This window comes from Schistocerca piceifrons, chromosome 1 (assembly GCF_021461385.2).
Source record: "Schistocerca piceifrons isolate TAMUIC-IGC-003096 chromosome 1, iqSchPice1.1, whole genome shotgun sequence".
Taxonomy (NCBI): Eukaryota; Metazoa; Arthropoda; class Insecta; order Orthoptera; family Acrididae; genus Schistocerca; species Schistocerca piceifrons.
Window position 1 is genome coordinate 837,341,831 of NC_060138.1, and position 1,153,433 is coordinate 838,495,263.

The 1,153,433-nt window shown below is 42.4% G+C and overlaps 2 protein-coding genes across 5 annotated transcripts; both read right to left on the reverse strand.

Moving 5' to 3' along the window:
- Positions 1 to 43,993: 43,993 nt before the first annotated feature.
- LOC124794115 lies at positions 43,994 to 201,096 on the reverse strand. 2 transcript variants are annotated; one of them, XM_047258073.1, is made up of 7 exons: positions 200,916 to 201,096; positions 176,735 to 176,981; positions 145,663 to 145,835; positions 126,253 to 126,380; positions 110,015 to 110,190; positions 74,443 to 74,642; positions 43,994 to 46,135 (listed from the first exon to the last, which is right to left on the reverse strand). In XM_047258073.1, the coding sequence occupies exons 1-7, from the start codon at positions 201,079 to 201,081 to the stop codon at positions 44,628 to 44,630; spliced, it is 2,598 nt and encodes an 865-aa protein (XP_047114029.1). In that variant the 5' UTR covers positions 201,082 to 201,096; the 3' UTR covers positions 43,994 to 44,627. The 2 variants fall into 2 exon arrangements, with proteins under 2 accessions (XP_047114029.1, XP_047114030.1); XM_047258074.1 differs by lacking the exon at positions 176,735 to 176,981 and having other exon boundaries at positions 200,916 to 201,003.
- Positions 201,097 to 382,068: 180,972 nt separating this feature from the next.
- On the reverse strand, positions 382,069 to 836,311 carry LOC124714935 (CD63 antigen-like). Of its 3 annotated transcripts, none has more exons than XM_047243061.1 (6): positions 836,086 to 836,311; positions 398,326 to 398,402; positions 396,243 to 396,431; positions 395,975 to 396,145; positions 386,383 to 386,586; positions 382,069 to 382,559 (listed from the first exon to the last, which is right to left on the reverse strand). In XM_047243061.1, exons 1-6 carry the CDS (start codon positions 836,144 to 836,146, stop codon positions 382,494 to 382,496), a joined length of 768 nt encoding a protein of 255 aa, XP_047099017.1. In that variant the 5' UTR covers positions 836,147 to 836,311; the 3' UTR covers positions 382,069 to 382,493. The 3 variants fall into 3 exon arrangements, with proteins under 3 accessions (XP_047099017.1, XP_047099019.1, XP_047099018.1); XM_047243063.1 differs by lacking the exon at positions 836,086 to 836,311 and adding an exon at positions 398,494 to 398,600 and having other exon boundaries at positions 382,071 to 382,559; XM_047243062.1 differs by lacking the exon at positions 836,086 to 836,311 and adding an exon at positions 398,481 to 398,618 and having other exon boundaries at positions 382,073 to 382,559.
- Positions 836,312 to 1,153,433: the final 317,122 nt, after the last annotated feature.

The following is a 1,153,433-nucleotide window of genomic DNA, read 5'->3' on the forward strand; positions in this document are numbered from 1 at the left end:
GTGCGGACTATTCTTCGGGCGACAGTGTAATATACCAGCGATACTTCAAAAGGATCCAGCAGATATAATGTGCAACTACGACGATTACGTCTTAGACCTGATACAGTAAATGTAGTACATGCACCAGTTTGCAGGAGACAAAAATGTGAAGTGCAAGGAGAAATACAAAGAGCAATATGATAGAAACCAACACCCAGTATATTTCAGACCCAGAGATGGAGTGCTGTTGTATGATGAAAGTGTACGCAGAGGAAGATCGCATAAATTATACAGCCTATGGGGAGGTCCACGTCCATACTCAGTAACAGAGGTAAACAGCCCTAAAGTAGTGCTAAGTACAAAAGGGAGGCATTACGTGAGGGTGTATGTGAATCGCCCTAAGAAGTTCTTTTTAACTGCAGAAAAGATGCTAACGACAATGTGTATCGTCATCATGATGGTGACGGTATGGCTACAGTAGCTACGTGCACTGTAGAGACCCCATGGGATGCAACAGTTCATCACCTGGACTGTATTATGACGATATGGGACAAATTAATACATATAATATCACATGACATATACAATGAAGCGCCAAAGAAACTGGTATAGTCATGCATATTCAAAGACAGGGATATGTAAACGGGCACAATACGGCGCTGTGGTCAGCAACAAGTATGTGACGCAGTTGTTAGATCGATTACTGCTGCTACAATGCAGGTTATCAAGATTTAAGTGACTTTGAACGTGGTGTTTAGTCGGCTCACGTGCAATGGGACACAACATCTCCGAGGTAGCGATGAAGTGGGGATTTTCCCATACGCCCGGTTCATGAGTGTACCGTGTATATCAGGAATTCGGTAAAACATGAAATCTCCGACATCGCTGCAGCCGGAAAAAGATCCTGCAAGAACGGGACCAACGACGACTTAAGATAATCGTTCAACGTGACAGAAGGGAAACCCTTCCGCAAATTACTGCAGATTTCAGTGCTGGGCCATTAACAAGCGTCAGCGTGCGAACCATTCAACGAAACATCATCGATATGGGCTATCGGAGCCGAAGTTCCACTCGTGTACCCTTGATGACTGCACGACACAAAGCTTTACACCTCGCCCGGGTCCGGACTGTTGATGACTGGAAACATGTTACGTGGTCGGACGAGCCTCAGTTCAAATTGTATCGAACGGATGGATGTGTGTGGGAATGGAGACAACGGCATGAATCCATGGACCCTGCATGTCAGCAGGGGACAGTTCAATCTGGTGGAGGCTCGTTAATGGTGTGGGGCGTGTGCAGTTGGAGTGATACGGGAACCCTGATACGTCCAGATACGACTCTGACAGGTGACACGTACGTAAGCATTCTGTCTGATCATCTGCATCCATTCTTGTCTACTGTGCATTCTGAAGGACTAGCGAAATTCCAGCAAGACAATGCGACAACCCCCACGTCCAGAATTGCTACAGAGTAGCTCCATGAACACTCTTCTGAGTTTAAACACTTCCGCTTGAACATGTCAGGGGTGGCTTGCAACGATCTGCTGAGAAGAGATCTCCATCCCTTCGTACTCTTATGGATTTATGGACAGCCCTGCAGGATTCATGGTGTCAGTTCCCTCCAGCACTACTTCAGAAGTTAGTCGAGTCCATGCCACTTCGTGTTATGGCACATCTGCGTGCTAGCGGCGGCCCTACACGATGTTAGGCAGGTGCACCAGTTTCTTTGGCAGTTCAGTGCAGTTAGCTACATTGATTTTAAGGAACTAAAAGATAAGTTTGAACAAAACGCCATTAGTTTGGGTAAAGCGGAGTGAGGAAGGGGCTGCAGTGACGCTTAGGATCCCAGGAAATAATTTGTCAATTAGTCAGACGTGAGGGCAGAATCGAGCGAGGTATACTGAATTTTGCAAGTGCGGCCAGTAACGTGCTGTTCGGGTCGCTAAACGAGGGGGATGCCTCAGCTTTCAAAGCCAAAATACATGTGTTGGAAAAGCAACAATACACACTGTTAAAATTAAACAAGGAACAAGTAATAATTGTGAAAACGACCTTACCGATATAACTGATATGGTGAGATCGATAGAATCAAACGAGAAATTGAAGTGAGGTCAGCGTGTAGCAGAATTCTAAAATAGTATAGATTGGAGAATTATAGGGGCCACCATACTAATCACAGTTAATGAACAACTGACCGAGCCTACTGCTATGTTTAACACATTAGAAAGAGGATTGGATTCGTTAATCACGGCCATTGTTAACGCTAAGAAGGGAATGCTTGAACCTCAAATAATCAGTCCGGTCCGAATTATAAATTACCTAGAGCTGATTGAGAATGGCATAGAAGACAAAAGATTTCATACTGCGCTGATTGAAGACAGCAGGTATCAGTTGTTGGAATTACTTGATTCAGATGTTTCCAGAATGATAATTTCACTCTGCGGGGGAGTGTGCGTTGATATGAAACTTCCTGGTAGATTAAAACTGTGTGCCGGACCGAGACTCGAACTCGCGACCTTTGCCTTTCGCGGCACACAGTTTCAATCTGCCAAGAAGTTTCATATCAGCACACACTCCGTTGCAGAGTGAAATTCTCATTCTGTAAATATCCCCCAGCCGGTGGCTAAGCTATGTCTCCGCAATATCCTTTCTTTCAGGAGTGATAGTTCTGCAAGGTTCGCAGGAGAGCTTCTGTAAAGTTTGGAAGGTAGGAGACGAGGTACTGGCAGAAGTAAAGCTTTGATTCAGATGTGTTTATAGCGGGCAATATCTTGAGTTATATCCTAAATATTCCGTTTGTCGATAGTGGGTCCTATAATATGTATAAAGGATGGCCCTTACCCATAGAAATACATTTTAAGATTTGTTAATTTAGATTACTCTAGGAAAGGAAATATTAATTATGGATATTGCTAGAAGACAGTACGCTGAACTATGTAATGACCAATTAGATTGCAAAAAAGTACCTGCGAAACAGAGGGTGTGTGAGGAAAATTTCATGCTGTTATTGACCTAGAACCACGAAACCTGCCAGGCGAGAATGTTATAATCAATCAGAGAAATTCCACGTGATTTCGTACCGAAAATAATTACACTGAATGAGAGCGTGTGTACACAAATACGAAGTAATGAGTGGTTTCTTGTCGTTCCAAAAGATAGGGGCTTAACGATAATATGTAATGAGGAAAAACTATGTGACATAGCACTTAGACATACAAGTAAATTTAAGTTTTTAGACAAATTTAGATGGTATGGAGCCCAGATACTTAACCAGTCAGTATATACTGTTAGAATTGTCACGCAACGCGATGACATTGTACGTAATTTAAATTTATATTGAGACTGTTGCACTCTACATAGGAATAAGACAAATACATCCCAGGTTAATTTTAATTTACCTGTTGAACATGTAGTGATGCGGCTGCACGATCTGAAAGTGCTGACCATAAATTGGATGAACTCCAGTATGGGACTGAGTACCAGCAGGTAACTACGTTTAGAAGCCGACCACTTATCAATTACTCAGTTTGGGGATACATGCACTCAGGCATAGTAACAATGACAGTAAAATGTTGTATATGCAGATATTATAGATGTTGTAGGGTCTGTTTTAGGTTAGTACAGAGAACTTTAGTGATGGCTGCTGTGTCCAGGTGTGCGTTAGGAATACGACGATTAACAGATACAGTGAAAGATCAGCTGTATGTTGTCACCCCTCCAGGTGAAAATGCGGTGGTGAAGAGACTGCCATTTACGAACAGGAACTTGTGCCTGTAAATTATACTCCCAAGATTACCAGTGCAAGGCTAAAAACCTATTTCACATAAATGAGAAAATTATGAATTAGATAAGTCCTTTGCTGAGAAGGTATAGGGGATACGATGGCTGTAAACGAAGCATTAAGGCCACGAAACATCATAGATGTGAGATGTATGTAGCATAAGTAATTTTACAAATTGTTGAATTTTTATACGAAATTAAAGAGTAAAATGTGTATGAAGAGTACAGCACAGTTTGTACAATGTATGTAATGACAAGCAATTTTTTGAACTATTTTATAAAGAGCTCTTACAGGAATCAATGAAATACGTTATGATAAAACAGAAGATTTATGTATAGAAGATCAAATATGTCATACTACGACAAACTTCTAATACGGTTATGTAAAAATATTGTCATGTATATAATAATGCAATAAATGACTGAGTAGGCACTCTACCCCAGAAGTAAAGGTAAAGGAGAACTTTCTAGGAATATATTGAAGGTGAGGTGTCACGAGCTTCAGAGCATTTTGTGTGAATTAAAGCCAAGCACTGGAGTTGTATCTTATGACATGATGCTGTTGAGCAATCAGTAACGCCAGCGAGGCAGGCTGTGCCAGAGACAACGGACACGTACAGAGTACTGGCAAATATTAGTCTTGCACTACCTGCATTATGCTTGCTGGACACCAGCAGCCACTGTGCATTATACACAGAAGCAGAACGTAAATCAGGAGGTGCAAAGAGCAACTTACACACTGTCAAATAACGCAGGGAATCCTCTCGAGGAGAAATAAGTGTGTGGCCTCCGGGATGTGATGCAGCAAGTGCACGTTACTGGGGGGTATTTACGCTTGGCGTTGCAGTGACCCTGGCAGAGTAGTTGTTGAGTCTGCAGAGCATTGAAGAGCAGTCTCTTTATCGCTCCGTACAATGGGGTACGAGTAGGTGATAGTTGCAGTATGTTAGAGCGCCTCAGGTGGTCTTTCTATAACACTTCACCTTCTCCAAGCATTTTATTTTTATCTCTTGCTTGTAATCTGCAGAGTTCCTTAGCTTACAAAATCCATCAGTAGTTCCTTGTCATCTTCCTTGTTTGAACTTGTAGCAGCTGCCGAGGAATCGACGAGTTCTCTACATAAATCCACAGTCGCAGGTAACTGTCCTAGTTCAGCTCTCTCTCCCGAACTCGACAGTGTACTTGAAACGGATTATATTTTTAAGGGTGTGTGTTGTTGTTAGTGGTGGCGAACCCTTATGGCGGATGTTTGTTTTTACGATTTGGTTTGCAGTAATGGTTTGGTTGAGCAGGATCGAGTCTTTGGTGCTTACTGGTTGTTCATATGTTTTTTGTTTTGCGCTGTTAGTTTTCGTCTGCAGTTGTTGGTTTTTTCGAATGAATATTGTGTATTTGTCATATGTTTGTATGGTGTGACGCTTTGGAACTGTGTATGTATATTTTGCTGTTTGCAGCACAGTTTGTGTGTGTGTGTGTGTGTGTGTGTGTGCGCGCGTGTGGTTCATAGTATGTTTTTTGGCTAGCCTTCACTAATTGGGAGTTGTCTGTGGTTCGTAATTAAGGTTTTACGGTCTTTTTCATTTATTGTGACATTCTAGATTCTTTATCGAATGGAAATCTCGTGGAAATTGTGGGGAAGCAAGCACTTGTCGCCGGCCGCGGTGGTCTAGCGGTTCTAGGCGCTCAGTCCGGAACCGCGCGACTGCTACGGTCGCAGGTTCGAATCCTGCCTCGGGCATGGATGTGTGTGATGTCCTTAGGTTAGTTAGGTTTAAGTAGTTCTAAGTTCTAGGGGACTGATGACCACAGATGTTAAGTCCCATAGTGCTCAGAGCCATTTGAACCATTTGAACCAAGCACTTATCAGTATGTCTAATGTGGCGAGGGAGATATTGATTTTTCTCCCTCGCTCCGCCAAGGTCTACACTGCAGCGCCTAATGCTTGCCGTGCACAGAGGGAACAAAGAGATTGCCCAGTAATCTTACGTGAAATTAAATGTTGAAATATTGTTACCAGATTTCTCCAGATTATGTAACATTAAGCCAGTGTCGATGGTTTCGAGTCCAAGCATGATCTGATAATTCTCCAAAAATCCAGTTTTTAAGAACTTAGAAAGTTCTTTTGGAATTGGTTCCAGTTGGTCATAAAAACATTCTGTATAGGTTTTCATGAAGCTACCTTCTTTACTTCTTGAATTATTAAGTGAGAACCAATTTTTATGTAAAAACTGTAAAAAAAGCTAGTTAGGTTAACTGACCTTAGTAGAGAAGATACAAAGCTAAAATGACAGCACTGTATTTGATATAAGTAAGAACGAAAATATAAAAATCGAGAGCTGCATCAAACCAGTCTCAGGAATGAAGACCACAACAACAACAACAATAATGAAACTGTGCCCACTTTAACTGTGATATCGTAAATCGACAAAGGTACAGAAATTAAAAAGATAAGTTCAGAGGCCACTATCTACCCTCAATTCCGTTGGAAAAATTCTGTAGGTTAAATTTGAAAAGTTATCCAGCTGATATTTTTATACAATACAAGCAGAGTATAGACTTAGAGAAAAAAATGGGATCATTGCAGATATTCAGATAACAACGACTTAAATACACTCCTGGAAATGGAAAAAAGAACACATTGACACCAGTGTGTCAGACCCACCATACTTGCTCCGGACACTGCGAGAGGGCTGTACAAGCAATGATCACACGCACGGCACAGCGGACACACCAGGAACCGCGGTGTTGGCCGTCGAATGGCGCTAGCTGCGCAGCATTTGTGCACCGCCGTCGTCAGTGTCAGCCAGTTTGCCGTGGCATACGGAGCTCCATCGCAGTCTTTAACACTGGTAGCATGCCGCGACAGCGTGGACGTGAACCGTATGTGCAGTTGACGGACTTTGAGCGAGGGCGTATAGTGGGCTTGCGGGAGGCCGGGTGGACGTACCGCCGAATTGCTCAACACGTAGGGCGTGAGGTCTCCACAGTACATCGATGTTGTCGCCAGTGGTCGGCGGAAGGTGCACGTGCCCGTCGACCTGGGGCCGGACCGCAGCGACGCACGGATGCACGCCAAGACCGTAGGATCCTACGCAGTGCCGTAGGGGACCGCACCGCCACTTCCCAGCAAATTAGGGACACTGTTGCTCCTGGGGTATCGGCGAGGACCATTCGCAACCGTCTCCATGAAGCTGGGCTACGGTCCCGCACACCGTTAGGCCGTCTTCCGCTCACGCCCCAACATCGTGCAGCCCGCCTCCAGTGGTGTCGCGACAGGCGTGAATGGAGGGACGAATGGAGACGTGTCGTCTTCAGCGATGAGAGTCGCTTCTGCCTTGGTGCCAATGATGGTCGTATGCGTGTTTGGCGCCGTGCAGGTGAGCGCCACAATCAGGACTGCATACGACCGAGGCACACAGGGCCAACACCCGGCATCATGGTGTGGGGAGCGATCTCCTACATTGGCCGTACACCACTGGTGATCGTCGAGGGGACACTGAATAGTGCACGGTACATCCAAACCGTCATCGAACCCATCGTTCTACCATTCCTAGACCGGCAGGGGAACTTGCTGTTCCAACAGGACAATGCACGTCCGCATGTATCCCGTGCCATCCAACGTGCTCTAGAAGGTGTAAGTCAACTACCCTGGCCAGCAAGATCTCCGGATCTGTCCCCCATTGAGCATGTTTGGGACTGGATGAAGCGTCGTCTCACGCGGTCTGCACGTCCAGCACGAACGCTGGTCCAACTGAGGCGCCAGGTGGAAATGGCATGGCAAGCCGTTCCGCAGGACTACATCCAGCATCTCTACGATCGTCTCCATGGGAGAATAGCAGCCTGCATTGCTGCGAAAGGTGGATATACACTGTACTAGTGCCGACATTGTGCATACTCTGTTTCCTGTGTCTATGTGCCTGTGGTTCTGTCAGTGTGATCATGTGATGTATCTGACCCCAGGAATGTGTCAATAAAGTTTCCCCTTCCTGGGACAATGAATTCACGGTGTTCTTATTTCAATTTCCAGGAGTGTAGTTTTCCAGTCAAAAGGGATGCTGAACAGCACTGCTGCCGACACTGGAAGCAATTTCAGAGCGAGTGCTTCCTTCGTCGTCCGCACCGAGATTACACAAAGGCCGACGCGTCTGCATCAGGGAGGGTAGATCGAGTTATGGATGGTGATGCGAGGAGCGATATGTCGGCGGCCGCGGTTTTGGTCGCGCACGCAGACGACACGATCCGTAACTCAGCGAGTGTGCAGGGCGGGAACCTGCCCCCAAACACGCGCTTTAGACGTAGGGGGGAGGCCACTGACGCAACCTGGCCGTTTTCCGATGGTACCTGCCCCCTACATCGTCAGTGCCAGCGAAAGCTGCGTCGCGGACGAGACACCTGCCTCGCACGCGAATGGCTCGGTTCCAGAGGCTTCTGCGACCACAGCTGTAGTTAGTGAAAGTCTGGCGTTCCTGAAGGGTTTAATCCAGGCCGGAAACCAGACAGAGACGGAGGTGGACGCGACCGCGAGGGGCAACCTGACCCGGTAGCATCTTCGAGGAAGCGTTCTGCGGCGTCTTCGAAGGAAATCTCCGCTAAGAAGCCTGCAGCCTCAAAAAGCATAGCGCCTAAGGTGCCCACGTAGGCCGCCAAGGATGATCTCCCCACCGACGACAGTTTCCAAGTACCGAAAAGGAAGCACGGGCAGCTGCGCTCACACGGGCACAGCGTTACCGACTGCAAACAAGTACCCGTATTTATTCGAATCTAAGCCGCACTCGAATCTATGCCGCACCTGAAAAATGAGACTCGAAACAAAGGAAAAAAAATTTTTCCGAATCTAAGCCGCACCTGAAATTTGAGACTCGAAATCAAGAGGAGAGAAAAGTTTTAGGCCGCACCCTCAAATCGAAAGAAAGGTCGAATGAATGACTATACAGTTAATGTAGGTTCGAGTTAAGCTTTACCAGGTAGCAGTTGCTATGCGTCAGACGCTCCGTCCGTATTTATACGGGTACCCTTCCTTTTTCACGTGCTTCGTCTGGTTTGAATTGATTGCTTATTTTTCTTTGATCTGAGAAGTGCCGTTCTCTTTGTTATAGGTGTTTACGTCACTCTAAGCTGAAAATGCATTACTGTACTGTGTCATGCATTGTTTGTCGCACTCTGATAATGAGTGCTTACGGCCTGTCCCCGCCCGCGGCACGGCTTGATTTTGTGAGCGCTACCGCCGCTTACAATAAAAAAAAGAGAGAAATCGTCTCATTAGCGAAACAATGGCGAGAGACTGCTATTTGTTGTTACTTACACTGCTGCTTTCTTTGATAATGATCAACAAGAACCAAATAATAGACTGCGTATGACAGAAGACGTTCTGAACGAGAGCTTAGCGAAAATTTTTCTCTGTTTGAAAATCTTTGCAGACACCTCTTTAGTACACTATATTCTGCACAGACTGTATCTCTATTAGGCATAAGAATAATACGAATATAAACATGACATGATATGTATATTCTTCAGCGTTTGCTGTTGTCTCACTCTAGTTTCGTAGTTTATTAGGCAGACAGGATTTAAATGAGATAGCAGCAAACTTTCAGAATACATCGCAAAATGTTTATATTCGTATTATTCTTATGGTGAAGAGAATACTGCGTGTGATTCACAATTCATAAAAGTTCCTATTAGCAACCATCTCTTCTCACAGGTAGGAAAATATTCAGAACGTAGAGTTGGCCATATTGACAAACTTCCCAAACAGTCTTACCAGTCGGATTTTCGTAGTACGTTGAAATGCTGCTACATTCGAAGATGAACAATACGGAATTTGTATTTACTTCGATGGATAACGTATGAAAATGCAGTGGTCGAAACTCGGGGCGAAGAAGAAAGCTCGTCTTCCACCTTTTTTTTTTTAAATTTATTTACTGACGCAGAGGTTTTGGCGTCAGTATTTATCTTTGTGCCTGCAAAGCATGCCTGTGCAGCGCTACATATATTCGACGACAGAAGTTAGTTGTGGCGGCACCTACCAACATTTTTCAGAACTTCCGCTTACCTTGCAGTCGATTCTAAGCCGCAGGCGGTTTTTTGGATTACAAAAACTGGAAAAAAGTGCGGCTTAGATTCGAGTAAATACGGGTATGTCACTGACTGATGGCAACAATGCACAACCAAGTAGACCAAATACGGCCGCACTTCCTCCCATTGTTATGCAATGGTCGAGCTATTTTAAGAGTTTTCAACAGTTCTTAAATAGTGCGGTCCAGTCGCGGTTAGAACAACGGGCCGCGACACTTTTAAGATCACTGTGAAGTCTCGAGAGGATCACGATGCGATTATGGATGTGGGTAAAGCCCATGGTCTGCCATACTGCACCCACTCGTCTGAGCCATTCAAGCTGCTCGAGGGAGTGTTCCGGAAACTAGCTTTCCAAATGGACCCAGACCATCTTAAAGAGGAGCTGGAAGAACTACGTTCCGGCGTCAGAGAGGTCTCCCGCATGAAAATGCCGTACACAAATGAACAGACCTCACTGTTTACAGTTATCTTGACCGACAACATAGAAAATACAGAAATATTCCAGCTGAAAAACATCGCGAACATCGCTGGAATACAGGTTGGAAAGTTTCGCAACAAGGTGCAGAGCGCACAATGTTTTCACTGCCAAGGTCTAAATCATGTAGCTAGGTTCTGCACCACGCCGCCCAAATGCGTAAAATGCGCTGGGCCGCACGAAAGTCGTGAGCTCAAAACAAAGCCAGAGGAAACACCCCAGTGCTGCAACTGCATCCAAAAGCACGTTGCTGCCGCAGGTGTAACACTTTCCGAAAAGCATACGCAAAGCAGCGCGCCAATAAAACTCCAGCCAGACAAGTTACTGCTGGCCTTAGTTTAAGTAATGAGGAGAAAGGATACCTTAAGCCACCCCCCCCCCCCCCCCCCCCCCCCGCTGTCTTAGGCTGTACCGGCACAGCCTCGTATGGAAAAGCGGACAAATGGTCATTGCTCGCCCATCGACATAAATCACAGGCTGAAATGAATGCAGCGGACTCTTGAAGTCGTTACGTTATTCGATCGTCGTGTCATACGGAATGTGTTACGCTTTATACAGTATTTGCCGTGAGATTCTGTCCTCAGCAGTGTCCACTTTAAGCCTTGGACGGCGTTAATGACGACTGACATGATTGTTTTTATTTTCGATCGAATGTGATATGGCGTATAGATTTTGAAACTGTAAAAGTGACCTTAATTGGACTAATAATGTAGCTGGAAAGCCTGTGTTTCGATTTCGATGTTCTGTTTCATGTGCCGCCAACTATATTATAGAAAACCGCGTGGCAAGTGTTTGAGGCTATTCTCTTCTTTTAAGGCGAGCAATTGACTTTTCGTAATTGGGAACAAAGAGAGGAAGTTGTCTCTGTATTGTCTCGAGTGCTGAGTATTATAGGACAAGCTTGAATGATTTTCAAAACAAATTCTTTTGCGTGTGAACTTTTGTCAGAATATACTGCTGAGTTAAACGACAGTAGACTTCCATATTTTGTCATTGTCGTTCCTGACCCTTGTGTACTATTCTTAGAAAGAACATTTTATTTCGGTTTTGATGAGCTGAATTTTGGATCAGTGGACTGAAGGCTATGAACAGTAGGTTCTCTTCCTCGTTCTAGGTATTAGTCCAAATAGTTCTCAAGCCCTTGGGAAACGCTGTGCTATCCAAAAATCTCATAAGGCTACCAAACATTAAAAACGTTCAGAAACGGAAGAGAACAAACATTTTTCTTTTTACGTACCGCCCCACAATTTAAATGGCATCTTCCAACAATGTTATGATCTGTGGATCCTGTTGCTGTGACTCGGTGAGTTCATTATAATCCATACTGACAGTCGCTTCATTAATGTATGAGAGAATATCAGCCACAATGTTGCCAGCACCTTTGAGAGGTCGCACGTCTTTCGTAAATTGACCGATAAAATGAAGGTGGGAGAAGTGGTGAGAGTTACAGTCCTTGCTTGGATTAAGGATGGAGTATATTAATGGGAATGGTTCGTAAAAATTGTGAGTTTGCCTTTCATGTCTTCTCGAAAATTTTTGACCTCTTCGTAATAGAGTCATCAGTTACCTGTTGGGGGCTGGACATTTGTTCTTATTTCTCTTACAAAAACCACAATGGTTGTTGGTGATCGCCGCTGTTTGCTGTAAAACTCCATCAATAGGGCTTCCCTGGTGTCTGTAGTAACATACAAAGGTGCCAGAGACACTGGACGTGCCTTGGTAACTGCTCAGTGTAAACAATCTTTCATTTGATGGAACGCATGTTGCATGTGGTTGGTCCATGTGCAGTACCTGTTTGTATCTTGTATCCTTTCCAATCAAAGTATCAGAGATTGTGCTTGTATTGCCACTGTCTGTGGTAATAAGCAATGGTGGAAATTGACCATGCCGAAGAAACATTACAATTCATGGAAATTTGTTGGCCTAGACATCTGCCAGGTGAGGCCCATGCGTTGCTGTGTTGGTCTGATACCAGTTCCTGTCACAGAATCACCTAGGGACGTACTTCCTGATGGCAGAGTTGACATTTTTCCTTGCTGATATCTATATCGTTCCGAAGATTCAAAGAATTGGCAGAGGGGACTTTCGCGATGTTGAAAAGATGACGATAATACGAGGATGTCATCCTAATAAGAAAAAGGAAATCTACAGATAATTCCGCCAATAAAATGTTACCAAATCTGTGTGGATTATTCAATCTGAGGGGCATATAAAGAAACTCATGTAGTCCAAACAGCATAATTACTGCAGCTGTTGTTATTTCTCCAGGACCCATTGGAATTTGAAAATATATGTCTTCTGGCAGTCCAATATGCAGAATATAGAGGCACCAGCTAAGGCGTGTGCAAAATCTTGATTCTACAGTATCAGGTATCGATGTCTGACACCTCTCTTTCCCTGAGGGACATTTAAGACAAACGAAACACCAGCTACACTTGGTGAGAGATCTGTGTACTGATGTCAGCGTTACTGACATGGGATATTTAAGACAAATGGAACACCGCCTACACTGGGCCAGAGATCTGTGCACTGACGTCAGCGTTACTGACATGGGACATTTAAGACAAACGGAACACTGTATATACTGGGCATGGAGATCTGTGCACCAACATGGGCGTTACTGACCAGGGACATTTAAGACAAACGGAACACAGGATACACTGGGGCCAGAGATCTGTGCACTGACATCTGCCTGCCTGACCTGGGATATTTAAGACAAACAGGACATTTGCTACACTGGAGACGGAGATCTGTACACTAAAATCGGCGTTACTGAGCTAGGACATTGAAGACAAACGGAACACTGGCGACACTGGGGCCAGAGATTTGTGCATGGACATCAGCGTTACTGACCTGGGACTCTTAAGACAAACGGACCATTGGCTACACTAGGGCCAGAGATCTGTGCAGTGAAATCAGCATTACTGATGGAACATTTAAAGGAAACAGAACATTGCCCATACTGGGGTCGGAGATCGGTGCAGTGACATCAGCGTTACTGGGCAGGAACATTTAAGACAAATGGAACATTGGCTACACTGGGGCCAGAGATCTGTGCATGGACATCAGCGTTACTGAACAGGACTTTTAAGATAAAGGGAACATGTGTTACCCTGGGGTCGGAGATCTGTGCAGGGACATCAGCATTACTGAGCTGGAACATTTAAGACAAACGGAACATTGGCTACACTGGGGCTGGTGATCTGTGCACTGACATCGGCGTTACTGAACTGGGACATTTAAGACAAATGGGACACTGTCTACCCTGGGGCCGGAGATATGTACACTGACATCGGCGTTACTGAGGTGGGACATTTAAAACAAACAGAACACTGCCTACACTGGGAGCAGACATCTGTGCACGGACATCAGCGTTACTTACCTGGGTCTTTTAAGATAAACGGAACATTGGCTACACTGGAGTCGGAGATCTGTGCAAGGACATCAGCGTTACTGAGCTGGGACATTTAAGACAAACGGAAACCTGGCTACACTGGGGCCAGAGATGTGTGCGCTGACATCGGCGTTATCGAGCTGACACTTTTAATACAAGTAGAACACTGGCTACACTGGGATTGGAGATCTGTGCACTGGCATTTTCGTAACTGACCTGCATTAACATGTAAGATTCGTCTTGAGTTGCGTGTGCATATTGTTGGGAGAAGCTGTGCACCTGTGGCTGTAACCGATGACGCTAGGATATCGATATGTTTCTGTACGGGAGGTATTGCATCGTTGCGTGCATAACTCAGTGTCGGTATCATCTAGATTTAATAATTTTTTTTCAATATTTCATCCAGGTATATAACCTGCTTATCGTCTTGGAGTGTCCAGCAGAATTTTCAACCGATCCCTGAAGAGTTCCCACGTCCTTCAGAACTGTCTGAATGCGTGGAATCGGAACGTTAGATTGCTTTACTAGATACTTTTTGTCTTCACACAATTTGCTTGTAGCTATTCACTTTATAGATATTCCAATTCTTTTCTTTAGTTTGTTAATTTTGGTTGTAAGTACTTGTTCTTCTCGTATAATTTCGGTTTTTCCTTCCTCGTGTCTTCATAACATTCAGTAACGGCTAATTTACGTCAACAGTCGTGAAATGCCAGGTGAAGGGATCTCGGAGTCCGAGGTCCACTGTGCAGGTGATTATGCTATGTAGGAGGGGCGGCCGCGCGGGATTAGCCGAGCGGTCTGGGGCTGCAGTCATGGACTGTTCGGCTGGTCCCGGCGGAGGTTCGAGTCCTTCCTCGGGCATGGGTGCGTGTGTTTGTCCTTAGGATAATTTAGGTTAAGTAGTGTGTAAGCTTAGGGACTGATGATCTTAGTAGTTAAGTCCCATAAGATTTCACGCATATTTGAACATTTTTTAGGAGGGGCGTTTAGTAAATAATGCAATACATTTTTTTTTTGCCGAAAGCATGTTGGTTTTATTCAGGATTCCAGTGCACTATATTATTCCCCACTCTTTTGGCTACAATACCCTATTTTTCAACATAATTTCCGTTCAATGAGACGGTCTTACGCCGCCTTACTGGGAGGACCTTTATGCCCGCGTGGTACCACTCTACAGGTCGACGTCGGAGCAAAATCTGGCTGCATCAGTAACGTCCTCATCATCCACGTAATGCTTCCCGCGGAGTGCATTCATCATTGAGCCAAACAGATGGAAGTCGGAAGGCGCGAGATCCGGGCTGTAGGGTGGCCGAAGTAGAACGGTCCAATTAAGTTTTGTGAGCTCCTCAAGGCTACACAGACTTGTGCGAGGCCTTGTTGTCATGGAGAAGGAGAAGTTCGTTAGCATTTTTGTGGCGATGAACACATTGAAATCGTTTCTTCAGTATCCTGAGTATACCGCAATACACATCAGAGTTGATATTGCACCACGAGGGAGGATGTCAAACAGAATAACCCCTTCAGAGACCCAATAGACTGTCGTCATGGCTTTACCAGCTTTCGGAGGAGAGGTAGTGTGGCGCCAGTCCATGGATTTCCGTTTTGTTTCCGGTTCGAAGTGATGCACCCATGTTTCATCGCTTGTGGCGACGTTCGACAAAAAATTGACTCTATCAGCCTCGTACACTGCAAGCAATTTCGCACAGGTAATCCTTTGTTGGTCTTGATGGTCTTCTATTACTTAAAATTGCTACACCAAGAAGAAATGCAGATGATAAACGGGTATTCGTTGGACAAATATATTAAACTAGAACTGACATGTGATTACATTTTCACGCAATTTGGTTGCATAGATCCTGAGAAATCAGTACCCAGAACAACCACCTCTGGCCGTAATAACGGCCTTGATACACCTGGGCATTGAGTCAAACAGAGATTGGTTGGCGTGTACAGGTACAGCTGCCCATGCAGTTTCAACACGATACCACAGTTCATCAAGAGTAGTGACTGGCGTATTGTGACGAGCCAGTTGCTCGGCCACCATTGACCAGACGTTTTCAGTTGGTGAGAGATCTGGAGAATGTGCTGGCCAGGGCAGCAGTCGAACATTTTCTGTATCCAGAAAGGCCCGTACAGGAGCTGCAACATGCGGTCGTGCATTATCCTGCTGAAATGTAGGGTTTCGCAGGGATCGAATGAAGGGTAGAGCCACGGGTCGTAACACATCCGAAATGTAGCGTCCACTGTTCAAAGTGCCGTCAATGCGAACAAGAGGTGACCGAGACGTGTAACCAATGGCACCCGATACCATCACGCCGGATGATAAGCCAGTATGGCGATGACGAATACACGCTTCCAATGTGCGTTCACCGCGATGTCGCCAGACACGGATGCGACCCTCATGATGCTGTAAACAGAACCTGCATTCATCCGAAAAAATACGTTTTCCCATTCGTGCATCCATGCTGCAGCGTCAAGGGTAACCGCAGCCATGGTCTCCGAGCTGATAGTCCATACTGCTGCAAACGTCGTCGAACTGTTCGTGTACATGGTTGTTGCCTTGCAAACGTCCCCATCTGTTGACTCAGGGATCGAGACGTGGCTGCACGATCCGTTACAGCCATGCGGATAAGATGCCTGTCATCTCGACTGCTAGTGATACGAGGCCGTTGGGATCCAGCACGGCGTTCCGTATTACCCTCCTGAACCCACTGATTCCATATTCTGGTAACAGTCATTGGATCTCGACCAACGCGAGTAGCAATGTCGCGATACGATGAACCGCAGTCACGATAGGCTACAATCCGACCTTTATCAAAGTCGGAAACGTGGTGGTACGCATTGCTCCTCCTTACACGAGGCATCACATCAATGTTTCACCAGGCAACGCCGTTCAACTGCTGTTTGTGTATGAGGAATCGGTTGGAAACTTTCCTCGCGTGAGCACGTTGTAGGTGTCGCCACCGGCGCCAATCTTGTGTGAGTGCTCTGAAAAGCTAATCATTTGCATATCACAGCATCTGCTTCCTGTCGGTTAAATTTCGCGTCTGTAGCACGTCATCTTCGTGGTGTAGCAATTTTAATGGCCAGTAGTGTAAGTAGTGAGGAATCCAGCGAGCACACACCTTTGATAGCACAGCCGGCAGACAAATTTGTCAGTACTACCAATAGAGACGTGCACTTCCGCAGCAAGGTGCTTGATTGTGATCCGTCGATCAGCTCAAATGAGTGTGTCTACACGTTCCAACACTGCACAAGTCACAGCTGTGTGCGGCCAGCCGGCAGGCGGGGGATCGAACAGGTTTGAGCGACCTTGTTGCGATGATAACCAACGCCTCGTGCAAAGACTCACCGTGCTTCTGTTCACTGCTAGGTCCCCGTAGACACACTGCAAGTGCCTATCACCGATGCTCTAGTTATCCGCCAAAAGAAACTAAGCGATAGGTCTCTGCTTGGAACGCACCTCTGCTACGGCCATTTTGAAGACTGCATACAGTGACTGTTAGAACATCATGAAATTATTGGAGCTGAAGCGAGAATATTCCACGAACTCCCACAACAAATTCCGCATTTTATCACCCTAAATTGGCTGAGAAAAAAAGTGTTGCATTACTTATCGAACGTCCCTCGTATCTGCTTGTCAGTGTGCTCCCTCCCGCTGTTGGATAAGCAGCTGCCAGCAGCAAGTCGTATACTCTTAGCTCACTTATTTGTTACATAGTTTAATTCTTAATTTCTTTACGTGTTTTTGGGTACTTGCATTGTTTAATTCATAAATTTAGGGCGTATTATAGTATTTGAGAATTGTAGCATCCCGTTTTAGTACCTGAATAGTGTAAAATCGCGTTGTCTCCTTCCGCCACCGAGCAGTGTGTCAGCAGTGCGCAAGAAGAAGCATTATTGCATTTACTAGGCAATCTTGTATTTTAATAACCGTTTACATTTTGTCTCGAATTGTTTGTGCTCTCTGTAGATTTAGTTCAGACGTTCTTTGCACAACAGTTTTTAGCATGGATAGGGACAGCAACTGCTGTATTCGGATGCGGGTTGAGTTGGCATCCCTTCGCTCCCAGCTTCAGACAGTGTTGGCTTTGGTCACACAGCTTGAGGCTGTTGCCAATGGGCATCACTGTGGGGGTCCGGATGGGGGTTTGTCGGGGACGGCCAGCTCGTCCCACGCATCCCCCGATCGGACTACGACTGCGGCTGCCCGGGATACTGCCCGCATTGAGGCTGATCCCTCACCTGTGGTAGAGTGGGAGGTCGTTTCAAGGTGTGGCAGGGGGCGAAAGACATTCCGGAGGGCTGAACGGAAGGCCTCTCCAGTTTGTCTGACGAACCGGTTTCAGGCTCTGTCTCCAGCTGATACTGATCTTCGGCTGGACATGGCTGCTTGTCCTGTTCCAGAGGTTGCCCCTCAGTCTGCAAAATCCGGGCGGTCGCAGAGGATGGGCTTACTGGTAGTTGAGAGCTCCAACGTCAGGCGCGTAATGGGGCCCCTTAGGGATATGGCAGCAACAGAAGGGAAGAAAACCAACGTGCACTCCGTGTGCATACTGGGGGGAGTCATTCCAGATGTGGGAAGGGTCCTTTCGGATGCCATGGAGGGTACAGGGTGCACCCATCTGCAGGTGGTCGCTCATGTCGGCACCAATGATGTGTGTCGCTATGGATCGGAGGAAATCCTCTCTGGCTTCCGGCGGCTATCTGATTTGGTGAAGACTGCCAATCTCGCTAGCCGGATTAAAGCAGAGCTCACCATCTGCAGCATCGTCGAGAGGACTGACTGCGGACCTTTGATACAGAGCCGAGTGGAGGGTCTGAATCAGAGGCTTAGACGGTTCTGCGACCGTGTGGGCTGCAGATTCCTCGACTTGCGCCATAGGGTGGTGGGGTTTCGGGTTCTGCTGGATAGGTCAGGAGTCCACTACTCGCAGCAGGCGGCTACACGGGTAGCAGGGGTTGTGTGGCGTGGACTGGGCGGTTTTTTAGGTTAGATGGCCTCAAAGGGTGCGGGGCAAAGTCAGGACATGCGGGGACCAAGCAGCAATCGGTATTGTAATTGTAAACTGTCGAAGCTGCGTTGGTAAAGTACCGGAACTTCAAGCGCCGATAGAAATCACCGAATCTGAAATCGTTATAGGTACAGAAAGCTGGCTGAAGCCAGAGATAAATTCTGCCGAAATTTTTACAAAGGCACAGACGGTGTTTAGAAAGGATAGATTGCATGCAACCGGTGGTGGCGTGTTTGTCGCTGTTGGCAGTAGTTTATCTTGTAGTGAAGTAGAAGTGAATAGTTCCTGTGAATTATTATGGGTGGAGGTTACACTCAACAACCGAGCTAGGTTAATAATTAGGGTTTTACCGACCTCCCGACTCAGCAGCATTAGTGGCAGGACAACTGAGAGAAAATCTGGAATACATTTCACATAAATTTTCTCAGCATGTTATAGTCTTACGTGGAGATTTCAGTTTACCAGATATAGACTGGGACACTCAGATGTTTAGGACGGGTGGTAGGGACAGAGCATCGAGTGAAATTATACTGAGTGCACTATCCGAAAATTACCTCGAGCAATTAAACAGAGAACCGACTCGTGGAGATAACATCTTGGACCTACTGATAACAAACAGACCCGAACTTTTCGACTCTGTAAGCGCAGAACAGGGAATCGGTGATCATAAGGTCGTTGCAGCATCCCTGAATATGGAAGTAAATAGGACTATAAAAAAAGGAAGGAAGGTTTATCTGTTTAGCAAGAGTAATAGAAGGCAGATTTCAGACTACCTAACAGATCAAAACGAAAATTTCTGTTCCGACACTGACAATGATGAGTGTTTATGGAAAAAGTTCAAGGCAATCATAAAATGCGTTTTAGACAGGTACGAGCCGGGTAAAACTGTGAGGGACAGGAAAAACCCACCGTGGTTCAACAGCAAAGTTAGGAAACTACTGCGAACGCAAAGAGAGCTTCACTGCAAGTTTAAACGCAGCCAAAACCTCTCAGACAAACATAAGCTAAACTATGTCAAAGTTAGCGTAAGGAGGGCTATGCGTGAAGCGTTCAGTGAATTCTAAAGTAAAATTCTATGTACCGACTTGACAGAAAATCCTAGGAAGTTCCGGTCTTCCGTTAAATCAGTAAGTGGCTCGAAACAGCATATCCAGACACTCCGGGATGATGATGGCATTGAAACAACGGATGACACGAGTAAAGCTGAAATACTAAACACCTTTTTCCAAAGCTGTTTCACAGAGGAAGAGCGCACTGCAGTTCCTTCTCTACCCACAAACGAAAAAAATGGCGGACATCGAAATAAGTGTCCAAGGAATAGAAAAGTAACTGGAATCACTCAACAGAGGAAAGTCCACTGGACCTGACGGGATACCAATTCGATTCTACACAGAGTACGCGAAAGAACTTGCCCACCTTCTAACAGCCGTGTACCGTAAGTCCCTAGAGGAACGGAAGGTTCCAAATGATTAGAAAAGAGCACAGGTAGTCCCAGTCTTCAAGAAGGGTCGTCGAGCAGATGCGCAAAACTATAGACCTATATCTCTGACGTCGATCTGTTGTAGAATTTTAGAACATGTTTTTTGCTCACGTATCATGTCGTTTCTGAAACCCAGAATCTACTCTGTAGGAATCAACATGGATTCCGGAAACAGCGATCGTGTGAGACCCAACTCGCTTTATTTGTTCATGAGACCCAGAAAATATTAGATACAGTCTCCCAGGTAGATGCTATTTTCCATGACTTCCGGATGGCGTTCGAAGAGCGGCGCGTTTCGTCACAGGGTTATTTGGTAAGCGTGATAGAGCTACGGAGATGTTTAGCAAACTCAAGTGGCAGACTCTGCAAGACAGGCGCGATGTAGCTTGCTGTCTAGGTTTCGAGAGGGTGCGTTTCTGGATGAGGTATCGAATATATTGCTTCCCCCTACCTATAACTCCCGAGGAGATCACGAATGTAAAATTAGAGAGATTCGAACGCGTACGGAGGCTTTCTGGCAGTCGTTCTTCCCGCGAACCATACGCGGCTGGAACAGAAATGGGAGGTAATGACAGTGGCACGTAAAGTGCCCTCCGCCACACACCGTTGGGTAGCTTGCGGAGTATAAATGTAGATGTAGATGTAGATTCGCACCTCGCAGATGAAGGATGGAACCCGAAATCTCTACTTGAATATTTGAGACGCTGTTTTGGGAAGAGTGCTCACGTGAGAACCGTTGTCGATAAGGATATAGTGGTTCAAGGTTTTGTCTAGGAAGAACAACCTGCAGCTGTTTCCAGTAGGATGAGCTATGCTTCTTTGGCCAAGCCGTCTGTGGTGATGCTTTTTATATGTGCCGCTAACCGCAGCTCCTGAGGTTTGCATGGCGCACGTTATTTTTGTGACCTCGCTTCCAAAACTGTATGAAATCAACACCGAGGTGTCTGTTCTGGGTCTTGGACAGGATGCCTGTCTCGTCGAGTGCCTTCCGTGCGCAGCTGGTGTCTGGAACCCCCGTTAGGTGCTGCAGCCTGTTTCCTACATGTGGCGTCGCTGTCGTTTATCTCCATGAGTGCCTGGCGTTCTTGGCCAAATCCTGCAGCAGAAAGGTTAGGGACTGCTGCCAGCTTTTGCTGTTCCTGCTGCCACAGCAGTGCTGCCGATGGTGCGGAGTGCAAAAATTCTAACTACAATTTGTAATCTGCCTTCCTGCATATCGTGTTCATACGAAACCGTTGCAGCTTGTATTTGAGGGGGAAACTTGCTTAACAAACCAGCACAAACCATGTGGTCCTGTGTGTATGTCGGATCGATTAATTCATATAATGTCTCCAAGTGGTTTGCTTTCCAATTCTTTTTGTGAACATCACAAATTGTATTTGTTGTTCCGGTGTTTGGTTAAGCGTTGGAGGAATGTAGCTTTTTCTGTATGAAATTTTTATTGGTTAGTTTTACATTGGTAAAGTAATTGTCTCGATTTGACACGACAACTACAATTAAAAAAAAAAGAAAGAAACGCATTGTCTTGACCACTTGGTGAGTACACAATGATTAACGTAATGTTATATTGCCGGAAGTATTAGTTTGCACTGCGACAAACTTGCATAATTTGCTTGAGTGTAATTTACACGTTGTTGTTGCTGTTGTTGTTGTTGTTGTGGTCTTCAGTCCTGAGACTGCTTTGATGCAGCTCTCCATGCTACTCTATCCTGTGCAAGCTTCTTCATCTCTGAGTAACTACTGCAACCTACATCCTTCTGAATCTACTTAGTGTATTCATCTTTTGGTCTCCCTCTAAGATTTTTATCCTCCACGCTGCCCTCCAATACTAAACTGGTGATCCCTTGATGCCTCAGAACATGTCCTACCAACCGATCCCTTCTTCTTGTCAAGCTGTGCCACAAACTCCTCTTCTCCCCAATTCTATTCAATACCTCCTCATTAGTTATGTGATCTACCCATCTAATCTTCAGCATTCTTCTGTAGCACCACATTTCGAAAGCTTCTATTCTCTTCTTGTCCAAACTATTTATCGTCCATGTTTCACTTACATATATGGCTACACTACATACAAATACTTTCAGAAACGACTTCCTGACACTTAAAAATATACTCGATATTAACAAATTTCTCTTCTTCAGATACGCTTTCCTTGCCATTGCCGATCTACATTTTATATCCTCTCTACTTCGACCATCATCAGTTATTTTGCTCCCCAAATAGCAAAATTCCTTTACTTTTAAGTGTCTCATTTCCTAATCTAATTCCTTCAGCATCATCCAAGTTAACTCGACTACATTCCATTATCATAGTTTTGCTTTTGTTGATGTTCATCTTATATCCTCCTTTCAAGACACTGTCCATTCCGTTCAACTGCTTTTTTCTTTTGTTTCCTTTACTGCTTGCTCAATGTACAGATTGAATAACACCGGGGGAGGCTACAACCCTGTCTCACTCCCTTCCCAACCACTGCTTCCCTTTCGTGCCCCTCGACTCTTATAACTGCCATCTGGTTTCTGTACAAATTGTAAATAGCCTTTCGCTCCTTGTATTTTACCCCTGCCACTTTAGAATTTGAAAGAGAGTATTCCAGTCAACATTGTCAAAAGCTTTCTCTAAGTCTACTAATGCTAGGAACGTAGGTTTGCCTTTCCTTGATCTTCCTTCTAAGATACGTCGTGGGGTCAGTATTGTCTCAAGTGCTCCAATATTTCTACGGAATCCAAACTGATCTTCCCCGAGGTCGGCTTCTACCAGTTTTTCCATTCGTCTGTAAAGAATTCGTGTTAGTATTTTGCAGCTGTCACTTATTGAACTGACAGTTCGGTAATTTTCACATCTGTCAACAACTGCTTTCTTTGGGATTGGAATTATTATATTCTTCATTAAGTCTGAGGGTATTTTGCCTGTCTCATACATCTTGCTCACCAGGTGATAGAGTTTTGTCAGGACTGGCCCTCCCAAGGCCGTCAGTAGTTCTAATGGAATGTTGTCTACTGCTGGAGCCTTGTTTCGACTCAGATCTTTCAGTGCTCTGTCAAACTCTTCACGCAGTATCATATCCCCCATTTCATCTTCATCTACATCCTCTTCCATTTCCATAATGTTGTCCTCAAGAACATCACTCTTGTATAGTCCCTCTATATACTCCTTCCACCTTTCTGCTTTCACTTCTTTGCTTAGAACTGGGTTTCCATCTGAGCTCGTGATATTCATACAAGTGGTTCTCTTTTCTCCAAAGGTCTCTTTAATTTCCCTGTAGGCAGGAGGTAAGCCTCTACATCCTTACATTTGTTCTCTATCCATCCCTGCTTAGCCATTTTCCACTTCCTGTCGATCTCTTTTTTGAGACGTTTGTATTCCTTTTTGCCTGCTTCATTTACTGCATTTTTATATTTTCTCCTTTCATCAATTAAATTCAATATTTCTTCTGTTACCCAAGGATCTCTACTAGCCCTCGATTTTTTACCTACTTGATCCTCAGCTGCCTTCACTATTTCATCCCTCAAAGCTACCCATTCTTCTTCTACTGTATTTCTTTCCCCCATTTCTGTCAATTGTTCCCTTATGCTCTCCCTGAAACTCTGTAGAACCTCTGGTTTAGTCAGCTTATCCAGGTCCCATCTCCTTAAATTCCCACTTTTTTGCAGTTTCTTCAGTTTTAATCTACAGTTCATAACCAATGGATTGTGGTCAGAGTCCACATCTGCCCCTGGAAATGGCTTACAATTTAAAACCTGGTTCCTAAATCTCTGTCTTACCATTATGTAATCTATCTGATACCTTCTAGTATCTCCAGGATTCTTCCATGTATACAACCTTCTTTTATGATTCTTGAACCAAGTGTTAGCTATGATTAAGTTATGCTCTGTGCAAAATTCTACCAGGCGGCTTCCTCTTTCATTTCTTAGCCCCAATCCATATTCACCTATTATGTTTCTTTCTCTCCCTTTTCCTACTATCGGATTCCAGTCACCCACACTATTAAATTTTCGTCACCTTTCACTACCTGAATAATTTCTTTTATCTCATCATACATTTCATCAATTTCTTATCTGCAGAGCTAGTTGGAATACAAACTTGTACTACTGTAGTACGCGTGGGAGAAACACCTTCCAGTACCCCATGCCAATCATTAATGTCTGCAAAGCGCAGTCGCAAGAGCCCTTAGAGTACCGGTATGCAACAACTGAAATCCAGGGAAGTTTATTTTATGCTTCCAAGGAACAAAATGTGTGAAAGACGGAGACTAGATGCGCTATTGTTGCTTAATGTGACTGAGTACTGTTTACAGCTCGTAGAAAGTATTCCGAGGTTGTAGTGCCGCTTGCAAATGCTGCTAACGAATGTAACTTCCGCAGATTGGCGCTGCAGTAGCGATTTCTCAAAGAAGCATTTACTATTTCAGTTCTGCGGTAGTACATTTAGTAGCGATGACTCATAATAGTAATCCCGATCCATACACACCCGTTCATCACCTACTCATTGAAAATTGTATTAGCACAGAATTATTTCAATTTAATATTCATTGTTAGACACAATAGAATATCATGATATCCATTGTTACGATAACATGGAAGTCTCTGCAACGTGACTTTACGATACTTAATACATTCACGCTCCATTTCAGGTACAAGAACATAAGCGAGCTACATGAATTTTCAGCAGAGAATTACCACGTGTTAACTCCCCCCCCCCCCCCCCTCCCTCTAATCCTCCTACTGCGTCGGCAAATGCTGTACCACTCAGTTTTCCTCGCAGTCGAGAACACTGTGACATCATGTCAACAATAATTTACACATTTAGCTTTCCTGCAGTGTGGTAAACAAGATTGCGATTATCAATCTTTCATGTGCCCAGCATGCTCTCGGAAACAGAGATTTTAACGTATAAATGGTAGTGCTAGATCACCAAGCAGTGCTATGACGTTACTGTAAGTGATTAACCACGAACAGTACGTACAATTCTTTGTGTAGTGTTGCTGTTTTCTCCCCTAGTTCTGCGAGACACATTGTTAGGCATAAGATTCATTTGCTTCGTGACAATCACGTATTGTTTTCCACTTTTGACTCCCTTAGTGATCTAATAGTTATTGTAATTATTATAATAGGTTTAATATCATTTCAATTTCGTACCAGCACATACAGTTTAGGACCACATTTGATCATGACAACCTCTTATAATAGTTACAATACGTTGTTACGTCCGTGTGTTATTTCTACCAAAACAGCTGATCAGTTGTGAAAGAGGGTTGGTGGAAGAGAAAGAGAATCTCCACTTGTCTTTCCCTACCGCACGGTAGCAAACAGTGCTCCTTCCATCCACAAAGCAGAGGCTTAGAGCACTTAAAATTACTTTTGCACTTGACACTTGGTAGCGGGAGTGATTGTCAAGGGCAAAGTAGTTTTATTGGTACCATAGTTTGATATAGAGTGTTGAGGGCATCAAAATAATTCTCACAGGAGTAGTAACAACCTCGTGTGGCTCAAGACCGTCGTGCAAACACTTTTAATTGGGCGCCTCGTCTGCATCTTGCGTGTTCCATTCTCACAGGAAGAAAATGAAAATACGCAAGAAATTAGGCAGACCACTTGCTAGAATAACTGAAGAGAAAATTCGACACCTGAGTCTGAGTCATGGCATCACCATTTACATCTACATGGGTATTCTGCAAATCGCATTTAAGTGCCTGGCAGAAGGTTTATCGAAACACCTTCACAATTTTCTATTATTCCAATCTCGTATAGCGCGCGGAAAAAACGTACACATTTATCTTTCCGTGCTGGCTCTGATTTCTCTTATGTTATTATGGTGATCGTTTTTACCTATGGAGGTCGGCTTCAGCAAAATATTTTCGCATTCGAAAGAGAAAGTTGGTGATTGAAATTTCGTGAGAAGATTCCGCCGCAACGAGAAACGCCCAAATCCTGTATCATTTCGGTGACACTCTCTTATTTTGCGATAATACAAGACGTGCTGCCCTTCTTTTAACTGTTTCGATGTACTCCGTCAGTCCTGTCTGGTAAGGATCCCACACCGCGCAGCAGTATTCTAAAGGAGGACGGACAAGTGTAGTGTAGGTAGTCTAGTAGATCCGTTACACTTTCTAAGTGTCCTGTCAATAAAACGCAGTCTTTGGTTAGCCTTCCCCACAACATTTTGTATGTGTTACTTCCAATTTACGTTTTTCTCGTAATTGTAATTCCTAGGTATTTAGTTGAACTTGCGGGCTTTAGATCTGACTGATTTATCGTATAACCGAAGTATAACGAATTCCTTTTAGCACTCGTGTGTATGACCTCACACTTTTCTTTATTTAGGGTCAACTGACAATTTTCTCACGGTACAGATATCTTTTCTAAACCGTTTTGCAATTAGTCAAATTGTTTATATAGGTAAGGAACAGCAAAGGGTCTATAACACTACCTTGGAGAACGCCAGAAATCACTTCTGTTTTACTCGATGACTTTCCGTCAGTTACTGCCAACTGTGACCTATCTGACAGGAAATCGCGAATCCAGGCACACAACAGAGACGATATTCCATAAGCACGCAATTTCACTACAAGCCGCTTGTGTGGTACAGTGTCAAAAACCTTCCGGAAATCTAGAAATACGGAATCAATTTGAAATCCTTTGTTAATAGCACTCAACACTTCGTGTGTGGGTAAAGGGCTAGTTGTGTTTCACAGGAACGATGTTTTCTAAATCCGTGTTCACTGTGTGTCAATAGACCGTTTTCTTCGAGGTAATTCAGAATGTACGAACACAATATATGTCCCAAAATCTTGCTGCATATCGACGTTAATGATGTGGGCCTGTAATATAGTGGATTACTCCTACTGCCTTTTTTGAATTTTGGTGTGACGTGTGCAACTTTCCAGTCTTTGGTTACGGATCTTTCGCCGAGCGAATGGTTGCATATGATTGTTAAGTATGCAGCTATTGTGTCAGCACACTCTGAAAGGAACATAATTGGTATACAATCTGGACCGATAGAATTGTTTTTGTTAAGTTGCTTCTCTATGGATATCTACTTCTACGTTACTCATGTTGGCAGCTGTACTTGATTCGAATTCTGAAATATTTACTTGGTCTTCTTTGGTCTAGGAATCTCAGAAGGCAGTGTATTATAACTCTGCTTTGGTAGCACTGTCTTCGCGCACAGAAGGCATTTATTGTGTCTTGCCGCTAACGTACTTCACTTAACGACCAGAGTGTCTTTGGATTTGCTGCCAGGTTTCGAGACAAAGTTTCGTTGTGGAAACAATTACAAGCATCTCGCATTGAAGTCCCCGCTAAATTTGGAGCTTCTGTAAAAGATCGCTAATCTTGGAGATTTTGCGTCCGTTTATATTTGGAATGTTTCATTTCGTTGTTTATGCAAACAGTGTTCTGACCTGTTTTGTGTTCCAAGGGGGATCAGCTCCTTCGTTTGTTAATTTATTTAGTATAAATCTCTCAATTGCTGCCGATACTATTTCTTTGAAGTCCCCGCTAAATTTGGAGCTTCTGTAAAAGATCGCTAATCTTGGAGATTTTGCGTCCGTTTATATTTGGAATGTTTCATTTCGTTGTTTATGCAAACAGTGTTCTGACCTGTTTTGTGTTCCAAGGAGGATCAGCCCCTTCGTTTGTTAATTTATTTAGTATAAATCTCTCAATTGCTGCCGATACTATTTCTTTGAATTCAAGCCACATCTGGTCCACACTTACATTGTTAATTTGGAAGGAGTGGAGATTGTCTCTCAGGAAGGCGTCAAGTGAATTTTCATCTGCTTCTTTGAATACGTATATTTTTCGTTTATTTTTGGAGGATTTGGGGTTACAATATTCAATCTCGCTACGACAACCCTGTGTTCACTGATCCCTGTATCCGTTTTGATGCTTGTTACTAGCTCGGGATTATTTATTGCTAAGAGGTCAAGTGTGTTTTCACAACCGTTTACTATTCGCGTCGGCTTATGAACTAACTGCTCGAAATAATTTTCAGAGAATTCGGTTAGCACTTTTCGGATGATGTTTTATGCGAAAACATGTGTTTTGGCCAACATATCGAGGGTAAATTGAAGTCACATAACTGTGTGAGTCGAGTACGTGTTTGAAATTAAACTCAAATTTTTTCTGAACCTTTCAGCAATTGTATCATCTGAATTGAGTGGTCGATAAAAGGATCCAATTATTATTTTATTCCGGTTGCCAAGAGTGATCTCTGCCCTCACTAACTCACAGGAACTATTTACTTCAATTTCGCGACGAGATAAACTACTTATAACAATAACAAACACGCCACCGCCAACAGTGTTTAGCCTATCCTATCGGGACAGCGTTAGGTTCTCCGCAAAACTTTGAGCAGAAGTTACCTCCGGCCTTTCAGGGCTATAACGATTTGAGCATCAGTGCTTTCTATTAGCGCTTGGAGCTGCGGTACTTTCCCAACACAGCTACGACAGTTTACAACTACGACAGTTTACCGATGGTTCCTGTATGTACGTTCTTTTTGTGGTTGGCCCTCATCCTTTGTGACTGAAGCTCTTTTTGTCTTTTCCTGAGAGCCTCCAACCTAAAAAAAAAAAGCCGCACAGTCCACGCCACACAGCCCTTGCTACCCGCGTAGCCGCCTCCTGCGTTTAGTGGACTCCAGATCTATTCAGGCTAAGTCTATAACACTGTTTCAGGCACATGATAAAACCTTGAAATTTAATGATTTTCAGCTCTAATTACAGAAATTTAACAGGATAAGTGGGAACATGCAGTAAAAGTCTTTCAAGGTAAGAGCTTTCGAGCCACATTTTTAACACAGGAAAGTACTCTATTATCTGGAGGGATGAAAACAAATGTCAGTTAAATATCAATAAAACTTATTGAGTTACTTTTATTCAGTCATTGTCATTTGCCATATCATTGTATTTAACGTTATCTCCCCCCCCCCCCCCCCACGCCTTCTTTTTAATCCTTTCTCCGGCAGCCATTAACGATACTACAGCATCAGTGCTCAGGTGATTTTGGACTTCTGTTTTCGTGTTTTTAAGATCACTGAATTGTCTTTTGGCAGATGCATTTGAATGTGGCAGCACAAGGAATAAGTAGATGGCGATTTTTAAATTTGGAAACATACATTGTAGGCGCCGATTTTTCAACTGATCGCTTTACCCCTGTAACTTTCGACATCATCACATGCATCAAGTTCATGTTGAGCACAATCAAACATAGAGTGAGCTTGCCACTCGTCATCCAGTTTTTGTATTTCCACACACCCTTTCGAGCACAGGAAATCGCTTCTATACAGGTGACAGTGACCTACTTTTGAATAGTTGAACTTCTGTGGGCTCTACAATAGATATCATAGAAGATAGAGGATCTCTGAAATCAAATCTCTTAGCAGTGCACGATGTTAACTTAATATAAAAATCTTGGTATGCTTTATAGAAATCTGTAATTGATTAACGGAATACATTTTCATCTTTTTTCAAATTTTCCATACTCTCTGCAGCCTTCACATCAACATATATGTTCTCCAAACCCTCGAAACCTTCTGTATTTCTAGATTCAGCGTTTAAAACAACACCAAACGATTTGACATAGCCAATCTGCAGGTTGTTGGCACAGTGTTTTTCAAAAATTTTTCTAGTTCCGGCATCAATCTTTGAAGAAGTGATGTTTCTGATTGAAACATGATATTGACATCCGTTAGCAGTGAAAGTAAGTACATGAGACATAAATTCCAAATATACTATAGTAAAAGGGTTGTTCATTGCAGCCAGCATTTGTTCGGTGGTTTTTGAAGGATCAGAAAAGATAGATTCAGTCAGTTAGGCTTTTCATGGAACGTACTGCTCTAATACACGATCTACACAAGCCTTCAACCAGAACTATCGCGTTGAGCCGGTGCGAGAGTTTTGTTTATACCCACGTGAAAAAGAAAACTCTTGAAACTCCTTAAATTTATGCCGCCGGTGTAAACTTTTACTGAAGTGAGCTCCAATGGAGCGCAAAAAAATCTTCAGCATTTCGTGGTAATTAGAGGCAAATCTTAAATGAAGATAGGTGTATCATACGACAGGAGCATTTTATATGACCGCGGTATGAGGCAAATCTTTGTTGAGAAAAGCAAAAACTGAGCGATGTTCACCGACAATCACGTTTGTAGTGTCTGAAGTAAATTCAACCATGTTTTCAAAAGGGGTATGTATTTCTTTTGGAGCATCTGTTTTAAACAATCATATAGTCCAGATGCAGTTCCTGGTGACGCTTCAGTCATAACCAGAAATAAATGCTCTACTTTATTAATCTCGTGATTGTATACAAAAGCTGTAAAACAGCAGCTCCTTAGTGCTCTGGTGCGTCCTTTCATCCATTATTAATGAAAAGAAATTTCCTTTCATTCGCAATTTCTCATTAATGTCTTCTAGAAAAGGGACTTCATAAAACATTCTTTAAGATAGCTGTAGCTTTGGTTCTTCATAAATTAGTTATTTTAGCAATAGTTGGCTCTGAAAAAATGTATTCACATAGTGGGCCCTATGAATCCATGAATGATGTTGGTATATTGTTTTCAGCTAAAGGCACCGCTAGTTTTAGTTCAACTCTTCCCACATTTTTTTCTAAATCCGTCGCTGGTAAATAAGATGACAGTTTTGGAGTACCCTTTGTTCCTAATGTTATTTTTTCTTCTGGCGATCTGAATTCAAGTGACGAATTAAGTCACTTTTGTGTGCCATAATCGACACGGAGTAGAAGGCTGCTTTCATTTCTGTCTTTCATATTGAATCTTTCTCTAGCCAACTTGAGAAGTTCAGTTCTTTGAGCTACAAACCGTTAAATTTATTCAGGCGTTTTACCTGTTTCGTTTGTGGGTAATTTGAGTCACTTGTCGTCGGGCTAGCTGAAGCAGGATGGTGAGTGGAAGTGGCATCTGCTTCCGCCCTAGAGGTTGGAGGCACCAACACTTTCTTTTCGCGTTTATTTTTGCATTCAAACTAAAAAAGAAGAAGATGATAAATGTAATGCACGCCGCCACTGGCAACGTAACCATTAACGTACCATTAGAATTTTTAAAGTATTAAATTGACAAAAGCTTTAACTTCTTCGATATTTGTGGGGGACAGTCGTGTCTGTGGTTGGGGGATGTATAAGTTGTTCTGTTTTTAATGATCCATGACGTGACGGCTGTGGTTGTGGAAGCGTGAGCAAAGCTGCTGCATAAATGAGGAACGGCGCAGGCTGAATAATTTTCGCCCACTTCCTCACTGCTGACAAAACATACATAGCTTTCGTGTCGATCAAAATGGTATGTGTAATAATAATAAGTCATGCGTGGAAGGAAACACGTTTTTGATTTTGTGCGCATGACGTCGCTATAGTTGGAGTCTTGAACGATGGCAGTCGAGGTTAGGCTTGTTCTGCCCATCTACGTCACGTATTCTCCGGCAATCAATGAGCGCTCTCAGTAGTGTTCTCAGCGCTATGCTGTGAATGTCGTAACTAACGCGACCATTAAAAGTGAGCGTAGGGGGTTATTTTCTGAATTTTTATTCCATTTGTTGCGAGTTGTCACTGCTGATGGTGGTGGTAAGCGACAAATTCTGTATAAGCAAGCAAAATTTGAGTATACACGCTTTCTACAAACGTAACGCACGTGTGTGGGCTTACCGGAAGCGTCGCTTGGAACCGGCAACAATGCAATCCCCGTCTGTGTCTCGAGCAGCCGAACCGCCATCGTTCATGCATCGGACTGTAAAGTACACTCAGCGCGGACACAGTGCATAGAATATGTTACGAGACTACGAGTGTTAACATTTCCATTGTAAATACTTTAAATATACTTCATTAGTTCAAGGGCGTCGCGTCGGATAATGTTGTGGAAGCTGCACATATTTTCAACGAGACAACCGCTCGTCATCTCCACTAACTTGTTGCTTCGATGGATCGCCAATATCTACGCTGACTCGCTAGAAAAGCGTATGTGCCAAGGATAGAGGCTATAACGTCATCGTAAACGAATCATAGAGCACGGGTCTCTAGTGAAGAAGGGAATACAACCCGTCAGGTTTCACCAATGACGTCATATATTACTCACAGATAATAATGTCTTCACTTTCAGCCATAGATAATAAAACAGTTCTGTGTTCCGGATAAGCACTATCATTGTACATTAAAATAATTAAGTACGATTTCAAAAGAGTTCGCTACATATGGATCAAAATATTCTTCGTGTGCATTTATTTAAATAATTAGTTTTTTGCAATTCATTCAGTACTTAATTTCATTCTTAGCGATGTTGAGGTAATTTGGACTATTAGTTTCTTATTTTAGGACAATTTTTAGTATCTCATTTTCGTTTGTAGGTATGGACTTATCTGTTCCGATGAACCTGGATGATTTGAGAGAGGCTATGGGCGTAGACATGTTGGCCACAATTTGTTTCTTACAAATGTGTGGTCTCGCTGCCGAGTATCTTCGATGTCGTGAGTGCGGCGAACTTATGCGCCTCACATGTGTATCTCGTCGCCGTACTCACGACTAACAAGGGAACCTCCCCATCGCATCCCCCTCAGATTTAGTTATAAGTTGGCACAGTGGATAGGTCTTGAAAAACTGCACACAGATCAATTGAGAAAACAGAAAGAAGTTGTGTGGACCGATTCCTCCACGGGAAAACACGTCTGATATATTCTATACGACACTAGTGACAGCATGTGCGTCACATGACAGGAATATGTTGTCGACCCACCTAACTTGCACACTTGGCGAATGGGTAAAAAGATTCTTCTACCTTGCCCGATTTAGGTTTTCATGTGGATATGATAATCACTCCCAAAAAATTAAATTTTTCACTCGAGGGTAGACTTGAACCAAGGACCTCTCATTCCGCTGCTGCTCACGCTAACCACAGGAGCACGGCGCTCCTGAGGTAAAGCTATCCTTGTAGTTGCTTATCTTCGCTATGGACTACTCAGTTTGTATATTTTGCTTATTTTTTTTCATAGTTCCACACAACTTCTTCCTGTTTTCTCAATTGTTCTGTCTTCAGTTTTTCAAGGCCTATACACTGTGCCAACTTATAACTAAATCTGAGGGGGGTGCGATGGGGAGGTTCCCTTGTAAGTATGACGCTGCAGCAAAGATCGGTTGTGGCGGTCCATTAGACGAGGGACGTGGTTCCACACAACTTCTTCCTGTTTTCTCAATTGTTCTGTCTTCAGTTTTTCAAGGCCTATCCACTGTGCCAACTTATAACTAAATCTGAGGGGGGGTGCGATGGGGAGGTTCCCTTGTAAGTATGACGCTGCAGCAAAGATCGGTTGTGGCGGTCCATTAGACGAGGGACGTGGTTCGAAAAATCTAAGCTCGCCTTGAGAGACATTATGAAAATCATGTACTGTTGGTGTTTGAGATATCCTGTGTGGCCGTTAGCGTGGGGGGGGGGGGGGGGGCGGCAGGTGTTATGGTCGAAATTGACGAGTCGCTTTTTGGCAAAAGAAATTACAACAGGGATGGCGGAACCTCCGGTGGGATTATGGATTTGGGGGCTGTAGTTTCGGGTCAAGAGTGTGATGATGTAGTGTTTAAAGTAGTACCCAATCGAAGGAAGGAAGTTTTGGTCAGCTTAATTGAAGATCACGTTGCAGAGGGTTCCACTGTAATTTCAGATAGTTTTTCCTCATATAGGGGTTTAGGGGAAAGGGGTTTTCAGCATCTCGTAGTTAATCACAATAGTGAGTTCAGATCATCATCCACAGGGCATGCACAAATACCATAGAGGGTTATAGGTCAGCTGTGAAATCTCTTGAAGGGAAGGGGAAACGCCGGATTTCCACGATTCAAAGTCATTTGGACGAATATTCATGGAGATGTAGTATTCCCCAAACATATTGCCTGTTTGAACATCTTGTTAAACGTGTTGGGCAAATGTACAATCTGAAATATTGTAGCTAATTTCACATTAGGGTGAAGGGGTGGGGGGGGGGGGGTGAATATGTGTGTGTGTGTGTGTTTTCGTGATGTTTTGTTTGTTGTGTATGTGGGTATGCAATTTTTTTTGATATCTTTCTAGGCGAGCTTCAATTATTTTAGGAAGTTCGCGTGTGGTAAGTTTAGTTTTCCATTTGTTTCTATTACTGTATTTGACTAATTTATTGTTGTGTTACACCATTGCGTGTGTTTTCGTGTACTCCAGTACGTAACAGAAATTTCGCAGCTATCATTCTTCTTTCGTTTCCCAGCACTAGTATCACGTTTCAACAGTAACAATATCAAAACAATGGATATGAATGAAAGAATAGCCTCAGGGTCAAGATGTCTGTACTCACTAAGCAATCCACTAAAAAGTTAAGCTTCGTCAATCACCACAAAGATAGAGATAACACTATCATCTGCCCCGTAGTACTGTACGGTTCAGAAGGCTGGTCAAGAATGAGAGAGATAAACTGAATGTTTTCGAAAGAAAAGTAATGACAAAAATCTGGGGACCTGTGTTGGAGAATGGTGTATGGAGAATTCGAAAGAACAATGAAATTTATCAATTAATGAAGCAACCCACTATAATCCAGAAATTAAAAAGTAGGAGACTGCAATGGGCTGGAATGGAAAACAACAGACTCACCAAGAAAGCAATTGAAGGAACTCTCCAGGCAACAAGACCATTGCGCCGACCCCGTACAAGGTGGAAAGATGACACAGAGGACATCGCAGCTTTAGGAATTTGCACAGGGTGGAGAGAGGCTGCGAGAGATAGAAGGCGGTGGAAGCAGATCATTGATGCAGCGCGTGGTCTACAGGACCTGTGATTGCTGAGAAGAGAGAGAGAGAGAGAGAGAGAGAGAATCAGTACCATTTTTTCGAATCTGTTCTAGCAATATTACAGGCGAACGCCCGACACAACTGAAATTTGTATCTCATCCTTCAATTGACCTTTAAACTGACACATGTAACATTGATGAGATTTAGCTATATGTGTCAAATGGAGAGCGGGATACAAATGTTGGGTATAGCTATATAGCTCAACTAAAGAATGGGATAATATGGTCACTGCTGTGATCAAAACTATAACTTTCAGTCGATACTATTACATCGAAAACGAAAAAAAACTGTACCCCATAGTGAAGTACGGTATACAAATTATATTTGTGTCGTCTTATTGCCTCTTCGCGTAGATCAACTTAGGTGCAGGTTGCAAATGTTACGAACGTCCATTTCCACGTTTTCGTTAGGAGTGTACATATATGTAGGTCAACGGAAATATGAGATACAAGTATTATGTACATAGCTCCTCCTGCCATCAGTGGTACTACTATTTACGTAAGAACAGACTATTATTAGTGAAAGCGGAGGCGAAAGAAACAATACATGTAAAATTTGTATCCCGTGCTTCAGTTTACCTATATAGTTCAACTGAACAGCAGGATATTAATGCTAACGAAAACGAAGAAATCGATGTACGCTAAACTCGTGTCCTGTACTGCAGTTAACCAATACAGTTCGAATGAGGTTCGAGATACAACCCATATGAATGTGACGTGAAGTATTCTATGCTACCAATATTTCTATCCATTTTTCCCCTTCATTTTCCACAGAAATAATACGATATAAATACGCAATATCCTTAAGGTGAAAGTACTACTTGCTTTGATATACGAAGGGCTCGGAGAGATATAGTCACAAGCAACAATTTTCACGAAATTGAGTTTTTCATGTTGCGGCATTCTTAACAATGTCTTCTTCCAAGGTGTTGAAAAAGTTCCGTGTTATTGCAACACTATGACGGAGCGCAGTTCTATGCTGTGCCATCTGGTGGTAGTTCCAGAAGATACATAGTCACAAGCAACGGCAAAATGGGAGGTGGGTGAGGAACGTCTGAAGCGTCTTCGGGTCTTAAACACGTATTTGACGCAGAAGAGCTTTACCCTTGGGATCCCGACAGTGATGAATCTTGGCATCCATCGACCAGCAGCTCCAGCTCAGATGATGTTTCGGTAAGTATATAAAACGATTTATTACTGGTGATTAATTTCCTGTGGCTTGTGACTTTCCTTCTCTCAACATTTCCAATGCATTTGACAGCCATCCTGTGTGTTAATGATGAAACTTGATGGGCACATTTATATTACTGCTTAATGGTGCAAAAATGTAGTTTCAAAGGCAAAAGATGTGTAAAAAATATTTTCTCATTAATGTGATTTTAGCGAAATTTAATGTTTTGTGTGGCTTATGACTATATCTCTCGCAAATTCTTAGACTATTTTGCTCTTCATATTATAGCTTGAAATAAGTAGAATAAATGAAGAATCACCCGAAAAACCAAAGCCTTCACAGAAAAGAAAGCGAAATATTGATCAGTGGAAGAAAAATAAAGCAAAACGTCGACGAAATGCTGGTCAGCAGTATAAATCTTTGAAAATCCACAAGACTGTTCAGGCTGCTACTGTAGGAAGTCCCTGTACTTGTTTAAATAAATGCTTCACAAAACTGCTTGGAGAGGAAGAAAACATTTTTCATTCATTTTGGGACATAGGAAACTTTTGCCCAGAATACTTAGCTGATGAGCTGTATGAAAATGGAACCGAAAAAGCGGAGGTTTGTTCACTATTTAAATACAAATGGTTTAATATTTTGTATATTTATTTCATTATGTTATATTTGTCATAATTTCTTTCAAAGCTATCCAAAAAAGACTTCCAAGAAAATATCATCCAGGGATGTTACATTTTCTTATAATGTGAGGGTATGCGGAATAGAAGTCATGATCTGTAAGGAAGCTTTCCTAAGGGTTCATGGCTTACAGATACATGCACGAAGAGTGAGGAATTTGCAACATCAAATGAAGCAGGGATTCGCAGTGCCAAAAGAAGATGGAAGAGGTATGTATGTTACTCTGTGCTGTAAGTTGGGGATGTACTCAAACTGAGTACTATACAAATATTTCTATTAGGAAGAGGATATAAGCTCATCTTTTTTTTCTTTCAGGAAAACATGGAAACTACCCACATAAATTTCAAGACGAAGCTGTACAAAGTGTTAGAGAATTTCTCAACGCCATACCGAAATATAACAGTTATTACAGTAGGCAACAGAACTCCAATAAAGTGTATTTGGATTGTGATCTCACAATTGATTCCTTATTTCGAGATAAATACTGAGAATACTGCAAGGAAAAGCAGGTTCCTGCAGTATCTGAAAGTAAAATCAGAGAAATTTTTGTATCTGAATTTAACATAGGCTTCAAACTACCAAAAAGTGACACCTGTTCAAAATGTGATGGATTTCTAATTGCAATAAATAACCCAGAATTATGTGCAAAAGAAGTCACAGAAAAGAAACAATAATATGAACTGCATCGCAAGAAGGCTGACAGAGGACAAAATATGATTGCGCCTTTAACTGCTCTGGCTAAAGAAAATTCGAAGGAGCATCATGTGATAGCAATGGACATGCAGCAAACGTTCCCCACACCTAAACTAACAATTGGTCCAGCATTTTACAAGAGGAAAATATGGACATACAACTATGGTATCCACGACTATGGATCAAATAAGGGTTATATGTTTCTGTGGAGCGGGAAAAATGGCGGACGGGGTTCAGATGAGGTTGGGAGCTGCTTATTGAAGTACTTGGAGGTAACTAATCCTCAGACAAAACATCTCCACATAATCACAGACAGCTGCAAGGGTCAGGCAAAGAATTGGACTATTATTGCTTTGGAAAGGTCCATTGTTGCTACCAAAAGATTTGATTCTGTCCAGCATTACTTCCCTGTGGTAGGTCACACCATGCTACCTTGTGATCGTGATTTTGGTCGCACTGAATGGTATGCAAGAAACGGACGTCCAATAGTGTACACTCCAGATGAATGGGGAGAAGTAATAAAATCTGCGAGCCCAAAACATTTCATTGTAACTAAAATAGAAAGAGAAGACTTCAGAAGTTTGGAAAGCCTGAAGACATTGATCTCAAAACGTACAGAATCCATGTCTGGAGATCCCCACCATTTCAGTGAAGCTACTCAATTTAAGTTTGAGTCTGAAGATCCCTTCAAGCTAAGTGTAAAGCACTCTTATTCAGACATAGGAGTTTTCATGTCAGTGGATATTCGTGTCAAAAACAAAGGAAGGCTAGTTGAACCAAATCTATATCAGCTGCCAATAAAGTACAGAAAGCCACTACCAATTAACCAGAAAAAATTGATGATGTACTGTCTCTAATGCCATGCATACCTGCAGCAAATCAAGATTTATTTCGATCATGTACTGGAAATAACGTGTACAATGATGAGGTAGAGGAACTTCCTTGATGTAACTGTATCAATGAAAAAGTAATTTATACATCTCAGATACCCGATATGTGCAAAAATTATACATTCTGCTTGCTGTGTAAGAGTAGTTAAAATAAATCCTTACAAATTCATGCTTTATGTTTTAAACAATTGTTTGGGAGATGTATTCATAAGCCACTGTTGACTACATCTTAATTAGGATCATTCTAAAATTAATATTTTATAGCATGCAGAGAGTTGACTATTTAGCAACATGCTTCGCAAGTATTAAGCAAGTGTTTGCAGTACAAATAAGGTTTCTATTTTGTATTAAACATTTTCAGACCTCCATCGAACTTTAAACTTGCTGTATCTCAAAATTAGTTTGATGTGGCTTATGACTATATCTCTCCAACCCCTTCATATGTCAACTATATTTTTCATCTCTCGTATTCCTTTGTTTCTTAACAGTCTTGTCAGCTATTTCATCTGTATAATAAATGCTCTCTGGCCAGTTCTGACGTCTTTGGTCAAAGCCGACGGGTTGTATCCCATGCTTCACCAGACCCGAGCACAGTGACTTCCAGTGCCCCTGCTGGACAAAACGAGCCACGGGCTCCTCATTCAGGACGCGGGAAAAGCATTCAGGCAGAGTGTTGGCGCCCAATTTAAGTGTGTGGATTTTGATTCTCCATCTGTGTTGACTTGGATTTGTTCGCCTGTAACCGACAATGCCTTATTACTGCCAGCGCTGGTTCCCATGCCTTGCTGCGTTGAAATACCCTGTCTCTATTGATAAGGTCGTTGCTTATACGAATTTCGACTGCTTCTTTAATGACGGCATTCCAGTACGTGGACGCGTACGAAGTGGTCTTTGTGTCTCTGTAGCTCATGCTGTGTCCTATGTCAGGACAGTGTTCAGCCACATCAGACTTTTCTGGCTGACCCAATCTGGTATGACGTCTGTGTTCAGCACATCTTTCTTTATCAGTGTGACACATCTGCGCAATGTATGATTTCCATATTGACAAGGGATTTTGTAGATCTCTGGTCTCCTTAGACCTAGATCCTCTGTTATAGAACCCAGCATTGTTTGCATCCATGCTGGAAGGCAGAAGACACATTTTATTTTATGTTTTTTGAGCAGCCTACCAATCTTAAAGGACACGCCACCAACATATGGTAGAAAAACCATCCTCGTGGAGTTCTCTGTTTCTTCTGGCTGTTCTTGAGATTTAATGCATGCAGGTTTAAATGCATCACGAATCTATTTATCGGAGAACCTGATTTGTACAAACACGGAGCAAAGATGGCAAAGGTCTACTGATAAGCTGCCTGCATCTGAAATAATTCTAGCCCTATGAACGAGAGTCCGCAACACGCCATTGTGTTGAGATGGGTGATGGCAGCTCGCAGATATAGGTCAGTGTGAGTCGGTTTTCGAAACACATTGTGACCCAAGAAACCATCTTTTCTGCGGACCAAGACATCAAGAAACAGGAGGTCTCCATTTTTCTCTACTTCTATGGTAACGCAAATGCTTAGATGGAGGGAGTTAAGGAGTTCCAGAAATGAAGGAAGGGTGCTCCGTGTAGCCAAACTACAAAAGTGTCGTCCACATATCTCCAGAAACATTTAGGTTTCTACACCGCTGACTTAAGTGCTTTTTCCTCGAAGTCTTCCATAAAAAAGTTGGCTACTATGGGAGACAAAGGGCTACCCATAGCAATACCGTCAGTATGCTCAAAATATTGTTCGTTAAATAAAATGTAAGTCGAGGTAAGCACATGTTTGAATAGATGTAAGATGTCCTCCTCCAACTTACTTCCTATAAGTTGTAATGAATCCACCAAAGATACTCATGTGAACAAAGAGACCACATCGAAACTCAGTAGTATATTGGCTGGTTCGAGACGCAAAGTCTTCAGTCGTTGTATAAAATCTTCTGAGTTTCGAATGTGATTTTCACATTTTCCTACCAGTAGGCTTAGAAGAGCAGCCAGATGTTTTGCCAGATAATATGTTGGGGCTCTTATATTGCTCAGATCAGACGAAGAGGAACCCCTTCCTTATGGATCTTAGGCAGTCCATAAAGTCGTGGTGGAACTGGTGCTTGTACTCTTAAGCTCCTTTTAAGATGTTCAAGAAACTGGCTGGACTTGAGGAGCGCTGATGTCTTCCATTGTACTGCGTCAGTTGTATCCTTCTGTAGAAGGCGATATACTGAGTTCTGCAGTAAATACCGTCATCTTGTCGAAATAAGACGTTGCAGGCAAAAGAACAGTAGCGTTTCCCTTGACTGTAGGTAAAATCACTATTTATGTGTCTTCTCTTAATGAATGGAGAGCTTTCATTTCTTCAACGTTGATGTTCTGCTTCGTTGCAGGCTATGGCCCTGCAAATCTCTTACCTTATTTCTTCAGCAGTCTCATTCGGAAGTTCCAAGACACCTCGCTCAACGGCACTGATAGGCAAGATCTTTGGTGTGGGCGCAAAATTGAGTCCCTTTTCCAACACCGATATCGCAGCGTCACTCAATCGTTTATATGTGAAATTAAAAACAGCACACCTGCATGGTTTACGTTCTTGCGATGTCTGGCGTGTAAGGCGATGGAACTTCAAAGTCTGACTCGCCACGGCCCGCAGCCGCGTCCAGCCCCAAAGCGAACACGCAGATGACGAGCAGTTGTCTCGTCGGAATAATGTGCAGCTTCCACAACAATATGCGACGTGCCCCCCCCGTGAACCAATGAAGCAATTACTGCGTCGGGAAAATCTTAAACAACACTTTAAATACAGGGTGGTCGGAAATTCCCGTTACAAATTTCTGGGACTTGTAGAGGGGAGTGAGTAGACAATATTTTGAATAGGAACCAATGTCCAGAAGCGTCATCCGACGAAGCCACAGAGCGTTGAAATTACAGACGGCGGCGCCTTTTAGTGTATGTATGTACAGGATGATTCTGTGGTGTCTTGCTGCTTCATTAAGTCCCTCGTTGCACAGTATTAGCGCTCAGTCGCCAGTTTCCACGTAGATGGTGATCCTGCTGAAGTGGAGTGTTTAGGGATGCCAGTTGTTAATTGTCAATGGCGTTTGTACTATACTTGTTTTAATAAAGAAATTGCTTTGTCACACACGCCACAGAATCAGAATTTGCAATATGGCGGCTCTGGGCTACGCCGTTATATTCGACCCTTTACAATACATTAACACAGTTTTCTGACTTTACATAATGGTAGACACCGCCCTCGACACGTGGCGTTCTGATAACTAATAACTTCACTTTCTATCTTGTTTAGCAGCTGGAATATGCACTCACGACCGTTCCCATAGAGCCGCCCTGGTTACTCGGCTGTGCGTTTTGAGTGGCTCCTCCTGTCTTCCCTCATCCAATAAGGACACTTCTCTCGTTTCCTACATATATATATACATCCAAACTTTCAGCCAATGGGCGTTCAGATCGCTGTTGCTAGGCGGATTTGACGTCACGTTTGCGGACATTGTGACGGAAGTTTGTCTCGAAACACTGTCTCAGATTCTAAGATCCTACTCCTGAATAGTCGGATCTTGTCCCTACTAAGGTTGCACAACATTGCCTCCTATGATTTCATCACGAATGCTCCTTGCTGACGCTTAATTGTCATATGTACATGTAGCCTGGCTGCTACTGAGGATTCCCGATCGCATAAATATGCATAATACTTGGATTAAACATGTCGAGGGAATGTACATATGCATTACAAGACGTTTGATTTTGAACCTTAAATGTCCTGACAATGCTCACAACTGTGATGCATGTAACGCGAGTGATGTGAAATACATACAGTGTCATTCGTAATATATCGTGTAGATTAATGTAAGTGTATAGACTCACGAAGTACTGGTAAATACAAGAACTGTTCAAGTAATTTCGATTACGAGTTAGTTACTTTAAATATGCGAGGGAAGTCCTTAATATGTATGTTTGTTCAAAATATTAATGCTTGCTACACTCCGTATGCAAGCGTGACGTGATTCGGTTCGCTTCTGTTATCAACACTTTTCTGTGATCAAAAATGTGTGCAAGTAAGCTGCACCTGGCATCCCGCGTGACTATGAAGTTGGCGAGTGATGTAGTACTGTTTTCAGCTGGACTGGATAATAAATTCACACAGACGTCGCTTTCATTAGGATAGGTTTGCTCAGTCAGTTTTTATTTGAACAAATGGGCAATAATTTTATTGATTACGAGTCACATTACATCTACATCTACATTTATACTCCCCAAGCCACCCAACGGTCTGTGGCAGAGGGCACTTTACGTGCCACTGTCATTACCTCCCTTTCCTGTTCCAGTCGCGTATGGTTCGCGGGAAGAACGACTATCTGAAAGCCTCCGTGCGCGCTCTAATCTCTCTAATTTTTCCTTCGTGATCTCCTCGGGAAGTATAAGTAGGGGGAAGCAATATATTCGATACCTCATCCAGAAACGCACCCTCTCGAAACCTGGCGAGCAAGCTACACCGCGATGCAGAGCGCCTCTCTTGCAGAGTCTGCCACTTGAGTTTGTTAAACATCTCCGTAACGCTATCACGGTTACCAAATAACCCTGTGACGAAACGCGCCGCTCTTCTTTGGATCTTCTCTATCTCCTCCGTCAACCTGTCCTGGTACGGATCCCACACTGATGAGCAATACTCAAGTGTAGGTCGAACGAGTGTTTTGTAAGCCACCTCCTTTGTTGATGGACTACATTTTCTAAGGACTCTCCCAATGAATCTCAATCTGGTACCCGCCTTACCAACAATTAATTTTATATGATCATTTCACTTCAAATCGTTCCGCACGCATACTCCCAGATATTTTACAGAAGTAACTGCTACCAGTGTTTGTTCCGCTATCATATAATCATACAATAAAGGATTCTTCTTTCTGTGTATTCGCAATACATTACATTTGTCTATGTTAAGGGTCAGTATTATGCCCTTCTATCTTATCTCCTGAAAACATGTGTCACTACAGTTTAAATTCTGGCACATGTTTTTCCTTCCACAATACTCTTTGTGTAAATGCCCTTTTCAAAACTGTTCTTCCTTGTTTAAGAGTAGCATACAGGATGCAACTAGATTTTTAGTGCCTTACCTTTATGCATCAATCGCTCAACAAGCCACCGAATGCCTCACAAACGCCGTTACTTCAGTGACGTGTAAATCTGCCAGTGTAACACTTTGCATTCGATTCGAACCACGTTTTACAAAGCAGGTTTTTATTGATGTCCATTATTCTAACATTTTGCTCTACACTCTCGAATCGAACCACTAATCGGCCCAATAAATACCTTCACACCTTCATCCACACACTACTGCCCTTCAACTGTCTCCATCTCACAGTTACTCTGTTTTTACACTGATATTAATTTACCTTGGAATGGTATTTAAATTGCAAATCATATACATGTATGACTTTTACACACATGTATGAAATTTTCATATTTCAGCAAGATAAATAATGTTAATTAAAAGAGTATATAAATAAACACGTAATGAAAATTTTTGTCTCATCCTGTAGTTTAATGTGGTACAATATGATAACATTCAGGTACATATAGCGTTTCCAGATGTGAAAGTCATATTACCTGTTAAAACAACTAATTTCCAGGACCAGTCGAAGACCGAATCGTAGGCTCTTCCATTTGCAGCGAGACACAAAACGAAACACAACTGTGCAATTAATTATGTACAAAATAACAGAGACATAGACATCTGGTGAAAGCCTTTTATGAATAGTATGAACGGAGAAAAGATTCCTGTAAATGCACTGTCAGAATATGTTCTGTTGCCTTCAGTTTACACAACGGTGGCTACAATAATCTACCATAAACGGGAAGTTCTTGCATTATTTTCGTTTTTGATGAATGCCAGATATCATAAAACGTCGTTATTTAAATTTTGGAGTTCGTGTTAATGTCTAATAATACGATTTGGTAGAATAAGTAGGGCAAGAACTTATCTCTTATTTTCATGCAGATTCAATTTTAGTGAGTAGTTTCTTCATCTCAGTGAAGTAACATACGTAAACAGAGTCTGCAACAGTGGTTTAATATCATCCGCAGTTAATTTTGTCGTATCAGTTGGATTAAATCTTTATAAAAGAGAACTGGCATTGGTACGGTCTAAAATGTAGACAGTCCTTTGAGAAGAAGACTCATGGACAATTCAAGGAGGATTCTGCTGCCGGAGCCTGTTCATTGTTTCTCTTTGCCAGATTTCTCTCAGCCGATGAACACAGCTCTTCTCCTGGGCTGACGACGTCTGGTCTGCACAGCGCTAGCATCCTTCTCTTGAATACAGGGAGCGTTGTATCATTACAAATGAAAAAGACGAACAGCAGTGGTCCCTGTGCCATTGAAGCTATGTGTACGTAGTAAACAAACTGCGCTACGCCCTGTGCCTGGTGGAAACCAATTCTAATAAGTATACATATCCCACTTAACATCACAGTCTTAACTGAAAGGTAAAGAAGTTGTTTCTTTGAGCCCAATTTATTTTTACTAAAAATTTCGAGTTGCCGCATGGATTTCTTATTACGAAGGTACATGAACCCAACCAGTCCAAGAAGAACCAAATTGGAAGCTATGGATAATGAAATTCCCGCGAGTATTATAATCCGACTGTGGAAAATGTAATCTTTGTTCGTTGTTTCCAGAGTAATACTGGCTGCACACACAAGACTCCAGGGTATTAGTGCATACAACACCTGACGGCAGAACACTTTTCTTGCTTCAGCCGGTAGCAGGTCGTTAGGAAGCCTGAGATGACGGATGCACGCGTACATTCGGTAGCAGAACGCGTTTAGCCAGATACAGCTGAGAAGTGTGAGGGCACTGTCGATTAGTACGGTCGTAGGTAAGTCGGGGACACCTACCATACGATACATGACCTCAGAACACAAGATCTGAATTACACCCGTGACCTGAAATAACAAGAATATCATTCCAGGTAAATTACGCAAGTGGGGAAGGTACATGTATATTCCAGCGGTGAAAAAACGGAAAAGAATATTTACTGCTATGAACGAATTTTCTAAAGGTTGTAAACTTTCGATTTTAAAGTCCTTGTATTTCAAAGTGGCATTGTTTAAACTGTCTTTGAAGTTCAGCGTTCTCTCTGTTGGCTTTAAATACCCTTTGGGGCGATCAAACCACTTTGAATTGGACACTGGTGAGTACGATCCATCTGGGAAAAGCACGACGCGACATAGATCGAAAGGCTTACGGAAAGAAAAATCGCGACACTTGAGCAACACAATAGCTCTGGAAACGGAGCAGATGGCATCTGTAGCGTTCGATTCCAGGCACGACTGGTCGTGGGGATTATCGAAATAGCAGCGAGCATCTTGCACAGACTGCATGATACTAAATGGGACGTCCTGGCATATGCCGAATGAGTTGACTGCCATCCAGGCCAAGAGGCAGAGGTTGACGTTTGTCCTCTGCGTGTATGCCAGGTAGCTGGTCACGGGTATGTGGGGCGATCGCCGCATCATGTCGGTCCACAGCTGCACACGGCACTGCTCGCGCCGCTTGATGGTTTCCGGTGGCAGGTCTTCCAGTGGACACGTGGGGTGGTCCAGGACGTCCGCCAACAGCTGCATGCAGTCAGTGTCCACAGAGAGCGTGGCGTTGCTTCTGTCCTCCAGCTGCCACTCCTCATCTGAAAAACAATCATGGAAGTAGCTGCTGCCCCTAGACGTAAGACAACTGAACTCTCAAGTCGCCTCGGAACGTTAAGACTAGGCGTTGTGTAACCAGTTATCGATGATCAACGGTCACAATAGGTCACAACCAACAAACATTCAAGGGTAACTATCCAAAATGATGCAAAGCGGAATGTCAACATAACTTTTAGTATTCAGAAAGACAAATATGAAAAATACATTGAATGAATATTACACAAAAATATTTTAATTACAGTGTGTCCAGGAAGACACCCTATCCCTCTTGATTGTACAATTGAAGAACTAAATAGTTTTATTGATATCCGTGCTTGAGATTGACAGAAAGCATTATTGCCAGTATTGTATTATTTTGTTTCAGTATTGCATTGTTTGAGATATGACTTCATGCCGACAGAGTTACACTGTGAAGCAGCGATTAGTAGCGTGCGTGTTGGCGATGGGACATCGGAAGATAAATAACGGCGTTGGATATAGTCCAACATAGCGCCAATAAATGTCGTCGATAAATCGAATGAAAAATATCGATGTTTCGATACATATGTAGTAAAAATTTAATTTTTAATTCAGGTTAATTATCATTGCATATATTATTTAATACCATGAGAAGTGGGTTTCATGAGTTGATAAAAAATCAACGAAAACCAGTTTTCGTTACACATTAGTTTACATATAATCAGAGAAATATTAGGAAAAAAAAATAAAGTTATACTACAGCATAAGAAAAAAGGGGCAGAAACAAATTACTCGAAGTACAGACAACGTAAATGAAAAAAAAATTATTAGTTGCAAAACTTATTTTCTTAAGATCGTAAAATTTTTTTTATTAGAATGATCTGCTTTTAACCTACTTCCCTGAGCAGAAATCACTTCAACAGCTTTTGAAAACAGTCTTTGTTCTGGAACTGAAGTCCTTAGAACTGATAACAAATTCCTAGCTATCTGACACAGACTGGAACTAGGTTGAGACATTTCCCTTCAGATTGCAAATGAATTATCTCCCAATTGTCCAGTTGGTGGTATTCATAAGCACACTGATAATTCTGGACGAGTGTCTAGAGATAGTCTCCTTTTTTAGCTTCCACATTTCCAATATTTCAGGCAGCATTTCTTTCGAGTGAGAGGAGTAAAAAAAAATACACAATTGATAATAGTCAAAATTTCTTTTATTAACTTCAAAGTAGAAAGCTGTACCTGTTTTATGCCGTAAATATTCCAGTTTTAAAAAGAAGGTAGGGTGGAGTTTTCTATTTTGTGAGTTAGGTGATGATAAAAATATTATCCGATTAGATCGCCAGAAAATATCGATGATATCGATATACCACCATTTGGGCCGATGCTTTTTAATGGATTATCTGACGTAAAGAGATGCACCCTGCCATGCTTTGTTGCCACAACTTCTGCTACGCTCAAGAGCGTTATGCAAACATGCTACAGATTTATGTTCCTCGTCACGTTCTTCTGTCCGTATGTGATGTCTAATCTCGGAAACTACTGTGAAGATTTGGCTCAACGTTAAAAGGCTTATGAAAAATTGCACAAAGTTGTTGAGGAAAGCCGCGTAGGATTAGCCGAGCGGTCTCAGGCGCTGCAGTTATGGACTGTGCGGCTGGTCCCGGCGGAGGTTCGAGTCCTCCCTCGGGCATGGATGTGTGTGTGTGTTTGTCCTTAGGATAATTTAGGTTAAGTAGTGTGTAAGCTTAGGGACTGATGACCTTAGCAGTTAAGTCCTATAATATTTCACACACACTTGAACACTTGTTGAGGAAGTATTTCGAAGTATAACTACAAGGACGCTTCGCAAAACGTCAAGGGGACATGGAGAAAAATAGATCTCTGTGTATGGCACGATTACCACTGGGCACAAACTTTTTATATCTTAGTACTCCAGTATACACTGATGAGCCAAATATTATGACTACCTGCTTAGCCGGCCTCGGTGGCCGAGCGGTTCTAGGCACTGCAGTCCGGAACCGCGCGACTGCTACGGTCGCAGATTCGAATTCTGCCTCGGGCATGGATGTGTGTGATGTCCTTAGGTTAGTTAGGTTTAAGTAGTTCTAGGTTTCGGGGACTGATGACCTCAGCTGTTAAGTCCCATAGTGCTTCGAGCCATTTGAACCATTTTTGAACTACCTGCTTAATAACACATTTGTGCGTCATTGCAACGAAATACATCACAGATACTGCGTATTATGGCTCCGACAGTTTGTTGAATGGTTTGTGGAGGTGTGTGGCATTAGATGTCTACGTACAGGTCATGTAATTCGCTTAAATAACGGGCCTCTGATTTGTGTACGCGGTGATGGCACCCGATAGCGATCCAGATGGGTTCCATAGGATTTAAATAACGCGAACTTGGTCTCGTGACTGCGCTATAATGCTTCTCAAACCACTGTAGCACGGTTGTGGATCCGAGACATGGACAATTATACTGCTGGAAGATGGGATCGTGTCAGGGAAGACATCAAGCATGCATGAATGGATGCAAGTGGTTCGCAGCTGTCAGCGTGCATTCAATTAGTGATGAGGATCATCTTTGGTTTGTAGCGCGCTCAACTGCGCGGTCATCAGCGCCCGTACAAAGTCCAAATTTCTACACAGTCCATTTTTTATTCACAATCCAATCCAGTCACTGTCACAAATGGTGATGACGAAATGATGAGGACAACACAAACACCCAGTCCCCGGGCAGAGAAATTCTCCAACCCGTCCGGGTGTCTTTGATTAGTACCACAGGTCCTATGCAAGGGCAGGAGACTATGTCACATAGCATAATACTGCTCCCACCCGCTTGCGTCCCTGGCGCGCTGCACGTTTTGAGTCGCCATTCACCTCGATGACGGCGTTTGTGGAGATGACCAGCGACCTAGCATAGCAAAAATGTGATTCACCCGAAGAGCCGACGGTCGAATTCCGATGGTCCTGTGCCCACTGCAGTCGTAATTGGCGATGTTTCTAGATCAACATGTGAACATATAGGGGTGGACTGCTGCGGAGTTGCATGTTCAACAATGCAAGATGCATGGTGTGCTGCGAATATTTGTGTGTACACCAGCATTGTGCTCTTTAGGCAGAAATGCTGCAGATAACCGTCTATCCTACTTCAGAGCGCAGAGTAGCCTCCGAATCCCACGTTCTGGTCCTAGTGGTAGTTTAGTTTCACAGTCCTTCTATCTCTTTACGTAGATGCTCACGACAGTAGCATTGAACATTGAACCAGCTTTGCCGTTTCCGAGATAGTCGTTCACTGGCTCTGTCTAATAATAATATGCCCTTTGCCAAAGTCGCTTATATCAATCATCATCATCGTTTTCCAATTCCAGTTACCCAGGTGTTGTGTACAACCGCTCACCATCTCCTGTCTTCTTACATCGTCTGTTCCAGGACAACTTCCCAATTGTGTCCTTTCTTCTCCGCATCTGATCTTACAGTCTCTATCCAGTGTTTTCTTGGTTTTTCACCATGGATTTAATCCTACAAGATATAGGTTGAAATAGTTTTTGGTAGGTCTTTCGTTGTTCGTTCTCATCATGCGCCCATACCACTGGAGCCTGTGTTTTTTTATGACACTGGTAACAGGACTTTGATACCAGCTGATCTCAATAGATTTCCCCATTTGCAGCCCATATCTACGCTAGGTTTTCCCCCCTCCGTGTCTGCTCCGTTTACATACTTGTGTTACCGCATCACGTACCCGCAACGCCACAAGGCGATGTCCAACGTCGCGGTGAGCAGTGGTCATTATGTTTTGGTTCATCAATGGACAACATACTGTTTTAACCGAAGAGTGCGCGGACTTCCCGACACACTTACGAAGTAGAACGCAATCTGAATTCTTGTCTTTCCGATACTTCAGTTTTCTTCGTCAGCCTAGTGACCTCATGACGTAGAATTAAGAGAAGTGATAGAGCAGACCGATCGCCAGTTTCTTTAGTTGTCACTAGGGTGCTAGGAAAAGCGTGACAATCTACGGTAGCGGCATCTTGTGCCACGCTCAATGTTCTCTAAATAAAAGATAGTCACTGTTGCAGTATTTACCGATTAACAAAGCGTTTCGCGTTCTTAGAGCACCACCAGTTGTTGTTGTTGTTGTGGTCTTCAGTCCTGAGACTGGTTTGATGCAGCTCTCTATGCTACTCTATCCTGTGCAACCTTCTTCATCTCCCAGTACCTACTGCAACCTGCGTCCTTCTGAATCTGTTTAGTGTATTCATCTCTTGATCTCCCTCTACGGTTTTTACCCACCGCGCTGCCCTCCAATACTAAATTGGTGATCCCTTGATGCCTCAGAATATGGCCTACCAACCGATCCCTTCTTCTAGTCAAGTTGTGCCACAGACTCCTCTTCTCCTCAATTCTATTCAATACCTCCGCATTAGTTACGTGATATACCCATCTAATCTTCAGCATCCTCCTGTAGCACCACATTTCTAAAGCTTCTATTCTCTTTTTGTCTAAATTATTTATCGTTCACGTTTCACTTCCATATTTGGCTGCACTCCATACAAATACCTTCAGAAAAGACTTCCTGACACCTAAATCAATACTCGATCTTAATAAATTTCTCTTCTTCAGAAACGTCTCCCTTGCCATTGCCAGTCCACATTTTATATCCTCTCTACTTCGACCATCATGAGCTATTTTGCTCCCCAAATAGGAAAACTCATTTACTACTTTAAGCGTCTCATTTCCTAATCTAAAATCCTCAGCATCACTCGATTTAATTCGACCACATTCCATTATCCTCGTTTTGCTTTCGTTGATGTTCATCTTATACCCTCCTTTCAAGACACTGTCTATTCCGTTCAGCTGTTCTTCCAGGTTCTTTACTGTCTCTGACAGAATTACAATGTCATCGGCGAACCTCAAAGTTTTAATTTCTTCTTCATGGATTTTAATTCCTACTCAAAATTTTTCTTTTGTTTCCTTTACTGCTTGCCCAATATACAGATTGAATAACATCAGGGCGAGGTTACAACCCTGTCTCACTCCCTTGTCAACCACTGCTTCTCTTTCATGCCCATCGACTCTTATAACTGCCATCTGGTTTCTGTACAAATTGTAAATAGCCTTTCGCTCCCTGTGTTTTACCCCTGCCATCTTCAGAATTTGAAAGAGAGTATTCCAGTCAACATTGTCAAAAGCTTTCTCGAAGTCTACAAATGCTAGAAATGTAGGTTTGCCTTTCCTTAATCTATTTTCTAAGATAAGTCGTAGGGTCAGTATTACCTCACGTGTTCCAACATTTCTACGGAATCCGAACTGACATTCCCTGAGGTCGGCTTCTACCAGTTCTTCCATTCGTCTGTAAAGAATTCGAGTTAGCGTATTGCAGCTGTGGCTTATTAAACTGATAGTTCGGTAATTTTCACATCTGTCAACACCTGCTTTCTTTGGGATTGGAATTATAACTGCAAAATGTGACAAAGTAAATATTACATGAAAGATTTCATTCAAGGTATTTAAAGGATTAAGTGGGAGAATAAACTAATGGTGCGAGGATGCAAATATACCTTAAAAAAACGCGGATCCGCATTAGTCACAACTAAAAACCATGGTGCCAGTCACCTTCGACAATATTAAAACCACGGAAAGAACAACTGAAGCGGAAACGCAATCTTCAAACTGAAGATTCAAATCCTAAACCCGAGCGAGGTGGCGCGGTGGTTAGACACGGGCATTCGGGAGAACGACGGTTCAATCCCGCGTCCGGCCATCCTGATTTAGGTTTTCCGTGATTTCCCTAAATCGCTCCAGGCAAATGCCGGGATGTTTCCTTTCAAAGGGCACGGCCGAATTCCTTCCCCGTCCTTCCCTAACCTGATGAGACCGATGACCTCGCTGTCTGGTCTCCTTCCCCAAACAACCCAACCCAAAAATCCTAAAACGATGAAAAACCATGAAATACATGCCGAGCCGAGTATTCAGGATTAGAGAAGCAAATAAAATCAGCAAGCACCAGTAGCAAAGGTTTTAAATAAACCGACATGTACAGGCACGTGTCTCACTAATAAATACTGAAGCCGATGAAATGTGTGCTGAGGCGTGGACGACGAGGAGTCAAGTGAAGTTCTGCAGTTCATCTGATGATGCAGCAAGAGCACGAGACGCGATATTAATAAATACTGCAACAGAGACTGTCTTTTATTTGTAGCAGAGAACCACTATTGCTGCAACAGGCCGGAGCAAAATGGAGCCCTTTGTGTATACTGAACGGCTTGTTCTTAATATCCGTGAGTGTAACTTCCAAGATTCGTGAAGAAATCACATACATCTCGTGAAATGGGGTAACGCAACAGAAGGACCAACTGGGAGATATATAGCTCGTATATGAAAGTCTCATGATATTTTTTTCTTGGCGAATTAAGAAAATTGTTCCTATCCACTTTCTCCGTTTCTTAATACATCGGTTACAACCCCCTTGAAACTGTGCAAGTAGGGACGATTTGATTGCGCCAAGTGGTCAAGACTATTGACACCAGTAGCAATAATTAATTTTCGCACGGTCAAGACATAATATGCTCTTTCCTCCCCCAAATGGAGTGACTGTCTACCGAGCAAGAAGCTGTCAAACAGTTACAAAGACAGAAATGAAACGATTAGAGCTCCTTTCAAATGTGCTGCATGTGAAAAGATGGAATGACCGAGTAAGGAATAAAGTACCATGGCGTCGCGGATTAGTGTCGAGATTCGGTGTGCCGACCAGTCTGTGGATTTTTAGGTGGTTTTCCATCTGCCTCGGCGAATGCGGGCTTGTTCTCCTTATTCAGCCTCAGTTACACAATGTAGGCAATTGCTGGGCAAACACTTTATCCGCGTACGCATACATCATTATTCTACCACGCACACACTGGGGTTACACTCGTCTGATATGAGACGTTTCCGTGTGGTTCCACTGGGGACCGAACCGCACAATAACCCTGGGTTCGGTGAGGGCGGCGGAGGAGTGAGTGGACTGCTGTAGCCTGTTGTGGGGTTGTGTACGACTGAGGCTACGGCGGGGACGAAGCCTCTCCCTCGTTTCTAGGTCCCCAGTTCCATACAATGCAAGGAATGAACAAGTCCTGTGATGAGAATAAATAAATGGTTAAAAATATCTGACGACTCGAAGAAATATAATTGTTCAGCATGTATTACAACAAGAGTAGTTGCTGAAAATAGTAGTTGAAGTGCTGCTAGGAGGATGAAATTCAAGGAGCAGGTCTTCGAAATCCACCGACAAAATTTCTGAGGTTTTTCAGGGATATTTTCCGAGCATTTTGATGGAGCTGAGACTGGTCTCCTGTGGCTTCATTCTTCCGTTGAATTCAGTGAAGCAATACACTCGGTCACGTCAACCAGCTCTTCATCAGTAAACTATCCATATTGCTACGTATCATTGTTAACGTACGACTATCAACGCCGAAAGAACAAACCCGAGGCAGAAGCGTGCTGGGTTGAGGGCGAAGGATAAACTAGGCATTACTATCGTCAGCGTCAAATTCGGTACTACTTTGTTTCTAAACGAGACACACGGCGCATATCGTCGACATTTGCACTGTTGTGCTGATAAATGAAGTAAGAAATCAAAGTGCAGGAGACGGCAGATTCCCCGTGCTGAAATATTCACGAAATATCCCTGAAGAACGCCCTAGATTTTGTCGCTGGAGTTCAAGTACAAACCGACCACGATATCATTTCACTTGGCCTCCCACGGCCATTTTCGGAAACACGCGGTAAAGTTAAACAAAACAAGTACAGTAGGTACTAAGGAAGGTGTTGTGTACATAGTTCCGCGTAGTCAGCGCGTACACAACTTTCCCACTAGAGCGCGCCTCGCTAAGCACAACAGCGCAGGTGCAGCGCTCGTCCGTCTCCGCACTACGAGATGGCGCTGTGTTAGAGACAGACCAAATTCTGCTTCCGCCGTTCCGAGTATTAATATGTAACGCAGCCAATGAGATTGCTGCTTACGTAGAACCTTTTCTCCTCGCAGATCACACTCGTACAGTGATACATGAACGCACAAGGTATTAAAACGAGTGTACAGACCTCCGATCAGTCAGTCTGCATTTATCTGCACCAGTCTGCATTAGTCTGTACGAGACTGCGTTAGTCTGTAGTCAAGTTTCGTTCTGCAGCTAATAAGCCATGAAGATAAATGTTTAGACACTTTGTCAAGTATCAGAGATATGTGAGAATAAGATCTACGTACCAAGGCCAAAGGAACTTCAGATTGTCAATTGTAAATAGCATCCAGAACCAAGTTAAGTTATTTTTATGCTTGTTATTATTTTAATAAATGTCTGTGAAAATTAATCAAGTTCTGTTTAAAGTTGGTCACCGTCAATCTGCTACTCTAAGCGTGCAAGTGGCATTTCTATCGTCTGATCTAATGGCAGAAGATAAACATGGCATGATAAGACCACGAGACATATTGCTGACACTTGCATAGAGCGACAAGTCAAATAATCTTATGGTGTGTGTACCAAAGGTCTTACAGTACGCACACCACAGAAAGCGCATCGCACTGTGGATGATTTCAAGACAGTTACTCACATATTATCAAGTTCAGAAGTTTTGCTGAAATATCACTATAGAAACTCACGATACACAGACCAAAGCGTCCACACTCCCAGATGCAATAATATTGTGGTCGACTAATACACCATCTACAGTGCAGATCACAGATTATTTGGGATTTATCTAGCGGTTAATGCTGTGATGGAGAGAGTAGCTGACAACCAACAGCAGTGGAGAACTGTACCAAACCAATCTGACGTTTGCTGATCGGAACAACATACACAAACTGCTTCTGCACACGCTTCTTTCACTCACTGTTCGTCCAACCAAAATAAAAGGATGTCTGCAAATGATTACCTACCTCGTCTCTGCAGAGCACACATAAATTCCAGCGTGGAATTTCGTAGCTGTAATGGATTTCCTTGTCCACTAACACCAACGACTTAAGGAAAAACAGTCGAAGACGATTTAAGTGGACAAGTCATACAGTATGCCACTACCTGCTGCTTGAAAAATTCTAAAAGGAACAGTACAGGGAAAGGAACAGCGAGGAAGACCAGCGACGGAACGCCAGTTACGAAACATAGCACAGTTGAACTTTCTTATAACGACATCAGTTACAACAACTCGGTTATACCGCTGTGATTTCTGTGGTACGGCCATATTACTCGTAAGGAACATACTTCTCATCCTTGATTAACAGGACGAATGTAAATGCGCGACCACAGGCAACAAAAAGATTTTCCAAGAAATAATGTAATGTAGAAGAAAATCTGTTGTAACATGGCAAACTGACATATTGTTCTCTCTGCCCTTCCGTCAACAATAGGTGAGGTATAGACTCCTCATCTCATTGTTAGCCCCAGCGCATTCATACTACAGTAGTGGCCAAATCACAGAACTCGTCAACAGTACACGTGATGTTTGTTTCCATAACAATTTGTTAAGAAGCGCACGCATTTTCGAACAGCATGGTCAGTAAAAGAAACGTTTTAAGGATGGATGAAAAAGTGAAAGTCCTTCATGAAAAGGTTGACGTGTGTCATCAATTTGGCCTCGTAAATTCCACATTCCAAACGATTTGGAAGAATACGAATAAAATTTTACTGCGTTTGCACAAAATAGATATAAAATTAGGCGGTTACGAAAAGCTGAACGGAGCTTACGTGATTTAAGCAACAGAGAGGCATCAATGTACCCATTAGTGGACCTCTCCTTATGGGAGATGAGGAATTTGTGCGCAGCAGTGACTGGATTGACAGATTCAAGCAACGTCACGGCATTACTTTTGGCAGAGTGAGCGGTGAAGCCAGCAATGTGAATACTGATGTCCCACAAGAAGTTCCAAGTAGACTGTTGGGATAAAGGCGTCCCAATTTAACTATGAATTTGCACATTACAGTCTTTTAAACTTCCCTCCTTGTGTTTGGACTGTTCGCAGCACTTGTGAAACTGTCATGGCGGTATAGCTGTGAATAAATCACATGGTCGTGGTGATATTTGCATCGTTTCTTGAAGAAAATCATTGAAATAGAGCTAAGAAAACGTGAGTGTCATATATAAGTATTATCTACACACATTTGTGTTGTATTGATGTATAATTCGCATGATTGTGAAAGTTTATCGTATGAAAAAAAACAGAAATAGTGTTTTTGCGACTTAGGATGTATATTTCCCAGTATTCTTTTTCCTGGGACATCATTGTCCCACCAGTTCTCAATATAAAGGAAACACACTCTAATAGCTTTTATATTCTTTATTATTTCAGAAACACTGACGTAGGACTGAATCAGGGATGGCTTCCGATATTGATAAACGTATCTTGCAGTGGCTTGGTGCTTCTAACACGGGTGATTCTGATGAGGAGGAGGAGGAGATTAGTGTTGAACGTCCCGTCGACAACGAGGTCATTAGAGACGGAGCGCAAGCTCGGGTGAGGGAAGGATGTGGAAGGAAATCGGCCGTGCCCTTTCAAAGGAACCATCCCGGCATTTACCTGAAGCGATTTAGGGTAATCACGGAAAACCTAAATCACGATGGCCGGAGACGGGATTGAACCGTCGTCCTCCCGAAGTGATTCTGATGACAGTGACCAAGACAACAGTGAGGTTTCATACGTCGGAGGTTCAACTAACAATGTAGTGTTGTGGTCAAAGGTAGATGCAATGTTCAGACCTCGAAAGACTATGCCAAACACGGTAATTCCAGTTGTATTAGCAAAATTGGATAGGAGTGCTTCAGAACTAGACGTCTTTGAGATAATATTTCCTCCCAGTCTTTTTATGTTTATCTCTCAGTGTACGAATCAGAGACTAAAAATGGTAAAGAAAACAACAGTTCGGAGAACAGACCCTGGAGAAATTAGGTTGGTTCTTGGTGTTATGCTTGTCATGTGTTACAAGAGAATGCCCTCATTTTCGGACTATTGGTCATTCAATACTTCAATGGGAAATGTTGCTATAAAAAGAGCGATTTCCAGAGACAGGTGCAAAGTGTTACTTTCTAAACTGTATTTAAATTTCCCTGAGTAACCAGACACAACTGGTAAGCTGTACTACCTAGAGCCAATAGTCACTTGTCTGAAAAACACTTTTCAGAAAGCGAAGTCGGAAAGTACAGTACACAGCATTGACGAGTGTATGGTAAAGTTCAAAGGAAGGTCAGCCTTGAAACAATACCTTCCTATGAAGCCAGTGAAGCGTGGCATAAAGATATGGATGAGGAGTGTTTCTGTAACAGGCGACACATATGACTTCAACATATATTGTGGAAAGGATGCAAATAATCTGGATGGCAATTTGGGTGAGAGTGTAGTTCTGCAGCTCTCAAAAACAATTAGAGACACTAATGTAATGTTGTCATTTGATAGATTTTTTACATCAATTCTTTTGATGGATACCTTGTCGTTTGCAGCTGTTGGTACGTGTGTGGGTAACAGGAAAAATGTGCCAAAATCAACAAAGAAACGTGCTCGGGGGGGAATGTGAGTTTCTTTGCAATTCGTCTGGTACGTTGTGGTGTGGTGTAAATGGTGGGATACCAAAGAAGTGATGTTGGTCAGTAACTGTCATTCTAATGATGTATGTACAGTGAACAGAAAAGCAAAAGATGGATCTAAATTGGTTGTAGAATGTCCAGTGGCACTGAAAACTTATAACGAATATATGAGTGGCGTGGACTTGGCTGATCAGATGAGCAGACTGTACGATTTAGACAGGAAATCCGATAAATGGTTGAAGAAAGTGTTCTACAAACTGTTGCTAACTAGTGTTGTAAATGCCTGAATTTTACAAAAGGAAATTCAACTCAAGACAGTGCCACTAAAACATTTTCTAGTCAACCTAGCAGAGCAGATGATTGCCAAGGGATAAAAGACTGCCAAGGTAAAGCGGAAATCCTCAACTGGGCGCCCTTCTAAGAGAGCAAGAGTTATGCAGAATATAGGGCTACACCTCCCTGAAGAAGGACCTACAAGAAGAAGGTGTGTTTTGTGTTCCAGCAACAACAAGGGAGCAAGAGCAAAACCTATCTGCAAAATGTGCCAGCATCCGTTATGCAAAAAGTGCTTTGCAACATTTCATTCGTAATTATAACAAATCAGACATGTGTAATTCTTTGATAGTGAATGTGTTCTACAAATTGTTGCTAACCAGTGTAATAAAAACTGATTGTATACATCTTGTTTTCTATATATATTTTAGAAACCGCTATTGCTGTTGGGTACTGGTGGGACAACGTTTGCTCCACTGAGTAACCTAGTGGGACACCCGTGTCCCACTCAATAAGACTACTGGAACAGCAGTGTCCCAGGGCCTAATTGCAGGAAGTGAGTTCAGAATTGACAAAAATGTATTCGTGATATTATCAAGACTGATAAAACACTATGTGGTCAAAAGAAGAAGTTTCTATATAAAAGTCCGTCTTGAAAGGGTTAATGCAGACGAGACTGGAATTTTCTTTAAATTGACGCCTGATAAAACTCTGAAATTCAAGGGTGAAAAACGTGGTGGTGGCAAGTTATCTAAAGAAAAATGGAATTGAGAGGCAAAATTGCTCGTGTTAGGTAAATCAAAAATTCCTAGGTGTTTCAGACACGTAAAAAAACATTGCCAGTGCACTATAATGCTATAAAAAGTTCTGGATGACTTCTGTTCTCTTTGAAATTGAAATAAGGCGTTGGGATCACAAAAGGAAGATACTGATTCTTGTTAGTAACTGTCCAGCACATCCTGCACTCTCTATTCTGGAGAATATTAAACTTGTTTTTCTTCCTGCAAATACGACAAGCTTATTGCAGCCCATGGACCAAGGAGAAAGTAGGAGTTTGAAATGCCACTACCGTAAGCTCATACTACTGAAAATGGAACAATGTATTGAGCAAAAGCAGGATTATTCTATTACACTGATGGATGGGATCAGATACATTATCAAAGCTTTGAGCTGCATCGCAGCCCAAAACATCAAGAACTGTTTCCGCCATGCACGAATCACAATTGAAGGCCTAAATGTCGCTGAAACTGAAAATACATTTGATGACATTGATGATCTGCCGCTATGTGCATTGCCGCCCGAAAGTAACTGTGATATTCTCAATTATTGCGACTATGAAATGTGTGTAACAACAGATGATGACCTTGTTGCAACTGAAGCGTAAAGTGAAAACTAAATTGTAAATGAGGTGAAGAATCAGGGCCACAGCTACCATGAAGTTAGCGAGGGAGATGAAAAAAAAGAAGAAAGAAATAAAGTGCCTATCCCTACCGTTAGCGACGCTTTAGAAGCCATTCGAATTGTAAACATGTTCTATGCAGCTAGAGGAGAGAGCAGTGACATTGCAAATGAAATAATGAACGTAGAACGTAATTTAGAAAGTGTATATTGGGCAAACAGACAGCAGAGTAAAATGACTGATTATTTCACTCTTAAATAAAGTTCACTCTTAAGTAGAGTTTACTCTTAAGTAATGAAGTTTAATGAGAACTCGACATACTGCTGTTTATACTGTATTCATGTAAGGTTAAAAGTGAACACTGTACGTAAAATTAAAAAAACAAGGCTAAATAAATTTGTGATTTTCCATTTGCCACAGCAGTAAACTGAAAATACGAATCTCGGTTACAACGACACTCGGTTATAGAAAGGTCCTTCGAATGTTGTTATAGCCACGTTCCACTCTACACGAAATATCAGCTACTTGAGTAATTAACAGCAACAACAATTGCAGTTCCTATACCAACGGCTGCTCGCTGCAATGCAGCGCAAAATGTGTTTAGGAATTTTCTATCTTTTTCTAATGCATCTGTTATGGTCTTCTAGCAGCTTTTTATATTTAAAGTTTTCATCGGAACAGAGTCACTATTTGTTGCCATGGGTAAATCACTGTGCTCTTGCACGAGCAATAGTTATCTTATACAGGGTGTTACAAAAAGGTACGGCCAAACTTTCAGGAAACATTTCTTACACACAAAGAAAGAATATATGTTATGTGGACATGTGTCCGGAAACGCTTACTTTCCGTGTTAGAGCTCATTTTATTACTTCTCTTCAAATCACAGTAATCATGGAATGGAAACACACAGCAACAGAACGTACCAGCGTGACTTTAAACACTTTGTTACAGGAAATGCTCAAAATGTCCTCCGTTAGCGAGGATACATGCATCCACCCTCCGTCGCATGGAATCCCTGATGCGCTGATGCAGCCCTGGAGAATGGCGTATTGTATCACAGCCGTCCACAATACGAGCACGAAGAGTCTCTACATTTGGTACCGAGGTTGCGTAGACAAGAGCTTTCAAATGCCCCCATAAATTAAAGTCAAGAGGGTTGAGGTCAGGAGAGCGTGGAGGCCATGGAATTGGTCCGCCTCTACCAATCCATCGGTCACCGAATCTGATGTTGAGAAGCGTACGAACACTTCGACTGAAATGTGCAGGAGCTCCATCGTGCATGAACCACATGTTGTGTCGTACTTGTAAAGGCACATGTTCTAGCAGCACAGGTAGAGTATCCCGTATGAAATCATGAAAACGTGCTCCATTGAGCGTAGGTGGAAGAACATGGGGCCCAATCAAGACATCACCAACAATGCCTGCCCAAACGTTCACAGAAAATCTGTGTTGATGACGTGATTGCACAATTGCTTGCGGATTCTCGTCAGCCCACACATGTTGATTGTGAAAATTTACAATTTGATCACGTTGGAATGAAGCCTCATCCGTAAAGAGAACATTTGCACTGAAATGAGGATTGACACATTGTTGGATGAACCATTCGCAGAAGTGTACCCGTGGAGGCCGATCAGCTGCTGATAGTGCCTGCACACGCTGTACATGGTACGGAAACAACTGGTTCTCCCGTAGCACTCTCCACACAGTGACGTGGTCAACGTTACCTTGTACAGCAGCAACTTCTCTGACGCTGACATTAGGGTTATCGTCAACTGCATGAAGAATTGCCTCGTCCATTGCAGGTGTCCTCGTCGTCCTTGGTCTTCCTCAGTCGCGAGTCATAGGCTGGAATGTTCCGTGCTCCCTAAGACGCCGATCAATTGCATCGAACGTCTTCCTGTCGGGACACCTTCTTTCTGGAAATCTGTCTCGATACAAACGTACCGCGCCACGGCTATTGCCCCGTGCTAATCCATACATCAAATGGGCATCTGCCAACTCCGCATTTGTAAACATTGTACCTACTGCAAAACCACGGTCGTGATGAACACTACCTGTTGATGCTACGTACTGATGTGCTTGATGCTAGTACTGTAGAGCAATGCGTCGCATGTCAACACAAGAACCGAAGTCAACATGACCTTCCTTCAATTGGGCCAACTGGCGGTGAATCGAGGACGTACAGCAAATACTGACGAAACTAAAATGAGCTCTAACATGGAAATTAAGCGTTTCCGGACACATGTCCACATAACATCTTTTCTTTATTCGTGTGTGAGGAGTGTTTCCTGAAAGTTTGGCCGTACCTTTTTGTAAAACCCTGTACACACTGATCAACCAGAACATTATGACCACCGACCTACTATCGATATAAACCCTTCCAGGCGAGGAAGGGCTGCTAGCCAACCGAAGTGGCCGTGCGGTTCTAGGCGCTGCAGTCTGGAGCCGCGAGATCGCTACGGTCGCAGGTTCGAATCGTGCCTTGGGCATGGATGTGTGTGATGTCCTTAGGTTAGTTAGGTTTAACTAGTTCTAAGTTATAGGGGACTAATGACCTCAGTACTTTAGTCCCATAGTGCTCAGAGCCATTTTTTTTTTTTTGAAGGGCTGCTAGTCAGATACATGCACGGTGCATGTAGCATCAGTGAGAGTGCTGTCCGTGTGTAGAATGGGGAAGGCGCGCGATCTGAGTTTAACGGAGGGGTGATTGTGATGGCCCGGAGGCTCGGCACGAGAATTTCGGAAACTGCACGACTTGTCGGGTGTTCGCGAAGCGCTGTGCTTAGTGTCTTCAACACGTGGCGAAGCCAAGGTGAAACCACGGCCAGAAATCGTGGGGTCAGGCGGCCATCCCTCATTACAGATGTCGGATGTTGTAGGCTGACCAGGCTGGTAAAACAGGACAGGCAGCGAACTGTGTCTGAACACACAGTGGACCGAATACTCCTAACGATGGGCCTCTGTAGCCGATGATCCATGCTTGTGCCAATGTTAACACAACGTCATTAGCAAGTAGGACAGAAATGGGCACATGGCCATCTACACTGGACGTTAGCACAGTGGCAGAACGTTGCAAGGTCTGATGAGTCTCGATACCTTCTTCATCATGCCGATGGGAGGGCGCGAATCCGTCGCCTTCCGGCATATATCACGTGAAAGGAAAATGTGAACACATAGTCGTATGCAACGAACCTTGGTAAGTCATTTTTGTTGTTGAACAGCAAATAAATACATCCAGAACGATAGCAAATTTGACAAAAATGGAACCTGCCAGATAGCTGAGAGCGCTAACACGCTGCCTCCTCGACTCGGGTAGGCGCGCCGGCCCCAGATCGAATCTGCCTGGTGGATTAACGACGACGGCCGGTGTGCCGGCCAGCCTGGATGTGGTTTTTAGGCGGTTTTCCACATCCTACTAGGTGAATACCGGGCTGGTCCCCACGTCCCGCATCAGTTACACGACTCGCAGACATTTGGAACACATTCACACTATTTCACGCTTTACACTAGACGCAGAGAGCTGGGGTACACTACTTCCGAGCGCTACGGTTGCAGGTTCGAACCCTGCCTCGGGAATGGATGTGTGTGATACCCTTAGGTTAGTTAGGTTTAATTAGTTCTACATTCTAGGGGATTGATGACCTCAGAAGTTAAGTCACATAGAACCATTTTTACACTACTTCCGCCCCAGGGAGTATGGGGTGGCGGCTGAAGGGCATCCGTCCACCCCTTCAAATTAACCATGCCAAGTCCATACTTAACCCTGCCGACCCTGTGCACAATGCGGGATCAAGGCAGTAGCAAAAGAAGAAGAACTTATTCAAAGGCTACTTCAAAAAGTATTCGTCCACTCATATTTTTTAAAATTTACGGTTTGAAAATATGGTTTCAGTTACAAGAATTAATATTTAGTGGGGTTTCCCTTTGCAGCTATTACCACTTGTAGTCATCTGGGCATCGACTTGACTAAGTTTGCCGTCAGAGAGGCTGGAATTTTGTCCCATTCGTCTTGATGTGCTTCTTTTAGGTCTCTCTTGTTAGAAATGTGTCTTCTCCTGATGCTATCTGCCAGTACTTTCCAAAGGTGTTCAGTAGGATTAATGTCTGGGCTCTGAGGAGGGGTGTTAAGTTTCTTGGGGTATTGTACAGAAGCCACAGCCTTGTATTTAGAGCCATATGCTTCAGGTCGTTATCTTGTTGAAAAATTTTATTTCCTTGCAGACCTAATTTTTCGGCGCTAGGATTCAGATTGTCCTTTAAAATCGTCTATGAAATGTAATTTTCCAACACCTGCAGCACTCATACAGCCTCACACCATCAGGGTTCACTGTGTTTAACCGTTGGCACAAGATTGCATGGCAATATCTCCGCATTCTTCTTACGCCGCACCATTCGCCTGCCAACCGACCCGAATACGTTATATTTACTGATATCAGAAAATATTACTGGAAGGAGAAACAGCTTTGGTCGTATTTTTTTGTTTTATTATCCGCAAAATCGATTTTCGGTCACTTAGTGACCATCCTCAATGCTGTAAACACATGTGACCGCTCAGCCTGTTAATACCAGTGCCTAACAATTTTAATTGTATATTACAGTACTGAGGATGGTCACTAAGTGACCGAAAATCGATTTTGCGGATAATAAAACAAAAAAATACGACCAAGGCTGTTTCTCCTTCCAATTACATCCATTATCTGGTCGTGGTGCACAGAACACTCCATGGAGTCGCCAAAGAAAATATTACTCTGTTCCATAAGTCTTCCTTGTTGAATCTATGTTCCATTGCAAAATGAAGAGGTTTCTTCTGATTCCGTTCACTAAAACAAAATTTCTTGCGCGCTATCCGGCCGTGATACCCATACGTTTTGAAGGTATTTCTGATTGTGTTGGCTCATACCTTCTTTCCCCTATACTCTAACTCCCCAGCCAACTTAGGAGCGCTGATTTTAGGTTTCTTCTTCATTTCCCTCATGATAAATCTCACGTCTGCATCAGTCAAAGTGTGAGGGCGTCCGGTACGTGGTTGGTTTCTTAATGATTTCGTTGCGCAAAATCGATCTATTCTCGACTGAACAGTCGATCTAGGCCTACCGATTACTTTAACAATCTCGTAAGAAGATATGCACTCATTATGTAAGTGGAGAGTAAGTGTCCTTTCGATCAGCGCCGTCTCACTACCCTTACGGCCCGTGGCGCTACTTGCACTGTATCGGCGCAGTTCAGAACCACAACGTGGGATAGAGTGGGGCCGCAGACGGTTGACTCTATAGTGTGTGCCGTGGGCCAGCGTTATAGCTTAATCACTGCGCGCAGAATTTCGGCATGTTAAGATGGTGGACGAATACTTTAATTAACTAGCTCATTCTATTTTGTTAACCTTGCTGTCGATTTGGATGTTAATTCTTTCCTTGCTTTGCAACAAAACTGACTTACCGAGGTGCTTCTTACATGACTGGTTCTTTAAATTTTATATACATATCTTTTCATGTTACGCAGACCTCGTTTTCTAAAAGATACGCAGCTAGACGAATGCTTTTTGGACTCACAGTATACTGCGGGACGGAGACAAGCTAGTGGCGGCTCCATTATGCTCTGTGGAACATTCACGTGGGCATCCATGGTTCCAGTGTAGCTCGTGCAAGGCACCATGGCGGCCAAGGACGGTTGTAGACCACGTACACCCCTCCAAGACAGTCACGTTTCCAGACGGCAGTAGCTTTTTTCAGCAAGATAATGCGCTGCGTCACAAGGCCAGGTGCGCGATAGAGTGGTTCGGGGAACAAAGTGGCGAGTTGCATTGCAGTTCATGTGCTGCCCCCCCCCCTCCCCTCCGAGTTCGTCAGTTCTGAACCCAATCCTCCCCAGAATTCCAGAATTTACGGGAATCGGGTGAGTTGTATGTGCAGACGTGGTGCCAACTCCCTCCGGCGATCTACCGAGGCCTCATTGCTTCCATGACATGACGTGTCGCCACTGTTATGTGTGTTAAAGGTGGACATAGCGGCTATTAGGTAGGTGGTCATAATGTTCTGGCTAATCGGTATAGAGTAGTGTTAGGGTCGCCTCCTTCGTTGACTGCAATGCAGAGGACCTGGGTTAGGTTCTCGGTACTGCCACGGATTTTTCTTTGGTGGGAGAAATGGCATGGGGTGCACTTAGCCTCATGGGGCCAACTGAGGAGCTGTTTGATGCAGTAGGAGCGGTTCCCTCATCACGAATCCTAATATCAACCACCGGGTGAGCTGTGTACTGACCACATGCCCCTCTGTACTGCATCTGATGGCGCGATTGGCCGACGATGACACGGTGGTCGGTCTGGGTCTATCGGCTCGTCTAGGTCCAGAGCGCTGAATTTTGACTTTACAAAATGTTTGTCGGGAACAGCGCTGGTGTTGCGGTCGCAGGTTCGAATCCTGCCTCGGGCATGGATGTGGGTGGTGTCCTTAGGTTAGTTAGGTTTAAGTAGTTCTAAGTCTATGGGACTGATGATGGTTCTGGGCACTTTAGGACTTAACAAAAATGGCTCTGAGCACTATTGGACTTAACATCTTAGGTCATCAGTCCCCTAGAACTTAGAACTACTTAAACCTAACTAACCTAAGGACATCACACACATCCATGCCCGAGGCAGGATTCGAACCTGCGACCGCAGCAGTCCCGCGGTTCCGCACTGCAGCGCCCAGAACCGCAAGACCACCGCGGCCGGCGGGACTTAACATCTGAGGTCATCAGTCCCATAAAACTTAGAACTACTTAAACCTAACTAACCTAAGGACATCACACACATCCATGCCCGAGGCAGGATTCGAACCTGCTACTGTAGCGGTTCCAAACTGAAGCGATTAGAACCGCTCGGCCACACCGGCCGGCGGGACTGATGACCTCACATGTTAAGTCCCATAGTGCTTCGAGCCATTTGAACCGTTTTGAACCTGTATCAGTTTCAGTTTTATAAACGAAATGAGGGGTCTAGTTTGCAGTTAAAATCTAATCACTGTACTGGAAACAGTAAGGGGGCGGCGCTTCTACGGAATGTACGACGTTTAAGCCCATGCAGTCAGTTGCCCGAGTTAAGGATAGCGGTTACCGCTGAAACAACCAGTCATCGTTTAAACCGGTTCGTTTTGTCTCCAGTTTAATCTGATCGTTAAAACAACTCAAAAAGCCGGCTTCTGAGATATCCGATTTTAGGTTTTTATTGCTATTACTTACAGTATTATTATATCGCAAGTACCTTGTGCCTCCTCTCGTTTTTAATCTTTTAAAGCAAATGGAGCAATGTACTTCATTGCTACCGCACTTCACAAAAGAGAGATAAATGAATAAAAAATGCATCCGCAAACGAGATGCGATATCGTTCTGTAATATTACTGATGCTCGAAGACGACAGCGAGACACTACCATATACACCAGGTGAGTGCGAGTGCTGCACATTCCACGAACATGTGTACCGTCTAATAGGTCACGCCGTACAGCAACAGATACAGTATTGTCTCTGCAGCAAGGGCGTACCCAGGATCTGATCTAGGGAAGGGGGGGGGGGGGGCAGGTCATACTAGTCTCAGGAAACAAGGACTCGAGACAACATACAGCACTTTTTCTTAAATAAAATAGTAAACCAGTGAAAAACTGCTTTTAATAAAGATTTTAAATACAAGAATGTACTTGTACAATCCGAGAAAACATGCAGCATTTCGTATGAAATAAAACAGAAAACTAGTGAAAAACTGCGAATATCTTGTGGGGGGGGGGGGGGGGGCAGCTGCTTCCCCCCCCCCTGCCCCTCGCTGGGTACGCCCATGCTCTGCAGTACTATATCCATTATTAAGTCTTGCGTTTTTTGCTTGTTTCTAATTCAAGGAGTTGTTACTAAAATAGTTCCGGTCGCTTTTCCTAGTTTTTATAATAATCCAATATTTCAAGGCAATGGAAATTTTACGAATAAATATTACCTGTTTTTCAAAAAATGAATTATTTAAAAACCGAAGAATTTGGCATTGCTGCTGTGATAAATTGATATGCCAGTTTTGTACCCGGTTATTAGTAAAAAATGAAAAGAAAACCAGTTATAAGCGAGACAAAACAAATACCGAAAAATACTGGTTATCCAGTATCAGTATCGGTTTCTCCCACCCTAAATCTGCTCCCCTGCCTGGCTGGATTCACTCTTCCGATGGTGAGCAGTTAGTTATATGAACTGAGTGCTCTTCGCAGCCTCCGTGCAGGGACACGCTAGGTTCACCTCTGTAACACTTCTCCGTGACGTCACTATGACATCTACCGGGGTCCACGAGAAATGCGGGGCCTGAAACGAACTTGTGACGTCACATCAGTCGGCTAGTCCGCTCGGCTCCATGAATGGCCCACGGGAAATCAACATGTAACTGAAAAAGCATCCACCAAAGGTCTTAATTTTGTCATATACTGACGCGACCTTGAATGCATTTAAACGCGCAGTCAAGAACTAATGAAATGGTCTTACGTAGCTCCTCGCTCCTCGCAGGAGACGGCTGCTGGCATTCGTCAGACTTGCAGTGCCACGTGCTGTGAGGTACGCGCCACAGCCTGTCCGTCAGGTGGGCCTCGAACGTGTGCAAGTGCAGTTCGACCGTTGGGGATGACTATCGCCTTTCGTGGTCGACCTAGGATGGCTGGACGTGGGTTTGAACGGTGGAATACGTGTGCTAACCACTGCACCACCCCGATCGGTGTGTACTTAACGAAGTTTTGTCTAGTTACGGATAGAAAACTTTATGTGCTTTGCACACCAGAGTAATAAATCTTTTGTATGTCCATCCTTTTAGCAGGACGTCTCTAAGACGACGGCGACAAAATAAAATAAAATCATAAGAACGACTGTAGATGTTTTTATTTTTTGTCAAGAAAGATAAAAGAAGAAGAGAGTAATAAATGGAGTAGTACCATAACAGTCTACTGAAATCGTAAAATGATTATAAATATGGAGTATTGATGTGACTGTGATAGCCATTGTAGGCCATATCTTCAATTGGTACATTCAGTGCAAAGTGTTCTTGGCTTTTCTTCCTTTGAAAGTGAAAACCTGCTAACTTCATATTCGTTATTTACATACCATAATTATGTATTACGAAAAGTAATTAACAATAATCTTCCCCAATGTTAAAAGCATGGTGATTGTGTGAAGTATGTCCTCATTTGTGCGAAAAATTACAATTCACTATGGCATCCTTTGCACTTCTTGAAGTAACAAACAATGAGAAAAAACAGCTACAGTGCATTCCCGTACCAGTACCAGAATACATTACGTCCGCATATTTAAATGTACTCGTTTGGAAAAGAAGTGTCCTAAAATAACAAGCTTGTAAATTTTCTTTAATGCTTTATAGACGGCTGACACTATGTTTCGTACGTTTTAATTCTTTTTCAAATGTCTCAGTCTGTTCTATGATTTTTATTTTGAGTGATACATTGTTTTACCAGATGATCAACTATTATGAACGTCTACTGGCATTTGCGAGTTTCATGCTTAATGTGTATATTATTGATAATTATAACACTCTCCTGCGAGAGAGCGCTCTTATATGTACATAACATCAATTATTACAGAGCATGCTTTCCTCAAATTACTTAAGTCCCATAATCTTTTAAGAAAAGCGAAGGGGAAAAAAATTACATGTCGCAGGCGCGAACCATCGTAGTAGCTAGATTAGTTTTCATTAGCCAATACTCTACCACACCACTGTAGAATCTTGCAATTTTTAATGCGGTTTTAAATTCAAACACTGTGTGAAGACTCCAGCTTCTGTTATGTTTATGTCTTATATTTAATTACGACAAAGCGTACCAACAGCGACGCGTTTTCGAGAGATCCTTAATATTTGAAGAAGCTTATGTTCATAGGTCATACGTAGCGTGTGCCTCCTCCCATTTCTCAGACCTATATAGTACCAGACCGTCGAAACTGGGGATGTTCGCGTCATAGTGACGTCACGGAGAAGTGTTGCCGAGGTGAATTTAGCGTCTCCCTTTTGTCCACGATGGCCAACGGCGAGCGCGACCACAGCGCCTCTCTCGCCGGGAGCATTTACTATTCCGCACAGTCCAGTGTCGCGCGCCTGACTCGCTCGCTTGTGTGCGCCGAACCGATAATGACTTATTAAAACGATTCTTTACCGTAACTACTACTGTCTTATTACAGTTCAGAATATTAACATTTGTAAGAAAGATATTAACAGTTTGTCTACTGTAATTAAATGTTCACTTACAAATCAAAGTATTATTCATTAAAGAAAAACAGAGAATATGAGAAATACGTTACACAGATCATGTATGAGAATTTTAGAACACTACACCAATCACAGGTTAACAAAAATAATACTCTGATGGGAAAAAATCGTAACACCAAGAAGGACCTGTGCGATATTCACATAAACGAAAGTCGTTAGGTGTGTTTCTACATCGGATAAAGGTGATATCTGTATAAATTTCCGACGCGCCAGTCGTGTAAGTGTGGCGGTAGTAGAGCCACTGTGAAGATGAAGATGCAAATCAGATTTGCTTCCAATACACTCTGTAACGGTCGTGAGCATTAGTTGTCTCAAGATTGGATGTGATGAGTTGATATTAGTCAAGAACACCTTGAAGGCGACGAAGATGCCATTATTAGAACTTCACTGAGTTTGTAGCAGAGGTCGTGTGTAACAGGGCTACGAGAAGCCGGCTGTTCCTTCTGCGATATTGCAGAAAGACTTGGCAGAAATGAAGCCACCGTACACGGTTGCTGGCAGCGGTGTTCACGAGAATGTTCGCTCGCAAGAAGAACGGGATCTTGACGGCCACGTGGCACTACCGGAAGGAAAGGCCATCGTAAGTCTCTATCGCATCTTACTGTATCTAAAGCAGCAGTTGGAACCACAGTGATACAACGAACTGTTAGAAATCAGTTACTTGGAGGACAGCTCGCCCTGTTAGCGCGCACTACACTGACCCCACATCGCCGCCATTTTCGACTTCAGTGGCGTCAAGTGAGAGCTCATTGGAGGGTAGGGTGGAGGTCTGTTGGGTTTTCTGATGAAAGCTGGTCCTGCCTCGGTGCCAGTAATGGCCGTGTGTTGGTTACAAGGGGATAGTTCAGCGCCTGCAACCAACCTGTGTGCGTGCTAGACACACTGGACCTATACCTTGAGCTATGGCCTGGGGTGCGATTTCGTGCGGCAGCAGGATCACTCTCGTGGTTATCCCCTGCAAAATGGCTCTGAGCACTATGGGACTTAACATCTGAGGTCATCAGTCCCCTAGATCTTAGAACTACGTAAACCTAACTAACCTAAGGACATCACACACATTCATGCCTGAGGCAGGATTCGAACCTGCGACTGTAGCGGTCGCGCGGTTCCAGACTGTAGCGCCTAGAATCGCTCGGCCACTCCGGCCGGCTATCCCATGCATCCTGATTGCAAATTTGTAGGTCAGTCTGGTCATTCGAATGCTAGGCTACCATTCATGAACAGCATTCCAAGGGGTATTTTCGAGCAGGATTACATACCGCTGTTGTGATTCAACATGCTCTACAGAATGTTGACATGTTGTCTTGGCCGGCTCCATTACCAGATCTGTCTACAAGCGGGCACGTATGGTACGTCATCGGACAACATCCCCAGTGTTATCCACAAACAGCATTAACCGTCCCTTTATTAACCGACCAAGTGCAACAAAATGACATCCGGCACCTGTACATCACAATGCACGTTGAACATTCTGGAGTTTACAGCAGTTATTAACGTACCGGTATGTCACATTTGCAATGGCTTCTCGCGCTTACGTTAACTTGTGATCGTGCAATGTTAATTACTAGACAAACGTATTCCCGAAATTTCATTACTCACCGGTAATTAATTTTTGGTGTTACGATTTTTTCCCGTCAGTTATGTCTGTAACAGCTGTGTTACACAAACCCACTGTCATTTTTAAAACAAGCCTTATATTGCGCGTAAAATAACTACGTAGCCAAAAGATCAGAGCGTTCAGAGGAGATAAGCAGAAACACTTTTGTAACTGACAAAAATGTCACAGGTGCAACCTGCACCGTTCCCCGTTACGGATCCATGAAGGTTTTGAAGCTAGTCGTGTTCAAAGCCAGTGTTCAAATTGTTTTAAAAAACATGATGTTGATCTCCAATGGATTTCTTTTTATTGAGCGAGATGAAGCGTTTGGTGCACGAGACATCAATAGGCGCTTTAGAAGAGCTGTTTGCCTATTTGGCTGAGGCCGCAGCCGTTACTCGAGAATCACCACGTTGTTTAGAGTGTGTTATACAATAATTAGTACGCAGGTCCCAGTTGTGCATACACCGCCTTTGTATTATATATCACTAGAATCAAAACCTTCCTGGCGGCGACACAACCCAACGGCGACATTTTTGTCATATGAAAAAGTGTTTCTTCTACTCTCTTCTAGACATTAAAATTGAATATACGTAGTTCTTTTACATCCTGTATAGTGCAGAACTCAATAATACACTGAAGCATCAAAGAGACATATAGACATGGTATTCAAATACAGAGATTTGTAAACAGGCAGAATACGATACTGCGGTCGCCAGTGTCTATGTAAGAGAACAAGTGTCTGGCGCTGTTTTTAGATCGGTTACTGCTGCTACAATGACAGATTATGAAGATTGAAGTGAGTTAGAACGTGGTGTTATAGTCGGCGAACGAGCGATGGATCACAGTATCTCCGAGGTAGCGATGAAGTGGGGATTTTCCCGTACGACCATTTCACGAGTGTGCGAGGAATCCGGAAGAACATCAAATCTCCGGAAAAGGATCCTGCAAGAACGGGATCAATGACGACTGAAGAGAATTGTCCAATGTTACAGAAGTGCAACCCTTTCGCAAATTGTTGCAGATTTCAATGCTTGGTTATCAACAAGTGTCAGCGTGCGAACCATTCAACGAAACCATCATCGATATGGGCTTTTGGATGATGACTGCACGACACACAGCTTTAGGCCTCGCTTGGGCCCGTCAACACCGGCATTGGACTGTTGTTGACTGGAAACATGTTGCCTGGTCGGAGGAGTCTCGTTTCAGATTGTATCGAGCAGATGGACTTGTACGGGTATGGAGACAACCTCAGGAATCCATGGACTCTGCATGTCAGCAGGGGACTGTTCAAGCTGGTGGAGGCTCTGTAATGGTGTGGCGCTTGTGCAGTTGCAGTGACGCGGGCCCCCTGATATGTCTAAATACGACTCTGACAGGTAACACGTACGTAAGCATCCTGTCTGATGAGCTGCATCCATTCATGTTCAGTGTGCACTCTGACGGACTTGGGCAATCCCAGCAGGACAAAGGGACACCCCACACGTCCAGAATTGCTACAGAGTGGCTCCAGCAACACTCTTCTGAGTTTAAACACTTCGACTGGCCACCAAGCTCCCCAGACATGAACATTATTGAGCATATCTGGGATGCCTTGCAACGTGTTGTTCAGAAGAGGTCTCCACCCCCTCGCACTCTTATGGATTTATGGACAGCCCTGCAGGATTCATGGTTCAAAATGGTTCAAATGGCTCTGAGCACTATGGGACTTAACTTCTGAGGTCATCAGTCCCCTAGAACTGAGAACCACTTAAACCTAGTTAACCTAAGGATATCACACACATCCATGTCCGAGGCAGGATTCGAACCTGCGACCGTAGCGGTCGCGCGGTTCCAGACTGTAGCGCCTAGAACCGCTCGGCCACTCTGGCCGGGTGGATTCATGGTATCAGTCCCCTCCAGCACTACTTCAGACATTAGTCACATCTATGCCACGTCGTGTTGCGGCACTTCTGCATGCTCGTGGGTGCCCTACACGATATTAGGCAGGTGTACCAATTTCCTTGGCTCTTAAGCGTACGTCGAAATGAAGTGGCTAGTTTGTAACAGATCCAGATGGAGAGTTCCGAACCAGTCGAAAAATTGGCGATGGAAAGTACACCAGCAATTATCTTGCTTGGCATGGAAAATCGCGAAAGGTCGAAAACTATAAGGGGCGATCAAAAAGTTTCCGTTCGAAGGCCGTGCAGTCCAGAGTTAGTATGCCAATCAGGCAAAATCACCGGGAGCATTAACACAATCATCCAACCGATGCACCAGGCTGAAGACAGCCGTTTGATAAAATACAGTGGCGTACTGCGTGAAGAAATCCGTAACTGCCCGCTGTACATCCTCGTTTGACAGGAATCGTCGATCCTTCAAGGCATTTTTTAAGGTCAGAAGGGGTGATAATCGCATGAGGTGCGATCAGATTATAGGCCGGCTGCTCGAGTTTGAGTTGGCGCAACTATTGCTTTACGACATTTGACACAGCAAGGAACTTGGTGCAACGTTCCAAAACGGGGGTTTTCACAGACATGCTGCCCCATACACATTCCTCTTTCCCCCAATGAATATCTACTGGTGTTTGCCTTCGGCAACCAAGAGAAGAATATCAATGCGTTGGTCCTGTTTGGACGCATTTGGTAAATAAGTCGCCATATTACGTTTCCATATTATCTGCACGCACGTCGGAAAGACATAAATGCCACACTAATCCCTTGCCTACCTGTCGGTGGTTATATACTTGCATCGGAGGCGCACTGTGTTTTTTATACCCTGGAGCAACGCCCTCCCAAACGGAAACACTTTGGTCGCACACATAGCTGTATGAGTTTTTGGGCGCCATTCTTCGAATTAGAATACAGTCAACAGTCATCGATGCATAAACGTGAAGTGGCTGGTTCAAATGGCTCTGAGCACTTTGGGACTCAACTTCTGAAGTCATCAGTCCCCTGGAACTTAGAACTAATTAAACCTAACTAACCTAAGGACATCACACACATCCATGCCCAAGGCAGGATTCGAACCCGCGACCGTAGCGGTCTCGCGGCTCCAGACTGTAGCGCTTAGAACCGCACGGCCACTCCGGCCGGCTAAACATAATTAAACCTAACTAACCTAAGGACATCACACACATACATGCCCAAGGCAGGATTCGAACCCGCGACCGTAGCGGTCTCGCGGCTCCAGACTGTAGCGCCTAGAACCGCACGGTCACTCCGGCCGGCTAAACATGAAGTGAATGAGTCATAATAATAAACTTACCTATAATTCTAATTTCGGCAGAAGATAAATACTGTAGACTGTTGAACCAGTAGGCACGATAGAAGGAGTACATTGCGTCGGCGAGAGCAAACATCTGTGATGTCTTTGGTTCTTGCTCCTTGCACAGCGCACTGAACTCGCCACGAAAGAAGAGGTACTGCTCGTGATAGTCTAGTAAACCTTCATTCAGTAGCGGCCGCCTGTAACATACAAGATTAAAAGTTAAAAAAGAAAACGAAAACAGTAAAATCAGCGTGCCAAATCACGTGCAGTGAACGTAATGTAAAAATGTTAATAATTTTCACTCAGCAGCGAAGTGCGCACTGACTTGTAACTTCCTGGCAGATTAACACTGTTTTGGACCGGGAGTTGAACACAGAACTTTTGACTTTTTTAACAAAAGTTCCTTTATTGTAATGAATTACAATGTTTTACAACATTATGTAATTATTGATACAAAGTTTTGCCATTATCAAGACATGCCCCAAATTATTTACATAAAGGTGACAATAATAGTGTACAGTTTGTATCCACAAGAAAAACACACATATATACAGAAATAATACTGCAGAGAAATGGTGTAGAGGATTTGTTTCCTGAATGAATTTTCATTCTGTATCTGAGCGTGTACTGATTTGAAACTTTCGGGATCGAATCCTGGTACAGCCTTTTAAACTTCCAGGAAATTTCACATCAGTGCACACTCCACTACAGAGTGTAAATCAATTCAGAAAATTATCCTCTAGGTCAGTGCTCCGCAATAATCAGAAACACCATAAAGGAGCAATAGGTGACAACATGCACCTTGAGGATAGTCTACGCTTAAACAGCCTCGAAAACAGAGATGTATTTCAAACTGCCCTACAGTTAGTAACACGACTTAATTACCCAGAAAGAAAGAAATTACTCTACTACGGAACAGACTGATCGCTTGGTCCTACGAACAGAAAACCTTCCAACTCACAAACCAGAGCTCTGTAGACTCCTGGCGGTGGTATGAACATGGAGAGGACCTAAACAGTATCTTCAAGGATTTAGTGAGAGCACACGAGCGGGTTTACTTCGAATTTAAAGAAACTGAACCCAGAAGTTATGCAGAGACAAGATATCCCCCACCCTCAAGATCGTACACCTGAATTGTATTAGGAGTAGAATAGTTAGCACAAAAAAAGCGGTTTGATGGACGAAGTACAGGCCGATGTCGCTTGTTTACGGTAACCCTACACGCGTGATGGTAAAATACTTGGTCTCCCAACACAATGTATGACAATTGTGGGGTAAAGAACGCCGAAGCAGCAATCGTGGTGGCAAACACACGAATTGCAGTAACAAAAATAACAACTATGTACTGAACGCATTGTAAGAGCGGAAATTACATTGAGAAGAGTATCATGGGTAGTCGCGTCATTCTACAGACAGTACTCATATCTGATTGAATCCTTTGCAAACTCAATTAAGAAAATAGGAGGTTTCATAATGGGCAAAACATTACTCATCCTCGCAGTCATTAACCCACGCTCAGCACTCTGGCATGCTGATTGGACAGATCCCAAAGGACGTGTAATAACGGACGTCATAAGTCACTGCAGCCTTTTGGTGTTCAATAAGGTAGGGCAAGCACCAACATAGTGTGGCAATGCCGGAGGTATCAGTAACACAGACATTTTATTAGCAAACGGAACATCTGTAACACATATCACTGACTGGCAAAGTAATGACAGAGCGACACACAGCGATCACAATACAATCATTATACGCACTGCTACACACATAAACACAAACACATTCACTTAACAACAACCGCGATTGGTGCAGAACGGGGCAAACTGGCGGACAATAAAAGATACTATAGCAGAATTACCCTTGCACACCACCCGAGGAAGTATTGATTACAGAATTCACTTATTAACTTATCTACTACTTAAACCTCAGATCGCTGCAATCCCACAGGTCAATGACATAAGTAAACAAAGTATACCGTGGTCGACATTATTAACAAAAATAAGGAAGTCCTCACGAGAGAAAATACGATGCTACCAACGAGCAAAGACAGCACAAGAAATACAAACCAGGCTGTAACAATATCTTGAGCCAAACGACGAAACAAAGCAGAATTACAAAAAGCACTGCAGGACCGTTGGGACAATTTTATCAGCACTAATTTACAGAGTAACGTATGCGGAGAGCCCTTCAAAATATAAACTGAGACACTACAAACACCAACGGCAATGTCAACACTAAAGCGACAAGATGGAACAATGACGCAGGGCTAGAGATGCTCGGTAGGTTATCAGCTAAATAAGTTACTACAAGACGATGACCCTTCACGCGACCATCACCACCATATAAACTTACGCAGACAAATGGACATCAACGACATAAGTGGAGGAATCACTACTCCTTTCGCACGTGACGAGACTGCGCTGGTAATACAGAAACTTACAGGTAGAAAAGCTCCGGGCCCAGATGGAGTCGAATCGAAAACATTTAAAGCTAGCCGGCCGCAGTGGCCGAGCGGTTCTAGGCTCTTCAGTTCGGAACCGCGCTGCTGCTACGGTCGCAGGTTCGAATCCTGCCTCAGGCATGGATGTGTGTGATGTCCTTAGGTTAGTTAGGTTTAAGTAGTTCTAAGTATAGGGCACTGATGACCTCAGATGTTAAATCCCATAGTGCTTGGAACCATTTGAACACTTAAAGCTGCTGCACCACAAATCGTCCCCTACCTGACGAACTTACTTAATAACTCTTTACAGCAAAGGAAGACGGCTGATGCAGTGATTATCGAAAAATAGGAAGACAAGGACTCAACAGACCGCAAATCACACAGACCGACCTGCCTACTGAATGTACTAGGCAAGGTCCAGGACACTGACTACAGTCACACAGACAGCTTCTGGATATCAGTCTAAATCAGTGTGTGTTCCGGCCGCACAAGCCTATCGAAGATGCAGTAAATAGGGCTTTACATGTAACTCGGAGCACACAGGACAAATGCAATTTGTATATGGTGGCAGTATTGATTGATGTGTGTGGTACCTTTGACAACCTTTGATGGCCTGCGCTATTCGTAAAGTTGAGTCAAATGCAAATCCTAATAGCTTTATATAACAGCTTCCTCGGTTACTACAGATGCAGAGTTGTAGAATGGCGAGCGGACCGCCAAAGAGTTGTCAAGAAAATCAGCAAAGGGTGCCCGCAGGGCATATTCTGGGATATTGCTGCTGAGCCGCTGATGGTCCAGACAGAGATGATAGAGCAACTTAGATAGTAGCGTACGCTGATGATTTGTTCGTAGTGGTATCGGGAAACTCAAGAACACACTTAGAACAAAAGACTACGCAGTTCCTCATAGACATGAATGAATAGTGTAATAATAGTAAACTTACAACTGCAGCTAATAATACACTCCTGGAAATGGAAAAAAGAACACATTGATACCGGTGTGTCAGACCCACCATACTTGCTCCGGACACTGCGAGAGAGCTGTACAAGCAATGATCACACGCACGGCACAGCGGACACACCAGGAACCGTGGTGTTGGCCGTCGAATGGCGCTAGCTGCGCAGCATTTGTGCACCGCCGCCGTCAGTGTCAGCCAGTTTGCCGTGGCATACGGAGCTCCATCGCAGTCTTTAACACTGGTAGCATGCCGCGACAGCGTGGACGTGAACCGTATGTGCAGTTGACGGACTTTGAGCGAGGGCGTATAGTGGGCATGCGGGAGGCCGGGTGGACGTACAGCCGAATTGCTCAACACGTGGGGCGTGAGGTCTCCACAGTACATCGATGTTGTCGCCAGTGGTCGGCGGAAGGTGCACTTGCCCGTCGACCTGGGACCGGACCGCAGCGACGCACGGATGCACGCCAAGACCGTAGGATCCTACGCAGTGCCGTAGGGGACCGCACCGCCACTTCCCAGCAAATTAGGGACACTGTTGCTCCTGGGGTATCGGCGAGGACCATTCGCAACCGTCTCCATGAAGCTGGGCTACGGTCCCGCACACCGTTAGGCCGTCTTCCGCTCACGCCCCAACATCGTGCAGCCCGCCTCCAGTGGTGTCACGACAGGCGTGAATGGAGGGACGAATGGAGACGTGTCGTCTTCAGCGATGAGAGTCGCTTCTGCCTTGGTGCCAATGATGGTCGTATGCGTGTTTGGCGCCGTGCAGGTGAGCGCCACAATCAGGACTGCATACGACCGAGGCACACAGGGCCAACACCCGGCATCATGGTGTGGGGAGCGATCTCCTACACTGGCCGTACACCACTGGTGATCGTCGAGGGGACACTGAATAGTGCACGGTACATCCAAACCGTCATCGAACCCATCGTTCTACCATTCATAGACCGGCAAGGGAACTTGCTGTTCCAACAGGACAATGCACGTCCGCATGTATCCCGTGCCACCCAACGTGCTCTAGAAGGTGTAAGTCAACTACCCTGGCCAGCAAGATCTCCGGATCTGTCCCCCCTTGAGCATGTTTGGGACTGGATGAAGCGTCGTCTCACGCGGTCTGCACGTCCAGCACGAACGCTGGTCCAACTGAGGCGCCAGGTGGAAATGGCATGGCAAGCCGTTCCACAGGACTACATCCAGCATCTCTACGATCGTCTCCATGGGAGAATAGCAGCCTGCATTGCTGCGAAAGGTGGATATACACTGTACTAGTGCCGACATTGTGCATGCTCTGTTGCCTGTGTCTATGTGCCTGTGGTTCTGTCAGTGTGATCATGTGATGTATCTGACCCCAGGAATGTGTCAATAAAGTTTCCCCTTCCTGGGACAATGAATTCACGGTGTTCTTATTTCAATTTCCAGGAGTGTACATTGTACTTACTTCTGAAAGGCGAAATTAAAAGGAGGCCAGTATCGAGCTAAATAACACATCCTTGCAACGGAAAGAATGACAAGATATCTAGGTTTACACGTTGACGATAAACTGAAGTTCATTGAACATGTCAGACTTACAACCCAGAAAGCAATAAAAATAATGCATAAATTAACGAGACTATATACTTCAAAATATAGACAACCTATAAAGACGTTACATACGAATCATATCGCTCTACTCGAATCCATAGTATGCTTTGCAGCGAGAGCTTGGGCGCATGGACTGAGGCTCGCAACACATAAAATCATTGAGAGAGGTGGCCAAAAAATGTTCTGCTCAGGATGTCGGAGGCCTTTGGCACAACATTGGCCGAGGCACTATGTGTGGTGATCGGAGGGTGCCCCGTTGACACCACCATCTGTTAAAGAGCAGCAGCGTACTGCTAGAAGAAAAGCAGAGGCGACAAGGTATTTGACATTATAGGAGAGGACATCACAGAATGGTGCCAACTAAACCGCTGGCGAAATGTTACCTGGTAGAGAGAATAGGATTCGACAGCAAAGGGGCGTAAGGGGCGTCGCGTCTACACTTTTTCCCCAAGCAGCAAGAAACGAATGAGGCTAAAACATACGAGGGGCGTTTGAAAAGTCCATGCAAACCCGAGAGATGGCACCACTGACACGTATCGAGGTCATGTTTAGTTAGTAGCATCTTTGGAAAGAACGCACACCAAGTTTCAGCCATATTGGCGTATTTCTTTGTCGTTGGCATTTGTGTGAAATAAGGAAGTCGAGTGATTGTCAAAAAATGGACGAAAAAGAATTTCGTGTGGTGATTAAACATTACTTTATGAAAGGCAAAACGCCTCAGGAGACTAAAGGGAAGCTTGATAAACATTACGCTGATTCTGCACCTTTGATTAGAACAGTTTATAAGTGGTTGCAAAAATTTCGGAGTGGCCACATGGGCACAAGTGATGCTGAACGTTCTGGACGCCTTGTGGAGGTTACGACTACAGAAATCATTGATAAAATCCATGATATGGTGATGGATGACAGAAGAGTTAAGGTGCGTGAGATTGCTAGTGCGCATCTCGAATGAACGGGTACTTAATATTTTGTATAAACATTTGGACATGAGAAAGTATGCCGGCCGCGGTGGCCGAGCGGTTCTAGGCGCTACGGTCTGGAACCGCGCGACCGCTACGGTCGCAGGTTCGAATCCTGCCTCGGGCATGGATGTGTGTGATGTCCTTAGGTTAGTTAGGTTTAAGTAGCTCTACGTTCTAGGGAACTGATGACCACAGATAAGTCCCATTGTGCTCAGAGCGATTTGAACCATGAGAAAGTATCTGCAAGATGAGTTCCGCGATTACTCACGCTTGACCAAAAACGAAATCGTGTGAAGTGTTGCAAGGATGGTTTGCAGCTGTTCAGGAAGAATCCGCAGGACTTTACAGCGTCGTTTCGTCACTGGGGATAAAACATGAATGCATTACTATACTCCTGAGACCAAACAACAATCTAAACAGTGGGTTACCAAGGGAGAATCTGCACCAAAAAAGGCGAAGACCATTCCTTCGGAAGGAAAGGTAATGGCGACTGTCTTTTGGAATTCGCAAGGGATAATTCTCATCGACTAGCTGGAAAAGGGTAAAACTATTACAGGTGCATATCATTCCTCGTTATTGGGCCGTTTGATAAACAGAGCTGCAAAAAAAACACCGGTGATGGGACTGCAAAAAAGTCCTTTTCCATCACGACAATGCACAAGCACACACCTCAGCAGTTGTGGTAGCAAAATCAATGGAAATAGGATTCCAACTCGTTTCACATCCCTCCTATTCTCCAGACTTGGCTCCCTCGGAATACTATTTGTTCCCCAATTTGAAGAAATGGCTGGCGGAACAAAAATTTTATTCAAACGAGGAGGTGATTGCAGCAACTAATAGCTGTTTTGCAGACTTGGACAATTCCTATTATTCGGAAGGGATCAACGAATTAGAACAGCGTTGGACGAAGTGTATAAGTCTAAAAGGAGACTATGTCGAAAAATTAAAAAAAAGGTTTACCCCAAACACGTAAGTAGTTTTTATTTTTGCACGGACTTTTCAAACACCCCTCGTATATATACCGCATATGGTATGGTCCATTTCCTCACTGGCCATGGCCCATATCCAGTACGCCTCCATCGGTTCGGTCTCTGTCAAACATCCACGCGCACTAGCGGTGAACTGGGAACTCCCGAACATGTCACTTTATACTGTGACAGACCGACACACGTACCACTGAGTATGACAACACACGACAAATTCCAGGACAGTTGGACGACTGGAGCATACTAAATGACATAACTGATAACGTGTCACGTACGTTCCACGAATTTTACAAAGAAGAACAAACACACAAACACGGGAACAAGATGCTTGGAATGACACAGACACAGATACAAACACAGAAACAGACTCATACGCTGAAGCATATGCGAACAATGAAATTAATATACAGCCCTAGATGTAAGATAAAACTAAACTAAGGAACACAGAAATAGACCTACCCGAACGAGCAACCGATGAAGAAATGTTCCGTGCGTTGGTCTGCAGTGAATTAAGAGGGAACATCACTTTAGTGTTTGTGAAGACCGAGCCACTTCTATGCTTAGCGAAAGGATTCGTGAGTAAAGTACGTGAAATCAATAGTAATTTACGAACTAGCCATTGTCTCATTCGCCACGAATCCGTTGTTGCTAAGTCTTTGCCATCTCCTCTGAAAATTGTGATGGACGAGTAGCGAAAGCCGTGAACTTCAACAAACCGCGCCCCCTAAATATACGGCTTTTTAACGTTTTTTGTCAAGAAATGGATCACAGCGTGCTTTTACACTACTGCTGCAGACAGAAGTACGGTGGTTACCTTGAGGTGAAGCTTTAATCCGAATGCCTGAAATTAAAGAGATGAGGCAACGACTCCCATACCCGGGACCAAAGGTATATCGGCCCCCCTCCCCCCACCCGTTTCACGGAAAGGAAAAATATAGTGTGGTCAGTTTTTTTATCCAATAAAATGATTTAAAAATCGGTATTACGTAGGTTTTTAACAGGGTCTAAACCAGAACTTTTTTATGGCTACTTGCAAGTCGCCATTCGTCTTCCAAAATATTAAAAATACTCCATAGCCCCAGGTCTAGCTTCTCACCCCCCCCCCCCCCCCCCAACAACAAAAACTATTGTATGGGCGCCTTTGAGATGATGTGCCTGCATTTTTTACTATTAAGGGGCATGGCTATGCAGATTTATTTGCACATGATGAATGGGTGTCTAAGTTAGCATATCTTTACGATACTTTCATACTTTTATGTGTAATAAACAGAATAATGGAAGGTAGAAACGAAAGTATTATGACTAGTATGGATAATATTCTAGGATTTATTAATAAGGTACATTTGTGGATACAAACAATTGAAAATGGATCTTGTGAGATGTTTCCAATTGTCTGGCACATTACTGACGATAATAAAGTATTGATGGACTTAGTTACAGAACATTTAGCGCTCTTTCTGCAGAATTAAAAAAAAAAGTGGAGATAGTGTTGAAGACCATAAGTGCGTTCGTGATCCATTCGTGGACTCGAAATATCTTTCGAATAATTTGGGTTTACGCTTGAGGAACTGGCAGACAGAAGATTGAAATCAAAATTTTTCGAAGTGCCTTTGGATACATTTTGGATGTCAATAAGCAGTGAATACCCGGCTATCTCCGAGAAAGCAGTTAACTTGTTATTGTCATTTTCAACTACATATTTGTGTGAACTGGGCTTCTCGACATTGAGTCAAATTAAAACATTAAGGAGACAGAGACTCAAATCCATCGATGATTAATTGAGGCGAGCTTTGTCAACGACTCTGCCACGAATCTGCCGTCAGTGCACAAGGAAGGTACCACTAGAGTTATTTACTGTAAAATTCGCATTAGAAATTATTAACAAATAAATACAGGAGTATATTTCTGTTTCATAATAATAATAATAACTGATTACACAACAACTTAATAATTCGTAATTATGTTAAGAATCACAAGATTTTGAAGGGACAGACATTTTGGTATGCCGTGTTGAGTTTAGATGTACCGTGAGTAATAAATGGTTGCCGAACACAGCTCTAGGTTGTGGCTGAGCCATTTCTTTGCAGGATCCTTCCTTCCAGGAGTGTTTATCTCGCAAGATATGAAGGAGAACTTCAGTGAAGTTTGGAAGGCAGGAGAGAGCTACTGGCGCCGCTAAAGCTGTGAGGGCGGGCCGTGAGTCGAGCCTGCATAGATCAGAGGAAGAGTAGGTGCCCATGAAAGGCGACGTTCCGGGCTCCAGTCCCGGTACGACAAACAGTTTTAATCGTACAGGGACCTTCGTATTTGGATTAGCAGAACTCTCTAAGAAAGATGCCTCCTAATCGATAAACGTGAATGTAATGTCAAACAGTTCAACTAACCCAGTCCCTTGCATCCACTCCAACATTTGACCACAGCACAATTTGATCGCTTAAGGTACTCTTATTTCAGGTCCGCCCTTGCAACTACTAAAAAAGAGTGTACTTGTTTCTGTGTAAGCGTCTTGTTTTATTCATTTAAACCATTGTCGGTAGTTATGGTTTCTGCCTGCATCAGGAAGTGTCGTCTGCATGCACATTTGTCTGGTATTGTGCGTTTCACACTGGAATCTTCGGTCTATTTGCAACTTGATGTACAGCAGTAAAAGTTTACAGACGTAAAAAACGACGAAATAATACACCACTATTGCATGCAAATATTTGTTTACATTGTTGTGCAACCAAAAAAAATGGTTCAAATGGCTTTGAGCACTATGGGACTTAACATCTGCGGTCATCAGTCCCCTAGAACTTAGAACTACTTAAACCTAACTAACCTAAAGACATCACACACATCCATGCCCGAGGCAGGATTCGAACCTGCGACCGTAGCAGTCCCGTGGTTCCGGACTGCGCGCCTAGAACCACTAGACCACCGCGGCCGGCTTGTGCAACCAGCCGCTGGGGATGCAACTTGATGTGTAGTGCTTTGAGTCTCCAGTCCGACAGCGCAAGTTACGAGATGGCAACTGTAGCCCTAAGATGAGCGTTCCATAAATCGATGTATGTGTGCCAAGTGTATCTTTCGATGAGGACAGAAGCGTCAAAATCTATCACGGTATTATAAAATGAACAGCAATTAACTGCAATCTGAGACAGTTTTTTCCCCTAATTAACGACTGCGTTACCCATAGCAGTGTGAACGACGAGAAGACTAAATACTGAAAGTTAAATTGCAGAAGAACTCGTTCTCCTCGTAGAGTGATCTTCGGATACCAGTGTTACTTGAGAGAAACAGTGTCAATTAGAATGTGAAAGGCCCAGTTTCAGCGGAAAGCAGCAGATACCATGATATGGGATGTCATGTGGCTGAAAATCACAAATAATTTCCCTGTAATGTATTCCGGTTGCTGACCATTGTTCTTGATGTGCAGTGTACCATTCCAGCTCTGCTTACGAGCTAGTTACGTTTAGACTTCGCGCTAAGGTTTGTTTTGTATGTGAAAGATGGAAATAGGTGGATATTGACTAAAGTATCTGCGCAGACGTGACAATGCCGCTACACAACACTGCCGACACAAGGTACTGTATGCGCCGACAGTGGCTCGGCGACAGGCCAGGGAACAGAACCCTACCAGAAGAAAGAAAACTGGCCATGTGAGACAGTGTACGGGGAGCCGAAAGTCTGAAACCGCGTAGAGACCTGCACAGAGGTAAACAAAAACATGGCAGATTTGGGCCGCTGATTGCCGGGTAGATGAAAATGGCACTTGCCACTTGGCATGAGGCGTAAGGCGAGGTCTGCTGTGGCTGAACTCAGCGTTAGAACTGTTCCACCTGGTTTACTGCCACCACGAGGTGAGCACTTCCGTCAGCAGGTTGCATGCACCCCCATGGCAGCTGATCCCACTATTCTGCCGCGATACCCTCGCCAGCTCGTATGTCGCCATCACGATGTGTGCTTGTGGGGATACTAAATCCCTCCTCCCTCAAAAGGTCACGAGGGGCCAAAAATGACCAGGCATGGGCTCCGACCTCAAGCACAGAAGCGGAGAGAGTGCTGGGGACCCCATCACTCGACCAAAATCCAAAGGAGACTTCACTGGATGGACATAAAGCTGCTGAGGCTGAGGCAGTGGCCTGTGCACCATCTGTGTCAATGACAAGGCCATATCCACTGGCAAGTGGGGAGGGGAGGCAAGAGCTATGAGTAAGGTGTGTGGAAGTCCAGGGACCCTGCATTGGTAAGCGTAGGAATGAGCATCGCTGGGGCCTGAGACCGCTAGGGAAGGGAGGGCAGAGGTGGGCATGAATAGGGCTGTAACGTGGAAGCACAATGCTAAAAGTAGGAGTCGGGACTGACCTGGGAGACTGAGTGGGAGGCCGCAGTGGCGGTGGCCCAGTAGGATGTATCTGCAGCTGATTTGCATGATGGGTCAACTGTTCTGACTAACATCTACCCCAAAGAACTGCTGAACTTTGTGGCCCACCACAACACCTGGTAGTCACCACTGTTGCTGGCCAAAAGGCTGGGCCCAACGGTAGTCAGTGGAGGAAAACACAGTGGCCATGATGGTCCAGAGCAGCCACTTGGGATGCAACAAATCTAACAGACCCTGCAATTGGCACCCATGCAACCTGTCCACTAGACTGCGCTGGTTGACTGGTGTCACCTGGTACATAGTAAAAAGACTTGACAATGCATCGTTGTGGTAGAAGCCGATACAAACTTCTTCATCTGAATCTCGAATGCATGTGTGAAGTACTCCACCTCCAAGTTAGAAGCCGGGCGAAATGGGGCAGCAGTCTCATGCTGGATGTTGTCGTAGTAAAAGCAAAACTCTTTGAACTTCTGCGACATAAAATGCTGACTGTTATCAGACACGAGGGTCCTGGAGGAGCCCTTTATAACAAAAGTAACCGAGAACATGTGAAAAACAGTAGTCAGTGATGTGAAGGACAGCCTGCTTACGTACGCGAAATTGGACAAGGCTTTGACCATCAACATCCACATGCTGTCGAAAAGCAGACCCGCGAAATCGACGTGCACCCAGTCCCAAGTGTGCTCCAGGATCTCCCAAGAGGAAAACTGGTGTGGCAGTGTAGCGTGATTCTGCTCACACAGATCCTGCCAGCCATTACAGTACCTGTTCCTTCTGGACTTACAAACCTGACATCAAACGCTGGCTATACTTTCAAACAACCATAACTGTTTATTCCTAAAGTCTTCAATACTAAGATCACTATCTAATTTTAGGTATGCATGTATGTGTGAGTGATTACCTGATGCAAATGGCTCTTCAGCATTACAATATTCACCGTACACTCATCTTTATACAAACAGTAGAAAAGGTGCTTTCTTACCAACACTAATGCTTCCAGAAGTGTGTTCCACAATTTGCGCCAATGGCTTGTTGGGTTTAAAGTTCATCAGTACATTTAAGATAACATTTAATTATGGTGATAAGGTAAGATTATACATATGAGAAACTTCTTCCTTCTTTTTCGTACTAAAAGCTTAACTATTAAAAGCAGTCTTTGAGAAACATGTATTATAATGTAATAATTAAGACTAAGGTGTATGTGTATAAGATAAATGCTTGTACTGGAAGAATTACTAAAGACAATCAGGCATCTAAGAAATTCTCTGAAGAGAAGAGCCTATCGAAAAACGCAGAATATCAATTAGTGATACAAGCTAGATGCGTTTTCGTTACAGGGATTTGATTCCACTGACATTCCTCGGTGTAGACATAATGGTAGAAATCAGTTTGTATTTACAATCCGTTCTGAACCTAAACATTCAGTAGAGGCTAAAAATGTGACTAACTGAGCAGATTTAGGAATGGTGTGTGAAGCAAAAAGTACTTTGTTCCAATACATAAATCCTTTCTTTGTGTAGTCGAAATCGTAGGATTGGAACCAAAGAAGTACAATCAGGTGCAGGCCGAAGTGAAATATAAGGTGCTGGCCGAAGGGAAATATGCTGATTTTATGTGTACTGAAATGTTTATATGACTTTTTGCAAAAGGAAAGCAAAAGTTACACTCTGAGTAGAAAATCTGTGTCGCAGCACCCGTACATGTCGACGATTATTTGTTGTAACTTGGGACTACCTCCCCTGTTACTCATCTGACCTAAAGAGAGCTTTCTGCAGCTATATTAGTATCAGAAGAGCTGTGGTATTGCAAACCAAACTGCGAGGAGCCGCTGAGGCTCTTAAGGGAAAGCTACAGAGAATTTCTGTTTATGCTTAACGGACACAGGTGCAAAAATACATATTTTGGTATTTAATATTGTATAGACCATTGTGGTATGAATATTAGGTCTCCATAAAACAAAAAGAAAGACCCACAAAGGGATAGCAAAGCAGATGTTCAGTGTCGCAACTGATTGCCAGCCAACAGAAGTGACGTTGTACCGGAGCCTTCGCACGAATTATGCCCCAGGGCAATGCACGCAGTGACTGGAATACGCGAGGCCGTAACGCTGGAGTGACAACCACCTGACAGCTTTGCACCTCCATGACAAGCAGAAGGACCCCCTGCGCAGCATCCAGTCAATCATGTAGGAGAAAACACATACGCCACGCCAGGATCCGCATCCACAGAGACATACTCTGGCCAGCTCATCAGGACAGCTGAAACGATTCTCTGGAAAAGCAGGTCATTGCCTGTTGTGATAGCGACCTCCCCTGCTATCAGGGCAAAATCCAACAAGGTTTTCTGCTAAATAGCATCCAACATGAACACGGGAATCTGCTGCTGATCGAATTCCAGATCGCACCTTACCAGGAACTGTAATAGCACATCAGCATTTGGATGCTGGGCGCTGTATTGGTAATGAATGTCATAAGAGTAACTACTGAGGAAGAACGCCCACTTCTGCAATCGGTGGGCAGTCCTGTCCAACAGCTTTAGATGAAGGCCGAATAAGGAGACTTGTGGTTGGTGATCAGTAGGAACTTTGTCCCATACGAGAAAACATGAATCTTCTTAATTCCATAAATGATAGCCAGTGCCTCCTTATCTACCTATGAATAATTATCCTGTTCCACAGAAAGCATCTTTGATTTGTAAGCAATGGGCTGCTTGGTGTCATCTGGGTTTGATGGGACAGAACCACACCAATGTCGTACTGGGACACATAACACGCCAGTGTTAAAAGCTTACCTGATGTAAATAAAGCCAAACGGGGAAGGAGATACAAACACTGCCTGAGGGACAAGAAAGATCACTGACAATCCGCAGACCAGACAAATTGAACGCCATTTCTACGAATCCTATTAAGAGGATGGCAGAAGTGTGCAACCTGTGGAATGAACTTAGCGTAATAAGAAATCTTGTCCAAAAATGAATGGAGTCCCTTCAGGTTTCTGGGCGCTGGCAGGCTGATGAGGGCTTCGATGTGCTCGTCCATAGGAACGAGGCCATCTTTGCTGAGTTCTTGTCACGTTCGGGGACAAGAAACTTCACTTTTACAGCTTGCAATGGAGGCCATTCTCCAGCAGGCTGTGGAAAACAGACTAGAGATTTCGTAAATGCTCCCTTCGTGTAGAATCCGTGTCCCAGATGTACCGAAGGTGAATTTCGTGAATCATCTCCTTCAAATATCCCTGATAAATTTCTGACGGCGGTGAAGTCCCAAAAGGCAAGCAATTAAACTGGTACAATCCAAACGATGTGTTGAGTCACAAGAAATTCCAAGAAACTATGTCCAGAGGCAACCGCAGGACATCACACAAGTGAATGGAAAAAAAATACTCGCCTACCAATAACTTCTCCTACGAACCCTCCATCGATGGACTTGGATATGAATCCGTGACAAATTGCACATTAATTGTCTGTTTAAAATCACCACAAAGGCGCTTAGTGCTCCAGGGTACTGAATCACCATCAAAGGGGTGGTCCATCGATTCAACGAAACAGAGAATTGATCCTGACAAACCAGTAACTTGGGATTGACCTTGTCGCACATGGGGAAGGAAATACAGTGGGAGTGACAAAATTTAGGTTTCGTCGATGACTTAAAAGAAAACTGTGCCTCAGAATTTTCTGTCTGACGTAAGACATTCTCAAACAGCTAGTTGAGGACCATAGTAAAGTGTCCAAATGTTTAAATGAACAGACTGAGACATTAAATGACTTCATCAACTGTTGTTGTTGTTGTTGTTGTGGTCTTCAGTCCTGAGACTGGTTTGATGCAGCTCTCGATGCTACTCTATCCTGTGCAAGCTTCTTCATCTCCCAGTACCTACTGCAACCTACATCCTTCTGAATCTGCTTAGTGTATTCATCTCTTGGTCTCCCTCTACGATTTTTACCCTCCATGCTGCCCTCCAGTACCAAATTGGTGATCCCTTGATGCCTCAGAACATGTCCTACCAACCGATCCCTTCTTCTTGTCAAGTTGTGCCACAAACTCCTCTTCTCCCCAATTCTATTCAATACCTCCTCATTAGTTGTGTGATCTACCAATCTAATCTTCAGCATTCTTCTGCAGCACCACATTTCGAAAACTTCTATTCTCTTCTTGTCTAAACTATTTATCGTCCATATTTCACTTCCATACATGGCTACACTCCATACAAATACTTTCAGAAACGACTTCCTGACGCTTAAATCTATACTCGATGTTAACAAATTTCTCTTCTTCAGAAGCGCTTTCCTTTCCATTGCCAGTCTACATTTTATATCCTCTCTACTTCGACCATCATCAGTTATTTTGCTCCCAAAAAAGCAAAACTCCTTTACTACTTTAAGTGTCTCATTTCCTAATCTAATTCTCTCAGCATCACCCGACTTAATTCGACTACATTCCATTATCCTCGTTTTGCTTTTGTTGATGTTCATCTTATACTCTCCTTTCAAGACACTGTGCATTCCGTTCAACTGCTCTTCCAAGTCCTTTACTGTCTCTGACAGAATTACAATGTCATCGGCGAACCTCAAAGTTTTTATTTCTTCTCCATGGATTTTAATACCTACTCCGAATTTTCCTTTTGTTTCCTTTACTGCTTGCTCAATATACAGATTGAATAACATTGGGGAGAGGCTACAACCCTGTCTCACTCCCTTCCCAACCACTGCTTCCCTTTCATGTCCCTCGACTCTTATAACTGCCATCTGGTTTCTGTACAAATTGTAAATAGCCTTTCGCTCCCTGTATTTGAACCCTACCACCTTCAGAATTTGAAAGAGAGTATTCCAGTCAACACTGTCAAAAGCTTTCTCTAAGTCTACAAATGCTAGAAACGTAGGTTTGCCTTCCCTTAATCTTTCTTCTAAGATAAATTGTAGGGTCACTATTTCCTCACGTGTTCCAACATTTCTACGGAATCCAAACTGATCTTCCCAGAGGTCGGCTTCTACCAGTTTTTCCATTCGTCTGTACAGAATTCGCGTTAGTATTTTGCAGCTGTGACTTATTAAACTGATAGTTCGGTAATTTTCACATCTGTCAACACCTGCTTTCTTTGGGATTGGAATTGTTATATTCTTCTTGAAGTCTGAGGGCATTTCGTCTTTCTCATACATCTTGCTCACCAGATGGTAGAGTTTTGTCAGGACTGACTCTCCCACGGCTGTCAGTTGTTCTAATGGAATGTTGTCTACTCCCAGGGCTTTGTTTCGACTTCATCAACTATCTAACCCAAAAATATATTGCACGTATGGCAAATTTACCAATAATAGCGTTAAGTTGCCGTTCCACATTCTTATAATGTGCAGAGATGGAGAAATGCTCCCTCAACGGAATACTCTATTTACTCCCGTGCATAACTGAAACTCGACTGGTTGAACAAGGACAGTGTCAAAGCTCTGTTGCCGCTGTTGCAGTTCCACACCCACTGATACACCTCCATTCTTTGACTTCACAATGATGTCGAACCGAAAATAATCAAAGTAATGTATGCCACCAACTCAGCTCCTTTACCAGCAGTCACCTATCAGTTGACCATCCTTCCCGTTCTTCTCCATTATTTTAACGCTCATGACGAGTTCCAATTTTGCAGCTGCTTCACCACTGCCACCGCCAAATGCTCCAGTGCCATCACCATCACCTACGCCGTTACTGTCACCACCGTTGGCTCCAACACCAGTGAAATCGACAGCACTAACTATAAAACCATCGCAGCCCCAGCACCAAGACCCGCTCCACTGGCAGCAGCACTACCAGTGCTAGTAGTTCCAGCTAGATCCGCCATCGTTGCACTGATATCACCAACATCACAAGTGTCTGTTAAGGTCCCTACTACCTGAACCCAGTGAGTGCTACTTACAATATGACAAACCTCATACATGCAGTCATTAAACCACACAAACGAAACAGACCAAATGAATCCTCACCCTATATTAAAACCCTCTGTCAGTGGTTCGAGTCCTCCCTTGGGCATGGGTGTGTGTGTTGTCCTTAGCGTACGTTAGTTTAAGTTAGATTAAGTAGTGTGTAAGCTTAGCGACTGATGACCTCAGCAGGTTGGTCCTATAAGATCTTACCACAATTTTTTTTTCCTGTATTAAAAAAGCACAAGGGGCTTCAAAGCATTCATGGACACATACCAGTAGATCGTCTCAAGTACCGTCTTCCAGTATACCCAGCTGCACTTATCAGTTCACCTCTCTGAGCACCTATATTTACAGAAAATCAAAGCACATCCCACCTCAGAAATCCGAACTTTCATCCACATTGCAATTACCATGATCCCATTAATTTAATCCTCCAGTAACATTGACCAACTAGTTAAAAACACCGCCTTGATTGGTCTCCAGGGCCATTACGCCAAACTATCCAAAGCCCAGCTTCAAGCCATCCATTGCCTCCACTGTCTCCAGTACAACTAGCACCACATGAACTAGTGTAAAACCCCACAGACCTGTCGCCACTACAAATCTCGTCACCTTCACAAAGACTGGCATAAGTGACAGAGAAAGATTTATTTGGATTTGTTTCCATAGTCCTCAAAAACAGCCATCCCACTGAACGTCTCTGCACCCTACAACAATTCTCCCTAGCTGCCCAATCTGTATTCCACCTCAGTTTAACCAGCATCTACTCCAACAACCAACTGTGTGTTCGACTCTTTACCAACCTAAGTTACAGCTACCTTCTTCCGCATCTAAACGTTCTTAAATTCTAATAGCATCACTGCAGCACACTATCTTTTACTCCAACATATGTTTCAAAACAGTCCAATTCGCCAACACACTTGCCAAAACATCATCAGTGCTTTTACTCCACCATACTATTCGCATGTTTCCCTGTTACCTACGGTGAACCAATAACACACACACAGCAGCCAAGCCAGATGTGAAGTAGGGAGCCAATAAATTCCCACACAACAGCCAGATGTGGAGCAGCAATTGATTTCTAAAAATAACCCCATTAAGCTACATAGCCTCTTCAATCATGCTGCTGAACACTTTATCCTGAGCATTTATTTTATCACCCTAATATTCGCCTGTGCCACCATCTATATTTGTCTTAGTCGTTCTATAACTTTTAGTTTCCACACTCACACTGAGCAGTAGTTCTCCACCTATATTATTGCTGGTGACCTGTATATCCAGAGCAGTTCCTATGCTGAGCGTAACGGGGGATGTTCTGATTACCTGTCTTTCAGGAGACCTAGTCCACCTCCTTGATGTACGAATCCCCAAAGTGACTCCTCTGCCAGTTTCCTCAGACGCATTTATTCAGGAGTCTTTCATCCAACTGGAAGTGATCATGACTCAGTCCAACTGTCAATCCAATGGTGTGGAGTTTGGACTCCCCACCATCATATCCATCCCACTGTAACCCAACTAAAATAATTTAAAAACACCAAGCAAAATCTGGGGTGACTTCTGTGAGCTTAGTCGTATCGGAATTGGGAGCCACCTTGGCACCCTGTACGCCATAAAGATAACTCCAACACTACTCCCTTCCTACAATAAAGTTTGACCGAACTGGCAAACACACATACTAAGCCCATGCAGCCAACTGTCTTATTCTCGCCCCACGAGCTCCTGAAACATGTATAGAATACTGCAGGCACAACCACTCCTTCTGCACCCACGACTGGGACATGCTAAGACGCCACCAGCAATTACGTGGACACATCTGCAATATCCTTAATGCAAAGAGATTCCTGGGCTGTGTGAAGACATTGCTAGTTGCCAGGGATGTATGCTTTTTTCTTTCTTTTGGCACTTTCCACTATATGTATGTATATTAATGGTTCAGATTGTTTTCTGTTTTGTCCTACGGTACAAAATCTAAATATGTTTTACTTTATTTATGTTACAACATAAACACCTGTTGACTATAGCGCAATGCACATGTTTCACAAGTGCCATGTAGGTCCTGCACATATTGAGATGTAGACATTCTTTGTCCGCAGCGGCTGGCGATGTGCTATACTGACAGAATTAAGGTGCGCGACATATATTCTTTTTCAAACAATTTTACAGAAACTATTCGGTAAAAAATTTTGACTTTCACTTGTAGCTTTGTCAGCTTCGTTGTGAAGTGCCCATCATCTCGCTGATCGTCATATTTATTGTAATGTTTGCATTCGAGTAACACATTGAGTGAAATTCGAGAAGATTGCAATGAAAAATAGGGATCGCTATGATTTTGCATTTGCTGCATATTACACCATATATTGCTGCAAATTAAATTTAGCTAACATATTGAATTTTTCTTTGGAGTTGGGAGGAGGAGGAGGATATTAGTGTTTAACGTCCCGTCGACAACGAGGTCATTAGAGACGGAGCGCAAGCTCGGGTGAGGGAAGGATGGGGAGGGAAATCGGCCGTGCCCTTTCAAGGGAACCATCCCGGCATTTGCCTGAAGCGATTTAGGGAAATCACGGAAAACCTAAATCAGGATGGCCGGAGACGGGATTGAACCGTCGTCCTCCCGAATGCGAGTCCAGTGTGCCTTGGGAGGAGGTCTCTATCTTTCTCCAGCCTTGAGAAAACAGATATTATGGAGCGTGATCACTTCCAATCGCACATCTGCGAGAATGAAATGTTCAAAACATCGGAACGAGAATTTGGCAAGTTATAGCACGCAAGGAGGAAATATTTTTCCAAATGGTTAACACATGGAACTTTCCTATCTACAGCGATATTGCAGAAGCTGTAGCTTTTTTTCAATCCGGTACTGTAATTTTAAGATTCGTCAAAAGCTAGTGAAATGAGAATTTCCTAGCATGAAAATAAAGATGAAACTTCTTGTCTTATGTTACCGCAAACCGACACAATGAGGTTTTGTGTAAGCTATTGACCTCTCTGGTAGCCAGTTGCTTATTTAATGAGACACTGTATTTCAGGATTCTATGGCGATAGCCACTGCAAGGTGAGTTTGTGCAAATTATACTGCATTTTGGAAAAAGAAACACAATGAAATCCGTCAATGTAGGCGTGTTTTTGTCGGCAATACATTTCAGCAATTTAAATATATCAAATCACCCCACTCTTTCAGGATACTGATTCTTTCGGAAAAATACTGAACACATTCTTTATTTGTGTACTAAGTGCCAATTAAAGTATTGTCATTCGTGGGGATTTTTGATTGTTTCTGGCTTACAGTGATAATTGTGATGTCCACATGCATGCATGCATGCAGTATAATGTGTCTTATTACAGCCATATCCATGTAATCACAATGAAACTGACATGCTTCAGATCTTGGACGTTTTTACCAGGAGCACAGACAGGATACACCTATATGAGTTCCAACTTTTCGAATTTTTGTAACACATACAAATACGCGAGCGTAATACGCAGCATGTGGGCAACCTTGTTTCACTTTATAACATTTAAAATTGCCTGCCTTGCTTCATGGTCACATGATTTTATATATGAATATTCCTTACTATTTCACTACGCTCACGATGAATTGCCTGTACCTCCTTGCGGTCTGAAGACATTGTGGAGGGAGGAGATATAAACCCAGTCACTGAATCATCAGTCACTGCACTGTGCTCTCTTCTTGACAAAAGGAAAGCAATAGTGCAACGAAACAGAAAACTATGCAGATACGAGTAAGTAACTGAAAGATATAATGCATAATGCAAAAAGATCGAAAGCCTTAATAGCGAAAGACGAAACACTACTCAATGGCAATAAAGTCCAGTAGTAAAGCAATAGTTTTTGGATGGGCAATACTGCCACTGCCGTATACATGGTACCGAAGGGAGCATAGGATGGCTGCTTTCCTGCTCCCCGCCTCACCTCTCCCACACGTGGCGTGAGAAACTGTGCCACAACAACACTGCACAACCTGGTGCAGGTACATTGCATCTCAGTTTATGCAGTTCCACTTGAACTTGTTAACTTGCAAAAGTGCGCGCTGCCACATGCGCAACGCACATCTCAATTTGCACCTAGTGTAAAAGACTACTGTCTGCTTTCTATGCCGCCAGTCGGCAAGACGGTACTCTTATAGAATTGAATATACTCGTAGAATATCTTTCTCAAACGATATTACAGAAACTATTCAGTAAAAAAAAAAATATTTTTGCTTTACTTATAGCTATACATATCAGCTTCATGTGAGGTGCCTATCATCTTGTTAAGCATCATATTTATTATGATATTTTGCATTTAAGGTAGACACTGTGAAATACGGAAAGTTTGCAACAAAAAATAAGGGTCGCTATCATGTTCCGTTTGGTGCATATTACATGTGTTGCTATGTATGAAATTTATCTAACACATTGAATTTTTCTTTAGACTTACACTTTATGTAGTCTGAGACATCGAAACGAGATTTTGACAAATGATAGCACACTAAGTGGAGAGTATTTTGCTATGTGGTTAAGATATGAAACTTCATTGTGTAATGCTTTATTCAAGTAACTACAGATTTTCTCAAAGAAACAGTGTTTAAGAGTTGGTAAAACGAGAATTCCTGTGGATGTTACAGCAACAAAAGTGAAGAAGTTATATGTTTATTTTTATATCGAGAATGGGTTTTTTCATAAGCTATTGACCTGTTTTGCACTCAGTTGCTAGTTTAATACTGCATTGTTTCAGGATTCTGTCCCAATTTCAACTGTGTTAGAATATAATGAGATGAATCTTTGTAAACACTACTGTATTTTGGCAAAAGAAGCAAAATATAACATGACAATGAGAGAAGCGGAGTAGAGAATCACTGCAGGTTCAGGGCTAAAAGTTGGCGACATCAGCATTCCTGGAGTTGATGACATCAGCATCAGCTTTCCTGGAATCATCGACATCAGCATCTGGCACTCATGCAATGATGTCACCACCAACATTCTTAATTCCCCCCCACCCTTCCCCCCATCGTCTGGGCCAATGGGGAAATGCCAAGAGGCTACAGTGCACCAACGGTGGGCAGTATCAGAAGCCCCCATCATTTGAGCAGTTTTAATTTTTATAGTTCAATTCCATGCGTCTCATCATTTCTTCTCTGTTTATACGTACATACGCCAAAGCCCAAGAAAGCTCGCAAGAGCAAGTCGTGTGTAAAGTGCATGCTGATTGTATTTTTTTTATGGTAAAGAAGTGATTCACAAGGAGTTTGTTGCTTGTGGACAGACTGTCACAGGCGACTTCTGCGCTGGAGTGCTCCGCCGCTTGAGGGATCGAGTTTGCCGTGTCCGCCCGGTGACTAAGGGCGATTGGATTCTCCACCACGATAACCCGCGCGCTCACGGCGAAGTTTTGACCAAGTTCAACATGACAACACGCCGCAGCCACCCTACAAGCCCCAACTTGGCTCCAAGTAAGTTTTTCCTCTTCCTCCGAATCGAGACAGGCCTAAAAGGGAAGCGATTCGACTCCATTGACGCCATCCAGCAGGTTTCGACGAGAGCCCTTGATAGCATGACGCCCAAGGCCTTCAAGAAGGGCTACGAACAGTGGAAGACGTGCTGGCAGCGCTGTGTTGATGCTGAAGGATCATATTTTGAAGAATTTTAGTCCGCTGTACTTAAATGTCTAATAAATTTCTAGTTCTGAGTTAAGTATTGAAGCTTTTGAATCACGCCCTGTAATAAGGAAATTGAATGACAGTCGATATAAACAAAAATTCTGGGAGTTTCTGCTTACAAGATAGTGCGCCAATACACAACTGCATCAGTATACTGCAAACTATGGACAAATTTGCAAGAGTGCCATACATTCTTTTTGAGGGTACAAAGCATATGCATCTATACATTGACAGATAAATCGAGAGTATCAACACGAAAATTATGGAATGGCAAAATCTTATCGAGGCGACATGCTGAATAACAGAATTGAAGAACTAAAAGCAATACTAATGGGTGCACTTAGTTCTATCAGGGAAAGAGATATGAAGTAGTATCAGAGTACGTATAGTTGGTATCCCATCACAAAACTGTCTGAGTATACGTATAACAATATGTTAGTGACAAACTGTAAAGTAATTGAAGCGCAGAAACTATTCAATGGCACCTGAAAAAGAGCAGTCTTTCCTGGAAACATGTAAACCAGTAACAGAAAATCTGAAAAGATTCTCGCAAACTACAGATGGAGGCAGAAGAGCAGAAGAGGAAGGAGGGGATGGGAACATTATTACCAATTACATTGACGAACACTGTGATATAAAGCAATCAGAAAGATGACCCATATATACTAGGTACTCATCCTATACATTTAAACAAAGATGCAGTGCAGGTGAGAAATATGAAATTTAAGAAACATCTAGTTCTGACAACACCAAGTTCTGACAGTTATATATCGAAAGAAAGCAAACATATGCCGAAACACCATGTGTGACTAATGCACATAGCAAATTCAACAATACCAAAGGAAGAATAAAAGAGTATAAAAATAAGAAATGGTTCATGGTGTGGGTTTCTGTAGTCATCTCCTAGTTCATGAACCACGGGCAACGTATGAGTGGCCAAGTAAGTGGTCCCGACAGTCGGGATACCAGTTACTTTGGAATAAGGCTGGGCATCTCGGACATATTCTGAGTCGTGGTCACCTTTGTGCTCATACGGCAAAGACTACCAAATCCGCCGGTTAGTCCCTCAGCCGTTAGGGATAAAACCCAATGGGACTCGGGGCAAGTACGGCTAGCAACCTGCTTCCATGGTACTGTAAATATGATGCTGGCAACATTCAGAGCAAAATGCCTCGGACCTTTGGAGGTGATGGAGTCCCACCTCTAACTGACAAACCAGGGACTACTAAGATATGACTTGGCAAACAAATGGTAATGAGATGGGGAGCTATTAATATCAATGGGGGCTACTCTGGGAAGAAGGTAGAGCTGGCAGAGGCTGCAAGTAAGATGGGGCTGGACGTTTTAGCTGTTAGTGACATTCCGGTAAGGGGTGAGAAAGAAGAGGAAGTGGGAGAATACAGGGTCTACCTGTCAGGAGTCAAAGCAGGAATAGCACAATGGGGTGTAGGGCTTTACATCAGGAAAGAAATGGAACCCAGCGTAGTTGCAATAAGGTATGTAAACGAAAGACTGATGTGGATAGATCTGACAGTGTCTAGCAAGAAAATTAGGATTGTGTCAGTATATTCGCATTGTGAAGGGACAGATCAAGATAAGATGGATAGTTTTTATGAGGCAATCAGTGATGTAGTTGTTAGAGTAAAGGACAAGGACAGTGTTCTGCTCATGGGTGATTTTAACGCCAGGATTGGAAATCGAACAGAAGGGTATGAAAAGGTTATGGGTAAATTTGGAGAGGATATGGAGGCCAACAGGAACGGGAAACAACTCTTGGATATCTGTGCCAGTATGGGCTTAGTAATCACAAACTCCTTTTTTAAACATAAGAACATTCACCGGTGTACTTGGGAAGGCAGTGGAACCAGATCTGTCATTGACTATATAACAACATACCAGGAATTCAGGAAGGCTGTGAGGGACACACGTCTATTCAGGGGATTCTTGGATGACACTGATCATTATTTAATCTGCAGTGAAATTGGGATTGTGAGGCCGAAAGTGCAGGAGGTCAGGTCCATATGTAGAAGGATAAGAGTGGAGAAACTTCAGGATAAGGAAATCAGGCACGAATACATAACAGCGATCTCAGAAAGGTACCAGTTAGTTGAATGTAGTCAATTACAGTCATTGGAAAAGGAATGGACAAGGTACAGGGACGTAGTACTAGAAGTGGCTAAAGAATGTCTTGGAACAGTAGTGTGTAAAAGTAGGATGAAGCAAACAGCTTGGTGGAATGACACAGTCAAGGCAGCCTGTAAAAGGAAAAAGAAGGCGTATCAAAAATGGCTACATACTAGAACTCAGGTAGACAGAGAAAGTTATGTTGAAGAAAGAAACAAAGCCAAACAGATAATTGCAGCATCCAAGAAGAAATCTTGGGAAGACTTCGGAAACAGGTTGGAGATTATGGGTCAAGCTGCTGGAAAACCATTCTGGAGTGTAATTAGCAGTCTTCGAAAGGGAGGTAAGAAGGAAATGACAAGTATTTTGGACAGGTCAGGAAAACTGCTGGTGAATCCTGTGGATGCCTTGGGCAGATGGAGGGAATATCTTGAAGAGTTGCTCAATGTAGGTGAAAATACGATCAGTAATGTTTCAGATTTCGAGGCAGAATGGGATAGGAATGATGATGGAAATAGGATCACATTTGAGGAAGTGGAGAAAATGGACAATAGTGCAATAAAGTAGCTGGGGTGGATGAAATTAAGTCGGAACTCATCAAATACAGTGGTATGTCAGGTCTTAAATGGCTACACAGGATAACTGAATTGGCCTGGGAGTCGGGACAGGTTCCATCAGACTGGACAAAAGGAGTAATCACACCAATCTTTAAACATGGAAACAGAAAAGATTGTAACAACTACAGAGGTATCTCTTTAATCGGCGTTGTGGGTAAAATCTTCTCAGGTATTGTTGAAAGGAAAGTGCGAGTATTAGTTGAGGACCAATTGGATGAAAATCAGTGTGGGTTTAGGCCTCTTAGAGGTTGTCAGGACCAGATCTTTAGCTTACGGCAAATAATGGAGAAGTGTTATGAGTGGAACAGGGAATTGTATCTATGCTTTATAGATCTAGAAAAGGCATATGACCGGGTTCCTAGGAGGAAGTTATTGCCTGTTCTACGAGATTATGGAATAGGAGGCAAACTTTTGCAAGCAATTAAAGGTCTTTACATGGACAGTCAGGCAGCAGTTAGAGTTGACGGTAAATTCATGGTTCAGAGTAGTTTCAGGGGTAAGACAAGGCTGCAACCTGTCTCCACTGTTGTTCATATTATTTATGGATCATATGTTGAAAACAATAGACTGGCTGGGTGAGATTAAGGTATGTGAACACAAAATAAGCACTCTTGCATATGCGGATGACTTAGTTGTGATGGCAGATTCGATTGAAAGTTTGCAAAGCAATATTTCAGAGCTAGATCAGAAATGTAAGGACTGTGGTATGAAGATTAGCATCTCCAAAATGAAAGTAATGTCAGTGGGAAAGAAATATAAACGGATTGAGTGCCAAATAGGAGGAACAAAGTTAGAACAGGTGGACGGTTTCAAGTACTTAGGATGCATATTCTCACAGGATGGCAACATAGTGAAAGAACTGGAAGCGAGGTGTAGCAAAGCTAACGCAGTGAGCGCTCAGCTACGATCTACTCTCTTCTGCAAGAGGGAAGTCAGTACCAAGACTAAGTTATCTGTGCACCGTTCAATCTTTCGACCAACTTTGTTGTATGGGAGCGAAAGCTGGGTGGATTCAGGTTACCTTATCAACAAGGTTGAGGTTACGGATATGAAAGTAGCTAGGATGATTGCAGGTACTAGTAGATGGGAACAATGGCAGATGGGTGTCCACAATGAGGAAATCAGAGAAAAACTGGGAATGAACTCTATAGATGTAGCAGTCAGGGCGAACAGGCTTAGATGGTGGGGTCATGTTACACGCATGGGAGAAGCAAGGTTACCCGAGAGACTCATGGGTTCAGCAGTAGAGGGTAGGAGGAGTCGGGGCAGACCAAGGAGAAGGTACCTGGATTCGGTTAAGAATGATTTTGAAGTAATAGGTTTAACATCAGAAGAGGCACCAATGTTAGCACTGAATAGGGGATCATGGAGGAATTTTATAAGGGGGGCTATGCTCCAGACTGAACTCTGAAAGGCATAATCAGTCTTAAATGATGATGATGATGAATAAGAAATACAGAAATATTATTGGACCTGCTTTTAAAAGATACATATGGCAAGGGCAAAGGCACTGACATTTGACGTAAAAGACTGAACAGAGTACTTCTGGAGTACATAAATACGATGACCTGAACGAAATCATAACACAGTTACAATTGTTCACAGCGTTGGTCGCAGCAGGGAATAAAGGTGATGTGAACGGAATCATATCTGTCAATTCAGAGCTTTGAGAAAGATGTGTCGTTAAGTACCTGCAAGTAAGCCATTCCCACACAGGTATGTCATAATACAAGATCTGAATGATTTATGGCATACAGTCATATTAGGATAGTGGATCCCCACAAGCAGAAATTTAATGTAGATGATTTAGTACGTATTATAAAATACAAACCAATTACTTATCGAATTGGTCAAAGACATATTCACAGTTTCTGAGGTGCAGCGCACAAATCCAACAACTTACATCTTAAAGGACAGCAAAGGTGAAGACGTTGCAGGCCGTTTTTACACAGACGAATTACAGAAAAGCTCTTAACCACATGTGTTTCTGGTGGAGTGTGTTATAAAGTGTCGAAGGAACAAGGCTTTAGCCAAGTGGCTGGGCTTCCCATCAAAGAACAACAGCTGGGTGAACATTCACGATTTGGTATAACATAAACAGGACACATGAACCTCAAACCATGCAGAAGTGTAACGTGAATACTAGGAAGCACGTCAGAGAAGGTAGAAGTTTCTCAATAAATTACACATTGAATTGCATATCCCTGGATACAACTACTGTGGAAATGGAACGAAGCTGGAAAAGCATTTAGTATTTGCATAATGCACACAGTGACTCGCTGCTGTGTTGGGAGCATCTAGTCTTAAGAAATGGTTCCATCCCCAAGCTGATGACAACGCTGGGGAATAAGCAGAGATGCACTCTACACTACAGAAACTTCCAGTATTGTCACAGGTTGGGGATGAGACTTATTAGAAGTACTCGTGGCATTGATGTTAATTCCGAAACATTTGATTATTGAAAAAGATTATAGTAAATTAATTGATAATCAAGTTTTTGGCAAAAGCATGGAGAACGTTAAAACCCACCACGAAATTCATTTAGTTTACTGTTGGGATGGGTGTACAGAGTTAAGTGTTTATATCGCCAGGCCAAATTTTAAGCAGGCCACAATCTTCAATAAAGGACTAGTCGCTGTGGAGATGGCTAACATTTAAGTAGAGTTCACGGAGCCTGTCTATATTGGTTTGTATATTTTGGACCTCTCCAAATTCAACATGTACCTAATCCCCTACATGTTTGCAAACCAAATTTTGCTCACCCCAAGCTTCTTTATACAGATACAGACAGTTCCATGTACTGGGTGAAAGTCTGCGATCAATATGAAGTAACTACTTACAATTCCAAGGAATTCGACTTGTCTCGATATATAACCTATAATGCTTACAGCATAGCATCACGGAAGAAGAAGTTTTTCAGCCTGATGAAAGACGAGGTCAATGACTCGCCTATTGTGTGGTTTGTGGGCTTCAGATCCAAAATGTATGTGCACAGTAAAGACGCAGGCGCCACCCAAAGGGCTAAGGAAGTGCATTGTACAGTATTCTCTGAATGGTGATGATGATGTCATTACCTGAGTGCCGGACGTTACTGGCATCAGCAATTCTGGGAAAGCTGACGCTGATGTTATCATTCCAGGAATGCTAGTTTCCCTGTTTCCATACCAGGAGTGACAATCAACTGGGAATGGGTTTTTCATAAACTATTGACCTGTCTTGTCCTCAGTTGCTAGTTTAATATGCAGTTATTACTACACTGTTTCAGGATTCTGTCCCAATTTTAACTACATTACATTTTTAGTGAGATGAATCTTTGTAAACTCTGCTGTGTTTTGTCAGAAGAAGCAAATTTTAAGATGGCAACAAGAGGTATATAGGGAAAGAAAAGAAAGGTTAACAAGTCAAGCGAAAATAAATCGCTGCTTTTGTACCACTTTCAGTGGAATTCTGTAACCCAGTGTGTACTTAATAATCAGTAGCTGGTACTAAAGCTTATCAAAGTATTTTATTTCTATACAGAAAGCTCTGAGAAAAACGAAAGCACTTCATAGTATGCACTGCACTATATATTTGCTTCTATCTCCACTCACAGCGAACTCCTAAACTGTTTCACCACAAAGAAATTCTCATGTGTTAAGGATACAGAGTACTTACAAATGGCGCAAAAATCGAATTTTTTGTGACTTCATTAAATTCTATAGTCTTTCCTGATTACATTGATATATATACATTATAGGGTTTCAAATGAAAAATTAACTATATATACCAAATTTTAAAGTTACGGTCTTGTATGTCGCCAATCCCTCTTTATTTCTGTTACAGAAACCAGTATTATTTCGAAAAGAACTGTGAACTTTCTGTTTCCAGCGATTATACGTATGATACGTTGTATATTTTGGTAACAGTCACAGTCCAACATAACATTCGCGACACATCGCCTGGATTTTGTTGCCTTACTGCGCCAGCAACGCGCCAAGCGGCCAGTAAGTTAAAATGTTGAGTTCGGCGCGATCGTGAAAGCGAAAGCGAATAGTGGTTGTTTATTTTGGTTTGTACAATGGTTTTTACAAAAGGGAGCGTAGCGTAGCGGAATAAATTGCAGCAATAACAAGAAGAAGATACCACATCTGACTTTTTTTAGGTTTCCTAAGGACCCTGAGAGGTATATACCATCATGTTACTAAACTGCATCGTCAGGATTCGCTTGCCAATTACATTTTTATTGATGATAAATGTTTCGTTTTAGGAGTAGAAAGTGGCTAGTGAATAGGAGAGGAGAAGATCTTATGAAAAATGACCCTGTTTAGCCTTATAATAATGTTAAGTTTTTTCTGCTACGTGTCGAAGAAAACCAGTTCATGAATGCAGACAATAATAGTAATAAACAACATTGTTTGACATTCCAAATACGCCGCCTCAACTGACAATGAAGAGGAAACTGCCGCAAAGTTCGACAGTCCGTCTAAAGCTGTAAGACATTCCTATGGCACAAAAGCAGCCAGTTCAACTCTCCATATACCACTGCAAGATTCATCTGAATCGTCAACACAGACCTGCTTTGTCGATGAAGTGGTAACATTAAGTGCAGTTATTCATGTTCAGAAAAAGCGTGTGGAGTATCAGAATGTGCAGATCGCTACACTTCGTGCAAAACTGTTATGGGACAAGGAAAGTGCCTATCATTTTAAGTGCAGACAGCAACAGAAACTGTATCAGAAGGATCAAGTGAAGAACGACAAACAAATTTTGAAAACTATAGGAACCCAATATTTAAAAAAAAGATGCCCTTGGCTTGTTGGTAAACCAGATAGGCATGACATCTACAAGATGGAGAGACAAAACTAAGCTGTTTGCTCTATATTTATTATATTACAGCACTCAGGCATAAAGATTTTGTCAGAATGTTTTAGGTTTCCATCAGTGTGTACATTACATAGGTATGTGGAAGGCGTACGAATAAAATGTGGGATAAGTGGCAATATGTTCCACCTTTTAAAGCAGAAGGTACAGCATTTCTCCAATACTGATAAACTAGTGCATATGTCACTGGGTGAAGTCTCTAACGGCAAATTTAACGTATGTCAACACTTCTGGCAGACCCAGTGTTATTGGCTCCGAGGACTTGGGGTTTACACTCAGTACATTTCTCCCACTATTTGGCAGTTGCTCGTCCACCTTACAATAATATAAAGATGAAGGTCGTATTTGTGGCAACAGGTGACAATGACTAAAACACAGAAGGCCCATGGAACGACAAACGTGGCGTCGATCCCTTTTGCATGTAGAGGTACATGTCTGTGCTTATGTGTGAATCTATGTGTTTCTATTCCGTTGATATCAACGTGCTAAGCTGCAGTTCTATCCAACATCACAAGTGTTTCTTGGCGAATGTATTGTAACTTGCCACTGGATTCATGAGTTTTATCCCTGTTTGTACTTACTTTAGAATCATTTTTAGAAACATCTGTCTTCTGATATTACACAAACTCTTGGAGGCAAAAAATAATTCAAATATTTCTTTAATCACGTAGGAAAGGGATGCAAAACAAACACTATGCTTAAGACGCATCTGAAGTTCTCCTTTCTTGCCGCTTGGAGCGCTATTGTCGTTCCAGCTGTCAAACGGTAACAACTTCTGCAGCAATGAGTGTCGCGACTGTTATGGTAGACTCTGGTAACAGTGCAGATTTCTAGTGTCTGTAAATGATTATCTTTGCTAGAATTTACTTTTATTTTGCTGAAGCAGTTCGTTCACATGTTACTGAATGTTTGTTGCCCAAGTGCTACATATATTTGTGGAAGTACATATCCTTTAGTGTGCAATAGATACGAACTATGTGACGCGTCAAGAAATTCAATAAAAGGAAATTCCATGGTAACCAGTTCACAAACAAAGCAAGCCACACTTTTGAAAGTAACCTATGTATCAGTTCTTCAGGGAAGAAACTCCCACATGGCACACCTCATGGCGATTCAAATTTTTGTGTTAACAGTGACACTGTTTGTAGTGGATTTGTTGTTGTTGATGTGCGCATCTTATCTGCTTTGATAAAGGAAGTGGCGAAATGTAAACAATGTGATGGTGTAGGCTGTTTGGAAATAACTGAACAAGAAAGTGGCAGGAAGGATTTAGTGTCAAAATTAGTTGTTCTGCGTAGATCCTGCAGTAAATCTACCTTGAAAATGACTTCGAACATGGTGCAGAATTCATAAGATGTGAATTTGAAGTTAGTGTATGCAATGCATGCAGCAGGAAAAGGAAAAAAGGCTGCTAAAACGTTTTGTGGTTTGATGGACTTTCCTCCTTGTCCCAGTAGGTTCAGCAAGTATATAAAAATACTATTAGTTGCCTTGAAGATTGTGTCTAGATGTACAACTTCTCTGGAGAATGGAAAAGTTGTTGATGTTAAGTGCTTATCTAAGTACTGCCACGCCCGCCATGGTAATACTGAGGGACATATTGAACGTCAGTGTTCTAAGAATTATGATGGTTACAGTGGAGGTATGGAGTGTGATGGAGCTCTAAAAATATTTCAGAAGTTGGTGCCCATTTATAACACTAGATACACGAAATACCTAGGCGATAGGGATTCTAAAGCTTTCAGTAAAATTAATGAGGTCAATGTTTATGGTGATACCTTGGTAACAAAACTAGAGTGTTGTGGACATGTGCAATAGATGATGGGTGCTAGATTGAGGAAACTAAGAAGAGAAATGAATGGAATGTTGCTATCTGAAGGAAAATCTCTGTCTGGCTGAGCCAGATTGACAGAAACTGAAATAGACCTTCTTCAGAGTTGTTATGGACTGGCCATTACACGAACTGCACCTCAGAATGACGTTAAAGCAATGATAAAAGCTGTATGGGCCACCTAATTTCATACGTTGTCCACAGATGACCACCTTGTTCACAGACTTTGCCAGAAAGTAGCAGATTCTTGATGTGGTTACCAAAAAGCAAAAGAAAGTGGTCAAATATGTCATCATAAGCGTTCTCTTCCTGAGCCTGTTATGAATGAAATAAAACCAATTTTAGAGAACTGAGTGACCCTGTTTTGCTTAGTAAATGTCTTCATGGGGGCACTCAGAATACAAATGAAAATTTCAACCATTGCATATGGGAAAGATTACCCAAGAATGTTTTTGGGGGACTAAATACATTAAAAGTTGGTCTACTACATGCAGTGATATGTTTCAATGATGGAGTGATAGGAATGTTGGAATACCTGAGAAATTTAGGCATAAAATGTGGCTCTAATATGGAAGATCAATTGCTCCCATGTGACAGACAGTAGGTGCATGAAGCTGAAAGATTCGCTCATCATGTTACCAAAGAAGCAAGAAGTGCTAAAAGGAATGCCAAGAGGAAGCTTGAAGATGAATAAATGCTGCAGGATGAAGACTATGCTTCAGGAATGTTGTGAGACACAGTTTAATTGGACTCATGTCTTCATTCGTAATTTCCTACAAGTTGTATTTTTCAGAATTCAGGTACAAATAATGCCTAAAGTTTATATATCATTGCTCTAATTTTTTTCTGTAACTTGCAATAGTTCATACTTATGAAGTAGACCTAATAAATTAAATTATAGAAAAAATAACATTTTTTATTAGGAAAAGTTATAAAAATTAAAACATAAGATGTGACATATTTTTATCCTTATAATATACATAATATGTAGGATTAAAAAGGTCTAGTACCTCAGCCATCATGTCATGCATATCTGGTAAAAATTTGGTCTCCTTCAAATGTATAACATTGGATTGAATGGTACCGCAATTTGAGGAAGCATTTTGGATAAAATTGCATCTGTTTCTTTGTAATATTTTAATAACCCTAAGCAGGTTCAAAACTATTCAAAATACTTCTAATTTGTTTATAAAGTGTGCTGCGTTACCTGATATCAACAAAAATCTGTAAAACATATACATATAAACAATTCCTGATAGAAATAGGTGTTGATTTTTATATAATATTGAGCCAGAAAAGTACCCTGTATCCTTAAAGATATTATCTAGTTTTATCTTGATGAACAGTTACAATTGGCTCATAAAAGGAATTAACCACGTTTTTATAAGAGAATTATTTTCCTTTTTTCGTCTCTGGAATAGAAATTCTTCTTGAAACAATATGTTTTTTTAGCTCTGAAGCTGCAATCACTCTGACGACACACAGAATCCTGTCGACTACTCCTATAGCATGTCGAGTGTTCTCGATTGAAATGCACACAATATGATATGTAATTTCAGTTCTAGCGAAAGTGCTTCATGCATTATACTATCTTTGTTCCTTATCGCATAATGAACTCTATTTAGAAGAAACGTGAACAGTTCTGGTGACATTCTAAGATAATTAAAAGAACTTCTTGGGTCTTCCATTACAAATTATTTCAGCAAGGATGCTGAGCAACCGAGCTGACGTCTCTTCTTCATCCAGCCACGAATCGAAACTGTTTCTTATTTTATTTTTTTATATTTTTTTTTTCATGCAGCGATTCCACGCAGCTAGCTTTAACTTCCATCACAACTCGAGCGATACGCAGCTGCCAAAACTTTCATTTCAGACACGACTCAGGAACCCACATAAGGCCGACACTGAAGTGTATACTGGTTGCGCCGTGTCTACAGTAAAATACGAAACCATTGGCGTGCAGCTCATTCCACGCAACGAGCGGGGCAACCCAATGTCGTCGTGTAAACGAGGCTTAAGCTACGGACCACTATCATGTCGCATAGAATCTACATACTCTCGAGCTATCGGACGCCACGTGTCTTCCGCGTGACTCACATTGCACGTCAAATCTGAATAGGCATGATGCGAGGCGCTACGCCTCAGAGTCACAATGCTCATGTGAGTGGACATCGATTGTCATCATTTTGAACCAAATTGTTGGCAACGAAGCGCGTTGCAGAAACTAACGCATATGCTTTTGAGATTCTTACTGTATTTGCAAAATAAAGAACTTCCGCGAGCGTTAAAATTCGATAACTGTACAGAACCCGTTTCTTTATAACTGTTGACGAACATGCTCTAAACTCAGTACAACAGCACCCGCCAACTCTAGTAGCTATTGGAAAGCTTTCCACTGCCTTACCAACCACAATCCTCTCCAAACGACCCACAACAATCAATAGAATCTAAGTAAAACTTTTCGCCTCCTACATCCAAGACACTCACCTTACCTGTCAAGGCTAACTCGACCACCCCTTGGCTCCATATGCCCGATACTGGGGAGACATGCCTTGTCCTGTCGTTCACAACTACCGGTATTTAGGCTCCATGGTATTGTACGAACAGTTTTTAAAACACCCATCACAGCGGAAGATATAAAAACCATGGAAACCCGTCCCCACCTTTCTGCCGACATCCTCCCATTTTCTGTTTAGTCTTCGTCGCTTCTTAGGATCCCCCTTAGTTTATTGGGATTAATAGGACTTGTAAACCCTCTTCCTTTATGCCATTATCTGCGCTAGAGGCACTATTACATGGAATTAGCTGGATTTCTCGTGGTAGCTACTATATTTTTTGTGCTGTGCGCTTAGTTTAGTGCGGTAGTATTATGGTCACTACATGCTGCCTTTACGGGTCAGGCACCACAGATTTTTCCAAGTTATTGTTTCCATAAATTATGAAAATTTAGATAGTGTCTGGGAACAATGGTATTTTTTCCAGTCAAAGTAGTAACACCGTTCATTGTAGTGAAATGCTCTGCTCATCTGCTGCGTAATATGTGTCACATTTTAAGATAAAAGAAAACCCAAAAACTGAAAACCAAACGAACTCCAATACCTTTATAAATGATTAGTGGCTGGAACCATCCCCTTCACTATTATCAGCCACATTTTTTTACTCCACCTTGAATTAAATGATCTCAGTATTTTGCATGAAAGTAAAGACTACATTCCTGGGAAAAAGTGAAATAAACACTCAAAAATCATACTGAGTTCGAAAAAAGTTTGTACACCGGCTTTTACCTGAGTACATAGTTGCCAGGTCTGTCCTTGTCAACTTCCACCGTGTAGTTCGCTATGTTCTCGCTGACGGATTGCATATCGTGTACCAAACCACTTAATTTCGTGTGCAGCATGTCTCTCACACGTTCCATGTTCTTAATCCACACATGGAGACGCTGATTGCTCGTATGGTTACCCTGCAACACACGAAAAATGGTTAAAATTACTTGTATAGTATTCAGAAGCCAATCTTACCTTACACTTATAGGTATCGGTATTATATAACATTAATATTACTGTCAGCAGGCCGGCCGAAATGGCCGCGCGGTTCTGGCGCTGCAGTCTGGAACCGCGAGACCGCTACGGTCGCAGGTTCGAATCCTGCCTCGGGCATGGATGTGTGTGATGTCCTTAGGTTAGTTAGGTTTAACTAGTTCTAAGTTCTAGGGGACTAATGACCTCAGCAGTTGAGTCCCATAGTGCTCAGAGCCATTTGAACCATTTGAACCATTGTCAGCAGCAACAAAAACATTAACGCAATGTAGGTGTGTAGCGACATCTTATCAAACACACAAAATGCTCAACCTATAACACCATCTACATCTACATCTACATCCATACTCCGCAAGCCACCTGACGGTGTGTGGAGGAGGGTACCTTGAGTACCTCTATCGGTTCTCCCCTCTATTCCAGTCTCGTATTGTTCGTGGAAAGAAGGATTGTCGGTATGCTTCTGTGTGGGCTCTAATCTCTCTGATTTTATCCTCATGGTCTCTTCGAGAGATATACGTAGACGGAGCAATATACTGCTTCATTCTTCGGTGAAGGTATGTTCTCGAAACTTCAACAAAAGCCCGTACCGAGCTACTGAGCGTCTCTCCTGCAGAGTCTTCCACTGGAGTTTATCTATCATCTCCGTAACACTGTCGCGATTACTAAACGATCCTGTAACGAAGCGCGCTGCTCTCCGTTGGATCTTCTCTATCTCTTCTATCAACCCTATCTGGTACGGATCCCACACTGCTGAGCAGTATTCAAGCAGTGGGCGAACAAGCGTACTGTAATCTATTTCCTTTGTTTTCGGATTGCATTTCTTTAGGATTCTTCCAATGAATCTGTCTGGCATCTGCTTTACCAACGATCAACTTTATATGATCATTCCATTTTAAATCACTTCAAATGCGTACTCCCAGATAATTTATGCAATTAACTGCTTCCAGTTGCTGACCTGGTATATTGTAGCTAAATGATGAGGGATCTTTCTTTCTATGTATTCGCAGCACATTACATTTGTCTACACTGAGATTCAATTGCCATTCCCTACACCATGCGTCAATTCCCTGCAGATCCTTCTGCATTTCAGTACAATTTTCCAATGTTAAAACCTCTCGATATACCACAGCATCATCCGCAAAAAGCCTCAGTGAACTTCCGATGTCATCCACAAGGTCATTTATGTATATTGTGAATAGCAACGGTCCTACGGCACTCCCCTGCGGCACACCTGAAATCACTCTTACTTAGGAAGACTTCTCTCCATTGAGAATGACAAGCTGCGTTCTGTTATCTAGGAACTCTTCAATCCAATCACACAATTGGTCTGATAGTCCATATGCTCTTACTTTGTTCATTAAACGACTGTGGGGAACTGTATCGAACGCCTTGCGGAAGTCAAGAAACACGGCATCTACCTGTGAACCCGTGTCTATGGCCCTCTGAGTCTCGTGGACGAATAGCGCGAGCTGAGTTTTACACGACCGTCTTTTCGAAACCCATGCTGATTCCTACAGAGTAGATTTCTAGACTCCAGAAAAGTCATTATACTCGAACATAATACGTGTTCCAAAATTCTACAACTGATCGACGTTAGAGATATATGTCTATAGTTCTGCACATCTGTTCGACGTCCCTTCTTGAAAACTGGGATGATCTGTGCCCTTTTCCAATCCTTTGGAACGCTACGCTCTTCTAGAGACCTACGGTACACCGCTGCAAGAAGGGGGGCAAGTTCCTTCGCGTACTCTGTGCAAAATCGAACTGGTATCGCATCAGGTCCAGCGGCCTTTCCTCTTTTGAGCGGTTTTAATTGTTTCTCTATCCCTCTGTCGTCTATTTCGATATGTACCATTTTGTCATCTGTGCGACAATCTAGAGAAGGAACTACTGTGCAGTCTTCCTCTGTGAAACAGCTTTGGAAAAAGACATTTAGTATTTCGGCCTTTAGTCTGTCATCCTCTGTTTCAGTACCATTTTGGTCACAGAGTGTCTGGACATTTTGTTTTGATCCGCCTACCGCGTTGACATAAGACCAAAATTTCTTAGGATTTTCTGCCAAGTCGGTACATAGAACTTTACTTTCGAATTCATTGAACGCCTCTCGCATAGCCCTCCTCACACTACATTTCGCTTCGCGTAATTTTTGTTTGTCTGCAAGGCTTTGGCTATGCTTATGTTTGCTGTGAAGTTCCCTTTGCTTCCGCAGCAGTTTTCTAACTCGGTTGTTGTACCACGGTGGTTCTTTTCCATCTCTTACGATCTTGCTTGGCACATACTCATCTAACGCATATTGTACGATGGTTTTGAACTTTGTCCACAACACTATCTGTACTTGAGACAAAACTTTTGTGTGGAGCCGTCAGGTACACTGTAATCTGCTTTTTGTCACTTTTTCTAAACAGAAAAATCTTCCTACCTTTTTTAATGTTTCTATTTACGGCTGAAATCATCGCTGCAGTAACCGCTTTATGATCGCTGATTCCCTGTTCTGCGTTAACTGTTTCAAATAGTTCGGGTCTGTTTGTCACCAGAAGGTCTAATATGTTATCGCCACGAGTCGGTTCTCTGTTTAACTGCTCAAGGTAATTTTCAGATAAACCACTTCAAAAAATAAGAGAGCAGGAGATACTTGTTGGTTGCTACAATACAAATGTTTGAAAGCATGAATGAGTGCTCTCACGACACTTAATGATCTTAGTGCATTGTTTGGAAGTTATCAGTCTTTCGGCAATTTCATTTGCACGGAGAACAGAAGAAACTGCAAGTAAGTTATTGCTACAGATCCGCGAGAAAGCTAGGAACTTCTGTGGTATTCTCTGGCACTGAATGAGTCTACTGATCTCTCGAGTACCTCACAACTTCTCGTGTTCATTCGGGGTGTCATGTTAGACTTTTAGGTATCCGTTTGCAGCATTCATGGCACATGAACGGGAAAAGACTTTTGCAACCACTGCAATAACATTCCAAAACTATAACGTTGAGTGGAACCAGCTTCAAAATGTTGCAGTTGATGGAGGTACACACCTGGCTGGACTGGGGAAGGGTGTAGTGGAGCAGATCAGGACTCAGTCGGACGATTTCCAAATTCTGTACGCTCTTTTGGTTCCATGCAACGTACATCAGCGACCACTCTGTGGGAAAGACTTAGATATTTCTTGTGTACTGAAACCAGTCGTTTCCGCTGTGAACTTCATTCGGGGACATGCACTCAGTCACAGACAGCTCCAGGACTTTCTTGAAGGAAATGATTCAGAATTGTGTGACTTGACTTATTAGACAGCAGTATGAGTATAAACCAAAATGAGGAATGAAGTTAAGGTCTGTAGGATATATAGTTTACAAAGAATAAAGTTCTCCACTAAGGAGGTTTTAGAATAACAAATAATAGAATAGGCAGCAAACAGTATTAACTGGACTATGGAAACAGAGACTATGCAGCCGTGATTGCAAGAAGTAGAGGCATGCGAATGTTAATATTAAATAGGGTATAGAGACTGAGCAGCCCAGAGGGACAGGGTAGTTTCAATTTTAAGGATGTGATCAGTTTCTTTTGTGTATATGTGTGAATAGTCCCGAGCGCCTGATACTCGCAAGTAGTAAATGAATCATGTACTTATATGCAGAGACAAAGAAAAAGTGTAAGTAAACATAAAGAAAATTCAATATTCAGTAGGTCGAAATATTTCAGTACAAAAGTTAAGCGGATAAAATCAACAGAGCTGATATTTATGTTCATTTTTTGGAGAAAACTTGGTTTCCAGCTTGACGATACTGATAGAAGAATGTAGCGGAATTATTCTGGCAAAGGAGCAAGAGAGAATAAATTCAGACATGTTCTCGTCTTTATCTCTTTGTCCGGGGTATGGGCGGATTTTTACATTGTCCTCCTTTTTCGCAACGTTGACTTTAAGAAAATTATTTTTGCAATTCTTCCCGTTCCGTTGCTCTTTCATTAAATACTGTAAGTACAGTGGCGGCAGGACCGTTGCTTTTATGGGTCTTTCCACTACTGACCATGGATCGATCCGTAGCCGATTGCAAATATCGATTATTTAAAAATTCTGCTCCATATATTCAGTTCCGGATTGACATTGTATTGGCTTGGCATTATAGATTTCATATCCTGTTTTCACTACTCGTGTGTGAATATGATTTGCTGTTTATTGCGACCGAGTGAGTTTTATAAAATATATGGCAATGCCTAAACGCAAGCGTAGAGTCTCAGATTCCTTTTTTACCAGTATCCTACCTTCAAGAAAGTGAGAACTGAATTCGAAGTAGACTGTTAAATATGTGGAGCTGGAACTTATGTCTGAGTGGCCAATAAAGGTAAGAAATAACTCGACAGAATGTTTTATTGTCATGGTTTTATTTCATGGTTTCTTAGTCATTCAGTTTATTTATAATCGGAAAACTAAGAGAAATTAACGATAAAATTCTCCAGTTCTGCAAAGCATACGTAAACATCATTTAATTTATTTAAATGTTATAAACGAAATGCATGTCACTGTGTCACTGAAATATTTTAAATTTCTTGCACTAGGTGGCCAAGATCTCGAACATCATATTACCACTGAGAAAAATAAAAAAATCTTCAGCGTTGCCGTTTAATATCTAGTACAGACACATTTTTCAGCAACAGCAGTCTACTTCTCCTTTAAATCACCTAGTTCGGGCTGGAGAAGGAGCACTAGCATTCCATAACGTTAGGCGTAATTTTAGCTCTAGGTCAATGGATTGCACGCCAAAATTGAATGAAGACATTTATTTTGATTCAGATGTTGCTAGAAAGGTCTCCTCAGCCAGAAGAAAAACTCGAAGAATTATAAATAAAGTAATTGCTCCTCATGCCTTGAATGCCACCATGGAAGCTTTGAGTGTCATATCTTGTTTTGGTGTCTCGTCTAATGAAAGTGTCCATGGCAATATAAAAAGTTCCCCACTCTTATTCAGTACTTTGACTATAAGCTTAGTGGTTTAAAAACAAAACTAATTGAGCTTAAACCTATTCCAAATGAAATATCCGAGACTGGTGCACAGTATGTTACAGAAACAATACAACATGTGGGTATTGCTAATAAGTATGCATCATTTACCAGTGATAATGTTAACACAAACTCTGGGTGTGTAAATCACAAGGAAGGCAACAATATATACGGCAGATTAAAGACATCTTTGAACAGTAAGAATTTGAAGGGTGTGGGATGTCCGGCTCACATAATGCAACTCAGCAGGGAGCTGACGGTCTTTCTGTTGATTTGGAGCGTGGCATTGTTAAAATTCGTAATTATTTCTCTATTTACACTGTTAGAAAGGAATAGTTACAATTTTACTGTGAATTTGTGGAGGTAAATTACAAACAGGTCCTGTCTCTTGCGAAAACTAGGTGGTTGCCTCTTACCGCAGGTACTGAAAGGGTACTGAAAACGTATCCTGCTCTGATATCTTACTTTCTGTCTGAAAGAAAGCCACCAAAGGTTTTGTTTCAGTTTTTTTGAGAGTAGGTCTTGTGAAGCCTACTCATGGCGTTTGTATTCCTTAATGTCTGTTTTCAGTTCAAATATTCTGCAGTCAGAAAAGGAGGACAATTCTGTGCTTGAAGAGGTTGAAATTTTAGATTCCGTGTGTAAGGTGTTTGAGGACCAATTAAATGAAAATTGCGTAGAGATTAAACAGAAGCTAGAAATTGGATCAGAAGAAGGCTTTTATAAAGAAGTTAAACTTGTTATGGAAGAAGCTATGTTACTGTATCGATTTTGTCATGAATAATTAAAACGATTGTTCTGTATGTTTGACGACTTTTCCTGTTTAAATTGATATCTCTTAAAAATGTTAACTACAGTGATGCTGAAAAAATCCTTTTGTATTTGCAAGATAATTGTAAAGCTTCTGAAACTGAAGATGTAAAATACTTTGATCAGTTCTGTAATTTTAGGCAATTTCTGAAACTGAATAGTAATGATTCTGACTTTTGTATGTTATCTTGTAGGAAAAATGGGTCAAATATTTTTGTGAAAGTTGTTAAAACTTGCCAAATAATTTTTCGGTATATCAGGGCACAATGCAAATGGAAAAAGAATATTTTCTCTCATTACAACACAGTGGACTGATGACAGGAATAGGTTGAATCTTGAATCTGTTAAACGTACGGTTATGCTCCAGAATTTCCTGTGTATCTTTCTACGACTATCTGCTAAGCAAGCCTACACTTCTACACAAAATCGGATCTTCAGAGAAGTAAGGAATGTATGTTATGTCTATTAATTAACTGATTAATTATATTTTTTTAACTTCGTCCTCGTTTTTCAAGCTGCTTATCCTCTTTTTTATACGTCTGCATATGGTCACCATATCCATAGGTAAACTGAATTACACATAACAAAAAAATTTTAGCAGTTTCATATTTCCTAAAAGCAACATTACATTAAAATAGCGAAACGAAAGGAGGGGAGGAAGGGGGAGAGGGGCAATTGCACGTGGCGCCATGTGAGAGGGTAGTCATACTTAGTTAATTGACTTTCCTGACAAAATGACGAACATGTGTAAGCTTAAATTGTTCTTACGAGTTTTTGACTGTGACAAATAGCAAAATATTTTGAAGGAACTGTTAGTGTTAGAGGGAAAAAAATCAAAATGGAGGTTGAAACGTTTGTAAATTATCAAACGAGGAGGACAGTGATACAGTAGATGAAGTGACAGAAACAGAAGTAAGAACGATAGTAGGAAATATAACATATAAAGGTACAGCAGAAATTGAAGGGGAAAGTACTGGTATGATGAGCCACATAAACAGAAAGTGTAGTTTGTTAGTCTTAGGACAGAACGAATTCAGAACAGAGATGTCTAAAGTAGAAAGAGCACAGAAAAATTTGAAACGGGTTAAGGATTAAAGAATTGGGTAACAGGACAGACCAATTTGGAAAAGACAGTGAATAAAGTTAAGGATGAAATTGACATGTAAAACAACTCAGGGAACAAAGTATTGTCAGACAAGAGGAACTGGAACATCATGTCTTCAAGCTGTTAGATACTATGGAAAATGTAGTGAAGTTCCAACCAGAAGTTCGTAGGACAAGAAAAGGTGAGATTTAAAAAAAAGTTGTAATGAACTTTAAAGGGAACACACCAGCACAGGCTGGGGACGTAAGAGAAGACCAGGAATTGAACTAAGTTACTAATGAAGTGAAAGGCAGTATGGAGAATCTGGATAGAAAAGCAAGTGAGAAATTATTCAGATTAGGGCAGAGATTACTGCGATTAGAAAAAAAATTTAATAATGTGGAATTTGATTCAAAAAGTAATTTATACCCTGCAGGTTTTGTTAATGATGTAAAGATTGGATTTACTGTAGACTGAACTGAAAGCCACGAAGCAAGACAAGCAGGAACTTCACTGAAGTGTGACAGTATAGAATGGAGATACAATATACCAGAAAAACGACACTTTCGATCAATTATTTCTGCAAAGTGTTAGTCACAGGAGAAACGTAGAAATGTAAAGAATGAATTCATGAGGGCTCCTAGGTACAACAAACAGATGGAAATAACTTGAAAAAGTGTTGTGAGGATTTGAATGAGAGATTAAAGTATGAGGGTCGGAGTTTTAATAGTAGCAATTGTTTATTTACGACTTATACAAAACAGATACATGTTTTAAGATTTTACTGCACTGAAACTAGTCGACAGCGTTGTGTATAGCCCTTTGTAAGTGATGCGAACGTTGTAGGATCCACTCAGCAGCGCCAGTTGTGTTTATAGTTCGAGTGGAGCGGTCTGTTGTTTGCCGAATCTCTGTAACTGTTCTGAAGCGAATGTCATGAAGTGACTCATTTAAATTAAGAATCAAGTGCGAGTCACAAGGGCTTAAGGCCAGGGAGTGTAGTGGATGGTACAGCACTTCCCAGCCCCAGCAATTAAACAAATCTGTCGGAACGTGTCCCATATGTGCCCGTACCTTGTTTTGCAAAATAATGAGTGGGTCCTGTAGAAAAAGTTTCCACTTCTTTCTATTCGTTTTTGGAACTACAAGAGGAGGAGGAGGAGGAGATTAGTGTTTAACGTCCCGTCAACAACGAGGTCATTAGAGACGGAGCGCAAGATCGGGTGAGGGAAGGATGGGGAAGGAAATCGGCCATGCCCTTTCAAAGGAACCATCCCGGCAGTTGCCTGAAGCGATTTAGGGAAATCACGGAAAACCTAAATCAGGATGGCCGGAGACGGGATTGAACTACAAGAGGTTTGCACCAGGTGCTGGGGATAATTATTAGTTCAGTATTGACCATCTATGTTGTTGACTTGTATTGCATTGAACTGGGGACCTAGAAACGACGGAGAGGCTTCATCCCTGTCGTAGCCCTCGGTGGTGCACAACCCCTCAACAGGCTACAGCAGTCCACTCGCCCCACCGCCGCACCACACCGATCCCAGGGTTATTGTGCGGTTCGGCCCCCAGTGGACCCCCCGGGCACGTCTCGTACCAGACGGGTGTAACCCCAATGTTTGCATGGTAGAGTAATTATGGTGTGCGCGTACGTGCAGACAGTGTTTGCTCAGCAATCGCCGACATAGTGTAACCGGGTTAGAATAAGGGGAACTAGCCCACATTCGCCGAGGCAGATGGAAAACCGCCTAAAAACCATCCACAGACCGGCCAGCACACCGCACCTCGACACTAATCCGCCGGGCGGATACGTGGCGGGGACCGGCATGCCTTCCCGTCTGGTAAGCAGCGCGTTAGACCACATGGCTAACTGGGTGGGTTGTTGATGACTTACTCATTGATACTAAATACTGAGAAGAAAACACTGTGAAATTTTAGATGAGAGTTGTAAAGCCACTCAGAATCGAAAAACGATTTTGAGTCTGAAAAAGTAGGAGTTCGTACAAATGAGTTGATATTTTTGGGCTTACAGTTTCTATGGATGTAGTTAAGAAGGGGGCAGAGAAAATAAAAGGCCCTAAGAAGTGCCAACCTTCCATGAACAAGAGACTTTCAAAATCATTATTAAGGCATTATGGAGTATGTAAGAAATTTGTGAAATGGCAGAAGCTGAACAGTCCACATTTAACGAGTTAACTGGAATCCAAAGTTAATTGTGTTTAGGACGAAAACTGTCAAAAGCTGTTCGAGGAGTTAAAACAAGAATAGTGTAGGGATGAAATTTTGAGGCACCCAGATTTAAATAAACTGTTTCATTTAGGAGCAGATAGCAGTGGATATGGGACTGGAACTAAGTTATTTCAAATTTTTTAAACTGAAGAGGAACTAGATTTTAAGCTTTCGCTTTTGCAAGGAGAGTATTGAGTATGTTTGAAAAAAATTGTTTTGTAAAAGCTCAAAAATTACTTGTGGGAGCACCAAGTTACAGTGTATACTGACCACAAATCACTGACTTCTCTAAAAAAAAAGCTGTAGTTGATAAACGGTAGATTAGATCCTTCAACAACACCAATCTGGGATTAAATACGTAAAGAGGATTCACAGTTCCATTCCTGATACTTTGTCCAGATTACAAGTTGAGGGAGGAGATGGTAAAGCAATCAGTGGAAGTGATCACATAAAAATATTTTGCATAAAAGGGATCAAAGAAGAAAATGAGATTAAGAGAATTAGCAGAAATATGATGAGGAAACAGAATAATGAGGAAATTCGAAAAATAGTAAAGAAAAAATTGGGGAGGAAACGAAAGGATAAGTTACCAGTATTACGAGGGTCGGTCAAAAAGTAATGCCTCCCATTTTTTTTCTACTTAAAGAAATTAAGTTAAGTGAAAAATTTGAATTTGGCGCCATTCCTCAAACCTTCTTCTGCAATCCACTGCAGTAGTAACTTTCTGTGTCAACAGGTGGCAGCACAGCAGAAGTTTGTAAGATGGCCGACATCGATGTTCGTTTGAGACAGCGTTGTGTGATTGAATTCTTGAATGCAGAAGGTGAAACGCCCATACGCATTCATGAAAGACTGAAGAAGGTGTATGGTGTTGTGACAGTGGATGTCAGCACTGTTAGACGATGGGTTCGTCGTTGTAAGGAAGCTGAAGGGCAAACACCGTTGACTGACGAAAAGCGGAGCGGCAGGCCGGTGAGTGCAGTGACTCCACACAACATTCAGCAAGTTGATGACATCATTCGTGGTGACCGTCGGGTGACTGCAGATGAAGTGTGTCACATTATTTCTCTTAGTAAAGGCAGTGTGATCACGATTATTAAACAATTGGGGTACTCAAAAGTTTGTGCACGGTGGGTTCCAAGAATGTTAACCAATCAGAATAAAGAGGCAAGGAAAACAATAGCCTCCCAACACTTGCAGCGCTTCCGTTTGGAGGGAGATGAGTTTCTGAAAAAAATTGTGACCGGGGACGAAACATGGGTGCATTTTTTTGAACCCGAATCAAAGAGGCAGTCAATGGAGTGGCGTCACACAAGCTCGCCGAGGAAGAAAAAATTCAAAACTGTGCGATCGGCAGGGAAAGTTATGGCAACAGTTTTCTGGGATACAGAGGGTGTGATTCTGGTTGATTTTTTGGAGCAGGGATGCACAATAAATTCTGTTCAATACGTCACAACTCTCAACAAACTTAAAGCACGTCTTCAGCGAGTTCGCCCAACAAAATCAATGGCAGATGTTCTTCTTTTGCATGACAATGCAAGACCACACACCAGTCGTCACACCTCTGACGAGATTGTCAAAATTGGATGGGAAGTTTTGCCTCATCCCCCATACAGCCCTGACCTGGCACCATCAGACTTCCATCTGTTCGGGCCACTAAAAGAAGCTCATCGTGGGATTCATTTTGAAGATGAGGAGGCCGTCAAAACATCCGTGCGTCAATGGCTTAGGAAGCAGAGCTGTGATTTTTACCGTGCTGGGATACATGCCCTTGTTCAAAGATGGACCAAAACTGTAGAGATGGGCGGAGATTACATTGAAAAATGACAAAATGATCCTCAATGTTGTGGTTTTCAACCTATGTAATTGCATTTAAATTTCCTGACAATTAAACGTAGAAAAAAAAATAGGAGGCATTACTTTTTGACTGACCCTCGTATATAAAATTAATGAAGGTGTATTGTTCAGAGGGACAAATGAAAATTCAGGTGATTGGAGGCTATGTTCACCCAAAGAATATGCAGACGAAATGAAAGACTAGATACATGCTAGTTCTGATGATGTAGACCCCAAGAACTGCTTATAGAGATTAGCAAAATGAATTTACTTCTATAATATGACTAGGAGAGTTCACAACAGAATAAAAATTATAATAGGTATCAATGGTTTAAAGTTAGTAATAATACCAGCAGACTGCTAATGAAAGTGTAAAACCAAACCACCTAATGGAATTGGTAGTTGCTGATTTGTATGGGCCTCCGTGAAAAGCGAAGTAAATTTTAGTTATATTGTAAGGTGGCTATAATTTCGCAACTTACAAGTACTCCTCTACATACTATGCCGTGATTTAAAACCGCAATTAGGTATAATTTGATAGGTTTATATATATATATATATATATATATATATATATATATATATATATATATATATGTGTGTGTGTGTGTGTGTGTGTGTATAAAGAAGACTGACATTGTCACGTACACCCTGTAAATAGTTGTTACCGCTTGTTGCATGAAAGGTGACGGAGTGTCTTTATTATCTAAAGAGTGTAATGAATGATAGCCTCCAGCAACAGAGGTTGAAACGCCAATGGAAATGAAACGGCAGGCGCAACTCAAAACCCTGGGTGGCAAAGCCCACACAGGTGTGTTGGTCCTGCTTCACACAGGAAGTGCCGAGACGAACGGTCTGGGCACCTAAGCGCGGAAGCACAATACAGCGGCAGCTGGCCGATATTGTAGTAGAGGGCCGAAAGGATAACTGGATAATACTTCGGAAACTCTGAAAATCTTGGACGCAGCAGAGAGGAACGAGGAAGCGTTACCTCGGAAATCGCAGGCTGGGTTATTTCTGAGGAAATTTACTCTGAGAAACCATTGTATGAGTATAGGCGGCGTTCGGAAGAATCTGTAGAGAGGGAGAATATTCTGTGGTTTCGAGAATATGATTCGCCTTCTGAGTTACGAGGGAGGGGAGCCGAGCTTTGCTCGGAAGCCACCGGTGGAGAGAAGAGGTCTTCCGTTTGGAGCAACTGGGTTTGACAGTCGCTCAGTATCAGCTTTTGTTGGTACCGACGGACTTGCTGTCTTTGCTCTCACGAGATTTTATAGTTAGAACGGTTTGGCACTGAACTGTTGCGAACTTATACCGCCACGCGGGATTAGCCGAGCGGTCTAAGGCGGTGCAGTCATGGTCTGTGCGGCTGGTCTCGGCGGAGGTTCGAGTCCTCTCTCGGGCACGGGTGTGTGTATTCGTCCTTAGGATAATTTAGGTTAAGTAGTGTGTAAGCTTAGGGACTGATGACCTTAGCAGTTAAGTTCAATAAGATTTCACACACATTTCAATTTTTTTTTTTTAACTTATACCATTCTGGACTTCGCCTCCGGGTAAGGAGTCGTCGTTGAGTGCTCATCGTTCAGTGATTGAGAGCACTTCTTCTGCCTAAACTCACGTTGAGACGTTATCTGAACTCCGCCCTTGTGGCTGGCTGGAAGTTCGCGCTTTTCGCCTGTAGAACACAGAGAAGAGAAGACGGTATTATAGTGTACTAATCAGAGGACCGCCTTCTGGCGCCCTAGTGATTGAAAGAGTTTAATTTGTGGCTGTAGCTCTTCCATCGTCACAGACGTGTAAAAGAACCATCACTCCGAAGCACCGGACGCAGTACATACGGTGATATTGCTAATTGCTTTGGCTTATTAGGGCTATAAAGCCAAACAGCTGTGATCACGCAAATTTTATTTCCAATTATGTTGCATCCACTGTAGATCATCTTTGAAAGTAGTGTCTTCTAGTGTTTGGTACGTAGATGATGTCAGTCGTCTCACGTTATTTATATGAGATCGCGTAGCCATAAAAAGGGGCAGATTTGGGCAATTGATCAATCGTATTAGTTAGGAAATTCATTTGTATCTCTTTATGTCCATCGCACATTGATATATAAACATTTGTAATAAAGGGGGTTTTAATCTACAGTAAATGTATAAGAGGAAACAGCATTTATCATTTAGTAGTTACTAGTTCCCTTAATCATTCATTTATGTTTATGTTGTAATTTATATGTTAAAGAACAAGAAGGAGATAATCACCATTAAGAGATCCTAAGATCTGCTTCAGGGAGTAGTCAAACAGTGCGAAATCTTCATTTTGCGTTCAGTATTTCCATTGCGCATATTCATTTTACACCCTCCTGGAGTCGCATCATGGATATGGCTTACCCTACCAGGATCCTAATTAGAGTCTTCTGATGGTAGCCATAAAGTGGTTTGAAACCTCGGAGATTTTCAACATTTTTCTTCTCATTTATAATGTTTAGGTGTTATTTATAGTGATCACTAGCTTGCATGTATGTCCGCAGCTCGTGGTCGTGCGGTAGCGTTCTCGCTTCCCACGCCCGGGTTCCCGGGTTCGATTCCCGGCGGGGTCAGGGATTTTCTCTGCCTCGCGATGACTGGGTGTTGTGTGCTGTCCTTAGGTTAGTTAGGTTTAAGTAGTTCTAAGTTCTAGGGGACTGATGATCATAGATGTTAAGTCCCATAGTGCTCAGAGCGATTTGAAACAAGCCAGCTTGCATGTATAGTTTACACTGGGAAAGTAACGCGATAACATTAAAAAATAATACAGGGTGTCCGAAAAGTCTTCTCCTGATTACAGGCTAGAAGTAAGATACAAATATGAAACTTGTGTCGAATTGTTTAGAACTATCAAAGTTTTTTTTCTGCTTTAGGTTCGCAGTACGTAAGTAGTGAATGAGGTGCAGTGCCCAAGAAGCCATGTTAACCAATCAGGAGAAGGCACAGTGTGTCCTGTGGTACCATGAGACAGGATCGCCAACCACAGCGCAGAGACACTTCCAGACAACATTTGGAAGGAATCCATCTGATGTCAAGAGCATTAAAGCCTGGTATGAGAAGTTCAAGAACACAGGATCGGTTGCTGACCTTCCGAGGTGTGGTCGACCAAGAACCTCAGCAGACAGGGTGGAAGCTGTAAGGCAGTCTTTTCTGCGAAGTCCGAAGAAATCGGTGCGCAGGGCCTCACGTGAATTACAGATGTCAAAAAGCTTTCTCCATGACATTTTACACAAACGTTTATTGTTTCGTGCACACAAAGTGCAAATCGTTCAGGCCTTGTTGCCCAATGACTTGGTGGTCGAAATGCTATCACGTATTGAGGACGAAGATGGTTATCTCAGACGAATTGCCTTTTCCGACGAAGCGACCTTTTTCGTCAGTGGAGTAGTGAATCGCCATAATGTGCGCATTTGGGGTTCACAACCCCCTGGCGAAGTCATGGAGTGCACCAGAGGCAGTCCAAATGTGAATGTTTGGTGCGCGCTGTTGCACGACCGAATTGTCGGGCCATTCTTCTTCGCTGAGGCTACTGGACGGAAACTGAATATCGTCTAGATGTGCTACGTGCTACCAAGGGTGCTCATGTGGAAGTTTACTAATGTGTGAAAAAAAACTTTGATAGTTTGTAAACAATTAGACACTAGTTTCATGTCTGTATCTTACTTCTAGCCTGAGTTATCAATTTATGTAATCAGGGAAAGACTTTTCGGACACCCTGTATTTGTGTATTTTATTGTATTTCTTTTCAGAGGCGTTGTGCTTCAGCTCGCTGGCTGCAATATATTAATGTTTATGTCATGCCATTTGTCGTTGTATTTGTTTGTATTGTACAGACACTGATCGTAAACGAGGTTGCCATTAGTTTAGCTTTTTTGTTGTAGATATTTCATGTTACATGTCGGTTGCATAATAAATGTGAGTAGAGTAAGTTGTGTGTACTTTTAAGGGAACTCTTATCAGAGATCAGTCTATGATAACTAGGGCGAAAGCGCGCTTAGTAGCACAACAGATCACTAGTTGTAAAGACACAGAAATTGCAGATACACGGGGTAGTCAAGAAAACCTATGGGATGTGAAAGAGTTAGCTTTGTTAGCAGCACATGGCACAGGTGAGGAGAATACCGATCCAAGGGAACTTTTGAGGATGATAGACACAATCAAGCCCGTCGTGGGCAATCTGATAGCGAAGATGAGGAACAGAGACACACTGAGGCAATCATAAAGATACAGAACTACAATGTAGGGAGTCCAAGTGAATCCGGAACAACTAAGAATCGTGGTAGATCGCCGTCGGTGACATCGTCACGAGGCAGCATATCAGGGGTGCGCGGTGATGACTTTTTTGAACACCAAGAAATGAAAAAGGAAAAGAGCAGAAGATCACCTAACAGTAGGGGAAGGGAAAGTCACAATAGGAGAGAAGATTCAGATAACGTCAAATTGCCTTAGGTCCACAAGGATTCCTTTCCATAGGTAAACTGAACCACGGACAACAAAGCAATTTTAGCATTATCATATTTTCTGAAAGCAAAAGTAGTGAAGAGAAAGGAGGGGAGGGGGGACATAGCACAGTGCACAAAAATTTATTTACCTCATAATTTATTAAATATTAAAACTATGCTGGGAGTAACAGATTCTACATAAGCAAATCCACAAGTATCGAGATAAAATACGTGACTGTAGAATCTAGAACTATCTCCGCTAAATATGTAGCCAAGGGGCTTAGGATTGTAAAGTTGGATCTAAAATGAAATTTTCGAAATCTGATAAGGAAAATACGGGCAAGTACAAAAAAGGGTATGGACAACTTTGCACTCTTTTTCTAATAAACACACAAGGATTACCTATGTAGAGGTGTCTTGCAGAGGGTTAACATTACAGTCAGAGAGACAAAGAAAATAACTGTGAAAGCCAAATAAATGAGGAAACAGATTCCAGGAACTGAGCACTTACGGGAGGCTTTTAGGTCTTTTCGTTCATATAATGTATCTGAAAAGAGGAGAGAAAAAGAGTACTTACCATGTGTTCGAATGCGAGGGGAACGAAAAGTTGTGAGAGGTGCGACACACCAATCGAGAGCAGCTGCGCAGCATTTCGCCAGTCGTTGGAGAGCTGTTCCAGGTAAGTCGTCGTCCCGTTCTGGAATTCTGGAGCAGAAGACAGACGATATACACTATGTGATCAAAAGTATCCGGACACCTCCAAAAACATACGTTTTTCATATTAGGTGCACTGTGCTGCCAGCTACTGCCAGGTACTCCATATTAGCGAACTCAGTAGTTACTAGACATCGTGAGAGAGCAGAATGAGGCGTTCCGCGGAACTCACGGACGTGGTGAGGTGATCGGGTGTCACTTGTGTCATACGTCTGTACGCGAGATTTCCACACTCCTAAACATCCCTAGGTCCACTCTTTCCAAGGTGACAGTGAAGTGTAAACGTGAAGGGACATGTACAGCACAAAAGCGTACAGTCCGACCTCGTCTGTTGACTACAGAGACCGCCGACAGTTGAAGAGGGTCGTAATGTCTAATAGGCAGACATCTACCCAGACCATCACACAGGAATTCCAAACTGCATCAGGATCCATTGCAAGTACTATGACAGTTAGGTGGGAGGTGAGAAAACTTGGATTTCATGGTCGAGCGGCTGCTCATAAGCCACACATCACGCCGGTAATTCAAACGACGCCTCGCTTGGTGTAACGAGAGTAAACATTGGACGATTGAATAATGGAAAAACGTTGTATGGAGTGACGAATCACGGTACACAATGTGACGATCTGATGGCAGGGTGTGGATATGGCACATACCTAGTGAATGTCATCTGCAAGCGTGTGTAGTGCCAACAGTAAAATTCGGAGGCGGTGGTGTTATGGCGTGGTCGTGTTTTCCATGAAGGGGGCTTGCACTCCTTGTTGTTTTGCGTGGCACTATCACACCACAGGCCTACATTGATGTTTTAAGTACCTTCTTGTTTCCCACTGTTGAAGAGCAATTGAGGGGTGGCGATTGCATCTTTCAACAAAATCGAGCACCTGTTCATAATGTTACACGACAATAACATCCCTCCTGTAATGGACTGGTCTGCACAGAGCCTTGACCTGAATCCTATACAACACCTTTCGGAGGTTTTGGGACGCCGACTTCGTGCCAGGCCTCACCGACCGACATCGATAGCTCTCCTCAAAGCAGCACTCAGTGAAGAATGGGCTGCCATTCTCCGAGAAACCTTTCAGCACCTGATTGAACGATGCCTGCGAGAGTAGAAGCTGTCAGCTGTCATCAAGGCTAAGGGTGGGCCAACACCATACTGAATTCCAGCATTACCGATGGAGAGCGCCACGAAGTTGAAGTCATTTTCAGCCAGGTGCCCGGATACCTTTGATCGCATAGTGTACTTGGAAACAAGCAAAATTTTCAGATTTCTGTAGAACAACTTTCACTTTATGCCTTCACCATGGAACATAGAGAGTATCAAAACAGAATTTACTTTTTGGAACTAGATCAATATACGCTGTCGGAAATGATAAGAATTATAGCATGGACACCTTGTCGAAATGTTACCAAACTCGTACTCCAGTATTTTTATGACTGTGGGTTGTGATGATCGAAACTCCATCCTTATCCTTTTCAGTAGGGAAAACAGACATTCCAACAGATGAAGAATGATGTGAGTACACGATGGTTATTGTGTGTGTCTAATGCTAACAGAATTATTAAGAGGTAGATCACAGAACAAAATGTCCAGAGGACAGGCCTGTGCAGTTTATCTCCATCTTTTTGGCTTTGAAAAAGGTCGAATTTTTCACATAAAGGATCCGAGAATATCATTCCGCCAGATAGCACAAACAGTTGGCTGTAGTGCGATGACTGCAGAACATGTGGTGAAGAGGTGGACTCAGAACAACAGCGTGGCCATAGGACCACTAACCGACTGTGCCAGAAGCTTAAGAGAATCATCAGGGAGAATCTGTGTGGAAAGAAACGGGACATTGAAAAATGGTTCAAATGGCTCTGAGCACTATGGGACTTAACTTCTATGGTCATCAGTCCCCTAGAACTTAGAACTACTTAAATCTAACTAACCTAAGGACATCACACAACACCCAGTCATCACGAGGCAGAGAAAATCCCTGACCCCGCCGGGAATCGAACCCGGGAACCCGGGCGTGGGAAGCGAGACGGGATATTGAAGTACTGAGGAATGACGAGCTGCATTTGAAGTTCCCTAATGCTGTAGACACTGCATTAATAAACTCCACAAAATGCAGTTCCATTGAAGAAGAACAGACATCTCTAAAAAAAGCCAATCACAGAAACTGGACAGACAAATATAGACACAAGGAAGGTAAATACAAACAAACTTTAGGCAACAGAAGAAATAATTCAATAGATCGACGATGAGGGTTCAAATCGTTCAAATGGCTCTAAGCACAATGATACTTGCACTACTGGCCATTACAATTGCACACCAAGAAGAAATGTAGATGATAAACGGGTATTCATTGGACAAATGTATTATACTAGAACTCACATGTGATTACATTTTCGCGCAATTTGGGTGCATAGATCCTGAGAAATCAGTACCCAGAACAACCACCTCTGGCCGTAATAACGGCCATGATACGTCTGGGCATTGAATCAAACAGAGCTTGGATGGCGTGTACAGGTACAGCTGCCCATGCAGCTTCAACACGATACCACAGTTCATCAAGAGTAGTGACTGGCGTATTGTTACGAGCCAGTTGCTCGGCCACCACTGAGCAGACGTTTTCAATTGGTGAGAGATCTCGAGAATGTGCTGGCCAGGGCAGCAGTCTAACATTTTCTGTATTCAGAAAGGCCCGTACAGGACCTGCAACATGCGGTCGTGCATTATCCTGCTGAAACGTAGGGTTTCGCAGGGATCGAATGAAGGGTAGAGCCACGGGTCGCAACACATCTGAAATGTAACGTCCACTGTTCAAAGTGTCGTCAATGCGAACAAGAGGTGACCGAGATGTGCAACCAATGGCACCCGGTACCATCACGTCGGCTGATACGCCAGTATGGCGATGACGAATACACGCTTCCAATGTGCGTTCACAGCGATGTCGCCAAACACGGATGCGACCATCATGATGGTGTAAACAGAACCTGGATTCATCCGAAAAAATGACGTTTTGCCATTCGTGCACCCAGGTTCGTCGTTGAGTACACCATCGCAGGCGCTCCTGTCTGTGATGCAGCGTGAAGGGTAACCGCACCCATGGTCTCCGAGCTGATAGTCCATGTTGCTGCAAACGTCGTCGAACTGTTCGTGCAGATCGTTGTTGTCTTGTAAACGTTCCCATCTGTTGACTCAAGGATCGAGCTGTGGCTGCACGATCCGTTACAGCCATGCGGATAAGATGCCTGTCATCTCGACTGCTAGTGATACGAGGCCGTTGAAAAGCTAATCATTTGCATATGACAGCATCTTCTTCCTGTCGGTTAAATTTCGCGTCTGTAGCACGTCATCTTCGTGATGTAGCTGTTTTAATGGCCAGTAGTGTAACATCTGAGATCGTCAGTTCCCTAGACTTAGAACTACTTAAACCTAACTAACCTAAGGACACCACATACATCCATGCCCGAGGCAGAATTCAAACCTTCGACCGTAGCAGCAGCGTGTTGGGGATTAAAGCGCCTAGAACCACTCGGCCACAGCGGCTGGCTGACGATGAGGGGGTAAAGAAGAAATACTTTAGTTGATCGACGAAAGAAGGAAGTATACATATGTTCAGAAAAAGAGAGAAATTCAGAAATAGAATTGACTTGGGAATGAAATAAATAAGAATTACAGGGAAGTCAAAGTGAAGAGGCTGCAGAAATAATGTGAAGAAATCTGAGCCGTGCGCGCGCCCTACTATCGATTTTGGTACTCGTTGAACCTCAATGGTTTCGTTGCTGAGTTTCGGCGTTTTGGGCTTCCAATGTGGTGACACTCCTGGCAACAACGCGAGGCTAATTTAAGATCGAGTAAATCTTGCAGAAGTGACTGTCTGCTCAGGAGGCCATTATCTGGAGGTCGACCTGTTGACCTTTAAACGGAGCCGTCTTGGAATGGTGGCCTGTGCTGAGGTGTCGCAGTGGGCTGCTCTCTGTGTTTGGGTCGTTGGAGTTTACTTCGGGGGCCGCGCCTTCGCCTACTGAAGAACTGTTTCCCTAGTCTGTCCTCCAGATGACGAGGCTGCACAATGCAGTTCGTTTTGGCGAGTTCCCTGCTGCCTTAACTGGTGGACGTAGCAATCTGCATCTTCCGTGATTGACTTCGGTCTAACGCATGGTAATTTCCAAGAAGCGTTGCGTATCGAACGCGAGAGCTCTGAACGATACATATCGTTCGACGAAATAACTCGAACGCACGGCTGTCATAGCGGGAGATATGGAAAGTGTTCAGCCTGTTGCCAAGGGAACATCGTGTATCGTTTATTGTTGTGAACAGGAATGAGTGCAGCCGCTGTAGTCTCGAGCCGCAATACTCTTACCAGGCGAAAGTTAATTCCTCGATTGCGTAGTGTGCAATCTCGTATAGAATTCTGTTGTGAATAATGATTGCTTCCAAATGAAGAGTTCATGAATTGTGCGATTTGTTACGGAAACCGCTGTGTGAAACTTCTAAGAAAGGTGCCAAAGCTGATTTCCCATTTCAGTTGTAATGTGCATGGTGTCACAAAACTCATCGGAAAGGAAGAACTCATTTTTCGACAGTTGTAGTTTGACTTCCGAAAAGAGCATTATTTTAGTCTCGTGTTGGGTAAAAAACTACCCTACAAACTACTGCTTCCGAAACTGAGTTATCGACTACCGACAGACACCGTTTGTGACTATTACGAGTTCTGTCGAGAAGTCTGCTGTGTGATAGTCACGAATGACAGTGTTCTGATTGGTGGACAAAACAAGTAGCTTGAATAAACAAATCGCACATAGCCGCTCGGAAATACAAGAAAGGACGGCTGCTAAAAAACGAAATTGGACACAACATAGATTTTCGGAGGCACTGAAAGGGAATCCCGAAAGTATAACTGAGGGGCAAGAAAACTTTAATGTTTCTCATAAAGGACTTCATCTTACCAGGGACCAAAGTTATAACAGACGGGATTAAATCCTACAACATCTTGAAGAAAAAGGATGGATTTATAAATCAACATGAATTTATAAATCATTATCACCTCTTCGGACGATCCATTTGTCCACACGCAGATTACAGAGCGGTTGTGTTAATCTGTCAAATCGTCTATTAAAAGAGAGAGCCGACAGGGAGACAGTGTCGAACTGTACCTCCTCCAGTACCTGTATTTCCACAATTTGCGGCTGCGTGAGAAAATTCAATCTTCTCAGACTCTCCCAATAATTCTCAGAGACATATCTAGAATGTAACCGGATAATGGAGACCAAGGATTGCTCCCAGTTGCGTATACAACCCGCGGAAATGAAACAGACGTGGTTGCCGAGTAAAGTAAGTGAAATCACTAGTTCCCTTTGCAGTTGACGTTAACTTAGTAAATATTTGGTTTTTTTTTCGTCGCTCTAGCCACCACAATAAACAGTATCCTTGTTTGTCGCCACAAGAGTCGCCTGGTCGATATACAGGGTGAGTTACTATTGCCACGATGAATAGATTCGAAAGTATGATAGGACCTGAAAAGCTTGTGGGAGAACAGTTGCATTGGACAACGGGGGCCATAATATGACGTTGGTTTTTTATTGCTAGGTTGGGTCACTTCAGAGATATGAAGGTCAACTTTGTTTTTTTTTTAATGGGATGCTATAGTTTGGCATTGATAGCTGCTATCGAGACGAATCCAACGATGTGTAACAGTAAGATCTTTGAAGGTCAACGAAGGTCAAAAAGGTGGCATGAACGTCCATTTACAGAAGGTGTTCGAAGTGATGACCATTGGTATGAATGCAGTGCTGCAATCTTCTTATCATGGATTGAGTGGTATTCCTTATCACTTCGGCACTTATCGAAGCACATGCTCTGACAGTTCTCTCTCACATATCTTCAGGTGTAGTTGGAACGTCTTTATAAACAATGTCTTTACGAATCCCCACAAGAAAAAACCCAGATTTGCAAGTCTGGCGAACGAGTCGGCCACGACAAATATCCTCCGCGTCCAAAACAACGATTTGGGAATTGTCTCTGCAACTCATTTCTAGCCATCAGCGAAAAATGTGCCGGACACCCATTGTGTTGATACCACACTCTGTTCCTTGTTCCTAAGGATATTTCATCCAATAAAAGATCTAATGTTTATTGCAGAAATATGGTGTACTTATTACCATTAAGATTTCCTTCGATGAAATACGGACCTATAATTCTGTCCTCCAGGATCCCACACCATTCACCGACCACGGTTTTCGTTGTGTAACTTGGCGCAGCCAACGCGGATTTTCAGTTGCCCAATAATGCATGTTATGCAAAGTAACATTTCCATGGTTCGTGAATGTAACCTCATTAGTAAATAAAATAAATTAATAAATGTGTCATCTCTCTGAATCTGAAATTGAGCCCATCGGCAGAATTCAATGCGATGCCTACAATCCGTACCAGTTAATTCATAGTGCAGACTGTTACGGTAAGGATGATATTTATGGCGATGCAGAACACGAACAACACTGTTCTGGCTCATGCCAGATTCCCTTGCGATTTGACGCGAACTAACACAAGGATCTAGAACGACAGTGGCAAGAGTACCAATTTCCGTTTCCTCGTTAGTAACTTTCCTTTGCGGGATATGTTTCCGAAGCTTTAAAGATCCAGTTGCTCTCAATTTATCATACACATATTTAAAATTTAGATGTACCACTTGTAGGGTGAGTACGTTGGGGATATCTTTCAGCGTATAAGTCTCTTGCTCTCACTGAATTTCGTTAGCATTCTCTGTAAATGAGAAGCATATCGACTTGTTCTTCGAAGGAATACATTATTCACATTCTCTTGATTCGACGATACTAGTCTTACCGTTCCTATTAGTGTTGTATTGCGAAACCGTCGAATGGTGTTTACATGTCAATGGCACGTTAGATGGGTACGCCGTATTCGGCGAATATTTACTACTTGCACGACATACGAGAGAGAATTGTCAGAGCATGTGCTTCGATAAGTGCCGAAGTGATAAGGAACACCACTCAATCCATGATAAGAAGATTGCAGCACTGCATTCATACCAATGGTCATCACTTCGAACACCTTCTGTAAATGGACGTTCATGCCACCTTTTTGACCTTCGTTGAGCTTCAAATACCTTACTGTTACACATCATTGGATTCCTCTCGATCGCCGCTATCAGAAAATAAGTACCAAACCATAGCATCCCCTTTAAAAAAACAAAGTTGACCTTCATATCTCTGACGCGACCCCATCTAGCAACAAAAAACTAACGTCATACTATTGCCCCCGTTGTCCCATACAACATTTGCCCCACAAACTTTTCAGCTACTATCGTACTTTCGGATCTATTCTTGATGACAATAGTTAGTGACTCACCCTGTATACTGTACGGAGCCTGCGCGTTCGGTAGACAACGCTTCTTGGAAATTACCTAATGCAGGAACCATGGTATTTGTCAAGCGTTAATCTGTTAATTATGGCTCGCAAGACTAACTTTTCCTTGTCATCTTTTAATGTCTTTTGTTGATCTTGTCCATATTCTTCTGGCCGTACTTCGGCTAGTTACATTAACAGAGCATCGTCATGCTGAACGTCATTTAGCCTAACGGTCACTGGACTGAAATATTTGCCTACTGTTGGTGCGTGCAGTTGTAAATCTAAGTATTTTATATTCTCGATGTTAAATACTTCCACTCAAGTTTAAGACTCGTGTTCTGCGTGTTTTCGGGGAGGCATGTGCCGCCTTTCACTTGCTAGCTGAATCTGAAAACTAGTGCCATTGAATTTAAGTGCTTCTTCGGGTTTGGTATTTGTGGCCCCAAAACAGGTTCTGTTCCATGTTCCCATGATACTGTTCTATTTAAGGAGACTTTAAGGTTTGTCATTAGTCTGTTATGTAAGTCTAATTTCTGTTCTGCATATTCCAGAAGCTGTTATAAATCGAGCAACCGCCTGGGCCCCTAAGAGGAGCTGTTGTTAACTGATTAGAGTATTCTGCTCCGTTCACTACACGAACATGCGTAATTTGTGTTATTTTAAATTTTTTTATTAAGGTCCTGCTCTATCGGCTTCACAGACGTGCATCGATTGATTCCTTTCTAAATGTTTGACTTTTTTACCTGTTTGGTTTAGTACTGATCATAAAATATTCTGCCTTGTCCGCTTTACAGACGGATACAAAAGGTACTCTTAACAAAAACTTGGGAACAATCGTTTCACTGACTGCCTCACAGACGCGTATAATTTGTTGTTCTTTTTATAATGTTGCGTGTTAATGATTTCGGTTACATGCTCTGATAAGCTTTGAACGTACGTTGGGTATGCTTCACTGGCAGATGCAATTAGCAGCCTTTTAATATTTCATTGTCTGCTTCACAGACGTGTATAGCACATTAAAAATCAGCTGTCTGCTACTGTTTATTGCAGAAACTATTGCTAAAATCTTTTGTTAAATATATGCCCGTTTATCAGACTCTAAGGATTTGTTTTGGATACGCTGATCGTTGTAATAAAAAGTATGTTCCCCGTGGCGATTAAATATTACTTGTTTTGATACTTGTAAGATTGACCTCTATGGTAAATAAATAATTGTGTCTTTATAATTGTTTTGTTACGCACAGCACCTTACTGCTCGCAGATCCTAGCTCCCTACCAGTTCAAAATCGAAAAGGATATGATCAGCGGAGGGACTGATTAGTATATAAAAACGTCAAAACAGCTTCCGTGAAAAAAACCAAAGGTTTTAACGTTAAGAACTCAAGAGGAATTAGATTTTTATATACGAACTAGAGAATGAATAGGAGCAAAGATTACACCGAAGACCTCTACGATGGGGACGAGAACACAGGGGATTCATTAGGAAAGTCAGAGTTGTGGAAGACTTCCGATTTGAGTTTTCTGCACGCTTAATCAGTCCTTCCGACGACCGTTTCTCATTCTGTTTCTTCACATTTTTCCAGTAGCCAAATGACTTTGGTTTCCCTGCACTTCATATTTACGTTATTCCTAAGTGACTTTCATTGCTGTGTTCCACTCTTTTCCTTATCACTTGTTGACCTCCTTCCCTTGCGTCGATCAACTGATTTATTTATTCTGTTACCCAAGGTTTTTTCGCAGTTTCCTTCCCTGTATCTATATTTGTTTGTTCATTTTCTGTGATTGCCCTTTTCATAGATGTCTACCCCTCTTCATCTGAGGTGCCTATTGTGGAATTCATTATCGCAGTATCTGTCACATTAGAGAACTTCAAATGCACCTCATCATTCTTCACTACTTTAGTTCTCAACTTCTTTTCGTACTGATTCTTCTGGAACATCCGCTTGAACTTCACTCTACTCTTCATCGTAACTGAATCGTGACCCGAGTCTATATCCGCTCCTGGATACGAATTAAAATCCAATATTTGATTTGTGAATCTGTCTTACCATGGTATAACCCAGCTAGAACTTACCCGTGTCTTGAGGCCTTTCTGATCATAACTTCCGTGCGGAAGCAAGTGTTTTCGGCAGTTAGCGAGAGAGACAAGGACTTCCCCTCCCTTTCGCTCAGCTCCAAGGTCAAGCCTGGCCTCCAACTGTTTATGATTAAACTTCGTGATTCCTTCCTGTTTCCGTCTCGCATATTTTTGTGAGCGGCCGTACTCTAAACCCAAGTGGTGGGTGGGACATTAAAACCTTCCTCTTCTGAACTGTATGAACAATACATAGCGGAATTGAAATTTAAAGATAATGGAGCTTTGAGGAAATTTAGATTCTGCTGTGTGTTGAAGGAGTGTGATAACTTATGGTATCTGTGAACAAGTTGGTGCGTGTGAACATATCGCTTAAAGTAGTGAGGAAGAGTTTATTTTCCACCCACAACTAGATGGAATGTGAACAAGAGGACTCCAAATTGTGTGTAGCGCAGTTAAGGCTACTTTCATGTTGTTCAAGTCAGTAATTTACAGACCCATGTAGCGTGGATGAACACACTTTTAGGAAAATAATAGGTTTGAGTGTGACAAGGTGAGGAAACCCACCGCCCCACAGTCCTTTTCTTGTGATTTTTGAACAGAGTATTCGCTATTACACTACTCGCCATTAAAATTGCTACACCAAGAAGAAATGCAGATGATAAATGGGTATTCATTGGACAAATATATTATACTAGAACTGACATGTGATTACACTTTCACGCAATTTGGGTGCATAGATCCTGAGAAATCAGTATCCAGAACAACCACCTCTGGCCGTAATAACGGCCTTGATGCGCCTGGGCATTGAGTCAAACAGAGCTTGGATGGCGTGTGCAGGTACAGCTGCCCATGCAGCTTCAACACGATACCACAGTTCATCAAGAGTAGTGACTGGCGTATTGTGACGAGCCAGTTGCTCGACCACAATTGACCAGACGTTTTCAGTTGGTGAGAGATCTGGAGAATGTGCTGGCCAGGGCAACAGTCGAACATTTTCTGTATCCAGAAAGGCCCGTACAGGACTTGCAACATGCGGTCGTGCATTATCCTGCTGAAATGTAGGGTTTCGCAGGGATCGAATGAAGGGTAGGGCCACGGGTCGTAACACATCTGAAATGTAACGTCCTCTGTTCAAAGTGCCGTCAATGCCAACAAGAGGTGACCGAGACGTGCAACGAATGGCAAGCCATACCATCACGCCGGGTGATACGCCAGTATGCCGATGACGAATACACGCTTCCAATGTGCGTTCACCACGATGTCGCCAAACACGGATGTGACCATCATGATGCTGTAAACAGAACCTGGATTCATCCGAAAAAATGACGTTTTCCCATTCGTGCACCCAGGTTCGTCGTTGAGTACACCATCGCACTCGCTCCTGTCTGTGATGCAGCGTCAAGGGTAATCGTAGCCATGGTCTCCGAGCTGATAGTCCATGCTGCTGCAAACGTCGTCGAACTGTTCGTGTACATGGTTGTTGCCTTGCAAACGTCCCCATCTGTTGACTCAGGGATCGAGACGTGGCTGCACGATCCGTTACAGCCATGCGGATAAGATGCCTGTCATCTCGACTGCTAGTGATACGAGGCCGTTGGGATCCAGCACGGCGTTCCGTATTACCCTCCTGAACCCACTGATTCCATATTCTGGTAACAGTCATTGGATCTCGACCAACGCGAGCAGCAATGCCGCGATACGATAAACCGCAATCGCGATAGGCAACAATCCGACCTTCATCAAAGTCGGAAACGTGATGGTACGCATTTGTCCTCCTTACACGAGGCATCACAACAACGTTTCACCAGGCAACACCGGTCGACTGCTGTTTGTGTATGAGAAATCGGTTAGAAACTTTCCTCGTCTGAGCACGTTGTAGGTGTCGCCACCGGCGCCAATCTTGTGTGAATGCTCTGAAAAGCTAATCATTTGCATATCACAGCATATTCTTCCTGTCAGTTAAATTTCGCGTCTGTAGCACGTCATTTTCGTGGTGTAGCAATTTTAATGGCCAGTAGTGTATATAGATTGGGCCTTTGCACTTCCTTTTTCAGATTTTGTAGCTTCCGTACTACTTTAAAAAATTTCTACGTTTCACTCACCAACTCGTATAAAGCTCCCATTTCGTTGGTTGTTCAATCTTGTTCTCACGGTTACGTATCCATTGACATTCTGTACCCAGAAGTACGAATGGGGCACTAATTTGAAATCTTTTGGCAGTGGAGAGAGTGTCACGACATTTTATCAACTACAGACTCCACCTACTATGCATCCACAATATGTGTCTTTAATGCAGTGGAGTCCATTGCCGGCTGCGTTTTCAGTTTGCTGATCACTGCTGATTCTTCCGCTTTTCGCAGCAGTTTCCCACCCCAAAGGCAAGAGGTTGCCCTGAAACTCTGTCCGCTCCTCCGCCCTCTTTGACAAGCCTTTGGAAGAGCGAGGATGACTCGTTATGCCAGAAGTCCTTGGCCGCAATTGCTGATGATCTTTATTCAGAAATAAGTGGTGGATCTCGTCGAACCAGAAGCCAGGACGTTTTAGTTACTAGTCAAAGGGGCTACTCTTCTTTCCCGTGTAGCTAGATTCTCATGCTGTGATTCTCGATGATCAGTTCTCTGTTTTTCTCTTCATTTTCCGTTTTAATCTTAGTTCTTGGAATTAAAGTTCTTCATGCTTAAAGTGATAAACCCTCAGCCACGGGTGCCTGCGCCAGCTAGACTGCTACAAAGCCATGTGTGCTCCTTTAAGGTGATGATTAATATTTCGTTTGCTGAGCTTGTTGCAATGTTGAGAAATTCTACGTAAATTTAGCTTCCTGGCATTTTTCTAGTGCTTCTGTTTTTACTCTGATCTTATTGGGTTTTGTATAGAAACTGATTTGTTCGTGGGATATGCCTATGTTTTTAACGCCTGAAAAACATAATGTACGATCGTCAGATCTACAAGCTTGATCATACAGTTATGTGAATGTTTACTCTATAATATTTTAATTGTTAACTTTTTTACTGTTCCAAGACGAAGTTCTGGCCTCCTGCAACTCACTTCGTATTATTGGCGAGAATCTGCCTAGTTGCTATTATTTGGTGTGTCGATTATTTCGCAATCGGTAATTCCCCTTGCATTCGATCACATAGTAAAATCCAGGTTCATAATTTGATTTCTATTGTTCACTTATGTAGCTTCACTTCAAAATAAAGTAGGAGAAACTGGTCAATCGTGATGTACGAATAATTATGTCAGTTAAAAAATTAGAGTTGCAAGAAATAGTGTTTACATTTAACATCGCGTACTGAGTGTATCAAAAAGAACTTAACGTCTTTGAAAACTGGCACAAACTTATATATACGACTTACAAACTTAGTCTTGGTGTCATCTTGAAGGAAAATAGACCAACTTCTGACTCACATGGTAGACTAGTACAAAATCACGCCACTACAAGCGCTAGCGGCAGTTGCAGCAAAGATGGCCGTCTTTACCGGTTCTGAGTGTGTTCTCTGTGTGATTTGGTTTGAAGAATCGAAGTATGTAACAGCCCTGTAACGAAATTTTCGCACAGAGTATGGTAAAGTTCCTTCCAGTAGATCTACAAAAACAATCTCATTTGGAAAAATTACTACTGTGTTCTGACGTCCGCGATTTCCTAAATGTCCGCTTCCCAGGTAACTGAACGGTCTTAAGTGTGGCAGTTGCCTGGCTCCTGCGTTCACTGGACTGACACCTCTTGACTTTTTCTTTCATGGATTCATCCATCAAGAATATCGTGTTTTTTTTCCACCCTTACAGGCTTCCCTGCCAGAGCTGAGAGCTACAAGCTACCTCACAACTGTGCAAGTAACACCCAACATGCTGCAGCGAGTTTGGCAAGAAATAACTTCAGATGGGATGTGTGCTGCATAACCGATGGAAGTCACATTGAATTTGTTTCGGCTTAAGGTAAAAAGCTTGGTGTATTTTGCTATAAAGTTACACCGAAACAATGTCTGTAAGTTAAATGAATAAATCAGTATGAGTTTTCAAAGCTGTAAAGTCAGTTTTGATACATATGTTATTATCTAATGATTTGGCTACTTTGCTGTTAAATGTGACTCTATAAATCTTAATGTTCGAGATTGGAACACAGTTAGGTCTCGTAGTGTCTGTTTCTCACTGTGTATCAATGATATTTCGTTCGTGCTACACTCTTGGAACTGCCACTTAAGTACTGATGACATTAGCAATATGTAAGCGCCAGCTATAAAACGACTGCTGCTGTCGTGTCAGCGCTTAAATGATGTCCTGTGTTTAGTATCACGATAGGCACAAAACATGGGTCTAAAACTAAACCCGTATAAATCGCAGGTCATCTTCATATCATACAGAAAGTGGATCAGTGGACTTTTTCGTAAAACAGTTCACACTATACCTCTCGATGATATCCACTTACACCATCAAAAAAGAGTAAAAATTCTCGGTACAGTTTTGGATGAGCATTCCAGTTGGGAAGAATAAACTGTTACAGCATGCAGGAAATCTCTGTTTTTTTTTTTTTTTTTTTTTTTATAAATAACACAGAAATTAGTCCAGTCTTTAGTGCTGCCACTCTTTACTACTGCGATGTAGTTGAACAACTCACAAATAGTGGAAGCTCCATAAGACTCGAACTAGCAATTAATGCTTGCATAAGAAGTGTGTGTGTGAGTGTGTGTAACATTGGACTGTTTCATACTAGGGTGGACGCGAATGGAGAGGCTAAGTTATTTACACATGTTCTGTCTTCTTCACTGATTTCTCAGTCACATGTGTCCTTACGTATCAAATACCTGTCATCATTCTGTAACTGCACTACCAGACTGTAAACGTCCAGCATCTTATATCTTGACTGTACCGCTACATAACACTAAAACTGTCTGTATCTGCCTCTTCATTACAGCTATATAGCTCTAGCACGAACTAACTTCTAACCTGCATCATTTCCAAAACCATTCTGCATTTGAAAGGAGATTAAAGCTTTATCAGTTATCATCTGCTTATCTTCCCCTCTTGGCATATCCCCGTTGCCTTCGTTCTGCCCAACAGCGAATCAGTGTCCCTGCCTTAATGTCAACATTATCTGTGCTTTCCTAGCACCGATCTACTTCAATTTTCTTCGTTCCATCTCATCTCTTAATCTTACCCACTCATTTCTCACTCTTCCTCTGACCAATCAATCTCTTCTCCATAGTGATTCCTTCTGTACTGCTACGATACATTTTTGTTAGAAATCACTACTTACATTTGACAAGATACTGGCAGTTCTTAAATTCTACATACATAGGTGAAGGGCTTGTACCTAGGGCATGTTTTTTTTAACCATTATTTAACCATTTCATTGCTTGCCTTATTTCCTGTCAAATGAATCACAATACACAAGAGTTTATTAAAAGGCTGTATCACAGAGATCATTCTTCAAAATGTTGTATTTGGCTTAAGATACAATGCGGTGGTGTACCATGAGGCATAACTTAACATAAGTGAACAAGTCGTATGTTACAGCTAGACCCCCTGAGCACAGACCTAGGGCTAATAAACCGAACATCCAAATAAATACAAATAAAAGTAATTTTCCTGGGTAAGAAATTAGACCCAAAGTTCATGTTAATACACATTTAAAAGCAAAGAATTACTTTTATTGCCTTAGGCCTACGTAGCATTTCTATGTTGTTAGTCTCTGTTGCTGTATTGTAAATGTCCTGTCCTTGGTGTGAAAAAGACTGAAGTTACATGCAGGCTTGGGGTACAAGGCTCTCCCCTGTTCATTATTCTGTATGTATATGTATCTATCTATTATTATTATTATTATTATTTTCGATCATTCCCATTTAAAGAGAGCGTTTGAACTTGAATTCCTTTATGATGATTGTTTATGTCTATCTATTATTATTATTAGCATTATTACTATCACTATGTTACTATTGTGCAATGCGTTGGGACTATGTCTGCTTAGATATAAGAAATAGCATGAACACCCTAATTTTACTAGGTGATATAATAGCATAAATAAGTAAAAAACAAAATATAGCAAACTCCACTATGGTTTGTAATCCACGTTGAACTGCTTGTTACGAAACAGCGTCTATTCTTGCCTTCTTTCGATTCAAAGTATTCTTTCTGCTGGCACTGGCGTTGTGTAGGGGCTCCTCCTATCCTCTGTAGCAATGTGTGCCAGCGTCCGCCTGCTTAGCTGGGTGGTAACGTGCTTGCCTCCATTGCACTGGGCCCGGGTTCGTTTCCAGGCCGGGTTGGAGATTTTCTCCGCTCGTGGCCTGGGTGTTGTGTTGTCATCATCATCATTTCATCCTCCTCATCGGTTGCAAGTCGCCCAACATGGCGCCGACTGAAATAAGACTTGCACTTGGCGGCCGAACCCGAATGGGACCTCCAGGCTAACAATGCCGTACGATCAATTCATTTTTTTTATGTGTGCCAGGAGGTCCCTATGAATTTACAGATGGACATTCAACTCCATAAATTCCGGCAGAAACTGACAGCACCTTTCTGCATTATCTCTATTGTCACAACGACAATGAGCAAGAGTGTTAAAAGGTCACCTGTAGAAGCTTCGCGTAGACCTTTTGTGAAGGTGCAGTCTAGACTGCATCAAATCACGTGGTAATTTTTAATTCCACACTTTTTCTACGCCCTCACATTGAGTAGGCTGTAGATACTCCCATCTTCAAAGACCACAGTCTTGTTCACAGGGCAGCATGAGTACATTCCTGGATTAACGACCACTTGTGGGTCCTATCGCTCTTTGCTGGCCTGCTAAATCTTATTCTCAAAAAAAAGGTCTGTGACTTGCGTTTGAAACGTAGAAATCAACGTCCCTGCCATCTGGTACCTCTGTAGGGTTTGATGAGTGACCTCATCTGGGTGTGGCGTACTTGATGAACTTTGTACACTCTCTTACTCGCTGGACTCAGGCCATAACCAAGGATGGAAGCAGTGTGCCATACTGGGGTGTTTGCGTGATCTCTGCTCGGTGGAGGGTGGTGACTAATTTTTTGTCTGATGTGCTTATCTGACACCAATTGAATCGTGTCCTCAACGTCCGTGTAGAATATTAAGTGTAATTAACCTTACGTGTAATCCAGTTATCAGGAGACATGGCTCTTTTCGTCCGGTGTGGTTGCTGTTATGAGGGGTGTTCAGATGAAAAGGTGTGAAACAACACTGTGGTTATAACTGAACTCTTTATTCAAAAGTAATCACCAGAGGCCTGAACGCAACTATCCCACCGTTTCACGAGCCGAAGGATTCCCTGTCCCAGAATTCCTGTGGCTGTGACGGGAGACACTCCTCCACAATGCCCTTCCGTTCCTCGTCCGAATCGAAGCACTTCCCTTTGAGATGTACTTTCATTTTTAGCGGACCAAACACATTGGAGTCGCAGGGTGACATGTCCGGGCTGTGGGACAGAAGCTCAAGCTCCTCCCATTTGGACTCGGCCATTACACTTTGTGTGACTTTTGAGACGCGTGGACGCGCGTCATCGTGGAGCTGACTCACTCCGTTCGTGAGCAGTCCCAGACCTATTCCTCTTGATGAACTTGCGTAGGCTACAGTGTGTCTCACAGTACATGCCTTTGTTAATCGTGTCTGCATGCCCCAGGAATTCGATGAGTATCAAACCCCGAACGTTGAAAAAGATTGTGAGCATCACCTTGCTTGCTGAGGGCACACCTTTGAATTTGTCAGCGGGAAGTGATGGCTCATCCTTCCATTGCATGCTGTACCGCTTTGTCACTGGCACGAAATGATGGCACCATCACTCATCACCGACAACGACCCATTCCTGGAAGGCGGGGTCTTCATGATACCGGAACAGATGTTTGAATGCCAGCCCCATATGCAGTTGCTTTTGCAGTTCGTTGAGCTACTTTGAAACTCACTGCGCGTACAGCTCCTTGTAGCCCAATCTGTCGTGCACAGTTGTCCACACTGTTCCAACACTAGCCCCCATCATCACGGCCAACACTTCACAATGAGAAAAGCCGATCACTTCTCTATAGGTCGTCTACATTTTCGATGACTTTGGCCGTGATTAACTTGTTTACCTGGCCTGATCTCGGGTCTTCACTCAAACACTCGACGAAATTCGCGAAAACGGACACACCACCCCGTCACTGACTTGTCGGTCACACATTCTCCCCTGTAAGCGGCCATTATTCCACGAGAAAAATCGGTCGGTTTAGCCTTGTTCCGCAGTCAGAAATCTAATAACACCTCGCTGCTCCTCAGTCGTCGAATTTTGCAACGTGAGCGCCATGATGCCCTCAAATCCACTTCCGCATAAAATGGACTGCTTCTCCCCTTCATCATGAGCCTGCACATTCGCACAACCACGCCGGACACTACATTCGCGTCCCTAGACGTCGCACTATATTATCCAAAAGTGGCATATGCAAATTTCAACCGACCTGGTTGTTACTATGTTTCCTAACTTTTCATCTGAACACTTCTTATGGTTCTATGTTTGTTGTTTTCTGTGTACTTTGATTAGGACACTATTGTCAGCTGTAGCGCAGCCTTACCATATACGTGTTCATTACCTTACACGAGAGTTTCTCGATAGCAAACCTTAATGAGAATCAGTTTGGATTCCGTAGAAATATTGGAACACGTGAGGCAATACTCACCCTACAACTTATCTTAGAAGCTAGATTAAGGAAAGACAAACCTACGTTTCTAGCATTTGTAGACTTAGAGAAAGCTTTTGAAAATGTTGACTGGAATACTCTCTTTCAAATTCTGAAGGTGGCAGGGGAAAATACAGGGAGCGAAAGGCTATTTACAATTTGTACAGAAACCAGATGGCAGTTATAAAAGTCGAGGGGCATGAAAGAGAGACAGTGGTTGGGAAGGGAGTGAGACAGGGTTGTAGCCTATCCCCGATGTTATTCAATCTGTATATTGAGCAAGCAGTGAAGGCAACAAAAGAAAAATTCGGAGTAGGTATTAAAATCCATGGAGAAGAAATAAAAACTTTGAGGTTCGCCGATGACATTGTAATTCTGTCGGAGACAGCGAAGGACTTGGAGGAGCAGTTGAACGGAATGGACAGTGTCATGAAAGGAGGGTATAAGATGAACATCAACAAAAGGAAAACGAGGATAATGGAATGTAGTCGAATTAAGTAGGGTGATGCTGAGGTAATTAGATTAGGAAATGAGACACTTAAAGTAGTAAAGGAGTTTTGCTATTTGGGGAGCAAAATAACTGATGATGGTCGAAGTAGAGAGGATATAAAATGTAGACTGGCAATGGCAACGAAAGCGTTTCTGAAGAAGAGAAATTTGTTAACATCGAGTATAGATGTAAGTGTCAGGAAGTCGTTTCTGAAAGTATTTGTATGGAGCGTAGTCACGTATAGAAGTGAAACATGGACGACAACTACTTTGGACAGGAAGAGAATAGAGGTTTTCGAAATGTGGTGCTACAGAAGAATGCTGAAGATTAGATGGGTAGATCATATAACTAATGAGGAGGTATTGAATAGGATTGGGGAGAAGAGAAGTTTGTGGCACAACTTGACTAGAAGAAGGGATCGGTTGGTAGGACATGTTCTGACGCATCAAGAGATCACCAATTTCGTGTTGGAGGGCAGCGTGGAGGGTAAAAATCATAGAGGGAGACCAAGAGTTGAATACACTAAACAGATTCCGAAGGATGTAGGTTGGAGTAGGTACTGGGAGATGAAGAAGCTTGCACAGGATAGAGTAGCATGGAGAGCTGCATCTAACCAGTCTCAGGACTGAAGACCACAACAACAACAACGCTTTATTTCACAAAAACAGACTTGCAAATAAGATACTCACCACTTTCTTTCAGGCTCAGCTGAGGATAATTGTATGTATGTTGGAGATGGCAATTTTTTCCGATGATCATGGCCACTGTGATGCGCCGAACAGCGTGCACTAGCTGGGAGAGGATAGAATGCCTCAGGTGGTCCGTTGTCAGCGTTTCCAGGTTCCATTCCATCTCGTCCAACCTTTCAAAATAAAATGGAGTCACTCCATGTAACAAATGATATTCGCAATGATTGTATATCTAGAATAGAATAGTGAATAGAAAAATCAAATTGCCCATTCTCCAGTTTTTATGTTTTCGTTTGATACATGTGTCCTGGTTATTAGAGATGGATCAAGGTATAAGCCTCAGCTATCCCGGTCAAAATTATCAGCGGTATGCGAGTCTGCTGCCACATTTCGGTAAACTGAGCGGTCTCTGTTGACATATTACGGTGCGTTTACTCGTGCGTACCTTGCACCTTGTCGCTGTACGACTGTGCTTTCCCCACACGCAAGTAGAGTCACGCGTGTAGATTGCATGCCTCTTCCTCAACATTTACGTGCGAGTGATTCCATTCACACCAGTGTTCTCTTCGGGCGCACCCACTTCGCGTGGGGCAGGCTACTGTCGCACGGCCACTAGCCGCAGGGTGCACAGGTGTAAACGCACTTTAAGAATGATTGTGCGTTCATTCGTCCAGTACCGTGACAGGAAAAGGATGTACTCTAATACAGGAGCATCATTATCATCGTATGGTTTTACAGACCACACACACACACACGTATACATACACACACAGTATTTTCATAGATTAACGTTTAAATTTCGTGATCAGATAATGGTACTCGCTGTCACTTTGTGTAAGCCTTTGAGACTACATTTGAAAAGATGGAGCCGGCAGTTCTCCACTACATGTCTGACTGTCTGTTCCTCCGCTTCACACTCACAGGCATTATTATTAATCGTCCTGAAATTAGAGATCAGTTCAAAAACATGAATATAGTACATACTTAATTTACAGACATATTATTTATGTAATTTATCACATCAGCTGTAGTCTCCCAAAATTCCAAGGGGTTTCCAGCGTACAAATTTTGGGGCACTCTTCCACAATGTCTCTGATAGCCTGTCTTGGGAAGCCACAGGTGCACTCCGCAATGGTATTCATTCTTCATCTGTATAGGAAGGTCACAGCATCTCCCATGGTTGGTCTGAATCCTGTAAAGTGTAATCCATGTCCTCCAGGGAGATCACGTTCCCGCGGTTTGTGGGCTTGGAGAAATATCTGGAGCTCTAGTGGAGTGTTATTACACCACTCTTGCGTCCAGGTTCGTGGAGACTGAACTTACGGTCCGCCAGATTGCTAGCTGTACTGAGTGGGGAATTTCTGAAGCGGAATCTGTTGATTTTGACAGCAAGAATATCCTCATGAATTGGCAATTGCTGGTTGATGCAGTTTTTATTGTATTCCCCGAGAAGACTATTCTTTCTTCTCAACTTAAGTGGTGGATTGCGGCTCAGAGAAGGTAGGCAGAATAATGGAATGGATTTGATTGTGCCAATAACACAGTCATCACTGTTTTATTTAATCGCATGTCTACCAGCTTCGTGCGGATGTTGTTTATCGAGACAGGGCTGCAATATTCTGCTGCTGAGTAGACAAGGCCGAGGGCAGATGATTGTAAGGTCGAAGCTGCAGAATCCTACGTTTTGCCACATATTTTTTTGCAGAACATCGTTTCTTGAACTCAGTTTAGTTGCAGTATTTGTTAGATACTGTTTAAATGACAGCGTTTTCTCAAGTATAACTTCAAGTTACCGTGGCCGTTTGTTATGGGTCAGACATTTACCATCGAGAAATATGTGCAGTTCACCGTTGGATAGGGTGAAAGAAGAGGATTCAGTTTTCTTAACGTTTAGTTAAAGTCCCTATTTATGGAAGCATTACCCCATTCTGCTTATGCCCTCTGATAATACAGTGTATTGGCGACGTCGATTTGTTTGTCCTGTGTTTCTGTCACCCAGTCAGCAGCGTAACTAAACTTCCTGGGCAGTGTGGCTGACATATCAGCAAAATACTAACTAAATAGTAGCTTGAGGTACGCCATTGTTGAGGGTCTAGTGGTATTGTCTGTAATTGCCTGGAATGGTCTGTCTGTCAGCGTATTATTACGAAGTTGTGCTGTTCTTCTGCGTGGTATTATACGAAGCAGCCGATAAATAACGCCCTACCTCCACACGGTATTATGATCTGCAGATAGTTCAGTAAATACAGCAGAGGTCATTAGTTGGTTCTGGGAGCCAGATTCTATGTAAGTCTGTAGATCCATTAGCAGCCGTTCAGATATTCGTCAAAGAAAAAACAAGCAAACAACCGGATATTTTCGGAATCATCAGTACATGGATTCAGTGAATTTTTTGTAGAGTGTGTATTTCGAAGACTTGACTACAGATTATGGATGCATGCGGCTACACATGCATTGATGTATCTGATTCGCTATACATAGAGCGCGTAGGGGCCTGAAGATGGCGGTAATGAGATTCCCGAAACTGGTCGGGTAAATAAAGTAACAACTTTTGAAAACATACGGCTGTTTGGTGATTTTTCCTTGTTAAAAAATTTGTGTTAATTGTCCATGAAAGTACTTGAATCCTTTATGCAGCAGCCACTCAAATAATTTGTACCTCACACTCAGTGCGGCAATATAACGAAACTTTAAGGTTTGTTGTTGGGTTTACCTTATTTTAACATAACAATGACCTTCTGTTGAAGTGAAATGTTTATATTAATCTCTCTGCTGTGTACTATATCTCTGTCTTTGGTTGCTGTCATAAAATAAAATACATGTGTCTTGTTATAGCAACTACGTCGTGCGTATGCTTTATGTTGTGCCCGTTAGTTCTTTCTTGAAGTTTCTGCAGTAGGTTATGGACCCAGTACACGATTCAAGAAAGCAATTGGGTATTGCAGTTTTTTTTCCGTGACGTCAGAAACGCGTTAGCGTGTGTAGTGTGCTACGCGCGGTTCGTATTGTACACTACTGGCCATTAAAATTGCTACACCACGAATATGACGTGCTACAGACGCGAAATTTAACCGACAGGAAGAAGATTCTGTGATATGCAAATGATTAGATCTTCAGAGCATTCACACAAGGTTAGCGCCGGTGGCGACACCTACAACGTGCTGATATGAGGAAAGTTTCCAACCCATTTCTCATATTCAAACAGCAGTTGACCGGCGTTGCCTGGTGAAACGTTGTTGTGATGCCTCGTGTAGGGAGCAGAAATGCGTATCATCATTTTTCCGACTTTCATAAAGGTCGGATTGTAGCCTATCGCGATTGCTCTTTATCGTATCGCGACATTGCTGCTCGCGTTGGTAGAGATCCAATGACTGTTAGCAGAATGAGTCGGTTTGTTCAGGAGGGTAATACGGAACGCCGTGCTGGATCCCAACGGCCTCGTATCACTAGCAGTCGAGATGACAGGCATCTTATCCGCATGGCTGTAACGGATCGTGCAGCCACAGCTCGATCCATGAGTCAACAGATGGGGACGTTTGCAAGACAACAACCGTCTGCACGAACAGTTCGACAACGTTTGCAGCAGCATGGACTATCAGCTCGGAGACCATGGGTGCGGTTACCCTTGACGCTGCATCACAGACAGGAGCGAGTGCGATGGTGTACTCAACGACGAACCTGGGTGCACGAATGGCAAAACGTCATTTTTCGGATGAATCCAGGTTCTGTTTACACCATCATGATGGTCGCATCCGTGTTTGGCGACATCGTGGTGAACGCACATTGGAAGCGTGTATTCGTCATCGGCATACTGACGTATCACCCGGCGTGATGGTATGGCTTGCCATTCGTTGCACGTCTCGGTCACCTCTTGTTGGCATTGACGGCACTTTGAACAGTGGACGTTACATTTCAGATGTGTTACGACCCGTGACTCTATCCTTCATTCGATCCCTGCGAAACCCTACATTTCAGCAGGATAATGCACGACCGCATGTTGCAGATCCTGTACGGGCCTTTCTGGTTACCGAAAATTTTCTACTGTTGCCCTGGCCAACACATTCTCCAGATCTCCCACCAATTGAAAGCGTCTGGTCAATGGTGACCGAGCAACTGGCTCGTCAAAATACGCCAGTCACTACTCTTGGTGAACTGTGGTATCGTGTTGAAGCTGCATGGGCAGCTGTACCTGTACACGCCATCCAAGCTCTGTTTGTCTCAATGCCCAGGCGTATCAAGGCCGCTATTACAGCCAGAGGTGGTTGTTCTGGGTACTGATTTCTCATGATCTATGCACCCAAACTGCGTGAAAATGTAATCACATGTCAGTTCTAGTATAATATATTTGTCCAATGAATGCCCGTTTATCATCTGCATTTCTTCTTGGTGTAGCAATTTTAATGGCCCGTAGTGTGTATACGTGAACGATTGCTGCATGTTTCTCTTGTGAAATTTTTGCGGTTGTAAATCTGAACTGTTTTACGGGACTGCAATGGATTTTTATGGTATAGAGAAGCTGTGTGGTGCTGAAAATTGAACTATTTGGAAGTTCGCAGTACGAAATTTATTACGTGCGTCAGACGCCGCATACGAAGTGTGTATTGGCGACGTAGAAAAACCGGCGGGTTTGCCAGCGGATGCAACATCGGCACAAACAGATGTGTTTAATGTTGCCTTAAAAACTTGGGACTAAGCTGATCGTGCAACGAGTCAGATTATCGTTAGAACTGTAGAAGCAAAAGTCATGGCGTTGTTGGTTGCATGTGAGAGTGCACGAGGTATGTGGAACAAGCTACATGCCCTGCTTGAACAGAAAGCAAAGCAAGCTACGCATTCTGTTCAGTTAGAATTCTTCAATTTTTACACGAGTTCATCCTCGCGATCGCTGTGTCCCAGGCTGTGTTGAGCTGTAAACCGCCGTCCTTGTTAATAGTGTTTTCAGATATTTTTATTTCTTCCGCTTCTTTTATGACGTTATCTCAAAATCCTTTCGTCCTCATAATGACACGTTCCATCGAATAGAATTCAGTGTGGATTTTCTAATGCGTGTTCTGCCATGGCTGATTTTTTAGGGTAGCAGAGGCATAAGCAGCTCTTGTGTTCCGTCTTGTATCGCTCCACAGTGTGTACTGTTTGGGCGGCCTAGTAGCAGCCACACTGACATGGTACTTTGTACACTCCAGACGCTGTAAGCCCTAGATCGTCCGTTACAGGCCTCATGAGCTGTCGCATTTTTGCTGGGGCCTGAACACTGATGAGATATTGTGTCTCGACAAGAACTGACTAATCTTTCTAGACAGTGTCCCACAGAAAGGCACAAAAACGCAAGTTTCTTGTTCTCTTCCTCGGTGGTATTTTTCCTGTATGTCTACCAGAAATATCCTGTGATGCCTGGAAAATTTTGCGGAGGTTTCTTAGTGCTAGTGGCAGATTTTCAGAGATTGAGACGACTTTAACACGGTGGACGAGGGTTTTCAGAACGCCACGTTTTTATACTGGATGGTGATGACTAAGAGCGTTCAGATGCCGGTCCGTGTGTCTAGGTTTCCTGCACACACTGTGGTTGAAGTTAGCATTATTTCCCGATGAACGAGGACATCAAGGAAGGGCAGTGTACCGTGTATCTCTACTTCCATCGTAAACCTAATGTGATCGTGAACATCATTCAGGTGTTCTAAGAATTCTCCCAGTTTTTCACGTCTGTGGGCCAGGTGATAAACTGTCGTCGACGTAAAGATAAAGTCAACTTGGCTGATCTAGAGCAGTGTTCAAAGCGATGTCTTCAAATTTCTCCATAAAAAGGTTGGTTATGGTTGGAGCTAACGGACTTCCCGTCGCCACCTGTCCAACTGGTCGAAAAATTGGCCGCTATATAGGAAATACGATCACGTCAACGTCTACTTCAACAATCCCACAGTTGGACTATCAAATAACTGGGAGAGAAGATTTATGAAGTCTTTGACAATAAAATGGATAAGTAAGGAACCACATGCAAATTGACTATTACGTATTTCATATTGGCCAAGTTGCAGATGTTTAATTCAGTTGATAAAATCGTCGAAACTCTTGATATGGTGCACACAGCAACCCACATGCGGTTTACAAGCTCTCGATCAGTGCTTCCCTCTCCATCCTTCGGTAACTACTATCCTGGGGTCTCTTTATGCCCTCAGAAACAGTGGATGTTCAGCGTCCTTCTTTTGGACCCCAGGACATGTCGGGATCCTGGACAATGAACTTGCTGACAGGCTGGTCAAACAGGCTACTGGTAGACCAACTCTGAAGATCGACCCGCCGAAGATTGATCTGTGATCAGTCTTATGTGGTAAAGCTTTTGGGATCTGGTATACTGAATTGTGCACCTTCAGTACACCAAATAAACTACATATTATCAAGGAGACAACGAATGTGTGGCTGTCATCCATGCGAGTCACCAGCAGGGACTCAGTTGTCCTTTGCCGGTTCCGCATGGGCCGTACTTACCTGACATATGGTTACCTCCTCCGTCGCAAGGACCCACATCAATATCACTGTGGTCCCCACTTGACTGTCGTCAACATCTTGTTGGACTGGTCAATTTTAGCAACTCTGCGGTGGACTTTTAACCTTCCAGCCACACTGCCAGCGGTATTGGGAGAGAATGCCGCAACAGCTGATAAGGTCTTACTTTTTATTCGTGAGGGTTTTTTTATCACACAATCTAAGGGTGGGCATCTGGTCTTCTCTCGCAGACCTTCACCCTCCTTCCATTTTAACTATTCCTCACTCCTTCTTTGCTGTTTGTTCGCCTTGGTGTTCGTCGTTTTCCTATCTGTGTTCCTGTAGCCTTATCTTTTCGGCTAGAGATTGTAGTGTGTTGCAGAGTGGCTGGTTCATCCTTTTTTTCTTCTTGCATTCAGCCAGCCCAGGCCATCTGCTGCATTATTTTACTATTTTCTACCGCTATTTTCCTTTTATGCCACATTCTTCCCTTTTGTCTTCCCTCTTTCGTTTCCTGTTTCAGTGTGTTTCCAAGTAAATATTCCGCATTTTTTACTTCCCAGACTGTTTTGGGGAATGGTCTGTCTGAGTGTGGAATTAGGGACTCATGACCCTATAGTTGGGCTCCTTCTCTCCAAACCAACCAACCAACCAGTCATTTTGTGGATCTTTGGTAGCCCATACGTGTAAATAGTAGGTGGTCTCGGAACCTCAGGGAGAGGTTTCTTAATAATGGCCCCTTCCAAAGATGAATGTTTTAGGAGCTCTGATGTCTTGTTAAGTATTCTTGACGCCGGGTCCCGTGGCAGTTCCCGGTAGGTAGCCTCATCAAGAACAAATGAATTTTAGCATCGTAGTCACCTTTATTCAGAATGATGGATGCAGTGTTCTTGTCAGCTGGCGGACCACGATGAGCGAGTCGTTGCGCAGTGCGCGAGAAACTGGGAGAATTCTTAAAACACTCGAATGGTATACATGAGCACATTAGGTTTACGACTGAAGTAGAGATAGATGGTGCATTTCCCTCCCTTGAGTAGGCGCCTTCAGAGCAGCACGTGGCCAAGTGCACGATATCGGCGCGGTACCTATACGAGCGTGTGAACAGCAAGTGAAGTGGGTGGCTGTACAGACTTAGACATAAAAGCTGACCGCTGGCCGGCCGCCACAGAGACTAAGTCCGAGTCGTTCACTTAAGGTGGCCAATAAAACTGACCGCCCCTGACAACTCTAAGTCCGGCCGTCTGCACAATCTGGCAACACTGTAAGATGCGGAAGTGTTAGGAGGAAGTGTTGTCTACTTCCGAGATGTTCTTGGAGTGTGTGAGCCCATGGTCTCGTGGTCATCGTCGTGCATTCTAAACTTATAGTCGCCTGTTCGCGTCCAAATGTATTTTTTTTTTTTTTTACCACATTTCGATCTAAAATTATGAGTCTGATTGAACATCGAAGATAATTCGTTTACCATTCTACCCACCAGCTATAACAAGTATTCCAGAAACAATTCCGCAGGACAGCTCGTGGCTGCGTCGCGGTCGTAACAGCTTACGCTCGAGCGTTTCCTCGCGCTGCAGCGGCTACCGGCCACCGGCCAGACGCCACCCGCCGCCTGAAATCCGGCGCCGCCCATGTGAACGCGGCGCGACGCTGTCAGTGTATGTATCAATTGTCACTTTCGAATTTGAAGTTCTAGTTATTATCTTGCAGTTAAACACTGGATTTTGCTTACTTGAAAATCATGAACTACAGTAAAGCATTGTAAAATTGAGTCGCAAGTGGAAAAAGGTGTAACATCTGCAACACAACGTTTACTTTTGGTATAACAGAGGGGTGAATGCAGAGGAGGCAGCTAGAATGATTTGAACTGTGTGTGGAGCGAGTGCTTTTGGGAAAAATACGCCAGAAAAAGATATTCTTGTTTCAACAAAGATCGTTCTGGCATGAATGATTTTCCACATTAAGGAAGTCTCGACTACTGATATATGTGACAGATTACCATTCTACCATCATGCGACATTTACATTCAACAGGCAAAGTTCAGAAGTCTGGTGTAGGAGCACTGCATGCTCTAATTCGAAACAACAAAAATCAACGGAGTGACTATTATTGAACGTCATCAGGTCGCTCATTGAGCATTCGTATGCAGTACTGTTACTGGTGTCGTGTTATGATGCCTTTATCGTTAACTTTCTAAGAAGAAATGAAAGGCTGAGCCCCACCGAAAGACGTAAACTCGAGCAAAGAGTAGAGTGAACACAATATTTTACATCTGATAGCTCCAAAAGTGTGTTTTGGGCTACGAATTCTGCCCCAAGGGGTGTGTGCAACACAGCTGGAATTTGTTGACAACAACTGAGACACCTTTCGTCGTAGTGTAAGAAAATCGAGCAACAAAACTACATCTCCTGTCCTACTGCATGATAACTCACTATGTTGATTTGAGAAACAGAACCATCCAGCAGATCGATAGGAAAGTTGTCTCTCAGGCACTTGTATTGATAGGGAAGTCCTCTCTCAAGCACTTGTCCCTCTCGTCATATATTCGTAGAATTTTAACTTTCCCGCTCTTGATCGATCAGCCGCCAAGGCAATTCATTTCTGGACGAAAATACCCTTAAAACTACTCTGGTTCAATGCCATCGATAGAACCAGTTGGTTTCTACGGGCGTAGAATTTATAAACAACTTTAGCATTGTCAGACTGTTTTAGATATCGTGAAAGAAAATTCTGCTGCTGATTAATTTCTCTTTGATGATTACTATTGCGTTTAGCAAACTAATGGAAAATGCAATTAAAATATTCACTGTACTAATACAAATTAAATTCAGCTTACTACAGAAACATCATGACGGCAGTCTATCTTAATAAAGCATTAAGTGACTGTAAGACGATTGAGCCTATTTTAACACGAATTGGTAGGATATCACCGACTTTTGTCTTTAACACAAACGTGTCTCCGAAAAGATCTGTATTTACTTCATTTCCTGTATCATTCGCAAGTATTATGAAAATGTGGCATTTCATAGATAAAATTATGTATTCACAACATCAAAAATATGTCGGAAGAAAACCAAAATGGCATTATGAATTTGGTAGTACCTTAAGGTTTTCGCTCTGACACTAAGGGTTACTGAAAGTGGCAAGACAAATTTTGCTCGAGCGTTGTCTTACGACTCCCTTATTGAGTTTGTATCTGCCTGCTTGTAGCTCTGTTACAAAAGAATATAAATCTGGGTTTCAGCGAGTCTCGAAAGACGAATGAAAGCAGATTGCACCTGGTAGCCAAGCATACCTGGGAACTGGTTTTTTCCTAAAGTGGGAACATATCCTTTTGTGGTTGAATTGTTGGCAAATGTCAGTCAGACGTATGCCTTTGGTCTAAGCGTTTCGGTGTGTTGAATTTGTACCAATGATTTTTCTACAGATTTCTTCTGTCCCAAATAGAGAGTTGCAGTCTCCCGTTAGTATTTTCACGCCATCTTGGTGAATTTAGCTCATAGTATCTTCGAGTGTGTTCCAAAATTTTTCGACATTTTCGGTGTTTTTCTTATTTCCGATGTTGGTGGGGGCATGTGCATTGATGAGTGTACATATTTTACTGGGGCTCCGAATGAGCATAGTCATAAGTCGATTGTTGATGGGCCGACAGCGGTGGACGAGCGGTTCTAGGCGCTTCACTCCGGAACAGCGCGACTGCTACGGTCGCAGGTTCGAATCCTGCCTCGGGCATGGATGTGTGTGATGTCCTTAGGTTAGTTAGGTTTAAGTAGTTCTAAGTTCTAGGGGACTGATGACCTCCGCTGTTAAGTCCCATAGAGCTCAGAGCTATTTGAACCATTTGATTGTTGATGGGTGTGATTTCTTTGACAGAGTTGATGATAGATCTGTGTTTGAGAAATGCTATGCCGGAGATTGGTATACCTTTCGCTACCTTTTGTTGTATTTGGCTCTTGAAGATGCAATGGTTTCCGCAATGCAAGGTTTCATTGTCAGTTAGTCGTGGTTCTTGAAGAGCGAGGATAAGAATTTTTTGTCGGTCGTTTTCTTTTGTGAGATTATTTAGTTTTCGTGCTTGGATCAATGTATCGATGTTTTGTTTTCAAATGTATGTTTTCTACTTGTAGGGAAATTTACCAGAGATCTGTCATATTGTCTGCCGTGCTAACCTGGACTCCCCAGAATTCGAAAATCCAACTGCCCCCGGTCGACAGCCGGGTTGTGTACCACCTGGCGTAAAGTTGACTTTGCTTGCATAGTTGGATTTTGGGTTCAACAGATTGAGTAGCCATTCAGGATTGTGTTGCTATTTATTTCACCCCAAGTATTTGATTTCCTCGGTACCACCCTTATGGGGGAGTGTTTCCCCTATCCGACACACGGGATTACTATTATTATTAATATTATTATTCTTTTTGTCATTATGTCATCAACAAATCCGATATGGTGTATCTTCCCACCACTGAAATAGATGTGTATTGTTCGATTCAGTATTTCCATCACATAAATAAGGGTTATAATTACGTTACATTGCTACTAGTAGACATATTTCTCACTTTTTCTTAGACAGTTTCTACCTGTTACTTCGTCATAGGAATTTATGTTCGCAGAATTGTTGCAATACAGACGTTCAAATTATCCGGTTTCTGTAGTTTCATTTCGATACCAGATCGTTCTAATAGGATTCAGCCAGTCAGTCTTAATGTGGATATCCGACTACGACTCTCAACATATGATAGACTGGGTAAACCACATTCTTAATCAGACTGTTGAATCTAAATCAAATGTCTATGACAGGGCTGAATTCTTAAACACTGTGGAAAATAATAATACAATGTGCTTATTACAAATCCGTTATTTAAATATAAATATATGAACTAACGAGATAACAGTTTATTTAGAGGAGCAGAGCTCCATCCATCATAACAGAGCAGTGCGAGATTGGTTTCAGGGCCAAGAGAGGATAAAGCTGTTGCCGTTTGTTCCACTATCACCGAACATCAACCAGATAGAGAATATGTGGGCAGAGGTAACAAGGTCATTACCATGTGGACCTACAAATGCAAGCGACCTTTGGACGAATATAGAAGACGTATGGTGGGAAGTAAACCATCACGCTACACTGTCGACGACTTAATGAAATCAATGTCCCTACGCCTTTGGTTACTAAAAGTATACTTGGCCACAAAAGCCGTGTGCACAATTATCTGTTAATCGGTCAAGCTTTGCTTTGTCGCAGCTCTTTTGCATAAAAGTCCATTTACTTTCAGTCTCCTCCTTACAATTCTTGCAATGCAAGGTAATTGAAAAATGTCATCCACTCGACGCCAACTGAGGAAGTGACTGGTGCATGTGTTGTTCAACACACAGTAGTTGGCACCCTCACTGGACTCAATGACTGTTTGTGTGTGTGTGTGTTTTCGTATTCACTCACAATCTGAATCAATACTATTAACATTAGAGAGACAGCCAACAATAAATATTGCATCAAATATGACTGTAAAGTATTTTAATGTGATGCGAAGTTACAAACTGAATTTTTACCCAACCCACGTCCTGCATATTACGTTAAGTAAGATGTATTAACTCCATAGTATCGTTAGCAGAGACAGTGCGCTCTTGTTGTCGAGGCTCGCGACAAGTGCAGCGATTGGCAGTGTCCAATGCCGCCGCGATATGTTTATATTGGCTGAGCGTGGACACTGCAGCAGACGCTTCGCCATAAACAGAAAGAAATCACCTTGGCTCTGACTGCAGTGAGCGGATGTCACTGCCTGCGTGTTCTTATAGTAACCAACGTGAGACTCTACTCACAGGCGCCATGGAGCAATTGCAACGGGTATCATGACAATAGTCATCAGACTATTAACCAATGATGAAATGTCCAATCGATTTGAATCCCAAGAAAATAGGAACATCCTCACAAAGGAATGTGAGGTGATATCGAAATTTATCCAGCATACAAATATTAACTGCAGGGCTTTCATGTATGGAGTAGTAGCACACAAGGAAATATTATGTCTTGGTAGTGTATATTTCATTTCGTCTTCTCATATTAACGCCCTTGTTTTAGTATGAAGTGAGAAAATAAACACGAAAAACTAAAGTTCCTGAGAAGCATATCAGTCGTTTCCTCTTCTCATATCATAACTTCTGTTTTAGCACGAAGTAAAAAAATAAACAGTTTAGGGTTCAAATGGTTGAAATGGCTCTGAGCACTATGGGACTTAACATCTGTGGTCATCAGTCCCCTAGAACTTAGAACTACTTAAACCTAACTAACCCAAGGACATCACACACATCCATGCCCGAGGCAGGATTCGAACCTGCGACCGTAGCAGTCACGCAAACAGTTTAGGGTTGTGAAGCATAATATGACACCAGATTCTTATCGTAGGCGCTATCGGAAACGCAAAAAGCAGGGAGCTGTCCATTCTTTTGTCCAACAGTCTGTTTCCTTTCATGCATTACTCCCGCTAGGAGATTCTTATTGAAGGACTTGTGGGAATCAAGTTCTTCAGCAGAATAAGCCTTATGTGGTCGTGTTAATTACGGTATGGAAAAAATGCAACAAAGACGAGTTCCCCTAGAGCAGTGAGGATATTTGCACATGTCTGTACTCAGCAATGACTGCCAGCTGCCACAACACTTCACAGAATCCATCCATACGGCAGGCAACACAACTGTGCGTGCACTTCAGATTTCATTCAGTAAGACGTCAGGAGATGGGTGGAAACGTCAAATTAACGTCGCGTTCTAGCAATTACACTTTTATAATTCCCATATGAGTATTCTGATAGCCAAAAGAACCCTTTAGTGTGAAACCATCGGGAATGCATTAATATCAAACTGCAAGATCTTGAGACAATACGTGGACTCTTCTCTTCGCTGGGGGACCTATTTATTTAGGATTCTCTCCGTCCTAGGCGTAATGCAAATGGAACTTCAGAGGCGCTTTCCGCTATTCTTGACAAACATCAGCAACTTGTAAATACTGCGAGTTACAACTGCGTGATGATAATGGTCCAGGTTGTCAGTAGTTGTGGTGGTGTTATGTTGTCAAACAGCTTACGGTAACGTTAATGGTGGCGCACATAATTTAGCGCTGACTACCTACTTAAGTAAAGATAGTATTGTGGCGTCGTCGCTTCTCTTTATTTGCCCTCTGCTTGAGTAATCCGATTTAACGAACATAGTACTCCACTCGCGGATGCTAATGATACAGTATGTCTACAGAGAACATCGTGCGGGTATTACATTAATTGTGCAATGAATTGCTTAACAAATATTACCCTCAGCTATGCAGCTGGAATAAGTCATTACACAGGTACTCTATGTTGCACTTGGTTAAGTGATCAGTTCGCTGAAATCCTGCTTCTACTGTTCGTGAATACTTGTATACTTCAAAAATGGTTCAAATGGCTCTGAGCACTATTGGACTTAAGTTCTGAGGTCATCAGTCCGCTAGAACATATAACTAATTAAACCTAACTAATCTAAGGACATCAGACACATCCATGCCCGAGACAGGTTTCGAACCTGCGACTGTAGCGGTCGCGGGGTTCCAAATTGTAGCGCCTAGAACCGCTCGGTCACCACGGCCGGAATGCTTGTATACTGACCATTCGTTATTTGACTAAATATGAACTACAATCTGATTCGCATATATATGGCATGAGTTAGCGCCGGCACAAAACAATGACTAAGGGTTGGATGCAGTTGAAGTCCCGTTACATTGATGGCAAGACAAATGTTCACAAATCACCTCTATTGCCTCAAAAAAAAATTGCATCTTGAATATCGAAGGACCGACGTCCACACCGTCACAGCGCGTTGAAATACAGCAACGACGGCAGATGAAAATTTCTGACCGACTAGGCTTCGAAACTGGACCTCCTGCTTACTAGACAGACGTGCTGATCACTGTACTATTATTTTTGTTTAAAGTTTGAGAAGGCTTTCAACACCAGGTAGGCGGAGGCAAAGAGGTCAGGAGTCGAAGATCCGAGGCCTGGCCACAATGCCTCCTCCATACCTGTCACTGAGTAGCTGCTAACGATACTATGGAGTTAATACATCTTACTTAACGTAATATGCAGGACGTGGGTTGGGTAAAAATTCAGTTTGTAACTTCGCATCACATTAAAATACTTTACAGTCATATTTGATGCAATATTTATTGTTGGCTGTCTCTCTAATGTTAATAGTATTGATTCAGATTGTGAGTGAATACGAAAACACACACACACACAAACAGTCATTGAGTCCAGTGAGGGTGCCAACTACTGTGTGTTGAACAACACATGCACCAGTCACTTCCTCAGTTGGCGTCGAGTGGATGACATTTTTCAATTACCTTGCATTGCAAGAATTGTAAGGAGGAGACTGAAAGTAAATGGACTTTTATGCAAAAGAGCTGCGACAAAGCAAAGCTTGACCGATTAACAGATAATTGTGCACACGGCTTTTGTGGCCAAGTATACTTTTAGTAACCAAAGGCGTAGGGACATTGATTTCATTAAGTCGTCGACAGTGTAGCGTGATGGTTTACTTCCCACCATACGTCTTCTATATTCGTCCAAAGGTCGCTTGCATTTGTAGGTCCACATGGCAATGACCTTGTTACCTCTGCCCACATATTCTCTATCTGGTTGATGTTCGGTGATAGTGGAACAAACGGCAACAGCTTTATCCTCTCTTGGCCCTGAAACCAATCTCGCACTGCTCTGTTATGATGGATGGAGCTCTGCTCCTCTAAATAAACTGTTATCTCGTTAGTTCATATATTTATATTTAAATAACGGATTTGTAATAAGCACATTGTATTATTATTTTCCACAGTGTTTAAGAATTCAGCCCTGTCATAGACATTTGATTTAGATTCAACAGTCTGATTAAGAATGTGGTTTACCCAGTCTATCATATGTTGAGAGTCGTAGTCGGATATCCACATTAAGACTGACTGGCTGAATCCTATTAGAACGATCTGGTGTCGAAATGAAACTACAGAAACCGGATAATTTGAACGTCTGTATTGCAACAATTCTGCGAACATAAATTCCTATGATGGAGTAATAGGTAGAAACTGTCTAAGAAAAAGTGAGATATATGTCTACCAGCAGCAATGTAACGTAATTACAACTCATATTTATGTGATGGAAATACTGAATCGAACAGTACACATCTATTTCAATGGTGGGAAGATATACCATATCGGATTTGCTGATGACGTAATGACAATAATAATAATATTAAAAATCCCATGTGACCGATAGGGGAAACCCTCCCCCATATTGGTGGTAGCGAGAAAATAAAATACTTGGGGTGAACGGAATACCAACACAAACCTGAACGGCTACTCAATCCGTTGAACCCAAAATCCAGACACGTCTGAGTGAAAATCACTGCTATTCTGGTCACCGCCTGTTAGCTCAATGAGCTCTGCTCAAAATATTTGCTTCCAAAGGCTTCAACACCCTCTGGTCCTGTCAGGTCCTGGTATCACCTAGGCTAAACCAATGAAACACAAACAAACATGAACTGTGCAAGCAAAGTCAACTTTACCCCAGGTGGTACACTACCCGGCTGTCGACAGGCGGCAGTTGGATTTTCGGATTCTGGGGAGTCCAGGTTAGCACGGCGAAGAATATCGAAGATCTCTGGTAAATTTCCCTACAAGCAGAAAATATGCATTTGAAAACCAAACATCGATACATTGATCCAAATATGAAAACAAAATATTTTCACATAAGAAATCGACCGATAAAAAATTCACATCACTGGTCTTCAAGAACCACGACTAACTGACAATGAATCCTTGCATTACGGAAACCATTGCATCTTCAAGAGCAAAATACAACAAAAGGTAGCGAAAGGCGTACCAATCTTCGGCATGGCATTTCTCGAACACAGTTCCTTCATCAACTCTGTCAAAGAAATCACACCCATCAACAATCGACATACGGCTATGCTCATTCAGAGCCCTTGTAAAATATATACACTCATCAATGCACATGCCCCCATCAACATCGAAAATAAGAAAAACACCGAAAATGTCGAAAAATTCTGGAACACACTCGAAAATACTATGTGCAAAATGCACCAAGATGGCGTGAAAATACTAATGGGAGTCTTAAACTCTCTATTTGGGGATGAAAAAACCTGTAGAAAAATAATTGATACAAATTCAACACACAGAAACACTTAGACCAACGGCACACGTCTGACTGACAGTTGCCTACAATTCAAACTGAAAAGGATGTCTACCCACTTTAGGGAAAAACCAGTTCTCAGGGAACATGCTTGGCTACCAGGTGCAAACTTCTTTCTTTCGCCTTTCGAGACTCGCTGGAACCCAGATTTTTAATTCTTTTGTAGCAGAGCTACAAGCAGGCAGATTCAAACTCAATAAGGGAATCGTAAAACAAAGCTCGAGCAAAATTCGGCTTTCTGCTTTCGGTAACCCTTAGTGTCAGAGCGAAAACCTTACGATACTGCCAATTTCATAATGCCACTTGCGTTTTCTGCCCACATATTTTTTATTGTTGTGAATACATAATTTTATCTATGAATTACCACATTTTCATAATACTTGCGAATGATACAGAAAATGAAGTAAATACAGATCTTTTCGGAGACACGTTTGTGTTAAAATAGGCTCAATCGTCCTACAGACACTTAGTGCTTTATTAAGATAGACTGCCGTCGTGATGTTTCTGTAGTAAGCTGAATTTAATATGTATTAGTACAGTGAATATTTTAATTGCATTTTCCATTAGTTTGCTAAACGCAACAGTAATCAGCAACAGAATGTTCTTTCACGATATCTAAAACAATCTGACAATGCTAAAGTTGTTTATAAATTCTACGCCCTTAGAAACCTACTGGTTCTATCGATGGCATTGAACCAGAGTAGTTTTAAGGGTATTTTCGTCCAGAAATGAATTGCCTTGACGGTTGATCGATCAAGAGCGGGAAAGTTAAAATTCTACGAATATATGACGAGAGGGACAAGTGCTTGATAGAGGACTTCCCTATCAATACAAGTGCCTGAGAGACAACTTTCCTATCGATCTGCTGGATAGTTCTGTTTCTCAAATCAACATAGTGCGTTATCATGCAGTAGGACAGGAGATGTAGTTTTGTTGCTCGAAAGGTGTCTCAGGTGTTGTCAACAAATTCCAGCTGTGTTGCACACACCTGTTGGGGCAGAATTCGTAGCCCAAAACACACTTTTGGAGCTATCAGATGTAAAATATTATGTTCACTCTACTCTTTGCTCGAGTTTACGTCTTTCGGTGGGGCTCAGCCTTTCATTTCTTCTTAGAAAGTTAACGATAAAGGTATCATAACACGACACCAGTAACAGTACTGCATACGAATGCTCAATGAGCGACCTGATGACGTTCAATAATAGTCACTCTGTTGATTTTTGTTGTTTCGAATTAGAGCATGCAGTGCTCCTACATCAGACTTCTGAACTTTGCCTGTTGAATGTCGCATGATGGTAGAATGGTAATCTGTCACATATACCAGTAGTCGAGACTTTCTTAATGTGGAAAATCATTCATGCCAGAACGATCTTTGTTGAAACAAGAATATCTTTTTCTGGCGTGTTTTTTCCAAAAGCACTCGCTCCACACACAGTTCAAATCATTCTAGCTGCCACCTCTGCATCCACCCCTCTGTTATAACAAAAGTAAACGTTGTGTTGCAGATGTTACACCTTTTTCCACTTGCGACTCAATTTTACATTGCTTTACTGTAGTTCATGATTTTCAAGTAAGCAAAATCCAGTGTTTAACTGCAAGATAATAACTAGAACTTCAAATTCGAAAGTGACAATTGATACATACACTGACAGCGTCGCGCCGCGTTCACATGGGGGGCGCCGGATTTCAGGCGGCGGGTGGCGTCTGGCCGGTGGCCGGTAGCCGCTGCAGCGCGAGGAAACGCTCGAGCGTAAGCTGTTAAGATCGCGACGCAGCCACGAGCTGTCCTGCGGAATTGTTTCTGGAATACTTGTTATTGCTGGCGGGTAGAATGGTAAACGAATTATCTTCAATGTTCAATCAGACTCATAATTTTAGATAGAAATGTGGTAAAAAAAAAAAATACACTTGGACGCGAACAGGCGACTATAAGTTTAGAATGCACGACGATTACCACGAGACCACGGACTCAAACACTCCAGAACATCTCGGAAGTAGACAACACTTCCTCCTAACACTTCCGCATCTTACAGTGTTGCCAGATTGTGCAGACGGCCGGTCAGTTTTATTGGCCACCTTAAGTGAACGACTCGGACTTAGTCTCTGTGGCGGCTGGCCAGCGGTCAGTTTTTATGTCTAAGACTGTACATTCGGCGAAGGAATCATCGTGTCACAGGGTGCAAAAAAAAAAGTGAAATTAGTGTACCAGTTACCACATGGAACACCCGTTGTTCAACCAAAAGGAAATTAACTTGGTGAGCACATTTCAGAAATTTTCCGCTTGCTGTGCGCCGCAGTCGATTTTAACATACAATCCAGTCTGGTTTAGTACTTTTTACTGGATTGCAGTCAGTTTCTTACGTGTTCGTTATTGACACTGACAGACTTGAAAAGAGTAGGTCATTTTTTGTTTGGTGTTAATGTACGTGTGTCCAGTAATTTGTTCTTGTTATCGTGGGTCAGAATAAACTGTTATTTGCCCCGGGTTTAAATTGGGCCTTTTTACGATTGAGTATTGGAGTACACAAATGACGCTGAATGCGTTAGTGGGCGCCACTTCTCATGAGAATACAGGTGGGGTGAACAATGGGATGAGAGGGAGTGTTCGTGCATGTATGAGGCACCACTTTGAGAAATTATCCAACACAGTTTTTCTGACGTTCCACGCTGCTAATGATCTTACAATCAAAGACGTTCAAGAAATAATCAAGCTTTTGTAGTTTTCTGTTACCTCAGAAAACCAAGCCAGTGTTTTGAAGATAGAGCATTCAGTAATTTTTGAAATGTTATATCCCACGTTTCATGATTGTTTGAGCCAAATGAATAGTGAGTGCCATCTTGTATATGTGTGGCCCACTGGGAGAATTACGAGAGAGGTTTGTACAGGAGAGATCTTTTATAGCCATGGGCGTGTTGAGATGTTGGCAGACTATGGACAACAATTTCGAAAGGTCAGTGTGACTGAATGTTCAGGTCACTAGTAGCAAGGTTGTAAACAACATCTTAGAACAGGTGAGACCAGATGGCCATTTGCGAATATTATTTTCTGAGAAACCTGTAACCTTTGCTTATTTGGGTAAGACAATTGCCAGCACAGAAAGCATGAGATCTGTTGATCAACATAGGGATCACTCACGTACAGTTAAGTGCGTGATGCTAATGAGGGTGCTGCCATGGCCAGAGGAGCTTTTTACCGCTGTGGCGGGTCGGGGCATTTTTCACGTGATTGCAGTTTATGACAAAATAAACTGGTGGGAAGCTGACACTAGGGTAAAACAGGGCATCGTCGATCTGAAGTCCTACCGAAAGGTTGCAGTAAGGTGAAGGCGTTGACAAGATATAGACTTCCCCTTGCGTGTTTGTGCTGCCCAGCTGAGAACCTATTTGTGCCTTATTGGATTCTGCAAGCAGCATCTCTGTTCTCGATTATACCTGGTACTTCAGGGTTCGTGATACATACAAGTTTTCTTCGTTGCAACCCGTGAGTCAGGGCTGTTGCACCATCGATCGTCAGTAATTATCATTTGTTGGCTCGGTAAAATTAGTAGCTTGTCGTGGCCAGTGGGGTTATTAGTGGCTAAGGGATTAAGTTCAGAACTGTTGCTGGGCTGTGATTTTATTCAGGGTGCTGGATGCTTTTAGATTATGCTGGAAGTCAATTTTATTTTAAAGTTGGACCTGATAAGTTGTATAAGTTTTGTAAACATAGTCGTGTTCAATGCGTGTATAACTCGTCCAGTGAATCTACTGAATATTAACTTTCCCTGCAATACATCCTACATTCCCGTAACCCTCCTGGCCTCAACCTTCGTTAGTCACTGTCCTCACCCATCCAGCCTCCTGCCCATTCTCATTCCAGCACTACACAGCCGTCATTTCACCGCCACACCCAGGCTTTCAATTTATTTTTATTTTTATTTCACTCCTTTCCGCTACTTACCCCCTCGCCCCTCTGCACCTTCTCTCCTGCCCTCCGTCTAAACTGCAACGCTCCACTGTCCGCCACTCCCCCCATACTATCCCTCCCCCTCCCCGCCCCAACCTCCTTCTTACCCCCACCCAGTCACCACTTCCATCATGCACTGGTGCTGCTGCTCGCAATGTAGTTTCAGCTCTCTGAGACTGCAGATGTGTGGGCAAGTTGCACTTGCGTGAGTGTGTGTGTGCGCGTGTGTATGTGTGTCTACTGCTGACAAAGGCCTTAGCGGCCGAAAGCTATGATTGTGTGAATCTTTTTATTGTGCCTATCACGACTCAGCATCTCCGCTATATGGTGAGTAGCATCTTTCCTTCTCTGGCATTGTTACATTCCATCCTGGATTTTCCATTGTTTGAATATTAACTTGGCAATTTACGTCACGGTGAGATGCAGCTAGTACTTCAGATGACTAAGGAGTTTCTCATTGTTTTAACTGGTAAGTTAGGGATAAAGGACAAAATAAGGTATTGGATACAACTGTCATATCACGCACAGGTGCGTCAAACCCCTTATTGGCTGTCGCCACCGAAAATGAAGCTCCTGCGCCAGTCAATCGACCAGGTGCTATGTGATGGGGTGCTCACGCTATCGACCTCACCTTGTGCATCTCCGATGTTCCTGTTTACCGACGATAATCACACGGGGCTTAGGCCAGTTATGGCTTATAGGGCCCTAAATCGTAAGGTCATTTTGGAATCAGGTCCCTCATGTGAACCCACAACTTCTTCACTTGGTTTGCCGGAGTGCACTTATTTATCGTCCTAGACTTCAACAAAGCTTACCACCGAATGCTCTTGGCTGAGGCTTCGACACCTGTTACCGCCTTTTGCACTGACTGGAACGTAAACCAGTTCAATCATGTTCCTTTTGGCGTATGTACAGGAGCGGAGATAATTTCATGGTTCTTGGATTCTGTTTTGGATAATTTGAAATTTAAATTTGTTTATAATAATCTGGACAATATTGCCATAAAAGTAGTAAATGTCCGCCAAGTACTGATGTCTTTGCGTAGAGCTGGTTTCACAGTGAAACCATCTAAAATTAATCTGGCCCATGAGGAGATCTCCTTCATGGGACGCTTAGTGTTGGCCAGTGCAGTTAAAATAGACCAAGAATGAAGTAAGGTGATGAGGAAGTTTCGACCACCTAAAAATAAGAAGAGGATCGCCTGCTTCATAGGGATGGTGAATTTTTTTAGGAAGTTCGTACCTGCAACTTTGAACCAGTTATGTAAGACAGGTGACATGTTTCGTTGTACTAAAAGCAAATAGACGGCATCTGGTGCATTGAGATCCTCCTTAAGTAACGCTACTGTTCTGGATATCCCGGATTTTGGCCGGCCACTCGTAGTCCAGACCAATGTCTCTAATTCAGGCATCACTGTAGTTCTGCTATAGGAACATGTCTATAGTGAGTGACAATGCATCTACTTTTATTCTGAAGTAATTTAAGATAGTTTCCTTTCAAAATGGTGTACGTCGTATCATGAGCATTCCTTATTACCTTGGCCTTCTTTTGCTGGGAGTATGAATTATAATGTTAAGGCTGCTCCAATAATATTCCATTCTTAAGCTCAAACATTTAACATTGGCATTCATGGGGTCCTTAAGACGACCCCAGCGGCTTCAGTGTTTGGTTATTCAGTCAGTTCTCCCTTGTCGAATACTTGATCAGCGAACCAACTACTTCTGGAGCAGGTGACTTCTGAAGTCATTCAGGATAATTCGAGACAGTTAAAGATTAATACTGACTGTGCAAATTAGATGGAGGCAGATTGGTACATAGTAGGCACCCTGCCAGATAAGTAGTTTTCACTGAGAATTTTCGGGCCCAAGGCAAGATTGGTAAGACAATTTCAAATGCATTGTTGCATCATTTTGTGGGACCATGTAAGATTATAAAAGTTGTCACCCGAGTTAGCCTTCTGTTGAGATCCAATCCATGGATAAAATGCACTGAGTAAATAGTAGAACAAAGTATGCTCTACCCCACTCTCCACTGTTGCCAAATTTATTCAATATGGCGGATCCAAGATGGCGGCGATAGATATGGTAACGCCACAATGACATCATGGCGAGAAGTTCAAATTTTGGCGGGAATATAGGTCAATTGGACTACCTCCACTAACCTAACCCCCTCCCCTCCCCCCTCCCCACCCCTACCCTCTCCTAGAAAATATTGAGAAGTTCAAATTTCACCAGGATAATGCCACACACTGTGGCTACCTCCACCATCTAAGAAAATGGCGGGTAAAAAGGTCACTTGCAATACCTCCACTGACCTATGTCATCTGACCGCCACCTTTTTCTAGGAATTGGTTGGGAAAGGAGTCAGCCTTTGCTGGACAGGATGGACATAAGTCTTTATTTTGCAGGCAGTCTGTATTTAAACAATTTGAGGCAGCAGCTCCATCCAGTGTGTTCACCATGAAGTCTGTAGTCCAACTGACCTAGTACACAGTACTGCCACTAGAAGGCACTGTCGTCCCTTCTGTGACATAATCCAAGGTGGCGGTCTGGCAGGGAAATATGGTGGTAAAAGCACTCAGCCTGTGCTAGACTGCTGGAGAGAGGAAGGAGTGTACCTTATTTATTTTGGAACGATTTATTTAGGGACGGATTTCACATAGTTTATTTATTACACTGATACAAAACACTCACTCTGGCGTACTTGAGGTCGCAGTAAATAGCCTATAGATCTGCAAATTAGTCGTATATAACCGAAATAATGCAGTACACTGATGTGCAGAGACGAAAACATCTCCTAAATTGTCAAAATAATGCATGTAAAAGGCTCTGCAAACAAACTTGCTAATCGTCAACTGTCGAAATTATGCATTGCACAGCCTACAGACCTGTTCAGAAAGTAATGCTACAGACATGAAAACAACTCGTAAATCATTTTAAATAATGCATATATAACGCTCTGACAACACACTCACAACGCTTAAACAGCCGAAACTAATACACTGCACAAACACTCAGTGCACATAAAAAACGCTTTCGAACCATCGTCCACTGCGACGTATCAACAAACTGCTTCCCTACAGAAGGCGTGTATGGTGGGTGGTGCGCTCATGCTAGTACCGTATGCGAGACGCCTCCAGGCCGTGCACGTGTGTTCACTGCTGCTCGCGCGATCCCCTCTACCTGTGGATACAGACGTCACAGGTTGCGCTATACAAATCTGTTCCATTGCTTCCCAGAATAGCACAGGGTGCATTGTTCCTAGTGATACTAGTGGGACATTCGCGCTGCATCTAGCTGTGCAAGCACGCTTACCTGCCCAGCATGGCTGAAGCATCGTCGCGAAATGTCAGCATAGCGACTCTTTCTCCAACCCAAACAAGTGATGTCAATCAATCATTATGTAGTAACCAACTGTGTACGAGTGGACGGATGGGATGCAAAAGACACCGTCAATGTACCGAAATAATAAGCATCACAGTTGATAGTGCGAACAATTTTAGCAATTTTACAGTAATTTCAACACCGATTAATGATGTGACAGGCAGGGATTCCAATTTCAGTATCATAGCTAAACTGTCCCTACTCTACTTCGTGAGTATCATTGTGAATGCAGATAGATGACTGTGCAGTATGTCCATTCATTGTTAATTCTCGAAGATATACATCGTCAACGTATACCAGACATATTTATAGCACCTCAAACATAGTGCTTAACTTATGATCTATCTCTATGCGAATGGGAGTCACAGAGCATTTTCTCAGTCTTAGGATAAAATTAGAGACTGAAAGACCCCGTCACACTGTCTTTGACCAACCCGCCGTGCAACACCGTTACCAATTTAATCTGCAACCGACCAGAAGTAGACTGCTACATTCCATGTCTCGTGAATCAATGGAGCTTGCCAAGTCCACACCCATCCAAGTGCACAAGATTTTTGCAGATGCGCCCATGTCGAGGAGGTTAGCACTTCTTATCGAGGTATAATAACAGATTTGAAAGTGTTGTGATGTAATACCAGACGGTTAAGAACAATAAGAAACAGGTGATCTTTATGCTTGGTGGAGCTCCAGATGGATGCAGGTCGAAGCATATTACGTAAATCAACTATGCTATCTCTAGACATGAGAAACACCTTAGGTGACTTTGTAAATTATAAGGATGGTTTGGAATCTGTTATATCACTGACACTGGTATTCGTGAGTGGAAATATCTGTTTCCTCTATTTTTTTTCGAGTTTTCACGTAGAGGCCTTCACAGATGGGAGAAGTTTCTAGTTACTCAATGGTTTACAGCATACTCGACCTCACTAAAGCTTTGGCTTTCTAGAGAAATAATTTACAGTCTTTATCTTCGGAATTATGTTGCATGAGCAATCCATAGCATGCTGCTATGTGCTTGATCTCGAGAAGTATCGCGTAAATGGTATAATATTCTGGTAAACCATGTGAAAATACATGTGTTCTTGTAATCCCAGAGACTGGAGATGTGTGTAGAGAGCAAGCAAGCAAGCAAATAGGTCGGGGTCAGAAGCACTGACGTCTTTGTGCTGAGGGGAACCAATCCAGCCTTTATGCAACAGTCCTCGCGGTATATGTGCGAGTGTCTGGTGGTCGCTACTGCGTGTCGTATCATGAGGGAGGTATAGATTCAGCACATCGATAGCTGTAAGGGAAATGAAAGATTTTTGTTTTTTACATGGAAAATTATGTGCGCTATAGATACTGAGATTCAGTCCAAAACCATGGTCGTAAAGAGGAGATATATCCGGTATATTGCTCGGTGTCAGACTGCGGCAGCAATCCTAATATTTAATAGTAGTTACACTGATAAATATGTGTCTGGTTCCCAATATTCTTGTGAGTCTGAGGATGGCCGTAGAAAGTGTAGCAGCAAGCAAGCAGGTTGGGGCTTGTTTCTTCAGAGATGGGGCTTGCCCATCCTTTATACATCAGTTCAGAGAGACCGAGAAAGCTTATGGGTTATGACGATTTGGTTCATGGCTCCCCTGGGTGGGTGTATAGTGAACTAATACCCAGTTTGCATTGAGTTGCCTTGCGGACTGTGTGTGTTGTGTTTGTGTTTTCTGTGGAAATGTGAGAAGATTCAATATAATTAAGTGTTTGCACTGGGAGTGTTGATAGCGTTCTCCTGGGATGTGGAATCGTCCACGGACAGATGGCTGCTCTCTCTGGTTGGCACACACTTCTATGGCTGCCGTCATGGGCCATGTTTACGGCGGCAGTTTCCTCCGTCGGTGCTGCACTGTGGCATGGTGAGTACTTGGGATGTATTTAACGATCTGTAGACCAATTTTGCAGGGTTTAATTGTCAATGCAATATGGCGATCTGTACAAAACAGTTATGCAACTGAAAGTCTCGTCTGCAGAAGGAAAAGGCGGACAATGCTCTCACACTGGCAGCATCAGTAATTTTGTGTGTAAATTCAGTAAGAACCAATCAGAATGCTAAATTAATTCACAAGACATCCTTTGTGCCGGGACACAGGAGCCTCTACATAGCGGTTAGAATATGAGTCGCTATGTTGACATTTCGCGGGAATGCGTCAGCCACGCTGGGCTCGTAAGGATGCATGCACGCCTAGATGCAGCTCGCATGTCCCATTAGGATCGCTACGAACAATTCACCCTGTGCTATTCTGGGAAGCATTGGAACAGATTTCTGTAGCACAACCTGTGACGCCTGTATCCACAGTTAGAGGAGTATCGCGCCAGCAATGGTATATACACGTGCACGGCCCGGAGGCATCTCGCATGTGGGACCAGCAATAGCGTGCCACCTGGCATACGCACCTTTCAGTCCTGTAGTGGAGCAGTTTGCTGATACGTTGCAGTGGATGATGCTTCAAAAGCGTTTTTTATGTGCACTGAGTGTTTGTGCAGTGCATTAGTTTTGGCTGTTTAAGCGATGTGAGTGTGTTGGCAGAGCATTCTATATGCATTATTTCGATGATTTACGAGTTGTTTTCGTGTCTGTCGCATTATTTTGTGAACAGGTCTGTAGGCTGTGCAATGCATAATTTCGACATTTGACGATTAGAAAGTTTGTTTGCAGAGCCTTTTACATGCAATATTTTGACAACTTAGGAGATTTTTGCGTCTCTGCACATCAGTGTACTGCATTATTTCGGTTATATGAGACTAGTTTGCAGGTCTGTAGCCCTCAGTGTTATAAATAAAGTAGGTGAAATCTTTCCCTAAATAAATTGTATGCATTATTTTGGCAGTTTATAATTAGTGAGCGTGTCTGCACATCAGTGAACTGCATTATTTCGTTGATTTACAAGTAGTTTGCAGTTCTGTAGGCTGTTCAATGCATTATTTCAACAGTTGACAATTAGCAAGCGTGTTTGCAGAGCATTATACAAGCATTATTTTGACAATTTACGAGTTGTTTCCGTCTCTGTACATCAGTGTGCTGCATTATTTCGGGATTTACAAGTAGTTTGCAGGTGTGTAGGCTGTGAATTGCGACCCCAAGCATGTCAGAGTGTGTGTTTTGTATCAGGTAATAAATAAACTACATGAAATCTGTCTCTAAATAAATTGTTCCAAAATAAATAAAGTACACTCCTTCCTCTCTCCAGCAGCCCAGCACCGGCTGAGTCGTTTTCTCGCCATTTTCCCCCCAGACCGCTATGGGATGAAAGCGCACTCTGGAGGCAGTACTGTGTACTAGATCAGTTGGACTCTGGACCTCATGGTGGACACACTAGATGGAGATACTGCCTCAAATTTTTTAAATAAAGACTGAAACTAAAGACTTAAATCCATCCTATCCATCAGTCCATCACAGGCTGAGTCCTTTTCTTGCCATTTTTCCTCCCCAGACCGCCATCTTGGATTATGTGTAGGAAGGGAGGACAGTGCCCTGTGGTGGCAGTACTGTGTAGTAGGTCAGTTGAACTCCAGACCTCATGGTGAACACATTGGATGGAGCTACTGCCTCAAATTGTTTCAATAAAGACTGCCTGCAAAATAAAGACTTACATCCATCCTATCCAGCAAAGGCTGAGTCCTTTCCCAGCCAATTCCTAAGAAGAGGTGGCGGTTGGATGACTTAGGTTAGTGGAGGAGTCCGAAGTGACCCTTTTTTCCCCACCATTTTCTTAGGTTAGTGGTGGTAGCCATGGTGTGTTGCATTGTCTTGCTGGAATTTGAACTTCACGACATTTTCTAGGGGTGGGGAGGGCAGGGGGGAGTGGAAGGGATTAGGCTAGTGAAGGTAGCCCAATTGACCTATCTTCCCGCCAAAATTTGAACTTCTCACCATGATGTCATTGCGATGTTGCCATATCTATCGCCGCCATCTTGGATTCGCCATTTTGAATAAATTTGGAAGCAATGGAGAGTTTTGTAGGACACACTTTGTTCTACTACTCGAGTACACATAAGGCAGGTTAAGACTGGTCTTTGTTCTAAATTTTTTGTAAACAGTATCCTTATGGTGTTTTAGTTTAAGAGGGGAGGGGGGGAGATTGAGCCGCAATTTCTGTAACTGATGTTATGCATGATTATGCTCTTTGGCTGTTATCCAGCAAGGCTTCACACACACCTCCTAAGAGGGTGTGCACAGTGATTCAGAGCCTTTAACAACCATACTGGGCTCATGGAGAGGAGACTTTGGTGATTAAGAAAACAGGTTCCAGCTGGCATCAGGACTACAGAGTACATTCCGAGCAGACAACCTGAGACAGGACCTCCAGAGCAGTGTGTGTCCGAGTGAATGGTGCCAGAGCAGTGCCTATGTAAGCACGGGGACAGGAGTCGAAGAGCAGGAATCATTAGGTGACGGGGTGCAGATAGAGGAAGGCTGTATATCTGTTATCACGTGGAACAGGCCAACTAAAAGAAACTGAATTTGCTGTGCACGTCTCGGAACACACTAAGTTGCTGTGTGGTACTGAGTTTAATTTATAATCGAGACTGTTTAGTGATATTTTCCAGAACTTCACTCCCTATTGTTTTCAGTTGGTTTCTCACTTGGTGTTTCCTATTGGCGCTGAGAGACTTGAAAAAGCATTGGTTATTTATTTTTTAGTGTTAAATTACTTCCACCCATTAATTTGTTCTTGCTATTGCAGGGTGGAATAAAGTGTTATTTGCCCTACGTTTCAACTGATGATTTATTCGTTTGAGTACTGTGGTGTATGGAGAGAATAGATTTTAGTACTACAGCTGGTCTGAACTTCCTCACTGACTGTGTCTGGTTTTAAGATTTATATGTAACTTGTTCCAGTGGATCCTGTACCTATTGCTTTATTCTGTTCGATTGGACTGCTGACATCAGCACTGTTTCTTACAAATTTCATCCTAGCTCTCTAATGCTGGTCTATGTTTTTCAGGACTTGTAACTTTTCCTTTATTATTCAAGAATTAACAGCCATTTACGTTAGATACAAACACTATTATTTTAATTTATACTTATTTGTGAGGTGTAAATAACTTCTTACTGTTGTGATTGGTTATTTTAAGCACATTTTAGGACCCGAGAAATGCAATGTGTAATCTGCGAAATTTTGAAGATCCACCCACTTTTTTGTGACCTGGGCATTATGCGTTTGTTAAATGTATTATATTTATATGTTTTATAAGTCCTGTAGAACAGCACATCCAGTACTGTTTGCTGGTGCCAGTCCTGCCTACACTCGGTTGATTGTAGAAGGAAGCTAACTGGACACCTGCTGGCATTTATAATTGTACTGTGCACTTTTGGGCAACCATTTATATCTAGTTACTTAATGAGCGCAGTGCTCGTTTATTTTAATAAATCCGTTACTGTGTCAATGATTTTTATTTAACCGTCTAGCCCTACCACTCCCCAAACACCTAGCTCACTGGCCATTTCAGACTGTATGGAACGACATTTTATTAGAACATCACCCTCGCAGGAGTTATTATAATTTTTCTGGCTTCAATGAATAACGGTATTCCCAGATGATAACAGCCTCGTTTGCAGGGCTCTATGAATACATGTGGATTTGACGAACATTCAAGTAGTGTATCATACATCGAACAGACCTCTAAATCACCCAGTCATTATCCCAAGGAAACGTCTGAAAGTTTTTCCCAGGAAAGTGGTAGCTCCATGGGATGTAAACATTTTCGACTGCCTTCAGCTGTACGTGAATCATTGGAAGAAAATTATGGACTGTCTTCCTCGCCGAAGAGAGTCTGTTATCAAGGTTGTCTGTGGTTTGACAAGGCATTAGCGTGGTATCTCTGTGGGGTGAGAAATGTTTTGTCCGGTGTTCTTAGTCTAGGAAAACAGTGATGGCCTACAGAACCAATTAAAGAAGAGAAGAGGATTAGATGTATGACTATATTTCAATTCTTTTATCTTGGCGGTTCGCGCATGCCCGCCCAGATGCGGAAGATTGCTGCGTCGCCAGTTGTACGCACCAAGAGAAGCAGCGCCATAGTATAGTTCGCAAACTTACGTTTAGGGGGAGCGCGCAGTTTATGAAGTAAATCCACCACGGCCGCATTAACCCTTTCGCTGCGCATTCCACGATGTGCGCGATTTTGTCATTGCCTTGCTCGCCTGTGCAGACACATGGTGTTTCGACTGCTTTGACACACTTTATCATTCGATTTCACAAAAACTATATGGCCCAAAAATTTGATTTTTACACATCTTCTTGACTGATACTTTCCCCCATAAATGACTTAATTTTGTTTCGATGTTCAACGCACTTATTGTGCAGCATTAGTGTAGTAAACCATTGCACGACATTTTGAAGAGTTTGCAGAGGTAAAAGTCCATAGCGTATACTTTCCGTATGGTCGATTTTAGTTGCCACTAGAAATTTCAAAAAATTACATTCAAACGAATCAAATTCATGAAGTAAGACACTTCGATATTGTTTTTAAATAAAGAAAATATTAAGCACTGATGAAGGTTTGAAGTCAGAACCTTCCACTTAGCAGCCATATACTTTAACCATTACGCTAACACAGCTCATCATTCATTTTATCTCCTGTAGGGCTTATGATGCAAAATACCGACAAACACTGTTGGCATGATTATGAATTACTCACGTTTCGTCGAAGTACAATAGGAAACAAACAATTACCGCTGTTCTTTATTGCGAAAAAGCCGTTAGTGAGAATGATACAAACTAATTAATTAATAGAATATGAAGCAATTGGTATAAAGAATGCTTTTTCCAAACTTTCTATAAAAGAAAGCCTGCTATCAAGACATTGATTTTGTTCAATTACTTTATTTATGACTGAACGTTTCTAAAACTGAAGACACTCGTCCGTGCTCTGCACTGCACTCGAGCTCTGGCAACGTCGTTCTCTGTTCATTGGCCGACTGTGTTTTGTGACGTCAGATGCGCAGAACGAACCTAAACTCGGCCGCCGTCATAAATGACGCGCACTTTAGTGGCTGGGGCTTTCAGTGACGTACATACCCGTGCACAGGACAGGAGTCGATGCAGTCAGTGGTGAGGCGGCACTGGAGGTCCTTGTTGAGCAGTTGCCAGGCCTGGATGACAGTGAGGCCGCGAATCTCCGCCAGGGCAGCACTACACTTCTCCTCCTGCTCGGCAGGCAGCGGCAGGTCGAGGCCTGCGCCTATCGCTGCCAGCTGTGCGACAGCCGGCAACGCCACCGACGGCGGCTTCAGGGCCTCGCACGTCTCCAGCAGCGCATAAACATCTGCGAAACGTTGTCCAGTCATTTCGATGCTTGTACTCTACCGAGACGTGCTTTTATACACTGCTTCTATCTACACTCTAAGACAAAGAAGAAGGGATTCTGCAAACTGCTAACAAATTGATGTTCATTCAGGTATCGACGGTAAATGCAAAATTGGCGGCCGATGGATGAATGTATTACGCTGCAGCGCAGTTTTCCTGCCACACTGAGAAGGATAGTAAACAGGGGTCATGTCGATACCAGGACATAAATTCTTTGCGAACGTCATCCCATGTACTTAGTTGGACAGTAACTGTGCCTCGCAGACAGGCGTGTGAACAATATACATAGATGTCAGCATCTGAGACAGGACGTACAGTTGGGTTACAGAAGCCAGTGGGAATAATTGGTGAATCACTCGACATTTGAGCAGCAGCGGCGCCACTATTCGGCGCTGTTGGAATGAATGTGTGAACCGTGGCCGAACACAGCATCAAGAAGGAAGTGGTCCACCTGGAGAGACGCTGGAACTCGAGGACCGAGCAGTCGTCAGAGAGGCACTCACAGCAGTATGCTCATCATTATCTTCGAACCGACGTGTAGCTGTTGCTTCAGTGACCACAAGAACCATTAATAAGCAGCCCATAAAAAGTCGACTGAGCTCACTATGCCCCTTGCACCGACTACCATTGACATCTGTACTCCAACGAACTGATTTACACTGGTGTCAGCCACATTCAGACTGGAATATCTTGACTGGAGGTGGAACTGTCTTCAGTGATGAGTCCAAATTCGACCTGAGCCTCCATGACCAGCGAAGGTGTGTGTAGTGGATAGTGGTGGGATACCGACGTGACTGCCGCCCGCCATACAGCCCGAGAGCCAGGAGTGATGGTTTCAGGTGCCATTTCATTCCATAGCAGGACCTCTCAGGTTGTCACCAGCGGCACTCTTATAACACAGCAGAACGTCGACGATATTCCACACCGTGTTTTGTTGGCATTTATGGCAGGCTTCGTGCTTGTCAAACGCTGCCGTGGCCAACAAGCTCGCCAGATCTCTTCCAAACTGAGAAAGTTTCGATCATTATGGGCAGACCCTCCAAGCTGCCCGGGATTTTGCCGATCTAACGGCCCAATTGGACAGAATTTTCTACGATATCCGTCAAGAGAACATCCAACAACTCTATCAATCAATGGCAAGGCGAATGACTGCTTGCATGAGGGTGAGAGTTGGAACAATGTACATGGTCAGGATGGTATCAGGAGCTCAGATGGGTATAATAAGAAGTGTTATAGTTCAGAGAAAAATGGGTTGTATTCCCAATAACTACCACTAAGGGGTACAATATTCACGGAAACGCTGTGGCTGTGGAGTGAACCACCCATTGTTCGGGAAGAGCATTTCGCCCTCAATAGGACGGACTGGTGGACACGTCCAGAGAGTAATAAAGCTGGCAGACAAGTGGGAGACTCGCTGTTGCGACCACTACCTCGCCGTCCCTCTTGCGTACCTCACGTGACGGCACCCAGCCCTCCCATTGGCGGATTTGTGGCAGAAAGTTGGCGTTTCTCACTCAGCAATACCGAGGTGACGTAAAAAATGGGAGCCGATCACAAGTACTGCGGAGTAGTTTATATAACTGCTCACGGCACTGACTGAGGCTAATTTAAAATGATAGAAGTAAAATATAATAAAAATTTGTACCATTAATACCCATTACCATGTACAAGTTATTGACTTGCTCAGTTTACGAAGCTCTTTCTCCTGAATAAATCTTTTTTTTTAATCATTTCTTTGTCTGCACATGCACGTCACATCTACCGATTTCTGTCACATTTGGATAATTCCTTCGTGGCACGCAGCTTTTTTTCCTTGTCTTTTTTTTTTTTTTTTTTTTTTTTTTTCATTAGAGTGTACATCAGCACTACTGCCACTGGAACTACAGCATTATGAAAGCGGAAATCTAGAAATGTCAACATGACACGAAGTTTCTACGTCGTTAGTACTTCAGCTGACCGTCAGCATGGCGAAAATTTTTGTTGGTTCCCTTGATGCGGAAGCAGAGAGAGTTGCGCCGACATTGGAGTTCTCAGAGACGACACCGTACACTGGAGTGCCACCACGTCGTCTTTTCAGACAAGTCCCAGCTCTGCCTACAGTTTTGCGACAGACGTATGCAAGTGTGGAGTGGAGGTTGCCGCGCTTTATTCGTCATTGTTATGCGTGCCTAGCACTTCGCGTCATTGTATAGGGTGCCATTTGGCACGCAGAACATAGTCGGCAACTTTGACAGCAGCAGATCTACATCTACATCTACATGGTTACTCTGCAATTCACACTTGTGCCTGGCAGAGGGTTCATCGAACCATTTTCATACTACTTCTCTACCATTCCACTCTCGAATGGCGCGTGGGAAAAAGGAACACCTAAATCTTTCCGTTCGAGCTCCGATTTCTCTTATTTTATTATGATGATCATTTCTCCCTACGTAGGCGGGTGTCAACAAAATATTTACGCATTCGGAAGAGAAAGAATTTCGTAAATAGATCTCGCCGCAAAGAAAACCGCCTTTGTTTCAGTGACTGACACCCGAACTCACGTATCATATCAGTGACACTCTCACCCCTATTGCGCGATAACAAGAAACGAGCTGCCCTTCTCTGCACTTTTTCGATGTCCTCCGTCAATCCTACCTGGTAAGGATCCCATACCGCACAGCAATATTGCAGCAGAGGACGGACAAGTGTAATGTAGGCTGTCTCTTTAGTACATTAATTGTTAAGACCAGTGGCTGTGCACTGACTTCGGGATATCCGTGATGTTACCTGTCAACAAAATAGTGTAGGACTACATGTTACTCGTGCTGTCCCTACATATTGCGATACAGAGGGTTCGAGTGTTGCTCTGACCATGGCTGTCAGCAGAAACTTGTCTAACGGAAGGCAAAATTCTAAAATGGTCTTTTTTTGGACAACTACTTGGATGAGTTTGAAAACATGTCGGGCCTGAAGCACTAATTTTGACAGACGTATACAAAACTAATTATATTTCAAACAACCGATAATTATTATTCGCTTACAAATTTTAAGGTAGACTATTTTCTTACCTAACAGCGTGGTGACAGCATAGGTGGGGGTAGTGGGACCACTCATTGGAAAATTCCTGTAGTAGTGGGTGTTAGAGCTGCACCTTTTTTAGATTGAGGTCAGATAATAGGTATTCCTGCTTAAGGGAAGTCTCTCCAACAGAGGAACCACTTTCGACAAAGCTTAGGTATCCGAGTAGTGAGGGAATTAGTATATTTCATGAAAATATACAGGGTATTAGAGATAAAGTTAGTGAACTGCCTATAGATGTTGACTCTGAAATTATTGGTATATCTGAACACTTCTTAAATAAGGAGCTAATTCAGAGGCTTCCTCTACCAGGATACAGGTTGGCTGGCAGCTTTTCTAGGAGCTCTTTGCGGCGTGGGGGAGTAGCTATGTATGTGAGAAACAGCATCCCATTTGAGTCAATTGATGTTTCAAAGTACAGCACTGAAAAGGTGTTTGAATGTTGGGCAGGTGTGGTAAAATTTAGTGGAGCTAAACTTCTAACTGTTGATATTTATAGATCCCCAGACTCCGATTTCACACATTTTTGCTAAAGTTAGAGGAGGTTCTTGGTTCACTTTATAGGAAATACAAAACGTTAGTTATATGTGGTGACTTCAATATTAATTGTATAAGTGATTGTGCAAGGAAAAGGATGCTGGTAGACCTCATTAATTCATATAATCTTATGCAAACCGTATTCTTTCCAACGAGAGTGCAAGGGAACAGAAGAACAACCATAGACAACATTTTTGTTCATTCCTCGTTACTAGAAGGGCATTCTGTTACCAAAAAGGTGAATGGCCTTTCAGATCATGATGCACAAATTTTAATTCTAAAAGATTTTGGTGCTGCAACACATGTTAAATATAGTTACCAACTTTTTAGGAAAGCTGATCCAGTTGCTGTAGAGACCTTTGTAAACCTTATCAAGGAACAAGAGTGGCAAGATGATTGTAGTGCTGATACAGTAGACGATAAATATAACGCTTTCATCAAGACTTTTCCCGTGCTCTTTGAAAGTTGCTTTCCGTCAGAACGTTCAAAACAGGGCACTAGCACAAACAGGCAGCCTGGGTGGCTGACTAGAGGGATAAGAATATCTTGTAGAACACAGTGGTGATTATATCCAAACGTTAGAAACAATCAAAATCTAAATGCAGCAGCCCATTACAAAGAGTGTTGTAAGGTGCTTAAAAATGTTATTAGGAAGGCAAAAAGTATGTGGTATGCAGATAGAATAGCTAAGTCTCAGGATAAAATTAAAACCATATGGTCTGTCGTAAAGAAAGTGGCTGGTCTGCAGAGACAGGTCGAGGATATAGAATCAGTGCGTAGTGGGAATGTCCGTGTTACTGATAGGTCGCGTACATGTACAGTATTTAATAATCACTTTCTGAATATAACAGGTGAACTAAATAGAAACCTAGTCCTTACACGTAATCATATAGCGCTCTTAGAAAAATGTGTTCCGAGACTGTTACCTGAAATGCTCCTCCATGATACTGACAAGAGGAAGATTGAGTTAATAATTAAATCACTAAAGACCATGAACTCTCATGGATATGACGGGGTATCCAGCAGAATGCTGTTCTATGTATGTTAGCCAGGTACTTAGCCATATCTGTAACTTTTACTTTAGGAGTGGTCGGTTTCCTGACTGATTAAAGTACTCGGTAGTGAAGCCACTTTATAAAAAGGGAGACAGGGATAATGTTGACAATTTTAGATCTATTTCAATGCCATCGGTGTTTGCTAAAGTTATCGAGAAGGTTGTATATACAAGGTTATTGGAGCATTTAAATTCACATAATGTGCTGTCAAATGTATATTTTGGTTTTAGAAATGGTTCAACAACTGAAAATGCTTTATTCTCTTTTCTCTGTGAGGTTATGGACGGATTAAATAAAAGGTTGCGAACGCTAGGTGTTTTCTTTGATTTAACGAAGGCTTTTGACTGTGTTGACCACAAAATATTACTGCAGAAGTTGGACCATTATGGAGTAAGGGGAGTAGCTTACAATTGGTTCGCCTCTTACTTTAAGAACAGAAAGCAGAAGGTAATTCTCCGCAATATTGAGAGTGGTAGTGATGTTCAGTCCCAATGGGGCACTGTTAAGTGGGCCGTTCCTCAAGGGTCGGTGCTGTGGCCACTGCTGTTCCTTATTTATATAAATGATATGCCTTCTAAGTATTACAGGTGATTCAAAAATATTTCTATTTGCTGATGACACCAGCTTGGTAGTGAAGGATCTTGTGTGTAACATTGAACAGTATCAAATAATGTAGTTCATGAAATAAGATCATGGCTTGTGGAAAATAATTTTATGCTAAATCACAGTAAGACTCAGTTTTTACAGTTTCTAACTCACAGTTCAACAACAACCGATATTTTGATCAGACAGAATGGGCATATTATAAGTGAGACGGAACAGTTCAAGTTCCTGGGCGTTCGGATAGATAGTAAGCTGTTGTGGAAAGCCTATGATCAGGATCTTGTTCAGAAGCTAAATGCTGCTTTATTTACCATTAGAACAGTATCTGAAATAAGTGACAGTTCAACACGAAAAGTAGTCTACTTCGCATATTTTAATACGCTTATGTCGTATGGTATTATTTTTTGGGGTAATTCTTCTGATTCAAAAAGGGTATTTTTGGCTCAAAAACAGGCTGTTCGAGCTATATGTGGTGTAAGTTCGAGAACCTCTTGTCGACCCCTATTCAATAGTCTGGGAATTCTGACATTGCCCTCACAGTATAAATTTTCTTTAATATCGTTTGTTGCTAGCAATATTAGGTTATTCCCAAGAATTAGCAGCTTTTACTGAGTTAATACTAGGCAGAAATCAAATCTGCATGTGGAATGCGCTTCCTTGACTCTTGCACAGAAAGGAGTGCAGTATCCTGCTGCATCCATTTTCAATAAGCTACCACAAGAACTCAAAAATCTTAGCAGTAGCCCAAACACTTTTAAGTCCAAACTGAAGAGTTTCCTCATGGCTCACTCCTTCTATTCTGTCGAGGAGCTCCTGGAAGTGATAAAAAATTAAGCAAATTCCAGTGTTACATTGTTGATTTTCTTTATTTAAACTTATGACTTGTCGCCTGAATATGTTTCTTATATTTCATTATATCTGTTTCTAATATCATGTTATAACTTCATCTATTGACTCGTTCCATGACCATGGAGACTTCCCCTTAATTTGGTCCCATGGAACAATAAATAAATGCATATTTCACCAATGTATGCAGTCTTTTGATATTATTGGTATGAATGTAGATCTTACCTTTTTTGTTCAGTGATTATACAATAACATGATTATGACCACAGTAACCAATGTGTTATAAAATGTGGGTAGAAAATATTCATAAAGTAGTACACTGTCCAGTCACATTAATGTGACCACCTGCCAAAAGCCAGAACAACCAACTATTGTAGTGCAAACCGCTGTGAGCCATGCAGGAAGAGTGTTAAGATGAGTTATAAAATGCGGGTAGAAAATATTCACAAAGTATTACACTGTCCAGTCACATTAATGTGACCACCTGTCAAAAGCCAGAACAACCAACTATTGCAGTGTAGACCGCTGCGAGCCATGCAGGAAGAGTGTTAAAATGAGTTATGAAATGCGGGTAGAAAATATTCACAAAGTATTACACTGTCCAGTCACATTAATGTGACCACCTGTCAAAAGCCAGAACAACCAACTATTGCAGTGCAGACCGCTGCGAGCCATGCAGGAAGAGTGTTAAAATGAGTTATGAAATACGTGTAGAAAATATTCACAAAGTATTACACTGTCTAGTCACATTAATGTGACCACCTGTCAAAAGCCAGAACAACCAACTATTGCAGTGTAGACCGCTGCGAGCCATGCAGGAAGAGTGTTCAAATGAGTTATAAAATGCAGGTAGAAAATATTCACAAAGTATTACACTGTCCAGTCACATTAATGTGACCACCTGTCAAAAGCCAGAACAACCAACTATTGCAGTGTAGACCGCTGTGAGCCATGCAGGAAGAGTGTTAAAATGAGTTATGAAATGCGGGTAGAAAATATTCACAAAGTATTACACTGTCCAGTCACATTAATGTGACCACCTGTCAAAAGCCAGAACAACCAACTATTGCAGTGCAGACCACTGCGAGCCATGCAGGAAGAGTGTTTAAATTAGTTGTAAAATGCGGGTAGAAAATATTCACAAAGTATTACACTGTCCAGTCACATTAATTTGACCATCTGTCAAAAGCCAGAACAGCCAACCATTGCAGTGCAGACCGCTGCGAGCCATGCAGGAAGAGTGTTTAAATGAGTTATGAAATGCGGGTAGAAAATAGTCACAAAGTATTACACTGTCTAGTCACATTAACGTGACCACCCGTCAAAAGCCAGAACAACCAACTATTGCAGTGCAGACCACTGCGAGCCATGCGGGAAGAGTGTTATTAAAGTTCTGGAAGCTACACCGACTCCAGCGCTACGGCCAGCTGCTTTAGGCTCCTCGGTTGGGGATCCACGGCGCAAACAGCTCGCTCACGGTGGTCCCACAGATCCTCTGTTAGTTTTAAATCCGGGCCAGGGTAGTGCGGTAAACTTATCCTGGTGCCCTTCGAACCACGCACGTAGACTGTGAACTGTGTGACACGTTGCATTGTCCTGCTGGTAGATGCAGATGTGCCGAGGAAAAACAAACTGCATGTAGGGGTGGTGATGGTTTACAAGGATAGATGCATATTTGTACGTTTGCAAGGATCGATTGTGCTTTACAAAATGGTGAGATCACCCAGGGAATGGCACGAAAATACACTACTGCCAATTAAAATTGCTACACCAAGAAGAAATGCAGATGATAAACGGGTGTTCATTGGACAAATATATTATACTAGAACTGACACGTGATTAAGTTTTCACGCATTTTGGGTGCATAGATCCTGAGAAATCAGTGCCCAGAACAACCACCTGTGGCCGTAATAACGGCCTTGATATGCCTGGCCATTGAGTCAAACAGAGCTTGGATGGCGTGTACAGGTACAGCTGCCCATGCAGCTTCAACACGATACCACAGTTCATCAAGAGTAGTGACTGGTGTGACTGGTGTATTGTGATGTGCCAGTTGCTCGGCCACCATTGACCAGACGTTTTCAATTTGTGAGAGATCTGGAGAATGTGCTGGCCAGGGCAGCAGTCAAACATTTTCTGTATCCAGAAAGGCCCGTACAGGAACTGCAACACGCGGTCGTCCATTTTCCTGCTGAAATGTAGGGTTTCGCAGGGATCGAATGAAGGGTAGAGCCACGGGTCGTAACACATCTGAAATGTAACGTCCACTGTTCAAAGTGCCGTCAATGCGAACAAGAGGTGACCGAGACGTGTAACCAATGGCACCCCATACCATCAGGCCGGGTGATACGTCAGTATGGCGATGACGAATACACGCGTCTAATGTGCGTTTACCGCGATGTCGCCAAACACGGACGCGACCATCATGATGCTGTAAACAGAACCTGGATTCATCCGAAAAAATGACGTTTTGCCATTCGTGCACCCAGGTTCGTTGTTGAGTACACCATCGCAGGCTCTCTTGTCTGTGATGCAGCGTCAAGGGTAACCGCAGCCATGATCTCAGACTGATAGTCCATGCTTCTGCAAACATCGTCGAACTGTTTGTGGAGATGATTGTTGTCTTGCAAACGTCCCCATCTGTTGACTCAGGGATAGAGACGTGGCTGCACGATCCGTTACAGCCATTCGGATAAGATGCCTGTCATGTCGACTGCTAGTGATGCGAGGCCGTTGGGATCCAGCACGGCATTCCGTATTACCCTCCTCAACCCACCGATTCCATATTCTGCTAACAGTCAAAACCGTAATCGCGTTAGGCTACAATCCGACCTCTATCAAAGTCGGTAACGTGATGGTACGCATTTCTCATCCTTACACGAGGCATCACAACATCGTTTCAGCAGGCAACGCCGGTCAACTGCTGTTTGTGTGTGAGAAATCTGTTGGAAACTTTCCTCATGTCAGCACGTTGCAGGAGTCGCCACCTTAGTGTGAATGCTCTGAAAAGCTAATCATTTGCATATCACAGCATCTTCTTCCCGTCGATTAAATTTCGTGTCTGTAGCACGTCATCTTCGTGGTGTAGCGATTTTAATGGCCAGTAGTGTATTCCCCAAACCATAACGCTCCCTCCTCCAACCTGGAACCTTCCGACGGTTGTTACAGGGTGTTTACTTTCAGATGTCTCACGCCTTACACAACGACGACCGACTATCTGATGGAGCATAAAATGTGATCCATATAAAAAGACCATCTGTTGGCACCCAGTGGACTTACAACTGAGGTACTGGCGAGCCTTCGTCGACGATGGACAGCAGTCAGCAAGGGTGCGCGAACCAGGCGCCTGCTGCCGTGGCCTCATAGGAACAGCCTTCCCTGAACGGTCGTTCAGGACACGCTGTTGGTAGCCCCTCGTTCATCTAGGCGGTCAGTTGCTCTACAGTTGTAAGTCTATTCGTCTGTACGCATCTCTGCAGGCGCCTTTCATCCCTGTCATCTAGGGCCCGTGCTGCACCGAAGCTACCTCGGCGCCGGTTTTGAATAGGGGCATTTTGCGGTGCACGGTATAATTTAAGCACGGCGACACGAGAACAGTTTACAAACTAGGCCGTTTAGGAAATGCTTCTACCTTTCGCCCGAAAGCCAATGATCCTGTCCTTTTGGATGTCAGGTAAATCGCTTCGTTTCCGCATTACGACTACGACCAACACCCACTCAAAGGAAGGCCTCGGCGCTGTTCGTGACGTCACGTCAGCTAGGCACGGCGAATGCCAGGTCTGTTGTAGGCATACTCATAGTGGTAGTGTCCCCCTCTCTGACACAGGAAAATGTGAAACTATTGGTGCTAGTTGACCAACACACGTTGTTCTGAGAGATTTCTGCAATCAATTAATTGTGCAATTTATTACACTTCTTAACAAATAGTGTACTCCTGAACTTAAATTTCCACCTGCTTTAAGGATTGACATACAAAACCAACTTCATGGTCCAGCAGCAACAGAATTCGTGCTTCTTTGCCTTATGTGTAAATCTGAGGAAGTTACGTTTGTACTGGGTTGCTTTTACAAGAATCTGTAAACATATTGGTGCTCTTCTTTAGGTATCTTGGTTGACTATAGGATGAGGAGCACTGACTGTTAATGAAATATCTTGCGATTGTACACCTTGGGGGAGGGGGTGGGGGACAGAAGAAGAGGCAAAAGAGAGATACTTGTTTTATCAAATAAAATTTTTGTTATCTTATAAAGTTTCTCCTTTCAGTTGCAAGAGGGGAATATTTACCTTTTCTAATGTGCATGTTTAAAAAAGTTTAAGCACAGCAGTATTTTCGATGTACGAAGCAATTTTGTTTCTTGTTTAGAATTCCTTTCGTTGAAAACGACTGCAATCTAATGACTGGCAACAGCTGGATATTTACACATGAAAATTAGTTCACATTTCCAGTGACGATGTCAAACGAAAATGAATAAATAAATAAAAGAAACGAATTCATTGTAACGGAGATGCGGTAAGTTTCGATAACAAAATGGATCAAGTAAATATAGTTACTTGAATGTAAAATTTCCGAAGCTTGCAATGGGGCAAAGCATCTTCTTATATTGATCTACGTTTCTTTCGACAGGATTCAGTAATACACAACTATGAACTTCATTTGTAGCTTTACGGTAGCAAGAAAATCTTTCATCTAAATAAAACTGCAGAATCAAAAACAATACCAAACAGTTTGTCCAAAAATAAGAGATTTATAGTGATAAGCAGGCCCTGGCGTTTCTGCCTGCAACAGACTTGGCGTTCGCCGTGCCTAGCTGGCGTGACGTCACCAACAAGCGCAGTGGCCTTCCTTTGTGTCGATGTTGCTACGACGGCATTGTTTTCCGCGTCCCTCGGACACTGCTACTGCTGCCATCTGCCGTCTGAGTGATTATTACACGTTCACGTGTAACATAGGCGATGATCACATTAATGTGACTGGACCGTGAATCTCCGTATAGTGCTCTGGAAAAACGACTTCTCAGATTGGCCGCGCGGAGTAGCCGCGTGGTCTGGGGCTCCTTGCCACGGTACACGCGGATCAACCCCCCCCCCCCCCCCGTTGGTGGTTCGAGTCCTCCCTCGGCGTGGGTGAGTGTGTTGTCCGTAGCGAAAGTTAGATCAAGTAGCGTGTACGTCTAGGGACTGATGACCGCAGCAGTTTGCTAATGCTCTCCACTTCTGAGATTACTCTGTGCGTGTAGTAACTGGTGCTGTTGTCTTCCCGGTACCTAAAGCCGTCGGTACACGGACCATGCTGTCGAACGTTAACGTTGAGCGTGCCAAGTCCAACGTGTTGCTGAACGCTCAGGAACGATGCGACTTGTGCGTACGGTACGTGGGCCCCAACGTGGTATACGCGATCGCAACGCACTCCAGCGGCAGTTGAGGGATGTTTCTAGTTCGTAAATCACACTATTTACTCAACGGGCGTGCGTAAAATTCCCACGTTAGCTCTATTAAAACGCACATTTCCTCCATCGTCCACCAAAATAAGGACACAGACTTATAACAGTTCCATTACAAACAGCGAGGTACAAGTTGGAATACTTCTCTGCATACGATAAACATTATTTCATCATTCCCATATTTTAGTAAAACCCCAGGGTAAGGCTTACTTAATCACTGTCCCTACCCAGTAGCAGAATCCTTGCAACATGTGAATTACGAAGCGCAAAAGAAAAAGGAGCAAAATAACTTTATACAAGTAGCGCAAGCTGTCCTGTAGATTAAGCCAATCGAACAAAGTCACCCGTCAAAAAAAGGTGAACTTACATTTACATAACATCAAATATTATAACGTATACTTGTTGTTGTTGTGATCTTCAGTCCTGAGACTGGTTTGATGCAGCTCTCCATGCTAATCTATCCTGTGCAAGCTCCTTCATCTCCCAGTACCTACTGCAACCTACATCCTTCTGAATCTGCTTAGTGTATTCATCTCTTGGTCTCCCTCTATGATTTTTACCCTCCACGCTGCCCTCCAATGCTAAAATGGTGATCCCTTGATGCCTCAGAACATGTCCTACCAACCGATCCCTTCTTCTAGTCAAGTTGGGCCACAAACTTCTCTTCTCCCCAATCCTATTCAGTACCTCCTCATTAGTTACGTGATCTTCCCACCTAATCTTCAACATTCTCCTGTAGCACCACATTTCTAAAGCTTCTATTCTCTTCTTGTCCAAACTATTTATTGTCCATGTTTCACTTCCATACATGGCTACGCTCCATACAAATACTTTCAGAAACGACTTCCTGACACTTAAATCTATACTCGATGTTAACAAATTTCTCTTCTTCAGAAACGCTTTCCTTGCCATTGCCAGTCTACATTTTATATCCTCTCTACTTCGACCATCATCAGTTATTTTGCTCCCCAAATAGCAAAAATCCTTTACTACTTTAAGTGTCTCATTTCCTAATCTAATTCCCTCAGCATCACCCAACTTAATTCGACTACATTCCATTATCCTCGTTTTACTTTTGTTGATGTTCCTCTTATATCCTCCTTTCAAGACACTGTCCATTCCGTTTAACTGCTCTTCCAAGTCCTTTGCTGTCTCTGACAGAATTACAATGTCATCGGCGAACCTCAAAGTTTTTATTTCTTCTCTCTGGATTTTAATACCTACGCCAAATTTTTCTTTTGTTTCCTTTACTGCTTGCTCTATATACAGATTGAATAACATCGGGGAGAGGCTACAACCCTGTCTCACTCCCTTCCCAACCACTGCTTCCCTTTCATGCCCCTCGACTCTTATAACTGCCATCTGGTTTCTGTACAAATCGTAAATAGCCTCTCGCTCCCTGTATTTTACCCGTGCCACCTTTAGAATTTGAAAGAGAGTATTCCAGTCAACATTGTCAAAAGCTTTCTCTAAGTCTTCAAATGCTAGAAACGAAGGTTTGCCTATCCTTAATCTTTCTTCTAAGATAAATCGTAAGGTCAGTATTGCCTCACGTGTTCCAACATTTCTACGGAATCCAAACTGATCTTACCCGAGATCGGCTTCTCCCAGTTTTCCATTCGTCTGTAAATAATTCTCGTTAGTATTTTGCAGCTGTGGCTTATTAAACTGATAGTTCGGTAATTTTCACATCTGTCAATACCTGCTTTCTTTGGGATTGGAATTATTATATTCTTCTTGAAGTCTGAGGGTATTTCGCCTGCCTCGTACATCTTGCTCACCAGATGGTAGTGTTTTGTCAGGACTGGCTCTCCCAACGCCGTCAGTAGTTCTAATGGAATGTTGTCTACTCCCGGGGCCTTGTTTCGACTCAGGTCTTTCAGTGCTCTGTCAAACTCTTCACGCAGTATCTTATCTCCCATTTCATCTTCATCTACATCCTCTTCCATTTCCATAATATTGTCATCAAGTTCATCGCCCTTGTATAGACCCTCTATATACTCCTTCCACCTTTCTGCTTTCCCCTCTTTGCTTAGAACTGGGTTTCCATCTGAGCTCTTGATATTCATACAAGTGGCTCTCTTTTCTCCAAAGGTCTCTTTAATTTTCCTGTAGGCAGTATCTATCTTACCCCTAATGAGATAAGCCTCTACATCCTTACATTTGTCCTCTAGCCATGCCTGCTTAGCCATTTTGCACTTCCTGTCGATCTCATTTTTTGAGACGTTTGTATTCCTTTTTGCCTGCTTCATTTACTGCATTTTTATATTTTCTCCTTTCATCAATAAAATTCAATATTTCTTCTGTTACCCAAGGATTTCTACAAGCTCTCGTCTTTTTACCTACTTGATCCTCTGCTGCCTTCACTACTTCATCCCTCAGAGCTACCCATTCGTCTTCTACTGTATTTCTTTCCCCCATTCCTGTCAATTGTTCCCTTATGCTCTCCCTGAAACTCTGTACAACCTCTGGTTCTTTCAGTTTATCCAGGTCCCATCTCCTTAAATTCCCACCTTTTTGCAATTTCTTCAGTTTTAATCTACAGTTCATAAGCAATAGATTGTGGTCAGAGTCCACATCTGTCCCTGGAAATGTCCTACAATTTAAAACCTGGTTCCTGAATCTCTGTCTTACCATTATATAATCTATCTGATACCTTTTAGTATCTTCAGGATTCTTCCATGTATACAACCTTCTTTTATGATTCTTGAACCAAGTGTTAGCTATGATTAAGTTATGCTCTGTGCAAAATTCTACTAGACGGCTTCCTCTTTCATTTCTTAGCCCCAATCCATATTCACTTACTATGTATCCTTCTCTCCCTTTTCCTGCTCTCGAATTCCAGTCACCCATGACTATCAAATTTTCGTCTCCCTTCACTACCTTCAATTTCTTCGTCATCTGCAGAGCTAGTTGGCATATAAACTTGTACTGCTGTAGTAGGCATGGGCTTCGTGTCTATCTTTGCCACTATAACACGTTCACCGTGCTGTTTGTAGTAGCTTACCCGCACTCCTATTTTTCTATTCATTATTAAACCTACTCCTGCATTACCCCTATTTGATTTTGTATTTATAACCCTGTATCCACCTGACCAGAAGTCTTGTTCCTCCTGCCCCCGAACTTCACTAATTCCCACTATATCTAACTTTAACCTATCCATTTCCCTTTTTAAATTTTCTAACCTACCTGCCCGATTAAGGGATCTGACATTCCATGCTCCGATCCGTAGAACGCCAGTTTTCTTTCTCCTGATAACGACGTCCTCCTGAGTAGTCCCCGCCCGGAGATCCGAATGGGGGACTATTTTACCTCCGGAATATTTTACCCAAGAGGACGCCATCATCATTTAACCATACAGTAAAGCTGCATGCCCTCGGAAAAAATTATGGCTGTAGTTTCCCCTTGCTTTCAGCCGTTCGCAGTACCACAACAGCAAGGCCGTTTTGGTTAGTGTTACAAGGCCAGATCAGTCAATCATCCAGGCTGTTGCCCCTGCAACTACTGAAAAGGCTGCTGCCCCTCTTCAGGAATCACACGTTTGTCTGGCCTCTCAACAGATACCCCTCCGTTGTGGTTGCACCTACGGTACGGCTATCTGTATCGTTGAGGCACGCAAGCCTCCCCACCAACGGCAAGGTCCATGGTTCATGGGGGGAGGTGCTAAGCGTATACTTATATTAAACTAATAATAAAGTATCAGAACCTAATAAACGCGAATGTTAGGATAAAAAATTTTTGAAGTGTTACGACGCGAACCACCGCCCCAACAAAAAGATCTTAAACAGAGACTCTAACCATTACGATAAACCCCTAACGTCCTTGGTGAACAAAATCACATTGTGTTATCGCTTGCTGAAACCGTTAATCGTAGATAATTATGTTACTAATTGAAATTTAATTATAACAAATTGTACCAAGAACAATGCGTTTTTGGTGGATCTTCAGTGTGTCGCTGCCTTCAAATAGCCTACTCTCATAATACGCAAGTTACAATAATTCTTTTGCCACGAATACGATGTTCCTCATAATTTTATTGGAACTAATCACACAACTAACAACGGGTTTTCCCGTGATTCTCAATTTGCTGGTGCTCAGAAACGGCATATATACATACAGGTTTGAAATGAACGCCAATATGGCGCCTCACAACTCTGTACTGAAGGGAGACAGCGTGAGTGTGACGTAGGTGGCGCTGTGCCATCTCATTGGTCAACGCTCAGACGCACGCTCAGAATATCTGACATGCCAGATATTGCTCTGCACGTTCGGAAAGACTCCCGAACGTGCTATTCCACGCTATGACGTCAGAAACTCGGCACGCTCAACGCTCAACGTTCAGATGCACGGTCCGTGTGCCGACGGCTTAAGGAAGCGACACGTAGGCGGCTATAGTTTAATCCCAGATTCCTCAGTCTCTCGCGGGACACATGACTTGCTTCTTCTGATACTCAAATAAGACAGCGACTATTCATGTTGCTCCTTTTGTAAACATTCGAAATTCTCTCTTAGTCCTAGGAGGGCATGCGAAAACTAGTGCCTCCAAATTTTTTTATTCTGTACGCAATATCGGTTGGTTTGTGGGTTTAAAGGGAACAGACTGCTACGGTCATCGGTCCCTGTACGCAATATCGGTTAGGATTTTACATCTCATGCATATTACTCGGTCGACTTTCCCGCTTCACTGAAGCAAGTTGCATATCTCTCCCGCTAAAGACCCCCGAAATATGGCGTGTAACAGGTGCAGATGTGGACTCTGACTACAACCTATTGGTTATGAACCGTAGATTAAAACTGAAGAAACTGCAGAAAGGTGGGTATTTGAGATGGGACCTGGAGTAAACTGAAAGAACCAGAGGTTGTAGAGTGTTTGAGAGAGAGCAGTAGGGGACGATTGACAGGAACAGGGGAAAGAAATACAGTAGAAGAAGAATGGGTAACTTTGAGGGATGAAATAGTGAAGACAGCAGAGGATCAAATAGGTAAAAAGGCAAGGCCTAGTAGAAATCCTTGGGTAGTAGAAGAGATACTGAATTTAATTGATGAAAGAAGAAAACACAAAAATGCTGTAAATGAAGCAGGCGTAAAGGAATACAAACGTCTCAAAAATGAGGTCGACAGGAAGTGCAAAATGGCTAAGCAGGGATGACTACAGGGCAAATGTAAGGCTGTAGAGGCTTATCTCACTAGGGGTAAGACAGTTACTGCCTACAGGAAAATTAAAGAGACCTTTGGAGAAAAGAGAACCACTTGTATGAATATCAAGAGCTCAGATGGAAACCCAGTTCTAAGCAAAGAAGGGAAAACAGAAAGGTGGAAGGAGTATATAGAGGGTCTATACAAGGGCTATGTATTTGAGGACAATATTATGGAAATGGAAGAGGATGTAGATGGAGATGAAATGGGAGATATGATACTGCGTGAAGAGTTTGACAGAGCACTGAAAGACCTAAGTCGAGTCAAGGCCCCGGGAGTAGACAACATTCCATTAGAACTACTGATAGCGTTGGGAGTTCCAGCCCTGACAAAACTCTACCATCTGGTGAGCAATATGTATGATACAGGCGAAATACCCTCAGACTTCAAGAAGAATATAACAATTCCAATCCCAAAGAAAGCAGATGTTGACAGATGTGAAAATTACCGAACTATCAGTTTAATAAGCCACGGCTGCAAAATACTACCACGAATTCTTTGCAGACGAATGGAAAAACTGGTAGAAGCCGACCTCGGGGAAGATCAGTTTGGATTCCGTAGAAATTTTGGGACACGTGAGGCATTACTGACCCTTACGACTTACCTTAGATGAAGGAAAGGCAAACCTACGTTTCTAGCATTTGTAGAATTAGAGAAAGCTTTTGACAATGTTGACTGGAATACTCTCTATCAAATTCTGAAGGTGGCAAGGGTCAAGTGCAGGGAGAGAAAGGCTATTTACAATTTGTACAGAAACCAGATGGCAGTTATAAGAGTCGAGAGGCATGCAAGGGAAGCAGTGATTGAGAAGAGAGTGAGACAGGGTTGTAGCCTATCCCCAATGTTATTCAACAGTATATTGTGCAATTGTGCAAGCAGTAAAGGAAATAAAAGAAAAATTTGGAGTAGGAATTAAAATCCAAATAAAATTTTTGAGGTTTGCCGACGACATCCTTATTGTGTCAGAGATAGCAAAGTACCTGGAAGAACAGTTGAACAGAATGGACAGTGTCTTGCATAAGATGAATATCAACAAAAGCAAAACAAGGATAATGGAATGTAGTCTAATTAAGTGAGGTGATGCTGAGGAAATTAGATTAGGAAATAAGACACTTTAAGTAGTAGATGAGGTTTGCTATTTGGGGCGCAAAGTAACTGATGATGGTCGAAGTAGAGAGGATATAAAATGGCAAGAAAAGCGTTTCTGAAGAAGAGAAATTTGTTAACATCGAGTATAGATTTAAGTCAAGAAGTCTTTTCCAAAAGTATTTGTATGGAGTGTAGCCATGTATGAATGTGGAACATGAGTGATAAATAGTTTAGACAAGAAGAGAATAGAAGCTTTCGAAATATGGTGCTACAGGAGAATGCTGAAGATTAGATGGAAAAAAGGTAATATCGGTGTAAAGAAACAGACGCATAGATGAGGTTATATGATAGTAATATACATAATTAATTTGTAAATGGAAAAAATTTACGCTCCTAACTACCACAAAGATCCGCATGGATTGTGTCTAGGGTCCGACTGACTCACTTGCACTGCTCCATAACCTGCTAGTAATTTCGTACGACATTGTACTTCCTCATATACTGTCGCGAGAATCTGTCCCATTAGTTGTTTCTGAAAGTTGAAATTTACTGTATTGGAATAATGTCACAATTATGGCCAATAATTGAGAGGTTTTCCCTATAACAAAAATGAATCATTATTATTAATATTCATAATTACAGTTATGACAGTATGGCGCCTCTTCTGCTAGTAGTCTCCGATCTAAATGACTGGCAGCAACATGTGTTCTCAGGTAGAGAGACGCACCTCCCACAACCGACCTGCTGTAAGGATCATTCTGTACGGTTCGGTACGTAAACTGCTGACGTTCTCTAGCCGCAGGACACACTCCCTCTACAGCCTCTTCGCTCTTTAAGCTGCTACTCGAGGAAATACAGGGCGCTTGAACCATTTTATATCACACGATTTGCTATCAAATGTACAGTTCGGCTTTAGAAGTCGTTTGACAACTAAAAATGCTATATTCTCTTTTCTCTGTGAGGTACTGGATGGGCTAAACAAAATGTTTCGAACGCTTGGCGTATTTTTTGATTTAACAAAGGCATTTGACTGTGTTGATCACGCAATATTGCTCCAGTAGTTGGACCATTACGGAATAAGGGGAGTAGCTCACAATTTTTTCACCTCTTACTTTAGCAACAGGCAGCAAAAGGTCATCATTCACAATGTTGATAACGGCTGTGATGTGGGATCTGAGTGGGGTACTGTCAAGTGGGGGGTGCCCCAGGGATCAGTGTTGGGGCCGCTCCTGTTCCTTATTTATATAAATGATATGCCCTCTAGTATTATGGGTAACTCTAAAATATTTATGTTTGCTCATGACACTAGCTTGGTAGTAAAGGATGTTGTGTGCAACATTCACTCGGTTTCAAGTAGAGTGGTACATGACCTCAGTTCATGGCTTGTAGAAAATAAACTAACATTAAATCACAGTAAGACTCAGTTTTTACAGTTCCTAACACATAATTCAACAAAACCTGACTTTTAATCTCACAGAACGGGCATATGATTAGTGAAACTGAACAGTTCAAATTCCTGGGTGTTCAGATAGATAGTAAGCTGTCTTGGAAAACCCATGTTCAGGATCTTGTTCAAAGACTTAATACTGCCATTTTCACTATTCGAACGGTATCGAAAGTGAGTGATATTTCGACACGTAAATTAGTCTACTTTGCTTATTTTCATTCCCTTGTGTCGTATGGCATTATGTTTTGGGGTAACTCTTCCCATTCTAGAAGGATATTTTTGGCTCAGAAACGGGCGGTTCGGGCAATAAGTGGTGTGTGTTCACGAACCTCTTGTCGACCTCTTTTCACGAGTCTGGGTATTTTGACATTGGCCTCTCAATATGTATATTCCTTATTGTCGTTTCTTGTTACCAATATTAGTTTATTTCCAAGAATAAGCAGCTTTCGCTCCATTTGGATCGGACTTCCTTAACTCTTGTGCAGAAAGGTGTGCAGTATACTGCTGCATCCATTTTCAATAAGCTGCCACTCGAATTCAAAAATCTTAGCAGTAATCCACGCGCTTTCAAATCGAAACTGAAGAGTTTCCTCATGGGTCAGTCCTTCTATTCTGTCGAGGAGTTCCTTGAAAAATTAAGATGATTTTCATCGTATTGCTGATAGCGATTGCTTAAACTTATGGACTGATTTTCTTTCAGGTTCATGAACATTTATTTTTATCTGTTATTACTTTTTATGTTGTAAGTTCATGTACTGACACGTTCCATGACCTTGGATATTTGCTCCTAAAATTCGTCCTACGGAACTTGACATTTAAATAAATAAATAAATATGCATGTAGCGACAGCAGATGATTAACTGTTTATTGCGTAGCGCTACGTTGATAAGAACTGCACAATAAGAACCGCACAATAACCCTGTGTTCGGTGTGGGGCGGCGGTGGGGTGAGTGGACTGCTGTAGCCTGTTGTAGGGTTGTGAACCACTGAGGGCCACGGCGGGGACGGAGCCTCTCCGCAGTTTCTAGGTCCCCAGTTCCATACAATACAATACAATACAATATTGTCCATAAGGAACTCTGTGCGATGGTCAAACAACAATATGTTTCTCCGATTCTCCTGCGTGAATAATTTTTTAACACGAAAATTAAAACTTCTGCTTTCGTTTTGCTATCTTCTACTACCACACCGACAGATCAACATATGAGTGGACTTAGACTCGCTTAGCGATTTTACGTATGACCAGAATTTTCTCGGGATCTCGCCTAGATCCCAGTACGTTGTCCTCGATGGTGAGTGTTCATCGGAGATGAGGGTATCATCTGGAGTGCCCCAGGGAAGTGTGGCAGGTCCGCTGTTGTTTTCTATCTACATAAATGATCTTTTGGATAGGGTGGATAGCAATGTGCGGCTGTTTGCTGATGATGCTGTGGTGTACGGGAAAGTGTTGTCGTTGAGTGACTGTAGGAGGATACAAGATGACTTGGACAGGATTTTTGGTTGGTGTAAAGAATGGCAGCTAACTCTAAATATAGATAAATGTAAATTAATGCAGATGAATAGGAAAAAGAAGCCCGTAATGTTTGAATACTCCATTAGTAGTGTGGCGCTTGACACAGTCACGTCGATTAAATATTTGGGCGTAACATTGCAGAGCGATATGATGTGGGACAAGCATGTAATTGATGGCAGTTGTGGGGAAGGCGGATAGTCGTCTTCGATTCATTGGTAGAATTTTGGGAAGGTGTGGTTCATCTGTAAAGGAGACCGATTATAAAACACTAATACGACCTATTCTTGAGTACTGCTCGAGCGTTTGGGATTCCTATCAGGTCGGATTGAGGGAGTAATTCAGAGGCGGACTGCTAGATTTGTTACTGGTAGGTTTGATCATCACGCGAGTGTTACGGAAATGCTTCGGGAACTCGGGTGAGGGAGACTCTGGAGGAAAGGAGGCGTTCTCTTCGTGAATCGCTACTGAGGAAATTTAGAGAACCAGCATTTGAGGCTGACTGCAGTACAATTTTACTGTCGCCAACCAGGAAAGCGTTTCTGAAGAAGAGAAATTTGTTAACGTCGAGTATAGATTTAAGTGTCAGGAAGTCATTTCTGAAAGTATTTGTGTGGAGTGTAGCCATGTATGGAAGTGAAACATGGACGATAAATAGTTTGGACAAGAAGAGAATAGAAGCTTTCGAAATGTGGTGCTACAGAAGAATGCTGAAGATTAGATGGGTAGATCACATAACTAATGAGGAAGTATTGAATAGGATTGGGGAGAAGAGAAATTTGTGGCACAACTTGACCAGAAGAAGGGATCGGTTGGTAGGACATGTTCTGAGGCATCAAGGGATCACCAATTTAGTATTGGAGGGCAGCGTGGAGGGTAAAAATCATAGAGGGAGACCAAGAGATGAATACACTAAGCAGACTCAGAAGGATGTAGGTTGCAGTAGGTACTGGGAGATGAAAAAGCTTGCACAGGATAGAGTAGCATGGAGAGCTGCATCAAACCAGTCTCAGGACTGAAGACCACAACAACAACAACAACAACAGCTTATATTTCGCGGAAAGATCACAAAGATAAGATAAGAGAGATTAGGGCTCTTACAGACGCATCATTTTTCCCTCGTTCTGTTTGGGAGTGGAACAGGGAGAGAAGATGCTAGTTGTGGTACGAGGTACCCTCCGCCACGCACCGTACGGTGGACTGCGGAGTATGTATGTAGATGTAGATGTAGATCTCTTGCTAAGGCAAACCGGTAGTAGTAGTTGTACGCTTCGCGCATAATTCTTCTTCCAGAGGCGCGAAACTCTTCCAACATTTGCCTGTCGTCATTCAAGTGTTCTGCAACGAGATTGCAACAGCTTTCGCTTCCAAGGCATTTTCCGAATTTTGTTTTTGAACCACGATGGGTCTTTTCTGTCCTTAATCCACAAATTTGTCCAGGGCATGATTTGCAGATTGTTTAAACTGTGGCCCTAATTCCTCGATGTCCATCATACTGGAACTAAATGAAATCAATTGATTGCCGAAGTGAGATGCTTACAACTGCTTATCTACCCTTTCTAGCCGAAACACTCTCCTAGCCTTCACGACTGATTTATTACCTTTCGTAACTATAGTTGGTATAATGTCATCATGATCGCTAAAACCCGCTTCTGTACTGACATTGTCGATAAGATCTGACCTGTTTGTAGCTACAAAGTCTACGATATTGCAGTTGCGTGTGAGCTGCCGAGCTAGCTGCTCAAGACAGTTTCAAGAAAACGTGTTCAAAAGTATTTCGCACGACTGTCTGTCTGTGCCCTCTACAATGAGTCCATAGACATCCCAGTCTATACCTGACAGGTTAAAGCCGCTTCCAACTAGTATTTCGTCATCTGGGTATTTACGCGCTACTGACTGTAGACGCTCTTTGAATGACTCTAGAACTGTCACAGCGAAATCGGGTGGCAGGTAAAAAGATCCTGCAATTAACTTGGTTTCACCGACATCTGTTATACGTAACCAAATGACTTCACTGTCGCACTCCACTTCGACCTCAACAGAGACAATATTTTTGTCAACTTTCTCCTACCTATGCTCTCTAACTTCCTAATCTCTCTTTCCGATATACGTTCCACGTGACGCTAAATATCTCATTGCTCTCTAGTTCAGGTTTCAGCCAGCTCTCGGTCTCAAAAAATAATTTGAGCTCGAGGACTTTCCTGGAGGGCAGTAAATTTGGGAACTTTGTTAGAAGCACTTCGAACGTTTACTGATAAAATTTTGATAGTCGAATGTCTTTACTCTAAACAATGTCCGACTTGCCTTGCTGCGTATCGACTGGTGAGTGTTCATCAGAGTACATCAAACTACCGTCTAACCTAAATAACCATCATGTTCCCTCCATAGTAACCATGGTTGCTATGATGACGTCATGATCACTAATTCCTGTGTCTGTACCGACGCCATCGAAAAGTTCCCGCCTGTTGTAACTACAAGGTCTAAGATATATCCATTGCGTATGGGCTGCCGAACTAGCTGCTCAGGACAGTCATCGGAATACATGCTCAAAAGTACTTCGCAAGACTGTCTGTCTGTACCCTATTCAAGGAATCCACTGACGTACCTGTCGCTACGAATTAAACAGTCACAACCCTTTCTCTACGCTACATTCATTTCGAGTTAGCCTGTATCGTAATCTCTCAATCTCCCTAACTATCTAAAGAAATATTATTATAGAAAATACATAAAGGGTATGATTATGACAATGTGCGCCACAACTTCTCCACGAACATGTTTTGTTATTGTGGAAACTGTCCATCAAATTTTGCAACATCCGGGAAACGTTTTGGGCTCAGTGAAAACGTTTTGACAGGTGAAGATGCGTAACTTTCAGACTTTCCAAATCATTATGATGTCTTCTCACTGGAAGAAGGTTCGACAAAGTTGAGTGACCTGAAAGGTTGTAAATGAAGCGCAGTTTCCCCCCTATAAACAAATGCTTCACTGTCAGCCTCAGAACGTTTCAACTTACTTCATAACAGTGTATGCAAGACAAGCTGCCTCTGCAGTAGTCCAAAACTGCACGGTGAGTAACGTCGTATCTACCCACACTGTACGAAAAAGTACTTACTTCGGTATACCTGCATACAGTAGGTCCACGACATCTGTGTTTCACCGGGACTGAGTCTGCGTTGCTTGAGGTCACCCAAGATGTGCTTGCAGACACAATCGAACAGCACGGTGTCGTTCGCTGCCAGCAAAACCAGCAACGAAGCTGCTAGACCCCCTGGATGCATCGTCAGTTGTTTAGCCTGAGATGGAAACATACGCAATGCGCTCCGCTGGGAGCTTGGGCTCAGTATATCGATAGGCGTAGCGGAAGTCCTTCCGCAGGGTGATTAAGCCACAGGAAGTATGACGTCTCTCCCCCAGATCACAGCCTATTTCTTTTTTGCTGTGCGAGTTACCAGATACCAACACATTATCGTCACAAAAAATGTTCATTCTGTTACTTGCTTTTTAGGATGACAGCGAGTTCCACTAACAGATTTGTTGGTGTCCAGAAGTGATGAACACAAAAATCGCCAGGGCTCTCCTTCATTAGTTATGTATTGTGGACTGAGAGAGATAGTAGATATCTGCATCAAAAATAAATTTGCTGATCACAATGACTACAATTTGTACAGAAATCAGATGGCAGTTATAAGAGTCGAGGGACATGAAAGGGAAGCAGTGGTTGGGAAGGGAGTGAGACAGGGTTGTAGCCTCTCCCCGATGTTATTAAATCTGTATATTGAGCAAGAAGTGAAGGAAACGAAAGAAAAATTCGGAGTAGGTATTAAAATCCATGGAGAAGAAATAAAAACTTTGAGGTTCGCCGATGACATTGTAATTCTGTCAGAGACAGCAAAGGACTTGGAAGAGCAGTTGAACGGAATGGATATTGTATTGAAAGGAGGATATAAGATGAACATCAACCAAAGCAAAACACAAGATAATGGAATGTAGTCGAATTAAATCGGGTGATGCTGAGGGAATTAGATTAGGAAATGAGACACTTAAAGTAGTAAAAGAGTTTTGCTGTTTTGAGGAGCAAAATGACTGATGATGGTCGAAGTAGAGAGGATATAAAATGTAGACTGGCAATGGCATGGAAAGCATTTCTGAAGAAGAGAAATTTGTTAACATCGAGTATAGGTATAAGTGTCAGGAAGTCGTTTCTGAAAGTATTTGTATGGAGTGTATCCATTCATGGAAGTGAAACATGGACCATAAATAGTTTGGACAAGAAGAGAATAGAAGCTTTCGAAATGTGGTGCTACAGAAGAATGCTGAAGATTAGATGGGTAGATCACATAACTAATGATGAAGTATTGAATAGAATTGGGAAGAAGAGGAGTTTGTGGCACAACTTGACAAAAAGGAGGGACCGGTTAGTAGGACATGTTCTGAGGCATCAAGGGATCACAAATTTAGCATTGGAGGGCAGCGTGAAGGGTAAAAATCGTAGAGGGAGACCAAGAGATGAATACACTAAGCAGATTCAGAAGGATGTATGTTGCAGTAGGTACTGGGAGATGAAGAAGCTTGCACAGGATAGAGTAGCATGGAGAGCTGCATCAAATCAGTCTCAGGACTGAGGACCATAACAACAACAAATTAATGACTGATGATGGACATACAGAATGAAAAGTGCTCCTATCATAGCCCAAAAAGGCGAATATGTGCTGGCAATGTTAGGGTTGTAAAAGAAAGGAACTAGCTTTTTGACTTAACGAGCAGCTTCAAAGACATTTAAATCAAACCATCTTGACATATTCACGCTTTTTTACTAGTTGGTATTAGTACCCATGTCATGTGACATAATGCACTGTGTCACGCAAAGCAACGTGATGCATGATGTCATGTCGTATAACATGAAACATGCCATCATGTCTTCCAACATGGCGTTTGTCATGTCATGCAGTATGACAAAACGTGTAAAATGCATGCATTCCCACTCTGGGATAGTTCCTATTACAGATCCACCCCCCCCCCCCCCCCGCTCCCCCACACGGCGAATACTTCCTATTATAGATGCATACCACTCCTAGGAGCATCCCTCATCATACATGTAAGAGAAGGTGGGTTTGAGGGAGAAATTGTCTCCTTGTGGAAAAAAAATCAATCTCCCCCACCCAGAAATAAGAAAAAATTGTTGTACCGTCCCTTCAGGAACAAATCCACCCGTAGAAGTTTTATTCCTATCACAAAAACTTTTTCAGCTATTACCTGTATATTCTTCACCCAAATGATCGTTCATATTGTTTACTATTGGCTGCAGAATCTTCTGGATTTTGTATATAGGATCAGGGACTGTAACCTTTGCACCTGTGCCAACACCTTGCAGCTAAGAGAGCTCGTTACGCTGGGGAAGTAGGGTTAATAGTACAAAGGCGCGAATACCTCAAAATATATTGAATTAAACGTGTTTGGGGCTGCCAGATAAGTCGAAAAGCTAGTTCCTTCTTTTTTATTCGACTTCTTTGTGCTGCGATGGAGCATTTTTCGTTCTGTTCTCCAGCTTTTACTCTACCACAAATTTGATATTAGACTGTGGAGTATAGGCTTTACTACTATCTTTCCCATCGTGTTGCTTATATCGTGGCAACGGAAAAAAGCTTTCACAGAACAACAAGACGACCATTAATTATATTTATTTGTCTACCTACTTAAAAAATTTCAACCTACTGGAATAAGTTTGAAACACAGCAGTGGTGCGCGTGAAGAAGCTCACAAGAAAAGTGTTTTTTTACAAGTAAAATCTGAATGAAGTTAGACTTTTTTAGTGAGGTTTCAGTTTTGTTGTGAGAATTCATTTTTATTTATTTGGTTTCCTTTGAACCGTTTCCACGCGTCCAGTTCACGTAAAAGCGGATGTTACGTGCTGTATTTAGCTCGACTTTAAACCACCGTATCTCGACAACGGATAAAGGTTATTGGATATAAAAACTCAGTTTTGACTTTATCCATTTATCTACCTTCTTGCAAAGTTTGGACCGATTCGTACGCATTTAAAGTTCAGAAGTAGCGCGCTTCAGAAACCTCCTAGAAAAATGTATTTTTTGCTCGTAAATCCTAACGATGAAAGAGTTTTTTCAAACGGTCAGAAATTTTCTTACACCAAGGTCCGATACTCCGGTGAACTCCAGTCCGGATTAATTTATGGGTGACAGTTTTTGCACGTAAAATCGAACGAGAGTGTCTGTTTTTCCATGTAAAATCCGAACGGCGCATATACCGATGGTGCCATTAGCGGGGCGTTAATTTCGGCCCACTTAAAATCTTTTGCAAACGGAATTAAACGATTCGCACAGTTTGCCTAGGAGTGAGCTGCAGTTCGTCTTTCAAACCTTGCTAAATATACAGTAACATAGCTACAGTAAGACATATGTTCGAATGGCTATACAAATAGCTCCTCATCATCATCATCAGTTATCTGCTATATTAGCAGGTCCTTTGCCTCTCCATTTTCTGCGATCCATTGCTTCCTTCTTAAGGCTGCTGTATGTTGTACCGTCCATCATGTCATCCAGTATCTGGAATCTCTTCCTTCCTCGCTTCCTTTTCCCTTCTTCATAACCTTCTAAAACTGTTTTTATCAGTCCGTCATTCTTTCTTAATATATGCCCAATCCAATTTCTTTTTCTTCTCTTTATTACATCTAGTAACTGTCTTTTCTCTCCCACTCTTCTCAGTACCTCTTCATTTTTTACTCTGTCCATCCAACTTATTCTTTCCATCTTCCGCCATGTCCAGATCTCAAAAGCCTCCAGCCTTTCTCTGTCTTTTTTCCTCCTAGTCCATGTTTCAGCGCCATATAGAAGAACATTCCATACAAGACATTTTATGAATCTCTTTCTGAGTTCTCTGTCCAGACCGCTGCAGAAGATTCTCCTTTTCTTAGAAAACGCCTCTTTTGCCATTGCTATCCTTGTTTTAATTTCTGTGGTGCACTTCCAGTCGGTGTCTATCCTGCTTCCAAGATACTTAAAATTTTGCGCCTGTTCTAGTGTTTCTCCATTTAGCACAATTTTTATTTCCTTATTTCCTCCTATTGCCAATACTTTTGTTTTATTTGTGTTAATTTTCATTCCATATTTTTTCCCGTTAGTTGCAACGGTGTCCACCAAATCCTGTAATTCTTTTTCCCCTGTGGCTAGGAGGACCATGTCATCAGCAAATCTCAAGCACCCTACTCTTCTTCCTCCAATTTCTACTCCTTTGTCATCTAATGAGCATTTGTCAATCATATTTTCCAAGTACAGGTTGAAAAGAGTAGGTGATAAACAGCATCCTTGTCTTACTCCTTTCCCTAGTCTGATCCAGTTTGTACTTTCTCCTCTCACTTTAACTGAAACTTTTTGATTAAGGTATAATGAGTTTATAAGTCTTCTGGTTTTCCAGTCGACTCTCTTTTCCCTCATAATAGTCGCCAGCTTGTCCCAAACCACATTGTCAAATGCATTTTCTAAATCGATGAAGCACATATATAGGTCTCTTCCTTTTTCAATAAACCTTTCTCCCAAGATTCGTAGGAGCCCTATTGCATCTCTGGTGCCGTATTCCGTCTAAAGCCAAACTGCTCCTCACCGAGATTCTCCTCTATTACTTTTTCAAGTCTTTTATTAATTATTCTTAACATCACTTTGGCTGCATGTGAAATGAGGCTGATTGTCCTGTGCTCGCTGCATTTCTTGGTTCCTTGCTTTTGCGGTAATGGAATCATTACTGTTGTCAAAAAATCCTCAGGCCATTCACCACTGTCATATATTTTATTACATAACCTCAATATTTCTCTTATTCCATTGTGGTTCAAGCATTTTAGTATTTCTCCCGGTATTGTATCTGTACCTACTGCTTTGCCATTTTTCATTGCAGCAATGGCAGACTTTACTTCTTCCATTATGATGGTCGGTCCTTTCTCTTCATCACTTACATTGTTGTGTGATTCAAGTTCCAGAGTTTCTGGTTTGCTATTTGTGTCATATAGCTCTTTTATATATTCTTCCCATCTCTGGAGGACATCGTCACGATCTTTGTACATTACCTCTTCGTCTTTACTCAAAATTTCCATAGTAGCATTTCCTGCTCTGTTTTGTTCCCATGTCATAGTCTTTACTCTGTTGTATAGTAGGTCGTATCTTCCCTTCCTGTCCAGTTCTTCAATTTCATCACATTCCTCTTTTAGCCATTTTTTCCTAGCCTGCTCTGTTTCTCTTCACAGTTCGTTATTTAACCTTCGGTATATCTTTCTTGCATCTTCAGTGTTCTTGTTTTTTAATTTTCTTCTCTCCTCCATCTTGGAAATCATTTCTTGTGTGACCCATGGTTTTTTTTACCTTTTCCCTTTTACATATCCTATATTTTGCTGTCCTGCTTTAATGATTCCTTCTTTCAGCATATTCCAGTACTCGTTGGCATTATCAGGTGCTTCTTTGTCTCGTAATGTGTTTAGAAAGTCCCGAGACAGCATTTCCGTAATTTGTTCTTTGTTGGATCTTATTTTCTCTGAATCCCACTTCTTCACCATTGTCGCCTTTTTCAGTTTTTTCATTCTTATTTCTATTTCTGCCATAAGTAATTGTGGTCACTATTAATATCTGCACCTGGTAATGTGTGCACCTTCTTGATTCCATTCCTGTATCTTTCTTCTACCAGTATAAAATCGATTTGGTTTCTGTATTTATCCCCTAGTGATTTCCAAGTGTAGAGCCTCCTCTTATGGTTCTTGAGAATACATATTCATCTGACTGCAACTCTCCATGTCCATTCCATCTTACCTCAGCAACTCCTACGAGGTCCATATGATTCTTTTCCATCTCTCTTTTAAGTTTTCCTGCTTGTAGCAGAGTTCTGACATTCCAGGTACCAATTCTCGTTTTGATTTTTTGTCTCCTTTCAAGTTGTCCCCCCCCCCCCCCCCCGGAGATCCGAATGAGGGACTATTTTACCTCCGGACACTGATTTAAGATGAGGGGAAGCCATTTTTTTGTGCATAAAATGGAGACTGCATTATGCAGGGAAGATAATGTGCGGTGGTATTCCGTTGCCTTCCGCAGTTCTGGAGGCCGCCCCTAACATGGGATACAGACGCCTTTTGCAGCCGCCCGCTCCGGGTCAGACGCTGCATGAGAAGTATAGGTTGGAAAATGAAATACCCCTAGCCCTCGAAACCTAATAGCGTCAGGGTCGGAAAAGAACAAGAGCTGGCCGAGGGCGGCCAGATAGTAAAGATAAAAGTGAGGAGCCTGGCGTAAGTAAGTGGAACCAATGCCAGGACTCAGCTCGGGGCCCCGTGGACGCCAGCCACGTATCACTAGGTGTGACTCCCTGGCTGCTGGTACGGGCTAAATCAAAAAGTTTTTCCTTCGTGTTCCTAACACAAATAGGAACCGAGTACCAACATCCCATCCTTCTTCCGACAACTACAATTCTGCGCGAGGCCTTTTCAGATATATTTGTCATAGCGTTTCCGCTGTAACTGATGAGCAATGACATTGGGACCATTGCCCACAGTGAGACTGAATTCCATCAGGTAGGGTCGTGGGCACGTGACGCTGAAAGTGTAGTGATGTTACGAGATGACACCAGTTTGCAAGAAAACTGCAATCTTGGACCGATCGTTGAGCGCACGACGAAGCCGTAACGGTTGTGGCGCGAAGGAGGCGGAGAGTGGGGGGGAGTTTCTTTCCAGCCAGAGAAAGCTGTACCCCCAGTCCGGCGCATTTCAGCTACGATGAGAATTTTTTTTCCCCCTTGAACGACCTGTAACAGAAAGGGCGTCACACTGTCCCCCCTCCCTCCTTCACATCCTCCTCGATGATGACGATGATGATGATGATGATGATTTATGGCGGATGCACTGTTTCTTCTGGGTGGACTTGGGTTTTTAAAAAAGAAATGTAAATAGCACGACAGATTTTATAAATAATCGGCAAGTACGCCAAAGAAGAAGAGATAGAATTACAATGGACATGTTATTCCATGGACTATTGCGCTTCTATGCGTGAACTATCTTACCTTTGTTATTCGCTTATCTTATCTGCTTGGAGTCGGACCTAAGAGGACGTTCTTGTGTTAAGCTCATCTTGCTGTAGCCTACCAGCTGATAATGTAAGTTGTTCTTAAAACCCGAAAAATATAATGGTTATTTTGTCAAAAGACTTTGTGTATGTGGTCAATCTATCGTAAATCTGATACCTTTAGTGTCTTAAGCAGATATGGGCCTTAACAAAGAATTTTCATTGTTAGGCACCATCTTAGAAAAATCTTTAACATTTTTCTTTTAGCTCATCTACGAGACGTGTCGTCGGTTAGGACAATTAACTTTTTTTCAGATCCCACGAGACCGGAGGCAGCTACCAATAATTTAACAACTTTACTTACAGATTTTCTTTATATCACGAGATAACATCCTAGGCAGAAAGGGCCGGTCACAGGATTCCAGTTTCATTATAGGATTTCATTTGTAGATGCTACTCTTGTTATCTTGGAGAATCGAGACGAAACCACGATATTAAGTTGCGTACTACAGTAGTGTACACCGAACATACTTGCCAAATATTCGCTGGTGCAATAAGCACACGGCTTATCACGAGCCTAGTGTTGGATAAATGAGAAAAGGACAAGTAATTATCAACGATTACGTAACTACACTGAGAACTGAGCTAGTTTACTGACAAGGGGAGGCCACGACGTTTGGAACGCGGATTTACTGCAAACTTCGTATACTCGTAGTACTCCATAAGGACAACAAAATGTGTAAGCAGTAGCGCGTACTTCTCAAGCGTTATTGAGAAAATCGCAAGATAATTTCGGTCGTCGGATATACACTCCTGGAAATTGAAATAGGAACACCGTGAATTCATTGTCCCAGGAAGGGGAAACTTTATTGACACATTCCTGGGGTCAGATACATCACATGATCACACTGACAGAACCACAGGCACATAGACACAGGCAACAGAGCATGCACAATGTCGGCACTAGTACAGTGTATATCCACCTTTCGCAGCAATGCAGGCTGCTATTCTCCCATGGAGACGATCGTAGAGATGCTGGATGTAGTCCTGTGGAACGGCTTGCCATGCCATTTCCACCTGGCGCCTCAGTTGGACCAGCGTTCGTGCTGGACGTGCAGACCGCGTGAGTCGACGCTTCATCCAGTCCCAAACATGCTCAATGGGGGACAGATCCGGAGATCTTGCTGGCCAGGCTAGCTGACTTACACCTTCTAGAGCACGTTGGGTGGCACGGGATACATGCGGACGTGCATTGTCCTGTTGGAACAGCAAGTTCCCTTGCCGGTCTAGGAAAGGTAGAACGATGGGTTCGATGACGGTTTGGATGTACCGTGCACTATTCAGTGTCCCCTCGACGATCACCAGTGGTGTACGGCCAGTGTAGGAGATCGCTCCCCACACCATGATGCCGGGTGTTGGCCCTGTGTGCCTCGGTCGTATGCAGTCCTGATTGTGGCGCTCACCTGCACGGCGCCAAACACGCATACGACCATCATTGGCACCAAGGCAGAAGCGACTCTCATCGCTGAAGACGACACGTCTCCATTCGTCCCTCCATTCACGCCTGTCGCGACACCACTGGAGGCGGGCTGCACGATGTTGGGGCGTGAGCGGAAGACGGCCTAACGGTGTGCGGGACCGTAGCCCAGCTTCATGGAGACGGTTGCGAATGGTCCTCGCCGATACCCCAGGAGCAACAGTGTCCCTAATTTGCTGGGAAGTGGCGGTGCGGTCCCCTACGGCACTGCGTAGGATCCTACGGTCTTGGCGTGCATCCGTGCGTCGCTGCGGTCCGGTCCCAGGTCGACGGGCACGTGCACCTTCCGCCGACCACTGGCGACAACATCGATGTACTGTGGAGACCTCACGCCCCACGTGTTGAGCAATTCGGCGGTACGTCCACCCGGCCTCCCGCATACCCACTACACGCCCTCGCTCAAAGTCCGTCAACTGCACATACGGTTCACGTCCACGCTGTCGCGGCATGCTACCAGTGTTAAAGACTGCGATGGAGCTCCGTATGCCACGGCAAACTGGCTGACACTGACGGCGGCGGTGCACAAATGTTGCGCAGCTAGCGCCATTCGACGGCCTACACCGCGGTTCCTGGTGTGTCCGCTGTGCCGTACGTGTGATCATTGCTTGTACAGCCCTCTCGCAGTGTCCGGAGCAGGTATGGTGGGTCTGACACACCGGTGTCAATGTGTTCTTTTTTCCATTTCCAAGAGTGTATATCTGTGCGTGGCCAGTTTAACCATGAAGCGGTTGCACCTGAGTGGTGACGGCACGGTAGCTCAGCGTGTTCGGTCAGTGCCTTAGCTTACCTTTATAATAAAAAAACTGAGCGAATGGATGAACGAACTAACTGAACTGGTGTCATCGGATGTCCGCCCTGAACAAAATTAGCGAACAGTACAGAACAAAATGTTTTTTTTTAAGTGGTTGGGGTTCAAGCCGCTTGATCGCTGGACCGAGTTCCGTTCGTCAGTTTTTTTTTTCAACACAGTCATTTTCTTTACTATTTATATTACAGTTGATATAATGGAAAAAATACGTATAATCGGATGAACTTTTATTAAATTTACAATGTTATTTGGCACTCTAATAATTTTTATTATCACAAATAATATAATATTCATGACTATCGACTAGTAAACGACCAAACGCGTAAAGTGATACTGAAAATGTATGCTTGTCCGTGTCTTCAAAACTGTTCGTATTTAATCGAAAGAGAACAAGAAATTGCTTCTCGGAAGACGCTATTAAAATACACTCGATACTGCATAACCAATTATCAGCACCGATTTTTAAAGAAATACTGCGTTATGCATGGTTTGCTTCCAAACTATCGCCTGAAAGAGAGGTTTTTGAAAATGTTAACGAGGTTTGTTTTTCCACGGAAAACGTCAAAAGACCTTGCGTATGCAGAAACATAGCGTTTATTCAATGCAGCTGGTGCCGTTTATGTTTTCCATGTTTTTACGAAAAATACCATCCTTCAACTTGTACTCGTAATGTCGAAAGTGACGATTAATTGTACATCTTTCGAAAGCCGTCTGTGCCAGTCAAAACTTGGAGGTAACAAGTTGTTTCGGGCTCCTTCCAGGTATAAGGGATTTCTCAAATCACGGACAAGCATACATTTTCAGTATCACTTTATGCGTTTGGTCGTTTACCAGTCGATAGTTATGAATACTACATTATTTGTGATGATAAAGATTAGTAGACTGCCAAATAACGTTGTAAATTTAATAAAAGTTCATCTGATTACACGTATTTTCCCATTATATCAATTGTAATATAAATAGTAAAGAAAATGACTGTGGTGAAAAAAAAAAAACTAGTAACGGAACTCGATCCAGCGATCCAGCGACTTGAACGTCAAGTACTTTTAAAAAAAGTTTGTTCTATATTGTTCGTTGAATTTGTTCAGGGCGGACGTCAGATGACTCCCGTGCACTTTGTTCGTTGATCAGTTCGCTCAGATTTTTTTTTATACTAACGGTAGCTAACGCTCTGACCGAACACGCTTTTTTTTCATTTTGTTCGTTATTGATCGTTGTGTCTGGTCGTTGCGGACGCCGCAAGACATCCTGTTCAAGTTCGGTGGTTGATCCTTCCACTCTGTTTTTTATTACAGAGGCCAACCGGCTCTCTGACCGAACACGCCGAGCTACCGCGATGGCACCACTCGGTTGTATCCGTTTCATGGTTAAAATAGCCACGCACAGATATATATTCGACGAACGAAATTATCTTGCGATTTTCTCAGTAACGCTTGAGAAGTACGCGCTACTGCTTACACATTTTGTTGTCCTCATGGAGTACTACGAGTGTACGAAGTTTGAAGTAAATCCGCGTTCCAAATGTCGTGGCCTCCCCTTGTGAGTGCTTATACACGTCGAGCTAAATTAAACAACATATTACACTGTTAATAATATTTCTACATTAGTTATTTCTCTTTTATGCTGAACCATTGCATTAATGTGTGTTTCTTTTTTTTATATAAGTCACGGCTCATATTTTATGTTATTACTTACACGGAGGGCGCTACACAGCAAGAACATCAGCGCCCTTGCGTTAATGATATACCGAAGAAGTTTGTGAAAATCTATGGAAAAAGATTAGTAACCTGGAAAACTACGTTTTATCCCACCACAAGAATCGTAAAGCAACCCCAAGAAGGTGAGCTTCAGAAAAGCACATAATAAGATCCCAACGAGACACAGCAGAATAAGTAAATAAAGTCATGGATAAAATACCTGTAAAGACGCTGTTAAAAAAGAGACAGATAACAGTGGCTGGATGAAGACTTAGAAATAATACATGACCCAGCCACTCTGACACATTAAGATCTCACACCCAGTATTATGGGAAGGATTCCGGACACGACACAAAATCTTAAGACACGAACAACACTCGCCTCGTTATCAGTTAAAATAGAGGGAAGATCCTGTGGGAGACCCAGTTCAACCCCCAGGTCTACATATAAAACAAACTCCGTTAAAATATGTCGTACTGACAGCTGTGTCCCGCATCTCTTACGCACTGGTGGCTCCTCCCGACGTAACAGGAAGCCACGTGTCAATGGGCAATATCCCACATTAAGCCGGGTAAGGGCTACTTCTTCACACCGTCGCGAGCGGAAGGAGGTATTCCATGGTCGCACTGAAGCCTTTATGGAACGTAGTTTATTATTCCTCACTTCCAGCCACTGAGACACCAACATGTGACCTTCCTGATCACAAATGAAGTGACAGCCCGCAGAGGGACTGAACAGCGAGCAGGAGGAGGAAGGGAACAAGCCTCCTTAGCAGCCGCATCAGCGAGTTTGTTTTCATGAATCCCTATGTGCCCTGGAACCCAGCAAAGATGATTTCCTTCTTTTGCCTTTGCAAGGGAAGGAGAGAGTCCTGTGCCTGTTGCACCATTCGATCTGCTGCATACATCTGTTCAATAGTGAGAAGGGCACTTTGACGATCGGAGCAGGTGGATAAATTGTTTGTCATGGCTCTGGGAGCGCTATCGTAAGGACAATGTCGGGGAGTACGACAGAACAACCGAAAAAATCTCCCTGCTTAGAACCATCCGTGTAGACAGTAATAAAATATGGGTGGCTACGTAAAATCTCATTAAATTTAATTTTAAAAACGTACTCTGAGGTACATCTACATCTACATCTATATTCCGCAAGCCACCTGACGGTGTGCAGCGGAGGGTACCTTGAGTACCTCTATCGGTTCTCCCTTCTATTCCAGTCTCGTATTGTTCTTGAAAAGAAGGATTGTCGGTATGCTTCTGTGTGGGCTCTAATCTCTCTGATTTTATCCTCATGGTCTCTTCGCGAGATATACGTAGGGGGGAGCAATATACTGCTTGACTCTTCGGTGAAGGTATGTTCTCGAAACTTTAACAAAAGCCCGTACCGAGCTACTGAGCGTCTCTCCTGCAGAGTCTTCCACTGGAGTTTATCTATCATCCCCGTAACGCTTTCGCGATTACTGAATGATCCTGTAACGAAGCGCGCTACTCTCCGTTGGATCTTCTCTATTTCTTCTATGAACCCTATATGGTACGGATCCCACACTGCCGAGCAGTATTCAAGCAGTGGGCGAACAACCGTACTGTAACCTACTTCCTTTGTTTTCGGATTGCATTTCCTTAGGATTCTTCCAATGAATCTCAGTCTGGCATCTGCTTTACCAACGATCAACTTTATATGATCATTCCATTTTAAATCACTCCTAATGCGTACTCCCAGATAATTTATGGGATTAACTGCTTCCAGTTGCTGACCTGCTATTTTGTAGCTAAATGATAACGGATCTATCTTTCTATATATTCTCAGCACATTACACTTGTCTGCATTGAAATTCAATTGCCATTCCCTGCACCATGCATCAATTCGCTGCAGGTCGTCCTGCATTTCAGTGCAATTTTCCATTGTTACAACCTCTTGATAAACCACAGCATCATCCGCAAAAAGCCTCAGTGAACTTCCGATGTCATCCACAAGGTCATTTATGTATATTGTGAATAGCAACGGTCCTATGACACTCCCCTGCGGCACACCTGAAATCACTCTTACTTCGGAAGACTTCTCTCCATTGAGAATGACATGCTGCGTCCTGTTATCTAGGAACTCTTCAATCCAATCACACAATTGGTCCGATAGTCCATATGCTCTCACTTTGTTCATTAAACGACTGTGGGGAACTGCATCGAACGCCTTGCGGAAGTCAAGAAACACGGCATCTACCTATGAACTCGTGTCTATGGCCCTCTGAGTCTCGTGGACGAATAGCGCGAGCTGGGTTTCACACGACCGTCTTTTTCGAGACCCATGCTGATTCCTACAGAGTAGATTTCTAGTCTCCAGAAAAGTCATTATACTCAAACATAATACATGTTCCAAAATTCTACAACTGATCGACGTTAGAGATATAGGTCTATAGTTCTGCACATCTTTTCGACGTCCCTTCTTGAAAACGGGGATGACCTGTGCCCTTTTCCAAGATATTTCATCTTTTCCTTAAAAGTGAGAACGATGTCCCCCAGTTTGAAGTCCTTAAAAGTGAGAACGATGTCCCCCAGTTTAAATTAAACAGACTGTGGGAATGATTAAAATCAACACGAACTGTACAATGCTTCTTGTAAGTAGTCAGTTCTAAAAGCAATCTGGGCCTTGGTAGTAGCCAGGGGGAGGCCCTACTCAACCCCTGGCTTTGGACAGTAATGCCCTCTCCTGTAATAACTCAAGGCTCTGCCTTGCACGGATCCCAAATGGTCGTGTTGCTTGTGGTGGCTGAACAACGCAGTTGGACGCTGGCGATGTAGGAACGGACAATGCCCTATATGCTTGGCATACTGTGAGAAGAAGACATCGAATAGACAGCGGAGACTCACCGGTCTCCCCCTGTTGACAGCCTCATACCCTCGTGATGAATGCATCCAGCATTTTAAGGTATGAAGGCCTCGATGACACATAAATCTTGCGTCCATATTCAAGCCAGGGTCGCACAAGGACATTATAAAGTCGGGGCAGACGTGCCCTGTCGGGTCTCCAAGACCTAGAACTGACACATTTAAGGACGTTTAGGGCCTTGAGGCATCTCAGTTTCAGTTATTTAAGGTAAGGCAAGCATGTTAACCTCTCGTAAAAGTAAGACCCAGATACTTCATCTTTTTCTTAAAAGTCAGAACGGTGTCCCCCAGTTTTAAAACGGGTAAATTAAATAGACAGTGGGAATGACTAAAATCAACACAAACTGTTTTCTCCGAAGATATTTTAAAACCAGTGGTGCAAGACCTCCAACCTTCTCATAGGCAGCTGCAATTGCCGAGTAGCCGAGGCGAGGCTGGAAGATGCACAGAAGATGGAGAAGTCGTCACAACAAGGAACATAGTACTGGACGTCGCACTGTGTATGTAATAGTGTTGATTGCAATGGCGAAAGCCGTGACACTTAAAATACACCATTCTCCTGCTTTAAACAATCAGACAGGACATTCCCAGCCTTGTATCTAAAATATCTGTCCAAGAGAAAGGACTGTATGAAAGTCGGTAGATGTCCACTGAATCCACACTAATGGAGCTGCAGCAAAATATTATGCCTCCAAGTAGTATCGTAGGCCTCTTAGAAATCAAAGAAACGCCAATAAGGTGATGCTTACGAAGGAAAGCTTGCTGAATTTCTGCTTCGAGCAGGGTCAAGTTATCGAGCGTGGAGCAGTACCTCCTGAACCCACACTGGGAGCGACAGAGTAGGGACCTGGTTTCGAGAACTCACACTAGGCGCCGATTAACCATACACTCCAGTGTCTTTCCTACGCAGCATGCAAGCTAATACTACGATAACTACCAGGATCTGTCCGATCCTTCTCTGGTTTCAGAACTGGGACTAAAATAATTTCCACTATTTGGGAAAGTCACCTCCTTCGACCGTCGTTGCAACTGTTGCAACATGCTTTCAGGGGTCGTATCACAAGATACTGACAATGCAGAATCCAGCTTCCACAAAGAGAAACGCTGGTTGTATTCCTCCACGTTGGTGAAATGGAAATCTAAATCAGCCTTCTCTTGTGTTCAAATGGTTCAAATGGCTCTGAGCACTATGGGACTCAACTGCTGAGGTCATGAGTCCCCTAGAACTTAGAACTAGTTAAACCTAACTAACCTAAGGACATCACAAACATTCATGCCCGAGGCAGGATTCGAACCTGCGACCGTAGCGGTCTTGCGGTTCCAGACTGCAGCGCCTTTAACCGCACGGCTTCTCTTGTGTCTCCTGATGTGGACGGAAGGTGGGGTCCTGGCTAGAATCGGCCGTTATGGGTTTATATGATTCAGCCATTGTCTGAGCTACGTCCCTCTGCGATGTTACGAGAGACCCCTTTATCTGTACAGCTGCTATTGGCGATCGAGAGTTGTGCCTTGAGATCCTCCTGATGGCTTCCCATACTTTACTTGCGGATGTAGGCCTATTGATGGAGTTCAGGAACTATTGTCAAGACCTCTGCTTGCTCTCCTGAATTATCCTCCTCGCCTTTGCACACGTCATTCGAAAGTTTGCAAGATTCTCATCTGTAGGGCATCGATTGAATCTGTGCATATCCGCTCTCCTGCGCCTGACTGCAAAACGACACTCATCGTTCCACCAAGGGATAGGTCGCCTCCTAGGCCTGTTGACTTTGGGATGGATGCATCAGCAGCGTGGTGAATCACAGCTGTAATGTGATCCACCCAGTCCTGGATGCCGTCACATTACTCGAAAACACCTACCTGCCTGTAAAGCATCCAGTTAGCCTTTTTGAGCAACCAGTTTGGTGGCTTTCTTTCGGGATCTGCTCCATCAGGCAGTTGGATCCAGATAGGGAAGTAGTCACTACCATGAAGGTCATCGTCCCTGCCAACTGGGTAGTGTCTACAAGAGCAAGTGAGCAGTAGGAGAGGTATTGGCTGTAGATGAACCTGTAATGATGCTAAAATATGTAGCTTGACTCACGTTCAGCTGTATGAGATCTGTTATGCGTAGCAGATCCTCAGCTGCCGCACCCTTGGGGTAAGTGGTGTAAGAACCCCATACTGCAATGTGTGCATTGAAGTCCCCCAAAAGGAGAAAGAGATGAGGTAGTTCATCAAGAATGAGTGAGTACCCTACTGTTAAAGAGTCTCATGGGGTGGTAGATACACAGAGCACACCATGATGTCAACATCGGTCACTATCTGAACAGCAACCACTTATGGTGTTGTTAAGGGAATAGGTGAGCAGTGAAAAGTGTGCTTGACGAACAATGCAACGCCATATTTTTCCTTGGCACCAGTAAAGTTGTCTTTTCTGTAAAGGTTATAGTCTCCAAGTACACATGTGTCAAACTCTTTAAAATGGGTCTCTAGAAGACAAGAGCAAAGGGGTCTGTCCTGTACAAGAAGTCTCAATTCCTCAAGATGAGTCCCGTATACATTTATATTCCATTGGAGTATTGGATCCATTTGAGTTACCCCTATCTTTGCACTGCGGTAGTAAGGCACTTGTAGAGTAAGGAGGGTGGAGGGGCTGACTGGGTCTAGTGATGAGGCATCAAAATCCATGATGTCCTCATCGTCAGTCAGACATGCCAGAATGATGTCTGATGGTGCCCAGGTCAGCTTTTGACCCAAATGCTGAGATCCTTTCCCTACTGCCTTTCCCATCATGGATGAGGGGGATAGCAGGTGGTGAGAGCCTCTTTTCTTTGAAGAAAGTGGATGTTGAGAGGCACTCTGCTTTTTGGGTGCCTTCGGGCTGTGCACTGTGAAAGCATTGCTGGTCTCTTTCATCCTAGCTGCCTGAATCGCTAAGTCTTTAACTTCGCGTTGGCACATGCAGATGCAAGTACAGGTGCTGGTTGTACTTAATGGTACACTGGATATCATCTGCATCGAAGCATCGACCTAAGGAACAGGTTTCTGCACCAAGGAAACATAAGACAGGGGGTTTTATCGCCTGGTAGTCTTTTTTGGCTTCTGCATAGGGGATCCGCTTGGTCACTTTGATTTCTTGAATTTTGCGTTCCTCTGCAAAAACAGGGCAGTCTTGGCTCTAGACTGGACGGCTCCCAGAGCAGTTGATGCGGCCTGTTCGACATGGACAGACAGTCCCAGCTTCACGTGCTGCCTTTCCACACTTCCCACAGCTCGCTTCACCTCTGCAACTCAGCGTTGTATGACTAAAACGCTGGTATTAGAAGCAGTGCATAGGGCTAGGTACTTAGAGCCTAACCCTAAGTCAGAGCAAACCTGCCACGATGTGTTCAGGTAGCGCCAGAGAATTGAAGGTCACAATCAAGGTGGCAGTCTTCTCAATTTTTCTAGTTTTCTTATGTGTCCTTTGCTCCACATCTATTATCCCCTGTGGAGCCCATTCTTGTTTGAGTTTGGCAACATCTATGTCCATAATATCACATCTTTGCTGGAATTAAGGGAGTTATGCAACTCAACAATGATGTCATACTCATGCAATTTTTGTGACTTCTTAAGTAGTTCCACTGGCTTTGCCCAGTTAGTCTCGACCAGCAAGGAACCATTTTCCAACCGCTTAATTTACTTTAGGGTACCAGCAAGCCCTTCTATGCCTTTATGGGTGTAGAAGGGGGACACTTTTTCAAACGTTCTCTCCTTCCTCTTGGTCACTACATAGACATTCTGATTCATGACTCCTTGAACCCTGTCGTTAATTATCAGAAGACCTAGTCTCCTTCATTCTTTTTGATGAATGGGTGTGAGTACTCTCAGGCAGTACACACTTCCCACTAGGAGGAGAAGAAGAAGATTTCGAGGGTTCCATCTCGGTCCCACGAGCAGCTAGGGAAACAAAGGTCCACTCAGACAGAGCCCCTAGTGCCTGAGTACGTCTTAGACAACTGTTGTACAGCAGGAAGTTCCCCCAGGGGCTGTCCACTAACGTGTGTTCCATCTCAACAGCCATGCATCTCATCAGTGTGCAGCACACCTTGAGACTGAGGTTTTCTTTTTTATAGAGGTTTATTCCATCCTCGCAATCCAGGCAGTCGAGCCAAGATCCCCGTTCCCTGTGACACACAATTTTCCACCGTTGCACCACACGGTGGCCGCTGAAGCATGCCCAGAGCTTATGGTGACAGAGGACTGGCGGCACATACCAGTCCTCAGCTCAGGAACCCCAGGGTTGCCAAGCCCATACTCAGCAAACAAATGCTGAGCACCAAGGGCGTCATCCTCGAGAAGAGGGAGGTTTAGAATGAAGAGGGCAACTGTGAAGGGAGACTTTGACCACCTATGTAATAGCCGGTATGTCCATCTTTGGCACAGACAACACCGGCAAGAAGTCATGGCATGGCAGCAATGAGGCCTTAGTAGGTAGCCGGAGGGAGTGGGCACCACACCTGCACACACAAGCCACCCGTTTCCCATCAATTGCGGGGAGGGGGGTGGTGAGCGCTGACACCATCTTCAATCACATGCCGGTTGTGTTCGCTCAAGTTCAGATCTGGCAAGTTGGGGCCCAGCACATCAATTGGAACTAGCCACTGTGTTCTTTGAACCACACCATCAAACACTGGGCCGTGTGACAGACGTGTTATGTTGCTGAAAAATTCCACTGCTGTCGGGAAACATGATTGTCATGAATGGGTGTACGTGGTCTGCAACCATCGTACGATACTCCTTGGCCATTATGGCCACTCGACCCATGGATGTCCATGTGAATGTTCCCCAGAGCCAGCTTGTCTGTGTCCCACAGTACGGGTGTCAAGGAGGTATTCCCCAGAAACACAACGAATTCGCGCCCTCCAGTTGGCATGGTGAAGAAGGTACCAGGATTAATCAGACGACGCAATGCTCTGCCGATGGTCATGTGCGCAATTCAGTCGTGGTTGCCAATGTTGTGATGTTAAAATTGGCAGATTCATGGGTTGTCAGTTTCAGAGGCCCATCGCCAGGAGTGTTTTGTGCACTGTCTATTCAGATACACTTGTACTCTGGCCAGCATAAAAATCTGATATTAGTTCCGATATACTTCGCCACCTGCCCTGTTTCGCCAGTTTTCCCAGCCTACGACGTCCGACATCTGTAATGAGTGTTGTCCGCCCAGCCCCATGACGTCTGGACGTGGTTTCACCTTGGTTTAGCCACGTGCTGAAGACTCTCACCACAGCACTCCTCGAATACGCGACAAGTCGTGCACTTCCTGAAATGCTCATGCCTAGCCTCTGAGCCATCACATTCTGCTCTCGATCAAACAAACCTTCCCCATTCTCCACAGGGACAGACCGCTCACTGGTACTATATGCACCATGCGTGTGTCTCACTGCCATCATTCCTCGCCAGGTGACGCTACTACCTTCTAGACAGGTTCATAATGACAGTAGGTCGGTGGTCATAATGTTTCGGCTGATCTGTATAAGTCAGTGGTTTGCATGAAGCGAAGGTATTTCACTAGTTGTGGGACATATGATGAAAGCCTGTTCACTCAATCCCAAAAAATGCAGCTGAGTGCAACGTGTAAGTAGTAGAGAGATAGTGGCATGAGGTCAATTTTGATATCAAATTTATATACAAACTAATTAAATTGACCAGTTAATTACTCCCACCCCCAACCCCCGATCCCCACCCCCGGTTGATTCAAGAGTTTTCCTCAGCTGGTACATGGGCCCTCTCTCCCCCTCCCTCTCCCCCACCTTCCTTATTGGCGGGAATTTCGAATTTTTGTGGAATTTTTTATGTCTCATGGCTGTGCTGACGTCGCACCCCACCCGCCACCTGGGAAATAGTGGGAAATTACAACTGGTGATGCTCTTTCTGGGACTCAAATACTGGTCCTTCTGGATGGAAAACCACAAGTGCAACCCCCCCCCCCCCCCACCCCAACACATGAAAACTATCCAGATGCAGGAGAGGAACGTTAGGCTAGCTAACTTTACTTATTTTGGTTTGGAAACTGAAGTAAAGTTGGTTCTAATTACGTAGTCAGTCATAAAGATCGGTCATAATCACACAACTATATGCATAGCGCTACAAGGAGTGCCTAAAACCGTAATACAGCTCAAAAATTGACGATCTCATACAACTTGTGTTATCCTGCTGGCAAAAATTTCACAATACCACTCGAAAGTAGTGGCAGAGGTACTCGAGCGCTACCCTTCGCCTACAAGATGAATGGAAAAAGGCTAGAGTGGAACGTATTATCTTTATTTTTGGCAGGAATTGTGTTCAACTGACGAGGTGCTGGTGTTGGAAAGAGTGGAGTTTAATAAGTGTATTACCTGTAATCATACAACTGAGGACTGTATCTATTGCTGTTTTTCGTCAGAGTTCGCTACAGACGCCTGATTGACAATCACCCTGCAACCCATGTAATTGAGGACAATGTACAGTCATGCTCAAAAGTATCCGAACGACCTGAATTGCATTTCGCCTGATTCGCATGCAACCAGCAAAGCGCAGCTGTCTAGCAGGTCCTCTAATCGCTCCTTGGTCGTTTAACTATTGAAAGTGGTTCCAACAAGTTTCCACTAGAAAACACTGCTCTGTATCGCAATAACTCAAGGTGTAAAGTTATACCACGGTACTAGAAAAATCAGAGAACACCTTATCACAGATAAGACTCTCCTTAAGGCTTGTAAGCTCACATTTATTGCAATAAATGACATACCTGAAATGTTACCACTCTCATTATTACATCAGATAGGTAATGCACGTAGTAAGTTCGTCGTATTCATGATTTCCTCTTCGAAGTAACATATCGTACTTGTTATCTAACACAAAATTACATTAAAAATTTAAGTTATTCACGAGCAGGTAGTTGAGAATATGTATGAACTTCAAATGACACGACGACCCGTCCGTTCTGCATATGGATTCAAATCCAGGTCATGCAGACCAAGATTTCGCGACTGACGGAAACTAACAATAATTCCCGACGAGGCATACAGAAAATGATATCTCGATTTTAGACAGTATCAGTTAGCAAATATCAACTTTACATTACATAACGTAAACATTTTCAATGGACGCTAATTCCTCCCCAGCATCTATTGTCCCTGTTAACGAACTACGAGATATGTCAAATATTGCTTATTCACAAGTAACTTACTTGAAAAGCCGTGAGGTAAAGCTGTGTTGGAGCGGGATTCGAACCCAGAACCTAATCGAATTGTTTTCGAAGCACAATCAACTGTGACATATCCGATTTTCTCGGCAGTAGCTGATTGTTTTAACTGAAATAACGAGACGAAACATTAATTTTTTCCTTCCCAGAACTCCAACCCGCCACCTATCCCTGTTATATTCTAGAGAAAACGAACGTTAAATGTGGGTTTGTTACACGAGCAGCGACATGTGAGCATGTTTCAACTAGAAATAATATGAAAAAGAGTTGATTGCTGACTGGGAATCCAACCCCACACATATTGTTGTTGACTACACACACAGAGACGTCAGCCACAGAATTTTTTTTCCGCCAGCAGCTCGGAATAACATCCTTGAACTTACAGTGATCTTTCAAATAGTTTTGTGTCCGACTGGTAGTCAAAAACGTCAGATTTCGTTATTGTTGACAGCGAATGAAAATGCATTAAAAATCAAAATTATTATCCACCAGCAGATAAGTGTTCTCATGCTAGAGCTTGCTAATACATAATGAAAAACTTTAGTGCCGGGCCAGGATTCGAACCCATTCACGCTCAATATGTGGAGATGTTGAGGAATCTGCAGTATTGAACAAACAACTAATAGTAGTCGAGCTGTATTGTCACGAAGGGATCAAATTCAGCGTTAAGGGCCGTCTGAGTTGCATTCCAAGTTCAGAACCAATTTCATCGACATACAGAAGCTCAAATAAAAGATGGAATAAGTGTCCTGTGACCCTACATAACGTTTGTTTCGTCACCAGAAATAAATAACTAGTATAAGAAAGCTTACTAGTGATAGAGTTCCCACATTTCGCCACTCCTGACTTTATTTGTGGTTCAACCTAACGTCTACTTGGTAGAGAAGGACTATCATGTTTAATGTGAATTTCACACCTCAGTGCCATTATACCTTCTTCACTTGGCGTAGCCAGAAGAGAATAGAATCTGTCTTTCCCTATTAAAAATCATCGGTAGAAGTTGGAATCGAACCCAGACCATCAGCATAGCAACCTACCATCAATCCAACAGACCACCAAATCCTCTTCAGAGCCAAACATTTTTTCTATCATAACACCGTTGCGGCACACCCGATGAGAAATCCTGACACACAGGCTACCTGTAGTGGTTTGCAGCTTCTTCAGTACATTCATTTATTTGGTTGACCGAATCACCATGAATTAGCTGTCTCGGCTACCCAGTGCATACATTCAACTCTGTTTTGTAATCACCGAAATAACATCACGTAACTGCCACCTACACAGAACTGCCAACAGTGCAGGATGCAGAAATTTAAAACAGGAACTGTTCCTTTCCATTTGAGCTACTCTATTGCGTTATCTGTTTGTTGAAAACATCGTGCAGTGCAAAAGAAAAGCTGTAACTGTCTGTCTCTCAGAAGTCTAGATCCGGCCATACGCATTATCTCACAGCACTGTGGAATGCCTAAGTTCTGGAGGAACTATTGTTGAATTCTGTTGCCACTGTACGTACGTGATAGGTAGTAGCGCACCGTAGATAAGACGTTTCGAATTCCATGAAATTCGCTGCTACATTTTTTTAAACGCAATTCTGCTGTCTGCTGAAGTTACCAATTTAATGGAACTTTGAACATAATTCCCTTCACTTCTCAAACCAAAACAGCCCCATGTGGAAAAACGGCTAACTTCTGCGACATTTTGTTCTTTTCAGGTTTAATAGACGGCCAGGCAGCAGATGCATATCTAAACTTTTGTATTATCTGTGGGGTGAGCGCATCGTGCCATAATAGAAAAGTATTTTCTACATTAGCTGTCGTCTGGTAGTGGCATTTATTCTTCTTCAAACCTTGTTTGACAGCTTTAACTCAGAACAAATTTTCTACATGGATGTAATCAATAAACTGCATGTGCATTGTAAGACTGTTATGGATAACATCAGAGAATTCTCATATATCGTTGATGATTAATTTTTCTCTCGTGTTTAGTATGGGTTTAACAACACCAAAAGAAACCTTACGAAAATTGTGCACTGTATTATAAGAAATGAAATAAAACTACCCACGATAACCTTACGACGAAAGTCTGTTTTAATAAAACTGAGTATATGTACAAAAGCGTGCCTCTATCGGCACGAATTAGTAAAATACTACTCACTTAGATTTCGATTGGGTCTGTGTTTGATTGGTATGCTGTGTCATACTCAAGTGGTATGCAAATGCGGCATTTCATAAATAAACTTATGTATTCCTAGAAACCCAAAATTTGCTTGTCAGCAGCGGAAAGAGAAGTTACCTGTTGTGCGGCATTGTAAGTTTTTCACCATTGCACTATGAGCTGAAAGTATTTTCTTGCTATTTCCTTATCGATGTTTGATCTGACTGCTTGTAGCTCTTTCACAGAAGGGATAAAAACGTTGCAGTCTGCGAGACTGGAACCTCGAACTACGACAGACGCTTCTTCACAGCTCAACTCATCACCACACAGCAAGCGAAGAGGTCTGTGTTGTCATTAATCTGACGAGGGCAATAGTTGGTAGAGCTCGTAAACGGCTCTTTAAAGGACGAGATTAGTTGTGATTTCCACGTGCAACGGCTTTCCTGGGCTGAAAACCGTAAATTTACAATCTTTTGTTACACCTCAAGCGATAAGAAGTCAGATTATTCAATGAAAATGACAGGAAATATCAAGTGAACTTTGAGGCTTAATTCCGTGCACACCAGGAAGTAACTCGTCGATCACAGAGTTGCCAAACATACCTTGCCTTGTTGCCAAATCTCAGTTACAGTACCAGCCGGAAGAAGACGAACCGAGGTGATCCTACAGCGGTCTGGGAAGTGACCATAGCTGGCGTCTCAAAGACACGGCTGCTACGGCGTGGAATACGTAATGCGTCTGATTCGCATTTCTGTAACTAGGTTCAGGGACTGGAGCGTAGTTACTAATAATACTCAGAACTTACTGCAAACTAAGCATCATAAATCAGTAACTCTCATAGTTGTTTTTATATTTCTTTCGTAACTGTACTCAAAACTAAGAAACTCATTCACGGACGTTTTCGTGCCTCGCCGATAGTCGAGCACACCAAACAAATAAAAAAAAAAGAATGTGTGTGAATGTGTGTGTGAGGGAGAGAGAGGAGAGAGAGAGAGAGAGAGAGAGAGATAAAAGTGAAAAAGAATGAGAGAGAGGGTAAAAAACTGTTGTAAAGAAATTGAATACCGCTATGAAAAGAAATCTTTCATTAAGATGACACGTCCCACATCATTACGAAATGTCGTATTCATGATCTACGGAACAAGTATTAATCTAACCTAATCTAATCATATCATATTGCTGTCTAGCCGTGAACAGTCATGAATTACCGAAATTTTCGCCCTATCAGTAACCAAATCTAAACTTGAAAATAAAAGACGACAGTTTTTGTAATAAACCGTGTCTCCTATCAAGACCCTTTCATCCCTGTGAACTAACCACAAAAGATGTCTGATATGCCTCCATTCAGAAGTAACAAAGTGTGTATGCATTTAAAGATGGATCACATTATGTGAAGTTCTGTGACGGAGATACGAACCCAACACGTAATCGGATTGTTAACTAAGTAAAATCAAATGTTACGTATCGGTATTTCTTACCAGCTGCTAGGTGTTTGAATCTAAAATAAGGATACAAATTGTTGTGCCTGAGCGACAGTAGAACCGCACTCCTATCGTTCTTCTTTATAGTCCACGAATATAGCTTAAGTGTCAATTGCTTACTCACCAACAGTAAGGTATGTGCGTGTTTGACCAGAAATTGTTGGCAACACATGAACATACATTAAAAATTCACGTTAATTTTCACTATCAGGCCGGTGTGCACGTGATAGGACTTGAAATGAAACCATGAATATTTTTGTACTGGATCAGGAATCGGACCCACATACTTACCTTTGGAGGAGACCTAGAGAAGATTGCAGTCTTGGAAAATGAAACGAAATGATTAAACTATACTGTTCCGAGAGATTCAGATCCTCGAAAGAGGAGATACGAATTCGAATCATAGTCCAGAACCAAATTTTTCAACGTCTCTAGTTCAATCGAGTACAAGTAAAATAAGAGCCCTGTTTCTTTAAACGGCTATGGGTTCATCAAATAAAATAAAATTTTCTAATGTAAGTAAGTTTACTGGCGACAGTATTTCTGTTTACCATGACCTCCACCTATGTCATTTCCCAAAGTAAAGTGGCTCTGTCCAGTTGGGAATGAAGGAACGTAATGTTTAATGCGGATTCTGCATTATAACGTCTAACTGCATTATGTTATCAGAGGTAAAGTAAATCTGTTTGTGCCTCTTAAAAGTAAATGCCTGAACCCACAATTTGCACTTGTGATAGTTCGTTCCACCAGACCATTGTGCCCACATTTTCCAGCCCCAGGGGTGTGCTGTAACGGATGATGTGCTTAGCTTACAAAATTAGTCACGGTGGAAAAAAATGCGAGTCTATGAAATGGTTAAGTAGAAGCAAGCTTCTGACGCGGAGATTATGCTATTCTTACGTCATCAGGATGTAAAAACTCTTCTAGGCATCATAGCCTCGATGTGAAGCCATTTTGAAATTTTCCCTAATTAAGGAAACTTCTTAGTCCGAGAAAATCCACGTTGAAGTGTGAAGTTACCGGATAATTCGATTATTACTGTCATTATTACTATCATTTTCTTCATACCGCTGTCGGAACACACGTTCTTGAAGATCATTTAAGACCTTTTCGTCATTATAGAAGTAGAAAGAACAGGTCCTTTCCCTGTCTACAATATCCTTTTCGTGTTAATATCAAACATCAGCATTTACTCGAAGATTACATAAAACTAAAGTAATTGATGAAGACGTTACTTAATAACAAAAACGCGTTGCCTTTCTTCATTTACTTGCGCCTAGAAATGGCTTTCGAATACTGCCAAACCAAAAGCCAAGGGATCATTCTGGCTGCCGATATACGTCACTGTCAGTTCTTCCATATGATTTGGTCGACGTGACTTGTTTCAAGTTGAGTGTGACAGAGAATGTTTTAGAAAATCAATTGTTTCCTTTGCAATAAACAAAAAGATTTTCATTCTAAGCTACCCAAGTTGAAAATTTTCGGAATATTAGTTCAAATTTAATATTCACTTCTATAATGTAGGGAAGTATTTCACAGTTGCAAAACCCACATCTGACTCATTGTCTTTGCACTTGTAAGACGTGTATATTTCTATTGTCTATTGTCAAACCACAATTTATGAAAGATTTCTACAGCTTCTCTGAACAAGCGCGTGTGATAGTGCTTCTCTACAGCAATGTCGGGAATATACCGTATACCATGCACATGCGGAGAAGTTTATGTCGGAATGACTGGACGATCAATTAGCACCAGGATCAAAGAGCATAAGCGACATTGCAGATTGGGGCAAGTGCAGAAATCGGCCGTGGCAGACCACACACTGAGTGAGATCGACCACGTAATAAAATTCGCCGACACGGAAGTTCTGGCTGTAGAGAAGCACTACCACACGCGCTTGTTCAGAGAAGCTGTTTTTTTTTTTTGTCATCAGTCTACTGACTGGTTTGATGCGGCCCGCCACGAATTCCTTTCCTGTGCTAACCTCTTCATCTCAGAGTAGCACTTGCAACCAACGTCCTCAATTATTTGCTTGACGTATTCCAATTTCTGTCTCCCTCTACAGTTTTTGCCCTCTACAGCTCCCTCTAGTACCATGGAAGTCATTCCCTCATGTCTTAGCAGATGTCCTATCATCCTGTCTCTTCTCCTTATCAGTGTTTTCCACATATTCCTTTCCTCTCCGATTCTGCGTAGAACCTCCTCATTCCTTACCATATCAGTCCACCTAATTTTCAACATTCTTCTATAGCACCACATCTCAAATGCTTCGATTCTCTTCTGTTCCGGTTTTCCCACAGTCCATGTTTCACTACCATACAATGTTGTACTCCAGACGTACATCCTCAGAAATTTCTTCCTCAAATTAAAGCCGGTATTTGATATTAGTAGACTTCTCTTGGCCAGAAATGCCTTTTCTGCCATAGCGAGTCTGCTTTTGATGTCCTCCTTGTTTCGTCCGTCATTGGTTATTTTACTGCCTAGGTAGAAGAATTCCTTAACTCCATTGACTTCGTGACCATCAATCCTGATGTTAAGTTCCTCGCTGTTCTCATTTCTACTACTTCTCATTACCTTCGTCTGTAGAAATACAAAAACACGCGAACACTTTCAACAAGAAAGAGGAAAGCCTTAAGGTAAACGGATCCTGGCTTCCCGTACTGCAGCGAACGACCGTCGCAGGTAGCAAGAGGAGAACCGCACCGGAAATGACCGCGGAGAAGCCCTCGGATGTTGGCGCGCCAGGTACATATTATCTGCGGCCGCGACCTCGACTCCAGTTCACCACTGGCAATGGAGGGTGAAGCTTTGACAACGCCAGCCACTCGTGCTGGCGAAACGTCAGTAAAATCATTAGATGAACGTCGGCCGAAGAGCTCGAGACAGAAGCCAATAGGCAGTTTGTCAACAAGTGGCCACGAAAGCCTTAAAAATTTTGTAGATCACGACTGCTAGAATCACAGTTGATGTCTCACATGGTGGATTACTTATCTCTGATTGCACGACTCTGCTACACGCCATAACACCAAAGTCGTTGGGGTTCGCTGTGGTAGAGCCCTAGTCTCGGTGTAGGACAGCGGAGACTGCTGGCAGTTCCCTGAAGGCGGAGATCAGTGGTCTGTAGACTGGAGAGCAGGCCACTGGAGTTTTCAGGAAAGACCCTGACGGATGGACTGCGGTTGCGTAAGGTCCAGAGGACTTGTCCTTGTCGGTGGAGAGCTCGATGTGAAATAGCATTTTTTTTTATATATATTTCCCCCCATCTGGGAGGGGCGGGCTGACAGCAGCTTAATACTCTCCTCTACAGCCGAGAGAAAAATTAAATAAACAAACAATGTAAAAAGGCGAGAAAGCGGTGACATAGTTAATAGCAGTAAAATGGCGGAAAGTTTCGGAACTTAAAATACAATAACACGGCGTTGACGATGCGGATGAAGACACACAGGAAGGAGACATGCACAACTAAAAGACACGGCGACAGTCTGGTTTCTGTTTGCACGAGATAAAAATACAGCTAGCGACAGTATGGTGGCTGTTTGCAACACTGGTAGGGGACGCACAACACTGAACACTCACTTAAAACAGCACAGTGGCAGATGGGGGGGGGGGGGGAGAGGGGAGGACCCGGACCAATGAAGGGGAAAGGAAAAAAGGGGCGAGACGATGGAGGGAGGGGACATAGAAAAAAAGGGGGGGGCTGGGCGGACGCGAGAAGGAGTGGGAAAGGCAGTGGAGGGGAGAGTAAAAGGACTTGGGGGAGAGAAGAGAGGCAGAGAGAGGGTAGGCGGATGGAAGGGGGGGTGGAGAGGGAGCCCAGGAAAAGGACAGAGGTAGGGAGGGGAGCATGTCGTGGTTGTGTGCCGGTGTAAATATGGTCGCAGCGTGCGGGTACGGCGCGACCTACTTGTGGGCACGTGACACGTGCAGGTGAAATAGTGCCCGCGATAGCAGCGCCGCAGTCACGGATGCGCGCGCTGCTGCCTCTCCTGGTGACTGCCGAAGGCTGTGGACAACAAACCAGCCTGTTTAGTTGTTGTTTGGCATGTTTATTAACACACAAGGGAAGCGCTGGTCTGTGATGGGCCCAACGTCATGTAAACTGGCTGCAGAGGATGGCGCCTAGCGCTTGGTCATTGGCTGCTGTCTAATAGTCATGTACCCATAGACACACCACTAACATTCCACCGTGGGCGAGCCGTAACTACCTTTGTCGATTTTATTCCGTTTAGAAACACATGTTCTGCTCTACGTGCAAGGAAATCCTGTATCCAGTCACATATCTGGCCCGAAATTCGATAAGAATGACAGTACAGAACTGTATCGGATGCCTTCCAGAAGTCAAGGAACACGGCGTCAACCTGGGCGCCTTTGTCCACGGGGCTCTTGATCTCATGGATGAATAGAGTGAGCTGAGTTCCGCAAGATCTCTGTTTACGGAATCCATATTGATTTTTGTAGAGGATACCTCCGTCCTCCAAGAAAGTCATAATGCATGGACATAAAACATTTTCCGTAACTCTACAACACATCGACGTCAGCTATACAGGCCTATACATTGGTGAGCCAAAAAATTGTGACCACCTGTCTAATAGCTTGTTTGTCCTTCTTTGGAACTAAATACATCACTGAATCTGCTTATCAGGAATCCGACAGTTTGTTGGTAGGTTTGTGTAGGTATATAGTAATCGACATTTACACACACACGTCATGTAATTCACATAAATAAAAAGCAACTGATTTGCGTATGCGGTGATGGCCCGCAACAGTGACCCAGATGGGTTCCATAGGAATTACATCAGGCGAATTTGGTCATCGGGCAACCGCTGTAGCAAAGTTTCGGCTCTGTGACACGGACAATTGTACTGCTGACAGATGACATCGTCGTCGGGGAAGACAACAAGCATGAAAGGATTCAGCTGGTTCACCCCATGCAAGCGCAGTAGAATGTCTCCCATAGCATAATGGTGTTCTCACCAGCCTGCATCCATGGTGCGCTGCACGTTTCGAGCCGCTGAAACTTTTCCATTGATCGAATCCCAATGGTCCCGAGCCCACTGCAGTCGTAACAGACAATGTCATTGGGTCAACACGTGAAAACGTTGTGGTAATCTGCTGCGGAGCTCCATGTTCAACAATGTACGATGAACGGTGTGCTTTGAAATATTTGTACGTGCACCAGCATTGTGCTATTTCGGCAGTGATGCTGCAGATCACCTTCTGTCCTGCTTTACAGAGGAGACAAGTCTCCGAACCCCACGTTCTGTGAAGAGTAGTGGACGTCCAAATCAGCTTCGCTGTTTTCGAGAAACTCGTTCACAGATTCACTGTAATGATAATCTGCCCTGTCAGATTCCCTTATCTCAAATAAATTTCCCATTATAAACGCTACCAGGCAGCATCCGACGTCGCAGTGGGCAGTGCACGTAACATTTTGGCTTCTTGTTGTTGTTGTGGTTTTCAGTCCTGAGACTGGTTTGATGCAGCTCTCCATGCTACTCCATCCTGTGCAAGCCTCTTCATCTCCCAGTACCTACTGCAACCTACATCCTTTTGAATCTGCTTAGTGTATTCATCTCTTGGTCTCCCTCTACGATTTTTGCCCTCCACGCTGCCCTCCAATACTAAATTGGTGATCCCTTGATGCCTCAGAACATGTCCTACCAACCGATCCCTTCTTCTGGTCAAGTTGTGCCACAAACTTCTCTTCTCCCCAATCCTATTCAATACTTCCTCATTAGTTATGTGGTCTACCCATCTAATCTTCAGCATTCTTCTGTAGCACCATATTTCGAAACCTTCTATACTCTTCTTGTCCAAACTATTTATCGTCCATGTTTCACTTCCATACATGGCTACACTCCATATAAATACTTTCAGAAACGACTTCCTGACACTTAAATCTATACTTGATGTTAACAGATTTCTCTTCTTCAGAAACGCTTTCCTTGCCATTGCCAGTCTACATTTTATGAGGGCCGTTCAGAAAGTAACCTCCGGTTGATTTAAAAAAATACACCAAGTTAAATAAAAATATTTTAATATATACATCTTACAACTACATCTTTGCACTATTTTTCTACATAGTCTCCATAGCGATTGAGGCACTTATCGTATCTCTTCACAAGCTTTGAAATTCCTTCTGCATAAAAATCACCGGCTTGTGCCTGGAGCCAGCCTGTGACCGCATCTTTGAGCTCTTCGTCGTCATCAAACCGCTGTGACCCGAGCCATTTCTTCAAACGCATGAAGAGGTGATAATCACTTGGCGCCAGGTCTGGGCTGTAACTTGGATGGTTGATAACGTCCCACTTGAAGGACTCAAGGAGGGCCGTTGTTCTGCGAGCAGAGTGAGGACGGGCGTTATCGTGCAAAAAAACGATACCGGAAGTCAGCATACCACGGCGTTTGTTCTGTATAGCCCGTCGTAACTTTTTTATTGTTTCACAGTACACGTCTTGATTAATGGTCGTACCACGTTCCATGAATTCAACCAACAACACCCCTTTGGCATCCCAAAACACCGTTGCCATCACTTTTCTGGCAGAAAAATCTTGCGAGGCTTTTCTTGGTTTGGTAGGCGAATTTGAATGTGCCCACATCTTTGATTGTTCTTTTGTCTCAGGGTTCACGTACTTAATCCAGGTTTCGTCACCGGTCACGATTCTGTTTAACAGTGGTTCTCCTTCATCCTCATAACGTGACAGAAAGTCTAATGCAGAGGCCATTCTTTGAGTTTTGTGGTGGTCGGTAAGAATTTTGGGCACCCATCGTGCACAGAACTTACGGTAATCCAATCTTGCTGTCACTATCTCGTACAAGAGAGTCTTAGAAATCTGTGGAAAACCAGTAGACAACTCCGACATTGCGAAACGTCGATTTTCACGAACTTTTGCATCAACTGTCTGAACGAGTTCGTCAGTCACCAATGATGGTCTACCACTCCTCTCTTCACCATGAACGTTTTCTCGTCCACTTTTAAATAAACGTACCCATTCACGGACAACTCCTTCACTCATAACTCTTGGTCCGTACACGGCACAAAGCTCACGATGAATAGCTGCTGCAGAATATCCTTTGGCTGTAAAAAACCTTATGACAGCACGCACTTCACATTTGGCGGGGTTTTCTATTGCAGCACACATTTCAAACTGCCACAAAAACTAAACTAGCGCGGGTACAACGTTCACTCGACCACGGCTTGATGCCGACTGACCTGTTGCGTGCGTGAACGCACAGATGGCGTCGCTACTCCCCCCACAACCCACACTGTGACCAATCGGAGGTTACTTTCTGAACCGCCCTCGTACATCCTCTCTACGTCGACCATCATCAGTTATTTTGCTCCCCAAATAGCAAAACTCCTTTACTACTTTAAGTGTCTCATTTCCTAATCTAATTCCCTCAGCATCACCCGATTTCATTCGACTACATTCCATTATCCTCGTTTTGCTTTTGTTGATGTTCATCTTATATCCTCCTTTCAAGACACTGTCCATTCCATTCAACTGCTCTTCCAAGTCCTTTGCTGTCTCTGACAGAATTACAATGTCATCGGCAAACCTCAAAGTTTTTATTTCCTCTCCATGGATTTTAATACCTACTCCGAATTTTTCTTTTGCTTCCTTTACTGTTTGCTCAATATACAGATTGAATAACATCGGGGAGAGGCTACAACCCTGTCTTACTCCCTTCCCAACCACTGCTTCCCTTTCATGTCCCTCGACTCTTATAACTGCCATGCAGTTTCTGTACAAATTGTAAATAGACTTTCGCTCCCTGTATTTTACCCCTGCCACCTTTAGAATTTGAAAGAGAGTATTCCAGTCAACATTGTCAAAAGCTTTCTCTAAGTCTACAAATGCTAGAAACGTAGGTTTGCCTTTCCTTAATCTTTCTTCTAAGATAAGTCATAAAGTCAGTATTGCCTCACGTGTTCCAGTGTTTCTACGGAATCCAAACTGATCTGCCCCGAGGTCGGCTTCTACTAGTTTTTCCATTCGTCTGTAAAGAATTCGTGCTAGTACTTTGCAGCTGTGGCTTATTAAACTGATAGTTCGGTAATTTTCACATCTGTCAACACCTGCTTTCTTTGGGATTGGAATTATTATATTCTTCTTGAAGTCTGAGGGTATTTCACCTGTTTCATACATCTTGCTCACTAGGTGGTAGAGTTTTGTCAGGACTGGCTCTCTCAAGGCCGTCAGTAGTTCCAATGGAATGTTGTCTACTCCCAGGGCCTTGTTTCGACTCAGGTCTTTCAGTGCTCTGTCAAACTCTTCACGCAGTATCGTATCTCCCATTTAATCTTCATCCACATCCTCTTCCATTTCCATAATATTGTCCTCAAGTACATCGCCCTTGTTTAGACCCTCTATATACTCCTTCCACCTTTCTGCTTTCCCTTCTTTGCTTAGAACTGGGTTTCCATCTGAGCTCTTGATATTCGTACAAGTGGTTCTCTTTTCTCCAAAGGTCTCTTTAATTTTCCTGTAGGCAGTATCTATCTTACCCCTAGTGAGATAAGCCTCTACATCCTTACATTTGTCCTCTAGCCATCCCTGCTTAGCCATTTTTGAGACGTTTGTATTCCTTTTTGCCTGCTTCATTTACTGCATTTTTATATTTTCTCCTTTCATCAATTAAATTCAATATTTCTTCTGTTACCCAAGGATTTCTACTAGCCCTCGTCTTTTCACCTACTTGATCCTCTGCTGCCTTCACTACTTCATCCCTCAAAGCTACCCATTCTTCTTCTACTGTATTTCTTTCCCCCATTCCTGTCAATTGTTCCCTTATGCTCTCCCTGAAACTCTGTACAACCTCTGGTTCTTTCAGTTTATCCAGGTCCCATCTCCTTAAATTCTCACCTTTTTGCAGTTTCTTCAGTTTTAATCTACAGGTCATAACCAATAGATTGTGGTCAGAGTCCACATCTGCCCCTGGAAATGTCTTACAATTTAAAACCTGGTTCCTAAATCTCTGTCTTACCATTATATAATCTATCTGATACCTTTTAGTATCTCCAGGGTTCTTCCATGTATACAAACTTCTTTCATGATTCTTAAACGAAGTGTTAGCTATGATTATGTTGTGCTCTGTGCAAAATTCTACCAGGCGGCTTCCTCTTTCATTTCTTAGCCCCAATCCATATTCACCTACTATGTTTCCTTCTCTCCCTTTTCCTACACTCGAATTCCAGTCACCCATGACTCTTAAATTTTCGTCTCCCTTCACTATCTGAATAATTTCTTTTATTTCATCATACATTTCTGCAATTTCTTCGTCATCTGCAGAGCTAGTCGGCATATAAACTTGTACTGCTGTAGTAGGTGTGGGCTTCGTATCTATCTAGGCCACAATAATGCGCTCACTATGATGTTTGTAGTAGCTTACCCGCTTTCCTATTTTCCTATTCATTATTAAACCTACTCCTGCATTACCCCTATTTGATTTTGTGTTTATAACCCTGTAGTCACCTGATCAGAAGTCTTGTTCCTCCTGCCACCGAACTTCACTAATTCCCACTATATCTAACTTTAACCTCTCCATTCCCTTTTTAAATTTTCTAACCTACCTGCCCGATTAAGGGATCTGACATTCCACGCTCCGATCCGTAGAACGCAAGTTTTCTTTCTCCTGATAACGACATCCTCTTGAGCAGTCCCCGCCATCATCATTTAACCATACAGTAAAGCTGCATGCCCTCGGGAGAAATTACGGATGTAGTTTCCCCTTGCTTTCAGCCGTTCGCAGTACCAGCACAGCAAGGCCGTTTTGGTTATTGTTACAAGGCCAGATCAGTCAATCATCCAGATGTTGCCCTTGCAACTACTGAAAAGGCTGCTGCCCCTCTTCAGGAACCAAACGTTTGTCTGACCTCTCAACAGATACCCCTCCTTTGTGGTTGCACCTACGGTACGGCTATCTGTATCGTTGAGGCACGCAAGCCTCCCCACCAACGGCAAGGTCCATGGTTCATGGGGGGGATTTTGGCTTATCAGTGTATTTATGCGCGTTTGTCGGACGGCCTTTCATGAAAACAGGAAGTTCTTCGCTTGTTCAATCCAGTTCTTCGCTGTATACTTTCTTCCAAGAGTGGAAATCCCGCAACATATACTCAGCCGGTTAAGCTACTGGCGGAAATAAATTCTTTTAAGCTCCTTTTACGTGTCTCAGTTGACTACTGGAGACAAACGAGTCTGCTGCAGCGTCACTGGCGTTTCGTTTCTGTACTGAGTCTCGTCTCTTTCATTTACACGTCAGCGCCAAAACTGTATGTGCTGTGAGAGCAGTCTGCTGTGCAGTCTGGCACCTGAACGGTGGAAGTGAGGTTATGAGGAGCTACACTTTTTACGACAAAATCGGGATTTAATAATGAAAGGTAAGAAGAAGCTATGACAATAGCGGTTATTAACGACAGAAGCAAAAGTCGTAGTAGAATTTCTTGTCAAAAGTCGTATTCAAAAAATGGTTCATACGGCTCTGAGCACTATGGGATTTAACTTCTGAGGTCATCAGTCCCCTAGAACTTAGAACTACTTAAACCTAACTAACCTAAGGACACCACACACATCCATGCCTGGGGCAGGATTCGAACCTGCGACCGTAGCGGTCGCGCAGTTCCAGACTGTAGCGCCTAGAACCGTGCGTCCAAAAAGTCATATTAGTAAATTCTCTAAAATTCTGAGAACCCATAGAATAGGAAGTATGTCGTCCAAATGTTCCAGAACATATATATTTATTTGCGCTAGAAAATATGTACTTCCAAACACGTTCAAAGAATATCTACAAAGTAATAAATGGCCTGTTTTTTACTTTATCCCTTGTGTCTTGTTTTCTTGTTATGTGCCAAATAAGATCGAAAATGATTTTTCTCGTCAAATAATTCTGACTCTTTCACTGATGAAATAATTTTCATTTTTACTTTATCCTTTGTATCTTGTGTTCTTGTTATGTGCTAAATAATATCGGAAATTATTTTTCTCGTCTAATAATTCTGACTTTATCACACATGAAATAACTTTCATTAAAAGACGTTTATCAGTTTACGTTCTCATTTATGCATAGTATAGGCTGTTTTCACTGTAAAACGTAAATACCGTCTTATTTTCCCTGTATTTTGTCTCTGTTGCACAGCACCAGTAGGAAAAGCAACAGGATCTCATGTAGGCTTTATCTTACAAAATACAAGATAAACTTTAGAAACAAACGAAAGCAAAAGATAAGTTTCTGTAGTACGAGTGAGCTCGGCCAGAATAGGGTTCCTTCCGTTGTTATCAGACTCCGACTCAGTCAGCAGCGTCTACGGGAATGCAGCGTGCTGCCTACTCGGAATTTTTGAACTCCACACTCGGAACAATCTATAGATCATTGACGTCATAGACATAAAGCGACGTGGTTGGCTGCTGATTTATACGCAGGCACGAAAGGTGCGACCGCTACGGTCGCAGGTTTGAATCCTGCCTCGGGCATGGATGTGTGTGATGTCCTTAGGTTAGTTAGTTTTAAGTAGTTCTATGTCTAGGGGACTGATGACCTCAGAAGTTAAGTCCCATAGTGCTCAGAGCCATTAGAACGAAATGTGCATGCACTTCGAGTTGTCGATTTTGACAAGAAAGTCGCTCATGTAAGACGGGCTTTTAGCCGTCCTCTCACTGGACGTGAAAACGCACGTGGACGAGTAGCTGGTGACGTCACAGAGTGGAATTCCACGTCCCACTACAGTGCGGGGCGTGGAATAAGGAAACTGGCACGTCAGATTTTTGCCTCGTGGACAGGAACGTGGACAGTGAGATGGGACATCGTTTTACATCACAAGTAGAGCATAGGAGCCGCCTTATTGTATGGCGTTAAACATCGTATTTGGTGAATCTTTTTCTTTTCCTTTTGGTAGAAATATAAGCTGTTTCAGATCACCAGTAAGTTGAAGGTATCTCGAAAACGCGTCGTTTTAGCTACTGTTTCTTATAATAAAATGTCGGAAAACTACACGTCGGCAGGTAAGGGCTTCCTGTAGTTGCTACGAAAGTATACCGTTTCCGTGCTACGGCACAATGATGATCTATCAAAAGCTCCTCTTTTTAGATATGAAATATCAAATTATGACAGTTCTGGATACGATCTTTAGACAGTGTGTAACATATATAGAGACCTGATTCCTGTGTTGAAGCCGTAGCGTAGTTGATTGCGTCCACCTCATCTTTTCGCCTTTTGTTTTCTATAAGATTTTTGGTCTTTCTTATTCATTTAATAGAAGTATTATTTCAAAAGTTGAAATAACGTATCTCCTGAAATTCTTAGTGCAAGGGCGAACGACTGGACTAGATTGTTTCCTCAGTGGCCAGAAATCTTAATGTGACCGTCAGTCTATGTCTGAAAGTGCACACAAGTTATTTATATATTGGAAATTTTTTCTGTTATTAAACTTTCTGTAAAATATATATACCTGTCTTTAGGATTATCGGCTGGCTCATGTTTATATCTTTCAAATGGTTCAAATGGCTCTGAGCACTATGGGACTTAACTTCTGACATAATCAGTCCCCTAGAACTTAGAAGTACTTAAACCCAACTAACCTAAGAACATCACACACATCCATGCCCGAGACAGGATTCGAACCTGTGACCGTAGCGGTCGCGCGGTTTCAGACTGTAGCGCTTACAACCGCTCGGCCAGTTTATATCTTTCCGGTAAATATCTTTTTCAGTGATGGTGAGCAGCTTCGAAAAAATTTGCTCTTCCATTCAAATGAAACAACGAACCGAATCTTAATCTTGAAATTATGTGACGAAGTATGTTATTTCAGAGTGTTGGTAGTCAATGCAACGTCGAGAATATACCTACACCTTAACGACATTCAATTTAAATTCGAAAATGGAATGAAAATTCAATTGAATGTTCTACTTGTACTTCTCAGATGGTTGTAAGGTACTATGCAATGTTCGTCTACCAGCAATTCGCTGTTCAAGCCATCGACCAGTCCTGAATCTTCTTCACGCTTTCCTCCGCTTATAGTGTTAACCAGGGGCGCCAACTTATAAAAATATTGGGGGGGGGGGGGGGCATTCTTGGTGTCTTGCCCCGGGAAATTTTCTAAATTTTAGATGAAAAATAGTTTTATGGTTTTTTTAAAGTATTTTAGTGTCATGTGATCAACACTAGAACCCCGGAAACTAGACTCTCGATAACTCGACACTCTGGGAAATTCGACAAGCCTGACTCATTTTTTGGCTTTGAAAAAAGAAATAAAACGTAAACACACACGGTATTTTCGTAAAAAGCTAACTTAATTTACAGTAATAATCATGCTTATAGACTATTACAGAGCAGTGAATATATAGCTCTGAAAAGACTGAAATTATATTTTAAATAAATCCTAAACTATCATTAAAAGTATAAAACATAAAAAATTACTGTCGCCCAGTAATAGCAATTTGATTACTAAGTGAAATAGTTAATTTAAGCTTATTTTGAATTAGGCTCAGGGTTCATTAAATAAAAACAGTATCTCAAAGTTAATGCTTTAATACAGTTAATAAAGTTAATACAGTATGCCTAATACTTTGAGTCAAAAAGTATGTAAATAACGGGTTTTAATTGGGTTTTACACCCTAAAAATATTTCAGTATTTGAAAATAACTAATACAGTAATATAGTAATCCAGTACTAAACTAGTACTAATATTTCTGAACTGAATACTTAACATTACGTATGTATTTAATTCTCTATTTTATAAAGATTTTTAATATTGCTCTAAATGCCATTACTAGTGCAAGAGCGTCTTTAGAAAGGTGCAAATGTCAACCGTCTGACTGGATTACTGAATATGAAGTCGGTGATAACTGGTCGGATATCCAATTCATCCAAAACATCTCGCTGGGCATAAAGAACAGCCAAGTTGTTCAACCGCTTCTGTCCTATTGTTGATCAGAGATATGACTTCAGACGTCTAAGGGCGCTAAATGACCGTTCTGCTGTTGCTGTCGTGATTCGAACTACCTGGAAAAGCTTAATGCACAGCCAAGTTGTTCAACCGCTTCTGTCCCATTGTTGATCAGAGATATGACTTCAGACGTCTAAGGGCGCTAAATGACCGTTCTGCTGTTGCTGTCGTGATTCGAACTACCTGGAAAAGCTTAATGCACTTCACTACTTCACATAACATTTCTCCAACTGCAGGCTTACATTACGCATGTTTTTTAAGATCAGTTTTATTAGCGATATCGGCTAACATATTCAAGTGTAAGCGCAGTCTGTCAGTGTCTAGGTCATTTTTGAAAAACTCAGTTGATTTTGCTAAATTTGTTTCGCTTTTGTTTACTAAAAGCAAGCGCTCTTGTTCAACTACAATGAACGTTGTGAGTACAGTTGAAGAAAATTGGTCTGTAATGTAAGATTGCACTGTTTCATGAACTTCAACGTAAATAGCTGTGTAGTGTTCCTTTAGGGTTTTGAATGTGTGCGGTGAGCTGGCTTCGTTGTTTTCATACTTCTTAGGTATACTTCGATTCCGAGGAAGCGAAGGATCATCAACTTGTGAAGGTTTTTCTTTTAAACACAATTCCCAGAAGTGTTCAAAACTATCACGCCTTCCATCCAATATACAAATAAAGCTCTCATATTTTTTTCCAGATCAGCAACACTTAGATGAGGGCATTGAATTTTTTCAACGATATCCGCCACTGTGTTCATTGCATGGAAATAAAGACGTAAAAAGAAATAAGTCTTGAATTGTAGCATTGGCTCGAAGTAGCCTGCACATTTGTAATCTGCCTCTGTTTTATCCTCAGCAGAAAATGTTCCAAAAAACTCTAGAAGTTGTCCAAAGTTTTTCAATATTCTCAAGATACTGGAAGCTTGCATAGTCCATCGAGTCGGGCAAAGGGGTCGTAGACCAGCTTGGTCGTTGGTGCTCTCACAGCGTATGCTTCTGAAAAGCTCCATCCTTTTGTTGGATTCCCTTGCAGTGTTTATTAAGTCCTTGGCTAAAGCCATAACATCCCTTATAGACATAAGATGGCGGAGACTATTACACCTGCCAAGTCTAAAGTGTGAGCAGTACAGTGCACATAACGTGCTTTTGGTTGTATATCCAAAACTAACTTTTTCAGTCCTTTGAACTTACCTCTCATACTCGAGGCACCATCATAGCACTGTCCTCTTACGTTATCCACTGACAAATCAAGACGAGCAAAAACGTCTTTTAAAATACTAAACAGAGTTTGTGATTCAATGTTAGGGGTCTAATATAAGCCAATAAAGTCTTCATTGATGATTAAGGAATCATCAACAGCACGAATACAAAATGACACTTGTTCATGAAGCGAAGAATCACTTGTTTCATTAGCCATAACAGAAAAATGTTGACTCTTCTTGATTGAAGCCAATATCTTTCTCAACAATTTTCCTAGTAGAACAATGGTCTCGTTTTGAATATCGTGGGACATCCACTTATATCCCGAACGCCGTAACCAATCTTTAAACTCAGGTATGCCACTCTTTCAGAGTTCCAACAATTGAAAAATCTGAGTTTACATCTTCGTGCCCTCTAATTGCTAGTCCTTGTCGGCATAGAAATTGCACAATAGTAAAAATTGTCTCAAGAGCTATACGGCCTTTCTTCATATCACTATCTAACTGTTCATTCAATTGGGAGGTCACATTTCGGTTAGTGATAGTCAGAACACCTTTTTTATGCGTAAATATATTGTCATGAAGACAGAATTTTTCGAAACCCTTTTTCCAGTTAGAAAACCCTACGGAAGCAAATGCATCTTTTTTTTTTAAGAAAATTGTAATAAATTTTTAGCATCTGCCTCTTGGCAGGTTTTGCAAAAACTTTTTCAGTAGATGCTTCATATTCTAGCCATGCATATTTGATCAACGAAGACTTCTGAAATGATCTTCCCTTACCGGATTGTCAAGGTTTCGGCTGTGAACGGTCCTCGCCTGAAGACGACGAAGCAATTGACAACACAATAATTGTTGGACGTTGACTTGCAGTATCATCAACTTCCAAGCGCACCTTTCTGGTAACAAATTGATCTATTGCAAACTTAATTCACAATACACTAAGAGACTAAAGTAAACGAATAAAATATAGTCATATAAAATAGTGCACTAGACACTAAAGTCGGAACTCTAAACACGTCTGCATCATGCACTGAACGAAACTATCCACACTGAATGACTGCGACAGCAGGGTGGGCTTGATATAGCCACGGCGTCATAATGTCTCGAAACGTCAAGGCGTCGCGAGGCGGAGGGTTCCAGGCGCTTCTCCACCAGTCCTTTTGATGTCGTCACAGCCGCAAGGTTGGCCTGCTGGCGCCGACTATACCCGAACGTTTACGCATCAGTACAAATTCTAAGTATGCCCGAAGCACCGTAACACTATTATGATTCACACCACTCGTTTTCAGTTAACCTGCTTACTACCGTAATAATTATTTGTTTTAACTCATTACTGAATGTATTTTAAAAGGTAACTATCGTAAAAAAATTCCAACATAATTTTGTGATTTTACAAAGCATAGTATAACTAAAAATTTTCTTAAGTTATTGGGTGAGCTTCGGCCTCCCCAAACGAGGTTCTGAGGAGGCTCGGAATCCCTCAGGCCCCGTGGAGTCGGCGCCTGTGGTGTTAACCGAGCTATTTTACGCGCATCCATTTTCGTAAAAACTGTGTGATTTGCGAGCCAAGTAAAGCTACGAACGGCCGGGTACCAAGCTCGGCCCATGTGCCGACAGCGCTTTCTTTGGTGAGGTCGGATGTCCCGTCCGCGTTCACGTTAATGTTAGCTGCCTCGGCCCATGTGTGGAGGGCTTTAGGGCGAGCCGTGAGTATTGCCTGTAAGCTCAGCCAGTGGAGCATTCGCGCACAAAAGCCAAGGATTCTTCTTCCGAGTCCCGTTTTGGTACACAGTTTTAATCTGCCAGGTAGCTTCAAAAATAAATCCGCCCTCCACACCCTTCGCCCACGTAGCAGCCTGACTGAGGGAGACATTGGGCTCCAGTTAGCCACTGTCATTACAGCTCAACCACAAGGTATGAGAGAACTAAGCTGGAAATGGGAAGTCTGACTAACTAAAGCTTCTTTAAGGGAACAGCATTTGCACAACTGGGACGAGTTACAAAGGGCTTATTCCGTAAACACCAAAACCAATCACACTATAGTGATCTTAAGTATGGCAAAAATTTATGTAAGACAGATTTTGGCGTTAACAAAGTGGTACGTGTGGAGTCTAAATCTGTTCAAATTGATCTTCATCACCGCTACCACTTCCAGAGATGGTGGTGGGCCTTGTTTGCACAACCCGCATAAACATTTTATCGCTATATCACTGAAACGAAGGTCTCTTACAAGGGAACCTCCCGATCGCACCCCCTCTCAGATTTAGTTATAAGTTGGCACAGTGGATAGGCCTTGAAAAACTGAACACAGATCAATCGAGAAAACAGGAAGAAGTTGTGTGGAGCTATGAAAAAAATAAGCAAAATATACAAACTGAATAGTCCATGCGGGAGATAGGCAACATCAAGGATAGTGTAAACTCAGGAGCGCCGTGGTCCCGTGGTTAGCGTGAGCAGCTGCAGAACGGGAAGTCCTTGGTTTAAGTCTTCCCTAGAGTGAAAAGTTTAATGTTTTATTTTAAGACAATTGTCAGTTTTAGACAAAATATAATTATTATCTGTCTGTCCGTCAGTCCGTCCGATGCGAGGTAACTGCGCCGTAGTATGGGGACGCCAAACAAACATCGAAACAAAACATGTTTTGACAGAGCACAGGGAAAACTGTGCGACTGTGAAACTGTTGCCTTCATTTGTTGAAGTTTATGTGACAAACTCTTATGTTTTCATCACTTTTTGGGAGTGATTATCACATCCACAAGAAAACCTAAATCGGGCAAGGCAGAAGAATCTTTTTACCCATTCGTCAAGTGTACAAGTTAGGTGGGTAGACAACATATTCCTGTCATGTGACGCACATGCCGTCACCAGTGTCGTATAGAATATACCAGACGTGTTTTCCTGTGGAGGAATCGGTTGGCCTATGACTTTGCGATCAAATGTTTACAGTTCCCATAGGAGAGGCACGTCCTGTCGTCTACTAATCGCACGGTTTTGCGGTGCGGTCGTAAAACACAGACACTAAACTTATTACAGTGACCAGAGACGTCAATGAACGAACGGACAGATAATAACTTTGTGAAAATAAAGAAAGAAAACTTCTCACTCGAGGGAAGACTTGAAACAAGGACTTCTCATTCCGCAGCTGCTCGCGCTAACCACGGGACCACGGCGCTCCTGAGCTCAGACTATCCCAGATGTTGCCTATCTTGCGCATGGACCACTCAGTTTGTATATTTTGCTTAATTTTTTCAGAGTTCCACACAACTTCTTCCTGTTTTCTCGATTGATCTGTGTTCAGTTTTTCAAGGCCTATCCACTGTGCCAACTTTAAATCTGAGGGGGGTGCGATGGGAAGGTTCCCTTGTTAGTAAAAAGAAGGACAGCATAAGAGAAGGATTGTTTGACATGCGTCACACTATAGAAGCCCTGCCAATGTTTTATCTCGACGGGGACAGATCAACGTCAAGTTACAGTAAACTCTTCTATTTGGCGCTTAGTTACATGTGTACAAATATCCTGCAGCAGCTGACATTCCGCCCACATCACTTTCTCTTGCAGGATGTCATAAGACATCTCATGCTCCTCAAATATCCAGAAAGCAATTGTAGCTAAATTTGGAACATTATTTACCTCTGCTCACTAACGTCACGTTAATCAGTTTACAGGTTTTCAGAAGTAATTGCAACCATGCGCGTTTTGTGACGGCTCTGTTTCTATTTGACCAAGAACAGTTTCAAGTCGCCTAGCGTCTCGTCAGATGGTACATACTTTTTAGTTACTGTTTGTAGCATTGCGGAGGCCGTTGCGTAATCTTTGCAAAATAGGAGAAACGAAACAAGTAAGCACTGAATGCAGCAACACATCAGGAAGTATTTTTGTCACTAGGTGAACGTGACGGAATTACTTACCAACTAAAGGCTGAATTCTGGTGCACGAGTCACTTTTGAAAACAGGTTTATGCTTTCTACTTATGCTGATCACACAGTACTACACAAACATTGCCACAGGCAACGATTCCCATCTGCTTTGCAAGATGTATATAAAATAAAGATTGTGACTAAAGCTAAAGTTCAGAAATCTTTCCCTGGAGCAGAACTTTTCTTTGGTCAATAGTCGCATTTTTGAAACTTGTATGCAGGGTGTTACAAAAAGGTACGGCCAAACTTTCAGGAAACATTCCTCACACACAAATAAAGAAAAGATGTTATGTGGACATGTGTCCGGAAACGCTTAATTTCGTTGTTAGAGCTCATTTTAGTTTCGTCAGTATGTGCTGTACTTCCTCAGTTCACCGCCAGTTGGCCCAATTGAAGGAAGGTAATGTTGACTTCGGTGCTTGTGGTGGCATGCGACTCATTGCTCTACAGTACTAGCATCAAGCACATCAGTACGTAGCATCAACAGGTTAGTGTTCATCACGAACGTGGTTTTGCAGTCAGTGCAATGTTTACAAATGCGGAGTTTGCAGATGCCCATTTGATGTATGGATTAGTACGGGGCAATAGTCGTGGCGCAGTACGCTTGTATCGAGACAGATTTCCAGAACGAAGGTGTCCCGACAGGAAGACGTTCGAAGCAATTGATCGGCGTCTTAGGGAGCACGGAACATTCCAGCCTATGACTCGCGACTGGGAAGAGCTAGAACGACGAGGACACCTGGAATGGACGAGGCAATTCTTCGTGCAGTTGACGATAACCCTAATGTCAGCGTCAGAGAAGTTGCTGCTGTACAAGGTAACGTTGACCACGTCACTGTATGGAGAGTGCTACGGGAGAACCAGCCGGCCGAAGTGGCCGTGCGGTTAAAGGCGCTGCAGTCTGAAACCGCAAGACCGCTACGGTCGCAGGTTCGAATCCTGCCTCGGGCATGGATGTTTGTGATGTCCTTAGGTTGGTTAGGTTTAACTAGTTCTAAGTTCTAGGGGACTAATGACCTCAGCAGTTGAGTCCCATAGTGCTCAGAGCCATTTGAACCATTTGGAGAACCAGTTGTACCATGTACAGCGTGTGCAGGCACTATCAGCAGCTGATTGGCCTCCACGGGTACACTTCTGCGAATGGTTCATCCAACAATGTGTCAATCCTCATTCCAATGCAAATGTTCTCTTTACGGATGAGGCTACATTCTAACGTGATCAGATTGTAAATTTTCACAATCAACATGTGTGGGCTGACGAGAATCCGCACGCAATTGTGCAATCACGTCATCAACACAGATTTTCTGTGAACGTATGGGCAGGCATTGTTGGTGATGTCTTGATTGGGCCCCATGTTCTTCCACCTACGCTCAATGGAGCACGTTATCGTGATTTCATACGGTATACTCTACCTGTGCTGCTAGAACATGTGCCTTTACAAGTACAACACAACATGTGGTTCATGCACGATGGAGCCCCTGCACATTTCAGTCGAAGTGTTCGTACGCTTCTCAACAACAGATTCGGTGACCGATGGATTGGTAGAGGCGGACCAATTCCATGGCCTCCACGCTCTCCTGCCCTCAACCCTCTTGACTTTCATTTATGGGGGCATTTAAAAGCTCTTGTCTACGCAACCCCGGTACCAAATGTAGAGACTCTTCGTGCTCGTATTGTGGACGGCTGTGATACAATACGCCATTCTCCAGGACTGCATCAGCGCATCAGGGATTCCATGCGACGGAGGGTGGATGCATGTATCCTCGCTAACGGAGTACATTTTGAACATTTCCTGTAACAAAGTGTTTGAAGTCACGCTGGTACGTTCTGTTGCTGTGTGTATCCATTCCATGATTAATGTGATTTGAAGAGAAGTAATAAAATGAGCTCTAACATGGAAAGTAAGTGTTTCCGGACACATGTCCACATAACATATTTTCTTTCTTTGTGTGTGAGGAATGTTTCCTGGAAGTTTGGCCGTACCTTTTTGTAACACCCTGTATATGTCTTGATTATTACAAAGACAACATGCATTCATCATCACAAAAACAAAATGTGCTTTTTACAATATATATGTGAGTCCAACATGAGATGTCTTCCATATACAGCATCTTGGTAATGGAATTTCACAGATTTACTCTTGATTAATACGTATTGATTATAAACCAGACATCAGACCTTGTGGTGCCACACCTTCCAGGAGTGGAAACTGTTATCGCCTACAAGTTTCTTTGTGATTTTATGTGTATTGCGATGGCAGACTAGAGATACAAAATAGACTTTGATGATCCCATAGTATAGGATTGTTGCCTGTGAATTTTACGGCTCGTGGCTGCTAAAAATTCAAGAGCCGTTATTTTAGCCAAGATGGCGTTTTCCGTTGCAACAGAGCCCTTGGTGTCTAGTTTGAACGTGCCTTCGTTCAAGGTCGCACCAAGGGCGTCAAAGAAGCGTTCCTGTTCATTATGGGAAGCCAGTGCTCGCCGACCTAACTTAGTGGTCGGTGCAAAATGTACAAATGAGTGCTGTTTGGTGGCCGATGAAAAACAGAGGCTTCCACGCAGTCAGTCGTTCTCTCCGAAACCGAAGGTGTTGTGTGAACCTCATAGCAAGAGCTGTGCCTCACTCGGACCCGAGCTCTTCAACAGTCTAGACGCGTTTCCGTGGCTGGTACATTTAGTCCAAACAATATGGCCGCACCGTTCATGGGCCATATGAGGATAACAGGCCACAATAACTAATATTTTTAACCATTTTATGACTTCCAGCATCCTCTCAATAGGCTACAAGAAGAGACGCATAAAATCTCTACCCAAAAATGAATGTGCCAAAGAATCTTCCGACTACAGGCCCATTTGGATTCTGAATGAAATGATCAGCACTGACTGTGAAATACTTTCATTCAAAATCACGACCGATTTAGAGTCGATTGAAGATCATCCTCAGGCGATACTGATTCTATTTAACAATTCGTAAGGTGCTCCCCATCTTTCATGTCAGGTTATAAACACAAAGCGCGCTTAAAGCGGAAATCTATTTGCATTCTACCAGCATTATCTAAGGTTTTACAATACATAGTTCACAATCAGCTTACAAATTAGTTTACATCAAATAATCCTCTGCATGAATACCATTCGGTTTTCCGGAGAAATCGCAGCACGACGACCGCTTTTATAAAAGTGACTGACGAACTGAAACAGGCTAGGGACAAAAACAAGGCAACTGTTATGTGCCTTTTGGATTTCAGCAAAGCTTTCGACTATGTCGTCTTTGATATTATAATTGCTAAAGCCACAAAGCAAAACTTCTCTTCAAGTGATTTACAATGGCTCGTCTGATACCTTACATAACGCCAACATTGTATAATGATTGAAACAAAGAGGTCACAGTGGAAGAATGTAGTATCAGAGGACCCACAAGGATCAGTATTGGGCCCATTACTTTTCTCATTATATGTTAATGATGTGTCGACTATTATCTCCCATTGGAAACATCATTTAACTGTAGCTGACAGGCTACAGTTATACCTAAGTGAAAGCCCAGTAAATCTGCGTATAGCCATCCAGAACATAAATGCTGACTTACTTAATTTATTAGAATGGGCACAGAAAATAGGTATGAAACTTAACTCATATAAAACGCAAGCAGCCTTAGTCGCTCACAAAAGACTTATTACTCCTCAGTTCAGAGAATATCTTCCACCTTTAATCCCAAGCAACACAGAAATAACTTCTCCTTTTGCAAAGAATATGGAGACACGGACCATGACTTACATTGAACAGAAAAACATCTGCAGTCTGCAAGTAGGTGTCAGCATCGCTTCGTTCACCACATGAGTATAAAAAGTATTTCCTGTCGAACTACTACTCCCAATCCTTGTTTATAGTCATCCTGTTCTCCAAGAGCTTTCGTATGAGAGCTCACATGGGCTGGAACTAGCGATGAATGCTTGTGTGCGATCCGTTTGTGACGCACGCAATATCGACCATATCACTCTCGCCTATGAACAATTATCACGGCTACGTGCCGATAAGCATAGAGATTATCATACTTTGAATTTGCTGTATCGTCTTCTCAATCATTGCAATCCTTCCTACTATCTGAACAACACAGCACAAATATTCTTTCTCAACAAAATAAAATCCTTTTTGTATCAATACACTACATTCCCATGTTCTCTAAATTATTTTCTGCATCAGGAACCCGACTTTGAAACATCCTTTCTCAAAATATTAGAGAAATTAAAATCCTTACAAATTTCAATTGACGGCTAATGGTCTACTTTCTGCCACAATAGCTACACCTTCTGCAGCTCACTCTCGTCAATCCTCCCTTGCCCACCTCTTTTCCCTCCTCATGTGTACAGAGTTCTCTATTGAAATTCTCTTCTTTCCTAACAGCTGTTGTCACTTTCATTTTAATCTTCTCCTCTTTCACTACCCTTTCCAATTCTTCTAACACCAAACAAGGCTTCAAAAGTGTTAAACTAATCAATATCATTCTTAATTCCTCAATTATTTTACTATTATTATTAATTTTACTATTATTATTATTATCGCCAGTTATTACATTTTATTAATAATGCAAATTATTATTATTGAGTTTCTTATGTAATAACTAATCACTGTCATTCGTAATTCTTTCATTGTTTTAACATCATTATTAGTATTACTATTATTATTATTACCAATTATTAATTTAATAATAATGCAAATTATTTTTACCATTTAGCTATAGATTGAGCCTACTCAATGTAGCTTCCATCAGCTGTGACGCATCTGGCCCAGCGTTCTTTCCATTATGTAAATGCACTTTGGTAAAATTCTGGGGATTGACTTTTACACCATCGATTGACACAGGAAATACGGTCACTATCAAACATTTTACCGCTCAGGTGGGCCTTCAGAGGACCAAAGAGGTGAAAATCAGACAGAGCCAAGTCCGGGCTGTAGGGAGAATGAGGAACAATTTTCCAACCAATTTTCCTGATTTTCTCTTGGATCATAAGGGCTGTGTGCGGTTTGGCATTGTCATGGTGTAGTCTGTTGAGCTGACCCTAAGGCTGTGGTCTGTGGGTCTTGATGGCACGTCGCAGCTTGTCCTATGACAAACAGTAACGGTCCCGGTTAATTGTGGAGCCAGGATCCAAAAAGTAAATGAAAATGACACCACACTGATCCCAGAAGAAGAAGGCAATCACCTTTCGGCCTGCTGTTCCTGAAAGTCTTGGTTTCTTCTTCCGAGGAGAACGTGGATGACTCGACTTCATGGATTTGCTTTTGCTCTCAGGTTCGGACACAAAAACAACCATGTTTCATCCTGGGGAATGACGCCGTCAAAACACTGTTTCCACACTTCAGTAAAGGTCTTCATGAGACCCACTCACACATGCTTCCTCATCGTTTTCATTTCTCTTGTCAATAATCTAGGCATACAACGTGCACAGATTTTTCTGTGCCATAGTGACTGTACCAGTGGGTACCGCACCACCCAATGACAAACGAGTCATTTCAGCAAGCTGTCGTGTCGTCACACAGCTGTCATTTTGGATGATTTGATCAATGGTCTCCTTATTCACACCACTCGCTGCCGTCGATGGTCTACCGCATCGTGGATTGTCCAGTAGAGAGAAATCACCTTTTTTAAACCTCTGCAACCACCGCTGGATACTGCTGCGATCCACTGTGCCCTCCCCATAAACAGGGAGCAACTTCCTGTGAATCGATGTGGCACAGTCATCGCCGGTCTTGAAGAGGAACTCCGTCACCGACCATTGTCGCAACATGACATCTACTTCACGGTCCATTATGCCTCACCTATAAATAAAAGAAAATACTTTTATACACCAACTTATAGCTAAATGTTCCAAGTATGTTCACAAAGAATTTCATTCTCCTCCTGCAAAAAATAAAAAAAAAATTAGAGAAGTCTGTACAAAACGTTTTGAACGCCCTTTATAATTGTAATCCCAGCAGCATCACCGCTAAGGTAAACTGCTTCCTCCTACTGCCATGTGTACCATCATCAGACTGTGTCTCTTTCGCTCGCTCTCAATGATGCGTTTTATTTCTGCCTTTTGTAAGTGCCCTTAACAGTTCAATAAGTGAGCGTTGCTCGCTATCTAGTAAACCTATTTTGCATTCCGGCACTTTTGCTACCGGTTTCAGTGGCTTTTTCTGTCTTGTATGAATTTCATTATTGATGTAACAGTAGTCCTCCCTTTTTTTTCAAATTTTAGCTATTTAAAATATAGTTTGTAGTCGAATATTATTTCAGTAGAGTTGTGCTGTCCCTTTCTCTGTCCTTAAGCTACTATCATTTTGCATCTACTACCTTGTGATCACGCAGACAAGGTAGAATTACACCTCTAGTAGGAAATGAATCTGACGCTTCCGATACGATCAGAGCAGAAAGTAGGGTAGTGTGTGCTCGTTTCCAAGTCATATAGCTAACAACGCAGTTTGACTGCTTCACAATCATATATATATACCTTGACAGGCCTTTATAGCCTTGTCAACAAACAATCTGAATTTTGACAGCGTGGCGGGACGCAAATTTTGTGCTTCCCTGCCGAAATTACGGATGGCAGCTTTACTCATTATCCCTTTGCCCAGGACACCGAGCCCACCATACGGAACAGGTCTTGTCTGCCGACCCATTCTTCTGAGAAGCGAACACGGTACTGAAAAGGTCGTAGCGACGATTATTGTGCTGCTTCTAGACAAGCAAACTTCAAAGATCACTCGTAGAAAGTATATTTTGTAACAATATATAGCGAGAGATGTCTGTGACGAGAACGCAGTCAGTAGAACGTCAAGAGACGATGTACAGGGTGTCCAGAAAAGGACTCCCTGATTTCAAAATTAAATATCTCGAAAACAAAGATCGATAGAGGAATGCAGTAAACGGTATGTTTATTGTGAAAGCCGTAAGAAGTTTATACAGCAGTTTGAAATAAAAGTTACAAAAGCTGCTGACAGATGGCGCTGTAATCGCCATACGTAATGCCTAGTATAAATAGTGATCGGAAGCCCAGAGCGATCAGTTCCACTATTGAAACGTGAAAGGAGGTTAGCGTACCGAAGGAAGAGATTGAAACCATGTACTCCATTGAACAACGCGTTTTTCTGGTGCTAGAGTACCACAGGTTAGAAGAGAGTCCTACGGCAACAAGGCGAAGTTTTCAAGCACGATTTAATGTTCCAAAAGGACCCGATGCGAAAACCATTCGTACGCTCTTCGCAAAATTTCAACGAACAGGCAGCGTAACTGATGATCTAGTGGGGCATGTTGGCCGCAAGCAAACCGCAGTTACGCCTGAAAATATCGCCACAGTTTCTGGAATTATTCATCGAAATCCAATGTCATCCGTCCGTAGAATTGCATCTGAGACTGGTTTGAAACGTTCCGGCACGCAGAAAATACTGAGAAAGAGCCTACACATGTTTCCATTCAAAATTCAAACGCACCAGGCCATACCCGTACGAGCTGTGCAACAAAGGGTTGCCTTTGCTAATCAGATGCTCACAATGATTGATAGTGAAGGATTTTATGTTGGCTGCATCTGGTTTACAGATGAAGCACACTTCCACCTGAATGGATACGTGAATAAGCAGAACTGGCGATTTTGGGGTTCCGAAAAGCCATATTGGTATGAAGCGAAACCCCTGTATTCTCCTGAAGTTACTGTGTGGGCTGCAGTATGCAGCAGAAGCATTATTGGCCCTTTTTTCATTGGAGAAACGGTCACTGGTGCACGTTACGTTGCAATTTTGGAACAATTTGTCGCCACACAGCAAGCGTTAGAGGATCGACCAGGTACTGAATGGTTTGTACAAGATGGAGCCCGACCACATCGGACCGAACAAGTGTTTCGCTTTCTTGAGGAATACTTCGGGAATCGAGTGATTGCTTTGAAATATCCCATATTCGTCGGATTTGACTCCTTCTGCTTTTTTTTGTGGGGCACAGTGAAAGACATGGTCTACCCGAAGCATCCTGCCACGCTGGACGAGCTTGAATCGGCGATTTCTGTGGCATGTGAATCAATTTCGGTTGAGACACTACGAAATGTGATGGCGACTTTCATTCTTCGTTTGCGCCACCTCTGTAGTGCCAATGGTGAATATTTTGAAAACATTGTGATGTGATTTTTTGCAAAGATTGTTTTCATACGATTATTTCACTTATGTATGCTGACATGAGCTGTACAGCGTACAGCGCCATCTGTTAGCAGCTTTTGTAACTATTATTTCAAACTGCTGTATAAACTTCTTACAGCTTTCACAATAAACATACCGTTTACTGCATTCGTCTATCGATCTTTGTTTTCGAAATACTTAATTTTGAAATCAGGGAGTCCTTTTCTGGACATCCTGTATAATGTTGATATTACTAGGGCTGTGCAGTAAATTGGACAAGTAGGCCCAAAAAGCCAAGATACAGAACTAGGATATTAAATATCACTTCACGCCTAAAGTTAGACTCGCAAAGAGGGAAGCGGCGGTCAGCGCAGATACGATATCAGCTAGCCGATAGCCGCTTGCAATCTCAACGGATATATGACGCCAGCACATGTGGCCGCGCTTCCGCCGGAACCACACAGTTAGTTAGACAGTTAGTTACATGTTTCATAGTCATTTGAACGAATCTTTTATCGAAATGATGTGTAACGAGTCGGTTTACATAATATGTATTCGTGATTAGTCTTAACATTAACGAACACTTTATTTTCTTAGTCCTACTCATACAACTACACTTAAAAACTAGTCCTTTTTAATTTTATTTATTATTATTATTAGCTACCAGTTTATAAATAGAAATTCGTCACTGGAATAGAAGAAATTCTCCAGAATAAATGACTTGAAGTTAGATTTAAAACTTGCTTTACTACCAGTCGGACATTTTATGTTATTAGGCACATGATCAAAAGTTTCTGTTGCTGCGTGTTGAAATTCCTTATGAGCCACTGACACTTTAACCCTGTGTGCACATGTGCACTGCAGTGGACTGCTGTCAATGTCGCTCGTTTTGCGTTTTCAATCAGTCCTGAGACAGCAAATGTACACAGTCCACTTCAGTGGACATCGACTACTGGTGCTCTGACCTGTATGTCTTTGTAACCTCAGGACTCACTGCAAACGCCAAAGAATCGACCATTAACAGCTGTTCGCTGCAGTGCACCTGTGCACCACATGAGTGGGCAATAACGGTTATTTTTCCCTCTAGTGTTGTAAGTATGGACATCACTGTTCTTCTCAAATTGTGCTGGTTTATTTATGACGAATTTCATTAGCGAATATATGTATTTGGAGGGCGCAGATAAGATGCCTAGCTCCTTGAAGAGATACCTATGTGGCATCTATAGGTGAACATCACATATCGTTCTTACTGTTCGCTTTTGTGCAATTAATACTTTCTTTTTAATGATGAATTACCCCAGGAAATTCTTCCATAAGGCATTACTGTGTGGGAATACGCTAAATATGTCAGGAGGTTGATACGTTTGCTTTCAAGATTAGCAATTGTATCAAGAGCAAACGTAGCTGAACTTAACTGCTTGAGAAATTCATTAATACGCTTGTTCCAATTCACACATCAATATGTCCACCCTATGCTGTTTACTGACCCCTGCTCATATGGTACATCAGTTGTTGGTACACTCTATTTGTTGTACAGAACTACATATAATGAGTTTTTTTTTCAAAATTTGGGGAGAGTTCATTTCCTGAGAACACTTTACGATTCTTTGCAAAATATCGTTCACCATCTCTTACGTCGCTTTCTCTATAATACATTAGTACCGTCTGCAAAAAGTACCAATTCCGCTAGCTGAATTTTAAGTGGAAGGTCATTTACATGTGTAAGGAATAGAAAAGTATCAAAAATTGAATCCTGTGGTACTCCCTTTGTGATTTCTCGCCAGTCAATAAAATTTTCTATCGTTATGATACTGTTTGAATTATTCAGCTCAATAGTTAAGTTTCAAACCAGCTGTGTGTAACGCCATCAATTCCATAAAACTTGGGTTTTTCTAAGAGAGTAACTATACAATCAAACGCCTTGGAAAGAACACAAAAAATAACAACTAACGATATTTTATTGTTTACGGTTTGTTCTGTTGGATGAGTGAATGTATAAATAGCATTCACTGTCGAGCAAACCCTCTGGAATCCAAACTATGATGTGGTAAGTAAATTGTTTCCGCTTAAGTGTGAGACTGCTTTTGAGTACAACACAGTTTCGAATCTTCTGGGAACGATGTCAGTAAGGAAAATGGAAGGTAACTGCGTAGGTCTGAGTTATCATCTTTCTTATGAAGAGGTAGAACAATTGCATATTTTAACCTGTCTGTAAAAATTCCCTGCGCCAGTGATGCATTGCATGTATCACTGAGGACATAACTTATTAAGTTGGAACAGCTTTTCAAAATTCTGTTAGAAATTTCATCAACACCACACGGTCTTTCCTGTTTTACAATTTTTGTAATTCTATTAATTTCAGGAAAGATGTTGGTGCTACTTCTGGTTTCTTAAAGATCCGCGGAGTGATATTTTTAATACATTCTCTTGTATCTTCACTGAATCACTTAATCCTCTTGTTGTTTCTACATATAGGAAGTGATTTTTAAAAGTAATTGCAACTTGTGAATTTATACATGTAAACATATGGGGTAATCCTGGCTCATTTCCGCAAAGATCATGTTTCGCTAGGAGGACATGGAGCTGACAAATAGCGATTCCGCTGCAGTAGCTTTCCACAAAAGGCTAAACATGTTCTTAAACGGACAGTAAGTTGATAATAGAGCGGGACGTGCTTTGACTGGACTAGTTTGGTGATTCTGTTGTCGCATGCGTGATCTACGCAAATCGACGGGGTATCCAATCCTGTCAAATGGTCCAGTTGAGCTTCACAACGTCTAACGGATATCGACTAGCAGCAAATGTACCCAAAGCCATTTATCACAAACTCTCAAAACTATATCGTCATTCACCGCAAAAATAAATTTTCCCAATTCCTCCCCTCCTCCTCGACTCAAATGGTATAGCTGGAAAAAAAACCTTGAATCTCATTTCAAATAGGTGCTCCACTCAAATAATTATAGATGATGACGACATCAATCTGCCCTCCATATGTTGTCAAAAATACGTGTTTAAAGTCGATGGTGGGCATAAAACATCTTCCGAAATTCTAATAAATGTTTTCTGCGAAAATTAATTTGAGCAGTAACTTCAGGAGTCCACTCAAAGTGTAAATGGTTGCTAATACGTACTTGACTTCTTAGCAACAAATAATCCTTAGCAAATAGGGAGCGTCAAAGATGATAGAGGGATTAGTCACCATGAGGCCGCTGTAGCGAGACTGAATACCGAAATATCCTAATCCACCAAAAATAGATGTCAAATATATCTATTTAAGAAAACGGGTAAAAATTCCCCTGATGCTTTCTTAAAGAGACAGTCTCCAGTCCTTCCAAACTAACTATGTAAGCGTTGACCAGATGTAACTTGAATTCATATCAATGGCAGTTAAGAGATTCATAGCAAGGAAATTAGTAAGAGGCGGAACTGACCCCCATGGTACTCAAAACAGATCAGAATGCTATTGCAGAGCCAAGGATAAAGACATGCCAAATTTAAAAGTACGCAAAATCTCTAAGATATGCGCCGTTTTACAGAAGGTGGAAATTTAGCGTGGACTTCAGTGCGACATGTTTTTAATAATGAAAATGAAACCGTGCCTCGAAATCTTATAGAAAACCCAAAGACATTCCGATCGCATGTAATGTATACCAGCAGCAAGACACAATCATTGTGCGATGACAACGGCAAAGTTATCGATGAAAGAGCCACTAAAGCTCAGTTTTCCGAAATTGCTTCACCAGAGAAGGCGAAGCAAATACTCCCGAATTAGAATCAATGTCAATTGCCAACACGAAAAACTTACTAGCAGATACCTTTGGTGTAGCGAAGCAACTTGAGTCATTCAATAAAAGCAAGTCTTCCGATACAGACTGTATACCAGTTAGATTTCTTTCAGAGTATGTCGATATACGGGCTGGTTACAATTAAATTGATGGTGTTCCGAGTGCTGCAGTACAGGCTGTATACATCACTGAAAGCTGAAACATCGTAGATATGTTCGTTAATCGATGTGCTCGTGGTATACGCTGAAAAATAATAGTTTCACTTTCTGCCATCAAGTCAAAGTTTGGCTCTGTCGGCAGTCAGAATGTGTTGAGGGTGCAGGGAAAGGAGAGAAACGATAAAATACATAATAACGGTGGTTGTGGCACGTTTATTAGCATATGCCGACATGTTACATGTGTTCGATATGGTCTGCCGACTCAGCAACATGCTGCATCAGTAACGCGGCATGATAGACAGTTGCCCGCAGGATATTCGGTGTAATAAGAGCGATAGACACAAAGCCCACGCCTACTACAGTAGTACAAGTTTATATGCCAACTAGCTCTGCAGATGATGAAGAAATTGAAGAAATGTATGATGAAATAAAAGAAATTATTCAGGTAGTGAAGAGAGACGAAAATTTAATAGTCATGGGTGACTGGAATTCGAGAATAGGAACAGGGAGAGAAGGAAACGTAGTAGGTGAATATGGATTGGGGCTAAGAAATGAAAGAGGAAGCCGCCTGGTAGTGTTTTGCACAGAGCATAACTTAATCATAGCTAACACTTCGTTCAAGAATCATGAAAGAAGGTTGTATACATGGAAGAATCCTGGAGATACTAGAAGGTATCAGATAGATTATATAATGGTACGACAGAGATTTAGGAACCAGGTTTTAAATTGTAGGACATTTCCAGGGGCAGATGTGGACTCTGACCACAATCTATTCATTATGAACTGTAGATTAAAACTGAAGAAACTGCAAAAAGGTAGGAATTTAACGAGATGGGACCTGGATAAACTGACAGAAGCAGAGGTTGTACAGAGTTTCAGGGAGAGCATAAGGGAACAATTGACAGGAATGGGGGAAAGAAATACAGTAGAAGAAGAATGGGTAGCTCTGAGGGATGAAGTAGTGAAGGCAGCAGAGGATCAAGTAGGTAAAAAGACGAGGGCTAGTAGAAATCCTTGGGTAACAGAAGAAATATTGAATTTAATTGATGTAATGAGAAAATATAAAAATGCAGTAAATGAAGCAGGCAAAAAGGAATACAAACGTCTCAAAAATGAGCTCGACAGGAAGTGCAAAATGGCTACGCAGGGATGGCTAGAGGACAAATGTAGGGATGTAGAGGCTTATCTCACTAGGGGTAAGATAGATACTGCCTACAGGAAAATTAAAGAGACTTTTGGAGAAAAGAGAACCACTTGTATGAATATCAAGAGCTCAGATGGAAACCCAGTTTTGAGCAAAGAAGGGAAAGCAGAAAGGAGGAAGGAGTATATAGAGGGTCTATACAAGGGCGATGTACTTGATGACAATATTATGGAAATGGAAGAGGATGTAGATGAAGATGAAATGGGAGATACGATACTGCGTGAAGAGTTTGACAGAGCACTGAAGAACCTGAGTCGAAACAAGGTCCTGGGAGTAGACAACATTCCATTGGAACTACTGACGGCCTTGGGAGAGCCAGTCCTGACAAAACTCTACCGTCTGGTGAGCAAGATGTATGAAACAGGTGAAATACCCTCAGACTTCAAGAAGAATATAGTAATTCCAATCCCAAAGAAAGCAGGTGTTGACAGATGTGAAAATTACCGAACTATCAGTTTAATAAGTCACAGCTGCAAAATACTAACGCGAATTCTTTACAGACGAATGGAAAAACTGGTAGAAGCCTACCTCGGGGAAGATCAGTTTGGATTCCGTAGAAATATTGGAACACGTGAGGCAATACTGACCTTACGACTGATCTTAGAAGAAAGATTAGGGAAAGGCAAACCTACGTTTCTAGCATTTGTAGACTTAGAGAAAGCTTTTGACAATGTTGACTGGAATACTCTCTTTCAAATTTTGAAGGTGACAGGGGTAAAATACAGGGAGCGAAAGGCTATTTACAATTTGTACTGGAACCAAATGGCAGTTATAAGAGTCGAGGGGCATGAAAGGGAAGCAGCGGTTGGGTAGGGAGTGAGACAGGATTGTAGCCTGTCCCCGATGTTATTCAATCTGCATATTGAGCAAGCAGTAAAGGAAACAAAAGAAAAATTCGGAGTAGGTATTAAAGTACATGGAGAAGAAATAAAAACTTTGAGGTTCGCCGATGACATTGTAATTCTGTCAGAGGCAGCAAAGGACTTGGAAGAGCAGTTGAACGGAAAGGACAGTGTCTTGAAAGGAGGATATGAGATGAACATCAACAAAAGCAAAACGACGATAATGGAATGTAGTCGAATGAAGTCGGGTAATGATGAGGGAATTAGATTAGGAAATGAGACACTTAAAGTAGTAAAGGAGTTTTCCTATTTGGGGAGCAAAATAACTGATGATGGTTGAAGTAGAGAAGATGTAAAATGTAGACTGGCAATGGCAAGGAAATCGTTTCTGAAGAAGAGAAATTTGTTAACATCGAGTATAGATTTAAGTGTCAGGAAGTCGTTTCTGAATGCATTTGTATGGAGTGTAGCCATGTATGGAAGTGACACATGGACGATAAATAGTTTAGATAAGAAGAGAATAGAAGCTTTCGAAATGTGGTGCTACAGAAGAATGCTGAAGATTAGATGGGTAGATCACATAACTAATGAGGAGGTGTTGAATAGGATTGGGGAGAAGTTTGTGGCACAACTTGACTAGAAGAAGGGATCGGTTGGTAGGACATGTTCTGAGGCATCAAGGGATCACCAATTTAGTATTGGAGGGCAGCGTGGAGGGTAAAAATCGTAGAGGGAAGACCAAGAGATGAGTACACCAAGCAGATTCAGGAGGATGTAGGTTGCAATAGGTTACGGGAGATGAAGAAGCTTGCACAGGATAGAGTAGCATGGAGAGCTGCATCAAACCAGTCTCAGGACTGACGACAACAACAACAACAACAAGAGCGATATGTCATTGTATGATATCCTTCAGATCAGGAAGAGTCAGAATACATCTCTGACAGACGCGACCTTTCAGATATCCCCACAACCAGAAGTCACGTGGATTTAAGTCGAGGGATCTGAAAGGCCACACATGTTGAAATTCTCTAGAGATGAAGCGGTCGTTACTGAAGGTTTCTCGAAGCGAATCTTTTACCTGATAAGCGACATGTGGTGTCACCCCATCTTGCATGAAAATAGTGGTGTAGATGCAGTTACGTTTTTGTGAAGTTGAAATCACGTGCGGCACAAGGAGGTTCTTGTAACGTGCAAATGTCCATCTAACAGGCGCACAAGGTGCGAGGTGTCATCTCCTCGAAGAAAAACGTACAGAGAATTAAGGAGCTTCTGAAACCACATAACACTGTCTCTTAAGCTGAGTGCAATGGATGCTCCTGTACAGGACGTGGTGGAGCAAAAGGCCATACGCGACAGTTCTGTGCATTCACGGCACTGCGCAGAGTAAAATGTGCCTTGTCCGTCCAAAGAATATTCCTCGGCCCCATGTCACCCATTTCTATGTGTGCCAGAAAACGAAGGGCTAAGTCACGGAATTTTAGCATATCTTGATGCTTGAATAGATGCACATTCTTAATCTTGTAGTGATACCATTGAAAATGCCCTGCAGACTCTTTTGAACTGTTGACCAGGAGAGATACAATTCCTGTGACACAGCTCAAGCACTGGCTGCAGAATGTGAGACATGTGCTGCACGGTCGGCTATAGTTGCTGCAGCTTCATCAACAGCTTCCATGAGAACGAGCGGTATCCCCGTCCCTGCTGAATCACCTAATTCACCTGTTTATTCAAATTTCTTGATCATATTCCTTAGCCTATTTATTGACATCGATCCTTTTCGCAGCTGTTTCTGTCGGCGAGATTCCCGCAATTCAGTGTTGCTATTACTCCGTCCTGATAAAACAATTTCAACAGCAGTGAACGGTCTTTCTTCTGGGTAACCATTTCTTTTCATACGGGAAAGTTCAACCTTCTTAACCCTTTAAACCAACAGTCACTTCACAAAAGAAATTAACATGCGTCAGCAAGCGACAAACAGCATGCTGACGTCAAAACAGTAACATTTCACATTCTGGCTGCTTACAACGCCATATTTTCACCTGGTGGCAGAAAGTGGATCTATTATTTTTTCAGAACACTCCGTAGGTGCAGCGATTATTAAGCATACCTACAATGTTCCAGCGTCCTGCGCTGTATGCCGCCCGCAGTGCAGCACTCAGAACAACGTCAGTTTATAGTGACGTGGTATTAGCGCAACACCTAGCGATCGTATACAACCACTCGCTCGACGAAAGATCCGTACCTAAAGACTGGAAAGTAGCCCAGGTTACACCAACATTCAAGAAAGGAAATGCAAGTAATCCGCTTAATTACAGACCCATGTTCGCCATTGGCATAATTTTCATGACGTACTCGTTATAAAGTCCCAGAAAGAAACCACAACTGGCTACATACCGAGACTTCAAACGCATTAATTTATTTGAGCTTGCATCTAAGGCGCAAGAAATAATTTGCGTGACGTCTGTTATTTCCTGCTCTGACATAAACGAAAGACATTATGGATTTAGTACCGACCGTACTCAACTATATGACAGATATTCTCTCTTACTGACCGAAAAAATAAGAAGTAAACCTGCGCCTTGACAAAATGAAGTACTAAAACAGCTCATGAATCTCAGATACGCTGCACATCGGGCATACAAACCACGCCCCATGCCTGAAAATCATATTACTTACAGACAGGAGCGGGACACAGTGAGTGAAGCTGTGAGAAATGCAAACTTCGCGCATGCCCATACATTAACCGACAACTGAAATAGACCAGCTGCCCCATGGAAAAACCTGCGTGGTCTTGGTCTAGGCAAAGTGAAAGCTGCAGCTGATGCCACTGTCCCGTCCAAAGAATTGGATTGCTACTTCACATCGCTTACAACCACAATTGAGCCACAAACGAAACCTAGACTCGTTGATTACTTCGTGGGGGTAAACGACTGTGCCACAAAAAAATTCCATCTAAAGAATGTTACATGGCATGATAGCATCACTGTCCAAATGATGGAGCGCATTATGGACCCACTGCGGCCCGCTACAGGAGATGTCTTCAGCCACACCTTACACACATGTTTTCCCCGAGGCCTGGACACAGGGACTAGTTAAGCCACTACCTAAAAGGCACGTTGCCATAGCACCTTACGATTAACGACCTATTTGCATTATTCTTGCACTGCCCAAAGGCCTAGAATATCTTACCCAAGAGCAGCTAACGAACTACCTAATTACAAACAAACTAGTAGATGAGTACCAATCAGGTTTCTACAAACGTCGCATGACGGCATCTACCTCGATAAAGGTGACAGATAACCTGACGCTTGCTATGGATGCACAGGAGGTAACTATCATATGCTTCTTAGACTTCAGCAAAGCCTTTAACACTGTCTACTTCGACATTTTACTTGCCAAATTTAGCAGCCTAAGCTTTTCGGCGAGTGCAGTGAAATGGTTTCGCCCGTACCTGACGTCGCGTCAGCAATGTGTCGTAAGTCACAATGGAAGCAGGTGGCATCAGGGTTCGGTATTAGGTCCCAAACTCTTTTCATTGTACGTAAATGATGTGTCGTCAGTTTTTCCCTACTTCAGATAGCTTATATGTCAATGATATTTCGTCGGTACTGTCCTCCTGTAAATATCATTTCTACGCCGACGACCTCCAGCTTTACCTAAGCGTCAGACCTGAAGATATTAACACTGCAATCGCCCAGATGAATGATGATCTGTCTTCAGTGGTGACATGGGCGAAAAAACCGTGGCTTAAACTAAATGCAAAACAGACACAAGTAATCTTAACAGCTCATAAAAAATTAATGAGTTATGATTTCTGCTAACGGCTGCCTTCTATTCTGCTTGACGGTATTCCAATACCATATCAGAAAACAGTTAAGCACTTGGATGTAACCTTGGATGAGCATCTCAACTGGGCAGAGAATACAGTCGCAGTATGCCGGAAGACGTCCGCTTGTCTCTATGCTCTCAAAAAGTTCCGGAACGTATTTCCACAGGACGTGAAACACCAGCTCGTGCAAGCACTCGTTCTACCGAATCTCCACTATTGTAATTCAACAAGGCACGAGTAGTGAAAACAAAGACGGTTAGAACTAACCATGAATGCCTGTATGCTTTACACCTGCAACATTCGTCGATATGATCATTTCAGTGCTTCATACTTCTAGTTAGGGTGGCTGCGGCCGGACAAATTGTGTGACTACCACACTCTAAGTTTACGTCACCGGTCCTCAATGCTCAAACACCCCAATACCTTGCTCCAGAGATTAAACACCTTTCATACCATCATAATCGAAACACAAGGTCACAGTTATTTGGTATCCTAACTGTGCCCACTCACAACACAAAAACTTTTGCTAACTCCTTCTCAGCTGCCGCTTTCCGCCTCTGGAACAAACTGCCCCTTTCCTTGCGCAAAATTCAATCCCCTGCTGCTTTTAAGAAGTTGAAGCATTTCCTACTATCACCCTCATAACGTTTTCCACAGAATTAATGTACAAGGCCAATCCTCCCCTCTGTCAAATAGGAAAGCTAGTGTCTCCTATCTTGATCCTTTCTGTTATTTATCTATTTCCATTAGCCACACAATCTTCTTTTCCTTTATATTTCCTTAACTGTGTTTCATCGTGTCCCTATTCTTCTCCTTCCTTCACCATCATTCTCCCTCATACCCCCTGCTGCTAGCACTCCTATCTAAAATCTGTCTCTATCATAATGTCTAATTATAGCAGTACTTATCATCTACGAATATAAACTGTATGTGTATGTATTTTTCCAAGTGCGCATTGTAATTGTTTATTTCACTTTTTGTACTAGATGTAGTTTAACATGCCAACTAAAACATATGAAAGCAAAATAAGTAGAATGCCTGCTTAGATGTAAGAGAGGGCCTGATCGCCCTTATCTTACCAGGATAAATAAATCAATAAAAAAAATAATAAATATGTATGCTGATGGCCTCCAGTTGTATCTAATTGCAAGACCAATAAATCTTAAGACGACAGTCGAGAATCTCAGTACCGACATATGTGCACTAACAAAATGGGCACAGGATGTAGGGTTAAAGGTCAACCCATCCAAAATTCAAGCGGTACTGGTTGGTTATTCAAGGTTCATTAGCCCGAAATATCGGGAATCCCTACCAATTTCAACCCCAATTGGGACAAGTATTTATTGAGAGATATATACGATATAAATTAATAAGTGATGGTAGTGATCCCCCATGGTACACAAAACGGGTCAGATCGCTGTTGCACAAGCAACGATAAAAGCATGCCAAATTTAAAAGAACGCAAAATCCCCAAGATTGGCAAAGTTCTGCAGGAGTTCTAAATATAGCGCGTGCTTCAATGCGAGATGCTTTTAATAATTTCCACAACGAAACTCTCGGAATCTGGCAGAAAACCCAAAGAGATTCTGGTCATATATAAAGCACACCGGTGGCAGGACGCAATCAATACCTTCACTGCGCGATAACAACGGTGAAGTCACTGATGACAGTGCCGTCAAAGCAGAGTTATTAAACACAGTTTTCCGAAACTCCTTCACCAAAGAACACGAAGTAAATATTCCCTAATTCGAATCAACAAAAACTGCGAAGATCAGAAACATAGAAGTAGATATCTTCGGTGTAGCAAAGGAGCTTACATCACTTAATAAAGGCAAGGCTTCCGGTCCAGATGGTATACCAGCCAGGTTCCTTTCAGAGTATACAGATGCAATAGCTCCATATTTAGCAAATATATACAACCGCTCGCTCACAGAAAGTTCCGCACCTAAAGACTGGAAAATTGCTCAAATCACACCAATACCCAAAAAGGGAAGTGGGAGTAATCTGCTGAATTACAGGCCTATATCACTAACGTCGATTTGCAGTAGGGTTTTGGAACATATACTGTATTCGAACATTATGGAGTACCTCGAAGAAAACGATTTATTGACATATAGTCAGCACGGATTCAGAAAATATCGTTCTTGTGAAACACAACTAGCTCTTTATACTCATGAAGTAATAAGTGCTATCGACAGGGGATGTCAAATTGATTCCATATTTTTAGATTTTCAGAAGGCTTTCGACACCGTTCCTCACAACCGTCTTCTACCCAAACTGCGTGCCTACGGATTATCGCCTCAATTGTGCGACTGGATTCGTAATTTACTATCAGAAAGGTCACAGTTCGTAGTAATAGACGGAAAGTCATCGAGTAAAACAGAAGTAATATCCGGCGTTCCCCAAGGAAGTGTTATAGGGCCTCTATTGTTCTTGATCTATATTTACGACATACGAGACAATCTGAGTTGCCGTCTTAGATTGTTTGCAAATGATGCTGTCACTTATCGTCTTGTAAAGTCATCAGATGATCAAAACGAATTACAAAATGATTTAGATAAGATATATGTATGGTGCGAAAAGTGGCAATTGACCCTGAATAAAGAAAAGTGTGAATTTATTCACATGAGTTCTAAAAGATATCCGCTAAATTTCGATTACCCGATAATTCACACAAATTTGAAGGCTGTATTTTCAACTAAATACTTAGGGATTACAATTACAAATAACCTAAATTGCAACGATCAAATAAATAATGTTGTGGATAGAGCAAACCAAAGACTACGATTCATTGGCAGAACACTTAGAAGGTGCAACAGGTCTAGTAAGGAGACTACTTACACCACACCTGTCCTCACTATTCTGGAGTATTGCTGTGCGGTGTGAGGTCCATATCAGGTGGGACTGACGGATGATACTGAAAAAGTTCAAAGAAGAGCGGCTCGTTTTGTAGTATCCCGAAATAGGGGAGATAGTTCCACAGACATGATACGTGAATTGGAGTGGCAATCATTAAAACAAAGGCGTTTTTCGTTGCGACGGGATCTTCTCATGAAATTTCAATCACCAGCTTTCTCCTCCGATTGCGAAAAAATTCTGTTGGCACCCACCTACATAGGGAGAATTGATCATCACGATAAAATAAGAAAAATCAGGGCTCGCACAGAAAAATTTAAGTGCTCGTTTTTCCGCTCGCCGTTCGGTAGAGAGACAGCTTGAAGGTGGTTCACTGAACCCTCTTCCAGGCACTTAATTGTGAATAGCAGAATAATCACGTATATGTTGACGTAGATGTATTTCTCTGGTTCAGCAAAGAGTCTAGGAATAATTAAACTGGACTGAGCATGTAAAAGCAATGTGCAAGAAGGTATCAGCATCTCTCCATGACCTAGAAAAATATAAAAAGCTTATACTTCCAGTTATTGATTACAGCGATGTTATCCTACAAGGTCTTTTTCAGGAAAGCTCACGGCGCCTGGATCTGGTTACGAATGTCTGTGTTCGTTATATCTGTGATGTTCAACTTTTTGATCAAATTTCACCATCATATGAACACCTATCCTGGCTGCGTGCAGACAAGAGAAGAGATTCCATACCCTCTATATTCTCTGCTGTCTTGCCAATGACCACCGTCTCTTATATCTCTCCTCGACCTAACGCTCTCATCAGAACAACATAGCAGAGACAGCCGTTCCCATCAGAGCAAAATCCTTTCTGTTTCATTCCACCGTTTCTGGAAGTCATTCTCAGTAGCAGGAAACTGACTCTGGAATAACCTCCCACATTATATTAGAGAACTGAATGACGTCTCCAGCTTCAGAAGACAATTAATGACATATCTACTAAATCAACAATAATGATTTCCATTGTCCCTGTACGCATTCGGTCCCTTGTACATTCTTCGATCCATCTAGATTTTCCTCTTTTCCCAGTATTCTTAACTGGTGCAGTCTCCTTAGTTCCCTTTCCCCAGAACGCGCTGTATCAGAAAACATCTATCTTGTACACCTATAAATTATTTTTGTATATGTCACTACCATTATTATTATTAATATTATTAATGTCGTCGTTATTATTATTACTATTATTATTATTGTTGTTATTACTGTTGTCACTATTAATGGCAGCAGGTGCAGTCATACAAGTATTAACTTTATTGGTTCATATACAGTATTAGTTACTACAATGCAACTTCAGGTAGTCAAATCATTTTAATACTACTTGCCATATTGAAATATTTATTTCTTAGGAAACTAAGACTTGCAAAAGTTATTGTATGTGTAAAACCATGCTCCGATGTAAGAGAGACCTTCATTGTCCTAATCATATCAGGCTCACTAAGTAAAATATTACTGATGTCCATTCAGAGAAGGACTTTACAACATATCATGTGTTCGAACATTGTGAATTACCTCGAAGACAAAGATGTATTGATAAGTAGTCAGCACCATTTCAGGAAATATAGCTCTCTTGGAACACAACAGGCTCTTTACTGTCATTATATAATGAATGCTATCGACAAGGGATCTCAAATTGATTCCACATTTCTAGACTTCCAGAAGGCTTTTGTTACCGTTCCTCACAATCGGCTTCTGGTTAAATTTCGTACGTATGGAGTATTATTTCAGTTGTGCGACTGGATTCGTGATTTCCTGCCAGAAATGTCATAGTTCATACTGTTTGATGGAAAGTCATCGAGTAAAACAGAAGTGATATTGACTCTGCCCAAGGACGCGTTATAGGGCCTCTGCTGTTCCTGATTTATATGAACGATTTAGGAACAATACGAGCAGCCCTCTGAGTTTGCTTACCGTCTAACAAAGTGACCAAATGATCAGAACCAATGGGAAAATGATTTAGAAAAGACATATCTTTGGTGCAAAAACTGGCAATTGACTCAAAACAATGAAAAATGTTAATTCGCCCACATGAGAACTGAAAGGAAGCCATTAAATTTTAGTTACACGGTAAATCACACAAATCTAAAGACTTTCAGTTTAACTAAGTACCTGAGGATAAAAATTACGAACAACTTAAATTGGAACAATCACATAGAAAATTTTGTGGACAAGGCAAATGAAAAACTGATTTTTATTCGTTAATACATAGCAGGTACGGCCTATCTACTAAAGAGACAGCCCACACTGCGCTTGTCCATCAGCTTTTGGAGTACTGCTGTGCGGTGTGGGATCATTTCGAGACAAGACTGACGGTGCACATTGAAAAATTTCAAAGAAGGCCAGCTTGTTTTGTATTATGGCGAAAGAGGGGAAAGAGTGACACGGATCTGATAGGCAAGGTGTGTTGGCAGTCACTGAAAAATGAGCATTTTTGTTGCGGCCAGGTGTTTTCTCGAAACTTTAGTGATCAACTTTCTTCTTAGAATACGAAAATACGGAGAAATGATCATAGTAATACAATAAGATAAATCAGAGTTAGTAGGAAAGATTTAAGTGTTCGTTTTTTCCGGGCGCTGTACGAGATTGAAAGGAAACAGGCACTTAAGTGTGAGTTGCAGAGTAGTCATACGGATGTCGATGAGTTTCTCCCCCTCCCGACCACCGCCATTCCACAACACCGTTGTTGTGGTCCGAAGACTGGTTTGATGCAACTCTCCACACCAGGATATGCTCTTCATATCCGTATACCTACAGTAGCGACATCCATTAACCTTCTTACTGTATTCGTGTGACGGTCTCCTTCTATAATTTCAAACCCCCACATTTCTCTCCATTGCGAAATCGACGATTCCTTGATACTTCAGCGAGAGTCGTAACTACCATTCCCTTCTATTAGACAACTTATTAATTTCTTTTTTCCCCAATTCGATCCAGTGCCGCGAAATTATGAAATGGATTCACATATTGTGAACATGTATTAACGTCATTTACTTATCACAAATGAAAACTGTGCCGAACAGGGACTCGAATCCCGATTTCCCGCTGGTCATGAGCGGTCGCATTAACCATCTTGGGTGTGTGTGTGCAGAAGCCATGCTAATCTTCGCTATATCGTTCCAACTTTAGTATATACCGAGGTGACAAAAGCGACATGCAGGTATACAGGGTGGTCGGAAATTCCCGTTACAAACTTCTTGGACACGTAGAGGGTAGTGAGTACATAACATTTTGAATAGGCACCCATGTCCGCAAACGTATTGTTTCCATTCTACGACAGCTTCAATGCAGATGATTATCTCATCAACACACACGTGAGGAATGTACTTAGGCGTGACCCAGTACAATTGTTGCAATCCATTTGAAAAGAATACTGACTCGTCCCGTTAATACTTATGCATCTGCATTACAACTTACACCTTATGGTTTAAATTAGTCGACAACAACAAGAACCCAGCATGTACGGCACCAGCCGCAACGTACCGATGCAGTACAACAGCGGCTCGATGTGGCGATCACCAACGTTGTTACACACACTGTACCTCCGAAGCATGTTGTGGCACACTCTCTCCATCCCAACCAGTGTCTCTTCAATGTCTTGTGCAGTGGCCAGAACTAGTGCCAGCAGATCTTCCTCTGTCTCTACAGGTGTCTAATAGATTAGGCTCTTCATACGACCCCACAAGTAGTCCATTGGAGTTGAATCCGGCAATCGTGGCGGCCACGCGGTTGGACCAACACGGCCTATCCATCTTTCACCATACCGTCTGTTGAGATGTCGCCGGACAGCCAGTGAAAAGAGAGGTGGTGCTCCATCATGCTGAAACCGCAGAAATCAATGCGGGGACATACGACGAATGTATCCGTTAGCGGCGAAATTTGGCGTTAATGGGCTGTGGCGGCAGACGACCGGTGCGAGAGTCTTTGCTAACAGCACGACATCGCCTGCAGTGCCTGTTCTGGGCTCGTGACCATCTCGGTTGGACCCTAGACGACTGGAAAACCGTGGCCCGGTCAGATGAGTCCTAATTTCGGTTGGTAAGAGCTTATGGTAGGGTTCGAGCGTGGCGCAGATCCCATGAAGCCATGGACACAAGTTGTCAACAAGCCATGATGCAACGTAGTGGTGGCTCCATAATGCTGTAGGCAGTGTTTACGTGGAATGGAATGGATCTTCGATCCGCCTGAACCGATCATTGACTGGAAATGGTTATGTTCGATTACTGGCAGACCATCTGCAGCCTTCATGCACTTCATGCTCCCAAACAACGATGCGTCGTCTCACCGGGCCACTATTGTTCGGGATTGGTTTGAAGAACATTCTGGACTGTTCAAGCGAATGATTTGGCCAACCAGATTGCCCGACTTGAATCCCACTGAACACTTATAGGACGTAGTCGAGAGGTCAGTTGCCGGCCGTGGTGGCCGAGCGGTTCTAGGCGCTACAGTCTGGAACCGCGCGACCACTACCGTCGCAGGTTCGAATCCTGCCTCGGACATGGATGAGTATGATGTCCTTAGGTTAGTTAGGTTTAAGTAGTTCTAGGTTCTAGGGGACTGATGACCTCAGAAGTTAAGTCCCATAGTGCTCAGAGCCATTTGAACCATTTTTTTGAGAGGTCAGTTCGTGTACAAAATCCTGCACGAGCAACAGTTTTGCAATTACAGACAACTATAGAGGCAGCATTGCTCAATATGTCTGCAGTCCATCACATGACGAATTGCTGCACTACGCCAGTAAAGTGAGATCCGACACGGTATTAAGATGTATCCCATGACCTTTGCGACGTCAGCGTACGTACCGCCGAAGCGAACATGTCTGAGCAGTCCTCTTAGTTTGTTTACCGTTAGCTCGGCTATCCGAGCACGCCCCCAGTGCCGGTCCAGACTTTCATATATTAAGCAGTCACAATCCAAAAGCTCTCACTTTCGCGAAACTGAACGTAGGAAGATCAATGTCATTTTTACATCGTCATTTTAGCCTCGCCAAGCGTAATTCTATCATTAGTGGTGACAGTGTCTGTGTTTATGCAAAAACCACATTTATTACAAAACAATGTCTTCAGACGTGCATGCAGTTTCTACATAAACACAGATACTGTCGCCATTAACGATACCTCCAAACCAGTTAAGCGATCTACCAACCTAATCTTCAGCAGCCTTGTCTAGCACTACGTTTCAAAAGTTTCTGTTGTCTTCTTCTCTGAATTGCTAATCATCAACGTTTCACTTCTGTTCAAGGCCACACTCCAAACAAATACCTTCAGAAAAGACTTCGTGACATTTCAACTTATATTCGATGTTCATAATTTTTTTTTCAGAAATGCTTTCCTTTTTTTCAGAAATGATTTTCGTGCTATTGCCTCTTTTTTATATCACGCCCATTTCGGCCACGCCAATTATTTTGCCACCAAAACAGAGAAAACTCATTTCCTCCATCATTTCCGGAACTTATCCCTTAACCATCGCCTGATCTAATCATATTACACTCAGTTTTCTTACTTTACTTTGACTGAAAATCATTTATAACCGTTTCTAAGGACAGTGTCCAGTCTGCTCTATTGCCCTCAGAATTAAAATGTCATCGACAAACCTTGAACTTTTTATTTCTTCTCCCTGAACTTTAATTTCCTCACAGAATTCCTCTTTCTCTTCCTGCACTTGTTGCTCAGTGTCCGTTGGATAACACGGGGTATCGGCTACAACTCTGCCTCATTGTCTTCATTTTATTATACTCTAAGAGTCTTGTTTCTTGTTTCTGGACAAGTCATAGACAACTTTTCGCTCCCTGTGTCTCATCCCTGTTGCCTTCAGAATTTCAAGAAGCTTGTCCCAGTCATTATTGTCAAAAGCATACTCTAAATTTACCAATGCTGAAAACTATGAAACCAGATACGTATCTCTGCTGTGTTTCGAGCTGTAGTGACGGGATGTTAACCTCCCTGAACTAAAATGTCGCCGCCGGCGAAGCGATAGTGTGAAGGCTTCACCATAGTCAGATGAAATATGCTTTAGGACAAAAACTCGTCGCACAACGAAGGAATTATTCTCATGCGACGGAAATTGGGAGATGTGATGTACATGTCCAGACAAACAAATGATTACAACTTCAGAAATATTGCATGATTTATTCAAGAGAAAGAGCATCACAAATTAAACAAGTCAATAATGCGTTGGTCCAACTCTTGCCACCATGCAAGTAGTTATTCGGCTTGTCATTGACTGATAGAGTTGTTGGACGTCCCCCTGTGACATGTCGTGGCACATTGTGTCCAATTGGCGCGTCAGATCGTCAAAATCCCGAGATAGCTGGAGGGCCCCGCCAATAATGCTCCAAACGTTCTCAACAGGGCAGAGATTCGAAGACATTACTGGCTAAGGTAGGGCTTGGCAAGCACGAAGGCAGACAGTAGAAACTCTCCCCGTGTGCGGGCGGGCATTATCTTGCTGAAATGTAAGCACAATACGTGTAGCGTTGAAAGGGCAACAAAACGGGGTGGATGTCAAGAGATTCTACTGCTTGTGTTCATGCTTGCCAAACCTTCCCTTGGCCAGTAAGGGCGCCAGATCTCGCCCCAATTACGAACATTTGGAGCATTATGAGCAGGGTCCTCTAATCCTCTCGAGATTTTGACGATCTAACGTGCCATTTGAAGAGAATTTGGCACGATATCCCCCACGAGGACATCCAACAACTCTGTCAACCAAGTCGTAGATGGACCAGCGCGTTATTGACTTGCTCAGTCTGTGAAGTTTTATCTATTGAATTACTCATCCAGTTTTTTTCTGAAATGGTTATCATTTCCATTAAATTTCGGGCATGCAGCCGCGCAAATAAAATTTCTTCTACTGATATTTCGGCCGCGTATCGTCCGGCCATCTTCAGAGCGAGTCACAAGACTGATGACAAGGTGCCAAGCGCGGCCTTATATGCTCCACCGCGGCGGTACTGCGCATGCGGGTCACAGATGCTGCGCCGCCTGTGGCGAAAGCGTACGGACGTTCGATGTGCTTATCGATGTTTGATCGGCGGCGATGACACGGTGACGACTTCTCTGCAATTTAATTAGTCCAAGAGCCGGATTCCATGCTTTGTCCAAATTGAAACCTTTATCTCTGTTTATTAAATTGTTGGCTAATCGAATTTCTATGGCTTCCTTGAATACAGAATCCCAAAAAGAAGAGGTGGATGTTAAAATCTTCACATCACTGTAATTCATCGAATGACCCGTATCAATACAATGTTCGGCCACAGCTGACTTGTCTGGTTGTAATAGGCGTGTGTATCTTCGGTGCTCCACACACCTTTCATGAACGGTGCGTGTTGTTTGACCTATGTATGACTGCTCACAATTTCCGCAAGGAATCTGGTACACACCCGCCTTACGAAGCAATAAATCGTCCTTTACAGAGCCGAGTAAAGCCGCAATCTTCGTGGGGGGCCGGAAGATCACCTTAACACTGTGTTTTTCTAGAATACGGCCTATCTTTGAAGAAAGAGCACCCACATAAGGCAGAAACGCCCTAGATCTGAAGAAATTACTATCTTCTTCCGCATCGTATACCTTCTTTTTAGGTTTTACATCGAATGCTCTACGAATTTGTTGCGGAGAATATCCATTCGATTTAAAAATACTCTTGAGGTATGTTAGCTCTCCTTGTAAATTGTCTTCATCGGATACACAGTGCGCCCGATGCACTAAGGTCTTAAGGACACCCATGCTCTGAGAAGGGTGATGGCAGCTACTGGCATGAAGGTATAGATTTGTATGCGTTGGTTTCCGATGTACGGCATGTCCTAATGTGCCATCACTTTTACGGCGAACGACAACATCCAGAAAGGGGAGGCACCCGTCTTTTTCTATTTCCATGGTAAATTTAATGCTAGCATGGATAGAATTCAAATGCTGAAGAAATCGATGTAATTCATCCATACCATGGGGCCATACCACGAATGTGTCGTCCACGTACCTCCAGAAGACCGTGGGTTTAAGACATGCTGAGTCCAGTGCCTTGTCCTCGAAGTCTTCCATGAATAAATTAGCTACCAGAGGGGAGAGGGGGTTTCCCATGGCAACACCGTCAATTTGCTCATAAAATTCACCATCAAACTGAAAATAAGATGATAAAAGCACATGTTCAAATAAGGCCGTAATGTTCTTATCAAAATGTTGGTTGATAAGAGCTAAAGAGTCCTTTAAAGGTACCTTGGTGTATAGGTACCGTGTCATCGCCGCCGATCAAACATCGATAAGCACATCGAACGTCCGTACGCTTTCGCCACAGGCGGCGCAGCATCTGTGACCCGCATGCGCAGTACCGCCGCGGTGGAGCATATAAGGCCGCGCTTGGCACCTTGTCATCAGTCTTGTGACTCGCTCTGAAGATGGCCGGACGATACGCGGCCGAAATATCAGTAGAAGAAATTTTATTTGCGCGGCTGCATGCCCGAAATTTAATGGATTATTCATTACGCCGCGAGAAGTTGAAAATGGTTATCATTTGTTTGTCTTTACACGTACATCGACTCCACCGATTTCCGTCCTACAGGAATAATTCTTCGTGTTGGGTAGTTCTTTTTCTTGTCTTACAGTGTACACAACTATCATTTAATCGCGATGACCACTGATTAAGAATCAGTGTCAGGTGTACACAGTTAGGTCAATGTATGTTCTCTAAATTAAGGGACACTGAGTCAGCAGCAACACCATCACTCGAGGTGCTCCCTGGAGTTGAACTACTCGTACAGCGCCCCATGAAAGTCCACACAGCCCACACATTGAAAATAGCGCGTTCCACGACAACCGCACCAACCCTGTATTTTTAAGCAAACTGGATAAAACAATAGTTGCCTCTAGAAGACATGACGCTAAATCCGTGTAACGCCGCGTCTAACCTAAATAACGGCCTCAACTGGTTAGAGGAGAATCCACAAGTTTCTTCAAGTGTACCACATCGAGCTGCAGCCACTCGTTTATGGTTAGACCCTGTAGAGCTACAGAACTGCTGGGTTGTTGATTACTACGTTTCATCGGCTTTCCCCAAAAACCACAGACATATAGTACAGGATTACGGTTTAGTGGTTTGGTGGACCATTCGAGGTGCAATAGCCGGCCGCGGTGACCGAGCGGTTCCAGGCGCTCCAGTCCGGAACCGCGCTGCTGCTACGGTGGCAGGTTCGAATCCTGCCTCGGGCATGGATGTGTGTGATGTCCTTAGGTTTAAGTAGTTCTAAGTCTAGGGAACTGATGACCTGAGATGTTGAGTCCCATAGTGCTCAGTGCCATTTGAACCATTTGAGGTGCAATAGTGTGCCTGAATGTTCAGTAAACCAGGAAGGTATGTGTGCAGCCATGTGAACAGGGCGGTTGTCATCTTGGAAGCCGTGACAGTCCACAGCATACACACCAAAAAATGTTCAAATGTGTCTGAAATCTTATGGGACTTAACTGCTAAGGTCATCAGTCCCTAAGCTTACACACTACTTAACCTAAATTATCCTAAGGACAAACACACACACCCATGCCCGAGGGAGGACTCGAACCTCCGCCGGGATCAGCCGATACACACCATGACCATCTACATCTGCATCTACATGGATATTCTGCAAATCACATTTAAGTGCCTGGCAGAGTGCTCATCGAACCACCTTCACAATTCTCTATTATTCCAATCTCGTATAGCGCGCGGAAAGAACGAACACCTATATCTTTCCTTACCATCTCTGATTTCCCTTATTTTATCTTGGTGATTGTTTCTCCATGATCATGTAATATAAAGGGTATTACCTGATCGCCAAGAAAGTTGAAATAAGCATCCGCGTTCATATTCACGGAAACCTGAATGAATGGGTCCAAATCATAGCAAGAAAAATATCATCAAAACAGAGAACCATCTGTATCCTGAACTACACCCTCGACACTTTGCAGTTAAACACTTACTAGGTCATTGGTGCATAGCAAACCTTGCATCATTTGAAAAGAGACGAAACCGCGACCCGTCTGACAGCACTGCACACCTCCAGTCAGCTAGTGCAGAGTTTCAGCGCTTAAAAGGTTCAGCGCTTTAAAGGTTCAGCGCTATGTGACGCTGTGACCAATGGCCTTTAGCGAGGTACTCGACTCCACGTCTTCATTGTAGGTTGTTCCCTACAAAATATTCGCTCGGTAAGTGGCTGAGGTGGGCCTGGATTCACTAACAGCCGCATCTCGCGTCGTCATGTGTAACTGAAATATTCAGAACCAGGAGATGCTTTCACCGCGCTGCAGCAAAGAAAAGGGGGAGCTTGAATGAAGATTTCAATCAACTCAAGATGACGACTGCACGTCGTAGCTTGATGGTACGGTCCATAACTGTCAGTGCGACCTTCGTTAAGGCAGATCAGGTGCAAAGGGGGTGTGCAGCCTCACTTTAAAACCTTAATGCCTCTTCACGAAAAGAGCATGAAACGTAACAGTCACGTCGAACATATTCTCGGACGCCACAGAGTCTTGGAGTCTCACCAACAGTGACTTGCCTTACTGGAAACGAGTGTTTTGGACTCATGAATGACGCAATACCCTGTACAATTCCATGGAGGGATTTTGCTTTGGCGAATGCCTGAAGAAAGCTACCTGCCTTCAAGAGTATTGCCAACAGCAAAGTACGAATGAGGTGGTGTTATGGTATGGGGTTTATCTATTGGTTAGAGTGTAGTCCATTTACTGTGCTTAAGAAAACAGCAAATGCGGAAGGATGTGAACACTTTTTACAGTATTCTGTTCTGTGCGCAGTAGAGGAACAGCCTGCAGGCGACGACCGATAGTATCACTATTACATTGCACCCTGTTACAAAGCAGCATCTGTGAGCCAATATTTTGCAGACAATAACATTGTTTAAATGCCAAGATTCCCATTGTCAAACCAATGGAACACCTTTGGGATAAGTCAGAACGTCGACTTCTCTGTAGATCCTAGCGGATATCGCCACTATCTTCTCTAGTTTCTCTTATGGAAGAGTGGGCTGCTATTCCTCCACAGATGTTCAGACTCCTCGTCCACAGTGCCACCAGCAGAGATAAGTCGTCATAAAGGGTGGGCACACCCCGTATTAATGTCCACTAATAGGTGATCGGATATATTTGATCAGGTAGTATGTTAAGAGGTGATTCCTTTCTATCATGTGACCCCTGTAGTTACAAAATGGCCTACAATGAAGTTTCGTTTCTAAAGTGTGATAACACAAAATATCTTGCTGTAGATGATGGACTACTGCCGAAATTCCTTTATGACTTCAACATGCATATAAAGATGTATCCATGGACCTCAGCAGTGTCATCAAATTGGTGATATGCCAGAAAGCTGTGAACCCGATCATCTGTGTCACGTAGTGGAAGAGATTTTCTGCCTTTCTTCCCATGCCACACCATTATTCGTTAACCATTACAAAATCCGTGAGAGGAGGAAACTGTTAAACTTGTTCCGAAAATCATTATTGGTCAGAACACCCAAGGCCTTCTGCAACTGTCTGATGAGGTTTCAGTGCTGGCAGAACCAGCTAAGTTTCATAAAGTCAGAACACACCTGCCGTGGAGAGATCACAGAGTACACTGGCTTCTGGGATGGCATCGAGAAGACATTGTACTTTTTGCAGCAGTAGAAGATATTCACAGAGAGTCCGACTTAGAGAAGATTTCAGAGGTTGAGCTGGACTCAGAATTTCCAGCCGCTAATGCTGCCGTCTTCCACGCTCACACTGTTTAAGTGTGATAGGCATGTACCAGCGATGCAATCACTAAGACGAAGGGGATGGGTAGATAGTTAAACCGCATCACGTTTAATTGCAGAGTTATAACATTCTCAGGCAGCTAGTTGTACCCATTATATGCTTGGCGAAACTATTGGTATTCCTTCTGCTGTTCCTGGGGATGTTTCTTTAAATCAGTAACCACTTTCACAGTCATTAGCCATATCCAGGATATAGTTCTATATTATGCTTTCATGTGTCCATCCACCTGTGCCAAGGCCAAAGTTCGTAATTGCAACGTTTTGTCCAATTTTTAAAGGCTTATACGCCTGTTTCATGGGTGTATCATTTTGTTTGATGTCTTATGGCAGTGAACCAAGTTGTTACAGTGACCGTTAGTTTTCTAGTTCAGTGAGTCCCTTCGCTAATACATCCGTGTAAGTTAGTAAATGTTATCCATTGCACGACACTGTTTCTCCCAATTTTGCATGACCATACGGGGAGCTTCCCTCTCATCTAGGTCACTGGGGATCAAATTCTTAAAATCTTAGGGTTATCATAAACAGCTCAACCAACACCACACAGTTACAGAAGACAAATGTGGTACTATGAACGTAATCGCAACTAATCTTGTAATAGGGCAGAATGCTGTACAAGAAATGGTTGAAAGCTCAGGTTATCGAAAAGTTTACGCCCATTGGGTCCCATGTCTGCTAAGGCTGCAAAGTGCAGAGAACTACCATTACAGATTCTGACGATTTTTGTATGAATATTGTGGAAGAAGATGAAAACTGGTTCCATAATTGTGAGTTTCGCACAAAACTCTAACTTACCTCTAACTCACTGAATGACAACTTTTGGTTTGCGCATCAAAAAACGGGAGGAGGGAGGAGAAGATTAGAGTTTAATGTCCCATCGACAACGAGGTCAGAGACGAAGCACAGGCTCGGATTAAGGAAGGATGGAGAAGGGAAGCGGTCGTGCCCTTTCGAAGGAACCATCCCTGCAATTGCCTTAAGCGATTTAGGGAAATCACAGAACACCTAAATCAGGAGGGCCGGACGTGGTTTGAAAGTTCGTCCTCTCGAATGCGATTGCCAAAGACAGAAGCAATGGGTTTAGGAAAGGGAAGGGTTACATTCTATTTGAGAGACCATGAATACTGTCCACTGCATCCATGCACCATCGCGCAGTACGCGATAAACGCACTGGAAAGACGATCGTCCTCCAGCGCAACGGCCGGCCGGTGTGGCCGAGCGTTTCTAGGCGCTTCAGTCTGGAACCGCGTGACCGCTACGGTCGCAGGTTCGAATCCTGCCTCGGGCATGGACGTGTGTGATGTCCTTAGGTTAGTTAGGTTTAATTAGTTCTAAGTTCTAGGCGACTGATGACCTCAGAAGTTAAGTCGCATAGTGCTCAGAGCCATTTTAACCATTTTTGCAGCGCAACTGCGTGCGATCTCAAACTGCCTGTGTCACTGCGTAGGAAATCGGGGCATTTATATTAGACAGTTTTCTTTGTCCTGCCTACAGTACTGACATGTCACTCAGATATCTCTGCGTTTCTGTGAAAGAGCAGCTGTGGAGAGGAAGCTATGACACTTTTCCCTGTGTCCAGGAAACTGTGCGTCAGTGTTCTCGGAAAACTACAACTTCCTTCTTCTGCAAGCGAGTTTCTGGCTTACAGAACATAGAAGAAAATGTGTGCAAAACAATAGACACTATATTGCAGATTGACAGAAAATATGTAGGCTAAGAACCATGGACCTTGCCGTTGGTGGGGAGGCTTGCGTGCCTCAGCGATACAGATGGCCGTACCGTAGGTGCAACCACAACGGAGGGGTATCTGTTGAGAGGCCAGACAAACGTGTAGTTCCTGAAGAGGGGCAGCAGCCTTTTCAGTAGTTGCAGGGGCAACAGTCTGGATGATTGACTGATCTGGCCTTGCAACACTAACCAAAACGGCCTTGCTGTGCTGGTACTGCGAACGGCTGAAAGCAAGGCAAAACAACAGCCGTAATTTTTCCCGAGGGCATGCAGCTTTACTGTATGGTTAAATGATGATGGCGTCCTCTTGGGTAAAATATGCCGGAGGTAAAATAGTCCCCCAATTCGGATCTCCGGGCGGGGTCTACTCAAGAGGACGTCGTTATCAGGAGAAAGAAAACTGGCGTTCTACGGATCGGAGCGTGGAATGTCAGATCCCTTAATCGGGTAGGTAGGTTAGAAAATTTAAAAAGGGAAATGGATAGATTAAAGTTAGACATAGTGGGAATTAGTGAAGTTCGGTGGCAGGAGGAACAAGACTTTTGGTCAGGTGAATACAGGGCTATAAATACAAAAGCAAAGAGGGGTAATGCAGGAGTAGGTTTAATAATGAATAAAAAAATAGGAGTGCGGGTAAGCTACTACCAACAGCATAGTGAACGCATTATTGTGGCCAAGATAGACACGAAGCCCATGCCTACCACAGTAGTACAAGTTTATATGCCAACTAACTCTGCAGATGATGAAGAAATTGATGAAATGTATGATGAGATAAAAGAAATTATTTAGGTAGTGAAGGTAGACGAAAATTTAATAGTCATGGGTGACTGGAATTCGAGAGTAGGAAATGGGAGAGAAGGAAACAAAGTGGGTGAATATGGATTGGGGGAGAGAAATGAAAGAGGAAGCCGTCTGGTAGAATTTTGTACAGAGCATAACTTAATCATAGCTAACACTTGGTTCAAGAATCATAAAAGAAGGTTGTATACATGGAAGAATCCTGGAGATACTAGAAGGTATCAGATAGATTATATAATGGTAAGACAGCGGTTTAGGAATCAGGTTTTAAATTGTAAGACATTTCCAGGGGCAGATGTGGACTCTGACCACAATCTATTGGTCATGAACTGTAGATTAAAACTGAAGAAACTGCAAAAAGGTGGGAATTTAACGAGATGGGACCTGGATAAACTGATAGAAGCAGAGGTTGTACAGAGTTTCAGGGAGAGCATAAGGGAAAAATTGACAGGAATGGGGGAAATAAATACAGTAGAAGACGAATGGGTAGCTCTGAGGGATGAAGTAGTGAAGGCAGCAGAGGATCAAGTAGGTAAAAAGACGAGGGCTAGTAGAAATCCTTGGGTGACAGAAGAAATATTGAATTTAATTGATGAAATGAGAAAATATAAAAATGCAGTAAATGAAGCAGGCAAAAAAGAATACAAACGTTTCAAAAATAAGATCGACAGAAGAGCAAAATGGCTAAGCAGGGATGGCTAGAGGACAAATGTAAGGATGTAGAGGCTTATCTAACTAGGGGTAAGATAGATACTGCCTACAGAAAAATTAAAGAGATCTTTGAAGAAAAGAGAGCCACTTGTATGAATATCAAGAGCTCAGATGGAAACCCAGTTCTAAGCAAAGAAGGGAAAGCAGAAAGGTGGAAATGGAAGAGGATGTAGATAAAGATGAAATGGGAGATACGATACTGCATGAAGAGTTTGACAGAGCTTTGAAAGACCTGAGTCGAAACAAGGCCCCGGGAGTAGACAACATTCCATTGGAACAACTGACAGCCTTGGGAGAGCCAGTCCTGACAAAACTCTACCATCTGGTGAGCAAGATGTATGAGACAGGTGAAATACCCTCAGACTTCAAGAAGAATATAATAATTCCAATCCCAAAGAAAGCGGGTATTGACAGATGTGAAAATTACCGAACTATCAGTTTAATAACTCACAACTGCAAAATACTAACGCGAATTCTTTACAGACGAATGGAAAAACTGGTAGAAGCCGACCTCGGCGAAGATCAGTTTGGATTCCGCGGAAATGTTGGAACACGTGAGACAATACTGACCCTACGACGTATCTTAGAAAATAGATTAAGGAAAGGCAAACCTACATTTCTAGCATTTGTAGACTTAGAGAAAGCTTTTGACAATGTTGACTGGAATACTCTCTTTCAAATTCTAAAGATGGCAGGGGTAAAATACAGGGAGCGAAAGGCTATTTACAATTTGTACTGGAACCAAATGGCAGTTATAAGAGTCGAGGGACATGAAAGGGAAGCAGTGGTTGGGAAGGGAGTGAGACAGGGTTGTAGCCTGTCCCCGATGTTATTCAATCTGTATACTGAGCAAGCAGTAAAGGAAACAAAAGAAAAATTCGGAGTAGGTATTAAAGTCCATGGAGAAGAAATAAAAACGTTGAGGTTCGCCGATGACATTGTAATTCTGTCACAGACAGCAAAGGATTTGGAAGAGCAGTTAAACGGAGTGGACAGTGTCTTGAAAGGAGGATATAAGATGAACATCAACAAAAGCAAAACGAGGGTAATGGAATGTAGTCGAATTAAGTCGGGTATGCTGAGGGAATTAGATTAGGAAATGAGACACTGAAAGTAGTAAAGGAGTTTTGCTATTTGGGGAGCAAAATAACTGATTATGGTCGAAGTAGAGAGGATATAAAATGTAGACTGGCAATGGCAAGGAAAGCGTTTCTGAAGAAGAGAAATTTATTAACATCGAGTATAGATTTAAGTGTCAGGAAGTCGTTTCTGAAAGTATTTGTATGGAGTGTAGCCATGTATGGAAGTGAAACATGGACGATAAATAGTTTGGACAAGAAGAGAATAGAAGCTTTCGAAATGTGGTGCTACAGAAGAATGCTGAAGATTAGATGTGAATATCACATAACTAATGAGGAGGTATTGAATAGAATTGGGGAGAAGAGGAGTTTGTGGCACAACTTGACAAGAAGAAGGGACCGGTTGGTAGGACATGTTCTGAGGCATCAAGGGATCACAAATTTAGCATTGGAGGGCAGCGTGGAGGGTAAAAATCGTAGAGGGAGACCAAGAGATGAATACACTAAGCAGATTCAGAAGGATGTAGGTTGCAGTAGGTACTGGGAGATAAAGGAGCTTGCACAGGATCGAGTAGCATGGAGAGCTGCATCAAACCAGTCTCAGGACTGAAGACAACAACAACAACAAGATTATGTATATGATTTGTTTACAAAACAAAAATTAAAATTCATAACAATGGACTGTTTATGAGTTATCGTGTCTCTGGTAATCTTAAAGGACAACATTTTTGCTATTGTTATGCAAGAATTTATTTGCAGATATATTAGCTTTCACGTTTCTTAGCATGCCATCAGGTGATACTGTCTGTCGAAACAGCAGCTGCAGTAAGGGCAAAAAGGAAATTATATAGCTTGAAAACAAATTACACACATCAAAAAAAGTTTTGAATCTCCTCAGTTCCCAGAAGTCCTAAAGGTAGACGTTGACTGTGGATAGACTATCACAGACAAAGTCCCTTCGACTGTTCAGAGATGTCACTAAACCCTCCCAAAGATGTACACATCGATGCATGAGCAGTGCCTCTTAGACGGAGGGGGTCCGACAGCCGATCAGTTCCAGTCATTCCACCAAGAAGGAGGTACATGGCTCGTGCTGTCTGTAGTTTCACCATGCCTAGACGGTCAGTACCTTGGTTCGATCGCGCCCGAATTGTTACTTTGTGGCAGGAAGGGCTCTTAACAAGGGAAGTGTCTCGATGTGAACCAAAGCGATGTTGTTCTGTCATGGAGGAGATACAGAGAGACAGAACTGTCAATGACACGCATCGCTCAGGCCGCCCAAGGGCTACCACTGCAGTGGATGACCGCTACCTACGGATTATGGCTCGGAGGAACCCTGACAGTAACGCCACCATGTTGAATAAAGCTTTTCGTACAGCCACAGGACGTCGTGTTATGACTCAAACTGTGTGCAATAGGCAGCATGATCAACTTCACTTCCGATGTCCATGGCGAGGTCCATCTTTCCAACCACGACACCATGCAGCGCGTTACAGATGGGCCCAACAACATGCCGAATGGACCGCTCAGGATTGGCATCACGTGCTCTTCACCGAGGAGTGTCGCATATGCCTTCAACCAGACAATTGTCGGTGTTTAGAGGCAACCCGGTCACACTGAACACCTTAGACACACTGTCCAGCGAATGCAGCAATGCGGAGGTTCCCTGCTGTTTTGGGGTGGTGTTATGTGGGTCCGACGTACGCCGCTGGTGGTCACGGAAGGCGCCGTAACGGCTGTACGATACGTGAATGCTCTCCTCCGACCGATAGTGCAATCATATCGGCAGCACATTGGCGAGGCATTCCTCTTCGTGGATGACAATTCGCGCCCCCATCGTGCACATCCTGTGAATGACTTCCTTCAGGATAACGACATAGCTCGACTAGAGTGTCTAGCATGTTCTCTAAACATGAACCCTATTGAACATGCCTGGGATTGATTGAAAAGGGCTGTTTATGGGCTACGTGACCTACCAACCACTATGAGGGATCTACGCCGAATCGCCGTTGAGGAGTGGGACAATCCGTACCAACAGTGCCTTGATCAACTTGTGGATAGTATGCCACGACGAAGAGGACGTGCTACTGGGTATTAGAGGTACCGGTGTGTACAGCAATCTGGACCACCACCTCTGAAGGTCTCGCTGTGTGGCGGTACAACATGCAATGTGTGGTTTTCATGAGCAATAAAAAGGGCGGAAATGATGTTTATCTCTATTCCAATTTTGCGTAGAGGTTCCCGAACTCTCGGAACCCAGGTGATGTAAAACTTTTTTTGGTGTGTGTATATAATTTACTTTTTGCCCTAATTACAGCTGCTGTTTCGACAGATGTATCATCTGTTAGCATGCTAAGAAACCTGAAAACCAGTATGTGTGCAAAGACTCAAGTCAAATGCTGAGAAGTTAAATTATAGTAGAAATCGTAAATTTAGTGATACACTGTAACAATATCCAGAAACACCAGCACAACACATGTGAAAGCAGTTACAAGTGCTACATAATGCGATAATTAGAACACTAACATAACGACAGAAACAACTAATGTGTCAGATTGTGATGTTTCGAAAATTTTTACCATTTCAATAGCGAATGTCAATACAGATAAGTGAATAAATAAATTGCTGAAAGTACAAAAGAAGAAACTATTTTTAGCAAAGGTAGGATTCTCAAAAATATACTTAATTTTCTTGGGTTTTACACACAGGAATGAGGAGAAAGAAAGAGTATGGAATTTTGACATCCTTACAATCATACACACTCTTCAAATGTCACTATAACGTCAAATACACTATATTACCCCCAGGAAAAAGCTTATGGACCACATAATCAATATCAAGTAATTTTCAGGTGCACATCCATGTCGTACCCTAACTAATCACAGTGTTCTAAAATTCAAAACACTAAAAAGACGGCCAGTCTAGAAAATGTTGGCATTTAACCCAAACACACTCATGTACCAACCTCTCAGCTAAGGAAATGCACGGAGGGCAGCGCAGAAGAAAAGTGCAGTGTACTGAATAGTGTGAGAGAGAAACTACTGTCACTCTCGCAACCATTATTCTGTATATTTTTTGCTCAAAATGGCCTCTGTAACGGAGGTCGCTGAAACCTGCCTATGTGGTGGCATTTTAATTCGAGGTATCAATTTTATTTTATTTTTATTTGTGTGCTGCTTATTGTGTCTCACCAGGTTAGGGAATTAAGGTACTCTTTTTCGTAAGGCCAAGAACAACACGTAAAAAAAATGTTACAAAACAATGCAGTGATAATCATTTCCTTATTAATAAAGTTAGTAATTGAAAAAAATAATAATAAAATAGTAACATTAATGACGATGATAGAATAATGGTTGGCTTTAATCAGTTATTACATAACAAACTCAATGATAATAATTTGTATTATTGATACAAAGTAGTAATTTGCAATAATAATAGTAATAGTAATAATAGCAATAAAATAATGGAGATATTAGGAATGATATTGAGCAGTTTACCACTTTTGAAGTCCAGTTTGGTTTTAGAAGAAGTGAAAGGGATAGTGAAATATGAGTGGATTAATATTAAAGTGACTATGGCAGCTAGGAAAAAAGAGAATTTCTATAGAGACCCTCCTGTAGACTAAAATAGGGAAAAGTGGAGGGAAAAGAAAGGCTTGACTAGAGTGAGCTGCAAGAAGAGATACCTATTGTGATAGAAGGTGGGCCATTAGCTGTCTTTTGAAGTTTGAAACAATTTTAATTTCTTTAATCTTTTGAGGAAGCTTGTTCCAAAGTCAGGTTCCTGATACAGAAAATAATTTAGAGAACATGGCAGTGTCTGTAGTGGAACAGAGAGGATTTAACTTAGTTCAGTGTAACATCGCGAGTTAATGCGCGATAACATTCAGTGCTATACAGGCGACAGTATTGGAGCCGGAGGCTGTGAGGGCAACCCCAAATTGTGTCCTGTAAATGAGTCACGTACACCTGCTGCTACTGCAGCGTGTGAATGCGCCAGCGTGTCTCTTCGAGCAAGAGTACATTCATGCCAGCTATGAACCTAAATAAACTACATTAAATATCATTCAATCATTTTCAAAATCAGTACACTACCTATTGACATTCAGGAGAAGCTTGCATCAAAATTCCAACATAGAAACTATTATAGTTACAGAGATAGAAAAAGCTGCTAAAAAAGTCAAGAAACCGACACTTAGGAAGCTAAATTCAGTTAGGAAATATAATAGTTTATCCTTTGGTATTATCTAAAACCATAAACAGAACTCGCAGGGTGCAGCATTAATTAGTTGAGATTTTTCATATTAAAACTTTAATTATTTTTCGTTTTCGTAATATAAGAATCAAACAAAATTATTATTGGTGTCTAAAATTGTTGTGGGAGTATATGTGAGTGAATTAGAGTGTGTACATGGGACATTCGTCAATTTTTAATGTTGCATTATATACCGTCTTAAGTAACCTGCAAGAGTTACACAAGCTTGTCATTGGAAAATGTTCATAGGGAATTTACCCGCTTTGCTGATGATGTATGTCTAGGTGTGATTGCTATTGTAAGAGAGCAGCCAGAAAGTCAGCTGGAGTATTACCTGTATCTAAAGGATATTTCCAGATGTATTGCCTTTTCGTTTTCATTTATTAAACATTACTTTAACATACGTATATCAGAATGACGTAGATGCGTCTGTATGTAAGGATTGGTGGAGGCCAGTTTTGGCGCGAGTATGACCATGGGCGAGCATTCTGATGGGCAGCGAGTTTGGTCAGCCAATCAGAATTGAGACGGATCCCGCTCGTCACCTCATAGTTATACTGGGAGTGAGGCCACAAGAAGGGAGTCTCTCGCTGGCTTTGAATGCGGACTGTCATGTTACTAGTGCGAGTCAAAATAATGTGCAACATGAAGGAATATTGAGTTCCTCGCGTTTGATACAGGGCGTGACTAACGCTGATGTAGTTAACAGACAGTTTTGTGAATTTTGGAAGTTCTAGAACTGTTTAGTTGGACAGATATTCGCATGTGAAATTTGGCTTTCATAGTATCCGCATGGGAATGTTGTAGTATTCAACCACTGAGCATATTTTGGCGAGCAGTTTCTTTTTTGAGAAATCCACAAGAAGGACCGAAGGTAATAACTCATGTTAGTGGTGGAATTAATGGCTGTGGAAACGTGTGGACTGAATAGTACCGTTTCTTTGGTTATAAGAACAAATAAACATGTCTGTGTGGAAATTTCGAACATTATTTTCCAGAAGCCAATCCTGCTTTTACATCATCTTGTAAGTACCTACGTTGCCGAGTGGAGGGACATCGAGCAGATACGGTTCTGAGGTAGGTGAATTCTAATTTGCAGACTGCACTTGGCAATACTCAAAAGCCCAGCCGCGCCGCAGCTTGTTCCAAAGTCAGCTTCCTGATACAGAAAATAATTTAGAGAACATGGTAGTGTCTGTAGTGGCACAGAGAGAATTTAACTTTGTTGAATGGTTCAAATGGCCTAGGCACTGTGGGACTTAACATCTGAGGTCATCAGTCCCCTAAACTTAAAACTACTTAAACCTAACTAACCTAAGGACATCACACGTATCCATGGCCGAGGCAGGATTCGAGCTAGCAGCAGCGTGGTTCCGGACTGAAGCGCCTAGAATCGCTCGGCCACAGCGGCCGGCTTCACTTTGTAGAGAACGAGTAATTTTGCTGTGTTGTTCAGATGGTAGTGTAAGGGTTGAAAATAAATAGAAAGGACTGCAATGACTGAAAAGACGATACAGCAATTTCTACGCTTATCGGCATGTAGCCATGATAATTGTTCACAGGCAGGTGAGATATGGTCCAAATAGGATATATAACAAATGTGTCACACACAAGCATTCTTCGCCAGTTCCAGACGAAAGTTTTTGGTGAATAGCAGTACCATAATCAAAGATAGGGAGTATTAGTGATTCTGCGACTTTTTCTTAAGCTCGAGAGGAAACACTTTTTATATTTCTGTAGTGAATGAAGTGGTGCTGACATCTTCTTACAGACTGCAGTTGTGTGTTCAGTCTAAGTGGTCGTCTGGAATTATCCCTAACTTCTTTGCAGAAGGCGATTTCTGTGGTGTTTAGGATTTGGCCGACAAGTGGAGAAAGCTAGTGGCATAGAGTTCCTGACCACACTATTTTACCACAAGCTATCACATTAAATTCTAAGCTCGATGGCCTCTCCAGTGCTATTCAGGAGAAGCAGGCTGCGTGCCAGCACTGGATATCAGGTCTTTCCTTCTCTCACCATCGTAAAACCTAAACGTGACAACAGTGTACACATATCCATTACAATCACCTACTATCAACACATACACTTATTACACAAAACACACACTATGTGGAATGGAATTAGGATAACAAAGCCAATAAATCATTGTTACATTGTGGTCCATTGATAGTGACCGGACCAAACATCTCACGAAATAAGCATCAAACGAAAAAACTTCAAAGAACGAAACTCGTCTAGCTTGAAGGGGGAAACCAGATGGCACTATGGTTGGCCCGCTAGATGGCGCTGCCATAGGTCAAACGGATATCAACTGCGTTTTTTTTTTAAATAGGAACCCCCATTATTTATTAAATATTCGTGTAATACGTAAAGAAATATGAATGTTTTAGTTAGTAAAAATCCCTGAATATTCTCTAGATTTTATCGGTGGATCTAAGATCCACCGTTTCTATTTATTAGTTATTTTTAATTGCTCCAGAGTTTGAGCAAAAGAGAAACTAACATTCCCTAGATATTACACTATCGGTTTTTTTCGTATTTTCATAGGCAAACTAAGAGTAGGAAATTGACAAACAGGTATCAAATTCACCAGCACAAGGTATAGTTTTGCAGAACATGTTTAACTGGAACTCCCTGGCAAATTAAAAGTGTGTGCCAGGCAATGGACTCGATCTTAGGACTTTTACCTTCTGTGGGCAAGTGCTCTACCACTCAACTGTCCAAGAACGACTAACGAACCTCCGTCACAGATTTACTTCCATCAGCTCCTCATCTCTTACGTTCCAACTTCACAGAAGTTTTCTTGCATTTTATAGTGGGACTAGCACTCTTGGAAGAGAGGATACCATTTTCGAAGACAGCAGATAAGGAACTGGCAGAAGTGAAACTGTGAGGGTGTGTTCTGAGTCGTGCTTGGATATCTCAGTCAGCAGAGCAATTGTCCGCAAAAGGTAGAGATTCCAGGTTCGAGTTCCGGTCCGGCACACTATTTTAATCTGCCAGGAAGTTTTAAATTAGCACACACCTTGCTGAAGAGTGAAAACTGATGCTGGAAATTAATTGGAAGTAATCAGAGTAATTAATAAAAATCCACCAGACAAATATTCAAGAGCACTCTTCAACATACTAAGTGCAACACTGAATTTTAAATTCTCAATAGACATCTCATTTCCCTTTTCCTGGTCTATATTTCCTCAATAAAAACAGAATACGATCTATATTTAAATATATTGTATTTAATACTTCCTGAACAAAACTTGATAATTAAAAAATTAGGAAAAACGGTCAAACGTTTTGTCAAATTATTTGTCTCTAAATAAGAAACAAAAACAGGGTAGAGATATATTTGACGGACCATTGCAGAGGGAGAGCAAGAGACGAGTACAGGAAGCAGGTTCAAATGGATGTGGGATGCTGCAGTTGTTCAGAGGTGAAGAGGCTCGCACAGGATAGACTGTCGTGGACAGCTGCATCAAACTATTCTTCAGACCATACAACAACAACAAACGGTGCAGAGAGCGAAAAACCGACGCCATCCGCCGGCCGAAGTGGCCGTGCGGTTAAAGGCGCTGCAGTCTGGAACCGCAAGACCGCTACGGTCGCAGGTTCGAATCCTGCCTCGGGCATGGATGTTTGTGATGTCCTTAGGTTAGTTAGGTTTAACTAGTTCTAAGTTCCAGGGGACTAGTGACCTCAGAAGTTGAGTCCCATAGTGCTCAGAGCCATCCGACCCACACCTCCGACGCCATCCCCGTATTTCATGGTTGCTGCTTGATATTTTTGAGGTGAGAGTTGAAACTTTATCACCAACCTTCGTACGTACCTGAGTCCAAATAAAAAAAATGGTTCAAATGCCTCTGAGCACTATGGGACGTAGCGTCAGAGGTCATCAGTCCCCTACAACTTAGAACTACTTAAACCTAACTAACCTAAGGACATCACACACATCCATGCCTGAGGTAGGATTCCAAGCTGCGACCGTAGCGGTGGCGCGGTTCCAGACTGAAGCGCCTAGAACCCCTCAGCCACACCGGCTGGCTGAGTCCAAATATTCTGATATATTCTAGCAGAAGTGGCTTATGAGGTATTCTTTTAGTTGCTTTCGAATATCGTGCGATTTTCGATTACCTGTCCGAAATCTATCGGTAACCTGTTGCAGATTTTTACTCCGGAATATAAAACCCCATTCTCACTCCATTGCATGGGCTTGCGGAGTCTATCTCGTAATTGTTTTCCCTATCAGTATTGTGCTAACGAACAGAGCGCATTTCATACTAATTTCTGCCTTGTTAGTAATTTCGGACCAGTTTCATTAAGTTGCTCACTTCGTGCTTGAAATTCGACTTCGCTATAGGAAAGTAATCCACTGTCATCAGCAAAACAACGGTGTTCCAGATATGATCCGGTGACGTGTATTGATCATGGTATTCCCTGTTTACAGATCAGACAATGAATTTCAGATATGTCCCGTTTACATCTCGTGTTCCTATTTTAATGGTCAGAAAAATCTGTCACGAACTGCCAAGAACAGATTCGGTAGTATGCTGTCGCTTTGTGTGGCTCCTCTTTCAGTTCTCAAGCATTCACTGTCCTGTAAATGGCGCATCCTGTTCCTTGTACTCTTAGTTGCTGCACTTAATTTTAAATTTTTAATTTTACTGCTTTATAATTCTACATTTTCAATGTTTTACACTTTTGATACCTTAGGACATTTAATTTTATTTCAATTACCGTATTTCATACAATTCTACTATTTTTTTAATTTTACAATTTTGTACTTTTCACCCCACTCGTCCCTTGGACCTTGCCGTTGACGAGGTAGCTTGCGTGTCTCAGCGATACAGATAGCCGTACCATAGGTGCAACCGCATCGGAGTGGTATCTGTTGGAGGCCAGACAAACGTGGGCGTCCTGGGTCCTGAAGAGGGCAGCAGCCTTTTCAGTAGCTGCAGGGGCTACAACCTGGATGATTGTCTGATCTGGCCTACTAAAATTAACCAAAACGGCCTTGCTGCGCTGGTACTGTGAACGGCTGAAAGCAAGGGGAAACTACAGCCGTAATTTTTCCCGAGGGCATGAAGCTCTACTGTATAGTTAAAAGATGGTAGCATGCCCTTGGATAAAATATTCTGGAGGTAAAATAGTACCCCATTTGGATCTATGGCCGGGGACTACTCAGGAGGATGTCGGCAGGAGAAGCAAACCTGGCATTCTATGGATCGTAGTATGGAATGTTATATTCCTCCATCGGGCATGTAGGTTAGAAAATTTAAAAAGAGAAATGGGTAGTTTAATGTCAGATGTAGTGATAATTAGTGAAGTTCGGTGGCGGCTGGAACAGGACTTCTGATCCGGTGAATTCATGGTTACAAACACAAAACCAGATAGCAGTAATGCAGGACTAGGATTAATAATGAAAAAAAAAATAGGAATGCGGGTAAGCTACTGTGAACACCATAGTGAACGCACTATCGTAGTCAAGATAGACGCAAAATCCACACCCATTACAATAGGTCAAGTTTATATGCCAATTACCTCCGAAGATGACGAAGAAATTGAAGAAATGTATGATGAGATAAAAGAAATTATTCAGATCGTTAAGGGAGACAAAAATTTACTTTTGATGGGGACTGGAATTCGATAGTAGGAAAAGGAAGAGAAAGAAAATAGTAGCTGAATATGGACTGATGGTAAGAAATGGAAGAGGAAGCTGCTTCATAGAATTTTGCCCAGCGTAATGTAATTTTTTATTTATTTATTTATTGTTCCGTGGGACCAAATTAAGGAGAAGTCTCCATGGTCATGGAACGAGTCAATACATGAAATTATAACACGATATTAGAAACAGATAAAATGAAATATAAAAAAAACATATTCAGGTGACAAGTCGTAAGTTTAAATAAAGAAAATCAACAGTGTAACACTGGAATTTGCTTAATTTTTTAGCTCTTCCAGGAGCTCCTCGACAGAATAGAAGGAGTGAGCCATGAGGAAACTCTTCAATTTAGACTTAAAAGAGTTTGGGCTACTGCTAAGATTTTTGAGTTCTTGTGGTAGCTTATTGAAAATGGATGCAGCAGAATACTGCACTCCTTTCTGCACAAGAGTCAAGGAAGTGCATTCCACATGCAGATTGGATTTCTGCCTGGTATTAACTGAGTGAAAGCTGCTAACTCTTGGGAATAGGCTAATATTGCTAACAACAAACGACATTAAAGAAAATATATACTGTGAGGGCAATGTCAGAATTCCCAGACTATTGAATAGGGATCGACAAGAGGTTCTCGAACTTACACCACATATAGCTCGAACAGCCCGTTTTTGAGCCAAAAATACCCTTTTTGAATCAGAAGAATTACCTCAAAAAATAATACCATACGACATAAGCGTATGAAAATATGCGAAGTAGACTACTCTTCGTGTTGAAATGTCACCTATTTCAGATACTGTTCTAATGGTAAATAAAGCAGCATTTAGTTTCTGGACAAGATCCTGGACATGGGCTTTCCACAACAGCTTACTATCTATCCGAACGCCTAGGAACTCGAACTGTTCCGTCTCGCTTATAATACGCCCATTCTGTCTGATCAAAATATCGGTTCTTGTTGAATTGTGAGTTAGAAACTGTAAAAACTGAGTCTTACTGTGATTTAGCATCAAATTATTTTCCACAAGCCACGAACTTATTTCATGAACTACATTATTTGATACTGTTTCAATATTACACACAAGATCCTCCACTATCAAGCTGGTGTCATCAGCAAACAGAAATATTTTTTAATCACCTGTAACACTAGAAGGCATATCATTTATATAAATAAGAAACAGCAGTGGCCCCAGCACCGACCCTTGGGGAACGCCCCACTTAACAGTGCCCCATTGGGACTGAACATCACTACCACTCTCAATATTGCGGAGAATTACCTTCTGCTTTCTGTTCTTAACGTAAGAGGCGAACCAATCATCGTTAACACTTGGTTCAAGGTTCATGAAAGAAGGTTGTATACATGGAAGAGACCTGGAGACACCGGAAGTTTCATATTGACTGTATAATGGTAAGACAGAGATTTCGGAATCAGATTTTAAATTGTAAGATTTTCCATGGGCAGATATGAACTCTGACCACAATTTATTGGTTGTTAACTAAAGAAATTGCAAAAAGGTAGGAAATTAATTTGACATGACATGGGTAAGTTGAAGGAACAACTGGTTGCAGAGAGTTTCGGAGGGAGCGTTATGGGACGATTGACTAGAACACGGGAAAGGAATACAGTAGAAAACGGATGGATAGCTTTGAGAGATGTAACATCTAAGAGCGCTGAGGGTCAAACAGGCACGAGTAAAAAGGCAAGGCCTCGTAGAAATCCTTGGGTGACACTGGAAATATCGAAATTAACTGATGAATGGAGAAATACAGCAAATGAAGCAAGCGAAAGGGAATACAAAGGTCTAAAAAATGAGACTGATAGGAAGTGCAAAATGGCTATGCAGAAATTGCCAGAGGAAAAATTTAAGTATTTAGAAGGATATATCGCTAGGGGAAAGATAAATACCGCCTACATAAAAATCAAAGAGACCGTTGGAGACAAGAAAATCAGCAGTATGAATGTCAAGAGCTCAGATGGAAAATCAGTCCTAAGCAAAGAAGGGAAAGCTGAAAGATGGAAGTAGTATGTAGACAGTCTGTACAAGGAAGAGGAACTTGTAGGCAATGTTATAGAAATGAAAGAGGACGTAGATGAAGGTGAGAGGGAGACATGATACTGCGTGAAGAATTTGACAGAACACTGAAAGACCTAACTTGAAACAGGGCCACAGCAAAGACGACATTCCGTCAGACCTACTGATGGCCTTGGGAGAGCCAGGCATGACAAAACTGTGCCACCCGGTGTGCAAAACATGAGACAGGTGAAATACCTGCAAACTTCAAGAAAAATATAATCTTTCCAATTCGAAAGAAAGTAGTTGCTGACAGATGTGAAAATTATCGACTCACCAGTTTAGTAAATCATGGTTGCAAAATACTAACACGAATTATTTACAGAAGAATGGAAAAACTGGTAGAAGCCGACCTCGGGGAAGATCAGTTTGGATTCCGTGGAAATGTAGGAACAGGCTAGGCAGTATTGACCATACGACTTCTCTTAGCTGCTAGGTTAAGGAAAGGCAAACCTACTTTTATAGCATTTGCAGACTTAGAGAAAGCTTTTGACAGTGTTGACTGGAATACACTCTTTGAAATCATGAAGTAGCAGCGGTAAAATACAGGGAGCGGAAGGCTATTTACAACTTGTATAGAAACGAGAAGGCAGCTGTAAAACTTGAGGGGCATGCAAAGGGAAGCAATGGTTCAGAGGGATTGAGACAGGATTGTAGCCTATCCACAATGTTATTCAATCTGTATATCGAGCAAGCAGTAATGGAAACCGAAAAATTATCTGGAGTACGAAGTAATGTTCAGGGAGAGGAAATAAAAACTTTGAGATTTGCCGGTGACATTGAAATTCTGTCAAAGACAGCAAGGTACTTGGAAGAGCAGTTGAATGGAATGGACAGTGTCTTCAAAGGTGGATATAAGATGAACATCAACAAAAGCAAAATAAGGATAATGGACTGTAGTCGAATTAAGTCACGTGATTCTGAGGGAATTAGATTAGGAAACAAGACACTTAAAAGTAGTTGATGAGTTTTGTTATTTGGGCAGTAAAATAACGTATGGCAGCCGAAGTAGAGGGGATATAAAATGTAGGAAGGAAGCAACAAGAAAACCGTTTTCGAAGAAGAGAAATTGATATAGATTTGAGTGTTAGGAAGTCTTTTCTAAAGGGATCCCCATTGGCAGCCGACACATGCGCCCCTATGTCCAGCAATATCCTGCAATTCCACTACTACTTCCACCGCTGCAGCATCTTCCTCTCTCTACAATGCATCATCAATCTATCGTTAAATCCTATCTCATTACAACCCCTCTCAACGAATTACTTCATCTACTTTTTATCATCCTTTAACATAAAGCCATGTCAATTTAGAGGCAAATGGTTCTCTTTTCTAAGAAAGCATCCAAGACAGCAGTTAATTTGCATGTATTCTATAACCTCAGTAGACATACAGCAGAATGTTATTAAAAACCATGCAGCAACTATTCTTCAAGGTATTTGTTAGCTTATAACGGTACAGCCTCCCCCAGGACTCATATGAAATGTCCGATAACACCTTTTCTTTATATGCATCCGGATAGTTTGCTTTGGCGTTTAACATCTGCTTCTTCTTTGGTCCTCTACTTCTGAAACTGCCATTACTACCGTGCTGATCTCTGCCTATATTCCTACGGTTTCATGGCAGACAACAATGCTTCCGTACATGCCCCATCTTTTCACACCCGTAACATCTTGTTTATATTGGCGGAAAACACTGCCCGTCTTACTTGTAAGCCGATCAACACTTCAATTTCCTGTACTGGAAGGGCTCTGAGGCAATGAATCACACCCTTCCTAAATGAAACAAATTGTCCTATTAATCCGCAGAATGAGTGTAGCTGTGCAGGGCTATATGTTTCTTACTTTTGGGTACCTTATTTTTGAATTTTGCTTATGTGCAACACGATGCCATCCTCTGAAGGAAGTTATCCGTCTTGCTGTACTTGAAACGTACTGTCTGGATATAAAGTATGCTCAGGACATTAGAGATGAGAGTGTTCTAATAATTAGTCACCGCCATGGTGATGAAAAACACGAGACGCACAACCAGCGAGCTGATGAGCTAGCAGGTCACAATGCAAGCATTAGCAATGATGGTGACGAGGCAGGAATGGAGGAACTTAATGATATGACTTCGGAATCAGAATTCGTAGGGGAAGACGAGAGTATTGGTTTTACACTAGGTGTGAATGTTCAGGTGAGCCAGTCAGTCACAATAGCTGCATTAATAGTAAGGTAAGCAAAGGAGCTTGACAGAATTGAGGATACAATGTTGCTAGTTATTAGGCAGACTAAGGAAAGGGATGAGACGCTAGAGGAACAATTTATGAACTAGAATAAGAAATATGAGGAAAGGAAGCAGAGGCTGGAGGATCGATTCACGAAACAGCCCAGACAATTATCGGGGAGACGAAAGTGAAGTTAGAGACGTACGATGCAAGGATAAATGGCAACACTAATCAAATAAAGCGATTCCCGACTACGGAAAACAAGGTAGAAGAGCCTCAGGAGGAGCAATGATAACAGATAGGTTCAGAAATGAAAAGAATGGATAAGGTAGAGGGTATCGTAGGCCCATTTCCCGATAACATGGAAAGGTGACTAGCAGAATTTTCGGAGCAATTTAGAATTGACAATCGAGGAGAAATACAAGAAATAGCAAACATGTAGAGTACTGGTGTCAGAAAAGCCAGAAATGCAGGAACTGGGACGATTTAAGGAGAATCAGGACGAGTCAGTCAGCAGCAAAAGCAAATAGAAGACGAAATTGATGCGGCTTTGAGCCACGTTAAATTGAGTCCAGCGGGGGCCTTAGGAGCTGAAAGTAGAGTAACAAAAGTTGCATACGGGATGCTGTCAGTACTGGAAGTCACTGCAGGGTCGCTCTGTGAGCAGCCCGGTGCAGTGTCCTGCGGGCGGACCAGGATGGGAGCTGACGCTGTATCCAGTTGTGAAGCGGCTCGTCCAGCTCGTAGACCTGGTGCCTGAGAAAACAAGCTGGAATATTTTCAGACAAGGAAACTCGGTGGGAAAAGGACGAAGAACTCTGAATAATAACTGAGACTGAACAACAAAGTAGGATTGGAAACTGCTATCGAATTCTGCGAGGCACTAATACATGGACTGTGTTGTGCAATCCAGAATGTGCCCTGTGCAGCTAAGTGCCACGAGCAACTAAGTCCCGTCCCGGCAGCATACTAACGCGTGTCCAGCGTCTGAGGCAGACTGATATCGGAAGCGGAATCTGGATCCCCAAGTGTCAGCGGCGCCGCTTATATAGGCTCGCATGACGTGCGCCCCGAAGCGATCACGCGCTGTCCCCCTGACCTCGGTTCCTTCCAGAAGCCCCTGTGCTGGAGAAGGAGATTAGTGTTTAACGTCCCGTCGACAACGAGGTCATTAGAGACGGAGCAGAAGCTCGGATTAGGGTTCAAATGGTTCAAATGGCTCTGAGCACTATAGGACTTAACTTCTGAGGTCATCAGTCCCCTAGAACTTAGAACTACTTAAACCTAACTAACCTAAGGACATCACACACATCCATGCCCGAGGCAGGATTCGAACCTGCGACCGTAGCGGTGGCGAGGTTCCAGACTGAACCGCTCGGCCACCCCGGCCGGCTCGGATTAGGGCAGGATGGGGAAGGAAATCGGCCGTGCCCTTTGAAAGGAACCATCCCGGCATTTTCCTGAAGCGATTTAGGGAAATCACGGAAAACCTAAATCAGGATGGACGGACACGGGTTTGAACCGTCGTTCTCCCGAATGTGAGTCCAGTGTGTCCCCATGCTGCTGATCACGTAGCCCCCACTAGCCTTACCACAAAAACGCAATTTCTCCTGCTTCCTAGCGTCCCTGCTGACGTTAGGTTACTCCTTCACTGGCACACCTTGTGCGACATTATACCCTTAACTATACACTCTCGGTACTTCACGCTACTCATTCGCGACTCATACGCAACACCTCCCTCCCCGAGGGAAATTTTGTAGGCGCGGCCCTCAGAGACCGCAAAAGGTTTCTGCCAGCTGTTAGTTATTACCTCTTGGATTCGATTCTTTATTTACATTCATCTATACAATTTCCTTTGCAAAATTATCCCTTTTTCTTCTTTTATCCATCCTTCCTGCAAAATACTCTCAGATACCTTTGCTCATACTTAGTTCACCTTCTGATTAAACATTACTCTTATACTACGTATTCTGTCTACGCACAGGTAATCATGTACTTCTTTCATCATGCACTTCACAATTAATTTTCTTACTTCTAATTACGTTCTTTTATAGCACTCATATCAGAACACAGCAGCATTGAGTTTTCACCATAATTTACATAGTTTCTTTGAATTTCTGCACAGTTGAACAAAGCATTTCATTTTCATTCGATACATAAAGTAATTCTTTTACATACATCATAGTTTCTTTCTTCTAAAAGGGTATACACTAAATCCTAATGTTATGAACACATCATCAAGGGCGCACAAATATCATTTTATCTACACTCTCATAACAATTATCACACAACTATACATTTCTCTTATTTACCACTTTCGCCTTTCTGTCTCCGTCTTATCTGTTCTTGACGTTTACATTAAGGGTTGTCCTCTTTCAGCATTTTCCAAATGTCTTGTTTGTACAACACTTCTTGCATACATTATATTAGCACTATCTCTACCCTAATACCTGATTGGCATTCTTTCAAATACAATTTCCTCAGTTTTTCCTAAATCCCTTCGAGCAGGCTGATCTCTTACAAATTCACTACTTGGGTTTTGATTTATAATCTTATTTCTTACACATATTTTCTTTCAACAATCGTCACCCACTGTTCTACACATGAAGCAAAAACACTCCCTACAACATTTGCAATGTTACAGATGCACAATACTATAATCATGATTACAATGCTTGACCCTACATAACTCCAAACAGTTATTCTGCTTATTGAAAATCCACTAAAATCAGCCTTTTGTTGATACAAAATTTTGTTTTCCAATTCGTCTAATTTATGCCCTGCTGCATTTAAATCATCTAACGGGCTCACCACAGGTTCAAAAGGAAGATTCAAAGTAAGTTCTGTTGTTTTCCTCTTTCCTTGATTAAAAATGCAACACTCTATGTCCATATTCAGATTTGGAACTATATCATTATTTGTTACATTTGTTCTAATAATATGTTCAGACTATATTAACATTTGAGCACCATATTCTCTATACTTTCCCATAAATTTCAGTTTTCCTGTACCACGAATAACTACATCAGTAGGTTTATCATTCCTATAGAACACTTTAAAGCCTTCATCTTTGGGTGCTACAAATAACCATTCGTTACCTCTTATTTGTGTCCAAACTCTTTCATACTCTATATACTTTTGGATAAGATCTTTAGGTATTTTAGTTACAGACTTAACATCCTAACTTCACACTTTCCATGGGTATAGGTACACAAAAAATGTTTTTTACAAATCCTGTCTCTGATCTGCTTTTTTTCTAACGACTGGTCATTGTTTAACTTCGGATACTGTCTTATTGCATCCTCTATTAACAGCACTTCCTTCTCTGACGGTATATGTGTAAGCAACTGTTTCTTTACGTCTATTTCAACGGGAAGTGGTCAGATTTTATACATATCAAAGACACTACTGACTACAAGTGGAATATTCGAGACATAACTTAAAGTACTGCCAGCTATGGTCAGATCAATGTCTACTACTTTGGCCTACTGAAAACCTTTGCCCGTATAAGTTCTATTGGGAATCTGTCGTCTTTAGTGTCACCTTTTATCAATTCTAAATATTTTACTACTTTCACAGGATTTATTAGATGCATTTCTAAAATACCTTTCTGTGCACTTCTAATTGCTATAATTAGCAAACTGCATTCCTGTTCTAACTCATTAAAGGTAGACTTCAGCTGAATTAGCTGCTCATTAATGGTAATCAATATAACAGCTCTCTGCCACCTTCTATCAGTGCTATTTTCGAACTGTATTATGTGCTGACTAAGTCTTTTCATACCCTGTGTGATAACTCGTTCATTTCCTGCTATGGAGCTTACTGTTTGATTAAAACACGTTAGTGTTGCTTTTACTGTAGTAACCTGCTGTCTGGTTAACCTTAACACCTGTTTCTGCTCTCCTCCCAATACATCAATTTTTGCCTAAAACACGATGCATCATCTTCATCCAGAATTCCAAATAGCCTTTTGCTTATTTCCTCAACAAAATTTAGTACTCCACAGTTTTGTATTCTTCTTTCACGCGAGCTAACTGTCCAATTAGACTTTGTGACTCCTCTGTTTTACCTAAATGGAACTATAAAGCTTGTTTTACTCTGGTATATTCTGAAGCATTAATGTTAAGCGAAGTGACTCTTCTCTGACAGAATTCCACAGCTCTGATAGTTACTACTTCGGCGTTTCCAAACCTATTCTTTAATTCTATTAAACTGAAATAACTTACAATTCCCCATTTGACACAATAAAAACTGACATCCCCCATGTTGTCATACTATAGTCCTGAGGATGGCTGGAATTTTGTAAGTTGTAGGTTTGGATGATGTGCCACCGACTGAACCAAAGTAATTCGAAATGATAGCATGGCAATTGCCACTCCAAAATATGTTGTGGCCATCCTGTAATGAAAAATCTCTTTCAGGCTGTTAGCGTGTACTGTTAGATACTTATTAGCACTTAAATCTATGACTACATTTAGTCCTTTGACTTTGTTTACCATTCACTATCTAATTTCTTCGATCTTCCTCTACGAACACTTTCGTCATATAGCAAAACTTCATGCTCCGGTTAAAAACCTTTTGGATGTTGGGTCTTGTCATAGTATTCTTTATTCTTTAACATAGAACACGCATTAGAATCACGTCCACACTGGTGGACAACTCTTATTCGCTCTTTTAACTCAAACACATAGTCATCACAATTATAAATTACCTCTGCTGGGCTATTTTGCAAAATTCCTGGTATATTACACACTCTCCCAAAGAACAACTCATAAGGTGCTGTGTTAAATACGAATACCGCATAAGGAATCCAGGAATCTGTTCGTATGTGCTCTGTCTATAAAGTGTCTGAGCCTATCAGTTAAGGTTCTGTGTGTTCTTTCTAACGCGCCATTTCTCTGCGGGTGGTAGCAAGTCGTCTGAATCATCTCTACACTCAACAGTTTGCATACTCTTCGCATTGTTTCAGTAATAAAGTTACTACCCATGTTACTCAGTAGTATGGACGATTTGCCAAACTTTAAAATAACCTTTTCCACTAGAGTTCTTGCTACCATTTCGGTAACTTGCTTTTCAGTAGGTTCCGCAACTAGGAACTTTGTTAGTGTATCCTGAAAACTAAGGATGTATTACCTTTATCTGCTTGTGTAAGGGGGCCTACCAGGTCGACATCTTTCAAAAACACGCTCAAGAGTTACTGTTATTTCTATAAGTATTTTAGTTTTATTTTGGGGAATCTTATTCTTTTGGTGGCTTTCACATTGGCGAATCTGCTTTCATATCTTCCCAAGTATAATATTTCAGTATCTGTCATAAGTTCTAACTATTCCCTTATGGCCACCAATTTGTGAATCATGGGACTCTTTTAGAATCGCTTTCTTTTCCTCTGAACTCAGTCCAGCAGCTAGTTCCTCCACAGCTGTGTCCCCTGCCATGACCTGTGTACCTTTAATTTTCCACATGGGCTGGGTTGCTGGCCCCGCTTGTCTTCCCTTCTCCAGATGGCCCGTTAATGTCGCCTGTGGCTGCCTCAGCTGTTTCGGTTGACTTTCCCGAGTTGCTTCTATTGCTTTCCTTCTTATCAGTATCCGTTCTCAGATTTCTGTTTCTAGAGAGGGCACCTGCAAACTTATTTCGCTTGTCACTTTTGCATAAAATTTCATAATCATACTCTTCCAGTTTTAAACTAAATTTTAACAATTGAGATAACGGATCCAAAACACTACTTATCCATGATAATCGCTTGTGATCCGTACATATTGTGAATTTTCAACCGAATAAACTCGATCGAAAATGTTTAACTGCCCAACATAAGGCTAACATTTCCCTTTCTGTAGCGCTGTATGACTGTTGCGCCTTATTTAATGATGTTGTCGATGCGTAAGCAACAGGTTGATCACTATTCAGTTTTCCTTGGCCCAGTAAGGACCCGACAGAATTTTGGCTAGTGTTAGTCGTAACAATGAACTCTTAACTAAAATCATAAAACTGCAATATTGGACTTACAGTTTTTCCTTCAGCTGTTGAAATGCTTCATTCTCTTCCATTTCCAATTGCATGCTACTCTTTTCTTCAGAAAATCATAAAGGGGTTTTGCAATTTTACTATAATTACTTATAAAACGACAGCAGTACCCACTTAAACCCAGAAAGGCTTTTAACTGTGTAGTACACTTTGCTTATGGGTAGTACTTTACTGCTTCGACCTTCTTTGGATCAGGTTTTAACCCCTCTGCTGTAAGAACATGCCCCAAGAAAGTAACCTTTTTGCGCAAAAATTCACGTTTATCTACTTGTAACTTTAAACTGTAACGTCTTAATCTTTCAAAAACCTCCTCAAGTCGACTATTATGCTCTTCTAGTGAGGAGAAAATATTACCACGTCATCTTGATAAATGAATACCTTTATTGGAGCTATTTTCAAACCCACTGGCATTGTCCTGTACTCTTAATGCCCATATGGCGGACTTTGTTTTCTCCTGGTCTTTCTCATCTAATAGTGCTAGATAATACCCCTTAGCTAAACCAGGTGTTGAGAAATACTTGGCTTTTCCTAACCCATCCAAAATCTCATCTATCCTAGGAAGAGGACACACATTATTAACAGATATTGAACCGTGATTTTTCAAAGAATATTCTTAAGAATTTATTTTATTTACTAGCGATTCATCAAGAACATTAACACATTTAATCACACTATGTAAGCATGGAAGTAGTTGCCAGGGAGTAACTGATGAAATCATAATCAAATTTCTTTTAACAAATAGGAATTTTATTCGCTTTAATAGTGCCTAAAAGCATTTTTTAAAAGAAACAGATTTAAAATTATTATCAGAAAGCACCCTCTAAATATCAAAGTTACAATTTATTCAGAGGCAGAAACAAAAAAGGTTTTGACTGTATGAGCTTTCGGGCAGAGAACCTTGCCGCTCCCTTTTGACACGGCCGTAGTTACGACAGCTCACAACAGCCTCTGAAAGACTACGCTGGTGCAAATCTGCAACACACCAGATTACTTTAAACTAAGAGTTTTAACAATTTACACTAGCACACAAACTATGCACCCCCTGTAGGCGGGGGTGCATAGTTTGTGTGCTAGTGTAAAGGAGGGATGGAAATGGTACAAAACATTAACAATTAAAATATTAACCTTGCCACCGAAGGTACAACTTGATTTTAACTTCTAAGAAAAATCTTACGGTGAAAGGGTGGCAACTTTATATACTAAAATGATCATATAAATAAAAGCCCATGAAATGCAATCTTATATAAAATTCTACAAGGTTGGCCAAACAATAGTTAAGATGCTCTCCAGTACACAGATACCACCTCTCAAGATCATAGGCAATAATATCAAAGTTTCCAAAGATCAAAACATATTTCAGGTACTAGGCCGTTACATTCCAAACAATAAATTCGTTAACACACCAAATTCGACAAACATGACAGAGGCAGCTACTGACGTACGGTAGATTGATAGGGAGGTTACTGAACAACCCGAACCGCAGGTTGCTCTAACCCGCCCTTACTCCACAAGGGAAAAACGGACCACCCAATTTATAAACAACCACCTTCCCGCAGGTGGGCAAACGGAGAGGAATGGTGGGACGACCCCAAAGCAAAACGCCTGGTGACCTCACCCAGAAAACAAGTAGAATTTAACAAGAGTAAATCAAACAAGATATCACCAATCACTTAACTTCTAATAAACTGCGATTTCTCGAGAAGACCTAGCGCAGCACCCCGAAATCGATCTCCGAACCGTCCGCTTCAACGGACGCAGGAAGGCGCGCCGATCTCCTGTCTCTCGTTCAGACTCCTATAGTCTGCTAGAGTCCGCCATTTTTGTTTCTCGCCTGCATCCATTTTCTTTGGAATGATTATAAGGGGAAAATTGCATCCATCGCTACTTGGAACTATGATATCGTCTTGCAACATTTTATCAATTTCCTCTTGCAAGACCTCTTTTAGCGCCTGTGGTATTCTGTGTGGCCTCGAAGGTATTACCCAACCTTCTGTTTCTGGTATTAACTTTATTTCATGCCTTAACGCATCTATGCGCGTCAACTGGTCTTCTGGCTAGTCATATAATACATTATACACAATACTTATTTTCAGTATGGTATTTCTTTCTTCAACATTTAAGAGATCAACTCTGAGATTCGCTTTTAACTTACCTGCACTAGATTTTATCTCTTGTCCCACTCTATTTACTAGGCTTACTCTAAATGCCTCTTCAGGAAGCTCTTCCTTGGCCACCAGTACCGGACACTTCACTGAGAGACTCTTTTCTAAAGTGTTTAGCACACTCTTTATGCCTGTGCCATCCTTTCCTCCTGGCCTGATTACTTGCTTAGCAATAATCGCTTCTGACGCATTCCTTAAGTCTACATTCATTTTAAAAATTCGCTCTTCTCTTGGACCCATTATTATTCTTTGCCCTTCTTTCATCTCTATCCTTGCGGATTTTCTCCCGCACTGACGTTTCCCTATTTTCGCAGCTCCAACCGACACTGGGTCACCACCTTGTTTCACAGCTTCTACCGCCATCGAACCAACCGCATTCGATAGCACTGTTTTCTAAATTTTGGCTCCAACCACAGTAGGACCAACACATTGCTCTCTAGTACCTCCAGCCTTCTCTACGTTAAGTTTTCGCTTTTCTGCGGCTCCTACCGCCATCAAACCGGCACCCGTGTTCGACACACCTTTTCCTCGCTCTGCGGCTCCGACCAGAAATGAACAAATATATCACTGTCTCGCAGCTTCTACCACGCCTGCACTAGAGTAACTGTTCTCGCGGCTTGTGCCACCTTATCGTTTGCGTTTTTCCTCTGAAATTATCTATTTGGGAACTGTCGTTCCCTTGCAGTTCGCAACTCGATTCGTTTCCTACGAACCCATACACTTTTCGTACCGTAATTTAGCACAGTAATCTGTCTGATTGGGGAATACCTTCCTAATAGAACTTCCAATGGCAGATCCACCTCTGTCCCTATAACACAAACTGTGTGCGTTACTAACAGATCTCTTATGACTTGTAATTCAATGCCTATAGTACCTTCCGTCTTAAGGAATGGCATAAGCGATCACTCTGATCCTAACACATGTCTCTGGATTACACAGTCCAACATTTCATAGACTTTACTTTTTAACTAAACTAATTTGTGCACCACTAGCTATTAAAAACCTTATCGGATTCCGTTTCCCTCTCGTACACCACAGTTCTACAAAATCATTCTTATTCGTGTAGCCGACACTAAATATCTTGCCTGACAAGGCACAATGTGGCTGCGTCATTACGCCTAGTTTTAGTTTTCCTGCCTCTTTTTTTTTTTTTTTTTTTTTTTTTTTTTTTTTTTTTTTTCTAACCACCCACACTCATTGCACTGTGTGGCATAATGGCATTTCTGGTTATACTTAAGCATATTTCATTACTCGATTCCGCACATGGAGCGCTGTGCCCTGATAAACTGCACTGGGTTTTAGACTCTCCGTTTCTCTACAATGCCCTTTAAATTCTCGTTCGATTTCTGCTAGCCTTTCCGCGTTTTCTCATTCTAATTTCGCTAGTCTTTTTGACCTTTCCTTTACCTCCTTGGGTTCTCTTTCTGCTTCTGTCTCAGTTACTCTTACTCGTTTTCGTAGACGACAGTCTTTTGCCACATGACTTGGCTTACCACAGTTATAGCAAGTCTGGGTTTTAGGTCTGTCTGTCCTCAGTATTCTAACAACAGTTCTCCCTATTGGCTTTTCCTTTACTGATGAATTGTACTTTCCTCTGCAGAGGCAATACCGACAGCCTTAGAGAGTGTTACCTCTCTCCTCTAGCCCTTACTATTGTTTTAATTCTGTCATCATAAAGTTCTTGTAAGAATATTGCCCCGCCCAATCTCAGAACCAGAGGAATAATACCAGCTAACCCAGCTTCAGTCATTACATCTTCAATTGCCTCTCTAAAATTATGGTGCAAGGCACTAACGCACAGCCCGATTGTGCAATGCTTTCGCCACATTCTTGTCTACTTGCAAACATTTTGCAAGAGTAGTAATCTGAAGTCCGTTTGCAACCACGGTTTTCCACCAAAATCGCACATATTGCTGACCAAGTGGTTGTCAGATCCCTGACTAATAATTTACTCCTGGCAGCTCCAATTATTCGTGCCTTAACGAACTTGAGTAAACATATCATGTTAATCAGAGGTCACCAACTCAGTTTCACTGTCGCAATTATCTAGAAATTCATTTAACTGTGCTTTATTAGCATCGAAAGAGTGTGGGAATAACTTCAGAGCTTTACTTAAATCAGGGCTTAACAACTGGCCGGTTTTGAGCGCGAGTACTCGCGTCTGCTCAGGCCCGTGCTCGCGAGCAGGTGCAAGGTCCCGGAGTAGGGAGGGAGGGGAGGGAGGGGAAATGCGCGCGCACGTTTAAATAGGGCCGCAGCGTGCCTATTGAATTCGCGCCGACTGTGTAACGTTTAAAGTACTACGATCAGGTCTAACAGTCACTTCGCTGGTTAAGAATCATGTCAAGTCGCCGTTGTGTAACCCCAACCATACTTTCGCAGTTCACCCTCCTTTGGGAGGAATTGTATCTGTTTACAGAAAAAGATGGTGTTGCAAAATGTTTAGTATGCCACAAAACGCTGAATTCTTTTAGGAAATTTAATTTGCAGCGACATTATATGTCGTACCACGCGAAAGACTACGGAAGTGGAAAATGTGATGGACCAGATCGTGCACAGGAAGTTATTAAACTTAAAAGGAAGCTATCCGAAGAAGATGTGGACGACGAAGAAAAATCAACTGAGGCATCTCTCAGAGTGAGTTACAAAATGGCTTTGCTTTTAGCAAAATCCCTGCGCTCCTTCACTGATGGCGATTTAATAAAAGAATGTTTGATAGTTGTAGCGGAACATTTGTGTCCATCTCAAGTTGAACAGTTTCGGATTGTGCCATTATCTAACATGACCATTATGCGTCGCATACAGGACATGGCAGACGACGTCCAGAGCCAGCTTACAAATATCTGTAAAGATTTTATGGCGTATTCTCTAGCTCTGGACGAAAGTGTTGATATCACTGGAACAGCGCAGCTTGCCATATTTGTTAGAGGTGTTAATAGAGATCTTCAGGTGAGGGAGGAGCTCCTCGATGTAGTATCCATGAAGAACACTACAACCGGAGGTGGTATTTTAAGTAGTGTTGAAGAAAGTGTTGAAAATATAGGATTGTCGCGGAATTCTTTAGTTTCAGTGTCTACAGACGGTGCACCAGCGATGACAGGGAAAAAATCAGGTTTCGTTGCGCTGTTGAAGGAGAAAATGCAAAAACTGACGGTGCCGAATGAAATAAGGGGCGTTCACTGTGTGATCCACCAGGAAAACTTATGTGCAAAGAGTATCACTCTAAAAAATGTGATGAGTGTTGTTGTTCGTACAACCAATTATATAAGGAAGCATGGGCTACAACACAAGGAATTTAAAAGTTTTTTGAGGATATAGAAAGCCAGTATGGTAGCCTACCTTATTACAACGAGGTCCGCTGGCTTAGTCGTGGCGAATTATTAAATCGATTTTTTTGCCTATTAGATGAGATAAATATGTTCATGGAAATAAATAACATGTGTGTTCCTGAATTGAAAGAGCCTTCATGGAAATGTGATCTCGCGTTCTTAGCGGATTTAAATAGCCATCTGAATGCTTTGAACATTTCACTACAAGGTAAAGATCTGCTAATTACTCATTTCATAGATCGAATACGAGCTTTTAAAATGAAATTGACACTTTGGGTGAGTCAGCTGGAAACATGAAATCTAGCTCATTTTCCCAAATTATCATCCATGGAAGATGTTCGCAAAGACTGTGAACGTTATTCACATAGTTTAGTTGCCCTTAAGGAAGAATTTGATCAACGCTTTCAAGATCTGACAGCACTAGACAGCGAATATTGAAGAGATTCGTCCTGAGCTGCAACTAGAAATTATTGACCTGCAGTGTGACAGAGAATACAGAGACAAATTTCAGAACAAGAAAAACATTTTGGCATCCTACAGACACTTCCCTCAGGATAGATTTCCTCGTTTGCGCAAACTGGCGGCTACAATAATATCAATGTTCGGTTCCATGTATGTTTGCGAATAACTGTTCTCTGCAATGAAATGTAACAAGACGCGCCTGAGAAACGCATTGTCTGATCGAAATTTAAACTGCACGCTGCGCCTACAATGCACAAGAACAATTACTCCGAACATAGACGCAATTGTAAAGTGCAAAAAGTAGAAGATAACCGAGAATCCCACACTTCAGTGACACCTTTTGTTGTGTAACAGTTCACAAATTAATACGAATGTAGAGGCATATACTAAGCTAATAAAATTATGTGGCACGTGTGCATTCTCCTTTATTTGTTTCATTTGCCGCAGTAATAATTCGTGAGTGATATCCCTGCAGGTGGCCGCGGATTTACATTGACTGGCGGCAGCTGTTGTGTGCCCCACGTGACTCCCCCCCCCCCCCCCCCCCGCTCTCCGCTCTGGTCCGGTAGTGGGGGTAGCGTGCTCGCGCTGCTCCGTACTCGCGCCTTGCTGCTCACAGCTTGCTCGCTCCGCGAGCACGTATGTTGTGAAGCCGTGACTTAAACTACTGTACTGCCTAACTGGTGACGATTGCGCAACATTGCTACCACCTACTTCTGCCTGCTCGTGTGACTGCATGCTGTACCAACCTTTTTCTTACCTTATCTGAGTTTTTCTGGAGTCTGTGCTGCCTTCTGCGCCTCTCTCATCGCTGTTAACGCTGCCGGCCCAGACCTGGCTGCCACACTTACAATTATGTTATCTTCTCCCTTGCTGCTGCCGGACCCTTCTGCCCCATCTGCTGAGAGATGTCGGCGCCTCCCTCTCTGGAACGGCGTCATCACGCCTCTGCTGCAAACTCGCCTCCCGCACAGTCAACTCACGCTATGGCGGGCCTCCCTGGCCCATCCGAAGATCTCGTGCGGCTACCTCTCAAGATTGTCGTGCTGTCACGCCTCGTTGTCGATCCGCCTCTCATATAGTCTAACCCAAGCTGTAACGGACCTCCCCGGCCTGTCAGAATCGTCTTCTTCTTTGTCATCTCTACTTTCTTCGCCTCAAGACACCCACTACACCTTCATCATCATCACTAAAGGCAGGTTTTCACATCGTAGTTCTCCAGGCTGTTCGGTCTTCTGCCATCCTCTTCAGGTCTGCATAATTTCCTCTTCCCTTTATGTCGTCTATCACCTTGTATCTCCTTCTTCCTCTCAGTCTTCTCCCACAAACCAATCCTTCCAAAGCATCTGATAGCAAGCACTCCCTTCTCAATGAATGTCCCAACCAGTTCTTTTTCCTTTCTCTTACAACCTTCAGCAGACATCTTCTCTCACCAACCCTTTCCAATACTCTTTCATTACTCACTCTTTCCATCCAGCTTATTCTCTCCGTTCTCCTCCACATCCACATCGCAAATGCTTCTAACCTTTTTTCATCCTCTCGTCTCAGTGTCCATGTTTCTGCCCCATATAGTGCCACACTCCAGAGATATTTAAACTGACTTACTTGGCTGATGGTAGATTGTCCTATTTTAATATTGGACAGTCTGCGTCTTGTACTGATGACCATACTCTTTGTTTTTGCTGTGTTTATTTGCATCCCATATTCCACTCAAGCTTCATTCAGATCTTTGAGCATGTTATTCACTGTCTGCTCACTTTCTGCCACTAATACCATGTCATCAGCAAATCTTATACATTCTATTCTTTTTCCACCACTACATATTCCTCTTTTCCCATCTAAACTTTTCGCAACAATCTCTTCAAGGTATACGTTAAACAATAGTGGGGAAAGGCAACAACCTTGTCTAACACCTCGTCCAATGCTGCTTCCTTCTGACATTTCATTTCCAATCCTTATCCTTACTTTCTGATGTAAATATAGATTCTGTATCAGTCGTCTCTCTTTCCAATCTACTCCTTTCCTCTTCAAGATATCCATCAGCTTGTTCCACTGAACTCTGTCAAAATCCTTTTCTAAATCTATAAAGACAGCAAAGATTTCTCTACCCTTTTCCAAAGGGGTACTACACCTTGTCTCAGTTTTATATTTCAAAGCTGTTAGTCTTTTCCCATCTTTGGGCTGAGTACCATCAAAAGTTGACAATGTCCTACACCTATTTCTCAAATATGTGGACTGGCTAATTGTAGTACTGCACAGAAATACAGTAAGGCTGCGGCTGTTTTTAACGAAAACATGACAGAAGGGATACATAGTTTGTGCTAATAGCACAAAATAGGGGTGCCCATTTTTGCCAATGTCACACCTGGCACCAAAATTTAATTTTATTGTATTTGTAGTGTCCTACGACTGGATCAGGATGGGAGCTGACACTGTCTCCAAGCTGGAATATTTTCAGATGAGGAATGTAGGTGGGAAAAGGACGAAGAACTGAATAATAACAGACTGAACTACAAAGTAGGATTGGAAACTACTGTCGAATTCTACGAAGCACTAACACGTTGACTATGTTGTGTAATCCAGCATGTACCGTGTGCAGCTAAGGGCAACAGCCACGACCAACGGCTGGCCTTGGCCGCAGCTACTGCGACCAGAACCGTGGCTGGCCGGTTTGGCTGGAAAGTCGGTTGGCCGCAGCTCAGTCGCACGATGGAGACTAAGGAGATAGCAACGGCTGTGTACCTCTGGCATCGTCAGGCGAAACTAAAGAAGATACTGGGTACTTCCTATGTTGCAATCCCGCTCTACAAACTGAATGTTTGTTACTTTTTTGTGCCATGAGCAACTAAGTCCCGTACCAGGGGCAGAGTAACTCGGATTCAGCGTCTTAGGCAGGCTGCAGTCAGAATCGGAATCCGGATCCCTAGCAGCACCGGCGGCGCCACTTATATAGGCTCGCACGACGTGCCTCCCACTCGCTCCCGTGCTGTCCTCCTGATCTCAGTTCCTTCCAGAAGCTTCTATCATGAACCCAATGCTGCCCAACTGCCTTTGCGTCCTTACTGAAGCAGTGATCCAACTTGTTAGCCGCTATGTACTCGTATACCAACTGCATGAGCTGCTTCTTCCTGACTGTTTGGTGATTCTTTTTCCAGCTCATCTGAGAAAATCCCTTAAATGTCCCAGTGATTATGGTACAGTGCCCTAAAAGAAAACGAAGTCTTAAATGTCCCAGTGATGATGGCACAGTGCCCCAAAAGGAAACCCAACCTATGACCTCAATCTTTTGAACACAGCCTATGTACTTCTACACTACTGGCCATTAAAACTTCTACACCAAGAAGAAATGCACATGATAGACGGGTATTCATTGGACAAATATATTATACTAGAACTGACACGTGATTACATTTTCACGCAATTTGGGTGCATAGATCCTGAGAAATCAGTACCCAGAACAACCACCTCTGGCCGTAGTAATAGCCTTGATATGCCTGGGCATTAAGTCAAACAGCGCTTGGATGGCGTGTACAGGTACAGCTGCCCATGCAGCTTCAACACGATATCACAGTTCACCAAGAGTAGTGACTGGCGTATTGTGACGAGCCAGTTGCTCGGTCACCATTGACCAGACGTTTTCAGTTGGTGAGAGATCTGGAGAATGTGCTGGCCAGGGCAGCAGTCGAACATTTTCTGTATCCAGAAAGGCCCGTACAGGACCTGCAACATGCGGTCTGGCATTATCCTGCTGAAATGTAGGGTTTCGCAGGGATCGAATGAAGGGTAGAGCCACGGGTTGTAACACATCTGAAATGTGACGTCCACTGTTCCAAGCGCCGTCAATGCGAACAAGAGGTGACCGAGACATGTAACCAATGACACCACGTACAATCAAGCCGGGTGATACGCCAGTACGGCGATGACGAATACACGCTTCCAATGTGCGTTCACCGCGATGTCGCCAAACACGGATGTGACCATCATGATGCTGTAAACAGAACCTGGATTCATCCGAAAAAATGACGTTTTGCCATTCGTGCACCCAGGTTCATCGTTGAGTACACCATCGCAGGCCCTCCTGACTGTGATGCAGCGTCAAGGGTAACCGCAGCCATGGTCTCCGACCTGATAGTCCATGCTGCTACATACGTCGTCGAAGTGTTCGTGCAAATGGTTATTGTCTTGCAAACGTCCCCATCTGTTGACTCAGGGATCGAGACGTGGCTGCACGATCCGTTACAGCCATGCGGATAAGATGCCTGTCAAGTCCTAATCATCATCATCATTTAATCCCAATCGACGCGCAAGTCGCCGAAGTGGCGCCAAATCGAAAGACTTGCACCAGGCGAACGGTCTACCCGACGGGAGGCCCTCGTCACACGACATTTCACGACATCTCGACTGCTAGTGATACGAGGCGGTTGGGATCCAGCACGGCGTTCCGTATTACCCTCCTGAACTCACCGATTCCTTATTGTGCTAACAGTCATTGGATCTCGACCAACGTGAGAAGCAATGTCCCGATATGATAAACCGCAATCCGATAGGCTACAATCCGACCTTTATCAAAGTAGGCAATGTGATGGTACGCATTTCTCCTCCTTACAAGAAGCATCACAACAACGTTTCAACAGGCAACGTCGGTCAACTGCTGCTTGTGTATGAGAAATCGGTTGGAAACTTTCCTGATGTCAGCACGTCGTAGGTGTCGCCACCGGCGCCAACCTTGTGTGAATGTTCTGAAACGCTAATCATTTGCATATCACAGCATCTTCTTCCTGTCGGTTAAATTTCGCGTTTGCTTTCTTCATTTTCGATTCCTTGTCTGGCCTCATCGAGTAGCTTTTCAGTAAAGAAGATCTTCCTGTCTGATTTTCGCACGATGTTTGATGTCATTGTGTAACAAAACCTGTCCTTCAGACTACACAACACATGCAAGATGGTACAAATTTGCGGTTGTGCCCCAAAGAGTTGGGACACACTCGTTGCGAATCTTATACGCGCGCTTTTCGTGCAGTAAGAACGATTCCAAGCAAAGTCAACAGATGGCAGCATACATCACATTTACAAAGCATGTTGATGCAGTATGGTAGACTGAAAACCAGCCTTTCAAAATGCGGTCAAGAATCAAAGACAATTTCTGGTGTGTTCTGTGAATAACTTATGCGACAGAGTACCTGAATTACATAAAGAAAACTGAAAAGTAGTTCTTACCTCGTTCGCTTCGGAAATACGGGATTCCCTCGTACAACTTCTACAAGGTAGTTCTGATACCACTCTGAACATAACTACGTCAGTGGCGACCTGATAAGTTTAGCCAACTATCAGGAGTACAAGCTGCACTCTCTCTGGGTGTGTGCATTCTTAGATGCGTTTACCCTAGGTCTTCCAACCAAACAATTGACAACGGACTATAGGTATTCTGCTCTTCAGGTGTAAATAAGTGGAGCGGTCTCCAGATTTCACCAAGAGAACTACGTCATCATTCAGTGATGTGATAGATTGCAGCTATTGGTGTATTCCCACCCTCAGTCTGTCCTTGCGGTATCACTGGATCACTGGCATGATCAACGGCTCAATGGATGTCGCGTATGTTGGAGTCCAATACCGACATCCACCGTGTTGTCTGAAACCCTCAGTGCACTTTCGTTGCTCGGAGCCACCACAACAGAGAGAGGAATGGAATGGATTTCAGATGCACAAATATCATTACAGAAAAGCGGTATTCTCGCTATCTATTCACATGTCGCAAAAACAACAGTCATTTTTATACCTGATGGCAAGCCATAATTCGCATCTGTCCGTCCTCGTTATTTCGCAACATCCGACAGAGTCAATCTACGAACTAGGTCTACGATACTGTTGCCGATGACAGATGAGCAAACTGCCGAGGTCGGAGCTCTATAACAATCATTTTTATTTCTTTTCCTCAAGTTCACGTATTTTCAATCAGTTTAGTAATTTTACTAGGTTTCTCCGTAATTTCAACGCATTTACCCAATTGCCCGAGTTCAAAACCACTACTCTTGACGACTTCTCACAAAAATCTCATCACGTCGATCTCGTGATGCTATCAATCAATGACACCGCAGCATGGGTCTCAATTTCTACATTACCTTGCAAGTTCCATATACATGTGGACATGTCGTGAATCCTGCATCACAGGACACAAATTCTGTTTCGTAGTGTGGGAAATAGCCAGCAGCAGAGACGAGGTTCAAAAACTGCGTTGCTTAGTCGAAACACTGTACCAGATCGGTAAGATTTTATTATGATTCGCCATCTCACCCTATGTGTATGGGTGTCACTTACTATTTATAGGGTACAGTCAGAGATTGAAAGCTGTCACCAACACCTTTGGTGTTTACCACCCTAACAAAGGAATCATATCCCTAGCAGCAGCCTGTCCTCTATTTCGAAATGAGCTGCCACTTCGTTGAATCTATCGGCTAAGCATTCTGAGCAAAGCTCTAGATGGTCTCTCTCTCTCTCTATATGCACCTCATAACTCTTTCTCTGTCTTTAACCCTCCTAGTACCACTGGGATCAATATGACCCCATAAGCACATTTGAAATATGTATCTCCCTTGTTTTTAAAACGATTATTTTCAAAATTTATGACTTTGTTTTCGTAAGTTGCTTGTATGCAAAGACATATTGTACAGTTTTACATTTACAATATATATTAAAATTTATTCATGGGCTATGCACTGAGTACGATTGGTATCAGCATGATCCCAATCTAAATTTTTCTTTTGTTTCTTGAATGTGACATGAAAACACAATGACGAATGTTACAGTGAGCAGATGTTATACAAACACCTGCAACAATGAAACTAACATTTCCCACTTACTATTTATACCAATTGTTGCCGTTTTTTGCATCCGCTGTTATTGTGTATTGCCTCAGCGTGTGCAAGAACTACATTATGACTAGAAAACGTTTGGGTAGTGCTGAAATACAAGCAGTATTGAATGAAGGAGAGGAATTTTAGGGGATATACAGCATGAGCTCAGATGGAAGACCAGTTCTAAGCAAAGAAGGGAAAGCAGAAAAGTGGAAGGAGTATATAGAGGGTCTACACAAGGGCGATGTACTTCAGGGCAATATTTTGGAAATGGAAGGGGACGTAGATTAAGATGAAATGGGAAATATGATACTGTGTGATGAGTTTGACAGAGCACTGAAAGACCTAAGTCGAAACAAGGCCCCGGAATAAGAAAACATTCCGTTAGAACTACTGACAGCCTTGGGAGAGCAAGGCCTGACAAAACTTTACCATCTTGTGAGCAAGATGTATGACACAGGTGAAATACCCTAAGACTTCAAGAAGAAATAATAATTCCAATCCCAAAGTAAGCAGGTGTTGAAAGTGTGAAAATTACCGAACTATCAGTTTAATAAGTCATGGCTGCGAAATACTAACACGAATTCTTTACAGACGAACGGAAAAACTAGTAGAAGCCGACCTCCGGGACGTTCAATTTTGATTCCATAGAAATGTTGGAACACATGAGGCAATACTAATCCTACGACTTATCTTAGAAAATAGATTAAGGAAAGGCAAACCTACATTTCTAGCATTTGTAGACTTAGAGAAAGCTTTTCAGAATATTGACTGGAATACTCTCTTTCAAATTCTTAAGGTGGGAGGAGTAAAATATAAGGAGCGAAAGGCTATTTACCATTTTTACAGAAACCAGATGGCAGTTATAAGAGTCGAGGGACATGAAAGGGAAGCAGTGGTTGGGAAGGGAGTGAGACAGGGTTGTAGCCTCTCCCCGATGTTATTCAATCCGCATATTGAGCAAGCAGTGAAGGAAACAAAAGAAAAATTCGGAGTAGGTATTAAAATTCATGGAGAAGAAGTAAAAACTTTGAGGTTCGCGGATGACATTGTAATTCTGTCAGAGACAGCAAAGTACTTGGAAGAGCAGTTGAACGGAATGGACAGTGTCTTGAAAGGAGGATATAAGATGAACACCAACAAAAGCAAAACGAGGATAATGGAATGTAGTCAAATTAAATCGGGTGATGCTGAGGGAATTAGATTAGGAAATGAGACACTTAAAGTAGTAAAGGAGTTTTGCTATTTAGGGAGTAAAATAGCTGATGATGGTCGAAGTAGAGAGGATATAAAATGTAGACTGGCAATGGCAAGGAAAGCATTTCTGAAGAAGAGAAATTTGTTAACATCGAGTATAGATTTAAGTGTCAGGAAGTCGTTTCTGAAAGTATTTGTATGGAGTGTAGCCATGTATGGAAGTGAAACATGGACGATAACTAGTTTGGACAAGAAGAGAATAGAAGCTTTCGAAATATGGTGCTACAGAAGAATGCTGAAGATTAGATGGGTAGATCACGTAACTCATGAGGAGGCACTGAATAGAATTGGGGAAAAGAGGAATTTGTGGCTCAACTTGACTAGACGAAGGGATCGGTTGGTAGGACACGTTCTGAGGCATCCAAGGATCACCAATTTAGTATTGGGGGGAAGCGTGGAGTGTAAAAATCGTAGAGGGAGACAAAGAGATGAATATACTAAGCAGATTCAGAAGGATGTAGGTTGCAGAAGGTGCTTTGAGATGAGGAAGCTTGCACAAGATAGAGTAGCATGGAGAGCTGCATCAAACCAGTCTCTGGAATAAAGACCACAACGACAACAACCGTCTGATTACGTTGAAGAGATTGGTACTATAATTTCAGGAGGTAGACAATCAACTGAAGATTCTGATGAAGATGTTGGATATTTCGAAATTCTACTTCCTGAAGTTGCTGACGTCTCAAATGAGAATGTTTTCAAGTAAATTCATATGTAATCTACCATATATTTGCAAAAACTCTAATGATAGTACTAATAATAATAATATGTAAGTACATATGTAAAACAGTATTCCCATTTTCTTCAGGTCGAGAAATGGAAATGAAGAATGGGGAAAAAAATCCTGTTAGATTACGTGGGAGACAGCCATCACGAAATATTACTGTAGACGGCTCCAAGTCCCATGAGGAATACTGTAAGGAACGTAAATACTGTGCAGTCAGCATTTGAATTATTTATGACGCCCAGCATTTTCCACGTTATTTTGAAGTGGACCAACAAAGAAGGTAACATTACTTTCGGTAACAAACGGACAGATCTTGATAGAGAAGAATCTGAATGCTTTCTTGGCCTGCTTATTCTTGCAGGACTGTACAAGGTCACAACGAGGGCATGGTGAATTTATGGAACGAAGAGCATGGCCGACCTATTTTCAATAGTTTGATGGCTAAGAACCGCTTTACAGGAATATCGCACTGTATTCGGTTTGATGATGCTCAGCACCGGCGACAGAATCGTAGCCCTAATAAATTGGCTCCTATAAGGGATTTATTTGAACAGTGGGTAAGCACATTACATGATGCATACGAACCCAAGAGAATATTACAGTTGATGAACAACTGGTAAGTTTTAGGGATAGTAGTCCATTTCGCCAGTACATCCCCTCAAAACCTGGAACGTATGGTATGCGACAGCACTAATTACTATGTCATACACCTGCAGGTGCGCACAGGAAAGGGCGAAAGCCAGCATACAGAAATACATCAGGGCAAACGAGTAGTGTTATAATTGAAACTTCCTGACAGATTAAAACTGTGTGCCCGACCGAGACTCGAACTCGGGACCTTTGCCTTTCGCGGGCAAGTGCACCTGCCCGCGAAAGGCAAAGGTCCCGAGTTCGAGTCTCGGTCGGGCACGCAGTTTTAATGTCAGAAAATTTCATATCAGCGCACACTCCGCTGCAGAGTGAAAATCTCATTCAGTGTTGTAATTGACAGAACATTTATCCGGGAGTGGTAGAAATATCACAACAGATAATTTCTTTACAAGTTTGAAGTTGACAAAGGAACTAGAACGGAAACAAGTGACTCTGCTAGGAACACTAAGAAAAAATCGTCGTGAACTACCTGCATAATTTATCGAAGCAAGGAGAAGGACTGCAACTTCATGTCTCTTTGGATTCCAGGAATCAGCTACAATTGCCAAAATAAAGGGTAAGATAGTGACTTTGCTGAGTACTAGGTACTTGGAAAGAGGAAATAGGTGACAGCGAAGCAGCAAAACCCGTTATAATCCTAGACTAAATGCGACTAAATCAGGTGTAGACACAATGGACAAGTTAGTCAGGACCAACACCACAAAACGTATGACAAGAAGATGGCCCATGGTAATTTTTATAAGATTTTGGATATTAGTGCCCTAAATGCTTTCATAATTTGGCTTGACTTAAATCGTGACTGGAATAAAAAAACAACTACAAAAGAAGAGAATGTCTTCTGGAACTGGGAACAAGTCTAGTACCGGTACAGAAAAACAGAGATTGGCGCAGCAAAGCTTGTCTTCCTCGTACTCCTCCTTCAGCAGAAGTGCATATGGGGGCAAAACGTGGATGGTGTTCCCTATGCGAACGTTCAGTGGATAGAAAACATTCAGAAACGTGCAGAAGAGGCTTTTCTTTTGTCTGTAAACAACATTCAGAGATTCTTTGGTTTAAATGTAAATAGTTTCTTTGTTTTAAATGTAAGGATCTATAAGATCAAGGATTAAAACAAGATCTGTAACTGCTTATATACTTAGTTTACCTGGTTTCAATCAGTAATGTATGCTTTCATGTCAGTTCATTAAAATAAATAAAATACTGCCAATATATCCCGTGTTAATCACTTGGGATCTTATTGACCGCAGTGGTACTCAGTGTAACAAAAATTTCTGATGGTACGAGGGTTAACCAACCCTCCCTGTATCACTGCCTCTGATTTACTTTGGAACTGATCAGAAGTAGATGGGCACTATGCCTGCTACATTGGACATCCCATGAAGGAACAGAATCAGCTGAGTTCCACATAATCAATACACTTCAATATTTTGCTTTCGGAAAAAGTATAACTCTTCCAGAACCTTCTTGGTACAAAATCCAAACACTCCATCATGCATAAACCACACGTTTCTTCTTCCTAATCGTCTGTGATATCACGACAACACTCTCAAATGTATTAGTCTCGTATCTACTATACACCAATAAGGAGTGCTAACCTCCTGAGCATGCATGCAACTAGAGAGATTGTGTGTTATTGGATGGTCGAAGTAGAGAGGATATAAAATGTAGACTGGCAATGGCAAGGAAATCGTTTCTGAAGAAGAGAAATTTGTTAACATCGAGTATAGATTTAAGTGTCAGGAAGTCGTTTCTGAAAGTATTTGTATGGAGTGTAGCCATGCATGGAAGTGAAACATGGACGATAACCAGTTTGGACAAGAAGAGAATAGAAGCTTTCGAAATGTGGTGCTACAGAAGAATGCTGAAGATAAGGTGGGTTGATCACGTAACTAATGAGGAGGTATTGAATAGGATTGGGGAGAAGAGAAGTTTGTGGCACAACTTGACTAGAAGAAGGGATCGGTTGGTAGGACATGTTTTGAGGCATCAAGGGATCACAAATTTAGCATTGGAGGGCAGCGTGGAGGGTAAAAATCGTAGAGGGAGACCAAGAGATGAATACACTAAGCAGATTCAGAAGGATGTAGGTTGCAGTAGGTACTGGGAGATGAAGAAGCTTGCACAGGATAGAGTAGCATGGACAGCTGCATCAAACCAGTCTCAGGACTGAAGACCACAACAACAACAACAACAAACTCATGTTCCAAAGTTGTACAGCTGACTGAAGCTACTTATGGTACTCTCATTCCTGTACCGTAACTGCTGTTCTGGGAAGATTGTCTTGTACCAATCTTACTCACATCATCCATCCAATAACACACAATCTCTCTAGTTGCATGCATGCTCAGGAGGTTAGCACTCCTTATTGGTGTATAGTAGATACGAGACTGATACATTTGAGAGTGTTGTCGTGATATCACAGACGATTAGGAAGAAGAAACGTGTGGTTTATGCATGATGGAGTGTTTGAATTTTGTACCAAGAAGGTTCTGGAAAGAGAAATTGTCATAGAACACAAAAACACACTCCTAAGCTACATGGTTCTGCACTTGAACATGCTATAATGTTAAAGCATTGTCGTTTCTGGTATATCATTCACATGGAATGCAGAGCTGTTAATATTCCGATGCAGGAAATATGTTTCCAACACCAGACATACGTTCACCCTGCAACTTTTCTATCCCACTTAATATGGTAAGAAAATGCGTGAAAGAATGACATCATATGATGGATTGGATATGAAATGTGAAACTACTCACCACACTGCACTAACTGCACTGCACTGACTCTATGTCATTTGTCAAGTACATGTATACACAGGGTTTGCAGTACATCACAAACCCCTGTCACCAACTTAGAATCACTGCAGTTACAAAACTGAAGATTCAATTTATGTCCTAAATGTGGCAGGGAAATGGAGTACTTCACATACATCCTTGTTCCTTTAGAGGAGGGTACTGAAATAGGTTTACAATTGGTTTGGTGGACATGATTCATCACACATGCGTTGAAAGTCCTCTGCTGATTGTAGTATGGGGAAGTTTGCTGTTAACAATTGCACGTAGACAGCACTCTAGGTCACACACAGAACACACAATTGCATACGAGTCAAACACATGCTATATCACACAACTGATATAGCCCAATAGAACAACAGAAAAGAAATGGTTAAATGTATGATAAACAAACTGCTGCAACATCTCCCGCTCTCCACATTGCATCATCAATCTATCATTAAATCCTGTCTCATTACAACCGCTCTAAACCAATTACTTCATCTACTTTTTATCATCCTTTAATATAAATCCACGTGAATTTAGAGGCAGATGGCTCTCCTTTCTAAGAAAGCATCCAAGACAGCAGTCAACTTGTATGTATTCTATTACCTCAGTAGACATACAGCAGAATGTTGTTAAAAACCATGCAGCAACTATTCTGCAAGGTATTTGTTAGCTGACACTGCATGGTTGTTATTGGTAGAGAGTACAGAAAAGTACATTGTAAGTACTATTTGTTAGAGTTTAAAACACTTAAAAGGACTTAATTATTATGTACTGGAATATGTATCTTTTTCTGTTTCATACAGCAAAAAGGTGTAACTGCAGATGAGAGGAAGAAAAAGTACCAATCACAGGGACAGAAACAGAAATTCTGTGATGGTTAAGACAACAACCCTACTGTCATCAAAATCTCACACTGTGACACTCAAGGTTGGAACCACTGTAGACACTACTAGAAGCATAGCAACCAACTGGTGTGGCCTGGTACAATGTAAGCTAGGACCATGTTCATGAGAAAGCTTTGCAGCACACCACAGTTGGTTGCTATTTATGCCCAGCCTCAGAGCTCTATGCTCAGTCTGTGTTTAGCTGCAAGTCTTGCAGCATGGAGCTACTCAAATACATCAACAAGTCTCATCAGACAAAATACTATCCATGTAGTGTACACAGAGTGTCTCTGCCTAATTACTGTACTGCACTGCAAGTGAACCAAAGTTTTGTGTTAATAGTGGATTACCGTCAGTTCCTGTACAGTCCCACATATTGGCAACATGTACTGTATAAGTTGAAAGTGTTTTCATTAATAAATAGTTGGTTTCATACTGTGTCACCATTCTTTATTGTTTTAGGGCTGGATGTTTCTATCCTTTATGTGTGATACAGTTACCAGTGATTTGTCTAATGATTTGTGTTTTCAAATAGATTCCCAGGAACTCGATGAACTACTTAGATTTCCAATCGATTACTGAAAAATTGCCTATGAAAATGCATGTATCCCAGCTCTTCAGCTGATTCTGCAGTATGTCCATAATGGATGGCCTCCCTGTGTGCTGTTATTTTGTATACTAGCATTCTGTCTGTGAATATAGGAATTATCCTCTTTCACCTAGAGAACAACAATGTGCAAGTCCTGATCCCTCAGTGCCTCCACTGAGACGTGTAATTGCTCCACCAATATACTATCTAGCACCTGCGGAAGTACCTCTGCACCCATGGGTAACCAAAGAGATTCGACTGAATGCAAAAATGTGAATACCCTTGCTTCATGAGACCACCAAGAACATGAATGGGCAGCTGGTAGAGATACTCGATGTAAAAAATCCTCTTATTTAATTTCCTATAATCAATAGTGAATCTACGTTCCCCACTCAGTGTGGCCACCAAAATATGGAGGATGCTTAAGGAGATTTTGACAGATAACTGATTCCTTGTTACATGTTGTCAGTCAATTCCATTAACACCTTCATTTTAGGAGGAGTTAGCCTATCAGGGGGGGGGGGGCATTTTACTAGGATTTTGTGAATTGATTCAATAGCACACTCTAGTAATGTACTAACCCATAACTTGTTTCCTTCTGAGTTACTACAACTAGGTGTCCCAGTTGTTCTTCTAGCACCATTTCTTCCTCTTCTTCCCCTACAATTATTTGTCAACTATTAGCAACTATAGGCTCACCCTGCTCCTTATGACTGCGAAATGAAACATTTTCATGTGACCTGAATTAAAAATGAAAACTTATGCTCACTCCAGTCAGTAACCACGCCAACTCTGGTTATAAAGTTGGCTGCCAAAGTACAGTTTGTTTTCAGATTCTTAATAACATGAACACTAACCTTCTAGGTACATCCTTCAATGCCAGTCTGCATAGGTACCACCCCATTTTCCCCAATATCAGATTGATTAACTGCTTTATACTGTGATGCTTCTTCTGTCAACTTACCCCATTTACAAGTAGCCTTATTAACACAGAATCAGTCATAATCCATAGCCAAAACACCACTGCCTGAATTGAGCAATATATAGACAGGCTCGTTACTCCCAGTGCAACAAACATAATGTAAATCGCCCTTGCCTGCCCTTATTGCACAAACCACTTTTGCTTCACCTTCCCCCTGTAGCAGTAACTGTCATATCTCCCAGTTCACTCCCTTCATTGAGCAGTTCTTACTTACATGCCCCAGTTCTTCACAAATCCAAAAATTTTCTGCTTTCTTCCCTTTTTTCTGAGAATTGGGATCCATGCCTGGTCTCCTACTGAGATACCCTCTATACCAATGGCCTGCATTACCATACTGAAAAATTTTCCATTTCGACTTCCCTTTATTCCTCATTTCGTCAACTGTTTTCCGATCTCTCTTCTAAAATCTGCATATTCCATTGCTTGAACATCAGCTCCTATAAATGTGCCTAGGTCTCACTGATTTTGCAAAATTCCGCTCCTTGTCTATCTACAGGCTTTAAATCATGGATAATGTGTTTGATGAGGCACCAAATCAATGTGCTTTTTCCAGCTCTCTCCACAATCTTAATAACAGAATCATGAGAAGCTTGGTCCCTCCAGTTTTCATTGTAAATCAGGTCCTGCAATGCTTGATGTGGGATAATTCAACATATTTCCACCCTAAACTGTGTTATTGTATTCCCCTCTCATATTGACACTAAATCATGAGCCAACAAACTCCCTTTCATTTTAGCACCTACTAATTTTCATACCTCTCGGTCTTTAATGTCTGTTTCCAGGATTTCTCTTGAAAACCTATCATAAAACACAAAAACTGAATAACTAGGGTTCTGTACCTCAATCGGAAATAAGAAACCCTAATAGGGTCTCTTTGTTGTACATCTGTCTGTCTGTTCAACTTTTCAAAACCCTTTTCCTCAAGAACAGGTAGTCGTATCAAGTTGAAATTTATGTCATATATTTAGGTCTATGGTACCTTGCCAATGTAAAAACATGAACCTTCCAAGTCCACCCAATCAAAAGACATGGCAATTTATGTTACGTATTTTGATACTCGCGAACTCACTCATAAAAAGCTGCAGGGTACTTACTGTTGATGTAGAATCTTGAAATTTGCCAACAGGCAAGGTTTCACTCTACAAACACAAGAAAAAAGTCCAAAAATTGTTACTTTGTTATTATCAAACATGAAAAAAATATTTCTTTTGTTGTCAGACTGTCTGCCACCACATCGATCAGTTAAGACACCTTTTCTCAGGGATGGGTAGATGTATTACATTGAAATTTCACCACATACTAATGTCTATGATAACTTTGGGATATAGTATATGTTAGCTTCTAAGTCTGTGCAATCGATTTCTGTCAAATATTTTGACAGTATCAAACTCACTCATTAAAACCTATAGGGTACGTTCTCTTGACAGAAAGAAACGATTCACAGTACAAGTAAACAAAAAAGACAGGAAATCGTAAATTTGTAATTACATCACACAAAATATATTTCTTTTGTTATTCGAAATTAAAACATTCTCGGAAGACATGGTATTCCTCAGACCGATATATTGCAATTTCAGGTCGATAGCACGCAAAAATCATTGACATTTTAGATTCTCAGAATGGATAAACCGTTTATATACTTAATTTTGTATGAACCCTCAGTGCACGAGTCCTACTGGCCAATTTTTTGTCAATGGAATGTAATGATAAATCAACACAGTCTGCCAGGAATCCTTGGAAGCAGTTAGGAAACTTCGCAAATAATTTTTCTGAGGTCATATGCTCCACCAACTGACCACTCTCCTCTTGCTTCACCAACTCTGTAGGATCACTAATTCCTCTGCTGTGGAATACCCACACTACAGAGCCAATCGCCTACTACTAACCGGCCCATGCTACACGGTCAGTCGTCTACACCTCTCACATATACTTTTATATTCTCTTCCTGGGACTTAACTTCTGAGGTCATCAGTCCCCTAGAACTTAGAACTACTTAAACCTAACTAACCTAAGGACATCACACACATCCATGCCCGAGGGAGGATTCGAACCTGCGACCATATTGGTCGCGCGGTTCCAGACTGTAGCGCCTAGAACTGCTCGGCCACCCCGGCCGGCTCTTCCTCCCCAGGATCCACACCTTCCAATTCTTCTAATCTGTTTATATAATGATCATATCGAGCCAGCAGTCCATAATTTTTTTTGCCCTTAAATGAAGAAATATAACTTTCCCCACCAATATCCGACATCTCTTCCAGAGTGGCATAAATAGCAGCAGCAGCAGCAAAACTTACCTCCTTTGTGTAAGTTATCTTCCATATGCATGTGCATATTGTGCCTTAATTGCTAGACCAGTTGCGCTACATTTCCTTGTGATTCTGTCTCTCTCCTCTGTAACTAATAGCATAACACTCCTTCTCCTTTCTTTTATAAGCCAGTCCTTAACTGTGCCCATGAGCATTCTGGAACAATCAAGATAGCTATACACTCTAAACAGTCAATGCCAATTTTAGCTTAGTTTTGCTGTATGTTCCAACTCCGAGGCAAAACTACACATTCTGTTGCCACTGCATATTGTGAAACTGTACCTTAACCTCACTAACATGTTTAATTGGAGCAGAACAGAATGCAGAACTAAAGTTTGAAACATTTACAAATATTTCATTGAACATACCATTGAAAGAGAAATATCAAAGGAAAATATTCTCTGTTTTGAAAAAAATATTAATAACTTAATACCCGTTTGTTAACTAATGCATTTCTCTTGCTAACTCTGCAAACCATAAGTCTTTTTTCTTTATAATTAAAACAGGCCCTAATGCCTACAATAACATAATATTAGACTTTTCAGAACTGAAATGCTTCAATACAACATTCTACTAGTTTTATAAGAAAGGGCAAGAAAACTTTAACAATTACTATTCAATTAACATCAGCCACTAGCTTGCACAGCAAAACCAACAACTTTAACAACTTTCTTTAAAACTGAACAATCTCTTAGCACATATTTTAAACATTTATTTCTTTGGCAATGATGAGTAACTCTTCCTAGCTTGACAAGATGACTCTCAATACCACTATTATTTCAGACTGAACAATCTTCTGACATATTGAATATAGGCTAACCTAGAACACTTATTTAACAAGTTGAACACTTAACATAACCACTGTCACTTTCCTCTCCTATTGCCAAGTCTGGTAACCAAGAAGCCATCCTATAACTGCTGCTGATACCACAGTTTGGCAGTTCACCTTGCTTCTCATGGATTCAACAGGGCCCAGGACTGCTCCCAGGATTCTGAAAACTTGCTAAGAAAATGACACTGCACAGATAAGCTTTCAAATCTTGACTTCACTGGCCACACTGCAGTTGCAGTGTCCAGTCCATAACATTGCAAGGTAGTTCCTCCTCTGACTGACTGTCCATCACCCAGCACTCAAGCTTAGAGGCAACACACCATCTGTGTCCATTCTGCTACTAGGCAATTCTTTGTGTAATTGTCAGTGGACTATGTTCTACCAGTTGAATAATATCTTCCATTAAATCTTCCCACTGTTCATTTGCATATTCAAACACAAGTAAATACTCTTGAACATTATACTCTGCAGTTTGGAAAAATGTCTACTGTAATCTCTGCAAGCAGTAGCGGTGTTTCCATTACAAAACCCACACAGAATACCATTTCCATTCTGGGTATTCATAAACATACAGGTTGCTTAAATGATACATTAAACTTGGCCAACAAATCAGAATCATAACTGAAAAATTTTGTTATGTAAACTGAAGCACAACTTCATAAGTTGAACTTCAAAACAAAAATGACAGTCAGTAAGTAAATCTATAGCAACTGGAGTTCCAATACAAGAAAAGAAAACTTCTCTCTGTAACCAATAAAATTTTGACACATATTATGTGAAATGTTTTATTCGAATTTGTTAGTACTACCACTTCCTAAAATATTTAACATTCCTTGTGAAACACCCCGTATCAATATACCAGGGTTGTTAAAGAAGTAATGCAACACATTTTTTTCTGAAAGGAGATTGATTTTATTCAGGATTCCATTGCTCCATATTATTGCCCACCCTTTGGCTACAAAACCCTATTTTTCAACACAATCTTCGTTCAATGCAACAGCCTTATGCCAACATACTGTGAGGGCCTGTATGCTCCCATTGTACCAACTGCACTACTGGTCGATGTTGGAGCCAATGTCGTGCTGCCTCTCTATCATCCACATACTGCTTCCCATGGAGTGTATCTTTCATTGGCCCAAACGGGTGGCAGCCAGAAGGTGCAAGACCTGGGTTGTAGGGTGGATGAGAAAGAACAGTTCAATGAAGTTTTGTGAGAACCTTTTGTGTGCACAGATTTCTGTGAAGCCTTGCATTGTTATGGAGAAAGAGAAGTTAGAAGTTTGCTTGCATTTTTGTAGCATTGAACACACTGAAGTTATTTCTTCAAATTCTTGAGAGTAGCATAATACATTTCAGTGCTGATAATTGCACCATGAGAGAGAACATCAAACAGAATAACTCCTTCAGAGCTCCTGAACACCATTGCCATGTCCTTATAGGCTGAGGGTGTAGCTATGAACTTTTTCTTCAGAGGAGAGTTGGTGCAGGGCCACTCCATGGATTACTATATTGTCTCCAGTTCAAATTTATAACCCATATTTCATTTCCTGTGATGATTTTCGACAAAAAATTGTCACAATTAGCCTTGTAGCACACAAGCAAATATGCACAGATGTCCTTCATTGCTCTTTATGGTCGTCTGTTAGGCAACAAGAAACCAGCAGGCACACACCTTTGAGTACCACAATTAGTGGACGAGTGTCAGCACTATCAACAGAGATGATCAGTGAGTTACTTGATTGTGATCCATTGATCACCTCAATAAGGGTGTCCACACGTTCCAACATTGAGGGAGTCACAGCTGTGTGCAGTCGGCCAGTACATGGGAGGTCAGACAGGTTTGCACAGCTTTGTTGTGATGATGACAGACAACTTTCCATGTTTTCGTTCACTGCCAGGTCTCCATAGACATTTTACAAGCACATATAAATATCTGTAATGGTCTGATTCTCTGCCAAAAGAAACTCGGTGACAGCCTTCTGCTTGGAATGCACCTCAATTACAGATATCATTTTAAAGATTACATACAATGCCACCACATATTAGAACTTTATGAAACTACAAAGGCTGAAGTGGAAATATTCCATGCTGTCCCACAACAAATTCCGCATTTTTTCAACCAAAATTGGCAAAGGAACAAACTGTTGATTTACTTATTTAATGCCCCTCCTATATTATCAGATCATGGGTGTTTTTTTCCCTCTTTTCAATATCCACAAAATAATCAACAGTGACTGATAAAGGATGGTGACAAACAAGTTGCTGTCCAACTATATCCTAGGTTTGTTCAATGTGAAATGCATTAAACAGTCGTGCTGGCAAGGAAAGCAGTGGTATAATTAATTGAAAGTGCTTGCACCATATGTGGTCATGGATTGTCCGCTTGAAACTTGGAACATGGAGTTTCTTGAAGGGAGACAATTCAGTGAGCTCCAAAATCAGTTGTGGTTCAGGTTTACCTTAGTATGCTGAATCTGAGATATACACTCCTGGAAATGGAAAAAAGAACACATTGACACCGGTGTGTCAGACCCACCATACTTGCTCCGGACACTGCGAGAGGGCTGTACAAGCAATGATCACACGCACGGCACAGCGGACACACCAGGAACCGCGGTGTTCGCCGTCGAATGGCGCTAGCTGCGCAGCATTTGTGCACTGCCGCCGTCAGTGTCAGCCAGTTTGCCGTGGCATACGGAGCTCCATCGCAGTCTTTAACACTGGTAGCATGCCGCGACAGCGTGGACGTGAACCGTATGTGCAGTTGACGGACTTTGAGCGAGGGCGTATAGTGGGCATGCGGGAGGCCGGGTGGACGTACCGCCGAATTGCTCAACACGTGGGGCGTGAGGTCTCCACAGTACATCGATGTTGTAGCCAGTGGTCGGCGGAAGGTGCACGTGCCCGTCGACCTGGAACCGGACCGCAGCGACGCACGGATGCACGCCAAGACCGTAGGATCCTACGCAGTGCCGTAGGGGACCACACCGCCACTTCCCAGCAAATTAGGGACACTGTTGCTCCTGGGGTATCGGCGAGGACCATTCGCAACCGTCTCCGTGAAGTTGGGCTATGGTCCCGCACACCGTTAGGCCGTCTTCCGCTCACGCCCCAACATCGTGCAGCCCGCCTCCAGTGGTGTCGCGACAGGCGTGAATGGAGGGACGAATGGAGACATGTCGTCTTCAGCGATGAGAGTCGCTTCTGCCTTGGTGCCAATGATGGTCGTATGCGTGTTTGGCGCCGTGCAGGTGAGCGCCACAATCAGGATTGCATACGACCGAGGCACACAGGGCCAACACCCGGCATCATGGTGTGGGGAGCTATCTCCTACACTGGCCGTACACCACTGGTGATCGTCGAGGGGACACTGAATAGTGCACGGTACATCCAAACCGTCATCGAACCCATCGTTCTACCATTCCTAGACCGGCAAGGGAACTTGCTGTTCCAACAGGACAATGCACGTCCGCATGTATCCCGTGCCACCCAACGTGCTCTAGAAGGTGTAAGTCAACTACCCTGGCCAGCAAGATCTCCGGATCTGTCCCCCATTGAGCATGTTTGGGACTGGATGAAGCGTCGTCTCACGCGGTCTGCACGTCCAGCACGAACGCTGGTCCAACTGAGGCGCCAGGTGGAAATGGTATGGCAAGCCGTTCCACAGGACTACATCCAGCATCTCTACGATCGTCTCCATGGGAGAATAGCAGCCTGCATTGCTGCGAAAGGTGGATATACACTGTACTAGTGCCGACATTGTGCATGCTCTGTTGCCTGTGTCTATGTGCCTGTGGTTCTGTCAGTGTGATCATGTGATGTATCTGACCCCAGGAATGTGTCAATAAAGTTTCCCCTTCCTGGGACAATGAATTCACGGTGTTCTTATTTCAATTTCCAGGAGTGTATTATATGGTCATCACCAACAGATTCACATTTTGCAGTTAGTTGCACAGATCAGCAAGTCAGCTGATAGATTGTGCTCAGCACAGTAGCGTCTAAACACATTTACAGCCATTAGTATACCACATGTTTAAAGCGACTGCCTTTTGTCCAACAACACTTCAAGAATGATATTCATGAGCTCATTCTCAGTTATTTGGGTTTCTGGGCAATGAAACCTGATACAGCAATTGCATGCCCATATCTTACCAAGTAAAATAATTAATGCAGTGTTTCATTACCAAAACTGCATCTTTTCTGAGCTTGGTGGTAGACTGATCGTTCCAGACATACAAGAGAAAGCACTGTCAGATTTAAACATACATTATCTTCACTGCCTTGTTACCCACTTATTGCTGATACAATCTTACAAGTCTGGATTCGTTCAGACCATTCTCACTGAACATCCCAGTCTTCGGAATTGCAGAACACTTGCAGTGAAGTAAGTTTTTGAGATGATGATGGCGACTGAGCAACGCTTTATATTCATTTTTAGCTTTATAGGTGTTTACTATATTGAGATAAAACACTTATTGTGTCACATTTTGCTGAAGAAATTTAAATGCAAGCTTTTCTAATCCATTTCATTGTAATTGGGTGCTTCAGTTAACTTTTTCGTCTTTCTTATAGTTCAAATATCTAGATTTTACACATAATTTCATTCTTAATATTATCTATTAAAATGAAATCTGATGCTTTGCTTTTCCAATGACACTGTTATTGGCAGCATAGCAACACAGAGGACAGGATAGCACTAGAAAGCAACACGATGTGTCAAAGAAATTGCTCTACCATGACTTTTGAGAAGAGTTTGTGATAAATGACAAACCACTCTTATGCAGTGCAGTACTCATTTCACTGGAAAAATATAATTGTTTGTATGCCACAGCATATGTGTTTCCTCATTGTTCATAGCTACAGTGAATACGAGATTTTTTGAACAAAGATAATCATTTATTCATCATGCAGTATCAAAACAAGGTCAGGGGAAAGGATATTAAATGTAATGCATTATTCAAATGAGTGACATGGTGAAATTTCAAACCTGTACCTCATTCCAATACAGATTGTTCATAAATAAATTGTTTCTGCTTTAGATGACCCCCATTAAAAACGAGTGATTTTGGGACAACTTTGTGAGAACATTGGTAAGAATATGCAGAAAAGTAATAACGAATGATCCATTGAAAGAAACACATCTTAATTTCCTTATGAAAGGGTAATATTTGTTAATTGCTTACTGTGTTAACATTCCAGGTTACAAACGTTGCTCAATGTGATAACCAACTGCATCCACGACAGCCTGGAACTGCACTAGAGATACCATTTCACAACTGTTTGTAGCATTTTTCGAACAGCGGACCATGGAATTTTCACATGCTGTGACACTGCTTGAAGATCGCACACTGGCTCCAACATTCTCACCCACTGCAACAGTAACTTCAAGAATTTGTAACGTAGTTGGCCATCAGCCTCTTCTGGGAGCAATTCCCAAACTATAAGCTAATTTGAATTTTTAAATCATATTTTAAGTGTCAGTGTGGAAAGAGGACCTCCCCATGTTCTGTTAATGTGCTGATATTCTTGAAGAGCAGTAGCACTATTGCCACTAATTTCATAAAACAGTTTTACATGTAAAGCCGTGTTCACCTTTTCCAGGTCTGTATTGAATGTCTGCATCTGCAACGCACATTAATGCTTGTGTTCCAACCCTAAATCACCATAGCAGTATCCATGCTTAATGGCACGTCATTATACTAAAACTGTTGACAACACAAATCCTGCAGTACACATATGAACATCATTCCTATAAAGTTGGGTACCCACAGAGTAAATAATTTTCCTCTACACTGGCTCAAGTAGCTGAAGTTTAATTATGACCATTCTGTAATTTTACTTTTTTATACTGTTTATTTAACTGTTTTCTGAGATGCTTGAAAATGGAATATTGAGTGTAACTCTTTCCATGCAGATGTGGCTGTTATTGCTGACTTTTCTATTGGAAGTGCCTCTACACTGGCTCAAGTAGCTGAAGTTTAATTATGACCATTCTGTAATTTTACTTTTTTATACTGTTTATTTAACTGTTTTCTGAGATGCTTGAAAATGGAGTATTGAGTGTAACTCTTTCCATGCAGATGTGGCTGTTATTGCTGACTTTTCTATTGGAAGTGCCTGCTGTGCTCACTTTGGAGCACAACAGTTACTATTCAAAACAAATAACAGGACTGTAAACTTGCCTCTGCGTACAACTAGTGCACTTGTTGAAGTCAATGATGAAATAAATGTTGTTTGTAATCTTCATTACCTTTTTGTTGGTAAGTGAATTACTGAACTGAATTTGAGATGAAATAATGTATTGTTATGTGGAAAATAATGTGCATTTGTAAATTCAGTTTAGAGCTACAGGTGGACAGATTTTTTTTATATTTTTTTTAAATTTGAAAGCAATGTTCTCCAATTTTCTGTTTAAAGTTGTATGAATAATCTATGAGAGTCTATTTCACTTTTGGACAATGCTGCTAGTGGCAACCACTAGTTAGTGCAAATTTAAATCCACTACACCTAGTGTATTACTTATAAGCAAATGATTTCATTTCCACAGCTAAAGAGCATATCAAATAAATGGATTTTTTTTATCCCATTGACTGCCAGCAGTTAACTGTAATTTGTATAGTAGGACTTTGTATTGTTCATTGTTCTGTAAACAGCTTTAATATGTCAATAGTTGTATTAAAATCATGTACTTGATAAGTAAAAAGTGATCGTAACATGTATGAGTTTCATATACGATTACTTGTTGTACAGTAAATCTCTAATAGGCATTGGATTGTAATGTCATTGTACTAATGAGGGGGAAATGACTTATTTTTGGCAACATCGAAGTGAGTGGTGTAATGATGATTTTTAGAAACATTGCACTATAAATAGTTCCTAATCTCTTGACTGATATATTCTTGACAACATTGTAAATGAGCTGGTTCAGTAGTACACCTGCAATACAAACGAGAAATAATTTGTTCTGATTTATTTTAATTTTTTTTTATCAGAGGAGTGCTGAACAATAATAGGATATTCCCATGCAATTTCTTGCGTTACCAAACTTTTTAAAAGTTGTTTCTGATAATTCTTGTCTGCTAAACAAAATTTTTGACTGCTGACTTCAGTAAATGTACAGAGAAAAAAAAGTAAAATATGTGAACGGACACTTTGTTGTGTCAAATGTTTTGTATATTATTATAGATTCAGAAATGCATGGCCTGATTACCATCAGACAGTGAAAAATATTTTTTGGTGTGTACAGTAAATTTGAAAACCTAAAATAAAGTAGTCAAAATTTGTTACCATTAATTTAAGTTGACAATAAAATGGTACTCCCATGTCAACCATAAAAATTGTCATTCTTAGTTTTAGATTGTTTTATAGTTCAGAATTGTGAGTAATGATTTGTTAGGGTTGACTGATTAACATATTTAGAATTTGTTTTGCAGTTCCTTTAAAAATGCATAGAAGCAATGTTTTATATCTTTAATAAGCGCATAATCTAACATTAATGTAAGGTTTTGATTCTTTTTCCTTACATGACCAGCTAATTGATGCTGATTGCTTCAGAAATCAATGTACAGCACATCTGCAGAATTTATTTATTTCAATCTCCTTCTGATGTGGCCGGATCCAACAATTTAAAAACATGCTCTAATACTTTCCTGGTACTCCAATTAATGTCTATATTCATAGCATCCCTATCTCCGTGAGGTAGTTCAAGTCTGGACTCTCATTTATGAGTCCAAGTTTCTGCCTACTCACTCAGATGAATTTCTTTCATGATTTTCGTAAATCAACAAAGGCGAATGCAGAGGTAGTCTCTTTGAAGAGACTGCAATTAGCTGCCTGCTTCACTCTTGTACCAACCCAATCTTAATTTAGCCTACATCTCTAAACACCTGTGTGCTGGTAGTGTGTGAAATACTGGTCTTCACTCCTTCTTCCGTGATCTATAAATTTCCTTTTATACTGGTAATTATTCCGATTTAGCTGGCCACTGGCCATCAACTGCTATTGGCTTGTTTAACATAAACACCATGTCTGATGGTCTACAACATTAAGAACTAATTTCACAGAATTATTCTCAAGTGTTTAATAAATGTCATCTTTTCCATGTCCTTCTTTCCTACATCAAGATATTACACTGCTGGCTGTGAACATTGTACAAAATCATATGTAAACTTCTAATTTAATGTGCCTCGAAAAAATAGGCCATACAAAGGTTGAAGCCTAACATGCAGTTGAGGTTGCCTTGTTTGTTGGTTGCTTTCTCTCTTTCCAACCTTTCATTACCTGTATACCTTGTGCTCTTGGGATAAATCAGTCATGTGAATACACTGAGTTTCTAAAGTCTTGGCTGTTCTTGGAGTAAATGTGTTAAAAATATGAAGAAATAAGTTGATTCGGTAAATGTATATGAAACTTTTGTTGTATTGAAAGGTGGTGTAATAAAGTTGTCAGAATTAAGAACTGGAAAAAAGAGAGACAGGGCACCATGTATATCCTATCTAATGCATAAAAATCAACGTTTGTTTGTTTGTTAGTATTTAATACGCTGCTTTCCCGTTCATGCGATTGCGATAAAACTTTTGTCAGCTTACTGCTTGCACTTGCACGAAGCTTATAGACATAGTACAATTAACTTACATCAGGTGGCATGCGTGATGTACTGGTGGATGTACACGATATTTGAAAGAGCATGGAAGTAGTGATATGTCTGAATGTGACAGAAACAAACAGATCAGCGCCTTTTGCGTCTTTCTCATTTCGACGCTGATAAGTTTGAATTATGTCTAATCGAAATTTTCCAGTGGGAACAGTAACTTTTCAACTTTTTTCAAGGAATCATAAACGATATTTTGGCTGTACAAGCTTTTATCGTCTTAATAGCTTCGCCAAAAAATAGGGCTCTCAAATGTTTGTCACTAGATCTATCAGCACAGCATGAAGAAATAAGCAAATTCGTGTTTTTCAAATAAACGAGGAACAAAAAGCGGGCAATGAAGCAGATCGTTTATGAATTGCCCATTCACTTTATTTTATTTTTATTTATTTATTTTATTTTGTTATATTTTATTTATTATTGGTCCTGTATATCATACAATTTGTACAGCAAAGCACATCATGATATAGGACAAGTCAATTTGAAAAATTATGTTAAGATGGTATATGATGAGAGATGACAGTAGTGGCACATAACTCACATAGCAGAATACATATAGGATATATAGACAAAATATAAAAAAGGTGGTGTGTGATGAGAGATGGCGGTAGTGCATACTGCACATAGCAGAATACATATAAGAGATACAGACAGAATATGAGTAACAAACAATAATTAAATTATCTTACTAAGTAGAAATATCTACAAGTAAATATACAGCTTATTACAAGTAATTAAAATATTGTGGTACATAGTTCACATAGCAGAATACATATACAAGAGATACAGACAAAATACAGATAAGATACAATAATTAAATTATCCTACTACGTAGAAACATCTACAACTGAATAAACAGCTTATTACGAGTAATTAAAATTTTGTTTCAAGAAATTCATGTACGGAATAGAAACAGTGATTTAGTAACAATTCCTTTAATTTAATTCTCATTATTTTTGGGTTTTTGCTTGTTTTTATGTCTGTTGGGAGGTGGTTGTATATTTTAATGCCCATACATTTAACACCATTTGCATATAATTTTGTGTTGTGGGCTATAATTTGTAAATGTGTTTTGTTTCTGGTGTCATGTGTGTGGCAGTCTGCATTTCTGTTGAGGGCGTCCAAGTGCTGTACTGTAAAACAAGCTAGTTCCAATATCAGAGCTCTTTCCCCAGAAGATAGGGCCATAGCTCAAGACAGACTCAAACAGAGCATGGTACACCAGCTTCAAGGTATCTACACTGGCTGTGTCTTTTAATGATCATAATTGATAGCAGGTTTTACTAAGCTTTTGTGACAATGCCTCGATATGTGGTTTCCAATTTAGTGTGTTACTGATGGTAAGTCCAAGAAATTTGATGTCCTGCCTGTTCGTAATGTCATCTTTGCCGATAACTATAACTGCATTGAAGGGGGTTAGATTTTGTCTAGTTCGGAAGTTCATGCTTACAGTTTTTTAAGTATTTATGAGTAGTCTATTTGCTTTAAACCACGATTGTAAATGACAAGTAGCTTCATTAACTGCATCTTGCATTGTGTCACTTATACTGGTTATCCGCATACAGAAAGGAGCTGGCATTTGGTATGTGTTCTGGGACATCATTTATGAACAATATGAAAAGAACAGGGCCAAGGACAGATCCCTGGGGGACGCCATTTGTTGTATGTAGTATATGTGACCTGCAGTGCCTGAATGTCTCTGATTTTCTTATTTCTACAGATTGCTTCCTTTGACTAAGGTAGCTATGGAACCATTTGTGGGCTACACCTCTAATCCCATACTTACGGAGTTTCACAAGCAGCAGCTTGTGGTCGACCATGTCAAAAGCTTTGGACAGATCAAGAAATATACTGACAGCAGGTTGTTTATGGTCAACAGAACTTGAGCACTTTTCTAGAAATGCATACAGAGCATGTGTGGTGGACCTATTTTTCCGAAATCCATATTGGGAAGATGTGATTATGTTGTTAGAATTTAAACATATTTCTAATCTAGTTAACATACAGTATTCAAATATTTTTGAGAAGGCAGATAGTATAGCAATTGCGCTATAATTTGTCATGTCCGTTTTCTCTCCCTTCTTGCAGAGAGGTATAATTTTAGCAAGTTTTAGCTGGTTGATTACATATTATACAGCCAGTGGACAAGTAATATAGGACAAGTCAACTGATGCAATCACAGTAGTACATTAACATTTATACATCACATAGCACAGACATTGGTTTATTTTACAGGAACAATTACTTGCATGCAGTATTAAAGCCTGCATTATGCCAAAAACATTTTAAGTGATTGTTTAAAATTGCAGAATAAGTGACAGTGCATATTTTTATGCTACTGACATATATAAGGAAGTAATTTTTCTTCATGGTCATGGTTTGAATGAATACAAGTTTTAACTGCATTCCTTAAGAAGAGGTTTAAGTGAATGCTCAAGAGAGTGGGATATATCGAAGTTCACATTTTCTCGTAATGAAACAGATAAATTTACATTTTATAACCACAATTTCAGTTAAACTACAAGTAACAGCATCACACTTTATCTTTAAGGGAGTGCTTTTCTTAGGCAGTTTCCCCCACTCTTGTACATCATAATTCTAAGTATTCATTCATTTTATAGAAAGTTTGTTCGATGATTTTAGTTTCCTTTTCAAAACCTGTACATTATTTAATTCCTTTTTTATATTGATGTGGAGCTTATTGAAGACCTTGATACATGACTCAGTAACTCCCCTATGAACATTAGTGAGAGTTGCAGAGCCTTGACGAAAATTTTTCATCTATCTTGTGTCATCGTTGTGGATGTCACAATTTTTCTGAATCAGTTCTCTGTTGTTGGCTACAAATAACACCAGTGAGTATATATACTGACCTGTGATGGTAAGTATCCTGAGAGATTTGAAGAGACCTCTGCAAGATGTCCTATTATGGACCCCACATATTAGCCTCACTGCTCGTTTTTGTATTCTGAAGACTTTTTCAACACCTACAGCATTTCCCCAGAAGACTATGCCATAGGAGAGATCAGAATGGAAATACGCAAAATATGACAACAACAGTATTTCTCTGTCTACTAACTGATGGAGAGCTCTTAGTGCAAAGCACGATGAGCTAAGTTTCTTGACCAGCTGATCAATTTGTTCTTTCCATCTTAGGTGACCATCTATCTGGATACCTAGGAATTTTGTATGTGTGGTTTCATTAATTTTGTGATTGTTAACATGTATTTCAGGAGTTTTATTTTCTATTTTTTGTCATAAACTGTATCATAGTGGTTTTTGAAATATTTAATGTTAGGCTATTCGCAGTGACCTATTTGTGTACTTGAGTAGAGACTGTCATGGTTGTATCCTGCATTGTGGAGTTGGGTCCTTTTACGAGGATGCTTGTATCATTGGCAAACATTACTATTTTTGCTCTGTTGTTAATTGTGATTGGTAGATCATTAATGTAGATCAGGAAAATTAATGGCCCAAGAATTGAGCCCTGTGGGACTCCATACTTTATATTTCCCCAGTCTGATGCTAATGCTGTTCCTGTCCCCCTTAAGACAACCCTTTGCTTCCTGTTCTGTAAGTATGATTCTAACCAAGTTAAAGATTTGACTTTAATGCCATAATGTGGAAGCTTTTTTAAGAGTGTGTTGTGATCTACACAATCAAATACCTTGGCAGGGTCACAAAATATCCCAATTGGATACCTTTTGTAATTTAGTTCACCTAAAATTTCATCTATTAGGTTAAATATAGCTCTGTCTGTGGAGGAGCCCTTACGAAAGCCGAACTGTGTAGGAGCCAGTACGCTATTTTGTGTAATGTGACTATAAATCCTATCATACACTATTCTCTCAAATACCTTTGAGAGTACTGGCAGCAGGGAGATGGGCCAATACTTGGAAATATCATCCCTTGCTCCACTTTTGTGGATTGGCGTCACTACTGCATGTTTTAATCTATCTGGAACACACCAGTTTTCATAGATTGGTTACACAAATAGCACAATATATAACCGATTAAGTCTGCACATGATTTTAAACTCCTACTTGATATGCCATCGTATCCACAGGAATCTGAGTTTTTGAGTAATTTTATGTTTTCTTTCAATTTCTTTAGGGGTTGTACTTCTGAAATGAAGTGCTAATTTAGATGTTATTTGCATGTGGTGAAGTAGTTCAATAGCTTCTGTATGAGCCTGTTTATTATGGTTCACTGTTTTCTTCAGCTACAGAGAGAAAAAAATTGTTGAAATCTGAGGCTGCAACTTTTGTTTATTATTGTCAGGTTATATGTTCCTATTTGTCTAACTTTTTATGATGTGCCATATGGTTTTTATTTTATTGTTTCAATTGCTAATTTTTTGTGCATAGCGCAACTGTTTGGCCTTCTTGCTTACACTTCTTAGAATTTTAAAGTATTTCTTGTAATGTAACTGGGTCTGTACTAGTCCTCTGTTGTACATACAGATCTCTCTTTTTGTTACATGATATTTTTATGCCAGTAGTTAGCCACTCTTTCCTTTTACTACAGGTTGGTTTGATTTTAATCTGTCTTTGCAGGAAAGAAGCTCCAAAATGTTTAAGGAATAAGTTCAGAAATGATTTGAACTTCTCATTCACTGTGTCAGCCTGGTATACTTCCTCCCATTGTTCATGGCATAAACTGTTTCTGAACAAGCATGTAGATTCAGCATTTATTGATCTAAGATGTTTAACTTGGTTACAATGGCCATGTGTTTTTTTTTCTGCTGGCAAGTTTTTAGAGTTTGTAACCTCCCCCTCATTTATCGACCTTAATGACAGTAAAAATTAAACCACGTGTACCTAATGGAAATTTGGGAAAAGCAATCGTCACCGAAGTCAATCTGTCAGTAAAGAGGGAGGAAAGGTTTACATCTACATGAAAGGAAAAATGCAAATGAAACTGGTGGAAATTAATTTTGAAAAGGGGTACAGTTAATAAAGAATATAAATGGTGGTCGTTACGTTAACAGTTAACTGGCGTTAATTAGATATTTGAGACTTGGTGAAAATTACGGTCGCCAGTCCTATGGACAACTACTACAATAACTGAAAAAGAAAGGTTATTGCACATATAATTAGCACTAAAAGCGTGGCAACTGAAGGTTGACACGTGTTGTGTGAAAACTGAATGTTTCTAAGAAGTAATAAATTTCACTACACTCTTACTTAATTTAGCAAAAGAATTAATAAAACCGGAAAACTGAAAGTTAATTTAGTGACTGAAATTAATAGTGAGCTTTGTTTCTGAAGCACTACGAAATTCATTAAAATAAGGTTAGTCTTGGGCTACCTCAAAAGCTACTTGAATCTACGCAATTTAGAAATAAGAGATTTAACTTTGAACTTGAATTAAATGATTCTGAACAATTAACAATAGTAAAATTTAGTACATACCAAGCTGAGCTGCAGTCACAGGTAAGCTAAAATATGGCAACAAAACTCGCACTCTTAATTTGTGCTTGTGTAATCTAAATATTGTATCCAGCTATGAATACCTTAACTGAGCTTTGAAATTAAAGCAGTGAAATCGAATGATATTACTTTAATGCTGGCATTTGAATTTCAGCGACACTCGGGTTCATTCCGGAAAAGGAAGGGACCCTGCTTGGTAATGCAATTGGGACAATGAGCAACAGAGGTTCATGCTAAGTTGCTGTAATTTCGTGAGGCAACAGTTTGAAAAATCTGAGGTCTGCCATACAGTTCTAAAACTTTACGTGCTTCCAGTCTTCCTTGTTGGTTGATTGAAGGTTTGAAGTTGTCGGTCGAGGAGGTGGCGACAGTCACTCATTGTCGGCCGTCGCTGTTGCAGAAGCTGTATGTTGGCGCGCCTTCTTCTCGACACGGTCACCAGGCGAAACGGGCTCTTGATGTGCGCCAGCTAATGTTTCCCATCCGCGACACCGTGTCAGAAGCTATCATAGCAAGTTGAGCGCAATTACATGCTGCCAAACCCCGAAAGCGCGGCAACTCGCGGGAGCGTCACATTACACACCTGCTCCACCGCCCTACTCCCACCAGACTCCACTCTGCCCGCGCGGAAGAGTTCACACTACCAAAGATCCTAAACACTTTGGTTCTCCACACGACCTATCGATGTATTCGTTCAATAGCATAGTTTTCCCTAGGCAAGACCCAGCTTAAAAACACAAATAGTATTTACAAAACGAACCAATTATACGTCGACATAAATGCATAAAAATATATATATATATATATATATATATATATATATATATATATATATATACAAATAGTAAAACAATTACAATATATAAAGACACAGAAATGTCATATCTTTAGGTAACAAAATAAGGAAAAAGTTTATAGTACAATAGATAGAAATAGGAGGATATGAATGTTACAGGTTGTCATTTGACCGTCGTGATCAGACAGACCATTTGTTACTGCCCGAGTCATCACTTCATTGTAATTTGTGGGATCTAGGAACAGATCGTCAATCAGGGTCTTGCTGTGCCCATATACTCTTGTTGGGAATGAGATCATGGGGAGCAGATTGAAGGTTAACAGTAGTGATTCTAATAGTTTCTGGTTGTTGTTTTTTGTGAGTTAGTTTATGTTAAAGTCACCACATAGGATGGCATTACTATTGTTTCTATAAAGTTTAGTAAGAACTGTTTCTAGCTGAGAGAGAAATTTTTGAATGTCTCCCATAGGTGACCTGTAAACTGTTACTATGATCAAGAACTGTGTTTCAAGCTCTAATTTGACTGCACAACATTCAAAATGCTGTTCAATACAGTAAATGGATACATCTATAACTTGTGATCTAATAGTATTGTGTGTGTCAATTGCCACTCCGCCTTGTCTTAAGTTGCTCCAACAGTAGGAAGAATCAATTTTATAACTATTTAAATGTAGCTGATTAATTTCTGTTGCTTCCAAGTGATGTTCAATTAAGCAGAGCACATCAGAAATAATTCCGACTGTGTCAGCTGTTTCTTGCAATGAAAGCAGCAACTCTTTTTTTTTATTCAAAAGACTTCTTATATTCTGATGAAATATTTTTAAACAATATACTTATCAATTGAATTTTTAACTGGTTCCTAACTGATTTCTAAAGATCAACATGCAAGGCTCGAAAGAGAATGTTTATGTACTACTCGGTCACGTGCATCGCAGTAACTAGACCAAGAATGATGTAGATCGTTTACAAATTCTTATTTACGTGCAACACAGTCAGAAGATCGACATGCTGCAACAATCGAAAGAGAACATTTACGTGCTTCCCAATCATGTACATCAGTATCAGAAGAGAAACATGCAGCGAGAATTGAAAAAGAATGTTACAGAGCGACTCGATCTCAACGAATGCTGATTTGAGTCTTTCTGTACTTCAGTTTGATATTAACTAAGATTAAAGTTTGCATCCCAGTATAATTCTAAGCAAAATGGATAAGTTGTGTAGGCATTGCAGTTCACTTAAGCTCAACAATGAAACACCAGGAATGTGCCGCGCGAAAGGTGAAGTTACATTGTCAACACTGCATTCGCCACTTGATACATGATTCTCATTGCTTTCGGACGACTAACCTCATTCCAAACACTTTTGCAGAATAATCCATTACATTTCAGGCAAGCAGCCGCGCGAATAAAATTTCTGTCACTGATAGCTGGGTCGCGCATCTTCCGGCCAATCAAAGAGGTGCCAAGCGCGTCCTTGTAAGCTCCATCCGTGGCGGTACGCGCCTGCGAGTTAAAGACACTGCTCAGTAGTAAAGAGATACGCTTACACACGCACCGCCTGTGGCGAAGGCATGCAGACATTCAATTCGCATATCGATGTACACTATGTGGCCAAAAGTATCCGGACACCGCCAAAAACAAACGTGTTTCATACTAGGTGCATTGTGCTGCCAGGTACTCCATATCAGTAGTCATTAGACATCGTGAGATAGGCGAATGAGGCGCTCCGCGGAACTCACGGACTTCGATCGTGCTCAGGTGATTGGTTGTCACTTGCGTCATACGTCTGTACGCGAGATTTCTACATTCCTAAACAGTCCTAGGTCCACTGTTTCCTACGCGATAGTGAAGTGGAAACGTGAAGGGACACGTACAGCACAAAAGCGTACAGGCCGACCTCGTCTGTTGACTGACAGAGGACGCCGACATTTGAAAAAGGTCGTAATTTGTAATAGGCACACATCTGTCTAGACCATCACGCAGGAATTCCAAACTGCATCAGGATCTACTGCAAGCACTATGACAGTTAGGCGGAAGGTGTGAAAACTTGGATTTCATGGTCGAGTGGCTGCTCATACGCCACACATTACGCCAGTAAATGCCAAACGACTCCTCGCTTAGTGCAACGAGCGTAAACATTGGACGATTGAAAAGCGGAAAAACGTTGTTTGAAGTGCCGAATCACGGTACAAAATGTGGCGATCCGACGGCAGGGTGTGGATATGGCGAATGCCCGGTGAACGTCATCTGCCAGTATGTGTAGCGCCAAAAGTAAAATTCGGAGGCGGTGGTGCTATGGTGTGGTCTTGTTTTTCATGGAGGGGGCTTGCACCCCTTATTGTTTTGCGTGGCACTATCACAGCACATGTCTACATTGATGTTTTGAGCGCCTTCTTGCTTCCCACTGTTGAAGAGCAATTCGGGGATGACGATTGCATCTTTCAAAACGATTGAGCACCTGTTCACAATGCACGGTCTGTGGCGGAGGGGTTACACGACAATAACATCCCTATAATGGACTGGCCTGCTCAGAGTCCTGACCTGAATCCTATAGAACATCTTTGGGATGTTTTGGACGCTGACTTCGTGCCAGGCCTCACATCAATACCGCTCCTCAGTGCAGCACTCCGTGAAGAACGGGCTGCCATTCCCCAAAAAACCTTCCAGCACCTAAGTGAACATATGCCTGCGAGAGTGCAAGCTGTCATCAAGGCTAAGGGTGGGCCAACACCATCCTGAATTCCAGCATTGCCGATGGGGGGCGCCAAGAACTTGTAAGTCATTTTCAGCCAGGTATCCGGATGCTTTTGATCACATAGTGTATGTTCAGTGGCGATGACACCATGACGACTTCTGTGCAGTTTAGTTATCCCAAGAGCTGGATTCCATGCTTTGTACAAATTGACACCATTACCTCTATTTATTTAACTATTGGCTAATCTAATCTCTATAGCTTACTTGAAGACAGAATCCCAATAGGAAGAGGTGGATGTCAGAATCTTCATATTACTTTAGTTCATGGAATGCCTTGTGTCAATACAATGTTCGGCCACAACTGACTTGTCTGGCTGTGATAAGCGTGTGTATCTTCGATGTTCCACACATCTCCCATGAGCGGTGCGTGTAACTTGACTAGTATGACTTCTCACAATTTCCGCAAGGAATCTGATATTACGAAGTAATAAACCGACCTTTACAGAGCCGAGTAAAGCTGCACTCTTCGTGGGGGGCAGGAACATCACCTTAACACAGTGTTTTTCGAGAATATGGCGTATCTTCGAGGAAAGAGCACCCACATGGGGCAAAAATGCACTTGATCTGAAGGAATCACTATCTTTTCCTCATCTCATACCTACAGTCTAGGTTTTACATTGAATAATGTACGAATTTGTGGCGGTGAAAATCCGTTCGCTTTAAAGATGTTCTTGATGAGGCATGTGAGCTCTTCTTGCAAATTATCTTTTTCAGATGTACAGTGCGTCCTATGCACTAAGGTCACAAGGACACCCATGGCCTGTGGAGGGTGATGGCAGCTACTGGCATGATATAGATTTGTATGTGTAGGTTTCGATATATGGCACGTCGTAATGTGCCATAAACTGTATGGCGAACAACATCCAAACAGGGGAGGCATCCGTGTTTTTCTATTTCCGTAATAAATTTGATACTAGCATGGATAGAATTCAAATGCTCAAGAAATTGATGTAATTCATCCATCCCGTGTGGCCATACTACAAATGTGTCGTCCACATACCTCCAGAAGACCGTTGGTTTGGAACTTGTTGAGTCCAGTGCTTTTTCATCGAAGTCTTCCATGAATAAATTAGCTACCAGAGGGGAGAGGGGGCTTCCCATAGCAACTCCATCAATCTGCTCATAAAATTCACCATTAAACTGAAAATACAAGCCGGCCGCGGTGGTCTCGCGGTTCTAGGCGCTCAGTCCGGAGCTGCGCGACTGCTACGGTCGCAGGTTCGAATCCTGCCTCGGGCATGGATGTGTGTGATGTCCTTCGGTTGGTTAGGTTAAAGTAGTTCTAAGTTCTAGGGGACTGATGACCAATTATGTTAAGTCCCATAGTGCTCAGAGCCATTTGAAGCATTTTTTTGAAAATACAATGATAAAACCACGTGTTCAAATAAGGCCGTGATGTTCTTATCAAAATGTTGGCCGATAAGAGGTAAAGAGTCCTTTAAATGTATCTTGGTATATAATGCTACCATGTCAAAACTAACGAGCACATCCGTACTTAGCCTGACATTATTGAGTCTCTGAATAAATTCCATGGAATTAGGAATGTGGTGACTACATTTTCCTACCAATGGTTGTAACAAGGAAGCTAAATATTTGGCAGAAAGACACGTTGGTGAACCAATACTGCTCGTTATAGGCCTCATAGGCCTCTACACATCTATCCTTACCCATATTGTGAGCATTGGGAAGACAATAAAATCTCAGTGATACTGCACCTCGCACTTTTAAACTTCTTTTAACTTCCTTTAGTAGCGATGAATCGTTCAGCAAGGCAGAAGTTCTTATTGTCACCTTGTTGGTAGGATCTTTGTTGAACTTCCGGTATGTACCAGAACTAAGTAAATGAAATATCTTTTCCTTGTAGACTTCCCAAGGCAAAAGGGAGATAGCATTAGCTTTATCAGGCTGCAGGACGACTGTGTCAGTATCCTCACGCAGCTTTCGTATCGCAAATCTCTCTTCCTTGGAAACATTACTTCTTTGTGGACGATGTTTCGTAATAGCTCGGCACCTTTCATGTCTGATTTCTTTAGCTGAATCCTCTGATAGTGGTCGGACAGCTTCTTCAATGACACTGAGGAAAGATGATATCGGCAAAGTCTTTGGATTATGGGCAAAATTTAGCCCTTTACTTACAGATAACATAACATCGTCCAGATCCTTACCTGTCAAATTTATGACAGGACTTCGAATAACAGAGTCCACCTGAGAAGGCTGGTCTAATCGCCAGTACTTGGAAGTCTGTCTTTAAAGCCACTTCACGAATATCAGTGTAATAAATTTTATTTGCGTGGCTGCATGCCCGCAATATAATGGTTGAAAGTGCACTTTTGCAGGAAATTCACAAACATAATTCAGCTTTTCAAATGACATCCTTTAAAGCCGGAAAAGTTTTCCCAAATAATTATTTTTATTTAATTTATTTATTTATTTATTTGGTCCTATGGATTACATATTTAACAACCAGTGTACAAGTAATGTAGGACAAGTCAATTGATACAAATCAGTAGTACATGAACATTTATACATCACATTGCACAGACATTTGTTTATTTACCAAGAACAATTACTTGCATGCTGTATTAAAGCCTGCATTATGCCAAAAACAGTTTAAGTGACTGTTTAAAATAGTTGAATAAGTGATAGTGCATATTTTAATGCTACTGACATATATAATCAGGTAAATTTACTTCATGGTCATGGTTTGGATTAAATACAAATTTTAGCTGCATTCCTTAAGAAGAGGTTTAAGTTAATGCTCAAGAATATGGGATAGATGGGAGTTCACATTTTCTTGTAACGACATAGATAAATTTGCATTTTATCACCACAATTACAGTTAAACTACAAGTAACAGCATCACACTTTTTCTTTAAGGGACTGCTTTTCTTAGGCAGTTTCCTCCACTCTTGTACCTTATAACTCTAAGTATTCATTCATTTTACACAAAGTTTGTTCGATGAGGAATAATTTTAGTTTCCTTTTGAAAACCTGTACATTATTTATTTCCTTTTCTATATCGATAGGGGGCTTATTGAAGACCTTTATACCTGACTCAGTAGCTCCCCTGTGTACTTTAGTGACAGTTGCAAAGTCTTGGTGAAAATTTTTCACCTGTCTTGTGTCATGGTTGTGGAAGTCACAATTTTTCTGCACCAATTCCCTGTTGTTGACTACAAATAACACCTGCAGCACGCCCTCAGAAGATTATGCCATAGGAGAGAACAGAATGGAAATGTGCAAAATATGACAGCAAAATTATTTCTCTGTCCACTAACTGATGGAGAGCTCTTAGTGCAAAGCACGATGAGCTAAATTCCTTGACCAGCTTATCAAATCGTTCTTTCCATCTTAGTGACTGTCTATCTGGATACCTAGGAATTTTGCACGTGTGGTTTCACTAAGTTTGTGATTGTTAACACGTATTTCAGGAACTTTACGTTTTTTATTTTTTGTCATAAACTGTATCATGTTGGTTTTTGAAAGATTTAAGGTTAGGCTATTCGTAGTGAACCATTTGTGTACTCGAGTGTAGACTGTCATGGCTGTATCCTGCATTGTGGTGTTGGGTCCTTTAATGAGGATACTTGTATCATTGGCAAATTGTGATTGGTAGATAATTAATGTAGATCAGGAAAATTAGTGGCCAAAGAATCGAGCCCTGCAGGTCTCCATACTTTATATTTTCCCAGTCTGATTTTAATGCTGTATCTGTCCCCGTTACGACAACCCTTTGCTTCCTGTTCTGTAGCCGGCCGGTGTGGCCGTGTGGTTCTAGGCGCTTCAGTCTGGAACCGCATGACCGCTACGGTCGCAGGTTCGAATCCTGCCTCGGGCATGGATGTGTGTGATGTCCTTAGGTTAGTTAGGTTTAAGTAGTTCTAAGTTCTAGGGGACTGATGACCATTTCCGTTCAATGCCTCCTCATTAGTTATGTGATCTACCCATCCAATCTTCAGCATTCTTCTGTAGCACCACATTTCGAAAGCTTCTATTCTCTTCTTGTCCAAACTATTTATCGTCCATGTTTCACTTCCTAGTTAACGTGCCAATTACGCTCTTTCGGAACATTAATCCACCCCGATTATGTAATGGAAAAAGACTTGCTGTGAAAAAACTGATGCAGAATGTCATCGAGGCAACTATACTTAATGGAAAGTCGAAGGTGAAGATGTGTTCATTACGTGCATTCCCAAATTCCCACTGACATGCCATTTAATTTCAAATGACTGCAGTTCCCAATTCAGCTTGTATTCTGAATGACCATCAACAAGGCACAAGGTCAATCATTTCAAGCGTGCGGATTAAATCTAGAAAATTCTCATTTTTTCACAAGGCTAGCTGTAAATTGCATGCTCACAAGTTGGACAGCCACGAAATTTCTCTGTTTTTGCTGGAGATGGAAAAACAAAAAATATTGTCTACCTTGAAGCACTTGAATAATAAAGTCAACAAATTAAAATGAATATTATTGGTACTTGTCTCTTACATATCATTCAATTTCAATAAATGTATTTGTTATTGACAATAACATACATATCATTCTTTCTGTCATTCCTAATTTAGAAAAACTGGAAGCATTAGGTATTCATGGGACAGGGAAAAAGCGGTTTGAATCATACCTACAAAACATAACACAGATTGTAGGACTTACGTCAGATTAATCCAACCACAAAATAAATTTATTATCAGATGCAAAAGAAAGTGAAGATGGAAGTGCCGCAAGGCAGTATTCTAGGTCCCTTATGGTTCCTTGTCTACATAAATGACGTTCACACCTCAGATAGAGCAGCAACACTATTCGCAGATCTACTTCTACATCTACATCCATACTCTGCAAGCCACCAAGACACCTGAAGGTGTGTGGCAGAGGGTGCTTTGAGTACCTCTATCGGTTTTCCGTTCTATTCCTGTCTCGTATTGTTCGTGGAAAGAAAGATTGTCGGTATGCCTCTGTGTGGGCTCTAATCTCTCTGATTTTATCCTCATGGTCTCTTCACAAGATATACGTAGGAGGGAGCAATATACTGCTTGACTCCTCGGTGAACGTATGTTCTCCAAACTTCAACAAAAGCCCGTACCGAGCTACTGAGTGTCTCTCTTGCAGAGTCTTCCACTGGAGTTTATCTATCATCTCCATAACGCTTTCGCGATTACTAAATAATCCTGTAACGAAGCGCGCTGCTCTCCGTTGGATCTTCTCTATATCTTCTATCAACCCCATCTGGTATGGAACCCACACCGGTGAGCAGTGATCAAGCAGTGGGCGAACAAGTGTATTGTAACTGTACAAGACACCATGTCAATGTGGCTGTTACCACGACGACCAAACAGTACACACGGTGGAGTAACGCCGGACGAACACGAGAGGTGCTTACGCCTACGGTATCCAGAAAAATTAGTCGTGGCAGAAAACGCCTTAGAAAATGGACACCGAATTCTATTCGACGAAATATCTGTCGTTATGAAGACGAAAGGATTTTGGGATAGCCTCATAACAGAAGCTATTGAAATAAAAACCTCTGAAAACTCCATCAACAAGGAGTGAGATTTGCAGCTCAGCACAGCCTGGGACCCGGCTATCGCGATGTTAAAACGGGTGCGATGGACGCGGAATGAAAAAATTGTCATATATGGCGAGGAAGAGAGCACCAGTGACGTCACAGCCAGCAGGGCGGCTATATAACGACGCGGCCACGGCAACACAGCAGTCAGCCTTACCACTTGACAATGACCGGAGAGAACGCGGTTGAAAGCTCGTGGGATTTTAACCACCTAACGCGGCTGGAAGCCCGAGAGAATTTTATTAATTCATATCGCCCCGAAACCATGCATTCATACAAGTGTACTGTAACCTACTTACTTTGTTTTCGGATTGCATTTCCTTAGGATTCTTCCAATGATTCTCAGTCTGACATTTACTTTACCGACGATTAATTTTATATGGTCATTCCACTTTAAATAATTCCTAATGCCTACTCCCACATAATTTATGGAATTAACTGCTTCTAGTTGCTGACCTGCTATATTGTAGTTAAATGATAAAGGATCTTTCTTTCTATGTATTCGAGCACATTACACTTGTCTGCATTGAGATTCAATTGCCATTCCCTGCACCATGCGTCAATTCGTTGCAGATCCTCCTACATTTCAGTACAATTTTCCACTGTTACAACCTCTCGATATACTACAGCATCATCCGCAAAAAGCCTCAGTGAACTTCCGATGTTATCCAAAAGGTCATTTATATATATTGTGAATAGCAACGGTCCTACAACACTCCCCTGCGGCACACCTGAAATCACTCTTACTTCGGAAGACTTCTCTCCATTGAGAATGACATGCTGCGTTCTATTATCTAGGAACTCTTCAATCCAATCACACAATTGGTCTGATAGTCCGTATGCTCTTACTTTGTTCATTAAACGACTGTGAGGAACTATATCAAACGCCTTGCGGAAGTCAAGAAACATGGCCTCTAACTGGAAAACCGTGTCTATAGCCCTCTGAGTCTCGTGGGCGAATAGCGCGAACTGGGTTTTACACGATTGTCTTTTTCGAAACCCGTGCTGATTCCTGCAGAGTAGATGCTTCAAATGGCTCTGAGCACTATGGAACTTAACATCTATGGTCATCAGTCCCCTAGAACTTAGAACTATTTAAACCTAACTAACCTAAGGACGTCACACAACACCCAGTCAACACGAGGCAGAGAAAATCCCTGACCCCCCCCCGGGAATCGAACCCGGGAGCCCAGGCGCGCAGAGTAGATTTCTAGTCACCAGAAAAGTCATTATACTCGAACATAATACGTGTTCCAAAATTCTACAACTGATCGTCGTTAGAGATGTACTCGTAGGTCTATAGTTCAGCACATCTGTTCGACGTCCCTTCTTGAAAACGGGGATGACCTGTGCCATTTTCCAATCTTTTGAAACGCTGCTCTCTTCTAGAGACCTACGGTACACCGCTGCAAGAAGGGGGGCAAGTTCCTTCGCGTACTCTGTGTAGAATCGAACTGGTATCCCATCAGGCCCAGCGGCCTTTCCTCTTTTGAGCGATTTTAATTGTTTTTCTATCCCTCTGTCATCTATTTCGATATCTACCATTTTGTCATCTATGCGACAATCTAGAGAAGGAACTACAGTGCAGTCTTCCTCTGTGAAACAGCTTTGGAAAAAGACATTTAGTACTTCGGCCTTTAGTCTGTCATCCTCTGTTTCAGTACCATTTTGGTCACAGAGTGTCTGGACATTTTGTTTTGATCCGCCTACCGCGTTGACATAAGACCAAAATTTCTTAGGATTTTCTGCCAAGTCAGTACATAGATCTTTACTTTCGAAATCATTGAACACTTCTCGCATAGCCCTCCTCACACTACATTTCGCTTCCTGTAATTTTTGTTTGTCTGCAAGGCTTTGGCTATGTTTATGTTTGCTGTGAAGTTCCCTTTGCTTCCGAAGCACTTTTCTAACTCGGTTGTTGTACCACAGTGGCTCTTTTCCATCTCTTACGATCTTGCTTGGCACTTACTCATCTAATGCATAATGTACGGTGGTTTTATCTGTACTTGATCGACACGCAGGTCGCCGAAGTTGCGTCACATCGAAAGACCTGCACCAGGCGAACGGTCTACCCGACGGGAGGCCCTAGCCACACGACATTTCCATTTCCATCTGTACTTGAGACAAAACTTTTGTGTTGAGGCGTCAAGTACTCTGAAATCTGCTTTTTGTCACTTTTGCTAAACAGAAAAATCTTCCTATCTTTTTTAATATTTCTATTTACGGCTGAAATCATCGATGCGGTAACCGATTTATGATCGCTGATTCCATGTTCTGCGTTAACTGTTTCAAATAGTTCGGGTCTGTTTGTCACCTGAAGGTCTAATATGTTATCGCCACGAGTCGGTTCTCTGTTTAACTGCTCAAGGTAGTTTCCAGATAATGCACTTAAAAATTTTTTATGGATTCTTTGTCCCTGCCACCTGTTATGAACGTTTGAGTGTCCCAGTCTATATCTGGTAAATTAAAATCTTCACCCAGAATTATGACATGGTAGGGAAATCTACTCGAAATATTTTACAAATTTTCCTTGAGGTGCTCTGCCACAACAGCTGCTGAGCCAGGAGGCCTATAGAGACATCCAACTACAATGTTTGAGCCTGCTTGAACCATGACCTTCACCCAAATTATTTCACATTTCGGATCTCCATCAATTTTCTTCGATACTATTGCACTTCTTATCGCTATAAACACGCCTCCCCCTTCACTGTCCAGCCTGTCTCTGTGGTATACATTCCAATCTGAGTTTAGAATTTCATTACTGTTTACATCTGATTTCAGCCAACTTTCCGTCCCTAGTACTATGTGGGCATTGTGACCGTTTATTAATGACAGCATTTCTGGGACCTTTCTATAGACGCTCCTGCAGTTTACAATTACCACATTAATATTGTTATTCCCTGTTGCGTTTTGCCTACTACTACCTTGTCGCGTCTCAGGAGGCGTCTTGTCGGGCATAGGGAGGGAATTCTCTAACCTAAAAAACCCACATGTGCACTCCACATGTACTCTGCTACCCTTGTAGCCGCTTCCTGCGTGTAGTGCACGCCTGATCTATTCAGGGGGCTCCTACATTTCTCCACCCGATAGAGGAGGTCGAGAAATTTGCACTCCAGATCTCCGCAGAATCATCTGAGCCTCTGGTTTAAGGCTTCCACTCGGCTCCAAACCAGAAGACCGCGATCGGTTCTGCGAACGATACTGCAAATAGCTGATTCCACCCCGCGAGCGAGGCTTTCCCCCTTCACCAGCCTCCTGTACGATCTGAGGATGACCTCTGATCCCAGACGGCAGGAGTCATTGGTGCCGACATGAGCAACAATTTGCAGTCGGGTGCACCCAGTGCTCTCTATCGCCGCCGGCAGGGCCTCCTCCACATCTCGGATGACACCCCCCGGCAAGCAGACAGAGTGAACGCTGGCCTTCTTCCCCGATCTTTCCGCTATTTCCCTAAGGGGCTCCATCACCCGCCTAACATTGGAGCTCCCAATCACTAATAAACCCCTCTCCCCGTGTGCCTGCTCGGACCTTGCTGAAAGAACAGCCACATGTCCACTCACAGGCAGAGCGGGCAATGCCACACGGCCAGCCTCCACATAGACCCTCCGCCTCGTGCGCCGCGAACGCCTCTGAACCCGCCACTCCCCTTGCGGAGAGGGTGGCCCAACCGCGCCCAGTACACGCGAAGATGTCTCGACAGCAGGGACAGTGGGTGAAGCATAAAACACCTGGGGTGTACCTTGCGACGCACCAGACTCCCCACTGCCGCTACACTCCGAGGCAACAGCCTGAAGACGGCTGACCGCGGCCATCAGCACGCTCAACTGTTCGCGAACAGTGGCCAGCTCCTCCTGCGTCAATCGCACATCCTACCCGTCCTCAGAAATCAACAATTTACTGTAGAGAGTTAATCAACTTTTAACTAGACTGCTAATTCACTAAAGGAGGTTGATAGCTGACTAAACTGTGGTTACTAGACACTTCTTGTTGGAAACAATGAAAATAAGCACTACCTGTCTTTGGACTGTATTCAAAACATACACGAAATCTATGGAACACTACTGCTAGTACTCTAGCAAAAACACACGGAAAACGAAGTGACAAGTAAGAAAAACACAGTTAATACTTAAATTAACGTAGCTCGCTGCACAGCAGATGTGAAGCAGACGGTTGTCACTACGACACTGGCACTATTGGCACTAAGGCTGACTAAAGAGACTCTCTCTGACTGTATTTAAAACAAACACGAAAGCTATGGAACACTATCACCAGTACTCGAAAATTAAAGCTTCCTAAAAGCAAAAACACACGGAAAAAGAAGTGACAAGTAAGAAAAACACCGTTAATAAATACAGTTTGTATTGCATTCCTAAGGACTATATATTTAAGTAGTTAAGCAAAGAATCATATGTATCTACAGTAAACATTAGAGACAACATACAAAGTAGAATATTCATAATGCATCTTTATTTTTGTTGTTTATCTGTCTAATACACTGTTGAGAAGCTGACTCTAATCCAGGGTTGCCACAAGTTTCCCCAAGTGAAATTCCCTGATTTCCAGACAAGTTTTAGCATCTTTCCCTGGCAAATTTTGAGATCTCAGGGGTAAGTTAAGACGTAAGTTGACAATCTGTCTTTCTAGCTACAATACAAGAAGCAATGGTGCAGACAAGAAAATATTTAAAAAAACCTTCCAAGCTGGTGGCATTTCCTGATGTGAGCAGAAATCTTCAGAACTAACATCAGCATCTTTTGTAATGAACTGGTTATAGACGAAGAACGCAAGCCAAATGGTATGTATGTTTCATAAAGACCACTGATGTTAATTTATTTGAATACAACAAAACACATTTGGTAAAAAAAATATGTATTTCCTTGGAGTCGCAAGACAGATTTAAAATACCTTCACTGATTTTGTAAATAACTTCAGAATAAAGTAGGCCTCTTGAAAGAAATGTTTAAGGCGGGGAAGAATTGTGTAAATCAACACTGTAGGTGACCACCGATAACATGTTGGTTCTACTTTGTTCTACTATGCCTACTGTGGTATATCTATTATTTTATACGTATTTTGTGATGTTTCTTATGAGAAATATATGAGAACATAGCGTACAAACCACCAGCGACTGAGACAATTTTCTTCTTCTTATCGTCCATACTTTTTAACATATAAACTACTTCTGAACTGCCAAAATGTTCTAGAACAAATAAAATTTCTATAAAATGCCACACTGTACAACGCACTTGCAGTGAGGCAGTCGCAATTCCTAAAATCCATCGCCCGTGGCCTCTAGCCTGCTGAGGAGCACCACAGTCCTGGATCCAAGGATAAACCATGAAAATCCGCTGCACTATGCCACACAGACAGACCCGGCCTGTGGGCAGGTTGGTGAGACTAGATCCGACGGGCAAGGCCTGCACATTAGTGGAAACTGAATGGCTTCAGATAGGCAGGTGCAATCCATTACAGATACCTGCAGAAACGTCCTGCAGTTTCAGCCCATCCCCGAAATCCACTCGTGGAAATACTCTGAGAATCAATAATAATGAGGATAGGTAACAACTCACTATAAAGATGATTGCTGAGCTGCAGACAGGCATGTAGAAAAACAGTCACACTCTCACAACCAAATTTTCAGCCATAGCTTTTGTCAGAAAACGAGAGCACACATGCATTCACACAATCACTCAGACACAACTCATGCACGCTGCCATCTCCAGCCACTGTGTCTACAGTCTCTAAGAAGATCCAAACAAACCACTCCTAATGCCTCCCCGCCTCTCGTCAGCAGCTGCTAGGATAGCTGCAAGAAGTGGTGGCAGCACTGACTGCACCTCAGTAATCATACCGTTTCACCCATTGAGACAAAAAATTAGATTTTTCCAGTGACCCTTTTTTTTCAAATTTCCCTGACATGTTTGAAATTCCCTGATTTCCAGATCCTGTGGCAACCCTGTAATAAAAAATACAAGCAATAACTGTACAGGATCAAGATATCCACAGATGCTTCTTACAAGAAAGGTGTACTCTTCATATTGATTATGCAGAATTCAAAGATGACAAGAAATAGAGTCGGCCTGTAATATCCATCATGTTTGTACTTCCATTATGAGAGTAATGTAATATCTTAGCAAAGATTGTGGTGAAATGTCACAGGAACCATTTTGACCACGTTAGTTACCCCAGCTCCTTGCAGCAGATTAGACAGGGCAGTCTTGCGAATATTGAAGAGTCATTTCTATCCACAACAATAGTTCCAAAGACACAAAAAATGTTCACGTAACTGATCAAGGATAACCACTGATGTCTAGACTTTGCCTGCAAAGTCTGTTACCTCAGAACTCACAATTTCCTGATCAACTGTGTCAGGGGCATAAAGTAGTTGATCCTTTATGTCAAGACATCTTGCAGCCATACAGATAGACCTCTTCGTTGTGGTGCCAAAATGCATACTGTATAATGGATAAATGTGCTTTTCAGAAATGAGTCCTCCCCCTCTTGAGATTACAGAATTATTTTTCTCCCTCATTTGTGGAGGGCAAGCAGTAACTTCTACAAACACAAGAACATTGTGGGAGAGCAGTTTGGTAGTGATATATGGCGTGAGCAGGCATCATCTAAGATGGAGCTTCGCATGGAACAGTGGCCACTGAAGTTTTCAACCCATGGTCACACAAATATTGTTCACTGATTAAATCGGTCATGACACCGCTCATTTTAAATAGCCTTCTTGGCAAATGGCTGTCTCAGAATGTGGTAGCAGTGAGCAATTCTTCAAGGCTCCTATTAGAGTACTATAGAGACTACAAACTATCACCAAAACCTCTTCACACCTTGAGAACATTTCATTCTAAGGGATTGGAGTGATTGTCAGTAGAACTGTTATGAACCACATAACAGAGAGCATGACACCTTGCTGTCCAGTATAAGTGATGGTTGAGAGTTACCACATCTATTAATTATTTTGTTGTTGGAAAAGATTTTCCAGGTTTTTTTACATTTAAAGAAAAGTGTATAATTTGTTTCATAACTTTCCTAATTACGAGTTCTTGACACTTGTGCAATAAATGTTTTGTGATTAAACATTACCTTGTTCTGTAACCATTCTGACTTCCTGTTGAGTTATGCCCTCTTTTCCAGGACAACACACTGTGCCCATGCATTCCTTACATGGACTTTTGAGACTTTGTAATACTTCATAGCATGTAACATCTGGTGCAATGAAATACTTGTAATATGGGTACGTTTGTTTTTTAACACAAGCCACTGAATTTTTCATCCATTCAAAATGGGCATACAATTACGATATTTAGCTGTTCGTATTTTCTCCAAATGTGTTGAAATGTGACAGATATAAACAGGAAATAAAGTGGAAATTCTAACCATATAGATGTGTGAAGTCTTTGTAACATGCCAGTTAAGAATTTCCCTGACTAGAAATTTATTATGGATTTCCTGGTATGGAGCTGCATGGGTAATTGATGTATTGACACAATGGTGTTAGTTTCAGTTTTCACCTGCTCTGAGAATGATCTTTTTGTTTGTCATTTTTAATATAAAAAAAGGTTTGTTGCCAGTACAGAAAAGTAACTGTCATTTCTATGTTTGCCTCACAAATCCTGCAGCTTTCCTCTCTCTGCACTATTTGCTGTTTGTTGATGTGACTTGTGTTAGAAGTTCACATTGAACCCACTTGTCCTGGATGTCACCTGCATCAATTTTTACCTTATGGAAGTCACACTGTTAGCAGTTTAGATTAAATCTATTAAAAAGATTAGAAAATGCATTGTGGGAGATTCTCCATGTTTGTGCTAATACAAATGATAACTCCCATGGATTGAGAACCTGTGATGGATGTACAAGGGTAATCCCAAAAGTAAGGTCTCCTATTTTTTTGTAAGTATATAGACCTGTTTATTTCTACAATGGTTCACATCAGTTTACAGCTTTAACATTTAGCTATTTTTTGACTTAATCACCATTTCTGTCAACGCATTTTTGTAGATTCTGTGGCAGTTTTTGTATGCCCGTGTCCTACCAGCTTGCTGCCGTGCTGTTCAGAAAGTTATGAACCTCTTCTTTCACCTCGTAGATGAAGCTGAATCGCTTTCTGGCCAAATGTTCTTTTAACCTATGGAACAGATGATAGTCACTGGGCACCAAGTGACTGTCATTTCTATGTTTGCCTCACAAATCCTGCAGCTTTCCTCTCTCTGCACTATTTGCTGTTTGTTGATGTGACTTGTGTTAAAAGTTCACATTGAACCCACTTGTCCTGGATGTCACCTGCATCAATTTTTACCTTATGGAAGTCACACTGTTAGCAGTTTAGATTAAATCTATTAAAAAGATTAGAAAATGCATTGTGGGAGATTCTCCATGTTTGTGCTAATACAAATGATAACTCCCATGGATTGAGAACCTGTGATGGATGTACAAGGGTAATCCCAAAAGTAAGGTCTCCTATTTTTTTGTAAGTATATAGACCTGTTTATTTCTACAATGGTTCACATCAGTTTACAGCTTTAACATTTAGCTATTTTTTGACTTAATCACCATTTCTGTCAACGCATTTTTGTAGATTCTGTGGCAGTTTTTGTATGCCCGTGTCCTACCAGCTTGCTGCCGTGCTGTTCAGAAAGTTATGAACCTCTTCTTTCACCTCGTAGATGAAGCTGAATCGCTTTCTGGCCAAATGTTCTTTTAACCTATGGAACAGATGATAGTCACTGGGCACCAAGTCAGGACTGTAGGTGCGTGATTACGTTCCACTGAAACTGTTGCGGGAAGGCAATGGTTTGCCGAGCGATGGGTGGGCGAGCATTGTCATGCAGAATGTGTACACCCTTGCTCAACGTTCCTCTTCTCTGGTTCTGAATTGACCATTTTCAGAGTCTCACAGTACCTGTCCATGTTAATTGTGGTCCCAGCGATTCAGCTCCAGTGGCGAAGTGAAAGAAGAGGTTCATAACTTTCTGAACAGCATGGCGGCGAGCTGGTATGACATGGGCATACAAAAACTGCCACAGCGTCTACAAAAATGCATCAACAGAAATGGTGATTGTTGTTGTTGTTGTGGTCTTCAGTCCTGAGACTGGTTTGATGCAGCTCTCCATGCTACTCTATCTTGTGCAAGCTTCTTCCTCTCCCAGTACCTACTGCAACCTACATCCTTCTGAATCTGCTTAGTGTATTCATCTCTTGGTCTCCCACTACGATTTTTACCCTCCATGCTGCCCTCCAATACTAAATTGGTGACCCCTTGATGGCTCAGCACATGTCCTACCAGCCGATCCCTTCTTCTAGTCAAGTTGTGCCACAAACTTCTCTTCTCCCCAATCCTATTCAATACCTCCTCATTAGTTATGTGATCTACCCATCTAATCTTCAGCATTCTTCTGTAGCACCACATTTCGAAAGCTTCTATTCTCTTCTTGTCCAAACTATTTATTGTCCATGTTTCACTTCCATACACGGCTACACTCCATACAAATACTTTCAGAAATGACTTCCTGACACTTAAATCTATATTCGATGTTAACAAATTTCTATTCTTTAGAAACGCTTTCCTTGCCATTGCCAGTTTACATTTTATATCCTCTCTACTTCGACCATCATAAGTTATATTGCTCTCCAAATAGCAAAACTCCTTTACTACTTTAAGTGTCTCATTTCCTAATCTAATTCCCTCAGCATCACCCGACTTAATTCGACTACATTCCATTATCCTCGTTTTGCTTTTGCTGATGTTCATCTTATATCCTCCTTTCAAGACACTATCCATTCCGTTCAACTGCTCTTCCAAGTCCTTTACTGTCTCTGATAGAATTGCAATGTCATCGGCAAACCTCAAAGTTTTTATTACTTCTCCATGGATTTTAATACCAACTCTGAATTTTTCTTTTGTGTCCTTCACTGCTTGCTCAATATAAAGATTGAAAAACATTGGGGAAAGGCTACAAACCTGTCTCACTCCCTTCCCAACCACTGCTTCCCTTTCATGTCCCTCAACTCTTATAACTGCCATCTGGTTTCTGTACAAATTGTAAATAGCCTTTCGCTCCCTGTATTTTACCCCTGCCACCTTCAGAATTTGAAAGAGAGTATTCCAATCAACATAGTCAAATGCTTTCTCTAAGTCTACAAATGCTAGAAATGTAGGTTTGCCTTTCCTTAATCTAGCTTCTAAGATGAGTCGTAGCGCCAGTATTACCTCACGTGTTCCAATATTTCTACGGAATACAAACTGATCCTCCCCAAGGTCGGCCTCTACCAGTTCTTCTATTCGTCTGTAAAAAATTCGTGTTAGTATTTTGCAGCTGTGACTTATTAAACTGATAGTTCGGTAATTTTCACATCTGTCAACACCTGCTTTCCTTGGGATTGGAATTATTATATTCTTCTTGAAATCTGAGGGAATTTCGCCTGTCTCATACATCTTGCTCACCAGATGGTAGAGTTTTGTCATGACTGGCTCTCCCAAGGCTGTCAGTAGTTGTAAAGGAATGTTGTCTACTCCCGGGGCCTTGTTTCGACTCAGATCTTTCAGTGCTCTGTCAAACTCTTCACGCAGTATCTTATCTCCCATTTCGTCTTCATCTACCTCCTCTTCCATTTCCATAATATTGTCCTCAAGAACATCGCCCCTGTATAGACCCTCTATATACTCCTTCCACCTTTCTGCTTTCCCTTCTTTGCTTAGAACTGGATTTCCACATGAGCTCTTGATATTCAAGCAAGTGGATCTCTTTTCGCCAAAGGTCTCTTTAATTTTTCTGTAGGCAGTATCTATCTTACCCCTCATGAGATAAGCCTCTACATCCTTACATTTGTCCTCTAGCCATCCCTGCCTTAGCCATTTTGCACTTCTTGTCGGTCTCATTTTTGAGACGTTTGTATTCCTTTTTGCCTGCTCCACTTACTGCATTTTTGTATTTTCTACTTTCATCAATTAAATTCAGCATCTCTTCTGTTACCCAAGGATTTCTACTATCCCTTGTCTTTTTACCTACTTGATCCTCTGCTGCCTTCACTATTTCATTCCTCATAGCTACCCATTCTTCTTCTACTGTATTTCTTTCCCCCATTCCTGTCAATTGTTCCCTTATTCTCTCCCTGAAACTCTGTACAACCTCTGGTTCTTTCAGTTTATCCAGGTCCCATCTCCTTAAATTCCCACCTTTTTGCAGTTTCTTCAGTTTTAATCTACAGTTCATAACCAATAGATTGTGGTCAGAGTCCACATCTGCCCCTGGAAATGTCTTACAATTTAAAACCTGGTTCCTAAATCTCTGTCTTACCATTACATAACCTATCTGAAATCTGTCAGTATCTCCAGGCTTCTTCCATGTATACAGCCTTCTTTTATGATTCTTGAACCAAGTTTTAGCTATAATTAAGTTGTGCTCTGTGCAAAATTCTATCATGCGGCTTTCTCTTTCATTTCTTAGCCCCAATCCATATTCACCTACTACATTTCCTTCACTCTCTTTTCCTACTACCGAATTCCAGTCACCCATGACTATTAAAGTTTCGTCTGCCTTCACTATCTGAATAATTTTTTTGATTTCATCATACATTTCTTCAAGTTCATCATCTGCAGAGTTAGTTGGCATATAAACTTGTACTACTGTAGTAGGCATGGGTTTCGTGTCTATCTTGGCCACAATAATGCGTTCATTATGCTGTTTGTTGTAGCTTACCCGCACTCCTATTTTTTTATTCATTAGTAAACCTACTCCTGCATTACCCCTATTTGATTTTGTATTTATAACCCTGTACTCACTTGACCAAAGGTCTTGTTCCTCCTGCCACCGAACTTCACTAATTCCCACTATATCTAACTTTAACCTATCCATTTCCCTTTTTAAATTTTCTAACCTACCTGCCCGATTAAGGGATCTGATATTCCAAGCTCCGATCCGTAGAACGCCAGTTTTCTTTCTCCTTATAACGACGTCCTCCTGAGTAGTCCCCGCCCGGAGATCCGAATGGGGGACTATTTTACCTCTGGAATATTTTACCCAAGAGGACGCCATCATCATTTAACCATACAGTAAAGCTGCAGTTAAATGTTCAAGCTGTAAACGATTGTAGAAGTAAACAGGTCTATGTACTTATAAAAAAAATAGGAGACCTTACTTTTGGTATTACCCTCGTACATACATAGACCGAAGCAATGAATGAAAATTGATGCCAACCAGGATCTCCTGCTTACTAGGCAGATGTGCTAACCATTATGCCACCCTGCCACAATGGCTTTGCACCTACCTCCTCAGTCCAAATTCTGTATGAGTATTTACACATTCCAGTTTTGTCTTGTACTTTGTGATGGTTTGTTGAAAGATACGATAAATTCTTCTACTTCATTCTTTCCCGGCAGTGTGATACTCATAGAATACATTTGCCTCTCAGCCATAGGTGGTGTTTCTAATTAGATTTATGTAAAAGACCTCTAAAATCATTCTATTCAATTTTCATAAAATAGTTTCAGTTACATTACACTTCTTTTTTCAATTCCTCTTTAACATTAAAGCTGTAGTTGGATTTCTCATCAGTTCAGCTGTAGCAAGGGTAAGTAAGTGTGACTTGAGAACAAACATCACAGAGGAAGAAGTAGTTGGTTGAAAGTCAGTAACCTAGAATGAATCAGATGAATATGACAAAGTGAAAATTTCTAAAACAGTCATTGTTACACTGGTTGAACTGTTGATATAACATTACTCTAAGCATTTTTTTCCTTCTTCACCAACAACTACTTTCATATTGACTGTTGATTTCTGACAAATGCTCTTCCTATTTGATGTTGTTTTGTATTAGCAGTACCAGTACAAACATCAAATGTTGTCTGATAGCAACAAAATTACCAGTGAGGTTATGACCAAGTAAAATAGTATATGTTTGTGGACATATATTACAAATAGACACATTGCCAACTCACCAAGGTCCAGAGATCCTTAGAATGCAAATATGTTTCATATGTACTTACACTTGCAGTGTGATTTCAGTTGCCTGAGACTGCAGTCGTGTGTATGTGTGTGTCTATTGTTGACAAAGGGCCATTAAGCGTGAAAATCTTTTTGTTGTGCCTATCTGCGACTCACCATCTCCGCTGTATGGTCAGTAGCAACTTCCCTTCTCATAATATTGTTACTTACACCTAAACACTTTCATATCAACCATTTGTATCACAAAGGCAGTGAGTGTACAATGTTTACATGTCCACATAGCATCCTGTCATTTGATGATGGTCTGAGGTATGCCAACTTTTGTCACCACCAGACTTATTGCTATGTTTAATTGTTTTCTCCGTCAGCATTCATTGTATGTACAACTATGGTTGACACAACATGTGTTATGATGCATGGTGGTATGAGCTATGAATGAACAATCATTAGCAACACATCAGTGCGTGTACAATGCAAAATAACGGGGCCATTACTGAGCATTTATAAAGCAATAGTTTGATGCGCACATATGTTTTCGTGTGCTCATTTTCTGAATGCAGCCAGCAGATAACTTTGACTACTGTAGCAGCAATGGTTGAGTTATAAAGGAGAATTAAAACCTAATATTGAATTTCATCCCAAAATATGTAACATCATTATTGTGACGACGTCTCATTTGTAGAATTCATGTTAATTTTGATAGCTGACTGTTCATGGGTTTGAAATGGAATACTTTTAAAGCAATAATTACCACGATCTTAAAGTGAGGCATTTGAGAGATATTACAGTTGCATGGTCATGTTCATGAAAGAAATCATAAGTAGGAAAAAAAGTTCCAGCATCCTGCAAATAACACTGCTGAAGAAAATACTCATTGCATCTACCAGAATGTCGTGAGGTCTTTGGACTGTCTCTATGAAAGTTTTCTGCACTGCTTAACGGGCAGATATCACTCAAAATGTAGAATTTTGACACTTGATAGGTTTAGCTCCAGCATCCCAGTTTGACAAAAAGATGAAGAGTCATTCATCTAAATCTTTCTCAGTGAATAGGGATGTGACAGGCGCTTTTATTTCTAATTATTAGATGAAAGGTTGAGTCAAGGAGACACCGAAGAAAAACAGTAGTAGCATTAATACAGAAATTTGGGTTGCATACTGACTAAGTTGGAAGCTATGGTGAGGCGTCCACGACTAGATAAGGGTGTAATACATTTTAGGAGATTGGCAGTCACTGAAAGAAATAAAAATACATATAAACTCTAGATCTTCTTGTATAATAGAGGTATGTGGACAACAACCAGTTTTAACATCGAAATGGCTAGTTGTCTATTTTTTCATTCAGTTGGTTTTTTCCAGTTGAATGGAACAACTGTATGGAACTAACCTCCATGGTCACATCAGCTATATGAATGTTTTGCCATTCACTCTCCAGGTCTGAGTGGTTTCACTCAATGTGAGGCAACCGAGGGAGGTAAGATTACTTATGCAGATGTTTCCACTCAGTCTCTGGGTTTCAACTGTTTCACTTATACATTTGTTGTGTCTTCTATGAGGTGCTACCCAAATGTACCCGGAACATATGTGTATCTGGCGAAGTCTAGTGAGTATGGCGAAATGTTGCAAGATGGTACCTCACACATCCTTTGAGAGTTAATTCTCATGTGTTACGTAACTGATGACAGCGGTGACTGAGAATGAGTGTGTATCAACTGAAACTTGGAAAAACCGCTACATACATAAACACATGACATGTTGAAGGGAGCTTATCAGGAAGATGCCAATATATCAGGAAGATGTCACAGTCAAACTTGCGACCTTTTGAAGCATTTTCAAGGTGACAGAACATTATTTGACGATGATCCCCACGCAAGACAGCTGTCAACTCACATTACTTCTGATACTGTCACTGCTGTTTGGAATACAGTGCTGGACGACCGTAGGTGGACCTCCAGGCTGTACACAAAGTCATGGGGCTGCCTCATGGGACATGCCAGAGGATGTTGTCCAACAAAAGCGGTGTATGGCCAATTGGTTCCTCCATCATGACAACGTTAAGTCACACACTGTTTTGATCACCCAGGACAGCCCGGGTAAAAAAAAAAAAAAAAAGAAGAAGAAGAAGAAGAAGATTCAAACACAATTACAAGCGGAGCAAAACAGGACATGAAAAATGTGTTTGAAAGAGCTTTCAGTTCATGGATAAACTGCTGGGAGTGGTGTATACTACTTAGAAGGTGATGGGTGATAAATGAGATCCAAGTAACGAATAATTTTAATTATTGGTGTATTCCAGGAATTTTTGGGTAGCACCTTGTAGTTATACATGAATCATGACTAGGTTGAAAATTATTTTAGACGGAAGCGCTGTACTTTATTTCAAGGTGGTTAAAAATGAAATCTTTCTAAAAATGAATATTTTCAAAATTCATTTACTTACAAATGAAGTTTTCATGTTCTTGCCATCAAACAACAATTTTTAGTTGGTTTAAAAGTTGCGTAACTGGCGCTACATTGTACATTTATGTCTAAATTAATGACCAATTACTTTTTCTCTTAAATTTAAGCTCTGTCTCTCTTCACTTTGGTTTGCACCAATCACCAATGATTCTCTTCTGGTAAATGCCGAGGTGATGTGAACAGAAATCATAAAGGATACAATATTTTTTGTTTCTTGACAATCACTTATTTTTTAAGCATATACTGCCACTTGTCGGCAGTATTTATTTAAGGAAGTAATTGCCATCATTTGTTAATTTTCTTCGAATTTCTTTAATTATTAGTTTCAGAATATGAATCATTCTTGCAAGCATTACGTACCAGATGTCTCTCCCAAGAGCTGTCAGATGCATTTTCTCTGGCTTTTTGGCAAATATTTGCAATTTCATTTTTGCACTGTATAGCTGGAGTCAACCAAACAGTTATGATCAATACGTGTTTCAAGCCACAGTAAGTGTCAACAGAAAGCATTGGTTTATTTCCCATTGCAAACAAAATTATTTTTAAACCATAATTTTATCTGCACTTTTGATAAGAGTGCTCCAAAATTTGTCTAATCCATTATTTGTTACACTGATATGTACTAACAGGGACAGTAAACCAAGAAAAATAAACAGCAATCCAGCAGTGATTCAGTAGTGCTGCATGCTTGGCGTTAGCAGTCAGTGCGGGCCACAGCACTGCTGGAGTACTGGTTATTCTTAGAGTTTTAATGTCCGTGTCAACACATATCGAAAAAAACGAATATCGAACTCGAGTAATCTGGGACAACTCTATCTAATGGGCACAATAATTCCACTTTAACCCCTTAGCTTACAATGACTTGTGAGAGATGTAGCATGCCAACCTGGCCAAACATCATTTACACGTATCAGAGGCATGGTATGTTTACTGCGCCGAACAAGCGCAAGTCGTGTGAGAGACGTAGCGTGCTGACCTGGCCAAACATCAACTAGACGTATCAGAGACGTGGTACGTTTACCGTGCCGAACAAGTTCATGTCGTGTGAGAGACGTCATCGGTCAGCCACGCCAAATGTAAACAGAACGTATCTGACACGTTGCAGAGCTGATCGAGTACACGCGGCATACACGAAGTGTTCTTCGTCGCATTCGGACCTGCCGACATTACAAAAATACTTTCCCAATGTTCCCAACGTGTAGCAAACATGTTCACGAGGAAAGGCGGACATGTGGTGGCATAGCCAACAATGATTTTGACAGCAGCAGTGACAGTGGTAGCAGCGTTTTACCTCCTGTACGAAAATGGTGTAACCGGCTGGTGATTGAAGATGATACTGACGAAGAAGAGCAAACCTACCAGCAACAATCAAGAGTCGTGGATGTGGCAAAGGAAGACAATGAACCAACAATGTGGAAATTCCCGGAATAAAGGAAGCAGCTTTACATCACGTGAGTACAAGCATAAGAGAACTAGATGTTTTCTATGTAATATTTAATAGTACATTTTGGAAAAACATCATAACCGAGATGAATAGATATGCACATGACATATTCAACAATGAACAGAAGAGACAAAAAATAGACCAAAAGTAGTCTCCTAACGGCTGTAATGAAATAAAAATATAAATTGGGCTACGTATAATCATGGCTGAAGTAAAGAAACCATTGATTCAGATGTATTGGTCTAGGAGGGCCATTATAGAAACACCAATATTTAGGAAGACGATGCCATTCAGGAGATTTCTGCACGTAAGTAGATTTCTGCATCTAGCGAATGACAGTTTAGCCAATAACACGGATAAGCTGTACAAACTAAGGCCAGTCATAGATATGTTCAATCGAAAATTTAAGGAAGTGTACACAATGTAAGAGAATATTGCCATTGATGAATCATTAATGAAATTTAAGGGGTGTTTATCATACAAACAATTTAACCCATCAAGAAGAGCGAGGTTTGGTACTAAAATTTATAAATTGTGTGAGTCAAGTTCAGGATACGGCTATGATTTTAAGATATACACGGGTAGTGACAAACGTGATGCTAGTGGTAGTGCCTCTGAAAGTGTAGTTCTAGAACTATCACTGTCGGTATTACACAAAGGGCATACTCTATATTTAGATAACTAGTTTTCTTCACCGAAACTTTTCAAAACTCTCCTCACCAATAAAACTAATGTGATTGGAACAGTGCGCTCAAAAAGAAAAAATTTGCACACAGACTTCCTGAAGGCAAAATTAAAGAGGGGAGAATATACAGTGAGGAGTTGTAATGGAATATTGGCACTAAAATGGAAAGATAAATGAGACGTTTACAGGTTTTCCACAAAACATTCAACAGCAGAAATGATTGCCATAGACACACCTCTCCGCAATGTGTCGTGGAAACCGAAATGTCTTGTCGAATACAATAGAGGCATGATTCGAATTGATGGCCAAGATCAGATGCTCGCATGCTTCCCTCTGATGAGAAAATGTATGAAAGGATACCGCAAGATATTCTTTTACTTATTTGATGTTGCTTTATTTAACACATACATCTTGTATTACAAAATACACTGCAGCAAACGACAGAGCTATGCAGAATATAGGATTCACACTGCAGAATCATTGTTGAAAACTACACCGTTATCGGAATATAATCAAAAGGGACGATTAGCATCCGGCGATATACCACCAAGACTGCACACGCAACATTGGGCACATTTTCCCAAATATATTGATCCAACACCATCAAAAGTAAATCCTACGAGAGCTTGTGTAGTGTGCAGAAAGCATAAACAACGCACCGAAACAATGTGGGAATGCAAAAAGTGCAAGGTTCCTTTACATGTGCCAGATTGTTTTGAACGATACCATACAATCGAAGACTATTAAATTCATTTACTTGTTATTGTGAAGACACTGCGTTTGAAAATACATTCGCCAACGTACTAACATAACAGGTCCCAGAATGTTTTGAACAAAATATTACACAGTCTTAGATCATTGCATTGTTGTGAATATTATTATTAAGATGTTTTTCATCAATGTATGTTTGCTTATAAAGGGGAAAAAAACGTTTGTGAATATATCGTTGCGTTTGAGACAATGAATGATTCGTTTCCAATGGGCAACTAATCGTCATTATTTATGATAACTGTAGAAATGTCACCTCCCGAGGGCGTCTGCACGACTGTGGACGCCACCAGGTGTAGTGCACCGCAGCCTCAGCGTGTGTAAGCGCCAGGAATCGTAAGGCGCATCCGTACCTTTGAGCCACTTACGGCTCATGCTAACGGAACTTATAGCCAAGCTCAGTGGTAAACGGTGCTGCACAGTGGTAACTGTATAGGAAATGGAGTGCTGTCACCACACCAGGGTAAGTCTCTTGTTACAGCAACATGACTAGGCATAAGGTTTTAGTGAAACAAATGGGTACTGGAGGCATATACGTCTGGATTTTAAGGCAGGGATCATTTGTCATTGCTGGAAGCCAGCTGTGGTACCACAATGTCAGACAGCAATGAGACGACTGTGCTCCGTCAGATACACCATGGGTTTGAGAATGGGCTGCACCCACCACCTGCACTAAATTCTTCATGAGACTTGGTGTCGCAGCCCTGATGTCCACGTCTGCTGCCACCGATGCCGAATTCCTTGGCACCACAGCACTAGCTGACTTCTCTCTGAGGGCTGTGGGTTAAATCCCACACACAGCAGACACCTTGATGCTGCTGTGTGTGGAGCTGAGGGGCTACCTGCCGAGTGAGATGCTATTGCAGCATTCTACAATGCTCCACTGACATCAACGGCCGTGCCCCATAGAGGCTGCTAGCCTCATCAATGCAAGGCACCGGTTCAGCAGCAAAACCAGGCAGGAGCTGCCACCCATTTATCAGCCCTGGCCAGGATAACAAATGAGAGGCGTGCCTGCCTCCCTGTGCCATGTGTCGAAAACAATAAAGTTTTTTTGTAACTTTTAAGATAACTGAAAAGCCACGATCGCTTCAATCGTTTATTAGATGACCGGTTTCATCACTCTGAAGGTGCTATCATCATATCTGTGAAGGTAAAACATAACAGGTTTGAAGGAGGGCTTACATGAGTTAACTATATACATTACAATTATTACAGAATCACATACCTGAAACGTGGATTAACATTTATAAAACCATATACCATGATGCCCATATGGTTTTATATATGTTAATCCACGTTTCAGGTATGTGGTTCTGTAATAATTGTGATGTATATAGTTATCTCATGTAAGCCCTCCCTCAAACCTGTTATGTTATACCTTCACAGATCTGATGATGGCACCTTCAGAGTGCTGAAACTGGTCATCTAATAAACGATTGAAGCGATCGTGGCTTTTCAATTATTTTAAAAATAGTGTGATTGCCCCATGACACACCATGTGTTTTTTGTAATTGTTAACAGTATTTGCCCACAGACCCCCTCATCTCTGTCACTATACACTACACAGTGGTGTCAGCAGAGGATCTTTCAGCCCGTCACCATGCTGTCTGGCGAAAGCAGGAGGAGCAACAATGTCTACAGTACCTTCATTCTGGGATGAGTGCAATCTCTTTCTTTTGTTTGACTGTGAGTGTCGTGGCAAGTCAGTGGGCTTTGTCAGGGGTTGAGTTGTACTCGTACGTTCAGTGGTAAAAACAGACAGAAATGGGAGGAGCCGTAAATACATATGCCACTTTTCATCTGGTTGAAGACAATATGAGTGTCATGAGCAAGATGTGTGGTTCACTGTTGAGAACTAACCACGAGTAATAATTTGGGAGGTGAAGCTAAGTTAGTCATTGTTCCATTGCGTAATAGTAAGTATCAGTAGTCACTCGAGTAAGAGTAATTAAGTTATAGTTAGAATAACACAACGGTGTTAAGTGTTCTCGAAATCAGATTTTGCTTCCTGTACAGCAAGGAGTATGAGTCAGTAATTAAACATGAAGGGTGGAGAGAAGTGTTAGGGCAGTGGTATGTTTAGGTGATTTTCTTTTTCAGTTATGTTTGCATAATTGATAGGAGGTAATTACGTCATGATCAGTATCACAGGGTGTAAGGTTTTCGATACCGCAAGGGGCTGGCACAGAGGAGGTACTGAGAATTTCAGGAGGCAAAGTACATAAGTTGCAATAGGAAAAAAATGAAGCAGGGTAAGAGATTCAAAGCATTTGATGTTGAAGTGAAGGAAATAACTTACTACAAACCCTAGAGTATAGGGAGGAGTTGCATAGAATGAACAAAGAATGATCACTGGTATGTGATGAATAGGTTGATTATAGAAAGAATGGAAAGAAAGAAAAAAGAGGAAGCAGAGAGGGGAGATAAGGACACTGAATGGAAGAGGAACAGGCTCATGGATAGCTTGCCTGTTCCTGCAGGACAGCCATCTTCCATTAAGATAGTTGAGCCTGTCTGTCCTAGGAAAATTAAATTATTTGAGGATGGTGTTTTAACATCAGTTCCTGGGAATTTGAGCAAGGCGCAGAACAGTGACGCCATTGGAGTTAAACAGAGTAATTTATAAGTACCATCTCCAGTATCCAGCCTAATTGAGGAGTCTGGTGTAACAGCAGTAGCAGACAGAATAAATGTGGGCTGTACTGATGTAGTGATTTTGATGGCAGAGTTATCTGCCCCACTGGATGATAATGAGCGTTTTGTTCAGGTCCGAGAGACTGGGCCATATGCGCGGGGAACTGCATGTGGCAGTGATTTTTGCATCACGCAGAGTGAAACTGCAGACAATGTTGTTGTTCTAGATACTACACAACGCAAAATTTAACCGACAGGAAGAAGATGCTGCGATATGCAGATGATCAGCTTTTCAGAGAATTCACACAAGGTTGGCGCCGGTGGCGACACCTACAACTTGCTGACATGAGGAAAGTTTCCAACCGATTTCTCGATTTCTCATACACAAACAGCAGTTGACGGACGTTGCCTGCTGAAACGTTGTTGTGATGCCTCGTGTAAGGAGGAGAAATGTGTACCATCACAGTAAAGGTCGGATTGTAGCGTATCACGATTGCAGTTTATCGAATCGTGACATTGCTGCTCACGTTGGTCGAGATCCAATGACTGTTAGCAGAATATGGAATCAGTGGGTTCAGGATGGTAATACGGAACGCAGTGCTGGATCCCAAGAGCCTCGTATCACTAGCACTCGAGATGACAGGCATCTTATCCGCATGGCTGTATGGGATTGTGCAGCCACGTCTCGATCCCTGAGTCAACAGATGGGGACGTTTGCAAGACAACAACCACCGGCACGAACAGTTCGTTGACGTTTGCAGCAGAATGGACTATCAGCTCGGAGACCATGGCTACAGTTACCCTTGACACTGCATCACAGACAGGAGCGCCTGCGATGGTGTACTTAACGACCAACCTGGGAGCACGAATGGCAAAACGTCATTTTTTCGGATGAATCCAGGTTCTGTTTACAGCATCATGATGGTCGCATCCGTGTTTCGCGACATCGTGGTGAACACACATTGGTAGCGTGTATTCGTCATCGCCATACTGGCATATCTCCCGGCGTGATGGTATGGGGTGCCACTGGTTACACGTCTCGGTCACCTCTCGTTCGCATTGACGGCACTTTGAACAGTGGAAGTTACATTTCAGATGTGTTACGACCCGTGGCTCTACCCTTCATTCAATCCCTGCGACACCCTACATTTCAGCAGGATAATGCACGACTGCATGTTGCAGGTCCTGGACGGGCCTCTCTGGATACTGAAAATGTTCAACTGCTGCCCTAGCCAGCACATTTTCCAGATCTCTCACCAATTGAAAACGTATGATCAATGGTGGCCGAGCAACTGGTTCGTCACAATACGCCAGTCATTACTCTTGATGAACTGTGGTATCGTGTTGAAGCTGCATGGGCAGCTGTACCTGTACATGCCATCCAATGCCCAAGCGTATCAAGGCCGTTATTACAGCCAGAGATGGTTGTTCTGGGTACTGATTTCTCAGGATCTATGCACCCAAATTGCATGAAAATGTAATCACATGTCAGTTCTAGTATAATATATTTGTCTAATTAATACCCGTTTATCATCTGCATTTCTTCCTGGTGTAGCAATTTTAATGGCCAGTAGTGTAGTTGTTGGCAATGATGTTTTAGCATAAATGCTACAAGCACACATATTCCCTCAGGAAGAGGGTGAATGGATGAAGAGGAAGAGGAGACGAGTTCGTAGAAATGATAATGAAGTACACAGGGCTGATTCTGTTGAAGAGTGTAAGCCAGCAGTTCAGAATTGGACACGAGCACAAATACTCGCTCACACCCTTGCAGGGCAAGCAGGTGACATGGGCAGCGAGCTGTTTACAGAACAGCTGAAATCTGATGGTATGCAAAGAGAATGAAGTGGGTGAAGCATCTTACACAGGTCTGAAAGTAAACATTCTGACTGAACATCATGCCAAAGTTAACCTTTGGTGATAGGAAGCTCTTGCCAATGTAGAGCTGTCGCGATGTGCATCTAGTGTAAAGGACAAACCAGGTAACCCCCGTACAATTACATTAAGGAATAATCCGTACAATGCTTTGGAGTATGTTTTCTTACTAAGTGTAATGAGAATTGTTAAGGATAAAGTTCTAAAAGTTGTTCAAAGTAAAACCACCTGACATGGAACACCAACCATAATTACAGGGTAGAGGTATCTTAGTGAGAGATCAGTTACAACATGCAAGGGACCAGGTCTTCTTCGTAAGGAGGGCAGTGTAGTGACATGACCCAATCTTTGGTCATAGAATTATTACTCTTTAACAATACTAAGGAGAAGTAGCACGGAAGCACCACACAGCACTGCATTAACAGCAGCGGGTCGGTGGTCACCAGTGTGGCGACATGAGGGTCAGATTAACAGACATGCCAGTAGATTATGAAGCCAGGATAGCCAACTTCAGTGCTAACTGTGTAACAAGTGGGGCAGTGCCACCACAACAGGGCAAGTCTTGACAATGGTGACTAGGTGCTGGGTTTTAGTAAAACAAATTGTAATGGAAGCAGGTAAATGAGCCTGGGTCACATGTCATTGCCAGGAAGCAGCAGCACCACGACGACACTAGACAGCATTACAATTGAGCTCTGCCAGCTGCAGCCATTTGTTTCAGACCACACTGTGCCTGCCATCTGTGCTACGTCCTTCACAGGTCTTGGTGTCCCATTACCACCTGCCATCACTGACACTGAGTTCCTAGCAGGACTCTGCACTACAGGATCATCCACCGGCCGACTTTCACTCGAGGGCAGCGAGTTGAATCCCACACACAGAAGACTCTTTTCACACCACCAATGCGGAGCCCAGGGCTGACAACGAAATAAGTGTCCAAGGAATAGAAAAGCAACTGGAATCACTCAACAGAGGAAAGTCCACTGGACCTGACAGGATACCAATTCGATTCTACACAGAGTACGCGATAGAACTTGCGCCCCTTCTAACAGCCGTGCACCGCAAGTCTCCAGAGGAACGGAAGGTTCCAAATGATTGGAAAAGAGCACAGGTAGTCCCAGTCTTCAAGAAGGGTCGTCGAGCAGATGCACAAAACTATAGACCTATATCTCTGACGTCGATCCGTTGTAGAATTTTAGAACATGTTTTTTGCTCGCGTATCATGTCGTTTTTGGAAACCCAGAATCTACTCTGTAGGAATTAACATGGATTCCGGAAACAGCGATCGTGTGAGACCCAACTCGCTTTATTTGTTCATGAGACCCAGAAAATATTAGATACAGGCTCCCAGGTAGATGCTATTTTCCTTGACTTCCGGAAGGCGTTCGATACAGTTCCGCACTGTCGCCTGATAAACAAAGCAAGAGCCTACGGAATATCAGACCAGCTGTGTGGCTGGATTGAAGAGTTTTTAGCAAACAGAACACAGCATGTTGTTCTCAATGGAGAGACGTCTACAGATGTTAAAGTAACCTCTGGCGTGCCACAGGGGAGTGTTATGGGACCATTGCTTTTTACAATATATAAAAATTACCTAGTAGATAGTGTTGGAAGTTCCATGCGGCTTTTCGTGGATGATGCTGTAGTATACAGAGAAGTTGCAGCATTAGAAAATAGTAGCAAAATGCAGGAAGATCTGCAGCGGATAGGCACTTGGTGCAGGGACTGGCAACTGACCCTCAACATAGCCAAATGTAATGTATTGCGAATACGTAGAAAGAAGGATCCTTTATTGTATGATTGTATGATAGTGGAACAAACACTGGTAGCAGTTACTTCTGTAAAATATCTGGGAGTATGCGTGCGGAACGATTTGAAGTGGAATGATCATATAAAATTAATTGTTGGTAAAGCAGGTGCCAGGTTGAGATTCATTGGGAGAGTCCTTAGAAAATGTAGTCCATCAACAAAGGAGGTGACTTACAAAACACTCGTTCGACCTATACTTGAGTATTGCTCATCTGTGTGGGATCCGTACCAGGTCGGGTTGACAGAGGAGCTAGAGAAGATCCAAAGAAGAGTGACGCGCTTCGTCACAGGGTTATTTGGTAACCGTGATAGCGTTACGGAGATGTTTAGCAAACTCAAGTGGCAGACTCTGCAAGAGAGGCGCTCTGCATCGCGGTGTAGCTTGCTCGCCAGGTTTCGAGAGGGTGCGTTTTTGGATGAGGTATCGAATATATTGCTTCCCCCTACTTATACCTCCCGAGGAGATCACGAATGTAAAATTAGAGAGATTCGAGCGCGCACGGAGGCTTTCAGACAGTCGTTCTTCCCGCGGACCATACGCGACTGGAACAGAAAAGGGAGGTAACAACAGTGGCACGTAAAGTGCTCTCCGCCACACACCGTTGGGTGGCTCGCGGAGTGTAAATGCAGATGCCATCTCCCGAGTGAGACACCATTGCAACTCAACATAATGCACTGCTGAAATCAGCAGCAGCACCAGGCATCATCTGTCGCCCATTCATCAACCCCAGCCACATGAACGAGAAGCGTGCCTGCCTCCGTCATATATTGAAATCAATGAAAGTTCTTTGTAATTGTCAACAATGTTTGCCTACGGCCCCCTTGTCTCTGTCACCATCCCTCTACTGCTTCAGAACAATATACTTGGTGTGGCTATAAAATGAGACTATTGCTTTTAAATACTTTATTTCAAAAACATACATATATAGTTATTGTTACATATTTGGTTATTGTCACCCCCAATATACTCAGTTTTCACTGTGAACTGGTTTTATCTCCTCCACATCATCATAATGTTTCCTCTTTAGTGATTTTTTTATGTTCACGAGAATACGAAAAAGTCACATACCATAATATCTGATGAATACGGAGGGTGGGAAATAAGAGACCATCCTTGAGGCACTGTATAGTGGGTCACTCGCAAAGCCGTGTGCGGGAGGGGGGGGGGGGGGGCGTTGTCATGACGAATGAGCCAGTCACCTGATCACCAAAGTTTCAGGTGTTTCCTCCATACATCCTCTCACAAACGTCTTGGAACCACCAAATAAAACTGCTGGTTAACAGTTTGGCCAGGAGGTGCTACTTCCCAATGCACAATTCCATGAGGATCATTTTGACATTCGAATTCACTTGGCTTGCATTTTTTGGTCTGGGAATATTGGGAGTAGTCCACTGGTTTGACACACTGTTTCTGCGTCATATCCACAACACCAATTCTTCGTCGCCTGCAATGATTATGTTGCAAGGCATCCAGGATGAGGGTGGTCTTCAACATTGATCTCATCATGTTTAAAGCGCTCTAAGCAGTCAAAAATTTGGTTGTGGTTCATAGCATCCTCCTGGAAAGCTTATAGCATTTGGTGAGTCTTTGTTGCCGACTGTTTAAGCAGGAAACAAAATTTCGCACACACTGTTTGTTCTTTTTAAAGTTGCCATAATGGCTTCATAAATGGGACACACTAACTGTCAGATAAACACAACACCGCACTCTCACATTCGCCTACACACTGATGCTGTCAGCACAGAGGATATTAACCAGCACTTCTGTACTAACACCACTAATTCGCTTATTCAAACTTTGTGACTTTGGGCGCTTTCGATCCATGGACTGGCACCTACTTTCTTAATTATAAGTGAAAAACCAAGATTTGTCAAGTTTTCACTCTTTCCAAGAAATCATCATTTTAAAATGGTATTCAAAGTGTCCATACATAACATTTTCACAAGCTTTTTTTCTGTTACATCGTGACAGCTGTCTACCTGTTTTGCAAACATTTTACTCCTATGAAACTGGTTGTGTAAAATTTGCCTTGTTCATTTTTTGTGAATGCCTACAGTTTTGGCAATCTATCAAATACTTAACCGGCCGTCAGAGCGAATCAGGTTACCTACTTTTCTGATATTTTCATCCGTTTCTGATGTTGAAGGGTGCAAGTCATTTCAAACGTCTCCTCAGTTATCCTGGAAATAGTTCAACCACTAGAGTCTTTCACTTCTCTTAGTGAAGGGTTAAGTTTCTGTAGAAGATTTTCCAAGTTTCGTGTGTACCATCATGACAGTTCATTATTCTATTATTACACTTCTTACACCAGAGACACTGTATTCAACTGAAGCTTTCACACTTCACAGTTACCGATTGTTCATCTTTGGCACACGTGTACTTACATGTGACAGCATGTCCTGTTATTTTATAGCCACGCCTTAAATTTACCTACCACACACATAAATAACCGAATAAATGATTAAGGACTAGATTAATACAATTTTTAATTCATGAAGTTCATCACAATGGAATAAAATTTGCACTAAAATTCGGCGATGTTTCTTTGTCTTCACATTCCCCTACAGGAACTTTTACACTCAACTATGCACTTGACGAAATGGCTGCAAGAAAAATGTGAAGACATTGAAAAAGATACAATTGTCGGAAGGACAGACTCAGCATACAGAAAAGTCAAAACAACCTTTGGCGACATTAAAAGCAACGGTGGTAACATTAAGAGTGCAACGGGAATTCCAATGTTAAATGCACAGGAGAGAGCAGATAGGTGGAAAGAATACACTGAAAGCCTCTATGAGGGTGAAGATTTGTCTGATGTGATAGAAGAAGAAACAGGAGTCGATTTAGAAGAGATAGGGGATCCAGTATTAGAATCGGAATTTAAAAGAGCTTTGGAGAACTTACGGTCAAATAAGGCAGAAGGAATTGATAACATTCCATCAGAATTTCTAAAATCATCGGGGGAAGTGGCAACAAAACGACTATTCACGTTGGTGTGTAGAATATATGAGTCTGGCGATATACCATCTGACTTTCGGAAAAGCATCATCCACACAATTCCGAAGACGGCAAGAGCTGACAAGTGCGAGAATTATCACACAATCAGCTTAACAGATCATGCATCGAAGCTGCTTACAAGAATAATACACAGAAGAATGGAAAAGAAAACTGAGAATGCGTTAGGTGATGATTAGTTTGGCTTTAGGAAAAGTAAAGGGACGAGAGAGGCAATTCTGACGTTACGGCTAATAATGGAAGCAAGGCTAAAGAAAAATCAAGACACTTTCATAGGATTTGTCGACCTGGAAAAAGCGTTCGACAATATAAAATGGTGCAAGCTGTTCGAGATTCTGAAAAAAAGTAGAGGTAAGCTATAGGGAGAGATGGGTCATATACAATATGTACAACAACCAAAAGGGAATAATAAGAGTGGACGATCAAGAACGAAGTGCTCGTATTAAGAAGGGTGTAAGACAAGGCAGTAGCCTTTCGCCCCTACTCTTCAATCTGTACATCGAAGAAGCAATGATGGAAATAAAAGAAAGGTTCAGGAGTGGAATTAAAATACAAGGTGAAAGGATATCAATGATACGATTCGCTGATGACATTGCTATCCTGAGTGAAAGTGAGGAAGAATTAAATGATCTGCTGAACGGAATGCCCAACAGTCTAATGAGTACACAGTTTGGTTTGAGAGTAAATTGGAGAAAGACGAAGGTAATGAGAAGTAGTAGAAATGAGAACAGCGAGAAACTTAACATCAGGATTGATGGTCACGAAGTCAATGAAGTTAAGGAATTCTGCTACCTAGGCAGTAAAATAACCAATGACAGACGGAGCAAGGAGGACTACAAAAGCAGACTCGCTATGGCAAAAAAGGAATTTCTGGCCAAGAGAAGACTACTAATATCAAATACCGGCCTTAATCTGAGGAAGAAATTTCTGAGGATGTACGTCTGGAGTACAGCATTGTATGGTAGTGAAACATGGACTGTGGCAAAACCGGAACAGAAGAGAATCGTAGCATTTGAGATGTGGTGCTATAGACGAATGTTGAAAATTAGGTGGACTGATAAGGTAAGGAATGAGGAGGTTCTACGCAGAATCGGAGAGGAAAAGAATATGTGGAAAACACTGATAAGGAGAAGGGACAGGATGATAGGACATCTGCTAAGACATGAGGGAATGACTTCCATGGTACTAGAGGGAGCTGTAGAGGGCAAAAACTGTAGAGGAAGACAGAGATTGGAATACGTCAAGCAAATAATTGAGGACGTAGGTTGCAAGTGCTACTCTGAGAGGAAGAGGTTAGCACAGGAAAGGAATTCGTGGCGGGCCGCATCAAACCAGTCAGTAGACTGATGACAAAAAAAAAAAAGAAAAAAGGGAAAAAATGCACTTGCAATGATGCATCACCTGAATTTGTTACACGTTGATTCCATCTGGAAGAAGTTAATCCACATGAGTTGCAAATTATGAACAGAAGAATTAACCTATTCATGGCATACCTCTTGAGATGTCTTAGCGTTTCCACGAGAAGAGGGTTATCTTCTAGGTTACACATACCTCATTTGTGAATCCCTGCTTTAGTTAAGCAAACTAAAGTACTACGGACTAATTTTGCTAAGAGGAGTGAATGGATAACTCAGTAAAAAAAAAAACCAACCATCTGAAAGAATAAATAAATGTCAACTGACGACTACAGACCAGTTTCACTTGAAAAGAAAGCATGAGTAATTCACTCAACACACCAAACTACAACAGACTGAATCAACTGCTTTTACTCGGTTGCTCACACATACTGGTTTCACTGTAAGGAAGAGAACGAATAATAATCCAACCAACATGTAAAACTGTCCGCATCCACAGGTGAGTTGTTAGCATGGTCAACTGCGATGTGGAAGACCTGGGTGTGATTCCGAGTACTGTTACGAATTTTTTCCTGGTGGGAGGATCGGAAGGGGGTACACTCAGCTTCGTGGTGCTTACTCAGGAACTACTAGGCCAACGTATTAGTGGCTCCAGGTCATGACGACTGACAACGTAAGTGAGAGTGGTTCACTGACCCCACATCCCTCCGTACCGCATACAATGATGCCATTGGCCCAGACGACATGATGGTTGATAGGTACTGATAGGCCCACCAAGGTCTATGGACAGAGTTTTTAATATGTGAAACTGCAAGCGACAATCTATTTTAATTTGGTTGCTCTCTTCACTAGCAACAGCCTAATTCCGAGATCAGAAACTATAACCCTGCAGCCTTTGAAAAAACTGGGATGAGTAAAGGGTTGTTAAAAAGTTAACATAAGCAACCTGCAATTTTAATGAAATATTAATGATAGTGTATACTGCCGAATCCACTACTGTTTCCGTAAGATGTTTATGTGAATGAGCTACAGAAAGCTTGACAAAGGACAGATAGTAAAAGTTCCAACTTCTTCTAGTACAACAGCATAGTAACATGTTGACTGAGCAGCCCCTCACTAGGCCTTTAACCTGTCCTTCAGTAACAAAAATCAGCCAGGTGTGTAAACTCAGAAGAATTTTGAAATCACTGTGCTATGCTTTTAGACAATCTCATGTTCCTATTGACTGCTAAATTCTCGATTTCACTGATTCAACAGCTTCCAACATTTACACTGCAAAGGAAAAATAAACTTTTGTATGTGATCAAGTTTGAACTTTATATGCCAAATCATTACAGAGAAAGATGGTCTTAGCAGACAGACACAAGATAAAAATGACAATTTTTTTTGTGTTACATAATTTGAAAGTAATGATTTCCAGATTTTTTCCTTTCATTAGGACTGTGAAACCTTGCTTCTTTCCAAATTTCATTATTATAGATCAATGGGAACACACTATTGGTTTTGATGGGTTTCCATGTATCAAAATGTGTAACCAATGTCTGCCTCTGAGTTAAGTTACTTAGTGACTTAGAAGCTTACAATTTAACAGTCGGACCAACAAACAAAGCGATCCTATAAAGGTTCTGTTTATACAGACATAGAACATTAAAAAGGAAAACTGTTGTAACTTTTACCTCTTGATTCATAACACTCAGCAAGCAAAGAATACCAGCGCTAGTAACAGTCTGCAAAGCAGACCATATGTAAAGAGAATGGAATACTTGCATCAACTAGAATTAATTTTAATTGTATCTCTGTTCTAAGCACGCGAAAGAGGATTCAAGAAATTACTTTTTCGTATTAGGTAATTATTCACATCTGAAATGAGTTTCAAGGAAATACTTAAAAACTGACCGGGTTGAATTTGTTCTTGGTGGAGACAATTTTTTTGGAGAAGATCAAAATGTCCAGCAGCTGTATGGATAGCAGTACACCAACACCAACACCAACGAATTGCATTCTACAGGACCATCACGCTTTAAGATTACGTAACTCTGCAACCATTTGCCACAGACTTTACAATCTTTATTGGATAAAATTATTAATAATGCGTTCAAGAAATCTTGTGAAATCTCTTCCAAGAGTTTGCGTACCTAGGTGTGTAGTTAAGAAAATGACAACACAAAACCAAACCATGTGAAAAGCAATTACATTAATACGAGGGTAACCCCAAAAGTAAGGTCTATTTCTTTTACAAGTACATAGACCTGTTTATTTCTACAATGGTTTACATCAGTTTACAGCTTTAAAATTTAGCTATTTTTCGACATAATCACCATTTCTGTAGATGCATTTATGTAGATGCTGTGGCAGTTTTTGTAAGCCCATGTCATACCAGCTCGCTGCCATGCTGTCCAGAAAGTTATGAACCTCTTCTTTCACCTCATCTGAACTGAACTGGATCGCTTTCCGGCCAAATGTTCTTTTAACCTAGGGAACTGGGTACCAAGTCAGGACTGTAGGGTGGGTGGGTGATTATGTTCCACTGAAACTGTTAGAGGAGAGCAACGGTTTGCCGAGTGATGTGTGGGCGACCGTTGTCCTGCAGAATGTGTACGCCGTTGCTCAACATTCCTCTTCTCTGGTTCTGAATTGTCTGAGTTTTTTTCAGTCTCTCAGTACCTGTCAGTGTTTATTGTGGTCCCAGCGATTCAGCTCAGACGAGGTGAAAGAAGAGGGTCACAACTTTCTCATCAGCATGGCAGCGAGTTGGTATGACATGGACATACAAAAACTGCCACAGCGTCTACAAAAATGCATTGACAGAATGGCGATTATGTCAAAAAATAACTAACTGTTCAAGCTGCAAACTGATTTAAACCATTGTAGAAATAAACAGGTCTATGTACTTATAAAAGAAATAGACCTTACTTTTGGGATTACCCTCGTATAATCAGTACAGTCAATATTTACTGGACATTATTGTTAATTCGTGGCAAATCAGGGTTTGTTACTTTAGACCAAGAAGCATGCACAACTCAACACACTTTGCTGACACAGGGATGCCAACAAAACACTTCCTACAGCCCAGATCTTCCTCCCACTACTTTCCATACTCAAGCCCGTGTTTTCAGTGACAGCCACCTGCATCTGCAGTTCCAATCACAGGTTGCAAATTCCTCTAACCTGTGTTGGAATGTTGATCTTGTCGTCTAAAAAATTTGATTATCTACAATCTTTTAACTGGTGTTGAAGTAGTTCAGTTACTATCTATATATTCCAATAAATGCATGTTGCAGTTATGGCCCTAAGAAAACACTGTCTGCTGTTTGTCTCAAATGAATTTTAGTGCTCTACAAGACAAACGACATGCATACACTGCTCTTAACTGTGTAAGTGTACTTGAAACGGAAATGTTCGAACATTGTCATCTCATCTTCTGACTGGAGACAACTTCAACTATACTCATTATTAAAAACACAGATGGAATTTAGTAGTGCGCTATATGGTTTCAGATTTATCAAACCCACGAATTTTGTTTTATACAAACTTCATGGTACACCACCCGTTAATATTCTCTTGATATTACGTAAGTCTTTATTCAGTATTTTGTGTTAAAGCAAGAGTATACAGAAAAATTGTGTTCCTGAAATGGGGAAATTATATTCTACATCACAATTTTTGTAAAGAAAACAGTCTCCATTATTAACTGGTAGTGCAAGCTTGAGGGTCAACGAAAGGTTCATGCTATTTGATGTAGAAAATTTATTCATGCTATTTGAATGTTGGCCTTGTCAAGGTCATCTACATAAACATGATGCACTTATGGATTTATTTACTGATTAATTTTCACTTATTTGTAGGCTAGTAACAATTAAGAATGCAAACCAGACCACTCAAAAACCTGGATTTATCTGAAATTTTACTACTGATGATAAACCTTTTGGAAATTACTTTCTCTTTTGCTTTTGTTTTGAATGTGAAACTTTGCATGGAACATTCTGTTAATTTAGCTATTTTGAATGCTTTCAGCTTTTCCTGGTGGTTTAGTGCTTTTAACTACAATATGACAACAGAAATGCACGTGTTTTCTGGAATCTTCACCGTTCACCACACTTCTCTCATGATGGGAAGTCTCACAACAAAACCCTCCACTTGTAATTTGGTGGATCAATGTTTAGGGTGTACCAAGTAGGAAAGAAACTATAAAATTCATACCGAAGGTGTGTCAAAAATTTTTTGTATCATCAAATATAGAAATCTGAGATTTATTTTAGATTTGTGAAAACAGCACATTAACACTGAACACACAATAAACTGTGAATCCTGTTTCTACAGGTATTACAACTTTCAATTAAAATTAATAAAGGAGTCAATTGGAAATACTGTCAAAAATATAACACTGCATATAAAATAAGACATGGCTAATGAGAAGATACACATGTAAGATGTCTGTAAATGCTTATACATCCTAAACATTACGAAAAAAATTTAAATTACAGTCTTATGAAGTAGCAGTGCTTACACAAATTACAACCATTCAGGCTGCACATATTTCACATATTTCAGTTACAGATCCACAAAATGAGATTCATTTAACTTCCAAAGCACTACCTTAAAGATGCCACAAAACTTAGAAAATCCTTATATGCACACAAATTGACAATCGCAAAAACAAAAAAAATGAACAAGTACAAAAGGTACACCACCGCTTTACACTGTCTCGTATTCTTTTCGAATTGACTTGGCCAAGCAGCATGCTAGGATTACACCAACCAGCTGGAAAAAGACAAAAATGTTATTTTACCTTTCAGATGTACCCATACCTTTCACATAATAGTCACTACAACCCTCTCTTAAATAAGTTACATTACGGTAAGAGGAATAGCTGCGATTCTATTTGACCTCAGACATGTCACAAAATTGCTATCTTTCAGCTTCATAAGGATTCATTGACAAATAAAAGGGTTTGATGAAATGAGAATAATCAGTTATTAAAGCGAGACATCAGATTACAGTACAGAGCACAAACTAAAACGTGGCAGTTGGCCACAAATGTCAAAAAATCAGATCTTACATCGACCGACAGGAAGGAGTGGTGCAGGGGAACAATCCCCATATCCTCTCAGTGCTGGCACCAAGACCAATGTTTTGCACTTCTACAAAAATAGAACTGATATACTGCCTTATGGTCAGGAGTAGTGCTCAAATTCTGGAAGGGAAATGTACTAGTCTCTTCACTTTTTTAAAAAGTAAGAAGACTATGAACTATGCTTAATCCAAAGCAAGGCACAGAGCACAGAAAGCAAAGGGTATGGTTACAGCACTAGTGCTTGCTCAGGTTGTCAGTGTCAAACGCAGTAGTTTATGCCCTACTATCTCTACCAGGATCTTAGGCAACCATAGTTCAAAACACCACCACATGAAACTACCACAATGAAGTATCAACACAACATGAAAAACAAAGACAACCTACATGCCATGATTTACAGACTTGGGTCATTTGAAGTAGCAGAGAGAACTTGTAAAGTTTGAGAATCACAGACTGAAAACCAAAATCTACGAGCAGAGCAACTGAGTGAAAGAACACAAGAGCAACTTATAGAGAAGCAGCAAGTAAACATGTCAGGCACAAAAAACGAACAGTGACAACAGGGCACAACAGCTGTGGAATTTATTGGAATTAAATGGTAGGGGAAAAATTATTAACATTGAGACCAAGATGGTGATTGGAACTAACTAAATTCTGAACAGCAAGCTGTTACCTGCCGAGATTTAGATCAATGATGATGCGAGAAGATTGAGACATGGTGCAATAACTGTCAAGGTTACAGTTATCAGGTTGCACAGCATTTTCTGCGACCAGTACAGAATGTTTATTGTCTCTTTGAAAACTTAGTGATTACAACAGTGCAAAAAGCAGAACCATGGTTATACAATGTAATTTTGCCCATATGAAGCTTGGTGCTCAGTGATGTGCAGTAGCAAAAATGCGTATAATGAGACCACCAAGTAACAGTGTAATTCCACTGGATATTTCTGTAGGGGTTGATGTATTAGCACATGTATGCTGACTGCAGCTCAAAAGGATGTAAGTTACAGTAATTATTCAGAGATGAAGAGACTTGCACAAAATGTAGTAGTATGGAGAGCAGCATGAAACCAGATTGGAGACCACAACACCAACTGCTGTTTTGCCAGTGACTTTTCTTCTCATTACGAAGAAAAGAAGTGTGATAGTGATCACAGTAGTGACCGTATGTGAAGAGAGAAAGATCCTACAAAGAACATTGCCAATACTGCAGCATACTTTTCGTTCTACTTCCGTGGAGAATGTGTCTGCCTTCTGAAGTATGAAACACTAATATGAAGAGTGCGCTCTAAGGTAGCTTTCCTTTACAGCATGTCCAATTGGTGATAATTTATTGGCACGGAATTGCACACGATGGCTTTACACAGGTGAAGATTATGAGGCCATATGAATCCTACAACAACGTCATTTCGCTCAGGAGCACAGCATCTCACTGAGATGTTCTGAGGCTGGGAAAGTGAGGTTTAGTTTGCTTTAATTTAGGTTAAGTTGCTTTGAATGGCATTAGGGAAACAATGGTTTGGGTTGATCTCATTTTACAGTGAACATATTAACAGTGAACTTCATAAAATCAGTGTTCTGATTGAGAAGTGAAGTGATGATCAAAATTAATACAGTAGGTTACTAATCCATAACAAGGAGCATTTTGTTGTGTACAATTGTATCATCAAGAGTTTATTGCCAGCAACTTACTTCTAATCATCCTAAGGTAAATGTAGTACATAAAAAGTAACAACATGGCATTCCAAAATTTCTCCTAAGGTCAAAATTATACACAGAGAATCCTGAACTGGGAACTTTCAGATGATCTATTGGGTAGAAAGTAGTAATATGTTTGAATTAACATGAAACCCCTAACATTTTAAATTTTACAAAATGTAACTATAACAGATATTCAGTGACTGTTTAGATAATTAAGATAATTCTTCATTTACTGTTATGCCTCAGTTGCAAATTTTTAATTAGATTATATGTTTCTATCACTGTGCATCACCTTCAGATGTGAGTAGTTGTGTCAGCAACACAATTTGTCTACTCAGAACCACATACCAGAGTACTGTTAGCCAAAGATAGTTACTGTGTATGAGGTGCTTGCTTGTGTGAATGCATGTGTTTCCCTTCCAACGAAGGCTTTGGCCGAAAGCTTCACGAGTAACTCATTTCATTACGTCCGACTGCAACTAAACTAGTCACCTATTCTTTCCCTAATTGATATTTCAACCTGGGCTCTCCATTGTTTGGAAATAATGAGTTATAAATATTCAAAGGTCACCATTAATAAAATTAGCTGCAAACTGTTCTTTGACTACAACAGCCTGAAATTTAGTAATCTTTTGCTCTCTGTGTATGTATGATTAACTACGTAGAAATCTTTCAGAGTAGTATGGCGCACAGCATCGAAGAGCACCTGTCAGTCATCTGACAACCGTCATTTTCAGTCTTGAATGAATAACATCCCTTTCTCCCTCACTTTTTGAACCACTAAATTCAATATTAAACAAACTCTGATCACTACTGCCATCCACTTTCAGAAGCACTACTTAAACATTAATACAGAACATAGGCTAAAAGTTCACAAAATGTGAAGTATCCAAAGCTGCACACTACAGATGGTATCTAGTGGCAACCACCTCAACGAAAGGACAACAGCCAGGCTACAAATTTAGGACAGGATGCTCTTTAGCACCCAAACAACTACAGCACTGGGACGGATATAACTGAGATTTTATTTTCTTCAATGGCTGTTCCTCAAATGCCTGAGTATACCCACTATTCAGCTTGTGTCAAAATAATAAAAACAAGATAACTAGAGACTTTACATTAAGAGGTTACCCACTTATAATTTATATCAAACATTTTAAGTGGCTATGTCTTGTTTCAATATATGCATTACACTACACTAACAGAATTGAACTCTGGTTCCAAAGTCATTCAGTCCCACTGATTGAACATTTTTATGATTAGGTGTATAACTGGTGCTCCAGCAGTAGTCTGCTTACTCGTTTCCTACACAAGCCAAGACTGTCTTCTCAAATTCCACCAATTAATTGTTAAGAAACTTTGCCAACTATGTGGCTTGAACAAACTAGGTTTTTCATATCTCTGAACCTATTAAAACTTTCCTCTAGATTTGTTTTGCTTGCCGGGCAGTAAATCCTGCTGCATCATACATTAAATGACATCCAAAATGTAGAAAGAGAAATGCTCAGCCTCCAAAACAAGCAACTGTTATGAAATATAATGCGTACGCACACACACACACCTACCTTACTATCTAATAATTATCAGCCATTGGTTTCTCATTTCGAAATACCAGTCTAGCACCTCCTATTGTCTAAGTCTGACCCTGAATGTTTGGGGTGCACAAGAATAAATTATAGCTCGCTAAAGGAAACTTAGTATTAACATCCTTATGGCACTCAGGAAGTCTTCTGCATATTATAGCACTATGCAATATAACTGATTATTACAAATTATCTGTGAAGCAGTTTACTATGATGGCAGGTTTACCTGAACGAATGCAATTCCTATGCCGACGCCGCCAAGTACTACAGCATGGTGACTGATGAGGTTTTCTAATGCGCCCATGCAACCTTTGTCGTACTGCTTGGATGCGCACATCTCATTAAGATCATAGCTGGGGCAGCACGAGGCAGGAACCTTCAGCCCTGCCTTATTCCAGTCATCAGGACCATTGATGCCACAGCAGTTTAACTAAAATTATGAAAATTTGAGTTACAGTCTTTTATACTCTTTGCAGAAGTAATATTAATACACATCAGGTCAACTGTACCTGAAGAAGAGCACTATGATTATACAAGAACTGAATTTTTGTAAGGTTGAATAGTACAGTTTATAAACTGTGACTAAACTCTGCCAGAAATGTAACAATAATCTAAATACACCTTTAGCAACAGCACCTCAAGGTAAAGCATGAAGTAAACAACATGAAAATGTTTACTGAAGGCGAGGCTCTTCTTGTTACACACAGAGTCATTCCATGCCAACTCACCTAGGCCTTCCTGCTCAACCATCACGGATTTAGTTAAAATATTATGTAAACATTCACAGATGTCCCCAATTAACACTGGTACAGTTTAATTTTTGTCTAAACAACACTGGGACATCTTTAGAGTCCCTTCACTACTTTATGCAGAGAGAGAGAGAGAATTTCTGGTGAGTAAGCTGTTATATAAATGGAAATATTTTGTTTAAAAGAAATGAAATTTGATCATCTTTAACAACTTCATGCATTCTCTTAAGAATAATAGTGAAGAGACTTTACAAGCCATATCTCACTAAAAAATTTTAGGCAAAATCCTGGGGGATTTCAATGTTTGGATTCTTATATATCAGGGACTAAAGGTATGACGAATATTGAACTTAGCATGTAGTAATCAAACAACACAAGGTTCTCAAATATAAAGTTTCACTCAAATATTACTTTCCAATACTGAATAAATTAAGTGCACAAAGTTGTAAATTTTGTAAAGAAGAGTATAAAAAACAGTATTTTCAACCAGACTTTGCAAAAAATGATGTTCTTTAAAACTCTTCAAATTGGGCTCACTAGGAAAACCTCCAAAAAATTCATACGATTATTCAATGCAGGCTAAAAAGCTAGATAATTTAACTGATTCTTATTTCAAATGCTTGGTGACCACCGAACTTAATACACAATAGGTCTGTAGAACAAGTGTGTGAAGTACAAATTTTCCATTCATCTGCTATTTTCCAATGGGGTAGGATCTTTGTGAAGAGGTGAAAACAGGGCACAATTGACACTTTACAAATACTGTTTTCTACTGAAGCTTCAAAATCAGCTTCTTCAAAACAAAATGTTTTAATCTCTCCCCAAACAATGGGTACCTTTGGTTTCTCATCGATTAAAGGCATGATAAACATGAAACTTTAGGCAACAACTTAGCAACATAAGATTTTCAGGTATAAAATATAATTCACATACTGCTTTCCACCTTTCTGCAAAATCAGTTCAAACCAGATTTTTGTAAAAATTACAAAAATTGAGCACATTCAATTTGCTTTTAAAAAATTTGTTTTCTGTAACAGATTTCAAACTAATCACATTTGGAAAGAAGATGCTGGGGGGGGGGGGGGGGGGGAGTTCTATTGTCTGATGTGTGCTAACAATACATGAAAATGACTGACAAATTTGAGGAAATGTACTATGGCAACAGACTACATTGCAGCAACCCATTGTCTATTTTGTTGATAGTTTCTATTTTTTAACTGACAATATCACTCAGGTTCTCAAGCCTGTAATTTGGTAGAGCCTTGTGGTGGTACCTGCCTGCTTACAAAGCCATTTCGTAAGTACCTTATAGCCTCTGTTCATTGCTGGAAGACTATATTCTTTTCCTCAGAAATTTCAGTGGTAGGTGCATGCAAGTTGATCATGAATGTCACTGTGGACCAATGCAATACTCTGAGATGATATTTGATAATACACAAAAAAACAAATACAACGAAACACTGTCAACAGGTAGTTTAAATATAGCCCACGGCTGTGGTACATTCCCTCAAATTTGTCCACCATTGAAGCACTATTTCCAGCTGCGACTAGCTTGAAATCAATTATGGATAACGGAATTTTCTAAATTCAAACTGAATGTGATCCATTTTTGTAATTGTTAGTAAAGTCAAGTTTGAACTAATTCTCTAGAAATTAGAAAGCCATTACGTGAAATATATTCAGGTTGTATGTGTGGAAAAGCAAAAAAAAAAATTCCCCGATTTCCTGGTTAAAAATACACTTTCTCCCGGATGAAAATACACTTTTTTCGTGTTAAGTGACAGTATGCTCTTCCTCGGCACTGTAAAAGTCATCAATCCTTTGAATGTTTATGGTTTTATATACCGACGTATAATTTCCCAGCACTTTAGAAAACGAAACTCAGGGAAAAACACGTTTTGAAAGACCTTTGATTTGCAGCAACATATACACTGAATATTTTTGTATTACAAAGGTACAAATTTGAATTCCACCAAATAACGCATGTCACTTTCCGAAGCATTGAAATTGAGATTGCGATGCACTTTTGTAAGCGTCATAGCTCATTCACGTGATCTCGCCAACTGATGACAGCAATAGGACACATGATGTAGTCAGCCAATAGCGAGATCACTTAAGTAGCGCGAATACACAAATAAGAAAAGTTAATGCCTTAAATTAATATACTTAGCATTCACATATAATATTGTGTCTCTAAGATTAATAAGTTTGAAGAGAAGCTAAGCTTCCACATATAATGTTGATCTTTTTGCGCATATTGCAATTTAAGATACACACACAAATGTGCCAGTAAAATTTTTAATAACGACGCAAATGTCCCATCTTCTGGGCTCTAAATACTTCTAAATGGACATCCTCAAAGAGTTGATTTGTAAATGAGAGTCTAACGCTTTTTGATTTAAGAAATTCATCGTACATTCTCACACACAATTCATCTGACGTAGAAGGAAATCTGCTTTGAATGTAACGCTTTTCAAACCACCCGCGACCTGTTAGAAATAGGTTCGTTTCAGCAGTTGCAAGAAAGCAGCAGATAACTGGCGTCACCACGCTTGCGCAGCTAGGATGACGCAGGAAGCCCATATGTTCGCACGTGAAAACATTAAAAGATCTTACATTATGTCATAAAAGAAACAAGACATCAAAGCATACTTCAAGAGTGTCGGGATTTCGCGTAATTCGGCTTAAAACGCACATCCGTATGTAAATTTTCTTGGAGTACTAGTACTCATGTTTGGTTCTTTATTATAGCATAATGCCATATGTGCACTTTAAATGCAGTGAACAGTTGAAACTAGCCAGTAGTGTGAAATTAAACACTTCGTTTCAAATAAATTGACTGCCTCGGTGGAAAGGATTAATAGATGCCAAATCTCTATAGCAAACCAGCAAAAATAACTTCATTGTTTTGTAAGGCGATTAATGCTTGACTGTCAAGGGTGGAAATAAAATCTGAAATTACTAACATATATTAGCCTGCCATAATTATGCGAACATATTTTAATTTATTTGATAGCTCCCGGCCACAAAAATCCGTTCTCATTTTGTTATTATTTAACGTGAGAGCAATAAACAAAGAGGAAACAACAAAATCACAAAGTAAACACAGGTCACGTGGAGACCCAACTCCCCACCACAACTGACTGCTCTATGCATCAGCACCGGATCTACAATATCTCCAAACCAGGGCAATATTCAATAGCGGCACCTAGCCACAGTTCCGTAACCAGAAGTGGGAGGAAGTACTACTCATACGTGACTCAACTGCGCATGCGCAAGAGCCCGCCCGCAACTGCTCAAATGAATCTAATTTAAACAGTCGTCACGTCACGCTCTTCGGAGGCAATTTTTTGTTATAAAGCATTGCATAGTGTTCTTAAAGCCTTTGACACACTTTACTGTGGGCAGACGCTTGTATGAGCACTGTTTTGTTGTTGTACACGGCGCATTTCCTCTGCAACTTAAGTTTTATTTTCTTTTTCTTCCTTCTCCCGTTCATGTTTTGTTGCTGCAGTATCATTCCACAGTAGCTGGATACAATAATATCCTTTGTTAGAGTATTGGTTCTTACCAGTCAAAATCACAAAAATTTAACTGAAAACTAAAAGAATGAAAAATTCCTAGAATCCTACACAATTCACGGGTTTTTCCCGGATGGAAAAATTCCCAGGTTTTTCCCGGATCTCCCGGTTGTCCCGGGTCTTATACACCCTGATATTTTATGCTGGAAAACCTTATATTGCTAAGTTGTGTCCGAAGTTCATGTTTCACACCTTTAATCAATGAGATGTTAGAACCCAAAGTAAAAACTTTATTCACAGCACGATTTTCCCGGAGACTACTTGACCTGAATTTATGCAGCATTGTTAAACCATGTTGGAAATTAAATCAACTGTTCCGGGCAGGCTGAAAACATGTTTTGAATGAGACTTGTTTCGAAGTTTTAAAAGGTATGAGTATTTATATACGAAGTATCGAATATACAGTATTTTCCACCTTTCCACAAAAATAATCATCTTTTAAATGAATTTGTACATAACTGGAAAACAGCAGATGAATAAAATTTTGTACTCCAAATCCTTGTGCAACCAAACTATTGCATATCAAGTTTCATGTTCACCATGCATTTACTCAAAGGGATAACAACCCATTTCACGATCAGCTTAGATTCAAATTATCTATCATTGTTAGCCTGTGTTCGATAATCATGTAAACATTTCAGAGGGGTTAAAACACACAGCTGAACAAGACGGCCAAATTTCATTTCTTTCAACAAAATATTGCGCAAGCTTTAACAGTTCTAAGTTGTCCGAAATTCATGCTCATTCTGTGCAAAGTTGTGAAGTGCCTATCTCTGTCAGTATTGCTTCAATGAATGTTAAACTACTTATGTCCATTGGGGACAAACTCCAATGATCACACAAAATTTCAGCAGTATTGGTGATAGTGGAGGAGGAACATACTCCAAAATATGGCAACTGACATGGGATGTTCCTATAAATAGCCAGCAGAATGAGCCTCGCAATAAGTATAACTTATTGCATATGCCAACAAAAAAGTAAGAAGACGATCGATATATGAATACAATGTGAAGATTTAATTTTGTATTTAATTTACCTTATTTACTAAGTATAATAAGCTTCTATTTAATAACATAGATGTAGTTTGCTGTCTGTGAGGTGCTTTAACACTCAGGGAAAATCACTGTAACGCACATATGAAGATTTTCCTTTAATGGCTCTCCCTGCCCCCCCCCCCCAACCCCCCTCCCCCCCCCCCCATTACGTATAATGAAGAAAAGTAGTAATTTTCCTTAGCAAAATTTCAGTTTCCATGTGTAGGACATAAAAAAATTCATTACCTCATTGCAACAGCAGCTCCCTAATGACAGGTACTACATACATATTTAAAGAAAGGGGAGGCAACAGTATTTAAGGGAATGATACGCTACTGCCCCAGTATTAGAAGAGTTGTTTTAGAGTGAATTTTCATGGTCATCATTTAGGAAATATTCATTTTTTTGTTCCATAAGTCTCAACATCAAACAACCTTCTGGGATACTCAACACATCTTTCAGAAAATAAGACTACTAATCTATCAATGAACTACTGTACTAGTGTACTATTTGTAGTGATAAGATTTTAACACAAAAATTAAACATGAATGCTACTATACTTCGTTCATCATAAGAATAACTTTATGTAAACATTATACTACATATTCATCCGCCTTTGCTGTAACCTCATTGGATTTTGTTTCACGTGGAGCAGAAGCCAAGCTGCCTCGAGTACAGTCAAGTAAGATAACGAGGATACATTTCCTCCTGTGCATTACACACACTGACTTGGCAATAATACGGCACAACAGCTTTAGTGGCGCATTTGAACTTCGATAGCACTGGCCAGGCAAGTGAGCCAACTAACGTGCAGTGATGTGAACTGTTTCAGTAAAGACGTAAACAGACACGAGCAGAGTACAATATAGCTTTGAATGTCATTTAATTTTGAAACAGTAGGGAATAATATATGGTGTGACTCAGGCGATGCACCTGCTAGGTGATCGGATGAAAAACAACACCCTCTCGATCTTAGCAAACATATTACTGTAATTAAAAACAAAGAGTGATAAGAATTTCTGACTTTAAAAATGGTAATTTCTCTGTATGGGCTACGTGTGGCGTAAACTGCACTGCTGGGATTTCACGAAGTTGTTAAATATTGAAGCCACTGAAGCCATGACAGTCAGTCATCTCTGAACTACTTCCATATCAGACTCCGAGGAATACATTTCAGTACAGCTACAATGATGAGGCGATCAGCAACAGAATCCCAAGCCACCAAGAAGTCCACGTATCCTCCTCCTCTTATGACAGGCTGTTCTGCATTTCGCCATTGTTCAGCAGAGATGTGTCAAAAAGGCTTCGGGTGATAGTTCCAGTGCATTTGACAACTTAAACATACTTATTTCTCGGGACAAATTCCTTGACTTGGCTCCAGATCAATTCCGTTTGGTTCAGATTGCAGTGTTACGGCAGCAACCGTAAAAATGCAGCATGTCTACAACGTGCTCGACGCCGTGAACATTGTTTTCCACTTTTCTATGATGCTCATCACTCTGGTTCGTGAGAGACCACATCTGTACTATAAAACAATGGGCATATTTGAACAAACAGTATTTGATTTTTCATTCTTCTCCAAACAATTTAATTGTGTTCTGATTTCTTAACTTCAATAATAAAAGATCAATAATTAAGAATGTGCATTTTCAATGAAAACCAGAATTTTCCATGCGGTACAGTTTACGGGTCATCCGAGGGGTTTCGAACAGCCGCCCTGAAGCACTCTCGTACGATAGTCTACGATGGTATCAATTACGCCACACATTTAGTTTAGTTTATGTCCCTTATATTTAGGACATAGTTTTTCTCAAATAACATCAAAGATTTAATCTTGTGAAAGCGTTAACAACAACCTGTTTTAGCCATCAAATGGAGTTCCAGGCACATTTCACTACGAAGCAGGAAGTAGTGTCATCCATTTTCACAGTATGCAAAAACACCAAGACAATTGCAGCACAAGTAGCATATAAGCCTGTGACAGAGACTGACTGTACACGATTTCTGAAATAAAAATTGGTAGCTAAAGTATGATTAAGAAAAACACTGATGGCTACTAATACATCAGAATATATTAAAGTTTCATACACGATGATATAGTAATAAGATTTCTAGAATGTAAGTTGGTCCTACTTCCAAGGGCGGAACAACACCAAAGAACAAGAGTTATGGCTGCTGACCAATCATTGTATTTGTGTTTGTTTACATCAAGTTTATTCTTACGATGAACGGAGTATACTTTCGAAGAAGCACCTTCTGCTTCAGTTACATTATATTTGTTACTATTCCTCTTTTACTGCTAAATTAATAGTATCTACGTGACCAAATGACATTTATCGGCTAAAGTGTCCTGTGTGATGTGACAGGCCGATCTGTAGCAAAGCCCAAAATTTAGAATATGTTGGAAAGTGTCGATTTGGTTATGAAGTGGCAGAGCTTGTAAATGCAAAATATAGGTTCTATTAACAAAACTGATCGGCACTGAATCCCAAAATACATATTTGTATATGACAAATTTTCTTCCATATTTAATACAACTAAGAAAGATGATGTACGACTCCTCCTTTATGGATGGTTTAGCCATTTCTGATTTCAGTACGAATCTGAACAGCCAACATTCAACATTTTTAGAAATACACTGTAATATAAATCTCTGCTGAGTATCTGGTGCACATTATATACATCAACTATGAAAATACAACCCCCCCCCCCCCCAACGAAACAGTTTTCCACATCTATCAAGCAAAGCAGCCCAATTACAATGAATCCTGCAACCAACAGAAATCTCTCCTTGAACCAAGGCACCACACCAATGAAAGTAGTTTTTGATTTTTCCTCCAGCCCAACCCCCCTACAAAGTTACTAAATTTTTCGATGCCAATAAAGATTATGTTTAATAAGAAATGTAACACTTCAATGTCATATGAATTCTGTGTAAGGTCACTAATTTATCTTCTCTCTTAAAATAGTTTTCTCTCAGACGAATTTCCTGTTCTACATCACCAAGTGAGATTTATCTGAGCAATATTAGCATTTTGATTTATAAGTTTTATGATGTAGCATGAAAACTACAAAAGTATCAAGCAGCAGAATGGTTTCTTGGCTTCCTTGATATCTTTGAAAACAAGATATGAGTTTTCTGTTTCCACCAAATTATGTTATCTTTGACACACACATTACCTATGACTCCTCATGCTATTTCTTTACTGGATGTAATGTTCTTTCAATGTTTCTTAATCATAAAATAACAACAAATGTAATGAGAACTGACAGGACAACTAGCGATTTTAATCAATACATGCAAGAAAATGTAAAAATCAAGTACACTGTTACACTCAAGTGTACTGTAAATGAAAGCCAAAGAGCTTGTCACAGTTAAAATATATACTAACCAGTCAAACTTCTGCTGGTGAAATTGCAACTTCATATTCTTAAAGTTAGACACTTTCATTAATGAAAGACTTAAAAGAGTTGGACTGCATAACTTTTAAATGCAGCCTGCCTGATTAGGTGTGCCATTATCCTCCTTTTAAATATTACCGATTCCATTGTTTGCTTACATGAAGTCTAATAAATACTCCAATGAAAGTACAGAAACCCTACTCTGAACACGACATCTGATGAAAGGAACACAGAATTAGGGTAAACAGTCATCAGAGATGGAGAACCAACTCAGGCTGGGAAAGTGTGCCCAAAGAAATTTGTTGCTTCTTTGTCAAAAAGAGCCATACGAACACTTTCCATTGGAAATTTAAGGAAACAATGGAAACCTTAGATCTGATTGCCCAGACAGGGATTTTGTTATCAATATTTTGGTGCACATGTGTATTTGAACTATGACTGCTCAAATGCAAATCTAGCATCTTAGCATTCTGCCATCTAACTCACTGCAACCGAGGCAAGTCCTACTTGGGAATTTATCCTTTATATTGTATTGTGTTAACCAAAACTCAATCAAAATGAATGATCATCAACAACAAATACAATTAAGGAATAAATTTACTAGAAGATGTGTCAAGAATTTTAAGATATAGAAGAGACATCTACAAGAAATCCAATTACCTACTGTATATAATGTTTTACCAATCACTTTGGCTGAAAGAATACTCAAGTCTTAGACATATTAATCCCAAAAAGTAATCCTTAGGACAACAAAGAGAAATAAGACACCATCCTGGTCTTCAAGTCAACGAGTCACGGAGGGGGGGGGGGGGGGGGGGGGGGGAAGAGGAACAGAGTGAGGGAGTGAAAGAGGGTGGGGGTGTAGTTTGAACACATTCGACTGCTATTAACCACCACTAGCCTTGGAGCACAGAACATGTTAAGCAATGTAAATGCTGAACATAGCTAATTAGTTTTGTAGTAATGCAAGAAATTATGTTCTAAACTATATTATTCAGTTCATCAGATGTTATCTATACATATGTTTGTTACTCAACACGAGATTCACTTACATCTGTTTGCATGATGTCCCACGCCTTTTTAATATCTCCGTTATTTTCATATTTGTAAAGTGTGCTGTTCAACTGAGTATCTAGATCATCTTTCAAAACATCCTTCAAGACATAACCCGCTATGCCCCCTCCTAGTTCCATGGCAAAGATGATCAAAAGTAGCACTGAAAACTGAACACAGAAAATTATACATTTCACGTATGCACCAATATACAATGTGTGTCAATATATGGCTCTGAGTATCAATTTCACTCTTAAGTATACTTACTGTAACTACCATACAATGATTTTCCTTCAGCGCTCCACAACAGCCAAAAAACGCAACTATAAAAACAATGATTCCAACAATAAGCAGCAGCACAGGTCCCGCAATGACACTCCCACCAAAGAAGGTATCATAAGATGAAAAATTACTTAGAGCAAGTGCACCAACTGATACAATTACTATACCAGAAATCTGAAACATACAAAAACGTTTTTTGTTGTTTTAAAAACTTAGTGGTTTGACTAATAACTACAACATTAACATGACTACATCAATGCACTATAGATGTATCTGCTATGAAGCCCTGTCTATATTCCACATACCTACGAACCTGAAAAAGCAACAGCCTCTAAAGTGTCTAATATGATAACTCTTATTCTTTATGCTAAGGACATAGAATATTACGTAACTCTGTACTGTCACCCTCCAGACTTCAAAATGTACAAAGTACCTACTATATTAACCGAACAGTAATTTTGAGTGCAATTTTAGAATTAACATTGCATCTGAAGAAGAAAGTACCAATATTTACACTACATGATATATTGTGATGTTGAAACTTCTAGGAGCTTTGGTTTTTTTCTGATATCTACAGACACAGGTTTACAGATCTAATGGCTAAGTATGCACTACAGTTTTTTCCATGAACTGCACACTAAATTTTGAGCTACACGTCCTACTGTGGACATTGAAATCTACAGTCATAATGAACTTCAAACGTTTCATTTCCTGTTAACAGAAATAAGCTTCCAGTGAATATAAAACTTATGTACACTATGGATGCTATCTACATAATGACATTTTATTAAGGTAATGGTACTTATCCAATCATGCCAAGGCCTGAAGAATAATTTCGCAAGTACATTAAATGTGGAAAAGTTACGGAAAATCACCGGGAACACTCAGCCACAGCTTCATGGTACGACACTTAACAGAGCATTTAGATACAGCTCCACCATCAGTGCAACAGAAAGAACGAAATTTTATAATTTAAGGGACCACAGAATGTCGGGTTTGGTGAGCAATTTAACCTCAAGGCTTGTGAATACAATACTGAACAAAGTTGGCTGATCCACACTAGAACTAAACACTCTACCATGTCCCCCCCAATTACCTACGCGACAACACATCCGGAATAGGTGAAGTTAGAACCAACCAGGAAACTATTTAGGCCTGCACCACAGATTTTTTAACTAAGGGAATATTCTTTCAACTTTTGTGGTACGCAATATAATGTTTTGAGATAAGAGCAGAAATTCCTGAAACTTACTGTTAAACGCTGCACAGCATAAACCTCTTCCTCTACAGTACATCATACTTCTTTTAAACTAACCATAAATTCTACTCATTACGGAAATACTGTCATTGACATCTGTCCTATATATGTGCGCAAGGATTTTCTTTTCTTTTAATTACTAGAAAGGTATTTTTATTCTTTTTTTTTACCGAGAACCACATACTAGTATTTTAGCACAATTCGCGGTACAGTGAACACACAGGGTTAATACAACCAATAGCACTGGGCATCAATAATGCATTAAAGACACACAATATTGCTTTAAATTTTTATGTGAAGCTATAAGTCAACAACGAAGCTCTACAACAACGAAGCTCTACTAAGCCAGGTATCTACTATTCAAATTCGCCACGTACGACTGCTAAGAAAACATTTAGCTACGAATTTTGAATCACAAACCAATTTATGTATCTGGAAATACAATACATATGGAAAATTTCTTCCGGGTTATTTACTTCTAATCGTGTATTTTTCTCAAAATGTTGACGATTTCCGCTTACATTACAAGTATTCGCAACAAAAGGGGTATATTTTTACAAATCAATGTTTCGAATACAACTAAAACGCCTATTTATACACAAGCCAGTGAGTTGCCTGAATTCTACCTCTTACATCTGTCCGAGCGAATCTAACGAAGGCTAAAAATTCCACTAGGCGCAACAGTTACAGTTGTAAAACATTCTTATTCTTCACACGTGTTAACGGAAACAACAACAGACAACAAAGTGAAAACTACTTTCCACTCTCACAGTTTATCAAGAATTACGAATGGAAGCGTGACATACGAACCACAAACAACAGGTTGAATGTGAAGAGTAAATACTTCACGCAGGACATTCCACCGGACACCATGTTGGCTCTTCTTTCTGAAAACAAGAAAACCAGTAAATAGAAGAGTCGTAATAAGCCATACACATACAGTACACCCTAGATAAATTCCTTACTTAATGTATTAACCTGATTACACTACAACACTTTACAACCACGCTACCCAATTCGCAGTCCACTACGAACTGTCAGTGTCGCTCTCACGATCCCGTGATGCCGTTCACGCAAGAAAACGAAGTGACGTATTCTTCCGCGAATCAACATCTCTGATACGCTGTTTACTCGTATAATTCAAAGGTGGAGAGGTACTTCGTGGGTAGTTAACTTGGAAACCGACAGCAGGCAGCTATACCACTAGAAATCTGCAGATAACTGATTTGAGGGCAATTTTGTAATGTTTGGGCACTATCTCTCATCGCGTAAATATTCATTTCACATGCTTACCTTAATCACGTGAGTGCCCACAAAAGTTGGAAAACTGTGGCTTGCTCGATGTTATTGTTGATGACGTTCGTAACTTTTAAGTTAATACATCTATTCGTTTCTTTCTTTCTATGCAACAGTAGTTAGTACTTTCATTATTATTTGAGGCAACGCGACACATCGTTGTTTCACTAGTGAAGTAATTGTTCAAATTTCTGACATGTCTTGCGTTCGGAAACAGTTTTCTAAAATGTAAGAAAGTTTATAGATATGGAGGTGAACTACTCTTTAAGTCTTGAGTGTCCATTTATAATTACCATCACTAAAATCATACATCTATGATTTTTCTGACAATGATCTTTGTGGTAATGGAATGTATGTTCCGGCTATTGTCTACGGCACCAGTGCCCATTGTGTGTGACAGGCCAAAGAAAACAGCAAATGTGCGTCACAAATCACGTACAAAAGAAGCAAGAGAGTAAAAACGTAGATACAATTATTTCGCTAGGCGTTGAATGTAACAGTTAAATTTTCTTAAATCAGACATGTCATCGTTGTTAACACAGGTCAACACTGATTTTCCTTTTTTGATATGACGCTTGTTTCATGCTGACTTTGTTCACCCAGATCCAAATATGCCATTATTTTTGCTCTATCACATAGTTTTAGTATTTGTCATTAAAATACTAACAATGCAATATACCCAGTGAAGCTGTTGCACAAATATTTATTTAAAAGTAAACAGCCACATCGAAGTAGTTAATTTTCCATTACTTTGTCTTTGCAGATAAAAAGTATTACGTATGACGCTGAACACGGCAGCACTTTCCACTGTTACAATTGTGGGAATCAGATAGAAATTACTCAATTACGTGGAGCAAGAGATCTAGGAGTCTTTCAGTGGACTGTTTTGTTTTAGTTTATTTCTTGAGATATAACCATGCAGAGAGAAAGTGTGGTGAACACTCGAGATATATGTTATATTTGTGGATGTTTTATGATCGGCACACATAGACCAGGTACATATCTCATGTAAAGTGACCAGGCGTTCCAATTTGATTGGGATAGTTACGATTTATGGAGTATGGTCCCCTAGTCCCCGTCAGATTCTGCCGGGATGCTTAAATGGCCCGGTATTTAGAAATCAAATCAAATTCTCAGTCACGTGAGTTCTAGCATTGTGAAAGTGTCTGTATTTTATTTCAATGTCATATCCCTAATCTAACATACCGTATGACGAAATGCGTTTACACGACCTTATATGTGGTGCATTCAAGCTGGAAATCTTCAATAGTACTAGCAATGGATATGGTATTACTCAGCTGCATTTGTCTAGAAGTAACTAATGCTTTCATGTGTATTTCATTCGCGTAAGTATTATAGGATATGTAGTGCAGGCGATAGATTGTTTATTCACTTTGTTTAGACTGGAACCATCTTCTCAGTGACCAAACGCCACTGCAGTTTAAGTGCGGAACTTCAGGAGAAGCAACTAACGTATTCATAATCCAATGCCATAAACAATATAACACTGTTTTTTATTAAATCAAATTTGAGCAAATAAACTCTCGCACATTACCATTTATTTACTTTTAAAATGGGTATCCATTCATAGTAAAGAGAGGTCGAACATACTACGATGTCCTTTGCACGAAATGTGGAAGCGCGTCTTCTGTTGCGCATGGAGTGAATTATGACATAGAGTATCGTTTCAAAACGAGCAAATACAAGTTGTACCTTCGAGAAATTTAACGGACTTTTTTCAGCAAGTCGTTCCAAGTGAGCACGAATTTAAACGGCCTGTAACGGAAGGCACACAGGTCTTCCATTTAGTACAAGAGAACCATAGCATTCATTCAAATGCTAGTAAGTCTAAACTTCTTCAAAAATCTTTCGAATCTAAGAACATTTGTTGTTGTGTTGTTGTTGTGGTCTTCAGTCCTGAGACTGGTTTGATGCAGCTATCCATGCTAATCTATCCTGTGCAAGCTCCTTCATTTCCCAGTACCTACTACAACCTACATCCTTCTGAATCTGCTTAGTGTATTCATCTCTTGGTCTCCCTCTACGATTTTTACCCTCCACGCTGCCCTTCAATGCTAAATTTGTGATCCCTTGATGCCTCAGGACATGTCCTACCAATCGATCCCTTCTTCTAGTCAAGTTGTGCCACAAACTTCTCCCCAATCCTATTCAGTACTTCCTCATTAGTTACATGATCTACCCATCTAATCTTCAACATTCTTCTGTAGCACCACATTTCGAAAGCTTCTATCCTCTTCTTGTCCAAACTAGTTATTGTCCACGTTTCACTTCCATACATGGCTACACTCCATACAAATACTTTCAGAAACGACTTCCTGACACTTAAATCTATACTCGATGTTAACAAATTTCTCTTCTTCAGAAACGCTTTCCTTGCCATTGCCAGTCTACATTTTATATCCTCTCTACTTCGACCATCATCAGTTATTTTGCTCCCCAAATAGCAAAACTCCTTTACTACTTTAAGTGTCTCATTTCCTAATCTAATTCCCTCAGCATCACCCGACTTAATTCGACTACATTCCATTATCCTCGTTTTGCTTTTGTTGATGTTCATCTTATATCCTCCTTTCAAGACACTGTCAATTCCATTCGACTGCTCTTCCAAGTCCTTTGCTGTCTCTGACAGAATTACAATGTCATCGGCGAACCTCAAAGTTTTTATTTCTTCTCCATGGATTTTAATACCTACTCCGAATTTTTCTTTTGTTTCGTTTAATGCTTGCTCAATATACAGATTAAATAACATCGGGGAGAGGCTACAGCCCTGTCTCACTCCCTTCCCAACCATTGCTTCCCTTTCATGCCCCTCGCCTCTTATAACTGCCATGTGCTTTCTGTACAAATTGTAGTCTTTCGCTCCTTGTATTTTACCCCTGCCACCTTTAGAATTTGAAAGATAGTGTTCCAGTCAGTCAACATTGTCAAAAGCTTCCTCTAAGTCTACAAATGCTAGAAACGTAGGTTTGCCTTTCCTTAATCTTTCTTCTAAGATAAGTCGTAAGGTCAGTATTGCCTCACGTGTTCCAACATTTCTACGGAATCCAAACTGATCTTCCCCGAGGTCGGCTTCTACCAGTTTTTCGATTCGTCTGTAAATAATTCGCGTTAGTATTTTGCAGCTGTGACTTTTTAAACTGATAGTTCGGTAATTTTCACATCTGTCAACACCTGCTTTCTTTGGGATTGGAATTATTGTATTCTTCTTGAAGTCTGAGGGTATTTCGCCTGTCTTGTACATCTTGCTCACCATATGGTAGAGTTTTGTCAGGACCGGCTCTCCCAAGGCCGCCAGTAGTTCTAATGGAATGTTGTCTACTCCCGGGGCCTTGTTTCGACTCAGGTCTTTCAGCGCTCTGTCAAACTCTTCACACAGTATCGTATCTCCCATTTCATATTCATCTACATCCTCTTCCATTTCCATAATATTGTCCTCAAGTACTTCGCCCCTGTATAGGCCCTCTATATACTCCTTCCACCTTTCTGCTTTCCCCTCTTTGCTTAGAACTGGGTTTCCATCTGAACTCTTGATATTCGTACAAGTGGCTCTCTTTTCTCCAAGGGTCTCTTTAATTTTCCTGTAGGCTGTATCTGTCTTACCCCTAGTGAGATAAGCCCTACATCCCTACATTTGTCCTCTAGCCATCCCTGCTTAGCAGTTTTGCACGTACTGTTGATCTCATTTTTGAGACGTTTGTATTCCTTTTTGCCTGCTTCATTTACTGCATTTTTATATTTTCTCCTTTCATCAATTAAATTCAATATTTCTTCTGTTACCCAAGGATTTCTACTAGCCCTTGGATTTCTACTAGATCCTCTGCTGCCTTCACTACAGAAGTTTGGAAAGTAGGAGACGAGGTACTGGCAGAAGTAAAGCTGTGAGTACCGAGCGTGAGTCGTGCTTCGGTAGCTCAGTTGGTAGAGCACTTGCCCGCGAAAGGCAAAGGTCCCGAGTTCGAGTCTCAGTCGGGCACACAGTTTTAATCTGCCAGGAAGTTTCATATCAGCGTACACTCCGCTGCAGAGTGAAAAATCTCATTCTGGAAACATCCCCCAGGCTGCGGCTAAGCCATGTCTCCGCAATATCCTTTCTTTCCGGAGTGCTAGTTCTGCAAGGATCGCAGGAGAGCTTCTGTAAAGTTTGGAAGGTAGGAGACGAGGTACTGGCAGAAGTACAGCTGTGAGTACTGGGCGTGAGTTTTACAAAAACCTTTGTTGTTCTTGTATGATACATCTTGCCTCTTGAAGGCGTATGTGTGAAAATTCTCCAGTTTAAAGAGCAGCCTGGTGAAACTGCAGAGATATAAATAATACTTTTAATGGTAAAGTTGTAACATTCTGCGTGAAAATGATAGCATAAAACTTTGTGGGCGGTTTCGAAGAATGACAAACAATGTTTTTCAGAAATTAAAGGTCGCGGTTGGCAAAGATGGACAAACAATATTATCCACAAATTAAAGGTTTAGCCTGGTCATGACATCATTGGTGTAGGATGTGCAGTGCATATTATCACTGTGATATTATCACTCGATGGAAAGTGTATCATTCACAAGATTCTGTCCAGCATATGTTGTGTCCACGAAGAAAGCATAGAACAATTCTGTACCTTTTGACGCAGAGTACAAACAGTTATTTGGATACAGCAGTACCACACGGTTGGCCTTGATGCTAGCCATCGAGAGAGTTTGCGGCTATGTAATACCACTAAAATCACATTTTTCTGAGTGAAGTAAAGTGCCTAACAATATTAAAGACATTTTCTGAAAACCTGTTTTTTTAAGTTCTTCGCATGTTTTTACATAATCAGGCATCAACTTTTCATTCAACAGTATTGAAGGTAGAAGGACAGCATGTCACATTCGTGGAGGCCGAGAAGCAATTAATGATTTAAGAATAAATATGATAGAAAAACGAAAAACCATATTCATGCCACACACTCTAAGAAGTACTTTAAGAAAACTTGAGTCTGAGGGGGAGACCATCCGTGAACCTTATGATAGCAGTGCACACTATGCTGAGCAACAGACGAATCAGTTTAAGGACTTTTCAGACTACAAAGTGCTTTAAGTAAACTTGAATCTCAGGAGGATGTAAATGTTACTGAGTTCACTGAAACCGTCTAAATTTTGTGATAGCAGTACACAATATGTTGAGCAGTGGAGAGATCATTTTAATGGCTGTTCAGGCTACAAATTGCTTCTTTTTAACTATGTACCTACGTGGGATGAGGTGCAAACATGCTATAATTATCTTGCAAATGTGTTCCCAAGCTGCAAAATGATTATAATCACTTGTTCCAAGAGTGTGTTAATATGCAGCAGTTTGTCACACCTCAGGAAATGGAGTATAGAAAAAACTGGTAAGTGTCAGGTACAAATGTCCCAGCATTCATATCCAATACTCTAACTTATGAAAATATTTATAAGATTAAGGATTATATGTTGTGTGTTCCCAGTACAAATGCAGCTGTTGAGCATGTCTTTTCTTTGATGAATAAGATATGAACATCTGAGAAAACTAAAGTGAAAGTAGAGACTTTGAAAGTAATACTGACGCTGAAAGTCTATTTGAAATACAGTTAGTTGGAATTCTATGCCTTCTTAAACTTAAAGGGAAGCAAACATTTACTGAATCAAATTCAGTCATCACAGAAGTATGGGGATGTGAACAACTGAGGGTGTTAAATGCTGTATGTGGTTACCTGCAGTGTAGTATCCTGTTTAATAACTTTTATGATTTAAGTGTGTTATAATTAGACAGTAGGCCCTAATGGTGAATGTACCTATGTTTTATATTATGTTTGTTGTATTATCAGTTGGTACTTGTAAAAATGTACAAAAATTACAGAGCATTGTTGCTTTCTGAGCAGTGAGCAGCTTTAAAACTGGTTCCAGCCTTCACTGCCACTAACATTGTTACCTTATGTCATTTCTTAAAAGTGTTTATTTTGCTTGTTTTGAAGTTAAAATGAGAAATCAGAATACGTCATGGGTACCTCATAGAGTCTGTAGCGTTTGTGTTTCAGAGTAAGAAAATGGTCAAAGGGAAAGTTAAGGTCCCTTATTTTTCGAGTTAAACTGGTGTGGCGTTAACTCAAGAACCACATGGATTGCTGTTACTTCTGTATTTGCGAAGTAAACGGTTTCAAAACAAAGAACAAAACGCAATGATTTATCTTGATTTGGAGTACATGTACATCTACATTTATACTCCGCAAGCCACCCAACGGTGAGTGGCGGAGGGCACTTTACGTGCCACTGTCATTACCTCCCTTTCCTGTTCCAGTCGCGTATGGTTCGCGGGAAGAATGACTGTCTGAAAGCCTCCGTGCGCGCTCGAATCTCTCTAATTTTACATTCGTGATCTCCTTGGGAGGTATAAGTAGGGGGAAGCAATATATTCGATACCTCATCCAGAAACGCACCCTCTCGAAACCTGGCGAGCAAGCTACACCGCGATGCGGAGCGTCTCTCTTGCAGAGTCTGCCACTTGAGTTTGCTAAACATCTCCGTAACGCTATCACGCTTACCAAATAAACCGGTGACGAAACGCGCCGCTCTTCTTTGGATCTTTTCTATCTCCTCCGTCAACCCGATCTGGTACGGATCCCACATCGATGAGCAATACTCAAGTATAGGTCGAACGAGTGTTTTGTAAGCCACCTCCTTTGTTGATGGACTACATTTTCTAAGGACTCTCACAACGAATCTCAACCTGGTACCCGCGTTACCAACAATTAATTTTATATGATCATTCCACTTCAAATCGTTCCGCACGCATACTCCCAGATATTTTACAGAAGTTACTGCTACCAGTGTTTGTTCTGCTATCATATAATCATACAATAAAGGATCCTTCTTTCTATGTATTCGCAATACATTACATTTGTCTATGTTAAGGGTCAGTTGCCACTCCCTGCACCAAGTGCCTATCTGCTGCAGATCTTCCTGCATTTCGCTACAATTTTCTAATGCTGCAACTTCTCTGTATACTACAGCATCATCCGCGAAAAGCCGCATGGAATTTCCGACACTATCAACTAGGTCACTTATATATATTGTGAAAAGCAATGGTCCCATAACACTCTCCTGTGGCACGCCAGAGGTTACTTTAACGTCTGTAGACGTCTCTCCATTGAGAACAACATGCTGTGTTCTGTTTGCTAAAAACTCTTCAATCCAGCCACACAGCTGGTGTGATATTCCGTAGGCTCTTACTTTGTTTATCAGGCGACAGTGCGGAACTGTATCGAACACCTTCCGGAAGTCAAGGAAAATAGCATCTACCTGGGAGCCTGTATCTAATATTTTCTGGGTCTTATGGACAAATAAAACGAGTTGGGTCTCACACGATCGCTGTTTCCGGAATCCATGTTGATTCCTACAGAGTAGATTCTGGGTTTCCAAAAACGACATGATACTCGAGCAAAAAACATGTTCTAAAATTCTACAACAGATCGACGTCAGAGATATAGGTCTATAGTTTTGCGCATCTGCTCGACGACCCTACTTGGAGACTGGGACTACCTGTGCTCTTTTCCAATCATTTGGAACCTTCCGTTCCTCTAGAGACTTGCGGTACACGGCTGTTAGAAGGGGGGCAAGTTCTTTCGCGTACTCTGTGTAGAATCGAATTGGTATCCCGTCAGGTCCAGTGGACTTTCCTCTGTTGAGTGATTCCAGTTGCTTTTCTATTCCTTGGACACTTATTTCGATGTCAGCCATTTTTTCGTTTGTGCGAGGATTTAGGGAAGGAACTGCAGTGCGGTCTTCCTCTGTGAAACAGCTTTGGTAAAAGGTGTTTAGTATTTCAGCTTTACGCGTGTCATCCTCTGTTTCAATGCCATCATCGTTATGCTGTTTCGAGCCACTTACTGATTTAACGTAAGACCAGAACTTCCTAGGATTTTTTGTCAAGTCGGTACATACAATTTCACTTTCGAATTCACTGAAAGCTTCACGCATGGCCCTCCTTACGCTAACTTTATCATCGTTTAGCTTCTGTTTCTTTGAGAGGTTTTGGCTGCGTTTAAACTTGTAGTAAAGCTATCTTTGCTTTCGCAGTAGTTTCCTAACTTTGTTGTTGAACCACGGTGGATTTTTCCCGTCCCTCACAGTTTTACTCGGCACGTACCTGTCTAAAACGCATTTTACGATTGCCTTAAACTTTTTCCATAAACACTCAACATTGTCAGTGTCGGAACAGAAATTTTGGTTTTGATCTTTTAGGTAATCTGAAATCTGCCTTCTATTACTCTTGCTAAACAGATAAACCTTCCTCCCTTTTTTATATTCCTATTAACTTCCATATTCAGGGATGCTGCAACGGCCTTATGATCACTGATTCCCTGATCTGCACTTACAGAGTCGAAAAGTTCGGGTCTGTTTGTTATCAGTAGGTCAAAGATGTTATCTCCACGAGTCGGTTCTCTGTTTAATTGCTCGAGGTAATTTTCGGATAGTGCACTCAGTATAATGTCACTCGATGCTCTGTCCCTACCACCCGTCCTAAACGTCTGAGTGTCCTCGTCTATATCTGGTAAATTGAAATCTCCACCTAAGACTATAACATGCTGAGAAAATTTATGTGAAATGTATTCCAAAATTTCTCTCAGTTGTTCTGCCATTAATGCTGCTGAGTCGGAAGGTAGGTAAAAGGAGCCAATTATTAACCTAGCTCGGTTGTTGAGTGTAACCTCCTCCCATAATAATTCACAGGAACTATCCACTTCTACTTCACTACAGGATAAACTACTACTAACAGCGACAAACACGCCACCACCGGTTGCATGCAATCTATCCTTTCTAAACACCGTCTGTGCATTTGTAAAAATTTCGGCAGAATTTATCTCTGTCTTCAGCCAGCTTTCTGTACCTATAACGATTTCAGCTTCGGTGCTTTCTATCAGCGCTTGAAGTTCCGGTACTTTACCAATGCAGCTTCGACAGTTTACAATCACAATACCGATTGCTGCTTGGTCCCCGCATGTCCTGACTTTGCCCCGCACCCTTTGAGGCTGTTGCCCTTTCTGCACTTGCCTGAGGCCATATAACCTAAAAAACCGCCCAGTCTACACCACACAACCCCTGCTACCCGTGTAGCCGCTTGCTGCGTGTAGTGGACTCCTGACCTATCCAGCGGAACACGAAACCCCACCACCCTATGGCGCAAGTCGAGGAATCTGCAGCCCACACGGTCGCAGAACCGTCTCAGCCTCTGATTCAGACCCTCCACTCGGCTCTTTACCAAAGGTCCGTAGTCAGTCCTGTCGACGATGCTGCAGATGGTGAGCTCTGCTTTCATCCCGCTAGCGAGACTGGCAGTCTTCACCAAATCAGATAGCTGCCGGAAGCCAGAGAGGATTTTCTCCGATCCATAGCGACACACATCATTGGTACCGACATGAGCGACCACCTGCAGATGGGTGCACCCTGTACCCTTCATGGCATCCGGAAGGACCCTTTCCATACCTAGAATGACTCACCCCGGTATGCACACGGAGTGCACATTGGTTTTCTTCCCCTCTCTTGCTGCCATATTCCTAAGGGGCCCCATTACGCACCTGACGTTGGAGCTCCCAACTACCAGTAAGCCCACCCTCTGCGACCGCCCTGATCTTGCAGAGTGAGGGGCAACCTCTGGAACAGGACAAGCAGCCATGTCCGGCTGAAGATCAGTATCAGTCTGAGACAGAGCCTGAAATCGGTTCGTCAGACAAACTGGAGAGGCCTTCCGTTCAGCCCTCCGGAATGTCTTTCGCCCCCTGCCACACCTCGAGACGACCTCCCACTCTGCCACAGGTGAGGGATCAGCCTCAATGTGGGCAGTATCCCGGGCAGCCGCAGTCGTAGTCCGATCGGGGGATGCGTGGGACGAGCTGGCCGTCCCCGACAAACCCCCATCCGGACCCCCACAGTGATGCCCATTGGCAACAGCCTCAAGCTGTGTGACCGAAGCCAAAACTGCCTGAAGCTGGCAGCGAAGGGATGCCAACTCAGCCTGCATCCGAATACAGCAGTTGCAGTCCCTATCCATGCTAAAAACTGTTGTGCAAAGAACGTCTGAACTAATCTACAGAGAGCACAAACAAATCGACACCAAATTTAAACGGTTATTAAAATACAAGATTGCCTAGTAAATGCAGTAATGCTGCTACTTGCGCACTGCTGAGACACTTCTCGGCGGCGTAAGGAGACTACGCGATTTTACACTATTCAGGTACTAAAACGCGATGCTACAACTCTCAAATACTACAATACGCCCGAAATTTATGAATTAAACAATGCAAGTACCAAAAACACGCAAACAAATTAAGAATTAAACTACGTAACAAATGAGTGAGCTAGGAGTATACGACTTTCTGCTGGCAGCTGATTATCCAACGGCGGCAGGGAGTATGCTAGAAAACCTGTACCGTATGTTGCTGGTGGCCTATACCTATCCTTCCTACGAACCTTCAGACATTACATTCTGAATCAAGTTGTACATCAGATGAGCCCTCTGAAGATTCTGATTGGGCAGGTGCCAAAGACATACCGGTACCCTAACATTTCACATAAATTGAGCTAAACGATTTGGTCAAAGATTTAGATCTGTCAAAGATTACTTCAAAACTCTTAGCTCCAAGGCTGAAAGAAAAGAACTTAACTAGCTCCAGATACAAGGGTAATTTTGTACAGACACACAGAGAAAAATCTGGAACGCTATTTTAGGCAGGAAGACCACTTAGTATACTGAACGGACATTGAAAACCTAATGATCAAGATAGAAACAGATGACTGGATGCTCTTCATTGACTTGAGTAAAATAAATTTAGAAGATCTACATGCAGTACTGAACCACTGACCACAGATATTTTAGGACCTGAAAACTGCCAACCAGCTTATTTGACTAATCGATTTTTGGCTACTGAGTTTACCCAAAGTATTCATGTGCCATCTACTTTCAGTACTGATGTTTATGACAAGGTGACAACTGTATCTCCGAACATACCACAGCCCACTGAAGAACTCAACGTCAGTGACAAAAGAAATGAGACAATACAGTCAGAAAACATTCAGCCTCATGTCAAAAGACTCTCTTCCAAGAAGAAATGTAATGAAACTTAATTAGTGTTTCTAACATACACTCTCGTCAAAAAACACTCTTGAAGAAGGTAGATTAATAGACGAAAATGAAGAAATGTAATAGGCCTACAGGAAAATGGTCTAGAAATGAAAGGAAGATAACCTTGAAGAGAAAGGTATTTGACTTGGAAGAATCCAAAGAGCCTGAAGGATATGTTATCTATGATGACTCATCTTATATTCATCAGAAAATTTTGTGATTGTGAAGATCTGTGGCAAAAAGTCAACAACATTTAGACATTATGTTGCTAAGGTTTCGGAAATGCTAAAAGATGGAATCCAAGTATCATTTTGTATATGTATGACTGGAACGAAGAAATTTATGCAAACACATGAAAGAAGTTTAGTGCAAGTTACTGATGATGTATTGAAATTCGAGGTTAGTTCCATATACAAACACAGTATCTTTTAATATCGCATTTTGAGTGTCTTTATGTTGTTTTAGCTGTTTATTAGCTTTTTGTGTTAGCTTGTGCCTTTAATTTATTGTTTGTATGTCATTACACTGTATTCCATAGGGTGTAGCGATGTGTACTTTGTTTCTGTATGTATACCACTTAATGACATTGTTTCAGTTAACTGCAATGCATGGCTTAGTTAACCCGCTGCAGGTGGTTGAGTGGACCACTTGTTGGTCTCTGCTTTCGTTAATTTTTGTTTTAGGCTCGTACTATTTTTGCCAAACATTCCTTACATAGCAACCAAACCAGGAATGTGTTAAACTTCACTTATTGTGAAAAATAAAAGTAGGAAAAAATGAATGTAAAAGCTCATCCAGTTAACATTACTCAAAATCTTGAAATTAAAATGACATTGTTTAATGCCCCCGCTCCCAAAAACAAGTGTTTTTGTTCATCGTGGTTTTACAGAACGCAAGGGATTAACGACACTACAACAGAAAATTATTTTTCACTTACTTCGAATATTTTGCAACGCATTGACTGCTGTATTCTCCCTGTCGAATACATAGTGTTCCAGCTACAATATTGTCACATCTTCTGAACTAGTTTGTTACGGTATATGTAGAACGACTAGGCTCAGTAGAGTTCGTGAAAACACCACCGTTTTGCATTCTCCATTCTCTTTCTGCAGTGACTGAATGGGGGAATTGAAAGTACTGAGAGACACTTCTGTGTTCAGAACATGCAGTAAACACTCGCCTCCATACAGGAGCACCGACAGATTTTCATGTCAGTAGGGGCATAAAATTTTCTCCACACGCTGTGATTTAGGAGTTTCGAGGACGTTGTTACCTGTTCACCAATTGCTGCCATTGATTTCTACAGTGCACATTTCAGTAACTTGTAATTGTTATACACTCATTCCATTGGCATCTATAGGACGTGACGATCCCAAGTCACACACACTATATGCCTCCTGTTCCTCCTGCCTCTTTCTTTCATTCAGTGATAGCCATCACTCTGCAGTCTGTCGCCTCATCTTGCCATTTACGTCAGAGCTGACCTGAAGATCTCAAGTCTTCCATTTTTTCCCGTCATACGTATTCTAGCAGGGCCGTTCTGACAATTTGGCCTGCCCACTGCAAAAGTTTCGCTTTGGTGATCTTTACTGCTGAGAGTTGCTTCGCTAGCTCAGCTAGTTCTGCATTGGATCTCCAAACCCATCTTCATGTTGCTTAATCAACTATTGACCCAAAAACTTTCTGTACACTTTATTAACAAAGACTGATAGTTGGTGGTCTTCTCTTTCGGTCATGCTCGATGTTTCCACACTTTACAGTACTGGCCTGATGACTGTGTTGCAGCATTTCAGCTTGGATTTTCTGGTCATGAGTTTGGAGGATGCAAGTCTTTGGAGGGAAAAATGAACTCTATTTTATGTAGTACAATTTATCATCGACATGTCTTCTATTACAGTAGTTTACTTTCACACCACGTCATTTGAAGTTGGGAGTGTTCTTGAAAATGTAGTTTTCTATATGAAGTCCATCACGTTATTTCATAGTAATGTTCTCCTTTTGTATGATCATGTATTCTGTCTTTTCTTCATTAATTTTCAAGACGACTTTCACGACAGTTTCGTTTAGTTTTTTGAAACGTGTTTCAATTCCATAAGTGCTATTTCCTACTAAAATTATATCATTATATAGGCGAGTTTATTTGTTTGGTTATCTGTGATGTTTCCATTTCTTTCTCTCACTACTTTCTCCATGAAAGATGGAGCTAAGTGGGGGGTAGCGCATCACATTGCTTTAGTCCAGTTTTTCTCAAAACAGTCTGATAACGAGTTGCACTGTGTCACTTTCTCCAGACACGATTTGACCAGGCTTATGCGCTTCTTAGCTATTTCGCATTCTACCATAATTTCCTATACTATTTCACTCTACACTCAATCGTAGGTACTCTAGGAGTCAATGAACAGTTAATGTGCATGCTGTTGTACCTCCACAATGGTTTTCGAGTACCATTCTGTTAATCCCCTGTTAAGCCCTCAGTATAAGTGGTGAATTTTTGAAATGTTGTACTTTGTAGGCTGTGACTAGTAGGGAAGGCCATCATGTTGTCCTCAGTAATTCCTGCAGTTTCGATTATCTCCTTTACTGTGTATAGGTACTATGGTTGATTTCTTCCACCCATTTGATATTTTTACATCTCGCCAAATTGGTTAAGAATAAGATGAAAGTATTTCCCATGAAGTTTACGATCATCAAATTTCAGCAATTCCATTGGTATTTCGTCGGTTCCGACTGCTTTGTGTTTTTTAAATTTTTTTACAAACTGTTGTGAACCTCTTCGTATTTTGTGCCATTTACAAGAGATTCAACTGCTGGAGGGCAAGTTCTTGCCTGTTTGTTTCCTGCTTTAGGGCAGTTCAGTAGGTAGTCAAAATATTCTTTTCAAGATGTCGTATATATCTGATCCAGCGATAACGTTACCGCTGATGTCGCAAACAGCTGTTGTTCGCTATATCCCTTTCTGATGTTATTTATGCTGCCAAATGCGGATGTTGTTTTCTTTCTTGTCGCTGTAGTGTGCTTCAGGCATACCCATTTTTTCTCTTCGTAGAATCTTACTTGGTTCGTTCTGTGTGTCCATGTAGCCATGTCGTAATACTTAGTTTTCCTGTCTTGTGGGCATGCCTTCCTGGCTAAGAAGCTACTGTAGTTTCTACTGCCGTTTTACATATACAGAAGAACCATTTCTTTTTCTTATTTTCTACTTTCGTTAATGTATTTTCTGCTGACGTTTGAATCACTTTCTTGAAGTCTGTACAGAGTCCATTAATGTCTCTAGTTTCACTGTCATACACGTCTGCTGTTGTTTTGTCAAATGTTTCAGATACAGTATGTTGCTCATTTCCTATTGATACTGAAAAGTTTTAGGATTGTCCCTCAACGGCTGCACTTCGTACTACGCTGTGCGTCCTTCGTGTTTTCTGTGATTTGTTTTCAAATTTGACTTCCATACATGCTACCACCAAGTTATGATCAGAGCCTGCGTCAGCTCTTCGGTCAGTGGTACAAACAAGGTAGCAGTATAATTATAGCAAAGGCTGTTTTTACATTCCCAAATGTTACTTTTTCCCGCCATTTTCCTTGTTTGCTGTTGGTTCCATCATAACCGTATTCTCTTAGTTAATTGGTTTCCTGCCATTAAAAACTTCGTATGGATGACATTTCCTACATTTTACACTTTTGAACCACTACCACGAGTTTCAACATCGAATGATGTGGAATCTACGTCGTGTTCTGGCTCACACACAACCAGTAGGGTAATGCATGACATAAACTGGTAGTCTGCAGTTTGTTTCAGAATCTAAATCATCTTATGTTCTATGAGAAATGTGGCATTATTAGGGGCACTTTCAAAACGTTTCCGCAATGTTTCGTCATCTGACTGTTCTCTATACAGCAATAGCTCAGTAACCGCATTTCAAGTTCGTTTTCCTTTTAAAGGCAAGTCATGTAATGAACGAAACGATACGCAAGAGATAACTGATTTCGACTTAGCGCTATCAACCTGTACTAATTTTGCAGGATTCTTACTGGCTTGTTCTTCTGCACTCTTGGTAGGTATTTTTCATCATCATATTAACTAAATTACTGGACTTCTTAACTACAACTTTATGCCACTCAAGATTCGTACGAATTCTAAAACATTCGTGAAACTTTTTGAAATTTCTGTAGTCCTATTGTGAAAGCGGCATGATGACTCTAAATGTTCTCTTTTACACGATCTACGTCATTCTAGAAATTATACTTTTGGTCAGGTTGCCATGGATTCAGTAAAATCTATACTCTTGGACAGCGTCGCCCTTAGCTGGCAGGGGCACTTTGCAAAACTTCTCCGTGGGGCTTTACCGCTTCTGTCAGTCACTACGTTTACGTGCGACACATCTTCCGGAAGACAAAAACCGAACTTCGGAAACAGTTTTTTGCTGTCGCGTTTGTATGTGATGACCCGTAGCGGATTTCCTAGCCCAGTTAAATATGGCGCCTGGAAAACAGCTGTTACAATCTTTGATTTAGTCAGCACAGTCGCAATTTATCCTCAATTAGACCCGGTGTAAACAGATTCAGTCTAGTTTGTCTACCTATCCTTCACTGTACAAAAAGTCACTCCGTCCATATTAACCGAAAATTTGTAAGAACGAACAAAACCCGACAGCTGAAGCACGTTCCAAAACCGGTTACGTTTACGTGGGGGCGAAAATCGATTGCGAAATTGGAAAGCCGGCACCAGAAGCGGATTTCCAGAATCAATTTTGCAGTGTTTACATGACCGCCCAGAAGCGGTATTGGGAAATGGGTTTAGGAAATCCAGTTTTGGGAGCCCCGTGTAAACAGGGTGAATTACTCCCCCCACTCCCTCCCTATCACTCCTCCGACACAAATGATACACCTTTTCCAGATTTAGAAGGATCGGAAGTTTCGTCGTTGACTTATTACTAATATATCAAAAAGCTATTAGTACAGCAGAGCTACTGCTATGTAGAAAAATAATTCACAGGAAAAGCAATCTTAATACGTATGGTAAATAGTAAAATGTATATAATAAAAACTAACTTACCTGTGGGAACCCTTCGAATTTAATGAAATTCAAATTCAAACAAAGTTCACTTCACTGTTCTCTGTACTCACATGAAGTTAAATGATTTGTGAGTTATGAACACTAAGAGTTTTCTGCTTTTTATATTTTGCACAAAACGTCTTTTCCTCACTTTTTGATGAGCAACAGAATCATAAAAATTCAATTTTGAAACCACGTTATGCTACTCTAACAAAATAACAAGTGAAAACAAGTGTTCTCGGAAGATGCTGTTGCTGAAATGATTCTTGATTAACTATCAACTTCAAACATGAAAGCTCCTTTTAGAGGAGACGACAGTCACTGGTATGGTTAGCAAAATTCTGTATGGCATATAAATTTTGGGAATTATGTTTCCAATTTCCTTAAAGTATTCCAGTATTAGCACTGGAGTTTCATATGCTTGGGCACCATTTTTCTGAACACTCTGAATTTTGTGAAAAACAATGATTTACAAACATTCACCATTTATGTGTACACTTATCTCTTTCTCATGTTTTTTACATAGCAGTTTCAGTTTTTCGTCCTGTATGCGTCTTAAACTTTATGGAGAAAACAACAAACTGAACATTTCGGAATACTTTCCCAATTGGCCAAAACTTTCTTCAAATTTTTTAAGACTGCGTCAACGGCAGGTTTGAAAAAATCAGTTTCGTGTTCCTCCTCTGGAAGTTGTACCCTGCAAACCATGTCGCTACTTTCGTAACTAAATTGCTTCACCTACTTGCCAATTCTCTTTTTTTAAATTTTGGCCCAATTTGTAACTTTTCAGCTCTGTTTTGCAGTTATCTGCGCACAAACAAAATCATCTCCATCGAAATTCTCAACAAAATTCACGAAACTTTCGAGGGATTTAGTTGCTACTTTCACATTCATATTTTCTGCTTGAAGTGCGTTACTTGCTGCGTTAATGGCAAAGAGAAGATGGTACCATATGACAATGCCTACCAAAAACTCAAAGTTTTCTAATTTGTTCGCAGCAAACGAGTGTGCTTCAATCTTCGTTTTCGATTCGTCAGTTTATTGTTCACCTCAAGAAGAGTACCTCTTACTTCTCTTTTCCGGAACTTTATAGATATGACACTCTCCACCCTACTTGCCCAATTTGGTATCCGAAAACTTATTCACTGTTAATGTTGATACCCTGCCCAGTAAGATTTCCCATATCTGAGTGAATTCACCAGAAACAAGAAACAATATACGTTCTTTGAATTACACAAAAAAATGATTTCTTTACTGAAGAGTTTGCCGCGTCTGCTAACACAAGGTTAAGGCAGTGGCATATGAAATGCTCTTGGATTACACTTTAGAGTGGGCTTGAACACCACTGTGATGACCTTTCATATTTGTGACATTATTGTAACTTTGGCCTCCGCAGTCATGAACATCGAGACCTTGTTGATCTAGTTTGCACAAAAAGGTTTCAGTCAAACTTTCTCCTGTTGCTGAAGCGACGTTCAGAAACCCGAGAAAGTATTCTACAGTCAGTGCATCTTCTGAAAAGTTTACAAACCTAACAACCAATGTCTTATTTTTTACTTTGTCAAGTAAATTTATGTGTTCAGTTTGGATATTTCTTTCGAAGATGATGGTCATGAATTTCTTGAGTTTTGACCTCCCTTAAATGTTCCTGCAAAACAGGGTCAAATTCTGCTATCATTTCAATCAAATCAAGAAAATTATCATTATTATCTTGACATGATTGTCTTAAGAACCTGATGCCTGTGTTTGTTCTCTCTTTCTAGCTGTTCAAGGTCAATTCGATTAATACTACTTTTTTGTTGCAACTGTATCTAACACTCTGTTCATTTTTGTACACCCTATGTGGTTAAATGATTATTCATGCTCTGAAGCTGATTTCCTAAATGAACCTAATCACAGAGTCCCATCACTTGACAGCTTATTTGAAGGAGATCCAAAAGGTTTCGAATACACAAGCCGTTTTCAATCCCTTTTTTTCGTCCATTGGTTGAAATTCTTACTTAAAATGAGTTAAAATTTTTTTATTCTCATTTAAAGTGTAATGAACATTTACAATTGTAGTAGAGTATTCCTGAACAATTTCGTCCATCGTGGAAAATGTTAACAAAGTAAGCCAATCGCATGGGTCCCAGTTTGTAATTATTTCACGGCCGCTACTAGTAGTCTCCGCTACTTTTTAATTTAGTCCTAGAATATATTGTACGAATGGCAGCAGATAATTCAGATGGTGTGGAGTTAAATGGAAATATTAAGATATTAGGGTATGCAGATGATCTAAACATCATTAGCGATAGGAAAAAATCTGTAACAGCAAATGCGAATGCGTTAATCAAGGCTAGTGAAGATGTAGGTCTAAGGATAAGTGAAGTCAAAACTAAATACCTAGTAACTACTAGAATGCCAACAGCAGTAGATCAGGAAATGTTAGGAGTTGGAGACATGCAGTTTGAAAAAGTGAACACATTTAAGTATCTAGGCGTGGACATCACTTCGAAAAATGAGATTGAATCCGAACTGAAGAAGAGATTACTTTCATCACGGATATTGTTTAGGAATTTAAAGATTAGAATATACAAAACTGTTGTTCTACCAGTTATGCTGTATGGGTGCGAGACTTGATCTCTCACTGTGCAAAATGAAAAGCCGTTTCGAGTATTTGAAAACAAAATTTTGAGGAAAATTTTCGGAGAAAAAAAGGAATGACATTAGCGGAGAGTGGCGAAAACTGCATAACGAAGAGGTTCACGAACTCTATTCAAGCCCTGACATAAACAGTATTATTAAATCACGTAGGCTGCGATGGGCGGGTTACGTAGCTCGAATGGATGAGGGCAGGGTAGCGCGCAGAGTACTGGTAGGGCACCTAGAGGGAAAACGTCCTGTGGGGAGACCGAGGTGTAGGTGGGAGGACAATGTGAGGGCTGATTTGAGGAGCCTAGGTATTGAAGGTGAATGGAAGGAAATAGCCCAAGACAGGGACAGATGGCGAAAATACGTTGCTGCGGTAATGGACTCTCGAGTCCGGTATGACCAGTGAGTAAGTAAGTAAGTACTAGTAGTCTTATGTGAATGTGGGATAGCAGGAGGTTTACATTCCAATACATTGTCATTTGTAACTAAAATACCATATGATGAGAGGCTACTGTTAATGCCATCGCCATTTAAGCATACTTTGATTTTATTCTTAATTTGTGAAGATGTTGGTCGAAGAAACTTTTCGAAAGCACCTTTTCGCAAGTTCATGATGTAGTATTTTCTTGTTCTTTTGGGTAACTGAACCGTTTTTTTCTAAATCTGTCCCTTTTACGAGGCATTTCCCTGCCAGCTCTTTAAATTTCACAGCACAGGAAAAACGCTATACACTAGACTCTCGGTAATCCGGCCATTCCTGGCACATATGGCTGCCGGATTAGCGGAAGTGCCGAGTCTGAAATTTATTTCATTCATTTACTTTGTTTTTTATTTATTTTGGAAACATAGGGATGTAGTGTACTATACTTCATTAAACCTAAGGATACAATTTTATAACATAGAGGATATACTTTATTAAAGCCAAAAATACATTAATTTTCAAAGAAAACTTAGTCCTTGCGTGTATACAGTACAGAATTATATAGTCGTAGCGCTCACTATGATACATCTCCCTAATTTTTAACTGTCACAATAATGATAGGCGGGCATGCTTTATCACGCAACCGCTTTACAAGCATTACATCGGTACTGCTTGTATCTGGTCGTTGCATAATGTACTCCAGGAAGACCTCGACAGCAGCAGCACCAGCAGTGTGAGAAATCTTCATGCTCTCTCCTCCTGTGTTCTCTTCTTCATCACTTTCATCATTACTTTCTTGCACGACTTTGATTATTTCTTCATTTGTTAAAGTTTGGTTCGTATCATAGTTTTCCGCAATCAGCCACTAGTAACATCTTCATCATGAAGGTTGTGGGACATGTCAGTGTACAAAGTAATTGATAATTCCGAATTGACTGGCTCATCGCTGTCACTCATTACTGGATCCAACTCGGCATCAATGGATGGCCACAATTTTCTCGAGCTCTTCATTATGGTAGCGTTTTCCACTTTATCCCATGATTCGGACGCTTGGAAAACAACATCATGTATGATAATTGCTTTCCACGCCTTCAGCATAGTCTTCATAGAGTCATTTTCACTTTCGTTCAGCAAGGAGACTATAATGACGTTTAATTGATTCCAAAATTCCGTGGTCCATGGGCTGAATTAGGGCTGTCACATTGAGTGGGAGAAAGAGTGCTTGTATACCATCGGACTTTAGAGAAACATCTGACGGATGACTGGGAGCATCGTCAGTTATAAGCACAGCTTTCAGTGAAAGCTTTTTCTTCTTTAACTCCTTACTCACTGCTGGTACAAACGTTTCATGGAACCACCGAGAGAATATTTGTCTGTCCATCCACGATTTCTTCTGAGCATAATACTGCACTGGTAGAGTATTTATGTCAGTGTGTTGAAAACAACGTGGATGTTGGCATTTTCCTGTCACAAGAGGTAGTTTATGACTCCCATTTGCATTACAACACGCCATTAATGTTACGCGCTGTTTCTGTTGCTTCCTTGGCAGCAAATGTTTTTGAAGGAAGCATCTTGTAAAATAGTCCTGTTTCATCAGCATTATACAAGGATCAGCAGTTAAATCTTCTTCATTATCTTCCGTATCTTGCTTATAAACTCATCAGCATCTTTATCGTTAGCTGAGCGACTTTCCCCAGCGACTGTCAGCTGCCGAATGCCATGTCGTTTTTTCTCGTTTGATAGCCAACCTTCGCTCGCTGCAAGCAAGTTACTACCAAGTTGTTTGCTACATGCAGCAGCATTTTCCTTTATAATCGGGTCACTGACAGGAATTTCTTTACTGCGTTGTTGTATGAACCATCTATAAACTGCTACGTCCAGTTCTTCATTCTCACTCTTTCGAACAACCTTCCGTTTCCCCAGCTCGCTATCCATTTGTGTTACATCTTTTTTCTATATCACAAATAGTTGCTCGTCCAACACTGAACTCAGCGGCAATGGCTTTCTGCAAAGAACCTAGGTTTAACTTATCTTAAATTTCGAGTTTCTGCTAGCGTAACCTGTTTCCTTTTAGAAGACATGATTCCGAGTTGTAAAAAAAGCTACAATTTCAATTACAGTATATAAAGCATTGTTTAACTAAGCACTGCTGTGCACTTGTTTTTGGATGTGCACCGGATTACTGAGAGGCCGGACTACTGAGGGCCAGATTAGGGAGTGTTTAGTGTATCTGGACACTGAACGCACACATAACAAATGAAAGGGCGTGAACCAGAAACACGTATTTATACTCACAACAATAAATAGATTATTCTGTGAGAGACGCCTACTGACCAATGCTTCATTGTTAACTACAACAATGAGTTGCAAGGGCATGGAGCAGTGCAGAGAGCCAATGAATTGCGTATCTCTTAATTACAGATGAGCAGTAGCGTATGCTAACGACAGATATTACATTATGAATGAAATACACACAACAATGATGTAATATTGTACCAATATTTATCAACTGTTACACGAACTGGTTTTCGGCTGTTACACCATTATCAGGTACAAAGACAATTATGTGGTGCAGTGAAATTTTGTTGGATCAAAGATTTTAAACTAGTGAATCTACACAGTAACATCATTTCCAGAGATGATATACGTTAATGTTAGGAAACATGAGCGATTATTTCAGTGTAAATGTGATGTAAGATTATTTAACTAAGATAAAATTTGTGACACATTAATTAATGTATCACAGACAAGTTGCAATAGTTTTATATAGAAGAAAATAACAGTAAGCTTTGGTGACATATTCCAAAGATGTGGTTGAACAAAATAATCTTGTCTTTGATAGGTACTAAATTACAAACAGATAAAATAGAGTAATGGTATTATGCTGGTGAGTGAAGCAGCTGTGATATTAAAAAGTAAATTTTTTTAGCAAAGTGAGAAAAATTATAGTAACTGAAGTATAGGAAAATGGGGCATTTGAGTAAATGGGGTGATTTAAAACACGGTCTGGATGGGATTATGAGTAGTATCTGCAGTTAGAAGTGGGGAGTAAGAGAACTGTGGTTATTCAGTACTAAGCTTGTGTTGATGGACATGTGTTTATTTATTTCCATTACTCGAAATAGTTCATTTTCCTTCCTTTATGGATGTGATGCAATACTTCATGTTTTACCCTCTACGTATGGCCTCCTTCAAGCAGGTGGTCTGCAAAAGTAGAGTCTCATTTTCTAAGATTCTAGCTTGTGTAGCGTTCTTTCAAGCAGGTGCAATTGCCCTACCAGACTGACCTACATGGAATTTTCTACAATTACAAGCAATTTTATACAATCTTTTCTTTTCCAAAGCTAGAGTGCTGTCTTTACCATTGGGCCAAAAGTGTCCAACAGTATTGTGCGCAAATATTGTGTGTCTTTACATTTCTGGATTTAAGCTTTCTGGCTACACCCTTTGAGATTTTTCTAAGTAAGAAATTTGCGCCATTTGTTGCGTTCTTGAGATAGTAGGTCAAGTGTTGTCAAACTGTGTAAAAGTATGGTATTAGGCTCTGATGCCCACTTCCTCACCAACATAAATCCTATAGCTCCCAGACTTTATAGTCTCTCTAAACTCTGTAAAGACAATATCCCAATTTGCCCTGTGGTGTCTTCATTCTCAGCTCCACGTCACAAATGAACCAGAGACTTAAATGACCTGATCAAGATCAAAACCAAGTTCAAACCCAGTCATCGTATCCTCAATTCAGGTGACTTAGTGAACAAGTTAAAAGATGTGCAAATCCCTCATAGTGACAAGCTGATTTATTTTAATGTTAGCATGTTAGCAACTTATTCACTAATATTGTCGCAGAAGAAGCTGAGTAGCACAGTCATTGTGGTATAGTGGTTGTGATACTAGTATGTTGCATGGAGGGTTATGAGTTCAAAACTCACCTGAACTGTAAAATTTTAATTTCTATATTGAGTTCGAGTACATTCTAGAGGTATCCACAAATGTCAGGAATAAAATTAAATTAAATGCAGTATGACTAGGGCCTCCCGTCAGGTAGACCGCTCGCCAGGGGCAAGTCTTTCGATGTGAAGCCACTTCGGCGACTTGCGCGTCGATGGGGATGAAATGGGGGTGATTAGGACAACACAACACTCAGTCCCTGGGCGGAGAAAATCTCCGACCCAGCCGGGAATCGAACCCAGGCCCTTAGGATTGTCATTCTGTCACGCTGACCACTCAGCTACCGGGGGGGGGGGGGGGGACGTGTCAGGAATCATTTACTGGAATGTTCTGCAACTGTATATTGTATATATACCGTATGTGTTCTGGCCGGAGGCAGGTCGCTCCGCGATCTTGTATGTGCAAGTGCTGAATAAACCTTCGTTAAGTGAAAGTAGTGTTCGTCATTCATCTAATTTCACCTTCTTCTACGTGACATTATTCTGGTGGAGACGCTGGGTATTGGAACTTGTGATAGCGCACACTATCGACGACACAGTGGCTCCCATCAGGCAACGACAGAACGGCTGTTTTACGTGGCCAGAAAGCCGAGTTCGAGCCATATTAAACAGATCGCAATCTATCGGAGACAGAAAATAGGACGTTACGATGACATCAACTGTGTGCCACCACATGAGATATCCTTCCGGGTTCTCGGTGACGATGGCCAAGACCCAAACAAGTGGCTGAAGGTATATGAGCGTATAGCCAAATTTAACAAATGGGATGACACCGTGTGTTTGGTTAGCGTATTTTTCTGCTTGGAGGGCACTGCCAAGCAATGGTATGAGAACAACGAGGAGAAGTTCACAAGCTGGGAAGCATTCCAGGCAGAACTGCGTAAGAATTTGGCGACACACAACGACAGAAGTGCAAGGCTGAAGATAAATTAAAGTGCAGGGCACAGCATCCAGGAGAAACTACAGCATCCTACATTCAAGAGGCCTTGGAGCTGTATAAAATAGTGGATCTTAGAATGAAGGAGGAAGGTAAGGTTTACCATCGCATGAAGGGTGAAAAAGTCGAGACCCTGGTGAAGTTACGTTCCTACAATGCCGCATGAGGAACCTGTTTGGGCACCAAGGAAGACTGACTTCTGGAGGACCCAGGATAACCAACCAGTATGTTTCCACTGCGGCCGACCGGGACATGTGGTGCGCTATTGTCGAGAAAGGCGGATATTAGATGACGCCCGCGCCAGAAGACAGCAGACCGACCTTAGCCGACGCCAACTACGGGACGAAGAAGATGAACAAGAAGATATGGGTGCAGGACGACGTAGGTCACCATCGCCGCAAGCTAGCCACTGGAGAGGACACTCCCCAACACGTCGATCAAGGTCTCCATCGCCGTTTAGAGGCTCCAGCCGATCACCTAGCCGCCGCAACCTGGGAAACTAATGGGTGCGACCTTCCTTGGAGGTGAGGCCGCTGAAGAGAAAAATCCTCCACCGTCGATTACTACGAAAATGATAGGAAACTACGTCGATATCCTCATGGATGGCCGACCAGCCCAAGTTCTTGTGGACTCTGGAGCATCATATATTCAGTCATTTCGGGGAAGTACCGTCGCCAGTTGCAGAAAACCGTTCGTCGACAGCAAGGTGGCTAATGGGAAATACGTAAAACCTACAGGAAGATGCGTCATTCGTGTGGGTATAAGTGACCAAACACAGCCCTTAGAATTCATCGTTTCACAAGAGTGTGGTCATGACGTCATTCTCGGATGGGACTCCTTGAAAGCTTCTGAGTCAATTATAGATTGTGGTCGCTCGAAGATTATGCTAGACGAGCTGAGATACTGTGGACAGGAAGCTGCGCATCCGTGTGTGTGGAGACTGTGTGTACTGGCTGAAGTGATCATTCCTGCAGTCAGCGCTAGAAAGGTAACTGTCATGTGTCATGCCATGCATCAACCCATGGATCTTGTAGTGGAATGTAAGAGAAGCATACCACTGAAGAATAACTTGGCCATTCCAGCGTCTGTCGTCTCGTTTAAGAACGGACTCGGTGAATTGTGGATAGTTAACTGTCGCCGAGAACCGCAGAGCCTTCCAAGATGCATGTACGTAGAAAACGCTGAGCCGTTAATCGCCGAACAGCTGAGCGTCATAGAAGTCTTCCATGCCGAGTCTGTGGCCGAAATTGGCGCTACCACTACGAGACAAGATCTTCTACCTCGACTATCACTAGATCTCACTAAAGAACAACAGAAGAAGCTACTTGCCATTCTTCAAGAGTTCTCTGAAAGCTTCAATCAACAGGTGAAGAGCAAATTAGACAAATCGACGGTGAAGCACCGGATTAGCACTGGAGACCATCAACCAACAAGCCAGAGAGCATACCATGTGTCAGCAACGGAACGTCGAATAATTCGCGACGAGGTAGAGAAAATGATGAAGAATGACATCATTCAGCCTTCGCAGAGCCCATGGTCGTCACCAGTGGTTCTTGTCAGGAAGAAGAATGGCAGTTGGTGCTTTTATGTTGATTACAGGAAGCTTAATAAGATAACTAAATAGGACGTTTACCCCCTTCCACGAATTGACGATACACTAGATTGTCTGAAGGGGGCTAAACTTTTCTCAACCTTGGACATGTACTCGGGATACTGGCAGGTCGAAGTAGATGAGGCTGATCGTGAGAAAACTGCATTCACCACCCCTGAGGGTCTGTATGAGTTTAAGGTAATGCCGTTTAGTTTGTGTAATGCACCAGAAATTTTTGAACGGATGATGGATAATCTAAGTCACCTGAAGTGGACGATGTGTCTTTGTTATTTAGATGACATTATAGTGTTCTCAGAGACATTTGATGAACACGTAAAAAGACTGAGGCCCGTTCTTGTCTCCAACAAGGCGGACTGAAATTTAATACAAGAAAGTGTCTCTTTGGAGCAAAAGAAATCAAAATACTTGGACACCTTGTGTCAAACGAAGGTGTGCGGCCAAACTCAGAGAAAATGAGATCTGTAACGGACTTCCCTATTCCCAAAAGTATTATAGATGTGAGAAGCTTCCTCTGACTATGTTCTTATTACCGTCGTTTCATCAAAGACTTTTGTATCAAAGCCAGGCCACTCCATGAGTTGTTAAAAGCCGATGCCAAATTTATCTGAGGTGGTGCTCAACAAGATTCTTTCGATGTCCTGCCAAAAGCTCTGACGACTGACCCTGTACTTGGTCTGTATGATGAGAGAGCACCTACAGAACTACACACAGATGCCAGTGGGTATGGGATCGGTGCTGTTCTGGCGCAAATTTCGGATTGAAAAGAGAAGGTTATAAGTCTATGCTTCTAGAACACTTACAAAAGCCGAAAGAAACTACTCAACTACAGGAAGAGAATGTCTTGCTGTGATCTGGGCCATGTGCAAATTTCGACAGTATCTCTATGGAAGGCCATTCAAAGTTCTTACAAACCATCATTTACTTTGTTGGTCGACAGGTCTTAAGGATCCAACAGGACGACTCGCCAGGTGGGCACTATGTCTTCAAGAGTATGACATTACTAAAGTGTACAAAAGTGGAAGAAAACACCAAGATGCCGAGTGTCTCTCAAGAAACCCTGTGCAAGACCATCAAGACTTTGATGAAGATAGTGACTGTCTCCCTGTATTCAAGGATCTCTCTGCTGAGCAGAAGAAAGACGCCAAGATATCTCAAATTATGCTTGCCTTAAATCGGTCAGAGGATGTGAAAGGACAATTTAAGGTGGTTAATGGATTACTTTGCGAGATAAACTTTGATCCGTTTGGAAAGAAGTGGCTACCAGTGATTCCTAAACACATGCTCTTAGATGTTTTACAGAAATTCCATGACACACCTGGGGCCGAACGGGCTTACTGAACGCCTTACTAAGACCTTGGCCGACGTGCTATCAATGTTCGTCAATGTTGAGCAGAGCAACTGGGATGAGGTGCTACCTTCCGTGACGTTTGCCTAAAGACATACGACAGGATCCGCAAGAGATTTTTCTGGCCAGGTTTATTTAGAAGTGTCCGTCACTATGTGTCACATTGCCGAGAGTGCCAGAGGAGAAAGGCAGTTCATCAGAAACCACCTGGCCGACTCATACCAATTCCAAGAGCCGAAACGCCTTTCCAGCGTGTTGGAATTGACCTCCTCGGACGATTTCCAACGTCTGCTGGTGGCAATAGATGGATTACTCTTTGCATTGATTATCTGACATGCTATGCCATTACAAAAGCAGTGAAAACAGCCGAAGCATTCGAGGTAGCCAAATTCATCGTGGAAGACGTTGTATTAAAACACAGTGCAGCAAGACTGTTAATTACGGACCGACGGAAAGTTTTTCAATCGAATCTTGTGACAGAGATAAACCGTCGATGCAACATTACTCATCACATGACGATTGCCTACCATCCGCAAATCCGCAAACTAACGGGCTTACTGAACGCCTTACTAAGACCTTGGCCGACGTGCTATCAATGTTCGTCAATGTTGAGCAGAGCAACTGGGATGAGGTGCTACCTTCCGTGACGTTTGCCTAAAACACTGGCAAACAAGGCACCACAGGATTTACGCCATTTTTCCTGGTGCATGGGCGTGAGGCGACTACGACGATGGACACTGTGTTTCCGTTACATCCTGATGATGTGGACGACGACTACATCGACCAGGTGTTAACCAGAGCTGACGACTCCGCATGCTGCAGGCCGAAGAAAACGATCGCCGAAGGTATGACGCGAGCTACCAGCTCCAGCTACCAGCCTGGTGACCTCGTCTGGATCTTCACTCCCGTTCGGAAGGTTGGTCTCCCTGAGAAGCTCCCCAAGCGTTACTTTGGACCTTATAAGGTTGTAAAACAGTTGTCTGATGTTACTTATGAAGTTGAAGATTTCGACCCCGACAAAAGACGACGAAAGATCAGAGATACGGTCCACGTCCTTCGAATGAAGCCCTATAAGAATGCTGCAATCCAGGGTAAATTCGAAGCTCGAGCGACAGGCAACAAGCAGAAATGTTACGAAGAGTGTAGCGGCAAGGAAGTTCTAAGAAGATCACCGCCAGGGCGAACATCAGTCATTGGGTGTGAGAGTACGCAGGACCGATGACTCGTTCCTGGACTAGGAGGACGTAACACCGACGACGCCGTTCACTTCAGGAGGGAGCAATGTCGCAGAAGAAGCTGAGTAGCACAGTTGTAAGTAGGCTGTTTAGGTTTCTATGTTGGTAACGCCACGTAGCGCCCTTAATGAAAATCACTGGCTGTGCTGTGTAAAGTCTGTGGCTGGTTTGCATTGTTGGAATATTTGCTATTGTAGTGTTGGACAGTTGGATGTGAACAGCGCGTAGCGTTGCGCAGTTGGAGGTGAGCCGCCAGCAGTGGTGGATGTGGGGAGAGAGAGGGCAGAATGTTGAGAGCGGACGATCTGGACGTGTCTCCATCAGAAAGAGTAAATTTGTAATATTGGATATCATGAACTGATATATATATAAAACAATGTATTTTTGAACATTATTAAGGGAAATACTTTGTTTGTCCCTTTTCTTCCTTATATATATATATATATATATATATATATATATATATATATATATATAAACAATGTATTTCCCTTAATACTTTGTGAGTCACCTAACATTACCGCTGGATGTATTTTGTAAACCACATCAAATACTGACGAATCGATTCCACAGACCGAACGTGAGGAGAGGGGCTAGTGTAATTGGTTAATACAAACCATAAAAAAATGCACGGAAGGTCTGTGTTAAAAAACATACTTCCGTGCATTTTTGTATGGTTTGTATTAAACAATTACACTATTCCCTCTCCTCACGTACGGTCTGTGGAATCGGTTAGTCAGTATTTGATGTGATTTACGAAATATATCCAGCGGCAACGTTAGGTGACTCACTCTGTATATATATATATATATATATATATATATATATATATATATATATGATTATGATGATATATATATGATGATTTTTCAACATTATTAAGGGAAATACGTTGTTTGTTCCTTATCAAAATCTTTCATTTGCCAACTATGCCTATCAGTAGTTAGTGCCTTCAGTAGTTAGAATCTTTTATTCAGCTGGCAGTATTGGCGCACGCTGTATTGCAGTAGTTTGAGTAACGAAGATTTTTTGTGAGGTAAGTGATTCATGAAAGGTATAGGTTATTGTTAGTCAGGGCCATTCTTTTGTAGGGATTATTGAAAGTCAGATTGCGTTGCGCTAAAAATATTGTCAGTTTAGTGTTGATCGGAATAAGTAAAGAGAGAAATGTCTGAGTACGTTCAGTTTTGCTCAGGTGTTTGAAAATCAAATAATGTAAGGAGTTAACCAGTACAGTAATTGATAAATTTTTCTAAGTGGATGTTTCACATGCCGTGCACTGTAAGGAAACACATCTTGCGCCAGTTCTGTGAAATAAAAGAAAGGAAATGAAAATAATTAAAAGTCGCATAGTGGTGGGAAAATATCCCTCCAAGCAGCAGGCTACAACAAAGAAGATGTTTTGCATTCAGACGGTCTCACAAATTCCGTACTGTTTTCTGTAGGCACGAGCCATTCAAGAGAAGAGCTAAAATACGTGTAAAAAGAAAATGAATGTGTTTAAGCGAAAGGGAAAATAAATGGAAATCGCAAAGGATCGACTCTGTGAAGGCGCTGTGGGAGTTGTACCGGGTGCCTCCGCAAAGTCAATTTTAGCAGTGAGCAGCGCTGGCAGAGAGCTGTGATTCAGATTCACTCCCGGCTACGGGTACCTGCCCTCTGCTTCGCGCTGAGTGGCTGATGACGTCGAACAAGTGTGACGCATACTCACGCAGCAAGTCTTGCGTCATTCATTCACCGTCCTGTATCTTGGCAATCCCCGCAGCAATGTCGCTTGCCTATGGCCTACCACACGCGCCTCTGCGTCACCGTCCTTGACGGGCCTCAGTGGAAGAACAACGTCATTGGGTTAAGTCTTGAAGACTCGGTTAACATTAGGAGAATTCGCTGTTCTAGGACGTTCAGTCAATGCAATCGAAAAATACGGCTATCCTTATCACGTATTTTGATATTTACAAATTCACTCATCGAAACCTATAGGGCACTTCCCGTTGATCTAGAATCATGAAATTTGGCAAAAAGCGAGGTTTCACAGTACAACTTCAGGAAACAAAGTCCGAAAATTGTTCTTTTGTAATTACACTACACTAACAAAAAAATTTTTTTATCGTTTGTTGTCCGCCTGTCTGTCTCCTCGTCCTTTTTCTCAGGAACTGGTATACGTATAGAGTTGAAATATACGTCACATACTAAGGCCTATGATGCCTTGACGGCGTAAAAAATGTTAAACATGTTGGTCAGTGCAGTCAAAAGGCACGGTCATTTATGTCACACATTTTGATACACTACACGCTAACTCACTCATCGAAACCTGTGTTGTTGTGGTCATCAGTCCAGAGACTGGTTTGAAGCAGCTCTCCATGCTACTCTATCCTGTGCAAGCTTCTTCATCTCCCAGTACTTACTGCAACCTACATCCTTCTGAATCTGTTTAGTGTCTTCGTCTCTTGGTCTCCCTCTACGATTTTTATCCTTCACACTGCCCTCCAATGCTAAACTGGTGATCCCTTGATGCCTCAGAACACGTCCTACCAACCGGTCCCTTCTTCTCGTCAAGTTGTGCCACAAACTCCTCCCCAATTCTATTCAATACCTCCTCAGTAGTTTTGTGATCTACCTATCTAGTCTTCAGCATTCTTCTGTAGCACCACATTTCGAAAGCTTCTATTCTCTTTTTGTCTAAACTATTTATAGTCCACGTTTCACTCCCATACATGGCTACTCTCCATACAAATACTTTCAGGAATAACTTCCTAACACTTAAATCTATACTCGATGTTAACAAATTTCTCTTATTCAGAAACGCTTTTCTTGCCATTGCCAGCCCACATTTTATATCCTCTCTACTTCGACCATCATCAGTTATTTTGCTCCCCAAATAGCAAAACTCCTTTACTACTTTAAGTGTCTCATTACCTAATCTTATTCTCTCAGCATCACCCGATTTAATTCGACTACAGTCCATTAATTTACCCTCGTTTTGCTTTTGATGATGTTCATCTTATATCCTCCTTTTAAGACACTATCCATTCCGTTCAGCTGCTCTTCCAGGTCCTTTGCTGTCTCTGACACAATTACAATGTCATCGGCGAACCTCAAAGTTTTTATTTCTTCTCCACGAATTTTAATTCCTACTCCGAATCTACACCTACATCTATATTCCGCAAGCCACCTGGCAGTGTGTGGCGGAGGGTACTTTGAGTACCTCTATCGGTTCTCCCTTCTATTCCAGTCTCGTATTGTTCGTGCAAAGAAAGATTGTCGGTATGCCTCTCTGTGGGCTCTAATCTCTCTGATTTTATCCTCATGGGCTCTTCGCGAGATATATGTAGGAGGGAGCAATATACTGCTTGACTCCTCGGTGAAGATATGTTCTCGAAACTTCAACAAAAGCCTGTACCGAGCTATTGAGCAAAGTCTTCCACTGGAGTTTATCTATCATCTCCGTAACGCTTTCGCGATTACCAAATGATCCTGTAATGAAGCGCGCTGCTCTCCGTTGGATCTTCTCTATCTCCTCTATCAACCCTATCTGGTGAGCAAAATTCAAGCAATGGGCAAACAAGTGTACTGTCACCTACTTCCTTTGTTTTCAGACTGCATTTCCTTAGGATTCTTCCAATGAATCTCAGTCTGGCATCTGCTTCACCGACGATCAACTTTATATGATCATTCCATTTTAAATCACTCCTAATGCCTACTCCCAGAAAATTTATGGAATTAACTGCTTCCAGTTGCTGACCTGCTATATTGTAACTAAATGATAAAGGATCTTTCTTTCTATATATTCGCAGCACATTACACTTGTCGACATTGAGATTCAGTTGCCATTTCCTGCACCATGCGTCAATTCGTTGCAGATCCTCCTGCATTTCAGTACAATTTTCCATTGTTACAACCTCTCGATATACTACAGCATCATCCGCAAAAAGCCTCAATGAACTTCCGATGTTATCCACAAGGTCATTTATGTATATTGTGAATAGCAACGGTCCTACGACACTCCCTTGCGGCACATCTGAAATCACTCTTACTTCGGAAGACATCTCTCCATTGAGAATGACATGCTGCGTTCTGTTATCTAGTAACTCTTCAGTCCAATCACACAATTGATCTGATAGTCCATATGCTATTACTTTCTTCATTAGATGACTGTAGGGAACTGTATCGAACGCCTTGCGGAAGTCAAGAAACACGGCATCTACTTGGGAACCCGTGTCTATGGCTCTCTGAGTCTCGTGGACGAATAGCGCGAGCTGGGTTTTACACGATCGTCTTTTTCGAAACTTATGCTGATTCCTACAGAGTAGATTTCTAGTCCCCATAAAAGTCATTGTACTCGAACATAATACGTGTTCCAAAATTCTACAACTGATCGACGGTAGAGAGACAGGTCTATAGTTCCGCACATCTGTTCGACGTCCCTTCTTAAAAACGGGGATGACCTGTGGCCTTTTCCAATCCTTTGGAACACTACGCTCTTCTAGAGACCTATGGTACACCGCTGCAAGAAGGGGGCAAGTTCCTTCGCGTAATCTGAGTAAAATCGAACTGGTATCCCATCAGATCCAGCGGCCTTTCCTCTTTTGAGCGATTTTAATTGTTTCTTTATCCCTCTGTCGTCTATTTCGATATCTACCATTTTGTCATCTTTGCGACAATCTAGAGAGGGAACTACAGTGCAGTCTTCTTCTGTGAAACAGCTTTGGAGAAAGACATTTAATATTTCGGCCTTCAGTCTGTCATCCTCTGTTTCAGTACCATTTTGGTCACAGAGTGTCTGGACATTTTGTTTTGATCCACCTACCGCTTTGACATAAGACCAAAATTTCTTAGGATTTTCTGCCAAGTCAGTACACAGAACTTTACTTTCGAATTCATTGAACGCCTCTCGCATAGCCCTCCGCACATTACATTTCGCTTCGCGTAATTTTTTTTTGTCTGCAAGGCTTTGGCTATGTTTATGTTTGCTGTGAGGTTCCCTTTGCATCCGTAGCAGTTTTCTAACTCGGTTGTTGTACCGCGGTGGCTCTTTTCCATCTCTTACGATCTTGCTTGGCACATACTCATCTGACGCATATTGTACGGTGGTTTTGAACTTTGTCCACTGATCCTCAACACTATCTGTACTTGAGACAAAACTTTTGTGTTGAGCCGGCAAGTACTCTGAAATCAGCTTTTTGTCACTTTTGCAAAACAGAAAAATCTTCCTGCCTTTTTTAATATTTTTATTTACGGCTGAAATCATCGATGCAGTAACCGCTCTATGATCGTTAATTCCCTGTTCTGCGTTAACTGTTTCAAATAGTTCGGGTCTGTTTGTCACCAGAAGGTCTTATATGTTATCGCCACGAGTCGGTTCTCTGTTTAAATGTTCAAGGTAGTTTTCAGATAATGCACTTAAAAAGATTTCACTGGATTTTTTGTACCTGCCATCCGTTATAAACGTTTGAGTCTCCCAGTCTATATGCGGCAAATTAAAATCTCCACCCAGAACTATAACATGGTCGGGAAATCTACTCGAAATATTTTCCAAATTTTCCTTCAGGTGCTTTGCCACAACAGCTGCTGACCCAGGGGGCCTACAGAGACATCCAGCTTCAATGTTTGAGCCTGCTTTAACCGTGACCTTCACCCAAATTATTTCACGTTTCGGATCTCCGTCAATTTCCTTTGTACTTTTTGTTGCTATAAACACGCCTCCCCCTTCACTGTCCAGCCTGTCTCTGCGGTATACATTCCAATCTGAGTTTAGAATTTCATTACTGTTTACATCTGGTTTCAGCCAACTTTCTGTCCCTAGTGCTATGTGGGCGTTGTGACCGTTTATTAATGAGAGCAGTTCTGGGACCTTTCTATAGACGCTCCTGCAGTTTACTATTAGCACATTAATATTGTTATTCCCTGTTGCGTTTTGCCTAGTACTACCTTGTCGCGTCTCAGGAGGTGTCTTGTCGGGCCTAGGGAGGGATTTCTCTAATCTAAAAAACGCACATGTGCACTGCACACTTACTCCACTACCCTTTTAGCCGCTTCCTGCGTGTAGTGCACGCCTGACCTGTTCAGGGGGACCCTACATTTCTCCACCCGATAGCGGAGGTCGAGAAATTTGCACCCCAGATCTCCGCAGAATCGTCTGAGACTCTGGTTTAAGCCTTCCACTCGGCTCCAAACCCAGAGGACCGAGATCGGTTCTGGGAACGATACTGCAAATAGTTAGCTCAGATTCCACCCCGCGAGCGAGGCTTTCCGCCTTCACCAACTCCGCCAACCGCCTGTATGAACTGAGGATGACCTCTGAACCCAGACGGAAGGAGTCATTGGTGCCGACATGAGCAACAATTTGCAGTCGGGTGCACCCATTGCTCTCTATCGCCGCCGGCAGGGCCTCTTCCACATCTCGGATGAGACCTCCCGGCAAGCAGACAGAGTGAACACTGGCCTTCTTCCCCGACCTTTCCGCTATCTCCCTAAGGGGCTCCATAACCCGCCTAACGTTGGAGCTACCAATCACTCATAAGGATACCATTGTGTGGCAGACATTTATAGAATAATGACGAAGTGATTTTCGAGATGGAGCGTTTCCTAAATAATCAAAAAACCGGCTTTCTACAAACAAGTTAGCCATCGTTGGGAAAAATGTGTCGCACACTTAAGTGTCAGTATGTAGAGAAGGACTAATGTCAGCACCAGGTTTGATAGTCGCAACTTGACTTTTGCGAGTTGACAATTACAACTTTGTAACTACCCCATCATAAATGTGGAAATCAGCCACAAATTGAACTGACGAATGGGCAGTGAGGAGAAGCAAATAGGAATTACAGGAAGGAACTGAGAGTTGAAATAAAAATTTCGGTTGAAATAAAAACTTTCGGGTTTCATGACTTATGGAGACGACTTCTAGAAGTCTACCGACCAGCAAACAAGCAAACTCTCTGCATAATTGTGAGATATTTACTTCTTTGCTCTATTGTTGAGGGCCGTGTGCACATAATTAGACCTCATATCTCTGACATCCGTCTGTCGTAGAATTATAGGGCACTATCGTTTAGTGATCAAAACGCGAGATTACCGACTATTTGATCAGATTTGTATTTGTGACTGGCTTCAGGACTTCCGTGAAATAGAACTCCGTACGTCTCTAACGCGATCGAGAGATGAAAAAAGAACGTCGGATTAGCTCCAGCGGAGTCTTGTAGCCCGTTACTGTTTCATAGCGTGGTGTCGTCCGAAGAAAGAGGTTCCACGGCAAAGATGGTACCTCACCACAGAGCCACAAGTGTGAACAGTCGCCGTCTGGCAGCAACGAATGAGAGGCGTCGGCATAGACACGCCCTCGAGTGGTTCCGTACACCACCGCTGCTGGAAGAGTGCTTACGTCGTAGTGCAGTGACACTCATCCCAATTTGCAACCACTGCTTACGTGGACAGCAGCATCTTTGTCAGATCCAGCAGCGCGAGTTGTATTAGAAGTCGGAACTGTATCGAAGTTTGTAGTCAGTTGTACACTGAAATGAGACTATCATTCCGTATTCTGACTAGTGATAAGTAACGTGTCCAGCGACAGTAACAAATGCATATACATTCTTGTGGACATGAATTGTTTCCATGTTAAGTCTTTCAGATTGTTCAAAGTTTAATAAAATGACATGAGTTTCGCGGGTGCTGTAGTATCTGCTCGTTCTCCTCCAGAAGTAAATATAGTCTTGCAAGGACCCACTACAGTGTCGAAGCGAATGTCGCAAGGTTTTTTTTGTTCCGGCAGCACACATTGTGTGTGCACTAAAAGTGGACATTGATACGCTGTGTGTCCATCCTTCGCTTTTATGACGGCTTGAACTATGCTGGGGACACTTTCAATGCGATGTCTGAATGTGTGTGGAGGAGTTCAAAAATGGTTCAAATGGCTCTGAGCACTATGGGACTTAACGTCTGAGGTCTTCAGTCCCCTATAACTTAGAACTACTTAAACCTAACTAACCTAAGGACATCACACACAGAATGAGATTTTCACTCTGCAGCGGAGTGTGCGCTGATATGAAACTTCCTGGCAGATTAAAACTGTGTGCCCGGCCGAGACTCGAACTCGGGACCTTTGCCTTTCGCGGGCAAGTGCTCTACCATCTGAGCTACCGAAGCACGACTCACGGCCGGTACTCACAGCTTTACTTCTGCCAGTATCTCGTCTCCTACCTTCCAAACTTTACAGAAGCTCTCCTGCGAACCTTGCAGAACTAGCACTCCTGAAAGAAAGGATACTGCGGAGACATGGCTTAGCCACAGCCTGGGGGATGTTTCCAGAATGAGATTTCCACTCTGCAGCGGAGTGTGCGCTGAGCACTTGCCCGCGAAAGGCAAAGGTCCCGAGTTCGAGTTTCGGTCCGGCACACAGTTTTAATCTGCCAGGAAGTTTCATATCAGCGCATGAAGTGAACCGATGTTGAACTTTTTCCCTAATACCGTAATGTTCCTAATTATTCGAAAGTGTTGTACGATCTACACAATCAAATATTTTCGTAAAATGAAAGAACATACCCACAGTCTTCAGCCTATCTTTCAGCCCTGCTAGTGCCTCACAGACAAAAGAATAAATAGCATTTTCTGTGGACACTCCCTTTCAGAAGCTAAACTGACATTCTGGCGGCAAATTAATCTCCTTCGCCCTTTTTCACTAACGAGTATTTCAGTCTGTCAGGAAATTGATAACACCTGAAAGATTCATTGCAACGGCGACTGGGTACAGAACTAATGTATGATGCAGTGATCTCCATAGCCCTACTTGGAATGTCATCATTCCCATGGAAGTCTTTATTCTTTAATGATGTAGTTGTTGACTCAGTTTCATCTGAGCTTGTTTCCTCAAGTGGTGACGAGACGGTCCCATACTCCGAGGAGCGTAGGGGACGATGCGGAAGACCCGCACCGCCTTACTAGGCAAGGTCCTAGCGAAGGTGGTTTGCCATTGCCTTCCTCCGACCGTAATGAGGATTAATGATGATGATGAAGACGACACAACACCCAGTCATCTCGAGGCAGGAAAAATCCCTGACCCCGCCGGGAATCGAACCCGGGACCCCGTGCGCGGGAAGCGAGAATGCTACCGCAAGACTACGAGCTGCGGACCGTCAAGTGGTATATTACGTAATTGTCCCAGAAAATCAGCTTTCAAGAGTTCTACATATTTACCTGATCTAATAAAAGTTTGATTTAAATTCACAGTTACGGACAATATGTGATTATTAAATATTTTACACAACTCTGGTGGATCACTAACAGTTTCATTCTCATATGAGAGAGGAGTAATATGCTCAGAACTCGCATTCTGCCCTGATACATCTTTGGCAACTGGCCATCGATGGCACACAATGAAAACCTCCGAACTCCATTTTGTTAAAATTTATGGAAGAAGCAAAAATGGTTTCTTGAAACATAAGTAAAGCGATACAGATGATGTTCGTACATGTTTAACTATCCGGTAGAAGCCTAGTTATTGACAAGTCAGGGAAATACGTGCACTTCCGAATCTCTCTTTGATGATGGAGTTACTGCTTATTGGAATCACGAGGTTTTGACAGATGTGTGGAGTTACAAGGATTTCATTACATGCCATTGTCATTTAGTTTTAATTTCGTTCCAAGTGCTTTCTATTCTCTATTGTTTTAGCCTGTCTAATAACATTTCTCAGTACTTTGCAGAATCATCTGTTGTATAATTCCTTTACTGGGCGCTGTCTGCCCTTCTCATTAAGATATTCCTCATACGTTATATTATAATGCCATTAGTTACGAAATAGTTTTCTTATTAGTAATTCATATGTGCTTGCACTTTTTAAATGGAAAGGGAACCTTTTCTGACTCCCTCTCCCTCACCCTCTGCCATTCCATTTCCCTCTCCCTCCCTTTCTCTTCCGCGCCCACACTTTCTCTCACCTTCATTGCAGCAAGTTCCTAAAGTTTACACCTATCTTTTTGTTTATTACTATGCTCTTCACAAATAAAGAATATAAACAGTGGATTTTATCATCTATATCCATGACTGTTTACATTATTTATGTGATAAGTATTTCCAATCATGGGATTTCACATTAGATGTAAGACCTCTTGTAACATTAACGTCGTAATAAATGCAATAAAAAAGTGAGGAATACCTAATTCGATGTGTGTGAAGATCTAATGGCGTCCGTATTGCCAGAATAAATGAATAAATAAAGAAATGTACGTTCCACAGTAAGCTTCAGTGTTCGCCTGATACCATTTTGAGATCGATTCCTTTTGATAGCATTAGCATTGGACCGAAAACAAGCGCAGCTTATTGGATTGACGGAAGAAAATCGATAATGTCGATGCATCGATCGACGCTTCAGATGTCCCTCCAACAAGAGGAGAACTGCATGACGGGCAGCAACTGCAGCTGCTATCCTCGCCGCTGGGTCAGCGAGAGCTTACTTCTCACCCGCTCAGCATGTGGTTATGACGGCTCGCCGCTGTTGCTGCCGGTTGCGCAATACAGTGTGGACAGAGTACCCACAACGAAGAGTCAATCTGCAGCGGAGTGTGCGCTGTTTTGAAACTTCCTGGCGGATTACAACTGCGTGCCGGGCCGGAAGTCGATGTCGGAAGCAAGGTTCTGCATTCAAGTCCTGCCCAGGCACACAGTTTTAATCTGCTAGGCAGTTTCACCGTGCAGTTAGTTCTAAGTCACTAGTGGCAGTACTCGAGAAATTTACTCTCTACACGGGAACGGAAACAAAACGATCGTTTATTTCACTGTCACCTGCTTCAGTGATAATAATAATTGGACGACAGGAGTACGCTGCTAGCCAAGATGCGACCGGTATGAGATTGCAGAACTGTTAGTCATTTGCTACGAAATACGTTATGCAGGGATGCGGGAAATATTTTCATATTTTTGATTGTGCAACATGTGACGCGTGACACATTATATAAAACTGGGATATAGGCAACAAAAAATTACAAAAATTTATTTAAAACAATCATATTGAAATATATTAAGGATTAAACCGTAGAGACGTTTCCCCTCTAGTGCAAACAGAAATTGTTTGCATGCGTTCGAAAAACGTAATAGGAGATGGGGAGACTTGAACCCTTCTGAGAAGTGTAAGGAACAGCAAATTATCGAGTACGTACAATCATAGTAAACCATTTTACCTTCTATGCTGAATGAAAGACAATTACCTCACATCTCCAGCACAAAGTTTTTAGATTTACCTTACGTGTTTCCATTAGATTTTCACTAATGTGGTTTTTAGGATTTCGTACCTCAGTCGGTAGAAACGGGTCTGTCTGTCCGTTCGCCTGGCCGACTGTTAAGAACTCTTTTTCTCAGGATCGGGTAGATATGTTGCCCATTGGCGGTGTAAAAGATTTAAGCTTCTAAGTCAATTAAATCGAAAAATACGACTATTTATATCACGTATTTTACTACTCGCAGACTCACTCATTAAAACCTATAGTTTACTTCCCACTGACAGTATAATGGCCGGCCAGTGTGCCCGAGCGGTTCTAGGCGCTTCAGTCTGGAACCGCGCGCCGCTACGGCCGCAGGTTCGAATCGTGCCCCGGGCATGGATGTGTGTGATGTCCTTAGGTTAGTTAGGTTTAAGTAGTTCTAAGTTCTAGGGGACAGATGACCTCCGATGTTAAGTCCCATAGTGCTCAGAGCCATTTTTTTAAGTCCCATAGTGCTCACAGCCATTTGTTTGGACCATACGAACATTGTATTTTAATACACGGAAACGTCCACAGTAAGATGGTTGTAATGGCGAGCGTGCAGCTTGTGTCTGCAACTTCACATGGAGGCCTGCCGAATGTCTTTATGTATAAAAACTTTCTGAACCTCGTGACGTAATGCTGGGAACGGGCGTAGCCAGACTCTCAGGAACTTCACCTGTTGCTGCATATACGACAGTTTCGTTTCCACCGACGCCGGCATTATTGGAAAAAACTCTGACGGATGGCACAATTTTTCCCCGTAAACCATCTCGGTGGTTGAAGCCTTAATGTCAGGCTTAATTGGCAAGCCCTGACAAGACTACTGGAAAAGCTGCTTTCCAGCAACTGTCGTTTCATATAAGCGCGGCCTTTTAGTGTTCTACGCCATCGCTCCACCATTCCAATGCTCGAGGGATTGTAGCTTGTCGTATAGTGATACTGGAATTTAGATAGCTCAGGAAACAACGTTGACTCAAGTTTTCGCCCTTGGTCAGATGGTTGAGTGGTCACCATTTTATAGATACTACTCATAGTGTAGGCTACAGGACAGACCAGAGAATACCGCGCAGGAACTATTTGTATTACTGATTACAACAGCAAATTTCGCTTGACAAGCGATAGAAAGAGAACTCACCCAAGAACAGTTCTTAAATAATAAACGAGCAAACACATGTCTGCCGGTCGGCCAAAGAATAATTAAGTCTCTTCGTTACGTACATTGAAGGTGGACGGCAGAGAAAGGGAGGGAGAGGGAAGGGACTATTGATGTCAGTTCCATCGGGTCTTTATGCGAAATCACTCCAAATGTCTGCCAAACAGGTATTCAAACGCGGGCTCTCCAGCTTACTAGGCACACCCGGACGTAGTGTTTCTCACGATTGCGCCATCTCGGCGCGCCTCTCGGGTCACCCGCACTCCCACTCAGCGTCACCTATCAGCAGTCCTTGTCCATGTCCTCCATGCTCACCACTTTGAGATTCCCGCAGCAGTCTGTCCTTTCCGACATGTCCGAAAAAACAGACGGCAAGCATTCATATAAGTCTCTTCACTCGCTGCCCGTAATTGTTGCTTCTTATAATACTAATCCAGACAGCTCGTGTAGAGTTCCAGGTCAAAACCACAGCAAATCGCATTTAGAAATATACTGATCCGGACTTGACAGCCGCACGGGATTAGCCGAGCGGTCTAGGGGAGCTGCAGTCATGGACTGTGCGGCTGGTCCCGGCGGAGGTTCGAGTCCTCCCTCGGGCATGGGTGTGTGTGTTTGTCCTTAGGATAATTTAGGTTAAGTAGTGTGTAAGCTTAGGGACTGATGACCTTAGCAGCCAAGTCCCATAAGATTTCACACACATTTGAACATTTTTTCGGATTTGACAAACACACAAACTTCACTAAGTTTAATTTGCGGCTAACTACCCAAGCACTATTGTGACGAAGCAAGCTGGGATATTTTTACTTCTCCTCTTGTTTTGTTAGCTGCCTCCTTAGAATTCATTTTTCACTTTTAACTAATTACCATTAACGCACGTGAATATAATCTGCATTTCCATAAAAGAGAAAGTTTGGCCCTCAGTTTTAAAGAATATAACACCAGAACTAATTTTGTGCTTAGTTTTTGTTATGTAATTAATTGATTTTCTAATTTATTTCGACTACACCTAGTAAGTATCGTTTGTTATAGGATGAAATCAGTAATTGTTTCGTAACTTGTATGTATAAATAAATATAAATTCCATACTAATTATAAACATTTGGAGGAACAACTAATAGCATTCTTAAATGATCTATTTGGCTCCATTTTAAAACATGTTAGCAAAGCCAGCCCTTAATTAATTCCAAAGTAATTAACAGTTTTGTCAAAAGTATCGTTTACGCAACGATATACGTTAATTTCATCATTTAAACAAATAATTCGGCCTAAACCTTGTAGTGGAAGAAACTCTTAAAAGGAACGATTTTTTCGATTTATTCAGTTAATTTAATGAGTTCTAAATCTACGTGACATATACATCTACGTGATTACTCTGCTATTCACAATAAAGTGCCTGGCAGAGGGTTCAATGAACCACCTTCAAGCTGTCTCTCTACCGTTCCACTCTCGAACGGCACGCGGGAAAAACGAGCACTTAAATTTTTCTGTGCGAGTCCTGATTTCTCTTATTTTATCGTGATGATCATTTCTCCCTATGTAGGTGGGTGCCAACAGAATGTTTTCGCAATCGGAGGAGAAAACTGGTGATTGACATTTCATGAGAAGATCCCGTCGCAACGAAAAACGCCTTTGTTTTATGATTGCCACTCCAATTCACATATCATGTTTGTGGCACTATCTCCCCAACTTCACGATAATACAAAACGAGCTGCTCTTCTTTGTACTTTTTCGATGTCATCCGTCAGTCCCACCTGATGCAGATCCCACAGCGTGCAGCAATACTCCAGAATAGGGCGGACAAGCGTGATGTAAGCAGTCCCTTTAGTAAACCTGTTGCACCTTCTAAGTGTTCCGCCAATGAATCGCAGTCTTTGGTTTGCTCTACCCACAATATTATCTATGTGATCGTTCCAATTTAGGTTATTTGTAATTGTAATCCATAAGTATTTAGTTGAATTTACAGCCTTCAGATTTTAGCTGATTTCTTTTAGTACTCATGTGAATAACTTCACACTTTTCCTTATTCAGGGTCAATTGCCACTTTTAGCACCATACAGATATTTTATCTAAATCATTTTGCAAGTCTTTTGATCATCTGATGACTTTCCAAGACGGTAAAAAGTTTTAGTTGTAATTTCTGTAAATTTAACCTCGAATAATCTGTATTTTCAGTGGGGATGCATAAGGGCCTCATTTTTGGTCCCGAGACAATCAGTCCACGGCCGAGTTTCAGACGAGGAACAAGTGTAACACAATTACAGTATTTGCTCCATACGTACCTTTCTATTCTTCAAGAAGTGTGAACTTTGTGGTTAGGCTTTTAGTGCTTATAGATGTTCAATAGCAAACTGTTGTAGCAGTATATGGAGGTTTGCCTGCAAACTATTAATGAGGCTTATGGAAAGTTAAAACAATAATGCACTGGCCATCTATAACTGTATATTATTGGGGGGTTCTGAACAGTTAAAAGTAAAGTACTGTGAAACGCAAGTTTGTACCTGTCAGCTACATCATCTAAAGTAGTCAGTGTTGTACTTCCACACCCCATTTTTCAGCCAGTGTAGCAACGCAGTACGTCGACACCGCTGACAACAAACGAAGAAATAAAGAAGGCGAACTGTCACACTAACTCTGCTTCAGAGATGGACTACACATGCAAAGACAACGGCACGAATGGGATAATCTCACTATTTTTCCAAAAATATAAAAAAACCCTTTAACTTGTGTTTGCAATTTGATGCACATCTGACTCTGTTGTCCTTGCTTGTCCTATTATTGCTTCTGAGTTTTTGTAAGATTATAACCAGTATGCAGGTATTGCTAGTAAAAGAGCAGTGGTGGCAGTATTCATTACTTTTACTACGATAAATACTGCCGGCCGAAGTGGCCGTGCGGTTAAAGGCGCTGCAGTCTAGAACCGCAAGACCGCTACGGTCGCAGGTTCGAATCCTGCCTCGGGCATGGATATTTGTGATGTCCTTAGGTTAGTTCGGTTTAACTAGTTCTAAGTTCTAGGGGACTAATGACCTCAGAAGTTGAGTCCCATAGTGCTTAGAGCCATTTGAACCATAAATACTGAACACAAGATAATGGACCACTATTCTCATTTTATTTACCAAATTCAGTACCCTTGTTGGCGTGATGTTGCGTCAAAATAAGCGTCTAGCTACCCCGACATCCATATGTAAGCTTATACATAAAAAAACCAGAGCTAGTCCTATTTTTCAACATACGAAGAAAAGCTGACCTTTCCACCGCACGCGTTCTCATCTATCATCAAAAGTCTCCCACTGTAAATCTACATAACATTCTGCCAATCCTACTCGAATAATCCGTCAGGCTTAAGAATAAAACACAATCCTTTGCTATCATCTAGCGTATTCAGATGAACATGTACAATATATTACGTTCCCAAACTCCAATGGCTGGCTCTGACATCACACTCACGATAAAACTTACGTAGACCGTTTACGATTGACAAAGGAGCATTTTTAATTGATTACAAACATTATAATATCAGCCTCCGATGTTAGTAGCCGGATATTCTCTGTTTGAGGGTGTTGACTGCCGGCAGCTCATGTGGTCCAGGTTATCGCTGGTAAGTGGTTCTGCTCTTGCCCCTTATCTCTCGAGCAGCGTACGATACATGCACAATAATATTTCACAACTACAATTAACGTTCATTAGAATATATACTTTCATCCTTTTTCTAATTCTTAAAAACAATTAATTAGCAGCTCCAAATTCTGAGTGGTGTAATAGTGTAGAAAGGAAAGATTGACTTAAATCTGGAAGAGAAAGTTGTATCTCAAACAGGCATCTTCGTTATTCTAAATACTCCCGTCATACACAGATCTTTACCCTGACAGAACTGTCAAAACTAACCTCCCCACGCCCTCCCGCCCCCACTGTTAAACTACCATTTGTAATGTTTCCTACGTAGATTTAGAAAATTTGTTAATGGGTTGAATGAAATGAAGCGTCACTGAAAAATATGACTTAAATAAATTGGTGAAAAATAATGCACACAACAAATTAAGCGTATCACCTTAGTAAATAAATCACAAATTGTATAATTCTTCTCGTAAGCGAAAGATACTTACGTTCTCTCTGTGATGCACAACATATCTCCTGTAGGACTGCCACTGGGTTTTAGGAAGCTAGGAAAGTTTCCTCTAGATGATGTGTAAAAAGGTTGCCATAGGAGGGAGCCATACAAGTGCCCATGTCTGTGGTGCAGATTTCTTTTCCCTCACAGGAGAAGCCCTGTTTTGGGATATAGGTGGTAAATTGTATGAAGAATGACACATTCGGTTTCGAGTCTGAAGGACAATGGAAAAGATACTGTTTGATAACGGCAACGCTATCGAACACCTCTCCCAACGTCTTTCAGACTCAAAACTAACCACCACTATCCTCATATATTTTACCAACCGTATCCTGACGCATGACTACTTCTCCATTGAGGGGAACGTCCACGTTCAGGTTCATTAATTACATCTTCATGATCTGGACTCAGGACCAAGACATCCTATCATCGTTCCTCCACAACCTCAACCTTCTCCCCCATCCCCTTCACCTGGTCCTTCTCAACCCAACATTCCCCATTCCTGGACGTTGATCTCCACCTCTGCGACGGAGCCATCCTCTCCTCTGTCTGTATTAAACCCAGTAACCACCAACAGTACCACCATTTCGATAGGTGTCACCCTTCTGACACGCACAAAAAAATCGCTCCCATTGTAAGCGTGTTGACATATCGCTGGCTTAGTTGCGGAGTATCTTTCGGGCAGATGTCTCTGGAGAGTCGAGCGCGGGACACCGAACTGTTGTGTTGTGGGTAGCTTTGCATGTGAGAGGCATTGTTAGTATGGAAGTTGCTACAAGTGCTATTACAGTAAAGTGATAAAATATGCAAATGATTCAGAGGAAAGTGCGTCAAGAAGTAATTAAAAAATGAGCAGTGCCGCCGATAACGTATTTGTGTATCCTCCCGTCGCGTGTCGTACCGTACAGTATCAATCATCCACGCCGTGTTCGGTCTCCCAGAATGAACTGATGTGAATCAGTAGAAATTAGTTACCATAAAAGAGTGCAGTCAAGTGCCAGTGTCTTGTAGCGAGCGTGAGGACGTGCGTTCGGTCATCGTGTTTCCGCATTATCAACAATCAGCCGCGCTGTGACGGTTACGCGCACGTTCGTACAGTTGAGAACTGTGAACTGTAAATTTAACTTTGTGAACGTGTTAAAATGTATTACTAGTGTCAGGGAGGACTGTTACCGGATATCTGTATGTGTGACGAGCGTGAAACACGTATGTAACGCAGCAGCGATGGCGAGGCATTGTAGCATCTGTGACCAGAGAGTATGCGCTTGACCGCGCGAGTGTTGCGAGCGGTTCTCAGTCAGTCTGTTAGTAGCTGTAGGCCAGTGCAATACAGTAGTCGTTGTGAGTCTGTAGCTCTGTCTAGTTGAGAGCAGTACTCAGTCCGTAGTCGTCATGCAGAGCGGTCGGTCAGTAGTAGCAGCCCAGTGCGGTTGTGTGATGTAGGCGGTCGGCAACACTGGTCAAGATGGTGAATAAGGTATACCATTAATTAATATAATTATTAGATAATGAAAAATTTTATTTATTGTAACTATTCTCCAACAAGTGCCCAATAATAATTTTTATTTCAAAAGCATTTTTTTCAAAAAATTAATTTTTTATTGAACTAAAGATCTCGTTGCACTTCCCATTTCATTCCACTTCTTTTGAAGAAAAATTCCACTAAAATCACAAAAAAAGAGAATATTATTATTTGCAATGCAGTTCCTCCAAGCGGTGCGCAACAACAAGAGCAGATATGTGACATCCATTTATTCTGAGGTAAGACTTTAATTCTGATTATTTTACACAGGGCCAAAGACCGATATTTCGGTTTAATTGAATTTTCTTGTCACTGAATGGACTTTAATTTTTCATGAGGAATTTATATTTGAGTCAGATTGCGTATTTCACATTTTTTGTTGCCATTGTCAGTACATTTCATTGTGGGCAGGTTACGCTTAGAGCCATGTCCATCAGCATTTCTAATTAGTATCGTCCTTTTTTCTTTTAAAATTTTTGTAGGGAGGTTACACTCGGCTCCCATTTCTATTAAGTATTGCTATATTTTCTTGCAAAATTACGGTGGGGAGGTTACACTTGGCGACACCCAGTCCAGGATCGTATTTCGTTGAGAGTCTTTTGAACAACAGTCAGATATCTGCTCTTGTTTGCTTAGATATAATTAGGATTTGGCGCAACGCTTTTATTAACTTGTAACTTTTTTTTTTCTACAGGTCAACGGCAATTTGTTGCTTTGTTGTATTTGTGTGTTGCTTTTGCATTGTGTTTATTTGTTTTGTGAAAAATTTTGACTATTGTAAAAATGCCGCGAAAGACTGTGAATAGTGTATCGCGAGGTATTATGAATGAAATTACCGACTCAAACAACTTTACCGATAGGACATGTGACACGCAGTGTAATGATGACAATCCTGCGTTCACTAACAATCAGTGCATTCCAACCACTAGTGATGACTTTTACCCTGATAATGAACAAACAAACTCAATTGTCTCGTCTGTTAATTTGACGACAATTGATGACGCAGAACGCTCTATTGTAATGAGCGCTGCCCAGCTTAACACACCCGATTCGGAAAACTCAAGTAATGTACAGACAAATTTGTCTAATGAAAACGAACAGGACACTCAAAGTACGATGGATCTATTTAATTCCGAAATAATGACCGACAGTGGACATTCGACTGACAAACCTTTTTGTGAATCTCAAAATAACCAAATGGTTACAGAAAGCGAAACAATTCCAGATCCACCATTAAACACCACAGAGAATAGAAATGATAATTTTTTGTCGGATCCACTTAAGGCATTGTTGCTACAAATTCTTGAAAATCAAGACAACAGTAGTAAAGATCTCAAACAACAACTTAATGAACAGGACAAAAAATTTAATAAAATTGATGAAAATTTCAAACAACTTAGGGAAGATAACAAACAAGATAATGAAAATCTCAAACAACACTTAAATAAAAAATTAGACGACAATTCCAGACAGCTCAGTGAACAAATTAGAGCCGTTGCCGCGCAGTGTCAAGACACTAAGGAACAGTTGCGCACGGAAATTGAAGCTTGTTCACAAAAAAATAGCGAAGAAATAAAGTCTGTTGCACAAGAATTAAGGGAAATGCAAACAGCCGCAACAGATACACTCAGAGACGAAATTAGCGGAGTCGCTAAACAGTGCTCTGAAAAAGCTACACAATTACGGGACGAGTTTAGAGCAATGACGGTAGAACTTTCGCGCACCATGGACGCAAAGATAGACACGAAATTCGAACAGCAGAACACTCAGATTAACGAGCGCTTTAATCAGCACATACAGAACAGTGATACGCGTTTCCGCAGATTTATTCAGGATCAAAACAAAGTAAAACGACAAGTCATGGAAACAATCGCTGCACAAAGACAAGAGGACAAACGTAAAATATTCGCGAAAGCGAAGACGTATGTAGACAATAATATTACTACAGTGTCCGACAAAATTAATACCATAGAACAATTGAACGCGGAATTACGGGATGAAATTTCTGACCTTAAATCACAAACAGATACACACACAGTAAATATTCAAACAGTGACAGATAGATTCGAACAGTTAGATCTAACACAGGATTGTGATGTTATCAAAGCTGATGTTAAAAAACTGAGCGAAACTACGCGCAAGTTGCAAAAACAGATTAATGCGTCTGATTCTAAAACCGATGATCAGGTTAAGATATTGACTGAAAAATGTGATGAATTGGCCAGTCGTATTGATGTTATCGAAAATGCTAATGACAATAAATCAGACGATACTGCACCGGTTTCATTTATCCAAACGCCTGAATTTCAAAATTTACAGCAGACTATTAATGAGATCGATTCATCTAACAACACGTTACGTAGGAAATTATCAAATTTACAACAAGAAGTAACAGAAATGAAAAACACTTCTGTTAATAATACACAACAGACGCCACTTTATGAACATGTGTCAGACTCACGCAGCGCGTATAATTTGGGTAATCTACAGAGAGTACGGGACTTAGATTCCGATCAACCGCAGTTCAATAGATTCTCTTACGATCCTGAACCTGTTTCATTACACAGAGATGATAATTTCGACTATAAACATTTTCTGTCAGTAAGAAAGTTCAAAATATTTAAAAACGATAGAACGCAGATTCACCCACTGGATTGGATTCAACAGTTTAGCTTTGCTCTTCCACCGACTTGGCCTGTAACACATAAACTTGAATTTATTTGCAGTTTTTTGGAAGGCGAACCGGCAACTCGTATGAGACCGATCGCGAGACAGTATTACTCGGTAGAGGAATTTCAGAATGCTTTTCTGTCAGCGTACTGGTCGAAGACGACACAGCGCGGAATTAAAGATCAACTAATTAGTTTGCCAAACTATGAAAACTCAAATTTTCCCAGTGTAACGCAATTTTTTGAGCACATGGTACAACAAAACCAGTACCTAAGTGAACCGTACAGTGAATCCGCACTTATACAACTATGCATCTCTAAATTACCACGGTCATTACGAGTGTCACTTCTAACGGGCCAGCAAAAAGAAAACATTTCAGCATTCAGAGATCTTTTACAGCTCTTGGAAGTACAGCAATCCGATTATTCTTTTGTAAACAAAGACTTTTCGAGTAACAACCAAGGTCAACAACAGTACTGCAATTATGATCAGGGACGTAATTTCAATCGGAAAGATAACAGACGCTTTAGGAACGATAACTACCAGAAATTTAATAACAGGCAAAATTCTAATTATCAATACCGTCAAAATTTTCAGCAACAGGAACAACACTTTAGTAACAATAGAGGTGTTTCACAACAACAACATCAAAACCAGCCGGTTAGGATACCTAACCAACAATGGAATACACAAGGTCAACCAGGCTTTAATGTTTCGCCGCGTGGACGCATAGTCCCTGGTCCAACAAATAGTAACGTACGTCAGCAAGGAAACAACTACGTACAAAGAAGACAGTATTTCAATTCCTATCGTAATGCACCGTATAGGAATGACTATTACGACAGACGTAAAAATAATGAAGACAATTTTCAGCGAACGTCTAACAACAGTCGGTCATACCAACAGCAAAATCATACGCAAGAACATATTCTCATGAATGAACCCGACAGTAGGTACCATCCAGAGCGTAACACGCCTGGAAGAAGTAATAGGACAGTTCAAATAGTCGAAATGCCACAGAATCCTCCTAATAATAATAACACGTCAGATAGAATCTGACTAGATAATGTACAGGACGCATCTTGCAATAATACAAGCACTACCTTAGACACGCAAAATGTTGTTCACGAAAATGTAATTACTTTTGACGACATCAGAGACACTCTTTTACAGGAAAGACCAGTTATTCAGAAAACCATTTCACATCCTGTTATCGAAATTAAAATTGGTTCATCGAAATTCTCAGCAGTAATTGATTCCGGATCACCTATATCAGTAATAAATGAGGAGACTTTTAATGAGTGCAACAAAGAGAATACTTATCCGACGTTACCTTTAGGCAAAACAAAAGTGAAAGGAGCCGTATCGAGTAAAGGTGTAGACGTTAAATTACAGACGCATTTATCATTTTGTATTGGAGGTCATACTTTCCACTCTAATTTTTGGATTGTTCCTTTATTGACAACAGACATTATTTTAGGCACGAATTTTCTGGTACAACACGACGCAGTTATTGATTTTCAGAATTCTTATTTAATGTTAAAGGATGAAAATGTACAACTTGCTTTAGAATTTCAGCACTCACTATCTGCGGAAGAGCAAACAATTAACCGCACAGAGGTCATTTCCGCAACACGTAACATAGACTGTAATCCCACATTGTTCACGGATACGTACGTACATAACTATAATACTCCAGACGAAGCTGACTACGACGTTATGCAGTTAATTTCTGATAAGGTTAAAGAGAGCAGTGCAACTACAGACGACGAACGAACGCAATTACACAAAATTCTTTTACAGCAAGCTCCAGTTTTTGACAACATTCCTGGTACTATGTCCGGCTTTATGTATGAATTTCAAGTCAAACCGCACGACACATTTAAAGCAAAGCATTATCCCATTCCATATATTCACAGAGAACAGGTTAAAAAAGAGCTGCAAGATATGCTTGATCAGGGAATTATTGAACCAGCAGTTAGTCCGTACATAAACCCGCTGCATATTGTTAAGAAAAAAGATGGCTCACTTCGCCTCGTACTTGATTCACGTCACATTAATGACATTATTATTAATGAAACAGATCGACCACAGACACTAGAGGAACTTTTACAGAAATTTCATGGTACAGCTATTTATTCCACATTAGATTTGAAATCGGGATTTTGGCAAATTCAACTTCATCCGAATTGTAGAAAATACACAGCTTTTCTCTGTTTCGGCGACTGTTATCAATTTTGCAAATTACCGTTCGGCTTAACTATTTCTTCTGCAGCTTTTATTCGCGGTTTGAACACAATACTTCCGACAGAACTTAAGGACAGAATTACGACGTACGTAGACGATATTCTTATCGCAGAAGCTAACTGGTATGAACACAATCTGATTCTTGAACAACTGCTGCAAACTTTTCATGCACAAGGACTTACAGTTAACCTCAGTAAATCGCATTTTGGCAAAACTTCCATAAAATTTCTTGGACACGTAATTTCAGCAGAAGGCATTGCGCCTGATCCAGAAAAACTTCAGGCTCTACGTGACATTAGTGTTCCTACGACGAAGAAACAATTACGCAGTTTTTTGGGCTTAATTAACTTTTTTCGTAAATTTATTCATCATTCTGCTTTAGACACACCCAGATTATGCCATTTAACAGGTAAAAACAGTATTTGGTCTTGGGATAAGCAAGCACACTCTGAATTCATGAACCTGAAACATGCTCTGTTGAATGCTCCACTTTTATCGCACCCAGATCTCACCAGAAATTTTTCCATTGCCACCGACAGTTCCAACACCGCTTTAGGCGTACATATTTTCCAGGAAATAGAAGAAGATGGCTGTATAGTAATTAAAAACATCGCATTTGCAAGTCGCATTTTGTCACCCGCTGAGCGAAATTATTCCGTTACAGAATTAGAAACATTATGTGTTGTATGGGCTTTTACGAGATTTCGGCACTTTCTTTATGGCAGACACACCACCGTTTACACTGACCATAGAGCCATACAATTTTTGCTTTCAGCCAAATTCACTCACGATAGATTAAGTAGATGGAAGCTGTATTTACAGGAATTTAATTTTACGATTGTTCACATTCCCGGTACACAAAATGTTATAGCAGACGCACTATCGCGTTCTCTCGGCAACAATCAGCAAGACGTAGCAACCAACTTCTGCAAAACAAATTTCAGTGTCATGTACATTCAGCAAGTTGCATTTGAAAACTTTATTTCATCGTCATTACAGGACATAGCGCAAGAACAAAATAAAGACAATGTATGGAAAGAAATTAAACACCTTTGGCTAGATAAGAATAATGTTACGATTAGAAACCACTACACTGTACGCAATGACATTCTGTTTCGCCGCTCTCATCCTGATAGTAACAATTGGTTATTATGCATTCCTGACGAACTGGTTAACAAATTAATTTGGTACACTCATTTAAGTTACGCACATTACGGAGCAAGAAAATGTTTTCTTATACTGCGACAGAACTGTTATTTTACCAACATGGAAAAACGTATACGACGAGTTTTAGCGTCTTGTAAAATTTGCCAGAAAGCTAAATCAGACACCACTTCACATATTCCTCCTTTATATCCCATTATACCTGTGAAATTAAGACACATGGCCGCAGTAGATATTTTTGGTCCGATTCCGAGAACTAACAGAGGTTTTTGCTACATTTTTGTCGCTGTTGAGCTCACTTCAAAATTTGTTACTTTCACTCCGTTACGCAAAGCTACTGCCAAAACTGTTTCGAAAGCATTTGTAAAACATTTTCTATCTCATGTAGGGCATGTAATGAAAGTAATTTCTGATAATGGATCTCAATTTCGTAGTAGCGTATGGACACGCATGTTACGAGCTAGAAACATTTCTCCGATCTATATATCCAAGTACCACGCTTCTTCGAACCCTTGTGAAAGATTAATGAAGGAAATTGGTAAGCTGTGCAGAATATACTGCCACAAAAGACATATTGATTGGGATACACACATACTCTCATTCCAAGATGTAATTAATTCCATTCCAAATGAATCCACTATGCTATCTCCGACTGTTATACTAAAAAACGTTGAACCACCAAACAAAATTAAAGAATTAGTAAAATTCCCCAAAAGTCGTCGCCTACGACACCACGAAATAATTGACATTGCGCTGAACAACATCAAACGTGCCGCAGAGCGCCGGAGAAGACAGCAAAAACAGGTTTGTACACGCCGCGACTTTCACGTTGGACAGAAGATATTAGTACGTACACACTATTTATCCAGCAAATTAAAAGGTAAGTGCAGTAAATTTGAACTTCTATACGCAGGTCCGTATCGGATTCGCAGCATCCCTCACCCCAATGTTGTACACGTCGAAACTTTGAGAACCAGAAAATCGAAAGGCAATCACCATATCTCAAACATTAAACCGTTTATTGAGTGAAACCACTGTATGATTCAACCCACTATGATGTCATTTACTAAAGCAATTATATTTATGTGACTACTTATTGATGATTATCGTGTTTTTTTCTTGGCAAGTGCCCGGCAAGGTAAGGTTAGCAGGTCGCTTTTCTTGTCGTTACACATCAGACCGTGCACATTTTCCATTTTTTGTGTATATGACTGTACTCCAGTTTTGTTTGTATGCACTATGAAATAGTTAAGATATAACACACACCAGTCGACTTTGACATTTTTTTTGCCTTATGACATCTCAACATCGTGACTGTTTCACATTTTTTTTTGCTACTGCATTGTATTATTCTGTGTACATTTTTTCGCATCCGAACACTGTCAATGTCTTGGACATATTACGTTTTCTGTCATGTTATGCTGTATGGTTAATTGTGTCACCGTAAACCAGTCATTATTTAGTGGGTATAGGATTTAAATGCAAGACATTAATCTTTGTTCATCAATTTCAGAAAGGAATGATGATTCTAAGAAATAAATTTAACATAAATGGGAATTTCACCTACGGAATAAACGAAAGGAGATGCAATAACTTTATGAGGAAGAGTAAAGGGATCAGGATTAACAAGCATTAACAAGACTATACTATACTCATCACAGAATAGCAGTCTTAACTAATTTTTTCTTTCAGAATACAAGGTGATTGATGCAGGCTGTCAGAGAGAACTACACATCTTAGTTTTAGTGATGAAATATGCTAGAGATAAGGAATAGTTATGTAATGAGTAATGAAGTGATGAATAATGAAGTTTTTCTTTACAGGTGATGATAATGGTGAAGTTATGATGATATGGATAATGAAGTTTTTTTCTTTACAGTTGAGGATAATGTTGAAGTTATGTATTTATGCTACGTAGTTATTTAAGTATTTGTTGCGGTTTGCTTTGACAGCAGGTGTTACATTGCATAGTAGGATGACGGAAAGTTTTGGAAAGGACAGCTATGGAACACATTTTATACACATTTCACTACTTGTTAATTCGAAGTTCACTACTTTTCAGCATAGTGTGCGTTTCTTCTTTCAGGTCAATAATCCGTTTTTGTATTTTTTCCAGGAGAAGTTTTTCATGACACTTACTAAACCTGTTAGTTATTATACCTGTTCTAGTACTTGCATTCTTATATTTTACCCATTTGTGTTTATCACTTCTAAATGTGATCACATGTACTGCCTTGTTACATAATCTTGCTACAGCTGACTCATGACGAATGACGTTACCTATCCTCATTTGCAGCAATAGGTCAAAAGCAAAAAGTATTATGCCTCAGCAATTAATTATCGATCCCAACGCAATGCATTGCTACCAAAAAATGTATTACCAGTCCCACATAATGTCACTAGTTTATGATAATTCTGAATAATACTGATCAACTCTGAATAGCATGTCACTCGAGTAATGACCTCTTAATGAGATTATATTCAAAATAATGCTTTGTCACTAGCTAATAACTGCCACTGTTTATTGTAATGCCTGTGATTACTAATGATTTGACTGTAATTAACTGATTTTTAATAATGACTTCGTAATAATCTGAATAATACTGAATGATGATTTTATTCAATACTTGCTGGCCACTGAGTGCCAATAATTAATGTCACTCCACGAATTGTTATTAATTATGCCACTGATTAGCTCTTGTTTCCAATGATGATACTTTGTTGTTGGAAATGAATGTGACTGTTTCATAATGCTTTGTAATTAGGAAAAGACTAATGATTCTTAATAGATTGGAATGACACATAATTAATTAACTATGGTACTGTTTAATAATGCTTTGTAATTAATTAAGGCTACAAATGATTAATTAATTAACTGTAATTAGACAAATGATTAATTAATGACAAATGATTAATTAACTGTAATTAGACAAATGATTAATTAATGACAAATGATTAATTAACTGTAATTAGGAAAAGGCTAATGATTCTTAATTATACACTGTAACTGGAAAAGAATGCGATTATTTAATGATGCTTTGTAACCAGGAAAAGAAGGCTACTGATTCTGTGTAAAACAATTAATGAACATTTTTCTGTAATACTACATACTTGGTACAGAAATGTTCAATAACTGGGCTATGAATGCCACGAACTATCAATGAAGACTGTAATTGTCAATATTATGTGACTTGATGTCCTTCACCTCATAAGCTGACTACCCTGAATTACTGCAATGTCCATTTGTCCTGTTTATCCCAGTGATCATGGAGCACTATATTTGGTTTTGCACTAATTCTACGTTGGTGTGCCTTGTAAGAGTGTGGTGTTGACACGACATGCTGTCCACCACCATGAGCGATGAAGACATTATTATGGTCCCACTGTTTGGTGTACCTAATGTACTGCCAAAATGAAAACATGGAACATTACTACGACAGTTCAGTGTCTTGGCTACACTGATAAATTCTGATGGGAAAAGAACTTCAAGTTGTGTCACTTGGTGTTGTACTACTGTGGAAAGATATGGACTTTCAGAGCAGCTGTGTGCAATCTAAAGTGCTACAACCATGATGCAATCCTTCCCTTTCCTATCCTGATTCTTGTCACATTAAGAAAAAATTTTTTTTTGGTAACATCATTTATGTTCATAGGTTATACATTTTTCGATTCGCTAAACTCCAGTGTGAGTACACTTATGTCACTGGTCGACATGATGTTTGCCATTATGTTTATTTGTTGTGAAAATGCTAAAGACATTTTTCAGTGCATGTGCACCTTGGACATGATTTTTTTTTTTTGCCATTATGTTTATTTGTTGTGAAAATGCTAAAGACATTTTTCAGTGCATGTGCACTTTGGACATGATTTTTTTTGCCATTATGTTTATTTGTTGTGAAAATGCTAAAGACATTTTTCAGTGCATGTACACTTGTCAACATAATATTTTTTGCCAGTCTGTTTATTTGTTCTGAATATGCTAAAGAATTTTTTCAGTGCCTGTGCACTTTATTATCTGTCAAATAATTTGTATATACTTTTCTGATTTGCTACTATGTTTTGTACTCACATTTTGTCTTTGTCTGAGATATTTTGTACTTAGTGCGTGTGCACAACATTTACTTTATGTACTACATCTAATTATTCTTGCCAGTCTGTTTATTTGTTCTGCATATGCTAAAGAATTTTTTCAGTGCCTGTGCACTTTATCTGTCAAAAAGTTTGTATATACTTTTTTCTGATTTGCTACTATGTTTAGTATTCACATTTTGTCCTTGTCTGATATATTTTGTACTTAGTGCGTGTGCACAACATTTAAATATTCTGTAAGTTGTAGGATTTTGTTAATTAAAGAAAAATTTTGCCGCGCTTGGCAAGTCCAAATGACTCACCATCGCTGCCAAATTTTTGCCCCCCGAGTGGAGGGTTATGAAACACGTATGTAACGCAGCAGCGATGGCGAGGCATTGTAGCATCTGTGACCAGAGAGTATGCGCTTGACCGCGCGAGTGTTGCGAGCGGTTCTCAGTCAGTCTGTTAGTAGCTGTAGGCCAGTGCAATACAGTAGTCGTTGTGAGTCTGTAGCTCTGTCTAGTTGAGAGCAGTACTCAGTCCGTAGTCGTCATGCAGAGCGGTCGGTCAGTAGTAGCAGCCCAGTGCGGTTGTGTGATGTAGGCGGTCGGCAACACTGGTCAAGATGGTGAATAAGGTATACCATTAATTAATATAATTATTAGATAATGAAAAATTTTATTTATTGTAACTATTCTCCAACAAGTGCCCAATAATAATTTTTATTTCAAAAGCATTTTTTTCAAAAAATTAATTTTTTATTGAACTAAAGATCTCGTTGCACTTCCCATTTCATTCCACTTCTTTTGAAGAAAAATTCCACTAAAATCACAAAAAAAGAGAATATTATTATTTGCAATGCAGTTCCTCCAAGCGGTGCGCAACAACAAGAGCAGATATGTGACATCCATTTATTCTGAGGTAAGACTTTAATTCTGATTATTTTACACAGGGCCAAAGACCGATATTTCGGTTTAATTGAATTTTCTTGTCACTGAATGGACTTTAATTTTTCATGAGGAATTTATATTTGAGTCAGATTGCGTATTTCACATTTTTTGTTGCCATTGTCAGTACATTTCATTGTGGGCAGGTTACGCTTAGAGCCATGTCCATCAGCATTTCTAATTAGTATCGTCCTTTTTTCTTTTAAAATTTTTGTAGGGAGGTTACACTCGGCTCCCATTTCTATTAAGTATTGCTATATTTTCTTGCAAAATTACGGTGGGGAGGTTACAAGCGTAAGAACTTTCGTTCGATCATTCGGTTTCCGCATCATCAACAATCACCCGCGTCGTGTCGGTTACGCGTACGCTCGTCTGAGTGATATTGTGGACAGATAATCATCAAGATTGTTAATTGGGATAAACATTTATGAATTAGAATGTGAACAGTGCAACCTGCGATTTCCTTTAATCGTCTCAGAATCTAGTTGTTCATACCAGACGTAGAACAGCGTTGTGTTCTGGCGATGAGTGGCTCCCGTGATTCGCTTGCGTATTTCGATAGATAATTTCAGGCAATGCAGCAGCAGTGTGGAGCAGAACAGTACGACCGCCGCGGGATTATCAGGTAGTGGTGTGGACAGGGCGCACGGTCTAGAAAAGCAGAAGCGACAACCAGTTTAAGGGTCCCCCATCCCCATTTGTACTCCCGGGCGTGTTACACCACGCACTCCGGCCTCCCATGGAGAGTGTACCAGCAGTGATGAGAGCTCCCTTGTCCAGTACAGTGAAGGGCTCACCATGGCCTTCTCTGAGTGACACTACGCTCCAAACCTAGTCCACAAACAAATTTCCTGTGTCTTATGATCAAAACCCCTAATTCTCCCACAGCCCCCAAGAACCAGCGTCAAAGTCACTCACTATCACACGAGACCGGAACAACTGAACCATATCCTTCACCACGGCTTTAATTACCTATCATTGTGCCCGGAAATGAGGGACATCCTGCCCAGAATCCACCCAACACCCTGGTCCACCTCTGTGAAATTCACATTACCAACCCCTTAACACAGGGATCAATTCCCTGTGGAAGCCCAGGTGCAGAACCTGCCCAGTCCACCCACCCAAGACTTTCTACTCCAGTCCTGTCACACGATTATCCTATCCCATCAGACGGAGGGCCACCTGTAAAACCAGCCTTGTCGTATACCAACTTCGCTACAATCACTGCACAGCTTTTTATGTTAGTATGACAACCAGCCAGCTGTCCACCAGAACGAATTGCAAAATATTCTTGGACGAAAAGAGTCTTTCGCAATGGTTGGTTCAAATGACTCTGAGCACTATGGGACTTAACAGCTGTGGTCATCAGTCCCCTAGAACGTAGAACTACTTAAACCTAACTAACCTAAGGACATCACACACACCCATGCCCGAGGCAGGATTCGAACCTGCGACCGTAGCAGTCGCGCGGTTCCGGACTGCGCGCCTAGAACCGCGAGACCACCGCGGCCGGCCTTCGCAATCAAAAATCTAAAATAGTAAGATGTTTTGTTCTAGCTGAATGAGAGTTTCTTGACAACATCAACAGAAAGAAAGTTCTTATTGGAAAAGATAGCTCAGTGATGATGATATTTCTTTTCCAGGAAAAGTCTCACGCTACATGCTTATAAGAAACCATTGAAAAATCGAAATTATCCTCGTCCAACATGCTTCAGAGGGCCACAAAGATATTTCACCACGTTGTAACCACGGAACGAAATTTTTTGACTTTTGCAGCAGCCTTATTTCCTCAAAGAAGTGATACAACTGTAGTCAAATGGAGCCTCTCCATCCATTTACATCTTTGGTATACTGTTTTGATGAATTTCGGGTCGGTTTCTCACCTAAAACACAGAAACACGACACTCAAGCATTTGCAATTCGAAAACGTTCCAAATAAGTTATCTAAGTGATGTGCTACAAGGAAGAGCCCGCGATCACAGAAACAGTTATCAGGGCCACACTGAGCAGCTGTACCAGCACACCCATCCGCATCATCTTCGACTTCATGCTAGTTGGTAGTACGGTCATAAAATCCCAACATGTGCAATTTCATCCCATTATGGCTACTTTACAGTAGTATATTTTTTCAGTGATGTGTTTCATTTTTCAGCAGAAAATAAATGTTTGTGTAATTAATCAAATAAAAAATTATAGCGTTTATTAGGGTGTTTCCTGGTTACAAAATTTATTGAACGAAAATATTACAGTTTTCAGTTTACGCGCCACTCGGAGTCTTTATCTACAGCTTCACACATGCTGTAGTACTCGGCTTATCTCGTAAGTCAAACATTTGGACACTACGTTTTGAATACAAGCTAACTCTTCATCCATGTACCTAGAAACGTGTAATGTAACTGAAGTGATCTCACAAGATGAAGTAGTGTAATTATTTTTAATACAGCTAGTGCTGAGGAGTAGTAGTACTGGTTAAGGCGCCGACTTCGTATTCTGAAGGAGCGGATTCCAAATCTCTGCCCAATCTTTACGAGATGTGATCAAGAAGTAACGGGAATTTTTTGTTTTTCTTAAAGAGTCTTTATTTATTTATTAATATCAACCTTGTCCTTTTCAAAGCAGTCCCCCCTGAGATAGAATATACTTGAACCAGTGCTTTTTCCAGTCTTGGAAGCACTTCTGGAACTCACTTACCGTCATGCTGTTCAGCTAGCTGCTTTAGCGATTCTGTTTTTATCTCGTCAGTGGTGGCAAAACGACGTCCTTTTATGCTTTCCTTCAGTAGAAAAGTCGCAGGAAGTCATGCCTGGCGAATACGGAGGCTGGGGCAATATAAAGGTTTTCTTTTTTGTGAAAAAATCACGAACAAGCGTTGAAGTGTGGGCAGGAGCATTATCTTGATGCAATTTCCACGAGTGGTTTTGCTACAATTCTGATCGTTTTCTTCGGATTTCTTCACGCAAACGGAGCATAAATTCCAGATAGTATTCCTTATTGACGGTACGACCACAAGTAGGAATTCATGATGCACTATCCCATTGTAATCGAAGAAAACAGTGAGAAGAATCTTCACGTGTCGATTTTTTTCGGTCTTGTCTCTTCAGACAGTTTCCATTACGACGATTGGGCCTTGCTTTCTACGTCATACCCGTACATCCACGTTTCGTCACCTGTTATAGCCTTCTTTAGAAGTTCTGAATCGCTGTCGACCTCATTCAGCAATTCCCGATAGTCGTTTTTGGTCGAAATTCTAAAATTTCGGATCAGAGCTTGCTGCGACACGTTTGATGCCTGAAACATTGCTTAGCATGAGCCAGAGGATATGCCGACATCATCAGCAGCCTTTCTGATGGTGATCCTGCGATTTTCAACAACCATTTTCTTTGTTTCTTCCTCACTGTCGTCATTAATTTATATGCTAGGGCATCCACGGCGATCGTCGCCTTCAAGTCTTCTCTCTTCGAAACGGTCATACCACTCGTAAAATCGTGTCTGACTCATAGTAAATTCGCCATAAGATACAGTCAGCACTTCGAATGCGCTGCAACACTTTATTTCATTTTACAAGCAAAATTAAAAGGAATTCTTTGATCCATCTTTTTCGAAAGTAAAAACCCGCCGAGCACTGGAAAACACGTATAACTTTTTTCGACGATCGACAATAAACGAAAAGAGCTGAAAATGCAAACATACATCAGGGACATGTGTACCAGCAAGATAATATTTTTGAAAACTGGATGTATAAACCCCGCGACATAAAAAAAAACTCCGTTACTTGTTGATGACACCATTATAGAAAACGTTATAGTCCTTTGGTCCCCAGAAACGCCTTCTGGCCGATGTTGAGTCTCCAGTTCGACCTTGTATTCCACGTCTAATAACTTGTCTTTCATTACCAACGTGTTGTGTCTCTAACTTCGATGCTTACTGAGCAATGGCTTGCGGCTGTACCCGATAGCTTCGTTGACAAACGCCTCCCTCGCGTCTCGCACTTCTCAGCCCCCTTCGTGTAACCTGAAACTCCTGAAGCCCTGTAGCTGCCCCCGCAGCCATTTCTATTAGCTCGTGGTGTCTATGCAATTGAACGCAACGCGCAAATAACGAAACCTCTGCTAGAGAAATAGATTTCAAAAAATGTTCAAATGTGTGGGAAATCTTATGGGACTTAACTGCTAAGGTCATCCGTCGCTAAGCTTACACACTACTTAACCTAAATTATCCTGAGGACAAACACACACACCCATGCCCGAGGGAGGACTCGAACCTCCGCCGGGACGAGCCGGAAACAGATCTCGAGGACGTAATAGATTTTTCATATAGCTTTTTTGTTGCTTTATTAATTGACACACCCGACCGCTCTTTTAAACTGCGACAACTCGTATGGAGAGGTCGGAAGATTTGACTGAATCATTTAATCTTCTCATTTGTATTGATTACTTTATCGTTTTGTTAAGGGGAGCTGGAACGCCCTGTCCCGATAGTGTTAAATTTAGTAACTTGGCTTCCCTGTATTTCGGGAACCATTGTAACCATTGACATGGCCGGCCGTTGTAGCCGAGCGGTTCTAGGCGCTTCAGTGCAGAACAGCGCGACTGCTACGGTCGGAGGCTGGAATGCTGCCTCGGGCATGGATGTGTGTGATGCCCTTAGGTTAGTTAGGTTTAAGTAGTTCTAAGTTCTAGGGGACTGATGACTTCAGAAGTTAAGTCCCATGGTGCTCAGAGCCATTTGAACCTCGCCAAGTTAAGCAAGATATTCAAAAAATGGCTCTGAACACTATGGGACTTAACATCTATGGTCATCAGTCCCCTAGAACTTAGAACTACTTAAACCTAACTAACCTAAGGACATCACACAACACCCAGCCGTCACGAGGCAGAGAAAATCCCTGACCCCGCCGGGAATCGAACCCGGGAACCCGGGCGTGGGAAGCGAGAACGCTACCGCACGACCACGAGATGCGGGCTAAGCAAGATATTACTTGTCCAATATTTATCTCACTATATGAGCATAACAGTAAAATTAGATCCATTCGAACTTGTATAAAGGTTTACAATCATTGAATTCGCTCACCATTCGCGTGCAGAAGAAGAGGAAAGGAGGATAATAACGATATTTAACGTAACCTCCGCTACACATTGTAAAGTAGCGTGTGAATTATAAGAACGGCCTAGAGTGTAGTTGAGTATATCCTTGCTGATGGTAAACCAAGAGAAAGTAAACTACTGGCCATTAAAATTGCTACACCAAGAAGGAATGCACATGATAAACGGGTATTCATTGGACAAATATATTATACTAGAACTGACATGTGATTACATTTTCACGCAATTTGGGTGCATAGATCCTGAGAAATCAGTACGCAGAACAACGACCTCTGGCCGTAAGAAGGACCTTGATACGCCTGGGCATTGAGTCAAACAGAGCTTGGATGGCGTGTACAGGTACAGCTGCCCATGCCGCTTCAACACGATACCACAGTTCGTCAAGAGTAGTGACTGGCGTATTGTGACGAGCCAGTTGCTCGGCCACCATTGACTAGACGTTTTCAATTGGTGAGAGAGCTGGAGAATGTATCCAGAAAGGCCCGTACAGGACCTGCAACATGCGGTCGTGCATTATCCTGCTGAAATGTAGGGTTTCGCAGGGATAGAATGAAGGGTAGAGCCACGGGTCGTAACACATCTGAAATGTATCATCCTCTGTTCAAAGTGCCGTCAATGCGAACAAGAGATGACCGAGACGTGTAAGCAATGGCACCCCGTTCCAGCACGCCGTGTGATACGCCACTATGGCGATGACCAATATACGCTACCAATTTGCGTTCGCCGCGATGTCGCCAAACATGGATGCGACCATCATCATGCTGTAAACAGAACCTGGATTCATCCGAAAAAATGACGTTTTCCATTCGTGCACCCAGGTTCGTCGTTGAATACACCATCGCAGGCGCTCCTGTGTGTGATGCAGCGTCAAGGGTAACCGCAGTCATAGTCTCCGTGCTGCTGCAAACGTCATGGAACTGTTTGTGCAGGTGGTTGTTGTCTTGCAAACGCCCCTGTCTGTTGACTCAGGGATCGAGACGTGGCTGCACGATCCGTTACAGCGATGCGGATAAGATGCCTGTCATCTCGACTGCTAGTGATACGAGGCCGTTGGGATCCAGCACGGCGTTCCGCATTACCCTCCTGAACCCACCGGTTCCTTATTCTGCTAATAGTCATTGGATCTCGACCAACGCGAGCAGCAATGTCGCGATACGATAAACCGCAATCGCGACAGGCTACAATCCGACCTTTATCGAAGTCGGAAACGTGATGGTACGCATTTCTCCTCCTTGCACGAGGCATCACAACAACGTTTCACCAGGCAACGCCGGTGAACTGCTCTTTGTGTACGAGAAATCGGTTGGTAACTTTCCTCATGTCGGCACGTTGTAGGTGTCGCCACCGGCGCCAACCTTGTGTGAATGCTCTGAAAAGCTAATCATTTGCATATCACAGCATCTTCTTCCTGTCTGTTAAATTTCGCGTCTGTAGCACGTCATCTTCGTGGTGTAGCAATTTTAATGGCCAGTAGTGTAAGTAAATAGAACTTTATGACACAATTGTTGTATGAGACACTGCATGCATCGTATCGAAAGGAGGTGCCGCTGACTCGGCTGTGAAAACGTGTGTTGGAGGAGGATCCCGCTGTCGACGACCGTGCGTCCGTGAGCGAGCAGCGCGCGGCGGCCAGGTGGAGAGATGTGAGGGGAGCGGCGCGCAGGCCGCGGCGTGCGTGGCCCGTAAGGGGAGGTGAGCCGGCAGCCGACCCGGCGCCCACTCGAGCGGTCGAGTAGGGCAGGCGCGTGCCTGCGGCCGGCGCGCCGTGGCGGCGCCGGCCGGTAATGGCGTACCAGGCACGCCGATAACTCCCCAGGTCCGAGGCACTGCACTCCAGTTAACGGCGAGTGCAACGCCATTAAAATTCACAACGCGTGTGTACCAGTTTGGTACAGCACAACACCGTCTCTAGAGAGTGTAATTTGGTCGAGCAGCAATACTTCGGCGACGTGCCGTCTGACATATGGTTAATGGCGATATCGACGACCGTAACCAGGGCGAGGGATGTGGGGATGGGGAGGGCGGTAACGAAATTTTGAAATTTCACGGCAAATAGCTCTAGGTACATTTCCATACTATCGTTAGTAATTGTTTGGCAATTACATACCATTTTAGAAATAGAAATACAATTCAGTACATAATTTACGACATATCGATATAAATAAAAATATAAATTTTCATGTCTTCAAAATCATATACAGTAGAGCGTCGATTATCCGAAGTAATTGGGGGACATGGGTGTTCGGAAAACTGGTTTGTTCGGATAATCGAACTGTACATGTTTATTTGCCAAAAAGAAGTACTGTACACTGTTCGCACCGTGAGAAGCTCCTCTTGGGGGCGCGCAATCCTTCAAACTGCGCGGAGCGACACGCCTCAACTGTAAGCTGGCGCAGCTGATGCTGTGAACAGCATTTCATACTGCCGCTACTTCTACTGCCAGTGCCAAGCCGACAGAAGCGTGCTGATTGTTGAAACACAGCGACTGGCGGCTTGGCCGGTCAGCAGCGCCTTGTGAAGGCCCCATTAGAAGCAATGTTCCGCCAGCGGTGGCCCAGTGCGGCGACTACTGTGGGAAACTTGGTTTGGGAGTGAGGATGGTAGGGTGGAAGAGTAACCGGTGCGAGCGAGTACACAATTCGGTTAAGCGGTCGTTCGGTTGACTGACGTTCGGATAATCGACGCTCTACTGTACCTCCGAAAGTTCTTCACTGATTGCTTTGGAGTTTTGATACAATGCTGCACTCGATTTTTTATAGAGGTGGAGCCCCTCCACGTCCACACCGTCATGATGGCCAACTCAAAAGGTCTACTGCCATCTCTGCATAAAGGGTTAGTTTTCACTAAAGTGAGGTGTCGCAGGATCTGGGTATTGCGATGTTTGCGTACCTCTGGCTAAGGTTAGCCATTTATACGCGCTCATCTGGAGATAGCTTGGGTCGAAAATCGAACGAAGGGTAGCGGTTTTAAGGGCAGAGGGAAAAAAGTGCCAAGGCAAGCGCCAAGGGAAAAAAAACCTCTGCGATAGTTAGGTCGGCTAGTAAGAGCAGTAGCGCATGTCTTGCTGACTGCGATAGGCCGTGCAAGGGTAGGTTATGTTAGAAGCGGGTCATAACAGATCAGTCCTGGACGGTGCTGCAGCGCAGAGTGGTGCAATTCGAGTTGAGAGAGCCCCTACCGCGCTGTCAGTGATGACATCGCGCGGGCTAGGGCCCAGGTCGTCCATCGGCGTCTGGTGGGCGTACGTCGAAGCCAAGTCCTCGGAGATGCACTCCAATACGGGCGTGTTTTTATATACCTATTGGAGCGCTGTATGTTCGTTTGTTCAAAATCATAATCTCTGAAAGTTCTTCATCAGTTGCTTTGAAATTTTGACACAAGGTTGCATTCGAATACGTACATGTTTTTATGTACTTATTATAGTGCCACTCGTAACATAAAAACATATATGTAATAATTACAGAGGAAATCAATAAAAATGTAAATTTTAGTTTGCACAAAATCGTAACTCTCAAAAAGGTGACGGTGTTAGCAAACAGGAAAGTTAAAGTTATGGGCTATCGGCAGTTTATGATTAGAATACTACTACAGAATCTTAATATGCAATAACAATAGACAAGGCTCAAGGACAGAGGGATGGGGGTCACGGGAGATGGACAGTGGGGTGCAAGGAAATGGAGATAGAAAGCAAGAAGGAGGAGACAGATGGACATAGAATAATGAACTGAGAGAGGGGGCAGGAGGGGATGCGGCAGAGATAGTGGGGAGGAGCCAGCCGGTGTAGCTGAGCGGTTCTAGGTGCTTCAGTCTGGAACCACGCGGCTGCTATGGTCGCGTTCGAATCCTGCCTCAGGCATGGATTTGTGTGATGTCCTTAGGCTAGTTAGGTTTAAATAGTTCTAAGTTCTAGAGGACTGATGACCTCAGATGTTAAGTCCCTTAGAGCTCAGAGCCATTTGAACCATATGGGGGAGGAGGTTACAGACAGGGAGAAGAAGAAAGAGGGGGGGGGTATGAGGAGGTGGGGGAGACTGGGGAGGAGAAGATGAACAGAGAGAGGGTGGAGGAGGTGATGGGCAGAGAGAAGGAGAACGAGGAGGGGATGGACAGAGAGAGAGAGAGAGAGAGAGAGAGAGAGAGAGGAGGAGATGGACAGAGACACAGGAGAGAAGGAGATTACGGCCTACATCCAATTCCCATACATATTAGAAACGTTGATTTGTTTGTGCTGTGGTGTTGTACCCAATCATTAGCATAGCCAGACTTCCTGGACTGAGTGATCTGCAATACACATGCTAAATAGTAACGGCCCTAGGACTGAGCCTTGAGGTAAGCCATTGTTGACTCTTCTGGTCACTAGTGGTATTGCCTATAATTACCTGAAATGGCCTGTCAGTGAGTATATTGTCAGCAAGTTGTGCTATTCTTTTGCAGGGCATTACACGGAGCAGGTCAATGGTGGCCGAGTAACTGGCTCGTCACAATACGCCAGTCACTACTCTTGATGAACTGTGGTATCGTGTTGAAGCTGCATGGGCAGCTGTACCTGCACACGCCATCCAAGCTCTGTTTGACTCAATGCCCAGACGTATCAAGGCCGTTATTACGGCCAGAGGTGGTTATTCTGGGTACTGATTTCTCAGGATCTATGCACCCAAATTGCTTGAAAATGTAATCACATGTCAGTTCTAGTATAATATATTTGTCCAATGAATACCCGTTTATCATCTGCATTTCTTCTTGGTGTAGCAATTTTAAGGGCTAGTAGTGTAGATTTGTCGGTAAAGAAATTAGTAGATTGATCTGTCCTCGTGGCAGCTTACGATTGATTTATTGTGAAAGTGCGATAGGCTATTACATCCCTGGGTGGGAAATTTTCTAAACTCGCATCCAGTGAGCATAGAGCATGGTAAGCAATGCTTGGCCAGCGTCGATAGAAGCATCAGTAACTGCAAAATCGACACGCTTGCAACTGGAAACGGATGGCCCATGTAGAACATCGATTATGTTGGCAGGATCAACGTTCATATTATAATCGGTCTCGAAATCCACCAGTGTATTGCGATGATTTTGGTGCGGCTGCCGTCAGTGGCCAACATGCCTCGCCGTCGCACGCATCGTGTGTATCGATGGCGTCCTACCAACTACAAAACAGTTGTAGACGTAGAGACTGACTGTATATGAATGCTGATCCTCCCAAAACAATCGATGTCCTACATGGACCAACCGTTTTCCGTGGCGAGCCTGTCGATTTTGCACTTTCTGTCGACATTGGCCTAGCATGGCTTACCGTCGTCATTTTCCCTATTGATTCACCTCTACGTTCACTGGCTACGAATTTGGAGAATTTTTCACCCAGGGATGTACTCACCTATCGCACTTTCACAATAAACCAATCATGAGCTCCCACAAGGATCAACCAATCTACCAATTTCTTTATCGACAAACCGATGCATATTCGTACTAGACGTATGTGTAAATTGTCTAAAGATGACTCTATATCAATATTTATACGTGGTAGGGGTATTGCAATAAATTTATCGGTGGCTGTACTGTGTATAATAGTGCATAAATTTCTGGCGATAGCCGAGTCCCGTTCACGTACATCCCGAACGACGGGCTCAAATATACAACAGTAAGCTTAATAAACTACATTTATCTGTCTTTAAAGTCTTTTTATTTGTATTCCTGTCTTCACCCACCAACCTATTCATTGACCTTTCTGCGCGTAAACATCTATTATGTAATTAGTGGCAATGCGCTGTGCCCCAAACGGGTACCTCGGCGCAATGTACGTCGTCGCTGTAAAGTTTGTAGTGCTGCGAATGGAAGAAGGCGGTAGATGGGGTGATGGAAAGGATAGAGAGCATTATTTAAAAGGCAGTCAAATGAAATCAAGACAGCGCGGACGTTATTAATGCACGCAGGTCTGTGTATAGAAGTGCCCTCTATTAGGAATCACGAAGGAACAACACGAATGTTGGAACTTCCTGGCAGATTAAAACCGTGTGCCGGGCCGAGACTCGAACTCGGGACCTTTGCCTTTCGCGGGCAAGCCGTGAGTACGGGGCGTGAGTCATGCTTGGGTAGCTCAGTTGGTAGAGCACTAGCCCGCGAAAGGCAAAGGTCCCGAGTTCGAGTCTCGGCCCGGCACACGGTTTTAATCTGCCAGGAAGTTTCATATCTGCGCACACACCGCTGCAGAGTGAAAATCTCATTCTGGAACGCGAATGTTCATTGCCTGGCCATTGTCTGTTATATGTGATCGAAGTGAGGTCAGCGAGTGAGATCAGCGAGTCGTGTTTGCGTCCGACTGCACAAGGGAGACCGGGGAAGGGGAATAGCGGAGTGTAAAGCGGTTTTTGATTGCGGAAGGAGTGTCGGGAAGTGAAATTTACGTCCGGATGTATGCTGCGTATGGCAAACACAGAATGTCACGTGAGCGTGTGTTTGCGTGGAATGAACGATTACGAGAAGGTTGGGTGTCACTGCAAGACAGTATTGGGACAGGACAGGCCCATGGTGTTATTACCCCTTCTGCCATTGCTACGTTGGATGCTGCAGTCAGGAATGACCGATGGCGGTCGGTGGAAGACATCTGCTCATGTTGGACATCGGTAACATTACCGCTCACACCATCCGGAAGATCTACGCGCAGTGGACTGCTCAGAGCTTGACGGAAAAGCAGCAGTCCCCAACAGCATTGAACATCAGTCCATCACCTGGACCGGTATCACAATGAACAATATCGTTTCCTGTCCCTCATTGTCACGGGAGATGTAACATGGTCTCATCTTCTTGAGCCAGAGAGCAAGCCTTGAAGCTGACAATGGAAGCACGTGGATTCACCACCACCGAAAATATCCAAAGCCATGCATGCCAACTCCGGGAAAGTCTAATGACGTTTCTTTGAGTGCAATGGACTACTGCTCTGTGCTGCACTAGTATTAGTCCTAGTAGAAGGAAAGGGAAATTTTGTCAAAATTCAGTGAAGGCAAGGTTGGGCAATGAAATCTGGCGCCGCTGGCAGAGTGTGATAACAGTCAACAGCCAGCGGGCCAGTCAACGTAAACATGGCACTCGCAGGCGCGGAGCTGCGATGGCAGTATTGCACGCGCAATTTGTTTTGAGTGGAGCAACTATGAACCAGAAAACTGCAGCGTTTCTTTAAGTTATTGCGATGTATGAGGTGGGGCACTAGGCCAGAACCAAGAGTGCCGATTTGTAAGTAGCTGACGTGTGGGAATTTATCCCTGCCATAGTTTCTGTCTCTCTCACACACTACATCAAAAGCGAGGGAAAAACTGATATAAATAGACACATAATTTTAGCTTGGGACAGAGTGGATGGATCTGTGCTGGTCTTCGTTTATAGGGGCCAGTCTGGCAGCAATGTTATAAGTATTCTGCATAAACTTGTAAGAGGTCCGAGCAGATGTAATTTCGATGTATTGCTCGTGCGCTGCCTGCGATATGCAAGGTATAAGAAAATCTCTGACCAGAGAGCAGTGTTGACTGCAGTAGGATCTGTGTAGCTGTAGCAGTAAGTTGTTGCTAGTCTGCAGTCTGCTCTGGTCTGGTCTGGTGTATCGTGTTGGCTGGCCCGGTCGTGGTGCAGCGATGCCGGAGCCTGAGTATTATTGTATAAGGTAAAAAGCAGACTCGCGCATATGTAGTAATGTTATCTCAAGTCCCATGTAAATGTTTTAAAAATCTCGTAATAATAACAACCATTCGTTTCAATTTAAAGAATTTACTAATTTCTCCCATCCATGATCATCCCGATTGTTGCAAAAAAAAAAAAAAATCAGTTACTTCCTTTCATAAATGACAGATCTATCGGGCAGCATTGCACAGGGCTGTGCCAGAAAAATTTATTGTAAGAGCAGATATATATGCGTTATCCGGCGACTTCATTGAGGTAAGAATTTTTCCTTTTTTTTTATTCAGAATGATCTTTCAGGGCCATGACGCAGCACTGCTGTCGTCCAAAATTTACCAGGTTAAATTCACAGTGAATTATTGAAAAGTCATCATAAGTGAGCGACAATTTAATTGAGAGGTTTGTTACATTGTATCATTACCAGATCAGTGAATTTATTTTTTTTTGTTGGGACGTTACACATAAATGTGAATGACATAATTATAATTTTTACTGTTGAGAATTTTAGGAATTTTTCTGTTTTGAGGTTACATTAAAAGAGAAAAAATTTTGTGGTGAGGTTACAAACTTGTATTCTGTTTTCTATGTGCTTGTTCGGGCTATATTCCGCCTCCGGGGACACAACACCAGGGCGGGACGGAACGACAGCCTGGAACTTGGAGATCGCACTGTCTGCCTGAAAGAGGGCAGTGACAGCAGTCTGCAGCGGGTTCAGAAGGGGCTCGGTTCCACTCGAGTCTACGGGCCACGTTCGCTTCCCACCTGGCGTACCAGGGTCTGGGCGAGGCGTACGTTGCAGGAGGCGCAGCAGCACTGCAACAGTGTCAGAGACGGTGGCGGATGTTGCCATCCGGCAAGCACCACCAGCGGCAAGTTGTGGCACTGCATCCAGGAGGGCGTGGGTTCGAGCAGTCCTATCCTGGGAGCAGTGGCGAACCGAGGGCCACAGGTGACAAGTACACCCACCTTTGTCCCACGGTCGGACAGAGCAGGCCAAAAGGGGCGGAGGGTGGCGAGGACCAGGGACTGTAGCAGGCTCCGGAATCGCGGGCAGCAGCGAAGCGCAAGTGGCAACGCATCGGCGGGCGGTGACCAGGAGAGCATGGCCGACTTATAGTGGCGTGGCGTCGGCATACCAGGAGTCTGCTGAGACAGCTGGACTCGCGGGACAGTGCGCGGACGGCACGCCGACACTGCACTTCACCCATCGAGTACTGTAAATTATCTGAATAAACGAAGAGTACCGAATACCGCTGTATCACTCTGCACTGCTCCTTGACACTCTTGAACTTGGTCGGCTTCCTGACAAAATACTGCGCCGTCGGTCCTGGCTTCAGCTCTGCCATCTGGAGTCCCGGGTTCGACACACCGACCCTGCAACTGCTCATTGACTTTTTGGAAAACGGCGCCACAGTTAACGCACAGCGATACGTGGACACTTTCAAAAATTGAAGCATGCCATCAAATTCAAACGCCCAGGAATTTTGACGGATGGAATCATTGTGTTGCAAGATAATGCCCACCTATATGTTGCCAAAGTTATTTCAGCTACGCTGCAGACGTTTCGGTGAGAAGTTCTTACACCTCGTACACAAAGTCCCGATCTCTATCTACGTGATTTCCATATTTTCGGAGCCCTGAAGAAATATATTGGTGGTCGTCGATTTGCTTCTGACGAAAAGATGCACGCCTGGGTACAATCATGTCCGTAGGCAACAGCAAGCATTTTCCTATGAAGGCACTGACCGTCTTGTTTCACAGTGGGATAAATGCATTAACAGTTGTAGCGATTACTTTTGAAATAACATACAATTTACATACTTTTTTCATCTGTCTCCAGTTGACTGCCCGTTATACTATGTGATGCACCAACCAACAGGGTCCTCCTGCCACGTGTGTCTGTAGTAAAGCATTGCACCCATGTAACAAAACTGAGGAGCGGCATCCGTTCCCCATCACCAGTCTCGCATGAGGCGCAAAAGTATGCGCCCGGCAGTTTTCTCACTGAACATGAAGCAGCCACGAACTTGCTGAGTGCAGGGCATGCGGCGAGTGTTCCCGCCACACGGCTAAGGAACTAAGCTCTCTATACAGCTTCGTCACGACGTAGCGGCTCTGATGTTGGTCTGCATTTAGAAATAGAATTTCTAATTAGCTGTCGATTTTCCATGTTTTTAATGGAGATTCACAAAGTACCATATTATCAGAGAGTCTGAGTAAATACACTGAAGGTATAAGCACGCGTATTCAAATAGAGATACGTAAACAAACAGAATACGGCGATGCGTTCGGCAAACGTCTGTATAAGACAAAAAATGTCTGGCACAGTTGTTAGATCGGTTACTGTTGCTACAATGGCACGTTGTCAAGATCTAAGTGAATTAGAACGTGGTGTTACAGTCGGCGCACGAGCGACGGGGCATACCATATCCGAGGTAGCGATGAAGAGGGGATTTTCCCATACGACAATATCACGAGTGTACCCCTCAATAGCAGGAATCCGGTAAAACATCAAATCCCCGACATCGCTGGGGCCGGAAAAAGATCCTGCAAGAACGGGATCAACGGCGACTGAAGAGAATCGATCAACATGACAGATGTGGAACCCTTCCGCAAATTGCTGCAGGTTTCAATGCTGGGCCATCCACAAAGTCAGCGTGGGAACATTCAACGAAACATCATCGATATGGGCTTTCGAAGCCGAAGGCCCACTCTTGTACCCTTGATGACCGCACGAAACAACAATTTGTGCCTCGCCTGGGCCAGTCAACGCCGACATTGGACTGTTGATGACTCGAAACATGTTGCCTGGTCGGACGAGTCTTGTTTCAAATTGTATCGAACGGATGGACGTGTACAGGTATGGAGACAACCTCATGAATCCATGTACCGTGCGTGTCTGCAGGGGACTGTTCAAGCTGGTGGAGGATCTGTAATAGTGTGGGACATGTGCAGTTGGAATGATATGGTACCCCTGATACGTCTGGATGCGAGTCTGACAGGTGACACATATGTAAGCATCCTGTCTGATCACCTGCAGCCATTCATGTCCATTGTGCATTCCGACGGACTTGGGCAATTCCAGCAGGATAATGCGACACTCCAAACGTCCAGAATTGCTACAGAGTAGGTCCAGGAACACTCTTCTGAGTTTAAACACTTCCACTGGCCACCAAACTTCCCGACATGAACATTATTGACCATATCTGGGATGCCTTGCAACGTGCTGATCAGAAGAGATCTTCACCTCCTTGTACTCTTACGGATATATGGACAGCCCTGCAGGATTCATGGTGTTAGTTCCCTCCAGAACTACTTCAGACATTAGTTGAGTCCATGTCACGTCGAGTTGCTGCACTTCTGCTTGCTCGTGGGGGCCCTACGCGATATCAGGCAGGTGTGCCAGTTTCTTTCTCTTCAGTGTATAAAATTAAAGTGACAAGCGGTCAGGCCCTGAAGACCATGCGCCAGCTGACCGATCGCCGTGCCATCTTGAGGCATTTTTCATCGGATGCGGTTAGGAGGGGCATGGGCTCAGCACACCCCACTCCGACATTTCGACCTTGCAGCCGCTACCTCTCAAGTAGGTATCTCCTTAATTGGCCTCACGAGGCTGAGTGAACCCTGTACCAGTCCTCGCACCAAGGAAAAATCTCCGACACTACCGGGAAACGAACCCAGGTACCCACATGAGGGTATTGTGATATTAACAGCAGTCAAAGGCAATGCTACTGTCATCTTAGACACCTTGCAATATGAAGACAAGATGAATGAAATATTAAATGATCCCATCTACAAAGAACTAAGGGCGGACCCTACGGCGAAGATAATTCGAAAGACGCAGGCCGCGATTAAGGACTCGACAATTGACGCTGACACAGCCAAGGGTCTTATTCCCAGAGTACCAGTCTCTCCTAGAATTTACGGTGTTCCAAAGATACACAAGGAAAGTTGTCCTTTGAGGCCAATAGTGAATGGGATCAATTCGCCAACATACAATTTGGCAAAGTACCTAGCCTGCAAACTAAGACGTCTAGTTGGCAAGACGGACTCGTATGTGAAGAACTCGACACACTTTATGGAACGCCTAAAGGGAGAAACAATTTTACCTACGGACATCATGGTCAGCTTTGACGTAAAATCACTATTTACGAACGTGCCAGTAGATGAAACTATCCATATCCTTCAGGAGCATGTCCCGCCAGACATAAGCGACCTGGTTAAGTTGTGCCTGACTTCAACGTACTTCAAATGGCAAGGAAAATACTACGAGCAGACAGACGGCGTAGCAATGGGGTCTCCCCTATCTCCGCTGGCAGCCGACATATTCATGGAAGCCTTTGAAGCAACGGCCCTAGGTTCAGCTCCTTTACGCCCACGTTGCTGGTTTAGATACGTGGACGACACGTTCGCTATATGACCTCATGGTGAAACGGAGCTACACAAGTTCCACGAATATTTGAACAATATGCAGGAAAAGATACAGTTCACGCTGGAAGTAGAAAAGAATGGTGCTATCCCATTTCTAGACGTCGAAATGTACAGGAGAACGGAAGGCACACTGAGGCACAGGGTATATCGTAAGCCTACACATACTGACAGGTATCTGCACGCCCAATCCTACCACCACCCAGCGCGCGAGAACTCTGTCATCCGCTCTTTGGCAATCCGTGCGCAGCGCCTAAGTGATGCTCAAAACATCACACCGGATCTTAAAAGGTTACGCACAACTTTTCTAGCCAATGGCTACAGCCATAAGTCGATAAACACAGCCTTGTCGACGAACAAAAGCAAGAAAGATAAGCAGGAAATAGACAAACTGCAGCCAACAGTGCGCTTACCCTATTTGAAGAACGTCATTGACCGAATAGGCAAACACCTTCGCCGCGTTGGGGTGCAGCCTAACTTCTTTAGTGGTCGTAGGATCCAGGACGTGCTAGGCTCCACCAAGGACAAGGTGGATGCATTACACACTGCAGGCGTTTACTAGGTGGAGTGCGAATGTGGAGAGGCATACATCGGTGAGACTGGTAGGCCAATAGCAATGCGCATTCGGGAGCACGAGCGTTATATTCTCTGGGGCAACACAACAAATCCGCAGTGGCAGAACATCACCATGACTGCGGAAAAGAAATAAAATTCAGTGAAGCATGTGTGTTGGCCAAGCAGCCAATTATGACGAAACGCAAAATCAGAGAGGCCATCGAAATACTTAAACACCCTAACAACATGAACAGGGAGGATGGACTCAGGCTCGCCCCATCTTGGCTGCCAGCAATCAGAGCCCAACAGACCGCACTGTCAACACGAGGCACGAGCACTACCGGCGAGTAACTGCCGCCGCGCGGCCGACGTCCAGCAGTTGGTAAACAGCAGCCAACTTCTCATTCGACGGTGGCCACCAATCATGGCACATAACACAAGAGTCAATGGACAACAGAGGTCACGTTCTCCCTCCACCGCAATAACCTATTAAAAATAAAGTTCCCTCTCCTTCTTCCTTAAGTGACCAATGAAACTATCTACCTTTTTAAAATCATGACGTAATGGCATGCGCAGTGAACATTAACAACAAAATATAAAGGACACTGCATAGCTAGAACGCGCCATTAGATCCAGAAGAAGGCCGCTGCAATCGTGGCCGAAACGTCGGTTTTTCTATAGCAGCAGCAGTTTTTACATTATGACGCGGTACCAAACCCAGAAAACTTTTATGTCGACTGACTCTGGCCGCGGAAGCCTACGCAATTATATATTCATATTGTATACTGTAGACTCAGCAGTATTTGGCTTGTAAGGTGGCAACTACGTATCCCAGCCCATAGACAACGAAACCACCTAAAACTTTCAATATTTCAACTTTGAGTCTGAGGGTACGTAGTTGAGGGCCTCAACACACCATTTCAACATTCTGTTTTGAAAGCCTGCTCCCTATTGCGCTATGAGATAGATCTGTTCATCTGCAAAACTTCGCAGCCATTTGTACTTTTAGCAATACTATGTATCAACCCGTTACTGCCGAAATGTGTAGAGTATGGCTCCAGAGACACTCTGTGGACTTGAGGGAAGATTAGGGTTCTCGGAACATGAGGATGATTGTGTAATCCTCCACAGCACCAGACAACTGGATTGCCCTCGGTCGAGATGGGCCTACCTGGACGCAGATGTGGCCAATCTCAGTGAGCTGTGAGTAGTGGTTGAGGGTCATACCAAGGTTTCTTGACAGCATCACAGTGAAAGGGATTGCTACAGAACAGGAGTCTCTAATACAACGACTTACGAGAGCATCCATCCGACATGCATATTCTTTGTCGTCTCAAATCATCCCTTTGAGTACTTTTTGATAGAAGAAAACAGTTCCCTGAGTTTTGCCAACTCAAAACAGGAAACCCACCTATTTATCAGCTAAATCACAGCTCATATGTGGAGAAAAGGTTCACTTCCGATCTGCAGTCCGCTTACTCGTATATATTTGCGTATCCCTAGCGCGTACTCCACCCGGTAGCACCATCGAACACATTACGTTCGTATACGCTTCTGTGCACAGTACTCGATTAATCAGCATTCTGATTGTGGCAATAGAAGGCCATTGTTAGGAACTAATCATGGTCCTCTTCTTTCGTGTACAAAAGAGGAACTATATTCGACGCACATTCCTTGCTCGTCCATTACTGAACGAATCATTGAAATTACGAGGGTTGTTCGGAAAGTGAGTAACGATCGGTAACGAAATGGAAACCACAGTGAAAATCCAAACTGTTTTCTTTGCACATTTAGCTACACCTTCCGGGTACTTCTCTACATAGTCGCCGCTCTGACTTAGACATTTGTCGGAGCGTTATACCAAATTTCCAACAGTATCATAATAGAAGGCAGCCGCCTGTGCTTTCCAATAATTCGCTACGCTGGTCTATAGCTCGCAGCCTGCGCCCAAGTGTTGTCTTCGTATCCAGCTTTTCATGTGAACGGAGCCAATTAGGGCTGTGTTGTGGGTGATCGAACACTTCCCATCAAAAAGGCTGCAGGAGCGTCTTCACTGGCCCTGCAGAGTGCGGCTGAGAATTGTCGTGAAGAAGAAAGTGCGTGGCAGTTGTTTTAGGTGGGCTGCATTCATTAAGGCGAAGCCTCTCAGCGGGCCCTCCTACTTGGCGAGTAGACATTGTTGTTCTAGGCACCTTTACTCGCTCAGTGCGCTCACAACTGAAAAGACGTCTTGATGCGATGGACGGGCATACTAGAGACACTGCCCAAAACGTCTGTGAAAAGCCTCGTCGGATTTTCACAGTGGTTTCCATTTCGCGACCGATCGTTCTTCACTTTCCGAATAGCCTTTGTAAAATCATATTTTCAGCTATGAGGTAACGGTGGGCATCTGTTTATGCTTTCATTTATGATGGCATTTTGCAAACGCCTTCAGGCAATACAAGTGTTATCTATAACTAGGGAAATATTTTGGCAATCTGTGCCTCAGGAGCCTATCATTGTATTTAGTTGAAACGTACGCATTGGAGAAGCTCAAGAAGAAGAAGGAGTTGAATACGTGTGCGAATAAAATGAGAGACGAAATGAATAAGCAAAGTAGATATGAGAAAGGAAAACCAACTTGGTGTAGCATGTTTTGATGAATCCAGTACAGTCGATCTGACAACGGAGAGGAAAAAGTGGGCCGGTAGATGCATATTGGAAAATGCATTAGAGTCTACAAAGGAAATTTGTATACTCGATATACAAAAATAAAAAACGTGAAACAAATGGAAAGTTCTGGAAGAGAGCATCAAACCAATGTACAGACGGTATGGCTGGTATCAGTTTATGGAGAAATTTGATGGTAGATAAAGTCTGTACTAAGCTGAGTAGTTGCACTTCGACACACCCAGTCTTTGGCACTAACACATTTGTGCTCATTCATACCCTGTATGGAGAAGAAAAGTACCATGTGAAATTAGTACGAAGAGCTCTGTGTGTTTTTTACGAACATAAGGACTGGAACCACAGACGTGCACGAGAATCGAGTGGGCTCTGGCAAATGGTTCAAATGGCTCTGAGCACTATGGGACTTAACATCTGTGGTCATCAGTCCCCTAGAACTTAGAACTACTTAAACCTAACTAACCTAAGGACATCACACACATCCATGCCCGAGGCAGGATTCGAACCTGCGACCGTAGCAGTCGCGCGGTTCCGGACTGAGCGCCTTAACCGCGAGACCACCGCGGCCGGCTAGTGGGATCTGATTCGACAATAAGGTGAGCGTGCCTCTCAGAAACAAGTGTGCCCTTCTGTAGTCAAATGGGGAGGAAACAAATACTGACGTTTTAACCAAACATTGATGGTACCACCCAGAAGTTTATCGCTTGTATATGTTGATGACTATACACAGTTATAATGCGGGAATCCTTAAAGTTTATACAGTATTTTTGTGACTATGGAACATTCCGCCTCTGGAGGAACAGGCTTCATCCGAGAAAAATGCATTGGCAGGAAAGTATTTGCCACACAGCGCTGCAGCAGCCACTGACTCAGAACGACGAGTGGTCCGAGGTCAGGGGTATTGAAGTTTCCACTTCGTGTAAATGGAATCGTGTAATCGCAGTTCCCCTTTCACTTTCCATACAGTACTGTGCGTGACATCAATCACACGTGCAACTGATCAGTGATGATAGCTCGTCATTCAGTCAAGAAAGCAAGGCGTCTTCCAAGTCTGGTGTCCGTCCAGTTCGTTGCCGTCTTCCGTCGTTGTACTGCCCTGTTTTCCTTAATAATCGGAAAAGTCTTGGAAATATGATGTACTTCGGAGCTTTCTTACGTGGAAATTTGGTCTTGATAAAACTTGTCAGCTTGACATGTAGATATACGAAAATAATCTATGCAGTTCCATAAGCGAATAATGTGCCACTTAACTAGGTACTGACGGAGTGTACGCTTCAACTTAAGAACGCAGACGGCAAAGTTAGAGCTTTACATCAGGACTAATCATGTTAATGCGTACTCCACGCCACTTCTTTAACGTTCGTGGAGTTTCCTGTCCTCATGACAATGTACTGCTTGCTGCATGGTAGTCAAGTCTGCGTATCCGACAGTGTTAGCAATAACGTACATAATTAATCCGTTTATTACAATGGACAATAAATAATGCATAAGTCTTGGTAATCCACTGAGAGAAATATCCCGCAATACATTTGGTTTCGTAATTTTTGGCACAGGTATTTCCTGACTTTTTGTCGACAGTGGCGTAAACATCGCGTAACACTTGGCTGGAAGTGCTACTTTCCGTGCACTGTTCGGTAAAACCTTCTGTAGAATTTTCCATGTGTCACAGTCCTCAGGTTCACGCAGCCATGCTGTTCCGACATGCTTCCTGTTATTATGTACTCAACTTCCATTAAATAGTCATCTATGTCTTTTATAATTTTTGAAGAAACTCATGATGAAGACGTAAGCAGCTGACAAGATGAATCTCGTTATATTGTTACCAGTTCTATCATAAAGGGTCATTCAGGCACAGGAACAAATACCTTAACATCCCTATGTGTAAAGAAAATGACCTCGGAAATGCTCGTTCTGAGTCGAATTCGTTATTATACGGTCATCTCTACCGAAGACTTTTAATCCCTCGACAAGGTTTGCAATAAAACACAGACTGATATTGTGTCATTCTTGTCATTAACTTAGTAACGTTGTTGCTTTAATTTGCTATGTAAGCGGTGCTGATAGACAATAAAAGCGGTTTAAAAGCTGTGAGCTATCTGAGGAAGTTAACCTTGCATTACTGCGCAACTGTTTCACCAGGTATCCTGTCTAGCTTACCAAATTCCCAACCAGACTAACATTAATTATAATCTTTTAATAGTCATACGACAACCGGTGATATATATATAAAAAAGAGAATTTAAATAAAAAGAAATAAATCAGTTTATATTTGGAAATTTATTTTAACATTGATCATTGAAATTTCAGAATATTAAACGTGAGTCATAACTAAGCTGGTGCCTTATTTAGGACTGTGAAAATGTGAGTTTGTAATCTTACGGAACACATCAAATATGGAGCCAAGATTGGGAGACTGCATACAACACTGCATTCATAAAATAACACATGAAGAACGTTGAAACATATGCAAGAAGAAATTAACCACAACCAACCGATTCAATTTTCACCCAAAGAAGTTACGTTCGTAGCACAATCCTGTCCGTCATGTAATTACCACACACTGGTATACTAAATTCATACTAACTCTCTGTGAAATCTTCCCGAAAAGAATAGCTGAGGGCTACTTTGATGATTACACCACATGCTTCACGTGGTCAACTTGGTTTATACAAAGAGTGTAACTCCACAATAATTTTGATAATTAAAATAAATTAGATCGAAAAGCAATTTACAAAAGAAAAACCTCGAACTGGTTACTAACGTCTTACTATTAACCTGATGGGTCAAACAATTGTATAAGCACGTGGTACTGGTCTCACAAAGTACACCCCACGTGGGTTGAACATAAAGAAAAGTTGCTCTATTGCAAAATATTGTCAAGACGAGACGTTATAATCTCACGCACATTCGCATTTAAGATTGATGATCTTAGTTAGAGTTACTGATCAACACGTGGTTCCACTTTACTCACAAAGTAGTGAAAAAGCAACTACCGGAAAATAATCTGAACTTCACACGCGAATTACACTGCGTTGCAATTTAAGATAACATTAGATATTTTAGAGCTAAACCTGCAATAAAGGTGATTAAATTTTCAGTTAGGCTGAACTTAAGAAATCCATTGTCCTACGGACTTAGCAGACACGCGCTTAGCCGGAGATCTTACCACTTCAGACGCTCTCCACGGACAGACTGCCTGGTCCCTTTCCGAGGGTGGCTCACAAATACAAACGGAAGTGGCCAGAGGGGCAGCTTCCTATACCAACATGACAAGAGACGGACAGGACCATACTAAGGATAGAAACCTCTTTGCTTTTAGAAAGCGTAGCTACCTGTTCCGACGTTGGTCCTACTGTTCTCTAGCAGACAGGCTTGTCTGCTACCCTCAAGCATGCAACTAGAAATACATTTGCTCATTCATCCTCTCACACAGAAGGGAAGGGGGATGACAGTATCTTATCATATACAGTATATAAAATAAAGCGGATATAGGTTCCGTATGAGACTGTGTGACATGAATTACATATAAACTGTGTTTTAAAGTGTAGTAGTGTGACAGATCGTTCTTGTTTGTGTGTAAAAGTAACAAGTTCCACTACTCAGTCTCCTCCCAGATAGTCAGAAACGTCACAGTAAATTTAGAAGAGGAATTTATGCCGTAAATGACAACAGATTTAAGAAATTAACATGAAAGGAATCCAGCAGAGACCTTTCAACTTATACTTCATTATGAAAGTAAAAAATCTGCTCTGAACTTCCCTATAAACGAGAAGTAATAGTTCTCGCCAAATAAAAGATGAAAATGTGGCAAGTCATCATTATTCGAATAGTATTTAGTTCAGATATATTGTAGATTACTACAGCACTCACAAGGCTGTTAGAAATGAGAAAAGAGGGGGAGGGGGATGGGGAGGGATCAGCTTCCGCCACTAGCAAAGATCTGAGAGAAGTCCAGGTGAATACCACAGATGACCTAATACTTCCGATAGCGGCCTACACGCACCGCTGTGAATGTGTAGAGCAGTTATCCTGACGTAGCTATGGGCGTTATGTGACAGAAAATGTGATTCACAGAATCTCGAATCTTGTTACCATTTATCCGTGATCGAGTCATAATGTCTCTGCACCCACAGCAATCTGGATCCCAAATGCAGCAAGGGGAGATGAATGGTGTACACCGAAACACTTGTACCATCTCCAGTATTTTACTTGAATCACAGGTTCGCCACAAGTTATCCCCAATTTTTCTTGAAAAAGATCAAAGTTAGTGGCCGCGTTTCTGAATGATATATGGACGCCCATCGCCTTGTCTACTAGTGGTGTTTTTGCCCAACTCTGATAGAGGCTGTGGTCAGTAGAACCGGAACATCCGAGGGGCTGATGTTAAAGTCTTGAAATCAGCAGCTTCAATCACTGTAAGCACGCAGAGGTGCCCCAGTTACTGTCACTCTCTCTGGCACTCAATCGGGCTGTATACCTTCCGTATGACGTCACTTACATCGGTGTGATAGTAAGCACACTCACTCCAAAACTAGAGGATGAATGAACAGCAGAAAGAGTAATTTCTTTTTTTGTTCATGTACTAGATTTGATTGCAGCACGATTAATTTCCACAGATCGTAAGTTTCCTGGCAGTACAATTCCTTTCTTTTTCTTTTGCATCATTAGATATCGGTTTTCTTCTTCAGTTCGTAGTGTCATTTGACACTTTAAAATTCCCTGGATTCGGGATTCATGGGAAGTGGAGAGAAAATGTTTCTCAGAGAGTGGATGACAAAAATAGATAACAAAATAAAAAGTACGACGTGATTTAAAGCTGTTAAATGTAACAAAATGTGCCGTAGTAATATCCCTAGTGTAAACAATGCAGATTTGTTTCGCTGTACCAGTTCTGTCTGTACGAGAGGGCTTAATACACTGCTGACCATTAAAAATGCTGCACCACGAGGATGACGTGCTACAGACGCGAAATTTAACCGACAGGAAGAAGATGCAAATGAGTAGCTTTTCAGAGCATTCACACAAGGTTGGTGCCAGTGGCGACACCTACAACATGGTGACATGAGGAAAGTTTCCCACCGATTTCTCATACACAAGCAGCAGTTGACCGGCGTTGCCTGGTGAAACGGTGTTGTGATGCCTCGTGTAAGGAGAAGAAATGCGTACCATCACGTTTCCGACTTTGATAAAGGTCGGATTGTAGCCTATCGCGATTGCGGTTTATCGTATCGCGACATTGCTGCTCACGTTGGTCGAGATCCAATGACTGTTAGCAGAATATGGAATCGGTAGGTTCAGGAGGGTAAAACGGAACGCTGTGATGGATCCCAACAGCCTCGTATCACTATACTCCATTCACCGAAACAAGAGACGTACTGTGAGACTGATGACCATAGATGTTAAGTCCCATAGTGCTCAGAGCCATTTATGTATATATACGTGCTGTGAACACGGCAAGGCGCGTGACCACAGCGCAGCCGTTGGGGGGTGTACAAGGCAGGGGCGTCAGAAATTAAAAAATGAAAGTCGTGGTTTTTTTTTATAATTTGGCACCTGAACATGGTAAAGTGATCCGAGAACTTCCTTCCGACACCTTTTTTTACCTTGCATTAAAATTTATTGTCACTGAAAAAAAGAAATATTTAAGCTTTCACGAAAAGTTGTTTTTTCGCGTTACTCTATGTTTACCGCGTCATATCTCCTAAACTATGTGTCGCACAGCAAAATAATTTTATAATTGCCTTCAGTACTATATGTTGATGACGTCTGCAAATTGTCTGCCCAATAAAGTCAGCAATAGTGAAGTAATAAATTAAAATCTCACGTCAGATGCAGAACTTTTACCAAATCATCATCCGAAATATAGTAAGCGACAAACTTTTCCCGTTTAAACTTTTTGTGGGGATGTAAGCGAGAAACGTTTCAGAAAGGTTTGAATTTAATTTTGTAGTTTGCTCGAATGCGATGGGTGTAACCGTTTGTCCTTTATGAGCGATGCATTGTGCGGTTCGCAGGCGCGGCGCTCAGTCAGTGGGGCCGTCTCAGTTGCAGGTGTGAGCTCGTTAGTGGGTGTTGTACAGCGGCGATTTCAGGATATCTTAAGTTCATCTGTGAAGACGCTTCAAAGACTAGTTGTTGTTTCTTAGAGTAAGTATATGTGTTTGTAGTCACACTGAGCATTCACTGTTTATGTGCGCATCCAATAGTATCTCATGCTTTCTTATTTTACATATTCACTTATTTCATTAGCATCACATACGGCTGTTCTCATTATGTCATCCACGGATTCAGCGAGCGAGGTCGACGTGTCAGTTCTGAGTCCACCAAAGAAGCGAGCAAAGAAGAAATCATTAAGTTCTTCTGAGAAGCACATGGTGCTTAATGTGTATAAAACGGAAGTTACATCCCGAGCAGTCGATGAGTGACATTGTTTCGAAAACAGCTGCAGCTACAGGTTTGTATCGTGTGATAGTGAGTACAAGGCCACACACTCGTTGAAGTCTCCCAAGAAAGGAAAATTACGACAAGAACTTTCTGAAAGTGTTGATGATTTCGAAAGAAATGCGATACGAAGAAAAATACATGAATTTTTTTTTCGTAACGAATTGCCAACAATTGACAAAGTGCTTACAGTCGTGAACGAAGATGCAGATCTGAGCAATTTTCGGAGAACTACATTTTATAAGTTATTGAGAGAAATGAATTTCAAATATGTCCGGCGTGGGCGCGATAACATGCTAATAGACAGGGATGACATCATTTTATGGAGGCGGCGTTATCTTCGAGCCATTAAACGGTTGAGAGATGAAGGCAGACCCATTTACTATTTGGACGAGACGTGGGTGAACGCAGGATATACCCGAAGTTACGTCTGGGTAGATGACACTATAAATTCCTCAAAACAAGCGTTGCTGTACGGATTATCCACCGGAAGCAAGGGCCCATCAGGTAAAGGGAAACGTCTGATTATCGCACACATTGGCAGCAAAGCAGGGTTCGTTGAAGGATGTTTGTGGACTTTCGAATCCAAGAAAAGTGGAGATTATCATGAGGAGATGTGCGCCGAAACCTTCGAGTAGTGGTTTCAAGATGTTCTTTCTCGGTTTCAGGAAAATGCAGTTATTGTTCGTGATAACGCGCCGTACCATTCCCGGAGGAAAGAAAAAGTTCCCAATGCGAATTCTAATAAGCACGAGTGGCTAAAATCTAAAAACATCGATTTCAAAGACGGTATGTTGAAGAAAGAACTTTTAGATATAGTTAAAAATCACAGAACAGCGCACAACGAATACGTAATAGATGAAATGGCGAAGAATGCATGGAAAACTGTTCTCAGAATTACTCCGTACCACTGTGAATTAAACGCCATCGAGTTAGTGTGAGCCAGAATCAAATGCTATGTTGCAGCGAAAAACAAAACATACAAAATGCCGGAAGTTAAAGTACTGCTAGAAGAAGCAGTAAGAACAGTGACTGCAGAGGATTGGAACAAGTGCGTCCTCCATGTCGTAGAAAAAGTGGAAACTCAAATGTGGAAATTAGAATGCATTGTAGAGGAGAGAGAGGAGCGGTTTGTTATAAACCTCAATGACAACAGTTCAAGTTCGACAGAGTGAACCTTGTTTCGTCCTTTATCATTATTATTACTGGTATTGTTATTAAAATTAACAATTAATTGTGTTTGAATGGAGCGTTTTGTTACCAACCTGAATGAAAATAAATCTGCTTCGACAAAATGAACTCAGTTTAACATTATTGTTAAATTTATTTCGTACATTGTTGCCCAGGTTTCTCACGGTCCGCTGTGACAGCTCGGCAGCCAGCCGAAGACCGCCAGCTGCAAAGCGTGCGCCAAGGATTTTCCACACCCCTACGTGTGTCAGTTCTAGTATAATATATTTGTCCAATGAATACCCGTTTATCATCTGCATTTCTTGTTGGTGTAGCAATTTTAATGGGCAGAAGTGTAAGAAATGCAACACTTTTTTTTGAAAGCAGGTTAGTTTTATTCAGGATTCCAGTACACAATATCATTCCGCAGTCTTTTGGCCGTGAAGCCCTATTTTTCAACATAATCTCCGTTCAATGCAATAGCTTATGTCACACTACTGGGAGGGCCTGTATATCCGCATGGTACTGCTCAACTGCTCGATTACAAAGCTAAAGTCTTGCTGCATCAGTAACCTCTGCATAACCTCGTACTGCTTCCTGCGGAGAGCGTTCTTCATTGGGTCAAACATACGCTCTTTATTGTCTTCGGTCGAGTGGCGAGGAACGTAACTGGTACACACATTTGAGTATCCGAACTAGTGGAAGAGTGTGTCAGCACTAACAACAGTGACGTCCAATGGAGCATCGAAGTGTTTGATTCTGAACCGTCGATCAGTTCGAATGAGAGTGTCCGCACGTTCAGTCATTTCAGCAGAGACAGTTGTGTGCGGCCAGCTAGCACGCGGGAAGCCGGACAGGTTTGCGCGACCGTGCTTTTGTTCACTACTAGGTCTCTGCAGAAATTCTGCAAGCCCCTATGAATATCTGCAATGTTCTGCTTTTCCGCCAAAAGAAACTCAATGACAGCTCTCTGCTTGGACCTCCGTTACAGATGCCATTTTGAAGGCTACGTATAGCCCCCAGCAAACTGAGTCCCACTTATCGGAACTTCATAAAACTATAGGGGTTGAAGCAGGAATATTCCACGATGTTCCACATCAAATTTTGTGTTTTGTTAACAGAAATTGGCTGAGAAAAGAAAGTGCGTTGCGTTATTTATTAAAGCCTCTCGTACACTACAACTAACAAGAAATAAGAGATATAAATAATCTTTGGGTGTCACACTTTCGCACAGCATCTAAGATGACCCGTTTATTCTCCATCTGAAGGATGCCTGAATATACAGATCCATGAGTGTCTGCTGAAATTTGGTATGAGTTTTTCAGGACTAACGTAAGAAGTCCTGCCATGTCTCCATGAGTCGTATATTTGTAACACGCATTAGACTTATTAAGTTTGTACTGCGAAGCCTGGTTGCTAGCGCAGTCGTTGCCTGCGAGTGTCCGACAACAGGCTCAGAACTGGACTTGGCGGCAAACCGTGACCCAGATTCTATTGGAGCCTCCGTTGTTGCGTGACTCAACCTTGAGTCAGGTGCGGTATTCGGGCATTAAACCTCTCTGTGTTCTTTTTATTACCCGGATAAAAAAGATATGGCCGACACTCGGTTTTACCTTGTCTCGTATCTCCCCAATTTCTCCAAATCGCTTCAGACGAATTAAATACCGAGTCCAATGATTAGCACACTGGACTCGCATTCGGAAAAACGAAGGTCAAACCCGCATCCGGCCTTCCTGATTTAAGTTTTCCGTGATTTCCCTAAATCGCTTCAGGCAGAAGCCGGGATGCTTCCTGGCAAGGACGCGTCCGACTTAGTTCCCCATCCTTCCCTAATCAGATGGTACCCGTCTCCAAATCAACCAACCAATCAACTAACGAATTAAATGAGTAGGTTTCCTCGGAAAAGACTCAAGTGCACTACAGAGCAACGAAATTCAGTACTACTTTTGTGTCAACAAGAGTGACTTCACTGACCGTTCAAAAACCTTAGTCAGTTACATGTTCCGTAGATATGTGGATGACTTTTTTTATAGAAATGATGTTATACGAGTCAGTTCACGGAATATGTATACATGATTCGCGCTAATTATTCCAGAAGACGTTGTTGATTGAAATTATTTAGAATATGCCAGGAGGCTGGTCCGTCTGTTTCCAAGTCTAGTAAATATACGAAGAGTAAAAGCAGTGGATCTTAACCGTTTGAGCAGCTTCCAGTTCAATACGTGTATGAACACCCAAGAAACTGGAGCATTCAACCCTCTTTACTGGCTCCTATTCATGTGCTATATCAACTGTTACTATGGCTCTAGTTGTTTGCACAGAACTGAATATTGTTTGTTTCCTCAAAACCGAGAGTGAGTCCATTTTCAGAGAACCACTTAGTAATTCTTTCTAAAAAATCGTTAACAACCTCTTCTGTTGCTTTCTTCCTAATGGAGTTTATTATAACATCAGTGTCATCAGCAAAAAGTGCCAATTATGGTTGATGAGTTTTAAGTGGAAGATCATTGACGTCTACAGGGTACGACAGCTCAAACAGGCCACTAGAAATATGTCCAGAACGAATAAATACAGCGAGGTGCGGTTTTCGCCAAATTATAGAGGACAATATGGAGAATTTCCTGACGGGTGCAAGTAATTTTTATCTCTTATAATCGCCGAATTACGACAAACATTTTGTTTTTTTTTTCCTAATGGAGCTATATACTTTTTTCGGCGGCGTTTGAAAGAAGCTTCTAAGATAACTTCAACGATATAACATTTATGGGACATAAGAAAATAGTATCGAGAAAACAGCGCCGGAAACTACTATCCCGCCGTGAGGAGAAGAGGTTCCACAAACGTCTGCCATGCTATGCCAGACACATAACTCAGATATGGTTCTTGTGTTTACCTGTCAGTCTGTGTTCTGTTGTTGAAGCAATCATTTAACTTCCTCGAAGCCGGCCGGAGTGGCCGAGCGGTTCTAGGCGCTTCAGTCTGGAACCGCGCGACTGCTACGGTCGCAGGTTCGAATCCTGCCTCGGGCATGGATGTGTGTGATGTCCTTAGGTTAGTTAGGTCTAAGTAATTCTAAGTTCTAGGGGACTGATGACCAAAGAAGTTAAGTCCCATAGTGCTCAGAGCCATTTGAACTTCCTCGTAAAGTTATTGGGTCATTCACAATGTATACGAAAGTCGAATAAGTGAATACCGAATATGCATGCATGCCTGAAGGACCTTTGTATCGAATTATACGGACACGGCTGTATAAAGACACGGCACTAAATGTATTTCACACCAGAGCAAGGCAAAATGACGAGAAAACCATTGTCTCTCCCTACGAAGAAGTCATACGAACGGTACGCGAGCGCTATGGGACGTAGACATTGTGACGTATGGAAGTTTGGATCAGTGTTGGAGGCGTGCACGGATATCTGAAGTGGTTAAGACGACCGCTCGCGAGAAGCGCGAAGTCCGGGTTCGAGTCCCATTTGGCACAAATTTGCGTGTGTCTACAGCTGATGTAATGTTGTACTCGCAATTGGAAATTACATCTCAATAATTACTTTTACTTTTCTGCAAACTGTTACATATATTGTGGTCCTGCTCTGTTCTAATTTCTCTCAATACTGTCTATAACTACTTAAACCTAACTAACCTAAGGACATCACACACATTCATGCCCGAGGCAGAATTCGAACCTGCGATCGTAGCAGCAGCGCGGTTCCGGACTGAAGCGCCAAGAACTGCTCGGCCACAGCGGCCGGCGGATTCAGACAGGTATATTTTTTAGGCTAGTTCTAAGTCTAGGGAACTGATGACCTCAGATATTAAGTCCCATAGTGCTTAGAGCCATTTGAACCAATATCCTCTGAATCCAGTAACCACTGGGATTTTGCCTTATATGCTTGTGGCGTTCCTTACACTTTCTGCAAGATGCTCAACTAATCTGTCCTTAACATCTTCAACTTTTGTAGTCCTGTCTTCCTCAGTTGCGTGTAATATTACGGTATATTGATAATTTTTACTTTTGGACTGTCTAACTGCAACTGAATGAAACACAGTTTTCGTGTCATACACGTTTCGCCTTATTCTGTGCAAGGCATCTTCAGTATGTCAGGTTGCGTGGACGATTTTCTACATGTTGTGTTTTTGTTCCATTTTTGGCGCCTTGCTGTTATAATTGTCACACAAACCAAAACGTTGTATCAAAACAAGTGTTCGGTTGCTAGTGCTGTGAAATGTGGGAAACCAAAACCCCTTCTGGCAATTATAAGAAGAGGAACGGCACCAAAAACGGAACAAAAACATAATACGTAGAACATCATCCACGCAACCTGCCACTAAAGATTCCTTGCAGAGAATAAAAGCGAAACGCGTATGGTACGAAAACTGTGTTTCATTCAGTTGTAGTTAGACGGTCCAAAAGTAAAAATTATCAATATACCGTAATAAGCTGTCCTTCCCCTTCTGTTGACGCGCAGGCCATGATTTGTGTATCAACTTCTCCCAATTGCAGCAACGGGTACAGCACAGATATGAGACTTCGTTTTAGTCAAAAGCAATATACTCAGCTATTTGTTTACACGGCTGACAGCTGTGTTAACTCAGGGCTGGTCATAGCGTTGCAGAACCTCCATGCACACCACACGAGTATACGATACGGCTGCTTCTGTCTCCTCCGGGTCACGTTTAATACGAGTGCTAAGTTGCTAGCCAGATTGTCTTGTGCTCTTTCTATTATAAGTACCCGATCTTCTTCAAAAAAATATCGACACAAAGCCTCTATGTTCCCTGTCACCTGGCTAAGCTTGGTACTGGCTTTCACCGTGCTTGTGAGCTGGAATTTTCACCTAGCTCTTCCTCTAGCATTGGGGTACACTCAGCCTCATGATGCCAATTGAGGAACTACTCGACCGAATAGTAGCGGCTCCGGTCAAAGAAAACCGTCATAACGACCGGGAGAGCGGTGTGCTGACCCCACGCCCCTCCTATCCGCATCCTCAGCTGAGGATGACACGGCGGTCGGATGGTCCCGATGGGCCACTTGTGGCCTGAAGGCAAAGTGCTTCTTCCTCTAGCATGTGGCCAACATTCGTACCGTCACTGCTACCCTAGCGGCAGGACTCTTTCCTTTCTACTTGACTTTTCTACAAATCTAGACTTAAAGTTGTTCCTACGAGTGTGCTCTGCTCCACTTTGCTCAGAAGGCTTGTTGAGGCTATTTCAGGCAACAAGTCACTGATGCTAACCGGAATTTGAAATGTGATTTCTGAGGTTTCCGCTTTTTGGTTGTTACCTTTTGCCAGTGCCCACCGTCTCTCTCCTCCTTGAACCGGCCCAATTCAAAATATGCCGTTACTAATTCTGCCGAAAGAGCACGATTCTCTTGTCTCGACTGCATAGTCTCCAACTCCAGCAGAGAGCCTCAGGCGATACTTTACTGGCCTCCCCGATGCAGTCGTCCCAATGAACCACCAATCCATAAACTTAACATGTTTCTCTCATACTAACCTATGCCAACATTCAAATTTATTACACACAACAGTAATTGCAAAGTTGTCTTCGTTGTGGTCTTCAGTCTGAAGACTGGTTTGATACAGCTCTCCATGCTGATCTATCCTGTGCAAGCCTCTTCATCTCAGAATAGCTACTGCAGGCGACATCCATTCAGTGTGCGATTTGCAGGGGGGGATGGAGGGGATTTCCCCCCCTCTGCATCAGACCATCCCCTCCTCTGGTTTTAGTTTATGCATCCCAACCTATGATGTTTATTTCCCACGCACTGGAGTAAAACTTTACATATAATTTAATTTTATGGAGCCGAACACTGAAAGTTTTTAATACAGTCTTACTTTTAATACTATTAATATGCCGGCCGCGGTGGTCTAGCGGTTCTAGGCGCTCAGTCCGGAACCGCGCGACTGCTACGGTCGCAGGTTCGAATCCTGCCTAGGGCATGGATGTGTGTGATGTCCTTAGGTTAGTTCGGTTTAAGTAGTTCTAAGTTCTAGGGGACTGATGACCACAGATGTTAAGTCCCATAGTGCTCAGAGCCATTTGAACTATTAATATGTTTGCTTATTAATTTTGAAAAAGTGTTATGTAGTAGTTAAGCATTTCAGAACATTTAGAACTAAATCATCATTCTCATGTTGTCATTGTTGCTTTCGTCTAAGGTGCGTCATCCGTTTACTTGCGAGCTTGTGCGGGAAGTAGTGTGGCAGTCATACCGCATCAGTCGTACCGCAGAGTTGGGTGAGCTGGGGGCTGAAATTCCCACCCCGGGCCCTGACACAGGATGGTGACCGGCCCAATACCTGTGCGAACATTTACCGTCAAGCCACCTTTTGGCAACGGTATGGCGCGGACTAACGCGCCTGGGACGAAAGCACAAAGTAGTGCGAAGTGACCAACGTTACCTACCAGACGGGATCGGACAGTCTGACTTCGCTAGCCGCGAACCACGTGGGTGGAGCTTAAGACAGGCTCCCCAGCATCGCGTACTCCAAATTAATTGGTGCCGTTCTTCGTTGCCTCGCGTCCGCCAAACACACGGCGATCTTCACACGCTCCCGCTTCAGTAGCTTCATTAGTGAGTTGAGTGCGTCTGGGCCTGTAAGAACTACGGAATTTCAGGATGTCATTCAAACAAAGCAAAATTTCTGATTTCCTTAAGAGCAGATTCGAGGTGCTGGAACATCCACCATACAGTCCAGACCTGGCTCCAAACGATTTTCACATGTTTGGACCCTTAACAGAGGCACTACAGGGAAGAAGATTTGAAAGTGATGAAGACGTCATTGCTGCGGTGCAAAATTAGTTACAGATGCAACCTAAAAACGTATTTTCTGATTAAATAAAAAAAACTCGTAAAACGTCGGGAAAACTGCACTGAAGTCCAGGGAGGTTACATAGAAAAATAACGCATGTTTCAGTTTTCTATTATCAGAATAAGTACAGCTTTTCACAAATGTGCTTTTACTTTTTGAATTCCCTTCGTATACCTGTAGGTAGATGATTCTGTAAATAAGCTTTACCTATAATGTATTTTTAAAGATGTAACAAGGGACAGCTTTTCTGATAGTGCATACGCGTGAATAGTGAGTTTCGGCACTAACATCTATTTATAAATAACTGTTTAAAGATGGGCAACGCCACGGTCCAAGCTAGTAACATATATAATTATACTAACCCCCTAAGACATCCCCCCCCCCCCCCACTGGTAAAAGCACAAATCGCACACTGCATCCATTTGAACCTGCATACTGTATCCAATCTCTTGGTCTCCCCCTACGATTTTCACCTCCTACCCTTCCCTCCAATAAACCGTAATAAAGTAAGAAGTAGTGAAAACTTATCTTCTTATGAGTTGTCCACCTAACTTCCAGACGTGGGTGGACGTAAACACGAGAATCTGAACATCACACAGATATTCACGCAACATAAATTATAGATCGCAGAAGACATGAAACGAATGAAAGTTAGGAAGCATGATATTTTTAACAATAATATTAAACAGGCATTATCCACAAATAATGAAGAACCACTGTGATGTATCCAAAACAACGCTCAGACCTGCACTCGACCAAGCAACAAGAGGCAGTTTTTATATCGTCACAGTTATCTCTGTTTTAATGCAAATACCACGCAATCAACGCCGCAGTCTGTAAAACACAGGAACAATAAAACTGCTATTGTACTTCAAGAGGTGTCAACAACGCAGACGCATCATGTAACTTTGTCGGTGACACACTTATCCTGCCCACTTTCCATGCAAACTTGTGTGCCGCACGGGATTAGCCGAGCGGTCTGAGGCGCTGCAGTCATGGACTGTGCGGCTGGTCCCGGCGGAAGTTCGAGTCCTCCCTCGGGCATGGGTGTGTGTGTTTGTCCTTAGGATAATTTAGGTCAAGTAGTGTGGAAGCTTAGGGACTGATGACCTTAGCAGTTAAGTCCCATAAGATTTCACACTCATTTGATTTTTTTTTCTTTTTTGCAAACTTGTGACGCCATAGACTGGAGCTCACTACTATACGTAAATACAACAGTGTGTAAAAATAAGAGAAAAAAGGAGGCATTTGAATTGTGTTGATATAGAAACAAAATTTTTTAAATATACATTTGTTGAAGGAAGAGTATTAGCTAGAATAGTCAAAGAATCAAGTCAATGGCGGACTCTTTTCAGAAGGGAAAAGCAGGCGGCTGGTCGACTTTGAAGATGTCTTGGACTAGTTGTCTGTAAAGGAGAGAGCAGAGCAGCTGAAAGCTGATATGAGGTAACGTATTGTGAAGAAGTATGGAATCATCAACCTGACCGTATCATGTTCGTTTCTTGTCTGTCAAGCCTGTTAGTATCCCACGATTGCCTGGCTTGAGCCACACGCTGATCTCAAACGACTGGACTCTGTACTCTAACCTCCTTCTTTGTGCTGAGGCGAACTTGATTTTTCTATCATTAGCTTCCCTAAACCACTTCAGACAAAATAGTGATAATTAATTGAAACCCTCAGCTGCCGGCAGGTGTTGTTGATATACTTCGATGAGGACAGCTGAAAATGTGTGCCCCGACCGGGACTCGATCCCGGGATCTCCTGCTTACATGGAAGACGCTCTATCCATCTTTTTTTTTTAGTTAATCTCATTTTGTCCTATATTGTTCGTTGAATTTGTTCGGGTGGATGTCCGACGACACCCGTTCAGGTTCTTCGTTAATCCGTTCACTCAGTTTCTTTTTATTACAAAGGATAGCTAACCCTCTGACCGAACACGCTGAGCTATCGTGCCGGCGTCCATCTGAGCCACCGAGGACACAGATGAATAGCGCGACTGCAGGGACTTATCCCTTGCACCCTTCCCGTGAGACCAACATTCCCAATTTATTCTAGAGAAGCTGCAAGGTCATCAATGGTACCTTTTCTTTTGAGAACAGTTACTATCTTCATATATATAGCTAAAGGCTACTCAGCCATTGACCGTCGTCTGTGCGAATGCGCATAGATTGCCCGGGCTCATACGGAAATCGTCACCTTAGTGTACGCGAGTAATGAGGAGACGGCCAAATATCTATTAGGTACATTACGTATGTATATTGTGGACAGTTGGGAATGTGTGTCTCACGGGAAGCGTGCAAGGAATAAGTCCCTGCAGTCGCGCTATTCATTTGTGTCCTCGGTCTCTCTGATGGATAGAGTGACTGCCATGTAAGCAGCAGATCCCGGGTTCGAGTCCTGGTCGGGGCACACAATTTGAGCTGTTCCCATCGAGGTATATCAACACCACCTGTCGGCGGCTGAGGGTTTCAATTAATTATCATTTATTGTAGAGAAGCTGCACGGTCATCAATGGTATCTGTTCTTTCGAGAACAGTTACTATCTTCATATATACTTCAAACAAAAGCTGGCATGGTTCCTTTTGCAGGCGTGAACGCTTCACTATTTCACACTGCTCCAGCCCAGGTAATCTTCTGTGTCTAATGACTTCCGACACACACGGTAAGATGGCTTTCGGAGTGCGCATGTAGTCCAGTATACAAGTTTAAACTGATTCCTTCCATCGGCCTACATGAGTCTGTTCATACATTATCTTTAAGATTGGGTAATAATTTCGCAAGAGAATGTGGAAAGCGAGATAGTTAAACTGACTCGGGCTCAGAGTGCAAAAATATTGCAAAACTCGAGTGTCGCTCAGCGGGGGAGGATCGCGTGCGGTGACCGTAAAATTAGCCGCGCGTCAGCAGCTCAACAGGCCGTTGTTGTTGGGAATCCGATAGCAGTGCCGGCCCGTGTGCATGTGAGTCGCCTACGGGTTACTGCTCACCCGCACTTCTGTGCCTGGTTACTGCTGCAGTCCTTAGTATTTGAGCACCTCGCACACTGAACTCCAGTGCTGGAAGGTGGGGCATCAAAATATACGAGGGGCGTTCAATAAGAAACACTTTTTTTTCCTGGCCAATTTCAGCTGTGGGACATTCTGGAGTATTTCCGTTTCAATCCCTCAGGTGGCGGCCTTATACGTAGCATTCAAAATGGCGTCTGTAACGGAGCTACTTTCCAAGTGGACAGTTGCTATTGAGTTTCTTTTGGCGGGAAACCAAAGCTCCCCAGTTATTCACAGGCGCCTGTAGAATGTCTACGGAGACGTGGCCGTGAATGAAAGCTCGGTCATTTGTTGGACGAGGCGTCTGTCACCATCGCAACGTAGTCGCGCAAACCTGTCCGTTCTCCACCCTGCATCCCGGATCTAGCACCTGCCGACTTCCATCTGTTCGGCCCAATGAAGGATGCACTCCGTAGGAAGCAGTGCGTGCATGATGGCTGCAGCAAGAAATTGGTACCGACGTCGACCACTAGAGTGGTACCATGCGACCATACACGCCCTTTCCAGTAAGATGGCGTAACACCATCCCACTGAACGGAGATCTTATTGAAAATCAGGATTTTGTAGCCAAAAGTGTGTGGAATAATACTGTGTATTAGAACACTGAATAAAATCAAATTTATTTAGAAAAAAAGTGTTGCATTACTAATTGGACGCCCCTCGTATGTGGACAGTTTACTGTAAGTCACATAACATTTTGTTATTCCCAGAATAACACAAGAAAGGTCTTGCCACATTGTGCCAAATGACTGGAAGAGCAAATGAACATCAAAACTACTTTCTTGATTTGAGTTAGGGTCTTACTGTGTCTTCACACCTGGTAGTAAAGTAAGAAGTTTCCGAATCGTTAACGAGTGTACCTTAATAATGGTACTTTGACATATAGCTGAGAATAATTAAAAATCTGTTGTGGTGTTCAGTTCTCCACGCTAGTCTATCCTGTGGAAACCTCTTCATCTCTGGATAACTATTGCAACCTACATCAATTTGAGCCTGCTTATTGTAGTCAAGCCATGGTCTCCCTTTACAATCTATAGTTTTTATTCAACCCCTTGCCACACTTTCTTCAGTTACCAAATGAACAATTCATTGGTTCAAATGGTTCAAATGGCTCTGAGCACTATGGGACTTAACATCTATGGTCATCAGTCCCCTAGAACTTAGAACTACTTAAACCTAACTAACCTAAGGACATCACACAACACCCAGCCATCACGAGGCAGAGAAAATTCCTGGCCCCGCCGGGAATCGAACCCGGGAACCCGGGCGTGGGAAGCGAGAACGCTACCGCACGACCACGAGATGCGGGCAATTCATTGGTACTTTAGGACTTTCGGATTGCGTTTCCCAACCTTCTTTTTTCCTTTGCGGCACATTGAAGTAAATTTCAAAGTTTCACGACAGTCCTACGCGGAATTCTTTCCCCCAGGATCCAAAGAAGCAAACACTTGAAATAAATACAGTACTTTTTTACAATGGAAAGACAATGAGATACAAATTTTACAGATTTATTACTCTAAGAAACGATTTGGCGATAATTTTTTACGTTCTAAATATTTGCGGAGGATTAGAAAACATTAACAATCTCTCGACACACTTGACATATATGCGCGACACACTAACATGTCGCAACACAGCAGTTAAGAAACGCTGCCTTAGGGTGCGCCCAGTCTAATGATCCCTTCTTTTAGTCTACTTGTGCCACACATTTATTTTCTCCCAAGTGCGTGCAATCCAGTATCTCCTCGTTCTACCCATCTCACCTTCAGCGTTGTTCGGTAGAACCATACTTCGAAAACTTCTATTCTCTTCTTTCCTGGACTTTTTAACGTATTAAAAATCTAGCTACTTGGACTTTAGTTCTTGTAAATATATTGTCACATTCCAAAGCAAAAAGACTGTACAGTTATAGTTGCTTATAGAGGTATCTTGATTCTTCACTAGTGGGACAGAGAGACTGCAGGTACATGCCAACGCAGTATGTATGTTTTCACAAATCTTATTTCTTGTCCAATTAAAATCAGAAAATACATTGAATTAACGCTATTTAAAAAGAAATGATTGTGCAGGAAGACATATAAAGAACTATCACTATCACGTTGTGATAAATCTGGGTGTTCTACAAAATAGCCAAGAAAATAATTATAGTCATCACATTACAGCACGAGAATATTACTACAGAGCATATATTTTAATAGAATAAAAGATATATTGCTTTCACTTTTACTCTAAATACAAAACTAAACTCTATATGGTACGACATTCGATTACATTTTTCTGCAATGTTGCACAAATTATGTTGACCTTTAAAATGAATTTCTTGATTATGCAGTAGATAAATAAATTACATGACAGCAACATAATTTTCTTAAGGTTCAGTTGTAACTAATTTGAAACATTTACTATACTGCAAACAATATTACAACCACTGTCCATCAGGGTTGGTGATTTTGTTCTTCTGCACAATGCATTGGCTCCTTCTCATTTGTACTCTTTCTGTTCTTCTTTGGCGGGTCAGGTAGTTCTAGATGCTTTCAGTCATGGCCAGCTGCCTTTTTCTCCCTCTGAAAAGAGTTCTCACTTGACGTGCTTCTTCGCCTGTTTTGGTTAATAACTCTTATATCGATACAGATATTTTTAAAATATTTTTCTGTAGCAACATAATTCAAATGCCTTTTGCGCACTATTCCTTTTGCATTTATATAAAGCGGTGAGCTCCGGCCTGTGATGTCACAGGACTGCCCGGGAAGTGGACAAGAACTAGATGTGTGTTTCTGACAAAGTTACGTGATGCGCCCGCTCTGTTCACGCCTCTTACCCTAGGACACTAAAAAGGGAGAGGGGTGCATATTACATTGTTACTAAACCATCGTAAATTTTACTACTCCATATTTTATTCAAAGGAGGTCATAATTTATAGTTGGTGTGCTAGTTGATTACAATTATAAAGTCTCCAGTAGTATGTCATGTACAGTTTAAGTACAAAAATCATATTTTACACCCTGTATTGACAATTCCAGATTGATGGGAACCGCAAATTATTACCAACTGTAACCGTAAGTTTTACGAGGGTTTACTAATTAGGGTTAAAGTACAAGAGCGATTTGATAGCTCGTGCTTTTTACAGGTTGTGGCGTTGATTGTGTGGTATTTGCAGTAAAACAGAGACAACTGTGGCGATACAAAAATTGCCTCTTACTAAACGTTACGTGGTTAAGTTTAAGACCACTTGTTGTTTTGCATACTTACAGTGCTTTTACAGTACTTACAGATGGTGTCTGTTTAATATTGTTATTAAAAGTATAATGCTGTTCTAATTTTCGTTCGCTTCGTGTCTTCTCCGATCTAAAGCTTACTTTCAGTGAATATCTGTGTAGTGTTTACAATATCTTGCTTATATCTACCCGCCGTCTCGAAGTTAACTACGTAACTTATCGGAATGTAAGATTTCATTAGTTCTTTTTCACTGGAGGCAAGTGTGCGAGGTAAATATTTTAGTAGACCAAGATACGAATAAAGTAAGCAGGCTCAAATAGATGTAAGCTGCAGTAGCTATTCGGAGATGGAGAGGGTTACTAGGAGTTTGTGACTACATAAAAATTCCCTCCTAGTAAATTCTACGTGGTAAAGTATGAGGTATTTTTTAGCTCAGTGAAGTCACTGTTGATGCTACATCAGTACTGAACTTCACTCGTGGTTCGTAGTTCACCTGACTTCTTTCTAAAAACCTAAATGCGTGATGGTTGTCTAGTTCATCAAGTGTAATTTCAAACTGACTTGAGAAAGGAGCATAAATTATTTCCGTAGTTTTCCCCTTATTGAAATGTAGATAATTCAGCAGCAATCTTAATGTTAATAATAAAAATTGAAATAATTCTATCACACTGAGACACCAATTTAATGCTGGGCACAAACTTGCAACACAAATCTTTATTTAGTTACCACCGAATTACAGCAATCACACACTGTTACGGCCGATACATTTATTTTGTTTGCCTTGTGAGTTTTCTGATGATTTCACGTCCATCTACACCAGAAGCACATCTCAATTGACACTGCATGAAGCAAAAGAGGAGCTCTTGTCAGTGTGGTTACGAAAATGATACCCAGGGGTGTAGTACACACTGTTTGCATGTCTGATACAAGTAAAGCCAAGGCATAAGAACATGAAGTGGCCAGCAGGGACGCGAACTTACAGTGTGTTATTATTAATAACATGAACGTTATTTATCGATACATCACGATACTTTTTACTGCCCTATAACGCTATATATTTATCTTACACTAGAAATCACGTATGAAAAACGCTTTTTGTTTTAAACGGGCACTGGTAGATATAATCTCTAACAGTTACGTAGTATAATGTTATTAACAGATATTACTTTTTGTAAAAGTAGTGTAGTGAAATGAAAAAACTGATATGCAAATAATGGACATTAAAATGCAAATGGCCCTACACTGGAGACCAAATGAAGAAATGAAAAATTGACCTTTGAGACGCCTCACGCTGGGCCCCAAAATGTAGTGAATTGAATATCGTGGGAATTAATATGCATATTGATTAAAGGATCTAAACTTGGAAATGTTTACGTTTATTGTACTAAATATAAATTTCAGGGCCAATTTAATTGTGTACGTAGACAGCCGGCCGGAGTGGCCGAGTGGTTCTAGGCGCTACAGTCTGGAACCGCGCCACCGCTACGGTCGCAGGTTCGAACCCTGCCTCTGGAATGGGTGTGTGTGATGTTCGTTGATGGAGCGAGGTGACGCAGTGGTTAGCACACTGGACTCGCATTCGGGAGGGCGACGGTTCAATCCCGTGTCCGGCCATTCTGATTTAGGTTTTTCTTGATTTCCCTAAATCGCTTCAGGCAAGTGGCGGGATGGTTCCTTTGAAAGGGCGCGGCCGACTTCCTTCCCCATCCTTCCCTAATCCGATAAGGCCGATAATGTCTCCTCCCCAAATCAACCCAGCCCCCAACTCGTTCCTTCTTCTGTGCTGGCTGACCGCCGGACTCAATTCTTCAGGTAGCGCGTAGTGGGGGGCGCAGTGTTCCTGGATGGCACTGCCGGTGGCTGTTATCCTTGGTAGTTGTCTTGCCGTATCAGTGTAACGTTTGAAGGCTGGGGTCTGACCAGGAAGCGCAACTGCATACTAAGGATCCAAGTACCGTACCACAAGACTTTTTCCACTCAACACGAAGCGAAAATGGATGTGTCACAAAGGTACGATACGTAATAGTATGAATGCAGGGATCTGACTCGTATGACGAAGACTGAGTCGACAAGACGTTGACATGCTTCCAGAATGGAAATTCTCTGTCTCTTCTGATTCATCTGACTGCGTTGCTAACTTATTGGCCTCACACTGCCTAATCACTGTCTCTTCACTGTCCGTCTGCATGACTACGCACTGCCCCTGGCTGCTGCAGCTTCGCAGTTCTGTTACTCGTCTCCCTTAATCTGTCTTTCAGGACACTGAATTTTCCGTTGTATCGGCTTCGTTCTTGTCGGACTCAATTTGCAATCCTACCCAATGACTGACTGACACCGCGTAACCGCGCCTCCCAGTTTTCCTGAAGGGTGAGAATTTCCGATCTTGTGGTGGCCAGTGGGTAAGCCGGGAACTCCCGCCTTGTTCTCGCACTGTGTCTCATCGTGACAGTTCCGAGAGCCGACTGCAGTCCCACCAGCGAACTGTTTCAAGTATTTGTCTACATTCCCGAGTTGGGAAGTTTGTAACGGGAATACCTGTGCTTCGTTCAAGTGGTCCCAGGTGTTTGTGACTTGGCAGCATTCCTCTTGCTTGCTGTCAGACTTGACGTGGTCAGTCCTTCCCAGACAAGCCAAACACTAAAGTTAAGCCGTCCCTGTCTGGATTTTGAGAGTCTCATGAACCAGTTGCGGCTTGAACATCCCTGTTGTCCACAGTGCCTACGTTGAAGCACTGCAACAGCTTTCAAGTAGGTTGTGGTTAATATAAAACTAGCAGCTTTAACTGAACCACATTTTGTTCACAGTTAGGTGCAACAGGCTACTTCCCCCTCCCTCTTCCCCTAGAAGGAGTGACTGTAAACCTCCATGACATATCGGATCTTTCTAATTTTACCTTTTGTGATCTATCCAGCAAAATGTCAATTGGCTCTTCTATGAATGTACGCTATCGGAATTTCAAGAGTAAACTACACCGTGATGTGGTCTCTCTTGTACCTTCTGCCACTAGAGTAGAGTGAACATATCCGTGATGCTTTCGTACTTACTAGATGAACTAGTGACGAAATGCGCTACTGCTCTTTGTAGCTTCTGTTTTCTGTATCAGTACTACCAAGCTTGGAGCAAGAACCAAGCCTTGCCGGAATGAGAGATCTGGAAGCTACCTCATTCGTGGTGGACTACACTTTCTGATCATTTCTCAGAGAATCTTCGGTTCGCATTTGCTTTTCGTACTATTACTCTATTTCAAATCGCTCTATACGCATACTCCCAGATATTTAATGCATGTGTCTGTTTTCAGTGTTTGTTCAGCAGTAGTGATATAAAGACTGCTCTTTCTTCCTGTGTCCGTTGAGGGCCAACCGCCAATCCTTGCATCAAGCACCGATCCTTTGAAGATCTTCCTGCTTTTCGTTATAATTTCCTAGCGTTGCGACTTCTCTATATACGACAGCATCATCCAAGTACAGCCTCAAGGAACTAATTATATTATACTCTTGATCACTGTGGGCAGTTATGATACACTCGAAGATGCTTTTACGTCACAAGATCGCTATTCATTAACGACGACGTGCTGTGTTCTATTTGGTAGGACCCCTCCAATTTAATAATGAAGATGATCTGATACTTCGTACGCTTGTATTTTGTTCACTGAGCATTAGTGGAGAATTGTGTCTAACCCCTTCCAGAAATCAAGGTATATGCTATCAACCTGGGCGCAGGTATCCGTTATTTTTTGGGTCTCGAGGACGAACTCGTTTGCAAAACCCCTGATGATTTCTACGGAACAGTATGTGTACACAAAACGTGTTTTTAAATTGTACAACCGTTTGGATTCAGCTATATAGACTTATTAGTTGTGTGCATCCGTTAGACGACCCTTCTTACAAATGGGAATGACATGCTCTTTTTATCGATCACTTGGAACGCTTCTTTCCTCTAGCGAACAACGACAGACCGCTGTTACGAGAGTTCTTCCGCATGCTCCATGTAGAAACGTGTAGGTTTCCCGTCAGTCCCATTGTTTTTCCTCTGTTAGGCGTATTTAGTTTTCTCCCGGGATTACTTATCTCGATAACTTCACTACTCAACACCCATTTTGCATCTGGTGTATCAATTAGTATCTATTTTCGTGTGTAGAACCCGAAAGTACCTTTCAAAATGTTCTAGCGCAAAAGATTTTTGAGTTTTTAAGGTATTTTTTACTGTTTATTTTCCGTATTTTTTTGTTTACTGTGCTTACAAATTGAGTGAAGCGAAGCTGAAAGTAGGTACATTTTTTGAACCACAAATAAGAAAACTGATGAAAGAGCAAAACAAATATCGAATTACTTCCTTAGTCTTCTTTCAAAGCAATTGCGAAGGCCTTTTTGGGCAACAGAAGAGATGATAACTATATTTTCATTGCGAGTGATCTGGTAGTCAACTACAAGAACATGGGGTGTAGAATGTCGCTTAAAATTCGCTTTTTAAATTCCCACATTGATTTCCTTCGTGAAAACTTGGGAATCGTAAGCAATGAGAACGGTGAACGATTTCGCCAAAACATCCGTAAGATGCAACACCCTTACCAAGTCACTGGTAGCCTTCGATTGCTGGCGCCTATTGTAGGTCTCCTGACAGAGACAGCAAGCAAAAAAAGAGTATCGTTGTCACATTTTTCGAAGACCAAAGAAGATTAAAGTTGAAAATATGTTGCGAACTAATTTAAATCTTCTGTTGGCATCGTGTCCATATATAAATATTAAATAGCATTGAATTCTTAAGTTCTGGATATGTAAAAATGGTTCAAATGGCTCTGAGCACTATGGGACTTAACATCTGTGGTCATCAGTCCCCTAGAACTTAGAACTACTTAAACCTAACTAACCTAAGGACATCACACACATCCATGCCCGATGCAGGATTCGAACCTGCGACCGTAGCAGTCGCGCTCTGGATATGTATTTCTTATTTGTTTTAATTCCATCAGTGTTTGGCAGTACTGTTTTTGATTCTGCTGTGTATCTAGGAAATGTAACGACATAGAGAATAACCGATATTATCAATGAACTCAGCACCCAGGAATTGCGTAAATCCACCCATTTACAAAGCAAATGCAGAAGAAAAGTTTTAATTTGTTGACTTGTGATTATCATTTTATAATTCGTTCAGAGGTTGAAAGGAGGAGTCGCAGCACGATATTCCTCCGTGAAACAGTTTTGGAAAATAGAATTTAGCATTTAGATCTCGTCTCTGTCATTTTCCATTTTGATCGCTGAGTGATTGGATAGATGCTTTGATCGATTTACTGACTTAATGCAAAATGACAATATGTTTCTAAAGATTTTTTTGGCAAATTCCTGGATAAAATTTTACTTTCGAATACGTAGAATGATTCACAGCTCATTACACTCACGTAGGCTTCTACATCTACATGACTACCCTGGCAGAGGGTTCATCGAACCACCATCAAGATATAGGGGGAGCCAAAAGGATTTTACAACTTTGGAATGATATAGAAATTTACTGTGTCATTTTGTAGCAAACAACCTCAATTTTCTCATAAAAGTGGTCATGTGTCATTTTGGTTCGATGTGACTAGCATTTGTGATGCGGCGAACAACCCACAGGTAATCAATTTCTTCCCACACTCGTTGTAGCAAATCGGGCGTAATTTGTGCAAGCGGCAGCGTAGATTCCATTTTCAGGCCCGCTATATTGTTTTGTTGGTTAGGAACATACACACGGTCTGAAACCCCAGAGAAAGAAATACAGTGGCGTCGAGCCTGGGGAACGAGGTGGCTATGCGACGACCCCTTCACGGCCAGTCCACCGACCTGGGAAGTGATTGTGGAGGAAACCTCAAACTACCCGTGAGGAAGTGAGGTGGTACATCGTCTTGCTGGCAGTAAACCACCTCATCTCGATCATCTTCAGCGATCTGCGGAATTTTCAGATTATCCAGATACACAATACCAGTGACAGTTTTCTCGATGAAGAAGGCCTGGTGATTTATCACGTCGCAGTGAACACCTGTCTCAACAAAGTTCTTGAACCGAGAGTAAATTGTAGGCCTGCCCGGAGGTTGTTTTCTACAAAATGACACAGTTACCGATTCTGTAATTTATCTCAATAAATTTCTATATCACTCCAAAGTCGTGAAGTTCTTTTTGACTCACCGTGTATTTGTCCGCCCCCAGTAGCTGAGTGGTCAGCGCGACAGAATGTCCATCCTAATGGACCGGGTTCGATTCCCGGCTGGGCCGCAGATTTTGTCCGCTTAGGGACTGGGTGTTGTGTCGTCCTAATCATCATCATTTCATCCCTATCGAGGCGCAAGTCGCCGAAGTGGCGTCAAATCGAAAGACTTGCACCCGGCGAACGGTTTACCCGACGGGAGGCCCTAGTCACACGACATTTACATTTACCGTGTATTTCTCTATCGTTCCATTCTCGAACAGCGCGCAGGAAAAACAAAGACACTTAAATATTTCTGTGAGAGCTCTGAATTTTTATTACGATGATCATTTCTCCGTATGTAGGTAGTCGCCAACAAAATATTTTCATATTCGGAGGAGAAAGTTGGTGATTTCGTGAATAGATCTCGCCGCAACGAGAAACGCCTTTGTTTTAATGACTGCCACAACTTGCTCATCATATCCCCGAGACACTCTCCCTCATTTCGCAATAAAACAAAATGAGCTGCCCTTCTTTGAACTTTTTCGATGTCCTCCGTCAATCCTATCTGTTGCGGACACCACACCGCGCAACAGTACTCTTGAAGAGGACGGAGAAGCGTTGTGCGCTTCGTTCAGTATTTGTTTGTCAATACGGCTATGGTTACTATTACATATTGTGAAGTCCTCTTTTATTTCGAGGATTTCTCCATTTCTTCTGGGTGTTGTTGACGTTTAGTGCTTGCCGGTCGACGTGCTTATCAGGGTACCCGGTCAGGACAAACACAGAGCGGAGATAGCTAAGCTGGATCTGGCCCTATCAACGAGAGTTCGTAATACACCACTGCGTTGGGATGGTTGATGGCAACTCGTAGCTCGTAGATATTGGTCAGTGCGCCGTTTCCGAGTTAATTAGAATTTAAGTTAGTCGATCAGGCCGTTGAGCACGCAAATTCAAGCGACTCACCAGATACAATTATACAGTGTCAGATACAATTAGTGTCAATTGTTCTCATATGGTAGATGATAGTACGCAAAACTGCTCAACATTTGACTTGTATTTGATAGTTGCTACAGCCGCAGATCCAATTTTTGTATCTGTCTGTCATTCGGTTTTAGAAAACCAAACGAAGAACACGTTTAGCGACACAGTCTCTAGCGGGGCTCTCGAATTTGCACCCAACGGCCTGACTGGCTGACATCAAAGTGGTGCAGTACTCCTGGATTTTCGACAAGACCTTGCTCATTCGTGTGGTAACAATGCAGAAACATGACGCAGGGGCTATGACAATATGACTTCTCGTTGACTTAAGTTGCTGAAACATATGCGCAATCAATGAATACGAACTGCATAGATACGAACTGCACTGAAGATCATCCAATGAAAACTTCCACGGCAGATATTTGTATATTTCATGATTTTTGTTATATGGGTAGTGATAAAGGCGCATTCCCCTGCCTAACGTTTCGTCTTCCAATGCTGCAGACGTCATCAAAGGCATTGGCAATGTAATGACACATTCCGACGCAGAGACATACAATACCTTAAAGGCTGCGCCAAAGATTAAATTGAGAGGCGTGTAGGTTATAATCTTTGTAATGTTCACATTGGATTCTCTTTTGTTTCATACTCCAAGAAGGAGCTAAGGGACACTTTCGATTGTTGCCTCGTGGAGGATGGACGTAATTTTTGATGTCTGCGGAAAGGCAGCCATATTGTTAGTAATTATGGTTTGTGCGACGAGCTGAGCAAGTTTTATTGTCTTGTGAATAAAAAAAATAGTGAGAAGTATCGAAGTGTTACGAAAATTATTTAAAGCAACGTAGCATTGTATTCCTTGGTTTCCACCGTCTTCGTGAAGTGAACCGATGCCGACTTAGGAAGATACACACGGTCAACAAAGAGAAGAGCTTCGATGGCGACTGACGAATTAATATTGTGGCAGAAGGACTAATTGTACGTCTAAGGTGAGAACTCTGATTAAATCAACAATGACGTAGAATTCAAAATGTAATTAATCGGAATGGTAAATTATATTACAGGCATATTTCACGCAGCACTGTATTTGTCCGCATTCAAGCCGGTCAATACAATGCCGTAAAAAAGCCTTTCAAAAATTCTAAAGTTAAAAAACACAATAAAAACGAAATGTTTTTTTATTTATTTCGCCACAGCAACTACCGTTGCGTGGATAAATTTCAACAGTTCGGCTTCCTGAGCTCCTCTGAGATTTAACTGTTTTCTGAGTGTTTGTGGCCTCTGATGGTGCCTTCAGTACTGTGTACAGCGCTTTGTGCTAGGAAACTTGAGAACATGGGGTGTGCGTAAGAATAATCACAGACGAACAATTTTCGTTGTCATTATCTTGTTGAAAGTAGTAATGTGTACCTACACTCAAGCTATCGATATTTTTTGCAAATTTTCCTTTATGATGTTTAAATCTTGAAATTTACCCATGTTACCTTCAACAAAAACAAGTTCCTCAACACCTGATGGCGCAAAGTCGACATCCATATTTTATACCACTTCAAACCTTCTTCTTTTCTATTAAAATTATTATGGTGTTTATGAATTTCTATCGCTTCTCTATACGTGCGTGCATGATAATGCGATGCCCTTGCTAAAACGCTCGTCTCACTGAGTTTTACTTCGTGGTTCCCATATCAAAAAACATGTTCTGTTTTTCGGTATGTCCCAGAAAACGGTTCCTTTTGTGTTCGGGTATGCGGGCGTTGACACTTCTTTTGTTAGTTCTGATATACACTTGCCTGCAACTGCAAGGAATTTCATATACCACAAGTATTGCCAGGGGCTGCCGTGTATCTTTTGCCCTTCTAAATATCCATCAACCTTCCTGGTAGATCTAAAGGTCGCTTCGACCCCATACTTGGCGAAAACTTTCTCGATGCGATCCGTAATTTTACTATGAACGGGAGAAAAACTTGTTCAGGTGGCGGCCGTAGGTATTTCCGGCTTATTCTCTTCTTTGATCGAGTGCATATTCATTTTTCTTGATGGCCGACCGCAAGTAATTTAATTCATCCCGCAAATAACTGCCTCGCAGATCTTGTTGGCTCTGTGAACCAAGGTTTTAACGACAACTGTTTTTTGTCTAGGATGATTAGTTTTGTTTCACTGTATAAATACGAGAGTGCCTCAAACCTTAAGCCAGGTTCAAAGATGCTACAGAAGTGTCGCCACAGCTAGTGGCATACGGCAGTTACATGTATGAACGCCCAGTTTTTAGTGGCGCAACTGAAAGAGATGCAACGTTTGTCATGCCACAAAAAGTTCAATTTGATTGTACTATGTTGTGCCACTTTCCTTCCACCACTGCTCCCTGGTGGCAGTGTTTCGAAACATGAGCATTATGTCTAGTTACTGTGGAGTAGTTGCTGCTAGACTCCATTCAATTTCACTGTGTTTTAATTTTATTACTGAAAAAAGCAAAAACAGTGGTCAGCCGCAGTGTGTGTGTTGTGTGTGTGTGTGAGCGGGCAATATTTGCAAAACAATGACATATCCCACAGTCTTAAACGATTTTTGTTTGAATAAATAAATAAAATTAATATATGTAACCAAATCGCATAAATCGTGAATTATATGTGGGAAGTTGACCACGAGTGTGATATGGTAGTTATTCAATCAAAAATTAGTTATCAGCAAATAGAATGAGACGCAAAAATGTTGGAAGAGAGGCGTTGTCTGTAAGTGATGTTTACCGGCCACTTGTGGTTTAGTTTGCCACTGCAGTCGCCGGCCGCGGTGGTCCAGCGGTTCTAGGCGCTCAGTCCGGAACCGCGCGACTGCTACGGTCGCAGGTTCGAATCCTGCCTCGGGCATGGATGTGTGTGATGTCCTTAGGTTAGTTAGGTTTAAGTAGTTCTAAGTTCTAGGGGACTGATGACCACAGATGTTAAGTCCCATAGTGCCCAGAGCCATTTGAACCATTTGCCATTGCAGACAGCATTTTCGCCTCTGAGTTTTATTTCTTTTGTAAATGTGTTTTTTGGTATCTGATTCATACCACTGCGAAATCTATTTTCTGGTCCAACATCTGGGTTTGCCTTCCTGGTATTTAAATCTTGTCGCAGCTCTAATGCCATAAATTGCACTGTAACATTTGTACCCACACACATCATTTCAATTGACGCCGTATAGAAAACTATGCAACTATGTAAAATTTGTGGCATCCTGTGTGATCGGTAGCTCACGATTCCTCTACAGAAAGCCACAAGCTGAGGTGCCAGTTTTGTTACGTGTGTGAAGCCGGCTTTAGTGGCAGTAGCCGTTTTCCCTCAGAAGAAGCTCTCGCAGTTGGAGACAAAACGTTAGGAAGCAGTTTTATACACCGAGCACGGCCTCTCAGCCCGGAAGTTTTAACTGACGAAAACCGGTTGTTTCATCGATAACCGGCGTCCCTCCCGCGGGGCCCCTTTGGGCAGAGAGTACTGACTTGCTGCGAGTACAGTTGCTGGTAACTAGGTCGCTGCATTGGAAAGCAGCCGCAGGCGCAGGTGGCTGGCTTCGTTAGCAAGTGCGCAGGTATTCCCCGGCGCTGGCAGCTCACGCCGCCAGCCTGCCTTTTGTTCCGCCAGCCCAACCGACACTTCCTGCTAGCCACTGCCAAGGTTGCGAGGTTTGCTAGCAAGCAAGCCACGCCATCGTTTGTGACCATCTCTGTCCAGCAGTTCCAAACTGCTTGCGGCAGAGCCTCATTTAGTAAATCGCTCGTGCACATTATGTGTTCAAGTTTTACTGGCAAGTACGAAACAGCCATATATTGCTGTTCCATTAATTGTGAACAACACTGCCGCTAGCGCCACTAATGATATGAATCACAAAGGAGCCAGTTCCCCCTATCAGTCATGCTTTTATTACACCATTCAACTGTTACTCCACCACTAGTACGTGACGACTCAGATCGCTTATACTTATAACCATGGAAAAAAGCATTCATACAGGGCTGTTCATGTAGAATAACTTTATTTATTAGAACTAAAGATCTCTGGCTTTCCAGCCATCATATTCAGGTACAAGAAGCTCTTCTGAGAGCAGTTGAGAAGACAGCAGTGGCAAGATGTAATGTGGTGTGAGATACCGATGACAGATGGTTTGTTCGGTACATGTATTGTGAGAAAGACCGCCTAAATTGTGGTTCTTCTCTGCGATTGGCTGCTGCGTTCGGAAGTTGTGCGCCAAAATGAAAATCTTCTGTTGTTAATACGTATTAGAAAAACTGAACGGGGTATTTACGTGCATTTCATATTTAAGCATCTCTCAGTAGCGTGCTATCATTCCATAATTTCACAAGTATTAATAACCAACGTAATATTAAATGCTAGACGATAAAGCAGACTAAGCACTTCGGAGATCTTCGGATCGCTCGTAACTGGATTCGGCAGCGTCGTAGGACACACATGTTGTCTGCCGCGGTCAGTGTCAATTAACACTTTGTTAGCAATATATGTTTTATAAATATGAGAGCTGGTTGGGTAATCTCGGAGGACGGACATATTGTCTGCGGCAGTCAGTGTTAAGACTTTATTGTCAAACTCTTCTTATTTGGACATATAGTTGAGAACAGTATGATACTAACTGCGGAAATGCGCAATTCATTATTTTATTGAAGAATGGAAATTATTTGTGGCTCTGAAGTGGAATCTAATTGTGCTGTTTGTCGTGTTCTGTCAATGAAAAGCGAGTGGCATCCCATATAAACAAACTAATTGGAAATTTAATTATTACATAATATCAATTTCTCGCTAAGAGTGTCTTACAGCCTCAAGATAACGGATTCACGACCTACGTGCTGTTTTCTGAGAAGGGGACAACAACTGTAGAAGACTGCAGGTTGGGGAACATTAATTAGAACTTATGTATTCGAGTCAGGGCGGTGGATGCGAATAGGCACCACGTGTGTACTGCAATGAGATCAGTGACACAACATCCGTGGTACGCAGAGGAGCTATGAAGGAGAGAAATTTTGGAGGGAAGGGGTTTATCACACGCACATATATATCACCCTTTCACTCCCTGACTCTCATTTTTCAACTTGTCGTAACAACCACAGCTATTATTTGCCAAACTAACAGGATGGGATTTCCTTTCTAATCTGTACATATAAAAGGATTCACTAAATTAGCCTTCTGCAAAAAGTACATAAAAATTCTGTACCAGCTGACTTAACACTGTGAGGAAAGAAGTATTAGTACACTACCAGAAATGTAAATACAGAAACGACCAACGAACCGCTTGCAGCAAGGAATATGTTCAGTGGCAAGCTGCACATCGTGCATGTTGATTTTGACAGACGGCGAATGCCGTGCAGCAGCAAACTGGGCTGCAAAGGGAAGCGAACAACTGTAGAGAAAAGGTATGTAGTTATCTCCCAGTACGAAAAGAGAAAATTATTTTCAGAAATAACTGATATTATTGGAAGAACAGTCCATAATATAACGATTGAGAGACAGAAATTCATTAATAGCGAAATAAGCGATCGTCCACAGAAGCTAAAACAAAGAGATCGAAATATGTTCATAGAGATGGTCAAAAAAGATGCTAGATTGACGGCTTCTACATTGTCTACACGTAATACTGAGATCAGGATGGAAATCACGTCAATGACTGCAGGTTATGGAGCTACGGCATATAGAAGAAAACTATACATTAGCTAGAAGGACAAGAAATTAAGACCTGAAATGGCCTGAAAAGATATAAGCAAGAACACAGGGTTCTGGGACAAGGTACTGGTCACATAAGGAAGTAAATGTAGGCTAATATATTTATAAGCGATGGCAGAATTTTGGTGTGGAGATGACCAAATACTGAGCTGGTTCCCAAATACCTTCAACGCACAGTAAAGTGTGGTGGTGGAGGTATTATGGCATGGAGATGTATGGCTGCATGTGGTGTTGGGCATCTTGTTTTTGTTGAAGATAAAATGAATGTATTTCAGAATTTAAATATCTTAAGCAAAATGTGGAAAAAAATATTGATAGCTGGCGTTTAGGTACACATTAATACTTCCAACAGGACAATGACCCTACTTATACTGCGTAGATTGTTCGCCTTTTGTTGTACCATATTCCCTATGTTTTCAAGTTTCCAGTACAGTGGGCATACGCTAATCCAATTGAATATCTTTGGAGTACGCTTGAAAGAATGGTCAGGAAACATGAAAGACGAAGTAAGACTGCTCTGAAACAATGCCTGCAACAAGCATGACAATATATTACCCCACAGACTAGAAAAAAACTTGATCATTCCATGCCAAAGCAGCTAACAGAAGTGATGCACACAAGAGAAATGCCTAAAAAGTATTAATACTGCCATCATATTTATATATACTGTATTTTTTTGTATGTATGAATACAGAACTTTCATTCACTTGTTGTAGAAGGCTAATTCAGTTAATATTTTTATATGTACAGATCAGGAAGGAAACGCCGTATTGTTAGTTTACCAAATAACATCTGTGGTTGTGATCTTTAGTTCCAATGATTAAAGTTATTCTACATGAGCGACGGTGTACTTTCCTTCATGGTTGTATCTGTAACTCAGACTTACAGTCTGATTAGAAGGAGTTGTCATTTGACAGGCAGCGGGCTGACCTCCTGCGACCAGCAGTACACCCGAGGGTTCCCACTGCCCAAAGCATTGCGCTTGCCAATCCTCAAGTAGGGAACGATTCGGCCGCGAAAATTTAGCCTATTTCGAGAAAAACGTAACTCTGTTCCTAATTTAATTTAAGAACAGAATCTTGACGTGCTTAGATACATTATAGAGATGTGTACCATAAACGTATTTCATAGTTTGCACGTGATTTTTGTATGAAGTACGGATCGCTGCGATGGATGACTGCAGACAGTACTTTTCACGACAGTGTCGGCTACTTCGGGCCTTTAATGTCGTTTTCCACCTAATTTAAACCACACCATAAGCGATTTGTCAAAAATCAAATGGCTCTGAGCACTGTGGGACTTAACTTCTGAGGTCATCAGTCCCCTTGAACTACTTAAACCTAACTAACCTAAGGACATCACACACATCCATGCCCGAGGCAGGATTCGAACCTGCGACCTTAGCGGTCGCGCGGTTCCAAACTGTAGCGCCTAGAACCGCTCGGCCACCGCGGCCGGCAGCGATTTGTCGCAGCAGCAAGAAAGCTGCATAGTTGTGAAAAATATAGAAATGTACCTATCGCTATGTGCTTCTTTAATTGAAATCTGTTGGCAACGTGACTTATTTAATGCAATCCGTTAGCTTCACGCTCCCAAGCAGTTCTCATTCAGTCGTATAACAAGTCAGCAACTGAATCACATAAACTCTATATTAGTATCAAAACACTGGTAGTTTACATGAGGAGATGATGGTTTCCAACAAAATTTTTAGTACCGTGTAACTATTGTAGATGGAATGGTACTCGTGTCTTCACTGAAACTTGATACAAATCTCCTCAAAATTAATTCAGTTTTTAAGGATAAAGCTGGCATGAAATGAAATTTAATTAAATGAATATATATCGACGAGCTTATATTTCCTCATATGCGGCAGCATTTTTCTTGGATCTGCAAGCAAACTATGTATTCATTAACTGGGATTTTTAAACCCTAAGTTCTACCAAACACTATGCTTTCTTTTTTTATTCTTTGCCCAAACGTGTTCCGACACCTATGTGTCGTCTTCATTGGGTCTCGTTTTATTGTTAGAAAATATTATTGAAAACTTTTAGTTAGTTTTTCATATTAGGTCTAAAAACCATAACATGTAACTCTTTATTTTGTTGTCATTGCTCACTTGAAACTGCATTGATTTTAAAGATGGGATCGCACAGTTTGCTTTGCTTTTATACATTTTGTGGCTTGACAGCGTACGATCTGAAAAATAGTCGCAAAAACTTTTTTTTTTCGAAGAGTAACTAGTTTTGAATACTTTAATTTATCAGAATGTGCAGGTAACCTAGGTTACACAAAAGCACAAGTTCAGCATGTTAGAAAATGTAGGTCACACTGACATAAACAAAAGGGACGGTTATTTAGCAAAGGTACACACGTGGGCAGCACAGACGTTGCAGGTAAGGAGGGAACAAGGAACAAGGCAGTTATTAAAAAGAAGACACGAGTTTCAAGCTATATTTGGAATGAAACTTCCTGGCAGATTAAAACTGTGTGCCCGACCGAGACTCGAACTCGGGACCATTGCCTTTCGCGGGCAAGTGCTCTACCACTTGTTAGAGCACTTGCCCGCGAAAGGCAATGGTCCTGAGTTCGAGTCTCGGTCGGGCACACAGTGCTCTACCACTTGTTAGAGCACTTGCCCGCGAAAGGCAATGGTCCCGAGTTCGAGTCTCGGTCGGGCACACAGTTTTAATCTGCCAGGAAGTTTCATATCAGCGCACACTCCGCTGCAGAGTGAAAACCTCATTATATATTTGGAATACTATAAAATATGATGAATTAAACAAAACGGTTCCTAAATGTGTAAGAGGATATGAGAAGACACAATGAGTAAGTGACTGGAGAAACAATTGAAGTATTCGAAAAGATGACGTACGGCGCAGTAACTAATGTCACAGAGAAAACTTTACAAGAATTCCTGAATTTCTTCAAACGATTTTATAGTTCAAGAGATGAATCAAGAACGCAGAAAGACAACAAAGAAAATGATGACATTCTACATGTACCGTTAGGCATAGCGTATAGCGTCATTCGTGATATACATAATGGAAAAACGTTGGGAGGTGATGGTATCTAACAGAAATTCTTACAGATGGAGGAAAAGTTGTCCAAAAAAACTCACAAAATTATTTAGAGAATGGTATCGAAATAAGGCAATGCCTCAAAACTGGTACAATGCTGTTATTTTGCTTACCGTAAAGGAGCGGAGAGGACATAGAATACCAGAGACCTATGAGCCGGTTATCAGTAATGTGCAAGATATTCATTAAAATTATCACCAACTTCACAGAATACGGCGAAGGAACAATTTGGTATTAGTGGATATCGCACAATGGACCGTTTGCAAATCGGTGAACTAAATTGTACTTTGTCCGAGATTCAAAGCATTTTAGAACACTTTTAGAGTCAGTGTAAACAAAATCTGTGCTGACAGCCCTTGAGAAATAAGGTATTGCATCAATCTAAGTTAATATACTAAGGAATATCTATCTCAGTGCTACAACTTCCATTAGACTTCACAAGGATAGAGACAATATCCATAATCGATCCGGATTCAAACAAGGAGATTCTATTTCACCAAAATTGTCGTCATCAGTCAAGAGTTTGTGAATGGTGCAAATCGGCAAACGAGGAAGCAGCACATGTTACAAAATCAACCATCATTTGCTGACGATGTCACAGGGTTTTCCTCAAGTGCAGACAAACATCGGCAACATATGGAATAACGTAAAAGACGAAGTTTAAAAAAACTCAAAATAGACTACAATAAAACTAAAATAGCATATAACCACCATGTCGACAGCAAAATGGTACCAATTACTAATGAAGTAATAATAGCAATGGATGAGTTGTTACAATGAAAGCAGTAAAACAATTACAGAATGAGTAGGAAAAGAATTGAAAAGATGAATAAACGTGGCCTTGTGTCGTGGCCCTCGAATCGGACGCAGCCCCTGCGAACACTGGTGGTGGAAGAAGTTTTCGTCGCTAGTACTTGGCTCTCAAGGTGAGGAGAGGTGGAGACGTGAAGTTCCTGATCACCAGACTTTCCGCCAATGTTCTGGATTAAACTGTAAGCCTCTGCGCAATGTCTCATGGATTAAAAGTATGTGACACTGTTGATCGTAATCCGTCTGTCAGATAGGAACGCCAGGCTCTGTGATGCCCTTGGCGCTCTTAGAGAGAAACAGGCTATGCGTCAGCAGTGTGTCTCCCCATATTCTTCCCCTTCGATCAGAACAACACAATCACTAACTGTACAAGCATTCAACACAGTCATCCACGCGAAACTGTTACCTCCTCGACACTTGTCACCTTTTTCTATGCTCGAGACTGATAAAACACTATGAGCCTCCATTCAGTGATGCCACAGATCCAGCTAGTGGACTTCATCAGTAACATGTGATGAGTCCATTCCAGCGTTCTGGCCCCGGAGTTCGCTTGTGCTATGCGTCATTTAAATGCGAATAAGCCAAAACATTTCTCCATGTCACAGTATTTATTACATAAACACAAGTCAGAAAGGAATTTCACAGTGCCAACAGACATCGGCCGCGTATTTGCACCGTTGCCAACCTACATTTGGATTACATTCACAGAAATAAAAGTGTTGTACGTATACGCGACCTGACACAACTTCAACTCACTCTTAACTGCCTTTTGGCGTCTCTCCAAAATCTATTTCTAAACTCCTGTCTCCCCACCAGGTTAAGGGATGTTAGGTAGCAAAAACGAAGCACAAATATGAAATTCGTAGTAGAATAAAGCTGTTTGCTGCCTAACGCTATTTTAATTTCTGTTAGTTTTAACACAAATGAGTTTTTCCTTTGTATTTTAAATTTATTGGAATGTGTGTTAAAGTGGTAGCAATCATACTTGAACTCACTATTATTTCCCCAAACCGTTTTGCCTTCTTAGCAAAACAAAATAAATGCAGTTTTTACGAAATTTAAAACAATGCAAAATGATGTGTAAAATACCTCATCTGGAGGAAATTTTTGTGTTGATTCGAAAACTGGTTTTAGATTTTGGAAGTCTCTAATATTTCCGAAGTTACGGAGAATTTAATATTTTGGTACATACTGTAGCAAACAGTAATTAAACTCACAGGTTCGGGTTACAGCTGTAAATGCAAGACACAAATTCTGTCCTCCATCATCATTTGAGTAAATGTTGCTTTGGATAACAGTCGTGTAACTGAATTTTAACGTTGCATTACGACTTCCTTTGTTAATACATGAAACAATTTTGCAATTAGCCAAATGAATAGGTTCCCTATAAAACATCTTATACTATTACTGGTGTTAACGGTGATAGATCCTCAATTCATGGGGCGAAATGTGGGGTGATGAATTTCACTCGTTTCAACATTCGAAATACCGCAGGAATCGTTCTTCATTGAAGATATTAGACACTGCTTCGACATACCAAATACGAAAGCATACAATATCGTCATCGAGGAATGACAGAACAAAGCTAAAGAGGCACAGAATAAAGCAGCAGAAGCGACGAATTCACATGTCTGAGAAGGACCGAACTGCGCCACATGTACACACAGTTTCCGAGGGAAAGTATGCCAGAAGGGATCGTATCACGACCGCAGGGAGGACAATGCTACAAGCCATGCCCCGGATACCATTTCGTGAAGTGTGAAAGCACAACTCAACCACTACTCACAGTAACAACAGTCTGGTGACAGCTTAACTTAAATGTTCACGTTAGTATTAACGTTAAAAATAAGGATTTATTACAGGAATCTGCAATGCGGTTTCCGAAGGATTATTGGTATCTATGGAATCAGCAAGCAATCAACAATGTTGTGTTGTTGTTAAATAGCATGTCTTAGGTATAAAAAATGGAATTTACGGGATTCCATTTTCGATTAAAGCTGCTGTTCCTAGGTGACGCAATCGACATTGCTTCAGTAGTCGATATTCGATATTGATATTATGTTGTTGTTGTTGTGGTCTTCAGTCCTGAGACTGGTTTGATGCAGCTCTCCATGCTACCCTATCCTGTGCAAGATTCTTCATCTCCCAGTACCTACTGCAGCCTACATCCTTCTGAATCTGCTTAGTGTATTCATGTCTTGGTCTCCCTCTACGATTTTTACCCTCCACGCTGCCCTCCAGTACTAAATTGGTGATCCCTTGATGCCTCAGAACATGTCCTACCAACAGATCCCTTCTTCGAGTCAAGTTGTGCCACAAACTCCTCCCCAATTCTATTCAATACCTCCTCATTAGTTATGTGATCTACCCATCTAACCTTCAGCATTCTTCTGTAGCACCACATTTCGAAAGCTTCTATTCTCTTCCTGTCCAAACTATTTATCGTCCATGTTTCACTTCCATACATGGCTACACTCCATACAAATACTTTCAGATACGACTTCCTGACACTTAAATCTATACTCGATGTTAACAAATTCCTCTTCTTCAGAAACGCTTTCCTTGCCATTGCCAGTCTACATTTTATATCCTTTCTACTTCGACCATCATCAGTTATTTTGCTGCCCAAATAACAAAACTCCTTTACTACTTTAAGCGTCTCATTTCCTAATCTAATTCCCTCTGCATCACCCGACTTAATTCGACTACATTCCATTATCCTCGTTTTGCTTTTGTTGATGTTCATCTTATACCCTCCTTTCAAGACACTGTCCATTCCGTTCACCTGCTCTTCCAGGTCCTTTGCTGTCTCTGACAGAATTACAATGTCATCGGCCAACCTCAAAGTTTTTATTTCTTCTCCATGGATTTTAATACCTACTCCAAACTTTTCTTTTGTTTCCTTTACTGCTTGCTAAATATACATACTGAATGACATCGGGGAGAGGCTACAACCCAAATTGTAAATAGCCTTTCGCTCCCTGTATTTTACCCCTGCCACCTTCAGAATTTGAAAGAGAGTATTCCAGTCAAATTGAAAGAGAGTATTCCAGTCAAATTGATATTGTATCTCATATTTAATAACAGGCTGGGGAGAAGGCAACGGTAAACCATCTCTACTATGACGTTTGCCAGGATGACAGTGCAGGATTCCCATATCTGCACCCAACGATTATTTACCGAGTGTGGAACGGACATACTTTTCTAGACATGAAGAAATTACGGGTTCCTCAACGACGATGGGGACTTACAAGTGAGAATTCAGTAGGAGACACAGGAAAAGAAACAAGTGGACCAGAGTTCAGACTGGTGTGTGTGTGAGGTGAACTGATCGTGACGAAAAACGAGTGGCAGTGGGCAGGCGGTGTAACCTGACGAAGGAAAGGTAAATGGACCTTAGAAGTTCTTTGATGTATTGCACGAGATACGAAAAGAACGGCAAAAATCGAAAAGTGTCAACGAAGACTTTATCCACAAGTGTATAGCAAATGACTGATAAGGATACCATGCCTTTTCTTGTACACGCGGTATTTTTAGAGAGATTGGCAGGCCAGTAAATATATTGGCCTCCCACGTAAAATCGTAACTGCAGAATCGTCCTAGGCTGTTTTTTAGCTAAGCTTAAAAAAAAAGAAAAAAAAATGGCTTTGAGCACTATTTGACTTAACATCTGAGGTCATCAGTCCCCTAGAACATAGAACTACTTAAACCTAAGGACATCACACACATCCATGCCCGAGGCATGATTCGAACCTGCGACCATAGCGGTCTCGCGGTTCCACACTGAAGCGCCTAAAGCCGCTCGGCCACACTGGCCGGCCGTTAACTAAGCTTGTAACCTCCCCACCGTAATTTTATAAGAATAAGAAATGACAATACTCAATAGAAATGGGAGCCAAGTGTAACCTGCCCACAATGAAATGTACTGACAATGGCAACAAAAATGTGAAATTCGCAATCTGACTCAAATATAAATCCTTCAAAAAATTAAAGTCCATTCAGTGACAAGAAAATTCAATAAAACCGAAATATCGGTCTTTGGCCCTGTGTAAAACAATCAGAATTAAAGTCTTACCTCAGAATAAATGGATGTCACATATCTGCTCTTGTTGTTGCGCACCGCTTGGAGGAACTGCATTGCAAATAATAATATTCTCTTTTTTTTGTGATTTTAGTGGAATTTTTTTTTTTAAAGAAGTGGAATGAAATGGGAAGTGCAACGGAATCTTGAGTTCAATAAAAAATTAAATTTTTTGAAAAAATGCTTTTGAAATAAAAAATTATTATTGGGAGACTTGTTGGAGAATAATTACAATAAATAAAATTTTTCATTATCTAATGATTATATTAATTAACAGTATACCTTATTCCTCATCTTGACCAGTGTTGCCGACCGCCTACATCACACAACCGCACTGGGCTGCTACTACTGACCGACCGCTCTGCATGACGACTACAGACTGAGTACTGCTCTCAACTAGACAGAGCTACAGGCTCGCAACGACTACTACTGACAGACTCGCAACGACTACTACTGCACTGGCCTACAGCTACTAACAGACGACTGCTACTCACTGAGAACCGCTCGCAACACTCGCGCGGTCAAGCGCATACTCTCTGGTCACAGATGCTACAATGCCTCGCCATCGCTGCTATGTTACATACGTGTTTCATAACCCTCCACTGGGGGGGCAAAAATTTGGCAGCGATGGTGAGTCATTTGGACTTGCCAAGCGCGGCAAAATTTTTCTTTAATTAACAAAATTCTACAACTTACAGAGTATTTAAATGTTGTGCACACGCACTAAGTACAAAATATATCAGACAAAGACAAAATGTGAGTACAAAACATAGTAGCAAATCAGAAAAATGTATATACAAATTATTTGACAGATAATAAAGTGCACAGGCACTGAAAAAATTCTTTAGCATATTCAGAACAAATAAACAGACTGGCAAGAATAATTAGATGTAGTACATAAAGTATATGTTGTGCACACGCACTAAGTACAAAATATATCAGACAAAGACAAAATGTGAGTACAAAACATAGTAGCAAATCAGAAAAGTATATACAAATTATTTGACAGATAAAGTGCACAGGCACTGAAAAAATTCTGTAGCATATTCAGAACAAATAAACAGACTGGCAAAAAATATTATGTTGACAAGTTACATAAGTGTACTCGCATTGGAGTTCAGCGAATCGAAAAATGTATAACCTATGAACATAAATGATGTTACCAAAAAAAAATTTTTTTTTTTTTTTTATGTGACAAGAATCAGGATAGGAAAGGGAAGGATTGCATCATGGTTGTAGCACTTTAGATTGCACACAGCTGCTCTGAAAGTCCATATCTTTCCACAGAAGTACAACACCAAGTGACACAACTTGAAGATCTTTTCCCATCAGAATTTATCAGTGTAGCAAAGACACTGAACTGTCGTAGTAATGTTCCATGTTTTCATTTTGGCAGTAAATTAGGTACACCAAACAGTGGGACCATAATAACGTCTTCATTGCTCACGGTGGTGGACAGCATGTCAACACCACACTCTTACAAGGCACACCAACGTAGAATTAGTGCAAAACCAAAGATAGTGCTCCATGATCACTAGGATAAACAGGACAAATGGACATTGCAGTAATTCAGGGTAGTTAGCTCATAAGGTGAAGGACATTAAGTCACATAATATTGTCAATTACAGTAGTAGTGTGCGGCATTCATAGCCCAGTTATTGAACATTTCTGTACCATGTATGTAGTATTACAGAAAAATGTTCATTAATTGTTTTACATAGAATCAGTAATCTTCTTTTCCTAGTTACAAAGCATTATTAAATAATCACATTCTTTTCCAGTTACAGAGTATAATTATGAATCATTAGCCTTTTCCTAATTACAGTTAATTAATCATTTGTCATTAATTAATCATTTGTCTAATTATAGTTAATTAATCATTTGTATAATTACAGTTAATTAATCATTTGTCGTTAATTAATCATTTGTCTAATTACAGTTAATTAATCATTTGTCGTTAATTAATCATTTGTCTAATTACAGTTAATTAATTGATCATTTGTCATTTCAATATAGTAAGAATTATTAGCCTTAATTAATTACAAAGCATTATTAAACAGTACCATAGTTAATTAATTATGTGTCATTCCAATCTATTAAGAATCATTAGTCTTTTCCTAATTACAAAGCATTATGAAACAGTCACATTCATTTCCAACAACAAAGTATGGCATCGTTAATTAATCATTTGAAATTCCAATATATTAAGAATTATTAGCCTTCTCCTAATTACAAAGCATTATTAAACAGTCACATTCATTTCAAATTACAAAGTATCAACATTGGAAACAAGAGCTAATCAATGGCATAATTAATCACAATTCGTGGAGTGACATTAATTATTGGCACTCAGTGGCCAGCAAGTATTGAATAGAATCATCATTCAGTATTATTCAGATTATCACGAAGTCATTATTAAAAATCAGTTAATTACAGTCATAGCATTAATAATCATGGGCATTACAAGTACTCATGACAATAAACAGTGTTCCTCATTCAGTAGTATTCAGATCATTACAAAGGCATTATTAAAATCAGTTAATTACAGTCAAATCATTAGTAATCACAAGCATTATAAGTAGTATCATTACAACAAACAGTGGCAGTTATTAGCTAGTGACAAAGCATTATTTTGAATATAGTCTCATTAAGAGGTCATTACTCAAGTGACATGCTATTCAGAGTTGATCAGTATTATTCAGAATTATCATAAACTAGTGACATTATGTGGGACTGGTAATACATTTTTTTGGTAGCAATGCATTGCGTTGGGATCGATAATTAATTGCTGAGGCATAATACTTTTTGCTTTTGACCTATTGCTGCAAATGAGGATAGGTAACGTCATTCGTCATGAGTCAGCTGTAGCAAGATTATGTAACAAGGCAGTACATGTGATCACATTTATAAATGATAAACACAAATGGGTAAAAAATATAAAAATGCAAGTACTAGAACAGGTATAATAAGTAACAGGTTTAGTAAGTATCATGAAAAGCTTCTCCTGGAAAAAATACAAAATGGATTATTAACCTGAAAGAAGAAACTCACACTATGCTGAAAAGTAGTGAACTTCGAATTAACAGGTAGTGAAATGTGTATAAAATGTGTTCCATAGCTGTCCTTTCCAAAACTTTCTGTCATCCTACTATGCAATATAACACCTGCTGTCAAAACAAACTGCAACAAATACTTAAATAACTACGTAGCATAAATACATAACTTCAACATTATCCTCATCTGTAAAGAAAAAACTTCATTATCCATCACTTCATTATCCATATATCATAACTTCATTATTATCATCACCTGTAAAGAAAAACTTCATTATTCATAATACCATATCCTTCATCATTATTCATCAGTATTCATTATCATCTGCAAAAAATCACTTCATTACTTATTACATAACTATTCCTTATCTCTAGCATATTTCATCACTAAAACTAAGATGTGTAGTTCAGTCTGACAGCCTGCATCAATCACCTTGTATTCTGAAAGAAAAAATTAGTTAAGACTGCTATTCTACGATGAGTATAGTATATTCTTGTTAATGTTTGTTAATCCTGATCCATTTACTCTTCCTCATAAAGTTATTGCATCTCCTTTCGTTTATCCCGTAGGTGAAATTCCATTTCTGTTGAATTTATTTCTTACACGCACCATTTCTTACTGAAATTGATGAACAAAGATTAATGTCTTGCATTTAAATCCTATACCCAGTAAATAATGACTGGTTTATGGTAACATAATTAACCCTACAGCATAACATGACAGAAAACGTAATATGTCAAAAACATTGACAGTGTTCAAAAACAAAATATACACAGAATAATACAATGCAGCAGCAAAAAAATGTGAAACAGTCACGATGTTGAGATGTCATAAAGCAAAAAAAATGTCAAAGTCGACTGGTGTGTGTTATATCTTAACTATTTCATAGTGCATACAAACAAAACTGGAGTACAGTCAGATATACAAAAAAATGGAAAATGTGCACGGTCTGATGTGTAACGACAAGAAAAGCGACCTGCTAACCTTACCTTGCCGGGCACTTGCCAAGAAAAAATACGATAATCATCAGTAATTAGTCAGGTGAATTAATTGCATTAGTAAATGGCATCATAGTGTGTTGAATCATACAGTGGTTTCACTCAATAAACGGTTTAATGTTTGAGATATGGTGATTGCCTTTCGATTTTCTGGTTCTCAAAGTTTCGACGTGTACAACATTGGGGTGAGGGATGCTGCGAATCCGATACGGACCTGCGTATAGAAGTTCAAATTTACTGCACTTACCTTTTAATTTGCTGGATAAATAGTGTGTACGTACTAATATCTTCTGTCCAACGTGAAAGTCGCGGCGTGTACAAACTTGTTTTTGCTGTCTTCTCCGGCGCTCTGCGGCACGTTTGATGTTTTTCAGCGCAATGTCAATTACTTCGTGGTGTCTTAGTCGCCTACATTTGGGTAATTTTACTAATTTTTTAATTTTGTTCGGTGGTTCAACGTTTTTCAGTATAACAGTCGGAGATAGCATAGTGGATTCATTTGGAATGGAATTAATTACATCTTGGAATGAGAGTATGTGTGTATCCCAATCAATATGTCTTTTGTGGCAGTATATTCTACACAGTTTACCAATTTCTTTCATTAATCGTTCACAGGGGTTCGAAGAAGCGTGGTACTTGGATATATAGATCGGAGAAATGTTTCTGGCTCGTAACATGCGTGTCCATACACTACCACGAAATTGAGATCCATTATCAGAAATTACTTTCATTACATGCCCTACATGAGATAGAAAATGTTTTACAAATGCTTTCGAAACAGTTTTAGCAGTAGCTTTGCGTAATGGAGTGAAAGTAACAAATTTTGAAGTGAGCTCAACAGCGACAAAAATGTAGCAAAAACCTCTGTTAGTTCTCGGAATCGGACCAAAAATATCTACAGCGGCCATGTGTCTTAATTTCACAGGTATAATGGGATATAAAGGAGGAATATGTGAAGTGGTGTCTGATTTAGCTTTCTGGCAAATTTTACAAGATGCTAAAACTCGTCGTATACGTTTCTCCATGTTGGCAAAATAACAGTTCTGTCTCAGTATAAGAAAACATTTTCGTGCTCCGTAATGTGCGTAACTTAAATGAGTGTACCAAATTAATTTGTTAACCAGTTCGTCAGGAATGCATAATAACCAATTGTTGCTGTCAGGATGAGAGCGGCGAAACAGAATGTCATTGCGCACAGTGTAGTGGTTTCTAATCGTAACATTATTCTTATCTAGCCAAAGGTGTTTAATTTCTTTCCACACATTGTCTTTATTTTGCTCCTTTGCTATGTCCTGTAATGACGATGAAATAAAGTTTTCAAATGCAACTTGCTGAATGTACATGACACTGAAATTTGCTTTACAGAAGTTGGTTGCTACGTCTTGCTGATTGTTGCCGAGAGAACGCGATAGTGCGTCTGCTATAACATTTTGTGTGCCGGGAATGTGAACAATCGTAAAATTAAATTCTTGTAAATATAGTTTCCATCTACTTAATCTATCGTGAGTGAATTTGGCTGAAAGCAAAAATTGTATCGCTCTATGGTCTGTGTAGACGGTGGTATGTCTGCCATAAAGAAAGTGCCGAAATCTCGTAAAAGCCCATACAACACATAATGTTTCCAATTCTGTAACGGAATGATTTCGTTCAGCAAGTGACAAAATGCGACTTGCAAATGCGATGTTTTTAATTACTGTAGAACCATCTTCTTCAATTTCCTGAAAAATATGTACACCTAAAGCGGTGTTAGAGCTGTCAGTGGCAATGGAAAAATTTCTGGTGAGATCTGGGTGCGATAAAAGTGGTGCATTCAACAAAGCATGTTTCAAATAACATTCTCGTGAGCAAAATTCTGCGTGTCAAAAGTAATGTTTGCGTTACTGTAATATGCAATCTGTGCTGTATCTGGTTAAAATCTATCGTACGTGTTATTATTTACGGGAGAATGTTGTGGCATATCCACTATACGAACTGTTCTGTTATTTCTTACTGACGTGTTACGCTATGGATGACACCTATTGTCTGTTTCATTCATGATAATATGTTCTTGTTGATGTTCTTGCTGCTGAAAAGATCGACTGTTATTAAATGTACGCTGCAAATTGTGCTCATTATTTTTACGTCTGTCGTGATAGTAATTTCTATACGGCGCATTGCGATACGACTTGAAATGGTGTGTTGTCTGTACGTGGTTATTTCTTTGCTGCCATGCGTTACTATTTGTTGGACCTGGGACTATACGTGCACGCGGCGGAACATTAAAGTTTGGTTGACCTTGTAGACTGCGTTGTTGGTTAGGTATGCTAAGCGGCTTACTTTCATGCTGCTGTGGTGAAAAACATCTATTGTTACAAAAATGTGGTTCCGATTGCTCAAAAATTCTACACATACTGATGATTACGATTTTATCTGTAATTAAAGTTACGGTGGTTCTGGAGTGCCTAAAGAATGTTGTCACTTTCAGTAAAAATATTTGTCATATCCGGTTTTCATTACTCGTTTCTTAATACTAGGTAGAGCAATAGTTAAAGAGCAATTTTGATAGATATAAAGGATAGTAGAAGAAAAGGCAGCAGTGCAGAAAACTAAAGATGAAACAGCACTACTACAGCTCGGGGCCCTATGCTCGCTACGGCACATATTCATTAAAGCGTAATGAATCCCCTGAGGTCTATTACGCACTGCAAATAAATTTTAGCTTTTGCGTTGCAAGCAATAGCGGTAAAATTCCAAAGGCAAATTGTTGTATCCGTGCTAATTCCAGTTTCTGCATTATAGGCAATGCTGTTGTAAATACAAAAATAAATTGTCGCATCTGGTTCAAAGCTAGCTTCTGCATTACAGGCAATAGCGGTGAATGTACAAAGATAAATTGTCGTATACAGTGCAAATCGTGTACCTGTACGCTGTCATTATTAAATTCCTTACATTTTCTTACAAATGCAAATTGCTCGAAATCTACGTTCTCGTCACTCAGTTTGATAACACGTTCATGTTTGTGTGTAAATCTGTTCGTCTGTGTCATTTCGGATTTCAAGTTGCGTAGCTTTTCAGATTTTAAGTCGCGTGGCTTTTCGGATTTTACGTCGCGTAGTTGCTGTAAATTGCTCACATTATACACGCTGCGTGACTCTGACAAATGCTCATAAAGTGGCGTCTGTTGTGGCATGTTATTAACTGAAATGTTTTTCATCTCTGTTACTTCAAAACTTTCGACATTTTGGTTGTTCTGCCGTTCACTTTTATTATTGACTTCCGTATTCGGAGTGTGTGAAACTTTCAGTGACTCTAAATTAACTTCGTCGCGAATCTGTACTGCGTTTTTAGGGCATTGTTCAGTGACTACATTAATTTCGTGGATCTGTGTTGCATTTGAATTATCTAAGCCTTGTGCAACAGTGCCAACTTCTTCATTACTGTTATTAGCACAAGCCTTAGTATCCGCATGTAATTGTTCTTTATTGTCCTGACATTGAACGGTAACAGCTGTAATCTCTTCCCTAACTTGTTTGTTCTGTTCATTAACATTATCGTGTTTTTCTCTCGGCTGTTTAATACTTTCAGAAAATTGTTTGTTCCGTTCTCTAAATTGTTTGTTTTCTTCTTCCAGTCGTTTGTTCTGCTCATCAAGTTTTTTATTAAGTTGTTTATACTGCTCACTAAGTTTGTCTAGTTTTTCGTTCTTTTGTTTGTTATCTTCCCTAAGTTGTTTGAAATTTTCAATAAGTTCGTTCTCAAACTGTAGCATTATTGCCATAAATTGATCCAAAGTAACATTACCCACTCCATCAACTGTGCTGTTTGATCGTGTACATGGAATTGTTGCGCTTTGTATGACCATTTGGTCATTCTGTAATTTACAAAAACGTTTCTCACTCGAGTCCGTCGTATTTTCGGTACACTGACCACTTTCATTAGACAAATTTGTCTGTTCGTCACGAGAATTTTTCACACCGTGTGTGTTAGGCTGGGTAGCGTTCATTACAATGGAGCGTCCCGCGTCATCAATTGTCGTCAAATTAACAGAAGAGACAATTGAGTTCGTTTGTTCATCATTAAGACAAAAATCATCATTAGTGGTTGGAACGCATTGATTGTTAGTGAACGCAGGATTGTCATCATTACACTGCATGTCACATGCCCTATCGGTAAAGTCGTTTGACCCGGTAATTTCATTCATAATACCTCGCGATACACTATTCACAGTCTTTCGCGGCATTTTTACAATAGTCAAAATTTTTCACAAAATAAATAAGCACAATGCAAAAACAACACACAAATACAACAAAGCAACAAATTGCCGTTGACCTGTAGAGAGAAAGTCACAATATTATTAAAAGCGTTGCGCCAAATCCTAATTATCTAAGCAAATAAGAGCAGATATCTGACTGTCGCTCAAAAGACTCTCAACGAAATACGATCCTGGACTGGGTGTCGCCAAGTGTAACCTCCCCACCGTAATTTTAAAAGGAATAAAAATGACAATACTTAATAGAAATGGGAGCCGAGTGTAACCTCCCCACAAAAATTTGAAAGAAAGAAACACGACAATATTTAATTATGAATGCTAATGGACATTGCGCTAATTGCAACCTGCCCACAATGAAATGTACTGACAATGGCAACAAAAATGTGAAATTCGCAATCTGACTCAAATATAAATCCTTCAAAAAATTAAAGTCCATTCAGTGACAAGAAAATTCAATAAAACCGAAATATCGGTCTTTGGCCCTGTGTAAAACAATCAGAATTAAAGTCTTACCTCAGAATAAATGGATGTCACATATCTGCTCTTGTTGTTGCGCACCGCTTGGAGGAACTGCATTGCAAATAATAATATTCTCTTTTTTTTGTGATTTTAGTGGAATTTTTTTTTTTTAAAGAAGTGGAATGAAATGGGAAGTGCAACGGAATCTTGAGTTCAATAAAAAATTAAATTTTTTGAAAAAATGCTTTTGAAATAAAAAATTATTATTGGGAGACTTGTTGGAGAATAATTACAATAAATAAAATTTTTCATTATCTAATGATTATATTAATTAACAGTATACCTTATTCCTCATCTTGACCAGTGTTGCCGACCGCCTACATCACACAACCGCACTGGGCTGCTACTACTGACCGACCGCTCTGCATGACGACTACAGACTGAGTACTGCTCTCAACTAGACAGAGCTACAGACTCGCAACGACTACTACTGACAGACTCGCAACGACTACTACTGCACTGGCCTACAGCTACTAACAGACGACTGCTACTCACTGAGAACCGCTCGCAACACTCGCGCGGTCAAGCGCATACTCTCTGGTCACAGATGCTACAATGCCTCGCCATCGCTGCTATGTTACATACGTGTTTCAAGCTACAGGGTGTTTCAAAAATGACCGGTATATTTGAAACGGCAATAAAAACTAAACGAGCAGCGATAGAAATACACCGTTTGTTGCAATATGCTTGGGACAACAGTACATTTTCAGGCGGACAAACTTTCGAAATTACAGTAGTTACAATTTTCAACAACAGATGGCGCTGCAAGTGATGTGAAAGATACAGAAGACAACGCAGTCTGTGGGTGCGCCATTCTGTACGTCGTCTTTCTGCTGTAAGCGTGTGCTGTTCACAACGTGCAAGTGTGCTGTAGACAACATGGTTTATTCCTTAGAACAGAGGATTTTTCTGGTGTTGGAATTCCACCGCCTAGAACACAGTGTTGTTGCAACAAGACGAAGTTTTCAACGGAGGTGTAATGTAACCAAAGGACCGAAAAGCGACACAATAAAGGATCTGTTTGAAAAATTTCAACGGACTGGGAACGTGACGGATGAACGTGCTGGAAAGGTAGGGCGACCGCGTACGGCAACCACAGAGGGCAACGCGCAGCTAGTGCAGCAGGTGATCCAACAGCGGCCTCAGGTTTCCGTTCGCCGTGTTGCAGCTGCGGTCCAAATGACGCCAACGTCCACGTATCGTCTCATGCGCCAGAGTTTACACCTCTATCCATACAAAATTCAAACGCGGCAACCCCTCAGCACCGCTACCATTGCTGCACGAGAGACATTCCCTAACGATATAGTGCACAGGATTGATGACGGCGATATGCATGTGGGCAGCATTTGGTTTACTGACGAAGCTTATTTTCACCTGGACGGCTTCGTCAATAAACAGAACTGGCGCATATGGGGAACCGAAAAGCCCCATGTTGCAGTCCCATCGTCCCTGCATCTTCAAAAAGTACTGGTCTGGGCCGCCATTTCTTCCAAAGGAATCATTGGCCCATTTTTCAGATCCGAAACGATTACTGCATCACGCTATCTGGACATTCTTCGTGAATTTGTGGCGGTACAAACTGCCTTAGACGACACTGCGAACACCTCGTGGTTTATGCAAGATGGTGCCCGGCCACATCGCACGGCCGACGTCTTTAATTTCCTGAATGAATATTTCGATGATCGTGTGATTGCTTTGGGCTATCCGAAACATACAGGAGGCGGCGTGGATTGGCCTCCCTATTCGCCAGACTTCTTTCTGTGGGGACACTTGAAAGACCAGGTGTACCGCCAGAATCCAGAAACAACTGAACAGCTGAAGCAGTACATCTCATCTGCATGTGAAGCCATTCCGCCAGACACGTTGTCAAAGGTTTCGGGTAATTTCATTCAGAGACTACGCCATATTATTGCTACGCATGGTGGATATGTGGAAAATATCGTACTATAGAGTTTCCCAGACCGCACCGCCATCTGTTGTTGACAATTTAACTACTGTAATTTCGAAAGTTTGTCTGCCTGAAAATGTACTGTTGTCCCAAGCATATTGCAACAAACGGTGTATTTCTATCGCTGCTCGTTTAGTTTTTATTACCGTTTCAAATATACCGGTCATTTTTGAAACACCCTGTAAATGCGCCTTATTGCCGTCTTTTGGGAGTAAAGCAGAGCCCATTTTACATCCGACAGACAGTTCTCTAATTGGCCTTTCGGGGTCACGACGTCTACCAGAATAGCTCAGTTACTTTTCACATTTATCGTCCGAACGTTTACTGTAGCGACACTACTTCGTCGCTCAAACTTCGACAGGGGACTACTAAAGTGACTTGTAGGGGATCACCCATAAGAAAATCAACTCCGAAAGCCCAGGAATGTTGACAGATGGCATCGTTCTTTTGCAGCATTTTGTTTCGAGTACGGTGAAGAAGTTTCTCTGGGAAGCCCTTACACATCCTCTATAGAGTCCCAATCTCTCCCCATACGATTTTCATTTTTTTTAAGCCCAAAAGAAAGGTATTCGTGGCTGTCATTTTAGTTCGGACAAAGAGGTGCACATCTGCGGAAAATCATTGTTTCGTAGCCAGCCGCAGACATGTTTGCATGAAGGCATTGACCGTCTTGTCTCAAAGTTGGATAAATGCATAACAGTTATGTCGACTTCTTTTGAAATAATACAGTACTGTCCATTAAAATTGCTACACCAAGAAGAAATGCAGATGATAAACGGTTATTCATTGGACAAATATATTATACTAGAACTGACATGTGATTACATTTTCACGCAATTTGGGTGCATAGATCCTGAGAAATCAGTACCCAGAACAACCATCTCCGGCCATAATAACGGCCTCGATACGCCTGGGCATTGAGTCAGACAGAGCTTGGATGGCGTGTACAGGTACAGCTGCCCATGAAGAGTAGTGACTGGCGTATTGTGACGAGCCAGTTGCTAGTCCACCATTGACCAGACGTTTTCAATTCGTGAGAGATCTGGAGAATGTGCAGGCCAGGGCAGCAGTCAAACGGTTTCTATATCCAGAAAGCCCGTACAGGACCTGCAACATGCGGTCGTGCATTATCCTGCTGAAATGTAGGGTTTCGCAGGGATCAAATGAAGGGTAGAGCCACGGGTCGTAACACATCTGAAATGTAACGTCCATTGCTCAAAGTGCCGTCTATGTGAACGAGAGGTGACCGAGACATGTAACCAATGGCACCCTATACCATCACGCCGGGTGATACGCCAGTATGGCGATGACGAACATACGCTTCCAATGTGCGTTTACAGCAAAGTCGCCAAACACGGATGCGACCATCATGATGCTGTAAACAGAACCTGGATTCATCCGAAAAAAAATGACGTTTTGCCATTCGTGCACCCAGGTTAGACGTTGAGTACACCATCGGAGGCGCTCCTAACTGTGACGCAGCGTCAAGGGAAACCGCAGCCATGGTCTCCGAGCTGATAGTCCATGCTGCTGCAAATGTCGTCGAACTGTTCCTGCAGATAGTTGTTGTCTTGCAAACGTCCCCAGCTGTTGACTCAGGGGTCGGGACGTGGCTGCACGATCCGTTACAACCATGGGGATAAGATGCCTGTCATCTCGACTGCTAGTTATGCGAGGCCGTTGGGATCGAGCACGGCGTTCCGTATTACCCTCTTGAACCCACCGATTCCATATTCTGCTAACAGTCATTGGATCTCGACCACCGCGAGCAGCAATGTCGCGATACGATAAACCACAATCGCGATAGGCTACAATCCGACATTTATCAAAGTCGGAAACGTGATGGTACGCATTTCTCCTCTTTACACGAGGCATCACAACGAAGTTTCACCAGGCAACGCCGGTCAACTGCTGTCTGTGTATGAGAAATTGGTTGGAAACTTTCGTCATGTCAGCACGTTGTAGGTGTCGCCACCGGGGCCAACCTTGTGTGAATGCTCTGAAAAGCTAATCATTTGCATATCACAGCATCTTCTTCCTGTTGGTTAAATTTCGCGTCTGTAAAACGTCATCTTCGTGGTGTAGCAATTTTAATGGCCAGTAGTGTAGTTTACTTACTTTTTTTCCATCTGTCTCGTTTTCATGTGACTGTCTGTTATATTTTTACTATGTGCTGTGCTTTTTTTTTATCAGATGATGACCTGGCAACGGTACAGTAGGCAAAATAAAAGCGCGACAGTAGACTAAAGCAAATAATTTTTGCAGAAGGGGAGCATTTGCATGCAGTAGTCAGCGGGCGGGCCGAGTCCTCTCCGCACGAGCACAGCTTTCTCCTGGGCAGGTGGCCTCTGTCCGATGACGTCAGCCGCGTGTGGCGTGGTGCAGCCGCAGCTTGTGCAGGGCAGCAGCCTTGGCACCGCCTGCAAGGCGGCGTCGCCGTCTGCTCGCTGCAGTCATTCTTCCCGCGCTCCATACGCGACCTTAATAACTGGAACAATGTAAAGTAAGTACCCTCTGCCACGCACTTCACAGGGCCGTGATCGGGCGGAGGTGCGGCTGTTAGCTGTTTATCATTGCTGGACACCCGCTAAGCATTCTGTTAGAGTGCTTTCGCAGTCGCACCTACAGCGTTCGTCAGACGCTATCGCCAGAAGTCGCCCGATAACATCGGCCGACAGCGGCTGTGCGTCCGATCTCCTTCGTCAGTTTTTGGTTGCGCCAACGATGTTAGGCCAGGTTAGAATCTGTACTATGGAAGAAGTAGGTTAAAGTTTAACCTCCCAGGGTGGGGTGGATACCGTGACGCCTTTGTGCTTGAAGACGAGTGCTGCATTGCGGCCTTTGCTGTTAAAAAGGCACCGAATGCATGTGAATGAGCTACATCTGTCTCGAAAAGAACGTGGCTGGTACTGCCCACTCCTTCCTCAGTTATCGGAATAATCAAAGAAGTTTTACGAATACACTGTGGGTAGGCTGTTTAGGTTTATATGTTGGTAACGCTATGTAGTGCTGTGTATGAAAATCACTGACTGTGCTGTGTGCAGTCTGTGGCTGGTTGGCATTGCTGGAATATTCGCTATTGTAGTGTTTGGCAGTTGGATGTGAACGTTTTGAGCGGACTATCTGGACGTGTGTCCGTCAGAAAAAGGAAATTTGTTTAATTGGATGTCACAAAATTATATATGACTTTTGAATGCTATTAAAGTAAATACATTGTTCTCTATCAAAATCTTTCGTTTGCTAACTATGTCTATGACTACGGCCGGTGTGGCAGAGCGGTTCTAGGCGCTTCAGTCTGGAACCGCGCGACCGCTACGGTCGCAGGTTCGAATCCTGCCTAGGGCATGGATGTATGTGATGTACTTAGGTTAGTTAGGTTTACGTTGTTCTAAGTTCTGGGGGACTTTTGACCTAAGATATTAAGTCCCATAGTGCTCAGAGCCATTTGAACCATTTTTTGAGCCTATCAGTAGTTAGTGCCTTCAGTAGTTACAATCTTTTATTTACCTGGGACTATTGGCGCTCCCTGGATTGCAGTAGTTCGAGTGATTCATGAAAGGTATAGGTTATTGTTTGTCAGGGCCATTCATTTGTAGAGATTATTGAAAGTCAGATTGCGTTGCGCTAAAAAAATATTGTGTGTCAGTTTAGTGATGATCAGAATACATAAAGAGAGAACTGTCTGAGTATGTTGTTTTACTCAGCTGTCTTTGTATCAAATAACCTAGAAGTTTACCAGCACAGTCATTCGTAATTTGACATATGTAACACCCCCTTTGAAAAATTATGACTTTCAATAATCCCTACAAAAGAATGGCCCTGACTAACAATAACCTATACCTTTCATTAATCACTTATCTCAGAAAAATCTTTGTTACTCGAACTACTGCAATACAGCGAGCGCCAATACTTACAGCTAAATAAGAAATTCTAACTACTGAAGGCACTAACTAGTGATACGCATAGTCGGCAAATGAAAGATTTTGATAAAGAACAAACAATGTATTTACCTTAATAGCGTTCAAAAGTCATTATATATATATATATATATATATATATATATATATATATATATATATATATAATTTTGTGACATCCAATTAAACAAATTTCCCTTTTCTGACGGACAAACGTCCAGATCGTCCGTTCAAAGCTCTGGCACCTCTCTCCCCACATCCACCACTGCTGGCGGCTCACCTCCAACTGCCCAACGCTACGCGCCGTTCGCATCCAACTGCCAAACACTACAACAGCGAATATTCCAACAATGCCAAACAGACACAGACTGCACACAGTACAGTCAGTGATTTTCATACACAGCACTACATGTCGTTACCAACATAAAAACCTAAACAGCCTACTTACAACATGAGATGGCGTTACCAACATAAAAACCTAAGCAGCCTGCTTACAACGTGAGATGATGAAAGAAGCTTTCTGCCACATAATCGATATGATTCGTGGCGACATTGAAAAGCAAGATTACGAACACTCTGTTTAGCTGTATTTATTTGAAGTAGTAACCTTCAATGGCTGTCAACCTGCAATGGCTGTCATTCAGCAAACGTATGAAAGACAAGCATAAAATTTAGCATAAGACACTCTGATAATCTAAAGCACTCAAAAGCGCACACCACATTTGCAAACCACTCCATATTATAAAATCACCATCCTACTCGCATAAAAACGCCGTTAAGCGCGAATAATAAGTTGTAGAGAGCTAAGCCGGCCGGTGTGGCCGAGCGGTTCTAGGCGCGTCGGTTTGGAACCGCGAGACCGCTACGGTTGCAGGTTCGAATCCTGCCCCGGGCATGGATGTGCGTAATGCCCTTAGGTTAGTTAGGTTTAAGTAGTACTAAGTTCTAGGGGGCTGATGACCTAAGATGTTAAGTCCCATAGTGCTCAGAGCCATTTGAACCATTTAACCTAAGGACATCACACACATCCATGCCCGAGGCAGGATTCGAACCTGCGACCGTAGCGGTCGCGCGGTTCCCGACTGTAGCGCCTAGAAGCGCTCGGCCACTCCGGCCGGCGAACATACGTGACACGAGGGTTTCTTTTTGTAGAGAGCTAATGCCAACCTACCAAAACCCAAAAAATATCCACTACAGTACCTACAAGCATAAGATACGCCGCTCTTCTCATTTGAACAAATTGCGCATTAATGGTAATAATTTAAAGTTTCGGATAAAGATCTTGCCTACTTGCGGTTTCAGTCCGTACATTCCAAACTCTATACGGCGATTCTAATATTTTCATCCTCAGGATGCCACAAACACTTTCTAGGACTAACCTCAGTCAGTTTCTCACACTCCATATTTCGTGTGTAAGAACAAGAAAACAAACTGATTTGAATTTCATACATTGTCGTCCGAAGTCTGTACGTTCGGGTGATGAGATCGGCTATATTGTGGCTGCGAACGTAGCGGCATAGTCGTTTGAAACGATCTGCCGTCTTCGGCCGATGTCTGTCGTCGGCGGAATCCACAGATATCGGTGCAACTGTGACCACAGCCTTAGCGGGAAGCCAGCGGCCGATATACAGGACAACTGTGCTCCGGCGGGTGCAGTATTCGAGGAACACATCACTGAGGTGCAGTCAGAGGATATACCGTAGACACATGTTTTACTAACATTGAGACCGTATTGTCCGTTTCCAGCATGGGCACTTATGGTTGGGAGGCTTCGCATTAATGTTAATAATAACTTCAGACTTTTTGCAGATCGAGAATTACGGTGTCCAGAACGCTGTGATGTGCGTGGCAGAGAGTACTTCATATTGTACCAGCTATTAAGATTCTAACCATTCCGTTCACGTATGGAGAGCGGGAAGAATTATTGCTCAGACCCCTCTCTGAGCGCTATAATTAGCCTGATTTTGTCTTCTCGTTGCATGCGTCAGTGATACAAAAATCGATATAATATTTTCCTAGAATCTTCGTGTAAGCTGGTTCTTGAAATGTTGGAAGTAGGATTTTGTGGTATAGTTGACACCTATGTCGAAGCGTCTGCCAATTCAACTTTTTCAGCATCTGTAAAAAGCTGCACCAATATCCAGTGAGATATCGGTACGATTTACAGCTTTCATTAAATCTTCAGAAATGTAAAATTGTGCATTTCACAAAATGGGAAAGCATGCTATCCTGTGACTAAAACGCATATGGGGTCATATTTTCAGTCACCAAACTCGTAGAAACGCCTGGTTGTGAAAACTTTGTGGGGATATGGAATGAAATGATCACACAGGTACAGTCGTAGGTAAAGCACAAGGCAAAATAAAGTCAGCCCACAGAGCAGACTTCTTGCAAAACACTGATCCTAGAGTATTATTCAATCACATGGGACTGATCTCAGGTAGGTCTAACAGGGGATACTGAACATATACAAGGAAGCATGGCACTAATCGTCATAAGCACAGATCTAGGGTTTGGTTTTTGAGTGGGGAAATGCAGTTTGTTCTATCCTCCCCTCCTCCAACCACGACCTCCTCCCAAACCCCTGGGTCGATTCCAACCACATGTGGCACACAAACAGCAAACTTCATGAGTAGCCACACTGTGAGATTTATCTCCTCATTCTGATAAGAGTGGAGATAAGGGTGGAAACATATTGTTTCAGCCCCTGCCGTACAGGATGGCCTGCACATCAGGCAGGCTGTGTGGGAGAGTATAAGCCTGCCTTACCAATCTGCTTTCCAGAGCAGTCTACATGTTTTTTACAGCCCCAGACATGTAGGCTACCCTACGTGAAAGGTGTGTTGTTGGAGTAGTATCAGCCTACCTTGTCGACCTATTTTGCAGGGGCTTCATGTGTGTATAGGCATGGCAGGTTGAGATGGGTAGAGGAGGGGATGGGCAGAGACAGGAGTACAACAAGAGATGGGTACAGAGAGAGGTGGCATGAAGGGATGGACAGAAAGAGGGGAAGGAGGAGAGGGAGAGATAGGGAGGAGGAAGTGGGTAGGGAGAGGGGAAGAAGGAGATGGATGGGGTGAACAGGAAGAGGTGAATAGTGAGAGGGAGGCAGGAGGAGATGAATAGGGAGAGGTGGGGAAGAGGAGGGGGAGGAGGACATGGATAGGAAAGGGCGAGGAGGAGATGTCAGAGAGGGAGGCAGAGAACGATAGAAAGAGGGAGGAGGTAGGAATGGACAGAGAGAGGGCGACATGTAGGAGGCAGGTGGAAGGTTTAGAAGAGTAATGGGCATATCTAAAAAGGAGGAGATGGGCAGAAGAAATGGGAAGGAAGATATGGTCGAAGAGAGGGGGTGGATGAGATGTACAAAGAGAGGGGCGAGGAGGAGATGAACAGATAGATATGGGAGGGTGAGGTGGACAGAGTGATGGAGGGGGGAGTAGGTGGATACAGAGAGAGGGCAGGTGGAGATGTGTGCAATACATGTGTCAGTCAGATTCGTACGCAAACTAAGCTGCACAAAAAGGCTAGCAATAATAATAAAATAAATATAAAATAAATATAATAATCATAATAATTCGTTTATATCAATATGTAGTACATTCCTTTAACGTAACACCAAAGATTTGCCATTCAGAGAAACACAGTATTTGGAAAACATTTGTGCCAAAATTTGAGAAGAATATATGTCGTGTAATTCATTTAAGAATTATACTGTACAGTCACGTCAATGTGACTTCCTGTCAAAAGCCTAAACATCCAACTTTCGCTGCGTGGACCGCTGCGAGACATGAAGGAGGAGAGTGAGTGTCTGGAAAGTATCGACAAGGATCTGGAGCCATGCCAACTCCAGTGCTGTAAGCAGCTGCGCTAGGTGTCTCGATTAAGGGACCCATGGCGTGAGTAGTTCGATCGACGCGGCCTCACAGGTCCTCGACTGAATTTAAATACAGTGAGTTTATTGGCTAGGGGAGTACGGCAATCTCATCCTGGTGCTCTACGAACCACACACGTACACTTGCAAGCTGTATGACGCGTTGCACTGTCCTGCTCCGGAGAGACAGACTGGAGCCCTCGTCACAGGTTCCGTGTATTGAAAGGTCAACATTGAGCGTGCCGGGTTTCTGACGTCATAGCATGGAAAAAGCAGGTTCGGAGTCTTTCCAAACGTGTAGGGTAATATCAAACACGGCAGATACTCTGAGCGTGCGTTTGGACATAGACCAACGAGATGGAAGATGACCATCTATGTCACATGTACGCCGTCTCTTTTCTGTACAGAGTCGGGACACGCCATATTGGCCGTCAGCTGCAGCCCCTATAACGTGCGTTTTATATTGTAACTTACGCCCTACGAATAGATGCCGCTTCAAAGCACCACAAAATTAAAAAAAAAATGGCTCTGAGCACTATGGAACTGCTGTGGTCATCAGTCCCCTAGAACTTAGAACTACTTAACCCTAACTAACTTAAGGACATCACAAACATCCATGCCCGAGGCAGGATTCGAACCTGCGGCCGTAGCGGTCACGCGGTTCCAGACTGTAGCGCCTATAACCGCTCGGTCACCACGGCCGGCCACCAGAAAATTGAGGCTCTGTAGAAAACCTGTTGTCTGTTGGTACGATCTATTGTAATAAAATCGAGAAAAACGTTACATCGGTGGTTGAATAATTTTCTAACTGTAAACCGTGTGTTATAAAAGTATGCCATTTGAAGGCAAAGGTACAGTGAATAGCTATAAAAAACACATTCTTCTTGGCAGGGTTGGTTGTAATTAAATTCCATCTAATAACATATCTGCGATCAAAGCCTTCAGAAGATAGTAACAAGAGAGTAACATATAAAACGAGGTCGTAAATGTAGAAATTCTTCCCAGCATAATGAATAGAGACGCAGAGCTACAAAATGAAGCGTGCTCTGGAGTTAGTTTGCGTCTCACTATCTCCAATTTTTTTGCCTTTTTTTACTCGCCTTCATGGGTCTAATAGGTTCTGAGAGTTTCTTATTAATTTGATAGAAGTATGTTCTTTAATATTCGATATTACATAAATATAAGAGACCTCTCCCTCAAACGCACGTTTTTACTTTTTCTCCTTTATTGTATTTCAATCCCCCCTCCCAGAGGGGCAGCAGCTTAATACGCCGCTCTGCAGCCTACAGATAAAGTTAAAAAACATAATGAAGAGACATAGCAACAAAAAGAGGTGATAAAATGGTGACTGTTTACGACTGGTACATGGCGAAAAAGTTGTAAAGAAACCATAAAAAACAGAGAGGTCAGTGGTGCCGATTAAAAACACTTAGCAAACAGACAGGCACAATTTAAAACACGGCGACAGTCTGGTTTCTGTTCGCAGCACTTTAAAAGGGCACGCACAACACTGGAAACTCACGGAAAATACTGCACTATAGAGAACGAAGGCATATGGGTATGGGGGGGGGGAGGACCCAGACAGAGGAGGGGGGAAAAGGGGGGGAGCCGATGGAGGGAGAGGGCACAAAAAAGGAGGGGGGGCAGGGCGGATGCGAGAAAGGAATGGGGAAGACAGTGGAGGGGAAGAAAATGGACCTGGGGGGAGAGAATGGAGTCAGGTAGTGGGTAGGTGGAGAAAAAACAGGATGGAAGAGGGGGGAGAGGGAGCCCAGGAAAAGGACAGAGGGAGGGAGGGGGAGGTGAGGATCAGAGTTGATAGGAGGGATAAATGGAGGGAGAGAGGGCATCATCCGGGAGGGGGAGTCGACGGAAGCCTCCTCGGGAAAGAAGATGAAGGATGTAGAGGTGGAGGGTAGGGGAGACACAATGGTGAAGGCGCGGTAGCGGGCGGGGGTTGGAGAGGAGAGGAGCAACCAGGGGGTGAGGGGGATCAAGGCGGCGGGAGGTGTAGAGGACGCGGACATGTTCGAGAACAGACGCACGTTTGTTCGATTGGCTTTATCTGCAAGACAACTTGCTCTACTTACAGTAATAATTTTGCACTTTCTTGTTTAAAGACTTAGATTTCACACGTTGTAAGGATTCTGCTACTGAATAGAAGTAGTGATCAAGTAAGAAGGGTTTTACTAAAAAGTTAGAGTGATGACTAGCATATGGAGCAGGTAGGGTATGTGCGTTTAAATAGAACTAATGTAGGAATTTTACACCCGTCCATAACTGTGTTATTTGCGAGCCAGATTCAGCCAACAACTGCCACTCGAGCGCGCTTCGATCGCGTTTACCACGTGGAGGCATACCGAGCGTGCGCGGAAGCCGAACCGTTTCCGAGCGGTTAGCAGCGCGGCGGAGATGTCTCGAGTCAGCAAGTCGCACGATGAACGCCACGGCTTGTGTGCGGCGGCTTAAGAAACTCCACGTTCGACAAGGAGCGCCAACAAGAGCGCCGCAAACATCAGGCGGACGCGGTGTCAGAAGAAGGAAAGAGGAAGAAAACGCCCACTGCTAGCGTCCCACGCGCAGAGCGGGGCGTAGGACGAAGGGCGTGGTGTACGAGCGAGGCTGGTTTACTCTGGTAGTCAGCCAAGCACGTCGATCATATTGAGCTGCTGCGCAGAGCTGTGCCGGGGCACAGAGCAGCATCAGCCACAGTAGATGACGGAACTGGCTCCACACCATCCGCCAACGCATGCCGAACTACCAGATGCGAGACCACCACCTGTCTTTCAGGTAAAAGCTGACTATAGACGGTTCTTGCTGCTTATCATACGGTGGACCGAGGCGACGCTGTCGAAAAAGACAGATCGTGATGCGTATGTCACAGCACGTGACTCTGAAGGTTTTACTAGTGCCAGCAGTCGTCTCTGGCGGAGAGCGAACAGCTATTTCAGACCAGTTTAACACACTACTGGCCATTAAAATTGCTACACCACGAAGCTGACGTGCTACAGACGAGAAATTTAATCGACGGGAAGAAGATGCTTTTCAGAGCATTCACACAAGGTTGGCGCCGGTGGCGGCACCTACAACGTGCTGACATGAGAAAAGTTTCCAACCGATTTCTCATACACAAACAGCAGTAGACAGGCGTTGCCTGGTGAAACGTTGTTGTGATGCCTCGTGTAAGGAGGAGAAATGCGTACCATCACGTTTCTCACTTTAATAAAGATCGGATTGTAGCCTATTGCGGTTGCGGTTTATCGTATCGCAACATTGCTCCTCGCGTTCGTCGAGACCCAATAAGTATTAGCAGAATATGGAATCGGTGGGTTCAGGAGGGTAATACGGAACGCCGTGCTGGATCCCAACGGACTCGTATCACTAGCAGTCGAGATGACAGGCATCTTATCCGCACGGCTGTAACGGATCGTGCAGCCACGTCTCGATCCCTGAGTCAACAGATGGGGACGTTTTCAAGACAACAACCATCTGCACGAACAGTTCGACGACGTTTGCAGCAGCATGGACAATCAGCTCGGAGACCATGGCTGCGGTTACCCTTGACGCTGCATCACATGCAGGAGCGCCTGCGATGGTGTACTCAACGACGAACCTGGGTGCACGAATGGCAAGACGTCATTTTTTCGGATGACTCCAGGTTCTGTTTACAGCATGATGATGGTCGCATCCGTGTTTGGCGTCATCGCGGTGAACGCACATTGGAAGCGTATAATCGTCATCGCCGTACTGGCGTATCACCCGGCGTGATGGTATGGGGTGCCATTGGTTACACGTCTCGGTCACCTCTTGTTCGTATCGATGGCTCTTTGAACAGTGGACGTTACATTTGAAATGTGTTGCGACCCGTGGCTCTACCCCTCATTCGATCCCTGCGAAACCCTACATTTCAGCAGGATAATGCACGACCGCATGTTGCATGTCCTGTACGGGCCTTTCTGATACAGAAAATGTTCGACTGGTGCCCTGGCCAGCACATTCTCCAGATCTCTCACGAATTGAAAACGTCTGGTCAATGGTGGCTGAGCAACTGGATCGTCACAATACGCCAGTCACTACTCTTGATGAACTGTGGTATCGTGTTGAAGCTGTACCTGTACACGTCATCCAAGCTCTGTTTGACTCAATGCCCAGGCGTGGGTACTGATTTCTCAGGATCTATGCACCCAAATTGCGTGAAAATGTAATCACATGTCAGTTCTAGTATAATATATTTGTCCAATGAATACCCATCATCTGCACTTCTTCCTTGTGTAGCAATTTTAATGGCCAGTAGTGTAACTGCTGGCTGCGGGTTTAAATGCCTGTCAGTTCTCGATAGCACTCGGAGAAGTTTACACCTTTAGTGGGCACGTTTTCAATTACCTGTTTATTTCCCGTCGGACCTGCTCGGAGCCGAGCATTCGTTAAGTGTGGCGGACAACCCGACTAGTAAGACGTCACAAGCTCGTTGCAGGGAGCGTATTTCTCGCGTACCCCTGCCAAGACCGATTTCACCGTGACAACTGCAGGAAAAGGCCTTTTGAACCAACTGGGCGATTAGCTGCCTGTGGTTATGTAGCTGGTCACTTTTTTGCTGTATCTTCTTGCATTATACTACGAGTATACCGATCATTGTTCCCTGGCCACTTAGCTATCGTGAGGAGCCTGAAGTTAGATAGCTTCGGGCTGTCCCAGATGTTGCTCCATCTCAGTAGTGTACTGTCAGTTATGACGATACGAGCGTAAGGACAACGCAACACCCAGTCTCCAGGCGGAGAAAAATCTCAGATCCGGCCGCAAATCGAACCCGGGCCCCTTCGCTTAGCAATCTGCTGCGCTGAGCAAGTACCGAGGTGGAAGTGGGAGAAATTCAGAGATGCTTTAGCTCGCCTACGGGGCGCTGAATTTCAAGAAGGCATTCGGTCCGACCACGTCCAAAGTCCAAGCCAGGTGCATGACGTCAGAAGCGCGGAGGTGCGCTCCTTCCGGCGTCCATTCCTGGACGGGCCTGGCGGAAGACGTCACCAGCTCGGGGCCGGCTCATTGGCCCCGCACGGGGCTGCTGTCTCTGCCAGCCTCAGACGCAGCAGCTGTGGCCACACCGAAACACGCGGGGAGGCGTGCAAGCGGCACAAAACGACCGGCACAACAATTCGGAAGTGCGTCCGGCATTCAGCTGAAATCGGAAAGCGATTACGTGTTCTACTTGGCTCGCTACTATTCAGAGGCCATATTGATAGCTCCCATATAATAACATTCGTGTTATGGCAGTATGCCGTTTTAAGGCAAAGGCACTATGAAGTGCACTCTGAGTGCGATTTGTTATAACTAATTGTCGGTTAATGAAACATTCTTTGTAAAACATCTGAAAAAATTTACTGTGAAAGATTTTAAAGCACTAGTTTGCACGCAATCGTTGTGGCCCTGTGGTTAGAGACGTACGGGTGGTGGGAGAAAGGAATTAGGTTGGTAGCTCTCTACATGCTAAATTTTTTTTGTTTCATCTTCAAATTTGTAACACATTCTGTGAGGTTCTTACTCATGTAACAGAAGTACGTTCTGCAGTATTCGACGTTATTTACATATAAATCTGTGTTATCTCATTAATGAGTTCCCATCATTTTGTGGCTGATGAAAAAACGAAAGATGAAATTGCTGCAAATGAAAGAACCAGCAATGATTCTTATATTGTTTCTTGACACAAATATTTGACCGTTTTTCCCGAATATGCCGCGGCTACTCTGGGTGTAACTTTGAGGTTCGCCGATGACATTGTAATTCTGTCAGAGACAGCAAAGGACTTGGAAGAGCAGTTGAACGGAATGGATAGTGTCTTGAAAGGAGGATATAATATGAACATCAACAAAAGCAAAACGAGGATAATGGAATGTAGTCGGGTGATGCTGCGGGAAATAGATTAGGAAATGAGACACTTAAAGTAGTAAAGGAGTTTTGCTATTTGGGGAGCAAAATAACTGATGATGGTCGAAGTAGAGAGGATATAAAATGTAGACTGGCAATGGCAAGGAAAGCGTTTCCGAAGAAGAGAAATTTGTTAATATCGAGTATAGATTTAAGTGGCAGGAAGTCGTTTCTGAAAGTATTTTTGTGGTGTGTAGCATTGTACGGAAGTGAAACGTGTAGCATTGTATGGAAGTGAGACGTGGACGATAAATAGTTTAGACAAGAAGCGAATAGAAGCTTTCGAAATGTGGTGCTACAGAAGAATGCTGAAGATTAGATGGGTAGATCACATAACTAATGAGGAGGTATTGACTAGAATTGGGGAGAAGAGGAGTTTGTGGCACAACTTGACAAGAAGAAGGGATCGGTTGGTAGGACATGTTCTGACTCATCAAGGGATCACCAATTTAGTATTGGAAGGCAGCGTGGAGCGTAAAAATCGTAGAGGGAGACCAAGAGATGAATAGACTAAACAGATTCAGAAGGATGTAGGTTGCAGTAGGTACTCGGAGATGAAGAAGCTTGCACAGGATAGAGTAGCATGGAGAGCTGCATCAAACCAATCTCTGGACTGAAGACCACAACCACAACAACAACCCAGGGTGTGATTAGGCAGAAATCTAAGAGTACAGCTTAAATTGTTGCTAGTAAAACGAGCTGCAATTACATATACAGGGTGTTTCACAATTCACTTTACACCCTTCTAGAAGTTGTAGAAGGAACTTAGTAGATCAAGTTTTATATTGGAACTTATGTTCGGAAAGGTTATCCAGCGACGCTACCGAGCATCAAAGTTACAGGCAACAGCGCCTATAAATGTACAGTAAGTATATACAGGGTGATTCCGTGATGATGTGATGTTACGAACATTCAAGGATGAGGGAGACAGATAAATGTATCGATCTGATATAAGGGTCCCTGGTTCTGAAACGAACGAGTCTAAAATTTATAGCGAAAATCGTTCTCATACCTCTGACGGTGGGATACATGTACCAGTAGTGTTGTTGCTAAGAATGTAGGATGCCCAACTCTCAGAGTTGCTAGTATAGGCCAAGACGAGAAAAAATTAATACCTGAGGAGGTACGAGTGCTTGTTCATCTTCGCTAGTGTGAAACACATCTCCTCATTGAACAAGTACTCATAATAGCTCTTAAGGTATGCATTTTAGAGCTCATGTTTACTTCAAACACACACACACACACACACACACACACACACAGACACACACACACAATATATATATATATATATATATATATATATATATATATATATATACACTCCTGGAAATTGAAATAAGAACACCGTGAATTCATTGTCCCAGGAAGGGGAAACTTTATTGACACATTCCTGGGATCAGATACATCACATGATCACACTGACAGAACCACAGGCACATAGACACAGGCAACAGAGCATGCACAATGTCGGCACTAGTACAGTGTATATCCACCTTTCGCAGCAATGCAGGCTGCTATTCTCCCATGGAGACGATCGTAGAGATGCTGGATGTAGTCCTGTGGAACGGCTTGCCATGCCATTTCCACCTGGCGCCTCAGTTGGACCAGCGTTCGTGCTGGACGTGCAGACCGCGTGAGACGACGCTTCATCCAGTCCCAAACATGCTCAATGGGGGACAGATCCGGAGACCTTGCTGGCCAGGGTAGTTGACTTACACCTTCTAGAGCACGTTGGGTGGCACGGGATACATGCGGACGTGCATTGTCCTGTTGGAACAGCAAGTTCCCTTGCCGGTCTAGGAATGGTAGAACGATGGGTTCGATGACGGTTTGGATGTAACGTGCACTATTCAGTGTCCCCTCGACGATCATCAGTGGTGTACGGCCAGTGTAGGAGATCGCTCCCCACACCATGATGCCGGGTGTTGGCCCAGTGTGCCTCGGTCGTATGCAGTCCTGATTGTGGCGCTCACCTGCACGGCGCCAAACACGCATACGACCATCATTGGCACCAAGGCAGAAGCGACTCTCATCGCTGAAGACGACACGTCTCCATTCGTCCCTCCATTCACGCCTGTCGCGACACCACTGGAGGCGGGCTGCACGATGTTGGGGCGTGAGCGGAAGACGGCCTAACGGTGTGCGGGACCGTAGCCCAGCTCCATGGAGACGGTTGCGAATGGTCCTCGCCGATACCCCAGGAGCAACAGTGTCCCTAATTTGCTGGGAAGTGGCGGTGCGGTCCCCTACGGCACTGCGTAAGATCCTACGGTCTTGGCGTGCATCCGTGCGTCGTTGCGGTCCGGTCCCAGGTCGACGGGCACGTGCACCTTCCGACGACCACTGGCGACAACATCGATGTACTGTGGAGACCTCACGCCCCACGTGCTGAGCAATTCGGCGGTACGTCCACCCGGCCTCCCGCATGCCCACTATACGCCCTCGCTCAAAGTCCGTCAACTGCACATACGGTTCACGTCCACGCTGTCGCGGCATGCTACCAGTGTTAAAGACTGCGATGGAGCTCCGTATGCCACGGCAAACTGGCTGACACTGACGGCGGCGGTGCACAAATGCAGCGCAGGTAGCGCCACTCGACGGCCAACACCGCGGTTCCTGGTGTGTCCGCTGTGCCGTGCGTGTGATCATTGCTTGTACAGCCCTCTCGCAGTGTCCGGAGCAAGTATGGTGGGTCTGACACACCGGTGTCAATGTGTTCTTTTTTCCATTTCCAGGAGTGTATATATATATATATATATATATATATATATATATATATATATATATATATTCCTGCCCTTCATAAGTGTTCGACTGAAGACATTTCAACAGCCAAGATCGCATAAATTCGTCTTTATTTCTCACTTGTTACTAAATATGTTCATTGCGAGTTAGAGCCACGTGACATCGGGTCATTACGGTGGATAAAATATAGCATTTCATACTAAGGTTTGTCAGAAATAAAACATTTACATTTAAAAATCACCTTATGCAACGCCATGTCCGTATACGTAGCGCTCACAGATGATTGTTAATTCTTAAAAATCACAATATACAGTAAAATGCACAGTGTAAGTTGTCAATAATATTAGAAAAAATTACCGTTAAGGTGACCCACTGAGTTGCAGGCAGGCACGACGAAAAGACTGTTACACATTAGAGCTTACGCCCAAAGCCTTCTTCATCAAAGAAAACACACAGAAATTCACATAAGCAAGCACACATGACCGTTAACACCGGCGGCTCCGATCGGAGCTTTGGCCGAAATCTATAATGTGTAACAGTCTTTTCATTACACGTGTCTGCAACTTAATTGGACATATTTCCGAATAAAGCAGAAGCAGTCTTGATCGCTTAACTTTTTTAATGGTGACCGGTTTCGATCTTTATATCAGATCGTCTTCGGACCATGAATGTCTGCCGCAGGCGGTGGCTCATGGAAATCCTCTTGTTCATGGCTAGTGGTGTACAAACAAGAGGACTGTCATGCGCCACCGCCTCCGGCAGACATTCATGGTCCGAAGACGATCTGTTATAAAGATCGAAACCGGTCACATTAAAAAAAGTTAAGCGATCAAGACTGCTTCTAGTTTATTTATAATAATAACAGATCGCTGTTTTTCTTATATAAGAACTATGTTCTTTAAAATGTTAAAGGCCATCTTTAGGGTGAGCAGCAATCTGTCCTTTTCCTAGTATGGTTGTTATTCCGACCTCGGGTTTACATTGTATTTGTGGTTTTTAAGAATTAAGAATCATCTTGAGCTCTATGTTTGTTGACATCGTCATGTGCACAGGGTAGTTTTTAAATGTAAATGTTTTATTTGGGATAAACCTATGTATGGAGTGCTACATTTCATCCACCTTAATGACAACATGTCATTAACACGCAATGAGCATGTTTAGCAACAAAAACGTTTTGAAGACCAGAAGGTGACCATTATACTGGTCGAAAACAGTTGTAAAAAATGAAGAGGAATTTACGTGATCTAGCTACTGAAAGTTTTGTGCCGAGTAAAACACGTCGCTTCTTTTAATTTATCAACATGAGAAAGTTCAGTAAAAATTTTTGGCTGTTTGTTTTCGAATATGTGAAGATTTTTGAGGGTGTGGTTAAGTAGGAACCTAAGAAAATCTGTGAGTGAAATCTTATGGGACTTAACTGCTAAGGTCATCAGTCCCTAAGCTTACACACTACTCAACCTAAATTATCCTAAGGACAAACACACACACCCATGCCCGAGGGAGGACTTGAACCTCCCCTGGGACCAGCCGCACAGTCCATGACTGCAGCGCCTTAGACCTTAGACGGAACCTAAGAGTACAACTTAAATTACTTGCGAATGGAACGAGCAGCAATCATATTTAGAGTGTTGCTTGTCACAAATATTTAGCTGCTATCGAATCCTTGACAAAGCTTTCGTAAATTTATGTTTTAAGACAAAGATCACACCACACGGCCAAGAGACGACACGTGACCGCTTTCCAATTTCAACCGAATGCCAGACGCACTTCCGATTTTTTAGTCACACGTGCCTGGAAGCGTACTCCTCAGGCACACACTTTGACAGCCCGGATAAGCTGGAGATGAGGTGCGTCCCACAAGCAGCAGACGAGGCGGATCAGGACACAGCGACCTCCGCCTCTGCAGCAGCCTGGAGAAGGGCAGGCGAGACGTCTGTTTCGTGGAAGGTGACGACAACGGCCAAGTGGGGGGCGCCGACCGCTGTAGCACGGCGCCCAGCTCCAGCTATGCTGACGCTGCGCAAGTGGAGGCATCGGCAGCCTACTCCGTTTCAGCAGCTGCCAGCGGGCTCACGCGCATGCGCGGAGCTGAAATCGTGTTTAAGCAGGACCTTCTCCCGTTTCTGGCTGCTTGGAGTGTAGCTCTCAGTTGCTGAAACAGCGTGGACCAAGCGGAAAGAACCTGCCAGACTCTGCACGGGGATATTTTTCTGGCGTTGCCAAGCTACTTGGGATGGTGGTTATCGCTGAAACAACTGATTTTCGATTATATCGGTTTTTTCGCCATCCGTTTAACCTGACTGCTAAATTCGCTCAAATTAACTACTTTCCGAAATAATCATATCTCAGTTTTTTATTTGCTGTTATTTCGAGTTATAAATGTACTAACAAATAATGAAAAATTTCAGTGCAGGTGAAAGAGCAGGAGATCTCAATCGATATGGGGCTGAGGTTGTGATAGTTATCGGTCTCACTGTCTCCAGCAACGCTGGTAAAGCTGAAGGAGACAGGCGCTGCAACGGCGAGAGCTAAAGGTCATAAGCTGGTGACTTCACTGCAGCGTCACTTTTGGATGGTACCAATTTTTCATCCTGGCAACGGCCTTGCCGCAGTGGCTACACCGGTTCCCGTCAGATCACCGAAGTTAAGCGCTGTCGGGCGTGGCCGGCACTTGGATGGGTAACCATCCTGGCCGCCATGCGCTGAAGCCGTTTTTCGGGGTGCACTCAGCCTCGTGATGCCAATTGAGGAGCTATTCGACCGAATGGTAGCGGCTTCGGTCAAAGAAAACCATCATAACGACCGGGAGAGCGGTGTGCTAACCACACGCCCCTCTTATCCGTATCCTCGGCCGAGGATGACATGGCGGCCGGATGGTCCCGATGGGCCACTTGTGGCCTGAAGACGGAGTTCAAGAATTTTTCACCCTGAAGCAACCGCAAAATTGAGGGTTAAGCTATTATCCCAAATTTATGGCAAGTCTATGGAATTATGGGTACACTATGCGATCAAAAGTATCCAAACACTTTGCTGAAAATGACTTACAAGTTCGTGGCTCCCCCATCGATAATGCTGGAATTCAATATGGTGTTGGCCCACCCTAAGCCTTGATAACAACTTCCATTCTTGCAGGCATACGTTCAATGGTGCTGGAACGTTTCTTTGGGAATGGCGGCCCATTCTTCACGGAGTGCTGCACTGAGGAGAGGTATCGATGACGGTCGGTGAGGCCTGGCACGAAGTCGGCGTTCCAAAACATCCCAAAGGTGTTCTGTAGGATTCAGGTCAGAACTCTGTGCGGGCCAGTCCATTACAGCGATGTTATTGTCACGTAATCACTCCGCCACAGGCCGTGTATTATGAACACGTGCTTGATAGTGTTGAAAGATGCAATCGCCATCCCTGAATTGTTCTTCAACAGTGGGAAGCAAGAAGGTTCTTAGAATATCAATGTAGGCATGTGCTGTGATAGTACTACGCAAAACAACAAGGGGTGCACGCCCCCTCCATGAAAACCACGACCACACCATAACACCACCTCCGAATTTTACTGTTGGCACAAAACACGCTGGCAGATGACGTTCACCAGGCATTCGCGATACCCACACCCTGCCGTCGGATTGCCACATTGTGCACCGTGGTGATTCGTCACCCCACATAACGTTTTTCCACTCTTCAATCGTCCAATGTTTACGCTCCTTAAACCAAGCGAGGGGTCGTTTGGCATTTCCCGGCGTGATGTGTTGGTTATGAGCAGCTGCTCGACCTTGAAATCCAAGTTTTCTCACCTCCCGCCTAACTGTCATAGTACTTGCAGTGGATCCTGATGTAGTTTGGAATTCCTGTGTGATGGTCTGTATAGATGTCTGCCTATTACACATTACCATCCTCTTCAACTGTCGGCAGGTCACTGTCAGTCAACAGACGAGGTCGGCCTGTACGCTTTTGTGTTGTACGTCTCTCTTCACATTTGCACTTCACTATCACATCCGAAACAGTGGACCTAGGGATGTTTAGGAGTGTGGAAATCTCGCTTACAGACGTATGACTCAAGTGATTCCCAGTCATCTGACCACGTTTGAAGTCCGTGAGTTCCGCAGAGCGCCCCATTCTACTCTCTCACGATGTCTAATGACTACTGAGGTCGCTGATGTGGAGTGCCTGGCAGTAGGTGGCAGCACAATGTACCTAATATGAAAAACGTATGTTTTTGGGGAAGTCCGGATGCTTTTGATCACATAGTGTATATCAATCAAATTTACCATTTTTTATAAGGGACATTGTGCATTTTTGCTTGTAATAGTTGCTGCAAGTTTGTTGTGCCTCATTCCATTTTTAATGTATTATAGCTAATGAAGTGGTGTACTTCATTTTTACTGCATTTCGCAAAAAAAAAACCAAACTAGGGTTGGCACCACCTGCAAAATAACTGATGTCTGAGGACGAAAGCGAGAAAGTATCGTATAGACCAGATAGTGCAAGTCTTGCACATTGCACCTACACGCTTGTTAACTAATAGGCCACGCCATTTGGCAATAGGTACATCACTGTCTCAGCAATGCTGTTCCAAATCATGTGTTGTTGCTTGTTTCCAGCTGTCCATATTGTTCTTAAAATGGAACTGATCACTTCCCCATTTTTTGTAACGATCCAGTATTTCAAGGCAATGGATGCTAGGAATAAACAACACTCGCTTAAAAAAAGTTTTATTTAAAAACCCTGGTTTTTAGCACTCCTGCTATGGCAAAGAGATATGCCAGCTTCTTTAACCAGTTAGTAGTAACAAATAGAAAAGAACCTGTTATAACCGAGACCAGAGAAATACCGAAAAATATTATTTATTTAGAACTAAAATACCGGTATCGGTTTTAACCGGTCGGTTTTTCTCATCCCTACAAGCTACAAGATTCATTCAGGCGCACAGCTGTGTCAGTTGTGGTGGGTGCAGACACGATGTGGCCCGTGTTCACGTTTCGTGATTTTGCTGTTTTCTGTTTTCACTTCGTATACTGGGTGGACCACAACTTATCGCATCTGGGAATGAGAGCGCTCCGGTCTGCTTATTGTGAGTCAGCACGTAATTGGGGTTGTGCGGAGAGGGAAGGGCGGTGCGACTACAGTTATGCAATGAAAGCTGCACTCACCTTGGTGATTAGAGCCATGAAGAGCATGGTCCATCACAGAAGGTTGTAACCTCCCCACCGTAATTTTAAAGAAAAAGAAGACAATACTTAATAGAAATGGGAGCCAAGTGTAACCTCCCCACAGAAATTTAAAAGAATGGGCAATATTATTTAGGGATGCTAATGGACATTGCGCTAAACGTAACCTGCGCACAATGAAATGTATTGACAATGGCAACAAAAATGTGAAATTCGCAATCTGACTCAAATATAAATTCCTGATGAAAAATTAAAGTCCATTCAGTGATAAGAAAATTTAATTAAACCGAAATATCGGTCTTTGGCCCTATGTAAAAACAATCAGAATAAAAGTCTTACCTCAGAATAAATGGATGTCACATATCTGCTCTTGTTGTTGCGCACCGCTTGGAGGAACTGCATTGCAAATAATAATATTCCCCTTTTTTTTTTTTGTAATTCTAGTGAAATTTTTCTTCAAAAGAAGTGGAATGAAATGGGAAGTGCAACGAGATCTTTAGTTCAATAAAAAATTAAATTTGAAAAAAAATGCTTTTGAAATAAAAATTATTATTGGGGAACTTGCTGGAGAATAATTACAATAAATAAATTTTTTACATTATCTAATGATTATTAATTAACAGTATACCTTATTCCTCATCTTGACCAGTGTTGCCGACCGCCTACATCACACAACCGCACTGGGCTGCTACTACTGACCGACCGCTCTGCATGACGACTACAGACTGAGTACTGCTCTCAACTAGACACAGCTACAGACTCGCAACGACTGACTGACAGACTCGCAACGACAGACTGACAGACTCGCAACGACTGACTGTACTGCACTGGCCTACAGCTACTAACAGACTGAGCAACGACTACTGACAGACAGAGAACCGCTCGCAACACTCGCGCGGTCAAGCGCAAACTCTCTGGTCACAGATGCTACAATGCCTCGCCATCGCTGCTGCGTTACATACGTGTTTCATAACCCTCCACTGGGGGGGCAAAAATTTGGCAGCGATGGTGAGTCATTTGGACTTGCCAAGCGCGGCAAAATTTTTCTTTAATTAACAAAATTCTACAACTTACAGAATATTTAAATGTTGTGCACACGCACTAAGTACAAAATATATCAGACAAAGACAAAATGTGAATACTAAACATAGTAGCAAATCAGAAAAAAGTATATACAAATTATTTGACAGATAATAAAGTGCACATGCACTGAAAAAATTCTTTAGCATATGCAGAACAAATAAACAGACTGGCAAGAATAATTAGATGTAGTACATAAAGTATATGTTGTGCACACGCACTAAGTACAAAATATATCAGACAAAGACAAAATGTGAGTACAAAACATAGTAGCAAATCAGAAAAGTATATACAAATTATTTGACAGATAAAGTGCACAGGCACTGAAAAAATTCTTTAGCATATTCAGAACAAATAAACAGACTGGCAAAAAATATTATGTTGACAAGTGACATAAGTGTACTCGCATTGGAGTTCAGTGAATCGAAAAATGTATAACCTATGAACATAAATGATGTTACCAAAAAAATTTTTTCTTTATGTGACAAGAATCAGGATAGGAAAGGGAAGGATTGCATCATGGTTGTAGCACTTTAGATTGCACACAGCTGCTCTGAAAGTCCATATCTTTCCACAGAAGTACAACACCAAGTGACACAACTTGAAGATCTTTTCCCATCAGAATTTATCAGTGTAGCAAAGACACTGAACCGTCGTAGTAATGTTCCATGTTTTCATTTTGGCAGTACATTAGGTACACCAAACAGTGGGACCATAATAACGTCTTCATTGTTCACGGTGGTGGACAGCATGTCGTGTCAACACCACACTCTTACAAGGCACACCAACGTAGAATTAGTGCAAAACCAAAGATAGTGCTCCATGATCACTAGGATAAACAGGACAAATGGACATTGCAGTAATTCAGGGTAGTTAGCTCATAAGGTGAAGGACATTAAGTCACATAATATTGTCAATTACAGTAGTAGTGTGCGGCATTCATAGCCCAGTTATTGAACATTTCTGTACCATGTATGTAGTATTACAGAAAAATGTTCATTAATTGTTTTACATAGAATCAGTAATCTTCTTTTCCTAGTTACAAAGCATTATTAAATAATCGCATTCTTTTCCAGTTACAGAGTATAATTAAGAATCATTAGCCTTTTCCTAATTACAGTTAATTAATCATTTGTCATTAATTAATCATTTGTCTAATTACAGTTAATTAATCATTTGTATAATTACAGTTAATTAATCATTTGTCGTTGATTAATCATTTGTCTAATTACAGTTAATTAATTAATCATTTGCCATTTCAATATAGTAAGAATTATTAGCCTTAATTAATTACAAAGCATTATTAAACAGTACCATAGTTAATTAATTATGTGTCATTCCAATCTATTAAGAATCATTAGTCTTTTCCTAATTACAAAGCATTATGAAACAGTCACATTCATTTCCAACAACAAAGTATCAACATTGGAAACAAGAGCTAATCAAAGGCATAATTAATAACAATTCGTGGAGTGACATTAATTATTGGCACTCAGTGGCCAGCAAGTATTGAATAAAATCATCATTCAGTATTATTCAGATTATTACGAAGTCATTATTAAAAATCAGTTAATTACAGTCATAGCATTAATAATCATGGGCATTACAAGTACTCATTACAATAAACAGTGTTCCTCATTCAGTAGTATTCAGATCATTACAAAGGCATTATCAAAATCAGTTAATTACAGTCAAATCATTAGTAATCACAAGCATTATAAGTGGTAACATTACAATAAACAGTGTTCCTCCTTCAGTAGTATTCAGACCATTACAAAGTCATTATTAAAATCAGTTAATTACAGGCAAATCATTAATAATCACAGGCATTATACGTAGTATCATTATAATAGACAGTGGCAGTTATTAGCTAGTGACAAAGCATTATTTTGAATATAGTCTCATTAAGAGGTCATTACTCAAGTGACATGCTATTCATAGTTGATCAGTATTATTCAGAATTATCATAAACTAGTGACATTATGTGCGACTGGTAATACATGTTTTTTTTTTTGGTAGCAATGCATTGCGTTGGGATCGATAATTAATTGCTGAGGCATAATACTTTTTGCTTTTGACCTATTGCTGCAAATGAGGATAGGTAACGTCATTCGTCATGAGTCAGCTGTAGCAAGATTATGTAACAAGGCAGTACATGTGATCACATTTATAAATGATAAACACAAATGGGTAAAAAATATAAATGCAAGTACTAGAACAGGTATAATAAGTAACAGGTTTAGCAAGTATCATGAAAAGCTTCTCCTGGAAAAAATACAAAAACGGATTATTAACCTGAAAGAAGAAACGCACACTATGCTGAAAAGTAGTGAACTTCGAATTAACAGGTAGTGAAATGTGTATAAAATGTGTTCCATAGCTGTCCCTTCCAAAACTTTCCGTCATCCTACTATGCAATGTAACACCTGCTGTCAAAGCAAACTGCAACAAATACTTAAATAACTACGTAGCATAAATACATAACTTCAACATTATCCTCATCTGTAAAGAAAAAAAAACTTCATTATCCATATCATCATAACTTCACCATTATCATCACCTGTAAAGAAAAAGTTCATTATTCATAATACCATATCCTTCATCATTATTCATCAGTATTCATTATCATCTGCAAAAAATCACTTCATTACTCATTACATAACTATTCCTTATCTCTAGCATATTTCATCACTAAAACTAAGATGTGTAGTTCTCTCTGACAGCCTGCATCAATCACCTTGTATTCTGAAAGAAAAAATTAGTTAAGACTGCTATTCTGTGATGAGTATAGTATATTCTTATTAATGTTTGTTAATCCTGATCCATTTACTCTTCCTCATAAAATTATTGCATCTCCTTTCGTTTATTCCGTAGGTGAAATTCCCATTTATGTTAAATTTATTTCTTAGAATCATCATTCCTTTCTGAAATTGATGAACAAAGATTAATGTCCTGCATTTAAATCATATACCCACTAGATAATGACTGGTTTATGGTAACATAATTAACCCTACAGCATAACATGACAGAAAACGTAATATGTCAAAGACATTGACAGTGTTCAGATGCAAAAATGTACAGAGAATATCACAAAGCAGCAGCAAAAAAAAAAAATGTAAAACAGTCACGATGTTGAGATGTTATAAGGCAACAAATGTCAAAGTCGACTGGTGTGTTATATCTTAACTATCTCACAGTGCATATAAACATAACTGGAATACAATCGTACATAAAAAGACAAATGTGACGTTCGTTGTGTTCAGCTTGTATAGAGTGTAGTTAATAGAGGCGAGAATTAAAGCCTTTAATGGAAAAAATGTAATGAAATTAACATGTCATTAGCTAACATTGCATAATTAGTCATAAAATACGTAAGTTCATCTGGAAAAATATGCACGGTCTGATGTGTAACGACAAGAAAAGCGACCTGCTAACCTTACCTTGCCGGGCACTTGCCAAGAAAAAATACGATAATCATCAGTAATTAGTCACGTGAAATAATTGCATTAGTAAATGGCATCATAGTGTGTTGAATCATACAGTGGCTTCACTCAATAAACGGTTTAATGTTTGAGATATGGTGATTGCCTTTCGATTTTCTAGTTCTCAAAGTTTCGACGTGTACAACATTGGGGTGAGGGATGCTGCGAATCCGATATGGACCTGCGTATAGAAGTTCAAATTTACTGCACTTACCTTTTAATTTGCTGGATAAATAGTGTGTACGTACTAGTATCTTCTGTCCAACGTGAAAGTCACGGCGTGTACAAACCTGTTTTTGCTGTTTTCTCCGGCGCTCTGCGGCACGTTTGATGTTGTTCAGCGCAATGTTAATTATTTCGTGGTGTCGTAGGCGACGACTTTTGGGCAATTTTACTAATTCTTTAATTTTGTTTGGTGGTTCAACGTTTTCCAGTATAACAGACGGAGATAGCATAGTGGATTCATTTGGAATGGAATTAATTACGTCTTGGAATGAGAGTATGTGTGTATCCCAATCAATATGTCTTTTGTGGCAGTATATTCGGCACAGTTTACCAATTTCTTTCATTAATCGTTCACAGGGGTTCGAAGAAGCGTGGTACTTGGATATATAGATCGGAGAAATGTTTCTGGCTCGTAACATGCGTGTCCATATGGTACTACGAAATTGAGATCCATTGTCAGAAATTACTTTCATCACATGCCCTACATGAGATAGAAAATGTTTTACAAATGCTTTCGAAACAGTTTTAGCAGTAGCTTTGCGTAATGGAGTGAAAGTAACAAATTTTGAAGTGAGCTCAACAGCGACAAAGATGTAGCAAAAACCTCTGTTAGTTCTCGGAATCGGACCAAAAATATCTACTGCGGCCATGTGTCTTAATTTAACAGGTATAATGGGATATAAAGGAGGAATATGTGAAGTGGTGTCTGATTTAGCTTTCTGGCAAATTTTACAAGACGCTAGAACTCGTCGTATACGTTTTTCCATGTTAGTAAAATAACAGTTCTGTCTCAGTATAAGAAAACATTTTCGTGTTCCGTAATGTGCGTAACTTAAATGAGTGTACCAAATTAATTTGTTAACCAGTTCGTCAGGAATGCATAATAACCAATTGTTGCTGTCAGGATGAGAGCGGCGAAACAGAATGTCATTGCGTACAGTGTAGTGGTTCCTAATCGTAACATTATTTCTATCTAGCCAAAGGTGTTTAATTTCTTTCCACACATTGTCTTTATTTTGCTCCTTTGCTATGTCCTGTAATGACGATGAAATAAAGTTTTCAAATGCAACTTGCTGAATGTACATGACACTGAAATTTGTTTTACAGAAGTTGGTTGCTACGTCTTGCAGATTGTTGCCGAGAGAACGCGATAGTGCGTCTGCTATAACATTTTGTGTGCCGGGAATGTGAACAATTGTAAAATTAAATTCCTGTAAATAAAGTTTCCATCTACTTAACCTGTCGTGAGTGAATTTAGCCGAAAGTAAAAATTGTATTGCTCTGTGGTCTGTGTAAACGGTGGTATGTCTACCATAAAGAAAGTGCCTAAATCTCGTGAAAGCCCATACAACACATAATGTTTCAAGTTCTGTAACAGAATAATTTCGTTCAGCAGGTGACAAAATGCGACTTGCAAATGCGATGTTTTTAATTACTGTAGAACCATCTTCTTCAATATCCTGGAAAATGTGTACGCCTAAAGCGGTGTTGGAACTGTCGGTGGCAATGGAAAAATTTCTAGTAAGATCGGGGTGCGATAACAGTGGAGCATTCAACAGAGCATTTTTCAAATAACATTCTCGTGAGCAAAATTCTGCGTGTCAAAAATAATGTTTGCGTTACTGTAATATAAAACCTGTACTGTGTCTGGTGAAATTCTGTCGTACGTACTATTATTTACGGGAGGATGCTGTGGCATTTCGACTATTTGAACTGCTCTGTTATTTCTTACTGACGTATTACGCTATCGATGACACCTATTGTCTGTTTCATTCGTGATAATATGTTGTTGCTGATGTTGTTGCTGCTCATAAGATCGACTGTTATTAAATGTACGCTGAAAATTGTGCTCGTTATTTTTACGTCTGTCAAGACAGTAATTTATATACGGTGTATTGCGATACGAGTTGAAATAGTGTGTTATCTGTACCTAGTTATTTCTTTGCTGCCATGCGTTACTATTTGTTGGAGCTGGGACTATACGTGCACGCGGCGAAACATTAAAGTTTGGTTGACCTTGTAGACTGCATTGTTGGTTAGGTATGCTAAGCGGTTGACTTTCATGCTATTGTGGTGAAAAACATCTATTGTTACAAAAATGTGGTTCCGATTGCTCAAAATTTTATACATACTGATGATTACGATTTTATCTGTAATTAAAATTACGGCGGTAGTTGTCATTACGGGAGTGCCTACTGAAAATTGTCACATTCGGTAAAGATTTGTCATATCCGGTTTTCATTACATATTTTTCTTAATTCTAGGTAGAGCAATAGTTAAAGAGCAGTTTTGATAGATATAAAGGATAGTAGAAGAAAAGGCAGCAGTGCAGAAAACTAAAGATGAAACAGCACTACTACAGCTCGGGGCCCTATCCTCGCTACGGCACATATTCATTAAAGCGTAATGAATCCCCTGAGGTCATTTACGCACTGCAAATAAATTTTAGCTTTTGTGTTACAGGCAATAGCGGTAAAATTTCAAAGGCAAATTGTTGTATCCGTGCTAATTCAAATTTCTTCATTACAGGCAATGCTGTTGTAAATACTAAAATAAATTGTCGCATCTGGTTCAAAGCTAGCTTCTGCATTACAGGCAATAGCGGTGAAAGCATAAAAACAAATTGTCGTATACAGCTCAAAGCGTGTACCTGTGTTCTGTCATTATTAAATTCTTTACATTTTCTTACAAATACAAATTGCTTATTATCAACCTTCTCGTCACTGAATTTGATAACATGCTCAGGCTTGTGTGTGAATCCGCTCGTCTGTGTCATTTCGTACTTTAAGTTGTGTAGCTTTTCAGATTTTAATTCGCGTGGCTTTTCGGATTTTAAGTCGCGTAGTTGCTGTAAATTGCTCACATTATACACGCTGCGTGAGTCAGACAAATGCTCGCAACGTGGCGGATTCTGTGACGTATTGGTGACTGAGATAGTTTTTAATTCTGTTACTTGAAAACTTTCGACATTTTGGTTGTTCTGTCGTTCACTTTTATAATTGACTTCCGTATTCGCAGTGTGTGAAACTTCCACTGACTCTAAATTAACTTCGTCGCGAATCTGTACTTCGTTTTTAGGACATTCTTCAGTGACTGCATTAATTTCGTGTATCAGTGTTTCGTTTGCTGAACATTGTTCAGTGACTGCAATAATCTCGTCTTTATGTGATTCGGTTGTGCCTACACGTGTGCTACTTAATTCTTGTGCAACAGTGCCAACCTTTTCATTACTGTTATTAGCACAAGTCTTAGTATCATCACGTAGTTGTTCCTTACTGTCCTGACATTGCACGGTAACAGCTGTAATCTGCTCACTAACTTGTTTGTTCTGTTCTTTACGGTCGTCTTGTTTTTTGTTTGTGAGATCGACACTTTTATCAATTGTTTCGCTAAGTTGTTTGTAATGGTTGTCAAAAATTTCATCAAGTTGTTGTCTGAGTTTTTTGTTATCTTGTTTGATATCTTCCCTAAGTTGTCTAAAATTTTCATTTTGTTGTTTGAACATTTTATTTAGTTCTTCACTGAGTTGTAGTAAAAATGCGATAGCTTGAGCCTCAGTAACATTACCCATTTGTTGTGCCAATACTCTAATTTCATTCTTAGTAACATCACCTACTATATTCTCTGTGCTGTTTAGTGGTGGATCTGGAACTTTCTCGCTTACTGTAACCATTTGGTTATTTTGAGATTTACAAAAAGGTTTGTCAGTCAAATGTATACTATCAGTCATTGTTTCGGAATTAAATAAATCTGTCCTACTTTGTGTGATCTGTTCATTTTCATTAGACAAATTTGTCTGCTCGTCACATGAATTTAGTAAATCGGTTGTGTTAAGCTCGGCAGCGCTCATTACAATAGAGCATTCTGCGTCATCAATTGTCGTCAAGTTAACAGACGAGGCAATTGAGTTCGTTTGTTCATCATTAAGGTGAAAGTCATCATTAGTGGTTGGAATGCACTGATTGTTAGTGAACGCAGGATTGTCATCATTACGTTGCGTATCACAATTACTATCGGTCACGTTGTTTAAGTCGGTAATTTCATTCACAATACTTCGCGATACACTATTCACAGTCTTTCGCGGCATTTTTACAATAGTCAAAATTTTTCACAAAACAAATCAACACAGTGCAAAAGCAACACACAAATACAACAAAGCAACAAACTGCCGTTGACCTGTAGAGAGAAAGTCACAATATTATTAACAGCGTTGCGCTAAATCCTAATTATATCTAAGCAAACAAGAGCAGATATCTGACTGTTGTTCAAAAGACTCTCAACGAAATACGATCCTGGACTGGGGGTCGCCAAGTGTAACCTCCCCACCGTAATTTTAAAGAAAAAGAAGACAATACTTAATAGAAATGGGAGCCAAGTGTAACCTCCCCACAGAAATTTAAAAGAATGGGCAATATTATTTAGGGATGCTAATGGACATTGCGCTAAACGTAACCTGCGCACAATGAAATGTATTGACAATGGCAACAAAAATGTGAAATTCGCAATCTGACTCAAATATAAATTCCTGATGAAAAATTAAAGTCCATTCAGTGATAAGAAAATTTAATTAAACCGAAATATCGGTCTTTGGCCCTATGTAAAAACAATCAGAATAAAAGTCTTACCTCAGAATAAATGGATGTCACATATCTGCTCTTGTTGTTGCGCACCGCTTGGAGGAACTGCATTGCAAATAATAATATTCCCCTTTTTTTTTTTTTTGTAATTCTAGTGAAATTTTTCTTCAAAAGAAGTGGAATGAAATGGGAAGTGCAACGAGATCTTTAGTTCAATAAAAAATTAAATTTGAAAAAAAATGCTTTTGAAATAAAAATTATTATTGGGGAACTTGCTGGAGAATAATTACAATAAATAAATTTTTTACATTATCTAATGATTATTAATTAACAGTATACCTTATTCCTCATCTTGACCAGTGTTGCCGACCGCCTACATCACACAACCGCACTGGGCTGCTACTACTGACCGACCGCTCTGCATGACGACTACAGACTGAGTACTGCTCTCAACTAGACACAGCTACAGACTCGCAACGACTGACTGACAGACTCGCAACGACAGACTGACAGACTCGCAACGACTGACTGTACTGCACTGGCCTACAGCTACTAACAGACTGAGCAACGACTACTGACAGACAGAGAACCGCTCGCAACACTCGCGCGGTCAAGCGCAAACTCTCTGGTCACAGATGCTACAATGCCTCGCCATCGCTGCTGCGTTACATACGTGTTTCAAGGTGTAGACGCCAAGTTCTTCATGTGTTGTATCTGTATCCTTGGAATCCGTACCAGCCGACCGCTGTGGCCAAACGGTTCTAGGCACTTCAGTCCGGAACCGCGCTGCTGCTACGGTCACAGGTTCGAATCCTACCTCGGGCATGGATGTGTGTGATGTCCTTAGGTTAGTTAGGTTTAATTAGTTCTAAGTCTAGGGGACTGATGACCTCAGATGTTAAGTACCAATTTCATCAGCCGCGTCAGATTCCGTATCACTGTCTTCGTTACATGTTCATCTTTATTCACTGGACCAATATAAATCATTATACTCTCTTTGCTTCTTCCATCAACCCATCTCTGCGCCAAAATTCATTTTCAGTTTCTCTTACATGTTCCTGAGCTTTTAACCAATCACTTGGTTAAGCTTCGACAAAAAGTATTTGGTTATTTGTTTTAGGGTAGTTAAAAAATAATGGAAGAAACTTTTTTCTGCTGGTTTTTGTTTATTGATGTACAGATTGTGGGTATCATATCACAAAGGTGTGATGGAAGCCTCAGAACAGTATGTCCCTTACTTCAGAACTCATCTGCTTTAAAAAACAGGCTATGGCTTATTATAACGCACAATTTGTAAGAGCTCGTTTCTAGTTAAGTTCGGTCGTCTGAACAATGTGATAGGGTGCGTTATCGTAAACGGCAATACCACAAGCTGGGATGTTATGATTCAGTTTCTCTTCATCTTATTTGTGATACTCATCCCCATTCATGTTTTCGTGATGAACTTGGAAAATTAAATTTCGAATCATAAATTACATGTTATCGTGATAAACTTCGGGATTAAATTTCGAATCATAAATTAACTCTAGCCGCCCTATCAAACCCATTGCCCCTTCATGGTGGACAACAATAGCTCTTTGGCCTACGCTGCTTTTAATCATTAATGTGGAACTTGTTCATGTGGCCAGCACTTGTTCATGTTATATGGCGCATTCACCCATGGTTCAAATGGCTCTGAGCACTATGGGACTTAACATCGCAGGTCATCAGTCCCCTAGAACTACTTAAACCTAACTAACCGAAGGACATCACACACATCCATGCCCGAGGCAGGATTCGAACCTGCGACCGTAGCGGTCGCGTGTTCTAGACTGAAGCGCCTAGAACCGCTCGGCCACTGAGGTCGCATGCACCCATGTTTCGTCCGTAAATACCACTGGTTTATTTGACCCCTTTTTATTATTTCTGATTGGTCTCAAGTATTTCGCATGCTTTGAAACAATACCGGAACATTTTGTTAGGATGGTTCTCTTTTTTACCCCATCTCTTCCAAAATATTCCTTCCTCTTTTCCCTAAAAATTTATGTCGGGTTTTGAAAATATAAGCAGCGTTCTCGACATTGGGATTTCCTTCCTCCACTCATAACACACTAAAAATTGTCGATTAAGTGCTTTATCGAAGACATATACAGGAACTGCTTTTCTAGAATGCCTTTGGTTTCTATGAGTTGTAACTTTTTCCCCGGTTTCTTCCGCTTTCTTAGAGTCTTTCAAGAAGTATTTTTCTGTTTTTGTCCGACTTCCCTCTTAGTTTTGCCGCTTTATAAAGAGGTATCATTAGGTGATTCTAGTTTTCTTTGTTCCTGGCAAAATTGTACAACTTTAAATATAACCTCTTTTTCACCTCAGCATGTCTCTTTTCGCATCTTCCTTCTTTTACCACTCTCAGGGAGTATTCGTGATAATAAGTAACACTGTACTACACTACTGACGACATTTCACAAGAGGACTCACTGAATACTTGATAGTAGCATATGAACAGCTGACAAAAGCATTGTCAGTGCGATGTGTTTTCCTTATTCACCACTGCACTTGTTTACTGCAGCGTCGTCACCGTGTGGTTCAAATGGTTCAAATAGCTCTGAGCACTATGGGACTTAACATCTATGGTCATCAGTCCCCTAGAACTTAGAACTACTTAAACCTAACTAACCTAAGGACAGCACACAACACCCAGTCACCGTGTGTTTCCGACAACAAGTGTACTAATGTCGTCGTTGGACAGTACAACTTTCATGTCAAATGAAAACAAAACGGATTTCTGTGACTGGGAGCTATCAGGTGAACTGAAATACGTTCATATAATCGTGGAAGACGAAAATAATATGTTGTTAGTTTCAGTTTTTCGATTTTATTCTATTTCCAAACATTATTAGCGGGTCAGGTATTAATAATCGTGCAGAACGTGTAAGTTACTTTTGTCTTTTTGCTTAAGAAATTTAGCGTCTCTAAATCGACTATATAATCTGTTTTTTCCGCCGAGGCAGTCAATTTATTTGAAACAAAGTGTTTCATTCCACACTATTGGCTAGTTTCAACTCTTCGCTCAGTTACAGATGCACATTTTCATTTCCTCGTACGTATCCGGCCACTGTGGTCGAGCGGTTGTAGGCGCTTCAGTCTGGAACCAGGCGGCTGCTAGGGTCGCAGGTTCGAATCCCGTCTCGGGCATGGATGCATGTGATGTCCTTAGGTTAATTAGGTTTAAGTAGTTCTAAGTCTAGTGGACTGATGACCTCAGATGTTAAGTCCCATAGTGCTCAGAGCCATTTTTTGAACCTCGTACGTATTGCATTAACAGACCACACATATTACGCGATAATAAATAACTAGACATGAGGGAACAGTACAGGAAAATTGCCATCCCGAAAACAACATCCAAAAGCATATTACCATGTACTTCACTGTGAATATGGGCGTATCATTGTTCACATTAAGACGAATTATGCGTTTTAGTGTAGTTTACGAAATTGTGAATTTTGCGTTTAGTGTGGTTTACGAAATTCCGATGCTCTTGGAGTATTCTGTGATGTGTTCTTTTATGACTTAATGTAAGATCTTATAATGTTTTACGCATGAACATACCTAAATGTTTACTTGAAGATGACTAAGCAGGTGAATTTGATCAGTAGTATGGAAAAAAATATTTTGACAGCTTTAACAGAATATTTTTTTTCACACGAATCTGCTTTTCTGCTTTTCGCGAAACGCAGTGTTCACAAGACACGTTTCGATACATGTCTGTGCCTTTTCTAGACCTCACGTTATTTCTTACTTTGTACTGTTTATATCTTATTCTTTTGTGAATTATAGACCGACAGCATACCGTGTTTTATCGTTGTAATACATTTTCCTTGGGTGACACGTGTGATATATTTTGTTTTTTATAGCCTCATTATAAGATACATTTCCTTCCTGTCTCTAATGTCAACAGTATCATAAGACCCAAAGGTAATTAACATGGATACGTTACACCTTCATTAATATACTTCACAAACGTTTCTTCGATGTTACATCCGAAATTGTTGACCAGATCTTCTTGGACTATATGGGAGGAACAGATTTTCATGAATGTGTCATAGGCTTTTTTAAGTTATTACAATCCTGCGCTAATGTGGAAACGAAGTATATCTTCAAATTTCCTATTTTCAGAGACTTGTAAAGCCCTACACAAATGTTATTGTTTTCAAAATGACTTACATTTGTTCTGTCAATCTCAGTAAGTTCATCCCTGCTAAGAGTCCATACATTCCTTCTTTTGGCCTCAACAGAATCATGCCGGCATTTGGAATGTGTTCTTTTATCTTCGTGGAAAGCCTTTTAAAACCTCGAGAAACTGGCGTTGATCCTTCAAAAACCCTGTATAAGCCGTCCGCGGTTCTTACGTGTGAATTAAAAACCTCATCGACGCGTTTTTTTAACGCGTCGTACTTAACATCGTATGAAGGACACGCGTTATCCAAATACTGTTCTAAATCGGCAAGACTTATAACAATATATTAGCAATTTTCATTCTTTCTTTTCTGACTAAAAGAAAAAATTCTTGTATATAAGACATGCAGTCATAATGCGTGAAGTCTGGAATACTCAACATGGAGGTAAAAAAGGAAGGCCAATGGCACTACGGACTTACGCTGTGCGCTGTTTTGAAACCAGTGGTGAGGGCCTGCCGCCATCTTAAGTAGCCCAAAACATTAGCAAACTGCTGTTTACGATTGGTTCGTGTTCGTTATTCCTGTCGTGTGCACGCAACGACTGTTTTAATACTAAAAATAACAGCTTACATGAATAACACAATGTCAGGAACGCAATTTCGGACGTTTTCTATTCTTAAATGCGTGTTTGATTTCATTAATGTAACTTTTTTTGTTGTTGATATATTTCGAATAACCAAAGTGCAAAGCACGCTTTCGTAATCCATATAATTCCACTTTTACTGTACTTGTATCGATAGCGTATGAAGCAGGCATCCTAAAAACGTGTGCAATGACGGAAGACGCAAGACATGCTATCGTATCTTGTGCATGTCTACAAAGTGAACGATTGTTGAAATGTCAAAGAAACAGAACACCATAGAGGTACCTCTATGCGGACTATATTTATTCTTTTATTAGTAGTCAGTGCATTAGTTTCACTGTAGTTTGCACATCATCTCATTTTGAAATCCTAGTTATGATGCGTCATTCAGTGTGTGACCAAAAATAGAAATTTACAGGGTAAAAAAGATGTAAGTTTTTAAGTATGTTCTAGATTGTGCAATACTATAAATGTGATTAAGGGAATGGTCTCAAACCCTTAGATCCCGTAAAACAGACATTTTGCTGTAACACGTATGTAAGTCTTTTTTTTTTTTTAGTAGTGATAACCTAACTTGTGTAACACCTACCTTTCCAACAGTAGCCTGTTTGCTTGGTTTCCCAGAATATTTCTCGCCAGTAACTCGGTCAGTTTTTCAGGAATAACCAAATAAACCATAATTGAAATTTATGTCTACTTTGATCATCTGCTTCGGCTTACTTTTGAATTTCATTTTGAGTTTTTCAAAGTATATACGCCTGTACCATTCTTTGTGATATACCGATAGCTAGTTAGGTTCATGTTTCATGTGCCATTTGCATGGTAACTCATAATGATATGGAACAGGACATTTTATATTCAAATAACTTTTTTGTAAATATGCCTCCATGCTGATCATTTACTAGATTTTTGTTTTTTAAAATTAAAGACAGACAGATGTTAGAAATTCCTACCCATCACCATTTACGTTACAATAATAGTAAGTCTTTTGCGGAATAGGAGGAGTGTCGAAGAGAAACGTTGTAAGTTAATTTCAACTTTTACTTTTCTGTCTCTCAGGTATTTTATATCACTTGGCGCGTGATCAAAACTTTTGGTTGGATAAATGATCAATGTTTGTGTGCATCATTTTGAACCCCTATTTGTGTTAAAGGTAAGCTTAGTGTGGCATGATGAATGTCATTATATTCTTCTGGTACTGTAATTGTATACATCATTGTTCTTGTTGAAGAGCAGTGGATTATTTACAACGAACTTCATGAGGGAATAACTACACTGTGAAGCGGATAGGTTGCTACCCACACGGCGAACAGCAGGACAGCAGACAATCATGATGAAAAGAGTGTTCGCCTAAGTTTTCCACCAAAGCCATCATCAGAAAGGAAGCAAAGCACATTAGCAAACACCTCCCCCCCCCCCCCCCCCCACACACACACACATTCATACAATCGTACACACAAAACTCATACCCACATGACCCCTGTCTCCGGCTGTTTTAGCCAGAATCTTTTTTAAAGAAGGTCTGTATGTGAACAATGAATAATTATCGGCGGGAGGAATTCAGGGCATGAGATGCTGCACCAACAATAAGCGCGGTCACGTAGTCGTGTGTTATACGGAGACGAGAAAGTTGGTACAGTGGGACTCTGAGTGTTTGCAGCTAGGAAGGCAATGAAAAACAGAGAAATGAATAAAGGTAAACAGCGCAACTATAATTCATGTATACAAAACAAAATTTTGCTTTAAAGGCTCCACTTACAAATGAAATGTGATTTATTTAAACTTTAGATTACGATCAGATCGGTTACTACACCAGTAAACGAGGCAAGCTGGTATTTTTGATGAAGCAGCTACGTCTCCACACAATCAAAGCACCAGATGTTATTTGAGATATGACCCTAAAACTGGATAGATATCCCCAACGGTCGAAACAGGGCACGGGCGCGTCAGAGTGACATCACAGGGAGGTATCACGGTGGTAAACCATGGAGGTATAAATGCAGTGAACCTAGTGTTTTGGGCGACAATGGACGACAAATGTCGGCTTCAAGTTATGAGATAATGACAACGCCTACCTTTTCTTTGCTTCCTGGTAATCAGTTTAGAAAATTTTATCGTTGTAAAACAATATCCGACTTTTTTCTGACATAATTCACTTGTTACTTCCCGCTTCACGTTTACTCCTCCCAACTGCGATCTGTTAAGGCGCATGTATCTCTGTAATTTTCTTTAACTGAGAATAATACTAATTTTTGCTTAAACCTTGTGTCATGTTATTTTGTTTTGGACGGCTTGTATTGACTGGTTTGACAATGGAAGTGCAGGTGAGTCCGATTGTATAAAGGCGAATAGCAGGCTTGCACGATGTTTGTTGAACCACGATGGAGGCTGTCAGATCAAAAGTTGTTCATATTCATTCTGCTGCGGTCCTGTTCATGACTTTTTGAGGTGTGATACGAGCTGCGTTCTAGATAAAACAAACAGACGAGGATCAGTTGTTCATTTTACGAAACTATCACAGTTCGCTTACTAGCAGACTCTAATAAACTCACCGAAAAGGAATGAGTTCGAGTAGTTCGTACAACGAACCTGCTAGAAATGACTCATTTGCCTAGAAATGATTGTTTAGTCCAGTGATCCCTTCCGGCTTCTGAAGAGAGAAGGAACTAACGACTGCAATTATTTCCGAAAGCTCCACGTAGGAATTCAGTTCCCAATCTTCGGAGGCTTTAACAAGAGTTTTACCTTTTACTTTCGTATTATAACTTTAGCAAGAGCTTGGCTACGGAAACGGCTAGTGGAAGGGAGTCTGGATGTCTACTCCCCTCATCAACCCTCCCATCCAATCTCACAGGTGCCTCTGCTCCCGTATTTTTCTGGTACTTTGCCTCCTGTGACTTCTGTGTCAACGAGACGCTCAACTGTATCTTCGCGTCTTTGTCTTTGATGGATTACTTTGTCTGTGATAAAATATGATTCATCTGCAACTAACATGTTACTAATTTGTCGTTATTGTTACGTCTGAAAGAGCAGAAGCAAGCGTTTATATGTACGTTTCAACTGTTTCCAAATATAGTAAATGGTCACGTCGAATCAAGGTTTTTATGAATGTGTTAAATGAGACTCTAAATGTCTGTGTTAAATGAGATTGTAAGAAACGAGAAAGAGGAACCGCAATGACACATAATTTCGCTTTATGCAAGTATTGTTCCAACTTTATCTGTAAGCTGTTTTGTTGATTTAGTTACTTATGTTGCGTTGTTCTGCGATTCTAGGAGCTTTTGTAGCGAGGTAACAGCATTCTCAACATATGAACTACTCCCGTATACGCTAAGCAGGAAATGAAAAAGTTGCTCATCGCTATGGCGCTGCTTGGATCGAAGTGATATTTCTCAATGGGGCACAACGTACAGTTATCAAATAACGAAAATGTCTACATTTGGTGCAATTAATGACGCCTCAATGCAAGGTTTGTGTTCAGAGCAAAATTTAGCGTTGCTACATAGCCTTAAGGTCCGTAGCGCATGTAGTTCTGAAGAAATTTGCCCGGAGTGTAGCTTTGTGCAGAAGTGAAACGTGAACAATAAACAGTCCACCTAAGAATAGAATAGAAGCTTTTGAAACGAGGTGATACAGAAGAATGCTGACGATTAGATGTGTAGATGGGGTAAGTGATATAGAGGTACTGAATCGAACTGAGTATAAAAGAAATTTATGACACAATTTGTCCAAAAGAAGAGATCGGTTGATAGGACACATCCTGCGGTAAATGAAATGTACCGGACCGGACTCGAACCTGCTTATCGTGAGCGATCGCCTTACCATTGGGCTATGCATTTACGGCTCAAGCCTAGTCCCAAACTTTCATATGTAGTCAACATTAAAATGTCTCCCCTGATTGGGAATACACGTAATGAATGCACGAGTACAGGTTGTAGACACATCGTTGACGACAAGTGGAAGTTTGGGTATGGCCGTGAAGCTTGCTTAGATAGTCTACTAGTAAGGCGATCGATAACGACAAGCGGTAAATACGGCTTCGAGTCTCGGTCCGGCACAAATTTTCGTTGTCATCATTCCATTACACAGCTGATAGTTGTCCATATTCACAACTGCGAGTACATTTCATGTATTTCATAGCGGCTGTCCGAAGGAACTAAACAATAGAAGCGCTGCAATATCGCATACATCCTGTGGTTTGAAGAACTGGTCAATTTGGTAATGGGAAGGTTCCATATATAGAAAGGGCGAGGGTTGTAAAAACTGTAAATAGAGACCAAGGCTGAGTACCCCACCTACCCTGTATTTAGAATTTATTCCAAGAAGGTGATGGACAATGTGACCAGGAAGTGAAGGCAGCACCCTCTTCTTCTTTCTTCATGGTCGCTGTTCGAAATCCCGCAGCATATGTGTAATATGACGACTCTTGGCCTTAAATAAGGAAAGGCTGAAGAGAGACTCTTCCTGAGATAGTACGACTGCGACCAAATGTCAAGGGTATGGCCCACGAGCAATTCTGGTGCTTGTAATCGTGGAACTTGGGTCGTGCGTCACAGCAAGCAATGTAGAAAGTTACTGACTGAAATTTCCTTCTCGGAAAGGAGCTAAGACGCTGTCTCTGTTCGCCAGATTTTTCTCTCCGTAGGTCAACATCTGTTGTCAGATTACAAACAAAACTCGTACTGCACCTTCCGTGAGTGACATCTCTCATGAGTTTCACTGTATTCGTCTTATAGCGCTCTACGCAGCTCGACTACAGTCTTTCTCAGTATTACATTTCCTATTTGACGGTTTTTGTGTGAACAGAAACCGTACAAACGATTTGACCAGTTAAATAATATAGAAATCATGATACATGTATCGTTAGAGATCATAGCTTGAACAGAATTCGGCATAAAGGGACCATTTGGAGAGCGGTCACGGTGCACGTAATTTTTGTTTGTCTTTATTGGACAGCTTTTTTAATAAAATTCCTGGTTTCGGCTGTACTGTAACCATCTTCAGATTTTACAATAGAAATTAAAGATAGTAAATTACTAGCTAATACGTTAAGAGATAAAAACAAATGAGAGAAATTGTAACAAAAAATGCAATATACTTCTCATTCTGCTGCACTGCAATAAGTCATAATATGACAAAATAACACGATTCAAAACTGACATGCATGTATCAACCAATTATACACAGGATGCAAAGCAATCCTAGAGGTCGTTGATGCACACATAACGAACAAGTAATTATACAACTGATTAGAAAGGAAATTCATTTTAAACTACAGTTCTTTACAGTATTCTCAGCTGAATATAATAAAGCAATATTTTTTGTGTGTTTGTCCATATAAAATTTATTCAGCTACTGACAGTTTAAACTGGTCAGAATTTAACACAGTATTGAGGACAAAAATTGGTTACAGAAATCATTGTAAAGTTGAACAAAGTGTCAGGCCTCTAAAATCAGTCTTATAAAAGAAGAAGACGAAATTAACATTAAGAACATGCATATTATCCTGTTTATCATATTCCAATTTATATTTAGATTAGGACAGTAAGTAACAAAAATGAAACGGAAACGGACTAAAGTAAGTAAATTTATAAGACTTATTTTAGAGCCTTGACATTGTATTCAATTTTACAATGATTCCTGTAATCAGTTTTTATTTTTGAACATTTTGTTAAATTCTGACCATTTTAAATTGTCAGAAGACGAGAACACATTTTGTATGAATCTTCAGGTTTTGGCGGCGCAAAGGCACCCGAAACTTAATGGAACATTTTGTATGAACAAACACTAAAAGAAACTTACTTTCTTATATTCAGCTGAGAATATTGTAAAGAACTGTATTTTTTTGACTTTCCTTTTAATCACACGTATAATTATCTTTGACTCGTATTATTTTTACGTGTTTTGACATATTGCAGTGCAGCATAGTGAGAGGTATGTTGTTTTCTGATTATAATTTCCCCTCATTTGTTTTTATTCTCTTATTGTATTACCTTGCAATCTGACTCGCAGTGCCAGCTAGTGAGGTAGAAAAAGTGAGCCACACCATAATCAATTCTGTGGATTAAGGACGAGTGGTTTCGTACATTGGCCAGCGTTCAGTGTCGTTTTTACACTGGCTCCCTAAGCCACACAAATCGTGTGGCTCGTGATAAATGTGTCTGTAAGTGTTAATATTGCTTTAATTGTTGAATAAACTGATCGTAATCGAGGAAGTAAACGACTACAACTAATAATCGGCCCCCTTGAAAGGAGTCTACTGGGATACACTTGTATGTGCCACCAGAATAAGATAAGAATATTAATAAATTAAAATGAAACTAGTATACAATAAACGATGAATGTCTCTGATAGGCTGGATAATGGGGATCGCTGAGTGTGCGTGACTGCAGAGCCAAAGATGCTGCTTTGTTTGAGTAAGAGAGCAATGGGCGAGCAGTTGTAGGTAGCTGTCTGTGAGGGAAAGACGATGGAGTAAGCAGTCTGTGATGTGTTGTGTGAAGACAGCAAGTGTTAGATTAATGTAGGTATCTCAGTACTGTTGAACATGGAAGCAGAAGTCTTCATGCAGCCAAGGTAAAGATGTTAAATAATTATGATTTCTGTTTTTGCCAGTGTATTAGTGTAGTTGAGATGGCTGATAATTTGTAATTGTTGGGTAACCGTTTTGATAAAAAAGGCTAGTTAGATATTTCACTTTGTAATGCTTTTAAGATTTGTTAACAGAGCTATATTTAATTCGATGATTTTCATTTATGTGGGATTAATGAAGTTAGATAATGCTTGCTGTTTACATCTCATTGTTTGCGAATCAATTGTGAGTAATGTAACTTCAATTGTCAGATGTTTCTGAGAAGACAAACATAACTTGCAATATAATTTTGCCAAAAAAAAATCAGTGTTAGTAATTCACCACAATCAGTACCACATCCCTGTCCATGTCATATATTTTCCAAAGAATTTGGATTTTCATAAATGTGTTCATTCATCAGCCAAAACACGTTCATGTACATTTCAGAGTATTACAGCCAGCATTGCACATCGCTGAGCCTGTAGCTAGCATATTTATACTTTTTGTGAGAGACCAGAATATATCGCTTTCCACCGTTGCTGCTCTAGGGGTAAGACAGTTTAGTTTGTTATGTACACGGGGACCAAAGTTATCTATCAGTTTTGAACAAAGCCAGATGATTCAGTGCGTACGGGGCTGAATGTACAAGGGTTGGAACTTAAATAGTGGCAACTATTTATTCACAACCGATACAGAAGTTACATGTTTGCTGTTACTGTCCTTCAAAGTAGTCGACAGCGTTGTGTAGAACCTGTTGCCAGCGATGTGGAAGGCGTAGTATACCGTTAGCCGAGCCTGTTCTGTTGGGGGTGCGGATGGAGCGGTCTATTGCCTGTCGAAACTCTGGAACAGTTCTGAAGCGAATGCCACGAAGTGGTTCCTTCATCTTCGGAATCAAATCAAAGTCACAAGGACTTAAGTCCGGGGAGTATGGTGGATGGCACGGTACTTCCAGTCCCATCGACCGAACAGAGCAGCCACGCGTGCGCTGTATGCGCCCGCGCATTGTCGTGCAAAATGATGGGTGGGTTGCGCAGAAAGTGTCGCCGCTTCTTTCGCAGGTGACGCTCCAAAAAAGAACAGTAATACTGTGCATTGACGGTCTGCCGTGGAGGGACGTAATGCGTTAGGATAACACCAACACAATCGTACACGAGAATCACCATAACTTTAATCATACTGGGGCTCTGATGCACTTTCGCCTTTCGCGGCGACCCATAATGACGCCTTTAGTTGGATTGGCGTTTCAGGTTTGGCTCGTACGATGTGACCCGTGTCTCATCCAGTGTTACGATACGGCGTAAGAAACCCTCTCCTTCGCGGTCATAGCGTTCCAAGCAGCGTCGTAGCGCATCCATTTCTGCGTTTCCGTCAAATGCGGAACCCATCGTGGCGCAATTTTTCGCATGCCCTGGCGATGCACACTCGTATGCGCTAATCCGGTTTCGTGGGTGAGCTCACGAATCGTATGGCGTCCATAACTGTCCACTAACGTGGCAAGAGCACGCACTTCTTCTTCAGAGACGCTAGGACGACCTTCCCGATGCATGTCTGCCACGGTTTGCCGACCTTCGTTGAAGGCTTTCACCGAACGTGTCACAGTTCTGTGCGGCAATGCCGATTCTCCGCACGCCTCTTGAAGATCTTGATGACACTGTCGCGCTGTACGACTTCTGGCACATTCAATCTTGATCCAATTCCGTTGTTCCTGTTTCGAAAACATAGTGACACGGTTACGTTAGACAGCTCGCTCACAAGTGACTGTTTCTCTTGATTGTGCGCACGCCGGTCACGTAGGACGGGCGGGTCTATTTGCTCGGAGGTGGGGTAGGTATGCCAACGACGTGTGCTATCAGCGACAATAGTAGATTCCATTGCGTAATGTCTTCACAGCAGTGTTGCCACTATTTAAGTTCCAACCTACGTATTTTATTGGTATTGGGAGTTGAACTGCCCAATCGATTCGTATTATGTTTTGCTAACAATAACACAGTGTAAGTACACCTCTTGCAGTTACAACACGCTATGCAATGATTAGAGTTTTTTATCCATTCCACGGTTCAGACATTCATTCATCGTAATTGTAAAGTTTTCTTATTATTTATTAAAAAGAACAAGACTCAGATTTTTGTAAGCAATTTAATCTAAAACTAATGCCGACATGTTTCAGGAAACTTGCAAGAAAGAAAAAATGTGGGTATCACCTAATCAAAATCATGGTGAATATCAGTTGGAGCATGTGGCAATAATGACTCGAAACTACAAGGAAATCTTGGATGTCAGAGTCAGGAAGGGCCTAAACATAGACTCAGACCATTATCTGACTGAAGTAAGGACCATGTTCCAACCGAACAAACCTAAACCAAAACCAAGAAGATCTCCAAGAGTAAACACTAGATTTCTCATGCAAAATCACGACAAATTCTGTGATATTCTAAATACAAGAAAAATGGATGATTGGGAAGAAATTAAAGAAACAATGCTATAGTCAGTTAAAGAAATGGGACAACCACGAAGAATACCAAAACACAGATGGTGGAACGAGCTGTGTGATGACGCAGTTGACAATCGACTAAAGGCATGGCAAAAATGGAACAGTAACAAGAAACATGAATACTGGGAAGAGTTTAAAAAAGAAAGGAAAAAGCAAAAATCATCAGATCAGTGAAAAGACAATATGACAAAGACAGATTAGAAGAAATGGATTCCGACTTAAAAAGGAACAACACTAGAGACCTCTATAAAACTTTCAGAGATGTTTTAACAGGATTCCAGTCACCAAGTTTACATTTTAAAGATAAAAATGGAAAAATGGTTTTAAGCAATAAAGAGAACTGCCAAATTTTAGCTGAATACTTTGAAAATCTATTAAACTGTGAAGAGCCTAATGACAGATTACAATTTCAAAAACCACAAGATGAAAATCCACCATCGGAACCACCTACAGCAGAAGAAATAGAAAAGATTATCAAAGCATTGAAGAATAACAAAGAACCAGATGAGGATGGGATAGTAGCAGAAATGTGGAAACTAGGGGGCTTATTCGCATGGCAGAAAATTCACAAAGTAATTAAAGACATTTGGACAAAAGGAATCACACCCAGTGACTGGAAACAAGCATTGATCCATCTTCTCCGTAAAAAGGAGTTAAAACAGACACCAACAACTACAGGGGCATATCCTTATTACCAGTGACATACAAAATACTTTCTAAAGCACTTTTAAATAAAATAGAGGAACAAGCAGGACCTAGTATAGGAGATTATCAAGCAGGATTTAGAAAAGGTAGACCATGTGCTGAACAGATTCTTAATTTTAAAAAAATTTTGAGAGTGAGAGCTATACAAAATAAAAATAGAGTAGTTACTTTCGTAGACTTCAAGAAGGCCTACGACTCAGTAGACAGACAAACACTATTCCAGATACTTTGTGAATCAGGGATAGATGAAAACATCAGATGACTTCTTTAACAAACGCTCACAGATACAACACCAAGAATTAAGTTTCAAGGCGAAATTTCTGAAACATTCAAAATCAAAACAGGAGTTCGACAAGGAGACGGGCTGCCCCAATTCTCTTTAGCTGGGTTTTAGATAAAATAGTAAAAACATGGGAAAGCACATTAAAAAACAGAGGCACAAAGGGTATAAGCATGGGCCAAGGAAAGAACAAATCTGAAGTGAAATGTTTAGCCTTTGCAGATGATATGGCATTGATAACTGAAAACCGAACAGACGCAACAGTTATGCTTGATCTGTTACACGAGATTGCTGAAAGACTGGGCTAAAAACATCCTATGAAAAAACCGAGTATATAGAACACAAACATAATACAGAAAAGTTTATGAAAACAAAGTATGGAAAAATTAAAAGAGTTGATAGATTGAAATACCTGGGGGATTGGATCCAAGACAATGGACTGGATAACACAACACATAAAGAAAGAATAAAAAAGTTAGAATTTGCATATAAATTAACACAAAACTACTACAATAAGAAATCAATATCCATACAAGCGAAGATTAAGCATTATAATTCAGTTATTAGGACACAATCAACGTATGGATCAGAGTGCCTAACACTGAATAAGAAAGGCGAATTAAGAGAACTAGAAAAAAGAGAGAGAAAAACACTAAGAAAAATTCTAGTTCCTGAGACAAACAAGGAAAATAGATGGATTAAAAGGAGAAATGAAGACTTATACAAAAATACAGAAAAGATCACAGATACGAGGGCAGTTCAATAAGTAATGCAACACATTTTTTTTCTGAAACAGGGGTTGTTTTATTCAGCATTGAAATACACCACGTTATTCCCCAATCTTTTAGCTACACAACACTATTTTTCAACGTAATCTCTATTCAATGCTACGGCCTTACGCCACCTTGATATGAGGGCCTGTATGCCTGCACGGTACCATTCCACTGGTCGATGTCGGAGCCAACGTCGTACTGCATCAATAACTTCTTCACCATCCGCGTAGTGCCTCCCACGGATTGCGTCCTTCATTGGGCCAAACATATGGAAATCCGACGGTGCGAGATCGGGGCTGTAGGGTGCATGAGGAAGAACAGTCCACTGAAGTTTTGTGAGCTCCTCTCGGGTGCGAAGACTTGTGTGAGGTCTTGCGTTGTCATGAAGAAGGAGAAGTTCGTTCAGATTTTTGTGCCTACGAACAGGCTGAAGTCGTTTCTTCAGTTTCTGAAGAGTAGCACAATACACTTCAGAGTTGATCGTTTGACCATGGGGAGGGACATCGAACAGAATAACCCCTTCAGCGTCCCAGAAGACTGTAACCATGATTTTACCGGCTGAGGGTATGGCTTTAAACTTTTTCTTGGTAGGGGAGTGGGTGTGGCGCCACTCCATTGATTGCCGTTTTGTTTCAGGTTCGAAGTGATGAACCCATGTTTCATCGCCTGTAACAATCTTTGACAAGAAATTGTCACCCTCAGCCACATGACGAGCAAGCAATTCCGCACAGATGGTTCTCCTTTGCTCTTTATGGTGTTCGGTTAGACAACGGGGGACCCAGCGCGAACAAACCTTTGAATATCCCAACTGATGAACAATTGTGACAGCACTACCAACAGAGATGTCAAGTTGAGCATTGAGTTGTTTGATGGTGATCCGTCGATCATCTCGAACGAGTGTGTTCGCATGCTCCGCCATTGCAGGAGTCACAGCTGTGCACGGCCGGCCCGCACGCGGGAGATCAGACAGTCTTGTTTGACCTTGCGGCGATGATGACACACGCTTTGCCCAACGACTCACCGTGCTTTTGTCCACTGCCAGATCACCGTAGACATTCTGCAAGCGCCTATGAATATCTGAGATGCCCTGGTTTTCCGCCAAAAGAAACTCGATCACTGCCCGTTGTTTGCAACGCACATCCGTTACAGACGCCATTTTAACAGCTCCGTACAGCGCTGCCACCGGTCGGAAGTCAATGAAACTATACGAGACGAAGCGGGAATGTTTGAAAATATTCCACAAGAATTTTCCGGTTTTTTCAACCAAAATTGGCCGAGAAAAAAAATGTGTTGCATTAGTTATTGAACTGCCCTCGTGCAATGAGGAAGAGACGGCTAAAATTTTATGGACATTTAAAAAGAATGGAAGAAACACAGATTACAAACAAAATTTTTAATTACGTTAGTAGGCTGAAAAAAACTGTAGTATGGATAGAAGCAGTAAAGAAAGGCGCCAACAAAATAGGTGTCACAGAAGAAATAATCCGCGACAGGAATCACTTCAGGCTACTGATAGAAAACGCAAACTATGAAGAAGATGAGCCAAAACCTCGACCCAAGAGATTGTGGACAGATGAGCAGAGACGAGCAATTGGCAAGAAAATGAAGAACTGGGAAGAACGGAAGAAAAAGAAACACCGTAAGTCTTAAGTTGTATGCGGTCCATAGCTGGCCAAAACTATATATATATATATATATATATATATATATATATATATATATATATATATATATATGTGTGTGTGTGTGTGTGTGTGTTCTGTTCTCTCACTCTGTATCAATAATAGTTTGATTTTTTTTGGCGCAACGCAATTTACTAACTTGTACAAAATTTTGTCACAGTTCATCATCGGCATTCTTATGCTCCGCCTTGTTTTCCATTGATTTCATTGCTCAATATCTTTTGTCTTTGGATTTGCACTCTGTATGTGACGTACGATGCCGCGCAAAAGTGTCAAGGTTCCGGCGCGTAATCTGACAATTAGAGATATCGAAATAGACGATTTTCCTATTATTGATAACAGTGTTGAGGATGACAGTAACCATTCTGCGGTGCAACAGTTGCAAAGCACCACAGAAACATGAGTTCCGCTTCCCAGAGTAATGTACAGTTTCCTGACAGTATGATTTCACCTAATTTATCATCTGCTCACACTGTCGATTCCGGCATAGCGGAAGATGCTGAGGTACATATTGTTAACACGCACGTTTCAGAACACGATTGTTTACTGGATCAGGTCAATGAATTTCCCAATTTTTGTACATTCAATCAGAATGCCAAGAGTATGTTAGAGGACACGTTAGTGCAAAGTACTCGGCCTGTTTGCAAAAATGTGTAACATTCCATTAGCAGTGGTTATGCAGATAATGCAACAAACGAGACGTCCATGGTTGTAGATGAAGTCCCCACACGACAAAACACAAGTGACACTCGACCCATCACTTGAAAAGAATACAGAACCGAGGCTTCAAAATTTCATGCAAATGATGGTTAAACAGTTTATCAATTTAATGAACGGTTTAATATAAATGATGAACACTTTTTCATCATACAAGAAATACGAGAAATACAAGTTGACACCACCACTCAGTTCGATGAACAATTTTCCTCCATATGTGACGAGCTTAAATCGTACACAGAAACGACTGATAACGTTTTCAAACAGGTAGGTACAGACATTAACGCCAGTGAAAAACGTCCTTGCGATAAAATTGAAGCCGTAGCCAGGCAATGCGCAGACAGTTCCAAACCTTTGAGAGATGACAATGCTTTAAGACATCAATGTAGTGAACCTATAAAAAGCTTACCGAAGAAATCCAATTAATGAAACAATAGATCCACAAGACGGTCGGTTAGATGCACGTCTTCAAGTTCACAATGAGACCTCAGAAAAGCGATACAAGGACTATCTCTGTACACACACAGAGGAACACAATCAGTTTTTACAGTCATTAGCAGTACAAACACAGGAGGTAGAACAGCATTTACTCACTAGTCTTACAAACTATGTTGACGCCAGTATAAAATCCGTTACAGACGTTGCTACGTCACAAACCTCAAACCCCATTGAAAAACCCGTCGACAATACAGAGCACGATTTTACGGAGAAATTAGCCATGACCTCTATTAAGCTGCATGAAATTGTCAGTTGTTCCTCCGACGCTACCGTCAGCGACAGTAGTTTGATAATCTCGGAAAACATTAATGAACTGATCTAGGCTACCAACTCTGATAAAGCTAAATTTCCCACGTCAGAAATTTCATTACATTTCATTGATACTGACGACAATACCGTCTGGAGTGACGCTCATGACCGCTCCGTTGAGCCACCCACGCAGTCTGAAACAGTTCACAGTGAACTTATCAAGCCCCATATTAACCCGGCGAGGATGTGGTAGGATCAATTTGACCCTGCTCATTTTGTTTTGTGGTAGTTTTTTGTTGCGCAGTTGCACATTGTCGAAGTTCTCAGTAGCTGTAATTATTGAATTAAGAATGCGTGCATGCACTCTTTCGGCTGCCGGCCGTGAAAGGAGATAAACGAGTGCAAACAGTAAGAGGGTATTTGATCCTTCCACAACCGTGAAGTAGTATTTCTATGCCATTTTTCAATTTACCTTTTTTCATGAATGTTTCGTGATTTTTGGTGTTTTAACTCAAAATGGACAACGAAGAAAGGGAGGCTGAGTGTGTATGTCGTTGGCTGGCGGAATTCCCAGACAATGAAAACGACTTTACGACAGATGGCAATGAAAATGAAGACTGTGTAAGTGAGCGCAGTGGCAGTAGTGGTACTGAGAAACATGCAAGTGAAGGCAGCGACAAAGAAGATAATATACCACTAAATGAGCTACAAAATACTGCCCACAATGCTACGTTACCAGAATTAGTCGAGCGATCGAAAAATTAGGCACGCAGTTCATTTTATTTTGGTAGAGATGGATCCACGTGATGCAAAACTCCACCTCAACAATAAGTTCGGACCTGTTCTTAAAATCATCAGGCAGGTACCTGGCGTGAGTTTAGTGGCAAGATTAGCAAAGACAGAGCTTGAATGCTGGAGTCCGTTTTGCAATGAAAATATGCTTTGTATTATCTTGAAATACACAAACTTGCAAACTGCAGAAAGGATCAGCTTGTGAAGTAGTTGCAAATCACTGTTTTATGAAGGAAATGACCATGAGCGAGCTGAATGCTCATATAGGCTTGTTGTACATTGCTGGATTTTACTGTTCTGGGAGGCAGTACACCATTGACCTTTGGGCTTCAGACGGAACAGACATTGAAATGTTTCGGCTGACAATGACACGGCAACGGTTTCATTTTATTCAAAACTGTCTTCGTTTTGACGATAAATCCACACGTGAAGAAAGAAAACAGCTGGACAACTTGGCACCATTTCGACAGATATTTGAAATATTCGTTGAAAACTGCAAGAAAGCCTATGTAGTAGGAGAATATGCAGTCATAGATGAAATACTGCTAGCATTCAGAGGCAGATGCAAGTTTAGACAATACATTCCATCAAAACCGGCCAAATATGGCATAAAAATATTTGTCTAGACCGACATAAAGAATTTTTATATCCTCAACCACGAAATGTATGCTGGGAAGCAGTCAGAGAGACCGTTTTCACTGAGTAATAAACCATTTGATATGGTCAATCGGCTGGTGCAACCCATTTCAGAAACATTTTTGATGCGACTTTTGATAATTGGTTTATGAGCTATGAACTAGTGTCACAGCTGCTTAAAGAACACAAGCTAACGTCTGTGGCAACAGTGCGTATAGGCAGCAAATCCCTCCTGAATTTTGCAAAACTCGTGGTAGAGAAATCTACTCTTCTAAGTTCGGTTTCCAAACGGATATTACACTTGTTTCTCTTATACCAAAGAAAAACAAAGTTGTTTTGCTCATGTCTAGTCTTCACCACAGTGCTGAAAGAAACCAGAGATAAACATGTTTTATAATTCTACGAAAAATGGAGTTGACGTTGCAGATGAGCTGTTAGCGACTTATTATGTAAGCCGCAACTCAAAAAAATGGCCTCAGACCGTCTTCTACGCAATACTGAATATGGCTAGCATAAATGCTGCTATTGTTGAGCGATCAAATAACAATAAGAATCAAAGGCGTCGTAATTTCATAAAAACACTAGGCCGTATGCTCGTCAGTGAACACTTGAGTGCCCGACAAGAAATACCTCAACTGCCAAGCACTTTGCGTAAGACAATCGGAGAATTTAGTGGAGATCTTCACAAGAATCGACTGCCGGGGTTCAAGGTGTACGAAAAAGTTGTCACGAGTGTCCCTATGCTAGACATCGTAAAACACCTCATATTTGTGTAGGTTGTCATAAGAACATTTGTCAAGAACACATTGTTCCATTCTGCCAACATTGTGCTATGGCAGGAAATGATTAACAGCTTATATCAAAAGTTTATTGTTCATTTTATGTTAGAAGAAGATTTAGCCCGTAAATGCTTAGCAAAAAATCCGAGCTACTGGAAAGAATGTATGGTTTTGTAAATTTTAAAAAATATGTAACGTTAAGAGCTGTTAAAGTGATTATTTTGAAGACTTTACGTAGAAATTAAGTAATAAAGCATTTGTACGCTTAATGGTGTTGATTTCTATGAAAATCCTTCAATTAATAAATAATTCATAAATTTAATTCCTACCTTTTGCTAAAAAGTGCTACCACATACTTAAAAAATATAAGTGAAAAACAAGAGTCAGTATGACCCTCCACATCCTTGATGTACCTTTTTGCACCACATCCTCGCCGGGTTAAGCCTGATGACACTGACAGTAAAGAAGTTTTCTGTCAACCCAAAAATGATATACACAAGGCCGCCTTTTCTCATAAAAACGTTCCGTTCGCACCACAGCTTTCCGCTTCATCATGTGTAAACACTTCTGCTTCAGTTAATCTTTGTGCTGATAAATGCTATTCTCCACTTATCAATTTGCAGAGCAGATTCATACAGCAAAGTCAATCCTCAACAAATAACTTTTATTTCCCTCAGATTAATAATGCGAACAATCAAACATCAGACGCCACATTGTCTCAACACAGAACAGAGTTCGTGTCTTTCCGTGACGCATACCAGAAATATTACACTGTCACTGCGTCACAACGCTAACTTTTTTGAAGAACAAGACGATTTCCCTTACATTGAATCTTTGAATTGTGCAACTAATACTACGCAAAAGCAAACTACGTATACCCCCCACAGCTCACTGACATACAGTACTTAGCAGCCCATTCTGAGAAGCAAACTTTTTCCAATAACACTTCTGTTCGATCTACTATTGCTTCGGATTCCTGCGAAACGTCGCAATATATCACTAGTCCGTTTATCCCTTTCAAACCAAATACGTATAATCATGACAACCCACGGTCAGAACGCAAAATTAACAGCTACAAGAAGACGATGTCCATTACTAAAGAAAATAAAACACAGCAACTTCGTGGAAGTCACATTCAGAATTCTAGCACGGACGCATATATTATTTTGAGCAAACAAGAGTTTTATGAGCGACGATAAGCCAGTCCAGTCTGATGTCACAGCCCGTAAGAATGATTATCACAACAGTTCGAATTTATTTCAGCAGCCCACTTCTAATTCTAACGAACAGCATATTCACTCTGATTACGTTAGAGAACTACAATTGGCAGCAGCTTTCATAAAAAATTATCTTCTAGCACAATTGACCTTGCACTATCAAGCAACACTTGTGATACTTCAGACAAAATTTGTGAAACCGCTCAGAGTAACACTTTCAGCATCAGTACAGAAAAGCCCGAGCCACGAAAGCAACGTCGTAGGAAGCATATTCAGAAGGCCAGTATATATGCAGATGTTATTTTGTGTGAACAGGAGAGACAGCTCGTCGGGATAATGCCAAAAACAGTTCCACATTATTTTCGCAACAGACTACGCAAGGGGAAGAAAATATTTTATATTCAAGTCACCGTATATTTAATACCAGCAAACACACAGGTTCCGATGTACCGACCCCTCACAGTTATCCTACACAAACTGAAAGCAGCTCTGATAACACTGAGATTCCTCCAATGTTACAAATTATTCAAGGTCAAGTTCAGTCGGTAGTACAGCCTATTGAAAGCATAGAGCCCACGTGCAAAGTATATCTGCAGCAGGTAAGTGCCGTGCCGTCCTTGAAAACTGCAGAGGCGCGGTGAAAAATACCGATGGGCCGCACAACGGCACGCCAAAGCTTACTTCAAAGCAAGTATCGCTACGCCGACCAAAACAAAACTCTGCTCCGCATATATCGAGCCTAACGACGTCAGAGTTACTTCCTTTTACTCGCGATGCTCATCTGATTTAACAGCAGTGCACAGATCCTACGAAATTAGTCACAAATTCATGAACAAGAAATCCACAATAAGAGCCAAATACCACAAGCACCAAACTGTCAAACTGTTTAATTGAAAACTTCGATTTCCAAAACTAAGCACATCTACATTCATCTCAAAAATATTATGCCAAGACAGACACACAGCTGGATCAATTATATTGCGCTATGTAAATATAAAATAGCAGTTTCTGCCACCTCAAATTACTTTTTATATGATTTTGCTTTCCAACTGCGACGTTACACACCGTTTTGACGCTGATACACGAAATTTGTTCATTTTTTTCACATCTTTTATAGCTATGCAAGACCTCAGTGATATGTGCTGAATTTCATTTCCATCGTATAGCAATAATGAGAAATTACTGAAATACCAATAAGGTAAGTTTTAGCGATTATGAACGGAATTATACGCACGTTTATTTCAGCAGCAAGAATTTGAAGAGAAAATTTTACCGCATTTATTGCACGAAATTTCTACATAACCAACTACATTATTTACGCTAAACATATGCACCAATCTTGACGACATAAATTATTTCTTGAGTTCGGCGTCTTCCATTCCAGAGGCATTACTCTACTGCTGTTTATATCTACTTTTTAACGCCGTTCAGCTTGGTATAAAGTTTTTTGCTATTTTTCAGGAACTATGCTAATTGCCAAATTTTTGACAGATGTGCTATTTATATTGCCAGCTTTCATATATGCTTATTCTGATTTACATATGAGTGTACAAAATAATAATATGACACAACACAGAATTTTTTACCTGACACATTTCCCATGCTTATACAAATTCTATTGGTACATTGTTTTCACGATTCCCTGATTATTCAGCATTTTATTTGGTGGCGACGTGCCCGGTAAGGAGAATCTTGCAGGTCGGTTCTCTTACCGTAAGCTTAGGCATTGCACACTTTTCTGTTTTCACATGCATGAGCACGAAAACAACAACTGAAAGAGACACCATTTATTTTGACATGTGTCTAGCGGATCACATCGCTTGAGTGGTCTGACCGCTACAAACTGTAACTCGTCATTACTGATACCATGAAATGTGCCATTTTTTGATGCTGTGCTACACCACTTTGCCATTACTGCACACCCTAGGCAAGATAATATTTCTACTGCTATGTACGCTATTGTCTGATGAACTATTATTACATTGTTTGTTAGGTTAGGCACTCTTTGTATTTTATAATATTGCCATGTTTCATTTATGCCAAATTTTGTGCTATAGTTTGCTATATATCTCTTGTACTTGATGATGTCAATAGTTTACTTGCTTTCACCTACGTAGATTTAAGAAATCAATGTACCCTGTAACTCATGTCCATTACGTATACTCATAAATTTTGTATATTTTACAGAACCAATGTACCAAACTCTCATTGTATCCAAACGAGACATTATGCTCATAAACAGAAGCACATGGAGTGTAGGAAATGCAGTACTTAGAAAGCATGACATTAGCAAGTTATATGGAATATTAAACACCACTGACACTTCTGACACTGTTTCCTGGCAGGCTTTTATAATCATTTTCCTATTGGTGTACTAGGTAAATTAGATGGCCTATAAGGATTTAGGATTAAGGATATTTTTTCTGCATTTTGTGTTAGGTATAACAGTATTGTTCGATTATTTACTGAGTGTTCATACCACGTGCTGCACCAAATTTCCGGAATAATGATGGAATGTTGATGTTTAATGAGTGTTCATGCCCTGAGCTGCAGTTCCGAAATGAGGATTATATTGATATAGTGATGATTTTTCTATAATGGTATTGTATGATGCTATATGTATTTTGTGTATGTTGTGTTCTTTCTAGGTAAATCTGTCTTACCTTTTTCTAAATAATTGGAGGTGTTTGTGAGAGACTGTCACAGAAGCTTTACACCTAAATACATGTTTTTCACCGTTCCTTATGAGATTGCGTATAATACTGCCTTCTTATGTTAGCATGCATGACTTTTTTTTTCAGGTTACTAATCACATTTACAGGTTCCACTATTTCTGCACTTCATTCGCATCTGTGCATATTTATTTCATGATTTACTGTGATATGTTACATTTATCTACTCAGTAAGCTATATTGCACTTAGTACTCCTGTTTTTATGCTTGCATGTACTATAATCACATTTTTTTCTTTCCCTTGGCCATGGCAGTTCTTGACTCTAGACGAATAACGATTGACTGTTAATCATTATCTTTACAGCTAAAGTGCACTGCACTTATCAATTATTCGCATATCCTTCCCTGTAGATATGTGCATTAATAGAGATGTAGGTCATTTCATAGATAGTTTTATGAAGCCCTGAGGGGTGCTACACAACCTATAAACATTGTGTCTTTATTCACATGATACTATACTTCGATTCTATGATTCTATTTGTCTAACATGTATTCATACAGAGTCATACTTTTATATAATACTGCTATTTATGCACTTTGTTGTTGTAAAAGCCATGTCGAGTTACGTATTCTCATTATGAATTATGCATAGGCCTCTGAGTGCCATATAAAGTAATAGGTAAATGATATCTCATGACGCTTTCTCAGCTTTGATGTTTATGCTATGTAAAACTAGGCCACAACAAGAATTCTGCCACGTTTTTGGTTGTGAAGGTCAACATTTACTTCATGTAAAACTAGCCACTTTGAGCCACAAATATGATTTCTGTAACAAGGTTTTTGCTACTAAGATCAGCATTCATGTATGTAGAAAGGTCTCTTGGAGCCTCTGACTGATATTTTCTATTCAATTGTTTTAGACATTAAGGCTTACATGTATTTCATGTACTAGGCCACTTGGAGCAGCAAACATTTTATAGCTGCTAAGATCAGCATTTATGTATATAGAGAGGCCACTTGGAGCCTCTGATAGATATTTCCTCTATAATTGTTTTAATTTTTTAAGATTTGCATGTATTTCAAGTACAAGGCCACCTGGAGCCATTCAGTTCTTGACTTTACTGTCAGGTTTTCTTACATAATTATGTCTCAGTATTGCATATACAAGGCCACTGAGGGCCATAGTATAATGTTATGAACCAGTGATGTTCTGTCCAATGTTTGGTTATTGTGTGTCTAATTGGCAGCCTGATGCCACACATATTGATGTTGTCTTATTCAGAGTTCACTTTCAATTTTGCCTATTCATTCTTAGGTAAAACATTGGTGCTTCAACCAGTCTGTAATTTCATTACGATACAGAACTTTTTCTGATCAGATAGATTACTCGATGTTGACATAGGTAGAAATGGTCATGTTCCACCACTACCTTTCCTTTACTACCTTTTCATGCCTCCTATTATCCGGTCTCCTACCTCTGTTCATGGTATTAGAGTAATTTACTACTGGTATTCATACTTCAACATAAGTGATTACATATGTTGTTTGGGTCTCAGAAGAATCTCTACTATGAAGAACAGTGATGATGCTGGTCATCCCATCACTGACATTACGATAATCGCCAACTATGGTTGTTGGTAATCTGTTGCCGAGTACTTATTGTATCTCTGCACTTAACTGAGGAAAATTGTATGGAGTTCAGATGTCTTCATGCACCGAATGCAATCCACATCAGTCACTACTAAGTTGTTAAACCTGCACAAAACAAACAGAAATGGACTTTATGATGCAATCACCAACATGCTCACAGGCTTCAGCTATCAGTCTTCCTCTCCCTTGCCCAATCCTATAACATTTTGTTGACGATTAGGCTTGTATACTGATTCTGCTTTACAGGATTTATTTCTCAGCAACCTTGTTTATGCGACAATTTACTCATAATATTACCAGATTGTGATTTATACTAGTGCACCTGAACAATATCAATTCTTTCGAGGTTAATGATGTTATACAATGAGATAAATTTACCGCACATTTGTTGCACAAAATACTTCCAAATATGTGTTAAATTTGTTAAACCCCGCTGGAGGGTTGTGAAAGGAGTCTACTGGGAGACACTCGTAAGTGGCACCAAAATAAGACAAGAATATTAATAAATTAAAATGAAACTAGTATACTATAAACGATGAATGTCTCTGATATGATCGATAATGCGGATCGCTGATGTGTGTGACCGCAAAGCCAAAGATACTGCTTTGTTGGAGTAAGAGAGCACTGGGCGCACAGTTGTAGGTACAGTAGCTGTCTGTGGGGGACAGACGATGGAGTAGACAATCTTTGTGATGTGCTGTGTGAAGCCACCAAGTGTTAGATTAATGTAGGTATATCAGTATTGTTGAACATGGAAGCAGAAGTGTTCATGCAACCAAGGTAAAGATGTTAAATAATTATGATTTCTGTTTTTGCCACCACATTAGTATAGATGAGTTGGCTGATAATTTGTAATTGTTGAGTAACCTCAGAATGTACTTAAACCGTTTTGATAAAAAGGCTAGTTAGTTATTTCACTTTGTAATGTTTCTAAGATTTGTTAACAGAGCTATATTTAATTCTAAGATTTTCATTTATGTAGGATTAATGAAGTTAGCTAATACTTGCTGTTTGAATCTCATTGTTTGTGAATTAATTATGAGGAATGTAATTTCAACTGACAGATATTTTTGAAAAGACAAACTTAACTTACAATATAATTTTGCCAAAAAAATCTGTGTTAGTAATTGACCACAATCAGTACCACCTCCCTGTCCAGGTCATATTTTTTTCAAAGAATTTGGATTTTCATAATGTTTTCATTTATCATCCAAAACAATTTCATGTGCATTTCAAAGTATTACAGCCAGCATTGCACATCGCTGAGCCTGTGACTAGCATATTTATAGTTTTTGTGAGAGACCAGAATATATCGCGTTCCACCGTTGCTGCTCTAGAAGTAAGACAATTTAGTTTATTTGTTATGTGCACAGGAACCAAAGTTATCAGTTTTGAACATGGCCAGATGATTCAGTGCGTAAGGGGCTGAATGTATTTTGCAGTGACTGTATTTCTTTATTGGTATTGGGAGTTGAATTGCCCAAACGATTCATATTAAGTTTTGCTAACAATAACACAGTGTAAGTATACCACTTGCGGTTACAGCACGCTGCACGATAATTCGCATTTTTTTATCCAATCCACAGTTCAGACATTCATTCAACGTAATTGTATAGTTTCATCATTATTTATTAAAAGAACCTTACACCCTTACAATGTTAGATGTTGTTATTGTTACTATTATTGTGGTCTTCAGTCCTGACTGGTTTGATGCAACTCTTCCTGCTGGTATATCCTGTGCAGTCCTCTTCATCTCCACGTAACTAGTGCAAATTGCATGCAACTGAATCTGTTTACTGTACTCAAATCTTGGTTTCCTTCTACAATTTTTATCCTCCTGCATTTACTTCCATTACCATATGACATAGACTTTTAGATTTCTTCAAGTTCTACAAGTGAGCTATGGGTTAATAAAAATTTAAGCAGTGAGACATCAGAGGACAGTATGGCAAAAGAGTAGCTGTAGAAATCACCTCTAGTGTTCTGTGCTACCACCAAGTACGGACTAATGCTCATTCAGAGATCGGTGATAAAGTGTTTCAAGTGCTTCCCCGACTGTACTGTATTCAGCTGTTCCTCTACGTACAACAGTGGCTTAGGATTTTTACGGGAATACAGAAGTTATGTTCATTTTATGACTAGACCTAGGCATCTGGTTCGCATACTGCCTTGCTCACTTATTCCTGACAATTTTCACCACCAATACAGTCAAGCACTTCAGGTAAGCTGCTCCATCACAAATTCAGGAAGACAAAACACCGTTATTCACTGCATGGCGTCCTAGGAAATGGTTCATATGAACGTATTTAGAATAACGAAACACAGTCGTTAATGACATCGCATCCAAGTGATTCGTTCATCTCAACTACTATACAATTAATATGAGACTGTTCATTTCTTCGCGCACTTTCATTTACTTCAAATAACTTACTACTAATCAGCTGTAGATGTTTACAAATTTTTCTCTTCGGCTCTCCCTGAAACATGGCTATTTCTATTGCTTTGTGGAATTGTCCCGTTTTATGTTAACTCATCGCAGATATGGTCAGTAGATGGAAGTTAATTTCAATTCGTCTACTTTCGTCGGTGACGGAATACAAAAATGCGAACATTTTACGTTAGCTGTCCAAATCTTTAAAATACACACAAGCGCGCACGCGCGCGCACACACACACACACACACACACACACACACACACACACACACACACACACACAAATCACATCCCTTTTTCTGCCGCCACTTACCTGCACATTATTCTTAATGAAGTGCCAGAACAAAAGCTCTCCAACCCATTCATAAAATACAACTCCACCCACATATCATGTTTTGCTCTGTTATCCTTGACATCTTTAATGCATAGGTATGTGCACTTATTACACTACTGGCCATTAAAATTGATACACCAAGAAGAAATGCAGATGATAAACGGGTATTCATTGGCCAAATACATTATACTAGAACTGACACGTGATTACATTTTCATGCAATTTGGGTACATAGATCCTGAGAAATCAGTACTAGAACAACCATCTCCGGCCATAATAACGGCCTCGATACGCCTGGGCATTGAGTCAAACAGAGCTTGGATGGCGTGCACAGGTACAGCTGCCCATGCAGCTTCAACACGATACCACAGTTCATCAAGAGTAGTGATTGGCGTATTGTGACGAGCCAGTTGCTTGGCCACCATTGACCAGACGTTTCCAATTGGTGAGAGATCTGGAGAATGTGCTGGCCAGGGCACCAGTCGAACATTTTCTGTATCAGAAAGGCCCGTACAGGACATGCAACATGCGGTCGTGCATTATCCTGCTGAAATGTAGGGTTTCGCAGGGATCGAATGAGGGGTAGAGCCACGGGTCGCAACACATCTCAAATGTAACGTCCACTGTTCAAAGAGCCATCGATACGAACAAGAGGTAACCGAGACGTGTAACCAATGGCACCCCATACCATCACGCCGGGTGATACGCCAGTATGGCGATGACGAATACACGCTTCCAATGTGCGTTCACCGCGATGTCGCCAAACACGAATGCGACCATCATGATGCTCTAAACAGAACCTGGATTCATCCGAAAAAATGACGTTTTGCCATTCTTGCACCCAGGTTCATCGTTGAGTACACCATCGCAGGTGCTCCTGTCTGTGATGCAGCGTCAAGGGTAACCGCAGCCATGGTCTCCGAGCTGATAGTCCATGCTGCTGCAAACGTCGTCGAACTGTTCGTGCAGATGGTTATTGTCTTGCAAGCGTCCCCATCTGTTGACTCAGGGATCGAGACGTGGCTGCACGATCCGTTACAGCCATGCGGATAAGATGTCTGTCATCTCGACTGCTAGTGATACGAGAACGTTGGGATCGAGCACGGCGTTCCGTATTACCTTCCTGAACCCACCGATTCCATATTCTGCTAACAGTCATTGGATCTCGACCAACGCGAGCAGCAATGTCGCTACACGATAAACCGCAATCGCGATATAGGCTACAATCCGACTATCAAAGTCGGAAACGTGATAGTACGCATTTCTCCTCCTTATACGAGGCATCACAACAACGTTTCACCAGGCAACGCTGTTCAACTGCTGTTTGTGTATGAGAAATCGGCTGGAAACTTTCCACATGTCAGCATGTTGTAGGTGTCGCCACCGGCGCCAGCCTTGTGTGAATGCTCTGAAAAGCTAATCATTTGTACATCACATCATCTTCTTCGTGTCGGTTAAATTTCGCGTCTGTAGCGTGTCATCTTCGTGGTGTAGCAGTTTTAATGGCCAATAGTGTATTTTAAAAAAATAAGCCGTGCACTATAACGACCAAGTGTTACAGCATAGGTCACCTGTTTTGCCACTTCACTGTTCATCGGGATTCAGTTCGAAGCGGGACTCATCACTCAAGACAAGTCTACTGCACTTAGTGAGACTCCAGGCAGAAGACGTGTCTGGAGACGCCTCAGACAGCAGTAGGATTTGAATATGACTGTCGTCCGCCGTACGGCCAGGCAACGAAGAATAGCGCTCTGGGGCGCCATTTCTTTTCATAGCAGAACTCCTTTGGGTGTTATCCGCGGCACCCTTACGATACAGCGGTACGTCGACGATATTCTACGTCCTGTTTTGTTGCTCCTCGTGCAAGCCATCCTGGCCTTACATTGCAACAAGATAATTCCCTCCAGCAACCGGCGAGAGTTTCTGCTTCTTGTCTCTGTGCTTACAAACACTACCTTGACCCGCAAAGTCGTCGGATCTCTCCACAATTGAGAATGTTCGGAGCATTATGAGCAGGGCCCTCCAACCAGCTCGGGATTTAGACGATCTAAAGTGCCAACTGAACAGAATTGGGCACGATATTCCTCAGGTGGACATCCAACAACTTTATCAATCAATTCCAAGCCGCGTAGCTGCTTGCATAAGAGCCAGAGGCGGACCAATGCATTATCCCATTCGTGAAGATCTGTCTCTTGAATAAATCATCCAGTTTCTGAAATTGTGGTCACTTTTTTGTCTGGATATGTACCTCCCATTTATCGATTTCCATTTCCATCTCATTCCGGTAATTCCTACGTGGTACGTCGGTTTGTTTTTTCCTCAGAATGTACCTCTCGCACCTGAGAAAACGTGAACAATGGCTTGAGGCTAGCAATTAAGGAATCACTTGTTTTGCCGTCTAAAGTGTTGATTGCTTATCTGTCGAGATGTGAGCTCTGATCCTTGCAGCAGAACAAGCTGTCTTCCTTTTTCCCTCCGTCTCCTAACTATCTTTTCTCTTTCCCTCTCACCTCGTACCCACCACCTTCACTGTCTCTCGGTCTCTTCTTGTCTTTTTCTCCCTCGACAAACTCTCCTCATCCTTGTCAACTCTCTCACTCTCAAATATTATTAAACCAAGACTGACTGTTGTTGTTAGTTACATATAACTCAACACTGTTGGAAGTATACTGATAAGACCATTACACATGTTATCTTCTAGTATGAAATCTTCGAAAATGTCAGTTGATGAAAAGTGGAGTGTCTTATGCGGATGCTATTCGGAAAGTAGTCTGTGGGCTCTAATATGTATTTAAATGTTACCTATACATTAGGAATAACCAAGCAAATGAAGTAGCTGGAATATCTATTTTATTTTTTTATCTGTGTCCAAAGAACACTAAAACGCAATATAATTTAAAACTGCAATATAATATTAATTACAGATAATTTCACACAGCAAGGAAGATTGCGAAACAATGGGGCGTAATCTGGGCAACGTTGAGGGGAGTCCCAACGGCTGGATCTTCCGTCATCAAAGATACTACAATAACACTACAATGAAACGTGAATAAGAGAACCATTATGGTTTCGTTTCCTGCTACGACCACATGCTGCGCGGAAACTCGACACGCAGAAACACATACTTTTCGTTAATTATTTAAATGATTCCACCTGCTGACGAAGGTGTAATTCCCAGAAACGCGTAATCAAAACACTAATAAAGCAACCGTTTAGAGGCTTGTATTTCAGTCGTTTCATTAGAGTTGCTTAAGGGTTGTTAAAATTGTCAAAAGTTGTGGTCTGCATTTATTATTAATTACGTCACTTTACAGCACAGGTGGAACAGTATGTAATTTGCAGGAGAAAATGTGCCACTATCTGAAGACCAAGTGAGCCCCGAAATTAACTAGGGTTAAACAAATCGTTTATCTGATGAAACTCTGTTTAGAGCGTGTTCTCGTCATCACAATAATTTTAAACAGTCTCGCATTTCCCCTCCATAACGTACGGAGTATACTATACTATGATCTCCGCTTTATAAATGCGAGAAGCGCCATATTGACATTAATAAACGACTGTTTCACATCGTCGCGCCATTGTGGGTGGCAGGAAAGTGCTAAAATACTGCCTGACCTAGTTCAGTGCAAACTTTACTGACACTGAAACCGCTGGGCATGTAGCAATAAACTCCACGTTTCATAGAATGTACACCCCAATAACTGACTCCATTCGCCTTGCCTTTCAGCTTTAGCGCGTTTCTCGTATTCTTTTGGGAAAAGTTTCAACGTCGTCATTAAGAACCTTTAGAACACTCACTGGAGACTAGAACATTGGTTAAAGTGGAAAAACAACTGACGTGACAGTATGCGTTCATATATAATAGCATGTGACTTGTTACTTTAAGCAAAGTTCAACTCTCCAGGGAGACGGTACACATCTGCGATTGTCTAATTTAACGGTACTGGGTTTATTTACGATTTGTACAGAAACCAGATGGCAGTTATAAGAGTCGAGGGGCATGAAAGGGAAGCAGTGGTTGGGAAGGGAGTGAGACAGGGTTGTAGCCTATCCCCGATGTTATTCAATCTGTATATGAGCAAGCAGTAAAGGAAACAAAAGAAAAATTCGGAGTTGGTATTAAAATCCATGGAGAAGAAATAAAAACTTTGAGGTTCGCCGATGACATTGTAATTCTGTCAGAGACAGCAAAGGACTTGGAAGAGCAGTTGAAGGGAATGGACAGTGTCTTGAAAGGAGGATATAAGATGAACATCAACAAAAGCAAAACGAGGATAATGGAATGTAGTCGAGTTAACTCGGGTGATGCTGAGGGGAATTAGATTAGGGAATGAGACACTTAAAGTAGTAAAGGAGTTTTGCTATTTGGGGAGCAAAATAACTGATGATAGTCGAAGTAGAGAGGATATAAAATGTAGACTGGCAATGGCAAGGAAAGCGTTTCTGAAGAAGATAAATTGGTTACATCGAGTGTAGGTTTAAACGTCAGGAAGTCGTTTCTGAAAGTGTTTGTGTGGGGTGTAGCCATGTATGGGAGTGAAACGTGGACGATAAATAGCTTAGACAAGAAGAGAATAGAAGCTTTCGAAATGTGATGCTACAGAAGGATGCTGAATATTAGATGGGTAGATCACATAACTAATAAAGAAGTGTTGGATAGGATTGGTGAGAAGTTTGTGGCACAACTTGACTAGAAGAAGGGATCGGTTGGTAGGACATGTTCTGAGGCATCGAGGGATCACCATTTTAGTGTTGGAGGGCAGAGTGGGGGGTAAAAATCGTAGAGGGAGACCAAGAGATGAATACACTAAACAAATTCAGAAGGATGTAGGTTGCAGTACGTACTGGGAGATGAAGACGCTTGCACAGGATACAGTAGCATGGAGAGCTGCATCTAACCAGTTTCTGGACTGAAGACCACAACAACAACATGGGTTTATGTGCCCAGATCGTACAAGAAATCCGAATGTCCATTAGAAGTATGCGTCAGTTGCTTCTAATGGAGTCTACTGGTTTGATAATACAACAGGTTGTAAAGAGTAACTGCATCATCTGTCAACGTTTCAGGTTGGCAGATAAAAGTTGCAGTTTTACAAGTTCCTGGAATTGCAGTCTCATCACTGCACCACTTATTGGTGAATGTGGTATCTGAGATTTACGTGGAATATAAGTCATAGGAAGAAGTTGTAGGATGGCAATACCTTTCAGCTGTTCTTACCCTAGTCTGGCTTCATACGGCAAACACTTAACAGCGAGAATCTACGTGTACTCCGCAAGCCACCGTACGGTGCGTGGCGGAGGGCACCCTGTACCACTACTTCTCATTTCCCCTCCTGTTCAACTCGCAAGTACAGCGAGGGAAAAATGACTACCTATATGCCTCCTTATGAGCCATAATTTCTCGTATCTCATCTTTGTGGTTCTTACGCGCAATATATGTTGGCGGCAGTAGAATCGCTTGGCAGTCAGCTTCAGATGCCGGTTGTCTAAATGTTCTCAATAGTGTTTCTCGAAAAGGACGTCGCCCTCTCTCCAGAGATTCCTATTTGAGTTCCCGAAGCGTCTCCACATCACTTACATCTTGTTCGAAACTATCGGTAACAAATCTAGCAGCCCGCCGTTGCATGGCATCAATCCGACATATATGGATCCCAAACACTCGAGCAGGACTCAAGAATGGGTCGCACCAGCGTCCTATATGCGGTCTCCTTTACAGGTGAACCACTCTTTCATAACATTCTCCCAATAAACCGAAATCGACCATTCGCCTTCCGTATCACAGTTCTCACACGCTCGTTCCACCTCGTATCGCTTTGCAACGTTACGCCCAGATATTTAAAATACTTGACTGCGTCACGCAGGACACTAGTAATACGGTATCCGAACATTAGAGGTTTGATCTTCCTACTTATCCGCGTTAACTTACATTTTTCCACATTTACGGCTAGCTGCCATTCATCATACCAACTGGAAATTTTATCTAGTCGTCTTGTTTCTTCCTATAATCACTCAACTTCGACATCTTACCGTACACCACGTCCGCCAGAAGAAGTTTCCTTTCCACCACAAAAAAACAATGTCATCTTGTGGCTTTTCGGAAATTTTGTCAATTATGTTGTCAACAACAAAGACAATGACAATCTACAAGAATATCGAGAATATATGATATACGAATACTTCAAAATATACCGGAACAAAGACCATAAAAAGAAGTTCGGGAATATGATGCAAATTTTGTTTCAGAAACAAGGAATCGGTTAATACCTACATAATATGAGATCGACGGAACAAGATAGACTGCCAAAGTAGGGGATTGCTGTTGAGGGTGAAGTACGGTGGGGACTTCGTGTGCTCCGGGGCCGACACGGTAGCCATGAAAGCCTGAACAGAACCCCGAAAAAGCATGTTTTTCCAAAAAGTAACAGGAGTCATGGAGTCATGGCACAGCACAAGAATAGTAGGGAAAAACTATTCTAACGCATAAGACGTGCATCACTGAAGAAGTTTAATTTCTTCTCTTAATTTTTACTTTTGCTTCTCTCTCATTTTTGTTTAAATTCTAATGGAGGAATATTTTGCGTTCCGTAAATGAAGTCAACAGTATTATGAGAGAGTTATTTTCACGGTAATCTATTCGGATTACAATTTTCTAACATTTTCTTCAAGATGCATTTCAGTTTCATAACCCATAAAAAAAAAGTGGAGCATTGAAGCTCGCCGAAGAAGGCGCATGAAGGAGAGCGAATGGAAGGGCGAGAAGGGGAGATGGGAGGCTGAGTGGTCAGCGCGACGGAATATCAGTCCTAAGGGCCCGGGTTCGATTCCGGGCTGGGTCGGAGATTTTTCTCCGCTCAGGGACTGGGTGTTGTGTTGTCCTCGTGATCATCATTTCATCCCCTTCGACGCGCAAGTCGCCGAAGTGGCGTCAAATCGAAAGACTTGCACCCGGCGAACGGTCTACCCGACGGGAGGACCTAGACACACGACATTTTTTTTTACCGTACTCCACATCATCAGCAAACAACCGCAGATTGCTGCCCACCCTGTCAGCCAAATCATGTATGTATAAATAGAACAACAGCGGTTTTATGTCACTGCCCTGGGGCCCTCCTGACGATACCCTTGTCTTTGATGAACACAACACGCGCCCACAGCAAGCACGTGGTACCAGCTCACTTTCTAAAGCACTTCTACGCTGCACTGCCAATGGTATGACACTTCTTTCCTCCTATTACGAGCCTGGGACCGACGTTCCTCTTGGTTTCGTAGTATAAAGGAAACGAAGCTGCAGAGCGACATTCTGTCGAATCGTAGATTAGTCTCAGCCGATAGAATTCCTCGAAATTGCACGGAAACTTGCAGCGTGTAGCTGACGGCAGGCGGCGTCAGCACGGTCGCTATCCAGTCGTAGCGACGTGCCACACGCAGGCAACGCCGGAAGAGTGACGTGTGCACGTCTCTAGCTAATTACTATAACTTACGCGCTATCTGCTTCCATATGAATCATACATACGCTGCGCTTTGGACTGGACCTAATCTAAAGTATGTTGTTCTTCTAGTTCGCCGGCCGGGGTGGCCGAGCGTTTCTAGGCGCTACAGTCTGGAACCGCGCGACCGCTACGGTCGCAGGTTCGAATCCTGCCTTAGGCATGGGTGTGTGTGATGTTCTTAGGTTAGTTATGTTTAAGTAGTTCTAAGTTCTAGGGGACTGATGACCACAGAAGTTAACTCCCATAGTGCTCAGAGCCATTTGAACCATTTCTTTTAGTTCAATCGTTCCAGCGATTGTTTCAAAACATCTAATAGTTAGGCACGCAAAGAGGTTGTAATTTCTTCTTACGATTTCAGCGTTCATACGAAAAGTTCTTTAGGCCAGCTGAAAAATTATTGTTGTTCTGGTGTTCAGTCCGAAGACTCGTTTTATGCAGCTCTCTACACTCGTCTATCCTGTGCAAGACTCTTCATCTCTGAATAACTCTTGCAACTTACACAGAAGCGCCAAATAAACTGGTATAGGCATGCGTATTCAAATATAGAAATATGTAAACAGGCAGAATACGGCGCTGTGCTCGGCTAAGCCTATATAAGACAGAAAGTGTCTGGCGCGGTTGTTAGGTCGGTTACTATTGCTACAATGGCAGGTTATCGAGATTTAACGTGGTGTTATAATCGGTGCAGGAGCGATGGGACACAGAATCTCAGAGGTTGCGATGAAGTGGGGATTTTCCCGTACGAACATTTCACGAGTGTACCGCGAATATCAGGAATACGGTAAAACATCAGATCTGCGACAACGCTGCGGCCGGAAAAAGATCCTGCAAGAACGGGACGAATGACGACTGAAGAGAATCGTTCAGCGTGAAAGAAGTGCAACCCATCAGCAAATTGCTGCAGATTTCAATGCTGGGCCATCAGCAAGTGTCAGCTTGCGAACCATTCAACGAAACGTCATCGCTATGGGCTTTCGGAGCCGAAGGCCCACTCGTGTACCCTTGATGACTGCACGACACAAAGTTTTACGCCTCGCCTGGGCTCGTCAACACCGACATTGGACTGTTGATGATGGAAACATGTGCCTGGTCGGACGAATCTCATTTCAGATTGTATGGAGCGGATGAACGCGTAATGAATCCATGGATCCTGCATGTCTGCGGGGGACGGTTCAAGATGTTGGAGGCTCTGTAATGGTGTGGACTGTGCAGCTGGAGTGATATAGGACCCATAATACGTCTAGATACAACTCTGAGAGCTGACACATACGTAAGCATCCATTCATATCCATTGTGCATTCCAATGGACTTGGGCAATTCCAGCAGAACAATGAAACACCCGACACGCCCAGAATTGCTACAGAGTGACTCCGGGAACACTCTTCTGAGTTTAAACACTTCCGCTGGCCACCATACTCCCCAGACATGAACATTATTGAACATATCTGGGATGCCTTGCAACGTGCTGTTCAGAAGAGATCTCTTCCCCTCGTGCTCAAGGATTTGTGGAGAGCCCTGCATGATTCTTGGTATCAGTTCCCCCCAGCACTGCTTCAGAAATTAGACCAGTCCATGCCACATCGTGTTGCTGCACTTCTGCTTGCTCGCTGGGACCCTAGACAATATTAGGCAGGTGTACTAGTTTCTTTGGCTCTTCAGTGTATAAGGGGCGATCAAAAAGTTTCCGTTTGAGGGCATTGCTGCAGGGTATATGCAACGTAGCGCGACTCCGATGCAAGTATACAGGGTGTTACAAAAAGGTACGGCCAAACTTTCAGGAAACATTCCTCACACACAAATAAAGAAAAGATGTTATGTGGACATGTATCCGGAATCGCTTAACGTCCATGTTAGAGCTCATTTTAGTTTCGTCAGTATGTACTGTACTTCCTCGATTCACCGCCAGTTGACGAGAATCCGCACGCAATTGTGCAATCACGTCATCAACACAGATTTTCTGTGAACGTTTGGGCAGGCATTGTTGGTGATGTCTTGATTGGGCCCCATGTTCTTCCACCTACGCTCAATGGAGCACGTTATCATGATTTCATACGGGATACTCTACCTGTGCTGCTAGAACATGTGCCTTTACAAGTACGACACAACATGTGGTTCATGCACGATGGAGCTCCTGCACATTTCAATCGAAGTGTTCGTACGCTTCTTAACAACAGATCCTGTGACCGATGGATTGGTAGAGGCGGACCAATTCCATGGCCTCCACACTCTCCTGACCTCAACCCTCTTGATTTTCATTTATGGGGGCGTTTGAAAGCTCTTGTCTACGCAACCCCGGTACCAAATGTAGAGACTCTTCGTGCTCGTATTGTGGACGGCTGTGATACAATACGCCACTCTCCAGGGCTGCATCAGCGCATCAGTGATTCCATGCGACGGAGGGTGGATGCATGTGTCCTCGCTAACGGAGGACATTTTGAACATTTCCTGTAACAAAGTGTTTGAAGTCACGCTGGTACGTTCTGTTGCTGTGTGTTTCCATTCCATGATTAATGTGATTTGAAGAGAAGCAATAAAATGAGCTCTAACATGGAAAGTAAGCGTTTCCGGACACATGTCCACATAACATATATTCTTTCTTTGTGTGTGAGGAATGTTTCCTGAAAGTTTGGCCGTACCTTTTGTATAAGCATCGACTTGTAATCAAGGAATTACACTGGTATTCGCGTTTTTCAGGCGTATTGTTATTCTTTTCTACACCAATAGAAATCCATCGAAAAATGAAGAACGTCTATGGGACACCATGTATGTCGAAAACCACATTCGTACAATACTGCGCCAAGTTCCGTGCCGCCCGCGCACGTCCCAATATCGCAAATGTCGGAACGGAGAAGTTATGTCAAATCAGTTGGAAGATGCTCGAGCGACCGCCCTATAGTGCTGATCTCTCTCCAAGCGATTATCACCCATTCGATGCCTAAAAAAAAAGGGCTCGAAGGCTCGACAATACCTGTAGGACGATGTGCAGCAAGCAGTTACAGATTTCTTGACGCAGTAGGACACATACTTTTACTAAACGGTATCTTCAACCTGGTGCGTCGGTGGGAGGATTGCCTCAACGCCCACATGGACTTCGCCTGATTGGCATATCCACCCTGGGCAGTACGGCATTCGATCGGGAACTTTTTGATCACCCCTTATACATCAAACTGAACATGCCAACTGTCTTCATGCCTAGGTCTCCCTCCACAATTTTTACACCCCACTCTTTCCACTACTACCAAACTGACGATTCTGTGATGCCTCAGAATATGTCCTATCAACCTTTCCTTAGTCACATTGTGTCATAAGTTTTCCCCATTTCGACTCAGTACCCCTCAACTGCACTTTGGAGGAGAGTGGGAGGAGGGAGGGGAGAATGTGAAATTAACCGCCGGTTGGGATCAATTTGGTGCTACCTAATCACCAGAAGGCGAGGCACGACCTAAAGTTAGCGTAAGGCTCATTTGTATATTAGTTGGATCATCGACTGTTGCTTTAAGCCCTTGTATAAATATCGATCTTTCATTAGGCACATTGATTTAGCAGAGACAATCACTGAATATTTTGTATAACAAAATAAGTAAATCAATGAATTCATACAATAAAGGTCATATTAAAGGAATGAATAATCCCTATAAGTTTAATAAGCTACACCTGCAAAATACTAACACGAATTCTATACAGAAGAATGGAAAAACTGGTAGAAGCTTTTGACAATGTTGACTGGAATACTCTCTTTCAAATTCTGAAGGTGTCAGGGGTCAAATACAAGGAGCGAAAGGCTATTTACAATTTGTACAGAAACCAGATGGCAGTTATAAGAGTCGAGGGGCATGAAAGGGAAGCAGTGCTTGGGAAGGGAGTGACACAGGGTTGTAGCCTAACCCCGATGTTATTCAATCTGTATATTGAACAAGCAATAAAGGAAAAAAAGAAAAATTCGGAGTAGGAATTAAAATCCATGGAGAAGAAATAAAAACTTTGAGGTTTGCCGATGACATTGTCATTCTGTCAGAGACAGCAAAGGACCTGGAAGAGCAGCTGAACGGAATGGACAGTGTCTCGAAGGGAGGATATAAGATGAACATCAACAAAAGCAAAATGAGGATAATGGAATGTAGTTGAATTAAGTCGGGCGATGCTGAGGGAATTAGATTAGGAAATGAGACACTTAAATTAGTAAAGGAGTTTTGCTATTTGTGGAACAAAATAACTGATGATGGTCGAAGTAGAGAGGATATAAAATGTAGACTGGCAATGGCAGGGAAAGCATTTCTGAAGAAGAAAAATTTGTTAACATCAAGTATAGATTTAAGTGTAAGGAAGTCGTTTCTGAAAGTATTTGTATGGAGTGTAGCCATGTATGGAAGTGAAACGTGGACGACAAATAGTTTGGACAAAAAGAGAATAGAAGCTTTGGAAATGTGGTGCTACAGAAGGATGCTGAAGATTAGATGGGTAGATCACATAACTAATGAGGAGGTATTGAATAGAATTGGGGAGAAGAGAGATTTGTGGCACAACTTGACTAGAAGAAGGGATCGGTTGGTAGGACGTATTCTGAGGCATAAAGGGATCACCAATTTAGTGTTGGAGGGCAGCACAGAGGGTAAAAATCGTAGAGGGAGACAAGAGATGAATACACTAAAGAGATTCAGAAGGATGTAGGTTGCAGTAGGTACTGGGAGATGAAGAAGATTGCACAGGATAGAGTAGCATGGAGGGCTGCATCAAACCAGTCTCTGGACTGAAGACCACAACAACAACCCCTCAGGATAATGATTTAGCCTAATGACAAGGTTAAAGTTTACTATCGTTTTATTCAGATCAATCACAAAGTTACTTAGGATGGTGGCCATACACGGTTGGTACTGCAGTACAGTAAATCAATAAGAAATCAATAGACAGACTTAGCTGATCCTTGCGCACCTAAGTCCATCAGTTGATTTCTTATTGATGTACTGTGTTGCAATACCAGCTTGTGTGAGGGCATCATTCTCAGTAACTTTGTGATTAGTCTGAATAAAACTATAGTAAACTTTAACCTTGTCATTCGGCTAAATCATTATCCTGAGGGATAGCTGAGCAAGCATAGCGTTCGCAGGCAGTATCGAATGTAAGCCAAAAGCATTGCACAGTGCACCAAACCACTCAAACAGAATTAAATTCTTGAGGTTATGCAAGTTCAGTATAAACGTACGCTTCCGCGGCCATTGTCACAGTCAATAAAATTTTTCTGGGTTTGTGACTGCGTTGTCAATATGTAGTTTTATATATTAACAGAAAAATTTCATTGGTTCCGTAAGTTAATTCAGGTCTATATACAACAAGATTTCAGTCATTGATAACTGTCCAAATATTTTCTAAGTATCGAAGAGTTACACTTAAATACTCCATAGTCCTAAATAGGCGTACATCGAAATATTGTTTTGACCAACACTTAAACTCAGGCGGCTCACCGGCTAAGCACATCTTACAAAGCAACATTACCTACCATGAAAGGAACTAGCTCTGCTCACCTATTTATAAACTTCGTTACGTGCCCAACCACTAAAGTCAAGTGAGCATCTTGTAACTAGGCCACCATTCTTATGACTACGTATTTTACAACATTTACATATTTGAAACATATATTATGTATATTTTTAGACAATTTGCGGATTTATTTTTCTTCTTTACACGCTAAACATAACAAAATCAACTTTGATTTCCACTTTATACACCATAAACGGAACAGCAAAAACCTGTTCAAACTTAAGTCTTCATTCAGTTTGCCACTGCAACACTACTTTACTGAAATAGGTATCTTACAAACATTAACTTATTAAATTCTCGTTACATAAACATAAACAAATTGGATAATAGGACAAATCCTTTGTGCTATACTATTCTGTACCGTATCTGTTAAGAACTCTTTGTTTTGGCGCTATTTTCTAAGATGCTAAACAATTAATTTACAACAATTTGTACGTGTGTTCAACAATAAGATAAATATGGCCATTTTATAGCTGGCTTTAAGTACTATCCTACTACGTGTCATACGCATATGTAACTTGTCTGTAGCTTTTGTTACTGATTTTATGAACAATCATCTATTACCCACAGCTGCTATACATTACTCAATGTGCACATTATAAGCAATTTAATTTCTTTTAGTGGTTTAAATAAAAAAAAAGATATTTTCATTCCCTTCTTCATCCTTTTAGGGGACGATTTTTTTTCTTTCTGAAGTAATTGTGTTCTTCCTCAGGGTTCATCAAAATAGGTTCAGCGATTTAGTCATGGAAACGCAGCAGGCAGGGTTTCATTCCCTTTTATAATATTAGTAAGGGTCTTTCATATAAACATTACTAACTTTGTTAATATTTACTTTACAAACACAGTAATAATTCTGCCGATTTCGTCTCTCTATTGTGATTTCAATGCTGTCCTTTTATGTAGCGTGTCTGGAAATGGTTTTTGTGAATATTTGAAGCTTTTAGTTTTAACACAGAAACTGGGCATACTGCTCAGCGTGCACAAGCATGCAGTGGCACGGTTTACCTGATCATCATGGGAATCCCAAGTTGCGACTACACAGTGGCCCAGCAGACAGCTGCCTCACCTCCTTTCACTGTTCGCTGTAGGAATTTGGAGTGCTCCTCAGTGCCCACTTACCTGCCTTACCAATTCACTTCATGGCAACTTGTCAGCCGTATGCTGCCCAACCAAACCCGCCATTTCACGATAGCTTTCACAATGGGTACACGACTCATAACGTTACAGCTTCCTCATTAGTTATTCAATCTACCCATCTAATCTTCAACATTGTCCGCCCCAGTAGCTGAGTGGTCAGCGTGACGGATTGCCGTCCTCTGGGCCCGGGTTCGATTCCCGGCTGGGTCGGAGATTTTCTCCGCTCAGGGACTGGGTGTTGTGTTGTGTTCATCATCATTTCATCCCCATCCGGCGTGCAGGTCGCCCAATGTGGCGCCGAATGTAATAAGACCTGCGATATGGCGGCCGGACCTGCCCCGCGAGGGGCCTCCCGGCCAATGACGCCAAACGCTCATTTCCATTTCCATCTTCAACATTCTGCTAAGCACTACATTTCAGTAGTTTCTATTTTCTTCTTGTCTGAACTGCTTCTCATTCGGATTTCATCTCCATACGAGGCTACACTCCACGCATATACCTTCAGCAAATACATACTTCCTAAAACTTAAATTTATATCCAGTTTTGACTAATCTCTCTTTTTCAGAAACATGTTTCTTGGTATTGCCAGTATGAATTTCACGCGCTCTCCACATTGGTCGTTGTAAGTTATTTTGCTCCCAAATAACAAAACTCTTCTACCACTTTCAGTGTCTCATAGCCTTGACAAATTCTCTCAGCATTACCTGGTATAATTGGAATACATCCCGTTACTATCGTTTTTTTGTTCATTTTCATATTATAATTTATTTTCCAGATACTATCTGTGCCGTTCAACTGCTCTTCAGATCCCTTACTCATCTGTGACAGATTTATTACGTCATCGACAAACCTGAATCTTTTTTTTTCTCTTCCCTGAACTTTAATTTCCTTTCTAAATTTTTCCTTCGTTTCCTTCACATCTTGCTCTTTGCACAACTGTGCCGCACTTACTTCTCAACTATTGCTTCCTTTCTTGTACTTCGACTCGTTTTTATAACTGGAGTTTGGTTTTTGTACAAGTTGTAAATAGCATTTCGCTTCCTGTATTTTAGCTGGTAATGATTGCGACTGAATCGGTCTGACTTCAGAGACCATATGCTCCTTATGGAGAAATATTTGGCCGGCCGCTGTGGACGAGCGGTTCTAGGCACTTCAGTCCGGAACCGCGCTGCTGCTACGGTCGCAGGTTCGAATCCCGCCTCCGGCATGGATGTGTGTGATGTCCTTAAGTTAGTTAGGTTTAGGTAGTTCTAAGTGTAGGGGACTGATGACCTCAGCCGTTAAGTCCCATAGTGCTTAGAGTCATTTGAACAATTTTTGAAAAATATTTGTTTTGATGATCTCTACCTCCTGTATTAACGTGAACAAATAGTTTCAGAACGCGCTGTATAGACCCAGAACGCTTGTGTAAGCATGTTTATAGACCGCCAATTATCGTAGATGTAAATTTTTTTTCATATTGGGTGTCAGAGCTACAAATTCATCGAAAGATAATTCCATTTTTCTCCTTGACTCTGTTCTGATCACAGTCATTTATTTCACTCCCTCACCTTATTTCAGCGATGTGGCGTTTTACGATGATCACTTATATCGTCGTAATTTTACACGACAACCTTGAGTGTGTGTACATTGTACGAGGGTTGCCCAGAAAGAAATGCACCACATTTTTTTCTTGAACAGTTCTTTATTCAACATAATGAGAATTACACACACGAAAGAATGATGTTTCATCTACATACCTTATTTTTCCACGTAAACCCCATCCCGTTCTATGGGCCGCCCTGCAGCCCAAAACAAGGGCGTATGTGCCCTGTCGGTACCAATCCTTGTCCTGGTGGCAGAGCCAGTGCTTCGCTGTGTGAATCACCTGTCACAATCCGGGACAAGAACGCCACCTCCTCACCTTCAAAACGTTGCAACAAACCAAGACAAATGTTTTTTTCTGTGCAGTTTGTGATCCACCGTTAGACATCGCGGAACTCATCTTGAACAGACATTTGAATATCCAAGAGTGCGGATAATTGCATCCACACTTCTTTTGCTTGTTGACAGATGCAGCGCCAACTGCTGAGCCGTATTGCGTCTGTCCTCGCGAATGACATCAGTTCACTGCAACATGTCACGGCTAGGCGCAAATTGAGACGCGTATAGCGCGTGTGGCGCGACGCAGCGCAGCGCGCGTTTTTGTAACATCACAGGTTCAAATAGGACCGCGCAAATTGCGACTGGGACGCGACGCGCGCCTGCGTTGTGGTTGAGGCACAGTTTCCCGCGCCGCGCGTCGCGCGTGCCTCGCTAGCACCGTGGGAAATTTGAGGCGGGGAGCGGAAAAGTAGCCCGGCCATATGCTCACATCGGAACGGCGCATATCAGCAGTGGTAGTATTGCCAATACGATAAATTTTGCCTTACTGTGTACTGAATTTGATTGCCTTTGGGTAGTGTTTCGTTTTTCGCCATTTAAACACTCCAGCTTTCTTCGTTAGCACGTTATACTTTTCTGTTATTTATATCTGCATAGTTTTGTTTTGTTTTTCTTCTGTCAAGAAAAATTTATACTTCAGTAACTGATGAGCCATTGGCCGCTGGAATTGCACCATATGCCTCCGTGATGTTTTCAGATCGCAAGAAGGGACAGAGGGTAGTGAATAAGGAAGCAAGGAATATTATAAAATCATGTGATTAAGAATCAAGGCAGGAAAGTAAAGCAAGGTTATATTCTCGCTGCCTAGTAAGCTAGCGTATCTGTACGATCTGTTACAAAAAGTTTGAAAGGGATAATGTCCACAGGTGCGATCCCTTTGTTCTTGTGGTAAAAAGCGTCCAAGATCTGAAGTATAGAAGTTTCACTGTGATTACTCTGATATGTATGTAATAATGTAATACGACACACTGTACTACATGCATGTGAACAACATATTTCCACTGCAAGCTAGAAACAGTCGAAAAGCAGTCACAAATAACAATGTTTTAATTGGTTCGCCGTGATGAGAAAAAGCATCTCAATTGTTGCATGGACATTATCAGCATTAATAAACTAATCATACAACAGGCTACACAAATGAAGAAAATGGTCGGTATTATTACGAAAGTAGGAATATCCTAAAAGAGTGTTATGATTAGATATATTTAATTTGTTGAAATGTGCTGCTGACAAAGGCAGCTCTACTTTAATGACAATGTTTTTCGAACTCCATCTCACAAGACACACATGGCTAGCTTGTGCATTCCTGTCGCGCGCATTATCCTCCACTGCTGACAATACACTGACCATTGTGTTGTGCGACAGATCAATTGTTTATTTTTCTCAATAACAACTATTTTATTCGCGATCACGCATTGTCAGTTTGGCAAGCCCTAGGTGAGTAAACAGTATCTGGCATGTGCCTATCATTCCGCCGGAAGGAACGCTCGTCATTATTTTAATACTGCTCAGATCAAGAGATGGAATAAAATCCTTTGGTAAGTTTCCATTCCCGTCGCTCAGTGTTAAAAATACGATGGGTTACGGGGATTCCACCAAAATTCCAACAGAATTGCCAATCTGTTTTTGTGTGAGTTGTTAATCTTTTCTCATTCGAAGAAGCATCACCATTTATGAGTAAAGGTCACATTTTTCGTGGTGACTGGTTTAATTGTACTTCCTTTGTCACAATGTAATTTGCCAAACTTATCTCACAGCAGCTATTGAGACAGAATTCCGAAACGTAGGGCCTCATTAAACAAGTAATTGGCAATTACAGAGCTCAATAGCTTACAAAAAACCTCATAGTATCGGTTTGCAGTAACATAAAAGAAGAAATTTCATGTTTATTTTCATACTAGGAAGCTCTTGTTTCGCTAGCTGTCGATAACTCTTAAAAAATTCCAGTCACTGGAGTGAAATAAATAAAAAAAGAAGTATAAGTAGTGATATATCGCCATAGATAAGAAAGTTCAGTGTGTTTAATAATTGGCATAACACCCTCCTCCTTGTGTGCTATCATTCGCCAAACTTTCGTTTCGATGTCTCGAGCGGTTTAGGAGATACGAGAGATGTTGCGAGTATTTCATTCTCGCGGGCGTGAGATCGGAAATGAGCGCGCTACATGGGATCCATTTTCTCGAGATCGGAGGCAGATAGAGATCTCCTCCCAAGTCTACACAAAAATTCAGCCTGTTAGCTAAATTTCATACGCAGCAACATATGGTGTAATACGCACCAAACGCAAAACCATAGCGACCCCTAATTTTCGTTGTAAACTTTTTGAGTTTAGCGTAGTGTCTTACTAAAATGTATACATTACAATAAGATTGGTCATTAGCGAGGTGATGGGCACGAAGCTGACATATAACGCTACAAGTAAGGCAAAAATCATATATTTTCAGAGAATAGTTTCTGTAAAATCGTTTGAGAAAGATAAGAGGTTGCGCGCGCGTAGGTTCAGTCACCGCAGAGCGTCGCCAGTCGGCGCGTGCGTTGTACGGTGTACGCGTCGCAATATGCGCTGGACCCGCGTGACCCGTGCGGCACGTGCGTGTTGCGCGGTAGTGTCGTGTCACGTCACACGTGCTATACGCTTCTCAATTTGCGCCTAGCCTAAACAGCCGTGGAGCTCCGCCGAACTGCCTTCTGATATCACTCTCCGTGCCCAGCGACTAACTGTACTTCTGTCGACAGCAGATGCGCCATAGATTTTGCACAAGCGTTTGTGGATATTCCCTACAGCTTCAATGACGGCACGTTGCTTGTAACGTACATCACCTACAAACTGTTCTGCAGCTACGCTATCTATCGGAAGTGACGGAAACTTGGTACGCTTGCTCAGGAGACTTCAAATAATACATATGTAGCGTTTTGAATTCGCAGCATTGTTTTCGGATGAGAAAAAATGCGGTGCATTACTTTCTGAGGAAGCATCGTATATACCAAGACAGGATGACTGTGTAAAGTTGCTAGAATAAAATGTCACGTCGCCAAAATGAAGAGATAGATTAAAATTCACTCTAAGAAAAAAAGGGCGACGAATCACGAAGGAATTATCCGAATAGGACGGAAATCGGTAGAAGTGATATACATGTACATACAAGCAAAGGATTGCAGAATCTGAAAAAAATGGATGATTTATTCAAGAGAAAGAGCGTCACAAACTGAGCAAGTCTTCGTTGGTCATCACGGTTCAGTACGAAGCGGAACTGACCACTGAAGACAATTCCGTTCCAGTCAACGAGACTGCAGGCCACAGACGTGGCTGGAGACTCCCCGAACAGCGGTGGGGTACCAACCAGCCTCACTGTCACACTCCAGACGACCCGACAACCAGAGGTGATGATCTGGTGTGACAGTTTTTCTTTTTTTTCACAGCAGAGCCCTTTGGTTGTCATCCGCGACCCCGTTACAGCACAGCGGTACGTCGACGATGTTCTATGCCCCGTTTTGTTGCCCTTCATGGAAAATCACCCTGGCCTTACATTTCACCAAGATAATGTCCGCCAGCGCGTGACAAGCCTTTCTACTGCTTGACTTCGTGCTTGCCAAACCCTGCCTTCGTCAGCAAGGTCGCCAGATGTCTCCACAATTGGAACATTATGGGCATGGCCCAACCATTTCGGGATTTTGATGATCTAATGCGTGAATTGGACAGAATCTGGCACGATATTCCTCAGGAGGACATCCAACAACTCTGTGAATGAGTGCCAAATCGAATAACTACTTGCAAGGTGGCCAGATGTAAATCAACGCGTTATTGACTTGCTCAATTTGTGAAGCTCTTTCTCTTGAATAAATCATGCAATATTTATGAAATTATGGGAATCTGTTTGCCTGTATATGTACACCATATCTACCGATCTCCAAAACAGTCTGATAATTCCTTCGTGGTGCGTCGTTTTTTTGGCTTACAGTGAAAATGATCGTGATCATAATAGCGTGAAGGTGGAAAGTGGAATTGTCTTTCACTTTATCAGTGTTCTGTGAGGCTGGGAAAGTCCTCATTTGTAGAGAAATTTCTGAACGTGATGAAGAAGTTATTGCGTCAAGGACATAGTCTCAAAAAATATGAAGGAATGCCAAGAATAGGTACTGAATATGAGTTTCTTGGTCCTTTTATTGTCTCCACAGCTTGACATTTGTGACAGCGATAACAAAAATTATCTTCAACAGGATTTGGTGTATACATGTTTCATTTTGAATTTCTATTTAGCACATCTGCTGAAATGTCACTAAAGAAGTTGCTAAGTGGATTTGGCACAGTTGAAGGATAAGCAACTACACGGCTCGTCGTTAATGAGCGAAACTGCAGTAGTTTAGTGTCGCTTGTCGTCTGCTTGCGGTAGCGGATGACAGAGCGAGAAGTAGGGAAGGGAAAAACCGATCTGTCAAAACCGATAACGGTATTTTAGTCTGAATAACCGGTTGTTGCTGTTGTTGTTGTGGTCTTTAGTCCTGAGACTGGTTTGATGCAGCTCTCCATGCTACTCTATCCTGTGCAAGCTTCTTCATCTCCCAGTACTTACTACAACCAACATCCTGAATCTGCTTAGTGTACTCATCTCTTGGTCTCCCTCTACGATTTTTACCCTCCACGCTGCCCTCCAATGCTAAATTTGTGATCCCTTGATGCCTCAGAACATGTCCTAGCAACCGTTCCCTTCTTCTTGTCAAGTTGAGCCACAAATTCCTCTTCTCGCCAATTCTATTCAATACCTCCTCATTAGTTATGTGATCTACCCATCTAATCTTCAGCATTCTTCTGTAGCACCACATTTCCAAAGCTTCTATTCTCTTCTTGTCCAAACTATTTATCGTCCATGTTTCACTTCCATACATGGCTACACTCCATACAAATACTTTCAGAAACGACTTTCTGACACTTAAACCTATACTCGATGTTAACAAATTTCTCTTCTTCAGAAACGCTTTCCTTGCCATTGCCAGTCTACATTTTATATCCTCTCTACTTCGACCATCATCAGTTATTTTGCTCCCCAAATAGCAAAACTCCTTTACTACTTTAAGTGTCTCATTACCTAATCTAATTCCCTCAGCGTCACCCGACTTAATTCGACTATATTCCATTATCCTCGTTTTGCTTTTGTTGATGTTCATCTTATATTCTCCTTTCAAGACGCTGCCCATTCCGTTCAACTGCTCGTCCGAGTCCTTTGCTGTCTCTGACAGAATTACAATATAATCGGCGAACCTCAAAGTTTTTATTTCTTCTCCATGGATTTTAATACCTACTCCGAATTTTTCTTTTGTTTCCTTCACTGCTTGCTCAATATACAGATTGAATAACATCGGGGATAGGCTACAACCCTGGCCTTGTAACACTAACCAAAACGACCTTGCTGTGTTGGTACTGCGAACGGCTGAAAGCAAGAGGTAACTACAGCCGTAATTTTTCCCAAGGCCTTGCAGCTGTTCTGAATAACCGGTATTTTTCGGTATTCATTTGGTCTTGGTTATAATAAGTGTTTTTATTTCTTACTGATAATCGAGTAAAAAACCGAAATATCAATTAGCCGTAACAGGAGTGCTAAAATTTTTCGTTTTTAAATAAACCGTTTTTCTAAAAAGGAGCAATTTTTATTCGTAAAATTTGCGTTGGTCTGAAATATTGCGTTATTATACAAAACGGAACAACCGATCAGCCTATTTTAATAACAATGCCGACAGAAAGAAGCAATAAATACGTGGCCAAAAATTGCTGCAGGATTGCTGAGACAATAATGCCCTTGTTGCCGTGGCTTAACGTGCGCGTGTATTTGCAGTGTCCAAGACTTGCCCACATCTGGTCTGCACTGTTGTTTTTCGCTCTCGTTGCTGGGCATACGTTGTATTGTAGAATGACATCGACCCTAGTGTGGAAATATTTTTACGGAGTGGATTAGCAAATGAAGTACAACGATTCATTTGCTTTAAAATACTAAATATTTGTCTGCTGCTTCTATGAAATAGTGAAGGAGAAAGGACAAATTGGTAACAGAAATAAATTAAAAACTTAACAACAGTTCATTCATAGTTTGCAATAAAAATAGCCTGTGTCTATAAAATATACCTTGATCTGCCTGTAGTTCTTGAAAACAGACAAATTAACACGAAAAACAGAGTTCTTCAACATCATTTTCCATCCTTTAGCACTGAGTTTTCGTAATGTCCGAATAGTGTTTGATCCCCGATTACAACATGATTTCTCAGTAGAGTTTCAAAAAATTAAAGTCTGTAGGAAATACTGGTAATTTTTTTGTGTTATTCAACCACTTACCACATTTTTAGAAAAGCAGTAAACGATGGTTAGACTAAGTATGTATTATTTGGCTATTTAATATCTCGATTCTATGTATCTTGGAACTGAGAGAGTCGGAATTTTTCAACCTTTGTTGATTTCTACGTTTATTACAGGATATAATAGGAATAGAAAAGCTGGTTACGCCTGTTTTGAGCGGTTTTAACAGTCATTTTAAACCGGAGTGAAAAAAAACCACACGAAATAACCAAAAACCGGTTGTTTTAGCGATAGCCGCCATCCCTAGCTAGAAGACACGATCGCGGTATCTGCATAGCACCGGCGCATGCCGACAAGGACGCTTGCGTCACAGGCTGTGGGACAGCCCGGCGGCAGCCACGTTTCCCACGCGTTCTTTTGTTTCTAGGGAAAAACTCCACTGCCGCTGACGCTCCACTCCTCTTTCCCGTGGTTAGCAAGTCGGCTACGTGGACTCGCCGGTAGATGGCTATTCCGAATCGAAGCGGCGTCAAAATTCTGAGGAGTTTAGAAGCAAATAGAAAAATTTATACAGTATAGAAAACTGTTCATGTAGGTTAATTCTTACACAGAAGAAAACAGCAACCAGCCACTATTAACACTGCTATTTATTTAGGTAAATAGCGCCGTTACCGGTTTCGAACTGGCAAGTTCATCATCAGACGGCTGTTCACAAGATTTTCAAGATACACTTTACACTATCGTCCGTTTTCGATTTTTATTATTCCACTGTGGCGAAGTATTTTTGGTGTGTTGTTGCCCTACGGTAGAAAAACAGTGTTAGAAGCGCCCTATGTGAAAATAACTAACCTCCAGACAATGAAATACAGCGTAAATAAATATGTGAGGTTAAGTGATTATGGTACTAACATCGAAAATTCCGCGCGATTTTGTTGCGAAGTTGCAGGATAGTATTTTTCGCATATTCCTAAATGTATCCAGCACTTACGTAACTTGTATATCACCATATTGTGCAAAGCACCACACACCCACACACACCAAAAAGAATTTGCCACATGTGAAGTTATCACAGAGATTGCAGATTTAACAAACACAACAGTGTCAGAGACGTTCGTTCTCAGAGACATCACAATATACAGGTTGCTTTCATTTCACAGAATGACTGTTTTAAAGAACAACGTAACTTAATGGAAATTAAAACACAAAGATAAACGTTACGTTATGAGCGTATAATATTACAAATGAAGTTGACAGATGTAGTAACCAGTTTGTGTGAATGCTACTTATATGGTAATTTGTAAATACTGTGCTATATACAAGGAGCAACATAGAGGTGAGATAAAATGAATAATATGACAGTAACAATTCTATTAACATCTGTCTATGGTACACTGAAATTTTGAATCAAGTATAGTAGCAGTTTGGACAAGAAGAGAATAGAAGCTTTCGAAATGTGGTGCTACAGAAGAATGTTGAAGATTAGGTGGATAGATCACGTAACTAATGAGGAGGTATTGAATAGGATTGGGAAGAAGAGAGGTTTGTGGCACAACTTGACTAGAAGAAGGGATCGGTTGGTAGGACATGTCCTGAGGCATAAAGGGATCACAAATTTAGCAATGGAGGGCAGCGTGGAAGGTAAAAATCGTAGAGTGAGACCAAGAGATGAATACATTAAGCAGATTCAGAAGGATGTAAGTTGCAGTAGGTACTGGGAGATGAAGGAGCTTGCACAGGATAGATTAGCGTGGAGAGCTGCATCAAACCAGTCTCAGGACTGAAGACCACAACAACAACAACAACAACATAGTAGCAGTAATTTTTTTTTCTTCAAGAATCAAGGTAGCATTACAAGTACATTACAAGTATTTATATTACAAAGAATACCATATTCAGTGAGCATTAATTACAAATAAATTGCGAAAATGTGATGGCCAGTTGTATGAATGTTACTTATATGGTATTGTGTAAATACAGTGCAATAAACAGGTGACAACGTTTACATGAGATATATGAATAATGTGACAGTAGTAATAATATTAATGTAGTATGGCACGCCACTTTTATTTTTAAATCAATTTTACAGTTGCAGTAATGTGTGATTGAGCAGGCAGCTATATTATGATTTAATACTTTATTTGGATTATTGATTGCATGTTGTTGTTAAAAGGAGTAGTGTTTATTTGTGTTTTAGACTGGATAATAGGTGAGTGAAGTTTTGTAGAAAGGTTGCATTGGCTTGCTCTGTCTGTTCATTAAGTATATATTGCTGTGATTTACTTTTATGTGTATATATTTCTGTCTCTTCAAGCAGATTCATGAGGCTACCTTTCTCAACATGATGCAATATTTGTATGTGGTCTTCAATGTTTCTTACTCTATGTTTACTGAGAGCTGTGTGTATTGCAAACTGTTCATATCAGAGCAGGACACACTGCTTTGAAACAGTCCGTACTGATCGCAGAAGTAACGGGAATATGAGGTCGAACCAAGTACAGAGAATTGATCCTTCATAGTTTTCGTAATCGGATGTTTCTTCAACTCCTCCCCTCCCATATTAAATAATTGTCGTCTTCCAAACACTGTAATAGATCTCATACGGTGTTTCCTGCTTCTGGCCATGAATAAAGCATCTTACAACTACTCCACTTCACTCATACGTCCACCACATACTAAAGCTCAGGTGGTCGCTACAGTTCTTCCTATAGGCGTTAGAGCCTTCTCCCTGTTCAACAACTTAGTAGCCTCCATACCTTATGTGCAGTTTTGCACTTTACTTCTGTTTTCCTCTCTGATGTTTCATCCTTCCTTTTTCCTCCTATCCTTACCTCTTTCTCCAATTTTCTTTCGTATAATCTTCCGATACGTTTATCTTTTTCTTTCGCCGACTAACCCATCTATCAATAGTAGTCCCAGCGTTGAATTCCTCCCTGATCCGAGTACCGTTAGTACACCTGTTAATGTTATGTGATGTAAATACTATCTCATAAATGGAACTGATGAGCTTGTACTAAAGTCCCTATAAAACCACAAAACTCATCACCAGTAGCAGCAGCATTAGCATCATCATCATCATCATAAATGTGCAATTAGTAATAAACTATGTGAACTGGATTGCCGTTGTTGTAGTTACTGTTTTTATAGTCATATTCACAATCATCTCCTAATAATTATTAGTTACCACTATAATAAAGATTTCCAGCCAAGTGCCTCAGCACTGGGCGATTTGCCGCAGTGGTAGCACACTGGACACGCATTCGGGAGGACCACGGTTCAAATCCGCGTCCGGCAATCCTGATTTAGATTTTCGTGATTTCCGTAAATCGCTTCAGGCAAATGCTGGGATGGTTCCTTTGAAAGGGCACGGGCGACTTCTTTTACATCCTTCCCTAATCCGATGCGACTGATGACCTCGCTGTTTGGTCCGCTCCCCCAAATCAACCAACCAATTAACCAACCAAAGTGCCTTACCATCTTCGCTAAGTGTATTGTTATTTGCACAGAAATACTAAGAATGATGAGTTGCTGTACAGGGTGATCAGAAACAGTCTGAAAAATATGTGAGGGTGTTGCAGGGTAGGTTGTGCTGAGAAATAACTGTTACGACAAAAATTCTGTACGTTGCTCCGTTTCCGAGTTAATTAGCGTTGAACTTAGGAAATAAGACCGTTGCGCGCCCAAATTCAATCGGCCTGACAGATACAATTAGCGTCAGTTGTTCTCATAGCGTACATGATAGCGCACGAAACTGTACAGCCTTTGGCTCTGGTTTGATCATTAGTAACGTCGCATGTTGCATTTATACATCACCCTCCTTCTTCTTTTTAGGAAAGCAAAGGAGGAACACGCTTGACGACACCGTCTCTGTATCACAGACACAGTCCCTTTGACTTTTCAGAGATGTCACTACACCCGTCCAAAGCTGTAAACAACCATGCATGAGCAGCGCCTAATAGACGGAGGGGGTCCGACAGACGATCAGTTCCAGTCATTCCACCAGGAAGGAGGTACATGGCTCGAGTTGACTGTAGTTAAAGCATGCCTAGACGGTCAATACCGCCGTTCGATCGCGTCCGCATTGTTACTTTGTTCCAGGGAGGGCTCTCAACAAGCGACTCGGAGTGAACCAAAACAATGTTCTTCGGACATGGAGGAGATACAGAGAGCAAGGAACTGTCGATGATATGCCTCGCTCAGGCCGCCCAAGGGCTACTACTGCAGTTGATGACCGCTACCTACGGATCGTGGCTCGGAGGAACCCTGACAGCAACGTCACCGTGTTGAATAATGCTTTTCGTGCAGCCACAGGACGTCGTGTTACGTCTCAAACTGTGCGCAATAGGCTGCATGATGCGCAACTTCACTCCCGACGTCCATGGTGAGGTCCATCTTTGCAACTACGACACCATGCAGCGCGGTCCAGATGGGCCCAACAACATGTCGAATGAAGCGCTCAGGATCAGCATCACGTCCTCTTCACCGATGAGTGTCGCATATGCCGTCAATCAGGCAATCGTCGGAGACGTGTTTGGAGGTAGCCCGGTTGGGCTGAATGCCTTGGACACACTGTCCAGCGAGTGTAGCAAGTAGAGGTTCCCTGCTGTTTTGAGGTGGCATTATGTGGGGCCGACGTACGCCGCTGGTGATCATGAAAGGCGCCGTAACGGCTGTACGATAAGTGAATGCCATCCTCCGACCGACAGTACAACCATATCGGCAGCATATTGGCGAGGATTCCGCCTTCATGGACGACAATTCGCTCCCCATCGTGCACATCTTGTGAATGACTTCCTTCAGGACAGCGACATCGCTCGACTAGAGTGGCCAGCATGTTCTCCCGATATGAACCCTATCGAACATGCCTGGGATAGATTGAAAAGGGCTGTTTATGGACGACGTGACCCATCAACCACTCTAAGGGATGTACGCCGAGTCGCCGTTGAGGAGTGGGACAATCTGGACCAACAATGCCTTGATTATGCCTTATGCCTTATGGATAGTATGCCACGACAAATACAGGCATGCATCAATGCAAGAGGACGTGCTACTGGGTGTTAGAGGTACCAGTGTGTACAGAAATCTGGACCACCATCTCTGAAGATCTCGGTGTATGGTGGTACAACATGCAATGTGTGGTTTTCAAGAGCAATAAAAATGGCGGAAATGATGTTTATGTTGATCTCTATTCCCGTTTTCTGTACAAATTCTGGAACTCTCGGAATCGAGGTGATGCAAAACTTTTTTTGATGTGTGTAGAATCTGCATGTCCTTCTGTTACCAGATAAAATAAATAAATCAAAGTAACTGATAAAGATAATCCAGCTGTTTCGCTATTTGGCGATTTTCCAAACAAAGTTATCTTCTTCAGCATAATATTCTCAAACTGCGACTAGCATGTTTTCGCATGGTATTCCCAGCCATTAATGTTGTGTATTGGCAGGAGAGCCAACCCACGAATTTTAGAGGATGCCGAAAGGCACGCGTTTAAGCTCACGCAGGCTGGCGTGAGGTCTGGAACAGGACAAGGAATTTAGACTTCAATAAAAAGGAGGTAACTGGTGGAATACTTAACTTTAATCCATTAATGTTGAACGTAGCTCTTGTCTGTACATTATTTACAATATCAATAGTAACTGATAATGGCGCCTTGCTAGGTCGTAGCAAATGACGTAGCTGAAGGCTATGCTACACTGTCGTCTCTGCAAATGAGGGCGTATGTAGACAGTGAACCATCGCTAGCAAAGTCGGCTGTACAACTGGGGCGAGTGCTAGGGAGTCTCTCTAGACTAGATCTGCCTTGTGGCGGCGCTCGGTCTGCAATCACTGATAGTGGCGACACGCGGGTCCGACGTATACTAACGGACCGCGGCCGATTTAAAGGCTACCACGTAGCAAGTGTGGTGTCTGGCGGTGACACCACAATTAATACTGATGCAACGGCAGCGTAAATGGTGTATGGTGACTCAGGTCTTAACTCATCTACCCACTTTTAAAATTATATTGCTAGTTGCTTAGAACTGTGAAACGCGCTGCAGAAAGGTTAAGCGTCCAAGCTGAGTGACACAGACATGCAACAGACTTTGCAATTCTGTGTTCCAGTTCGCACGACCACAGAGCGATCAGATAGTGGGATGAACGGGAAGTTGCTGCCCCTCGTGGGCCCCCGAAGGAAATAAAGGCTGGCAGAGCGATAGGGAAACGCGACGCAGGGCGTGTCAACAACAGCGCTAGCGCATGCGTCGCTACTGCGTCACGATAGGCGGCGCACGCGATGGCACTGCGTCACACACACACACACACACACACACAAACAGCGGCCGGTGATGCCAGCCACAACGTCTCTGCCTCTGGCAACGTCATTTCAGCAGCTGACTGACCGCTAGGGATTCAAACTAGGGTACAACTGAATATCTGATACTGCAATTGGAATTAAGATGTCAAATTACTAACAAACAGGGGCTGCCATGAAGTTAATACCGAAGAAAAATAAAAGGAGAGGCAGGGTAAACGGTATGTTCCTGATACACTGCCTGACAAAAGAAGTGAATGAAACGTTGTTCATGTAAACGCCATCGGCAGGTATGTAAATGATTAGAGTTGCAACGTTCTCTGTGACAGGTAAAGCGGCCACCAAGGTGCATTAGTGTTGTTCACGTTTAGTGTTGTTACCAGGCCTCTTAGGATATACAACGGAGATGAACGGCATATTGAGTGATCGCGGTTGAGGACTCGAAGATGCCGCATACTCTTGTGAGACATCATTAGCAACGCCTGAAGAGTTTGAAAGGAGCCTTACCTGGATCTTCATTTGGCCGGCTGGTCGAATCGTGCAATATCCAGTTTTTTGAGGAATTTGGATGTGACTGTGGCTCCATGTTGGACTACATGAAAATATGAGAACAGTAATAATCGTCGCCAACGCTCCAGTCAACCAGGTGTGACCACCACAAGGGAACAAGCACATCGTAAGGTCTTCTCAGCTGCACATGCCTCCCGAGAACAAACAACAAAAATCCTGGTACATTCTTTGTCACTTTGTGTCATGGCCTTCATATTTACGCAGTGGATTACTTATTTCTCCAAAACTTGACCGTAACGATTAACAATTTGTTTTTTGATGAATTGCCGGCCGGGTTGGCCGAGCGGTTCTAGGCGCTACAGTCTGGAACCGCGCGACCGCTACGGTCGCAGGTTCGAATCCTGCCTCGGGCATGGATGTGTGTGATGTCCTTAGGTTAGTTAGGTTTAAGTAGTTCTAAGGGGACTGATGACCTCAGAATTTAAGTCCCATAGTGCTCAGAGCCATTTCTTGATGAAGTCCTGTTTTCACGAGCTGCCCAATGACTTTATATAAAAGTACTGTACCAAAAAGGAAAAATCCTTCAAAATTTTCGTAGTTAAAGAATCGCCAAGCTGTAATATACGAGGTTTGCGCAAAAAGTAATGCACCGAATTTTTTTTCTCAGCGAAAAACAATTCTAGGAACGCGAAACGTTACGCATGTCTTATTTGAAGGCTCCTGAGTAAGCGTGCCAAGTTTCTGCCACTTCCGACATATAGCGTAGCTGCCGGACAGTTTCAAAATGGCGTTTGTCGGTGATGTACGTTACAACCAATGTGCTGTCATTGAATTTCTCACTGCAGACAAAGAAACTGTGGGGAGTAATGGTGCTCCAAAGCGTTTGTGAATTATTCCCCACAGTTTCTTTGTCTGCAGTCGACAGAGGTCTGCTGTCGACAGAGGTACAATTAGCTGCTGGGCACGGAGGGTGAGGTCATCAGGAGGCGGTTCGGCGGAGCTCCACGATTGGCAGCGATCTGGGAGACCATCCACGGTTGTCACACCTGACAGCTCTGGCCTAGCCCCCTCGGATTTCCACTTGTTTGGGCCATTAAAGGATGCCATTCGTGGAAGAGATTTTGAGGACGATGAGGAGGTGATTCACACAGTGAGGCACTGGCTCCGCCACCAGGACAAGGATTGGTACCGACAGTGCATACACGCCCTTGTCTCGCGCTGGAGGAGGGTCATAAAACGGGATACAGATTACGTGGGAAAATAGGGTGTGTATATAAAGCACTGTTGTTTCATGTGTTTAATTCTCATTATGTTCAACAAAGAATTGTTGAAGAAAAAAAGCTATGCATTACTTTCTAGGCAACCCTCGTATGAAATATTAATAAAGTTTTATGAATATCCAAAACCCGTAATGACATCTTCTCTACTCTCAGAGAACGGATTTTATGTTTTTCTGTTTCTAAACACCATAGATCAGAGACTAGCGGCAGATGGACTAGCGTTTACCGTCTCATGTGTAAGCCGCCAGTTAAGACTGTAACGCAGAAGGCTGTGTGTTTGGAGAGGTGCCTCGACCAGGAAGCATGAGCTGCTAATCAGTGGCGCCGCGCCGTGTTGAACGACGAATCGCCGGTCCGCACCACTCCGAATGATATCGTCGGTGAGTGTGGTGACTATCTGGGAAGAGGTTTCATACTTCCATTGTTTTGGACTGACACTGCGGTGTTACCCCTGGTGTCATGCTGTGCTGAGCCATCGAGTATAGTTTACAGCTGGTAGTCACTGAAGAAATTCAGTCAGCACAGAGGTACGTCACGGACAATCTGCATCCTCAAGCGTTGTCTCTCGTACGGCAGTACCGTGGCGCTATTTTTCAACACCACCTCGTTCATCCACCAAGGCACTTGTCTCTATGAGCTATGTACTTGATGTTGAGGCACTCGCGTGGCCAGCAAGATCACCACGTCTGTCCCCGATAGAACACGTGTGGGACCGACTCGTTTGTCAGCTTCATCCCTGACCCAATATCAGTGATATCAAGAACTAGTTATAACACTTGTAGGCCAGCTTGCCTCAGGAGAAGGTACCACGGCTTTATGACGCTCTTCCCAACCGAGTCAGTGCATGCATCCAGGCCAGGAAGGGTGCAAGGTCACACTGATAACTGTACTCATACTGACAAGTTCTTTGTAAATTTGACTAAATTTTGTAGACAGCAAATACCATCACATATCGCCGGACCGGTGAAGTTTCATTCCGTTTCCTCCTCCCCTTCTACGCGCTTCACTTTTTTGTCAGTCAGTGTATTTTTAATTTTTCTCTACATACGCTCTGTTTCCTCATTGTGAATACTCTGCTACTGCAGACTCTGAAGCACTCTGTGTATTCACAGCTTCTGTCATCTCGCCATCGCCGAAAAAACCTTTTTCAAAATGTGTTTTTTTTCAGTTAGCAAAAGTGAAAGATATCAGTTGTTGTCTCTGCAGTGATCTCTCAAAGGCCTGCCGCAATTTCAGATTTTAGCAGTTCCCACCATGCTGACTACGTGACTGCACTGCGCCTCTGTCACTTGCGCATTGCGTAGCAATCTAATTTAAGCCATAAAATGCCGTGAGTCATACCTAGACTAAATATAACCTCCTTCCTAATCTCGTGTTCTTTAGTCTGATGTTGCAGAGGACAGAGTTTGAATTAATCACGACCATTCATAGTTGGTAGACAAAGGCAGGAACAATATCGACAGCTCGCCTGAAAGTTTTGGTAGGTTGCCAGATAAAATATCTTGCCTCGTAGAAAACTAAAACCATTTGCACTTCCAAAACGTCGTCAAATGTTACTTTACACACAGGTACTAGTGTGCTTAGTGTCTCCGTAGTCTACTGCGTTGTATTACCTCAAGAGGATATATTGCAATGATTATATGAGTTCATATGTGCTAACTTTATTTCCTGTTTCAACAGTACTTACAGGCAGCTAATAATTTATATCACTTCAATTTACGCGCGCAATTTCGTTTATCGTAATCGATGTTTTTTGGGAAGTCTGCCACAATGTCATTCACAAATAATGAAAAACTAAAATAATAAACTAATGAAAAACGACGCCAACTAAGTAATTTTTCGTGCTTAGTACAACACGTTTCGATAATTTATTCTAATTTTGGAGTGCATTTGTCTACATAAATATTTACTGTGATGTTTGCATGTTTGATTTTCTACCTCTCTTGCACTGTAGTTGTCTTTTTGAAGTTACACAAAGTATCGTACACACGCCAATCATAGCTTACACTGTTTGTTTTTGTAATCAAAATATGTTATAGAGATGATGTTAAATTATACAGTTTAAATAAAAGGCAGTTCGATTTTCACATTACTTTAATACTCGTACCGTTGGCAGTGTAGCACTTGATCTGATCGTTCACATCAAGTTATATATTTGGAGTTAGAAGGCAGTGTTTGTTTACGTCGCATTTAAAACCGATATTTACTCAATGGCAGAGCGGCAGTCAGTAGTCACGGCTCTTTAAGAAGTACTCGTTTGTCGTTTGACGGCAGCGTCGACTGCTGTACAGACGGTACAATGCCACGCAAAACTAATACCAGTTTTGATATAAGACGACGTATGATTTTTCATAAAGCGAAAGGGAAAACATAATTACAGACAAATTGCTGGCATACTGAACATGAATAAGAGTACTGTGGCATATATCGTCAGACGACTGAAAAACGGGGACCATATAGATTCTGTACCACAGTAGGGCCAACCAAAGAAATTCCACGCACGTGACGAGAGGAATCTATGAGGAATATTCGGAAAGTAAGTTACGATGGGTCAAGAAATGGAAACCACTGTGAAAATATAATAAAGCTTTGCACATAAGTGTTCGACAGTGTCTCTAGTATTCCTGTCGGTTGCATCACTTCGCTCTTTTCAGTTCTGAGCGCATGGTGAGCTCATAAAGATGCGTAGAGAATAGGGTCTCCCGCCAAGTATGAGGTCCTTGTGAGAGATTTCGCCTGATGTTTTGCAGCCCACATTGCAGAACTGGCATACGGTTCCTACTTCGTGACAATTCTCGCTCGCAAGCTGCAGGGGCAATGAAAATGCTCCTGCAGCGTTTTCGATGGGAAGTGTTTGATCACCCGCACTACAGCCGGTAATTGGCTCCCTCTGTGTTTCATCTCTGCTCACATTAACTACTACATATAAAGACAACATTTTCGCACAGACAACGGACTATAAATGAGCGTAGAGAATTGGCGCGAAGCACAGCCGGCTGCCTTCTATGACGAGGGTATTGGAAAGTTGGTATAACGGTGCGACAGATGTCCTAGCTGGAGCGGCAACTATGTAGAGAAGTAGCTGGAAGGTGGAGCAACTGTCACAAATAAAACATTTCTGATTTTCAGTGTAGTTTCCATTTCGCGACTGATCGGAACTTACTTTCTAGACAAGCCTTGTAATACCTAAGGTAAAGAAGGATAGTACACGCAGTGCACCAAAATCAGCAGGTGAGCTTCTATACAAGACTGGAAAGCAGGTACGTCCTCAAATGATTCTCAGGGCGTTGAAAGATACTAGCAGCAACAGTAGAACGGCTAGGTAGAATGATAAGAAGAGATTGGACTTTGCTAAAGAATTTATTACGAAGGAAGAAACATGGTGGAACGTCGTCAGTTTTATCAAGGAAAGTAAATTTAACGCTTTTGGGTCGAACGGACAACGGATGGTGTGATGGAAGAATTAAAGATTTAGTCACAAACGTTAAGCCGACAGTAAAGCATGGAGTGTGCAGTGCTCCTGTCTGGGAATGTATATCCACATTTGGACCGGGCGAATTAGTGTTCGTCGACAGTATTATCGACAAATACGTGTACTTCAACATATTAAAAAAATAATTTTCGCAAAAAGCTGAAAAAATGGCGATGTCAAACGCTTTCAAGTTTTACCAGGCCAATGACCCGCTCGCACCGTGCAGGAATATCTGTTGTACAATTGCCCGAAGGTCTGAAAACCGCCACCTCAATCACCAGATGTTGACCATATGAGGAATGCGTGGGGAGAAAGTTATGTTAATAAAGTTTATGCTATTATCTACAAGACATATAACTTAAAATAATACCTGGTTGCGAAATTTGTTTGTTTTGCTACGAATAAAGTTACGATGCTAATAAAAATCTCATAGTGTCCAAATATTAACGTTACTCACTGTATTAAATTTAAAAATAGTACTCTTAGTGTCCATAGTTGTGCAGTGAATCACTTCAAATTATCTTCACTCCACTCGCTTTTCTTCCACTGTCGATCACAGCTTGACGTTTTGCACATTGACGCATCGGGCGCAGAAGTTCATTTGCGCTCTTATTTTTGCACTATTCAAGTCCGTGAGCTGCTACAGCAAACATCTGTCGATGACTGATATAGACATTGACATCATCAGTTGAAAGTATGATAAAACTTCTTCTGTGCTACGTCTAGCTGACATCCAGTCTCACCAGCCAGTATTTGTAGCAGCTTTTGTTTTACGTCGCATTTAAAACCGATATTTACTCAATGGCAGAGCGGCAGCCAATAGTCACGGCTCTTTAAGATGATGATGATGTCCCATACTCCGAGGAGTGTAGGGGACGATGCGGGAGACCCGCACCGCCGTAGTAGGCAAGGTCCTAACGGAGGTGGTTTGCAATTGCCTTCCTCCGACCGTAATGATGATGAAGACGACACAACACCCAGTCATCTCGAGGCAGGAAAAATCCGTGACCACCACAGGGAATCGAACCCGGGACCCCGTGTGCTGGAAGCGAGAACGCTACCGCTAGACCACGAGTTGCGGACTAAGAAGTGCACGTTTGTCAGCAGTTTCGACTGCTGTCGAAAGAACGTATGTACCGGGGGCGCGCCGTCCTAAGGAGACAGAACGTCGAATGTGAAACCCAAGGCTGGCAGCGCTACGTCACTCCGTGCTTACGCCGCAAAAGACATGACACACCATATTCCGGGTCTTCACATTCTCGCATCGGTTTCTTTATTTCTCCAATACTTGACCGTAGGGATTAACAGTTTTTTACTCGATGAACTCATGTTTTCATGAGCTCTCCAATGACTTTATAAAAATACTGTACCACAAAAAACAGAAAGAAATTCCTTCAAAATACTCGTAGATAAAGCAATCACCGAACTTCAATATATGAAATGTTAATAAAATTCTACGAGTGTCCAAAAACCGTAGTGACTTCTTCTCTACTTTCAGGGTACGGTTCCTATGTTTCTAAACACACTCAACGTCGTTTCTATATGAAAGGAAGTTTCACGATTATCGCTGTCAGGTGGCACGCGACAGCTGCTTGTTATGCTAAAGATAAGCCGCTCGCAAATTACCCACACATAGGTTAAACCTCATTTACTGACTTCGGTGAGGTGCGGGCTTTGCTTTCTAAGCAAATAAACAAATGTGTGGGCGCCCCGTAACAAAGAAAGTACATTCCATGTACTGGAAGAAAGGTACCCTACCTGTGGATAAACGTAAAATAAACTGCATAAGCAGTGGAAAAATCTGACGTCTTTCGAACGCACACTTACTGAAAATTCTTTGGACTTTGGCCCGTGGAGCGAATGTCTAGGGGAATAGCCACGAAGTCATATGAAGAAGCATACCGAGTACTTCCCTGTAATAGACAGGAGGAAAGGAAGCTTAAGGTAGGACTGTGTATAACATGCGAGCTGTGACCGCATACCACTACCGCACTGAAATCCAAACAAATTATAATCACCAAGTCGGTGATTTCAGCAGAGTAACCCACATTGTCGATTTCTAGAAAGAACTAACGCCAGTTGTGGTGTACACTGCGAATTTACTCAAATGGTTCAAATGGCTCTGAGCACTATGGGACTTAACATCTATGGTCATCAGTCCCCTAGAACTTAGAACTACTTAAACCTAACTAACCTAAGGACGTCACACACATCCATGCCCGAGGGAGGACTCGAACTTCCGCCGGGACCAGCCGCACAGACGACCTCCCCATCGCATAACACTTCCACGGTGGTGCTGGGCAGAATCGTGATGAAATTTGGTGCCAATGTGACATCATTAACCCACCTTACACCTCACAAGAACTTCAAAGCTGTGGTGGACCTTTTTTTCGCATGTGTCAACAACTTTCTCTTGGAAGCGTCGCTGAACCCTAGGGCGTCACATTTTTGCACCGTTATAGAGGACGGTTGTAGGCATTTTTTCGCTAAATTTCACACTTCTGCGTTGCAACTGAGCTAAATGACGGGTTTTCAAGAAAGTGACCCCTTAATTGCTCTGCGTAGTGGCGATGTAGATGTAAGTACTTGCTTCTGTGACACAATCTTCTGGGACAAAGCACCTAAGGTCAAAAATATTTACTGTATCGAAGCGTACAGTTCATAACCGAATCTGTAGGGAAAAATGCTTCAAGGACCCAGGGTTTTACACTTATGTATCGATATTTTCACTCTCTAATGGTATTATTAAATTAGGATGAACTGTGCGATTCACAACCACAATACTAGAAGTAGAAGTAATGTCCATATAGAATGTGCATCCTGCCTAGAATGGAGTACTGTATTCTAGTACCGCACTCTGTAACAGACTGCCTGTAAGTCTAAAGTAGAAAGCTGAGAATCGTTAAGACGTTCAAAGGCAAAGTAGAAAAGTACCTTATTAGTGAGTCCTTCTGTAATTTATCAGAATACTGAGATTCAGTGACGAAAATTCCGCTTTCTCTGATATTTGTATTAAATAAATTCCAACTTTGCCAACATGTACATAGCTGACAGTGTTCTGTGTAATCTTAATGAATGTTTTGTTTGAAATGTTAGATCAAAACAGTAACTAAATAGTAGACGAGGAGGAACAATGGTATTTTCAAAGTAACTCCCTTTTCGACATTTAAAAACTAATTTAGAAACAATTCCTATAATTATCAACGCGAGTACATTAGTACTAGTCATAATTTCTTGTTAGTATGCTTTACAAGCGATCTACAGTGGCTGCTTCTCCCTATAAATGCAATTATAACTTGACTCATTCCAGAAACCTGGACGTTCTCCTCCATCGTGTATTTTGTGGTACACGATTCGTGAATGAACGCAAGAATGAATGAATTAATGACGTGAGACTCATAAGAAACAATCTGTATGGTTACTATTACGGTACCGATCTCTGAGAAGTACATAAAAAAGACACTGTCAGGAGAATGGTCTCCAGGGCGCAGTTGTTAAGTTTGCTGGCGCTGCTTCTCTTAGTCGGCAAAGCACTGCCTGCCTCTTTGTATATCACTGCGCCAAGGCGAAAAATAAAAACCTTTCGAATGGAAGATGCTCACAACGGTAATCGCCCATTTTAATTACGTAACTATCACGCAAATCAATAGAGACAGCTGAGCGGAAGCTTAATACTTCTGGAAGCACGGGATGTCAGTTTCCGCTCTTTCAACATACAGGAACATATATAAATTATCGTGAGAAATTTAACAAATTTAAAAAAAATATGTGTATCATAGAAATTCTAAAAACTATGAGACAGTTTTTCACACAGCTCAGTATTTATGATGTCATATCTCCTGAACTATGTGTAGTACAATGACGTAAGTCTGTAGATGCGTTTAGCCGCATATATGGATACTGTCTTCAAAATTTATTGCGAACAGACATAGTAGCACAGAAATAATAAATTAAACACTACGCATTATGCAGCAGTTTTTGATACATCTCATTCTTTGTGACGTCGTAGTTCTGGAATGTGATAGGTAGGTGGTTATAATGTCCCTCCCCAACCCTTCCCCCTCCCCCCCCCCCCCCCCTCATCCACCCACCTAGCGATTGTTGCCTGACAGTAAGGCGTATGTGTACGAAGTTTGATTGAGATTGGTCCAGTGGTTTACGAGCGGAAGTGGAAAACACAAACACACACACACACACACACACACACATACATACATACATACAAATACACATACACTTTTATGTGTATGGATACATCAAGAGACAGTGTTCAGATTCAAATACCGTTCTTAAAAGCAGCAGCAATACTGATAGTTTAAAATTCATTCATTAGAGGTGAAAGTTCTCTAGTCGACTAGTCACAGACAACCTACTAGACGAATACCAATTAAGTTTTCGTAAACATCACAGCACATCATCTGCCTTAATAAAGACAGCCATGGATGCAGAAGAAACGAGCTCACGTGCTTCGTAGACCCCATGAAAGTATTTGACACTGTCGATTTCTACATTTTTCGGGCTAAAGCTTGCAGCCTAAATTTCTCACCCAGTGCAGTACAAAGGTTTCGGTCATACATGACGTCTCTCCAGCAATGCGTCACAATGGAGGCATGTGGTATCAGGCGTCTCCCTGTGTTCAGTAATAGTTTCTACACTCTTTTTATTGTATGTCAATGATGTGTCATCAGTTTTGTCCTACTGCAAAAACCACATGTACGTTGATGACCTCCAGATGTATCCAAGTACAAAACCAATCATCCCGAAGACAGCCATCAATAATCTCAATACCGACCTGTGTGCACTATCAAAATGGTCACAGAAAATAGGGTTAAAGTTAAACCAAGTGGTACTGATTGGTCACCTCAGACTTACTAGCCCAGAATATCGGCAATCCCTCGCCTCCTTAATTCTAAATGGGACAATTATCAACTTCAGTCACTCAGAAAAGAGTGTAGGTGTAATATCGGATGAAATATAAATTGGACTGAGCACGTAACTGCAGTGTGAAAGAAGACATCACCATCTCTCCGTGCTTTACAAAAATAGAAAAAGCTATTCCCTCGTGATCTGAAAAAGAAACTTAAACGAACACTTATACTTCCAGTCATTATGTTATCCTGCAAAGCCTTTGTCAGGAATGTTCACGGCGCCTGGAACTCGCTATGAACGCCTGTATTCGATACATCTGTGACGTCCAGTTCTTTTATCATATTTCACCATAACATGCACAGTTATTCTGGCTGGGTGCTAAGAAGCACAAAGATTTCCATACGCTCTGTCTCCTCCATATACTCAGTAAACCTATAAATTCTCTTTATATCTGCCCCTATTATTATCATGATTATTATTATTATTAGAGACGGCAGCAGCAACATTAGTAGAAGTACTGTTTGTATTAACTTCATCAGTTCTTATTCAGTATTATTTACTCACATTGTCTCTACCACTCTGTCTAATGGCCACAAGCTCATCGGGACCATCCGACCGCCGTGTCATCCTCAGGGGAGGATGCGGATAGGAGGGGCGTGTGGTCAGCACACCGCCCTCTCGGTCGTAATGATGGTATTCTTGACCGAAGCCGCTACTATTCGGTCGAGGAGCTCCTCAATTGGCGTCACGAGGCTGAGTGCACCCCGAAAAATAGCAACAGCGCATGGCGGCCTGGATGGTCACCCATCCAAGTGCCGACCACGCCCGAGAGCGCTTAACTTCGGTGACCTTAAGGGAACCGGTGTACCCACTGCGGCAAGGCCGTTGCCTCACATTGTCTCTACAGGCTCACAAGTCATTGTAATACAATTTGTCGTAACAAAATTACTCTTATTTCTTAGGTCACTATGATGTAAAAAGGTACTGCTTGTCTGTGAAACCCTGGTGCGATGTAAGAGAGGGAAAGGTAGCCCTAATCAGATGAAGCTAAACGAATGAAGAAATAAAACAGACCGCAGCGACGATATGAGCGCCGTTAATTTCGACATTTACTGCCACGCATGTGAATGCAGTTGGTACTACTGTCTACCACACACAGAGAAAAGGTCGACCAGGATGACTACGTCATCATGGTGAACTACAAAAACTCTCCGTAACAGTCGCTGACACACGTGAGAGTAGAACACAACTGAAGAGGTACTTGGCGAGTAATTGTGGGGACAGCCTCCGCCGCAGAGTCGCAGAGTACGCCTGTTATACCTCCAACACAGGAAGACAGGACTGTGTGATATCACAGGTATTGGTTGACGTCAGTTCGTGCTGGTTACTAATTTTCCCATTCGTGCGCAAGGTTCTCGCCGGAAACCTTATAACTTTCTCCGAACCTCTTGTGGCTACTACTAGAGGCTGCTTCAAGCCAATTCCGATCAATAGGTCACATGCGTTCAAAGGGATGAAATTGTTTAAGTGCGCCTGCAGTGATTGTATAGACTTTTTGGAGAAGTTTAAACAAACATTTCCGTCCATGTTCGCGCAGGTCAATAAGTTGGGAGGTATTGAAAATATTTGTTCGTCTCCAAGAGACTTCAGAGTGCAGTAACAGGAATCTGTAGTCAGTTTTCAAACCTGTATGGGTTAACACAAAAATTGCTATACCTAGAGAGATCCATTCGTGAAGCAGCCACACGAATATCGGATTCCATCATCCGTGAATGCTATCAAAACTGCTTGTTTGAGAGTAGTAAAGCAATCGGTGTCCTCAGAGTTGGAAGATGAAACGTTTCACGTTAATTCACAGGGTGGGACAGCAGTCTGCGAATCACGGATAAGACATCCAAACATTCAGTGGAGGACAGTTGAAAGTAACGACTGGTGTTAATGGCCGTTATTTGGTGTTATCAAGGAGGTTAGAGTATGGGGAGACCTCCTTATGCCAAAAAAGGGAAGTGTACCTCCTCCATATTACTGAGTTTTGGTAGTATGTTGGTAATGCAATGCCGATCTTTGATTTCATTTAAAACGGGAGTTAAACGCTCGGCTGTTTTTCCGGGATGCACACCATGCGAAAAGTGAGAACACGCGTAAAAAAAAGTGAAAAATAAAATAAAATAAAAAAATAAAAATTCAACTGACTGGAGACGAGCCTTCTTCCACGAAAGCATAAAGTTTCAAAGTACATAGGCAGAACTGACTGTCACTTGAAAGGATTAACGCTAACAGGGTAGGTTTAATACAGGCTTTAACGGAGAAACTGTCTTTTAAGGCTCCCCGGGATGGCGGACGGTCTTCAACTGACGTCTGTGCCTTATCTCTTTATGCAGTCGCACGTTTAGGACTGCAGACTGCCAATATGACGTATGGTGTAGTTGTGAGTGTGTTGTGTTCTGTAAGTTCAGCAAGATTACAATAAAATTAGTTACTTATTATTAATGAACATGAGGTTTTATTTCATCACTGCTTTCCCCGGCTAATGAACTTTATTTTGTTACAGAAATCTCCACCTGGGTACGTGTAGCAATGTTGTTTTTCAAGCAGTGTAAATGTCACTAAGCCAACCAACAAACAAGCTAAATGTATGATAAGTAATCTGAACTAAAAAGAATTAATGATTTCTAGTAATATGATTCCTCTTATTTAAAATAGTCTTTGCTAATTGCAGATCATTTATCAAAATTAACACTACTGTTATCTCGAGGTGGTAATACTTTTCTTTAAGCAAAATGAACTCTTTTGTCACACAATACCACACATACATAACACTAATATATTGTCCGTCAAAATATTTCATAAAAGTTGTTACGAAATTACCAGGCATCTTACATGAACAGATAAGAATTTATATCACGTAAGATGCTGTTTGCATTCATAAACGTTAGATGTATTCAGAGTCTAGCTGGAATTTATTACCTCAGAGTGTGTACCCAGCCACTAGTACACAGTTATTATTGCAATTATAACCAACAACATTTAAGTTTGTATGGAAAATCAATTTAAAACTGTCACAGCGATATTTCACTAAGATGGCGGCTAACATAAGACAATCACGTATCGATTCAGCTTCAAGCTGTGTCTTACTCGTTATAAATAATATATATTAAATCTTTTCTCACCTTCAATATATGAATTAACATTTGAAAATACAGGGTGTTTCAAAAATGACCGGTATATTTGAAACGGCAATAAAAACTGAACGAGCAGCGATAGAAATACACCGTTTGTTGCAATATGCTTGGGACAACAGTACATTTTCAGGCAGACAAACTTTCGAAATTACAGTAGTTACAATTTTCAACAACAGATGGCGCTGCGGTCTGGGAAACTCTATAGTACGATATTTTCCACATATCCACCATGCGTAGCAATAATATGGCGTAGTCTCCGAATGAAATTACCCGAAACCTTTGACAACGTGTCTGGCGGAATGGCTTCACATGCAGATGAGATGTACTGCTTCAGCTGTTCAATTGTTTCTGGATTCTGGCGGTACACCTGGTCTTTCAAGTGTCCCCACAGAAAGAAGTCACAGGGGTTCATGTCTGGCGAATAGGGAGGCCAATCCACGCCGCCTCCTGTATGTTTCGGATAGCCCAAAGCAATCACACGATCATCGAAATATTCATTCAGGAAATTAAAGACGTCGGCCGTGCGATGTGGCCGGGCACCATCTTGCATAAACCACGAGGTGTTCGCAGTGTCGTCTACGGCAGTTTGTACCGCCACAAATTCACGAAGAATGTCCAGATAGCGTGATGCAGTAATCGTTTCGGATCTGAAAATGGGCCAATGATTCCTTTGGAAGAAATGGCGGCCCAGACCAGTACTTTTTGAGGATGCAGGGACGATGGGACTCCAACATGGGGCTTTTCGGTTCCCCATATGCGCCAGTTCTGTTTATTGACGAAGCCGTCCAGGTAAAAATAAGCTTCGTCAGTAAACCAAATGCTGCCCACATGCATATCGCCATCATCAATCCTGTGCACTATATCGTTAGCGAATGTCTCTCGTGCAGCAATGGTAGCGGCGCTGAGGGGTTGCCGCGTTTGAATTTTGTATGGATAGAGGTGTAAACTCTGGCGCATGAGACGATACGTGGATGTTGGCGTCATTTGGACCGCAGCTGCAACACGGCGAACGGAAACCCGAGGCTGCTGTTGGATCACCTGCTACACTAGCTGCGCGTTGCCCTCTGTGGTTGCCGTACGCGGTCGCCCTACCTTTCCAGCACGTTCATCCGTCACGTTCCCAGTCCGTTGACATTTTTCAAACAGATCCTTTATTGTATCGCTTTTCGGTCCTTTGGTTACATTAAACATCCGTTGAAAACTTCGTCTTGTTGCAACAACACTGTGTTCTAGGCGGTGGAATTCCAACACCAGAAAAATCCTCTGTTCTAAGGAATAAACCATGTTGTCTACAGCACACTTGCACGTTGTGAACAGCACACGCTTACAGCAGAAAGACGACGTACAGAATGGCGCACCCACAGACTGCGTTGTCTTCTATATCTTTCACATCACTTGCAGCGCCATCTGTTGTTGAAAATTGTAACTACTGTAATTTCGAAAGTTTGTCCGCCTGAAAATGTACTGTTGTCCCAAGCATATTTCAACAAATGGTGTATTTCTATCGCTGCTCGTTTAGTTTTTATTGCCGTTTCAAATATACCGGTCATTTTTGAAACACCCTGTATTTCTGAATCTTACAAGACACATTAATATTCACCATTTACCAATAAACTTCGCTATAAATCAATAGTGCTCTTGGCTGCGCTCTTTGGTAGCTTATATATGACGAGAATTACAGTGAAATAAAACTCTAAACAAAGAAGATTCATTTCAGTAACACATAAACTCTATGTTCAAACATCGGTTAGCAACATAACAATATTTAGTACAGTTTTTTACAGACACCTGTGTTACGAGACATGAATCACATCCTATGAGTACAGTAGTTCGAACAAGAAGAAGAAGAATTTTTCTCATTTTTCTACAAAATCGTAGATAACAAAAGATTAAGATTTCCATTATCTTTTTATATGGGTGTTGTCTGAGATACAATTTTTTACAAAATATTAAGTTATGTCATTGGCAATAATTATTTATTACTTTATTAACGATGAAGTCCTTTTTATTAGTATTTCCAGAATAGGATCAAAGTTCAGTCACATTCCACATACAGTGCTGTCGTGAATATTATTTTGAGTAAAATATAGGTGTGGATATTACAACAGCCACTTACGAATGTGACACAAGGTAGGCTTAGGACGTATGGGAAAGCAAACTAGTGCCCCCGTCAGCTGAGCAGTTTCCAGTGTAATCAACTGCAAACGATCGGCTGAACTTCAGGTATGGCGATCAACAATCAATGACCAAGTGAGCTGCAGTGTGCCGGTTTTTATTGGCACAAGTTCCAAATGCTGTGTCATGAATGTGTGATGTGTCGCAGTTCACACAGGAGAAATGTGGTGTTCTGCTCTAAATAAACTCTCAATCACGTGCAAGATCTGGATAGTAACCTACCACACATTACAATATATTCGTAAGCCGTAATACCATCACGATACATGTTCGGACCATATCTTTTTAGAATGGTACGTGAATGAAACTCCTTATTTACACATACTGCAATCGTGGTTAACACTCAGTTTGAGGACAAGGGAACCACTGATTACGTGTGGTTACAGGATTTTTTACTTTTCAAATGCGTAAGTTCTTGATGAACAGTTTCGATGTCACTGGATTGGGTATTGTCCAAAACCATCTACAGCCCAGACCTTACCACGCCGAACAACTTATTATGAGAAATAATAAAATCCCACGTGGTTAATTCCCAGTATAGGACTAGTGGAGAACTGTACCAAAGCGTTGGGGAAGCCTTTCAAAGCGTAACTACTAAGATGCTGCACTATATGTACAGGGGCTATTCATAAATTAACTTCCGATCGGCTGTTAGAAATAAGAGAAAATGGTTGTAGCATCACTGTTCTTACGAGGTTGGAAAACGAAACCTTGAAGATCACGTTGAGCAAGTTCTCTCTTTGTTAGGTTCATCAATGCGTAAGCAGCAAGAGACTGAATTAGCTAGTGTTATTCTGAAGCAGAACGAGTAAGTGCCGACGAGATCCAGCGTCAGTTGTGTCCTGTGTGTAAGTTGGGCTCATGGCTGTAAGAGAGTGGTGCAGAAAATTCAAGACTGAGCTATGAGTACTTGTTCATCTCCCCTACTGTGAAACACATCTTTGCTGCGGAACAAGTGCCCATAGCACTTAAGGTAAATATTTTAGAGCCCATGATTATTAGACTTTTTTTTCTTATTTCGGTCCATACTACGAGGGGCGTTCAACGAGTAATGCAACTGTTTCGTGTTGTTTTGGTGCTGAGAGGGTTCGTGAGTGCTGCATTCAGTTTTGCAGTGACTTTTGCAGCTGTCGTCCCCTTATTTTTCATCACAATCCTCTTCAATGACTGTGTGTACACGCCTCCGTGACCGATGTCGCTGAAGCACGCTTGTGTGGTGGCGCTCGACCCGAGGGTAATCTGCTTCGAACCCTGGTGGCAGAAAATATTTTCACTGCCAATATTTGGCCGGTGAGGGGAGCAGAGGTGGTGACGTGAAGTTCCGGATCAGCAGACTTTGCACCAACCTCTCCGCACTGTCTGATGAATTGAGGGCATGTGATGGCGCTCCGTCCATCGGATGGGAACGTTAAGGCTGCGTTCACACTGCCGGCCGGGCCGAGCCGGGATGACGCGTACTGGCTCGGCTCGTGCCTAGCCAGCTCAGGCCGACGAGTAGTGCATTCACATTGCGCGCCGCGCCGAGCCTGGACGGCGAAATGGGGGAAAAATCCACTTCACCGATTTTTATGTTATAAAAATTCTTAGCGGTATATAAGACTTCGCCACATCGTTTTATGAACTTATTTTCTCCTTAAAAGCGTTACTTACGTCTTGGAAAAAGAAAAAGTCTACTTTTCGTTTCGCGTGATTTCTTAGTTTCGTAACGCTTCCCAACCGATTTTGAAGAAAGTATGCGACTAAAAAATCTGATTTTTGTACACGTGGTAGTATAACATCTTAGCTTCGTATTGAATCATTTATCTTTCCATATTTCTTAACAGTCATTGTGAAATGATGCTATTTGTCAACGTTGTGCACTTGATTTACAAATCTTGCAGTGAAAAAGTAGCGGGTAGCTTACTGTTAGATCCGTTTTGGACCATACATTGTTGGGAATGAAATGTAGCTAAAAGTACCAAAAAGTTTTTGAAATGATAATGATACTGATATCTGTCTCTGGTCACAAGTAATGCGAGCTATTCAGTGGCGTCAGTGCCGCGTCCGCAAGCCACGGAGTTCTCGCGGTTACAGCTTGGCTTAGTACATGTACAGGTAGAAGTGTCAATGACATAGGTCTGATAAAATTTGGTGTAAAACTAATCACAAAAACAAACTGGAGATTTGTGATACGTTTACTGCAGAAACTGAAGCGCAATTCTGTAGTTTCTTTGTCTACTTTGACAGAAAAAAATAATGGAGAGTTAATAAAACTACTGTAGATCGACACAGATGTGCGTTTCATTGTTCTTCATTGTTTTTTTCCTTCCTTGGCGGGCTGCGCTGCACCGTCAAGGTAATCCCCACTCTTTGGCTAAATGGCTGTTAGTTGCGGTAGGCCAAATAAATAAATTGAAAAAAATCCCCACCCTTCGACAACTGACAAGCAAGTCAGTAGAAAACGCAGCTGCAGTCAACAGTTGCTCGCCTTTGGCTAGTCTGTGCTGTCGTGTAGAACAATGTCTTCACTCTTTTATTGGTATTATTTTGACTCTGCAGTAACTCGTCGAGTTTTGAAGTACAGAAGAACTAGAAGGTTATGGATTCATCCCATAAATAGCGACAGACATTTAGGAGAGTTTTTTTCTTTACATGAAGAACTTAAAAACTATCCTGAAAAATTTTATTCATATTACAGAATGAAACATAATACATTTCATTCAGTATGTGCTGCAGAACATTCAAGACAAAATTTCGAAACAGAAATCAAACTTTCGCAGAAGTATAACAGCAGAAGAGAAATTGTGTATAACGATAAGGTAAGATTCGTTAGTACACACTTTTTGGTTTGCAGTAGAACTTTGTGCAGTATTCACTACCTTCAATTAATTGTAGTCATGCTTTTGTATTTTAAATTTCACAAACGCTTACCTCTGAGGGGAAGAGAGTTTATGGGACTCCTGAGAATCATTAGTAAGTAATTAGCTTCGTCATTTTGGGTAATGTCTTGCTGTGCCTTCAACGAAGAATCGCAGATACACTCCTTCAGAATTTTCCAACTATTTTCTTCTTTTTTCTTCATGATGCAATGGTGATGGTTCATCATGTGGAGCCACTGATGACCTCACAGAATTCTTTTCATTACCTTGTAAGATAGACAGACTGATATGCCCTTTGACTCAGTGGTTCTATTTCCACTGGTAAGGAACTGTGCATAGCTCTTGGAACTTAGGAAAATCATATGTCAGAACAAAGCCCGAGTGGAATTGCATTTTAATATATTATTCCCTGGATCACATGACTTTATTTTGCCAAGTTATACAAGTTATTCTCTGTAACTGTCTCTCAGATCTTTGCATTTCGATTTCATTATATTAATTGAAAGAATGTAGAAGGGTGCAAGAAAATGTCTCTTTAATTATTTATTGTTGTACAACTATGAAATGACATGGACTAAGTAAATATCTACTGTGCAAACAAAACTGTAAAAACTTCGCCCAACACCACACTTGAGTAACACATTTTACGATTTTTTTTCTCAGGTATCTGTCCACTGGCATCTCCTTTCATGCACTAGCATCGTCATTCCGATTAGGAGTGTCCACCGTATCAGTGGTGGTGAAAGACGTTTGTATGGCCATATGGGAGTCACTTGCTCCCATTCATTTACCAATGCCAACTGTTTCTCGATTTAAAGAAATTGCCAGTGAAATGCATACGAGATGGGGATTTCCAAACTGTGTTGGATGTATAGACGGGAAGCACATACGTGTCCAATGTCCTAAACTTTCTGGCAGCATGTTTTACAATTACAAACAGTATTATTCGATTGTACTCCAAGCAGTTGCTGATGCAAATTACAAATTTATAGCTGTAGATGTTGGTGCCTACGGTAAACAGTCTGATGCAGGCGTGTTTAAAGAAAGTATGTTATATAAGAAACTTACAAATGGGGAGCTGTTATTACCGCCACCAACAAGACTTGAAGGAATGTGTCAGGAACTACCGTACGTCATTTTGGGAGATGAAGCTTACCCCTTATTAAAGAATTTGATGAGACCTTTTCCTCGCAGAAATTTGGACAACGAGAAGATTCTATACAATGATATGCATTCCAGAGCAAGAAAAGTTGTTGAATGTGCATTTGGTATAATGACCAATAAATGGAGACTACTGAGGAAGGAAATTGAAACACCCGTTGATGTAGCCGATCACATAGTCAAGTGCATTTGTCTACTTCATAATATTGTCATTGACAGAGAAGGATGCAATGTTGAAGCTGAAAAGTTTTGTACCAATGCTGATATGCAGACAGCTGGTGCAAATGCAACTTAAAATAATTAAAAAACCTTTCAAAAATAAATTTTGGAATTGAAAGTACTTAGCTATTTACTGTATTTTTTTGTATCTCATTTCACTGTAAATAAAACAAATGAAATTATAAAGGAAAATAATTTATATTTGTGCGTACTATCTGAAACACACTCCTTGGTTACTTCGTTCCATAATCTGGAAACTGCATCATTACTGTCATACTAGCCGAATTTCTGATACCAAATTGATGGACACAAGTTAATGTCATGTATACGTTATTCTGCATCCATTAAAGTAAGAACATCGCAAAAAGATGTCACAGACAACAGCTTATAGTAACGTGCCACAACATGACTTTACAATGCATTGTCATCTGGTAGGGACACATTTCCGTCCCTCAGTGACACTCATATCTGCCTCCGTTTACAAGTAAATGCGAACTATTCAGTGGCGGCAATGCCGCGATCGCTGCCAAGCTATTGTTGTAAATGCATGTAGATTAAATAAATGAAATAAAAGTAATTTCGCATGTATCATTACAATAAACGTAATTTTTCCTCACTGATTGTGAAATGCGAGGTAACATCTTAAAATAAAAGACGTGTGCAGTCACACTTGTGATGAAAGCAGAAGGGAGACGTGTGATGCGTGTACTGCAAAAGCTGTAGTGCTGCTCCACAGGCTCGCGCCGGCAATATTAAACACTCGGGATGTCGCCGGCTCGGCTCCGGGAGGCTCACGCTGTGTCGGCGCGGCCCGGCCGCCAGTGTGAACACCGCAATTCAAAACCATGTGTTTGATATCGAAACGGGCGGCGGCCCGGCCAGGCTCGGCTCGGCCCGGCCGGCAGTGTGAACGCAGCCTTGGCGGACCCCTTGGTGCTGTTCACGAAGAGCGGGCTATGTGCCGGCACCGGGTTTCACCCTCTCTCCTCTCTTATCATCATCATCGCCATACAACACAAACATTCTACTTCTAATACTACTACTACTACTACTACTACTACACACACACACACACACACGTACACACACCACACACGTACGTACATGTTCCATTACAAATAGTGTGCAATGGAGGCTGTTGTAAATAAGCAAGCGAACAAAGAGGATGTTGTGATCACTCAATAAGCTCTTTAGTCCGCGTTGTGCCGTAGCGGATGATCTTTTCACGATATCCATGTATGGTGCCCGTTGAAGTACCAAATACTTCGGCTACCTTGGTTACGAAAGCATCCACCATTTGTCAAATATCCTTTAAATGAGACCTTTTATATGATCTTTGACAATGTATATGTTTCATAAAAGTTGGAGCATGATCCTAGCTTCTATAAAAAAAATTTCAAAAAATTTTGGCGATTTAATACGGGCCTTAGCTCCGGAGGAAGAAATATTGGGTTTAACGCCTAGTCGACATCGAAATCATTACACACGGAGCACAAGCTCGGATTGTGTCAAGGATGGGGAAGGAAATCGACCTTGCCCTTTAAAGGAATCACCCCTGCATTTTCCTGGAGCGTTTTAGGGAAATCACGGAAAACCTAAATCTGTATGGCCGGAAGCGGATCCTTCCGATTGGGAATCCAGTGTGCTAACCACTGCGCCACCTCGGTCTTAGCTCCGACATAATGGACTCCCAGGTACACGACCACGTTCACGACTGACGCTTGTAATGTGTCGATGACATTGCGTAGGTGCCGTTCGTGGTGAAACGCACCAGCGCAACCTGGAGGCTTGGCTAGCATCTATATTTATGTTCGTGCTTGCATTTCTCACGGCGTCCCATTTATCTGATGACCGCCTGCCCGGGGTATTGCAGGCCTGACACGAATGCCGCGTCTGCCGGTCGAATGGGTTCCGTGGGGACCGCACGTACGCCCCCCCCCCCTTTTTTTTTGTCCGCTCGTACTATTCGGAGATTGTTTGGAAAGAAGTTTCCGGGTATTCGAGTTCCGAGTCGTGACGCAGATCACAAATTAGTGAATACATTTCGTGAACCGGGAAGTGTTCAAGACAAGCAGCGTTAAATACGACGTGTAGTGCTCACATGATGACATTGCATACCACCCGAAAAATTCCCCGAAAAAGTCTGTTAGACCTCTTTCGCAGCAAACACAAATATCGTGCACCTCTGTATAAAGAGGTGCTAAGTTGCTTGGGCTAAGGCCCTGTAAAGTATCAGCAGTACAAGAACTTCGACTTGATGACCCTGCGCACAGAGTTAAGTTTGGTAAATGGGTTTTAAAACACGTGCGTGGCGCTGATATGGATCCTTACCTCACCCACTTTATTTTCAGACAAGGCTTTGTTCCATTTACAGGGATATGTTAATTCCCAAAACTGTCAACATTCGAGCTTTGTGAGGAACCCCTTTATGATGAAAAAATCCGGGTGTGGCGCGCAGTTAGTGGTGACAGAATAATAGGCCAATTTTTTTTAATGACATAGTTACAAGTGAAAGATATGTTGTAATGGTTCTTTATTTGCGAAACCATTACACCCGCGAACCCAATTTTTCGATACCGTAGATTAATGAATATTTTTCTACTTAATATCTCATATTTTTCACTCTATTCAAATTTGGTTTCATTTTTATAAGTAGGTACGTCGATATTTTGAGAAGTTGAAATCGATATAATGTCTAGTGTGAATATCTTTGTACTTATTGTTATCTATGAGGCTGGCTTGTGATTTTTGGCGTGGAAGCGTACAGAGTAGTCAAGTTTTTGTGTTGAATATGACAGTCTTGACTTTGTGTTGGAAATGGAAAGATGAGTCTAAGTTGTGGACAGTGAAAAATGTTTTCTTCAAGTCGGCGTAGTTAACATCCGAGTGCCTCTCTCACCAACAGCTATAGTCGTGCTACCTAGACAACAATTTTAATTAAACAATTTTAATTACGAGCCAAAGCCAGAGCGAGATCGTCGTTGGATTGCAAATACAGGATAAGTGATATTATTGTTAATTTTCTTCATTGACTGTAATCAATTGATGTAGCAATACCTGCCATATTAAAGACCTTTAAGTTGCGCAATAAAAAGATCATACTTTGAGTGCGCGACGTGATAAATTTTGAACTAATTAACTGTTAGTGGAGGTATTGTTATAATGTGCAAAACATTTTGCGACCGTCTATTTAATGAACGGAGTGAAAGAGGAGTTTCGCAGTTTTAGAACAGGATTCAGCAAGGGTTCATACGGCCAATGTTTCTTTGCACACAATTCACGATGTGTTCGATGAAAGAGCCCGCTAGAAGTCCTGATTTAACTCCGTGTGAATTTTATTTGTGGGGTGCACTGAAGGACGAACTGTACACAACAAATCCTCACACGATAGAGGAACACAAGGATAATATCCGTGAATCAGTTAATTCAGTATCTCAAAGAGAATTACGTCTTGAGTAGATGTCAGAAATGCGTGGAAAATAATGGCAAGCAGTTCCAGCATCTCCTTGCATAATGTAAGCGAGTACAAATTTCTTTTTGCTTATATTTTAAACGTAATGTCGTACCGCAGCAGTAGACGAGCGACACGGCATCTGATCGCCGGGCAACGGATCGCTCGCTGCCCTCATGTATTGTGTCGCACAGGCGGTCATCAGATAAATGGGACACCCTGTATTTGTGTAACGCCTGCACACGCTTAAGTATTCCTGCATACCGTACACTGATTCAACCTAGGGGATCGGCGACTCCTCGAACACAGTGCCCAGGTGAGCAGTGATGTGCTGAGATGCGGCCTGTGACGTGCAGAGGGCGCGGCTGGCGGTTGTCGGTCTGTTTGCCCGGCGGGCTGGCTGCTGGCTATTTCTGGCGACCCAGCCGGGCCCCGCCAACTGAGTCAGCGCGGCGTGTGCGTGGCGTGGCTTAGCCCGACGCGACACCTATCACACGGCCTCCCGGGAGTGCTTCGCTAATCGCGCGACTCGCCTTACTTCCCAGTAGCGGCCACCAGCTGCTGACGCTACTCACTTGTGTTGCAGGGGGCGTACATCCTAATGCAGACAACCACAGTAGCAGCACAAAGTATCGGCGCACCTACCTTTGTATGTACATTACAAATAAATAAATAAATAAAGGTGATGCCAAAACACTGTAATGTTTATTTAAACGTACAGTAGTAAACACAAGGTTCTTCTCGTATAACAGTAGCAACTCTCAATACTCAATAACAGTTCACATCATCATAAAAATGATAACAATTGAAAAGTCAAGAATTATGAGATATTTCCAAAAGCCACATATCTGAATGAAGGTGTTCTATTGGTAACTACCAGTTTTACGTCAGTATAGACGCATCTTGAGACTTATCAACCAAGAAAACAAATCACTGTGTGAAATTTTGAAATGGTATCATTACAGAAACGTAGTGTTGTCATTTGAGACAGAAAAGAGTACTCATAATCGTTAGATTTTCAGAATGTAGATGGACAATTACGGAGTCCGAGCTTTCGGGGAGTTATCCAGCTTGAGAGTCAAGCCACAAAGATGGGTCGTCATGATCCAACTGAGTAATCCAAAGATGCTTGTCAAAATGAACAAAGCGTGACTGCTGAATGAATCGGGCCTAGGCAAAAGAGGGCGAAAAACCAGTAATGAATGGGACACTGTTGTGAACGGGGATAAACAGCCAAAAAATTAACTAACGTCTAGGGAAAGTCCTGTAAGTACATGGGAAATATCACCCAGAAAATAATAGTCTACTGTTGTTGTTATTTGCGGTCTTCAGTCCAGAGACTGGTTTGATGCAGCTCTCCATGCTACCCTAATACTCTACTATCGAATCAAAACGTCGAGAATGGGAGAAATCTGAAAAATAGCCCACTCGATAACACCCTGTGGAATAAACTGTAAGGTCCGGTAGACACCAGCTACATGAAAACCAGCGAAGTGAAACTTAAAATCCCGTGTAATGTTCGTACCCCCGCCTTATTGATAACTAGCCATGGGGTGTGAGCAGTCCATGGAAGGCCACGTTGCCTAAGAGATTGTAGTGTAATTGTTTTCTCACAACTAAAATATTAGTTACAAAACGAAATCAGTTGCTGTAGACTTCAGAAAAGTATTGAAACCCGTAGACAAAAATGAATTAAAGTCACTTTACTTCAAGTAACTCAATTCTAGTAGCCCGTGTGCGTATCGTTGGCACTGCTCACTGCTTGTAGACATCTTGGGATGGAGTGAACCAAGTTGCGAGTAATATCTTGTGAGATCTTCGACCGTTCCTCTAATAGCACCGTTTTAAATACCCGCTTCTCTGAAGAACTATGTTTTCGAACTTTTGTGTCCAATTGTGCGTTAAGATCAGGGTTCTGTGGCGGTGTGAAAACCCTTCTTGGAGCATTATATAAAAACCACTCCCCAATTCTCCCGTGTGTTTACGGTCGTTGTCCTGTTGAAAGTAAAAGACGCCATCAAGACCTAGTTTCTGAGCATTGTTGCGTAAATGGCCTCGCAACACAGCGATATATTTATGATGCTCTATGACACAAACAGTAAACGCCAAGTCACCAACACTAGAAGCTGCCGTGCAGCCTCGAATAATTACGCTTCCGCCCCCATGTCTAACTGTAGGTAGGACATGTTGTGATTTGAGCTCTGTGTTTGGTTTGAGCTACACTTTTCGCTTTGTGTGAGATCCAAACAAGTTAAACTTACCAGAATTCTGGAAACATCCCGCAGGCTGTGGCTAAGCCATGTCTCCGCAATATCCTTTCGTTCAGGTGTGCTAGTTCTGCAGGTTCGCAGGAGAGCTTCTGTAAAGTTTGGAAGGTAGGAGACGAGATACTGGCAGAAGTAAAGCTGTGAGGACGGGTCGTGAGTCGTGCTTGGGTAGCTCAGTTTGTAGAGCAGTTGCCCGCGAAAGGTAAAGGTCCCGAGTTCGAGTCTCGGTCCGGCACACAGTTTTAATCTGCCAGGAAGTTTCAAGTTAAACTTAGATTCGTCAGAAAACAACACAGTGTTCCAAAATTCAATCGAGTCATTCACATAAGCTTCTTCGGTTAACTTCCGAAACATATGGCGTCTCCCTGGGGGATCAGCCATGAATAACAGCTGCGTTGAAATCATTCCTAGTAGTTTGAGCGCTGAGCTGTTTGTAGGATATTGACTAGATGTTCGATACAGACATCTTGCCCTTTGAAAGGGCTCTTTTTGTGCAAGACGAACTCTCATTCAACGCTCCCAACATATAAGAACTTTTGGACGTCAGAATCTGCGTTTATTGTGTGTTGTACCAGTTTCTCGCAACTTCTTGAGAATTTCACGCACTTTTGTATAATTAACAGAAAGTTCTTTACCAATCTAAAGGTAGTTTTTACCCAGGAAATGCAATAAAACCGCATTATTGCGGAACAACACGAACTCATCGTGACAAATGAATGCCCTTTGCACTGGGCGTCAGCCAAGCGACTGAACTGTTTGTCAACACCGGTTGCACAAATCCGGTATGCGCGGCGCTGTCTGTCGAGCACAGTAACAAACATCGTGCCGCGTGCCAATACTTTTTTGAGCAGCAGAAAACCTTCATTTTGTTGATTAGATGTGTTTCTGTTGTGTTGGAAAAATATTTTAATATACAAATTATTTCCTTTCTTGAGTCAGATTTAATGGTATACATACAATGCTCCTAGTGTTTATACATTTGGTATTAGATGCGAAAATGTGTATGTGCCAATAGTTTTCGGTGCCACTAGTATCCGGGGCTTGCCTTCCGACTTACCTGCTAGCTATCCGCCTTCTGTTCCCTCTATTCATGAAATCGGTTCTTCGGATGCTGGAGACATCATCAGAGGCTATAACGAGAACCAGGAAAAAGAACCATTTAAAGGGAATTTAAGTGCTTCCATTCATGGTTTGCTGCTGAGACAACAGCCGATATGTATATCAAAAGTGTCAAGAACACCGTCAGCTGTAATTTCATCTCCAATTTATTGGCTACCGGTTTCATCAGACCCTCTATTCCAGATGGCGATGTATTGTAACACTGAAACCGGCAGCCGATAAATTGGAGATGAAATTACAGCTGACGGTGTCCTCGACATTTTTAACATTTAAAGAAAACACTTTCCTACAGTGAGTAAAGTCGGTCATAGACCGCTTCAGCAGAGGACTCAGACGGTATTGATACATTGTTTAAACCGACTAGAAAGATAAGCGAATATTTGAACACTGCAAAGGATCTACTCCCACCGCGTGCCGCAGCCGCAGTACATAAAAATCCCTCCTACATGCGATTAATTGTTCTCAGGAACTACAAAAGGAACACTTGTTGTTGTTGTGGTCTACAGTCCAGAGACTGGTTTGATGCAGCTCTCCATGCTACTCTATCCTGTGCAAGCTTCTTCATCTCTCAGTACCTACTGCAACCTACATCCTTCTGAATCTGTTTGTGTATTCATCTCTTGGTCTCCCTCTAGGGTTTTTACCCCCCACGCTGCCCTCCAATACTAAATTGGTGATCCCTTGATGCCTCAGAGTGTGTCCTGCAAAGCGATCCCTTCTTCTAGTCACGTTGTGCCACAAATTTCTCTTCTCCGAAATTCTATTCAATGCTTCCTCATTAGTTATGTGATCTACCCATCTAATCTTCAGCATTCTTCTGTAGCACCGCATTTCGAAAGCTTCTATTCTCTTCTTGTCTAAAGTATTTATCGTCCACGTTTCACTTCCATACGTGGCTACACTCCATACAAATACTTTCAGAAACGACTTCCTGACACTTAGATCCATACTCGATGTTAACAAATTTCTCTTCTTCAGAAACGCTTTCCTTGCCGTTGCCAGTCTACATTTTATATTCTCTCTACTTCGACCATCATGAGTTATTTTGCTCCCCAAATAGCAAAACTCCTTTACTACTTTAAGCGGCTCATTTCCTGATCTAATTCCCTCAGCATCACCCGATTTAATTCGACTACATTCCATTATCCTCGTTTTGCTTTTGTTGATGTTCATCTTATATTCTCCTTTCAAGACACTGTCCATTCCGTTCAGCTGCTCTTCCAGGTCCTTTGCTGTCTCTGAGAGAATTACAGTATCATCGGCGAACCTCAAAGTTTTTAATTCTTCTCCGTAGATTTTAATTCCTACTCGGAATTTTTCTTTTGTTTCCTTTACTGCTTGCTCAATATACAGACTGAATAACATCGGGGATAGGCTACAATCCTGCTTCACTCCCTTCCCAACCACTGCTTCCCTTTCATGCCCCTCGACTCTTAAAACTGCCATCTGGTTTCTGTACAAATTGTAAATAGCCTTTCGCTCCCTGTATTGTACCCCTGCCACCATCAGAATTTGAAAGAGAGTATTCCAGTCAACGTTGTCAGAAGCTTTCTCTAAGTCTACAAATGCTAGAAACGTAGGTTAGCCTTTCCTTAATATATTTTCTAAGATAACTCGTAGGGTAAGTATTGCCTCACGTGTTCCAGCGTTTCTACGGAATCCAAACTGACTTAACGCACGACTTAGGGAACCCAGGAGAAATTGTCATCTGGGCAACACGGATTAATCGGCAGTACCAGAACATGCACTAGCACCAGGGAACCACCAAGTTCTCTTCTCTGATGACATCGTTTTATCAAGCTCACATCACTACTGTGCTACAATTGGGCAGAGAAATAATTATGTCTTGGACCACTGTCTAACGCTCGTAAAACATTACCAAAAACGCAAATACCGGCCGTGAAAATCTGCATTATATGAATAAAATCTGTGTAGTATATAGTTGCAGTGTTGTACTGACCACCTGTCAAGCCGGACGCTAGATACTGTCAACGAGAGCAATCTGTCGATGCTTGCTTACCCAAAATAATCGCAAAGCTCCTGCATCTATATAGATCTACTGAATGTAGCGTGGTTGTAACATAGAGAGCTAACGGAATACGCGTGGTTCCCGAAATCAAGATATTAGGGAAATGAAACTTTCTGAGAGGCTGAGGAGAGCATTAAACAGACGAAAGGAAGATAGGAAGATTAGAAATTAGCAGCAGTAGTTTCATTCATACGGGCATCACTTTTACAAATATTCTGGTCTTGTTACGACGCTACTGTTTAAGAACGAAAAAACGTTATTAATAAATACATACTTTCAAGTGCTGACAAGACTACGTGGAAAAGTAGGGGACAGTTACTCGTCATTGCCCTTACAGTGGCAAACATCACGGCATTTGCCTGAAGGAGTACAAGAAAATCATAGAAAACCTGAATCACCGGCCGGATGAGGATTAGAGCCTCGATGACGTTGAACGGAAGGCCAGTCTATTAAAAAACTGTACAAGCTCGTTCGTTTTACCCGTAATGTACAATACTGTGTTCTTTAGAAGTTCTTAGAAGGAAGTTATTCCATAATACGAAAACCAAATGCTATAATATTCATTCATTTCTTAACACTAACTGCAATCGAGTTTGGCGTGCCTCGAAAACCAAACGTTGGCGTGAACGTTTCGGGGAGTTAGGATTCCATACTAAATCGCAGGTCCTATTTTCTCGGTACTATTTCTGGGGTAGGTTAGGGAGACGCACGTGTCGGAAGTGGTGGCCAATTGAAAGACTTGCACCAGGCCACAGAGCCACACTAATCACTAATCATCAGTTAACCTCCATCAGCAACGTGGTATCTAGACACATTCAACTGGACAGTGACAGGAAATGGAGCCATCCTGGGGTGAGCTTTAAATAATTTAGGAAAACCGCGGGAACTGCATAAACAAAACCTTAAGCAATTCAGTTGAGTGCAAAGCTTTAGCGTTGCAAGGTGGGCAAGCCCTGTAATAGGCTGAGAAATATAGAACATATTCTGACTTCGAATACAATAAATTTCTTAGGGACCGAAAGCTTGTGTCCATGAATCGGCACGGTTTTAGAAAGTTTCGCTTGTGCGAAACTGTGCTTGCCATTTTCTCACGTGATATAGTCCGAACTATGAACGACAGGCAGATTCCATATTCCTAGATTTTCGAGAAGCATTTGACACGATGCCCCACTGCAGACTGCCGGCCGCTGTGGCCGAGCGGTTCTAGGCGCTTCAGTTCGGAACCACGCTGCTGCTACGGTCGCAGGTTCGAATCCTGCCTCAGGCATGGATGTGTGTGATGTCCTTAGGTTAGTTAGGTTTAAGTAGTTCTAAGTCTAGCGGACTGATGACCTCAGAAGTTAAGTCCCATAGTGCTTAGAGGCATTTGAACCCACTGCAGACTGTTAACGAAGGTACGAGCGTATGGAATAGTTTCCCAGATATGTGAGTGACTCGAAGACTTCTTAAGTAATAGAACCAAGTATGTTGACTCGACGGCGAGTATTCATCATAGACAAAGGTATCGTCAAGAGTGAACCACGGAAGTGTGATAGGACCGCTATTATTTTCTATATACATAAATGATCTGACGGAGAGGGTGGGGAGCAATCCGCGGTTGTTTTGCTGATTATGCTGTGATGTACGGGAAGGTGTCGAAAATGATTGACTGCAGGATGATACAAGGTGACTTAGACAAAATATCTAGTTGGTGTGATGAATGGCAGCTAAACGTAAACAAAAGTATGTTAATGCCGATCAGCAGGAAAAACAAACACTTAATGTTCGAGTACGGCATTAGTTGTACCCTGCTTGATACAATCATTTCGTTTAAATATCTGGGCATAACGTTGCAAAGGTATATAAAATTGAACGAGCATGTGAGAATTGTGGCAGGGAAGGTGACTGATCCGACTTCAGTTCACCGACAGAATTTTAGGAAAGAGAGGTTCACCTGTAAAGGAGACCGCTTATAGGACGCTGACGCGACCTATTCTTGCGTATTGCTCGGATTAAAGGAAGAAATCGAAGCAGTTCAGCCGGCCGTGGTGGACGAGCGGTTCTAGGCGCTACAGTCTGGAACCGCGCGACCGCAACGGTCGCAGGTTCGAATCCTGCCTCGGGCATGGATGTGTGTGATGTAGTTTTAGTAGGTTTAAGTAGTTATACGTTCTAAGGGACTGATGACCTTAGAATTTAAGTCCCATAGTGCTCAGAGCCATTTTTGAAGCAGTTCAGAGGCGGGATGCTGGATTTGATACGGTAGGTTCCCATAACACGCAGGTGTTGCGGATGTGCTCAAATGGGATTCCGTAGAGGGAAAGCGACATTCTTTTCGAGGAACACTATTGAGAAAATTTGGAGAATAGGCATTTGAAACCGACTGGAGGACGATCCTTCTGTCGCCAACATTCATTTCGGAGATAAGAAACTAGATATTAGGACTCATACGGAGGCATATTGATAGTCGTTTTTCCCTCGCTCTGTCTCCGAGTGGTGCTACAGCGTACCTCCCATCACGTACAGTACGTTGGGTTGCGGAATATGTATATGGATGTGGATGTAGAAGTAGCAACCAACGTAGATATGTGATGTCCCCAAGGGGTCTACACTTACTCTGATCCGCACAAATGACATATCTCTGCGTCTTTTTCCAGCCCTGAAGCACCATAAAGTATTACGTGATGTTAATCGTGGTTTTCAGTGGTCCCCGTGGGCACAACTAAAGATGGCTGCCAAAGTCTATGAGTCCATTTCGAGTGAGATGATCCATTCAGTGGCGATAATATCTAAGGTCTCTTCTCCAGTACCTGTCAAGAAAATGGAAAAGTCCCTTTCCCAGGAATGATAAAGGTCCCCATTCACTACCACGCAGGATTTGTTCACATTTATCCCCTGCACGATTCAGGCTGGATGGCAACGGAGACCTGTAACTGCATTACATGGCATCCACTCCCTTGTGTCTTTCCCCTGTACCTTTCTACTTTTTATTAAGCAATGGTATCGTCACTAAACAGCTGCAGGTTTTCCCACACTTCACAACTTTACATGGCAGTGGTACGATCTTCAGTAAGTATGGCATTAGCTCAAAAACATACTTTTGTGCACTCTGCTGGTGCCTGGAGTTGTGTGCAATGGCGCCGGTATGGGTACTGTTTGAAATGCTGTATTCAAACCACACCAGAAACCTTGAAATATCTTTACTGCTGTCAAATATTGGAATTAGCCATGTAGGTTGCTAAAGAGTAGGCAGTGAGGAAATCATGTGAGGTTCTGCGACTGGTAGCTATAGTCCGTGGCGCATCTGTTTCTCGTATCTCTACGGAAGTTCCGCCTGAGGCTTACCCAGAAAAAGGCGCCTACACGACATGCGCGTTTAGATCTTGTTATGTCCTAGCCAGTAATGCCAACCGAGCCCGCTGCCAAAAGGTTGGCAGCATCAAAGTCCGGACGCCGTCCGCATAAGCAGCGCCAGCGATACAGGAAATCGCCGCAAGTCTGCGCGCGCCACCGCTGGCTTCTGGCTTCTTAAGCGCTGGAGTCGCGAGCGCTAGCACAGTTCTGTATTCGCCGCTCAGTTGTATACTCGCCACCGAATTGTGTACTTGCTAGTCAGTTGTGTGTTCATCGCAGCAGAGTTGTTGTTTGTCGTCAGCCGACGCAGACCTAGCCGCTCCGACTCGAACTAGACAGATTTCTGTAGACACCGAGTTCACTACTGTGTTTCTGTATCTTCATTAATAAAGATAAGTACCGACTTTTATTTAATCAGAGTGTTTGGGGTTTCATCTTTCTGTTTACTGTTCCAGCGGACCGGTCGGCCCGCTATTAAAAGTGTGGCGGTGACTTCGTAAGCCATTTCTACAGCCAAGTGTTTGTCGCTACGAACACCGCCACAAAACTGGCGACGAGGACTTCCGAACTCGTGTGCAGGGCTGGTTCAACTTGTTCTTGTTATACTGATTATAGAGATAAAATTTTGGGGGCTGGTGTAATTTGTGTTCACTATGTCTGCCGAATTACAACAGTTGATCTTGTTACAGAGTCAGCAAATACAAAGTCTGGTGGAAGCAATCGCCAAACAAGCGGCTAATCCACCAACACAAAAGGAACAAGCACAGGCAGCACCACATTTCCGTGCTTTTGATGCATCCAGAGAAGAATGGCGAGAATATTTCGCGCAGTTGCAGGCGCACATGACAGTCTACAAAATCACAGGTACTGAGCGGCAGCTTCATTTAATTTCCACTGCAGGCGTGGAAATCTATCGACTACTTTGTAAGTTGTTCCCGGAATCCCAGCCAGAAGCTTTAGACTATGACGTTGTTGTTAACAAGCTTGCTGAGTATTTCGAGTCGCGAGTTCATGTGGCAGCAGCCAGATTCAAGTTCTTCAGATTAAAGAAACTGCCACATCAATCTAATAAACAGTGGTTAACAGATTTACGGGGCCTCACCCGTCAGTGCCGATTTAATTGTGTGTGTGGAGCTTCCTACAGTGATGTCATGCTACGAGACGCTATTACTCAAAACATTGCAGATTCTCGTATTCGTGCTGCTATCTTAAAGTTGCCTGACCCGGCATTAGAGACTGTGATGAACATCATTGAAGCCCAAGATACTTTTGACTATGCTGAGTGTGAGTTAGATCAGCCATGTATTTCTCAAATTGCCTGTGCTAAGCAAGTTCTGTCACGCCTGCGGCCCCACCGGCAGAGTCAGACTGTAAACACTAGCCGGCCGCGTCATGTTAAACACATTCGTCAGCCGCGTGTGCAAAATGATAGAGTTAAGTCTTGCCCTAAGTGTGTTCTTGCTCATCCTCGTGAACGTTGCCCGTTAAGAAACGCGGTTTGTCACTTTTGTCAAAGGAAAGGACACATCCAGACTGTTTGTTTGCGTAAACGCAAGAACAATTCTAGTGCTGCCCAGCCCATGGATATTCATGTTCTTCAAAGCCAGCCCGCCCTGAAGGTCGCGTTTAAAGACTCTTCCACGGTTCGTGTGGGTAATAAACTTGTTCGCAATAAGTCACCCACCCAGCCCTCTGCTATGCGACCCAAGCGTAATTCAAACGCTGTAAACAGTAATGTACAGACTGCAAGTGAAGCGGGAGTTGTTGTTCCACCCGCCCAACCCACGAGTTGTCGTAAGCAGCGAACACGCGCTAAACGCGCTGATTTTGTGTCTTCCGCCTCCACTGCACCGATCCAGAGACAGTGTAATAAACTATTTGTGAAGCTACGCATCCAGGATAAGACCTTCAATTTTCAATTAGACACTGGCGCGTCTGTGACTCTCATAAATAGTGCTACGTATGCGGCTATCGGCCGCCCTAAACTTTCAGTGGCAAAACATTCTTTGGCTACTTATAGTGGAGAACAAATTCCTGTGTTAGGTGTATGTAGCGTGCCAGCCACATTCCGTGGCAATACAAAAACAGTTTCATTCACAGTGCTCCGCGCTACAGACAGTGTAAACATTTTCGGATTAGACTGTTTTGACTTGTTTGGCCTGTCTATCCAAGACAATGTGTTGCAAATTAATTCTGTTGTTGTTCCTCAAGACAGCATAACCGATTTGTGTAAACGATACAGTGACATATTTAAAGACGAACTAGGTTGTGCTGCGAACTTTGCCGCTCATATTACATTAAAAGATAATGCTCAGCCTCGATTTTGTCGTGCTCGTCCAGTGCCTCACGCCCTCCGGGCACCTGTAGAAGATGAACTTCGTCGTTGGCAAAACAACGGTGTTATTCAACCCGTTTCAGCGAGCCAGTGGGCTTCTCCCTTAGTTATTATGAAGAAACCGTCTGGCAAGTTACGTTTGTGTGCTGATTTTAAGTCGACAGTTAATCCTCAGACTGTCATTGATTCTTTTCCTTTGCCTAGACCGGACGAGCTGATGGATAAGTTAGGGGAAGCTCGTTTCTTTTCCAAAATTGATCTCCGTGAAGCATATTTGCAATTGCCCCTCGACGAGCAATCACAACAGTACTTTGTCATAAACACGTCGTTGGGGTTGTTCCGTTTTCTGCGTTTGCCTTTTGGTTGTGCGTCAGCTCCAGCTGTTTTTCAGCGTTTTTTGTCACAACTTCTGGCTAATGTGCCATCGTGTTACAACTATTTAGACGATATTGTTGTGTCCGGTCGGACGCCTGCTGAACATTTCCGTAATTTGGAGTGTTTGTTTAAAGTGTTGTCTCAGGCAGGCCTACGTTGCAACATCGATAAATGTTCATTTTTCCTTACGGAGATGGAGTATCTGGGACATGTTATTAATGCTCAAGGCATTCATCCCTCCCAGTCACATTTAGCAGCTATTCGTGATTTGCCCGCCCCTCGCAATCTGCATGAATTGCAAGCAGTTCTTGGCAAATTGACGTATTATATTAGGTTTATACCTAATGCATCACAGATTGCTGCACCGTTGCATCGTCTCCGCCGTAAGAATGTTCCGTTTGTGTGGTCAGCTGATTGCCAATCAGCCTTTCAGCAGCTTAAAGAGGCTTTATTGAATGATCGTTGTCTGGTCCATTACGACCCTAACAAGCCTCTGGTATTAGCTTGTGATGCCTCTTCTTTCGGCCTCGGTGCTGTGTTGTCTCACCGAGTCGGTAACACCGAACGTCCTATTGCGTTCGCATCTAAATTGCTAACCAAAGCTCAGTGTAATTATAGCCAATTGGACAAGGAAGCGTTGGCTATTGTGTTCGGTGTCACAAAATTCCGTCACTATCTCTATGGTAGACCATTCTATTTAGTAACAGATCACAAGCCCTTGACGTCACTGTTTCATCCGTCTAAACCAGTTCCTCAGCGGACAGCTCCGAGACTACAACGTTGGGCTCTTTTGTTATCACAATACCAGTATGAGATACTGTATCGACCTACAGCTCAGCATGCAAACGCTGACGCGCTTTCTAGATTGCCGATTGCTGCGGATGATGTCTTCGATTCCTCTGACGACTCTTGCCATCAGATTGACGCCGATGAGCATCAATCCCTCCGGGATTTTCCGATTGATTATCGTCAGGTGGCACGTGAGACAGCTACGGATCCTCATCTGAGTTTACTATTACGTTTTGTTCAACGTGGTTGGCCGTCCACGGCAAAGGACATATCGGATCCTGTGGTTCGTCGCTATTATCCGCAACGTCATCTGTTGTCTGTTTCGCACGGAGTTTTGCTGTTACGCACCGAGAATGACCAGCTTCGTGTAGTGGTTCCCCAAGTGCTCCAATCCAAGGTCCTCGACTTGTTGCATCAAGGTCATTGGGGAGTGGTCCGCACCAAGCAGCTTGCCCGCCGGCATTGTACATGGATCGGCATTGATAAGCAGATTACGCAGATGTCTACAGATTGTTCGACATGTGCCGAACACCAAGCTGCTCCGCCTCAACGCTATTTTGAGTGGGCACGCCCTGCCGGTCCCTGGCAGCGAGTACATATTGATTTCGCTGGTCCATATTGGAATTCTCGTTGGCTCATCGTGATAGATGCATTTAGTAATTTTCCGTTTGTTGTGCCCATGCAGTCTACAACGTCTGCACAAACTGTACAGGCGTTGACTTCAATTTTTTGTATTGAGGGTCTTCCAGAATCCATGAAACTCTTCAGCTCCTAACGTTTCGTCCAGTGCTTCGCTGGACATCTTCAGAGGGGTGTTTCTCCTCCGGTGAGTCTTGCCGACTCACCGGAGGAGAAACACCCCTCTGAAGATGTCCAGCGAAGCACTGGACGAAACGTTAGGAGCTGAAGAGTTTCATGGATCACGACCTTACATCCCGCAAGGTTTATCAGAAGATATGTCATCCGGTCGTGAAAGCCTTCATACTATGGTCTTCCAGAAGTTTTAGTGTCTGACAATGGTCCACAATTTACCTCTGCTGAATTTGAAAGCTTTTGTTCTGCCAATGGCATTCGCCATGTTCTTACTCCGCCGTTCCACCCTCAATCGAATGGTGCAGCGGAACGTTTTGTACGCACATTCAAGGATCATATGGACCGCCTTCGTGCTACGCACTCTCGTCAGCAGGCCCTCATCACGTTCCTGTCGTCGTACCGGACCACGCCACGCGACGGCCCTTCGCCTGCGGAGCTTCTCCACGGCCGTCGTCATCGCACCCTACTACGGTTGTTGCACCCCCCGGATCGACCCGCAGCTTCTGAGCATCGCACGCGTTTTCAGCGCAACGACGCCGTTTTTTTTCAGAGTTCATCACGGTCGCCGTCGTTGGGAACGTGGTACCGTGATAAGTGTCCAGGGTCGTGGTTTTTATACTGTTCAAGGTGCTATTGGGGTGCACAGGAGGCATCAGAACCAGTTGCGCCGCGCTGGCCGCCCGGATTCTGCCGCTCGTTCTTTGTCCACAGATTTGGTCCGCGGCGGGTTCCAGCCGCGCCTTCCGACTTCGCTGCCGCCCCCAGGGCAGCAGCAGCAGCAGCAGCCGTCGCCGCTACCACGCCGACAGCCCGTCCCGTTGATGCCTCCCGCGCAGCTTCATCCGGGAGCGCCCCAGGCGCTTGCGGTCCCTCTTCAGTCGCCACCGCCTTCGGAGCTGATGGACGTCGACCCCTCAGCCGGGCCGCCTTCCCAAGCGGTGGCTGTGCAGCCTGTCCGGCAGCCGCTTTCCTTGGGCACCCCCAAGGAGTCTGACACCGCAGCGCCTTGTCCGGCGCCCACTCAGCAGCCGTCGACGCAGCGTCAGGAGACGCTGCCTCTCTTCGTGGGTCCGGACGCCCCGTCGCGTCCAGTACCAGAAGCTGCGCCCGTGGTCACAGACGTGCACCCTGACCTCGGTTTTCAGTCGGTGTTTCCTGAGGCCCCGCGCAGCCAATGCTGGGGTGCGGACCGGGGACTGCCACCGACAACAGTCTCCGCCCCGGTCTCTTCTGCTACGCCTGCGGCCAGACCCTCCCCCGCCGTCGACGCTCGCCACGTCATTACTCAACGACGGTGCGGCGATCTGGGGGGGAGGAGTGTTATGTCCTAGCCAGTAATGCCAACCGAGCCCGCTGCCAAAAGGTTGGCAGCATCAAAGTCCGGACGCCGTCCGCATAAGCAGCGCCAGCGATACAGGAAATCGCCGCAAGTCTGCGCGCGCCACCGCTGGCTTCTGGCTTCTTAAGCGCTGGAGTCGCGAGCGCTAGCACAGTTCTGTATTCGCCGCTCAGTTGTATACTCGCCACCGAATTGTGTACTTGCTAGTCAGTTGTGTGTTCATCGCAGCAGAGTTGTTGTTTGTCGTCAGCCGACGCAGACCTAGCCGCTCCGACTCGAACTAGACAGATTTCTGTAGACACCGAGTTCACTACTGTGTTTCTGTATCTTCATTAATAAAGATAAGTACCGACTTTTATTTAATCAGAGTGTTTGGGGTTTCATCTTTCTGTTTACTGTTCCAGCGGACCGGTCGGCCCGCTATTAAAAGTGTGGCGGTGACTTCGTAAGCCATTTCTACAGCCAAGTGTTTGTCGCTACGAACACCGCCACAAAAGATCTTATGGAACTTATGTATCTTACGACGGAACAGACACTCTCGAATAACGAAGCTACAGCTGCTCGCTCACTTGGAGGTGCTGAAAGAGGCAATTCGGAACATTCTGTAGCACTTCACCGTAACATCGATCACGCCCGTGGGACAGTATGCAACTACAGCATATTGGTATCACGGAACATCGAGCCTGGCGTAGACATGAGTTTCCTAGGACACTGGTTAATGAAAATTCAATTTTAGCACAACAATACTAATGATAAGATTACGGACGATAAACTGACCGTCGTACCCTTCACCTAAGTGAAATAAACAAAGAGCCTAAAGTTTCCTAACATGCTACAACGAAGTATAGGCCACTAGACGATGATGAGGTTGGACACACATAAAAAAAGATACACACACACACACACACACACACACACACACACACACATTTCGTTTCTGTCACCACTACCTCTGACACAAACCGAGGCTTACTCGCGTGTGTTACTTAGCGTTTCAGTTGTACTTTGGATTATCCTGCGGGATATCCAACATTTATCGACGGATATTATGATAGTTACTGGACGTTTTTTGTGGAACTTACACTGTCTTCAGTCTCAAGTGTCTTACTTTAGACCAGCGCTCGAAATCCCAGGTGAACTCTGAACTCTATGTTGCCGTAATAATGTGTAAATGTCCGGTAGAAAATGTGACATCACAAATGCATTCCCCTAACACTAATATAATGCTCTGTTTGGCGAATGTGGTGCCTTTTCCAGATGAAACGACTTAAGAACAATGTGCATAGATCAGTTGCGGTTTAGACTAGGCAGTGATTCTTGTAGTCTGTACATCTGGTGGTGCCAGTTCCCTGTTTCAGGCGTGTAGCGGCACAGGCAATAAGCAAAGCAAATACCAAGCTAATGTCGGGTGCTGTGATCGCTCTCATAACGATGTGAACAACCAGCTCACAATATCAGCAAGCTTTGGCTCGCGAGTCGATGAGATTTTCTACCCGTAGCCAATAGCAATTATTCAGCCAAGGCAGCTATGAAAACGAACCAGTCTCGATTCACATCACCTGGGGCTGTTATTCAGTTGTCAAAGCCAATACAACGTAAGAGAGTTTATGACGGGTAAAATCGGGGATGACGTCTGGGTAGATGCTGGCGGCTAGCTGGCTGGCATGACATGGGCTGTGCGAGCTGCTCGAATGATTTCGCTGAAATACTTCTTCGTGATGAGGATGGCCGAAGTAGAGAGGATACAAAATGTAGTCTGGCGATGCCAAGGTAAGCTTTTCTGAAGCAGAGAAATTTCTTAACATAGAGTATAGATTTAAGTGTCAGTATGTCTTTTCTGAAAGCATTTGTGTAATAGAAAGATAGAGATTTAGAAACCAGGATTTAAATTGTAGGGCATTTCCAGGGGCAAATGTGGACTCCGACCATAATTTATTGTTTATGAACTGTAGATTAAAACTGAAGAAACTATAGAAAGGTAGGAATTTATGGAGATTGGAACTGGATAATGTGAAAGAATTAGAGCTTGTAGAGAGTTTCAGAGGGAGCATTAGGGAACGATTAAGAAGAACAGGGGAAAGGAATACAGCAGAAGAAGAATAGGTAGCTTTGAGAGATAAAATAGTGATGGCGGCAGAGGATCAAGTAAGTAAAAAGACGAGGGCTAGTAGAAATCCTTGAATAACACAAGAGATATTGAATTTAATTGATGAAAGGAGAAAATATAAAAATGCAGTAAATGAAGCAGGCGGAAAGGAGATCGACAGGAAGTGCAAAACAGCTAAGCGGGAATGGCTAGAGGACAAATGTAAGGATGTAGAAGCATATATCACTACGGGTAAGATAGATGCCGCCTACAGAAAAATTAAAGAGACCTTTGCAGAAAATAGAACCACCTGTATGAATATCAAGAGCTCAGATGATAAACCAGTCCTAAGCAAAGAAGGGAAAGCCGAAAGGTGGAGAGAGTTTATATAGGGTCTATACAAGGGCGATGTACTGAAAGTTCTAAGTAGAAACAAGGCCCCGGGAGTAGACAACAATCCGTTAGAACTACTGATAGATAGATCTCTTCCATCTGCTGAGCAAGATATATCAAACAAGCGAAATATCCCCAGACTTCAAGAAGAATATAATAATCCCGACTCCAAAGAAAGCAGTTGCTGACAGGTGTGAAAATTACCGAGCTATCAGTTTAATGAGTCACGGTTGCAAAATATTAACACGAATTCTTTACAGACGAATGGAAAAACTGGTAGAAGCCGATCTCGGGGAAGATCAGTTTGGATTCCATAGGAATATAGAAACACGCGAGGCAATACTGATTCCACGACTTACCTTAGAAGCTAGGATAAGGACAGGCAAACCTAGGTTTATGGTGCCTGTAGACTTAGAGAAGGTTTTTGACAATGTTGACTCGAATACTCTCTATCAAATTCTAAAGGTGGCAGGTGTAAAATAGTGAGCGAAAGGCTATTTACAATTTGTACAGAAAACGAGAAAGCAGTTATAAGGGTCGAGGGGCAACAAAGGGAATCAATGGTTAAGAAAGAAGTGAGACTGGCTTGTAGCCTATCCGCGATGTTATTCAATCTGTCAGACACAACAGCAAAGGACTTGGAAGAACAGTTGAACGGAATCGGCAGTGTCTTAAAAGGTGGGTATAAGATGAACATAAGCAAAAGCAAAACGAATATAATGGAATGTATTCGATTTAAATGAGATGATGCTGAATGGCTATAAGCACTATGGGACTTAACATCTGAGGTCATCAGTCCCCTAGACTTAAAACTACTTAAACCTAACTAACCTAAGGCCATCACACACATCCATGCCCGATGCAGGATTCGAACCTACGACCGTAGCAGCAGCGCGGTTCCGAACTGTAGCGCCTAGAACCGCTCGACCACAGCGGCCGGCTGGTGATGCTGACGGAATTAGATTAGGAAATGAGAAACTTAAAATAGTAGATGAGTTTTGCTATTTGGGCAGCAAAATAACAGCATGGTCGAAGTAGAGAGGATATAAAATGTAGACTGGCAATGATAACGAAAGCGTTTCTGAAGAAGATGATTTTGTTAACATCGAGTATTGATTTAAGTGTCAGGAAGTCGTTTCTAAAAGTATTTTTATGAAGTGTCGCCATGTATGGATGTGAAATATGGACGATAAATACTTTAGACAAGAAGAGAATAGAAGTTTTCGAAATGTGGTGCTACAGAAGAATGCCGAAGATTAGATTTGTAGATCTCGTAACCGGTGAGGAGGTATTGAATAGAATCGGAGAGAAGAGGAGTTTGTGGCACAACTTGAGTAGAATAAGGGGTCGTTTGGTAGGACACATTCTGAGGCATCAAGGGTTCAACAGTTTAGTACTGGAAGGAAGCGTTGGGGGGGGGGGGGGGGGGGAGGGCTGAAAATCGTAAAGGGAGACAAAGAGATGAATACAATCAGCAGATTAAGAACGATGTAGGTTGCAGTATTTACTCGGAATGAAGAGGTTTGCAAAGGATAGAGTAGCATGGAGAGCTGCATCAAACCAGTCTTTTGACTGAAGACCACAACAACAACTTCTTCATGAGGACTCGCATCTACATCTACATACATACTCCGCAATCCACCATACAGTGCGTGGCGAAGGGTACCTCGTACCACAACTTGCACCTTCTCTCCCTGTTCCACTCCCAAACAGAACGAGGGAAAAATGACTGTCTATATACCTCTGTACGAGCCCTAATTTCTCTTATCTTATCTTTGTGGTCTTTCCGCGAAATGTAAGTTGGCAGCAGTAAAATTGTACTGCAGTCAGCCTCAAATGCTGGTTGTCTAAATTTCCTCAGTAGCGATTCACGAAAAGAACGCCTCCTTTGCTCTAGAGACTCCCACCCGAGTTCCTGAAGCATTTCCATAACACTCGCGTGGCGATGAAACCTACCAGTAACAAATCTAGCAGCCCGCCTCTGAGTTGCTTCTATGTCCTCCCTCAACTCGACCTGATAGGGATCCCAAACGCTCGAGCAGTACTCAAGAATAGGTCGTATTAGTGTTTTATAAGCGGTTTCGTTTACAGATGAACCACATCTTCCCAAAATTCTACCAATGAACCGAAGACGACTATCCGCCTTCCCCACAAGTGGCATTACATGCTTGTCCTACTTCATATCGCTCTGCAATGTTACGCCCAAATATTTAATCGACGTGACTGTGTCAAGAGCCACACTACTAATGGAGTATTCAAACATTACAGGATTCTTTTTCCTATTCATCTGCATTAATTTACATTTATCTATATTTAGAGTTAGCTGCCATTCTTTACACCAATCACAAATCCCGTACACCACTGCATCATCAGCAAACAGCCGCACATTGCTATCCACCCCACCCAAAAGATCATTTATGTAGACAGAAAACAACAGCGGACTTACCAGACTTCCCTGGGGCACTCCAAATGATACCCTCACCTCCGATGAACAGTCACCATCGAGGACAACGTACTGCGTCTTCGAGCCACTCACAAACTTGGGAACCAATCCCATATGCTCGTACCTTAGTTAGGAGTCTGCAGTGGGGCACCGAGTCAAACGCTCTCCGGAAGTCAAGGAATATGGCATCCGTCTGATACCCTTCATCCATGGTTCGCAAGACATCATGTGAAAAAAGGGCTAGTTGTGGGTTCGCAGGAGCGATGCTTTCTAAAGCATGCATGGACAGCAACTTCTCTGTCTCAAGGAAATTCATTATGTTGGAACTGAGAATATGTTCAAGAATCCAGCAACAAACCGATGTTAAGGATATCGCAGCCTACAGATGCACCATATTTTGCCTCTGATTAACTTGGGAAGTTTTACCCAACACTTGGTGAGAGGCTGTCGTTTGCTGCTATTTATGTTGTTACAGTTTTCCACAGTATGAATAATTCGTGACCTGTCAAATCCCAATTTCATTATTACTACAGTGATGAGCGAGGAATGCAATTACCAGATGTTACGTGGGTTGAATTTACCAGGATTAAAGATAGTTTTATCCAATGCAGAGTTCTTCATTCCACGTTGGGTGCCCGTTGGTGACATATGCATTTTTCCTAGTCTCTTATTGATGTTGTTTCAGGTACTCTGTGCGGTGGTGTGAATGCATTTCTTTAGTGACGGGCCACAGATGTGAAGGTAGCGGTGGGTGATACTCGTGTCCGTGCAATGTAAAGCAGGTCTCAGTTAGCCGCTTACTGTAGGTTGCGAAAGGGCACTGTAGGTATTAGCAGTAACCATACTCCACTAGAACCCAGTACAGGTAGCATCATTTTCTTAGCATTTAAAGTGCTGCATAAGTTTAATAATGGTGCTGTGACGGTTGTGGTTTACATGGACGACACCCTACATCGGCGGGTGTGTCAGTTTCGTAGTATACCGCATGGTTGCATTTCACTGTGCCAGTCAAAATGGTTCAAATGGCTCTGAGCACTATGGGACTCAACTGCTGAGGTCATGAGTCCCCTAGAACTTAGAACTAGTTAAACCTAACTAACCTAAGGACATCACAAACATCCATGCCCGAGGCAGGATTCGAACCTGCGACCGTAGCGGTCTTGCGGTCTGTGCCAGTCACTTTTTTGTTTCCCCATACACATTACAATGGTTCACACCATCCACTTCAGGTGGAGAATTGTGTTGTCACATTCCCGATGTTAGTGAAGAGGCGCAGATGGCTTTCCACAGCAGCAGACCAAGTGCGATACAGGTTTCGTTTCGTCTGTTGAACGGTAATAGAATTGAAAAGATGCTGCGTACTGCTGCTGGTTGCATGAGTTCTTCACTACACATTCTGTTAAGACTGTCACGAAGTAAGTACGCAGTACTGTTCATCACAGATTTCTGCGCAATGAAGTAAAAGCACTGCTGGGTAACTTCACTCTTGCAGAAAGACGAAGACAGAGGGTTACGCACGACGGGGCACTCTGACAGTTTCATGGGTGGTGGGTTGGTCGGGAGGTGCAGTAGCGTGGCCTCCCCGTTCACTAGACCCGAATACAATAGATGTCTGCCGATTAGACCATATAAAGCCCAAGCCATCGACAAGGTGTAGGAGCGAGTGACCAATGCATTTGACGCAACCCAAATGGAGTCGGGCTGAGGGATGTGCCAGAGTGTGTGAAAACCTCATACAGCACTGCTTCCACGAACAGACAGATGGGAATGAAAAAGAGAGATTGGCTCATGTCTAAACAGATATTGCTTTCCGGACTTAAAATTATAGGAACTTTTCTTTTAGTTTTGGCCATTACTACTTCCGGTAGGAATATGTGACATTTTTAGAAGTATTTTGTGTGACTAGGGCTCACATTAATCACCTTGCGTCTTGCTCGTCTCGTGATTCAGATGAGAAATCTATCCAAGTATGATGCACTTATGTTATTCACAGTGTAAGCCATGGGTTACTGTACCTGTTTTCTCTAAATTAAGTGTAGGACATTGACAACCCTGGGCTAATACGGACACATTTGCAAAGGACAGATTCCCCAACTGTGTCGCCTCTGGGGTCAGGCCAAGGCTTTTGAGATAGTGTCTTGTCGTTCTAGCGTTATCTGCCTGCTGCGTCTGAGCCTAGCTAGCAACTCAGCTCGTATCCTAGGCGCAAACACTCCGGTGTCCGCCGCCGGTTTGGATGAATGATTAGCGCTTACACGGCTGCTCGGATAACTGGGAAGCCTCCGATGCCCTGGCGCCTCATAATTCGAGCAATGTGTATGGCTGTGGAGTCTCATGCTTACACGTTGCGGAGTCGTGTATGCTTTCGTTCGTTCTCATCTTGGATCTTAAGGGGAGGAGGCGTTTCCGATGGTCACAGAGCCCGCGTTGCCTGCAACTGAAGAAACTAAAGAGAATTGTGGACATATACAACTAGTTGCTTACTTTATATCGCTGTACATGATTTGATGAATACTAGTTTCGCCTTAGTGTCGAATCTTTGTCGTTAACATCTGAGACATCCGTCAGTTTGGAGTGCCTTTCGCCATCGAGATGCTAAACCATCTTAAAACATATGCTTTTTGATTTTCTTTCACATCAAATAATATAATTTTCAGAATCATGTATGGTATTTATTTGTGATAAAATTAAATTAGAACTTGAAAAGGCAACATTATACTTTAAGTTCAGTGGTTCAAATGGCTCTGAGCACTATGGGACTTAACATCTGAGGTCATCAGTCCCCTAGAACTTAGAACTACTTAAACCTAACTAACCTAAGGACATCACACACATCCATGCCCGAGGCAGGATTCGAACCTGCGGCCGCGCGGTTCCAAAGTGAAGCGCCTAGAACCGCATGGCCACACCGGCCGGCATACTTTAAGTATAAAGTGACGATCACGATCAGTTTATCTCATTAAAACATAGGCATTTTCAACGTTTTATAAGATGCCACATAGAACACACAAAAGACTATTAAAGACAGCGACACATGCCGCTGAAGTATATGTACTCGTATCATAAACAGGCATAATTGTTTCCGTGGAATTATCTAGCGAGGTCGTGCTAGTTTTGGATTACCACAGTGGGTTGGGTGTTTAGCTTATTGCTTTGTTTGGTATCCAGGGACTGCACTTAGAATTCGATTTACAGCATCTTTGCCCTATTAGAGGCTGCACTCCATGTCTGATGACCTAGCTGCCGATGTGACGTGAAAGACTTTGTTCCTTATGATTACACACGGTGAACCCGAAATCCGAAATTTACACTACTGGCCATTAAAATTGCTACACCAAGATGAAATGCAGATGATAAACAAGTATTCATTGGACAAATATATTTGACTAAAACTGACATGTGATTACATTTTCACGCAATTTGGGTGCATAGATCCTGAGAAATCAGTACCCAGAACAACCACCTCTGGCCGACCGTAATAACGGCCTTGATACGCCTGGGTATTGAGTCAAACAGAGATTGGATGGCGTGTACAGGTACAGCTACCCATGCAGATTCAACACGATACCACAGCTCATCAAGAGCGATGACTAGCGTATTGTGACGAGACAGTTCCTTGGCCATCATTAAAAAAAATAAAATAAAATAAAAAATGTTCAAATGAGTGTGAAATCTTATGGGACTTAGCTGCTAAGGTCATCAGTCCCTAAGCTTACACACTACTTAACCTAAATTATCCTAAGGACAAACACACACACCCATGCCCGAGGGAGGACTCGAATCTCCGCCGGGATCAGCGGCACAGTCCATGATCGGCCACCATTCACTAGACGTTTTCAATTGGTGAGAGATCTGGAGAATGTGCTGGCCAGGGCAGAAGTCGAACATTTTCTGTATCCAGAAAGGCCCGTACAGGACCTGCAACATGCGGTCGTACATTATCCTGCTGAAATGTAGGGTTTCGCAGAGATCGAATGAACGGTAGAGCCACGGGCCGTAACAAATCTGAAATGTAACGTCCACTCTTCAACGTGCCGTCAATGCGAACAATAGGTGACCGAGACGTGTTACTAATGGCACCCCATACCATCACGCCAGGTGATACGCCAGTGTGGCGATGACGAATACACGCTTCCAATGTGCATTCACAGCGATGTCGCCAAACACGCATGCGACCATCATGATGCTCTAAACAGAACCTGGATTCATCCGAAAAAATGACGTTTTGCCATTCGTGCACCCAGGTTCGTCGTTGAGTACATCATCGCAGGCGCTCCTGTCTGTGATGCAGCGTCAAGAGTAACCGCAGCCATGGTATCCGAGCTGATAGTCCATGCTGCTGCAAATGTCGTCGAACTGTTCCTGCAGATGGTTGTTGTCCTGCAAACGTCCCCATCTGTTGACTCAGGGATCGAGACGTGGCTACACGATCCGTTACAGCCATGCGGATAAAATGCCTGTCATCTCGACTGCTAGTGATACGAGGCCGTTGGGATCCAGCACGGCGTTCCGTATTAACCTCCTGAACCCACCGATTCCATATTCTGCCAACAGTCATTGTATAACGACCAACGCGAGCAGCTATGTCGCGGTACGATAAACTTCAATCACGATAGGCTACAATCAAAGTCGGAAACGTGATGGTACGCATTTCTCCTCCCTACACGAGGCATCACAACAACGTTTCACCAGGCAACACCGGTCAACTGCTGTTTGTGTATGAGATATCGGTTGGAAACTTTCCTCATGTCAGCACGTTGTAAGTGTCGCCACCGGCGTCAACCTTGTTTGAGTGCTCTGAAAAGCTAATCATTTGCGTATCACAGCATCTTCTTCCTGTCGGTTATATTTCGCGTCTGTAGAACGTCATCTTCATGGTGTCGCAATTTTAATGGCCAGTAGTGTAGGTTCTTAAGGTTCATTTTCTGACGATTTTGCTAGAATCTTGGTACATATAGCATTTAGTAAGATTTCTTACCCAATTTATCCGTGTATCTGCATTGCCCTGAAAATATGGCCATGACAGATCATAAATCGACGACATGCGCTGCGTGTCTTGTTCGAGTCACCTACGGTCCTTGCAGCTGACAACACTAATTCCCACCTTCGTCTTCTCCGTCACGCTTGGATTCACTACCATTCAGTTCTGTCTCAGCTTCGTGTATCTGGCAGTGTTCGTTGTGCGGCAACATAGCTACAAGCCTATATGGATAGATTTACTGACGAAAAGTTGGTCGATGTACACCCGGTGTATGGATTCACTGAAAGCAAAGGAACTATGCGGAGCGATTGCTGCAACGACGGCAACCACAACATTACTTTTGCATCTGTCTGAGGATGGCTGCATTATTCCGTGTTTTGTGCTGTACGCTTTGGTGATTGCATATCACAGGCGTTTTCACTTTTGAGATGGTATTTTCACCGAAAAAAGGCAGGTTGGACAAGAAATAAATGATTACGTTATAATTTTTGTAATGAGACACTATGGATTTCCTATACCAAAACTCTCAGAAAGTACCCCTGAACAACCTTCAAAATTTTGTTGGTGGAATTCAGGTTAGCTCTGAACGGTAATCCATAGCCATTGCGAATGGCATGGTGCAATGCGCCTTTTCGTCAGTTAACATTTGTTGCTACTGTACAAGGGTGGCTGGCTCAGAATGTCTACTTGTGAATGCGTCAACCTGGTCTATACTCGAGAGGAAAAGAGCATCCACAATGCCACTTTCCTCTTCGCCATCAGACTTGCTGGTGTGGGTGTTTCAGTTGATCCATTTCTAATTTTTGCCCCTAACAGACTATTTGCTAATGTATTACCACCACTAAATAGACATATTGAGCCTGTATTAAATCGTTTCAAATGTTTCCATAACATCAGTGCTTATATGTACAAAACAGGATGTTTGTATGTATGCACGTATGTGCAGCACCTCCTCCTACACCAATGGATCGATTTCAAACGTATTAGGTACACATACTGCTTGCAACATGAGAATGAGCACAGCAGGGTAGAACATCCTAGATTCCATAGGAGTGAAGATACGTGCAAAACAGGTTTTATGACCCCTGACATGTAGGCTGCAATGAATAGGCAGGCTCAGCGGAGAGAAAGGAAGGAGATGGACAGAGGGAGATGGAGGATATGGACAGAGAATGAGGGAGGATGAAGTTGGCAGCAAATGTAGGAGGAGGAGACAGAGGGAGGGGGAAGTGATGGGTGGAGAGAGGGAGAAGAGGAGATGGACAGTGAGAGGGGAAGGACAGGATGGGAGGAGGAGGATGAGATGGACAGAGAGAGGGGGAGGAGGAGATGGAGAGAGAGTGTGGGCGAGGTTGAGATGCACAGAGACTGTGGGACAGATAACATTGTTAGAGAGACTGCCAAGGAGGGGGCAGACAGAGAGAGGAGAGGAAGAGATGTGTAGGGAGGGGAGGTGGCGATGATCAGAGAGAGATGGAGGAGAAGATGGACAGAGGACGAGATGCAGGGTATAGGTGGAGGGTGGTGGACAGGTGGAAAAGTAAGATTGGCAGAGGGAGGGGGAATGATATTGTTGGAGAGAGGGGACAAAGGAGGTGGAGAAAGTGATGGAGAGGAGGGGATAGACAGAGACGTGGGGGATGATGTGGGCAGAGAGACGGGAGGAGGAAGAGTTTGGCACACAGAAGCTGCATAGAAAAGGCTAGACGAAAAATAATTTTTGGAGTTAAAAATGATGGATTGGACTTAGCTGATTTTACTGTAGTTAACGTCTGTTGTCTATTGCTCCACAATAGTGTGAAATTCCACTTATTTTCGAAGTCATTGGCAACTGTTCTCCATGTTTCTTGACGCCGCGGAAATCGGGTTCTGAACAGTAAGGCGTTCTAGTATAGCGACATTCTTACTTTCGATTGGTAATGCTGAATAAGCGTGAACTACGAATGTATAGTGAGATCATTGCGCTGAATTACTATTGAGCTCACTGAATCAGACATTTTAGCAGTGCGGCGACTGTCCGCCGCACCTTGCTGTCTGCAGTACCGTCGTGGCAGTGTTGCCAATACAGAGAAACTCTACAACTGAAGTTCCAGTCTGTGCTAACGTACAATTCATGTTGTCTGTTAATCTCTCCATTACCAGAATAATTACAGCACGTTGCATAGGTGATGTGTACTTCTTTTGTTTCTGCAGGGTTTTTAACACTTGCATATTTTTCTTCACACTTAAACGCCCTGGGCGAAAAATCAGTCACCCCAGGGGACATTACACTAATATGTAACACCTCCTCTAGCCCAGATAATGGCCCCAACTCGGTGACGAAAAGATATAAAAAATTTCTTCATATATGACATATCCAACTGAAAACACTCGTTGAGGATTAGATCTCACAGAGATAACGAATTTCGCGATGTTTGCCAATGATCCTTTTAGTGCAGAGGCACACCAAGTTCTAATTGTTACGGGAATCAGCGAGATGCCGCGAGTAACGAGGAGTTGCTGCAAGGGGTGCTGCATCAGCAGTGTGAGGATAAGTTGAGGCTTTGGGTCCGCCAGGAGGCTTGGTGGGGTAGTCCATGCAATTGCGATGACCAATGTGTCCAGATGGCGCAGGAGACCTAGGTTCGAATACCAATCCAGTACAAATTTTCAACTTTCTCCACTGATTTAAACGAATGACCACTGACAGTTAATGTGTCTTGGTCCTGACTAATGTATGAGCAGGCCCAAGTCCTAGTAAGAAAACATCCCCAAAAAAGGACTGCAACATCTCCGATCTGAATTAGCCACTAACACACTAGCGGTTAGACGTCTAACTGCATCGTTGGTGCGCTCGATGACTTGCTTCACTTGGGAAGGGGCAAAACCGCGACTTGTTGCACCATCCCACACACATTTTGCTAGCTAATCTATGATATCTGCGTTGTTTGGCCCATTCAGGACGTGTAGCTTTATGCGGCGTCGCGAGATAGGCAACTCTGCAGTTCCCTTGAAAAGTTTCGTTCGGAAACTGGCTAAACTGTACTTACAATCACTGAATGTCCGCCCCAGTAGCTGAGTGGTCAGCGTGACGGATTGCCGTCCTCTGGGCCCGGGTTCGATTCCCGGCTGGGTCGGAGATTTTCTCCGCTCAGGGACTGGGTGTTGTGTTGTGTTCATCATCATTTCATCCCCATCCGGCGTGCAGGTCGCCCAATGTGGCGCCGACTGTAATAAGACCTGCGCTGTGGCGGCCGGACCTGCCCCGCGAGGGGCCTCCCGGCCACTGACGCCAAACGCTCATCATCATCATCACTGAATGCAACAACTCCTGTCCGTTTAGAAACCAGCTGGCACTGACACGGCGTGACACTCGTCTACGGTCCCTGTTGTTGACGATATTTTAGTTCGACCACATTCCTTACGTTCATTACTCTTCTTTTACTTTTCCCCTCCCCCAAAGCAACCAACCAACCAACTTGCTTTACGTTTGTTGATAGTCATCTTATAACTTCTTTTAAAGACTTCATATATTCCTTTTAATTGGTCTTCCTCGTCCTGTGCAGTCTCTGTAAGAATTACGTCTTTGGGAAACCTCAAAGATTTTATTTCTTATCTCTGAATTTTAATTTAGTTTTGAAACTTTGGCTTGGTTTCCTTTACTGCTTGCTAAATTTACAGACTGATCGTGATCTCTCACCCCTTTCTCGACTGGTGCTTCCTTTCCATGTCCTTAGAATTTTGTAGTAGGATACCAATATTGAAGTCTTACATACTACGGCCACCTCATCAATGTGAGGGCAGACATCATCAATGTTACTTTACACTGACGTGACAAGAGTCATGTGATAGCGAAATGCACAATAGTGATGGCGATAGCATCGAATACATAGGCTATAAAAGGGCAATGCATTGGCGAAGCTGTCATTTCTACTCAGGTGATTCACTGTGAGAAGGTTTCCGACGTCATTATGGCCGCACGACAGGAATTAAGATAGTTTGAACACGGAATGGTAGTTGGAGCTAGATGAAAGCGACAGTCAATTTTGAAAACCGTTAGATAAATCAATATTCCGAGATCCACAGTGTCAAGAGTGCGCCGAGAATACCAAATTTCTGGCAATACCTCTCTCCACAAACAGTGCAGTGACCGACGGCCTTCACTTAACGACCGAGGGCAGTGCCGCTTGCATAGAGTCGTCAGTGCTAACAGAAAACGTAGACGAACAAGGAACGTATCAGCTAGGAGATGAGTCATGGCAGCAGACGACCTACGCTAGCGCCTTTACTAGCAGCACGACATCGCCTGCACCGCCTCAAATGGGCTCGTGACCTTATCTGTTGGACCCTTGATGACTGGGAAATCGTGGGCTGGTCAAATGAGTACTGATTTCAGTTGGTAAGAGCTGATGGTCGGGTTCGAGTGTAGAGCACGCTCCGTGAATGCATGGGCCCAAGTCCTCTTCAAGGCACTCTGTAAGCTGGTGGTGGCTCCATAATGATGTGGGCTGCGTTTCCGTGGAATGGACTGGGTCCTCTAGTCCAACTGAACAGACCATTGACTGGAAATGGTTACGTTTGCTACTTGGAGATCATTTCAGCCATTCACGGACTTTACGTTCCCAAACAGCGATGGAATTTTTATGGCTGACAATGCACCATGTCACTGGGCCACGCTTGTATGCGAGGGGTTAGATGAACATTCTGGACAGGTCGAGCGAATGGTTTGGCCACCCAGATCGCGCGACGTGAATCCCATCGACTATTTATGGGACATAAATCTGAAGGTGCCAGAGGTAAAATACAGGGAGCGGAAGGCTATTTACAATTTGTACAGAAACCAGTTGGCAGTTATAAGAGTTGAGGGGCATGAAAGGGAAACAGCGGTTGGGAAGGGAGTGAGACAGGGTTGTAGCCTTTCCCCGATGTTATTCAATCTGTATATTGAGTAAGCAATAAAGGAAACAAAAGAAAAATTCGGAGTAGGAATTAAAATCCATGGCGAAGAAATAAAAACTTTGAGGTTCGCCGATGACATTGTAATTCTGTCAGAGACAGCAAAGGACCTGGAAGAGCAGCTGAACGGAATGGACAGTGTCTTGAAAGGAGGGTATAAGATGAACATCAATAAAAGCAAAACGAGGATAATGGAATGTAGTCGAATTAAATCGGGTGATACTGAGGGAATTAGATTAGGAAATGAGACACTTAAAGTAGTAAAGGAGTTTTGCTATTTGGGGAGCAAAATAACTGGTGATGGTCCAGGTAGAGAGGATATAAAATGTAGACTGGCAATAGCAAGGAAAGCGTTTCTGAAGAAGAGAAATTTGTTAACATCGAGTATAGATTTAAATGTCAGGAAGTCTTTTCTGAAAGTAGCCATGTATGGAAGTGAAACGTGGACGATAAATAGTTTGGACAAGAAGAGAATAGAAGCTTTCGAAATGAGGTGCTACAGAAGAATGCTGAAGATTAGATAGGTAGATCACATAACTAATGAGGAGGTATTGAACAGAATTGGGGAGAAGAGAAATTTGTGGCACAACGTGACTAGAAGAAAGGATTGCTTGGTAGGGTATATTCTGAGGCATCAAGGGATCATCAATTTAGTACTGGAGGGCAGCGTGGAGGGTAAATATCGTAGAGGGAGACCAAGAGATGAATACACTACAGAGATTCAGAAGGATGTAGGTTGCAGTAGGTACTGGGAGATGAAGAAGCTTGCACAGGATAGAGTAGCATGGAGAGCTGCATCAAACCAGTCTCTGGACTGAAGGCAGCAACAACAACACAATCGAGAGGTCAGTTCGTGCACAAAATCCTGTGCCGATAACACTTTTGCAATGATGGACGGCATTAGACGCAGCACGTCTCAGTACCTCCGCAGGAGACTTCCAACGACTTGTTGAGTCCATGCCACGCCGAGAGACTGCACTACGCTGGGCGTACAGGATATTATGAGGTATCCCATGACTTTTATCGCCTCAGTGTTATTGGTCCCTGTATTCTTACTCCGAGCATAACGAATCAGTAGTAGCTGTGGCACGAATGTATTTTACAGTACCTGTGCGATACAGTCTGGACTCAACATTTGGGGAAAGGTAAACGACGTCCCTGGCCACGTCCACAATATTGACTCGTTTAGACTTTTCCCAGTGGGGCTGATCAGGAGCACACTGTGAGACGGAGGTAGTCTTTGGTTGCAAAGATGGATGGGATTGGCAGATTTTAGCAGAATGTACTGCTGAGCTAAAATCTCTACGCTCAGCGTGGTGGTAGCTAGACAGAGATTTTTTTAAAGCATGAAATACATCAACAATTTCAACAACTGGGCGATAGTTGAAAATTATTGAGTCGGTTTGTATGCCTTTTAAAATGGAAATGGGCTTTTAAGTAAAGACAGCTACCAGCTGTGTTACTGTTTCCTATTTGTACTTTATTGTAAGAATGAAGTTGTGTTTTCATACAGCTTAGACTAGACAACAAACGGACTGTTTCCCGACGCATATAACCCCAGGCAAATCTTCCAATACAAAGGATAAAGCCCATCCACAGTCTCTGCAAGTGCGACGCGGAAACCGCGTGAGACGTTGTGCAGTGAGGCGCGGGCGCAGCGACCACAGAACAACAAGAAAACGGCGACGCAGTCGCCTGGCGCGAGACAAATGGCGACGAAGTGCCGAAAACAGCGCATGGAAACAGGCCGGCGGGCAAATATTTGCCTGCACGCAGGTTGAGTGACGCTTCCGCGCCGGTGGCGACGCGCTGCGGCTAGCTGACTACAGCACTCCGCCATGTTAACCACTCTCACAGCTTGTAACTCCCCACACGCCAAACTTTTTGATTCTACAATAAAGGCATAGACGGAACAGCTGAAATATTAATATAATGTTTTAAGGAATTTACCACTCAGCTTCTTTATAAGCAAATGAAGCTGCTTACGGAAACTTTTATCGCTCTCTTGCATTGTAGTATTTGTAGTAGAGTGGTGGTTTACCTCTATGTGTGGCGACGTATTACAAATGAAAAGCTCCTTAAGCATTTGAAATAAACGAATTGATAGCGCAAAATTTATTTGACACTAACAAACGCGACCTTCTGTAGTCCTAAAGATTTACTGCAAAGAGTGGAGCCTGATTGAATGTTTCCTGCCAAGAAGAGCCCGATGAAAAGTGGCAATAGTTTAATTAATTTCAAGCGAAATTCGACAGCCTACAAGCAGAATCAGAATAGAAATCAAGAGCCCCCCCCCCTCCCCACCCAAAAACGGGGAACGTGAGAAGCCGTTGCGAGCGTAGGGGCACAAGTCTCTTTCCCATCCTGCTTATAACTAGGGATGCAACGGAGCTTCTCCGAAAGAATGACTGTGGCCACAATATACCGTAGGTCTTGAAACGTCCCCTTTTGAAAAATTATATACGACTGTGCTTAAACTGACACACAATATTTTTTAGCGCAACGCAATCTGACTTTCAGAAATCCCTACAAAAGAATGGCCCTGACTAACATTAACCTATACCTTTCACAAATCACTTACCTCACCAAAAATCTTCGTTACTCGAACTACTGCAATACAGCGAGAGCCACTGCTGCCAGCTAAATAAAAGATTCAAACTACTGAAGGCACTAACTACTGATAGGTATAGTTAGCAAATGAAAGATTTTAATAGAGAACAAACAATGTATTTACCTTAATAATCATAATATATATAGCAGTTCATGCCATCCAGTCTTACAAATTTCAAATCTCCGCCATTTCTCTCCCCACATTCACCACTGCTGGCGGCTCACCTCCAACTGCGCAACGCTACGCGCTGTTCACATCCAGCTGCCTCTGCCCAACACTACAATGGCAGACAACAATGCAAACTAGCCACAGACTGCACACAGCACAGCCAGTGATTTTCATACAGAACGCTACGTAACGTTGCCAATAAGAAAACATAAACAGCCTACTTATAGTCTTTCAAACAAAAAGAAAATGCCAACTAGAAGAAAGCGCAGGTTACATGTGTATACAAGAAGAGCAGAAGAAGAAATCCACAAAATTCCGTCCGTATCTTTGATATCCACCTGTTTTTGAATCTTCAGACATCTTCCAATTTCATAGGCAAAGACGTATCTCGAACGGAAATGATCACCTCCAAGCCAATCGGTGTGGATTCCGAAAATATGAGTCATGTGTAACCCAACTCCCGGTATTGTCACACTGCACTATGAAAGCCATGCATAAGCACAGGTAGATGCGGTATTTGTCGACTTCCGAAAACGATTTGACTCGATGTCACATCTACGCTTTCTGACGAAAGCACGGTCACATGTGCTACCAATGAAAATTTGTGGGTGGTTCAAGAGGAAAGACGCAACGAGTAATCTTGAAGAGTCACAGGCAGATTTAGCAGCAACTTCAGACGTGCTCCAGAGAAGTGTGTTCCGACCTTTGTTGCATATTAATGACCTACCAGACAATATTAATAGTAATCTCAGACTTTTCTAAGGTCGTACACTTATCTATACCGAACTGCTCTTTGAAGAAATCTGAAAAAATATTATCGGTGGAGGTATTTATAGAGTGCTCAACAGCGAGGTCGTCAGCGCCAGACGTATTATCAGATCTTGGTAAGATTTCGAAGTGGACCAAAGTTTGCCAACTTGCTTTAAGTAGTGAAAAGTATAAAATTGTGCACTTAACAAAAAAAACTAGTATCATATGACTACAATATTAATGAGTCACAATTGGAACCGAGTGAGGTGGCGCAGTGATTCGCGCACTGGACTCACATTCGGGAGGACGACGGTTCAATCCCGCGTCCGGCCATCCTAAATCGCTCCGGGCAAATGCCGGGTTGGTTCCTTTGAAAGGGCACGGGCAACTTCCTTCCCTGTCCTCCCCTAATCCGATGAGACCGATGACCTCGCTGCCTGGCCCGTCCCTCAAACCAACCCAACCTTTACAATTAGAACCAGTAAACTGATACTAATCCTCATATAAATATCTGGGTGTAGCGATTTGTGGGCGCATGAAGTGGATCATCGCAGGAGCTCAGCCCTAGGTAAGGCGAGCGGCTGACACTGGTTCACTCGTAACATACTGGGAAAATGAAATCACGCTACAAAGGGGATTGCTTACAAAACACTCTTGCGATTCATCGTCGAATATTCCTCAAACGCTCGAAACGCGATCCAAATGGATTAGCATGGTATGCTGAACGCGCACAAAGGAAGTCACGACGAATGGTCACAAGTTTGTTTGACGAATGGGACAGCGTCACGAATTTACCGAAGAAACGTGAAATGGCGGACGCTTGAAGAAAGATGCTAAATCTCTCGCCAAAGGCTCCTTAAGGAGTTTCAAGAACTAGTGAGGAATCTAAGGATTTATTAAATCTCCATAGGTATCGCTACAGTAGAGTCCGCGATAGCAGCATTAGACTAATCGCAGCAAGCACAGAAATTTTTAAACGATCCCGTTAATGGGTCTAAAAAGGGCTCTAATAATTGGTACAATGGGCCGTACCCTCTGCCATGTGATCTGCAGAGTATAGATGTAGATATAGTTTTATAAATTACACCTCCGACCCGGCCTGTGGTTCCGACAGTTTAGAGAGAGGGTTTTATGGGCGTTGTTTATGATCTCTCATTGTCGTTGTTTCACTTTCTACACAGCCCAGTCACGTTAATGTGACCACCTGTTAAATGCCTGAATAACAACTTTTGCAATGCGTTCTACTGGGAAACGTGCAGGACGAAAGTCACTGAGATTTTGGATGGCAGCAACAGGGATTTAGAGCCATGCCAACTCCAGGTCCGCGGTGAATCCACTAGGTTTCTCCTTTGAGGATACGTGGCGTGAACAGCCCTTTGGGGCTAGTCCCACAGATTCTCGATTGGTTTCTATTCCGGGCAGTTTGGTGCCCATATGAGTACGGTAAGCTCATCCTGGTGGCCTTCGAACCACGCATCTACACTACGAGTTGTGTGACATATTGCCCTGCTGGTAGACGCCGTCGTGCCGAGAAAAAAAAAAAAAACCATTGCATGTACGGGTAGACATGGTCCCCAAGGACAGATAAATACTTGTATTGATCCATTGTGCCTTACAGTATGACTGTCACCCATGAAATGCCACAAAAACATGTCGCAGACCATAACGCTTCCTCTTACAACAATTTCTGCCTGGCGTTTGCTCTCTGTCCGACGAAGCATAAAACGTAACTTATCCTGAAAGGCGACCTGTCGCCAATCAACGAACGTCCAGTCGCAGTGATGGCGTGTAAATCCCAACTTCGTCGCTGATGAACAGCAGTCAGTATTGGTGCATGAACCAGACGCCTGCTCCGGAGGCCCTTACGCACCAGCGTTTGCTGAATGGTTATTGAGGAGATACGGTTGGTAGCCCCTTGGTTATTCTGGGCGGTCAGTTACTCAACTGTTGCACGTCTGTTCATCAGTACACATCTCCGCAGCTGGCGTTCAACACTGTCATCTATGAGCCATGGTGCACCACAGTTGTGTTGGCGCTGGTTTTGGATAGGGCCATTTTGCCATGCACAATACATCTACATAGATACTTTGCAAATCACATTTACGTGCCTGGCAGAGAGTTCATCGAACCACCTTCTCAATTCTCTATTATTCCAATCTCGCATAGCGCGCGGAAAGAACGATCGCCAATTTCTTTCCGCGCGAGCTCTGATTTCCCTTATTTTATCGTGGTGATCGTTCCTCCCCATGTAGGTCGGCGTCAACAAAATATTTTCGCATTCGGTGGAGAAAGTTGGTGATTGAAATTTCGTGAGAAGATTCCGCCGCAACGAAAAACGCCTTTGTTTTAACGATCTCCACCCCAAATCCTGTATTGTTTCAGTGACACTCTCTCTCGTATTTCACGATAATACAAAACGTGCTGCCCTTCTTTGAACTTTTTCGGTGTACTCCGTCAATCCTATCTGGTAAGGATCACACACTGCGCAGCAGTATTCCAAAAGAGGACGGAAAAGCGTAGTTTAGGCAGTCTTTTTAGCAGATCTGTTATATTTCCTAAGTGTCCTGCCGATAAAACGCAGTCTTTGGTTAGCCTTCCCCACAACATTTTCTATGTATTCCAATTTGCCGGCCGAAGTGCCCGTGCGGTTAAAGGCGCTGCAGTCTGGAACCGCAAGACCGCTACGGTCGCAGGTTCGAATCCTGCCTCGGGCATGGATGTTTGTGACGTCCTTAGGTTGGTTAGGTTTAACTAGTTCTAAGTTCTAGGGGACTAATGACCTCAGCAGTTGAGTCCCATAGTACTCAGAGCCATTTGAACCAACCTTCCAATTTATATTGTTCGTAATTGTAGTTCCTAGGTATTTAGTTGAATTTACGGCCTTTAGATTTGACTGATTTAATCGTGTAACCGAAGTTTAACGGATTCCTTTCAGCACTCATGTGGATGACCTCACACGTTTTGTTGTTTAGGATCAAAATGGCTCTGAGCTCTGAGCACTATGCGACTTAGCGCAGTGGTTAGACACTGGACTCGCATTCGGGAGGACGACGGTTCAATCCCGGGTCCAGCCATCCTGATTTGGGTTTTCCGTGATTTCCCTAATCACTCCAGGCAAACGCCGGGATGGTTCCTCTGAAAGGGCACGGACGACTTCCTTCCCCATTCTTCCCTAATCCGATGAGACCGATGACCACGCTGTCTGGTCTCCTTCCCCAAACAACCAACCAACCAACCAACCACTATGGGACTTAACTTCTGAGGTCATCAGTCCCCTATAACTTTAACCTAACTAACCTAAGGACATCACACACATCCATGCCAGAGGCAGGATTCGAACCTGCGACCGTAGCGATCGCGCGGTTCCAGACTGAAGCGCCTAGAACCGCTCGACCACACCCGCCGGCTTGTTTAGGATCAATTGACAATTTTCGCACCGTACGGATATCTTTTCTAAATCTTTTGCAATTTGTTTTAATCTTCTGACGACTTTATTAGTTCATAAATGAAAGCGTGATCTGCAAACAACCTAAGACAGCTGCTCAGATTGTCTCCCAAATCGTGTATGTAGATAAGGAACAGCTAAGGGCCTATAACATTACCTTGGGGAACGCCTGTTTTACTCGATGACTTTCCATCAGTTACTACGCACTGTGATCCTTCTGACAGGAAATCACCAATCCAATCACATAACTGAGACGATATTCCATAAAAACGCAATTTCACTAAAAGCCGCTTGTCCAGTAGAGTATCAAAAACTTTTCGAAAATCCAGAAATACGGAATACATTTGAAATCACTACGGCACACGAACAGCTTACAAACTTCGCCGTTTCTGAAAAGCTGCCACACTTGGCCCGAAAGCCACTGCTAATGACGCTGCCGGTGGTCTGTGAGCGGTTATTGCACGTTGAAGTCGAATATAGCAGGCAACGAGCAAGGTGGCACAGTGCTTAGCACACTGGACTCACATTCGGGAGGACGGCGGCTCAAACACGCCTCTGGCCATCTTGATTTAGGTTTTCCACCGTTTTCCTAAGTCGCTTCACTGAGATGTAGGGATGGTTCTTTTGAAAAGGCACGGCCGATTTCGTAACATAATCCGAGTTTGTGCTCCGTCTCTAATGACGTCGTCGTCGACGGGACGTTAAACACTAATCTCCTCCTCCTCTTCCATAGGCGAAAGTCAGATTAATGCGACTGGACCTGTAGATGAAATCTAACACTCTCTGTGTTATAATACTTAACGAAAAAAATGGCAATGCTTGTGCGCTGACAAACATAATACAACACAAATCACTCCTGAGCAACGGCATCATCTCAATAAACTGATAACGATTCCCGAATCATTTCCGCAAAAATATGGTACCTCATCATTCAAAGCTTTCGTGAGCAATGCTATAAACTCACGCTCTGCTAGCGGAGGAAGTAAACTGTACACTAATGAGAAATTTAAAACAGTAATAGAAGATTTGGCAAACTGTGTTGTAACATTTTATTTCGCTTGTAACATTGTTAAGTCCGCAGGATAAAAGACTTTTTTCTGTTAAAGAAAAAGTTCAAGACGAACGAATGTGTTTTATTGGTACTCTTTATGCGTCAGCTCTCCAAAACAAAAACTCTGAGGCTTTTGCCAAAAAATGTGCAACGGTAGAACTGTCGGCAGTTAATACAGCAGAAGCTGTAACCTAGGAATACCTTCTCGGTAAAATGATTTTAAGCGAGAGCTTATTGAGAGCGAGAGCTGATTGAAACGGATTCCTCCCCAAGTGTGAGAATCCTTTTCGCGATGGGAGGGGAACACAAAGTTCATAATATTCCATTCAATAGTGCGACAGTGTGTTTCTCCCCCGCCGCATTTAGTGACAAGTGAGCAACTTTTTAGTAGAACAGGGTGAATTAAACAACATTTAACAGACAAATTAGAAGGATGCAAAACCACAAAGATACTGTTTATTGACTTTAACTTACCAGATGTAAAACCTCTTCTTTTGACTTAATTCATGTAAAAGAATTTTTCTGCTAGCCCTTTTTCATTTTTAATACACATATTAGCATCATATGTTGTAATTGCAAGGTGTAACGGATATAACTGCATATATAAATTGGTGACTGAGGACAGCAGGCTGAACAACATTACATCAGTGTCTACAAGTCACACCAATACCCAAAAAGGGAAGTAGGAGTAATCCGCTGAATTACAGGCCTATATCACTAACGTTGATTTGCAGTAGGGTTTTGGAACGTAAACTGTATTCGAACATTATGAAGTACCTCGAAGAAAACGATTTATTGACTCATATTCAGCACTGTTTTAGAAAATATCGTTCGTGTGAAACACAACTAGCACTTTATACTCATGAAGTAATGCGTGCTGTCGACACGAGATGTCAAATTGACTCCATATTTTTAGATTTCCAGAAGGCTTTCGACACCGTTCCTCACAAGCGTCTTCTAACCAAACTGCGTGCCTACGGAGTATCGCCTCAGTTGTGCGACTGGATTCGCGATTCCCTGTCAGGAAGGTCACGATTCATAGTAATAGACGGAAAGTCATAGAGTAAAACAGAAGTAATATCCGGCGTTCCCGAAGGAAGTGTTACAGCCCTCTATTGTTCCTGATCTATATTAGTGACATAGGAGACAATCTGAGTAGCCGTCTTAGATTGTTTGCAGATGATGCTGTCATTTACCGTCTTTTAAAGTCATCAGAGGACCAAAACCAATTGCAAAATGATTTAGACACAATATCTGTATGGTGAGAAAAGTGGCAATTGACCCTGAATAAAAAAAAGAAAAGAAAAGTGTGAAGTTATTTATATGAGTACTAAAGGAAATCGGCTAAATTTCGGTTACGCGATAAGTCACACAAACTTGAAGGCTTAAATTCAACTAAATACTTAGGGATTACAATTACAAATAAACTAAATTGAAACGATCACCTAGATAATATTGTGGGTATAGCAAACCAAAGACTGCGATTCATTGGCAGAACGCTTAGAAGGTCTACTAAAGAGACTGCTTACACCACGCTTGTCCGCACTACTCTGGAGTATTGCTGTGCGGTGTGGGATCCGCATCAGGTGGGACTGACGGACGACAATGAAAAGTACAGAGAAGGCTAGCTCGTTTTGTATTATTGCGAAATAGGAGAGATAGTGTCACAGACATCATACGTGAATTGGAGCGGAAATCACTAAAACAAAGGCATTTTTCGTTGCGACGGGATCTTCTCATGAAACTTCAATCACCAGTTTTCTTCTTCAATTGCAAAAACGTTCTGTTGGTACCCACCTACGTAGGGAGAAATAATGATCACGATAAAATAAGAGAAAACAGGGCTCGCACAGAAAAATTTAAGTGCTCGTTTTTTCCTCGCGCCGTTCGAGAGTAGAACGATAGAGAGACATCTTGAAGGTGGTTTATTGAATCACGTATAGTTGAAGTCTTTTATCTTGACGGCTCGCGCATGCCCGCCCAGACGCGGGAGATAGCTGCGTTGCCAGTTGCACACGCCACTAGAAGCAGCGCCATAGTATAGTATAGTTCGCAAACTTACGTTTAGGGGGGAGCGCGCAGTTCATGAAGTGCTTTAAAATAAAGCCAAACGCTTCCGGTGTAAATAAAACTTTAATAAAAGTCGCGAAAGACGGAATCTTTCTCAATATTAAATATGACACATATGTGGTACTTAAACTAAATGAGATATTGTTATACAGTAAATTTTATATGAAATTTAGGTATCTTGTCCACATTTCATTCTCAACATTATGGCAACTAAAATCGACCATACGGAAAGTATACGCTATGGACTTTTTATCTCTGCAAACTCTTCAAAATTTCGTGCAATGGTTTACTACATTTAACGCTGTACAATAACTGCACTGAACATCGGAAAAAGTCATTTATGGGGGGAAGGTATCAGTCAAGAAGATGTGTAAAAATCAAATTTTTGGACCAAATAGTTTTTGTTACATCGAATGATACGTGTGTCAAAGCAGTCAGAACACCATGTGTCTGCACATGCGAGCAGTGCAGTGATGACAAAATCGCCCACAGCGCGGAATGCGGGGAGCACGTCTTTGTAGCAGCGAAAGGGTTAATGAAGAGACAAAGCACTAGAAATGTCAAAAAATTACGTTCAAACGAATAAAATTCATGAAGCATGACACTTCGATATTGTTTTTAAATGAAGAAAATATTAAGCATCGTACAAGGTTTGAACTCATAACCTTCCGCTTAGTAGCCCAACACCTGAACAATTACGCTAACAGAACTTGTCCAGCAATAAAACTGCTTGAAGACTCTAAAGCGTCACGCAAGATACTGACAAACACTGTTGGTATGGCTATGAATTATTCACGCTTCGTCGAAGTGCAATAGGAAATAAACAATTACCGCTATTCTTTACTGCGAAAAAGCGGTTCGTGAGATTGATACAAACACCTTTCCTTGCTATCGTCTGAATTAGTTGGCTTATTGCTTGTTTGGTTCAATTAATTAATAGAATATGAAGCAATTTGTATATAGAATGGTTTTTCCAAACTTTCTATAAAAGAAAGTCTGCTATCAAGACATTGCTTTTGTTCTATTACTTTATTTATGACTGAACGTTTCTAAAACTGAAGACACTCGTCCGTGCTCTGCACTGCAGTCGAGATCTGGCAACGTCGTTCTCTGTTTATTGGCTGACTGTGTTTTGTGACGTCAGATGCGTAGAACGAACCTAAACTCGGCCGTCGTCATAAATGACGCGCACTTTAGATGTAGATGTACTTCATTCGCAGACTAATAGTTATTGGTATTAGGAATTGCATGTTTTTAGTTTGGTTAGTACCTCCAAGAACATGTGGCAAAAGGAAGACACTAAAGCGTATTTTCCCCTAGGCAACAGGTCAGCTGTTGAAGTGTTGACGCGTGGATGCAAAATGGTTAGTCTATACTGGCATGTGCAGTCCACTTGGTGCAGTTCCGACGTTGCAGAAAACGTCACGTCGTAAGGTTTATAAGGTGTTTATGGGAAGACTGATCGAAGCATAGATAAAAACAACCAACACATTCATGTGTGTATATATTAAGGCATCACATATAAAAATACCTGTGCTTATACCCGTTATGTCCTGTATAAGTAACTTACGATAAAACGAATTTTATTACAAGAAACACATTTTGCGTTGACCTCTTGTTATTCAGAAACGATAATAACGCAAATACCACCTCCACCTACTATTTCGACTCTGACAAAACACTGCGCATCCCCAGACTCGGACCTCGTTACGCCGCTAGTATGAACACATGGGAACACTTGTGAGCGAGACGTCCACCAACATCCGCCCACTTGGCCGTATCAGCGCCTCGCACTCGCAGTTATGACGGTCGCGGCCACGCAACGTGACTGCCATACACCACGAGCACTTCATCGTCTTCTCTTTGTGCACAGCCTCGTCATCAGGTACCTGCCACTACATCAAAATAGCAACGCACGCAGTTATTTAATATCCTGTCTGCACCCATCAATAAAACGAAAACACTCTCAATCTCATACGGAATAGTTGTTGTCCACCTCTGCAACAAGCTTCCCCGCGCTACACGTACAATTCGGCACTGTAATGTATTTAACAAAAAAAACGTGTCGTCCTGCCTCCTGTCATAACTTTTTTCACAAAAGTTAATGTGCTCGATCATTTCTCTCCATCAAACAGTGAAGCAAACGCTAATTTCTTCTTCTAGTCTTTCTTTCCGCGTTTTCCACTCATATTAATTTCTCTTCCTCCTCTCTTTACTGCTTCCTTTTCTCCCCACGTTTCCCTTCACCTCTCCCGTGCTTTCTCTTACGTCCGTTGCTGCCGAATTTACCTCCTGTAAATTATCTCTGTTACTCTACCGTTTAAAAACTTGTGTAAATTGGTTTTTTATGTTATACGAAGGCTATTCGAAAAATAAGGTCAGATTGATTGCGAAATAGAAACGATAGTGGAAGTCAAAAATGTTTTACTTGCAACAGTTTGCTACACCTTTCAGTTACCTCTTTACATATTCGCTGCTCCGACTAAGACATATATCGTAACATTGTACCAACTTTCCAATACCCTCTGCGGCGGCGCGGTTCTTTCCGTCCCTTTACGACGGACCTGCACCTACCTGTGAACATTGTCTCAGCATATCATCAGTAGGAAAGCCGAGTGAAACCTACTGTACTTGGACGTGAACCAGACTGCAATTTAAGTCACTAATCTACGTTTCGGGAGAAAGTTTTCACACAAATGAAAGGTTGGAAATTTTGTCCCCAATATATACTGAAACTTAGGTGAACAAGCATCACTGCCAAGCCCGTGCTAGTCTTAACACAGTCACTCACAATCCCTTTCACTCACGTTAGTAAGTTTATAGTGTTGCATTTCCCGAAAACGTAATAGCGGCAAAAATACTGATTGTTTTTGATTGAGAATTCTCGCCAAATATTAAGTCAGTCGGTACCAAATGCAGTCACAGTTTTTAGCCGTCGACCTGCTCAGTACGCCACACGGAATATATGTCTTGTTTCGTCACAAAATTCACTTAAAAATTCCGAAATTTCTACATACACATCGGAATAATTATGCCGTCACTTTCCAACACCTTTGATGGATGAAATACTGCTAGATCCGGCAACTTATCGTTTCCATCGGAACTACTACTACACACGTCCCATCTGTTTCATGGCTAGGCTTCGACTCTTTCTAGAATACTGAAGTCTTCTCTACCAGCAGAGAAATGCGCGCGAAAAATATTGCTTTACCATTGGTCAGTTTACTCAACAGCCAATAGCAAAACAACATTCTCCCGCGTCAGTCCGCGCTTTTCATCCATAACCAATCGCAAAATAGTAAACCTCACGACTGCACTTTTTACCGACGTAATTATCTAATATACTGAAGTTTTGTTTATGCATAAAGTTATTTACTGTTGTTATTTATACCCGAATTAATTTTCTCTTTATCATAAACTTACTTTACAAATCTATTCTAGAAAAATCCCCTTTTGCATATCCATACTTCTTCGAAATGTTCCCACACTAAATCCTACTACATAACTCGTTAAACAGTTACCTTCATATTAACCTTAAACCACACTCACGCATCATTCATACTGCTAAAACACATTTATAACATTTTACATACACAAAAAGACATTATAACACTTTATGAAAATACTAGAACAGTTTATGAAAAACATTCTATTACTTTAGTTCACTCTACTGGGCGCAATCGAAACTAAATCAGTCCCCTATCCAATACTGTCCTCTATCGGCTGATACATAAACTACATGCGCATCCAGTCTCGCCGTCACCATCTGTCACTATCCAGGTCTGAGACACATCTCCCACTTAACCGCCTCCAAGGCAGGATCGTTATACGGCGCTACGCCTCACCTCGTCGTAGAAGGCAGTTGCCGGTGCTTCCTGCCACGCCTTAAGCTGATCCACAGCTTGTTTCTGTTCCAACATGTTGTCTTCACAGCCAGGGGTTCATGTCAGCAAAGATGAAAGTCATAGGGAGCCAAGTGCGTGCTTATGGGGGGTGATGTAACACTTTCCATCAAAAACGCAGCAGGACCGTCCTCACTGCCCCTGAAGTGTGCGGCTGACAATTGTCATGTAGAAGAAAATGCACGACAGTTACGTTATGTGGGCTGCATGAAATCAGGCGAAATCCCTCAGGCCCTTATACTTGGCGGGAGACACTACTGTTCTAGGCATGTTTACGGTGTCACTGTGCGCCCAGAATTGGCAATAGTGACGTGATGCGATAGATGGGCATACTAGAGACACCGGTCAATACATCTGTGCAAAGCTTCATCGGATTGTCACTGTGGTTTCCATTTCCCGATCAGTCGGACTTTACTTTCCGAACAGCCCTATTGGTTAATTCAGTCTTTACTATTTCTGTCCGAATACTTCTCTGTATTAAATTTCGATAACAAACCTAAAACTTCTTGCAACATATGCATCATAATGAATGCAACAATAATTGCACATTGGTACAAGTCTTTCCATTGGACGCCACTTCGGCGACTTTCCTGACCCTAAACTACGCGTTATCCAATTGGGGAAAGGGAACCTACAGTCTAACATGTAATAGGAGCCATGTGTCATTGCTGGTAACACTTCACATCGTTGAGAGGTGAAGGTGAGATCACAGGTGGACCGAAAATTTCCGTGCCCCGACCAGTAGTCAATCCCACGACCTTACTGTTTCCAGGCATCCGGTTTAGCATTAGACCCCCAGATACAACATGAACGAAACGATAATATACAGGCGGTTGAACAAAAATGTGGACACACGGCAAGAGATGCGTCCTTGAACATAAATGCAGATGCGAGCTAGTCCTGCCGGCTGCGCCGTTGTACACTACTGGCCATTAAAATTGCTACACCATGAAGATGACGTGTTACAGACACGAAATTTAACTGACGGGAAGAAGATGCTGTGATATGCAAATAATTAGCTTTACAGAACATTCACACAAGGTTGGCGACGGTGGAGACACCTACAACATGCTGACATGAGGAAAGTTTCCAACCGATTTCTCATACAAAAACAGCAGTTGACCGGCGTTACCTGGTTAAACGTTGTTGTGATGCCTCGTGTAAGGAGGAGAAATGCGTACCATCACGTTTCCGACTTTGATAAAGGTCGGATTGTAGCCTATCGCGGTTGCGGTTTATCGTGTCGCTACATTGCTGCTCGCGTTGGTCGAGATCCAATGACTGTTAGCACAATATGGAATCGGTGGGTTCAGGAGGGTAATACGGAACGCCGTGCTGGATCCCAACGGCCTCGTATCACTAGCAGTCGAGATGACAGGCATCTTATCCGCATGGCTGCAACGGATCGTGCAGCCACGTCTCGATCTCTGAGTCAACAGATGGGGACGTTTGCAAGACAACAACCATCTGCACGAACAGTTCGACAACGTTTGCAGCAGCATCGACTATCAGCTCGGACACCATGGATGCGGTTACCCTTGACGCTGCATCACAGTCAGGAGCGCCTGCGATGGTGTACTCAACGACGAACCTGGATGCACGTATGGCAAAACTTCAGTTTTTCGGATGAATCCAGTTTCTGTTTATAGCATCATGATGGTCGCATCCGTGTTTGGCAACATCGCGATGAACGCACATTGGAAGCGTGTATTCGTCATCGCGATACTGGAGTATCACCCTGCGTGATGGTATGGGGTGCCATTGGTTACACGTCTCGGTCACCTCTCGTTCGCATTGATGGCACTTTGAACAGTGGACGTTACATTTCAGATGTGTTACGACCCGTGGCTCTACCCTTAAAAAAAATGGTTCAAATGACTGAGCACTATGGGACTTAACATCGGAGGTCATCAGTCCCCTAGAACTTAGAACTACTTAAACCCAACTAACCTAACGACATCGATCACATCCATGCCCGAGGCAGGATTCGAACCTGCGACCGTAGCAGTGGCGCGGTTTCAGACTGTATCGCCTAGAATCGCTGGGCCACTCAAGCCGGCTTTGGTGTTTCAAGCGGCACCTTATCGAAGATTTATATCACATACAGGGAAAACGGACAAACATGATCCTCCTAGTCACAATGCGGACGGAAAGAGTGTATTGAGTAATCGTGACGAGAGGTCATTGAAGAGGATTGCGACAGCTGCAGTCACTGCAGAACTGAATGTCGCACTCGCGAACGCTGTCAGCACCGCAACTACACGAACGGAGCTCCATAAGAAGGGAACTGCGGGGCGAGCTGGAATTACAAAACCACCTATCAGTGATGCAAATGCCTGTAACAGATAAACATGGTACCGACGCTATAAAACCTGGACTATGCAGCAACCGGAGAAAGTCATTTGGTCCTACGAGTCTTGTTTCTCACTGTTTCTAACTTCCGCCCGAGTTTGCGTCCTACAATGAATCGTAGCGGCGGTCCGTTGATGTTTTGGACAGCTGCATCGTGGTAATCAATGTGCTGCATGGTCATTCTATAAGGCAGCGTTACTGCCAAGTGTTATGTAACCATTTTGGCTGGTTAGGTCCACCCCATGGCAGAATGATTGTTCGCCAATCGTGATGCTGTTTTCCACGACGACAGGGCCCCTGTTCACACAGCTCGTATCACCTGGGACTGGTTTTGTGAGCACAAAGATGAATTTTGGCATCTCCCTTGGCCACCACAGTCACCAGATCTCAATATTATTCAGGCTTTGTAGTGTAGTGGCAACTTCTGCCACCTAATGCCGTTTAACGCTTGCCCACCTCTACTATCTCTACTTCTCCATCCTCCATCGTCTCCCCCTGTCTCTTTGTCATCGTACTTAACCTCTCTCTAAAGTACCGAGCGCTATTCTGTTTTTTGTACCTTTGTAAAAGCCCTTCCTGTAGCTGCTTATACTGTCCTGCCTTCCTTGTGGCCTCAGAACACCTTACATATGTATTCGCTTCACCCGTTAATCTAATCTTGGATATATGTAACAACTGCTCATCAGACCAACCATTCATCACCGCTGAAGTCTCCAAGTGCTCCACAAACGAACACACATCCTGAGATGCCTTGCCAGAAAACGGAATAATCAAACTCACGGCAGCTGGATCAATCTCCTGCACCCTAAGCAACAACGACTGATCAGATGCGGTTAATTCATTTCTCAACTGCGTATTTTCTGCTGTCAATTGTGCTACTTTTTCCATCAAAATCGGCACCACTTCTGGTTCCGACAGACCTTGCGCCCTTGACACTGCCATTGTGTTGCTTTCGTTCCCAGTTAGTCCCGAAGCAAAACATTGAAGTACAAGAATAACCCAACTCCCTACACCTCAATGTCATCATACTCGGTAGCATTATACTCAAACCAATACAAAAGTAATTAAATGCCACGAAAAAAAAATAAATCTTACTGCCCCAAATACACTAACACTTATTCTGACAAAAAAATTAATATGCCTACGCAAAACATCTAAAATGGCCTGCCATGAGCCATACTAAAAAAAAAAAGTTCAATACTCTAAAAAGAAAACTGGTCAAAACTCACGACATCTTGTGAATGTAATGCAGGCGGTTCGCTCGAACATCGTATTGGACAGACAATGTCCACTATTCCAACTGACGATTCTCAGCGCCACTCGGTGTCAGCCAGAGGTGGCCAGCTGCATGCCTCTCACCGGCATGGTAGAGATCACGGTGACAACAAGCGCCCACGATCTGCAGTCTAACCTGCGGCCCTCGCCTCGGGATGCCTCCGGTGTGTGTTGGAAACCAGGACGACTGCCAATGGTACCGAGCCGTGGAGTGGCCCGCCGCTGGCTGGCTACAGACCCCGCGTTGGCCTCAGAGGTTTGAACCAGCGACCCACCGTGGACTGGAACGCTGGCGTCCCATCTGCTGCTGCATGTAGCTGGTGGTGTGACACGCCCCGCCATCCAGGAGAACTCCCACACTTGAATGAGTCTCCTTAGAAAACCGCACCTATTTATACGCGACTGTTCGCCTCTGTTTTGCCATACGTGCCGCTTCGCGTCACATACTCATAACAGGCTAGGTTGGCCAGTGGGCCCCTTCTGCCTGTCATTTGCGACGTGCAAAACCGTTTCGTATACTCTTTCAGCAATCTGACGGCCCTGTGGCCTCTACTTTGCGGTAAAAATGGTGTTAACCATACAGAACTTGTATTTATCCATTCCAAGACGACTGGAAGCAGTTTTGATTGCCAGCGGTTTTCCTACATAGTACTAAGGATGGTAATGCGTTGTGTTTTCGGCGTTTCCGTATTTTTATGCATCCCTGCACGGAAGAGGAACTTTTCACGGGTGAATCCAAGAGAGGGAGGGCGACGAAGGTAATGATTTCGCACCGTTCTCTCCAAAACATTTAAATTCTAATTTCGCAGAAGAAAGTGATATGAAACCACGGTTCTCGAAAATGGCAACAAATTAGAGAACATTACAAGCTACGTTTGACTTTTCAGTCCTTTTCCTGATGTTAGCTCACCTGGATGAGCCGCGTGCAGAAAACAAACGTAGCACACCGGTAAAGGCGCCCGTGTTACGAACGGCTATACCCGCTGCCAGCAAGAGATGCGACATGAGTCCTGAGAGGTGGGACCGCTCAAGTACAGGAAGTTTAGTAGGCTAGAGTAAAAGTAATAGCATTCCCCACCTTTTTATACACACACATAGCAACTGACTGCAGTTCTGTAAACACTATAGTAACTATCTGAAAAACTGATAATGGAGAGACCACACATTATACTTTGTAAATTGTAATGATGTTTAAGGTATCACTGTGTTACTATTACACACCGCACAACGCAATTAAAGGATCACTTTTTCGAAACGCCGTAATTGTCTCCCATTGCGACGCGTAAGTTTGAAGTTTGGCCCAAAGGTGCCTACGATCTTCCTTTGTAATGGTGTAAAAGCGTGGCCACCTGCGACGTCAGCCTCGTGCACGGCGACGCTGCAAATGGCAAGACGTTAACGCACGCAAGAAAAGGCCAGAGATTAGAAGTTCTTGTGAGCTGTAACGTGGTTAATAATGTCACTCTGGCACAAAATTTCACCAGAGTTCTGCCAAACGCCACCATGTACGTGTCACACGATGGGAAGGTCGTCACAGCCCCTCTTAGCGAGATTTTACCCCTTCTTTTGACGCTTCTGCGACAGAGAGAACCGCGACACCCACCGTTGAAATCACGCGGTTTTCTTATGGGTGACAGTGACAAACATTTCAGATAGTCTGCCGCTCAGAATCGACACGGAAAGGTCCTAGGGGTTGGCGTAAAGGGCGTCAATGAAACCACCACTTTCTCACACATCTCGAAATCGAAAGGCACTTCGCAGTGTGATGATCAGCAGGACGAGATAATTGAGAACTTTTGACACTGCTGAAACCTCCCGGAGGATTCAACCCTTCCCTAAAGACATGGTGGGCCAGTAACCCCCCTTAGCGTCATTACACCACTTTGGAATGCAGTGCGACTGCTGTTTTTGCTGTGGTGTACAGGGTGAACACTCTAGGGACCGTTCGAAACGATTCGGCGGAATCTGAATGTGATCAAAAGCAGCAAAGTGTGCTTATGCTTCTTCAGCGCTCCTGTTTTGTGCCCTCCTGTGGTGTGATCACAGGGGAACGCAATATTGGCACATGTGTGAATAAAACGGCAAAGGGTCCTTCTATGACCCCTCAGTTCGGCAGCGACCTCGGTGCCACCCACTTCCTACTCTTGAGCACTTAAAAAAATGTGCCTGAACAGAGACAACAAGTGGCGAAGTGCTAGGTGCTTGCAGATAGGCAACCCCATCAACACCCCTCATATTCCAGATGGTCTAATAGAAGACACAAAGACACCAGCGTAGCATGCCTGCAGATGCCTAGGACTCTTGTCACGGGTTGTGTCTGTATAGGTACATTTTTAAGGCGCTCAACGAAGGTCAACGAGTAGCAATAAAGGCGTTACCGAGCTGGGTGGTCTTAGGGATACACTTTTCCGTTTTATTTATGCATGTGTTAATACCAAACCCCTCCGTGATCTATCCGCACTAGGGCGCAAAACAGGGGGACTGAAAACGCATAAACACCGTTTGCTGCTCTAGATCACGTTCAGATTTCGTCGAATGGTTTTGAACAGTCCCTACTGGTTCCATCCTGCGCAGCGGAGCAAAAATTGCTGTCGCACTGGACCCCAAAGGGGTGCGATCATGGTCAATGTCCTTACTGACCCACGATGGCCGTACAGTCGGGTTGAGTCCCTGGAGACCATTAGCAGTGTCAAAGGTTGTGAACAAAGTCGTCCTGTTGATCGTCACACTGCGAACTGTCGTTTTCGATCATGAAATGTGTAGGAAAGGGTTGCTTACATTGACGCCCTTTACGCCAACCGCTAGGGCCTTTCCACGTCGCTTCTGAGCGTGTCTGAAATGTTTGTCACGACCAACCATAAGAAAACCGCGTAATCTTAACGTTGGGTATCGCGGTTCTGATCTCCATCACAGAAGTGTCAAAAGAAGGCGTGAAATGTGGGTACGAGATGGTGTGAGGACCTTCCCATCGAGTGACACGGACATGGTGTCGTTTGACAGAATTGTGGTGAAATTTTGTGCCACTGTGACATCATTAACCAACCTCAAATTTCACATGAACTTCTAATCTGTGGTCTTTTCTTCTCATGTGTCGACGCCTTGCTGCTTGAAGCGTCGCCGAGCCGTAGCGTGACGTCACTGGGCGCCACGTTTTGCACCGTTACAGAGGAAAGTTGCAGGCAACTTTCAGCAAAATTTCAATTTCGCAACGGGACACGATTAAGTCGTTTCAAAAAAGCAATGCTTTAATTGTGTTGCTCAGTGCAGTTATTAAATTAATTTACACTACACATTTACTGTTCATATTTTAGTTTTAGTAATTATGTATCTCTCAGAAATGCAACTTCTTGGAATTTGTGCGAAAGCCGTGTACCAATGCTGATGTAAACAAATAATTATCGTCATTTTATATATTTCATTGTGTCTGATATTTTAATAACAATCCGAAGCACTAGTGGCACCTTGAAACTCAGGAGCGATACCTGCGGACGTGGAGAAATTACAACGACAGTGGCCCACATGCTCAACAATAGCACAAAATCTGGAGTAATGTAGGTGTCTAATCTGTCCTCTCTCCCCCTCCCCCATCCCTAAAGAAGATGCGGATGATACATCATCTTTTGAAAATTATCCGAAAACAATAACAAACTATGAACCCACCTCCATTCACAAAACCTTCCACATGCTTCTGGATGTTACTGCAATAACCATAATAACAGTATATGGACAGTAAAATGAAAACTAAATTGGTGGAAAAAAGCGAATTAACTCTTTCCAAATTCCAAAGTATTCGTCATAACTGTTAATACAGTTCTGGCAGTGTTAGACAATATGGTCAATGCCTTCACGGGAAAATGTTTGCGGTTGCCTAAGGAACCATGATTGTACCCTGGCGTGGGCCTCTTCGTCCGAAGGAAATCGACGGCTACGAATGTCTTTCTTCAGGACTCCAAATATATGGGAATCCAATGGGGAGGGATCAGGACTGTGCGGAGGATGTGTAAGGGCTTCCCAGTGAAAGCTGCAGCGTAATTGAAACAACAAGCTCTCCAACTTCGGGAAAGTCACGACGACCTCTATCTTTGACTGCAAGAGCCCACTGCTGAGTAACCTTTTTGAACATGGCGCCACAATTAACGCTCAGCGGTACGTGGACTCTTTGCGAAAATTGAAGCGCGCCATTAAGTCCTAACGTCCAGTAATTTCGATGGACGGCATCATTCTGTAGCAAGATAGTGCCCGCCACATGTCATCATGGGTCATCGCGACTTCCCTGGAGCTGGAATGCTTGTTGTTTCGACTACATCGTAAAACTTCCATTAGGAAGCCCTTTCGCGTCCCCGATAGAATCCCGATCTGTCCCCAACCGATTTCTATATTTTCGGAGCCCTGAAGAAAGATATTCGTGGCCGTTGATTTGCTTCGGACTAAGAGGTGCATGCGTGGGTCGTTTACCGTTCCTTAGGCAATCGAAAACATTTTCCAATGAAGGCATTGACCTAGTTGTATCACAGTGGGATAACTGTATTAATAGTTATGATGATTACTTTTGAATTTAGGTTTTACTATCTATCTCGTTTTCGTTTGACTGCCACCCATACAAATGGATTAAAGCAATGTAAACTGTGAAAAGCCATCACTGTTGAGGGAAAAAAATACTATTTTTATCTACTTTACCTGCGGGTTGAAAAGTAAACAAGACACAGAGGATAAAGTAAAAAGAACTTGGGGCCACTCACACAGGCTAAAGACAGCAAGAAGCAGTGTATTTATTTAAACATTTTCACTGACAAAGTGTTCTTCGTTCTTTTACAGCTCCATCATGAGTGTGCCGTGAACACTCCGTCTTTCACGATGGTAATACGTGCGATCGCGGGGCAGCACAAATGCGTTTGTGGTTTAATTAACATATAGGCAAGACATCGTACCTCGACTGGCCTACTAAATCACTCGACCTTAATCTTATAGGAAACGTCCAAGGCTAAGTGGAATCGCGTGTGAAAGTTAACAATCAACAACGTCGCCATTTCTAAGTTCTACGGGATCTAACCAGTGAGTAGCTTCAGCTGTATGCGGCATACTTGAAGGAACTTGACGGCTCTGTTTCTCACCAAATTAATGGCATTATCGAGACCAGAGGCCTTGTTATATGCTATTAGCGTCACGTTTGTTGTGCGGGGTAGCCGTGCGGTCTTGGGCGCCTTGCCACGGTTCGCGCGGCTGCCCCCGTCAGAGATTTGAGTTCTCCCTAGGGCATGGGTGTGTGTTTTGTCCTTACCATAAGTTAGTTTAAGTTAGATCAAGTAGTGTGTAAGCCTAGGGACCTATGACCTCAGCAGTTTGGTCCCATAGAACTTACCACAAATTTCCAAATTTTTCCGTCATGTTTCTTTGAGATCACCAATATTTTGTTCAGTGTACTTACTGTTGTGAATGTACTAGCTAACTGTTACTATTAATTCAGCACAAACACCACGGTAGTAGAAAACTGTTTCTCTGTTACAGTTACTTACGATCGCTAATTAAATACTTATTTCAAAGGGAGGCACCATAATAGAAGTATAGCAACACAATAATAAATAGCATCTAGCATAAATAGCATGTTGCCAAACGGTTCCTGACTTTGGTATGTTTCAGTGTGTGACACTTGGAAATTTCGTTGAAATCTAAATAACTGTCCGTATATGATATTGTCACTATAACTGACAGTAGTGATTACAGGCACTCTTGATTGTCCTATTGCCGGCCGGTGTGGCCGTACGGTTCTAGGCGCTACAGTTTGGAACCGCGTGGCCGCTACGGTCGCAGGTTCGAATCCTGCCTCGGACATGGATGTGTGTGATGTCCTTAGGTTAGTTAGGTTTAAGAAGTTCTAGGGGACTGATGACCTCAGAAGTTAAGTCCCATAGTACTCAGAGCCATTTTTGATAGTCCAATTACTCCGTAAACAGTGACTGCTAAATCAGAAGGTAGTTTTCATCAAACTTTTCTCGGCTGGCTGCAGGCACTGAATTGGTCTAACTTAGAGCTGTGCTCTACCAAAATTACGTTTCAGTAGTTTTGGTACACTACAAAATGACGTAGCAAATTTAGGCTTACAGAAAGTATTGGTAGGATTGGCACGGAAAGAAACATAGATGAATGTGCGAAACTGGGCACTGACGACTTCTCGTTGTTTTTTATTTTTTGTTTTGTACATAATTAGAACTGCACATGGTACAGTATTGGTCCGCTGAGCATTTTATACCCTTATAAAATATAAATTGTATTTTGTAAGTAACAAAAAGTAGTTCATCACATAAGTTATCCGCTTTTATGTAACCAAAGCAATTACTTTTGACGCAACATAAGAAATTTATATAATTATTATAGCTATTTGTACTTAATAGAACATTCTTCATCATGATCAAAGCCAAGAGTATCATGTCACTACCGATATGTGCGCAAGTTGTTTATGAATAATAGAAAAAATGTTTTATATAAACTCAACGAAGTACTGAATTCATGTCTGATATATCTCTGATTTGTAGTTTTCTTTAATTTTACCTTTTTTTGAGGAAACTGCTTTTTCTAGCGCTATATGATAAATCCGTATTGTTTCTTATTTTTATTATAGCACCTCTCTGTTCACATAACAAAACAAAAATTTTCGAATAAAACCTGAATTAAGCATTAAAAATTACAGTTTTGCTATATGTATGTGTCACGCGGCGGTTTATATATCCTCGCTTCGTTTCTAGACGGTTCACCACTCCGGTTTCTACAGAATCTGGTAAGACACTGATCGCATACGCAAACAAAGCAATCACAGGCAACGCCCGATAGATATGCGATACACCTAGAGCACAGGTAATGTGGTTACTGTCTTAACTGAGCAAAGCTACTAGGAAATTCAGCGTAGTCTGCGGTAGTTTTACAACTCCAATCTAACTGCTGCTTGGGAACTGTCCGTGTGCCCACAGTGCGTGGTGCATTGCTGCCTGTCGGCAGAAGGATTTCCATGTCTGCCGCTACAAGGCGGAAGCACTGTAGTTTGCGATTGACTGAGGTCACTATGGCATCTGTCCACAGAATCAGCGGACGTATGCAATGCACTGAAGGAAGTGGTGTGAAAGCAGGAAGAGGTCCGAGTTTGTGAGCGCCATCTGGAGGCTGTTGATGTAAACGAGAAGCGCCAGGCGAATGTTAGTGCTGTGTGGTGCTTCTTGCTTCGTAAATATTTGCTCTTACAGACCGGAATGCTGAAAGTGACTTCACGAGTCGTTCAGGCACATGGTTGAGTGTATACGACCAGAGACACAGGATAAGAGAGGAGCCAATAAACTGAAATTTTATTTTTATCACCTGCAAAAAGCAAAGCTCCGCATTCTGACCCTGATGGGCCAATCGGGACCGACCGACACCCGTGTCATCCCCTGGCAATGCCGTCATCAGATGCATTAATGAGGGGCGTGGGCTCAGCAGACTGCTCTTACAGCCATTGTTGGATTTGTTGACCTTGAAACTGCCACTTCTCACCCAAGTAGCTCGTCAGTTGGCATCACGAGGCAGAGTGCACCCTGTTCCATGTCTGCCACATAGGAAAAATCCCTGGTCATACCGGGACTCGAACCTGGATCCTCCCCGTAGCCGCCAGACACACTGACCTCTGAGCTGCAGAGATAGACCTCTCCCCTGTACCCTAATGGAAATTAATCTTCTCGTGTTATTAAGTAATTATCGTGGCGTTTATAGGTGTGATTGTTCTGAGATCTTGAATAGTGTTCTTACGTTGTAGCAAGAATCATCAAAATCGTATGGCGCTGCTCTTATCAGTACTTGCAGGCAGCTAACTTCTGTTCTGACGACTTTCTGTGGCTTTATATTATGACGCTGCTGCATTCAATTTTATTCGAAGCAACTGCATGTTTTCTCACAGCCATGCAGCTTATTTAATTAATAATGATTATTATATCATTTCTTTATATTAAACAATACTACACATTGATCTTGCCAAAAGGCGAGAAGCGATTCTTCTTATTGTTTTAGCTTTTTTCTTTATATTAAAAAATACTACACATTGATCTTGCCAAAAGCTGAGAAGCGATTCTTCTTAGTGTTTTAGCTCTCAGGGGCAAACGAGCACTTTACTGCAATTGTATTCATAGTCGATAAAAGAAAATGTTCTGTACGACATCTGACATAACAGAATGACTAGACTGATGCTGAAAATTAGTGCACTTACCAAATATCCTCAATTAGTAATGGTCGTCTTCAGTGTAGGAGCCATTTGAGTCCGCACACCTTGACATTCTTTCCTTCCATTGCTCAAAACTTTTCTATGTCTTTTTTTCTGCAAATTCGCACAGGATCTCCGACATTTTAGCCTCACAGTGAAGATCGGGAAGACGTCTGCAGTGGATTGGTCGCCCACTGGATCTTCTCTTACTTTCTTTTTACCAACGTCTTGAGTCATCGAAGCGCACGAACTAACCCTGGAGGCCGTTGCTCAAGCCTTATCCCAGCCTTCAGAAACTGAGAGGAGCTGCACAGTTATCTACAAGGCCGATTAGTGACAGTCATGAGAATGCAGTATTTCACTTTGTCCCAGTGTGAGCATTATACACTAGGTAGGAATCCCAATGAAACATTAAAGGTCCAGTCACACTTTACGTTACGGAACGTCAAACATGCCGCAGCGCATTTTAAACGGATGCAGTCACATTGACCGCCAACGGACCGGGACGGATAGGAAAGTATACTTCAAAGATTTTCGAACAGAGATTTTTGACGCTGGCGTTGGTGTCAACATCAGATTATAACACTTGTGTGCCGTGACACAAGGTAATGTTACCCTCTGAGAGGATTTGGGGAATATTGACAGCGTGTTTGTGTAACGGATAAAGGTATTGCTCTGTTATTTTGAATATCTTGCAATTAACAGAAAAGCTGAACAGGTTCTAACTTTGGGTTTTAATGAAAGTTGTAAAATGCATATGTGAATGAAGAAACGAACGGTCGCCAGCCTAATTAGGCACATTAACTTGGAAATATAAGTTTACGAAAATTTAATATCAGTTATTGAAGTTACTTTGATTAATATTCCCTTTGAATAGCACACAGGATACAAACGGACACAGGGAACTCTGAGCTGTGGGTAGCAGTAGTTGCCAATATTGCACATACTAGTAATCACAGAAAGCCAGCTCGTACCAAGCTCACACTAATAAGAGCGACACTCAAAATTGTTACTTGGATCAGTACTGAAATATTACTTCAGGCAGTGCAGAACTAAAATTTGCCAGGAGGGGGTTCTGACTTAATTGACATATAAATACCACAAATAAAAATAAATAATATCACACTTAACACTGTTTATACTCCCATTTATAGAAATGTATCAGATTTCCTTAGTAGCAATAATATTCCAATTATCTTTCTAATATGAGAAGAATATGGTAGGGACCCATAAACTTACTGTATATTGTATCACTAGTCAAATTCTGTAGTTTATATTTCTGTTTTTTAAGGCAAATTATTCGACATTGAGCTCAATTAGCTTCGTTCATGATAGTAATCAACGCTAAATTAAGTTTCAAATCAGTATAACTTATTTGCCTTTTTTCATCACCTGTGAAGCAGGTATTTTAGACACTTACATTTACACAGCCTGGCACTGAGTTTTTGCAAAACGGTACTTTGCAATAAGTTGAGAATATTTTAGTAAAATTCTCACTAGCTTCATTTTTAATAATCCTTGCACATCTGACAAACTATAAACAATCATAGTGCATTTGAAAGAGGATACTAGGTTTTATAAACACTTAGGAGCGGATCCTGCATAGGTTCATGATCAGGATAAAAGTTATGGTTCTAAACACTGGTTTATATCACTTGGATTATTATTAAAATCACTCACACAAATTAACTGGTCCATGCTCTGATACATATCTGTATGCATGGAGTTGGTGGAGTAGTGGTGAAACAGTGGTGGCAAGCGACGTGGCAGCTAGCTGTACTCGCGGCTCTTGGCGTTTGAATCCCTCTATACAATTTCTTCTTGGCGACGGATTTTTAACGTGTTAGAGACATTCCTTATTGCCAAGAGTACCAAGGAACAGCCAAATCCACATCCGAGGCAAACTTCCTTATCAAGCGGCTTCCAGTTGCCTCCCTTGGCACCGTCGATGTGTATCGTGCAACGGCAAACCACTGACTGCGTCCCGTTCATACCAAGGAGCCGCACAGTTCGACCGCCAAAACCACCTTTTACATCGCGCCAAGCCACATTCGTTGCGGAGGTGCGGAGGGACTTTTTGCATTTTTTTACATTTTACGATACAATTGCCCTAAGCATGAACCAGCTTCCAATATACAATGTTTTTCTTCTAAATATAAAAAATGGCTCTGAGCACTATAGGACTCAACTTCTGAGGTCATTAGTCCCCTAGAACTTAGAACTAGTTAAACCTAACTAACCTAAGGACATCACACACATCCATGCCCGAGGCAGGATTCGAACCTGCGACCGGAGCGGTCTCGCGGTTCCAGACTGCAGCGCCTAGAACCGCACGGCCACTTCGGCCGGCTTATAAATATACACATATTATAAAATTTCATTATTTTAAACATCATTTAGCTTCTTTCATAAATACAATACTTTAAATTTCCTGTTGCAAATCAATGACCGTAATCAACAAAGAATACACACTTTGTAATTACAGATACACAGTTACATAATATAAACCTACTTCTAATCGATATAAGTGTTACAAGATATCAATCTATTTCCGCCGCGATGGCTTTGCTGTTTCTTAATATTTTTTGTATTGTATTGTTTTGGTTACACAATGTGAAAGTTCTATGAGGACTTGGATAGTTACCTGTGAGACTTGTTACAAAAGGAGAGCATGAGCCCACACAGATAGTTCATAGAGACAGTGCCATGTGTTGTCTTCTTGAAAAACGACACCACGATATTGTCACTTATATAGCACAGGTCCCTTCGCCATCAGAGTTTTCTGTCACTGCCAGCCATGACATGATGTTGTACCCGATGGGTACACTGTGAGACCCACAATGAGGCCCCTTTCAAGCTCTGTCAGTTGCTGATAACGGTGGCTCACACGAGTACATAGCATCTCCGTTCCCTTCACAGTGATCACTCAGTATTTGAATTGGTTTACGCCCCTATTGTACCTTACTGGGACTGGTAACAACGCTAAATACCAATAACACTAATGATCTGTGGTCGTTCTACCTGTCACAGTGAACTGCAACTGTATTCTTTTGCATACCTGCCGATAGTGTGTAACTTACAGTGATATCCAACCACATGTTCTGGGTAATTCATTTTTCTTGTCAGGCAGTATATACGAGGTGTGACTGGAAAGTTTTAAGAATGGGCTTGTAATTGTACAATGGTGGTACTTACATGCTACTGTGATGCATCTCCTTCAAATAGTCCGCGACTCCAACGGTGTTTCCACTTTTGGAAACATTTCTAGATTTTTTTTTTCCTGAAGTGTATTAAGGACGCTCTCCGTATTTGCCTGGATGTCTTCAGTCGAATCAAATCGCTTCCCTTTCAGTGAAAATTTCAATTTAGAAAACAGGTAGTAATCCACAGGGCCAAAATCAGGGGAATATGGCGGTTGTGGAAGCACAGAAATTTTGAATTTGGTCAAAAACTGAACGATGGAGAAGGCACAATGAGCCGGAGCATTGTCATAGTGTAACACCCAACTCCTGTCTTCCCACAATACAGGCCTTTTCACACAAACGCTCAAGGACACATTTTTAGTATTCCTGGTTAATTGTCTGTCCTACAGGGGTAAATTCATGATGCACAGTACCGGTAGAATCGAAAAAAATCACCAAAATTGTCTTCAGCTTCGACCGACTTTGCTGTGCTTTTTTCAGTCGTGGTGAACCTGGAGTCTTCCAGTGCGAAGACTGCACTTTAGTATCAGTATCATATCCATATACCCACGATTCGTCACCTGTAATTACCCTATTTAACAAATCTGGGTCATTTTTAGTCCGATTAATCAGTTCTCGGTACACTTCAAGTCGGTATTGTCTCTGGTCACTTGACAACAATTTTAGAATGAATTTTGCGGACACTCGATGCATGTTCAGATCTTGAGTTAAAATTGACTGAATTGCATAGAAACTTAAATTAAGTTCACCAGCCGGCCGGGGTGACCGAACGGTTCTAGGCGCTACAGTCTGGAACCGCGCGACCACTACGGTGGCAGGTTCGAATACTGCCTCGGGCATGGATGTGTGTGATGTCCTTAGGTTAGTTACGTTTAAGTAGTTCTAAGTTCTAGGGGAGTCATGACCTCAGAAGTTAAGTCCCATAGTGCTCAGAGCCATTTGAACCATTTTTAAGTTCATCAGCCATCTCCCTGATTGTAAGTTTACGATCAGAGCTCACTAAGTCGCGAACTTTCACAACATTTTCATTCGTCTCTGAGGTGGAAGAACGACCAGACCGTGGTTCATCTTCAAGTGATTCGCGGCCATTTTTAATTCTGTTGAACCAGACAAAAACATTTGACCGGCTCATACAATTATCTCCAAAATCTGATTTTAATAGTTCATAGCTCTCAGAAGCTGATTACCGGGTTTTAAAACAAAATTTCACCCAAAACCTTTGCTCCGTTTTTACGTCAATTTTCACGCAGACAGAATCCGGCAACAAGCTATAACAGACCGGCACTACCAGAGGCCACAACGACCTGTATAAAGGAAACGCAATTTCCTGTCAGAGGGCGTTCAAGGAAAAACCAGTGACTAACTCCCCACCCTGCATGTACCTTCCCGCCAAACCAGTAAGCAGTAGCGGATCCATTACTAAAACTTTCCAATCAAACCCCGTGTGAAAGCGAAAACTAATTTAAATTTTTTATGGGGACACAAGGCTCCACTCAGCCGCAGCAATTTGAAAAGGTCTGTGAACAGAGTAGCGGTCTCGACTGTGTGACTCTGAGGACGCTGTCAGTGACAACACCGCGACACGGTCGCTGGTCCGGCTCGGCGAGACCAGCTGGAGACGAGACAAGAACGTGGCGACCGCCGAGCGATAATATCGGAGGGAACCCGGAAGTAACATCGAGCAAGCGAGCAGAATGGATTTGACCGCACTCCTGATTAGCTGTGGTCTCTTCGGCAGCTGATAAGAAGAGTGTACTGGTCGGATTGTAGAAATACTCAACACTCAGTGCTTTTCGCTATGGAGTAATCTGTTCCTGTCTGTTACTGGAAGGCACGAACTGAGGCCGCGTCTCGAGCTTGGTGCAAGGTATTTTAACTATCTTCCCTATATGACGGGTATTTTCCTCGCGAGAGAGAGCAGACACTGTAATTGCTGTGCACACAGGCTTTTGGGCTGTGCCAGGGTAATAATTTATTATTGCTTCTTTGTTAAGTATTTTGTTATAAATTAATTCTCTTTCTATTTACGTGACTATAGCCAGTTAGTGCAGTTGAGCAGTAGTACTCAATGAACCACCGAGTCGCAGTGGCTCCAGAAAGTACTCATCCGACCATGACGCATAGAATATAACCAGTTCAATCACAAAAATATAGCTAAGAAACATACAACACCTAATTACGTATATCGGTTAATATTTAAATTTAGAAATAAAACGCTATTTGGGTTCATATGGCGCTTAATTTGTGAAAAAAATCTGTATTATTTAAAATCATGCCCCAGGTGATGTCAAATAACATTTATCTAGTAAACACGATTCCAGGTATGATGCGGCACTGACACGCACTCCTATCGTTTTTCTTATGCAGTTGTGTTTCGTCCACTGTAGTGGATAGTTCCCTTTCTCTTTTCAAAATGGTTCAAATGGCTCTGAGCGCTATGGGACTTAACTTCTGAGGTCATCAGTCCCCTAAAACTTAGAACTACTTAAACCTTACTGTCCTAAGGACATCACAAACATCCATGCCCGAGGCAGGATTCGAACCTGCGACCTTAGAGGTCGCGCGGTTCCAGACTGTAGCGCCTAGAACCGCTCGGACACTCCGGCAGGCTCTCTTTTCAAAGCCGATGACTGAAATTTTTAGTAATATAGGTCGAAAAAGAAGCGTCTGCATCAAGTTGTTTCGAAAACGAAAACGTTTTCAAGAAATCGGAGAAACCATTGGCAACGTAACCAGTACAATGAAGACTATTATACACAAATTTAAGCAGAACAAAACGTACGAAAACCAATCGCGGAGCGGTCTTTCTGTAGTTCTGTCCGAGATGGAAAAACAACAGCTCTGCAATTTGATGCTACAATTAAAATGGACACAGGGAAGTGCGCTACAGCACAAAATGTAAGGTATGTGTTTTGTAAAGCTGGGTAACGTAAGATTTCTGAAAGAATGTTATATTTACTTATGAGAGTTGATAGGTGAGTAACAGTCTCGAGAAAAAACCAATTGTGAACTTGAAGAGAGAAATACAACAACAACAACATGGAGTAGATTCAGTACTTGCCTGGGGCTGCATAAGTACCAATTATGTGGGGGAATTTTGTTTTTATTGCTGGAATTGTGGACCACAAGGTTTACATAAACATCCTAAAAACACAGCGTGGAGAATGTGGGCCTTCCTGCGGACTGTATTTTCACACACGATAAAAGTCTAAAACGTGCAACACCATATGCAAGGCTGTGGCTGCTGTAACACACTCCAAGCTGGATGCGGACACCATCACACTCCTCAGACATTAATCTAATAGCGAATTTGTGGACTGTACTCTGTGGAAATATGAGGAATCATCAGATATCAAATAGAAAAGATGTAAAGACGTTGCCGGCCGGGATGTCCGAGCGGTTCTAGGCACTACAGTCTCGAACCGCGTGACCGCTACGGTCGCATGCTCGAATCCTGCCTCGGGCATGGATGTGTGTGCTGTCCTTAGGTTAGTTAGGTTTAAGTAGTTCTAAGTTCTGGGGGACTGATGACCTTAGAAGTTGAGTCCCATAGTGCTCAGAGCCATTTGAACCATTTGTAAAGGACGTTCTATTAGAGGAATGGCCTAAAATTACAGTGCACACAAGAGGATCTCTGGTGAAACCCATGCCAAGGAGAATGCAAGCCGGCCGGTGTGGCCGAGCGGTTCTAGGCGCTACAGTCTGGAACCGCGCGACCGTTACGGTCGCAGGTTCGAATCCTGCCTCGGGCATGGATGTGTGTGATGTCCTTAGGTTGGTTAGGTTTAGGGAGTTCTAAGTTCTCGGGGACTGATGACCTCAGAAGTTAAGTCCCATAGTGCTCAGAGCCAATAGGAAAAAAGGTGTTAAACTGTGTATTGTTTCAAAAGTAATCGCTGCAACTGTTTATATATTTATGTCAGTGTGAGACTAAACGGTCAATACATTCATTCAAAAATGTTTATGGCTGCCTGTGGAGCGATGATTGTACACAGGGGAGCACCTCTTCGTCCGAAGCAAATCGCCAGCCACAAATGCCTTTCTTCAGGGTTCCAGAAATATGGAAATCGCATGGGAAGAGATCGAGACCGTATTGAGGATGTGTAAGTGCCTACCAGCGAAACTTATGCAGCGTATTCGAAACAACCTCGGCAACATGTGGGCCAACATTTCCTGCTACAGAATGATGCCCTTGGTCGACACCCCTTGGCAAAGCGCAACTTTTCCACGTAGCACTGTGCATGAAATTGTGGAGCCGAGTTCCACGAAAGCCAATAAGCAGCGGGACCTTGACGCCAAAGAAAAGGTCGTCATGACTTTCCCGGAGCTGGCGTGCCTGTTGTTTCGACTACGCTGCAGAAGTTCCGCTGGGAAGCCCCCACATGTCCACCATACAGTACCGATCTCTCCTCATTGCAATTTCTGTGTTTTGACAGCCATGAAGAAAGACATTCGTGGCCGTCGATTTGCTTCGGCCGAAGAGATACAAGATTGGGTACAATCATGATTCCGTAGGCAACAGCAAACGTTTTTCTATGAGGGCAGTAACCGTCTTGTTTCAAATTTTTCCACGAAGGCAGTGACCGTCTTGTCTCACAGTGGGATCGATGTAGTTACAGTTATGCGATTACTTTTGAAGTAAGAAACAGTTTGCCGGCCGGAGTGACCGAGCGGTTCTAGGCGCTTCAGTCTGGAACTGCGCGACCGCTACGGTCGCAGATTAGAATCCTGCCTCGGGCATTTAGGTTAGTTAGGTTTAAGTAGTTCTAAGTTCTAGGGCACTGATGACCTCAGCAATTAAGTCCCATAGTGCTCAGAGCCATTTGAACCAATAAACAGTTTATTTGGTTTCATTTGACTGCGCAGTAACGCGTATTAAATGGTAAAAGTCAGTTCTATTGAAAAAAATACGATTTTTTCAATGTTCTTTTCCGCTTAGAAAGAAAACAAGGCACAGATGATAAGGTTGATAGTTATACACACATAAAATTAAGTGTTGCATCACCTCGGTTCCGAGAGTTCCGGAACCTGCACAGAAAATTAGAACAGAGATCAACATAAACATCATTTCCGCCCTTTTTATTGCTCATTAAAACCACACATTGCATGTTGTACCACCATACAGCGAGACCTTCAAAGGTGGTGGTCCTGACTGCTGTACACACCTGTACCTCTAATACCCAGTAACACGTCCTCTTGCATTGACGCATGCCTGTATCTACATCTAAATTCATACTCCGCAAGCCACACAACGGTGTGTGGTGGAGGGCACTACACGTGCCACTGTCATTACCTCCCTTTCCTGTTCCAGTCGCGTATGGTTCGCGGGAAGAACGACTGCCGGAAAGCCTCCGTGCGCTCTCGAATCTCTCTAATTTTACTTTCGTGATCTCCTCGGGAGGTATAAGTAGGGAGAAGCAATATATTCGATACCTCATCCAGAAACGCACCCTCTCGAAACCTGGACAGTAAGCTACACCGCGATGCAGAGCACCTCTCTTGTAGAGTCTGCCACTTGAGTTTGTTAAACATCTCCGTAACGCTATCACGGTTACCAAATAACCCTGTGACGAAACGCGCCGCTCTCCTTTGGATCTTCTCTATCTCTTCTGTCAACCCGATCTGGTACGGATTCCACACTGATGAGCAATACTCAAGTATATGTCGAACGAGTGTTTTGTAAGCCACCTCTTTGTTGATGGACTACATTTTCTAAGGACTCTCACAACGAATCTCAACCTGGCACCCGCCTTACCAACAATTAATATTATATGATCATTCCACTTCAAATCGTTCCGCACGCATACTCCCAGATATTTTACAGAAGTAACTGCTACCAGTGTTTGTTCCGCTATCATATAATCATACAATAAAGGATCCTTCTTTCTATGTATTCGCAATACGTTACATTTGTCTATGTTAAGGGTCAGTTGCCACTCCCTGCACCAAGTGCCTATCCGCAGCAGATCTTCCTGCATTTCGCTACAATTTTCTAATGCTGCAACTTCTCTGTATACTACAGCATCATCCGTCGTTGCATACTATCCACAAGTTCATCAAGGCACTCTTGGTCCAGATTGTCCCACTCCTCAATGGTGGTTCGGGGTAGATACCTCAGAGTGGTTGGTGGGTCACGTCGTCCATAAACAGCCCTTTTAAATCTATCCCAGGCATGTTCGATAGGGTTCATATCTGGAAAACATGCTGGCCACTCTAGTCGAGCGATGAGTTGTCTTGTGACAGCCAGAGCGAGAGCACCAGCAGCAGCGAGTACTGTTTGTATAAAGCGTTTATTTTGCATTTTGTTTACGACCTTCCACTAAGGAAGGGATTCTATTTGTGTTTATCTGCTCTGCATAGTAACTAACAGTTCTTGATAAAACTTTACGTAGTTTTCGTGTTAGATTTCTTAGTGTTTTCTTGATCGTTTAGAACAGAAAGCGCCCTAAAACCGTCTTTTGTTTGTTTCGCGGCCGTTAGCCACTAGTCACTTGAATCAGCAGTTGTCTTGTGACAGCCAGAGCGAGAGCACCAGCAGCAGCGAGTACTGTTTGTATAAAGCGTTTTTGTACTTATTTGCTGCGCTTAGCTTTTAAATAGTTTTTCTGGGAAAACCTAGCGTAGTTTTCGCGTCTCGTATTTCAGTGAGTGTTTCTTGATTATCAGAGTAGCTCATCAGAAGATTATCTTGGGAATTTGTCACCGTATAGAGTAGGGTAAACATAGTCATGTGTAGGGACTGTGGTTGTTGTGAGCGGACGCAAGGAGAATTGGCCACTCTTCGGGGGCAGCTGGAGGCTTTGTCTGTTAGGCTCATCGAACTCGAGGCGCAGGCGTCGGCTCGTAGTGGCGTTGGGGCAACTGTGGTGAGACCTATGCCTACTTCGGCGGCCTTGGAATCACATGGAACCCCTGATGTCGCTGCGTCTTCCGGCAGTGAGCATCTTACCGGTCAGCCATCACTCCAGGGTGAATGGCGGACAGTGGTGGGCTCGCGCGTACGTGGCCGAAAGGCGAAGGTGGGATCTGGCCGCGTGGCAGCTGCCTTACCCCTTTCCAACAGGTACGGGGTGCTTCCTAGTGGTGATGACATCGTTTCCGAGCCACCACAGGATGCCTCGCCTGTTGGGCCAGTGGCCGATTCTCCGGCAAGGTCCCGACAGTCACAGAGGGAGGGCCTATTAGTTATAGGGAGCTCCAACGTTAGGCGGGTTATGGAGCCCCTCAGGAAAATAGCGGGTAGGTCGGGGAAGAATGCCAGTGTGCACTCGGTGTGCTTGCCGGGGGGTCTCGTCCGTAATGTGGAGGAGGCCCTTCCGGCAGCTATTGAACGCACTGGGTGTGACCGGCTGCAGATAGTAGCACATGTCGGAACGAATGACGCCTGCCGCTTGGGTTCTGAGGCCATCCTTGGTTCCTTCCGGCGGCTGGCTGATTTGGTGAAGACAACCAGCATCGCACGCGGAGTGCAAGCTGAGCTTAATATCTGCAGCATAGTGCCCAGAGTCGATCGCGGTCCTCTGGTTTGGAGCCGTGTGGAGGGTCTAAACCAGAGGCTCAGACGACTCTGCGACTATAATGGTTGCAAATTCATCGACCTCCGTTATTGGGTGGAGAACTGTAGGGCCCCCCTAGACAGGTCAGGCGTGCACTACACACCGGAAGCAGCTACTAGGGTAGCAGAGTACGTGTGGCGTGCACACGGGGGTTTTTTAGGTTAGAGGGACCCCCCCTTGGGCGAAACGATAAAATACCTGACGGCTTACCAGTGAGGACATTATCATCGTTGATAAAGAACGTCCGTCCTCAGAGACCAAAAACAGGAAAAGTTAACGTAATATTGGTAAACTGCAGGAGTATCCAGGGCAAGGTTCCTGAATTAGTATCTCTTATTGAAGGAAATAGTGCGCATATAATATTAGGAACGGAAAGTTGGTTAAAACCGGAAGTGAACAGTAACGAAATCCTAGACACAGAATGGAATATATACCGCAAGGATAGGATAAACGCCAATGGTGGAGGAGTATTTATAGCAGTAAAGAATTCAATAATATCCAGTGAAGTTATTAGCGAATGCGAATGTGAAATAATCTGGGTTAAGTTAAGTATCAAAGGTGGGTCAGATATGATAGTCGGTTGCTTCTATAGACCACCTGCATCAGCAACCGTAGTAGTTAAGCGCCTCAGAGAGAACCTGCAGAACGTCGTGAAGAAGTTTCGTGATCATACTATTGTAATAGGGGGAGACTTCAATCTACCAGGTATAGAATGGGATAGTCACACAATCAGAACTGGAGCCAGGGACAGAGACTCTTGTGACATTATCCTGACTGCCTTGTCCGAGAATTACTTCGAGCAGATAGTTAGAGAACCAACTCGTGAAGCTAACGTTTTAGACCTCATAGCAACAAATAGACCGGAACTTTTCGACTCCGTGAATGTAGAAGAGGGTATCAGTGATCATAAGTCAGTGGTTGCATCAATGACTACAAGTGTAATAAGAAATGCCAAGAAAGGAAGGAAAATATATTTGCTTAACAAGAGTGATAGGGCACAAATCGCAGAATATCTGAGTGACCACCATCAAACGTTCATTTCTGAGGAAGAGGATGTGGAACAAAAATGGAAAAAATTCAGAAACATCGTCCAGTACGCCTTAGATAAGTTCGTACCGGCTAAGGTCCAAAGCGAGGGGAAAGATCCACCGTGGTATAACAATCATGTACGAAAGGTACTACGGAAACAAAGAAAGCTTCATCATAGGTTTAAGAGTAGTCGAATCATAGCTGATAAGGAAAAGCTGAACGAAGCGAAAAAGAGCGTAAAGAGAGCAATGAGAGAAACATTCAACGAATTCGAACATAAAACATTGGCAAACAATCTAAACAAGAACCCTAAAAAGTTTTGGTCATATGTAAAATCGGTAAGCGGATCTAAATCCCCTATTCAGTCACTCGTTGACCACGATGGCACCGAAACAGAGGACGACCGAAGAAAGGCAGAAATACTGAATTCAGTGTTCCGAAACTGTTTCACTGCGGAAAATCGTAACACGGTCCCTGACTTCAGCCGTCGCACGGACGCCAAAATGGAAAATATTGAAATAAACGATATCGGAATTGAAAAACAACTGCTATCACTTAGTAGCGGAAAAGCATCCGGACCAGACGAGATACCCTTAAGATTCTACAGTGATTATGCTAAAGAACTTGCCCCCTTTCTATCAGCAATTTATCGTAGATCGCTGGAAGAACGTAAAGTACCTAGCGACTGGAAGAAAGCGCAGGTCGTTCCCATTTTCAAGAAGGGTCATAAATCAGATGCGAATAATTATAGGCCTATTTCGCTTACGTCAATCTGTTGTAGAATAATGGAACATGTTTTGTGTTCTCGTATTATGACGTTCTTAGATAATACAAATCTCCTTCATCATAACCAACATGGATTCCGCAAACAGAGATCATGTGAAACTCAGCTCGCCCTATTTGCCCAAGAAATTCACAGTGCCGTAGACACTGGCGAGCAGATTGATGCCGTATTCCTGGACTTCAGGAAGGCATTTGATACGGTTCCGCACTTACGTTTAGTGAAAAAAATACGAGCTTACGGAATATCGGACCAGGTTTGTGATTGGATTCAGGATTTCCTAGAAGAAAGAACACAACATGTCATTCTTAACGGTTCAAAATCTGCAGATGTAGAGGTAATTTCGGGAGTACCGCAGGGAAGCGTGATAGGACCTTTATTGTTTACAATATACATAAATGACTTAGTTGACAACATCGGTAGCTCCGTGAGGCTATTTGCAGATGGCACGGTTGTCTACAAGAAAGTAGCAACATCAGAAGACTCGTACGTACTCCAGGAGGACCTGCAGAGGATTAATGCATGGTGCGACAGCTGGCAGCTTTCCCTAAACGTAGATAAATGTAATATAATGCGCATACATAGGGGCAGAAATCCATTCCAGTACGATTATGCCATAGGTGGTAAATCATTGGAAGCGGTAACGACCGTAAAATACTTAGGAGTTACTATCCGGAGCGATCTGAAGTGGAATGATCACATAAAACAAATAGTGGGAAAAGCAGGCGCCAGGTTGAGATTCATAGGAAGAATTCTAAGAAAATGTGACTCATCGACGAAAGAAGTAGCTTACAAAATGCTTGTTCGTCCGATTCTTGAGTATTGCTCATCAGTATGGGACCCTTACCAGGTTGGATTAATAGAAGAGATAGACATGATCCAGCGAAAAGCAGCGCGATTCGTCATGGGGACATTTAGTCAGCGCGAGAGCGTTACGGAGATGCTGAACAAGCTCCAGTGGCGGACACTTCAAGAAAGGCGTTACGCAATACGGAGAGGTTTATTATCGAAATTACGAGAGAGCACATTCCGGGAAGAGATGGGCAACATATTACTACCGCCCACATATATCTCGCGTAATGATCACAACGAAAAGATCCGAGAAATTAGAGCAAATACGGAGACTTACAAGCAGTCGTTCTTCCCACGCACAATTCGTGAATGGAACAGGGAAGGGGGGATCAGATAGTGGTACAATAAGTACCCTCCGCCACACACCGTAAGGTGGCTCGCGGAGTATAGATGTAGATGTCGTTATCCTGAAAGAAGTCATTCACAAGACCCGCACATTGGGGGCGCGAATTGTCGTAAATGACGACGAATGCCTCGCCATTACGCTACCGATGTGGTTGCACTATCGGTCGGAGGATGGCATTTACGTATCGTACAGCCGTTACGGCGCCACCATGACCACCATCGGCATACGTCGTTCCCCATAATGCCACCCCAAAACAGCAGAGAAACTCCACATTGCTGTATACTCTGGACAGTGTGTCTAAGGCGTTCAGCCTGACCGGGTTGCCTCCAAAGACGTCTCCGACGATTGTTTGATTGAAGGTATATGCGACACTCATCGGTGAAGAGAACGTTTCACCAATGTTGAGCGGTCTATTCGGCATGTTGTTGGGCCCATCTGAACCGAGCCGCACGGTGTCTTGGTTGCAAAGATGGATCTCGCCTTGGACATCGGGAGTGAAGTTGCGCATCATGCAGCCTATTGCGCACAGTTTGAGTCGTAACACACCGTCCTGTAGCTGCACGAAAAGCATTGCTGTCAGTGTTCCTCCGAGCCGTAATCCGTAGGTAGCGGTCATCCACTGCACTAGTAGCCAGTGGGCGGCCGCAGCCTGAGCGGGGCATGTCATCCATGTGCGAAAAACATTGCTTTGTTTCACTCCGAGTCACCTAGACACTCCCCTTGTTGAGAGCCTTTCCTGGCACAAAGTAACAATGCGGACGCGATCGAACCGCGGTATTGAACGTCTAGGCATGGTTGAAGTACAGACAACCAACCCGTGTACCCCCTTCCTGGTGGATTGACTGGAACTGATCATCTGTCGGACTCCCTCCGTCTTATAGACGCTGCTCGTGCATGGTTGTTTACATATTTGGGCGGGTTTAGTGACATCTCTGAACAGTCAAAGGGACTGTGTCTGTGATACAATATCAACAGTGAACGTCTATCTTCAGGAGTTGTGGGAACCGGGGTGATGCAAAACATTTTTGATGTGTGTATATTGCCATTGCCTTGAAAATATAGTCTGGCATATTTTTATGTTTATATTTTACAATTAAAGAGCAGAAAAAAGAAATAAAAGATCTATGTTTTGAAATGTTCGGAGGACACTTGTCGTATTGAGTTGGAAAATTTACCATTGGGTCTTCGCCAAGAAATTTGTTATGAATTTTTGTTTAACCATTAACAAATTCCCCTAACCTTGCTAATTCTATAAGTCTGTTGTTATACTCCGATTTTTCTTATCATGAATGGCATCACATTCCCTCCCTTTTAGCGTTCAGTGCTGCGCTAAGCGAAGTGACACGTTGACGTCTGAGCTAGTGTGAACCACAACCACCACTCAGCAATGACGTTCACTTTCGTCCCGTATGCGTTTAGTGAGAATCGTCCTTAAGGAAGTAAAGTACAGCGAAGCATCGGAAGAATGAACAAGCAAATCAGATGAAAGAATGAGACCGTCGGAGAGATAAACTGATGAGTGTAAACGGAAGCAGAAGAGTAAATCTGAAATTCTGTAGCAAGCCTTGGTAGGTTTACGGAACTTATAGCCGCTATTCACCGATTACAATGACTTTGTGGTTGGCAGACTGAAGTGGCGGGGAGCAGAGTAGCCGATGTGCAGCTATGCACGCTAGACTAGGCTCTGCGTATACCTAAAAAACAAGCAACAAAGTGAGCACGTGGCGCTCGGGAAACAAGACCTATTGGCTAGCAGCTGGCCCCACTAATCGACTCGTTGAAATATCGGAAGCGAATGTGTTTTAACTGAAGTACACCTCAAAGTGGTGTGAAGTGTTTCCGCTGCCGATCTGCCCCGTCTTGCGGTTCAGTGTGTACTGTACAGTGCCTCCAGAGGACGCCTCGGCTTAGGCAACACTCCAAGGACATCGGTGCTGCGGGCAGCGTCGTTTGCTGCGAGAGGGGGACAGCTGGAGAGCTCCATTCGACAAAACGTTATACCAAATCGGACGAGAATCTCAAGACTACCGGAGGACGCCAAAAGTTGTGTAACTGTACATCATTGTTGTTGTACTAACGCAGAACAAACGAAAAATTATTTGTTTGCATTAACTTGAAGTTACGCTCGGTATATTAAGTAGATTGGCACATAAGTTTGTAGCGCTCTTGTTTTGCATGGTGGTATCCCGGTATCAACCGGAATACTAACACGCAAAACAAAAACGCTACGAAACAGCATATTCAAAGGAAATAAATTATGAGAAAAATCTAACTTAGAAATAAGATAACCTAAATAAGCGCCTAAAAAAAATGGTTTAAATGGCTCTGAGCACTATGGGACTTAACTTCTAAGGTCATCAGTCCCCTAGAACTTAGAACTACTGAAACCTAACAAACCTAATGACATCACACACATCCGTGCTCGAGGCAGGATTCCAACCTGCGACCGTAGCGGTAGAGCGGTTCCAGACTGAAGCGCCTAGAAACGCTCGACCACCCCGGCCGGCCAGCGCCTACAACAACAACAGTAATTGTTAAAAAATTCAAATAGTAAGGTAAAGCAATAACCTGAGGAATAAGAACAATTAATCAAGACAAAAGGCTACCACCAAAAACAGCAACAAATAATAAACCAGCTATGTGTTTCTTTATCGATTGTCATTTTTTATTTGTAGTTCAGTTTTGCTATTTGATTTTACATATTGTCATTGTGCCATTTGGAGATAGTGAGTGGAGATGTGACCGCTAGAAAATAGTGTACCGACTGGAGAAACCGGAACATTTTCGACATAACCTTCTGTTTAAATTCAATAGAGGGGTGACAGCATCGCAGGCTGCCATAAACATTTGCGTTATGTATAGGGCTAGTGCCATCGGACAGAGCACGGCAAGAAAACGATTTTCCCGTTTTAAAGAGGATAGTTTTGACATTAGTTACTCTCCACGTTCAGGAAGACTTCCGGGGTATGATAAAGACCGTTTAAATGAATTAATCCACCATGATTCACGTCACTGTACTCGAGAACTGACAAATGCGATGAACAGTGATCATTTCACCATCGTGCGACATTTGCATGGAATGAGGAAGGTTCAAAAACTGGGTGTATGAGTAATGCATGCTCCAACCCAAAATCACCAAAATCAGCGGGTGGCGATATGTGCATCTCTTCTAGTTCGTCATCATTTGACTAGAGAACAACACCGAATTTTCTATCCTGTATCGTTACTGGTGACGAGAAATGGTGTATGTGTGCTAACATGAGGAAAAGAAAGAGATGAGTGGGCCCAAACAACTCCCCGTACAAAGAGCTGCGCGTATCCACAAAACATAATGTTACGCATTTCGTGGAATAGCGACGGTGTGGTGTACTACGAATTGCTTCCCCGATGTGCAGCCATAACTGCTGACACTTATTGTCAACAACTGAGACGTCTTGCTGAGGCAGTCCATGAGCAACGACCAGGAAGGCTGCGTGAAGTGATGCTACTCCACGATAGCGCCCGCCTGCATTCTACTACACTGATAGAAAACACTTTACAGGAATTGAGTTGGGAAGTCATTCTGCATCCAACTTATTCACCTGATATTGTGACCTCAGATTTTCACCATTTCTGCTCTCTATCGAACAACCTTCAAGGAACTTCCTTTCCTGATGAAAATGTGCTCCGAATATGACTCGAAGAGTTCTTCGCCTCAAAACCACGTGATTTCTACAGTCGCAGAATCTAATAATTGCCCCACCGTTGGCAGACTGTTGTCAATAGTGAATTACAATGTATTATTGATAGCTAAAGTTCCTGTTATGTGTATATATTCATGAAATTACGGAAAAACGCTACTAACTTACGCACCAACCCAATAACTTGACGGCGAACGTTTTTCGTCATGAAGCTAATTCAACCAGAAAACTCATTTCTGCTATCACTGCCGGCCGGTGTGGCCGAGCGGTTCTAGGCGCTTCAGTCTGGAATCGCGCGACCGCTACGCTCGCAGGTTCAAATCTGCCTGGGGCATGGATGAGTGTGATATCCTTAGGTTAGTTAGGTTTAAGTAGTTCTAAGTTGTAGGGGACTGATGACCTCAGAAGTTAAGTCCCATAGTGCTCAGAGCCATTTGAACCTTCTACTATCACTAAGTTCCATTCTTACAGTCGCATTCGGGTGAACGACTGTTCAAATTTGCGTACGGCCATCCAGATACAGAGGTCTTCCGTGATTCTCCTACGGCGCTCCAGGAGAATGCCGCAATGGTTCCTTTGAAAGGGTACGGCCGATGTCCTTTCCCATCCTTGACATAATCTGAACTTGTGCTCTGTCTCTAATGACTTCGATGTTGACGGGACTTTTACCCTAGTCTTCCTTCCATCCTTCATCTGTTCTTGTGCACTGGAGTGAGTAATATATTGTTTGGTGAGCTTATACATAACAAAGTTAAGGTATCTGGTATGGAAGAAATTCATATGTGTGAATATCTAAAAACTATACAGGAGTTTTTTCGATTTTCGTTTTCTTGATTTAAACGACTATATTTCAGTATTCACTGAGCAAAAAGATATGTTTACTTTTTGTTCATCAGCTGTTTAGAAATATGTACATGTGGTTTCTCTCGTTGTTGGAAAGTAAGGGCTTGACACAATGTTTGCTCAGTTTCAAAGTAAGTCAAAACTTGTGGTGCACTGCGGTTGTCGGGTCGATGGTGCTGTACGGGAGCACTTTGCTGTTAGTCCCCCTGGCACGCGCTTGCAGTCGGCTGAGCAGCGACCGGACAAGTAGCGACCGACATCGCAACTGAGTGTTACTTTACGTAAGGTTAGCAGGGCATTTCACAGAAAACTGCTTGCCAGACGTCTTTTCAGTCTACCATGCTATCCTCTATTTCCTCTTATTCAGATTTAATATAATCATTTCTGCGTACATACTATACCCCGTGCCGATAGTAACCTATTCTAAGTTTACAAAGTTTCGTCTTCTGTTTCGGTTCATACACTTCTTGGTCCGCCTAGTGGGAATTAACTACAATACTTTCTTATCTCCTTACCTGTCCGACACCAATTTGTCCCTTAATACACAAATATTTACGGTGTGAAAAGGATGTCAGAGATAGACAATTTGATAACAGTGTACTCATATGTGCGACAAATACCTTCATGCAATACCGAGCAGCCGTGCTACGCAGTTAGTGCAGTGGATAGACTTTTGCCTTATAATATACTCGAGTTAGAGAGTTCCATTCGAGGTTAGTTGTAATTTTTTTAATTTTCTAACTTGAGGCTACGTGATATCCCTTCATAATCATCACACAGCAGCTACTGAAGGTCTTACACGAAATGCGTGAAATTATTTAATGCTAACACAGAAATTAGAGTACAATCGTTTTTACTGTTCCTTTTTTAAAGATTGTTTTTAAAAGTTTACTCTTTTCTATTCCAGACACTACACCCCTCGATGCATTCTGCTCCACTGTCAGTATTGCTTCTCCCCCCCCCCCCCCCCCATCAAAAAAGAAAACCGACTCCACACCTCTCTTTCATGGCCTACCTCTGCATCTTTTATCCTAGCAAGTTCTGCTACAGCCACACAAATCACGTACGCACATCGTCTAAGCGTATCGTTTCGCACTACTTCACTATCTGCATTCCAATCCAGCATTCGATAGCTTCCTTCCATTAGTTCTATCGAGTGGTACCAACTACCATTCTTAACAATATTCATTACATTTCTTTAGGACATTACGTCACCAGCAGGCTAGCAACCCATTTCAAGAGTCATTACCAATTAAATTTTTACTGTCATCAATTAACGACTAATTATGTCTTTCGGCTTTCCATCTATTATTATGATTATTACTATTATTGGCTACATCGATGATTGCATCACCCCAAGCGCGTCACCATCGTGCCCAAGGACACGGTGAGCAGCAGTCTGCAGCTGTGTGCTGATGATGCTCTCGTGTAACAGAAGATATCGTCGTTGAGTGACTCTAGGAGGATATAAGATAACTTACGTAAAATTTCTAGTTTGTGTGATAAATGGCAACTTTATAATGCCGAGGAAAGACAATGCCCTAATGTTCGAATATAGCGTTAGTAGTGTGCTATTTGACACAGTCGCGCCTATTAAATATCTAGGCGTAACTCTGTAGAGCGTTATGAAATGGAACTAGTACGTAAGGACGGTAGTAGGCAGACTTTTAGGAAAGTGTAGCTCATCCATCTGTAGGGGTATATAGGACAACTCCAGGGGGAGCATTATCAGTATTAATGGGACTTTGTCCTCTTGATATAAAGATTAGGGAACAGGCGCCGTGGTACTGGGTAAAAAAGGAGAAGAGGGACAAAATAATCGAACTAATGGGGATTCACGTGGGGAACACACCAGAAATTAAACGTAGAGGGGAGGAGCTATGGCAGGAACAGTGGGACAACGATGAAACGGGTCGTAGGACATACGAATTGCTACCCAAAATTATGGAACGATTACAGCTACAACACTTTTAAGCCATCTAGAGGACTGCTGCACTTCCTTAATGGACATGGACCCTACCCGGCATACCTATGCCGGTTTGGGAAGCGGGCTATACCAACGTGTGACTGTGGGACCACCCCGGACCATGTGGTGTATGAGTGCCACCTCTCTGACGATGTAGCGGCATAATTAAGACAGCAGCTACCAAATTACGACACATAGCACCTGTTCAGGCAACAGGACCATTTCCAAATCTTGAATAAACTTGCGAATGAAATATCAAGCAAAGTTTTAAAAGAATTCCTAAGGAACAATCATTAATAGATCATACCTGATTTAGACTCCGTACATCTGTTCCGCCGAGGCGTGGACTTGGCCAGCCGCTTCATGGCTAGGATCCACCACGTCTAGGATTAGGGGGAGGGTGCACATTCTAACTGATTCAGACACTCACTGGGCATGACTGTAGGATTTAGTATTAGGTTGGACGTAGGATAAGATAGGATAATTCCATTAGCATAGTACTGCAGCGATTCAAATATTCTGGGCCAGCCCGGTGGTAGGGGCATGCCCACTGGGATAAGCTCGGTGGGCACGGCCAATAACGTAGGTTTATAAACGTTGGCACACCTGTAACGCTGCAAGCAGAGTAGATTAGCAATAAGTAGTAAATAAGTAAAACACCGGTAACCCAAAGACATAGTAAGTAATGCCCATAGTGGAAACAGGAAAACACTCTATTCCTAGAACTTAGATAAGCTGCAGTAATTATAATTGTAATAAGTATAAATTAGGATCCACTAATGCATTAGGTGGTGGGTTATTATTGATCAAGTATTTGAAAAATAAAGATTTTTTTTTATTTTAAAAAAGTGTTGCTCGTCTGTAAAGAAGACCGCTTATAGGACGCTAGTGCGATCTATTCCTGAGTACTGCCTCAGTGTTTGGGATCCCTATCAGATCGTATTAAAGGAAGACATTGAAGCAATTCGGAAGCGGGATGCTAGAGTTGTTACCGATACTATTAGGCAGATGCTTCATGAACTCAAACGGGAATCCTTGAAAGTAAGGCGACGTTCTTTTCGAGTAGCGCTGATGAGAAAATTTAGAGAACAAGCATTTGAGGCTGATTGCGGAATGATTCTACTGCCGCCAATGTACATTTCACGTAAGGACCACAAAGTTAAGAAAAATTAGGACTCGTACTGATGCATATAGACGGTCATTTTCTCTTCGCTCCGTCTGCGAGCGGAAGAGGAAAGGAAATTGTCAGCAGTGATACATGGTACACTCCGTCGTGCACCGTACGGTGACTTTCGGAGTAGATGTGTAGATGTAGATTTCGATACGTAGGAAAGTCTTGTGTAATGCCGCTAGGGAAACAACATAGTTGGAATCTTATGTGTTTCACGAGAAGTGAGCGAGATGTCGCAATGGTTAGCACACTGGTCTCGCATTCCTTGGAAGAATCCGAATCTGTGCTCGTCTCTAATGTCCTCGATGTCGACGGCACGTTAAAGCCCAATATTCCATTTTTTCTTTCCACGAGTGGCAATGTTGAGTGGAATAATTCACAACAAAAGCTTTATTTTGTTTCTCTTTCTTTTTTTCACAAGTCATTAGGCATAGCTAACGTCATGGATGAGTTCATCGTGTGTTAAGCGACACCTTTTGTGAACCGTTAGCTAATCGTCATCATTATGTTTCTCCAAAACACTCTCAAAGTATTCTGAAAATCTGTTCACCGTTGACTTTATCAAGAGATATGCTTGTGCTTAAAGTTCAGTTTAAAGAACTCGAAGGTGATCTCCACCACGCCGCATTAAAGTATGGCGCCAAAAACAATGTTTAAGAGTCAAAATATCCACGGGTGTGCTGCCGGTCTATAGTGTCCAACGGGCACAATATTTCGGCGATCATACATGTCGCCATCATCAGGTGAACTGACGGACTGAGCTCCTGTGAACGCGCCGGCACGGAGATCCGTACGCTATGGCTGCTCAGAGGGAACTGGGTTCGGTCGCGGCGGCGGCCGATTTAAATACCCTCCGCCCGCGGCGCGCTCCCTCCGCCGTCCGCGCCCCGCGCCACGGTCGCGCGACCGTGGCGCGGACGGCGGAGGGAGCGCGCCGCGGGCGGAGGGTATTTAAATCGGCCGCCGCCGCGACCGAACCCAGTTCCCTCTGAGCAGCCATACCGTACGGATCTCCGTGCCGGCGCGTTCACAGGAGCTCAGTCCGTCAGTTCACCTGATGATGGCGACATGTATGAGCGCCGAAATATTGTGCCCGTTGGACACTATAGACCGGCAGCACACCCGTGGATATTTTGACTATCAAATACGCCGGGAGAAACTCAAGAATCACAATGTTTAAGAGGGTTGCTGCGCGTTAGGGACAAGAGTCCACTTCTACGAGTGAAATGTTTACAAATTCTTCTCCGGAGACAGAATAGTCGCGAGCAAAATAACGCCCAGTTAAAGTACTCTTCTGTACACATATCCCGCTTTTTTCTTGTGTTTCTCCTAATGCTGCGTCGGCAGTAGTATGACACACAAACTCCAAATACGTAGACATCCCTTTGGCCTTGGCGCTCCTGATAACAGGGCTGGAGTTGCTCTTGTGAGTATTTTGCTATGGATCCTGGCCAACATCATTTAGAGAAAAATAAGTTCCGTCGTCTGGAGCTTCAGCTTCGAGAGACCTCTCCTTTCACCATCATTGAATAAAGGTCGTCTGCGGACTATCCATAATCCATCTAATGAAGGAGCCATTGTAGAAGCTATAAACCACCAAGCTCGGCGACGTACATGCGAGGTAGAAAAGCAACTGCACGGGTCGCAAGCGCATGGTCATCGACGTGTTGCACGATGAACGGCTGCATCCCTACCAATATCCATTAACGCAACACTAACGTAGCCAGAACAGTTATCTACGGATGCAGTTTTGTGAATGGTTCCAACAACAAGACAAGCCAAGGTTTGCATGGTTCAAATGGCTCTAAGCACTATGGGACTAAACATCTGAGGTCATCAGTCACCTAGACTTAGAACTACTTAAACCTAACTAACCTAAGGACATCACACACATCCATGCTCGAGGCAAGATTCGAACCTGCGACCGCAGCAGTAGCGCGGTTCCGGACTGAAGAGCCTAGAGCCGCTCGGCCACAGCGACCGGCCAAAGGTTGGCATAACAAAAATTGTAATGTGGTCTGATAAAGCTGCGTTCACACGTGAGAACATCTTCAATATGCACTTCGACTACCATGAGTGTGAAGTTAACGCGCACGTCTCCCGCTACTGTCGATATCATGTCCACTTTAGCATTAGCGTTTGGGCCGGAGTATTGGCAGACGGTATCTTTCTCTGAAGCAGTGAAAGACATTCCATTGCATGTTCGGCCGAGGTTGTGGTTCCAACATGATGTTGCAACTGCTTGCTTTGCAAGAACTGCGCGACGCTATTTGAGCAGAACCTTTCTCGGGAAATGGCTGGATAGTGGAGGTTGTGCTTTATGACCTGACAAAAATCCCCTGGATTTCTTACTATGGGGACGTTTGAAGGAGCACGTTTATGTATGGAAGAACTGGTAACCCATTTCTATGCTGCTCATGCAACTGCGGACGCAGCTTTGCTGCGCAGCGTTCAAAGAAGCGTGAAGATTTGAAGATGTAAGGAAGTCGCTTTGCGTATCTGCTCCGAAGATTACGTAGGTTTTTCGGAAGACATACTGTCTCCGAGAATGTATTTAAGATGTTACAACTTGTCGCTCTTACTGAATGTAATATGTATGTTTAACATCTCCACAGCGATAAGTTTTGTAGTCTGTTCTATCACAAGTAATTCATTTTTCACTGATTATTATTTTAGTCAATATTTGTGACATGTCCGACCAGTACGTGATATGTTGAACGTTAAAGTGTTTAGTTGCAGATATGCGTCGTCTAAGAAACAGTGCATGCTGTAGCATTATTGAATGGATCAAAATTAAGGGAAAAAATAGCCAAACGCGTGTAGGATTCGCGCACTGAAGGTTCCGTACAACCTTGTAGTACATGCTCATGTTCAGAAGGAATACAGAACACTTTGAATGACTAGAGGTAGGACGTCATATTCACAGGACATGATTAGCATTTGAACCATGTCGGCCTGCGAGTTCAAGGTCAGTATGGATACCGTGGCACAACACCAACCACCGGTAGAATGTGCCTGCGGCTCTCGTTGTCGCTATAAGCCGATCACTATCACTTGACCAGACGTGCGGGATGTCTCGCAGACGTTTGCGTGAACCGTACCGTCAAATCAGTGAATTTGAAAGAGGGCGCATCATTGACGTAAGAGAATGTGATGCATCCATCCGGGAAATTGCTGTTCGTGTAAGACCAAGTGTTTCGGCAGTCCAACGGGTGTGTGCTGAATGGTTCAAAAAATGGTTCAAATGGCTCTGAGCACTATGGGACTTAACTTCTGAGGTCATCAGTCCCCTAGAACTTAGAACTACTTAAACCTAACTAACCTAAGGACGTCACACACATCCATGCCCGAAGCAGGATTCGAACCTGCGACCGTAGCGGTCGCGTGGTTCCATACTGTAGCGCCTAGAACCGCTCGGCCACCCCGGCCGGCAGAATGGTTCATGGAAGGCCGCAGGAAACGACTAGATGGGTCAGGTCGCACCACCCAGACCAACCTCAGAGAAGATCGACACCTCATCCTAACGACAATGCAGGACAAGACTGCGTCCAGCTCGGCTCTGGCGCATCAGTGGAACACTGTAACACAGCGTACACTATCGGGGCTAACAGTACGTCGCCGTTTATTGCAGCATGGGTTACATGCGCGTCATTCACTTCTCCGCTTACCTTTGATGAATGTGCAGAAACATGTTAGACGACAATCGTGTATTTAACGACGTCATTGGGGACAAAATGGTTCAAATGGCTCTGAGCATTATGGGACTTAATTCTGAGGTCATCAGTCCCCTAGAACTTAGAACTACTTAAACCTAACTAACGTAAGGACATCACACACATCTATGCCCGAGGCGGGATTCGAACCTGCGACAGAAGCGGTTGCGCGGTTCCAGACTGAAGAGCCTAGAGCCGCACGGCCACACCGGCCGGTCACTGGGGACAGGAATGGCATCAGATCGTGTTTTTGGATAAATCTAGATTCTGTTTGCTTCAAAATGATGATCGCACATTGGTCCGCCGCAGAGACAGGGAGCGGCATCACAGCGACTGCATTCGCACAAGACATACAGAGCCAACTCGAGGCCTTGTGGTGTGGGATGCTATTGGATACAACCACAAATCACAGATGGTGCGTGTCCAGGGCACTGTGACCAGTGTGGTGTACGTGAATCACATCCTGCGACCCGTAGCCATACCCTTTTTCACAACATCCTAGACGCCATTTTTCACCAAGGCAATCCACAGCCACATGTTGCTGCACGAACACGTGCGTTCCTGATGTCACAGGATGTCAGCCTTTTGCCCTGGCCCGCCAGATCACCAGACTTGTCACCAGTCGGAAATGTGTGGGATATGGGGATATGGTGGAACGACGGGTGCAGCGCTGTTGCATCACACCGACAACCACAGATGAACGTTGGAACCAGGTGAACGCAGCATGGATAGCTAGACTACAGGACGCCATTCGCACCTCGTACGCGTCGATGCCATCAGGCATGGAGCAAGTTATCAGGGCCCATGACGGACCCTGTGCCTACTATGCAGCAGGTCACGCAATGAACCGAGTTGACTGAAATGATCATCATTCCTGCAAAACGTACTAATGTACATGTACTGTGAATATGAATGTCCTACCTCTAGTCGTTCAAGGTGTTCTGGTATTCCTGAACGTCAGTGTACATAGTTCACCCACCTCCGGAATCGAGAATCTCCACGATTTTTGCCCATTATCGATATCAATATGTAACCTCCCCCTCACTTATCGACCTTAATGACAGTGAAAAATGAAACCGCGTGTACCTAATGGGAATTTTGGAAAAGCAGTCGTCACCGAAGTTAACCTGTCGGTAAAGAGGGAGGAAAGGGTTACATCTAAACGAAAGGAAAAATGCAAGTGAAACTGGTGGAAATTAATTTTGAAATAGGGATAAAGTTAATAAAGAAAGTAAATGTGCGGCCGTTACGTTAACAATCAACTAGCGGTAATTAGATATTTGAGATTTGGGGGAAATTACGGTCGCCAGTCCTATGGACAATTACTATAATAACTGAAAAGGAAAGGTTATTACACATATAATTAGCACTAGAAGCGTGGCAACTGAAGGTTGACACGTGTAGTGTGAAAACTGAAAGTTTGTCACAAGTAATAAATTTCGTTACACTTAATTTAGCAAAAGAATTAATGAAACCGGAAAATCGAAAGTTAATTTAGTGACTGAAGTTAATAGTGAGCTTTCTTTCTGAAGTACATCGAAATACAGTTAGTCTTGGACTACCTCAACAATCATTTCTAAAGCTACTTGAATCTACGCAATTTAGAAAGAAGAGATTTATCTTTGAACTTGAATTAAACGATTCTGAACAATTAACAATAGTAAAATTTAGTACGTACCAAGCTGAGCTGCAGTCACAGGTAAGCTAAAATACGGTAACAAAACTCGCACTCTTAATTTGTGCTTGTGTAATCTAACTATTGTAGCCAGCTATGAATACTTAAATTGAACTTTGAAATTAAAGCAGTGAAATGGAATTATGCTGGCGTTTGAATTTCAACGACACTCGGGTTCATTTCGGAAAAGGAAGGGACCCTTCTTGGCAATGCAATTGGGACAACGAGCAACAAAGGTTCATGCTAAGTTGCTGTAATTTTGCGAGGCAAATGGAACAATTTGAAAAGCTGAGGTCTGCCATACAGTTCTGAAACTTAACGTGCTTTTAGTCTTCCTTGTTGGTTGATTGAAGGTTTGAAGCCGTCGATCGAGGAGGTGGCGACAGTCACTCATTGTCGGCCGTCGCTGTTGCAGAAGCTGGATGTTGGCGCGCCTTCTTCTCGACACGGTCACCAGGCGAAACGGGCTCTTGATGTGCGCCAGCTAATGCTTCCCGTCCGCGACACCATGTCAGAAACTATCATCGCGAGTCGAGCGCAATTACATGCTGCCAAACCCCGAAAGCGCGGCAACTCGCGGGAGCGTCACACAACACACCTGCTCCACTCGCTACCCCAGCCAGACTCCCACAGCTCTGCCCGCGCTCCACGCGGCAGAGTTAACACTACCAAAGATCCTACACACTATGAGTCTTCACACGACCTATCGATGTAATCGTTCGATAGCAGTTTTCCCTAGGCAAGACCCAGCGTAAAAATACAAATAATATTTACGAAACAAACCAATTATACATAAATATGCATAAATATATATATACAAATAGTAAAACAATTACAATATGTAAAGACACAGAAATGTCATATATTCAGGTAACAAAAATAAGGAAAACAAATTATAGTACAATAGATGGAAATAGGAGGATATGCATTTCCGGCGTTACAAATACTGGAAAGATATTGGTGCAGGGAATTCCAAAACCGTGTCAGAATCTCGACAGTAATTGCTAACGTTAGCCTGGACATACAAAAAGAAGCGTGCAGGGCGCTTCAGTTTATATATGTAGAGAGAGAAGGTTTAATATTTTTTATTGTCTGACTAAAACGTAACTACAACTTACATTTTATGTTTGCATGTAATAATATTATTCTATTATGCTTTTAACGGATGATAATAGGCTATAAGTTCTAATGATAAAAAGATATTATTGTGTGATATAATTAAAATTTAACGATTTTCGGATTTTTTCGTTTTACTTGTACTGCGAAATTTGCTTCTTCCCAAATTTCATGATTCTAAGTATGTCACATAAATGGCCGTATTTCTTAATTGCAATGACTTAAAAGCTTAAATTTCTTACACTGCCAGGGGACCATAGTATGTGGCACAAATTTCAGGTTCATACGTTTACCCGTTCCTGGGAAAAAGAAGTCTCAACAGACGGACAGACGGTCCGATAACAATAGACAATAACATACAATAGACAATAATATACAATAGACAATAATATACACTACTAACTCCTAAAATTGGTAGACCACGAAGATGTGCTACAAACGCGAAATTTAAGAGACAGAAAGAAGATGCTATGATACGCAAATGATTAGCTTTTCAGAGCATTTACACAAGGTTGGCGCCGGTGGCGACACCTACAACCTGCTGACTTGAGGAAATTTTCCAAACGATTTCTCATACACAAACAGCAGTTGACCGGCGTTGCCTGGTGAAACGTTGTTGTGAAGCCTCGTGTAAGAAGGAGAAATGCGTACCATCACGTTTACGGCTTTGATAAAGGTCGGATTGTAGCCTGTCGCGATTGCGGTTTATCCTATCGCGACATTGCTGCTCGCGTTGGTCGAGATCCAATGACTGTTAACAGAATATGTAATCGGTGGGTTCAGGAGGGTAATACGGAACGCCGTGCTGGATCCCAACGGCCTCGTATCACTAGCAGTCGAGACGACAGGCATCTTATCCGCATGGCTGTAACGGATCGTGCAGCCACGTCTCGATCCCTCAGTCATCAGATGGGGACGTTTTCAAGACAACAACCATCTGCACGAACAGTTCGACGACGCTTGCAGCAGCATGGACTATCAGCTCGGAGACCACGGCTGCGGTTACCCTTGACGATGCATCACAGACAGGAGCGTCTGCGATGGTGTACTCAACGACGAACTTGGATGCACGAATGGCAAAACGTCATTTTTTCGGATGGATCCAGGTTCTGTTTACAGCATCATGATGGTCGCATCCGTGTTTGGCAACATCGCGGTGAACGCACATTGGAAGCCTGTATTCGTCATCGCCATACTGGCATACCCAGTGTGGTGGTATGGGGTGTCATTGGTTACACGTCTCGGTCACCTCTCGTTCGCATTGACGGCACTTTGAACAGTGGACGTTACATTTCAGATGTGTTACGACCCGTGGCTTTACCCTTCATTCGATCCCTGCGAAACCCTACATTTCAGCAGGATAATGCACGACCGCATGTTGCAGGTTCTGTACGGGCCTTTCTGGATACAGAAAATGTTCGACTGCTGCCCTGGCCAGCAAATTCTCCAGATCTCTCACCAATTGAAAACGTCTGGTCAATGGTGGCCGAGCAACTGACTCATCACAATACGCCAGTCACTACTCTTGATGAAGTGTGGTATCGTGTTGAAGCTGCATGGGCAGCTGTACCTGTACACGCCATCAAAGCTCTGTTTGACACAATGCCCAGGCGTATCAAGGCCGTTATTACGGCCAGAGGTGGTTGCTCTGGGTGCTTCTTTCTCAGGATCGGTGCACCCAAATTGCGTGCAAATGTAATCACGTGTCAGTTCTATTATAATATATTTGTCCAATGAATATCAGTTTATAATCTGCATTTCTTCTTGGTGTAGCAATTTTAATGGACAGTAGAGTAATTACAAATTAACAGTTTTAGGATTTTTTCCTTTACCTGCACAGTGGAACCTTGCTCCTGACCAAATTTAATGATTGAAGGTTCTGGGGCGTACCCTATAGTTTTTAATGAGCGAGTTTACGAATGTAAAAACATGTGGCATAAATGGCCATATCTCTTCATGGTACTGACTTAGAAGTCTAACGTTTTTCACCGCTAAGGGATGGTAGACCTCAGTATGTGACAAAACTTTCAACTTGATATATCTACCCGCTCCTGAGAAAAAGACGTCTTAACAGACAGATGGGCAGACAGACAGACGGATAAAAAATTTTAAAAAAGTATTTTTTTCTCTGATGTAATTACTAATTGACAATTTTCCGATTTTTTCTTCATTTTTACTGTGAAACGTTGCTTCTTGCCAAATTTCATGATTCCTTGTTAGTTATGGGTTTCGATGAGTGAGATTGCGACCTTTTGCCTGCTTGATTTTGAAGATACAATTTTTTGCACCTCCAAGGGGCGGTAGAGCTTAGTACGTGACAAAAATTTTAACGATAGACCCAAACGTTCCTGAGAAAAAGAGTTCTGAATAGTCGGACACACAGACAGACAGACGACCGACAAAACTATGCTCTATGGGTTTCGTTGTTAGTGACTGAGGTACGGAATCCTAAAGTATCAACTAGACCCGGCATCCTGCGTTCTAAACAAAGCTCTCACCGCGGCGTTAATTAGAGAGCACAGCTACACAGTACTGAATCGGGATACTTGTCGAACATCTAATTACAGCGTAGCTAAATTGCCTTTCTCTAAAGTAATATTGCACCGAAAATATGTGGGGATGAAAGTGAATTACAGACGTGTTAGTATTGCTAGCATGCAAGGTATTACGCTGCAGCGTCCGAATGCTCAAATTTTGATTCACCCTCCATGAACAAAACTTGCTTTAATTCGTATTTTCTGCGTCCACTCAAAGCTTTCGAGAGAAACGTTGGGGGTTACTGCACATTAAACTTTCACATACTATTTGGTCTCAACTCATGTACCTTCTGTGGTTTTAGTGATCAGAGATCTAACCAAATACTGTGTTAAATTTCGAGAAGGCGAAAATAGTAAAGACAGCAGTCTCAGCCTGATTGCTCCGAGCTCCACGAGCCAACAATCAGTAGCGGGGTGTTCGGGAAATCCCGTTACAAACTTCTAGGACTTGCATACGGCTGTGAGTACATAATGTTTTGATAGAAACCCATGTTCGAAAGTGTTCCACTGTACGGCGGTTTCAGTTCAGACGTGCCTGCTGTGGGAAAGAGAAAAGTCTCAGACCTGCTTGTCCTGGTGTGGGACAGCGTAGACAGGACGACGTCTGCTACGTGAGACGGTCACCTGATGTTACTTGACGTCTGTGTTGCTGCGAGATCTATTCAATGCCTGTGCGTCTCCGATGCAGTAAAGATGGTTCGCTACACATTTTCGGAATACGCAGACGTGCTCCTTGCGTATGGCGGAGCTCGAGGTAACGGTAGAGCTTCTAGTCGGCTGTATCAGGAACGTTTTCTGCAACGTAGAACGCCGTCGCTCAAACTTTTTGTCGAAATTAGGCAGCGGTTCCGAGAAACAGATATTTTCACCATGAGGAGGATGGACTGTGGTGCTCCACGGCAATGCCGCAAGCCCGAATTTGAAGACGATGTAGTGCATCGCGTGCAAGAGAACCCGTCAACGAGCACTGAAACAGTTGCGCGTGCAATGGGTTTTAGTCGCAATAGCATCTGGGACTTTCTGCGTAAACAACAATTACATCCGTACAACTTACGCGGGGACACGCAATGGGTCCACCCGAATTTCCACAACTCGTTGCCTACTGCTCACGGTTGCTGCACCACTGCATCGACACACCCCTTTATCCACGTCGAGTTCTGTTCACAGATACATGTAAGTTCACTAGGGACTATGTTCTGAGTCCGCGAGACAGCCACGCGTGCCCAGACGAAAACCCTCGTGTCACGCATGTTCGCCGGCCGGAGTGGCCGAGCGCTTCTAGGCGCTACAGTCTGGAACCGCGCGACCGCTACGGTCGCAGGTTCGAATCCTGCCTCGGGCATGGATGTGTGTGATGTCCTTAGGTTAGTTAGGTTTAAGTAGTTCAAGTTCTAGGGGACTGATGACCTGAGCAGTTAAGTCCCATAGTGCTCAGAGCCATTTGAACCATTCACGCATGTTCAGGGATTTCGGCACCGGTTTGGTATTAGGTATTAGGTTGGTAGGTGAGCCGTGGCGAGCTGGCGCCAGTGTTGTTTTGGTCACGTATCGTTGAGGTCGATTGTGGTTGAGCTAAGCTATCTTTGCTTTTCGTGTGTCATGTCTTCCGGGTTGGCGGGCGAAGGGATTGGGTTTTTAGCCTTCGACGAGTAGCCCTTGAGATCTCGTGACATTCGCTGGGAGACGAGTGTCAACGGCTGCCGAACGAGAGTGATGACCGTTATATGTTGTGGTATGAAATTGGTCGGGAGTTTTGGCGACATGGGCGGATTGGAGATACAAGTTCTGTGACTTCGCTGGGAACAAAATTTGAAGTGAAGCTGTGGATCCCACTCCTTCGTATTGTGTACGTGATAAGAAGTAAGTGGTCGTAATTGATTTTGTTGACGGACACACTCATAGGCGTTTATATTTTATTATTATGGCGAGACTTTTATAGTCGAACTTTAAGATGGTGCAGAAGATTTCAGTTGGCCTAGTTAAATGGTGCCCGTTATTTGAAAGTTTTCTCAGACGGTTTACTAGTGCTCTGTGTTTCTTGTAATCAAATGATTTTATGTTGTCGTTTTCAAAGCCTTCACTCTATTAATACAGTCGTCCATGTGTAAAATGCTTAAGGTCAAAGATTCGAATTCGTCAGTAGTGTAACGTGTTCCTTTACATGCTTACCCATGTATCGAGTCAAAGAGTCTGCCGAGTGTTTCTATGTTTCAGAGTTATTCGAATGTCCTTTGATTGTGCCAGCGTCTTGGGGAGGGAGTGAAATGTCATCCGAGGTCTAGGCCTGGTGGTGTTTAAGAACCTGGCCACTACCTCGAGTTGTTCACATACCGCCTTCCGAAGTTTAGTCCGCCAAGGTGGGTTAAGCTGGTAGCTATATAAACACGTACTGTATGTAATCTGTTCTTATACGAACCTATTTCCTTAAATATTAACGACTCGCAACTGGCTAAACTTTAAATTCCATGGCATCTGCTCAATTCCTTGCGCAGCTCCTTCTAGCAGTCTTTTATTAACGCGTCTGAGCACGTGAAATTTCATTTTTAAAGATCAGTTTTCTGATGTAGTTTATTTTATGTAAGTGGTTCTATCATGTTATGTAATTGGATCTTAGCTTGGCACGACTGCTGAAGTGTCATTAAGTAACCCTTTATTGGAAATTGTTTTAATTATATGTGTTTTGAGGGAAGTCCTATATGGGAGTTTCTATTTCTGAAGTTTGTCAGTAATTCTGTTTTCTTAATAAGGGAAAATAAAGTGAGGGGTAGTCTATTAGTGCCCGCCAACGTTAAGTTTGTAATTGAAATTTAACGAGTGCCTCTTTAACGGACTGAAATAGTAAGCTTATAAGGGTATTTTAGTGAGGAATGTTAAGTGTGGCCATCTTAGTGTAATAACTGGTTTTAAGGCGTTTGATGAAGTGGCTGTGTGAAGTAATTGATACCTGTTATGCTTAAGGTTTCTATAAATGCCTGGCACCTTAAGTTTTTTATAACTTTCTCTTAAGGGACTGTTTATTTGAGTATTGAGTACGCTGGGTTTCTAACTGTATGTGCAAAGCCTTATCTAGTGACTCGTCCACAAATTGCAATTGTTAAATTCCTTAAAAGGCGTAATGTCAATAAACTGTCTTAATAATAAATTGTGACTACCAACCATGATTCCATCCCGCTTCCTCTTTTATGGTATCTAAGATATGGTGGGTAAGTGTGGTACGAATAGGGAAACACGTACCAGTAGGTATTCTGAATGGTCATATGATTGGGCCATATCCCCTTCCACTGAAGATGACTGGTCCTGCAAAATTGATCTTCCTACGAAACGTATTGGAAGCTGAGCCATTGCATGTCCGTCAGGAAATGTGGCTTCAGCATGATGGTGCACCACCTCACTTCTCACTTGCGTTTCGGAGACATCTCAGCAGACGATATGGTGAAAGATGGACCGAGCAGCGTGACCGCCGCGATCGCCGGATTTAACTCAGACTACATTTTGTGGGATCGTATCCAAAGTTTAATTTACGTGACTCCTGCAGAGACAGAGGAATTGCTGGCACGAGTTCTGACCGCTGCACCAGAAACTGAAGAGACACCGGGTGGTATGGAGTGTGTGTACCAGAACATGCTTCGTAGAATGGTTCGAAAGGCTCTGAGCACGATGGGACTTAACATCTGAGGTCATCAGTCCCGTAGAACTTAGAATTACTTAAACCTAACTAACCTAAGGACATCACACACATCCATGTCCGAGGCGGAATTCGAACCTGCGACCGTAGCGGTCGCGCGGTTCCAAACTGAAGCGCCCAGAACCGCTCGGCTACACCGGCCGGCATGCTTCGTAGGTATGATGTTTGTAACAAAGTGGGTGGTAGCCATATCGAGGCACTGCTCTAATGCATCAGAACTACCCTGAACGTACATTACGCGATTATTTTTTTATTTTGAAATAAAGTAAACACGTAATGTTTAAGTCTTAACACAAACAAATGTATTTAAGTGATAAATGGATGTTTCGTTATGTTTTATCTCGAATCTTCACGCCTAATTCAGTTCCTTAAGCGATTACGGATGAGTTATCTAAACTAACAGGATCGTCAAACGGAAACGGTACTTTTCTGGGTATGAGTTGTTATTCAAAATATTATGTACTCACTCCTATCTACATGTCCTGCAAGTTTTTAGCGGGAATTTGCGAACACCCTGTATATCAACCGTTATTGTGGGTACCGTTCTTTCCAATATTTGTTGTTCATTTGAGAAACTCCTGATTATTTGGTAATACGGCTAGAAGACCACATAGAAGCAGGCTACCTACTTATTAATACAACCGCACAACGTAAACGTTCCCCTTGGACTGCCACAAAATGAAGGCACCGTTATCGCCAACGGGACAACTGGAAGCGCACAGTCGGAGACTCTTCCTGCTGGTCCGCTGTAGTAATTTAAGGTGCTGCGCGTAATTCGAAGATTGCGACCCTCGCGAGGTTTCGGGTTACGCTAAGAGCATCCAGTCACGAGCACTCAGTTTGTCGGAGGTACAGCGCCGTGGAGCCGCACAGACCCAGGCTTCGGGTAATAACATGTGAACGTCTAGGATAAAGTGGCATTTGTGTCAAAACTAATGTTATATCTCGTTTCAAGATTTCTCAGCAAATAACCTAGAAAAGCTCGTTCATAAACTTACCTCCCATGGAAATTTATTACACTTGCCGGCCACAGACAGACCGATCTCTTCAGCAAGGTAAAGAAGAATACCAAAAACAAGCAGAAAAGTCTAGCTCTTTTAGTAATATGGCGCGCGTGAAGAGAAGGTTATCTTATTTCTCAGACAGTGACTAGGATATTTTAATCCGGAAAATTAGCCTGCAAAGGAACACCTGCTCACATAGATCAACGCGCAGTGCGCTAGCTTGCAAGAGAGGAAGCTGAAGAATTCACGCAGCTAAGTAACGATCATTAGTGTACTACATGGGCTGACCTGGGTGTGGTTTTCAGGCGGCTTTCCATGTGCGTTTAAGCAAATGCTGGGCTGCTCCATACTCTTTGCCTTAGAATAAATGTCGTACAAATAGTTAAAATATGACAGCATACAGAACAAAGTTTACGCGATTCACAATGAGATAGCCCACATGACTTCAGCAACTTACTTAGGTTAACTGACAACGATGACGCAAAGAACGGCATCCGGCTACACAAAAAAAAAAAAAAAAAAAAAAAAAAAAACCCTTTCAAATCATAAAAACAGAGGATTCCGTACAGCGATAGACAATGGTCATGTAAAAGAAAACCGACTCAAGTTGAAGCAAACAGTCGAAGACTCTGCCAGCATGTAAAAATATACGAGGGTTGATACTACAACAGTGGCAACTATTTATTTACAGCTCGTACAAAGTAGATACGTGTTTCAAAGTTTTACTGACCTTCAAAGTAGTCACTAGCAGTGTGTATACCGTTGCCAGCGACGTGGAAGTCGTAGGATCCTCTTAGCAGTGCCGGTTGTGTTGACAGTTCGAGCGGCGCGATCTATTGCCCGACAAATTTGTTGCAGTTTTGAAGCGATGCCGTGAAGTGTTTCCTTCAGTTTAGAAATCGAGTTGAACTCAGGAGGGCTTAAGTCAGGGGAGTGCAGTAGGCTCAGTACGTACAGTTTTACTCAGCTGTTTCAGGATCAAATAACGTAGAAGTTTCATTTTCTCAGTCATTCTGCAATGTAAGTACAGACACTCTCATTTAAATAAAGAAGTTTCAGTAGTCCATGACTGAAGACTCAGCCCTCTTATAAGTGGGCTTCATCGAAATGTTTACGCTTTAGATACATTTGCACTAACTACGGCAATCTTTCAAAGTTAAGTCATTAGCAGCTCGTAACCAGATATTCGCAAATATCACAAACGGCTTGTTCTCGGAGCCATGTTTTCTGAAACGCGTTTGCTTCTGTCATCACTTGCGCTCACCTGTTTCAGTTTTCGCTTTTAATTATGATACTGCTTGTATAGGAATCTCGGTCTTTGTTTCAGTGGCTATCTCAGTGTCATTCAAATGAAGCTGTGACATATACGTTCTCGATACGACTTCTGAATTCACTGTGTAACGTAACTATGAAACCGCATGCGAACAGGGAAATTTATAGAAACTTCTGTGGTTACTGAAATGGTACTGTAGACCAGGGATGCCAAAACGTTTCCTCTGACGGAACAGAGATTCCTGTTACTTTGACGGAACACCTTGTTTATTTTGAAGGCTAAGAAACTTTTTAAAATTTTAAAAAATGAGAAAAGCTTGTTTTACTCAATGATAACTTTGATTTTAAATCATAACTAATAATACTGAATTCACAATAAAATTTAAAAAGTAAGAAAATTATCGAAAAAAAAACGCGATAAGCGGAACACGAGTGTTCCGTGGAGCAGTTCGGGAAACTTGCCTCAGACTAAAATATAAACTAATGTTTCGGTTGTTTGGAGTCCGTACTGTGGAACTTTAGAAATGATTTTAAGAGGTTTCATTTATTTCTCAACTGCTGCAGTCATCTGAAAATGCCTTATAATTGTACCTGGGGCAACAAATATGCTTCTTGCCATAAGAAACTCCTGTTAGGTATTAATTATCACTTTTGAGGACGAAAAACGATGTTGCTTCTGATAAACGGTGTTAATCAAGAGGGAAATTAATAGCTGACGTGGGAAGCACATTGTAAGTCAGATAAACAACGTTGTAAGTGATGATTTCTTTCATGCCGTTTCTCTGAGGTCACCGAGATTGGGCGATAACGCCTTGCGCTTCTGCAACGCAACTAACAGTGCAGACTGGCGGCTCGTTGGCAGATAGGGACCCCCATTCAATAGTTGCGGACAGTGCAGGGAACATAACAGAAATCACAGTCATATTTAGTAATTACCTTATTCACTTTCAAACTAACAAAAGACTGATGGGGCATATGAATACCAATTTTTGTTGACATTTCACTTCATTATGATGTGGCCTTGTTGTCGTCGTCATCAATATCAAAACTCTTTAGCCCGGCAACCAGTCTTCTGTTTCAAGAGGTTCTGTTATAAAAGTAATAAAATAAACGAGTGACATCACTTTCCGCTGTGGATGCACCTCGCTACAAAACTATACTTCATTCCGCAACGAACTTTTATGCAATAGATCCAAGGCACGACCGCCTTGTACGAATGCTCCGCGGGCGGGGACGACGCGCTGCATTTAACAAGACAATTTATTCGATCATCACTTAATAGCGAGAAAAAAATTAATAACTGTAGTAGATACTGTATTTATGATTCAGCGGCTTGCGGCGTCCATAATTCTCCATAATAATTCCTATATTCGCGAGGGTACAGTTATTCCTTGATGCTCTCTTATACAAGTTGTCCCTTGAATAATGCGCACAATTAAGGTGTATGAATTTTGTTCGCTCTATTATTGTTAATTTACGTCAGTAATAATCGAGTCGGCTCTTTTCTCAATAGCGTACCATCACGAACGCAATTTCCTTCACACATGCGTGTCTTTATTGCGAGTGCCTACAGTGGTCTTTGTCACACGGCGTTTGGGTAATAATTCAGTGTACAGAATCACGTAGTACATAATCTATTTACGGTGATAGGGGTCATTAATAAAATGATTAACATGCTCGTAACGCGAGGAAGACGAATACGTGGGCCGCAGCACCTCAGACGCGAAATGCAACGCCTGAAAAGCGTTCTGAGGAGCAATGGGTACTCTACCAGTTGTATAAGAAGTGTCACAGAGTCACAGCCGGCGAAGTGACACATCGATAAAAGAAATGTCGGGTACGGCCTTTCTGCCATATATTCCCAGAGTGACCGACAGAATCGGCCGTATATTGCGCAAACGTGGCGCAAATACTATTTATAAGCCAACAAAGAAAATCAAAGAGAGTCTCAGGTCGGCAAAGGAGAAAAGGGACCCACTTGCAATGTCTGGAATACACATGTGCATACGGAAAAGTCTATGTTGGAATGACTGAACCATCAATCACCATCAGGATCACCGAACATAAGGACATTGCAGATTGGGACAGGTGGTGAAATCGGTCGTAGCAGAGCACGCGCTGTGTGAGGTCGACCACATATTAAAATTCGCCATGGAAGAAGTTCTTGCTATAGAGAAGAGCTATCACACCCACTTGTTCAGAGAAGCTACAGAAATACACAGACATGAGAATAGCTTCAACAACAAAGAAGATAGCCTCAAGGTGAACGGATCATGAATTCCCGTGCTGCAGCGAACGATCGTTGCAGGTAGCAAGTGGAGAACCGCACCGGAAATGACCACCGGAAAGCCCTTCGACGTTGGCGCAACAGGTATATATCATCTGCGGCCTCGAACTCGACTCCACCACCAGGAATGGAGGGTGAAGCTTTGACAACGACAGCCACTCGTGCTGGCGAAATGTCAGAAAAATCATCAAACAAACGTCGGCCGAAGAACCCGGTACAGAAGCCACCACGCACTTTGTCAGATCCGAGATAGTGTACATATTGGCTTTTAAATGTGCTACTACAGCCGTGTCAGCTTCGGGCGGGTGAAATTCAGTTTCTTTGTGTAACATTCTTTGATGACAAACTGGTTGAACTGGTTAAAGAAATACGTTGAGAACGGGCGCCGGCCGCTGTGGCCGAGCGGTTCTAGGGGCTTCAGCCCGGAACCGCGCTGCTACTACGGTCGCAGGTTCGAATCCTGCCTCGGGCATAGATGTGTGTGATGTCCTTAGGTTAGTTAGGTTTAAGTAGTTCTAAGTTCAGGGGACTGATGACCTCAGATGTTTAGTCCCATAGCGCTTAGAGAACGAGCAGCCACGTTGACGCCATTTCTGATTATAGTTCCAGTAATGGCTTGCGCTATTGTATAGGGCGTTAATAACAAACACCTATCTTACCAAATAATTTATTGTTCCTTTAGGCATTGCAAAATTTAAGAACTGAGATACACACTATTGATGTTTCACAATATTATTTATTCTATAGTTCGCTGTGAACCGGGTTTCGGCTTCTGAGGCAATCCTCAGATAACTTACGACTAAACACATTGTCTACTCAACATTAGCGACAGTTTTTACATTGACGGAACATGAAAGGAGTAGGAGAATGAAAAAGAAATATTGTCGCTTTGGTGAAGACGCTCTAAATGAATATCATTCTCGTGATTTTAAATGTGGTTCCATACACAGCAGACAAACGCAGAAAACTAACATTACTTGAAATTCTATGTATCAACAAGTACAAATCACAGAATCCTGACTTAATCCTTAATGTTATAGTTTTGCAGGAGCAAGTTGGTGATCGAAATTTCATGAAGAGTTGCTGCCGGAACGGAAAACGCCTTTGTTTTCATGACTGTCACGGCAATTCGCGTACCATATATGTGGCACTCTCTCCCTTGTTTCGCGACAGTACAGACCGAGATACCTTTTTTTTCGACTTTTTGGTGTCCTCCGTCAATTTTATCCGACGCGGATCCCATACCGCGCAGAAGTACTCTAGAAAATGACGGACAAGCATAGTGTACGCAGTCTCTATAGTAGACCTGGTCACTTTTCTAAGTGTTCTGTCAATAAATCGCAGTTTTGGTTCGCTTTCTCCACAACGTTATTTAGGTGATGGTTGCAATTCAAGTTATTCGTAACTGTACTTAGTTGACTTCACAGCCTTTAGATTTGTGTGCTGTTGTCAGAAGTTTCTTTTGTTGTAACATTGTGTCATCCCTGCGCAATACGTTGCTTTGCTAAAGTGGGTCTCCTATAACTCCCCGTGACACCAGACGATACGTGAAATGTCCATTCTTGCGACGTATAACTTCCAAAAAAGTAAATGGAACCCTTACGACTGCTTCCAGATCGACACCGCTTTCGAGGACCTGTATGGCGACACGGCTCTGCCAGAAGCAGGCGCTAATCTCTCTGGCGCCAGATAGTATCGATCTGTGGAGGAGCTGGCAGCTGCCTGGCGTCTGCGGACCTGTTTGTGTGGCGACGCCTTGTCTGAGTGCCGGCAGCCCGCTCAGGGACAATGGACACGTCTCTGGGCAGACCTCTCAGAGGAGAGCGTTCCTTAGGCGCGAGACATAAACTGCCCGTAGAAGAACAGGGCCATAACAGGTACTTATTATGAACTTCGGATTTCCACTAGGTGGTCAGGCTGTTCTTAATACACTCCTGGTCACTGAAACTGCGTCACTAGGAAGGATAGTAAACTACAGTAGGAAGAATAGAAAATTAAATTAGGTAATTTGAGAGGTGTACGGAATTGCAAAATTTTGTAGCCAGAACTACTACTTCTGGTAGCAACAACGGATCTGATCCGGCTGGGTGTAGATTCCATTTTAACATAGATGACAAATATACAAATACAGGTGCGTCTTTCCGTGGTGCTTAAACTCTATGCCGGTGCTCATCAACCACAGTGGATGCCATAACCCGTGATCAGATGTTTTAATGCATGAGAGATCAGGAGGAGAATTTGATGGCCAGGACAACAGATGAACACCCTCTGTATCGAATATGTCAAGACAGCACGGAAACCTCCGATCTTGTGTTATCTTGTTGGAAGAATATGTCACAAGGACTTCGAATGCCACCGGCCTTAACACGTCAGAAAAGTAACGCCCACTTTCCAAATTACCGGTTGTGTGAAGCAGAAGTAATGGAGTTGTATTTCCAGTGGCACCCCATACCATTATGCTAGGCGCTAGGTCGTACAGTCACGACCAATTTAATCCGGCAACGTTCGTACTCCTCGAAGACTCTGCATCTAGATGCGTCTATCGTGATTCTCTGCACTGAACTGGAACTGGTCTGAAGAGGCGGCGTGGAGCCACTCGCGTGTAGAGTGTTGTCGTCGTCAGTGCATCTCTCCCTCATGCCATGTCAAGCGAAACCATAACAATTACCGCCGCGTTCTCCATGTGGCAACTCTTGTCTTGTTCCAAATACCCACATTTACTGGTTAAACGTACTTGAAGTACCAGTTTGTTCATGAACGAATGAGGAACAACGTGTCTGTCCTCTCTGGCACTAGTCTAGTGGGGTCTTTGTTGACAATGGTCCTCCTGAAACTATTGATGACAATAGCGCTTGATAGTGCTGAGATGCCGGCCAGTGTGGGCAAAAATATGGCAGGGCAGGAATCTGCAGTGTCTATAGGGCACAGTTCTTCTAACAACCAATAGTCAAATGCGATTTCTGAATGAGAAACACTCTGCGTGCCCTTTCATTTCATGCGTAATGTAGATAGCGCCACACGTATCTATTTTGTGAGGTTGCACTCAAATGCTAGTCATTTACATATCGGAGCATGTAGTACACTTCATGCCGGTTTGATGTTCGCGCATTCCGCCTCGCTGCCCAGCAGTGTACTATACGTCCGGTGAAAATTGCAGCAGTGTGACCATAACGAAATCAAACACAGAAGCCTCCAGCTGATTTGCAAAGTGTACTTCAGTCATGCTGTAATCGCAGCCTAAATGGAACGTGGGACTAAATACAGCCTCACTGAGGGAACACACATTAAGTTGTACACAAGAGATAGTTCTTGTAAGTCTGGTGTGTATGCGGGGTGATTCAAAAGTCATATCCCATAGGATAAACTAGGTGAACCAGAAATCCACCAACAAACTTTGGTAGGTGGTCGTCTGGACCAAAACAAGAAAAAAAGTCTAGTAAACGTGGGCTCTAAAATGCATACTTTAAGATTTATGGACGCTTCTACACCTTCGATGCTGTGAAACACATCTCATCTACTGAAAATGGCCTGATAGCTCTTAACGTACGCATTTACTACATATTAGGTATTATTTATTGTTTTCACCAGCATTGTTTATAACCCGTTGCCAGCGATGTGGAAGTTGTAGGATACTCTTAGCAGTGTCAGTTGTGTTGACAGTTCGAGCGGCGCGGTCTATTGCCCGACGAACTGGTAGCAGTTCTGAAGCGAATGCCGTGAAGTGTTTCCTTCAGTTTAGAAATCGAGTTGAGCTTACGCGGGCTTAAGTCAGGGGAGTGCAGTAGGTGGTATACCACTTGGCAGCCACATCAGTCAAACAAATCAGTAACAGCTTGAACAGTACGTGCTTGAGCTTTGTCCTGCAAAATGATGGTCAGGTCCTGCAGAAAGCGTCATCATTTCTGTCTCTATGCTGTTCATTTTTGGAACACAACCTACGACCAGCTTAGAGACAGAAGTGACGACACTTTCTGCATGACCTGACCATCATTTTACAGGACAATGCTCAAGCACCTACAGTGCAAGCTGTTACAGATTTGTTTGACTAATGGGGCTGCTAAGTGCTATACCACCTACTGCACTCCCCTGACTTAAGCCCTCGTGAGTTCAACTCGATTTCTAAATTGAAGGAAACACTTCACGGCATTCGCTTCAGAACTGCTACAGATTTGTCGGGCAATAGACCGCGCCGCTCGAACTGTCAACACAACTGGCACTGCTAACAGTATCGTACGACTTCTATTCGTTCGCAACGGGTTATACACAATGCTGGTGACTACTTTGAAGGTGAGTAAAACTTAGAAACACGTGTCTATTTCGTACGAGCTGTAAATAAATAATTGCCACTATTAAAGTTATATATATATATATATATATATATATATATATATATATATATATATATGTGTGTGTGTGTGTGTGTATGTACATGACGTCACTATCAAAATGTGTGAAATCTTATGGGACTTAACTGCTATGGTCATCAGTCCCTAAGCTTACACACTACTTAACCTAAATTATCCTAAGGACAAACACACACACCCATGCCCGAGGGAGGAATCGAACCTCCGCCGGGACCAGCCGCACAGTGACGTCACTATCCAACATGGTGGAAACCTCAATCCTCCTTATCTATGACGTCATCATCATCACCCCCACCACCACTGTTACCATCATGTGACATGCCGACAGTTCCCCTCTTCGTCCCCTCCCTCTCCCCTTCCCCTCCCTGTCCCCTCCAAAATCCCTCTCCTCCCCGTCTCCTCGCCTCTTCACCAACAGCCAATCACAGACTATCATTTTAGCTTTCATTAATATAAAACAACAGCTCACTATGTAGCAGCAGTCATTAAAGTGAATCATCCAATCAGTATCCAGGTGTGCAAGTGAGAAATTTTAAAAAAAGATTCGAAAATGGCTCTGAGCACTATGGGACTTAGCTGCTGTGGTCATCAGTCCCCTAGAACTTAGAACTAATTAAACCTAACTAACCTAAGGACATCACACACATCCATGTCCAAGGCAGGATTCAAACCTGCGACCGTAGCGGCCGCGCGGTTCCAGGCTGTAGCGGAAGATTCGAAAAATCCAAGACTGCTGAACTAGCTCGTGTTGCATTGTACTATCCCCCCCCCCTTTTCCCTCTCCTCCTCCCCTTTCCAGTCAATCTCAGCATAGCATTTAAATGAGGCAATTAGTCACTTGAACTGTATAACAGTGGCCCCATGTTCGAAGATAGTATTTTCGAAAAAAATACGTAAGTTGCGCTTGAATTGGCATCAATTTCAACTGTGTTTGCGTAAAATGGCGTTGTGTTCAAAGATATTTGCCTCTGTGTTGCACACACAGACACATAGACTCGCGCACGTACACCAGATATTTGACTGCCATCGTGAACTTCAAGTAATAATCGATTCCCCTCAGTAGATATTATTTCACTACCATGTGAATTATTGTCCGCCACTTACCTAGCGAGAAAGCTAATAGGTGTCCTTCCGAGTAGTTGTTTCCATTGTATACACAATATTGAGATGGACGAACCAGCCGTCTTCTCCAGGTGCTACGAGTTTTGCTGTTACTTGTTCTCACTGGATTTCAACTAGTCTGTTTGGAGTCTAGGCAGCGAGTACAAGTAACAAAAAAACTCTCAGCACCTGGAGAAGACGGTTGGGTCATTCATCTAAATTTAGTGCATACACTGGAGGCAACAACTCGGCAGAACACCTGGAAGAACACTATTAATCAATCACGCCAAGAAAAATCTGAGATATAGCAAGAAAACTAACAGCACTACGAATTCATTTGGGTTATTCCAGTAGACATAGTCGCTATCTGCTGGCGATTAATTGGGGACAGTCTTCCATTTGTGAACATCATCTTCCTCATTGTGATCATTCTCTCCTTCTTCATTAGCATTATCTTCATCATTGTTGTCTTTGTCATCATTATTATCTCCTCCTCCTCCTCCTCCTCTTGTGTCATCATTGTAAACATCCTCTTCTCCTTCATCATATTCCTCATTGTAATCATCCTCCTCTTCTTCTTCTTCTCGTCTAATATCTCCACCTACTGCTACCATAAATATATTATTTCCTTTGGCTTTCACTTCTTCATCTTCATCGTACTGGTCTGACTCCTTCTGCTTTCGGAGTAACTGTCCCTGTTTTTCTCAGTTTCTGTAGCGGTTGAGGAATAGATTTAAATACTTTTTCCAGCACAGATCCCACTTCAACCTTTTTGCAGCAATGACAGTTTCTGTGGATATTTCCCCGAGATACCAACCAACAAAATCTGTCGAGATTCTTCTTTATCCAACACAAGACCCAGGAGAATTAGGGTCTGAAATTGAGAAGAATATGACATCTCACTAATAACTGTAACAACTAATCACTTTGTAATTGGTTTTGATCATCTGAGTACTAGACGGTAAATGATGGGATCATCTCCAAACACTCTGGGGTGGCGTGGGGTGGGAAGCAGACCCAGAAGAAGGCCGCTGCAATCGTGGCCGAAACATTGGTTTTTCTCCAGCAGCAGTAGTTTTTTACATTATGACGTGGTACCAAACCCAGAAAACTTTTATGTCGTCAGTTCAGGTTGTTTCCCAAATGATATATTAAGAAAAGTTGAGTGCCTATAGCTCCAGTTTTTCTAGATGACTTTGCATCAGTTACTAGCGAATGTGACCTTGCTGACGGGAGATGATGAATTCAGCTGCATGACTGAAACACGTCATAGGCAGGTAACTTGATTAGGAGGTAATACAGCAACCTCTTTCCTAAGAGAAACAAGTAATGGAAGTGCAATGAGAGAGAGTGATCCGGAATAAAGCCGTGCATTCAAGGTAACGGTAGTCACCATGATCGAGTATAATGGTAGTCACCCTGTAAATTGGCCACCATAGCCCACCCTGAAAACTGATCAAGTTAAACTGCTCAGACTTTAAATGTAAGACGCATTTCTCTAGAAAGCATGTCAGAAAGTTGAAGGAATCCATAAAATGAAATTTTAGGTCGCTACAATAGTCCACTGTGGTAGATTAGTGAACGTTTTATATTTTTCCATGTTCGCTGCACTCACAGAAACATGGCCTCGATTTATTTTAGTCGTTTCTTTGACTCGTTTACAAAGGCAAAATGTACATTGCAATCCGATAGATTGTGAAACACAACAGGCACCACAAAATTGGGACTATAATTTACATTACAGACACCATGTGTAGCACTACGAAATGTGCCTCCAAAATGGCAACGATCTAAGTAGGTTACAAAAGAGGGTGCGAAAGTGATGATAATTCGAATGCAAGACGTTGGGAGACTATGCTACGAGGGCCGTTCAGAAAGTAACCTCCGGTTGATTTAAAAATATACACCAAGTTAAATAAAAATATTTTAATACACTCCTGGAAATGGAAACAAGAACACCGTGAATTCATTGTCCCAGGAAAGCGAAACTTTATTGACACATTCCTGGGGTCAGATACATCACATGATCACACTGACAGAACCACAGGCACATAGACACAGGCAACAGAGCATGCACAATGTCGGCACTAGTACAGTGTATATCCACCTTTCGCAGCAATGCAGGTTGCTATTCTCCCATGGAGACGATCGTAGAGATGCTGGATGTAGTCCTGTGGAACGGCTTGCCATGCCATTTCCACCTGGCGCCTCAGTTGGACCAGCGTTCGTGCTGGACGTGCAGACCGCGTGAGACGACGCTTCATCCAGTCCCAAACATGCTCAATGGGGGACAGATCCGGAGATCTTGCTGGCCAGGGTAGTTGACTTACACCTTCTAGAGCACGTTGGGTGGCACGGGATACATGCGGACGTGCATTGTCCTGTTGGAACAGCAAGTTCCCTTGCCAGTCTAGGAATGGTAGAACGATGGGTTCGATGACGGTTTGGATGTACCGTGCACTATTCAGTGTCCCCTCGACGATCACCAGTGGTGTACGGCCAGTGTAGGAGATCGCTCCCCACACCATGATGCCGGGTGTTGGCCCTGTGTGCCTCGGTCGTATGCAGTCCTGATTGTGGCGCTCACCTGCACGGCGCCAAACACGCATACGACCATCATTGGCACCAAGGCAGAAGCGACTCTCATCGCTGAAGACGACACGTCTCCATTCGTCCCTCCATTCACGCCTGACGCGACACCACTGGAGGCGGGCTGCACGATGTTGGGGCGTGAGCGGAAAACGGCCTAACGGTGTGCGGGACCGTAGCCCAGCTTCATGGAGACGGTTGCGAATGGTCCTCGCCGATACCCCAGGAGCAACAGTGTCCCTAATTTGCTGGGAAGTGGCGGTGCGGTCCCCTACGGCACTGCGTAGGATCCTACGGTCTTGGCGTGCATCCGTGCGTCGCTGCGGTCCGGTCCCAGGTCGACGGGCACGTGCACCTTCCGCCGACCACTGGCGACGACATCGATGTACTGTGGAGACCTCACGCCCCACGTGTTGAGCAATTCGGCGGTACGTCCACCCGGCCTCCCGCATGCCCACTATACGCCCTCGCTCAAAGTCCGTCAACTGCACATACGGTTCACGTCCACGCTGTCGCGGCATGCTACCAGTGTTAAAGACTGCGATGGCGCTCCGTATGCCACGGCAAACTGGCTGACACTGACGGCGGCGGTGCACAAATGCTGCGCAGCTAGCGCCATTCGACGGCCAACACCGCGGTTCCTGGTGTGTCCGCTGTGCTGTGCGTGTGATCATTGCTTGTACAGCCCTCTCGCAGTGTCCGGAGCAAGTATGGTGGGTCTGACACACCGGTGTCAATGTGTTCTTTTTTCCATTTCCAGGAGTGTATATACATCTTACAACTACATCTTTGCACTATTTTTCTACATAGTCTCCATAGCGATTGAGGCACTTATCGTATCTCTTCACAAGCTTAGAAATTCCTTCTGCATAAAAATCACCCGCTTGTGCCTGGAGCCAGCCTGTGACCGCATCTTTGAGCTCTTCGTCGTCATCAAACCGCTGTGACCTGAGCCATTTCTTCAAATGCATGAAGAGGTGATAATCACTTGGCGCCAGGTCTGGGCTGTAAGGTGGATGGTTGATAACGTCCCTCTTGAAGGACTCAAGAAGGGCCGTTGTTCTGCGAGCAGAGTGAGGACGGGCGTTATCGTGCAAAAAAACGATACCGGAAGTCAGCATACCACAGCGTTTGTTCTGTATAGCCCGGCGTAACTTTTTTATTGTTTCACAGTACACGTCTTGATTAATGGTCCCACCACGTTCCATGAATTCAACCAACAACACCCCTTTGGCATCCCAAAACACCGTTGCCATCAGTTTTCTGGCAGAAAAATCTTGCGAGGCTTTTCTTGGTTTGGTAGGCGAATCTGAATGTGCCCAAATCTTTGATTGTTCTTTTGTCTCAGGGTTCACGTACTTAATCCAGGTTTCGTCACCAGTCACGATTCTGTTTAACAATGGTTCTCCTTCGTCCTCATAACGTGACAGAAAGTCTAATGCAGAGGCCATTCTTTGAGTTTTGTGGTGGTCGTTAAGAATTTTGGGCACCCATCGTGCACAGAACTTACGGTAACCCAATCTTTCTGTCACTATCTCGTACAAGAGAGTCTTAGAAATCTGTGGAAAACCAGTAGACAACTCCGACATTGAGAAACGTCGATTTTCACGAACTTTTGCATCAACTGTCTGAACGAGTTCGTCAGTCACCAATGATGGTCTACCACTCCTCTCTTCATCATGAACGTTTTCTCGTCCACTTTTAAATAAACGTACCCATTCACGGACAACTCCTTCACTCATAACTCTTGGTCTGTACACGGCACAAAGCTCACGATGAATAGCTGCTGCAGGATATCCTTTGGCTGTAAAAAACCTTATGACAGCACGCACTTCACATTTGGCGGGATTTTCTATTGCAGCACACATTTCAAACTGCCACAAAAACTAAACTAGCGCAGGTACGACGTTCACTCGACCACGGCTTGATGCCGACTGACCTGTTGAGTGCGTGAACGCACAGATGGCGTCGCTACTCCCCCCACAACCCCCACTGTGACCAATCGGAGGTTACTTTCTGAACCGCCCTCATAATTCATAACTGAATATCAAACTACTGCTTTCGGTTGATGAGCTTGACAACTTCCGCACACTCCGTCTAGATCCGTGTTGGTTTGGCATGAGACACGTTACTAAAAACTACTAATGTAAAACTCCAACTTATTACGGACATATAAGAGTTACGATTAATTGATAGTAGCATGAGGTTTGGCATTGTTCACTGCTCACACGGACACGCAGTTGCAAACAACAGATTCATTACTCACTACGACGAAAACAAGGATAAGTGTAAAATACCGGTGTGCAAAATTTAAGGATCTAAGAAACTTTCGCACTATTTGTCACTGCTAAGTAACGTAGCTCGATGGAACTTGGACCATACCCAGAAAGAACTGCTGCAGTATAGCACAGAAGATAGCTGAAAGAATGCAATGAGACGAAGAAAGAAAATAATTATACTGAAGTCACCGAGATTTATGATGGCCCCCTGGTCATTACAAAAGCGGGACATGGTTCCTAATAGGGTGTGTGATGACCTCGGACGGAAATGTATGATATGCAACGTGCTCCGATGCTGAGCACAAAGTTGGTAAGTACTTCTTGTGTGGGGAGTTACATTCCTCCACCAACGTGATTTACAACTACTGGACTTTCGGTGGAGCTGTGCCGATTTTCGGCACGATTGCGTTCCGGCCGCGAGTGTTAAGGTCGATATTGGCCTCGCCAGAGATACTGGGGCGCCGAGTTGGCGGCGGGTGGCCCTCTCGCGACGAAGAGTGGAGGATAAGACAGTACCGAGCGAGGAGGAGAACGGCAGAGTGTTGGTTGGGGTCCGGATGGTCCGAATTTTGCATTTAAAAATTTTGGCACTCTGTGGTTGTGGACTGATGGTGAAACCGAGACTCTTGGGAATTCAACGCTGCTGTGGAACGATAAGCCGTGGGCTCTGCAATTGTAGGGACGCGATTACGGCGAGCTGTGGCCGATGTCGTTTGTGGGTGTTTTGCCACGGCAGATAAACAAGACAGCGCGGGCCTAACCTGAACACGCTGTGCTGTAGCATGTTCGCCCACAATATGGACGTCATGATATTGGAGAAGAAAGTAGTGGAATTCGGTACGTGTATTAACCATCAGTGACTTCTGCGGTGTAGTTTGCCTTACTGTGTGGAGATTGAGCAGTAACTGTCACTTTTCAAAGGAACTGACGAGTGTGTAAAAGTCTGGCCAATGCCGGATGGGCGTTGTCATAAAGTTATTATATTTCTTATTTGTGAACATAATTTTATCGGAATTACTCATTGGATAGATTTGAAATTCAGTTCTGAGCTGTAGTTCAGCGGGTTATAAATACTGGAATTCACTATATCTACTAACTGTGAGTTTTGTATATGTTTTTATATCTGCGTGTTAAATAAAAGTTAATTTTGAAGTTTGAAAGGTACCTTTCTAACATTGCGATTCTGTAAGTTTTTATTTGGAAGTGATGTTGTTTGCTACTACTATTGGTTGAGTATTTATTACCAAAAGGAACAGTTATTTAATCAGCTTTTTATGACGTGTTTTAATATCTGTTGGTAGTGAACTATTACTAATAAATAACGTAAATTAGTAATTTTGTGTAAGCAGTTATTGAAGGCACCTATCTCCATTAGCCAATCAACGATGGCCAGTTGGGAACGGGCATTGATGTAACATTAGGAAACTAGAGGCTATTTGTTAAGTTGTGGCAACGCTAATCCTGTTGTTTGTTGTTATTGTTGAAGTGTCTGGTCGCCCCTGAATTAAATAATTCTGCACAGAGCATATGTACTTACTGCAGTATATCTACCCACCGCACCGCAGAAGGTTCAAAATGGCTCTGAGCACTATGGGACTCAACTGCTGAGGTCATTAGTCCCCTAGAACTTAGAACTAGTTAAACCTAACTAACCTAAGGACATCACAAACATCCATGCCCGAGGCAGGATTCGAACCTGCGACCGTAGCGGTCTTGCGGTTCCAGACTGCAGCGCCTTTAACCGCACGGCCACTGCGACCGGCTACACCGCAGAAGGGCTCGATGCGATTTAAGTCGGGGCTAGGGCAGGGCAGTCCATTCGCCAAATATCCTCTTGTTCCAAGAGGTCCTCCATTTGCGCTGTTCGAGGCGTGCATGCGTTGTCATCCATAAAACTGAAGTCAGGGCCGAATGCAACCCTCAAAAAACGTTTGCGGGGAAACAGTGCTGTATCACAGGAACGTTGACCAGTCAACGTACCGTGACCACAAAGATCAGTATGCCCATGCAACATTATGCCTCTCCACACCAGAACACCTGGACCACAAAAAAGGTCATGTTCGGCATTGCTGGGTGTATTACGTGCTCCCACCTGTAGCCATGTGAGGGTTCTCCCAGAGTCACTACTCAGACTGAACCTGCTCTCATCGAGAAGAGCACGTGACTCGTTAGTCCACTCACTATGGTTTTGGCAGCATCGCAAACGGTGCCGCAGATGTGCGGGAGTCAGCGGAACTCGTTGGACAAAGACCACCCCCATGCAGTCCCCGTGACGCCGCGGAGTGTGACCTGGAATCCTGTTAAATGTGGTTGCAATGGCCCCCGCTGTTTGACGTGGGTCTTTCTTTCCTACTGCAGAATGTAGCTGTCATCTGCTGCTGTAGTTGACCTAGGCAACGATCGCCTCTCCTTCGGTCAGCAGTCTCTGTCATCCATATTTTCCCGTTCACGTGAAGCAATGCCATGAGCAATACCAAATTTCTGGCTTACACTCGTCATATGTCATCCTTCCAGTTTCGCAACGATTCTTCCCCGTGTCAAGACAGCCATATGTTTTCTTCGGACAATGTTTTAATGAAGAACAATACCGCAGTGGACTGTAGCTGCTCGCACTTTGGATCACACTGTCGTTCCTCGTTTCCTCCTGCTGCGGGGCCAGCCACATTTGGGGCTACGGTCACATTGATGTCGCCACGTGACGTCCAGCTTTCTGCGCGAGCGGGAGAACTCTGACAATATGTTCCAGAACTTTCATTCATTTCCTCCCAGTTGTTGATATGTCATGTTACTTTATCTATCCTGACTTTGAGCTTTGCACAGCAGTGTGTTATATACCGTATCTGGATGTTAACAGACATTACAGCTGGACAATGTTGCAATGCCTACCTCTGTCTGATTTTGCCTGCATGTCTGTGGATGGCTTTGACGTAATGAAAATATCTGACGATACACACAAAGGGCGCATTTTAGAAATAGATCTTAAGTATCCCGAAAATTTACACGAACTCATTGTGATGTAGTGCTATGTCCTGAGAAAACTGTACCACCACTTAGAATGAGCCCGTAAAAAAAAAGACCTGTCGTATAATGGATGACGGAGGTAGGCTCTGACAGTAAAGCTTTTTCTTTTTTCTCAGACTATGATACTGGCGTAGAAGTTCGTTCAGAAAACAGATCGTCAACTTATTTAACCATTACTTTAATCAATAGGCATCATTATCATACAATCTATTTAAGTTACAAAACAAACAGTCTGAATGTTCTGCGCAAACTTGATGTGAAATGGTTGGCCAAAACAATGTACAGACAATGCTCTGTATGAATTTCATATGCAGTGGTTGGACAAATACCAAGCAGAAGTTGCATCCGTTTCCAAATTTTTTAGCACCAATTTTGATATCGGATATTCATTTCCCAGAAGAAATACATGAAAGTAATGCGAAAAAATCCACACTTCAACAGAAACCTAAACAATAACAAGCCAGCAGTAATGGGAAGCAGTGAAGAGATTAGGAGCAGCAAAACGCTATAACTTCAAGGTTTCATAAAATCTCCTTCCAGCAACCAACAAGATGAAGACATTTAAGCCATCGCGTTTGATCACAAGTAAGCTCTTCCAGCTCTCAGACTTACGACTGTGATCCACCACGGTTTCGGCATTCCCGAAGGGGCAGGTACTTTACTGTGAATGGCGGAGTAATCACGTAGCTGTAGTAGATGTCGATGTATTTGCACGTCGAAACCATTGCAGACCTCGACTCTTGTAAAAATACAAGTTGTTTGACTCTTACTTGTCAAATTCAGATTATAAGGAAAAAAGAGGTGTGGTGCTTTCAGGCAACTGCTTTAACAAGAAAAACTCTAAGTTTTGTCCTCCACAACATTTCTCATTTACCGGTATCAATGTATTCAAAGAAACTGAAGATTACGTCGCGGTGCTCGACCATTCCTATCTGCCGCTGCATTGTAGTTATTGAAAAAGCAATACGGCACGTCACTGTTTGTTACAAGGATAGGCCTACTCTTAATTTTTCTTGTAAAAAAATCGTAAGAAGTACTCTTTTAGAACAGTTGATCTAACGCAAGATTTCGTGAAAACTGCACTAGCTCGATAGTAGTGTATCACAAGATCATCACTGAGAGGATATAAATTTGCGGAAGAGAGTATCAAATTTGTAAAATTTAAAAGCCTTCGTCCGCGAAAATTTTTGATCTTTTTTTTTCTGTGCACTGCACTCACTGATTGTTAGGCACATTCTTTTGTCATTTCTAGAAATATCTGATAACCATCATATACAACGAAACATCTTATTAAATAACCGGGAAACATGTTTGCGATTAAAGACTATTTTAAATTCTATAAATTTTAAACATTCGATTTATATGTCCTTCATTGTGATTGTATCATATTTCTTCAAAAAGGAAGAATGTTCGAATACATTAAATGCTATAAAAAGAGCTTTTTACATCCACAGAAGTTACGACGTGCATGGTTCTGAAGCAGAAGTGAAACGAAAAGCCTCGTAAGCTTACGCTTTGGAAGTAGTAAGATTCTGCATTTCATGTACCACCAGAAAAACTAAATATGTGCGCGCTGCTATTTCAGACTTCCTATAATTGTAGAGCACATTCTTGATGGATACAAACACATTTTACGCTATGGCCACGAATGATGACCTTGGTTACGAATAAACTTTAGTGTAACAGTTTTTATTTTTCCTGTATTCATTGAACCTTATCTAAGAGTACCGGTACACTCACATGTAATCGATGTAAATAAATAGTGGAACGACATATAGTAACAACTAGTGTTTTTTTTTCTTATAGATCATGTTGCTACTGTTTCATTCTATGCCATTTCCTCGAAGTAAACAATGAAGAGTTCACCCTCTTTACTGACAACACGTTATCTTCTGTATCCTATGACCTTGTGAAGTCAACCACGGTTATGGTTTGGGGGAGGAAGCTACTATGCAGGCAGTTCGATCAGTTATCTCTAAATGTGACGAGTTATCCGCACTAGACGAGCTCTTTCGCCTTCTATTTTGACCTGGACGGACCGACGCTAACTGTCTTGGGTGAGCAATATGCGGGCAGACAACGCAGACACACTTGCGCTGCCGTAGCGGCGGCCGAACTCTGCCGTTGCGCGCTGACCCCATTCAGCCGGACTACTGCGTCACTTGTTTACGTAGTTAACTGAGGAGCGGTGAGCTGACCCCGTCACACTGGTCGATCATCGTGAACCTGTTTCCAGGTTTTACAGCATTGCCGGTATAGTTTAAATTTAACTACTGGAAAACTACGAGTCTCTTGAAGCACTTTCTAAATAGCAGTTATAACATATTTTTTAGTGATCTAGATACAGAAAAAATAAACACAAGACGCTGCCTTTGTACTTCTTAGTTCATATATTAACTTTGAGTTGTGTGTAACACTCGGATACGAGAAGTGAGCGCGCAAAACGGTGTAGATTCTACACTGTAGAAGAAGGGAGGAAGGACAAGCAGGTTGAGCCATCTAGTGGCCAAAGACAAAACTAAAGTCGACTACGGCGCTACACACGGACACCAGGGGAACTGTTTTGTGTTCCTTGAGCCTGTTGCATGAACTGTGTCACGACTGTCACGGAAAAAGATATATTCAGTCCTAGCAAAAGTGATGGATTGTAACTTGCATGTAATGTTATCCAGAACTTGGAAGATATTAAACTGTAACTTTTTTAAATAGACTTAGAGTAGAGGCGCTCCATTTCTCTTTCCTTCAGTAAAATAATCTCACCAAACTACCGCATCCTTATACATACGTTTGAAACCTTAACCATTACTAGTGCCACTGTAGCAGTAATAACATATTTCGTAAAAATCTAGATATAGGAAAAATACACACAACAGACTTCTTCGCACTTACCATCCCCTATGAGTTACTCATCCTTATTACTTTTCAATTTCCATCTGTTTTGTTGACGCTGGCCTAAATATTTAGCCGGCCGAAGTGGCCGAGCGGCTCTAGCCGCTACAGTCTAGAACCACGCGACGGCTACGGTCGCAGGTTCGAATCCTGCCTCGGGCATTGGTGAGTGTGATGCCCTTAGGTTAGTTAGGTTTAAGTAGTTCTAAGTTCTAGGGGACTGATGACCTCAGCAGTTATGCCCCATAATGCTCAGAGCCATTTGAACCATTTGACCCCTAATATTTAAAGCCGCTCCTCCGTAGAACTCCGGCTATGCTGTTGGTTTACTCCCGGCCTCCTAAGTGACACAGTATCCATCTCATACTGTAGGTCTTCTGAAAAGCAACTCCACTCGCAATGTTAACATCTCCTAATCTCGTTGGGCACAATACTGTACCGGGCTGTGCCCCTACAGAAAATGATCACTTACGCAAGCAATTCACTATTACCTACACAGCACCTCACATCCGTACACACATTCCCAGCTCCAATCAAAAAGTAATCCAAAATTATTCATTCAGCAACAGTGTACTTTTGGAAAGAGCAAACTCTCGAGTTTTACATCGGTCCCGCTAAGTAGCAGCAGTTTGCTTGAGTTCTAGCAAAAATGGTATCGGGACAACAGAAAGCATTTTGTATTCTACGTTTTCCACAGTGCGGGTCAGTAATAACTGTTCAGCGTGACCTTCGTGCTAGATATAGTGTGGAACCTCCTACAACACGGAGCATTAGACTGTGGCATGAACAATTCCGAGAAACAGGTTGTTTGTCTAAAGGCAAATCGCTGGGCCATCCCCGAGTGTCTGACACAGACGTGGAACGCATCTGCCATAGTTTCACAAGGGGTCCGTAGAAATCCGTTCACAGTGCAGCTGGACAGCTCAACATACCCCCGATGTCCGTCTGGTGTGTGTTGCGTCGACGTTTACTCATGAAACCATGCAAAATTCAGCTACTGCAAGCTCTTCGTGAAGCTGACAAACAACAACGTGTGGAGTTCTGTAATTTAGTTCTTGGCAACATGGAGCACGACAATTTTCTCCCACCCCTAGTATTTAGTGACGAGACAACATTCCATTTAAACGGAAAGCTGAACCATCATAATGTGAGAGTATGGGCTAAGGAACAACCACATTAAGTTGTACAACATGAGAAGGACTCTCCAAAGTTTAATGTATTTTGAGCAGTTTCACGGGAAAAGGTGAAGGATCCATTTTTCTTTGCCGAGAACACTGTTACACCAAGCACGTATCTCGATATACAAGAGAACTTTCTTTTCCCACAGTTGGAAACTAATTCGAACGACTTCATTTACTTACAAAATGGGGCACCGCCACATTGGAATCTGGAAGTGCAGGAATATTTAAATCAAAGGATTACCGAACGGTGGATCGGTCGCATGGACCAAATGGTGCAGCCTATCATTACTGGCATCCAACGTCGCCGGACCTGACGGTATGTGATTATTTCTTGTGGGGGTTTATAAAAGACTCTGTTTATGTGCCTCCGTTACCAACAAAATGAATGAACTGAGAGATCGCATAACAGCAGCTGGGGAAGCTGTAACTCAAGGCATGCTCGTTACAGTGTGGGAACAATTGGAATAGCGCATTAACATATGTAATGCTTCTCAAGGGTGCCAAATCAAATGATTCTTTTTCATACACCCTGTACATCAGTATCCATTAACTCCTCTTAAGCATTCGAGAAGATTCCACCACCTCAGTGATAAAAATACACTACTGGCCATTAAAATTGCTACACCAAGGAGAAATGCAGATGGTAAACGGGTATTCATTGGACAAATATATTATACTGGAACTGACATGTGATTGCATTTTCACGCAATTTGGGTGCATAGGTCCTGAGAAATCAGTACCAAGAACAACCACCTCTGGCCGTAATAACGGCCTTGATACGCCTGGACATTGAGTCAAACAGAGCTTGGATGGCGTGCACAGGTACAGCTGCCCATGCAGCTTCAACACGACACCAAAGTTCATCAAGAGTAGTGTTCAAATGTTCAAATGTGTGTGAAATCTAAGCTTACACACTACTTAACCTAAATTATCCTAAGGACAAACACACACACCCATGCCCGAGGGAGGACTCGAACCTCCGCCGGGACCAGCCGCACAGTCCATGACTGCAGCGCCGTAGGCCGCTCGGCTAATCCCGCTCGGCATCAAGAGTAGTTACTGGCGTATTGTGACGAGCCAGTTGCTCGACCACCATTGACCAGACATTTTCAGTTGGTGAGAGATCTGGAGAATGTGCTGGCCAGGGCAGCAGTCGAATATTTTCTGTATCCAGAAAGGTCCGTGCAGGACCTGCAACATGCGGTCGTGCATCATCCTGCGGAAATGTAGGGTTTCGCAGGGATCGAATGAAGGGTAGAGCCACGGGTCGTAACACATCTGAAATGTAACATCCACTGTTCAAAGTGCCGTCAATGCGAACAAGAGGTGACCGAGGCGTGTAACCAATGGCACCCCATACCATCACGCTGGGTGATACGCCAGTATGGCGATGGCGAATACACGCTTGCAATGTTCGTTCACCGCGATGTCGCCAAACACGGATGCGACCATCATGATGCTATAAACAGAACCTGGATTCATCCGAAAAAATGACGTTTTGCCATTCGTGCACCCAGGTTCGTCGTTGAGTACACCATCGCAGGCGCTCCTGTCTGTGATGCAGCGTCAAGGATAACCGCAGCCATGGTCTCCGAGCTGATAGTCCCTGGTGCTGCGAACGTCGTCGAACTGTTCGTGCAGATGGTTGTTGTCTTGCAAACGTCACCATCTGTTGACTCAGGGATCGAGACGTGGCTGCACGATCCGTTACAGCCATGCGGATAAGATGCCTGTCATCTCGACTGCTATTGATACGAGGCCGTTGGGATCCAGTACGGCGTTCCGTATTACCCTCCTAAACCCATCGATTCCATATCCTGCTAGCAGTCATTGAATCTCGACCAACGCGAGCAGCAATGTCGCGATACGATAAACCGCAATCGCGATGGGTTACAATCCGACCTTTATCGAAGTCGGAAACGTGATGGTACGCATTTCTCCTCCTTACACGAGGCATCACAACAACGTTTCACCAGGCAACGCCGGTCAACTGCTGTTTGTGTATGAGAAATCGATTGGAAGCTTTAATCATGTCAGCACGTTGTAAGTGTCGCCACCGGCGCCAACCTTGTGTGAATGCTCTGAAAAGCTAATCATTTGCATATCACAGCATCTTCTTCCTGTCGGTTAAATTTCGCGTCTGTAGCACGTCATCTTCGTGGTGTAGTAATTTTAATGGCCAGTAGCTTAATTCTTCGTACTACTATCCAGTCCTGCAGAATAATCACTCTTTGCCGGACCTCCCAAGTAAAGCCACCCAATTCCTATCTCTCAGATAATTGTTCGAGTATAATTTCTAATGTTCTCCTCTCCCCCCGTTTGATTACTCCGTAATGCGGACAGAACACTTACGAATCAAGACCTCCGTTCCAATACACTGCCTAAGAAGAAAAAGACGGATGTCAAATGTTTTTTATTCCAGTCTTTGATCACAATATGAATTCTTTAGACGATGACCGGTTTCAATCAGTAATGACCACCCTCAGATCTATAATATACAAATATATACACCTAGTGAGCAGTGTGTCTTTCAACATAATACAGCAATACGTATCACCAAGGAAACGTACAGAAAATACGGTAAAACGTACCTTTTTACACCATGTCCTAAAGTGATAAGGCGATAATGGCATCGTCAAACATATAAATATAATCAGCACAGCATCGTCATATAGATCTAAAATAAGGTGTAGAATAGGCCACATTGTCCACACAGTCATTATTGCAACTGGCTACTGAAATACAGTAGGTAACAGAAATCTGTTTGCCTACATACTCCCTAGACGTCGCTACTGTGGGCTTAGATGTAGTCATCATTTACGCAAAAATCATAATATGATAAAAACACATTATATGAAATACATGTAGCAGACTTTTAAAATTGATAACTATATAGAGTCCAATTGTAATACATTAAAAGACGAATACAGTTACCCATATAAAATTATTAAGAGAAAATATATGAATAGAATAGGACCGATCCTTTTTATGATGAATTTACGGTCAACAGATAATATATAGGTTGCTACAGGCAATGTATCACGTATCTTAGATCTGAGGATGGTCATTAAGGACTGAAACCGGTCATCGTCTAAAGAATTCATATTGTGATCAAAGACTGGAATAAAAAACATTTGACAGTATTGGATCACTGTTTGTATACGCGACCATGTCGCAGTTGGTGAAAGACGGATGTAATTTTTAGGCACAGACTTATCTTCGGCAGGTATGTAAACGATTACAGTTGCAGTTCTCCGTATAGGTAGAACGGCCCCTAGAGTCCGTAAGTGTTGTTCGTGTTTGGTGTTGTTACCAGGAATGGTAAGGTATACAGGGGGCGTGAACGTTGGTCAGTGGTTGAGTGATAACTGTGAAAGGACACATAGATGCCACGTATTCGCCTTATCAGCACCTGCCGGAGTTTGAAAGGGATCCCAGTGTTGGTGTCCATTTGGCCAGCTGATCGTCCAATGCCCAGATTTATGGGACATTCGCATGTGACAGTTGCCCGATGTTGGACCTCATGGAAACGTGAGGGCAAGCTTGCTCGTCCTCACGTTGTCGATCGACCACTTCTGATCATCACGAGGGAGGATCACAATATTGTGAGCCAAGCACTTCGCAGCCACTTCACAGCTGCGCCTGCCAAGAGATAACAAGCGGAGGACCTCTTATTGTTCACTTTCCCACAGCCTACCTTACAGTTGGCTGTCTTTGACCCCAGGATGCGTTCACACTGGCACCGACAATGGTCGTCAGACGCCGCCGCCAGAGGTCGCCCCACATCGGCCGACAGCTTGGTCACGGTGCGTCCGGTCTCCTTGGGCAGTTTTTGGCGGTGTCAAGGAGCTTAGGCTACAATTTTATCTATGAAAGCTCTGTCTTTGGAGATGAGGACGAGTGCTGCAATGCGACTTTCGCTATTAAAATGATGCCGAATGCCTGTAAATGAGCTATATTTGTGTCGAAATAACTATTCTCAGTCACTGAAATTGACAGACAAGTTTTACAAATTTATGAGATGAGGGGAAAAACGTGAAGCCGCAAAAGTTAAAAATGTCACGTCACTTTCCTTCCCCCACCACCGATTAGTGTCAGAAGGTGTAAGTAGGCTGTTTAGGTTTTTATATTGGTAACGCCATGTAGCGCTCTTTATGAAAATCACTGGCTGTGCTGTGTGCAGTCTGTGGCTGGTTGGCATTGTTGGAATATTCGCTATTGTGGTGTTGGGCAGTTGGACGTGAACAGCGCGTAGCGTTGCGCAGTTGGAGGTGAGCCGCCAGCAGTGGTGGAGAGAGATGGCAGAATTTTGAGAGCGGACGATCTGGACGTGTGTAATATTGGATATCATGAACTGATATATTTATATGATGACTTTTGAATATTATTAAGATAAATACATTGTTTGTTCTCTATCAAAATTTTTCATTTGATAACTATGCCTATCAGTAGTTAGTGACTTCAGTAGTTAGAATCTTTCATTTAGCTGGCAGTATTGGCGCTCGCTGTATTGCAGTAGTTCGAGTAACGAAGATTTTTTTGAGGTAAGTGATTCATGAAAGGTATAGGTTATTGTTAGTCAGGGCCATTCTTTTGTAGAGTTTATTGAAAGTCAGACTGCGTTGCGCTAAAAATATTGTGTGTCAGTTTAGTGTTGATCAGAATAAGTAAACAGCGATATGTCTGAGTACGTTCAGTTCTGCTCAGCTGTTTGAAAATCAAATAACGTAAGAGGTTTATCAGCACAGTAATTCAGTAATTCTTCTAAGGGGACGTTTCAAAGGATAGCACCAAATTTCGGTATAGATAACTTCAATGCAGTGTTTCGTAGTATTTGTGGTGCAGAGTGAAATTGTTAGCTTTTATATTGGTCTTCAGAGAATCGTAAATAGCATCTAACGTTATCACACAAAAACTTTGAAATGTATTTTTCAGAATGTGATAGAGCGTAAATATTGGAAAAGTGTGATGTCCAGATGTCAAATATCGAAGTGTCACTTCTAGTTTTACTCGAGTCAGACCTGCATCTTCAATATGAATGCCAGATTTTTTAATAGAGTTCAGCACACACCTCTACAAGTTTCGTTATCCGAAAGTGTTTCACGTATGATCTTCGGCTTTACATACTCGAGATGACACGTAATGACACTGAACAGCAACATTACAAACACTCCGTTTTGCTGTGTGGAGACACACGTCACTTAATCGTCAATGATTGTCATTCAGCATACGTGTGTCAGACAAACATAAAAGTTTAGAAAAGATACTCTGAACACATAGAGCACTACTTTCTGCAACAGAATCACCACCGTACTGACACAAAAAAGCCAGCAAGCAGTAATAATAATTTGTAGGCAACTGTTGTCCGCCTACCACAACCTAAAAAGAGAGCTACTATAGCAACTTTAAGCAATACGCCATCCTCACTTGAACAAATTATTTTTTGAAGTCATAATTTACACTTAAAATGTAAGATAAAGATTTTTACATTCTTGTGGTTTCCAAGAAACCTGCGTTTTCAGTCCATAGATTCACCGGCAGGATGTACAAACTTCTTCTTTCTTGAAACAAACTTTTCAGTTTCTCACTGTCCATGTTTCGTCTCGTGTCAGCTGAAATGACCAAAGAAAACAAACTGATTTGAATTTCACCAGCTGTCGTCCGAAAACTGTACGTTCTGGCTGTGAGATCGGCTTCATTGTGACCGTGCCCATAGTGGCGTACTGATTTGATAAGATAAGCCGTCTTGTGCCGATGTCGGTCTTGGGCGGAATCCACAGATATGCGTGCCATTGGCAGCAGCGTTAGCCACTGTGTCTGTCCGCCGAACTTGGAGAAGCCAAATCCGGCCACCACTAATGCCTGCGTCCACAAACGGGCCATTTCTTTTGCTCTTGTTTCTTTATTATTGAAACAGCTTTTTACCAATTTAAAATAAAATAACAGTTTCGTGAAATGGAAATATATACTGTTTGATAATTTAGAAGAGAAAAGAACACAATATGATCTAAATGATAACGTTAGAGCCGCCATCTTAATGTTTGCGAGTGAATACAACGGCATTTTTCATTGAGCCTTTGACCCCCAGACATCAGACTTGATTATATTTTACTGGTGTGGTAATTTGGTTAAGCTAAATCTAACTTGTTGGGTACAATACACATAGATCTAAGGTTGTGTACGGGCTGATAGTGCCTTAGGTAACAATATTCGGGCCCTGTTAAATATACTACCTTATGCTTATGTGAAGTTTCAGAGTGACCTTTCGGTAAGAATGACAGATATCTATTTAGCCTAATGTACTTACTTGTAATATATCTCACGTCAAAGTGTCTGGAGTTCATAGTCAGTTAACATTTAAATGTCTTCTTCCTCCTCTTCTTCTCCCACCATATGGAGTCTCTCGTTTTGCTGCATATTGAATTGCTCCATGTATGGCCTACTATGCTCTTTGTAAGTTGTTTTAGAAATTTCGTATGCTAATTAAGATAATTCCATTAGAAACATTCCTAATGACTTCATATATCTGGCGTTCAGGGGTTACTTTGTGTATGTCTGGTGTTTCTGTAATTTTCACGGCACAGGACAGTATGTTCTGGGGTTCCTAATTCCGGACAAATGCAGTTTGGTGTCTTACTTAGACTTGTGCAGTTTAAGTACGTTGGATAAAATCTTAACTGGTTAAGAAATGCACCATGGCGTGGGTAGGATCGGCACGTTTCACTCTTAACCGCTCCGAGATATCGGGGTAAATGTCACTTATCACTAAAATCCCGTTCACCTTACCAAGTCTCGATTCGCCAGAGCTTAAATTGACATTTTTATTAATAGGTGCACCGGTTATCAATCACACCTGGTGAAGTCTACCCTTCTTTAACTAGCACATTGCCGCCCGATATATGATAGTGATATCAGTCGGGTGTATTCCAAGCACCACGCACAGTGCTATCATCGATGTGGTGCCGAACACATCTGACAGTCGAAGCAGGACAGTCCTTTGCCCTCGTCTGACAGACGTTCTGTTTGTGACGAGAGTTAATCGATGTGCCCATGTACTGGCTGCAAAGGAAAGTAGGGATTCGAAAAGTGCACAGCGATGTGTTTGTCTAAGTTGTAAGAGTAGTCTGTATTCCCTCAGTTCGATATTGCCAATTTATGTACCATTTTTTCTGCTTTGCCTGCAATACTATCGTTCATGAAAATTTAATCGTTTATCGACGTATACTTTCAGATATTGTGTTACGATTGCTTTTTTTATACTTTTATTCCCAGTTCTTAACGAAGAATCCTTTCTCACTCGACCCTTCAGTAATGTGCGCGTTGTTTTGGCCTCTGTTATCCATCTTTGTGGTGCACCACTTTGTGTTTGTGTTTACTGTGCCATTGGCTTTCTCATCTGGCTAGCCTCTGTCGTTTGCCGAGACTACTACTAGTAGATCATCTGCGTATGCGACAACTCCATCTGTCCTCAGACCCCCATCCTACAGGTACGACAGCGGTTCAATAATTATGTCCCAGAAGATGGGACCGTAACTCGACCCCTAAGTGCAACCCTCGGTAATTCTTCTGATTACTTTCCGATTGTCCACCTGCCATTCTGCTTCTCTGTCCCTGCAATGGTTTAAGAAATGGTTGTATAGGGACCTGTATTTGTCTTACCCTTGCAAACATTGTAGGCCTTCAACGGTTGTCGAAAGCGCCTACAATGTCTATCATGATGGCTATGGCATACTTGTGTTGTTGTGATAATTTCTAGAGGTTTATTAACAGTGTTGTCTATTAATTTTCCTTGTATAAATACGGAATGGTGTGGGCTGAGGCTCTGAAGAGCTCTATGAGCTTTTAATAGTCACCACACTAGCTTCTCCTGGACCTGAGCCATTGTATATATAAGGCAAATTGGCTTATACTTTTCTGGGACTGAGGGATTTCTGTCCATCGATTTTTTTGATGATTAGTGCATTGAGGTTTTCCAAACTGTAGATGCCTTGCCTAGTCATACAGTGTCGTTTATTAGTTGTTAAGTATGGGGTAATTCGTTGTGCTAGCCTTTTGAATACCTCTCAACGGATCCCGTTCAGATCTGATGCTTTTTTCTTCTTTAGTTCCGTTATTGTCACCGCATCTTCTTCATGCGCTAAAGGGCAGGTGAGTGTGTAAGGCGGCAAGATTTTGCCACCGTACATTAAATATTCTGTCAATTGTTTTTGATTTATGTTTATATTAGACCACTGTGTATGGTGCACAATCGGATTATCAGTCCTTTCGTTAGTTGATACTGGATAGCACCACGTACTCAGTAGTACTGCGTGTCTGGGAGTCAATCAGAGCCGAGCACTGACAGAGGGTGGCGTGGGCGACGCGTTCCTCGAGGCCCCTACAACACTGAAGGCGTAGAAGGGGTGATGGAAACTGCCAGAAAATCTTCTGAAAGGAGCACGAGCTTCAAGTGATTGGCTGACAGATTCGAGACCAATGTAAAGGGAGGTAATATTTTTATAAAGGTCAGTGGGATTCCTCATCTGAGTACAAACGTAGATGCTGCGTGTCCAGGAGGGAGCGGGCGTGTAGTGTGGAGAAGCTGAGCCAATCGCTGATCAATTCATTATTTGGCTTTAAAGAAATATGCTCATTTTCCTGATCCCTTTCTTCTTGCCTTGAGTACTACGAGCGATCCGCGATCCATCACTGCGATGCGTAGTTAGCCCACACACGTGTGATCTACGGATAGATTTCGCGACCTGGCGAGTGACTGCGATCCATCACTAGGGTGTAGTCTAAGCACAATGTCTTCGTTAAGATGCGTCTATTAGTTTATATCTTCCTTTAATATCAATCTACATGACATGCATGATTTTTTTTTGTAAATAATTATAGTGTTCGTAATGTTCATGTGAGGCAGAAAATATCTCTGTACTCTGATAAAATGATGCACACCTTTTTGTCTGTTATTCTGGGAGCCTTACGTGGGCCAATCAATTTCTTTGATAAAGGTTTTACACTGTCGTTGCCTAATCGTGAAAGCATCTTCAAAACCATATTTAACAACATGTTAGGTCGATTTCGTATGGCTTATGGAGAATCGATCTTGAATATCAGAGCAGTCATTTCGTCTGTAAATTTTAACGATCAATTCATTACACAAGTGGTGAGTTCTTCGCCAGTAATGTCGCAAAACAACTATCAAAATTGTGAGGCTTTATTTTTACGGAATTTTTTATTCTGTCAAAGCCTGCTGATTATGCGAACTTCAGTTACACAGCCATAGTGATTTTTTGAATGATTCTACTATACTATTATATACTATTACATTTGTAGCTGCGAGTAAATAATATAGTGTATTTAGAGTAGGCTACTGTAGACCATCATAAGGTAGTGGAGACTACGGTAGTTTTTCTAGCACATTTGGTCTTTTGATGTCGTACCTGCATTACCTGTATGTTAGGTGTGGTGCATACTTATCGGGCGTTACCTCTTAGTATTCGTTTTCTTTACTGTATAAAGGGCCAGGTAACCTATAGAATAGTTCTGTTCTACATAGTTACCCTCTTGTCTGTTACTTAAAAGCAATGAGTATTTATAAGAAAATTGAAATTACCAATGTTTAATTCAGGTCTTATTTGAAAATTGTTGATTTCTAAAGTAAAATAGAAGTATGTTGTAGTAAAAATAAAGAAAAACAATACAGATTTATCATATAGCGCTAGGAAGCACAATATCCGCAACAAAAAGATAAAAAAAGGCACAAAACAAAAAGATGTCAAACATTGTTCCAATACTTCATTGAACCTATGTGAAACATGTTTCTGTTATTCATAAACAACTTTGGCATCTTTCAATTTTTATATATATATTATGTGCAAAAAATAAATAAATAAAATAAAAAAGAAAGGCAGAAAGAAAGAAAACGAAGAGAAGTAATCGGCTCACAGTTTCTCTCTTACGTATTCATTTACGTTCCCTTCGCTGCCAATACTACCACGAATCCAACCATTTATTACGTCATTTATGTAGTGTACCAAAACTAACGAACCGTAGTTTTGGTAGAGCGCAACTCTAGCTGTCAATACGCTTTCGTTAACAGTTTCCTGACTACGGAGGTATAATAAGGGGAGCTACGCTCTACGTTGCTTTGACGCCGGCCCACCATGTTGGTAGACTCCACACGTTAGCAAACTACTGTTTACAATTGCTTCTTGTTCTTAATTTCTGTCACGCCCACGCAACAGTTTTTTTAAATAGTAAATATTACAATGCTTCCATTTTTACACATTTTTCTGGTCTTAAAGGCATATTTCATTCAATAATACGACGCATTTGGCCTCGTTAGTGTAACTTTCTTTTTGTTACATATTTCTAATAACCAATAAGCGAAGCATGTTATGTGAAAAGGCTGCTTTCGTACTGCAGCGTTTTCCTTAATACGAAATAACGAAACTGAGATTTCGTCTAAGCCTTCTTCCCGAAGATTCTGAGACTATGTTTTGCTGTGCCTGATGGTTGGCAGTATTTCCTTCTTACTGTGTTCAACCAAGAGCGCTCTTCGTGTTATGTTGATAGGATGTTTAAAGTCAAATTACAGAAATAAAACTATTAAAGTGAAAGTAACCAGCACAACAGAAAATCACGCAAATACAAGAAAATATCTGCTGAAAGAGCACACTTACGAATGAAATGTGATTTATTTACACTCTAGACCATAATCGGAACTACTAGTACACCTAGAAATGATGCAAGCTGGCATGTTTGATCGAAACACTTGCTCCAAAGCTAATGTTTGGGACTACTAACACGGCAGACATCAGCTTCCAGTCGGTGACATCATGACAACACTTCTTATTATACCTACACGTTCCTGACTATCTAAATTTTTCACTTGTTACCCATTATCCTCTCTGTGTGTGTTACCACCTAAACGTGCTGCAGTAAGTTTGGAATGTGAAAAATGGACTTGTGAGTTTGTCATGGCACTAGTAATATCAAGACATCAATTACCAAGCTGCAATGAGCACATGCAATGATGCGTGATTTCCGCTAACAGTGGAGAATACCACTCCTACAATATGAGTCACTCCCTGTTCCAACATCTGCGGAGAAGGATTGTGAGTAATAAAATGCCACTCAAAAGTAGCTCAAATAAGTCCTATGGAAAAGTACAACGGACACTTCGCACAGTGAACTGCTTTTGAGTGCCGTTAAAAACCGATTTAGTCATTTAAAAAGATATACAGTTCATATGAGAGTTAAGAGTTCACATGCTTTTCTGGCTTAATAATCTTTGATAGTCGTCTGGGATTTACTGCCGGATCATAAAATCAACATGACACAACACTTCGGCGCTCCATCTGTCCGCCATCTTAAGCAGAGACGCCGCAGCCGTTGCTGAGCGTCGCTGAAAACCTGCGCCAGGGTTGGAAACCATCGTCCTCAACAGGCCGTAAACGATAACTGTTTACGACGTACCACTGTGGTGTAGAGAAAATCAAGAACAACAATTCGATAGGAGACTTGAGAGGTATCAAGTCGGGAAACTACATCAAATTTGGCTCACAAAAACAACTGAGAAACTGCAACGCATGCGCGTCTTACGGATTATCAGTATTCTCTCCCTCTCTTCGCGGGAGCTATTAGTCCTAGAGAAAAAATGAACAGGACTTGTAGGAAATTTAATGTATTTTAATTTTGTTCTAGGATATGTTTTCGTTAGAGACCGTGGTCCGTGTTATGCAACGGAAACGCAAAAGAACAAACGCACTCACACACTCTCACCCCGCCGGTTAGGGTTGTTCATGGCAATTCCTCCTTCCACTGGACAAAAATTGGCGACTACACAAATTATGTTCTGTATTCAACCCTTTTTGGTCTTCATTTATGGGGCCTTTACGCCACCGGCTTAGTCCTGTACTTACAAATTGTAAAATTGACGTTTATGTAAATTTACCCGACGATTTTGCGAATTGAAATAAAATGAACAGGGCCGCGCGGGATTAGCCTAGCGGTCTTAGGCGCTGCAGTCATGGACTGTGCGGCTGGACCCGGCCGAGGTTCGAGTCCTCCCTCGGGCATGAGTGTGTGTTTGTACTTAGGATAATTTAGGTTAAGTAGTGTGTAAGCTTAGGGACTGATGACTTTAGCAGTTAAGTCCCATAAGATTTCACTCACATTTGATTTAAAATTAACAATTAAATATTTTGCTTGTCTGATCTTCCTACTAGGAAACTGCTGTATTTGTAAGGTTTAAGATTGAATCTAACTGTAAACGTAATTAATTTTCACGTGGCGTTTATGAAAGTCGTTTTTCCCTCACGTGAAATTTTATATTAACAATGTTACGAGAAAAGCTGACTAAGACAGTGGTGTTCTGTTCCAGACAATGAAGACCAAAGAAGGTCGAATTTGGGAAATAATTCATATAGTCACAAATTTTTGTATAGTGGAAGGAGGGAGTGCCATGAACAACATACTAAAAATCCCGACTGATGGGGGTGAGTTTGGGCGCATTTGAAGGTCGCTTTTTTACGTTTTCCTTGAATAATTCGAAAACTGCAACTTATAGCGAAAACTTGTGCCAATACAAAATTAAACTATGTTAAATTTCCTGCAAAATAGTCCCATTCATTTTTCTTCATTGTCTAACAGTTCCAGCGAAGTTTGATGCGAGATAGTACAGGTTTCCACGCCTTGCTAAGTTCTTCTCTCTATTAATCATATTCTCTAGCACCCTAATATCAATTGTATACTTCTAAACACTGTTCCAATAAGCAGATGTACTGGAACCTATCAGGATATCGTCAAATTTCATCCCGTGATGACGGGATGACAATCGATGATGGGGACACGTTTGGCTGGTCGCTTCGAGTGTGTATCCCTTCCATGAAGCCTCTTGCACTCTGTACTCGATATCGACTTCGCTTGAGAAAGAACAGATAGGGGCTCAGATGCGGTTACGATGTTACTTCAACTACAGGGTACAGTTGGCACGATTTGTAGCCCTTGTCATCTATAAAAGATCCCCCTCGATACTAAATCTAAAATGAACACCTATATACTGATAAATTACTCATCTATCACTCTCTGAACGAGTTTCACTTCCTGTCCCAAATATACTGTCGTTCTCCAAAGAATTTAGTGTAATAAGTGATTCTCCAACGATTTTCGGCGCAAAGTTGACTTTGCTAGACGTCATCGGTCATTATTACTGTATCAAATGCGTGATGTTATCACACATACACACACACACACACACACACACACACACACACACACACACACACACACATTCACAAACACAAACACACATTCGTTTCTAGGTAAAAGAGTTGAGCGACATGTAATATTTTCGTAATCAGTAACGAAACAACATTCTTGAATTTCGCATTAATTGCTTTACGTTTTGTTTAACAGTTGCGGGGATTGTGAATTATTGTTATTTATTTCAAATCCAAAGTAATAAAGTACAAAGAGTAACAAAAAGTGAAGGATCTAGAAGTGATGTCTATTAGTCTTCTTCTTTCGTTTCACCCTCTTTGAGGTACGCTGGATCAATCATTTCTTTGTGCGTTGTGCTTTCCTTAGGGCCCAGTATTTTTTAATTCTTTCTTATCTTCTTTTCCTCTCTGCTTCCGAGATGAAGGGTTTGGACTTATGTGTAGATTTGTCTTGGAACATTATGTTTTCATCTTTAGTAATTAATTTAGCTGTTCGATCAATAAGTGAATTTTCTGAAATGTTTAATTCTGCTAGGTCTTTCTCAGTTTCTTTAAACCAGTTGGGTTTGGTTTTGTGGTTACGGAAAAAGTCAAAGATTTGTTTAGTTAATCTGTAGGAATTCATTCTGAGAAGATGACCATAAAAATTTATTCTCCTGTTTCGCATAATATCTGAAAGTTTTTCAATTTTCTTGTAGATAGTTTCATTTTTGATGTATGTAATCTTATTGTCTTGAAATTTTGGCCCTATGATTTTTCTTAAAATTCTTCTTTCCTTTATATCAAGTTTCTCCATTTGGCCTTTGAAATTCATGTTAAGTGTTTCTGCTGCATACAATGCTTCTGGCTTAGTCACTGTCTTGTAATGTGTAATTTTGGACCCCCATGAAATAGATTTTTTGTTGTACGTGTTTTTTGTTAGTTTCTTTTTTCTGGATTCCATAGCTTTGCTTTCCCCAGCATTCCAACTAATCCATTCTCCGAGATATTTGAATTCCTTAACTATTTCAATCTTTTGTTCTTGAACTTTGAGGTATTTACGTGAGTGCTTGATGCTTGTCAGTATCTTACTTTCTTCAAAGGAGATGTGAAGACCTATTTTAGCTGCTTGTTTCTTTAGTTCAAAGATTTGCTCCCGTGTTTCTTCCATTGTTTTAGCAAACAGGGCCATATCATCTGCAAAAGCAATGCAATTTACTTTAAGGTTCTTCTTTTTGCAACCCAGTCTTTTACCACTCTTGATATTTGTGTTCCATTCTTTGACTACTTTCTCAGGCGCACAATTGAACAGCAACGGTGAGAGACCACCCCCCCCCCCCCCCCCCCCGTTGCACTCTCGTTTTTATTTCAAAGGGTTCTGATAATACGCCCATAAATTTAACTTTCGAAAATGTGTTTGCAAGGGTCGCCTTTACAATATTAGTTGTTTTCTAATCCAAACTCATTTCTTCCAGGACTGATAATAGAGATTCTCTATCAATCGAATCATATGCTTTTCCGAAATCGATGAAGGAGATTACGTATGCCTTTTCCCTTGATTTTTGGTGTGCCTTGAAGTTTTTGAGGTTTAGTATTTGTTCCGAACATGGTCTACCATTTCTAGAACCTCCCTGGTATTCCCCGATTTGCGGGTCCAGTTGCGACTCTGCCCTGTTCAAAAGGACTTTAGAAAGAACCTTGTATGTTATATCCAGCAGCGATATTCCTCTTTAATTGTTGGGGTCTGTCTTCAAACCTTTCTTGTGGTTAGGGTGGATGAGAGCTGTTCTCCATTCTGTGGGGATCTCTTCTTCTTTTCAGATTTTATCGAAAACACACTTAAGGGATGTAATTGCATTTTTGTCAGCCTTTTTCCATAGTTCAGCCACTATTTGGTTTTCTCCGGACGCTTTGTTGCTTTTAAGTTCTGAAATGACCTTCTGTAGTCCTTCAGTCATCGGTGGTTGTGAATCCGGCTTCTCACGGTTATTTGGAATGGATTCAAATTTTTCAAGGATGGGTTCACAATTCAAGAGTTTCTCAAAGTATTTTGCAATTTTCCGTTTTAATTGTGAGCGATGGTCCCATTTACATCTCGAAATTGGAGGGTGTGTGCTTTGAATCTTGATAATCTTTGTTTGAAAGTTCGGTAAAAGCTGCTTGTGTTGTTTTTAGCAAATACTTCATCAATTTGGAGGAGAATTTTGTTTTCATGTGTCTTCTTAATCCTTTTTAGATTTTTATCTACCAGTTTTCTAACTGTAATGAAATTCAGTCTGCTTTCTTCTGTTTTCTGTGATTTCCAGTTTTGTCATGCCTTTTTTCTTGTTTCAATGAGGGCATCATGTTCCAGCGACCACCAGGCATTTTTTATTTTTTTTATTTTATTTTTTACTTTTATGTTAGGTGTTATCCGTTCGGCTGTAGTAATGAGGTTTTCCTTGATATACTCCCAGCTTTGTATCTGAATGGTTTCTGTTGCTTTTGTGAATTCATCTGATTTTAATATCTTTTCTGTGTTGTAATTCCGACCCTTAATTTGTTTCATACTGCGTTTTCTGTTTGCGATGATTTTGAACTTAATTTTAGAAAGGTAGTGGTCTGAATCCAAGTTTGCATCCCTGAGTACCCTAACATTCATTATTTCTTTGCGAAAAATCTTCTTGATTGCCACATGATTAAGTTGAAATTCCCCAAGGCTAGGATTTGGGGATATCCATGTCTTTTGTCCTCGTGGTAGTTTCTTGAAAGATGTGGATTTAAGAATTAAACTGTGTGCTTGGCAAAGTTCTATTACCCTCACACCATTTCTGTTTGTTCTCTTGTGTGCAGGATAGTCTCCAACTATTTTCTTATATCTTTTTTCTTTACCAATCTGTGCATTAAAATCTCCAAGAAGAATGATGAATTTTTTATCTGGAATTTTCTGAATAATGTCATCTAGATGATTCCAAAAGGCCTCCACTTTTTCTTTGTTTTTCCGGTTTTCCTCATTAATAGGGGCATGTGCATTGATAATTGTGTAGATTTTGTTTGTGCGTGTGAATGTAAGACTTGAGATTCTATTAGTCTATTAGTCTATTAGTGATACAGGTGAGTCTAAAATATTTCTGCTGATGGCAGTAGCCTGGTAGCGAAGAATGTAGAACATTCACACAGTGTCAAATAATGCAGTTCAAGACATAAGTTCATGACTTTTAGAAAACAAATTGTTGCTAAATCACAGTAAACCTCCTTTTTACAGTTTCCAACACCCATCTAAAAAAAAAACGATCTTTTCATTACACAGAATGGGCATATGACTAGTGAGGCTGAGGTGTTCAAATTCCTAGCCGTTCAGATAATAAGCTGTCATGGAAAGCCCATGTTCAGGATCTTGTTCAAAAACTAAATGCTACTTTATTTACTATTAGAGCAGTATCTGAAACAAGCGACAGTTCGACACAAAACGTACTCTGCTTTGCTTATTTTCATTCGCTTATGGCGCATGGTATTATTTTTCGAAGTGTCTCTTCTGATTAGGCTCCGAAACGGGCGGTTCGAGCACTATCTGGCATAAGTTCGCAAACCTCTTGTCGGCTCCTTTTCAGTAGTCTGGAAATTCTGACACTGGCCTCTTAATATATATTTTGTTTGGCGTCGTTTGATGTTATCATATCATCTTATTCCTAAGAGTTAGTAGCTTTCAATCACAGAAATCCAATCTGCATTTGGAACGCACCTCTTTGACTCTTGTGCAGAAAGACCGGCAGTATTCTGTTGCATCCATTTTCAATAAGCTGCTACAAGAACTCAAAAATCCTAGCAATAATTCGCGCATTTTCAAGTCTAACTGAAGCGTTTCCCCGTGGCTGACTTCTATTCTCTCGATGAGCCCCTGGAAAAAATCAAAAATTAAGCTAATTCGTGTGCAACATTGTTGATTATGTTTACTTAAACTTATGGCGCCGGCCAGTGTGGCCGAGCGGTTCTAGGCGCGACCTCTACGGTCGCAGGTTCGAATCCTGCCTCGGGCATGGATGTGTGTGATGTCCTTAGGTTAGTTAGGTTTAAGTAGTTCTAAGTTCTAGGGGACAGATGACCTCAGATGTTAAGTCCCATAGTGCTCAGAGCCATTTGAACCATTTGAAACTTATGGCTTGTGGTCCGCTTAGGATTCATATACGTTTCATTTTATCTGTTATTATTCTTCCGTTACAATTCCATGGACTGCCTCGTTCCATGATTATGGAGACTTGCTCCTCAATTTGGTCCTACGGAACATGACATATAAAATAAAAATAAAATGAAGTGGATGCGGAAACGAAATGAAGTTTCAGAGATTGACAGGGTATGTTACGTTGCTACACTGATTACAAAATCAAGTGAAATGTGCAACGGCCTAGACAGAATCAGCCTACTCATCTATATGACGATGCTCCCCGGTATGGCCTGAACGCATGCACTGATTCGGTTGAGAAGGGTGCCATAAAATCATTGTATCCTCTTTTGAGGCTACCAGGCACGCAGATATCCTTGATACTGGGACTGCGGCAGAGTTGACGTCCGAGGTGGTCACTCACATGTTCTATCAGGGACACCTCTGGGTTTCTTGCTGATCATATGAATGCCTGAACATTAGGCAGACACCTCACAGACACACTTACCATGTGCAGATGAGCGTTGTCCTGGTGATTAATGTCAACACGATACTGTTACGCCGTCAGAGTTGCTCGAATCAGTACCAGCTATGACCTGAATTCATAGCCGATATCTCCTCTCACCAAGACGCCAGGAGTGACACCGCAGTGCCTCACCAAAACACTGGAAGCGTGGAACCATCCAGAGGTTGCCGCCATACCCGTCGACGGTGGTCAGCCGGGACACTGAGAACAGTAATTAATCGGTGAACACAATGCGACGCCACTGATCAGCAGTCCGCTATTCCTGGTTAGGGCGCTACTCCACACACAGCCATTTCTGTTGCGGTGTTCACGCCAGCCTGTGGATGGAACAGTGATGCCCTAGTGCGGCTACTGCCGGTCTCCAACCATCGTTGCGAGATCGGACAATGTTGCAGAGAGTTCATAATCTGTTCTCGAATGGCAGGCGTAGAAGTGAAGTGGTCACGATGTGCTTGGTGGACAATACGGCGATTTTCCATTGTGGTGGTCAGACGTTGTCGACCTGAACTTTCTTTCACGGTCTAACATGGGACCTGTCTCACATTCGAATATTCCACTAAACTGGATAATGCACGATTCCGCCAGCCGGCCATATGGAGATCGACAATGACGCAGCTATCGAATTCTGTCAAGTGCTGATAACGCTGTCTCCCGTAAGTATCTTCGTGTCCTTCACAGTGATTACTCAACATGCGACACTGTTCATGCCCCTTATACTGGGTGATTCTCAAAAACATTTTAAAAAACCCGAAGCGACGTAGATGCTGCTAAGACAAATAGTTTAATATCGGAAATACCCCAAAAGTGGATGGACTGGGCGAGGTGGCGCAGTAGTTAGCACACTAGCGTTCGGGAAGACGACGGTTCATACCCGCCTCCGGCCATCCTGATTTAGGTGTTCCACGATTTCTCTAAATGCCAGCAAATGCCGGGATGGTTCCTTTGATGGGTCACGGCCGACCTCCTTCCCTACACTTCCCTAGTCCGATGGGACCGATGACCTCGCTGTTTGGTCCTTTCCCTAAAATCAAACAAAATGGATGACAAATTTTGAACATGTGATGTCATCAGATGACGCACCTCGCCACACATGCAGCGATTGGACTTGCCCATCTTACCCTCCTCAGTAGGGGGCAGTGCTACCACACATCGCTCCGCTAGGCTAATAGATTTTCGAACATGTTTTGTAAATGTTATTTGTTGTAAACGTAGAAGATACAAAATTATTGTCCTCGCTGCAACCAAGGAGAAGATATTCTTATTTTGTGTTTCTTTCCTTTTGCCCCCTCTTTTTTTGTTTACAGACTTTAATTTAGAACACGTAGATCATTTACTGGTAGCGATGGAGCTCGGAAGCTTATACTTATTTGTGTTGTACTGTACTTTGCAATTAACCAGCGGAGACCGCGAGACAGGTAAATAAAATAACAAATCTAACCTCAACGTAAACACATAAATGTCTAATGCAAATGCAAAAAAGCGTTGCCTACTAGACACTAGACTCGAACCCTGAGCCCCACGCGCTAAAGATGCGCATGTAGGCCCGGAGCCTCACTGACGTAAATGCTTGACTTAGGTTGGAATGATCAGATGCGAAAGACCGATAGGATACACCGCTGGGCGTGCGGCGAGGCACGTCATCTGGCGACGTCACATGTTCGACATTTGTCATCTAATTTTGGGGTATTTCCCGACTTTTGCGGCCCCATCTGTCTACCATTAATGTCAGCGTCATCTTCGTCGCATCGGGTGTTTCTAAAAGTTACTACGAATCAGCATGTATGTATTACCATGCCTAGTAACAACACGAAATATATGTTGGACTAATACATTCTGTTGGCCGTTCCAACTGTCAGAGACAATTGCGACTATAAACAATTGTATATCCTGTGATGGTGTGTATGTGTACGAAGTTACACTGACATGCAACCATGTGTTCTGTGTGCTTCACGCCGGCCGGAGTGACCGTGCGGTTCTAGGCGCTACAGTCTGGCACCGAGCGACCGCTACGGTCGCAGGTTCGAATCCTGCCTCGGGCATGGATGTGTGTGATGTCCTTAGATTAGTTAGGTTTAATTAGTTCTAAGTTCTAGGCGACTGATGACTTCAGAAGCTAGGTCGCATAGTTCTCAGAGCCATTTGAACCATTTTTTTGTGTGCTTCGCTTTTTTTGTCAGCCAGCGTAAATTTAACGACGAACGAGCTCTGTCTTTCGGCAGAGATAACAATACGTCCACTGACAACAGCCGTTTAACGCAGTGAAGTTGCCAGTGTTCTTTAGGTGCACAGTGGCGGTTCGTCGTTTCAGCATCAGCGGAGGCGGTCAGAGAGGATCTCTGCCAATAAGGCGCTGATCGAGCCGTCTCTCGCGGCTGTCAACTTAGGGTCTCGCGGCACCATGGCCTAAAAGTTGTTAAGCCAATCAGACATTAAATGCCTTCAATCGATACGCTCTCGGACGCCGGAGTGACGTCAGGACGACGCGAATCCATTGGACGGCTACGCAGCCTGCTGCCACGCTCACAGCAGACACTCTGTCTCTTCCTAGAAGACATTTTTCCTGAAGGAATTCTGTGACCTGCTTAGGAAAGCCGTATTCTTGCGTTCGTCAAAAAAAAAAAATGTTCTTTAGAAATCTGTCATTTATCACCGAGACTGATGCTGCAAACTCGTGTACCTACCAAAATACACTGCCGGAATAGAATTAGTACACCCTTTTAGATGTTCCCAGTTCACTCAAGTCTTTTTTTTACAACAGTGCATGTTGGATATATGAAATGATTACATTTATAAGTCAACAGCACAAACGGTTCTGAGGAACCAGGTGCCGATGCATGACTAAACAGGCATATTAGTACATAGTGTAGTCTCCACAGGTGGCAATGCAGGCGCTGACTCATGGCATCCAGTCGATCGTACAGATGGTCAATACTGTCCGGCGCACGCCTGCTCGACATGTTCAGTTAGTTCTGTAAAACACTTGTTGGATGACGAGTAACAGGAGACACTGAAAGGTGGCTACACTGAGCCACAGCGCCAGAGATTGCGCCAAAGAGTATTATTCCGCCGCCTCCACTGGCAGTGCTTGTCGAGAACTCGTAGTAGGTAGTGTGCTTGCTGAGATGTCGTAGTGAGGAGTGCTTGTCGAGAAGTCGTAGTGGAGAGTGCTTGTTCCATGTTTTATGCTGTCGTTTGATGGGCTAGACAGCAGATGTTGTTCGAATGGAGATATTGTAATGATCAAAGTGCTTTTCGTCAATATATATGAAGGTAAAATATTCCCTGTTTTTTCATTATTTCAGTGTCTTAAATAATGCGTCATTACAGGTTCAGTCAACAAAGCATCTGGCTTGTGTTCTTGTATTAGAGTGTAATTCTGGTTTCCTTACGCAGTTATAGTATTTATATTTTTTTAATTACTTCAGTATAAATGATACTTAAAATTTCTTGTCTTATTGAAGAAGAACCGTGCCAGATGTGTACGTTGAATCACACTTCCACACACAGAACAGTTACACTTGTGCTTTGTTGTTGCGTTGGTTTTATAGTTGCTGGGGACTTAATTAATTAATTAATTGTGTTAACGAAAATTTTCTTTCATTCCTTGTTATTATTCTATGCAGTCAGATTGCGTACTAAATCTAGTCAGGGCCAACCGTTTACGAGACTTCGTAATCGGACATACAACTACTAAAAATTAAAAAGTATTTTCATTTTATTTTAATTAAGCCCCCATGCAACACTTTTCGTCCCATCATACCGCACATGTGCTCTTTTAGAGACAAGTCCGGAGATCACGTTGGCAAGGGAAGCTGCTGCACGTCCTGCAGAGCACATTGAGTTTCACAGGCAGTGTGTGGGGTGTAACCTCCCCCTCACTTATCGACCTTAATGACAATGAAAAATTAAACCGCGTGTACCTAATGGAAATTTGGGAAAAAGCAATCGTCACCGAAGTCAACTTGTCGGTAAAGAGGGAGGAAAGGGTTATATCTAAATGAAAGGAAAAATGCAAATGAAACTGGTGGAAATTAGTTTTGAAAAGGGGTAAAGTTAATAAAGAAAGTAAATGTGCGGCCGTTACGTTAACAATTAACTAGCGGTAATTAGATATTTGAGATTTGGGAGAAATTACGGTCGCTAGTCCTAAGGACAATTACTATAGTAACTGAAAAAAGAAAGGTTATTACACATATAATTAGCACTAGAAGCGTGGCAACTGAAGGTTGACATGTGTAGTGTGAAAACTGAAAGTTTGTCAGAAGTAATAAATTTCGCTACACTCTGACTTAATTTAGCAAAAGAATTAATAAAACCAGAAAATCGAAAGTTAATTTAGTGACTGAAGTTAATAGTGAGCTTTCTTTCTGAAGCACATCGAAATTCAGTAAAATACGGTTAGTCTTGGACTACCTCAACAATCATTTCAAAAGCTACTTCAATATACGCAATTTAGAAATAAGAGATTTAACTTTGAACTTGAATTAAATGATTCTGAACAATTAACAATAGTAAAATTTAGTACGTACCAAGCTGAGCTGCAGTCACAGGTAACTAAAATACGGTAACAAAACTCACACTCTTAATTTGTGCTTGTGCAATCTAAATATTGTAGCCAGCTATGAATACCTTAACTGAACTTTGAAATTAAAGCAGTGAAATCGAATGATGCTGGCTTTTGAATTTCAACGACACTCGGACTCATTTCGGAAAAGGAAGGGATCCTGCTTGGCAATGCAATTGGGACAATGAGCAACAAAGGTTCATGCTACATTGCTGTAATTTAGTTATGAAACAATTTTAAAAGTTTGAAAAGCTGAGGTCTGCCATAAAGTTCTAAAACTTTACGTGTTTCCAGTCTTCCTTGTTGGCTGATTGAAGGTTTGAAGCCGTCGATCGAGGAGGTGGCGACAGTCACTCATTGTCAGCCGTCGCTGTTGCAGAAGCTGGATGTTGGCGCGCCTTCTTCTCGACACAGTCACCAGACGAAACGGGCTCTTGATGTGCGCCAGCTAATGCTTCCCGTCCGCGACACCATGTCAGAAACTATCATCGCAAGTCGAGCACAATTACATGCTGCCAAGCCCCGAAAGCGCGGCAACTCGCGGGAGCTTCACACAACACACCTGCTCCACTGCACCACCCCAGCCAGACTCTCTCTGCTCTGCCCGCGCTCCACGCGGCAGAGTTAACACTACCAAAGATCCTAAACACTTTGGTTCTCCACGCGACCTATCGATGTAATGGTTCGATAGCATAGTTTCCCTAGGCCAGACCCAGCGTAAAAATACAAATAATCTTTACACAACAAACCAATTATACATCGACATAAATGCATATATATACAAATAGTAAAACAATTACAATATACAAAGACACAGAAACATCATATATTTAGGTAACAAAATAAGGAAAAAAATTATAGTACAATAGATGGAAATACGAGGATATGCATTTTCGGCGTTACAGGGGGAGCATTATCCTGTTGGAATAATACATCACCTTCCTGTTTCAAGAATGCCAAAAGAAAGGGTTTAACAACATTCTGCACGTACCGAGCCTGCATAGGGTTGGGCCAGTGAGTCTTGGACGAATGCACTCTACGAGACAGCACTCACCAGTTCTACGTCGTACGCCGAGACGAGCATCACTTTGGTGCAGTGATCCTCTGACGGCACCAGTCGAGCCGTGCATATGGTTCAAATGGCTCTGAGCACTATGGGACTTAACATCTGAGGTTATCAGTCCCCTAGAACTTAGAACTACTTAAACCTAACTGACCTAAGGACATCACACACATCCATGCCCGAGGCAGGGTTCGAACCTGCGACCGTAGCAGCAGCGCACTTCCGGACTGAAGCGCCTAGAACCGCTCGGCCACAGAGGCTGGCCGAGGCGTGCAGGTCGATGCTGTGGCTTGAGTGGAAGACGAGCGCTAAAGGTGCGCACACCCGTAGTCCTAATGCCAATAACCGGTTCGTACCAGTTGATGTTGACACGTCTGCGCTCACAAGCTCATTTATCCTGTTGCGGTAGCTGCAAGATCTGCCACTGCTGCCCTTACAATAAAGGCCGGTTCCCACTAGGGCTGCCGCGCGTCAAAACCGCGCGTCAGCGGCGTGGTTGCCATGGAAACGGCGTCAGCGGCACGCCGCCGCGGGCTCTGCGTCGCGGTTTGACCATGTCGAACCGCTTCCGCTGCCGCGTGCCGCGCTCCAGGTGCGCGCCGCCAATCACAGAACGCGCTGAGCGTGACGTCAGGAACGGAACCCCTGGCCACACGAACTTTCGCCGAACCGCTGGCGCGGACGCGGCGGCAGCAATGAAATACTTATCATCCGATTCCAAGGAAACTATTCGGCAGAAAAATTTGATTCCTGGGTATGTTACAGCCTGATATCTTCTCTCGATAAAGGACCGAATTTATTTTCGTTATTCGTTGTGGTTACTTGCTGTATCGCATTTACGTAAACCTTTACACGAAATTTGAATGAGTGTGCAGAGGTAAAAACGCATTGCGTGGACTTTGCGTACAGTTCATTTTAGGTAATACATTATTGCGTTTGAAATTTAGTCAACATATCGAAATTGTTTTTAAAGCTGAGAGCAGATCGATAGCTATCACCGTTCTCGAGATATTGGATGATATGTCGGCGGACGGGCTGTGCGGTGACGGCGGACGGGCTATGCGGTGACCGCGCGCGGGTCGCTCGCGACGCGACCGGTACTTCGTCCTGCTCGTCGTAAACCATGTGGTTGTATCAACCGCAAATTTCGTAAACGGTTCAAGAAATCGAAACATGTTTTTTTGTAAACGATAACTTGTGAAAAGTCATGTATTTCGTCGCATGATAAATATCCTAAATCTGTTTATCTACCAAGATATGAAAGTAACTACAGTTTTTCAGAAGGGATAGATGAATTTTTTTAAACAGCATTTAATATCATGTGGAATGAGAAGTTAAACCGAAACTAATTTGCTGGTATGTCATAAGATGTAATTTACTAAATATCTACAGCTATTGATTATTCTCTTTGGTAAGTAAGAAACTTTTTTTTCTTTATCCAGTGTACTTCACTGATTGAAGACGCGTTTCACCTTTTACTTTAAGGCACCTTCGGTGGAATCTAGAATGATTCAGTTTTGTTTTGATATGTGATACCTGCAGATTATAAAACAGTTCACATCTTTTTTTACGTGAATGACTGATTACTTACAGTGAACCGAGTTTTTGGCGGACAGGCGGACATATACGTTTCCCTTCACCTGGTCACATGCTGGAGGTTGAACTAAAACTTATATTATGGAACATAAGCACATTTTCATGTTCGCTCTGTTTTTTTCTGTCACTAGCAGAAGACGTTTTACCGAAAACTCTGATTTGAAGTCGTAACTACAGTGTGTTCACCTCATGTCCCTTCCTGTCTGGTTTGTTTATGTACATGTTGCCAACCTGCAGAATTATATGCTGAAAACAAATGTTTGTTTATTTTTGTTCTCCTTATATCTGTATGTGCGTGTGGCTAGTCAGTGATAGTTATAGAAAGTTGAAAGTGAATCCAGTAGTTGTCAGACAGTGGTTGAAAGATTTGGTGTTCAGCTGATTTCAGTTTTGGTTTAAATGTTTTGTGGAGGAGTGCATGGAAGAGTAAATTCACTGCTTACATTAATAGATAAAATAGTAGAACAGCATTTCAACAGATGATTATTATCAGAATACTATCACCCAACCCCTTTGTCCTCACTCTTTGACGCCTCATTATATGTCCTGTCAACTTACCCCTGTTGTAGTCAAAGTTGTGCCGTAATTTCCTCTTCCTCCTCTATTTGATTCCGTACCTCTTCATTAGTTACACGATCCTCATATCTAATCTTCAGCATTCTTATTGATCACCACGTTTTGAAGCGTCCATTGTCTTCGTGACAGAACTGTTCATCGTCCACGTTTCACTTACATACAAGGCTGCAGTCCACACAAATACCCTTGTAAAATAGTATCCAACCATTATAATTTATATTCGATGTGAACAAATTTTCTTTTTCAGAACGCTTTCTTGCTATTGACAGTCTTCATTTTATGTCATCTCTACTTCTACCTTCTCAATTACTGCTTCCCTTTCAAGTCATTGAAGTCTTAGAAATGCAGTTTGGTTTCTGTACAAGTTGTAGATAATCTTGTGGTCCTGTGTTTTATCGCTGACATCTCCAGAGCTTCAAAGAATGTTTTCATTTAGATTGTCAAAACCTTTCTCTAAACATGCAAATGCTATAAACACAGTTTCGCAGTTCTTCAGTGTGTCTACTTATCTAAGTGGTAGGATCAGTATTGCTTTGCGTGTTCAGACATTTCACAGGAATCTAACATTGTGCTTATGTTAGTTTGCGCAACCCCTCTCACTCTCCTACCTACATATTCCTTCCACTTTCTAGCCTTCTCTTATTTGCTTAGTTCTGGCTTGCCAAATGAGTTCTTGACAGTTGCTTCTCCTTTGAGGAAAGTTTTCTTTGTTCTTTCTCATTTTCATTCCCCTACGTTTTCAAAGTGCAAAATCGCGTTGCAATTTTGGACTTTCTGTCGACGTCATGTTTAGACATTTCTGTTTCCCATGGTCTACTTTATTTGCTGCATTTTTATAATTTTCCCTCTTGTCAAATTTAATATGTTGTTTGTTGTTGTGGTCTTCAGTCCTGAGACTGGTTTGATGCAGCTCTCCATGCTACTAAATTTAATATATCACATTTTATCTAACGATTTCTACTGTACCTTCTTCCCGTTAACATACTCTGCTGCATTCACCACTTCTTCTCTCAAAGATATCCATTCGTATTCTAGCGGATTCCTTCCTCTGTTTCAGTCAGTCGTTGCATTACGGTAAATAAGATTATCGAATAACTGTGGGTCTTGACTTATTCAAGTTCCATTTCCTTAATTTGCTATCGTTTACTGTATTTTTGGTTGTAAACTGCAAATCGTAACCAATAAAGTATTGTAGGTTTGCGTCTGCACAGGGAAAATGTCTTATAATTTAAAATCTGGTTTCGAAAACTTTGTTCCAAATATGTATTATTCTTTCATGAGTGTTAAGCAAGGTGCCGGCGATGATTACATTATGCTCTGTGCGAAATTCTACCAGGTGGCTTCCACTTTCATCCCTTTGTGTTCTTACTGTTTTCCTGTACCTGCTACCGTATCAAATTTTAAATTTTTGTCTCGCTTAACTATCTGAATAATCTCTTTTGTCGTACATTGATTGTTTCAATGTGTTTATGGTGAAATGAGAAAACATGAATAATGAAATATGTGAAAGAATACATTCTACAGAAAATGAAAATTTGGTATGTCTTCACCCAACTTCGTCTTTCCTTCTTGTAGGTGTAAGATATAGTTAATCAAACGCACCGGGCGTTTCAGTGGGTCCCGCCCCGTACGTCAGTGGCTGTCCGTCATTGGCTACCGCTAGCGTCTGCCGCTTCCAGATGGGAACGCCAATTCCGCAAGCCGCCGTGTCAAAGCGGAAAACGCTTGCCGCCGCCGTTGCCGCACGCCGCGCTGCCGCGCTCTAGTGGGAACCGGCCTGAACCGCTTCCGCTGCCGCGTGCCGCGCTCCAGGTGCGCGCCGCCAATCACAGAACGCGCTGAGCGTGACGTCAGGTACGGACCCCCGGGCCACACGAACTTTCGCCGAACCGCTGGCGCGGACGCGGCGGCAGCTATGAAATACTTATCATCCGATTCCAAGGGAAATATTCGGTAGAAAAATTTGATTCTTGGGCATGTTACAGCCTGATATCTTCTCTCGATAAAGGACCGAATTTCTTTTCGTTATTCGTCGTGGTTACTTGCTGTATCGCATTTACGTAAACCTTTACACGAAATTTGAATGAGTGTGCAGAGGTAAAAACGCATTGCGTGGACTTTGCGTACAGTTCATTTTAGGTAATACATTATTGCGTATGAAATTTAGTCAACATATCGAAATTGTTTTTAAAGCTGAGAGCAGAACGAGATATTGAATGATATGTCGGCGGACGGGCTGTGCGATGACCGCGCGCGGGTCGTTCGCGACGCGACCGATACTTTCGTCCTGCTCGTTGTAAACCATGTGGTTGTATCAACTGCAAATTTCGTAAACGGTTCAAGAAATCGAAACGTGTTTTTTTGCAAACGATAACTTGTAAAAACTCATGTATTTCGTCGCATGATAAATATCCAAAATCTGTTTAACTACCAAGATATGAAAGAAACTACAGTTTTTTCGGAAGGGATAGATGAATTTTTTTAAACAGCATTTAATAGCATGTGTAATGAGAAGTTAAACCGAGACTAATTTGCTGGTATGTCATAAGATGTAATTTGCTAATTATCTACAGCTATTGATTATTCCCTTTGGAAGTAACAAACGTTTTTTTCTTTATCCAGTGTACTTTATTGGTTCAAGACGCGTTTCGCCTTTTACTTTAAGGCATCTTCGGTGGAATCTAGAATGATTCAGTTTTGTTTTGATATGTGATACTTGCAGATTATAAAACAGTTCACATCTTTTTTTACGTGAATAACTGATTACTCTGAACGGAATGGACAGTGTCTTGAAAGGAGGATATAAGATGAACATCAACAAAAGCAAATCGAGGATCATGGAATGTAGTCGAATTAAGTCGGGTGATGCAGATGGAATTAGAATAGGAAATGAGACACTTAAGGTAGTAAAGGAGTTTTGCTATTTGGGGAGCAAAATAACTGACGATGGTCGAAGTAGAGAGGATATAAAAGTAGACTGGCAATGGCAAGGAAAGCGTTCCTGAAGTAGAAAAATTTGTTAACATCGAGTATAGATTTAAATGTCAGGAAGTCGTTTCTGAAAGTACTTGTATGGAGTGTAGCCATGTATGGAAGTGAAATGTGGACGATAAATAGTTTGGACAAGAAGAGAATAGAAGAATGCTGAAGATTAGATGGGTAGATCACATAACTAATGAGGAGATATTGAATAGAATTGGGGAGGAGAGAAGTTTGTGGGACGACTAGAAGAAGGGATCGGTTGGTAGGACATGTTCTGAGACATCGAGGGATCACCAATTTAGTATTGGAGGGCAGCGTGGAGGGTAAAACTCGTAGAGGGAGACCAAGAGATAATTATACTAAGCAGATTCAGAAGGATGTAGGCTGCAGTAGGTATTGGGAGATGAAGAAGCTTGCACAGGATAGAGAAGCATGGAGAGCTGCATCAAACCAGTCTCAGGACTGAAGACCACAACAACAACAACTGTTTACTTACAATGAATAGAGTTTTTGGCGGACATCTGCGTTTCCCCTCACCTGGTCACATGCTGGAGGTTGAACTAAAACTTAGATTATGGAACATAAGGACATTTTCATGTTCGCTCTTTTTTCTTCTGTCACTAGCTGTAGACATTTTACCGAAAACACTGATTTGAAGTCATAACTACAGTGTGTTCACCTCATGTCCCTTCCTGTTTGGTTTGTTTATGTGCATGTTGCCAATCTAAAGAATTATATGCTGAAAACTAATGTTTGTTTCTTTCTGTCCTCCTTATATCTTTATGTGTGTGTGGCTCGCCAGTGATAGTTATAGAAAGTTGAAAGCGAATGCAGTAGTTGTCAGACAGTGGTTGAAAGATTTGGTGTTCAGCTGATTTCAGTTCTGGTTTAAATGTTTCGTGGAGAAGTGCATGGAATAGTAAATTCACTGCTTACATTAATCGATAAAATAGCAGAATAGCATTTCAACAGATGATTATTATCAGAATACTATCACCCAACCCCTTTGTCCTCACTCTTTGATGCCTCATAATATGTCCTGTCAACTTACCCCTCTTGTAGTCAAAGTTGTGCCGTGATTTCCTCTTCCTCTTCCTGCTCTAATTCCGTTCCTCTTCTTTAGTTACACGATCCTCATATCTAATCTTCAGCATTCTTACTGATCACCACGTTTTGAAAGCGTCCATTGTCTTCTTGACAGAACTGTTCATAGCCCACGTTTCACTTACATACAAGGCTGCACTCCACACAAATACCTTTGTAAAATTGTACCCAATCATTAGAATTTATATTCGATGTGAACAAAGTTTCTTTTTCAGAACGCTTTTGTTGCTATTCACAGTCTTCATTTTATATCCTCTCTACTTCTGCCTTCTCAATTACTGCTTCCCTTGCACGTCATTAAAGTCTTAGAAATGCAGTATGGTTTCTGTACAAGTTGTAGATAATCTTGTGGCCCTATGTTTTAGAGCTTCAAAGAATGTTTTAATTAAGATTGTCAAAATCTTTCTCTAAACATGCAAATGCTATTAACACAGTTTCGCAGTTCTTCAGTGTGTCTACTTAACTGAGTGGTAGGATCAGTATTGCCTTGCGTGTTCAGACATCTCACAGGAATCTAACATTGTGCTTATGTTAGTTTGTACAACCCCTCCCCCTCTCCTCTCTACATATTCCTTCCACTTTCTAGCCTTCTCTTATTTGCTTAGTTCTGGCTTGCCAGATGAGTCCTTGGCAGTTGCTTCTCCTTTGAGCAAAGTTATCTTTGTTCTTTCTCATTTTCATTCCCCTGTTTTCCAAGTGCAAAATCGCGTTGTAATTTTGGACTTTCTGTCAACGTCATGTTTAGACATTTCTATTTCCCATGGCCTACTTTATTTGCTGCATTTTTATATATTTCCCTCGTGTCAAATTTAATATATCACGTTTTATCTAATGATTTCTGCTGTACCTTCTTCCCGTTCACATACTCTGCTGCATTCACCACTTTTTCTCTCAAAGATATCCATTCGTATTCTAGCGGATTCCTTTCTCTGTTTGTCAGATGTTGCATTACGGTAACTTTAAGATTATCGAAAAACTGTGGGTCTTGACTTATTCAAGTTCCATTTCCTTAATTTGCTACCGTTTACTGTCTCTTTAGTTGTAAACCGCAGCTCGTAACCAATAAATTATTGTAGGTTTGCGTCTGCACCAGGAAATATCTTATAATTTAAAATCTGGTTTCGACAACTTTGTTCCAAGTATGTATTATTCTTTCATGATTCTTAAGCAAGGTGCTGGCGATGATTACATTGTGCTCTGTGCTAAATTCTATCAGGTGGCTTCCACTTTCATCCCTTCCCCCAAGCCTTTGTGTTTTTAGTGTTTTCCTGTACCTGCTACCGTATCACACTTTAAATTTTTGTCTCACTTAACTATCTGAATAATCTCTTTTATCGTACATTGTTTCAATGTGTAAGGAGATAGTGAACAATCATGAACGGTAGTCATGAAATCTGTTTATGTTGAAATGAGAAAACATGAATAATGAAATATGTAAAAGAGTACATTGTACAGAAAGTGAAAAATTTGTATGTCTTCACCAAACTTCGTCTTTCCTTCATGTAGGTATAAGATATAGCTATTCAAACACACCGGTCGTTTCGGTGGGTCCCACCCCGTACCTCAGTGGCTGTCCGTCATTGGCTACCGCTAGCGTCTGCCGCTTCCAGATGGGAACGCCAATTCCGCGAGCCGCCGCGTCAAAGCGGAAAACGCTTGCCGCTGCCGTTGCCGCACGACGCGCTGCCGCGCTCTAGTGGGAACCGGCCTTAAGACAGTCCTGGCGGTCGTCAGGCTGCGTGGACGTTCAGAATCTCGTCTACGGGAGTGAGAATGTTTACGTAACCAGACATCAGCACTGATGCACAACTGGCGCAGCACCTCCAACTTGTGTGGAAATTCTCGGAAAGGTCCATCCCGCCACCAGCAAAGCCACAATCAGACCCTTTCAAACACGCTCAGTTGGCCATAGGGAGCACGAGTGCGTCTCCGCGGCATGTTGCTTGCTTCACACGTTTGCACCACACTGAGCCTTCTTGGCTGTGGGCAGTCCGTGGTAAAGGGTAGACAAAGATGCACTCTGGTAGCTATGCCACTACGGTCTCTGTTGGCGGACGATGTCGAAACCTTTATCAGTAGGCCTACATATACTAACCCGCAGGTGGCAGATGGCGACATCGGACCAAAATTGGCATCTTCTGTTCGGGTGCACAACTTTTTTCTGGCAGTATATGTTCAATCAGCGGCGATTTCTTTTCAAATAGGGTCTGTTTGAATCCATGCACATCTGCATTCGTTCCACTGTTGCCTTAAATACTCCTGGACGAAATTTTGTACTAGTATGAGGGTTCGCATGAACTCCGCCGTTTTCACCTACCGACCGAGCCTCAGAGTACAGACATAGCACGTCGTTGGAAAACAACCGCACACCGATAGCCATGATATTTATACTACAGGGTATGAGATATAGAGTAGTTCCGAGATAACGTTAAAGTCAGCGAACCTGATGCGTTAGTACACAGTCAGTACTCTTTAAGAACGATTTGTTGGAATCCCTGAGGCTCCGACTTCCGGAAGAAATCGGATGAACGAAGAGAAGCTATACAGGGCATAAACAATATCTGTTTAAACATACCATAGTGGTGTAGAGGAAGGCGAGACGAACAGCTGTTAGGACGGGAAAGCACCTCAAATTGGCCCACAGAAATCACTTAAGCTACAGCATACGCTCGTAGCGCGGGGTTTTCGTTTTCTCTCGCTCTCTGAGGTGTCACCACCAGACACCACACTTGCTTGGTGGTAGCCTTTAAATCGGCCGCGGTCCGTTAGTACACGTCGGACCCACTTGTCGCCACTATCAGTGATTGCAGACCGAGCGCCGCCACACGGCAGATCTAGTCTAGAGAGACTCCCTAGCACTCGCCCCAGTTGTACAGCCGACTTTGCTAGCGATGGTTCACTGTCTACATACGCCCTCATTTGCAGAGACGACAGTGTAGCATAGCCTTCAGCTACGTCATTTGCTATGACCTAGCATGGCGCCATATTCAGTTACTATAATTACTATCTTCAAGAATGTATTCTGAACAGATAATATTGTGAATCATGTAACGTCAAGAGCGACGTTCACCATTAATGGATTAAAGTTAAGTGTCAAACTAATTACGTCCGCTTTCTGAATTCTCATTCCTTGTCATGTTCCAGACCTCACGTCAGTATGGTTCTTCCCTCCTCACGCCAGCCTGCGTGAGCTAAAACGTGTGCATTTCGGCCTCGACTCGTAACACGGTGTTGGCTCTTCTGCTAACACAGAACTCTCTACGCACAAACTGTTAGTCCTAGAAAAAAAGGTATATTGAATTTTTTGCAGTAATAAACCGTTTTCTAGAACTTTATCAATGTCTGTACACTGCAAGCAACGGCACGGCGTATGGGGATAGGTAAATGGGATATAGAATAGTTCTCCCCTTCCCACATGTGACATTCGCGAAGAAAAATTGTCAGTTCTTCATTGCATACGACAAGATTCCTCTAACGTTTCCCTGATGGTCATAGTGCTGGTTATAAATTGGACGAAGTGCAGTATGTCACTTGGCTCGTATTGGGATTATGCTCGTACATAATTGTTTACTCATACATTATAACACAGGTGTTTAAATACAGGTATTAAAACTTCTAAAATACAAAACTGAATGAAAAGTCCAGTAGTTCGCAACAGGGGTATTTATTGAAGTCGATTAGAGACTCACACAGCTGGTTTTGCAACTTTTAACCCTTTAACCGCTCTGGACGTGTTAGCGCGCGCGCCTTTGTACCTGTCCCTGTGTGCTCTGAACGAGTTTATGCACGCCACCGGTCCTTCTACCTGGTCCTCTGAACGTGTCTGCGCGTAAACACGTTCAGAGCACACAGGGACAGGTACAAAGGCGCGCGCGCTAACACGTCCAGAGCGGTTAAAGGGGTAAGTTGCATTTACTGGCATATATAAAGCTACGTCTTATAGGGAGCTATTTCACAATGCCTTAGAGCAGCAGTTGGCGTGGCGAGGCAAAGTTCTCAGTCGTGTTCAGTTGGTAAAACCATCATCAATGATGAATATCCAGTCTGTGTTACAATCACGACTAACTGTCACTTGACTGATTAAAATATATCCCCATGGGCCAATCTCAGCCAACGGACGACGCCTCTCGTAAATGTTATCCAGGAAAATAATGCACCAACATAACACAGACACAGACACTGCAATATGATATTTATCGGCCGGTACCACGCAGCGACTTTCAATGAAGACGTCCTCCACTGTACGGGAATTACATAATGTGTGTACGATTTCAGGTTGTGACGCAGCAACGACCTTGGGTCTGGCCGTGAGTCGTCCACAAATAGCCGCGGCTGTTAAGGCTACCGCTCGCGTAAAGCGGAAAATCTGGGTTCAAATCCCAGTCCGGAATTAATTTTCGTTCTAGTCAAACCACGAGTAGGCGACAAGAAGTTGGACGTCCAAATCTTATCACAGAAGGCAGTGGTAGGAGGCTTGCCGGCTCTCGAAAGCAGGATAGGCGGCGATCTGTGGCAGATCTAACAACAGCGTACAGGGCTGGCGCAGGCACGAGTGTTTTGGAGCACACTGTTCAGTGCATAATGTTGAAAATGGAGTTCCGCTGGAGAGGACCCCAAAGTATTCCCATGTTGACCCAACAAATTAGTCAGTTATGATTACAGAAGGCGCGGGATCATCGAGATTGGGCAGTGGAATCCTGTTTATTGTTAAACCAGGTCGATGGTCGTGCCCAGGCACGCCCTCATCCAGGCTAACGGCTGCTGGAAACATGCAGCGCGCCATACTATTATTGCTATTATTTTGTGAGGGACATTCGCGTGGGCTTCCATGGGACCAGTGGTAGTAATGGAAAATACCATGATAGCTGTGGACTGCGTGAACATTACTAGGGACCAGATGTAACACCTCATGCTTGATGTCTTTCCCAACAGAAGTTGCATCTTCCAGCAGGATAATTGTCCATGTCACAAGGCCAGAATCGTGTTGCAATGTTCAAATGTTCGTGCCGTATTTTATAATAATTTGCTTCACTCAGTTACAGCAGTTTCCAAAAGCGTCAACTAAAGTTAATAGTTTCTTAAGAGAATAATTTTCTTGCTCAATAACAAACAAGTATACATACAGAGACTATTTTAAGACGTGCTTAGTTTTAATCGACATTGGGGAATTCGACCGTGAATTAAATAAAGTTTGCCGCTTATCTCAGGGCCAGAGCGGGATGTGGCGCGGCCACCGCAGTGTCAATAGAAGTGAGAACGAGAATAATTTATTGTTTGTCTTCCAGTGCTGACAATTAAGGAGCTTGAGCAACTCGTAACAGTCAGCTGCTATGACGTAGATGTCAAACGGAAGCATTTTCAGAGTTAAATTTTTAATTCGAGAACGATTTTATAAGGGTGACAGTTATGAGATATAGTATAAAAAATCAATAGCAAAACACATTTATTCTCCTTACAATGGAAAATATGAAATATCGGTCACAAGCCTTCAACATAGTATTTGAAGATGGCTTTGGCATGCCATATACAAATGTTTTCTACGTTCTACGAGGTTTTCTAGAGCATAGACGTCCCAATTCGTACAAACTAGCAGAATTATTGAAGTGCATAGTAATGTTTGAAATAAACGTCTATGATGTGTAAGAAAACATAGTTAGTTTGCTTCAGACATTCTTTGAATGGAAAACACGCGAAGATTTGATCCAATTATCGTGAAACAGACGCACTATGAACACACGCCGAAGTTGCGAAAGTATTTCGCTACATGCTAGCGCTAGACAGATATGAGACATAAACGTCCCATCGCTCAAAACTGCATCATATATATCCCATCAACCACGAAAGGGTTAAAATTGTCTCTGTTCTATTATATTTAGCCTAATACAAGAGTCAGATTGAAAACCGCCTGCTACAGCCGCTTTATATTCTCTAATATTAGGCCCTGAAGATGCCTAGAAAATAGGCCCGCAAGTCGGAAAAAACAAACACGGGTTCTTGATGCCATAACACGGACCACGTTATATGCTTGGGTACTATGTAACCCAGCAAAGCCAATTCATGTAGTTCCTCTATATTATTTTCTTTTTCATTTAAAAATATGTTCTGCGATACCTTATAATATTTCAAAATGTGTGAGTGGTAAACTTCTATAAATAAGCATGGTTTGGTGAAACCTCTATTTCTCTTTGAGTGGCCGCATTGCTCCCCCCCCCCCCCCCCCCATCCCGCCAATCCACCCCTCTCTCAGCTCTTTTGCGGTCCGAGATGTCGCCTCACGATGTGAGTATTGGCTCCTCCTGAACAAAATCGTTTGACCACCACTGATGGAGATGAAGCGCGCTAAGCGCCGCGTAGTCTAGCAACCCAGCGAACACTGCTGGCGTGCGGGCTGCAGCGCTCACGGCGCTGCGTGCTGTGGGCCACGTGACTCACGGCTGCTTCTCTGCACCCCTCCATTATAACTTCCCTCCTAAATAGCGCTGTTAGCGGGCAGGCAGAACGGCGCGCCGCTACTAGTTAATTGTAAGCGGAAATATCCGAGCTTACTTCTGACGCCAGTTTGAGAACGTCACGTTGTACGAACGCTGCGTACTGGTGATAAAAAGTCCTCATTGGTAGTTTACACTTTGATACTGGCAGATTAGTTTCACAAGATTGCACGTGGTTCACAGTGCGCAGTTCTGTTAGACAGCGGCGTGACACAGAGCGGTAAACAATCCTGTCCAGCGTCAGAAGTCGCGACGCTAGCAAATTGTAGCGAAATGTGGGAAGAGCTGCAGAGGATCGATGCTTGATTCAGGGAGTGGAAACTGACCGTCAACATAAATAAATGTGACGAATTGTGAATACATAGGCAGAAAAAGCCTCTATTGTATGATTACACAATTGCAGAAAAACCATCGGAAGCAGTTATTTCCATAAAATACCTAGGAATATGCGCACAGAGCGATTTGAAATGGAGCGACCACATAAGATTAATCGCGAGTAAGGCAGATGCCAGACAGAGATTCGTTGGAAGAATCCTGAGGAAATGTAGCCCACCAACAAAGGAAGTAGATTACGAAACACTCGTTAGACCAATACTACAACATTTCTTGTCAGTATCGGATCCGTACAAGATAGAACTAATAGAGTAAATGGAGAAGATCCAAAGAAAAGCGGCGCGTTTCGTTACAGGTTCATTTAATAAGCACGAGAACGTCACAAATATGATCGGTCAACTCCAGTGGCAGAGGCTGCAAAAGAGGCGTTCTGCATCAGGGTGTGGTTAACTTATAAAGTTCCAAGAGCGTACTTTCCTAGAAGAGTCAGCAAATATAGTGCTTCCTCCTACGTACATCTCGCATCTCGCGTAAAGACCATGAAGATAAAATTACAGAGGTACGAGCCAACACGGACACTTACCAGCAATCGTTCTTCTGCGAAGCACACGCGGCTGGAACAGGAAAAAGGGGAAGCGGCACTGGTCACAAAGTACCCTCCACCACACACTGCAAAGCGGCTTGCTGAGTCGATATCGATATATGTACAGGGATTGCAAAAAATATTGAACGCCCACTAATATAATGTACAATTACCTTGGCACGCAGAACAGCCTGAATCATTTTGAGGATCGATGCAAACAAATATGATTGCTGAACAAAGAGATATTATAGCTTTATTTCAAAAAGAAACGTTTCTGTATCTTTAGACATGCTGCGGCAGGGTAACGGTCGCTAAATATTTTGTCTACAACAGACTACTAAGGCTGGATAAATAGTGCACTGTGGTGATTATGGACGCGGCAAAGGACGTAAGGACGTACGGCTACATCCCCACATTTCTCAATCTATCTCACAAGCTAACACGCAAAAATAAAGTATCCGACAGTATCAGGTTACAGTATTATTAGTCTGGAGCTTGACACACGCGCTTAAAAACCTATTGGCAAAGGAAATGGAACGGACACGTGAAATCAGTTGTACGAAAGGAGAGTGGAGGATTTGTATACACAATGTCCCAGGAGGAATGGTCAATATCAGGAACATGACAGGAATGCTGACTTGAAGCAAAAACTTTTATATGAACATATGCCCCATTCCGAATGATTTCCGACATAGAACACATTTAATGTAAATTTTTTTGTGAGCAAGTGGCGCGCACCCAAACTCTTTGATGTTTCATTCTAGTCCTACATACCTCACTACTTCCAGCCTCTTTGCGCAGAATGGCTTTCTGCCATCAATCTAGGCCGCTGAACGCGCAGTTGTCCGTGGTGTTTAGCGTATGTTGTAGTGCTAGGGACTGAGAGTATATCAGAGAGAAGCATCGATTAGCAGTGTTTGTACAAGCGCTAGCTAAAATGCCACACATCCACACTAATGAAGAACATGCAGGTATCGCGTATGTGTACGGCTTTTGCGGTGGTATTGCTCGTGCTGCTATTGAAGAATACCGTCGGCGCTTTTCGAGACGTCGTATCCCTGCTAATAGCGTTATCAGAGTGTTCAGCACGTTGCTTGAAACAGGTATTCTTCTTGAATACCTTTTGTTCTGAACGTGTAGTTTAATTATCTGGGCAGTAACAGCATTTAAAGCGACATCCTCGTCTGGCATTACTTTTCCTCAACAGTAGAAGTCGATACCAGTAATATTTTTCGAATTTGGGGAGTTGTAGCGTTCTCGCTTCCTGCGCACGGGGTCCCGGGTTCGATTCCCGGTGGGGTCAGGGATTTTCCCCGCCTCGAGATGACTGGGTGTTGTGTTGTTTTCATCATCATTCATCCCCATTGCGGTCGGAGGAAGGCAATGGCAAAACTACGACCTTGCCCAGTCGGCGGTGCGGGTCTCCCGCATCGTTCCCTGCGCCCCTCGGAGTATGGGACCTCATCATCATCAGTATTATCCCAGCTGTTTCTCTGAAAAATTTCATGTAATTTTATACACAATATGTTACACTGCCATTTGTGAAAAGTGCAACACTGAGAATGAATTACCCGAATAGTGCCACACTTGGTGGAAGTGGCGACGGATGAGCTATCAATACGTAACACGTTTTGCAGCGAGACAGGGTGCACGTATGCCGTGCAGAGCCCTCTCGTGTCGGTCCGACAGGGTCGGTGTTACGCCTAGTGTAGTCGGTGCAGAGCTGCCACACAAGGTGGAAACAATACAGTGGGTGCCAGTATGCCTCGTCGACGTCAAAGGGAGCCATATAGGCATGTGATCGAGTTCGCACGGGGCGGAATGATCGGTCTCCGAGAAACGGGGTTATCACACCGTGACATTTCTGCTTGCACAGGGCATACTGCTACGACAGTGATGCGTGTGTGGAAGCAGTGGATAGAGAAAGGTCGTACGCAGCGACGAGAGGGAACTGGGCCACGGAACATGACAACAGCACGGATCCGCATGGCCATTATGGACCTTACAGCGCCATCCACAGTGTTGGCTCGTCGCTGGAGCACTGCAACAGGTGTAAACTTGTCTGCATCGACGGTTTGTCGCCGTCTGCTGCAGGTTGGACTGGTTGCACGCATGCCATTACGTCGGCGTCCATTGTCCAGAAACCACAAGCTCCTCCGACTGCAATGGGCACGAGAACACCGTCAATGGGATGCTGCGTGGCATCATGTAATCTTTTCGGATGAATCCCTCTTCAACGGGTCCTACAGTGCTGGCCGCATACGTGTACGGCGGCACCGTGGTGAGCGCGACCTGGAGGGCTGCGTTGTGGAGCGGCAGAGCGGACAAACAGCAGGTGTGATGCTTTGGGGCGCCATTGGTTACAACAACCAATCTCGCCACGTGCGTAATGCGGGCACTTCGAACAGCAACCGGTACCTAACGGAGGTTGTGGAGCCTGAGGTACTCCCCCAGCTGCAGGCATCTCCACAGGCCACATTTCAACAGGACAATGGCCAGCCGCATATTGCGAGGAATGTACAGGCCTTCTTGGAAGAGCGACGGGTACCATTGCTTCCCTGGCCTGCACGTAGGTCGGCACGTGGTGCGTCACGGTCGTCCAGTAACTGGTGTCACGGATTTGTGGGCTCGGATACAAACTGTGTGGAGAGAAATCCCTCAGGAACGTATTCAGAACATTATTGATTCAATGCCACTGCGTATATCAGCTCTAATTGCAGAGCATGGTGGCCACACGATATACTGAATAGTAGGGTTCAAAGGACATGTACAGATTTGTAAAGGAAATCATATGCTACTTGTCATGTACCTGACCTCTAGTGTTAAATTAATTGAATTAATACTTTTCTTCTTGGTGTTGCAATTTCCACAAACGGTAGTGTATATTTCAAGCTAAAATTTATGGAAAGGAATTAGTTTATTTTCGTTGTTACTATCGATATGTACTAGCTCTAAATGTTCCGTTAAAATTGTTCTTTTTAGTAACATTTGAAATTACGAAATATTTAACGCACTTAAAGTTTCTATCATTAATTACGCAATCTAGTACTGTTTATTATGTTCATTTCTGGATTCATTAATAAAATAATAATCTAAACTAATAGGAATTTATTTGTAAAGGAAAACTGTAAACCCTTAGGAATATTGTTATTACCGAAAACTGAGGTAGTATTTAAACATGCCTATGGTGTGATCGGACGTATATTTGTATTTTGGACGAACAATGTAATTTGGGCTTTGTTAATGTGAAAATTCATGAGACAGTGTGATAAAGTAAAACGTGAGACAGTATATTGTTGTTGTTGTTGTGGTCTTGAGTCCAGAGACTGGTTTGATGCAGCTCTCCATGCTACTCTATCCTGTGCAAGGTTCTTCATCTCCCAGTACCTACTGCAACCTACGTCCTTCTGAATCTGTTTAGTGTATTCATCTCTTGGTCTCCCTCTGCGATTTTTACCCTCCACTCTGCAGTCTAATACTAAATTGGTGATCCCTTGATGCCTCAGAATATGCCCTACCAACCGATCCCTTCTTCTAGTCAAGTTGTGCCACAAATTTCTCTTCTCTCCAATTGTATTCAGTACCTCCTCATTAGTTATGTGATCTACCCATCTAATCTTCAGCATTCTTCTATAGCACCACATTTCAAAAGCTTCTATTCTCTTCTTGTCTAAGCTATTTATCGTCCACGTTTCCCTTCCACACATGGCTACAGTCCATACAAATACTTTCAGGAAAGACTTCCTGACACTTAAATCTATACTCGATGTTAACAAATTTCTCTTCTTCAGAAATGTTTTCCTTGCTATTGTCAGTCTACATTTTATATCCTCTCTACTCCGACCATCATCAGTTATTTTGCTCCCCAAATAGCAATACTCATTTACTACTTTAAGCGTCTCATTGCCTAATATAATTCCCGCAGCATCACCCGATTTAATTCGACTACATTCCATTATTCTCGTTTTGCTTTTGTTGATGTTCATCTTATATCCTCCTTTAAAGACCATGTCCATTCCGTTCAGTTGCTCTTCCAGGTCCTTTGCTGTCTCTGACAGAATTACAATGTCATCGGCGAACCTCAAAGTTTTTATTTCTTCTCCATGGATTTTAATTCCTACTCCGAATTTTTCTTTTGTTTCTTTACTGCTTGCTCAATATACAGATTGAATAACATTGGGGAAATGCTACAACCCTATCTCACTCCCATCCCAATGACTGCTTCCCTTTCATGCCCCTCGAGTCTTATAACTGCCATCTGGTTTCTGTACAAATTGTAAATAGCCTTTCGCCCTCTATATTTTACCCCTGACACCTTCAGAATTTGAAAGAGAGTATTCTAGTCAATAAATTATCGTAAAAACAAAAATTCTGCAACGATATTCTTAAAAATTATTTAGATAAATTTAGTCATGAGAACCTAAAATGTGAGAATATCAGCTTCAAGGATCACACCCATAGACATGATGAACTGGAGCCAATTATGCGAGAAAAAATAAGTAAAAAGTTTATTGTAAATCTTACTCCTCTCGAATCTTCTGAAAAGACTTTATCACAGTGGACAGTAGCGACAACAAAGAAGGGAGGGGTAGATTACAAGCAACACATTGTTGAAATACTGCAGATTAGTTATACTACCAGCACAGCTGCAATGTGACGTGTACGATAATACACTCCTGGAAATTGAAATAAGAACACCGTGAATTCATTGTCCCAGGAAGGGGAAACTTTATTGACACATTCCTGGGGTCAGATACATCCCATGATCACACTGACAGAACCACAGGCACATAGACACAGGCAGCAGAGCATGCACAATGTCGGCACTAGTACAGTGTATATCCACCTTTCGCAGCAATGCAGGCTGCTATTCTCCCATGGAGACGATCGTAGAGATGCTGGATGTAGTCCTGTGGAACGGCTTGCCATGCCATTTCCACCTGGCGCCTCAGTTGGACCAGCGTTCGTACTGGACGTGCAGACCGCGTGAGACGACGCTTCATCGAGTCCCAAACATGCTCAATGGGGGACAGATCCGGAGATCTTGCTGGCCAGGGTAGTTGACTTACACCTTCTAGAGCACGTTGGGTGGCACGGGATACATGCGGACGTGCATTGTCCTGTTGGAACAGCAAGTTCCCTTGCCGGTCTAGGAATGGTAGAACGATGGGTTCGATGACGGTTTGGATGTACCGTGCACTATTCAGTCTCCCCTCGACGATCACCAGTGGTGTACGGCCAGTGTAGGAGATCGCTCCCCACACCATGATGCCGGGTGTTTGCCCTGTGTGCCTCGGTCGTATGCAGTCCTGATTGTGGCGCTCACCTGCACGGCGCCAAACACGCATACGAGCATCATTGGCACCAAGGCAGAAGCGACTCTCATCGCTGAAGACGACACGTCTCCATTCGTCCCTCCATTCACGCCTGTCGCGACACCACTGGAGGCGGGCTGCACGATGTTGGGGCGTGAGCGGAAGACGGCCTAACGGTGTGCGGGACCGTAGCCCAGCTTCATGGAGACGGTTGCGAATGGTCCTCGCCGATACCCCAGGAGCAACAATGTCCCTAATTTGCTGGGAAGTGGCGATGCGGTCCCCTACGGCACTGCGTAGGATCCTACGGTCTTGGCGTGCATCCGTGCGTCGCTGCGGTCCGGTCCCAGCTCGACGGGCACGTGCACCTTCCGCCGACCACTGGCGACAACATCGATGTACTGTGGAGACCTCACGCCCCACGTGTTGAGCAATTCGGCGGTACGTCCACCCGGCCTCCCGCATGCCTACTATACGCCCTCGCTCAAAGTCCGTCAACTGCACATACGGTTCACGTCCACGCTGTCGCGGCATGCTACCAGTGTTAAAGACTGCGATGGAGCTCCGTATGCCACGGCAAACTGGCTGACACTGACGGCGGCGGTGCACAAATGCTGCGCAGCTAGCGCCATTCGACGGCCAACACCGCGGTTCCTGGTGTGTCCGCTGTGCCGTGCGTGTGATCATTGCTTGTACAGCCCTCTCGCAGTGTCCGGAGCAAGTATGGTGGGTCTGACACACCGGTGTCAATGTGTTCTTTTTTCCATTTCCAGGAGTGTAGTTAGAGGTGACTGTGTTAAAATTACGTATTTTTCAGTTGATACTTAGCAAAAAGCATGTTGCAATGTTTCCTAACACCTGTATATGTGTGATCCCAATAGTGTATTGAATAATACAGAAATAAATAACAATGTACATTAACTGTGTTCTGTCTCTATAGACGTAAATGAACTATTTGTATAAAGTAGTTGTCATGTAGTTAAGTAGAGACGTACTTGTGTGGGTTGTATTAATTCTGTTGCATGGGCTGCTGGCTCGCGAGAGGTAGCGACGCTCGCCTGAGCATGTGCCAATTACATGCTTTGTGTCGTTAGCGCGTTCCGCTATGTGGCACAGGTCGTCTCCTCAACGCCTCCAGATGGCCGGTTAGCAGCAGGCGAAGGACAACTGTAACTCTTCTAGTGTTTCTTACCTTATCGGAAAATATAACACAACTGAAACTGGATGAAACAGAAGAAGCTGCTCTCGTAGGATTGTAGTCTTTCGCGCAGTAATACTGTTATCCTTCAGCAGGAATTTAAACCGATCTACCAACATTAAACGAATAATATCCTTTATTAACTTTGCAAAAAAGCAATATGTGGATATGAAGTAGTTTACGTTATGAGACTCTGATAGAGTCCTAAGCGCAGAAAGTTTTGAAGAGGATGTCATTCACGCATTATCGATCCGATTAAAGAATAATGTGTGATGTCAACAGCTTCCACAGTTTGATCAGAAGCTACATATTTGTCGTAACACTAGATTTAGTAGTTATGGACGCACCATCTGCATTTGCGACAGTTATTACACATCAATCATTTAAGCGTGTGAAGTCGATTTGGCCTCAGTGGAGTCTGTGAGATCCAGCAAGATCTTAGGTTAACACAGTACAATGAATACCACAGACTTATTGGGAGCGAGCTCCATCAACCATTTATTGTAGTATTAACGGTAAATCTAAAAGACATTTACTGTGGTAGAGACAAACTCAAGAAATAAGGTCTAAAAGTGAAGCATACTAACGGAAAAAGTTGGAGCAACAAGAAGAAGTTGTGCAACATAAATGGAAGTTGGTAGTCGTGTTTCTACGTTTTAAAGAAGATGTCTATTAAAATTTCTCGCCAGTCGTATAAGAGTGACGCTAATACTGCCACTATGAGGATGCAAATCAGATTTTCTTTAAATATATGCCGTAACGGTCGTGAGGTTTGAGATTGGGCGTGGTGAGTTGATGTTAGTCAAGAATGTCTCGAATACGACAAAGACACCATTATCGACATGTCACTGAGTTTGGACGAGGTCGTCTAATAGGGCTACGGGAAGTTGGATGTTCGTTCTGCAATACTGCATAAAGACTTGGCAGGATATGTGATTGCTGTCAGCGGTGGTCATGAGAATGTACGGTCGCAAGAAGAGCTCCTCCGGACATTACAGAGAGGGAAGGCCACCGTGTTCGGCTTATGGTTATGGCTCGTCGTGCTGCATCTGCAGCAGCAATTTGTGCAGCAGTTGGCACCACCGTGACACAACGAACTGTTACACATCGGTTACTTCGAGAACAGCTGTAATCCAGACGCCCTGTAGCGTGCGTTTCACTGACCCCAAACCACCGCCATTTCCGACTTCACTGGTGTCAAGCGAGAGCTCATCGGTAGAAGTCTGCGCGGATAAGAAAAGTGCAATCCGCATCCGCACTGCATCCGCAAGGTCCTAATCCGCAACCGCATCCGCATCCGCATCCGCAAGGTCCTAATCCGCAACCGCATCCGCATCCACAAGGTCCTAATCCGCAACCGCATCCGCATCCGCATCCACAAGGTCCTAATCCGCAACCGCATCCGCATCCGCAAGGTCCTAATCCGCAACCGCATCCGCATCCGCATCTGCAAGGTCCTAATCCGCAACCGCATCCGCATCCGCATTCGCAAGGTCCTAATCCGCAACCGCATCCGCATCCACAAGGTCCTAATCCGCAACCGCATCCGCATCCGCATCCACAAGGTCCTAATCCGCAACCGCATCCGCATCCGCAAGGTCCTAATCCGCAACCGCATCCGCATCCGCAAGGTCCTAATCCGCAACCGCATCCGCATCCGCAAGGTCCTAATCCGCAACCGCATCCGCATCCACAAGGTCCTAATCTGCAACCGCATCCGCATCCGCATCCACAAGGTCCTAATCCGCAACCGCATCCGCATCCGCATCCGCATCCGCAAGGTCCTAATCCGCAACCACATCCGCATCCGCATCCGCAAGGTCCTAATCCGCAACCGCATCCGCATCCGCAGCAATTAATCCGCATCCGCAAGTTCCTTATCCGCATCCGCATATATTTAAGTTTTGAGTGAGTAATTAATAATAATAATAGACAGTAGTACTTAGAATTATGGTATGTAATGACATAGTTATTGTTAGGGTGCCATTTCTGCGACAACTACTTTTGACTTCTTAAATCACAGGAAATGCTCTATACCTACTCTAAAGCAGACCATTCAAAACAGGAAAGCATTGGCGCTCCGGAGCACACACAGTAGCGGCTCGGATCTCGTGAGATTGGAAACGCTATTTAAAAAAATAAAATTCAATGTAATAGTATTAAATGATGAAAATACGTGTATAGAAACAATTATATTTCGCCGCTCTTGTGCCAAGGCAGCTGAAAATGACGATGGTTTTAAACTGTTACTAGCACATTGCATCATTTACCGACAGTTTTTTTGCACTCACTGCTTGGATGTGTCAAATTTTGAAGCCATTCATGTCAGTTGATGATTATATTATAGCTTACGCGTTCAGTCCTCGTCATTTCCAGGTGAAAATATTTACAGTATTAGGCCTACACTGCAAAACGCTGGTGCACCTGTGAAAAAGTTAAACTGCCAGCAATAATTGACGTTGTCTGGAAGAAATAACTTGTCTTCCGAAGAGTGACAACAAAATCAGTGGTTATAGAAATTAGGAGTCCATTTAGCTTTAGCTAAACATACGACTGAAATCTCGAACCTCATCTTCTGGCTGATTTATCGAATTAAGACCTAGCGATAAATGAAATGTTTGTTTCATTCTCAACTAAACGAAGTTTTTCACACTTTAAAACATCCTCCACATTAGTCTAAATTACTAAAACAAAATTTGCAGTAGATTTCCCAGTTAATACTTTCATCGTTAAAAAATAATTTTTTTCAGAGTTTAATGGAACTGCAAACGATCTCAAGATGTCTATATAAAAACCACTGTCCCATAACTTCAAATGTTAGGCACTGTTCCCTGTTAAGCAATACCGAGTTAAAATGTTGAATTTTGTTACGAATTTCAGCCCTTATCTTTACTAATTGGCTGGTAAATTAAAAGACACATTATTATTTTGAATGATTTGAATATTTTGTAAGTTTTCAATGTGATCAGAATAATCTTTCACGGCCTTACGCAGTCACAGCTTGAGGTGGTCGTGAGCCGTAGTTTGAAGTCCCACTTGTAATTAATTACAAGGCCCACCGTGCCACCGCTCCGGTCGGGCTGTTTCACTGTTCACAAAGAACGACAATGCTCGGCGGCTGCAAATTTAGGTAGGCACTTATGAGATCATCATTACCTAGTTTAATAATATTGACGTGTTAGCTGTTGAATGTTCTTGTTGCGAAGAGTAAAAACTTAAAATTGAGCTCTTTAATATGAAAATTACAACAAAACAAATTGCTTGTTAAATATTTCCTTCTTTTACCTAATGCTACTTAAATGTTCTTGTTGGGAATAGTAGAAATACTAACAACATGTCGTGGAAATTCTTTACTGTAAATATTACAATAAAAACTCACAGGCTTCAGATTAAATATTTTCATCTTCTGCTTGCTTCTGATTCAAATTTTGTAAAAGAAAGAATCAGATGAAAAAAAAATTGTATCTAATTCAGACAAGACCAAAAAATACAGTGAAGTAAGAGAAGTTGTACAAGTACCTTTTTACTTTGAAAGATTACTATGCTGGAACATGATGTCATCAATCGACTGTGGCTTCAAAGGCGTGCGTCGGTCCTGCATTATTTGTCCCGCAGTAGAGAAGCTTCTCTCAGATGGCGCCCTGGACGCTGGAATGCAGTGCACGAAGTATGCGAGTTTGGAAAGACGCGGATAGACGTTTTCACGCCCATGCCACCAAGCTATCAGGTCGATGCCTTCCGAAAATTGGACTTTATCATTCGTATATCTGAGAATTTCATCTGACGCAAAGTCAAGATCTCTCGTCGATTCATCTTCTGAGGAATCCTCAAATTCATTAAAAAGTACGTCAGACTTCTGTTTTTTTGCAGGAATTCCAGATGTTGTTTCCTCCTTATCTTTTAACTGTGGACAATTTCTCGCAACATAATTTTTCGCTTCCTTTACAACTTCATCTTTTGCGGCACTGCTAAGAAATTTTAGGTTTTTATATTTTGGATTCAAAAACGTTGCTAGTTTATGGGTTACTGTTATGTCCCATTTGCTGGTTAAAATAGATTTGGCTGTACTCTTTAAATCTATCAGAAATGGGCTGTCGCCATAATTTTTTTCAAGGAAAGAGAGAAGTTTTAACTTCCACAACACACATAAATGAAGCGTAGGGGTTTTGGAGGCTTCGAGATCACAAGAAGCTATTTTAAATGATGTCAGAATGGATATTATATCTCCCAACATCCTCTTGTCTGTAGAATCAATCAAATTATCTTGATTTTTCTGTGACAAAATTGACAGAACTTCAAACAATTGTGAATTAATAGACTCAAACATATTCAATTTACTGTTCCATCGTGTATCTATATCTCCTTTCAGTGACTTCTGAAGGCGATTCTGAATACCAGATCTTTTAAAGAAAGTTGTGATAGCTCGATAGGAATTTATTAGTCGCTGCACGTCACTCTTCTCATCATTCCCGTCTCCTCGAGTCCTGTACTCCAGCACAGTATTAAGAATGTGTGCTGAGCACGAGAGCCTCTTGTATTGGCGAAGTGCTGCCACAATATTTGGACCTCTATCCGTAACGAACACGATCTTATTCACAGTACTGAATAAATCCAACGACCATAGTATCTTAATTAATTCAAGTTTAATGTTGTCTCCTGTTTTTTCAACCTCACTCTCAAACTTTCTGGTGCACAACACTCGATCCTGAGGTTTCACTTCTTCATAATTAACATAATGTGCAGTCACTTCCATATAGTTTATTTTACGGTACGAATCAGTCCATAAATCGACAGTTAGTGCTCCACCTATATCTCTGAATATATTCTTCACTTCTGCGGAGACAGTTTCACGCAGACCATCGGCCGTTTCCTTCAAATTTATGGATATGGTGGTTGGATGAGGTAGCAGTTCCTTAGCACTCACTGCACCGTACTTGGCCCCACATCAATAAGAAACTGTGCCGTCTCGAGAAACCCAGATCCACACGCAACTTCGAATGGTAAAATGTCTTTGCTGACAAGATTGATAAGTTTTTCTGTCGCGGCTGTCTTCAAATTTGGCGAGACTTCAGGAACTTTCACGTCTCTCTTGGTATTTAAATAAGTAATTATGCTACTTTGTCCACCCTCACACGAATATTTAGCAAATTTGAAGTTCCACTTTTGTGTCCAGTATAGGAATATACTTTTTTACATGCAATACAAGCCACTATATCTTTTATCTTTTCGTTGCCATCAAATACGTATCCGAATTTTTTCCAAATTGGCGATTTCAATTTGTTTTCCTTCACTAATATAAAATCACCTTTTTTCACCTTACACGAAATTGTATCCATCGATATGGTGTTCATTTGAGGAATGAATTTTCACTGATATTTGCTACGATGCACGTTGTCATTCGGTCACTACAAAGCGCTAACTGAAGGCAGCGGAATATTGCAACGGGCACCTGTCTGGTAGACTGGTAGACAGTGGGCAGGTTTGCCACCCAAAGAGCACTTCACAGGCCACACAAAAGACACGGTCGCGGAAACAGATTAGGCGCAGGTCTATTGGGTAGAGCTACGTCGGTCGTAGCCAGGGGCTGAGGACAACAGACATCCGCTCTACCCGGGCTCTGCAAGTTTCCAAAAATGTCAACAGACTTGAAGTTTTCAACTAACATTGCAACATACGTACTGGGCAGATGCCTTGCTCATTATCCGCAGATGACCCGCGGATACCCGCCCCGGTCGCGATTTCCGCGATTTCCGCGGATATCCGCATCCGCGCAGACCTCTACTCATCGGAGGTCAGAGTGGAGGTTTGTCGCGTTTTCTAATGAAAGCTGGTTCCGCCTCGGTGCCAGTGATGGTCAAGCTTCCTGCGTGCGTGCTAGACACAATGAATCTATACCTGGAGTTACGGTCTGGGGTCCGGTTTCGTATGACAGTAGGAGCACTGTCGTGATTGTCCCACGCACCCTGACTACAAAACTGTACGTCGGTCTGGTAATTCGACCTGTTATGCTGCCATTCATGCTGTCGTGATTACACCCCCGCACAATGACTGTACATTTGTACGTCAGTCTGGTAATTCGACCTGTTATGCTGCCATTCATGAACACCATTATAGGGCGTATTTTCCAACAGGATAACACTCTCCCACATACGGCTGTTGTAACTCAACATGCTCTGCCCAGTGTAAACATGTTGCCTTGACCTGGTCGATCACCAGATCTGTCTCCAATCGTGCACATATGGGGAATCATCGGACGACAATTCCAGCGTCATCTACAAGTACAAACAGCATTAACCGTCCCAGCATTGACCGATCAAGTACTACAGGAATGGAAGTCCATCCCACAAACTGACATCTGGCACCTGTACAATGCAATGCATGCACGTTTGCATGCTTGCATTCAACATTCTCACGATTACATCGGCTCTTAATGTAACAGCATTTCAAATTTGCAATGGCTTGCATTAAATGGTGAGCTTGCAATGTTAATCACTTACATATTTTACCTAGACAAATGTACTCCAGAAATTTCATTACTCTACGTTAATTATCTTTTGCTATTGCGATTTTTCCATCAACGTATTCATCTCATTATTGCGATAGAGTTCTGTTGATTATATCTGTTTAACATATCTATTGACGTCACATGAAGTCTGAGTGTTTCTCCCGTTTCCATTACCTACTTTAATGAACATATTGTCGTCTGGCACATCCAGGGATTCTGTATTTGAAGCAGGCGCAGTGTTAACGGGGAAGCTATCGGTTACTGACTGGCTGCCGGCGAACGTCGGATGGCGTGTATGTAGCGTGACGCAGACCAACATCAAAGCGGGTCTCTCGCTCGCACGCGAGCGTGCCCTCATCCGCTGGGTGTTATTCCACGAGAATGCCTCCCAAGGGTGACGCAGGTCGCCAGCTAACGCAGTCCAATACACACTGTAGCTAGTAAGAAACACAACACTATTGTTCCAATATATAGTAAAAAGCTGTTATAAAAATAATTTTAAGGTATAAACACTCTTATGAGGCGAAACGTCTTTGTTTCATACTCTAGGTAACAGCTTTTGTGAAATAAAGAACAGATTTTGTTATATAGGATGGACCTCGAGAAATAGTACATTTTGTTGGGCATCCTGCTAATATGTAGATGTGCTCACGCCGTCTGCCGCATCTAATCGGACCCACATGGTATGCCATTTAGTTCAATATGGAATGTTGGCCACGTGAGTGTAGAAGTAGTGAAGAAGTTCTCTCCTGTGCAGAGCTTACGGGTGGCCATCGCACAATGCGCCGTGGAAGAAACACAGAAGAAGACATCACCGACAAACGCGATCTTATAAGATTGCTGGTAAATATATGGCAAAGAGATTTGGAGACATGCGAAAAAGGCCGGAGAATCTGAGTTCTTCCAAACATAAGAGAAACGTTAGGAGTAAAACAAGCTACCCCAAGCCACGGAATGATAAATATACAATAAATGCCTTTATATGGGAAAAAGGTGTTATTTAATGATTAGAACTGTAATATGGACGCCCTGTTTTAAAATACTAGATAACATAATTTTGTCCATTTCTGTCTGTGTCTTCCGTGAGTGTATTACTTTCGTAAAATAAAGAGCAACCGCCGCCAGGCATGTTTGCCAACACTGAGCTTCAGAAAACATGTATCCACCACTGGAAACCGTAAGTTATTTTTCGATCTGTATTATTTTTTTAAACTTTCGTTCATAATGTACTCTTACCAGGATCAGAACTAACTTAAACCCGTAAAAATAATCGATATAAACTGTCAAAGTACCTGAAGATGAGCCCTCACGGCTCGAAATGCGTCATGCACTGAAATAAATCACGATTACGACTGAAGGCGGTTGTTCCTTATTTTACGAATACCAGGTAACAATTCTTTAAACATGCAATAAGTGAAAAAAATAAGTCCCCATTTCCGTGTTCGCGACAGAAGGACAATATCCAGGTGGACAAAACAATGACATGAGGCGGGTTCCGTAACCAATGCGAAGCATGATGGACCTGAAATGATAATTCGAACGCCGGAAAATATCCGACGAGTTGGTGCAGCTCTGCAGCGAAGTCCCTAGCGATCTGTCCGTCGTCATTCCAGAACATTATAACCCTCTCTCACGTCTTTGCAGTGGACTGTGAAACAGGATTTCAGGTTTCGTCATTATAAGCTGCAAGAGGCACGACAGGTACGGCTGGGAGATAAAGTGAGTAGGCGCGATCTCTCCGTCACAGTATCGGACGGGATTCACCAGGATGCCGCATTTCCCACAAAGCCTATGATGTCTGATGAGGTAAACTTTCATCTGAATGGATTTGTCAATAAACAAAACTTTCGATTATTCCATAGCCGCAACACTGTTTCGGCAAGAGGGAGGAAAGGCCCATACGGTCCGTAATTCAATGACTAGGCTGAGGCGCTACTTTCCACATTGATTACTCTTGCGATTCGGTGATATTCCAGTGCCGGCACTATCAACTGATCTTTCAACCCCAAAAAATTTTTTCTGTGGGGTTATCTCAATAACACAGTTTTTTCCCTGTGACTGCACTGTATTCATCAGTTGAAATCCACAATTCGGTAAGAGATAGAGGATATTCCAAACGAAATTATTGAAATCGTAATGAGTAACTTCTGCGAATGTCTTCAGAATGCATCGCCAATACTGGAAGCCATATGCGTGGGGTGCTTTTTAAGAACTAAACATGTGTCTGGCTTTACAGTAATGGCCATGTATACAGGAAAGTTATCTATTAATTATACTGTTGTAAATATACGATAAACGTCGTAGTAACAAGATGAAAACTTTCCACTTCTCTTTGGACATACTATGTATTGAACTATACATTATTTTACATTTTTGGATTCAAAGAACAATGATCTTGTGTGTTGATAAGAATACAGAAACGATCATTGTGATCTACATTAAATTTAGAATACATTTTGTGGAGTCTTCGTTATCCTGACGTGCTTCCTTCGTGTTACTTTTAGCAGACTCCCATGCGTACTGATATGATTCACATCCTGTAGCTTGCACCATCTTTCCATCTCGTTCTTTATCCGTATTTCCAATCAGTGATTATCTAGAGGAACCATAATGTATTTCTGATCAGCTCGTCTCTTCTCCTAGTCCCTTCTCTAGCTGCTCCTAAAGCCATTAAACGCCTTCTTCAGCGTTACTGAAAAGCCCCCCCTTTAATTATTAGCTTTCTCTCCAAATACCCTTACAACAGCAAGCCAGCTTTTTTTGCTGCGTTTCGTCTCCTACAGAAGGTTGGAACGTACATTTTCGGGACTAAACCACTTCCAGCGTAATAAATCGACACAGTAAATAAAGGAAGCATACACAGAGGGGTCGAAAGTCATAATCTTGGAACATTGCTCCTGAAATTTCACCATGTAAACTTCCATTAGGAATCGTTGTCAGCGATATTGCAGTACTGCGCCCATTATACAGGATGGTCAGAGCCAGTTTGAAATATTGCAAGAGGAGTTGTGCCGAGAAGTAATTGTTAAGACAAAAATTCGACACAGTGCACCGTTTCCGATGTAATTAGCATTGAAGTAAGAAAATCATGTCGTTGCGCTCGCAAACGCGAGCAGCCTGCTAGGGGCAGTGTTGCCAAACGTGTTCTTCGTTTGGTTTCCTCAAACCGAAAAAACGTGGCTTTTGCTCACTTTGCTTAAATTTATCATTTCCGAAAAACGCGCGTTTTTGCTCATAATGTACATTTCAACAACGCATGGACACACAGATGTCTGCGCATAGCCGCATTCTAGCGCGTGAAAGTGCTTGAATTTACGGGCGCAATTACCTGTTGGCTAACTTCAGTTCTAATTAAATCGGAACGACGCAAGGTATCGAATTTTTATCTTAAACACCCTCTGGAACACCCTTACAAGCTTTTCAGACTGTTGCGGATGACACTGTATACAGATAAAATAACCAATTTCTTCTCATCTGTTGGAAGTTGTTGGTTACTGATTCGTTTCAATTACTTTAAAGTTTGATTGTCGGTTCGGTGAAAGAAATAGACTGAAAACCATTTCGTGCCTTAATTCACTCGTTATATTTATTTATTTGCTGTCTGAAAACTTGTTTATCAATATAGTAGGCGCTATAATGTCTGCATTACATTAAAGGTTCTATACACAATATTGTGGTAGTTATTTAGAGAAAATTTTTAAGTTGAAATAACATTAATACGTAATGTTATTTCAACTTAAAAATTTTCTGTACTCTACAAATGAACATAAATTTAACAAAGAAAAATTCGTCGTCAATTCTAAAAGAAACCAAAGCGGAAGTGCCGATAAGCTTAGTTAATGTATGGATCACGTCATAACAATTCTTCACCTTGTAATGGTACTTGAATTACGTAACCATTACGACACCTCACCTCAACCTCTCGATACCAGCAATATTCTACCGTGTTTCTGTAAAATAGTTAACATATTTCTGTGACAACATTCAGATTTGATTTCATTAATGTAGAGTTACTTCGATACATCGATAAGCTTTGGTCGTCATGTTAAATAGACGCAAATTGTAGTCAGTTTATGAAATGTGAACTTTAACAGTGAGGAAGATATTTTCAAGTATGTTTTATATTGTGGAGTGATGTTTTGGAACGAGTTACGTGATATTGCGACAAAAGTAATAAAAAGGAAGTGTAACTTAAATTCGGAGTGCTGATTACTTTTTTACATCACCATTGTCCTAACTTGCAAAAGTTTGATCTTCAAGAATGGTTTATGAAACACATGTATAAAACTTTTGAATATCGCAGAATACCACCTAGGCCTCTTTGCATCCGAGCTTGGAATCAACACTACCTAGATTTTCGACGATTGGTCCATGAGTTCACAACGAGACCATCGTGGGAAACACGTAAAGATGAGTGCCTAGTTTATCAATTATTTCGAGAAATGACTTTATTAACTGTGCACTAATGACACCTGCCACATAATATAACTTTGTTGTTGCCCGAAAATGCAATATTTAGCAGCGTGAGCAACAGTACAATCATAATTAATTTTTGACCTTTGTTGTGGTAGGGTTGTTAGAACCTGTACAGAGTGCTATTGGCGGCCTTCGGCGTTCGGTGCACTTCGACCTATGTCTGAGGTCGATGAGACGCCATTTACATCCACTTTTCCTACAACTGTTATCACTAAACCGCTGTACATTTAGTCTTGCATAGTAAAAAGACCTGCAACTACTGTGCGTCTCGACGTATCTCGAGCCATCACAACTCCGAGAAGATTATGAGTTTAATCATGTTCCGCAGCGCAATGAATGTCAAATACGCTATTGAACTATAAATTACCATTTCCTCTCAGGCAACACGGCGAGACACAATTCGCCTTAATTCCATGCAGCTAACTCACACGCACCTCAAGAATCACTAGGTTCTATTATACGAAAGAAACTGAAGATTAATTATGCATCGACTGATTACGTGTGCCTCTTATCGACGTGGTTTTTGCGGAGGTTGTGAAATCCGACGACGGAATAACAATCCACGAAATGTGGCAGCTAACAGAACAGCTCTGAGAGAGGGAAGCCTGCTCGTTATCGCCACGCGAGCCGGATTTGGCGTTAACACGCGCCACACTCGCTGCGCACCTGTGTGACGTAGGCCCGGCGCCACGTGACGCCGTGCACCCGTTCCAGGCGCACAGCCGCCTTTCTCGGCCACACCGCGCTGAAACAACCTGCTTTCGGGTACACCGGTTCTTTTTTCTCCGGTTCAACATGTCTGTTAAAACCACTCAAAATAACCAGTTTCTGAGATAATTTTTTTCAGTTTTTTATTGCTGTTATTTGCAATAATAAGCGAATATTAAAAAGTTCTAATGAAGGTGAAGATTTAGGAGATCACGATCGATATGGGTTTGACGCAGCGGCAGAAATCGCTCTCATTCTCTCCAACAAAGATTCTGAAGGTGAAGGGGACGGACATGGTGACAGCGATAGTGAAATGTCACAGGATGACAAGTTCCCTGCATCGCGACTCTTGGACGGTAGTTCTTCACCCAGAAGCAACTACAAAATTAAGCGTTCAGTCACTATCCCAAGTTTATAGCACTTCGATAAAATTATATGTATATAAATCAAATTTACCTTCGCTTCCAAGGAACGTTGTGGATATTTTCGCCCTACATGTTGTCGCAAGTTTGTTCCTCCTCCTCTCGTTTTCAATCTTTTAGATCAAATGGAAAATTGTACGTCACTGCCACCGCAATTCGTAAACTAATTCCAAACTAGCAATGATACCATTGTTCAATACAACTTATGTCCGGGCCGATGACGACAGCGAGAAAGTACCGCATCGGCCAGGCGGGAGCCTGTGTTACACACTGGACATATAGACTGAAGAGCCAAAGAATCTGCCTAATATCGTGTAGGGCCCCCGGGAGCAGGCAGAAGTGCCGCAACACGACGTGTCATGGACTCGACTAATGTCTGAAGTAGTGCTGGAGGCAACTGACACCACGATTCCTGCATTGCTTTCCATAAATCTGTAAGAGTACGAGGGGGTGGAGATCTCTTCTGAACAGCACGTTGCAAGGCATCCCAGATATGCTCAATAATGTTCATATTTGTTGATTTTGGTGCCCAGCAGAAATGTTTAAACTCAAAAGAGTGTTCCTGGAGCCCCTCTGTTGCAATTCTGTACGTGTGGGGTATCGCATTGTCCTGCTGGAACTGCCCAAGTCCGTCGGAATGCACAATGGAAATGAATGGATGCAGGTGATTAGGCAGGATGCCTACGTACGTGTCACCTGTCACAGTCGTATCTAGACGTATCTATCAGGTGTCCCATATCACTCCAGCTGCACACGCCTCACACTATTACAGAGCATCCACCACACGGCAGTCTCCTACTGACATGCAGGGTCCATGGATTCATGAGGTTGTCTTCATACCCGTACACGTCCATCCGGTCTATACAATTTGAAACGAAGCTCGCCCGCCAAGGCAACACGTTTCCAGTCATCAACAGTCCAATGTCAGTGTTGACGGGTACATGCGTGGGTGTAAAGCTTTGTGTCGTGCAGTCATCAAGGGTACACAAGTGGGCCTTCGGCTTCGAAAGCCCATGCCGATGATATTTCGCTGACACTTGTTGGGAGCCAGCATTGAAATCTGTAGCAATCTGCGGGAGGGTTGCACTTCTCTGACGTTGTACGGTTCTCTTTGGCCGTCGTTGGTCCCTTTACTGCAGGATCTTTTTCCGGACGCAGCGATGTCAGAGATTTGATGTTTTACCGGATTCCTGATATTCAAGGTACACCCGTGAAATGGTTGTACAGGAAAATCCCCCTTTCATCGCTACCTTGGAGATGCTGTGTCCCATCGTTCGTGCGCCGACTATAAGACTACGTTCAAATTTATTTAAATCGTTATATACTGCCATTGCAGCAGCGGTAACCGATCTAACAACTGCGCCAGACACTTGTCTTATATAGGGGTTGCCGGCCGCAGCGCCGTATTCTGCCGGTTTACATATACTTGTATTTGAATACGCATGCGTATATCAGTATCTCTGGCGCTTCAGTGTATGTGTACCGTCTAATAGCCCACGCCCTACGGCAGATACCTTATTCTCTCGGCATGTGCCATGTGTCTCTTGCTTGTTTCTAACTGTAGGCATTGTTATTACGAGTGCTCATCACTTTTCCCCATTTCTATAACAAACCAATATTTCAAAGCATCGGAAATTTTGCGAAAAAACATTACTTGCTTTTCAAAAAGTTGCTTTTTTTAACCCAAAAGTTTTCGCACTGCTGCTTTGACAAATGATATACCTGGTTATTAGCAAAAATGAAAAAAACTTCTTCTAACCGAGACCAAATAAATAGCGACAAATACAGGTCGTTCAGAATTCCGGTGTCGGTTTAAAGCGGCCAGTTTTACCCGTCCATAGCCACTAGTTCCTGAGCGGTGAGCGACGAGTTGCACACATCGCGCTCAACCACCGCCACGCTTTTCTCCCTGTTTTTGCACCTGCGTGCAGTATGAACAACAATGAACATCCGATCTTCCTTCTGTCTCTTTCGCCTTTGTGCAGGTTCAGCCTGCGCTATCACTACAATATTACACTGCCTGTGTTATTCCGAATTACGGCGCAATGCTGCTTCGGACAGCACTGCTAGTGCTGCAACCGTTTGGAAATACACGAAATGTATTCGCAATTCTGAATATGGACAACCATCGGCCGTAGAATGTATTAAAGACAGTGAAAATATGTGCCGGATCGGGACTCGAACCCGGATTTCCCGCTTATCGCGAGCGGTCGCCGTACCATTTGGCTATCCGAGCACGACTCACGGCCACACCCAAACTTCCATACGTTGTCAACCATGCGTCTACAGCCCGTACTCCTACATTCATTATGTACATTCCGTAAAGCGAAGACAGTTTTACTTGAATGTCGCTTGCCCGATGCCGGCAGGCACTGCAGTATCATATTTATCTGCTGACATAGGCTTTACTTTCAAGTAAAAATGTCTCCTCTATGCAGGAATATACATAATGGATGGCTGTAGACAGATGGTTGACGATATATGGAAGTTTGGGTGTGGCTGTGGGTTGTACTCGAACTGCCAAATGGTAGGGGACTGCTTGCGACAAGCGGGAAATCCGGGTTGGAGTCCAGGTCCGGCATAAATTTTCATTGGCATCATCGTCCTTGTCGGAAACTCATAGTACATGTCCACGCGATTCAATTTCGGTGGTCATGTTTTCTTCTTCACACTCACTCCGAAGATGACTTAGACATTGCAGTCTGGGTGTTCCTTTTCCTCGCTTGCTTTGACTCATTCCTTCTATTATTTTAAATAAAAAGCTATTGTGTCGGTTGAGGTGGTCAGTACTGCTGGCCTTAGCCATTGTGGTAGATATTTTTTTGCGCGTATTCTTCCAAGAATTTTTCATTTGTAAACTTTGCGTCCACGGGGTCTTTTACATCTTTTTCCAGCACCGCCTTTCAAATGCCTCCATACTTTTCGTTTCTGAGCCATATAAGACCACGCTCCAAACAAATCTCTTAATCTTTTGATCTCCATATTAGGTTCCTAGGAGTAAGCAGCACTTTTACCATCTGAAGTGATTTTACTTCCTAAGTAGTTAAAAGTTTTCTGAGTAGTATATCAGTAATCTGAATGTCTATTGCGATGTGACATTCGAATGAGGATGTGCCACCCAGGAAAGTAAATACCTTATGCGATATGTTGGTAGTTGCATACCATAATTTCGCTCTTATTTGTGTTAATTTTCATGTTGTACTTCTGTTTTAAGCCTTTGTTCAGTCTAGCTAACTTGTTTCGTAGCTTGTGTTTATTTTCCTGTATAACATCTATGTAGTCAGAAAATTTTATAATTTAGTTTCCTTTTCAATTATTTTTTATGCCTTCCGTATACCCTTTTGTGGTGAGCATACTGTAAGACCTTCTGTACACACACCATCAGATTATTTGACTTTTCGCTCTAACGAAGTAGGTGAGTGTCAGCAATATGTCTCGTGGTCTTATTGTGGCGTGTTTATCTTCTGCCGTTAGGTCAGACGATAGAAATGCCACTTGCACGCTTAGAGTAGCAGATTGACGGTGACCAACTTTAAACAGAACTTGATTAATTTTCACACACATTTATTAAAATAATAACAAGCATAAAATTACTTAACTTGATTCTGGATGCTATTTACAATTGACAATCTGAAGTTCCTTTGGTCTTGGTACATTAATCTTATTCTCACATATCTCTGATACTTGACAAAGTGTCTATACATTTATCTTCATGGCTATGTACAGGAATATGATAATCTTATTAGGCGCAGACAGAAACTTGACTATAGACTGGTACAGACTAATGCAGACTCATACAGACTGGTGCAGACAAATGCAGACTGACTAATCAGAGGTCTGTACACTTGTTATAATACCTCGTGCGTTCAGGTATCACTGCGCGAGTGTGATCTGCGAGGAGAAAAGGTTCTATGTTAGCAGCAATCTCATTGGCTGCGTTATATATTAATACGCGGTTCGGCGGAAGTAGAATTTGGTCCGTCTCTAAGGCAGCGCCATCTCGTAGTGCGGAGACAGAGCTGTTGAGCTTTGCAGGGCCCACTCTAGTGGGAAAGTTGTGTACACGTTGACTACGCGGAACTACGTACACAACACCTTTACATTCCTCAATGCCTTTCTCAATATACACGTTGCACAACACTAGTGACATATTACATCCTTAAAGCACTCCTCTGTATATGTAAATCTCTCCTTCTTCACTATTTGTGTGTATGATGCCTCTTTGAGTTGTATATAGTACATACACTATCGCCTCTCTCTGAAATCTAGACCAATTCTAGACAAAATCTTCGTCAATATATTCCAGTTCACATTATTGAAGGCTTTTTCTATACCTAAAAATTCAGTAAATACGGGTTTTAATACATACAACATTTTTCTATAATATGCCGTAACATCTGTTTTGCCTTTGTTCCATTCAGACTCAAAGTGGTCTTGTCAATTCTTGTCAATAATTTCAAAGTGCCCCACAGGAGTCTCAGGTTCCAATGTTCCTCACATTTGACATTTCTAGGTTTCTTCAGTACTGGGATTATGAAGCATGTTTTAAAATATATTTTGGGATTTCCCCGGTTTCATACTTATTTTTCCACGTTAAGTGTAAAAATATAGTCATGCTCTTAGTTTGTTAGAGAGGGTCCCAGCTGATCACCTGGTATGCTGTTTCGTTTTCAACATTTCTTACCTTTGCTGGACGTTCGTATGAATTTTCTATATATCACTTCCATCTTTCTCTCACTTCTTTGCGTTCAAATATCCGTTTCATATTTCCGTTTGATATGCTGGCACTGCGTCCTCTGTTTGATAATCATTTCTTACTGTGTCAAGTGTCCGCACTGATAGCTGAGTGGTCAGTGCTACGGACTGTCATGCCAAGGGGCTCGGGTTCGATTCCCGGCTGGGTCGGAGATTTTCTCCGCTCAGGGACTGGGTATTGTATTCTCTTTATCATCATCATAATCCCATCTCCATGGACGCGCACTTCGACGGAGTTGCATCAGCTCAAAAGACTTGCACCAGGCAACCGGTCTACCCGAGGGAAGGCCCTAGCCTTACGAAATTTTCATTTCCATTGTGTCATGTGATTTTCAGTCAGCGAGTCACGCTGAAGATAATTGCAGTTTAACATCTGAGATATGGGAGGAAGAAACATTACCGTAACACGTCCTAAAGATGATGAAATATAAAGTTTATAAGCAGTTTATAGGTCTACTTCTTCACCATTTCCTCTATTCCCGTGCACAGTCTCGTTATGTTTTCTTCCTTGGTCTTCAAAAATGGTTCAAATGGCTCTAAGCACAATGGGACTTAACATCTGAGGTCATCAGTCACCTAGACTTAGAACTACTTAAACCTAACTAACCTAAGGACATCACACACATCCATGCCTGAGGCAGGATTCGAACCTGCGACCGTAGCAGCAGCGTGGTTCCGGACTGAAGCGACTAGAACCGCTCGGCCACAGCTGCCGGCCCTTGATCTTCGTTGCTTCTCTTTCGGAGTGTCTCATCCCTTCTTTACTATTTCAGGCTTTGAATTTCGACGTTTCCTCGAGAAGTTTAATCAAATGTTTTAAAATCCATGTTTCTAGAGCTTATTTCGTTTTCTTATTTCTTGATCCGGACCTTTTAAAATAGTCTCTAGCGCCCATCCGTTTCTCGTGTATTAAAGAAACGGGATACATCTCTAGCATTCTATTGTAACACTTTTTGATAGTTTTCCTTGATTCTGTCTTATTCTGGATTTCTGACATTATATCTGCAAATTTTCCAATGTTCTCTCTCTTCCTTTTAATTTCAAGCTTATTTTAACAGTAGTAGTTTTTGACTAAATTAGCTGCCAAGTAACATCTGAGCTGCTTGACTTGGTTAAGAGGTTAAGGGTTATACTTTTGTGGCCAGCGGTATGTGGTTTTCTGTATAAGTTGTGAATCATCTGCGGTTCTCCTCCTGCTATTCCTATATAAATGAAAAACAGACGAATGATCTGATTGAATTATGATCGCATTCCTCTCTCAATTTATAGAAAATGAGCGGTCCGCTCGCTTTTCCTTGCGGCACACTCGCCACTACTGGCTCTTCAGCAGAACTTATTGGTTCTCCCCGTCGAAAGATCTTTGAGTCCTCCATGTATATGGATTCAATTTGGTGTCTGTCTACGGCCTAGTACTATGTCGTACACCATTCGCCTCTATATTTCCGAACAGGGTTGGGTGGGGTTGTTTGGGGGAAAGAGACCAAACAGCGAGGTCACCGATCTCATCGGATTAGGGAAGGACGGGGAAGTAATTCGGCCGTACCCTTTGAAAGGAACCATCGCGGCATTTGCCTGGAGCGATTTAGGGAAATCAGGGAAAACCTAAATCAGGATGGGCGGACGCGGGATTGAACCGTCGTCCTCCCGAATTTGAGTCCAGTGTGCTAACCACTGCGCCACCTCGCTTGGTTTCCGAACAGGAACAGAGGCAATGAAGTGATTGGCGGTGTAGAGGCGTTTCGAACAGTTTTCCCCAGGTGTTGCCCTTATCACTTACAATACTCAAATAACCTCAGACTTTATGTTCTTTCTTCTTTTTTATGGCCTTTATCCCGTCTCTTCTTGAGGTTGGCAGTGGACAGGGTGGCCGGAACGGAATTTGTGTACCCTAACTCTTTGCGCCTAGTTTCACCCCACGTGACTGTGTATGAACGTTTCCTAAACGCGAATCGTATCTGAGACGGCACGTGGGTAACATCCAGATATTCACTTAGGCCAGTGGTTCCCAACCGTTCTGAGACCGTTGTTTCTGAGTACAATCGGACCGCAGTCACGAACATTAGCGTCTAACTAGAGTGAAAAACAACTTTCCTTGGACACTCCTTTTTTAAAGTGACGAAAGATAAAATAATATTTAGTTTTAGTAGGTGTTTTATTGAGCCATGAACTAATACGTCAGTGAGACAGTCGGTACTGCCTATTTCGAAAACATTTTTCATAGAATGATGCACTGCGAATGCCTTTGCAACTCCTTCTCAAAAAATAAAGTCAACAACTTACAGTGACGTTACACACTTGGTACGAAATATGCTACGTCTACAACACTCCTGTTCCTTGCGACGCTCGTTTCATCCACACTCTTCACCTCCACACAAATTCAAATGTGTGTACTGTACGTAGATACAGTGATTGTAAATCACTTTAGAGCTCGACTCCTTGTTTCTGAAATGGTAGAAATTCAAAGACTTCGGGCTGACAATGCTTTGTGTCTGACCACTGATAATAATAATACACTACTGGCCATTAAAATTGCTACACCAAGAAGAAATGCAGATGATAAATGGGTATTCATTGGCCAAATATATTATACTAGAACTGGCATCTGGTTACATTTTCACGCAGTTTGGGTGCATAGATCCTGAGAAATCAGTACCCAGAACAACCACCTCTGGCCGTAATAACGGCCTTGATATGCATGGGCATTGAGTCAAACAGAGCTTGGATGGCGTGTACAGGTACAGCTGCCCATGCAGCTTCAACACGATACCACAGTTCATCAAGAGTAGTGACTGGCATATTGTGACGAGCCAGTTGCTCCGCCACCATTGACCAGACGTTTTCAATTGGTGAGAGATATGGGGAATGTGCTGGCCATGGCAGCAGTCGAACATTTTCTGTATCCAGAAAGGCCCGTACAGGACCTGGAACATGCGGTCGTGCATTATCCTGCTGAAATGTAGGGTTTCGCAGGGATCGAATGAAGGGTAGAGCCACGGGTCGTAACACATCTGAAATGTAACTTTCACTTTCAAAGTGCCGTCAATGCGAACAAGAGGTGACCGAGACGTGTAACCAATGGCACCCCATACCATCACGCCGGGTGATACGCCAGTATGGCGATGACGAATACACGCTTCCAATGTGCGTTCACCGCGATGTCGCCAAACACGGATGCGACCATCATGATGCTGTAAACAGAAACTGGATTCATCCGAAAAAATAATATTTTGCCGTTCGTGGACCCAGGTTCGTCGTTGAGTACACCATCGCAGGTGCTCCTTTGTGGTGCAGCATCAAAAAATGGCTCTGAGCACTATGGGACTTAACTTCTGAGGTCATCAGTCCCCTAGAACTTAGTCCCCTACTTAAACCTAAGTAACCTAAGGACATCACACACATCCATGCCCGAGGCAGGATTCGTACCTGCGACCGTAGCGGTCGCGGGGTTCCAGACTGTAGCGCCTAGAACCGCTCGGCCACCCAAGCCGGCTATGCAGCATCAAGGGTAACCGCAGCCATGGTGTCCAAGCTGATAGTCCATGCTGCTGCAAACGTCGTCGAACTATTCGTGCAGATGGTTGTTGTTTTGCAAACGTCCCCATCTGTTGACTCAGGGATCGAGACGTGGCTGCACGATCCGTTACAACCATGCGGATAAGAAGCCTGTCATCTCGACTGCTACTGATACGTGGCCGTTGGGATCCAGCACGGCGTTCCGTATTACCCTCCTGAACCCACCGATTCCATATTCTGCTAACAGTCATCGGATCTCGATCAACGCAAGCAGCAATGTCGCAATACGATGGACCGCAATCGCGATAGGCTACAATCTGACCTTTATCAAAGTCGGAAACGTGATGGTACGCATTTCTCCTCCTTACTCGAGGCATCACAACAACGTTTTAGCAGGCAACGCCGGTCAACTGTTGTTTGTGTATGTGAAATCGGTTGGAAACTTTCCTCATGTCAGCACGTTGTAGGTGTCGGCACCGGCACCAACCTTATGTGAATGCTCTGAAAAGCTAATCGTTTGGATATCACAGCATCTTCTTCCTGTCGGTTAAATTTCGCATCTGTAGCACGTGATCTTCGTGGTGTAGCAATTTTAGTGACCAGTAGTGTAGTAATAATAATAAAGTGTAGGCCCTAAAGAAGTGTAGTAGGCATTTCAAAGTGAAAAATGTAGCAAATTGTTCTCTGTTGTGGGAACTACCTATAACTCACATTTTCATGAGAAATTTAAACGCATGTGATGTGTACGCCGCAATTTTACTGTCATAGGTGCATCGCACAACGCTCGAAGTTGTTGTGTAGTGGGGACAAAGTGAAGAAGATGTTCATACATTTGTTTCACAATTTGTAGCCGCCACCACATTGTGTCGCGCGTTAATACAAGTATCTGAAAATAGTAATTGTGAGCAACTTAAGAAATCAGCGTTATAGTCTTACGTCATCGTGAGAATAGTAAAGTTTTTTTTAGGAACAGTTTAATTTCGTGACCAAAACTCAACTGAATCCTCTTGCTTTCACCCTTCAGAAAATTTCGCTTTATCTCTCAGGGGGTAATTAGCTCCAGGTTGGGAACCAGTAACCTAGGCGGATGTATGAAAGCGCCTAAAAACCACATCCAGGCTGGCCGGCACTCCTGCCTGTCCTCGTCGTTAATTCGCCCGGCAGATTAGTTCCAGGAGTGGCGCGTCTCTCCGAATCTCGAAAGCGGAATACTAACGTTCGGAGCAGATTAAAACCCTGTTCCGGACCCGGACGCGAACCTGGGAGCTTTGGCTTCCCGAAGCACAGGTGCTCGACCGACTGAGTTATCAAAATACAACTCACGAGCACCCTCCCGCCTCACAGCCCCCATGTCCTTCGAGGGCGGGTCGTGATCGCGCTTTTAGAAACAGTAACAGAACCTGTGCCGGCTGCGCTGGCATTGACCAGCGATACGTTGACAACTGTGACTGGTCTCTCGGCCTTCTTACAGGTCCTGTGGTGTCACGTGTCGCGACACAAACCGATACCCTGCTTCTCGTTACTGACCTTGGCAGCGGAAGTGGAGGACACAGGAGAGATAAACATTACACACACTACTCTAATAAATTTTGGGGAGCAAAATAACTAATGATGGTCGAAGTAGAGAGGATATAAAATGTAGACTGGCAATGGCAAGGAAAGCGTTTCTGAAGAAGAGGAATTTGTTAACATCGAGTATAGATTTAAATGTCAGGAAGTCGTTTCTGAAAGTGTTCGTATGGAGTGTAGCCATGTGTGGAAGTGAAACATGGACGATAGATGGTTTGGACAGGAAGAGAATAGAAGCTTTCGAAATGTGGTACTACAGAAGAATGCTGAAGATTGGATGGGTGGATCACGCGACCAATGAGGGGGTACTGAATAGAATAGGGGAGAAGAGGAATTTGTGGCACAACTTGACAAGAAGAAGGGACCGGTTGGTATGGCATGTTCTGAGGCATCAAGGGATCACAAATTTAGCATTGGAGGGCAGCGTGGAGGGTAAAAATCGTAGAGGGAGACCAAGAGGTGAACACACTAAGCACATTCAGAAGGATGTAGGTTGCAGTAAGTACTGGGAGATGAAGAACCTTGCACAGGATACAATAGCATGGAGAGCTGCATCAAACCAGTCTCAGGACTGAAGACCACAACAAGAACAACAACTCTAATAAATGTCTCAGCATTGACAGACTATGATGACAAGAGGGCTATCAGGCGTTACAGCTAACTACTTCACGGCATGTATGCCTGATATGGAGAAAACCAAACTAAATAAGGAGCGTCCGTTATCTTGCAAGCAATCGTTGGTGGTCGGTTTGTTTAGTGAAATACTTTGACAGATTAAAACTATGTGGCCGAGCTCACCGTAGCAATGATGTTACCTAATGAGTTCTCTGTGCACGACCCCGGATCGCCTCTCAGAGCAGCAGTACCCCTCTACTACTTTGCTAACTTGGCAGGCGCTCTCCAGTCGACCTTGCTAGACTAGCACTTATGTTACAAAAGATTCTGTGACGGCTAAAGTCTATTTAGTGTCTTAGGATATCAGCGGTCTTTCCACATATAAGGAACATTATTACATAACTTGGTCACATTTTAGCAAACACGCAGGATGATTTTTTACCTCTATCCGACGGAAAGTAGCGTAAGATTCATGGTTAATTAACATTTAGCGTGACTCACGTGCTTACACAGTAAACAAAAAAGCACTGCAACTCAAACTTGTCATAGAGACAACAAGTAGGAATATACGAAAAAAATGGTGGAGAAGTAATAACTGTAAATATTCATAACAAGTTACGGGGATATATAGGGCGTTTCACTGTTACACGTATAAACGAAAGGAGCGGGCAGTGGACAATGAATCTAAGAAAAAATTCTCATAACCATAGATCCGGAAACCAACAGTTTTCCCGAAACGACGTATGCGGAAGTTCGGTCATGTCGATAAAGACACTGTTTATGTCTAGGCATATTGCGAAACCCCTGAAGTGAAATGTAAATTACAAAGTGATAAACAGCAGTCGGTTATTTTTAATTTCATTCCGGACACGTGAGCGACGGCAAACAGCGTTTCGACAAGTCATCTTGGATATTAATAAAACCCTAAAATGCTTTTAGAGAATTATCATATCAGTGGATGTCTCAGTGTTCTTATTCCTTGTTGATTTATTGCTATGCAGATACTCATCTGAAGATGGTGTTTCTAGTGCCATAAAAGCGGTAGTGATCTAAAATTAAAGGACTTAATACAGCTGAAGCGGTTTATTAATACCCAAAATGATTAATCATACTGTGGTTTCCCTACCTATAAGATTGTCTGCAGTTTCGACTTAATATATCGGTCGTGGCTCGCCAACACCACATCCTCGCAGGTCTCCTGACTTTTTTGTGTGCGAATATTTAAAACTTTGGTGTATTCCAGCCCTGATGATATTGTCGATGAACTCCGGGAACGCCTTGTGGGTGGTTGTCAGTGCATTCGGAGCATATCTGAAATTTTTGCGCTTGTATGGGCATCGATGAGAAAACTCGCTGAAGCCTGAACGGTGGTCTGTCGGACTCTTGTGCTGCGTTCGTCCTCAGGTTCATGTCTGCAGTTTGGATTTTCTGCGACTCTGTCATAAGGTGTTCATGCCCTCACTTGTAATACATCGTGTAGGGAAAACCAACGATTTCTGGACTTACGTTCGTTAGGATTATTTCATTGTTTCGCTGTCCTTACTCTCTTCTTTCGTTTGTACCCATAACAGCCAAACAATCTGTATATAAAAAATTAAGTTACTCTTTTAAGCGAGCGTAGATTTCCGCAGCTATTGTCATCTGCAGCGTAAACGTTTGCTTCGTTATACAGACCAACATTTCGTATACAGTTGCAAATGCTTCTCATCAGGACGATTTATTTATTATATCTACTACATCATGATAAAAAAATTTGTATCGTAATGCTCCCTCCCAAGTTGGGATATCCTCTCTGTACAACGTTATTAGATGTGAATGCGCTTGCTTTTGCGAACGTTTAGAGGTACTCGTTTTAAAATACTCCAATTCCCCAAATAAATATTTGCAAACTTATAAACTGTATATGTACCACACACGTAATACATTTTCTGAATATCAATCACCTTTTGTGGTTTTGAGGCTTTCGGCAAGGCAGAAACGAAATAACGTCCATGCAGCTAAGTTCCTAATGAAATTATACATGATGTGAAAGAGGTAACTTCCCACATTTTGGAGGGCAATTGAAATCAATAAAGACAAGGGACCATGGAAGTTACGTTACCTATTAAAGTCACATAGTGTATTTTCAAGACATCACCACTCCTGTACGCCCTGTTTTGATATTAGTTACTTACTATTATTTCTTTCTCAACTCGCAGGGTTGTGGTTGGAAGACAATAAAGAGTACTACAATGGACCAATTTACTCACATGGATGGGAAATAAAAAAGAGAAAACAATAAATAAATAAATAAAAGTCAATCCAGTCACCTTATGCGGTATACGCACACCGTTTTGAAGCTACTGAACAATTAAAGGAAGTAACAGCACAACAATGTGCGATAGTTTGCAAAATAGTTAATACCTTGCAAAGTCGTCGAGAGTTTGCAAAATCACCGATAGCTTGCATATTCGCTGACAGTTTAATGAAACAGCTTCAAGACTGCCGTCAACAATGGCACAGACTCAATAGGTTGAACATGAACTCTTCCCCTGATTACAAAAACTTATTTTTAAGGAACTATGCTAGATACAGATATGCGATATTTTGAAAATGGTAGCTAAACTCATAAAAGTTATTCTGGATACACTTCTACACGTCCACTGACAGCGTCTGACTTATTTTCTCTCTCTCTCTTGTTAGTGGTAGCGCACTTTAGGACTTCTGTTGTCACATTAGCGTCTATGCAGGAGAAAGCACCATGAACCTTGATCAAATGGTTCAAATAGCTCTGAGCACTATGGGACTCAACATCTGAGGTCATCAGTCCCCTGGAACTTAGAACTACTTAAACCTAACTAAACTAAGGACATCACACACATGCATGCCCGAGGCAGGATTCGAACCTGCGACCGTAGCAGTCACGCGGTTCCAGACTGAAGTGCCTAGAACCGCACGGCCACCGCGGCCGGCCATGAACCTTGTAGTTGCATGAAACTTGGTCGCGTAATACTGATGAGTGACAGTTCCGAAATGGCTATGGTTGAGATCTGCCACATGTGAAGAGCCTCAAAGAATGGTATGAAAAGTTCAGAGTGACGGGCAGTATTGGTGACAAGGCAAGAAGCGGTAGCCCTGGAGTAATAAGTCACGACACTGTTGATAACTTACATACAGCATTTCGGAGCTGTCTGCGAAAACCTATGCGTTGTGTTCCCACAAAAAAACAGGTTCACCTAAGAGCACTGTGATGAAGATTTAACACAGACAGATACATTTCCATGCAAACAAAATCCAACTCCTGCGCGATTTGCAGCCAGATGATAGGCCCAGAGGTGCTAAATTTACAAGGAATGTGTTGAAACGAACTGATGCACGCATTGACTGTCTTAATAAAGTTTGTTTTTCCGATGGTGAATTTTTTCACATCTCCGGGAAAGTAAAAAAATCATGAAGCCCGGATATGAGGTTTAGAAAACACATATATGACGTGGCGGAACAGAAAGGGACAGCAAATGCATCGTGTGGCGAATGCGTGGTGTGGCGTAACGCACAATACAATTATGGGACCATTCAAAAATGGTTCAAATTGCTCTGAGCACTATGGGACTTAACATCTGAGGTCATCAGTCCCATAGATCGTAGAACTACTTAAACCTAACTAACCTAAGGACATCACACACATCCATGCCAGAGGCAGGATTCGAACCTGCGACCGTAGCGGTCACGCGGTTCCAGACTGAAGCGCCTAGAACCGCACGGCCACTAGCGGCCGGCTGGGACCATTCTTTTCCACAAAGCCTACCATTACGGCACACTGCATCTGGTCACCACATTCACCAGACGTAATCCCTCCTCACATTTTTTTGTGAGGTTACGTCAAGGATAAAGTGTTAAGTTCACTAGTTCCTGACGTGCAGACTGTTACAGCACGAAAACGAGATGGTGCAGTGGTGGTGGGAGAAGAAGTGTTGTCGAAGGCATGGACAGGAATTGGTTAGCACCTGAATGAGGTTCTAACGGCAAGAAACGAGTCACACGTGGAAATGTATTGACAAAAGGTTTGTGAGTTAAACTATCATTTGCAAATAATCATATAGTTCCTTAGAAATAAATTTTTATAATCAGTGAGTTACTTGATGCTCACGCAAGTGGTTAAAATAAAATACATGTCATTTTGGGTGCTGTGGCGTATACAATACTGAATCACATGAATTTTTTTACAAATAGCTTGCTTTCTAAATGATTTTTTTGTTTTTTTATATTCTTTTCTTTTTGTAAAAGCAAACGTGTGTAAGCTACCTATGTAACACTTGTTCTTCAATCGGTGGAATAAATTTTCATTTACTTCTGACAAACGTAACGTTAACAATTACTAAACTGTGTATACAACATATATTTTGGATAAAATAAAAAGAAAATTTCCATTTACTTCTGACAAACGTAACGTAAACCATTACTCAGCTGTGTGTATAGCATATACATATATAACATATGTATTTTTGATAAAATAATTCTGTGTATTCGGCTGCGTCACTGTAAACTACTAAAAAAGTTCATTCCCGACGTTTCGACTGGCTTTCCGCGCTTCTCTTCAGGTTTTAGTTGTTTAAATTGATGAGAGTCAATACCCAAAACTATTTTATCCAAAATGACACAGGCCGTGGAAGCCCACGAACTCATGTGATACATATTAATAGGTGTGATGAATGACACAGTGATGTGCATTTCCTGTCACACAAGGCGAAAATGCGAAGTGTTACACTTTTATCGTCACTCCACCAATTCTATGCTTGTGGGATATATTGATAAAAATTCATCCTTACGCGAGCTTATTCTCGGTACAGAGAAAGGTCATTCCTACTGATGAAGAGTGGTGTGAGTACTTGATGGCTATCGGGTGTGTCTATCGTTACTGAAACTTTTCAGGTGGAGATCGCAGCACAGCATTTCCAGATGAAGCTTATCGTCATGTTTCGGGCCTTGAAAAAGGTCTAACCATTGACACGTGGGGCACGGGAGCATCATACCGATATACCGATAAATAGAACGGACAGTTGACTGTAATGCAATTACTGCACAATGAGTGATGACGAAAAGTCTCAGGATAACGTCCAAGCAAGAAGTGTCCTTCCAATCCTGCATTACGAGAAGATCTTTGGATTGTTTGACTGGTTCTGTTAAATATACCGATGACAAAAGATGGAATCCGTGCAGGAGTTATAGCTAGTGTATTACCGTGAACGGCAGAGAACAGATTAGTGGCAGCTGGATTGAGATTTCCGGTTGCTATCCGTCGTTTTTCGCTGATAACTTATCACAGACAACCAGGACTTCCATGCTCCAGAGTAAGAGTCAACTAGGACTTTTAGTGGCATTCTGTGGAGTTCGGCAATGAGTTTCGCTTCTGTTTGTGGCTCTCATTTGACATATTTCAACACGACTGATTTCGTAATTGTTGAAGGGAGCTGAACGCTTGCCAGTGAGTAACATTGTTGTGCCACGGTATCAAACACCATATTCTGGCAGGATAATGCAAGACTCCACATTTCAGTTCACATCACAAATGCCTTAAGGAATCTAAGAATCCTTGATTATCTTACCCATTCCCCCAGCTTGTCAACCATAGAGCATGACTGCGACGCTATGGGTAAACGTATACTGTCATACCACCCGACTGCCATCAGTCTTTATCAGCTGAGATATCACGTGTTTCGGGTGCGACAAGAAATTATTGCCCTGCCACAATAAATGCAAGACTGTATTCGTGCCGATAGGTCACACCTCATACTGTTGTTGACAATGGACTGCAAGTCCAATGGATTGAAAGTTTATACATTTAATATCCAATATCCTATGAGTATCTCCAAAGTACGATAAACATCGGACTGATGCTTCATGATGTAACACTTTCAATCTCTGTCAGTATAATTCACTTCATTATCTGACGCGATATCTGTCTTTTTATAACCAACCAAACTGTGCCTATCTTTTGATCTACCTGTTGATGGGTTGGTTCCCGGACTTCAGATTAAGAATAAATATTTTATACCTAGTTTAATGGTGGGTGCTTGTCAAAAAAATTCATTTATGAAGCAAGACGGGGAATGTCATACATCTCAAATGAATTTCTTATTTGTTACATTTTATTTTTATCGGTTTGCAATATGTGGGAGTGATCACCCGAGGTATGGTAGTTATTTCTGTGGCTCCTTTTATAGTAATGTTGGTGTCGACCAGTGTATACATAAAATACATAAACTGGTAGTACTTCATACAGTAATGTTAGTAGCTGAGCGCTCATATCGCATTTTGAGGCTGATGCTATAGATCAGCTAGAGAAAGCAGAAGGCAATGAGGATGTACCGTAACAGGCAGACAGCACTTTTGCCAAATTCATGCAGCCCGTGGCACATGGTTGTATTTGTTACAGTCACGAGAAAAACTATGCCGCTGTCCGTGCCTGTCCTGCCCCATTCATCAGTTACTGCATGCTGAGCGTCACAGCCTGAACTCGGGAGATGGTAACTACTTCAGGAACTGACTATTCAAACGTGTGACACTTAAGTCATCATTCATGAAAAATATTCGTCTCGGATGGTAGTAGCTATAATCGTAAGAGCCAACAGTTCGAAATTTCGAAATGCACAACAATCCGTGGAAGACAAACTGAAGTGTAATGATGCTAAGATCAAGTGGTACGGGGCCCGTTCAAGAACATTTATCCATAGCAGCGACATACCTTTTGGCGCCCTCCCTCCTCCCTCCATTTATCCACACAAGCTACTCATCATTTGGAGCACCCCCTCCCCCTCCCTCGTTTATACGCTGAAGCATCAAAGAAACTGGTATAGGCATGCATATTGAAATACGGAAATACGTTGTGGTGGTGGTTAGTGTTTAGCGTCCCGTCGACAACGAGGTCATTAGAGACGGAGCGCAAGCTCGGGTTAGGGAAGGATTGGGAAGGAAATCGGCCGTGCCCTTTCAAAGGAACCATCTCGGCATTCGCCTGAAACGATTTAGGGAAATCACGGGAAACCTAAATCAGGATAGCCGGAGACGAGATTGAACCGTCGTCCTCCCGAATGCGAGAAATATGTAAACAGGCAAAATATGGCGCTGCGGTCGGCAACGCCTATACAAGACAAGTGTTTGGTGCAGATAGCGATGAGGTGGGGATTTTCCCGTACGACCATTTCACGAGTGAACCATGAATATCAGGAATCCGGTAAAACATCAAATCTCCGACATCGGTGCGGCCGTAAAAAAGACCCTGCAAGAAAGGGACAAACGATTACTGAAGAGAATCGTTCAACGTTGACAAAAGTGCAACCCTTCCGCAAATTTCTGCAGATTTCAATGATGGGTCATCAACAAGTGTCAGCGTGCGAATCACTCAACGAAACATCATCGATAAGGGCTTTGGGAGCCGAAGGGCCACTCGTGTGGCTGCACGACACAAAGCTTTACGCCTCACCTGGGCCCGTCAACACCGGCATTGGACTGTTGATGACTGTAAGCATGTTGCCTGGACGGCCGAGTCTCGTTTCATATTTTATCGCGCGGATGAACGTGTATGGGTATGAAGACAACCTCATGAATCCACGGACCCTGCATGTCATCAGAGGACTGTTCAAGCTGGTGAAGGCTCCGTAATGGTGTGGGACATGTGCAGTTGGAGTGGTGTGGAATCCCTGATACGTCTAGATACGACTCTGACAGGTGTCACCTACGTAAGCATCCCGTCTGATCACCTGCATCCATTCATGTTCATTGTGCATTCAGACGGACTTGGGCAATTCCAGCAGGACAATGCGACACCCCACACGTCCAGAATTGCTACAGAATGGCTCCAGGAACACTCTTCTGAGTTTAAACACTTCCGCTGGCCACAAGACTCCCCAGACATGAACATTATTGAGCATATCTGAGATGCCTTGCAATGTGCTGTTCAGAGGTGATCTCCACCCCCTCGTACCCTTATGGATTTACGGACAGCCCTGTAGGATTCATGGTGTCAATTCCCTCCAGCACTACTTCAGACATTAGTCGAATCGATGCCACGTCGTGTTGCGGCACTTCTGCGTGCTCGCGGGTACCAGTTTCTTTGGCTCATCTGTATACATTCGTTGCCTTTCCTTGGGCTCGTAGAAGAGCGTTTAGAAATAAATCTAGTGAGCGTGCAAAAAGGTTGTTTTAGCGAATGACCATGATACATCCTGTGCACAAATTGCAATAGGTCTCTGGCGACCTTCTAAGTTTGGTGCCTCAAGTGTCCGCTTGTGTCGACTGGTTCTTAATGTGTCTCTGGTGTTAACAACTGATTGACCAGCCGACTGGTTTTTCGTACAGTCTGTTTCTTCAGTCGCATGAAATTAGTCTCCGCGTCCAAGTCATCTGTATCGATATTTCCCACCGAATGATTTAACTGAATGTGAGCCAACCGAACTGACAAGTCTCTGACGATTACTTCAGTTACATGAATATTTTGTACTCTGTTTCCGGCTTTGAACGGTTCCATTTACGTACCTGTTCAGCCTTCTCAGTTATACACGAACCATCACTAGGTTGCCAGGTCTTTTTAGATACAGAAAACCAAATCTTATTTCAAGGAGACGTAAAAAAGCCAAATTTCTAAAAATATGAATTTTTCGTACTTCTGGCATTAAGTATCGACTCTTGATTGGTTTTAAGAGCTTATTAACTGGTGTTAGATCGTAAATTTATGTTTAAACAAACGATCAATTATCTTTTAATTTAAATTTCTTGAAGCACTTTCTGTTTCTTCACTTTGGTTTCCACCCATTACTAATAATTATCTTTCGGTAACTGCTGAGGTGAGGTGAACAGAAAGAATATGGAATACAATATTTTATGTTTCGTGTTTTAATCACTTGTTCCTTAAAGCATATAATGCCGCTTGTCGGAAGTATTTTTTGTGAAAAATATTAGCAATCATTTATTAATTTTCTTCCAGTTTCTGTGATTAATATATTTTCAGATTATGAATCTTCCTTGCAGATACTATATTCTGTATGTTTATTGTTGCTGTTTTCAGTCCGAATACTTGTTTGATGCAGCTCTCCACGTTGCTTTGTCCTGTACAAGCTTCTTCGTCTCCGAATAACTACTGCAACCTACATCCTTTTGAAACAGCTTACAGTACTCATGTCTTGGTCTCCTTTTACAATTTTTACCTTCCCCCCTCCCCCTCCCCCCAAACACACACACTTCCGTCCAGAACTAAATTAGTGATCCCTTGATGTCTCAGGATGTGTCCTATCAACCGATCCCTTGTTTTAGTCAGTATCACCTGATTTAATTCAACTGCATTCCATTACCCTTGTTTTGGATTTGTTGATGTTCATCTTATATCCTCTTTTCAAGGCACTGTCCATTCCGGTCAACGGATCTTCCAAGTCAGAATTACAATCTCATCGGCAAACCTCGAAGTTTTTATTTCTTATCCCTGAACTTTAATAATTTCTCCAATTTTTCTTTGGTTTCCTTTATTGCTTGCTCACTGTACAGATCGAATAACTTTGGCCATAGGCTACAAACCTGTCTCATTCCCTTCTCAACCACTGCTTCCCTTTCATACCCCCCGACTCATATAACTATCGTCTGATACATGTTATAAGTAGCCTTTCGCTCACTGTGTTTTATCCCTGTTACCTTCAGAATTTCAAAGTGAGTATTCCAGTTAACATTGTCAAAAGTATTCTGCCTCTAGGTCTGCAGATGCTGTAACTTAGGTTTGCCTTCCAGAACCTAGCTTCTAAGATAAGTCGTGGGGTCAGTATCACCTTGCGTGTTCCTTCATTTCTCCGGAACACAAACTCATCTTCCCCATTGTCGGCTTCTACCAGTTTCTCCATTTTTCTGTACATGATTCGTGTTAGTATTTTGCAACTGCGAGTTATTAAACAGATAGTTTGGCAATATTCGCATCTGTCAGCACCTGCTTTCTTTGGAATTTTGTGTATCTCATTAAAAGTATGTTGAGGACCAGTGTTTATGCTGTCATTTGATTTCTGCCATTCCCATGCAACTGAGCGTTTCGGTATTTTGATGCAGACGCCATTTTCACTGCTATTTAAAGCACTATTCATTAACGTGACTGCAAAAATGTAGTGAAATGTACTTATTGCCATCAAATGAAAGGTTAATATCTGTAAGACGGCATCAGTGACGACAGGTAATAACAGTGTGCAGTCAACAATAATGATTTAACAGCATCAAAATGATCGATTGTTTCCGCTCAGGATTGAATGTGCCGGTGTCAGGCGATTGTAGTTGTCTTTCCTAGCGCTCCAGAGGGGTGTGAACTCGCTTACGTACTGTTCCCAATGTTGGAGATAGGATTAGTACTGTGATTGAGGTATCAATGCGTGGATGCGAGTAGTACTTCTTCATACCTGTGATATACTATACCTGCTACTTTTCACTGGCTCTGGGATTTGTGTGCATGGATGTGATTTCCTGCACAATACATGTAACCTCTACACTAATAAATGTCTGAATAAATGTATAAGAGCTGGACTCAAATGATTTTAGATTTATGGAGATTATCACACCTTTTCATTAAAACACAATCTATACTGTCGCTAAAATTTGGTAATTCGGGTACCCCTAAGGGAATGTTGACGCTCAATTTAGTACCCACAATGATACATCAGCTAAATTAGTTACTCGTTAATTGCCTCTGGAATAAGTTTATCAACACCAGTATATTAATCAGTTGCAAATTATGGGTACCTCAGTTGTATAACACTGCGTTGATTTAACCTTTGAAACTATTACAGGCTGGTTCACCCAGAAGAAATAACAGATACCACAATCAATTAAAACAATAAAGAGAGGTTTCGGTTGAAAAAACGAAAACATGTTTCAACTGGCAGTAAAGCTGCAGACTAGTTTCACTTGAAAAGACAGAATTACTTAACTGACTCAGAATGCAAATCCCCAACAGCCTGTATCGATTGTTTTTATTGCGTTGATGCCATAGACTGGTTACATTCAAAACATGAATCAATAATTCAATGTGATTTCAGTCTTTCTCAGCGTATTCCACTGATGAATTCTTCTCGGGTTATCAGCCGAGTGGTTGCGTCGTCTTGTCGCAACGTTTCAAGAGTTTCGTACCCATCATCTTTTGGCGAAAATGATGGGTACGAAACTCATTGAAACGTTGCGACAAGACGATGCCACCACTTGGCTGATAACCCGAGAAGAATTCATCAGTGAATAACTCAACATACGTAAAACTAAAACCGAATGAATACCTTGTTTTTCAACAACCGACTGCATCAGTTGTTCCTTCAATACTGCAACGGTGTTGCATGCAGGTTTTTTATCGAAATATTTACCATTATTGCTCACGTATTTATGGATTCATGATTTAGTTTGTACGTTTAGTGAAATTCTGTAACGTTCTTTTCACGTTCGATAGGCAAGCCAGTAATTGTTTTGGATTGGTTACATGCAAAAGTTCATATGTTTCTTGATTGTGGTAAATGTTCTTATTTCAGATGAACACTTCACAGAAATTAGAAGACCATTGATTAAGCATAAGGAGAAGTAATATGAGGCCACGAAGTTAAGAATATGAAGGATGTGAAGTCACGATCCAACGAAGCCTCTGGGTAGCTGCGTGTTAGCATTACATTGCACTTGCGCTTGCGCTTGAAGCTGTCTCCACGTTTTTCCCCTTTTGCAGCCTCAGGATGGTTGGCAGAGAACGTTATGGGTTACGATAACACTCTATTATTCAAAGCCTTCCTTGCATGAAAGACATACTATCTGCTGTGCATGAACTTTTGTATAAGGTGTACGGAGTTTTCCTTGTGCTGGTGTAAATACGCAGTTTTTCGTTACTTTTTTGGATTTGAATGATCGATTTTATTCACCACGTAACTGATTAGAGTCGGCGGAGATGCTCAAATGGCTATCTACTTTTTTTTGTCGTATCCACTTAAATCATAATGTGCCCCCACCCACAAACGTGTTAACATTGACCTTGGTTAAGTGGTTGCATTTTACCTCATCAGCGGAATTCCGAACTTACTGAAATAAATCGACACGGATTAAAGAAAACTGTAGACCATCAGGGTCTTTCTGAAAAGCGGATTGTCTGCGTCGAATTGACGTTTTAGAGACGATAAAATCACTTCGTGCAATACTTTGTCCAAGCACATCGTCCTCGTAGGTTTCACATATGTTGAGCTGTAGGATGTGAGGTCAGTCAGTTACGCAAAACACCGTTATTTCTCAGTACTAAAACATGTTTCAGCACCACTGTGCCTTCATCTGTAGGTTTCCGTTTTATTTATTCTGTAAAGTGAACATTTTTATTAAATCATTACAAAATTATGTGGATGTTTAGTTCAAACAATAGTTCGTTTCTTTTTCTTAATACCTTTACACTTGGTGTGCATGACTTTTTCGGATAACTTGTGTATTATTTACTAAAGGTAGCTTGTCATCTGCAGCAAAACGATGTTGATGAGAAATTTTACTGGGAGTTGACCTATGATCCAGAATGTAATTTAGTTTGTCGCGATAGGTTAACTCCCAGAAAACTTTCTCATCATCATCGTTTGGTTGCATATAACAAGCTACCTGTAGTAAATAATACACAAGTGATCGGAAAAATCATACACACCAAGTGTAAAGGTATTAACAAAAAGAAACGAACTATTGTTTGAACTAAACATCCAGATAATTTTGTAATCATTTAATAAAAATGTTTACATTACAGAATAAATAAAACGGAAACGGACTGATGATGGCAGAGTGGTGCTGAAACATCTTTGGGTACTGAGAAATAACGGTGTTTTGCATAACTGGCGCACCTCACATCCTACAATTTTAACTGCAAACACGGTCAACGCAAGGAGCTGCAAATCCATATGAAGATTACGTTGAGCTGTCTCCGCTTCCTTTGTCACTGCATTACCTAAAATTAAGTATTTGCCTTTTATCATTTACCACTACTTTGCTTAGCTCAAAAATAACACTAACGAATGCATATTTCCGTAACTGAACTTCTTGTGACAAACTGAACCCTCCAAACAACAGAAGACAGAGAAGATATGCAGTCACTGCTTACCTAGCACGCAGTGTTGAGGAAACGTTAAAAATATAATCAACTTAATAGTATGACAGCACTGATAATACGACATTTTTAAGTATTTAGAAATTTTGTAAACTTTCTTTTATCCAGTGATGCTATACTGGAATCAGGTATTTTTAATCGCAGTACCAGAATGACGCGGAGCACTGAATCTAATGCCCTGTAGGTAAGCGATCTCGGACCGAACTGCTGTTTCAAGCTATCGCTGTAGTTCATGGTTAGTGTCCTTCCACTGAAACAGCCATCGCTCTTATTGGGTCGCACATACCTCTCGGCACTAGGAACGAGGTGGCCCAGTGATTGGAAGAGCTCAGACGGATGAGGCTTTAAATCCTCGTCCGTCCACGCTGAATTACGTTTACGTGTTCTTCCCAAATCGATTAAGGCGAATACCGAGATGGCCCCTTTCTAAAGGTCAATGTCGAGTTTCTTCGACATCTTTCCTGTGTACGAGCTTGTATACCGTCTCTAATAACTTCGCCGTAGATGGTACGATAAAACCTGACCTAACCTTTCCCTCCTCTCCCCCTGCGGTCGTTGCCTTTCACGGTACGCATTATGCGGGCATGTGCTGAGCAGCAAGCAGTGTGTCAGGAGCTGCCGCAGGGGTGACAAGTATGCGGCGCGCAGCAAGCGGGAGGCCTTCACATTTACACCCAAGGAGTCTGAGCAGCCGGCCTGGGGCTGGCGCTGAACGGCGCAGTCTGTTATACGGATTAACAGCGTCCTACCGCCGCATACGTCTGATACTCATAGTCTTGCAAAGCTATCTGCTGTTATGCACTCTTTTGACAACGAACGACGTAAACATACACAATTACATATGTAGGGGATGGGCAAGTACGCACATCGTATAGCAACGCTTTGAATTAGTAATCTTTCATGACTATTTTTATCACACATGAAAAGAAAAGTGACCTGTCATGCCCAGCTTCAGGAAATTGAGCTGCTCCTCACGTATTGCTTATGTATAGGGTAAAAATTATTCTAGTATATATAATAATCCCCAAAGAAAGCAGGTGTTGACAGATGTGAAAATTACCGAACTATCAGTTTAATAAGTCACAGCTGCTAAATACTAACACGAATTCTTTACAGACGAATGGAAAAACTGGTAGAAGCCGACCTCGGGGAAGATCAGCTTGGATTATCTTAGTAGAAAGATTAAGGAAAGGCAAACCTACGTTTCTAGCATTTGTAGACTTTTGACAATGTTGACTGGAATACTCTGTTTCAAATTCTAAAGGTGGCAAGGATAAAATACAGGGAGCGAAAGGCTATTTACAATTTGTACAGAAACCAGATGGCAGTTATAACAGTCGAGGGGCATGAAAGGGAAGCAGTGTTTGGGAAGGGAGTAAGACAGGGTTGTAGCCTCTCCCCAATGTTATTCAATCTGTATATTGAGCAAGCAGTAAAGGAAACAACGAAAAATTTGGAGTAGGTATTAAAATCCATGGAGGAGAAATAAAAATTTTGAGGTTCGCCGATGACATTGTAATTCTGTCAGAGACAGCAAAGGACTTGGAAGAGCAGTTGAACGGAATGGACAGTGTCTTGAAAGGAGGATTTAAAATGAACATCAACAAAAGCAAAACGAGGATAATGGAATGTAGTCGAATTAAGTCGGGTGATGCTGAGGGAATTAGATTAGGAAATGAGACACTTAAAGTAGTAAAGGAGTTTTGCTATTTGGGCAGCAAAATAACTGATAACGGGCGAAGTAGAGAAGATATAAAATGTAGACTGGCAATGGCAAGGAAAGCGTTTCTGAAGAAGAGAAATTTATTAACATCGAGTATAGATTTAAGTGTCAGGAAGTCGTTTCTGAAAGCATTCGTATGGAGTGTAGCCATGTATGGAAGTGAAACATGGACGATAAATAGTTTGGACAAGAAGAGAATAGAAGCTTTCGAAATGTGGTGCTACAGAAGAATGCTGAAGATTAGATGGGTAGATCACATAACTAATGAGGAGGTATTGAATAGAATTGGGGAGAAGAGGAGTTTGTGGCACAACTTGACGAGAAGAAGGGACCGGTTGGTAGGACATGTTCTGAGGCATCAAGGGATCACAAATTTAGCATTGGAGGGCAGCGTGGAGGGCAAAAATCGTAGAGGGAGACCAAGAGATGAATACACTAAGCAGTTTCAGAAGGATGTAGGTTGCAGTAGGTACTGGGAGATGAAGAAACTTGCACAGGATAGGGTAGCATGGAGAGCTACATCAAACCAGTCTCAGGACTGAAGACCACAAGAACAACAACATGAAAAAAACGTAAATTACTTTCAAACTACTGCGTGCACAGACTTTATTCAACATGTAAAAGTCACCACACATATTCGAATTAAGTTATGACATGTTCGATACGCTTGGCATCATTGGCGATGGTGTGGCGCAGACGAATAGCGAAATTCTGCATGACCAGCTAATGTCTCCGAACATCGATGCTTTCGGTGACCTCCTGAATGGCTGTTTTCAGTTCAGCGTGTGTTCAATCCGGAGAATATGGTGGCCAATCGAGACCCATGCCAGTGGCCTCTGGGTACCCCAGGGTCAGAATGCGGACCCCAAAGTGCTCCTCCAGGACATCAAGCACTCTTCTGCTTCGGTATGGGTCGAGCTCCGTCTTGCATGAACCACGTCTTGTCGAAATCAGCGTGGCTTTGGATAATGGGGATGGAATCATCTTTCAAAACCTTCACGCACCGTTCGGTAATCATCGTGCCATCAAGGAATATCACACCGATTATTCCGTGACTGGACATTGCTCACCACACAGCCACTCGTTGAGGGTGCAGAGATTTCTCGATCGCGAAATGCGGATTCTCAGTCCCTCAAGTGCGCCAGTTTTACTTACTGACGAACCCATTCAAAAGAAAAACGGCCCTGCTGTCAACCATGCAGTTTGAGCGTCTTAACGCAAATCGTTCAGAAGTTTTGATGATTTTATTTCACATAGATCAATAACTGTCACCCTGTATTACGATCTACCAGCAGGTTTTGCTTTCACCGTAAGTGCAACATCAGGGAGTTTGCAGTTGCAATGATATCATATGTCATTGCTATGTGATAGACACATTACTTGCTTTAACATTTCCAATGAAAACTGGTGTGCTATTTTTATATATACATTTGATGTTCTAACTTTCTTTTGGGCTGTATTAAATGTACCATAAATTAAACGGCTATCCGAATATATTTACTCAGTAGTTCAAAAGAAACATAACTTTCACATACTGCACATTAAGTTTTTTTAATTATCTTGTGCACACAGACGCGTGTCGCCGTTGTTAGAAGGCATCTTCAGTGGATGTCCTGAAATATTACTCGATTTTTTCGTTTGTACGTGTAGGTTATCGTTTGGTGATAAAGGTTATAGATTTAAAACAGTTCGTTGAGGGTTTTGTAGTAAAATTGGAAAGTACTTACAGATCAGCGTATAATTCACTATTTATAAGCCAAAAACGAAAAAATGGTATAATATTTCAGGACACTCATTGAAGATGCCTTTCAATTAAGGCGAAACGCGTCTGGATGCACAAGATAAATAAAAAAAAATCTTAATTTGCAGCATGCAAAATGCGTTTTTCTTTTGAACTATTGTAACTTACTTACAGCTGCTGCGAGAATGGCCAGCACAGAGAAACTTTTTAAACAAAGAAGATTGTTTCGCACATTGATTAGTCCCTTGTCACGGAATTAAATTCGTAGCGCAATATCAACTGTATCTTACGTTGCGGCAATTTATTAAATTACGTTGACGTATTCAGAACACAAAATGCAAAGAGAGCATTAAACATTTACAATATCATTATATATTTTGTCAAAAAATTATGAAGTGATCACTGAACCCAGTGATCGCGCCTTCTTTGTTGACAGTTAGTATTTGACAAACAAATTAGGGATAAAAGTTCACATAAAATTCACTTAAATGAATTTGATCAGTAAAACAGTTCGTTATTTTTAACTCATCCGTTAAGAAACGGAAAACAGTTCATTGTTATTTCAGCGTTTGGGTCAGAAGCAGACTGTCCATTGATAAAACAATTGTTATGCCGGGGATTTGACAAAGGAGGACAGTACTAACCAGGTATAGCACGTAACGAAAACTAAGACGGATTTGCGATCGATAGTTGAAAACATGAGGTCAAAGCGTAACTCAAATCTTCTAATACGTTATTCGCAGCGTAATATCAACTCTCTTGATAGAACAAAATGTAATTGAAATTTAAATAACTGCTTGCAAGCATGTAAGTGTTGGTAATTTTTGGAGAGAGGTAACTCTCTACTGGAAAAAAAATAATGAGTTAAGAGAACGGCTTGTTTTCCGTATTTGCTCTTGCTCCCTTCAGTTTTTTCTTAAACATTGATCTAAGCCCACAGTGACGCGGAAATTAGATTTCAAAAAATGCAATATAACACGACACTCTATACCACAACCGGCATAATGAATACTCTGAAGATAAAATCTAATGCTAAGTAAGTAATTAAAAAGGCAATGAGCATCATTTACTCACGGTTGGTCCCCGAGCCTACGATCTCCAAGAAGAGTTGGCGGAACTCTTTGGTTGTCAGCATCTCGAAATTACAAGGCAAACTCCAGTTTCCAGCAGCTCGCGTTTTTCTAGACAATAACGTCTGCTTAGAGATATGCTGTGTAGCTGTACGTCACACACGTCGTGTATAAGCAAAAAAAGGTAACGGAAGAAGTGCTGCTGTGGTGCACCTACTATGAGAGGCGACGCAGTAGAGGTGGCGGCGCCCCGTTCGCAAAATGAGATCTGGAAGGCTGCCACGGAAGCCATTCGCCGCGCACAGTATGGATGCTTGCGCTACAAACGCATCGCTGAACTGAAGCCACAAAACCTGCTAGCACACAATCACGTAACTCTGAACTAGGTGATGCCAGCCAGCCGTGTGTCCGTCCTGTGCCTCTTACTTGCATTCACGTCATTCGCGAATTCTGTTGGTATTTCCCTGTTGGTTATACACAAGAGTTCCACGCGGTGGAAACCTATAACGCAATTTCTATCTGTTACGTAAATACTACAAAACAGGAAATGCAGATCAGATCGTAACGTACCGTGAACATCGAGGTTATTCGAAAAGAAACGCTGTTTCGACTGGGCAGTGATGAAGAAAAAAAAGTGTCAGTAGGTTTCACGTCGTTCACTCAGCGTGTTTCAGGAAAACCACGCGAACGTGAAGTAGGGTTGCCAGGACCGTATCTGGCCCCCCACCCCCGCCCCTCTCGAATTCAAAGCCAATGTCAACCACTACGCCACCAAGCTCGGTAGAATCTCCTAAGTCCGACCATCGTGGTGTGAACACGGTCCAATCACAGTAATGTGAGCACCAGTCAGAAGCATGAATAACTACATTCTGCAGCGCCGACGTGCAGAAAGAGAGTCAATGAGGTACTGGAAGGTACCGACAGGGATGTGGAGCCGTGCCGACTCCGGAGCTGTGGCCATGTGTTGAGTTTCTTTAAAAAAATGTTCAAATGTGTGTGAATTCCTAAGGGACCAAACTGCTTAGGTTATCGATCCCTAGACTTACACACTACTTAAACTAACTTAAACTAACCTATCTACTTCTACATCTACATGGATACTCTGCAAATCACATTTAAGTGCCTGGCAGAGGGTTCATCGAACCACCTTCACAATTCTCTATTATTCCAATCTCGTATAGCGCGCGGGAAGAATAAACACCTATGTCTTTCCGTACGAGCTCTGATTTCCCTTATTTTATCTTTGTGATCGTTCCTCCCTATGTAAGTCAGTGTCAACAAAATATTTTCGCATTCGGAGGAGAAAGTTGGTGATTGGAATTTCGTGAGAAGATCCCGTCGCAACGAAAAACGCCTTTCTTTTAATGATGTCCATCCAAAATCCTGTATCATTTCTGTGACATTCTCTCCTACGCTAGGGACAACACACACACTCAAGCCCGAGGGAGGACTCGAACCTCCGGTGGGACGGGCCGCGTAGTCCGTGACATTGCGCCTCAAACGGCGCGGCTGTTGAGCTTTAATCGCGTGAACAGCTCGATCGAGACGGGCCCACAGAATGTCGACTGGGTTTAAATCAGGGGAGTCTGGTGACCTGGGGAGCACGGTAAACTCATCCTAGTGCTCTTTGAACCACGCACATACACGGCGAGTCGTGTATACATCTACGTGATTACTCTGCTATTCAGAATAAAGTGCCTGGCAGAGGGTTCAATGAACCATGTTCATGCTGTCTCTCTACCGTTCCACTCTTGAACGGCACGCGGGAAAAACGAGCACTTAAATTTTTCCGTGAGATCTCTGATTTCTCTTATTTTATCGTGATGATCATTTCTCCCTATGTAGGTGGGTGGGAACAGAATGTTTTCGCAATCGGAGGAGAAAACTGATGGTCGAAATTTCATGAGAAGATCCCGTCGCAACGGATAACGCCTTTGTTTTAATGACTGCCACTCCACGTATCATGTCTGTGACACTATCTCCCCGATTTCGCGATAATACAAAACGAACTGCCCTTCTTTGTAATTTTTCGATGTCATCCGTCAGTCCCACCTGATGGCGATCCCACACCGCACAGCAGTACTCCAGAATAGGGCGGACAAGCATAGTGTAAGCAGTCTCTTTGGTAGACCTGTTGCACCCTCTAAGTGTTCTGCCAATGAATCGCAGTCTTTGGTTTGCTCTACCCACAATACACGTTGCACTGTCCTGCTGGTTGATGGCATCGTGCTGAGGAAAAAATAAACAGCATGTAAGGGTGAAAATGGTCCGCAATGATAGATGTTACGTGCGTTGATCCAGTGTGTCTCCCAGAAAGATGAGATCACCCAGAGAACGCTATGAAACCAAACCCCAGGCCATAGTGCTTCCTCTTCCGGCATGGAATATTCTGACAATTATTGCAGGGCCGTTACACACCAATGGCCATCTGTCCGATGGAGCGTAAAACGTGGTTCATCTGAAAAGGCCATCTGTCGCCATTCAGTGGACATCCAGTTGCGGTATTGGCATGCAAACTTCAGCCTTCATCGCTGATGAACAGCAGTCAGCATGGACCATGCGCTTGCTACCGAGGCCCATACGCAGAAACGTTCGCTGAATGGTAGTTGAGGAGACACTGTTGGTAGCCCCTTGGCTAGCTCAACCGTTGCCTGTCTACTCGCCCGTACACATCTCTGCGTTTATGTTTCAGTCTTCCGACTGATGTGGTCAGTTCGTTGTCTATCTACTTTTTTCCTTCTCGAGCTCGCAGTGGTTTTTGGAGGAACTGAGTTAAAATGCCGGTTAGCTCATGCCAATTTCCGTCGTTTATCAAAATCAGTTTAGGGAAATGTCAAGACAGTTTCTCTGAAAAGGCTGCCGTTGGTATCCTTTCCCAATTCTTCTCTGAGCAACTATTATGCCTTCACTACTACATCTACATCTACATATACCTACTCCTCAAGCCACTGTACGGTGCGTGGTGGAGGATATCATGTAAAACTACTAGTCATTTCCTCTCCTGTTCCACCTGCAAATAGATGGACGGAAAAACTACTATCTATCTGCCTCCGTATGAGCCCCCATCTTCGGGGTCCTTGCGGGAAAAGTATGCTGGGGGCAGTAGAATCTTTCTGCAGCCAGCTTCTATTACCTAAGAAGTCTTCGAGCCATTCACATATCTGTTTAGCGAAAAGAGCGTCATCTTCCACCCAGACGTTCCCATTTGACTTCATGAAGGATCTCCATAATAAACCCGTGCTAATCGAACCTACCGGCAATATCTCCGGTACCCTGCGTCTGAATTGCTTCGATGTCTTCCTTTGATCCGATCTTTTGGGGACCCCAAACACTCGAACAGTATTCAACAATGTGTCGCACAAGTGTATTCCGACTGAACAAGCCTCGAAAGGCACAACGATACCGACAGACCGCCGAGTCCTCATCAGCCGACAGGCGTCACTGGATGCGAATATGGAGGGGCACGTGGTCAACACACCTCTGTCCCGGCAGTATTTAGTTTCAGTGACCGGTGCCGCTACTTCTCAGTCAAGTAGCCCCTCAATTGGCCTCACAAGGGCTGAGTACAACCTGCCTGGAAGCAGCGCTCGGCAGACCCGAACGGTCCCGGTCACCCGCCCAAGTGCTAGCCAAGCCCGACAGTGCTTAATTTCTGTGATCTGTCGGGGACCGGTGTTACCACTGCGGAAATGCCATTGGACTCTGTCCCTTATTGATGAGCTACAATTACCTAAAATTCTCCCAATAAATAGATTCCAATCATTCAGGTTCGCTTCTACCATCCTTTCATGCCCATTCCATTTTACATCGCTTTGCAACGTTATGCCCAACTATTTAATCGATGTGTCTGTGTCAAGCAGCACACTACTAATGCTGTATTCCAATATTACAGCATTGCATTTCCTACTCTTCTGCATTAACTTACATTTTTCTACATTTAGAGCAAGCTGCCGCTCATCCCACCAACTAGAAATTTTGTCTAAGTCATCTTGTATTATCCTACAATCGCCGGCCGCAGTGGCCAAGCGGTTCTAGGCGCTTCAGTCTGGAACCGCGGGACCGCTTCGGTCGCAGGTTCGAATACTGCCTCGGGCATGGATGTGTGTGATGTCCTTAGGTTAGTTAGGTTTAAGTAGTTCTAAGTTCTAGGGGACTGATGACCTCAGATGTTAAGTCCCATAGTGCTCAGAGCCATTAGAACCATATCCTACAATCATTCAACGAGGACATCTTCTCGAACACTACAACGTCATCGCCAAACAGCGCTGATTGCCGCTCACTCTGCAGGCCTACGTCGGATCATTTATGTATATAGAAAATAAAATCAGTCTTATAAATAATTCAAAAGCCAAGATCGCTTAAACACTGTTTAATAGATGACAAGTTTCAACACACTAAAGGTGCCATCATCGGATCTGAATATAGCTTAACATGCATAAATGGTTCAAATGGCTCTGAGCACTATGGGACTCAACTGCTGTGGTCATCAGTCCCCTAGAACTTTTTTTTTTGGTCATCAGTCTACTGACTGGTTTGATGCGGCCCGCCACGAATTCCTTTCCTGTGCTAACCTCTTCATCTCAGAGTAGCACCTGCAACCTACGTCCTCAATTATTTGCTTGACGTATTCCAATCTCTGTCTTCCTCTACAGTTTTTGCCCTCTACAGCTCCCTCTAGTACCATGGAAGTCATTCCCTCATGTCTTAGCAGATGTCCTATCATCCTGTCCCTTCTCCTTATCAGTGTTTTCCACATCTTCCTTACCTCTCCGATTCTGCGTAGAACCTCCTCATTCCTTACCTTATCAGTCCACCTAATTTTCAACATTCGTCTATAGCACCACATCTCAAATGCTTCGATTCTCTTCTGTTGCGGTTTTGCCACAGTCCATGTTTCACTACCATACAATGCTGTACTCCAGACGTAAATCCTCAGAAATTTCTTCCTCAGATTAAGGCCGGTGTTTGATATTAGTAGACTTCTCTTGGCCAGAAATGCCTTTTTTGCCATAGCGAGTCTGCTTTTGATGTCCTCCTTGCTCCGTCCGTCATTGGTTATTTTGCTGCCTAGGTAGAAGAATTCCTTAACTTCATTGACTTTGTGACCATCAATCCTGATGTTAAGTTTCTCGCTGTTCTCATTTCTACTACTTCTCATTACCTTCGTCTTTCTCCGATTTACTCTCAGACCATACTGTGTACTCATTAGACTGTTCATTCCGTTCAGCAGATCATTTAATTCTTCTTCACTTTCACTCAGGATAGCAATGTCATCAGCGAATCGTATCATTGATATCCTTTCACCTTGTATTTTAATTCCACTCCTGAACCTTTCTTTTATTTCCATCATTGCTTCCTCGATGTACAGATTGAAGAGTAGGGGCGAAAGGCTACAGCCTTGTCTTACACCCTTCTTAATACGAGCACTTCGTTCTTGATCGTCCACTCTTATTATTCCCTCTTGGTTGTTGTACATATTGTATATGACCCGTCTCTCCCTATAGCTTACCCCTACTTTTTTCAGAATCTCGAACAGCTTGCACCATTTTATATTGTTGAGCGCTTTTTCCAGGTCGACAAATCCTATGAAAGTGTCTTGATTTTTCTTTAGCCTTGCTTCCATTATTAGCCGTAACGTCAGAATTGCCTCTCTCGACCCTTTACTTTTCCTAAAGCCAAACTGATCGTCACCTAGCGCATTCTCAATTTTCCATTCTTCTGTATATTATTCTTGCAAGCAGCTTCGATGCATGAGCTGTTAAGCCGATTGTGCGATAATTCTCGCACTTGTCAGCTCTTGCCGTCTTCGGAATTGTGTGGATGATGCTTTTCCGAAAGTCAGATGGTATGTCGCCAGACTCATATATTCTACACACCAACGTGAATAGTCGTTTTGTTGCCATTTCCTCCAATGATTTTAGAAATTCTGATGGAATGTTATCTATCCCTTCTGCCTTATTTGACCGTAAGTCCTCCAAAGCTCTTTTAAATTCCGATTCTAATACTGAATCCCCTATCTCTTCTAAAACGACTCCTGATTCTTCTTCTATCACATCAGACAAATCTTCACCCTCATAGAGGCTTTCAATGTATTCTTTCCACCTACCTGCTCTCTCCTCTGCATTTAACAGTGGGATTCCCGTTGCACTCTTAATGTTACCACCGTTGCTTTTAATGTCACCAAAGGCTGTTTTGACTTTCCTGTATGCTGAGTCTGTCCTTCCGACAATCATATCTTTTTCGATGTCTTCACATTTTTCCTGCAGCCATTTCGTCTTAGCTTCCCTGCACTTCCTATTTATTTCATTCCTCAGCGACTTGTATTTCTGTATTCCTGATTTTCCCAGAACATGTTTGTACTTCCTCCTTTCATCAATCAACTGAAGTATTTCTTCTGTTACCCATGGTTTCTTCGCAGCTACCTTCTTTGTACCTATGTTTTCCTTCCCAACTTCTGTGATGGCCTTTTTCAGAGATGTCCATTCCTCTTCAACTGTACTGCCTACTGCGCTATTCCTTATTGCTGTATCTATAGCGTTAGAGAACTTCAAACGTATCTCGTCATTCCTTAGTACTTCCGTATCTCACTTCTTTGCGTATTGATTCTTCCTGACTAATGTCTTGAACTTCAGCCTACTCTTCATCACTACTATATTGTGATCTGAGTCTATATCTGCGCCTGGGTACGCCTTACAATCCAGTATCTGATTTCGGAATCTCTGTCTGACCATGATGTAATCTAATTGAAATCTTCCCGTATCTCCCGGCCTTTTCCAAGTATACCTCCTCCTCTTGTGATTCTTGAACAGGGTATTCGCTATTACTAGCTGAAACTTGTTACAGAACTCAATTAGTCTTTCTCCTCTTTCATTCCTCGTCCCAAGCCCATATTCTCCTGTAACCTTTTTTTCTACTCCTTCCCCTACAACTGCATTCCAGTCGCCCATGACTATTAGATTTTCGTCCCCCTTTACATACTGCATTACCCTTTCAATATCCTCATACACTTTCTCTACTGTTCATCTTCAGCTTGCGACGTCGGCATGTATACCTGAACTATCGTTGTCGGTGTTGGTCTGCTTTCGATTCTGATTAGAACAACCCGGTCACTGAACTGTTCACAGTAACACACCCTCTGCCCTACCTTCCTATTCATAACGAATCCTACAGCTGTTATACCATTTTCTGCTGCTGTTGATATTACCCGATACTCATCTGACCAGAAATCCTTGTCTTCCTTCCACTTCACTTCACTGACCCCTACTATATCTAGATTGAGCCTTTGCATTTCCCTTTTCAGGTTTTCTAGTTTCCCTACCACGTTCAAGCTTCTGACATTCCAGGCCCCGACTCGTAGAACGTTATCCTTTCGTTGATTATTCAATCTTTTTCTCATGGTAACCTCCCCCTTGGCAGTCCCTCCCCCCCCCGGAGATCCGGATGGGGGACTATTCCGGAATCTTTTGCCAATGGAGAGATCATCATGACACTTCTTCAATTACAGGCCACATGTCCTGTGGATACACGTTACGTGTCTTTAATGCAGTGGTTTCCATTGCCTTCTGCATCCTCATGTCGTTGATCATTGCTGATTCTTCCGCCTTTAGGGGCAATTTCCCACCCCTAGGACAAAAGAGTGCCCTGAACCTCTATCCGCTCCTCCGCCCTCTTCGACAAGGCCGTTGGCAGAATGAGGCTCACTTCTTATGCCGGAAGTCTTCGGCCGCCAATGCTGATTATTTATCAAAATTTAGGCAGTGGCGGGGATCGAACCCGGGACAGAAGACGTTTTTGATTATGAATCAAAGACGCTACCCCTAGAACTACTTAAACCTAACTAACCTAAGGACATCACACACACCCATGCCCGAGGCAGGAGTCGAACCTGCGACCGTAGCAGTCGCGCGGTTCCGGACTGACGCGCCTAGAACCGCTTGGCCACCGCGGCCGGCTGTAGCCGTTCATCCACAGTTCACAGTATATCACGTGAGAAAAGGGCAAGCTGAGTTTCACACGAGCGATGCTTTCTAAAACCGCGCTGATACGCGGACATAGGCTTTCAGCCTCGAGGAAATTTATTGTATTCGAACTCAGATATGTTCAAGAATTCTTCAGCAAACCGATGTTAAGGATATTTGGTCTGTAATTTTTCGGGTCCGCTCTTTTATCTTCTTATATGCAAGAGCCACCTGCGCTTTTCCCAATCGCTTGGGGCTTTTCGCTGGGCAAGAATTACGTAATAAATGCAAGATAAGTGAGGGGCCTGTGCCGCAGAACCGAGCTGAGATTCCATCCGGATGTGCCGACTTATTTATTTTCAGCTCTTTCAGTTGTTTCTCTAATCCAGGGTCGTATCGCTATGTCGTCCATACGGGACTCTGTGAGATGGTCAAACGATGGTATGTTTGAACAGTTCTCCAGCGTGAACGATTTGTTAATAGCCAAATTTAAAACTGCCTATTTGCTTCTGTCCCGGGTTCTTCGGCCGACGTTCGTCTGATGATTTTATTGACGTTTCGCCAGCACGAGTGGCTGGCATTGTCAAAGCTTCACCTTCCATTGCCGGTGGTGAACTACAGCCGAGTTCGCGGCCGCAGACTACATGTACCTGGCGCGCCAACGTCCGAGGGCTTCTCCGCGGTAATTTCCGGTGCGGTTCTCCTACCTGCGACGGTATGAGCGTATGAATCATGCCTCTTTTCTGGCTCGGGTGGTGGTTTGATAGTTTGTGCAGGTATCGGTCCGTGTGTTTCGGTTTTCGGTACACGCTATGTCTCAGGTTTTCGCCGTCCCTCGTGACCAGCACCTCTAGAAATGGTAGTTTTTTGTCCTTTTCTGCTTCCATGGTAAATTTTATGTTGGTGTGGACGCTGTTCAAGTGTCTTAGGAAGTCACCGAGCTGTTCTTCAGCATGGCTCCACACAACAAAAGTATCATCGACGTACCTGTATCACACCATAGGTTTACAAGTCGCCGAGTCCAGTGCCTGTGCTTCGAAATGTTCCATGAAGAAGTTGATCACCACTGGACTCAGAGGACTACCCATGGCGACGCCTTCCAGCTGTTCGTAGAAATTCCCATTCCACGTGAAATAGCTCGTGGTGAGACCGCCCAGATTTAAAACTTCGGCTTTCGTTGTGCTACGCTCTACTGCAACAGACTGGTCAACGAGTGACTGGATGGAAACCTAGTGATTTTACATAGCACGAGAATTTTCTCGGATTTTGGTCAACAGAACATTAATAAAAGGGGTATTGCAGCGCCTGTGTTATTTTGATTACGACGCAAAGTTCTTTTGGACATACACGCATGTCCAAGGAACAGGCACTGCGACAACCACTGCCATCGCGGAGCACATCAAATGAATATGGGAAGATACATAATGAATGTACGAGTGCAGGTCGTAGACGCATGGTTGACAACATATGGAAGTTTGGATCTGGCCGTGAGTCGTGCACGGATAGTCAAATGGTAAGGCGACCGCTCGCGATAAGCGGGAAATCCGGGTTCGAGTCCAGGTCCGGCACAAATGTTCATTGTCGTCATTCCATTATACAGATATAGACTGGGACACTCAGATGTTTAGGACGGGTGGTAGGGACAGAGCATCGAGTGACATTATACTGAGTGCACTATCCGAAAATTACCTCGAACAATTAAACAGAGAACCGACTCGTGGAGATAACATATTGGACCTACTGATAACAAACAGACCCGAACTTTTCGAATCTGTATGTACAGAACAGGGAATCAGTGATCATAAGGCCGTTGCAGCATCCCTGAATATGGAAGTTAATAGGAATATAAAAAAAGGGAGGAAGGTTTATCTGTTTAGCAAGAGTAATAGAAGGCAGATTTCAGACTACCTAACAGATCAAAACGAAAATTTCTGTTCCGACACTGACAATGTTGAGTGTTTATGGAATAAGTTCAAGGCAATCGTAAAATGCGTTTTAGACAGGTACGTGCCGAGTAAAACTGTGAGGGACGGGAAAAACCCACCGTGGTACAACAACAAAGTTAGGAAACTACTGCGAAAGCAAAGAGAGCTCCACTCAAAGTTTAAACGCAGCCAAAACCTCTCAGACAAACAGAAGCTAAACGATGTCAAAGTTAGCGTAAGGAGGGCTATGCGTGAAGCGTTCATTGAATTCGAAAGTAAAATTCTATGTACCGACTTGACAGAAAATCCTAGGAAGTTCTGGTCTTACGTTAAATCAGTAAGTGGCTCGAAACAGCATATCCAGACACTACGGGATGATGATGGCACTGAAACAGAGGATGACACGCGTAAAGCTGAAATACTAAACACCTTTTTCCAAAGCTGTTTCACAGAGGAAGACCGCACTGCAGTTCCTTCTCTAAATCCTCGCACAAACGAAAAAATGGCTGACATCGAAATAAGTGTCCAAGGAATAGAAAAGCAACTGGAATCACTCAATAGAGGAAAGTCCACTGGACCTGACGGGATACCAATTCGATTCTACACAGAGTACGCGAAAGAACTTGCCCCCCTTCTAACAGCCGTGTACCGCAAGTCTCTAGAGGAACGGAGGGTTCCAAATGATTGGAAAAGAGCACAGATAGTCCCAGTCTTCTAGAAGGGTCGTCGAGCAGATGCTCAAAACTATAGACCTATATCTCTTACGTCGATCTCTTGTAGAATTTTAGAACATGTTTTTTGCTCGAGTATCATGTCATTTCTGGAAACCCAGAATCTACTATGTAGGAATCAACATGGATTCCGGAAACAGCGATCGTGTGAGACCCAACTCGCCTTATTTGTTCATGAGACCCAGAAAATATTAGATACAGGCTCCCAGGTAGATGCTATTTTTCTTGACTTCCGGAAGGCGTTCGATACAGTTCCGCACTGTCGCCTGATAAGCAAAGTAAGAGCCTACGGAATATCAGACCAGCTGTGTGGCTGGATTGAGGAGTTTTTGGCAAACAGAACACAGCATGTTGTTATCAATGGAGAGACGTCTACAGACGTTAAAGTAACCTCTGGCGTGCCACAGGGGAGTGTTATGGGACCATTGCTTTTCACAATATATATAAATGACTTAGTAGATTGTGTCGGAAGTTCCATGCGGCTTTTCGCGGATGATGCTGTAGTATACAGAGAAGTTGCTGCATTAGAAAATTGTAGCGAAATACAGGAAGATCTGCAGCGGATAGGCACTTGGTGCAGGGAGTGGCAACTGACCCTTAACATAGACAAATGTAATGTATTGCGAATACATAGAAAGAAGGATCCTTTATTGTATGATTATATGATAGCGGAACAAACACTGGTAGCAGTTACTTCTGTAAAATATCTGGGAGTATGCGTACGGAACGATTTGAAGTGGAATGATCATATAAAACTAATTGTTGGTAAGGCGGGTACCAGGTTGAGATTCATTGGGAGAGTGCTTAGAAAATGTAGTCCATCAACAAAGGAGGTGGCTTACAAAACACTCGTTCGACCTATACTTGAGTATTGCTCATCAGTGTGGGATCCGTACCAGGTCGGGTTGACGGAGGAGGTAGAGAAGATCCAAAGAAGAGCGGCGCGTTTCGTCACTGGGTTATTTGGTAACCGTGATAGCGTTACGGAGATGTTTAATAAACTCAAGTGGCAGACTCTGCAAGAGAGGCGCTCTGCATCGCGGTGTAGCTTGCTCGCCAGGTTTCGAGAGGGTGCGTTTCTGGATGAGGTATCGAATATATTGCTTCCCCCTACTTATACTTCCCGAGGAGATCACGAATGTAAAATTAGAGAGATTAGAGCGCGCACGGAGGCTTTCAGACAGTCGTTCTTCCCGCGAACCATACGCGACTGGAACAGGAAAGGGAGGTAATGACAGTGGCACGTAAAGTGCCCTCCGCCACACACCGTTGGGTGGCTTGCGGAGTATCAATGTAGATGTAGATGTAGATACAGCTGATAGTTGCCCTTATTCGCAAATGCGAATTCATTTGATGTGATTAATAAAAGGGTTCTTTCCTTCGCTTTTTTCCCTTGATTAGACTGTGTACCTGTTCATGTAATAAAAGTCCGTTTCAGCTGGTAGTGATTATCTTATTTTATTCCAAGAGCGGTTTAGAAGGTTGAAACTTCATCTTCAAATATCACCAAAAAATTACGTTTACATATTATTTGGTGACATCTGAAGATGAACCGCTCGTGGAATAAATTAAGAATATTACTAGGAACTGAAACAGATTATTATTCTATGAATATTTTCTTCAGTTCTGGATGTTCACGTGATCAAATATTTTGTATGGCTCTGTTACACCCAATACCTTAATCAGGATGTACTCTGCATTTACCTACTGTTTCTACTGATACAGCCACCTAATTTCCGTTTCATCTGGAGAACATTTCATTATTACAGACCCTGTTCAACGATTCTCATTTTTGGTATTCACGAAATCCAAGTCTCGGCCGTACCTCTGTAGTTGGGAATAGTTTTACATGTAGGCAAACAATCTTTGAGATAGGAATACTACTGTGTTTCAAAAACTACATACTCCATCCCTCCCCTCCCCATTTCCCCTCCCATCCAGTCCCTTCCCCGTCCTTCAAACATTTTTCGATTTCTTTCCACTTTCTGGTGCTCCGTTCCTGATGTCGAAGGAGGGAAGGGGTCGTTTAGGCTAGCGAATCTCGTTTGGGATGAACGGTGATAGAATTCCCGTCCGCTCATACAGATTTATCTTTTCTGTGGTTTCCCTGCAGTACTTAAAGAGTATATCACGATTATCGCTTCAAAAAAAATCTCTGCCGGTATCACACCTACACTACTGGCCATTAACATTGCTACACCAAGAAGAAATGCAGATGATAAACGGGTATTCAGTGGACAAATATATTATACTAGAACTGACATGTGATTACATTTTCATGCAATTTGGGTGCACAGATCCTGAGAAATCAGTACCCAGAACAACCTCCTCTGGCCGTAATAACGGCCTTGATACGCCTCGGCATTGAGTCAAACAAAGCTTGGATGGCGTGTACAGGTACAGCTGCCCATGCAACTCCAACACGATACCACAGTTCATCAAGAGTAGTGACTGGCGTATTGTGATGAGTCAGTTGCTCGGCCACCATTGACCAGACGTTTTCAATTGGTGAGAGATCTGGAGAATGTGCTGGCCAGGGCAGCAGTCGAACATTTTCTGTATCCAGGAAAGCCGTACAGGACCTGCAACATGCGGTCGTGCATTATCCTGCTGAAATATAAGGTTTCGCAGGGATCGAATGAAGTGTAGAGCCACGGGTCGTAACACATCTGAAATGTAACGTCCACTATTCAAAGTACCGTCAATGCGAACAAGAGGTGACAGAGACGTGTAACCAGTGGCACCCCATACCATCACGCCGGGTGATACGCCAGTATGGCGATGACGAATACACGTTTCCAATGTGTGTTCACCGCGATGTCGCCATACACGGATGCGACCATCATGACGCCGTAAACAGAAGCTGGATTCATCCGAAAAAGTGGCGTTTTGCCATTCGTGCACCCAGGTTCGTCGTTGAGTACACCATCGCAGACGCTCCTGTCTGTGATGCAGCGTCAAGGGTGACCGCAGCCATGGTATTCGAGCTGATACTCTATTCTGCTGCAAACGTCGTCGAACTGTTCGTGCAGAAGGTTGTTGTCTTGCAAACGTCATCTGTTGACTCAGGGATCGAGACGTGGCTACACGATCCGTTACAGCCACGCGGATACGACCAACGCGAGCAGCAATGTCGCGTACGATAAACCGCAATCGTGATAGGCTAATTTCCGACCTTTATCAAAGTCGGAAACGTGATGGTACGCATTTCTCCACCTTACACGAGGCGTCACAACAACGTTTCACCAGGCAACGCCGGTCAACTGCTGTTTGTGTATGAGAAATCGGTTGGTAACTTTCCTCATGTCAGCACGTTGTAGGTGTCGCCACCGGCGCCAACCTTGTGCGAATGCTCTGAAAAGCTAATCATTTGCATATCACAGCATCTTCTTTCTGTCGGTTAAATTTCGCGTTTGTAGCACATTAACTTCGTAGTGTAGCAATTTTAATGGCCAGTAGTGTATTTGGAGCTTGCGCTTCGTTTTCAATGGCTTCGTTATCGAAAAAATGGTTCAAATGGCTCTGAGCACTATGGGACGTAACATCTGAGGTCATCAGTCCCCTAGAACTAAGAACTACTTAAACGTAACGCCGGAGTGGGCGTGCGGTTCTAGGCGCTGCAGTCTGGAACCGAGCGACCACTACGGTCGCAGGTTTGAATCCTGCCTCGGGCATGGATGTGTGTGAAGTCCTTAGGTTAGTTAGGTTTAATTAGTTATAAGTTTGATGACCTCAGAAGTTAAGTCGCATAGTGCTCAGAGCCATTTGAGCCAACATTCCTAAGAATTAAAATATTTTGACGATTCTGCCTCAAGGGAAACAAAATGTCTATCTTCTTTTGTCACTGATGATGGGATGTAATATTTGTAGCCTTCGTACTTTACGTCCTATGAAGACGTAGGATTCAGTCCAGTGCAGCAGCTTCCGTATCTAGCAACAGCTTCATACGGCGAAAGCTAAATCACACTAACAGTAACTGTTATAGAGTGAATAGTAGGAATAGCAGACGTTCATCAAATAGTGGCTGGGATGGGCTGCAAGGATCTCGTCGAGTCTTCCTGAGAGTGGAACTAAACCGGTGCCAACAGTGACGGCCTGCAGCAGTGCTCCGCAACCGGTGTGCCGCAGTGCACTGAAGTGCCGCCACGATGCGAACGTTTCCATGCTATTGTAAGAAATTAAGGAATATCGAATTTAGACATAATGCGAATTAGTGTTTTTTAAATATCGTTAATGTAATTTATTTCCTTCGATTTTAAGTAAGAAGGTGCTTGTTTATTCATTATTTAATACTTCCTGAGAACTGTTATATTTTCACAGAAATTAAATGTAATTTATTTTCTCAATCTTATTATTATACAGGGTGTTTCAAAATGAACATAACGGTTTTAAGGCGTTGTAGCATTTACTACGTTCAACTTACAATTGTAAATAATACACCAAACGAAAGAGCAACTCAAACAGTTTCGTTTGCATAGCTGTGCGCAGTGGAAAGAGTATGGAATGACAAACAGTGCCTGAAAAACGTGTTGAACGAGTGTGAGTCTTCCACGCCTAGCCCCAAGAAATGTCCCCGCGGAATGTTTATGCGCCTTCCTTTTTCGGTGAATCAGCTGTAACTGACGTTTCTTATCTTGATGTGCTTCCGCTATGGCCCGTGCCTCTATGGGAAGAAGCTGAACAACACATCTTTATTTGGGAGTAAGATAGCTCGTCGCCTCACCGACATAACTCAGTACGCGACTGGTAAAACGATGTTGTATCCGACCCGTGGATTGGGCGCAAGGGGCCGGTTGACACAGCGTCTTATGCATGACCTCCACATTCACACACGATCTGACGCGACCGTGTGTATCTGCCTCCGATACCAGCTGATCTATCCGACTTTGGAAACAGTGTTATATCAACAGTTACTCCTGACACATTGATCAAGGTTTCGGAACAACACGCCTGTCGACTCGGTGTTCACACTGAATAATTGTAAGAAAAACTGTATTTCTCTTACTGTCTTTCTCTTCCATTTGGTGTATTATTTATAATTCTAAGGAATGTAATATGTACTACAAACCCTTAAAACCCGAATATTAATTTTGAAACAGCGTGTATTTTGCTTATCTTGAGATAATTGTATTCTCGCCTTACAACTGCACGGACTACGCTAGGTCGAGATTACGCTGCATTTTTGCGTACAGCTAGCTGTACGTGCTTTTCTCTAAAATTCCGGATTAGCAAAAATGTCCCTCTATTATTTTTTTATTGCCTTTCTTTTATATTTGATCGTGTTCGTAGCCGCTTCTTAAATTTTATTGCTGTTTTCGTTCGCCATCTAAGAACCCACATAATGACAAAACTGCAGTATTTCAGTTCAACGATATTGTTGTTATTCCATCTTGGACTTTCTAATGTTTGAGTATTTCAGTTCAGCTTTATCATAGCTGTGCTCTGCAGTAGTCCAAATGTGATTGCTGCATCGGTATTTTCTACTACAGTGTTGTTATTAAACCATTTTTAAGTCGGTCGGTGTGGCTGAGCGGTTCTAGGCGCTTCAGTCTGGAACCACGCGACCGCTACGGTCGCAGGTTCGAATCCTGCCTCTGGCATGGATGTGTGTGCTGTCCTTAGGTTAGTTAGGTTTAAATAGTTCTAAGTTCTAGGGGCCTGATGACCTTAGATGTTAAATCCCATAGTGCTCAGAGCTATTTGAACCATAAACCATTTTTTTCAGTATGACTAAGTTCATTCTACAGAGCGCTCCGTCCTCAATTTAAATAGTGAAACCATCGAGCCCGAAAAGAAGAAACAGAACATAGTTCAAAAGGAATATAGTGATAATTATCTTACGTTTTCTTTTGGTGTGGTGAGAAAACATGCTCGATCCGTGAGTGTGTTGTGTGTGGTGCAAAACTCAGCAATGCTACTATGGTTCCCAGTAAATTTAAATGACGTTTGTCAACAAATCATTCCACTGTGTTAAGTAAAGATGTGAATTATTATCGTCGATGTAGGAACAAAACGAAAAACAAGTAATGCTCATGACTATGTCGTTACATGTTTGATAAAAGTATAGGAGGATAGCTACAAGGTAGATGAGCTTATCGTAAAGGCCAAAAAACCATAGACAATAGCAGAAACGTTGTTCATGCACTCGTGTAAAGGAATGGTAAAAATAGTCCTTGGTTCAGAAGCTGCTACTGAAATTTCCAAAAGTCCTCTCTCTGTTGACACAGTCAGCCGCCGAGGTAGTGGTATGTCCAGTGACATCTAAGACATGCTGAGGGAAAGAGAAAGAGCAGTCGTAGGTTCTTACTTCACGTCGACGATTCCACCGATACTGATGGTCACGTACAACTTCTTTCCTACATAAGATCTGTTGATGAGCACGTAATTGCAAGTATTTTTATTTTTATTTTATTTTATTTTAATTTTTTTTACAAAGAACTATCTGAATCAAGTACTGCTGAAGAAAAGTTTTCGTGTGACTGATGAGTATTTTGTCGCTAATGAATTATCGTGGGTGGATTACGTTGGTGTTTGTACAGCCGGAGCCACTTCTATGACAGGCCGAGTGAAACGATTCGCTGGTAGAGTATACAAAGTAAATAGTAACAGACTGACCGACCATTATCTCATTCAGAGCGAAGTCATTGTTGTTAAGTCTTTACCATATCCTCTGAAAATTGTGGTGGACGATATAGTAAAAGGCCTGAACTTCATCCAATCGGGGCCCCCTACATATGCGGCATTTTAACGTTCTGTGGCAAGAAACGAGAGCACAGCACACAATACATCTACATCTACATGATTACTCTGCAATTCACATATAAGTGCTTGGCAGAGGGTTCATCGAACCACAATCATACTATCTCTCTACCATTCCACTCCCGAACAGCGCGCGGGAAAAATGACCTTACTAGACGGTAAATTACAGCATCATCTGCGAACAGCCTAAGAGAACTGCTCAGATTGTCACCCAGGTCATTTATATAGATCAGGAACAGCAGAGCTCCCAGGACGCTTCCCTGGGGAACACCTGATATCACTTCAGTTTTACTCGATAATTTGCCGTCTATTACTACGAACTGCGACCTTCCTGACAGAAATCACGAATCCAGTCGCACAACTGAGACGATACCCCACAGGCCCGCAGCTTCATTAGAAGTCGCTTGTGAGGAACGGTGTCAAAAGCTTTCCGGAAATGTAGAAATACGGAATCAACTTGAGATCCCCTGTTGATAGCGGCCATTACTTCGTGCGAATAAAGAGCTAGCTGCATTGCACAAGAACGATGTTTTCTGAAACCATGCTGATTACGTACCAATACATCGTTCCCTTCGAGGTGATTCATAATGTTTGAATACAGTATATGCTCCAAAACCCTACTGCTAACAGACGTCAATGATATAGGTCTGTAGTTCGATGGATTACTCCTACTACCCTTCTTAAACACTGGTGCGACCTACGCAATTTTCCAAACTGTAGGCACAGATCTATCGGTGAGCGAGCGGTTGTATATGATTGCTAAATAGGGAGCTATTGTATCAGCGTAATCTGAAAGGAACCTAATCGGTATACAATCTGGACCTGAAGACTTGCCCGTATCAAGCGATTTGAGTTGCTTCGCAACCCCTAAGGTATCACTTCTAAGAAACTCATGCTAGCAGCTGTTCGTGTTTCAAATTCTGGAGTATTCCATTCGTCTTCCCTGGTGAAGGAATTTCGGAAAATTTCTTCTAAATACGAGAGTACAATGGTTATCTCGAGACGAAGTGTTAACGCGAATGTTTGAACTTGGAAATGAAGTACTTGCATTTTTTAGTATTAAGAGGCATGAGTGCGCGGATTTATTTGCAGATGATGTATCGGTCTCCAAGTTGGCATATTTTCCTATATTCTCGTACACTTAAATGAACTAAACATTATATTACATTAATACTTGTTCCAGAGATCATGAATACGTTATTTGGAAATGACGTGGAACGAGTCAGTTTAACATAAGTTTTCTTTAGACTATACATATTCCCTGTAGAACCAGGTCTTCCAAACCTGGTGTACGCACATTCCGCCGCCTCCCTGCACGTTCGTCTGTCTGAAAGGAGCCGTGATCACACAAACGCCCAAAAAGTTCTTGAAATGTTGCGTGATGTGATTGGTGTCAGTGAGGGTACTTTCCGTCTGGTTTTCCGTACACAAACACCATCTCGAATTTTTCCCGACGTAAATACCGGACCAATCTGCTGCTTACATTACGCTGCGTCAGTCAGACAGCCTACAACACACAAATAAAACACGGTACATGCTCGAGGAATTTTCATTCGCTAGCACCATCTACCGAGGCACTGATTCATTTTCCGACACATGTTCATAGGACCATCGTACTCCATTTCCAGCCAGGAACCCTTCGCTGCAGTTCGTCGGTTTTATTAATGTTCACCCTGTATTACTTGTCTTCTCTTATAACTTGTACTGTGTATTGTGTATTTAAACCGGAGACCTAGAAAAGAAAGAGAGGCTTCGTCCCGCCACAGCCCACAGTGGTTCACAACCCCACAACAGGCCACACCCCACTGCCGCCCCACATAGAACCCAGGGTTATTGTGCGGTTCGCTCCTCCCCGCTCCCCCCCCCCCCCCCCCCCCCCTTTCCTCGTGCACCACCGCCTGGAACTTCTCATACCAGACGAGTGTAACCTCAAATGTTTATGTGGTAGAGTAATTATGGTGTACGCGTACGTGGAGACAGTATTTGCGCAGCAATCGCCGACATAGTGTAACTGAGGGGGAACCAACCCGCATTCGCCGAGGCAGATGGAAAACGGCCTTAAAAACCATCCACAGACTGGCCGGCACACCGGACCTCGACACTAAACCAGCGGCCGGATTCGTGCCGGGGACCGACACGCCTTCCCGTTCGGGAATCCTTACAACTTACTCTTACTTTTCTCAGAATTATAAACATCTTTCACAGTTTGCCACTGTCGAACGCATTTTCCAGGTCGACAAATCCTATGGACGTGCCTTGATTTTTCTTCAGTCTTGCTTCCTTTTCCAGTCGCAACTTCAGAACTCTCTCTCTGGTACATTAATCGTTCTTAAAGCGAAACTGATCGTCCTCTAAGAGATCTTCAGTTTCCATTCTTCTATGTATTATCCTTGTCGGCAACTTAGATGCGTGAGCTGTTAAGCTGACTGTGCAATAATTTTCACACTTGTCGACTCTTCCTATCCCTAGAACTGTGTGGACGATGTTTTTCCGAAAGTCTGATAGTACAAAACCAGTCCCATACATTCTACACTCCGACATGAATAGTCATTTTGTTACCAAATACCCCAGTGATTTTAGAAATTCCAAAGGAATGTTAGCTATCCCTCCTCCCTTATTCGATCTCAAGTATTCGAAAGCTCTCTGAAATTCTGATTATAATACTGGATCCCCTCTCTTTTTTGTTTCGACTCCTGTTTCTGTTACGTATTCAGACACGTCTTCCCCCTCACAATGGCCTTCAATGTATTCTCTCCATCTATCCCTTCTGTCCTCTACATTTAACAGCGGAATTCCCATTGCACTCTGAAATATTACCGCCCAGCTTTTAATTTCACCGAAGGTTTTTCGACTTTTCTATATGCTGAGTCGCCAACGGCCTTGCGGCAGTGGTAACACTGGTTCCCGTCAGATCACCGAAGTTCAGCGCAGTCGGGCGCTTGGATGGGTGACCATCCTGTCTGCCGAGCGCTGTTGGCAAGCGGGATGCACTCAGCCCTTGTGAGGCAAACGGAGGAGCTACTTGATTGAGACGTTGCGGCTCCGGGAGAGCGGTGTGCTGACCACATGTTCCTCCATATCCGCATCTGGTGACGCCTGTGGACTGAGGATGACACTGCGCAGGCGACGTATTTCTTACGTTATCCATGGTATCCTCGCAGTTACCTTCCTTGTAGCTATTTTTTTCCTTCGAACTTCCTCGATTATCCTTTTTAGAGGTGTCGATTCCTCTTCAATTGACGTGTCTACTATACTATTGGCCGGCCGGAGTGGCCGAGCGGTTAAAGGCGCTACAGTCTGGAACCGCACGACCGCTACAGTCGCAGGTTCGAATCCTGCCTCGGGCATGGATGTGTGTGATGTCCTTAGGTTAGTTAGGTTTAAGTAGTTCTAAGTTCTAGGGGACTTATGACCACAGCAGTTGAGTCCCATAGTGCTCAGAGCAATTTGAACTAAACTATTCAGTATATCAGTATCTACAACCTCAGAACTTCAAGCGTCTCTCTTCATTCCTTAGTACCTCTGTATCCCACTTCTTTGCGCATTAATTCTTCCTGACTAATCTCTTACACTTAAGTCTAAACTTCATCACTACTAAATCGTAGTCTATACCTGCTCTTGAGAACTCCTTACAATCCAGTATCTCATTTCAGAATTCCAGCCTGACTATAATGTAACCTAACTGAAATTTTCCGGTATCTCCCGGCCTTTTCCAAGTATACCTCCTCCTCTTCCGATTGTTGAACAGAGAATTCGCTGTTACTAGCTGAAATTTGTTGAAGAACTCCATTAGTCCTTCTCCTCTGTCATTCCTACCATCAAGCCGATATTTTCCAATAATCCTTTCTTCTACTCCTTCCCCTACAACTGCATTCCAGTCTCCTATGACTATTAGATTTGCATCTCCCTTTACGTGCTGAATTACTCGTTGATTATCCTCATATACTTTCTCTATCTCTTCATCTTCTATTTGCGACATTGGTATATATACTTGAACTATTGTTATCCGTTGTTGGTTTCCTGTCGATTCCGATGAGAACAACCCTGTCACTGAACTCTTCACAGTATCTCCCCATCCACCCTACCTTCTTATTCACAACGAATCCCACTACTGCTGTACCATTTTCTCCTGCACTTGATATTACTCTATACTCGTCTGATCGTAAACCTTTGTCTTCTTTCCATTTCAAGACTGAGTCTTAGCGTTTCCCTTTTCAGATTTACTAGCTTCCCTATCACGTTAAAAGTTTAGTCTTTCCACGCCCCGATCCACTCTCACTTGTGATGATTTTTATTCAAATCTAGCTGAGAAATGCAGCGTTGACTGGGTATTTACTTGTTACAATCTTCTATTGGTCAATCTCGTCCACCCTCCTCTCTCTATCCATCTCCTCTCTCCTCCCTCCCCCTCCATCTATCTTCTCCTTCCCCCTCTCACTGTCCACACCATCCTCTTCCCTCTCTGTAGCCATCCCCTCATTTTTTATCCACCTCTCCTCCCTTCTCTCTCTCTATCCTACCTGTCCTTGTCAATCGCTTCTACCCCTCCCACTCTTTGTTCATCTCCACTACCCCCTCTTCCTGTCCACAATCTCCACTCCCCATTCTCTGTCCTTTCCTCCTGCCCCTTTCTCTGTCCATTTCCTCCTCCCCTCCATCAGTCTGCTCCCATCTCCCCCTCCTGTTTCCATCTTGTCCTCCCTCTCACATTGTCAACCTCCTCCTCCTCTCTCTATCTCCTCTCCTCCTCTCACTTCTGTCCATCTCCCCCCCCCCTCTGCCCACTCTCTCTGTGCATCTACTCCCCTATCCTTTCTGTGTCCTCCTCTCCCCTCTCTATGTCCATCTTCTCCTCTTCCCTGTCTATTTGCTGCTCCCACTCCATCTGTTCATTGGCCCATTTCCCTCTCCCATATCTCTGTCTATCTCCTCCTCTTCCTGTCTGTGCCTATCTCCTCCTCCACCCCTCCCCCACTGTCTGTCCATCTATTCGTCCTCCTTTCTCTCTCCACCTTGTCACACTCACCCCAACAGAGGTCGTTCTTAGCCCTACATTATTTCTTTCCAAACTGTAACTAATATGTGTACCAAATTTGATTGAAATAGTTTCAAGGGTTTAGGATGAGCTTTTTACCTGTGACCTTGCTTAGATACGCGCATGTCAAATATGTTTGACTCGTATTTAACATATTTCACCCATATTTGTACACGTATTTCATCCGTATGTCTAGCGAATTTTGCCCTGCAGATTTGTTTTCATGCACCTCAATCTTTGTGTGTTGCGAATAGACTTAGCAGTAAAGAAGTAATAAAATAAATCATCATGATGCGACAGTTTCTCACGCATCGGGCGTTTATGACGTCGTATCTGCTGAAGTGTAGGTCGTACAATGATATATCTTTCTAGGTACAATCAGCGGCGTTTCTGCGAAATGTGTTGCGAAAAGAGTTAGCAGCAAAGAAGTAATAAATTAAAACGTCATGTTTCATGTGGCAGTTTTAAACAGCGAAAATGTAGTAAACGACGAACTTTATTCTATTCATCATTTGGTGGGAGTCGAGAAGAAGTTTCGTAAAGGTTTGAAATTATTAGTTACGTTTATTGTAAGTCTCTAAATGCTCTGTCTCAAATACTGCACAAATAAAGTATGGATATTCTTGCGTCGTGGGCTACACTGCTTTTTCATTCCCACTCCTTTGAGAGGTGGGTAGTTCTTACTCCCGCAGTGATTCTTTTCAGACAGTAAACGATATGCGTACCAAGTTTGGTTGAAATCGATCCAGTGGTCTAGGATGAGATGTGGAACGTACATGCATACATACATACGTACATACATACATACATATGCACGTACATCCAGTGCTATAATTTGTATGAATTTAAGCAGCGGTGATGTTCGAACCTGGGGCCAAGGACGTCTGGTTACCAGTCAAAGACGCTACCGTTAGACTACGGGTGCATTATCCAACCTCTCTCATTGTTTCAAAAACTTGATTGAATAGCCAGTTATTATACCAAAAAACTAATGCAGGGCAAAAATATACCTTTTACCAAAAAGAAAGAGGTAGAATAGACCCCTCCAAATATGACCCTATCAAATCCTTGTGCACAATACTTGAAGTGTTGACAGCATATGTAAGCAAGATGATGTACAGACATTTGACTTAAAATAAAGCGCTGTCAGGCCAGACTATAAGGCAATCGTCAAACTTGGAACTCCACTATCCAGGAGTGTCAAGAACCTTACCCGACAACCGAAAATCTACGTTCATATAGCAAGACATTTTCAACAAAAGAAAAAATTCTAATGCGGAAAGACACCGAGCAACAGAAACCGCATTACTTGATTTGCTCCACTGTTGGGAACCAGTGAAAGGTTTCCAGAAGAATAAATCATATACATTCGTTTTTATAAATGGTTACTTATGCACAATGTTAATTCTTAGCCCTAACAGTTATTTATCTCGAATAATGAATGCAGTGCCACATGGTATGAGTAGACTAAGACTGCCAGTTATAAACATTCTTAGAATGAGACTTACGTAGCATAATGAAGAATAAAGTAATAATAAAAACAGGAAAATTTATATGTTTGTGTTATTTGGATGATAAGATGTAATTAAGAAAGAGTGAGAGGTATCGAAACTTCACTGTAGAAATAACAAATGAATATGTAAGTTGTAAATATATTAAATAACAATGGGACTAGTTAAATAGCTGGACAGCTAGAGACTAAATGTGTCAATACATATTATAAAAATGGATATATGTTTGTGTGAATGTGTGTATATTCCATATCTCCTCCTAAACCACTAGACCGATTTCAAGTAAACTTGGTACACATATCCCTTACTCTCAGACAACAATCGCCGTGGGAGTAAGAGCATCCTACTTATCATAGTTCACGGGATATGGCGACACAAATAATTAGATGCTGGAAAAACTGCCGCATCATGCATGACGTTTAAATTTATTGCTCCTTTGTTACTAACACTATTCGCAACATATTTGACAGACAATATACAAATATACCACTGAATATACCTGCAAAACATCTTTGTACGAGACACTTTTCAAAGATATGACACCAAAAATTTGAGTAACGTGAAAACCAAAATGCAGGGTGAAATTCACTAAGATACAAATGAAATATGTGTACAAATGTGCATGAATGTGCTAAATATATGTGAAGTATATGGACGTATTCTGGCAAAGCCGTTGATAAAAATCTCCTCCTAAGCCAATTAATCGATTTCAACCGAATTTCGTATATACACGATTACTTACTACACTACTGGCCATTACAATTGCTACACCAAGAAGAAATGCAGATAATAAACGGGTATTCATTGAACAAATATATTATACTAGAACTGACTTTTTTACCCAATTTGGGTGCACAGATCCTGAGAAATTAGTACCCAGAACAACCACCTCTGGCTGTCATAACGGCCTTGATACACCAGGGCATTGAGTCAAACAGAGCTTGGATGGCGTGTACAGGTACAGCTGCCCATGCATCTTCAACACGTTACCACGGTTCATCAAGAGTAGTCACTGGCGTACCGTGACGAGCCAGTTGTTCGGCCACCATTAACCAGACGTTTTCCATTGGTGAGAGATTTGGAGAATGTGCTGGCCAGGGCAGCAGTCGAACATTTCCTGTATCCAGAAAGGCCCGTACAGGACCTGCAATATGCGGTCGTGCGTTATCCTGGTGAAATGTAGGGTTTCGCAGGGATCGAATGATGGATAGAGCCACGGGTCGTAACACATCTGAAATGTAACGTCCACTGTTCAAAGTACCGTCAATGCGAACAAGAGGTGGCCGAGACGTGTAACCAATGGCACCCCATATCATCACGCCGGGTGATACGCCAGTATGGCGATAACGAATACACGCTTCCAACGTGCGTTCACCGCGATGTCGCCAAACGCGGATGCGACCATCATGATGCTGTAAACTGAACCTGAATTCATACAAAAATGACGTTTTGCCATTCGTGCACCCAGGTTCGTCGTTGAGTACACCATCGCAGGCGCTCCTGTCTGTGATGCAGCGTCAAGGGTAACCGCAGCCACGGTCTCCGAGCTGATAGTCCATGCTGCTGCAAACGTCGTCGAACTGTTCGTGAAGATGGTTGTTGTCTTGCAAACGTCCCCATCTGTTGACTCAGGGATCGAGACGTGGCTGCACTATCCGTTACAGCCATGCGGATAAGATGCCTGTCATCTCGACTGCTAGTGATACGCAGCCGTTGGGATCCAGCACGACGTTCCGTATTGCCCTCCTGAACCCACCGATTCCATATTCTGCTAACAGTCATTGGATCTCGACCAACGCGAGCAGCAATGTCGCGATACGATAAATCGCAATCGCTTTAGGCTGCAATCCGACCTTTATCAAAGTCGGAAACGTGATGGTACGCATTTATCCTCCTTACACGAGGCATCACAACAACGTTTCACCAGGCACCGGCGGTCAACCGCTGTTTGTGTATGAGAAATCGGTTGGAAACTTTCCTCATGTCAGCACGTTGTAGGTGTCGCCAACGGCGCCAACCTTGTGTGAATGCTCTGAAAAGCTAATCATTTGCATATCACAGCATATTCTTCCTGTCGGTTAAATTTCGCGTCTGTAGCACGTCATCTTCGTGGTGTAGCAATTTTAATGGCTCTGAGCACTATGGGACTCACCTGCAGCAATTTTAATGTGCAGTAGTGTACTTACTAACTCCTTACTTACTTACTTACTTACTTACTGATTTATTACTTACTATCTGGATAGAAATATTGTGGATGTAAGAAGCACCAAACTACCAGCCTGCTTTTGGTGGGGGAAGGGGTGGTAACTTGGTGAAAGAAGGTGGGGAGAAGGAGTGAACAAAAAGGGAGAAGGAGGAGCTGAGCCCAGGTAGGGGGATGAGGAGGTGTGAAGAGAAAGGGATGAGGATGAGATGGAAGGAGTGAGGAGGAGGATGAGATGAACAGAGACTAGGGAGGTGTAGATGGACAGGGAGACGGTGGATGAGGAGATGGACTAAAAGGGAAAGAGGAAGTGAACTAACAGGTTTGGAGTACATACCCGAACAACTCAGGTACTCAGCTGGTACGTTCATCAAATATGCTGTCGTACCAGAGCAGAAGCAGCTAAAAAGCCGTAACGTAATTACAGCGCACATTGATTATATATTAAAAACATTTCATTCTGTTCCACATAAGGCTTATTACAGGTTGCGGATCTATAAGATAAGCAAATCAGAAACAAAAGACGCGTATTTCAAGGAGACTCGCTAAGCCCATTGTGGTTCTATTAAGCACCTTCGTCAGGAATCAGCTGTACCGGACTTGAGTTTATCATCATAAGCGGCAACACCAAAGTTGCTACTTAAATTGGTGAATACATTAAACTACGTGCCTTAAGAGAAACAAACATAACCCACTATCTAAAACAGTGGATATATTTTCTTAATTTATAATCGTGTCATATGGTCTGGATGAATGCAGGAGAATGAATATAAGAAACGGCAAGATCCAAAGTACTGCGTTTCAGATGAGTGATGGAAACATGACAGAACACATGAATGAACACGATACCTACAAGAAAGGCGAATGATCCATAAAACCACGAGCCAGGAGTAAGGGAAAGTATTGGATCTTGCCGCACTTTTACAATTTTAGGCTTTAGACAGCCCTGTAATAGAAGTTTAATAGAATTTCTTATTCAATTTTTAAATAACTGCATTTACTTTTTATGTGCTCCAATCTTTTCCTGGACTTACTCCGGAAGTTCAGGTTTTATTCAAATGTGGAAACATGTTCTAAGGTACAAAGTCATCAAGTACCTGGAAACAAATATTCAAGTGAAATTTAAAAGGATTGCTATCGAGAAAATCTTGTCAGCACTTTATTTAATAGTCTAATATTATTACTCTGCTACGCACCAGCAACCAACAAGTCGAAACAAACTACGCAGAAGTATTCTTAAAAACCAATTACAAGTTAAATGCGTTTTGAAATAGAAGCTGTTGGAAACTAACACAAATTTCTAGGTAAAATTGTTAAGACAGTAAGTAAACTCAGTTTATTTGCAAGTATCTCAGATTCCACGATAAAAGACCTTGTTTTGGATCAATGTATAAGATGGCACATGACCGAAGAAATATGGCTTAACTGCTCACATGTTATACAGATAGTTATGAAAATGTACGCCATTTAACTCGTGATGAAATTTTGTACCTGGATAATTGACAATATTTTCCAAACAGCTTTAATATATTACACAGCACTTAAATGTGTAGACCACTAAATATTTACAAATTCTGCGCAAAGGACAACCTCATGTCTAACAACGACAAAAACTGTAGAAGATGGCAGAAACTGCTTATGGCCGTCTCTACTGCACATGCCCTTACGCGATAGTAAAATCAGTCACTAGACTGAAGTACCGACCAAAAAATATGGTAAGTTACCATGTACACTATACTACATATATCGGCGGATATATTCAATGCCATTAATACCTATGCAGATCCAGTGCTGGCTTAGATTTTTGACCTCATTAACAATACAAAAAGACCTGGAAAAATTCAGAGGAAAACACGAGAAATTTTCACGAAGTATGCCTTTCATTATCCTACGTCGGCTCTTTAAGGGTTCATCACTCCACGTGAGAAATTGGGTGGGAAGATAACAAGTACTGTGGAACCGCAGAGATAGAAACTCTAGAATCTCAGACAATATTTTCACAACAGCTACTTGTCACTCTATGAACGAAAATTTATTTCGCACACATTTTATCATAAATCTAGCAGAAACATCTGCCCTAGGAAAATATAACTGACACCAAGACGATCGTTTGGATTAAAAAGAAATTGCAAGGGAAACATGCGAACGATCTGCAAGCATTGAATAACGGTTGGCGTTAGCAAGTTTGAATACAGAGACCAAAAAATTTCTCACAACTATAGAAGATCAAGCTACTGTGACGAGGAACTGCCGGAAGTTTTTATTGAAGGTGCAAGGAACAGATGATAGTTGCAGGAAGTATTGCGTCCAGAAGGGGACTATATCGCCCGTTACATCTATATGTAAAATTCGTCAACTTGGAATATTTGCGAATGAATTAATGAGACCGCCGAAATAATGAACCAAAGGCGTCGACAGCAGAATCAATGAAGTAAAGATTTTTATTCATACTACGGTGTCGTAGAAAGTGAAAAAGACAAAATGGAATTTACTGGAAACGCAGCATAATAATCGATACAACAGTCCGATATAGTAAACGTGACACAAAAACCGTCAATAAAACTGAGAAAGTCACTTCCCTCATATATATCACTGCCCCGGACACCCGTAATTTCCAAACCATTTGCTATGAGAAAATTTCCAAATACAGGGATCTGGTAGACGCGTAAATGCCGTGTGAGGACAGCTGAAATAACAAAGGCTGGCATTATCCCACAGCAAACTTCACAGAGCATACAGTACCTAGAACTGCATCCCTCGCTTTTCCGGAAACTGCAGGAGGTAGTTGTGCTGAGCCACAGCAGAATAGTTCGTCGGGTTTGCACGAAATATAATTAAATAACTGATAATCTGCCGTTCATTTGTTATCATTATATTAATGCTATTTCAAACTGAGTAAGCCATAAATATAAACAAGGCTGAATGAGGTAACAGTGAAGTCAGCAATGGAACGCTTTCCATCTTCAGAAAAAAATTACAAACTGCACTTCATAGGGAATTTAGAGGGTACGTTGACTTCTTGCGCATTTGTCTCCTTTACAAGGGCGCCCATACGATAGTTTGTAGGGGGGGTGGGGGAGAGGGAGAGGGGGCTAGACCTTTGGGTAAGGTGTAATTTTAATAGAATACGAATGGAAAGTGCAAGAAGCCAAAAAAAATTCCAGTTTCGATCCTGTTAAAAACCTGTCTAATGCTGACTTTTAAATCGTTTTCTTGAAAGAAAAACATTTGAATACACTATGTCTCTTCCTTTCAATGAAAGTTAGACTCATTGACAGAATACGTGTCCGGAAAAGTAATTCGATTTGACCTAAATGTCCAGCGTTAACTAATACTTCGAAGGGGGTCGTCAATTGAAGTAATGGCAGGCTTAGGTATATGTGAGTCGGGTGAAGAAAATATCTGTTGGTATACTGAGCGACAAATTTCATTGCTACATACTGGTGTGCAGTTCTAGAAATGATTACACAGTGTATGACATGATACTTAAAACATTTGGATCTTGATCATCTCATAAATGTTTGACCAATATTTTTTATTTGTTTGTTGGCTAAACGAATTATTTTTGTTTTTTCAGAATCCAAAATGATCTACTCAGCGTCATCTTTTATTAATGAAATAACGATGCCATATAATGAAGCATTTACTGCTGTGGAAGTTGAAAAGGACTTATCTTACTTTTCAACTCCATGTCGAGGCCATAGTGATTATTAGGCGTTCCACGGCTACAAAAACAATTCCTGCATTACACGAGATGGGTTCTTTTCAGCAAATATATGCGCACAAACAGACATGCTGTGTAAGGCCGATAAATAGATACGTAGAGAAAGAGAGAGAGAGAGTGAGAGAGAGAGAGAGAGAGAGACGGGGGGGGGGGGGGGTATGTCACCAAATGTGGGGCAATGAAAGTCAATGGTTTCCATTACCTAAAAGACATTTTTCCACAGTCGATATTTTATCTGTTATATTGTACAGCGTACCTGTCACGTATTTTGTTTTCTAGGTCACGGAAGAGATATTCCCTCTACGTGACTATGTTACCTCAGAAGACTACTTGAGCGACTCGTCGAATCAGCTGTTCGTTGACTTTCGCTATCAACGACTAGAAGTTTCCATTTTCGAGGTTAGAGCTTTCGAACACCTGTCACTGACGATGAAGGAAAAGAAAGACTATGAGGGTGCAATAGTATCGGGTTATTAGTCATTCAGTGACCAATGACGTCAATCAAGTACTTTGTTTACTCTACAAACCTCTGCATTTATCTCTTGACACGCAACTCATTGTAATGTCTAAAACATTTGCCACATTTTCAGATTTCGAAAGACCTGTGGCTGTACTGTCACTTATGGAACAAAATTTCCACTGTTCACTTATCTGTAATTTGACGTTATAAAGAACCACTATGGTTGGTATTTTGGCATACTGCCCTGTTGCCGTAGGAACTATATTATTTTGTAGGAAATCAGTTAATATGTCACTTCAAAAACTGAACCCCCAAGCCAACTACTAATTCATCATCTTCAAACATTTACTAAAAATATACCAAATAACCATCCGCTGCACATTCTGCTGTCAGTACCAGCAGTTGGCAGAGTCAGTAAAAATGCATAGTTTAACGCAATCAGTCATAGAATTCTTTACGGGTAAATTACAAGAAGTATTACTATGTTTGCAGTTTTACGTTTGTGACACATGTTTTTTTTTTACCATGTCACAGACTATAAACAGTGACTCGCTAAAGATAATACAGAAAAACCTGAAAAATGTCCAGCTAAAATAAAATTAAATAATTGTATCTGGCACATAGCGGAAGGATTGCGCTATTCTTCAGTTTCAATACACGTTGAACACGGATGGGAGTGTTATTCGATTTTAAAACTTTTTAAATGGTTTTTGTCCTTCTAAAGCATTAAATTTAATTTACAATACCGTGAAAAGTGGAGCGTCAGTCAGGTTGAAAGTTTCTTTTAATAGTTCTTTTCATTTGATTTGAAATTTCGCAATGGCTTGGTTGGTTTGTTGTAACTTTGCTGTTATTTAGCTCTGGGTGATTTTGTGCATTTCCAACTGCGAGCGAAACCAAATACATCTGCCTGCAAGAATACAACATGAATTTGGCCCTGTTTTATAATCTAACTAAAAAGAATATGCAAACTGATTAAATCATGAACCTTATCATTAATCTCTTTAATAAAATAATGCTGTTCACGAAATGGTCTCTATGCGATGATAATTTTCGTAGCAAACCGTTCCTGAAATGAAAATATCTTACCTCGTGATGTAATTGCTTCGAAACGCGGTGCTTCCCGCTCTGCGCACCAGTTGAAAATTGCTAACTGCAGTTACTGAGAGTTAGTGCAATGCTCCAGACAACAAGTAAACTGTTTTATGTACATCACTGAGTGAGACACTCCATTAAATAAAACTGTGGACAATGCTCTTATTTGAAATATTCCTTTAACAAAATGTTTTTAAACTACCTTATATATTATTAACTGTATGACATGCATGTAACAACACTCATTAACATTGACAAAGGGCAACACAGATATCAAACTCCTACTCTCACAGAAGTCAGACAAATAATTGATAAACATAAAAAATACCTTACAGTGAAAATTACACTATCTTTAACGAAAAATCTAAAGTTCCTTGATATGGGTATCTCATTCAAAAATGAATCCTAACTACGCGCGATTGCATTGCCACTAAATAAAAATACTACCTTCATTCTTCTTCGTATTCTTTTTTAATATCCTTACATCTCATTTAATTCTAAATCACTAATCAAATCTTTCTCCTCTGTTTCACAATATACAAAAACAAATCATTTTACTTAAACACAGATACACTTTATGTTTACATTGCCACGAGACCTCTGCTCGGCGTCTTTCACTATTACTCCCACGCTTCTCGCTGCCAAGCAGAGATGACAAAACAAACACATCTCCCAGCGACACACTGCTCTGACCAAAGACTGCGTACGAGTAAAAAGCGATTCAAAATTGTCGCTTAGCGTTTAAGACAACCAAAGTATGTACAAATTTCAGAAATGCAAATAAACTCACTATAGACGTGTTTTAAGGTTAAAATCATTGTATGATGAAGATTCCCTCTTACATTGTTAAGTTTCATGTAAGCTGTGTACTGAATACTTTAACAGGCCAGTACAGAGACCTCACTATTACTACACTATTAGTATCTCGTGTTTTTGTATTAAATTAAAAACTGTGTATCTGTAGTCGAAGCTCCAGACACTACCCATGCCAATAATGTGTACTTTGTGTGTTTCACATTGTACCATTCAGACTTCGATTCATATGCATAGCCGGTGCGGTAGAATGAGTCTTCACATTTTCTCAAGACAAATTTCATTCTTAAACGTTATCCCTTAGATTCAGATGCGATGAGTAGCAATCCTTAGCTTAAGCAGTAACGCGACTGTATGTTACTTTTGAGCGAATGTGAAACTTATTCGATGTAGTATTCGTTCGAGTGCTCGATTGTTTCAAAACAACAAATTACACATATAGCAATTTACCATTTCATGAAAATATTCTTGGAACTATTACAAAGCATAATTTATCAATAGGTATATTAACATGTATTAAATTACGTACATCCAACAACTTCACAAAAACTGACACGTATTTACATGAAACGATTGTGAGCTTCTTACAACATTAATTGCACTGCTTGATGCCTCTAATTTAGAGACATGTCATTCACTCTAAAATAATGAATAGGAGGGTTACTATGAGACTGTTTCAAAGTAGGGTCCATTTAACGATAAAATATTAAATGTATGAAAATGATTTATTTTAATACATTCTGTATAGACCGACATGTCTGTTTTCAACCTAGTTCTGATGTTTGTTTCATAATTCATACTAACGACATGCGAATTTTTGTACTCGTCAGTCGTGGCATTTCGTCGCCTGTTAGGAAAGCTACGCGAATCGTTCTCACTCTGAGTCACAAGTTAAACTCATGTGTCATCTTTTGTGACGATGTGATGACGCACTTCATCTACTTACTCACTGTAACCGGTCTAAAATTCATAAATGTTTATTTGCTGTCACTGTTATACGTCAGTTAAAAGATCCGATTTCGATCTTCAGGTTTTTAGTAATCTCGAAGTGATCTGTCACGAGAGAACGGTAAATAAGCTTTATTTAACACGATAGGTAGCGGTTATCTCTGCCCCCTCATTAAAATGATCAAGAATTCATGAGGAACATATGAACAATAGTAAGTTTCGCACTGTGACAAGCATTTAGAACCGAGTATTTTCTGAAACTTTGCATGTAATAAGCGTGTGCATGTGCGATATTAAAATCAAAACTCCCCATTTTTGTAAACAAGAAATAAAATCAGTTAATTCCCAGTGAATTTAGACGAACTTCTAGCATTGCTACAAAAATGCTTTGAGTGGTGAAATTTTAAGAATAGAAAACTAATAGAAACGTTTTTAAATCCATACTGGCAATTAATCGAGAGTGACTGATTCGAAAATATAATAAGGATTTTCAGAGACCGCTAACAGTCACGATTCCTGTTGACTTGCTTAAGTAACGTAAGTTCATGCAGAATGTTATAATGTAGTCAGTCACTGTAAACGATACCCACAGTCTCACATACCTACGTGCCATTCTTGACTGACACGAGCGCCAAATTTTCCGCGTACGATATCACGCTGGTTCATGAAAGGAGAAGAAAAAATAAAGGCACCAAACTTCTGTGTAGGAATGTGTGTGAGAAAATAATGATACTGACAACATTGCTAGCGATCCGGCAACGCTGTGTTGTTGTACTTATTCCGGCGTGTTCATCCCTTCCAGAAGCTCAGTCCGAATTTCAGCTCCGGGCAGCCATCAGTGAAGTTGTGTTTTTGGTGTCTGTTACGAAAATGGAACAATGGAATTCAGACCAACGTTATGCCATCAAGTTTTGTGTTAAAAACTTTGAAAAGTTGAAAGAGGGGTGTGGAGAACATTCCTTGTTAAGGGCACAAGTTTTTCGCTGGCACGTTTTTGGAGAGCCTAGAACACGATGAAGATGAACCTCGCTCAGGGAGACCAGCTTCCAAAACCGAAGAAACTGTCGAACACGCGCGTGCTCTTCCGAAATCAGGACGACATTTAACAATAAGGACGATGGGTGACCTGTCAAACAATTGCACGATTTTGCACACTGCAGGCAAGTGGATGTTGCATCATGACAACACCCATGTCACACGGCCACTTTCGTTATTGAATTTTTGACTCCAAACAGCATTCCTGTTTTTCCACAGCCCCCCTATTCACCTGGTTTGAATCCTTGAATTTTTTTCCAGAAATTGAAACTGTCTGAAAAGGATGACATTTTCGGACTCTGGAGAACATTCAGAGGAATGTGACCGACATGTTAAACGCCCTACCAGTTGAAGGCTTCCAGCGCTGCTACCAAGAATGGGTGTGTAGCTGCCGAAGGGAAATACTTTGTAAGGGACAATGTTGTTGCTTGAAAAAAATAAAAACTTTGACAGGTAAACAATCAGTCCCATAACTTTTCTCACACACCTCATATATCTCTCCTTAACTGTACAAATGAAAGCACATGGGCTAAATCCGGTATCTATTGTCACAGTATTTAATAAGAAAATGAACACCACGAAATTTACCCAGTTCAGGGATGAGGTAGGAACCACAGTGGACAACAAAATGCAGAACCGCAGATTGATGTACTAAGTTATGAACTTCTAACATTCAGTAGTTGGATAGGTGCTAAAATAAAACATTGATGTTGTTCCTGTAGGTAGTGACATATCTTTTTGGTCAGATGATTAGAGAATTGTAGAAACTCTTTGGAGATTTACAGTACATAGATGATATCGCCTAAGTGGTAGTGGAGCAGGTTTAAAATATTGTCAGTATAGCTATGCCAATGAGGAGGACCCTCGGATAGTATCCTATGCTATAGTCGGCACGTTCCATGGAATGGTTAGAGCTGTCCAAAAATCAGGTGGGTGTGCGGCAGAGTTCGCTATAATGGAACGAGAGCGAAGATTAGGACTTCAGAGAGACTTAAAAGCCGTTTGAACGAGAATGGTTAAGAACACAGAAAGTAAGTGGAAGATGTTCTTACTACATTGCTGGGTTACACTGTAAGAAGTAGCAAGACAAAGAACCAGGCCTTCCAGGGAAAGATGATTAGAAAACGGACATGGAGCTATACATCTGAAGTCTTCGACACGTATTACCAGACGATCAGTAACAAAAAGAGTACACACCAGAAAAACAGGAGAGAGAGAGAGAGAGAGAGAGAGAGAGAGAGAGAGAGAGAGAGAGAGAGAGAGAGCTTTAATAAACACTTACGAAATAAATCGGTTTTATGTCCTTAATAACTTTATATGTACATCTGTATTTACATACACACTCCACAAGCCACGCATGGTCCGTGGCGGAAGGTACCTTATACAGATACTAGCCATTTCCTTTCCTGTTACTCTTGTAAAGAGAGTGAATGAAAAGTGAATGTATATATAAGCTTCTGTACGAACCCTAATCTCTCTAATCTTATCTTCATGGTCCTTACGCGCAATGTATGTTGGCGGTAGTAGGAGCATTCTGCAGTCAGCTTCAAATGGTGGTTCTTTAAATTTTCTCAGTAGTGCTTCTCGAAAAAAAACTTTGCCTTCCTTGCATGGATTTCCATTAGAGTTTCCGAAGCACCACCGTAATAACTGCGTGTTGTTCCAACTTACCGGTCACAAATCCGGCAGTCCGCCTCTTAACTGCTTCGATGCCTTCGTGTAACCCGATATGGTGCGGATCCAAAACTCTCTAACAGTACTCACCAATGGGTCGCACTAGTGTCCTGTATGCGGTGCCCTTTACAGATGAACCACGCTTTCCTAAAATTCTCCCAACAAACCGAACTCGACCATTCGGCTTCCCTACTACAATTCTTACACGTTCATACCATTTCATATTGGTTTGCAAGGCTACTCCTAGATATTTAATAGGTGTGGTCGCATCAAGAAGTACACTTCTAATGCTGTACTCTAACATTATGGGTCTGTTTTTCCTACTCATCTGCAATGACTTAGATTTTTCTACATTTAGAACTAGCTGCCATTTATCACACCAACCACAGATTTTGTCTAACTTATCTTGCATCCTCCTATAGTCACTCGACGGTACCTTGCCAAACACCACAGCATCATCAGCAAACAGCTGCAGACTGTTGCTCAATCCGTCCGCCAGATCATTTATGTATACTGAAAATAACATCGGTTCTATACCACACTTCCCTGAGGCCCTCATGACGGTACGCTATACACATTTCTAGGAACTTATTTCGTATGCCTGCACCTTCGTTAACAGTCGGCAGTTTGGCACTGTGTCAAATGCTTTACGGAAATCTAGGAATGTGAAATCCGCCTGTTGAACTTCATCCATTGTTCGTAGAGTATGATGTGAGAAAAGAGCAAGCTGAGTTTCGCACGAGCGACACCTTCTGAAAACCGTGATGATTTGTCGACAGAAGCTTTTCCCTCTCAAGGAAATTGATTATATTTGAAATAAGATATTCAGATATTCTGCAGCAATGTTAAGGATGTTGGTCTGTAATTTTGCACGTCCGTTCTTTTACCCTTCTTATATACAGGGATCACGGGCGCTTTTTACCAGTCACTTAAGACTTTGCTTTGAGAGAGAATTCGCGATAAATAGTTACAGATAAATGGTCTGTGCTTAAAATGAGGTCTAGGAGATACAGAGTGAAATACACTCCAGAAAGACTTCTCTAGGCATGGAGTGTAAGTAGAAGCGACTGAGACTTGTAGGATATTGTATGGTAGATAAACATCATCCACCGAGCACCTGTTCGCTGATGACCTCGATGTTGAGCGCCCATAACCCCCCCCCCCCCCCCCCCCCTGTAACGCCTGTTGCAAGAAGGCACGAATGGCAGGTCGTCCATTGACAACGTGAGGCCGCCAGAGGGTGATACAATAGTAGGTTGGAACTGGCCACACGCTTCTCAATGGCTTACGTTGATGCGACGGAGACTACGGGAATTTGTGGAGCAATAAGTTGAAGATTCTGGGGCTTATTAGGTTAGATAATTCAGTGGACGATATGTACCACTACTAACTAATAGGAGAGGTCCCCCGGATCAGAATCGAAAATCTGTCTATTGCTGGGCAAAGCGCTCAGTGATATATAGATACAGAATAGAAATAAACATAGTAAATGTAGTACCTCATCTTGTAAAAAGTTACTCTATGTAATTACAGCAACTTCACGGCTTGTTTTAGATGCTAGGTTGCGGACGATGTTGTACGAGAAGCAACAAACGACAAATATTACAGCACGATACTTTTGCTGTCCATAAAACAAGGGTCATTGCTCGTCATTTTGTTTTCTACCTCCTTGGTTCTAATGGCTCTGAGCGCCATGGCACTTAAATTCTGAGGTCATCAGTCCCCTAGAACTTAGAACTACTTAAACCCAACTAACCTAAGGACATCACACACATCCATGCCCGAGGCAGGATTCGAACCTGCGACTGTAGCGGTAGCCACTCCGGCCGGCGCAGCTCCTTTTGTATTGGCCGTGTTTGCAGTTAAAATTGTTGGATGTGAGGTCCGACAGTTATGCAAAACACCGTTTTTCTCAGTACCCAAACATGTTTCGGCACCACTGTGGGTTTTCGTTTTTATTTATTCTTTACATTTGGTGTGATCCAGAAATTTCATGTTTACCAAATGTAAAGAAAAAATAAAAACTAAAACCCACTGATGATGGCACAGTGGTGCCGAAACATGCCTGGATACTGAGAAAAACGGTGGTTTGCATAACTGGCGGACCTCACATCCAACAACGGTCATTGCGTTCTGATTGACATATTTGGCCCAGCTGGTCGTTTCGAAGTCTTTGCATTCAAAGCCTAGGGGTGATAGATAACATCATGAGGAAAAACTTTCTTTAGAGATAAAATGTTCACTCACGCTACCCACTGATGCTAGCCGTCTTTTTATTGCATTCGCCGGCCCTTGGCGACGGTATCTCACAAAACTAGCAGCGTCTATTAATCAGGCGTATCGCCTCTGCGAATTACCTACTCGAGTAAATTGATAGATTGATTTCGAAACCTGAAGAACGAGTGTCTCTAAGCGGAGAAAGGTACTTTAGAAGCGAACCAGAAACTGTAATTTTGCTGCTTCACACGGAGCAGATGACTGGATTACAGGCAACAAACATTGCATCCGGACGCTGTAGAGTGGCTTCACCCTGTCGCCTCTCAGGGGCAAAACCCATAGTAAGACGCCCAGCACCGCTGCCAAGCATCATCGACGTTTGATCTTGAGACTAGGACATACCCTGTACACTCTCCCTCTCTCATATACACACACACACACACACACACACACACACACACACACACACGTAAAAAGCATCTTGTCATGGCCACTTTCGCAGCAACCGTAAATAAATTACACTACTTCAAAACGTGTATGGGTGCACAAGTTAGATTAAGAAACTTAATGTGGAGCAGGCAAATGACGCTTTTTTTTTTTTTTGCTTTCTATATAGTGACCTTCCGCGGGCGTTTGGAAATTTAGACGTCTTAAAACGTTATTATACCGCTTTCTTTTTCAGAAGTACCGGAACGGCGTACCGGCGCGTATCCTCGCACTGCCTGGGTATCCATTTTGCCAGTTTTCTGTTGGAAACGAAAACAACAAATATACTGAGTCTGTAGTGAAGTATCCGCTTTCGCCTACATCCGTTTGCTCTTCGAAGTCGAAAGCGGTCAAAAGCGCTGCGCCGACCGGGGTGGCCGAGAGGCTCTAGGCGCTTCAGTCTAGAACCACGCGACCGCTACGGTCGCAGGTTCGAATCCTGCCTCGGGCATGGGTGTGTGTGATGTCCTCAGGTTAGTTAGGTTTAACTACACTCCTGGAAATGGAAAAAAGAACACATTGACAGCGGTGTGTCAGACCCACCATACTTGCTCCGGACACTGCGAGAGAGCTGTACAAGCAATGATCACACGCACGGCACAGCGGACACACCAGGAACCGCGGTGTTGGCCGTCGAATGGCGCTAGCTGCGCAGCATTTGTGCACCGCCGCCGTCAGTGTCAGCCAGTTTGCCGTGGCATACGGAGCTCCATCGCAGTCTTTAACACTGGTAGCATGCCGCGACAGCGTGGACGTGAACCGTATGTGCAGTTGACGGACTTTGAGCGAGGGCGTATAGTGGGCATGCGGGAGGCCGGGTGGACGTACCGCCGAATTGCTCAACACGTGGGGCGTGAGGTCTCCACAGTACATCGATGTTGTCGCCAGTGGTCGGCGGAAGGTGCACGTGCCCGTCGACCTGGGACCGGACCGCAGCGACGCACGGATGCACGCCAAGACCATAGGATCCTACGCAATTGCCGTAGGGGACCGCACCGCCACTTCCCAGCAAATTAGGGACACTGTTGCTCCTGGGGTATCGGCGAGGACCATTCGCAACCGTCTCCATGAAGCTGGGCTACGGTCCCGCACACCGTTAGGCCGTCTTCCGCTCACGCCCCAACATCGTGCAGCCCGCCTCCAGTGGTGTCGCGACAGGCGTGAATGGAGGGACGAATGGAGACGTGTCGTCTTCAGCGATGAGAGTCGCTTCTGCCTTGGTGCCAATGATGGTCGTATGCGTGTTTGGCGCCGTGCAGGTGAGCGCCACAATCAGGACTGCATACGACCGAGGCACACAGGGCCAACACCCGGCATCATGGTGTGGGGAGCGATCTCCTACACTGGCCGTACACCACTGGTGATCGTCGAGGGGACACTGAATAGTGCACGGTACATCCAAACCGTCATCGAACCCATCGTTCTACCATTCCTAGACCGGCAAGGGAACTTGCTGTTCCAACAGGACAATGCACGTCCGCATGTATCCCGTGCCACCCAACGTGCTCTAGAAGGTGTAAGTCAACTACCCTGGCCAGCAAGATCTCCGGATCTGTCCCCCATTGAGCATGTTTGGGACTGGATGAAGCGTCGTCTCACGCGGTCTGCACGTCCAGCACGAACGCTGGTCCAACTGAGGCGCCAGGTGGAAATGGCACGGCAAGCCGTTCCACAGGACTACATCCAGCATCTCTACGATCGTCTCCATGGGAGAATAGCAGCCTGCATTGCTGCGAAAGGTGGATATACACTGTACTAGTGCCGACATTGTGCATGCTCTGTTGCCTGTGTCTATGTGCCTGTGGTTCTGTGAGTGTGATCATGTGATGTATCTGACCCCAGGAATGTGTCAATAAAGTTTCCCCTTCCTGGGACAATGAAATCACGGTGTTCTTATTTCAATTTCCAGGAGTGTAGTTCTAAGTTCTAGGGGACTGATGACCTCAGAAATTAAGTCCCATAGTGCTCAGAGCCATTTGAACCATTTTGAACCAAAAGCGCTGCCGCGTGTTACGGGCTTACTTAATATGAGTCGACTTTACGAGTGTCTTAGTAGTAAATAATAAATATGTATTAAGACTTCATACATGATGCGGCAATTTTTCACCCATCTGATGTTTATTACGTCATATCTATTGACCTCTGTCTGGTACAATGATGTAATTTGGTAGGTGCATTCGGAGGCATATGTGGTTACTCTCTGCTAAATGTCGTGACAATAGTATAGAAGTAATGAATGGAAACGTCATGCATGACGCGGCAATTTTTCATACATCTCATTGTTTATGACGTCGTTTGTCCTGTATTATTTTAGGTAGGTGGTTCTCAGCTCCCCCAGCAACTGTTGCCTGACAGTAAAGGATAGTTGTACCAAGTTTGTTTGAAATCGCTACAGTGATTTAGGAGGAGATGTGGCACGCGCACACACGCGCACACACGCGCACACACACACACACACACACACACACACACACACACACACTTTTATAATATGTAAGGATATATATCCCTTACTTAAAAAATAATTCTTAAGCTGGTACCAAGTGTCCTCTGAATATTGCTTGAAGCACTGCTTTGCTCCTCCGAGTGCAGGGTTCACCGGCACTGGGTGGTGAAGGCCGCTGTTTGACCAGTTGTCACATGACCGCGTATCATGTGTGTTCAACGGGCCAGGCGAGGATTCTGCGGAGTGGGCGGCCCTGAACAGTATCTTTGGCTGTGCGCTAGCTAGCAGAACTGGAAATTCCGGGCCTCGGGTTGTTGGATCATAGCACCAGGAGTGTGCTGGCGCTAAGTTCTGTCTCAGGCTCTGTATCTTTGCTGGAACACTACTAGCGACAAGTTTATTCCGAATTATTCACAACAGCAGAGAAAAGCTGTCGATAGCCCGTGGCGGCATAGTGGCACACTTAAACTTACTCAATGCGTCAATCCATTCTACATACTCGAACACAATGGCAACAAAAAGTCGTGTTTCGCATAACTGCAGGTCGTTGGATTGCAGGGTGAACTATAATCTGTATGAGACAAGAACTGTTACCCGTTCACGTCTTGCCCTGTGTACATTTTGAAGGCTGGGCGTCAGTTGTTCTCTGTCGAGGGAAAAACAAAGAAAATGTTCACTACAGTCCTCTCCTAAGGAGATACCAGCAAATGTCGGAAGTGGAAAATGTCCTTCCTGTAGCGGCGCACCAGAGTGGTGTTAATACTCGATAATCAGCTGTCTATTGAGTCACGGACATGGCTGAGTTCACGTCATGTCGTGAACCACTATTGGACTTTGGAGTGTTCGCGTCCTTTTCAGTCCACAAATTCCACACACTCATCTATTTTCTCTTCTGAGCAGTTCGTCATTCGTCACTCTACGCTCCCATTGTCCCACGAGGCCGACAACTACTAGTCTCTTTATGTACCGAAATCACGTTCTGAAATAGATGCAGCATAAACATTAACTGTTTATTTCCAGACTTTGGTATTTAATACCCATCTTTTTTGCCATCCATTCAAGTTTAATTCCGTTGTAAACTCTCTACAGAGTGTCGGACGTTACAATTTGGCAACGCACCTTCGCACGTTATCACCAGCTCGTAACGGTAGTTCCAAAGCTGCATTGACGTTTAACCTCTATGTAAAGGCCTTATCCAGTATGTGGACAGCATAACATTATCACCGTCAGGGGACGTACGTCCGGTGCCAGGGCAAATGCTCACACCAGTCGTATTTCCAGTTTCGGAACAAGAAATTGCAAATTACGCATTGATATCCTCTGGTATTCGATTTATTCAATTGAGATGACACAGTGGTAAAAAACTGTAATGATATTCTGGAGAGCCGAATTTTAAATCCCTCACCTTGATTTAGGATTTTTTGTGATTAAATTCATAAATAATTTCTTCACGGACATCACATCGAAGTTCCACGTATGGCTACATGCAACTGAGATAACGGTCTGCCTAATGACCTCAGTGCAGACGCATGTTCAAACACATGCTTCCTCCAGTGTTCATTTCAAAAAGAGAGAAGCGGCGCAGCATGACCAGTGTAGACGTGCTTGATGCGCCGTAGTTCCTTAACAAAACTATATTAATCCTCATAAGCAACTAAAAGAAGTCTTCCATAAACTTGTGACTCCATTACTGTCAAATTTCCAAAATCCAGTTTCGGAGCTACATCTCCGAATAAGGAAGTTTTTCCTACCTGAGGTCTTAAAATATTCTTCATATGGCCTTTCTTAAATTTCCTTTTGTTCTCCAAAACGTCTCTTACATGTTAACATAAAATTCATAGCATTAGCCGACAATAATCCAGGCAGGGTGTAATTGGGTATAAGTGCAGGAAGTTCTATTGCTGACTGACGACAGTATATTGAACAACATTACGTCAGTATATGCGTAATTTGCAGACTAATAATTATAGCTATTACAAGTCGCACGTTTTTAGGGTGGGTAGTACCTCCAAGTACATATGGCAAGACTAAGCCATTAGTGTTTATTTTCCCCTGAGCAGCAGTCAGATGTTGAAGTGTGTATGTGTGGACATAAAATGGTTAGCCTCTACTGACGGGGGTAGTCTACTTAGAAGTGTAGTTGTGACTATGCAGAAAATATCAGGTAGTCAATTATGTTACATGTTTATGAGAAGACTGTTAGGGGCAGAGAAAAAACAGAGAGATCTATGGCCGAATATGTGCCATGTGCCACACTGAAATGTGTGTGGGCTCCTGTATCTAAGAGGCGGAAGTCGAGTTGTGACAATAAATTTTCGACACCTCTGCCTCGGCCAATAAGCACGGTGCTACCCCACAAAGGGTTATGAGCGTTAAAATACCCCAAAAGTGGGAAAGGTTTAGGGAGTTGATCAATCAGTGCAGCCAATGCGTTTAGGGGTACTGAACCATCTGGAGGAAGATGCACATTGCAGACAGGTATTTCCTGCGTCGTCCTTATCCTGACAGCCACAGCTTCATGAGGGGTTTGAAGGGGCACATGTTCACTGCATACAGAATTTACGACATAGACACAAACTCCACCAGTCACTCTATCATAGTCAATATGGTTCTTGTACTACCCCTATAACCGAGGAGGGCAGGTGTCCACATTTCTGGGAACCAGATTTGCTGAAGGGCAATGCAGAAAGCAGGTGTAAAGCTTAAGATCTGCCATAGCTCATCCAGGTGGTGGAGAATCCCGCCGCAATTCCAGTGGAGAATGACGTTATCATGAGTCTGGGAAGGCATGAAGCACGCAAGGAGTCACCTGCTACCACCGATTATTTGTAGCCATTTCTATGATGGATGAGGCATCAGTGAGATCCAGATGGAGACTTGATAGGGAGTGGTAGTGTTGGGGCCACCAGAGGGTCCTGTTTCTTAGCAGACTACTTCTTAGTTTGCTTGCGCTCTCGTTTCTCTTCAGCGATTTGCTGGGAAGATTTCTCCGAAGCAGCTTCAGGTATGGAGGAAGATCATGAAGCTCTTCGTCCAGCAGCTTTTGGCTCCTTGAGCCACTAGCGAGTGTCCGCCGTGGCATTAGTGGAGAACTTGGGAGAGAGGGCCCTAATGGACCCCTTCCACATGAGAGGAGCCGGAGGAGGCTGTTGCTTCTCCAGCAGGGGGGACGGGACGCCATGCATTTGGGGGGCCTTGCTCTCGAAGTAAGTGCTTTGGGAGCAACAGAGGAAGGTTTGCCGCCTACCACCAAGTGGATGGATGTATTCTGGTGGCTCAGAGGGCCTACTGTTGGTGGCACACAGTGAGAAACCACTTGCACTTGGGATGAAGATGGTGACGTAACAGCAGCATATGTCGACGTCAACCGAATGGGGTGTAGTCTTTCAAATTTACGTTTATCCTCTAAGTGAGTCAACCGGTACAGGGTCTTGTACTCCATGATTTTCCGCTCCTTTTGGAGTACTGGGCAGTCTGGCGAGCAGGGGGAGTGGTGCTCTCCACAGCTGATGCAAGTGGGAAGGGCGCACATGGAGTGTCTGGGTGCAGTGGACGTCCGCCGTCTCGACATGTGGCGCTGGAAATGCAGCAGGAAGACATGTGCCTGAACTTCCAATACTTAAAGCACCGCATAGAGGGCGGGATGTACGGTTTAACGTCACAGCGTAAACCATCACCTTGACCTTTTTAGGCAATGAATCACCCTATTGTCTTTGGGTCCCCTGTAAACGCACCGGATGAAATGAACACCCCGACGTTCTAAATTGTCACGGAGCTCGTCGTCAGACTGCAAGAGGAGATCGCGATGGAAAATGATCCCCAGGACCATGTTGAGGCATTTATGGGGAGTGACGAAAACAGGAATATCACCCAGCTTGTCACAGGCGATTAACTCTCGGTATTGGGCTGGGGATGCTGTCTGAATCAAGACTTCGCCGTTTCGCAATTTGGACAGCGCTGTCACTTCTCCAAACTTATCCTGAAGGTGTTCAACGAAAAATTGAGGCTTCGTAGATAGAAAAGAGTCCCCATCAGTTCTGCTACAAACTAAAAACCGAGGTGAATATGGCTCTCTCCGTTCTGTAGCCCTATGTTCCTCCCATGGTATAGCGAGGGAGGGAAACGATTTAGGGTCATATCTGTCGGCATTGTATTCGATCTTGGCCTTCTTAGAGACTGCTGGTGCCATACGGTCACCAGCAAGAGATGACTTAGTCCGCTTCACTGCGGGTAATCCACCCTGATGCTACCCACTCTGATCAGGGGCTCTCCCCATGGGCGCCATCCAGCCACAGCAAAGGCCAACTGGCATTATGACCGTTGCTGGGAGTCCTGATGCCCCAGGAAGGCAGGAATCTACTCCTTGGCATACATGGGGAGTTTACAGCTCAGGCATAAGCAGTGCAATCACCGTGTTGTCAGGGGGCTACCACCAAATGGGTACATGACGGCCCCACCAAAACGGATTGGCTATCGTGCTGGGTATTGGGCGCAGAGAAATCCAATATTGTCATGGGGACGAAAGAGGACAGGAGACAAGGGAAGTGTCGTCGCCCAAATAGTTGAATCGCAGATGGAGATGCAAAGACATGACAAGAGATTCAGGAGATAGAATCTGAGGGCACTATGGATAATTCGTGCACCACATAAGCCGTCCTTCCCCTTATGACCCGCACTTCTGTAGAATTTGTAAAGTGGTAGGGCAAATCATAGAATGGGACCTGAAGTCATAGGGTCGAAAAGTGTGAGACTCCTTTTAGTCACCTCTTACGACAGGCACGAATACATCGGGCCTATTCTAACCCCCGGACCCTCAGGGGCATAGGGACCGACGACCTCAGCAGTTTGGTACCATAGGAACTTACCACCACATAAAACACTATTGCATCGCATAGAGCCTGTGTGATACACGTCGTTCACAAGTTCTGAAAATTCGGCGGTGAGAAATGGAGGGATTGCCATCTTAACTTGCTAAATACTTGTATGTTCCGTATATGAAACAAAGTCCAGAACGGAAACACCTTCATCCAAACGATTAGTCTATGTTCAGAATAAAATACATTAAAAATATACACAAATGGTTAATAATAGTTGATTATAAAACAATGGAATGGGCGATAGAAACGAAGTGTTCAGAGAACGCTGATTAATTTGACGCTTGAACTTAGAAATGGAGCATAAATTCAGATTGAGGGAGGAGGCTGAAGAAAATCATTTTAATCGCTTTCAAAGGAACCATTCCGGTATTTGCCTTTAGCGATGTGGGGAAACCAACGAAACCTTAATTCTGTATGCACTTTTGGAGACTTGAATTCCGCTGCTCCGGATGCGAATGTATTGTCTCACTTCTGGGCACCACTTGAGATCGAACGGTCAAGCCTACATAGTTGTCGGATACCAGATGTAGTAGAGCAACATTTAGAAAGCCTACCTTGATGCGAAGAATGCAGCATATACAACTCTACTACCACCCACTCCTGAATATTGCTCTTGTGTCCAACAAGTTCAAAGAACGGTCGAACAACATCGCGAGTTTGTTTAGTCAACGTATAATTGGCATGTCAACAATCTCCACATCTTGATAAACTATCGTCCTTATAATTCTGCGAAATCACCCTTCAGACAGAGTCTACGGGTATTCACCGATTTTTACAAATCAAGGAGAAAAACACAAATAGAACAATACCTGAAGAACCAAACGGAAACAAATGGACGTCTCTGCATCAGCCTAGGACTCACATGGCCTCACTGCAGTACACTATTTACTTATTTAACCTGATCATATTAGGATCTCGAAGCCCTCCCTCTCATCAGAGCATGGTTTCACACCTACAGTATTTTCACAGCTACATAAGAAATAACAATTTTAATATGACCACAGTAATAAAATAACAGTAAAAGAATTAAAAATTATTTGGATGTATGTAGGAGCAATGTGTATAAACAGTACTAACTACAAGTTAACAAAGTTAATACTTACTGTACTTCCACTACTGCTACTACTTCTGCCACTGCCACTAATAATAATAATAATAATAATAATAACAATAATACAGTAATCGACTCAAACATCCCAGAGCAAACAAACAAAGAACAACACACATCAATTAAACAATCAGAGGAAAACGAAATCTTCAGGCAGCCACCAGAACAAGCACAAATAGAACACGAAGTGACACACATGTTAGATATAGAAGAAAAATTTCAGTTGACATATATAGAATACAAAGACACAAATACAGACATTAGACCATTCTTGCATAGACCACCAAATAACCCACAAGTCGAAACAACAATAACAACTACAAACACAATCATACACAGCAAAATAAATGAAAATACAACTATGGAAGAGTTACAACTACTGGTTTACATAGGAGCACTCACTACACTAAATATACACACTAGGCAGAGATCAGAACCAACCAACACACAGAAGAAACCCACAAAACCAGCATGGCAATGCAGGCTACAGATCAGAATCGAAAAACTGAGAAAAGATCGGACAGCTAACACAATTTATAAGAAATGAAATATCAGACAAGAAACGAAAAAGGTTAGGTAAAATCTCACAAGAAGAAGCGATAGAGCAATTAGATGAAAAGAAGAAGAAATTGCAAGCATTGGCCAAACGACTTAGAAGATACAAAAAAAGTGAAAATAGAAGGAAACAAAACCAAACATTCAACACAAACCAAAAGAAATTTTACCAGACAATAGATAACACACACATTAAAATAGACAATCCACCAAACATAACAGACATGGAACACTTCTAGAGCAACATATGGTCAAACCCGGTACAACATAACAGACACGAACAGTGGACACAAGCAGAAACAGACTCATACAAGATGATACCCAAATGCCTGAAGTGATAATTTTGCAACATGGAGTCACCCGAGCAATTAATTCTACTCACAATTGGAAAGCCCCTGGAAATGATAAAATAGCAAATTTCTGGCTAAAGAAGTTCACCTCAACACATTCACATCCAACTAAATTATTTAACAATTACGTTGCAGACCCATACACAGTCCCTGATACACTTACACAAGGAATAACTTGTCTGAAACCTAAAGATCAAGCAGACACAGCAAACCCAGCAAAATATCGCCCCATAACATGCCTACCAACAATATACAAAATATTAACTTCAGTCATTACACAGAAATTAATGACACATACAACACAGAACAAAATTATAAATGAAGAGCAAAAAGGCTGCTGCAAAGGAGCACGAGGATGTAAAGAGCAACTGATAATAGATAAAGAGGTGACATATCAAGCTAAAACTAAACAAAGGTCGCTGCATTATGCATACATTGATTACCAAAAAGCTTTTGATAGTATACCCCACTCATGGTTACTACAGATATTGGAAATATACAAAGTAGATCCTAAATTAATACAGTTCCTAAAAATAGTAATGAAAAATTGGAAAACCACGCTTAATATCCAAACACATTCAAATAATATCACATCACAGCCAATACAGATTAAGCGTGGAATATACCAAGGAGACTCATTAAGTCCTTTCTGGTTCTGCCTTGCTCTGAACCCACTATCCAACATGCTAAATAATACAAATTATGGATATAATATTACTGGAACATACCCACACAAAATAACACATTTGTTATACATGGATGATCTAAAACTACTGGCAGCAGCAAATCAACAACTCAGCCAATTACTAAAGATAACAGAAGTATTCAGCAATGATATAAATATGGTTTTTGGAACAGACAAATGTAAGAAAAATAGCACAGTCAAGGGAAAAAACACTAAACAAGAAGATTACATATTGGATAACCACAGCGACTGCATAGAAGCGATGGAAAAACAGATGCCTATAAATATCTAGGATACAGACAAAAAATAGGAATAGATAATACAAATATTAAAGAAGAACTAAAAGAAAAATATAGACAAAGACTAACAAAAATACTGAAAACAGAATTGACAGCAAGAAACAAGACAAAAGCTATAAATACTTATGCTATACCAATATTCACCTACTTATTTGGAGTAGCGAAACGGAGTAACACAGACCTAGAAGCACTCAATACACTTACACGATCACAATGCCACAAATATAGAATACATCACAAACATTCAGCAACAGAAAGATTCACATTAAGCAGAAAGGAAGGAGGAAGGGGATTTATCGACATAAAAAACCTACATTACGGACAGGTAGACAATTTAAGAAAATTCTTTATAGAACGAGCAGAAACTAGCAAAATACACAAAGCAATCACTCATATAAATACATCGGCTACACCATTGGAATTTCATAACCACTTCTACAACCCTTTAGATAACATAACCTCAACAGATACGAAGAAAGTGAATCGGAAAAAGAAAACACTGCGTGGCAAGCACCCATATCATCTAACACAGCCACACATCGATCAAGACGCATCCAACACATATCTAAGAAAAGGCAATATATACAGTGAGACGGAAGGATTCATGATTGCAATACAGGGTCAAACAATAAACACCAGATATTACAGCAAACATATTATTAACGATCCCAATACCACAACAGATAAATGCAGACTTTGCAAACAACAAATAGAAACAGTAGATCACATCACAAGCGGATGTATAACACTAGCAAATACAGAATACACCAGAAGACATGACAATGTAGCAAAAATAATACATCAACAACTTGCCATACAACATAAACTAATAAAACAACATGTTCCCACATATAAGCATGCACCACAAAATGTACTGGAGAATGATGAATACAAATTATACTGGAACAGAACCACTCTAACGGATAAAACACCACCACATAACAAACCTGACATCATACTCACCAATAAAAATAAGAAATTAATACGACTAATCGAAATATCCATACCCAATACAACAAATATACAGAAGAAAACAGGAGAAAAAATTGAAAAATACATCCAACTGGCTGAGGAAGTCAGGGACATGTGGCATCAGGATAAAGTTGACATTATACCAATTATACTACAACTACAGGAGTCATACCACACAATATCCACCAGTACATCAACGCAATACAGCTACATCCAAACATATATATATATACAACTACAGAAATCTGTAATTATTGATACATGTTCAATTACCCGAAACTTCCTAAATGCAATGTAACATATACCGTACAGTTAAAAGGAAGTCACGCTTGATCAAGGTCCGTGTCACTTTCCATTTTTAACCAGACGTGGCGTCTGAGAGGGGAGAGAAATAACAATAATAATATGCCCTTTGAGAAAATAAAATTCGTGACAAATATTGTCAGCCTACAGGGTAGTGAAAACTAACAATGGAAAATTTGAAAGAACTAATAGTACTAGGAGAAGTAGCTGGACATAACATTTCGGAGGAAGAAGTCATTAAAGCAAGAGTTAATAAGACGAAAACAGCGCAATACCTAAGAATGTATACAATAAGAAATCATATCTCTCAATGCTAAAGTTAAACACTTTATGCAACTGAATGTTTAAATCTAAACAAAAAGGCGATGATGGAAGCATAGGAAGTCACAAAAATAGAAGTACAAAGGAAACTTTTGCGGCCAGTTAAAGAGCAAAACAATACAGGGGACGTCATAATAATGAAGTTCATACATATATCGAAAAAATTACAGAGATGATTAGGAAGAGAAGAATATAACCACATCCAAATGTTCATTCCTAACAGAATGATAAAAAGATTCAAATGGTTCAAATGGCTCTGAGCACTATGGGACTTAACATCTGTGGTCATCAGCCCCCTAGAACTTAGAACTACTTAAACGTAACTAACCTAAGGACATCACACACATCCATGCCCGAGGCAGGATTCGAACCTGCGACCGTAGCGGTCACGCGGTTCCAGACTGAAGCGCCTAGAACCGCACGGCCACACCGGCCGGCGATAACAAGATTGTTCACTTACTTCGGTAAAATAAAAATGGATAAAACGTGGCACAAAGAAGGTGGAAAAGACATGGCCGAATTCTGAGTTACTCCACAAGTCAATGAGAAATGGTCACCATCAGAAAGAAATTACAAGACTCCGAAGGTTTCCGTGGAAAACCTAATAAGAAGGCTGGAGCCACTTAAACAGAAGAAATAAGAGACAGATATTGAGAAATTACGAGAGAAACGTGGACGACAGGAAAGGACAAACAATTCAAATGACCGGAATCCATAGTGGCTCATACATAAAATAATAATAATAATAATAGTAACAGCAATAGTGATAGTGGCATGCACAAAGAGTATTTATAGGTATACAAAACTGATATTTTGTTATGTAGCCAGTTCTGAAGATGAGAAATTAGGTAGACTGTACTAGTTAAGAGCAATGGTAAATGAGGACCATCTGGTCTGAAAGAAGAAAGTAAAGGGGCAAGAAGTGCGTACCGAAAAGGACTTCGAAGAAGTGGCTGAGTGACGAAGTGGGACAGAAAGCATTTTGCTCTGATTAGAACGGGGATTTCTGCCGTGTTATTCAGGCAGAATCGTCGAAGTCGAGGAGAGATGTGAGGGACAGGGTACACTGATAAGACAGCAGAGGAGGCAGTGTGTAAGGAAATCTTTACTCTTGTTTGCACGCAGCCAGGACAGCTGTGCATGTAATGGTGAAACAAGATAAAACAGTCGAACGTCACAGACATATCGAACACAGGCGTCTATAATCAGTTCCAGGTGCCGCAAGCTTTATTGGGAAAGGCTTCGCAGGATAACATCTCTGCAATCAACAGTTGGACGTATAAGCGTTTGTATACGTTTCTTTTTCAGGTCAAAAGTTAACAGCTTTTTATATGAAACATTCTGGCAGATTAAAACTGTGTGCCGGACCGATACTCGAACTCGCGACTTCGTCTTTCGCGGGCAAGTTCTCTACGAAGCACGCAAAAGGCAAAGGTCCCGAGTTCGAGCCTCGGTCTGGCAACAGTTTTAATCTGCCAGGAAGTTTCATATCAGCGCACACTCCACTGCAGAATGAAAATCTTATTCTGGAAGCTTTTTATATTTTTGTAGGACACAGAGATATGCTGATGCCTTAATGCATACTGCAGTTAGGCGCTACAGTCTGGAACCGCGCGACCGCTACTGTCGCAGGTTCGAATCCTGCCTCGGGCATGGATGTGTGTGATGTCCTTAGGTTAGTTAGGTTTAAGTAGTTCTAAGTTATAGGGGACTGATGACCTCAGAAGTTAAGTCCCGTAGTGCTCAGAGCCATTTGAAGCCATACTGCAGCTACGTGCTCAGTCGAATTTAGATTTTCATCTACACGCACGTGGAAACTTTAAGGACAAAAGTAACTTTCGCATGATGTGTCACTGCCAAGTAGCATAGCTCCTTGAAACTTTGACCATACACAGAAAGAACTTCCGCAGTTTAGTGTAGTGTAGTATAGAAGGTTACTGAAAAATACGCGATGAGATGAACAGAAATGAAACTTTTATTCAAAGACCATTATTACGCTGAATTAAACGCAATGATTGTCACCAATGACACCAGTGCATGCTCTGCAACCTGCTCTCATGCTCGCCTCGTGGTTGGGAAGAATGTTTTGTGACAGGGCGTTCCAATCGTCCACCAGCGTGGTTGACAACTCCTGGGTGTGGTGCATGTGGGCGTGCTGCCTCACGTCTTCCCACCGCAGGGAAGGGGCAGGCTGTTCAATCCACCGAATATCCTTCCGTTCCAAGAGTCCCCCACCTTCGCAGTTCGATGAGGTCTACATCTACAGCCACGTGATTACTCTGCTATTCAATGAACCACCTTCAAGCTGTCTCTACTGTTCCACTCTCGAACGGCACGCGGGAAAACGAGTACTTAAATTTTGGTGTGCGAGCCCTAATTTATTTTATCGTGATGATCATGTCTCCCTATGTAAGTGGGTACCAACAGAATGTTTTCTCAATCGGAGGAGAAATCTGGTGATTGAAATTTCATGAGAAAATTCCGTCGCAACGAAAAACGCCTTTGTTTTAATGATTGCCACTCCAATTCACGTATGATGTCTGTGACACTATCTCTCCTATTTCGCAATAATACAAAACGAGCTAGCCTTCTCTGTACTTTTTCAATGTCATCCGTCAGTACCACCTGATGCGGATCCCACACCGCACAGCAATACTCCAGAATAGTGCGGACAAGCGTGGTGTAAGCAGTCTCTTTAGTAGACCTTCTAAGCGTTCTGCCAATGAATCGCAGTCTTTGGTTTGCTCTACCCACAATATTATCTAGGTGATCGTTCCAATTTAGTTTATTTGCAATTGTAATCCCTAAGTATTTAGTTGAATTTAAGCCTTCAGATTTGTGTGACTTATCGCGCACTGGAAATTTAGCTGATTTCTTTTAGTACTCATGTGAATAACTTCACACTTTTCCTTATTCAGGGTAAACTCTCACTTACCGCACCACACAGATATCTAAATCATTTTGCAAGTCGTTTTGATCATATGATGACTTTAGAAGACGGTAAATGACAGCATCATCTGAAAACAATCTAAGACGGCTACTCAGATTGTCTCCTAAGTCGTTAATATAGATCAGGAACTATAGAGGGCCTATAAGACTTCCTTGGGGAACGCCCGATATTAATTCTGTTTTACTCGATGACTTTCCGTCTATTACTACGAACTGTGACCTTTCTGACAGGAAATCACGAATCCAGTCGCACTACTGAGGCGATACTCCGTAGGCACGCAGTTTGGTTAGAAGACACTTGTGAGGAACGGTGTCGAAAGCCTTCTGGAAATATAAAAATATGGAATCAATTTGACATCCCCTGTCGATAGCACTTATTACTTCATGAGTATAAAGAGCTAGTTGTGTTTCGCAAGAACGATATTTTCTAAAACAGTGCTCAATATGAGTCAATAAATCGTTTTCTTCGAGGTACTTCATAATGTTCGAATACAGTTTACGTTCCAAAACCCTACTGCAAATCAACGTTAGTGATATAGGCCTGTAATTCAGCGGATTACTCCTACTTCCCTTTTTGGGTATTGGTGTGACTCGAGTAATTTTCCAGTCTTTAGGTAAGGAACTTTCTGTGAGCGAGTGGTTGTATATAATTGCTAAATATGGAGCTATTTTATCAGAATACTCTGAGATGAACCTGACTGGTATACAATCTGGAGCGGAGGCCTTGCCTTTATTAAGCGATTTCAGCTGCTTCGGTCGCGCAACATCATCCATAAAAATGAAGCGAGGGCCGAATGCAGCCCTGAAAAGAAGCACTTGGGGAAGCAGTACTGGTAGAGTAACGTTGACTGTTCAGAAGAGCATCTGACATCACACCTCGTTGTTCCAGTCTCTGTGCTCTTGCCACCATTGCAAGCGGAGCCACTTACATACAGGAGTCAACGGAACATAACGTACTGGTCGTTGGCCAAAGAGGCCAATCCCATGCAGTCGGCGAGCCACTGTGGAGCGCGAGATTGCATGTTTCGCAGTCCTGTTAAACCGCTGTCTCACGTGAGTCCTTTCTTGCGTGTTGCATCATGTAACGGTCATCTGATGCTGTAGTTGACCAAAGTAGACGACCTCCACTTCACTGGGCAATAGTGCGTGTGGTTCGGGAAGCTCCACTTGCACGCGAAAAAATGTTGCTAGCACTACCAAACTGCAAGGGGACACTAGTCACACTTTTTCTTCTTCCAGCTTCCCAACGATTCTTTCCCATGTGAAGTCATTCAAATGTTGTCTCCAGGCCATGATGTGATGAACACCACCACCAAAGTGCACAGTAATTGTTTGCTGATAGACACGCACACACACACACACACACACACACACACACACACACACAGACACATAGACAGGCTGTCTTTTTGCGGTTCCTTCAACTGCCTCGTGTTGTGGGGTCACCCCGATTTTTTGCTTCAGTCACGATGACCTCACGCCATGTGACTCCAACATTCTGTGCACAATTTGAGATCTCTGGCAACGTGCTCCTGCACTTTCATTCATTTCCACCGATTAGTTAATATGCAGTGTTACTTTTTAATCTCGTCCGTAAGTTTTGCAGAGCAGTGTATTATTATTACTAGGCTCTTTGCTGATGGAGAAAAGATGATGTTTGTTCTATTTAATGTTAAAGACGGCAGGAATTCCCGATATTTCGGGATATTGAGCCCAAAGTAACCAACTAGAGCCGCGTGGGTGTGGTACGGGTTGAGTTTTAACCTTCATTCTGTACCCCTTTTGATAGCTGATCCAAGTCACTACTGAACTTCTCGATAGCAGTCTTCAGGTGTATTTGTTTTGCACTTGGATAATACTGGAGGTCATCAGCATACATGTACTATGGTCAGCAGAACAAAACTGATGACACATAATTTACATACAGCCAAAAGAGTGTAGGATCTAATACCAAAGCCGGGAGGATGTTCAAATGTGTTTGAAATCTTATGGGACTTAACTGCTAAGGTCATCAGTCCCTAAGCTTACACACTACTTAACCTAAATTATCCTAAGGAGAAACACACACACCCATGCCCGAGGGAGAACTCGAACATCCGCCGGGACCAGCTCCACAGTCCAACCGGGAGGATGACTCATACTACTTGTCTCCATTGTGGTTTTATGGTACCGAAGATGGCCTTTGGTGGCGACACGCCAGGTGTCAGCGACATCATTACATAGCACTTGGCGAGAAATTTAGGCTGCTAATGTTGGCAAGTAAAATATCGAAGGCTTTCATCAAGCTGAAGTCTAAGAAGCAGACGATAGTCGCCGCTTTCAGCACCTCCGCCTCGTTAGAGTAACGGGCCCCGGTATTTGGTTTTAACAAATTAGGCGTGCACACAAGGGCTATTGTTGGAAATGAACAACTTCAGGCCCATCTCGCGGTATTTCTCCGTAGAGCACTCACTTCGTGTCTTTTAAAGGTATTCCTCTCGCTGTTATGGATATCATTCGTTATGACCTCGTTTAACTCTGGCTCTGTAATGGTGAGAATCCTAGTAAAATCCGTAACTACTTTTCAGCAAAGAGTTCAAAGGAATACATTTTATTAAGAGCTGCATTGTCAACACATTCAAAATTACACAATTACGTGTTTTACAACATGACTTTTATGTTAATCAGTATAGCACACCCGAAATCATGACGATATCGAACTGATTACAAACAATTGACCATCTACGCGACTGCCCTCAGATCCGACCCACATCTGAATCCAGTTATTAATCCGAATCACAACTTGTGAACAGTGACACGAACTGTGCGACAGTCAGTGCCGCCACCAGACCCGTTCATGAAACAATATTTCGTAACAATCGGCCAGAGCCATCGACGAGAGCGTCCACCTCGGGCGTCGTCACCCAACTCGGCTACCAACACAACAGAGCTTCTGGCTCGACCGTTTTAGCCAATCGTAGCAGAGAAAATTTCGTGCTACACTATAAGATCGAGCCTTCCTTGGCCAACAGCAAGGGAGGACACTATTTCCAGGCGAGTTGTGAGGCCGTAATGTTGACACTCAGACACCAGCGTTGTCTTCTGCCCAGATTTTATGTGTCACACCATATTAAAAGTTCACTGATATCGATTTAATGTAATTTTTACAGCCTTGTCTATCCATGGTAAGCTTCCGACCGTCTGTTACTTTCACTAAGGCGGATGTTGTGCAGCGATTTTTACAGGAACCTTGGTTCAAATGGCTCTGAGCACTATGGGTTTTAACATCTGAGGTCATCGGTCCCCTAGAGCTTAGACCTACTTAAACCTAACTAACCTACGGATATCACACACACCCATATCCGAGGCAGGATTAGAACCTGCGACCGTAGCGGTCGCGCGGTTCCAGACTGAAGCGCCTAGAATCGCTCGGCCACTGCGGCCGGCTACAGAAACCTGATTGGTATTCATCTAATAGGTTACTTGTAGTTAACTAGTTGGTAAGCTGGTCGTGGACTATATACTGTACAGCCTTATTCTGTGCCAAAAGATTGCAAATAGGTCAGTAATCAGAGGATAGTGTGCCAATATTCTTTTTGACTAGTGTGTTAAGGAGTAACTCTTTCAAGGCCTCAGGGAAAATATTTGTGGTTAAGGAGTGGTTGAAGATAGCTGTTATAGCGGATAGTAGTAGGTCAATAATAAGCCTCATCATTTGGGCTGTGAAGCCATCATATCCAGTAGCGGCTGATCTGATACCTATGATGGTTTTTTCGCGGTATTGCAACTTTATTTAGACAGAGTTTTACATAGCCACAGCTGTTTCTTCCCTTGAAGATATCAATAAGTCTCAGTTTAGTTTGTAGCAGAATGTTGGTGAACGCACCGTGAAGTACTGCTTCAATTATTCGGCTGGGACAATGGGATCAGCTGAAGCTTTTACTTTCCCTATACCAAGACCACGTAGGTTTTTCCACAAAATAGCTGGTCTATGTCTGTTATCGATTAATGTATGGACATGCTTGAGTTCAGCATTTCTTAGCTTCACTGATTCTGTTCCGGTTCTGCTTGTAAGTAGTATGGATTTTGGGTGTTCAGTGTAGTTTATGTCACCGATTTGTAGTGTCACTGAGATTCACGAGAATGATTTATCTATGATAGACGCGGACGGGTATCCAACCCGGTGCCACGCGACCAAATAACCAAAGGAAGTACTGGGCCCGTTTTTGTTCATTTGCACACAGTTGATGGGTAGATAACACAGACTTTATTTAACATTAAGTTAGCCTTGACAGTACAAGCTAGTGATCTTTAACAATTTATGAGTTATTTAAAAAAACCTGGTAACAAGCTAGGCAGATACAATTTTCACACACCGCATGAAGGGCTAATACGAAAAAACAAACTAAGACGGAAATACAATAAATGCCCAAGTAAAACGCCAGAAGGGCTGATTTTAAGGAACAGCAAACAACAAGAAATAGCGCCTGAAGGGCTGATGTAAAGAAATTGCTACTACCACAACCAATAACTCCTGAAGGGCTGATTCCAGCAACAAATAGCAAACTGCAACCACTAACAACTGAAGGGCTGATTTTAAGAAACAACAACTGCATCAATGATACCTGAAATGCAATTAAAAACTCAATTATTAACTAGTACTTGAAAAGTTAATTTTGAAACAGGGCTGAAGGAATATCTTAAACACACGCTACTTGACAAGATATTTGAGTGAATAATTAACGAGACACTTTAAACAGAAGCAAAAGCTTTACAAAGGAATCACAGACTTTAAAATTTCCACAGATAATAATTACAATCGCCAATAAACTAACTGAAGATTTGGTTCTCAACTCTAAATTAGTACGAGCTGCTTCACATTGCGCTCATACATGACCTGGCCGGTACACTATCAGTTTAGCGTGGAATTGTCCACAAGTCTGCAACACACTAAAACATTCAAATACCAGCCGATACTGACAATTAAATTAAATAATAACAGAAACGAGAACCTAAACTGAATTATGCTGGCCCCCACGTTAATAGGCCGGCCGAGGTGGCCTAGCGGTTCTAGGCGCTACAGTCTGGAACCGCTCTACCGCTACGGTCGCAGGTTTGAATCCTGCCTTTGGCATGGATGTGTGTGATGTTCTTAGGTTAGTCAGGTTTAAGTAGTTCTAAGTTCTAGGGGACTGATGACCTTAGAAGTTAAGTCCCATAGTGCTCAGAGCCATTTGAACCATTTGAACCCACGTTAATAAGTTGGCGCCCCAAGGAAACATTTTGTTACTGAAATACAAGTTCGCCGCCCCAGCTGACAATTAAACAAACACACGTGAGATACCAACACGCCAGACAATTCGTACACAATAAGCACTCTCTCTGTGAAGTTGTTAAAGAAACAGAGCATACAAATATCTTAATATAGGGAGGGGCAGATTGAGCCGACAGAGAGATCAGATCAATAAGTACAGTCTGGCAGTTCAAATTGCGTAACGACTAAATGGAACGGCTGGCCATAGCGGAAGAATCTTGAAGAGATGGCAACACTTTCGTTGTAGTCTCCAGAAGCAATTAATAATTATGCTCACCGTAATGGCTGGCTGCTGATTTCAATGCTGATCTAGCAAAACCGGAATAGACAGCCTCTAGCGAATCCTGCCTGTGCGTCTGACACAAACACTGAGGCCGTCATTCCATAATTCCTTACCGGTTTTTCCTCTTAAGCAAGCCCGGGCGCGTTTACTTCCTCATACAGGCCACTACTTCCCGCTAAAAGCACACACCGAGCAACCTACACGCTATCACGTGCCAAGCCAATCCAGTACTCACTGCAGATCGTTCGCATTGACAGCCAAGGCGTGACTACTGCACACCCGCTCACTAACCTTTCTGACAAAGATCACCAGTCGTAAACAGAAAAGATAAACTAGCCGATCGCTGATGGCGATCAGTTGTAAGGCCATGCTAACACTAACTATTTTTCTCTTATAATGTCCCTCGAAATGTTCCTTACAACCATTTCTACGTAATATGCATATGCATTCGTAGAACTTAAGACGCCGAAAGGGAGAGAGAGAGAGAGAGAGAGAGAGAGAGAGAGAGAAGCAGAGCGAGAAAGATGCTGCTCATTTTCACTTACCTTAAATGTCTCTTACGACCGTCCACAAACAAGTTTTCGATTGATCTCTATTCTTTCTGTGAAATGTTTTCACATCGAGACAATTCAGTGAACGCCTTTTTGTTCAGGAGAAATTGCATACTCTTTTTCATTATTTTACTAACGGCATTTCCAAGCTTAAACTTCCGCTTGCTAGTTGTTTGGTTGGTAGTCCTGCCAGTCGTCTGTATGCGATCATCATAGTTATTGACCTTTCTGAAAATTTATTTCCCTTGTAACTTATACATGTATGCGCTGTCTCATCACCCGATGTGCAGATTCAGTTCCTCTGGGTGTTTTCCTTTCTTGTATACATCTGTTGATAATGCTGCACACCATCAGTAAGGAACGACATCGTGGACTTACCAAAAGCTGTTTTAATGAATATTTATTTCCATACAACTTGTGTCGGTCAGGCGACCATGTTCAAGTCGCATACATTTGCATAAATATGTGTAAGAAATACAACATGTCAAAAAAGTTATTGTGAACCATTGTAGCTATTTGGTGATCTGTAAGCAACATCACTTACATACATCAAATGATCTATTCGTCAGTTTGAAGTACGACTTCGCCCAGGCAGTATTCTTAATACTATAATAGACCTTCGTGTTCCACATTTAGTGAAGTACTAGCTTAGCGCCGATTGCTTCGTTCGCATGGACTGTACGGTCTGCAGAGATTTTTTTTTGTTTTATTTAATCGAATTGCAACACCTTCTAAACTTGTCACGCTAATTAAGGCAATACAAGCATTGTCTTCTCCGAATGTACTTCTGACCAAAAAGCGATTCTGGTAGCTGGAGTCCGAAGTTTTTGTAATCATACCCTTTGCGTTATTGTGGAGATCTTTCCATAACAACTTTCATCGCGTAACAAATATTCCTTTATATCTAACCGAGGAGCGAAATACCAGTTTTCATAAATTTAGCTTCAAAATTTTTTTAATCTAACGAAATATTTTCCTGAAAATTTTCATCCCCTTCGGGGTTCAGTTTCCGGAAACCCTAAACACGTATTCTTTTATTTCTAACCAAGAAGTCAAATACCAGTTGCCACCGATGTAACCTTAAAAATTCTTTTGTGGTTCTTTAGAAATTCTTTATTTTCACTATTTTGCCCCCTTAGTGGTTGAACTTCCAGAAATTCTGAAACACATATTTTTTACTTTCTGACTGAGTAACCAAATACCAGTTTTCGTAGTTCTAGCTTCGAAATTCCATTAACAGTGCCGTACTTTCAAAATTCCTTTCATCCCCTGTATCAACCCCTTATGAGCGTAATTTCGGACAATCCCTTCGTAAACGATACCTACAGTATAATATCCACAGCCTCTCCAAACTTCAAGTTTCTATCCTTAGCGGTTTGGGTTGAGCGGTGATGAATCAATGAATCAGTGTGACCCTACATGTTTTATTTCTAACAGAGAAGTGTAATACAAATTTTCATAGATGTTGTTGTTGTGGTCTTCAGTCTTGAGACTGGTTTGATGCAGATCTCCATGTTACTCTATCCTGTGCAAGGTTCTTCATACCCCATTACCTACTGCAACCTACATCCTTCTGAATCTGCTTAGTGTATTCATCTCTTGGTCTCCCTCTACGACTTTTACCCTCCACGCTGCCCTCCAATACTAAATTGGTGGTCCCTTGATGCCTCAGAACATGTCCTACCAACCGATCCCTTCTTCTGGTCAAGTTGTGCCACAAACTTCTCTTCTCCCCAATTCTATTCAATACTTCCTCATTAGTTATGTGATCTACCCATCTAATCTTCAGCATTCTTCTGTAGCACCACATTTCGAAAACTTCTATTCTCTTCTTGTCCAAACTATTTATCGTCCATGTTTCACTTCCATACATGGCTACACTCCATACAAATACTTTCAGAAAAGACTTCCTGACACTTAAATCTATGCTCGATGTTAACAAATTTCTCTTCTTCAGAAACGCTTTCCTTGCCATTGCCAGTCTACATTTTATCTCCTCTCTACTTCGACCATCATCAGTTATTTTGCTCCCCAAATAGCAAAACTCCTTTACTACTTTAAGTGTCTCATTTCCTAATCTAATTCCCTCAGCATCACCCGACTTAATTCTACCACACTCCATTATCCTCGTTTTGCTTTTGTTGATGTTCATCTTATATACTCCTCTCAAGACACTGTCCATTCCATTCAACTGCTCTTCCAAGTCTTTTGCTGTCTCTGACAGAATTACAATGTCATCGGCGAACCTCAAAGTTTTTATTTCTTCTCCATGGATTTTAGCGTCAAAAATGCTTGCACAATGAAATATTTCGATAAAAATTTTCGTCCCCCGTTTCACACCCATAGGGGTTGAATTTTCAGAATCGGTGAAACAGGGATTTCTTTATTTCTGACCGAGAAACCAAATGCCAGTTTTCGTAAGTCTAGCTTCAAAACACTCTTCGTCCCCTGTTTCATCCCCTTAGGGTCGGAATTTCGAAAAATCCGTTCTTAGAAGATGCCTACAGAATAAGTTACACACCTTCTCGAAATTTCAAGATTCTATCCTTAGCGGTTTGGGCCGTCCGGTGATGAGTCACTCAGTCAACCAGTCAGTCAGGACATTGCCTTTTATGCAATGTGTAACAAAATTGTACGGAACAAATTGCAAGACACATTCCTCACACGTAAACGAAGAAATTGTGAACATTGGTCTGGAAACGCTTTGTTTCCGTTTTACAACTCATTTCTTCCAATTCATTAATCATGGGAAACATAAAAACACAACGCACCAGCATACCAAGTGCGACTCTTTCTCACATAAGATGTTCAATATGCACTCCGTGGGCACTGATACATGCGTCACCCCTCCGTCATAGTGAATCTCGGATGCGCTGATGTATCCCTAGAGTATTGCATATGGTTTCGAAGCCTTTCATAATATGAGCACGGAGACTGTGAACATCTTGTACTGGAGTTCGATACACAAGAGCTTTCAAATGCCCCCACAAATAAAAGCCCAGTGGATTTTGGTCCGGAGAGCGTAGGGCCAGGCAACTGATCCAGTTCTACCTATCCATCTGTCACCCAACCTGTTATTTAGAAACCGACAGACATTAACACTAAAATAAGAAGGTGCTTCATCATACATTAAGTACATGTTTTGTCGCACAGCTAAAGGCACATCTATTAACAGATCAGGTAGAACATTCTTTCAGAAATTGTGATAACTTCGTTCGTTGAGCCTGGGTGGAAGAAAGTGAGGCCCCACCAAACAATCACCAACAATGCCGGCCGAAATGTACGTTGATGGCTATAGAATCGTTCTGCAGTTGGCCTCAAATGCCAGTTCTCTAAATTTTCTGAATAGTGGTCCTCGAAAAGTACGTGATATTCCCGCCAGTGATTCCCATTCGAGATTCCGAAGCACCTCCGTAATAAATGCATGTTGCTAGAACCTACCAGCCCACCTCTGAACTGGATGTTTTCCTTTAATCCGATATAGTGCGGACTGCAACCTGGAACAGTACTCAACAATGGGTCGTACTCGTGTCCTGTAGTCTCCTTTGCAGATGAACTATACTTTCCTAAACTTCTCGCAAGAAACCAAAGTCGACCATTGGTCTTGCATACTATAGTCCTTACATGCTCATTCTATTTCATACTGCTTTGCAACGTTATGCCTAGATGTTTAATCGACGTGACTGCATAAAGAAGTAGTAAGTAACCAGTTGTATAAAAGAAATTTAATTTCTTTACCGGTTTCGGGCACTTACTGCTCTTCTTCGGAAGGTTATATCATCGCATTATTTGCAAGTATCAACAAAATGTACACATATTATTGTTGACACTCGCAAGTAATGCTACACGTATAATCTTCTGAAGAAGTGCCCGAAACCCGTAAAGAAAATAAAATTTTTTCGCGCAACTGGTTGCTTATTATTTCGTTATGTGCGACTTCAATTGTTGAGGATGGTTAAAATACTAAACTCGACATGACCGTGTCAAACAGCACACTGCTAATACTGTGTTTTAACATTACGAGTTTGTTATTCCTATTGATCTGGATTAACTTACATTTTTCTACGTTTAGAGCTACCTGTAATTCATCACACCAACTAGAAATTTATTACCTTGTGTACCTTAGGAAGTGTTCCGAAGGAATTAGTACTCAGACCATCAAATTGAACCGGCGAGGCAGTCAAAATCAAGAAGGCGGAGAAAGAGATTGAGCCCGACACCAAAGATCAGAAACCAACAGTCGCTTAACTACGTTGTGGTGGCTCATCACTAGGAAAGATCGGTAGACTCCTAGGGAAAAATGTCATCCAGTGTATTTCGCTCCCTTCGGCTACAGTAATAGTATTCATTGTGGTGTTAGAGACAACCTAGGCCTCCAAAGGCAGGGTGTATATCGTATTCCATGCGAATGTGACAAGTCTTATGCTGGGCAGACTATCAGAACAGATGAGGAGCGATGCAAGGAACGTTAGCGACACAACCGACTAGAAGAACAAAGCAAAGCAGCTGGCCGAGCACTGCCTCCTATACAGGGTGTCCCAAAATTTGAGACCGGCCTAAATGTCGCGAAAATGGTAAGAGACAGGGACGGAGTGGATATGGATATAAGCAAAGGGTCTTGGAGGGGGGGGGGGGGGGGGCTTTCGGGTTACCTGCAAGAGCCGTCCGCCATCTTGGTATCCATCATACTGGATTCAGCTCTCTTTTCCTGAATAGGAGGAGGGTTGCGGTATACACGTTTTAAGGGTAGAATTTGACGAGAAACGCAGTGGTGAAGTCCTTTTTGCAATATCTTTCGTAGGTAAAAAGTGATGCATCATTTATCATGACATGAATAATTCATGATGTAACATGACACAAATGACACGTAACAGTTTGTAAAACAAATTGCACCTTACGCAACGTTTTGCACATGCTGTCCGTTTATTTGAAGACGATTCCGTATCTGCATGGACAAGACACAACACAGCAAGTGTGAAAGTATCACAGGCATCGATAAACCTTCTGTTCCAGGTGCTGCACATCGTGAATCTACACGGAATATACCACGGACTTCAGGTAGTAATCTAGAGGGGTCAGATCAGGTGAATGTAGTGGCCACTCCACGGGACCCCGACGCCCAATCCAACAACCAGGGAACAGCATACAGAGCCATTCCTGTAAACAGGCACAATAATGAGGTGGTGCCCCATCCTGCTGAAAGTACGAAAGCAGCGTTCCATCTTCGTTGAGAACCATAGACACGACCACCTCACCCAGCATCTGCAGTTAGGTCGTAGCATTGAGGGTTTCCGTCAGAAAGATAGGTCCAACGAGACGGATTCCCCAAATACTGCACCAAACCACAACTCTGCCATGTCCTTGAACCCTACAGGGAGCTTTCCATCTTGGGTTGTCTAATGGTTGTGCTTGTTGACCTGCCCATTGACGCAAAAATTCGCATCGTCACTGAAAAGTATGTTGTAAGCAATATCGTGCTCGATGGCGTGTTGTGCTAACACTCACTCACAAAACATCATCCTTCGATTAGGGCCGTTTTTCGCCAGATTTTGGTGGAATTGCATTTTGAATGGATGTCATTTCCGTTACTGTAGGATTCGGTGGATACTATAGTCTGAGGAACGCCATGCCGTTGGGCGAGTCGCCTGATACCTCGGACGGGACTTGGGGTCACTGCTGTTAACACTGCTGTGGTCGTAGCCTCATCAGTTGCTGTGGGGGACGAGCGGTACGGGGCTTACCGTATATGCCACCGATCCCGTCTCTTGAAACTTTCTGATCAATTTCCTGACGGCACTATACATGACGGGTTCCCAGCCAAGGTGTCGCTGGTTGAAGTCGTGGTAATTGCTGTGGAACTCTTGTCACCAGCTAGCAGGATGATTTCGATCCGAGCAATTACTTGATGTATTACACATGTTATAACAAATGGTGCATAACTTTTTACCCATCAAACCTATTGGAAAACGCTCTTCACCGTGGTGATCATTGCGCAATTTGAAAGTTGGTGGTACAAGGTGGCGAACGGGTCTCGCATGTCACCCAATAAGTTTTCCACACCGCCTTTGTTTACACCTATATCCTCCCCGTCCCTGCCTCTTACCATTCTCACGACATTAATCACGGTCTCGACTTTTGGGACACCCTGTCTAATCACGAAAAGAAACGGAATGAGACTAGTATCGTAATGCAAACGACAAGTTTCTGCCACACCACAATTTAGGAGTCTATCGAAGAAAAAGAAAAAACCTACATCTACATCTACTTACATACTCCGCTAGCCACCAAGAGGTGTGTGGCGGAGGGCACAATTCGTACCAAAGTCATATTCCCCCCTCCCCCCCCCCCCCCCCCTACGCTCCACTCGCGGATCGTGCTGGGGAAAAACGAATGTCTGAACGCCTCAGTACGAGCTCTTAATCTCTCTTGTCTTTGAATGATGATCATTGCGCGATTTGAAAGTTGGTAGTAGTACGAGTAATATATGCTCCACATCCTCGGCGAAGATCGGATGTCGGAATTTAGTGAGCAGCCCCTTCCGTTTAGAGCGCCGTCTATCTGCAAGTGTGTCCCACTTCAAACCTTCTATGAGATTTGTAACGCTCTCGCGATGGCAATCACGAATCTTGCCCCTCTTCTTTGGACCTTCTCAATCTCTTGAATCGGACCCATCTGGTAAAGGTCCCATACAGAGCAACAATACTCTAAGACTGGACGAACTAACGTATTGTAAGCAATTTCCTTTATTGAAGGACTGCATCGCTTCAGGAAACCAAATCACAGGGCCAGAGGTTTCAAATTGAATAACGCCTGGTGTCCGGCAACCAATTTATTAAAATCTTTCCTGCCATCGCGTCAACCAGAGTTGGAAAACTCTTATAGAGAATTTGCGTTTCACGCAATATCAGAGCAAGCTCCGAAAAACAAAAAAATCCTCAAAGAGCGCAGTATTCGTCGAGCATCAAACTCGACTATAAACAGCGGCGCGAGACACACAACAGTTCACAGTCTGGTTGGAATCCCGGCAGCGAGTACACGTGAGAGCAAAACTCGCTGCACCTGAAGCAGACGGCTGGGTCGGTCGTCGAAATATTGTGCGGTAAATAGGAACAACTCGGCAGAACACACGGAAGCTCACTATTAATCAGTCGCGCTGAGGAAACCTGAGAGATCACAGGTGTCGGAATGTGTACTGAGGAATGGCAGCCCGTTCTTCCCCAAGAGTCGACACCACATAAAATGGTGAAGATGGACGCTGGGGTCTGGGGCGATGACGACGTTCTACATGTTCCGTTGTGTTGAGTTCGTGAGTCTGGGTAGGACTATTTCAGGAACCTTATTGTCAACAAACAATTACCTCAGAGGTGCTGCTTTATGAAAAGCAGCAGTAATATAGTCATCTTCTCTGAACTGTGCCTTGACTGTAAACGGTGTTGTAAAATGTAATATTTGAAGAAATACTTCAGAACCAAGATCGTATTTAAATATTTATTTTCAATTGAGACCAGTTTCAATCTGCTCATCGCCCCCTGGTCAGAATATCTGTAATATATAGCTGTAAAATATGTTCATTTTCTCCCGCATTTAGCGTTTTCTTACGTGCTATATGGGAACGACACCTTAACCACGAAAAACAACCCTGTAGAGTAACGCCATCTCCTTCGTACTTCAGTTTTGGCGGTAAACATAGCGACACTAACATTCTTTGTGCGTTCACCAAAGCGAAACCCTTCCATCGGATTGCTAGTGGGTATAGGATGATTCATTATTCCAAATCACTCGTTTCCGGTCATCCAATGGCATTGCTCGTTGCACCACCTGTAGCGCCGGTTGGTACTGACTGCAGAGTTGCGTGACTTATGAAGAGCTGTTCGACCATTGTCCCTCGTTCTTTTTTACTCAGTGAGGTCCGCCCCTGGTAGCTGAGTGGTCAGCGCGACAGAATGTCGATCCTAAGGGTCCGGGTTCGATTCCCGGCTAGGTCGGAGATTTTCTCCGCTCAGGGACTGGGTGTTCTGTTGTCCTACTCATCGTCATTTCATTCCCATCGAAGCGCAAGTCGCCGAAGTGGCGTCAAATCGAAAGACGGTCTACCCGACGGGAGGCCCTAGTCACATGACATTTCCAACTCAATGTGCACAGTAATTGTGCTGGTTAGACTGCTGGTATGACTTTTCGACTTACGAGTGATTTCTCCTTCTGGCGGCACGTGAGTTTTTACAACCGCCTTCCGTAGTGGTCGACGGTCCCTGTCTGTCAGAACATGAGGTGTGTCCGGTCTTGGTACAGCTGTGCTTGTTGCTTCGTGTTTCCACTTCACAGTCACATCACAAACAGTCGACCTGGGCAGCTTTAGAAGAATTGAATCCTCCTTGATGGATTTTTTACTCAGTTGAGATCCAATGCCTAGTCCACGCTCGATATCTACCACTGAGCACTCCTGACCGATCCAGTCTGCTGTTACTGCTTGTCTACTGATAACGCAAAACTCTCCACCTCCTTTTGTACTGGCGGGCCCGCTTGTAATGTTTCACAACAGAACAACATTTAACGATAATTACGATTCCGACCATAACGAAGAATGCGATACTACAACGTGGAGTTTAGGCGAAGTTACGTAAACGCGGAGCTTGAAATGTATAACGTCATTGTTGTACTGTAGTGATGAGGATAAGTTGACTAAAGATCAATTATGGTCACTTCAGTTCAAATGCAATCAATTTATGAAAATATTGAAGTACAGGCTAAAAAAATGTAAAAAGTAAAGTAAACAGAACTCCACTTTTTGTTCATAAAATTCATATGTAGGAAAAGACAGTAATTACAATACAACCAACTGTAAAGATATAGGATACGTGTAAAGAACTAAAACCAAATTGTGTTTGTAAACTAATTAAAGTATAATTAAAATATTGTCCTTCATGCACATTTCACGTAATTTTGATACGAGAATTGTAATATTTCGATGTGATAACTGTTTCAGAAACATCGTAATCAACTGTAAAGTCAAATTCCATAACTAGTTTTGTAAAAGCTCTGAAATCTTAGCTGTAAATTCGAATTACTTTGACTGAAACAGTGTGTAATGTAACTTTTTAATTGTTGATATCCATACTGGTTGCTTTACAATTCCCGTTACAAGCTTCTAGGACTTGTAGAGGGAACTGAGTAGATAAAATTCTGAATTGGAACCCATGTCCTGAAACGTACTGTTTCCGTGCTGCAACCATTTGACAAGTAATTTGTTACCCGTGACCAAATACATCACTTGATTTGCAATTCCGCTGCTCGTGCAATTGTTGACGGATTCTCTTCAACGTGATGCAGTATGCCATCTTCCAATTCGGATGTGCGACTGTTGACCGTGAGGGTACCCCTTTCTCGAAGCCGTTTCGCAATTATAGCGAAACGGGTATGCGACGGAGTCTCACATTGTGAATAAGAATCTTGATAAAGGTGACAAGCAGCTCTTTAATTACCGCGAGCTTCAGCCTATAGAAGGATCATATTGGTGTATTCTGTAAATGTGTCCGGAGCCGCGCTGCTGCTACGGTCGCAGGTCCTAATCCTGCCTCGGGCATGGATGTGTGTGATGTCCTTAGGTTAGTTAGGTTTAAGTAGTTCTAAGTTATGTCCCATAGTGCTTGGAGCCATTTTTGTAAATGTGTACTGAACAATGTTGCTCGAGCGCTGGCAGACGGGTGAATGAGGCTCGAACCAGGTCAGAGAGGTAGGATATACGTCAAATGACATCAGCCTATCCGACGTAAGTACCCCTCACCATGATTACCCTGTTGCATATCTACGAAACAAACGTGTTTTCAATCGGCTGTAACACGGGGAAGGTACCTTCCCAGACATAGGTTCCTATTCAAAAATATTGTCTAGTCAGTCCCCTCTAAAAGTCCTACATCTTTGTAGGGGTAATTTTCGAGCGTCCTCAGCGGCAGTAGTTGTGATACCGTACGTCAGTCCTACTTCATGTTTTAGGTACAAAACCTTTTGTCAGTTTTATCAACTGTGACGCAATACAAATGTTTCAAAATTATTTTGATTGCTTCGGCTACGTTATTTATTTGATAAACTCTCCAAAAATCGCCTGAATGTAGATATTGGACACACAAGTTGTGTCAGATGGAATAAACGAAACAAGTCTGATATTACACACCTCAGTCAAGTCGTAGACTATCCACAAATTAAGTAGTTGAAGTGAAGCCACGATTGCTCGTTATGTTTTGCGTCTCTCTTGACAACTAGTGACCAATTCCTCATTGAAAAGTGCTGTCCGAATACTGTTGATCAGATACTCTGTGTATAAAGCATATGTATTTTAATATCTTTTGCTTTGAATTGTTCCGTGAAGATTTTGCAGCTAAAAAACCATTACGTATTTGACGCCAAGAAATTTTCCTTTAACTTGTACTGTTTAATCAAAATGGCTCTGAGCACTATGCGACTTAACTTCGGAGGTCATCAGTCGCCTAGAACTTAGAACTAATTAAACCTAACTAACCTAAGGACATCACACACATCCATGCCGGAGGCAGGATTCGAACCTGCGACCGTAGCGGTCCCTCGGCTCCTGACTGTAGCGCCCAGAACCGTACCGCCACTCCGGCCGGCACTGTTTAATCCTTAAGTATTTCCATACAATGGTTCACCCTAACTATTTTGCGTGCAGTATTTTTTATACATCATCATGCACATGTAGGTAGCGAGAGGATGGTCTTGACAGATCCTAGTTGTCTACAAATAACAGCTTTTGGTGCTTTGATGATGTCGTTTATTTTGTTTGTAGCAGTGTCCTAAAGCAGTTTCTAGTAACAACAGCAGTGAAAACGAAAAATCGGATATCTTTTAGAAAGTGTGATTTTCATCCCGTAAGAGACATGGCGGGAGTAAACCGATCGGACGAGCACTGGAAGCAGCAGTGAGAGCCGACCGCTGAACAAAGGGCGCGCCTGGTTTTTGCCTGCCTGGCTGGAGAAACCGCGTCCTCGGAGAGAGTGGACCTGTTCTGGCCGCACCGATACCGAGGTAGCGGGAACACGCTTCCTCGACGACGAGGAATCGCCGTGACCCGCTCGAGTTCTTCGTTAGCTTCTCAGTTTCGTTTCACTGATAGCTTTTCTCATAAAGTTGCCCAGGAGGAGCGAGGTGAAGCAGCTGAAACATTTCCTTAATTACAAAAGTGCTATCCTAAAAAAAGTTGGAACAAATACTACGTAAACTAAAAATAATTTCAAATGATAACTCATCTCCTATCATTAAATAACTTCCTCTTAGAATGACAGTCCAATGGGTCTAGACTAATGATAAACCTTTCATTGAAAAAAAAAAATTGTTAAACGTAATGACCACGGAAACATATCAAAGAATTCCCACTTGTCCCAGTGTCATTAGTTCTTACCATACAAATCGCGACCTGTTCTAACTTCTCCTCCACCCTCACCATACGTAACGAGCTTCACATGAACTGCATCTTCTAGTATAAGGCGAGAAACGCCACAGCAAAACAAAATTCACGGTCCGAATCAGATAATCGACGTTTCATTCGTCCTAATAAACCCTTATTTACTACGACTTCCTTGGAAGAGATGATTTGGCTTTTACCGACTGTTCTACAATGAAGAGCCAAAGAAACTGGTACTCCTGCCTAATTTCGCGTAGGGCTCCCGCGAGCACGCAGAAATTCCTCAACACAACGTGGCATGGGCTCGACTAATGCCTGAAGTAGTGCGGTAGGGAACTGACTCTACGAATCCTGCAGGACTATCCATAAATCCGTTAGAGTACAAGGGACTGGAGATCTCTTCACAACAGCGCGTTGCAAGGCATCCCAGATATGCTCAATGATGTTCATTTCTGGAGAGTTTGGCGGCCATAGGATATGTTTAAACTTAGAAGAGTGTTCCTGGAACCACTCTGTAGTAGCTCTGGACATGGGGGAGGGGGGGGGGGGGGTGTTGCATTCTCCTGCTGGAATTGTCCAAGTCTGTCGTAATGCACAATGGGCATGAATGGATGCAGGTGATCAGACAGGATGCTTACGTACGTGTCACCAGTCAGAGTCGTAGCTAGGGGTCCCATATCACTCCAACTGCTCACGCCCCACATCATTACAAAGCTTCCACCACCTTGAACAGTCTCCTGCTGACATGCAGGGTCCATGGATTCATGAAGTTATCTCCATATCTGTGACGTCCATCTGCTCGATACAATTTGAAACGAGACTCATCCGACCAGGCAACATGTTTCTAGTCAGCAACAGTCCAATGTCGTTGTTGACGGGCCCAGGCGTACAATCGTCAAGGATACACGAGTGGACCTTCGGCTCCGAAAGCCTGTATCAATGATGTTTCGTTGAGTGGTTTGCACGCTGACACTTTTTGATGGCCCAGCACTGAAATCTGCAGCAATTTACGGAAGGGTTGCACTTCTGTCACGTTGAACGATTCTCTTCAGTAGTTGTTGCTCCCGTTCTTGCAGGATTATTTTCCGGCCGGAGCAATGTCGGAAATTTGATATTTTTCCGTATTCCTGATATTCACGGTACACTCGTGAAATGGCCGTTCGGGAAAATTCCCAGTTCATCGCTACCTCGGAAATGCTGTGTCCCATCGCTCGTGCGCCGACTATAACACCACGTTCAAACTCACTTAAATCTTGATAACCTGCCATTGTAGCAGCAGTAACCGATCTAAGAACTACGCCTAACACTTGTTGTCTTATATAGGCGTTGCCGACCGCAGCACCGTATTCTGCCTCTTTATGTATCTCCGTATTTGAATAAGCATGTCTGTACCAGTTTATTTGGCGTTTCAGTGTATAAGAACCATAATCAATTGGACGTTGCTATGCACTGCAACAGCATTTCTTACTTGTCCCTTAACGCTTTCTTCCCACCAATATAAGTACCCAAAAAATACACTTGTCTTTCAGTAGTGCTGCAAGCCTCGCTTACACTTCAGCTCTCCACATATTTGTCTGGCAGCCCGACCGAAACTACGCTACTCTAACATAAAACCCACCCATTAGGCCTTTTTCCTGTGTCCCGTGTCTCCCTCTACTATTTTAAGGAGCCTTATGCTAAATTCAGAATCGCTGTTATAATTGTGAAAATCACAGAACTCAACTTTCAGTTATTACTAAAATCATCTCCTACTGAGAAACTGAATTCTTATCAGTTGTTTTATCCTGGTCTGTAATGTTTTTACTTTAACAACAAATTGTGAATTCTTATTGTGAATACTCTGAAACGCTTAGCTGAAGAGCACACAAAAACTGCTATTAAACAGCCCATAACATGAACAGTAAGTAGCGAGAAAGAAAAAGAAATGCATCCTCCACGGCAATATTTAAATTTGCTGGAAACGAACAGGCATAAAGTTGCTGAGCATGTTGAAACTGTGAACATAATTAGTTGGGCAACATTTATCACCAGTACTGAAATTTTTGTTAACCTGCTAACAAGATTTTAGAAAATTAGGTTTTTTACCTGTTAATACGCGTGGACTCAAAGGTACAATAGCATCTGAAGTTGTGGGCTTCCTGAAAATAGCAAAACTATGGGCTCCAATCTTATTCGTAACAGAAATGTCAAGGAAATCGTTTTATTATCAACCTGTTGTTCATACGGGGTGTAAGTTGTTAAAAATGCTTAATATTTTACCAAGGCCATCATTCTCCTTTTTGTACAGCATAATAGTGTCATACACATAACGATAGTAGTATAGAACTAAGTGAGTCAATCCTGCGTACTGCGCAAAGGCGGATTCTTCGAGATAGTTAAGAATAATTTTGGCCAATGTACCAGATAAACAACAGCCCATTTCCTGACTGTCTTCTTCTTGGAACATTTTACCATTTAAATAAAACTAACTATATGAGAGAACCAGTTCAATTAATTGTATAAACTCATCTTTCTCATAAGAACAAACGTTCATACCTAAGGAAATTCTTCCTGATAAGGTCAACAGTTTCCGTAACAGCCATATAAGCGTATAAATTAGTAAGACCTAAAGATACCGACTTGCACCCATTCAGGATTTTAGCCACTATGTCATAGGTATTCTCGACCAAGAAATTACTCTTAAAGATGTAATTGTTAACCAGAATCTCATTCAGTCTGTCGCTTAGCATATAAGATGGGGTACCTATATAACTGTCAATTGGCCTCACAGTTACATACAATTTAACTGACATGCATGCGGCTTCATAACTTGTAATGTTTTGAGATCTTGTCAACGAATGAAAAGAAAACTGTTTTGAAAAAAACTTAGATCCAATCTTGAAATTCCATTATTCTCAAAAGACTCCTTTACTTTACACACACATTCACTAATAGATAACACCACAAGAGAATTCCCTTTATCAGCCTATTAACCTACTGCCTCTTGGTTTCTGAGTTTTTCATACATATTGTGTACAATTAACTCTTCATTTTTTCTGTTTTTATATTATTTTTTCTGCAAAGTTAAGCAATTGCTTTAGCCAAATGGTTACCAAGCAAACCTGTTGGGAGTTACTGACCTTACGTAGTTCACAATTTGTTTTATGCCAACAATCAACGATTTTATGTCATTACTATGCAATGTTCTATCTACTGCGTATTTATTGCCCTTGAAACAAATCAAGTTCCTCTTTATTAAAAATAGTATCAGTATTCTTAACCACTTTATCAAAGAACTTGTGAGCACTAAATTTATTCACGTTAGTGACGCATATCTTTTGTTGATGCAGTTAACATTTTTAAGTTTAATCACTCTTTTTTTGTATCAATCAGTCAAATTTTGGTCGTTATTTACACCAATTTTGCGAATTACTATCACTTTTTTTGTGTATAGTTAGGTCATGTCGTAAATTTTGTATATGAAATGAAATGAGATGATCGTATGGAATTGCTGGCCGGGAGGCCCCACCCGGGGAAGTTCGGCCGCCGAGTGCGAGTCTAATTTCAGTCGACGCCACATTGGGTGACTCGCCTGCCGGTGATGAGGATGAAATGATGATGACGACAACACACACCCAGTCCACCAGGGGTGAAAATTTCCAACCCGGCGTGAATCGAACCCGGGTCCACTGCATGGGAGGCGAGCACGGTACCATTCAGCTAAGCTGGCGGACGTATATGTAATAATTAATGTGCATGTATGTGTTAGTGATAAAATCGAATTACTCCTATTCTGTCACACAGTTTGAGGACGTACGGCAGTGGACCTTGAGATGAGATGTGCGTGAGAGCTATGTGTCCAGCGTATGCCGCCACCTGCGGCCATTTGCAGTCCCTTGGGGCGCGACATGCCGATTGAAGCTTCACCAAGCTGAATCAGCTGACCGAGAATACGTTTTCATTCTGCACATGCTGACAAGCCAAGATAACTGTGGGTCTCCCTCTGTACCAATAGCTGTCAACTAGAGGGCATGTCCCATTCACTTCCCGCTGGACGAGATGAGCGGCATTCCTGCGTCCCATCAGAACGACTCACACCATGCAACAGGCACGCCTTCGACCCATCCAGCAACTTACGAGTGCGCGGTGTGTGCCACCGAATTGCACTCCACAACGGGATCCCTGCTTCGTGAGCAAATTAAGACAGACTTGGAGTCTTCGACGGGAACCTGTCCCAAGGTCTGACTATAGCAGCCCACTGCCTGTTGCTACCGGCCTACCTATCTGTCCGCTGTCTTGCAAATTTCACCACCCTCATAACAAACACACTTAAACAGCGCTGTGGTTATACTTACTATGTTAAAACGTGGAGCCTGCACCAGAACACTTAATATTTTTCTGCTCATGTGGCACAATGATCTGGAAAATTTTTCCTTGTGAACATTCTTATAACGCTATTTTGCCTAAAACTGACATGGTGAGACCGTGGGCGTGTACAAATGTAGGTTAATTCTTACAAAGAAGAAGACAGCAACCAGACACTATTAATACTGCTATTTATTTAGTAAATAGCGCCGTTACTGGTTTCGGACTGGTAAGTTCATCATCAGACGGCTGTTCACATGATTTTCAAGATACACTTTACATTATCGTCCTTTTTAGATTTTTATTCTTTCACTGTGGCGAAGTATTTTTGGTGTGTTGTTACCCTACGGTAGAAAACAGTGTTAGAAATGCACTATGTGAAAATAACTAACCTCCAAACGATGAAATACAGAGGAAATAAATATGTGAGGATAAGTGGTTATGGTACCTCACATATTTATTTACTCTGTATGTCATCGTTTGGAGGTTAGTTATTTTCACATAGGGCACTTCTAACACTGTTTTCTACCGTAGGGCAACAACACACCAAAAATACTTCGCCACAGTGAAAGAATAAAAATCGAAAACGGACGATAATGTAAAGCGTATCTTGAAAATCATGTGAACAGCCGTCTGATGATGAACTTACCAGTTCGAAACCGGTAACGGCGCTATTTACCTAAATAAATAGCAGTATTAATAGTGTCTGGTTGATGTCTTCTTCTTTGTAAGAGTTAACCTACATTATTCTTATAATGAACAAGCACAGAGTCTCCGACAGACCAAAAAAGGATGTCTCTCATAACAGTGGTTGTAGCAAGATAGACTGCGGGGCATTTGGAGATTGAGACAGTTGCAGTGTTTGGAAAGATAGTGATCAGGAACTATCAAGTGAGAGGAGTTTTCCGTGAACAATATTAGGCATCTTACTGTGAACTATGCTAACGATGGTACACCACTAAGGTGATTGAAAGGATGCTATGCGCAGCCTGAGTGGTTCATGTTTATTGAAGTTCTTCGTGTGCTATCTGGAGCAATGATTCAACACCCAGCAAATACTGTCTGCAAGTGTGTGTACTCAGTGGACATACTGATGTTCCTAGAAGCAAGCAACAATTTGATACTGTAATGACGCAAATGTTGCACAGACTGTCATTACAACGGTCTGGTTTTGCAGCGCACTGCTGACTAACGACCAGTTATTCAGAGACTAGGTGGTGGCCTCCAGTGAAAGTAGATGTGGTAGGCTTTGAACCAGTCCCAATCTTGTCAAGAGTACTACTGGCCCAGGAGGTCCTTCATTTGCATTACGTGAGCGCCACACCGCCCCAATGAACCATAACTGAGTATTGTTTCTCGTGGGAGTAAAGAAGAGAGGGCAATGAATAAGTCTCGTGTGACAAACTAAACGCACTGAATCGTTGATTTGTAGTGCATTACGTGATGTTTTGTTTCAACTATTAATCTGATTGAGGAAAACCATTTGTGTTGGATCAGTCTGTCACTAGTGCTAGTTTCGGTTCTGATTTCTATCATTGCAAATTTTTCTGCAATTATGACCTCTCTTACTTTTCCTATGTCCATTCATATGACTCTGCGACGTCATTTGCTATCACTGATCTATAAATATGTCATAATCTTATGATCTCTTAATGTTAGTGAATAAATTATTGGTCAAGCGTTATGTTTTAACATCACTCTCATTTGTGTGAGTCTGTGTTGTTGCACTAGTGTAATGAATTGGATTTAATGTCATTTTAGACTTTATCTGTCACATGCACAAGACTCACAAATGTGTTGACACTGACATATGCATACACACTTCTTTAAATTTTCAATGGAATTATTATATTTGTTGTTCTGATATAATTTACGCCTATGAACCTATTTTTCATATATACATAAAACATGTGGCTGAATGCCTTCAGCTCATCTTAACGTCTTGTACAATACTTAATCAATATTATGCATGTAGGTTCCTGTTTTTCGTATGATATTTCTTAGGGAAGTTACCCCTTTGTCACTTTAATGCAACTTATTTGTTTCCACAGAGAAAATGTGGCTTGTGCCATACGAAATGCACGTATTAGTTATTATCTGTTACGCGTGGCTGCATTCCCAGATCAGTAGTTTTGTTATGATGAGCGATGGTAAGTAGGTAAGCAATAATATTAGCAATAATATTAGTTGCCCTTTCGCATCTGCTCTGTTCGGTTAAGCATAGCTCGTGATGTGCTCCCCGTTCCGCCTCCTCGCACGCTCTCCCAACGCACGATGCGTTGGGATGCGCAGCATCGCTGCAGAACAGTGCATACAGTGAGACAAAGATTTAAAGGAAACATGCTTGGTCCGTTTATTGTCTCCCAGGGCCTGTCCCAGGGTCCAATTCGAAGCCCCCTCTTGTCTACTTTCTGCACTTACGATTTAGCAAGAATAATCACCCCCGCGGCAAAAATTATACAATATTCAGACGAAGTTTGTGTTTATTCAACTGCAGACTCATATAGTCAGGCCAAAACGGAGTTACTCACTGCTGTAGAACATAGCGATGAATGGCTGATAATGGGTTGCAGATCTCAGCTGAGAAATCGACGATCGTACTTTTTTATAATTCGAATTGTTGATAGCGCCAAATGCGGAAAATATACTTTCCAAATAAAATCTTATGGTTGATTTCTCGGTGTGATGACTCGCGGCTCAGCTGGGCGCCCTGCATGCAATCTATTGTTGGTAAATGCAAGGCAGGATTAAATGTAATTCGCTCTCTTACTCGCGTATGGTTGGGAGCGCATCAAAGTACTCTACTCATGATGTATCGAGAGAAGAATGCGAGCTAGACTGGACTATGGTTCTATGCTGTATCACAATGCGCCTAAGATTTATCTCTCCAAATTAGTCTTCAGTTCAGAGCCAGTCTTACCCGCCCTGGTGCCATGCGTTCGACGCCTACAAATGCTCTTTTGTTGGAGGCAGATACTGTCAGATAAATTTTTCATTCAAGGAGTGGCCTTCATGGGAAGCCCTGTCTATAAGAGTAGAGACCGAATTTACCAATTACGGAATGCCTCCAACAGAAGAACTAAAATTCCGGCTGTCAGCACAAAATTTGACTCTTGGTATCCTTTCATACGTTCTATGCGATGTTCTTCACATTTGCCTTTATTTGAATATGATCTTGACACACTCAGCTGCCATATTCCGTCTGCTATTATATTGTGACACCTAGCCGAATTGAACCAAAATTTCAGATTTCATTGTATCACTGAAGCTCAGTGGCCTGGTTATATCTGTATATACGCTGATGGAGCCAAAATTCCACAACAGGAGTATACTGGATGCGCTTTTCTTCGATCTCAGATCCAAATGAGTAAGGCCTACAAACTGGCCAACAGTGCTTCAATTTTTTCGGAGGAGACTATGGCAATTTTGGAAGCAATTAAGTTTGTGTCTTCTACTTCCTTCTTGAAAATATTAATCTTGCCCCGATACCAACCGTGTTAACTCTGAAGATGTGGCACTGGAATATATTCGCTGTAAGCAGAGAGGACAGACAACCATTCGGCCATCGGTGCAGACCCACACTGGCATCCGCTACGATGAGGACATTGACGTCTTAGCGAAGCAAGCTGCATCTACAGGAACTGTTCTCGATTCGAAATTACACAGACAACTTACGTGAAGTCAAGAGCCACGGCAAACAGCAGTGGCAAGAGATGTGGAGTGTGTCCCAGAAAACGGAAGGTGGATATTATGCAGCAGTACAACCTCAAATTGCTGTAAGGCTGTAGTTTACGCATTTTGACCGATCTACGATTTCCACCATGATTCGACTCCGCTTTAACCATGTCCCATTTCCTTTACATCCGTGTAGAATCGCCGGCCGGTGTGGCCAAGCGGCTCTAAGCGCTACAGTCTGGAACCGCGCGACCTCTACGGTCGCAGGTTCGAATCCTGCTTCGGGCATGGGTGTGTGTGATGTCCTTAGGTTAGTTAGGTTTAAGTAGTTCTAAGTTCTAGGGGACTGATGACCTCAGAAGTTAAGTCCCATAGTGCTCAGAGCCATTTGAACCATTTTTGAACCGTGTAGAATCAATATTTACGATTCCCCCAGGTGAGTGTAATTCCGAGTCATATGCTGATGTAAACCATATTTTGTTTTCGTGTTTCAAATCTGACAACGATCGAAATTTGTGAGGACTTTGATGAGTATGGGTTACCTCCTTCCTGAATTAGAGTCTTCTCTTTTGGTTTCTAAAGACATTCGTATGTATAAAGTGACTGTGAATTTTCTTAAGAGTACAGGGAAAAATCTCTACGATTCATATTTTCATTCATCTGCATTAGTTAAATTTAAGAAGTAGTGTAAATTGATTATGTAAATACCTCTAGTTTACTTATCAGTCTATTGGTTAAACATTTGTTGTGGTAAAAGCTTGAGATTTGCATTCTGTAAATATGTATTTTTGTTTTTTTTCTTTGTACAATTACGTATTCTGTGTAAACATGTGTTCTCGATGTCTAACTAGAGTACAAACTCTGGAAGCCAAATGAAACAAAGCATAGAGAAGGGCATGGCAGGAATGTGCATCTTTGTGAAAGTGTGTATTAAACACATTGAAGAGTGTATAAGCATTGTATTTATTACCTTGAATCGTTCCACGTAGTATATATAACAACCAATAAGAGCATTTTTAGAGATATGATGAACACCAAAGCCAAGAGTCAGTAGCTTTTCTAAAGAGTAAATATTTTCCCTAAATAGCGTAATATTCCTCGAATTAATAAGTATCGTGTGGTGCATACTTTCTAAAGTAGCCTGCGTTTGTTCTCAGAGTTCTAGCTAACCTCATACCAAATATTATCGAAATCGGCTCCTCAGGCTAGTCGTGAAGACGTGATAGAGTTAGTTCCGCACTTATAATATTAGCATAAATAAAACTTTCAGATACGATAAATATTTTTCCGTGATCGTATTTCGATGAAATGAAGCGTATACGGTGCCCCAAGCTATGCCCAAGTTACCTGCGAAAACCCCAAGAAAATTCGCCTGGTGGTTTTGGAGAGTCGTGTTCAAGCAGGCAAACAGACATATGCAATAGTTTTTAACAGATGAATTACCAGTATAGATTTTTGCCTAGCGACTGAAACGTCAGATTTCTGTGTTTACGTTGGCGTTTGTTCTTAGCTGATTGTCTTGCAGAGTACGATGAATGTGGGTAATAGAACCAAACTGTTCAAGTAATGAGTGGATCCAAGGTCTTGTTAACTGTTCAAGCCAAGGATGACGGTCGTTAGACAGCTGAGCCACCATTAGAGTGAAAGAAAGAATCATTGTGGGTCAGCAAGAAAATCGAAAGTTGTAATACATGAGTATGAAAGAGACGGATACTAAACAGGAAAAGCCCCACGGACAAAGCCTGCGTGCAAAGTTCCGAGGAACGGTATGAAATCAGGAGTCTAGGAAGACGCTACAACATGCTACATCTCGCTCCCGTAGACAGGTTTTAACTAACGGCAGCGTGTAAAGGGGCATTTAAGCAATCGTTCTTCCTGCGATCCATTCGCCAATGTAACGGTACGAATCTTTAGTTCGTGGTACGTTGAGAAGTACCCTCTGTCATTCACTTCGCAGCAGTTTTCGGAGTATAGCTGTAGATGTAGGTACAGATTTTCTACTATTCAATGAATTATTGTGGGCTGATTTATGTTTACGCAGCCTTATGTTTCTTGTACTCATTAGTCAGCAATAGTGAATGCTCCCACTCTCTCAGATGCTTCCTTGAACGTGTTGCACAATAAACACGATTCTTGGTATACTGTTATGTTTCGGTGTAGAGAACTGTAGTGAAATACGTCGTTCCACGGACTAAATCTGAATTGTGGGCTGAGAACGCGACCGTTTCCGCTAGCAGTGGACCGCAACCCGAGAGTAGCTAGCAGCGGTTGCGTGCCAGCAGCCAGTCGCTGTTATGCTATCTTATCTGCGGCCCTCAGCGTAATGGACGTGTCTAGTCTGCGGAACTGTCCTATTGGCACAACTCCCTCAGAGTGTAGGTGGGCCGAAAGGACGTACATCAGTTTGCAAACGTGCTCGGGTACCGAACAATTCACCGTTAGCGGCTTCGCAACCTCGACTGGTTTCAGTGCTCATTTCCAACCGGGAAGTTCAGTCACATCACACGGAAATCTTACCCATCTCCATACCAACTACACTGCTACCAATAAATATACCGGTACTGCAAAGGATGTAAGAAATTACTACAGGCTGCACCACAGCCTAAAGACAACAACCTCTTCCACGCTGAGGAACACATTAAAGTAATTGCGACTATCCTTCTATCCCAAAACAGCTTGTCACTCAGTCTAAAGCTATCCAAGTTATATTAAACTTTCTGTTACACACAAGATCTTTACCCGAACCATAATTACTTTTTCATGTGCAGCCTAAATGTACTACTGTAATAAAATTTACCACATGTCCAAGATTTCGAAATTCAATTACCTCATCGCACTTCTCTCATACAACGACTGCCACAGATATTGCACTGCACTGAAAATACCGCATACAGTGCCTCAAAAATACACAAAAAATAAGTTTTGACTGAAGCTTTGTAGCCACGGACAAGATGAGTTTGGTTTTCAGCTTGTGGTAACGCATAGCAAAAACTTGTATTACTACATTTGTATGTAGACAATGACATTTTGCGCTTACCCAAAAGTATGTGCAGATTTCAATTTGATAAAACAAATAATTTATAATTGTAATGCTTATCAAATCAATTCTGTATGTAAAAGAAATCACTCAACTGTCCATCTAAAAGTAATGTTACATGCTAATTTAAATACTGGTTTGTCCTGTACTGTTCTACGGCTGAGGTAAGAGAACAGCGCCTAATAACCTGATGAATGAAAAAGACCGAGCGAAAATCAGGTCGCTTCTATGGTGCCATCCGGACTCATTCTGCACGAGAAGAATCGGCACTTTAAAGGTCTGAATTACTCTACGGTGATAATTATTACTTTGGGATCGTCTTATCACAACTGGACAAAACACAATTTATGGGACATAATCGAGAGGCAATCCGTGTACAAAATCTTGCACCGGCAACATTCTCGCGGCTGTGGGCGGCTGTAGGGGTATCATGGCTTAGTATTTCTGCAAGGGCGTCCAGCCAGTTGTTGAGTCCATGCCACGTCGAGTGGCTGCACTACGCCGGGCAAAAGGAGCTCCGACACGATATTAGGAGGTATCCCACGACTTTCGTCACCTCACTGTATATAGGTCATAAAAGGTCATAAACATTTCTGACAATATGTATAACGTTCTAAATATAAAGTAGATAATATAGACAAAACAGCACAAATTGCAGGTCACTGAAGATATCTTACAAAGAATAATGTCGAAAAGCGCATGGCACATACATTATGTTTTATTCGGATGTGATTAGACTGTCCCAAGTGAGGCCTAATAATTATCAGCAAACTGTAATATTATGCACAAGTATGAAGGAGAGAACTACAAAAGTTGTACAGGAAAAGACTTTATGTTACGCTCTTGTGATATGCAGGCATACTCGGCTGGCTCGCGTCGACGGAATTGTTTTGCTATTTGAGGTGTTAAACTGCATTGTGGTACAGTGACTTGTTTATCACATTGGCACACTTGCCATTATCAGCATATTACGACAGAAAGATAACCAGCATTGAAACTCATAGAAATAGACAATTTGGAAGCGTTAATCACGTCAGTTTTATCTTTGATGTCAGTGTTATGGTTAAAATTGCTCATTCGTTTTCAATCGTACAGAACGACGCGGGATAACAACCGTTCTGGTGTTAATTTGAATTTTCTAACTCGCATTTTTAACATATCAATGTGCTGATTTGAAATAGTATTTCGTTTTATAAATAGTCACGTAGTTCTGGACCTGAGTAATTATTGTAAGACGGAGTGTGAAGTTTCTTATCACATGTTTTCTGTAGGCTTGCCATTATTACTGCTATTTTATGTTGACACTACTATAAACTTAAATAGTTATATAATATTTTTATTGATTCTATGTTATTGTTGTCATTCATATAAAGTGTTTATATTAGACACTGTACAAGTGTTTAGCTATGCTGTTATTATACTGAATTTAATATAACTTCGTACTGCTGTCGTGAATTGGCAACTTGATAAACGAAGAACTATTACTGGGTTTTCAGAATGCTTTTTTTTTTAATGGAGGCGCGTCACTTTAACAACACTGGAAAGCTTATTACGCCAGTACTGTGGCGTTTAAATGTACGTACGCCTGCTCGCCTGTGCATGTGTCGTTTCCTGCACAGTTTTGCACAGCTAAAGCCAGCCTGACTAAACTGCAAGCTGACGCCTCACTGCTAAACGGGATCCAGCACTACTGCTGCGCGTCGGTGCAGAATTTCATGTGTGTTCAGACTGCTGCCCAATTATCTGCTGTAAACACAGGCTGGTGTATTGTTTATTTATTTGCTTGCTTGCGGAAAATCTGAGCATTTGTTTGTCCAAAGCGTCTATTCAATACAGGTACTGTCTCAAAATATGCTTTACACACTACTTTATTTGTTATTTTTAAGTCTAATTGCGTAATACTAAAGATGACAGTTTTTTACAAGATAAAGAAATACAAAAAGAGCAACAAAAAAATAAATAAATAAAATAAAAGTAAAATGGTTCAGTAAATGACACTGAAATGGCAATAAGAAGTTATCGACAAATAAATAAAAAAAATATTCTACTGTTACTACTGTTTGCCATATGATTTTTTTTATATGCCCTTCAGTATGGAGCATCCTTGGTATGTCTCAAAATGATGGAACACTGGGGCTTAACGTACCATGTAACAGAACATCATCAAAGACCGGTATGTCTGTAGTTTCCTGTGCGCCTAACGCAATCATCATCTACGTGTTCAAATGTGTGTGAATTCCTAAGGGACCAAACTGCTTTGGTCATCGGTCCCTAGACTTACACACTACTTAAACTAACTTATACTAAGAACAACACATACACCCATACCCAAGGGAGGACTCGAACCACCGGCGGGAGGGGTCGCGCAGTCCGTGACATGACGCCTCAAACCGCGCGGCCACTCCGCGCGGCCATCATCTACGTCTACAGCAATTCGTACATCTTCTACAGCTATTATCACTGAACTGCGCGACATGTGTTAGCGACATGTGTTAACGTAGGACGAATATTCCTTCGATTACAAGGTGTATTAACTTATTTCCAACCGTCACAGCTCCTAGTATGCTTTACCCAGTATCGTAGTTGTACTCTACACATCGAAGTTACGTATACTTCTGCATTTATTGTGATTGCAATTACCTATTTTACCCTGCAGCCCGTTATTGCCAGTATATGAACTCTGGCGATGGCGCTGCTTCTTCTGTCATGTAGCTTCTCATTGGCCTTATGAGTCTGAGTGGACCTCCTTCCAGATCTCCCTACCTTATAAAAATCTGAGGAGGTATCAGGAATCAAAGACGTTTGCTTCTCCACCGGAGGCAACGTCGCTAATGATTCGGCTACGGCATCGGTCTAGACTTCTAGACGTACAGGGGATTCAGCTGGCCCTACCTTTGAGTTTTATGCAACCTGCAATGGCTTCTAACACCACGTGCGAGATATTTATATTCTCTCGTTCTCTACGCACAAATTGCTAGGCCTACAAAAAAAATGATCGGGACCTTTTCGTAGGAAATTGAATGTAATTAAATTTTTACTGGGGTACGTTTTTGCTGGAGCCACAGTTCTCGAGTTATTCAGGAAAAAAGCGTTTGAAGGTAACTTTTGTACATATTCCTAGACTATTCCGAAAACTACGGCCCCTTGCGAAAACGTATCCGTGTATAAAATTCAATACATTAAATTTACTACAAAAAGGTCCTGTTCATTTTTTTCTGTAGTACTAATAGTTTGTGCATAGCGATGGAGAGAATATTTAAATGTTGAGCGTGGTATTTGAAAGTCTTGTGGGTTGCATAAAACCCGTAGATAGGGGCAGCTGAATCACTCCGTATAATAAAATTTTAATGTGTTTAACTATTCTTTGTTTGCGCTCTGAAGCTTCGATAAAATATATTTTTATATATACTACCAATATGTGCTACTTTCTTTATTACTCTGTAACTACGAGGGCTATTCCTAAAGTAAGGAAAGATAGGTTGCGAAATGGAAACCACAGTGAAAATCAAAACTGTTTTATTTGCAACAGTTAACTACAACTTCCAGCTAGTTATCTCCATAGTCGCTGATCCGACTTAGACGTTTCTCGTTGCGTTGTACCAACTTTCCAATACCCTCGTTATAGAAGGCAGCCACCAGCTCTTTCCGCCAATTCTTTACGCTGGCCTACAGCTCGTTGTCTGTGCCAAAATGTCTTTATAGCCAGCGGTTCATGCGAGCAGAGATGAAACTCAGAGGGAGACAATTACGGGCTGTATTGTGGGTAATCAATCATTTCCAATTGAAAACGATGCAGGAGCATCTTCATTGCCCCTGCAGAATGCGGTGAGAATTGTCTTGAAGAAAACGCACGACAGTTGTGTAATATTGGCTGCATAGCTTCAGGCGAAATTTCCCACGAGTCCCTCGTACTTGGTGGGAGACACTGTTTTTCTAAGTATCTTTTGTGCTCCCTGTGTGCTCAGGACTAAAAAGAACGACGTAACGCGATCGACGGCCATACTAGAGACACTGCCCAGCACACCTGTGCAAAGTTTCATCGATTTTCACTGTGGTTTCCGTTTCGCGACCGATGGTAGCGAGCTGAAGAGTGGCCCGCCCTGGGTACTGCAGACCCGGCGTCAGCCTCAGAGGGTTGAACTAACCATCCGCCGTGGACTGTCACGCTATCGCCCCATCTGTTGCTGCGTGTAGCCCAAAGTTGTGGCACGCCCCGCCGTCCAGGAGAGCTGCCACACTTGAATGAATCTCGTTAGAAAACGGCACCTATTTATACTCGGCTGTGCACGTTTTGCTAACAAGCCACTTTGTGTCACATACGCATAACACTTACGTTGGCCAGTGGCCACCTTCTGCCTGCGACTTGCGCCATGCAAACTGCTGTGTGCGCCCTCTCTGGCAGTTCTACGCCCCTGTGACCTCTATTTCCCTTCGCAACTGCTGGTATGAAATCCAGCCCGCACCTGGCTGTAACTCGTGCTCCGAATATCGCACAAAACTAACTTTCCCTATCCCAAATGGTGGTGCCGCTACAACAGTAACAAGTAGCTGATATCGAGCGTTCCACAAGGCTCTCTCCATCTCAACCAAGTGGTCAATCATTATGTGGTAGTCAACAGCATATCAGTGGATGGATGGAATGTGTAAGACACTATTAATATGGGGTGATGGACAGTAATACACACTGCAGTTGATAGCGTGATCAATTCGAGAAATTTTACCAGTTGTTCTGTAATTTCAATGCCAGACAGTGACATACAAGATTGCTTCCTAATTTCTGTTCATTGCTAAATCACCTCTCCACTCGCTTGCGAATACCATATACTAGTTTATGAAAGCAGATAGATGACTGTGCAGTATATCCATTACACCAAAGTACACAAGACAGCGTCCTATACCAATGCAATTGGGTTATCTTCATATTTCTAGCACGTCAGTCATAGTGCAGAATTTATGATTATGACTGATTATCTTCCCCCGTGTGGATGGGCGTTACAGAATAAACTCACATTCATAGGATAAAGTCGGAAATTGACAGATCCCTCCCAGACTGTCCTTGACCAATCCTCCCTGCAACACAGTCGCCAGTTTAACCTGCAACTGACCAGAAGTGTGAGGGTCCTACTCCCACGACATTCCACGTCTCGTGAAGGAACAGGGTAAACTGCACCCATTACTGCTCTTCAGTGAAGACTGTTCTTCGTCAATCTTACCCAAGAAATCCATCCAGATCTGTCCATATGCATGCATGTCGAGGAGGGTAGCAGTTCCTACCGGTGTATAACAGACATGATAATGTTCAGTGATATAACAGACATTTAAGAGCAAATGAGTGCTTACACACTATGGAGCTCCAGGTGGATGGTGAAACATTTCGTGTAACTCAACTGTGCTATCAATTCTGAAGTATTATTTCACTGTGTGGAGTCAGTACCAGGAAGGTACAGGCATGGGAGAAATGATCGTAGAGAATAAACACACACACCTATGGCTACACGGTTCTGCAACTAAAAATGCTATATTGTTAAAGCCGTTTGGTTTCCGAAGTATTAGTAATGCGGAATGCAAAGCTCATAATACTCTAATCTTGGATATATTTGTCCAACATTAGACATACAGCCACCCTCCAAGTTTCCTACCCCTCGCTTTTTCTTTACTCTGATGACGGTTTTGATTTAGTGAGGACATTATGCGTTGGTTGGTAGTTTTCGCAGCAAAATAGTGGAAGCTTTTCTTCCCAGTTTTACACAGAGTGGATATGTATAGGAGGAGTGTAGCCCGACCTCTGAATCGGCGGCGGAGCACTTAATTGGATGTCGCAAAATAATGAGAAGTAAATTGTATTGTGCAGTCGAACGTAAGAACTTTACCGATTTTGGTCATAAAACTAAAAGAAAATGGATTACTCCTATTTTCGTGGTAAGAAGACGCTTATTGTCATTCCAATTATATTTTCCTTTTTCATAGACGTTTCATCATAGGTGGTGCATTGACGTTAAATACACTTGTTACAATGCAGTGTTTTCGCACCATACGTTGAGGAAGGGAGATAGGGGGAGGGACTAGGGAAAGTAGGAGTTCCTTTAATTCCACTAATTTTCGCCTGTACATCGAGGAGAACGCACATTCAACTGCTGCCCATCTGCAGTCTTTTGGGATAACGATTTTCTCCCGTACATGCGTTGCATTATGATGCATTCATTAGGAGTGTTGGTTTTTTCACAACAATTCCGATGTTTAATTAGAGCTGTGAAGCACTTTCCATCAGTTGCGGTAGCGTGTTTTGGCTTCGATTACCTGGGCTGCAGAATGAGGCGTCTGTAGTGAACTCTCATGTCAAGCAGCAATAGATACAATACTCAGCTGTACGCTTACAGGTAATAAACTTACTAAACCCCCCTTTGTCCAACACCAGAATCTCATCAATTGAATACAATTCTCACCACAAAATAAAAATAGTCCCTTTCACCACAGCCTTTTTCGTGGCATCTTGTAGGTGAAGGGTAGAGCTTGAGTACATCTGCCACTAGTTTCCAGGGGTATTTTGGATTATTTTTCCCAGCAGAATAACATCAATTGTATGGTATTGTCCGTTTGTGATTTTAGGCACTCCTTGTTTCGTGCTATACGTATAGTTATGAAATTAAGACCGGTCTTTATGATTAATTACATAATTAGTATCGACTTATACTTCAGTTTCTCAACCCAAATAGAATAAAATTCATTAACCTAACTTCCTTCTCCTGCACCTGGACTGTTTCAGTATGTTGCGGAGTGCACTTTGGCTTTCCATCCAGAAGGATCAGGATTTGAGTCCCAGAAAGGTCACTGCCATTTTGAATTTCTCGACAGTTCCCGGGTGGGGGTGGGGTTGGACGTCAGGACAGCTGTGGGATAAAGAAATTCCGATCATTTTTGAAATTCCCTCCAAAATTCGAAATTCCCAGGATAGGTGTAGCAGGAGGGGGCGGGATGGGGAGGGGCAGCGTGATGTGCCAGCTAAGAAAAACACATGAAGTCATCTGTGGGTGGGCATGGGGAGGTAATTAATTGATCAATTTAATTAATTTGCATGTCAGTTTGATATCAAAAGTGGGTAGATACACTCATCTTACTACTACTGACAACACCTGAGGCGATAAGAAACGAATAACTTCTAAGATCCAATGACCCTTTGTCTGTAAATGCATTTTTCCTAAGTTAGTGCCCATTTTTTTCGTATCTGCACTTCATAATATTCCATTACAGAGTGCGTTGCTGGCTTTGAGAGGTGTCTGTTCGCTAGACGACCCGCAAGATGCACTCTCCTAACACAGACATGCACCATTTTTGAAGGATTTAGTGTCTTACCACAACCCTGACACTGTTGTGGAAAAGTGCCGATAAGGTGGTTACAGTGTCCTGGAATGGGGCACGATCATCTTTGCAATGTGTATGCAACTGTAGGAGTTTCCTATGGGTAATGCATCGGCTGTGATCTATATGGATGACGTTCTCCATCGACTTATGCATGCCTTTTATGGTGCTCATTCATTTGCATTCCATCTGTAGGATGGTAATTGAGGAGGTCCACACCTGGTTTAACATAGAGAAACACAGGTAACCAATGAAAGGTGAGCTTATTGAACTGAACATAAAACTTCAATTTTCCTTATTCAGAGCATAATTACATAACACAAGAAATAGTTCGCAATTAAATATCCGTCTTTGAAGTGGGTAGGCTATGTAAATCCAGTCGACTATTGTTCACTGAAAGCTGAATCACAATTACTAGAGTCAAAGTACTGGTTGACAGGGATATGAGTGTCTCTTATTCCACAAACACTGCCTTGGGCTAAAATACCAAAGTCCCAGAATTGTGCACTGTGGAGGCCAAGTCTTGGCATAGCTCGACGACGACTGCTGATGGCTCTACATAGAGAGGAGAAGATCTCAGGCAGGTAGACTGACATTGGATGACAGGTCGCAGGATGATTCCAGGAGAGCATCTGGTTGAGGAACCGTGGCAGCAGTCACCGTAAAGCCCAGAAATCTCGCCTGTGGAGAAATGACTCGCTACAGCTGTGCAGCGGCCTAAATGCTGATGAGGCAGCAGAATATGATGCTACCTATATTTTGACATGTGATTCTGTGCAAGGAAGTGAGTCTGTGCCGACTGTGCTCTCTTGGAGCGAGGCCACTGCTGCCTGTCGGCGACGCATGTGTTTGGAACTGCAGTGGCAGTGTTTGCCATTGTAGCCCCTGCGACATTTGGCCTAGGCAGAGGGTGACGAACCCCGACATAGTATCACTCATACCAATTGAAGAGAGATGGTGGCACATTTCAAAATCCCAGAAGATGATGGTGCAGCTGCTGATGCCTTGGGGAAGCAGAGAACTCTGGTAGCTGCTGTCGACATCCATGGGAATCGGTGCATGGTCTGCTGAAAGGCTAGTATCCCATTGTCCAGTGACCTGTGCGTGTTGTGGCTGACGTGGCCAGCCATCATGGTCAACACTTCTTGGTGTAGAGAGGACCAGCTCTGGAACCGAAAATTTTAGGAATTCTTCTACCTGGGCAGATGAGATCCTGTAAGGACACACCTGGTTGATATGGTAACTGCAGTGTGAGGAGTTTGGCAATTGAACTTTCATCATTGCTCTGCCAAAGGGTGTGTGACATGTTCCAGCACCCACCTCTGGCGACCCTGGAAAGAACTAGTGCTAAGACTGCATTCTGGAGAGTACAGTAGTGGCATCCCAAATGCTTTGAGGGACAGGGGAGTGATAGGATGGGAGATAAAAATTTGTGAGTGAGGCAGCCTATCACGGAGTTTTTTCAGCTGGGCTGGTTCTCACCTGTGGAGAGGAGTGGTAGGAGACAAGAAAGGAAGTGAGTGATTCCTTGAGAACATGATGTCAGTACGACTTCGCCAGCTGAATTTTAAAAGCCGAATGAAAGTCTCTTACAGTCCGTTGGAAGAAGGCTGGAGCAGCACATATGTACTAATGCCATTTTCCGTACAAAAGCTATGAAGTGATGCTGATGTGAACTGAAGGAGATATCCACCACAATGGTTTCTGGGAGCTTTTCAATTGAGAAGATGCGAGATAGTGCCTGAATAGTTACTGTTAATAATACCGAGTGCATCCGTGAAACATATGGAAAACTGCTGCTGGCGTCTACCTAGGTCAACGAAGAGTATCCCTGAAAGGGCGCTGTGAAATGTAGATGAATGTGAGAGCACGGTGGTGACTCACCAGGCCAAGATGAATACTGAAGGGCTGATGCTAACTGCTTGCTTTGGCATTTCATGCAGGCAACAGCCATTTTTCTATATATTTGCTGATGCCCCTCCAGAAGACATGTTGGTGGGCCAACTGTTTAATGAGGGCCATTCCCCAATGACCTACATCTCAAGACACAGCACTGGAGTGCTTGCAGAACAACCACTGTGGTGTGGCTATTTTCCTCTTGGAGGAAGGTGTCATTGAGAGTGAACAACTTATGTTGGCAGTACCATTAGGCCTGAATGTCCAGTTGTTCAAGAGTCTTGCAAAACCACTGGGGCAACCACTCTTAATCAACCACATGACTTCATAGAGAACAAGATCCTCTAGCGTCCTGCAGGTGATAATTACGGCAACAATGCATAAGTTTGTCTTTACTGTCTTGGCTCTTGCATCAGTCACAAGATGGACTTCAGGAGTTGCATCAAGCTCAGAGACTTTTCCCACTGCCGGCCGGAGTGGCCGTGCGGTTCTAGGCGCTACAGTCTGGAGCCGAGCGACCGTTACGGTCGCAGGTTCGAATCCTGCCTCGGGCATGGATGTGTGTGATGTCCTTAGGTTAGTTAGGTTTAATTTGTTCTAAGTTCTAGGCGACTGATGACCTCAGAAGTTAAGTCGCATAGTGCTCAGAGCCGTTTGAACCATTTGAACATGTCCCACTGGGAGATACGATAGGATGTCTGCATGAGCATGTTGCACTCTGGACTGATGTCATAGTGATGTCGTGAGAGGCACAGTGTTCATCTTTGCAAGCTTGGGCAGTCCTGGTGAGAATATTCGCATGGGCGCTGCACAGTGATAACAGATGCTTATGATACATTAACAGGATTAACCACTGTCCATAAACACAATTGCGAAGTTCTTTAATAAAGATCATTAAAGAATTATAGGCAAGGCTTTCTTCGCGTCTCTGCATTAACGTCTTGGAAAGAAAAACAATTGGACGTTCAATCCCGTCGGGTTTCTGCGAAACAGCGCCGCCCCCCCCCCCTCCCGCCTCCCCCCCCCCCTCCGAAGCCATGGTCAGATTCATCTGCCGCCACCATCAGGGGTTTGGAAGTGTTGTATGCTATGAGGTACGTTGGGCAGAGTAGAGCCTTTTTGAGACCTTGAAAAGCCTTCTCGAACGTGGAGGTACATTGTCACTTAAAATTCTTGTGAAGGAGCTGATGTAGTGGTTAAGCGACAGATCCCACACGAGGAATGAATTTTCCTTAATGGTCCAGTTGATATAACATGGGTTGAATAGTTTGGTGTCTGTCGGTGTTCAGTAGGTCTTGTGTGGTCTTGGTACAGGGTGACAATTATTGAACTACATGAAATACAAACGTCACAACTTCTGAACGTTTTGCGTTAGGACGTTCAAACTGCACTGCTGGTCGCGGGGGGTGGGGGCGATGGGAATTAGTATGCACACACAAGGTTTGGTTTAGCAATGAAGCCCACTTTCATTTGGGGGGGGGGGGGGGGTTGTCAATAAGCAAAATTGCCGCAGTAGGTGGACTGAGAATCCGCATTTCGCAATCGAGAAGTCTGTTCACACTCAATGGGTGACTGTGTAGTGTGCAATGTCCGGTCACAGAATAATCAGTGCAATATTCCTTGATGGCACGGTGACCACCGAACGGTACGTGAAGATTTTGAAAGATGATTTCATCCCCATTTTTCAAAGTGACCATGATTTCGTCAAGAATGTGATTCAAGCAAGATGGAGCTCGACCCTTTCGAAGCAGGAGATTGTATTATGTTCTGGAGGAGAAATTTGGGGACCGCATTCTGGCTCTGAGGTACCAGAGGCCACTGGTACGGGCCTCGATTGGCCACCATATTCTCCGGACCTGAACACATGCGACTCCTTATTGTAGGGCTATTGTAAAGACAAGGAGTACAGCAGTAACACCAAAACGACAGCTGAGGTGAAAATAGCTATTCACGAAGTCATCGACAGGATCGAAGTTATGGCACTTCAGCGGGTCATGCAGAATTTTGCTATTTGTCTGTGCCACATCATCGGCAATGATGGCAGGCATATCGTACAAGTCATAACCTAAATCCGAATATCTGTAGTGATGTTTACATGTTGAATAAAGTCTGTACACGCTAGAGTTTGTATATCATTTATGTTTCATGTTGTTCAATAATTGTCACTGTGTATGATGCTGATTGGGAGGCGTCCCCGCTGTGCTGAGAACGTGTCGCAGATATTCCGCTTCTGGCATGAAGTAACAGAATTTTTCGTTATTGCGTTTCAGATTTGCCCACTAGAGCACACTGGACAGGAAGTCGAAACTGGGTACTAGATCCCTTGGATTTTTGCCGATGATAATGATATCTTCCAAATAATTTGCTGTCACTAGAACATCTCATATAAGGTGTTACAAATAGTTTCGCAATGTGGCCAATGCACTGGCGATGCTGAAGGGTAGGCGACTATACCGAAAAAAACCAAATGGCGTGTTGAAGACCTGGATGATTTTGGAGGCTTTGTCCAAGGAAACTGCAAGTAAATTTCCTGTAGATCAATTTCTGCAAAAACTTTACCTCTGGCAGGGAGCATCATGATGTCCTTCACTTTTAGAATAGGATATGCATCGGTGAGGTACCCCCACAAATCCCCAATGATCACTTGCTGTTTCACATGTCACAACACAGAAGCCTATGGTCTTCACTTGAGGACCGAGAGCAATGGCGTTTGCGTAGAGTTGTCAGTGCTGTCAGACAAGCAACACGGCGAGAAATAACTGCAGAAATCAAGGTGATCCATACGTATACGTTAGGACACTGTGGCAAAAATTGCCGTTAGTGGACTACGGCAGCAGACGACCTTTGCTAACTGGGCGACATCGCCTGCAGCGCCTTACCAGGACTCGTGACCATATTGGATGGACCCCAGACGACAGGAAAACCGTGCCATGGTCGGATGAGTCCTGTTTTCAGTTGGTAAAAACTGATGGTAGGGTTCGAGTGTAGACCCACGAAACCACGGACCTAGGTTGTCAACAAGTACAGTGCAAGCTGGCGGTGGCTCCGTAATGGTGTGGGCTGTGTTTGCCTGGTCCTCTGGTCCAACTGAACCGATCATTGACTGGAAATGGGTACGTTAGGCTATTTGGAGACTATTTGAGGCATTCATGGGCTACATGTTCCTGAATAACGATGTAATTTTTATACCAGAACCGGCGTTAATCACCTCCAATTCTGGCTTGATGTCTGCACTTATTTGGCTTCTTTATACTTCTTTGTACATGCACTATGAACAACGTGACCGCAACAGTATGCTGCATTTAGGTGCCCATCTGTGGATACCTTGTGGATGGGTTCGCTGCCTGACTGACTGCTGACGACATTCCAGCTAACAAGAGGCGACAACTCACACGCTGGCCGTAAGTGCTGCCAGCAACAACCCCGACAGGGATATGTGGAAACTAAGGTTACACGGCTCGTAGCTCTTCCAGGAAATTGAGTTTCTCGCAATTGGTACCACTGTTGTATACGGTCGCGCACATTGAAACGGATGAGTGGTAACGGTCATTGTTAGCGTTCGCACTCTCGCTGTGACAACGCTTGAACATGAACGCTCTCATTCGGTCTCCAGTCTAATGCGAAGCGCGTCCTGTGACATCCCACCTGGATGTCAAGGGCATACTTAATTTGTCTTAAAAAATCAAAGATATGTGTGCCGTTTCTATGAAATAATAAAAGAGGAAGGAAACTATGGTAACAGTAATAAATTAAAAACTTAACAATAATTCATTTATAATATACAATAGAAATAGAAAGTTGCTGGATCCGCTGGATGATAATATGCCTCTATCTGTTTGTAGTGCTTGAAAACGGATATATCAATATGAAAAACATCTTCAACCTCAGATATCATTCTTTAGCAGTGACTATTCGTAACCCCTAAATAGTTGTATAACCCGGTTAACAATATGATTTTTGAGCAGAATTTCAAAATCTCAGAATAGATAGCAAAATACTAGTAATTTTTTGTGGTGTTCGACCAATTATCAGTTTTGGGAAAAACAGCGAATGGTGGACGGACAAAATCTTCTTTCATTTGCCTATTTAATTTAATATTTTTCCTCTGTAGATCTAGAAACTGAGCGAATCAAAAATTTTTTACTCGTTGTTCGATTTCTACATTTATTACTGGAAATAACAGGAATGAAAAACCGAAAATCGTTTGTTTCAGAAACAGGTTATTCTGATCGGTTTAGTCAGGATGAAGTGGCGCGGAAAAGAACCGATATAGCCTAAAACCGGTTGTTTCACAGATAACCGCCATCCCTACCCGTGCGGCCAAACCGTGGCTCCCCACCTGATACCGTTATAATCACAGCGCCCATTCCACAGCTGACAGGTTTGGTCGGTAGGAGCAACACCGACCCAAAGGAAGGCCTCGGCGCTTGTTGGTGACGTCACGTCAGCTAGGCACGGCGAACACCAGGTCTGTTGCAGGCAGAAACGCCTGGGCGTGCTTATCACTGTAAATCTCTTATTTTTGTACAAAATGTTTGGTATTGTTTTGGATTCTGCAGTTTTATTTAGATGAAAGATTTTCTTACTATCGTGAAGCTACAAATAAAGATCATAGTTCTGTATTACTAAATCCTGTCGAAACAAACGTAGATCAATATGGGAAGATGCTTTGCCCCATTTCAAGCTTCGGAAATTTTGCATTCAAGTAACTACATTTACTTGATCCATTTTGTTATCGAAACTTACCCCAACCCCCTTACAATTAGCTCCTTTCTTTTATTTATTTATTTATTTATTTTCATTTGACATCATCACTGGAAGTGTGAACTAATTTACGTGTGTAAATGTCCGACTGTTGCCAGTCATTAGATTACAGTCGTTTTCAACGAAATGAATTCTAAACTTCTAAGTTCTAGGGGACTGATGACCTAAGATGTTAAGTCCCATAGTGCTCATAGCCATTTGAACCATTTTTTTTTTTTGAATTCTAAGCAGGAAACAAAATAGCTTCATACATCGAAAATACTGCTCAGCTTAAACTTTTTTTAAACATGCACAATAGAAAAGATAAATATTCCCCTCTTGCAACTGAAAGGAGAAACTTTATAAGATAAAAAAATTTTATTTGATAAAATAAGTATCTCTCTTTTGCCTCTTCTTCTGTCCCCCACCCCCTCCTCCAACGTGTACAATCGCAAGATATTTCATTAACATTCAGTGCTCCTCACCCCATAGTCAACCAAGATACCTAAAGAAAAGCACCAATATGTTCACAGTTTCTTGTAAAAGCAACCCAGTACAAACGTAACAACCTCAGATTTACAAATAAGGTAAAGAAGCCCGAATTCTGTAGCTGCTGGACCATGAAGTTGTTCTTGTATGTCAATCCTTAAAACAGGTGGACATTTAAGTTCAGGAGTACACTATTTGTTAAGAAGTGTAATGAATTGCACAATTAATTGATTGCAGAACTCTCTCAGAACAATGTGTGTTGGTCAACTACCGCCAATAGTTTCACATTTTCCTGTGTCAGACAGGGAGACACCACCATTATGAGTATGCCTGCAACAGACCTGGCGTTCACCGTGCCTAGCTGACGTGACGTCACCAACAAGCGCCGAGGCCTTCCTTTAAGTCGGTGTTGGTAGGAGGCGCGCAGGGGTGGGCACGGTGTTTGCTGCGACCCCGGAGGCGGCAATTAGCTGGTCCACGTGCCGCTCGCCCTATCGACCGCCACCCGCGGGGTTGCCGGCCTGCGGGCCACGCGCTCGCCTGCCGTGACGTCACGGCACGTCACGCCTACGTCGTGCCGCGCCGTCTCTGGTGTGCGAGCACGGGGCAGCGCTCTCACCGTACACTGAGGGGGGACGTCCACATCCGTGTAAACGTCTGCCGGTCATTAAAGCTGTCGGCACACGGCGCAATTTAGGTACTGGTGACGTACCGCTGTACGAGTTATGTGACGACACTTCCTGCTGCTTCACCTTGAGAAGCCATTCCGTCATGAGAAACACGCAATACGTTCTGCGGTATTTCGGCAACGTGCCGCGTGAAGCAGGACCAATAGGAAGCAAGAACGCTCCCTACGTCACAAGCAGAAAGGAAGACGCCACACTGTATTTGACGTGCTCCGTAGAAGCCCGTACTAGCCCGGTTTTATCTTTCATGTTACACACTAAGAATACATACTGCTTCTAAGCACCAGCTCATGGAATGTCTCGTGAACGAATCGTTATTGTTACTATTTGTTGCAACAGAATGACGGGAAACGTCCTGTTTGAGGTTGAAGAATTTTCGTATTTAGCTGCTTTCGCGTCATAACACGCGTGTTTTCAGGCAACGACCCATTGAACATTCACGAAAATTTGTCGTTCTTGTTAGGATTTGTTATAATTAAATGTCAGTTAATAGCATCACAGCAATTAAATACTTTAGAATATTGTAACATAAAATACGAAGTAGCTCTAAGCAACGTTTCAGTACTTTACGCGCTAACTACCGGGTGATCAAAAAGTCAGTACAAATTTGAAAACTGAATAAATCACGGAATAATGTAGACAGAGAGATACAAATTGACATATATGCTGGGAATGACATGGGGTTTTATTAGAACCAAAACAATACAAAAGTTCAAAAAATGTCTGACAGATGGCGCTTCATCTGATCAGAATAGCAATAATTAGCATAACAAAGTAAGACAAAGCAAAGATGATGTTCTTTACAGGAAGTGCTCAATATGTCCACCATCATTCCTCAACAATAGCTGTAGTCGAGGAATAATGTTGTGAACAGCACTGTAAAGCATGTCCGGAGTTATGGAGAGGCATTGGCGTCGTATGTTGTCTTTCAGCATCCCTAGAGATGTCGTCGATCACGATACACTTGCGACTTCAGGTAACCTCAAAGCCAATAATCGCACGGACTGAGATCTGGGGACCTGGGAAGCCAAGCATGACGAAAATGGCGGCTGAGCGCACGCACGATCATCACCAAACGGCGCGCGCAAGAGATCTGTTGGACATTTTGTGAACTTTGTTGTTTTTTTTTTGTTCTAGTCAAACCCCATGTCATTCCAAGCATGCGTGTCAATTTTTACCTCGCTATCAACATTATTCCGTGCTTTATTAAGTTTTCAAATTTATACTGACTTTTTGATCACCCGGTATGTAGACACTCGGCGCGGTGGCTGGTGGAAGCGACCGTAAAGGGATTTCCCATTCACAGTGGCTCCCATTAGTCACCACGCCGAATGTCAATTGAGTGACTATAGAGCGGTTGGTTGAGGAACCACGTAATGGAACTGTTGCCCTCTTGTGTGTGAATTCCTAAGAGACCAAACTACCGAGGTCATCGGTCCGTATAGTTACACACTATTTAAACTAACTTTAGCTTATGCCATGCCCGAGGGAGGACTCAAACCTCCGACGGGAGAGGCCACACAATCCGGGCGCCTCAAACCGCACGGCTACTCCGCGTGGCGCAATGTAACTGAGATAGGGTCAGGAGACAGTTCGCGTCCTGATACGTACACTTCTCTTTCACTTTCGCGTTTTATAAAAGATTTCCTATGAAAATATAAGTGCGCCCTCTGTCACGAGTGTGTGTATTCAATTTGGTGAATTTGTGTAACATGATATCCTTACTGAGTGGACATGCGTCTTTTATTTTTGTCTTATTATACGTTTTGGATGCTGAAGTTTTTATTTTTTAATACCATGGGCAGAACAACATGACTACCACATGGTCAAGAAAGGAAATGTGCGTTTTAATAGAGCTAACGCAGGAATCCTCCCCCCATGAACCATGGACCTTGCCGTTGGTGGGGAGGCTTGCGTGCCTCAGCGATACAGATGGCCGTACCGTAGGTGCAACCACAACGGAGGGGTATCTGTTGAGAGGCGAGACAAACATGTGGTTCCTGAAGAGGGGCAGCAGCCTTTTCAGTAGTTGCAGGGGCAACAGTCTGGATGATTGACTGATCTGGCCTTGTAACATTAACCAAAACGGCCTTGCTGTGCTGGTACTGCGAACGGCTGAAAGCAAGGGGAAACTACAGCCGTAATTTTTCCCGAGGACATGCAGCTTTACTGTATGATTAAATGATGATGGCGTCCTCTTGGGTAAAATATTCTGGAGGTAAAATAGTCCCCCAATCGGATCTCCGGGCGGGGACTACTCAGGAGGACGTCGTTATCAGAAAACTGGCATTCTACGGATCGGAGCGTGGAATGTCAGATCCCTTAATCGGGCAGGTAGGTTAGAAAATTTAAAAAGGGAAATGGATAGGTTAAAGTTAGATATAATGGGAATTAGTGAGGTTCGGTGGCAGGAGGAACAAGACTTTTTGTCAGGTGATTACAGGGTTATAAATACAAAATCAAATAGGGGTAATGCAGGAATAGGTTTAATAATGAATAAAAAAATAGGAGTGCGGGTTAGTTACTACAAACAGCATAGTGAACGCATTATTGTGGCCAAGATAGACACATGCCTACTACAGTAGTACAAGTTTATATGCCAACTAGCACTGCAGATGATGAATAAATTGATGAAATGTATGACGAGATAAAAGAAATTATTCAGGTAGTGAAGAGAGAAGAAAATTTAATAGTCGTGGGTGACTGGAATTCGTCAGTAGGAAAAGGGAGAGAAGGAAACATAGTAGGTGAATATGGATTGGGGGGAAGAAATGAAAGAGGAAGCCGCCTTGTAGAATTTTGCACAGAGCATAACTTAATCATAGCTAACACTTGGTTCAAGAATCATGAAAGAAGGTTGTATACCCGGAATAATCCTGGAGATACTAAAAAGTATCAGATAGATTACATAATGGTAAGACAGAGATTAAGGAACCAAGTTTTAAATTGTAAGACATTTCCAGGGGCAGATGTGGATTCTGACCACAATCTATTGGTTATGAACTGCAGATTGAAACTGAATAAACTGCAAAAAGGCGGGAATTTACGGAGATGGGACCTGGATAAACTGAAAGAACCAGAGGTTGTAGAGAGTTTCAGGGAGAGCATAAGGGAACAATTGACAGGAATGGGGGAAAGAAATACGGTAGAAGACGAATGGGTAGCTCTGAGGGATGAAGTAGTGAAGGCAGCAGAGGATCAAGTAGGTAAAAAGACGAGGGCTAATAGAAATCCTTGGGTAACAGAAGAAATATTGAATTTAATTGATGAAAGGAGAAAATATAAAAATGCAGTAAATGAAGCAGGCAAGGAAGTGCAAAATGGCTAAGCAAGGATGGCTAGAGGACAAATGTAAGGATGTAGAGGCTTGTCTCACTAGGGATAAGACAGATACTGCCTACAGGAAAATTAAAGAGACCTTTGGAGAGAAGAGAACCACTTGTATGAATATCATGAGCTCAGATGGCAACCCAGTTCTAAGCAAAGAAGGGAAGGCAAAAGGTGGAAGGAGTATATAGAGGGTTTATACAAGGGCGATGTACTTGAGGACAATATTATGGAAATGAAAGAGGATGTAGATGGAGATGAAATGGGAGATAAGATACTGCGTGAAGAGTCTGACAGAGCACTGAAAGACCTGAGTCGAAACAAGGCCCCGGTAGTAGACAACATTCCATTAGAACTACTGATGGCCTTGGGAGAGCCAGTCATGACAAAACTCTACCATCTGGTGAGCAAGATGTATGAGACAGGCGAAATACCCACAGACTTCAAGAAGAATATAATAATTCCAATCCCAAAGAAAGCAGGTGTTGACAGATGTGAAAATTACCGAACTATCAGTTTAATAAGTCACAGCAGCAAAATACTAACGCGAATTCTTTACAGACGAATGGAAAAACTGGTAGAAGCGGACCTCGGGGAGGATCAGTTTGGATTCCGTAGAAATGTTGGAACACGTGAGGCAATACTAACCTTACGACTTATCTTAGAAGAAAGATTAAGAAAAGGCAAACCTACGTTTGTAGCATTTGTAGACTTAGAGAAAGCTTTTGACAACGTTAACTGGAATACTCTCTTTCAAATTCTGAAGGTGGTGGGGGTAAAATACAGGGAGCGAAAGGCTATTTACAATTTGTACAGAAACCAGATGGCAGTTATAAGAGTCGAGGGGCATGAAAGGGAAGCAGTGGTTGGGAAAGGAGTGAGACAGGGTTGTAGCCTCTCCCCGATGTTATTCAATCTGTATATTGAGCAAGCAGTAAAGGAAACAAAAGAAAAATTCGGAGTAGGTATTAAAATTCATGGAGAAGAAGTAAAAACTTTGAGGTTCGCCGATGACATTGTAATTCTGTCAGAGACAGCAAAGGACTTGGAAGAGCAGTTGAACGGAATGGACAGTGTCTTGAAAGGAGGATATAAGATGAACATCAACAAAAGCAAAACGAGGATAATGGTATGTAGTCAAATTAAATCGGGTGATGCTGAGGGGATTAGATTAGGAAATGAGACACTTAAAGTAGTAAAGGAGTTTTGCTATTTAGGGAGTAAAATAACTGATGATGGTCGAAGTAGAGAGGATATAAAATGTAGGCTGGCAATGGCAAGGAAAGCGTTTCTGAAGAAGAGAAATTTGTTAACATCGAGTATAGATTTAAGTGTCAGGAAGTCGTTTCTGAAAGTATTTGTATGGAGTGTAGCCATGTATGGAAGTGAAACATGGACGATAACCAGTTTGAACAAGAAGAGAATAGAAGCTTTCGAAATGTGGTGCTACAGAAGGATGCTGAAGACGTAACTAATGAGGAGGTATTGAATAGGATTGGGGAGAAGAGAAGTTTGTGGCACAACTTGACTAGAAGAAGGGATCGGTTGGTAGGACATGTTTTGAGGCATCAAGGGATCACAAATTTAGCATTGGAGGGCAGCGTGGAGGGTAAAAATCGTAGAGGGAGACCAAGAGATCAATACACTAAGCAGATTCAGAAGGATGTAGGTTGCAGTAGGTACTGGGAGATGAAGAAGCTTGCACAGGATAGAGTAGCATGGAGAGCTGCATCAAACCAGTCTCAGGACTGAAGACCACAACAACAACAACGCAGGAATTCTACACGCATGCATTTTAGAGAACAAACAGTATATTTTGCGAGCCAAATAAGGCCAACAACTACCGATGGAGAGAGCTGAGAGCGCAGTACCACTTTAACCAGCTGGTGGCGCGTACCGACTGCACTGTCTCTCGTGACGTTGGGTTTCCACTCTGCGTACACGTCAACATTTGCTGCTTCGTCCCGTGCGCCGACGGCTTCAGCACATGGGCCCCTCCATCAAAAATCTACTCCATTAGCTAGTCACTCTTAGTCCGAATGTGAAAAAAATGTGGTATCAAACTGACCGCAGAAAAACTGAGTTATTTGAGGACAAATTGAAGTACTTCACGACTACCTGCAGCTAGCTATGTAAAAGTGTCAAAAAATTCATCTGTCCAAAATCTAGATGGTTTGCGCATAAAAAGTAACATTGGCTTTACATTTAACTCTCAAAAATTGGAAAATAAAAGAATTTGAAAAATGCGACTAATTTTTTGCGAAATAAATGTGTAAAAGAAAGAAATAAAATAGATTAGAGAAACTTTTGGCGCGCCTTTGAATACTACTCGTAATCATGTAGAGCAAATGCAATGCCGTTTAATAACAGCATAATTGTGCAACACATCCACATATATAAGTAGAATTTTAGACTGTCCATCGTAAAATATTATTTATTTATGTCAGTACGCCGGCCGTGGTGGTCTCGCGGTTCTAGGCGCTCAGTCGGGAACCGTGCGACCGCTACGGTCGCAGGTTCGAATCCTGCCTCGGGCATGGATGTGTGTGATGTCCTTAGGTTAGTTAGGTTTAAGTAGTTCTGAGTTCTAGGGGACTGATAACCACAGCAGTTGAGTCCCGTAGTGCTCAGAGCCATTTGAACCATTTTTTATGTCAGTACGCTAACCTTATACTTGTCGTATCTTTTTTGTAGACTGCACTTGAGAATGACCTGTAAGGCCGAAACTGGCCAATCGTGGAAGATGTAATAAAATGATAATTGTCAAAAGCAGCTGTCTTTTAAGAAATATATGGCTGTGATACATCACATCAAAAAAAATTTAGCTCAGAATTTTAAACAGTACTAGAGTAACTTTGTGTGTTGCATTATGTACACCATGCAGTCTACTGCTGTGCAGCCTTGACATACTGTTGCTACGTGAATTTAAACGTCGAGCTTCAAATTGTCAGTCAGTACCACATCTACTGCACATTATTTCGAGCCTCATTCAAAGGTGCGAAAATTGTTTTTCTAATCTATGTTACTTCTTATTCTTAGACAAATCATTTGACATCACACTGCCTCCCATGTTCTAGAAAACTAAGAATGCCAAACTGCGAATTGATCGCTATTGGACATTGTGCTCTTCACCCATTTCAGGGAACTGCTCCTTGATTTAATGTGTGTACATTTAAATCATAGAATTAGGCCCGCGCCGCACCTCATAGTAAGTGCCTCACACAGAAACCCTTATCTCTATTAATAAAAAAAATACTCCCTTTGTTCGGACACATATTGCTGCGGCTCGGTCTAGTTAAACGAAAAAAAAAAAAAAGAAAAGAAAAGAGAAAGCATGTCCTGATCTCCATCACCTTCTGTATATGCCTACGTCCTTCTCCTCTACCTTCCTGTCCATCACCTCCTCCCTCTTTCTCTGCCGCCTCCTCCTCGTTCGTCTCTCTTCTTCTTCTCCTGTCCCCTCTGCGCTCGCTTCTCGTCTTTTCCGCACTCTATATCGATTTCTTCCCACCCTGCCATCCACCTCCTCTTCCACCCTCTCCCTGACCTTGAACCTTGTTTATCGAGATTTTTGCTAACAACATTTCACTATATACTGAAGAGCAAAAGAAACTGGTACACCTGCCTAATATCGTGTAGGGCCGCCGCGAACACGAAGAAGTGCCGCAACACGACGTGGTATGGACTCGACTAATGTCTGAAGTAGTGCGGGAGGGAACTGACACAATGAATCGTACATGGCTATCCATAAATCCGTAAGAGTAGAGTACGAACGGTTTGAGATCTCTTCTGAACAGCACGTTGCAAGGCATACCAGAGTTGCTCAATAATGTTCATGTCTGGAGAGTCTGGTGGCCAGCTGTAGTGTTTAAACTCATAAGTGTCCTGGAGCCACTCTGTAACAATTCTGGACTTGTGAGGTGTCGCATTGTCCTTCTGAAATTGCCCAAGTGCGTCGGAACGAACAATAGTCATAAATGGATACAGGTGATCAGACAGGATGCTTACGTACGTGTCACCTGTCAGAGTCGTATCTAGAAGTAGCAGGGGTCTCATATCACTCCAACTGCTCACACCCCACACCATTACAGAGCCTCCACCAACTTGAACAATTCTCTGCGGACATGCAGGGTCCATGGATCCATGAGGTTGTCTCCATAGCCAAACACGTCCATCCACTCGATCCAATTTGAAGCGAGACTCTTCCGATTAGGCAAAATGTTTCCAGTCATCAACAGTCCAATGCCGGTGTTGACAGGCCCAGCCGAGGCATAAAGCTTTGTGTCCTGGAATCATCAAGGGCACACGAGAGGGTACGCGAGTGGGCGTTCGGCTCCGAAAGCCCATATCGACGATGTTCTGTTGAATGGTTCGTACGCTGACACTTGCTGATGGCCCAGCATTGAAATCTGCAGTAATTTGCGGAAGGGTTGTACTTCTGTCACGCTGAACGATTCTCTTCAGTCATCACTGGTCCCGTTCTTGCAGGGTCTTTTTCCTGCCGCAGCGACGTCGGAGATTTGATGTTTTACCTGATTCCTGATATTCATGGTACACTCGTGAAATGGCCGTACGGGAAAATCCCCACTCCAAATTTACCAGAGATGCTGTGTCCCATAGCTCGTAAGCCGACTTAAACACCACGTTGAAACTCACTTAAATCTTAATAACCTGCCATTATAGCAGCAGTAACCAATCTATCAACTGCGTACATTTGTATTTGAATACACATCTCTATACCTATTTCTTTAGTGTTTCAGTCTAATAATTGTAGCTATTACAAATCGTATGTTTTATAGGTTGGCTAGAGAGAGCCATTAATGCTTAGTTTCCCCTAGACAGAAAGTCAGGTGTTGACAAATAGACATGTGGACGAAAAATATTTAGTCCTGCAGTTTCGTTTGTACAGAACACATCAGGTAGTAAATTAAATTACGCGTTTGCGGATAGACTGTTAGACGCATAGGAAAAAGAACCAACACCGTAGTGTGTGTACATATTAAGGTACCAAATATAAAATATATATTCACATATATCCATTACAGCCTGTATATTTTCCAACAAACGTTTATTAGAGCAACATGTAAAAATTTAAAGCAAGTCGGTAAAGTACTTTTTGAGATATTTGGTAACAGGTTTCCCCCTTAATATATTAAATAAATATATTTATATATTATATACAATAAAAAGATATAGCCTACTGTCCATATGAATGTTTCTTAGAGTATCATGTAAGATTTTAAATAAATCTGTCGACCACGTTTCGAAATTTTATGTAACAATTTTTCCTGTTTATTTATTACATATGTATTTATATATAATATATATTAAAAGTATATAGTCTTTGTCTGTCCGAATGTTCATTAGAGTATTGCATAAATATTTGAAGTAAATCGGTCGAGAACTTTTGGACATTTTTGGTAACAACGTTTCCCCTTTAAACACTGCCAGAAAAAAATTAGTACACCCTTTTCGAGGTTTCCACTTCACTCGAGATTTGTTGTGCAACAGTGTATGTGAAGTATGTGAAATTATTACATTTACAGACCAACAGCACAAGCTGTTCTGAAGTACCAGGTATCGACCCATGACGAAACACCCATAAGAGTACATAGTGCACCCTCCACAGGGGGCAATGCAGTCACTTACTCTGGCATCCCGTGTCCTGGGACACGTCATGCCACGCCTGCTCTACATGTTCAGTAGTTCTGTAAAGCAGTTGTTGGTTGACGAGTCGCACGAGTCACTTTTCATCCCATCATACCGCACAAATGCTCGATTCGGGACAAGTGCGGAGATCGTGTTGGCCAGGGAAGTTTCTGCACGTCTGCAGAGCACATCGAGTTTCACAGGGAGTGTGTGGGCGAGCATTGTCCCGTTGGAGCAGCACATAACCTTCAAATGGCCCTGAGCACTATGGGACTTAACATCTGTGGTCATCAGTCCCATAGAACTTAGAACTACTTAAACCTAACTAACCTAAGGACATCACACACATCCATGCCCGAGGCAGGATTCGAACCTGCGACCGTAGCGGTCACGCGGTTCCAGACTGAAGCGCCTAGAACCGCACGGCCACACCGGCCGGCGTCACACAACCTTCCTGTTGCAAGAATGGCAAAGGAACGGATATAACAACATTCTGCACGTACTGACCGCTGGTTAGCGTCCCCTCCAGCAAGACAAAAGGTGAACGAGAGTTGTAGCTTATCGCACACAAGACAGTACGGCAGCGCTGATCAGGTCTACGCAGTACGCGCGATCTACCATCACTTGCGTGCAGGCAGAATCTCCTTCCATCACTGAAGACTGCGTCACTCCAAGTGATGCTGTGGCGTGGGTGGAAGGCTGTCTAAATGTGGGTTTGCCCGTAGTCCCACTGCTAATAACAGGTTCGCAACAGTTCGTACTGACACGCCTGGGCTCACAAGCCCTCTCGTCTGTGCTGTGGTAGCTGTACGATCTGCCACTGTTGCCCTTACAATACGACGACCGTGGCGGGCGCCTGTGCTGCGTGGACGTCCAGAACCTCGTCTACGGATGTCAGAATGTTCACGTGAGCACTGACAATCAGTGTGATGTCCTTAAGTTAGTTAGGTTTAAGTAGTTGTAAGTTCTAGGGGACTGATGACCTCAGATGTTAAGTCCTATAGTCCTCAGAGCCATTTGAACTATTTTTGTGGAGCAGTAGAAGAGAGATTTTCGAAAAACTTACTACGAAAATTGAGACGAAGTAAAGGAATTCTGCCATCTTGAAATCAAAATGACGCATTATGGACCAAACAAAAAGAATGTAAGGAGCAAACTAGCGCAGACAGAGGTAGTATCCCCCTCCGTAAGGCGTCTACAAATGTTAAACATGGGCCTCAATTTGAAAATAAATTTCTGAGAATGCATGTCTTGAACACATCACTGTGTGGAAGGGAAGCGGGGATTACGCGAATACCGGCAATGAAGAGAATCGAAGTGTTGGAGATATGAAGCCGTGGATCTATGCTGAAATTTAAGAGGATTGATCTGATACGAACTAAGGAGTTTGTCCTCAAAACCGGAGAGAATAGGAACAAGCGTAAGACTAGAGGCAAAGACAGGATGGTATGACGTTTTCAGGTTTCAAGGATAAACTTCCGTAGTATTAGTGGAAGCCGCAAGTGCAAAAACTGCACGGCGAATCTGTGATTGGAATACATACAACAGATAATTGAAGATGGTGGATGTAATTGTTAAACTAACACGAAGAGTTTAATACAGGCGAGGCATCAAACCAATAAACTAACTCTCTCCGCAAACAAAGTGCTACATAGTACAAGAGTGGATAATTCGCCGTGCATCCTGACTGGTTTCTCATGGGCGAGGATTTTATGTTTCGGCTACTTGGTGAAAAGTATTGCCAACTGTTGTTCCTGCTCTTCGTAAACGCTCGCGTCTTTGCTTATGTATTCGATGAACAATACATTCGCTTTGGACTTCATTCCGAATACTGATAATTGTATAGCGTGTTGGAAAATGAATTCCAAACTTACTCTCCCATTAATATAAAGTTGTGGACTTCCACGGGTGGTGGTATTTTGAATAAAATAATTTTGGGTATTGGACCGCGTCATTATGAACTGCTGCGGTCCTCTTCAGGGCGTTTCACTGCTATATACCTCTGAATGTCTTCCTTTATTTACTGTCATTTTCGGTTGTCTGGTGGCTACCAACGTCACATATCTAAGCCGTCACTGAACAATTTGAAGAGGCTGAATCCTACTAAGGATCCTGTGAATGCCCTCCACAATGAAGGTGTCTACGAATTTCGATGTGAATGCGGCGAAGTCTGTTGGCGAAACCGGGAACCCCACTAGCGCTTGAATGTCGGAACATGACCGTTACGTACGTCGGCCACAGAACAAGTGAGCTGTATCTGAAACAAGCAGGAATGTGGCCATTCTATCAATTTCCTAGAATATCCGTTGCTTGCTTGGCAGTCATGGATGACGTAGTGAAAAAAATAAGAGAGGCTATTGAAGTAATTAAACACTCTAACAGCATGAACAGGGAGAATGCTTACAAGTTATCTACGGCCTGGCTGCCGGTGATTCCAGCACGGTTGATCGCGTGTGTTCGCCTGTCAGGAGCCCCACTTGACCCGCGTTTAACAGTATAAACAGCGGCCGCCAGAGAACTGTCGTGCGACCTTAACGCCTCGCTGCAGGAAAACACTGCCCGCTGGGTACAAGCTGCGGATTTGCTACTGCCTACTAAATCACCGCTGAAAGCAACGGGAAACTACAGCCGTAATCTTTCCCGAGGGCATGCAGCTTTACTGTATGATTAAATGATGATGGCGGCCTCTTGGGTAAAATTTTCCGGAGGTAAAATAGTCCCCCATTCAGATCTCCGAGCGGGGCCTACTCAAGAGGATATCGTTATCAGGAGAGAAAAAACTGGCGTTCTACGGATCGGAGCGTGGAATGTCAGATCCCTTAATCGGGCAGGTACGTTAGAAAATTTAAAAAGGAAAATAGATATGTTAAAGTTAGATATAGTGGGAATTAGTGAAGTTCGGTGGCAGAAGGAACAAGACTTTTGGTCAGGTGAATACAGGGTTATAAATACAAAATCAAATAGGGGTAATGCAGGATTAGGTTTAATAATGAATAAAAAAAATAGGAGTATGGGTAAGCTACTACAAACAGCATAGTGTACGTATTATTATGGCCAAGATAGACACGAAGCCCACGCCTGCTACAGTAGTACAAGTTTATATGCCAACTAGCTCTGCAGATGATGAATAAATTGATGAAATGTATGATGAGATAAAGGAAATTATTCAGGTAGTGAAGGGAGACAAAAATTTAATAGTCATGGGTGACTGGAATTCGAGAGTAGGCAAAGGGAGAGAAGGAAACATAGTAGGCGAATATCGATCGGGGGTAAGAAATGAAAGAGGAAGCCGTCTGGTAGAACTTTGCACAGAGCATAACTTAATCATAGCTAACATTTGGTTCAAGAATCATAAAAGAAGGTTGTATACCTGGAAGAATCCTGGAGATACTAAAAGGTATCAGATAGATTATATAATGGTGAGACAGAGATTTAGGAACCAGGTTTTAAATTGTAAGACATTTCCAGGGGCAGATGTGGACTCTGACCACAATCTATTGGTTATGAACTGTAGATTAAAACTGAAGAAAATGCAAAAGGGTGGGAATTTAAGGAGATGGGACCTGGATAAACTGAAAGAACCAGAGGTTGTACAGAGTTTCAGGTAGAGCATAAGGTAACAATTGACAGGAATGGGGGAAAGAAACACAGTAGAAGAAGAATGGGTAGCTCTGACGGATGAAGTAGTGAAGGCAGCAGAGGATCAAGTAGGTAAAAAGACGAGGGCTAGTAGAAATCCTTAGGTAACAGAAGAAATATTGAATTTAATTGATGAAAGGAGAAAATATAAAAAAGCAGTAAATGAAGCAGGCAACAAGGAATATAAACGTCTCAAAAATGAGATCGACAGGAAGGGCAAAATGGCTAAGCATGCATCGCTAGAGGACAAATGTAAGGATGTAGAGGCTTATCTCACTAGGGGTAAGATAGATACTGCCTACAGGAAAATTAAAGAGACCTTTGGAGAAAAGAGAGCCACTTGTATGAATATCAAGAGCTCAGATGGAAACCCAGTTCTTAGCAAACAAGGGAAAGCAGTAAGGTGGAAGGAGTATACAGAGGGTCTATACAAGGGCGATGTACTTGGGGACAATATTATGGGAATGGAAGAGGGTGTAGATGAAGATGAAATGGGAGATACGATACTGCGTGAAGAGTTTGACATAGCACTGAAAGACCTGAGTCGAAACGAGGCCCCCGGAGTAGGCAACATTCCATTGGAACTACTGACGGCCGTGGGAGAGCCAGCCCTGACAAAACTCTACCACCCGGTGTGCAAGATGTATGTGATAGGAAAAATACCCTCAGACGTCAAGAATAATATAATAATTCCAGTCCCAAAGAAAGCAGGTGTTGACAGATGTGAAAATTACCAAACTATCAGTTTAATAAGTCACAGCAGCAAAATACTAACGCGAATTCTTTACAGACGAATGGAAAAACTGGTAGAAGCCGATCTCGGGGAAGATCAGTTTGGATTACGTAGAAATATTGGAACACGTGACCTTATGTCTTATCGTAGAAGAAAGATTAAGGAAAGGTAAACCTATGTTTCTAGCGTTTGTAGACTTAGAGAAATCTTTTGACAACGCTGACTGGAATACTCTCTTCAAATTCTAAAGGTGGCAGGGGTAAAATACAGGGAGCGAAAGGCTATTTACAATTTGTACAGAAACCAGATGGTAGTTATCAGAGTCGAGGGGCATTAAATGGAAGCAGTGGTTGGGAAGGGAGTGAGACAGGGTTGTAGCCTCTCCCCGATGTTATTCAACCTGTATATTGAGCAAGCAGTAAAGGAAACAAAAGAAAAAAATCACGGTAGGTATTAAAATCCATCGAAAAGAAATAAAAACTTCGAGGTTCGCCGATGACATTGTAATTCTGTCAGAGACAGCACAGGACTTGGAAGAGCAGCTGAACGGAATGAACAGTGTCTTGAAAGGAAGATATAAGATGAATATCAACAAAAGCAAAACGAGGATAATGGAATGTAGTCGAATTAAGTCAGGTGATGCTGAGGGAATTAGATTAGGATATGAGACGAAGTAGTAAAGGAGTTTTGCTATTTGGGGAGCAAAATAACTGATGATGGTCGAAGTAGAGAGGATATAAAATGTAGACTGGCAATGGCAAGGAAAGCGTTTCTGAAGAAGAGATATTTGTTAACATCGAGTATAGATTTAAGGGTCACGAAGTCGTTTCTGGAAGTATTTGTACGGAGTGTGGCCATGTATGGAAGTGAAACATGGACGAAAAATAGTTTAGACAAGAAGAGAATAGAAGCTTTCGAAATGTGGTGCGACAGAAGAATGCTTAAGATTAGATGGGTAGATCACATAACTAATGAGGAGGTATTGAATAGAATTGGGGAGAAGGTGAGTTTGTGGCACAACTTGACCAGAAGAAGAGATCGGTTGGTAGGACATCTGAGGCATCAAGGGATCACCAATTTAGTATTTTAGGGCAGCGTGGAGGGTAAAAATCGTAGAGGGAGACCAAGAGATGAATACACTAAGCAGATTCAGAAGGATGTAGGTTGCAGTAAGTACTGGGAGATGATGAAGCTTGCACAGGATAGAGTAGCATGGAGAGCTGCATCAAGCCAGTCTCAGGACTGAAGATCACAACAACAACAACAACAACAACTAATCACCAACGAGTTTCCCTACCAGAACTTCAAAGGCAACAGCCTGCTGATGCACTATTTCCAACCAGTCACCTAGTAGAGTTGCACTGCAGTCAGCCACCAGAGTAGCGGAGGAAATAGTTTACCACACTGCCCAACCCCTCCATAGTTACCTCTCATCTCATTGCCCAATGACATCTCAGAGATGCGACGTCGGTGGTCACTACATAACCAAAAATTGACAGTACATAAAGGAAGACAATCATCAGTATACGCCAATGGAAGCTCTGAAGAGGCCCGCAGCAAGTCGATCGAAATGTCAGCAGTTTAGTTGTTTCAGTAGTTTTCAGTGACGTGTCCCAATACACAAAATTATTTGATCAATCTCCCATCGTTTGTATACCTCTTTAACAGCCTCCCGCTCTCAGCAGTTCTTCTCTCCAGCCTGGGTTGCGCAGAGAAACCCCATTACACCTATTCTTGCTGGGCTGTCCCTTTTTTCCCGCAGAAGGAATGTAACACATCTGTCCTTCGTCATCGTGGGATGCGGAAACGTTGTGGTGCATTACCACACTATGATTTTTCTCCTAAGAGTGACTACTACTCAGACATGAACTCATCTGTGATTCTGTGGTAGGCTTACGACCAGCGCCAGCACAGAAAGACTACAGTATCACTTGTGACTGTGACTTAGGGCGAAAAAAACGAATTGCTGCGTGCGAGTAGGACTTGTTCTCTGAGGTTTCCGTATGTAGACAGTTTATCAATTCCTGGAATCGAGAATCTCGACGATTTTTGCCTATTATCGACACAGATACTGGCAACATGTCGGTCCCACGAATTCCAAGACTTTCTAGAATATTTTAATTTTTGAAGTCGGGTAACAAATGAAAAAAGAAATATTTTTTGCTATATAATTATAGATTAACAATTTTCGAATTTTTTGCTTTACTTGTAGTGTGAAACCCTGGTTTCTGCCAAATTTCATCATTCTGGGTCAACAGGAAATACCCTGCAGGTTTTGCTGAGTCTTATGTGTGTTCGTAGATTATCCCGGCGAATGAGATGCTTGAATGTCTCTCGGGCATGCAGCTGCGTTGACTGGTCGTTGTAGAACTAATTTTCGACGGCGTAACGTGCCATCATCATCAGGTTACTCCTGTTGACTGACGTCCTAGGCGCGCGGCCTCAATCTTCTGGACTGGTGTGGAATAGCCCAGTCTATCTGGAACATTGGGTTTACCGAATGGGCATTTCCTACCACTGCTGTGGGTTGAAGGTGGTGGTGGTGGATATCTTGTGTGATAGCGTATGACTCGGAGAGGAGTCGTTGGTGGTGAAGCTTTGATGCTGACCGGACTATTAAATCAGGGCAACGGGCCGACGTCCTAGGCCGATTTCAAAGGATGGGGCCCCTCCACGCCCACACCAACGTGGCGACCAAACCAAAAGTTCTACTGTCACCTCCGCATAACATGTTAGTTTTTGAATCAGGAGTCACAGGATGCGGGCTGTGATGTTATCCACGCGTCTGGGTAAGATTACTCATTAACATGGTCCATCAGGAGATAGAGAGTGGACGAAAGCGATCGAAGGGTAGCGGTTGTAAGGGCAGAGGAAAAAAAGAGCCAAGGGAAAAAAACCTCTACGACAGTAGGACGGGTAGTAAGGGCAGTAGCGGCTTGCTATCTGGGACAGTGCATGCAAGGTGTGGTTATGTTAGTGCGAGGTATCGTGCATCGTTACCTTTGTCGTTGCTGGAGCTCGTTGCGGGGCTTGCTGCAGTTGCTGCGTCCCTGCAACAGTTCAAGGTCGTTGTACATTAGTGGGCGATCGGTCATAGATCGTCTCACAGACAGTGTAGGCGTGTGTGTGGTTGGTTTGCGTGCTGTGTACAGTACGGTTTCCCTGCGGTTGCCTGTTTTTCGGCGAGTCGAGCATCTGGGGTTACCAATAGTAGCTGTGTTGCAGGGGCTCGCCAGTACTGTCATGTTAGCGTGCTATGGACCATAGATGTTTAGTTCCTAGCCAATAATGTCTTTGGTCTTTTATGCTTTCATCTATGGTTGTGGTCGTAGTTGCCCAGAGAAAGGATAAACGGGTTGCGCGAGTGTCTCGTGTTATTGTACAGTCGTGTGGAGAGTTTTTGGAATACCTGCAAGATGGTATCTAGCCGATATTCCCGGTGAAGGTCCGCGATGCGTGTCTAGCGCGGAGTACTTTGTTCTGTATGAGCTGCAGACGGCGCAGGCGAGGCCGCAGCGTATCCCCAGACAGAGGCTGCGTACGTCATCAGGGGTCGAATAAGTGTCATGTACATGGACCTAGACACCCTCTTATTCAGTGTGCTACGCCTGTTAAGCATAGGGTAGAGTTGTTTACGCCTCGCGTTTGTGTTGTTGGTCACGTGTTGAATGTGGTCCCCCCGGAGTAGTTTCCGGTCCAGCCAGACACCGTGGTATTTGACCTTCTCGCGGAAACGTATTGGGCGTGCATATAGTGTTATTGGGTTGCAGTAGCTTCGGTCTTTTAGTGAACAGAACGGCTTCGCACTTGTCGACGTTTACTCTAACACGCCATTTCACCAGCCAAGGCTCTGCCGTTCTGAGAGCAGTCTGTAGTCGTGAGTTAATGTTGGACGGCTTCCAATCTTGCGCAAGGATGGCGGTGTCATCCGCGTAGATTGCCACCGTCGTGTTGTGTGTAGCTGGGAGGTCGTTAATGTAGAGGTTAAACAGTAAAGGCCCTAGGATGCTTCCTTGGGGTACTCTTGCCTGGATACCATGTCGTGTCGATTGTTTGCCCTGCACGTCGGTGTTGAAACTCCTGTCCATGAGATATGAGTGCATGAGACGTCGCTGAGTTTGCGTATTAGGCCGTTGTGCCATAGAGGATCAAAAGCCTTTTCGATGTCCACGAACACCGCCCCAGTTGCTTTGTTTGTGTTGTATCTGTTGGTTATGTATTCAACGACACGGAGGAGTTGTTGTGTTGTTGAGTGGTGATTCCTGAAACCGAATTGCTCCAGTGGCAGGATGTCGTTTGTGATACAGTGCTTGGTGAGTCGTTTCAATTTTACCTTCTCAACGATCTTGCTGAGCGCGCTCAGCAGACTGATGGGTCGGTAATTTTGTGGGAGGGAGTGGTCTTACCCCGGCTTCCTGAACATCAGGACCTTGGCCGTCTTCCAAAAGGCGGGGAAGTGTTGGTGTTTGATGTGTGTTAGGTAGTCTACAGCTTTGTCCGTGAACTCCTGGAGGACAAGGTTTTGAATGCCATCTTGACCAGGGGCCTTCCTAGCGGTGGTATGCATGATGGCCCATTTGACTTCAGGCCGGCTGGTGGTGTGGTATATATACCTGTCGCCTCTCCCCTCCACTGACTCCGCGTGTGGACCGAGGGATGTGCAGGCCGCGGTGGTGCGGGTAGCTTGCGCTGACAAGATTACTGATGGGCGTCAGTACGCATGCTGCCTTCGGCGAGTGTGGTGCCCCGTTTCCGCTGCTCCTGCAGAACTTTTATTGGTGGATTCCACGCTTGGCTGAGTTGAAATCCTTTGCCCTTGTTAGTAAGGTTCTCGTGCAGCCGGATTTCAATTGCTTCCTTGTATACACAGTCCCAAAAGCTGGATGTGTTGTGCAGGACTTCTGTGTTCTCGTATTTCATACGATGATTTGTCTCGAGGCAATGTTCTGCGATTGCAGATTTTGTAGGCTGTTGGAGATCGGTGTGCCGTTTGTGTTCAGTACACCTTTCCTCGATCGTGCGAATGGTTCGCCCCACATAGTCTTTCCCACACTCGCACGGTATGAAATAATCTCCAAATTTCTGGAGTCCTAAATCGTCTTTCACTTGATCTTTGGCGGCGGGCGGTAGACGCATTTGATGTTATGACGTCCTAGAATCCTGCCTATTTTTCCACTTTGCCCGCGTATGGTATGTAGGCTGTCGCTTTCGGTGGATCATCATCATCATCATCATCATCAGGTGTCGGCTGTGGTGTGGTCTTCTGCTTGAAGGCGTCGAATTTGGCGGTCACTATAGCCGTTCTTCTGGAACACATCCTTGAGGTGGTCTACTTCCGGTTTTAAGCTTTCTTCGCCGGAGATCACACGAGCTCTGTGAACCAATGTATGTAGTACTCCTTCCCTTTGTGACGGGTGATGACAGCTGGAGGCGTGAAGGTACAGATCCGTGTGGGTTGTCTTCCGGTAGACGCTGTGTCCCAGTGTCCCATCAGGCTTTTTCCGTACCATAACATCAAAGAACGGTAGCTGTCCGTTTTTCTCCACCTCCATGGTGAACTGAATTTGGGGCTGGAGCAGCGGAAACGGGCACCACACCCTCCAAAGGCGGCATGCGTACTGGCGCCCATCAGTCATCTCGTCAGCGCAAGCTACCCCCACTACCGCGGCCTGCATATCCCTCGATCCATACGCGGAGTCAGTGGAGGGGGGAGGCGAGAGGTATATATAGGGTGTTACAAAAAGGTACGGCCAAACTTTCAGGAAACATTCCTCACACACAAAGAAAATATGTTATGTGGACATGTGTCCGGAAACGCTTACTTTCCATGTTAGAGCTCATTTTATTACTTCTCTTCAAATCACATTAATCATGGAATGGAAACACACAGCAACAGAACGTACCAGCGTGACTTCAAACACTTTGTCACAGGAAATGTTCAAAATGTCCTCCGTTAGTGAGGATACATGCATCAACCCTCTGTCGCATGGAACCCCTGATGCGCTGATGCAGCCCTGGAGAATGGCGTATTATACCACAGCCGTCCACAATACGAGCACGAAGAGTCTCTACATTTGGTACCGGGGTTGCGTAGACAAGAGCTTTAAAATGCCCTCATAAACGAAAGTCAAGAGGGTTGAGGTCAGGAGAGCGTGGAGGCCATGGAATTGGTCCGCCTCTACCAATCTATCGGTCACCGAATATGTTGTTGAGAAGCGTACGAACACTTCGACTGAAATGTGCAGAAGCTCCATCGCGCATGAACCACATGTTGTGTCGTACTTGTAAAGGCACATGTTCTAGCAGCATAGGTAGAGTATCCCGTATGAAATCATGATAGCGTGCTCCACTGAGCGTAGGTGGACGAAACTAAAATGAGCTCTAATATGGAAATTAAGCGTTTCCGGACACACGCCCACATAACATCTTTTCTTTATTTGTGTGTGAGGAATGTTTCCTGGAAGTTTGGCCGTACCTTTTTGTAATTCCCTGTATATACCACACCACCTGCCGGCCTAGGACGTCAGTCAACAGGAGTAACCTGATGATGATGGCACGTTACGCCGTCGAAAATTCGTTCTACAACGACCAGTCAACCCGGCTGCATGCCCGAGAGACCTTCAAGCATTTGATGAGTCTGTTTTCGGGTATCAAAATCTGTAACATACAGGGTGACAGTTACTGAACTATATGAAATACAATCGTCATAACTTCTGAGTGGTTTGCGTTAGGACGTTCAAGCTGCACGGCTGGCCACGGAGCATGATGGAAATTGGGACGCGTATGCATAATTTCGTTTAGCGACGAAGCCCATTTTCACTTGGACGGGTTCGTCAATAACTAAAATTGTCGGATTTTGGGCGACTCCCCATTTCGCGATCGAGAAGTCTCTTCACCTTCACTGGGTGATGGTGTGGTGTGCAGTGTCCAGTCACTGAGTTCAGTAATGGTTCAAATGGCTCTGAGCACCATGGGACTTAACATCTGAGGTCATCAGTCCCCTGGAACTTAGAACTACTTAAACCTAACTAACCTAAGGACATCACACACCCATGCCCGAGGCAGGATTCGAAGCAGTCACTGAGTAATCGGTGCGATATACCTTGATGACATGAAGGTTTTGGAAGATGATTTCATCCCCATTGTCCAAAGTGACGCTGTTTTCAACAAGACGTGGTTCATGCAAGACGGAGCTCGGCCCCATCGAAGCGGGAGAGTATTTGATAGCCTGGAGGAGAACTTTGGGGTCTGCATTCTGGCGCTGGGCTACCCAAGGGCCACTGGTATGGCCCTCAATTGGCTGCCATATTCTCCGGATCTGAACATATACGACTCCTTTTTGTGGGGCTATGTTAAAGACAAAGTGTGCAGCAATAATCCCAAAACCATTGCTGAGCTGAAAACAGCCGTTCAGGAGATCATCGACAGCATAGATGTTCCGACACTTCAGTGGGTCATGCAGAATTTCGCTATTCGTCTGCGCCACTTCATCGCCAATGATGGCAGGCATATCGAACATATCACAACCTAAATCCTAATATCTATAGTGACGTTCACATGTTGAATAAATTGTGTGCACGCCCTAGTTTGTAACTAATTTACGTTTTGTCTCATATAATTCAATAATTGTCCCCATATTTTTTGACTGCATTGACTTAGATGCATATATTTCACTGTCAATGGGCCGTAGACCTTAACACGAGATCCTGAGAAAAAGTAGGACGGATGGGCAGACATACGGACGGACAGCAAAGTGATTCTATAAGGGTTCCGGTTTTACCTATTGAAGTACTGACTCTAAACACAAACGTGGTACTAAAACGAAAACACGTAAAATCTTTGTGTGGTTCATTATCAATTGCAAGACACTAGGCTGAACGACAGCTTGTGCAGCCCTGTGTCATCGCATTGTCTGCGGCACTGGTAGCTACTTAGCGAGCAGTTAGCGGTGGCCGGCGCACGTCTCTGCTGTACACAGACAGCCAGATAAGCAAACTCCTGCTCGTACGTGCCTCTCGCTGGCACAGCCGGTGTCTCTCGGCTAGCGAGTGAATCCATGCCGTTCGGTACACCATTTCGAGACTTCTCGTGTACAAGTCCTGTCAGCATCTAAACCTATTTTTTTAGCGAGCAAGGCAATGTGCGCTATTAGGAGGAACGGTAAGTATTCCAAAAGGAGCCAAAACACACAATTTATAGCGGTGAATAAGCTCACCTGAGAAATCCTAATCACCCCCTTAAAGAGCACAGTGGCCGAACTGGAGCGCTAAATATATTGTAGAACTGGTACCAGATGGTCACGTGGACCTCCACTAGTCTTGTATCTAACGAGAGTGAAGTGGTGTGTACATGACAGTCGGGTGTACGGAATCAGCACTGTAAGATAGGTTGATGTGGGGATGTGGAAGAATGGCACAAAGGAGCTACCGTGTTTGAATGTTCCCATGACCACACCATGAGTGAAGGTGTCTGAGTTGGCTCTGAGCACTATGGGATTTAACATCTGAGGTCATCAGTCCCCTAGAACTTAGAACTACTTAAATCTAACTAACCTAAGGACATCACACACAACCATGCTCGAGGCAGGATTCGAACCTGCGACCGTAGAGGTAACGTGGTTCCAGACTGAAGCGCCTAGAACCTCTCGGCCACACCAGCCGGCTGTCTGACTTGTTAATGTATCAATCAACACGGGCTGGCCAACATATCTACAAGGAATTGTAGTACATTCACAATTATACAGTGTGTTTCAAAAATACTTTTACCAACTTTGGGGACAGGTTCCTTACACCGAAACAAGAAAATCCTTCGTCTTCCAGCTATTAATGTAAATTGACGTTCAACGACATTTCAGGTAAAACTCAACAAAATGGTTCAAATGGCTCTAAGCACTATGGGTCTTAACATCTGAGGTCATCAGTCCCCTAGACTTAGAACTACTTAAATCCAACTAACCCAAGGACATCACACACATCTATGCCAGAGGCAGGATTCGAATCTACGACTGTAGCAGCAGCGCGGTTCCGGACTGTAGCGCCTAGAACCGCCCTGCCACAGCGGCCGGCTACAACCCAACAACTTCACTTATCTATCCACCAATTTGACTCATTGCATCAAAGATGTTCTGTTGCCAAGGGGACTTACTTACATTCGTCTATTTCCAGCATGTCCAGATCATACATGTACTACAGATAGTGTGATAATTGAAAGTGCTGTGTTCGAACATGGCAGGATATTCATTTCAGGAGCAGGCTGACGTGATTTTTATGTGCAATAATGGGTAAGAGGCTGCACGGTTGTGTCACACGGCGTTTCCAGACCGAAGACGGCCGAGTCAACCAACCTTTGGTGCTGTGTATCGTTGCGTTGCCGACGCAGGATCCATAGCAGCACAGACTACTGACCGGGGAAGACCACATGTTATTCATTCGCCTGGCCAGCCCTCAAAGCAGAGCCAGGTATCCGCGCAAGGCAAGTGGCTCTGTCATGTGCTACAACTTCAGCATGGAGGATACTTGACGGCCAGCTCGTGTATCTGTATCATCTTGAACGTGTGCAGGACTACACGACAGGCCTCACACCAGTAACAGTCTCACGATTAATGTGTGGGCTGGAATTGTAGATGACTGTCTTTCTCTAACATTTACGGGTACTGTCTACATGGACTTTATTCAGAACACCCTCCAAGACCCATTGGATGGCGTACCCCTGCAAATAAGGAGAAACGTATGTATGATGGAGCTCGAGATGCTGGTACCTACCATGACAGACGGACAGTTAGAGAACGACCAGTTCCATTACCTGCACGTTACCCCGACTTCAACCCTTTGGATTAATATCTCTGTGGGTACCTTACACAATTTGTCTATGCAGCAGAGCATCTGGATGCAGAAACTCTCCATCGAAGCATCATAGAAGCCTGAAACACTATTCGAAACCAGCAGGGAGAATTTGATAGGGTGTGACCGTCCATGACTCGACGAGTGCATCCATGTTTAGAAGCAAGATGAGGGCAATTCGAGCATTTACTAAGAGTTTACATGTTGATGAGCTTCAGTCACCTAAATTGTAAATTTTCATCAGCAACTCGAAATTGAAGGATTTTCGCATACGTGATTATATTAGTTTTTTGTTTTGATAAAACGAACCTGTCCCGAAAGTTTGTGACAGAAAATAATTTTTGAAACACCCTGTAGAACACGGCGTAAGGACAGTGATCCTAAGAAGATGGTAACCTTCAAAAGCTGGGTATGACAAGAGATTTCATACCCGAGAGCAGTTGCTCCTGTCTGTGAACGCATGTCTATCTCGGTCAGTTTCAGAGCGAACAATGCGAAGGGAACTGCATGCAGTGTGGATTCTAAGCTGATTGGAGGCGTGTCGTGGTCCGACGAATCGGGAATTTGTATCTTTTCAAACGATACAAAGCGTCGAGTGCACCGACGACACAATGAAGCGTGAACATAGAGAGTGTGCGGGCTGTAGCTCATGCCGAGATGAGCCTGTGATATATTTTGGGCCATGACTTGAGCCTAGAGGGGACAAGGAGACGAGAAGACCAAGAGCGAAGTATTAAAAAGGGTGTAAGACACGGAGGTAGACTTTCGCCCCTACTGTTCAATCAATACATCGAAGAAGCAATGACGGAAATAAAAGGAAGATTCAAGAGTGGGATTAAAATTAGTCAAAGAATATCAACGATAAGATCCATCGATGACTTTGCAATTCTTAGTGAGAGTGAAGGAGAATTACAGGATGTATTGAATGGAATTAAGTCTAATGAGTACAGAATATGTGCTGAGAGTAAATCGAAAAAAGACGAAAGCAATGAGAAGTAGCAGAAATGAGAACAGTGAGAAAACTTATCATCAGAATGGGGACCACAAAGTAAACGAAGTGAAGGAATTGCTGCTATCTCGGCAGCAAAATAACCCTTGGTGGGCGGAGCAATGAGGACATAAAAAGCAGATTAGCACTGGCATAAAGGGCATTACTGGCCGAGAGAAATCTACTAATACACGAGTAAAAAATAGACCTTAACGTGAGGAAGAAGTTTCTGATAACGTACGTTTGGGACTGAGCACTGTACAGTAGTGAAACAAGGACTGTGGGGAAACCTGAACAGAAGAGAATCGATGTGGTACTACAGAATAATGTTGAAAATTAGGTGGACTGATAATGGAAAGAATGAGGGGGCCATCAGCGGAATCGGGGAGGAAAGAAATAACGGAAAACACTAACAAGTAGAAGAGACAGTACGATAGGACACCTTTAAAGTCATCAGGGAGTGGCTTCCGTGGTACTTCAGGGAGCTGTAGGATAAAAGCTGTAGAGAAAGAGAGACTGGAGCACATCCAGCAAATGACTGAGGACAAGGAGTACTGTGCAAGTACTACTCTTAGGTGAAGAGGCTGACACAGGAGAGGAATTCGTGGCGGGACGCATTAGACTAGTCAGAAGACTGATGACAGAAAAAGAAAAGACTTGAGCCCACTAATTTAGATTACAGTGAACATGAACCAGGGTGCTCATTTTAACTCAACCAAGCCTTACCCATGCACATTTTTGTGATGAGTGTGCTGTGGATGCTCTTGTCTTTGACGATGTCAAAAGCCTTGTTCTCAGAGTTGTACGCATGCGATTTTTTTAATAGTTAGACGAACACACATGCACTCTATAAGTGGAGGGACATCCTATGTGCCACCCCACTCTCCATTGTTGCCAAATTTATTCAAGATGGCGGCGATGACGTCACCCATAATGGTGGCATATAGACTTGGCAACATCACATGGCGTCATCCAAGATAGCGGCTTTTGGCGGGAAAATATGCCATTTGTGCTACGTCCACTAACCTAACCTTAGGAAAAAATGGCGCGAATTTTCAATTTTGGCGGGAAAATAGCCCAATGGTGCTATGTCCACTAACCTAAGCCACCAGAAGTAAAAATGGCGGGAAGTTTGCATTCCAACAGGATAATGCATGCAAAGACCGTACTTGTCTTTATTATGATTATCATTTATTAACATTCATTATCATTTATTAATATTAATTATTATTTATATCATGCACTTGTGTATGCAATCCAACTGTGTTAGTTCATACCCTTACCACCCGAGAGCGCCACTGTGACGTCATTAAAGATGGTTGATGAATGATTGTGTGGTAAAATTAGAAGTTGTTTACGTGTTTATGGCCTGTGTCAGATGACCACAGTTGGATCAGTGCAGGTGTTTTGTGACAAATATACTCCAACAGTCTGAGCAGATTTTGCACAATAACGGCAATCTGGTCAGAATGTGAGTGAGTAGACAAATAACTGGACAAATTTATCTGTAGAGGAGCTACAGGTCTGGACTGGAATGAATATGTTGATGGGTGTGGTTGTGTTGCCAAGTGTAGTGCACTACTGGAGTTCAGAAACTGCCTTATGTCAGCCTTACATATCGAAATCTACGAGAAGTAAACGTTTCAAGAAGATATGTCGCAAATAAATGAAGTACACTCGTTCCTCCTTCCATCAGCCTATGCACTGAAATTATTTCCGAAAATTATCAGTTGTTTGGCTATTTGGAGGTAAATGTTTTGCATTATTTACGAGTGGTTCGCATGTCTGTAGGTTGTGCTATGAGTTATTTTTAACTGTTTACAACTAGCAAGCGTGTGTCTAGAACATTATAAATGAGTTATGTAGGAGGGTTTTGCAGGTCTGTATGATGTGGGACATGTCGGTGTGATACATATACTCCATTCCTAAATAAAGTAAATTCGTTCCTCCATCCATGGACCTAGTGCAGGGTGAGTCCGTTTACCAGAAACGTGTAGGAAGAGGTTGATTGCTGGTGGCTTAGTTTGAAGCAATTTTCTTAGGTTGGTGGCAGAAGCGCAAGTGAGCTTTGTTTACTGACAGATTTCAAACTTGGCGCTGGTTCCTAGGAGGAGGAGGTAGCGGTCTGGTCTTCGAAAAGTAGTTGAAATTAGGGAGGTGAACACGTTTTCATGTGTATATGAAATTGGAAATTCAATTATTTAATATAGCGTGGTGGTGAGAGTGAATTAGCGAGCGTTCTCGCAACGAGCAAACATGCTGTTATACAGTCATGGTGGATTCCACTGTCAAACTCTGGCGCCAAACGTATCCTTTGTCCGGCACGCAGTCGACAGGTTCCATCCTGTCCAGCGTTAAGTGCTCGTGGTGCGGGAAGATGTTCAGCTGAATACCTGATGAATCTCATGGATTCTTTTCCTGGCTGCAATGAGGATATTTTCAACGTTAGTGTCGGTATTGTATTGTATGTTAACCGGAGACCAAGAAATGACGGAGAGGCTCCATCCCCGCCGCAGCCGCAGTGGTCCACAACCCCACGACGACTACCACAGTCCACTTCACCCCTCCGCCGCCCCACAACGAACCCAGGATTATTGTGTGGTTTGGCTCCCGGTGGACCCCCAAGGGAACGTCTCACACCAGACGAGTGTAATCCCTATGTTTGCGTGGTAGAGTAATGGTGGTGTGCGCGTACTTGGAGAACTTGTTTGCGCAGCAATCGCCGACACACTGTAACTGAGGCGGAATAAGGGGAACCAGCCCGCATTCGCCGAGGCAGATGGAAAACCGTCTAAAAACCACCTACAGGCTGGCCGGTTCACCGGACCTCGACAAAAATCCGCCGGGCGGATTCGTGCCGGGGGCCAGGCGCTCCTTCCCGCCCGGAAAGCCGTGCGTTAGACCGCACAGCCAACCGGGCGGACAGTGACGGTATTACACGGCATTAGAGTAATTTCGGTTGAGTTTTCCAATATCCTCACTTCGAGAATAGGTAGTATTAACAATTTCGAATTAGAAAGTTCTCGTAAACACATACCCGATTTCTAATGGGTATGGAGCTACAGCTGGTTTGTTTTTAATCTAAAAAGATTTTACAATAACTCCTAAAAACTAATCTGTGACAATAAACAGGGTACTTCACATCCACCCATACAGGCACATTATCTCGGGTGAAATACTTTTTCGGCATATCGATAATGACAAATAGAGAGGAAAGTATTGAAAAGTGGAGGAAACGAACTAATATTCATAATTTCTGTTGCGCGTGGTTAAAAACTAATATCCCTGAAGAGAACTGTCATAACTATACATTTTTTTAATAAGTTTTTTTTATTTGTGCCATTTCGGCGATGTCCTTGAAAAAACTTTCCTTTGTAATACGCCACGCCCGAGCACTCAGCCGAAGCGAATGGGGGCTGTACACTATGTGAGTAAAAATATCCGAACATCTATAAGGGGACGTTAATACACTCCTGGAAATTGAAATAAGAACACCGTGAATTCATTGTCCCAGGAAGGGGAAACTTTATTGACACATTCCTGGGGTCAGATACATCACATGATCACACTGACAGAACCACAGGCACATAGACACAGGCAACAGAGCATGCACAATGTCGGCACTAGTACAGTGTATATCCACCTTTCGCAGCAATGCAGGCTGCTATTCTCCCATGGAGACGATCGTAGAGATGCTGGATGTAGTCCTGTGGAACGGCTTGCCATGTCATTTCCACCTGGCGCCTCAGTTGGACCAGCGTTCGTGCTGGACGTGCAGACCGCGTGAGACGACGCTTCATCCAGTCCCAAACATGCTCAATGGGGGACAGATCCGGAGATCTTGCTGGCCAGGGTAGATGACTTACACCTTCTAGAGCACGTTGGGTGGCACGGGATACATGCGGACGTGCATTGTCCTGTTGGAACAGCAAGTTCCCTTGCCGGTCTAGGAATGGTAGAACGATGGGTTCGATGACGGTTTGGATGTACCGTGCACTATTCAGTGTCCCCTCGACGATCACCAGTGGTGTACGGCCAGTGTAGGAGATCGCTCCCCACACCATGATGCCGGGTGTTGGCCCTGTGTGCCTCGGTCGTATGCAGTCCTGATTGTGGCGCTCACCTGCACGGCGCCAAACACGCATACGACCATCATTGGCACCAAGGCAGAAGCGACTCTCATCGCTGAAGACGACACGTCTCCATTCGTCCCTCCATTCACGCCTGTCGCGACACCACTGGAGGCGGGCTGCACGATGTTGGGGCGTGAGCGGAAGACGGCCTAACGGTGTGCGGGACCGTAGCCCAGCTTCATGGTGACGGTTGTGAATGGTCCTCGCCGATACCCCAGGAGCAACAGTGTCCCTAATTTGCTGGGAAGTGGCGGTGCGGTCCCCTACGGCACTGCGTAGGATCCTACGGTCTTGGCGTGCATCCGTGCGTCGCTGCGGTCCGGTCCCAGGTCGACGGGCACGTGCACCTTCCGCCGACCACTGGCGACAACATCGATGTACTGTGGAGACCTCACGCCCCACGTGTTGAGCAATTCGGCGGTACGTCCACCCGGCCTCCCGCATGCCCACTATACGCCCTCGCTCAAAGTCCGTCAACTGCACATACGGTTCACGTCCACGCTGTCGCGGCATGCTACCAGTGTTAAAGACTGCGATGGAGCTCCGTATGCCACGGCAAACTGGCTGACACTGACGGCGGCGGTGCACAAATGCTGCGCAGCTAGCGCCATTCGACGGCCAACACCGCGGTTCCTGGTGTGTCCGCTGTGCCGTGCGTGTGATCATTGCTTGTACAGCCCTCTCGCAGTGTCCGGAGCAAGTATGGTGGGTCTGATACACCGGTGTCAATGTGTTCTTTTTTCCATTTCCAGGAGTGTATAAGGTGTGTCTACCCTTTGCGTTTATGACTATTTGAACTCTGTTGGGGCTCTTTCAAATGAGATGTCTGACCGTCTGTGAATGATGGCAGCCCATTATTTCACAAACCATTGCCTCACAGGTGGTGCTTTATGATATCATGCATTGCCATACTGATACAAACATTAATCGTCTCCGAACAGTTCCTCTACTGTACAGAGTGCACTATTCCCTAAAATGGTTTCATTTCCTTCCGCATTTAGCGCTCTCTTAAGCGCAATAAATGGTCTACACTCTAATCGCGAAAAACTTCCCCATACTGTGACACCACCACCTCTGTACTGCAATGTTAACACTACACGTGACTGTGGGTAATATTATCCAGGCATTCGCCAAACCCAAAGCCTCCTGTCCGATGGCCACAGGGTACACCGTGATTCATGCTCCAAATGACTCGTTCGTTGTCGTACACTGTCCAGTCGCGGTCCTCTTTACACCACCTCGAGCGTCACCTAGCACAGACTACATAAATATGTGGCTTATGAGGAGATGTTCGACCACTGTACTCCATTCTTTTCAACTCCCTACACAGCGTCACTGCCCTAGATGAACTACTGGCAGCTCAATGGAATTCACCAGTAATTCCTTCCTCTGGTTGAGCTGTGTCTCTTCCTTATCTTTTCCACTTCACAATCACACCACCAACAGTCGACATGGGCAAAGAGAGATACGGTACAGAGGCAACTCACTTACAGGATAAATATTTGATTTACATTTGTGTATAAAATTTTATTGTCATTACATTGTCACAAACTTTGTGTGTGTCTGTTTCAGGTACCATGAAAACAACAAACAACGGATAGAAAGTGAGAAAAGCCGCAGATCCATATAGCTGTGAAATGGAATTAATGTAACGAGAAATAAAAGCTATTTACAAGTACAGACAATTTTTTAAAAAATTGTTGCCGATGATCTATGTTATGATATTACACAAAAGATAAGGGCAAGATTGTTTATTCTCCTTTGCCTCTGCGTATAGTAGATCTCGCTAAACAAATCTAATCATTCATTGCCCAGCTTTATTCGGCCTTTGATTATTTTCAAATTTTTGTAGTAATTATTTTTAAGAATAGAGATGTCGGTTTCCACAATACAGTTGATTTTACATTGCCTGTGCTCACTATGGTGCTCCAAATATGGTTGTTTGAGAATGCTTATGTCATCTTTCTGGAACGTCCATTTCATGAATATTGATATGTGTGTCGTGATATTAAACTGAAACTTGTGATTTTACAAATGTAAATTCAGCCACCAGCTAAGTTGTGGTAAAAACGAAAAATCCCACAAAAATGGACTCAGAGACAGGTAATGAATCGAATGCCGGCGATAGCGAATTCGCTAATGCGGCCATTTAAAACAAAGACGTTTCAGCTTGAGTCGGACACGGAGAGCTAGGAAATTTCTGGGACTACCAACCCAACACAAGATCCGTTACAACACTGTATACCAGGTTAGAAGCAAACATGAAATCAAGTATTGAACAATTATGAACCAAACAAAATGAAATATTGTCCAACCTGACAACAAGATGCGTTAACAACTGAAAGCACTGAACTAAAAACTACATACCTAACGCAATAAGACAATTAACTGACGAGCAAATACTAATAAAGGAATCCGTTGGTAAGCTGGATGTGAACATAGATAGTTTTGCTGCTGAGCCAGAGATCAAAATAAAAAATCAGTTCGACGCACGAAGAGAAAGTTTTTCCTCGGGATTTTTCAGAGTGGATTTCAAGTAAGGAAACAAATATAAATGGAAGAATATATTCAAAACTACCACTAGTTGCTGAGGTGTTATCTCAGGGAGGCACTTCAGGAGAAATAATTAGCACAGCGTTAATTCAAATTAAAACTGCTTTGGCTAAAGTTTTATCAGAGTGGGCAGTCACTTCACAAATCTGTAGCATACAACAGAAGCTCCCGTGGTTAAGCAGACAGTGCAAGACACACTGCCTGAGGGAGTGTATATGAACGATACACACTGAAGCGCCAAAAAACTGGCATATTCAAATACAGATATATGTGAACAGGCAGAATACGGCGTTGTGGTCAGCAGTGCCTACATAAGGCAACAAGTGTCTGGTGCAGTTGTTAGATCGGTTTTTGCTGCTACAATGGCAGGTTATCAAGATTTAAGTGAGTTTGAACGTGGTGTTATAGTCGGCTCACGAGCGATGGGACCCAGCATCTTCGAGGTAGCGAAGAAGTAGGGATTTTCTCGTACGACAATTTCACGAGTGTACTGTGAATATCACGATTCCGGTAAAACATCAAATCTCCGAATTCAGTAATATGGCATCCCTGCTTTCAGTATTGCAATGAGTAATTCTTAAGAAAAATATATAGGTTCTATAAGTAGTAGTGCATCTTATACTTACATTTTTGCGAAGACAGTGTCTATGATGATAATGATGATTATGATGCTTGTGATGATGTCTTAGACAGTGAATCATTAACGGTCAAGCTACTGCAATGAGTTTCCCTGCTTTTACAACACCCGACTATGATGAGTCAGCAGAAAAAGACGTGAGCACTAAGCAAAAAATGTGATTAGTAAGTATTGGTCAGCAACTTTTATATTTTGTTGTTATTCCCCATGTTTTCGCGTACATTTGCCAGGAACACCATCCAAAAACTTGAAGAGAGAGCCGGAAACTCAAAGTCGGACGTGCGTGTTGAACATATTGCAGTGGAACAACAGATAAACAGACCTCGCATCTGCATGACACAATTTTAGCGTAAAACCTATTTTCTGTCGTAAAAACTTTTTTCTGCTCTTTAAGATGTGCTTAGCAATAATCCAGGTATGTCTTATGAACCGCACATCTAGGCCAGCGGTAGTCCGTCGCCTCTGTGATAACATATCCACCAAGATATTGTATCTATGGTGCACAGCCCTGCGATGTAGTTACCTGACCTGTTTCCACTCATTTAATGAGCCCCACCCTCTAGAATTCTTCGTGTGATGTACGTGTGTCAGATTTCATGCAGTTTCTATACAACACAAATAAATATAGCCTATACAGCTGGCGATCTTGCAGTATCTTTTGGTAATCCAGTTCTAAATGGTTTCCTCCAGAGAGTGTTTTGCAGTGGCAAATATACCAGACAATTCCAAATAGGGTACATTGTGCCACCATCCGACAATAACAAACCAAAGAAATTATTTTCGACCGTGTACGACAAGAAAAACTATGTCATTCACTATAGAAATCTGAAACAATGTTTACGGCGTAAACTGATTTTACAATAGATTCACTGAATTTTATCGTTTAGGAAAGCTCCCTGGATGAAGACATACATTGAGTTTAACGCGCAGCAACACATGAATACCATCAATAAGTCCGAGAAGAACTTTTTCAATCTGATGAATAGTTGTTTGTTTGGAAAAACCATGCAAAATATGCGACAGATGATGGTCATAAGCCTAGCAAAATCCTGGGAAGACAGATATAGTACAGCTGCATTAATTCCTGAAACAAATTTTTGAAGGAGCTTTATTGTTAACTAAAATTTAATCACCCTTTAGCTGAGCAGGCTTAATGTGGTCACTGATAAATCCATTGCAGTAAGAATGGCTATTTTGGTTATTTCCTCTGTTTGACTTTCACAATCGATTCACATTTAACAAATTAGCACCAAATCACCTAACACTTGGGTAACAGGCCCTTATAGCTCATGTAATCACTTCAAATATTGATGATGATATTGAAAGTGATGTGCACAGCTAGTTTAACACACCGGTTGACCCTTATAATAACATATGCAGCAATCAATGTGTCAATATCAAAGAGGCTGTCTTAATTAAAGACGAACTTAAAGGCGAACCTATTACAGAATTTATTAGCCTACGAGCAAAAATTGATGCTCTCTCGTCCTCGTCTGGGAGCATAATGCACAGAACAAAAGGTACAAAACAATCTTCTGTTAATAGGTTAATTGTAGGCGGCTATAGGCAATGTGTTACGGACCCATAAGAAAAAAAATGCTGTGCAGTTTGTCATTCAGTCCAAGCAACATGTTGTTTCCACTATTAAACAACATATACTTGTTTTATTTGGAAAGAATAAGAAACATCACATACTTCCGTGTAAGGTAAATACAGTGCTTGGGATAACTAATGCATAAAAAAGATGGCTGATTTTACTATAAATACTTGTGAAAATGTAAAAAATGTAAATACAAGAGAAACGTAAACTGAATAGTGTAGCTTGTAAGAATACCACATTTCTGATGTATAGTTTTCGATGGAAATTAAGTGATCAATCGTAATTGCTCAGATACTGAAATTATTGAAAGTAAGTACATTCTGTGGAAAAAATTTATAGTAAATTTTATGTCTAAAGTTTTTTTTGAGTTTTTTCTTTCCCATTCTCTTTGTAGTTAGTGCCTCACACAACATACTGTTAGCAAGTTGACATACGTTGTCTCTCTTAGCAGAGCTAGCTGGCCTCCTCCTTATCAGGACAGCTGTGACATGCATAAATATCTCTCGCACTGGACCGTGCCTCATATCAAGCGGACATGCAGTGACACCATTACATGTATACTGTATGTATGTATGTATGTATGTATGTATGTATGTATGTGTGTGTGTGTGTGTGTGTGTGTGTGTGTGCACGCGCGCTCTCGCATGTATTGCTAATGACAAAGTTCGAGTATTTACAATTTTTCTGAAAATAACGACAAAGGTGGAAAAATATGAAATTTACTACCGTCCATAAGTCATAGAAATACTTTGTGGACACACACACACACACACACACACACACACACACACACACACACACACACACACACACACACACGCACACGCGAGCGCGCGCACGCGCTCGCAAACACACAAACACACACGAGATGACATTTAATGACAAAGTAGAGAGAGAGAAAAAAAAATTAATTTAAATGACAAGACAGTGCAGAGAGCAATTTGTTAAAATATCACTGCGCCGTTTGTAACAGTTTTGGGGATACCTGCTAAGATTTTGGGGCGATATGTTACATATTTTGAGACGTTTCTTATATATTTAGGGCGATTTGTTACATTTACAGAATCGATTTTGTTACACCTTTGGAGGAAATTACTAACAGTATTGCGCATTTTGTTACAATTTTGGAGAAATTTGTTACAATTTTGGAGAACTTTTTACAGTTTTGGGTCAATTTAATACAGTCTTGTGGCAATTTGTTACAGTTTTGGAGCTATTTCTTCCGATCTTGGGGCAATTGGTTATAGTTTTGTGCCAATTTGTTACAGTTTGGGGCAGCTTGTTACAGTTTTTCGGCAATTTGTATCAATTTTGAGGAAATTTGTTACGATTTTGGAGGAGACTGTTATAGTCTTGGGTCAATTTGGTAAAGTTTTGGAAAAAAATTGTTACAGTTTTGAGGTATAGTTTACGACTTTGGGGTGGTTCATTATAGTTTTGTGGCAATTTGTTACAGTTTCTGGGCAACATTTTACAATATTGGGGCAAATTGTTACGGTTCTGGAGGCAAAATGTGTGACTAAGAATAAGCTGAAAATGCTAATCATGATGCAGGGCAACCAAGTCGGCACTCTTGTGAGTAGGGGCAGACACACATCCTTATTGAGCCGTGTATCGACTCGTGCTACACCTTGTGTTTCGATTGCATTGGTTTTCCTTTTCTTCCCCTGACATGTTTGTTTGATATGGTGTCTGTCATTAAGTGGCTGCTTGGTTGTCTTTTCCCTCCGCTACCGATATCTGCGTTTTTGCTTCCTGGAAACTGCTATGGAGGAAGTGAGATCTTTGTCCGGTTGTAACATCGTGTGGTGGCGCGGAAGCAGGGGCTTTGTGCGCAGAGAGTGTGGTGGACACGGGAGGGCAGTGTGGCTCTCCAGCGCGAGGCAGGCGTGGTCGGTTGTACCGAGTCGCCGCGTGATGTATGTCGGTTGTGTCGGGTCTGTCATATCTGTTATGTTCTAATGATACTCCAGGACACTTTTGTTTAAATATTTTTTTTAAATTCCTCCAAGTTTGTAAATTCCTTTTATTGCCATTAATCGTGTGTTTGCTAAGACCTGTTTAATTTTTTTAATGGTGGTGTTGGTAGCTTCACTACCTCACCGTACTTTACTAACAAATTTCGGTATTACTTCAGTAGGCTGTTTACTAATGTTCTTTAATTTTTTTAAATTGTTGTATTGCTATAAATTACTTGATTACCGTTAAGGGCTGTTATTGCTGTACTGCTAGTTTCTGTAAGATACGAATAAAACATTTGTGAAAATATCAGCTCGACAGTAAACTACTAGAAATTTGCGTTTCCCAACTTGTGATGTGGCTTGTAGTAACCGTAACCACTGTGTGTGTCAGCTTTGGTAGCAGAGCGTGGTTACGGTCTCTTGGTCAGTTGCTTACTGTCGAGTTCGAGAAATTGTTTCACTGTCTGATATCTTTGTGTGATACAAAAGCTGATTAGTTTGTTCTGTTTCAGCGTCCTAGTAATTATGGAACAGCGAAAGTACCCTGGAATAAACTTGTTGAAGAGGGAACATTTGTTATGAATTGGCCATCCCCCAGCAGCCCACGGAAGGAAGTGTGTCGGAGCTGGCAGCTCGTCTACGGTCTGCACTTTCGTCTCCGGTGGTCATCACGCCGGAAGTCATTTCTGAGTGTAAGGCGGCAGCAAAAGTCTTGGGTGAGGCTGTTGATCGTCTCAGAGATACTATATCCTTCTTAGAGGATGCTCAGCCTAGTGGTAGGCAATTAGATAGGGTGCGGGCGCAGTTAGCTCACCTCGGTAATCGGGTACATGATTTAGGGTCAGTTGAATTAAGTGGCTCAGATAAGCAGTCGTGGGTGGAGTTGCAGGAGAAAATAAATGCACTGCAACTTGATCTTGCTTGTTTGGAACTAAGAAAGGGACTCCCTGAAGGAAGAGAGGAATTGGAGATCCGCGATGGGATGAGTTGTGAGGGTGGTTGTGACTCGGTGAGTGCCGGACAGGCGGCGTATTCCAAGTTACCTAATCCGATCATGTATTTGTTTAAGGATATCAGGGAGTTACGTATAGATCATCTTGAACAAATAGAAGATTTCTTGTTGTTGTTGGTTCGGTTCGAACAGCATGCACAAGCATTTAGAGTTTCTCATCAGCTGATCTTGGGGCTCTTGTATCCGTTAGCGGGAGATGAGTTAAGGCAATTTATCTCGCAAGCAATGAAAGGAGGTTTGTCTTTAACTCAGTTAAGGCAGCGGGTCATTGATAAAAAATTAACCAGAGGACTCTTACAACAGCTGGAGTGTAATTATATTTTGCGCATGCAACGGACAGACGAGGGGTTGCGACAGTATGTTGATAGAGTCAGGTTAGCGTCATCAGCGTTGTTAGTAGGGCTTCTGGAGGAAGAACTGGTTTCGATAATTTTAAGAGGCATGCGAGCGGTGGATAAATCTGATTTCGTCTTCAGGCAGGGTCCTGCCAATTGGCAGGAGTTGGAGGAGGCATGGGTAGTATCTCAGCATTGTCTCTTGAGAACCGGCTGCCCGCTGAGGGTAGGAAGCAGTTATCTCTAACTGATCTACAGGTTAAGGAGAGATGGGAAATTTCCAGCGATTTGAATAAGCAGGAGGGTCGATGGTGTTTCAGTTGTGGAAGCGTAGGGCATTTCGTTAGTGTATGTAGTGCTCCTCGAACGCCGAGAGCTAACAGATGACGCCAGGTTGTTGGTAAAAGAGGAGCTCGGAGTTACCGAGCCAGGTGTGCCCGAGTGATTGCTGCCCCGATCTCCTCGTTGCCATACATTTGCTGTGGTGTGAGAGGTGAACCTGTCTGTGGGATGTTGGATTCCGGAAGTTCTATTTCCTTGTTGAATTTAGATTGGTACTTGGAGTTTGCACATATTACTCGTCCTAGATCGATTCCATCCATGGTTCAGAGATGTCGTTTGGCTGATGGGCAACTGTTACATCTGCTAGGATGGGTTCGTGGGAGTTTGTCCGTGGGAGAATTTTCTTGGCCCATATGTTTTGCCTTGGTGAAAGGATTGTCGGCTAACTTGATTCTTGGGTGTGACTTTATTAATAAAACTCGTTTGGTGTTGGATTGTGCGGGGCATACCTTTTTCTTTAAGTTTAAGCCTGAAATGAAGTTTGGTTTTTGTGAATGTAAGTAGCGGGTGCAATGTGCGAGTCCTAAGGCCTTGGCGGTCGAATCAGGCAAGTTTGATCTGGGGCATCTCTCGGTGGAGCAGGCTTCTCGTCTTGGTGGGTTGTTAGCTGATTTTCCCCAGCTTCTCTGTGATCGACTAGGAGTTAACAAAGTTCTTCAGTATAAGATTTGCCTTAGTGATCCCATTCCTGTTAGTCAGTCTCCTTATCGTTTGTCACCACCTAAGGTTAAGGTTTTGAGGTCTAAAATATCTAAAATGCTCGAAGAGGGAGTCATTAGACCCTCGACTTCGTCCTACACGTCTCCGGCGTTCCTCGTGCCCAAGGATCAAGGGCGGGACTTCAGAGTTGTTGTTGATATCGTCGCCTGAGTAACAAGGTAGTGTTGGAGTCGGTTCCTCTTCCCGACCTTCATAATTCGTTCACTTGGTTTGCGGGTGCAAATTGGTTCACGGTTCTTGATCTTAATTAGGCGTATTACCAAATTCCTCTAACGGAGGACTGTAAGCATGTTACTGCCTTTTGCACAGATTGGAATCTGTTCGAATTTAATAGGATTCCCTTTGGTCTCGCTACCGGGGCAGCTGTATTGACGCGATTGTTGGACAATGTCTTAGTGATTTGAAGTTGGTTTGTGTGTGTAACTATTTAGACGACTTGGTCATCTATAGTAAGTCATTTGAAGAGCATCTTGAGCATATCCGGCAGGTATTCATTAGGCTGCAGAGTGCCGGTTTGACAGTCAAACCCGAAAAGGTCACTTTCGCTCGTCCGTAGGTCTCATTTTTGGGACACCTGGTATCAGGCCGAAGTATACGTATTGACCAGGACCGTACAAAGGCCTTAAGAACACTGCCGCCTCCTAGAGATAAAAGGGGAATTGCCAAATTTATAGGAATGGCTAATTATTTTAGGCGCTTTGTTCCCCGCTTCGCTCAGTTGGCGGCACCCCTTAATAAACTTTGTCGGAAGGGAGTTAAGTTCGAATGGGGAACTGCAGAGCAGGCGGCCTTCGACTAGATCAAAGAAGCGATTGCCAATCCTCCGGTATTGGGCGTTCCTGATTTCAGTAAGAGGTTTGTTGTGCAACTTGACGCTTCTAACTCCGGGATTTCTGTGGTTCTTCTCCAAGAAGGGGACGGGCAGAGGCAGCCGCTATCATATGCGTCGCGCCGGTTAACGAATGCCGAACTCAAGTATTCGGTGTATGAGTGCGAGGCGTTGGCGGTCCTCTTTGCTTTAGAAAAGTATCGATTCTATTTGGAGCATCGACCCTTTGATCTTGAAACTGATAATCAGGCCTTGAGTTGGTTTTGGCTCGCCCACGTAAAACAGGGAGAATCGCGAGGTGGGCTGTGCGAATTTCCGCCTTTCAATTTACTGTTAAACATATCAGGGGAACTGACAATGTAGTGGCCGACTTGCTAAGTCGGATGTTTGATAGTTCACCCAGCGTTGATCACAATCAGGAGAGCGGGGAAGAGGATTTTAGTTGTATGGTGTTGGGAGAGATTCCCCAGCTTTTCGTCGATCTACGTATGCAACAGGAACGGGACCCTAACCTCGACGACATTAGGAGAGGGGTTCTGTGTAAAAAGTGGGGAGACGGTCGGAAACTTAGAATTTGTTTACCAGCAACCTTAGTACGACCACTGTTTCAGTATTTTCATCAATCTGTTCTCGGGGGACATTTAGGCACCTATAAGACATTACAGAAAGTGAAGGAATTTCTCACTTGGCCTCGTATGGAGTGAGATATAAGACAGATGGTAGCGCAGTGTCGGGAATACTGTATTGTTAAGCCTAATAATGCATTGGGGCAAGGGTTGCTCAGTTCGGAGCGTGAGGCTTACCCTATGGACAAACTGTACATCGATTATGTGGGTCCGTTACCCCAGACTAAGCAGGGTAATCAATATATTCTGGTAGTGATCGATGCCTTTTCTAGGTTTACTTGGCTTATACCCAGTCAAAATGTAAATGCTGTCACTACCATTGCTCATTTACTCAACATCTTCAGTGTATTCGGACCACCTAAACTATTGGTTAGAGATAACGCTCCCGCTTTTCTTTCGGCTCAGTTTAGAACGTTTACCTTCAAGAAAGGGTAAAGCATATTACCACAACTCGTTATTATCCTCAACCGAGCGAGGTGGCGCAGTGGTTAGACACTGGACTCGCATTCGGAAGGACGACGGTTCAATCCCGCGTCCGGCCATCCTGATTTAGGTTTTCCGTGATTTCCCTAAATCACTCCAGGCAAATGCCGGGATGGTTTCTCTGAAAGAGCACGGCCGACTTCCTTCCTCATCCTTCCCTATTCCGATGAGACCGATGACCACGCTGTCTGGTCTCCTTCCCCAAACCAACCAACCTTATTATCCTCAGGGATCTTTTGCGGAAAGGGTGAACCTCAATTTGAGAAATGGCTCTGAGCACTATGCGACTTAACTTCTGAGGTCATCAGTCCCCTAGAACTTAGAACTACTTAAACCTAACTAACCTAAGGACATCACACACATCCATGCCCGAGGCAGGATTCGAACCTGCGACCGTAGCGGTCATGCGGTTCCAGACTGTAGCGACTAGAACCGTACGGCCACTCCGGCCGGCTCCGCAATTTGAAATCTGCTCTTATTATTTACCATCAGGATTCTCCTAGGAAGTGTGATTCAAATCTCCGGTGGATTAGTTTCGCCTTTAACACCACGTGTCATGAATCCATCAAGGCAACCCCTGCTTCTCTGATGTTTACTTTTCCTGTTAATTCTCCCCTTACTAATTTGTGGAAGATTCAAGACCTAATTCCGGCAGTTAGTACTCCCCAGCTTATTAAAGAAAACTGGGGTAGGGCCAGGCGTAATATTAACCGGGGTCGGCGTCAGTTTCAGGGCAAGCCTGGTGATCAAGTGTATATTCGTAATTACCCAGGGATAGACCCACGAGTCGACAGGCTGGGAAAATTGACTCCTCGTTTTATTGGGCCGTGTACCATTGAGAGACGATTGGACCCAGTGAATCTGTTAGTTTGCGACAATCAAGCGGGAAAGCAGTATCGAGTTCATCTGAGTCAGGTTAAGTTGAGGTGAACATTTCTCTTGTAGGGTTTGGGAAGCTATGCTTCCAGTTTAAGAGGGGAAGGTTGAGCCGTGTATCGACTCGTGCTACACCTTGTATTTGGATTGCATTGGTTTTCCTTTTCTTCCCCTGACATGTTTATTTGATATGTTGTATGTCATTAAGTGGCTGCTTGGTTGTCTTTTCCTTCTGCTATCGATTTCTGCGTTTTTGCTTCCGGGAAACTGCTATGGAGGAAGTGAGATCTTTGACCGGTTGTAACCTCGTGTGGTGGCGCGGAAGCAGGGGGTTGCGCGCGGAGAGAGTGTGGTGGACACGGGAGGGCAGTGTGGCTCTCCAGCGCGAAGCAGGCGTGGTCGGTTGTACTGAGTCGCCACGTGATGTATGTCGGTTGTGTGGAACGAGCGGGTCGAGTTGACGGAAGAGCTCCCCACGTGTTGGTTGTATACAGAATCGCCCCACGAGTAGTTGCTGTTCATTTCGCCTTGGTGGGACAGCTTCTTTAAATCCTCCGTTTCAACACTGGAGTTTAAAAGGAGACACCTAACATGAAGGAGCGGTCACTACCCTTCGACGTCGCAGTGAAGGCGTGAACTACGGTGACAGAGCGTGTTGTCGCGTGACCGTGGCGTGTTGGGTACGCTGGCGACGCGTGCGCGGTCGGATGTGTGGATCCTTGCCATCGGAGGTCGTGTACTCCCTGTTCGAGCATAATTGCAAGTTAAGTTCGTGGAAGGTTTAACCATTAAGTAGTAATTTTGTGTAACCAGCGTCTCTTCTGCCTTGTGGCTTTCGGCGACCGGTTTTCCTGTCCCTGGCACCGGTGTAATTGAAGACAGTGATCTTTCCTTCTCCTCTCGTTACTGTCCGATGGGAGGTGTAGTTTTGGCAGTTTAATTGTTTCGCTATTCTGTCGTGGGTTATGAGTAAATTCATGCATCTTGTTGGTTAATCATGTGGTGTAATGTTTCCTTGCACGAGGTTAGCTCTAATTCTGTCAGCAAGTTAAGCCATCTTATAACAAGTTTTTGCTGGCTAAAAGTCGGTGCAGTGACCAGGCTGAGAGTGGCAATTGTGTTTATGGGCGTATTTAAATTGGTCAGTATTCTGTCTAGCCTGAGCATCCCTGAGTGGGTGACTTGTGGCCGCCTTACAGGGGTCCGTTACATCTGTTATGTTCTAATGATACTCCAGGACACTTGATAAAAAAAAATTTTTTTAATTCCTCCAAGTTTGTAAATTCCTTTTATTGTCATTAATCGTGTGTTTGCTGAGACCTGTTTAATTTTTTTAATGGCGGTGTTGGTACCTTCACTACCTCACCGTACTTTATTAACAAAGTTCTGTATTTACTTTAGTAGCTTGTTTACTAATGTTCTTTAAATATTTTAAAATTTTGTATTGCTATAAATTAGTTGATTGCCGTTAGCGGCGTGTTTAAAAGGCTGTTATTGCTGTACTGATAGTTTCTGTAAGATACGAATAAAACATTTGTGAAAATATCAAATCGACAGTAAACTACTAGAAATTTGGCCCCGTTTCCCAACGTGTGGTGTGGCTTGTAGTAACCGTAACCACTGTTTGTGTCACTTATATTATCCTCAAGTAATGATAAATCGAAAAGTTGTCTGATTTGGCAGGTCTGAAAAATCACTGACACCAACTACAGCGTGGTTCATTTACAATACAACAACAGTCTCCAGCTTGAAATGGGAACCAATCATGGGCAGGTAGGATCCAACTTCCAGTGATGAGTTCCCCAGACTCTCGAAGCTGGTGTATCAGTTTCAGCCAAAATAAGACGAGTTAGCAGCAGCCGTGGGCAGAAATGTGAGAAAATTCATGTGGCATTTAGCATTTTAGTACCACCCGGATAATTCATGTCATCAAAAAACCTTGTAATATTCTCGTAGTTGTATTGGCGGTTGTTCATTAAATAACTATCGATACTCGACCCAGTCATATTAATGTGATCAGTCTATGGTTCAAATGGCTCTGAGCACTGTGGGACTTAACATCTGTGGTCATCAGTCCCCTAGAACTTAGAACTACTTAAACCTAACTAACCTAAGGACATCACACACATCCATGCCCGAGGCAGTATTCGAACCTGCGTCTGTAGCAGTCCCGCGGTTCCGGGCTGAGCGCCTAGAACCGCTAGACCACCGCGGCCGGCGATCACAGTCTATGTTTGACGTCAATGTGCAACAACAACTCACAGATAGCGTGCCAGCGGGATGTGGAAAACAGTACAGTGGTTGTTGTAATGTGGAAACAGAGTGATGTATCTGACGTCCAAAAGGGCATGATGACTGGCTTCTGGGCCATGGGTGGAAGCATTTCTGAAATGGCTAAGATTGTAAACTGTTTGCGTACCACTTTGGTTAAAGTAAATTGTGTGTAGCAAAATGGCACTATCAGAAATGGCACTGAAGCAACTGTGGTGCACCACGAGCTATACATGGCAGTGGTGAACGCTGTCTGTGGAGATGTATAAAAGTCACTAGACTTGCAACTGACCACACAAATGGACCAACGGGTTACCAACAATGTCTCCTCAACGACCGACCAGTGAATATTGTTGTGTATGGGCTTCCGCAGCAGGTGCCACGTTAATGCAACCGTGTAGAATGCTGTTTGTTGGTGACAAAGGCTGGAATTTGCACGCCAATCCAGTAAATCAACTTAAGTATACATTATCCTTGGGAACCACGTCCGCTCCTACATGCAGTTTGTTTTTGCTCGCCACTGTGGCGTCTACCAGCAAGAGAATGCAATATGTTGCACAGCTCACAATGTACGTGGAAGCTTGAAAGTACACCACGATGAGTTTATGGCAATCCCCTGGCCACCAAACTCCTCAATGGAGTGTCTGAGCGACCGCCTCGATCGGGCTGTACATGCCATGGATGCTCAACAGAGAAAGCAGCAGTGCTGGTGTTGGCACGACTCCACATACCTGTCAGTACCTTCCAGAACCTCCTTGACTCTCTTCCTGCACATCCACACTGCAAAAGGCAGTTATTCAGACTTTTGACAGGTGGTCACACTAATGTGACTCGACTATGTATTATTATTTGTTTTCAGTTTTCTTCACAAGTTGCACTATATTGTTTACATACATATCAGAAGTTATTGTTTGGTAAAAAAAGATCGGTCAAATAATTGGCGTTACTTTAATTGCACACAAAATTTCTGTTTTTGGATAATGTGGAACCTCTTGATGTAACTGATGATATTCGAGAGCTCTAACATCGTGTGTTGTGCGTATTCACAAACGCTGCTAAGTTACGCTACATCAGAACAAAAGGTAACATTTCAGAATCGATCCCTCCGTGGTACGAGGTGCATTCAAGTTCTAAGGCCTCCGATTTCTTTTCTCCGGACTGGAAAGAGATAGAAACATGCGCATTATTTTAAAATGAGGCCGTGTTCATTGTCAATACGTCCCAGAGATGGCAGCACCGTACGGCAGATGGAATTTTACCGCCAGCGGCGAGAATGAGAACTGTTTTAAATACTTAAAATGACGACGTTTTCCTTACTTGAACAGCGTGCAATCATTCGTTTTCTGAATTTGCGTGGTGTGAAACCAATTGAAATTCATCGACAGTTGAAGGAGACATGTGGTGATAGAGTTATGGATGTGTCGAAAGTGCGTTCGTGGGTGCGACAGTTTAATGAAGGCAGAACATCGTGTGACAACAAACCGAAACAACCTCGGGCTCGCACAAGCCGGTCTGACGACCTGATCGAGAAAGTGGAGAGAATTGTTTTGGGGGATCGCCGAATGACTGTTGAACAGATCGCCTCCAGAGTTGGCATTTCTGTGGTTTCTGTGCACACAATCCTGCATGACGACCTGAAAATGCGAAAAGTGTCATCCAGGTGGGTGCCACGAATGCTGACGGACGACCACATGGCTGCCCGTGTGGCATGTTGCCAAGCAATGTTGACGTGCAACGACAGCACGAATGGGACTTTCTTTTCGTCGGTTGTGACAATGGATGAGGTGTGGATGCCATTTTTCAATCCAGAAACAAAGCGCCTGTCAGCTCAATGGAAGCACACAGATTCACCGCCACCAAAAAAATTTCGGGTAACCGCCAGCGCTGAAAAAATGATGGTGTCCATGTTCCGGGACAACGAGGGCGTAATCCTTGCCCATGGCGTTCCAAAGGGCACTACGGTAACAGGTGCATCCTACGAAAATGTTTTGAAGAACAAATTCCTTCCTGCACTGCAACAAAAACGTCCGGGAAGGTCTGCGCGTGTGCTGTTTCACCAAGACAACGCACACGCACATCGAGCTAACGTTACGCAACAGTTTCTTCGTGATAACAACTTTGAAGTGATTCCTCATGCTCCCTACTCACCTGACCTAGCTCCTAGTGACTTTTGGCTTTTTCCACCAATGAAAGACACTCTCCGTGGCCGCACATTCACCAGCCGTGCTGCTATTGCCTCAGCGATTTTCCAGTGGTCAAAACAGACTCCTAAAGAAGCCTTCGCCGCTGCCATGGAATCATGGCGTCAGCGTTGTGAAAAATGTGTTCGTCTGCAGGGCGATTACGTCGAGAAGTAACGCCAGTTTCATCGATTTCGGGTGAGTAGTTAATTAGGAAAAAAAATCGGAGGCCTTAGAACTTGAATGCACCTCGTACACAGACTGCAATAAACAATTGCGCTAATGGTGGTGAGCAAGATTTCCTGAATTGGTGAGTCTATCCGGTACCATTACTTGTAAATTTCTAGTTTGAGTCTATGAACGCCTCTGTGAGTAGATGCTGCTGCCACACTAGTCTCGGAATTTTCTCCAGCGTCGTTCACTTTGGATGAACCAGATACATCGCTTCGCACTGTCGGAGGAACGAGCCGCGGTTTATGCAGGAACGGGATACTGTTTCCCAAACACTGCTTCCTCGTGCAGCGAGGGACACTGCACAGATATTGTACGGGAAGCATAATGAATGACATGATTATTTGACTGCACTTGGTATATTAAAACGAAGTTGAAATCGTTCTTATCTCTGAAGGAAACTGGCCTAATGTGTTCGTTTGATACTGGACGCACAGCTCTAAAGTCACTAAAAAGATGTCCAAGTTGGATAACTGCAGTGACCAGACACCGAACAACGTCCAAAATCAGGAGCGACTGAATCAACTGACAGAACAGCTCGGATTGCCAGTTGAGCTCTGAAACGTGCTCGGCGCTTGAAGTGCCTCTGACGCAATGTACGTGGTCCAGCCACATTAATGTGACCGCCGCCTATGTTTGATGTCAACGTACAAAACCATTCACAGACGGCAGATGGCGGCACTAGCAGTGGAGGGTACATAAAGTGTGTGGAGGGAATGCGTAGAACAGTGCAGTCATTGCCGTAATGCGGAAACGGAGAGATTTATCTGACGTTCAATGGGGCATGATCATTGGCCAAGTTTGGAAGCATGTCTGAATCGAGTAAATTTGTAAACCGTTCGCTTGCCGAAGCATATCGTATTGGCAAAATGGGGCTATCAAAAACCGGCGGTGACCGATCTGTGGTTCAGCGGGGGCCATAGATGGCAGGAATGAGCGAAGGCTGCGGGGATGAGTACTGGCGAATGGGCGAGCAGCTGCCGAGCAAGCGACCGCCCAGATCAACAAAGGAGTTACCAAAAGAGTTTCCTCAACGATTGTTCAGCACATACCGAAGCACAAATATTTGTTCTATGAATGTGGATTTACGAATGTGAGCCGTTGCACTGCTGATTTACACATCTTCCCTGAATTTGTACTCGAAACACGCGGACGATCTAAATGAATTAAATAACATAACAGTCTAACAGGTAATAGCAGTGTTCTACACGAATGTACACTGATTTGTCATCAACTTGTAAATAATGTCAGAGTTACGTCACAATAATACTTCACTTTATTAAATAAATGAACATCCAGTGCACAATTTGTATTGAAATTGCAATTATTCAGGAAAATGTACATTCTGTTGACAGTTACCTAGCTGACATGGTTCAATTTCGTGGCGCAGCTAAAGCCAAATATTGGTCCAATTGTAAGGTGGTTACTCTCACTCAACCTTGTAGGGACAAACGATGAACGTGTCGGAACAATTACCAAACCGGCGAAATGACATTTTCCGGCACATTCAACGCTGCTGCGATGGCGGCTTGATCTTAACCTGCTTCAAGGCGTCCATGGTTTCTACTCTACAAAATCAAGTCCAGTCACTACTTTCTCTTAGTACGTTAGAAACTACACGCTGCTAACAATTAAAATGGAAATACGATTGATGCACGATGTGTGTAATAAAATGGTGTTTGTTAACTTTGAGTTAGTAAGGTTGTACTGCATACCAACACAGATAACGTAATTCTGATTTGTAGCATAACATGACCCTTCTTTACAGCGAATATTTGTGTTTTTCTTCCATTCCCTCTTTTCTCGATTTTGAAAGGGTAACTGAGAAGCAGATTCACAACAACAGTAGACATAACACACGATCGGATATAGCAAAAAGGGAGGCAAGAAAGATTATTAAGAAAATCTAAACATTGCGAAGAAGGTTAAAGATTAGAAAAATAGAAACTTTTTATATCTGGTGCCAATAACAACATAAAAATTCTTGTATTCGTACGGAATTCTGTTGTGTTTATATCGGAAGAAATAATTAAAATCGTCTATTGAAGGAAATAAGTCACAGACAGTGGAGATAGATGAAATATTCATTGAAGGAGGTGGGGTGGAGGAGGGGGGGGGGAGGGGGCGAGGTGACTCGTTGTCTCAGTTCTGCGAAAGAGGAACGCGAAGATAATACTACACAAAAGTAGTATCAGAAAATACAGTCAGGGTTGTGATACTTGACAATTAAAACAGTTTTCTTCAGCATTTACTGTCTTCCGTGTGCCAAGAAATGTATGAGAAATATGTATTACATATACTGCTCTGTCGTTTCGGTGTGCGAAGTATGAACTCAGCAGTTACCAACGGAACGAAAAAGTAACGAACATTAAATACAGATCCTGTTTTAAGTTGTTATTTCTCCCGTGATCGCTGTTACATCGGTTGTATGACGAGGAATCAATCAAAATATGTCAATTTAATGGAAAATGCATGTACTTCTCAATAAAATATACAGATAAATACACACGAAACGTCGATACAACAATTTATGAAATCAAGACGTATAACATACAGTTTTATAATTAAGCCATAACGACTCTATGCGCCACACAGACGTATATATGAGTCTACTGGAAGGGGAGGTGACGTTAGAATGTTTTCTGGTGTTTCTCTCTTGCCTTTCGGAAATATTGAATAGGTGTCCTTCATGATACACGAGAGAGACAGCTCAGAAACACGACGAAATCTTAATATTATCCCAAAATATTAAGGCTGTGATAATTTTTCTCTCAATTTTATTAATTAGTAGAGTGTATTTTCGTGTAACATTTGTTATGCCTGCGCTCTGATGTAGTCTGTATGTGTATAATAACGCATAGTTTTGCTTCTCTGAAGGGTCTCCTGTTTCAGATACTTGCCTCATTTTTTTCTGCTTGGTACAATTTAATAATTTGAAAGATACGCGAGCGAGTGAAACTGTAAATTAACAGAAAAGTGATCTGGAAAACATTGGGAAGGATAACGGAGGATCTCGAAGCAAATTCTTAACCCGTAAAGTGGAGAACAGGTACAGACTGTAGCTTTGAAAACAACAGAGAAATTGTCAAACCTGACAGCGAACATAAGGAAAAAAAATATTCATACTTTTTCGAATTGTTGAAAGACAGCCAATAATGAGACTTTTGTACAAGATTTATAAAGGCACATTTGCATGCCGAGCGTGAGTTTCCTCGGAAACGCGAGATATTAATTAAATAAATAATCAGTGACAAATAAATAAAGCCTATGGCACACAACTGCAGCGCTGTGTCGCTGATAAAACAAAAGTACATTTACGTTACTCGTATGTTTGATTAAAAAAAAAGGAAGAGCTCTCGTTGAAGTGGTGCGAGAAGCACGTATTTTAGTTTATTGTCTGGCACACCGCCATATTTCATGATATAGAAAATTACTGCGAGTTGCAACCATACTAGGCACTCGATTCTGTAAAGAATTTATATTTATAAAAGTAAGTAGGATTATGAACAGTAGGCTTATTCATTGAATATATATGATTTAACTAACTGTGTAATTTTTTGTTTAGTAGACAATCACCTTTGTACGACGTTTTGGCATGGCTGGCAAATTATTGTAATATTGAGATTTAGTTTATGAGTCCGCACCTACCGCAGCAGTCTTTGGAAACGATTTAATTACGAAGTCCGATTATTTCAGTTTTATTTCACGGTCAACTACGAGTAACATTGCCTTTACGAAAAAGCCATTGTCAAGCGTCTGATACCGAATAATCAAAACCTGACGACTCATAGGAGAGCCAATCATACAGATAAAAATAATTAATATTTTATTTTATTTTATTTTATTTATTTTATATTGGCGACTGCGTGTCGGACTTGTTATTTTGTCATTTGTTACATTGTTCTCTTTGTTTCATGTGAAAAATCAACCTTCTGGTCCTGGACTTGACTATATGAGAAATAAAAAAAATCAGAAGATATTTGCCAATTATAAAATTTTGCGGGAAGACGCAAAGAAGCTTCCAGCAAAATAAGGTAAGACGCAGCATCTTTGCATTAGCAGGCTTGACCAGACGTATAATTCAGTGTATTAGCTTTTCAGTAAAATTCTGTAGTGTTTCTTTTCCGCATAACAGTTTCAGTGATAAATTCCATTCTCAGTATTTTTCCTTAAACAATAACGTATGCAACAATACCAATACACGAGTGTACAATATGGCCGACTTCTGTACGATATCATGTAACATGGCCAGCAGCCATTACCAATAATCTCAAATTCAGTTTATATTTTTAAATTAACAGACAGCCATTGTTGCTACGACCGATTCATACTCAACTGTATTTTATTTTAAAATCAGTGTCAAATATTTTCTTGAAACATATATCACGTGTGGCATGGTAATAACTAGAAAACAATACGCAAAAATGGAACAGCAAAGACGTACTATGCAGACGCAATCCGACTCGGACGAGAGACAAATGTTAGAAAATGACTTTACGACAGCAACCGGTAGTGACGATTCATCAAACATTGACGCGAGTGTTGACGAAAATTTTGACAATAGGCCTTCCACCACAAAAATTTCAAAGTCTCAATCAGAGCCCATGTTAATGCATGACGTCACGTCTAATGACGCGGCGGGGGCAGAGACCTTGCAAACGGTAAACATTGCCGACATGTTACAAATGCTAATGAAGCAAAACGCCGAAAACATGGCAACCTTACAGATGCAAAATGAACAGTTAAAGACACAAAATGACGGAATCAAATCTGATCTCATAGCACTCAAGACAGCTAATGACACTTTATGTAAGCGTGTGGAACTTATAGACGCCACACTGACCAAACAGATGACTGAACTCAGTACGAAATTTTCCAAGCTTAATACGAGACAAGAAAAGACTACAAATGACGTAGCACTTTTACAGACACAATTAAAAAACCTTAATGTCACGTGTGAAGCTCTTACTGAACAAATTCAAACATATCCTTCAGTACACGACAACCTTGAAAAACGAATTACTGACGTACAGAATAAATTTGACGATGTTGAACAACACCTGACTGACATCTTACAATCTGATGCCACAGCTCATTTTCAAAATATTAATAAAGAATTTCATGATTGGGTAGAGAACAAAGACAAACATTTTGATAGATGCATACGTGAAAATTTACCAACAATTGTGCACGACTCCGTAGCGGAATACATCACTAATAACAAACAGCTGATTAGTGACGCAGTACAATCCGTCACTGCACCCATGAGACAATTCACCGATCAACCACAGTCTGAATGTAACGAAAATATCAGTCAAAATGTACAGTTCAGAAATCAATATACATTCGAGTATGACGCACACATACCGCACACAACATACACACAGAACAAAACACACCACGACAACAACACATACCACAACGTGCAAACACAAACACAAGGTATTATCATGGTAAACCACAGCAACATTATCGTAATTACTCGCCAGCTGAGCATTGCAGTAATTACAGTGGTACAAATCCATATCATAATGCAAAGGAAGAAGAAAGCTTAATGAAACACAGGCAATTTCAGATTTTTATCCCAGAAAAACGAACCATTCATCCGGTGATTTTTCTCAAATCTTTTAGTAACGCATTTCCACGCACTTGGAGTGACCGGAAAAAGATTTCATATATTGTCGGTTACATCCAAGGCGATGCAGCTGTCTGGGCATACAGTCAAGCTGACGTATGTACCACGTACAGTGAGTTTGAGCGTGCTTTTCTGAACAAATTCTGGTCGCAATCCGTTCAGGAGCGACTCAGAAGACAAATTTTAGAACCTGAAGCTTTTAACAGTAAAAATGGTAACTTACGCAGATATTTTGAAAAATACTTGAACATGGGACACTTTTTAGACGAACCAGTCGCAATGCGTGATATACTCCGAGCGTTGAAGGCCAAATTGCCTTTCAACATTAAGGAAAAACTTCTACATATCCCGGATGACGATTCAGATTATTTATTAACAGCTTTAGATTCGGTTGACATGTTACTTGAAGATCAGCGCTTCGCGCGGCAAAACAGCAGCCACAATGTTTACACTAGTAGTATGCAAAACATGCAGGCTTGCCAACACAATTCTGGCGCGCCCACAGTTGGATACGCGGTACAGCAAAAACAGCAAACTCAAATGCCGTCTCAATACGGAAATCGAAATCAACACGCGTATTCCAATACAAACAACAATTACAACAGTAATAACACTTCATGCAGCAATCCATACAAAAGGCACCGCGGTAACAACAACAACGGTAACAACGGATACAAATGTAACAACAAAAACACAAACAGAAATAGAAATAATAATAACTACGAGCCAAGACAGCATCAAGGCTGGACTCGTAGCGATCAATACTTTCATTCAAATACTGCTTTACCACAGCAGCCACCAGGACAAAATTGGAGCATACCTTACGACCGACAGGTAAGTTATAATGCGCAACAGCAACAACAACCGCAAAAGTTTGGAGATCATAATAGGCAATATCCGAATGTGAATATAATAGAAATGACACCTGATGCACAACCCCAATCTGTGTCAGTACCTAGTACAAATGATAATCCAACAAACTAGAAACAGTCACTACTTTGCCCCAGGTCGTGGCTGAAGAATTCTTGGGGGGCGACTTCAATGTTAATCAGTTATTTGACACCACACTTGAACAACAGAATAATGATATGCCGAGTAATTCTAAACAAAAACTACCTGTTTTATTTATAAGATACAACCACAATAACAATATATCAGATGAACTTTTACAAGACAGTACACAATGTCGTTTAAACACAAATGAAATTGTTTTAGCATCTACTACTGGTGTAGTAGGTGGGATTCCAACTACTATTATCCTAGATACAGGTGCAGCTGTGAGCGTTTTGTCTTTTAATTTCTATAAAAAGATGTGTGAATTGGAACCTGTGCCTGAGTTTCCTGCCGAAAACTGTAAAATAACTACTGCACTAGGTAATAAGTCATGTAGGGTTACAAAGCAAGTTTTTGTAAACGTTAAAATAGGTAATGGAACCGTACAATGGCCATTCCTGGTTGTACAAAACCTTGTGACAAATTGCATATTAGGAATAGATATTATGAGCGAGAAGGACTGCATTATAGACTTCTCCAAAGGTAAATGTATTTTAAATGATAAAGGCAGTGTAATTATTATTGATTTGGACAGGAGAACTCTAAAGCATGACAAACACTGTACAGGGTACAAGGTTCAGTTAGTACTTGACAAAGACATTCAAGACATGCAAACACACTCATCTGACACAGAGCTAATGGACTTGAAAACATTGCTTGATCATAAGATAAGTGAAGCTACAGCTCTCAGTGTACATGAACGTATAAAACTACAGGAAGTGTTATCCAAATATTTACAAGTTTTTACCAAACGATTAGGTGTTATCAACACGTATGTGTACAAGATTGAAGTTAAGCCTCACAAGATCTTCTACCATAAGACATATAACGTACCGTTATCTCAACGACCTGCTGTGTGGCAAGAACTAAAACAAATTACAACATAGATTATAAGTAGTATAGAAATTTTCATTTCAGCGGTTCCAGTGACGCAGTTGAAGACAGAAGAACTTTTCTTTCAACGCCGCGGCACCACCGAGAAGACTGAATATTAAAGTAAAATTTATGATTACGTAGCAGTGAATGACATGTTAATTTTTCACGGAACATTTGTTATTGTAGGTACCACTGACTTGATATGACACCTGACGAACTGACAGACGTCATCTGTGAAGCGATCTTTTACTTTGAGAAATAGATTAGACGCACATCTCTCAACACGAAAAGCATCTATCAGTAGTCAAGGCCACACAGACACTCTACACACACGCACAAAACGCGAGGAATCGAACATTTTCTCTCTCTTACTATTTTGAATATTTATTGAGTAGCGAAAACGCCTGGTCTTGCCTACTGATGTAATGAATGTTGTGTCTAACCTATCTTAATTTCAGATGACATCACAAAAAACATCGATAAAATCCCAGCAAAACCGTTAAAGAGGACGTAAATATCTGCAATCCATGTAATCAAATGTGACACAATGTAATAATTTATAGCTATGTAATAATGATGAAAACATGTTTATGTGTAACTGTATTATGTTTATGCTAAGAAAATATGTGACGTGTATATGTATGATTACTTATGTTTTTTTTAACTGATGTATCATGTAACTGTTACTATGTAAAATTTTGAACAAAACGAGTGCCAAAAAGACATTGCATAGTGAACCACTGTTCACGGACATTAACGAACATTACTAACTCTGCAACTACGCGGAAACCTATGTGAAAGAAACTGTTAATGCCATTCATCATGCATCGTACCTATGTAAACGCGATGAACGATTTTTTTTATTAATAACTACGAACATTTAGGTGAGCTATATTCAGCAAAAAACTGAAAATGTGAAGTGAATAATTCGTGCATCGTCTAGTGACATTACTACAGTACCCAACTTCAAGATGTTAACTGGATTAAATGGACACAAAGTGCCTGTCCAGAAAACAACACGACGGGTGGAAGAATTTTGGTTGGAACTTCAGGGAATGAAATGTTCTCGAAATGTGACGGACACTCTTACCTGGACTGTCCAAGGATCGACGCCAGCTATGTGCCGTCCGAGGTTCTGCAACCAAGCTTCCACGGAATGTAAAAAACGAACTGCACGTGGACCAATTACTCGACGGGTCACGTCTGATCTGTAATAAGCAATGCTTTTACTCACAACGAACTGCATCACAACGACTATAATGGAAATAGGAAATGGACATGCTTATGTATCAATCACGTTGTTATACAGCGATGTTACTGTGATCAAAAAACTTTACCACGACGACACTAACCTGTGAAACAGTACTGTGCAGTAGATGAATATGAACTGTAATAACGACACGATGTGTATAGGTCAACGCACCTGAAACAACAGAACATTTTTCGTTGAAGCATTTCATTGCAATGCTATGTAACTAAGAACATTCAACAATCTAAAGTTGTATTGTATTATAACAAATATTGTAATTTTAAAACTAAGTTACCTGTCATAGAATGTAGTCTTCATATGTAATCTTGGTGGAATATTTTCTTTGTGCAACGACTAAGAAATGCGCGCGCACACGAACAATATGAACTGCAATACTGTGCCGCGTGATCTAAATTTACGAAATAACGGCAGTGCCGTAGTTACACAGACGCTTCTGCGCATGCGCGCACTCTATCTGCCAACATAAGAGCTTTTCGGCGCACGCGCGTCATTCAAATTTTGTATATAATATACAGTATAATGTAAGTCATGTAAATAGTTGTAGATAACTTAGATTTTCTTGTGCCTTTAGGTGAATTGCTCGCCTGCAGGTGAGTCCTTTCGCCTCGCAATTCAGGGGGCAATATAAAGGCACATTTGCATGCCGAGCGTGAGTTTCCTCGGAAACGCGAGATATTAATTAAATAAATAATCAGTGACAAATAAATAAAGCCTATGGCACACAACTGCAGCGCTGTGTCGCTGATAAAACAAAAGTACATTTACGTTACTCGTATGTTTGATTAAAAAAAAAGGAAGAGCTCTCGTTGAAGTGGTGCGAGAAGCACGTATTTTAGTTTATTGTCTGGCACACCGCCATATTTCATGATATAGAAAATTACTGCGAGTTGCAACCATACTAGGCACTCGATTCTGTAAAGAATTTATATTTATAAAAGTAAGTAGGATTATGAACAGTAGGCTTATTCATTGAATATATATGATTTAACTAACTGTGTAATTTTTTGTTTAGTAGACAATCACCTTTGTACGACGTTTTGGCATGGCTGGCAAATTATTGTAATATTGAGATTTAGTTTATGAGTCCGCACCTACCGCAGCAGTCTTTGGAAACGATTTAATTACGAAGTCCGATTATTTCAGTTTTATTTCACGGTCAACTACGAGTAACATTGCCTTTACGAAAAAGCCATTGTCAAGCGTCTGATACCGAATAATCAAAACCTGACGACTCATAGGAGAGCCAATCATACAGATAAAAATAATTAATATTTTATTTTATTTTATTTTATTTATTTTATAGATTGTGGCGTACATCGGAAAATTAAAGAATATAACATGGAACCAACATGTTTAAAAGCACGTCAGAAAGCCCACACAAAAGCAATCGAAGTAGTAGATGGAAAACTTTTCATACTCCACTTTCTCAGTAACATATATACCCCTGAGAAGGAGAAATTTTATGAGCATAATCACCCATTTAGTTAATTTATTTTGAAAATTGGCAATGCTGTAATCCTACAAATGTGGGATATCACCTCCTGCACGACCCATGGATATGTGATGGAGAAGCTGCTAAAAAGATTATTAATGTCTTCTAGACTTTAATTTTTAAGGAATACGTATCGTCAACTAGACGACCGGGTAGAGGGGTATTTTGGGGGCCATTTTGTGCAGCGGCCAAAAATTATTTGCAAAGTATTTCAGATATTGATGGTAGGCGATGAAAACCCTGTAACTCCATTTTGTTAAATTTTACAGGAGAAGCAAAAATGGTTCTTAGAAATTAAAGAAAGTGATACAGATAAAATTGCTACGAGTTTGACTGTACTGTAGAAGCCTAGTTATTCAAAGCTTAGAGAAATCCATGCACTTTCAAATCTCTCATTGCTAATGAAGTTACAGATTATTGAAATTACGATGTTTTCACAGACAGATGGAGTTAAGAGGGTTTCACTGCCTGCCATCGATACGTACTGCCGTTTGTTAATAAAGATTTGTGTGAGAAAATAATTTTTTGCAACAAAAGCTGTTGAACATGAGCATAAAATAAGACTTTGAGACCGGAAAACCGCATTAACTGCGAGAGTGGACGCAAGTGTACCGGAAGCCAGGGATGAGACCAGCTGGTGCTGAACTGCTGACTGCTTACGTCATAAATAGGACGCTCGCTCTTGCAGTCAGCAGGACATTGGCGGCAGTGACTGGAATGCTGATACTGCGCAGCGTCTGTATTCATGGAACTCTGTGCCTGTTCACAGGCCGTGAGCGAACTGCGAAGCACGTTGCTACAATTCCAGAGCTTACTTCTGTGCAGAGACGACTTAAAATCCGGCAGTAGTAACGATACACGAAATCACGGGGGGGGGGGGGGGGGGGGGGGGGGGTAATGCGATACAAAAACTAGACGACAGTCCCAAGGCACTCACAAGACTGTGTCACCATCTCACAATCAGAGAGCAGCTTAAGCCCGGTATTACACTTTCTTTGACAAAGAAATTTGATCAAACATTCATCATATTTCTTTGACAAAGATCTTTGACGTGGTGAAAAGGGGTATTACACTGTCACCAAATATTTCTTCATAGTTCCTTGAGAATGGCTGGCATGTAGCAACGGAAGAACCGCATGATATCAACTGAGAAATTGCTGTTTTTAATGTACTTATTCCGAGCCGGCCGCTGTGGCGGTTCCAGGCGCTTCGGTCTGGAACCGCGCTGCTGCTACGGTCGCATGTTCGAATCCTGCCTTGGGCATGCATGTGTGTGGTGTCCTTGGGTTAGTTAGGTTTAAGTAATTCTAAGTTCTAGGGGACTGATGACCTCAGATGTTAAGTCCCATGCTGCTCAGAGCCATTTAATATCATAACTCCTGCTAATGTTATCACACCATAATAAAATCTGAGTCCGACTTGACGTACACAGTACACAGTAGCGGAGTCTTAATCGTATCATCAAAGATCCTTCAACACGAGAAACGAATTGTGACCTGGTGTGTTTAAGTTCAAAAGGAACTGATCATCAGCATAGCTGCGTGTATGCCAATTACTTTCTGATGCTACACACCGATTTTTGTCTCATTTCGAAAATTTCTTTGCTGATTTTCGACTCAGTTTTATACTTTCAAAACTAACCCGATTTGAAGAAAGTGAGTCGGTTTCATCCCAGATTATAAAAAGCCTTTCCATATTTATAGCGCCACAACAGGCTTCGAAATAGGAGTTCCTTTGCATTTTGAATGCGTTTCTCCTCTCCATACACACAACACAGAATCGTTTCGCAATGTGTTCATACATGCAGCCGCTTCCAGTAAACAGAAGCTTTCTTTAACCAAGTCTTAACGTGAGGCGCTACATTTACTCATATAAATTAGACAGAGGACAACATAAAGGCTCTCTATTGCACTAAATCAAATATATTTGACAAAGCAATTTTGACAAAGAAATTTGATAGTCTAACCAACCGCCGTCTCACCGCTCAGGCAAGGCACCACGGTGCCTGCAGCGCTCGTCCCTAGGCCAAGGGATCTTCTGAGCTGCAGGGTTCGAGGTGCCCTCGCCAGCACAATCGTCACATTAAGCAGCCTGGTCACCGATGATATCACCCAGCACGCCCCGGAAAGTACACCCTGCACTCCGGAGAGGTGGATGTACTCCTCGCCCATCGCCTCTGCAGCTTGAGCTTCCACCTGACAGCCATGGGTGGACCCACTCCTACCCTGGTGGTGGTGCGGTCACCGAATAGTTCGGCGGTCTGAAGCCAGCTGACCTGGCCCAGGCGATGTCACCACCCCCTTGGTTTGGTGGATCACACCCCGGATGTCCAGAGCCGCGGCGAAGCATCTTTGCTGACTTGTACCGGGATCCCAAGCGCCGGCAAACAGGGTCGCCAGCATGCCGGGCACTGGTGTTGTGGGCAGCCGCTGCTCAACCCTCCCCCCCCCCCCACCCACCCCCACCCCGGAAGGGCGGATGGCGTGCCCTCAAGATGCAGCTTCCCACCTTTGCCTTCTCTTTGGGTTGGGGGACTTCGGTGTCGTCGGAGACGTGAAGAACAGGAGGCCGTCGGGCAGCCACAGCACACTGCCAGTAACACCAAGTGCACCACAGTCGCCACACTCGCAAGGGATTTTCAATATTTCTACTGCAAAACAATCTTGGTTTACGTTCCTAAACAGTTCTCGGTCATCACACAGTTTTGCGGTGTGCCACGCATATTTGATCATATCACCGAATGTTGGTGCAGACAACTGATAGTGTACAACCCATCGAATTTTTATCCTATATTCTCTTGAAGCTGTCTTATGTTTGATTATGTACAGGCAATTTTGTAGTCGCTTTGAAAGGTTTCTCACCTGTCTATAAAAATAAGGGTCGCGGGGCTGCACCAACGGAGTACATTTTGGAGGAATTACTTTAATACTGCACGTTGGCAGACCCTCTCTATCTTGAAAAATTTCTTCGTACAAAACCGGGTTCGTTTGCCCTCGACCCACGAATCAGAAACTTGAAAATTTAAATCAGGAAACTGGCAAGGCCCCATCGCTGCAGGTTTCTCGTCGTCACCTGCTGATTACATTCTATAGCTTCTATGAAACGATCATAGCTCCAGGAATCAATTTTTTAAAGTTGTTCGTGCCTTGTTCCATCTTGTTTTTATATGTTCTTGCTATCTTTTCAAACCTTTCATCCTTTGAGGCGTAAAGCTACCCTTCTACGAAGAGTGGCCAAATTCCATCCTGGATGCTCTCTCGTTGAATTGACGACGCTAATCTTGTAATACTACGGAACGTAACCGCTGTTCATTTTCGGCTGCTTATCTTCGGCCTTGTAGTCGTCCGATGATGATGAAGCGACTTCTTTGGTTTCTTCAAACACACCCTCTTCATCCATGATTTGGTGGACAAATAGTTCGTCTTGTACCACGAGTTGTTTCTTCGCTAGCATTTCAAAAATCCTGCGAAATATTTCTTCTCCAATTTCCATGTGTTCTTGCGTTATTACTGCAGAAGGTTGAGGAGCGAAGAGATTGTCTAGGAGAAGGAGCTGTTCACTGTACACAAGTGCAACGGTACTAGATTGCTGTAGCCTATTGTAGTGTCATGCAGCTATGTCTCTGAGTGGACGGGAGGATCCGACAGTCACTTTGTCTTGGTTTGGAGTGCGAAGTCTAAATGAACTGTTATCCTTCAGGTTTCCAGTTGTGTTCTTGTAACTTCTGATCAATGTAGACGAGAAAGAAGACATTAATTCACAATTTTACAAACTTAAACGGTAAGTACTCTTAAAGCACATGCCATTTGCTATACGTTAGTAACATATCACGTTGAAAACCGTCAGTTATTATGCTCCATAAAAGTTGTTAACGTGGATAATGTCCCGTTCTGTCCCTTCATTTTTTGGTGCGAGTACATTTCAAGCTATATATTTCTTTGTTTTTCTTGCTTTTCTAGATGATGTGAGCTTACAATAGAAGAAAGACTGACATACAGCACTTGGACATTAAAATCGATGGAAATGACAGTATCAGCTGTTTTATCTTCGGAAATGAAAATTTTAAAAACACCTAAGCATTTTAATCTACGCAAATGAGAGTTGGAATGTTATGTTAATAAAGCTAAGAATGATCCCAGCAACAGGACCGACAAATCAATTGAGAAATTTAAAGATGTGTTCACTACAGAACAAAAAGACGAACTGATAGTATGCCTGAAGTCAATGGAGAGCAGACCTTTTGGACCAACGGTGAAGCATCTCGCTGTCTGATAATTAGCCTATTAGCTAGCAGAAAGATATGGCCTACCACGGTGATTTGACAAAGAAACTTGTGTAGCTGGGCTGGACTGTGTTATAGGATTTATTACTAGGCATCCTGTGTTGTCTATTCGCAAGCCAGAAAATAGATCTGGTGCACGAGTGATGGAATTCAACAAAGTAACGGCAACAGTAACTTAAAGTGTAACATAAAGCATTAAAAATAATTATACATTTTTCAAAACTACGTTAAAATATTGTGTTATTGTTAATGATTTTTTTGGAGATTCTATATTTCTTAGCCCAAATTTTTCATTGAACAACATTACGTCATAGTTTAAGATGATATTTCTAATAAATTCAACGTTTATGCGGTAGTTTCACTAAAGAATGCCTCGTGGGTGGGGCAGAATGGGAAATAGGTAAGGAATTCTATAAAAAAAATCTTAAAAACTTCATAACTCAAAGTCGTAAGTGATTTTCAAATATAGTACGTCAGGTTGTACTACAAGATGCTTTTTTATACCTTTAAGAAGTGCTTTCTTGTGCTCCTTTACTTCACAAAAATTGTTGAAGGGTAAGTATCCCACTCCGTCGCGACATCCCCTGTCAGAAGTTTCCTTGTAAGTAGTGGCACACACGATAATTTGATACAGAGATTCTTTCTCGTGTTTCATGGAGTGCGAATTTCCTGTCACTGTCTGTAAAGAACGGGTAACCCTCTCTGAATGAAAATAGATAGAACAATCCTCGCCAGACAAATGGTGTTTATTTCGAGGGAGGTACCGGCGTCAGTTGCAAATAATTGTGACTCAAATTTTCAACTTATCGCACAGCAGTAAGTAGCACGGCCCCATCTGATCGCAGTGTGTTCTTTATTACCGCAAGGGGTTCGGACTTTATTATGCATCTGCACTGAGGATATAATAGCAGTCGGGCTTACAGGTACACTACATACATCTGTAATGTCTGTTCTGTCGGTCACGTGCAGCAGAATACAGTATAAATAGTGTATAGATACAGGTCCGAAAACTACGTAAGACGCTATTTTAAAGAACACACATCATAGGTAAAAGGTGAACTAACAAGTACTGGAACACAGAACTTGACAGTACTACTAGAAACAGTGGGACGACATGACAATGCTGTATTTTCATCAACGATCGCTTTTCGGCCAGTGTAGGTTATGCACACACCGACTCTGCTTCCCCAAGCTTTCTGCAAGTGACAGCGGCAGAGAGGTGTGCGTGTTCTGGACAACGCCAAAGGTGTTCTGGACAACTCCAAGGGTGTTCCGGACAACGCTAGTGGGATCGCTGTTCGTGATATACCTGATAGGTGTCTCCACCATGTAGCACACAGTAGCTTACAGAACGAGGAGAGCTAACTTGTAGTTGATTCATAAAATAGCTAAATGGCAGCAGACTGCAGCTAAATACACGGGGTGTGCAGTGCAGACAGAGTGCAAGTCTTCACCATGCCCCAGACAACAGGCAGGCAACACCACGGTGATGCGGCTGTTTACTGCCACACAGCAAACAACGAGCATCAGGTGATAACACGCGACAGCAAAGTTTTCGTTGGCCTACTCAATCTGCAGCGCACGCGATAACAGGTTAAAACTATGTAGAAAACCACGATGACGCAGTTTAATTCTAAATAATAGACTAGGTTTTTTTCACGGACTGTGGATATAAGAGTCAGTAGCAAGCATCGCTTTATCTACCAGTGCTATAAGAATCCGGACAGCCCAGACGCGAATAATTCAGACGCCAAACCTGCGGGAACGTTTAGCGGCACATTTCGTAGATTAGGTGGTAGGTTTGTCGTTGGAAGATGGAAAGTGTCCAGGTATATACAGGGTTATTATACACTGAAGCGCCAAAGAAACTGGTATAGGCATGCGTATTCAAATACAGAGATATGTAAACAAGCAGAATACGGCGCTGCGGTTGGCAACGCCTATATAGAACAATAAGTTCTTAGATCGGTTACTGCTGCTACAGTGGCAGGTTATCAAGATTTAAGTGAGTTTGAACATGGTGTTATAGTCGGAGCACGAGCGGTGGGACACAGCATCTCCGAGGTAGTGATGAAATGGGGATCTTCCTGTAGCCGGCCGGAGTGGCCGTGCGGTTCTAGGCGCTACAGTCTGGAACCGCGAGACCGCTACGGTCGCAGGTTCGAATCCTGCCTCGGGCATGGATTTGTGTGATGTCCTTACGTTAGTTGGGTTTAAGTAGTTCTAAGTTCTAGGGGACTGATGACCTCAGCAGTTGAGTCCCATAGTGCTCAGAGCCATTTGAACCATTTGATCTTCCTGTACGACCATTTCATGAGTGTAGCGTGAATATCAGGAATCCGCTAAAACATCAAATCTCCGACATCGCTGCGGTCAGAAAAAGATCCTCCAAGAACGGGACCGGCGACGACTGCAGAGAATCGTTCAACGTGACAGAAGTGTAACTCTTCCGCAAACTGCTGCAGTATTCAGAGCTGGGCCATCAACAAGTGTCAGCGTGCGAACCATTCAACAAAACATCATCGATATGGACTTTCGGAGCCGAAGGCCCATTCGTGGTCTCTTGATGACTGCACTACACAAAGCTTTACGCCTCGTCAACACCGACATTGGACTGTTGATGACTGGAAACATGTCGCTCGGTCGGAGATGTCTCGTTTCAAGTTGTATCGAGTGGATGGACAAGTACGGATATGGAGACAGCATCATGAATCAATGGACCTGCATGTCATCAGGGGACTGTTCAAGCTGATAGACGATCTGTAATGGTTTGGGGCGTGTGTACTTGGAGTGATGAGGAATCCCTGATGCGTCTAGATACCACTCTGTGAGGTGGCACGTACGTAAACATCCTGTTTGATCACCTGCATCCATTCATGTTCATTGTGCATTCAGACGGACTTGGGCAATTTCAGCAGGACAATCCGACACCCCACACGTCCAGAATTGCTGGAGAGTGGCTCCAGCAACACTCTTCTGAGTTTTTAACACTTCCGCTGGCCACCAAACTCCCCAGGCATGAACATTATTGAGCATATCTGAGATGCCTTGCAACGTGCTGTTCAGTAGAGATCTCTACCCCCTCGCACTGTTACGGATTTATGGACAGCACTACTTCAACATTAGTCGAGTCCATGCCGCGTCGTGTTGCGGAATTTCCGCGTGCTCGCGGAGGCCATACACGATATTAGGTAGGTGTAGCAGTTTCTTTGGGTCTTCAGTGTAATTAAAATGCAACTATTCACGGAGGTCCACTGTTGGCTGTGATTATCGTATGATAGCGAACCTTGGTAGATATGCTAATACGTTAATGCGGAGTCGATTTACGCTGGTAAACAAATTAGTTCCAATTGTGGCCACTAGGTGCGAAACTGGCGCCGTACACTGTATGACGGTATAGCGGCCACGCTGAGATTTGACAAGCCGTAATGTGAGTGAAAAGCGCTGTGTTTGTTGTATAGCGGCGTATATAATTGTAATTTAGTTTTATATTAGCTACCTGCCCCATCTTCGGACGGGTAGCACTAAATATCTATAGCCGGACGATGTACCTGGTATAGCAGTAGTAAATTGTACGGCCTACACAAACTTTCCAAGGGAATCAGTCTGACTGTTAGTGAAAATCGTATCAAAATCCCAACCCTTCCTGAGGTTAGCCTTCACATACAGACAGTAACAGTTGGCGGAGGACTTTAATTTTTAAGACAGGGTATCTCAAACCTTTTGGGTTGAACTGAAACAGATGATTGTGGGATGTTTGAGACAGGGAACAAATGGTCGGAAATGTATATTTATTGTGTTATGGACATACACAGCATACACCAAACAACAACAATGTAGCTCATAGTAATTGTTCAAAGCTACTAATGCCAGTATCGATGCGCATATTGCAAAGGCGCGTGCTGTTTTTGGCGACTGTACCTCTTGTCCGCAGAACCATGTGGTTTCAACACGACGGTACCCCAGCCCACTACGATGTTAATGTCGGCGGGAACCTGATCAACATGTACCCACACTGGAACGGACGGTCCTGTCCCACGGCCAGCGCTATCGCCGAATCTCACACCTCTGCAGTTTTCCTCTGAGGTTATCAAAACGTTGGTATATGAACCCCTCATAGAAATGGATGAAGACCTTCCTGCTAGGGTCCAAGCTTCCTATCTCCTGGTACGACAGACGCCAGCGATTCTTGACAGAGTGCTGCAGAACTTCATGCACCGTTGCCACGCATGCATTGATACTGGTGGTCGTCACTTTTAAAAATTACTAGGAGCTACAATGTTGTTATGTGATGTATGCTGTGTATATGCGTAACACAATGAATGTGCATTTCCAACCATTTGTTCCCTGTCTCAGATATCATCATCTGTTTCAATTTGACCCAAAATGTTTGAGACATCCTGTATATATATGGATAAATACAGGTTTATTCTAAATGATGGACCCATCTTCAAAACTTCGTATTTACAGGGCTATTACAAATGATTGAAGCGATTTCATAAATTCACTGTAGCTCCATTCATTGACATATGGTCACGACACACTACAGATACGCAGAAAAACTCATAAAGTTTTGTTCGGCTGAAGCCGCATTTCAGGTTTCTGCCGCCAGAGCGCTCGAGAGCGCAGTGAGACAAAATGGCGACAGGAGCCGAGAAAGCGTATGTCGTGCTTGAAATGCACTCACATCAGTCAGTCATAACAGTGCAACGACACTTCAGGACGAAGTTCAAAAAAGATCCACCAACTGCTAACTCCATTCGGCGATGGTATGCGCAGTTGAAAGCTTCTGGATGCCTCTGTAAGGGGAAATCAACGGGTCGGCTTGCAGTGAGCGAAGAAACGGTTGAACGCGTGCGGGCAAGTTTCACGCGTAGCCCGCGGAAGTCGACGAATAAAGCAAGCAGGAAGCTAAACGTACCACAGCCGACCGTTTGGAAAATCTTACGGAAAAGGCTAAAACAGAAGCCTTACCCTTTACTTTTGCTACAAGCCCTGACACCCGATGACAAAGTCAAACGATTTGAATTTTCGGCGCGGTTGCAACAGCTCATGGAAGAGGATGCGTTCAGTGATGAAGCAACATTTTTTTCTTAATGGTGAAGTGAACAGACACAATGTGCGAATCTGGGCGGTAGAGAATCCTCACGCATTCGTGCAGCAAATTCGCAATTCACCAATAGTTAACGTGTTTTGTGCAATCTCACGGTTTAAAGTTTACGGCCCCTTTTTCTTCTGCGAAAAAAACGTTACAGGACACGTGTATCTGGACATGCTGGAAAATTGGCTCATGCCACTACTGGAGACCGACAGCGCCGACTTCATCTTTCAACAGGATGGTGCTCCACTGCACTTCCATCATGATGTTCGGCATTTCTTAAACGGGAGATTGGAAAACCGATGGATCGGTCGTGGTGGAGATCATGATCAGCAATTCATGTCATGGCCTACACGCTCTCGCGACTTAACCCCATGCGATTTCTTTCTGTGGGGTTATGTGAAAGATTCAGTGTTTAAGCCTCCCCTACCAGGAAACGTGCCAGAACTGCGAGCTCGCATCAACGATGCTTTCGAACTCATTGATGGGGACATGCTGCGCCGTGTGTGGGAGGAACTTGACTATCGGCTTGATGTCTGCCAAATCACTTAAGGGGCACATATCGAACATTTGTGAATGCCTAAAAAAACTTTTTGAGTTTTTGTATGGGTGTGCAAAGCATTGTGAAAATATCTCAAATAATAAAGTTATTGTAGAGCTGTGAAATCGCTTCAATCATTTGTAATAACCCTGCATTCAAGTACATATCCAAAATGAACAAGCTTTATACCAACGTAAAGAGGAAGTTTCGAAGCTTTTCTTTTCATAATGTTTCTTATCAATTTAATAAATTTAGCAGTTTGAAATTAATTAGTTTTTAATAATTATTTAATAATTAGATACGTGATAAATGTTATGAATGTTCAATGTGGCCACCGTTGGCTGCACGGCAAACATCGACACAGTAGCCAAACTCACTCCACACACGCGAAAGCGTACCTGTTGTTACTGAGTGCACGGCAGCAGTGACGCGGCTCCGCAGATCGTTCAGAGTGGTTGTTAAAGTCGGGACGTAAACAGCTTCCTTCACATAACCCCATAAGAAATAGTCGCAGTGTGTGAGATCAGGAGACCGGTGGCCAGAAGTGCAGAACCAGGTCCCCAAGTCCCCTGCGACCAATGCAGAGCTGAGCAAGGGAGTCATTCAAAAAGCCTCACACATCACGGTGCCAATGAGGCGGAGCTCCATCCTGTTGGAAAATGAAGTCCTGGGAATCTTCCATAACCTGAGGGAACAGCCATTGATCCAACATGTCCAGGTACGTGATTTCCGTTACAGTTCTTTCCGCAATGTAAAATGATCCATAAACCTTTGTGCTGGATATGACACAGAACACGTTGATTTTTGGCGAGTGTCTTTCGTGTTGCAATGGTGAATGTAGATTTTCCAAACCCCATATGCAAACATTGTGTCTATTGACTTTTCCACTAAGGTGGAACGTCGCTTCATAGCTAACAATTACACACTATAAAAATGCGTCATTCTCCACCTTTGCTAGCACATAACTACAAAATGTGACAAGCTTCTCTTTGGCATTGGGGTTGAGAGACTGCACAAGTTATAATCGGTAGGGCCTGTACAGCAAACGCCGTCTCAGAACTTTCCATACAGTTGGTTGAGGTATTCAAAGTTCTTTACCGGCTCTGTTGGTAGACTTACTGGGACTGCGCACAAAACTTTCTTGAATACGTCGGACATCATCCTCCGACACACGTGACCGGCCTGTGCTTTTTCCTTTGCACACACTCCCAGTCTGTTTAAATTGCTTAAACCAACGGCTAATGCTTTTGCCAGTTGGTGGAGAATACCGAATTTGGTACGAAATGCCCGCTGCACTGCAATTTGAGACTCACTTTTCGCAAACTCAAGAACGCAGAAAACCTTGTGCTCCACAGCCACCATCTCACTCACGACTGACAGTGAAACGGAATGACGGGCCTATTGCCGCGCGAACTCGCTGAAACCGTCAATGCCAGCCCGCCGCCGCTCGCCAAAAACTTTGAAACTTCCTCTTTTCGTTGGTATAAAGCTTGTTCATTTTGGATTTGTACTTGAATACATACAAATTTTTGAAAATGGGTCAGTCATTTAGAATAACCCTGTATGAGACAAGTGAAATACCCTCAGACTTCAAGAAGAATATAATAATTACAATCCCAAAGAAAGCAGGTGTTGACAGATGTGAAAATTACCGAACTGTCAGTTTAATAAGCCACGGCTGCAAAATTCTAACACGAATTCCTTACAGATGAATGGAAAAACTGGTAGAAGCCGACCTCGGGGAAGATCAGTTTGGATTGCGTAGAAATGTTGGAACACGTGAGGCAATACTGACCCCACGACTTATCTTAGAAAATAGGTTAAGGAAAGACAAACCTACATTTCTAACATTTGTAGACTTAGAGAAAGCTTTTGACAATGTTGACTGGAATAATCTCTTTCAAATCCTGAAGGTGGCAGGGGTGAAATACAGCGAGCGAAAGGCTATTTACAATTCGTATAGAAACCAGATGGCAGTTATAAGAGTCGAGGGGTATGAAAGGGAAGAAGTCGTTGGGAAGGGAATGAGACAGGGTTGTAGCCTATCCCCAACGTTATTCAATCTGTATACTGAGCAAGCAGTGAAGGAAACAAAAGAAAAAATTCGGAGTAGGTATTAAAATCCATGGAGAAGAAATAAAAACTTTGAGGTTCACCGATGACATTGTAATTCTGTCAGATACATCAAAAGACCTGGAACGGAATGGACAGTGTCTTGAAAGGAGGATATAAGATGAACATCAACAAAAGGAAAATGAGGATAATGGAATGTAGCCGAATTAAATCGGGTGGTGCTGCAGGAATTAGATTAGGAAATGAGACGCTTAAAGTAGTAAATGAGTTTTGCTATTTGGGGAACAAAATAACTGATGATGGTCAAAGTAGAGAGGATATAAAATGTAGACTGGCAATGGCAAGGAAAGCGTTTCCGAAGAACAGAAATTTGTTGACATCGAGTATAGATTTAAGTGTCAGGAAGTCGATTCTGAAAGTATTTGTATGGAGTGTAGCACTGTATGGAAGTGAAACGTGCACGTTAAATAGTTTGAACAAGAAGAGAATAGAAGTTTTCGACATGTGGTGCTACAGAAGAATGCTGAAGATTAGATGGGTAGATCACATAAGTAATGAGGAGGTATTGAATAGAATAATCGTAGAGGGAGACCAAGAGATGAATACACTAAACAGATTCGGAAGGATGTAGGTTGCAGTAGGTCCTAGGAGATGAAGAAGCTTGCACAGGATAGAATAGCATGGAGAACTGCATCAAACCAGTCTCTGGACTGAAGACCACAACAACAACAACATAGGTATTCTGCCTTACTGCAGGTCTTGTCATGGGTTAAGCCTCTTCCATTTTTGTCTGTCCATAGTATGCCCATCTACAAAGAATTGTGATAGCTCGATGTTTTGCCGTGTTGCTCAGTAACTGAATATGGATCATAATTACAGTATTAAATGTTTATGTTAGGTAAGCACAATCAGAATACGTGTGCTGGCTGAGACTTACTGAGCTACGCCATAATGGGAAGCTACCCATACTATGAAGTACAGACAGTGGATACATGTATAATATTTGTAGAAAGTGGACAATTGGCTATAAGTGGAGATTATTTTTCCACTCTGTTCAGGCAAAACCCGAAGAGATACCGAGCTAGCCACAAACCGAAGGGCAAAAGGGAAATGCACATTAGAAATCACTTTATATATTCATTCTTGTTGTTTGTTTCGTTACTTATTTTCATCTCATGTTCTTTCCAATTAATTATGTTTCATGTATACTTACTGTTAGATACAGTTGTATAAATTATTATCTTCATTATTGCATTATTAGAGCTAAGATAAAAAAATACTATCCTGTAATTAATTTTCAGTTTTATGAATGTATTGTGTGACCTACTTTATACAAACAGCACAGACTTTCAGAATGCACTAAGTGAATAAATAAATAAACAAACCCTCATAATCAAAATTATACAGACGGCAGAGGGTTCTGCACTGAATATTTTAATAGTAAGAGGTCTGAGAATGAACAATCAGTGTGAGGCAGCTGTTCGGAAACCGACTATGTTTTATAACAAGCAGCTCGCAGTGGCCTTGAAAAACAGTCCGAAAATGTCAGCAATATATCCAAGGTGGTGGACTTCACAACTGTTTACAATCTGTGTCTGGTTGTCGAAGATAGAGCATTGCTAACTTACTAACAGGAACTTGCAGAAATGCGTTTAATGTTTGATGCTGCACAATGAAGTGCATGAGAAGTGTACAAGGGAGACTATCGCAGCAGACTTTATTCTACTTGAATAGAAATTTGGGTAAAATGGGACATTAAAGGAACAGACAGGTGATTGAAGCTGACAAAGAATTTTTTCACACCGTACAATGTAAGGAGAGAGTGTTGTATCATGTGGGAGAAGATTTGTCCATAAACACCAATCATTTGCCCACGAAATGCATTAAATCCAGGCCACAGTTTTGTTGATGGATCATCCACCGCAGTATTTGCAATGCCGAACATTTGTTTAATGAGGCGTCTTTTAATAGTGATGATATTTTCAACCGATGAAATAACCGTGCCTAGAGTGATGAAAATACGTATGCGAGATTTGTCTCAGCTCACTGGCAACGATCCTCTATCAACGAAGATCAACTAAGAAAACACACTTTTTCGTCATCCCGTTCAAGAGGTACAATTTACTTGGTGTTCATTTGAGATAAAGCGGTTGACATAGTTTGAGCGTACCGTACATTAGCGCTGGCACGAGGTCAAATAGCTAAGAAAGGGGCTCGAATCAAACAAATGCAGAACCATATTCGTACAGAATATTGATTATCTTGTCACAATTAACTCTACTGTGTGTTTGATTTTCAATATTAGTTTTATTTCGATGTATTTACAACTTTACATGCAAATTTTTCTCTCAAAGAAACATCGGAGAGGCAAGAATTTACCACAGCCAGATTCATTCGTACTGGGGATTCAGTTGCCTCTAACGCTGGGTTTTAAGCAACCCACTAAACTTTCAAATACAATGTGCAATATTTACATATTCCTTCGCTCGCTACCCCCAAACTATTACTCTTACAGAAAAAAAATTAAGAATACCTTTTGTAGGAAATTCAATGTAGTTAAATTTTGCACTGGAATACAATTTCACTACTGTAGCTTTCGAATTATTCAAGAAAAACGTACAAAAGTGGTCTTCAAACACGTTTTTCTTGAATAATTCGAAAACCCTGGCCTCCAACGAAAACGTATCCATGTACAACGTTTAACCTCTTTAACTTTCCTACAAAAAGGTTCTATTGATTTTTTCTGTACGAGCAATAGTTCGTGCGTAGCGAACAAAGGATTATGAAAATGTCGCTCATAGCTTTTGAAGGCGTTTCTAGTTGCATAAAACCGATGTGTAGCGTCAGCTGAATCGCGCTGTATACCTGTAGAAAAGTAGCTAGGAATCTGATCTACCATAAATCACGATTCTTTAAAAAATGAAACTCCCGTGTATAAAACAGCTTCCAACACCTGATTGCTTTACAAATGACTTAATGTGTTCAGTTTTTGACATTTAGTATGTAAGCGAGAAAAAATTAAGAAAAGGTTTAAAATTTTGTTCAAAATTTATTGGAAGTCGCAAAGTACTCTCATGAAACATCGGATGTGTTTCTGGGTATTTGCACTCCATTTTAAGCAAAAGCCAGTTTTTCAAGCATCTCAATGTTTATAACGTCATGTCTCCTGAAATACGTATTATGTAATGACATAATTTTTCAGGTGCATTCAGTGGTATATGTGGATACTGCCTGCAACGGTGTTGCGAATCGCCGGCCGAGTGGCCAAGCGGTTCTAGGCGCTTCAGTCTGGAACCGCGCGACCGCTACGATCGCAGGTTCGAATCCTGTCTCGGGCATGGATGTGTGTGATGTCCTTAGGTTAGTTAGTTTTAAGTAGTTTTAAGTTCTAGGGGACTGATGACCTCAGATGTTAAGTCCCATAGTGCTCAGAGCCATTTGAATAATTTTTTGTGTTGCGAATCGAGTCGGTATTAAAGATGTACTAAATAAAGACATCATCTCTGAAGCTGAAGGGAGAAGCTGTCAGGGAGAAAAAGTTTCGTAAACCTTTGAAACTATGATCGTGTAAAGTTTTCTGGAAGTTTCTACGTGCTCTCATTCTCAAGGAATGGATAAGTAAAGTGCGGATACTTGCGAGCCGTGATTTACGCTGCCTCAAGACGAACACAGTTTGTAACTCTAATACTTTTCCTTTCCTATTATGTTAAACTTTTAACATAATATTACACCTCTCAATGAGAATGTTACGACTGCATTTAAAATTTTTAAATTCGGTCAATAATTATGTGAAATATCGAAAAACAAAATTTGTTACCTCTGGAAGCCATTAGGTTCTAGGTTACGGAATAATGACTCAGTAATATAGATGATACTATATTCATGAAAGAACTTCATACTGTCTCCTAAACGGTGACAACCATTATAAGCACATGGATATTTTAAGAGTTCCTTCTTCTTAAAACAAACGCCTTCATACAAAAATGGTTCAAATGGCTGTGAGCGCTATGGGACTCAACTGCTGAGGTCATCAGTCCCCTAGAACTTAGAACTACTTAAACCTAACTAACCTAAGGACAACACACACATCCATGCCCGAGGCAGGATTCGAACCTGCGACCGTAGCGGTCGCGCGGTTCCGGACTGTAGCGCCTAGAAACACTCGGCCACCAGCGCCCGGCGCCTTCATACAGAAAATGACCTTCACGTATCTAGACAGTTGGCAGGAGACCTAGTCTATGAGATCGGAAGCTTACAGAGTGCGGGTCACTTCGAGGTCAAAACTTCGGGAAGCGGCCGTCACAGTTCCTCTCCTCCTCTTTCGAATATCAGTGGTTGCTCGTTCGGAAGGTGCTCACGGTTTTGGCATTCCGCTCCAGGCACTTGCCACCTAGAATCTCGTTAGAGTTCTGCCGTTCATTATCTTGGACAGAGGCGCATAATGACGCCCGAGATAAAGCGCCAACATTTTAACGCGACGCGAGCTGCTGTTTGCAGCAGGAGCGTTGCAGCGACCTTCTGGCTGCTGCAAGCCGTCTCTGACATCGTCATGTGGTAAGCAGACATCGCAATCGATCCCCATTGTCTCCTCGACCGAACTGTCAATAGTGCAATGATCTCGCTGATTTATATCGCAAGCGTTCCTCCAACACTATCTGCAGTGTCGAGATTAATATTAACTTTTACAATAACAGAGAAAAATGGTAGAAATGAGTTTGCTCTTATAATCCAACAATAAAACAGCATTTAATGTATTTTTCAGCCTCTTGAAACAAGACAATCTTGGCTGCAGGCTGTTTCATTTATTTATTGGCAATGACACGTGGTGACATGTGGTGAGTGAACATCCGCCCTTTAATGCCAGCATATGGCATTAAGATAAAAATTTATAGGGAAACATCGTCCTATCAATAGGCAAATACAAGCATAAGTGGCATAATACGAAGCCATCCGTGTTCCTGCGTACGTAGCATGGAGCGTTGCCTACAGTGGACCAAATGTAGATATAATGCGGTCGAGAAGACAAGATACGTCAGACCTCGCAGCCTGGCACATAAACATGCGAGGTCAAGCAAAAAAAGGAACCAATCTGAAGGAAATAGGATATAAAGCGATTGAACTCACAGACTAGGAAAAGGATTTAGTGGTATTGATCTCCAGGAAAATAATACTGTTTTTAGAAAGGTTTCAAGAGCAATTTCTGTTGCTGCCAAGCTCATATCAGACACTGATAAAGACTATGATACAACTGAAGATCAGAGGAAAATGTCAAACGCAGGTACTTGTTGAGTGTTGCTCCTGCGAGAAAGAAACCGGCAACCTCAACAAAGATGCGAAACGCTTGCAGCATAAGAAACTGAAGAAACAAAAGACTTGTATTTATTGCAACTTCAGAGACTTGTATTGTTCAAACAATTGGAATTATAGAACCTTCTAATAGAAAATGAAAAGAAAACGCTTGAAAAATCGCAAAGGACAGTTGTGCTCAAACGGATTATTGGTATTACACATAAATATTGTATTGTTAACCGTTTCGTATTATCATATCCTTTCTTTAATGTCTAAAAGGAACAGAAAATAACACAGCTTGCACATTTTTCTTGTTCTCTTGTTATTAAGCAACTTCCAATTATAATTACATTATTTATATGTCGCTTATTACATTCGAACAGTGCGCAGTTAAACAAGTAAAAATACGTAAACAGGTCCGAGCATTTGCTACCGTTGCTGTTCATCACAAAACTTGCTTCCACTGCTTACCAGCTGCCTGATGGTAGGCTCGTCTTCTTCGGGATTCTCAATTTCTTCTTCTTCTACTACTACTACTACTACTACTACTACTATTTCTGCCTCTTTCGTGTCCTCTAAACGATTCTGCAAGTTGACCAAAGGCTCTTCCTCTGGGATGGACCAAATTGAATCGTCGCTGATCAGTTTTTCTGCTGGCTAAAATGGAGTGACTAAGGATGAAAATATTCAATGCCGTGAATCACCAAGTAAGCAGACATTCCCAATGTACTCCGCAATTACATTTCTAATTGGGCTATATCTCCATATTCTATCATTACGCACGCTGCTAGGTCATTCTACACTTACGCTAATAAATGTCTCATTAGCATCTACGGTCACCTTCACATTAATAGAGGCATAACCATGTAATTCTGGTTTCCTAATTTCTATTTGGATGATATCCAAAGCCCCTGTGTCAGGGGCAACCGAGATATTTTTTGCAATTTAGCTTAACAGTATTCTTTTCCTGAACTTTTGACGGGAGTAGAATCCAGTCGTGAGCTTTTAAAACTATCTGATCCATAATACCGTTCACTGCTTTGTATAGCGTTGCCCGGTCAACTCCAAAACCCTCGGCCACACCAATCTGGAATCCGCCATCGCTCACACAAGAAAGAAGTACCTCCACACGTTTTCGGGCAGTCAAGGCACCTCCACGTTTTTCGCCACGTACTGCATAAATTTCGCAGATAAAAACCCACACTTTCAGTTTCAAATCGTAATAGTTCTTTATATTACTAACATTCCTGTGAAACTGGTAACGATTCTCATGTATAATTGGCAGGAAAGTCGCCATGGCACAACCTAACAGTCAACTAGCATGCCCCATTACCATCTTATAAATAACCCAGATGTATCTCAGTGTGAAAAATAGATTCTACTCTTTATTCACAGCGTAAATCTAGACCGTCCGGAAAAGCCAAGATAAATGTTGGCATATTAGAATATACAATGTTTATTCACATACCCTGAATACATCTTAAAATCGTGCAAGATTTGGATACTTCTCATTTTTATTCGCATCTCTGTGTCTTGCTGCAAACAACTCCATTTCCTAACTCAAGGTACAACGTATTGCTCTACAATGCTGCATGATCGAGTGCAAACTGTATCTGTTTTCTCAGACGCTACTTGTGTGGGACCGCTGAGATGACGCAAGCCCCCCCCCCCCCCCCACCTGAACCCGTGAGTCCGTATTCGCACAACAAAGTCATGGCATTTATCACGCGAGCAGCAGTGTGGCGGAACAATAAACAGCGTTCTCGATTCGCCACGCTCTTACTGATGTCGAAATTCGATATACAGAATGTAACTGACGTCACCCCTATCTACTGCACTTTCAGCAATTGTGCTGAAAAGCCTATCATTTTCCAAATCGAAGCATGTAGTACACTTTAAGCCAATTTGACGCTTATTGCATTCCACTTTCATTGTCTTGCCATTTTAATGGGTAACAGTGTGCTACATGATCGCCGGATTGAGTCGGCAACGAGTAGAACCCGTTATAAACACCCTGAACGCCTCTCCACGGCGCAGACCGGGTTTTTACAGGGCAGCGCTGTGACAGATGGCTGTGAAAAGTGAGAAGCACTGTCCGCTTATCTGACTCCCGCGCGTGTCTGTCCATCCACCTCTTTCGCTGCCTGTGTGCCGTAATGTTTACGTCAGTTCACGTTAAATGCCAGTATTTTAAAAGTAGCTGCAACGCTGCTGCACGCCCCTTGACTTTAAACGGCAACTAGACACTCACATCAGAAACACTTACGTCGCACCTCTTGACAACACCATGATTACGGTCGAGATGCGTTTTTGCATGTATTCCATGAAACAGAGAAAGCACTGAGATTCCATTCTGATTCGTGAACGTTCAAGCGTTACCCAAAACTCACGCATGTGGGCAAGTCTGAGGTTGGACGACTAAAATGCAAGAGAGGCAGAAAAAAACCACATGCAAACATCACCCAAAATGTAAAACCGCTTCAGTTCTAAATAGTTTTATTGCTCCTATCACGACCAGTTTCGGACAATTATAAGCCCATCTTCAGGTAATAAGACTGTAATAGGAAAATGGAGAACCTATAATAAGAGACTGTGTAGTATTTATCACTACTTTGTTGTAATAATGCCGCCCGGGAATAGCCGAGCGGTCTTAGGCGCTGCAGTCATGGACTGTGCGGCTGGTCTCGGCGGAGGCTCGAGTCCTCCCTCGGCCATGGGTGTGTGTGTGTTTGTCCTTAGGATAATTTAGGTTAAGTAGTGTGTAAGTTTAGGGACTGATGACGTTAGCAGTTAAGTCCCGTAAGATTTCACACACATTTGAACATTTTTGTTGTAATAATAGTGGATACATATATGTGTAAATTAATAAAAAATGTTTAGGTGTACATCGTCAAAATACACTGAAACGCCAAAGAAACTGGTGTAGTGATGCGTATTCAAATGCAGATATATGTACACAGGCAGAATACGGCGCTGCGGTCGGCAACGCCTATATAGGACAACAAGTGTCTGGCGCAGTTGTTAGATCGGATACTGCTGCTACAATGGCAGGTTATCTAGATTGAAGTGAGTTTGCACGTGGTGTTGTGGTCGGTGCACGAGCGACGGGACACAGCATCTCCGAGGTAGCGATGTAAAGGGGATTTTCCATATGACCATTTCACTAGTCTACCGAGAATATCAGGGATACGATAAAACATCAAATCTCCGACATCGCTGCGCCGGAAAAATACTGCAAGAACGGGACCAACGATAGTGAAGAGAATCGTTCTACATGACAGAAGTGCCACCCTTCCGGAAATTGCTACAGATTTCAGTGATGGGCCATCAATAAGTGTCAGTGTGCGAACCATTCAACGAAACATCACTGATATGGGCTTTCGGAGCCAAAGGTCCACTCGTGTATCCTTGATGACTGCATGACACAAAGCTTTACGCCTCACCTGGGCTTTTCAACAGCGACATGGACTGTTGTTGGCTGGAAACATGTTGCCTGGCCAGACGAGTCTTGTTTCAAATTGTATCGAGTGGATGGACGTGTACGGGTATGGAGACAACCTCAAGAATCCATGGACCCTGCATGTCAGCAGGGGACTGTTCAAGCTGGTGGAGGCTCTGTAATGGTGTGGTGAGTGTACAGTTGGAGTGATATGGGATTCCTGATATGTCTAGATACGACTCTGACTGGTGACACTTACGTAAGCATCCTGTCCGATCACCTGCAACCATTCATGTCCATTGTGCATTCCGACAGCCTTGGGCAATTCCAGCAGGACAATGCGACAGCCCCCACGTCCACAATTGCTACAGAGTGGCTCCAGGAACACTCTTCTGAGTTTAAACACTTTCGTTGGCCACCAAATTCTCCAGACATGAACATTATTGAGCATGCCTTGCAATGTGCTGTCCAGAATAGATCTCTACCCCCTCGTACAACCCTGCAGTATTCATAATGTCAATTCCCTCTAGTACTACTTCAGACATTAATCGAGTCCATGCCATGTCGAGTTACGGCATTTCTGCGTGACCGCGGGATCCCTAAACGATATTAGGCAGGTGTACCAGTTTCTTTCGGTCTTCAGTGTATAAAAAAATTAATGTAAAAATTATGTAATTGGGCATAAATAATGAGAGTACCCAGCCATCCGTTACAGATAATATGAAGGTAAAATTTAAATTTATAAAAGCTAGAAAAGAGCCAAAACTGGCAAGTTGGACAAAATTAAGCTAAATGTAATGACAACTAGTTACATGTAACAACTGAGTGTCCACACTGAGAAATAGTACCAGGTGGCGACTAAAATTAAAGAGATAAAAAAAAGAGGACAATTTTTTTTTGAAAATCGTGTGCTTCACCGTGGTTTGCTTCTTTAGTATATAAATGCAGAAAACTGCAGTCACTTTTTTGAAATATTTATTTATTCCATGAGCCTGTTTTCAAACCTTTTCTGGCTCATCACGGAATAAATAAGTATTTCAAAAAAGTGACTGGTTGCAGTTTTCTGTATTTGTATTGAATAAAGTCTCGGGTTCTGAAACATTCGTAATGGATAAGCGCAATATGTTGCTCACTTAGGGTTGTTGAAGGTTTCTTGTTTAAGCTGTGCATAATTTCTATTTCCTCTAATAAATTAGGGACACGGCCTCTGTAGTGACGATGAAGAACACTCAAACTGGTATTCATGTCACTAGCAGGATGCTCATTGACTTTCAAATGAGTGGATGTAGTGGACTTAGAATTATTAAGCTCCTTATGTTCCTTGATTCGGATATTAAAAGTGCGACACATCTACCCGAAGTCGAGGCATTCGCAAACATTGCACTTAATTTGATAAATGCCTGAACCCACGTGGCGGTTGGCTGCTTCATGACCAAGTATTCACAACTAAAGAGCTTTGTCATCTGATTCCACAATGCTCAGTTGCGGATGTCCTGTTAATCACATTTTATCACAAAATACTAATGTAAACAAACGTACTTGTCAATGAGAAAAAATTCTCGAAACGCGTCATGTTGAGCATGAAAAAAAAAAAAAAGTTACTAGGGCAATGTTATGATGAGATACTCTTGCCTCTCGATGACAGCCTAGCTGTGCTGGATAAGATTTAGATCAAGTGACCCGCTGAGCACCCAGGCTGCCTCATGCCTGTACCGGAAACTGTTCTGTACAGTTAGAGAGCGATGGGGTGGTTCATTGTCTTGCTGAAGGTGCACATCTCCTGCCGGTTGCCTTGGAGAATAAACGGATGCACGTGATCATACGGTAGGTTTCTGTATCGTTCACTATTAAGGGATCATGGCCAAGACGTCAGTGTGCCTCTGTCTCTCATTTATCGAATTCACGTAACTACAAAGGATAGAAACCATAACAGTGAGATACAGAGATTGTGTTGTCCATATGACGTGACCTGCGCAATTCACTGATGAGCATGCCTGTTGTTCAGCTGCTTACGGACATTATTATCGAAGTGGGTTGGATCACCATCGTTTTGCAACCATGCCACGTAGACAATACTCATAATGTCAGAGTATTAGCACTTTATACTTGCGTTAGCCATCTTTTATAGTTCCTTATCGAGCAATATGGTGTACTGAGCATCCCCCACTCGAGAACTGCCCCACAGACCTGTCTGAACGATGCCCGGCTAGCAAGCGGGATTCATTCTTTCATATGATTTTGACGTACCTATACCCTGTCATCGTCCCATAACAAAGTGTAACGTGACTTACCAGTCCAGGTTGTCTTTTCCTATGCTTCCGGAATCCAACGGCGGTGTAAAAGTACTTGCAGCATGGTACTATCTGTGTACTGTGGCGAACTGTGAGGAGGGCTCCACGCATAGGGCGGTAATACCTGCGTCTCACAGAGAAGAGATTGGCCTGTACGGTATATCATTTTACTGTTTCTTATTTCACAGTAGAGCCCAGTGGTGAATTATTCTCTGCTTTATGACCCATCTATGAACTGATACAACACGCGATAGTGGACGGCGACCCCTGTCACCAGCATGTTGCTGACAGTCAGTCAGTCAGTTAGTTAGTTAGCTACATGTTCCATCGATCATTTGAACGATTGTTTTATCGAAATGATGTGGAACTAGTCAGGTTACAGGCGATGCATACATGATTAGTGTTAATTTTAGCCGGCCGGTGTGGCCGTGCGGTTATAGGCGCTTCAGTCTGGAACCGCGTGACCGCTACGGTCGCAGGTTCGAATCCTGCCTCGGGCATGGATGTTTGTGATGTGCTTAGGTTAGTTAGGTTTAAGTAGTTCTAAGTTCTAGGGGACTGATGACCACAGATATTACGTCCCATAGTGCTCAGAGCCATTTGAACCTTTTTTGTTAACTTTAATGAACGCATCATTATTTTTAGCCCTACTTACGCAACTACACTTATTTATTTTTTTACTGGCTATCAGTTCTTAAGTAGAATTTCAGCAATGGAATAGAAGCAGTCGTCCAGGAGAAATGATTTTAAATAGATTTCAGACGGTTCGCTACCAATGAGACATTTTATGTTACTGGGAATATTATCAAAAATGTTTGTTGCTGCATTTTGAACTCCTTTCTGAACCACTTACAGATTTGAACAATGGGTTGTAACAGTAATTTTTCCCTGTAGTGTTGTAGATATGGGCATCACTTTTCTTCTCAAAGTGTGATGGATTATTTGTGACAAATGTCATTTGTCAATATCGGTACTGTGACGAAGCAGTTGGAATGGCTACCTCCTTGAAGAAGTACATACATGGCGTTCGTGACTGAACACCACATATTATTCCTATCGCTACCTTTTGTGCAATCAATACATGCTTTCTTTCTAAGTCATGGATTACCCCAGGAAATTATTCCGTAAGACATTATAGACTGAAAATACACTAAATTTGTCAAGTGGTTGATATATTTTTTTTCCAATATTAGCAATTATTTGAAAAGCAAAAGTAACTGAACTTATTTGTTTGAGCAACTCAAGTAATTTGCTTTTTCCAGTTTATGCTTCCATCAACACGTACACCCAAAAATTTGGAGCGTTCTATCTTATGATATGTCTCTATTTGTTGCACAGAAGTGAATACAGTGTTTCTTTCAAAATTTCAGAAGAGTCCATTTTCAGAGAACCATTTAATAATTTTTTGGAAAATATCATTTACCAACTCTTCTGTTGCTTTCTCTCTAAGGGGGTTACTATAACAATAGTAATGTCTGCACATAGTACCAATTTTGCTTGTTGAATATTAAATGGAAGGTCGTACACATATGTAAGCCCCGAAATTGAACCCTGTGGGACTCCCTTTGTGATTACTTTTTTCTGCTCACTAAAATTTTCTATTTGTCCAAACAAGCTGTCTCTGGTGACGACGATTTTCTTCAAATCGAGGTACTCACAATGTCACATTACAACTTATTATGTCATACTTACATCTGGAATCACTTTCATGCAAGTATGTGACTATCTAAGTGAGACCTGTTCAAATCCTCCGAAGGCTGCGACATGTTGCCCTCATAAGGATATCTGGGTCCTACCGGACAGTGTCGGTAGAAGGATTTTTAGTGACACTTGAAATGCATCCAACCAACCTACAGACGAAGTGAAGGGGTACTTAGAAAAGATAAGTTTGAAGAAGTAAGAAAGAAACTGGCAAATTAATAAATGACAAAGAAGCACTATAAACGGACAATGACAGGTGAATGGCAACCGCTTTGGGACACTGCCACTCCAGGCAGAAGAGTGTACAGTATTCTACATGCGAAAATGTGCTAACTAATTCCCTCCACACAGAAGAGGGGAATGGCGCTCTGCTGCAAACCAGACTCAGGGTTGAACACTAAAAGAAGAAGAAGAAATTCCGTCGAAGGGGTTGATCCACATTCAGACAAGACACAAATCTTACTTTAATTATTTTCTAAAACATAAGAAGCTACAACAGATGTTTTCCTGGAGAAACTGTAGCAGCTGAATGCGTAGTAATTGAGTGCCTCGATAAATGCTCACATGCTACGGTCGCAGGTTCGAATCCTGGCTCGGGCATGGATGTGTGTGATGTCCTTAGGTTAGTTAGGTTTAAGTAGTTCTAAGTTCTAGGGGACTGATGACCACAGAAGTTAAGTCCCATAGTGCTCAGAGCCATTTGAACCAAATGCTCACAGGTGAAGTAGAGACAGAAGGTTTAAAAGTTAGTACTATGTTTGATATCATACGTGACAGACAAGCATCTTCTCTATTGAACAGACTGTCGGACACATATTCCGTGAGGTAGGTAGAAAAGTATTATAATTTCTGAGAGGAAATGGATCTCGGTAATGATTAACAGCATGCACCGCTGTAAACCAAGAGTAAGAGGAGGCAAAGCAAAGAAACGATAATTGACGGCAGGACTTGGCGCGGAGCGCATTGTGTTCCCGTAATGTACCAAGAGCCTCGACTAGTGACTTTCTGACGACCACCAGCGGTTCCGGCCTGGCGCTCTCACCAGCTGAGGACGGGAAGACAGCGCGTCACGTCAACAGGGTTTCGGAGAGGACCACAGTCACATCTGGTGGGTAACACGCTAAGAGCCAAAAGCATGAAGACCAATGTGAAAGTCTGTCGAAACGGATACGGAGTTACGTGGGCTGCTCTCGACGGATTGCCGTCATCGTGTGCAGATAACATAATAATGAAGTCTCGAACAATTACTGTTTACGCCTGACAATATCTTACTGCCTTATCACCCTTTTTCCATTACTGGTAACCTCTTTTCATTACGTATCAATTTCTGAATCGTTCTTAGATATTCTGGCGAGAAAGTCATCTATAATTAGCGACATTTTCACCAGCTGAATTGTTGCCGTCCTATGGCGCTTCCTATTGGCAAAAATATTGCACAAAAACAGCATTTATAAAGTTTAAAAACGAAAAAAATTGTGAAATCCGGGTAGATTAAGCGCACGATGAGGTCTTTGAGGCACGCCGTTTTTCCTATTGGGAGAACAGCTATGAAACGCATCTGTGATCGCGTGTACAGAGGAAGGAGGGTGTGAACAACACAGGATGGAAAAGCTCTTCTGGAATGAAAAGAAAAGCGTCACCTATAACCAAGTTACGTATGTTGACTTACGGAATTCTTTTGGATCACTATAGTTCCTTTTGGACAGAATACTGTGAAGTGTTCCTGGCAGATTGCAACTGTGCGCCTGACCAGGACTCGAACTTGGGTCCGTTGTCTTTCGCGGGCAGGTCCATCGACTGAGTTATCCATGCAGGACTCACCACACACCTGCCCTCACAGCTTAATTTTGCCCAGTTCCTCATCTCATACCTACCAAACTACACAAGAGTTCGGCATACCTTACGGGACTAGCGCTCCTGGAAGCAAGGGTATTACGGAGACTTGATTTAGCCACATTCTAGTGGATGGTGAGTCGTCCTTGGACAGCTCAGTCGGTAGAGCACTTGCCCGTGAAAGGCAAAGATCCCAGGTTCCAATTCCGGTCCAGCAGACAGCTTTAATCTACCAGCAGGTTGCACTTCAGCACGCACTCCACTGAGGAGAGAAATTTCTTTCTGAAAAATTAATACTGTCCAAGTAAGCACCGACAAAGCCCGCCAGGTCAGCCGTGCGGTCTAACGCATTGCTTTCCGGGCAGGAGGGCGTGCCGGTCGCCGGCACGAATCTTCCCGGCGGATTAGTGCCGAGGTCCGGAGTGCCAGCCAGTCTGTGGATGGTTTTTAAGGCGGTTTTCCACCTGCCTCGGCGAATTCGGGCTGGTTCCCCTGATTCCACCTCAGTTACACTACGTCTACGATTGTTGCGCAAACACTGTCTCCAAGTACGCGTACACCACAATTACTCTACCACGCAAACATTGGGGTTACACTCTTCTGGTGTGAGACATTCCCGGGAAGTGGGTGAGGGGTCCAATGGGGGTCGAACCGCACAATAACTCTGGGTTCGGTGTGGGGTGAGTGGACTGCTGCAACCTGTTGTGGGGTTGTGAACCACTGAGGGCTGGTCGGAGACGAAGCCTCTCCGTCGGTTTTAGGTCCCCAGAAACTTTGGACGCGAAAGGGAATTAGAACATCATACTGCACGATGAGGTACTGTAAAAACGGTTAGGACTTGAGTAGACGTATAACTGCTGCCAAATTGTAATAAGCGTTGTTGTAACTTAAGAATAATTATAAAAAATAAGAACATTTGCGCTTTATGTGTAAAATAAACATTTCTGGGAATAAAATTAAAAGAAAATAAGAAATAAAAGGGAAACAGAAAAGTCTGTCAAACTCCGATGTGGTTTAGTTATTGAAAAAGTGACTAAATGATAACAATAATGCACAATGCAAACATATTTAGCAATCAGATTCATAATATAACAGAGAAAAATCGATGCAGTTAATTCGAAAGAAAAATCATCGCAGTATATACTGTTGTGACAGTAGTCATGGGACAGCGATATGCATCTATACAGATGGCGGTAGTATCACGTACACAACATATAAAAGGGCAGTGCGTTGCCGGAGCTGTCATTTCTACTGAGGTGATTCATGAGAAAAGGTTTCCGACGTGATTATTGTCGCAGGGTGGGAGTTAAACATTGAACGCAGAATGGTAGTTGCAGCTAGTCACATGGTACATCCAATTTAGGAAATCGTTAGGGACTTCAATATCCCAAGATCCACAGTGTTACGAATGTTTCGGGAATGCCAAATTCCAGGCATTACCGCTCGCCATGGGCAACGCAGACCGAGAGCAGCGTAGAGTTACCAGTGCTAACAGACAAAGAAACTCCGAGTGAAATAACCGCTGAATTCAGCATGGGACATAGGACGGACGTATCCGTTGTGACAGTGCAGCGAAATTTCGAATTAATGGGCTATGGCAGCAGACGACTGACGCGAGTAGCTTTGCTGACAGCACGACATCGCCTGTAGCGCCTCTTCTGGGCTCGTGACTTTCGGTTGGACGCTAGGCGGCTGGAAAACCGTGGCCTGTTCAGATGAGACCCGATTTCAGCTGGTAAAGAGCTGTTGATAAGGTTCGAGCATGGCGCAGACCCCACGAAGCCATAGACCCAATTTGTCAACAAAGCACTGTGCAAGCTGGTGGTGGTGATGTGGGCTGTGTTTACGTGGAGCGGACTGGGTCCTCTGGCCTAACTGAACCGATCATTCACTGGAAAGGGTTATGTTCGGCTACTCGAAGACCATTTGCAGCCATCCATGGACTACAAGGTCCCAAAGAATGATGTCTTGTCACTGGGTCACAGATGTAGGCGACTGGTTCGAGCAACGTTCTGGACAGTTCGAGCGAATGATTTGTCCACCCAGATCGCCCGACATGAATCCATCGAACATTTGTGGGACATAATCGTCCTTATAATGTTACTTAAAATCCGTCTTGATTGCAAATTTTTTATTCATATGACCGGTTTCGGTTCATTCAGAACAATCTTCAGATCTGATATTTCAGTTACAGGAGTAACCCGTCCAAATCCAGCAACTTTCACATGCTACGTCGGTGAGGCCTGGCACGAAGTCGGCTTTCCAAAATACCCCAAAGGTGTTGTACAGGATTCAGGTCAGGACTCTGTGCAGGTCACTCCATTACAGGGACGTGTTTTATGTGACGTAGCATGTGAAAGTTGCTGGATTTGGACGGGTTACTCCTGTAACTGAAATATCAGATCTGAAGATGGTTCTGAATGAACCGAAACCGGTCATATGAATAAAAAATTTGCAATCAAGACGGATTTTAAGTAACATTATAAAATCACTTATTGCTGTTATCCCATAAGACATTATGTCTGTTTTTGCAAATAATCGTCCTTGCTCAACACCCTACACCGGCAACACTTTCGCGATTTTGGATGGTCGATGCCACTTCGAATTGCTGCACCAAGCCGGGAAAAGAGAGATCCGCCACGACAGCAGGAGGCATCCTTTGAGTTTTGTGACCTCAGTGTATGTGACCACAGTGTCAAAAATATCGAATATTTCTATCATGTAACAACTTCAAAGAAAATTAAGAAATTAATTAAAACCCTCAACAACAAATTTTTCAAGGGGCTAATAATGTATTAAGTAAAGTATTAGAAGCTTGTTTTTCTGACTAACAACAAACATCGCTCATACTAAAAAAATTATGTTTAGTTTATTTTTCAGTCTCAGTTGCATGTTTGTACAGTATAGTAGTTTCGGTCCCTCTGGATATCTTCAGATCCATGTAGTTGCGTAAGCAGTCCGTCGTGTCTGTATAGGAATTACACATCATAAAACAGAGACGATGGATTACTTACTCAGTAACACAGATCGAGAATGGTCCAAGGAGGTCTAACTAGTTACACTCTAAAAGTGTGCAACTGGGACGGAAAAATAAACGCTTTACTGTCTTTTTTCATATCTGCACAGTTGCTGATTTCTCTCGCGACGAACATGTTGACTACAGAGGCAATTCATTCTGTTTCGTGCTGGTTACGACGCCTGTGAAAGTAGAACCGGTGTGGAAGACAATACGTAAGACAGGTTGTTCAGAGTTTCGAGATGAGCATATTGATTAGAACGCGAACCGAGAAATATGTAAAGCTGATCTTGTTACACTCTTAACGTTGGCAAATTTTATTCTGCGTGTGATTCTTGGTTTAGATGATCAAACTGTTAGAGTTTGTTGTATGTATTTCCACTCTTTAATTATATGCAGAAACACATCCATGCACTTACACTTACGGGTAAGGTATTCGCTACTGAAAACAGTGTAATATATGCTTAAGTGGTATTAAAAAAATCAAATGGCTCTGAGCACTATGGGACTTAACTAATTAGGTCATCAGTGCCCTAGAACTTAGAACTACTTAAACCTAACTAACCTAAGGACATCACACACCTCCATGCCCGAGGCAGGATTCGAACCTGCGACCGTAACGGTCGCGCGGTTCCAGACTGTAGCGCCTAGAACCGCTCCGCCACTCCGGCCGGCAAGTGGTGTAAAAGCTCGTGACTTCAATGACACTTGATTAAGCAACTTGGCGCGGTAGTAACAACTTCATAATACACTTGTTCCCTTATAACGTTTGTCATTAGGAACTGTTAAGTATTAGAAACCAAGTGTTCAAATATTAAGCGTTACAAACAGAAGTTGCCTGCGGCATCCACTAGTTAACCTCATTCGGACATAAAAGGGACGGATTAAGAATACTTAAAAGCTATTCGACCATTGTAGACTAAAATAAGTTCAAAACAAACTGACATTATTTCAGCTCGACTTCTCCATATACTGTACGGAGAGAGAGAGAGAGAGAGAGAGAGAGAGAGAGAGAGAGAGAGAGAGAGAGAGAGAGAGTGTCTATTATATAAATATTATTTCCCACGTATATGGACAGCAGGTGCCTATATTTCCGTCGATAACAATATCCTCTTTTTAAACCGTTTGACTCAAACATACTGTATGGAACATGCATGTAACTAACTAAACCGACTTCAGTCATCAGCAAGGTTTTTTATTTGTTGTTAGGAATAGTTTTGTAATGATTAGAGCTTTCTATGTGCCACGCACTGTCCACCAATAGTTTCAGAGGGCTTCTGGCGTTATCCACAAGATTATAACATATTCTGAGAAGTAACCGTCCCATCATACTTTCATGCATTACACCCACTGTTACTGTCACTCCTAGCAGTGTCATCCCACTGAGAAAGACATTGTGAACTGTGATAAGAAATATTCCCTCCAATCACGTACTGACCCTAATGGTGCGCAATCGAGTACTCTATTCACTAAGTATCAGCACGGAACTCCAGGCGTTGGACAAAAGTATGGAAACACCGCGAGAAACGCCTGCTTGAATATAAATCCAGATGCTAGCCAAGCCTCTAGCCTGCGCTGTTGTATTTGACTGGGAACGGTTCCTGGCAATGTCCTCAATAGGCTGCAAGTTTAGTCCTGGCCATAACGGAGTTCTGTGCAGCTGAGAGCGCATTATGTCGGAACTAAGCGAATTCAAACGTGGTTAAACTGATGGTGCTCATATGGTGGGTGCTTCCGTAACCAACGGATCTGTAGTGTTTGGTGTTTCAACAGGTACGTATTGAAAATTTATACCACATATAGGTGTTGTTGAATGATCGTGAAAGATTGTCACTGAAGACGATTGTGACAAAAAAATAGGAGGACGACAGCTTCAAAAGTCACTGCAGAACTGAATGGCTCACTGTCGCACTGTCAACACCACAACAACCTGAAGGGAGCTGGAATTCCAAAACCACTCATCAGTGATGCAAATGCCTGTAGCAAGAAAACGAGGTGCTGAAGTCATAAAACGTGGACTACGGAACAGTGAAGTGAAGTCATTTGGTCGGATGAGTCTTGTTTCAAACTGTTTCAAACTTCTGGACGAGTTTAAGTCCCAAGAGTGAAACTTAGCAGGGCTTCGGTGATGATTTGGAGAGCCACATCGTGACATTCAATGGCTCCCATGGTTAATGTGGAAGTCGTATTACTGCCAATTATTATGTGGCCATTTTGGCTAATCAGATCCATCCCTTGATACGATATTTGTTCACCAATGGTGATACCGTGTTCCAGGCGACAGTGCCGCTGTTCACAAAGCTCGCATCGTCCAGTACTGGTTTGTGAGCATGATGATGAATTGTCGCAACATCACTCTCCACGAGGGTCACCAGATATGAATATCGCTGAGTCTCTGTGGTCTACTTTGGAGAGCACAGTGCGTGATTACTGTCCACCTCCTTCATCACTGAACTACGCACTATTTTCCAAGAAGCATGGCATAAGGTTCCCTAGAAAAACATACAGGGCTTTCATTTATCCATTCCGAGGTCACTAGAAGATGTTTTGAATGCCAGTGGTTTTCCTACACCGTATCGACATAGTAATGTATTGTGTTTTTTGCGCTTCCATATTTCTATGTACACTATGTGATCAAAAGTATCCGGACACCTGGCTGAAAATGACTTACAAGTTCGTGGCGCCCTCCATCGGTAATGCTGGAATTCAGTATGTTTCTGGCCCCTTGATGACAACTTCCACTCTCGCAGGGATACAGTCAGCTATCTGCTGGAAGGCTTCTTGGGGAATGGCAGCCCATTCTTCACAGAGTGTTGCACTGTGGTGAGGTATCGATGTCGGTCGGTGAGGCCTGGCATGAAGTCGGCGTTCCAAAATACCCCAAAGGTGTTGTACAGGATTCAGGTCAGGACTCTGTGCAGGTCAGTCCATTACAGGGATGTTAGTGTCGTGTAACCACTCCGCCACAGGCCGTGCATTATGAACAGGTGCTCGATCGTGTTGAAAAATGCAATCGCCAATCCTCGAATTGCTCTTCAACACAGGCAAGCAAGAAGGTACTTAAAACATCGATGTAGTTTGTGCTGTGATAGTGCCACGCAAAACAAGCCGCTTCCATGAAAAACATGACCACACCATAACACCACCGCCTTCGAATTTTACTGTTGGCACTACACACGCTGGCAGACGACGTTCGCCGGGCATTCGCCATACCCATACCCTGCCATCGGATCGGCACATTGTGTACCGTGATTCATCACACAACGTTTTTCCACGGTTCAATCGTACAATATTTATGCTCCTTACACCAAGCGAGACGTAGTTTGGCATTTACTGGCGTGATGTGTGGCTTATGAGCAGCTGCTCGACCATGAAATCCAAGTTTTCTCTCCTCCCGCCTAACTTGCAGTGGATCCTGATGCAGTCTGGAATTCCTGTGTGATGGTCTGCATAGATGTCTGCCTATTACACATTACGGCCCTCTTCAACTGTCGGCGGTCTCTGTCAGTCAACAGACGAGGTCAGCCTGTACGCTTTTGTGCTGTACGTGTCCCTTCACATTTTCACTTCACTATCACATCGGAAACAGTTTACCTAGAGATGTTTAGGAGTGTGGAAATCTCGCGTACAAACGTATGACACAAGTGACACCCAATCATCTGACCATGTTCGAAGTTCGTGAGCTCCGCGGAGCGCCCCATTCTGCTCTCTCACGATGTCTAATGACTACTGAGGTCGCTGATATAGAGTACCTGGCAGTAGGGGGCAACTCAATGCACGTAATATGAAAAACGTGTGTTTCTGGGGGTGTCCAGATACCTTTGATCACATAGTGTAGCCGGCCGCTGTGGCCGGGCGGCTCTAGGCGCTTCAGTCCGGAACCGCGCTGCTGCTACGGACGCAGGTTCGAATCCTGCCTCGGGCATGGGTGTGTGTGATGTCCTTAGGTTAATTAGGTTTAAGGAGTTATAAGGGACTGATGACCTCAGATGTTAAGTCCCATAGTGCTCAGAGCCACATAGTGTTCATCGATTCAATGTTATTAGCACTTTACGATGGAGACTCAACTACCTACATTTCATTAGCCCTGAGGGTATGTCCTTCAGTAGGCGACAAAACGCTAGGTAGAAAATTATACATTTGATCGCAGCCTAATTTTCAGAAAATCAGTGTCGCCGCTGGCGGATAAATGTCGCAAAACTTTGTGAATGGGAGCAAATTCCACTCTGGTGTCAGTGATGGAGATACTCTGTTTCATGAGGACGGTACCTATGCACACATTTTTCGTGTGGTCCAAGGCGTTCTCTAGGATGTTCATCAGGTCCCTGAAGAGCACAATTACGAGACACGTTCCTGTTTCATATGTCTGGATGACATCTGGTACGATTATCATATTAACCGATTGCGACAACAGGAGGAAGTAACGTGGAACTTTAGCTCCCAAGATTACGTTCGCCAGCTCTGCTGTCGTCTGTAGACACAACTGTATTTTGTTAGAGTATATGACTCTGCGATTAATATTGAATTCGGAATATTACAATAACAAAACGTCATTCGTGAAGAAACATTGTTCAAAGGTGTCGACTGTTTTCCGTTCTCTACTAGAGCATTCACGAGCAACAGTGCTATGCCTTCCTTCATTATTAGGCATCTGATATAAGTTGAATGACACAGGGCCCTGCACGACATATTTGCTTTTCACCTGTCCCTGTCGGAAGCTAACTCTTGCCATTCTGTTAATTTACAGAAAGTTTCAGCGTTTGCAGATTGTTCATCTCGCTATCCTGTTCAGAGCCTTCTTACAGGAAGTGGTGGCAAATGTTTCATTAAACAGTCACGAGTCCTTGTTTTCTGCCTGTGGTATGTAGCCTGTTCTCTTTTTTTTCCTGGCTGTATTACATTGTTCGGTACGTTAGCAGATATATTCAATCTTTATGAATCTTCATATGCCACAGTCAGGTACTTCTGAAAGGCAAGAAAACTAAATAACGATGCAGAGGTAAAGTGACGAAGTTCGTTGAAGGAAAGAGCAGTTCATATCAGAGAAGAATATACGACGATCTGTATAGCAGAGGGATACTGCGCTTTAACGGCTGCGGTGCCCTTTGGATAACGCTCAAGTACGTGCTGTGAATGCTACCGTTTCGCAAGAAATTTCAGTGCAAGGCAGCTAGGCCAACGTGCGAGCTGTCTACAAGGTTGTCTCAGTTTTCATCTTTCCCGTATTTTCTCTGTGTATACAGTCTCTATTTTTCCTAATCTGAATGTTACTGTAGTTGAAAATTAAATTATAAATCAACTTCAGTATTTTTCCTTACTTTCTTCTGTTCGTTGCGTTCGATACAACAATTTCATCAATGTAGAATCAACTGGACACTACATTTGAGAATGTGCTAGGCAAAAAAGAAATAATTGTATCCTGTTTCATAACCGGCCTACATCTGTCTTATTTAGATGTACTAAGATTCTTTAGATTCAGGTAGAACATTCCGCCAAAAGTTCTTCCAGAACTCAACTTGACAAAGTAGAGCTGCAAGGATGTTCATAGTAGTGGACATTTACCATTTTGATAATTTGGGCAACATCGCTTGCTCGTAACTTGAAGTTTCAGAATCAAAGAATGCAGAATAATCTGCATTTGTTTGAGTTTCAGTCCTGTACGTCACCTATAAAGTGTCGCAAATGATAGAAATTAGATTATTTTGGAGAATTAGAGTATCGGAAGACAAAGACGCATAGACTGGAGTTGGATGTCAACTGAAAACTGAAGAGGGCAAGTGTTTCTCTTCAGGTGACCCCTGATTGTGGTCTTTAATCCGAAGACTACTTTTATGCTTATCTCCATGCTAAGTTTCTTCATCTCCCAGTTCAACCTTCATCCACTTAAACCTGCTTGTGTATTGAACTGGGGACCTAGAAACGACGGAGAGGCTTCGTCCCGCCCTAGCCCTCAGTGATTCACAACCCCACAACAGGCCACAGCAGTCCACCCACCCCACCACCCCTCCCCACCCCCTGGGAACGGCTCATACCAGACAAGTGTACCCCAAATGTTTGCATGGAAGAGTAATTATGGTGTGCGCATACGTGGAGACAGTGTTTGCGCAGCAATCGCTGACATAGTGTAAATGAGACGGGTTAAGGGGAACCAGTCCGTACTCGCTGAGGCAGATGGAAAACCGCCTTAAAAACCATCCACAGGCTGACCGGCACACAGGACCTCGTCACTAATCCGCCGGGCTGATTAGTGCTGGGGAACAGCACGCCTTGCCGCGCGGGAAGCAGCGCGCTAGACCGCGCGGGTGATTAAACCTGCTTACTACCGTAAATTTCTTTTCTTCCCAGATGGATTCTGCGCCTCTTCAATATGAATATTAACAAGATAACCATTGCAGCTGTTATTTTCAGTGCATTTACTCAACCACGACCGATTTCTTTCTCTACGAACATCCTTCAGTTGACAAAGCGACAGAAATGTGCCGATGTCACGATTTAAAATGCCTAATCTCCCAATAAAAGGTAGGCTGTAGGAAGCGGTGACATGTGAATTAGAACTCTGAAACGCTTTTAGCAATTTAGGTGTGGAATGCAAAGTTTGCTGGACCACTAGGCAGACTGGCGCCAGCCATGATGACATCTCTCCTGCAGTGTTGGATTTTGTGGGACGACAAGTCGCAGGGAAACTATCCATTAAGTACTGTGATGTGGATCTTTATCTGGCTTGCTGAAGACTGTATTCTGCCAAGAAATTATTTGTTTTTGCACATGAAGGTAAACTAAATGTTCTGTATACAACCAAGTTTTATGATAAATTAATATCAGAATGAATTTTTAAAAAATTGTACTTTATAATCTAATATTTGTGTTTATATTTTTTAAAACATATAAATAAACCAATGACATAAGTAAGCAGGCGGGCAACGCCGGACAACAAGCTTGTGGTAAATAATATACGAAAGGTCAGGAGCAGGTACTGCTCTATTCAGTTAAGATTTTGCGCGATTTCTCCGTTACATTTGGCAACATAAGGAATGTACAGGATGGCAACCAGTCAAGGAATATTTTACGGAATTTGTTTAAAAATAATTATTTCAAAGGCCCAGTGGAATCTTTACAAGTTTTCTCCCAGAGTAATTCACGCCGTGTCTACGTGACACAAGTCGCTTGCCTTTCAAAACCAAGGCGGTTCTGTCCAGTTAAAGCTACTGACAAGAGACGCCCTGAGCTTTCTGCTGAAACTGGTAGCGAATTCACGACATTGGTTTTAGCCAATAGCGTGCACGGGATACAGGACACGTGTGCGGACGCTGGAGTGTTCTGCGGTGCGGAACACAGTTGCTTTTCTTTCTTGTAATCCAGACCTCGAGCATAACAGACGTCTTTCACGACCGGCCACCAACGTAAGTTAATATGAACCGTTGCCCATTTTAATTAATTGTTCGACCTCCTAGACTGGCCTAAACCTGCTAACTTTCGGCCCTGGGCGCACCCTTTGTACTCCGTGTATTGAAATATATCCTCTTTATTGTACTTAATTTCCTGATTTGTCATTTAACGGCAGCCCTGGATGGCCACTATCAAATCCTGACTGCTCGACCTCCTGCACACTGCCGCCACGAGGCATATTTAACGACCTCCTTCCTCCTTCCCTGCCATTTTATACATTAACATTGGTGTCAGAAGTTTCTCTCCCCATCCCCAAACCACGTACTCTTTTGCAGGAAGAATAAATGAAAATCGGAATACCATCTTAGATTTTGTGGACCTGGAGAACGCTTTCGATAACGTAAGGAAGAGTAGGACGTCTGAAATTCTGAGAGAATGGCTGAAGGCTCAAGGAAAAGATGAGCAATATACAGTACGTTCAGGAACAAAGAGGTAACAATAAGAGTGGAAGAAAACAAGAACGAAGTCCTCAAACTGAAATGGATATAAGAATGGGATGCACTTCTTCGTCTTGTATATTTCATGTTTTCTGTTCGTAATTTTCTGTCAACCAGAGTTCTTAGTTCAGCACTGTAGCGATCTTCTGCTCTCTGTGGAACTGTTCACGTGGCTAACGTCTTTGGTTCGCATTGCTTTATGAAGAATAAAGAGCAGATTTTTACAGAGCCTACAGGCGTGCAAACGATTGTGGATTGAGTACGCCACATTGCCAATTGTAATTTAATGTGAATATACTATTGAAGAGCAATAAACGGCTCACATGACATACCTGGTGACATTTGAATTGAAATTGACCTTTACATGTACTGGTAGTGTGCAGAAAAAGAAATCAGGAACTTCGAGAACCACCAAGACATCAGGAAACTTCGAGAAATTAAGGCTGGCTATTTTGATTTTCCCAGCCGACCTGCGAGCAAACATGCTGCTACTCCTGCATTTTCTGATCGCACAGTGAGACGAATTCTTCATGACGACTTCAAACTTCATCCATACAAACTGGCAGTGACGCACACTCTTAAACCACGCGATTTTGTTTCACGAAAGAATCCGTCTCAAGCCTTGATCGAAAACCTGCCTCATGACGCTCTTTGAGTTCTTTAGCGACGAAGCACATTTTCATTTGTCTGCCTGCATGAATAAACAAAACATGCGATATTGGAGAGGCACGAAGCCCCGAAAACTTCCTGGGCTGCTCCTGCTTACAGAACGTGTGACTGTTCGGTGTGCATTATCTAAAATTGGCATTACTGGCCAATCGTTTTTCGAAGAGAATTTTGCGCGTTATCTTCAGATGATTGAGCTGGTTTTCTTCCAGAAACTGAAGAAATGGGTGTGAGGGATGTCTGGTTCCTGTCGGAACGGCTCCATGGCTCACACGGCACGAACGTCAATGATTCTCTTCCTCGAACACTTTCCCGACCGTCTCGCCTCTTTGAAGGGTGATCTTCAGTGGCCAGCACGCTCGCCAGATTTAGCCCCCTGTGACTTTTTCTTACGGGGCTATCTGAAATCATTCGTGTATACCAGTCATCCAAGGATCCTTCCTGAACCTCGAAACAGTATTCGTGTTGCTATTGTTTACACAGAGACATACTAAACAAAATGGGCCGAAACTTTCGATTTCAAATCTCCAAATGCAATGAGCAGAACGGAGGCCACCTTAAAGACATAATTATCAGAAGCTTATGAAATAAAACTTCAAAAGGCAAAAGCAGTGACCCACATAATTACAGATCAATCTCCTAAACATCAAGTTTGCACAAATTTCTCGAACACATTCTGAGTTCGAATATAATAAATTTACTTGAGACAGAAAAGTTTCTCTCCACAAATCAGCACGGATTTAGATAGCATCGCTCGTGTGAAACTCGGCTCTCCCTTTTCTCACACAATATCCTATGAACCATGGATGGAATGTAACAAGCAGATTTCACATGGCTAGATTTCCGGGAAGGATCTGACACGATGCCGCACTGCAGACTGTTGAATGTCCGAGAATACGGAGCGGTATTCCAGGTATTTGAATGGCTCGAGGACTTCTTAAGTAACAGAACCCAGTGAGCTGTCCTGGACTGCAAGTGTTTACCAGAGACAAGGGTATCGTCAGGAGTGTCCCAGAGAAGTGAGGTAGGACCGCTAGCCTACCGTTACCTATACACATAAATGACCCTACAGACTGGATGAGTAGTAATCTGCGGCTGTTTGCTCATGATGCTGTGATGTACGAGAAAGGGTCGTCGTTGAGTGACTGTAGGAACACACAAGATGATTTAGACCAAATTTCTAGTTGGTTTCATGAATGGCAGCTTGCTCTACATGTAGAAAAATGTAAGTTAATGCCTATGAGTAGGAAAAAAAGTCCTGTAACGTTCGAATATGGAATTAGTAGATTGCAGATTCACAGGGCCACTTCGATTAAATATCTAGGCGCAACGATGCAAAGTGATATGAAATCGAAGGAGTACTTCAGGTTGCTAGTAAGGAAAACGAATGCTCGACTTCGTTTTATTTGGAGAATTTTGGGAAAAAGTAGCTCGTTCATAAAGGAGACGGCATATAGATCGCTAGTTCGACCCATTCTTGAGTACTGTTCTAGTGCTTCGGATCCCCACCAGGTCGGATTAACGGAAGACATCGAAACAATTGAGAGGCGAGCTGCTAGATTTGTTACCGGTAGCTTTGATCAGCGTGCAAGTATTACGGAGATGCTTCGTGAATTCCAATGGGAATCCCCGGAGGGAAGACGATGTTTTTTCTACAATGCACTATTGAGAAAATTCAGAGAACCAGTATTTGAGGCCGACTAAACAACGACTCTACTGCCCCCAACTTACATTTCGCGTAAGGACCACGAACATAACATGCGAGAAATTAGGGCTCATACAGAGGCTCTTAGACAGTTGTCTTTCCCTCGCTCTATTTACAAGTGGAAGAGTAGAGAAAATGAGTAACAGTGGAACAGGGTACCCTCCGGTATGCGTCATACGGTGGTTTGCCGAGTATGTATGAAGATGTAGATGTAATGAAGATAAATGTACCTCTATATAAAGAAAGAGAAATAATTGATATCTCCAATGCTTAATGCTTTATGATTTTTTTAAATAAGTAAGTTTCCGTGCTACACCCTGTGGTTTCCACTAATTACACCGATCATAAATCGCCTAACTGGCACGTCCTGCATACGATGTAACTGCTGCATTTACCAACCACCGATTTTAATTTTATGGGACAATTCTGAAAGAATTAATTGAAGTGGTATATAATAACTGAAATAATCAAAAGCCAACAACAATAGTATTAGAATGTAGAATTATTGTCCCTACTGATCAGTCAGTACATCGAAGGAGCAATGACGGAAATAAAACAAACGTTCTAGTATGGGATTAAAATTCAAAGTGAAAGGCAATCACCTGTAAGAATCGCGGATTGTACTGGTATCCACAGTGAAAGTGAAGAATGATTACGGGACCTATTGAATGGAAGTAACTGTCTAACGGGTACATAACATGGATTCAGAGAAAACCGAAGGACGACAGTAATGAAGAGTAGCAGAAATGAGATTAGCGATAAACGTAACATCGAAATCAGGGACAAGAAGTAGAGGATGTGTAGGAAGTCTGCTACCTTGGAAACACATGACGGACGTAGCACGAAGTACACAAAAAACAGAACAGCAGAGGCAAAAAGGGCATTCTTAAGCAAAAGAGGACTGCTAGCATCAAACAGAGGTCACAATTTGAGAAAGATATTTACATCTGAAGCACGAATGGTAGTGAATCGTGTGCTTTAATAACACCGGAAAGTAGAGAATGTAAGAGTTTGTGATGTTATGTTATGGAAGGACGTCGAAAATTAAGTGGACTGATAAGATAGGGAATGAGGAGGTTCCCCATAGAATCGCCGAAAAAAGGACCGTATGGAAAAGGCTGACAAGGAGACGGGACTGGGTGATAGGTCATGTGTTAGTACATCAGGGAATAACACGCATGGCACTAGAGTCACCTGTAGAGGGTAAAAACTTCAGGGGGTGATTGGAATACAGTCAAGGTATAACTGAAATGAAGAGGTCAGCACAATAGAGGAATTCGTGGAGGGCCTCAATGAACCAGTTAGAAGACTGACAACTAAAAACCAAACAAAACCTATTCTTTCTAGTGCCAATGAAACTGTTCCTGTATTCCTTAGCAAATGTTTCGCTAAGCTGTTCCTTCTTGTGGTAACTGTCATCTGCAGCCTTAGTTTGTCTTCTACTCTTTCGAGTGCCCTATGATTTTGCACTTCGTGTTTCCACTTAACTTTTAATATTCTTCTCGTCTACGAAAATTCAGTTACTTACAGCTTTTCCTTCCTAAACTTTTCCACCTTTCTCTTCCATACATTGCTGTGTTAAAGAAATAAACTTTCAGGAACTTCTTGAATTCTAAGACATTGTTTGACAGCAGCTATGGTCTTTTGTTGTAAAATCTTTCCGCATCCGTGTCTGCTTACTGCTCCTAGCTTTTCTTGAATAATCTTCATTTTTAGATACGATTCTTCCTACCATTCTTGTGTACGTGGATTTTGATGATAAGTAAATGATTATCCTATTTTATGCTATCCCTCACCTTAGACTTGTTAGGTCTCGACTTATAATCTGTACCAACAAGGGAAATTCCCCATCGCTCCCCTTCCTTAGATTTAGTGGTAAGAGGACTCAGTGGACAGCCCGCGAAAAACTGAACACAGGTCTAGCATGAAAACAGGAAGAAGGAGTACTGAATTGTAAAAAAACAAAAAAACAAAAATAGCAACAGTGAACGATCCAATACAGAAATACCAACATAAAGGAAGCTGAGATAGTAATGGTGTCGTGGTGAAGGATCATGGTATTGGACCGCCAAGCTGGCGAGCCTAATTCAAACCTCCTTCGTGCCACAAACTTTTTTTTCGCTGTTCGCTGCATTCAAATTTGTATCTGCGTCGTGGTGTAACGTTCGTTTGCAACAGCGAGGTATAAGGAAGGAACCTTTAACGGCTGCACAACTATTCTGTTAGCAGCCGAAAGGAAGTACCGAGCGAGGTGGCGCAGTGGTTAGCACACTGGACTCGCATTCGGGAGGACGACGGTTCAATCCCGTCTCCAACCATCCTGATTTAGGTTTTCCGTGATTTCCCTAAATCGTTTCAGGCAAATGCCGGGATGGTTCCTTTGAAAGGGCACGGCCGATTTCCTTCCCAATCCTTCCCTAACCCGAGCTTGCGCTCCGTCTCTAATGACCTCGTTGTCGACGGGACGTTAAACACGAACTACCTACCTACCTACCGAAAGGAAGTGTCAATCGAATTGGAACCGCGAACGTTTGATGACAAGGCGAAAAGTAAGCCGAATCCTCCACCGGAAAACACGTATGGTGTGTCATACACGACTCTAGCGACAGTACGTGTGTCATATGATAGGAATCGCTTATCGACGCACCTAATATGAACGGTCGCAGGTTCGAATCCTGCCTCGGGCATGGATGTGTGTGATGTCCTTAGGTTAGTTAGGTTTAAATAGTTCTAAGTCTATGGGACTGATGACCTCAGATGTTAAGTCTCATACTGCTTAAAGCTATCTGAAGCATTTGAATCTTGAATTCTTTTCTTGTAACATAGTTGGCACCCGTTTATTTTCTTTTCATTTCTGTGAGACGTCTATATGGCACCTCGCCTGCTCAGTGTATAGTATGAGAACTGCCAAGACTACAGAAAGAGAAGAAGCATTTCAGTGACCGTACAGGCAGTTCATAATACTATGAAAAAAAAATTAATATCAACGGCACAAAGGAGTTATGAACGCAGCTCGTCCCCTTTACAGTTCAACACCGTGACCACTTGACGACGGCACGGCTTTTTATCTGCGCTCAGTATTACGCTTGTTAAGCATGGACCGTTCACTGTTATTAATTTTTTTTTTGACACTTCAGCACACCTTGTTCCTGTTTTCGTGCTTGATTGCGTTCAGTTTTTGACGGGCTACCCACTTAGCCATGTTACCACTAAATCCGAGGGGGATGTGAGGGAGAATTTCCGTTGTAAGTATGCATCGAGTCTCATCAGCAGAGCTTCTAAGCCTTCGGTTCTCTCGTGCAGATGGGCTATATCGCGAGCGAACCTTAGTGTTGGCAGATCTTCCCGCTGTGCTATGGTTCTTCTACGTCCAAGTCAAATAACAAGAACGATGAAACGAAAGTTCGTCCTACACCTTCCTTATCACAAAATGATGCTTCTTAATTGATTACTTTTATTACTTCACCTTGTCCTTTTTTTTAATGTGGTTTCGTATCTCAATCGGCAAAAACGGAATCCTTATAGGAGCACATTGTAGTCTGTATCTCTGTCTGACTGCTAAAATCCATTTTTCTCAGGAACGAACAGACGTATCAAATTTAAATTTATGTTACATACCAAGGTCTACAGTCCCCTGGTAATGTAAAAAATTGAAGTACTTAGGTCAATGTAATCAAAAGATATGGCCATTTACGTCAGATATTTTGACACTCGCAAATTCACTCATCAAAACCTATGGCGAGCTTCCCGTTAACCCAGAATCATCAAATTTGGATAGCAGCGAGGTTTCAAGTATAACCAAAACAAAACCTCCGGAAGTTGCTAATGTGTAATTATATCGCACGAAAAAAAATTTTGTCATTTGTAATCACAATGGCTGTCTGTCCGTCCGTCTGTTACGACCCTTTTTCTCAGGACGTAGACGTATCAAGTTGGAATTTATGTCACATACTAAGGTCTGCGTTTCCTCGGCGGCATAATAAATACTAGCTTTCAAGTCAATGTAGTCAAAAGACACGGCGATTTATGTTGCATATTTTGGTACTCGCAAACTCACTTTTCAAAATAAGCAGGGTACTTCCGACTGGTCTAGAATCACGAAATTCTCCGAGGAGGAAGGTTTCACAGTACAACTACAAGAAAAAATCCGAAAAATGCTAATTTGTAACTATATTACACAAAAAATTTCCTTTTCCAATTGTTATCCAACCTCAAACTTGACATTAAAATATTCTCGGAAGTCTTGGAACCCCTGGGACCGACATCTTGCCGGTATCAATGCCGGTAACAGGTAAAAAATTGTCGAAATTCTCTTTGCCCGGAGTGTACGAAGTGTGTGTACAGAGAATTAAGTTTGAACGGAACCCTCAGTGTGTGAGTGCTACAGACATCTGGTTTTTTTTTTTTTTTAGGTACTGTAGATCATTCGTCTTTCCTTACGATCCCCATTATTGTCAGAATTTAAGGGGACACTGTACGTGAAATTCGTTGAAATGTGACATTTTCTGTTTTCTACTCGATAATGTACTTTGGACTTCCTTGAACATTTTGGTATGTAATGCATTAAGATCAGACAATTGTGAGACCTTCAAATAATATTTTGAATGTTGACAACACAAAACTGTCTGATGGCGAGACAATAAAATGTGCTGGAAAGCTAACGGACAAAGTAATTGATGAATTACACGAATATTACGGGAAGGCCATTAGAGATAATTATGACAATTTAAAGAAGATTAAAAGAGCTGTGTGGAGCACTTTATTTCATCAAACATCAACCGATGAAAAGCCATGTCATGCTTTGTGTCCACTTCCACCAAAAACTTGGTGTAAATGTAGGCAAGCTTGTAGTGGGACGAAATTAAACGTCACCCATCCACCAAGTCAGCCCAGTTTGCAGGTGACTATAAGTTTAATTTAGTTTTTGTTTATGTGTTTTCTTATTATTTGTAATAAATGTGAATTATCTAAAAGTTTTGTATTTTTTTATGTGTTTCATGTACGGAGAGATCGGCGCAACGAACGGGGACAGCATCTTCGTTGCCGCGACCAGAGAGGAAATTGCTGGCCGCTATACGTCGCGGGTCGACAGCCAAGGAGCAACAGAAGATCCTGGAACCGAGTTGTTGCGTCGTGTTTCTAAAAAATTAAAAATGAATTTTTATACTCTTTTTGTACAACAATGACGTCATAATGATCTTAATCTTATTAAAATGTTAGTCACTGTCTGTCAACGCTCATGTTCACATCTGTATGCGTAGGAAGCTAATAAAATAGTGTATGCTATTAAAGTTGAAACACGTGTCTTGAAGATTTATTTATGAAGAATTGTGTGAACGGATTAATAATATATTTGACAAGATTAGTAATTCTTACGTCGTTCACCGAAACTTTGAATTTAAAAAGTTTATTTAATGTGTGATTCTGATATCGATCAGATCAAGATAACGTGTGTCGATATAATTTTCTGAGGAGAAACAAACGAAATTTAAATTCGAAAAAGTTACGAAAACCAATTGGCCCGAGTGATGTAATTCTTTGCATACGACTCAACGGATGTTTTACAGTTTCGTTCAAGAACCATTCTAGGACAATTTAAAAAGAATATGAATCATTTTTGAAGTGGGTTGTAACTGACGTGGGTGACGAAGTCTGCACATGGTCATACATATATCAAACGAAAACCTAAAGGCGTCGTTACACCGCACCGTGGCGACCTTAGAAACAGGACTTGTGTGCAACTAAGGCACACAGGTACGAAACAAAGCATCAAGAGTCCTTCGGAAGTCAACGCGAGTTTTCGTGGAGCCTTCACCAGCCAGCGGCGACGTCGCGGGTGTGGGCATCTGACGGAGTGCAGCCAAGCAGTACGGTCACGCAGTTGTTCCACGAGAAGGCGCGTCAGTTGGGCAGCAGCTGAACGCTGCAAACCCCGACAACCTTTTTTCTCCCTAAACTAATAGGCCCAGTACGTCAGCTGCGGGGCGTTCCTCCGGCTGGTATTAGAGGTGTTGCTGAGGGCTTCGCCTGTCTACGGCGGTGCCGGGCGTGGTTGCAGCCAGCGACATTTCCGGTGTTCGACTCAGCGTCCGGCCGGTTGCGGAAGCGGGGTCGCAGCATCTCAGCGGCTGCATCGACGGCTGTTACATCTGCAGCCCATAGCAGCACACTAATCATCGAGAACTACAAATTACAATATTAGTGTCCGGTGAGTTTGTTTCAAGTTGGAAGTGGAGTGTTGTATATAGGAAGTGTGCTTTTATAGGATTGTTGATTCCAAGTCTGCGTGTGTAAATAGTTAATATTTTACAATAATGTCGGGAAGTGAAATGTCAGACGAAGAGCAATCTATGTCCGATAGGAGCATGAGATCCCTTTTTAGGGCGATCGCTAAATTGAAACAATCTAACGAAGAATCTACTGCTAGATTAAAAGAGGAATTAAAACAGGCTAACGAGGAATCTACTGCTAGATTGAAACAGGAATTAAGACAATCTAACGAGGAATCTACTGCTAGATTAAAAGAGGAACTAAAACAGGAATTAAAACAGTCTAACGAAGAATCTACTGCTAGATTAAAACAGTCTAACGAAGAATCTATGGCTAGATTAAAACAGTCTAACGAAGAATCTATGGCTAGATTAAAACAGTCTAACGAGGAATCTACTGCTAGATTGAAACAGGAACTAAAACAGGAATTAAAACAGTCTAACGAGGAATCTACTGCTAGACTTAAAGGGGAGCTAACAAAATCAACAGACAGGTTGCAGGAATATCTTAATGAAACCAGTCGAGAATTAAGTGATAAAATAGAGTCTTCTAAAATTGAAATGCAGGAAAAATTAGTGGGACTTAGTAATAAGATTGCTGATAATTGTAAAAGGTTAGAAGAACATATCCAGGAATCGCGCGAGGAAAAAGCTCGCATGCGAAACGATATCACTGACTTAACCGAGAGACTAGATAGTGTCAATATCTTAGTTGTAAATGAAATACAGAAAAATAACAACATGTTACGAGATGAACCTTCTATGCAAACGGAAACGGTTCGTAGAGAATTATTGGAATCTATTAAAGAGGTCTCTACCAAACCTGTAGAGATTTCTTCAATAGATAATGTAGAATTAGAGATATTAACTCATCAAGTAGAAAAGGACCATACCGAAATCGAAAACATGAAATCTTTAATTACTGAAATATGCAGTAACCTTGAGACTGCCAAAGATAATAATATTGACGAAGGTACAGAGCGTTCACATCGTGAACACAGTGAAGAATCGATATTAGCTAGTCGCGTATCCAATACAGAAATGCGGATACAGGAAATTACTAAACGGTTATCGGAATTAGATAATAACGAGAACATTTCAGGTAGCAGAGGTAATAACATAATCGGAGACAACAGTCGCATCGAATTTGCTAGCACGGATGACAACAATATGAATAAGGCAATCACGGCAAGCCAATCCGATGCAACTCCGTCTCTGCCAGCTAAACAAAATCCGACTATTTCTCTCGCAGAATGTCTGGATGACATAACAACAAATTCAAATGTAGCAAGTCGATTTCCTGTATTCAAACCAGGAGGCGAACTGCACCCTATAATCTTTATAAAAGCTTTTGAAACATCATTATCTCCTAAATGGAGTAATGAAAAACGCATTCAATTTGTAATAGGACATTTAGAAGCAGAAGCTGCGGAATGGGCAGTACTGCATAGAACTGAATTCAGGGATTGGGATGATTTTGTTAAGCAGTTTAAACAAAATTATTGGTCAAGACGAAAACAACAACACTTAACTTTAGAGTTGTTAGCCCCTCCTCCATATTCTAAACGGTGGAGAGGTTATAGGAATTATTTTGAATGGAATTTAAACCGTGCTAAATTAATTGAAAGTCATCTAATGCGAGTCCTAATTAGTGGATTACCGTATTATGTAAAGGAAAGAAAAATGTTATTCTACGAATTATACAAAACCTTACTAATGGGGACGAAACAGTTAACACCCGGGGTGTGTGGTTATATTTTAACGACTTGTTGTATTGGAAAGCACAGAGGGAACACCAGAGATGGAAAATCTGCATTCCGGAAACTGTTGTGGACGAGTTAATTACTTATATTCATGAAGGTTACGGGCATTTTGGAATTCATAAATGTATTAAACATCTAATGAAGTATTATTATTTCAAAAATATGTCACGTATTGTGAGAAGTATTATTAGGGCTTGTGAAACCTGTCAAAAGGTTAAAGTTAATAACAAATCCAAGCGTTATAAATTATATGCTGTAATTCCTCGAGGTTTGTGGGATCTACTGTCATTAGATTTTTTCGGCCCTCTGCCTCGGAGTTCAGGAGGATTAACATATGTGTTTGTTGTAATGGAATGTTGGTCCAAACATGTGAAACTGTATACGTTGAAACGAGCGAATACAGCAAGCGTTATACGCTGCCTCACCCGAAATTACTTTGTTAACTGGGGCATTCCTAAACGACTTATGTCTGACAACGGTAGTGCCTTTATTAGTCAAAGATTTCAAGATATGATAAGACAATATGGAATCAAACATATCTTAATTTCGAAATATCACCCTCAAAGTAATTTAGTAGAAAGAGTCATGAAAGAATTAGGACGATTATGTAGAACTTATTGTGCACATAAACATACTCGGTGGGCCAAACTAATGCCTGAATTCGAAAAGATATTAAATGAATTGCCTCACCTAACGACGGGATTATCACCTATAGAAATTTTAGGCAAACGAATTATAGGTGAGCCTTTACTAGCTGCTTTACCTTGGCCACCAGTAAATGAGATACAACAAGATATTCCAGACGAAAAAGTTTGCGAACAGATTGTAAAAAATGCCGAACGGAGAATTAAAAGTTATAATCAACAGGCTGTAGAACCCTCATTTCAGGTAGGAGATCTTGTGTTAGTACGATCTCATCCTAAAAGTTCTAAGATCGGTAAGGAATGTAGAAAATTCTTCTTTATCTTTGAAGGTCCATATGTTGTACATAAGATTGTACATCCCAAAGCATTACTTCTTATGGAACCTTCATCAGGTGTAATTAAAGGATTATATAGTGTTGATCAAATGAAACCCTTCATTCCTAAATAAGTTAATATTTAGTGTATGTTACACACGGAAGAGCGTTCATAGTTTATTCATGTGAAGTTTTCGTGATAGTTACGTGTTATTTTAAATAAATGACAGAAAGCTTAAACATGTGTTCTACAATAATCTACTGGTACTTCAAAAAGAGAAAGATAACCAAAAGGGGGATTTATATGGAGGAAATTTTGCTCTTAGGTCAAAAGGAATTTTGCATATTTCAAATTTACTCGGATAGTAGGAACCAAAGGGGATGGTTAATAGTTTTAGGGACCATGGGCGTCCAGAGCTATATGGCTCACGAGAACATAGCAGAGTGCCTTTAATAGAGGTTTGCAATAGTGTTAATATAGAACACACCAAACGGGGCTCTCTCGCTTGTTTCTCCTAAATAAATGGCCATTACCCAACAAGGTGTCCGAAGGTAAAGAAAGCCGTGCCGAGATTCTAAAGAAAGTTTTGCTTGATTTCTTCTTGACCTCAGGCATAAATAAGGCCTTAGGGAAGAGAATGACGTAAAGTAAATAGTACTATTAGTTATTGTGAGAAACTTATTAGTAATATACATTCTTGAAAAGAATAACTCTAGTAAATAAATGAAACTGAAATTAATCTATCACAATTTGAACGCTCTGTCCTAATGTACAACGTTAAAGAACGTACTAAATTAGTATTTATTAGCAACTATTAACTGAAGAGGAGCAATCTCCCTATATTCGGTTACGAATTACCATAAGAGCACAATTAAGAGTAAATGACAAATAGTCACAACGATATCGTATTAAAAGGATTAAATCTCTCTAATAGCAAGGACTCTAGGTTACGTAAAATGTGAGGAAAATGTATTAACAGTTAAATATTGTATATTGAACAGTTTAATTTCGGTTAAAACCTGACAAACTGAGCTTGTGGGTGGGGTATGTAGTGGGACGAAATTAAACGTCACCCATCCACCAAGTCAGCCCAGTTTGCAGGTGACTATAAGTTTAATTTAGTTTTTGTTTATGTGTTTTCTTATTATTTGTAATAAATGTGAATTATCTAAAAGTTTTGTATTTTTTTATGTGTTTCATGTACGGAGAGATCGGCGCAACGAACGGGGACAGCATCTTCGTTGCCGCGACCAGAGAGGAAATTGCTGGCCGCTATACGTCGCGGGTCGACAGCCAAGGAGCAACAGAAGATCCTGGAACCGAGTTGTTGCGTCGTGTTTCTAAAAAATTAAAAATGAATTTTTATACTCTTTTTGTACAACAATGACGTCATAATGATCTTAATCTTATTAAAATGTTAGTCACTGTCTGTCAACGCTCATGTTCACATCTGTATGCGTAGGAAGCTAATAAAATAGTGTATGCTATTAAAGTTGAAACACGTGTCTTGAAGATTTATTTATGAAGAATTGTGTGAACGGATTAATAATATATTTGACAAGATTAGTAATTCTTACGTCGTTCACCGAAACTTTGAATTTAAAAAGTTTATTTAATGTGTGATTCTGATATCGATCAGATCAAGATAACGTGTGTCGATATAATTTTCTGAGGAGAAACAAACGAAATTTAAATTCGAAAAAGTTACGAAAACCAATTGGCCCGAGTGATGTAATTCTTTGCATACGACTCAACGGATGTTTTACAGTTTCGTTCAAGAACCATTCTAGGACAATTTAAAAAGAATATGAATCATTTTTGAAGTGGGTTGTAACTGACGTGGGTGACGAAGCCTGCACATGGTCATACATATATCAAACGAAAACCTAAAGGCGTCGTTACACCGCAAGCTGAATTTTCTGGCACCCTGCACGAATTTACATAAACATTCTCTTCCTTTGGCAGTAATTGAGGCAATCAAACCTATTTACAGAGAATTGGAAAATACTGAGCTGCTAAAGAAGTGTTTACATGAGAAGACCCAGAATGTGAATGAGTCCTTCAATAATGTTGTGTGGTGCCGTGTGCCTGAAAATGTATTTGTTGGCCTTGTGACTCTAAAGTCAGCAGTGTCTGATGCTGTAATAACTTTTAATGGTGGGAACTGGTTCTGGGAAAGTTAGGGGTAAGATTTGGACTGAACACAGCTAATGGACTGCGGGAACTGGATGAGCTTTGTGCACGTGAAGCAGAGTTAGCTGCTCAGCAAATGACAAAAGAAGCAAGAAAGAAAAGGAGCAGGCAACCACTGAAGAAAACACAGACTATGGGCCAGGGCAATTCTAGTGCATAAAAGACGCAGTAATGTAAGTCTGTATAAGAATTTGCAAAAAAAATTTAAATCTCAATATCTGTCAACTACATTTTTTGCAGTAAATGAGCCTTTTTCTAAAAAAAAGTACTGATGGTGAAGAGAAAAAATTTTCACAACATGCCAAGTGTGAGATTCAATACATATTGAACTAGAATAATTAAAGTATCCTGAGTTGTATTGTTTTTATGTTCATTTATTCACAAAATTCTGTCAAAAATTGAGTGGTTGAGGAAAAAAAAAAAAAAAAGATCGCGTGCCCCACAACACAATTTTAATAACAAATCTAGTTCAGAGTGTCTGGAAAGGTGCATCCAATAATTATGAAAAATTGTAAGTTGGTGTCTTAAAAAGTTTCCAAGATAATGGGTCACAAAATTTGATAATTTCATTACAATGTGTCTTTCATTAGTTTCGCAAGAGCTACGAAGATATGGTGAATTTTCTTCATTGTTCGTTCTGCTTTTCGACACGCTATCACAACCGTTTCTGCGAAATATTTACATTGTCTGGAACAAAACGAATTTTCGTCCAGGATTTCTTGAGTTTCAGTGTCAGCTGTTCTGAACATGTAAATGACCTGGTTAACGACAAAAATTGATATATGGAGCGCATGACAGTGCTACGTCTTGGGGATAAAAATATCAAGAGACTCTTGCGTAACATGGTGGCTAAAGAAGAGTTGCCTTGAGTCAGTAATGCACCACAAACAGAAGATCGTAAAGAGTAACGAAGGACCATCTGTGCGGAACTGCTTGCGCGTAACGTGGCTGACTGCGATAATTTTTTGTCGGACATCGTCACAAGCGATGAAACATGGGTTCATTACTTCGAACCGGAAACAAAACGGCAGTCCATGGAGTGACACCACACCAAAGCCACACTCAGTCGATGAAGTCATGGGGACGGTCTTCTGGCAGTCTGACGCGGTTATTGTGACTGATGTCCTCGCTCGTGGTGCAAGAATCAACTCGAAATTGAAGAAACATGTTCAGCGTGTTCGTCACCACAAAAAACGCAAACTAACTTCTTGTTCTCCGTGACACCGCAGCCCCTTACACAACTCTGTGCACCCAAGAGAAGCTCAGAAAACTTCATGCACCGTTCTTCCGCATCCACCCTACTGCCGCAATCTCACAGCTTCCGAGTTCTATCAGTTTGGCCCAATGAAGGATGGACTCCGCGGGAAGCGGTACTTATTGATGCAGCAAGACGATGGCTCTGACGTCGACCAGTAGACTGTGTAAGTGGTCTGATTCTGTGTTGGCAGCGCTGTGTAGCGCTTTGCAATACATCTCTGACTGCGCTGTCATTGTAAGAGACTCTGGCGCTCGTCGGACTCGTTGTCGGAAGTTAATCGCTAGTAGTGTTGGGCAGTTGGAAGTTTGTCGCCAACAGTGATGGAAGTATTGTTGGGCAGGTGGAGGTGAACGGCCAGCAGTAATGGATGTTAGATATGAGAAGTTAGCGTTGATGGAGGGTAGAGGTCTGAAGTGTTAGCGTAGGCTAACGATCTGTACATGTTCGACTTGGAGATAGAATATTATTCATGATTATATACCTTTGTACTAGATGTCAATGACCATTTGTGTGTGTTTGAACTGGATGTCACATTATTCAAAAATGTTCAAATGTGTGTGAAACCTTCTGGGACTTAACTGTTAAGGTCATCAGTCCCTAAGCTTACACACTACTTAACCTAAATTATCCTAAGGACAAACACACACACCCATGCCCTAGGGAGGACTCGAACCTCCACCGGGACCAGCCACACAGTCCATGACTGAAGTGGCTGAGACCGCTCTGCTAATCCCGCGCGGCTGTCACATTATTAAGGTAAAAAATACATTTTTTTGCTTTGCAACAAAATCTTTCCTTTGCTAAACACATGCCTATTAGTAGTTAGTGGCTTTAGTATCTAGAATCTTTTATTTGGCTGGCAGTATTGACGCTCACCGTATTGCAGTAGTACACGTAATGAAGATTTTTGTGAGCCAAATGCTTATTGAAATGTATAGGTTATTGTTAACGTTTTTTAGTTAGGGCCATTCTTTTGAATTAATTGTTTGAAGTCAGGTTATCCATTTTTGAGCAGTCAGATTGCGTTGCGCTAGAATATTGTGGGTCAGTGTTGACATGATAAGAATAAGTAAAGAGACAGTAGGTGCACTTGCATTCAGTTTCACTCAGCAGTTTAGGTAAAATATTTAATAAAGAAGTTTCAACTGATATCGCGCGGGCATACAGGTCCTCCATGTAAAGTGGTGTAAGGCCGTCGCTTTGAACGGAGATTATCTTGAAAAATAGGATTTTGTAGCCAGGCGAGTGTGCAATAATATGGTGTATGGGAATTCTGAATAAAACCAATCTACTTTCCGGAAAAAAGGTGTTGCATTATTCATTTGACGCCTTTCGCATTTGTGTGCCTTTCCTAAAGCTCTCTGCACACTTGTTAGATACTTCCCGGAACACTTTGGCGCCATTTCCGTACATCTACATCTACATTTATACTACGCAAGCCACCCAATGGTGTGTGGCGGAGGGCACTTTACGTGCCGCTGTCATTACCTCCCTTTACTGTTCCAGTCGCGTATGGTTCGCGGGAAGAACGACTGCCGGAAAGCCTCCGTGCGCGCTCGAATGTCTGATTTTACATTCGTGATCTCCTCGGTAGGTATAAGTAGGGGGAAGCAATATATTCGATACCTCATCCAGAAACGCACCCTCTCGAAACCTGGACAGCAAGCTACACGCAATGCAGGGCGCCTCTTTTGCAGACTCTGCCACTTGAGTTTGCAATCACACTATCGCCCTTACCAAATAACGCTGTGACGAAACGCGCCGCTCTTCTTTGGATCTTCTCTATCTCCACTGTCAACCCGATCTGGTACGGATCCCACGCTGATGAGCAGTATAGGTCGAACGAGTGTTTTGTAAGCCACCTCCTTTGTTGTTGGACTACATTTTCTAATAACTCTCCTAATGAATTTCAACCTGGCACCCGCCTTACCAACAATTAATTTTATATGACCATTCCACTTCAAATCGTTCCGCACGCATACTCCCAGATATTTTACAGACGTAACTGCTACCAGTGTTAGTTCCGATATCATATAATCATATAATAAAAGTGACACACACAGTGGTTACGGTTACTACATGCCACACCACAAGTTGGGTAACGGGGCCAAATTTCTAGTAGTTTACTATCGAGTTGAGATTTTTACAAATGTTTTATTCGTATCTTACAGAAACTAGCAGCACGGCAGTAAACAGCCCTTTAAACACGCCGCTAACGGCAATCAAGTAATTTACAGCAACACAACAATTTAAAAAATTTTTTTAAAACAACACAGAAGCTAGCAGTACGGCAATAAACTACCTTTTAAAACACGCCGCTAACGCCAATCAAAGTAATTTATAGCAATACAACAATTTAAAAAATTTAAATAACATTAGTAAGCAGGCTACTAAAGTAAATACAGAACTTTGTTAATAAAGTACGGTGAGGTAGTGCAGCTACCAACACCTCCATTAAAAAAATTAAACAGGTCTCAGCAAACACACGATTAATGGCAATAAAAGGAATTTACAAACTTGCAGGAATTTAAAATTTTTTTTAAACAAGTGTCCTGGAGTATCATTAGAACATAACAGATATGACGGACCCGTGTAAGGCGGCCACACATCAACCACTCAGGGATGCTCAGGCTAGACAGAATACTGACCAATTTATATACGCCCGTAAACCCAATTGCCACTCTCAGGCTGGTCACTGCACCGACTTTTAGCCAGCGAAAACTTGTTGTAAGATGGCCTAACTTGCTGACAGAATTAGAGCTAACCTCGTGCAAGGAAACATTACACCACATGATTAACCAACAAGAAGCATGAATTTACTCATAAACCACGACAGAATAGCGAAACAAACTGCCAAAACTACACCTCCCATCGGACAGTAACGAGAGGAGAAGGAAAGATCACTGTCTTCAATTACACCGGTGCCAGGGACAGGAAACCCAGTCGCCGGAGGCCACAAGGCAGAAGAGACGCTGGTTACACAAAATTATTACTTAATGGTTAAACCTTCCACGAACTTAACTTGCAATTATGCTCGAACAGGCAGTACACGACCTCCGATGGCAAGGATCCACACATCCGACCGCGCACGCGTCGCCAGCGTACCCAACACGCCACGGTCACGCGACAACACTCTCTGCCACCGGAGTTCACGTCTTCTCTGCAACGTTGACGGGTAGTGACCGCTCCTTCATGTTAGGTGTCTCCTTCTAGTGTTGAAACGGAGGATTTAAAGAAGCTTGTTAACGTCCCACCAAGGCGAAATGAACAGCAACTACTCGTGGGGCGATTCTGTATACAACCAACACGCGGGGAGCTCTTCCGTCAACTCGACCCGCTCGTTACACATAACTGAATTTTTTGTTTGTTTATTTGGCCTTTGAGTGTGTACTCAATTTAGCCATCGGCAACACATGGTGACAATGTACACTTAACTGAATAAACAAATACAGAAATGCATATTTACAAGAAGAAAAAGCTTAACTGTTACAGTTTTGTACATAATGTTTTAAAAATTAAATTGGAAAATAAAAGTGTCTTGGCTTACAATTCACACCAATTCTGAAATATCTTCGTCAGTAAGACATATTTATAATTTACGTGCACCATTAGAACCTACAGATTGTAACCAGTACTCTTGATGAAGTTAACGATCACTTTATATAGACGAACGTCTTTAGTACACAAAAGAGAAGAAGCTGATTGAGGAAGATGGTAGCCCATACTCAGCAATGTCTTCAGAAAGACCAACCGTTCACGGTCAAATTTGGGGCACATAAATAAGATGTGGTTGACATCAGCTTCCGACTCAGGATCACACACACTGTAAACGTTGATCCGATGTAGATGTTGTGGGAAAGAGGCATGATTGAAGCGGAGTCTTATGATGGTAGAAATCGTGGATCGGTCAAGATGTGTCCTCATGAACCACGGCTGTGAAGGAATCCGAGGTTGTAGCACTGGGTAATAACCGCCTTTTGTCTGTTGAGAAACGTTCCACATTTCCTGCCATTGTTGTCTTGCGTGATCCTTGACGTCACGTAAGTAGTCTGTATAAGGAAGGTGCAGATCCAGGACGGTGCCTAAGGTTGCCGCTTGTTTGGCTAATGCATCGACTTCATCATTATAGAGGATATCAGAGTGGGAAGGTACCCACAACAAATGGATCGTCCGGCCCGTGCGTGTGCTGCGAATATATTCAGATATCACATCCAAGATATAACTGTTGGTTGTTTTGTTCCATCGACTGTAATGAATGTTTTTAAGAACACTTTGCGAGTCAGATACTATCAATATCTTGGGGAAGGAAGTGCTAGAGGCAAACTTAAGTGCTTCCAAAACTGCCACTGTCTCCGCCGTAAACATAGAAGTGCTCGTAGGCAGTTTGAAGGTTTTGCGGATCTGGATCTGAGGGCAGAAAAAAGCGCATCCTGTACACTCTTCTTGCGGAATTTTGGAGCCATCAGTATATACACAGAGAAAACCCGGCCATTGTGCTTGAACGAGACGACTGAAGCCAACGTTGACATTAGTACTGTCCAGCCAGGTCGTACTTAAATAATGGACTGGGATCTGGGAGCAGAGCGTTTGAAGATCATATTCAAAAACAGGTAGATGCGCTGAACGCCGTATAGAATGTATGACAGGTGACCAAGTGTCAAAGCTGGCACAAACGGCTGGCACTTTATTCCTTCTGTGGGATGCAATCCACAGTCGATAAATGCAGTCTCTACTTTGATAGACGGACATGTCCATAATGGCCATGCCTTGAATGTAGAATTCGTCCGATAACATTTGGCGCCTAATTCTCAAGGGCATCTCCCATGCTTCTATTAAAAGGACGTTGGTGGGCGTCGATCGCATGGCTCCAAGACAGGTACGAATGGATCTATATTGAAGAGTATCTAATTTGGAGAGATGAATCTTTGACGCAGTGTGGTAGAATTGACAGCCATAGTCTAATCGAGATCGAATTACCCCTCGGTACACGGTGAGTAAAACACTCTTTTGCGCTCCCCACCAGACACGAGTGAGTGATCTGATTACATTTGAACCTTCTTCACACTTGGTAACGGTGGATCGGATGTGGAACGCCAAGCTTAACCGAGAGTCAAAAATCATCCCCAGAAATCGAACGTGAGATTTTATTTGGAAGGTGTACTTGCCACAGGTAATGTGATCTTCAGTGCGAGCCATACAACTGACATACATCACGTGGCGACTCGGTACAACCGACCACGCCTGCCTCGCGCTGGAGAGCCACACTGCCCTCCTGTGTCCACCACACTCTCTCTGCGCGCAACCCCCTACTTCTGCACCACCACACGAGGTTACAACCGGTCAAAAATCTCACTTCCTCCATAACAGTGTCCCGGAAGCAAAAACGCAGATATCGATAGCAGAGGGAAAAGACAACCAAGCAGCCACTTAATGACAGACAACATATCAGACAAACGTGTCAGGGCAAGAAAAGGAAAACCAATGCAATCTAAACACAAGGTGTAGCACGAGTCGATACACGGCTCAAAAGGATCCTTCTTTCTATGTATTCGCAATACATTACATTTGTCTATGTTAAGGGTCAGTTGCCACTCCCAGCACCAAGTGGCTATCCGCTGCAGATCTTCCTGCATTTCGCTGCATTCAGTAATGCAGACTGGTAAGTTAGCGACGTCAAGGTGTGCAGCAGGTGGTGACGTAACGCAGTGAAAAGAGCGCGTCGGTTGCGTGCGTGAGGCCGGCAGAAGCGGCGTCCGCGCCAGGCAGGCAGGCAGCTGTGGGCGTCACGCGAGCCTTGAAGGCCGCGGCGCCTGCTGCGTCGGCACCCGCCGCGCCGGCCCTGCGCTTGCAGCGAAACTCGCGTAAATGCGACGCCCGGAGGCCGACGTCTTACACTGCGCGTTTAATAAATCGATCATGCAGGACAATCGTACAGACATACCGTCGTTTGACTACCGAAGACTCTCCCCAATGGACGGCATAGTAATAAGCATCCCTGGGTTAGAGAAACAACAGAAGAAACTGCAAACAACATGGTATCCTAATACGGTTCTACTTTAACTACTGTACGGCATTGGCCCCTTCCTTGGTTTGAAATTATCGCGAATCTCTAGCAAACGCAAAGTTCTGAACCACTGAAATTACAGGAAATCACTCTTGTATGTAAGATTGGTAAAAGAACGGACCCGAAAAATAACGGGCCAATATTGCCAACATCGGTTTGCTGCAGAATCATTGAACAAATTCCCACTTCGAATATATCGAGAGGTTGTAACAATGGAAAATTGTACTGAAATGCAGGAGGATCTGCAGCGAATTGACGCATGGTGCAGGGAATGGCAATTGAATCTCAATATAGACAAGTGTAATGTGCTGCGAATACATAGAAAGAAAGATCCCATATCATTTAGCTACAATATAGCAGGTCAGCAACTGGAAGCAGTTAATTCCATGAATTATCCGGGAGTACGCATTAGGAGTGATTTAAAATGGAATGATCATATAAAGTCGATCGTCGGTAAAGCAGATGCCAGACTGAGATTCATTGCAAGAATCCTAAGGAAATGCAATCCGAAAACAAAGGAAGTAGGTTACGGTACGCTTGTTCGCCCACTGCTTGAATACTGCTCAGCAGTGTGGGATCCGTAGCAGATAGGGTTGATAGAAGAGATACAGAAGATCCAACGGAGAGCAGCGCGCTTCGTTACAGGATCATTTAGTAATCGCGAAAGCGTTACGGAGATGATAGATAAACTCCAGTGGAAGACTCTGCAGGAGAGACGCTCAGTAGCTCGGTACGGGCTTTTGTTAAAGTTTCGAGAACATACCTTCACCGAAGAGTCAAGCAGTATATTGCTCCCTCCTACGTATATCTCGCGAAGAGACCATGAGGATAAAATCAAAGAGATTAAAGCCCACACAGAAGCATACCAACAATCCTTCTTTCCACGATTAATACGAGACTGCAATAGAAGGGAGAACCGATAGAGGTACTGAAGGTACCCTCCGCCACACACCGTCAGTTGGCTTGCGGAGTATGGGTGTAGATGTAGATACTAGATTTTCGTGAGACCGAGAAGCTTATGTCCACGAATCAGCACGGTTTTACAAAGCATCGCTCGTGCGATACTCAACTTGCTTGCCCTTTGCTCACAATATACTACGAATTGTAAATAAAGCGCAACAGATGGCTTCTATGTGTTTTTAAATCAATGTCCGTTTTGTTGTAGACACTAGTAGTTCGCGCGCATACCGCAACGAGCGCGTGCGTCGTGTACCGGCATGCCTCGGGAACAACTGTGCTCAGTTCCAGCTCTGTAGCTAACCTGTACGGTTCTGTTCTGTGCTTTCAAAATGTTTAATACTATCATCTCGCCCGCCGCGTGTGAGGTTCACTCAGTGATACAGTTTTTCTCAGCAAGGAACCTGTCTGTTGCAGAAATTCATTGACAAATTTGCGAAGTGTACGGTGATACTGTTATGAGTGAAAGCAAAGTGCGTAAGTGGGTACGAGAATTCAAAGATAGCCGTGACAACGTTCACGATCAGGACCGCTCCGGTCGCCCTTTTTAGATTACACACGATTTGCTGGTTTCAGTTGAAGCGAGGATTCGTGAGAACAGGCGCTTCACAATAACAGGTCTCTCAAACGAATTTCCTGACGTGTCGAGATCAGTGCTTTACAACATTGTTTTTGAACACCTAAAGTTTAGGAAACTGTGCTCCCGTTGGGTCCCGAAACTCCAAACAGAGGACCACAAAAACCAAATACTTGAGTGTGCGATGAAGTTCTTGACTCGTTATCGCGAAGAAGGTGACGGCTTCTTGAGTTAGATCGTAACTGGAGGCGAAACATGCGTTTCGCATATCACGCCCGAATCGAAGCAAAAGAGCATGGAATGAAGACACACACACTCGCCTGTAAAGATGAAGGCCAAACAGACTCTGTCCCTGCGCAAAATCATGGCCTCGTTGTTTTGGGACTGGCATGGTGTTTTGTTGGTCGACTTCATGCAACGAGGAACTATTATCAATGCAGAAGCATACTGCCAAACCCTAAGAAAGCTACGCAGAGCGATTCAGAACAAAAGACGCGGCATGCTGAAAAAGGGCATTGTCCTTCTCCATGACACTGGAGGTCAGACCCGCTATTTATAGGACACTTTCGGCTGGTGACTTTCAGATCACCCACCGTACAGTCTTGATCTTGTGCCGAGCGATTATCATCTCTTCCTCCTCCTCAAACAACACCTCGATGACACTGCAGGTCAGACCCGCTATTTATAGGACACTTTTGGCTGGGAACTTTTAGACCACCCACCTTACAGTCTTGATCTTGCGCCGAGCGATTATCATCTCTTCCTCCTCCTCAAACAACACCTCAGCGGCAACCGTTACAATGATGAGGACGACATGAAAACGGCAGTGAACTCTTGGTTATCGGAGCAGGTGGCAAGCTTTTATGAAGAAGGTATTTTAAAATTGTTTAAGAAGTATGATAAATGTTTCAACAAACCTCGCAACAATGTCGAAAAATAGAGTGAGGTATGTACTTTCTGAAAATAAACTTACTTTCTTGAAATAATCTTTCATTGTGTACTTATGTTCAAACGGACCTTACTTCAAAACACACCTCGCATATTTCAATGTTTCCAGAAAGCGTTTTAGACGTCCCCCCCCCCCCCCTGCAGATGTCATCGAAGGTACGAGCATATGGAATAGGTTCGCAGATATGTAAATGGCTCGAAGACTTCTTAACTAATAGAACCCAATATGTTGCCCTCGAGCACGAGTGATCATCAGAGACACCAATCTCATCAGGAGTGTCCCAGGAAGGTGTGATGGGACCACAGTTATTTTCTATATACATAAATGATAGTAATCTATGGCTGTTTGCTAACGATGCTATGGTGCACGGAAACGTATCGAAATTCAGTGATTGCAGAAGGATACAAAATGACAGACAAGTTTTCTTGTTGCTGCGATAAGCGGCAGCTGGCTCTAAATGTAGAAAAATGTGAGTTTACGCGAATGAGCGCGAAAAACTATCTTGTAATGTACGAATGCAGAAATAGTAGCGTCTTGCATGACACAGCCACGTTGTTCAAATATCTGAGCAAAGCAATAAGAAATGGAACGAGCATGTGAGAATTGTGATAGGAAAAGCGAATGGCCGACATATCTTTATTGGCAGTGTTTATGAAAATTTGATTGATCTGTATAGGAGGCCGCGCATAGGACCCTTGTGGAATCTATTCTTGAGTACTGCTTGAGTGTTTGGGATCCGTACCAAGCCATATTGAAGGAAGAAATCGAAGCAATCCAGAAGCGAGCTGTTAGATTTGTTACAGGTACATTCGAATAACAGGCACGTGTTAAGGAGATGCTTCGGGAACTCAAATGGGAATCCCTGAATGACAGGCGACGGTCTATTCAAGAAACACTATTGAGAAAGTAATTAAAACTTCCGGGCTAAGAGGCCGTGGTCCAATAGTAGAAATACTTCTCCCTGACGTTTCGTTGCCAGCTGCGGGCAACATCATCTGAGGTGAGTCGTAGACTCACGTCAGGGAGAAGTATTTCTACTATTGGACCACGGCCTCTTAGCCCGGAAGTTATAATTACTGAAGACGCCGGTCGTGAAAGCCTACACGCTATGACTATTGAGAAAATTTAGAGAACTGGCATTTGAAGCTGCCTCCAGAACGATTCCACTGGCGCTCAAGTACCAAGAAGATGAGAGAAATTAGGAGTCGATCGGAGACATATAGACAGTTGTTTTCGCCTCGCTCTAAATGCGAATGGAACAGGAAAGGAAATGACTAGTAATGCTACAAGGTACCCTCTGCCACATCCCACAAGGTGGCTTGCGGTGTATGTATGTAGATGTTATCCAACATAGCTCCAGGTGTCAAGGAACAGAATTTACTCTGTGTATCACGTAGATGTTTGGCATTGGCAAACTGAAAGGATAAGTCGGCTGCCTGACGCCAAAAACGAATTTATAAGAAGTATCCCGTGATGAAACTTGGCTCTGAAGAATATCCCGCTAGCCGAAATTTTACTACTTGCACCTGAAATGCATAAATCTACGCATTTCATGGAAACAGTTGAGTTGCATCATCCATTATTAATGTGACAATTTGCACAAGTGGTGAACGAGTCGGTTTGCAGGTCCTTGTTTCTATAGAATGATACAAACTACAAATCAGCGGATGAATATTTGCAAAAGTGAAAACAAAAACAGCATGTACTGTATTCTTTCACCTTCTACAGGCTGCATACTGGTACAGGGTGTCCCAGGAGGAATGGTCAATATTCAGGAATCTGAAAGGAACGATCATTTGACGGAATAAACTTCGTATGGACATGTGCCCCATTCCGAATGGTCTCCGAGATAGAATACATATAATGTACGTTGTTATTTATTTTCCGTACTGTTCAACACATTGTCAGGTTTGCACATCTGGACATAAACATCAGTTAGTAAACGTTACTGCATGCCACTTCCTGACAAATTAATGCCGTGCACTGAACCGAGACTCGAACTCAGGACATACTGCCTTTCGCGCGCAAGTGCTCTAAAGCTGTGCGACCGGGGTGGCCGTGCGGTTCTAGGCGCTTCAGTATGGAACCGCGTGACCGCTACGGTCGCAGGTTCGAATCCTGCTTCGGGCATGGATGTGTGTGATGTCCTTAGGTTGGTTAGGTTTAAGTAGTTCCAAGTTCTAGGGGACTGATGACCTCAGATGTTAAGTCCCATAGTGCTCAGAAGCATTTGAACCATTTTTTTTTTTTATGTGCGACCGGGGCCTGAATCGTGCTCGGGTAGCTTAGTTGGGTCGGTTCAGTTAGCCTTCAGTGGTGTAGCGGCGCGGTGTCGCAAGTTTCCCTAGTTGTTTACTATCTCGTCGCCGCTAGTTCAGAGTCAATCACAGCCAACATAACATGGTGCACTCGTAGACACAAAGCACTAAAAAGATCAGTTTTCAACGCGATCATGCACTGTCGCGAGCTTTTTAAGTTGAATGTTTTGTACCTGACGTCGTTAAAATTGATCCACAGGACATAAACGGTATCCAACTTTCTATTACGAGCAGTGTCGTCTGTATCACGTTAGTCAGTGACGAGGTGTGCAACAAAATCGTGCGCGAAAATGTCAATAATATGAAATTCAAACCCTTCGATAGCCATATTGGGGCAGTGTCCACCGATTATGCGACATTGGCTTCCGTACGCTACGAGTTTTCGAACATCCATTCGAAGTATCACCATACGTCGTCACCGTGGATATCCAACCTTCTGGCAAAGTGGTCAGGATCTAACATTCTGCGTAGTGGCTGTTCTAAGTCGTGTCTCCCTACCACTTTCGCGCAACGACGCTCTGAGTGTGTTTTTAGGGAATTGAGTAGTTTGAACCTGGGACCTGTTGCTGGTAAGGAGACGCCAGACCACACATGACATGTAGAGTTCAGTGAGACTAGCGATGATATAACCAAATACTTAATGATTTCAGCGTCAACTCCACTGCACTCCCTGTAAAAGAATCTTAATACTAACTAAATTTGGTGGAAGGGGTTCAAGGCTTCCTATTTTTAGTTAGCTGGTAAAATAACGTCGAAAAAGCAGTTAAGTTTACCATTGGAATTTTTATTCTACTCACAAAACATTGTTTATAAATTGCACTATTGATAAAAGGAAATATTTTAATACAGGATGATAAAAACCAACTGCGTTCAACAAAAATGTGAACGGATATTCCCTGAATGAGTTTCCAAGTCCTATAATGGATCGAAGGATGACCTATGCCATATCACATCTGTAATCTAGGTTTAAATTAAGTTTCATAAAAGAGAAAACTATCAAAATGGTCTACAGTGACCCTCAATTATCTTTAATTACATATTTAACTTGTCGTAAATTACAGTGGCTGATGTGGCTTTTCAATTATTATGTAACAGAAAAATCATCACGTTTCAGATTTTAACTTCAAGTAGCAAATGTGAATACCATGAGCTTTCATTGACGATCGACACTAGTATTACGCAAAAAAGGGGATGTAACAGATGAGACTTCTGCAGTTCTGAGTGTGGCATTGCATGCGTTCATTACCTTGTCGTTGGTTAGGCAGCGTCAGGGGGCGGCGGGCGGCGCAGCTCCACACACCTCGCCGTCTCGGTAGCAACTCTTATCTAACTTCTCCTTACCACAATTTACTGAAGCTGGTTTAAGAAAAAGGTATCTGGCTGTGTTTTCAACTGACCAATCAAGGTCTCAATATTAGCCTTAAGCTCCACCTACAAAAATTCTGTCTATCCAATGGGAAACGTTATACTTTTCGTGGTGGGGCAATGTTTTTAATGTTTGCTACGTAACAGAGACGCGAAAAAGTCTCACGCTACAACTTGCAGCTGGTGTGGCCCTTTTAGTGTTATCGTAAGATCTATACTGTTCTTCTGGAGGGCTCTATCTTTTAACATGGGCTTGGGGGTGGTCTTGGCGGTCGGCTGGCGACGTGGGTGTCCGTCCCTTATCGTAGGGCCTCCTAGCCTACACGACTCTGCTCTTGGCTTCTGTTCTCGTTTCTCCCCTCGGAACTGCGTCTGTTTCACGGTGGGAAGGTATGACATGCATTTAGGCATTCTTGTGTTAGTCTGTGGTATTCCATTTGCTCACTCGTTGATCGTATTACTTTGGTTAATTTAATGTCAGGATTTATTCGGAGCTATGTGACATACTGCCGGATTTGCTATCATGTCAGGGTTTTCATGGAAGGTGTTGGATTTGCCTGACACCTTACAAGGAACGTGACCGAAAAATGGATCACTCTTACATGTCAGAAAAAACAGACACCATTGATGACCTGCAGCCGTCTAGAACAAAATTAGAATTACATTAATACCTTCAGCTGCTGACGGGCGTTGATATATATCAACGGGGACAGGTGGAAATGTGTGCCCCGACCAGGACTTGAACCCGGGATCCATCTGAGCCATCGAGGGCACAGAGAATAATGCGACTACAGGGATTATCTCGCGTACGCCTCCCGCGAGATCCACATTCTCACCTTGTATGTCCACACACTGCATTCGTAGTGTCCCACCCCAACACACTCATTACTCGTGGAAGACATTCTTACCAAGTCTCTCAAGACTTATATCCATATAAGTATACAGTTCTGGCAATACCGGCCTTGACCTTCTTCTTCTGTGCGGATGCACACATATTCCCCGAACTCTTGCGAGACTTGCTAAGAATGTCTTCCACGGGTAATGAGTATGTTGGGGTGGGACACTACGAATGTAGTGTGTGGACATACAAGGTGAGAATGTGGATCTCGCGGGACGCGGGCGCGAGATAGTCCCTGTAGTCGCGTTGTCCTCTGTACCCTCGGTGGCTCAGATGGATATAGCGTCTGCCGTGTAAGCAGGAGATCCCGGGTTCGAGTCCCAGTCGGGGCACACATTTTCACCTGTCCCCGTTGATATATATCAACGCCCGTCAGCATCTGAAGGTATTAATATAATTCTAATTTCGATTAAAATTGAGTTGACGAAGCACATGCCATCCTGTCTCATCATCGGTGGCTGTAGGGCAATTATTCTATGCGATGGAAGGCCACGTACCCGCCCCGGTTGCGGCCAAGAACGACACGTCAGGCCAGCGTGTCTACAACGGCGACTTGCTCAAATCTCGAAACGTGAGATTATGACTCCTCCTACAATCACGACCCTCCCCCTCAATTATGTAGAGGTTGCACGGATGGCTGCCACATCCGAAGCCGATCACTCGACAAACAATGGGCTTCTGACAGGACGAACATAGTGGTGTCGCAAGTACTGGACCCATCACCTACGACGGCGGCCCATTCAGAAGACAATCAGCGACCGACGTTCCAGAAGGGTAAAGATGAGAAGATGGACACTGACGCACTGGTGTTACCGACTGTGCAGCCTTTCTTTCCAACAACAGAGCAGTCGCATATTGAAACACGCGTGCAGAAAAGTATTCCGCTCGAAGACACATGAAACGGTGGCGTGCACCGTCAGACGACTGCCTCCAGCGAACGTGTTTCGCGTAAATGCGTCTTCTTCAGTGAGTACCATTAATGGAAACAAATGACGATTGTAATTTAACCAGTGACAAAATTCAAGTCGTGTGGCGTTATCGTAAATGTTTAGATTGTGGACACGCCCGATGTGAAATCGCTTCAAGTTTTCCGCATTTGATGTTCGCCACACACATGCTCGTCGGACATAAAGTTGCCGGGTGCTGGTAGCAGGACCTAAGACCATTTCAACAATGCGCTACTGTTCTTTTACAGATTATAAGATCAGAGGGCTTGTAACATCTACATCCATACTCCGCAAGCCAACTGACAGTGTGTGGCGGAGGGTACCCTGAGTACCTCTATCGGTTCTCCCTTCTATTCCAGTCTCGTATTGTTCGTGGAAAGAAGGATTGTTGGTATGCTTCTGTGTCGGCTCTAATCTCTCTGATTTTATCCTCATGGTCTCTTCGCGAGATATTCGTAGGATGGAGCAATATACTGCTTGACTCTTCGGTGAAGCTATGTTCTCGAAACTTTAACAAAAGCCCGTACCGAGCTACTGAGCGTCTCTCCTGCAGAGTCTTCCACTGGAGTTTATCTATCATCTCCGTAACGCTTTCGCGATTACTAAATGATCCTGTAACGAAGCGCGATGCTCTCCGTTGGATCTTCTGTCTCTCTTCTATCAACCCAATCTGGCACGGATCCCACACTGCTGAACAGTATTCAAGCAGTGGGCGAACAAGCGTACTGTAACCGACTACCTTTGTTTTCGGATTGCATTTCCTTAGGATTCTTGCAATGAATCTCAGTCTGGCATCTGCTTTACCGACGATCAACTTTATATGATCATTCCATTTTAAATCACTCCAAATGCGTACTCCCAGATAATTTATGGAATTAACTGCTTCCAGTTGCTGACCTGCTATGTTGTAGCTAAATGATAAGGGATCTATCTTTCTATGTTTCCTTTGGGAGTCCCAGATAGAAATTCGGTTTCACTTGATGTCTTCGCATCAGTTACTACGAACTGTGGGCTCATTTATGATAGGAAAACAGAAATCCAACAGTATAGTTGCGACTATCGTTGAGATGGCTGCAATGTGATTTGAAACCGCCTATAATAGCAGCGCTTTTGAGGCTGATCAGGACCCGCATCTATTTACAAGGAAATCTCACAGTTATGTACAATATTACAATTATTCATATAAAAAATTAAGAAACAAAAGTGCTGTTCGTGATAAGAGTGAAGGAAGAAAGATTGCTGCGTGCGAGTAGGACTTGTTCTCTGAGGTTTCCGTATGTAGACAGTTTATCAATTCCTGGAATCGAGAATCTCGACGATTTTTGCCTATTATCGACACAGATACTGGCAACATGTCGGTCCCACGAATTCCAAGACTTTCTAGAATATTTTAATTTTTGAAGTCGGGTAACAAATGAAAAAAGAAATATTTTTTGCTATATAATTATAGATTAACAATTTTCGAATTTTTTGCTTTACTTGTAGTGTGAAACCCTGGTTTCTGCCAAATTTCATCATTCTGGGTCAACAGGAAATACCCTGCAGGTTTTGCTGAGTCTTATGTGTGTTCGTAGATTATCCCGGCGAATGAGATGCTTGAATGTCTCTCGGGCATGCAGCTGCGTTGACTGGTCGTTGTAGAACTAATTTTCGACGGCGTAACGTGCCATCATCATCAGGTTACTCCTGTTGACTGACGTCCTAGGCGCGCGGCCTCAATCTTCTGGACTGGTGTGGAATAGCCCAGTCTATCTGGAACATTGGGTTTACCGAATGGGCATTTCCTACCACTGCTGTGGGTTGAAGGTGGTGGTGGTGGATATCTTGTGTGATAGCGTATGACTCGGAGAGGAGTCGTTGGTGGTGAAGCTTTGATGCTGACCGGACTATTAAATCAGGGCAACGGGCCGACGTCCTAGGCCGATTTCAAAGGATGGGGCCCCTCCACGCCCACACCAACGTGGCGACCAAACCAAAAGTTCTACTGTCACCTCCGCATAACATGTTAGTTTTTGAATCAGGAGTCACAGGATGCGGGCTGTGATGTTATCCACGCGTCTGGGTAAGATTACTCATTAACATGGTCCATCAGGAGATAGAGAGTGGACGAAAGCGATCGAAGGGTAGCGGTTGTAAGGGCAGAGGAAAAAAAGAGCCAAGGGAAAAAAACCTCTACGACAGTAGGACGGGTAGTAAGGGCAGTAGCGGCTTGCTATCTGGGACAGTGCATGCAAGGTGTGGTTATGTTAGTGCGAGGTATCGTGCATCGTTACCTTTGTCGTTGCTGGAGCTCGTTGCGGGGCTTGCTGCAGTTGCTGCGTCCCTGCAACAGTTCAAGGTCGTTGTACATTAGTGGGCGATCGGTCATAGATCGTCTCACAGACAGTGTAGGCGTGTGTGTGGTTGGTTTGCGTGCTGTGTACAGTACGGTTTCCCTGCGGTTGCCTGTTTTTCGGCGAGTCGAGCATCTGGGGTTACCAATAGTAGCTGTGTTGCAGGGGCTCGCCAGTACTGTCATGTTAGCGTGCTATGGACCATAGATGTTTAGTTCCTAGCCAATAATGTCTTTGGTCTTTTATGCTTTCATCTATGGTTGTGGTCGTAGTTGCCCAGAGAAAGGATAAACGGGTTGCGCGAGTGTCTCGTGTTATTGTACAGTCGTGTGGAGAGTTTTTGGAATACCTGCAAGATGGTATCTAGCCGATATTCCCGGTGAAGGTCCGCGATGCGTGTCTAGCGCGGAGTACTTTGTTCTGTATGAGCTGCAGACGGCGCAGGCGAGGCCGCAGCGTATCCCCAGACAGAGGCTGCGTACGTCATCAGGGGTCGAATAAGTGTCATGTACATGGACCTAGACACCCTCTTATTCAGTGTGCTACGCCTGTTAAGCATAGGGTAGAGTTGTTTACGCCTCGCGTTTGTGTTGTTGGTCACGTGTTGAATGTGGTCCCCCCGGAGTAGTTTCCGGTCCAGCCAGACACCGTGGTATTTGACCTTCTCGCGGAAACGTATTGGGCGTGCATATAGTGTTATTGGGTTGCAGTAGCTTCGGTCTTTTAGTGAACAGAACGGCTTCGCACTTGTCGACGTTTACTCTAACACGCCATTTCACCAGCCAAGGCTCTGCCGTTCTGAGAGCAGTCTGTAGTCGTGAGTTAATGTTGGACGGCTTCCAATCTTGCGCAAGGATGGCGGTGTCATCCGCGTAGATTGCCACCGTCGTGTTGTGTGTAGCTGGGAGGTCGTTAATGTAGAGGTTAAACAGTAAAGGCCCTAGGATGCTTCCTTGGGGTACTCTTGCCTGGATACCATGTCGTGTCGATTGTTTGCCCTGCACGTCGGTGTTGAAACTCCTGTCCATGAGATATGAGTGCATGAGACGTCGCTGAGTTTGCGTATTAGGCCGTTGTGCCATAGAGGATCAAAAGCCTTTTCGATGTCCACGAACACCGCCCCAGTTGCTTTGTTTGTGTTGTATCTGTTGGTTATGTATTCAACGACACGGAGGAGTTGTTGTGTTGTTGAGTGGTGATTCCTGAAACCGAATTGCTCCAGTGGCAGGATGTCGTTTGTGATACAGTGCTTGGTGAGTCGTTTCAATTTTACCTTCTCAACGATCTTGCTGAGCGCGCTCAGCAGACTGATGGGTCGGTAATTTTGTGGGAGGGAGTGGTCTTACCCCGGCTTCCTGAACATCAGGACCTTGGCCGTCTTCCAAAAGGCGGGGAAGTGTTGGTGTTTGATGTGTGTTAGGTAGTCTACAGCTTTGTCCGTGAACTCCTGGAGGACAAGGTTTTGAATGCCATCTTGACCAGGGGCCTTCCTAGCGGTGGTATGCATGATGGCCCATTTGACTTCAGGCCGGCTGGTGGTGTGGTATATATACCTGTCGCCTCTCCCCTCCACTGACTCCGCGTGTGGACCGAGGGATGTGCAGGCCGCGGTGGTGCGGGTAGCTTGCGCTGACAAGATTACTGATGGGCGTCAGTACGCATGCTGCCTTCGGCGAGTGTGGTGCCCCGTTTCCGCTGCTCCTGCAGAACTTTTATTGGTGGATTCCACGCTTGGCTGAGTTGAAATCCTTTGCCCTTGTTAGTAAGGTTCTCGTGCAGCCGGATTTCAATTGCTTCCTTGTATACACAGTCCCAAAAGCTGGATGTGTTGTGCAGGACTTCTGTGTTCTCGTATTTCATACGATGATTTGTCTCGAGGCAATGTTCTGCGATTGCAGATTTTGTAGGCTGTTGGAGATCGGTGTGCCGTTTGTGTTCAGTACACCTTTCCTCGATCGTGCGAATGGTTCGCCCCACATAGTCTTTCCCACACTCGCACGGTATGAAATAATCTCCAAATTTCTGGAGTCCTAAATCGTCTTTCACTTGATCTTTGGCGGCGGGCGGTAGACGCATTTGATGTTATGACGTCCTAGAATCCTGCCTATTTTTCCACTTTGCCCGCGTATGGTATGTAGGCTGTCGCTTTCGGTGGATCATCATCATCATCATCATCATCAGGTGTCGGCTGTGGTGTGGTCTTCTGCTTGAAGGCGTCGAATTTGGCGGTCACTATAGCCGTTCTTCTGGAACACATCCTTGAGGTGGTCTACTTCCGGTTTTAAGCTTTCTTCGCCGGAGATCACACGAGCTCTGTGAACCAATGTATGTAGTACTCCTTCCCTTTGTGACGGGTGATGACAGCTGGAGGCGTGAAGGTACAGATCCGTGTGGGTTGTCTTCCGGTAGACGCTGTGTCCCAGTGTCCCATCAGGCTTTTTCCGTACCATAACATCAAAGAACGGTAGCTGTCCGTTTTTCTCCACCTCCATGGTGAACTGAATTTGGGGCTGGAGCAGCGGAAACGGGCACCACACCCTCCAAAGGCGGCATGCGTACTGGCGCCCATCAGTCATCTCGTCAGCGCAAGCTACCCCCACTACCGCGGCCTGCATATCCCTCGATCCATACGCGGAGTCAGTGGAGGGGGGAGGCGAGAGGTATATATAGGGTGTTACAAAAAGGTACGGCCAAACTTTCAGGAAACATTCCTCACACACAAAGAAAATATGTTATGTGGACATGTGTCCGGAAACGCTTACTTTCCATGTTAGAGCTCATTTTATTACTTCTCTTCAAATCACATTAATCATGGAATGGAAACACACAGCAACAGAACGTACCAGCGTGACTTCAAACACTTTGTCACAGGAAATGTTCAAAATGTCCTCCGTTAGTGAGGATACATGCATCAACCCTCTGTCGCATGGAACCCCTGATGCGCTGATGCAGCCCTGGAGAATGGCGTATTATACCACAGCCGTCCACAATACGAGCACGAAGAGTCTCTACATTTGGTACCGGGGTTGCGTAGACAAGAGCTTTAAAATGCCCTCATAAACGAAAGTCAAGAGGGTTGAGGTCAGGAGAGCGTGGAGGCCATGGAATTGGTCCGCCTCTACCAATCTATCGGTCACCGAATATGTTGTTGAGAAGCGTACGAACACTTCGACTGAAATGTGCAGAAGCTCCATCGCGCATGAACCACATGTTGTGTCGTACTTGTAAAGGCACATGTTCTAGCAGCATAGGTAGAGTATCCCGTATGAAATCATGATAGCGTGCTCCACTGAGCGTAGGTGGACGAAACTAAAATGAGCTCTAATATGGAAATTAAGCGTTTCCGGACACACGCCCACATAACATCTTTTCTTTATTTGTGTGTGAGGAATGTTTCCTGGAAGTTTGGCCGTACCTTTTTGTAATTCCCTGTATATACCACACCACCTGCCGGCCTAGGACGTCAGTCAACAGGAGTAACCTGATGATGATGGCACGTTACGCCGTCGAAAATTCGTTCTACAACGACCAGTCAACCCGGCTGCATGCCCGAGAGACCTTCAAGCATTTGATGAGTCTGTTTTCGGGTATCAAAATCTGTAACATACAGGGTGACAGTTACTGAACTATATGAAATACAATCGTCATAACTTCTGAGTGGTTTGCGTTAGGACGTTCAAGCTGCACGGCTGGCCACGGAGCATGATGGAAATTGGGACGCGTATGCATAATTTCGTTTAGCGACGAAGCCCATTTTCACTTGGACGGGTTCGTCAATAACTAAAATTGTCGGATTTTGGGCGACTCCCCATTTCGCGATCGAGAAGTCTCTTCACCTTCACTGGGTGATGGTGTGGTGTGCAGTGTCCAGTCACTGAGTTCAGTAATGGTTCAAATGGCTCTGAGCACCATGGGACTTAACATCTGAGGTCATCAGTCCCCTGGAACTTAGAACTACTTAAACCTAACTAACCTAAGGACATCACACACCCATGCCCGAGGCAGGATTCGAAGCAGTCACTGAGTAATCGGTGCGATATACCTTGATGACATGAAGGTTTTGGAAGATGATTTCATCCCCATTGTCCAAAGTGACGCTGTTTTCAACAAGACGTGGTTCATGCAAGACGGAGCTCGGCCCCATCGAAGCGGGAGAGTATTTGATAGCCTGGAGGAGAACTTTGGGGTCTGCATTCTGGCGCTGGGCTACCCAAGGGCCACTGGTATGGCCCTCAATTGGCTGCCATATTCTCCGGATCTGAACATATACGACTCCTTTTTGTGGGGCTATGTTAAAGACAAAGTGTGCAGCAATAATCCCAAAACCATTGCTGAGCTGAAAACAGCCGTTCAGGAGATCATCGACAGCATAGATGTTCCGACACTTCAGTGGGTCATGCAGAATTTCGCTATTCGTCTGCGCCACTTCATCGCCAATGATGGCAGGCATATCGAACATATCACAACCTAAATCCTAATATCTATAGTGACGTTCACATGTTGAATAAATTGTGTGCACGCCCTAGTTTGTAACTAATTTACGTTTTGTCTCATATAATTCAATAATTGTCCCCATATTTTTTGACTGCATTGACTTAGATGCATATATTTCACTGTCAATGGGCCGTAGACCTTAACACGAGATCCTGAGAAAAAGTAGGACGGATGGGCAGACATACGGACGGACAGCAAAGTGATTCTATAAGGGTTCCGGTTTTACCTATTGAAGTACTGACTCTAAACACAAACGTGGTACTAAAACGAAAACACGTAAAATCTTTGTGTGGTTCATTATCAATTGCAAGACACTAGGCTGAACGACAGCTTGTGCAGCCCTGTGTCATCGCATTGTCTGCGGCACTGGTAGCTACTTAGCGAGCAGTTAGCGGTGGCCGGCGCACGTCTCTGCTGTACACAGACAGCCAGATAAGCAAACTCCTGCTCGTACGTGCCTCTCGCTGGCACAGCCGGTGTCTCTCGGCTAGCGAGTGAATCCATGCCGTTCGGTACACCATTTCGAGACTTCTCGTGTACAAGTCCTGTCAGCATCTAAACCTATTTTTTTAGCGAGCAAGGCAATGTGCGCTATTAGGAGGAACGGTAAGTATTCCAAAAGGAGCCAAAACACACAATTTATAGCGGTGAATAAGCTCACCTGAGAAATCCTAATCACCCCCTTAAAGAGCACAGTGGCCGAACTGGAGCGCTAAATATATTGTAGAACTGGTACCAGATGGTCACGTGGACCTCCACTAGTCTTGTATCTAACGAGAGTGAAGTGGTGTGTACATGACAGTCGGGTGTACGGAATCAGCACTGTAAGATAGGTTGATGTGGGGATGTGGAAGAATGGCACAAAGGAGCTACCGTGTTTGAATGTTCCCATGACCACACCATGAGTGAAGGTGTCTGAGTTGGCTCTGAGCACTATGGGATTTAACATCTGAGGTCATCAGTCCCCTAGAACTTAGAACTACTTAAATCTAACTAACCTAAGGACATCACACACAACCATGCTCGAGGCAGGATTCGAACCTGCGACCGTAGAGGTAACGTGGTTCCAGACTGAAGCGCCTAGAACCTCTCGGCCACACCAGCCGGCTGTCTGACTTGTTAATGTATCAATCAACACGGGCTGGCCAACATATCTACAAGGAATTGTAGTACATTCACAATTATACAGTGTGTTTCAAAAATACTTTTACCAACTTTGGGGACAGGTTCCTTACACCGAAACAAGAAAATCCTTCGTCTTCCAGCTATTAATGTAAATTGACGTTCAACGACATTTCAGGTAAAACTCAACAAAATGGTTCAAATGGCTCTAAGCACTATGGGTCTTAACATCTGAGGTCATCAGTCCCCTAGACTTAGAACTACTTAAATCCAACTAACCCAAGGACATCACACACATCTATGCCAGAGGCAGGATTCGAATCTACGACTGTAGCAGCAGCGCGGTTCCGGACTGTAGCGCCTAGAACCGCCCTGCCACAGCGGCCGGCTACAACCCAACAACTTCACTTATCTATCCACCAATTTGACTCATTGCATCAAAGATGTTCTGTTGCCAAGGGGACTTACTTACATTCGTCTATTTCCAGCATGTCCAGATCATACATGTACTACAGATAGTGTGATAATTGAAAGTGCTGTGTTCGAACATGGCAGGATATTCATTTCAGGAGCAGGCTGACGTGATTTTTATGTGCAATAATGGGTAAGAGGCTGCACGGTTGTGTCACACGGCGTTTCCAGACCGAAGACGGCCGAGTCAACCAACCTTTGGTGCTGTGTATCGTTGCGTTGCCGACGCAGGATCCATAGCAGCACAGACTACTGACCGGGGAAGACCACATGTTATTCATTCGCCTGGCCAGCCCTCAAAGCAGAGCCAGGTATCCGCGCAAGGCAAGTGGCTCTGTCATGTGCTACAACTTCAGCATGGAGGATACTTGACGGCCAGCTCGTGTATCTGTATCATCTTGAACGTGTGCAGGACTACACGACAGGCCTCACACCAGTAACAGTCTCACGATTAATGTGTGGGCTGGAATTGTAGATGACTGTCTTTCTCTAACATTTACGGGTACTGTCTACATGGACTTTATTCAGAACACCCTCCAAGACCCATTGGATGGCGTACCCCTGCAAATAAGGAGAAACGTATGTATGATGGAGCTCGAGATGCTGGTACCTACCATGACAGACGGACAGTTAGAGAACGACCAGTTCCATTACCTGCACGTTACCCCGACTTCAACCCTTTGGATTAATATCTCTGTGGGTACCTTACACAATTTGTCTATGCAGCAGAGCATCTGGATGCAGAAACTCTCCATCGAAGCATCATAGAAGCCTGAAACACTATTCGAAACCAGCAGGGAGAATTTGATAGGGTGTGACCGTCCATGACTCGACGAGTGCATCCATGTTTAGAAGCAAGATGAGGGCAATTCGAGCATTTACTAAGAGTTTACATGTTGATGAGCTTCAGTCACCTAAATTGTAAATTTTCATCAGCAACTCGAAATTGAAGGATTTTCGCATACGTGATTATATTAGTTTTTTGTTTTGATAAAACGAACCTGTCCCGAAAGTTTGTGACAGAAAATAATTTTTGAAACACCCTGTAGAACACGGCGTAAGGACAGTGATCCTAAGAAGATGGTAACCTTCAAAAGCTGGGTATGACAAGAGATTTCATACCCGAGAGCAGTTGCTCCTGTCTGTGAACGCATGTCTATCTCGGTCAGTTTCAGAGCGAACAATGCGAAGGGAACTGCATGCAGTGTGGATTCTAAGCTGATTGGAGGCGTGTCGTGGTCCGACGAATCGGGAATTTGTATCTTTTCAAACGATACAAAGCGTCGAGTGCACCGACGACACAATGAAGCGTGAACATAGAGAGTGTGCGGGCTGTAGCTCATGCCGAGATGAGCCTGTGATATATTTTGGGCCATGACTTGAGCCTAGAGGGGACAAGGAGACGAGAAGACCAAGAGCGAAGTATTAAAAAGGGTGTAAGACACGGAGGTAGACTTTCGCCCCTACTGTTCAATCAATACATCGAAGAAGCAATGACGGAAATAAAAGGAAGATTCAAGAGTGGGATTAAAATTAGTCAAAGAATATCAACGATAAGATCCATCGATGACTTTGCAATTCTTAGTGAGAGTGAAGGAGAATTACAGGATGTATTGAATGGAATTAAGTCTAATGAGTACAGAATATGTGCTGAGAGTAAATCGAAAAAAGACGAAAGCAATGAGAAGTAGCAGAAATGAGAACAGTGAGAAAACTTATCATCAGAATGGGGACCACAAAGTAAACGAAGTGAAGGAATTGCTGCTATCTCGGCAGCAAAATAACCCTTGGTGGGCGGAGCAATGAGGACATAAAAAGCAGATTAGCACTGGCATAAAGGGCATTACTGGCCGAGAGAAATCTACTAATACACGAGTAAAAAATAGACCTTAACGTGAGGAAGAAGTTTCTGATAACGTACGTTTGGGACTGAGCACTGTACAGTAGTGAAACAAGGACTGTGGGGAAACCTGAACAGAAGAGAATCGATGTGGTACTACAGAATAATGTTGAAAATTAGGTGGACTGATAATGGAAAGAATGAGGGGGCCATCAGCGGAATCGGGGAGGAAAGAAATAACGGAAAACACTAACAAGTAGAAGAGACAGTACGATAGGACACCTTTAAAGTCATCAGGGAGTGGCTTCCGTGGTACTTCAGGGAGCTGTAGGATAAAAGCTGTAGAGAAAGAGAGACTGGAGCACATCCAGCAAATGACTGAGGACAAGGAGTACTGTGCAAGTACTACTCTTAGGTGAAGAGGCTGACACAGGAGAGGAATTCGTGGCGGGACGCATTAGACTAGTCAGAAGACTGATGACAGAAAAAGAAAAGACTTGAGCCCACTAATTTAGATTACAGTGAACATGAACCAGGGTGCTCATTTTAACTCAACCAAGCCTTACCCATGCACATTTTTGTGATGAGTGTGCTGTGGATGCTCTTGTCTTTGACGATGTCAAAAGCCTTGTTCTCAGAGTTGTACGCATGCGATTTTTTTAATAGTTAGACGAACACACATGCACTCTATAAGTGGAGGGACATCCTATGTGCCACCCCACTCTCCATTGTTGCCAAATTTATTCAAGATGGCGGCGATGACGTCACCCATAATGGTGGCATATAGACTTGGCAACATCACATGGCGTCATCCAAGATAGCGGCTTTTGGCGGGAAAATATGCCATTTGTGCTACGTCCACTAACCTAACCTTAGGAAAAAATGGCGCGAATTTTCAATTTTGGCGGGAAAATAGCCCAATGGTGCTATGTCCACTAACCTAAGCCACCAGAAGTAAAAATGGCGGGAAGTTTGCATTCCAACAGGATAATGCATGCAAAGACCGTACTTGTCTTTATTATGATTATCATTTATTAACATTCATTATCATTTATTAATATTAATTATTATTTATATCATGCACTTGTGTATGCAATCCAACTGTGTTAGTTCATACCCTTACCACCCGAGAGCGCCACTGTGACGTCATTAAAGATGGTTGATGAATGATTGTGTGGTAAAATTAGAAGTTGTTTACGTGTTTATGGCCTGTGTCAGATGACCACAGTTGGATCAGTGCAGGTGTTTTGTGACAAATATACTCCAACAGTCTGAGCAGATTTTGCACAATAACGGCAATCTGGTCAGAATGTGAGTGAGTAGACAAATAACTGGACAAATTTATCTGTAGAGGAGCTACAGGTCTGGACTGGAATGAATATGTTGATGGGTGTGGTTGTGTTGCCAAGTGTAGTGCACTACTGGAGTTCAGAAACTGCCTTATGTCAGCCTTACATATCGAAATCTACGAGAAGTAAACGTTTCAAGAAGATATGTCGCAAATAAATGAAGTACACTCGTTCCTCCTTCCATCAGCCTATGCACTGAAATTATTTCCGAAAATTATCAGTTGTTTGGCTATTTGGAGGTAAATGTTTTGCATTATTTACGAGTGGTTCGCATGTCTGTAGGTTGTGCTATGAGTTATTTTTAACTGTTTACAACTAGCAAGCGTGTGTCTAGAACATTATAAATGAGTTATGTAGGAGGGTTTTGCAGGTCTGTATGATGTGGGACATGTCGGTGTGATACATATACTCCATTCCTAAATAAAGTAAATTCGTTCCTCCATCCATGGACCTAGTGCAGGGTGAGTCCGTTTACCAGAAACGTGTAGGAAGAGGTTGATTGCTGGTGGCTTAGTTTGAAGCAATTTTCTTAGGTTGGTGGCAGAAGCGCAAGTGAGCTTTGTTTACTGACAGATTTCAAACTTGGCGCTGGTTCCTAGGAGGAGGAGGTAGCGGTCTGGTCTTCGAAAAGTAGTTGAAATTAGGGAGGTGAACACGTTTTCATGTGTATATGAAATTGGAAATTCAATTATTTAATATAGCGTGGTGGTGAGAGTGAATTAGCGAGCGTTCTCGCAACGAGCAAACATGCTGTTATACAGTCATGGTGGATTCCACTGTCAAACTCTGGCGCCAAACGTATCCTTTGTCCGGCACGCAGTCGACAGGTTCCATCCTGTCCAGCGTTAAGTGCTCGTGGTGCGGGAAGATGTTCAGCTGAATACCTGATGAATCTCATGGATTCTTTTCCTGGCTGCAATGAGGATATTTTCAACGTTAGTGTCGGTATTGTATTGTATGTTAACCGGAGACCAAGAAATGACGGAGAGGCTCCATCCCCGCCGCAGCCGCAGTGGTCCACAACCCCACGACGACTACCACAGTCCACTTCACCCCTCCGCCGCCCCACAACGAACCCAGGATTATTGTGTGGTTTGGCTCCCGGTGGACCCCCAAGGGAACGTCTCACACCAGACGAGTGTAATCCCTATGTTTGCGTGGTAGAGTAATGGTGGTGTGCGCGTACTTGGAGAACTTGTTTGCGCAGCAATCGCCGACACACTGTAACTGAGGCGGAATAAGGGGAACCAGCCCGCATTCGCCGAGGCAGATGGAAAACCGTCTAAAAACCACCTACAGGCTGGCCGGTTCACCGGACCTCGACAAAAATCCGCCGGGCGGATTCGTGCCGGGGGCCAGGCGCTCCTTCCCGCCCGGAAAGCCGTGCGTTAGACCGCACAGCCAACCGGGCGGACAGTGACGGTATTACACGGCATTAGAGTAATTTCGGTTGAGTTTTCCAATATCCTCACTTCGAGAATAGGTAGTATTAACAATTTCGAATTAGAAAGTTCTCGTAAACACATACCCGATTTCTAATGGGTATGGAGCTACAGCTGGTTTGTTTTTAATCTAAAAAGATTTTACAATAACTCCTAAAAACTAATCTGTGACAATAAACAGGGTACTTCACATCCACCCATACAGGCACATTATCTCGGGTGAAATACTTTTTCGGCATATCGATAATGACAAATAGAGAGGAAAGTATTGAAAAGTGGAGGAAACGAACTAATATTCATAATTTCTGTTGCGCGTGGTTAAAAACTAATATCCCTGAAGAGAACTGTCATAACTATACATTTTTTTAATAAGTTTTTTTTATTTGTGCCATTTCGGCGATGTCCTTGAAAAAACTTTCCTTTGTAATACGCCACGCCCGAGCACTCAGCCGAAGCGAATGGGGGCTGTACACTATGTGAGTAAAAATATCCGAACATCTATAAGGGGACGTTAATACACTCCTGGAAATTGAAATAAGAACACCGTGAATTCATTGTCCCAGGAAGGGGAAACTTTATTGACACATTCCTGGGGTCAGATACATCACATGATCACACTGACAGAACCACAGGCACATAGACACAGGCAACAGAGCATGCACAATGTCGGCACTAGTACAGTGTATATCCACCTTTCGCAGCAATGCAGGCTGCTATTCTCCCATGGAGACGATCGTAGAGATGCTGGATGTAGTCCTGTGGAACGGCTTGCCATGTCATTTCCACCTGGCGCCTCAGTTGGACCAGCGTTCGTGCTGGACGTGCAGACCGCGTGAGACGACGCTTCATCCAGTCCCAAACATGCTCAATGGGGGACAGATCCGGAGATCTTGCTGGCCAGGGTAGATGACTTACACCTTCTAGAGCACGTTGGGTGGCACGGGATACATGCGGACGTGCATTGTCCTGTTGGAACAGCAAGTTCCCTTGCCGGTCTAGGAATGGTAGAACGATGGGTTCGATGACGGTTTGGATGTACCGTGCACTATTCAGTGTCCCCTCGACGATCACCAGTGGTGTACGGCCAGTGTAGGAGATCGCTCCCCACACCATGATGCCGGGTGTTGGCCCTGTGTGCCTCGGTCGTATGCAGTCCTGATTGTGGCGCTCACCTGCACGGCGCCAAACACGCATACGACCATCATTGGCACCAAGGCAGAAGCGACTCTCATCGCTGAAGACGACACGTCTCCATTCGTCCCTCCATTCACGCCTGTCGCGACACCACTGGAGGCGGGCTGCACGATGTTGGGGCGTGAGCGGAAGACGGCCTAACGGTGTGCGGGACCGTAGCCCAGCTTCATGGTGACGGTTGTGAATGGTCCTCGCCGATACCCCAGGAGCAACAGTGTCCCTAATTTGCTGGGAAGTGGCGGTGCGGTCCCCTACGGCACTGCGTAGGATCCTACGGTCTTGGCGTGCATCCGTGCGTCGCTGCGGTCCGGTCCCAGGTCGACGGGCACGTGCACCTTCCGCCGACCACTGGCGACAACATCGATGTACTGTGGAGACCTCACGCCCCACGTGTTGAGCAATTCGGCGGTACGTCCACCCGGCCTCCCGCATGCCCACTATACGCCCTCGCTCAAAGTCCGTCAACTGCACATACGGTTCACGTCCACGCTGTCGCGGCATGCTACCAGTGTTAAAGACTGCGATGGAGCTCCGTATGCCACGGCAAACTGGCTGACACTGACGGCGGCGGTGCACAAATGCTGCGCAGCTAGCGCCATTCGACGGCCAACACCGCGGTTCCTGGTGTGTCCGCTGTGCCGTGCGTGTGATCATTGCTTGTACAGCCCTCTCGCAGTGTCCGGAGCAAGTATGGTGGGTCTGATACACCGGTGTCAATGTGTTCTTTTTTCCATTTCCAGGAGTGTATAAGGTGTGTCTACCCTTTGCGTTTATGACTATTTGAACTCTGTTGGGGCTCTTTCAAATGAGATGTCTGACCGTCTGTGAATGATGGCAGCCCATTATTTCACAAACCATTGCCTCACAGGTGGTGCTTTATGATATCATGCATTGCCATACTGATACAAACATTAATCGTCTCCGAACAGTTCCTCTACTGTACAGAGTGCACTATTCCCTAAAATGGTTTCATTTCCTTCCGCATTTAGCGCTCTCTTAAGCGCAATAAATGGTCTACACTCTAATCGCGAAAAACTTCCCCATACTGTGACACCACCACCTCTGTACTGCAATGTTAACACTACACGTGACTGTGGGTAATATTATCCAGGCATTCGCCAAACCCAAAGCCTCCTGTCCGATGGCCACAGGGTACACCGTGATTCATGCTCCAAATGACTCGTTCGTTGTCGTACACTGTCCAGTCGCGGTCCTCTTTACACCACCTCGAGCGTCACCTAGCACAGACTACATAAATATGTGGCTTATGAGGAGATGTTCGACCACTGTACTCCATTCTTTTCAACTCCCTACACAGCGTCACTGCCCTAGATGAACTACTGGCAGCTCAATGGAATTCACCAGTAATTCCTTCCTCTGGTTGAGCTGTGTCTCTTCCTTATCTTTTCCACTTCACAATCACACCACCAACAGTCGACATGGGCAAAGAGAGATACGGTACAGAGGCAACTCACTTACAGGATAAATATTTGATTTACATTTGTGTATAAAATTTTATTGTCATTACATTGTCACAAACTTTGTGTGTGTCTGTTTCAGGTACCATGAAAACAACAAACAACGGATAGAAAGTGAGAAAAGCCGCAGATCCATATAGCTGTGAAATGGAATTAATGTAACGAGAAATAAAAGCTATTTACAAGTACAGACAATTTTTTAAAAAATTGTTGCCGATGATCTATGTTATGATATTACACAAAAGATAAGGGCAAGATTGTTTATTCTCCTTTGCCTCTGCGTATAGTAGATCTCGCTAAACAAATCTAATCATTCATTGCCCAGCTTTATTCGGCCTTTGATTATTTTCAAATTTTTGTAGTAATTATTTTTAAGAATAGAGATGTCGGTTTCCACAATACAGTTGATTTTACATTGCCTGTGCTCACTATGGTGCTCCAAATATGGTTGTTTGAGAATGCTTATGTCATCTTTCTGGAACGTCCATTTCATGAATATTGATATGTGTGTCGTGATATTAAACTGAAACTTGTGATTTTACAAATGTAAATTCAGCCACCAGCTAAGTTGTGGTAAAAACGAAAAATCCCACAAAAATGGACTCAGAGACAGGTAATGAATCGAATGCCGGCGATAGCGAATTCGCTAATGCGGCCATTTAAAACAAAGACGTTTCAGCTTGAGTCGGACACGGAGAGCTAGGAAATTTCTGGGACTACCAACCCAACACAAGATCCGTTACAACACTGTATACCAGGTTAGAAGCAAACATGAAATCAAGTATTGAACAATTATGAACCAAACAAAATGAAATATTGTCCAACCTGACAACAAGATGCGTTAACAACTGAAAGCACTGAACTAAAAACTACATACCTAACGCAATAAGACAATTAACTGACGAGCAAATACTAATAAAGGAATCCGTTGGTAAGCTGGATGTGAACATAGATAGTTTTGCTGCTGAGCCAGAGATCAAAATAAAAAATCAGTTCGACGCACGAAGAGAAAGTTTTTCCTCGGGATTTTTCAGAGTGGATTTCAAGTAAGGAAACAAATATAAATGGAAGAATATATTCAAAACTACCACTAGTTGCTGAGGTGTTATCTCAGGGAGGCACTTCAGGAGAAATAATTAGCACAGCGTTAATTCAAATTAAAACTGCTTTGGCTAAAGTTTTATCAGAGTGGGCAGTCACTTCACAAATCTGTAGCATACAACAGAAGCTCCCGTGGTTAAGCAGACAGTGCAAGACACACTGCCTGAGGGAGTGTATATGAACGATACACACTGAAGCGCCAAAAAACTGGCATATTCAAATACAGATATATGTGAACAGGCAGAATACGGCGTTGTGGTCAGCAGTGCCTACATAAGGCAACAAGTGTCTGGTGCAGTTGTTAGATCGGTTTTTGCTGCTACAATGGCAGGTTATCAAGATTTAAGTGAGTTTGAACGTGGTGTTATAGTCGGCTCACGAGCGATGGGACCCAGCATCTTCGAGGTAGCGAAGAAGTAGGGATTTTCTCGTACGACAATTTCACGAGTGTACTGTGAATATCACGATTCCGGTAAAACATCAAATCTCCGAATTCAGTAATATGGCATCCCTGCTTTCAGTATTGCAATGAGTAATTCTTAAGAAAAATATATAGGTTCTATAAGTAGTAGTGCATCTTATACTTACATTTTTGCGAAGACAGTGTCTATGATGATAATGATGATTATGATGCTTGTGATGATGTCTTAGACAGTGAATCATTAACGGTCAAGCTACTGCAATGAGTTTCCCTGCTTTTACAACACCCGACTATGATGAGTCAGCAGAAAAAGACGTGAGCACTAAGCAAAAAATGTGATTAGTAAGTATTGGTCAGCAACTTTTATATTTTGTTGTTATTCCCCATGTTTTCGCGTACATTTGCCAGGAACACCATCCAAAAACTTGAAGAGAGAGCCGGAAACTCAAAGTCGGACGTGCGTGTTGAACATATTGCAGTGGAACAACAGATAAACAGACCTCGCATCTGCATGACACAATTTTAGCGTAAAACCTATTTTCTGTCGTAAAAACTTTTTTCTGCTCTTTAAGATGTGCTTAGCAATAATCCAGGTATGTCTTATGAACCGCACATCTAGGCCAGCGGTAGTCCGTCGCCTCTGTGATAACATATCCACCAAGATATTGTATCTATGGTGCACAGCCCTGCGATGTAGTTACCTGACCTGTTTCCACTCATTTAATGAGCCCCACCCTCTAGAATTCTTCGTGTGATGTACGTGTGTCAGATTTCATGCAGTTTCTATACAACACAAATAAATATAGCCTATACAGCTGGCGATCTTGCAGTATCTTTTGGTAATCCAGTTCTAAATGGTTTCCTCCAGAGAGTGTTTTGCAGTGGCAAATATACCAGACAATTCCAAATAGGGTACATTGTGCCACCATCCGACAATAACAAACCAAAGAAATTATTTTCGACCGTGTACGACAAGAAAAACTATGTCATTCACTATAGAAATCTGAAACAATGTTTACGGCGTAAACTGATTTTACAATAGATTCACTGAATTTTATCGTTTAGGAAAGCTCCCTGGATGAAGACATACATTGAGTTTAACGCGCAGCAACACATGAATACCATCAATAAGTCCGAGAAGAACTTTTTCAATCTGATGAATAGTTGTTTGTTTGGAAAAACCATGCAAAATATGCGACAGATGATGGTCATAAGCCTAGCAAAATCCTGGGAAGACAGATATAGTACAGCTGCATTAATTCCTGAAACAAATTTTTGAAGGAGCTTTATTGTTAACTAAAATTTAATCACCCTTTAGCTGAGCAGGCTTAATGTGGTCACTGATAAATCCATTGCAGTAAGAATGGCTATTTTGGTTATTTCCTCTGTTTGACTTTCACAATCGATTCACATTTAACAAATTAGCACCAAATCACCTAACACTTGGGTAACAGGCCCTTATAGCTCATGTAATCACTTCAAATATTGATGATGATATTGAAAGTGATGTGCACAGCTAGTTTAACACACCGGTTGACCCTTATAATAACATATGCAGCAATCAATGTGTCAATATCAAAGAGGCTGTCTTAATTAAAGACGAACTTAAAGGCGAACCTATTACAGAATTTATTAGCCTACGAGCAAAAATTGATGCTCTCTCGTCCTCGTCTGGGAGCATAATGCACAGAACAAAAGGTACAAAACAATCTTCTGTTAATAGGTTAATTGTAGGCGGCTATAGGCAATGTGTTACGGACCCATAAGAAAAAAAATGCTGTGCAGTTTGTCATTCAGTCCAAGCAACATGTTGTTTCCACTATTAAACAACATATACTTGTTTTATTTGGAAAGAATAAGAAACATCACATACTTCCGTGTAAGGTAAATACAGTGCTTGGGATAACTAATGCATAAAAAAGATGGCTGATTTTACTATAAATACTTGTGAAAATGTAAAAAATGTAAATACAAGAGAAACGTAAACTGAATAGTGTAGCTTGTAAGAATACCACATTTCTGATGTATAGTTTTCGATGGAAATTAAGTGATCAATCGTAATTGCTCAGATACTGAAATTATTGAAAGTAAGTACATTCTGTGGAAAAAATTTATAGTAAATTTTATGTCTAAAGTTTTTTTTGAGTTTTTTCTTTCCCATTCTCTTTGTAGTTAGTGCCTCACACAACATACTGTTAGCAAGTTGACATACGTTGTCTCTCTTAGCAGAGCTAGCTGGCCTCCTCCTTATCAGGACAGCTGTGACATGCATAAATATCTCTCGCACTGGACCGTGCCTCATATCAAGCGGACATGCAGTGACACCATTACATGTATACTGTATGTATGTATGTATGTATGTATGTATGTATGTATGTGTGTGTGTGTGTGTGTGTGTGTGTGTGTGTGTGTGTGTGTGTGTGTGTGTGCACGCGCGCTCTCGCATGTATTGCTAATGACAAAGTTCGAGTATTTACAATTTTTCTGAAAATAACGACAAAGGTGGAAAAATATGAAATTTACTACCGTCCATAAGTCATAGAAATACTTTGTGGACACACACACACACACACACACACACACACACACACACACACACACACACACGCACACGCGAGCGCGCGCACGCGCTCGCAAACACACAAACACACACGAGATGACATTTAATGACAAAGTAGAGAGAGAGAAAAAAAAATTAATTTAAATGACAAGACAGTGCAGAGAGCAATTTGTTAAAATATCACTGCGCCGTTTGTAACAGTTTTGGGGATACCTGCTAAGATTTTGGGGCGATATGTTACATATTTTGAGACGTTTCTTATATATTTAGGGCGATTTGTTACATTTACAGAATCGATTTTGTTACACCTTTGGAGGAAATTACTAACAGTATTGCGCATTTTGTTACAATTTTGGAGAAATTTGTTACAATTTTGGAGAACTTTTTACAGTTTTGGGTCAATTTAATACAGTCTTGTGGCAATTTGTTACAGTTTTGGAGCTATTTCTTCCGATCTTGGGGCAATTGGTTATAGTTTTGTGCCAATTTGTTACAGTTTGGGGCAGCTTGTTACAGTTTTTCGGCAATTTGTATCAATTTTGAGGAAATTTGTTACGATTTTGGAGGAGACTGTTATAGTCTTGGGTCAATTTGGTAAAGTTTTGGAAAAAAATTGTTACAGTTTTGAGGTATAGTTTACGACTTTGGGGTGGTTCATTATAGTTTTGTGGCAATTTGTTACAGTTTCTGGGCAACATTTTACAATATTGGGGCAAATTGTTACGGTTCTGGAGGCAAAATGTGTGACTAAGAATAAGCTGAAAATGCTAATCATGATGCAGGGCAACCAAGTCGGCACTCTTGTGAGTAGGGGCAGACACACATCCTTATTGAGCCGTGTATCGACTCGTGCTACACCTTGTGTTTCGATTGCATTGGTTTTCCTTTTCTTCCCCTGACATGTTTGTTTGATATGGTGTCTGTCATTAAGTGGCTGCTTGGTTGTCTTTTCCCTCCGCTACCGATATCTGCGTTTTTGCTTCCTGGAAACTGCTATGGAGGAAGTGAGATCTTTGTCCGGTTGTAACATCGTGTGGTGGCGCGGAAGCAGGGGCTTTGTGCGCAGAGAGTGTGGTGGACACGGGAGGGCAGTGTGGCTCTCCAGCGCGAGGCAGGCGTGGTCGGTTGTACCGAGTCGCCGCGTGATGTATGTCGGTTGTGTCGGGTCTGTCATATCTGTTATGTTCTAATGATACTCCAGGACACTTTTGTTTAAATATTTTTTTTAAATTCCTCCAAGTTTGTAAATTCCTTTTATTGCCATTAATCGTGTGTTTGCTAAGACCTGTTTAATTTTTTTAATGGTGGTGTTGGTAGCTTCACTACCTCACCGTACTTTACTAACAAATTTCGGTATTACTTCAGTAGGCTGTTTACTAATGTTCTTTAATTTTTTTAAATTGTTGTATTGCTATAAATTACTTGATTACCGTTAAGGGCTGTTATTGCTGTACTGCTAGTTTCTGTAAGATACGAATAAAACATTTGTGAAAATATCAGCTCGACAGTAAACTACTAGAAATTTGCGTTTCCCAACTTGTGATGTGGCTTGTAGTAACCGTAACCACTGTGTGTGTCAGCTTTGGTAGCAGAGCGTGGTTACGGTCTCTTGGTCAGTTGCTTACTGTCGAGTTCGAGAAATTGTTTCACTGTCTGATATCTTTGTGTGATACAAAAGCTGATTAGTTTGTTCTGTTTCAGCGTCCTAGTAATTATGGAACAGCGAAAGTACCCTGGAATAAACTTGTTGAAGAGGGAACATTTGTTATGAATTGGCCATCCCCCAGCAGCCCACGGAAGGAAGTGTGTCGGAGCTGGCAGCTCGTCTACGGTCTGCACTTTCGTCTCCGGTGGTCATCACGCCGGAAGTCATTTCTGAGTGTAAGGCGGCAGCAAAAGTCTTGGGTGAGGCTGTTGATCGTCTCAGAGATACTATATCCTTCTTAGAGGATGCTCAGCCTAGTGGTAGGCAATTAGATAGGGTGCGGGCGCAGTTAGCTCACCTCGGTAATCGGGTACATGATTTAGGGTCAGTTGAATTAAGTGGCTCAGATAAGCAGTCGTGGGTGGAGTTGCAGGAGAAAATAAATGCACTGCAACTTGATCTTGCTTGTTTGGAACTAAGAAAGGGACTCCCTGAAGGAAGAGAGGAATTGGAGATCCGCGATGGGATGAGTTGTGAGGGTGGTTGTGACTCGGTGAGTGCCGGACAGGCGGCGTATTCCAAGTTACCTAATCCGATCATGTATTTGTTTAAGGATATCAGGGAGTTACGTATAGATCATCTTGAACAAATAGAAGATTTCTTGTTGTTGTTGGTTCGGTTCGAACAGCATGCACAAGCATTTAGAGTTTCTCATCAGCTGATCTTGGGGCTCTTGTATCCGTTAGCGGGAGATGAGTTAAGGCAATTTATCTCGCAAGCAATGAAAGGAGGTTTGTCTTTAACTCAGTTAAGGCAGCGGGTCATTGATAAAAAATTAACCAGAGGACTCTTACAACAGCTGGAGTGTAATTATATTTTGCGCATGCAACGGACAGACGAGGGGTTGCGACAGTATGTTGATAGAGTCAGGTTAGCGTCATCAGCGTTGTTAGTAGGGCTTCTGGAGGAAGAACTGGTTTCGATAATTTTAAGAGGCATGCGAGCGGTGGATAAATCTGATTTCGTCTTCAGGCAGGGTCCTGCCAATTGGCAGGAGTTGGAGGAGGCATGGGTAGTATCTCAGCATTGTCTCTTGAGAACCGGCTGCCCGCTGAGGGTAGGAAGCAGTTATCTCTAACTGATCTACAGGTTAAGGAGAGATGGGAAATGTCCAGCGATTTGAATAAGCAGGAGGGTCGATGGTGTTTCAGTTGTGGAAGCGTAGGGCATTTCGTTAGTGTATGTAGTGCTCCTCGAACGCCGAGAGCTAACAGATGACGCCAGGTTGTTGGTAAAAGAGGAGCTCGGAGTTACCGAGCCAGGTGTGCCCGAGTGATTGCTGCCCCGATCTCCTCGTTGCCATACATTTGCTGTGGTGTGAGAGGTGAACCTGTCTGTGGGATGTTGGATTCCGGAAGTTCTATTTCCTTGTTGAATTTAGATTGGTACTTGGAGTTTGCACATATTACTCGTCCTAGATCGATTCCATCCATGGTTCAGAGATGTCGTTTGGCTGATGGGCAACTGTTACATCTGCTAGGATGGGTTCGTGGGAGTTTGTCCGTGGGAGAATTTTCTTGGCCCATATGTTTTGCCTTGGTGAAAGGATTGTCGGCTAACTTGATTCTTGGGTGTGACTTTATTAATAAAACTCGTTTGGTGTTGGATTGTGCGGGGCATACCTTTTTCTTTAAGTTTAAGCCTGAAATGAAGTTTGGTTTTTGTGAATGTAAGTAGCGGGTGCAATGTGCGAGTCCTAAGGCCTTGGCGGTCGAATCAGGCAAGTTTGATCTGGGGCATCTCTCGGTGGAGCAGGCTTCTCGTCTTGGTGGGTTGTTAGCTGATTTTCCCCAGCTTCTCTGTGATCGACTAGGAGTTAACAAAGTTCTTCAGTATAAGATTTGCCTTAGTGATCCCATTCCTGTTAGTCAGTCTCCTTATCGTTTGTCACCACCTAAGGTTAAGGTTTTGAGGTCTAAAATATCTAAAATGCTCGAAGAGGGAGTCATTAGACCCTCGACTTCGTCCTACACGTCTCCGGCGTTCCTCGTGCCCAAGGATCAAGGGCGGGACTTCAGAGTTGTTGTTGATATCGTCGCCTGAGTAACAAGGTAGTGTTGGAGTCGGTTCCTCTTCCCGACCTTCATAATTCGTTCACTTGGTTTGCGGGTGCAAATTGGTTCACGGTTCTTGATCTTAATTAGGCGTATTACCAAATTCCTCTAACGGAGGACTGTAAGCATGTTACTGCCTTTTGCACAGATTGGAATCTGTTCGAATTTAATAGGATTCCCTTTGGTCTCGCTACCGGGGCAGCTGTATTGACGCGATTGTTGGACAATGTCTTAGTGATTTGAAGTTGGTTTGTGTGTGTAACTATTTAGACGACTTGGTCATCTATAGTAAGTCATTTGAAGAGCATCTTGAGCATATCCGGCAGGTATTCATTAGGCTGCAGAGTGCCGGTTTGACAGTCAAACCCGAAAAGGTCACTTTCGCTCGTCCGTAGGTCTCATTTTTGGGACACCTGGTATCAGGCCGAAGTATACGTATTGACCAGGACCGTACAAAGGCCTTAAGAACACTGCCGCCTCCTAGAGATAAAAGGGGAATTGCCAAATTTATAGGAATGGCTAATTATTTTAGGCGCTTTGTTCCCCGCTTCGCTCAGTTGGCGGCACCCCTTAATAAACTTTGTCGGAAGGGAGTTAAGTTCGAATGGGGAACTGCAGAGCAGGCGGCCTTCGACTAGATCAAAGAAGCGATTGCCAATCCTCCGGTATTGGGCGTTCCTGATTTCAGTAAGAGGTTTGTTGTGCAACTTGACGCTTCTAACTCCGGGATTTCTGTGGTTCTTCTCCAAGAAGGGGACGGGCAGAGGCAGCCGCTATCATATGCGTCGCGCCGGTTAACGAATGCCGAACTCAAGTATTCGGTGTATGAGTGCGAGGCGTTGGCGGTCCTCTTTGCTTTAGAAAAGTATCGATTCTATTTGGAGCATCGACCCTTTGATCTTGAAACTGATAATCAGGCCTTGAGTTGGTTTTGGCTCGCCCACGTAAAACAGGGAGAATCGCGAGGTGGGCTGTGCGAATTTCCGCCTTTCAATTTACTGTTAAACATATCAGGGGAACTGACAATGTAGTGGCCGACTTGCTAAGTCGGATGTTTGATAGTTCACCCAGCGTTGATCACAATCAGGAGAGCGGGGAAGAGGATTTTAGTTGTATGGTGTTGGGAGAGATTCCCCAGCTTTTCGTCGATCTACGTATGCAACAGGAACGGGACCCTAACCTCGACGACATTAGGAGAAGGTTGAAAGCGGGCGAGGAAGTAGGCCCCTATGTTGTGAACAAAGGGGTTCTGTGTAAAAAGTGGGGAGACGGTCGGAAACTTAGAATTTGTTTACCAGCAACCTTAGTACGACCACTGTTTCAGTATTTTCATCAATCTGTTCTCGGGGGACATTTAGGCACCTATAAGACATTACAGAAAGTGAAGGAATTTCTCACTTGGCCTCGTATGGAGTGAGATATAAGACAGATGGTAGCGCAGTGTCGGGAATACTGTATTGTTAAGCCTAATAATGCATTGGGGCAAGGGTTGCTCAGTTCGGAGCGTGAGGCTTACCCTATGGACAAACTGTACATCGATTATGTGGGTCCGTTACCCCAGACTAAGCAGGGTAATCAATATATTCTGGTAGTGATCGATGCCTTTTCTAGGTTTACTTGGCTTATACCCAGTCAAAATGTAAATGCTGTCACTACCATTGCTCATTTACTCAACATCTTCAGTGTATTCGGACCACCTAAACTATTGGTTAGAGATAACGCTCCCGCTTTTCTTTCGGCTCAGTTTAGAACGTTTACCTTCAAGAAAGGGTAAAGCATATTACCACAACTCGTTATTATCCTCAACCGAGCGAGGTGGCGCAGTGGTTAGACACTGGACTCGCATTCGGAAGGACGACGGTTCAATCCCGCGTCCGGCCATCCTGATTTAGGTTTTCCGTGATTTCCCTAAATCACTCCAGGCAAATGCCGGGATGGTTTCTCTGAAAGAGCACGGCCGACTTCCTTCCTCATCCTTCCCTATTCCGATGAGACCGATGACCACGCTGTCTGGTCTCCTTCCCCAAACCAACCAACCTTATTATCCTCAGGGATCTTTTGCGGAAAGGGTGAACCTCAATTTGAGAAATGGCTCTGAGCACTATGCGACTTAACTTCTGAGGTCATCAGTCCCCTAGAACTTAGAACTACTTAAACCTAACTAACCTAAGGACATCACACACATCCATGCCCGAGGCAGGATTCGAACCTGCGACCGTAGCGGTCATGCGGTTCCAGACTGTAGCGACTAGAACCGTACGGCCACTCCGGCCGGCTCCGCAATTTGAAATCTGCTCTTATTATTTACCATCAGGATTCTCCTAGGAAGTGTGATTCAAATCTCCGGTGGATTAGTTTCGCCTTTAACACCACGTGTCATGAATCCATCAAGGCAACCCCTGCTTCTCTGATGTTTACTTTTCCTGTTAATTCTCCCCTTACTAATTTGTGGAAGATTCAAGACCTAATTCCGGCAGTTAGTACTCCCCAGCTTATTAAAGAAAACTGGGGTAGGGCCAGGCGTAATATTAACCGGGGTCGGCGTCAGTTTCAGGGCAAGCCTGGTGATCAAGTGTATATTCGTAATTACCCAGGGATAGACCCACGAGTCGACAGGCTGGGAAAATTGACTCCTCGTTTTATTGGGCCGTGTACCATTGAGAGACGATTGGACCCAGTGAATCTGTTAGTTTGCGACAATCAAGCGGGAAAGCAGTATCGAGTTCATCTGAGTCAGGTTAAGTTGAGGTGAACATTTCTCTTGTAGGGTTTGGGAAGCTATGCTTCCAGTTTAAGAGGGGAAGGTTGAGCCGTGTATCGACTCGTGCTACACCTTGTATTTGGATTGCATTGGTTTTCCTTTTCTTCCCCTGACATGTTTATTTGATATGTTGTATGTCATTAAGTGGCTGCTTGGTTGTCTTTTCCTTCTGCTATCGATTTCTGCGTTTTTGCTTCCGGGAAACTGCTATGGAGGAAGTGAGATCTTTGACCGGTTGTAACCTCGTGTGGTGGCGCGGAAGCAGGGGGTTGCGCGCGGAGAGAGTGTGGTGGACACGGGAGGGCAGTGTGGCTCTCCAGCGCGAAGCAGGCGTGGTCGGTTGTACTGAGTCGCCACGTGATGTATGTCGGTTGTGTGGAACGAGCGGGTCGAGTTGACGGAAGAGCTCCCCACGTGTTGGTTGTATACAGAATCGCCCCACGAGTAGTTGCTGTTCATTTCGCCTTGGTGGGACAGCTTCTTTAAATCCTCCGTTTCAACACTGGAGTTTAAAAGGAGACACCTAACATGAAGGAGCGGTCACTACCCTTCGACGTCGCAGTGAAGGCGTGAACTACGGTGACAGAGCGTGTTGTCGCGTGACCGTGGCGTGTTGGGTACGCTGGCGACGCGTGCGCGGTCGGATGTGTGGATCCTTGCCATCGGAGGTCGTGTACTCCCTGTTCGAGCATAATTGCAAGTTAAGTTCGTGGAAGGTTTAACCATTAAGTAGTAATTTTGTGTAACCAGCGTCTCTTCTGCCTTGTGGCTTTCGGCGACCGGTTTTCCTGTCCCTGGCACCGGTGTAATTGAAGACAGTGATCTTTCCTTCTCCTCTCGTTACTGTCCGATGGGAGGTGTAGTTTTGGCAGTTTAATTGTTTCGCTATTCTGTCGTGGGTTATGAGTAAATTCATGCATCTTGTTGGTTAATCATGTGGTGTAATGTTTCCTTGCACGAGGTTAGCTCTAATTCTGTCAGCAAGTTAAGCCATCTTATAACAAGTTTTTGCTGGCTAAAAGTCGGTGCAGTGACCAGGCTGAGAGTGGCAATTGTGTTTATGGGCGTATTTAAATTGGTCAGTATTCTGTCTAGCCTGAGCATCCCTGAGTGGGTGACTTGTGGCCGCCTTACAGGGGTCCGTTACATCTGTTATGTTCTAATGATACTCCAGGACACTTGATAAAAAAAAATTTTTTTAATTCCTCCAAGTTTGTAAATTCCTTTTATTGTCATTAATCGTGTGTTTGCTGAGACCTGTTTAATTTTTTTAATGGCGGTGTTGGTACCTTCACTACCTCACCGTACTTTATTAACAAAGTTCTGTATTTACTTTAGTAGCTTGTTTACTAATGTTCTTTAAATATTTTAAAATTTTGTATTGCTATAAATTAGTTGATTGCCGTTAGCGGCGTGTTTAAAAGGCTGTTATTGCTGTACTGATAGTTTCTGTAAGATACGAATAAAACATTTGTGAAAATATCAAATCGACAGTAAACTACTAGAAATTTGGCCCCGTTTCCCAACGTGTGGTGTGGCTTGTAGTAACCGTAACCACTGTTTGTGTCACTTATATTATCCTCAAGTAATGATAAATCGAAAAGTTGTCTGATTTGGCAGGTCTGAAAAATCACTGACACCAACTACAGCGTGGTTCATTTACAATACAACAACAGTCTCCAGCTTGAAATGGGAACCAATCATGGGCAGGTAGGATCCAACTTCCAGTGATGAGTTCCCCAGACTCTCGAAGCTGGTGTATCAGTTTCAGCCAAAATAAGACGAGTTAGCAGCAGCCGTGGGCAGAAATGTGAGAAAATTCATGTGGCATTTAGCATTTTAGTACCACCCGGATAATTCATGTCATCAAAAAACCTTGTAATATTCTCGTAGTTGTATTGGCGGTTGTTCATTAAATAACTATCGATACTCGACCCAGTCATATTAATGTGATCAGTCTATGGTTCAAATGGCTCTGAGCACTGTGGGACTTAACATCTGTGGTCATCAGTCCCCTAGAACTTAGAACTACTTAAACCTAACTAACCTAAGGACATCACACACATCCATGCCCGAGGCAGTATTCGAACCTGCGTCTGTAGCAGTCCCGCGGTTCCGGGCTGAGCGCCTAGAACCGCTAGACCACCGCGGCCGGCGATCACAGTCTATGTTTGACGTCAATGTGCAACAACAACTCACAGATAGCGTGCCAGCGGGATGTGGAAAACAGTACAGTGGTTGTTGTAATGTGGAAACAGAGTGATGTATCTGACGTCCAAAAGGGCATGATGACTGGCTTCTGGGCCATGGGTGGAAGCATTTCTGAAATGGCTAAGATTGTAAACTGTTTGCGTACCACTTTGGTTAAAGTATATTGTGTGTAGCAAAATGGCACTATCAGAAATGGCACTGAAGCAACTGTGGTGCACCACGAGCTATACATGGCAGTGGTGAACGCTGTCTGTGGAGATGTATAAAAGTCACTAGACTTGCAACTGACCACACAAATGGACCAACGGGTTACCAACAATGTCTCCTCAACGACCGACCAGTGAATATTGTTGTGTATGGGCTTCCGCAGCAGGTGCCACGTTAATGCAACCGTGTAGAATGCTGTTTGTTGGTGACAAAGGCTGGAATTTGCACGCCAATCCAGTAAATCAACTTAAGTATACATTATCCTTGGGAACCACGTCCGCTCCTACATGCAGTTTGTTTTTGCTCGCCACTGTGGCGTCTACCAGCAAGAGAATGCAATATGTTGCACAGCTCACAATGTACGTGGAAGCTTGAAAGTACACCACGATGAGTTTATGGCAATCCCCTGGCCACCAAACTCCTCAATGGAGTGTCTGAGCGACCGCCTCGATCGGGCTGTACATGCCATGGATGCTCAACAGAGAAAGCAGCAGTGCTGGTGTTGGCACGACTCCACATACCTGTCAGTACCTTCCAGAACCTCCTTGACTCTCTTCCTGCACATCCACACTGCAAAAGGCAGTTATTCAGACTTTTGACAGGTGGTCACACTAATGTGACTCGACTATGTATTATTATTTGTTTTCAGTTTTCTTCACAAGTTGCACTATATTGTTTACATACATATCAGAAGTTATTGTTTGGTAAAAAAAGATCGGTCAAATAATTGGCGTTACTTTAATTGCACACAAAATTTCTGTTTTTGGATAATGTGGAACCTCTTGATGTAACTGATGATATTCGAGAGCTCTAACATCGTGTGTTGTGCGTATTCACAAACGCTGCTAAGTTACGCTACATCAGAACAAAAGGTAACATTTCAGAATCGATCCCTCCGTGGTACGAGGTGCATTCAAGTTCTAAGGCCTCCGATTTCTTTTCTCCGGACTGGAAAGAGATAGAAACATGCGCATTATTTTAAAATGAGGCCGTGTTCATTGTCAATACGTCCCAGAGATGGCAGCACCGTACGGCAGATGGAATTTTACCGCCAGCGGCGAGAATGAGAACTGTTTTAAATACTTAAAATGACGACGTTTTCCTTACTTGAACAGCGTGCAATCATTCGTTTTCTGAATTTGCGTGGTGTGAAACCAATTGAAATTCATCGACAGTTGAAGGAGACATGTGGTGATAGAGTTATGGATGTGTCGAAAGTGCGTTCGTGGGTGCGACAGTTTAATGAAGGCAGAACATCGTGTGACAACAAACCGAAACAACCTCGGGCTCGCACAAGCCGGTCTGACGACCTGATCGAGAAAGTGGAGAGAATTGTTTTGGGGGATCGCCGAATGACTGTTGAACAGATCGCCTCCAGAGTTGGCATTTCTGTGGTTTCTGTGCACACAATCCTGCATGACGACCTGAAAATGCGAAAAGTGTCATCCAGGTGGGTGCCACGAATGCTGACGGACGACCACATGGCTGCCCGTGTGGCACGTTGCCAAGCAATGTTGACGTGCAACGACAGCACGAATGGGACTTTCTTTTCGTCGGTTGTGACAATGGATGAGGTGTGGATGCCATTTTTCAATCCAGAAACAAAGCGCCTGTCAGCTCAATGGAAGCACACAGATTCACCGCCACCAAAAAAATTTCGGGTAACCGCCAGCGCTGAAAAAATGATGGTGTCCATGTTCCGGGACAACGAGGGCGTAATCCTTGCCCATGGCGTTCCAAAGGGCACTACGGTAACAGGTGCATCCTACGAAAATGTTTTGAAGAACAAATTCCTTCCTGCACTGCAACAAAAACGTCCGGGAAGGTCTGCGCGTGTGCTGTTTCACCAAGACAACGCACACGCACATCGAGCTAACGTTACGCAACAGTTTCTTCGTGATAACAACTTTGAAGTGATTCCTCATGCTCCCTACTCACCTGACCTAGCTCCTAGTGACTTTTGGCTTTTTCCACCAATGAAAGACACTCTCCGTGGCCGCACATTCACCAGCCGTGCTGCTATTGCCTCAGCGATTTTCCAGTGGTCAAAACAGACTCCTAAAGAAGCCTTCGCCGCTGCCATGGAATCATGGCGTCAGCGTTGTGAAAAATGTGTTCGTCTGCAGGGCGATTACGTCGAGAAGTAACGCCAGTTTCATCGATTTCGGGTGAGTAGTTAATTAGGAAAAAAAATCGGAGGCCTTAGAACTTGAATGCACCTCGTACACAGACTGCAATAAACAATTGCGCTAATGGTGGTGAGCAAGATTTCCTGAATTGGTGAGTCTATCCGGTACCATTACTTGTAAATTTCTAGTTTGAGTCTATGAACGCCTCTGTGAGTAGATGCTGCTGCCACACTAGTCTCGGAATTTTCTCCAGCGTCGTTCACTTTGGATGAACCAGATACATCGCTTCGCACTGTCGGAGGAACGAGCCGCGGTTTATGCAGGAACGGGATACTGTTTCCCAAACACTGCTTCCTCGTGCAGCGAGGGACACTGCACAGATATTGTACGGGAAGCATAATGAATGACATGATTATTTGACTGCACTTGGTATATTAAAACGAAGTTGAAATCGTTCTTATCTCTGAAGGAAACTGGCCTAATGTGTTCGTTTGATACTGGACGCACAGCTCTAAAGTCACTAAAAAGATGTCCAAGTTGGATAACTGCAGTGACCAGACACCGAACAACGTCCAAAATCAGGAGCGACTGAATCAACTGACAGAACAGCTCGGATTGCCAGTTGAGCTCTGAAACGTGCTCGGCGCTTGAAGTGCCTCTGACGCAATGTACGTGGTCCAGCCACATTAATGTGACCGCCGCCTATGTTTGATGTCAACGTACAAAACCATTCACAGACGGCAGATGGCGGCACTAGCAGTGGAGGGTACATAAAGTGTGTGGAGGGAATGCGTAGAACAGTGCAGTCATTGCCGTAATGCGGAAACGGAGAGATTTATCTGACGTTCAATGGGGCATGATCATTGGCCAAGTTTGGAAGCATGTCTGAATCGAGTAAATTTGTAAACCGTTCGCTTGCCGAAGCATATCGTATTGGCAAAATGGGGCTATCAAAAACCGGCGGTGACCGATCTGTGGTTCAGCGGGGGCCATAGATGGCAGGAATGAGCGAAGGCTGCGGGGATGAGTACTGGCGAATGGGCGAGCAGCTGCCGAGCAAGCGACCGCCCAGATCAACAAAGGAGTTACCAAAAGAGTTTCCTCAACGATTGTTCAGCACATACCGAAGCACAAATATTTGTTCTATGAATGTGGATTTACGAATGTGAGCCGTTGCACTGCTGATTTACACATCTTCCCTGAATTTGTACTCGAAACACGCGGACGATCTAAATGAATTAAATAACATAACAGTCTAACAGGTAATAGCAGTGTTCTACACGAATGTACACTGATTTGTCATCAACTTGTAAATAATGTCAGAGTTACGTCACAATAATACTTCACTTTATTAAATAAATGAACATCCAGTGCACAATTTGTATTGAAATTGCAATTATTCAGGAAAATGTACATTCTGTTGACAGTTACCTAGCTGACATGGTTCAATTTCGTGGCGCAGCTAAAGCCAAATATTGGTCCAATTGTAAGGTGGTTACTCTCACTCAACCTTGTAGGGACAAACGATGAACGTGTCGGAACAATTACCAAACCGGCGAAATGACATTTTCCGGCACATTCAACGCTGCTGCGATGGCGGCTTGATCTTAACCTGCTTCAAGGCGTCCATGGTTTCTACTCTACAAAATCAAGTCCAGTCACTACTTTCTCTTAGTACGTTAGAAACTACACGCTGCTAACAATTAAAATGGAAATACGATTGATGCACGATGTGTGTAATAAAATGGTGTTTGTTAACTTTGAGTTAGTAAGGTTGTACTGCATACCAACACAGATAACGTAATTCTGATTTGTAGCATAACATGACCCTTCTTTACAGCGAATATTTGTGTTTTTCTTCCATTCCCTCTTTTCTCGATTTTGAAAGGGTAACTGAGAAGCAGATTCACAACAACAGTAGACATAACACACGATCGGATATAGCAAAAAGGGAGGCAAGAAAGATTATTAAGAAAATCTAAACATTGCGAAGAAGGTTAAAGATTAGAAAAATAGAAACTTTTTATATCTGGTGCCAATAACAACATAAAAATTCTTGTATTCGTACGGAATTCTGCTGTGTTTATATCGGAAGAAATAATTAAAATCGTCTATTGAAGGAAATAAGTCACAGACAGTGGAGATAGATGAAATATTCATTGAAGGAGGTGGGGTGGAGGAGGGGGGGGGGAGGGGGCGAGGTGACTCGTTGTCTCAGTTCTGCGAAAGAGGAACGCGAAGATAATACTACACAAAAGTAGTATCAGAAAATACAGTCAGGGTTGTGATACTTGACAATTAAAACAGTTTTCTTCAGCATTTACTGTCTTCCGTGTGCCAAGAAATGTATGAGAAATATGTATTACATATACTGCTCTGTCGTTTCGGTGTGCGAAGTATGAACTCAGCAGTTACCAACGGAACGAAAAAGTAACGAACATTAAATACAGATCCTGTTTTAAGTTGTTATTTCTCCCGTGATCGCTGTTACATCGGTTGTATGACGAGGAATCAATCAAAATATGTCAATTTAATGGAAAATGCATGTACTTCTCAATAAAATATACAGATAAATACACACGAAACGTCGATACAACAATTTATGAAATCAAGACGTATAACATACAGTTTTATAATTAAGCCATAACGACTCTATGCGCCACACAGACGTATATATGAGTCTACTGGAAGGGGAGGTGACGTTAGAATGTTTTCTGGTGTTTCTCTCTTGCCTTTCGGAAATATTGAATAGGTGTCCTTCATGATACACGAGAGAGACAGCTCAGAAACACGACGAAATCTTAATATTATCCCAAAATATTAAGGCTGTGATAATTTTTCTCTCAATTTTATTAATTAGTAGAGTGTATTTTCGTGTAACATTTGTTATGCCTGCGCTCTGATGTAGTCTGTATGTGTATAATAACGCATAGTTTTGCTTCTCTGAAGGGTCTCCTGTTTCAGATACTTGCCTCATTTTTTTCTGCTTGGTACAATTTAATAATTTGAAAGATACGCGAGCGAGTGAAACTGTAAATTAACAGAAAAGTGATCTGGAAAACATTGGGAAGGATAACGGAGGATCTCGAAGCAAATTCTTAACCCGTAAAGTGGAGAACAGGTACAGACTGTAGCTTTGAAAACAACAGAGAAATTGTCAAACCTGACAGCGAACATAAGGAAAAAAAATATTCATACTTTTTCGAATTGTTGAAAGACAGCCAATAATGAGACTTTTGTACAAGATTTATAAAGGCACATTTGCATGCCGAGCGTGAGTTTCCTCGGAAACGCGAGATATTAATTAAATAAATAATCAGTGACAAATAAATAAAGCCTATGGCACACAACTGCAGCGCTGTGTCGCTGATAAAACAAAAGTACATTTACGTTACTCGTATGTTTGATTAAAAAAAAAGGAAGAGCTCTCGTTGAAGTGGTGCGAGAAGCACGTATTTTAGTTTATTGTCTGGCACACCGCCATATTTCATGATATAGAAAATTACTGCGAGTTGCAACCATACTAGGCACTCGATTCTGTAAAGAATTTATATTTATAAAAGTAAGTAGGATTATGAACAGTAGGCTTATTCATTGAATATATATGATTTAACTAACTGTGTAATTTTTTGTTTAGTAGACAATCACCTTTGTACGACGTTTTGGCATGGCTGGCAAATTATTGTAATATTGAGATTTAGTTTATGAGTCCGCACCTACCGCAGCAGTCTTTGGAAACGATTTAATTACGAAGTCCGATTATTTCAGTTTTATTTCACGGTCAACTACGAGTAACATTGCCTTTACGAAAAAGCCATTGTCAAGCGTCTGATACCGAATAATCAAAACCTGACGACTCATAGGAGAGCCAATCATACAGATAAAAATAATTAATATTTTATTTTATTTTATTTTATTTATTTTATATTGGCGACTGCGTGTCGGACTTGTTATTTTGTCATTTGTTACATTGTTCTCTTTGTTTCATGTGAAAAATCAACCTTCTGGTCCTGGACTTGACTATATGAGAAATAAAAAAAATCAGAAGATATTTGCCAATTATAAAATTTTGCGGGAAGACGCAAAGAAGCTTCCAGCAAAATAAGGTAAGACGCAGCATCTTTGCATTAGCAGGCTTGACCAGACGTATAATTCAGTGTATTAGCTTTTCAGTAAAATTCTGTAGTGTTTCTTTTCCGCATAACAGTTTCAGTGATAAATTCCATTCTCAGTATTTTTCCTTAAACAATAACGTATGCAACAATACCAATACACGAGTGTACAATATGGCCGACTTCTGTACGATATCATGTAACATGGCCAGCAGCCATTACCAATAATCTCAAATTCAGTTTATATTTTTAAATTAACAGACAGCCATTGTTGCTACGACCGATTCATACTCAACTGTATTTTATTTTAAAATCAGTGTCAAATATTTTCTTGAAACATATATCACGTGTGGCATGGTAATAACTAGAAAACAATACGCAAAAATGGAACAGCAAAGACGTACTATGCAGACGCAATCCGACTCGGACGAGAGACAAATGTTAGAAAATGACTTTACGACAGCAACCGGTAGTGACGATTCATCAAACATTGACGCGAGTGTTGACGAAAATTTTGACAATAGGCCTTCCACCACAAAAATTTCAAAGTCTCAATCAGAGCCCATGTTAATGCATGACGTCACGTCTAATGACGCGGCGGGGGCAGAGACCTTGCAAACGGTAAACATTGCCGACATGTTACAAATGCTAATGAAGCAAAACGCCGAAAACATGGCAACCTTACAGATGCAAAATGAACAGTTAAAGACACAAAATGACGGAATCAAATCTGATCTCATAGCACTCAAGACAGCTAATGACACTTTATGTAAGCGTGTGGAACTTATAGACGCCACACTGACCAAACAGATGACTGAACTCAGTACGAAATTTTCCAAGCTTAATACGAGACAAGAAAAGACTACAAATGACGTAGCACTTTTACAGACACAATTAAAAAACCTTAATGTCACGTGTGAAGCTCTTACTGAACAAATTCAAACATATCCTTCAGTACACGACAACCTTGAAAAACGAATTACTGACGTACAGAATAAATTTGACGATGTTGAACAACACCTGACTGACATCTTACAATCTGATGCCACAGCTCATTTTCAAAATATTAATAAAGAATTTCATGATTGGGTAGAGAACAAAGACAAACATTTTGATAGATGCATACGTGAAAATTTACCAACAATTGTGCACGACTCCGTAGCGGAATACATCACTAATAACAAACAGCTGATTAGTGACGCAGTACAATCCGTCACTGCACCCATGAGACAATTCACCGATCAACCACAGTCTGAATGTAACGAAAATATCAGTCAAAATGTACAGTTCAGAAATCAATATACATTCGAGTATGACGCACACATACCGCACACAACATACACACAGAACAAAACACACCACGACAACAACACATACCACAACGTGCAAACACAAACACAAGGTATTATCATGGTAAACCACAGCAACATTATCGTAATTACTCGCCAGCTGAGCATTGCAGTAATTACAGTGGTACAAATCCATATCATAATGCAAAGGAAGAAGAAAGCTTAATGAAACACAGGCAATTTCAGATTTTTATCCCAGAAAAACGAACCATTCATCCGGTGATTTTTCTCAAATCTTTTAGTAACGCATTTCCACGCACTTGGAGTGACCGGAAAAAGATTTCATATATTGTCGGTTACATCCAAGGCGATGCAGCTGTCTGGGCATACAGTCAAGCTGACGTATGTACCACGTACAGTGAGTTTGAGCGTGCTTTTCTGAACAAATTCTGGTCGCAATCCGTTCAGGAGCGACTCAGAAGACAAATTTTAGAACCTGAAGCTTTTAACAGTAAAAATGGTAACTTACGCAGATATTTTGAAAAATACTTGAACATGGGACACTTTTTAGACGAACCAGTCGCAATGCGTGATATACTCCGAGCGTTGAAGGCCAAATTGCCTTTCAACATTAAGGAAAAACTTCTACATATCCCGGATGACGATTCAGATTATTTTTTAACAGCTTTAGATTCGGTTGACATGTTACTTGAAGATCAGCGCTTCGCGCGGCAAAACAGCAGCCACAATGTTTACACTAGTAGTATGCAAAACATGCAGGCTTGCCAACACAATTCTGGCGCGCCCACAGTTGGATACGCGGTACAGCAAAAACAGCAAACTCAAATGCCGTCTCAATACGGAAATCGAAATCAACACGCGTATTCCAATACAAACAACAATTACAACAGTAATAACACTTCATGCAGCAATCCATACAAAAGGCACCGCGGTAACAACAACAACGGTAACAACGGATACAAATGTAACAACAAAAACACAAACAGAAATAGAAATAATAATAACTACGAGCCAAGACAGCATCAAGGCTGGACTCGTAGCGATCAATACTTTCATTCAAATACTGCTTTACCACAGCAGCCACCAGGACAAAATTGGAGCATACCTTACGACCGACAGGTAAGTTATAATGCGCAACAGCAACAACAACCGCAAAAGTTTGGAGATCATAATAGGCAATATCCGAATGTGAATATAATAGAAATGACACCTGATGCACAACCCCAATCTGTGTCAGTACCTAGTACAAATGATAATCCAACAAACTAGAAACAGTCACTACTTTGCCCCAGGTCGTGGCTGAAGAATTCTTGGGGGGCGACTTCAATGTTAATCAGTTATTTGACACCACACTTGAACAACAGAATAATGATATGCCGAGTAATTCTAAACAAAAACTACCTGTTTTATTTATAAGATACAACCACAATAACAATATATCAGATGAACTTTTACAAGACAGTACACAATGTCGTTTAAACACAAATGAAATTGTTTTAGCATCTACTACTGGTGTAGTAGGTGGGATTCCAACTACTATTATCCTAGATACAGGTGCAGCTGTGAGCGTTTTGTCTTTTAATTTCTATAAAAAGATGTGTGAATTGGAACCTGTGCCTGAGTTTCCTGCCGAAAACTGTAAAATAACTACTGCACTAGGTAATAAGTCATGTAGGGTTACAAAGCAAGTTTTTGTAAACGTTAAAATAGGTAATGGAACCGTACAATGGCCATTCCTGGTTGTACAAAACCTTGTGACAAATTGCATATTAGGAATAGATATTATGAGCGAGAAGGACTGCATTATAGACTTCTCCAAAGGTAAATGTATTTTAAATGATAAAGGCAGTGTAATTATTATTGATTTGGACAGGAGAACTCTAAAGCATGACAAACACTGTACAGGGTACAAGGTTCAGTTAGTACTTGACAAAGACATTCAAGACATGCAAACACACTCATCTGACACAGAGCTAATGGACTTGAAAACATTGCTTGATCATAAGATAAGTGAAGCTACAGCTCTCAGTGTACATGAACGTATAAAACTACAGGAAGTGTTATCCAAATATTTACAAGTTTTTACCAAACGATTAGGTGTTATCAACACGTATGTGTACAAGATTGAAGTTAAGCCTCACAAGATCTTCTACCATAAGACATATAACGTACCGTTATCTCAACGACCTGCTGTGTGGCAAGAACTAAAACAAATTACAACATAGATTATAAGTAGTATAGAAATTTTCATTTCAGCGGTTCCAGTGACGCAGTTGAAGACAGAAGAACTTTTCTTTCAACGCCGCGGCACCACCGAGAAGACTGAATATTAAAGTAAAATTTATGATTACGTAGCAGTGAATGACATGTTAATTTTTCACGGAACATTTGTTATTGTAGGTACCACTGACTTGATATGACACCTGACGAACTGACAGACGTCATCTGTGAAGCGATCTTTTACTTTGAGAAATAGATTAGACGCACATCTCTCAACACGAAAAGCATCTATCAGTAGTCAAGGCCACACAGACACTCTACACACACGCACAAAACGCGAGGAATCGAACATTTTCTCTCTCTTACTATTTTGAATATTTATTGAGTAGCGAAAACGCCTGGTCTTGCCTACTGATGTAATGAATGTTGTGTCTAACCTATCTTAATTTCAGATGACATCACAAAAAACATCGATAAAATCCCAGCAAAACCGTTAAAGAGGACGTAAATATCTGCAATCCATGTAATCAAATGTGACACAATGTAATAATTTATAGCTATGTAATAATGATGAAAACATGTTTATGTGTAACTGTATTATGTTTATGCTAAGAAAATATGTGACGTGTATATGTATGATTACTTATGTTTTTTTTAACTGATGTATCATGTAACTGTTACTATGTAAAATTTTGAACAAAACGAGTGCCAAAAAGACATTGCATAGTGAACCACTGTTCACGGACATTAACGAACATTACTAACTCTGCAACTACGCGGAAACCTATGTGAAAGAAACTGTTAATGCCATTCATCATGCATCGTACCTATGTAAACGCGATGAACGATTTTTTTTATTAATAACTACGAACATTTAGGTGAGCTATATTCAGCAAAAAACTGAAAATGTGAAGTGAATAATTCGTGCATCGTCTAGTGACATTACTACAGTACCCAACTTCAAGATGTTAACTGGATTAAATGGACACAAAGTGCCTGTCCAGAAAACAACACGACGGGTGGAAGAATTTTGGTTGGAACTTCAGGGAATGAAATGTTCTCGAAATGTGACGGACACTCTTACCTGGACTGTCCAAGGATCGACGCCAGCTATGTGCCGTCCGAGGTTCTGCAACCAAGCTTCCACGGAATGTAAAAAACGAACTGCACGTGGACCAATTACTCGACGGGTCACGTCTGATCTGTAATAAGCAATGCTTTTACTCACAACGAACTGCATCACAACGACTATAATGGAAATAGGAAATGGACATGCTTATGTATCAATCACGTTGTTATACAGCGATGTTACTGTGATCAAAAAACTTTACCACGACGACACTAACCTGTGAAACAGTACTGTGCAGTAGATGAATATGAACTGTAATAACGACACGATGTGTATAGGTCAACGCACCTGAAACAACAGAACATTTTTCGTTGAAGCATTTCATTGCAATGCTATGTAACTAAGAACATTCAACAATCTAAAGTTGTATTGTATTATAACAAATATTGTAATTTTAAAACTAAGTTACCTGTCATAGAATGTAGTCTTCATATGTAATCTTGGTGGAATATTTTCTTTGTGCAACGACTAAGAAATGCGCGCGCACACGAACAATATGAACTGCAATACTGTGCCGCGTGATCTAAATTTACGAAATAACGGCAGTGCCGTAGTTACACAGACGCTTCTGCGCATGCGCGCACTCTATCTGCCAACATAAGAGCTTTTCGGCGCACGCGCGTCATTCAAATTTTGTATATAATATACAGTATAATGTAAGTCATGTAAATAGTTGTAGATAACTTAGATTTTCTTGTGCCTTTAGGTGAATTGCTCGCCTGCAGGTGAGTCCTTTCGCCTCGCAATTCAGGGGGCAATATAAAGGCACATTTGCATGCCGAGCGTGAGTTTCCTCGGAAACGCGAGATATTAATTAAATAAATAATCAGTGACAAATAAATAAAGCCTATGGCACACAACTGCAGCGCTGTGTCGCTGATAAAACAAAAGTACATTTACGTTACTCGTATGTTTGATTAAAAAAAAAGGAAGAGCTCTCGTTGAAGTGGTGCGAGAAGCACGTATTTTAGTTTATTGTCTGGCACACCGCCATATTTCATGATATAGAAAATTACTGCGAGTTGCAACCATACTAGGCACTCGATTCTGTAAAGAATTTATATTTATAAAAGTAAGTAGGATTATGAACAGTAGGCTTATTCATTGAATATATATGATTTAACTAACTGTGTAATTTTTTGTTTAGTAGACAATCACCTTTGTACGACGTTTTGGCATGGCTGGCAAATTATTGTAATATTGAGATTTAGTTTATGAGTCCGCACCTACCGCAGCAGTCTTTGGAAACGATTTAATTACGAAGTCCGATTATTTCAGTTTTATTTCACGGTCAACTACGAGTAACATTGCCTTTACGAAAAAGCCATTGTCAAGCGTCTGATACCGAATAATCAAAACCTGACGACTCATAGGAGAGCCAATCATACAGATAAAAATAATTAATATTTTATTTTATTTTATTTTATTTATTTTATAGATTGTGGCGTACATCGGAAAATTAAAGAATATAACATGGAACCAACATGTTTAAAAGCACGTCAGAAAGCCCACACAAAAGCAATCGAAGTAGTAGATGGAAAACTTTTCATACTCCACTTTCTCAGTAACATATATACCCCTGAGAAGGAGAAATTTTATGAGCATAATCACCCATTTAGTTAATTTATTTTGAAAATTGGCAATGCTGTAATCCTACAAATGTGGGATATCACCTCCTGCACGACCCATGGATATGTGATGGAGAAGCTGCTAAAAAGATTATTAATGTCTTCTAGACTTTAATTTTTAAGGAATACGTATCGTCAACTAGACGACCGGGTAGAGGGGTATTTTGGGGGCCATTTTGTGCAGCGGCCAAAAATTATTTGCAAAGTATTTCAGATATTGATGGTAGGCGATGAAAACCCTGTAACTCCATTTTGTTAAATTTTACAGGAGAAGCAAAAATGGTTCTTAGAAATTAAAGAAAGTGATACAGATAAAATTGCTACGAGTTTGACTGTACTGTAGAAGCCTAGTTATTCAAAGCTTAGAGAAATCCATGCACTTTCAAATCTCTCATTGCTAATGAAGTTACAGATTATTGAAATTACGATGTTTTCACAGACAGATGGAGTTAAGAGGGTTTCACTGCCTGCCATCGATACGTACTGCCGTTTGTTAATAAAGATTTGTGTGAGAAAATAATTTTTTGCAACAAAAGCTGTTGAACATGAGCATAAAATAAGACTTTGAGACCGGAAAACCGCATTAACTGCGAGAGTGGACGCAAGTGTACCGGAAGCCAGGGATGAGACCAGCTGGTGCTGAACTGCTGACTGCTTACGTCATAAATAGGACGCTCGCTCTTGCAGTCAGCAGGACATTGGCGGCAGTGACTGGAATGCTGATACTGCGCAGCGTCTGTATTCATGGAACTCTGTGCCTGTTCACAGGCCGTGAGCGAACTGCGAAGCACGTTGCTACAATTCCAGAGCTTACTTCTGTGCAGAGACGACTTAAAATCCGGCAGTAGTAACGATACACGAAATCACGGGGGGGGGGGGGGGGGGGGGGGGGTAATGCGATACAAAAACTAGACGACAGTCCCAAGGCACTCACAAGACTGTGTCACCATCTCACAATCAGAGAGCAGCTTAAGCCCGGTATTACACTTTCTTTGACAAAGAAATTTGATCAAACATTCATCATATTTCTTTGACAAAGATCTTTGACGTGGTGAAAAGGGGTATTACACTGTCACCAAATATTTCTTCATAGTTCCTTGAGAATGGCTGGCATGTAGCAACGGAAGAACCGCATGATATCAACTGAGAAATTGCTGTTTTTAATGTACTTATTCCGAGCCGGCCGCTGTGGCGGTTCCAGGCGCTTCGGTCTGGAACCGCGCTGCTGCTACGGTCGCATGTTCGAATCCTGCCTTGGGCATGCATGTGTGTGGTGTCCTTGGGTTAGTTAGGTTTAAGTAATTCTAAGTTCTAGGGGACTGATGACCTCAGATGTTAAGTCCCATGCTGCTCAGAGCCATTTAATATCATAACTCCTGCTAATGTTATCACACCATAATAAAATCTGAGTCCGACTTGACGTACACAGTACACAGTAGCGGAGTCTTAATCGTATCATCAAAGATCCTTCAACACGAGAAACGAATTGTGACCTGGTGTGTTTAAGTTCAAAAGGAACTGATCATCAGCATAGCTGCGTGTATGCCAATTACTTTCTGATGCTACACACCGATTTTTGTCTCATTTCGAAAATTTCTTTGCTGATTTTCGACTCAGTTTTATACTTTCAAAACTAACCCGATTTGAAGAAAGTGAGTCGGTTTCATCCCAGATTATAAAAAGCCTTTCCATATTTATAGCGCCACAACAGGCTTCGAAATAGGAGTTCCTTTGCATTTTGAATGCGTTTCTCCTCTCCATACACACAACACAGAATCGTTTCGCAATGTGTTCATACATGCAGCCGCTTCCAGTAAACAGAAGCTTTCTTTAACCAAGTCTTAACGTGAGGCGCTACATTTACTCATATAAATTAGACAGAGGACAACATAAAGGCTCTCTATTGCACTAAATCAAATATATTTGACAAAGCAATTTTGACAAAGAAATTTGATAGTCTAACCAACCGCCGTCTCACCGCTCAGGCAAGGCACCACGGTGCCTGCAGCGCTCGTCCCTAGGCCAAGGGATCTTCTGAGCTGCAGGGTTCGAGGTGCCCTCGCCAGCACAATCGTCACATTAAGCAGCCTGGTCACCGATGATATCACCCAGCACGCCCCGGAAAGTACACCCTGCACTCCGGAGAGGTGGATGTACTCCTCGCCCATCGCCTCTGCAGCTTGAGCTTCCACCTGACAGCCATGGGTGGACCCACTCCTACCCTGGTGGTGGTGCGGTCACCGAATAGTTCGGCGGTCTGAAGCCAGCTGACCTGGCCCAGGCGATGTCACCACCCCCTTGGTTTGGTGGATCACACCCCGGATGTCCAGAGCCGCGGCGAAGCATCTTTGCTGACTTGTACCGGGATCCCAAGCGCCGGCAAACAGGGTCGCCAGCATGCCGGGCACTGGTGTTGTGGGCAGCCGCTGCTCAACCCTCCCCCCCCCCCCCCCCCACCCACCCCCACCCCGGAAGGGCGGATGGCGTGCCCTCAAGATGCAGCTTCCCACCTTTGCCTTCTCTTTGGGTTGGGGGACTTCGGTGTCGTCGGAGACGTGAAGAACAGGAGGCCGTCGGGCAGCCACAGCACACTGCCAGTAACACCAAGTGCACCACAGTCGCCACACTCGCAAGGGATTTTCAATATTTCTACTGCAAAACAATCTTGGTTTACGTTCCTAAACAGTTCTCGGTCATCACACAGTTTTGCGGTGTGCCACGCATATTTGATCATATCACCGAATGTTGGTGCAGACAACTGATAGTGTACAACCCATCGAATTTTTATCCTATATTCTCTTGAAGCTGTCTTATGTTTGATTATGTACAGGCAATTTTGTAGTCGCTTTGAAAGGTTTCTCACCTGTCTATAAAAATAAGGGTCGCGGGGCTGCACCAACGGAGTACATTTTGGAGGAATTACTTTAATACTGCACGTTGGCAGACCCTCTCTATCTTGAAAAATTTCTTCGTACAAAACCGGGTTCGTTTGCCCTCGACCCACGAATCAGAAACTTGAAAATTTAAATCAGGAAACTGGCAAGGCCCCATCGCTGCAGGTTTCTCGTCGTCACCTGCTGATTACATTCTATAGCTTCTATGAAACGATCATAGCTCCAGGAATCAATTTTTTAAAGTTGTTCGTGCCTTGTTCCATCTTGTTTTTATATGTTCTTGCTATCTTTTCAAACCTTTCATCCTTTGAGGCGTAAAGCTACCCTTCTACGAAGAGTGGCCAAATTCCATCCTGGATGCTCTCTCGTTGAATTGACGACGCTAATCTTGTAATACTACGGAACGTAACCGCTGTTCATTTTCGGCTGCTTATCTTCGGCCTTGTAGTCGTCCGATGATGATGAAGCGACTTCTTTGGTTTCTTCAAACACACCCTCTTCATCCATGATTTGGTGGACAAATAGTTCGTCTTGTACCACGAGTTGTTTCTTCGCTAGCATTTCAAAAATCCTGCGAAATATTTCTTCTCCAATTTCCATGTGTTCTTGCGTTATTACTGCAGAAGGTTGAGGAGCGAAGAGATTGTCTAGGAGAAGGAGCTGTTCACTGTACACAAGTGCAACGGTACTAGATTGCTGTAGCCTATTGTAGTGTCATGCAGCTATGTCTCTGAGTGGACGGGAGGATCCGACAGTCACTTTGTCTTGGTTTGGAGTGCGAAGTCTAAATGAACTGTTATCCTTCAGGTTTCCAGTTGTGTTCTTGTAACTTCTGATCAATGTAGACGAGAAAGAAGACATTAATTCACAATTTTACAAACTTAAACGGTAAGTACTCTTAAAGCACATGCCATTTGCTATACGTTAGTAACATATCACGTTGAAAACCGTCAGTTATTATGCTCCATAAAAGTTGTTAACGTGGATAATGTCCCGTTCTGTCCCTTCATTTTTTGGTGCGAGTACATTTCAAGCTATATATTTCTTTGTTTTTCTTGCTTTTCTAGATGATGTGAGCTTACAATAGAAGAAAGACTGACATACAGCACTTGGACATTAAAATCGATGGAAATGACAGTATCAGCTGTTTTATCTTCGGAAATGAAAATTTTAAAAACACCTAAGCATTTTAATCTACGCAAATGAGAGTTGGAATGTTATGTTAATAAAGCTAAGAATGATCCCAGCAACAGGACCGACAAATCAATTGAGAAATTTAAAGATGTGTTCACTACAGAACAAAAAGACGAACTGATAGTATGCCTGAAGTCAATGGAGAGCAGACCTTTTGGACCAACGGTGAAGCATCTCGCTGTCTGATAATTAGCCTATTAGCTAGCAGAAAGATATGGCCTACCACGGTGATTTGACAAAGAAACTTGTGTAGCTGGGCTGGACTGTGTTATAGGATTTATTACTAGGCATCCTGTGTTGTCTATTCGCAAGCCAGAAAATAGATCTGGTGCACGAGTGATGGAATTCAACAAAGTAACGGCAACAGTAACTTAAAGTGTAACATAAAGCATTAAAAATAATTATACATTTTTCAAAACTACGTTAAAATATTGTGTTATTGTTAATGATTTTTTTGGAGATTCTATATTTCTTAGCCCAAATTTTTCATTGAACAACATTACGTCATAGTTTAAGATGATATTTCTAATAAATTCAACGTTTATGCGGTAGTTTCACTAAAGAATGCCTCGTGGGTGGGGCAGAATGGGAAATAGGTAAGGAATTCTATAAAAAAAATCTTAAAAACTTCATAACTCAAAGTCGTAAGTGATTTTCAAATATAGTACGTCAGGTTGTACTACAAGATGCTTTTTTATACCTTTAAGAAGTGCTTTCTTGTGCTCCTTTACTTCACAAAAATTGTTGAAGGGTAAGTATCCCACTCCGTCGCGACATCCCCTGTCAGAAGTTTCCTTGTAAGTAGTGGCACACACGATAATTTGATACAGAGATTCTTTCTCGTGTTTCATGGAGTGCGAATTTCCTGTCACTGTCTGTAAAGAACGGGTAACCCTCTCTGAATGAAAATAGATAGAACAATCCTCGCCAGACAAATGGTGTTTATTTCGAGGGAGGTACCGGCGTCAGTTGCAAATAATTGTGACTCAAATTTTCAACTTATCGCACAGCAGTAAGTAGCACGGCCCCATCTGATCGCAGTGTGTTCTTTATTACCGCAAGGGGTTCGGACTTTATTATGCATCTGCACTGAGGATATAATAGCAGTCGGGCTTACAGGTACACTACATACATCTGTAATGTCTGTTCTGTCGGTCACGTGCAGCAGAATACAGTATAAATAGTGTATAGATACAGGTCCGAAAACTACGTAAGACGCTATTTTAAAGAACACACATCATAGGTAAAAGGTGAACTAACAAGTACTGGAACACAGAACTTGACAGTACTACTAGAAACAGTGGGACGACATGACAATGCTGTATTTTCATCAACGATCGCTTTTCGGCCAGTGTAGGTTATGCACACACCGACTCTGCTTCCCCAAGCTTTCTGCAAGTGACAGCGGCAGAGAGGTGTGCGTGTTCTGGACAACGCCAAAGGTGTTCTGGACAACTCCAAGGGTGTTCCGGACAACGCTAGTGGGATCGCTGTTCGTGATATACCTGATAGGTGTCTCCACCATGTAGCACACAGTAGCTTACAGAACGAGGAGAGCTAACTTGTAGTTGATTCATAAAATAGCTAAATGGCAGCAGACTGCAGCTAAATACACGGGGTGTGCAGTGCAGACAGAGTGCAAGTCTTCACCATGCCCCAGACAACAGGCAGGCAACACCACGGTGATGCGGCTGTTTACTGCCACACAGCAAACAACGAGCATCAGGTGATAACACGCGACAGCAAAGTTTTCGTTGGCCTACTCAATCTGCAGCGCACGCGATAACAGGTTAAAACTATGTAGAAAACCACGATGACGCAGTTTAATTCTAAATAATAGACTAGGTTTTTTTCACGGACTGTGGATATAAGAGTCAGTAGCAAGCATCGCTTTATCTACCAGTGCTATAAGAATCCGGACAGCCCAGACGCGAATAATTCAGACGCCAAACCTGCGGGAACGTTTAGCGGCACATTTCGTAGATTAGGTGGTAGGTTTGTCGTTGGAAGATGGAAAGTGTCCAGGTATATACAGGGTTATTATACACTGAAGCGCCAAAGAAACTGGTATAGGCATGCGTATTCAAATACAGAGATATGTAAACAAGCAGAATACGGCGCTGCGGTTGGCAACGCCTATATAGAACAATAAGTTCTTAGATCGGTTACTGCTGCTACAGTGGCAGGTTATCAAGATTTAAGTGAGTTTGAACATGGTGTTATAGTCGGAGCACGAGCGGTGGGACACAGCATCTCCGAGGTAGTGATGAAATGGGGATCTTCCTGTAGCCGGCCGGAGTGGCCGTGCGGTTCTAGGCGCTACAGTCTGGAACCGCGAGACCGCTACGGTCGCAGGTTCGAATCCTGCCTCGGGCATGGATTTGTGTGATGTCCTTACGTTAGTTGGGTTTAAGTAGTTCTAAGTTCTAGGGGACTGATGACCTCAGCAGTTGAGTCCCATAGTGCTCAGAGCCATTTGAACCATTTGATCTTCCTGTACGACCATTTCATGAGTGTAGCGTGAATATCAGGAATCCGCTAAAACATCAAATCTCCGACATCGCTGCGGTCAGAAAAAGATCCTCCAAGAACGGGACCGGCGACGACTGCAGAGAATCGTTCAACGTGACAGAAGTGTAACTCTTCCGCAAACTGCTGCAGTATTCAGAGCTGGGCCATCAACAAGTGTCAGCGTGCGAACCATTCAACAAAACATCATCGATATGGACTTTCGGAGCCGAAGGCCCATTCGTGGTCTCTTGATGACTGCACTACACAAAGCTTTACGCCTCGTCAACACCGACATTGGACTGTTGATGACTGGAAACATGTCGCTCGGTCGGAGATGTCTCGTTTCAAGTTGTATCGAGTGGATGGACAAGTACGGATATGGAGACAGCATCATGAATCAATGGACCTGCATGTCATCAGGGGACTGTTCAAGCTGATAGACGATCTGTAATGGTTTGGGGCGTGTGTACTTGGAGTGATGAGGAATCCCTGATGCGTCTAGATACCACTCTGTGAGGTGGCACGTACGTAAGCATCCTGTTTGATCACCTGCATCCATTCATGTTCATTGTGCATTCAGACGGACTTGGGCAATTTCAGCAGGACAATCCGACACCCCACACGTCCAGAATTGCTGGAGAGTGGCTCCAGCAACACTCTTCTGAGTTTTTAACACTTCCGCTGGCCACCAAACTCCCCAGGCATGAACATTATTGAGCATATCTGAGATGCCTTGCAACGTGCTGTTCAGTAGAGATCTCTACCCCCTCGCACTGTTACGGATTTATGGACAGCACTACTTCAACATTAGTCGAGTCCATGCCGCGTCGTGTTGCGGAATTTCCGCGTGCTCGCGGAGGCCATACACGATATTAGGTAGGTGTAGCAGTTTCTTTGGGTCTTCAGTGTAATTAAAATGCAACTATTCACGGAGGTCCACTGTTGGCTGTGATTATCGTATGATAGCGAACCTTGGTAGATATGCTAATACGTTAATGCGGAGTCGATTTACGCTGGTAAACAAATTAGTTCCAATTGTGGCCACTAGGTGCGAAACTGGCGCCGTACACTGTATGACGGTATAGCGGCCACGCTGAGATTTGACAAGCCGTAATGTGAGTGAAAAGCGCTGTGTTTGTTGTATAGCGGCGTATATAATTGTAATTTAGTTTTATATTAGCTACCTGCCCCATCTTCGGACGGGTAGCACTAAATATCTATAGCCGGACGATGTACCTGGTATAGCAGTAGTAAATTGTACGGCCTACACAAACTTTCCAAGGGAATCAGTCTGACTGTTAGTGAAAATCGTATCAAAATCCCAACCCTTCCTGAGGTTAGCCTTCACATACAGACAGTAACAGTTGGCGGAGGACTTTAATTTTTAAGACAGGGTATCTCAAACCTTTTGGGTTGAACTGAAACAGATGATTGTGGGATGTTTGAGACAGGGAACAAATGGTCGGAAATGTATATTTATTGTGTTATGGACATACACAGCATACACCAAACAACAACAATGTAGCTCATAGTAATTGTTCAAAGCTACTAATGCCAGTATCGATGCGCATATTGCAAAGGCGCGTGCTGTTTTTGGCGACTGTACCTCTTGTCCGCAGAACCATGTGGTTTCAACACGACGGTACCCCAGCCCACTACGATGTTAATGTCGGCGGGAACCTGATCAACATGTACCCACACTGGAACGGACGGTCCTGTCCCACGGCCAGCGCTATCGCCGAATCTCACACCTCTGCAGTTTTCCTCTGAGGTTATCAAAACGTTGGTATATGAACCCCTCATAGAAATGGATGAAGACCTTCCTGCTAGGGTCCAAGCTTCCTATCTCCTGGTACGACAGACGCCAGCGATTCTTGACAGAGTGCTGCAGAACTTCATGCACCGTTGCCACGCATGCATTGATACTGGTGGTCGTCACTTTTAAAAATTACTAGGAGCTACAATGTTGTTATGTGATGTATGCTGTGTATATGCGTAACACAATGAATGTGCATTTCCAACCATTTGTTCCCTGTCTCAGATATCATCATCTGTTTCAATTTGACCCAAAATGTTTGAGACATCCTGTATATATATGGATAAATACAGGTTTATTCTAAATGATGGACCCATCTTCAAAACTTCGTATTTACAGGGCTATTACAAATGATTGAAGCGATTTCATAAATTCACTGTAGCTCCATTCATTGACATATGGTCACGACACACTACAGATACGCAGAAAAACTCATAAAGTTTTGTTCGGCTGAAGCCGCATTTCAGGTTTCTGCCGCCAGAGCGCTCGAGAGCGCAGTGAGACAAAATGGCGACAGGAGCCGAGAAAGCGTATGTCGTGCTTGAAATGCACTCACATCAGTCAGTCATAACAGTGCAACGACACTTCAGGACGAAGTTCAAAAAAGATCCACCAACTGCTAACTCCATTCGGCGATGGTATGCGCAGTTGAAAGCTTCTGGATGCCTCTGTAAGGGGAAATCAACGGGTCGGCTTGCAGTGAGCGAAGAAACGGTTGAACGCGTGCGGGCAAGTTTCACGCGTAGCCCGCGGAAGTCGACGAATAAAGCAAGCAGGAAGCTAAACGTACCACAGCCGACCGTTTGGAAAATCTTACGGAAAAGGCTAAAACAGAAGCCTTACCCTTTACTTTTGCTACAAGCCCTGACACCCGATGACAAAGTCAAACGATTTGAATTTTCGGCGCGGTTGCAACAGCTCATGGAAGAGGATGCGTTCAGTGATGAAGCAACATTTTTTTCTTAATGGTGAAGTGAACAGACACAATGTGCGAATCTGGGCGGTAGAGAATCCTCACGCATTCGTGCAGCAAATTCGCAATTCACCAATAGTTAACGTGTTTTGTGCAATCTCACGGTTTAAAGTTTACGGCCCCTTTTTCTTCTGCGAAAAAAACGTTACAGGACACGTGTATCTGGACATGCTGGAAAATTGGCTCATGCCACTACTGGAGACCGACAGCGCCGACTTCATCTTTCAACAGGATGGTGCTCCACTGCACTTCCATCATGATGTTCGGCATTTCTTAAACGGGAGATTGGAAAACCGATGGATCGGTCGTGGTGGAGATCATGATCAGCAATTCATGTCATGGCCTACACGCTCTCGCGACTTAACCCCATGCGATTTCTTTCTGTGGGGTTATGTGAAAGATTCAGTGTTTAAGCCTCCCCTACCAGGAAACGTGCCAGAACTGCGAGCTCGCATCAACGATGCTTTCGAACTCATTGATGGGGACATGCTGCGCCGTGTGTGGGAGGAACTTGACTATCGGCTTGATGTCTGCCAAATCACTTAAGGGGCACATATCGAACATTTGTGAATGCCTAAAAAAACTTTTTGAGTTTTTGTATGGGTGTGCAAAGCATTGTGAAAATATCTCAAATAATAAAGTTATTGTAGAGCTGTGAAATCGCTTCAATCATTTGTAATAACCCTGCATTCAAGTACATATCCAAAATGAACAAGCTTTATACCAACGTAAAGAGGAAGTTTCGAAGCTTTTCTTTTCATAATGTTTCTTATCAATTTAATAAATTTAGCAGTTTGAAATTAATTAGTTTTTAATAATTATTTAATAATTAGATACGTGATAAATGTTATGAATGTTCAATGTGGCCACCGTTGGCTGCACGGCAAACATCGACACAGTAGCCAAACTCACTCCACACACGCGAAAGCGTACCTGTTGTTACTGAGTGCACGGCAGCAGTGACGCGGCTCCGCAGATCGTTCAGAGTGGTTGTTAAAGTCGGGACGTAAACAGCTTCCTTCACATAACCCCATAAGAAATAGTCGCAGTGTGTGAGATCAGGAGACCGGTGGCCAGAAGTGCAGAACCAGGTCCCCAAGTCCCCTGCGACCAATGCAGAGCTGAGCAAGGGAGTCATTCAAAAAGCCTCACACATCACGGTGCCAATGAGGCGGAGCTCCATCCTGTTGGAAAATGAAGTCCTGGGAATCTTCCATAACCTGAGGGAACAGCCATTGATCCAACATGTCCAGGTACGTGATTTCCGTTACAGTTCTTTCCGCAATGTAAAATGATCCATAAACCTTTGTGCTGGATATGACACAGAACACGTTGATTTTTGGCGAGTGTCTTTCGTGTTGCAATGGTGAATGTAGATTTTCCAAACCCCATATGCAAACATTGTGTCTATTGACTTTTCCACTAAGGTGGAACGTCGCTTCATAGCTAACAATTACACACTATAAAAATGCGTCATTCTCCACCTTTGCTAGCACATAACTACAAAATGTGACAAGCTTCTCTTTGGCATTGGGGTTGAGAGACTGCACAAGTTATAATCGGTAGGGCCTGTACAGCAAACGCCGTCTCAGAACTTTCCATACAGTTGGTTGAGGTATTCAAAGTTCTTTACCGGCTCTGTTGGTAGACTTACTGGGACTGCGCACAAAACTTTCTTGAATACGTCGGACATCATCCTCCGACACACGTGACCGGCCTGTGCTTTTTCCTTTGCACACACTCCCAGTCTGTTTAAATTGCTTAAACCAACGGCTAATGCTTTTGCCAGTTGGTGGAGAATACCGAATTTGGTACGAAATGCCCGCTGCACTGCAATTTGAGACTCACTTTTCGCAAACTCAAGAACGCAGAAAACCTTGTGCTCCACAGCCACCATCTCACTCACGACTGACAGTGAAACGGAATGACGGGCCTATTGCCGCGCGAACTCGCTGAAACCGTCAATGCCAGCCCGCCGCCGCTCGCCAAAAACTTTGAAACTTCCTCTTTTCGTTGGTATAAAGCTTGTTCATTTTGGATTTGTACTTGAATACATACAAATTTTTGAAAATGGGTCAGTCATTTAGAATAACCCTGTATGAGACAAGTGAAATACCCTCAGACTTCAAGAAGAATATAATAATTACAATCCCAAAGAAAGCAGGTGTTGACAGATGTGAAAATTACCGAACTGTCAGTTTAATAAGCCACGGCTGCAAAATTCTAACACGAATTCCTTACAGATGAATGGAAAAACTGGTAGAAGCCGACCTCGGGGAAGATCAGTTTGGATTGCGTAGAAATGTTGGAACACGTGAGGCAATACTGACCCCACGACTTATCTTAGAAAATAGGTTAAGGAAAGACAAACCTACATTTCTAACATTTGTAGACTTAGAGAAAGCTTTTGACAATGTTGACTGGAATAATCTCTTTCAAATCCTGAAGGTGGCAGGGGTGAAATACAGCGAGCGAAAGGCTATTTACAATTCGTATAGAAACCAGATGGCAGTTATAAGAGTCGAGGGGTATGAAAGGGAAGAAGTCGTTGGGAAGGGAATGAGACAGGGTTGTAGCCTATCCCCAACGTTATTCAATCTGTATACTGAGCAAGCAGTGAAGGAAACAAAAGAAAAAATTCGGAGTAGGTATTAAAATCCATGGAGAAGAAATAAAAACTTTGAGGTTCACCGATGACATTGTAATTCTGTCAGATACATCAAAAGACCTGGAACGGAATGGACAGTGTCTTGAAAGGAGGATATAAGATGAACATCAACAAAAGGAAAATGAGGATAATGGAATGTAGCCGAATTAAATCGGGTGGTGCTGCAGGAATTAGATTAGGAAATGAGACGCTTAAAGTAGTAAATGAGTTTTGCTATTTGGGGAACAAAATAACTGATGATGGTCAAAGTAGAGAGGATATAAAATGTAGACTGGCAATGGCAAGGAAAGCGTTTCCGAAGAACAGAAATTTGTTGACATCGAGTATAGATTTAAGTGTCAGGAAGTCGATTCTGAAAGTATTTGTATGGAGTGTAGCACTGTATGGAAGTGAAACGTGCACGTTAAATAGTTTGAACAAGAAGAGAATAGAAGTTTTCGACATGTGGTGCTACAGAAGAATGCTGAAGATTAGATGGGTAGATCACATAAGTAATGAGGAGGTATTGAATAGAATAATCGTAGAGGGAGACCAAGAGATGAATACACTAAACAGATTCGGAAGGATGTAGGTTGCAGTAGGTCCTAGGAGATGAAGAAGCTTGCACAGGATAGAATAGCATGGAGAACTGCATCAAACCAGTCTCTGGACTGAAGACCACAACAACAACAACATAGGTATTCTGCCTTACTGCAGGTCTTGTCATGGGTTAAGCCTCTTCCATTTTTGTCTGTCCATAGTATGCCCATCTACAAAGAATTGTGATAGCTCGATGTTTTGCCGTGTTGCTCAGTAACTGAATATGGATCATAATTACAGTATTAAATGTTTATGTTAGGTAAGCACAATCAGAATACGTGTGCTGGCTGAGACTTACTGAGCTACGCCATAATGGGAAGCTACCCATACTATGAAGTACAGACAGTGGATACATGTATAATATTTGTAGAAAGTGGACAATTGGCTATAAGTGGAGATTATTTTTCCACTCTGTTCAGGCAAAACCCGAAGAGATACCGAGCTAGCCACAAACCGAAGGGCAAAAGGGAAATGCACATTAGAAATCACTTTATATATTCATTCTTGTTGTTTGTTTCGTTACTTATTTTCATCTCATGTTCTTTCCAATTAATTATGTTTCATGTATACTTACTGTTAGATACAGTTGTATAAATTATTATCTTCATTATTGCATTATTAGAGCTAAGATAAAAAAATACTATCCTGTAATTAATTTTCAGTTTTATGAATGTATTGTGTGACCTACTTTATACAAACAGCACAGACTTTCAGAATGCACTAAGTGAATAAATAAATAAACAAACCCTCATAATCAAAATTATACAGACGGCAGAGGGTTCTGCACTGAATATTTTAATAGTAAGAGGTCTGAGAATGAACAATCAGTGTGAGGCAGCTGTTCGGAAACCGACTATGTTTTATAACAAGCAGCTCGCAGTGGCCTTGAAAAACAGTCCGAAAATGTCAGCAATATATCCAAGGTGGTGGACTTCACAACTGTTTACAATCTGTGTCTGGTTGTCGAAGATAGAGCATTGCTAACTTACTAACAGGAACTTGCAGAAATGCGTTTAATGTTTGATGCTGCACAATGAAGTGCATGAGAAGTGTACAAGGGAGACTATCGCAGCAGACTTTATTCTACTTGAATAGAAATTTGGGTAAAATGGGACATTAAAGGAACAGACAGGTGATTGAAGCTGACAAAGAATTTTTTCACACCGTACAATGTAAGGAGAGAGTGTTGTATCATGTGGGAGAAGATTTGTCCATAAACACCAATCATTTGCCCACGAAATGCATTAAATCCAGGCCACAGTTTTGTTGATGGATCATCCACCGCAGTATTTGCAATGCCGAACATTTGTTTAATGAGGCGTCTTTTAATAGTGATGATATTTTCAACCGATGAAATAACCGTGCCTAGAGTGATGAAAATACGTATGCGAGATTTGTCTCAGCTCACTGGCAACGATCCTCTATCAACGAAGATCAACTAAGAAAACACACTTTTTCGTCATCCCGTTCAAGAGGTACAATTTACTTGGTGTTCATTTGAGATAAAGCGGTTGACATAGTTTGAGCGTACCGTACATTAGCGCTGGCACGAGGTCAAATAGCTAAGAAAGGGGCTCGAATCAAACAAATGCAGAACCATATTCGTACAGAATATTGATTATCTTGTCACAATTAACTCTACTGTGTGTTTGATTTTCAATATTAGTTTTATTTCGATGTATTTACAACTTTACATGCAAATTTTTCTCTCAAAGAAACATCGGAGAGGCAAGAATTTACCACAGCCAGATTCATTCGTACTGGGGATTCAGTTGCCTCTAACGCTGGGTTTTAAGCAACCCACTAAACTTTCAAATACAATGTGCAATATTTACATATTCCTTCGCTCGCTACCCCCAAACTATTACTCTTACAGAAAAAAAATTAAGAATACCTTTTGTAGGAAATTCAATGTAGTTAAATTTTGCACTGGAATACAATTTCACTACTGTAGCTTTCGAATTATTCAAGAAAAACGTACAAAAGTGGTCTTCAAACACGTTTTTCTTGAATAATTCGAAAACCCTGGCCTCCAACGAAAACGTATCCATGTACAACGTTTAACCTCTTTAACTTTCCTACAAAAAGGTTCTATTGATTTTTTCTGTACGAGCAATAGTTCGTGCGTAGCGAACAAAGGATTATGAAAATGTCGCTCATAGCTTTTGAAGGCGTTTCTAGTTGCATAAAACCGATGTGTAGCGTCAGCTGAATCGCGCTGTATACCTGTAGAAAAGTAGCTAGGAATCTGATCTACCATAAATCACGATTCTTTAAAAAATGAAACTCCCGTGTATAAAACAGCTTCCAACACCTGATTGCTTTACAAATGACTTAATGTGTTCAGTTTTTGACATTTAGTATGTAAGCGAGAAAAAATTAAGAAAAGGTTTAAAATTTTGTTCAAAATTTATTGGAAGTCGCAAAGTACTCTCATGAAACATCGGATGTGTTTCTGGGTATTTGCACTCCATTTTAAGCAAAAGCCAGTTTTTCAAGCATCTCAATGTTTATAACGTCATGTCTCCTGAAATACGTATTATGTAATGACATAATTTTTCAGGTGCATTCAGTGGTATATGTGGATACTGCCTGCAACGGTGTTGCGAATCGCCGGCCGAGTGGCCAAGCGGTTCTAGGCGCTTCAGTCTGGAACCGCGCGACCGCTACGATCGCAGGTTCGAATCCTGTCTCGGGCATGGATGTGTGTGATGTCCTTAGGTTAGTTAGTTTTAAGTAGTTTTAAGTTCTAGGGGACTGATGACCTCAGATGTTAAGTCCCATAGTGCTCAGAGCCATTTGAATAATTTTTTGTGTTGCGAATCGAGTCGGTATTAAAGATGTACTAAATAAAGACATCATCTCTGAAGCTGAAGGGAGAAGCTGTCAGGGAGAAAAAGTTTCGTAAACCTTTGAAACTATGATCGTGTAAAGTTTTCTGGAAGTTTCTACGTGCTCTCATTCTCAAGGAATGGATAAGTAAAGTGCGGATACTTGCGAGCCGTGATTTACGCTGCCTCAAGACGAACACAGTTTGTAACTCTAATACTTTTCCTTTCCTATTATGTTAAACTTTTAACATAATATTACACCTCTCAATGAGAATGTTACGACTGCATTTAAAATTTTTAAATTCGGTCAATAATTATGTGAAATATCGAAAAACAAAATTTGTTACCTCTGGAAGCCATTAGGTTCTAGGTTACGGAATAATGACTCAGTAATATAGATGATACTATATTCATGAAAGAACTTCATACTGTCTCCTAAACGGTGACAACCATTATAAGCACATGGATATTTTAAGAGTTCCTTCTTCTTAAAACAAACGCCTTCATACAAAAATGGTTCAAATGGCTGTGAGCGCTATGGGACTCAACTGCTGAGGTCATCAGTCCCCTAGAACTTAGAACTACTTAAACCTAACTAACCTAAGGACAACACACACATCCATGCCCGAGGCAGGATTCGAACCTGCGACCGTAGCGGTCGCGCGGTTCCGGACTGTAGCGCCTAGAAACACTCGGCCACCAGCGCCCGGCGCCTTCATACAGAAAATGACCTTCACGTATCTAGACAGTTGGCAGGAGACCTAGTCTATGAGATCGGAAGCTTACAGAGTGCGGGTCACTTCGAGGTCAAAACTTCGGGAAGCGGCCGTCACAGTTCCTCTCCTCCTCTTTCGAATATCAGTGGTTGCTCGTTCGGAAGGTGCTCACGGTTTTGGCATTCCGCTCCAGGCACTTGCCACCTAGAATCTCGTTAGAGTTCTGCCGTTCATTATCTTGGACAGAGGCGCATAATGACGCCCGAGATAAAGCGCCAACATTTTAACGCGACGCGAGCTGCTGTTTGCAGCAGGAGCGTTGCAGCGACCTTCTGGCTGCTGCAAGCCGTCTCTGACATCGTCATGTGGTAAGCAGACATCGCAATCGATCCCCATTGTCTCCTCGACCGAACTGTCAATAGTGCAATGATCTCGCTGATTTATATCGCAAGCGTTCCTCCAACACTATCTGCAGTGTCGAGATTAATATTAACTTTTACAATAACAGAGAAAAATGGTAGAAATGAGTTTGCTCTTATAATCCAACAATAAAACAGCATTTAATGTATTTTTCAGCCTCTTGAAACAAGACAATCTTGGCTGCAGGCTGTTTCATTTATTTATTGGCAATGACACGTGGTGACATGTGGTGAGTGAACATCCGCCCTTTAATGCCAGCATATGGCATTAAGATAAAAATTTATAGGGAAACATCGTCCTATCAATAGGCAAATACAAGCATAAGTGGCATAATACGAAGCCATCCGTGTTCCTGCGTACGTAGCATGGAGCGTTGCCTACAGTGGACCAAATGTAGATATAATGCGGTCGAGAAGACAAGATACGTCAGACCTCGCAGCCTGGCACATAAACATGCGAGGTCAAGCAAAAAAAGGAACCAATCTGAAGGAAATAGGATATAAAGCGATTGAACTCACAGACTAGGAAAAGGATTTAGTGGTATTGATCTCCAGGAAAATAATACTGTTTTTAGAAAGGTTTCAAGAGCAATTTCTGTTGCTGCCAAGCTCATATCAGACACTGATAAAGACTATGATACAACTGAAGATCAGAGGAAAATGTCAAACGCAGGTACTTGTTGAGTGTTGCTCCTGCGAGAAAGAAACCGGCAACCTCAACAAAGATGCGAAACGCTTGCAGCATAAGAAACTGAAGAAACAAAAGACTTGTATTTATTGCAACTTCAGAGACTTGTATTGTTCAAACAATTGGAATTATAGAACCTTCTAATAGAAAATGAAAAGAAAACGCTTGAAAAATCGCAAAGGACAGTTGTGCTCAAACGGATTATTGGTATTACACATAAATATTGTATTGTTAACCGTTTCGTATTATCATATCCTTTCTTTAATGTCTAAAAGGAACAGAAAATAACACAGCTTGCACATTTTTCTTGTTCTCTTGTTATTAAGCAACTTCCAATTATAATTACATTATTTATATGTCGCTTATTACATTCGAACAGTGCGCAGTTAAACAAGTAAAAATACGTAAACAGGTCCGAGCATTTGCTACCGTTGCTGTTCATCACAAAACTTGCTTCCACTGCTTACCAGCTGCCTGATGGTAGGCTCGTCTTCTTCGGGATTCTCAATTTCTTCTTCTTCTACTACTACTACTACTACTACTACTACTATTTCTGCCTCTTTCGTGTCCTCTAAACGATTCTGCAAGTTGACCAAAGGCTCTTCCTCTGGGATGGACCAAATTGAATCGTCGCTGATCAGTTTTTCTGCTGGCTAAAATGGAGTGACTAAGGATGAAAATATTCAATGCCGTGAATCACCAAGTAAGCAGACATTCCCAATGTACTCCGCAATTACATTTCTAATTGGGCTATATCTCCATATTCTATCATTACGCACGCTGCTAGGTCATTCTACACTTACGCTAATAAATGTCTCATTAGCATCTACGGTCACCTTCACATTAATAGAGGCATAACCATGTAATTCTGGTTTCCTAATTTCTATTTGGATGATATCCAAAGCCCCTGTGTCAGGGGCAACCGAGATATTTTTTGCAATTTAGCTTAACAGTATTCTTTTCCTGAACTTTTGACGGGAGTAGAATCCAGTCGTGAGCTTTTAAAACTATCTGATCCATAATACCGTTCACTGCTTTGTATAGCGTTGCCCGGTCAACTCCAAAACCCTCGGCCACACCAATCTGGAATCCGCCATCGCTCACACAAGAAAGAAGTACCTCCACACGTTTTCGGGCAGTCAAGGCACCTCCACGTTTTTCGCCACGTACTGCATAAATTTCGCAGATAAAAACCCACACTTTCAGTTTCAAATCGTAATAGTTCTTTATATTACTAACATTCCTGTGAAACTGGTAACGATTCTCATGTATAATTGGCAGGAAAGTCGCCATGGCACAACCTAACAGTCAACTAGCATGCCCCATTACCATCTTATAAATAACCCAGATGTATCTCAGTGTGAAAAATAGATTCTACTCTTTATTCACAGCGTAAATCTAGACCGTCCGGAAAAGCCAAGATAAATGTTGGCATATTAGAATATACAATGTTTATTCACATACCCTGAATACATCTTAAAATCGTGCAAGATTTGGATACTTCTCATTTTTATTCGCATCTCTGTGTCTTGCTGCAAACAACTCCATTTCCTAACTCAAGGTACAACGTATTGCTCTACAATGCTGCATGATCGAGTGCAAACTGTATCTGTTTTCTCAGACGCTACTTGTGTGGGACCGCTGAGATGACGCAAGCCCCCCCCCCCCCCCCACCTGAACCCGTGAGTCCGTATTCGCACAACAAAGTCATGGCATTTATCACGCGAGCAGCAGTGTGGCGGAACAATAAACAGCGTTCTCGATTCGCCACGCTCTTACTGATGTCGAAATTCGATATACAGAATGTAACTGACGTCACCCCTATCTACTGCACTTTCAGCAATTGTGCTGAAAAGCCTATCATTTTCCAAATCGAAGCATGTAGTACACTTTAAGCCAATTTGACGCTTATTGCATTCCACTTTCATTGTCTTGCCATTTTAATGGGTAACAGTGTGCTACATGATCGCCGGATTGAGTCGGCAACGAGTAGAACCCGTTATAAACACCCTGAACGCCTCTCCACGGCGCAGACCGGGTTTTTACAGGGCAGCGCTGTGACAGATGGCTGTGAAAAGTGAGAAGCACTGTCCGCTTATCTGACTCCCGCGCGTGTCTGTCCATCCACCTCTTTCGCTGCCTGTGTGCCGTAATGTTTACGTCAGTTCACGTTAAATGCCAGTATTTTAAAAGTAGCTGCAACGCTGCTGCACGCCCCTTGACTTTAAACGGCAACTAGACACTCACATCAGAAACACTTACGTCGCACCTCTTGACAACACCATGATTACGGTCGAGATGCGTTTTTGCATGTATTCCATGAAACAGAGAAAGCACTGAGATTCCATTCTGATTCGTGAACGTTCAAGCGTTACCCAAAACTCACGCATGTGGGCAAGTCTGAGGTTGGACGACTAAAATGCAAGAGAGGCAGAAAAAAACCACATGCAAACATCACCCAAAATGTAAAACCGCTTCAGTTCTAAATAGTTTTATTGCTCCTATCACGACCAGTTTCGGACAATTATAAGCCCATCTTCAGGTAATAAGACTGTAATAGGAAAATGGAGAACCTATAATAAGAGACTGTGTAGTATTTATCACTACTTTGTTGTAATAATGCCGCCCGGGAATAGCCGAGCGGTCTTAGGCGCTGCAGTCATGGACTGTGCGGCTGGTCTCGGCGGAGGCTCGAGTCCTCCCTCGGCCATGGGTGTGTGTGTGTTTGTCCTTAGGATAATTTAGGTTAAGTAGTGTGTAAGTTTAGGGACTGATGACGTTAGCAGTTAAGTCCCGTAAGATTTCACACACATTTGAACATTTTTGTTGTAATAATAGTGGATACATATATGTGTAAATTAATAAAAAATGTTTAGGTGTACATCGTCAAAATACACTGAAACGCCAAAGAAACTGGTGTAGTGATGCGTATTCAAATGCAGATATATGTACACAGGCAGAATACGGCGCTGCGGTCGGCAACGCCTATATAGGACAACAAGTGTCTGGCGCAGTTGTTAGATCGGATACTGCTGCTACAATGGCAGGTTATCTAGATTGAAGTGAGTTTGCACGTGGTGTTGTGGTCGGTGCACGAGCGACGGGACACAGCATCTCCGAGGTAGCGATGTAAAGGGGATTTTCCATATGACCATTTCACTAGTCTACCGAGAATATCAGGGATACGATAAAACATCAAATCTCCGACATCGCTGCGCCGGAAAAATACTGCAAGAACGGGACCAACGATAGTGAAGAGAATCGTTCTACATGACAGAAGTGCCACCCTTCCGGAAATTGCTACAGATTTCAGTGATGGGCCATCAATAAGTGTCAGTGTGCGAACCATTCAACGAAACATCACTGATATGGGCTTTCGGAGCCAAAGGTCCACTCGTGTATCCTTGATGACTGCATGACACAAAGCTTTACGCCTCACCTGGGCTTTTCAACAGCGACATGGACTGTTGTTGGCTGGAAACATGTTGCCTGGCCAGACGAGTCTTGTTTCAAATTGTATCGAGTGGATGGACGTGTACGGGTATGGAGACAACCTCAAGAATCCATGGACCCTGCATGTCAGCAGGGGACTGTTCAAGCTGGTGGAGGCTCTGTAATGGTGTGGTGAGTGTACAGTTGGAGTGATATGGGATTCCTGATATGTCTAGATACGACTCTGACTGGTGACACTTACGTAAGCATCCTGTCCGATCACCTGCAACCATTCATGTCCATTGTGCATTCCGACAGCCTTGGGCAATTCCAGCAGGACAATGCGACAGCCCCCACGTCCACAATTGCTACAGAGTGGCTCCAGGAACACTCTTCTGAGTTTAAACACTTTCGTTGGCCACCAAATTCTCCAGACATGAACATTATTGAGCATGCCTTGCAATGTGCTGTCCAGAATAGATCTCTACCCCCTCGTACAACCCTGCAGTATTCATAATGTCAATTCCCTCTAGTACTACTTCAGACATTAATCGAGTCCATGCCATGTCGAGTTACGGCATTTCTGCGTGACCGCGGGATCCCTAAACGATATTAGGCAGGTGTACCAGTTTCTTTCGGTCTTCAGTGTATAAAAAAATTAATGTAAAAATTATGTAATTGGGCATAAATAATGAGAGTACCCAGCCATCCGTTACAGATAATATGAAGGTAAAATTTAAATTTATAAAAGCTAGAAAAGAGCCAAAACTGGCAAGTTGGACAAAATTAAGCTAAATGTAATGACAACTAGTTACATGTAACAACTGAGTGTCCACACTGAGAAATAGTACCAGGTGGCGACTAAAATTAAAGAGATAAAAAAAAGAGGACAATTTTTTTTTGAAAATCGTGTGCTTCACCGTGGTTTGCTTCTTTAGTATATAAATGCAGAAAACTGCAGTCACTTTTTTGAAATATTTATTTATTCCATGAGCCTGTTTTCAAACCTTTTCTGGCTCATCACGGAATAAATAAGTATTTCAAAAAAGTGACTGGTTGCAGTTTTCTGTATTTGTATTGAATAAAGTCTCGGGTTCTGAAACATTCGTAATGGATAAGCGCAATATGTTGCTCACTTAGGGTTGTTGAAGGTTTCTTGTTTAAGCTGTGCATAATTTCTATTTCCTCTAATAAATTAGGGACACGGCCTCTGTAGTGACGATGAAGAACACTCAAACTGGTATTCATGTCACTAGCAGGATGCTCATTGACTTTCAAATGAGTGGATGTAGTGGACTTAGAATTATTAAGCTCCTTATGTTCCTTGATTCGGATATTAAAAGTGCGACACATCTACCCGAAGTCGAGGCATTCGCAAACATTGCACTTAATTTGATAAATGCCTGAACCCACGTGGCGGTTGGCTGCTTCATGACCAAGTATTCACAACTAAAGAGCTTTGTCATCTGATTCCACAATGCTCAGTTGCGGATGTCCTGTTAATCACATTTTATCACAAAATACTAATGTAAACAAACGTACTTGTCAATGAGAAAAAATTCTCGAAACGCGTCATGTTGAGCATGAAAAAAAAAAAAAAGTTACTAGGGCAATGTTATGATGAGATACTCTTGCCTCTCGATGACAGCCTAGCTGTGCTGGATAAGATTTAGATCAAGTGACCCGCTGAGCACCCAGGCTGCCTCATGCCTGTACCGGAAACTGTTCTGTACAGTTAGAGAGCGATGGGGTGGTTCATTGTCTTGCTGAAGGTGCACATCTCCTGCCGGTTGCCTTGGAGAATAAACGGATGCACGTGATCATACGGTAGGTTTCTGTATCGTTCACTATTAAGGGATCATGGCCAAGACGTCAGTGTGCCTCTGTCTCTCATTTATCGAATTCACGTAACTACAAAGGATAGAAACCATAACAGTGAGATACAGAGATTGTGTTGTCCATATGACGTGACCTGCGCAATTCACTGATGAGCATGCCTGTTGTTCAGCTGCTTACGGACATTATTATCGAAGTGGGTTGGATCACCATCGTTTTGCAACCATGCCACGTAGACAATACTCATAATGTCAGAGTATTAGCACTTTATACTTGCGTTAGCCATCTTTTATAGTTCCTTATCGAGCAATATGGTGTACTGAGCATCCCCCACTCGAGAACTGCCCCACAGACCTGTCTGAACGATGCCCGGCTAGCAAGCGGGATTCATTCTTTCATATGATTTTGACGTACCTATACCCTGTCATCGTCCCATAACAAAGTGTAACGTGACTTACCAGTCCAGGTTGTCTTTTCCTATGCTTCCGGAATCCAACGGCGGTGTAAAAGTACTTGCAGCATGGTACTATCTGTGTACTGTGGCGAACTGTGAGGAGGGCTCCACGCATAGGGCGGTAATACCTGCGTCTCACAGAGAAGAGATTGGCCTGTACGGTATATCATTTTACTGTTTCTTATTTCACAGTAGAGCCCAGTGGTGAATTATTCTCTGCTTTATGACCCATCTATGAACTGATACAACACGCGATAGTGGACGGCGACCCCTGTCACCAGCATGTTGCTGACAGTCAGTCAGTCAGTTAGTTAGTTAGCTACATGTTCCATCGATCATTTGAACGATTGTTTTATCGAAATGATGTGGAACTAGTCAGGTTACAGGCGATGCATACATGATTAGTGTTAATTTTAGCCGGCCGGTGTGGCCGTGCGGTTATAGGCGCTTCAGTCTGGAACCGCGTGACCGCTACGGTCGCAGGTTCGAATCCTGCCTCGGGCATGGATGTTTGTGATGTGCTTAGGTTAGTTAGGTTTAAGTAGTTCTAAGTTCTAGGGGACTGATGACCACAGATATTACGTCCCATAGTGCTCAGAGCCATTTGAACCTTTTTTGTTAACTTTAATGAACGCATCATTATTTTTAGCCCTACTTACGCAACTACACTTATTTATTTTTTTACTGGCTATCAGTTCTTAAGTAGAATTTCAGCAATGGAATAGAAGCAGTCGTCCAGGAGAAATGATTTTAAATAGATTTCAGACGGTTCGCTACCAATGAGACATTTTATGTTACTGGGAATATTATCAAAAATGTTTGTTGCTGCATTTTGAACTCCTTTCTGAACCACTTACAGATTTGAACAATGGGTTGTAACAGTAATTTTTCCCTGTAGTGTTGTAGATATGGGCATCACTTTTCTTCTCAAAGTGTGATGGATTATTTGTGACAAATGTCATTTGTCAATATCGGTACTGTGACGAAGCAGTTGGAATGGCTACCTCCTTGAAGAAGTACATACATGGCGTTCGTGACTGAACACCACATATTATTCCTATCGCTACCTTTTGTGCAATCAATACATGCTTTCTTTCTAAGTCATGGATTACCCCAGGAAATTATTCCGTAAGACATTATAGACTGAAAATACACTAAATTTGTCAAGTGGTTGATATATTTTTTTTCCAATATTAGCAATTATTTGAAAAGCAAAAGTAACTGAACTTATTTGTTTGAGCAACTCAAGTAATTTGCTTTTTCCAGTTTATGCTTCCATCAACACGTACACCCAAAAATTTGGAGCGTTCTATCTTATGATATGTCTCTATTTGTTGCACAGAAGTGAATACAGTGTTTCTTTCAAAATTTCAGAAGAGTCCATTTTCAGAGAACCATTTAATAATTTTTTGGAAAATATCATTTACCAACTCTTCTGTTGCTTTCTCTCTAAGGGGGTTACTATAACAATAGTAATGTCTGCACATAGTACCAATTTTGCTTGTTGAATATTAAATGGAAGGTCGTACACATATGTAAGCCCCGAAATTGAACCCTGTGGGACTCCCTTTGTGATTACTTTTTTCTGCTCACTAAAATTTTCTATTTGTCCAAACAAGCTGTCTCTGGTGACGACGATTTTCTTCAAATCGAGGTACTCACAATGTCACATTACAACTTATTATGTCATACTTACATCTGGAATCACTTTCATGCAAGTATGTGACTATCTAAGTGAGACCTGTTCAAATCCTCCGAAGGCTGCGACATGTTGCCCTCATAAGGATATCTGGGTCCTACCGGACAGTGTCGGTAGAAGGATTTTTAGTGACACTTGAAATGCATCCAACCAACCTACAGACGAAGTGAAGGGGTACTTAGAAAAGATAAGTTTGAAGAAGTAAGAAAGAAACTGGCAAATTAATAAATGACAAAGAAGCACTATAAACGGACAATGACAGGTGAATGGCAACCGCTTTGGGACACTGCCACTCCAGGCAGAAGAGTGTACAGTATTCTACATGCGAAAATGTGCTAACTAATTCCCTCCACACAGAAGAGGGGAATGGCGCTCTGCTGCAAACCAGACTCAGGGTTGAACACTAAAAGAAGAAGAAGAAATTCCGTCGAAGGGGTTGATCCACATTCAGACAAGACACAAATCTTACTTTAATTATTTTCTAAAACATAAGAAGCTACAACAGATGTTTTCCTGGAGAAACTGTAGCAGCTGAATGCGTAGTAATTGAGTGCCTCGATAAATGCTCACATGCTACGGTCGCAGGTTCGAATCCTGGCTCGGGCATGGATGTGTGTGATGTCCTTAGGTTAGTTAGGTTTAAGTAGTTCTAAGTTCTAGGGGACTGATGACCACAGAAGTTAAGTCCCATAGTGCTCAGAGCCATTTGAACCAAATGCTCACAGGTGAAGTAGAGACAGAAGGTTTAAAAGTTAGTACTATGTTTGATATCATACGTGACAGACAAGCATCTTCTCTATTGAACAGACTGTCGGACACATATTCCGTGAGGTAGGTAGAAAAGTATTATAATTTCTGAGAGGAAATGGATCTCGGTAATGATTAACAGCATGCACCGCTGTAAACCAAGAGTAAGAGGAGGCAAAGCAAAGAAACGATAATTGACGGCAGGACTTGGCGCGGAGCGCATTGTGTTCCCGTAATGTACCAAGAGCCTCGACTAGTGACTTTCTGACGACCACCAGCGGTTCCGGCCTGGCGCTCTCACCAGCTGAGGACGGGAAGACAGCGCGTCACGTCAACAGGGTTTCGGAGAGGACCACAGTCACATCTGGTGGGTAACACGCTAAGAGCCAAAAGCATGAAGACCAATGTGAAAGTCTGTCGAAACGGATACGGAGTTACGTGGGCTGCTCTCGACGGATTGCCGTCATCGTGTGCAGATAACATAATAATGAAGTCTCGAACAATTACTGTTTACGCCTGACAATATCTTACTGCCTTATCACCCTTTTTCCATTACTGGTAACCTCTTTTCATTACGTATCAATTTCTGAATCGTTCTTAGATATTCTGGCGAGAAAGTCATCTATAATTAGCGACATTTTCACCAGCTGAATTGTTGCCGTCCTATGGCGCTTCCTATTGGCAAAAATATTGCACAAAAACAGCATTTATAAAGTTTAAAAACGAAAAAAATTGTGAAATCCGGGTAGATTAAGCGCACGATGAGGTCTTTGAGGCACGCCGTTTTTCCTATTGGGAGAACAGCTATGAAACGCATCTGTGATCGCGTGTACAGAGGAAGGAGGGTGTGAACAACACAGGATGGAAAAGCTCTTCTGGAATGAAAAGAAAAGCGTCACCTATAACCAAGTTACGTATGTTGACTTACGGAATTCTTTTGGATCACTATAGTTCCTTTTGGACAGAATACTGTGAAGTGTTCCTGGCAGATTGCAACTGTGCGCCTGACCAGGACTCGAACTTGGGTCCGTTGTCTTTCGCGGGCAGGTCCATCGACTGAGTTATCCATGCAGGACTCACCACACACCTGCCCTCACAGCTTAATTTTGCCCAGTTCCTCATCTCATACCTACCAAACTACACAAGAGTTCGGCATACCTTACGGGACTAGCGCTCCTGGAAGCAAGGGTATTACGGAGACTTGATTTAGCCACATTCTAGTGGATGGTGAGTCGTCCTTGGACAGCTCAGTCGGTAGAGCACTTGCCCGTGAAAGGCAAAGATCCCAGGTTCCAATTCCGGTCCAGCAGACAGCTTTAATCTACCAGCAGGTTGCACTTCAGCACGCACTCCACTGAGGAGAGAAATTTCTTTCTGAAAAATTAATACTGTCCAAGTAAGCACCGACAAAGCCCGCCAGGTCAGCCGTGCGGTCTAACGCATTGCTTTCCGGGCAGGAGGGCGTGCCGGTCGCCGGCACGAATCTTCCCGGCGGATTAGTGCCGAGGTCCGGAGTGCCAGCCAGTCTGTGGATGGTTTTTAAGGCGGTTTTCCACCTGCCTCGGCGAATTCGGGCTGGTTCCCCTGATTCCACCTCAGTTACACTACGTCTACGATTGTTGCGCAAACACTGTCTCCAAGTACGCGTACACCACAATTACTCTACCACGCAAACATTGGGGTTACACTCTTCTGGTGTGAGACATTCCCGGGAAGTGGGTGAGGGGTCCAATGGGGGTCGAACCGCACAATAACTCTGGGTTCGGTGTGGGGTGAGTGGACTGCTGCAACCTGTTGTGGGGTTGTGAACCACTGAGGGCTGGTCGGAGACGAAGCCTCTCCGTCGGTTTTAGGTCCCCAGAAACTTTGGACGCGAAAGGGAATTAGAACATCATACTGCACGATGAGGTACTGTAAAAACGGTTAGGACTTGAGTAGACGTATAACTGCTGCCAAATTGTAATAAGCGTTGTTGTAACTTAAGAATAATTATAAAAAATAAGAACATTTGCGCTTTATGTGTAAAATAAACATTTCTGGGAATAAAATTAAAAGAAAATAAGAAATAAAAGGGAAACAGAAAAGTCTGTCAAACTCCGATGTGGTTTAGTTATTGAAAAAGTGACTAAATGATAACAATAATGCACAATGCAAACATATTTAGCAATCAGATTCATAATATAACAGAGAAAAATCGATGCAGTTAATTCGAAAGAAAAATCATCGCAGTATATACTGTTGTGACAGTAGTCATGGGACAGCGATATGCATCTATACAGATGGCGGTAGTATCACGTACACAACATATAAAAGGGCAGTGCGTTGCCGGAGCTGTCATTTCTACTGAGGTGATTCATGAGAAAAGGTTTCCGACGTGATTATTGTCGCAGGGTGGGAGTTAAACATTGAACGCAGAATGGTAGTTGCAGCTAGTCACATGGTACATCCAATTTAGGAAATCGTTAGGGACTTCAATATCCCAAGATCCACAGTGTTACGAATGTTTCGGGAATGCCAAATTCCAGGCATTACCGCTCGCCATGGGCAACGCAGACCGAGAGCAGCGTAGAGTTACCAGTGCTAACAGACAAAGAAACTCCGAGTGAAATAACCGCTGAATTCAGCATGGGACATAGGACGGACGTATCCGTTGTGACAGTGCAGCGAAATTTCGAATTAATGGGCTATGGCAGCAGACGACTGACGCGAGTAGCTTTGCTGACAGCACGACATCGCCTGTAGCGCCTCTTCTGGGCTCGTGACTTTCGGTTGGACGCTAGGCGGCTGGAAAACCGTGGCCTGTTCAGATGAGACCCGATTTCAGCTGGTAAAGAGCTGTTGATAAGGTTCGAGCATGGCGCAGACCCCACGAAGCCATAGACCCAATTTGTCAACAAAGCACTGTGCAAGCTGGTGGTGGTGATGTGGGCTGTGTTTACGTGGAGCGGACTGGGTCCTCTGGCCTAACTGAACCGATCATTCACTGGAAAGGGTTATGTTCGGCTACTCGAAGACCATTTGCAGCCATCCATGGACTACAAGGTCCCAAAGAATGATGTCTTGTCACTGGGTCACAGATGTAGGCGACTGGTTCGAGCAACGTTCTGGACAGTTCGAGCGAATGATTTGTCCACCCAGATCGCCCGACATGAATCCATCGAACATTTGTGGGACATAATCGTCCTTATAATGTTACTTAAAATCCGTCTTGATTGCAAATTTTTTATTCATATGACCGGTTTCGGTTCATTCAGAACAATCTTCAGATCTGATATTTCAGTTACAGGAGTAACCCGTCCAAATCCAGCAACTTTCACATGCTACGTCGGTGAGGCCTGGCACGAAGTCGGCTTTCCAAAATACCCCAAAGGTGTTGTACAGGATTCAGGTCAGGACTCTGTGCAGGTCACTCCATTACAGGGACGTGTTTTATGTGACGTAGCATGTGAAAGTTGCTGGATTTGGACGGGTTACTCCTGTAACTGAAATATCAGATCTGAAGATGGTTCTGAATGAACCGAAACCGGTCATATGAATAAAAAATTTGCAATCAAGACGGATTTTAAGTAACATTATAAAATCACTTATTGCTGTTATCCCATAAGACATTATGTCTGTTTTTGCAAATAATCGTCCTTGCTCAACACCCTACACCGGCAACACTTTCGCGATTTTGGATGGTCGATGCCACTTCGAATTGCTGCACCAAGCCGGGAAAAGAGAGATCCGCCACGACAGCAGGAGGCATCCTTTGAGTTTTGTGACCTCAGTGTATGTGACCACAGTGTCAAAAATATCGAATATTTCTATCATGTAACAACTTCAAAGAAAATTAAGAAATTAATTAAAACCCTCAACAACAAATTTTTCAAGGGGCTAATAATGTATTAAGTAAAGTATTAGAAGCTTGTTTTTCTGACTAACAACAAACATCGCTCATACTAAAAAAATTATGTTTAGTTTATTTTTCAGTCTCAGTTGCATGTTTGTACAGTATAGTAGTTTCGGTCCCTCTGGATATCTTCAGATCCATGTAGTTGCGTAAGCAGTCCGTCGTGTCTGTATAGGAATTACACATCATAAAACAGAGACGATGGATTACTTACTCAGTAACACAGATCGAGAATGGTCCAAGGAGGTCTAACTAGTTACACTCTAAAAGTGTGCAACTGGGACGGAAAAATAAACGCTTTACTGTCTTTTTTCATATCTGCACAGTTGCTGATTTCTCTCGCGACGAACATGTTGACTACAGAGGCAATTCATTCTGTTTCGTGCTGGTTACGACGCCTGTGAAAGTAGAACCGGTGTGGAAGACAATACGTAAGACAGGTTGTTCAGAGTTTCGAGATGAGCATATTGATTAGAACGCGAACCGAGAAATATGTAAAGCTGATCTTGTTACACTCTTAACGTTGGCAAATTTTATTCTGCGTGTGATTCTTGGTTTAGATGATCAAACTGTTAGAGTTTGTTGTATGTATTTCCACTCTTTAATTATATGCAGAAACACATCCATGCACTTACACTTACGGGTAAGGTATTCGCTACTGAAAACAGTGTAATATATGCTTAAGTGGTATTAAAAAAATCAAATGGCTCTGAGCACTATGGGACTTAACTAATTAGGTCATCAGTGCCCTAGAACTTAGAACTACTTAAACCTAACTAACCTAAGGACATCACACACCTCCATGCCCGAGGCAGGATTCGAACCTGCGACCGTAACGGTCGCGCGGTTCCAGACTGTAGCGCCTAGAACCGCTCCGCCACTCCGGCCGGCAAGTGGTGTAAAAGCTCGTGACTTCAATGACACTTGATTAAGCAACTTGGCGCGGTAGTAACAACTTCATAATACACTTGTTCCCTTATAACGTTTGTCATTAGGAACTGTTAAGTATTAGAAACCAAGTGTTCAAATATTAAGCGTTACAAACAGAAGTTGCCTGCGGCATCCACTAGTTAACCTCATTCGGACATAAAAGGGACGGATTAAGAATACTTAAAAGCTATTCGACCATTGTAGACTAAAATAAGTTCAAAACAAACTGACATTATTTCAGCTCGACTTCTCCATATACTGTACGGAGAGAGAGAGAGAGAGAGAGAGAGAGAGAGAGAGAGAGAGAGAGAGAGAGAGTGTCTATTATATAAATATTATTTCCCACGTATATGGACAGCAGGTGCCTATATTTCCGTCGATAACAATATCCTCTTTTTAAACCGTTTGACTCAAACATACTGTATGGAACATGCATGTAACTAACTAAACCGACTTCAGTCATCAGCAAGGTTTTTTATTTGTTGTTAGGAATAGTTTTGTAATGATTAGAGCTTTCTATGTGCCACGCACTGTCCACCAATAGTTTCAGAGGGCTTCTGGCGTTATCCACAAGATTATAACATATTCTGAGAAGTAACCGTCCCATCATACTTTCATGCATTACACCCACTGTTACTGTCACTCCTAGCAGTGTCATCCCACTGAGAAAGACATTGTGAACTGTGATAAGAAATATTCCCTCCAATCACGTACTGACCCTAATGGTGCGCAATCGAGTACTCTATTCACTAAGTATCAGCACGGAACTCCAGGCGTTGGACAAAAGTATGGAAACACCGCGAGAAACGCCTGCTTGAATATAAATCCAGATGCTAGCCAAGCCTCTAGCCTGCGCTGTTGTATTTGACTGGGAACGGTTCCTGGCAATGTCCTCAATAGGCTGCAAGTTTAGTCCTGGCCATAACGGAGTTCTGTGCAGCTGAGAGCGCATTATGTCGGAACTAAGCGAATTCAAACGTGGTTAAACTGATGGTGCTCATATGGTGGGTGCTTCCGTAACCAACGGATCTGTAGTGTTTGGTGTTTCAACAGGTACGTATTGAAAATTTATACCACATATAGGTGTTGTTGAATGATCGTGAAAGATTGTCACTGAAGACGATTGTGACAAAAAAATAGGAGGACGACAGCTTCAAAAGTCACTGCAGAACTGAATGGCTCACTGTCGCACTGTCAACACCACAACAACCTGAAGGGAGCTGGAATTCCAAAACCACTCATCAGTGATGCAAATGCCTGTAGCAAGAAAACGAGGTGCTGAAGTCATAAAACGTGGACTACGGAACAGTGAAGTGAAGTCATTTGGTCGGATGAGTCTTGTTTCAAACTGTTTCAAACTTCTGGACGAGTTTAAGTCCCAAGAGTGAAACTTAGCAGGGCTTCGGTGATGATTTGGAGAGCCACATCGTGACATTCAATGGCTCCCATGGTTAATGTGGAAGTCGTATTACTGCCAATTATTATGTGGCCATTTTGGCTAATCAGATCCATCCCTTGATACGATATTTGTTCACCAATGGTGATACCGTGTTCCAGGCGACAGTGCCGCTGTTCACAAAGCTCGCATCGTCCAGTACTGGTTTGTGAGCATGATGATGAATTGTCGCAACATCACTCTCCACGAGGGTCACCAGATATGAATATCGCTGAGTCTCTGTGGTCTACTTTGGAGAGCACAGTGCGTGATTACTGTCCACCTCCTTCATCACTGAACTACGCACTATTTTCCAAGAAGCATGGCATAAGGTTCCCTAGAAAAACATACAGGGCTTTCATTTATCCATTCCGAGGTCACTAGAAGATGTTTTGAATGCCAGTGGTTTTCCTACACCGTATCGACATAGTAATGTATTGTGTTTTTTGCGCTTCCATATTTCTATGTACACTATGTGATCAAAAGTATCCGGACACCTGGCTGAAAATGACTTACAAGTTCGTGGCGCCCTCCATCGGTAATGCTGGAATTCAGTATGTTTCTGGCCCCTTGATGACAACTTCCACTCTCGCAGGGATACAGTCAGCTATCTGCTGGAAGGCTTCTTGGGGAATGGCAGCCCATTCTTCACAGAGTGTTGCACTGTGGTGAGGTATCGATGTCGGTCGGTGAGGCCTGGCATGAAGTCGGCGTTCCAAAATACCCCAAAGGTGTTGTACAGGATTCAGGTCAGGACTCTGTGCAGGTCAGTCCATTACAGGGATGTTAGTGTCGTGTAACCACTCCGCCACAGGCCGTGCATTATGAACAGGTGCTCGATCGTGTTGAAAAATGCAATCGCCAATCCTCGAATTGCTCTTCAACACAGGCAAGCAAGAAGGTACTTAAAACATCGATGTAGTTTGTGCTGTGATAGTGCCACGCAAAACAAGCCGCTTCCATGAAAAACATGACCACACCATAACACCACCGCCTTCGAATTTTACTGTTGGCACTACACACGCTGGCAGACGACGTTCGCCGGGCATTCGCCATACCCATACCCTGCCATCGGATCGGCACATTGTGTACCGTGATTCATCACACAACGTTTTTCCACGGTTCAATCGTACAATATTTATGCTCCTTACACCAAGCGAGACGTAGTTTGGCATTTACTGGCGTGATGTGTGGCTTATGAGCAGCTGCTCGACCATGAAATCCAAGTTTTCTCTCCTCCCGCCTAACTTGCAGTGGATCCTGATGCAGTCTGGAATTCCTGTGTGATGGTCTGCATAGATGTCTGCCTATTACACATTACGGCCCTCTTCAACTGTCGGCGGTCTCTGTCAGTCAACAGACGAGGTCAGCCTGTACGCTTTTGTGCTGTACGTGTCCCTTCACATTTTCACTTCACTATCACATCGGAAACAGTTTACCTAGAGATGTTTAGGAGTGTGGAAATCTCGCGTACAAACGTATGACACAAGTGACACCCAATCATCTGACCATGTTCGAAGTTCGTGAGCTCCGCGGAGCGCCCCATTCTGCTCTCTCACGATGTCTAATGACTACTGAGGTCGCTGATATAGAGTACCTGGCAGTAGGGGGCAACTCAATGCACGTAATATGAAAAACGTGTGTTTCTGGGGGTGTCCAGATACCTTTGATCACATAGTGTAGCCGGCCGCTGTGGCCGGGCGGCTCTAGGCGCTTCAGTCCGGAACCGCGCTGCTGCTACGGACGCAGGTTCGAATCCTGCCTCGGGCATGGGTGTGTGTGATGTCCTTAGGTTAATTAGGTTTAAGGAGTTATAAGGGACTGATGACCTCAGATGTTAAGTCCCATAGTGCTCAGAGCCACATAGTGTTCATCGATTCAATGTTATTAGCACTTTACGATGGAGACTCAACTACCTACATTTCATTAGCCCTGAGGGTATGTCCTTCAGTAGGCGACAAAACGCTAGGTAGAAAATTATACATTTGATCGCAGCCTAATTTTCAGAAAATCAGTGTCGCCGCTGGCGGATAAATGTCGCAAAACTTTGTGAATGGGAGCAAATTCCACTCTGGTGTCAGTGATGGAGATACTCTGTTTCATGAGGACGGTACCTATGCACACATTTTTCGTGTGGTCCAAGGCGTTCTCTAGGATGTTCATCAGGTCCCTGAAGAGCACAATTACGAGGCACGTTCCTGTTTCATATGTCTGGATGACATCTGGTACGATTATCATATTAACCGATTGCGACAACAGGAGGAAGTAACGTGGAACTTTAGCTCCCAAGATTACGTTCGCCAGCTCTGCTGTCGTCTGTAGACACAACTGTATTTTGTTAGAGTATATGACTCTGCGATTAATATTGAATTCGGAATATTACAATAACAAAACGTCATTCGTGAAGAAACATTGTTCAAAGGTGTCGACTGTTTTCCGTTCTCTACTAGAGCATTCACGAGCAACAGTGCTATGCCTTCCTTCATTATTAGGCATCTGATATAAGTTGAATGACACAGGGCCCTGCACGACATATTTGCTTTTCACCTGTCCCTGTCGGAAGCTAACTCTTGCCATTCTGTTAATTTACAGAAAGTTTCAGCGTTTGCAGATTGTTCATCTCGCTATCCTGTTCAGAGCCTTCTTACAGGAAGTGGTGGCAAATGTTTCATTAAACAGTCACGAGTCCTTGTTTTCTGCCTGTGGTATGTAGCCTGTTCTCTTTTTTTTCCTGGCTGTATTACATTGTTCGGTACGTTAGCAGATATATTCAATCTTTATGAATCTTCATATGCCACAGTCAGGTACTTCTGAAAGGCAAGAAAACTAAATAACGATGCAGAGGTAAAGTGACGAAGTTCGTTGAAGGAAAGAGCAGTTCATATCAGAGAAGAATATACGACGATCTGTATAGCAGAGGGATACTGCGCTTTAACGGCTGCGGTGCCCTTTGGATAACGCTCAAGTACGTGCTGTGAATGCTACCGTTTCGCAAGAAATTTCAGTGCAAGGCAGCTAGGCCAACGTGCGAGCTGTCTACAAGGTTGTCTCAGTTTTCATCTTTCCCGTATTTTCTCTGTGTATACAGTCTCTATTTTTCCTAATCTGAATGTTACTGTAGTTGAAAATTAAATTATAAATCAACTTCAGTATTTTTCCTTACTTTCTTCTGTTCGTTGCGTTCGATACAACAATTTCATCAATGTAGAATCAACTGGACACTACATTTGAGAATGTGCTAGGCAAAAAAGAAATAATTGTATCCTGTTTCATAACCGGCCTACATCTGTCTTATTTAGATGTACTAAGATTCTTTAGATTCAGGTAGAACATTCCGCCAAAAGTTCTTCCAGAACTCAACTTGACAAAGTAGAGCTGCAAGGATGTTCATAGTAGTGGACATTTACCATTTTGATAATTTGGGCAACATCGCTTGCTCGTAACTTGAAGTTTCAGAATCAAAGAATGCAGAATAATCTGCATTTGTTTGAGTTTCAGTCCTGTACGTCACCTATAAAGTGTCGCAAATGATAGAAATTAGATTATTTTGGAGAATTAGAGTATCGGAAGACAAAGACGCATAGACTGGAGTTGGATGTCAACTGAAAACTGAAGAGGGCAAGTGTTTCTCTTCAGGTGACCCCTGATTGTGGTCTTTAATCCGAAGACTACTTTTATGCTTATCTCCATGCTAAGTTTCTTCATCTCCCAGTTCAACCTTCATCCACTTAAACCTGCTTGTGTATTGAACTGGGGACCTAGAAACGACGGAGAGGCTTCGTCCCGCCCTAGCCCTCAGTGATTCACAACCCCACAACAGGCCACAGCAGTCCACCCACCCCACCACCCCTCCCCACCCCCTGGGAACGGCTCATACCAGACAAGTGTACCCCAAATGTTTGCATGGAAGAGTAATTATGGTGTGCGCATACGTGGAGACAGTGTTTGCGCAGCAATCGCTGACATAGTGTAAATGAGACGGGTTAAGGGGAACCAGTCCGTACTCGCTGAGGCAGATGGAAAACCGCCTTAAAAACCATCCACAGGCTGACCGGCACACAGGACCTCGTCACTAATCCGCCGGGCTGATTAGTGCTGGGGAACAGCACGCCTTGCCGCGCGGGAAGCAGCGCGCTAGACCGCGCGGGTGATTAAACCTGCTTACTACCGTAAATTTCTTTTCTTCCCAGATGGATTCTGCGCCTCTTCAATATGAATATTAACAAGATAACCATTGCAGCTGTTATTTTCAGTGCATTTACTCAACCACGACCGATTTCTTTCTCTACGAACATCCTTCAGTTGACAAAGCGACAGAAATGTGCCGATGTCACGATTTAAAATGCCTAATCTCCCAATAAAAGGTAGGCTGTAGGAAGCGGTGACATGTGAATTAGAACTCTGAAACGCTTTTAGCAATTTAGGTGTGGAATGCAAAGTTTGCTGGACCACTAGGCAGACTGGCGCCAGCCATGATGACATCTCTCCTGCAGTGTTGGATTTTGTGGGACGACAAGTCGCAGGGAAACTATCCATTAAGTACTGTGATGTGGATCTTTATCTGGCTTGCTGAAGACTGTATTCTGCCAAGAAATTATTTGTTTTTGCACATGAAGGTAAACTAAATGTTCTGTATACAACCAAGTTTTATGATAAATTAATATCAGAATGAATTTTTAAAAAATTGTACTTTATAATCTAATATTTGTGTTTATATTTTTTAAAACATATAAATAAACCAATGACATAAGTAAGCAGGCGGGCAACGCCGGACAACAAGCTTGTGGTAAATAATATACGAAAGGTCAGGAGCAGGTACTGCTCTATTCAGTTAAGATTTTGCGCGATTTCTCCGTTACATTTGGCAACATAAGGAATGTACAGGATGGCAACCAGTCAAGGAATATTTTACGGAATTTGTTTAAAAATAATTATTTCAAAGGCCCAGTGGAATCTTTACAAGTTTTCTCCCAGAGTAATTCACGCCGTGTCTACGTGACACAAGTCGCTTGCCTTTCAAAACCAAGGCGGTTCTGTCCAGTTAAAGCTACTGACAAGAGACGCCCTGAGCTTTCTGCTGAAACTGGTAGCGAATTCACGACATTGGTTTTAGCCAATAGCGTGCACGGGATACAGGACACGTGTGCGGACGCTGGAGTGTTCTGCGGTGCGGAACACAGTTGCTTTTCTTTCTTGTAATCCAGACCTCGAGCATAACAGACGTCTTTCACGACCGGCCACCAACGTAAGTTAATATGAACCGTTGCCCATTTTAATTAATTGTTCGACCTCCTAGACTGGCCTAAACCTGCTAACTTTCGGCCCTGGGCGCACCCTTTGTACTCCGTGTATTGAAATATATCCTCTTTATTGTACTTAATTTCCTGATTTGTCATTTAACGGCAGCCCTGGATGGCCACTATCAAATCCTGACTGCTCGACCTCCTGCACACTGCCGCCACGAGGCATATTTAACGACCTCCTTCCTCCTTCCCTGCCATTTTATACATTAACATTGGTGTCAGAAGTTTCTCTCCCCATCCCCAAACCACGTACTCTTTTGCAGGAAGAATAAATGAAAATCGGAATACCATCTTAGATTTTGTGGACCTGGAGAACGCTTTCGATAACGTAAGGAAGAGTAGGACGTCTGAAATTCTGAGAGAATGGCTGAAGGCTCAAGGAAAAGATGAGCAATATACAGTACGTTCAGGAACAAAGAGGTAACAATAAGAGTGGAAGAAAACAAGAACGAAGTCCTCAAACTGAAATGGATATAAGAATGGGATGCACTTCTTCGTCTTGTATATTTCATGTTTTCTGTTCGTAATTTTCTGTCAACCAGAGTTCTTAGTTCAGCACTGTAGCGATCTTCTGCTCTCTGTGGAACTGTTCACGTGGCTAACGTCTTTGGTTCGCATTGCTTTATGAAGAATAAAGAGCAGATTTTTACAGAGCCTACAGGCGTGCAAACGATTGTGGATTGAGTACGCCACATTGCCAATTGTAATTTAATGTGAATATACTATTGAAGAGCAATAAACGGCTCACATGACATACCTGGTGACATTTGAATTGAAATTGACCTTTACATGTACTGGTAGTGTGCAGAAAAAGAAATCAGGAACTTCGAGAACCACCAAGACATCAGGAAACTTCGAGAAATTAAGGCTGGCTATTTTGATTTTCCCAGCCGACCTGCGAGCAAACATGCTGCTACTCCTGCATTTTCTGATCGCACAGTGAGACGAATTCTTCATGACGACTTCAAACTTCATCCATACAAACTGGCAGTGACGCACACTCTTAAACCACGCGATTTTGTTTCACGAAAGAATCCGTCTCAAGCCTTGATCGAAAACCTGCCTCATGACGCTCTTTGAGTTCTTTAGCGACGAAGCACATTTTCATTTGTCTGCCTGCATGAATAAACAAAACATGCGATATTGGAGAGGCACGAAGCCCCGAAAACTTCCTGGGCTGCTCCTGCTTACAGAACGTGTGACTGTTCGGTGTGCATTATCTAAAATTGGCATTACTGGCCAATCGTTTTTCGAAGAGAATTTTGCGCGTTATCTTCAGATGATTGAGCTGGTTTTCTTCCAGAAACTGAAGAAATGGGTGTGAGGGATGTCTGGTTCCTGTCGGAACGGCTCCATGGCTCACACGGCACGAACGTCAATGATTCTCTTCCTCGAACACTTTCCCGACCGTCTCGCCTCTTTGAAGGGTGATCTTCAGTGGCCAGCACGCTCGCCAGATTTAGCCCCCTGTGACTTTTTCTTACGGGGCTATCTGAAATCATTCGTGTATACCAGTCATCCAAGGATCCTTCCTGAACCTCGAAACAGTATTCGTGTTGCTATTGTTTACACAGAGACATACTAAACAAAATGGGCCGAAACTTTCGATTTCAAATCTCCAAATGCAATGAGCAGAACGGAGGCCACCTTAAAGACATAATTATCAGAAGCTTATGAAATAAAACTTCAAAAGGCAAAAGCAGTGACCCACATAATTACAGATCAATCTCCTAAACATCAAGTTTGCACAAATTTCTCGAACACATTCTGAGTTCGAATATAATAAATTTACTTGAGACAGAAAAGTTTCTCTCCACAAATCAGCACGGATTTAGATAGCATCGCTCGTGTGAAACTCGGCTCTCCCTTTTCTCACACAATATCCTATGAACCATGGATGGAATGTAACAAGCAGATTTCACATGGCTAGATTTCCGGGAAGGATCTGACACGATGCCGCACTGCAGACTGTTGAATGTCCGAGAATACGGAGCGGTATTCCAGGTATTTGAATGGCTCGAGGACTTCTTAAGTAACAGAACCCAGTGAGCTGTCCTGGACTGCAAGTGTTTACCAGAGACAAGGGTATCGTCAGGAGTGTCCCAGAGAAGTGAGGTAGGACCGCTAGCCTACCGTTACCTATACACATAAATGACCCTACAGACTGGATGAGTAGTAATCTGCGGCTGTTTGCTCATGATGCTGTGATGTACGAGAAAGGGTCGTCGTTGAGTGACTGTAGGAACACACAAGATGATTTAGACCAAATTTCTAGTTGGTTTCATGAATGGCAGCTTGCTCTACATGTAGAAAAATGTAAGTTAATGCCTATGAGTAGGAAAAAAAGTCCTGTAACGTTCGAATATGGAATTAGTAGATTGCAGATTCACAGGGCCACTTCGATTAAATATCTAGGCGCAACGATGCAAAGTGATATGAAATCGAAGGAGTACTTCAGGTTGCTAGTAAGGAAAACGAATGCTCGACTTCGTTTTATTTGGAGAATTTTGGGAAAAAGTAGCTCGTTCATAAAGGAGACGGCATATAGATCGCTAGTTCGACCCATTCTTGAGTACTGTTCTAGTGCTTCGGATCCCCACCAGGTCGGATTAACGGAAGACATCGAAACAATTGAGAGGCGAGCTGCTAGATTTGTTACCGGTAGCTTTGATCAGCGTGCAAGTATTACGGAGATGCTTCGTGAATTCCAATGGGAATCCCCGGAGGGAAGACGATGTTTTTTCTACAATGCACTATTGAGAAAATTCAGAGAACCAGTATTTGAGGCCGACTAAACAACGACTCTACTGCCCCCAACTTACATTTCGCGTAAGGACCACGAACATAACATGCGAGAAATTAGGGCTCATACAGAGGCTCTTAGACAGTTGTCTTTCCCTCGCTCTATTTACAAGTGGAAGAGTAGAGAAAATGAGTAACAGTGGAACAGGGTACCCTCCGGTATGCGTCATACGGTGGTTTGCCGAGTATGTATGAAGATGTAGATGTAATGAAGATAAATGTACCTCTATATAAAGAAAGAGAAATAATTGATATCTCCAATGCTTAATGCTTTATGATTTTTTTAAATAAGTAAGTTTCCGTGCTACACCCTGTGGTTTCCACTAATTACACCGATCATAAATCGCCTAACTGGCACGTCCTGCATACGATGTAACTGCTGCATTTACCAACCACCGATTTTAATTTTATGGGACAATTCTGAAAGAATTAATTGAAGTGGTATATAATAACTGAAATAATCAAAAGCCAACAACAATAGTATTAGAATGTAGAATTATTGTCCCTACTGATCAGTCAGTACATCGAAGGAGCAATGACGGAAATAAAACAAACGTTCTAGTATGGGATTAAAATTCAAAGTGAAAGGCAATCACCTGTAAGAATCGCGGATTGTACTGGTATCCACAGTGAAAGTGAAGAATGATTACGGGACCTATTGAATGGAAGTAACTGTCTAACGGGTACATAACATGGATTCAGAGAAAACCGAAGGACGACAGTAATGAAGAGTAGCAGAAATGAGATTAGCGATAAACGTAACATCGAAATCAGGGACAAGAAGTAGAGGATGTGTAGGAAGTCTGCTACCTTGGAAACACATGACGGACGTAGCACGAAGTACACAAAAAACAGAACAGCAGAGGCAAAAAGGGCATTCTTAAGCAAAAGAGGACTGCTAGCATCAAACAGAGGTCACAATTTGAGAAAGATATTTACATCTGAAGCACGAATGGTAGTGAATCGTGTGCTTTAATAACACCGGAAAGTAGAGAATGTAAGAGTTTGTGATGTTATGTTATGGAAGGACGTCGAAAATTAAGTGGACTGATAAGATAGGGAATGAGGAGGTTCCCCATAGAATCGCCGAAAAAAGGACCGTATGGAAAAGGCTGACAAGGAGACGGGACTGGGTGATAGGTCATGTGTTAGTACATCAGGGAATAACACGCATGGCACTAGAGTCACCTGTAGAGGGTAAAAACTTCAGGGGGTGATTGGAATACAGTCAAGGTATAACTGAAATGAAGAGGTCAGCACAATAGAGGAATTCGTGGAGGGCCTCAATGAACCAGTTAGAAGACTGACAACTAAAAACCAAACAAAACCTATTCTTTCTAGTGCCAATGAAACTGTTCCTGTATTCCTTAGCAAATGTTTCGCTAAGCTGTTCCTTCTTGTGGTAACTGTCATCTGCAGCCTTAGTTTGTCTTCTACTCTTTCGAGTGCCCTATGATTTTGCACTTCGTGTTTCCACTTAACTTTTAATATTCTTCTCGTCTACGAAAATTCAGTTACTTACAGCTTTTCCTTCCTAAACTTTTCCACCTTTCTCTTCCATACATTGCTGTGTTAAAGAAATAAACTTTCAGGAACTTCTTGAATTCTAAGACATTGTTTGACAGCAGCTATGGTCTTTTGTTGTAAAATCTTTCCGCATCCGTGTCTGCTTACTGCTCCTAGCTTTTCTTGAATAATCTTCATTTTTAGATACGATTCTTCCTACCATTCTTGTGTACGTGGATTTTGATGATAAGTAAATGATTATCCTATTTTATGCTATCCCTCACCTTAGACTTGTTAGGTCTCGACTTATAATCTGTACCAACAAGGGAAATTCCCCATCGCTCCCCTTCCTTAGATTTAGTGGTAAGAGGACTCAGTGGACAGCCCGCGAAAAACTGAACACAGGTCTAGCATGAAAACAGGAAGAAGGAGTACTGAATTGTAAAAAAACAAAAAAACAAAAATAGCAACAGTGAACGATCCAATACAGAAATACCAACATAAAGGAAGCTGAGATAGTAATGGTGTCGTGGTGAAGGATCATGGTATTGGACCGCCAAGCTGGCGAGCCTAATTCAAACCTCCTTCGTGCCACAAACTTTTTTTTCGCTGTTCGCTGCATTCAAATTTGTATCTGCGTCGTGGTGTAACGTTCGTTTGCAACAGCGAGGTATAAGGAAGGAACCTTTAACGGCTGCACAACTATTCTGTTAGCAGCCGAAAGGAAGTACCGAGCGAGGTGGCGCAGTGGTTAGCACACTGGACTCGCATTCGGGAGGACGACGGTTCAATCCCGTCTCCAACCATCCTGATTTAGGTTTTCCGTGATTTCCCTAAATCGTTTCAGGCAAATGCCGGGATGGTTCCTTTGAAAGGGCACGGCCGATTTCCTTCCCAATCCTTCCCTAACCCGAGCTTGCGCTCCGTCTCTAATGACCTCGTTGTCGACGGGACGTTAAACACGAACTACCTACCTACCTACCGAAAGGAAGTGTCAATCGAATTGGAACCGCGAACGTTTGATGACAAGGCGAAAAGTAAGCCGAATCCTCCACCGGAAAACACGTATGGTGTGTCATACACGACTCTAGCGACAGTACGTGTGTCATATGATAGGAATCGCTTATCGACGCACCTAATATGAACGGTCGCAGGTTCGAATCCTGCCTCGGGCATGGATGTGTGTGATGTCCTTAGGTTAGTTAGGTTTAAATAGTTCTAAGTCTATGGGACTGATGACCTCAGATGTTAAGTCTCATACTGCTTAAAGCTATCTGAAGCATTTGAATCTTGAATTCTTTTCTTGTAACATAGTTGGCACCCGTTTATTTTCTTTTCATTTCTGTGAGACGTCTATATGGCACCTCGCCTGCTCAGTGTATAGTATGAGAACTGCCAAGACTACAGAAAGAGAAGAAGCATTTCAGTGACCGTACAGGCAGTTCATAATACTATGAAAAAAAAATTAATATCAACGGCACAAAGGAGTTATGAACGCAGCTCGTCCCCTTTACAGTTCAACACCGTGACCACTTGACGACGGCACGGCTTTTTATCTGCGCTCAGTATTACGCTTGTTAAGCATGGACCGTTCACTGTTATTAATTTTTTTTTTGACACTTCAGCACACCTTGTTCCTGTTTTCGTGCTTGATTGCGTTCAGTTTTTGACGGGCTACCCACTTAGCCATGTTACCACTAAATCCGAGGGGGATGTGAGGGAGAATTTCCGTTGTAAGTATGCATCGAGTCTCATCAGCAGAGCTTCTAAGCCTTCGGTTCTCTCGTGCAGATGGGCTATATCGCGAGCGAACCTTAGTGTTGGCAGATCTTCCCGCTGTGCTATGGTTCTTCTACGTCCAAGTCAAATAACAAGAACGATGAAACGAAAGTTCGTCCTACACCTTCCTTATCACAAAATGATGCTTCTTAATTGATTACTTTTATTACTTCACCTTGTCCTTTTTTTTAATGTGGTTTCGTATCTCAATCGGCAAAAACGGAATCCTTATAGGAGCACATTGTAGTCTGTATCTCTGTCTGACTGCTAAAATCCATTTTTCTCAGGAACGAACAGACGTATCAAATTTAAATTTATGTTACATACCAAGGTCTACAGTCCCCTGGTAATGTAAAAAATTGAAGTACTTAGGTCAATGTAATCAAAAGATATGGCCATTTACGTCAGATATTTTGACACTCGCAAATTCACTCATCAAAACCTATGGCGAGCTTCCCGTTAACCCAGAATCATCAAATTTGGATAGCAGCGAGGTTTCAAGTATAACCAAAACAAAACCTCCGGAAGTTGCTAATGTGTAATTATATCGCACGAAAAAAAATTTTGTCATTTGTAATCACAATGGCTGTCTGTCCGTCCGTCTGTTACGACCCTTTTTCTCAGGACGTAGACGTATCAAGTTGGAATTTATGTCACATACTAAGGTCTGCGTTTCCTCGGCGGCATAATAAATACTAGCTTTCAAGTCAATGTAGTCAAAAGACACGGCGATTTATGTTGCATATTTTGGTACTCGCAAACTCACTTTTCAAAATAAGCAGGGTACTTCCGACTGGTCTAGAATCACGAAATTCTCCGAGGAGGAAGGTTTCACAGTACAACTACAAGAAAAAATCCGAAAAATGCTAATTTGTAACTATATTACACAAAAAATTTCCTTTTCCAATTGTTATCCAACCTCAAACTTGACATTAAAATATTCTCGGAAGTCTTGGAACCCCTGGGACCGACATCTTGCCGGTATCAATGCCGGTAACAGGTAAAAAATTGTCGAAATTCTCTTTGCCCGGAGTGTACGAAGTGTGTGTACAGAGAATTAAGTTTGAACGGAACCCTCAGTGTGTGAGTGCTACAGACATCTGGTTTTTTTTTTTTTTTAGGTACTGTAGATCATTCGTCTTTCCTTACGATCCCCATTATTGTCAGAATTTAAGGGGACACTGTACGTGAAATTCGTTGAAATGTGACATTTTCTGTTTTCTACTCGATAATGTACTTTGGACTTCCTTGAACATTTTGGTATGTAATGCATTAAGATCAGACAATTGTGAGACCTTCAAATAATATTTTGAATGTTGACAACACAAAACTGTCTGATGGCGAGACAATAAAATGTGCTGGAAAGCTAACGGACAAAGTAATTGATGAATTACACGAATATTACGGGAAGGCCATTAGAGATAATTATGACAATTTAAAGAAGATTAAAAGAGCTGTGTGGAGCACTTTATTTCATCAAACATCAACCGATGAAAAGCCATGTCATGCTTTGTGTCCACTTCCACCAAAAACTTGGTGTAAATGTAGGCAAGCTTGTAGTGGGACGAAATTAAACGTCACCCATCCACCAAGTCAGCCCAGTTTGCAGGTGACTATAAGTTTAATTTAGTTTTTGTTTATGTGTTTTCTTATTATTTGTAATAAATGTGAATTATCTAAAAGTTTTGTATTTTTTTATGTGTTTCATGTACGGAGAGATCGGCGCAACGAACGGGGACAGCATCTTCGTTGCCGCGACCAGAGAGGAAATTGCTGGCCGCTATACGTCGCGGGTCGACAGCCAAGGAGCAACAGAAGATCCTGGAACCGAGTTGTTGCGTCGTGTTTCTAAAAAATTAAAAATGAATTTTTATACTCTTTTTGTACAACAATGACGTCATAATGATCTTAATCTTATTAAAATGTTAGTCACTGTCTGTCAACGCTCATGTTCACATCTGTATGCGTAGGAAGCTAATAAAATAGTGTATGCTATTAAAGTTGAAACACGTGTCTTGAAGATTTATTTATGAAGAATTGTGTGAACGGATTAATAATATATTTGACAAGATTAGTAATTCTTACGTCGTTCACCGAAACTTTGAATTTAAAAAGTTTATTTAATGTGTGATTCTGATATCGATCAGATCAAGATAACGTGTGTCGATATAATTTTCTGAGGAGAAACAAACGAAATTTAAATTCGAAAAAGTTACGAAAACCAATTGGCCCGAGTGATGTAATTCTTTGCATACGACTCAACGGATGTTTTACAGTTTCGTTCAAGAACCATTCTAGGACAATTTAAAAAGAATATGAATCATTTTTGAAGTGGGTTGTAACTGACGTGGGTGACGAAGTCTGCACATGGTCATACATATATCAAACGAAAACCTAAAGGCGTCGTTACACCGCACCGTGGCGACCTTAGAAACAGGACTTGTGTGCAACTAAGGCACACAGGTACGAAACAAAGCATCAAGAGTCCTTCGGAAGTCAACGCGAGTTTTCGTGGAGCCTTCACCAGCCAGCGGCGACGTCGCGGGTGTGGGCATCTGACGGAGTGCAGCCAAGCAGTACGGTCACGCAGTTGTTCCACGAGAAGGCGCGTCAGTTGGGCAGCAGCTGAACGCTGCAAACCCCGACAACCTTTTTTCTCCCTAAACTAATAGGCCCAGTACGTCAGCTGCGGGGCGTTCCTCCGGCTGGTATTAGAGGTGTTGCTGAGGGCTTCGCCTGTCTACGGCGGTGCCGGGCGTGGTTGCAGCCAGCGACATTTCCGGTGTTCGACTCAGCGTCCGGCCGGTTGCGGAAGCGGGGTCGCAGCATCTCAGCGGCTGCATCGACGGCTGTTACATCTGCAGCCCATAGCAGCACACTAATCATCGAGAACTACAAATTACAATATTAGTGTCCGGTGAGTTTGTTTCAAGTTGGAAGTGGAGTGTTGTATATAGGAAGTGTGCTTTTATAGGATTGTTGATTCCAAGTCTGCGTGTGTAAATAGTTAATATTTTACAATAATGTCGGGAAGTGAAATGTCAGACGAAGAGCAATCTATGTCCGATAGGAGCATGAGATCCCTTTTTAGGGCGATCGCTAAATTGAAACAATCTAACGAAGAATCTACTGCTAGATTAAAAGAGGAATTAAAACAGGCTAACGAGGAATCTACTGCTAGATTGAAACAGGAATTAAGACAATCTAACGAGGAATCTACTGCTAGATTAAAAGAGGAACTAAAACAGGAATTAAAACAGTCTAACGAAGAATCTACTGCTAGATTAAAACAGTCTAACGAAGAATCTATGGCTAGATTAAAACAGTCTAACGAAGAATCTATGGCTAGATTAAAACAGTCTAACGAGGAATCTACTGCTAGATTGAAACAGGAACTAAAACAGGAATTAAAACAGTCTAACGAGGAATCTACTGCTAGACTTAAAGGGGAGCTAACAAAATCAACAGACAGGTTGCAGGAATATCTTAATGAAACCAGTCGAGAATTAAGTGATAAAATAGAGTCTTCTAAAATTGAAATGCAGGAAAAATTAGTGGGACTTAGTAATAAGATTGCTGATAATTGTAAAAGGTTAGAAGAACATATCCAGGAATCGCGCGAGGAAAAAGCTCGCATGCGAAACGATATCACTGACTTAACCGAGAGACTAGATAGTGTCAATATCTTAGTTGTAAATGAAATACAGAAAAATAACAACATGTTACGAGATGAACCTTCTATGCAAACGGAAACGGTTCGTAGAGAATTATTGGAATCTATTAAAGAGGTCTCTACCAAACCTGTAGAGATTTCTTCAATAGATAATGTAGAATTAGAGATATTAACTCATCAAGTAGAAAAGGACCATACCGAAATCGAAAACATGAAATCTTTAATTACTGAAATATGCAGTAACCTTGAGACTGCCAAAGATAATAATATTGACGAAGGTACAGAGCGTTCACATCGTGAACACAGTGAAGAATCGATATTAGCTAGTCGCGTATCCAATACAGAAATGCGGATACAGGAAATTACTAAACGGTTATCGGAATTAGATAATAACGAGAACATTTCAGGTAGCAGAGGTAATAACATAATCGGAGACAACAGTCGCATCGAATTTGCTAGCACGGATGACAACAATATGAATAAGGCAATCACGGCAAGCCAATCCGATGCAACTCCGTCTCTGCCAGCTAAACAAAATCCGACTATTTCTCTCGCAGAATGTCTGGATGACATAACAACAAATTCAAATGTAGCAAGTCGATTTCCTGTATTCAAACCAGGAGGCGAACTGCACCCTATAATCTTTATAAAAGCTTTTGAAACATCATTATCTCCTAAATGGAGTAATGAAAAACGCATTCAATTTGTAATAGGACATTTAGAAGCAGAAGCTGCGGAATGGGCAGTACTGCATAGAACTGAATTCAGGGATTGGGATGATTTTGTTAAGCAGTTTAAACAAAATTATTGGTCAAGACGAAAACAACAACACTTAACTTTAGAGTTGTTAGCCCCTCCTCCATATTCTAAACGGTGGAGAGGTTATAGGAATTATTTTGAATGGAATTTAAACCGTGCTAAATTAATTGAAAGTCATCTAATGCGAGTCCTAATTAGTGGATTACCGTATTATGTAAAGGAAAGAAAAATGTTATTCTACGAATTATACAAAACCTTACTAATGGGGACGAAACAGTTAACACCCGGGGTGTGTGGTTATATTTTAACGACTTGTTGTATTGGAAAGCACAGAGGGAACACCAGAGATGGAAAATCTGCATTCCGGAAACTGTTGTGGACGAGTTAATTACTTATATTCATGAAGGTTACGGGCATTTTGGAATTCATAAATGTATTAAACATCTAATGAAGTATTATTATTTCAAAAATATGTCACGTATTGTGAGAAGTATTATTAGGGCTTGTGAAACCTGTCAAAAGGTTAAAGTTAATAACAAATCCAAGCGTTATAAATTATATGCTGTAATTCCTCGAGGTTTGTGGGATCTACTGTCATTAGATTTTTTCGGCCCTCTGCCTCGGAGTTCAGGAGGATTAACATATGTGTTTGTTGTAATGGAATGTTGGTCCAAACATGTGAAACTGTATACGTTGAAACGAGCGAATACAGCAAGCGTTATACGCTGCCTCACCCGAAATTACTTTGTTAACTGGGGCATTCCTAAACGACTTATGTCTGACAACGGTAGTGCCTTTATTAGTCAAAGATTTCAAGATATGATAAGACAATATGGAATCAAACATATCTTAATTTCGAAATATCACCCTCAAAGTAATTTAGTAGAAAGAGTCATGAAAGAATTAGGACGATTATGTAGAACTTATTGTGCACATAAACATACTCGGTGGGCCAAACTAATGCCTGAATTCGAAAAGATATTAAATGAATTGCCTCACCTAACGACGGGATTATCACCTATAGAAATTTTAGGCAAACGAATTATAGGTGAGCCTTTACTAGCTGCTTTACCTTGGCCACCAGTAAATGAGATACAACAAGATATTCCAGACGAAAAAGTTTGCGAACAGATTGTAAAAAATGCCGAACGGAGAATTAAAAGTTATAATCAACAGGCTGTAGAACCCTCATTTCAGGTAGGAGATCTTGTGTTAGTACGATCTCATCCTAAAAGTTCTAAGATCGGTAAGGAATGTAGAAAATTCTTCTTTATCTTTGAAGGTCCATATGTTGTACATAAGATTGTACATCCCAAAGCATTACTTCTTATGGAACCTTCATCAGGTGTAATTAAAGGATTATATAGTGTTGATCAAATGAAACCCTTCATTCCTAAATAAGTTAATATTTAGTGTATGTTACACACGGAAGAGCGTTCATAGTTTATTCATGTGAAGTTTTCGTGATAGTTACGTGTTATTTTAAATAAATGACAGAAAGCTTAAACATGTGTTCTACAATAATCTACTGGTACTTCAAAAAGAGAAAGATAACCAAAAGGGGGATTTATATGGAGGAAATTTTGCTCTTAGGTCAAAAGGAATTTTGCATATTTCAAATTTACTCGGATAGTAGGAACCAAAGGGGATGGTTAATAGTTTTAGGGACCATGGGCGTCCAGAGCTATATGGCTCACGAGAACATAGCAGAGTGCCTTTAATAGAGGTTTGCAATAGTGTTAATATAGAACACACCAAACGGGGCTCTCTCGCTTGTTTCTCCTAAATAAATGGCCATTACCCAACAAGGTGTCCGAAGGTAAAGAAAGCCGTGCCGAGATTCTAAAGAAAGTTTTGCTTGATTTCTTCTTGACCTCAGGCATAAATAAGGCCTTAGGGAAGAGAATGACGTAAAGTAAATAGTACTATTAGTTATTGTGAGAAACTTATTAGTAATATACATTCTTGAAAAGAATAACTCTAGTAAATAAATGAAACTGAAATTAATCTATCACAATTTGAACGCTCTGTCCTAATGTACAACGTTAAAGAACGTACTAAATTAGTATTTATTAGCAACTATTAACTGAAGAGGAGCAATCTCCCTATATTCGGTTACGAATTACCATAAGAGCACAATTAAGAGTAAATGACAAATAGTCACAACGATATCGTATTAAAAGGATTAAATCTCTCTAATAGCAAGGACTCTAGGTTACGTAAAATGTGAGGAAAATGTATTAACAGTTAAATATTGTATATTGAACAGTTTAATTTCGGTTAAAACCTGACAAACTGAGCTTGTGGGTGGGGTATGTAGTGGGACGAAATTAAACGTCACCCATCCACCAAGTCAGCCCAGTTTGCAGGTGACTATAAGTTTAATTTAGTTTTTGTTTATGTGTTTTCTTATTATTTGTAATAAATGTGAATTATCTAAAAGTTTTGTATTTTTTTATGTGTTTCATGTACGGAGAGATCGGCGCAACGAACGGGGACAGCATCTTCGTTGCCGCGACCAGAGAGGAAATTGCTGGCCGCTATACGTCGCGGGTCGACAGCCAAGGAGCAACAGAAGATCCTGGAACCGAGTTGTTGCGTCGTGTTTCTAAAAAATTAAAAATGAATTTTTATACTCTTTTTGTACAACAATGACGTCATAATGATCTTAATCTTATTAAAATGTTAGTCACTGTCTGTCAACGCTCATGTTCACATCTGTATGCGTAGGAAGCTAATAAAATAGTGTATGCTATTAAAGTTGAAACACGTGTCTTGAAGATTTATTTATGAAGAATTGTGTGAACGGATTAATAATATATTTGACAAGATTAGTAATTCTTACGTCGTTCACCGAAACTTTGAATTTAAAAAGTTTATTTAATGTGTGATTCTGATATCGATCAGATCAAGATAACGTGTGTCGATATAATTTTCTGAGGAGAAACAAACGAAATTTAAATTCGAAAAAGTTACGAAAACCAATTGGCCCGAGTGATGTAATTCTTTGCATACGACTCAACGGATGTTTTACAGTTTCGTTCAAGAACCATTCTAGGACAATTTAAAAAGAATATGAATCATTTTTGAAGTGGGTTGTAACTGACGTGGGTGACGAAGCCTGCACATGGTCATACATATATCAAACGAAAACCTAAAGGCGTCGTTACACCGCAAGCTGAATTTTCTGGCACCCTGCACGAATTTACATAAACATTCTCTTCCTTTGGCAGTAATTGAGGCAATCAAACCTATTTACAGAGAATTGGAAAATACTGAGCTGCTAAAGAAGTGTTTACATGAGAAGACCCAGAATGTGAATGAGTCCTTCAATAATGTTGTGTGGTGCCGTGTGCCTGAAAATGTATTTGTTGGCCTTGTGACTCTAAAGTCAGCAGTGTCTGATGCTGTAATAACTTTTAATGGTGGGAACTGGTTCTGGGAAAGTTAGGGGTAAGATTTGGACTGAACACAGCTAATGGACTGCGGGAACTGGATGAGCTTTGTGCACGTGAAGCAGAGTTAGCTGCTCAGCAAATGACAAAAGAAGCAAGAAAGAAAAGGAGCAGGCAACCACTGAAGAAAACACAGACTATGGGCCAGGGCAATTCTAGTGCATAAAAGACGCAGTAATGTAAGTCTGTATAAGAATTTGCAAAAAAAATTTAAATCTCAATATCTGTCAACTACATTTTTTGCAGTAAATGAGCCTTTTTCTAAAAAAAAGTACTGATGGTGAAGAGAAAAAATTTTCACAACATGCCAAGTGTGAGATTCAATACATATTGAACTAGAATAATTAAAGTATCCTGAGTTGTATTGTTTTTATGTTCATTTATTCACAAAATTCTGTCAAAAATTGAGTGGTTGAGGAAAAAAAAAAAAAAAAGATCGCGTGCCCCACAACACAATTTTAATAACAAATCTAGTTCAGAGTGTCTGGAAAGGTGCATCCAATAATTATGAAAAATTGTAAGTTGGTGTCTTAAAAAGTTTCCAAGATAATGGGTCACAAAATTTGATAATTTCATTACAATGTGTCTTTCATTAGTTTCGCAAGAGCTACGAAGATATGGTGAATTTTCTTCATTGTTCGTTCTGCTTTTCGACACGCTATCACAACCGTTTCTGCGAAATATTTACATTGTCTGGAACAAAACGAATTTTCGTCCAGGATTTCTTGAGTTTCAGTGTCAGCTGTTCTGAACATGTAAATGACCTGGTTAACGACAAAAATTGATATATGGAGCGCATGACAGTGCTACGTCTTGGGGATAAAAATATCAAGAGACTCTTGCGTAACATGGTGGCTAAAGAAGAGTTGCCTTGAGTCAGTAATGCACCACAAACAGAAGATCGTAAAGAGTAACGAAGGACCATCTGTGCGGAACTGCTTGCGCGTAACGTGGCTGACTGCGATAATTTTTTGTCGGACATCGTCACAAGCGATGAAACATGGGTTCATTACTTCGAACCGGAAACAAAACGGCAGTCCATGGAGTGACACCACACCAAAGCCACACTCAGTCGATGAAGTCATGGGGACGGTCTTCTGGCAGTCTGACGCGGTTATTGTGACTGATGTCCTCGCTCGTGGTGCAAGAATCAACTCGAAATTGAAGAAACATGTTCAGCGTGTTCGTCACCACAAAAAACGCAAACTAACTTCTTGTTCTCCGTGACACCGCAGCCCCTTACACAACTCTGTGCACCCAAGAGAAGCTCAGAAAACTTCATGCACCGTTCTTCCGCATCCACCCTACTGCCGCAATCTCACAGCTTCCGAGTTCTATCAGTTTGGCCCAATGAAGGATGGACTCCGCGGGAAGCGGTACTTATTGATGCAGCAAGACGATGGCTCTGACGTCGACCAGTAGACTGTGTAAGTGGTCTGATTCTGTGTTGGCAGCGCTGTGTAGCGCTTTGCAATACATCTCTGACTGCGCTGTCATTGTAAGAGACTCTGGCGCTCGTCGGACTCGTTGTCGGAAGTTAATCGCTAGTAGTGTTGGGCAGTTGGAAGTTTGTCGCCAACAGTGATGGAAGTATTGTTGGGCAGGTGGAGGTGAACGGCCAGCAGTAATGGATGTTAGATATGAGAAGTTAGCGTTGATGGAGGGTAGAGGTCTGAAGTGTTAGCGTAGGCTAACGATCTGTACATGTTCGACTTGGAGATAGAATATTATTCATGATTATATACCTTTGTACTAGATGTCAATGACCATTTGTGTGTGTTTGAACTGGATGTCACATTATTCAAAAATGTTCAAATGTGTGTGAAACCTTCTGGGACTTAACTGTTAAGGTCATCAGTCCCTAAGCTTACACACTACTTAACCTAAATTATCCTAAGGACAAACACACACACCCATGCCCTAGGGAGGACTCGAACCTCCACCGGGACCAGCCACACAGTCCATGACTGAAGTGGCTGAGACCGCTCTGCTAATCCCGCGCGGCTGTCACATTATTAAGGTAAAAAATACATTTTTTTGCTTTGCAACAAAATCTTTCCTTTGCTAAACACATGCCTATTAGTAGTTAGTGGCTTTAGTATCTAGAATCTTTTATTTGGCTGGCAGTATTGACGCTCACCGTATTGCAGTAGTACACGTAATGAAGATTTTTGTGAGCCAAATGCTTATTGAAATGTATAGGTTATTGTTAACGTTTTTTAGTTAGGGCCATTCTTTTGAATTAATTGTTTGAAGTCAGGTTATCCATTTTTGAGCAGTCAGATTGCGTTGCGCTAGAATATTGTGGGTCAGTGTTGACATGATAAGAATAAGTAAAGAGACAGTAGGTGCACTTGCATTCAGTTTCACTCAGCAGTTTAGGTAAAATATTTAATAAAGAAGTTTCAACTGATATCGCGCGGGCATACAGGTCCTCCATGTAAAGTGGTGTAAGGCCGTCGCTTTGAACGGAGATTATCTTGAAAAATAGGATTTTGTAGCCAGGCGAGTGTGCAATAATATGGTGTATGGGAATTCTGAATAAAACCAATCTACTTTCCGGAAAAAAGGTGTTGCATTATTCATTTGACGCCTTTCGCATTTGTGTGCCTTTCCTAAAGCTCTCTGCACACTTGTTAGATACTTCCCGGAACACTTTGGCGCCATTTCCGTACATCTACATCTACATTTATACTACGCAAGCCACCCAATGGTGTGTGGCGGAGGGCACTTTACGTGCCGCTGTCATTACCTCCCTTTACTGTTCCAGTCGCGTATGGTTCGCGGGAAGAACGACTGCCGGAAAGCCTCCGTGCGCGCTCGAATGTCTGATTTTACATTCGTGATCTCCTCGGTAGGTATAAGTAGGGGGAAGCAATATATTCGATACCTCATCCAGAAACGCACCCTCTCGAAACCTGGACAGCAAGCTACACGCAATGCAGGGCGCCTCTTTTGCAGACTCTGCCACTTGAGTTTGCAATCACACTATCGCCCTTACCAAATAACGCTGTGACGAAACGCGCCGCTCTTCTTTGGATCTTCTCTATCTCCACTGTCAACCCGATCTGGTACGGATCCCACGCTGATGAGCAGTATAGGTCGAACGAGTGTTTTGTAAGCCACCTCCTTTGTTGTTGGACTACATTTTCTAATAACTCTCCTAATGAATTTCAACCTGGCACCCGCCTTACCAACAATTAATTTTATATGACCATTCCACTTCAAATCGTTCCGCACGCATACTCCCAGATATTTTACAGACGTAACTGCTACCAGTGTTAGTTCCGATATCATATAATCATATAATAAAAGTGACACACACAGTGGTTACGGTTACTACATGCCACACCACAAGTTGGGTAACGGGGCCAAATTTCTAGTAGTTTACTATCGAGTTGAGATTTTTACAAATGTTTTATTCGTATCTTACAGAAACTAGCAGCACGGCAGTAAACAGCCCTTTAAACACGCCGCTAACGGCAATCAAGTAATTTACAGCAACACAACAATTTAAAAAATTTTTTTAAAACAACACAGAAGCTAGCAGTACGGCAATAAACTACCTTTTAAAACACGCCGCTAACGCCAATCAAAGTAATTTATAGCAATACAACAATTTAAAAAATTTAAATAACATTAGTAAGCAGGCTACTAAAGTAAATACAGAACTTTGTTAATAAAGTACGGTGAGGTAGTGCAGCTACCAACACCTCCATTAAAAAAATTAAACAGGTCTCAGCAAACACACGATTAATGGCAATAAAAGGAATTTACAAACTTGCAGGAATTTAAAATTTTTTTTAAACAAGTGTCCTGGAGTATCATTAGAACATAACAGATATGACGGACCCGTGTAAGGCGGCCACACATCAACCACTCAGGGATGCTCAGGCTAGACAGAATACTGACCAATTTATATACGCCCGTAAACCCAATTGCCACTCTCAGGCTGGTCACTGCACCGACTTTTAGCCAGCGAAAACTTGTTGTAAGATGGCCTAACTTGCTGACAGAATTAGAGCTAACCTCGTGCAAGGAAACATTACACCACATGATTAACCAACAAGAAGCATGAATTTACTCATAAACCACGACAGAATAGCGAAACAAACTGCCAAAACTACACCTCCCATCGGACAGTAACGAGAGGAGAAGGAAAGATCACTGTCTTCAATTACACCGGTGCCAGGGACAGGAAACCCAGTCGCCGGAGGCCACAAGGCAGAAGAGACGCTGGTTACACAAAATTATTACTTAATGGTTAAACCTTCCACGAACTTAACTTGCAATTATGCTCGAACAGGCAGTACACGACCTCCGATGGCAAGGATCCACACATCCGACCGCGCACGCGTCGCCAGCGTACCCAACACGCCACGGTCACGCGACAACACTCTCTGCCACCGGAGTTCACGTCTTCTCTGCAACGTTGACGGGTAGTGACCGCTCCTTCATGTTAGGTGTCTCCTTCTAGTGTTGAAACGGAGGATTTAAAGAAGCTTGTTAACGTCCCACCAAGGCGAAATGAACAGCAACTACTCGTGGGGCGATTCTGTATACAACCAACACGCGGGGAGCTCTTCCGTCAACTCGACCCGCTCGTTACACATAACTGAATTTTTTGTTTGTTTATTTGGCCTTTGAGTGTGTACTCAATTTAGCCATCGGCAACACATGGTGACAATGTACACTTAACTGAATAAACAAATACAGAAATGCATATTTACAAGAAGAAAAAGCTTAACTGTTACAGTTTTGTACATAATGTTTTAAAAATTAAATTGGAAAATAAAAGTGTCTTGGCTTACAATTCACACCAATTCTGAAATATCTTCGTCAGTAAGACATATTTATAATTTACGTGCACCATTAGAACCTACAGATTGTAACCAGTACTCTTGATGAAGTTAACGATCACTTTATATAGACGAACGTCTTTAGTACACAAAAGAGAAGAAGCTGATTGAGGAAGATGGTAGCCCATACTCAGCAATGTCTTCAGAAAGACCAACCGTTCACGGTCAAATTTGGGGCACATAAATAAGATGTGGTTGACATCAGCTTCCGACTCAGGATCACACACACTGTAAACGTTGATCCGATGTAGATGTTGTGGGAAAGAGGCATGATTGAAGCGGAGTCTTATGATGGTAGAAATCGTGGATCGGTCAAGATGTGTCCTCATGAACCACGGCTGTGAAGGAATCCGAGGTTGTAGCACTGGGTAATAACCGCCTTTTGTCTGTTGAGAAACGTTCCACATTTCCTGCCATTGTTGTCTTGCGTGATCCTTGACGTCACGTAAGTAGTCTGTATAAGGAAGGTGCAGATCCAGGACGGTGCCTAAGGTTGCCGCTTGTTTGGCTAATGCATCGACTTCATCATTATAGAGGATATCAGAGTGGGAAGGTACCCACAACAAATGGATCGTCCGGCCCGTGCGTGTGCTGCGAATATATTCAGATATCACATCCAAGATATAACTGTTGGTTGTTTTGTTCCATCGACTGTACTGAATGTTTTTAAGAACACTTTGCGAGTCAGATACTATCAATATCTTGGGGAAGGAAGTGCTAGAGGCAAACTTAAGTGCTTCCAAAACTGCCACTGTCTCCGCCGTAAACATAGAAGTGCTCGTAGGCAGTTTGAAGGTTTTGCGGATCTGGATCTGAGGGCAGAAAAAAGCGCATCCTGTACACTCTTCTTGCGGAATTTTGGAGCCATCAGTATATACACAGAGAAAACCCGGCCATTGTGCTTGAACGAGACGACTGAAGCCAACGTTGACATTAGTACTGTCCAGCCAGGTCGTACTTAAATAATGGACTGGGATCTGGGAGCAGAGCGTTTGAAGATCATATTCAAAAACAGGTAGATGCGCTGAACGCCGTATAGAATGTATGACAGGTGACCAAGTGTCAAAGCTGGCACAAACGGCTGGCACTTTATTCCTTCTGTGGGATGCAATCCACAGTCGATAAATGCAGTCTCTACTTTGATAGACGGACATGTCCATAATGGCCATGCCTTGAATGTAGAATTCGTCCGATAACATTTGGCGCCTAATTCTCAAGGGCATCTCCCATGCTTCTATTAAAAGGACGTTGGTGGGCGTCGATCGCATGGCTCCAAGACAGGTACGAATGGATCTATATTGAAGAGTATCTAATTTGGAGAGATGAATCTTTGACGCAGTGTGGTAGAATTGACAGCCATAGTCTAATCGAGATCGAATTACCCCTCGGTACACGGTGAGTA

Coding starts and splice junctions, on each gene's coding strand:
- LOC124794115 (XM_047258073.1), bottom strand. CDS start 201,081: ATGCATCCAGGGGGTCTAGCAGCTTCGTTGCTGGTTTTGCTGGCAGCG. Junction 110,191..126,252: donor CCCTCGCATTCGAACACATG/GTAAGTACTCTT, acceptor CGTGTGTTGCAG/GGTAACCATACGAGCAATCA. Junction 46,136..74,442: donor TGCCGAAATTAGAATTATAG/GTAAGTTTATTA, acceptor ATTGTTTTTCAG/ATGAGGAGTGGCAGCTGGAG.
- LOC124714935 (XM_047243061.1), bottom strand. CDS start 836,146: ATGCTGACAACCAAAGAGTTCCGCCAACTCTTCTTGGAGATCGTAGGC. Junction 396,432..398,325: donor CATTCAACCTGTTGTTTGTG/GTTCGTATGTCA, acceptor TGTATGTTTCAG/ATTTCTGGTATAGTAATTGT. Junction 382,560..386,382: donor TAGGAATTGCATTCGTTCAG/GTAAACCTGCCA, acceptor GTCTTTTTCCAG/CTGGTTGGTGTAATCCTAGC.